The 1,141,338-nt window shown below is 38.2% G+C and overlaps 8 protein-coding genes and 5 long non-coding RNA genes across 60 annotated transcripts; 5 read left to right on the top strand and 8 right to left on the bottom strand.

Annotated features, from left to right (window-relative positions):
• Positions 1-204,689: 204,689 nt before the first annotated feature.
• Positions 204,690-353,301, bottom strand: SNCAIP (synuclein alpha interacting protein). Of its 17 annotated transcripts, XM_072840745.1 has the most exons (14): positions 352,784-352,969; positions 352,536-352,596; positions 339,185-339,213; positions 278,935-279,038; positions 266,138-266,210; positions 243,494-244,362; positions 241,667-241,846; positions 235,986-236,099; positions 228,030-228,155; positions 224,501-224,670; positions 218,834-218,920; positions 217,185-218,253; positions 215,835-215,905; positions 204,690-205,700 (listed from the first exon to the last, which is right to left on the bottom strand). In XM_072840745.1, exons 4-14 carry the CDS (start codon positions 278,989-278,991, stop codon positions 205,616-205,618), a joined length of 2,901 nt encoding a protein of 966 aa, XP_072696846.1. In that variant the 5' UTR covers positions 278,992-279,038; positions 339,185-339,213; positions 352,536-352,596; positions 352,784-352,969; the 3' UTR covers positions 204,690-205,615. The 17 variants fall into 17 exon arrangements, with proteins under 17 accessions (XP_072696846.1, XP_072696848.1, XP_072696849.1 ...); XM_072840747.1 differs by lacking the exon at positions 339,185-339,213; XM_072840748.1 differs by lacking the exons at positions 352,536-352,596; positions 352,784-352,969 and adding an exon at positions 351,906-351,972.
• Positions 213,645-214,946, top strand: LOC140641230 (uncharacterized). The gene is made up of 3 exons (XR_012037759.1): positions 213,645-213,753; positions 214,085-214,215; positions 214,362-214,946. It is a non-coding gene; the product is annotated as an uncharacterized lncRNA (long non-coding RNA).
• LOC140641231 (uncharacterized) lies at positions 276,189-276,865 on the bottom strand. The gene is made up of 2 exons (XR_012037760.1): positions 276,652-276,865; positions 276,189-276,424 (listed from the first exon to the last, which is right to left on the bottom strand). It is a non-coding gene; the product is annotated as an uncharacterized lncRNA (long non-coding RNA).
• On the bottom strand, positions 298,551-300,231 carry LOC140641229 (large ribosomal subunit protein uL1). Its single transcript, XM_072840761.1, has one exon. It carries the CDS (start codon positions 299,261-299,263, stop codon positions 298,610-298,612), a length of 654 nt encoding a protein of 217 aa, XP_072696862.1. The 5' UTR covers positions 299,264-300,231; the 3' UTR covers positions 298,551-298,609.
• On the top strand, positions 344,021-356,591 carry LOC140642021 (uncharacterized). The gene is made up of 5 exons (XM_072842625.1): positions 344,021-344,201; positions 350,747-350,952; positions 351,289-351,617; positions 352,412-353,378; positions 356,170-356,591. The coding sequence occupies exons 1-4, from the start codon at positions 344,021-344,023 to the stop codon at positions 353,352-353,354; spliced, it is 1,659 nt and encodes a 552-aa protein (XP_072698726.1). The 3' UTR covers positions 353,355-353,378; positions 356,170-356,591.
• Positions 356,592-435,252: 78,661 nt separating this feature from the next.
• ZNF475 (zinc finger protein 475) lies at positions 435,253-488,529 on the bottom strand. 11 transcript variants are annotated; one of them, XM_072840710.1, is made up of 5 exons: positions 488,337-488,526; positions 481,585-481,692; positions 461,263-462,509; positions 437,876-438,056; positions 435,253-435,425 (listed from the first exon to the last, which is right to left on the bottom strand). In XM_072840710.1, exons 3-5 carry the CDS (start codon positions 462,295-462,297, stop codon positions 435,274-435,276), a joined length of 1,368 nt encoding a protein of 455 aa, XP_072696811.1. In that variant the 5' UTR covers positions 462,298-462,509; positions 481,585-481,692; positions 488,337-488,526; the 3' UTR covers positions 435,253-435,273. The 11 variants fall into 11 exon arrangements, 10 of the variants coding, with proteins under 10 accessions (XP_072696811.1, XP_072696810.1, XP_072696809.1 ...); XM_072840709.1 differs by lacking the exon at positions 481,585-481,692 and adding an exon at positions 467,647-467,758; XM_072840708.1 differs by lacking the exon at positions 481,585-481,692 and having other exon boundaries at positions 488,337-488,528.
• Positions 488,512-499,895, top strand: LOC140641218 (uncharacterized). Of its 2 annotated transcripts, XR_012037745.1 has the most exons (4): positions 488,512-488,634; positions 495,689-495,902; positions 496,675-496,808; positions 499,555-499,895. It is a non-coding gene; the product is annotated as an uncharacterized lncRNA (long non-coding RNA). The 2 variants fall into 2 exon arrangements; XR_012037746.1 differs by lacking the exon at positions 495,689-495,902 and having other exon boundaries at positions 488,525-488,634; positions 499,555-499,851.
• A 38,923-nt stretch (positions 499,896-538,818) lies between these two features.
• Positions 538,819-555,168, top strand: LOX (lysyl oxidase). Of its 2 annotated transcripts, XM_072840729.1 has the most exons (7): positions 538,821-539,809; positions 540,154-540,262; positions 541,832-541,969; positions 543,221-543,377; positions 546,796-546,891; positions 547,246-547,361; positions 551,541-555,168. In XM_072840729.1, exons 1-7 carry the CDS (start codon positions 539,203-539,205, stop codon positions 551,545-551,547), a joined length of 1,230 nt encoding a protein of 409 aa, XP_072696830.1. In that variant the 5' UTR covers positions 538,821-539,202; the 3' UTR covers positions 551,548-555,168. The 2 variants fall into 2 exon arrangements, with proteins under 2 accessions (XP_072696831.1, XP_072696830.1); XM_072840730.1 differs by lacking the exon at positions 551,541-555,168 and having other exon boundaries at positions 538,819-539,809; positions 547,246-547,365.
• Positions 541,423-546,286, bottom strand: LOC140641225 (uncharacterized). The gene is made up of 3 exons (XR_012037755.1): positions 542,758-546,286; positions 542,423-542,641; positions 541,423-542,057 (listed from the first exon to the last, which is right to left on the bottom strand). It is a non-coding gene; the product is annotated as an uncharacterized lncRNA (long non-coding RNA).
• A 22,312-nt stretch (positions 555,169-577,480) lies between the features above and the next one.
• SRFBP1 (serum response factor binding protein 1) lies at positions 577,481-641,824 on the bottom strand. Of its 5 annotated transcripts, none has more exons than XM_072840726.1 (10): positions 641,733-641,824; positions 638,746-638,929; positions 637,605-637,680; positions 627,351-627,439; positions 626,034-626,106; positions 599,455-599,526; positions 584,643-584,724; positions 582,949-583,660; positions 581,717-581,754; positions 577,481-578,039 (listed from the first exon to the last, which is right to left on the bottom strand). In XM_072840726.1, the coding sequence occupies exons 4-10, from the start codon at positions 627,428-627,430 to the stop codon at positions 577,855-577,857; spliced, it is 1,242 nt and encodes a 413-aa protein (XP_072696827.1). In that variant the 5' UTR covers positions 627,431-627,439; positions 637,605-637,680; positions 638,746-638,929; positions 641,733-641,824; the 3' UTR covers positions 577,481-577,854. The 5 variants fall into 5 exon arrangements, with proteins under 5 accessions (XP_072696827.1, XP_072696825.1, XP_072696824.1 ...); XM_072840724.1 differs by having other exon boundaries at positions 637,613-637,680; XM_072840723.1 differs by lacking the exon at positions 637,605-637,680.
• LOC140641226 (uncharacterized) lies at positions 601,071-618,806 on the bottom strand. Its single transcript, XR_012037756.1, has 3 exons — positions 618,445-618,806; positions 613,169-613,264; positions 601,071-601,237 (listed from the first exon to the last, which is right to left on the bottom strand). It is a non-coding gene; the product is annotated as an uncharacterized lncRNA (long non-coding RNA).
• On the top strand, positions 639,009-1,103,964 carry LOC140641224 (palmitoyltransferase ZDHHC2-like). Of its 16 annotated transcripts, XM_072840739.1 has the most exons (11): positions 639,009-639,333; positions 640,086-640,230; positions 665,388-665,512; positions 786,895-786,970; positions 788,714-788,858; positions 797,698-797,813; positions 802,388-802,465; positions 835,885-836,099; positions 949,550-949,593; positions 956,419-956,567; positions 1,049,687-1,050,298. In XM_072840739.1, the coding sequence occupies exons 8-11, from the start codon at positions 835,964-835,966 to the stop codon at positions 1,049,772-1,049,774; spliced, it is 417 nt and encodes a 138-aa protein (XP_072696840.1). In that variant the 5' UTR covers positions 639,009-639,333; positions 640,086-640,230; positions 665,388-665,512; positions 786,895-786,970; positions 788,714-788,858; positions 797,698-797,813; positions 802,388-802,465; positions 835,885-835,963; the 3' UTR covers positions 1,049,775-1,050,298. The 16 variants fall into 16 exon arrangements, 11 of the variants coding, with proteins under 11 accessions (XP_072696840.1, XP_072696838.1, XP_072696841.1 ...); XM_072840737.1 differs by lacking the exons at positions 788,714-788,858; positions 797,698-797,813; positions 835,885-836,099 and adding exons at positions 925,483-925,640; positions 1,068,989-1,074,449 and having other exon boundaries at positions 1,049,687-1,049,815; XM_072840740.1 differs by lacking the exon at positions 835,885-836,099.
• LOC140641215 (ferritin heavy chain-like) lies at positions 747,514-748,406 on the bottom strand. Its single transcript, XM_072840707.1, has one exon. It carries the CDS (start codon positions 748,389-748,391, stop codon positions 747,654-747,656), a length of 738 nt encoding a protein of 245 aa, XP_072696808.1. The 5' UTR covers positions 748,392-748,406; the 3' UTR covers positions 747,514-747,653.
• Positions 1,103,965-1,141,338: the final 37,374 nt, after the last annotated feature.

The raw sequence follows: 1,141,338 nt of genomic DNA, 5'->3' as shown, positions 1-1,141,338 counted from the left end.
ACACTTTTCCGGTGCTCTATTTTTTTTTGTGTGTGCTCTATTTTTTATTCACAGCTACAATGTAAACCAGGAAATATAAAGATATTATCCAAAACAAACCAAACCAAAAGGGGACAGTCCCCCCAATAGAGACATACCTTAAAATTTGCCAATTTCTTTTTAAGAGCTCACCAGTTTTTATATTACTTAGATGATTTTGGCTATTCTCTAGAGAAATAGTTATAACTATTAGAGAAAAAAACTCAATTTGCTCTTCTCATATTTTTATTGCTAGTATTATTAAGGCAATCTGTTTATTGCTAGAGATTGTTCAGGTGCTACAGCTCTTGGGACCTCTTTTGGAAAGCTGAGAAGAAGATTGTGAAGGTACATAGAGTTGGGTTTTTATTTATACATACAGGATTAACCAGTTTTGGATCAATATTTTTTTTTAGGATCCATTAAACAGAAATGATGGTGCTTTGCTGGTTTGATTACAATGAATTCTATTATCATAATTTTGTTTTTTCTGGAAAATTTAGACCCTAGTGCTACAACAAAGGTCTTACTTTTTGTTTTCTGCCTATAATAAAAGCTTAGAATTGGAAAAGATTTTAAAGATCACCATACTTCCTTCTTTTTTTTTAAAATAATTATTTATTTATTCATATGAGAGAGAGAGAGAGAGAGGCAGAGACATAGGGAAAAGCAGAGTCCTCACAGGAAGCTCGATGTGAGACTCGATTCCCAGACCCAGGACCATGCCCGGAGCCAAAGGCAGACACTCAACCACTGAGCTACCCAGGTGTCCCACCATACTTCCTTCTTAGTGTAGAATCTTTACTATGGCATCATAGGCAGATTGCCATTAATGATTTTACTGATTACTTCTTAAAAGGAAGTAATTTTTTTTTTCTAGAAGCTCCTTATCATTCCTAGAAAGCTTCTTTTTTTCTAGAAGCTCCTTATCATTCCTAGAAAGCTCTAGCTGTTACAGACTTCCATGTCTTCTGAACACACAATGAACACAACTCTTTGTCACCTCTACCTGCTAATTTTCTTTCCATCATCTTGTCTGGAGGATTTCTGATAAACTCTAGTCAACACTAAATAATATGGCCTAAAGTTCCACATATTTTGGAGAAGGAGTTTTGATACTTTTCTGACTTCCTGGGATTAAAGGTGGGTGTAGGACTTTGGGATAGATTGTGTTCTTGGGGTAGATTGTGTGTACTTATTGTGTTCTAAGAGGTCAAAATGGAAGAAGTTGGCCAGAATAAACATAAGGTCAAGTCCATTAATCTAATTATACCCTTTGCTGTTTACAGCAAGAATGTTTTCTTTAAATGAATTTAAATGAGAGATACAGAACTTTCAAATCAGAAATACTCTTGGATTTAGAGTTCAAATTCTTCATTCTATGGCTGGAGGAACTGTACCCTGAGCATTATTAGCATTTGCCAAGTTCCTAGGGATCTCTAGCCTCTGTGGCTTGTCAGGTGGTTTACAGATAGTAGTGTGAATTTTTCAGGGGGCCTAATGGAACAATTTTTTTTTTACATACATTTTCCAAATATTGAGATTTAACATGATCTACTATTTTCACAAGAATCTTCCCTATCTCAATAAGTATGGTATTCTGGAAAGTGTCTGTATGACAAGAACTGTGTTGGTCAGTTCATCTAGTGTGACATATATACACATAATTTGCTTGTTATTTCTATGTGTTAAATTTGCCTTTTAGTATTATTTTTTATATATTGCTAAATATCCAGTTCACAAGACTGAATCAATGGAGCAAAGTGACAAACAGCCACACAAAGTGTCCAACTCTGTGTCACTATAAAATGTAACTCTCATGATTTGAGACAAATGAATTGATAATGTGAAGATTTCACACAGACAGCTAGAAGAGGAAAGGGTGAAATCTGAAGTAAAAAAATAAATAGCTGAATACTAGGTTTAATTGGATTGGCAGTCACTTTGTCCCTCATTTCTGATGCCATGACAGTTATGAAACTTTTATTTAATGGCATGAAGCCATTGAGACATTTGTGTAATATTCAAGCAAAGCAGAGTGATTTCACTGGTAAATCAGTAGAATTGTTCCAAGAACACATATAAAATAATGCTTTCCAGGGCAAAACTGCCAGAGTTTAAGAAGGCAGGCATACAAAAGCTTTATTCAAAGCTTCAACACTTATAAAAAAAACCAATACAAATTACACCAGTGTTAAGAAAGTTATCAAGGCAGCTCTGAAAGTGAAGATAATTATTATGATCAGAGGTAAAGCAAACAAGAAAAAAGAAAAGAGCCATCGACAGAATTCCTTGTCAAATGACAAGGCTGGGGTAATATAATGACATACAATACGGAAGAAGAATTACTGTTAACAACACGCAAATGGATATTTTACTTTATAATTGGGTGAAATTTCCTTCAACTTATGGGAGGAACATAAATGAAGGGAGAGATGTTTGAGGTCTGCTGGCTTTGTTGCTGCTAAAAAAAATCAAGCTTCAGAGAAAGTTTTCTTTTCACTTGTATAACAATGACTGTCAGAGCATCATGGAACATGGAAAAGGTTCATTGGTTTTGTGCTGACAGAACTTTCAGTTCAACAGGAAAAGGCATCACAAAAGGAATAAAAGAAGCCAACAGAAAACCAATCCACACCATTGTTTTAGTGGCAGAACATGGTTGATGGTTGATTCAACATTGGGAGAAACTGTGAAAAGTTCTGAATAGAACTAATTTGTAGCTACTGAGATTACATATTCTCAGAAATGTGCAAAGAAATGGGTAACACAAGACTGGATGCCTTTTAGGAAAAGATGTTTACACACTTTTTAAGTGAGGGAAGACATAGAGTAATTTTTTTCCCGTGTAGATAAAGACCACTCCAGTGATTTCAAAAGGCTTGCTCAACTGACATTTCTCAGCAACATTTCAACATGTTGATGAGCCTGAAGTGACCACTTTGGGGCTGAAATATAATTTTTAATGTTGAGGATAATGTATCCAGGTCTTCTTTGATCAAACTAAACTATGAATGGCTGGTCACCAAGAATATTATGTTTTCTTCGGAACTGATGATTTTTTTTTCACTAATCAGAGACAGAAATCAATGATGTACTATCACGCATACTTAAAAATTATCACATCCAGCAGCTGTGATAGAGCATGAAGCTGTGGCAGATCTTGTTAATTGCCCCTCCCCCTCCCGTTGAATCCCTGTTTTTGGGGTTCAATTTCCTGATTCTTTAAGTGTGGGCATCAATTTCAATATAAAATACTGTGGGGAGTATGTAAGATGTTATTGGGGGATGCTAGATGAGGGTACATTGTAAATTCACTATATTATTTTTATTTATTTATCTTTTATTTTAAAAATATTTTATTTATTTATCTGTTTCAGAGAGAGATAGCAAACATGAACCTGGTGAAGGGCAGAGGGAAAAGCAGACTCCTACTGAGCAAGGAGCCCCATGCGGGGCTTGATCCCAAGACCCCAGGATCATGATCGGAACCGAAAGTGGACGCTTAACGAAATGAGCCACCCAGTTCCTCCTTACTATATTATTTGTATAGCATCTTATGGCCTAAAATGATTTCTAAAAAAAAATTTTAAAAGGAAATATTGCCTGTACTGAAATGGTCTAGATATGGCTCATAAATTATCAGTTATAAGTTTGGCTTTATAAATGGATTCTTTGGTAAAGGAAATTTTAAAGAGCTATAATATCCAATTTTTTTAAAAAATATTTTATTTATTTATTCATGAGAGACACAGAGAAAGAGGCAGAGACATAGGCAGGGAGAGAGAAGCAGGTTCCCTGTGGGGAGCCTGATGTGGGACTCAATCCCAGGACCCTGGTGTCATGACCTGAGCCAAAGGCAGATGCTTAACCACTGAACCACCCAGGTGTCCCCCCCTCCTTTTTAAGTAGGCTCCACAGAGAGCCTAATGTGGTGTTTGAACTCAGGACCCTGAGATCACTACCTGAGCTGAGATCAAGAGCTGGACACTCAACTAACTGAGCCACCCAGGCACCCTTAAAGAGCTATAATATCCATTTGTTTGTTCATTCCTTATCCATCTATTTATTCAAAACTACTTATTAAGAATCTATTATGTGTTCCAGGTGCTAGGTAGGGTACATCAGTAAACCGAAGAGATCCTTTAACGTAGTCAATGGATTAGTTATGTAATAATTTAAGAAGTGATGAATGCTATTGAGAAAATGAAAGGAGGATGTAGAGAGAGGGAGGCAATTTAAAATAAATCAGTTCCAGGTTAGGGTACCTGGGTGGCTCAGTCAGGTAAGCATCTGCCTTGGGCTCGGGTCATGAGCTCAGGGTCATGAGATGGAGCCCTATTTCTGGCTCCCTGTTCAGTGGGGAATCTGCCTCTCCGTCTACCTCTGATGCTCCCCCTGCTTGTGCTCTCTCTGTGTGTCAAATAAATAAATAAAATCTTAAAAAAAAAATTTGGTTCCCTGAATAGGAAGGCAAGGTACTTTTGTTTGGTGCCATCCCAACAGAACATAAAGAATGGCTGTTATTTGGCCCTGAAGACTGTGCAAGGGACTAGTGACAGGTGGAAATTTTGCCTGCCCTAGTGGCAGTGTTCACCTCACTCCACAGCCTGGAGGTACCAGGACCCACCTGGAAGTCACGGTTGCTGAAGGTGCTAGTGGTGGTCTCCAGACATAAGGCAAAGGTTGTTTGAGGCTTCAGTGAGATCTGGGACACCTGGATGGCTCAGTGGTTGAACATCTGCCTCCTGCTCAGGTCATGATTTGGGGATCCTGGGATTGAATCCTGCATCAGGCTCCCTGTAGGGAGCCTGCTTCTCCCTCTGCCTATGTCTCTGCCTCTCTCTGTGTGTGTCTCATGAATAAATAAAATCTTAAAAAAAAAAAAAAAGATTTTAGTGAAATTAGTAGGAAATAGCCAGGTGAGAGTTACTCCTCCCACCTTCCCTGAGAATCAAAAGACTTTCAAGTAGCTTGCTCAGTGACCTAGAACACTGAGAATTATAAGGAGTAAATTACTTGGAATTCCATAGCTAAAACTATCTTTCATTCCACACACACTCACACACACATTTCTACATGAGTAGTATATTTTATACTAAGGGTATTTCTTGATGTTCCTAAGTAGTTTTCAGAATAATGACTTTTTATGGCTACATAAAAAAAAAAACAAAAAACGTTCACTTCATCGAGGGCGGGCGGACAGTCCAGGAGTTTGTCAGCAGGAGGCGGAGCCCACGGGCAAGGAGAGCGGCCACATACATTCACATCAAGGCGCGGGCCCAGGCCCTGAGGGGCTCCATCCAGGGGGAGTACCTGGGCGGCGGCGAGGGCGGCCCACCACCCCGCACATCCTCCCCGAGGGCTCTGAGCCACAGGTGGACCTTCTCTACCGGCCTGGGCACGACGATGTCCTCTACAAGTAGGGCTGGCCCGGCCCCCCGCGGCCCTGTCTGCCTCCCCTCTGCTGGGCACTAGACATGTACAGAAGTTTTTTGTGGTTGTAAATGGTCATATTTCACTCCTTCCTCCACCTTCCCCATCACGCCACCTTCCACATTTTATTAAAGGGGATGCTGGTGGTGGGAAAAAAAAAAAAAAAAAAAAAAAACAACTGTTGATTTTATCCACAACTATACAAGTGCCATGTTCAATCCAACACCATCAGTCAGAGTGGATCCCTCACTGTCCCCAGCCACAGCTGGCTCATCCATGTAGCTTCGCTCCAGTGATGAGATGGCCACCCCTTCCGTCTTGACTTATGGAAATTCATATGAACCATGCTCAACCTCCCCACAGGAGATAAGAAGTGGTTAACTGCCAGGCTTCAGAGTCAAAAGTCATGCATTCAAATTCATAAAATTCTAGCTGTACGACTATGAGAAATTCACTTAAACTATATTAGGACCTTAGTACATTTATCTGAAAAAATGGGGAAGTCATTTAAATTATACAAGATTGCTGTGCATATGGCACAAGATTATTTAAAGGACCTACCAATGGCCATGATTTCAAGTGTAGGAAAAATATTCCCATAAGTTTAAAGTTTATAATTAAGACTTTGCCACAGTCTGCTCATTTTCTCATCGCTGATAACCTGATAGTTTTCCTATGGTTAGTGCAATGTCACCAGATGCTGGATTCTTATATCTAATTGGTATTTCAAATGGGTTGTCCGAGCTTTATCAAAATGTTCTACTTGCCTATGACTCAGGAACTTAAAATTTTTTTTTTCTACTTGTAACATTACATGGAATTTGTAGTTGCAAACCCATAGTGCATGTTCAGTAATAATACTTTAGGCAGTATCCTGATTTATACATGTCATTTTGTTCATCTTCACACTCCAGTAGGGAAGTATAGTAATTATCCTGCTGTTGTGATGGAGCTGTGCAGCATTGGGGTCCTCATCTCTTGCCTGAGGTCACAGATTTATGAAGTAAGGATGAGACAGGGGTTCACACCTGTTCTTCGAGTGCCATCATTTGGATGTACATTATATATTTAAATGGTCCCTGATTGTTGTACATTCAGGTTTTATTACTTCATTATTATATATAATGTAGCAATGAACATGACTGAACATAAATCTTGTGAATCTGCATACTTTAAAATGTTTAATTTTTCTTGCTAAATGTATCCCCAAAATATCATACCAGTTTATACTTATGCCAAAATAAATGAGAAAGACCATTTCCCTGTATATTTGGCAACACTGAATATTATCATTTAAAAAATTCCAAATGTTTTTCATGTCAAGGAATGGAATTATTGTTTTGTTTTGTTTTGTTTTGTTTTGTTTTAAATACTAAACTCTAAGAAAACTTTGTTACTTGGGTTCTCATATAGGGAATCTGCTGAGACACTCTCTAAATTGTTAAAATGCTTTTCTGTTCACTCAAAGGAAAGTTTTTAGTATGAGTTTATTTGCAGCTGGATATGTGATCTTGGATCATTGATGAACTACTCTGGGCCTCTTTCTTCAACTGTAAAATGATGATCAGTAAAGTTCCTTCTGGAATTTTTATTTATTATTATTATTATTATTGTTACTTTTAAGATTCTTTATTTGAGAGAGAGAGAGAGAGCGAGCACACAGAGGGAGAGGGAGAAGTGGACTTCAGGTCAAGCAGGGAGCCTGATGGAAGACTCGATCCCAGGACCCTGTAATCATGACCAGAGCTGAAGGCAGACCCTTAAGCAAGTGATCCAACCAGAAGACCCCCCAATCTGGAATTTTTAAATGAGAAATGAGATATATTTAAGACATGATTTTTGATTAGATAGTTCTAAAATATAACATCAGGATTGGGCTGTTGAGTTAATTCAGGTTAAATTGCTTTTTTACACTTGAAGAGCACAGAACTGCTGCAAATTCCTACATTTAATAATTACAAAACTTCATAGAGCCTGCATAAACCAGTGTTTGAACTTTTGTGTGATGAGAAATACCTTCATTTTATATATTCTACACAATTATTTTTCTAAGTATTTACATTTTTTTTAACAGAGAGAGGATGGTGCTTCATCATAAGATTTATGATTGCCATTTAATCATCATAATGCATTTTTTTTAGCCATTTCAATCATACCTGGACACACTCCCCCTACTGGTTCAAGCTATTTAAAAGATTTATTCAGCTTTCCAACTTAGTATGTAGCTATAGTGTACCAATGTTTAAATTTGTTCTCTCAGAGACTTTCTTCATCTCTCCAGAACCATGGTCGCTTCTTAACACATCATTTAAGGTGAAGGTGGAAAAAAACCCCCAAAAACCATTGTGCCATTTCAATGTAACAGAAGGGAAACAAAGCAATCAATTAACTTCATTCAAACAAAGTTTATGGATCATTGTGTATATAGTACTAAGATAAACAAAGAAGGACAAGGCTCTGACCTCAGAGAGCCAACAATCTAGTGGAAGGTGTGTGTGTGTTGGGGGACTGTGCTTTTCCCAGTTTTTTTCTCTCCTATGTGGCATGTAGCCTTGGGAGTGGCACGAGGCTGGCCTGGGAGGGTTTTTCACTGGCCCTGTGATCATGGTTTAGTTGCTGGCTTTCATCCTCTCTAGGGTCCTCTGAGATGCTAGGGATCCCACTGGGTTTTCAGGTCCACAATCCACGCTGCCCTCCACAGCTGAATCCTTTCAATACAACCATGAGACCCCTTTGGAACTTACCATCTTCCCTCAGTATTTTCTTGTCTGTCTGGTGGTAGGGGACTAGAGACTTCCTGTTGTTTTGTTTTACCATCTGGGCCCCAAAGGAAACTTAGTCAAGGGGACTATGTCAGCCAACCATGGCTTCATTTCCACTTTAGTGCTGAATCTAGAGAGTCAACCTTGGCTTTAATGTTGTAAGGGGGGAGCATGTTCCATGCCTCCCTCCAAAGCTCTCCTGCACCTAAAATCTTGCATCACTCTCTATATCTCTTCTTCCCACCAGTGAGAATTCAATTTGGGCAAGAGGATGGGGAATCACACAGCCTTCTACCACGACTTTTGAATGAAGGGCCAAAAATTGGATGTCTGTCTATAGCTCCTTTCTGACACTTCCCATCTTGTCCCTTGGAGCAGTGCTAGTCTCAAGTTCATGGCCTGAGGAGAGGATCATATGAGACACATGTCAGCTAATTCCTCCTTTACTACAAGAAATTTGCCACTAGGAGCGGTATCACCTTTGTACATCTGTACAAAGTTTGAGGAGAATGAGGGAGACATGAGCACTTCATTTGGAGATTAGGAGGCCAAAACTTTAAGAAATAAATTCCAAGCCTCTGGTAGTCTGGACATGAAAGAAGAGGAAGGCAAGGGGTGTGTGTGGTGGGTGCACTGAATACTTACTGTGTACCAAGCACTCATCTCAAAACAGCTCTTTTACCCTCCTTCTTACAGATAGACACTGAAGTCTAGATAGGTTAAAATATTTGTCCAAGGACAACACACAGCTAGTAAGTGGAAGAGGCAGCCTGGCTCTGAAATCCCTTCATACTGCTGCAGTGGTCAAGGAGCTGATGAAAAAGCAGAGAGGAGCAGGGCCCAGGGATTTAATTTTAGACTAAGACTTTATGAATATTTGTAGAGAGGGAAGAAGGAACTGGGGGGTTGGGGAGGGAGGAGAAACTACCTTTAATCCACACATATTCTATCAATTACTGACACGCAAGAGAGAAAGCAACTAAGAGGAGCATCTGGGAGAAGAGCAGAGATGATGCAGCCCCTTGAGGGGGAGTACACAGGAAAGGTCCCAGGGGAGCACTAAGAGATCTTGAGCCTGAGTGGGGATTGGGTCGCCTGGACGGCAAGGGAGGGAAGAGACTATGACCAATGGCAAGATGACTTTGGTTCTCTCTGTTGGCCAAGAGTGAGAGGGAAGACTGGGAATTGTAGGGCTTGGAAAGCTCTCTAGAGTGGCTTCTCTGGGGAATGCACTAATGAGTCAAAGAGAAAGAAAGGAAAAATTGCTGAGTCACACCGAAATATTGTTATGACCCAGTTGTATACCAGACGTTGTACTGTGTGTATGATATCCCTTCATCACAGTAGCCTTGCATGATAAAGGTGCTTACCCTGACTGAAGAGGAGAACAAAAAGCAGAAAATTGAAATAATTTGCTTATGGTGGGACTTATAGTCAAATTCAAATATTAGGAAATTCGGGGGTACTTTGCAGTCCAGCACAGGCAGCTGTGACAGAGGCCACCAAGAAAGAGGCAGAGACATAGGCAGAGGGAGTAGGCTCCCTGTGGGGCACCTGATATGGGACTCAATCCCAGGATCCTAGGATCACAACCTAAGCCAAAGGCAGGTGTTCGACCACTGAACCACCCAAGTGTCCCAAGAGATGATCTTCAAAGCTGTGAGAATGGACGAGGCCTCCAGGGGAGACTGTAGAGTGGCAGAGATGAATGCCTTTCTGGAGTCAATGCCCATGTGTTTCTACTATTCAATGGTAAAGTGCAATGAACCTGTAGTAGGCTCTGTCAGCATAGTTTGTGTCTTTCATATACAAGTCTTGGCAACTTGAGAGTAGAAAAAAGTACATGAGAGGCACCCAGGGTTGGGGGCTAAAAGGAAGAGCATAGCCAGAGAGGGTACAGCCAGGTGGGTAGATCCAGATAATGCTGGAGGAAAGTTCGGGCAACTCCAGGTCCACTTGAAGTGTAGTAATGTGTTTTCCAGAATGTGTAAGCCCATTTACAGAAAGTGACTTTGAAACTAACAGAGTTAGTCTTAATTTTTATATTGTGCAAAGTCTTAACACATGGGATCTCTTTCTGTGAATTAAAAAAAAAATCATTCTTTGAGATCACACTGCATAGCAGAAAGCCACATGTTGATCAGCCATGGACATTCTTGGGAGAAAATTCTGCACCATCAGAACTGGTTTAGAGTCTGTTTTTCTAAAAATTCTGTCATTGATGTCTATTTTCTTCTCACGGCCACGTAGATGAATAAATTCTTAGCCTTTACTTTATCTTTCTAAACAAAATAGAATGTGATATCTGTTCAAAAACATTTAATAAGGTAAAGGAAAAACCAGTTTGAAAAAAAGGTCAGCAAAGACACAGGGACGTGTGATATTTGCTGAAAGCTCCTGTCAGAAGAGTCTGAGTGATGTAAACTGGCCAAGGGAAACAAGATACAATTAAGGCGAAACTCATTCCCCCAAGATGGCTGAAATGTGAGTTTATGAATCCTGAGAGGTAGGAGGCCAAATGAGATCTAATTGTGTCTTATTTAACTTGGCCTTTTAAATGGATAGCCCCCTGGTGCTCTCTGCAAATATCACACTTTTGTTAAACTGACCTTATCCTAATGTGTTTTTCTTTTCATAAATGTGAAGTATTTTTGATCATACAATAGTAACTCAATTAATAAGATTTTCAAGTCTAAATGTGGACTATGTTCTAATGGAAACCATATTACCAGTGGAAAAAGTTCCATCTCTTATGATCATATTCTAGCTCAAATAGCTCTCACAGCAGGACCTCAAAAAGAGCCAAGAAAAAACAGCTCAAGAAATATTACATTTGCAAAGATTCACACACTCAGTTTAAATATACTAGAAAAATAAGAATCTAAGGCATCCAGATAAATTAATGTTCATAATCAGGACAGAAAGTTCAAAATACCATCAATCCCAAATGATCTTCTAGTTGTGCTATGGAAAAGAGTTGTATTATAGAAAAATCTAAAGCAGACATAGTTCTTGAGCGCACTGTCTGAGGTTTATATTGAAATGTATAATATTTTCTGAAGGAGATTTAACTTCTTCAATTTTATTTTTTTTGTCAGAGTTTCCATGAAAGCCTTAGGCCTTGGCTCCAGGTGACCAGGGTTCTATTCCAAACTTGGCCATCAACATGCGATGCATTTAGGCAAATCACTTGTTAGCTCTGAGACTCTTCATTTCCCATCTGCAATTTGAGTGTTCTTAACTAGATGATTGCCAGGTTCTCATTCAGCTCAAACTATATATAGCTCTACTTGACTTTGAACCTTGTGAATAATCTAAAGTTGAATTAAAGTTGGAAGGAGATGGTGTCTCTTGGTGTCTTTGTTGATTGATTGGCTTTAAAAATTTTTCAGGAGAGGGCATTTCCCAAGAGAAATCAACACCTCATGTCCTAGGAAAGCTGGGTCTGACTTGGCTCCTTATGGGAGATATTTTAGGCCTGGATGAAACAAGAATAAAGACAAGGCCAAGTGAAGGCAGGACAGACAGAGATGAGAGAGCTTTGGTTCTGAGGATTTATAATTGTCCTTAACTCACAAAGACTAAATTCCTACCTCTCTTTCTGGGCTTTGTGTAATAACACCCTGCCAAAGAATGTTAGCAGTGTGAATGACCTTTACTGGGTTTAACGATTCACTGATTGTAAAAAATGTTTTACCTGGATTAACAGTGAATATATATTCCTGGAACCTATACCTGCTGACCTGAAAGGAGGCCCCCCACCCCAACCCAACCCAACCCAACCCAAGAAGTGTGCTAAGTGGACAAGGGAAGCCTAGTTAGAGTCTATATAGCCAGAAACCTGAGTGAACCATAAGGTCTTTTATTATCCCTATGTGGATTACTTACTTTGTAGGGTATCTATAGTCGTTATTAAAACCATGTGTATTCCTGTCTCACTTGTGAGCACCTTCTCTGAAAATCAATCCATGCATGCTCAGGAGTGCAAGCCACACTCATTTCAGAGTCAGAGCAAATAAACATAATTAAGGAGGCAAATTTACTTCAGAAATTATCTTATGCCATCTGCATTAAAATGGAAATGACTTCTGGCTGCTTCTACGTATTCATGTGGGTAATCGCTAAGTTCAGATCTGATTTTTCTGGAAAAACAACTTTGAATTTCAACAGGCTTGCTCTAGGCCCCCACCCCCATGTCCCCCATAGTAACAGATAATTCAGGGAGATTACCATTTTAGCATTTGAAACCTGACATTCTTGACACTGGAGTCAAGATAACACACATAGATAAGATTTGTAGGCCAAACTCAGAGAAGAGAAGGTGAAGTGAGCAGAAACTCACAGCATTTTTGAGTCAGAAATATTTTTGTTATGTAGGGAGAAGCAGTTTGCAGCTGTACTCTTGATTATAATAAAGAGGAAGGAAATTAAATACCTTCAACAACTAAAATTGTATCTTAACATATTCTTGCCAACACAGAAGGACTTAAATAAATGAAGTTACATTTCATGACCCACAATGAATTGTCTATTACTTCATTTTCCTTTGTTTAATACTCTTTCTTAGAGCTAAAAATCGGGGAGTGTTCAGTGTCTTACAAATCTCAGGCTACTACAAAAACTTAGTCTACAGAAGATCATACATATTTGTGGTCAAAGGCATTTTAAGTTGTATATATTCATTTTGGAAAAATTAATAAAGCAATCAAGTATGCAAGTGAGACCTCAAAGAATGATTTTATCAAACAGTATTTTAAGATAATTTAAGAATATCAAATGTATCCCTTTTAATAGTGATTCTTATTTATTAAATATTCTTGCTTATTGTATTTGGGATCTAGAAATTCAACTAGTCTATCTGTGTCCTTTATATTTTACTTAAAGGTGTTTAAATTTCTCAAGTTAAGATTGATTTATTTAAATAACATTTAAATTTAGAATGCCTAGATTCATAATATGTCCTTTTAGTTCTTTTAATTTCAAAATTATTTAAAAAGTATTTAAAGGTTGATTATACACTGTTAATGATAGAGAACAAACTGAGGGTTGCTGGAGGGGAGGTGGTAAGGGATGGGCTAGATGGAGGATGGGCATTAAGGAGGGCACTTGTTATGAGGAGCATTGGGTGTTATATATAAGTGATGAATCACTAAATTCTACTTCTGAAACCAGTATTACACTATATGTTAACTAACTAGAATTTAAATAAAAATTTGAAAGAACAACAACAAAAATAAAGTTTGATTATATAAGCAATAAATGAATACGCTCTCCTGTAAAAATTCAAATTCTCAAAAATCCTTTTTGTTCAGTCTCTGGATATTTCTTCTCCCCAGATGCTAAGAACACTGCTATCTGCTTCCTGTATACCCTTGCAGATAACTACTATTTGTATTCATATTTCCTTTGGAAAGTAGAGAGTGTTTTGGAGTGTGTTTAACATAACTGGTATGAAATGACTGTATTATTTCATAGTTTGCTTCTTCACTTGGTAATAATACATGTTTTGTGTTTTCCCTTTTAGTGTATATATATATATATATATATATATATATATATATATATATATAATCAACTTTATCATTTTAAGATGTTCCTTAGTATTTATGGAATAGGTATTAAAAATCTATTTTCTATCCTAATTTAACAGATATTTAGGTTGTTGACATCTTGTTACAATGCTAAGTATGCCTCATTACAACTATCCAGTCTAAGCAGGATTCTAAACAGGTCTTGCTTTCTTTTCTGAAGATTTGGTACAGCCAAGCCTAAGTCTCTTGAACTGTGACTTTTTACCCCAAGCCCCTATCAGGCATTTTCCTAGACAAAGTCCATTCTCACTAAGAAGCATTTTGAGGATAGTGGTAAAGTAACATTAAAAATTTCCCACTTCATTTTATGTCCTCAGTGCTTGGCACTCATAATAGCAAATGGGAAGAGCTAGGCTTTTGTGACTTTGGTTTGTGATACCAGATTCAGAAAAAATGGTTTCCAGCTTTTTCTTCCACCTCAGGTCTTGCTCATGACTTTAACTCCTCTTTCTTTCGCTCGTTCATTCATTCGTTCTTTCTTTCCTCTTTCTTTTTGGTGGTGCTGGGGTAGGGGCAGGTTGGGAGTGCTATCCACAGCACACTTTACAGACGCTAAAGAGATATTTAATTTTATGGTAGTTTTATTTGATTTTCACAGTATTGAAATGCAGCAAAAATGTAAATATATGTTGATATTTTATTCTCGAAGATGGAGGCAAAAAGAAGAAGTCAGAGTGTGAGGCAGTTTGTCACACTAAAATAATGTATGTATCTATGAATCTAGGTGTCAACCCTCCATATTAAAGGCAGAAAATCTAGATCTCTAGGAATCAAAGAGAAAAAATACTTCAGGGACCATTTCTCGGTGAACTATGATATTTCTTTAATATAAGGAATTTGTGATTAAATTATTATTGTTTTAAAAAGTTATTCACATTGAAGACCTGAGACAATAAATTGTGTTTCTTTATTCTCTTAGATTCATATATATTGATTTCGATAAGAAGGTAAATGTCTACACTGTGTTTTAAAAACCAAATGCCCCTGTGTTATGGCTATACATCAGAAGAATCTATGATGCTCTCTATTTCAAGTAAGTTGTTTCTCTTAGAATTGCTCTAAAATGCTCCCTGGAGCTGGAGCAGGGGAATCTATAAATCTACAAATTTAGATTTATAATCGTGAGGGGAAAAGAGGGATATGTGTATGTATATAAATGCCTCATTTTCCAGAAAGCTCTTTCCCACTTTATTTTGAGAGTAAAGGTCAAAACAGAGGAGGCATGCTTTACATAAATTCTTTTCCTGAAAGGAAAGACTTCAGGAATTTAAGAAACTAACAAGTCAAAGATGTACAAAACCCAAAATTCTCATATCACTGTGTAGCTGGGTAATTTATTTTTATGATTTAAAATATTTGAACCTTGAGCATGTTAAATATTTTTACTTAAATGGAACTCAGTTATGATTACTTAAATTACTATTTTCTTAAAGTCAATATGGCTCGCATTGAATCATTATGGTTTTATTTGAAACTATCTGCTTAGAGCTCCCCAAAGGGTATTATTCCTTCATTTTTCTTAGATTAGTGTACTTCTATCATTTCTTTAATAATATCAGTCTTTGTTTAAGACTTGTTATACAAGAGTAATATGGGAATTGTGCAAACACTCCATTACTATGTTATTATTTTTCACTAAATTATTTGACTTTAGTCTTTGGTTCTCGACACTCTTTGAAAATGTTAATTTAACAAGCATGCCTTAATCTCCTGACTTTAGACCAGGGAGACAGAAGGATTCAAGTGTTTTTGTGTTAGTACCAGGATTTTGTCACAACGGGCAAGTATATAATGATATTGCCTTATTCCTAATTATTTGAAGAGTAGCTACAATTTATTGAAGGGTAAATATGTGCCAGGGCCAATGTTAAGGTAGGGTAAGCTACCATGAGACTGATGTTGAAATTTATTTCTTTCAAATAAGTCTGTGCTAGTGGTTCTGCTTATATTCTATATGGCCTTCTAAGGTTCTTCTGGTGCCACTCCAGGCAGCAGGAAGTGGAAATTCAGTGTAAAGGCCTGTGTGTGCAAGATTTATGGTTCAGGAAGTGTCATTTTGCATTTTAATTCCATTGGCTGGGTCTTGGTCACATGGTCAAACCTAGCTGCAAAGGGGTCTGGGAAATGTAGTCTCTGATCTGGCGGCAAGTTCCCAGCTACGACTCCACTATCATGAAAAAAAGGGGAGCATAGTCGGTGGATTCAGCCATGGCATTTTACATAATTATCTGGTTAAATGAGTACTCTAAAGCAATAGGATTTTCTTGAAAGGATAAACAAAGCCCAGAGACTGATCACTTATTCAAGGTCATATAGTTTGTAAGAGACATAGTCAGAATTTGATGTAGGTCCTTTTGGCTCCAAAGTCCATGTTCATAGTCTCTATGCCATACTGTGTAACGAAAACTGGACCATACCCAAGTCTTTTGGGTTCAATATATTATAAATATTCCTCTTCAGCAGATTCCCCCATACATTCTCCGTACAAAGAATGAAAGATACAGTGTTGCTTGACTTGGCATCTTCAGATTCTCAGTACAACCACAGATGTTGCTCTAAAACGGTTGAGAACATTTTAATGTTTTCTAATTTAATTCAGTTACTTTCATTTCCAATGCATTTGCTATAAACCATTTTGCTGAGTTAGGTTGGCTGAATCCACACCCATTCCTGGTCATCTTTTTCCTTGCTTTCCTCTTTCCTTGCCTTCTTGCTTCCTTGCTTTTTCTCAGAAGCAGAAAGCTGGAATTCTCTAGCTCAATTCCATCCAGTGGTGGTCACCAGATAACAGGCCTACCAATGAAATTGGAAAGCAACTATTCTGAGACTGGCTTCCTTTCACAATTAAAAAGGCAAAGGCCCTCAAGGAGAAGGCTTTGGCCTATTTGCTCTACTTTTGCCTGAAACGTGGATGTGGTTTCTGGAAGTGTGGTGACCACCTCACTACCCTGACAGTGAAGGTCTATATGCTAGGGATGCAGAGTGGGAAGCTGGAGCAGTTCTGCTGGACCATGATACATCCTTCCCAGATGGCTTATTTCTTATTGTATTTTCTATCATTTGCTGCAGAAAGTAATCCATATACACTGAATGTCTTATCCCAAAGTTCTTCCCTCCCTTTCTTCATTCTTTCTCCCCACCCTCCCCATGCCCTGACTTCTCTTTGTCTCTTCTTTTCTTATTTTTTTGACTCCAGATAATGGCAACTTGAGAACAATCCAAAATTTAGTATTTGCCTCTGTGTTTAAAGTGAAGCAAGCATTTCAGTGGCCTTGGACCAAAGGGTGGTGGTGTGGGAGGGGAAACCCTACCAAATGAAAGAAATTACTCCGCTTCTCCATTTTCTTCTTTGTAATTCTAGAGATTATATAATCTTTATATATCCAGCCATATTTATATAATATGTTTGGTGGGGACAAATTTTTGCCTTGAAGCTCTGGGAATGGCCATAAAAACAGCAAGTCCTCCTTCTTGTTGGTAATGTATCTTCCTTTCCTCCCTGGAATTTGGTTCATGCTTGTTTAATTACCTTGTGGTAAAACATGAAAAACTTCACTTTCTGAGAGGATTTCTGTTAACTGAATTTCCAAAGGCCTCAAATTTCTTGGAGAGCAATTGTCCATGTGAAAAGAATTTGACTTTTGAAAGTTAACTTTTTTTTTTTTTTTTAACTTTCTGTTTATGAAGTTGTCCTTAGAAGCCATGTAAGGACAGTGGGGTAGAAGATTGAATGAGAAGAAACAGCTAGAACCCATGGGATGGGAAATGGTTTCTCTCTGCTCTCCAGGAAGTTGTCCTGGTACATTTCTGATGAGGCAGAAATCATGCTCCAGGTGAAGGGAGAGGTATGATACTTGGTGCCTGTGCTTTGGTCTGTTACACAATTAGGGATTCCTTGGTTTTGGAGATGAGCTCTGGACATTTCACCAGACATGCTGCTGGAAAGTCCTTCTTGCACCTATCTGGACACTGTCCTTTCTTCCAGGCTATCATACAAGAATGTGGAGGCTGGCAAGTAGGCAGGCTCTCAACCTCAAGAGACTGACTTGATCCTGGTACAAATGTATTGTCAGTTCCTTGAATAAAAAGACCTTCATTCCCTTTAGTGAAGGTAGTTTTCCTTATGCTCATCTTGGGGAAGGAAACTGTTTACAAAGACACACAGTACAGAAAATGCTTTGGTTTTCTTATATAGCTACAAAAAGGTATTCTTTATTTTGCATTTCAAATAGCACATGCCCAAGTTTCTGTGCATAGCTTTTGGATCCTGGAATGAAGAGGAACAGGAGAGCATGGGACATTGCAGAGTGAGATACTCACAAGCAGGACCACTGTGTGAGCTTACAGGCTGTCCGCTGCACAAATCTTGGGGAGGTCACGTATGCACATTCTGAGGTGGCTAATGCTCCTTAGGGTTCTGCAACACGGTGGCCCCGTAAGCTCTTCAATAGCGACTACGAGTTGTGCACTATGCTAAGAGTAGTCCATTCCATTTTTACCATGATCCTAGGAAGCGGATCCTCATATCCTCAGTTTATAGGTAAGGAAACTCGGGTGCAAAAGGATTCAAGGTCAAAGAAGTGGCAGAACTGAGATCTGAAACCAAATGATGTACCATAATACTACCATGTTATAATACCAAACAGCCCCTGAACTAGTTAGAACATTCTTTGCTCACCCATTCATCGTTCCCAAACAATTTTTTGAGTGACCTGGGCATTGTGCTCAGTGCTGGAGTAAAGTGGTTCAGCAGCCTCATTCCTGGCCCAGTTTAAACTCAGCAGCTTGTAGAACTGTCTTTTCCTGAAGTTTTTAAAGATTTATGTATTTATGTATTTATGTATTTATGTATTTATTTATTTATTTATTTATTTATTTATTTTAGACAGAGAGAGAGAGAGAGAGAGAGGCAGAGACACCGGAGGAGGGAGAAGCAGGCTCCATGCCGGGATCTCAACGTGGGACTCGATCCTGGGACTCCAGGATCACACCCCGGGCCACAGGCAGGCGCTAAACCGCTGAGCCACCCAGGGATCCCCTCCTGAAGTTTTTAAATAGCTGTGCTGTCATGAATTTCTGAGGTGAAATAGTGAGAGGGCTAGATAGTGAATATATAAAACTTAGAATTTCCTAATGAAAAATGAAAGAGATTTTATGAACCCAATAGACGAGAAAGGGAAACAGCGTGGCTGATTTGTCAGGGTCCTTTGGACACATAAGAGCTGGGCTGGGATAGGATTCAAGAAATTTTAGATACTCTGGGTTGCAAAACACCTTGTTACTCTTCTGAATTCCTAAGTGAATACGCATGAATCTTCCCTTCACCCTGTCCTTTTCTTCCTCTTCTTCCTTTCCTTCTTCTTTCTTCTTCTTCTTCTTCTTCTTCTTCTTCTTCTTCTTCTTCTTCTTCTTTTTTAAAGATTTTATTTATTTATTTATGAGAGACCCAGGGAGAGAGAGAGGCAGAGACACAGACAGTGGGAGAAGCACGCTCTGTGCAAGGAGCCTGATGTGGGACTTGATCCCGGGACTCCAGGATCACGCCCTGGGCCAAAGGCAGGTGCTCAACCGCTGAGCCACCCAGGGATCCCTCTTCCTTTCCTTCTAACACCACCCCTCTCTCCCTTCTCCTCCCATCTCTCTTGGTTCATATATTTTTTGCTTATTGCCTGAATGGGAACTTAAGAGAATGACCCAAATCTTCTGCACTCGAGAGAAATGTGTTAATTGAATAATCTGATTAAATGTATAGAAAACAACACTAAATGATATATAAACATTTTTCTTTGGAAAGTAGATGTCCGGATTGTGTTTTATTAAATAAATCAGGTGACCTAAACTCACTTCTTTATGGTCACATCAGTCACACGTTAGCCAAATGAACTCACAGAGGAGGCAGTGTAGGGAAAGAATGGAAACATATCAAGAGGCAAGAATCCATCTGTAATCACCATGTTCCTTGTGCATTAGAGTCTCAGCCAAAGAACTTCTCAGTGAGTGTATTTTCCCCCTGAGGTTGATCTATATTGACAACCACCCATGGGCACTAATTTTTAAAGAGGAGACTGTGGCCTGAAGAAGGCAGAGGCAATGCTGTCCTATATTTCACTGAAGTTCATTTGCCATGAAAATAGTAGTTATTGCTGCTGCCACTCAGTGGTCAATGCCTTTTCAGTATGAATATGGGGAGGTACATAAATTATGTTTATACCAAGTCCCTGGAAACTGACAAAGTAGAAGCAGGGGCATGGTGAAGCCAAAGTTGAATTATCCCCATGTTCTGGAGTTGTTGTTAGGGCAAAAAAGCTGAAATGGCAGGCCACACCAGGGTGCAAATGTAAGCAACATTTAACCCAGCCTGTTAATAAAGAGCACAGTTTGCTTGCTGGTGCCCCAGTAAGCCATGCCTCATAAGCATTGTGGTTTCCAAAATTATTCCAGGTTAGGCACTGCTACAAGTAAAATATGCTGCTGGCTGTGAAATAATGAGAGGGATAATAAATATATAAAACTTGGAATCTCCTGATGAAAAATGAAAGAGATTTTATGAACCCAACCAGTCAAACTCAGATGAAAAAGCCCCAGTGTTCTCACCATGATTAATGCTCTGGCCTTCCATGTGAGAAGCTCAGATTCAATTTCCTATTCTGATATCTTGTTCTGGAGGCAGCTATGGTGGGGATCATTACTGAGATAGTGAGTTCATCTGGTGTCACTAAATGTATGGCTCTATGGTCCTAGTGAAAGAGAATGGAAGGTCAAAGTCGTGGTGTGTCAGCACATACTCAAGAAAATGGTCATGTATCTCTACCAAACTGGGGGCAAATAAAGAGGGAACATTTAATGATGTTGAACTTTGGTCTACTAATGCAGAATGTTCTTGTTAATGATACTTCTGTTCCTTACAACTCTGAGGGCAGATAGTTGAATGGGGCACATAAGATCCCTAACAGGTGAGGAGACAGGTTCAGGGAGGCTTGCTCAAGGTCACAGGAATGCTAAGTGGTGGAGCCTAGAGGAATTGCCAGATCTTACCACTGGTGCAGATTTCCCCTTCATCTCTTCAGTGTTACTGTTTCCCTAACCTGCTGTTAAACACACACACACACACACACACACACACAAACACACACACACACATACGCGCACACACACTCTGTGGGGTATGAACAAACCAGGCATCCTGTCTAAATTAATTTATTTCATGAGATCATTTCTCCACACTCCATTTCACATTGCCTGTGGAGACATAAACCTAGCCTTGAGTAAAAGAATGAGGACTTTGGTCCCTAATTTGGCCCTAAATGTCATGCAGAAAATGTTTTCTTAACTCAATGTGAGCCCTGGAAAGCTTGTTTGCTTGACTTTCAAATGCTGCCAGCCAGAGGACACAGCACTCTAAAAGGCTTTACAGAGAAGGCTGAGAACGGATGGAAAATTTATGCCTGGAAGGATGTTACTGTACAGAAAAGATTTTGGGGCACAGGTTTGGTAAAAATTCCTCCTCAGCTGGAAATTCTAGTCTATGGTTTCCAAAGCAAGCTTAATTTTTGCAGACTTTAGCTTTTATGAATTACCATGAGGGCTGACACTACCTCATGTCAAATTTCTTAAGTAGAGGAATGTCTCTTAATTAATCATTAAGAAAAAAAAAGAAAAGAATAAAGCAAGATGAAAATTACATGTTTGTCTTATTCTAGATAAATGTTTTAAGCTCTTTGACCCTGCTGAGCCCAAAGAAACATGCCTGTGATACTAAGAAGTAAAATAAATTGCTGGGCCAGCGTACCTTGCCCATATCAGACCTGCTTTCACATCCAACAAATGATGTGTGATTAGAGGCTGGCCATTAACATCCCAAGGGAGGATGTTTTAGGAGCTCTTTTCCTCCCTCTTTTGAATATTGGGGCAATGGCTGAACGCCATGGTATTCTAATCTATCTGTCAGAAGCACCAAGCAAGATGTTCTGATGACTTCTGGGTGTACATTCAGAAGTCCTTGTCTGAAACTCACTTCCCTGTCATCAGGTCTGTTCTCAGGGAGCTGGGAGCCAGGAGCCACTCTGCAGGCTGGTTTTTGATGTGCAGTGTAACCCACCCCCCCCCCCAATTTTCACATTATCATACTTTTAGAATAAGCCCAAAAGTCCTCTTAAATGAATCTGGAAGTGACGGTAATCCATTTTCACTCATTTATACCCAATAGCAATGTTCCTTAATTCCAAATGTGCATACGAATCACATGATGAGCACATAAAGACACAGATCATGACCCCAGTCTCCCATAATTCACTAGGTATAGGAAACAGGCAGAGAATTAATTCACATTTTTATGTTTCTGTGTTATGCTGATGTGGCTGCTAGGGGCATCACACTTTGAGAAGCAGAGTTCTAGAACGAAGTTTTCAGACTAACCAGTTACCTAATGAAGATGTGAAAGAATGAGCAAGAAGATAGTAGACTGTGACTTAGAAGGGGAATGAGAAAACTTTGGAGTTTGGAAATACTGTTATGGATGACAAACATACATGTGGGTGACCAGAAGGGCACTGTGGAAAGCCTCTGGAAGGAGGAAAAATAACAGAAGAGAGCTGATTGAAGAGGACTTTATAAAAAATGTCCTCTCTTCACACATGTAGCTAAGGGTCATGCCAGGCCTCACAATTGGCACCTATGTCTTTCCTGTTTCCCCCCACTTACACATGGAAACACTTGAGAACCTAGCAAGATGTGAATCAACTGTGGCTCTTTTTTTTTTTTTTTTAAGATTTTACTTATTTATTCATGAGAGACACACAGAGTCAGAGACACAGGCAGAGACACAGAGAAGCAGGTTCCCTGAGGGGAGCCCAATGTGGGACTCGATCCCAGGAGCCCAGGATCACACCCTGAGCTGAAGGCAGATGCTCAACCACTGAGCCACCCAGACTTCCCTTAACTGTGGCTCTTAAATGACTGGGAAATTCTACCTATATTTAAAACCGAATCTATCCAAAGAAATGATGGGAAGACTTTGCTGGGGAGCTGCTGTGGTGGAGGTGGGAGAGAAAATGGATGCTGGGTATGCTTTGTCCTGAGGTATTGGGATTCTGTATGGTGTTCCTTGGAATCGACCAAAGAACTTCACATGGATCTGCCTAGTGGGGGCTCTTGGTAAACCTTGACTGACCAGTTGTCCAGACTGGCAAAAGTTCAGAGCTGTTCTTTGTTGCTTCAGAAATGGAAAGATTGAGAACAACTGCCAAGTCTTTGAAGCATGTGCCTGTGGGGCTGGGCCTTGCAGCTGCTCAAACCTGAAAATAATTAAGTGTTTTCACTACTGCAATGACTCAGCTGGGGTTAGAACCTCACCAGATTGGAGCTTGACTATTTTTAAGCATGAATTTTAAAAATAGTTGAGAGGCGTGGCTCAGAATATAATGCATCCCCAAAAACTCGTGTCTTCACGTAATTTCTGGCAACCCAAATCCCCTGGCACCCTTCAGACCCACAGGTCCTATTTCTCAAGCAGGACCCAATTCTTTAGATTTTCCAAAATTCTCCCTGTTCTTCTCTCACCAAAACACCTTCCTCTGCCTTCACCACACACTAAAACAATAAATGACCGTGGCAAGATAAGTTGATGAACACCATGGCTGACTTCTTGTCATCCACATCTTAGCTCACTAATTATCTTTTCAGAAAAGTTTCCCCTGGCCACCAAACATAATGAAGTAATTTCTTCATTGTCTCACATTATTCGCTCCCCATCACTAGTACTCACGGAAGTGGCCTTGTTTTCTTATGGACTTACTATTCCCTCCCCACCTTCAGCACAAGCTCCATGTGAGCTGAGATCTTGTTACTGTAGCACAACAGTGGGTACCTGTCATTAGGTTACACATTTCATAGTAAAGTGACAGTATTTCTGAAGTTTGTACTAGGGCAAAATGAAGTATGAGTTCCAAGTATGCAAATTCTTATCTTTGCCTAAAATGAGTCCTTAGCATCTGTTTTAAATCAAAGGCCAGCACTGTCCTGTAGCTTTCCTATCCTCTACTGTTCCAAAAGGATCAAAAAAGGGAAATCATAGAAGATAGCAATTGGGATCTTCTCTAAAATTTGTGGAGATACCATGTTTTTGCTCTTTGCCAGAATTCTCCAGTGAGTTTGAGAAAAGGGAAAATCCAAGTTTTGAAAGATATTCCTCAGTGATAGTCCCTCCCCAAGAATATGGCCCAGAATGGGCATTCAAAAAGCATCCTCCTGGGATCAGCAGGATCATTATCACTTGTGAATTTGTTAGAAATGCGAATCCTCAGGCACCACCCCCAACCCAAGGTGTTGGTAGGGCTAGGCTCCAGAGGAGGCTCTGAGGAGAACCCATTTTATGTTTCTTTGAGCTGCCTACCAGCAGTCCTTGACTTGCAGGGGCATGGCTCCAGTCTCTGCCTCTGTGATCTTATAAATCAGATGCTTGGGTAAGGGCAGCAATTTCTGTTGTGATAAGGCCTCGCGGGGATTCTGATGCACTCTGAAGCTTGAGTACTACTCTCTAGAACCTTGCTCCTCTATATGTGGTCTGAAGCCTAGAGGCATCGGTGTCACCTGGGATCTCATTAGACTCACAGAACCATGGGCACAGTGCCCAGCTTATTGAATCAGAATCAACATTTTAACAAGTTCCCCAGGGGATTATCATGAACATCAAAGTCTGAGAAACACTTGATCTACCTAGGCTGGTATGTCCTGGTAATAGATGATATGAAAAAATAAAGGATATTAAGATAGTGTGTCTCTCTTTTATAATATGTTTTGAGAAACTAAGGTTTTCGTTTTTTTAAACTGAACATTTTAAGAATAAGAGTAATCGAAATTTCTTTCTTCCAGGACAATTATTCTTAAAGTGTGCACTGTAGATAAATCCTCTGGAGTACTTATTAAAATTCATATTCCATGACCATACCTCAGTTCTACTAAATTAACATTTATGAAGAAATGCCTCGGAATCTCCATTTTTAACAAGTATCTTGGTGATTCTTACACACTTTGGTCTAAAGTTGGAGAAACTAGTCTTAGAGTTTTTCTCTATTTTTAAATCTCCAGATTTCCCCTTGAACATTATTAACATTTGTTAAGGTCCTAATGAGGAAACTGGTATGAAAATCAGTAGAAAAACAGTGACCAGATTTTGTTACAAGTTAATAATATGCTTGTAATTTTAATAACTATAAAGAGTTCCTTAAGGCTATAGTCTCTTCCTTTGATATTTCTGACAATGGCAGATCTAAAGTCAGAAAGGCAACTTTTCTGAGAAACACAACAACCCATAAAGGTCTTGGAGAGACTCCAATGTATGTTAGACAAGATTCTGTTTTTCTCATGTTATTATTTTCCCACCAAGTTATTTTTCTATCAAGAATGCAAAATCTCATGAAAAATTAAAAATGAGATTCAGGAGAACTCATCCCTTCATCCTTGTTCATGCCTTCCCTCCTTCATTTTGTTGAGGATGCGTGAGAGCTGCCAAGACATCCACACTGGTTAACAAATGGCTAATTGACAGTCACCCATCTGTTGATGTGATTTTGGCTGTTTTCAGATAGAGTCAATGATCATTAGATTTTGTTTCCCCTCATGGGGGAAAGCTGTGACATACTGGTTCCCTGACAGTGTTAGAAAGATTTCTGACAATAAGTCAGAAATCTTTATGTAGACTAAGTAAATCTTTCTTTGGGTTAATGGTCCTATCCCACATATATTTTCTATCTGAACCAATGTAGCTGAATTATGTCTATAACAGCAATCAGGTACTGCAATTTCTACTGGGAGTGGTGTATAAATTGTCATTCATACTTTGAAATATTACAGAAATAAGTAGTTGGCAAAATTTAATGATTTGCCTTCCTAAGCTTAAGCAATTCCACTCCCCACTCCATACCCCCACCTGCAACCCTGCCACTCCTAGGCATTCTGTGCTTTCTCATACTGTGTTATGATCTCTATGGTTTATAAAATATACAAAAGCATTTTCAGGGTGAGAGATGGAAGATGCAAGAGTAATGTTCTCATCTTCTCATGGTTGAAAGCTTTGAGTGTACTTGGCCCAGAGAGAGTAGCCTTGAACCAGTACATCTCCAGAGAACCAGGCTTTGAGGCTTGACATGAATGTAACTTTCCTCTTCAGACAGAATCTCCACAGGTTATCAGAGATGCTGTGTGGTTCTATTCTTGTTTTTCTTCTCTATTTTCTTGTACTTAACCAATGACCACTCTTTCTCTCTCTGAACCTGACCTCTTAAGATTGTGATTCATATGTGAAAATCAGTTTACATTCCAGTAATTGTCTTTTCTTAGGAATGAACATCTAGCTCTTAATCTTAGCGTATAAAGTGATTTGAGTTTATTCAAAACATTTAGTGTTAATTCTGACACAAAGTAAGCAAAATATGCCACAGTACCATTACGTTATTTTATAATTATAACCACATATTCAATGTATGTTATCGAGTGCCTACTATGTCCCCAGAACTATGCTGAGTACTAGGCATATCATGCTTAGCAAACAAGAGATGGACTTTGTTTCCATGTAGCTTAGATTATAATGGTAGAGATCGGCATTAATCAAATGGTCACATAAATAATGAAGCTATAAGGCAATGAGTAGCAGGCTGCTTTAGAAGAGTTTCTTTGAAGAAGTGATGTTTGAGATGTGAGGTGAAGGGATAGTAAGTGCTATTTAGGAGAGGGAGAGAGGAAGGAAGAGCAATTCAGGGTAGTACAGGCCCTGGCTGGAATGGAGCACGGAACTGAAAAAAAGGCTAGCATGACAATAGAGTGTGATGGGGACTGTGATAGGAGTGAGACTGGGGAGACAGATCGGAGATACATGGTGCAGGGTCTGCTTTTCAAGTGACAGACTTCAGTTTTAATCCTAACATCAATGGGAAGCCATTCAAGTGCTTTAGGTGAGTGATTAGGAGAAAAGAGACCTATTTCAGAAATTATATCAGTAATTCAAAGAAAAATGATAGAAATTTGACCTACAGGTGGATATCATGAAGATTAAGTAGATTTGTAAGACATTTAGGAAGTCATATTGATGGAGTTTGATAATGGATTGGATATGTAAAGTGATAAAGAAAGATGGTGTCTTTGTACTGGAAAAATGGATACTGTGGAGCACCTAGTTTTGGTGGAGAGGGGTTATGAGTTGAAATTTGAAGATGTGAAATTTGGAGATGTGAAATTTGAAATGCCTTTAAGATACTTAAGAAATGAATGAACTGGGCAGATGCCTGGACTGTTCATATAAATTTGTGTAAATGACACTCAAATATCAGTGAAAGCAGAAGAATTTACTCAGGGAAACTGCTAGTGTAAGACAATTTTCATTATGTAATGGCAGAGAAGAAGAGATGAGCCAGCAAAGGGGACAGAGAAAAACTAGCTAGAGAGGTAGAAGAAAAATCTGAAGAATATGTATTGAAAGTCAAGGACACAAAGTGTTTTGGGAGGGTCCAATAGAGTGAAGCATCCCCAGGAAGGTGTTCATTTGATCAGGAGAGATTTAAACATATTTCAGGTCAATGAGAAGAAATGAGAAGGGCAGGCTGGATATATATGAGTCCAAGAAGGCATAGAAGACAGCGAAAAGTTCCTTAAAAGAGGGCAAGAGATCCAGAGCTTAGGTTGGCAGTTTGCCTTAGAGAAGATGAGGGACAATTCTGCCATTGCAGTGGTACTTAAAATTTAGCTTATTCAAGAATCATCTGGAAGGCTTGTTGAAACACAGGTTACTGTCCCACCCTTGCCCAGAGTTTCCACAAGTCTGGAGCAAGACTCAATAACTGGCATGTCTACAACTCCAGACATTGATGCTGATGACACTGGTTCAGGCACCTCATTTTGCCCTGTGTACAACAACTAGAGGTCAGGTTGGGTTCAGACATAGGTAGCTTCTTATGTTTTGGTTAACAGTAGATCATGGAGCTCTTGCTGATAACTTCTATAATCATTCTGATGCAGTCTGGAAAAATTGGATTGTTGGTCCTACCTAAGATTAGTTTGTCGCAAAGGATGTACAATGAAAATAGGGAGGTATGATGTAAGAGTTTTTTTTTTTTTTTTTTTTTTAAGAGTTATTGAATGACAAATAATGCAATCTAGGCTGAATGCAGGAAAAGAGAAGAGGGGAGAGCCCTGGTGAGGTGGGAGAAAGTAGAAGCATCAATGGTTTGGAGGTTCCAGTGAGGTCAACAGGCAGTTTTAATTGGAGTTATTGTGCAAAAGTGCTGGAGGAATGGAAATTTATGTTTACACTGAAGGATAAATGAATGAAAAGATAATGGAGGTGGAAAGCCTTAGGGTAAGGATAAAGTGATCTTGTGAATGAGAAAGAAAGGGACTATAGCTAAGGAAGTACAGGAACTGAGGGCCTAGCATGTTGAGTGGACTTTTGAATATGCCAAGTGAAGTCACCAGAATGATAGAAAGATTGAGTTGGGGAATAAGATGGCGACAGGCAGCTAGGGCTTGGGTGACTGAAGGAGAAAATTGATGAAAACAGCAAAGACAGAAGTAGAGTATGAAAAAGCCAAACACCACAGGCCTTAGATGGATTTTTTTTTTTCCCTCCAAAAATGTGAGATTGGAGGATCATTGGTCTAACAGTAGTGTTACTAGGGATCCCAGGTTTTGTTTAAGGCCAGTGGCAGAGGGGGCAATGGGTGAAGAGCTCTAGAATTTGGGACTGTTTGCTGGTTATGGAGTATGGTTCAGAGAGAAGAAAGCAAAACAGGTACTAGTGTCTCTTCTTCTGCCCACCTCCAAATGAAGAAATAGAGGATTAGGAGGGATACATGACTTTCTCTGGTCTACTGTGCAGGTAGTGAATCCAAGACAAGAATCTGGGTCTTCTGATTTCCAGCCCAATTCTCTTTCCACTCCCTCATCAAGTAGCAAAGCCAAGTTTTCTGTCTGTGTGTCTTTTAACCTCTCCAAAGGTATTTGTTGTTTCATTTATTCTGATTAAAGTTTGTGACGACAAAGTTTGGTTTGTTAATTATAAACTCTTTTATTAAATGTTTGGAGTGGCTCTGAATGATTCTCTGAATTTGAGCATCATTTATTTCAAATGAACAAACTGGAAACCAAGAACTATAATATTTATGAGGCATGTCTTGGAAAGAGAAGGGAGAGGATAAACAAGGATAATATTTTCCCATTGAAAGTTACTTAAATTCTCCTAATTCTAGGAGCCCATGTGAACACGTGCTTAATGAATACTTTTGATGTAGCTACTCCCTCCCCTACCCCCATCCAAATGGAGAATAAACCAAATTATAGAGAAAACAGAGGTAACTTAAATATTTTCTTGAAATAATTTATGACTTTTTAAGAACTATCTCCAAGTACTAGATTTAAAATATATACTTTCATTAGCATCAATTTTATTTTACTAAAATGTATTTGAGGAATACTGTATCCATGTAAAATTTGGCAGTAGACTTTGCTTTCTGTAGCTAAATATCTGGAAGGGTCATTAAAATGGAAAATTCTAGAATGGATTTATTCCTGATTCCGATCCTTAAGGCATGTGTATGTTTGTATGTGTGTGTCCCAACGTGCTTGTTTTTGTGCAAACCATCTGTGAAAGGGCTTCTCCTCTTCAAACCATTCTCCATTGATAATTAGCCACGAGTTATTTGCATTTTTGCATACTAACTTGGTCTTCGCTTGTCTGAAGCAGTGATAGAATTCCGCTTTTATTCACAGAAGCATTTGGTTCATTGGCATTACTCAAATGATTCAGCTGCTTCCGTGGTGGATACATTACTGTGTGATTATGTTTAATAGGCTCCTGACATCCATCAAACAACGCAGCATGTCCCACTTTGAGGCAGACTCTAGACAGTTTTTCAAACTTAATTCTCCAACTGGAACAGAAATCACAAACTACATTTGATACAAAGGAAGTATTGAGTTGGCAGGATTGCTGAAAAATCCTCTTTAAAGCTTGCTGGGCAAACTGGTAGTCTAACCTTCTGGAAAAAGAATTAGGTTGCTCATTAGAGGTTCAATTCCACAGTCGTTGCTCATGTTAGAATCCATGCATCTGTCTAGCACCAACCATGAAAAAAGATAAGAGAAATAGAACAAAGCTTTTAATTGAAAACCTCTCACTACTGGGTTTTATTTTAAACTGGTGATTTGGAAGCAATACATATTTCAGTTTTATACCTTGCAAAAGTATAGTTCACATCATTTCAAAGGCTGAACCAAGTGGGTGATTAAAAAAAGCACATTCGTAATTAGCAAGATGGTGACGTATTTTTAAAAAGTCAAGACTATAAAAGATGTAAGAGTTAGTGTGGTATGAGTGTGACACTTGAGAATATTTCTAGGACTTGGCTTGGATTGATTTTATTATTTCTGCAACAAAATTTTTACCCTTACTGCTGAGAACTATTTAAGATTATACACACGCCTACACCCCCCCACACGCAATATGTGTATATATTTACCCATTAAAAATATATTTACTCATAAGGTATATATTTAATTCCTATATTAATTTGTATGTACTTCATTACGCAAAACAAATACCCATGGTGTTTTTTTTAAATGACCTGATTAAAAGTGGGTGTATGGTTATATCTCCTTACTTATATATTTATTTATCTTTTAACTTACAACTATATCTAGGGGTATTAAAATATTGGGTAATTTCAGTTGTCTCTTTCTCTCTTTTTAAAAAAGTTTTATTTATTTATTTTAGGGGAGGAAGCATGTACAGCATGTACAAGCCAGTGGAGGGGCAGAGGGACATGGAAAGAGAGAATCTCCAACCAGGGGATTCTCTGCTGAGAGGGGAACCCTTAACCTGAGACCATGACCTGAGCCAAAACTGAGAAACTGAGAGCCCAATGCCCAACCAACTGAGCCATCCAGGTGCCCCCAATTCTCTCTTTTTAAAATAACTTGTAAAACGTTTTTTGTGTCTTTTTCATAACACTATTGGCTTTTTTTTTTTAATTTATTTTTTATTGGTGTTCAATTTACTAACATACAGAATAACACCCAGTGCCCGTCACCCATTCACTCCCACCCCCCGCCCTCCTCCCCTTCTACCACCCCTAGTTCGTTTCCCAGAGTTAGCAGTCTTTACGTTCTGTCTCCCTTTCTGATATTTCCCACACATTTCTTCTCCCTTCCCTTATATTCCCTTTCACTATTATTTATATTCCCCAAATGAATGAGAACATATAATGTATGGATAAAGAAGATGTGGTTTATGTATACAATGGAATATTACTCAGCTATTAGAAATGACAAATACCCACCATTTGCTTCAACGTGGATGGAACTGGAGGGTATTATGCTGAGTGAAGTAAGTCAGTCGGAGAAGGACAAACTATTGGCTTTTTTAAGAGACTTTAAATTTTTTCTCTTTCCTTTTAGTATTTGAATTTTTTCTTTATAAACATTCATATGCTGGGGCATCTGGATGGCTAAGTTGGTTAAGTGTCCAACTCTTGATTTTGGCTCAGGTTATGATCTTAGGGTCCTGAGACTGAGCCCCTTGCTAGGCTCTCCCATTTTGGGCATGGAGCTTGCTTAAGATTTTCTGTCTCCCTCTTCCTCTGCTACTCCTCACTCCTCGCATACAAGTGCATGGTCTCTCTCTCTCCCTAGTTGTCTCTCAAAAAAATAAAAATAAAAAAAAACAAACATTCACATGCTATGCTATTCTTAGGGTGACTTTAATTAACTACTTTTACTTGCTCCTTTGAGCCTAGTTTCCTAACAGAATTTAGTAGAGCCTATAGAAGATGAGATTCATCCTGCTAAGTACTTTTCAGAAAAGTATATATTCCAACTCCCTTTAAAGACTGTATTTTGTTTTAAAGTGATCTCTGCACCCAACGCGGGATTTGAATTCACAATGCTGAGATTTAGAGGAATATACTCAACTGACTTAGCCAGCCAGATGCCCCCCAAACTCCCTTTAAGAACTCATAACTTTGCATGACAGTCCTGACTCTCAGTAAATTCCTCCTCATTTCTTCACTGAATCTCAAGTGGGAATCAACTAACTCTTGTCCATAAGTCAATTGTCGCTTCAATTTTTTTTTCTCTTTTGTGGATTCTGTTCAAGGCTATCCTTTAATGAAATGTGAAAATAAATAACAAAATAAATGCAAAGAATGAATGCACCCTCCAATCTTTAGAATTCTTTCTTGTATATCACAAACATGAGAGCTAAGAGGGTGAGATCTGGGGTTAAACACACAGTATATTTCCAATCTCAGCTTACTTTCTTACAATAGACAACCTTGAGTTCTTTAAGTCTCAATTTTTTCATCTGGAAAATGGGGAGAACAAGAACTGGTTTCTCCTATGAAAGTTGTGAGGATTAAATGAAATAAGCTTAGCATAGTACCTGGCACTTCGTAAGTACTCAAAATGAATTAAATAAAAATGCTAGATTAGACATTGACTTAAAAGCATATGATACTGAGTATTTGATTCAGTTTGGGTATAAAATATCTGAGCAGAGAAATAAGTTCTTTTATATGCCTATCTGTGAATGAGTTGAACGCAGGGGATTTTAACTTTTACCTCATTTTCAAATAAAGCTATTGCAAACAGGACTTCCCGAATAAAACTATACCCCAAATGAAAAATTACACTCTCTATCCAAACTGTATATGGCAGACATTACCCAAAAGTGTTATATAAAGAGATTTACTTTATGGAGCTTATTCAACTATAACTGTGATGCTATTTGGAGGTTGTGTTCTCACTCATGGGTAATAATGCTTTCATTTGTATAGCATTTGACAGGGCACTTTTACATACATTAGCTCATTTTCTCTTCACACAATTCTTGAAGACAGGGCATGTGTGATTATCCTTATTTTGCAGGTGAGGAAAACCAAACTCTGGAGAAATTAAGAAACCTGCCTTAGGACACTGAGCTCCTAAAGAGGTAGAACTCACTTTTGGTCACTAGCTCTTAGATTTTTTTTTTTTTTTTTTTGTCCCCTGTGTTTTCTCTGCCAACCTTAGAAATGATAGGGTTCACAGTTAAGCATGACATCAGAGAAGGGAAGGTGTTTGTTTTTACTCTTATTATCTTCCAGGTCCTGTGCTTGGAAGGGATCATAAGAAGGGGACACAAGATAGGCAACTCACTAATTTCCTGTGCCTCTGGACTCTACCTCTGTATGGAAATGTCTCAGGATGGCATTGGGAGACTGAAATGGGAACTCTCAGTAGAGAAGAGGAGGCTAGATAGGGCTTCAGCATGGAGAGGCAGAGAACCAGGGTTTGCAGAAGGGGACATGAGAGTGCGGAGAACATCTGCCTTACCATGAAGGAACCTCCATGCCTGCAATTTTGAAGTGTCTTCCATTTGCTCAGGCAAACAGCAAGTAATAATGACCGGCTCTTTCTCGGAGAGCTGGTTTTTTGTTTTTTATTTTTTCCAGGATCAGTTGGAGTGAACAGAATCATTCAATAAAATCTTTATCCAACTCTACAGTTCAACAATGAGCAATGATGTGAATTGATATTTCTCCTAAGATACACAGATGGCCAAGAATGTGCAAAGAAGCTTAACAACATGAGTCACTAGAAAAATGCAAATCAAAACTGACAATGGGATACCACTTCATATTCATGAGGATGGGTAAACTGAAAAGACAGGCAACCATAATAAGTATTGGTGACATGTAGGGGAAATGGAATCCTTAGGCATTGCTAGTAAGAAGGTAAAATGTTGCAACAGTTTTGGGAAACACTTTGGCAGTTTCTCAAAATGTTAAACGTAGAGGTAGCATTTGATCCAGAAATTCTACTCTCGGTATATATTCAGAGAACTGGAAACATACATCCACACAAAAATTTGTGTGCTAATGTTCATAGCAGCATTATTAATAATACCCCAAAGCTGTAAACAACCCAAGTGTCCAATCAAGTGGTCATTAAAATGCACACGGTATATCCATATGTTGAAATATCATACAGTCATAGAAGAAAAGAAGTGCTAATACCTGCTATAATATGGATGAACCTTGGAAACATTATGCTAAGCAAAGGAAGCCAGTCACAAAAAGACACATGGGGGATTCCATTTATATGAAACATTCAGAATTGGAAAATCCATAGAGACAAAAGGTAGACTGGTGGTTGTCATGGGCTGGGAAAAGAGGAATGGTATGAGCTTTCTGTTTGGGAGTGATGAAAATGTTCCAGAATAAGGCAGTGCTGACCGTTGTACAACTTTGTGAATGTACTAAAACCACTGAATTACACATTTTAAAAACATGAATTTTATGATATATGAATTTTTTTAGAGTGATAGAGCACAAGAGTGAGAGTGGGGTGAGGGGCAGAAGGGGAGGGGCAGAGAGAGCAGGAGAGAGAGAATCTCAAGCAGGTTTCACACTGAGTACAGAGCTCAATGTGGGGCTCAGCCTTGTGACCCCAAGGTCATGACCTGAGCCAAAATCAAGAGTTGGATGCTTAACAGACTGAGTCACCCAGGCACCCCTGAATTAAATCTTAATAAAGAATTCTCATGTAAGATTATGATAATCTCTAACATTTATTAAGGACTAGTACTAGAAACTGTGCTCTGAGTTTTGTGGATCATCTTATTTTATTCTCCCAACAACCACAGGGAAATGTACTCTTATTATTTCCACCTTACAGAGGAGAAAAGTGAGGATTACAAAGACTCAATAATTGGCCTTGAGTCACATGATTTTTACCACTGTGCAGTAGAACCTCTGAGAGAAGCACAGCTAGACATTGAATGATTTCCGGCTTTCTCTGTACTGCAGTCACTGGGTTCAGCTCTAGTGTTTTGGGACCTTTTGAAATTTTGTGCTTTCAGGATTCAGTATTTGGATGCTCTGGTTGCCTGGAAAAGGAATAGATCCAAATAGTGGTCCACCTCTCACCAAAACAAAGGACTTTGTTGAAGGCTGGCTCCATTCCTTTTTTGTTCAAATGCCACTTCCTTGGAGTGGTCCTTTGCGCAGTCTAAATGAAAGGCCTCCCATAGGAGACTCTCACTGAGCTCTGCATTTCTTCTTACAGCACCTATCACAGTCTGGCGGAGATTTGATGAATATCTGCCTTCCTCTTTAGACTACAGACTAAAGAGGACTACATGACTTCATGATATCAGGCACCATGTCTTGTTTTGTTTTGTTCATCACCACGCACTCAGCAGGCAGCACTGAGCACACAGAGGCAGTCAAGTATCAACTGAGTGACTAAACACCAGCACTGATCAAGAGGATGCCTATAGTCTTCACACTTCTGTACTTTTTCTTACTGGATAGGGTCCCTTTGGGAAATTGCTATATAATTCCTCTTGCTTCTGGATCCAGTAATAGTGTGGGAGTGCTTCAGAGTTGCCGCTGGCTCACACCAATGGAAAGTGACTCACTAGTGGAAAGCTCTGGTTTCAGTTCTAACCTCAGAGACTTCTTTAAAATGTTTCTTATATGCCATGCTCCTCCACTCTGACTGGGGATTTTGGCTTCCCCTCATTTCTTTGCCTCCACTAGTCCTTCTGACTATTCGTAAGAGTATTTCCCATTAACTCCCTCATGACCCGAAACAATTTTACACCTAAAAATCTACCACCACCACTTAAGTGGTTAAACACGTATGTTGCCATAGTCCCAGTATATAAACAGGTGGAGTACCCAAAACATTAGCTGCTTCAGGGTATGCAATAAAGTTACAGAGCCAGAGTGAGAACTTATTAGGTTCTAAACCCCTAAAAGCTTCAGTATTGTATAGTTAAGCTTTCTAACCATGCCCAGCACAGTGCCTGGCACATAGGAGGAACTCACTGAGTAATTGCTGAGTGAGAACCCAAAATTCTTGCCAGAGGGATACATACATACTCCATTGTGAATCAGCTGGTTCCCCAAATCCCAATTCATTTTCCCTCAACTAAACTTTCTTTTTTTTTTTTTTTTTAAGATTTTATTTATTTATTCATAGACACAGAGAGAGAGAGGCAGAGACTCAGACAGAGGGAGAAGCAGGCTCCATGCAGGGAGCCCGAAGTGGGACTCGATCCCGGGTCTCCAGGATCACACCCCAGGCTGCAGGCGGCGCCAAACTGCTGTGCTACTGGGGCTGCCCTCAACTAAACTTTCTAAGACCTATAAATTCTGAATTGGAGTGGCCAAATGCCAAATGTACCTAACTAAACCTACCAAAACAATCTCCTTCTCCCATTTCTTCATATCACTAATGTTGGCATCACCACTTTTTATCCACCTGCTTTTGAAATTCACCTTTTTGATTCTCCAATCTGATTACTAGACACAACCAGTGTCAAGTCCTATAGACTTTCCTGTCACAGAGCCTCTGTTTTCATTCACTTCCCCCGGCCACCACCCCAATTTGTACTCTCATTACCTTTCAACTAGACCTGTTATAATAATAGTTTCTAACTATTATAATAATGGTTTCTAACTTTCCCCACCTCTGGGCTCTCCCAATTTTGATAGTGTCTGAATACTGTTTCTAGATCGATTTTTCTAATTCTGACAAACTCTTCTCAAAAATGTTCAACAACTCGCTTAACACTATTTTGTCCAACTTCAAATTCCATGGAAAGCCAAGTCTTTCAAAAATGATTCCAAAAATGATTTCCACCCATATTTTCCCCTTCTGTATATGTAATTCTCTGGGCAAGTCCAAAGCAAATCATCAGTGTTCTCTGAATATAACTCATTCCCCCTCTCTGTGTTACCCATGACTTCTTCCTTATGCTCAGATGCTTACATCTTGGCTTGACCATATCAAATGAAAGCTCTTGAGGATTTTTTGATTCCTGCCACCTGATAAAGTCTTTCCACTTTTGAGTCCACTCGAGACCTTTTAATGCCTCCTCTGTGGCTTATCTACCTTATATTATAGTTTTTAGTGCATGCCATCTTCTCTAGACACTAGACAATGAAGCCAGGGTCTATGACTTGCACAACTGTGTATGCTGTACATCAAGCTAGTGTCTGATATATATAGTGGGCAACTGTGAAATTAGTTCTCTTTCTTTTATTATGCATTTCTTCTTTCATACACCAACCAAACCGCTTCCTTATATTTAACATGTTATAAAGCTGATGAATCCAACTCAACGTTCTGCTCCTTTACATACTCCATGTACATGCAAGTGTTTACTAGCTTCTTATAATTGAGTAATATTTATACTTAAAAAAAAATACCAACTTTTGAGGAGGGGATAGCATATGGTGACTAAAAACTTCACATAGCTTTTCCTAGTTCCAATTAAATTTTAATAGGAAAATAACAAGAGCAAAACTTAAAGTATGACATTTAAAGACACAATGGCGGAGCCAATAGACTAGTCAGCCTACCCCCATGGAATGCAAGTTTCTGGCTCCTAGAAATATTTACAGTTATCTTTTTGGCTGCTTTTGAGTAGCAGTGACTGGCATAAGTGGGATTCTCCTCCCTTGGGGATGAAAAATGAAGTTTGAAAGAATGTTCATTACCACCAGGGTACATGTTGGCCAAACTGATTTTTCATCTGCCAAAATGTGTATACTGGCTTCTGTCTCATCTAGAGACCTCTGGAACTAAAAGTAATTGATCAAATTAACTCTACCATAATCCCCCACTAGTCCTGTTAGGGTTGCAGCTTGTTAACTTTAGCCCACTGTTTATTTAAACCATGTGGATGACATCATGCAAACCACCCCCATTTCATCAAAGCATGATGTAGCTTAGGAAAAACAATTTGGTTTGAAACCACTCTAAGATATGGTCTTTTTTCTTTTCTTCCTATATTAAATGATAAGATGTAAAACCTCATTTCTTAGTCTTTTGATTTTTACTCCAGCTGGCCCTTTACCAATAAAATGGAAGCATTTTCATGCCTTCTAGAATCAAGCAAACCAAAGCTATCAAACAAGTTTGCTCCAGTCCTAGGAAAGCAGAATTGATGACAGAGTCTGTTATTTTGATTTTCCTCTTATCTTTTGTTTGCCAAGTTCACATTGCCATGCTTATAATGGTTTCTTCCACCACAGCCTGGCAGCTAATGCCTACCAAGATATTTCTGCTAGAATTAGCCACAGGACTAGTAAGCTATTTTCCTAGGGCTGTGATTATTCTTGGGGTCCATATGTTCCTGTACAAGCTCTGATCTGTTTTGATTTGAAAAGTTGGTGCCTGTATGTACCATTCTCACCTTCTGAGGCATGCTGAGTTCCTTGGTTCCTACAGTATTTCCATCATATACCCAGCATCACACTGCAACCACAACTTCCTTTTTTAATTAAAAAATTTTTTAATTTTAATAGAAATATCGTTGGCATGTAACAGTTTGCTTCTTAGCATAAGTGTTAACATTTATGAAGCCTAGTTTTTGAACAATGGTAGGAAACAAATGAATTGATGATTCAAAAGGGAATTTCTGCTTTAATGGTAGCACCAATATGAGGTGACACTCCAAAATAAGAAATAAGTATGAGTAATGAATTCAATGACAAATTTACTCTGTGGGCTCTGGCAATATCTATCATCTTGGATGATAAACATACCCTATTAGGCTGTGGGAACTCAGTAAACTAGCTTTGTTTTAGGTACTATGAGGGAGTTAAAATGTATAAAGTCATGGCTGTTATCTATAAGAAACTGATAATTTAGTTCAACATTTCCAAAACCATCTTGTTTGGAACACTAGTTCCAAAACTTGTTCTGTGAAAAGAGCCTGGGTGGCTCAGTAGGTTAAGCATCTGACTCTTGATTTCACTCAAGTTATGATCTCAGGGTTGTGAAATTGAGCCCTGAGTTGGGTTTGCACTGGGTGTGGATCCTGCTGAAGATACTCTTTTCTCCCTTGCTCTCTGCTCCTACCACCCCTTTAAAAACAAAAATAAAAAAAATATATGGTCTGTGAAAAAAGAATTCCAAGTACAAAAAAGATTAACTTTCCTCTTTGAAAGTCATCACATCTTAAAGGCCCTGAGAGTTCCTATAGAAAAGAAATATGTTAAATTTATTTGTCTTGGAGTTTACCACATTTATGACCATGAATCACTTTTTAAAATATAATATCTATAAACATCTCATGGAATATATTTTGGGAAACTGGCTCAGTAAATTTGAGTGCAGGCCTTATGTACTCTTTCTTTTGTATTACCGACAGACATACCCACAGTAAGTTTTTAGAAATACTTGATTTAATCAGTATACTGCCAAACCCAGGCAGTTAAAGAATGGGGCTCTCAAAGTACACTTCAGAGAAAGGGGTCTGCTATCTGCATCACATAGTGAAGATGTTATAAATACAAATTCCTGGGCTCTGTTACTGAACTTTCTAATTCAGTATGTTTGAGGTTGGGTCTAAGAATCTGCATTAAAAATTTCCCAGGTGATGCTTAGTCATGGCTAGCTAGTTGAGGAACCACTGGTTAGTATATGGAAAGAAAAAAAAAAACAAAGTTGAACATTTGGTGTGTTTTAATTAAGGTTGTCCATTCCATGGTCTAACTCTGAAAATACATTTGCTTTGTAATCTATCAAGAATGTGAATTAGGGGCACCTGAGTGGCGCAGTCTACTGAGCATCAAACTCCTGGTTTTGGTTCGGGTCGTGATCTTAGGGTCATGAGATGGAGCCCTATATGAGGCTCTACGCTAAGTATGGAGTCTGCTTGAGGTTCTCTCTTTGCCTCTCCTTCTGCCCCTCCTGCTTATCCTCTCTCTCTCTCTCAAATAAGTAAATAAATAAATAAATAAATCTTAAAAAATATATATAAATGAACCTGGCCAAGTCCAAAGCACTGAGACTGTAGGCAGGTTATCTTCACACACACACAAATTTTAAATTTAGCACAAATCTATGATTTTGAAGAACATGGACTGGGCCAAGAGAAGATGGAAATCGTAGTAGTAATAGTAACTTTATTATTGTAAAAACAATTATAAAAATAATTTTTGGTGTGGCACATGGACTTTATTCCCACTTCTAGAGTGGTAACTTTTTTTATTTAAAATTAATCGTCTCCTTTCCAGTGGACTAATACTGCTGTCAGATGTATCACTGTTATCTACATTGCTATCTACAGGTAAACATGGGAAGATCTAGTGAAAAAGAGATTTGAAATGTTTCTGGAATTGAGAACTTTATAGACTGCTCTTTAAGATTGTCGCAATAATATTGCTGGTGATCGATGTCCTTCCAGACTACAAGAAGGTGGCTTTAAAAATTGGAAAGTTGGCCTGGAAGCCTTATATGACTATGAACTCAAACCTTGGATGATATAACTAAGCAGATAATAAACGTTTATTTCAACAAAACCATTGTAAATATTATCAAATAGTAACCAGAATTTCTGTGATACCATAAACTTTACAGTGTTCCATAACAAAAAAGTTCTATATAGAAATACATACTGAAATGGTCTCTTTATAGCACAAATATCTGAGGTCAGTCTGATATGTTCCTTTTCATATTAAAATTTACTTTATAAATAAGCTATTTCTTGGTTATTTTTCATATATTGCAAATAACCAGAATTAATTAACAGTTTATCTTTTCAAGTAATCTGAAGGAAGATCTTTTAGGTGGTCCAAACAGGCAAAACTAAAACAATATTGATTAGCTTAAAGATTATTTCCTGGGGCACTTGGGTGTCTCAGTCAGTTGAGGACTGACTCTTGATTTTCACTCAGGTCGTGATGAGATTCTTTCTCTCCCTCCCCCTTTGCCCCTCGCCTTCACTCACATGCACACAAGTACGTTCTCTCTAAAATAAAGTCTTTAAAAAAAAAAAAGGTTATTTCCTGAGGATAAACAATCAGGAGCATTATAAGGATGAGAAAAGTGAAATTTGGGGTGAAAAAGAACTCCTCCATCTAATGAACATAGTAATAAATGCAACAGATACTCAAATGACATCATACCAGTTGTCTAAATGAAACACTCTAAGGATTGTATATTAACATTAGCGATAAGGATATAAAACTTTTCAATGGAATGACTTCTCTAGTCAATGATGAGTCAGTGGCAAGTTATAGTCCAGTATATCTGAGGACCTGAATTATATTTTAAGAGTTGGATGGTGATGAGTGGATGATATAATTTATTATATTTGTATAATAATATATAATGCATATATTATATATTAACACATAATTTTTATATAAAATGTGTTATATATAATGTACATATAATATATAAAATGTTATATTATCATATATTAATAATATAAAATATATATTACTATGTATATTATATATAAATTATACATACTGTTATATATAATAATAATTTTTATATTTATTATGTTTAAGGGTTCAAAGGCACATGTCTACAGGATGAACATGCCCACGCTCTGCTCACATCCTACACAAACTAAAAACTCTCCTTTATCTTGCTTAGTGAACTCCTGCTTAGTGATGACAGTTTTGACAGTTTCTTTCCAGATGACAAGAAAAATATCTTTAAGGTACTCTGAACTACAATTCTCAACTCACACACCAGCTCTAGTAAGAGGTTCTTATGAAATGCCCCCCAAATTCACATTGTCACTCTTTATGATTGTTAGTAATGTAGAAAAATAACTACCCTATTGGTCTGATGGCTTTTTTGTTTTAAAAATAATGTCATTTTCAAATGAAAGAAATTCCTCCCTACTATATACTTGGTTTTGTGTTAATTCATTTGATCTAGAAAAAAGCCTCAGCAAAGTATAATTTATTTCATTCTTTTAAATAACTCAATTTAGCCCTTAAATGGATATCAAACTACCACATACAGAACAGGAAAGTTTCTATGGTCCTTGGAAAATTATATTTGAAAAAGTATTTACTGAGTAAGTACTAGATGTATTTCTTGCAGTAATGTACTAGAAGAGCTGAAGAAGGAAAAGAAACGTTAGTACCATCACTATTCTATCACTCTAATTGATTTGTTGTGTTCCACACATCAAGGCAAAGTAAGAAATTGCAGTTCAGAAATCAGATGTTTCCAAATAGAGAGAAGGGAATAAATAGTTAAGGTGACAAGTAATAATCAGGATGTTCAGTATTAGACAACCTGACTTGTAGAGTCATGCTTGCTATTCCAGAAACTGGAGAAGAGGATGTAAATATGATCAAGTTGACATCAAGGATGTAAATATGATCAAGCTATTTTTTATTTATTTAAGAGAGAGAGAAAGAGTGAGTGAGTAAGCAAGTATGAGAAGGAGGGGCAGAGGGAGAGGGAGAGAATCTCAAGCAGACTCTGCACTCAGTGTGTCGGCTGATGCAGGGCTCAATCTCAGGACCCTAAGACCACGACCTGAGCTAAAACCAAGAGTTGGATGCTCAACCAGCTGAGCCATCTGGGTTCCTCAAGTTGAACTATTCTTCTAATTTTAAGCATAATATGTATACTGCAAAACAGTTAAATAATACAGAAAGAAAAACATCATATGAAACTTATGGCTTAGAGAGTCAAATGTTCTTATTCTATGTTCTATTTTAGTGTGGTCCTGAATTTTTTTTTTATGCACATTCATTACAAAAAGATGAGACCAAAACTATTTTAAAACTTAATTTCTCACTTAATAATATACATTGAGTTTTCTTGTTAATAAATATAACTCAGCATAACCATTTTTAAATAGTTGCTTATTTCATTGTAAAAGACTGTCATAATAAATTAATTCTGGTGTGTGTGTGTGTGTGTGTGTGTGTGTGTGTGTGTGTTTTAGATTTGGGTAATTTCAAGTTTTTAGGGGTATTTTTTTAAACCTTTTTTTTTTTTAAAGATTTTTATTTACTTGAGAGACACACAGAGGCAGAAACACAGGCAGAGGGAGAAGCAGTCTCCTGGCCAGGAGCCCAATGCGGGACCCGATCCCAGGACCCCAGGATCACAACCTGAGCAAAAGGGAGACACTCAACTGCTGAGCCACCCAGGTGTCCCAAGTTTTTAGGGGCATTAAAAAGTATGTATACTTTTTTGTTCTATCGTTTGATTATTTCCTTAGGGTTAATTCCTGGAATTGGAATTGTTGCATCAAAGATAGGCACAATTAATTACATCTTTATTTTGAGAGACACAAGCAGGGAGGGGTAGGCAGACAGAGAGGGAGAGAGAGAATCTTAAGCAGGCTTCATGCTGATTCAACATGGAGCTTGATATCATAGCTCATGACCTGAGCTGAAATCAAGAGTTGGAAGCTTAATCAACTGTGCCACTCAGATGCTCCTACATCTTTCCCACCCCCCCACCCCACCGCCAAGATTTTATTTTTAAGTAATCTCTATACCCAATGTGGGGTTTAAATTTACAACCCTGAGATCAATAGCCACATGCTCCACTGACTGCAGGCTCTAGCATATCTACATCTTGATACAATATTGCTGATTGTTCTCCGGAAAGGTATAGTCATTTGCTCTCCTGACTCACCAAATGAGAGTGACTTGTTTTGAGAGGATTATACTTGGTATTATCAATTTCTTTTTTTACTACTTGGACCTGCTCTGGGTAAAAATATTTTCTCCTCTTTCAAAATTAGATTTGTGGGGGTGGGGTGGGGTTTACAAGTAAGATTGGATTATTTTTTTTAAGATTCTATTTATTTATTCATTAGAAACAGAGAGAGGCAGAGACATAGGCAGAGGGAGAAGCAGGCTCTCCTGCAGGGAGCCCAGTGGGGGACTCCAACCTAGAACCCCAGGATCAGGCCCTGAGCCAAAGGCAGACACTCAACTACTGAGCCACCCAGGCATCCCAGTTTTGTTTTGTTTTTTTACATGTTTACTAGCTATTTATATTCTTTTGTGTGTGACTTGCAGATTCATGTGTTTGCTCCCATGTCTTCTGAGATACTTATCTTTTTTTATAGATTTTATTTACTTATTTATTTACAGATTTTAAATTAGTCTTTATATATTCATTATTTAGGTCTCAATTTGTCATATATGCACATTTCCTCCAGTTCATTTTATAACTTTACTTATGTGTTTTCTTTCATACAGTCTTAAAATTTTTTTTTGATAAGCCAAATGTTTCCCCAGAGAGCTCCTAATTATTGTTATTGTTCTTTCTTGGTTCTATTTACAGAGAACAAATCTAATATAAGATCACTAATGAAATATGGGAGCGCCTATCTGGGTTGAATAATAAACATATTCAGTATTTTGTAATTGTAAGCAGATGATACTTTCTTAGCACTTAGCCATTATTTAAAGTTGGAACTAAAATGTCTTTTTCCTCATGAAATGTGTGTATTATAAGACACACACACTTTGCACTCTTCTCATTTGTTTATAATTTAGTATATGTGTGTGTGTGTGAGTGTTTATGCATATACACACATACATATAACTTTACATTTTGGGCACTTGCAAAAAGTAACACTTAGGTGGGAACACATACACAAGGCTTGAACAATTTGGCAATTTGTGTATATTTGCATGTATTTACAATAAGCAGATATAAGGGTTCTGCATTGTTGGGGAGCCTATGCTGAGCTCACAGAATGTATGAACTGTAGGAAATATCATAGGCTTAATGGGGTTAATTGACATAGAAATTTATTGTAAGCAGTTATTACTGATGGGGCTCACATTTGCACTTCTTTCAAAGGGTCAGGAATCTGACCTTTTTATTTGGGTAACTAAAAGGTAGCAGAAAGGACAATAACTCAGCTATGGACCAATGTACAGAAATTTTAGGGAATGTGTGCCAAAAACCATTCTCCATGCACCCACTTGCAAAGCAAATAGTGATCTTGTTGCACAGCCTAGCTCCATGAGTTCAGTCAAATTTCCTCTGAAGAAATCATAAAGTGAGCTGCTGCCCGCAATTTAAGTTGGGTGTATGTTACCTCTGGCTTTTAATGAAAATGTAATACCCATGGGCCCTATTCTCCCTACTTGGCCCTGTATGTGTGAAGAGTGAGCTGAATAGAAATAATTAAGGACAGACCAGGAACTTTTGAAAAACATAGAAACCAGGGATTAACTCAGATGCACTAAGAGTGGTTTAAATTCTCTTTGACCTTGTCTTATAAACACAGCCTGTTTTAGTAACCTTGACTGCTTTGCAAAGTTGACTGGTCGACACGGCATCTCCCTGTGAGGTAGGTTCCTAAGCATTCAATCAAACATGAGACCAAGAGATAGAAGCAATACTATGTCTAGTGCTTGAATTATTACCTCAGGACACGTTATATAGACTCTTTAAAAGAAAAAGGGTTTTCACTCTCACATTTCTGATTCAGTTGGGGGCCATACTTTTATTGCCACATGGACTTTTAGAGACTCTAAGCTCATTTCAATCGCTGGTGCAAGGGTATAATATATTTTAGTAATTTGGCATTTGTTTATTATTATTGTCACTGAATCTGCACATTTGAAATTTATTTTGAGTTAATGAATGCTGTTGTATGGGAGCAAGCCTCTCAGATGCCAACAGGATACACCAAGACCCCACTGTCAATTAAAAGTTGAGTAATGGTTTCTGTACTTTATTTATCTTTTCTTTTTAGCAAATTTTATAGATTTGGGGCAAATTCCTTCAGCATTCTAAGGTATAAACCTTTTGAGGTTATATGCAAGACACTAGTGATCAGTAAACATAAAATATAAATAAAATATAAATAATTTTTGGTATTTTTTAATAAAAGATTAGAATCAATGCCATAACCTTTTTACTTTATCATACATTGATGTTTTGAAATCTTAAAAAACACAAGTGTGGTTCATAAGATAATAGAATCGGAATTTAAGGAATGTGAAGAAGGGAATGACTCTGCATCAACAATCCTGTGACTGGATATAAGATTAGAATGCTTTAGGTTTTCATCCTATCTCAAGTTAATAATGCAGGGTTCCCCAATATTGGCACAACCAGGAATCGCTATCTTCATTTTACAGATAAAGAAACAGAGTTTTAGAGACATTAAGGAATTTCTCAATCCACATATTAAGTGACAGAGCAGGAATTTAAACACAGGCTTGTGGACTCTTGGGCTTAACCACTGTGACAGTCAATAGCGTTCCTCAAATTTTGGTACCTTTACTTCTGCTAGTATGTATGAAATTATTTTAGCTGGAACACAAACATATCATTCATTTATTCATTCATTTATGTTTTTAGAAAGGGAGAGAGAGAATCTTAACCTCCATGCTTAGCGTGGAGCCCGACTTGGGCTTTAATCTTACCCCTGAGATCATGACCTGGGCTAAAATGAAGAGTCGGTTGCTCAACTGACTGAGCTACCTAGGATGCCCCCAAACACAGCTTTTAAAATGTAACGCACATATCTGTGTATATCTATCAATTTGTTTTTACTAGCCTCACCCCTCACTTGTGGAGGAAGTGTTTTGTTTCAATTTTCATCAGAAAATTCCTTATTTACAAAGAAAAGTAGCTGCCTTATGAATAAAATATTTGCAGTATCCCTGAAGGGCCTTTGAAGTATTTATTATTTTTAATTTAGTGATTCTTAGTACATTCACGAAGTATGTTGATCACTACTATCTAATTTGACAACATGTCCATCATCCTAAAAAGAAATCCCATAAGCATCAACCGCTGAAAATGACTAATTTACCTTTTGTCTTTATAGATTTATTTATTTTGAGTATTTCTTATGAATGGAATCATACATAGCCTTTTGTTTTTGGCTTCATTCAGTTAGCATAATGCTTTCAGGATTCCTCCATTTTGTGTCATGTGCTAATACATGCTTTTTTTTTTTTTTTTTTTTTTTTTTTTTAGCCAGATAGCACATCATTGTGTGGATGTATCCCACTATGTTTATCCATCCACTAGTTGATGGACATTCGTATTGTTTCCAAGTTTTGGCTATTATAAATCATGCTGTTATAAACATGCATGTACAAGTGTTTATTTGAGTCCCTGTCTTTTTTTTTTTTTAAGATTTTATTTATTTGAGAGAGAGATAGGACAAGTGGAGGGGGGAGGGAAGGAGGGAGGGAGAGGAGCAAGCAGACCCCCCACTGAGTAGGGAGCTTGACTCTGGGTTGATCCCAGGAACCCCGGTATCGTGACCTGAGCCAAAGGTAGATGCTTAACAGACTTAGCCACCGAGGCGCCGCTGAACCGCTATTTTAAAATCTTTTGGGTAATATATCTGGCAGTAATATTGCAATGTCTTAGGGTAACTGTAGGTAAAACTTTGTGAGGAATAACCAAACTGTTTGCACAGTGGCTACACCATTTTACATTCCCATTAGCAACATATGAAAGTTTCAATTTCTCTATATTCTCACAGCACTGGTCATTTTAATATTTTTATATTTTAGCCACACTAATGCGTACGAAGTAGCCTACATATTTATCTTTATGTATATTTGAAAATACAATTATCACCTTAAGCTCATGATATGGTTTGTTTTCTATCTATGGTGGTGATAAGATCTCCTAAATATACCTTAAGTAGAAAAAAAGGAATCATTTAAAGAAATTAGGTAGATGAATAACGTAGGACATGAGACGTGGCTGTAGCAAAATTTGTGAAGGTGTGGTCTGGGGCAACTTCCTGATCTTTGAGCCTCAGTTTCTTTTTCTGTAGCAAAAGGGGGCACTGGATTGTTATGATGATTAAATGAGCTATTGTTCATCAAGTGCTTAAAATGATGGTCCAAATGTGTGCCAAATACATAGAGTAGGTGGTGCCAGAGACTCAAGTCTGAGAAACTCTCACATAATGTAGAGTAATGCTCTTTATTAACAGGGACTGGCTCTTGTATTCAGTTAACTGATACAAGTTAACTTGTATTCAGTTTAACTAATCAAATAAATGGGCAGAGCAAACATAATTGTGATGTTGAATTTCCTAGCATATCCTGGGCTTATACGATAAAAGGTATGGTAGCAAGGGAAAATTTTCTCAGAGGCTTTTCTGGAGGTGGCCTGGCAACATGGGCACAGCAGAGTCATTTCCTGACATTGGAAAAATCTAAGCTATTTGCCAACACCAACCATGCACTCAAGAGGTTGGTGCTTGCAGAGAAGAGTGAAAAGCACCTATCTCTTTTCCTTCTGGGTTCTTAGGTGGTTTTTCTTCATTTCCTTTCTTTCCTTGCTCCGTCCTGCTCTCCTCCTTCCTTCTCTCCCTCCCTGCCTCATTCCCTCCCCTCCTTTCTTTCTTCTTCCCTTTCTAATAATTGTCTATGTAATTGGTGGAACTATACTTCAGTTGTCCTTTCATGACAGAAAGACAAATAGGCTATGACAAAAAATAATGCAATTTCATGGAGTCTTTATGGTAGGATTTGGCCTAAATATTGTTCCCAGGAAATATCATGGCTGCAGTCAATAGTAGCCACTTGATCTTTTGGGAAATGAAACACATCAAATAACTCCCTTCTCTTATCAAATTCATTCTCTCACACTCGAGTGTTAGAAATTAAACATTCATGAGTTAAATGGCCAAGTCAAAGTGATTGTTAGACATGCAATCAGACATAAAGGACCTATGTGAGTAGAGCAAGAGAGCTAATAAAGAAAAATATTTCACTGATATAAAAAAACACTTTAATTTTCATTTATAGAATTATGAGCAGTGTAATGTTCTCTGCTCAGCAGTGCCACTGTTTTATGCATCTTTACAGTTAATAACTTATTCTAGGTATTAAATCTGTCACATTCCTTTTACTTGCGCCTGCAGTGAAGAATTTACAGCAGGAGACCCAGAACTGACCCAGCAATTTGAAAACATAACACAGATATGAATCCAATTATTCTCCATCTAAATGCTGACACTTATGCCCTACATCGATACATGACATCTGAACCAGAACCAGTCATATTTAATATCTAACCCATCATCAAAGCCAATCCGGAAATAAAAGCAAAAGGATTATTTCACACCCACTTTCAGAAGAGTTTAAATGAAAAGAGAGAGACAGACAGACAGGGAGAGCATGTAAGCCTGCTCTTTGTAATTTAAATACTGACATAAAATATATTTTAAAACGTTGCTTGGGAACGGAATATGTGTCCCCTCTGCCCCACGCCATGGTGTGCTGGTCTTTCCTTGGTACCAACTATATCACCATGAAAAAGAAAGAGTTACTTTTACAAGTTCATAAAACAAAACAAATCACTTCTGCAGCAGGAATATATCAGTGGCTTGCTGCTCTGGCCTAAGGGTTCTTGCCAAAAGCTCTGATCATTTCTGTTTTTATTCTTTGTAAAATCAGCAGCTGGAGCTGCTTAAAATGTTTTCCATATAAAAATGTCGCTAGATCAAACAGTGGCCTTGTGAAGGGAAGGGGGTGACCAGGGGAGATTCCTTTGAAAAAAAATTCAAAGTTCAGGGGTGGTGGGATAAATAAAAATTACTTTTAATAGGTGTAAAATGAGGTATTTTATTTAACCCTGTACAATGGGGAGAAAGGGAGACATTCTAGGACTGGCTGAAAAGTGATAAATATAAAGATCGTAAATCAGTGCTTTGGCCCAGGAGGAAAGGAACCCTTTTTCCTGAGTATTGAAGGGAAAAAAAAGGAATCAGATTAAGAGATATTGGCATCAGGAGAGAGCGGGCGTGCATCACACATACTTAAAGCACACTCCCTTCCCTTTGCAAAGATTAAAGTCAGAGTACAGGAAGCAAGTTGGTTACAAGACTTGTTACTTACGTTTGATCAAACCTCGGTTCTTAGTGAAGGGAAAAAATAGAACCTTTCTGGGTATGTTTCACTTCGAATGGATGACATGGTAACAAAGGGACAGATTATCCAACAACCCTCTAGAAGAAATTGCTTAACCATCTTTTTACACTGCATGGACTCAACTTTGGCTTTTTATCCTGTGACATCTCTCAGAGACTAATTTTCAGTCTTTCGCAGTCACAAAGGGGAACAGAGCCAACACAATATAAAGCAATCCAGAATCTCCACAATTTGAAGTAGAAGCGGAAGAGAAAGGCTTATAATCAAAACTCAAAACTCAGCCAGAACAACCCTTGTCCACCAACCAAATTCCCTATTTGTATATACGTATATTTTAAAAATATTTGTACATATGCATATTTTAATCCTTCAGAAAAAATACAATCTGTAAAAACACCAAGATCTTAGCAATGGTTACATTTTAGAGGAGCGATGTGATTGGAGGACAGAAAAGGGTGTTTTCAAATATTACTTTCTGTATCTTCTTTCAAACATAGTGCATCAGGTAATGTAACAAGCACTCATATATGTGCCACTCAGATTTAATGACTGTTAGTATTCTGTGGTACTTTCTTTCTCCTCTCTGGAGGGGCTACCCCCAAGCTTCCCACAGCACTGGTGGTCTCTAACCCTGGCAGGTGTTCTGGATATTTCTACTGGCCCCATGATCCTTCAAGTGAGGGGCAGCTAATTTTCACAGACAACGTTATAAACAACTGACCTCCCCAATCCCAGGCTCCTGGCACTAGGCAGCCTGTATATTCCCCCACTGACAAGACACCTCTCCTGCCTTGCCCTATACAAAAGCAGAAAACTAGGGGCACGTAGGCTCACCGCTCTTTGTGGAATGGTGGAGAGATGGAGAGCCTGAATCTTCTCTCTCAGCTCCTGGTTATCTGTACATGAATTTCCTCTTTGCTCTGTGTTGCCAGGTTCTTAACCTGTTCCAGGTGACAGCGTCAAATTAATTTTGGATCTTATGTAGGACAGGTGGTCATCCAGACAAGCCTCACCTGGCACTGCAGGTGATCACCGCCACAGAACAAACTGCAAAACACCATGTTCTTCAGGTTTATACCCTTCCCAGATCTCCTTTTTATTGTCCCTGGAGGCCCCTGCTTCAAATAGGTAGATGTGTGCTCATGTTTTTATACTTCTAGTCCATATGAGTATCTTCCCATATTATGTATAGAATTGTTTTGTGAGTTTTAAAATTTTATACAACTGGTTTCATTCTCTCTGCAACTTGTTCTTTTATTTCCTCATTGCACATCTAAGACCTATATCCCTGTTGGTTTTGTATTTTGCTAGATCTGAGAGTCTCTGTCTTTAATAAGCAAATTTAATCTGTTAACATTTATTGAGATTATTGATATAATAGTAATTGTTATTACTATTATCAGGGATGGTGGTGATGCTTTCAAATCCCCTCTCCTTTTTTTATTTTTTTAACTTTGCTTTCACTTGTCTTTTCTGTCTTGGTTTAATGAATTTTCTCTATCCTATTTTAAGTCTGCTCATTTAGAAGTAATCTAAAAGCTGTTTAGTGTCTACTCTGAAGTTTTTAAATGCGTACTTAATCAGGCTGAAGTTGTTAATAAAATAATCTTGTACTGTTTTTACCCTGACTTTCTCCTATTTCCACTGATGCCTAGTATTTTAGTGTTTCTCCTTTTTAGTCAGTATTTATCTGCATTTGCCAGCATGTTACCAGTTTCTTTGCTTATTACTGTTCTGGTAATCCATCCCTTCCTTCAGGGTTCAGTTATTTTGTTCTTATCAAAGGATAACTTCATACATGATTTTTTTACTGGAGGTCTGTATTAGGATTCTCTAGAGGACACAGAACCAGTAGGATGGAGTTCTAGGGTATATAGGAGATAAAGATGGAATCTACTCTTTATTTACTTAGAATTGACATTTGAGGGGTGCCTGGGTGGCTCAGTCAGTTAAGTGTCTGCCTTTGGCTCAGGTCATGACCCCAAGGTCCTGAGATTGAGCCCCACATCTGGCTCCCTGCTCAGCAGGGAGGCTGCTTCTCCATCTCCCTCTGCTTGCTGCTCTGCCTATTTGGGCTCTCTTTCTCTGTGTCAAATAAATAAATAAAAACTCTTTTAAAAAAGTTCCTTTTAAAAGGGGACATTTGAAAAGTTAAAAATGTGTATGCACATATACAGATTTAAACTAGTAAACTGGTTATTATGGGTGTTACAAATATGAAGTTCTTTTATTTTTATTTATTTATATATATTTTTTAATGAGGGAAGGAGGGGCAAAGGGAGAGGGAGAGAGAATCTTGAGTAGGCTCCCTGCTGTGAAGTTCTTTTAAATATTACTACTCAAAGTAAATCTTATGGGTCCACAAAATAAAGATGTACTTTCAAATTAAGTTTTTTAATTTCCAAAACATCTTCTTTAAAACAGAAAGGAATAAATTCTGACAATGCTATTTTCAATGCATTATCTATCTATCTATCTATCTATCTATCTATCTATCATCTATCTATCTAATAGAGATCTATATATGGAGAGAAGGAGAGATTGGTTTTAAGTAATGGCTCACACAGCTGTGGAGAAAACCCAGGGAAGAGTTACAGTTTGGGTCAGAAGGGCATCTGTGGGCAGAATTCCAGCTCTTTCAGGGAAATTGTTTTTTGTTTTGTTTTGTTTTGTTTTTCTTTAAAGGCCTTTAACTGATCAGATTAGTCTCATCCACATTATGAAGAGTCATATACTCTATCCAAAGTCTACTAATATAAATGTTAATCTCATCTAAAAAATATCTTCACAGAAACAGCCAGAATCATGTTTGACCAAATATCTGGGTACGAGGGCTTAGCCAAATTGACACATAAAATTCACCATGATAGTCTCTAAGTAGTATGTATAATCTCTTAATCTTTGAAAATGATTCATTCACTTTTATTTTTGAGTAATAGTTAAGCTCTTTATGGGATTCTGATTTGAGAATATTTTTATTGAACTCTGAAGATATAATTCTTTTTTTTTTTTTTTTTTAAGATTTATTTATCCATGAGAGACACACAGAGAGAGGCAGAGAGACACAGGCAGAAGGAGAAGCAGGCTCCATGCAGGGAGCCCCACGTGGGACTCCATCCCGGGTCTCCAGGATCAGGCCCTGGACTGAAGGTGGGGCTAAACCACTGAGCCACCTGGGCTGCCCTGAAGATAAAATTTTGTTGTCTTTTATAGCTGCTGAGAATTCTTCTCTGAACCTGATTGCCATTCTAAGTGATCTGTCTTCTCTTTTCAGATTTTCACTTTATCTTTGATTTTCTGTAATTTGTCTCCAAGTGTCCCGGTATAGATTTGTTTTTGTATCATTCTTGGGATTTTCCATGCTCCTTCCATCTGGGACTATGTCCTTCTTCAGTTCTAGAAAGTACTCTGCCTTTATCCAAATTTTATCTCCCTCATTCTTTATACTCCCTCTTTTCAGCAGTCTTCTTGAAGTTTCTCATTTACCTTCTGTGTCTCTTAACTTCTCTTTCATATTTTCCATTTATTTATCTCTCTGTGATGCATTATGGCAATTTTCTTCCAGTTCCATCTATTAATTTACTAAGTCTCTCTTTCAGTTCTTTCCATGTGGCTTATTGAATTTGAATTTCAGAGGCCATTTTCTTTTAATTTCTAGAAAGTTAGTTTGTTTTTCAAATCTGCTTTTTCTTAATAGGTCTTATTCTTCTCATCTAACTTCTATTTCTTTCTTTATCTTTTTGAGGATATTTCACATATTTACCTTCAAGCCTCTTCAGAACAAGCCATTATTTATATTTTGGGATATGTTAATTCTTTTTATTCTGTTTGCTAATTTTTCCTCTTGGGGTTTGTTTCCTTGGGTGATTTATAATCCTCAGGAGCTCACCTTTACTTTGCTTTTTCTTCTGCCGGAACGTTATGGGTTCCATTAATTCCAGACCAGTTTTTATGTAAATTTCTTGGGTAAAAATGAGCACTACATGGGTTGTACGAATGAGAACCACACACACATGTACAGCATGATGTGGGATTCTGATGTCTCCAAACTGAATCTTTCTTCTCTCATAGTTCTCAGTGGATAGCCAGTTTCTTTACTGTTTCTCTAGAAAGCATTACAAATTATCTGGTTTTTGTTTCATGGACAGGGAAGTCAGTCTTCATTCCTGGCTTTAGGCAGATATTTCATTTCCAGCTTCCCATTTGCATGGGCCTACCCTATGAATTCTTTGCCAGCTGTGGGCTTTGATGCTCTGGGTCCCTGCCCGTAAGTGCTCTGATTGCCTCTGAGTCTTCTGTAAATCACTCCCCTTCTGCATCTGCTCTGTCCCTGAGTTCACTCTTCCTAACAGTTACTCAGATTACCTGTTGTTTGTTTTAAAATTGACTAAAGAAAATATTTTGCTATATTGTATCTAGTTTATTTTGCCAAATTGGTTAACAATCCACAATGTGTCATTATTATTTTTTAAGTAGATGACTTAAAAACCACCAGGAGTCAGAGCATAATCATCTCTTCCTACTGCCTATTGTTTTGGCTTTGGCCCTGGACCTAGCTCATTTTGGTTTTCTCTCTGGAAAAGGAGGTGACTGCAGAGAAGTCATGTTTAAAACCAGAGATTAGTTCTGCATTTGAAGGGTTTCTCAAAGCACCTAAGCACTTCTAATACCAGAAGTGGAACTCCCAACGTCCTATTAGTATACTTCCTTCCTAATTGCCAAAATCAGATATTGTTTCCAGCTAAGAAGTATGAACCGGATACAACCCATTATTTTTTATATTGAGATAAGAATGGTTTCATATTCATAGTTACATTATAAATAAAATTGGAATTTTATACAAACATGATCTTCATAATCATAGAGGAATATCTGTATTCCCTCCTAATGTATAAAAACCAGCTAAAACTTCTATTAAATCTCTGTGACTAGAAACTTGCTTCTGTAAAAATATCTATTTCATCTGGATAGCTTCATTTAAAAAAAAGTAGTAGATTAATGATAAATATGACAAAAAAGATGATAAGAATTGCATTTTTAGTTAATGGAATCATAAACATTCATCTTTTAGCTATCTTGTCCTCCTTCAAACATTAGTCTTCATGTAATTGCGAACCATTAACAGGAAGTCCGCACTGACTTTACTTTTCTGAGGGCTTTCACTATCTTTTGTTAACATTATAATCAAACATTATATGTTTTATTTAACTTCTCTATACCTTATGCCATGCTCACCTCAAGTGTAGCTACCATCTGTCACCACACAACACTTAAAATATCATTGACTATATTCCCTATGTTGGATCTTTCATCCCCGGGACTTATGCATTCCATAACTGGAAGTCTGAACTTCCCACCCTCCCGCCACCATTTTGCCCATCCTCCCACCCCCCTCACCTCTGACAACCATCACTTTGTATTTATGGGTCTGTTTCTGCTTTTTGTTTGTCAAACATTATATTTGATTAGCACTGCCAACTCCTAGGATTTATGAAAAGTGGTTACAAAAAACAGAGAAGAGGGGATCCCTGGGTGGCTCAGAGGTTTAGCGCCTGCCTTCGGCCCGGGGCATGATCCTGGAGTCCAGGGATTGAGTCCCACATCAGTCTCCCTGCATGGAGCCTGCTTCTCCCTCTGCCTCTCTCTCTCTCTCTCTCTCTGTCTCTCATTAATAAATAAAAAATTTAAAAAAAAAAAAACAGGGAAGAAATATGGAGATGTATTCACTTAACATTAGTTGATTTAATTTTTTTTAAAGATTTTATTTATATATTCATGAGAGACAGAGAGAGAGAGGCAGAGACAGAGGTAGAGGGAGAAGCAGGCTCCATGCAGGGAGCCTGACGTGGGACTCCATCCCGGGACTCCAGGATCACGCCCTGGGCAGAAGGCAGGCGCTAAACTGCTGAGCCACTCAGGGATCCCCTGATTTAATATTTACTGAGCATCTGTGTGATACAGAATTAATGCTAGAGAGTACACTGGGGAGTAGAAAGATACTCCCTGTATTCTTGGAGCTTGCAATTTACTTGGGGGGGGGGTGGAGGGAGCAGATAAAACAATTATTTAAAAAGTTCACACAAATAAGTGAAAAATTTTAACCATGTTAAGCGAAGGAGGGAGCCATGGAACTACTGTGATAGGTATGTGTGATAAGTAATAAACTTGATCTAGTCAGAGAGGCTGGGAAAGGCTTCTCTAAGGAAGTAACAATGCAGCTGGCTGCTGAAGAATGAATAGGAGCTTACTGAACAAATAAAAAGGGTAAGCAGATACCAGGCAGGGAAACTGGCAATGAATGGGAACATGCTCCAATAAGGAGCCAAAAGAACCTGGAAATGTCTGCAGCCAAGAACACAAACACACGGTAGATGTGGTTGGAGAGGTGGGCAGGATCAAGCCTGGATGGAGTTCTAGATTTTTCTGAAGAGCTATAGAAAATGATTCAGATGTGTAAACCCTGCACTGTGGGTGCACCTGCACTGTGAAAGCATGGGGAATAGAAAACTGGACGCAGGTAGAAGATTCAAGAGGCTACTCTAGCAGTGAAGGTGCTTGGACTAGTTACCTTAGACTAGGGTGCCGTGTAACTACCAACCTGGTTGAAAACAAAGTTCATGCCTCCCAAATCAGGATTTTAGGCTCTTTTAACAAATCAAATTGCTTTACAGGGTGCAGACTCAGGCACACAAGTTCTAGAACATTAGGTTTAATAGATGTAATACTGGTCTGCCCCACCTGATCCAGGGGCACCAAGTTATCTCCTTGAATTAGGCTGTCTCTACTGATTGGCTTCAGTTAAGTCCACACATAAGGCTCTTTTATTGTCCTGTGTAGACTTTGCATATGCACTTCTTTTACCCTGTTTTACATTCAACTTCACATCATTGAGGGGAATGCTCACCAGCTACTTCACTCGTCATTGTTCTAAAGGACCATAGAGTTTTATCATCAATGAATGGATGAACTCTGTAAGTGGGTAAGAGCATACTCCTGCCCCCCAAGACACTATTGATTATAAGATTCATCAGCATTATCGATACATTATCAATATGGAAAAATACTGCTTATTAAACTATTATGTTACTTTCTAATTACTTAGAATTTTACTATTACTAATACTATTACTTACTGTAAGGGCTTTTAAACTTGTTTATGCTCTAAGATCTCTTTCTCAGTTCCTTGAGTATTGACAGTAAAATTTCAAGGCATCTTAAAGAATCTTTGGCTTTTGTTAGCCCTTCCTATTGGCTAGACTTGGTTTTGGATTTTAAGTCACATGACACTGTCACATCAGCTTTTCCTCGTGGCGTAAAATTTCTTTTAGTCTCAAGATTTATTAGTTTCTCTTATAGACATTATTTGCCCTGTGATAGTCCTTTTGTGCTTATCTCAGGAATAAAATGAATCACAACTTCATGTTCCCAGCTCCTGGACTCTCAAGAAAATAGAGATTTTTGGTCATTACTCCAATGGCAATTATATGCTTCACTAACATCATTGCTCTGCTTCTGTGTTGTTCACATCTGTAATACCTTTGTTTCAAAGCTGAATCAGGGTGTAATCATTTTGAAGATATTTTAAAGTTAATATGAGGAGTCTCATATTAACGTATATCATGTGAAGTGCTGATAAGATGAACAGCAATGACCAAATGACCACTGTGTCATGGCTGCCACATGGCCAACAGGGATTTTAAGATCTCAGTGTTTTTTTGTTTTGTTTTGTTTTGTTTTGTTTTGTTTTGTTTTTAATTAATAAACTTGGGCAGCCTGGGTGGCTCAGTGTTTTAGTGCCACCTTCGGTCCAGGGCATCCTGGAGTCCCGGAATTGAGTCCCACATCGGGGTCCCACAAACATATAATGAATGTATCCACTGATATAATATTGTACAGAATATGTCCTACCATATTCTGTGTTCTATCTATTCATCCTTCCTTATTCCCTCACCCCTGGCAACTGCTAACCTACGGTTTACTGTCTCCTCACTTTTGCCCTTTCCAGAACAATAGAGTTTGAATCACACAGTATGCAGTATTTTCAGACTGGATTCTTCCAATTAGCAATATGCAAGTACATTTTCTCCATGTCTTTTTATGGCTTCATAGTTCACTTCCTTTGAGTGCACAATAATAGTCCATTATTTGGATGTACAACAATGTGTTTATCCACTTATGTGCTTATTGAAGGATATCTTGGTTGCTTCTAAGTTTTGAAAATTATAAATAAAGTTGCCACAAACCTATGTATATGAGTTTTTGTGTGAAAATGAATTTTCTTGGGGACTGGAGTGCTTGCTTCAGCAGCATATATACTAAAATTTTCTTGGAGACTGGAAACATAACCAAGCATTGCTGTTGTTTTAGTAGTAGAGATAGAACGTGATTGACTCATATTATAATTGCAATCAAAGTAAATCCAGTTCTTTCCCCAAAATCTGTGTTTAGAACAGATCCTCCTAATTCTGTGCATGCAGAGTTAAATTATGGACCTCAGTGAGGAACTTTACATTTTTCCTTATCAAATGAAATTTTATTAGCTTTGATCTTCAAATTCAGCTTCTGAGGATTCTTTTGGTAACACTAATTGTCTGAATTTGCTCTTCTGTTCAGCTTTCTGTAATTAACAAATAAGATTTGCTGGTTCTGTACTTCCTCCAAGATGATAAAGAAAACTGTTGAACAAGATGTATAAGGGCATAGTAGTGAAATATTCAGCTCAAAGCACCCTCCAATTTGATGTGATTTATGAATTAATGTTACCCTTCATTGTTTTCCCACTAGAATGTCACAAAATTAATATATACCATCTTGATGACTTTTCTTTAAAAACGGGTGAATAGTATGGTTGAAAAATGAAATTAACTTTGCTCATTATGAGCTATTCTTAGAGTAACCATGCTGGCTGACAGTAGTCATTTCCTAAATGTTCCCAAGTTACTTAAATATTTTAAAATTGTTTTCTCTTGCTGGAGATCACTGTCAAATGAGGTTTATCATTTTGAATTTCTGGAATATATCTTGATCCTCCTTTTGCAGATTGGTACCTTTTTCTGTTACCCACTCTTCTGGCCTTCCTCTCATTATCTGGGATTCCTCAAAAATCTCTGACATACTTTGCATATATGCAACTGCAAGATCTTTCTGTTACTGAAGCTGTTATTTGTCTGAGCTTAGACACTCAAACTTAAGGCAGCATAATGATGACAGTGATCATTCATGGAGATTAATTTGTCAAGTCTGTGGGTAAATTAAATAGAGCCAGGAGTACCTCTGAAATCTCTTCAACAACCCATCTAGGACATGATTTTAGTATATGGTTATGTGTATATGTGATATGAGTAGAAACCCAACATAATATAGTTCACTGGGATATACATACGTGTAGTTATGTAGTAATATATGGCATAAAGTTGAGACCACCTACAAAAACTACAGTGCACACACCATGAGAACACACAGAACAGAGACTCACTGAGGAGAAACAAGCTCCGGGGTTTCCTATTCAGCAGATTGTAGAGCTTGAAGTGAATTCAGTGAATGAATGTGAGAGAAATTAGCGATTTTCCTGACTCTGAGTCCCTAGAGTTGTATCCCCATGAGTAAAATACCCCTTAGTGCCTTCTCAGTGTTGCTTGCATTGTAGTTTGGACTTTCATTCTTCCTCAAGCATGCCTTACTCTGTTCTGGTGGAATGGCGTCCCTCCCAAAACTCTAAGGGCAGAAAAACAGAAACTTTGGTAACTAACTTGAGTCAGAAAGGAATCCTGCCTGTCATTTGCAGCAGATTTCATTTCCTACTGTATTTCCCCCTTAAATCTGTTAAGAATTATTGGATGAAGGCTTCATCCTTTGAGTATCATGTTGGTTTCTTCTTGAAATCATCTAAACTGTTATTCACACTCCAAATCCTTTCTATTAAAAAAAAAAAAAAAATTCCCTCCTGCTGGAAGATAACATGAAAGGAAAACCTGGATCCCCAATCTCTTAGGGTTCTTGGTGGAGGATATAAGTGAGATTTAAAAAAAAAAATCCTGAAATTTTGTTCATCGGAAAAAACCAAATGCTAGAAATTTCCAAGTAGATTCAGAGCGAGACAGCCTTATTGCCAAATGTTACCTGTTTGGGCAAAGAAACGTGAAACCTTGAGAGACCACACAGGTAATTCAGATCTGCATTTTCTCATCACTTGGCTCCCACTCAAGCCATTGAGAATATAGTCTTAAAATCCAAACCGAACCTGCTTGCCTTTTCTCTGTTTGCTTACCCAATTCTCATGCAAACACAACACAAAGCATGTGGTCAGCCTACCTTAAATACTGTCCCTGAAACACACAATGATATCATACAGAGCAAATACAGACAGGGCTGGTGAACACTACACCAACCTCAGCATCACCTTGAGACCCATTTGATCTCCTTTGGTAAATAAGATACAGTGAAACGAAGGCCAGTGTTATTGGGAGGTGGGGGGAGAGGGTGGCTGTGGAGGAAGGAGCATGTGCATGGAAACCATTACTTTAAAGGGTCAGTACAGCAGGAAAGAGGCAATAGAGAAAAACCCGCTGTGAAGTATTTCATTTTTGTGATTCTTTAACAATTTACAAAAGCAATGGCACATGAGTGCAGTTTGCTTCTCTTTGGAGAACCATAAATAAAATAGCGGTGTAATCAAAGGACAGAAGAAAAAAGAGACTTCAGGTATTTAATTCTTATTTACCTGTTTCTCCATTATGTATGACTCCTGGGCAGGTGGGAAGGTTACAGAAGACAGTAACTCAGCCTGCCCTGCCTGCCAGAGCCTTCCACGTTCTGATCCTGCTGCCCTAATTTACTGCTTTCCAGCTACCAGAGAAGGTTTTGAAAGGGTCTTCAGAGGAAAAAAAAAAAAAAAAGTGAATCTTCTGCTAGATTTACCCTCAGGGCTTGTTCATCTCTCTGATGGATAGTGCTTTCTACAGTTTAGATCATCAGGGTCTCCAGAGAGTCTGTGCTTCTGCTGGGGGAACTTCCAGAAGCTTCCACCTGAGGGAAAGGCTGGAAGTCAGGAACCAGGACAGCACTTCAACTCGCCTCCCTGCAGCCTGAAGTGACAAGCACTGAGTCAACCGGCTGAGCATGAAGAGGCCTCTCTTCTCTCACCTTCTATGCTGGGATCCTGTGTGCACCGCTGACAATTTCTTTCAGCTTCTATCCCTTCAAGCTCCAGCCAAAGCAGAATGAATGCTCAGCTGCTGTATGTTAGCAGCATTCCCTGAACGTGCTAAGGAGGAACGTGATGTGGTGAAAAGGAAAGATTAGCCAGGTGGATTCTGCAGAAAAAGAACAGGTGGTGGACACTCAGATATCTCAAAACTAGAGAAAAGACACATGCTGGCTGGGGATTGTCAGTCCCACTATTGTGAAGTACAAATCTACATTCTTCCCCATCTAAAAATAGTCCATTACTTCTCTACTTAGTCTTTCTGAAATGCCTCGGAAATGAACTTTCAAGCATTTCTCTCCACAGAATCCTTTCCTAATAAATCATCCCAAGAAATCATAATTTACATTTCAGTCTTTGACCGAGCCCTTATGCTTTGATTGAAAAGCAATGATAACTTATCAGATAAGCAGTTGCTAAAGGTCCCTCTATGACTTTACAGTGATGTTAGCAATACATTTTTTTCTTTTCTTTTTTTCTTTTCTTTTCTTTTCTTTTCTTTTCGTTTCTTTTTAAGATTTTATTTATTCATTCATAAGAGATACAGAGAGAGAGGCAGAGACATAGGCAGACGGAGAAGAAGACTCCCTGTTGGGAACCCAAGGTAGAACTCAATTCCAGGACACTGGGATCATGACCAGAGCCAAAGGCAGACGATCAACCACTGAGCCACCCAGGTGCTCCAGCAATAAATTTTCAAATCATAATTTGATATGTATTATTAAAATCAAACACAATATCTTAAGACGGTCATATTTGCTAAATGCTCTCAATATTACTTAACATCTTTTTTGGAAAATTTATTTATTTAAGAGACAGTAAGAGAGCACATGATTGGGAAGGGCAGAGGGAGAGGGAGAGAGAGAGAGAATCTCAAGTAGACTCCTCCTTGAGTGCAGAGCCCAAAATGGGGCTTGATCTCACCACCATGAGATCATACCCTGAGTCAAAACCAAAAGTCAGCTACTCAACCAACTGTGCCACCCAGACACCCCTCAGGATTACTTAACATCTTGTTATAGCAAAAGATTTTTATCTTTTCATACCTCATCACTATTCAGGTAACACAAAGCACAAAAGAATCGTCACTTGCCTGAGAGAATTCGATATAGAGGTAAGTCTAAAAAGTATGTTTCAACATTAAAATTAAGCCATGAAAGAATTTATAAGAATGTAGAGGGCTTTAAAAGCCATGGTCTTGTCATTTGCTTTAATCACAATTATGAGAAAAAGTGATCATGAATCTCGTGGTCAAAGTTTTAGTTTTTGCCATCAACCATATATAATCCCCCAAAGTCATTAAGAAAGTAGGAGCACACAGTAGTAGGCATGCAAGATAATCTCCACACACAATCAAGAAGAAAATGGTCTGAGTAAAAATAGTATGAGTTTTCTGTCCACATAAAATAGAAATTACTTGTGTGATTCTTAGTCTATACTTAGAATTTGAGAAGAGAGTCCTCCCATCATCATTCTCCTTCACCTGGTTGGAGAGTGAAGAAGTAACTATCACCAGACAATTGGGGTTAGACAAAATAACAGCTTTTGGATGTGAATTTAGCAGACAGGCTGTACTGTGGGATGGGGATCCCTCTAGGCTGGGGCTCAGATGAGGCAAGTAAAGGCAGGCAGCAAGGGAGCAAAGTTCAAGTGTGCTGGTGTGGCCCTGAGAGTGCCTATGACCCTAATTTTCGCCCTCTCCTCAGTCCCAGCCCTGTAGAGAAAGATCAGTTCTATGTGTTAAGTGCATTATACATGCTGAAGACTGACTATGTCAGAGGTATGAAAGTTAAAACAGAGCATAGCCATGGAAACTAATTATTCTGTATTATCTTGCACTTGTGTCAAATTTCTTTCTCCACCATGTAAAAAAAAAAAAAAAAAATCTCAAGTCAAAGAAAGAAAATATGTGAAGAAAAACAAAATAAGGTTGTTCTGGGAGAGTTGATGCAGAACTAATGATAGAAAAATGACTTTATGACATGGCTGTTTAAGCTTTCTTCCAAAGGACTAGCTTTTGTGTGTGTGTGTGAATATATTCCTCATGTTCCATATTATAGGTAGAGAGCAGTATTGTAGATAGAAACCTGCCATATCTATTCTGCTTTATAATTTTTTTTCTGTTAATGATTTTATTTATTTATTCATGAGAGACACAGAGAGAGGCAGAGACACAGGCAGAGGGAGAAGCAGGCTCCCTGCTGGGAGCCCAATGTGGGACTCCATCCCAGGCCCCGGGATCACTACCCAGGCTACTCAGTGTTGTGCCCAAGACCGCGAATCCGAGAAACCAAGGAGCCAACACCGCAGCAAACACATGAGGGTTTATTTACAAGCTCGAGCTTGGGTCCAAGTATACCCGACATAGCAGAGCAGGGACTTGGACCCCAAGACTAAGAGGCGTAGCAGCTTTATAGGGGCCAGGGGCCAATGGGATATGCAGAAAGTTGTACAGTCATGTCGGTCCACATGCAGGTGGCCAATTGAATTACATCTTACCCTATAGTATCCATTTGAGCGGCCTATTACTTTGGTCAGAATTGACGCACAGTTTTGGCGGGCACAAGGCAGGGTTACATTGTTATGAGCCGATTTCCGATTAGGGTGTGCCCAGCGGCTTGACTAGGGTGGGGGCAGCGCTTTAAGCAATAAGCAGGTCATGTGGGGGTGATACAGGAGGTGGCGGGTGTAGCACAAAATGGAGTTAGTCCTGCTCTGCTTGTCTAGGGGTAGGGGATTTCTGTTAAATTTCCTGGGTCCCACACCCAGGTGCCCCTCTGCTTTATAAATTCTTACCATCATAGTATAAGCAAGTCAGTTCCTTAAAAAAATGATTTTTTGGAGCAATTAAAAATTTCTTCCTTAATGTCATACAAGGGATATAAATTGATCAAGTATCTCCTCAATGTCTTCCCATTGTTCTGAGAAGAAAAAAGTCAGATATGGATTATTTAATAGTGAAAGGTTGATGGGAAATCTTTGAGGATCTTCTGAAGGTGAAAAAATGTTTTCTTGCAAAACGGCTGGTTTTGCAGTCACCAATTGCACCCACAGCTTTATGCAGAGCTCTATCGGCACAAATGACTTAAATCCATAAATTCTCCTTCGTCAGCACAGTTGTCCCTGAGCACAAAGGATGCAGGCCCAAGTTAACAGATGCTCTTAGCATTTTTCCTTTCCTTTACTTTCTTTATTCTTTCTCTGAGGGGTATACTTACCCTTAAACCAAGAATTGTCTACTTTTCTTGGGAGCAGCAAACATGTTTGCTTTTTTTTTTTTTTTTTAAGTCTTAGCCTCAGTTCAGTTAGAATAGTAATCTCTGATGGCGCGTTCTTAAAATAAATAATAAATTGGTGATTGCAAACATTTTCAGGCAACTTTCTCGAGCATCGGTTTGCCAATTTCCTTTTCTCGAAGTTTATGTACAAAGATTTTCTGTTTCCTAAAAGCCAGGTACAACTAGCTTTGATTCTCCCTACTTCAGCAAGCCCAAGGCAAATGACAAACATTGTAACTACGTATAAGCAACCCGTTTCAATGTCAAAGGTTCAATACAAAGAGGAAGCGATGTGCTGATGGCAGCAATAATTCACATTTCCAAGGACGCTTGCCATCTCTTCTCTGCAGACAGATTTCTTCTGAGCCACCGGTGGAAGCTTCCCAGGGAGATGCGGCTTTATTCCCTCATGGCAGACAGGAGGAGGACGCTGTGAGGAGGCTGATGCCACCTGGCAGCGATGGTCGCACAGGCTGCTGGAGAGGCACAGATTGGAACCCAAGCCTCATCAGAGGGCAGCTGTGACAGTCGCATATTTCAAAAGTGCTCCGCAGATTTCACCAACGGGTCTTTAATTAGCAAGTCTCCCTGGATTTTACCGACTCTTAATGAAGAGTGAACACCTCTTCTTTGAAAATCAAAGTGCCGTTTGCCTCTTTTAGGTTATTTAAAGGCAGATAGGAACTTGCAGCCCAATTTTCAAAAGTCTGCAGTTGATTATGCTACTTTCAAACTGAATAAGCTGCTCTTGATAGTTGGCTTTTGGTTAAGAAACAAAAAGGAAAACAAAACCCCAAACCTGGGCGCTTGGACACTTCATAGCTAAAGGAAAATGCGAGTTCAAGGATATTACCTTTGAAGATATTCTCCTGCACAATCAGCTTTCTTAAATCACTTAGGATCTTAGCAGCCAATTCAAGTATTCCTTGGGTACTGACCAGGATGTTAGCAAATGAAAGTGTTGTGATAATGGAAGGAGTATGGCTTTTGGAAGCCCACACAAAAATGTGACAAATAGCCATCTTTGCTTTTTAACTTCCTTATCTGTCCTTTTTCAGGGGCGGTTTCCGGATCCGAGTTGATCTGCATTTGAGAAATGCCAGTGCGGGGAGGGGTGGCACCTGGGTGGCTCAGTCATTTGGACATCTGACTCTTGATTCTGGCCCAGGTCATGGTAGGGGTTTTGGGATGGAGCCTCGGGTTGGGCTCTGTGCTTAGCTGGGAATCTGCTTGAGATTATCTCTCTCCTTCTCCCTCTGCCCCTTGCCTTGCTTATGCTCTCTTACTCTCTCTAAAATAAACAAATAAATCTTTAGGGTTAAAAAAAGATCAGTGGGGATGGGGCTTTAGGACCTAGAATCCTAGACAGGGCAAAAACTTCAAGTATCCAGTCTTTCTTTCAACCTCCATGCAAATATTTCTGAAAGATGACCATCAGGTATGGGCTCTGAGGCTTACTAGGGGGAAGAATATTTATCCCTTTGCTTCAGTGACTTTGTTTTTTGCTACCTCGCTTCTCAGCCTTTTGGCTAAGATCATGTGTTTTTTGCTACAGTTGGATCCAGGTCTTTGGAACCTGAAGTTTACCAGTTTGGGAGCCTTCCTAAAGCAAAATACTACAGAATTATGAACACAAAACTAAATCAAGGGCCTTGTGGTAGTAAAGCTCATGCTTCATTAATTTCATAGTAAATCCACTTGCACAAACGTACAAGCCCCACTTCTGACATGGAGTGCAGTGAGCTGGACCAATTTTTACACTATTGAGAATTAGAACAAGGTTTTGTCTGCATGAGATTCCTAAGGGTGGCAGCAAAGCAGTTTGGCTCCTTTGCCATGGGACTAAGGTCTGAAGCCAACTGAGTCAACTTTTAGGGAAATATAGAGAAGCTGATCAGATAAGAATAGGTGAGGTAGGGACTCCCAGGTGGTGCAGCGATTTAGCGCCTGCCTTCGGCCCAGGGCGTGATCCTTGAAATCCGGGATCGAGTCCCACATCGGGCTCCCTGCGTGGAGCCTGCTTCTCCCTCTGCCTGTGTTTCTGCCTCTCTCTCTGCCTCTCAAGAATAAATAAATAAAATCTTAAAAAAAAAAAAAAAAAAAAGAATAGGTGAGGTAACTAAAGGGTTGCCTGGTTGGCTCAGGTGGTTAAGTGTCCTACTCTTGATTTCAGCTCAGGTCATGATCTCAGGGTCATGAGAATGAGCATCGAGTTGGGCTCCAAGCTTGGTGTGGAGTCTGCTTGAGATTCTCTCTCTCCTTCTGCCCCTTCCCCACTGCTGGTGTGCTCGCTGTCTCAAATCAATCAATCAATCTTTTTTAAAAAAAAAAGAACAGGTGACTAGACTTTTATTCCTTGCCCTACAGTCTCTACAAAATGCAGTTTGAAAAGGCTGTAAAGCCAAAGAAACAAAGAGCACTAAAAGGACATTTGACTCTTCTTAAATCAGCTATGTGATTTTCCAGTGCACCAATCAGCCATCCCGATCTGAAAGGGCAATTCCTACTTTTAGCTACAAGGCTATGAACTGAGTTTGAAGCAGATGGTTAAACTTGATCATTACAGGTTGACAGCATATCTATAACTGCTCCAGTGGCCATCACCAAAGAATGCATTTTCCACATAAGGACTACAAGGGCCCAGCGTCATGAAAGAGTCAGTTTCCCAGTGGGTGATGCAGGCATGATATCTGCACGCACTGTCCTATTCAATGAAAAATTACCAGATCTGAAGTTCTCAGCTGAAGTTGACTCATAGTTCAAAATGGTAGAAATTTCCCTCAGAACTGGGAGATAGAGAGGACATTAGACTCTGGTCAAGGAGGGGTCAGTACCGGGCCATCATGTATAGGAAGAAGGAGTTCTACTCACTGCATTTAACCTGTTCTTTTGATGGCTCAGTGGAATTTGATAGGCTGATATTTTCATTCCTTTCTTCCCCACTTCTGTCCTTTTGCTTCCTCTTAGGGGCTCTTTTACACAAATCTCTCTAAATCACTTGCACTCTTTTATGACATAAATACTCAGTGAAGTATGTGTGTGAGTATTCCTTTTCTTTAGAATGTTTTCCTAGAAACATTTCCCATGAGGGTGGTATCATTGCTTTGAACATGATTCACTAAATACCATATTTTATCACTTTTGAGTAGAGATGGCCAATATATGTTGGCCAGACAAAAATAGGACCAGGGCCATATCGGTGGTAAGGGACATGAAATTAACACTCTTATAATTGTAGAATATTGTGAGGAGTAAGTGCTGGCTGATGTCAGAAGCTGGCCAACGTTGAGATTATCCAGCAGTCTACTAATACTAACCAGCTTGGGAACAGTACAAGGAACAAAGCTGTGTTTCACCAAAATAAAGGAGTGGGATTAAGACCAGGGAAGATAAGAGTTGTACAAGGTCACTCTGTACCTGTAGGATACCGCTTACCTCATAGAATTGTTATGATGATAAACTGAGATTTTCTATAGGACTTCTTTCTTTACTGAGGTATAATGGACATACGTTGTTAGTTTCAGGTATAAAATAGGCACAGTGACAGATGTTATAACTGCCTTTTATAAACTATAAATCCTTATTTAAAATTTAGACATTGTAACTGAAGCTGGGACATGTTTGAAGGGTGATGGGGAGAAGGTGAGGGGAAAAAATGCTCCTTAAACTTGAATCCCATTGTGACACTGATTTCTTCAAACAAAAGTTGCCTTGTCTATGGACAAGGTCAATGAGAAAACTTGCTGTGGGTGGCCAGTGGATTTGGGTGATGAACAAGGTGGATTAAGCAGGGAGTTCCACAATTTGCTTTGAGGTAGGTCTCACATATGGGTTGCATATGACTAATTCTTTGATCCCTTTCGAATAGATACCAAGGACTCAAAGCAGGTATTTTATGAGCAGAGGACTAAGCATACAGTGGAGACACAGTTATATTAGTTGAACAAATAAATATACATTTATAGTCCTGTCTGTCCTAACCTATGAGCATGGAGTAGTCACAAAGAAGTCCAAATTAAAACTAAACAAAAAAATTTCCCTAAAAAGTAGATTTCTCCCCAATGAGAGAACCTTAGCTTGGCTGAGGAAAAGAACATACAAAGCACTTTGACTTCATCTGTCTACCTATCTACACATCTATCCACTTAACAAGCATTTATTGAGCAACTGCTACATCCGAGGCTCTGAAGCTTAGAAATAGTTGAGAAATACAAAGATGAATGGAGCATGATTACTATCCTTTGTTACCCTCACAAAGTACCTAGTTTTTATTGTTGTTGTTTTTAAATCATTTTTACTTATTTATTTGAGAGAGAGAGAGAGAGAGAGAGTAAGAGAGTGAGCGAGCACAACCTGGGGCAGAATGAGAAGCAGACTCCCTACTGAGTGTGGAGTCTGATGCAGGGCTCGATCCCATGATCCTGAGAACATGACCTGAGCCGAAATCAAGAGCCAGCCCCTTAACCAACTGAGCCATCTAAGTGCCCCACAAATACCTAATTTTCCTGCAACCTTCACCACCACTGTGGTGAAGGAAGTTGGAAAGGAACATGTAAATTAATATGTAAGCACAGACGTCACACAGTGCCAGACCCTGTAAAGGCTGTCAGCTATTATCTAATGCAATACACACACTCAGTGTGGTGGTTAATTAATGATGTCACATGTGATATAAAGTTTGATTTCAGATGTGAGTCTTGTTGCAAAGAGAAAATGGCACATGTATATGCAAACATACACATGGTGTGAGAACAGGTGGGGAAAACAGAGACAGACATAGAACATGCATTGTACATTCATCCTTTTCCTTTCTATCTATAGGCAGACAGTAGAGAGAGCTAGAGAGTGAAGCTCTGTTTGTTTTGCATGACTGTTCAGGCAGTTCAGGCATCTCCTATTAAAAGGATCTTAAATTCTGCTCTTCTCTGAATGTCCCAGTCTACCTCTAAATGGAATATAAAGTTTCACATGTGGTATGCATTTCATTATTTATTCCACAGAGTTCTGTTCCGTGAACTTAGTGTCTACCAACTGTCTCAAACCTGTAGTGATCAAGCTAGGGTTGTATGTGTGTGTTCTGAGTGTATGTGTGTTGGATGGTAGGTGGGTAGATGGATAGATGAGGATTTTTTTTTTTTTTAATATACCAAGATGGTGTGCCTCTGGCTCTTGAAATCAACTTAGTGGGTTAAAACCAGAAACTAAAAAGTCAATAGAATAAAATGAAAAAAAAAATTGGTGTACAGTGCATGTTGTAAGTTGAACTATTATTTTTTTGTGAAATTTTTGTTTCAGTTTTAGGACTCCGTGTGTGTGTGTGTGTGTGTGAACTGGATTGTAATATAATGTATTTCTTACCTGGTCAAGATAAAAAACAAATTGAAAGTCCCTGGTTTTGAAATCTCCTGGTACATTTCCCAGCACAAGTCTGAGGTTTATTGCCTGGTATCTGGCTTCATAGGCTGGCCATGCCACAAGGAATGCTGCTACAGGCTGTAAGCTGAGCAGGTATAATAGGAAATGTGACCTGGAAGGCATGTAATTGGGGCTATGCAAACATCTTAATTACAACTCTATGAGCCCTTGAAGATTCTGATTAGAAATTGTAGAATTTTCCAATGTGAGTAGGCCATGGCTTTTTGCAATTATATTTTAATCAGGGACTGAAATGTGTGAATAGTGATGCATGGGTACTTTGACTCAGTTTCTCCTTTGCTGTCTTGTGGTGGGGCATATGGGTTCTGAGTGCCTGGCTTCCAGCTGTACAGAAAGTCTTCAGGAGTCACTCAATGGCAAAACTCTACAAGAGCCAACTTTCCATCTGGCCCATGCTCTCTATCCCAGTCACTCCTAGTTTAATGCATTGGCCGAAGTTTTACTCTTGGTTGGGTGAGTTGGAGTAGAGACAAAGGAGTGATGATGGACCGACTCCTTCCATGCATGTTCTTGACTTCAAAAGAGTGGGTTCACTTGGAGGACCCAACCAAAAAAATCTTCGTTTTCTAGCTTAACTGTTACCACTGTGTGCTTTTAAGACTTCTTATTGTTATTAGAGACTAGGATACATGATTATATCCTAGCCAACAAGCCATGGTGAAATGGAAAGCAAAAAGGTAAAAGAAAGAAACTGGGGCATCTGGCTGGCTCAGTCATTAGAGCCTGTGACTTGATCTCAGGGTCATGAGTTAAAGACCCATTTTGGGTGTAGAGGTTACTTAAAATAAATCTTAAAAAAACAATAAAAATAAAAGAAAGAAGTTAATGTAAATTTCTTACTCTCTTCCTCACCCCACCGACAGTGTTTGCTCTGAAGAAAGGTAGAAATCTTTTAGTGCATGCACTAAAGGCCTTTTTAGTAACTGACTATTCTAGATTCTTTAAGAAACTCTCACTCTCTTCCATTATTATGCTTTCCTATGCTGTGTCAGGTAAGCATTTCAAACCTGCTTTAATAAAGTAAGATTTGATAGATCTAAAAATGACTTATTTTTCCTCTTTCTTCTGCCGCCTTCCAAGGAACCCCTATAGCACATTGAACTATTAGATTACTCAAAAGTGCTGAGTTTAGATGGAGTAGTTCAAATATAAGGTCTCTGTAGAAATTATGGGAATATGAGATGCTATTAAGCAGAAATAGAATACTTTGTGAGCACTTTGTGTAGGGGAGTTCCCTTTTACAGTTATGAATGCAATTCATGCATTTCGGCACCTCTGTCTTATTTGACTTAATACTCCTCACATAGTATATTATAATAATTGTTTGACGACTGAATGTTTCATCAGTTCCCATAGAAAAGCACATTTCGATTATACAACGTCTATTAAAATAAAAATGATTACAACTTAAATAAACCACTATGTAATGAGAAGAGTCTTCATTTTGGATACATCACACAAGTAATGAGTATTTGAGGGTGGACTGAAGGGAGGTGATTTGTTCTTTGTTTTTCTTTGTTTTTTTTTTTTTTTTTCATTTTTAAAGAATCTGGCTTTTCAAGATGTAACAAATAATATGGAGAAAAGAAAACAAATGATCAAGCCAAAGAAATTAAGCTTTAACTTGTTAATAATTAGCATGTGTATGTGTGTGCATGTGCATGCGTGTGTGTGTGTGTGTGTGTATGTGTGAAAGGGTGAGAAAAAATTTCAACAAATGGCTGAAAGCAGAAAGAAATCCGAGGAAAGACAATGTCTCATTTACATCCAGCTGTGAGACCAGATACTTGTTATTGGATTTGCTCAATGAGAATCGCAGCTCCTGTTTATTTACATTTGTTCTCCGTTTGAAAGACAGCCGGAGAGGTAAAATAAAATGAGAGCGGCTCAAATGCCTTCTAAATTTCCCCTTAAATTGAATTTCTTGTTTTATCAGAGAACAATACTTGCACTGATGTTAGCCAGACAGCTAAAAGGTCAACAAGTTCCCCTGGTTGCCTTTTGTCAAGGGTTTTTGACTTGTCTGTGAATAAAGATCTCCCAGGAGGCAGGCAGACCTGAATTTCCTGTCATCCGGAAGACAGCAATAAATTTGAAAATGTTACAAAAAGCATGAGGGACTTGAGGCACACCTCCAGACCCACCGCGGATGCCAATCGCGGCACCTGTAAACATGTACACAGAAATGTTTTGGATTTGTTCTGTCAACTTTTGGTTGTGAAACAAATTGTTCCGTGGCGGCCCACCTTGAATGCACAATGAACCCGGGAGTTTGCTGGGGGTTTTGCGGGCCGCGTTGCTGCGGCCTAACGGGAACGCGCGGGCCTGTCTGCACCCGCTCTGCCAGGACCCAGGGAATCAGGGCCTGCGCGGCCCCTTGCTCCTCACCCCACCCTCTCCCGCGAAGCCTCCTCGCATCCTCGCGTACTTCTCAGGGTTTGAGATTTCTGTATGTGGGGTGACGGCCAAGTCCTCACTAGCCTCTAGACAAGCATAAATGCATCTCGCTGGATAAGTGTTCATCCTTCTTTGAAATAAGTGAATTTCTTTTCCTCCAAGACAGCCCCAAGACAAAAGATTTCCCTCTCGCTTTTTTCTTTTCTTTTCTTTTCTTTTTTTTTTTAGATTTTATTTATTCATGTGAGACACACAGAGAGAGGCAGAGACACAGGCAGAGGGAGAAGCAGGTTCCCTGGGGATTGCAGACCCCAGGATCGCGGACCAGAGCCAAAGGCAGATGCTCAACCACTGAGCCACACAAGTACTTCTAGCTTCTATATGAAAGTTTGTTTTAGAAAAGGTAAGCCCCCCCCCCTTTCTAAAGATTTTATTTTTAAGTAATCTCTATATGCAACCTGGGATTCGAAATCACAACTCCAAGATCAAGAGCTTTATGCTCTTTTGACTGACCCAGCAGGGTGCCTCCTTCCACCTACCTCCTTTTTTTTTTTTTTTTTAAGATTGTATGTAAGGGGACTTCTTTTTAAAAATTTTTATTTATTTATGATAGGCACAAAGAGAGAGAGAGAGAGAGAGGCAGAGACACAGGCAGAGGGAGAAGCAGGCTCCATGCACCAGGAGCCCGACGTGGGATTCGATCCCGGGTCTCCAGGATCGCGCCCTGGGCCAAAGGCAGGCGCTAAACCGCTGAGCCACCCAGGGATCCCAGGGGACTTTTTTTAAAACTCTTTTTTAGGCTGGAAATTTATTGTCGTCTCCCTTGAGCGCCTTTTAGGTGCTTGGAAGTATCATCTGGGGATGATAAGGCCAAGTGGGAATGTCTTTTCCTTTGGGCTGGTGAGAAAGCACACTCACTTCCTGCATTATTTCTATATAATCATCAGTAGATTAAAGACAATTTTAATTCCTTCTTTCTTTTTTTTTTTTTTTTTATGATAGTCACAGAGAGAGAGAGAGAGAGAGAGAGGCAGAGGGAGAAGCAGGCTCCATGCACCGGGAGCCCGATGTGGGATTCGATCCCGGGTCTCCAGGATCGCGCCCTGGGCCAAAGGCAGGCGCCAAACCGCTGCGCCATCCAGGGATCCCTAATTCCTTATTTCTAATGTCACAGCTCAAAACATATGCTCGTGCATGGTTAAAAACCAAAATTCAACCGGGTAAATGTGGAGATCTAACCAGCTTTATTAAACAATTTAAGATTCAGGCAGCATCCCATTTATAAAGTAGAGGGGAGTTCCAGGAAGTTGCATGAAATGGAAGGCTTACTAGGAAGGAGGGCAGGCAAGAAAATTATTAGCAAAAGAAAAGGATTGTTCTAGACAAGGTCACCTTCCCTTAGGGGAAAGAGCAGGGGGTCTTATCACGCAGATGACCTCCTCTCCATTCGGAAAGAAGAGGGCTCACGTGACAGATGACCTCACTTGTGCTTATCAGAGAACTCCTGTCTGGTTAAGAATATATTTCTGGGAGAGGTTGAAACTGCATCTAGATTAGATGTTAAACCCTGTTTGGGGACTTAGCCTAACTGATGCCATTGGGCCTGTGATCTTTTTAACAACATTCATTTGGATGATATTTATTGAGTGCCTCCATGTTAAGAGGAGTTGAGCCAGGTGCTGCAAAGAATAAAAGCAGCAACGACAGCAACCAGAATGAGAACTAGAACAACTGGAATGTGAACCGTGTCCTGGGAAATGTGCTAAGTATGTTATGAGGAGTCTCTTTCAAATTTCAGAGAAACCCTAGAGAGATTGAGTCTATGTCCCATGGTTACACAGTTAGAAAGAGATGGGGCCGTGATTTGAAGCTAGGACAGTCTAAAACAAAATCCTCCATGAATTAATAAACAGTCTTGTTGCAAAGAAAGATTGAGCAATTTCGAGTTCATATTTTATCACGGGTAATAACATGTTTTTATCACAGAGCTGCCAAGAATAATGAGCTATAGCATGTATTACTAGATGGTGCAAAGATTCAACATCATAAACAGGGTTCAATCCCTCCCTTCTTCTGGTTAACAACGAGGTTGTTTTGGTTTTTTATTTATTTATCTTTTTGCAGTTTTAATAAAAGTTTCTATTGGTATTTTCAGGATGAACCCACAAAGAAGTTCAACCCTCATTTCCAAAAGTGAGGACACAGAAATGATGTTATTGTTTAGTTGGATCATGAAATACATGATCAAATTCTCATATTTAAATATTTACTTTTAACCCAACATTAGACTCATCAACAAACTCAGAAACAGCCTCAGGAATAAATAAAATTTTAGTGTTTGAGAACTGGGACATTTCAAATCAGCAAAGGAATATTTAGCGAACATGCTGAAATAGTTGCTTCACGGATTGGAAAAAAAATTAAGTTAAATATTTACCTCACGCCCTAAATTAACTCCACACAATTTCAAGTTTTCTGTAATTTGCTTCACTAATATTTTATAAGTTTCTGTGTGTAGGATTTTTATCTTTCAATATGTCTATTTCTAGGTATCTAGGAATTTTTGGTGCTAATAATACATATGATATCTTTGAATTTAAAAAAATTCTGCTTATTCCTGGTTATATGAATAAAATTGCATTTTCCATATTGATCTTGTATTCAGTGACCTTGTAAACCTACTTCTTTTTTTATTTTTTAAGATTTATTTATTAATTTGAGAAAGAAAGAACGTGAATTGGATGGGAGGGAGAGGGAGAGAGAATCACCAGCAGACTCCCAACTGAGCATGGAGCCAGATACAGGGCTTGACTCCAGGACCCTGGGGTCACAACCTGGGCCAAAATCAAGAATCTGATGCTTAACCCACCAAGTCACCTGGGCACCCTTAAACCTACTTTTAAAGTAGAATATATTATCTATAGGTTTCTTATTTTTTATATCCACAAATATGTTTGATTAAGAAAGTCCTATTTCTAGCTTGCTAACAATATTATATAATTAAGGGCTTTTAGTTTCTGCTCAGGTGATTATATTATTTGTCTCCTTTATTCTATTAATATGATGAATTACACAGATTGATTTTCAAATTTTATTTATTTTTTAAAAGATTTTATTTTTAAGTATTCTCTATGGCCAATGTGGGGCTTGAACTTACAACCTTGAGATCAAGAGTCACATGCAATACCCATTGAGCCAGCCAAGGACTCTTGATTTTCAAATTTTAAACTAATGTTGCATTCCTGAAACAAACTTAATTTGGTTGTGTTGTGTTGTATTAATCTTTTTATATATCATTGGATTCAGTTAGCTGATATTAAAATTTTTGTGTCTATGTTATTAGTAAGATGGGTTTACAATTATCCTTTCTTGTCATGTTCTTGACAAGTTAGAATATAGAATAGAATAGAATAGAATAGAATAGAATTCTATAGAATATAGAATAAAAATGAATTACAAACTATTCCCTCTATTTATTTCCCTGGAAGAGTTTGTGCAAGAATGACATTATTTCTTTTTAAATATTCGGAATAGGGATCCCTGGGTGGCGCAGCGGTTTAGCGCCTGCCTTTGGCCCAGGGCGCGATCCTGGAGACTAAAATGAATAAAAATGAATTACAAACTATTCCCTCTATTTATTTCCCTGGAAGAGTTTGTGCAAGAATGACATTATTTCTTTTTAAATATTCGGAATAGGGATCCCTGGGTGGCGCAGCGGTTTAGCGCCTGCCTTTGGCCCAGGGCGCGATCCTGGAGACCCGGGATCGAATCCCACATCAGGCTCCCGGTGCATGGAGCCTGCTTCTCCCTCTGCCTGTGTCTCTGCCTCTCTCTCTCTCTCTGTGACTATTATAAAAAAAAAAAAAAATTAAATATTCGGAATAATTCACCAACAAAATCTCTGGCCCAAAGTTTTGGTATGAAGGCTTTTTATTTTTGCTTTTAAATTTTTTAAAAAAGATTTATTTATTAAAAGAGAGAGTGAGTTGGGGGAGAGGCAGAAGGAGAGAGAGAGAGCATCCCAAGCAGATTCCCTGCTGAGCACAGAGCCTGATGTGGGGCTTGATGTGGGGTTCCATCCCAGTACACATGAGATCATGATCTGAGCGGAAATCACAAGTCAGTCACTTAACTGATGGAGTCAGCCAGGTGCCCCAGGTATGAAGGTTTTAAATTACAAAGCTAATTTTAAATAATTACGGACTGTTCATATATTCTATTACTTACTATATCCATATGCGTAAGTTGTTCTTTCCAAGGAATTTGTCCATTTCATCTAAATTTATAATGTGTTGGCATTATATAGTTTATAATATCCCCTTATAATTTTTCTTAAATAAAATTTTTATTTTAGAATGGTTCTGGATTTACAAAAAAGTTGCAAAGATAGTACAAAGAGTTCCCATAATATTTCACACTCTCATTTTCCCTATTACTAACATCGTATATTGTTATGGCACATTTGTCACAACTAATTAACCAATATTGATATATTTTAATTAACTAAACTCCCTGCTTCATTTGGATTTCATTTGTTTTTCCCTAATGTTTGTTTCTTCCATTCTAGTATTTCATCCAGAGTATCACATTACATTCAGTTGTCTGATTCCACATCCTTACACTTTCCTTGTTTTTGATGATCTTGATCATTTTGAGGAGTGTACTGGTCAGGTATATGTTCTATAGAACATCCCCTTGTTTGGATTTTCTAATGTTTTTCTCATGGTTAAACTGTGGTTATATTTTTTTAGGAAGACCAGAGAAGTGAAATATCATCCTCATCACATATCAATGCATTTGCTATCTACTTCTAATTTTTTTTAAAGATTTTATCTATCTATTCATGAGAGACACAGAGAGAGAAAGGCAGAGACATAGGCAGAGGGAGAAGCAGGTTCTCTGTGGGGAGCCTGATGAGGGACTCGATCCCAAGGCCCCAGGATCATGCCCTGAGCCAAAGGCAGACGCTCAACCACTGAGCCACTCAGTTGTCCCCTACTTCTAATTTGTATAATATCTATGGTATATATAGTAATGTTCCTCTTTTCTTTTTTTAAAGGTTCGTTTATTTATTTGAGAGGCAGGTAGAAGGGCAGAGTGAAAGGGAGAGGGAGAGAATCTCAAGCAGACTCCCTGCTGAATGCAGAGCCCAATGCAGGGCTCAATCTCACAGCCCTGAGATCATGACCTACACTGAAATCAAGATTTGGATGCTTAACAGAGTGAGCCACCCAGGTGTCCAGGATATCTTCTTTTTCATCCTTGATTTTGGTTATTAATTTCTCTCTTTTTCTTGACAGTTTTGATATGATTATTTTTTTAAATTTTATGTCTTTTCAAAAAACTGACTTGGTTTTTTGTTTTGTTTTGTTTTGTTTTTTTAACTGACTTGGTTTTGATGATAATCTCTGTTGTCTATTTGTTTGATATTTTATTTATTTACTTGTCTTTATTATTTTCTTCTTTCTCCCTGCTTTTGGGTTTAAGTCCCTGCTCTAACTTCTTGAGAAGATTCCTTAGCTATTTGGGAGCTTGTCCTGTTTTCTGATATTTTTAATATTCTAAATTAAAGGCTATAAATTCCTCAGCAATGTGTTAGCTGCATCTACAAGTTCTGATATGTGATGCTTTATTAGCATTCATTTAAAAAATATCTTATTTCTCTTGTGATTTTCTCTTTGAATTGGTAATTTAGATGCTATTTTTCTTATTATTGAAATATATGGGGGTTCCATAGTTTGTTTTTGGTTATAGATTTCCACCTTAATTCTGCTATATTTAGACAACATATTCTGTAAGATTTAAATACTTTGGAATTCATTGAGAGTTGTATAATGGGCTAACATATGGTCAATATTAGTAAATGTTCCATGCACATTTGCCAGAAGTGGAGATCTCATTACCATCTATCTGCTTTATATGCACTGCAGACCATCCCTACTGGCCTTTTGTGGTTGTTAAAGCCTTAGGCCCCACTAGGGTCCTCTTTCTGTCTAATATCTTCCTTTGGCCTCCATAGCATTTGTTAAACTCACTGTATTCCTTTTTCATTTCTAGTATCCTATATACAACTTTTTATTTAACCTCAAATATTTATGAAAAAAAATGTTTTCTGTTCTACTCTATGCAGAATTTCTACATTCTTTTAGTGGAGAAGCTTCTCTGCTACACTGCCACAAACCCTGCCTCCTCTCCTCCACTAAAACATATTGTCTTGTACACAAATATTGATTTAGGCTGAATTCTGAACATGTGGGGTCAGATTGAAGTCTCACTACACATATAAATGGAATGGATGTCCCCTCTTCTAAAATACTTGAGTGCTAACAAATGTAAACATAATAGCGTTTAAAAATGGACTATGCACACTAATCAGAAGAAAGGAATTTGCCTGGCAAAAGAAGAGTTTTGACCGTTTGTGAGGTAGATAAAAATGAAACGAAGAACCACCACCTCCGATGGGAACTTGGACTGGAAATGGGAATTTGATTCATTTAACCTTGGTGAATGTGAAGGAAAATACAAAAGGATCCTAATATCAACACCTTTCTAAATTGACAGCTTCAAGTTTGAAATGGAACTGTGTCTTTTTTAAGTTAGCGAGGGTTCTTTCATGTATACCAGAAAAGTGTATTTCCCTTAAGGAAAGAAGAACAGGTAACCAAGGAAGCTGCAAAGGACAGGTGCTTAAACAGCTCTACATTTCAAAGTAATTGTCTTCATATCAGGAGTGTTAACACTGTGATTATTCCTATAGGGTTTGCAAAATACTGTGCTAAGTGCTCTAGCTGGATTATCTTCATTTCTCACAGCTACCCTGAGGCTCTTGCACAGTAAAATGTTAGATGGGAACAGACAGTAAATACTAAGATACAATAGGTGCTGCCTTCCCAAGGAGGGTATAAGAGTGAAAGGAAGACAGAACCCGTAATGGCTACGCTATGATACCTAGTTTCACTTCAAAGAGGAAGGGTGTAGATCACCTCTTACCTTCAGTTTCATGAGAGGGGCTTTCAGAAGCCCCTGGACAGCTTATGATAGTGTCCCTAGGAGTTGGGAGGGTACAGTGGAGTGCTGTCTAACCCAGGCTTGAGGAATCTAAGGGCAAAATCCATGATTAGTGCCTGAGGTGGCAGAGACAGAGGGGGACTAGGCACACACGCACCAATGGTGGGCAGCAAGAATGCCTGAGCTTACTTCTGGACCAGACGTGGGCCAGGTGGAGAGAAGGCTGGAAAAAAGCTCCTCAACATCTTGTTTAAGAAGACTATCTGAAAAAGCATTGGGGTCCTAGTGGTCTGCAGGGAGTGAGATGCTGAAAAAATTGGCCTGGTGCAGAGCAGCAGTTGGGGGTATGATCACGTGTTCTCCATGGGGACCTCAGAAGACATGAAAGTGCCCAAGAGAATAAAAATAATTTTTAATTTTTTTTAAAAGGCCATCTTTTCAATATATGCTAGGCAGATAATTCAGAGACTACAAAGGCATCTCATCATGGGACAGTCAAGAAAGAACTTCTGTGTATATCTTTCTAAGCTCTTCTAGTACTTGAACGGTGTTGGAGTCAAAGCCAACATTTGCTGGAATGGGGATGAGAGGGAAAAGTACAGATCAGAGAACGAGAAGAGGACCATGTCCTTAACAAGTACATGAAAGGAAGTCTTCAGAAGACCAGGTTCTCTATCTGCAGATCACTGGAATGTATCATCTCTTCACAGTACAAACACCCAGCCAAGTGAGCCACCTCCTTACTGTCACATGCCCATCTAATGCGAGGGGATCATCCAATTAGGGTGGAATACAAACATCCTTTTGCAGAATCAGAGGTTGCCATTTTTATCTCTGGCAGTCATTTAAACCACGTATTCGTTTCTATGCTAGATGCACCCTTGGCATGGGTCCTTCATTTGCCTATGTCCATAGGACATCCAGCTCACCAAATATTTATAGGTTGTCTGCCATGTATCAGACAATGAGGATCAACAGATGAATAACACAGTATCTGAACTCAAGGACCTTACAATCTGATAGAAGAGGCAGAGGTATATATGGTGCAGGGTGATAAGAGCTAATGGGGCAGATAAAAGTTGAAAGGCAAGTGAGAAAATGGGTCACATTATGGGGGAAGTTCAAGTAATCTTTTCTATGCAAAGGAGTTTATGAGGTATAGGGACTTTCAAAGAGGACTGTGTGGTGCATATGGTCACAGAGTGTGGAATTAAGACATCAAATATTTTGATCTGGCTGGACCACTGGGTGCTGGACTGAAAGTAGTAGCAGATGAAGCTGAAATAAAGCAGGAATAGATCATGGAACCCTTTGAACCATGGTTTGAACTTCTCACTATAGATGTTAGAAAGCCATGGTTACAGGGTTTCAAGAAGGGTATATTATTTTATCAGATACTAGTTTTAGGAAGGTAGTTGGGTGGCTCTATGAAAGATGGTTTGGGGGTGGCCACACCAGAGGTATACCCACCCTAAGTATGTGGAAGTCAGATGGGAAATTCAGAGAGTTTCTTTTTTCCTACCTCAATTCTTATCACAATAGAAGTGCCATAGAAATTATCCCAGTGATTCCTGATATGCTGTTGTATTTAAGTTACAGATCTCTAGGCTACTTCTATGATTGCTCCAGCTTTTACTGTGGCTTTTGGGAACTATCTGAATGCAATTAAGTAGCCATGTGTAGTGTGCTGGATGATTATTCAAAGATCTTCCAGAGTTATCAAACAAGATGAATTATGCTAGGGACTAGAGATCCATTGGGCTAACCTTTTTGAGCCTAGATTAATTTCAGAATCCCCTGAAGACTGCATATGTGTTTTGTGTGTGTGTGTGTGTGCACCCATACAAAATTTTTCTTATGTTTTCAGGGGTTCATAGGCCCACTTAAGACTATGTATTGAATTCCCAGGGACAATGGAACGCAGGTAGAAGATGCTCACTCTATAACCACTCAATGAACTACAGGTTAAAATCTTGAGGTAATCAAGCTTAAAAGGGGTAAATGTTTCACTTCATCTAGGAACTTTAACAGTTCACTGGGAGTCTCCCTGCAGGCTGGAGCTGAGAATAGTGGCAGGGCTTTATCTTTGGGAGATTATGCCATCAGCTTTAAGAGTGTCAGTATTACCCACTTGACTGTCCTCCTGTTGTATATTTTGGGTACACAACAGTAGGGGTAGACCTGAGCCAGGATGAGGGCTCCCATGGAAAGGCTGTGACTTTGGGCATAAATGCATATGGGAAGGCTTGACCTTCATGTCTAATGTGGTAAGTGTAGACATGATAACTTACTGATGTGGAGCTCCTGAGGGATAATTTTTCTGTCTTCTATCAATGTTGGCCTTGAGGACCATCTTTGTACAAGCAAAGCCAAAATAGTTCCCACACACTTTATTTTCTCATTTCATTATCACGAAACTTTTTATAGTCACGAATACATATTATTGGACTCATAAAAGAGCAGTGATGAATAGAAAAGTAGAAAAGAAAATATGTCTAATCTCACGTTACTGCCTGCCTGTTATCTGAGACCCACGAGCCACTGGAAACTCTACTTTAAGTGTCTTGCTGAGTTACTCTGTAACTCAAATTTAACATGTATGCATTTTTTGGCACGGCAATTGTTTTAGTAAGTATTTTTGGCACCTTGGTTTGGCACTTCAAAATGCAACTCATAGGCCTTCACAGTTTTGCAAAGGCTACTTTCCCACATACTAGCTTTCTGTGGTTGCCTAAGAAATTCAGATGCAATGAGCTTTTTTAAAGCAATGCAACAGTTCAAAGACCGATTCTGGGTACACATGCTTTAGAAAATATCTAGCATCAATATAGTACACACTTGTGTTCTTGAGGACAGAGCAAAACTGCATTTCTTTAAGCATACAGGTACACGTCTCTTATATCTCCAAAGGTTGGCAAAAAAAAAAAAAAAAAGAGAGAGAGAGAAACCTTTAAAAACCATTCTGCCATCTTGGTAAATAATAATAATGACAAGAACAACAAAAAAGAGTCCTGCCAGCATGCAATCTTATCTGCTTGGGTAGCTAGATTTATTACATTAATATGTGCTGAGACTTTAAAAAATAGCAATCTTCTATAATCTGGCCAGACTTGATTTTATCATGGTGTGACTATAGAGAAATACACAATGTGGCTCTCAGAAATGTGGGTCTCTTTTAATCAGGACCCAATGTGGACTAGACCTTATCAAGGCTATGAGACTGACAGACATTATCTAGTCCTTGTTTATTTGTTTATTTTTTTAGAGTGAACTGAAGTCAGCTTGCCCAAAGAATGGGAAGACCCCAATGGCCATATTTATTTCTATACAACAAAAATTGTTTGCTGAGACCCACTGTGTTCAGCAGCGTGATCCTTGTTATTGTGATATACCATAGACTTATTCCTTTCACTTATTAAGTTTTCATTTTATAAAGAAATGCTGTTTTGCACTAATCCTGGACATGGAACTCTGCCTGGCTAACTCCCGAATCTTGCTTAAAACTCAGCTTAGGCATCTCTTCCTCTTGGAAGACATCTATTTTTTTTCTCATTGAAGTAGATTGCCACGTAATGTTATGTTAACTTCAGATGGACAGCAGAGTGATTGGATAAGTCTCTATATTATGCCATGCTCACCACAAGTGTAACTACCATCTGTTACGCTGTTAGAATATCATTGTCTATATTCCCTATGCTTTGCCTTTCATCCCTGTGACTTTTCATTCCATAGCCCAGAAGCCTTCCTCCATTTTGCCCATCCTCCCACTCCCTTCCCCTGTGGCAACCATCAATTTGTTCTCTGTTCTCTTTATTTACATGTCTGTTTCTGTTTTAGAAAATCATCTTTGGCTGTCTCTGGTACAAGCATTTCTGGTATGTCATGAAACATGCACAGGCAACAAATTCAGCTGGTCCTACAGTAGGAAAGGATGGTGCAGGGTTGAATAAAATGTAGTTCTGGTCAAAACTACTACATCCTTTTGGTATCTCCACTAGGTGGTCTGCTTCTACCTAGAGCATTCAACATCACTCCTTAATGGAAGTGCCATATAATCAGGTATAAAACTTCATGCATTAAAAAGAAATTGTAGGAGGAATGCAACGCTTGAGAACAGACCGCCTGGGCATGACCTTGGCCAACCTACTAAACATCGCTTAGCTTTATTTTCTTCAATTATAAAACAGGAAGAATAAAAAATAAACAACAACAACAACAACAACAAAACAAAACAAAACAGGAAGCATAGTACTTACTTCATGGGTTTCTTGTGAATAGTCAATGCAATAATACATAAAATTGTGCTGTTACTATTACTAGCATTTTCACTGCTGGCTGCCCAGGCTGGTGTGTCCCCTCTCTCTGACTGATCTTCATGTTTTCTCCTGAAGCTCAATTGAAAGTGATCATCTACTCATTCAGAAAAGAATTATTTTTTTAGACACAATGGTGTTGACATTCAGAACATGTCTCCCTTAAAATGCATCACAGAACGATAAGCTCTGGTGATAGGTGTCACCTCTACCTCTGCCTGAAGGACCTGAGAGCAATGTAGGCTTCTTCCTTTGCACCATAAGCTAAAGAGCCAAATATGGCCTGCCTAGCTGGGTGCCCGGAGGTGAAGGGTGACGTAATAACCATGAAGTGCCTTTCCCAGCAGAGCACGGGGAGGGGAGAGAGATGGTGAAGTTGGACTCCCTTCAGCACTGGGCAGAACCATAGCAGAAGAAAGAAGGAAAAAGAAAAGGCTCCGTGGTGATCTAGGTCAAAGGGAGTAGTCCCCAGGACCGACCATCCAGGGCCTGCTGTGGAGAAAGAGAATGTTCCAGTCCAGAGTCCTCATCAGTTTCTAAGAATGAGCCAAAGGAACCAAAAGTAGGAGACTGCCCTACCTTCCTTCCTGGGAAGTAAGCATTACCCAAGGGAGGACACTTCATCCATCAAGGAACTCAAAAAGAATTCTGGCTCCTTTGTTCTCAGGCAGCAAATTCAGGAGAAAAACATATGCCAACAGTTGCTTTCTGAAACCAGAAATTCCATTCAAAAGAGTTTGGGCTAAGACATATGTAAATGCAATAATGTTTATACTGAAAAAAAATGTTTATACTTCATTTAGACTGAAAAAAAAAAGAGTTATTTACTCATTCTTCACAGAGCAGCAAAGATATTTAAAAACATAACTCATACGGCACTAGCTCCTCATATAGAACCCCTCAATGGCTTCTTACCACATTTCAAGTAAAAGTTAAGAGCCAAATTCATGACCCTGAACTATGTAGATCCAGGAAAAAAAATGTCACCTCTCTATCCAGCCTCATCTTGCCCAAATTCCCACCACAGTACATTTCTGGTTCTTCAGATTACCACCTATTTCTTTCCTCAGAGCTTTGTCATTTGATGCTTCCCAAGGTCTTTGCATGGCCACATCTTTTACCAGATTCCAATTTCAATATCACTCACTTAGAAAGACTTGCGTATCTCAACGAAATTCATCTACCCTGCCCTCCCTTACTCTTCATTTTGTCATTTCAATCTTACCACTTCACAATCTATGACCACCTTCTTAACTTATTTACATAATTTCTCCTCTGCCCTAACCCCCATTGAGCACATTTACAATTAAGTTCCAGGGGAGCAAGAGTTTTATTATCTTAGTTACTCCTGTCTCCCATATCTAGAACATGCTCTGCAATAGTAGATACTCAGTGAATATCAGTAGGATAAGTGATCAAACACATTATTATGAGGTTTTGGAAAACAATCACCTCCTAAAATAGGGTAACATGGAAAAAGCAGAGGAATGGGAAGCCATAAAACTGGAAATGCTAAAGGCTAACTCTATTTTGTGTTTTCCTTCATGACAGACCTTATACACTTTTATCAGAACACAATGGAATACAAGCTTTGTGTATAGAAATCTTCACAGTTGCCAATTGGCTGAAAAACTCCATTTCATGGCTCTCTCTCTCTCCAAATATAGTATGTTTGGATGCTTCATTGATAAAAGCAAAACCTATATGTAGAACTTACTATATGCCCAACACTAACAGAAAGGCTATGTGTGGATTAAATGGTATATCTTCACAATAAGCCTAAAAGGTAGAGAATATTATTTTCCCTTTTCCCAGAAGAGAAAATTGAAGTATACAAATTCAACTATTATCTAAGATCATACAGATAAGGAACAGCAGAGGGGAGATTTGAATCTAGGGAGTTTGGCTCCAAAATCTATGCTGTTTATCTCTGCGAGGTACTAATATTTGGTTCTTTGATCATATTTTTATTTGAAGAACTCTGAGAAACACTTATTGCCTATCCTTCAGGTACAAAGCATCTTTTTTTCATTCATTTCTGTAGGTCTAATTACCTATTTGAGTAACCAAACCATTTCTTAATCTTTGTGGATTTGAAAGTCCATTCTTGGGGCACCTGGGTGGCTCAGTGGATTAAGAGGCTGCCTTTGGCTCAGGTCATGATCCCAGGGTCCTGGGATGGAGCCTTGCATCAGCTCCCTGCTCAACAGGGAGTCTGCTTCTCCCTCTCTCTCTGCCCCTCCGTCCACTTCTGTACTCTTTCAAATAAATAAATAAAATCTCAAAAAAAAAAAAAAAAAGAAAGAAAGAAAGTCCATTCTCAAGGATGACAACAACTTTTAGGTATGTTCTTTTTTTCTTTCTTTTTTTTTTAAAGATTTTATTTATTTATTCATGAGAGACACAGAAAGAGAGGCAGAGAGAGACACAGGCGGAGGGAGGAGAAGCAGGCTCCATGCAAGGAGCCTGATGCGGGACTTGATCCTGTGAATCCAGGATCAGGCCCTGAGCCAAAGGCAGACGCTCAGGCGTCCTTAGATATGTTCTTTAATTGGGGAAATTAGAGCAGCATGTCCTTGACTGTATGCTCTCTCTTGATTCATGCTGTCAACACCAGATAGCTAGAGTCGGTGAATTGCGGCACAAAGGTGGCAGGCTCAAAGAGACCCGAGTTATAAATTAAATACTTGTTTTTTGGAATTATTTGTCATATTTTTGTCTTCTCATCTGTTTGATCTAAATATGGAGATCTGGTGAATGAAACCGTTGATAAATAGAGCAAACTGCTAACACGAAGAAATATTATTCTAAGAGAAGATAAAACCCCCTCACAGGGAAAGAGGAAGGGAGATTCGGACCAAAACACTTAATTCAAGCAGAAAGGTGCTGATAGAATAACCTTGAGTCCATGTCCCATCTTTTATTTTTACTGTGGCAAATGGTGGAATGTAGAAACCGGTTCTTGTTTTCTTATAGGGGCTACTCAGCAATGATCCGTGGCAGAAATACTCCAAATCTGACAATTTTCTCTTAAGATAAGTCACAGGTCCTCTGCTCCATTCATCATTCTCATTGTTGGAAACTCTGCTTATGTCATAGAATCAGACTGCTACACCCTTGCTGTGTGACCTCGGTCAAGTTACTTACTGGTCTGGACCTTAGAATTCTCAGCTGTAAAGTAAGGATAGCAGGGCCCAGGGGAGAGTGTTGGGAGGAGGTAAGATCATGTAACCACAAGGACCGGGCATTGTGGCAGGCACGTCTGAGATGGCACCTCTCCTTACGTTCCTCAAGTTCACGCTTCCTGGTCTGCGCATCCCCAGGGCAGCACATCCATGGGCCCGTGAGTGTTGGTGCCTGCTCCTCCAGTGGTTACGCAGCAACTTTAAACCTGACCATCAAGAGTACAGCGTTGCAGAGCTGGCCTCAAGAAATTTTGCCTGAGCGCTGATTTTGAAGACAAGTGTAAAAATGCCCATTTCCCCACGGGTTGCAGAATAATAAGGTTTTCCCCTCCCTTTGTTATCTTTTCACTTAGTTATTTCGGCATGTCACAGCATTAAAACGCTTCCGTAGAAAAGGTCACTCTTGCTCCAATCAAAACATTTCTTTGGTCTTGTGTTCCCAGAGGTGCGCATGGCAAACAACAATCAATACCAAGAATTCATGGAACGTTTTGCCCTACCTTTGAGAAATCACTATTAGGTCAACCTATCTTGCTGTGGTTTTATAACCAATAATTTCTCTCATCATAGCATTTCCTAATCAGTGGGTCAGAATAACTGCAGTTGCCATAGTAGGGCTCCATTAGGAGCTTGAAGATGTTTTTCAGAACCCTGACTGCAATGTTTTCTTTCCATTTTGCCTTTTTTTCCCTTTGGTTTGTTTGTTTGTTGGATAGTGCAATGAAAATAGCTCCCTATATTTCAGATGAAAGAAATAAAACATCTTCTGCTCCGAGATCTGCCACAAAGCAATTAAGAATTGCTAACCCATATTTATCTTTCCATATTTTTAGGTTAAATGTTTCTATATTTCAACCACACATATGAGGAATGAAGATACATTCCTTAGTATGATCCTTTATGATTTTGAGTAGCACCTTCTTCCAGGGTTCAAAGCCATGAACGCATGTAACCTCTACATACTTCCTGTCCCACCAAGAAATAAAGATAGGTTATAGTACACTATTTTGAAGTAGAAGAAAATGGCAAAGATTTTTTCAAAAGAGAGCTACTCTGGAAATTTATCAGCATGTAAAGCGTAGGACCATTATTAGGACTCCTTCCTTAGTCTATGAGTCTGAGTGCAAAGCTCTGTGAAGTCTCTCAGGAGGAAGAAGGTCAGGCTGCTGGGATCCCAAATGGGAATATGTAGTATTGCATTTGATATTTTAGGTGTGGCAATTTTAGAGGGTTCCTGGAAGCTTTATCAAGTGGGAATGTAACTCTTCGAAGTTCATTCAGGAACCATGACAGATGTGAAAAAATAAATAACATTGGAAAATTTCAAGCAAGACTCGCAAATAAACTCTGAAAAAGTATTCACATATCTGTCCATTGTCAGGGGTCAGAAATTACACCTATCAGGATGATGTCTACACATATGTGGTTTAGCTTGAAGTTTACTGTCCATTTATTTTAGGTAAGGTTTTTTTATTTTCATTCATTTATCTTTACAGATACTATTTATTTTCCTATTTAGAGAGTGCAAGCGGTGGGGAGGGGCAGAGGGAGAGAACGAATCTCAAGCAGACTCCATGCTGAGTGCAGAGCCCACTACAGAGTTTAGTCCAACGATCCTAAGATTGTGACCTGAGCAGAAATCAAGAGTCCACCACTTAACTGACAGAGCCATGTAGGCATCCCATAGGTAAAAATTTTTTAGATGCTATTTTTTTCATGTGATATGTTTTTAAAAAGATTTATTTTTTTTAGAGAGAGTGAGTGAATGGGGATGGGGCAGAGGGAGAGGGAGAGAGAGAGAGAGAGACTCCTCAAGCTGACTTCCCGCTGAATGCAGAGCCCAACCCAGGGCTCAGTCTCAGGACTCTGAGATCATGACCTGAGCCAAAACCAAAAGTCTGGTGCTCAACTGATTTAGTCACTCAGGCGCCTCATTCATGTGGTATTTCACACACAGAGACGGATATATGTAAACCATAAGGCATAGTAATAAAATAACCACTAATACACCAACTACTCAGCTAAGGACCATAAAAATCACTAATACTTGGTTGTTACAACTTAGGTATTTCTCCTTGTTCTTACATTGACTACTGAAGGTAAATACTTCCTTAGTTTTTGCATGATTTTGAGATTTATAAAAATAGCATCATTATATTTATATGTATCTGTGTATATATATATATATATACATACATATATATACACTACATATATAGGCGATTTATTTTTCCATACCTCATTATGTTTTTAATATTGTTCTTGCATGAAGATTTGATTTACTTAGTTTCACCGGTTTGTAATAATGTATTGTGGGAAAACACTACAGCTTCAGCTTATTTATTCATTATCCTGTGAGTAGACACTTGGATCATTTTGTTTTTATTACCAACAGTGCTAAGATGATCATCGTATATAGTTCTTTGGGTGCACAACAATGTCTCTGTGGTCTATAGTTGGGAGTGGAATTGGGGATATACATGAGATATGCAGGGTTTGAACAATAAGAAAGTGATGCCAAATGATTTTACAAGACAATGTACCAATGTGCTGTATCCACTTTGCCTCCTGGGGTTTGGGGGTGCTGTGGTCATCTGCTTTGGACTTCATTTGGAGCAGCTTCCCTTTGACACCTTACTCACATTCTATAGCTGAAAGAGAAAGTACAACTTCTCTATCATGCGGTTTCCTGTCCTAGGCGAGCAGACGGGGGATGCCTTTTAGAGAAAGGATACATAATCCAGGATATTACAAAGAGGGCAAGGCTTCTACCTATCTAGGTGCTTGAGCACACCTCTAGATCCCTCCCACAGCAGCTTGAGGTAGAGGATGCATGCACAAGTCTTTGAGGAACAAATGGGTGCCCAGAAGAGTCATGATGGGCGTATTTTCACTCTTTTCTTCTCAGCTGTTGTCTAGGACTAAAGCCACCCATCAAAATCATGATTGTCCTCGCTTCTATGTATACTGCTTAAAATATATGTGTGTGTATATATATAGATATAGATATAGATATAGATATAGATATAGATATATCTAGAGCCAAATCCTAGATGTGTCTAGGAAGCTACCTTACTTTTGTATTATCTTCATTCTTTAAGTGTCTTTGTAGAATTGCATCTTCTCAAGCCAAGAGGCATGTGTTTAGTCCAGTCAAAACCTATTAGGACAGAGTTGAAACCTTGATTGAAATTGGATTCATTTATGCCCATGTGAAACATGGCAAACGGCGGCCCATAATAAATTTTCCTGTCCTTAACTGAATGAAAATAGGTTTTTATAATTGAATTTCTTTGATGTTTCTCACATTTGCATCCTAAGGAAAATGGAAAGATTTATGATAGGCCTGATATGAATTGCCCATCTGTAAAAGATCTTTTAATAACATCTACAATGACTGGAAGGATGGAGTGGTAAGAATGGATCTGTCAGCTGTCCCTTATGATGAATTTGGTCAAGAAAAGAGACATTGTTTTTGTATTAAGATGGTATTGGTGGAAGTTCAAAGAAATCTATAAAAAATAGAGTGAGTTTTTGGACTAAAAAGTCTGAATCATTAGATTTAGTGGATTTCCCTTGAGGGGTACACTGTAGGTGGATAGAATCCAGAATTTCCCCACCTACCCTGGAAACCTATCTGGAGGATTCATATGAGCTCAAATACTGAAGTTTTCGGTTTTAACTATAGACCTCATGACGATTCAGCTGGGTATCTGCCATCTGTCTTTTCATTTCTCATAATGCCTATACCTACAAGGCACTCAATTTATATTTGTGGAAATAAAAAAATTAATGTAGTTGGCTGACCTACCCTTATCCTGCCACTACCATGATCTGTGATGGAAAGTTAGAGAAAGAGACAGTGATAAAATGTCTGCCAAGTTTTATACACAGTCTTCTCTGGCGTTTCACAAATCCAACTTACCTGAATTCGGTATTAATGAACACAAGAAAAACAAGAGCGAGCATTTATTTGCTGCTTATAAATGCTGTAGGTCCTGGATCATAGGCTCAATATTTCATCTTCATAACAGGCTTTCAATAGAAATCTCGTTATTTCCATTTTAGAGATGAGTAAACTGAGACTCCAGAAGCAAATGGCAGAGACAGCGCCGAGACCCAGATGCGGCTCACTGTGCGGCACAGCTGCCCGTGAAAAACATCAACAAATCCTTCCCAGGGCTGGCTTATGAATGAAGTGTAAAGAGGACTTGGGGGAAAATAAATATACGCTTTTGATTCAAAACAAAGACTCTCTCATGTATTTTATACATCACACGGAGCTTTGGTGCAAGTTAACGCGGTCCCCCTGACACACACAGACGTGAGAAATACACATCAACTTGCATTTATTGCCAGGAATACACAGAGAAACTTTGAATACCCAGGGGAAAGTGTGACACTCCGGCTGTGTGCTGGCGAAAACCACATAGTCTGGATGAGCCATCTCTGAAATAGGCTTAAATTACATTGTCTGCGTCTAGGCTGGGATGGAACGGTGCCATCGGGCTGAGGCTGCCAGCTGTCTGTGCAGGGCCGAGGGCCGGGGCCAGCAGGGGATTTAGTAACACCGGGAGCAGGTTCTCTAACCCAAGGACGCGGTGCCCGTCCAGCCCCATTGTCAAGTTTCTCCTCGACGAAAAGGATGCCACAAAACGCAACTCTCCTAATTCTTGTATGAGCCCCCTCACCTCTACCATTCGTGTTATTCTTTTCTCTTTTTAAAACAGTTAATCTCAATAAATAAATAAATAAATAAATAAATAAATAAATAAATAAAACAGTTAATCTCTACTGGTTGAAGCAACATCCTATACCGTTGATTCGGCTTGTGCATCTTCCCAGAACAAGGCTGATATTTTGGTCGGAGCGTAAGCAGCTAGAGGTTCTGTCGCCGTTTGACTTCAACTGGAGCAGATTTTCTGCAGGTCACTGCTTCACACCATCATTGCTTTATGGGGTTTAACACACACCGGCTCTTGCCTTGGCACCATAGGACCACATAGCCCCAAAGGCTAGACATCTGTACCCTCGGCCTCCCGTCCGCCCGATGTCTCAGGATGGGGACCAGTAAATGGCAAAGGACAGGTGCAGAGTAATTCTGTGCTGCAGTGAAATTTAGTTCACCATCTCGAAAATAGTCCTACTATTTTGGGATTTTTACAGTAAACAAAATCCAGACAGCCGGCCGGAGGGGCCATTTATGAGTTATAAAATTGCCTGGGTGAGATAAGGCAGCTCATAAATGATTCAGTGAAGTGCACGGGATAAATCTTGCTTCTCAGGCACGCGAATCCAAGGAAGCTCCTGTGATGCTCTTAGCCCCTGATAATGGAAGAGTGGAACACGCGTCACATTAAGAACCTGACATGGCATCAGGGTGCTATAAGATGTTCAATTAAACATGGCACCTGCACGACAAATGGTACCCTGGATACGGTTCTTTGTTTGCCTTTAAGAACTTTAATGTCTGTTATTTATTGAGGGCAAAGAACATAAGGATAGTAAAGTGACAGACTCCAACCCATCTGAAAATATTTGTGTTCGTGTCAGGACGAATAATAAATGGGGCTGCCTCGGGATCTCAGCCTTTTCAAAAGATGGACAGAGTTGCGTTTGGTGGATTGCACCTTACGGAATTAGAGCCAACTTAAGGAAAACTGCTCCAGCATCTGTCTTCTTTCAAGCGGAGTGTCAAGAGGAAGAAAGACCCCAGGGTGGGGGAGCGGCGGGCGGGAGGAGCCGGCAAAGCCAGGGACAGCTTGCATGTTTTAAACCCTCAAGCTAAGCTGTCGCTTAGAACCTTGACGGCTCCAGAACTTGACACACGCGTCTGCCCTCCGGGGGACCTTTCCGGCTGCTCTGCGAGCGGATCACGGCCACTGAGCTGTGACGCCCCCGCACTTGCCTGACCTGATATAATGGGCAGCTATTTACTGCAAACAAGGTAGATGGAAGAACATAGGCTTAAATGATGCTCTGGTGTAAGCAGGAATCCACTGGGATCTCTTGCAAACCAGTCAATCTTCTGGGTTTTTTCCCCCCCTCCCCATCCGCCCTTCTTCTAGGTTGGGATTATTTATTTCTTTCCCTCAGGACCAAACCGCAGAGGCCCGACTTTGAGCAATGCTCCTCTTCCATCCAACTCCCCCTCCCTACCTCCATTCAAGATCAATAGAGTGGGTTAAAGAAGCAATTGCATGACAATAAATAAAAAAGAAAACTAAGTTTGGATACTACCACTTCCAAACTGACTTGTTTTTAGCCATTATGAAGGGGAAAAAAAAAAAGAAGAAGAAGAAGAAGAAGACGAGGACGAAGAAGAAAGAACAACCCCAGGAGGCCTCCTGGTTAGGCTGTCAGATTGCTTCAATGAGAAACCCAATCAGACTTGATTTGTGAAGAGTGTCAAAAGCTGTAGTGAATCATGCAAGCTGAAGGCTCCTCATGCGTGTTTCTGAAGCTCATGGAGGTTTATTTTTCCTGCATCTGGGAACACACATTTGCGCTCTGTATCTTCTGATCGAGGGGAACAATCAAAACTGGAAGCCTTGGGTAGTGAATGTGAGTGAATGCACAACTGGGGTGGGGGTGGACTAGCAGTGTTTGCCTCTGTCTCCTGGATCTGAGCCCATCGAGGTAGAGGAAATTATCTAAAAAGTCTTTCTTCCGTAGCTTCTTGCTTTTCAAAGAGCCAAAGGGATTTCATTTTTGGTATAGAATTTATTTCCTCTTAAGTGAGGTAAGGCAGGCAGGTACATACAAAAAAAATCTGAAGGTCAGCGATGTTGGCCTCACTTGTCAAGGTCACGGCGCCAGTAGCCCACATTGAGATCCACATTTTCCAACTTTCAAATTGGTCTCTTTCTCCCATGGACTGAAAAAAGAGAAAGCAAGTCACTTTCTTGAATCTTACCAAGATTTAAATGGTATAAGTAAGTTTAAAAATCCTTAGTTTGGTCTCAACCCCCAGAGACATACTGCATACCCTTCTGTCTGTGCATTTCCTTACATAATATAAGAAGCTCAAACCGAGAGTCTCTGTTCCTTGGATGTCTGCCATGAATGGGAAGCCAGGTTCCTAACAGAAACCAATACTGGATTTTTTTTCTTTCTTTCTTTCTTGTAAGTGAAGCCTGCATTAGCTGTAAAGGAGACACTCGACAATTTTATCATCAGATTGTAATAGCTGTGTTGGACCTTTACACTATATGTGAAGTGTAAGGCCGTACTTGGTTTCCAAACAGTCTCATAAACCAGGAAAAGTCATCATAGCACCCTGCCAACTCCCCTTACTTGTTCTTTCGGGTACTTAAACGAAACTTTCGAGTCACTGGATGATTACTTAGGATAAAGAGGAACAAGAGCAAAACAGATAACCTCCACCTCTTGGTTCGGTTCACTTCATCCTTCCTGATGCATCTTTCCCCAGAACTGTTTTGCGACAGTGAGATTTCTTTGCTCCAGTATCACCTACTGCTCCATCTCCTGTGGGCAGCAGTACAGGCCAGAGGCAGGGAATCGAGCAGGCCTTTCTTTCCTTTTCTTCTTTTCAAAATTTCTCTGTGTCTGATTTCTTCCTGTAGCCTTCAGCCGAGCTGTTGGAAGGCTGGGCATCGTTTTGCACGTTGTGAGCACAATGGTCAATTCTGTTTCTTTTTGTTCAGGCTGCCAAGAGTGATCTCATGTTTTGGGAGACTTTCATATTTTCAAATCATTTATTTCCAAGACTCTTATTCTCCTATCTGCTCTGAGAAATTCCACTCTTGGCCGTGAGAGTGTTCCGTCCACGGACTGCTCAGAGTACGTGTTTGCAGCCAGAGTTTTGCCCTGGAGAAAGGGAAGAAAGAGGACGGTGTTTGGGCTCCTTCCTGGGAAAGGGAAGTGGGAGTTTCGTTACCCTCCAGCCCTAGTTCTAGTTTGAACTTGCTGAACAATGCTGTGTTAAATTAGAATGGCAACTCTATGAAGAAGTGGCATGTGTTCCATGGTAAGGTCCACTTGGAGGCTGTTTTCTTCTCTTCTGACAAAAAAAGTTGTTGTCCCTCCACCATGGAGTCAGTGGAAACAGTATAGGGGACTTACATACCAACTGCTGGTAGATGAAGCAGGCCTCCTGGGATTGTGTGGCATTCTGCCTTCAGGCTACCTTCTCAATGATTCGGTGTGTGACTTATTTCACGGAGATAGGAAATGGACAAGGTTTGAAGGTAGAGTTTTGGGTTTACAGCACCGTCTGGACGTGCAGTGATGTGCCACCTGTGTTATCCGCTGTCCCACACTGATCACCTTGCATTCTTTTATAAATATGGTTGATATTTTTTTAAAAAAATCTGTTGTAAAATGGTTTTCCCCAACGTGAGCATTATTGACTTCTGAAGCCAGACAGAAGTCTACTAGGGAAATATTGTGGGTTTGGTCTCAGATCACTGCAGTAAAGCAAATATAGCCATAGAGTGAGTTGAATGGATATTTTGGTTCTTCAGTGCATATAAAAGGTCTAACCTCTAGCCTATTAAGTGTGCAATAGCATTATGTCCAAAAAAAAAGTATATATGTCAATTAAGAATACTTTATTGCTATAAAATGCTAACCATCATCTAAACTTCCAGAGAGTTGTAATCTTTTTGTTGGTGGAGGGTCTTGCCTCGATGTAGATGGCACTGACCTACCACGGTGGTGGCTGCTGAAGGCTGGGTGGCTGTGGGAATTTCTTAAAGTAGGACAATGATGAAGTTTGCTGCATTGATTGACTCTTTCCTTTAGGAATGCTTTCTCTGTAACATGTGATGCTGTTTGACCGCATTTTAGCCACATTAGGATTTCTTTCAAAACTGGAGTCAATCTCTCAAACCCTGCTGCTGCTTTACCCACTAAGTGTATATCATGTTCTAAATTCTTTGTGGTCATTTCAACTATCTTCATGGCATCTTCCCCAGGAGTAGATTCCATCTCAAGGCACCACTTATTCTGCTCATTCCTAAGAAGAAACTCCTCATCCCTTCAAGTTTTATCATGAGATGTCAGCAATTGAGTCTCATCTTTAGGCTTAACTTCTAATGCTAGTTCTCCTTCTGTTTCCACCACACCTGCAGTGACTTCCTCCACTGAAGTCTAGAATCCCTCAAAGTCATCCGCGAGGGTGGAAATCAATTTCTTCCAAACTCCTGTGAATGCTGATAATTTGCCATCTTTCCATGAATCATGGATGTTTTCAATGGTATCTGGAATGGCGAATCTGGTCCAGAAGGTTTTCAATTTACTTGTCCTAGAGCCATCAGAGGAATCACCATCTATGGCAGCTAGAATCTATGAAATTTATTTCCTAGACAATAAGACTTGAAAGTTCAAATGAATCCCCGGCTGAAGAATGGAGATTTTGTTAGCAGGCCTGAAAAACAACGTCGGTCTCATTGTCCATCTCCATCAGAACTCTTGGGTGACCAAGTACGATGTCAAAGAGCAGTATTTTGAAAAGAATCTTCTTTTCTGAGCAGTAGGTCTCAACAGTGGGCTTAAAATAGTTAGGAAACCTTGTTGTAAACAGATGTGCTATCACCCAGGCTTTGTTGTTCTATACATAGAGCACGGGCAGAGTAGATTGAGCATAAATCTTTTTTTTTTTTTTTAAAGATTTGTTTTTAAGTAATCTCTATACCCAGTGAGGGGCTTGATCCTACAAATCTAAGATTAAGAATCATGTGCTCTACTGACTGAGCCACAGGGTGCCCTGATTTAGCATAATTCTTAAGGGTCCTAGGATTTTTAGGAATGATAAATAAGCAGCAAAGTCACCAGCTGCTTTAGTCCCCAACAAGAGAGTCAGCCTATCCTTTGAAGCTTTGAAGCCAAGGTATCAACCTCTCTCTAGGTATGAAAGTCCTAGGTGGCATCTTCTTCCGGTAGAAGGCTGCTTTATCTACACTGAAGATCTGTTGTTTGGTGTAGCCATCTTCATGAATGATTTTAGCTAGACCTTCTAGATAACTTGCTGCAGCTTCTGCATTAGCATTTGCTGCTTCATCTCCCATTTTTATGTTATGGAGACGGCTTCTTTCCTTAAACCTCATGAAGCAACCTCTGCTAGCTTCAGATTTTTCTTCTGCAGCTTCCTTACCTCTTCCAGCCTTCATAGATTTGAAGAGTGTTAGGACCTTGTTCTGGATTAGGCTTTGGCTTCAGGGAGTGTTGTGGCTGGTTCCATCTTCTATCCCACCGCTAAAATTTCCTCCCTGTCAGCAATATGGCTGTTTCACTTTCTTATCATTCATGTGTTCCCTGGAATAATACTTTTAATTTCCCTCGAGAACTTTTCCTTTGCCTTCACAACTTGGCTAACTATGTGGTACAAGAGGCCTATCTTGGAATTTGACATGCCTTCCTCACTAAACGTAATCATTTCTAGCTTTTGATTTAAAGTGAGACGTGTGACTTTTTCTTTCACTTGAATACTTAGAGGCCACTGTTTCATTATTCACTGGACTGATTTCAATATTGTTGGGTGTCAGGAACAGGGAGGCTGAGAAGAGAGAGAGAAAGACAGAGAGAGAGAGAGAGATGAGACTTTGGCTGGTCTGTGGAGCAATCAAGACACACACAAGAATTTTTGGTTAAGTTTACCAACTTATATGGTTGTGGTTCATGGTGGCCCCAAATATTTATAGTGGTAACATCAAAGATCACTGGTCACCCCAACAAACATATTAAGAATGAAAAAGTTTGAAATATTGTGAGAATTACCAAATGTGAGACAGAGACACAAACTAAGCAAATGCTGTCAGAGAAAGGGTGCCAAAAGACTTGCCCAATGCATGGTTGCTACAAACCCCCAATTTGTGGAAAAAAAAAAAAAAAGCAGTGTCTGTGAAGTACAATAAAGCAAAGCACAATAACACAAGGCACGCGTATAATTCTTTGTTGTGGAGGGCCATTCTGTACATTGTAGGATACTTAGCAGCTTATCTGGCTTCTGCTCACCAGATGCCAACACCTTCCCTCAGCCACACAATGAGAATTGAACTATCTCCAGATATTGCCAAATACTCCCCCAGGGTAGGGTAGGGGGGCAAAATTATCCCCATCTGGGAACCACTGAAAGAAAGTAATAGAGTACAACTTTAAGATTTGTACTTTAAGATTCCCTCTTCCAGGCAGGTTGGCATTGAGTTGCTTTTACCGAGAAGTTCTGAAGCAAGTAGGTCAGCCAAGGAGGTGTGTCACTTAGATCTCTCTTCTAGAGAGAACCTGCTGGCAGGAGTCTCCAGCTGCTACCACAGTCACGCTGAGGCCATGCTCTCCCCATGCTGCTCTCAGCTAAGGACTCAGCACAGCAGGGACACTGGTGCTGGGCTATTCATGCCCCACATAGAAGCCCTCCAGTGGGCAGTGTCTTCCAAGACCCCCAAGACTTGGCTATATGGGAGTCTGAGGCTCTTCCCTCTTCCTCCTACTTCCTTCTCCCTCTCCTCTGCCAGGTGTTAGACCCACATCATGATCTCAGGATCCCATAGCCTTCACTTGCTTCTTCTCCCTTCTGTATTTCAAGGGCAATATCCCCAATAAGTATCTTGCATTTCTCATTTGGTCTTGGATCTATTTCCTGGATTACCAGATCTGACACATCATCAGTGTGCAGTTCTGGCTCACTTGCTGTTCCCCAAACACCCTGAAATTCTATCTACAGTAGAGCCTTTGCAAAAGCAGTTTCTTCCTTCTCAAATATATTTTTACTGCTCTTTGTTTTTTTATTTAATTTAATTTATTTATTTATTCATGAGAGACACAGAGAAAGAGAGAGAGGCAGAGACACAGGCAGAGCGAGAAGCAGGCTCCCTGTGGGGTGTATGATGCAGAACTCGATCCCAGGACTCTGGGATCATGACCTGATCCAAAAGTAGACACTCAACTACTGAGCCGCCCAGGTGTCCCTTCACTGCTCTTTGCTTAGCTGGTTTCCTCCTTGAGCCCTAGATTAAATGCTATGTTCTTAGTGAAGCTTTTTCTGATGTATAGCCTAAAACTGCCACCAGGCAGTGTCCATCATGTCATCCATTTGGATTTCCTTCCCAGAATTTGTTGTTGATTGTGTGTGTGTATATGTGTTTCCCTCCTCCAGAATATGCTCTTTACACACAGGGACCATGTGTACCTTGCTCAGCATTGCATTTCTGGTGTCTGCTACCATACCTGAAACAGTGGGAGGACACTAGATTCTTAAGCTCTGGCTTTTGGTCCCTTTCTTTTATAAAATTTGTCATGAAATGATGATTTCAAACTGGCTGATTCTCCCTGGTTTGGAGGACATTCTCAGCCTATTTCATTACCAAAGATTTAGATATGTAATAATACACTTGTTGAGAATACAAACTGTTTCACAGCATGGATAAGAGGGTTTTATAAAACACAATACCTGCCGGAACGTATATAGGAATTAAGAAGTTATACCATGAAATCCTAACAAAACAGAAAGTTAACAATTTTAGCTATGGTGAGGGTAAGAGGAGAGGTGGAAAGGAGTATGTGAAGGACAAAGTATGCATTAAGAACTGATCTGTGGCCTTTTGGGCAGCTTCCAGCAAGAAATGTTACATTTTTTTGTTTTTGTTTTTTGTTAAAAGCGAAGAGGAAATCCGGTAAGTAGATGGTTTGGGGCATATGCAGGTACCTTAGGTAGGCCTATCTAAAGAACCTGAGCTATGCTTCTGATTTTTTTTTCTTTTTTTGGGCATTGGCATAGATTTTTATAGCAGTTGTAAGAAGGCATTATATGTAATTCGATGAAAACCTCGTAGTAGAGTCCGAAATTTAATTACAGAAAATATAAAATTTGCACTTGTTTTAAGTAAGTGACCATTTTGCTGTGGCTCAATGTGCATTAGTGTGTCATGGACAGAACTAAACCAATGAAGAGAATGGCAGATGATCTAGACAAAGGTTAGTGACAGAAGGGGACTCACAGCCTTTTCCCTGGTCATATATAAAGTGGGTTTGGAATTTACATAACTGCCCTGTGGTTGTTATTTATTCATTACTTATATCCCTTCTGTATATGCATATGTGCACATATGTGGCAAATAGGATGAAGAAGTGACAGTGCCCAAGTTAAGCTATGCCTTGTTCTCTTAGGACTCTTGCCTTCACCAGTTGAACAAGCCTCTGACCCAATCTCTAGATTGAGAGCTCTCCTGAGTATGAGTGCATTCACCAGTTGCCTAAACCAAGGCCATAGAGATTTGAGAGAGCCCAGCTAAGACCACTAGACGCATCTATCTATATGGCAGCTGACTGCTGTAAATGCAGGAGACATCACCCAAGCCCAGGCCAGACCAACAGAACCATATCCCTGACCTGCAGACTTGTAAACAATGGTTGTTGGTAAATCATGGCTGTTTAAGCCACTAAACATTTGGGGGTGTTTTGTTATGCAGCAACAAATAACTTATCATCATTCCAGTATACTCCCTGTTACACCTGTAGTCTTGTTGGGTCGATCAAACGAACATGCTAAATGCTAATTCTACGTAAAGGAGAAAGAAACTAGAGTAGGCTGGGTAGTGAGAGGATACACCAAGGAGAAAGGGATTCGGGTGGGTCCTGATGGCAGGCAGGGTCTAACTGGGCAGGAGTACGTTCCAGGCATAGGAAAAACCCATGTAAATGTGTGGAGATAGGAAGGAACACGTAGTGTGGGTGGTGGACAGTGATGATTTAGGCTTCTCAGGAATGGGTGGCTTCTGAATCCTGGACTGACATGAAAAGTAGGATGTATGTAGGTGAACAAATGAAACTTGACCAATCACATATGACACCACGTGCCTTGCCACCAAAGATGTGTTGCAGATTTAATCTCTATTGAAAGTGTTTTCTGGGACGCCTGAGTGGCTCAGAGGTTAAGTGTCTGCCTTCGGCTCAGAGCGTGATCCTGGAGACCTGGGATCGAGTCCCACATCAGACTCCCTGCATGGAGCCTGCTTCTCCCTCTGCCTGTGTCTCTGCCTCTCTCTCTCTGTGTCTCATGAATAAATAAATTTTTTTTTTTTTTAAAAGAAAGTGTTTTCTAATAGTTCAGTCTCCCTCTGAAACGTGAACTGTCAGTTCCATAGTCTCTGGTTGGAGGATGTAGAGGAGCTCAAGCCCAGTGCAGCATGCTGGTGCAAAGAGAGAGGCATGTCTCTTTGCACCAGGAGTATCATCACCATGGGGATCACATTCACGTTCAGTTTTCTTTGTTAGGTTTAATTTCAAGTCACAGATGACTTTCATGCCTTTACATTTTGGTTTTTGTAGACATTCAAAGATGACAGTGGGCAGAGCTGCTAGTGCTAACAAGCAGCTTCTCTCCAAGGTACTGGGACTGTCCACTGCCCCTGCCCTGCTTTTATGTCATTGCTGTCACCACAGCCAAGGTGCCAGCAATCAGTGATAGCCAAGACTTGTTCCTCTGCTAATAGATCCATCCTAAAAGGGTCTTGGGAGCAAGGATTCCAGAAAAAGTCTCGCTCCTTATGTTATTTCTTTTCTTTTTTTTTTTTTTTTAAATTATTTATGATAGTCACAGAGAGAGAGAGAGGCAGAGACACAGGCAGAGGGAGAAGCAGGCTCCATGCACCAGGAGCCCGACGTGGGATTCGATCCCGGGTCTCCAGGATTGCGCCCTGGGCCAAAGGCAGGCGCTAAACCGCTGCGCCACCCAGGGATCCCTCCTTATGTTATTTCTTAAAAACAAAAAGGATTTTGCTCCTTGGTGGTACAGAGGCTATACAGTCCAAGATGGCACTGTGTTGCTACAGTAAAATCACACCCCTCTGGCAAATTTCTTCATTGTCCAATTAATCTGAATATTTTTCCAAATTGAAATGAAGGCAGAAAGTCAAAGGTGCCTAAGGATAAGGGTTCATTTCACTTCAAGTGGCTGCATTATGAGCCAGGATTCTCTTGGCCCCTGAGAGTCTGTGAGGCTCCTTCTCAACCTCTGCTCTCCTTCTGCCTCAGGCTACAGCAAGTATTGTTAGGACTCTGTGGGAAAGGTGGCCTTCAGACTGCCATGTGGAAAACCTACTATCACTAGTCTGATCTCAAAAACAAAAATAGCAACATTTCAATAAGGAAAGGAGTACCATTATTTTAAAGCTGTTTGCCTCAGTGTGGTCTAGCTCCTATCTACTCTGCCCATACCTCACATGGCTCCTACCACACTGCCTGTTACTCCCTGGGTGTCAGCCATCCTGGCTTGAGTTCTTAGCACTCAAGTAGTCCCTCTTGTCATGTGTTGGTGACTGAACTGTCCTTTGCCCTCCTGCCCTGGCCCCACCTCCTCATGTCACTATTTCCTTAGTGAAGCCTTCCCTGAATCCTCAGTTCAGGTAATGTTTCCTTATTATAAACTCCCATAAGACCTTTCATTTAGAGCACTTGGCTCATTTGTAACTTATTTTAAATTTACTTGGGTATTCTCATCTCATTAATGCCTGCATCTTACACTAGACTGAATGATCCAGGAGGGCAGAGATGCCATCTTTCCCCCCTCGTTGCTATACCCTCGGTATGTGGCACATAGCACGTGCTCGCTAAACATGTGACAGAATGAGTAAATGGGTGCATGAATGAATGGATTTTCTCTCAGAAAGAGCATGAAATACCCACTACAACTAGACCTTCTAGAGATTTTTCCTGTATACTTGCCATGACTATCTACTGATGCCTGAAAAAAAATAGGAAGGCTATCTGAGTTTGTTCTGGAAAACTGAACTTTGGTTTCTGCTCAGGATATGTTACAGAAATTCTTCTGTGATGAGGTTTATAAAATGCTTTTTTGAGACATTCTTGGAACAGCAGTGAAGAGTGGGCTTCCACCCTCCTTGAACTATGCATGTAGCTACTGATAATGGATACTTCCTTACCTCCACCCTCCATCTAAATTTTATAATATTGAATGATGCAATCCAACATTTAAATGCCAAACAATAGAAATTATGGAAAGTGCTTGATGGATGAATTCTATCAGCTAATGGAATTAAATGTTTTAATTAAATGAGCTTTCAGAATGTGAGTGAAAACACACTTGTGCTGTGCATTTAAGATAAACTCAGACAACTCAAGGTGATTTACACATGGGAGATGATCCAAGCAAGACTCAAGCTGGTAGCGCACAGCTCCAGGTACCTCAAATGAACAGAGTATCCTTACAACCTTCAGGGAGACCTCGGCAGACAAAAAAGGACTCCTGCCTCATAGCTCCCTTTTTTAGTAGTCAAGCTCTTCTTTGAAGAGCTCTATTCATGAGTAGTCAAAGCAATTTCAGCCCTGGCACGATCTCACAAGCCATGTGGCTTACGCTAACGCATCATTGCCACTTTCACTGACTCTGAGAAATGAGCATCCTGAAGCCTATAGCTCCTCTTGCCTGAATAATTTGTTCCAGGGTGCCCCAATGCCAGTAGGGTTCCCTTGGTCTTCTATCCTGGCTTGGGACTCTAAGAGAACTCTTACAATCATTTGCTGCCCTGGGCAAATGAATAAAAACCTGGGGCAGAACCTTCTCAAAGGCCATGGGACTAGGGGCATAGGTGTTAAGTTCAAAGTTTTGAGTTTGGCTTTGAGCACTCATCTCCAATGTAGTCTTGGCTCCCGTTCACAGCCAACACAATGCTCTGCCTCCATCAGGTGTGTATCACAGGTAGGCTGCTGTCTTCCTTCTTTTGTTCTCTCTGGCTACTGTTCATTCCTTGCACAAACAAGTGCTTATGCTAATAGCAAGATAGAACCCAACCTTAAAAAGGGTGCAGTGATCAGTATCCATCATCTTTCCAAGTGCCTTGTCACTACATCAATTAATACAATTGAGCAAAAAATGTCACGGCTGGGTGGAAAAACCTTTTCACAGCCTTTCAGGGGGAAGTTTACTTCCAGCTTTTTCCCCTTGCATTAGTTCCTGTCATCTACAAAACAACAGAACCCAGTGGTGTCAATTATATTTGATTGACTGAGTAAAGCACACACACAAATAAGCGAAAACAATGGACACAAAAATCTATATATGACTCCCCTTGTCAGAGAGAATGCTTGTCTTCTCCATTTTCATGCGGCACGGTGTCCTGCTGCTCCTGGCTTAAATGTTTCCTTCAGCCCCCAAACTATCACCAATTAAGTTAGCAGGGTCTTCAAAGGTGTCAAACGACTCCCTAGGCAATCGGCTCTAACTGCTGTTCAATAAATGAGGTCTAATTTATCAGTTTAACTTCACTTCTAAAAACCTAATGCTTCACAGTGCTGGGCACCATTCGCCTACAGGCTCCGCCACAACCAGCAGCGCGGGCAGAAGTTACGGTGCGTCTCCTGACAATGGCATCTTTGCTGGGTGCATATTGTCTCCCCTTTTCCTAAGGTCACTGTGTCTGCTCCACCTTTGTACATTTTTGCACGTTGTCACTTTGCACACGTGCACATGTAAAATCGCAATGCACTAACATAAAACCCAGGTCTGGCTTATCTTTGGTGCAGGCAGGTTTGATAATGGGCGAGGAGAAGCAGAAGCCTTTTTTTTTTTTTTTTTTTTTTTTTACATTATGCCTTTGTGTTGTCGCTGTGTAGAGACTCACATTTTAAAAAATAACTCCAGGAGGTTCACTTTGGCGGCAGAACAGGAAATGGATGCAAAGGCTCTTGTTCATAAATAAACTGAACAGGTACAGATGTGGCAAACGGACTATTTAAGTAGAAAATCTTATAAATAAATGGGCCGGAAATTTTAATTAACAGCTCATGAGTGAAAATCATTGAAATCCGTCGAAGAGACAAAAAGTTGTGACTTAAAGCTCAAACATACTCACCACATTAGAATGGCTCATAATTAATTTATTTCAGTATCAAATAAATACAATGAGTAAGACAGATTAAAATATATTTCTTGATGGATATGGACTTAGACTTAAATGCAGACTTTAAGGGTATATACATATCCTTATATATGTGTGTGTATATATCCGTCTTTATATAAGTGCATATATTTATCCATCCTTATAGAAGTGCAAGTATATATCTCCTTATATAGGTGCATATGTACATATATATCTATCCTTATACATGTGAATGTATATATCCATCCTTATGTAGATGTGTGTGTATATCCTTATATACATGCGTGTATATATCCATCCTTATATAGGTATATGTATACGTATTCTTATATGGGTACACATATATAAAGACAGGTGCATTTGTCTGTATATATATATCTTTGTATGTGTATATATATATATATCCTTATATAAGTGCATGTGTATTTATATATATCCTTATTAGGTGCGTGCATATATATATCCTTATATAGGTGTGCATATATCCTTAAATATGTGTAAATATCCTATATATGTACATATATCTCTATATGTGAGGATGTATGTATATCCTTATATATATGTATATACACATGTCCATATAAATTTTGTAAGAATATAATTTTATTTTTGGAATAAGGCCATATATAAAATTTGGGCTGAGGTGAATGGGCATTAGCACATATTATATTGAGAAAGTGTGACTGAGTATATAGCAACTGTGGGAATGTTTTCATCTTAATGGAAAGACGTGGTATTTGCAAATACTCCTAAATCTGCAGCTCTATCTCAAGTAAGGGGTAACTGGAATTTGGATCAAAATGACATTTTTTAAGTAAATTTACATCATTCTAGCGGCTTGGCATTTTTCCATGATCCTAAAACATTTCTTAAAGAAACCACCCATGATAAAAACAAGGGGAACATTTTTATAATTAATAAGCTTTCTTTGCCACATCTGTGAGCACATTAATTTTCCCCTAATCCACCTGAGGAATCCATCTGCCTAGAGGAAGATTAAGATTTGGTTACAAAAGGAAAGCCAGTAGAGACAGTGTATTCTACATCTCCCAATATGCACAGGATTTTCTAGCAGGAAGAATAACCACATCAACCAGCTTGGGATGGTAGTTCAGGTACTCGTTTCCCTTTTAGCATATGAAAAACCAGGAGGGTCCAGCGCACAGAGTTCTCCCATGGCATAGACAAGATTTCTACCTTCCAGACAAGGTAATATACATAGAAGACAAGGAAAAGTTCCTCTCTCTCTCCATCCCCCTCCTCTCCTCCTCCCTGCTCTCCACTCCTGGTTAGAGAAATGGTCAAAGAAAGAAAATTTGAGAAAAGAGCAAGCAAAGGCTTTGACCAGGATAGGGGGCAGTGTGGGAAATAAGAACAGAGCAGTGAGGGAAGAGGGTAGCTCATACACAGACTGGGTGGGACAGCATGGTCCTCTGAAAGGTTTTAGCTGTCTTAGATTCCGTTTTTGTTTTTTTTTTTCAAGCTTTTCTCACTTTCCATCTGCAGTCCCAAGCCAGTCCCACCCCTGCCATGCAGAGGTCTCTGACTGCTGCAACCTATGAAGAAGCTCCCCCCACCCGCCACCTACCACCTCTACTCCTCTTGCTGTTATAATCATCATCACATAGCATGGGCCTTGGTTACTTGCTGTTTGGTTTATCTATGATAGACCTGAATCTCTAGTTAGCTTGTGAATTTATTAACACAGATTGGTTTGACTCTATACTCTGCCACCTGTTAGCTGTGAAACAGTAAACCCGCTTCCACACCTTGAAACTGGGATGCTACTTACCCATAGAGCTGTTTTGAGAATCAGGTGAATTAATTTATGTAAATAGGCTTAACCCAGGAACTAATATTTTTCACTGCTCAGAAATATTTGATGGCCTCTCATCAACCCAGAGGAAAAGAAGTTCAAAAACCTAAACATGTCAGACTAGCCTATACCTACCATTCCAGCACCATCTGCCTGCTTCTCTTCACAAACTAAACTCCAAGCATATTAAATTTCCCATAGATCTGTGAATATGACATGCTTATGTCATGTTTTCATTCTGTTACTGTTCTATTCCCTCTGTCTAGAAAATCCTTCCCAAGACAGAAGATATCCTCCTTTTGGGGAACATTCCTATAGCCATGAAAAATTTCATAGAACTTGGTCATATTACTGTTATTTACATGCCTTGTTCTGGTAGGTTATAACCTCTGTGAGAGCAGAGACAATGTCTTACTCATCGCTGTATCTTAAGTACACAACATCTGGCACATAGATTTTCAGGAAATGTAATTTGAGAAATAGTCCTTCTCCACCATTAAAGTAACCAGAGCATAGCAAGTTCCCAGATTGACAGGCAGATAAGCCTTTTTATTAAACTTTCAACTGAGTGAGTAATCAAGAGAGACATAATCAGACATTTTTTAATTGGATATTTTAACAGCTCAGATTTCAATTTCTTAGTATTTACCCTCTATCAGTATTTCAAATATTTCAAGGACATGTACTTCACTCCTCCTCAGATCAAATGGCACTATTTGAGCAAATTCTTGTAGGAAACTGTTAATTAACCAAATATGTAATTCATTTGGAATTTTGATTTAGTGTCAACATTCTTAAAAAAGATTTTATTCACTTATTCGACAGAGAGACAGAGCAAGAGAGCACAAGCAGGGGAGGCAACAGAAGGGGAGGGAGAAGCAGATTGCCCACTGAGCAGGGAGCCAGATGCAGGGCTTGCTCCTGGGAGCCAAAGGCAGACACAACCAACTGAGCCACCTAGGTTCCCCAAGTCTTAGTATCAACATTAATAATTTCTTGGTGCTATAGTTTTCTGTATCCTCTGTGTAAGGATAGACTGACTACTGGTTAGCATGGGACTATGAATGGTAAAGCACAATAACATAGCTGTCACCACTCATGCCTGTATCCAGTGACTTGAGAGGTATCTTCCATTTCATGAGAGGGAGCACAGCTAACAGATGGAATTTTAAGCAAATGGCTGTCTTCAGAAGTGTTCTGCACATTTAATAGCATGTCCCTGCCACAAGGCCAGCAAAACCCAGCTAGTAATGATCCTGATGGAAACAGGCTAGAGGAGGACCGTGTTGATATTTGGGATTTTTGTAGGCAAACAGTAGGGTTCAGATCAACAGCTCAGCATTCAAGTCAAGCTTCTATTCTTTCTGTATTAGAAGAAATGGACAGGCCCGAGCCTGGAGGGATTTAGAACTGCACAGACTTTCAGGCAAAGTTGCTAGCCCAGAGGAGCATGGCTTAGGCTTCACCTATAAAAACCAACTAGGTGCCTATCAGAGATAGAGAGGCGGAGGAGAGCTGCCCGAACTTCAACATGCCAGCCAAACTATGCAGATTTTGTTAAAACACAGATTCTGACTCAGTAGTGGGTGAGGCCTGAGACTGGGTATCTCTAACAGGTTCCTCAAAATGCAGATGATACCAATGTTCTTTTGAGGAACAAGAGGTTAAAACTCCCACTGCAGGTTGGGAAAACCTGATTCGCTTAATTCAGAAGGCAAAGCAAGTATCAGGAAGTCAAAAGAAATGCTAAGAATCCTGAGAGTCTCCTGGCATTTCGAGACTTGTTCAGGGTATTGGAATCTTCATCATCTTCATCTTTTTCTTCTTTTTCATCTTCTTCTCCTCCTCCTTCTTTTTATTTTTATTTATTTATTTTTAAAGATTTTATTTATTTATTCATGATAGTCACACAGAGAGAGAGAGAGGCAGAGACACAGGCAGAGGGAGAAGCAGGCTCCATGCAGGGAGCCCGACGTGGGATTCGATCCTGGGTCTCCAGGATCGTGCCCCGGGCCAAAGGCAGGCGCCAAACCGCTGCGCCACCCAGGGATCCCTCCTCCTTCTTTTTAAATGTCAAGAGAAAGGGGTGGTTCAAGAGGGAGCTTGCTGCAGGTTCTTTCTGGTTTATGCGCCAGTAGGGTGCACCATATATGGAACTTTAAAAAAAGTATAGATTCTCCTAGACCAGGAATCAGAATATGTAGGGAAGAATATGCAGGTTTATACAGTTTCACAGGCAACTCTAATCATCAGAAAGGTGGTTCTGGCTAAGCCCCACTTGAGTAGTGATGCCTGGAGCTGATGCCTTAATCTCTGTGCTGGCAAAGGGTTGGGGTGAGCAAGTAAAGGGCAGCCTGGTGTTGTATTTTTTTTTTTTAATTTATTTATGATAGTCACACAGAGAGAGAGAGGGGCAGAGACATAGGCAGAGGGAGAAGCAGGCTCCATGCACCAGGAGCGCGACGTGGGATTCGATCCTGGGTCTCCAGGATCGTGCCCTGGGCCAAAGGCAGGTGCTAAACCACTGTGCCACCCAGGGATCCCCTGTATTTTTAAATTTTACTTGATGCACACAATCATTTAACGCTTGCAAATAATTACTGCAACACTTGGATTTTATTGGGTTTTAAGACTAACTACTGCCTGCTTCAGTTTCCTTTAGCTTTTGGCTGGCATAAATGTGCACATGTGCATGCTATAACCTCACCTGGATCCTTTTTCGAGCTCTAGGCAAATAACACTGAAGCTTCTTATTTATAGCTTCAGAGAAGATTCTGAAAACCTACAAGTGACCACTGCATCAGAACTCCTTAAAGAGGAAACGACCGATCTGAAGACGCCCAAGGCAAAAGCGTAGAGTGTTTTGTTTATTTCTTACCTGTGATTCCCATTTAGTTCAGAGGCTGATTTCCTGGGTCATAATTGAGGCTTAATTGAATTAAAAAAAAAAAAAAAAAAGCAAACATCACTCTGTGGACAGCTCATGTGAATTGAAGCTAACTTGGGATCCAGGAGGCATTTTCTCAGGACTTCTCCTTATGAAGCCATTACTCAATTTTTCACATTAAAAGACATCCCCTAGACTGTCTCAGCAGAGACAGGAGAAGACGAAGAAAAATGACACTGCATTTCTCGAAGAAAACAAAACCCAGTTCCAAATGCTGCCCATCAGCTCAAGCCATTCATCTTCTCTGCACTTTCCTGTCACCTGATTTTATTGCCATCGAAAATCCACCAGGCAGGGATATACCTCTTGAGTGATATGGCCAGCACTAGAGCTCCGATTGCCATGCAGCAATTCTAGGCTCCTAGCTTCTTCTTCTTTTTTTTTTTTTCCTAGCTTCTTAATAAAACTGACGGAAAAGTAAGATCCCAAGAACTAGCAAATTAGGAGAAAGGTCACCAAGTGCTTATTGAAGCAAAATAGAGTAGATGGGGCAGGAGAAAGAAGTAGATACAAGTTGAATTGCTTGAAGATTGAAATATTTACATTTCTATGCCAAGATGCGATGTGTTTCAAGGTATGACATGTTAGTGCTTCACTTGCAATTCAGGTGAAAACTCAAACCAACAGAACATACAAAACCTCTCCTTGTCAATCCAATAAATTGAAGAGAATCTCACTGTGTTCTCATCTTTAAAATGAGAACTCAGAGTTGTCTCAAGGATTCAGCCAGCAACAGATAACACTTAGCATGGTGCCTGGCTCAGAGTAGGTCCTCAGTAATTGTCTGCTATGATCAAAGCCATTTAGAAGGACTGTTTCAATGCACACAAATAATTAGCAAAGATGAACTTAAATTGCAAACTTTCACAGTTTTATAAAGTGTAGGTATGCACAAATCAGATATATTCATACATTTTTAGGGTCTAGGAAGCTAAATTGTAAACCTGTAGACAAGCGTTCTCAATTAGTATTTTGAGTACAAGTTATTTTGTAGTGTTCCTACTCAAAATGCATTGTATCCACTCCTATAATGTCCTGTGCATTACATAGGTTAGTAAATTAAGATGAACTACATGGTGGGATAAAAGCAAAGAGGGAGGTGTAAGAGGTTATGGGACCATTGAGAAGGGGCATCTTACTCAAGTATTTCTTAGAAGAGAAAAAAGTAAAGTCTTGACAGGAAAAAAAAAAAAAACCACAACAAAAAACCTTACGGGCTGAAGAATCAGTGTGTGGAAAAGCATAATATGCATGATGCATTCCAGGAACCAAAGTAATTGATCATGGCTAAGGAAAGCCGGCCATGGGTAACACTGGAGAGGTAGGGAAAGGAGGGAGGCATGGATCTTGCAGTGATGGGATCCCTAAACCAAGCCACCGTGTTTGATGCTTTTAAATCACAGAAAGGACCTGTTGAGGTTGATATTTCAGTAAGATCACCTAGGGGGAGTAGGCAGGTGAGGTGGGTCATAGCAGTCTCCAGTATGAGAGTTTAACTCTGAGAATTGCCGCCCGTTTGTATTGTGGCTCAATATAACATAATCAGAATGGATGTTTCTAAGTTGATTCTTTAGCAATATAATCAAAGACTTCTACATAATCTGGGAGAGTTCATTTGAGAGAAATATGTAGTGTCTGGGTGGGAAATTGCTGAAATTCTCACCCTATATCCTCTTTTCTGAGATGGGGTGTGAGGTGGTTTCTTAACAGTGAGGCAGGTGGAGTTTGGGTTCTAATTTCAGGGTTTAAAAGTCTGATTAGGTCACTGAATTAACCACACCAGGAAAGTGTTCTATCATCCATGGTAACAGAACTACAGAGGATTTCAGTGTCCACTATCGTCAGGGTTATTCTTGGTACTCTGAGGAGAACTGAAACCCTATGACCTTTTGGAGGAGCCGAGGGGTTCCCTAATCCTGAAGTAGAACATGACAAGGGTTGGCTTCAACAATAAATTCAATCATGTGAAATCACTGATGTTGACAGCTGTTAACTTCAAAACTTATAGTGCAGGGCACTTGGGTGGGTCAGTTGGTTAAGCATCTGCCTTCAGCTCAGGTCATGATCTTAGGGTCCTGGGATCCAGCCCTGCATTGGACTCCCCACTCAGCAGGGCAGCCTATTTCTCCCTCTCCTCATGCTTACTCTCTTTCTCTCAAATAAATAAATAAAATATTTAAAAAAACACTTGGCAGTTTTATATGGTTCAACCTAATCATGTTTTATACATATTAAAGGCCTCAAATATTTTGAAAAATGAGGCAAATTCACATTGAGTGACAGCTGCAGGCCATCTGGTCAGCTGCAGGAGCTGGGGCTTCCATCACAGCTCCCTATTCTGAGACTCCTGGAGATGTGTCTACTGACAAAAATTCTCTCTAGGACTAGACTCTCCTCAGATTCCTCTGAGCTCTTTTCAATTAGGCCTCAATTTACGGACTTCCATGTTCACATCTGTATTGTCAAATTTTCGCAAGAATCCTGCTAAGACAAGTTAGGCGGAATCTCATGCCTTTAATACCTAATCACCTTGGTTATTGGATGACATTCCTCATTCCCCAACATGGCCCCTGCTGAAGTGTAATCATCCTGGCCTACCTTTAGCATGAATCCGATTTGGTCAATTTAACCAGAATCTCTTCTTACTTCTGATGTTTCCTTAATGATTTCCCATACGCACACCCGTATCCTGCTCCTTGACTCTACATTCTCACTTTTCCTTGCAGTATTTAGAGTTGAACCCAATCTCTCTGCCCTATCGCAAGACTGAATTGCAGTGGTCCCTTAGTCTATCCTGATTGTCCCTCTGAATAGTCTGCCTCACTGCTCTTTAACGAGTGTCATGAATAATTCTTCTTTGCAACACTGCTAACCGTGGAGAACGGTAACCCAGCCCAGCCAGCAATTGCTGCCAATCCCACACCCCGGTGAGAATCACATGCTCCTGGTTAATTGCTTTCCGCTGTTCACTCTTACCTAGCCTCCTGAATGTGGAATGCAGAACCAGCCAGGGTTCATGAGCCTCCTGCCTGCCCTCAGCTGGACCCTCTCAGGCCTGAGTACAAAGCCCCAATTTTTATCAAAGTTGGGACCATGGGATGCCTGGGTGGCTCAGTGGTTGAGCATCTGCCTTCGGCTTGGGTCGTGATCCCGCAGTCTTGGGATCAAGTCCCACATCAGCTACCCGCATGGAGCCTGCTTCTCCCTCTGCCTATGTCTCTGCCTCTCACTCTGTGTCTCTCAAGAACAAATAAATAAAATCTTTAAAAAAAAAAAAAGTTGGGACCAAATTCATTCTGCCTTTGATCTCTGTTCCACAGTTGACCACAAGCCTCTTAAGTCAACTGTCATTTCCTAAACTCTCAACCTCTCATGTTTCTGCTCTTCCCTCCATGTACCCATATCCCTCCCCTCGCCTCTCTCCTAGACCCTTCCCAGAGGCTCTGGGGAACTCCCTTTCAGATGAGTCATCTTGCAAGTGGGTGGGCAGGTCAGTTAGTCTGAAGCAACTTTCCAGTGGCTAGATCCAAGCTATGTTTCCCAATTTAGTGTGATGAGAAATTATTCTGATATTTGAAGTCTGTATCTTATAAATTTTATTTTTAAGTAATCTCTATGCCCAACGTGGAGCTGAAACTCACAACCCCAAGATGAAGAGTCACATGCTTTACCAAGTGAGCCAGCCAGGTGCCCCAGAGGTCTATTTCTGAGTCTGGTTACCCTGGTGGAGAAGAGTTAAGCCTGGTATCTCCATGATGCCAATGGACAAAGGACCAGCTCATTGGACAAGGCCTCACCTTCTGCCATGTTCTATCCTAAAACACCCTGGGACTTCCCTTCTTGTTCTGTTTAAAGTCTGTGGTATATCATTCTCTTAATTCTCAGTTAAGGAAAGATTAAATCAAGGAATTCTATTTCTCCTCATTTAAGAAAGAGAAAATCAGGGACACCGTAGCTGAGAAGTCCCTTTTTCTCCCAGAGTCTCGTAGTGTTAGTACTATTCTCCATCTTTACACCATCTACTTGACAATTGGTGGTTTCACAATTTCCTGTAGTATTGTCTTTTGTTTAAACACTAGGCCTTGCTGCCAAGCCCTGACTTTCGACTTTCGTCCTTCCTGAATGGTCTTTCCACTTCTAAAGCAGTTTGTGGCTAAGTCAGGAATCACCTTCCAGAATGATGAGAAAAGTAGGAGCACAACTTAAATTGGTTTGGGGCCCAAAAGATCTCAGCGTCTAGAGTTCCTAAAACTCTCTGTGGTTGAAAATTGTGCTTATTGCAGATCATTGCCAAGGCATATAAACTTTTCAAATGAAAAGTTCTAGGAAGCCAATGGATCAGTCACAGGAATGGATCTGCCCATATTCTGGCCAAAGACTTTTCTCTAATGTTATCACAAGGCCACCTTAAAAGAATCCCTTTAACTATGAGTGAAGTATGAGACAAAGGATTTGCCAGTGGAGTCACACTCTGTCCCTGGTTCATGCTTTGTCAGCTCTGTAAAAAACTGGGGGTTCCGTTGGGCACAATGTCTCATAGAAACCTAAAAAATGGAAGTGGGTCATTTCATAGTCTATGTCCCTTCTTTGTCTTGCTGCCAATCTACTGCCAGCCCTGGTAAAGAATTTAAGTGACTAGAAAACTTATCTGTTGCAGACAGTGCTAGCTGTTTATAAAAATTCATGCTCTTCTTTTCTTCCCAACTACAACTCCTTTATCAGACTCTTTTGGAGCTGGGAGTGGCCTTGAGCTGGAGTGCCAGACAAGTGAGAGGAAATGCTGTGTTGTTTCTGGGCCATGGCTTTCTAAGAAAGCCTGTGTTTGCTCTGGTCTTTGCCCAGTCTTTCACTGGCTGGATAGGCTGGATGCAACATACGGCAAGGCCCTAGGGGTAGGCCGGGCCACAGAAGGGCATCCCTGAGGCACTAGTGCAGAACTCCCACAACCAGAAGCACTGACTTGGATATTTCCATGAGCGAAAGATACACTTCTATTATATTTGTCCCGGTGTTGTGGCCTAGCCTGCCGGAACTCATTAATATGTTCACCAGATTCACTTAACTCCTGGTAAAGGTTTTAAAAGATCTAGAATATTTTACCCAGCTTGAAAATGAACACTGGCCCCTCTGGCTAGGGGTTTTCAAGAGTCCCACTCTTGCCAGGTCAGTGTGGCCATTTGCAGTGTTCATGCCACACTCTAATCTGCATGACTGTGTTTCTTTGGGAAGCTCAGATTTCACTCTCCACTTTATATTCCTTGTTTCAAATGTGTTCATTTATTCCTGAGCGATGGTTGCTAAACCTGTTTGGCTTTGTAGTCATCCCACCTTAAAAGGGAAGACGTTTGCGTGACCATGGCGCAGGATATCTTTTATAGATATGGCCTCCACGGCCCAAACCAGAGTGTGAGTAAAGCCCTAATTTTTGTCAATTGCCTAATTACCTTCTGTTATTTATATCTGACTTGGTGAATTCTGGGGGATCAGAGCAGGGAGGAATAGAAAGCTGGGAATCAGGGTCCCCTTTATTCAACTCAAAAAGGCATGGAGACTTTTTGCTACATTTTCATAGTAACATTAGACCTTTCTGGGCAGCCCCGGTGGCTCAGCAGTTTAGCGCCGCCTGCAGCCCAGGGTGTGATCCTGGAGACCTGGGATTGAGTCCCACGTCGGGCTCCCTGCATGGACCCTGCTTCTCTCTCTGCCTGTGTCTCTGCCTCTCTCTCTCTCTCTCTCTCTCTCTCTCTGTGTGTGTGTGTGTGTTTCTCATGAATAAATAAATAAAACAAACAAACAATAAAAGACCTTTCTGCTTAGAACATGGATAGGCGAGTGGATGTGTCCCTCACAACAATTAAATCTGCAAAGCCCTTTTCAGCTTATATGATTTTATTTAATCTTCATAACAACCCTGGGAGATAGCAGTGAGGGTGTTATGATTCTGGGATTCAGTTTGAAGAAACCAAGGTGCAGAGAAAATGTGCATCAGGAGCTCCTACTGTCACACAGGTGGCCCATGTCCATAGCCTTTGTTTTGGGTATTATATGATCCAGAGATTCTCAATCTCCAAGTACACCATTCACATTTCTTTTTCTTTTCTTTTCTTTTTTTTTAAGAAAAAGGGGCATCTGTATAAGCCGACTTCCAAGGTTCCTTCAGCTTACATCTTATATGATTACATTCTGCTCTCTGCTTTCATATTAAAAAAGTTTCTAGGTGTCCCATGATGCTGAAGGTCTAGGGTTTTTTTCTTCTGCTAATTCTGTCTTCACAATGTTGAAAAGGCTTCAAATTTTATTTCCCGAAGAGTCCCTCCTTCATTTCTCTTCCCTCAACATTGATTTCATGCCCTTAAATACATTATGTTTGAAGCTGTGATTTGGCCCTGCAATCAAGCCAGGAACGAAGTTAATCTCAGCCCATTACACTACTAATGCTTATCTTCACCTCAGGATGTTTTCCAAAGTACTTAGAAGTCATTATGCCTTATAGGACCAAGTGGTTTGCTAAGTTTCCACTTTGTTCAAAATTAGTGTGGCCATATAATTTATTATCTTAACTGGAATAGTTTTAGAGGGAAAGGAGGTTCTATTAATAATTATGCTAAGACAAGCGGCATTAACTAGAACTATCTCAATCAAATGGGCACATACCTTAGATGCCCATGGAAAAGATATCCTTTGGATAACCTTTGGTGGGGAGAGGGATGTGCTCTGGCTTTAACAGTGGCACCACCCCACTTCACCCCCAGCTTATTTTCTTCTTGAATATCCAACTCATTTTTTCTCCTGTATCTTATCACAGTATATAAGAACACATTTACTTATGTATTTCTTTTTTAAAAAGATTTTTTATTTATATATTCATGAGAGACACACAGAGAGAGAGAGAGAGAGGCAGAGACATAGACAGAGGGAGAAGCAGGCTTCTTGCAGAGAGCCCGATGTGGGACTCGATCCCGGAACCTGGGATCATGCCCTGAGCCAAAGGCAGACGTTCAACCACTGAGTCACCCAGGCATCCCTACTTACGCACTTTAAAAGTATCTGAATTCCTCACTCAACTTTTTTTGTTCTGTAAGGCAGGATATGGCATCCAGCACAGCATTCAACACACAGTAGATTCTCAATAAATGCTTGTTGGATGAAGGAATGAATAAGCCTACCAGTCAGAGGCATCTCACTGATTATTCAACAGGATGCCCAAATACGTAAGGTTTTTGCAAAGGAAACAAAAAGCCAGAGACTGGGCTACTTGAGTAGATTTCAGACCTAAACACAGTTGTTGTGTATTTTTGCTGTCTGCAGTAAATCTCACCCTTTTCCTGGCCAGTGGCTTAGGAATAGATTTTGTGCTGGGAAACATTTAAACTTAATGGCATTCCAAAATGTTTTAATAGTGAATGTAGAGGTGGAATGAAGTTTTGGGTTTTGTTTTTCCCTTTAAGTGAAATAGAGCCAAAGCATAGTTTTCTAGCTGCTCTGGGAGCCCACCAAACGCAGGGCTTTGGGTCCAGAACAAAGGCTTCACACAATCAACAATCAACACAAATCAATGCACACATTCAACAACAAAATTCTATCAGATCATTAAATTGGTAAGGTTTTAGAGAAGTGAAGCATGCAAATCAGACTCAGAAGAAAGTAACAAATAGGCTGGAATGCCAATCTTTAAAATTTACAAAGAAAATTAGGTCAAGCCTACCAGAAAGAAGACTCATGTCCACTGGTCAGTGCAATCTCCTCTATGGAGCAATGTGCATTAATGCCCAAAGGTTGCTGAGGAATCTAGACCCCAGGTAGGTGTTTGCATGGTCTCAATGCAGTTGGACTCGATCTTTGAGAGTCTGGAGGGCTCAGGTTCTGTAAGGATGTAAATAATGTCAGATGCTTAAGGTCACCTTATAGAAATACATCTGCTCTTTAGAGAACACCCCCCTTCTGGATGGAACTGGATTAAGCATGAATGGTTCTAATTTTAATATGTGGTATTAAATTGTTTGTAAGAATACATACAATAAACTAAGAGGAGACCTTTAAGATTTTAAATGGGATAGGAAATTAGAAAATAAGGAATTAGAAATATGGGATTCAAGGAGAGAAAAAAAAGAGGGGAGGAGAAAAACTTGATGTTTGCATGGAAAATAGTCTGAGAAATCCTGCATGCTTGATGGAGAAAGATTGTAAATCTAAGCTTGAAATTTCCAGTAGCCAGGATGGAGAAAAAAATTGATCGATTCTTCCTCTCCAGGTCACATTTATCATCTCCTCATGCCTGACATGTTACCAAATAACTGAGTAATTAAGTTATGTCCTGGTTTCAAAGATTAGATTGGATGGGAAGACTACCTAGTTTTCCCAGGTGCAGATTTACATATCATCTCCTTGGGATGATACTTCTACATATGGATGACATATGGTATCAAACATAGGGTGTTTGTTTCTTAAGCTTATTTCCAAACTCTGTAGGGTGTGTCCTACTTGGAAACAGAGTGCTGTGTACTGACTCCAATATATCACTGAATGATAATTATAAAGACGTGGTATATTTGCAAGTTAAGTATGATCAACCAAGCTTACTAATATGTAAATCTACAGGATTTTTTTTTTCTTAAAGAAAGAAAAACTTTTATCCCCCAACACACTTATATTATGACCTACTAATTGAGGCAATACTTTGACTCATTTCCCTTTTTTGGCATGGTGAGGAAATGAAATTCCTTCCATAATTAGCCAATATCTTATATTACTTCATATAACATGACATGGGCCACAAGAAAATAGTATTTTGCTACAGAATAGCGATTCTTTCTTTTTTTTTTTTAAGATTTTATTTATTTATTCATGAGAGACACAGAGAGAAAGAGAGAGAGAGAGAGAGGCAAAGACACAGGCAGAGGGAGCCTGATGTGGGACTCGATCCCGGGACTCCAGGATCATGCCCTGGGCAGAAGGCAGGCACCAAACTGCTGAGCCACCCAGGGCTGTCCCAGAGTAGTGATTCTTAACTGATACCACCTCTATTCTCTTCCATCTTCCAGCCAGGTGAGGTACACTGCTGGGATGCTGGGCATGTGTCATAGTCGTCAGGTGTACTGGGGTCACAACCAGTTTGGAAATCGGCCATAGAGAATGATATTTGAGCAAGGACTGAAATTTTTCAGAATGAAGTTACCTTAACTTAGCCATTAGCTGGGACTTGGTAATGTTTTTGTTGTAGCGAGCTTGCTGTTAGAGCCATCTTTATTCAATTGCGATCTAAAGTAGGTTTGAAAAGAGACTTACTAAAAATTTGCTTTTGTCCACACTTTAAGATACTGAGTTATATAGCTGTGTATACACACACACACACACACACACACACACACACAAAGAACACAAGAAAAGTCCAGCAGCAGAAAATTCTATGTTATGAACATATTTTAAAAACATAATAATAAGTCATGTAGAAGGTGACATATTGCTAACTTCCCTAGACAAGGAATGATAACAGCCTTCAGGATGCTCAGGGATTGCATTCAATTAAGCATACAATAATTCCATCCCTCATTAGAGATAATCAGTGTCTAGAAACTAGATTGATAGATGTTTCTAAAATTTTGGCTACAATTACATAGAAGAAATTATACTAGAATTAGAGAAAAATCATAAAGAAATTATTTAGTAAAACATTCACAACCAGGTTACCTGTAAAAATACTTCTTTCCTCCTACTTTACTCTGAGGTTAGATCTTACTTATTTATCAGGTTTTTTTTTTTTTTTTTTTTACTCTGAAACATACTCTTAGTGGAGGCAAAGTATAAAAAGATCTTATTTATAAAAAATATAATGAACTCACAGGCTAAAATATATTTTTACAAGTTTAATATCCTGATTTAGCAAATGATGATACTATAGCTTGGAAGAGAAAGAATTTGAAATTCAAATCTTTAAACCCTAAGTTCTGAACTAATCTGTTATATGGTTATAATAAATACAAAAGAGTATGTATGTATTCTTGTAGAACTAGGGTCTTTGTCAGATTCTCGTGAGGTTTGTAACTTTCAAAAGATTAACATTTATTATTTTACAGCCTAATTTGGCACTTTGTGTATAGCCACAGGGCTGATAGGACCAGATAAGAGTAGGACAAATAGAGTTAAAACTTCAGAGGCTTAGCTTACTAGTAATGGAGACAAATGTGTATTATATAAAAAAAGAAAGCAGAACATAGACTTAGAAAATAAGACTTAATAGAAAGTCCTTGATTATAATTTCATTAAGCCAAAACAGGAAATTAGTGAGTGAGAATTAGCTGCAGAACTTACTAGATTTGGAGTAAAGGACTGTAGGGTCTCCCATAGTTTGGAATGTTTCAAGTCATGACAGTGTTCACATTACTCTTGTTTTTTTTTTTTTTTTTTTTTTTTTTCACATTACTCTTGTTTAATCAGGATTTACAAACACCATTCAAGCATCTGGGTAGATATCAGGAAAATCAGGACCTTGGAGACTTGTCAAATTATTATCTGTTTCAGAGTCTCCTTTGAAATTGTTTGGAACTCAAAACTCTGCAAATATTTATTGGCCTCCAATTTATGCACCACACAATAGGACTAACATTTTCAGAAGCATTTCTGTAGGTGAAGAGTCACGACAGCTACTGTGTTCTGCACAAGCAGCCTTTGGCCTTGCTGATACAATGAGCAAGAGGAATTTGGTGTCACAGGAATTAGGACTGAAGTATGACTTGAATCATAGACTCACATCCCCTACCTCTATTTATCTTAGATGAGGCGAGATCAATTAGATAAGAGTTAAGTATGATTTGGGAACCAAGTGCTAGTATGCTAATTCCACAATGAGATGAAGCAGAGTTGAGACTAGAATTCCTCATGTTGGCTCCTGTACGGCTTCCTTGTCCTCATGGTTGCCATGTTCTTGTTCATGTTCGTAGATAAAAGGGGCTCCAAAGAGATTGGCAGGTCATAGTTCACAGCAAAGAAAACCATCAGATCACCTGCTGGCTGATTATATGGGGCCAAGCCCTCCACATAGCAGTCTGTGGGTCATTCTGACACTGTACTAATTCAAATCCGTTTTGATAACTGAGACTTCTCTTTCTAGTTCATAGGAATCCTGGGAGTAATGCCATGCTTCCCCTTTGGGGTTTCCCTTTGTAAGGAGTGAAAAGTAGACCTTCTAGGAGGATAATAAAAAAGCCAACATCTGTCATGGAAAATATAACTTAAAGAAAAGGAGAAGGTGAGGGAAGCCATCACCTGTGTACATCTATATGCATATATATTACCTGGGTGTGAACTGCATGGCTATATTATATACAAACATATGATTTATTAAACGATTATTTTTTCATTAAAAGGGAAGTCAACTTTTAGTTTTAATTTTTCTGAATTCTTTTTCATTGTAGAGTTTTTTTTGATTAAGATTTTATTTTTTAAGTAATCTATATCCACTGTGAGGCTCAAACTCCCAACCCAAAGATCAAGTATCATATGTTCTGCCGACTGGGCCAGCTAGACACTTTTTCATCGTATAGTTTCAATTCCAGCATTTCTGAAGGATTTCTTTGTTCATTATGTGTCATAAAGGTAACATTGAAAATGATATTTAGCAAAATGTGTGCTTTATCAAACTCATTATGAGATCTAATATATTAATAGGCATATATAAGAGCTACAACATATATAGAGCAATAAACAAAAAAGGTGTTATCTCTAAAATTTTAAACAAACGTCACTTTCTTTTGCTTCTGACAGGAGTCACACCTGCCCCAGTTGAGAATCATCCTGTTTGTTATCTCTCACAGCCACATAGCAGGCCATGAATAGCTACACAAAGAAAGAGATGATATTGTTAAGGAAACAGGTTGTTATGTTATGAATTGTATGAATTACACAATTTTATGTGATTTTTTTTAAAGGATCTGTATTGGAAAAAAAAAAAAAAGACACACTGAGTTTGTGTCCCTTATATCCTGGTAGATTTATGAAATAAAATTAGTGAGGGGTCAGTGACATAATCATCATAAGTGCTAAGGGGTCTTATTAAAGCTTAGATAACTAAACACAATTTCCTGTTAGAAGCACATCAAAACAAATACAATTTCCTACAAAAACGTGTAATGCAATAATATAATTTCATGCCTCAACAGATAACATAAGGTCTGAGTTTAAGGTCACTCTCTATAGTAGATAGGATTAACTCTAAAAAAGCAGAACACACAGGAAAGTTTATCATCCTTAGAAAACAGATTAACTGAAGACCAAATTCAAAGTCCCTTTGGTGACAAAATGTAAAATATGTGTAGATGTAACTTAAACAGAACTTTCTTCCCACCTGGCTAATGATCTTTAATCTTTATGCTTTATGCCTGGTTTATAAATAGTCACTAACCCTTGGTCTTATATTTACAAATTTGGTTAATGGCTAGCCCAGTGCTCTGCATTGTTAAAATATTTAAGTCTTCCAAAGTTGCTCATTAAATACTGTGGTGACATGGGCTATATGGTTTCATATGCAATTTTAACCCCAGTGGAATCATAATATCCAGGGCTTACCATTTTTGTTTCTTTTGCTGTCTTAGAGGAACCCCACAGAGTAAATCCTCAGGTGATACTGGCATAGTACAAAATCTGCCATTATAAACCTGGATGACCTAGTAGAAAGAAGTCCAGAACCAACTGAACAGCACTTACAAAGGAGTTAAGCTAGCTTCCTATTGCTGCTGTGACAAATTACAAGTTTGGCAGCCTAAAGCAACACACACGATTTTATAATTCTGAGAGGCTGAGGTCCAAAAAGGGTTTCGCTGGGCTAAAATCAAGGTGTAGGCAGGGTTGCCACTGCTTCTGAAGCCTCTAGGGGAGAGGCTGTTTTCTTGCCTTTTCAATCTTGTAGAGGCTTCCTGATTTCTTGTCTTATGACCTAATAAGCTGTATCTTGTCCTCAAAGCTAGAAGCACAGCATCATCACATCTCTGACTTGCACTGCCCTGCCTCTCTCTCATTTTTAAGGCTCCCTGCAGGGAGCCTGCTTCTCCCTCTGCCTATGTCTCTGCCTCTCTCTCTGTGTCTCTCATGAATAAATAAAATCTTTAAAAAATAACAATAACGTTAAAATAAAATAAATTTATCTTTAATTATATAAATAATATAGAAACATTCACTTATATAAGACTGTAGATAACTAAAGTTCCTCTCTTCACTTTTAATTCTCTTCTCTTTTCTCTCTTTCTCTCAGTCCTTTAGGATTTTGATAATAATTACTGTGGGATTAGAAATGAGTTCCCTACTGACATTAATATCTTTACAATATTTGGGGGCACCTGGGTGGCTCAGGTCATGATCCTGGTGTCCTGGGATCCAGCTCTCTGCTCAGTGGGGAGCCTGCTTCTCCCTCTGCCTCTGCCTGCCAGTCTGCCTGCTTGTTCTCTCTCTCTCTCTCTCAAATAAATCTTTAAAGAAAATGAACAAATTACATTTTCTAAAGGATTATCATTGAATTAGAGGACAGCTATTGCTATATATATATATATATATATATAATTTCAATATCTAGCCATTTCCATAAACTCTATAGGTTCAAAATGTTAAACATCTTTTCTTAGCTGTTTTATAGAGTCAAAGAATTTGTTTGAATGATGAGCATTTTACCATTAACCATACTTTACCAGAACTATATTCTTTAATAAATGCATTTAAGACTATAAATTTACCTCTGGGCCCCATATTAACTGCATCTCACAAGTTTTGATATGTAGTATAAGATTATTGTTCAGTTTAAAAAATATCTCAGTCTACATTTTTTTATTATGCTAAGAACAGATGAGATCTACTCTCTTAATTTTTTAAGTGTATGGTATGTATTGTTAACTATAAGCATGATGTTATAGAGCAGATCTCTAGAACTTATTTTTCTTGTATAACTGAAACTCTATCTATGGAATAGCAATTCTCCAATTCCTCCTTCCCTCAGCCCTTGGCAATCACTATCCTCCTTTCTGCTTTTATGAGTTTGACTACTTTAGAAACCTCATATAGTATTTGTCCTTCTGTGAGTAGCCTATTTCATTAAGCCTAATATGCTCAAGGTTCATTCACGTTGCCACATATAGTAGGACTTCTTTTTTTTTTATGGTGGAATAATATTCCATTGCATACATATAACACATTTTCTTTATCCATCAATGGACATTTAGGGTGTTTCTTCATCTTAGCTATTGTGAATAATGCTGCAATGAACATAAGAGTGTGTACATCTCTTTGAGATTCTGATTTCAGTTCTTTTGGATAAACACTCCAAAGTGGATTGCTAGATCTTATGGTAATTCATTTTTAATTTTTTTCATGAGCCTCCATACTCTAGCAGTTGCACCATTTTATATTCCCATCAACAGTGTGCACAGACTCCAATTTCTCCACATCCTTATCAATAATTATCTTTTTTTGTTTGCTTGTTAATGGCCATCCTAACAGGTATGAGATAATATTTCATTTTAGTTTTGGTTAGCATTCAGTTTTGATTAGTGATGTTGAGCAATTCTTTTTCCCATGTACTTGTAGGCCATTTGTATGTCTTCTTCTGAGAGACATCTGTTTAAGTCCTCTGTCCATTTTTCATGTGGGATATTAGGGATTGTTTTGTTATTGAGTTGTAAGAGTTCCTTATATATTTTGAAGATTAAGCCCTTACAAGATTCATGGATTGTGAATATTATCTCTTACCCCACGGGTTGTCTTCTCACTCCATTAATGGTTTCCTTTGCAGAGCAGGTTTTTAGTCTGATGTAATCCCATTTATCTGTTTCTCCTTTTGTTGTAGTCTCTTTGGAATGGGAGATCTCTCTCTACTAGTAACACATTTCTCTCTCCTTCCATTACATTTAGATTAATTCTTCCAGGTCCTCTGGGGCTCTGATGCTAGAAACAGGTGGTGACATTGACACCACCAAAGATGCTGTCATCATTCAGCAACTGCTATGTCTCAGACCAGGTCTTTCCTCTACCTCCTCAGCTGCAGCTCTGGACGGGGTACTTCAGCATCTCTTTCCAGTTTCCTTTGCCTCTTCAGATGAGCCCCACAATGTCTCCTGGTTTTAAGAAGTAAGCCTAATTTGGACCGCATGGAAAACTTCTGTTTCCAGTACCTCACCAGATCTGAACTTCTAGCCATTTCTGTCTGATTTTTTATTTGGACACCAGGAGGCCTGCTGTGTTTCTGCTAAATGGAGTTATGAATATTGTTTTTGAATCTAGCTGGTATTGATTTTTTTCTGTTTCTTTTATCTATTCATTGGAGCTGAGAGGTTACATTAAAGTATGACTTTCCTCTCTGCTTCTCTCAGTCAGAGATTGCTCTTCCAGGTAACCTTGATGGCTCTCCTACACACTATGTCATCACTACTCTGGATGTTCAGAGGTCCTTGATTTTTGTTTTCAGAGGGAGACACATTCTTATCCTGAATGGCTGACTCACTACTGTAACTTCTAAATGTAGTTCTTTCTGCTGTTCTAGGATCTTGCACTTTCAATTACCCTCTGATCTTTGAGCTCTCTTTCTCTGCTACCTTCTTTCCTTATTTTCTTTTTAAAGATTTTATTTTTTTTTTTATTTGAGAGAGAGAGAGAGAGAGAGACAGTTAGAAAGAGCATGAGTGGGGTGGAGAGGGAGAAGCAGGTTCCCTGCTGAGCTGGGAATGTGACATGGGGCTCAATCCCAGGACCCCGGGATCATGACCGGAGCAGATGCCTAACCTACTGAGCCACCCAGACACCCCTTCTACCTTCCTTTCTGAATGAAAATGTGCTAAGGCCTCCTTTTGATTTGTTTGTTTGAACAAACAAACAACAAATTTTCCTTTCATTTACTCTACTACTCCCTTGAAAGATAACAGCTCTTTATTTCCCTTAGTGTTTAAACATTTTGGAAGAAAGATTATTACACATTAGCTAAGTCTCATATTTCCTTCCCACCTCATTATGCTGCTTGCAATCTGACTTCTGTTTTCACTACTGAAGGCAAACTGTCCCCTCCGAAGTCATTAATTATTCCTAGTAGACCAAATAAATGAGCATTTTTCAGTTTCCATTTCTCTTTTTTTTTTTTTAAGATTTATTTATTTATTTATGATAGACAGAGAGAGAGAGAGAGAGAGAGAGAGAGAGAGAGACAGGAGGGAGAAGCAGGCTCCATGCGGAGAGACCGATATGGGACTCGATCCCGGGACTCCAGGATCGCGCCCTGGACCAAAGGCAGGCGCCAAACCGCTGAGCCACCCAGGGATCCCCAGTTTCCATTTTTCTTACCTTCCTTCCCCATAGCATACCAAGGTATTGGCTACCGCTTGTGGCTTATAACTCCTCCCTACTTTGTATGTCTTCCCCTATAATCTTTTGCCTAATCTTTAGGCAATCCCTTTCTACACTCTTCCCCTTGGTATCTTCCTTTGCTCCCACTCACCTTTCTAACAGATGATCTCAAAAATTTCTTGGTAAGCAGTGCTTCATATAGTTTTAGAGGAAGTGAGCTTCCTTGGAAAAAGTTTTAGAGCCAGACAGATCCTACTTCTCTGCTGCTGAGCAATGTTCTCACTGTAAAATGTGGCTAAGAATACATGTTGGTGGGTTGTCGCAATTAAATGAGATAATATGTGAAGTGTTCAGCATATTGTAGGCACTGGATTGGAGCTCCAAATACCTGTTCCATTTTGTCTCCTTCCTTATACACAGAGGCAGAACTTAAATTCAGCAAGCTCAAAATGTCCAGTCCCATATTGCCTATACCCTATATCTATCTAGTATTTCCTACTCTCTGCTAAACATCTAAGCTAGGCACCCCAATTTGAACCTCAAGTTCAATATCCCTAGGTGAATTTATTCTCTTCCCTCAAATTTTTGTCTTTACCTGAAGTTATGTTTCTAGGAACCATGGCAGCCTTTTTCTGGTATATGATTTGCCTTGGCTCCATTATGTAATCATCCTGATTCTATACACACAATATATTGTGTACCCACTGATTATTTTACTTCCAGGAATCACACCATCCTAGTTTAGAGCTTTATATCTCTTTCAAGGCTACTGCAAGAGATTCCTATCTACTTTCATTTCAGGCCCTGCTGCTAGATGCATATTCTTGAAGCATTGCTTGAAACTCTCTTCCTTATGTAAAAATATTCAGATGTTCCTATCCTTTCCTAAATAAACCTTAGAAGTCCTTTTAGGTTGTCATTCAAGGCTACTGACAAGTGTGGCCCAACACTGCTTTCAGAGTTAATATTCTCCAATGTCTCAGTCAGGGGTTATGCATCCAATTTGTGTGTGTGTGTGTGTGTGTGTGTGTGTGCTTTGCTTTTAAGCAATAGTCCCACTTTTTCCAAGCTAAATCATAATATAGCCTCCCCCCCCCAACAAATATGAACTGGTTAAAGTAGGTAGGAATCTTGCTCCAGTATCAATCAATTTACCCTCATGCTCTTGGTGGCTCTCTAGAGTGACAAACCCTTTGAGTCCTGGCATAGCCTGTGTACCCCTTCATTCCCCAGAAATGTCTCAAATGTCTCATCCCCTGGGCTGTTACTCTATTGCTTTTGCCTTCAAAGAGCTGCTGAAATCATACTTATCCTGTGAGACCCATCTCAGCTATAGAATTTCCCCCAATTATTGTAGTCCACTGAGATCTTCACCTCTGCCTCTAGCATCCTGTTAATATCCAGCCTAAGGGCATTGTAGATTTTGCTTCATACTATAGTCATTTATGTTTACACCTGACTTTCTTTCATAGATCATAATTTCCATGAAGACAAGAAGTTTTGTTTATTTTTAATATTTTTTAGAGACAGAGAGAGTAAGAGTGTGAGCAGGGGTGCAAGAAGGACACAGGAAGAGTGAGAGAGGATCCCAAGCAGTCTCCCTGCTCAGCACAGAGCCCCACGTGGGGCTCAATCTCACAATCCTGTGATCTTTATCTGAGCCAAAATCAAGAGTCCAAAGGTCAAATGACAGAGCTACACAGACGCCCTATGGAAGTTTAAAACTTTAAAACTCATTTGACTATTCCTTTCATACAAAACGGTTTGATAGGCTACTCAATGAAATATTTGTATGATAAGTCTGTACATTGTATTGCTTATAGCTTTGAAATTTCCTGAAACTCTAAAGAAAATTGTGATAATCACACTTCTAATAATTTAATTTCATATTGGTTATAGCTGAAAATATACATTTATGTATATATGCACACACATATAAATATACATATGTACATATGTATAAGTATATAGGGATATAAAAATATCTGAATAAGATGAGAAAATAAATAAAAATTTCAGAATTATTCCTTTGTAACCCGGTTCCTAATTAGACTTATCTTTAAAAGAAAAATTTTCACTTAGAAAAATAAGGAATAAAACCCAAAGCGATACCCTACTTCCATAGGTTAAACAATGGCTCCATTTTTGTTCAAGTAACCAGATGGATCATGTGTCCAAGGGCCTGTGGGTAGTGCTTTTGTTTCAGTGAGTCAGCAGCGCTCCATATTCAGAGGGCACAGTTGTTTTCCTAATTATGAAGAGTGTTGATATTTCCTAAGAACTCTCAGACGGTTCCCTGTGGTCAGAGGGCTTCTTCAGAGGAAAAAACTTAAAGGCTTATTAACTGCTATTTGAAAAATCACTTTCAGTAATGTTTAATTACATCCTACCTTAAGAATTAAATTTTGCTCTTTTTTTTGAAAAAATGCAATCAATGTGCTGCTTTTTAATGCACAACCCATAGTTATTTTAGCATCATGTAATACAAATAACATGGCTCGCCACCAAAAAATATCATTTTGAGGAACCCGAGGTGCTCATCTTTGATTTTCTCATTTTCCCTCCCGATACATAAATGAAAATGAGTTCAAAGCGGCTGTCTGAATTCCCAAAGTCTCTCAGAAAAAAATGAAATCTTCTTTTCCCAGACCACAGTGTGGTGAAATAAATTAGTATAATGATTTATGTTTACTGTTTTAGTCAATTCTGATAGAGATTATAGAGACAAAATGACAAACTGCCTTAGTGGTAAACTTAAATCATGTCAGCCAATCTTTAGTTTTTCCTTACCCTAATTGCTCCTCCTGTTCATTTATCTTCCCAGACAATCTTTGGAAGAAATACTAGTTCAATCAGTGCATGGGCAAACCACCCGAGATAAAAAAGTTTAGTCTAATTTGTCTCACTGCATTGTAATGCCTCGAGTAAACAAATCTTGGTTTGAAGGAGACTAAAGAAATCTGAATAATTATGGTGCAAAGTGCTCTCCCTTTGCATTTCTAAAGATCCCATTTATATACTGGTTGCTCTTCTCTCTACTCCTTGCTCCATACTTCATTTTCTCCTGTCTTTGAAAACAGGGCCAATTTCCAAATTAGAGCCAAGAATTGCAGGCAATATTTTTATTCACACAGTTCAGAACCTGTTCAATACAGAAAAGTAAAAGGCACAGACTTTGTAAAGGAATATGTCCCTCTGCATTCTATCCACACTGCATAAGAGTATCCCTTTTATAGGGATAGTGGAGAGATGTGTGTTTAAAATGGAGAGAAAACGTCCAGCTACACAAAGAAGGCACGTAACCTTTCAGGTGATAAGAACAGGGTTAAGAGTTTCTGTTTTTTGTTTCACCAGCAGAATTTAAGAATGGAAGTATTCTGTGCCCAAAATGTCAAAGTTCCGGCTACCTCACATCACACTTAGAGGGCCTAGGGAATCCAGGGAAACTAACTGGCTTGTATCACGTTTCTGTTTTTATTGAAGACTTTTTGTTGAAGAGAATGACACTTCCATGTTAGAAAAGCTGTCAAACCACAGTAGTGATGATTAAAGTCTTTTAATTTTTTTCTCCTGATACAGGACAAATCTGACTTCTCTGACTTCTCCCTGGATCTACCAGAGAGAAGATTCTAAATCTGAGCCGTTAAGTGATGCCAAGGAGAAGCTGGACACCCTTGTCAATAAGAGTTGGGTAGAAGCGAGCAGCAGCAGCCCCCTGTCACCCTTACCTGCATGAGAAACAAGAAACCGACTAAAGCCCCTGGTGGTCTGTGGGAGTCACAGTGTTCACTTGGATGCCTACCACACAAGCATCTGAGGTGACACCTTAGGAGCTTCAGGTGAGGATCCTTTGTCATGCCATGGTTGGGCAGCATTCCTCGAACCCACAAGATGGATTTTCATGCTTGTCATGAAGTGTTAGACCTAAGGGGTCTTAGGAACCATCTCTAAAATGAGACATCGATATAACGGAGACACTGTGGTCTAGAAAAGGCAAGGGACTGTCTTAACATCATATGGGAAAGAAGGTAGAGAGCTAGAATGGGGGGGACTTGGGTGCTACAAAATCAAGAGGACTTTGTAGACTCTATAGACCTGCTCTCGATATAGAATAAAAATGAAGCAAACCAAAGAAACACATTTAAGAAAGAGAAGACTTAAAATGCTAAAGCACACTTGACTCTTTCCTGGTTAGAAGAGTTACTTCAATGCCAATGTACTTGGACTTGGGCACCTAACATGCCTGCTTTGAGTCTTCTGTTTCAGAAGAGTGATAGGGTGGTTAATTAACCACTGTGCACAGATCACTGTGCTATGAGCTTTGCAGGGAAAACAGAAGACCACTGCCTGACCCCAGGAAGCTCACATGCTGGTGGATGAGATGGGTGGGCAAATGATGTTCTGCGATACAAAGTTGCATCAATCAAGAATATAACCACACGTTATCTGTAACTCAAGAGATATCATGAGAGAATGGATTACTTGGACATAAAATTTCTCTTCATTAGTAGATCTTAACTGTGTAGGGGGGCAGGGAATGGTGTCTATATGGGTAAATAACACGGCTAGGGTGAACTGTTGCAATTCAAGTGACAGTCAGGTTATACAAGTGCCTCAAACTCAAAGGAGAAAATAATTTGCAATTTGTACAGGTGAGAAACAGACAGATTCATGGTTTTCTTGTACTTCACAATTTAAGTGACTGGTTTAATATACATGGAAGAGTGGTACCATATTTCTCCCCAGGGGGACTTCCTTACAGGGAGATGCACGGTCCTGCCAGCGCAGCGTTTAGGGAGGAGCTAACATTGATCAAATACTACCGTGTGCCATGCATTGTCACGGGCACTTTGATGTATTTTATCTCATGTCCTCATCACAGTGGTCCCATAAATAATGGTTACTATCTCCACTTTACAGATGAGAAAATTGGATTTTAGAGAAGGTAAGTAATGTGCCCAAGATCACATAGGTAACAAATAGCAGAGCCAGAATTTTAACCAGATCTGAAGACCCTTGGTAACCATGCTCTTCTCCTTTATCCCACTGCTAAAGGATGCGGCTCCAGGGAATAGAAAAGGAGATGAATAATCTCACAGAGAAGGAAGACCTATCACAAAAGAGGCAATGGCAGGTGTACCGTTTGGCAGTCAGAGGCCAGAAGGAAGAAGGGACAAGGTAACAGTGTGGCTCTCAGGAGGCACACACGATAACTGTCCATGTTCCTTTTTCTTTCTCTGCCAAGCTCCCCTGTGTTACCCAAGAATACTGTGAACTAAGGCAGATTTGAACTCTCTTCTTTTGTAAGCTCCAGCAGGAGGGAATTGTGAGGGGGTAGGTTTGAGTTAGAATCCACATTTGTGTGCAAGCTGACTTTGGCGGTACACCTACCATGCAGTCGTGCCAGATTACAGGGAGAAAGAGAGAGAGGAGCCTGGAATCTTTACATATGGAATGTGTGTTCCTGATGCCCACATTAAGATGGTAATTTAGGTTTGCCTGCTACTTCAGCCACAAAGCATTTCTTTCTTTTTAAAAAAATTTTTTTAAATCTATTTATTCATGAGAGACACAGAGAGAGAGGCAGAAGGAGAAGCAGGCTCCCTGTGGGGAACCCAATGTGAGGTTTGATCCCAGGACCCCGGGATCATGACCTGAGCTGAAGACAGATACTCAACCACTGAGCCACCCAGGCGCCCCCACAAAGTATTCCTGTTATAGGGAAACCACTTCAGTATTTAACAGGGAATGTTGGTGTTCACTAAAAAACCCAGTCAGCAACAACAAAAAGAACAAAACAACAAAAAGATCATGAGCAAGAAAAGGGTCTTAGAGCAAAGTATTCAGTATCAGGCAAGACTCTCAAAATATTTTTGTGAATTCTCTCTGTGTAGACGTGAAATATTTTTTTGTAATTAAGAAATTAAAGAGAAAGATAAGAGAATCTTCACTTCTGTGCGAGTGAGGACATAACTCACGCCAAGCCTTTGAATTCTTATCACTTTTCCCATGATCCTCATTTATCATGGTCATCGGAGTGCTTATCAGGCCTGCAAGAGGTAAGACATCAAAAAGCACAAGCAATCTCGAGCGCTTGAAGAAGCCATGATATTGGGCATGACCCTTCAAAAGGCATCCTCATCAAACAGAAGCTATGTCAACTCTCTCACATGGCAAGAGGTTATAATGCTAAAGATTAAAGACTTGATGTTACTGGGAAAACAGGAGAAGCTACATTTAAAAAAAAAAAAAAAGAAGAATGAGATAAATTTCCTCTTTTTTTTTTTTTTTTCCCTGAGCTCTTTTCATGATTGCTCTCTGCAATTCACTTTATACAGAATTGCTTGGCAACAGTTTTCTGAAGGAAAAAGCTTAAGGGAAAAATGTGTTGTCAAAAACTTACAGAATTATTTATTTGTGTCATTTTATCCACGATCTTACAGCCTATCTGTCTGGCTGCGTTGCTAAAACTCAAAGACCCCAGAATGAGAGGGGATGAGGGAATTGGTTGGGAGAAAGGGGTGCTTGGAGAATTCAACATGGCATCACTGGATACATTGTAATAAAATTTCACAGCCTCATACCAATCCCAACATCACAGAAACCAACAGGGTTAAGTAACTGCCATTCTCAGCTTTTATTTTAGGAAGGATCTACTTGAGGCTATCTGTATAATCCAGGTGGATAGTGAGTAGACAGTCATTGAGCAACCACATTTGAACTGATGCAGGATCCCTCAGAAAGTGCAATGGTGTCCATAGATTTATCCTTAGCTTTAGCTCCAAGCAAAGATTGTAAAATCTTCACTCTTTCCACTGGCCTATGGAGGAACTCTCATCCTGCAGTGAGCTATGGTGGACATAGCCTCGCTGGTGGGAATGCTGCAGATTGGCGTTTGCAGAACACACTGGTGTGAAGCTTAGCCTTCTGTGGACAACCCTTGTAGGAGCTGAAGCTATGTCCTCATTATGGGAACAAGCAAGATAAATAGCATGAAATAAGAAGCAAGAAGACAAAACCTTGGATGCAAAGGAAGATCTGAATTGAATCAGAATGATCCAGAATTATCTACTGGTCACACTAAGTAAAGGTCCCTTGGCAGGCTCTTTAGTGCAGAGTAAAGGCAATATGATGTCAGATCTCTCTCTCTTTTTTAGGGCATGAGGTCCACAGTCAAGACTGGTGAACCCCAAAGTTTCTCAGGTGGCCTCACAAGAGGACCAGAACCTTTAAAATTGTTTGAAAAAATTTGTGATGGTGCATAAATATGTGTTTTTTTCCTCCAAGGAATTGATTCTCAGATATGTCCAGAATGGGGAAAAAACATCAGATTGAGCACTGCTCCCATACTCGCTGTATGAGGAGGTGAGGAGTGCATTGCTATCAGCATTGTGGAGGTGTCCTAACTCACTAACCCATTCTCAGCGTATCTTTCTTTTGTCTTCATTTTCAGTCTTTAATTCAAAGACTCCTCTAAGTTTTTCCACATTGCTCTAGGGAATAGGGCAGATGCTGCCTCATTATGGGCACCAATGATTGCATTCTGAGTGAGTACAAAGCCAAAGAAGCAGCCCTCTTCTGGAATGACCAGATGAGGTTTAGTTCTATCTGGATATGAGTAATTATAGACAAAGGCTGAAAACTCAGATGTCTACAGGGGCCAGGCACTTATTGAAGGTCAAGCCATATGATGGTAAAATGCAGTAGAACACTCCTCCTTTCTCTTGGGGGACTAGGGAGAAGTAAGGAGCGTATGTCAGCTAAACTACAACTCTGTTTCAGTGAACAATTCATATAATGGATCTCATGTCCAATATATTGCCAGATCTTCCAGATTTCTAAGAAGTTCTAGAGATCTGCATTTGTCACAAAATATTCTGTTCTATCAAGGATATCCAGAAAAAGCATTATTAAGATAAATAGATCTTTACTTCATGCAAGACTGAGCTATCAGTCTTAGTTTTAGGTAACATGGATTAAATGCCTTAAAGTCTTCTGAAATGAATTTTTAAGATTTATGAAACTCAAACTATTTTAATGTAGAATGCTAGTATGTAGGAAAAGGTAGACTGGTGGAAGTTCATTCCCCTTTGAGGATGTGGTTGATCTTTTCCACATGATATAGAGTGTCACCAGGAAAGAAGTCCAAGAAGAATGGATGTTCTTCTGGTGTTTAGGGGAGACATGAATTTGATGCATGTTGTCTGTAGCAGACAGATGTAACTTGTGCTATTACTAATTCTGAAGAGTGGCTGATATTCTAAAAAGGAAAGTTTACTGCATATGGCTAAAGAAATGAGGTAGCAAAGAAGCAATAGAAAAGGCAATGAAAGTTTATTGAGCCCAAGCTGCAGGTCTGTTCCTTCCCTCTTGACACCAGAAGGGCTGATCATAAGTCAGGGAAGCAGCAGCCAGGCACAGGGGACTCGTGACCTGTTGGATAGAAAAGCATGGGCTACTTGTTTTGGCAAGAGAGACTATTGAACTATTGAACAGGAGAGGTGAGTTTCATCATATATCTTATTATCATATATATATAAATATAAATATATATATGAGGTAAATATGGAATATGGATACATATTCATTCATCCATCAGTAGATACTTGGGTTGCTTCCGTATCTTGGCTATTGAAAATAATGTTGCAGCCAACCTAAAAGTGCGCGTATCTTTTTGGATTAGTGTTTTCATTTTCTTTAAGGAACACCCAGTAGTGTGCCTATTGCAAACCCTACTGTGGTGTGTCTATTTTTACTTTTTTGAGGAACCTCTGTACTGTTTTCCACAGTGGCTGCACATCCCCACCAACACGACATCAGAGATCCTTTTCCTCCACATCCTCGATTAGGCCTCTATTCTTAAGGACACTCACAGGAGAAGGAGACTCTTTGAGATGACTGTGGACTACTATGAAATAACCAAATGCATTTATTTGAAAAGCTATTTAAAACCTCAACATCGATTTTTAGCTGCTTTATAAGCAAAACTAAGCTGGAAAATGAGCAACTACATCAGTTTATTTTCTCCATAATTTAGCTGTTATCACTTCAAACTCCAATGTAGGTTTCAAGTTTTCATACATTTCTTACTGTCCTATCAAGATGTGATAGCCAGACAAAATCTTTCTAATAGTAAGGCTCATATCTCATTTCACCCCCAATGGCTTGTTGCCTAAAATGTGTACTTTCTTCAGAGTCTTGAGGTAGTAGAAAAAGATAATTTATTTTGTGCCCATTTAACAGGGAAAAGGTTTGCAATGTTTATTTCTTATCAACCTAAAATTAAGAGAGTTTCTTTGTCTTATGTTGCCATTTAAGGGAACCACTCTTTGAAAAGTAAGTATTTTATGGGTGCCAGGGTGGCTCAGTCAGTTAAATGTCTGACTCAGTTTCAACTCAGGTCATGATCTCATGATCTCAGAGTCCTGAGATCAAGCCCCACATAGGGCTCTGTGCTCAGCAGGTAGTTTGCTTGTCCCTCTTCCTCTGCTCCTTCCCTTACTCATACTCCCTCTTCCTCTCTCTCAAATAAATGAATAAATAAATACATCTTTTTTTAAAAAAAGAAAAATAACAATTTTAGATCTCCAAATGTAGGGCGTACCCAAATTAATACAGAATAGTTCTCTGAACTCTTGCAATACAAAAGCCATTATTTATGGTATGGAAATTGATTAGTCCCAAGAAAATTTTAAAGGAAAAATAATCTATTTATTAAAGAAAAAGTAAACCATTGAAAATTTGCCTATAGTTATTAGTCCCAGACTTTGTACAAAAATTGGAAAACTAGCTTGACTTTTGGAGTGTCTTTTCTGTGGGTGGATGTATGGTATTCTGGAAGGAAGACTTGCTGAGTGAGAGGAAAGTCTAAAGAAAGAGCTTAGGCATATAGCAGAAGAGTTAAAAAGCATGGAAATAAAAAATTTGACTCTGATTCTAATCCCAGCTCTACTCTTTTTTATCCCCTCTGTAAAATGGGAAAAAATATAACACCATCTCGTATAGGGGTTTTTTTAAAGATTAAATTATACCTGCAAAATACTTAGAACAATGCTTGGCACAAAGTAAGAATTCTTTTTTTTTCTTTCTTTCTTTTTTTTTTTTTTTTAAACGTCACCATTCCAACAAGTGTGTAGAGTGATATCTTATTGTGGTTGCATTTTCCTGATTAATCATATTGAGTGACTTTTCATGACAGTAATTGCTACCTGTATATTTTCTCTGGTGAACTGGTTGTTCAAATGTTTTGTCCATTTTTTATTCTAACAGATGTATAAAATCTTCTCCCTTCACCACGGCCTGTAGAAAGAATGGTCACCCTGTACTGGCAAGTCTCAAGAGAAAAGGATGAACACAAAATGTTCACAAAGAGTGATTCAGAGTTGCCTTATAGCCAGCAACTAACAGCAATGGTGTACAAGAATGGAGGGAAGTTGGTAAACTGAATCTTTGTGCTCTTAGGATTTGCAGTTGACTTGTCACTGGAGAAGCTTCTAGTAGAATTCCGTTATGATGCTGGTATCTAGCCATAAAGATAATATCCAATTTGGGGAGCTAATGTGAAAGAAGTGACCTATAGCCTCACTGACAAGGAGACACCTGCCCTGAATTCCAATAGTGCCAGATCTTGCTCATCCTGATGGCCTTCGTGATATATCACAGACCCCAGTTATTCAAACACTAATGTATGTGTTGTTCTGAAGGCATTTCATAAATGTGATTATAGTCCATAATCAGTTGATTATAAAAAAGAATCTCCTCGTTTATCTGGGTGTGCCTGATTCAATCAACCGAAAGATCTTAAAGGAAAGCTGAGGCTTTCCTGAGACAGAAGAAACTCCCACTATGGCCAGCTTGTGCCAGAGAGTTACCCTTCTGGATGCTCCACTCTAGGATTTTCATCTTGCCTAGTTAGCATTAACAAGTGCAAAAATCAACTCCTTGTTGATGTCTCTCTTTTTAAAAATTGCATTTTATCTTATTGTCATTATTATTTTTTAAGTAGGCTCCACACCCAACCTGGGGCTTGAACTCACACTGGTTAAGATCAAGAGTCACATGCTCCACCAACTGAACCAGCCATGTGTCCCTTAAATCTCTTAATATGATATCCTACTGGTTCTGCTTTTGTGGTTGGACTTTGACTGATATGGTCACCCATCGACTAGCTTCCTCTTGGACCATGTAGCCTTGGCCTCATTTTTCATAAACCTGTTTTAGCCCACAAAACTTTTAAAAAACAAATTAGTTTCAAGTTGCTTCCTTTAAATAAGATATAATTACCTTTATATATATATATATATATATATATATATATATATATATATATATTATTCATGAGAGACACAGAGATAGAGGCAGAGGGAGAAGCAGACTCCTTGTGGGGAGCCTGATGCAGGACTTGATCCCAGGAACCTGGGATCATGACCTGAGCCAAAGGCAGATGCTCAACCACTGAGCCACCTAGGTGCCCCATAAACTGTCTTTTAATAGAGCTAATAACGTATCTGAATTTTTGTGACTAGTGATGTACCTATTTATACCATTTAATTTTTTGTTTGGTTTACATATATTTTTCATTTGTTTTCCCTTCTCTTTTTCTGCGTTTAATAGGATTGTTAATTTTTTCCCAATATTTCTGCTTTTTTTTTTTTGAGATTTATTTGTTTATTTGTGAGAGGGAAAAAGCATGCGAACCAAAGGAAGAACAGAGGGAAAGAAGCAGACTCTGCTGAGCACAGAGACTGATGCAGGCCTCAATCTCATGACTCTGTGACATGACTTGAGTCGAAATGGAGTCGGTTGCTCAACTGATAGAACCAACCAGGTGCCCCTCTTCTACAGTTTTTCTTTCCTGGATTGAAATGTATACAATGTATCCACATTCTTTGAGTGGTCACTATTATTTTCTACCCATATTTATTTATATATTTAGTAAGAAAAAATAAAGTTTTTTGATAACTCTTCCCAAACATGCCATAAAATTTACCAGGTTTAAATCAAACAAACCTAAACAAAATATTGTTTCTTTTAGAGTTTTAGCTTCACTATTCTTATATATTCTAAAATTAATTTTGACTAATTTTTAGAGATTGTTCATTCTTTTCTTGACCATTTCTGTATGTCAGAGCCAGAGTGTATGTGAACCTAAGGAGCCATCTTGATCTTGAATTTAATTTAACTTTCTATTATAAATTTTCAACATTTGATATGATTTTAGCAAATTAAAATTTTCAAGAGGTGTCATAAACTGTTTAACCTAGAGATACTCTAAAATTTCACAAGACACAACCAAAATATGAGGAAACTAAACTGTAAAAGTAATTCATTTTATTTTCCATGGGGCATCTTGTCCCTTTTCATAAATTTTTAGAATCTTGTGCCATAGAATAAGAAAAGAATAAATAAGGCATCCACAGATGCCTTCAAAATATCTGGAAGCCAAAGATTAACCTCTAGTGGTATTAGATAAAAATTTAATATAACTTACATACGGAGTTATGATTATGCAGTGCAAGATAGCATTTAAGATTCCAAAAAGAGGCCTTGAACTTTTTTTAGAGATTTAAAATTGCTCCTTAATTAAGAGTCAAATTTTTACACTAGTACTAATTAAACCAACATTGTTATTGAGAAAGATTGTGGATCTCGATCCATCGATTCACACAAAGTAATAGCCATTATTACACTGAATTCAAACCTTCTGGGAAAGCAGAACACAAACCCTGAACTTAAATAAGATTCAGAGTTGTTCTAAAAATGCTGTAAGTCAATATTTAATCAATCAGAACAAATGTGTTTTTGTATAAAAATTTAAACACACAAAATGAACACCTTGAGACACTTTTGGAATATATAAAAGCAAAGAATTTCCAAATAAACACAGTCTTCGCTTATGAGTAAAGCCCTCCGTTGTTGTGGGCTGCAGAATAGCAGCGCAGTATAGACAAAGCGTGATAGGGCCATAGATCACAGTAATAACATTTGCAATAAACAATAACAGAACAAAGCAGACATCTATAAGAATCCCACGAGGAATTTACGTTATCCATAATTTTTCTTTACATTTGAGAAACTATGGCAGGAAAAGCCATTACATTCAATGGCACCAATTAATTTCTGCAACTTTTAATGACATCTTTCTGAGTAAAAACCTCACATAATGCCCTGAGCACATGATTGATAGCAGCTTATGTTTGATTTGTACTGGATTCCTGATTTTTTTTAGTATTTTTAAAGAGTCCCTCTGCAGCCAATCAAGCAATCAACATGAAATACTCAGATTCTCTCTTGAAAAGTACAAGAAAAAAGAAAAGACAATGTGGCTTCTTTCCTGGGCCAGCAGCTGACTGGTGATGTTATTTAAGTTGTTTTGTGGATGATGGATCACAGAGAATTTTATTCCAAGAGAAAATGATAGTCAAAGAAAACCATTTAATGTTTGTTCCATTCAGGATATCAGAGAGTAACACAACTCTTAAATATGGGTTTGTAATACAGAATTCCCCTTAATTGAACTTTCTAAACTTAAGCAAAAAGTGTTTCTTTATATCCTAGAAACTATCCAGAGTTTGTAATATCAATGAAAGGATTTAAAATGAACAAATAGGACCACACAAGAACTCACATATGTTTTTAGTGGGTCTGATCACAGGAAATGAATCCTTGGTGAGCATGGGGTTTGGATGGAGCCTCTATTTTCATTAACCATAAAAACTCCAGTCAAAATTTGGTTGTATGGTTGGTTGAAAACATAAGATTGCACCTAAGATAGTGGCTCTACCTGTGGTGTGCTGGTAAATGCAAGGTTCCTACCCTCAAGGTAGGTAGTTTGAGAAGGGTCCTCTGAATTGAAAACAGAGAAACCTAGAGACAGACTGTATTGCAGGTGTGCAAGCGACACCCTACAAGGGAAAAATGACCCCATCAAGACCAAATCCTGCTCAGAACCATTTATTGGTGATGACCATGAAGAGAATATGGAATGTCTAGGAGGGATAGACCATGAATTCATTCCATAACTATTCATGGTCTATTTTAGTCTGGACACCAAGACAAATTTAGAAGTGCCCCAAGTATGTGTGAGAGTTGAGATTATCTAGCTCACTCCAAAATCCTAGTTTGTTAACAATTATGTTTTGGTACATCATGAAAATAAACAAGAACAAACAAGAATTAAAGAATAAGCAAGAAAAGAAACAAGAATAAACAAGACGTTGGATTTCATGACTTAATGGATTAAAATGAAAATTAGTAAAAAGAATTTCCTATTACGTGGTGATTTAGATATTCATCTAACTTTAACCATAGATTAAATTTAATCTATCAGATTTTAATCATATCAAAAAAGATCATAAGTCTTATTCAAGGGCTCTTTTTAACTGTTGGCAGACTTATGTTCAGAATTAAAGGAGAATAATACCTAGATACTCAGAATGAAATGCATCTCGGCCTTTAAATTGTTACAACTTTCCTATGATTTTCCAGGGTTCCCAGTATGTTCTTTAAAAATTCCAGATAACCCAGAGATCACCCAAACCCTATAACCTCTGATGAGAAATAGGGTTTGGGATGACAGAGAGTGAGAGGAAAGATGATAAAATTCAGATTTTTCCATTATTATCAGTATTGTCACAGAACAGTTCTGTGGTTTTATACCAGAGCAAGCCATGGGCTATGTTCTGATGTGCGTCTTATGTGATCTTTCTTTCAATCCATAGAAAGCTACATACAATGGAATAGTTTCTTTTTAATGAATGGACTCATCCAGTTTTACTTTATACATTGCTTTGACCTATAAGATGGATGCCTCCTTATTTCTCAAATGTCAAATAATAGACAATTATTGAGGATTATCCCATATTAAGTGGAGTCCCAGAACTGGAAGTGACCTAAACTCAAATATCCTCATTTTACAATCCAGACATTGAAGCTTTGAAAGTACTTGCTTGAGACCACTGGGAAAGTCTGTGGCAAAGCCAGGACAGAACCTTAGTGATCACAGTCTTAGTAAAATGCAGTGGCATTCCCTGATTACTGTTTGTACCAACAAAATCAGAGTAAACACCATTCAGGGAATTGTACTGTGTTTCTCAAAACACTCTGTGAGGCTTGCCAGAGACTGGAATGTTCTTTTGCCTCTCCTCTTAAGGAGACACAAACTTAACCTTGCCCATAAAGATCAAGGTCACACAAAATTATTCCCCTCAGTATATTTGCAAGTATTCTGAAGAGTAGATACTGGTTACTGTCATCCTCCTGAGCAGAGACTGAGAGCTATGCTTTGCTATGGACCTGTCCTCCCTGTGAGACAAAATGTACCCAGTGCTTTTGGAAAGTCTAGTTCTTATTCAACTAAAGAAAGCAAGGAGAAATGAAGAAAACCAAATAAGAAAGGAGGTAAAGTGGGGAAAGAGGACAGGGTAAAGTAAGATGTCTAGCTTAGCCCTGGGGCACCGCTTCACACCTGATGGCAATTATAAAATAAAACAAGGGGTGTCTGGCTGGCATGTTCAGTTGGTACAACCTCTGACTCTTGAGGTTGTAAGTTTGAGCCCCACTTTAGTGAAGAGATTATTTAAGATTAAAATCTTTTTAAAAATACACTTAAAAATAAATAAAATAAAACAGGAAATGACAAGATTGGTGAGGATGAAGAGAAATTGGGATGCTGGTGCATTTTGGTGGGAGTATAGAATGGTGTAGGATCTGTGGAAAACTTGGTGGTGATCCTCAGAAGTACACATAGAATTATGATATAATCCAGCAATTGCATTTCTTGTTATATACCCCAAAGGGACTTGAACAGATATTTGTACACCTCTTTTCACAGTAGCATTATTCACAATAGCCAAAGAGTAGGGGCAACTCAAATGTTCACTGATGGATGAATGGATAAAACAAATGTGACATGTACATGCAATAGAATACTATTCAGCCTTAAAAAAAATCTTTGGGCATCTGGGAGGCTCAATTGGTTGAACATCCCACTCTTGATTTCAGCTCAAGTTATGATCTCAGGGTCATGAGATTGAGCCCCATGTCGGGCTCTGTGCTCAGCTGGGAGTCTACTTGAGATTCTCTCTCTCCCTCTCCCTCTCCCTCTCCCTCTCCCTCTGCCTCTTGAGTATGCAAGCTCTCTCTCTCTAAAATAAATAAATAAATAAATCTTTAAAAAAAAAGAGAGAGAAGAGAAAAGAAGTACTGGAGAGATTTATGAAAAATGTAAATGACCCCTATACTTCGTATCCACTTAAAAAAAAAAATCTCTCCTAAGTAATATTCATTATGTTCAGCAAAGGCAATTCTTTTTATTTCCAGAAGAAGCAACTGTTTTTCAGTGACAAGTGGTTACAGAAACAAGTGGCAATTTCACTTTCTTTCTCCATCTGCAGTGTTTAGAGGCAGGTAAACTAATACACTCCTTCTAGCTTAGAAAAGGTATCAAGGATTTCAGGAGTATATATTCTATGGAGCCAAAATATGTTTTTCCTTGTGCAGTACAATATCCACTTAGATTATTTCAATTTGAAAATAAATAGCCAAGTCTTTACTTTTGCAATACTCTTTCTGATCGATCCAAAGGCAGCAGGAATGAAATATTTGTTCTTTCTACTCCTTGCAGTTAGTTTTTCTTTAATTACAGGAAACTCTCATTATAAATATGCTCTGTGTTATCAGGCAGCATCAGCTTTTGGATACTTAGCTTGGCTGCCAAGTTTATTTTAGTCTTTACAGCTCCTACCTTGCAAGGATAGTCCAACCTCTCCCATATCCTTTCAGAGGTTGGGTAAATGGCCAAACTGCAAAGGATCATTATTTATTCAATGATAAAATAGCTTCCCATGAGCACAGATGACAAGAGGCAACTAATTTAAGGTATTTAAAGTGGTGCTCATTTTTATTGGCAAAATACGTGGTAGCTTGCGATGAATGTTTCCTTAATCACTACTGCAAGAATGTCATGTTATTATGACTCCTTGAGATTTTAGGGAGCTGTTACTGTGTGCTAGATCATTAATGATGTTGTGATACAAGTGGCCTACAGATATGGTTCTTGCTCCCCAGGATCCTAACATTTATCAGAGGCACTATATGAATCAACCTTGGTTAACTTACTTTACAGAATTTTGTGGCTGGAAAGGTTCAAGAGAAGTTCTGGCCCTCAGTATTGCCAGAAAATGCATCCTTATTAATGTATTTCCATTTCTTGTGGTGTGAGGACCACACCACAAAACTTAGCATCTACATCAACATGACTTTATGATTCTATTGTTGCCAAGAACGTAATTTTACTATTTCAGGGGTCTCTTGCCCAAGATTGTTTATTACAGAAATTTCCTGAAAGATCCATCAAGTCTTAACAGAAAGCATCAATGGGCATGTCACAATCCCATGACTCCTTAATCTTTTGCTTCAAAATGTTTGCTGTTTCTAGCAACCTCAAATGATAATATAGTAATCCTTCCCAGTTCTACTCAAGTCCTGGCTTTAAAAAACCATCCTTTATCCAGATTTCAAAATTCCAATACATCAGAACTTGCCCTTACCTCAAGTCTGTAGTATTCATAGAAGCTAAAAGATGAGACGGCAACAACTCAAATTCAAACATCCATCAATGGAAGAATGGAGAAATAAAGTGTAGTATATCCATACAATGAAATACTATTCAGCCATAAAAAAAAAATCAGAGTACTGATACATGCTGTAGTGTGGATAAACCTCAAAAAGATTATGCTAAGTTAAAAGAGCCAGATACAACATTACACATTATATGGTTCCACTTATATCAACTATCCACAGTAGGTGAATCCATAGAAAAGAAGGCAGAGGAGTGTTTACTGGGGATTTCGGGTAGCGGTAGGGGAATGGGTAGCAACAGCTGAGTAGTTAAAGGTTTTCCTTTGAGGGTGATGCAAATATTTTGGAACTAGATAAAAGTGATGGATGCACAATACTATGAATTTAAGAAATGCTACATAATTGCACACTTTAAAATGGTTGGCTTCATGTTATGTGAATTTCGCTTCAATTAGTATAATTTTTTGGGTCTATGGAGTCATGTTCTTTCTTACCTTGATAAGGAATAAACTGTCTTGTATTATTAACAGGTTGTTCTACTGGTATTTGGGGAGCCAGCGCTTGACAGCTGTAATTTAAACCAGAGCCTTGTTTGGGTCTTGAAAATAGATCACAATCTCTTTGGTTGGGACCATCAATGACTTTCAAAGCTGGAATTCAGTTTCTTTTGAGTTTACTGCCCCAGGAGTAAATGGTCTCCCTTTTGCCAGCATGTCTTATTCCTGTATGTCTCATCTTTCTAAACTTTAGTGATCTTTAAGATGTCATTCATTTCAAGGCACTCTGACTTTAAATTCTAACCCTGTTTGGTTAACTCTACATTTCTACAGCATGGGTTTTCATGATGACATCTGAATCCTTTAAAAATGTGTGATATATATATATTCCATTTTTTGGTTTGTTTTTGCTTGTTTGCAACCTTTGAAAAAAAACTATTATTTTTTTAGGTTTAATTTCTTGTGTTGAAGGCACAGACTCTCTCAAGATATCTTAAGGATATTTCGTGAGGACCCTAAATTCAGTTGAATGGGAACAGGGCTGAAATGGCCATCACTGGGCCTTAGGCTAGGCTCTGTTTCCCTAAGTGGCAAGTGTGAGAGGTGTGAGCATGCAGGAAATAATCCTAATTCCTTACTCATCTTACTTGTCCAGGTTTTTTCTGTTTTTTTTTTTTTCTATGCAGATATGCTTCTCCTGACTCTTATTCCATTTTTTTTAATAGCTTCTCAATTTAATCAAAGTATAACATAGCCAGAAACGAGTTATCAGCATGAAGATGCCTCTGCCCCAGGCTTTGCTATTTTGTTGTCCATTTCTTCCCACACTGCAAAATATATACTGTGATCTAAACATGTTCTAAGTCATGGATAATTCGTGTAAGTGTGTGTCTGCTTTGTTCAAAGACAACTATTTCATCCTAAAGCCCCAAATCACTAGATTTATCTTCAACAATTACTGGGCTTTGATCACCCTAGAATAGGTGGTGTCATGTGGTATGTAGCTGTCCTTTCCCAGGGCACTTCCCTTATCAGGATACATGTCTGTTGATTTGTGGGAAGCTGGCTGTTTTTCGTTCCTGACAAACTCCAGTGATTAAAATGTAGTGCTTGCTCTTGTTCCCCTGATAAAAGTGACAGCTGCAGAGTTTCCAGTGCTGGTGGATGTCGTCCATGCAGATTGCTTTTTAATGAAAGCAATATATTATCTTACCTCGAGACCCCGAAGCCTTACCTTGTTAATGTATTCTGGTTTGGCACCACATTTATCTATAAATTAGTTGTATTAAACACACTCCTTACTATTTATCCAGCCTTTAAAGAGTTTTTCTGGTGGGAGGATTTTGCCCCCTTTCTTCACCTCAAGTATTGTTATACCCAGTGACAACCCCACCAATATTTTTTTTCCTACCAATATTTTTAAAGTGCAGTTTGGAATAAAACATTGCCAGGCTGGAAAAATATTACTACCAGTATACTCAATAGCTGGATAATCCTTCTCCACATTTAGCCGTGAAAATAAGAGAGAAGATGGAATTCATTCGAGAACCAGCCTTGTAGGTGAGTCTCTTAAAAATGTGCAATGATTCTGAGATCAGAGCCCACTAAATAAGCCAAAAGGAAGAAGTCCATTTACAATGGAAATTGTTGCCTAGGATATAATTAATTCAATTTCAATAAAGACAGAATGAAAAATACAATTGAGACTGAGACATTTAAAGTTTGATATTATAGGAACCCTCCTATCCATATGTAGAAAAAGAAAAAGAAAATCCTATCATATAAAAGTCAAATAGTCTCCAAACATGTGACTCCTTGTTATTGCCATATCTCACAGGGCATGTATATAACAGTGTCAGGTCTACTGTGAGTGGTCAAAATTCTGCGGGGTGTGAATGGCATCTATTGTCCTCTTGGTTGAAGACTCCACAGTGAGAAGCAAACTTCATGCTGTGGCTTTGGAAATAGTTACTACACCAAGACCTTGTAATGACCCATGAACCAAAGTTGGAAACAAACAACTATTTTGCTGAACGTGTCCTCTCTGACCTAAACCCAATATTAAACTTTTTACAGAACTATAAATCAAATCCATTAAAAACAAAAAACCCAGTGAACCAGTCTGAACTAAATCCAAACCTACATATTTTCTAAGACAACTGAACTGTAACAAAACTAAAACATCAAAATATTCTCCAACCTGAATCGATATTTCATTTGGTTCAAGTTCTCGGAACCATATTTTCTATTTCAAGACAGGATTATTGTTAAGTGTTAACCGGCACTTTCAAGAGAAAATACAGAAGGGAAGTTAAGGCTTTAGTTAGCACTGAGACTAATTAAGGAAAATATGCAGTAAGATGTTTGAAAAATATCCATTTTATTGAGATAAACACACAATCATTTAAGGAGAAGTCCAGAAAAAATTTGCTGAGAAGAAGCAAATGCAATAATCAAATTTGAGAATAATGGAGAAGACGTGGGGAGATCAATGCAGGTCACCTTTAGGAAGTAGTCAATCTCATGGGGAGTGAACAGATTCCGTAGTATGGTAGAGGAAACCAGTAAGAAATTATATGCTAAGCACTGCTGACATCAACTTATAGCTTAGATTCCAGGGAATTATATTCATTTTTATTAGAATTTTCCTTATTTACTGACTACTTTTATTGATTATGAATTGTAGAGAAATAAATCGTGATTAGAAAATAATTTTAAAGTAACTTTTGGCCTGTATGAATAATAAACTACAAAATTCAAAAGTGAAGTATTTGAATTTTTAAGTTATTCCAGACAGGTAAAAATGTGGATGATTTTCAAACCAAATTTATGTTTAGGTTTATCCAAAAAATTTATCCAAACTTTTATAAATTGTCCTTTCATGATGTAAAAACATGAAGATCTCTAAAAATAACCGAAATGTATTTTCACATATTTAACTAGGCTTAGGCATATACATATATAAGTATGCACACATGTGCACACACACACACACACACACACTTTTATCTAGAAGAGTCTAGCTTCTTATGAATGGCATAGCATCAGGGAAATGATCCCAGAAAAGAGAACCTGTAGATTCATGATTTCTCCAAGTTAAAGAAAACCAGTATTCCTGAGAAGGATACTAATATATTCCATCTATCTAATATTTAAGGCTGTGATGAAACTCTAGAAGGTTGACATGTGTCCAAAATATTTATAAAATATTAAAGTGACTCTCCATTTCTGGAAATTTCTCTTAAAGAAACAATCATGAACATGAAATTTACCCAGAAGGATTATCTGCAATCCCTATGCAGTAGAAACTATTAACTAATCACCAAACTCATTTCCTCATCTTCCAGGACACATGGCTAATGCATATTTCCCAGCCTCCCCTGTAGTCAGAGGTGGCCATCTGATTAACCCCTATCCAAAGGAATGTGAACAGAAGTGATATGTGATGTGTGTCACTTCCAGTCTCACTGGTGATTGTTTATGCTCTTTCTCTTTCCATGTTGACCTTGAAAGCCACATATTAAAGATGGTGGAGCCTTAATATGGAAGGGTATTGCATCCCTGAACCACTATTTGAAGGTGATCAGAAACACTGGTTTGGATTGTGTTGAGCATGAGCAATAAATAAATAAATAAGTGTGAAATCTATTGAGATTTCATGCATTTATCTGGTATAGTGTTCCCTTAATATGAATCTTTTTTAACAATAGCAATTAACTAGAGATAACTTAAATACCTAAAAAAGTTTTAGTGACTATTTTATTTGATCATTGATAATTTTCATTTTCTTCCTTGAATAGTTCTGGATAATCTTCATTTTCTACAATTCATACATATAGCATTTGTAATTAATACATAACATTTATAAATTGATATTGTAAAAATCAAATTAAATGTGTAGAGTTATGGTATATGGTATTGACGCCATCCAGAGTGATAGTCTTAATAGAAGGAGAAAATATTTTTATGCTCATATTATGTTGTAAGTAGTTGGGAAGAAGAAAATAAATTATTTTTATTGTCCTCACAGGTTTTTCTTAAAGATTTTATTTATTTATTCATGAGAGACACAGAGAGAGAGGCAGAGACATAGGCAGAGAGAGAGAGAGAGAGAAGCAGATTTCATGCAGGGAGCCCAACATGGGATTCGATCCCCGGTCTCCAGGATCATGCCCTGGGCCAAAGGCAGGCACCAAACTGCTGAGCCACCCAGGCATCCCTGTTCTCACAGTTTAATTTGATTTTATTCAATGGAATATTTGTGATTGTAAGTGAAAAACATATTATTGGTTGAATCCTCCATACATATTGTTAAAAGTCTGTGTGTATGTGTGTGATATCTAATAGGAATCAAATCAAGATTTGACCAAGCGAAAGACCCTGGGATGAAGGGGCTCTTGGTACTCCTAAAAATCATATTGAATGGGAATCTAACTGCTGTGGAAAATATAAAGAATCATTTTTCATTAGGTAACTAATAAAGGATAGAAAAGCATGTTGAATTTTCTTTTATATTCACTAACTTATTTTAGGTATAAATTATGTTATTATTACCCCTTTTCATGTTTGTCATTATCTATATTACATGATCAGCCTTAACTCATTATTTTTATTAAAGCTAGGTGCATGCTGTCCTTTGATCACATAGTATGTGCTATCTTTAAAAAAATTTTTTTTGAAAGATTTTTATTTCTATGAGAGAGAGAATGAGCATGAGCCTAATATGGGGCTCAATCCCAGGACTGTGAGATCATGATCTGAGCAGAAGGCAGATGTTTAACTCATTGAGTTGCTATTTTAATCTAACAACACCCAGGTGCTATTTTAATTGACTTGTATTTAACCAGCTTAAGCAGAATATCCATGTCCTCTTTCCACTGAAAAAAACAACATTCTTACTGAAGTTCATTTCCTATAGAACGCATGTAGTTAAGAGGTTATGTTCTAATACCTTTGCATATTTCCAGAACTATCAGTTGAGCTGTATGCTTACTGAGGGTTATTGGATCTGAGATTTGATTTTTACTCTACTGACAAGCTAATCAATCAGCCTGTAATTTTGTGAATGCTGGAAGAAGACCAAAGACTCTTGGGCCAGTGGCAAAGCACTTTATTACTCATGGTGTAGTAAGCAATAGGAATATCAGCACATTTGTTTCCAAGTCCCACCAGGGCAATGTGAAAGACTACACATGTAGTCGGTTTGCATTAATGCCTAGAAGCATCGGAGTTGGGGAATTTGCCTGTCTTATAGCAAGCAGTAAGCAAGCCTCATCTCTGTCTGGGAAGAGATGTTACCTCTTCTCCCAAAGTGGCTGCAACAACAACCCTGAGTAAGGATCTGAATGAAAGAATAGTCAAGTCTTTTGGTCTTGGCAAAGTTGTTTTAAAGAATTGCCCTCAGATATAGTGTGAAGGAGAAATATAGTTTCGAAAAACTGGTAAATACCACATACAAATCTACCTGGCTCTTACACTAATATTACATCACAAATTTTAAAAGCTCTCACTGCATTTTTTTTCTCTCATTGCATTTTAAAGAAACTGGAAATAGACATCACACATCATGTAATCTGGTTTGTGAAACAAAGTCAACGAAGAATTGCAATTGGTACAGATGCACTCAGTAATGGATGGCATAAAGTGAAAAGGTTGGCAAATAGATGCACATTTATGTCTAAAGTTAAAAAATATATTTAAGATGGTGAGTGTTATACTTTATATTGGCAAATTGAATTTAAATTTAAAAAAAAGAAAAAGTTGGATTCTACAGTGGGTCCTGAAAATGTGCAGAACTTCTACAGTTGATGTGAGGGCTAGAACAATATGAATGTACTTCTATGCAAGCATGTCAATTCATCCATAAAGGCATTGTGGCACTGTGTTGTAAATATTTGTATAATAGTTTTGGATTCCTTCACTTGACATTTGCAAGACTGCACTTTTTTACCTCTCTATTGCATGCTTATGAATACAAAGCATGCGATACACACATATACATATATTTAAGAATGGCAATGTACAGGCATATTTTGGAGATACTGTGGGTTTAGTTCCAGACCATTGCAATAAAGTGAATATTGCAATAAAGCAAGTCAAATAATTTTTTTGATTTCCCAGTGCATATAAAAGTTATGTTTAAACTGTAGTTTATTACGTGTGTAATAATATTATGCCTAAAAAGCAATGTATATGCCTTAATTTAAGAATACGTAATGCTAAAAAGTGCTATCATCTGAGCTTTTAGTGAGTCATCATCACTGATCACAGATCACCACAACAAATACAATAATAATGAAAATATTTGAAACATGACAATTACCAAAATGAGACACAAGACAGAAAGTGACCAAATGCTGTTGGAAAAATAGCTCTGATAGATCTGCACAACACAGAGTTGTCACAAACCTTCACTTTGTAAAAACGTAGTGTCTGTGAAGCATAATAAACTGAAATGCAATAAAACAAAATATGCCAACCCCCCCCCAAAAAAAACTAAAAAACAAATCAAAACAAAAAAATAAGTTATGCCTATATATCTAAGTGTTTCTGACTCAGTCAGTTGCTTTCACTGACCTTTTCAATTAATTATAGTTCTAACCATGCTACTTTTCTTCCTTTTCAAGAGTTGTTTATCATCAAATGATACCTATAGATGGACTTCCTAGTGGTAAAGAACTGGACTCTCCTTGTGTATTTCAAAGAATGTGTTTTAAGCAAAGAGTATGATAGTTACACGACGTCCAGAGCCACATTACTCACTTTTGTAAGGGATTTCCTTTCAGAAACCATTTTTCCTCTCTCAGAAAAAATGTACCTTTCAGGTTGTTGCAGGTAATGGCAAATCTAGCTACCTTAAGAGCCAGTTTCTAGTCTATAAATCACTCATGAGAAGATGTTTGTTGGTAAGCAATTTCTAGATAGAAGATCCAATGTGAATTAAAGGGAAGAAGGGGCTTAGCATCTATGGTACCTATCCTAATGCGATTATTTTTAAGTAGTTTTTTCCAGAACTTTGCATGAATCACCAGCTGCTGTTTTTCCCTTGGACAAATGATATGAGGGTTCACAGTTATCTCGCATGGGGCTTGAAGCTGGGACTGAGAAAAGGGGATGTAGATGGCCTCTTGTAAAGAGTCCCAAGCCAAAGGCATCAGTATTATTGTGTTTATATGCACCTCAACTATGGCAAGGGTTATTTTTATCTTATAAGCCTAGAGGTCCCCTAATGAGGTAGTAGGCCCGTAAACACAGTGACTCATTTACACTAATCAGGTTCAAAGCTTTTAAAACTTAATCTAGTGTACTATGTAGAAGTGACTTGCAAACAGCTTACTCTCAATTGTTATGGAAAACAAATTGTGTTGAAAATGTTGCGACCAAATCTAAGTTTGACAAATTAGTGCTTTGACCTGAGTTTACATGGTATTAAGAGATATCAGGACATAAAAGAGCTTGCTTCTTGAGAAAAAAGTTTTGGCTGTGACTTTTTCCAAAAATTACAGAGTTCCACAAAACATATGTGAGCAGATCCCTGAAAGCCCCGAGGAGCCCATTTATCCTGCGTGCCTGTAACCTCAGTTCTCACTGTTAACCTGCTGGGATGCTTCCTTTCTTCACCTCTGTTCTGGGCTCAGCTCCTGTTGCACCCAGATAATGCGATTGACAAAAATGACCTCTTGATGCAAGGGAAGCAAAAAATTTCCAGATTTAGATTACCAGGGACAAGAAGGAGATTATCAAAGATCTAAATAATGCAACCGATAGCAACACATCCTAGTAAATCATGCAAACCCAGCTAAATTAGATAGCACTGTCCATATACAATTACACCGTTTGGCTCCCATGACAGCCTTTAAATGTGACATGTTATTTGACATGTTTGCAATTAGAGCCAAGAAAAAAAAATCAATTTTTTTCTATTCCACTTAAAATAAAAAATGTACTATTTTCCAATGAAATGCACCTTTTTTAAATTCAAGACAGACAAAAAAAAGTAATACCAGAATAAACATATCACAGCTGCATTATGAAGATAGACATTTAAAGTCCAATTTTATTAGATTTTATGAAAGGGCAGAACCTAGAAGTAATTACCAGCATGTTGTATTTACTTTCACATCATTATCCTTATTCACTTTGGCCCTAGCCTTGAACAGGCACTGAGGCAGATAGTAACTGGCGGTCCTGGGTAAGCTTCTGGAAAGGCTGTAGGAACTACATCTTTTACCAGCTCAAACGGGTGTCATGTTCCTCCTTCCATCAGCCCAAGACCCACTAGAGGACCAGAGAGAGTTGTCCTTTCTCCCTCCACTTTCTGCTTTCCCTCAGCTGGTTTCAAACCACTCTGAATAAACCATATGTGTTGGATATGGATATTCAAAGACAAGATGAATGAAATGCTTCCAACTTCTTGTTATCCTTCCTTCTCACCACCTCTTACTGCTTCTTGTATCCTCTTAAGATCTAGAATCAACATTTGATAATTTTTCTCTTTCCAGCAGACATTTGACCTTCCACATACTTTGCCCCATCATTACGCATCAGATAAATAATAGTAACAATAACAGTAATAGGCAAAATGATACTAACAATAAACTAATGTTATCTGTGTAGCTTTTATGCACCAGGCACCATTCTCAGTGATTTATGGGAACTGTCTCAGCTGATTTTTATGGTGACCCTATAGTTGTTATTACCATCATCAATAAATATATCTGCCATTATCAATAGATTAAGGAACCCCAGCAATCATTCCGAAGCAAATCATTATGATTCTTGTTAGTTACTTTAACACAAACAGGGTCTCTGAGGTGAATTTTGAATAAAACAAATCAGGCATTGTGTCAGGCAAAAGAATGCATCTCCTCCTAAGACATCCATATCCTAATTCCCAAAACCACTGAAAGTTCCCTTATGTGGCAAAAAAGATAACTACAGGTATGATTAAGTTAAGACTCTTGAGATAGGAAGGTTATCCTGGATTATGTGGGTACCTTCTCTCCCAATCACAAGAGTTCTTACAAGAGCTTGGGGGGGGGAGGTGCGATCAGAATGGGAAAGAATGGAGGATGCAAAGCTGCTAGTTTTGAAGATGAGGGAAGGGGCCATGAAGTAAGGGATGCAGGTAACCTCTAGAAGCTGGAAGTAAGGGATGCAGGTAACCTCTAGAAATCTGTTCCTAGAAGCCAAAGGAACAGATTCTTCTCTATAGCCTCTGGAAGAAACATAGTCCTGCCAAGACCTTGATTTTTAGCCCAGGGAAACTCATTTTAGAATGGTGACTGCTGGAAGACTAAGATAAAAAGTGTGTCTCTCAGCAACTCCATCTGTGATAATTTGTTATAGCAGCAATAGGATACTGATACATACAAGAATCCCAATACATTGTGTTACTACATGGTATGAAAACATGTATGGCCCCAGAGGAGAGCCCCAGAGGAGTCAGAGAGGCTCTTCAAAGAAGGTCTTTTTTTTTTTTTTTTAAAAGATTTTATCTATTCATTCATGAGAGACACAGAGAGAGGCAGAGACACAGGCAGAGGGAGAAGCAGACTCCATGCGGGGAGCCCGATGTGGGACTTGATCCCGGGACCCCAGGGGCCACACCCTGAGCCAAAGACAGACGCTCAACCACTGAGCCACCCCGGTGCCCCAGAGAAGGTCCTTCTGCAAGAGCTGGTCAGGTTGGTGAGAACACCATCCTCAAAAGATCGCTCTCACTTCTGACACCAATTTTAAGTTCAGAGAGTTCCAAAAACCAGTCTTGGTCTTAATAATCCTACAGAAGGACTGACAGAACTTATTGAGAGCTACTATACCCATCACTGCAGTTTATGATAGAGGAAGGATACAGATTAAAATCAGCCAAGGGAGGGTGAAATGTGGGGAAGTACCCAATACAGATGTTCCGTAGTTTTCTCCCTGTTGACTCAGGGACAGCCTCACTTTGTTGACATTGATGTGTGACAAAATTGATGTGAGGCATGGAGCATCACCAGGCAGGGAGCTCACCCAGGCGGTGGAAGAGTTTTCATGGGTGCTCCATCATTAGTCTTGACTGATTAACTGATTGCTCACATGGCTGATCTCAGTTTCCAAATCAACTCATACCACTTTATTCAAAACCTCCACTTTACTTTTCATTACTGATCTTTCTGGCCAGTCCCCACTCCAAATACTATCTACTGTGGACAGCCCCCATCCTAAGTCACAATGTTAGCCTATCTAGTATGACCTAAAACCTCCAGGCAAACCAAGACTCCCCTGATAGACATGGCAGTTACAAGATCCCAGAGACTTCCTCTAAGAACTTGAGGGCAAAGGACGAACTTTTTCTTTGAGCAAGGCTAAATTCCTTATAACAGGCACACCAAGCTTAATTTAAAGCATGATGGGATTATTTCCACTGGAGCAAAAGAAAGGGAGAGAAAAGCATTGAAGACACAAAAAAATAGCATGAACACATGTACAAATATTTGTGGCATTTCTAAAAAAAAAGTAGGTAGTAATTGGCTGTAGTTTGAATACAGGGTACTGGACACTTGGAGATGGGAGTGCCTGGGGGAAACCTGATTGTGAAGACCCCAGTGGGATGTTAAGGACTACCGTGTGAAGAGCAAGGACCATTTGGAAGATTTTTCAGAAAGTAGTGTTCCGAACAAAGGATGCTTTTGTAAGGCAAATAGCCATCTCCTACTTTATGTTTTCTGAGTTCATACTTTGTGTATTAATTTTTTAGCAGGGCGATTTGTATTTACAAGAAAGGAGGAAATTATCTTTTTGTATAGTAATGCCAACAATAGAGTTAGACAATCTGCTCAGACCAGATTGGCCAACTTCAAGGGTGCAGGGCCGAAACGGGCAGGGGTGGGGCCAGCAGGACTACTTCTTCTGACTTCTTTTCACCATCTGGAAAATGCAGTGTAACTGATAGAAAGTGATGGTGGGACAGACCTGGTGAGCACGTGGATTTCTGACAAAGAGCCCCACGTGGCAAGAATTAAAGAAAGCTTGCCCTGATGCATTTAATCTTTATTTTATTACCCACAAAGGTCACCTGTTACAATACTATGATGGTTAAGACTCAGAGACAGTCTGAAACTCACTGTCTCAGCTCAAGCTGCTGTAAATAAAACCCACAGACTGGGTGGCTTAAATCATTCTTTTTGTCACATTTCTAAACCTGGGAAGTTCAAGATCAAGATGCTAGCAAATTCAATTCTTGATGAGGGCCCTTTTCCTGGCTTGTAGATAGCCACCTTCTTCCTATACCCTCACAAGGTGGAGAGAAAGAGCTCTGGTGTCTCTTCCTTCTTATAGAGAACACAAAGCCCAACATGGGGCCCATCCTCATGACCTCATCTAAACCTAATTACTTCCCAAGGGCCCCACCTTGTAGTACCATCACACTGGGGGTTAGGGCTTCCACACATGGATTTGGGGAGAACACAAACATTCAGACCATAACACTCAACATTTCCCTTGATTTAGTTGAGAAGGGCCCATGGGGGCTTCTCATGTAAAGGCATGTCATTATCTGTCATTTGCTTTGAACAACAGATTCATTTCTATACAAAAGCTAATTTGAAAATTTCTTTCTTCCATCCTTCCCTCCTGGAAAGTTTCTCTTTTCTCTTCTCTTCTCTTCTCTTCTCTTCTCTTCTCTTCTCTTCTCTTCTCTTCTCTTCTCTTCTCTTCTCTTCTCCTCTCTTCTTTCTCTCTCTTCTCTTCTCTTCTTCTCTTCTCTTCTCCTCTCCTCTCCTCTCCTCTCCTCTCCTCTTCTCTTCTTCCTTCCTTCCTTCCTTCCTTCCTTCCTTCCTTCCTTCCTTCCTTCCTTCCCTTCCCTTCCCTTCCCTTCCCTTCCCTTTAATTAATTAATTTAAAAAATTTTTTTGAGAGGAACAGTGGGTAGGTAGAAGGAGCAGAGGGAGAAGGAGACAAAGGATCCTAAGCAGACTCCATGCTCAGCACAGAGCCCGGCATGGGGCTTGATCCACGACCCTTAGATCATGACCTGAGCCAAAATCAAGAGTCAGACACTCAATCGATTGAGCCACCCAGATGCTCCAAAATTATCTTTTAATCGACAAAATTATACTGCATGCTTCCTGTGGAAAGGAAGGAATGCAGGATTTCAATGCCTGAGAACATGATGTGAATATCTTGTTCACCTTTTGTATGATCTTGTGTGTATCTTCTTTCTCATTTTAATCTGTAAAATAGGAGGAGCAATGATTTTTTTTTTTTTTTTTTTTTGGAAGCTTACTTCAGAGTTTCAGAGTTTGGGGAAAACCAAGGAATAGTGAGTTAGTTATGCATCATTGTACAGGTTACTTGTCTTCTACAGAACACAAAACATGGCTTTCAGTTTTTGGGAGGTATGTAGCCCTGCAGGAACTGGTCAAGGGCCCCTCAGTCAGAAAGCACTGCTCCCTGAAGAGCCTCTCGGGAAACAAAACAATTCTAAAACCTGGAGCTTGTATTGTCAAGGACCTTATGATCTAGGTAAGGAGATAAGTTACATTGGCACAAAGATGACCACAGAAGTAGGTTGTTAGATTTAGCAGGTAAAAATACAAGATTTTCAGTTAAATGTGAATATCCAATAAACAAGAAATAATTTTCTTTTGATAAGTATATCCTAAATATTGCCTGGGACATACTTATACTTAAAAATTACTTGCTGTTCATCTGAAATTCAAATTTCACTTGGCAATCTTGCTCATAAGCCAAATGTGCAAATGAACTCTCTTGGCACTCAAACCTGTGTGTCTATAGGCTCCCCAGGAGGCAGATGCTGAGGCAGAGCTGGGAGGACAAAGTTTCAGACACAATGAGGTCTGTGAAGGGACAATCAAGAAGCAGGGCTGGACGGGAAGCCATCAGAGAGTGACGCTGACCTGGCAAAGTCTATGCCAGCTCACCAGGAGCTCTGCAAGGAGTGCCCATTAGAGGAGTCCCTCAGGGGAAGAAACAGCAAGGCTTTTTGCACCAATGAGTTTCTTATTCTCCTCTCATCTCCCACCCAAAGCAGCTTCCCTCTTAGCCAGTCACTGCTGCCCCCAATTCTATAATTAATGTGCCACTGCCACCCACAAACAGAGTACTGGTTAAATCCTCTACCTTTGCACAGGGGTATTCTCTGGTTTCATTAAATATAATCATAGAAAAATGTTTACCAAAAAGGGGTTAAAACTCAGTTTTATATAACAAGACATAAAGTATGATCTCATTTTGTTAACGCGTGTGTTTGAGTCTATATATATGCATACACGTGTCCACTGCAGGGAGATGGAGAGAGGAGAGAGAAAAAAAGAGAAAGAGAAAAAGAAACAGATAGGATATGCACTAGTATATTGATGATGATTATCTCTGAGTGGTGGGACTATGGGAGATGATTATTCTGCTTATAGGTGGTAATATTTTCTAAAATTTGGGGATGCCTGGGTGGCTCAGTGGTTGAGCATCTACCTTCAGCTCAGGTAGTGATCCTGGGTCCGGGGATCAAATCCTGCATCAGGCTCTCCATGGGCAGGGAGCCTGCTTCTCTCTCTGCCTATGTCTCTGACTCTTTCTCTGTGTCTCTCATGAATAAATAAATAAAATTAAAAATATTTTCTAAAATTTATGCAATGAATTAGTTTTATTTTTACCTTATGGAGGCCAAGACATTATAATTTTTTTCAAAGCCACTATAACACTTCCTGCCCTTTCCTTCCCTTCCTGCAAGAATTAAATTTTTTTCAAACACATTACATTTAAAGTATCATTGGAAGTTGCTGCAGGAAACTGTGCATGTCACCCCTTACTTCATTCTACTGGAGAAAGTGATCTAAGCAGTTTCCTGGGATTCTCCTTTCTAGAACCCTATACATCATCGTAGTGACAGCAGGCACACCTGATAAATGCTGGTGGTCACAAGAGAGATGATCTTTGCTTTCTTCTCCTCCCTACAGAATAGGGTAAGAAACAGCAGCTTCCTATTACTACCTTCTTCTGTCTTTTCTTTTTCTTCTACATTTAATCTCTTCTTCACTCTGGGGAGCAAAACCATCACTTCCCTAGTAAAATACCTTGTCTTCATCAAGAAAGCTTTCTGATTAAAGAGCTAGATGTTGAATTGAAGAGGTTATGACAATTTTATTTATCAGGGATGTGGGTGGCTGGTTCACAAAATAGGAACACTTTTGCATGTGCCTTAAAGCTATGCTGGTTTTCTTGGACCATATCAACTACTGCCTTCAGCAACATTATGGGAAGGAATTAAATACTCTTGAGAAAAAAGAGAGAAAATAAGTTCTTATTTACTTTGGATGTTTGAAGTTACTTCTTTGATACTGTGAATCTTGTGATTTTTTTTCACTTATTTTATTTCTCATAAAATAAGACACATTGGAAAGAAAGAAGGAAGAAAATGCCTGATTCATTCACGATGGATATTTTCACTGGAGAGATCAGTAGAGGAAAAACTAAAGATGTTTTAAAGGTAAAAAAAAAAAAAAAAAAAAAATCCTAATCTTCTTTTTCCCTGGAGGAGAGGGACTAAGTGTCTTCCTAGAGGTCCAAAGAGAAAGTTCTCAACCTGCTGACTCTGGATTCTCTACATTTACTGAGGATGACAATTGGAGGAGACACTGGGAAGGTTTCCTGCGAGAGGGAATTACTTGTCTGAGTCTTGGAGGGCAAGGAGGAAGGCAAAGAGGAGGTAAGACAGCAGAAGGGGCAAGTGTGTAGAAAGGCCCTGCAGCAGGGTAGGCTTCCTTGGTGAGTTTGGGGAACCGGAAATGGGTTGATATAGCTGGAGGATAAAGATGGGTTTGCCAGAATGATCACCTTGAGCGTGGTGGCAGAGAGGGAGCTGATGTTGATGGCCTGACACAGTGAATTCAGGGTATATGGGGAGTCAGTGAAGGGTTTTCAGCAAAAGGTTGCCTTAATCCAATTTGGATTTTAGAAAATGACCCCGATAGTGGTTGGGGGAATGGGTTTGAGGTTGGTGGTATGTGGAGAGGGGAAGTCAGAACAAGGAGAGAGACAGGAGCCAAATTTGATGGCCTGAACTGGGGCCAGGGACATAAAAAGAGGAGATGGGTCCCAGATATATTTAGAAGGTGAAACTGGAAGAACTGGATAACAATGAAGAGATCTGGGACTAGGGTTCTGTGGGATGGGATGGGGTTGAATGCTGGACTGACTCTCGAGGTTCTGGCTCAAGTGACTGAGGGATGATGGCCTTACTTACTATGGTAAAGAATAAAGGGAGGGGAGATTTGGAGGGCAGGAAAGGTGATGATTTGGGTTTTGGACATGCTGAGTTTTAACTTCTGGTAGATTGTATTTTCCAGAGATGATCCCAACCTTATCTTTTTACAACATGACTTTGATGTGTCCACTGCCGAGAGAGATAGGCTACGTTTCTTCCCACTCCCCCCCCCCCCCCGAATCTAGATGAGACTTGTTGACTGCCGTGACAAATATAGAATATGATGGAATTGATGCTATGTGACTTATAAGGCTATATCTTAAAAATTGCACACATTTCTACTTGGTCCTCTTGGGATGCTTACTCTCAGAATGCAGCTGCCATATTGTGAGGAAGTGCATGGAGAGGCCATGTGCAGGTTTTCCAGCAAATAGCCCCACTGAGGTTCCAAGCATCAGGCACATCATCTATCAAACATGTGAGTGAAGGTATATCCAGGTGATTTGGGGCCCATACTAGCAAGTTGTCTGAACCTTGACTCATCCCAGTTGAGGTCTCTGACATGGTAGGCACCTCACAGATCAGCCATCCTTCTTGCATCCCCTTTGAAGTCTGAGCACAGCAAAATGGTGATTTCATACCGCTCCATTTTGGGGTGGTTTGCTACATAGCAATAGTATGTGGAAGAGGATGCTCAGAAGATATTCATACAGAATGTGTCCAGTGCTGATCTGATTGTGTGCCCTGGAGCCCACAGTTTAGGTCAAGGCTGGAAATGCCAAACTGGCCATCAGTGGCATAAAGACTGTTAACTGGAAACACAGATGTAGGGACATCCCCGCAAGTGTTGTGAGGAAGAAGACAGGAAGAGAAGATCTGGAGTCTAAGGGTGCACTTACAGTTAAGGAGTATTTAGAAGAAAAGAAGCACACAGAAAGAGCTAAGAATACTGGTCAGGGCTGAGACAGGAAACTAGAAATAACTATAAGTGTTTCAAAGAGAGATTTAGGTGTTTCCCAAAGCATTGGAGAGGCTAGGCATCTGCTACTAGCTTCTGGGTTCAGTGCCACAGGTGTGGCACAGAGTCAGGGAGCGGCTGCCACCAGCCAGAGGACAGAGACCACTGGCAACCTCACAGAGCCACCTTAGCCCTGAGCTGATGACAGGTAGGGGGGTGTGGAGGCAGCTCTTCTCCACAGCCCACATTTCTGTTCCCCCTGCCCAGGGAGAAGCATAACTTGCACTTTCTAAATCCAACGTAATGCATCTCACTGCATCCAGAACACACTCTGAACCTCTCTGAGCCTCAGCTGTCCTGATATAATAGCAAAAATGGATTCACTACCGGGGATCCCTGGGTGGCTCAGTGGTTTAGCGCCTGCCTTTGGCCCAGGGCATGATCCTGGAGTCCCGGGATCGAGTCCCACATTGGGCTCCCTGCATGGCGCCTGCTTCTCCTTCCTCCTGTGTCTCTGCCTCTCTCTCTCTCTCTCTATGTCTATCATAAATAAATAAATAAACAAACAAATAAATAAATAAATAAATCTTTGAAAAAAAAAAAAGGGACTCACTACCTTGCAGGGTGGCTGGTGAGGATGAAACAAAACCAGTAATTGATGAGAGCCGCTGTTTATTGGCATGTATGTGCCAGGGGTTGTACCTAAGTGCTTTATATACATTTACTTCATTTAATCCCCAGGGTAATCCCATGAGGATTTCTTATCTCTAGCCTGGAGATAAGGAAACTGAAGTTGAAAGAGATTAAGTAACTTACCCCAAATCACACAGATGCTAAGAAATGCTGCAGAGGCAAGATTTGAACCCCTGCTGATGGAAGGGCCCGGCATGGAGTCTGGCATGTGGGAAGTCAGGAAATGGAAAATGGTGTTTTTTACTAGGCCCACTCACCCCCTCATTTGACAGACCCCAAACTGATTCACAGAAACTTACCAAGGGCGCAGGGCTACGGTTGTATCTTATATCGTATACCTTCTGATTAAAAGTCCAGTGCTTTTTAGGTTAACCTAAGCCATCCTGCCCCCTATCAAATCCCCTTCTAGGAAGACAGTAACGGGAAAACTTGGATGGGCTGGAGATGGTGGCATGTGCATGCCACGGGCGCCCTCTGCTGGCCTCCCAGGGAACTGCACGGCGGCCCGCAGGCCGGTGACTGCCTAAAGGAAGGCCTGTGCCATAACCTTACTATCTCAGCAGCCTTGGACTGGCTTGTCCTCCTTTCTTTTTTAAATTTAAATTTAGACCTTTTATTTTCATGGGAACCTTTGTGTCCTTAAGTCTTTTATCTACTAGAAATTCATCCTTGGTCTTTGTAAACCCTGGGACGCTGCCCAGAAGGAGATGGACCCAGTCTTAGGGAGTTCTGGGATCTTCCTCTGAGCTTCTAGCACGTTCTCCCCAACCACTCCTGGCTCCCCCTTACTGACAATCACTCCTTTGTCGAGTAGTCTAAACAATGCCTTTAGTCTCAGGTGTGCTGGTGAATGAGCGAGTATCAGGAGCACGAGCCCTGCAGAGATAGGCTTATGGTGGAAGGTCTCTCTGGTCTCAATACTTAAAAAATCACGTGGGAGAACCGAATCTGACCATTCAACAGTACATCTGACTCCTACTTCGGGTTTGCTCTTCTATGTCCACCAAGCTAAATGAATGTTTAAGAATATACTCTGTAATAAAAACAACCCAGAATCCTTTGCAATCTAATACCAGAGTTCAAGTAAATGGTATTCAGTGGCTCTACATGTTCAATTACTAATATTTGGAGCAAATGCTGGTGTTTCTGAATGATGAACACATTAACAGTCAAATCCCTGCTCTCACTGAGAGTTTAAGGGGACATGGTAGTTATTTGCATTGCACAGTGCCTGCCACTCAGAAAGCAATTAATGAACAATTGCTAGAACAAACAAAATGAAACAAAATAAGGCCATTATGTTCCCAAGACCAGCACAAACTCTAATCTCCTAAATTCCTTCTACAGATTGAGCACTGGCAGGCTCTTAGAATGAGAATCTGATTGCTGGGTATTCCATTCCAGGCGCCAATCTCCTGCCCTCGTCAGCCATCTCCTAGCGTTGGAAATAACTGTTATTTCATTCATTCATTCATCAGTTCATTCATTCACTCAAGTATGCTCCACGGCCAATGTGCAGATGAATGCGGGACTTTGAACCCACCACCCTAGATCAAGACCGGAGCCGAGATCAAGAGTCAGAGGCTCAACCAAACAAACCACCAAGGTGCCCCACAAACCTGTTGTTTTAAACATGGTCCCCCTCAATCCTCTGCAATTACCAAGAGAGTTCACTTTTCTGTCCTCTATTTTCAAATTAAAGATAATTCACCCAAACTTTTCCTTGATAGCTCTCATCCAGAAAGGGAGGGAAGATGGGGCTCCAGGTAGGAGAGGAACTCAATTATAGCACTGACCGAACCTGCCAGAACTGGCCTGGACATCATTCCCTATCCTACTGGGGGGACATTTTCACCAGCAGGAGCGGGCCAAAGTCCTACAGATGTAGACACAGGAGTTTCTGTCACTACCTCAGGGCTGACTGTATTTGTACAATCATTTCATTGACTAAGGAGAGGTCAAATGATGGTCACGAAGTAGGAACTAAGACAGTCCTGTAGCATAGCCACATCCGTCACCCGCTCTCTGGGCAGTCTTGGATAATTTAACTTCTTTGAGCTCTTCAACTCTCAAATAGCGATACTGGGAACAGGCTCTCTCCCGGCAGCTCTTACAAGGGTCATAGGAAGAAAATGTATGGAACTGCTGGTCACTGTGTGTGGCAAAAAGGAAGCGTTCAGTACTTATTTGTTCAATAGGAATCGATTGAGTACCTACCATGTACCAGGGGCTGATCCGAGTTCCAGCTACTTCCTGGGGAATGAGGTGGCCAGCTCCCTGCTCGCAGAGAGCCCATCATCTAGCTGGGGGAGATGTATGTAAAGCTATAAGGTAGATCTGGAGTGATGTGCTGTGAAGAAAAAACAAAGAGCTGGACAGTGACTAGGGTGCTTTTTTGACAGAGGGAAAGATTTTGTGATTTTTTTTTTGTTTGTTTTTGACAGGAAAAACTTCTCTGGGAAACTTGCATTGGGAAGAGATGTTAAGTGAAGTATGGGAGACAGGCTTCAGGGATGAAAAACACAGGAGGAGGGCTCCAAGAAGATCAGGAAACACCAGGCTATGAAGCAGATGTACGTGTGGACTTGAGCTTGGACTTGGAGTAGCAGCAGGTGAGTGTGGCTGGCACTGGGGTGGGGATGGGGGAGCATGGCGGAGGCATCAGAGAGGTGGTGGGCAGTCAGCCCATGTGTGGCAGGTGGGACCTGCAAGGTCATGGGAAGGACCAGTCAATGAATGGTGATGGTTTTCTGGCCAAAGATCCAGATAAGACCACCACAGTTTCCTTTTTTCTTGGCTTCTTCACATTTGGCCATTTTTGCACCTGGTGTATTCATAGGTGGTATCTGTATCTGGTAGCAACCCTGAAAATCATTCTATGTTGTGACCATCATTTGACTTCTCCTTGATTCTGGAGAACTTAAAGACTCATAAGAATTGGAGCTCCCCCTCGGTGTCCATCGAAAGATGAATGGATAAAGAAGCTGTGGTCTATGTATACGATGGAATATTCCTCAGCCATTAGAAAGGACAAATACCCACCATTTGCTTCAATGTGGATGGAACTGGAGGGTATTATGCTGAGTGAAGTAAGCCAGTCGGAGAAGGACAAACATTATATGTTCTCATTCATTTGGGGAATATAAATAATAGTGAAAGGGAATATAAGGGAAGGGAGAAGAAATAGGAAATATCAGAAAGGGAGACAGAACATAAAGACTCCTAACTCTGAGAAACGAACTGGGAGTGGTGGAAGGGGAGGAGGGCAGGGGGTGGGGGTGAATGGGTGGCGGGCACTGGGGGGGGGGCACTTGACGGGATGAGCACTGGGTGTTATTCTGTATGTTGGCAAATTGAACACCAATAAAAAATAAATTTATTATTAAAAAAAAAAAGAACTGGAGCTCCCATTGTCTGGGTTAGGGAACGGCTCTGAATAAATTCCATCCTGGGATTCACTCTGCCTTCTTGATTCAGTACTGGCATTAAGATCATCATTAATATTAATTGCTTCCTAACCGTGGCTTATTTTATTGACTGCTCAGGAAGGTTTTATAATTATATATTTGAAAAATCCACCGATGCGCGTTGAGCGAATTAACCCAGGTGGCTTGCTCATCCAACAGACAGGAAGGTCGCATTTAGCTTTCCCAGGAACAAAAACTAAAGCTATCGATTGCTTCTTCCTTCCAGGACACAGAAGTAAATATTTTATTTTCCAACTTGAGAAACATGGCAAGGCAGAGAGTCATCCTGAAAATGTAAACCTGTCTATCAAGAATGTGTTTAGTGACACAAAACAGACTCTCAAAGCTACAAGAGTCATTTTCTCTTATCAGAAACAAATCTTGTTTTGAAGGATATTTAAGTTTAACCCTTATGTGTGTGTGGTGTATTGGTGTGTGTATATAGGCATATAAATGTGCACACACACCCATACATGTGCATAACAAATTATCCCAAAGCTTAGGGAATTAAAAGAACAAATATATCTTGTATATTCTGTGGCCCAGGCCTCTAGGCACAGCACATCCGGGTGGCCCTGGCTCATGGTCTGTTGCTAAGCAGAAATCAAGCTCTTGGCTGAGGCTTTAGCCATCTTGAGGCTTGACTGGGGAAAGGATCAGCTTCCAAACTCACATATACTCACATATACATATTCAGCCTGTGGTAGGCAGCCTCCAAGATGGGCTCCCCATCATCCTCCCTGCCCTGAAATTCTTGTCTTTGTATAAATTACCCCCTCTCCAGTGTGGGCTGGCCCTTGTGACGTGACGCCAACAAATAGAAAAACAAGGAGACATCACTTCTGAGATTAGTTTCCCAAAGGACTATGGCTTCTGTCTTGGGTGTCTTCTACTCTCTAACTTGTTTCCTCTGAAGGAAGCCAGCTGCCATGTTTGTGAGCTGCCCTGTGAAGAAGCCCACTTGGTAAGGGGCCAGTGTCTTCAACCAAGAGCCAGTGAGGATCTGAGGCCCTGAGTGGCAGCTGTGTGAGGCTTCCCCAGTCAAGCCTCAAGATGCCCAAGGCCTCAGCTGACAACCTGACCTCAGTCTACCAACAGACCAAGAACCAGAGGCACAGGTGAGCTGTGCCTCGATTCGTGACCCACAGAATCTGTGAGATAATATTTATTGTTTTGAGTCACTAAGCTTTGGGATAATTTGTTATACGGTAGTAGAGAACTAACAGGTAGCTCATAAAGACTTTTTTTTTTTTTTGTTCTAGCTTTTTCTTGACATCCTGTTTCAAAGAAATACTTTACGAATATGATGATTTACTAAAGAGCACTAGGTTTGCATTACGACTCCAGAAATCTAAGTCCAAAGACTAAGGGTGTAGGAGTTTTTACTACAGCGACCTAAAAGAAAGTAAACAATCAAACCATTTTAAACCCAAACTAGTAAAACAAATGCTTTAAAATTCTTTTCATTTTTATTCACTGCTCTGAGATACACTACGACATAACTGAGGAGTACATTCGTTCAGCACTGATTGACATATCACAGAGCAATTGGGGGGCAGGTGCAGAAGGTGCAAGATGAGACATCACCCTGCTTCCACTAGCTTGCAGCCAAGTTCATAATTGCCACACCAGATAATCTCCACAGTGTTACCACCACCATGTAACAGGCCCCAAGAAAGTTTCTGATACCCTCTAAGAAGGGTTCTACCATTTGAATTAAAATTTAATCAGTTCTGGTATTGGTATTTGCTCTTATAAAAAGTCAGACAAGAGAATGATAAACCATGACTTGGATCTAGAATATGGATCTGAGGTGAAATCAGGGCTGACATAGCTTCTCTTTCATTTACCTGGAAAATTCTACCAGGTGCAAAGTAGTTCTAAATGTTGTTTAAGATTCCGGAGCTAAGTCATTACATGGGGCTAAGGAGAATGGTCTACTGATAAACAGCTGGAGGTAAGACAAAAAAATATACCCCCAGAAGCATTGAAATGGCAGCAAAGCAAATAGCTCTGTTTATGGAGGAGAAAGGGCCTCAGATAAACATATAAATAAACCAAATATAAGAAGCACTGACATAATCATGAGCACTTATCACATAAAGAGAGCTGGATTTCTGCAAATTATATTTACTTCACTAAATGTGAATGCAATATTGCTAAGGCTTATTTAAAGAGTCAGGAAGCAAATGAGACTAGAATTAAACCAGATGCGCTGGCCAGAACGCCTTTAAAATTTGCTTTCCAAGTCATAAAAAGTGTTTGGAAATCCAATGACCTAATAACTATGGAAAACCAAAGCTCATAATCAGTATTTGTTTGTCTCTAGTTTCAGCTCCTCGTCTGTGATAGATGTGCACATACAGTGAATAGTCTCGGCGGCGTTGAGGATTGGCTCCCAAGAGACCACAACCACTTTCCCAGAGCATTTACTGCTCTATAAGTGTCCTTCTCCCTCTCTAAACCATCAGACTCCTGCAAGGGGTCAAATTCATTTCTTTAATCCCCAAGTAGCTCCATTGCTAGCGCACAGTAGATGATCAAAATCTGCCAGTTGATTAAATGACAAACTGAAGAAGTTGAAGGAGAACTTGCTGGAAGCCTCCATATCATAATCTCTCATGTGAAAACCCATCAGAGCTTTACATCCCCTACAAAGGGCCAGTATCCTCAATGTGAACTGAAGGGGGCTCTGCTGGACCAGAGCTCTATTCTAAAGATGCTACCCTCACCCTGAATCTTGTATTGTTCATTCTACTCTGTCTCCTTTACCCACTTCTTGTGTTTCTTCTGTACTGGGGTGGGGTTTCCAACATAGCATTGCCATGACAGTGGCAGAGATAGAGGCTTCCCATCCACCCACCATGGGGGGGAGGGGGGAGGTGGTCAATGCTACCCAGAATCATTTTTATCTTTTTGCATGACTTGAGAAAAATCAATCAGAGCCCAATAAACCCAACAAGAAATAAACATTGCTTTAGCTTATCCTATTTAATTGGTATGTTCAGGATATTTTAATTAGTAAAGAACTTTTGTAATACTGTTTTGAGCAGGATATCTTGACTAAAAAGAAAAATGATTTACTATGGGATCATTTACAAAGGATGGCCTATAAATATCAATGGAGTTGTTGACACAAGGGCACTTTCTCAACTCTGGCTCAAAGCCCAATCCCATGGCTACACCTACAGCAATTTTACCACCCTTCCTCCAAGAGTTTGAAGGCATACCCTCTGTTTCTTAGGTGAACTCTGAAGGAGGAAGCCACCACCCAACTGGAAAACTGAACCACCATAGCTGTTTTCTTAATCCAGGACACAGATGGCAAATAAATGACTCATTCATGGCCCAGTTGTTAATCAGTCATGGAGTTCACTTCTGTTGGGTTTGGGCACAACCCAGGCTCCCTTTCAATACAGCTGAGTAGAGCTACACCATTTGGCAGCATGTGGGAAGATATGTACTTGCCATCCCTAAGGACACAGGGCAAATGTTAGTTGTGGCATGGAGAGCTTGTTCTAGAGGTATCTATAGGAGAGGCTGTTCTATAGAGATTGTTCTATAGGTATCTTAGATTGTTCTATAGATATCTATAGGTGGGACCTGCAAATTTGTAGATGACACTCAGTGAGCCTGTTAACTGACCAAGATCATGGAGCAGGTGGAAAGCAGAGTACAGCTCGAATATGGAACATGTAACCTGAAATTCTTCAATAGTATTGGGTGGCTTTTCTTTTCATCTCAACATTGTGTTCCATGTTCTTAAGGGAGAACATCTGGGAGAGACAAAAAGAGCTAAAATCTCAATATTCTTCTTGATCATACAGTGCCCTTCTCTAACTTATTTGCCAAGTTATGGTTAAACAACCACTCCTTTCCTCTACAGTCCTTACTGTCTAGAGCCTGAAGTTCATAGTCTTATATGCTCCTCACTCCACTCTTGACAGGTGTTCCTCTCTATGTTCTCAACTATGGATGGGCAAAAGTGTTTTCATCATGGAGGACTTTCTTTCTTTCTTTCTTTCTTTCTTTCTTTCTTTCTTTCTTTCTTTCTTTCTTCTTTTTATTCCTTTTAAAAGATTTGAAATTTATTTATTTGAGAGAGAGAGCGAGTAGGGAGCATGAGGGACAGAGGAAGAGGGAGAGAATTTCATCCAGACTCCACAACACTGGCCTCAATCCTAGGACCCTGAGATTATGACCTGAGCTGCAATCAAGAGTTGGAAGCATAATACAATGAGCCACCTGGGTGCCCCTGTCATGAAGTCTTTCATAATAAGCTTTAGATTCTTACTGAATATATTATCCAAATATGAAGGAGTAAGATCAAGAAGTAACATCTGAATCAAGAAATAATTTTGGAAATAGTTGAAAATGTAGTCAGAGCCCTAGCAGGTTCACAGGAGCAATCATACCAAGTATGTAGGTATGAAAAACCATTTCAGAGCAAAAGAGAAATAGAGAGCTTCTCACCTCATTCTATGAGGCGGGACAAAGTCCCTGCTACCAAACTGAAGACTGCAAAACACACAAGCAAGCAAGCAAAAGCAGCTAAACCAAAACTAATCAAAGAGCCCCTTCTGCTTTAATCTTGTCACCCTCCTGAGCACTTGCTGTGGTTCCTCGGAGCTTAAGTTGTTGGTCACAGATCTCATCAGTGGAATGAGCCCACGTCGTGGTCTCCTTGGAAGACCGTGGTGAGGAAAGGAAAAGGGGGCCAGAGCTCTACTGGCATCTCTGACCAACAAGGACAATGAGTTACTGTTTTAATTTTTTTTTTTCATTTATTTATGATAGTCACACAGAGAGAGAGAGAGAGAGGCAGAGACATAGGCAGAGGGAGAAGCAGGCTCCATGCACCGGGAGCCTGACGTGGGATTCGATCCCGGGTCTCCAGGATCACGCCCTGGGCCAAAGGCAGGCGCTAAACCGCTGCGCCACCCAGGGATCCCTGAGTTACTGTTTTAATGGGGAGCGCTGTCTCTGTCAGAAAAATAACTCAGTTGCAGAATGACAGGGCTCATTCTCCCCAACAGGAATTAGCTCAAGACACCAAATAAATATTTTATGTAGTAAGACCTGCATTTATTTCCACTAAATTTTACTTCAGGCTAAGGAGGTCTTTGTCTGTTTAGCAAGCCGACAACAGAAGGCCATATTAGGTGTGTGGGTGAGTGCAAGAGCACTGAACAGGAGGAATTAGCGGCCCTAGTCAAGTCCTACCTACATCCCTTACTAGCTCTCTGAGCTTTGGGGAGTCACTTGGTATTTGGGATCTCATCTGTTTATCTGTAAACAGGAGGTGAGGCTAACCTCATGAGATATTGGAGATCGAAAAGAATGACAGGAAAGGACCTGAAAATTTGTAATATACGATTAAAGAGGGGAAGGAAACTTCAAAAGATACTGATAAAATAAACTCTGATTCCATTACTTATTAAACCACTCATTAGCTTATGACCTGGGGATGTTATTTAAACTATCTGGGACTCATTTTCCTCACCTGCAAAATGGGAAAAGTGCTACCCATCCAATAAGGCTATTGTAAGGATTAAGTGAATGCTTTTTATTTTTATTTATTTTTTTTAAGTATTCTTCCTTTTTAAAGATTTTTTAAAAATGTATTCATGAGAGACACACAGAGAGAGGTAGAGACATAGATAGAGGGAGAAGCAGGCTCCCCCCAGGGAGCCTGATGCGGCATTTGATCCCAGGACTCTGGGATCACGACCTGAGCCAAAGGCAGATGCTCAATCACTGAGCCACCCAGGTGCCCCTTCATGTTTTTTAAAAAATTTTATATATTAGAGAAACAGAGGTAGTAGGAAAAGGAGCAGAGGGAGAGGGACAAGCAGACTCTGCTGAGCATGGAGCCTGTTGTGGGGCTCCATCTCAAGACCCTGAGATCATGGCCTGAGCCAAATCAAAAGTCAGATGCTTAACCCCCTGAGCCATCCAGGTGCCCCAAGTAGAGGTTTTTAAAGTGCTTAGAAATATAAGTATTTATTAAAGAAAATCTTTGTGAAGTAAAATAAAAATTAGATTTAATGAGTGCTTCCAAAGTCCTTTCTCATAAAATTATGGCTTACTGTATGATAAACAAAACAATGAAACAAGATTTTATGCAAATTATAGCTCATCATTTTTGATGATTTTGAGCCAGATGGCAGCAGTCATTTTAATTTTGGGATAGTACCTTACTTTTGGATTTGGTGATGAATGGCTTGCAAAAGCCCATCTTCAAATGCCATCCACACAGAAATGTAACTAACACACCACCAGCATAAGGCCTGCATTATAAGACAGACTGCAGAAATTTGGTCCTTATTCTATTCCCAAATGTTCACTTGAGCTAAATTTTTAGTGATCTAGGTCCTTGTCATTGAACTTGTGTGTTTTTACGTTGATCAGATAAGGTGGCAATGCTTTAGGGCTCATATGTGCTCTAGCTCTTTGAGAATCATTGTGGCTTTTGTGGCACACCATGTAGAAGAGGTCTGGAGTGTAGAAACCCTTCAGTGTTAACCAAGCATAACTCATCACCTTGGGCCTGAAGCCATCTTGATGAACCACTGCCAAAGGTCCACTCTGTTTGGCTTCAGCCGCCCTTTTGCCTTCAACTTCTCATATTTTACAACTGTTGCTTTCTCATTCAAGACTTTTCTCATCTCCCAGGAGAAACGCACACATTCTGAAATTGTCAATATGTGATCACACGTTCTGTATGCTGCAGAAATGAAGTATGCAGATATACAGTCACAGATATACAGTCACAGGCGAATCATAACATCCCTCAAGATGTTACACCAGACATGTTCGTATGCTGTTGGAGTTTCTCACAGCAAAATGAGCTCAACCAAATTATGTTTACCGGAAACACTTTTTTGGTGCCATATTTAATAATTTTAAATACAGGGGTCTTAACTGAAGACACAATTACTCAAACTTTTCCTTCAATGTTATAACACTATTCCACTGAGGTTGACCAGACTGGAGTGAACAATGGTACCTCTTAAGTCTATCACCAGTAGCATCTACCAATGAGAGGCTCATTTGCAAGGTAGGCTGTCTTTAAGAAGGCGGGGTGGTGGCTGCTGAATGAGTAGTAGAGGAAGTGAGCTCACTTCTCTGGCCAGGGCTTTCTAGATCAAAATTTAATGTTTTACTCAACCTGGGCCAGACTCTGTGTTTGGGGAAAATGAAATTAGAACACAGTGAGAGTCAGGACACTGAGTTCAGAGGGCGCTGGGTAGTCTGGGGCAGCCATTTTTTCTACATATATGACGGAACAGACAAAACTGATCCATGGAGAAGAGAGAAGCAGATGTGCAGGGAGAAGACAGGTCCTTTGGCAAGACAGTGAAAAGCAAGGAGAGACTGAGGTTGCTTTGGTCCCTAAGTGTTCTTATTCCTAGGTCTTCCAAAAGGCTGAGAGGCTTCCTGCCCTTACATTCTGTGGAAGAGTCTTGAGTCTTTCCAGTAGAGTGTCCTTCCTCCCCTTTGTTTTATGTTGAGTGGTTTCTTCTTTTTCCACCAAATAATCCTCGGTCAAAAGGGTCAAGGCAGAACCCAGTGAAGGGAGGAACCAGGGAACCAACTATTGGGTTTGCCTGGGTCCTGCTCTCTCACAAACCTGTCCTTTCAGACGGGCTACCTGGTGGTGTGGCAGGATCGGCCTTTCCTTTTAGGTAGGTATGGGTCCTGGGCTGAGGAAGCCAGGTTATCACAGATCTGTCATTCAGTAGTCAATTCCATAAATATCTAGAGGGCGTCTTTCCCATGCCAATACACTTGGGAGGCACCGGAGAAATCTAGATTAATAATATTCAGTCTCTCTTCTCTAGGACATTGGTGTTAAGAGACTAAGCTACAGAGGATCCCTGGGTGGCGCAGCGGTTTAGCCCCTGCCTTTGGCCCAGGGCATGATCCTGGAGACCTGGGATCGGGTCCCATGTCAGGCTCCCGGTGCATGGAGCCTGCTTCTCCCTCTGCCTGTGTCTCTGCCTCTCTCTGTGACTATCATATATAAATAACAATTAAAAAAAAAAAGAGAGAGAGAGACTAAGCTACGTGTTTGCTGTTTGCCTCCATCAGATGGGGAGAAAAGTGCCTTTGAATCCTATCAATTTTTAAAAATATTTTTCCCTTGTGTTGTGTGGCTCATGTTCTAAGGAGACCCCTTAAGAAAATTTAAAACCCAGAATTTAGAAGTTAGTCTTTTCTCTTTTTTTTTTCCTAAAGATTTTATTGGTTTATTCATGAGAGACACAGAGACAGAGACAGACACAGGCAGAGGGAGGAGCAGGCTCCCCGTGGGGATTCAGGTGCGGGCCTCGGTCCCACGGCCCCGGGATCGCGCCCAAGGCGGAGCCCCCAGACCCCCGAAGTGAGTTCTTTGGAAGAGGACGCCAGGGGGTTTGGGCAGAGCCTCGCCACCCGTCACTCACACGGAATATCCCGGTGTGTCAGGGCCTCACTTAGAGTTTTCGGCCGGACAACCCTGCAGATGAATCGCAACCGAACTCTCCTTTGCCTTGGCCGCGGGTTCAGTTTCTCGCCTCAAAAAAAAAAAAAAAAAAAAAAAATCGTATCCAGCGCGGCCCTTGTGTCCCTGCCAGGGAGCCGGGGTCTGCAGGCGCTCTGGAAGCCGCGGGGGCAGGTGCGGAGGCCCCGCCCCGCCCCGCCCAGGCCCCGCCCCTCCCCGCCCCCGCCCCGCCCCGCCCCGCGGCCGCGGCTCCCCCCACGCGAGGAGAAGCCGGGGGACCGGGACGCAGGGCCGCTGGAGGCAGCAGCAGCAGCAGAGGAGGCCGCGGGCGCAGACAGAGGGCGCCAGCCCTGCCGCGTCCCCGGCCCGCTGATGTCTCCAGCTCTGTCTCCCTCTGGTGACCGCCTCCTGCACCGCCGGGGCCGCCGCCCTGGTTGTTCTAGAAGCTGTAGCCCGCACGGATGACCATGCTCAGTCTCCTTCCCTCCGCAGACTCCAATCGGGGCTTCAGGGGGACTTCAGGGGGGCCCAGCGGGGCCAGCACCCCCCCCCCCCCCCCGCCAGCACCGGGCGCGGTCCCGGAGCCCCCTGCACCTGCTTCCCGCAGAATCAGGGCCAGGCAGAGGCTGCCGGAGGCCCGGAGGCCCGAGCAAGACACCCCTTCCTTGGCGCGTGCACAGCTCACGTGGCTCTGGCCGTGGGAACCCCCCCAACTGGGATGGATGAAGACACTCTTGTCTTTGGGGACCAGCCAGAAGCCAACAAGCCAGAAGCATTAGCAGAGGAGGCAGCAGCTAGGGAAGGGGGTGGTGGTGGTGGTGGATCCTGTGTAGTAGGAGGCCAACTCCTTGTGGGAATTCACAGTATTTTCCTTATCGGGCCCTAGGTGCTACAAAGCATAGGGAATACGTCTAAAAAACTCCTCAGATCCCGGTCACCAGAAGAATTTAGACATTTCCATCTCAGAGGGATTCCAGAGTCTGGCTCTTGGGGTCAGATCCTGATCCCTCCACTTTCCAGCTTGTTTGGTTGTGGGCTTCTCTGAGCCTTGGCGTCCTCCTCTCTAAAATGGGACTAAGCTTGTTCCCCGCCCCCCAGCGTTCTTGGGAGGGTTAAATGAGATCATCCACAGGAAGCCTCTAGGATGCGCTGCTGCAGAGGAAGCCCCGCTGCAGAGGAAGCCCCCAGCATATGTTACTTATTATTAACTCCAATGCAAGTTGAGCTTTTTACTCTCCAAGGAGGTTTGAGCCCAGCATCAAGGGAGAAAGCTTGCTAAACATACAGTAATTTTGGAAGCAACGGGGTTAGCAGGAAGGAAGCTTGCATTTCTTTAAAAAGAAAAGAAAAGAAAAAGTGGTATTCCGAATTAGCTGCATATTGGAATTGCCTGGGGAGCTTTAAAAAAATGTCAGAACATGGGCTCCGCCCTCTGAGGTCCTGATGAAACTGGTCTGGGGTGTGGCCTGACATTGAGATTTATAAAAGCTCCCCAGATGATGAAAATATGCAGTCAAGGTTGGGAGTTCACTGCCTTAGGAGTATCTTTCTATATACTTGCATGATGTGAGGTTGTTTTTTAAACATTTTTTATTAAAAAAAACTTTTCTTTTGCAACTTCATGCAAAATCTGCTAAGGTGTACATGCTAAAAGACGATTTTATTTTGAAGATTTTAAATTATTTATCTGAGAGAGAGAGAGCACAGGTGGGGGGAGAGTGAGGTACAAGCAGACTCCCGGCTGCATGCAGACTCCAAAGCAGGGCTCGATCTCATGACCCTGAGATCATGACCTGAGCCAAAATCAAGAGTTGGATACTCAACTGACTGATCCACCCAGATGCCCCTAAAAAGCAGTTTTTAAGAACAGAGTATTTTTAAAAAAGATTTATTTATTTATTCATGAGAGACACAGAGAGAGAGGCAGAGACATAGGCAGAGGGAGAAGCAGGCTCCCTGTGGGGAGCCTGATGTGGGACTCGATCCCAGGACCTCAGGATCATGATCTGAGCCACAGGCAGAAGCTCAACCACTGAACCACCCAGGCATCCCAAGAACAGAGTATTTTTGAAGTTAGAGCAGCTTGACTGACTTTCAAGGATTAGGTCAAACAATGGGAACGGACAGGTTAAGTCCCACCAAGTATTTTTGTAAATCGTGAGGCTCTTTAGGACCATAAACATATCCCCATTCTCTTGAAATCCCCCTCACTTACACACAGGATGGAAGTCCACTGCTGTGCCCTGGAGAGCTTAACCCTGTTCACGTGTGCGTAGAGCTGACCCCAGGGTCAGTTTTGCCAATTACTCTGTGACCCCAGTGTGCTGCTTACCCTTGCAAGGCCTCAGTTTTCCCATCTGTAAAATGGCAGCAATAATAGCACTCAGTTCACAGAGGTGACGAGAGGGCTAAGTCATCAACGTGAAGTGATTTGGAAGGTGTTTAGGACATGCCAAGGAACATAGCAAGCATTAGTATTTTTATGATTTCCAATCTAGCTCTGAAGAAATATTTTTTAAGTCATCCAAAAGGAGAATCTGACTAAAACAGATGGCTGCCATGGAAGGGGCATACAAAAAAATCGTTGTCATTTTTTTGCTTTGGGGAGAATTTTTATAGCCCTACAACCAAGACCCTTCTATAGCATCGGTTGGTGGATGTGTCAGGAGGATGCCATGGCTAAAACCAAGCTCAGAAGAGAACACCAGTCAGGCCTCAGGCCAGAGCCAGCTGGTGTCCTGTGAAGTGACAGCCAGGGACACTGTGGGAAAAACACAGGCAGAGCCAAAAACTTTTGGCCTCAAGCTGAACTTTATGTGCTGAAGGAGAATGCCCCAGCTACTCTGGGGAGCAGGGCTAGGAATTAGTTGCTCAGCTTTGTTGTAGGGGTGACTACAAATGACTGTCCATTGTTAGGTCTTCTAGCCCCATTTTCACTAAGGTGGATATTAGTTACTGACCAGATGGTCGCCAGCTGTTCCCTGAAGCCTGGGGTCTATTAAATCTGGAGGCAGAGGGATGCCTGGTGGGGTCAGTGGTTGAGCATCTGCCTTTGGTTCACGTGGTGATCCTGGGGTCCTGGGATCAAGTCCCATATCGGGCTCCCCATGGGGAAACTGCTTCTTTCTCTGCCTGTGTCTCTGCCTCTCTCTGTGTGTCTCTCATGAATAAATAAATAAAATCTTAAAAAAAAAATCTGGAGGCAGAGAGAGCCCTCACATTGTACTACCTTCGGGGCAATCGTACTGCACAAAAATTCAAAAGCAACCCCAGGGATCCTGGGACCTATCTGAACGTGAGATAGGATGAAACCCATGAGGATACACTCAGGCCCTCATCCGTTGCTATGACTTGTCTCCTACTGCTCTGGAGTGAGTGGGCAGGTCCCTTCCTGCTGATCGCCAGAGTCAGAAAGGCCAGTTAAATATTTGGTTAAAGGTGTTAGAGTAACCAGTTCCACATCTACTTAAGCAATGATTGAAGGTTTAACGCATTCCCTAAATAGCTTTAGTCCAGAGAAGAGTCTAGAAATGGTACAAATCAGATTCAAAATGTAGCAGGATAAATGAGAAAAACCATGTGAGGGTCTCTGTTAATGAGGCCCTCATACAAAGTTTTCTCAGAAAAGGTTTTTCAAGAGGCTTCAAAGTTTTTAAAATTAATTAACATTTTACATTCGGCATCCCATGAGTTTCACATCTGCCACTGATTTTCTGACTAATTAGAAAAGCTGTTGGTGGAGGGACTGTTAGATGTTTGCACAGTACAAATTAGGGCATAATTACAAGGCAGGGTGTATGCTAATGAGAAGCAAGGCTGATAAACCAGTGTTTACACCAACAGAAGACTCTTCCTTCTTGTGGTTCTTTGAGCTCATTTCTATTAGGATCCTATATAAGTATAGGTACAAATCCCTTTTGATAGTTAGGTGAGAGTTGTTTGAGACTACAATGTTCAGAGGAAGACCTACCCTCAAAATCCGATGGAGAATATTGCAGCTGTGCATTACTTGTTCTCAGGTATAATCGGGTGAGACGTAAGCCTTCTTCCATTCCTGTCTGATAGTTATTTTGGAATGCTTCCGGACATGCATCTTAAAGAGTCTCTTCTCTTTGTGGAATCTCTAGCTTAGCAGGGGCCAGAGAGGTCCCAGTTCCCGTGGAGAGCCAAGGAAGGCCAAGCTGCTATATGGCCGCGGCTGTGTTTCCGCCACTACGGCTCGGCCATTTTGTCCTCATGATCTTGCTCATGCACTGAAGACAGTGAGTTGGTTCAAGTCAGAACAAGTAAGGAGCATGAGCCGTTTGGCTGACACACAGTACTTTGTCTTGGGTGGTAACAGGCGAAATGTAAGGCATTTCACCCACTCACAAGTGACTAGCTTATTGAAGAAGTAAAACATACGCTGAAAGCCAAGAGCGGATAGGATAAGAGTGCTTGTCAAAATGAGGCCTCTGTGAAGGCTTCCGAGGCCAGAATGTCAGCCTCAGAAGACAGCAGTGACACTGATGAGAACCCTTACCCCATGAAGCATGAAGAACTCCTCTGGGATTCCTGCCGTCCTGTGGTTCTGCAGAAGGAAACTTTGTAGAAGGAAATTGCCAAGGTGGGGCCTGTCAAAGGTCGTGGCCTGTGGGTCCCAGATGATACCAGCATGTTGCTGACACAGGACAGTTTCTCCTCCTGGGAGGATCCCTGTCCACGGTCAGCCAGACCATCCTCCAGCCATCTGCAACCCCTATAGACATAGCTTGATTCTCTCAGCCTGGGAGCCTTCCCTGCAGCGTCATGGCTTTGGCCACACTCGCAGCCAGGCTCTCTGATCCAGCACTGTTTAGGAGGTTCTCAGCAATTGCCTTGGCCTGCTTACCCACGTCCAAGAGGTCTGCACCAATGTGGCATACACTTGGCCATGCTCTGGGGCTGGGTTCATAGTCCAAATCCAGAGAGGCCAGAGAGGTCCCACAAAGGACTGTAGAGACCCTGGCAAAGCACAAAGCACCTACCTCTTTCTACAGAGAGCCGCCACTTGTCTCCGGCCACATGGGAATGGGGGTGGAGCATTACCAGATCTTTCTGATCCCTCAAGAGAATGTAGAACACTGGATTCATACAAGAAAGCGACCAATTTTTGGAAACGCTAACACACTCGAAACTTTATAAAACTGCAAGTCAAACAAAATAACGTGCACACACAAAACTCTTACTGTATTCGTTCTCCATGTGGCCTCGATGGAATCTGCCTTAGGCTGATGATCTCAGTCTCAACAAATATCAACAGAAAGAGCCCACAGAACTGAGAAGTGGGTGATTCAGGCAGAAGCTGGAGAGCCGCAGAAGACCGTGAGAAGGACCTTGACGATTCTGTTGCTTTGTACCAAAGATATGTTCTCTGGTGCCCTCTTTATGATTTATTTTTCCATTCTAACACATTTTTTTTCTTAAATTATGGAATATTTTTAATTCCAAAAATAGTTAATATAGAGCTGTATTAAGTCTCTGTGTCCCTAGAAAGCTGTTCCCAGCAGTTTATGCATCTACTTTATGATGTAATATGTTGGGATAGAAATAAATCAATCCTTCTGGCTATACACAATTTTTACAACTCAGGAGTTTTCACACACAGCATATAAAGAATCTAGTTGAGTTACATTCTACTAAAAGAACATTTACTCTCTAAAGACATATTTGTAGCTGAATGTTGCCTTCAGGAACTGGAAATGCCTCATTTTCACCAAGAGCTTGTATATGAAATAAGATTACACTGACATTGCAAAGACAGTTGTGAAATATTCCTTTTTTTTTTATTTTTTTAAATATTTTTTTAAATTTTTATTTATTTGTGATAGTCACAGAGAGAGAGAGAGAGAGAATGAGGCAGAGACACAGGCAGAGGGAGAAGCAGGCTCCATGCACCGGGAGCCCGACGTGGGATTCAATCCCGGGTCTCCAGGATCGCGCCCTGGGCCAAAGGCAGGCGCCAAACTGCTGCGCCACCCAGGGATCCCGAAATATTCCTTTTTATATGCCAGCGAAGTGCTGCTTCTGGGGGTAACGTGCATCTTTTTTTTTGGTTTTGAATGTTTGGTTTAAACATCTTAACACTTTCAAGAGAGAGAATTGCTTTTAAATTTCATAATGGTCACCAAGACATAGCAAAGGGATTTATTTTACCTGGTCCATGTCTTATATTTTTTCTCATTAAAAAAATTAATTTATACACAGTAACACTTCGCCCCATTTTACGCTCAGTTTTGTGGGTTTATCAAACATAGACTGTCGTGGTATCTCTGGTGCCCTGTTTTGACACTGGAAATCAAATAGAGGACACTCTCAAACCTAGATTCCTTAGTGGCTTCATTTTACTTTTTTCACTCACTGAACTATTTTAGCTTCTGTTATGTACCAGGCAGTGGGAGTACAAAGGAGCAAAGACATAGTCCTGGCTCTCAGGGAATCTTCCATTTGGTAGACCAGCCAGACACATGAAAGTGATAGCACAATAAGATGACTACTACAAAGGAGCTATGCCCAGATATGACCCCCACTTATTCATTTCACTAATGCAATCTGATCCAGCTGTCACTACTAGGCCCACTGCTCGGCTGACAGTGTGACAGCAGGTGACAGAGCTGGGACCAAGCTCACAGGCCAGCTAGGAGCCCCTAGACACACAGAGAGGGGTGCTGCTGGAGATGGACGAGAGCCTTGGGGCCTGGACAAAGCCACATCTTGTCCTGGGAGTGGTGGGGAGGCATGCCAGGCAGGAGGTGAGGCTCTTCCACCTGAGGATCTCCCTATGCAATTCCTCAGCCCCAATCTAGGAATGGTTGAGGAAATCTACATAGAGAGGTACAGAAGTTGCTCACAAGACTGATTTATGACTGGTTATTGGTGAAGAAAACGCAAGATAGAACCTCTATGCTAAACTATAATCTGAGAAACCTCTGCTTTTCATGTTCCAAGTAGGCGTAGAAAGACGGCTGTCTTGCTAGTAGGGATTCTGTGGTCTGTGCAGTGGCGGATCGGGAATGCCATTTATTAGAGGGAGGACAGAGAATGGGTCTGGGTGGCCAGTACCAGCTACGCTACCGGCCCCTGCTCCTCCAGCTCCAGGAGCAGACAGTCAGAGCCCGGGCCATGGTTAAGTAGACATGGGGGGCTCACTCCCCAACAGCCAAGGACCGACGGGTTGCCTTGGTTACTCTGTCCATCTCCAGGCAGGCAGGCAGACCATGGCCAGGAGGCAGCCACAGTCATGGCTCCCTGGACTGGAATGCTTGGTTTTGTCCAGATCCGTCGGCTGATCTTCTGTATCATCTACCATGCTGCCCGGTGCCCATCGGCTGACAAAGGGGACAGTTCACTTAAATGATGGGAAATTTCTTGGCTTGAGTTCTTTCCCCTGCTCACTACCCCTGTCTCCATAACCAATGAATGGAAATCTCCACCTCAAGTCAATGCCTTCTCTTTATCCTCTTTTGTTCTCAGCCACATACTCACAGCCCCATCTGTGCTTTCCCGTACATTTAGATGCCAAGCACAAAGTCAGCCTTAGAATCAGGGATCTAGGGAGTTCTCAGTCTCTCGACTGACATTTTGGGCTGGACAATCCCATGTGGTAGGGGCTGTCCTGTGCCCTGCAGGATGTTTAGCACCATCCCTCTGCCCAGGAGTTGCCATGAGCACCCCCCTACCTATGTCAACCAAATACACCCCTAGACATTATCAAAAGTTCCCCAGGGGGGCAGAACTGCCCCTTGCTGGGAGATTCCAAGATAGGCCTGGGCTCTAATGGTGGTTCTGATGTTTATTCAGTTACTCAGCCTCTGTGAGTCCCAATATCCCTGTCCATAAAATATCTCCCATGGTCAATATAAGAATTAGAAAAATGTACAGTTGGTTAATTCCTGGCGTGTGGTAGGTATTCAAAGGGCAACCATTATTACCATGTCAGTACTCTGTGAATTTCCCTAGATAATTTTTGTTGTTGTAGTAATTTCAGATTTGTGGTGACCAGAGAGTTCAAGAAGTAAAACTGACAGAAATGTCCTTGGCTCTGTCTCTGGCCACGTAAGGAAGCTTGGCTTGGATTGCATCACCTAAAAGTATAGTTTGGGGTCTCTCTCCGGGAAAGCTGGTGTTTTTAACATTCCTGTAGAATGGGATCAGCAGCCCTTAGTAGCTTAGGGATTTAGGCCTTCTTACTGACCATTTCTGGGGTTTGAACAGACTTGTTCATGTCTCATTATGGGAATGTAGGTCACTGATGGTTTCTGAAGCCAAGGTTTGAATCCCCAGCCTTTGGGATTCAAGCCTTAGAACTGATCCAAACTAATTTAGTAGTAGGGTTTTTAAATAGTTTGTAAAGAGGCAACTGGTTCTTGGAAATTTATAATTTTGAGGAAATGGCCTTTTTAGGTTGCCGTTCAGGGTTTATGAAATGTTCTCCTTCAGTTCCACCACCCCAACACTTACATTCTTGGACATAGGAACATCTTTGTATAATTGCATAGGAAAGCATTCTTCAAGAAATTGACCATCTTCTCTTGGCTGGTTTAGAAGAATGCAGAAGGGGAAGAGCAGATAAAGAGAGACCTATTGTGCAGTTTACCAAAGTATGAGGTATCCTGTCAGGCCTTCTCCAAGCTCTCTTCTTCTCATTCTCTCTCTCTCTCTCTCCCTTCCTTGTTTCTATAAAAATCTTTATTTTTAATTTAAGACCAGCCATGCATTGATGATACTTATAGACCTGCGACATAATAACTGAACTGATGAAGAATGGAAAAAATCATTTTTTAGTTATACTGGAATGAGAGACATGTCAAACTTAAGTGGACTCTAATATACAGATTTAGGTCAATTATTCCTATTATTTTGGATGAATGAGTGTTAGGAACTTTGGATCCAAAGAGGAATAAGACAATATTTATACCCAAGAATTAGAGAATCTAATTGGGAGAAATTAGGTAATAGAGTTGTTGCTGAGAGGATATTAGAAAATTGACTAAGGGGGTACCTGGGTGGCTCAGTTGGTTAAGCGTCTGCCTTTGGCTCAGGTCATGATCTCGGGGGCCTGAGATCAAGCCCCAGTTAAGTCCTGAGGGGGGGCTCCCTATTCAGCAGGGAGCTCTCTCCTTCTGCACTCTCCTCAATTGTGCTCTCTCTCAAATAAATAAATAAAATATTTTGAAAAAGAAAGAAAATTGACTAAAAGGAGATGAGAACAATGCTCACAGAGTAGGTAGTCAATACATTTTAGGAGAAGGCAGAGTGGAAGGAAGGGAGGGAGGGACGGAATGAAGAGGAAGAGAGGTAGAGGGAGCGGGGAGAGAGGAAGGGAGAGAGTGAGCAAGGGAAGGAGGAAATGAGACAGAGAGCAAGGGAGGGAAGAGGGAGGATCCTACAGAAGAGTATGTATTAAATGACAAATGAGGGGCACAGATAACTTTTTAGGAATTTAGAGAAGATTCCAGGCCATGGGCTAGTCTGAGAAAACTCCTTGAATCATGTGGAGAGGCATATGATATATCAAGTAGTTGAGTAGAAACAGAGGTCTCCATTTAGCCAACAACAAATGTTTCTAAGAGCTGAACACTTCTCAGGCAACCATCTATGATATGTGAATTCTTTTGAATTGCTAGAATTTTCTTCTGAGCTTCTTGAATTACCAAGATAATAGAAGACCCTAAAAACCACCACCTCTTAGTGTCTTAAACCATGTATTCTTAGAACATAAGCCAAAGATTTGCCTATGTAGTGGGTACTCTGTGTCTGATAGAGAGACCAAGGCATTATGCCTAGAGATGGGCTCAGCTCCCCTCCTAATGGAACCAGGAAGACCAAGAGACCTCCATGCATTGTTTACCCCCTCTAAACTGGTGGTCGTGCATTTCTCTCCATGCAGGGTTATAAGTCCTTTAACTCCCTGCTATATAAGTAGAAATTTCTTAGATTGCTCCTAACCTTACCTCCCTTAAACCCTCATATTCATCTCTGAATCCCTAAATATTCCAGGTCCCATATGAGGAAAAACATCTCCAACTCTGTCTTCCATTTACCTATTGGCCAGCACTGTTGGTTCTTATCCAAATATGTTTTTAGGATCAACTGGGATCAAATACGCATTTCCATTTAGGGCAAGAGAGGGGCAGGCATTCCTAGACCTCATCACATTTGTGAAAATGAGATGACAGCGAAGCTGGACCTGGAAATATGAGGCCCCATGTAAGGTATATCATTTGGGATCCCTGCAAAGGGATATATTTGTTTAATCTTTATGTAGTAGGGGTGAGGAGATACTGATTTTTTGTTCATAAAAGTTATATACCTCTTTCTTAGTGCTCAATTAAGACTTGATTACATGTAAAATATGTAAAATTACTTTTCACCCCCTTTTTACTTATTTGTAATTGTCTTGGAATTTCCCTATTCTGGACTAATTTCTTGGGAAGCATATTAAATTATTTTAGCTTCAGACTAAAAAAAAAAAAAAAAATTACTTCTTCTCAGCGAGCAGCACTCTTGTGCAGTAGTACCGGGCAGACAGCCCTTTGGGAGGAGTGGTTTGTAAAGTTCGCTTGAGAAGTTGTCTACTTTGTGGAAAACAGGACCTATGTATTTTTTACCAGTGTGAACTATAATCTGGATAGCAACCCGAGTTAAGAGGTGTCAGGTTTCTGGTTTATTCTGCCCAGCTGGCCTGCCACTGGACCCCCTCTGGATGATAGACTAGGTGCCGCCTCTGTGGGTTATCTCTGCCAGCTACCCTGGGCTCTCCTCTGACCATTCCTGGAGGGCTCACCACTTAAGAATTGCTCATGACTGACTGGCCTTCCAGAGGCTTCTTTTTACACATCTGTAAAAGAAAAAAAAATCGACTATACCTTTAGTAGACAAACCTATTTAAAAAGTGCTAAAGATAATTAATTCCATTAGGACCCTCTCACATCTTTCATGGTTTGAAAAATCCCAGCTGTATTTCTCAACGTGTACCTTTCTGTTCAAAGTATATCAGTCATCATATTCCTTTTGGGGATGACTCATCCTGCTCTCAACCTGCTTTTCCTCTGGTGGTCTGCTGTATCATGTCTGGCGCCTGGGACTGTATGATACCATAAAGACAGATTTTGACTTCAGAAATTTATAGTGACTTAAAGTCACCTTTGGTCTGGTAGGGGCAGGACCAATTGCATCTCTGCCCTTGGAAAAATCACTGAGGTTGTTTCTCTGCTGCCTTCCAGGCTCTGCACCTGTACATGATCCATCCTCTTTTTATCTCTGACTTCACCTCCTACCTGCCTCATTCACTCTATGTTAGCTCTAGGGGGTATTTTGCTGTTTCTTAAATATGCCAAACTCATTTGAACTGCAGAGGTTTTCTGGGGCCTGGAATACCATTCCCAGATTTCTACCGGGTTCATTCTCTTAGTTCACTCACATGTGTATTCAAGTGTCACCAAGTGTAGAGGCCTTTCCTAACTACCCACTTCATCTAAGCGTGCCACCAGCCTCTCAGTCATAATCTTATTTTTCTTCTTTTATCATCAGTATCTGATGTGATAGCCCGTATGTCTTTAATTTTGTTGACTATTTCCTCCACTAGAATATGAACTCACCTGGGGCAGGATTTTTACCTGTTTTACGCATATCACTAAGACCTATCTCTAAAGTCCAAAAGAGATGAACAATGCAAAGAATTAAGATAAGGAACATTGCAGGTAGTTACCTAAAGAATTGACAACCCCAAATTGAGGGAAATTCAAAGCCACCAATTAGAGGGGGTAAATGAGGGGCATGGTGGTGTTTGAGGGCAGGTCTCAGACTCTTTTTTTTTTTTTTTTAAAGAAGATTTTTAAAATTTATTCATGAGAGAGAGGAGAGAGAGAGAGAGAAAGAGAGAGAGAGAGAGAAGCAGAGACACAGGCAGAGGGAGAAGCAGGCTCCATGCAGGGAGCCCAACGTGGGACTCGATCCCGGGTCTCCAGGATCACGCTCTGAGCTGAAGACAGCACTAAACCGCTGAGCCACACACCCGGGCTGCCCCTCAGACTCTTTCTGATTCTTGATTCCTGCCTCTAGAGTAGGGGGCATAACAATATGTATTTTTTCATAAATTATTAAATGCCTCAAATTAAGAGTTGGGACTGCACAATTTCCAATGGCCTCTCTAATTCTAAAATTGTATGAGTTTACAAAATCCTACAAGTATCATCAATTTAGTAAAATACGATGCCTTAGGGCTTCCTAAGAGATCCTAAACCAGGGGGAATTCTGTCTAGATCATTCTGACAAGAGGGAATGTCTGGCAAAGTAGTTGGCTTGTCTCTTTTTTTCTTTTCCACTGGAGAGAATCAGAAAGACATAATAGAGATTCAGAGTGTTTCAACAGTGGAAACTAGGTTAAATCATGGAAGGTGTGCTCTGTGCTTTCCAAAGCGCCCTTGTTGGCAAACAGGTAGAGAAGGTTGAGAGTGAACAGCTGTCACCAGGGCCCCAGGCAAAGCTGCAGAGAAGGTCAAGCTTGCATTCTGTATTCCAACCCACCTCTTTCTTTCTGAGTTCACTTTTCACCCCAGTTACTGGACTCTAGCTATTGAATTTCCTCATGCTGCCATTTGCCTTCTAAATCTTTCCCCTCCCTAAGCTCTCTATAGCTCTGCACAGAGATTTATCTGGTTTCATTCTCAGCCAGCTAGAGTTCCCATCCCCTGGGTTCTCATGGGAGCCCAAATGATTAAATACACTTATTTTAAAGAGTCCATGAGGCATACAGAACATCTGTAGTTTGAAAAAATGGTCCAGGGTCTTACCTGGTTTTCTAGGAACTGAAATGCATGGAATTAAAACTGTAGTCTCAGATATGTTCTTCTGTGGGCATGCATATCATATGTGCATGAGAGCTCTCTCTCTCTGTCTCTCTGTCTCTCTCTCTCTCTCTCTCACACACACACACACACACACACACACACACACCCTATTTCCCTGTAAAGTTACCCTGGAAGCTGGGAGGCAGCAAACAAAACCTTGTTTCGGTAAAAATCCTAAGTGAAGAGCCTGATGCCTATCCTGATATTTGTGGGTTTGCAGGTTTAGTTTTCAGGCAAATAATAATGGTTTTCAGGCAAAGAGATTTTCTAACCAGGGGTCTTGTGGCACAGGCTGTAGAAAAACCTCCTCTGATTTAACACAACAGTTGAGTAGTAAGAATCCCTTAGAGTCACCTTGACATGGAGCCAGAGCTGAGACCTTCATTTTCACTGTGCCATTAAAGGATTTTATCCTTAATCCAGATCCCAGGGGGAAGTGTGGGTTCTCAGCGCTCTGACAAGCAGTTAGTGACAAGTAGGGCTGATTCCTGTGTCCATGGAACCTCCTCCCCTGGAGAGTCTTGGGGCTGAAAGAACCCAAGGACCCTACAAAAAGACTGAGCTCTTAACTTGTCTTGGAGCCCTCATAATTTGCTGTATAAATGATCAGAGTGACATCATTTTGTCCCCTACAATGTTGAAGCTTGAGAGGGGTGTTATTAAAAGGGGCCAGTGTCCAGTAGGGTGAGTCTGGACATGAGGGGGAATTGGATTTCAACAGAGCCTATAGACTAGACTCAAATCTAGTGCGGCTGGAAATGCAAGCAATGAACACAGGACAGCACCGTGGCATTTGCCTTGGATTTAAAGTAGGCCTATGGGGGATCCCTGGGTGGCGTAGCGGTTTAGCGCCTGCCTTTGGCCCGGGGCGCGATCCTGAAGACCGGGGATCGAATCCCACATCGGGCTCCCGGTGCACGGAGCCTGCTTCTCCCTCTGCCTGTGTCTCTGCCTCTCTCTCTCTCTCTGTGACTATCATAAATAAATAAAAATTAAAAAAAAAAAAAAAATAAAAAAATAAAAAAAAATAAAGTAGGCCTATGATCAAACTCCACAGGGATAGGGCCCAGGAACCTGTATTCTTAAGGGATACTCCAGGTGACTGTGAGGCTAGCCGTCCAGACCTGAGATACTTCCTGTATAGATGCCTCTTCTAATGGAGTAGACAAGGGCTGAAGGATGTGTGTGCTTATCCCTAGAATCATAGCAAATAGATCTCTAGAAAATAGAGAAGAGCTCTCCACGAGTTTGCAGGTGGAGATTGCAGTGTGCAAGTGGTCTTGAACAGCTGTGTGGCAGGAGTGGGACACTTATCTCTTTTTAAAGATTTTAAATTTATTTCTTCATGAGAGACACAGAGGGAGAGGCAGAGACATAGGCAGAGGGAAAAGCAGACTCCCTGCGGGGAGCCTGATGCGGGACTTGATCCCAGGACCTGAGGTAAAGGCAGATGCTCAACCACTGAGCCACCCAGGCATCTCAGGAGTGGGACAGTCTTAAGCAAATTTTTTTAAGGAAGATTTTATTTATTTACTTGAGAGAGAACACAAGCAGAGCAGAGCAGCAGAAGGAGAGGGAGAGAGAGAGTCTCAAGCAGACTCTGAGCTGAGCAGGGAGCCTGACACAGGGCTTAATCCCAGAACCCCGAGACCGTGACCTGAGCTGAAGGCAGATGCTTAACTAGCTAGTCACCCAGGCACCCCATAAGCAAATGTTTTTTAAAAATCTACTTTATCGATTTATTAAAGTATAATTTACATGCAATAAAATGTATCCATCTTTACTCTACAGTTTGATGAATTTTAAAAGAAATACACATTTGTGAAACTACCACCCTAGCCACGATGCAGAACATTTCCAGCACATGTAAAATTTCCTGCATGCTACTTTCCTGCATCCCCCCGTACCGCCCAGATCCATCCACCAGACAACAGTACTCTTTTTGCATCAATATAGATTAGTTGGATATTCTTGAAATTTGTGTAAAGCAATCACGCAGTATATGTCCTTTTGTGTTAGGCTCCTCTTGCTCAGCAAAATGCTTTTGAGATAACTGTATGTTGCCCAGATTTGCTCCTTTCTATTGTTAAGTAGTATTCCATCGTATGAATGTATGAAGATTTGTTTAACCGTTCAACTGTTGATGGACATTTGGGCTTTTTTTCAGTTGTGTGCTATTATGAATAAAGTTTCTGTAAACTTATTTTTTTTTTTAGATTTTATTTATTCATGAGACACACACAGAGAGAGGCAGAGACATAGGCAGAGGGAGAAGCAGGCTCCCTGCGAGGAGCCTGATGCAGGACTCGATGCCCGACTCCAGGATCACGACTAAACTGAAGGCAGACGCTCAAACCACTGAGCCACCCAGGTGCCCTGTAAACATTTTGGCATAAGCTTTTTGTGGGTATGTTTTTACTTCTCTTGAGTAAATGTAGTTGGTCTATGTTTCACATTATACCATTTTGTGTTCCTGCCATCAGTGTAAGAGAGTTTCAGGGCTTGACGGCCTTGGCAACACTTGGCATTATTGTCGGTGTTTTTCATTTTAGCCATTCTTGTGACTAGATGATGTTTCTATCCGTGGTGTCTAATTTTGCTTTGTTTTGTATTTCCCTAATGACTGATGATGGTGAGCACTTTTTCAAGTGTGTGTTTGTCACCTGTTTGCCTTTTTTGTGCAGTACTGGTTCAGATACTTTGCTGATCTTCTTAAAATCAAGTAACAGTACTTTATATACTCTGGGTTTAAATCCCTTTTCAGAAATATGTACTGTGGGATATTTTATGCTATCTATAGCTTACCTTTTATTATCTTAGTGGTGTATTTTGCTGAGTGAAAATTTTTACTTTCCTTAATTCCGAGTGACATTTTTTTTTCTATCTAGAAAAAGCTTTGCTTATAATCCAAGGTCACAAGTATTTTTCCCATGCTTCATTCTTTAAATATTTGACTTTTATTAAAAACATTTTTTAAAGATTAATTTATTTTAGAGAGAAAGAGCAAGAGAGCACGCAAGCATGGGGTGGGACAGAGGGAAAGAATCTCAAGCAGACTCCTTGCCAAGGGTAAAGCCTGATGTGAGGCTCAATCCCACAACCCTGAGATCATGACCTAAAGCAAAATCGAGAGTCGGACACAACCAACTGAGCCACCTAGGCACCCCTCAAACATTAGACTTTTATATATAGGTCTATGATCCTTTTTGAGTTCATTTTTATTATGCTCTAGCATTCAGGTTTCTTTTATCAACTGTATTGGTCAGGGATGTCTAGAGGGAGGAGGAGAAAAGGAGAGAGAGAGAGAGAGAGATTTTAAGGAATGGGTTCATGTGGTTGTGGAGGCTTGGAAAGTTCAATATCTGAAGCAGAGGCTGGAGGCTGAGGGAAGAGTTAGAGCTCCAGTCCAAAGAACATCTGCTGGTAGGATTCCTTTTTGCTCAGGGCACATTTTTGTTCTAGTAAAGCTTTCAACCAATTGGATAAGGCCCACCCACATTCGGGAGGGCAGTCCGCTTCACACAGTCACCAATTTAAATATTAATCTCATCCAAAAAATGAAAACAAAAACCCTAACATCCAGAATAATGTTTGACTACATACTTGGGCACTGTGACCCAGCCAAAACTGACACATAAAATTAACCCTCACATCCACACGGATATCCAATTGTCCTGGGGCCCCTTGAAAATTCTATCCTTTTCCCACTGAATTACCTTGAGAATTTTGTCAAAAATCAATTGAGCATTTTTATGTGGGTCTATTTTGTGACTCTGATCTGCTTCACTGATCTATATATTCATCCATATGCCAACACAATGGTCTTATTTTTGTAGTTCTGAAGCAAATCTTGAACTCCAGGAGTATAAATCCTCATCTTCTTCAAAGTTATTGTGGCTTTTTTAGGTCCTTTGCATTTCTTTATACGTTTTGTTTTGTTTATTTTCTTTATTTTTTTTCTTTATATATTTTGAAATCAATATGCCAATTTCTGAAAAAATAAAATCCTTTCATAAATTTGATTGAGATTGTATAGAAACAACAGGCCAATTTGGGACAACTGACATCTTAACAATATTTAATTTTTAAATCCATAAATGAAGTTTATTCCTGTGTTTTTAGGTCTTCAATTTATCTCAGCAAATTCTGTAGTTTTCAGTGTACAAGTCTTACATGTAGTTTGTTCAATTTTCTTCTAGTCTCTTATTTTTTGATGCTATTGTAAAATATTTTTAAAATTCACTTTGCAATTATTCACTGCTAATACATAGAAATGCAACTTATTTATGTTTATTGACCTTGTATCCTGAGACTGTGCAACACTGACTGATTAATTCTTGTAGCTTACTTTGTAGATTCCTTTGGATTTTCTATGTATACAATCAAGTGATATGTGAATAAAGACAATTTTATTCTTTTCCAAGTTGCAAGCATTTTATTGCTTTTCCTTACATTAATACACCGGCCAGGATTCCCATTATATATATATATATATTTTTTTAATTTTTTTTATTGGAGTTCAATTTGCCAACATATAGCATAACACCCAGTGCTCATCCCATCAAGTGCCCCCCTCAGTGCCCATCACCCAATCACCCCAACCCCCTGCCCACCTCCCCTTCCACTACCTCTTGTTCGTTTCCCAGAGTTAGGAGTCTCTCATGTCCTGTCACCCTCACTGATATTTCCCACTCATTTTCTCTCCTTTCCCCTTTATTCCCTTTCATTATTTTTTATATTCCCCAAATGAATGAGACCTTATAATGTTTGTCCTTCTCCAATTGACTTACTTCACTCAGCATAATACCCTCCAGTTCCATCCACGTTGAAGCAAATGGTGGGTATTCGTCCTTTCTAATGGCTGCGTAATATTCCATTGTATGCATAGACCACATCTTCTTTATCCATTCATCTGTTGATGGACACCGAGGCTCCTTCCACAGTTTGGCTATTGTGGACATTGCTGCTATGAACATCGGGGTGCAGGTGTCCCGGCGTTTCATTGCATCTGTATCTTTGGGGTAAATCGCCAGCAGTACAATTGCTGGGTCCTAGGGCAGATCTTTTTTTAACTCTTTGAGGAACCTCCACACAGTTTTCCAGAGTGGCTGCACCAGTTCACATTTCCACCAACAGTGCAAGAGGGTTCCCCTTTCTCCACATCCTTTCCAACATTTGTTGTTCAGGATTTCCATTATAATTTGAATTGCAGCAATTAAATTGCTTTATTTCTAATCTTAATCTCAAGGAAAATAGAAAAATTTTCACCAATATGTAGAATGTAGGCTTTTCTAACATGCTTATTGTGTTAAAAATGTTTCTTTTGTCCTCAATGGCTAAAAGGTTTTACTCATGAATGGATATTAAGTTTTGTCAAATACTTCTACTGTATCTATTAATCATATACTATTTCATTGTTGTATTGTGGTACATCGTATTGAATGATTTAAAAATTATAAAAATCAACCTTGTGGGGCACCTGGGTGGCTCAGTTGGTTAAACAACTGCCTTTGGCTCAGGTCATTATCCCAGGGTCTAGGGATTGAGTACCCCATTGGACTTTCTGCTCTGCGGGGGAGACTGTTTCTCTCTCTCCCTCTGCCTGCCACTCCTCCTGCTTGTGTATTCTCTCTCTCTGTCTGTCAAATAAATTAATAAAATCTTAAAAAAAAAAAAACAACCTTGCATTCCTGAAATAAACCCCAGTGGGTAAGGAAGTATTATTCTTCTCTGTATTGTTAGCTTCAGTTTGCTAAAATTTTATTGAAGATTTTTGTTTTCTATTTTCATAAGGAATATTTATCTATAGGTTCTTTTCTTTTCATGTATTTTTCTGGTTTTGAAATCAGGGAAAAAAAATAAATTAGGAAATCTTTTCCCCTCCTTGGCTTCTGAGTTTCTATGAGATTGGCATCATTTCTTAAATGTGTGATAGAGTCAACCAGTGAAGCTATCTTGAAGTTTTGAAGTTTTCCTAAAGTTTAAAAAAAAACATTAATTCAATTTATATATTAGATACAGGATTCTATGATATAAATAGTTACTCAGATTTTTCCATTTCTTCTTGTGTCAATTTTTGGCAATTTATGTCTTCCAAGAAATTTGTTCATTTTTTCTAAAAGGTGCCAAATTTATTGTCATATAATTATTTGCAATATTTTCTTATTATCATTATAAAAGGCTATGGGGTCTATAGTGAAAATGACTCATTGCTGATATTTTTTTTCCTTGATCAGTCTGAGGTTTACCAATTCTACAAATCTTTTCAAATAACTAGATTTTTTTCCCCCACAGATTTTTCTCTATGGTTTATTTTGTTTTTCACTGATTTCTGCTCTTTTAAAAAAATTTAATAAACTTTTCTCTTTTTATTTTAAAAATATTTTCAAAATTTATTTATTTGATTTCTGCTCTTATTTTCAATATTTTCTTCATTCTATTTACCTGGGGTTTAAATGCTTCTCTTCTTAATGTAGAAACTTATATAAATGATTTTAAACTTCTTTTCTAATATAAGCATAAAAATCTAAAAGTTTGCCACCTAGCATTGCTGTCACTGCATCCCACAAATGTTGATATATTGTGTTTTCACTATTTTTCACTTTAAAGCCTTTTTCTAATTTCCTTTGTAAATTCTTCTTTGAGCAGGATATATACACACAAACATATAAGCACATAAGGAAATGGAATTATACTCTATACTCTGCTTTTTGACTTAACAGTAATATCAGGAACATCTTTCTGATAATTTCTGCAGCATCATTTTTTCATGCAGAGTTTAGCACATTATGGATATATCACATAAAATTTATTTAAACTAAGCCCCTACTGTTGGATAACTTAGTTGTTTCCCTTTTTTTCAGTTACAAATTGTTGTGATAAGTATCCTCACATGTTAGTTTTTGTGTAACTAAGAGTTTTTTTCATTGTATGGCTTTCTAACAAAGTGGGATTGTTATGTAAAGAGGATCCTCTTTCAAGGTAATTTCCATTTTGATACTGACTTCTTAGACCTGAGCCTACATTGTTTACACAGTTAATTTCTTCCCCCAGAGTTGCTGTGGTCTGTGCTGCTGCATCAGCCCTTAGGCATGGTGATTTGGCAAACACAGAGATGAAAAATAGTCGACTGCCAACATCCAAGATTGCAGGGGGAGGGTCTTACATATAGCATCTGGATTTTCAGGTTCTCCTGGGCAAGTGGGAATCTGGCAACACTAAGCCAACATTCCTATGTGATGAGAATTAGTGGGAAAAGAGTAATTACTTAAGATAGGGAAGGCTCTTTCCATGCTGTCCTAGTTCTTACTTAGTCAGTTTCGCTTGATTAGGTCACAGCTTGAGTCTTCTAGGATTTGGGTTCACTACCCTTGATTTGGTAGCATAGTACCTATGAGAAAACTCATGCCAGTCATGTACAAGCAAATGCCGATATACTACTCCAAACTGTGTGACATTTCCCAGGGCACCTGATGCTTTCTTGGGCTTCTTTCTCTGAGAACTTCTAGACCTCCATTTGGTAACCTATCATATTTTTCTTTCCAAAACGAAATTCCTTTTTTCTGAGTTAGAGAACAGAGATCTTCTTCTCTGTGCTTGAATACACCTGAGTTTTTCTAGGTGAACATATTCTACAGAATTCTGTAAACATAATGTACCCACATTATGCCTTTCAGATATTTTTGGGTCTCAATTTTAAGGTATACTGAAGATACAGACCTGCCCCACCAGTAGTCTTTACTCATGACACAGTTTTGTTGGGATGAAATTATGAATGATGGATGATCGCCATCTATTCCCCTCCCCATCCAGCCAAATGATGGATTATGATTGTTTTTATTCCTACAAGTAGGAGTTTTTTTTTTTTTTTTCTGCTACAAGAGGGGTAAGGACCGTATATATGATAAAGTGTTACAGAAAATAGTGAGGATAGGTAGAAAGAGGAGAGTGATGTGTTGAGAGGAATTATGGGGAATTGTGAATGGAAGGGCCCAGGATTGGCATCTAGCATGAGGGGGAGAAGGAAGAAAAAGAAAGAGGGTTTTTCATAAATATTATGGTCTTTGAATCCGGATCCCCTTTATGATTCTCAGGAATCCCAAGGAAAGGGTTTGAGTTATTGAAATTACGTTTGGTTGTGGGAAGCTGTTTTCTTGAGTGCAGTCCTGTTCTGAGACCAAACTGTGTTTGCCCCAGGTTTATGAGGTTACACAGCCTTGTGGGTAGGTTTTCCTTGTTTGTATCCTTCTTACACTGTGCTATGGTTATATTAATTTGCTGTTCGTGAGACACTAAGTACTAGACACCTGTTTAAACAGATTTAAGGTTGTTCCTTCTGGCCAGGAGTTTAGTTGTGTACCCTCTTCTAAAAAAAATCTGAGACCTAGACAATTGAGACATAGATTTCTGCTCTCCTTTTCTGTTTATATTTCTCATTCTATGGTTTTTCTGAGGTGGGGAGTCCACATTAAAGGTCATAATGCTTCTGGCTCTAGGGTTGGATTTCTTAAACACATCCCCAGGTCAACTGGAGTGCTAGAGTTTATTACTTTTTAAAAACCAAACCCCTGCCAAGTGAAAGGAGAGAAGGGCATGTTTAGATGAAAGTGCTTGATGTTCAAATTCTGCAGTTTGTTGACATTTTATTGCTCAATGCGATTTTTCCTATCCTTCAGGGCATTTTGCTTAATGGTTTCCCAGGAACATTGTGATGAGGCTTCAAAGCAAACCCTAGGTTTTAGCAACAACGCTCTTATTCCAGTTTATATGAGTCACATGTCCAAAACCTTGTACACATCTCAAGTTTTTCCCGTAAACACTTATGCCCAGAAAATATGGTAAACCATGCTAACAAGCCATATTCGATGCTGCACACTAATATGGAAACAAACCAGGTAATTCCGATGTAATAGATATTTGTGGCAACTAGGAGGGAGAGAAGAGTACCTAAACTAGGATTTTAGGGGTACTATACTAAATTCATTCAAGAGGATCCGACACCAGTAGTCTGAAAATGACGCCTGGTGAGTACAAATTTGTCAGTAAGAATTGGCTAAGTAGGTGTGATGCCTTAGACATTGAATTATGACAAACACACCGACAAAATGATGTATAACCCCAAGAACTCTGTCCTTCATTATTATTATTCCCTGGGTCAAGAGGAATATGATAAATTTATTACCTTTAAAGTGGCTCTCATCTTATTGAACCCCACATGTACTAGGAAGACATGGCTTTCTGAGGGGGTATTTTTTAGTACTTTCATGGCTGCAAAATGAAGTGCCCATGCTTATACTCAACACCCAAATTGTTATCTAATTTCTCTCTTCCAGTCCTCTCCTTCTAGGGCTGATTCTTTCTCCCTCTTTCTGTTTTTTTGCACTTTCCTGGGTACTCGTCATGGTCACCGCAGTCAGTCTGAATGGGAGCTTTTCTCGGAAGCTAGGCCCACTGCAACGAGTAGGCCTGGAAGAAACAGCTGGCACGAATTTAACTCAGAGAAGTTGCCGAGGGGTATGGTGGGATCTCATTCTCTGGAGGGTTAATAAGCACAGCCCACGTTTCCCTCACCTGGGGTGGCGGGTGTGCACGGGGTCCAGCAAGTGCTGGGAGGCAGCCGACCTCTCAGGTCTCTGCTCAGAGTACCATGTTTTTCCTTTCCAGGTGTTTATTACTGAAAAGCAGAAGAAATGGTGCTCTTGCCTTTCAGTAAGAAGATATCATCACAAGCGGGGTTGGCAAAGCCACTTCCTGAGTGATGGTTTCCACCAGCATAACCCTCCGGGGGTGAATGTCAGCCGGACCTACAACATATAAGGAGACTGTGGGATCCAGACTGTGTTTAGGAAAATGCGAATATATGTTAGAAACTCCATTTGACGGCTGTTCTGCAATACTCATTGCACAAGAGAGGATGTTCTCGGCCCTGGTTTTTTAACATTTTTTCTCTTTTGCGGGCTTGGGGATGCGCCTCAATGTTATTTTAACTTCGTTTCCTCCAGGCAAGGAGATTTACTTAATGAGGTAGCCGACTCTGTTGCTGAACATTTTGTGTAGGGCAGGCTGTGTGCTCCTTAGAGTCTGTCGTGTGTCTGGAAAACAAAAGGGGCACAGGAGAGGGAGCTCCGCCTTTTAAGCTTGTCTACAAGGAGGCTGAAGGATATTCAAGTCAAGTAACTATTTTTAAGGGTCCGCTGGGCCAAGATAAATTCTAGCAAAGTGGTGCTGAAATTAGAGGTGTGATTTTTTTCCTAGTTGTCACAATGTGAGTCTGGGAAGGAACAATAGCTAGGAATTCCCTTGGAAAGCTGCTCTTGTAGATACACGCAGAAAGAAGGGCTTTCCATTCTCTCCTGACCATTCTGAAACTTTAGGATAAAGTGCTTCCTGCTGGAGACTTATTACAATCCAGCAACTGCTGGTGATGTGACATCACAGGGTTTTTCTCGCAGATGTGTGTGCAGATCCAGATAAACCTAGAGGTCTGCAGCCAGGATACCAGGAGTCTATCTAGATAAGGCACGAATAGAATGGTGCTTTTCTCCTCGAAGTCTCTACATGTTTTGCAAATTGGCTGTGACTATACATCTTGCACGTGGGTTGAAGAAGGCACCCAACCCTCAGTAACAGAATGACCAGTAACTTCTCAATTGAACTGTGTATTTACTCCCTGTGCCTGTAATTTACTGCCTGGAGCAAGTTTATGAAAATTTTAAATATATTTATGTTTAAAAATACACCTCTTTTGATAGAGATGAATGCAAGGGAAATAAATCCTAGTGATGAGTAACTTTAGCAATTCGCTTATGTGTTCTTTGTGCTGAATTAATGTACATAGGGGGACCAATGATGTAAGGCAAGAAAAGGGAGTATGGGTTAGTCACCCATGAAAAGCAAGATTTTTAAAAAAGATTTTATTTATTTATTTATTTATTTATTTATTTATTTATTTATTTAAGAGAGAGAGAGAGACAGAGAGAATCTTAAGCAGACTCTATGCTGAGCATGGAGCCTGACCTAGGGCTTGATCTCATGACCCTGAGATCATGACCTGAGCCAAAATCATGAGTCAGATGCTTAACCAACTGAACTACCCAGGCACCCCTGAAAAGCAAGATTTTTTTGAGCAATGGTCAATAGATGCAAAAGGAACAAAACCAAAAAGCACTGAGGAGGGGAGCTTAATGTAAAATAGAAGTTCTCTTGGGGCACCTGGGTGGTTCAGTGGTTGAGCATCTACCTGTGGCTCAGGTCATGATCCTGGGGTCCTGGGATCAAGTCCTGCATATAGCTCCCCACAGGAAGCCTGCTTCTCCCTCTGCCTATGTCTCTGTCTCTCTCTGTGTCTCTCATGAATAAATAAATAAATAAAATAAATAAAATCTTAAAAAAAAGTTCTCTTCACCTTTCATGGACTCTTCTTTTCTTTGAACTCAGATGACATGCTTTACTTGTCAGGTGAGTTTTCCTCCATCACATACTACTTTTCCCTGCTCCACCAGCCCCTCTCTTTCTCCCACCAAGCCAAGACCTAGTCCTTCCATCCAGAATCTATGGAGCCTAAGGAAACAGAATGTGGCTTTTTGTGATAAACTCAAGTTATGGAAGACTCAGTGTAAGTTACAGGCAACATCCATAGGAGCACCAAGTTCATCTTTGCTATGAGAAGACCCATCGCCCTACCTACCTCCACCTGTAAAATCCTAGGCACCATCCCCACCCCACCCTTCACCCTGCCTAGCAGGGAAGGAGAGAAGGAGAGCCTGGGCTGAACCCTAAAGCCAAGAGGAGAGTGAGATTTGAATGGAGGGTAAGGGAGAGTAAAGGGAGGAAGACATAGGAGGAAGGTCAAGGAATGTGTCAGTTAAGGTCATCAAAGAAACAGCCACCAAAATGGAGATGTGGAAGAGGTTCCTTGAGGGACCCGCCTGTGAACAATAAAGGAGAGGGGGCAGGAGGAGCCAGGGAGAGCCTTCAGACTGGGATGCGGGATGACACATGTGGAAGGAGAGAAGGAAGGGGGTGGGGTATCATGTAGGAAGGACCTCAGACCACAGCATATTGTGGAGAAAATGAGGGAAAGGTTACGGGGAGCCCCAGGCCACCACCATCCCTTAGAAGAGTCCCCAGGCAGGAAGATGTGCCCGAGTTCCAATACTCCTGCTGTGCTCAGTCACTGTCCCAGAGAACCTGGGGAAAATTATGGCCCTGGGGTGAGTGACACAATGGAGCAAGAGGCACATCCCACAGCAGCTTCTCTAGAAGCAGCTCAGCAGGGCTAACTTCATGGCCCTCACAAGGAGGGACACATGGTGCTGACAGAGGAAGGGTAAAGGCTCTAAGGGTCTAGAACCACGGCCCTGCATCTGGGTTAGAGCAAGAAGACTAGAGGAATTATACAGAGAACTCACTTCTGAATCTCTGCCCACCTGCCTGAAGGTTAGAAAGTATTCCTTAGTCAAGTTCAGGGCAGAATGAACAGCAGCCAAGATTCTCAACTGGACAGGCTACCAATCAGGCCACTTGGCTGTGGATACGTAATGTTGCGTTCAGATCTATGAGTCTCATTTTGATAATAGCATTGCATGGGGACCAGAGTAGCCCATCACTATATCTGAGTGTATTTTCCTGCCTTTATTGAATGCAAACCTTACAGGGCACCTGCCTGGCCTCAGCCAAACTCTTAGTGATTCCTGGATTCCTCTCACCTCTTAGCAACATTGTTCCCTAGCCCTCACCACACATATTGTTTCTGGCTTGCACTTTACATATGTGTGTATATGACTTTTCCCATCCTTGCAAAGTGATGCACAACTTGAACCTAACAGTTGTCTTACATTTTGAGTCAGCATAGTCTTGTACGCATAGTTGTTTTGGGTTTTATCATTGGGTAAATAAGGGAATGATCAGCCAGCGGGGGGAGGGTAAGGTGGGAAAAAAAAAAAAAACCAAAGCAACAAATTTAGTTCAGTCAACTTACTTTCAGGCCTAGCAATGACTTATAATAGAAGAATCAGATGTGTTACAACCATGAAAAAGGTACATGTATACAATGCTTTCAATTTATACCATACTATAGGTCAGATATATTTCAAAAAACAAAAGCATAAAGAAATGAGGACAAAGGAAGGGGGTAAAGTTGGCACAGGTACAGCTAGAAAAAACAAGCTAAGGACTGCTACTGAGATTGAATGCAAACTTTGCTTTTGACCTTTTCCTGGCAGGGAAGACAAAAAGGAAAACACAAGTTATATAAGGTTCTTATTAGCTAATAAAAAGAAGCATGCCAGCTTTTTTATACAAGCAGATTTTTCCCCCCAGCACTAACTTTAAAAAGAATTTCTTTTATGGTCTCTTATAAAGCCATTGACTTTGAAAATATATGATGGTTTCAATAACAGTTTTATAAAAAATACATAGAAACCTCTTTTTTTCTGTATGGCCATTTCTTATATTGATTTTTGATAAATGTCATAGCTCAGAGACAACATTTCTTTGGGGACTTAGGATGGAGCCCAGCCCCCAGCAGTGAAATGAGGTTGATGGATGATGTCTAGGCTTGAGGCCTCTGGAAGGACCCTGGGAACGTTGTGATCCAGTTGTAAGGTCTATGGGCTAAGTATCAATGTGAGATTCTTAGCAAACAAATGAAGTTATGTTAGAATAGATCATAATATTGGCTATATATTTTTTTAATTTGGCTAAATAGTTGTGCCCTGACACATGCATTTTGATCTGCCCTCAGCCTTTATCATAATAAATTTCCTAGATATACAAAGATCTAAAATTGATCCCACTAGGACCTGAACTCCTATTAAGAGAAATCACGGAGAATGTGACAAGTGTTGCAAAGAGAAAAATCCTCTGGTTTACAGATCCATTGAAGCACCAAACACAATTAAATGAGTTGCTTTTGTACTCTGAGATTCTTCAAGACTTGCACAGGCTAACAGGCTGTCACAGATTGAGCTCCCTGGTAGACAGACTCTGACCTGGAGATTAGTGTGTAGGAAGTTTTTACAGATGCCTCCTGGGTTCAACACCTAAGGCGGACAAGAGGAGAGGTGGGGATGAGGAGGAGAAGCACAGGACAAAGCAGAAGAGGAAGTTGGGTGAAAGCCATGGGGAGCGCTGGACCTGGGACAGCTTTTTGGTGTTGTCTCCCGTTGGGTGAGGGGCTGGGGCTGTAACCTCCACGGCAACCACTCACTGGATACAAGTTGTCCTCAGAAGGGGTGGGCTCTTGGGCCCAGTGCTTTCTTTGGCCGAGGGCAATTCCCTGAGAAGGCTAACCCACGAGGGCTCTGGGCCAGCAGCCGCCCATGAGTGGGTGTGGAAGTCCCAGACTTCCAAAGGTGGTCCAGCACAGTCTACCGGGATTTTCTACTCATCATTTACCCAACTTGCACAACATACTTTAATCCTGAAGCACAGCTAAACTATCTCCCAGAGCTAGTGGTCAACAGAATATAATTTGTGAAATGCTGCTTTATTCCAAGAACCTGGATGTATATACTCCTTATTCTGTAGGATGAGTACCTCAGTTGGGTGTTATATTTGGCTGCTCCTACCAGAAGCCAGAGAGAAGGGAAAAGAGTTTTATTTTACTCAAATAGTTTGGGGGACAGTCCAGCACAGCTGCTCCCAGAACCAGGTTCCTTCTCTCTTCTTTTAGCCCCTTTTTGGCATGTAGTTTTTGTTCTTGTGGCTGCAAGAGGCACTGCTCTGCCCCAGAGGAGAAGGCATAAGCCACAAAAGATAAACAGCAGGCAAACTTCTTCCTCCCCGACATTTTCTGAAGCACTCTGTGATTTCTACTGCCTGTTCCTGAGCCAGAACTGAGTCACATGACCACTGCTAATATCCAGGGCGTCTGGTAAAGTAATTTCACCTGAGAACATTTCACTGGCCTCTCTTAATTGGGAAGAGAGAGAGAAAGGATGTTGAGAAGACAACTAGCACCACTGACCACAAATAATAGAATTTAAATTCTTCCTTGTTCCTAGTGGGCAGAACAACCGTAGGAACAAGTTTCATAGAATTCCACAGAAATTCCATAGAAAGAAAAAAGAGTTATAAAATACTAATGTGCATATGAGCACAACATCACAGCAGATTGCTCTGCTTTCCCAATTGATCCGGTTGAAAGCGGACTCTCCATATTTCATCAAAAAGGAATAAGCATTTATTGCTCTAGATTTATGGTTGCCTTTCTACCACTTGGGACAGAGCTGTGCACATGTTAGACATACACTGTGTGTGTGTTCGTGTGTGTGTCTGGGTGTTGTGTAAACAAAGGGATGTATGTCTCTGGCATACAATGTGGCACTGTACTGTGTCATGAAGTCATAAAATATACCCTGCGTCTTTCTGGCATACATGGGAAGCCCCTGCAGTCGTGGCTAAGTGGTAGTACCTGGTGGTTTTATCCTGCTTTACTGGGCTTTTGTCTTCGTTTTGCCATGGCCAGGTGGGTAGATTTCTGATGATTTGATCACATAAAGATTTTGGAAAATTTTGAGAAATAACAATAGAAAAGCTTCCCCCAGTAGGATTTAAAAAGTGCAATGACCTCATCTTTTGTTGAAAAATGATTGTCCTCTCTTCCACCTGGCCCAACCAGGAAAAGAAGCCTCATTTCTATAATTATATGATTTTTAACTTTCTGCATATGAGATTATCGTATGGAATAGGGTTTCCATATATACACATCAGACATATGGACACACTAAACAGAAGAGTATGATGACTCCGGTGATATTTCCCTAAAACACCTAATACTCGGGCAGCCCCAGCTCAGTGGTTTAGCGCCACCTTCAGCCCAGGGTGTGATCCTGGAGACCTGGGATCAAGTCCCACGTCGGGCTCCGGCATGGAGCCTGCTTCTCCCTCTGCCTGTGTCTCTGTCTCTGCCCCCCCACCCCCACCTCTCTCTCTGTCGTTCATGAATAAATAAAATCTTAAAAAAAAAAACACCTAGTACTCTCTTCATATCTGACTCTAGGTTTAGGGCTCATCATTCTTCCTCTCTCCTGGAGGAAGAGTCTTTTTCTGTCTTCTCAAATATTGTCTCAATTGACAGTTCATAGCATCACAAAATTAGAAGCAGAGGCCCTGGTGAGTATCAGATGATCCTGCATTTCTGATATGCTCCCAGTTGATGCCAGTGTTAATGTTCCCTGGCTATACTTTGAGTGGTGAGGTGTTGGTGGCTCAGTGATTGAGTGTCTGCCTTTGGCTCAGGTGGTGATCTTGGGGTCCAGGGATCGAGTCTTGCATCAGGCTCCCCACAGGGAGCCTGCTTCTCCCTCTGCCTGTGTCTCTGCCTCTCTCTCTGTGTCTCTCATCAATATATAAGTAAAAAAAAATCTTGGTTGTGTGATTCAAATTGTGGGGGGAGTATTTACAAATACTGATGTCTGGGTGCCACCCAGAGGGTTAGATTTATTTACTATAGTGTTGGCTTAGACACCACATTTTATTTTTTATTTTTTTAGTGGGGGTTGGGGTGGGGGATAAGGGCAGAGGGAGAAGTAGAATCCCAAGCAGACTTTGCCCTGAGTGCAGAGCCCAATTCAGGGCTTGATCCCACAACCCAGAGATCATGACCTGAGCTGAAATCAAGAGTTGGATACTTAACCGACTGAGTCACCCAGGTGCCCCTGGACTACAAGTTTTTAAAAGCTCCCCCAGGTGGTTCCAATATGCAGGAAAGTTTGAGAACTATAAGCTATGAACCAATCACAATACTTTTTTTCCACGTGTCCCTCCAATTACACCATTTGTTAACTTACATATCCTTGTGTGCCCCCACCATGGTTAATACCAACTTCTAGTTATTTTTTATTCTAAGAGAGTGCCTAGCACGGGGCCCTACTCTTGGCATGGGCTCAATCAGAGTTTTCTGACCAAATCAGCATATAGAAAGATGCCATTCTAGTCACACACTACGGCAAGAAGGGAGAGATGATTTACTCGTCGTTGTAAATCTGGGTCCACCACATTTCTACTTACTGCAGTTATTTCACCAGGCTTCTTCCAAGGAAGAGCCCATAAAAGGGGTTTCCAAATCTTGGGGACCTAGGGCAAACAAAGGGAAAACATGGGGCATGGAGATGTTGGCAGAGGAAAGAGAGTGAGGGCAGGAGGGAGAGAGAGAAAAAGAAGAGGAAGAGGAGGAAAGGCTGGAAGAAGAATGGGGAAGAAATGAGAAGAAACAAAGATGGATATACTGGTGGCAGTAGTTGAAAAATAGTGACAAAAATTGCCAGTAGGTAATTATTAACCACCATCTAGGAGAGGTGACAAAGATTCTTGTGGAGATCAATGAACATAGGATCTCATTAGGAGAAAGGAATCAAGCGTTCCTTGATTACATTAAACTATGTAATGAGGAATAAAGGGAAATAATACTAGAGATAACACAGGACTTATAGAGAGATCCATCAACAAATGAGAGTTTCAAGGCAGCAGACAGCATGAACTCCATTTTCATGTGGGGAAATGGTATCAGCCCTTTTGCCATGGATCACTTACTCTTATTTGGCCATATCAGCTTAAGTCAGATTATTCTCATAGGTGGCTTCTGAATAGATTACCTTTAACCCATTTAGTATCAGGGAGCCTTTCAGGGAATTATTTAAATATTTTATAGTTATTTTCTCTAGATCGTGCCATCCAGTATGCTGCCTGTGAATATTCACTTTGAGAAAAAAAATTAACTTTCAAAATTTCCTTGAAGATAGATACCCTTGGAGAGTCCTCATCCCCACTCCTAACCCCATGATGCACATCTAGAAGGTTCTTCAGAGTTGAGGTCTTGATACTAATGTTTTATGAGAATAAGGAATAGGCATTCAATCCATTCAAAGTGGTGAAGGTTTGGTATCTTGTTATCTTTTCTAAGAAACATTCTTAATTCGATGTGTTGAACTTTTGGCAAAATGAGTCCCTTTAGTGACATAAAAGCAGCCAGTCTTTAAAAGACGCTGACAGATGCTGAGAGAGTTTTTTTACAGTGGGGCTGAGTTTCCAGCTCTGCTGCATGTAATTAGGCAGGCAGATAGAGCTTCACTCATTTTACTAGCCCAGGGGGAGGGAGGGGGGTGGAGGCCCCAAAGTTCCGCTTGCTTAAAGGAAACACACTCTCTCTTTAACATGTAAGTGTGTCTCCATTTCTGTAAAGAAATAAGAGTCTGTGTTTTCATTTTACAAATTGTGCACACAACTGAGCTTGTGGTAAGGAACACATCATTTCTATTTATTTCAAGCAAGCATAATTTATCCATTTCATAAAGAACTTGGATGGTAAAGATAGTATACATGCGTGATTTAAGGATCAGCATTTCTAGTGTCCTAACAACATCGATAAACACAGAATGCATTGTCTTGGCAGTTTGGCTCATCTGAATCTACTTGACTTTCCTATTTTGCCTTTAAAAAATTCTCTGTGCTTCTGGGCTTAGTACTGTGGTATCTGAAATGCTTGTGTCAATAAACAACAGAATTGCCAGTTTTCTAGGTCAAGGTGGCATCTCTTTCTTTCAAACTCTTGTTTTTTTCTGCTACATTTAACTGGGAACTCTTTTCTGACTCTTAAAATCTGCAGAATGCCCCCCCCCCCCCCTTTCAACTTTTGAGTTTAAAAACCTAGTCTCAGAGCAAAGCTAGGGCTTCTGGGGAATGGAGAGGGCACTCTCTGGGTCCCTTTCCTTTGCAAGCCTCATTCTAGGACTAAGTCCTAAAGCTTGGCTCATGTGTGACACCATGGTCACCTCTTCTGCACCGAGCAGAGAGCACAGGAATCTAGGCTTTACACATGCTGGCCATATATTCTCTATTAGAATTGCAACACTAGGACCCAGCAATGAAATATGAAAAAGCAGAGAAGGTCCTTGAGGCCAAGGGACCAAAAACAGAATAGGGCATCTCATTTGAGGAGCAGACAATATGAGCAACACAGAACCACACAGGGCACCAGGCTCTAAGGACAGGAACCCGGAAGACTCAAACAAGAACAGAACAAATTGGTTGAATTCCTAGACATGTTGCTGTGTAGGTCAGAAGGAACTTACCTCCTAGATATGTATATAGGCCAGTCTCCCCCTTTTCTAGACTTATTAAGGAGGCAGTGTTTCTTGCCCAAGACCAAAGAGTTATTGAGAAGTAGAGCCAACGTCACAACTCATGATTCCTGTGTACTAGTCTAGTGGGTAATGCACTAGAGAGATGGCACAGTGCAGGACAGAGAGGATAGTCCAGTGAGAATGATGCATGAGAGCCAATTCTGCTATTTACATGTAGTATTACTTTGGATGTAGGACTTATGCTTTCTGAAATTTAATTTGCTAAGCTATGAAATGGTAATAGTAATATCTCCACATAAGCACGGCTGGTACATAAAAGGCACTTGAATATTAGGTCCCCCTTCTGCATCTCATTGCATCTTGTCAAGCCCACATGTGCAGATGACCCACATATGCAAGATTACCTGCTAACTCAGTACCTTGGCCTCTTCTGTCCACCAGGATACAGAATGGTTTGCATTTGATGGCAGTTAACACTGTCAGTAGCTGTGAATAGCATACAGGGCTCCCTCCTACTGGTAAGAACACACTTGACTTCCAAACTAAAATCTGACAGGCCTCTTAGGGGCAATGCCAACACTTTGAAAATAAAACTCTTGAAGTTTCAACAGAAATATATTTTTATATGATAGGACAAAACCATCTGGAACTTACTGCTTACATGGATTGAAAGGGCTGTATCAACAATAGGGTTGTTATAAACCCAGGCAGGCTCCACACTGTCTCCTAAAGGGATTAGACAGGTCTCATAATGTGTTCTAGACAGAAAAAGTGACCCAAGCAGGGGCTGAATCCTTAGCTGTCATTAGTATTTTCTCATGTCAACGCCGGGATTTGAGAAGACAGAAGGAATTGACTTACTTTATATACTTGTCTGATCCTTTAGTACTTAATGAAAACTAGAATGTTTTATTTCACCCCTATGGGAAAACAGCTAAATCAGGCAGGTTGTTCCTGAAATAAAATATCAGCAATCAAAATACGCTCAAGGTCCCTTGGAAAGCAGAACATCACAGGCTTATTGGAACGTAGGTACCCCAAGCTTCTAGGTGCTGTTAACATTGTTTTATTTCCTTTATACAAAAAGTAGAAATGACAGAAAAAAACACTCTTGACAGAAAACAATACCACTGACCTGGTCTCATTGAAGAGTGGAGCCCAAACTGCCCACTGTATTGGGAAAGCAAAAGTTCAGTCAACATTAGCAAACACCCATGCAACTGATGAAAGACAAGATGGCGCCAGTGGCTTGGCGGACGTCGTGTGGGTAAGCTGAACCAATCCAATCTTAAAAAACATACATTGGCCCAATCATGCTTTTAAGCAGCATTTCTTTAGAAACAAGATATATATACAAATATCACCCAAAAATGTGTATTATATAGTCTGCTACTATAAATTTAAGGCATCCTGATATTGTTCTTCTGCTGGTGAGACATTGTTCTCATGATTCTATTTCCACAGTGGATAGTCCAGAAATTTCCAATGGTGTCCAAAGGGTGGCAATGAGAGATAAGAAAAAAGTGATTTACAAGAAGAGTTCTTTTGGCTCTGGCTCAGCATTGTGCTGTATGCTGTAGGATTTCTTCATTTTTCTACTGATGTCATTATGCCTAAGCAGAAGAAAAACCATAAAGGCTAGAATTAGATAAAACTATGGTCAAGTTACAAGACACCACCACTAAACAGCTTACCCAAAATGGAAATTATCCTCATACAAACCACACTGAAGAACACTTTAAACAATAAAAGTGATAGTCATGTAATAACACACACTTTGTGAAAACTTTTTAATTCGGCTCTGGAGTAGTTTCTCAAACATGCTGATTAGAATTCAGGCAAAATTCTAGTCAAGTGAATTTTATCCAATTCAGGTCAAAGTTTGTCAAATATAATAGTAAGGATAGTAGTGCTGGTCAAGTGGAAACAAGAGATGTTTATATTTTATTGACATGGATTCACTGTTGACATCTTTAACATCCAATAAGCTTGAGTCTTAATCGTCTAAAGAATATGCTTTATTGGGTGTGTGATTACTGTTGGAAGATCATAAATAGGTAAGTCTATGGGAAAAAGAAAAAACTAGAGAACAGCAATGCTGGTTCCTCCCCACCCCCCTCAATACTTGATACCTCAGTAAGCCTGTGGAAAGAAGCACAAGCTTAAGCCTTGGAATGGTTGTGCTTTTGAAGTGAATTCCCCTCTGGGTAGATGCATTCATTTTTAAGGGATATTACTCACATTCTGGGTATAAAAATCATCCAGTGAGAAGTCATCTCCTGAAGGTGAATGAGCCTACACATTAATACCTTATATATTATATATTATATATTATTATAGCCTTCTTGTTGCTATATCAGACAAAAACAAAGCATTTCCGGTAATGCTATTTGCTAACATGAAGATATATTTGGTTGGAGAGCCTCAAGTGGGATTTTAGTGCCTCAAAATCATGCTTGCTTACAAAGACCATGTAGTCTATTCTCAGTATTCTGGTAAATATTTGATCCTCATCACCATCTGGAAGTTCTAATTCTCACTTTACTTATTCCTCTGAATAGAACTTTATTTTTGTTAAGATTTTATTTTTTAGTAATCTCTACATCCAATGTGGGGCTCAAGCTTACAACCTAGAGATCAAGAATCATATGTTCTACCAACTGAGCCAACCTGGTACCCCTGAATAGAATTTTAAAGAGTTTTCATGAGCAAGAAAGGGAAGAAGGAAATAAAAACCTGGTTGGTTAAAAGATGTTCCAGGGACTTCCAGTTAAACATGGTGGATTAAATACACACATTCATCACCCTTTTCTTACAAAACAACACTAAAATGAAAATAGAGAAACACAAAAGGCATAATGATGTACTATATGTTGGCTAATTGAATTTTTAAAAAAGAAATAAAAAAGGCATAAACCTAAATGAATAAGGGAAGTGTGAGGGGATGATAATAGACAAAATACTAACACTATTTAAGAAACAGGAAGGTGGATGGGCATGTGGAATTGATTTAGCAGAGATGCAGAAATCTAAGCCTATGGGCAGGGAACCCAACAAACTGATTTGTGCTTCAAGATGCAGAAACTAGAAGCACCATGTATTTCTGAAGGTGACAGTAGGTGCTGAGTGGGTGTTGAAAATGGGGATTATCTGAAAAATTTTTAGAAGTAGCAGTATATATATCAGCTTACCTCTTTGACCTAATGTAGCAGGTGACTATCTCTTTCTCAATGTGAAAGAAGACTGGAGGTTACTATTTGCAAGCCATCAGCCAGAGAGACTGAATTCAGCTCAAGGAGGTGGAAACTACAAGATTAAATGAAACTCTCCCTAAGTGAGAAAGTGATAATAGAATTCTCAACCCATCTCCTACTAGTCTGATTCATGGATTCTTGGCACTCAGATTACGGGCCCCAGCAGGAGATGGGAGTTTCCTTAACTTGAGAAATCAACTGGCCAAGAGAAAAGACCTGCAAATACTGACAGGGACTTTCCCAACAAAAGTCACCCTCATCAGTGCATGTGAAGAAACATCTACCAGTCGTCAAGCCTCACCCATAAAGTTAGATCTTTTATTCAGATTTAGTGAATATAAAGTCAGGGATCATCAGATATCTGAGCAAGGTGCTATTATAAAAGATAGGGACCAAAGTAAACAGAGAAATGGAAGTCAAAGTGAATAGAGATAACATATGGAGACAATGAAAACTTTATAGACATTTTTAACAAGAAAAGAAAAACTGGGAAAATGTCTGCAACCCATATTACAAAGGGTTAGTCTTCCTAATGTGTAAAATATAAAGAGCTGCTATAACTCAAAGAAGAAGACCAGAATCTCAATAAAATGAAGGATTAAAAATAGTACATTCATACAGTGAAATAATATGTAGCTATGTAAAAGAATAAAGAAACTCTTTATATACTAATACATAAAGGTGAAGGTGTTAGGTGTTGTGTGTTAGGTGAAGGTAAGAAAGGAGCAAGACTGTGTGTATTGCACACCACCTTTACTACAAAACGGAAGAAAAGAAAAAAAAATATACATTTGAATTTGATTGTAAAATTTAAGTAAGTACTGCATGTGCAATGCTACAAAAAGGAAACAAAAAGAAAACCAACAAGATACTTTTAGGAATTAACACGATTACAGCAAAAATAAAAAATTAGAAAGATTGGAAGGTCCAAGTCAGCTCTTTCCTAAAAGAAGTAGAAAAAGCAAAAATATGGATAAAGATTAAAAAATAGTTAGAAAATCTGAGGGTTGATCCAGTGCATCCAACATTACAATGATACAGTTTCCAGAAAGAGTGAACAGAGAAATTGCAATGGAGAAAACTCTCAAAGAAATTGTACAAAAACATTTCCCAGAACTGAAGCATATCGGTTGCCAGATTGAAAAAGCCAGCTGAGTGCCCACATGTTAGGAATGAAAATAGCATTATGACAAAGTATCAAGAAATCAAAATACTGGGAATAAAGAGAAAATTATAATAGCTTCCAAGGGATTAGCAATGAGCGAGGAATGGAGCTTCTCAACAGATACATTAGAAGCAAGAAGAAAATGAAACGTGTTTGAGATTCTGAAAGAAAATAATTTCCTACCTAGGATTCTATACCCAGCCAAACACACCTAATCCAGTCTGAGGGCAAGGTGGAAATGATTTCATACAGGCAAGGTCTCAAGAAATTTTGCACCCATTCATCTCCCTAGGGTGGGAAGATGTGTTTACCAAAACAAGAGCATAAACCCAAAGTGGGAAAAGACCAATTCAGGAAATAAGGTTCTACATAGGAGAAGCAGAAGGAATTCCCAGAATAATGTATGTGGGAAACTCCAGGAAGACAGCTGTATGGGACTTCCACAGAGCAGCCATCCAGACTGCGCAAGAGGAGAGAGGTTGACTCCATGAACAAACTGAGAGGCACCTAATTTGCCTGAATTCACTGAAGGAAGGTTTCTGCCTCTAGCACAGTGTTTGGAAATAAATTGTGAACTGTGAAGTCAAAATTATTTTCTCCTAAAAAAATTTAAGGTTATAATTAGAAAGGAAATGCGGTACCACATACTGCATGGACCTAGTGTGATTAATATTTAGACAGCCATAGTAATAATAAACACCAAATACGATTTAATCCCAAAGAGTGATACAATTGTATTAATAATAGTGGGAAGAGGAAATAGGTGTGTGTGTGTGTGTGTGTGTGTGTGTGTTGGGGGAGAGGGCAGTGCTGGGTGCTAAAATAGAGCTAGACAAGTTTGGTTCATCATAGAGAATATAGATTTTTGGAATATTGGCTCCATAATTTATTATCATTACTGTGTAAACTAGGGCAAGATGCATAATCTCCCTGTGCCTTGGTTTCAAATCTGCAAAATTTAATAATAACAGTATCTCCCATATTGTGTCACTGTGAAGGTTAAAACAGTTAATATGCATATGGCACCTGGAATATTCTTTGGTACACTGTAAATGCTTTGTGTTAGCTATCATTTTACTTTCTAGAGTAGAGTGCTGATAGATAACAGAGAGAATATCTGTATGAGCATATGATTTAGCAATACCAAATACTAGAGAATACATCTGAAGGTAAGCCAAGTTGTTGATTCAGGGGAGTGGGAATACAGAACAGGGTAGGCTGGGCAGAGGAGAGCCAATTTTTGTTAGAATTTTAGCATGACTATCATATATACCTATAGAGCTTTGACAAAAAATTAAATGAAAAATAAATAAAAGTTACAAAGAAAGCTTAGGCTGTAGTCTAAGGATAATATCATCTAGACATTAACAGAGTATTTCTACTTAAATATAAGGAGTGCTGTGGTCAAGACCACTAAAAAAGAACACTTTCTGCAGGATAAAACCCAGCATGATTAGAGCTGAGTGTATATTTCAGGCATTTATTTGAATAATATCAGGAAAATTCAAGCCTCCCTGAATCCTTCAATTACCTAGTCCTGAATTACCAGTATTCAAAAGAACAAAAGTGTTTGGGTAATTCTGGCATGAATTATTCAGATAATTAGCTGTTCCTTGATTTCATTTTTGGATATGAAATCACATTCTCAGTGACCAAAATTGGGAAGAAAAAAAGGCTTAAATTTAAATAACAGTTTTGCAAGTAATCTGACTTGCTGATTCATCTAGGCATAGATTCCACATTTCCATAGCCCATCGTGACCAGACAGCTATTTACTTAGAGGATTAGTTTAAAATGGTCCACGGGCAAGCATTGCATTTTCACTGATAACCAAAACGGGGAGACTTTGTTACTTTTGTGACCTCCTTCAGGACTTTCCTGAGAGCAAATCTGTAAGTTCCATCTACTACAAAATGGGATTCTGGTTCAGAGAATGAACATTGGCCCTCAAAGTACTCCCACTAAAACTCACTGCAGGTGTAGGTGGGCTTGTAATCAAAGGGCCTAGATTTATATGGAGGGCACTGTTCTTTCTTGGGATGACAGGATCATTCGTTTTTGTTTTGTTTCTCCTTTTCCTCTCTCCACTCTCCATCTCACTAAATATTTATGAAGTCTCTAGCATGTGCCAGGTACCAGGCTAGACACTGCGGGTACAGATGGGGCGTGTGGGGAGGCTGTCAAGGGTTCCCATTCTCATGAAGTTCCTCTACGTTTCATGGAGCATAGTGTGCCTTAACTGTATCCTTTTTTAATTCTCTCTGGATTCTGATCTCCTTTATGAAGTTAGCATGCCCCGTGCTGGCACAGCAAAATGCCTGGCTTAGAGTGAAAGACGTTGGTGCAGTGCGTGCACTGGCAAACCAGGGATGTGGTGTTCGGGAAGCGTAATGTATCTGCACTGTTCTCAGTGTGGGGAGGAAAATCCCAAATGACTGTGGTTGGAGTGGGGATGCTTGGTGAAGGTACTGCAAGTTGTCTGGGTAAAGTCTCTATCCGGGACTTTTAAACCTCAAATGAATAGCTGCTTCTTGGCAACTGCAGCCTCAGTAAGAGTTTATAGACAGGCACTGCTCTTTTAATGTTCAGAGACACCCCTGTGGAGGCAGAGGTGGTGCACATATGACAGTAACAGGACAGTATCCCCTGTGACATTATACAGTTCAAACCTGGGCTGTGGGGGGAGGGAGGTAAAGAGGACGGGGGTGGGGCAAACGAGTTGTTTGTTCTTCAATTTTGTGATTACACTGAAACCAGGATTCACATGTTGAAAGAATGGTGGGATGCGTCTGGTTTCGAAGGAAGGTCTTTCCTCCATACCTTCCTCCTTAGAGGTTATGGCTGTTCCACACGTTCATTTCCAGCCTTCCAAGGGCTGTGCTTTAAGATTGAATGTGAGATCTTAGTTGTCATGGCTTTTTCCGTGTCTCAACTCATCATACTTTGAGACTAAGCTATGTTTCACTGTCTTCCTGCAGCAGAATATGCTTTCTCCTTTTCCAGTGGGTATATGGAGGATATGAAAAGAAACTCCATTTGCGAATCATGCTCTGGTCAACCTTGGGAACCATGGCAGATTTTATAAAGAGTTTGCTAAGTTGGGCTGAGACACTGGGAGAGTCTGATCCTCTTAACTACCTCCCATAACATGAGTATTTTCCTCTTTACACAAAATTCTACTATGCAAGAGCCAACGACAATGCAAAACTGTGGCCTCTGTGGAGGAGAGCCTGCCCTTGGAGAAATGTTCACGACTGGGGTCTCCTCTCCCCTCCAAGTCCTAGGGACAAAAAGCTCCAGTATGAAATATGGGGTTTCCCTCTGAAACTAATATGAACATTAAGGAGGCAGAAGTGAGAGTGGGAGGGACGAGAGTTGTGCAGGGAACATAGGACCTGGAGACACAAGGGAGAAGTGGAGGGAAAGGAGACCAGGTGGGTTCTAGGGGTTTCTGGAGTAGAGGAAGGCACCTCGGGGGACTGGTATCAACTCCTACTGATGGACTGGCTCTAGACCCCAGTATATTAGAGAGGAACATACACTTGAGATCAGGGCTTAGAAGTCGAAACTATAGTTTTAATTGGCAATAATGCTAATGTCTGTAATCACTAAATCCCCTTTTCGTATTAGCACTTAAACCAACTTTTCTGAACTCTTCTGAACTGTAACATTGGAGGAGGACTGTGTTGGCCCTGGGGAGGTCCCTCTAGAACTAAGTCATCAACATGTATCAGAGAGCCGTGATAACATAATGACGACCAAGTAATTACACATTCCTTCAAGAATGCTTAAAAAGCATACGGGTTAAAAATTAATACTCGAAGGTAAACAATTAGAGACAAGATTAGGGTTAGTGTGATATCCTGACAGTAAGCACATAAATGTGTTTGTGTGTGTGTGTGTGTGTGTGTGTGTGCATGTACATGCGTGCTGGTGGGGGTGGGCACTGGGCACCCTGAACTCGACGCCCTACTGGGGTCACCTCATATCACCTCGGGCCAAATATACCACTCCTATTAAAGTGGTTATTGAACAACCTTGACATCTATGCAAAATATCTAATACTAACTCTTGGCTCTGGATGTATAATTTCCCATGTGGCTAATTCCTTGGCAATAAAACCCACACTTATGGTGTTTATTACTTGATGTCTTTTTAAGAAGTCTTCTCTCGTGTGGGTGCTAGGACTCGGGTTTCAGGCCACAGGGTCATAGTGATCAGGGAGGGTGTGACTAGTGGTACCCAGGGGGATAATGCCCTCTGCCTCTTAGTAGCTGGATTCAAAGCCCACTTCATGTTACAGGTCTTGCTTAGACTTAAACTCTGGGAAATTAATGTCTTATTGGCATTTTAAGACAAGGAATTGCAAACATTCCCTTAGAGTTGTAATAACTCAAAACCAACTTGTCCTTGATAAGAAAAAGTAAAGATAAATCTGCTTGTTATAAACAAAGTCGTCCTCTGCACTCAGAACACGCTGGGAAAGCTGTCCAAAGTAATGGAGTTGGATCTAATTTTAAAGGGCATTGAAAAGAAATTTAGATTCTTTGCTATCAAGCTGTGACCAATTTAGGAAAATAAATAGCAAACAGAACCCCCACACAGAGGTGATATTCTTTAAAATGTATTTTTTGCCCATATTTTTCCCTTACCAGGAAAAATAAACACTTCTTAGGAACTAAAATGTGACTCCAGCATATGCCTGCACTTTGTTCCAGGACTCCACTCTTTCTCCCAGGGCCATAGTGATCGGGCCTTTCGGTGGCATAATGTTTAGCCATTATGCTAACTCCAACCCAATGATTGCTCTTGGTTTCCAAAGGTACATAATCCTGGGGAAACTCTGCTGTCCAAGCCTTTAGCATTCATGTAAATGCTTGGGCTAAGATATGGAGGCATCATTGAGGGATGAACACCTAGGTTCCTTTTTATATTGTATCTCTCTGTGGGATGTTCCTTCTCTGGGTCCTCTAGGCAAAAGGAAGCAAGCACTAGAGTCAATGAGATGTTTTTCACACCCATGATCTCCAGCTAGTGTTGATTTTTCCGAGGGAGCTTCATTTCCATGACAGCCATCCCTCCTTATCTTATCTAAGGAGTGAACGTGGGCCAGTTCTCTCTGCCTCTGTGTAATTGTGAGTGAATCTGAGAAACCTCCCCTCTCTAGCGTGAGCAAACGATGACTCTTCACTTTCTCTGGAACACATGTTAAGCTGAAACCATGATCAAGCAGGGGTTAATTATAAGGTAGGGAGGGGAAGGGTTCAGGATTGCTTATTTAAATACACTGAGTATTTTTAATTTCGGGTTTCTGTTTACCGCTGAAATCAAACTCTGTTAATCCATAAAGCCAGTGACTCTGAGGTTCAAAGCTTAGCCTTCCGAAGGACTGCTCCCTAAACTGAGTAGAAAGTATTAACCGAGGGTTGGGTAGCTCAGTAGCCCTAAAGCCTCAATTGGTCTCTTTTATAATTATTTTATAGAGGACTGTTCAGCTTTGTTCTTTTGCTTGTGAAAAGACAGGATGAAGTATTTCTGGCAGGACAATCTACTGTGATGCTTGCTGTCTTACTTCCAGGTACCGCGAGAACCTTCGAGAGATGAGAGGCGTTCTTCTCCCTCCCAAGAGTCTGCCAAGTCTTTGGTCTGTCTTTCCTGAAGGTACTGTTGGTGACTTCTGTTTAAGGACAAAAACCCAGAATTTTCCAGGTACCAGAGGACACACCCAAGCTCACCTGAGACTGAGAAGGGTAGGGGGCTGGGGAGGTTGAGAGAAAGAGAGGGAGGACCTGTACCCATATCTGGGACGGGAAAGAACATTTTTTTTTTTTTTTTCTATTTCCTTCCTACCTCAGGCCTTGGACCCAGAACTGGCCAAGATTCCCTGCCCTGGGGTGGCCAGAAGTAGCCCAGACTCCAGCACCATGCAAGCCTGACCCAAGCTGAATGCTGGTGACCAGTAAATACCTAAGTTCCAAGGTGCTTCCTTGGATGTACTGAATTAATGAGACCTCCGGGGTACTCCCTGAAGTGACTGAGATATGCTTTCCTCTAGGCTGACCAGAGAGCTGGAGCAGATTAAATTTGACTTACAGGGATGGGGGGAGGGGGGAAGAGTGACGTTTCTTGCTCCTTAGTATTCTGGACTGAAGTTGATGCTCACAACACTACCCCCCTCCCCCGTTGGGGTGTGTTTATCATTACAGACAAACATATACACATTTGCAAAAACACTGCAGAGGATTTGGGGGAGGGTGCCGCAAGGTGTGCTATATTTTTCTTTTAATTTAAATACTTATATTAAAGCAAGCCTGAGGGACACCTGGGTGGCTCAGTGCATCTGCCTCCGGCCCTGGAGTCCCAGGATCGAGGCCCACATCGGGCTCCCTGAATGGAGCCTGCTTTTCCTTCTGCCTGTGTCTCTGCCTCTCTCTCTCTCTCTCTCTCTCTCTCTGTGTGTCTCTCATGAATAAATAAATAAAATCTTAAAAAAAAAATAAAGCAAGCTCGAATGACTTAAAAGAGACAGTCTCCCTTAAAATGTATTCTGGGGGGTTTCTTCAGCAAGATGCCAGTCTTGGAGCATTGAGAGCGGGAACTCGCCCTCCACTCCTTCCTTTTCCTGCTTCTGGGGGTGTTGGGGGCGAGCCATTCACATTTCCTTGGGGGGCAGGGGAGGAAAGAAAGCAGAAGGACTTTGCCCAGGGAGGCGCCTGGGCCACTGGGGACCTTTGAAGATGATCCTTTCCTGTGCACAGCCCATGCATTTTGAAGCATAACCATTCTGTCTGGGGCGGCCCCGGGCCGGGTGCGCCGCGGGGCATGGGGGTGCCTGCGTTCAGCTAGAGCAACTTCAGGATGGCAGGGCCCTGCTTCTCCTGCGCTCGGTGATGAAAGGAGCTTTCAGTCTGGGATCAGCAACGAAAGAAAACCTCAACTCTGCTTCACAGCTCCGATTCTGATCAGAGATCGACTCCGTCTGCCCGGGACAGGAAATTTAATGTCTATACTTACTTGGTACTTGACTCCATTAAAACAAAGCCTGAAAGCCAAAGTCAACCCGGAGACGCAGCCTGTTTGTAAGCTGAGTAGACTCCTCTGCTGCTGGAATAAAGCCCCGCCAATCGGGCGCTTGGTCCCTTTCTAAGGCCCCATTATAAGACTGGCTGCTTCTACTGGGGGGGGGGGGGTGGTGGTGGGGAAAGGGGCATTTTCTTCTTTCTTGGTATCAGCTCCTGCCAAGGCTGCTCTGGTACTGTGATTTAAAAAGGTGAGGCTACTGGAAGCACAGGCATGCCGCTGCCGAGGCACCCGCTAGCACCACGTACCGTGCATGGTTACGCAGAGGCTCTTCGGTCAGCAGGTTAGAAGAGAGGGTGACGCAGCTGCCGTACATCTCCTAGAGAGGTGCAATTAAACATCATCTGAAAACATGCAACAAAAGCTCGGCGCATGCACACGACTCAGTCAACAGGAGGCACGCAAGGAAGCAGATTAGCAGACAGAAGCTTCACACATAGTTTAAGAGGCACAGGGAGCTGCTGAGATCATTCTTGCCCTCCTAAGTGACAGCACCCATTAAGTTACCTGGGAAAGTCTTATTTGAGCAGGTAAGGCTGGACATGTGACACCCAAAGGGGCTGGCGTTTGGGGGCACGGGTGTGACTTTTCTGGCTGAAATGCATACCCGCTGAAGTCCTTTACAACAAAGACAATTCATGCTGGAAATCACCGTGGAGTTAAAACTGGCATTAATCAGAGAGATTATTAACTAATGCTCCAGTTTGATATTAAAAAGGAATCTGGACAGATCTTAAGCCTCCCTGTAATGGAATTTTACTTTATGGCAAATAACTGCTTATGCAGGTTGTGACTGCCTAGATTGCAAGGATGGATATTCTGGGTCCTTCCATTCCTCAGAGTTGCACATTTTGGTTGCTACACTGTTTTTTTGGGGGGCGGGGGGAGGATCACATGGGATACAGAGAGCACACAGGAAACATTGCCTATACAGATGTTCGTATCTCTTATTCACTGGTTCTAAACCACAGATTATAGTGCATGGTTTTCCAGAAAATGCAATTATAAAATGTAGTTTCATGGCCCACTCTGCCATCCCTCATGTACTGAGCGCTTCAGACCACTATAGCATTATCCTGATCAACGCTTAGGGGTTTGTGTTGTAAAATGCCAATGCGGAGGTCCCTGTGGTGTATTCATTTCAAAGGTCATTCCAAAGTTGAGTACTTAAATCTTTAGAAACAGAGTATCTCTTTATGTGCTCTTTAACTGCCTTTGGGAATAAACTCTTGCCAGGGAAGAATCAGTGCCAAGGAAGATTTCACATCGACTGGTGGTCTGACCTTGTAGACATGCCTCTCAGTTTAGGAGTCCTAACCCTCAAGGATCAAACTATTTAGGGCAACCAGGGGACCAGAATATGATGTCCTATGATGTAATCTTTCTTTCTCAGAGTGTTTTCCAAAGGAAGAGCAAAGCATATATACCGTAATGTGACACATCTCATCAGAAAACACATGCAGTTGGTTTTCCACGCATCCCTTTGGGATTTTTCTGGGGATTCCCTCAAGGTGGCAAAGGTCAACAATCTGTAGCGTTAGGAATAGCACAGTGAATTCAAAAGCAAAAAAAAGAGATATTCTCCAAATAGCACTCACCGCCTTATTCTTTCCTTTGCTAGCAGAGCTCACAGGATTTCCCTTGGCATCTGTGGTCTTCCTTCCAAGTGAGGTTAAGGGCAGCGTGGATGTTTTCAGCTGGTTGGCTGCCTGGTAGTTATTATTATTGTTCTGGTTGCCACTGAGTGTCTCCATGATAGATCGGAAGGTTCCAAAAGGCCTTTTCAGTTGGTCCCCTGATTCACTACTTGTGGAGGTCCTCTGGAGGGTCCTGCCTTTGTCTTTGTCTTTCTCCCCATTTAGCTCAAGGCTAGGTTGTCCCATCTGCACCACAGGCTCCTCAAAGGTAACTCTGAGTTTCAAGTTCTGGGATGTCCGGCGCTTGGAAGATGGAGACTTGAGGGCACTCTTGGGGCTCATGGCCACTTTCTGGGCAGCAGTGCTGTCAGGGCTGGGCTGAGTAGGGTCTCCCGGGGACTGGCTTGGGGGAGTGGTCCCTGAGCCGGGACACTGGGCTTCCACATCAGGTTCGCTGCTCTCTGAGGTGGGAGATGGGCTATGACCATCCAGAGACTTGGAGGCCTTGATGCCAAAAGGAAACCTACGTCCCGACGCCGAGGTGTGTTTCTTTATCATCAGGTGTAAGCTTTCTGCGCTGTCCACACTCTCCACGCTTCCCACGATGGGCTGTGGTCGGGGCCTGTCAGCCTTCCTCACAGGCGTGCTCTTGGGGTCCTCAGAGGTGTTGGAATCCGTGTCAGACTCACTCAGGGAGCGCTGCATCAGCTGCCTTAGCCGAGCTAATTTCAGTTCCCTCTTCTCTGCTGGGATCTTCTTTGAGTTTCTGGAGGAAGCTTGTGCATCCTGGAATTCTAAGGACAGCTTTTCCTGGGTGCAGACACTCTCTGAGATATCTTTTCCCAGTAACTGGCGGAGAATTTTGTCAGAATCCTCATCTTTCACCTTGGCTCTAGCTCGACTGGATGCTGACAGGCTTCCGAGAACCTGAATCCCTTCTTGGACTCCTGGTTTGCCTTTGGCTACAGACTCATCATCCACATCTGGAGGTTTCCACTGGGACCTTCTGGAAGCTGGGGAGGATGGTGAACTAAAAGATGATGAAGAACATATGAGGTTTATTTTCTATCACTGATTTCCTTCACTGCCACAAACGACTTACAACAAATCAACAGGGCAGGACTACGAATAATCCCCGAATGTCTGTGCAGATCAATCTGCAAATACTCTGTAGTGCCAACCATGGCCAACGTATAGTGCTTCGCACCTAATGCCATGACGCTAAATTTGTCTACCATTTGATTGTTTATGCAGCAATTTTGTGCAAATTTTATCCATTTTTCTCATTTTCAACGATCTTATAAACCTACATACATCCTTATTCCTATCTCACAGATGAAGAAATGAAGGGATCTGAAAGATCCCTTCATTCCAGGATGCACGTGACTTGCCTACAATCAGGGAATGAAGAAATGGCAGAGCCAGAGATGAACCGAGGTCTTCTGACTTTAGGTCCAAAGCCTTCTCCCCCTGTATGGTCTCAATTCCTTTCCTCTTTATAAAAATACAATACTGTTGTCTTCATAAAGATATTTTTTCTACAACTCCAAAAGAAGGCTCAGAGATTAAAGATCACTAAGAACTCTCACCATTCCTACTCCTGATATTACCTGGGTGAGGAAAGGAGTGATTCTGATTTCTGGGCTTCTAGAAGTTGCTGGAGCTGGTTCTGCAGTGTGACACGTTCCACTGTCTGTCTAGGAAAAACAAACAGAAACATATAAGTTCTTTGACACCCAGCCAATACTATAAATGAGTAGGTATAAACCTTTACATGATTGCTTGCAATGAATAGCAACAAATCCCAAAGTCTTACACATATGTGCATATTTTTCATCCTTAGAGTGCAAAAATTTTCCTAGGGAAACAACAGAGTACCCAAAAGGATGCTTATTATTTATATTAGCAAAAAACTGTAAGCAACCTAAATGCTCATCAACAAGACTAAGTGAATAATTTAGTTATTTCCACAAAGGCAGCTATTAAAATGATAATACATTTCAGTATCTACAACATAGAAAATGCTTCCCTAATATATGTGCATATATAAAGTACACTTTATATATACATATACATACATAAAGTAAAAAAGGAGTTACAAAATACTGTGTGTAATATAATATTTTAAAGAAATCTTTCTATATAACACATATATATTATTTGTAACATATATACTTCTATTATATTTATATATATTATGTACTCTTTCTAAATTGTTTAAGTCTTTAATTGAATTAATTTAGTGATCAGAAAAGAGCAAAATAAAACAACACAACTATTTCTGTACTAGGTAAAAACAATTAAATAACTTGGTATTTTCTTACATGAAGGGAAGCACAGTATAGCAACACTCAATTTGTTCTGGAGATTAAAGTATGTGAATACAATATGCTTGAAATTTAAGAAAATAAATTAAAAGCCACAGGTTAGAGAAATTGAAATCTGTTTAGAAAGCATATTACAGGATTTGAGAAAATCAAAGCCAACTGATTCTGACTCATAGAAGAATAAGCAGTATTTACTGACCTCTAGTATCAGGGTGGTGATCCCCCCTCAAAGATATCTATCATGTTCTAATCCCTGGAAGGTAGGACTATGCTACCCTTTGTGGCAAAAGTGAATTAGTGTTGCAGGTAGAATTAAGGTTTACCAGCTGATAAAAAAACAGGGAGATTATCCTGGGTTATTACTATTATGGGTTATGCAATCTAATCACAAATCTTTAACATTGAGGGGGAGGTAGAAGATGAGGTCAGAGACAACTCAAAGTGTGAAGACTTGATCTGTGGTTGCTGGCTCTGAAGATGAAGGAAGGGGCCATGGGCCAAGAAATACACTGGCCTCTAGGGGTTGGCAGTGATCCTTTGCTGACAGCCGCAAAAGAAGGGGACCTTGATCTTATGATCATAAGGAACTGATTCTGCAACCACCCTACCCTAGAGCCTCCAGAAGGAGTGTTCCATGTGGACATCTCAATTTTAATCTGGAGACCCATTCTGGCCTTTGTACCCATAGAGCTGTAAGATGCATTTGTGTTATTTTAAGCTGCTAGGTGTGTGGTAATTTGTTACAGGAATAGAAAACTAATACAATTAGCAGCAAAACAGTAGGCCCTCTCCTGAGCCAGGACATAGAACTAAATGAATGACTTGCAAGTGTTCTGTTTGTTTGTTTTACAGAGACAGTGTGTGTCAACAAACATGTGGTGCCTGAGTGGGTTGCAGGGGTGGGGGAGGAGCAGAGGGAGAGAGGGAATTTCAAAAAGGCTCCCCACTGAGCATGAGCCCAACACGGGCTTGATCTCACAACCCTGAGATCATGACCTGAGCTGAAATCAAGAATTGGACACTTAACCAACTGAACCACCCAAGTGCCCTGAGTCACAAGGGTTCTTCAAATGACTGCCAGACCTTAAATCCAGGCCTGAAGAAGCCCAGTGTTCTTCTCACCAAGTGTCACCATACATATTCAACAACCATTGGCTGTCTAAATCTAATTCTGTGAGGTCACACTGGGATGACACCCTTCCATCTCCCCCAAATACTCTGTTTTTCAGACGTGGTCAGTCTTACTCCTAACATTTAATCCCTAAGATAAGAAAAGTCTGTGATTACAATTTATCTCACTCATTCTGTGACTCACCTGCTGAAAACTTATCTACAGAAGGAGACAGCAAACTTTTCCCTAAAGGGTCAAATAGTAAATATTTTAGGCTTATGATCATATGAGTCATATGCATAAAACAGTAGGCCCTCTCCTGAGCCAGGACAAGTCATACGATCTGTGTCATAACTACTCAACTCTGCTTTTGTAGAGTGAAATCAACCGTACGTGATAGGTAAATGAATGTGTGTGTTGCTGGGTTCCAATAAAACTATTTAAAATAATCAGACAGTGGGCCAGATTTGGCCCATAGTCTATAGTCTGCTAACCCTAAAGAATAAGAACATTCTACTTTTCTCACTTTGCAAGCTGGTATTACAAGTCAAGTTTTTTTTAAAAAAATAGTGAGGGGCTAGAGCAGATCAAGCAAGATTATGGTTTACAGTAAAAGGATTTATTAGGTGTCAAAGTGAATTATGATACTGTTAAGAAAACTATTTGGTGCCAATTGGGTTAACTGCAGATCAGAATTCCAGGTATGAATGGGGAATAAAAAAAGGACTCTACTCTCTCTAGATTCTACAGAGGCCCTCAGCAAGGACTGCCCAATTTTAAATGTGTGATCATGTGAAATACGAATTTTTAAAAGTATACAGACCGTGTGAACATATGTGGGCATATGTCTAGTCTGCTAGGGCCACCATAGCCAAGTATCACCACAGCTGGGGGCTTAGACAACCGAGATTTATTTTCTCATAGCTCTGGAGGCTAGAAGTCTGAGACCAAGGTGTGGGCAATGCTGGTTCTCTCTGAGGGCTGTGAGGGAGGCTGTTCCGTGCTTCTCTCCTTGTTGCCCATGGTTTGCTGGCAATCTTTAGCATTCTTTGGCTTGTAGATGCATCACTCTGATCCCTGACTTCATGTTCACATGGTGTTCCCCCTGTGTGTGTGTGTGTGTGTGTATCTACATTTAAATTTCCCCCTTACAACAATGCCAGTGATACTGGATTTGGACACGCCTGAACGACCTCACTTTAATTTGACTCCTTCTATAAAGACTTTATCTCCAAATAAGCGGATATTCTGATGTACTCCAAACTACTCTTGCTGGGGTGGGGGGCAATAATTCAATCTGTAATATCTTGGCTTATACATTAGGACTGCTAATGGAGCTAAAGGTTGCCATTTTTTAAACAGTAATTACATTTATTAACAAGTTTTTTTTAAAGATTTATGTATTTATTAGAGAGACACAGAGCATGAGCAGGGGGTAGGGGCAGAGGGAGAAGCAGACAACCCCTCAGCAGGGAGCCTGATGTGGGGGCTCAATCCCAGGACCCCAGGATCATGATCTGAGCTGAAGGAAGATGCTTAACTGACTGAGCCATCCAGGCACCCCAGTAATTATGTTTATTAACTATAAAGATTCAGTAAAGGTACTCTAATAGGAAAAGGCACTCTGGACTGCCTCTCAGAATTTTGGACTGGAAGAACTCACGTTTTTCATCCCTGCTCCTGGACCTTTCTGTGTTGTCTGTGCCCTGCAGTCTGAAGGACACAGGGTCAGGTGGTTATCCTAAGTGGACTTCTCCATTCACTTCTAATTCTGCCAATATCCTTGGAGGCACACAGTAAGTCAAAGACCAGGGTCTCCAGCGCAACCTGTAACTGTCTACAGCATTTAGCTCTGGAGACAACGGAAGAACTGTTATCTATTAGTGTACATGTGTACTTTATTCTGGGCTCATCAACAGAGAGGGCAGCCAAGACCCTGACCTTGAATAATTCACCAATAAAGCAGCTCATGAGGAGCTTGCAGGCTCCATGGTACAGAGACTGAGGACAGTGTTTTGTGATTTTTCCTCTGAGTATGAATATTTAGGGAAAAAACCCCATTCTATTGGATTTTTTAAAGCTCCTCTGAACGTCCATACACTACACGGGGGGGGGGGGGGGGATGGATACTGCTACAACGTTTCTGGAAGGGTATTAGGCAACATCTATCCACATTTTAAATGTGTATGTCCTGCATTTTAGCAATTGCCTTTCTAGGAACTTAGCTTTAGAGATGCTTACACATGCACAGAAAGACATATGCACGAGTATGTTCACTGTGGAAAGGTAACCTACTGAGTTGTGAGGTGGCATGTATTTTCCCTTCAACTGCATTAAGTCCTTGAAGCTCACTTAGCTCACCTACCCTAGGGGAGTTTTGTGTAACTGGACAGAGGACACTTGGAGACAACCCCTTTAATATTTAATTTTGAAATCTTATTCGTGTCTAGTAAAATCCTTACCAGGTCATTAAAGAGAGTATTCTAGTAGGGGATGGCCTGAAGGGTACGTAGACCTGGTTTCTGAGGCAAGAGGGTAAAAGTAGACAGATGGTTTCTCTCAGCTCAGAGAAGAGCCAGCAGGTCTGAGGACTGCTGCATGTCATACTGCTGCATGATTACACCTGCAATACACTCGAAGGCCTCCCGTCTACCAAAGGTCTCTTTTCAGAAGGTAGAAAAGGAAAAAGAGTAGTTTCAAAAATAATTTAAAACACTTCATATTCTGCTTCTAAAATCTAATTTTTTGGGTTTATCCTCCTAATCTGTCAACATGACTTGGAATACGGATTCTGGCTTTCAGGAAATCCCTCCCCAGTAAGGCAACTGTAGTTGTTGTTGTTGTTGTTGTTGTTGTTGTTGTTTTAAAGATTTTATGTACTTATCCATGAGAGACAGGCAGATATATCGGCAGAGGGAGAGGCAGGCTCCACGTAGGGAGCCCGATGTGGGACTCTATCCCAGGACCCCAGGATCATGACCTGAGCCAAAGGCAGTCATTCAACCACTGAATCACCCAGGTGCCGCAGGCAACTGTGCTTTGGCTGGTGTTTTCCAAGGGCTGACCTTAGCCTACTCAGGTGGTGTCAGTTCCTTGATTCTTTGTATCACTAGAGACCTACCTGATGGCTTCTCTTCTATTCCCATTTCTTCAGACATATCATGATAATCTCCCAGAAATGCTTTCTGCCATCCACGTAGGCAATGGGAACCAGTTTGATAATCTCATCAAGAACAGAACTGGCTCCATCTAGACCAAGAGGGTTTTGCATAACACCACGCTGACCAGATGCTATTTTACATTGAGGATTCACAAATTGTCCACTTCATTTTTGTAATAAATATACTGGTGACAGTTGCCAGATTATCTGTCTGTAATTCCCTAAATCTACATTTTTCTTTTGAAAGACTGAGAAACTGGCCCATGTTCTAGCTTGTTTATTTCTTTTCTCTCAGCTTTTTGTGATTTCCTAGAATGTGAAGGACAGAGTTTGGGGATGATGTGCGTATGTACTTTCTATGCTTGCTAAGTAATCAGGCCGTGCATGTGCACACAGAAAGAGGCCATCGCTCATCTGATGTGCCTCAAATTCCCTGCTTGGGAAGTCTCCTCTGCATTGTTTGTTTGCTTAAGTATCATTTTGCCTCTGCAGAGATGGTACCCATAGCAGGAATGCTGGCTGGCAGGACTTGGGACGGAAGAAGAAAAGAAGATGGAAAGAAGACTAGGAATTTCCCGGACACTGGGCACAAGGGGAGATTCCCAAGGCTCCTGGCTCAAAATGAAGCCAAGTGAGGACAAGCCAGACTTGGTTTGCACGGAAAGCACGGGCCACTTACTCTTTCAGCTGCTTGGTTAGCTTCACCACCTGAGAGGCCAGCGACATGCAGGTCTCCACCACCACCAGGTACCGGGAGCACAGCGTGTGCCCATGACGCTCGGCGCTCTGGGAGGGCTTTTCCCCAGCATGGTTTTGCATGGTGACATTTGCTCCATATTCAACCAGTGTCTATTAGAAAATGCAGAGACATGTGATTGTGACAAAACCTCCCCTGCAACATTATTTTCCCCCATGCAACATTTTTTACTGACTGTAAGAGAAAGGTGAATGGAGCTTTTCCTATTAACCCAACACCAGTTATCAGAGCCCATAGCAGGGTAGGGAAGGGGGTGAAGGGTATCATTCTGTACAAGAAGCCTCTGGTGAGCTTGCAGGGGTTGATATCAGACACCTCCCTTGGAGCCTACAAACTGGCAACAGAACCAGTCCTACCACTACCAATCCCACCCAGCCTTGGGATCTGTGAGGGGCAGAGCCTGCTGCTGTCTTGAGGGGTCTGTCCCCTGAGGAGGCAGTGGCTGGGGTGAGCTGCTTTGTCCCTTTCAGTGGGCAGGTCCATTAAGTTGGGGATGCCTGTAAGGAGAGAGTGGAATTTTGTTTACCTGTTCCCATTTGCTTGGGGACCATATGTGATCTGTTGCTGAGCCTACCCCATCAAAAATAAAAGAACTGGAGAGATGACCAGCAGAGGTTGTGAAGCAGCTCACACTCCCTCCATGCAGCTGGCAAGAATATGACCCATGGATTGAGCAGACATTGTGCACGGGGGCTTGGGGTAAGCTTGTTATCACCCCACTACAGGAGAGGTCTCCAGCAGCAAGAGCAGTGAGTTGACACAGGCAGAGGGAAGTGTATGGGATGAGGAGGATGTGAAGCTGGGGTCAGGTATCTGTGGGGAGGCTCCAGAGAGCCCTCTGAAGACCTCATCCAACATGCCCAGCAGAGGGTCAGCATCTGAAGGCTGCCAGGGAGGACATGAATGGCCCACCACAGTGCGCCAAAGAAGCAACAATGACTTTCGGGGAGCATGCCATGACCTCTGCCAGTTACGCAAAGAGACAGTTAACTTTTCTCTCCTACCTCCTGGTCTCCAACACTGAGCCCAGCAGAGAGAGGGGAACAGGAGCTAATGTGATGTGTACAAAGTGAAGCATGCCTCTGTCCTCGTACTGTCTCCCTTGAAGCCTGAGTCTTATTCAGGTTGGAGAGCAGAATACTTTGAATCAGAAGTGACACCAAGACTTATGGAATCTGGCCAAGGCATCAGTTAGGAAAGAAGAGAGACTTGATGGACCGTGGTTGACATCATTAATTTAAAAAAAAAATCAAAATTCTTTTCTAGTTCTACTGGTGACATGAGATGCCACATGAGATCACGAGGAGCATCATCTTCTGGTTTATGACCAGCACCATGAAAGACCGATCTACCACGAAGCCACTGCCATGGACCTGACAGCGGTGGCGCAGCCCACCCAGAGCATCCCTGTCAGCACTCACTGCTCCCACTCCCTTGACTCTGGCCTCTGCCAGTTCCCTCCCTGAGCTTCCTATACTCAGTTTCTGCCTCCCCTCAAAGGGGCTCACCCTCTGTTCTACCCTTGGTCTGTGTCTTTTTTTTAATCTCACACCCAGTGGATAGACCCGCTTCCAAGATTATCCAAGTTTCCACAGCCACAGCGTCTAGTGCCAAAAATATCATTTGTGTGAAGTGGAAAGATGAATGGTCCGCAAGCACAGACAGCCTCTCTTCACATAGAAAAGAAAAATAAGCAAAATCTTAAACAGAATTAGTGCTATCAGCTGGTTTTCTTTGGCTTTCAGCCACTTATTAGCAGATAAAAAAAAAAGTTCAAGACTATGACATAGTAGGGTGTTCTGTGAAACGGACAAAATTGAAGTTTTCAGTTATATTCAATTATTTTTCCACCACAAAAAGTCACGACATCCCTATCATCTTCTGTAGATACTGGTAATCATTTAAAAACATTTCTTTCTTTCTCTGCTCTCTTTTCTCATCCCTGCTTCTACAGAGTGATGCCTTCAAGGAGAAGAGGCACATGTTGCCGACCTTAATGGAGAAACTTCCAGAGCCCTGGAATATTTCCCATCAACTTTGTTCTCCAAAGGGCAGATGCTCTAGATACCTCTTGCCTTTTGCTTTTATTACTCCCTTGCCTTTCCCAGTGACAGCATTTCCAGATCTTCCCCTGTCATTTCCAGGGTCCCCACTTTCCCAAGCAACTCGTTCTCTGCCCGGGTTTCTCTTTTGGATACAGTCTACCCACATACAGCAGGAAGCCAAGTTCCTGTTGAGTCAGCACACTGAGTTGCAATAAAAGAAACCACACATAATAAGGCAAAGAAGGATGCTGCCTTCTTAGAGGTGCTACGTACACACAGCTTATCTAGGACCATGTGAGCTCAGTGAGGTCAAGTGTCTTCTTTCAGCATGGCCCTCAGCAGTATGTGTCAGTCAGGAAACGGCTTTCCTACATCTTGGGCAGGTGTGGGACACATCCAAAGATGCTGGGTCAATTTCCATGATAAGAATGATGAGATTGGTCTGAGGCTGGTAATGATGCATTATATGATTCATAAATTAAATTCCAGGCTGAATCTAAATAAATTTCATTTCAATGTAAAGCCTTTCCCTCCTTCACAAGGTCATCCCTTGCTCCTCCTCCTTCTCGTTGGTCCCCTTCTCTCTGCTTTGTCACTGAGGGCCTTAGCATTTTTTTTAAGTCAAGGGATTTATCTGGTTTATTTATTTATTTTATTATTTTATTTTTTTATTTTTGGATCTATCTGGTTTTTACATTCACACATGCCTCAACCTTCTGAGGACCCTCACTGGGCTTTCAGCCATGTGTTACTATGACGGCGGCACTAGGTTTGGCTCAGCCTCGTACACCAAAACATTCGGCAGAGAGGTGCGGTTCTGACTTGTCTTCTTGTGGCAACTCCACATGCTCTAAGCAATCCTCCTGTATACTCTCTCAGGTGGCTGGGGGCACAGGGAGGAACCTCCCCACCTCTTCTGTGGCTCTGCTCCTCAATCTTACACTCTTACACACCCAGACCATGGTAACATGTGTGAGGCAGGTAGGACTACAAGGACGAAGCCACCTGAGGCTATTGGGTGGAGAGGCTGCCAAACTACCTAGCCTGCCTGAGGGGTGAGGGGAACCATAATGGTATATCTGAGGCCTCCCTGTAATCAGTTCTGGGGCTTTCTGAAGGCATTTGAAAAGCTCCACCCTGCCCCAGAGAAAGGGGGAACCACAGCCCTCCTTCTCCAGTCCCTTTTGACATCCTGCAACACTCAAGGAGAAACCTGTAGGACTCTTTATGCCAACATTTCTGTGGATTTCTGGATATACGAATATATCAACTTAATTCCTTATTATCTACTATAGCAGAAAAAGCTGACTTAATCTACACATTTCTTCCAGCAAACAAAATTTCCATTTTTTGTTTCATTACTTGATGAACTCATTTGTCTCCTCAAAGCAGCAGAGTCTGTGTACCTGTATGCACCCGAGGTAGCCATGCTGGGAGGCTACATGGACCGCGCTGTTGCCATCTTGGTCCACTTCATCCAATGAGATGCCCTGTTCTTGCATAAACTGAAGAAGCCAAAGAAGAATTTTTTCCTATAAACACAAAGACAGTTGCTATTAATGGAATATCATGAATATCATGTAGCAAGTCTGAAAAAAAGACAAAGGAAAACAAAACTTTTTTTTGTTTTCATACACCTAGGTTTATCATATCAGCAGAACATACCCTTCATTCTGAACTGAAAATCCAAGCATCCCTCTGGCTCAAGTCCATGAAAGAGGAACGCTCAGAGAAGTTGAAGAGTGGAAAATTATGTCAAAAATGCTCTTGTTTTACTTACTTACTCAAGAGATGCAAAATTGATTTACAGAAAGTTTTGAGTACTTCCTCCAAGTCACACAGCTAGACAGATCAAAAGTGGGGACCAGGATCTGAGTCTTTCCATGCTAAGGCAATGTTTTTGCTACTTTGTTATGCTGTCTTTAGGGTTCCAGAATATTACATTAGGAGAACCAGCTTCTCCTCTGAAGCTGATAATGTTTCAACCACGCCTTCATGATCCCAGACCTCCTGCAATCAACAGACTGACAAGGAGAAACAAAAGCTTAAGTTGTTAAGCATAAGATAACCTCACTGAAAGAAAACCAGGACGCTCTTGATTTTTCTGACCAAATGTTAGTGAAATTTCAAAAGGAAAGGTTTCCCTTATTCCCTGTTAAGTGGAGAGCACTCAATGCTCTGAATACAACCTTTCAAGAGCAAGGACACAGTGCGCTCAGCATGTTGTCAAAATCCGTTTGCATTTTACCCACTGAGTATTTTGTGGTATTTTCATGTTATGTTTGGCCTCAGGAGAAAGCAGGGGGATGGGATTTCACTGTTTTAAAATAGAAGAATTAAATATAATGTTAAAAAAATATAAGAGTGGTAAAAACAACAGCATGAAGTTTAGTGAGTGGAATTTGACATTTAAAAAAATGATCATGTGTTTGAAATAGCCTTGAACCTCTCCTTAGCCTTTGAAAGGGTTTTTTTTTTCTATTTTTCTTTTTTTTTTTTCCCTCTTTTTCCAGTTCCTTGCTCAGACTGGTCATGAACTTTTATACTTTTCTGTATTAAATTTACCTTCACCTTCTGAACATGCCAACTAATCTGCTAAAGGAATGTTGGATAAAAATAGCCAACTCTAATGCTTCAGCCCTCGTTGGGGAGGTGCAGGGCACTGTTTATGAAGGCACTGGCAACATCAGGGACAGGACAAACATCTGCACCTTACTCCTCTTTTCATGTGAGTGAGCAAGGAGTAAGACCCCTAAAAAACAAGAAGGGAAACATGTAATCAATACCTATAACCTACCAAGAAGGCACCCAGGAAAAGCAGATGGAGTGTCAGCTGCAAAAGCAGACAGACGCTGTACAACATGAAACCCTCAACATCCGTAGAGAATGAGGTGGAGCAGAGCCTGGAGACCAGGGCTGGGAGCTACAATCTGGACAAGGGTATGCAGATATGTTTGTCCTTTTCTTCAGAGGCAAACTGAAGAAAGTTGGGGCTGATATTTGGACCAGCATGGGTGATGTTTCATCTGTACAGGGCGGAACAACTTCCTTTACTTTTTCTAATTAGGAAGAGAAAAAACAGTATGACTTTGATTTGGAGTCAGATGATTCTACTGTGTGATCTTAACTCCTTAAAAGATCTGGGTGACTGGACATACTGCGGGATGAGAAAACACAACCAACTGGTTTGAAGCCAATGGTGAAGATCTGGAAACATCAAGAGGGCAGGTTGCCATGACTCGATGGGTAAAAAGGACAGTACTGCCACCTCAGTGGGTTGTTCTGAAGCGTGTGGTCACTTGGCTTGCTCTATAGTATTAAGTCATGGAATCTTAAAATTGCAGAGTGGGAGAGACTTCAGGGAATTATCCAATTCAAACACCCTTGTTTGACAAATCCAAAAGCCAAAGAAGACAAGTATATATTCTCTGATGTTCTAGCAGCCCCTTTCTTCAGCAAGTCAAGTTCAGAGGATTGCAAGATCCTTTGAAATATTCTATATATACCTTCTTGTCAGGCATATTTTCACATTTTTCAGATTCAATTAATATTAGAGTGGATAAGTCTGTTCCACCTCTACAGAAGATGCCCTTTGCCATCATTCAGTGTTTTGACTTTTAATAACAGGGTTGTCAGAAGCAGAATACTGCATTTCAAAAGAGTTGGAATTTTTCCCTTGTAGAAACATGGAGAAGAATCTAGAGACCTGGACTTTGCAGTGGCTTGAAAATCTGGTCAAACAGGCCAAGGTTTGTATGAGGCAAGAGCTGCGTTGGCTCCCAATGGTCTTCCAAGTCAATTCGTATTGTTCAAGAACCTGCCTTCTTTTCTTCTGATGGCATGAAAAACTCTTCCTTATAATTAGAGATCTTACCCAATTCAATATGCTAGATTTATATAAAGGAAGAACCATTATTCTATTGTTCAGAACAAGGAAGGTCTTTGCCCAGCACCCCAAATTCAGTTTTGTGTTCTGAAGTTGGCAATGTATTTTTTATTATTTTTTATTTTTTAAAAAGACTTTATTTATTTATTCATGAGAGAGACAGAGGAGAGACACAGGCAGAGGGAGAAGCAGGCTCCATACAAGGAGCCTGACGTGGGACTCGATCCTGGGTCTCCAGGATCAGGCCCTGGGCCCAAGGCGGCGCTAAACCTCTGAGCCACCCAGGCTGCCCCGGCAATGTACTTTAATAAGAAGCGACATAATCCATCTGTTCACTGATAAACTTCATGGAAACAAAAACTCTTGAATTCTCGGGTTCTGGTAAAAGCACATTTAGCATCCGCTCTCAGAGAAATGTTGCTTTCTGCTCTGATTCTGGAGAACATGCCAGCAGAAATCGATGGTCTTATAAATCAAACAGCGGCTTATTGGAGAAATAGCCAATAAAGAGAATAAATACAACTATCTTCTCCAACTAAGAAGGGTCTTTATGAATGCGTATGTGTATTAAATATATATGCAGTGAGTCTACCTTCTTTCTTAGACATTCAGTGCTCTCTTCCTGTGCGTGCATGCGCATGTGCGTGTGTGTATGTGTGCATGTGTGTGTCAGGGAGATGTTCAAAGAAGAATGTAATTTCTTTTTTTTTTTTTTTTGTATTTTATTGATTTATTTTAGATAGTGTGAGAGAGAGCTGGGGGTGGGGGCGGCTGCAGAGGGAGATGGAGAAGACTCCCTGCTGAGCAGAGAACCTGATGTGGGGCTCCATCCCAGGACCCTGGGATCATGACCTGAGCAAAAGGCAGACTCTTGACTGACTGAGTCACTCAGGTGCTCCAAGAATGTAATTTCTGATTTTTATTTTTTTCATAAGTACTGCTTTCAGAGATCATCCAATGCAGTCATACGGATGGAGAGGCTGTTCTGTGTTATTTCTGTTTTACAGAATGCCTCTCCAACTTAACATTCTACCCATTTACTCACACACTCATTGATACATTCAGTTTTCATCTCTTGACTAAAAACTTCCTTCATGTCCTGGTTTCCTCTTCTGGGGATTTTCTGCTCTTTCAGTGACCTGTTTATTGGTGTATTTTCTGTGTTCTTAACAGCAATGCAATTAGTTTAATGAGGCAATTAAAACATGTAATTTACAAGATTTTCTGGACAAAGTCTAATAAAAACTGTAATTGAAAAGGGTGCCACAGGTTTATTACTAGCATCAATATAGTCTCTACAGTTTTCGTTATAACTAAGTCCTAAAGGAGGCAGCTTTTTCTGCAATCGTATATCATCAAATCTAATATGCTATCAATTCTAGGATTCAGTCTGGTTTTTGAGATGTTGAAGTATAAAAAAGTGACAAGCCATAATTTCATGATGTCATTTATGATAAGATAAATGGAGAATCCAGAGATAATAAAATGTGAGAAAAAAAGAATATATCCAAGGATTTCTTAAATAGGTTAAGGTCTAAATAATTCTTTTTGCCAAGTTTCCCTTATGCTTTACTTATGGTAAAATACATAAACTGAACAATATTGATATCAATAAAAATAGGAAATTGGAAGACGTCCAATAATCCTAAGAACCAACATTTATGTCTGCTCTGTGCCAGCAATGGGCAGCGCTTCATGTAGCTTTTTTCTACTTAGTCTTCAGAGCTGCCTGGTGAAGCAGGTTCTTTTATCTCCACGTTAGAGATGAAGAAACTGACATCCAGAGAGATAGTTCCTTTTTTAAAAAAAATAAATGTCTCCAAGGCCACCAAACTAGTAAGTGGTAGAGCTACGATTTAAACCCAGATACAGAGTCAGTGTTCTTCAGGTCTCTGCTTTCTCTCTACTGAATATGAACATCCACAACCACTCACTGATCCATGACCCCTGATTCTGTAATGGACATGCTTATTTGGCACCCCCTTGGGTCACAGAAAGCACAGTTAACAGCCCATCATCCTGTGGGTTCACGGAGCTCTGTGTCACCGAGGCTGTTTCAGAGATCTGGCCTTGGAGAGCAGATAGATGCTCATGCTAATCAAAGACTTTTCTATTTTGCTTTCATCTGCAATTACAGCACTGTCCACATGGTTTCCTGATTTCTACCCCAGGATGGTGAAAGAAAGAAGTCAAGAGAATAGCTTGCCTTTTTGATTGCAGAGGAACAGTAACATGTAGCCTGTTGAAGAATCCCTCTTGCCAGCATGCCTATCACTGTTTGTGACCATTCATAGGAACTGCTGAGCCTTTTCTTTTTCCAAAAAGTACCTGCCCACCCACCCATGTTAGGGCCAACATTTTAAATGGGGAACACACGCAGTGCAGGCAAAGGTGCCCTTGGTATATGCCAAATGCTATGATGGACCTTGTTTCTGTAGCAGGATCTCCTTACCAAAAGTCATAGGAAAGACTCAGGACTGAAACAATCACAAGATTTGATGCTTGAAGGTAACACAGAGTCCACTGAGCCAATAATGTCCAGGGCAGAATGGGCTGGAATCCCCACGCAGTGAAGGGCAACAGCTTTGCTGGGGGCAGGCATGAGCATGCTGGAACCTCCATGGTGAAAGAACCCAGCCCCAGTTTCACAGCTGGTGGCTCTGTCTTGAGACCATTCTGGCTCACTTGTTTCGCCAGCAACATCTCTCTCCTGGGACAGCAAAGCAGGCTGACTGGAGGCCATTCCTGCTTTATCTTTGAGTTTCTTCCACAGCTTTTGCTTTGGCGCTCCCCATGGCTGCCTCTGCTCTGGACAATCAGGCCATGAAATAATTGCATCCTCTGAGATTTCATGTGTCAGGATGAGGAAAATCGATTAAATCACCCAAAGATCTATCACTCCAGGAGACCACTAAAAACTGCTGGCTGCCCTGTGGTACTGGAGTTTTTAAGGTCATTTTTACAAGAAAAAGGACACAAATTGGGAGTCAGAGAGAGCCCGGTCTTTCAGAATCTATATGAGGGGCAGAGGGCAATGAAAATAAACCAGGAGAGGAATTTTGCTCTGCACTATCCTTTCCAGAGGTATTTACTCAAGAAACAAGACCAGAACACGCTCAAGTGCCTGCCTGATATCGAAAAACTTGCATGTGCTGAATCCATTAGAAAACTTTTTGGTAATAGTCTTCCTTGTGAAAATATTAGCCTTGTCCTGGTTCCAAGTTCAGCATCTCCACAGGTTATCTGTTACATAAGTGCCTGTGGGAAGGACACAGAATGGCTGGACAGAAGAGAATTCACAGCTCTAAAGGGCTTCTAGGCTTTCCACATGGATAGGAATGCTCTCCTAAGGGCACTGGTGGACTGGCCTTGCTCCACACTGGACTCAAGGTCATTAACAATGCTTATCAGCTTGAAATAACCACCTGGATGCTGACACTAGCATGAGGCAAATGTCTGACATGGCTCTTCAATTAGGTCACCCATTTCTGTATTTTCCTCGAGTCTGGTCAAGTAGGCCATGCCATCACCCACCAGTCCCAGAAAGGGCACCTGCTCTTGGTTCTGTCCCAGTAGGTTCACAATTATGAGAAACCCACTGCGAGAGCTGAACGGAGAAAGTGGCATGCATTAAGCAGCATTTCCCAAGACAAAGAATGCTGGGAGCCCAATTATTTACTTAGAGTCTCAGCACGGTGATGCAATCCTTTCCTCCTTTTCTTTGGCAAGCCCTACCAAAAGTGCAGGTAGTCTTTCCACTGGTATCTGAAATTCTTTGTGAGGCTTTAGAAGAGCGAAATGAAATCGGAGATATGAAACATTTATGCAGGCAGTCTGGGAATAAATAACATTCCATTTTAGACCAAAAATGATTTATGAAGATCATCAGTGATGACATTCTTCTGGTCACTTGAAAATTCTATTCTCCCCTTTGCCAGTATAAACAACAAAAAAGGGCATCCTTAGCAAATGCTCATTAACTATTATGGTTGTTGGTAGAATTCCGTGGCTGGGGCTTGCAAGGACACTACACAGAGAGAATGGAGTGATTATTTCAAAAATATGGCTTTGAAAAAAAAATTTTTTTTTTCCAGATCAGCCTAACTTTGACAGATTTTAAATGTTCCTCCTGCTTCTTTCTTCATCTCATAAATTTAGTGCCAGGTACTCCCTTTTTTGATGAGCTGTGTATCACAGTGTGTTGTTAGCTAACATTGTGAAAAAGTCTTCCTCAACTAGATCAATGCCGCTGTAAACAGGCTAAACAAATTATCTACGTCAGCGATACAAAACAGGAGCTGGTTTTCTAGTCACAGGGTCTCAGCTGAGATGCAATCTCTGCTTCCTAGGCATGTGCAAGTTACTTAAATTTCTTTCTTCACTCTCATCTACAGAATGGCTAAGAACAATAGATCCAACAGCATTGTTTTAAGGAACAAGTCAGATAATGTTTGCAAAACCCAATGGCCTGGTGCCTGGCACATACTGGAAACATTACATATTAATATGTATGTATATAACTGAAGTCACCATGGCACCAAATAGCTAGCACCTAATGTGGACTCCCACTAGAGAAAGACTGTAGTGATATTCTCCAAGGGTATTTTTTGAACTTGAGATTGTCATGCTCGAAAAAGCATAATCTCTTGTTGACAATACCACAATTTACTGCCATTGGGAAAGTTTATGAAGCCAAAGGGGATATGGTTATATGCACGAGAAGCAATTTTCTTTGCCACAAACAAATATGATTAAATCTATTTTAATACAGTGCTGACTTTATTTATTTTTTTAAGACTGAGATTGGCATTTTGTGGTTCCAATTTAAAATACATATATAATTTATACTTACCCTTCTCAAAGGGAGTTACTGGTTATTTTTTTTTACTCCATACCCTGGACTGTGATCTGTGTACATCAATTACTCATACCAGGATTTCCTATTGTAGAAACTGGTTGTAACTGAGATGCATTTATAGTTACTGTGTTTGTTTATTTTTAATAGAGGGAGACTTCCTTAATTATTGACTTACTGAAGATTTCCCCTTTAATGTTGGGTACAAGAAAATTTATCATTTTCCCTTTTGACAAAAATTAAATTCACTTATTGTAGAAAACTTGGAAAATACTGAAAAATACAAAAAAGAAGATAAAAGCCACTTCTAATTCTACCCTAAGTGATATCTACTATAAACATGTTGTGACAGTTTTTTCTGTAGTCTTATCACCTGCTTCTCTTCTTCTCTCTCCAGAATTCAAAGCTGGTAACCAAATTTTATGAATGGTTTTGTATCATACATTTTAATATTATATAATGACCATGTTTTCTCATAAAATTTCATCATAGGTATGTAGCTTCATTATTTATCCAATACCTTAATTATGGAATATTTAGGTTATTTAAACATGTTTTTCATTAAAATATATTACAAGGAAATAATGGCTTATAAATCTGATCATTAAAAATTCTTCCTACCTGGCCAAAGCAACCTGCGTAATGAATAAGGCTTGGGAAATCCTTAGAACAGCTCAGCTCAGCGATGGCTTCGGTTTCACTCACCATCCAGCGGACACACTCCAACTGACCATTCTAGGTTGGAAAGAAGAAGAAAGAAAGAAATTCAAGGTAATGCAGGTTTGAAAAACACCTCATAGATGGTAATTTTGCCAAGGGAAGAAATCGCATGAATTTTGGTTCTTGTATTTGGCTCCATTTATTTGCAGTAAATCATCTGTTTTATCTCTGGTCTGTGCTTATGGTTCAAAATCAGTTGGGGGAATTTTATTAAAATGCATGTTCATAATTGTAATCAGGCAAATTGAGGCACAATTTGTATACTATAAAATATACTCTATCCTTTTTAAGTACAGAGTTTGAGGACTTTTGACAAATATATACTCTCTTGTGACTACTGCTCCAATCAAGATACAGAACATTTCATTCTCCCCTTCCCCCAAATTTCTAGGACTCCTCTGGTCTTAGGTCTTCACTTTTGCCCCAGTGATGGGATTTCTATCACAACAGACAGAGTATGTAATCTTCTGGGTCTTACTTATGTCACTCAGTATTCATTCTTTTGAGATTCATCTAAGCTTCTGCTTGTATGAAAGTTTTGTTCTTTCTTGTTGCTGACAAGTATTCTATTGTATGAATATATCAGTATTTCTTTATTCATTAGCTCTTAGAATAGTCTTTTATAAACCCTGAGAATCTGAAATGGTAGGATTCCAAAATAAAGAAAGAGCAAATAACATTATACTGGCTCAACTGCTACTTTCACCGAAGCCTTCGGTGACTCTGTCCCCACACCAGCTCTTTCCTCCTATGCTGAAATCCCATACTGTACAAACCAGGAAAGCACCTGTGACATGTATAAATAACAGTCATTAGGACCCAGACTTGAATGGATTTAAATCCTTAATACACTACTTAGTTACAAGACCTTGACTAAGTTGCTTCCTCTCTGATACTCAGTCTTCTCATCTGTAAAATGGCAGGGATAGTAGTAACTACCTCATCAAGTTACTGAGAGCAGCAGATAAGACAAAGCATGTGAACTTAATCAGCATACAACACTTGTTACCTTTTACTGTAGTGCACTCTCTTACATCCTTTGTAACACAAATGAGACGTTCAGCTGCCTTCCTGGTTTACAAAGTGTGGGGCCTTAGCCCAGGAGAAAAGAGCTACCATGCCATGGAGTCTGGGAAGTCTATTCTAGACATGAGATGTAAGAGGTAATCTGCTCATTTTTTATCTACGCTTATTTGGATAGTGGGATTTCAAGCAGTCAGCTCTCAACTGTTCACAAGCTGAAACTATTCTTCCATTGGGGGAATCCACCAGGATCAGGTGGGTGCTCAATAGCTTCCAGGTACTACACTGGATTTGTCTCCTCCCTCCTCTGCCCTATTTGTTGCCAGGGGAGGTTGGTCTGTATGGGCTGCCTCCCTTGCCCCCTAGGTTTGACTGATGGAGAATGTTGGGCAGGACACCAAGAAAGGAGAATGAGTTTAAGGTCCCCTCTTTTTCTGGCTTTCCCAACTCCCACAGGGGTGCCGTTGGCTGCTGTGTCCCTCTACCAGTCAAAGGTAAAAAATCAGCCAGTTCTTCCATTCGGCCCTCTCTATTGCTCGTGACCCTCCCTGGCCCCTCAGGCTCTCAGGTGGTAATAGTGCTCTGCTCTGATCTCCAGGATACTGCACTTTTCTTCTTGGGCTCCTTACACCTCACCCATCATCCTTTGGTATTTGAATCCTTCATTAAAGATGTTCTTCAAATTGCATAATTTGAGCATGCCAACTGTTTCCTACCAGGATTAAAATAAAACTGTGATACAATGTGCTTCATTCTCTCTGAATAAAGAAAGGAATGGGAACTGGACTGAGCAACTACTAGGGAAGACAGTTCTTATCGACTGGCATTTACACAGAAATATAAGGCAATATTCCTGATTTTAATGACTTGAGTCCTCTTTTTTTTTCTCGGTCAATCTAACTAAAAGTTTACTGAGCTTTAAAAATCTATTCCTAGAACCAGATTTGGTTTTGCTGACTTTCTCTATTTCTTTTTTTCTGCTTTCCACTGCATTTATTTCTCCTTGAATTTTTAAATTTATTTCCCTCTGCTTGTTTTGAATGTAGTTTGCTTTTCTTTTTCAAATTTAAGGTAGAAGGTTAAGCTATTAACTTTAGATCTTTCTTATTCCTTTTTTTTTAATACTGGCATTTATGGCTATAAATTTCCCTCTTAGCATTGCTTTAGTTGTATCTTAAGTGATAATATACTGTAATTTCATTCATCTCCAAATATTTTTCAGTTTCCCTTGTAATTTCTTCTTTGATAAATGATTATTTTGGAGTGTGTTAGTTCCAGATACTTGTATCTCTAATTTCCTTCTGTTACTGATTTCTAATTGCATTTCATTATAGTTAAAGGACATACTTTGTATGATTCCACTCCTTTCAGCTTCATTGAACCTGTTCTGTGGCCCAACATATGGCCTATTCTGGAGAATGTTCCATCTGTATTTGGGGAGAATGTGTATTCTGCTGTTGTTGGATATAGAATGTTCTGTTAGATGTCGGTTAGGTCTAGTTATTCAAGAAGGGAATGTCTGAATAAGTATATTAAATAATAAAATGCTGCTGTAAAGGCAGAAGGAAATATATCACTACCATGATTTTGAACACATCTCTTTCCATAAATAGAAATACAAAACAAAACAAATGTTATTAAATTCTAGCAGGAGATTTTTGCCTGAATCTGGGATCACTCCCTAAATGTTAAAAAAAAAGTCACATCAGTAGGTTATGGCTTTGAAGTCATTTTCTCATCAGACCAACATGTTATCTTTGAGCTTAATCAGAAGCACTGAATGAGAAATGAAAAACAAACTAAGGTTATTTCACTTCAAGTCTGTTTAGCTCCTAAAACAATGGATTGTGTTTGCCTCATTTTAGAAACACACTGCTCTCACCTTAGATTTCTTTCCAGTTACTTTCCTTAACTGTTCCCAAAGGGCACTTAGTAAAATGCCCTGGACTGCCACAGTACCTCAGGTTGGGTTCCCCAGAAAACCCTCAATAAATTCTGCAGTGTAACTGATAAGAATTTATAATGTTCCATTTAAGAAGTTTAAGGGTAGGGGAGAGGTGTTCCTAAGCCTTCAAAGCCCCTTTTCTCAGGTAATCTTTTTATTTGATACCCTATCTCTGACTCTGCTTCCTGTCAGCCAAGTCACATTATCTCAGCAACTTCTGCCTGTTTGAACCAAGTTTGTTGTCTTTACTGACAGCTGGGCTCTCAGAACTATGCTTAATGAGGTGAAACGCCATCAGTTGGTCACTGGTGTTCAAAACAAGGTCCTAAAACCGAAGAATGATGACTTCTTAGAACTCCCTCGACTTCACCAATGTCTATCAAATTACATTGAATGGACTGAAGCAGGATTGGGGTCAGGACAGATTTCCAAAGGGGGGTGGCACTTACTATAAAATATTTGTGTTAACTTCTTTTGTAAATTCTAGATTAAATGAAGAAACAGAAGATTTCCATTTCTTATATCATTGTGTTCAGAATTAAAAATGTGAAAAATCTGAGACCCCAAATCCATAAGAACTTTTGACTCTTATGGGCTTGATATGCATTCTTCATTAAAACAAACCAAAAACACTGAAGTTCAAGTTTACATGCTGATTATGTGATAGCAGTATGCTGACTAGAGGAATTTAAGAATGAATTACCAATATGGATACCGTAGAAGGAGTTTATACCCAGGGTTGGCCTAATGACCACCAAGTTTCTTATGTACTGTCCTACCCTGAAGATTCTTAATCTATGAAAACAAGTACTAGGGCATATAAATGAAGAAAAAATTTCCTCATCCAACTACACAGCTACAATATACTCCATAATCTAACAGCAGTTAGGAAAGCTAATGAGAATTATATTTTATAAACACTAAAATAGCAATACAAATGTCAACATTTATTGGCATTGTAAGAATATTTTATCACTGACCCACACCTACTGATGACCAGATCTAACCCCTATCTTCCCACAAGACTCTGATATAAGACGAGATCCTGAATTTGCCATCCTGCTCTTGAATTACTGGTAACTTACCTGCCCTACCTACTTGGCTATCAGCTCCTGAAGAAAAGGGATTATGTCTCATTCAAATGTGTATTGCCATCACCTAACCCAGTACCTGGTGGACTTGGTACACATTGTTGAACTCAACTACACTGCACTTTGACTTTGCATCTAATATCTCTTTCTTCATGATTGCTGCGGGCAGTTCAGCTCTTAATGTGCCATAGGAACAATCACTAAAGGAAAGTGATATCTACCAGGGTCATAAATTTCTTATTTTATCAAAAAAGTATTATTTTCTATACTATCTTGGAAATAATACATTATAGTTGAGTAAAATTAAATAAAACAGAAAGCAACTTTTAATACATTAAACAACTTTACTGAATGATGAAGCACCTTGGTGGATCAGTGGGTTAAGCATCTGCCTTCATATCATGATCTCAGGGTCCCGAAATCAAGGCCCACATCGGGCTGTCTGCTCAGCAGGGACTCTGCTTTTTCCTCTCCCCTTGCCCTCTCCCCCTGCTTGGGTGTGTGTGCATGCTCTCTCTCTCTCAAATGAATAAATAAAATCTTTAAAAAATTCACTGAATGGTAAATAAATTAAAGATGCAAAAATTCAGATTTGCATAAAAGATACGTTAGGGGTAGGAGAGCAATCATTTTTTCAAATGTAGCGTGTTCTTCAGTGAATTCATAAGTACATTTCTTTAGCAAGTTCCTCTAGTAAATTTCAAAATAATTCCATTTCTAAAAATTATGATTATTCAGCCTGTAGAAGACATAACTATTATGTAAAGCAGAGCACATATGCAGAAGCACAAGATGTATTATATTTCCCTGAACTTCTGGCTTCTTCATAAATATGACTGAATTTTACATTTATTTGCCAAAGATCTTAAAAGTAATTGTAGTTTAATAGCTAAACTTCTAGTGATGTGTTATGTTTTACAGAGGCCCTCACTGCAGTGCTATAAAAGTCCATGTTTCCCTGACTCACAGTTTCTAAGTTTTAACTCTATCCCAGTCGACATTAAGCTCAAAACTCAGCTCTGACATTCTGAACAACTCTTGGTACTGAAGACATTTAAACTTCAGATGTGATCCATTAGAAGCCTGCTTTAGGATCTGAAATACTCCTGAGAGCTATCATTCCTTAAAATACACCTTTTCCTCATTTGTCTCTCTCATTATACTCACATTAGGAAAAAATGAAACAGCCTCAGATAAATCCAGGTGTGGTTAAAAATCTAAATTGCAGTCACTATGAATAACAAAAGTTCTGAGAACCACAATAGATCATTTTCCTTTCCCTTTATTAGCTGATTTGAAGCTTACCCTCATTGCACGATAAATTGGAATGTAGTCTCCAAAGCTCAAAGCAGTTGTAACCGAAATGATTACTCTCTTTAAATGTAGTATGCTCATTTGCCATTTGCTTGGTATATCATGCTACTCTCTCCCTATACGCATTTCTGCAACTTAGCTCACTAAGAATCTTCAAAAACAGAAATCCAACTTTTAGCTGTGGCTGGTCCCAGCCCCCAACCAATCACCTTGATGGCCAGGCCCGCTGGAGTCAGCTTCTCTGCATTTCGCTCACTGAGGCAATCTTCTCCCATCAAAGACGTGAGGTGCTGGAGACATTCTGCATGTCCCTGTGATGCGGCCACATGTAGGAGATTGTTGCCACTTTCGTCGTGAATTTTGTCTAGGTTGTCGGCAGCAAGGTGTGGCTGTACAACAGTAAGGTTAGAACACTTAAGTCAATAATCAGAATATGCTGTGGGGGTTTTGCTGTGGGCACTGGGAGGAAGAGATGAGCTTCCAGAAGTTCTGGTGGCAATCCTGAGTGTTTAATAAGTCAGAATTCCCTACTGTTAATTTTAATGACTCTCCATTACAGTTTTTGCTATATTGTCCTTTAGAACATGAATTCTCAAGGGGCTTATCTTCCTGGGAGACCTGGTAAGGGCTAGGTCAGTAAGCTTGCAGAGGCTCCAAGCTGGCTTTCTAAACAACTACAATGACATTTATGGTAATTGGCAAGTTCCCTCTCTGTCTACTCCACTCGACTGCTAAGTGCTGACAGCCAGACTGTGTTTTATCCTCTGTTGTAGGTTTGTTGAATGAAGGAACTACTTCTCTCAACCATCTGGTTTGCCTTGAACAACTGAGAATTGGCTTTGATTGCAAGCTATCTGACGGTTGCCACAATCAGAGCTACCATGGGGTATTTCCAGAATACTTTCACCCCAAACAGACCCTGGGGTACCCTGAGGCCAAACCCAACCATTAGAGTTCTCACCTCTAGTGAAGCTTAGTTCCCTGCATATGACACGGTGGATAGAGACTGCTGGGCGAGTTGTGAGGTGTTACCATTTGGGAAACGTGAAAACATGGGATGGACAGAAGAAAAGAATGAACCAGAGAGAGAAAAGAGAAGAAGAACTAAGAGAAATGGAAAAGCTATTTTCAGGAGAAAAAAAAATGCTTTATTACTTTTTAAAAGTAAAATTGTTTAATCTTCTCATCCTACGACAATAGTTAAGATTTGTGATAATAGACCAGGCACATTGTACTTATCTCTGCATGGCTTTACCCTAAGTGGAATCGCACTGCCAAGATGTAATGATTTTCTTGAGTGAGACCTTAATTAACATCATAGTATCAGCCCAGGCTTGCTACTGTTTGATCCAAGTCTGGAAGCCAGAAAAGAACAATGCAGGCAGATGGAGTGTGATTTCAGTTGAGCTCTCTCTGAGCCTAAGCAGAACAGACTTTTCTTACATCACGTTAACTTTGTGACCAGAGCCTTTGGAAAAGCTTCTTCATGCTCCCTAGACACACAGAGCTGGAATCTAGTAAAAACTCAATGTAGGTCAGAGGGCAGCCAAGCTCTAGGGTAAGCTTCTATCTGCAAATGCTTTCAACTTCCTGGTCCAACTCTTCTGAATAATGATCGGGATAGAACAGAAGACCCTCTGTTCATGTATCTGGCAGGTCCACCATCAACAAGGAACTGACATACCCACAGGTACCTGAGTGAGCGCACTGGGAACCATTAGAATAGGGAACAGAAAGACATGACGATTCACGTTAAAGCAAGGGCTGGGCTCAGTTTTGTTTTTGTTTTAGATTATGAGTCCTATTCCAGTCAAATTCGTGCATAGTTAAAGCAGAGTAACACTCCCTCTATAGCCATTTGTTTCCCCCTGTGTTAATCTCCTAACTTTGCATTTTTAGAATCCAAAAGACACATCATTTAGCTGAAGCTGTGAGTAAAGATGAAGCAAGAATGGGAACAAAACATCATCATTCTGTTACTCATGAATGGAGCCGGTAAAACTGGAGTCTCTAGATCTGAATTAGATCGTACTTACCAGGAGAGATATCTGTCCTTCCTTAACAATGTTCAAGATGCTTTTCACTTTTTTCAGATATTCACTCCTTTCTTCCGGGCCTTGGGAGCTGGTCCAGTTCCCACCCCCAATCTGCTCTTCTAGTTTGGGTTCTGTGGCTGAGGACTGCAAATGGAAGGCCCTGAGCTGGCAGTCTGGCGTTGCCTTCTCGCGTTTTCGACCATGAGGATCACTAAAGGTCTTGTTTAGGAAGTCCTTACTCTGGTTTTCAGGCTCATATGCAGAGCCACACTTTACCAGAGGTGGCGAGCTCTCAGACTCCTCTGTGGAGAGCTTTGGCTGGTCTCTGATGACAGAGGATGCTTTTCTCAAGTGAGGGCTTTTCACAGGAGAAAGAACACAGAATGGTGTCATGTTGGATGGTGAGCTCTCAGCACTTCCAGGAGAGCAGGCTTTGCCAGAAAGGCCATTGATGGTTGTGCACAAACCCAAAATTCTCTTATCTGAAGTCACCTTGGTGAAAGAGGCAAGCTGTTGACTGGATTTAATGTAAGGCACATCCAGAATCTCATCCATGTCAAGGTCATAATGCTCCAGTTCCCCCAGCAAGGTGCTGGGCTCGCTGCTCTTATTCTGGGGACCATTTTCTCCATCTCCAGGGCTGAGCTCCTCAGGTTGGGGGCCTGGGTCAGGATCACCCCCTTTCTGGTACTCCACCTTCTGGTTCTTCTGGTCATCACTTTCATTGTTCTCCAGAGTCTCTGGTTGATGTTTCAGTGGGGAAACTCGCTTCACAGGACGGAACTTACTGTACACATCCGCGATTCCTGTGGGCTTTTGCGTGTTTGTAATCAGTGCTGACACGTTGCAATTCCAGCTCGAGCTAGAAACTGTTTAGAAATAAATAAGAGAATATTAAATGGAAACACTGAAGATATCTTGGTCACGCAGGCAGGTGTAATCCACTCACATTATGTTCATAGAAAGCCCCTAAGGGTACGACTTAAGAGGAAACGCACACATAAACCAGTTTATCCTTACCACTGGAAAATAGTGAGTGATAAAAATTATGGCCTAATTGCTGAAAATTTATTAAAGGAGTAATCATGGAAAAAAGCAAAAAACAGATTTTTAGGTTCATTCTCTGGATAACTATTCTTCTTTGGAAGGATTATGATACTTGTCACCACCCTGGAAAACAGAAATGGGAGGTTGGATCCTCTGTGTTAAATGAACTTCCAAACTAGTTTGGGGAGGGGAGGGATGTACGCACACACGAGCACATGCATACATATGTATCTGTGTACTAAAGATTAAGAAGTCCCACATAAAGATGGGGTAAATTATTTCATACTAGGCAAACTGAAATTGTGACCCATTGAGTGATTGTCTACCACAGATGTGTCTCCCACTGAACCATTGCTCAGGGGCATTTCCCAGTGCTCTCTGGCATGTGACAGAGCAACACAATGTATTAACACTTCACAAAGGGACCCTGCTGTAAGATTCCAGGCTGCCCTTCCAGTGTTGGCAATGCTGGGAACCACCAGGAGGGGAAGGTTGCAAAAGGAGAGTGAGATGCGTAGGTTAGGCTTGCTTCTTTTCTTTCTTTTTTCTTTTCTTTTCTTTTCTTTTTTTTCTTTTTCTTTTTCTTTTCTTTTCTTTTTTCTTTTTTTTCTTTTCTTCTTTCTTTCTTTCTTTCTTTCTTTCTTTCTTTCTTTCTTTCTTCTTTCTTTCTCTTTCTTCTCATTTTTCTGCAAAGCTTTAATATTGGTTTGCATTTGAGTAACTGTCTGGTAGAGATGGAGGATGATACTGTGAAACAGCAATGCGTCTGGAGGCTACAGATAAGACCACCATCTCTCCTGATTAGCCTCATGGAAGGCTACCATGTGCCTTCTCCTGGAGCAGGATGATAGAACATGGGTCTTCTCCTCCATCATGATGATCATGCTTCCTCTCTGGGATACTCTCCTGACTAGACAGATGACCCAGCACCCTTGGAAACTTGTAGGCACTGATTTATAGACTCCTCCCCCTTTCACTTACATTCACACCATCCCCCTTCAAAACGAAGAGGTTTCAGGATATGCCCTCCAACTAGGGGCCTCCCATCTCTCTCTCCTCTTCCGGAACAACATTAGGTAGGAAGTATTTAATCCAAAAGCATATGTTTGTGTGCATACTTGGCTACTGAGACACAAGCAAAAGATACAAGAGATGGGGTGTATTCAGGTCTGTAACTTCTAGGACAGTCCCTACCACTACTTCTGGGGGTGAAAAGAGTGTACAAGTTATTAAAGATTCCTCAAATTTAGATCACTGGTCATTATTGTTCCTAGTGCAATGTGTTCTAAAAGGAAGCAAGCTAAGGAGGTGAGAGTAACTGTTCTGAGCCTGAATGCTCTGTAACTGTTGATGGGTGGGGTCTTTCCCCCCAAACAGACCCCAATTTGGCACAGGGTTTCAGAGAATCTGCACTAATTGGTCTAGTTCCGAGACTTTTAAAATCTACAAAGAAAATACTATGAGCTGTGGAGGGAAACCTGGATTCTGTCCAGTAGGGAACAGGTATTCAGAAGGAATGTTCCAGAAGGGAAGGAAGGTACCTAGATACTGTTAAGCTGCTGCTTCTCTTCCCTTTCACTGGCTCTGGCTCTAAGTTGTACACAGTACTTGGCACAGAGCAGACAATTAACAAATGCTAGTATTTGAATTTGAATCTCACTTTGCACAACGCATTAAATCTCCTTGTAAATGCCCAAAGCGCATCCTTCTCAGGGATTTACGGCTTCATATCACAGGGGACAAAAGTCCTGTTAATAAACTCAGAGGAGTGATAATCACCAATAAGAGCTGGATTTTCTAAAGTTATTTATGAAACGTAAATATGCAAAGGCAAAGACTAATTCCAGTTGGTCCATTATAAATTTAAAAGGTTTCTTATCCTTTATAGGTCCATTTTCCCCTAAAAATGTGAAGCTATGAAAAATTGTCTGCCAGAAATTTCTGCCAAGCTTTTCTCTCTTCCTTGCAAGAACACATGGTTACTTATTTAAAACAGCAGAGAGATAGCAGACATAAAGTTTATAATGTGTAAATATGCCTTTAATTTTATCCATCAACTTTTCTGAAAAGCTTAAAATACAGTGGCCAACATGTGCGTGCGTGTGTGTGTGTGTGTGTGTGTGTGTATTCCTTGGCATTTCAGAGATACTCATTATTAAGTATCGTGTTTGCTAATATTTTGCCAATTACCTTGATTCCTTTGGAACTTCTTGAAAATGTGTATCTCAGGTTGTAAAAAAAAATTTAAAGTCACATAACTTAGTAGACCAGTACAACGAGTGCATTGTACCAATATATTTATGTATTGGATAAGGTCGTGAGTTCAAAGGGCTTCTCTTTTATGTTGGCTTTATTTACATGTGAAATTTTTTCCAAGTGATACAGGGAAATGGATACCATATGTTTCCCAGCTGTTTCGTACTGACAGGAGCCATTAAGAACGCTCTATGGAAATGAATTCTGTCTGAGTCTTGTGAAAACACTTCTTTCCACAGAAGGGCCTAGAAACTGAGGAAGGGGCATCAACATTAGGCTTGTTGTCCTTCCTCTTCTTCAAACCTCGGGCACTTTTTTTAGGCTCCAAATGAAGTCTATGCTTTCTAGTCTGTGTCTTCTTGACCGGAAAAAAAAGTACCAGTTTTGTGAAATTGATTGTTCTAGAGAGTCTCATGAGAATGCTCCAATTTATTACTACATAGTACTCATCTGAGAAGGAAGGGCAATTTTTATAAGACATATGACAAAACTTTAGATTATTTCTAAGTTGGAAAAATGAGCATTTTAAGCAGAACGTTAGAAAAGGGGCTACTAGTGATTGACAAGATTATAACTTTCAAATCTGTAAGTCTACCCAAATTTCATTTATACTGTTGTTCCACCCCAACACTGTCATCAATTTCTTTTAACACATGGAAACAAAGTTCATACTATGCTATAGTTACTAGAGAGATTTTGGGGCTAAACTTCTTTTCTGGAAGTCACGAACAAAGGCCTCATAGCTTAAGTTTTAAATCCCTGAAAATTTTATCTATTATCTTATTAGATCTATACAAGCTCTATGAGAACAGGGTCTGTGTCCAATTTATCTATCACTCAAAACACTCAGATTACTTTACATAAACAGGGTCTTTTCAAAGTTCTTTAATGACTTTTTGGTTGAATGGATTCATTTTAACATCTTACGCAAGTAAACACGTCTAGTATACCTTAAACCTGTCTACCTGATTATGTCACAAATTTTCTGAAATGGTCGGTTGGTAAATGCAAATGTTTCTCAGGCTGATTTATAGGCCATGGGGATCTCTTCCAATCTAACTGGCATTGGGAATGTCTCTGAGCTCCAACAAGCTGGTTTCCAATTGCCTGCTGACCATCCACATTTCCCCTGTATCTTCAACAAGCATTTAATGTGAGCCTAGGATGGGTGTGCTCTATTTGTCACAGGCAGCATGTTCCAAAGCAGAGGTCTTTAGAGCATGTAATGGAGGCATACCTCCTTCCTTATTGCTCCCTCCCTTTCTCCTACTCATCCAGCACACACACTCTACTATGTCTTCTTTGTGAACTTGGCCTGGGTCACATGACCACTCACACAGTCTGCCAAGCAATCCCTCTGTGGAGCATCGCTGGCTCTTCTCTTTCCTTTACTTGCATCTCTCATCCCTCCAGGCACCAACTCCTGCTGTGGCCTGATCAGAGAATCACAGATTTTTCTCAAATCTGGTTCCTCTTTTCCATCCTGTTATACTGACTGGACCACTTTGGAAACTTTGCATGTCCTTTACAAAGTTCTAGCTACTTCTCTGGTCTCCTTTTATAGTCAAGTTATCCCTCTTTATATAGGTTGGATTTTGTCACTTAGCTCAAAATCCTCAGGTGGCCCTGTATGTCTACATAGCATGCATATCTCTGCAGTATCTAAAATGGCCATGCTGAATACTTCTGACTTACAGAGTAAGGAAGCTATATGCCATTCTACTTTCTTTCTTCCACTAACTAATTCAAGGAGTCTCAAGTTAGTGCTACAGTGAATTTAACTCCTTTCCAAAACTTACCATCTCCCTTTAAGATAATGAGACTGCAGACCCCAGGCTAGGAGACCTTCAGAAAAAAAGAGTTAACAGGAATGTTTTATTTTCATCACATTCATTTTAATAATGACCTTGAATTAACTGCAAGTGACACTGGTTTTCTACTTACAATACTGATGTGCAATTTCTTTTGAAAACAGGTATGATTTAAATAAAACATTTGAGGAAAATGTTAAACAAATAATAGTACAAGTAGTTTACAGGAAGAGCAAAAATAACATAAGGCGGCTTTGGACATAACACATATTGTGGAAACAGTACTTGAATTACTAAATTTTGGGAAACTGGCTTTCAGAATAGTAACTAAATTCCTTAGCATAGGATGTAGCAGGGTATTTTTGTTGTTTTGTTTTGTTTTGTTTTTATTGGTGTACCTCAGAGATATTGTGGGTTCAATTCCAGACCTCTATGATAAAGGGAATATTGCAATAAAGCAAGTCAAATGCATCTTCTGGCTCCTCAGTGTGTATAAAAGTTATAGCCATGCTAGGTGCTAGGTGTGTAACTGCATTAGGTCCAAAAAACAATGTACATACCTTAACTAAAAATACTTTATTGCTGAAAAATGCTAACCATCTAACCATCAGCAAGTCATCTTTTTGCTGATGGAGGGTCTTGCCTTTATGTAGATGGCTGCTGACCCATCATGGTAATGGGTGCTGGGTTGGCTGTGGCGATTTCTTAAAGTAAAACAACAATGATGTTTATCACATTGATAGACTCACTAATGATTTCTCTGTAGCATATGATGCTGTTTGATAGCATTTACCCAACAGTCGGATTTCTTTCAAAATTGCACACAATCCTCCCAAACCTTGCCACTGCTTGATTAAGTGAATGTCGTATTCTAAATCCTTTGTTGTCATTTCAACATTCTTCATGGCATCTTCCCCAAGAGTAGATTCCACCTCAAGAAACTGATTTCTTTGCTCATCCGTAACAAGCAACTTATCATTCACTCAAGTTTTATCATGAGATGGCAGCAATTAAATCACATCTTCAGGTTCTACTTCCAATTCTAGTTCTCTTGCTGTTTCCACATCTGCAGTGACTTCCTCTGCTGAAATCTTGAACCCCTCAAAGTCATGAGAGGCAGGATAAACTTCTTTCAAATTCCTGTGAATGACAGTATTATGACCTTTTTTCATGGATCACAGGTGTGCTTCAGGTTATCTAGAATGGTGAATCCTTTCCAGAAGGTTTTCAATTTACTTTGCCCAGAGCCATCAGAGCAATCAAAATTTATGGCAGCTTTAGCCTTACAAAAATATATTTCTCCAACGACAAGACTTGAGAGTCAAAATGACTCCCTGATTCATGCACTGCAGAATGAATGTTCTATTAGCCAGCACAAAAACAACATTCATTTCATTGCACATCTCCATCAGAGCTCTTGAGTGACCAAGTGCATTATCAACGAGCAGTCACATTTTGAACGGAATCTTTTTTTTTTTTTTTTCTGAGTGATAGGTCTCAACAGTGGGCTTAAAATATTCAGCAAACCATGTTGTAAACAGATGTGCCATCATCCAGGTTTTGTTGTTCCATTTGCAGAGCATGGGCAGAGTAAATCTAGCATAATTCTTAAGGACCCAGGATCTTCAGACTGGCAAATAAGCACTGGCTTCAACTTCATGTTTCCAGCTACAGTGCCCCTAACGAGAGAGTCATGTGTCCCTTGAAGCCAGGACCTGCCTTCTCCTCTCTTGCTATAAAAGTCCTAGATGGCATCTTCTTCCAACAAGAGGGCTGTTCCATTGACATTGAAAATATGCTGTTCAGCGTAGCCATCTTCATGAATGATCTTAGCTGGATCTTCTAGATAACTTGCCACAGCTTCTACAGCAGCATGAGCTGCTTCCCCTTGCACTTTGCTGTTACAGAAACACCTTCTTTTCCTAAACTTCATGAACCAACCTCTGCTAGTTTCAAACTTTTCTTCTGCAACATCCTCACCTCTTGGCCTTCATTCAATTGAAGAGAGTTAGAGCTTGCTCTAGATGAAATTTTGGAAATTTTGGCTTAAGGAAATTTTGTGGCTGGTTTAATGGGACTACTAAAACTCTCTCTGTATCAGCAATAAGGCTGTTTTGTGCTCTGATCATTCGTGTGCTCACTGGAGCAGCACTTTTCATTTCCTTAAAGAATTTTTTCTTTGCCTTCACAACCGGACTGGTGCAAGAGGCTTAGCTTTCAGCCTGTCCTGGCTCTTGATCATGCCTTTCTCACTAAGCTTAATCACTTGTAGCTTTTGGTTTGAAGTAGAGGCATGCAACTCTTCCCTTCATTGGAACCTTAGAGGCCCTTGGAGGATTATTAACTGGCCTAATTTCTTTTTTCTTTTTAAATATTTTTAAAGATTTTATTTATTCATGAGAGACACACCGAGGCAGAGACAGAGGCAGAGGGAGAGGCAGGCCCCCTGTGGGGAACCCAATGTGGGACTCCATCCCAGGACCCTGGGATCACACCCTGAGCCAAAGACAGACGCTCAATTACTGAGCCACCCAATCAATTAGCCTCCTTAACTGGCCTAATTTCAACGTTGGTATGTCTCACGGAACAGAGAGGCCCAAGGAGAGAGATGGGAAATGGCCGCTTGGTGGGGCAGTCAGAACACACACAACCTTTGTTAATGAAGTTTGCCATCTGCTAGGGTGTGGCTCCTAGGGCTTCAAGAAACAATCGTCAGAGTGACAGCAAAGACCACTGATTATAGATCAACCTAACAAATGCAGTAAGAATGAAAGAAGTTGAAAAACTGTGAGAATGACTAAAACGTGACACAGACACGAAGTGAGCAAATGCTGTTGGAAAAATGGCGCAGACAGATGTGCTTGACACGGCATGACCACAAACCTTCAATTTGTAAGAAAAAAATACAATATTTAAAAAGCACGAGAAAAATGAAACACAATAAAAGGAGCTATGCCTGTATTTATTTTCAAATTGATCTTCTCATTTTAAGCACTCATCATTGCCACATCTTGCCATTAGGCAAGATTCCCCTCTCTGGCAATGCCCTTACTGCCTTCTCTGCCTGAGACAAGACTCATCTGATGAGCATCCTCTTGGGGGTTGCCTCCATGGTGCACTTCCTCCAACTCTCCCGGCAAACAATTGAGATATCCTTGCCCATCCCTAGAGTTGTATATTTGTGAAGCTCTTTTGCAACTCTTCACACATGCATCTGTCTCATTGTCTGTCTTGAAAGTTCCTCTAAGGCAAAGATTGCTCATGAAACTCCTTGTGTTTATAACCAGCCATCTGTCTAGGATAGCATCTCACAGATATTGGGGCCCAGTGGCTTATCTTTTAATTAACGAATGAATGAAGGGGGGAGGGTGGGAGGAAAGGAAGAAAGGAATATGTTAGACTCAATTTGCAAAGTACAATACATAAATATGAGTCTTGTAACAATGAGTCACTCGTTCCATTTTGGGCACATTGCGTTGAATATTTCAAAGGCAGGTTAGTAACGTATTGAAGATAGTCAGACATTTAGATGTGCTGCATATCGAAATATTTTCATATATTTCCTACAATAAGTTCCAAGCCTTGATTTCTTCATGTGTAAAATAAAAGGGTTAGGCTATATGATTGCTAAGACCTGGTCCATCTCTAAATTTCTATGACTATATGGAATGTCTACAAATAACAGGGCTCTCTATTCTAAGTGACTCACTATGAAACACTATAATTCTTCTGGATCCATGTCTTTCAACAGATCTTACAAATTTATAATTATGAGGCTAAGCTGATTGCTGACACAGAACAACTCGTTGGCTCTTGGGACTGATAAATTAGTATTTTCTTAGGAAGATAATGTACAGTTTGCTGTTGCAATGGTGGATCCAATTTTTAAGACTGAATATCAATTCTGGCTCCCCAGATGCCTATTTATTTTACTTCTATATATGGAGTTATGTGTCTGTATTAGAAAATCAGCTGTAGACATCAAAAAGAGAAAGAAAAGGGGTATGTCTTTAGGATAAAATAGTGTTTCGCTACTATTTACTGTAAAAGGTAAATGAATTATATTTTTCATGAGAAATAAAATGGTCAGTTTTACTTTTAATTGCCTTAAAATGTACATAACAATATGCTCCATGTCTACAGCTACCAGGAGTCTAGCCACCTTCAAGGACATACCTGTTAAGTTCTCCAACATTCCATTTCCTTCTATTTTTTGCATTTAAGGGAGGGACATTAGGAAAGATCGGGAGTGTCAGCACTACTCATGAGTTTCCTTAACCCACCATAAACTTACACTTTGCAATAAATAGTGGGCCCACTTACTGCAAACATCTCAGGTCTATAAAGAATGGTGACAGGTAACTTATACCATCTCATGACAGTTGGAAGAAGGGTCTGGAGTCTGAGGGTAGATGACCTACTGGGTGCTCTTCTACACCATCCTTGGAGACTACACTGTAACTTGATCCAAAACAAGAGCTGGTTAACTCTGGATTTGGAGAATTGTTCAAGGCCATTATATTGGGAAGAACATGTGTGAGGAATGCACGTTTCTGGAATGTTCCATGGAATTGCTTGTTCATCTCTTTCATTGATGCCAGAAACCCTTTACTGTGGGTTTTATGAATAAGAAGGGGGAAAACAGAGCACTTTCTCATTATAAAAATATCACCTGATTTATTCACATTAAGACATTAAATACTACTGGAAAAGATTCACAGCTTTGGTTCTAAAGTTCTGACTTTAAGTGGCTGTTGGTGTCAAGCAGCTGTTGAAAGTGTCAGATCTGTGTTTCATTATTTCCAGCTCTGCCCAGAATTGTCCAGACTTGCTCATATAATTTTGTGCCCTATCTGTACCCATTTTTTATTTGTTTGTTTTTTCTGTGAAAACTCAAAGAAATATTCAGGCCCTTACTACACTAGAGAGAAAATATACTTCAAAAAGAGGCACATTCCATCATGAAATCAGGCTCAAAATTTTGACAACCCTAAACCTTTGAGCTTCAAAAGCACAGTTTATGTAGAATAGCAATTGGTGGGTCTGAAGAAAGTGCATGGTTTCAGAGTCATTCTGTCATCTAGAAAGTATGCTGACCTTCATTCTGCTATGAGCAAAACCCTTCGAGTGCATTAAGTCTTGTATTCACTCCAGGCCCACGTTCCAGGCTCCTTTCTTTCCTTCTCTCCCTTGTTGCGCTGAACTGTAGGGAGAGACACAGGTCCAGGGACCATGTCCACACTCAGCAAGCAGAGCAGCACTGAAACGGGGGAGAGCTTGCTCTCTGTGGCATCTGGAAGCTCAGCGTGCTTGCTGCAAAGTGCAGACACACACCAGTTTTAACTGAAGGTGGCGATGTTTTACTGGATTGATCTACTGTCCAGGACAAAACACCAAGTTACTGCTCTTCTGTGAGAGAGAAGAGGAGGCAGATGGAGGTGGGCGAGGATTGGAAAGTCCTTACTCTTTACCCTCTACTCCCTGTCTCACTATTCTCCATCTCCAACTGGTGACTCCCCCAATGCCTGATTCTTTTATTTCTAAAGATGGAACGAGGTATTTACATTAAAAATAGAGCTTCAGGCCCAAGGAAGGAAAAAGAAGGGGGTGTGTCTTCAGAGTGTAAGAAAGAGTATTCCCTACTGTTCCCTGGTGAAAAGTTAAATTGATTCTATTTTCCATGAGAAGCCAAGTGGTTAAGTCAGTGTAACACGGTCTCATTTTGAGAGGAACAGAGTTTAAAGTCTGGAGGGGAGGAGAAATGGGAGCAAGGCCTAGAGTTGGCCTGAGGCCCCCTCTTCCTCTTGACAGCCCTCCTGGGGTCTGTTCACAAGAGCTCCCACCTGGACCCCAGTTATTAGTTACAAGGCCTCGGAGAGAAAGAGCAGGTACAGTGGAACAAAAGCCGAGTGCAGACAGAAGCTTTCCCCAGGATGAATGAATGGCAGAGCTACTTTGTTCTGTCTTCTGGTACAGCTCTGTATGCACTTTACAAGCACTGCTATAAACAATGGGGGAAAAACCTTCTGCGTATTTTAAGAATTTCTCAAAATGATGTTTTTTAATTGGAATGTTCCTGAAATATACTCTGTTTAACATTTTAAAATTGCTAATACCATATATTTGCATAAAGCTTTCTATGATTGAGTACAACAAATCGTTTCTGTATGTGATTTCATTAGAGGTTTATGCAACGACTCTTACAGGATGGATGAGCAGTTCTCACATATTCTCACTTGAAATAAATGAGAACTCTGTAAGTTTTAAGAGTTATGTTGCAAATCACATAGCGTGCTGACTCTTCCACCAAAACTTAGGTTTCCTAACTCCAGCTTTCCTTTCATGAAGGGCATAACTGCCTTATTAAAACTACAATTATTCCTTAAACATGCAGCTCATATTTTCTTCTAAAGATTTTATTTATTTCAGAGAGCACGAGAGAGTGCATATGTGCATGTGTGCACCCAAGCATGAAGGGGGGGAGGGGGAGAGGGAGAAGCAGGAGCAGGGAGCCTGAGGTGGGGATCAATCCCAAGATCCTTGGATCATGACCTGTGCCAAAGGCTTAACTGACTGAGCCACCCAGGTGCCCCCATATTTTCTATTTGGGTCACATATAGGTAAGTGGAATTCCAGCAACCAGTGGCAAAATCTGGTTGTACTTATTTCAGATTCATGTGGATCTAAATCCCAATCTCTGCTCCCTGCCTAGGTTTTGGTAACCACTTACTAAGAAGCTTCTGGGTGGGAGCAAAGTTAAGAAAATAGTTTTTCTTAACAACTTTTCTTAGAAACAGTTGAGTGGAAGAATTTCCTTACTTTGTTTATCATTAGTGGCATTAGCCTAAATTTGGAGTCATCTTATCACTGATAAGATTTTTTTTTTTTTTACCTCTTTCCATGAAGTTGGTTAGAGGGAGAAACGAGGAGTTGTCGGTACAGGGTGTAAGGGCACAGTGCCAGAGGAAAGGAACAGGTGACCTCTTGAGATTCCGGGGTGGGAAGGGGGGTCAAAAGTCTTAGAAGAGGCCACAGTGGCCTATCAGCTGGAGGGGGCATATCCAAGTGAAATGGATGGGGGAAGGCCGCTTGACCCTGTTCACTGGGCCTGGGGGGAAGGGGTGCTGGTAGGAGGGGTCAGGTATGGGGTAGGGGTTGTGTAGTGTTGTTAAAATAGGGGTTCTAGCATGGCTTGCTGGGAGATTTCAGGCCTCTCCGACCCTGTCAAATGCAGATATAGCACAGACCACACATTTAAGATAATGCATATCAAGGCCTGAGCACGAAGGTTGGCATTTAAGTATCATTTTTGAATACCAGTTATCATGTGAAATAGAAATGCCTAGAGTGCCAGGATATTTTGATTTTCTCTGAATAATGGGGACCATACAGATTTTTAAGCAATAAGGGTCTCCTATCCAAGTACTAAGCAGGCCGGACCCTGCTTAGCTTTTGGAGATCAAGATGAGGTCAGGTGCATTCAGGGTGGTGTGGCCCTGGATTAAGCAGCAGAGAGTGCTGATCAGAAGTGCTTGGAAGCTCTTGTTCCAAGAAGTGCTTGTTCTTTCAGCTGACAATTCCTTCAACTGGTTGAATGTAGCAGTCCAGCATGTAAGCAAGAGATACAGGAATATAATAAAGCTTGTTCAGAAATGTCAAATTGACAGAATGCTAAAATACTCATATAGGGTCCATTCATTCAAAACACACATTTGCACATGGTTCTGTGTATGTGGTTCTAGGGGTACAGAGGTGAATGAAATAGGCATAATCCCTGTCCTAATGAGGGCACCAGACAGTAAAGCAAGTATACAGATGAATAAGAAATTACAAAATGAAAGGTTCTTTGAAGGGAACACATAGCATATTAGAGTAGAGAGCAGCTGAGAAGCCTCATGGTGGAGGTGACATTTAGGCTACAACCAGGGGAAGGAGAAGTTGCCAACTATGTGAAAATCTGAGGGAAAATACAAGAGATGAGATAATTTTGTGGAGATCTGTGGAGAAGGAAGCATATTTTCAAATGCCTAAAGCAGGAAGAATCTGGTAGGTTCTATAGGTCTTACATCTAGAGGAGAGTGAACCAGGGTGAAAGCTATCTAAGGTGATATTGGGGAAGGCTGCCAGGGGCCAAACTGATTTGGGGGTTGCCTGGTCACAACAAATAATTTTAACAGAAATAGGGTGTCCTGGGGGGATTTCACAGAGAAGTGAAATGATCCACTTCACATTTTAAAATATACGTTCAGTCCACTCTGTGGGAAACAGGATGGGCAAGGGTTGGTGGTGAAGAAATGGGTGAGACGAGTTCATACTGTTAACCTAAATGACACATAAAAGTGGCTTGGCCTAGGTAGTGGCTGAGGAGATGGAAAGAAGGGGATAGATGGGCATATATTTTGAACACAGATGACTCAGGATCTGGTGACAGGCTGGTGTGGAATGTGAGGAAGAGGAAGGATTCTGGCCACAGTTACTGAGCGGGTGTATCTGTAAACTGAATCCCCAGTACTGAGGGAGCATCTGAGGAGGAAGTTGGGGAATGGCATTCGAAGGTTCCTCTTTAGATTCCATGAGACATCCAACATAAGACATACCGTTGGCAAGTAAGGGCATGGCTAGAAGCCCAGGCAAGCATGTTAAGTGACTTTTGAAGCCATTATAGTGGATGAGCCCCCAACCCAGAGAGACTTGGAGACTGAGAGGACAGAGGGTCCTACTGAATACAGAACCCACTTGTATATTTAAAGTTCAAGTAGAGAAGGAGGACTTGCAAAGAGATAAGGAGATTTCAGAGTGTTGGGAGAAAAAGAAGGAGAGAAGTGGTATCACAAAGCCAAGAAAGGAGAATGTTTCCAGAAAGGAGAAGCCAATAGTCTCAAATAATTTGTAGGGGCCAACAAAGAGGCGTGTATCCATGTAAACAGACGTGACAATGTGGAAGTCATGGCCTTCCCTAGGGAGGTAGAGGTCATATTGGAGATACTTCAAGTGAAGGACCAAAAGAGGGCTGGAGATGGGGGTTTCCTTAACTCTTTAAAGCAAGTTGGTTGTATTTGGAAGGGGGTGAGAAAAAGTGGGGAGAGAAAGGAACAGAGAACCAGAGTGGGAGCCACGAAAGGGGGGTACTGCTTATTTGCCTTTTTTTTTTTTTTTTTTTGAGAGAGAGAGAGAGAGAGAGAGGATGCCTGCAGGGGTAGGAGAAAAAGAACGATAAACAAGATCCTTGCCCAGTGTGGAGCCCTACGTGGGGTTCGATCTTACAATCCTGAGATCATGACCTGAGCTGAAATCAAGAGTCTGATCCTTAACTAAGTCATCCAGGCACCCCCTGTTTGTTTGCTTTTTAAGACAGGAGGTGATCAGAAAAGTGTTTGTATGATGAGGGAAATGACCCTATAGAGAGAAAGATACTGATAGTTCAGATAAAAGAGGAGGCTGAAGGATTAAGGTGTCACACCAAATGAAGAGAAGCAAATGATGAGCTGGCCCATACCTCAGTTATGGTACAGAACCCAAAGAAGGGAGGGTTTCTTTTGCCTCTTCACGCATTCACTTGCCCACCCATATCTCAGATATACACATGGCTTCAGTGCCAGGCACTGGGGATTCCCTAATAAACAAGAGAAAATGCATTTAGTCTTCTAGAGAAAACTGACATTAAACTAGCATCATATTGTTAATAATTTTTTGAAACACAGATATTTAAAAAGGAGGAAACTATAGGGAGCTAGGAAATCATAGAGTAAGTTGGGAGAGCAGTGCTAATATAATCTAGGCTCAAATTGTCCCAAAAGGGAGCCACTAGACACCTGTGGCTACTAAGCAGTTAAAATGTGGCCAGTGGTCCATGCTGAAATAACATTTTGATTTATTGGGTTAAATTAAAGATATTAAATTAATCTCATCTGTTTATAGTTTTAAAATGTGGTTATTGGAACAAATTTAAATTATGTAAGTGGCCTGCATTATATTTCTGTTGGAACATGGTGGTCTAGGAGTCGGGTAACGGGGCCCTGGAGAGGTGACCCCGGAGGCGGAAGCAGGAAATGTAACATGAAAAACACACACGCTGGAAGAACTGAAGAAGGTTCTGTGATGTGCAGACAGAGTGGGGGGAGAAGGGCATGCGAGGAAGCTTGCTGGATCAGGATATGATGACTCAGGACCCGAAGGCCACAGCAGGGAGTTTCCCATTGTGTCTGGAAAACCACCTCAAGGATCTACTGCTCAGTTTTGAGCATGGAGTGACACTCATCATGGACCCTGGATTAGCATCCATTACCAAGGCATCCTAACTCATTGCTCCTCAAACTTGAATATGCACACATCACTTGGAAAGCTTGTTAAAAAATGCAGATTCTGATCAGGGGGTCTGAGAGCCTGCCTCTCCAACAAGTTCCCAGCTGATGTGGATGGTGATTGCACCCTAGAAGGATCTGGACTTTTGTAGATGCCTCTTTACTCTCTCCAAGGATCCTTCAACAATGAGATTCTAGAGTTGTTTCTATGACTTGAATTTCTTTTGTGACTTTTATTTGTTTAAGGGAGGAATTAGGGCAACGGAGGTAGCCGGGACAGGGAAACCATTCTCTCTTATGACAGGAATGAACTTTGGAGGCCACGCAAGGTACAAGGGCATTTGGCTTCTGTATCACTTTTTTCCTCATCCCTTGGTTTCATGTCTTTCCCTCCGCCCCCCCCCCCCCAAATGATGCTTATCCCTGCTTCCAAAGTTTCATCCTTTCTTCCTGCAGACACTCCTGAAGTTACTTCTACCAAGATCTCTGTATCAATTTTGAGGGTGCGAGACATGTTTCTCAGAGCCCATTAAAAATGAACTAAATCAGGGGAGAGGAGACTGGGTCTCCTCCCCCTAAGGTTCCTCTCCCTTTGATATTGTCTCATTTCTTTCCTATTTCCACAATACTTATAAAGTTTTAGAAAACCAGGGAGCTGTGGTGCTTGTAGATCCAGCTAAGCCAAGACATGTTCAAATGAAGAGATGAAGAGCCAAGGGTGTGATGTATTTAAGTTCTGCTCCTTCTAGCACCTTTATTACTCGCAACACGACCAGAGTATTCCTTTTAACTATACTATCACCTCCTCTGCTCCTATCTTGCCTCACACTAACTTATGCCCTGTCTCTCAGAAACAGAAGCTACATGTTAATGGATTAAAGGCCAGAGATGGTCTCTCCCTCCGGACAGAGGGGACAGGTCTACCTTCACAGGTTAAGTCCTGGGCTTTATTTGACACAATAGCTACACGCATGCTATAGCCGCAGAAAAGAGCAGCAAACTTTCCCTGCATGATGATTATAACTCTAACAAAAACTAGGCCTCGAGGAAAGAAATGCTAAAAAGAAATATAGTCACATTTTGTTTTGACAACAGGATTAGCTGTAGTTTTTACTTTTCATTTTTTATAATGGATGGTTATCACCTTGGGAAGCATAATTTTGTTAAAGAGAAATAAAAATAAGTGTTTCACTTGATAGCATTCTCATCTAGATGCTTTGCTTGTATGTACATTTTCACTGTGGTGAGATAAACTGAGGGTTTTGTCAGAGGTGTTGGATTCTTTGCTGTGCTGGGTTGAAGTGTTTGTGTTTTTTAAGCGAGATCTTTGAAATGCGTTGCCCTGTTCTTTGGAGTCCATTTTGGTCATGTGAGATGGAGTCATCAGCAGGCTTTACAATTTAAACCACCCCATCGACCTTCGCTTGCAAGCTTTTAGCATTAAACCTTAATAAAATGGAGAATAGGGGGTTTACATATTTAGCATCATCTGCTATGTTACAGAAGGGTCAAGGGGATAAATTTCATGTCTATTTACTATTTTTGGTGTTGGCTGAATGCCTTAAAAATCTTAGAAAACCACATATTTTCAGAGGTTCAGAGTTTGTCACAAAATCTGCACTCAGAATATAGCAAATCTGCAAGGCTTTTAAGTCTACAACCAAAATGCCTTTTTTTTTTTTTTTTTTTTACCAGATAGGTATCAGATATGAAGTTTAAAAAGAATGGCTCTCCTTTACTCACTATCAGGCAAATTATAGTCCAGGTTATGTAAGTATGAAAATTCTTTCAGAATCTCTTCTCAACCCATCCCGGGGCCATTTATTACTGTCATATAACTGAGTTTTCAATCCTCATTGTGTCTTGCTCTTGGACCCAGAACTGCATTAATATTTATCTGCCTTCTTCCATGAGAAAATGATCCAATGAGCTTAGCAGATACATGTTTCGAGAGAATCACAAGACACTTAAAGCACCATGAATTGAAACAAACATGTATTTGAATGTTCAATTAATAAAAGAAAACTCAAAGTCAATGAAACTGAGTATGTCTGATTTGAATACCATATGTCGACATATTTTAGTCCTTGCTGGAGAAAACTGGAGGGCAGAGTTAACACCCACTGCCTTGTGCCATCCCCTTCTACTCGAGAACAGTGGGGATTAAGCAGAGAAAATGTGCAAATGTTTCGCAAATAACTTCCTTTTAGAAGGGCAAGTTTTTCACACATGACTTCCTTGCTGCTAATCCTTGCTTCACCCTAGTAGCCACATGTGACTCCTCAGACGATAATTACTCAGTTGACTCAACTTCATAGGGCTCTGGAGTCAGCACAGCTGGTTTTAGACTTGCCAGCTCCAGAACTTTGGGCAAACTATCCTCTAGGAGTCTTGGTTTCCTCATCAAGAAATTGGGTATAATAATGGTCCTCCCTCAGAGAATTATTCTGAGGACAAATAAGCTGTTTATGGAGGACTTGGAATACTGAACACCTAGGAATCTCAAGAGCAGCTCCGAAGAGAGGCCAAGTCTGTTCTCAAAGGTCCTATTTCTAGCTCTTCACCTCCCTCTTACCTTCTTGTGGTATCTGTAATATTTTCACATGTTTTTTTCAAAACTTTTTTTACAGAAATTTGAAGCTCAGTCATTGTGCACTGTGATTCACAGAGGATAGTTGAAAATATTATTCCTGTCAAATATTATTCCTTTCAGAAATCTGAAAGTGCAGATTTCGATAGGAGTCAAAGCCTTCAGCTAAAGGAAAGCACCTCTAGGGCATGCTTGTGTGCATTGCACAACTAGTGGAAGGTAGTGGGAGGCTGCCCCAGGAATCTGAGGACACTGCCATTTGCCTTTCTCAGACCCTACCATGGGGGTGACCCCGGGTCTAGGGAGAAAGAGGGGTGAACTCCGAGCCATAAGTCTCACAGAGGGGCTTCCAAAGCCACCAACAGGCTCCTCTGACATTCCTGCTCCTCTCAGAACACTTGAGAAACAGGCAGAGAGGACAAGTATGAGTGTTGTCTCTGGAGCAACCTTGGGAAGGCAGGACAGGTAGGTGGGGAGTCCTGGATGCTGACATGAGGGGCTGGCAGGCTCTCCTCAGACCACACGGGGAGCCACCTTGGGTTCAGTTCTGAGAGCTCCATGTTAAGAAGGATGCTGGTCATTTGTAGTCATCCACGAGAGAGCAAGGATGAGCAGGATAGACTTAAAACCATGGAGGGAAATGTCAACCTGGAGAAGATGAGACAAAGGTCATCTTTAAATACTTAGTGGCACCTTGTCCAGGACAGGTTGCCCATCACTATGGATCCAAAGGAAGAACCAGGGATGAGGGATGATAATTTGAAGAACACTGATTTCAGCTGAATGAAAAAATGAGTCATTACGGTGGGTAGCCTCCTGACACTGCGAACTCTCTGTCACTGGAGCTGTGAAGTGCAGGCAGGATAATAAGGATCCCCTCTGAAGATCTGATGGACTTTAAGTAAGTGTTTTTTTTTTTCCTTTTAAAAAACTTATTTATAATAATTATTTCCATTTGTAAGTAAACTTATAAGTGTTAAAAAATAAAACCAGCACAAAGAGCGCCTGTATATATCTTATCCTTTATTCATCAACACTTTACCCATTTGCTGTAATATTTGTACTCCCACATGCTCTCTCGCGCTCTCTGACTAGATGATTTTTGGGTCCCTCTTCTGTTGTGAGTTAATGATTTTGCACCCCGAGGCTCCAAGTAGTAAGATTTTAGACAAATTGAAATCTTGCGGGCAGTGCTTTTCACAGCATTTAGCATAAAACCCATGCCCGCATACATGACTGACAGGGCCATACAGACTCTGACCCTGACCTTCTCCCAGACATTACGTTCATTTTGATCACCCGATTGCAGATTGGTTGTTCTTTTTCTTCCTCATGCAGGCTAAGCTCATTCCTGGCTCAGGGCCTTTGTACTTGCTACTTTCTCTGCCTTCAAAGATCTTTACTGGTTGTCACTGGCTGGGTCCTTCTAACATTTCCAGACACCTACAAGTGCCCTCCTCCAAATCCTCGAAGTTACTCTATCATATTGCTTTGAGTCACTTCTTATCACTGTGTGAAATGATCTGGTTTATTTATTTGTTTGTTTGCCTTTTTTTGGTCACCGCCTAGAGCATAAACATCTTGAGAACGGGTGCCTTATCTACGTCTTATTTGTTACCTCGTCCTGAGTGCCTATGATGGGGAATATTCAGTTATCTGCTGGAGGAATAAATAAAAGAACAAATGGGCCTGAGAACATCTGATCAAGGGCTTGTTAATTCAAGGATGGATGGTTACATGTGACAACCTACACAAAATGGAAATTGCTTAATAAACTTGAGAAAGACAAAGAGCCTTTATCTGGTAGATTATATTCTAACTGACAGGAGGTTGAGCGGAAAGTTTTTCCAGAGGGTGCCCCATCCAAAAGAAGGTGTGGACTCTTCTCAGAGGCCAGTGTGCTTTCTGCTGCCATCTGTTTGAAAAGATTACCATAAAAATGAAAATCTGCAAGCCCTCCTGGTGCAAGCTCCTTCTAGGTGGCTGACACAGGAAGACGAAAAGGGGGCAAAGGGTATTTCTACAGCTGGGTGCCCTTGGAATTAGTTGGTAATGGCTCAATTCTCTCAGAAACTAGCTGTGAAAAATCTTCACTATGTTGAGATTTCTTTCAAAGGAGCTCACAGATCATCTCCAGTGATGCTATGGAGAGATGGATTTTTCTACGTGTTCTTTTTTTTTTAGGATTACTCTTGCTCTATTAGTTTGATAGTCTTCAAACAAGGTGTACATGTGATTCCACTGGAGGTACACACGTGATTCCATTAAGAGGCCCTAGTCTTGCCCACATGCACCCATTTCCTGTCAGGTCTAATTATTGCCAATGACCTTGAGCACTGGGTCTTAGCTCTGGGTGAAGTTTAAAGGCTTCTAAACTTGAAACTGGCCTCCTCCTCAACCAGAGAAGAGATGTCCAACATCACCTATTGTGCAAGTGGTGAGGAGTCACGACCTGGAGAAAACGGGATGAACCAGCCTCAGGAAAAATTATTTTTAACAGCTTTCATTAATTCACTTACCTTGGTTAGCAAGAACTGCTACTGAACTGAGAAGAGAAATTAACTACTTCATCAATGAGGGAAAATGCTGATTTTTTTTAAGTTTTAAAAGGATAATATCCTAAAATTAAATGAATGCTGTTCAATCAAGCTGTCTGAAGAGAAGTATATGTATATGTAGTGGACAAGAGAACCCACTCCAGAGGCAGACTTGCTGTGGGGGGGATCCCAGCTCTGCAACTTAATTGCTGTGTGACTCTAGTCAAGATATTTAACTTCTCTGCTGTCTCAGTTTCCCTACCTATAATATAAACATCATAAGTACCCAGCTCATGGGGATTTTAAGATTAAGTTAATGTGAGTAAAGGGATTATAATAGGACCTCACACACTGAGCACTGTACACGTGATTGCTAGGATTTCTTCTCTTTACTCCCCAGCTCTAATTAAAGAAGAAAATCCTGTATATCTACAAAGTAACTTCAGACATGTCACCTAATTTTGATCCTAACAGTTGGCAAGAAGCAAAAACTTCTTGCTTTTTTAAAAGATTATTTATTTATTTATTCATGAGAGACACAGAGGGAGAGGCAGAGACCTAAGCAGAGGGAGAAGCAGGCTCCATTCAGGGAGCCGGATGCGGGACTCCATCCCAGGACCCTGGGATCATGACCTGAGCCAAGACAGATGCTCAACCACTCAGCCATCCAGGTGCCCCCCTTCCCCACCTTTTTTTAAAGATTTTTTTTCTTCTTTATTTTGTAGCTGATCAGTCTCAGGCTCTAGGCTTATAGCTGATAAATAACTGAACCCTAACATGAACCCAAGTCATGGCCCTGGTGCACCAGTCAGCAATCCAGCCTGGAACCTGAGGATGCCTTGTAAGGAGGCATATCCCTAAAGCCTTGTGGCCAAAGCCTCTATTAAATCTGACAGAAACCTGACTGTGTTTGAAATTAAAAAAAAACAAAAACAAAAAAAAACCTCCCAAAACTAAAGGTAAGTGAGAACTTTTATGGGAACTTAGAACTATCCTCTGTGTTTCTGACCCAAACATTGAAACATTACTTTTACTCAAAACAACAACAACAAAACAGAGATAAATAAACCTTGAAAGACTGTTTGCTCCATCTCATCTGAGCAAAATGTCAAAGTAAATGAGATTTCCAGGAGACAAGTAAATTAGTTTTGTGCAAGTCCTTTCAGTGAGAAAGCTACTAGAATACTCTAGTAGCTGTCCAGGTAAGGGCCATCTATTTATTCTGAAACATGATACATACAATCTCAGGATTATCTTGGGCCTTCCATAGCCTATGGTTCTCAGGATTCAAGCTATTATCAGAGGAGCTCCAGCTTTGGCACAATTAATGGTGATGCCTTACAGCAATTACTTCGAAAAACAATGAACATCCTTTCATAGTTCAATGCCACGGTATCGTCCCCATCGACATCCTTTTTAATTTTCATTTTCGCCCATCACAGAGAGAAAAGGAGGGAGGCTTAATTTGATTTACAGAGGGAAAAACAACCCTGAATGTCCTTTTTTTTTTCCTAGGGGTGGGGGCGTGTGCAAGGAGAAAGGTCAACCAGCTGGTTTTCATCTATATGCCATAATTCTCTGTTTAGTTTACACTATTAAACTCCAAAGCTTCGCTTTAATCTTAACTGTTACAGTATGCCTTCTTGCAGATCCTATCATGTCGCATCCCTGATAGGGTTTCAGACTCTGGCGAAGCACCATCCCAAGCTGGTCCTTGCCATATGGGTAGTGAATGCATCCAACATTTTTTCATTGGCGCCTGCATCATTATGTTTTGTCACCAATGGTTTCTCGGGTTTTTAGTAAATTGCTGCGTCTACTGTGGTTTGGAGCTGTTGAAATGACGGGCTACATTTATTTGTATACAGCCGAGTCCTTACTAGAGCCTCCCTGTCCCGTTAGCCTTTGGAGGATGACCTAACATCTGTTTGCAGAGGGTATGTGTGTGTGTGTGTGTGTGTGTGTGTGTGTGTGTAGGGGCATGAAGGGAGAAGCCTCACAAGGCAGGAGGCAGGAACAGGCAGGGTGAGGGGAAACAGCTTCCTGGAGCCCTCCAGGCTCTGAGAGTCAGGAGCAGGAGAGGGAGGAGGTGAGAGACTCACCTGATCTGTCTTCACTTTGTGAATCACATCTTCGGCACAGTTCAGGGATGGTCTTCAGTGATGTGACTGAGTACTGGATGGGCAGCCAGAGCAGAAAGGGAAGAAAGCAAGAGTTTAAAACAAGAGTATGACATTCATTCAAATTGGCCAGAAAAAGCACAACATGGGAAGTGATACTTGAGTACAACATGCGTGTATCCAGAAAGTCCGTCTGATTTTATCCCAGATGGGCTGCTTGGTGACTCAGGGGCATCCCAAGCTCTGCCTAGAAGCATCTAAGCAGATATGCATTAAGAGGGGCTATATGGTCCTGCTTTTCACATGGAAGGTGGGAGCCGAGCAGGCATTCTATCTCCTGTTACTTTTGCTACTTGTCTGTAGAAGATGGAAGAATTTTGTGGCCTCAGGGATTTCCAGAAGGTGTCTATAATCTTTGCATTTTGAGTCCAGGTGTTAAGAGCCAAGGGTAAAGGCCTTAGCTTCCTGCAGCACCCAGGGCTGCCAGGAGCCTTACCTGTGGCCATGCTGGCTGGACCTTACCAACATCTCTCACGTTGCCACTTGTCAGAGATTTTACTCTGTGGCATCTGTGAGCTCCATGGGAAATACCGGGGGTGGAGGGGGGAAGGTTATAAAAAGCAAGAGGAGCGTGGTTCTGTGTCTGAAAGCTCATCTGTTTCATGTACAGAGTAGTCTGAACTGAAATCACCTCCCAGCACCAACCCAGTAGCGACTCAGGGGCCAGCTCCCAGGATAACAAATTACAACACGAGGGGGGCATAAAACCAGAAGAGTGAAAACAAATGTGAAATCAATAGGTATGATGTATGGGGACTATGTTTGATGCCACTCAATCTTCCTTTTAGAAAAGGATGTTTTAGAACAAAAATAGATGGGATGAACTATTTCTTTAATCAAACAGACCATCTTTGATCATACATTAATTCATAAAATATAGCTCCCTAAAATTATTTTGCTCTGTACCATTAGGAACAAGGTTCTTATGGAAATGAAAATATACTATGAATGACCTCACTGCTGCAAAATTTGGGAGGATTGAGAAGAAACCTTTAATCTGAAAGAAAAATGATCATGGGAAACTCATTAGGATTATTCTAGCATTACAAGTGAGGAATGTGTAATTGGCGAACATTTGTCAATAGGAAGGTACTTTAGTTAGCTTGATGTTGATAGATGAAGTGAAGTGTCTACATCGAGACCACCCCCCCCCCCAGTGCTTTTCACATGATGTCAGGACAGCAAGACAGAGGGAGGGGCAATTGTAGCTACTGTCAGTTTGCCAATTGCATGTCACAAACAAATTAAATTTCCAGTTCTTCCAAGTGAAAAATGAAATCTCAAATGACTAATTAGAGAAATTACTCTTACCTGTCTGATGCAATAACATCCTGTTTATGGTGGCCATTCCTTAGAGGCCACAGGTGCTTTAGTCAATCCCCTCACATACTCAGAAGGAGGGAGGACTGGCTCTTAAACCAAAACTGAACTTTAAGCATTCTTCCCCTTTAACAGTACGTTCTTTGGGGGATGGGGGTAACACAGGTACAGAAGGCATTTTTCTTGTTACCAATAAGGTACCTTATGTTCTTCGCCAAGTACAAGGTCTCTAAGGAATCTGGTAGCTTCTTGAGACCAGCTGGTACAGGTTAAATAATTACACAGTTTATAATTCAATTAAAATTGGGGCTTTTGTTTCAGCTGCCATGTGCCCAAGAAAAGCACCCTTTGGCAGTCTCACCCCCTCTCCTGTTTTATCTCCAAGACAAAATTTTAGAAATGGGGAATTTAAGATGGATTGTGTTTAAATATAGTTAATGATAAATTCAATAAGGTTGCTCACTTGGCTTAATGATATACATTTGATTGAACTGGGTGTGCTGCTTTCTGTATTTTCAGCCGCATGCATTCTAACTGCTACCTCTCACCCCAAAGTCAGGCATGTCAGGATCTCTGAATTATTAGCTATATCTTCAGCTCTTCCTATGTGATCTCAAAGGTCTGAAGAGTGCAGCAATTCTTAATGTAATAGGGTTTAAATTTGCCTGGTTGGGGTGGGTACTGAGCTACAGGCAGAGGACTAGCCTCGCTGAGGCCCACCCACTGCCTCAGCCTACATCCCACGCCGCAGCTTTGCGTGTCCACCTCTGGCATACAGAAAGTCACATCTGTGAAGGCATACATCTTAAGCCTTTGGGAATAATGACCTTGAAGAAAAAGTCATATGCTGCTCCTGGTAATGAAAATCGCAAGTACAGCAATCTCAGAAAAGGATGACGTGTTGGCCAGAAAATCAGTTTTGGATAACTGTAAGGGTATATGGAATGGCCAGTTCAGCAAAGACTCCAACCTACACTGTGAACAAATCCACCATCCTTTATAAAGACACAAGGAAAACATTAGTTTGTGTATTTGTTTCAGTAAGCACCAATACTGCTCTTTGGATAGAAGATAGAGCTTAAGAGAATGTTGTACAGTTAGGTCATGATGGGAAGAGGAGCAGAGGAAACACACAACTTGCAACACTAATATGCAAAAGCATTTTCATAGGTGCACATTCTTGAATAAGCAAATGACCCAGGAAGTCTCCCTTGCACGAGCTCATTGTACTACCATCGGGGAGCTGAAAGGGAGGGCTTCCCAGGCCCTCATCTGAGTGCAAAGGACAGATGGCCTTTTATAAGGAGCTGTCTGATTGCCAACCCACCTCATTCCCCGGACAATGGCCAACTCCCTGGGCAACAACCACTGTCATTCTGGCCCTATCAGAACCAAAGCCCAATGTATTTCCCTGTCTCTTGCCCCTACTCCCTGCCTTTGTATTCTGTTCCCCTGATACCTGTTATTATCCTTGATGATATTATCCTTGATGATAAGAGAGAGGGGGCTTGCAGATGGCTGAAAAGCACTACATTTCCTAGCTCTCTGTTGCTTAATTTATTCTTTTTTTTTCTTTTTTTAAAGAAAACCTTGCAGAGGTTATTCCCATAGAACTAGGCTTTGTGAACTGAACTTCATTTCCATTCCTCTATCATGTCCTAGGAAAAGCCACGGGTTGACCAGCTGTCTCTGTTTCTTCAATGTCTGGGTGCATTAGAAGTTTACTGCCACCTTCTGTACCTCTCTACTCTAGGGTCCTCTTTGCCTGCAAAGCCTTCCTCTGGCCAGGGAAAAGCCAGCATTCTGCAAGGCCAGCTTGCACTCTGCTTTCTGCATGAAACCTTGGCTAACTGCTTTAGCCCTAAAAGACTCTTCCTTGCCCTTGGTAAAATACTGCCTTGCTTTATGGGCTGTTGTTTCCTAAGTGTTATATTGGCTCCCAAAAGTGCCAGAGAGAAAGGACGGTGACTTGGACTTGCATGTGAGCATGGCACACAGGGTCTTATTAACTACTTGACTGAAATATCAAGACAAGCACATGTCTGATTAATCCCTGGGCATATTATAGATGTTCAAAGTAGCTTTTTCATATTTAGGTATTTCCTCCATGCTTCCATACTTGCACTAGAATTAATTAGCTTTCTAAAATGCAGATTTGACTAAGCTGCTTCTCTGTTTCATATCCTTCAGGGGCTCTGCATGGGCTACAGGGCAAAGCCTTAGCATGGCATGTGAAACCCTCCATGAGCTCAGGCTTCTGTCTTAGCACCGTCCACTTCTCTTGTGATTATGGCAAAGTGAAATTTCTTATGGATTTCTGATCTATTGTTCTACCTGTCTATACCTTTATGCATGATATTCTATCTACTTGGAATGCCATTCCACCAATTTCACTAGGCAAACCCTTTTTAATTCTTCAAGCTTTGTCTGGGAGTCACTTTTACAAAATTTTCTCCCACCCTCCCAGATGGAAGTAATTCCAGCTTTCAAAGTGTGGTGTCTGGACCAATGGCATCAACCCTATCTAGGAACTTATTAGAAATTCACATTCTTGAGCCCCATCCTAGGAACTCTGACGGCAGAGCCCAGCAATCTTTATTTTCACAAGTGAACCTGATGATTCTGATGCATGCTAACATTCAAGAACAATGGCTTTATATGTATATTTTAGGTACACATCCATTACAGATTCTATCACATGATATTTCACCTATATATTCCCATCATTGCTTTCTCTGCTTCCTGAGGATATGGACAATATTTTATTTACCAAAGATACTGGGCACTTACTGAACTGAATAAAATGAATTCCCCTATGTAACCACAATTTTAGTGGCAATAATAAAAAGAATAATAGTAGCAGTTAATATTTATATGGCACTCACCTTCCTAGAAAGACCCATTATTACCAGCCTAGGGATGCAATCGTAGTATAGTTACAAGAAAAATAATTCTAATAGATTAATAGGATGGGTAGTGGCTGATGTCTCAGCCTTCTGCATGAAGGACAATGGATTTGGAACCAGAAGACCTAGTTTTAAGCTCCAGTTCTGATATTTATTAACTGGGGCTCTGGACAAATAAATCATTTCATATCTCTGGGGTTCACTTTCTTAACATGTAGAACACAGGTAATCATGTGAGATAATGCCAAAGCCAAGTCAAGTCAGTTTGCAAGCACTAAAATGATGCTGAATGTTTTTATCTTTTTCTCCAACCTGTTTTCCATGTGTGTATATGGCCCTTCTTCCCTCACCATCTTCATTCCCCTCCTGATTTTAAGCTCAGCAGATCAAGATATGGCAACTAAAGAGACCCAAAGAGGGAGATGAGCTGGGATTAGAAAGGAGGAGAGCCCAGCTTGTCCCAGTAAGTTATTTGGCCTCTCTTTGGTCTTTCCTCCTCCAAAAGAGTCCACAGCCAAGGGCTGACACTGAAGCTTAGCTTCGCAAACTAGAGAGTCAAGATGACGCAAGACGATCCTACACATCCCAGCCTGCGCCAGTCACTTTTGTCATTCTGCCATGCAAAATAGCTTGAACATGCATGGGATTCATAATAACCATGCATTATTTCTACACTGAGCCATGAGGATCTCTGACCACCCTAGATATTGTTCAGGACTAAAAGGCTTTGGCCCTTACTCCACAAAGCTGGAGCCAGTTGGGTGAACAAGCAGACATGACTCAAATGGTAATGAGCCACAGAGAATAAAAGAATGAAAATCCCCAGCACCTTTTGAAGTTAGAGACTTTAAACAACTAAGGTCTCATTACGTTTCCAAAAGAAACAATTAAGCCAGTCATCCAAACAACCATCCTGAAATTCACGATTCCTCACAAAGCTTTCCAAAATTTAGGCAGGCATCTCAATAGGCACACAACGAAACAGCAACCATGTGTAGACACAAAGCTGGCGGTGAAAGCAGACACACCCTGAAGTGCGATTTTCAGAGGCGTAGTATTTTTCTGCACTTTAGGCCTTCTTTCTGGTGGCCTGCCTTTCCAGTTCAGGAAGGCATGTCCTGACTTCACGCTCTCCCCACAGATGATGGCAACCATGTGGCACTAACAGTCCACCCCTTCCCCACTAACCCTCCACTTGTGCTCAGGCCTCTTCCTCTCCCATGTCTTCAGAGCTCGGGCTTTGCCATCATCCCTCTTCTCTCCTTCTCAGCCACCGTCTTTGGCTCTTTCCCCTAATCCTATAAAAACAAAAAAGTACCCCTGCCACCTCAAGACACACTGCCTCCCCAGTTGACCACAGGCTTTCTTGCTCTTGTGTTCACTGCCATCTTTTCTAAAAGAATTGCTGTGGTTATTTTCTCCCCTTCCTTGTCTCTTACATTTACCCCTCTAGCCACCGTGACATGGCTTCCACTCTACCACCCCAAAGGCCCCACTCTTATTATGGCCACCAATGGGTCTTCACTGGAAAATCTATCCCTCTCTTTATAATGGCCTATTTCCCACAATTGGCCACTTGCTTCCTTAAATTCTTTAGATCCCTCTCTCCCTTCAAAGCTCCCTTAATATTCCTCCTCTATTTCTGAAAACTGTTTTCCAGTCTCTTTTGTAGAAGCCTCTTTTTCTCCATACCATGTGGAACAAACTTCTGCACAGTTCTGTGTCCTTGGAATATTCTTTCCACATTTCCATATTTCACAGTGACCATACTGATGTCCACAGTTTTAGCCTCCATTTCTACACAATGCAGGTACTGGTGAGCTACATTTTCATATAATTCATCCCAGACTGCTTTCTTTCTTTCTCTTTCTTTCTTTCTTTCTTTCTTTCTTTCTTTCTTTCTTTCTTTCTCTTTCTTTCGTTTTTTCAGACTGCTTTAAATACATTTCTTTCTACATTTAGGCTTTGTCAGAGAAGAATAGAAATAATCCTATTTTCAAATGCATTTTTGTTCTGGTTCCTTGTTTTTATTCCATCAAGAGAGGTTTTTTTTTTTAATTAATAATCAAATTCTTTTATGCTGAGATTTTTTTACAGTTGGTATTTCGGAAGACTCAGTAGCTATTTTGACCATTTTCAGAGTATACCGCATATAGCATTATAGTTCTAACATGCAGTCAGGCAAAAGATGAAGGTCCACACTGGCAAAGGTGGTGAGATAGCATAATACTGAATGATCCCCTTCTGCTAGGAGAAGTGATCATGGATGAGAAGAGAGCTGGATGAACAGAGCCAACCAGAGGTGACCAAAGGGCCCAGCAGAAGTCATTTCAACAGAAGTTACCCACATGGTTTATAGAGCCAAACTGCCCACATTATATCCTAGCTTCACCATTTTCCCACTAATTAATAGTAATTACTTAGCCTCTATCAGTTTCTTCATCTGTAAAACAGGATAATAATGCTACTTCTATCAGAGCATGGCTGTGAAGATTATGAGCTATCATGTAAAACACAAGTAATTGTGTCTGATGCATAGTAAGTGTTCAATAAATGCTATTACTATTATTTACATTAAAAAGGACAAAAAATGAGCATTTAGAAGCTAAGGCAAAGCAATGGCAACTACTGAGGCAAACATTAAAAATTACAAAAGAAAGATTAAAAGAAATCTAACTGGAAGCAGGACATAGGGCTGGCTATAATCCTCGTTATGATTCAGTGATGGTCTAGTTTTAATTGTGAGCCAATAATCAATCATCAGAGGAATATAAAGACTGTCAAGAATGGAGCTTGAAATTGTAATTAAATCTGACCTTCTATTAAGTTAACCTGACATTTCATAATAGGCTCAATTGTTATGATAGGGTCCTGTAAACTCTGAGAACATAGATCAAGCCTGTGTCATTCATCCACACCTAGAACTGCTCCTGGCACACTGTAAACGTTTAATGCACGTTGTTGAGTGGATCAGCATAAAATTTAGCCATACATAAGAGGTAAATAGTCTGTGTAAATTAACTGTACTGTGAATCTAATACATGCTCTCACTAGCAGGAAAGATAAGATCTTTGAGGGCTATCTGCAGAGTAAGGGAAGAGCAAAAAAAAAAAAAAAAATCTGGCAATTGCTCATTCTTGGAAATCACTCTATAAGGCTGCTTTCCACCTTCTCAGGAAGAGGTATCAGGTCCAAGATGTGGAGTCTGGGGGCCCAGGTTCCGGTCTTGGGCTCTTATACTACCTATGGGACATGAGCATGTAATTCATCTTGTCTGGATTAGATTATTCTTAATTCCTTTGCTGGCAGGTGTTAGGATACAAGAGAACACAGATGACATGTGATAGCAGAACAAGGCAGGAGGCTTTTGGTAATAGAGGCTGCAAAAGGGAGGAGTGAAAGGTAATCTAGACTTGAACACAGGACATTTGCAAAAAGAACATGTGGACCCCCAATAAAACTAGATTGTACCAAGAAGCCCTAAGAAAAGTTTTAGTGTGGATAAGAGCAAGTGAGTGCCAAGAAGGGCAGGGCTGAGGGACAGGATGGTAAAAAGGGGGCCAAGGCCGCGTGAGAGCATCTTGGTCACCTTCTAGGAAGCACAGAAGCAATCATGATAGGATCTAACTCAGGTAGACTTCTTGCTAGAGAAGAGAGACAAGCCAGGTTCTTTCTACCTTGATTAACTTCACATTCTTTCTCGCTCTGAAAGTCGGGGCAAAAGCTGTATTCTTGACCCACTCAACTCTCTGCCTAAGTCTACTTGATAAGATCCCCATGCCCTTTCTTGGGGCCTCCTGCTGCTACGAAATTACTTTGTGGAAATGGAATGAAATATTGGGAAGCATTAGTATTTTACATTGAGTAAAATGTGGTGCACACAAACCAGAGGGTGGCAGGTATTTTAGTGCAAGGATGGAAAAATGTGAAAACCCACGGAAAGGAGAGTTGTTTGCCATAGGAGTTACTTTCCCAGACACCTGGGTGGCTCAATGGTTGAGCATCTGTCTTCAGCTCAAGGCATGATCCTAGGGTCCTGGGATCGAGTCCCACTTCAGGCTCCACACAGGGAGCCTGCTTCTCCCTCTGCCTATGTCTCTGCCTCTCTCTGCGTCTCTCATGAATAAATAAATAAAATCTTTAAAAAAAAGAAGTTATTTTCCTATCAGACAATGATTCAGTCTCTTTAGGGAGATGAATCCACATAATTCTGTGCTATTACTCCGGGTTGGCTTAAAGGGGATGGTGAAGAGCAAGGACACTTGTTTGTCTTGATCTCATGTGACTTGCGCACACACACACACACACACACACACACACAAAAATAGGCTGTCACAAAATGTGATCTTTCACCAAAGTTGGAGTCCTGGTGGTGAGGAAAAGTGGCAAAAAAAAATTCCTGAATAGAGGAAGAGAGTATATCCTTACTTGTGTGTGTATTTACATGTGTATGTGCGTATGCACATATAAGTATGTGTAGAGCTATGTGTGTATTATATAAATATGTGTGTATGTATTTATATACATACATATATAAAATTTCATATTTTCTCCATAAGATTCAGGGCAACAGGTAGTTCATTATTACCATTTACAGATGGGAAAGCCCAAGTGCAATAAAATTAAGAGAACTGTCTGTGTTTTCTTTAGCTTGTTTTATATTTTATTTATAACATATACCAATGCCATTATTTTTGAACAGCAATTTGCAATCACATTGGTACCAAATGTGGAAACCTGATGGCATCTTGTGGACTGGTCCAGAGTCCCTACTCCAAGTCGCTCAGAAAGGGGAAGGAAAAGTGGTCATACAGTTTTGTATTTTTTGTTTCTAGGATTTTATTTATTTATTTATTTATGAGAGACAGAGAGAAAGGCAGAGACACAGGAAGAGGGAGAAGCAGGCATCCAGGGGGGAGCCCGATGTGGGACTTGATCCCAGGACTCCCGGGATCATGCTCTGAGCCAAAGGCAGACGCTCAACCACTGAGTCACCCGGGTGTCCCTGGCCTTTCTTAATAAAACATATACACCATGACTACAAAGAACCCTGTGGTAAAATAATATTCAGGCGCATTTTTCTTTCTCTAAGAGAGCGGTCTAGCTTCCATAGGAGTTAAGAAAGAAATCTGCAAACCCATTTGCAGAGACAGGAAAGCCCTGCTTTGCACTGTGGCGTTTCTATGTGTCGTCATCTCCCTCCCAGACCTGCCGGGATTGTGCAATGTTCTCTCTGTTGAGATGGCAGGGTTACAAGAACGTGTAGTTTAAACCCCACCGTTTGTGAAGGATGAATGTTATTTTGGAGTCTGGGAAGCTTCAAAATAATTTGATTGCCTTCTGGGTTTTGTCTCATTAGGTAAAGGCAAAAAAGTTTTAGTTGCTATTTTGAACCAACATACAGCTTGTGCTTTAATTAAAACAAGAACCAGGCTCATGACCAGAGGGGAAAAAGATGAGACAGAGACAACAGATGATGTCAGAGGGCCACAGCTAGAGAGGAAGAAGAGCAGTTGTGAGCTTGGGCATCTTTTTGGTAAACATCTTTTTTCAAATGTATTGTGCATTTTCCTCCCCACTCCTGCCACCACTCAACCAGGGAAGAGACGTCAGGGCTGTCAGAGATGGAGATTATGGAATCCTGAAAGTAATGGCATGTTTATGGGGGACTGACTACATTCTTTTTATGCCAGTGAATGAGCAAATTGAACACACCTACTTTTACAAACGTCAGCTTCTAAATAGCCTCCATTTGGCTTTTTTAAAAAAGATTTTATTTATTTATTCATGAGAGAACAGAGAGAGAGGCAGAGACACAGGCAGAGGGAGAAGCAGGCTCCTCGCAGGGAGGCCCGATGTGGGACTCGATCCTGGGACCGGGATCACACCCCGAGCCGAAGGCAGATGCTCAACCGCTGAGCCACCCAGACGTCCCTCCATTTGGCTCTTAAAGCAGTTGTAACATTTATTGCTGCTAGTTTACCTAAACAGGCAGAGAACAATCATTTCAATATTAAAGAGGTCATCACTGCTTTCTCCAAAAAGTTAGTATCTAAGAATACAGTCCTGGCACATTTAAAGGACTGAGCCTGGATCCAACAGAGCTATTATAAAATAATCTGCTATGTTATAGAGGTTGCCATATTAGAGCTTTTTAAAATTTCATGTGGTTAAAAAAAAAAAAAAAAACAACGCAACAGGATTGCTTACCCTCAGTACTACCGGCATTGTAGGTCAGGTATTTGTTACAGGGGATTTTCCTGTGCATTTTAGATTGTTCAGAAGCATCCCTGGTGTCTACCCACTATATGCCAGTGGGACCCCTCCCCAACCATGACAACCAAAAATGTTCCTGGGCATTGCCAAATGATCCCCTGGGGAGTGGGTAAAATCTTCAACCCTGAAGACCACTGCAGTAGACTATATTCATCCAGGGAGGCAGTCAAGTACTGCACCCAGAGCAGGTGTTCCAGAGACAGAGTGCTTCCAGTGAGCTGGGTGGCCCTGGACAAGATGGGCAACACTTCCATGCTTTGGTATGCTCACCTGTAAAATGAAGATCATGATACATTTCTACCTCCCAGGACTGTTGCATGGATTCAACAAGATCCTGCCTCTCCTCAAGGGAGCGATCAGTAAGTGCGCACCCATTACTGTTTCAACCATTCCATGGCTGCCATTTCTTTCCTTCTGATTTAATTGTGAAGGCAGGTTAAAGATCCAAACAATAGAAACCTATTGAAAGTGGATAGGGGAAAGGCTTGAGGGCAGCTACGCAATTACAAATGGACTATCTTTATTTATGTTTCCGAAGTGGTCAAGTTGTGGAAGCTGGACTCTTACATAATTCTGTATCCCTGACTTGCTAAACGGTGCCAGCTATTGCTTAACACGCTTTATTATCTTTCAAGCGGAGATCCCTAATTCATCAAAATTATAGGCTGCCGCCAGATGATTCTTCTGTAAATACAAATGCTCTATTGTATTTTAAAAGAAAAAAAAGTCCTGACGTGATGCCTGGTTCTCTCCCTTGAGTTCTTTCTTCACCGTTGGTCATGTAAATATTATTGTTATTATTCACTGAAATAATAACACAAGCTACTTTACGAGCAACTTACTGTATGCCAAGCAAAGTGCTCCATGTATATTATTGGGTCACTCAATCCTCAAAACAGCCTTAAATGTTAGGTGGGTATCTTGGGAGAGGCGAAGTTATCATGCACAGTCAGCAAAGGCCAGAGCAAAGGAGGGAGCTGACTGCTGCCTCCCAAAGCCTATGCTCCTAAAAATTTTTCATTATCAAAGCTAAGAGAGCTACTCTGAACTCCTAATCATAATGCATGTTTCCTCTTCTTATAATGAGGATCAATAAGGACTGTCTGGAAGCTAAAACAAGGAGAGGCTAGATTTACATTCCCCTGGTACCCAAAAACTCATCCAGGGTCAGATAAAGCAGGTCATTCATCAGACTCACCCTAGTAATCCAGTGCTTACAGATAATGCAAATTTTACTTCAAAATGAATACCAAAGTAGAGAAATTACTCCATTGCCAGAGGTGTGTGAAAAGAAGCTTAGCTTTTTGAGACCATTTCTAGTGGTGACCCAAAGCTCCATGCCCTGAGAGAGTGATGGAAAGTAGCTTCCAGACCATGGAGGTGCTGGGAAGAAAAGTTATACGGCTCGTTCAGAAACATTAACCTTCCCATCATTCCAATCCAGCTGAGGGCTGAGAAACCAACCTGGCTGCCAGTTGGCCCCTGTGGCAGAATTAACTGTGTGGCCCAGGGTAAATCACAATCAGCTCTAGCCAGGCTTTGTACAGAGAGGACCCCTCAGAGCCACGGTGGGGTAAGCTGGAGGCAGCAGGAAGTTGGTGGCTATTGTGGGAATGAAGCAGCTCACCAGCCCATAGCTTTACAGGATTAAGCAGGGCCTCAGAGAGCAGGTGGTCCAGTCCTTATCAACACAGGACTCTCTCAGCATTTCCCAAAAGCATCCAACCTGTGCACTGATACCTAAAATGACTGGAAGGATTCCTCTTATTGTTCATCAGTTAATAATTTGGCCTTCCGTGTCCTTGTGAACTCCAGAGAACGCTGGCTGTGGCAAAGCCAATCACATAAAGGGAATTATCACTGATAGGGTTAATCACGGGCTATCCACAGGCACTTTATATGTTTACTCAATGAATAATTTTGACAACAAGGAAACCTATTAGGAAGGGGAGGCTCAGTAAGGCCAACCGTCTTTCCCACTCCACCCCTCCCCCACCACACACACACACACACACACACACACACACACACACAATCAAGTGAGATTCACTTCTTAGTCCAGTAGACCCCCAAACCACACTGTCTGCCACATGGGATTTTGGCTGTCAACTGCTAAACACGATTGGGAGAGTTTAGGATATACAGATTATAAAAAAGCAGCCCATGTAGGTGAAAGCAGTATCTCCTGAAGCATCGCTTGCAAGAAGTGCTACTTACAGATATATCATCACTGAAGTCAATTTCATCCAAATCAAGGTATTCAGGTGCTTCCATTATTCCTCTTTGCACATTTTGAGTAAAGTCAAATACTTATAAAAGTCCTGGAAAAGACAAAAGCAAAAAAGAAAAGCAAATGAGTTAGCTGTTTTATAACCCAAACTCCCATCTATAGTTAAATAAACAAAAATGAGTGGGGTAACTGGGGGCTAGTGCTGCCTTCAAGCATACGTTTGCTCGTCTGATGTCCCTGCCTGGCTTTCTGGAAGCAGGGAGCTCAGTTCCTCGGGCTCTCTGGGGAGCACCCCAGGTCCTTTGCTTCACTTCATCTGTGTTCACTTGTTTGTGCCAAGGCAGTGACTGAGATCAGCTGCTTCCCCAGTGACCAGTATTAGGATGCACCCAGCCCACACCTAGCACTTACCACGCCCTGGGTGAAAGCAGGGCTTTGGTGATGGGGAGCACGCCTCAAAATCTAGGATATTCATCATATCCCGATGTTTACTATGGGCATATCCTTGGAAGCCGAGCATGGAGCAGTAAGCACTGGATCCCCACAAACATAACCCAAGTACAAGACAGAGACCAACTAACCAACCGTAATGGCTACTTCAGATTTTGTAGGCCAACGTCCAGTTCACCCCTTCCCCCAGCTTCTCCCATCTTCAAAAAGAAGGATCCAGGCATAGATGTAAACCACAGAGTTTCCACATGGCTCCGGGCTTCTCACAGCTCTGCCTGACTGTGACCTGAGGCCGGCGCCAGAATGTCCTCCGTCAGCACTTGCCTCAGGGCTGCCTGTAGCAACCCTTTAAATCTGTCAAGGAAGATACATCACCTCCCAGCTTGCTTTCCCATCACTTATCATCATCACCATTGGTGGTGGCAGTGGTACCTACAGATGTCAAGAACAGAGATATAGATCTCCGGGCAGTGCCTGAGTGCACAGCATCTCCTGCAGAGCTGACTCACAGAGCCAACAAGGGTCCCCTTACCCTAACTGGTCTTTCTTATTATAGAAACTGTCTGAGGTGCTCAGAATTGAGCATCTGAAATAATTTATTCTTTCCCCTTTCAGTTCTCTAATCAAGGGTTATCTTGATTAGACAGAGAAATAAGAAGACTAAGGAATACATTACTGGAAAGTGAAAAGAAGTCCAGGCTGAGGAAAATGAGTTTAATTAATGATGAAACTGGGTGTAATTAATATAAGATCAAGAGTTTAAAAATGACTATTTTTGAAAAGGAAACTCTTACTCTGGAGGCACTGCTTTGCCATTTTGAGATCTTTTCTTTTTTTTAAGCTGCACAAATCACTTAATTACTATAAATGAGAGAAAAATCACTTGCCCTTCATACCTCAAAACCGTCACTTAAAAAAAAAAAAAAACCGTCACTTAATTTCCAGTGTTTCTTCTCTTCCTCTTCCCACAGCATGTACCATTTTTATATATTTTTAATTATAGTGGATATAGAAATGATCCAAGAAAAGATTAGGATGCTACCACCATGTTCAAATGAGATTATCCACTTAGAATAAATATTAAAAGCTCTCTCAGGGGCGCCTGAGTGGCTCAGTCAGTTGAGCGTCTGACTTTTGATTTTGGCTTGAGTCATAATCTCCACGTTGTGAGATAGAGCCCTGAGTCGAACTCTGCACTGGGCTTGGAGACTGCTTACGATTCTCTCTGCCCCTCCCTCCCCCTTCTCCCTCTCTCTAAAAAAAAAAAAAAAAGTAATTTTTGAAATCACATTAAGGTTTAAAATGAAATGAAATCAATTTGTATTTGTTATATATAATATTATATATCAAGATTACATTGTGTATTAAAGTTAACATAATATTATTACATAATCATACTAATTACATATGATTAATATATAATTATAATTAATGTAATTATAATCATTTTAATAATAAATGATGTTGAATAATGATGTTGAATAATAATGTTTTATATATTTACATATTATTGTATTTGTTATATACTTTTTAGATATACATATACATCCAGGACTTTTATTATTTATGGAAATTTAAAAGTAGATTCTTAAGCAAATTGCTTGGTACAAAAACATGTAACTTTTCCTCTAATCCTCACAAAGATTTTCAGAGAAAAAAATGCACACTCATACTTGCAAATTACACAAAATGACTTTCTCTTCCATTCTGGTTGATTCTGAGACAATCTAGACTACATGGATTCTAGCTCATCAACTGGCCAACTTTCTTCTAATCTAGTTTCTTTTCACTACATCCATACTCCACGATGAATTGTTGACCTACAGACTCTATTCCTGTGGTTTTGGTGAGCACAAGATGATGTGGGTGTCTGGATGGGGTGCAGGCAAAAACAACATCACCGGAAACAAAGAATCACGAAGCAAGAAAAAGTATTGAAACTGAAGATCGAGCGGATCTTTAAATATATAGACATACAGATGAAATATAAAATGCACATGAACACATCTTAACGAGACAAATTAACAAGTAATCATCAAGCCCCTTTTTGAGGTGTTCTGATAACATAAACAACAATATCCACTCTAGCACAGTCATTCTAATGGGACATAGCCAGTGGATAATACAAAGCATGACATTAAAGCAGATGATCTTCGTGTTTAGACTTTGAGATAGTAGTGAGAGTCTTTATTCCATAGACCAGAAGACAAGAGTTACAGTGGTTCCAGCTCATGAAGAGCTGGGCCACTGCCCATGTTTATTGCAGTGGGTTGGGGGGTCCAGCCTCAGACAAAGGGGTCCATAGCATCCACAACCTTCCTCTCCTAACGGGCTTTCCCATGCAGCCATCTCCTGGAAATGCTTTATTCTCTCTACCACTCAATTCCTCTTGTCTGGTTTCAGGGCTTCTCTCTCTCAAGGTGCCACCCTGGAAGAGTTAACCTCCCCAGTTACAGAGTGCAGCAATCCCTATGGTTCACCAATCTGGCCACAGTCCCAATATTCATTGCTCCTTTTCAGTAGAGAGTGAGACCCCAGCTGTCCCAGTGGTCATTACATGGCTTCCACATCCGCTGAAAATCATCCAACAGGATAAGGAAACTGAGCTGGGTTGCAGGTGGTTTTTTCATCCTGCCCCAGTGGCACCATCCTGCCCCACATCCCACCTCACACTGGAAGCCAGAGGGCCCCCTTTCTTGACCACATGCTTGAAGGGAATACACACGGCCAGAGAGGGCACACACTGGAGGCCCATGAGTGGAGTCTGGCCCACAGATGTGATGTGTCTGGCCCTAGCAGTGTTTTTCAAAAAAACTGAGTTAGTTGCCAATTTGTAGACCTTGGGTGATTTCACATAAAATTCTGGATTACTTGCTTTGCTTTAAAAAATATCTGAAGCTCTGGCCAACACAGATCTACATTCCCTGTGACAACTGGCTGGAGCTAAGCAGCTTCATAGATGGGCATGGGCTCCCAGTTCACCAGCTCCCCTTCTTTGGCTCTCCTCACTGAGGAGCCCTGCCCCACCTTCGGGGGAATGTGAGTGTTTGAGCCTTCAAAGAAATTCAGCATTAAACAATAAGTATCATAGTCACCTCTTTTTGTTACTCGTGCCTCCTGCCAAATAATGTTTACTTCGTCTGTATTCCGAGATCAAATTTGTATTCTAAGATTGTTTTAAATTCTCATGCCACAACAGGAACAATAAAATTTCTTCCAAATAAATTACCAGCTCATTATAATTTATACTTTCACACAGCCTCCATGTTCTCTCCTAGGATTCAGAAAAGAAAACCTTCACAAAAGTCATAAAATGTTGCAAGGTGGGGATTACGTTTCCTTTATTTTACAAGTGGAGGAAGGAAGGGTTCTTGCTTCATTGTGACGGCTGCTGTAGATTTTCCCTTTGCTCTTGTGACCAGAGGGAAGGGCACAAGTGCTGTCAAGTGCAAGGCCAGTAGACAACCAAGGTCATCCTCCCTCTGGCCAGACTAGCAGCTTGGACACATGACGGCTAACTTCATGCACAGCCCACAGAGTGGGTTTACACTGAGGTGAAAAATACTTCTCAGCCTCCCCAAAAAGGGTGGTCTTGCTGCAAATCCTTTACATGAGATTTTTATTGCTATGCCTTATAGTTGGCCTTGGGATCTCAAAACCCCGTCATTTATAAATTTGTGCTGTGCTTGCATCCCCATCAGCCCTGCCCCTGCAAGCTGTAGTCACTTGCACCAGGTTCTCTGAGGTCACAAGGGCTTTCTTTTGTATTACTGCCACCTTCACCCCAACAGACCTTCTTCCAAGATCTGTCTACCTTTGGTACTGGTGACTCACTAAAATTCCATTTCAGGCTCAGCAGGGCTTTTCCTTTGTCCTCATGGATGTTAGCAATTTTCAAGTTGTTAATTGCTTAGGCAGGTACATTCTGTGTTTAACTTTTTTTAAGGGTGGGGAGAAATGAAGATCTAAGCTAGATAGTGAGTGGGAGGATAGAGAAATAAAGAAAATATTTTCTAATGGTTGAGTGCTACCAATCTTAGTAGGAAAATTTATAGGAAAGAAAAGAAAGAACATATTAGACTGTGGGGACACAGGGCTAGGTGACTGGGACCTGTATGCTGTGCAGAAGCTGTTGGTGACACCTTCCCTTCTTTTTTGATGTGCCTGAGGTTATCGGGAGAAACATCACCCAAACTCTGAGCAGATGCTCAGCTAGAGGAGATAAAGGACAACGAGCACCAATTGTACACAATGTCTGCAGGACTTTTTTCTACTCTCATGGAGTTTTGATAAACTGCCAAAAACAGAAGCCCCCCCCAGTGCCTATTAAACTGTACAGAAGGGGCTCATGGCCCTAATGGGTCTATCAACACCATGTCACCCTCTCATAAGGGACCTCAGTGATGGCCCAACCACTTCCTTCCAGGGAAGATTCAGTCTGGGGAAAGAGCTCAAAGGAACTATGGGTCCAAATGGATAATAAAAAGGAAGCAAGCAATTGCAAGAAATAGCCTTACCCCATTCTTGTATTATACTGATCATCTTCAGGTGACATTTATAATTTTTCTGTTTTGACTTGAAAATTGACTCTAAATGTAATTCCACATGAAGACTTCCCAAAATCTGTGGCTAATGGCATCATTAAGTGGAAAAAGCTTGGAATGGCCAACAAACCTTCTGTAAGAAGCTACACTCACTTAATGTACACATTCCGGGGTGCTTGGCTCATAAAAGGCCCACGGATTTGTGAGTACAGTCACACATTACTTAACCTGCTCTCCTGAAATTCTCCTGAAACGTAGGGCCTCGCTCCATTTTACAAGGAGTCGGCATGGACTCACTCCGAAGGCTCGTGTTACACAGATCTCTCCTCTCCTGCCAAAGTCACTAGTGCTCCGTTTACCAGTTGACTACGAAGGCCTGGTAATTAAACTGGAGCTGGGCTTGTCAAAATAAATGAGCAGAGTACTTTCGGCGATGAGGTAACCTCAATCGATTTGCATCACAGTTTCTTTCTTTGCTCTTTAATTCACTAGTACTTGGGAAAACAGAGCAGCCTACCCCCCTGTGCACGCACACACGCACACACACCAAGAGCCAAATCTGTACTGGGATACATTTTCAGTTTGCAAGCTTGCACACAGATACTGGATTTACTTCCTTTAATATAACAAGAGCTCCAAAAAAAAAAAAAATCACCAACTAAGGACTGCAAGGCACGGGTGGAAAAAAGTGAAATATATGAAATGCCGTCCCCAGTTGGCTCGGTAGCTTGGCTGGCAAGGAAGCAACTCATTCCAAATGTTGGATTCAGTTTCTTTTACTCTTTGATTCAACAGTGGCCAGAAGCATGGCAGTTGCTAAATGCCTAGTCCTGAAGCAGAAAAATGACAGAGGCAAGACATTTCTACTAGAAAGAGGCAAGTGGAGAAGAGACAAGAAGAATCAAGGTAGGGAGGGGAGGGAGCACATGCTCTGGAGATTTCACCCACTTCTTGCTTCCTCATTTAGGGACTATCTCCATGTGCACACTCTCCACACCAGTGTGGGGCATATAGTATAAGGGGACACAGGTTAATAAAACAAGCCATCTCTTTAAAAAGGAAGCAGGGGGAGGTCTGGGTGGCTTAGCAGTTGAGCATCTCCCTTTGGCTCAGGGTGTGATCCTGGGGTCCTGGGATCGAGTCCCACATCAGGCTCCCCTCAGGGAGCCTGCTTCTCCCTCTGCCAGTGTCTCTGCCTCTCTCTCTCTCTGTGTCTCTCATAAATAAATAAAATCTTAAAAAAAAAAAAAAAGAAAAAGAAAACAAGCCATCACAATAAAATGTGGTCCTCGTTCAGAGGAATGAAAACACAGGAGCCTGAGACACACAATCTAGACCTTGGAGATGAGGCGGCCTGCCTGCGAAGGATAAGGTCTCAGATGAATGCTGAGGGACAAGGGTGTGAATGGTGAGGGGAGCTGGAGGCCCAGGGTGTGTGTGTGTGGGGTCTCCCAGGCAGTGGTGACAGCATGGGCCAAGGCCAAGAATTATGCCAGTAAGATAGATAACACTGATTTTGCACCTACTGCTGCTTTTGTGCAAAAAGGGAGTTGGGAAGGGTGAAGGCCAGAGTGGTAAACTGGGGGTGGTCACGGGATTATTTCCAAAGTCAGAGTGTAAATACAGCACATTTTCTTGGAATATCACATTTTCTGGCATGTTTGGAGAAAACACAAGTGAATGTTTGCTATCCAACAAGAGACAACACTGACCCTACCCCAGCTCTTGGGGAAGGGGTACTGCACTTCCTGTTTGCCCACAGTACAGTAGTGAAGCAAAGGAAGCTCTGTCCTGGGGTCTGGGTTGGGTGCCCCATCTGGAACAAACTTTATATCCAGGCCCTATGTGCTTCTTTCTACATACACTCTCCCATTTATATTTCACAAAGGTCCTGAAAGACAAATCTCTTCATGATTCTTTTGTGGAGATCAGAAAATTTAGGCTCAGAGAGGATCTGGAATTGCCTCACAGACACACAGCCAGAGCTTTTGATGTTAAGTTTGCTTCTTTCCCTTATTCCAGCTTGTCAAAACTACAGAGGTAAAAGTAATGCTTTGCCTGTATTAGACATTTGATTTTTTTCAAGTCATCTTTAATTGTTTTTATATAACTTTATTTATTATAAGTCTGTGAGGAAGCAGAGTGTGTGTACCATGATTTGCAGTCATCTCCTTTCTACTTTACAGATGGGAAAATGCAGGAATGTTTGGCCCAAATTAAATACTTCTAAGGAGGAGAAAAAGGAGAAAAGCAGCTCAGACAGCGACTTGCCACTAATTCTGAGACTCCTCTGCTTTGCCCTCCAGATTGCTCTGAAACATGGGCATGTCTTTGAACCATTTGGGTCAGAACTCCATAGACATCCTTAGTCCTTAATTGAATCGCTTTGGGTGGTTACAAACTGTAATGCCAAACAAATTGTTCTTTCCCCTCTCCAGCAGAGTCTAAACAGAAAAAATGGTAGGCATGATCATCATCATGAGAGAAAAATGTACAGATCTTTGTGTACCTAACACCCCTTACCCAGAGAGATCCCTGAACTGGTCCATAAAATATTATGTTCCACAGCCAGTTGGTTTAATACTTTGATGTCACTTCAAAGAACACAAATGCTTATGGCCATCTTTCCTTTAGGTCTTATTAAAAATGCAAGTAAGATAGCACTGTACTAGAAAACCCCATTCTGGAGGTCAGGACTGCTCTGACAAATCCCTACAAAGGTTGGTCTTTTGGTAGTTTTGAGCTCTTGCTTGTAGTTTAAAATTCTTGCAAATGATTTGGGAGTCATTTCATTATTTCTATAATCTACATGCTGACAACAAACCAACTTACACTAGGACTTCAGAGCTTGAAAAGACCTTAGTAGTTCAGCCGAGAGGTAGAGGTACTTTTAAATTTGTATGTGTATATGTGAGAGAAAGAGAGATTTAAAATAAATTTAATGTTTGAAATTCTTTTTGAAAAGAATCCATGCTTATAGCAGCTGCACAAGACAAAAGGATGTATAACAGGAAAAAATAGACATACTCCCAAACACAAAGATATTATACTGGGTCCAGTTCTGGATGTCACTTCTTAAGAAGGTCAAAGGCAAACAGTTCTGTACCAAGACAAAGTAAGGCAGTCAGGACAGCTGGTGGTTGGAAAGCTCCGTCTCATGTGGCACAGCTAAGGAACCATCTAACGTAGAGAACTGAATCTCCTTTCCCTCCATGACCACAAAGAGCCACCATGTAAAAGCAAGACTCGACTCCAAGAGTAGATCTAAGAGGAAGTTTTAGAGATACCAATCCCTGCAGACTTCCTACTAATGGCAACTGGAACGGGCTTAAATCGAACAGGTTGCTTCATGAGATCACAACCACGCCAGCAATAAATTGTTCATCTAGAGGTTTGGAGGGATCTTTTGAGTGCAAAAGATGGGACCCCTGCATTTGCAAGGAGGAAGACTTGGCCTCTTAACACAAACATTTTCTGTGGTGTGAGATGGCAGTGGGAACATCCCTGAAACTGGGCCGGGACCTCAGGACAGTCCTAACCCTACTCGGACCCCTCTCCAGGGTTCTGCTGTGACCATCTCCATTGGACCTCCCAGTCCTGTCTCATCTGCCACCCTGATCCCACAAGTAAAGGAAAGTGGAAATTGACAGAGAGTAAAAAAGAAAATAATTTATAAAGAGAACTGGGATGTTGTTCATTCAGTGAAAATATGATTTACTCTACAATGTAGATGAAAACTTATCAATTCTACAAGGACAAAACTATGACCTAATGAGGCTCAAACAAAAAGTAAATACCTGGGAAGGAACGGGAAACATTTCTACCACTGGGAAGTTGAGCCTGGACCTTAGCCAGTTGCATCTTGCACCCGCTTCTGGAAAGGAACTATGGAGTAATTTTGGAACTGCATCTCTTACTCAGATACATACAGGAAACTATCCAAATCCAAGTTTCAAATTTTTGGCGCACCTGAAGTGGTCATGCTTTACTCCTGATTTTGCAAAGATTGTTTGATTTCTACAGTGGATTTGCTTGGAAATTATTATTGAGAATGTATGGAATACAGATGACAATCTTGATCTCCTTTTCGACAGAGGTAGACATAACAGAAATCTGCACAGAGAGCATTAAAGGCTCCATCAGGAGTCTACCATCTTGGCTTCGTTCTCCTACCTCTGCGTGTTTGTAGAGATTAAACTTTCGAGCAACCTTAGACTGGTGTTCTCAAAGTTCAACCCACATGAAAATCACTCAGAAGGATTATTAAAGCAGATTGCTGGGTCCAATCCTAAGAAGTTCCAATTCAATAGGTTGGGTAGAGGCCTGGGAATGTACATTTCTCATAACTTGCCAGGTGATGCTGATTCTGCTGGTCCCAGAACCACATTTGAGAACTGCGAACTAAGATCAATAGCTCATCCCAGCCCTGGCTACATCTGCACTTAATTAAAAGATGGTGACCTCTTCCCCACATCCTCCATGTCCACAGATGTTAACTTCATTATACAGGATCCATGCCTAGTGCCCTCCTGATTAAACTGCCTCCGTGGACTCCACTAAGCATTTCCCATGAAGACCACCCAGAAAACTAGAAGGCCTTAAGCCTCTGTGTGTGTGTGTGTGTGTGTGTTTTAATTCCCAGTGCTACACAAGGGACAGACGCCCGCCTACAAAACCCTAGAAAATTTAGGCCTTGGTTACTTTAAAATTTCTTTTCTCCATGGCACTTCATGGCAATAGAGATGTTCTAAGTTTCTCCTGTTAATGAAATCCAGGTTTATAATTTTAGATGCAGGCTTTTTAGAGCAAGAATCTCAATACAGGGATATCCAGTCACTCAAAGTACAGCACAATAAATTCCATGCCTACTAATAAAGAAGGAAACTGGAAAAAAGTAGAATCTAATGAGAATTAACTTAAAATCTAATGCTTACACATGTATGCATTATAAAATATTTAAAATAATTACTCACTGAAACTTAGGCAGTCCAACTGGCTATACTGGCTAACTGTGAAAAAAAAAATCCTGGCCATGTAGGCTTTTTAAAAGAAATACTTTATTTATTTATGAGAGAGAGAGCATGAACCCAAGCAGGGGGGAGGCAAAGGGAGAAGCAGACACTCCAATGAGCAGGAAGCCCAGTGTGTGGGGCTCGATTGATCCCAGGACCCTGGAATAATGACCTGAGCTGAAGGCAGACCTTAACTGACTGAGCCACCCAGGTGCCCCACTGGCCATGTATTTTTAATAATGATTATCATGTGTTTATTTTTATTGAATCCAAATCCAGAAGTCAGAGAATTCCTTCAATTAAAACTTACCAACTTAATAACCAAAAGAGGAAATAAACTATAAAATAAATGACTTTTTTCTGAAGAAGAACATAGCTTGAGATGCAGGTAATTAAACAAGAATAGCTCGGTAACCAAATATTTGTACATCTAGGCATAAACGCAGAGTATGATGAAGCAAGCACTAATTCTTTGATCCAATGCTTTCATCTATTCCTAATTTACTAAAGACACTTAGAGGAAGGAAAGTTAACAGTCTGCTTCCCACGTAGATGACTAATAGTGCAAAAACCGAACACTGCATACTTAAGTAATGATTTTCAATGTGTGGCAAAGCATGTTAAGGAAAACAGAAGATGAAAACACAAGATTAGTGTCAAGTACCATCAGCAAGCAACTCAGCTAGGAAGTATTATCCTCAGTTTCAACAATATGCTGTTTTGGAATACACCACCTCGTACAGAGTAAATACTTAATACGTTTGTTACATTGAGTTTATTTCCAGACTGTGACCCTTGTTCAGTCACTTTGGAATTTCTACATTAAAAACCTTGGGATCGTCCCAAATGACAAGAGTTCCAATGACTGTTTTTCTTTAGCTTTTAATAATTTCATGTTCGAGTTATCTTCTTGCCATTTCTCCCAGAGCTCTATTTTCAGAGAGTAGGGGATCTTCTTGCCCCCTTGCAAAAACCGCCTAGCAAGGAGGGTTAGGGAAGCCTCAGCTGCACCTTCCCGGATCAAGGCCTTTTTCCCAGGGATTCAAAGCAAGTTCTTTAAACCAATGGTTACCAGAGCGGATGGGGTGGGGGGGCGGTGATGGGTGAAATAGATGATGGGGATTAAGGAGCACACTTGTGAAGAGCACAGGGGGGGGTGTATGGAACTGTTGGATCACTGTATTGTACACTTGAAACTAACAGAACACTGTACTTTACCTGTGCTGGAATTAAAATAAAAACTGAATTAAAAAAAAAAAAAAACCTGAGTTCTTTGTCATTAAGCATATGGAGAAAGAATGACCTCTGCAGGCTGAGGTGTGGGTTTTTCCTCTCTGGCACCACAGAAGGACACCAACTTCACTTTGTAGTTTACCAACATGAGCAGGAAAGGACTCAGAGCCGAGAAGCCCGAAGAAAGGGCTGTGAGAACAGCTGGAAAAAAGACACAGGCTGCCAAGTCTTTTAAGAAATAGACTAAGATAAAGTGAGAAATCCAAAGTGGAGTGACCAGCCACATTAATAAAATACTGAACTTGGCCCCTCTAAGGATTTCAATTTCTGAATCATCATCTCCAATCCAGATGTTGCCATATGTCATTTTCTTTCTTTCCAAAAGGAGAACAGACATCCAGAAACAGACAAAGACTAAGGTGGCTAGAGGCAGAATATCGATCAGAACCAAAAATATTTTCCCATAGTAAAACTCCATCTGCTTATTTCCAAAGTAAAGGAAGCAACTCACGTAAAGCCTGTTAGGAGACCAAGGGGCTGTCTGATTTCCCACCCTCCGGTGTTCCGACTTTGTAGTGCAAAGCAAAACCGGGATGTACACTGCCACCCCAGCCACCGCAAGCGCACACACCGCCTTCGCAGAATGCCCCTGATGATCCAGGTTGGGAGCCTTACTCAAGGGGTGGACAGTGTGGTAGAGCTTCCGGTGGTAGACCAAGGCAAAGTATAACACGAACCAGATGGCCAGCGAGGTTGTCAGGGCAGCTGTAAAGTGCACAACTTTGCAGCCAGCCGAATCCAACATGAAACCAGAAGAATAAACAATTTTCATGACATTCACCACCAAGTTTTTAAGGAGGTGGACAAATACAAGGCAGAAAATCAGAAGAAAGGAGGTCTGGAAACACCCAGTGATACATTTCCTCGTAGAATAAAATAAACACACGTTTCCAACAACGCTCACAAGGATTAGGATGGTACAAGCAATGATCTCAAGCATGTCTGCAGACAGCCTCATGGTAAGTGACAAACCGGTTATCTTCGGTTGAAGTCATTAGACATTTAGAAAGCTTCTTAGCGAGGAGACCTGGGTCTTTTTATCCACCACGTTGACAAAACTGGTCGCTGGTAAAACATCAACTGGTATCATTCTAACAGTTCTGAGGTGGCCTATAACTGAGTCCTGCTTGCTCCAACAATGTGTGGCAAAAAACAGAACAGCTTCCCTAGAGGAGTCTGTTTTATCATCTCCAGGGACCAAAGTATGATGAAAAAGCTCTAGGTATCATCACTTAATTAAAAATTCTCGGAAATCTATTTATAGCCACCATCATGCAATTTCCTAGATACAAGGTGGTACAGTTTCCAACTCTCTCCCCTTGGGGGAGAGAATAAAATGGAACTTGTGACAGCAAAGGTAAGGTGGCCAGTGGATGAAATTACTGCCTCCACTAATGGGGAAAAATAAACAAATAAACAAAGAAGTGGGGTGTCTGAATAATAGAGAGGATTTCCAAATGACAAGATGACAAATTACAAGTGACGGTAACGAGAGGCAGATTGATGAAGTACGGCAGCTTTCTACTACCTCTACCATTTCCACAAAGCAGGAATACTATTATCTTTTCTGAAGCTCTGGTGGCATTGTTGACATTACAAAAGAGATGAAAGGAAACACTCTCAAAGGCAGTAGGGGAGGTAATAAAGAAGGGAGGGAGGGAGTGGGAAAAGGAGGGAGGTGATGACCTCCTACCTCCTCATCCCCCAGAATGCAGAAGAACTAGGAAAAGATTTCTGTCCTGAGAATGTTTGGAGAATAACAGAGCAAGTACAGAAAATTGGCCCTGAAACAAGTCATTCAGGTAATCTGGCATTAATTCACTTTCTGGATGAATTCTGTTGGCCAAGTACATCATAATGATCCATCCCGGGGACAAACTACTTTCCCTCTACTGCATTTATGTCTAGGTTCTGCTGCTGAGCATCCCACTCTATGCTGTCACGGCTTATGCTTCAGGCTGCCTCGGTGCTGTACTGGACACAGCCTGCCCTGACTTGAGCAACCATGCACAGCTCTTCCCAACTCTGTGTTCAGTGGCTTCATGTTGGGACCCTGAAACTGGGTATGCTGGGAGAATCGACACCACGCATATTATCAAATGCTGTGAATCAGGGCTTTCGGTGAGGGGAAAGAATTATATATGCCCTGTATCCATACTATACAAGGACAACACTAGCCCGAGTAAAATACAGCTCAGAGAGAGAAGAAATTGGCAGATGTTGTATCTACATAAGGATAAGATCAGTATTTGGAACACACCAAGCCCTTTAGTAAGGGTGTGTGTAAGAGGCTTACAGCAGTGTTAGCAAGTGAGAAAGCTTTCAGGGGGTGCGAGTGGGGGAGGAAGTGGAGTGTGGAGGGTGTATCAAACCCCTTATCCTGGGACACCTGGATGGTTTAGTGGTTGAGTGTGTATGCCTTTGGCTCAGGGCATAATCCCAGGGTCCTGGGATCAAGTCCCACATCGGGCTCCCCACAGGGAGCCTGCTTCTGCCTCTGACTGTGTCTGTCTCTTTGTGTCTCTCATGAATAGATAAATAAAATCTTTTAAAAAATATAAATAAACCCCTTGTCCCTAACTGCCTACTAAGACAGTAGCCACTTCAGAATCTACCACCTTCTTCCCTGAAACATCCATTACTTCAGTAGTTATTTGCATCTGTCAAATAGACACTCTTGAGTTTCTTATAATACAAGTGATAATAACAGTGATAAAAATAACAGTAATAACACAATAATAATGCTCACATCAGCTACCATTTATTTTAAACCAATTCAGGACAGACACTGCGTTTCATTGGTGTGTTCCTTTATAAATTTAATCTTATTTGATATCTAATACTATTCTCATTTCACTGAGTCAACTGAAGACCAATCTGGCAAGTAAGTTGCTCAAAGCTACCGAGTAAAGGAGATGGGAATCAAACCCACATATCACAGATTCCCAAACCACTGGTTCTAAGTCACTGCCTCCACATGTGTGCTGTCAGGTTCTGGATTTTCTGTTGACTCTTCTCCATCTTCCCCTAATATCCAACAGGCAGAGCCTCTAACAAACTCCTTTTGAGAAGAATTTCCTTGGGTTTCTAAGACACAAGTCATGCAAATTTTTGGATGTAAATGTCCTCCCTCCTCCAAAGACACACACTTTGGGCACTTAGACTTCCACATCCATAAAGATCTTTAAACACACCACATATTCCATCTTCTTGCCTGACTGCGAGCAGAGAAAGGCTGTCTCCAGAAGGAGTGAGCGTCCCACCCATTCCTGACCATGTTTAAAGATGCACAATGAATGCCTGGAATGAATTTGGAGAGCGAGGAAGAACCACCCTAAACTAGCAGACAAAATAAAATCATGAGCCTATAATCATAATTCAAGATTTGATTTGGGGATAACACATGAAGAAACTATGTGACGCGATTTCTCAAATATGCCCAAATAGTAACAATTTATGGCAAATAACACTGACTTTTCAGAGCTGAGGGCTAAGGGTAAAAATATGTTTTAGAAACCCCCCAGGCCTTTCACCCCCTTCCCCCAAAAAGTAAATGCTGACATAAATATTTTTTGTCTTTCAAAGGATTAGCAAACATCATTAGGGCAAAAGTGTAAAATACGTGTTATTTTTTTCCTTCAGGGTTATTTCTAGAGAAAAAACATCCATTAAAATACAAGGAGAATGGGCACCTGGGTGGCTCAGCAGTTGAGCATCTGCCTTCAGCTCAGGGGTGATCCCAGGGTCCTGGGATCGAGTCCCACATCGGGCTCCCCATGGGGAACCTGCTTCTTCCTCTGCTTGTGTCTTTGCTTCCTTCTGTGTGTCTTTAATGAATAAATAAAGAAAAAAAATACAAGGGAAGTAAAATTAATTTTTGTGAATATTGTCTTGACTGACAGTATTTTTCTCTACGTAGGGCACAGTAGGGCTGAAGAGCTACTACCATCATAGGACTCACATTACTGACAATGTATCCTGTGCCCAGCATGGCACTGGACTCTAGGGAGGAAGGTCCACTGCCACTGCCTCTGCCTTCGAGAGGCAAAATATGGTCTAGTCCTAAGGACACACTCCTGTATAATACATGTTACATATATATGCTGTCCTATTACACATACTATTTGTTAGGACATTAATCATAAGACATTTAAATAAATAATTATTAATCGTTATTAATATAACGATATAAATATAAACTGGTCAGGGGGACAAGGATGAAACATTCAGAGAAATGGGGCTCACAGGGGCAGGGCTATTTTTAATCTCCAATTCACAAAAGAGGAAATGGGAAAATGGGAAGCCTCCTGGTGGTCCTGCACTCGGATCTATCTTGCTTCCAACAGCTCTTTCTGCAAGGGACAAGAAGGGGAAAGAGCTGCCCAAATTGTGAAGCGGAGGTGCTAAGAAGCCTGTGTGCCAGCTCCAGGGATCCCCAAGAGCTGCAGCGAGGTGCTCCTGCCCGGCATAAAGCCCACTTCTCAGAGGCACCAGCTGGTCTGATGGGGTGCAGAGGCGAGAAGGCCCACGCCCCACGATCCCGCACCCTCCACCTAGGAAGGTAACTGTCTCGTGTTCACTCCTTGGAGGGAAAGAGAAAGATCTGCCTTGGAAATGCACCGCTGCTTCTGCCAATCCAGCTTCACTGAGGTCATTTGAGACCTGAGGAGTTCAAAGGTTCTCCACGGCTCCCATTTACTTTGGCATAAGATTTAACAGAAAAGAACTAAGGGGAAATTTATACGGCCCAGGCTGTTTTCCAAATCGCCAACTGCTAAAGTTATTTAGATTTTCCTGGGGTTCGCAATCACATGTAAAGTGGTTCAGATGTAAATGCTTTCCGTGTGGCTTAGGGCAATCTAGGTTTCCTCAAATGCACATGTGCAGCTCTAATATTAAAGATGGGATTCAAAAGTCTCAAAGTACTTTGGGTTCCCCTTGATTAGAGACTGCTGTTACTTTAGGCAATGCTGGGTCAGAGAAGGAGAAAAAAGCATGCCGCCTTCAATTGGACGTTAGGTTCTCACAGTAGCGCTAAGATAAACAAACTTTGCAGGCTGAGGGAAGGGCATTTATTCCTTTAAATTGAGTATGTAATATAAATAAATGTCTTCTAAGAAGAGATGCCTGAAACTTGATTCTAAGTCTGAATCTCCACAAGGGCACTGATTTCTCTCAATGAAGATCCATATAGCACATATGGGGCAGGGCATGCCTTCTGGAAAGCAGGGCTGATCTAACCAAGCAGCATAATTCACCAAGTCACAGAGAGCTGCTGCTTGAAGTTGTCTGATTTGTTCACTGGCCAGGAGCAAATTGATATTTGCATTTTTATATAGAGCATAATGGAGAGAATTACCAAATCTTGTGCCTTGTCATCAATGGCTGCCTGAAGTTATTTTCAATTCTCTATAAGGCAGTGATTTTTGTGACCAGCCCCAGTAGGACTAAAAACCCCTAGCTCCAAATTAGAGTGAATGGAATGGAACTTCAGGCTGGTTGGGGTCAGAGCAATTAAATGGTAATTGCCTTTTAGATACATTAATGTTGCTAATTATATTAGTGTGCTAAGTGCTGGGAAATGTGGGTAAGAGCTCCAGGCCACTGGGGTGGGGAAAGCAAGTGAAGATTGATTAAGCCTGGCACTGAGCTGGATCCTTCATACACATTTTTCTCCTGAAATCCTCACAATAACCTACAAGGTATTATTAGCTCCAATAATCCTAAGTAACTGGCCCAGTTGGTTCCAGCTGATACGTAACTGAATCAGGAATCCATCCCAGGGTGGTGTGGCTCCAAAGAGCAATGGGTTGGCAGGGCCTCGAGTCAGAATGGGGAGAAATACTGGATTCAAATGATTGAAGAAATCTGGTCGCAGTGAAAGATGAGAGAATTTGAGAACTAGGCCTTGATGAAAAAGTCCACCTGCCCGGTGGTACCTTTCCTTGCTGTGTATGAGAAGGAAAAAGAACCAAGGGTAGAAAAGTTCTGTGAGCAGAATCTGGGGAAGGCATGACATCAGAGTACAGAAGGCGGGCAGTAGAGGAGCTGCCAACATAAGAGAAGCTGCCAACATAAGAGAAGCAGCTTAATGGTGCATGGAGAAAGCTCTCAGCACCTCACCAGAGGGGCCAGAGAAGAAGTCCCCAGATATCTGAGGCCGAAAGGCCCAGTCAACCAGAAAGTAGAGTGGAGGCGGCAGTGACTCTATCTGTCAATATCCAGGCCAATCTATGAATGACAAAGGCTGTCCCTAGGAATCTGAGGCCAGAAGCCCTGAGTTCAATCATGTATGGATCGCAAAAGCTTTTTCGAGGCAAATCTGCTCTGAGTCTCAGGCTCCTAATATGGAGTTTTCAAGGGACACTGAAATATATCTAGCTGTGTGTGTGTGTGTGTGTGTGTGTATGCACGCACGCGTACGTATACAAGTGCATACAAATGTATACATCTCTGTATGCATGTGTACATTTTTGTTTACATACATGGGTATGAGATCATAGGTTCAGTGAAATTGTGAACCAAGTCTGAAGGTGAAGGTGGCAAAGTGTTTTACAACCACTAGTTCAGTGAATATTTATGTCCTAAAATCATGCAGTCACAGAGGTGCTTTCTTCTTGTAAGTAGAAGGTGCTACATGGGCTTTTTGCCAAAGGCCGGGCTTCTAAATGCATGGTTTTTGCAGCACAGGACTCAATTCCTTGGCAAGCAGCTGTGGAAAAATCCCCCAACCTTCTCCAGGCCTGACTCCAGCCCTGAGACCCCGTGTCTCTATCTCTACTCAGTCCTTTGAAGAAAAAGCCTATCTCTGGCTGTATGCACCTGACCACACATCCGCAAGTCTCACCAACACTACAGATAAAACTCATAACTGGCTTTGGGTTCCACTCCATCTTTTCTCCCCTCTCATCCAAACTTCTCGCAAGAGACATCTATTTTTACACTTATCACTTTCCTGTGTCCTTTGACTTAACTCACCACAATTGAGTTTGTACTGCTTTTTTCTCTAAAGATGACTTAGAACACGATCAACTCCTAAATACTAAATTCAATAACCTTTGGACCTGCCTTACATTCTTTCTCTTTTTCCTTTACAGGTCCAATATTTTTCTCCCTGTGGGTCCAAAGTCTTGGTCCACTTCCTGCTCAACTGCTGACCCCTAGTGTACAGCCAGCCACCTGCTCCTTGGTATCCCTCTTTGGATGTCCCACAGGCCTCTAACTCAAACAGCCTTACTTGGGACACCATCACCCTCTGCTCAGCTAAGGTTAGAGACTTGGATATCATCCCTGGTCCTTCCCATTCCCTCTCTTGACATTCAATCATCCTGTCAATTACATTTTGATCCTTTCCATTCTTCTATTTCTTACTATAGCTTTCTCTCACTGTTTCTTGCTTGAATAGAGAATGACAAAGGTAAAGGCAAAAATATTAGTACACTTTCATTCTTCAAAATCATTCTCTGTGTCTACACAACTGTCCAAGTGACTTAAAACATAAAGATGGCCTACTGAAAACAGTTGAGTGTCTTCCCACTGCCTAGGAGACAGCCAGCCAGTTCTTCTACCAGTCACAAGGAGCCAATCATGTTGGGGGCCTCCTATGAATCTCTGACTCACATTGGAAATCTTAAGGACATTGAAATTCTGTGCATATCCCATGCTGTTCCACATCCTGGGCTTATGTTGAAAACTCTGTGTATATCCTCCTCCTCTTGGGACCACCTCAAAACGTCCAAATCCCCACCTCTGCCTTTTCATCTGCCAATGAATAGTGCAATCATATGCCTATTTATTCTCAGATCCATTCTCTCAGATTGTTGTGTTTCCTAAGCTCTTTTGCCAGCTGACTGGCTTCCTGGTAGGTCTGGCCAAGGGCAAGCCTAGGCAAAAGATTAGAGGGTAGAGAGAAGGAATTTGGTGTCTATCTGTCTTTCTCTCTTACTCTCTCTCTCTCTCTCACACACACACACACACCCTCCAATAGGCAGTGTCTCCTACATGTCATCAGCTCCTACAAGGCAGGCATTATTAGCATCATTCTGAATTGTGATAGAAGGCATAACTACCCTAAATTGAAAATGTAACAGACCTCCTTCTTTTGCCCCCTTCAACCCTTGGAGTGGTGGGGCTTCTCTGCCTTTGCTGATCTCAGGACTGGAGATCTTCATCTTGCTTAGTTTAGTGTTCTAGCTCTTCCAGCAATGTAGTAACTAATACCTATTTTCATTTCCTGCTGTTTGAAATATCTAGAGTGGTTTCTGGTTATTGTGTTTTATGCCAACTAATTCACTGTATTTATCCTTTATTTTTTTATTATTATTATTTTTTTTAACGGTAGCACTAGGATTTATTAAATGGTCTCAGTAAAGGCGCTGTGGTTTGCCCATGGTGCTCTTGATGTACAAAGCCCGGACGTTCTGCCAATTCTTCTTGAGCAAGGACACCAGGAAATTGACAGCTAAGTGGATGTTGTACACAAGCTCATCGTCCGTCATCTTCACGTGGCCAACAGCCACTGCCAGACATAGCACCTTCTTCATCTGGAATTTGATGGTGGACTTCACTTCATCCACTTTGGCCACCATGTTCTCATTGTGGGTCAGCAAGGAAGGGAACTTGCCAGCTTTATTCAGGCCTGGACCCAGGATTCGTGGAATCTGCTTGATCAGAGATTCTGAAGCCAAAAAGGCATCATACTTCTTGGCCAGCTTTTTGACTAGTTTTTTATTCTTGTTGAGTTTCTTCAGCGCTTCAATGTCCATGTGGGGAATGTCCACTGCCTTGGCCTCATCACAGTGTTGCTGGTCCCCCAAAACACACACAGAAAACTTGGGGCGGGGGGTGGACTTAAGCCTGACGGTGCCCGAGAAGCGTTTGTCCTTCTGAGGGTCATAGTTCTTCAGGCTGATCTGCAGCTCCACCGTCTCCAGAAACTTCCGGCGCTTGCGCTGGTTCCCATGCAGGACCTCCCGCACCGCCTCGTACAGGGTGTCGCGGGAGACTTTGCTGCTCATGGTAGCTCGCACCGCAGTAACCGGAAAAGAGAGTTGTATTTATCCTTTAAACATACTTTTAAAGACTTACCTTGGGGGTGACTTAGGAAGTAACTCTTAATGAAGTGTCCAAATCTACACCTGACCTTAAGTTCAGAGTACCTACCTGCCTTTCCCTCTGTGCAAAATTCCTGAGCAAATTATATTCAGTGTACTTACAGTAACTTAATATTATTATACGCTCATATAACTGCCTCTTTCATGATGAGATCTTTGTCTTGTCCACCAGAAGCCACATGCACAGCACATATTGTGGCATATGGAAGGCACTCAGGAATTTATTGAATGAATAAAAAGTCCAGTGAATGAAAGTCCAGTGAAACCAAGCAGGGATATTTTTGTAAGAAGCTAACTTTAGTCTAGCCACAGAAGGCATTCAAAGTTTTCTGTACCAGTACTGCAGGAAGTTTTACCACAAAACAAATCATAGCTTAATACAGTTAAAATAAATATCAGACATAACTAACTGCATTTTGGGGCAGGGCATGTATCATAAAATCGAAGTAATTATTCCAAAAAAATTTACGGTTCATGGTTTTGAAATAGTCTAAAAAGAGAATTGGAGACAGTTAGTAAAAGATGGAGATTTAACAACAGTGAACACACCAAACAAGGCTAACCAAGGTCGGCAACAAAGCAGGCAGAAATCAAAGGGGGGGAAAACCACCAAAAAGAATGTTCTTCTGAGAATGATTTTAAGTTCACATGTCTCATCCAAATGTTTTACATGTACCTCTTTTACTACTATTCTCTTCTGTGTTTCCTTTCATTGGAGAATATCAACGAAAACTATTATTTTAGGAATTACTGAATAGAAGTAAACTTCATAAACTTAAATAATATTTACAAAACTCTCAGTTAAGATTTATGCTTAATGATGAGAAGCTTAAAGCTTCCCTATTCATATCAGAAATAGGCCAAGATGTTCTCTCTCACCACTACTTTTCAACACTGAAAGCCTACCTAATGCAATTAGACAAAAGGAAGGAAAAGTTAAACAGATTGGAAAGAAATAAAACTGTTTTTGCTTACCAATGACATGACTGTTGATTAGAAAAATCTAAATAATTGACAGAAAACTCCTAGAATAAGCATTTATAGCAAGGTTGTAAGATACAAGGTTAATATACAAAAGTCAATAGCTTTCCCACATATCAGCAATGAACAAGTGGAATTTGAAATTAAAAAGACAAATACCCTCAAAATGAAATACTTAGGTATCAATCTAATAAGGTATGTAAATATATATTTAAGGAAAACTATAAAATACTAATGAACAAAATTAAAGAAGAATAAATAAATGGAGAGACTCCATATTCATGGATAGGAAAACTCAATATTGTCAAGGTATCAGTTCTTCCCAACTTGATCTGTAGATTCTATGCAACCACAAACAAAATTTCAACAAGTTATTTTGTCAGTACTAATTAACTAATTCTAAAATCTATATAGAGAGGTGAAAGACCCAGAATAGCCAATATAATATTGAAGGAGAACAATAGCCAATATAATATTGAAGGAGAACAACAAAGTTGGAGGACTGACATTACCAGACTTCAAGACTTATTATTAAGCTATAGTAATCATGACAGTGGGGTATTGGCAAAAAGGAATATATAGATCAATAGAACAGAGTAAGGAGTCCAGAAATAGGTCCACACAAATATAGTCAATTAATTTTTGACAAAGAAGAAAGGCTATACAATCTATAAATGAAAGTCTTTTCAACAAACAGTGCTGGGACAACTGGACATCCACATGCCCCCCCCCCAAAGTTAACATACAAACCATATGCTCTTCATAAAAATTAATTCAAAGTGGATCACAGTAAATATAAAATGCAAAACTGTCAAACTCCTAGAGGATAACATAGGGGAAAACCTAGATAATCTTGGGTATGGTCATGACTTTTTAGCTAAAACACCAAAGGCACAATCCATAAAAGAGATACTTGATAAACTGGACTTCATTAAAATCAAATACTTCTGCTCTGTGAAAGATTGTTTCCAGAGAATGATTAGGCAAGCCAGACTGGAAGAGAATACATGTGAAAGACACATCCGATAAAAAACTGCTATCCAAAAGAGCCAAAGCACTCTTGAAACTCAGTAATACAAAAAGTAAACAACCAATTAAAAAATGGAACAAAGATCTTAAAAGACATCTCACCAAAGAAGATATACAGATGGCAAGTAAGCATATGAAAAAATGCTTCATATCATATGGTGTCAGGAAAATGGCATTAAAACAATGATGAGATACTACGATACATCTACTAGAATGAACTGAATCCAGAACACTGATGACACCAAATGCTAGTGAGGGTGTAGAGAAACAAGGACTTTCATTCATTTCTGGTGAGAATGCAAAATGGTACAGCCTTACTGGAAGAGAGTTTGGCGGTATGTTACAAAACTAAACATATTCTTACCATGAGATCTAGCAATCATGCTTCTTGATATTTACCCAAAGGAGTTGAGAACAATGCCCAAGTGAAAATATGCACAGGGAGGTTTCTAGCAGCTTTACTCACAGTTCCAAAACTTGGAAGGAATGAAGATGTCCTTCAGTAGGCAAATGGATAAATAAGATTGGGTATATCCAGATAATGGGAAATAATTCAGCACTAAAAGCAAATGATCTATCAAGCCATCAAAGGACATGGAGGAACTTTAAATGCATACTACTAAATGGAAGAAGAAATTGGAAAGTCTACATACTGTATGATCCTGTTCATATGACACAATGAAAAAGGCAAAACTATACAAAGTTCAGTGGTTGCCAGGGTTATGAGGTACGGGCAGAGGGATGAATGTGCAGAGCACAGATTTATAAAGCAGTGAAAAAGGTCTGTATGATTCTGTAATTGGGGATATATGTCTATATATTTGTCCGAATCCATAAACTACACAACACCAAGAGTATAAGGTAAAAACTGTGGACTTTGGATGCTTAAGAAGTGTCAATGTAGGTTCATCAGCTGTAACAAAAGCACCACTCTGGTGGGTGATGCTGGTAATGGGGGAAGCTAGGCATGTGTGGGGGCAGGAAGTCTCTGTACAGTCCTATCAATTTTGCTGTGAATCTAAAACTATTCTAGGGACACCTGGGTGGCTCAGTGGTTGAGGGTCTGCCTTTCGCTCAGGGCGTGATACAGTCCCCCATCGGGCTCCCTGCATGGAGCCTGCTTCTCCCTCTGTCTATGTCTCTTCGTCTCTCTCAGTGTCTCTCATGAATAAATAAAAATCTTAAAAAAATAAAACTAAACTAAAAAAATTAAAAAGTACTTAGAAAAATTGTGATTATCTAGCATGGTCTTATCAGCTTATGAATTAGGGAAGTTACATCTAAAAGGAACCAGTGATTCGCTTAATGCCGTACAACTTTTTAATGGTGTGCTGGAAAGAGAAAACATCTTCTGAATTGTCTGCCTGCTGCATATTTTGAATTTATTGAAAATTAAATAAATTATAGTAATACAAATAAATGAAATGAAATTAGTGGGAAAAATTTTATTTTTTGACATTAGAGCAACCTGACCTAAAGTTGGCTGTTGACCATACATTCATACCAAAGCACCTCGTTGAGATGACTTCATTAGCGAGACATGCACCCATACAGGGAGACCCATTCTCATTACAAGGAGGCAGAGGAGATGTTTGTACAAATAATACATGTTTTGAATATAATTTTTTAGACTGTGCATCAAAAGTTTCACATCTATATCAATACCTGCATAAGAAGGTGAATATAGAGGCCGCCTATTTTTTTAAGATACATTTTATGTAGTGTTTCTTTACAAAAATTTTCAGCTTCAGACCATTTTAAAATAATCAAGAAATGTTTTTTAACTCATCAGTTTCCAGGACTGTTCTAGGGGTTATGGAAAATTGGGATTTTGTAAAATTTCTTCCTTTTCCTTCTGAATCTAAGTTATGTTGGGATTCTCAATTTCAATGCTTGTGTTTACTTTTACTTCTATACCTATTTTCCCTTTTCCTGGGCCTAACTCTTCCAGGTGAGGTATGGCAAAGGGAGCTAGTTTCAACCATTAGGGTCCTGATCAATCCCAGCCACCTTACACATGGTCTAGGAAGAGCTCTGTCACTTCTGACCAAGACCCTTCTGGGAAGCAATGGCAACTGGTAGAAAAGGCAAGACAAGACAACATGGACAGGGACTAATTGGATTGCTGACATTCTGTGCAACCAAGTCAGTGAAACAAACAACAGAAGCCATGATACCTGGAAACACAATGTTTTAAACATAGATTCCTTCCCTCTTAAACATGTCTTTTGTCTGAGTCACAAACCCTTGTCAAGCTTTTCAAAGTCTATCCTCGCAAGGTGAAACTAGCTGGAGCACATGCAGCTGCGTGATTTAATTTATTTGCATGTGTTTGCTATAACATTATTAGGGGGTGGGGAGGAATTGCCAAGGCCACTGAGTATGGTTCATGTTCCATTCAGCCTCAGTTGGATCTCTGTTTCATTTGTCAAACTCCAACTGAGTTCTTGGCTCACCTGCATGTTGCTGAGCTTAACAAAGGAAAAACCTGGCTCTCCACCATAAGTTCCATTTTTGGGGTTAGAAAACACCAGATTCTTGAATTTACAACACATCACCCCACAGTGGTGATCCATACTGGTATATCTTCATACCTTGCTGGGCAAAAACATCCATATTCACCCCATACTCTTGCTAGATTTCTACCTTCACCCAATGTTCACAGGCTTTTAAGTGATGGGGACCCAAGTGTCTTCATCTGTAAAATAGGCACATTTGACCTTTGAGGATATTGTGAAGATTAAATGAGACCATGTAGGCAAAGTCCTTATAATAGTGCTTAATAGATGTTAGCTGTAACTGCCTTTATTTTTTATTTCTCAGTTATAGATCAACTATGTATCTCCAATGATAAGCAAAATTACTCAGCACATCAAGGTCATTCATGATTTGGAAATCAGGACTCTGCGGCTGGAATTCAGAACATTCACACATTCTCTTCTATTCTTAGTTGTCCCCAAACTGCATCTATCCTCCAGTAGTAGGTGACAAAGGCCATTAAAAAAAATCATTACTGGCTAGTTTTATAAATGGTTAAAAGTTGATTGTGCTGATACAGGGCTAAGAAAGCAAGATCTTTCCCTTTTCTCTATGTCTGGACTGTCCTTAGGAACTGATTATGTGGAAGCAGAAGATCAAATGGTACTGATGGAAAAGCTGTTCTGGAAAACCCAGGAGACAGCATGAGCAAACATGCTGAAAAAGATCATGCTGGGGACCTTTAGGTCAGTGATACAGCTCTTCTTCATCAGGGGATGACAATCATCCTACACAGGGATGCTTGGTTATCCAACCTCCCACAGTTTTAGGGTTGTGCAGTGATACAAAAGTCATCATAACATGAAAATATTCATGAATTGACTGTTTTTAAAACTCCTCCTCCCAAGTATCCCTCCCTTGCTCAGAAGTAGCAAGGCTCTGTATCCATTAAATCAACATCTTTGGAAGTTGACCCTACACTGGCTATGGGAGGTTTTAAACCCTCCTTCAGTTCAACACAGACACAATGTAAGTGGATTGGAAGTTAAATGGCAAAGCTTACAAAAGACTTCTTGAAATCAGAAACAAGGATTCTGAGGAGTAATGCTTTGAAATCTACATCAGGTCACTAGAGAAGCTGAAGCAGGTCTTACTTTCAGAAACACATCAATAAGGATGGTGGTCTAATAGATGTTTCACAAGAGAATGAGTTGACTATCAAATGATAAAGAGAAGCTTTGGATAAATCAGTGAATCCCAAGGACACGCACACGCGCACACACACATACACACACACACTCTCTCAGTAAAAATGACCATTGTTATATACTGCAAAACCAAACACAAAACGATGGATGTCATATTATATGAATGTGTAATTTTGTTGAAAGAATCAACTGCGAGTTCATTCTAACCTAAATCTCATTAATTTTGCTTTACTGTTTACCAGGAAGACATGTTTCAGTTTTTAGTGACTTCACTTTAAACAGTCTTTCATTCCACTACCCGACTATTCTCAGATAATGAGGAGCTCTGGTACAAATAATCATACTTTTTTTTTTTTCATGGAGTATACTTGGAGACATCACAAAATAAAAGTTAAGTGCTAAGTGAATGTAATCCAAAAACAGAGTTCTCTTCTCCAAGAAGAGTTCCAGCTAATGAATTTCATGAAACTAAAGAGACAGCACTGTTTTCTGAGCAATTAATCACATGCCAGGCACTTTACATGCCTGACTTCTAAAACTTATAACAATTTTGCAAAGCTGGTGCAATTACCCCCTTTTTAGAGGCAGGAAAACAGACATGGGTTCAGTGACAGTCATCAGTTCACAGAGCAAGTAAATGGTGGAGAAAGAATTACAATCCACAAGAGCCTAAGATTATTTCCACTTTATGCTAAGAAGACAATATACTTGGTGCAGGATATTGGAACTGCTGGGAACCAGCTTCAGTTTTCCATTCAGTTGCTAATACAGCCCTATTACCAGCCTCCACAAGAAAGAAATTGAAAATGTTTCTGGGACTAGCTGTGTAGCCTGTCAGGAAGACAGAAGATGCACAGCTCCAAGGTGGTTCCAGACATTCTGTTCAACAGGGACTGCTAGAGACACCTGAAGCCCTTCCAAGCATTCTTATGAATTTGCCTGTTGTGGGATATTCTTCTGAGTAGAGAGGCTGGCTATGTTACTAAATCTTTAGGACTCAATGAGCCAAAAGCAATTCCGACATCAAATTGTTAAAATCCAAGAACTTTGAGAAAGTGGTTACAGGTGCTTCTTGAAATAACGTTTCCCCACTTCAGCATGAAAGAGCCCCACCACAAGGGCAAATAATCAGCCCTGTGTACATAAAGAGGTTCTTAAAATCCAATTGGTTCTCCCAAGCTGTAGCATGTTCCATACATAGGATCTTTGCAGCATGAGATCCCCCTCTTCTTGAGAGGCTGAAAGCAGTATTATTTGTGTCCAGTAACACAGCTTAGAGACCAAATCTTTATCTTCAAACGTAGATTCCGACTGCTTAGCACTCAGCTTTTAAAGGCATATTATGCTTTACCTTCTCCAATAAAAATAAATACAACTTTCAACTAATAGCTGTTATATTTCTCTTGTATGTCTAATTAAATGAAAGTATTCACTAACTCGTTAGGAAGGAAGTTTCGGGAGGAAGAAAGGCACAGATCTGCAAAGTGTTTTTGTTTTATTCAACACCTCATGTTGTTACTCAGAGCAACAGAACACTCAACATGAAACTTGCTCAAAAATTTAAAAGTTCTGACATTATTGTGACAGTTCAAATCTATTAAATTTCTGGTTATCTAGGCTTCAGAACATGATTTAGTACATTATTGTGGGCTTAAATGAGCTGTTTTAAAGCAAAAAGAAAAATTATTGTTTTTGAACCCATCCTTATTTGAAAATCATTTTCATGTCTACAACATGGAACAATTTCCTATCTAGACAATTGTGTATTAAAATATATTTTAAAAACTTTCTCTGAAGTATGTTTAAAGGTTTTGGATAAGTTTTAAAACATTAAATTACATGAAAATCTTAAAAAGCCAAGAATCAACCTTATTTTTCTGTAGATGTGATTTGTTATGAGGAAGACACAAATTCTTAGTCCTGGATTATCTTACTTCTTCTTACATATATTCAGAAGTTTCTCTGAGTTCAAAAGTTCACAGGAACAATTTATAAGGGTCTTAGCTCTGAAGCAAGCCAGAGGGAAGGTGCTGCTTTTAATCAGCACTCAGCCACAGGCCTCACCTCACACTGCACCCAGTCTCCCCAGTCTGGCATGATACAGAGGGTGGCAGGTCCATACCCTGTCCAGACACTTTCAGAAAGGTAAATTCAGATAAATCACACAAATAACCTGCAGGGAGACACATTCCATATTTCTAACTTTTGGAACTGGAGCTCTAATGAGGGGGGAAAAAAACTGTACATACATCCTGGAGATAAAGGCAGGAAAATGGTTTACTGTACTGAAAAAAGACGAGGAAAAATATGTTTTCTCCCAGCAGTCATGCCTTTATTTGTAGTTGGGAGTCCCCAAAGTGAGGCCCTAAGATTAGGTGAAACATGATAAACAGAGGAATACTAAAAGGGGTCCATTATGATGGTTAAATATTTCCCCTTAAGAAACATATTTTAATTATTTTAATCATGCAACTTAATTTTGGAGTGCAGAAGGATTGGAGACACGAAGATACCTCTTCCTGAAAAATATAAGGCTCTTCCCTTCCCCCCACTTCTTCCTTCTTTCACCCTCATCCACTAAGCATTGCGTATGGGACACAGCCATTGGGCATTTGGCAGAGAACAAGCAAAGTAGGCCTGGTGCCCTCAGGGAACTCATATTTGAAAGCAGTGCCATCCAACAGAATTTCCTGTAAAGATGGGGAAGTTCTCTATTTGCATTTTCTGATACAGTGGCCACTCACCACAGGTGGCTACTGAGCCCTTGGCAGGTGGCTAGTGCAATGGAGAAACTCAATTTCAAATTGCATTTCAATTTCTTTCTTTTCTTTTCTTTCTTTCTTTCTTTTTCTTGCATTTCAATTTCTTACATTTAAACTGAAATGACCACAAGTGGCCAGTGGCTATCACGTGGGACAGCACCGTTCCAAAGGATTAATCAGACAACATACAAGTAACTAAGTAGACATAAAATCTTTTCAGGTTTAGATGAGTGCAATAAAAAAAAAATTTTTTTTAATGCAGGCTGAAGGTGACTGTGGGAAGGATGGGCTTTTTTTTTTTTTTTTTAAGATTTTATTTATTTATTCATGAGAGACACAGAGAGGCAGAGACACAGGCAGAGGCTCCTTGCACAAAGTCCAATACGGGATGGACTCAATCCCCGACCTCGGGGTCATGACATGAACTGAAGCAGAGGCTCAACCACTGAGTCACCCAGGTGTCCCTTAGGCTGGGCTCTTTTAATTGTGGTATGTCAAGAAAAGGCTCTTTCTGCATACTAGAAGGCATCGAGCCACACACAATGTGGGGGAAGAGGATTACAAGGAGAGGGAACTCAGAGTACAAAGGGCCTGAAGTGAGAATAACCCCACGAAGGCCAGTATGGAGGACATGGGAGCAAGTCCAAGGAGACCGGGGACCGAGTTGGAGAGGCAGGCAGAGATGTAAGGAGTCCGGAATCTACTCTGATGTGGAGGGAAGCCTGGAAGCAGTTTCAAGTGGGAGAGTACCATGAGCCAGGCCCCTTCCAGTGGCTTGTCTGTTGCCATACCAGGGCCAGACTCAGTACACACGAGGAGGGTGGAGCCAACAGGCCTTGGCTTGGTGACAGAGGCATGTGATGATAGTACGGGCTTATGTGAGGAAGAAAGGGGAGATGGAGGAGGATTCCCAAGTCAGCTGTAAAGCTTATCCCAACATCACCAAACTCTGAGGAGGGAATGACCTTTGAACCCTGAGCAGCAGGAGAAAAATCTTGGAGCTTCCAATTCCAAGACCTAGTCAAGCCAGAAAAGCCTATATCAGGAATGTGAGGAAGTCTCTGTGTGTGTCTGTATACGTGAATAACATTTTAAGTAAAATATGTCCAATGACTTCAGGCTGATCCAAAAGAACTTCTTGAACGTTAGGCATATAAACTATGTAATGACCTTTTAAAAAGGAAGCCAACTTGTACAACATTCTACTGTTGCCAAAATACACTTTGGCATAGTACTAAATACAATCTCTATATATTCAAACATGCATAAATGCTACCTACCTTCAAAAGCAGTTATCCGAAACCATAATCAAATGCTATTTAGTAGTAGAGCTGAGGTAGAGACCACGGAAATCTCTTATTACATGTGTTCTTCTCAAGTGTTTACAACTGACATGGCCATTGGTGTATTATGCACAGAAAAGCCCTGGAGGGGCTTCATAGATACGGTGATGTCACCACATGCACATTTAGCTTACATGTAACTCCACAGAGAAAAGAGAGAAGAAAGCAAAGCAACTGACCTAGTGTAGGAAATTCCACTCTCTGTTCACTTCCATGAGTCTAGGCCTGATAATGAACAAGGGATTCAAGACAGGAAATCAGCTGTCCCACCCATTGACTGGGTTCTCATGTATTTCATGGTGTAGGGATCTTACCAAGCCAGGTGCCTCTCTAGGGTTACTTTTCCTAGAGTGTGGTCATACCTCGTCTGACACTCAAACAAAGCTCTGGGCTTCTGGGAAGGTGGATTTCATGGGCAATTTAACAGGCATTCAAGGGTCATTTTGACTAGACATAATTTTGGCCTCATGCACTGGGTATATAACCCAATCAGTCTATAGAAAGGCGGGGGGGGGGGGGAGTTCACTGTATACTATTATTGGCACAGAGTTGCTTCAACTTTCCTCAGAAGGAAGATCATGAAGAATCTCCTATTACTGCCTCGCAATTTGAAACAACTTGGAAATCAAGCTCTGTAGAGAATTTTTGGAGGAAGTTACCTTCTACGTGAAGAACAATAACACAAATAAGAGAATATAGATATCTTACCTATTAAATGTATGGCCTCTAAAACATAGTTTTAAATCTAAATTGAATTTGTTGGGTGTTTATTTTAATAACCTGTGGAGAATTAACAGGATAGTCTTTGCGTGGAATTTGCTTACCTTTCTAGAAATGTCGATGGTATGAGGCTAAACTTGTGAACAAAGAACACATGCACCCCCTCACACACAAACTTTCATTCTACCAAAGATTATATGATCTCAAAACCTAAACATTCTTTTGGAACATAAAACCAGAATTTATATCCTGGCACTTGAAGATTTGGGAGTGATGCCTAGAAAAACAAACATGTTTTCTTTAATTAGTCCTAAAGGAAAAGAAATACAACTGGAAATTAATATTGTTGGTTTAAAACTGCAATAGAAAACACGGCTCATAAATTGAAGGAAATATGAATTTGTCCTAGGCTTTAATCTGAATAAAAAAGTATAAAAATAACTAAAAGGCCAGTTGATCTGCTTTAAAAGGGAGGTTTCATTTACTGTTTTTGATTAGTTTGTGTTTTTGCTCATGTTTAAAATCCTACTAGGCTGATCATTGAAAATATCATATAACCCGAGTCACATAATATTAACATGATTACTTCACTATATATCTGCTCCAAGACAATCAGCTCAGTCAGGGCAACTTTCCCTTCAATTGCCTTTGCTGAAAAGTTGCATCAACATCCCAGACCAGTTAATTCTTTCCAAGGGCTTTCAGCCTCATTGACATGCAGATGAGAGCCTGCTCAAATGACAAGCCTGGAAGCCAAGTGATGGGAGTGAGTTTACCCATCCAGAAATGATGGGGATGACTCCAGCCCCAAGCCCAGAGGCCTGGGCAAGAGTTCCCTCTCCTCTCAGCACAGCCTCAGTACATGACCAGTGTCTCTTGTTAAGAGCGGACGACCCTTGATTCTCAAAACATTCTTCCTTGAACACAGGGAAACATGCAACAAGTAGAAGTGGGAATGAAATTCTAGTCTGAGCCTTAAGAAATGAAATATCTAGTTTTCTGAAATAGGAAAATTAACGTGAATCAAGGAAGTACAAACTCAAATGTCTACTTGGGTGGGCCAAGCCATGCAATGGAGTCAAGCTGGAAAACCTGAATTCTGAACTCTGCGAGGACAGAGTCTGGCTGCATCAGTCTGCTTCCCAACTATATCTCTGCATCTCGGCCCCTATCTGGGACATAGTACATGTTCTGTATGTGTAGCATGAATTAATAAATGTTGTCAGCAAGTAGCTGAGTAATCTGGTCAATGTAGTAGGGTCTCTAGGGGAACTCAAATGGGCTAGGTAGGTTGCACCAGACACCCATTTAAACCACTCCCCACCCCATACTGTCTATGCTTTATACATTTCTCTTCCCAAGCCTCTGGATTATATCTCATGATTGTTACCATTATTTTAAGCTTTTGGTTGTAAAGTACACAAATCCTAATTATAAGTTAATGAATCTTCACAAACTGAAGCTCTCTTCTTGTCCCAGTACAGTTATTGTCCCCTCCCTGACCCTAGGCAACCACTCTCCAGAATTCCAACATCATCAGGTGAGTAGCCTTGTTAACGTGACATAGTGGAACCACACAGTATTCTGGCTTTTTTCGCTCAACATAATGTTTGGAAAACTCATCCACGCTGTCGTATGTAACTGTTCACTCCTTCCAGCTTTAAAATTCCACTGATGCTAATTACTAACCCAAGAGACAAGAACAATAACTTCTGAAAACATCTAGGGCAATACAACTGATCACAAAAAAAAAAGCTAAAAGCAGAGCCCACACTATACCTCCTTGTTCACGTGTATTAAAGGAGTTCCCGTGGACGTGGGCTTCTGTATCCACTAAAAATGAGTAACTGGAATCGGCTGATGATGCCAGAACCATCCACAATAAAGTTCCCAACAGCCTACAATTCTAATAGATTGCTCAGCTAGAGCCACAGCATATCAGCTATAGTTAACCAAATATTTATTCGTAAAGTGGGGCGATTTTGAGTAGTCTGTAACTCATTTGAACAAAGATAAGGAAAGGAAATATTTGTTGGAAGGATGGACTAATAGCTTCTTTTCAAGGAACCCAAAACTGTCTTAGGTTCTGTCATCTGCCCACAGTGATTTTTCTTCTTGTCCTACACCTGTGAAGATTAAAAAGCTTGATTTTTTTCCCACAAGGTTCAGAGTAGACAAGAGAAAGCTGTGTGGAAAGAGGAAGGAACAGGCAAAACACAGAGAATTTATGAGGCAGGGGAAGTATCCTGTGTGATACTATGAGAGTGGAGACATGTCATTATATACTTGTCCAAACCCATAAACTGTACAACACCAAGAGTGAAGCCTAATGTAAACTATGGACTTTAAATAACAATGATATGCACACATGGGGTGACCAATTGTGCCAAATGCAGCATTCTGGTGGGGGATGCTGATCATGGGAGACCCCATGCATTTTGGGGTCAAAACAAGTATTTGGGAAATCTTTGCGCCCTCCTCTCAATTTTGCTATGAATCTAAAACTGTTCTAAAAAATAATGTCTAGGGCAGTCTGGGTGGCTCAGCAGTTTAGCGCCACCTTCAGCCCAGGGCCTGATCCTGGAGACCCGGAATCGAGTCCCACGTCGGGCTCCCTGCATGGAGCCTCTCCCTCTGCCTGTGTCTCTGCCTCTCTCTCTCTCTCCCTCTCATGAATAAATAAATAAATAAAATTTTAAAAAATGTCTATTGGGGGCACCTGGGTGGCTCAGTGGTTCACTGTCTGTGTTTGGCTCAGGGCGTGACCCCAGGGTCCCAGGATTGCGTCCCACTTGGGGCTCCTTGCAGGGAGCCCACTTCTTTGCCTATGTCTCTGCCTCTCTCCGCATCTCTCATGAATAAATAAATAAAATCTTAAAAAAATGTCTATTAAAATATGGGAAGTGGGGGAATTGACAAATATCCAGGAACTTCCCAAGAGAGCATAAAAATCAGAAATATTTATATTAAAAACAACTTATTTGTAGTTATAACATAGAGAAGGCTAAGACGCTATGCTTATTACACAGCTCTTTTTCTTTTTAAGACTTTATTTATTTGTTCATGAGAGACACACAGAGAGAGGCAGAGACATAGGCAGAGGGAAAAGCAGGCTCCTTGCAGGCAGTCCCATGTGGGTCTCGATCCCTGGACCCGGGATCACACCCTGAGAGGAAGGCAGACACTCAACCCTGAGCCACCCAGGCGTCCCTACACAGTTCTTCCCATGAACTTTTACAATAGTAACATTTCAAACAAAACTAATTAGTTCTTTGTTTTTTAAGATTTTATTTATTTATTCATTCATGAGACACACACACACACACAGAGAGAGAGAGAGAGAGGCAGAGACACAGGCAGAGGGAGAAGCAGGCTCTATGCAGGGAGCCTGAAGTGGGACTGGATCCGGGGTCTCCAGGATCAGGCCCTGGGCTGAAGCCTGCGCTAAACCGCTGAGCCACCCGGCGCTGCCCAAACTAATTATTTCTAGTACTTCTCTTTCATAAGATGAAAGTATGTATCTTTGCCATATTTCCCATGACTATGAAATCTCAAAAGTTGTTTTAGGTGTAAAAGATATCCTGCCAATTTATTTTTCTGTATTTAAAATCTGAACTGGGGAGCAAAATTCAAAAAGTTCTCAAAGGAAATGTATACATTTCATTAAGATAGGATCAGGGGTGACTTTCAAATAATATTTGGTTCCTTAAGCTAAGTAACAAGAAACATTCAAAAATAATCAAACATTGATAAATAAGAAACTTAGCTCTTTCAAAAGTGAGAAACGTAATGTCCTTTACCTTCCTTAAATGATCAGATATAATATGATCAAAATAAAGTACTTCTTAGACAAAAAAATTTTGATATATGGCACAATCACAAAGAAAGTGAAGAATGATCTTTGATTTTGTAAACGAGAACATTAATTAGCAAACCAAAGAAACCAAGACATCAAAATTGAGCAAACTTATCTAAAGTTTTAACAAATCTCTGAAGCTTTGTTTTTAGACTTATAAACCAGGATGAAGAAGAGGACGACGACGACGAGGAGAGGAGGAGGAGGACGACGAGGAGGAAGACAAGGAGGAGGAAGAAGAAAATAAAAAATAAAAAATAAATAAACCAAGGAAAACAATATTTACTTTCCAAGTTTTGGCTTTCATTAGAGTAGGATTCCATAAGGTTAAATATTAAACCAATAACACATACTGTTTATATTCATATATAATGCATTAATGTCAATAACTAAATGTATTTTGTAAAAGCTATCTGAAATTTTAAAGAGGTTAAAAGCATTTTTTAAAAGTACTCCAACAACCTTTTTTGTGGTAATTATTTTTCTACCTCCATAGAGAACTATGAAGGAAGGTTTCTACTGTTTATTATACAACAGAATCTTGCAAATCAAAAAATTGCTGGAATCCCTTATTTGTAATTTGTCCTTCAGGAAGAGAAGTAGAAAACTCAGTAATCAGAGAAGACAACTTAGCCAAAAAAGTAGATTATAACCCTATTAAAAATAAAAACCTTAATATTTTAAAAGAAACCATTAAATCTTGGCCTTTTTTAAAAAGAAGGCTTAATATAAACATATAGTTTAAAAAAAAAACCCTAGAAACCTTGTGAAGATCTTTGAGATTTTTCTACAGGCAGTGGTGTAATCTTCGATAAAAAGGTAGAAGGGATATACAAGGAATTCACTTTTCTGGAAGGGTTTGGGTGAAATCTGATAAGAGGAACAGAGACGAGATAGTAAGTGACTTTCACAGAAAACAAAATGTACTAATTTAATATATTTCTAAAAACATCAGTAACAAACAATGAGCATCCAAGATTTTGAAAATTGCACTTTGCCAATCATTTGTAGATCTCGTTGCTTCCAACAGAGCCATTAGATGAATCAGATGTGGCCTGCCTCTGAGAAGGTATCAGTAGGTGAGATCACAGTGTCTTGCTTTTTGGGAAACAAGAGGTCATCATCACTGACAGACCCTTCTTTCTGAGCAAGGCAATCATCTGGTCTTCTGGTACGCAGCCAACATACTGTATACAAACTCTTTTGGTTCAAACTACAGTTGGCCAAGTTTGCTAAGCAGCCAGCTTTTCTCGATGAGGTCAGTACAAACATCCCAGTTACAGCTGGGTCCAAACAGACAGAAGATGTTGCACACTGCCCTTTGTTCAGGCCTGTCTGGGTCCTAATGACATTAAGTGCAAAACATAAAAAGCTGCTCACTGGTTATGTTAAGAGCAAAACCACTACAGAAGAAATAAGATGTCTTTAATTGGTTCACATTCTAAACTAACCCTCTGGAATCAAAAAGTCCATCTCTTAGTGCAGGAAAAGAAGACATAAAATGAGTGGAGAAGATATCACAAAACAGAATTTAGACAGGCTAACAAAACATGAAGAAGGGTAACACTTTGCATCCCAGAAAACACCCAAGTAAATATGCTGAATTGGTAGAAAAATGTTGGCACGATAGCACAGATAGAGTAAAATAAGATCTGGGTTACTGTAATTGATGCACTAGACCCATAGTTAATGTGTCTAACAAGGCTCTTCAGGATTAAAGAAAGTAAACCGCACTCAACAATATAAGCAAGAATAAATACTGAATGTCTTAGCTATTACATGGTCTTTGGTGTTCTGGCTTCTGTTAAGCCTCACGAAATCCTTTGGTACCACCCAATCTATCTCCCTACTTCACTGCAAGAGAGCTCATCTCATACTTTCCCTTCATTCCACATTCTCATCTGGGGTCCACTTTTTTGCCACAGAGAGGCTGGGACCCCGTCATACATATTTTGTGCCCTCCAGGCTTTGCGGTGCACATAAGCACAAAAAAACTAAAATAACGTGATTGTTGCCCAAAACGCATACAATTAAGATTAGTCAATGATAACCTGTGAGTCAGAATCTCAGCTGAAATACAGAAAGATAATTTATAAGACCTTCCTAGTAATCAACAATGATTCAAGCTAAACTCCAAGCTTTATAAACCCTTTGTAAGGCATTATTCTTTGGGCACGAAAGGAATGCACCAATCTGAACTATCAGAGCCAGAGTACACTGAAGGAAAGTAACGGTATTAAAAATTTTTGCCAGCCCGATTTTTTAAAAAATCCATCAGTTGAAACTGAATTAAAAAAGAAATTATCTTCTGTGTTTGATGGGAACTTACACAATTACCTGTTACATCTCCTTCCTCTAAAACATATAAATCAGCAAACGTATTTATGTATTTACAAGTCTTTCAGCTGAGATAGACCCCTGAATTCAGACAGTGCCATTCTTAATTTGCTCTGAATGCAGAAATACAACATAAGAAAACACAACTTGACACTTAGATGACACTTAGAGTCCTCTTCTATTACAGTTGAATGCAACTTTGAGATTCTCCCTGCCATTACATTATTTTCTGTCTTTCCCTAATGAAGAACTTACTGTCTCTCTAGTGTGAGCAAATTGTAAAATCCACGTGGGGAAGAATACAAGGCAGCTGATCTTTCTAGAGAACATTCAGCTGATGGGGGTGGAAAGGGCTCTGGAAGTTGGGAGGTGTGCTCCAGGCTGGCCAGGAGGGCTGTGATAGGCAGATGTGCAAGACAGTCAAGGGCAGGGAAGAGTTCCATCAAAAGCATTATGGCTAGATGAAGCACCACCGATTTAGGAAACAGAGAGTACACTTGTGTGTCTGGGTTGCATGATGGGATGGCAGAGGAGAGGGGATGAGAAGGGTGAGGCGTGAGGAGTCTGCAGGGGTCCTCAATGTCTCAGAAAACACCAGTAGGACAGAATACTTTCTCTAGAGAGAGCAAACACAAGGCAGAAGACAAACTAAAGAAACAGCTTTCAAAATACAGAAATGAGTTCCCCTCCACTAAGAATATTCCTCCTTCTTGTCAAGAAAAAGATGTAGTATGCTCTCATTACTTTTTCAAATTTGACCAGTCGTCTAAATAGGAGGGAAAACCTTAGAAGTTTTCAACGTAATAAAAACAAGGTAGGAAGGGGAGAAAAATCATATCCTACCTTTTCTTTGGTTGTAAAGCTAACTGCTGGAAGCTGTAACACCTTTGCAGTGTACTATCTATCAGTGGTACTCTCTGGAATCACAGGGGAAATTTTCGAAAGAGTTACCTCAAGCACCACCCCGCAGAGGTTCTTATTTAAATGTTCTGGGAGCACAGCCAGGCCATCAGTATTTTTAAAAGACTCCTCAAGTATTTTTAAAGTGTGGCCAGAGTTGAGAACCAGTGTGCTAAATTAATATTCTGAGAAGAGACAAAGAAATAATTAGGGTTTTAAAGGCAAGGTTCAAATAAGGCACATTCTACTCATAATTACTGGTGATAGAGAACTCAGCGTGGTGGCTTTATGCAGGAGGTTTTCATTATTAAAAGAAAATTGGTAACAGGAAACGGCCAATCCACTTTTTCAGAGAAAGAGTGAAAAAAAATCATGCGGGGTTATTATCTTAAAGAAATTCACCAAAAAATTATATCATAAGGAATTAAGTTTAATCTGTTACTGTGGCTATGAACTGGAGTAAAGATTGAATCAAGAGTTGGTTTTACAGGGACACCTGGGTGGCTCAGTGGTTGAGCGTCTGCCTTTGGCTCAGGTCATGATCCTGCAGTCCTGGGATCAAGTCCCACATCAAGTTCCCTCTGGGGAGCCTACTTCTCCCTCTGCCTCTGTCTCTCTCTGTGTGTCTCTCATGAATAAATAAATAAAATTTTTTATAAGTTGATTTTCAGGATAAAATTTTTTTTTTAAAGTAGGATCCATGCCCAGCACAGGGCCCAATGTGGGGCTTGAACTCACAACCCTGAGATCAAGACCTGAGCTGAGATCAAAAGTCGGATCCCCAACTGACTGAGCCAGCCAGACGCCTCTAAAACTTTTCTTTTCTGACAAAATTATGCAACAATTCTGCCTAAACTGGAATCGTGTGCAAAGAATTGTCAAAAAGTCATTAATTTTCCCAAGAGTTTATCCCCTTGATTCCGAAATAACTCTCATATGAAACATCTAACTTCGGTACTCATCCATTTTAGTTCTCTCATTTTAAACCGTTCATTGGTATAACTCTGACGGGTCCTCATTTATCAATGGATTTATGTCGACTGATATCCTCATGCTGTTTTCCAACATCAATTTTTCTGAATTAAAGACTATGTGCAGGGGTGCCTGGCTGACTCGGTCGGTAGAGTGTGTGATTTCTGATCTCGGGATTTTAAGTTTGAGGCTCACGATGGCTGTAGACACTACTTAACAAAATAAAGCCTTTACCAAAAAAAATAAGTAATATTTGCGGATCACTGTGCTTTGTTATAGGGATTCTATGTGCACCGTATTTTTAGCATTGCAGTTTTGCAGTAAATTGTTATAAGCATCTTATAATAAGCCAAAAACTGATTAAAAGAGACATTAACTTGACAGAGTTCTTGAAGGCTATTTTTATAATTAGTGGTTGCTTCAGTGAATATGTCCCTCTTATGACAGCTCACCTTGTAACTGAACTTGAGGACTCAGACACTAGGGCTTATCATACCACATATTTGAGAACATCAGTGTAACAAACCACCAGAATCCCCTAGACAGTAATGTCCCAAAAAGTGAAAGCCAGGTTTATACATCTTTCTTTTAACGAACAAAGATATCTTAATATTAATGAATAAACGTTGTAAACAGTGGTTTCTATGTTTCACACTTCTTTAAGCAACATATCAAATACATGGAAATCTAAAAATTTTCAATTGTCTCCCAACTATTGAAATATTTTGAATGACAGGTGTTATGTCCTTTGGAATTTGATATAAGGGAGGGAATCCCAGAAACTTAACAAAATGTACATAAAATCAATGAATAATGCTTATTGAAATTCACTTTTAACTTAAGAAGCAAAAACAAAAGATAATTTGGTTTGCTCATTACATGCTTGGTAATATTGAATATTCAAAGGCTGGGGGAAAAGGGAGAATTAGGAAGAGAAATACTTTTATTTTTTGTATAAAAAATGGTATTGGGAAAAAATTAGGACGGAGGTTTCCCAAATTCAACTCTTCTCTCCCTTAAAGAACTTCATAGTTCTATTTCAGGCAGAAAAAAGCAGAAGATACTTTTTCTTTTCACAATATTCTACAACTAAGACACAAACAGAACTGTCTGAATATGGTGCTCATGATTCCAAGGTGTCACTGTGAATGCATTAGTTTAGTTAGAAAGGTAATGCATGTCTAGAAACTGAGAGCTTATTTAGAAGGGAGACAAAGGAAAATTAATATTAAATTCTTTCCCCAAATTGAGGGTATCTACACATCTGTGATAGTATCAAGGATTTCCCAATTACCTACTGAAATGAAACATACTCTTATGTGGCATGTTTCTGATTTCAGCGTGCTCTACACATATGCACACGCACAGACACACACACACACTACTGTTATCTTTGCAGTCTGGCCTTGAGCACAGGAGCCTGTCAAGACACAAAAAAGAAATCATTCCCTCAAGCACTCCTACAACCAGGCAAAGAAAGCAGGGCTGGTAAACAGATGTTCTTTGCGGTAAAGATGCTATGACTGCCACTTTATCCTAGCAAGCTTTAAAAAGCATTGCTCACACAGGCCTTCCAGAAAGCTGTAATTTATTATGGATGACAAAGAATTCATAGTCTATCTTTTCAAATAATTTGTGGGGAAAATGAAGAAAGTTAAATAACATCGGCTTCTTGAAGGTTCTTGAAGTACTTTTTTCCCCTCTTTAGCTGAATTAAAATGTTATCTCCAATCTAATGATAAAAATTAGCTTGCTCACATCTGGGAATCATTCCTGGAAAGCTTGCCTCAAACTCTGTTCTAATTATTTGGTAATGTAGTTAATGTGATTGAAAAAACCCTACACAATCCATTGACAAGTGCTTTCATTAGAACCATAATTATATCCGTATCATTAGTTTCGCTTACAACCCCACAGTTCAAATATCTTGGTAGTCAATAAAATGATTACTTTCTATGTGGCTACTAAAAGGTTTTAAAATTTACTTCTTAGCTTTATACTAGTATGAACCAGACATGTTGGAAGGCCTGAAAATAGGCCATAGCAACCCTACTTTCACTTGCCCAAATTCCAACAAGTTTTTAAGAAAGAATGCAAGAGTCCTATTATTCAATGGCAAGAAGGAAGACATGTATTTAAGTGGCCACTGCTTTAGCTGTCTAGGGCATCTTTAACAATTTTACAGCTCTTACACTGTTTTAGTCAAAGAATCTATGCTGTACAGGAGACAGGATATAGTTGCGAATTATTGGTCAAATTGCCTTCTACTACAACAGAAAGAAAGGAGGAAGTTTTTTCCAGTTTTGGAAAAATCATCAGCTATTTGAGACAAGGTCTCTTCCTCATCTCTAACACTGGAATCCCACTTTTAACCTCATTTAGTGATGTTAATGTACTTAGAAAATAAAAAGCCACACAGACCTAATCGTGGGATAAATGAAATGCATTTTTGAGTTTAAAAAAAGTCTCTGAGAGGTTGGATTCTAAAGACCTACAAAAATGCTACTAGTGAAACCATACAGTATAATTTTATTGGGTATTCGAAAGTCACAGGAGCATGATTTTCTTGAATTTCTACCACTTCCAGAAAGGTCCTTGGCGATGGGCTGCCCTGGACGGACTCCAGGAAGAAAATAATTAGAAGGCATGCTTTCCTGGAGGGCAGGGTCAGATCATATCCATCTCTGTATCTCCCATATCACCTATTATGATGTTTTGCACCGAAGAGAAACTTAGCACATCTGGTGAGTGCACAGACCCCTAAACTGTTCTGCTATCAGTCAGAATTTAAGGGAACGGCAGCTCTCTTTTCTTTGTTCCCTACCACCTCCACTCGTCTTATTATCATTATCAAACTCTACCAAAAATCCTGACTCCAGGGGTTGAGCGAAGTTATATCCACAAGGGATAAGACAGGATCACATTATACCATTAAGTAGAGGATGATGGGAATAACACTGGGCAGAGATCGTGAGGCGTCAGGTGTGACGGATCTGCCAGTAACACGCTGTGTGAGACACGGTGGGTCAACCTCCCTCCAAGTCTCAGCAAATAAAGGAAATGGCCAACAAACAGGTGCCCAAGCCACAGCCCTGGGGCCATCCTCTTGGACTCTTCAGGACTTCATATCTATCTCAGGAAGCAGATACGGAGAAAGGAAAACAAAACAAATCCAGGATTCTTAATAATTCTATCATCCTTTGTTTAAAAGCGAGAAATATGACCTTCTTTGAAAGAACTAAAGAGGCATAATTACAAAACACCCCAGGGCATTCTGATCAACAACAGCTTTGATAAAAACACTTTTGGAAAGATAAATGATCAAAGCCCCTTTGTGGATGATCTGGTGAATTCTGGCATCTGCCCAGAGCCGGGGTGGTCATTCTTGTTATATAAAATTTCAATGGTGTTCAGGGCACAGCCTGAATGGGCTGCTTTCTTCACCTTGCCAGGATACATGTCCATAATTTTCACTACTAAAACACATTTGGTCAAGTGTGTATCTTTACTCTTTGCTAACCTTAGAGCATTTTAGCCCATTCATCTTGGGGCCTTATAGCTAAGCCCAGGATTTTGTGTTCCATCTTTATGATGAAATGCAGATTTCCTATTAAAAGCAACTATTTTAATTCAAAAGGAAGGCTGAGTGTAACAGTACTTAAAAATAGCTGCAGTTGCTTACACTTAGGGAGCTGAAAAAGTAAAGTATGAAATGAGAAGAGTTTTGAAAAAAAAGAATGAAAATTTTAAACTCTCAGTGGAGAAATTATTATTTGCTTTCTATTCCAAACATGGGTTGTTGAGTTCAGTGACGACAAAACAGGCGTTCAAAGGAATATTGTACTTGTCTTTTTACTCCTTCCAGGGAAACTACCTAACTGCCTTTTCCTTACTGATATATTTTCATAGACTGTGTAAGAAATGTCGGGATTTTCCTAGTGTCTTCCCACTTCATGCATCATCTGGGCTTTCCTTCATTCCCTTACAGCTCTTTCTTTTATCTGAAGCCATTGTTTTCTTGATGTGAAAAATAGACTCTAGTGTAACTAATGACATCAAATGAAGTTAAAAAAAAACAAAAAACAGAAAACCTAAGTCTCAATTGTAGAATAATTAATTATAAAACCAAAAACCATTAGGTAGAACTGTCATACCTGAAGCCATGCTTCCTCATTAAAAATTCTCTCAATTTATTTCAAGCTGTATCTGTGCTCTTTAATATTCTGACTCTACCTTTTGCAGCAAGCGTCTCTAAATAATCAACTCATTTATCCAGTAATTATTCATGGATTGCAAATTAGGTGCAGTTACAGTACTGAATGTAACACAAATTTCCTGCTCTCTTGTAGCTTGCATTTTCATGGGGGAAAAACGTAACAGAGCATTAAATATGGAACTTTGGATTGGGGAGGAAGCTAGAAAGATGAGTAGAGCGGGGTGAGGGTGATGGTGATGATCATCAGAGTTGTACTACTTCACAACAGAGTGGTTATGGAAGGCTTGGTAAGATGACAGCTGGGCAGAGATGTCTGAAAAGACAAAACAAATCCATTTGGCTTTAGATGTTATGCATGTTCTCCACCTCAGCTTGGCCATCTAAAGAGTGGATATTTCGATCCCTAACTGTGGCTTCTCATTTGGAGAACCAAAGAACTATGGTTCTCAATGTGGAGTAATATGTGGTCCTATGGGATTCTTGGTGATCTCTAAACATTTCTGACTGTCACAACTGGGAGGAAGGTGGTGCTGGGTAGAGGCCAGGGTTGCTGCCAAGTATCCTACAACACAGCAGGATAGCTACACAACAGCAAATGATCGCCCCAAGTGTCAAGAGAACTGAAATGTCGGGAGAAAGAAATCTTGCCACTGAAGACAAGGCATGCTTGGCCTCTCTGAAAGCCTCACTACACCTACCTAGGAGAAAACAAGGGCAGAGGATCCATTAAGAATATCCACACAGAGCTTATTTACATTAACAGTCTCAGTGGTCGATTAAAGCAAGATAAAATTACTAACATCTCATTACTTCAGATAAAATAACTGCTTCCACATAAAAGCCAAACTCTTGTTCTTTCAAATACCCCATAACTGAACATTGTGCAATTTCAACAGCCCCCAGTCCTAATTATTGAATTTTTAAAAACGTGTTCCTACTCTAATGATATGTTTCTAATTGAATGAAAGACCTGACAGCACTAATTGTGAGGAGGGGAGATCAAGAGGAACACAAGAAAATGACTTGTCTGGCAAGAATTTAGTTCTCTAAGTACTTTGCGCTCTACACCTAAGAAGTAAGCAGAAAATAACACTTCGTTGGCTGAGTTTGAGAGCTAAGTGCCCAAGTAGGTTTTAGCGTTAAAAATTCAGTTTTCATTGTGTTACTGGCAAATCTGGTTGGTATGAAAAACTTCTATAATTTTAACTAGCGAACATATTTGCTAACACTATTTTAAGATGCCATCTGCCCTGGCATCTCTTACCATTCAAGTGTAATCACAAGTACAAGAGGAAGAAAGAAGAGAGATTCTATTTTGTTTCTTACTTAAGGCAAATATGGAGATAGAGTTTCACATATCCATTGCAAAAAATCACTTACAAGCCATCTCTAAGAACAACGCATCTTAAACATTCTGCCACTGGAAAAAGAGCAAGGCCTGCTATCATCCTGTTGCCATGAAAACAAGTGACAGGATAAGGAGCTAACACTGTGGAAGGTATTTACGTGTCGGTGAGAGAGACAGTTGGGAGGACACAGGGCAGTGGTAAGCGCCTGGGCTCTAAAGTCAGGGCTGAGTCCACTTACCTAAGGAATAACTAAAGGCAAGTTCCATGACTTTTTATAAGTCTCAAAACTCATCCGTAAATTGGGGATAGTGGTCATCAAAGTTTCCTGTAGGACTATCATGAGGATAAATGAGAGATCATCTGAGAACACTTGAGCTTTACTGCGCACTCCATAGGCTTCAGTTATGATGAGCAGGTGCACGTGGATTGAGAGGATTGTGCCTTTTCTTTAAGTATCTAAATCCATTTCCAACAATCTGAATCATGGCCAAGAGATGCCAGATCTTACCTTGCTGGAGGCACTGGGAGCCGGCAATTGTCATCCCTGTGGACACTACATAAGGACCTAAGTACTGGGAGCAGTGAGGCCCACCAGGAGGCAACAGGGCAGTGCTGGCTCCTCCCCAAAACCACCCAGCTCAGTCTTCTCCACCCTTTGATGTAAATACTTGGGCAACCAGACAAGAGTGGATCAACCATTCAAGAGAAGAGTAAAAGAGGAAAGGAAAACCCAAAAACTGCTTACTTGAGAGTGTATTAATATTGACAACCAGAGCAGTGGTGCAGAGAACATGCAGCTGGTGGGCATACACAGCTAAAATCCAAAACACCCCAAGCATCTCCATCCACAGAAGTTAGTCCCTCTCTCCGAGAGAGAAAGAAAGGTGGCTTGCAGATTGAAAGCATGTTGTATTTAAAATTGCTAGAGAAGTGGTCTTAAAGTTTATGTTATACTCCTTGAACTTTTGATTCTATGACATAATTGAGAAGTGAATTTATGAGAGACAAAGGACTTTGGAAATTCAGGATGGGGTATTGTTTACGTAAGTGCTGGCTATTCCCACTGCACCACCATGTATCTCTTCTTATCCAGCATTTCCAAGATAGTAGGGGTGGGTTTCAAGTGGTGGACCCTGTCCAAAGACAATGGTTTCCAGAGATCTCCAAGAGACAAAGGTTGTTCCTGCTCTTCTGAAGAGGTCCTGAAGGCAGCACAATTTTAAAGCGACAAGAGGCATACACAATGCTACTGTCTTCTGAATGTAAGTGCCAAGTAAATTGGGAGGGTCATTGCATTTGTTGGAGTACAGAGAGGTTAAGTAGCGTTCATCTAAAATATAAGACTGGGTTAATTTCCAAAAGGTAAAATAAAGTCCTTATATGGTTTGCCTTTTTAACATAGTAAACAGCTGACAAGTCTACCCAACTGGGAAAAGGATTATTCCTTTCAGAAAAGGTACCATAAAACCAAACAAGATGAACACCGCGAGGAATAATGTCAATTTTTCTAGTTCAGAGTGTGCACTTCAAATTCTTCCGTATTAGCTAGAAAATGCCAATCAGTAAAGTAGCCCCATTTATTTAACTGACCATAGTTCATTACCCTGACAACTAAAAACAACTAAGGTTTCACAATCTCCGGGAGGCCAGGGAAGAGACTGCTCAACCTGCAAGCTCTGTGTACTTCTCTTTCAACACTTTAAAAATGTATCCTGTCAGTTTTAAGAGAGACAAGGTGCTGATTATCCTCACTGGTTAGCCAAGACATAACGTAGAAACTTCTGGCACTAGAGATTTTAACTTTAAATATGTCCTTCCTTATGGTAAAGCAGGCTCCTGGGGTTGAAAGAGAGGGAGGAGTGGAGGGCCAAAAATGCATTAAAAGACATTTTTCTTCCGTCTTAGACCATGATCACTTGGTTCAATTTATGGATGCCTAATCTCTGTTTAAGCTTAAGTTCTAAGGTACTAAAGCTAATTTATGGAAGCTCTCATGTAAGCAGCCTGAAAATCAGCTTAATAAACAGGTATTACTCACCATCAGCAAGTGCCTAATAAATTTGTCTAGACACAGGTGACGAGGTAGTAAAATTTGCTTCAAGATTTCCGCGGCATTGTAGGATCATGCACTTCTTTGGAAGAATGAAATAGAAGTGTTTCCGTGTTTCAACAAAGGGGGTCATTGAAATTACATTTGTAAGACAAAGTAATAGTAAGTAGGGAAGATAATACGCACAATGGACAAAGTCAAATACTTTGAGGGCAGATCACCCAACATTCTGAGTTACTTTCACGAGTGCTGTAAATATTCTGAAAACTATTCCTCTGCTTCAAGATGTCGACAGTCTTCACTGGTCTGTAGCCCAGTAATTCTTACTGATGAAGGAGAGAACCAGAGTTTCCCTAATGAGGGAAGGGAGAGGCCGGTGTCTGGAAGAAATTGGAATGTTTCATCACTCCTTCTACTGATTCCCATTCTCATCCACCATGTAATTCTCACCAGGTAACTTAGCGCAAATGAGGGGGAACCATGATGGATCCCTGTATTCACATCTACAAGGAGGGAACAGCACTGCAGAGTACTATTTACATTTGGCTCTTCAGTATTTAAAATAACTCAATTGCATCTTGACCCCTCCTCATCTATCACAGGCTGGAGAAGCCCAGCAGAATTCCCATGTTCTCCAACGAACCACCAAAATGAAACTCAACACATGGAAAAAATACCTCAAGTGCAACAGGGAAAAGAATCTCCCCACAGTTTCCAATTTGAAGTAGGCTCCATACAGCATCCTTTTCTAAACTGCTTGTAAGGGCAATTTATGAGCTCCTGATGACTCTAACATATTGTGCTCTCAGGGAAAAAAAAAAAAAAGGTAATCGTAGTTTGGCTCCTTGTTGGCATTCCATTTTTTATAGATTATTATATGGTCTTCATGCTGGGTTGAGGCTGAAATTAATATAATTAACCTCCCGCTCAGCGACACGCATCTATTTTCCATCCTCATTCATCTTTTCTCTCTGCCCCTGAAGACAGACTTGGAAAGGAAAGAAACCCATGTTCGGGGATCTCACATTCAGGGCTAGTTCCCAGACTTCTGTTCTAGAAGCCAGTATCAGTCGAACGTGAAAACAACTTGAGAAATCACCAGAGACCCTTCACAGCCGACCGGCTTGCTTTCCATAAATAGCACTTACATTTTCTGTAAAAAAAAAGAAATGTTATAAAAACATATCAAGGCTATCAGATGGACAAATGATCAGATAAAAAAAACAGGCCACAAAGGCTTGACTCAAGACAGGAAATCTCCTGCTGAGATATAAATGGCAAAAAGGAAATTTGGTATCCTATTTTGGACCAATCAATAGTAAAAGACAATATCCCAAATAAAACAGGATCCCACCCCTTCCTTCTCTATTTGGCTGAAAAGTACATATCCATGGCTTAAACAAGAAAACTGGGGAGATTTTTTTTTAATACTTGAAGAAGAAAATTTCAGCCTATCCAAAATTGGTTTTGATTCTATTTTGAAGATTCTATGAGATCATTTTCCTACAAAAACTATAGTGGCACCCCACATATATAAAATGGAAGACAACTCAGGATTCCAGTTTTTATGACTAATGGGAGGATATGAATGCTGGAGGCCTTTGGGCCACATGTAGCTCACATACTGGGTTGATTTGGCCTACTCCAGTCTTCTAAAAATAAGGCATTTTACAAAAACAACCATATTTTTGTCTTCTCTTAAAAATCAGATGTGGAAAAATTGGCACTACCTTCCCAAGTGATCACAAACCCAGCTGCCTCCTTCACACCATACCTACACCACTCAATTGCCAGTTAACACCACTCCCCACTGTATGATATCTGAGCCCCTCTCCCTCTCCCTCTTTCTGACTCTGTACTCAGATGACTTCAGTACGCCTGCCCTAGAAGCAGAGGTGCATGGGAGTCCTGCTATCAACTCTTATGTTTAGCCGATAAAGAGGTTTTAGGAAATGAGCATTCCCTTGAAGACTTGGGCCAACAGACTCAAATGACACACAAATGCTATAGGAATCTAAAGTAACATCGTGACCCAAAAGTCTTTATTAAATTGTTGTACATTATATATGAATTTCAAGGTATTTTATTAGTCCTTGATTTCTGACTTCACTGTAGGAAACAAAAAAGAGAACTCAGATATCTTTCATGTGGTTCCCATTCATAAACGTTTATAAATTGTCAGTGTCAGCATAATTTGATAATATGCATGTATAAATATGAAACAGTATTATTGCAGTTCTGTGACCATTTTAATACCCAGAATAGTAAAAAATGAATAATAAATCCTTAGCTGGCCTTGACTGCTAGTAGTGATAATCCAGTTTGCAGGCGTTTAGATTAATATAGATAAATTGTGAATGCGTATTTTTCAGCTGGCTGACTCGCGGTTGTTAATGCACACACGTGTGTGTTTATGGGGTCATGATATATTCAAATCTCTGTATGTTTATGTAAAAATATCCTCCTTTCTGCATTTCAAAAAGCAAACATATTGTCACCTGTTTTTAATACTAAAATCCCTAGTAATTTCTAATGCAGAATCACACAATATATATGGAACACTGCATCCATCATGGGAAAAAATGTCTGTTCCATCCAGCTGTTCCTGAAATCCTCCATTAAATTAAGGTCTGAGCTGAAACCAAAGACATATGAATAAAGTAACAGTTGCCTGAGCAAAGACATAAAATACCTCACATTAAGATTATGTCATTTACTTCATTACATCAAAGAATATATGTGACGAAAAATACTACAGTGACTCTCATTCCTGTTTTTTTTTTTTACTACAGAAGATGAAAAATTATATGAAAATCTGATGAATGTCTTAAAGTCCTCCTGGATTATCTGACACGAGCCGTACCCTATTAAAATAAGCAAAGGAATAAGAGAACCTTGTCTACTTCAATTGTGCTGTCAAACCAACCGGAGGAAGCCGACTGTCACAGAGCAAAAGAAATGTTGCATCATTTGTAACCTGAGGCAACTGTAGGGAGCAGGGAACTTTTTTTCTCAGAATATAGAACACAGTGTAAGACAACACAGTTCAGGCATCCTAATCGAATGAGAAGCCCACAGGAAGTTACTCTAATTTAAATAAGGTTTCAATTCATTCCCAAAGTCACATACTTCAAGTTGATATGCTTCTATTTTTCCTAGTGGCCACTCCAATAATTTCTTTTTACTAGTTCCAAAACGTCATCATAAATGAAGTTATTATAACGTGGGGTCATTTAAAGGTTGGTTTGTTTCTGCACATACTACACACACTGACATGCACACAGAGTCTTTCCCAGGCTAATCTCACTGAAGGAGAAATCAAGCATGGGCTCTGGAATCAGTATACTCAGCTTTACCCCTGACTCCCACATTTTAGCATCATGAATTTCCCTTACCTGCTAACTCATCTATTAAATGGGGCACAAGGACAGGGCAAGAGCCATCCCAGAAGTGACCATTCTCACAGGATGTTGGGCTACTGCATCAGCTCTACAGTCTTGATAGGTGGGGATAAACATACTTGCCTTTTATCTACAGAGGTTGTGGCAAGGGTCAAATGTGATAAACACTCCCAGTTTAAATATCAAATTTCTGCAGTTAGGAAGAACAAAAACCTAGATGAAACATCATTAAAACAAGGGTAGAAAGTTATCTACTGAAGCAGAAAATCTCTGGCCAAAGTTCAAGGATTAGAACTAACTAGGGAGCAAAGGACCAATAAAAAGGGCTTTGATTTGGGTGAATTTGATTTAGAGTAATGATTACACCACTAATTAGCTGTGTGATCTTGGACCAGTCACTTGACCTCTGTGAGTCTGTTTATTTATCAGTAGAATCAGGACACTAGTACCTTCCTCACAGGAGAGTCACACAGATGAAATACACTGAGCTCCCCATAAGGTGCCCAAGATTAAAAGTGGCTCTATCTATTACACATGCTCATGCACACATGCACACTAATTCTTGTGATAACCAGTATGTAACTAAAGATAGAGCCTCCTCCCCTTTTCCAAGCAAAACCGGACTTATTCAAGTAACAAAATTCCTCTGAGATTTTCTTTGTAAAATGAGGTTTCTGTGTTAACACTATATATAACCTAAATGTCTAGAATAAAATGTATATATTATTTTTAATTATTTCCAGTGTTTTCCCAAAATTTCAAAATATTTTGGTAAGTGGCCATAGTTTAGTAATAATAGTCATAGTTTAGTTATCGATAGCACGACTGTGTATTGCCCAGAGCACTTAACTTCCCCAGCTGCTAGAAAGGATGTTGCCCTCAACTGTCTGCTTTCTCTGGGACTTGTCCCTGGCTGGAGAGAGCCACTCTCCAGAGGCAGTCTGCCTTCAATGACTGGCTGGCATGGAGTTACACAGGCCAGGCCTCCCTGCCCCAACTGGATGCCCTGTTGAAGGACACTCCTGGCTTCAGAGTGCTTTACCCATGGACTGAGGCCTTTGGCTGGATCTGAGCACACCTACTTCTGCTCACCTGTGCTTCCCTCCCTACTTCCCACAGGGGTTGATCTCAAGAGAACTCTCTGATCAACTTCCTACCCAGACTTTGTTTCCAAGACACCTGACATGCAACAGTATAGTCCAAAGGAACCATCTGCCAAGTCTCAGCATGCTTTAAAGTTTTCTGCGATCAGGTATCTTATTCCATCATCACATAGACATCTTTTATGTTTCCTAAGAGCTGGGGTTTCCTAAGAGCTGGTCTCTACAACCTCAAATGGGTGCTTTAGGTTGAAAAAGATGAGAGAAAAGAAGCCCAATGATTAGTTTTGCTTGTGTGTCCACAAAATCGAGTGGTTGGTAGAAATGAACGATTATTTTGATATTGTAAAGACAAATGCTTAGACATGACCAATGAGGAAGCCGATCTTTTGGGTCCTTGGCAATCGGTCAACTTAAACTGCTCTACAGAACTGTTTCCTCCCCTCTCCACCCCAATAACCATATTCCACTAAAAGATGAAGGCTAAAATTTTAATTGGAAATAAAATTCAAGAGTATCTTGGTTGTTAAGAAAATGGAAACGAAAAATGCTTGAAGATAGGTATTTGAGTTGCCTTGAAGTCTTCCTCCCTCTCTTTCAACTGAGTTAGTTGTTTAAAGTGAAGGCATTTTGTCAAATGCATTTAAAAGTACCCTCCAGCCAAATGTTCACTGATTTAATAATATCTCTTGCAATTTAATAACATTTCCTGGAAACTGCAATAACTAAATCCACACCTTTAGGGTTAGTATCCCTTTTGCCCAGAGGGGCCTAATTTGAGGGAATAATCGACAAATTACTGAACACATACCCCAAATCAGTGTTTCATACATTTGAATAGCAGTGACAATGCAATATTCCATATGCTACTTAATCCAGACTACAGAGGTGCATAACATTAGCATGGTTTTTAATAAGATATTTTTCAATCACAAAATAGAACTTTTACAAGAAACACTTTTTCTAACATGAATCCACATTTTCCAGATAAGGCTTTGCTATTAAAATATTTTCTGTAATCTGCCCTATGTTTTCCCTCCCTCAATTTTACTACCTAGTCCTACTGACAGGAACTCATGTGCCCTCTCTAACTCATCACCTCTCTGCTGGACCTTTCATGAGTATGAATTACTCAGGTGTTGACCCTGAACAAAGATCTGCCTGCCAACTCATTCATACAATAAACAGTTAAAGAGTTAGACTCTTGATAAATCATCTGAGTCACCCATGTCTGAAAGAGACCAGACAGGATAATGGTCAAGAGCACAGATTTGATCTAAGGTCCCCAGGCTCAAATCCCAAGCGAGGCCTCTTGTTAGCTGTGTGACCTGAGCAAGTTATTTTAACTTTTTCTAAGCTATTTTTTTTTCAATCTATATAGTGGAGGTATTTAATCATTCCTACCATCACTGGGTTAGTTACCCTGAAGATGAAATCTGCTGACCTGTACATGCATGTGGCATATGTATATTTTTGCCAGTATTAGTTTGTCATTCTAATTTCATTTTCCTGAAGTTCCTCTTCTTATAACTACCCTGGAGAATGTGAGCATGCTACAGCATCCTCTCTTGGTGTTTCCCGACTCATCCTTGTGATTCACTCCTCTCCTCTTCACAAAGCTCGAGTCTTCCACGTTGATCAGTTCCTTCTTGGGGCTGCCATCTCCTCCTGTCCACCATAGCATAGATTCCATCTCCAAGTATTTCTGACTTCTTATTGTCATCTGCCTGTAAACATTTCATTTGCAGCCTCAGAGAACATGTAAAATGCAATTTACTAATACTGATGGTGGATCTCAATTCATATCCTGCAAAGTACACAACACGCAGGACGTGTGCTCTTCTAGAATAAGCTCTGCCTTGGTTAAATATGGTAGGGAGATGCCATCATAGCTTGAGCGCTCAAGGGCAGTGGTAGAAAAACTGGAACGCAAGATGTAAAGCTTCAAATCAAACTTGACCTAGAATTTTGAGGAGCCCATGGCTTTACGGTAAATGGTCTTTGTCAATCTTATATCTTTTTCATTGAACATCATGGTCAACAGTTTTAGCTATGGTTTCACGAGGTCCTGAGATCTTCCGGACTGTGTAGTAGAAAAGCCTGTAGCTGGCTTTTACAACAGCTACTGTGTATTGGCTATCCAAAGCAGGCAGTAGTGAAACCTAGTGGGAGTCAATAAACAGAGTAGATGGGACTCGAAAAATACCTAACCAACAAATAGGTTCCGTGATAATGTGACATTTTTATAGTCACATTTTTAAACCATAACAGTGCTTGAATGGTATGCATTATAGTATTTCAATTTAGTCATTTATCTAAAAATGAGTTTTATCTTGGCTCATAAATAAACAGTGACATTCCAGAAATTTGAAAAGCTTGCCTTCACCTTCTGCTGCAAAGCTCATTTTACAATTACAGAAACACATGCCCTTTTGTGCCATGTTGCTTAATCTTTGATTTATGGCTCCTATCTTTGTACTAACCTCTTTCTGTAAACTACACAGAGTTTGCACAGGCTCAGCTATTTCATTCTTACTTCTAATCTTAATGGGTTCTTTTCTCCCTAGCGGCAGTGTCTCTCTACTAAATAGGTCAGGGAAAAACTATTTAGTGTCTAAATTGTCTAAATACAAAATACTATTTAGTGTCTTAGTATGTTCTCAGAGTCTAAAATAAGTAATGAACTTCCCTAAAAGCCAGGGCTGGCTCTCTTCCAGAATGTCCTGAGCTCCATCCAAGGCATGCTCCAAGGTGGCTTGTAGCAAAGACCTTCTGGGCATTGGCTATCTGTTCTCTCTCCTTTCTGCATGTCTTTTGACCAGGCTACCTGAGCCAGTAAGCCAGGGGTAGGAAAATTAAAATAGCACATCAGAATGGTTTCTCCTCCAGTTACTCCTGCCTTTCAGTGGTGGCACTTGGGTGTTGACAGAGCCATTCCCAACTTCTCCCACAGTCTCTCCGCAGATCTATGTCTTGTCACATACTTCAGGGACTCTAGAGAAGTCCTTTACAGCAATACATGGAATCTGAAGGAAATCTGCATCTTGCTCAAGGTCCAAGATGATAACATAAGTATGGGTTCTTATGTCTTCCTTAACCTGTACCCAAACGTGACACACTTTGCAGGTGTACTTCAAGTGCTCTGGGGTTGTTGCTAATGACTTATTTCATTAGAGATGAATTTTTTTCTCTGTGTTTCACTATTCCTGTTGTTGTTTGGAAGGCGGCAAAAAATGTACTTTTATTTCATCATTTTTAAACAGGAACATTTACAAACACTTTCACAAAAACATAAAATGATACTGATGACACAGTACTAACTGAAACATGGAGGGTACAAAATAAGATATCCAAGAAAACACATAATTATGCTATGAAATACATGAAAGGTAATACACCAAAATCTGAAATCATTGCCTCATAGTTGGAGAGTTATTAGAAATATTTCCATTGGTACTTCTGGTTTTCCAAGTTCTGTTTTATGTTTTCATGAGCAAGCATCCCAGTAACTTCAGCAAACCATATTTATAAGAACACACTGATGTGCCCACATAACCTACTGAAGACTCTCTACCAAACACAGGCTTCTCACTCTACATGTACTCATTTAATAAATATTTGCTGAATTTCTGCTATGGGCCAGCCACTCTACTGGCTTTGGAGAACAGAGCAGTGTACAAACGCAAGTCTTGCACATGTTGGCTTACATTCAGGTGGGGGTGTAGACAGTAAGAAAAGACAATAAGTAAGAAGAGACAATAGCAAGACAGCAAGAAAAGACAACAGACAGTAAGAAAAGCAAATAAACATGGGATAAGTTGGGGTAAGTATTAAAGGAAAAAAAATAATACAAGGTAAAGGTATAGAGAACAACAGAATTGAGGAAATATGGCAAATGTATGGAAACCAGGGAAAGCAAAAAGGCAGAGAGTAGAAGGACCTCACTAGGTTCGTACTTCAGGGGTTCCTTCCTTCCTTCCTTCCTTCCTTCCTTCCTTCCTTCCTTCCTTCCTTCCTTATTAGGCATTCTGATTTCCCTGGCAAATCTCCTTAAGGACCTAATATTTTCCCCTTGAAATATATAGGCACTAATTAGTTCTCTGGATATTTGGAATATGGCATATCTTAAGGGTTCTTCCTGTTAAGATGTTTGACAAATAGCTAAAACAACAAATGGCAAAAAGCAGGGCTCAGTGAACATTTAAAACCAATGATCTTGAGAATCCCATCAAATAGGAATAAACTAGATACACTAGGGACCAATACACTGTATGCAGTAAATGTTCACCACTAACATTTGTTCACACTACAACTTTTTCCAGGAATTATGTGGAAGAACCAAATGCACTCAGGCTACATGCTAACAAGGTATTTTCAGGGTATTTTAAAATATAAAATTGCCATTCTTAATAGAAAACGTGCAAAATTTCTTCTAACTCATCTACAAAACACAACTGAAGCCAGTTGAAAACATAAAGTGAAGCACAAATGCAGTAAATGCTCCTTTCCCACTAGTGCTAAGAAATGAGTTTGTACCAGGAGGTAAATCCAGACACCAGTGAGCACCCGCCACATCCCACAACACCCCAACAGAGAAGGTGCTGTCACTTCAGAGAATAAGAACTGGACCCAAGATCTACAGCTGGTAATGTCTGAGCAAAAATTCAAACCAGGCACTCTGACTCCGCGGTCCCTGCTTTTGACCATAACCCTCTGCCTACAATCTCTAAGTTTACAATTCCTTTTCTTGAAGCTTCATTTTTTATTTAAAAATATTCTAAATTATATAACAGACTCTCACATCCACCTGAACAGTTTTTTTTGAACAGTTTATTTTGAACCTAATACATAGAGTTTTATATATCTATTTTCAAAAGCCATCCCATATTACATCTCTTACAACATGTCTGCTTTGGACTCGGTTTCCTCCCAGGATGTTGCCATACAGGCTGCTTCTGTACCCGCATCAGAGAGTTGCTGCTCTAGTCCTAATACTTATCACACCAAAATTAGTAAGACTTGTAAGTTAAAGTTAAGGTTTTTTTTTTTTTTAAGATTTTATTTACTTATTCATGAGAGATACAGAGAGAGAGGGGCACAGACACAGGCAGAGAGAGAAGCAGGCTCCATGCAGGGAGCCCAATGTGAGACTCGATCCCAGGTCTCCAGGATCACACCCTGGGCTGAAGGCGGCTCTAAACCACTGAGCTACCCGGGCTGCCCTAAAGTTAAGTTCTAAGAAACATGTGCTGAGCTCTCCATCCATCCACCCATCTATCCATCTATCCATCCATCCATCCATCATCTATAAGAATCACTATAAGTGCTCTCTACTTAATGTTTATTGCTTCTACACTAATATAGTTTTCTTTTAAATTCTCAATTGCTAAAATATCACCCTGAATTGACTCCCTGTAAGAAATCTCTTACCCAATCTGCACTTTTCTGCCACATTCCCTTACTAAAACATAGCTTGCTCTTGTTCTTCCCCTTTAAAGGAGATAATGTATGTAAATAAATTAACACTTTCCCTGTTCTATAATAAGTGCTTCATAAACACTATTAGTTTTGCTACAACTCTGTACCAGACATGAAGGTAAGCACTGAGAACAGGGCAGACATGCATGAGACATGGATGGAGCCCAGCATTAAGGAGCTGTGAGTCTAGTGGAAAAGTCAATAATCTATCACTACGCAGTTGTGGAAACACCTCACCCCAATCTGGGTGGAGGCAGAGGTCAGGGGAAATGAGTTCACAGGGTAAGAAGTCTGGGAACAAGAACAAGACAACCCCTAGGAGACTACTAGACTGGAAATTACAAGCAGCTTCAAGTTACTGAGTCGGTCTACAGCAGGCTGGGGGATCAGCCATAGGACCCATGAGGCTGGACAGGTGTGCAGGGCCAATTGTGAGGGCTTGGACATCATGCCAAGGATTTTTTATTTTATCCATAGGCAATGAAAACCTACTACAAATTTACTGGCACAGTCAGATACAATCAATTTTAGAAAGATCAACTTGGTAATAGTGTGGGAGCTGATCAGAAAGGGGTAGGGAAGTGTTCAGAGGTTGCTATGGTAACCAAAAGGAACAATGATGACACCTTGAATAAAGATACTAGAAATGTGGATAGAAAACAGTCAATGATGTTGAGAGTAACTGAACAGATAAGGCAAGATTTATTTAGTATTGGAATGCTGGGAGATACTGGGGGGGGGGGGCCTTAAAAGAACAGAGTATTACAGATAATTTCCTTGAAAGCTGGGTCCATTCAATAAACTAAAAAATGGGAGAAGAGCCAAGATTTTGAGGGAAAGGTTGAATTTATTTTGGGAGTATAAACTCTGAGAGCTGATGAAACATCACACTGTCTGTGACCAGAAGACAAAGAAGATCTGTAGCCCTGGGCTAGAGAGAAAAATTTGGAAGTCACCAACACAGGTGATAGTGAGGTGACAACCTTCAGAATGGATGACACAAGAATCTGTGTGGTATTATTTGTTTAGTATCACTCATTGGCAAAGAAACATAAACTCCCTTTGTATGTAGTGGGAAAGAGACTGAGATTTGGCTCCAGTCATCCTTGACATTATGTCCTGCTACTCCACACCATCTATCTTACTGTGAAGTCACATCAAAATACTTTGAACTTTACAAGTCTGTCAGACCCATTGCCCTCTCCTAAATTTTCTGCCTGGTGAACCCTCATTTGGCCCTGAACTATCAGTCAAATGTCACTTTGCCTGGGAAGTCCTTGATAATCTGATCACCTTCCTGCCCAACTTAGGTGGAGTTCATGGCTCCCTCCTCCTTCCTAATGTAGAATTTGCTCACAACTCTACTCCAGACATTCAAGTGCGTCTCCTCCAGTAGGCAGAAAGTTCACAGAAGGAAAAGACTGCATCTACACAGGGAAAGATACCAAAGCGTGTTTACAGAATGACTGTGTCTTCCATCTGCAAACACCATCAGTTACCCTGCTTTAAAGAACCCATGACTACTTCTGTTTGGCGAGCAGCCACAGAAGGTTTTTGGGTACAGTAACGTGATATTTTTGGTATGATCGACTAGGAATTTAATTTTATTCCCACGTTATGAGTACTCATGTCAACACAACTGATGTGGTGACAACAGTATAATCATTTAGAATAATGATTACTATGAATACATTGGTTCTTCTCAGTCAAAATGCCACTGTATTTTACTCAAGGCAAAAAAAAAAGTAGCCAGAGATGGAATCTAAGCACAAGTAGAAGACTGAAATGAAGCAATAGGAAGCTTTATTAGGATCAACCAGGCGATCGTGATGGCACTTTGATGTAAGATCTCACCCTGAAAAAACACTTTAAAGACAATAAATAGACAGATGATAAACAGTTAGGAAACTTTGTATTTGCTAAGTGCCCAATAGGTGAAAAGTATATTCTTCATAATGAAAGAAGGCAGGAAGCCTACCTGGGGGTTGATTTGAAAGCAAACGTGAAAGCATAAAAAGTGATTCAAATGTTCAAGTGGCAATCACTCCTTCTAGAAGCATCAGCAATTCTGGCAACTGGAGATGTGTTTTTTCCCTACTCAGCCCCTCGAACAAAAGGGACAATATATAAATCCTTATTTGGACTGACATCAAAAGGCCTTTCAAATTGCTATTCCTCCCCTGACTCTACTTAATTGTAAAAACGAGACATTTCTGAAATTCATTCTCTCTAGTTTGAGAACACTCACACAATTTTTCCAAGCCACTGAGAGATACATCCATACACTGAAATTTCAACAACTACGACAGATTTATCATCAAATGGAAAGGAGTCACAGGAAGTTTTGTTCTCAAACTGGGGCCCTCACTCTTCAGGGATTTTGTTAGTATTCATTCTTGACCAACAGTTTCAGCAGTGCACTCTAAGTTATGGACAAGGTGACTCTAAATATCATGGTGACCTAGCTTATGTGACTTAAGAAGAACTCAAAGACAGAAGTCAGAAAAATGTGTATGTGCATAATAGCTACTATATGAGTATCACAATGCTGGCCTCCCATTCAGCTTTGATTATAGAGATGCACATCTATACCCAAGAGCCTAAAGAAATTCAGTCCTGAGGACCATATATCTTGAAACTACCAGGAGGGCATGAGTATGAAAACGCTCAGTCCCAGCCCTTAGAGTAATGAAGCTGAAAAGGCTGAGACATCCATGATTCAGCCCAATTATTCTTTAGTGGTCACAAATAGGGTTTGCTACATTAAGCATACCCAATTATCCCAAGTAGGTTATGTTTTAAGTGACTAAATACTTCAAAGTTGTCACTTTCTTTTCCAGACATGTTGTAACTATGTACCCTTTGCAGTGAAACCAAGTCAAAGATCTTTAATTTACTTTTTAGCTCTGCCACTGAAGTGCTTGCTGACACTAAGCCTTGATCTTCCTCTCTTTTGCTTTTCCTATTTTTAAACTTTGCAACATGATACTTGCTTTCTTCTCACCTTTTTAAGATTTTAAAAACAATGCAGTAGTAATTATTATGGCAAACCCAATACTCCATTTAAAAAAAAGAGAGAAAAAGAAAAAACATAATGATGATAATGATACCTAATCTTGTTGAGTACTTACAATGAGCCCATCATTGTTTTAAATTCTACCTAAATCAGGTCATTCTCACATGACCTCTGAGACAGGTTCCCAACAGCACACAGGTGGCACACACAAATGCAATGTGAGGGTGGTGTAATAAAGAGGCCATGCGCAAAGGTGTGGGCAGGGCTTGGAGTCACTCTAAGAGATGTCACAGTGAGCTAGGAAGGGTCAAGGACAGTGATTACCAGCGTGAAGCATCTGCAGGAGGGCACAGTTACCAGAATTCAGAAAGTACCTGAGGGAGTCGGCTCCCTGCCAGGAGCAAGAGGTAACCTGGTAAAGAATCCAGGAAGTCAATAGTTCAAACTCTCTTCCCACCGGCTTGCTCCAGTCCTGATGATGCTTCCCACTGGCCAGACCCAACCAGAAGCCAGAGATAAAGGAGCTGCTGATTTGGTTCAAACATCTCAGCACAGAGAGCAGGTGGAGAAAGGAAGAGAATCAACCTGATACCCTCTCTTCCCATTTATCCCAAGCACCCAAAACTTACCTCGGATAAATGAGGCAATCAATAAGTATCTGTGAGTAAAAGAAGAAATAAGATCAAAATGTCAGGAAGTTCAGTAAGCCTGTGAAATCACACACTGTAAGAGACTGTAATCACACACTGTAAGAGACTGAGCCAAGCCTTGCTCTGAGGTAAAAGCTTCAAGTTCATAACCAGTATGGGATGCTGCCTCCCATCCACCATCTTTATCCCACACCATTTATAAGCATGCTGTTGGGTGTCGGGGGAAACAGGATGGTTGTAAATAATTGCCACCCCCAAGAAACTTGTAATATGTGTGCTAGTTTCATTTCACCCTTCTATCTCATTACTGTCAAATCCCCAAATTCCTTTCTTGCAAGAAAAGTTGTGCAATAGCAGGTCTCTCACCTCTTACAAATCCATCACCTATTCCAACTAGTGGTTGAGCAGTGAAACCTTCCATCCCATGGCATTTTGCCCACTCGTTTGATAGTGTCTTGCCTTGGAAGGATGTTCTGAGTATATGTAACACAAGTGACTCATGCTTATCTTTGAGAGACAAGTCCTTAGCCTCTACTTACAGCAACAGACTAAGGCGTATGTCTCATAATATTAATACATTTACTTTCAAGACACGTTGAAGGGTTCATTTATTCAGCCAACATACTATATGCTGGTCATACAGTACATACTTGAGACTATGCTAGATACTGGAAAACAATTCTTACCAAAATCAACAACTACTTTCTATAGTAATGAGTCAACAGTCACACAGAGGGAAGCGAAAAATGTGTTAATTACTGAGAGGTCTTGGGCACACATCTGGGAGTACAGTCATGATGCTGTCCCTTGGCAGCACACTCCTTTCCTTTTCCCCAGGAGAACCTAGATACAGGCTGAAACCCTATAATACGTATCCTAACCCTGATGTTGTTCCTGGAGACAATCAAGTGTTCTACTATTTTTCCATCTCTTAAAAAGGGCTCCTGCTTTGAAATTCCAGCTCCATATATAAGCACCTGCTTCAAACAGATCAAATAGTAATTTTTCCCTGTGGGTTTTTTCTCAATTCTACTTTTGAGCTTGAGGAGACCACTCTTTGCTGCCTGATCCGGACTGAAATAGCACATTGAAGTCTTTCGTCTTTTCAGGGACAAGGCAAGTGAGCTGGCACAGCAACTCCCTTTCATGCTGTGCAAGCATTAGCTTTGCATTTTTAAAAACTATTGTACAATGTGTCATGCAGTGAGGTTTGCCAAGGGGAGAGAAAGGAGAAAAAAAAAAAGAATAGCAGAGTTGGTTTCCTACATGCAAGTTTTAATGACTCTGGAAAACCATCAACCTGTATCAAATTTCTGTACTAATTTCACAGTTTCCCACAAATGGCAAGAATGCAAAACCGTCAATTAGCCTCGTGGTAATTATATTTTAAAAAGCCATTCCTTTTCTTGATAATTCTAACAAATGAAAAAATTCAGTTCATTAAAAACCCAAACACTTGATGATGTTTATTTCATCTAAGAGCTCATGGTAAAATCACCCTTCTCAACATCTCCCAAATGTTTACTCAGGTGCACACACCTGTGTTTTCTGTCACCAAAAAAAGCTCTGAGCGTGCAGGGTTTCTGCTATATGACATTCATTTACATACATTATGAAACAGAAACTGAGAAGAAGCCATCAAGTCCATGCTGGGAGAAGCCCACATCCCTCTCCTTACCAAATCAATCTGCAGCTTACAAAGAGCTCTGCTATTTCCTAGCAACATGAGTAAACATGGTGCTATATCCAGCTCCCAAGATTTGTAACCATGTTAATCTGTGAGTACTCAATTTAATTAAAGATTAGACTTTTAAATTGTATTTTTAGTGCACAACAGTACTGCTAAATTATGATGATCAGCAGTTAAGTGTGCTTATGTCTGCAGAACCCGGGGAATGAAAATGAATCATTTATTTCCATCTTGATATGACTGCTCTTCTCTGAGGCGCTATTCTCTGAGTTCACAGGACTTGGAGTTCATTGGAATTCGATGGTTAAAACACAGCTTGGAGACCTCATTTATGAAAATTCCTTTAAACCTTTCACCACTTTGACAGATCCAGTCCAAGTACACCGAGCCAATTCAAAAGTAGCTCTCAGCCTTTTTATAGGTTTTCAATTACACCAACACAGCACACCAGAGCCGTCGTGTTGGACAAAGTACATTACAGTCACTGAGAGGCACAAGTTCCTTTTTAAGAGACTCAAATGAAAGCAGCATTCTCAAAACTGGAGCCAGCAGATGTAAAGCCTTGTCTGTCTCGAACCATCCTTGACTTATGAAGGAAGGGATCTTCAAATTACTTAAACGTGGCTAGTGTCTAGCTATCTATCATATGACGTATATGAAGTAGGCTATGATTTTTTTTTTAACTTTTCTAGAATCTACTTTACAAAATACTGGCAAGCTACCTTTGTCTTCAAACTGTTCCAAATACTTTAGCTGAGGAATTGTTCAAACATTTTTTAAGGTTCTTTCATCCCCGCCCCGCCTCCTCATAGTGTGTGACAGCAGGATTTACTTTTTCCTGGGCGAGCTCTGAGAAACAAAACCCCCAAGCAGGTCAATGAGCTTTTTAGGTTAAAACCAGTCATCAGCGGTAAAACAGAGTTTATGCCTGATTCCATTTTCTACTTTAAGGCGCTCCTTAATTAGGCCATGCTCTCCTCTGAAACAAGGATCTCATAAGATACTTATATGACTTAACAGATCAAGCAGTAATATTTTCTTCCATTTTCAAACCGTGCATTTATTTGAATATGTGGTTAGTATGGCTTTATGGGAGTGCCAATCTTTGAGACATGGTTATATGAATTATTTTAAGTGACATTTACCGTTAGGGGTAAAGTGGACAAAACACGCACATGCACATTAGTGGGTTTGAAGCACTTGCAAAATTTAAAAACTGTGTGTGCAGATGCTAATTTACTCAGGATATCACTCTCCCATTCTCCCTAAGGAGGCATGATGACTCTGAAACCACTGGAAACAGAAAGCTCTCATGATGATGACTCTTACAGTTCCTTGACACAGCAATTTTCCCCTGGATATTGAATGTTCTGGATATCAGTTGGCCTTTTTTTTTTTTTTTTTTTTTTTTGTATTTGGTCTATCCTATTGGTTTGGGTGGTGGTTGTTGTGTTATCCTGTTAAATAAAACCTTTAAGTATTAACATACTGGGCTGTGTGCAAGTTGCCCTAGGCCTCAACATTAAAAGAGGTGAAGTCTGAAGCTAAACCAAACTGGCAGAAGCTCAGAAGAATTCTAGGCTGGGACATCCCTTTTCTCTCTAGAGGCTTCCAATCCATCCAGTCTGACTCAAACACAGTTTGGGGGCACTGGACAGAGCCAGGTGGCGACAGGCAAAGTGAGGTCACACTAGGCAAGCCCTCACACACCAATGCCTGCAGTTCCTAGGGTAACACTTTCCTCATTTGCTAATGAATTAATTCCCAATGCACAGAATGCCAACCTTGGACCACTTAAACACTGCCTTCCTCACTGGGGGCAGGAAGATGACAGATGCACTCCCTACCCATAGGAGCCCACAATTGGGGGCGCAGTCAGCCACGGACAACAGGGGCCACAGAGGCCATTCCAGCTAATTGCTGAGGGAGCCAGAGGCCGCAGTCGCTGAGTCTGCCCTTAGGACTCCCCACGCCTCCTCAGAGCCCAAGCTTGGAGTCCACTATGGGAGCCACAAGCCACATGTGGCTACGGAGCAACACAAGTGTGTCCAGTGTCTGAGTTAAAAATAAAATACACACCAAATTTCAAAAAGTATGGAAAACAAGACTGAAAGGTATCTGGTTAAGAATTTTTTTATATTATGTGTAGAAATGCTAATATTGGTGATATACTGGGTTCAATAAAATATATTACTAAAATGAATTTCAACCTGCTTCCTCTTACTTTTCTTAATGTGCTTGCTAGAAAGTCTGAAATTACTTAAGTGGCTCACAGTCACGGATCTATTATTTCTATACTGCCGGTTCTGTTCTAAGCAGTCACAACTCTTGAGGAAAAAACCTGGGAGGCTGGCTCGGGTTGGGGGGCAAGTAGGGGTGCAGGTGGGTGAGTAGGGAGAAAGCACAGTGCTGGAAAGAGCACCCAGGGGTGCCTCTCAGGGGCTGCAGAGACGGAGCAGGGGCTGGCAGTGTGTTTGCTTCCTGAGCAGTACATACTTGCCAGATTCATTTGCAGCAGCAAGACTGCAACATCAAGACCAAAAATGACAATAATCACATCACAAATAAAAATAGAAGCAGACTGTGCTTTAGAGGGAGCCATGCTCTGCTGGGGACCAGACCAACTAGCCAGCTTGGGCTGCACCCCATCTGGCCAGTCACTTGGTCACTCTGCCTCTCATCTGCAAAGAGGGAGGGGGGCTAAGATGCACGGGTGTGCCAGGGTCCCTGTTACTCTGTCTACGAAGTCTCTGGAAATCTGAAGCACTCTCTACATCCTAGAGGAAGGAGAAGAGTGCTACAGAAGGAGACACCTATGTGCCTAGAGATGTAAAGCTACAAAGAATGGAAAGTGGAGTAGAATCAATCCTTTACATTTCCTTGTTCCTAAAACAATTGTACTCGATGAATGAAAGGAAGCTGCTGGAAATGAGGACCCCTGTTCCCGGCTAGATATAGACTAGACGGGAATGCCATGAGCTAGGGAACCCCATCTGTGTACTTGCTGCTGTGACCGTAGCTCTGAGAGGTGCCCAGCATACAGCAGGTTCAAAATAACTGTCTATGGGAGGTGGGGGTGGGTTTTCCAATGAAGACTTTGCAGCCGGGTTTGTGGTGGAATTCCCATGCAGTTAATGTTTCCGAGTGCGCAAGGAGCCCTCAGCGCTGGGCAAGGAGCTCACCTAGGCCAGGGCTGGCAGCAGTGCTGCATCTCAGAGGCTGGTGTCCGCTCAGTGTGTGAGCTGTCATCACAGGGGAAGGCGGAGAGGCGCAGAGACCTTGCCCACCCTGTGGGCTCTGGCTTGGGTGAGTCCCAGAGGCTCTTGCAGCAGAGAGCTGTCTCTTATTCATGAGAGACACAAGGAGAAGCAGGCTCCCCGTGGAGAGCCCAATGCAGGACTTGATACCAGGACCCCAGGATCACACCCTGGGCTGAAGGCAAACACTTAACCGCTGAGCCACCCAGAGATCCCCTATGGACTTCATTTCTGAGGGAACCTCAGAACTAAGATTTCAATCTGGCTATTCAGGAGGGTTACATTATTATACATAGCAGAAACCTTCATAGGAGGCTTTTATTATCTGGCAACTGCAGAATCATAGAATGTCTTCTAAAGTAGACATTCATTTTAATTTCACCTACAGGACTGGAATATTTACTTCTTTTTAAATTTATTTATAAGATGTTATTTATTTATTCATGAGAGACACAGATAGAGACATAGGCAGAGGGAGAAGCAAACTCCCTGTGGGGGGGCCTGATTCAGGACTCGATTCCAGGACTCTGGGATCATGACCTGAGCCAAAGGCAGATGCTCAACCACTGAGCCACTCAGGTGCCCCTTTACTGCTTTAAATACATATTTCTCCAAAGCCTTTTTGACATATTCAAAGGCCAAGGGAGGCAGGTGGCATGTTTTATTCTTAGGAAGTGGTCATTTCATGTTAGAGCAATAATAACAAAAATCATAATGAATTGGAAGAGCCCAATCAAAGTTTGATTGTACTCCTCAACAACCTAGAGAAGTGTCTGACAGCTGGGCAATCTCCAGGACGAGGGCTTATAGTGGTAAGCAAGCCTGTTCAACTCTGTAAATCTTAATTTCCTTGTATGCAAAAAAAGGATGGATCATGGTAATACCTCCTTCCTAGGGCTGCTGTGAGAATTAATAAGAAAATAATTGTAAGTCATTTGTTAAGCACCCAATGCAGAGTAAGTGCCTCATAAATATTAACTATTAAATAACCTCTTTTATGGCTGGAAAAAAAAGTATTCCTCATCTGATCTCTGAGCCACACATTCTAGCTTCCAGACTGACTTTGGGCCGCTGTTATTTTTCAGTGTCTTCTTTGAGGTAACTGTTAGAGACCCAGCAGGCAATGAGCATACCAAGTTCCGGGGAAACCGTTAAAAAGTGTCTGAGCAGCAATTTCAAAGAGAACCTGCTTTCGTAGCCAACATTCTGGGATGCAAATTTAGGAATTGGGCTAAAGGAAACAGAAGAAACCTTGAAAATCACCAAGATGAATGACTCAGCACAGTTTTCATTCATTGCCCTAAAGCTTCTTGAGCACTTTTGCAGTGCAGAGCCCCACACTAGGCTCAGGGATACAGAAAGATGGAGCACCGTGCAGCTGTCTCAGTCAGCACCCTGGGAGAGGGAGTCGTGACACATAGGGGAGAACCACACAGCAAAGTAGATGCAAGGCTGGGCAGGCCCGGGAGGGGGGGGGGGGGAGTTCAGCAAAGACTTCTTGCAGGAACAATGCTTGGATTGAGTGTGGAAGGAGGAGTGGATGTTCAAAGTCAAGGAAGTCAAGAAAGGAGAAAAGATTCATTCCGTAGTGACAAAAGCACAGGCAAAAACATGATAATGAGAGAAAAATGGAGCACGGAGGGACCTTCAGGTGGCACAATTCAGCTCCGGGATAATGTGGGCAGCTGGAAGAAACCTTGCTGAACACCTCCCTCCTTCTCACCCACTGTTGGCCACAGGAGGCAGGGTCCCCATTTCATGGGGAACCACAGGAACCATGGAATTCAGTTTCAGGAGCCTGGTCTTCCCCCCCCCTCCCCCAGGGTTCCGGAGTTATGAAGCGCTCTGAGGCACTTCCTTGATTCGATTTTATCCATTTGTTCTTTAGAAAGAGCACTCCGGCCATGGTGGGGAGGAAGGCATTGAAGCAGAGAGACTGGATGTGGAATTATCAGAGGGGACTTGTGCAGGGTGAAACAATGAGGCTCTAACTCTAAACTGACAGGGGAAAGAGTAAGACAGAGACAGAGCAGGAAGTCCCGGTGATTGGATGGAGGTGAGATCAGGACCTTTCCCAGGTTCACGGCTTGGGGGGAGAGTAAGAGGATGATGTGTCCGCCAGGAAAAACATATGGCAGAGCCATCTACTCTTTTGCTTGCATGGCACCCACTCTATTCGATACTTGCTGTTTAAGAACCACCCCTTTCCTGCTCTGAGGGCAGCTGGTTTAGTGCAGGTTTTGCTGACCACCTTCCCATGCAGCTCCTATATCACCCCATCTGCCCCCTGGCCTCCACACACAGATGGCTCCTCCCATTCCCAAGGACTCCAGGCCTGGGCACATCATCAAGGACAAGCCAAGTCATATGTTTCAAATCCCTGGACATAGAAGCTGGTTCAGGGATGGGCATGTGCCCACTAATTAGAGTTAATCCCAAATTATTCTCTTTTCCTGAAGAGGTTAAGCTTGAAGCTGCTGATGGCCATTTTACCACCATTTTGCCACCACCCAAATCAGAATTGGATTCTTTCTGAACTTTTCCCAGACAGGAGCCAATACATGCCCCTTCTGGCTAGAGCAAGTATAAACTGGGTTTCTGTGACCTGCAGCCAAGAGCCCTGATAAAGATAAGAAGAAAATTGTGTCTCAAAAAAGTAGAGTCTACTTCTGTGAATGATGGCTTATAAAAACCCACATTACTGAGACAACTGTACCTTGAAACATCTGAATCTAAAAAAGACATTTCGGGACTTTATAGCAAATTCTACTGTGACTAATGAAAGGCCAAACCAGACTGCTTTAGAAAATGTTACTGCACCAGATAACGGCACACTCACTCATTAAGTTAACATTTACTGAATATCTTCAGGGTTCTCAGACTTGTACAAAAGAAACTATAAAAGTGTGTGCTTGGATTTGAGCTGGTCCATCCAAGGTCTTGCTGTAACGAGCAGCTGTGCATGCTGTTCAGACTAATTGTGCGACGTTAGAGAGGCCAGGTGTTTCTGTCTGGCCCACAGCTGCACTCGATGGTAAGGACGCCACCTGAATTTCAGACTGGCCATCAATAAAACAAGGCTGGCGAAGCGGCACCTCAACTGAGCCCTTAGGTGAAAAAGCGGTGAACGTGTTTTGAATTCCTCTCCCCTCTAATAAAACAACCACAACATTTATGGAGGAGCCTGGATGAGGCATGACATTGGACCTTCTTTCTCTACTCTCCTGCCATGAAAAGACCCCGACACTAGCATGGGTTTAGCTATTATTAACACATCCACAGCTCTACCTAAGTATGCCTGAATCCTGTCCTCTAGTCTCAGGGGCTAGGAATAAATGGTCCAGGGTTTATTTCTGGTGGGCATTTGTTGGTTTTGCTACCCTGCATCCATTCCCGCTTCTGAGATCAGTACTCCATTGTTCTCTGAGGAAGCATCTACCGACTGCCCATCGTGTGCCCCCTTCGTAGGGTTGCCAATCAACGTGCCCAGCCAAGCAGTATGAGTGCCTTTAAAACTGGGCCAAAGGTTTTCTCTCTCTCCGATCTCAGGTCTCTGAGATCATGACCTGAGCTGAAACCAAGAGTCGGACGCCCAAACAACTGAGCCACCCAGGCACCCCTAAAGGTTTTCTCCTTGCTGGTCTGCTAAGTGCAAGGGCAGACCTTTAGCTGTGGGTTGCAGAAAAACAGTCATGGGTTTCTACTCCCGCGACCCCACAGCAGTTCCGATTCCATCCTGAAAGTGGTTCTTCTGACTTCCCTCTGACCCGTGGGGGTGTCCTCCAGGTTGTCTTCTGTTTTCTGCTGCTTTTCTTGAGAGAAACTCAAGTCTATACAATTTGCTGCAATTTAAGCACTAAGCACTAGCTAACGTTCATAGCATACTCTGCAGCTTATAAAGTACTTTCACATTCAATTTATCTCTTTTGATCAGCCTTTCTGGAACTGAATTTTTCTCCTCCCCCCAAATAAATCACTTATTCATTTCTCTATTTCTCACGACGGCACACTTGTTCCTTCAGCCACTTAAGCTTTTGAAAATCTCAGAATGATTTTGACTGGAGGCTCTCAATAATGCCCTGTCATCAGTCACCTAATCCTAAAATATGGGATCTCCCAGAGTGATGCCTTCCTTTCCATTGTTTCTGCCTCCACTTTTGCCAGAGCCTTCCTCACCTTCAAACAACGGTCTGCTGATTCTGCCACCAGTCTACCGTCTCCAAACAATCCTGATGCCACTGGTAGAAGGCTGTGACTAAAATTTTACCATCCTTGCATTATTCCTCAGCTACCTAAGGTTTACAGAACAGAGAATATGGGACAATGATGTACAGTTCATTTCCTAACCTAAATTCTGGGCTGCCCACAAGCAGGCTCCACTAATCTCTCCTGTCTTCTAAGTATACTCTTCCTTAGTAAAACACACACACACAAAAAAAACATTTGGCAGAACAAGGGTTCAAAGATGTAGTAAATTGGGGGGGGGCGAGCTACAGTTTTTTGTGGCTGCCTCTCATTTTAATTGGAGTCTTTCTAGACCCCTCGAAGGCATGGTGACCTTGTGATCCCATCTGACCAATGGGACAGTAACATAGGCTTCAAACTTGCTCTCTTGCTGCTCTTGGTACCGTGTTTGTTCTGTAAAGAAGTCCAACTTAATCTGCTAAAAACTGGGAGGTGTGTGTCCTGGTCACCAGTTAACGTGGCTAACAGCATAACTGCCAGATATAACTGTGAAGCCATCCTAGATCATCCTGCCATCAGCCCACCCACTAGTGGACTTAAGATGTCTGAGGCAACCCTGTCAAATCAGCAGAAGAACCACCCAGCTGAGCTCAACCCAAACCGCTGAGCACAGAATCATGAGCTTTAGTAGTTGCTTTAAGCAACTGCATTTTGGGGTGATTGGTTATGCAGCAACACATAACTTATAAAACATCTGAGCTGATTAGGTCATTTTATCCTCAGAATTCCTTTCCAATTACTAGTTAGCATCTTGGGGGCTGGATCATAAAGTATCTTTCATGTGTCCTATTTCTTCCAAGTGCCTTGTGAAGAGACTGCGCATTTTGTATTTTATATGCCACAAATGCACAAAGGGAATACACTGTAACTAATCAGGAATCAAACAGTGCTTTTCCAAGGCCCAGCTGTCAGTCTTATCAACTCCTAGTCATCATTTCAACACATATTTTGATCGTTAAGGTTTAAAGCTTGAAAGAAGGAAGATGCAAACCATAAAACCGGAAATCTAGTTATCTCATCCACGTGAAGTGCAAAATCATGCAAAACATATATCACAAAAGTAACCTATTTATTGATTCATTTTCAGTAAATTACTCCTTGTAGCTAAATCCGCATATCAATTAAAGGGGGCACAAGTAAACAAATATATAAGGGTAAAAGTTTCACAGAAGCAATTGTTTCATTTTCACCAGGATATTATTATTCTCCCAAGACACATATTTCTCCTATGTGGTTTGCAACTATAACCTGACAGACTGCCAAAAACAAGGCTTCTCTTCTAAGAGTGTCACAGATTCTCTTGTTGCTGTTCAATTAGATTTTGCATTTAAAAGAGAATTTCCCTTGTGTTTCTTATAATAGTGCACCTGCTCCTTGGGAGATTTCCTCTCTTGACAAGCAATGCCTTAAATCTGGCAAGAAAAACAGCTCCAGGCTTTCTCTGATAATATCAAAGATCATTTGTTTGTATTAGACGTTTGTGTGGGTTTCCCTCCTCTTAAGAGCAGTAAAGTACTACTACAATCCCTTCCAAAACAACAGCACACACAAAGTTTCTTGGCCTCTGTTCTACATTTCCACCCACACCTGCAGCAGAACAGCTGCCTGGAATTAGCGAAGCTGCGACATAGTGTAGAGAGAGATTCATTTGCTCTGGTCACTTCCTTTTGGACATCAACACATGGTAAATGTCAAATCAATAAATGTAGCATCACTTGGAATCTACTCTGTTGTAGCCTTTCCTCATGAAATGCTTCCTATGGAAAAAAATGAAGCTTACATTCATTCAAGGTAATATCCCTTATTTTTTATATATCGTTTCTGAGAATGTCTAAACGATCCTTAAGAGAGGCACCATCATCTTCTTTCCGAATCTAGACCTGGGAACTCCTACGTATTTGGTTATGGGTGATCTTCAGTTAAAACTGCGTCCTGAAGAGCCTTCTGTGATGGACAGCAAGATGTCACACCTCCTTCAAATAGTTTTAAGAAGCCCTTAAAGCTGTCTCCCTACGGTCTAACCACACTGCACTTAAATTACCATTCAGCTGCTACAGGAGTAGCCAATAGATGTTTCCTCCCCCCTACCCCCCCCCCAAAGTGAACACATTAGCATACTGCTTTCCTAGACCTTGTTCTCTTTGCCTTTTAAAATTTCAATATGTACAAATGAAATACAGATTTCAACCCATTCCCAATTGGGATGTCTGCTCCGTAATAAGAGAAATAGGTTTTTTGCCTTCCTGCAGATTCAGCAAGGAAAGTGGTGCTTGAGAATTACGTGTTTAGAGTGACACCTTGGAGAACTGACATACTCTGCACACATGTAATCCTCATAAACCTCCCCAGGCAGCCCTTATTTCATTTTTGCAAACTGCACCCTGGCCGGGCTCCACAGCACGTGGTGTGTGGGTAGCCTGTCCTGCACCAAGCGGCCGGCTCTCGCTTCCTCTGGGCTCTCGCCTGCCTCCAGGCTCTTTGATGGGCACTTGTCAGTAATCGTCCAGAGGAGTGGGGAGGCCCAGCCACCGGCCAGGGAAAAGCGGACACCGACAGTAATGCTTCCTCAATGAACTTTCCCAAGGAAAGCAACGTTCCCACAGGAAAAAACAACACGTTCCCTCCACCGCCCCCCCCCCCCGCCCTCCTAGCGGTCCATTGAAAATGAGCAACAATGCTGTTGCCTTTTTGTTTCGTCAAGACTTTCTTCGCTGCAAGCAGTAGCGTGTTCCTCAAAGAATGCTAGTATTTCCTGTGGAAACTGTATGGCTGCCAGTAATGGCTCATAATTTTCCCCCTCTTTTCTTTTCGTAAAGATGAAATAAACAAAACGTGGCATTTGACAATAGCCAAAATACCAGTTCACCTCACTTACCACCTGCAGATGAAAGTCAGCAGCAGCGGAGAAGGCCAAGGGAGGCTCATTCCCGGCTGAGATCGGCGCGGACGAGCCTGGGACGCAGGACAGCGCCCGGGGCAGCTCCGAGCCCGGCTGCACGGGCGGCCCGCGAGCCCCGGGAACGCGCGGGGGCTCCCCTGGGCCGAGCAGCCCCGCGGGGCCCTCGGGCGCGTGTCTCAGTATCGTTATTCGCTACTGTCGCCGGTGCGGTTACTTCGCCCCTCGTTATCTGGGCTTTTCGGGAGCTGGGGCGCTGCCCACCGCTGCCTCCCGGGCGACGTGCGGCGGCGGCAAGGATCGCGAGCGCACGACACCGGCGGAGCAAGAACAATCCTCCGGCCGCCGGGCGGGGGCTGCCCCCTCCCCCGGACTGGAGCCGCCGCCGCCGCCGCCGCCGCCGCCGCCGCCGTTACTATAGAGACCTTCCCCCAAACCCGCTCTGCGGAGGCGCCGCCGCTGCCCGGGCGCCCGCACTCGCCGCACAAAGGGGCCGGGGGCCGCGGGGACACCCGCCGGGGGCGCCCGGTGCAAACTTGGGAAGGCGCCGCCGCCCCGCCCCGCCCCGCCGCGCCGCGCCTCCCCGCCGCGCCCGCCGGGACCTGGACTCACCGGGGGCGCCCCGCGCGCCGGCGACTCGGGAGCGCGGACCGACTGACGGACGCGCGGGTGGACGGCGGCGGCGGCGGCGGCGGGAAGCGCCGCAGCGGGCGCGGGAGCGGGAGCGGGCGCGGGAGCGGGAGCGGGCGGCGGAGGCGCTGCCGCGGCCCCGCTACGTCACAATGCGGCCGGGCCGCCGGCGCCGCTCCCCCGGCCCCCCAACGGGCGCGCGCGGGCGGGGGCGGGGGTGGGGGCGGCCCCGGGGCCAGCGGGCGAGCGGGCGAGCGGGGGGCGCGCGGCCGGGGAGCGGGGGCGGCGGGGCGCGGCCACACGCCCGGGCTGCGGGAGCCGCCGCGCGCCCCGGGCCCCCCAGCCCCCCGCCCCCCGACCTCCCGCCCCGGGCCGCGGGCCCCGCGCCGCCTGACAGCGACCCCCCCACCCCGCGCCCGCCCGCTCCAGCCCGCGAACCTGCGCTTCCCCGTCCACCTTTCTGGTCGCTCACCTCGGCCGCCCTGCAGCCTCCCAGCTGGGCTGCGCTCCTCCCCTCCGACTTTTTGCCCCCGCGTCCCTCTTTCTCCCCCGCCCCCGCGCTCCCCCTCCCGCTCGGCGGCCTCTCCCCCTGGAAATGAAATCGCCCCTCACCGGGATCCACGCGTCAGCCGCTGCCACCTCATTGGTCCCCCAAACAGTCCGGCGGTGCAGCCTGAGCCGGGAAGAGGGACCGGGGAGGGGAAGCGGAAGGTGGGCAGGGTCCTGGGACACCGCGGAGCCCGAGCAGCCCTGGCAGAGGCTGCGGCGCTGGCCCGGAGTCCTCGCCCCCGCCCCCCCCCCCGCGCCCCGGGCCCCCCCCTCCGCCCCAGGCTCCCCCCCGCCCCAGGCCCCCCCGGGACCTCGCCGGCCGGTGGATGGCGGGATGGCAAGGGGGCTTGGCCCGGGACGTCCTTTGCTCGAGCGTGGGTGCTGGATGGAGACTTCAGTCGGAAAGAATGGCTCTTTGACTCGACAAGGGCTCCTATGCCCCGGGCCCTACAGTCCTACGAACTTGACTTTCGGCGTCTTTCTCTTGATGGGGGGCGGAGGGGGGTGGGGAGCTGGACGGGGCGTGTGGGCCAGCCCGCACTGGTGACCGCCTCTTTCCCTCCTTATTTCCGAAATGAAATCAGGGAGAGTGGAAGCATTTATGGTAACCTTGGCTCAGGACCGTCTCTCTCTTGCCCTTTGGAAAGCTTTCAATGGTTTTTAAGAACTCTCTTTCCCGGGAGAGATGACTCGGAGAAGTCCACTGCGCAGAGCTACGGAGGGCCGCTCGCGCTCCGGGTGTGGCCGCTTGCCTGGCGTTGCCCCAGAGAAAAGTGCGAGGAAGCGAGTTCTCGTCCCTGCAGCCCCTTTGTTCCCTGGCCAGTTCCAAGGCAGCGAGAGTGGCGCCACGGTCCCGGGAACCTCTGCGCTTATCTGGGCTAACGGCACTGGGGATGCGTAGCATGTGTGAGCCTGTCATTGAAAATACATCATGCATCATATATTTACTGCGTAGAATAATGTAGTAGATAGTGATAGCCTAGAAGAGCGTATCACTACATATGTTAATGTTGGTATGTATTTAATACATAGCAACCAGACGCGACCTGGTTGTTCAAAACCGAGTTCTCCCCGCGACCAGGGTAATACCGTACACGGTGCCTGTGGAGTCCGTGGGCCGCTCTGTTGGCAGGCGAGAGGCAGACTGGAGGATTGGGAGAGCATGGCCCCAGTCCTGCTCTGGACCTGTTTGCACAAGTACAATAATTACAGAGATGAGGACTACCTTAAAGGCCAGCAGAAGACATTTCACATGCTTGTAATTTGATTTCCTATTAAGAAATTAAATATCTCTTTCTCCGGTCTTTGACATAAACTGCCAGAAGTGTGTCCTGCAGTGCTGTAATTTGTGTATTGTAATTCATCATATATGAGGCTTTAAGTACATGCATGGAAAGTGGCTTCACAATTTTAAAAACACACATTATCCCTCCGTAAAAAAATATAAAGTCAGATGACATCATATGGCACTAAAAATACTTGAAAATATTGGGCTTAATTCATTCACATCTGGTTAAAATAAAAATACTGTTTTTTGTGTTTTCCTTTTTTTTTTTTTTTTTGCCTAGTATAAACTCTGAGAAAAGCACATCTTGCTTCCATCCAATAGATATGGATGGAAATTGGTGTCATCCTTGATGAGGTCTACAGAGAGCATGGTTCTACTGCCATCCTATTAAATACTTTGGTATTTACCACCCATTTTCATAAAACAGATTTTATTTATTTATTTTCTTTTTTTTTCTTTTTTTTCAGATTTTAATTATTGAAGGAGTAATTTGTTGAAGAATAGTAAATACACATCTTTTCCCCACTTCCCTGAACATCAACTAGCTCTAACAATGAGCCAAGTGTGAACACACTTTAAATGGTTCAACAAGAAGGGGACCGATGGTGTCGCTTGTACAGAAAATGGGTTGTCCCAGGAAAAAAAAAATTATGTTTCTGTGTAGCGAAAGGAGTAACATGCCAAAGCTTAAAAGAGCAGTCTCTGAGATGTTGTTTCAGATATCTCCCCCTGTTTTTAATAGTGCTTTTCTTAACGGTTTATTCTCTTTCTAACATGTGTTTGATTACATGTTTACCATTGTTTCCGCGTGATTATTTTTACACTGTGATTTAAACCTATGCTTATATATATACTTTCCTACATAGTCTACAAGTTTGCTTTTGCTTGGATCGTTTGTTTGTTAGTTGCTTCTTCTGTGCAATCTGTTGCTAAATCCTAAACCACAAATTGATAGACCAAAATGTGGAAGTAGTGAAATTGTTGGGTTGGAACAGACTTGTTAGATTTTAGATTGGATGCCAAGAAAGCCAGCTTTCTCAACATCATGTTGACTTTTTATCAAGTTCATAAACTACTCGGCCTAGTCCTTTATCTGCTTATTATCAACCAGTCTCTGATACGCAGTTTTCTAACCAAGCAGCTGCATGGGTAGGCTAGTTAGTACCAATGGGATGGCTTAGCAACCACAGCCACTGGACCATTTACCCCTTTAAAGAGTACTCTCCACCCATGCCTACCACTGCACCTTAAGGGATGTGCACCTTTAAGAGCAGTTAGCATATTTCTGCTTCATGTCCACTTCTTTAAAAAAAGAGCGGGTGGGTACCTCGGTGGCTCAGTGGTTGAGCGCCTGTCTGCCTTTGGCTCCAGTCCTGATCCCAGGGTCCTGGGGTTGAGTCTCACATCAGGCTCCTTGTAAGGAGCTTGCTTCTCCCTCTGCTTATGTCTCTGCCTCTCTCTCTTTCATGAATAAATAAAATCTTTAAAAACATAAAAAATAAAAAATTTAAAAAAGATTTATTTGAGAGCCTGCACAGAGGTGGGTGGAGGTGGGGGAGGGGTAGAGAGAGGCAAGCAGATTTCCTGCTGAGTGGAAAGCCCCCCCCCATCCCCCTGCAGGGCTCCATCTCAGGACCCTAAGATTAGGACCTGATCCAAAATCAAGAGTCTGACTCTTAATCGACGAGCCACCCAGGCGCCCCTCATGTCCATTTCTCATCCCCTACTATTCAACTGTCAGTACCCATCAAGATGCCAGGGAGTTCATATTACTCATATTTGGATCATCAACACTGAGCACATTTTTATACTCAAGAGTTAGCTACTGAAAATAATTAGTACAAAAGTGCATTTCACTGTATATCATCTGCCAAAGAGCTGACATCTAATTGTTCATTCAATTATTACAATTAAACATCTGCCTCTTTTCTTTTACCCAGTTTTCATAATATATCTTTATTGTGTGACAAAAATTGGATAAACCTGCTATAACACTGTCAGTGATCAAGCAGAAAACCATTCTCTTTCTTTCCCTATTCTTTAAATGTAGATTTTACTTTACTAAAACTTCTAACTCCCCGTTAAAGGCTCAGATTTTTAATTTTCATTGCACAGTCTGGGTCATCAAGGGAAGGGGAAGTCTTGCTTGAAGTCCTTTCTGATTTCTGGTTGAGAACTATAGGTTGGGGCAGACTATTATTTTATTTTGGAGTCAAGTTTGTTTCATGTGCTTGTACAAATTTATGTAAGTAAATTATGAAGTATTTATATGGAGAATCAGGACCATACTTCTCCTGTAAATGCGATTGTTATCAGTCAGGATGAGTTAGGTTATGCCGTGGTAACAATCATGCAACAACTCAAAACTTTCATAGATTTATAAAAATGTATTTCTTGCTCTCCCTACAGGACAAGTCCAGGTTAGCTGCATCTCTGCTTCACATCTTTTTTTTTATTTTAAGACTTCAGCCAAATGGAGCAAGTTGCAAACAGCGATATCATTTACGTGATGAGGAAAGAGAACTCTGGAGGGTCTTTAACCAGGAATTATATGCTGTAGCTTAGAAGTCAGACAGGTCATTGCTGCTTACAAACTCGTTGGACCGAACTAGTCATATGGCTCCACCAACCACAAGAGAACAAGGACATACATCCTACAACATATCCAGAATATTTGGTACATAATAGGATGAGGAAGTGTGAACATGTTACATTTCACTGTAGATGAAACAGGAAAAAATTCTCTGTATATTTTACCTAAACGCCATAGCATTTACCTAGGGGAATAGATGTGGAACAGAAAGGTAAATGCTATAACAGTTTTACTTTCTGAAATAACTGCCAAAACCACAGTAAAGAAATGTGAACAACAAAGAATGATGAGGAACCCAGTTGTTCTCTGAATTTTTTGCAAGATTTATTTATTTATTTATTTATTCATGAGAGACAGAGACAGAGAAAAAGAGAGAGAGGCAGAGACATAGGCAGAGGGAGAAGCAGCCTGATGTGGGACTCGATCCCAGGACTCCGGCATCACACCCTGAGCCGAAGGCAGATGCTCAACCACTGAGCCACCCAAGGGTCCCGGAACCCAGTTTTTGAAGTTTCAGAGAGAAAGGAATGGTTATAGGACATACTTATTTTGGTTCTCCCCGCTTCCTTTTTCCTGTACAAACCCCACTCCCCTCATCATCATCATCATGTTCTTTAGGCAGTGCTCGTCTCTGCCGCATCCTCCTGTGTGTCTGCATGCCTACGCTGAGTGTGACTAGGAACTTGGCATTCCTCACCTGACCTCTTTTCTATGGTCGTTTCTTCACTTTCCAGTGATTTTCTTTCCCCCTTCAATATTCCTTTTCTCTGTTAGCCTTTTGCTAGATCTTAGACTTCTAATAAAGTTAGAATTGGAAGGGAGATGAAATTCAAGTCTGGCAGCTTAGCTGCTTATAATATAGCAGCTTTAATAAAAGATTTGGTGTAGAAGGAAGTTTATGGATTGTTAACCTGATTCACTGAGATTATCCTGGGATTTCGATTAATCCCACTGCTACGCTTTTATCTATTCTTACAGATCCTTGGAAGTTTCGTTGTTGGTGTTATTAAATGGAAACCATTAAATCATGCAAAAATACGATCAGGTGAAGGTGTGTCTTGACATGTGGTTCGGAGGCGGCCTGGGGCAAAAATACAGAGACTCTACCAGCGGCTAAGGGTTTTTTGGTAAATCAGCTGATTTGGGGCCATGATCTTTCCTCTGTGCTCCTTTTCCAGAGTGAGTTACCAGCAGAGAGAACCTGAATCTGTAAAGCTGTTGAAATGCCTAGAGGAACTCTGCATCCAGACTCTATTCAGGCAGGCAGTATGAAAATTTCATAACTGGATTTAACTATAATTATTTTAACTCAATAGCCAGATTTTTGGAGGTTAGAGCTTGCTTCTACCTAGGTTCATTTGGGTTCATGCTTCACCTACGACCTGGAGAGACTGCCCATTCTTAGGCTTCATCTGTAAACCTTCAGTTCTAACTTAAAAGTGTTGTTTCCTCAGCAAACCAAAGGACTGGTCTCTTTTCCCAGGGATTCCATTCACATCATCTTTATTAATAGGTCACCTTTTCCCTGGTACTTTTTATTGAAAGCCTTTTCCCTCTCATGGTGGCTTGTTGCCTTCAGATCTCTTTGAGCAGACTCCCCCTGGGTTGTATCCCATCTCCTTATCTGTCCGCTGGCGCCTCCAGTCTGAATCAGGCTGCTACTGACAATGGTGAAATGTGCCTGAGACTGGTGCTCCCAGAAATCAGCAGGGAATGAGAAATGCCCCCACCTTTCTGTGTTCCCAGAAATGGCTACCCCAAAGAGCCACTTCCCCCATACAATTGATAAAACGCATGGTCCCCTCTCTCTCATGACTCCCTAAGATTTGCAGGTGGCTCCCTTGTTTACCTAGGACAAGGCTAAACACAGACTTTTCCCCTTTTGCCTGAACGTGCTGACAAGACTAGACACAGACCCTCCAACTTCCCTTTCTTTGTCTCATGAATGAATAGCTGAGATTAAATTGTTTGTCCCTCTGAAATTTGCTAGACATAGAAAAAAACATTTCCTGTTCGGCTAATTGATCTAGACTTTCCTTGATCTCAAAACAATCCCAACTGTAAGTCATCCCACCTGTCACTGGTCTCTCCCTCCCTACAAAAGTCTAACACAAAATTCCCCTGCAGAAACACTCCGATATTCAGATTTAGGGTGCTGGGCCTATTGCAAGCACTTGAATAAAATCAATCTTATTTGCCTGTGTTTGGCTTTGATACCATCCTCGTCCTTTTTGGATTCTACTGCCTTTTTTATCTTCATGAATAGCTACCCTAGTCACTGACATGAATGGATGCCAAAGACTTGTTATTTAACCATAAGATGATTATTTTGAAGGAAACTTTTACATCCAACATTTTTGTCTGCAAGGGAAATTCCTAATGCTCTACAACAATAACCGAGGAGTATTTTAAATCCTTCAAATTGTGCAGTCTCATTATTCAACTTTTCCATAGGTCTGTGTTTTCTGTTGGTGACATGAATAGCCCTCCTACACCAGAGCATCCAACTTAGTTAGGGATAAATGAAAATGGTGTAAGTTGCCAAACAGTCAGCATAGGTCAGCATAATTGCTTTCCTAATATGACACATGTACATAACAATATCTTAGTTATTAAATACTCAGCCAGATTCTTTATGCTCTACCATGGGATTAATATATTTTCCACAACTTCCACATTAGTCACTTGCCTACCAGGTTACACTACTTTCCAACATGGGCCAATCGGAGAGAGAAATAAATTCCTAAACTAGGCGCAGGATGGGAGCTTTCAACAATTGGAATATCCTACAGATTAAAGACCTCTTAAGAATGGGAGGGGAGAGAGAGCAGGAGGGAGGAGGGAAAGGAAAGAGAGAAGGAATTCATTTAAGAATGAAACACTATGGCTGAGAGGTCTTGCGAAATTCTGTAAACGTGTGCTCTTCGTCCTCAAGGGCACATGTAGACACTAGAGATTTTGCACGTGTGCATAAACACCGATTAAATCTCAAACTGGAGGTTTTGGTATTTGAAATGAATTTGATTAGATGGTTACAAAAAGGAATGCAGGTCAGCGAGTGTGGTTAAATGATTTGAAGAGGAATGCAGGTCAACTTCCGAACACCATGCCACATTCCCATGAACCTGCCCCAGTTGTAGAATGTGAGACTGAGGAAAACGCGTTCCACTGATTACTTATCAATTGTTACTGCACTGTGTATTTAATTACACTTGGTCCTCTGGGCATCTGCACAGTCGTCTTCTTCATGTTGATAATCATTTTACTATAGCACCTAATCTTGCTTTGAATATTACTGTGATATATATCCACTTGGATTCAGAGTTTCTGTTGTCTTTGTAAGTAATTCACCTTTTTTCTTACCTATTGTACCTTGAGACCAAACCCAGGTGTTTGGTGATGTTTGGATAGGCCTACAGATGGATGCTCATCCCAACCAATGGCAACAAAGGGATTTAGATGCCATGGGGATTAAAGCTGTAATGGGCTGGTTTTTTGGCTTTGTCTCTAAACAGCTTCTGGTGGGTTAATATAACGAAAACTTTTCCCCTTGGATAAGCTATGCAAAGACATTAGAACTGGTTACCTCTAAGTTGCAGAAGAAAGCCATCAGTGAAAGGAATGCATCAGTAATTATAATCCTTTCTGTTCTAAATCGGAATAAATTCTATGTCCAAACAGCTTTGGGAAAGAAGAACTCTGAAAGTGAAGCAAGGTTTTCAGCCTTCTTAGATAAGACTCTGTTGTGAGTTTTACTCTTTTCTCTAAATTTATAGCTTTTGGTTCCCAAGTCCTCAGCCTGGGGACATATGGTCTTCCTTAGGAGAAAACAAGGGGAGAAAAGTTAAATTCATATTGAACTGGATGAGGATAGCTGATGGCTGATGAAAAATCTTCCTTGTAAATCATGGGAAATGTTTTAAAGGTGGTTTGTGGGAAGAATAGAAAAAGATGTCATTGTTGATAGACTAAGTATTGTTAAATGTAAAGTCTAGAGCAACCCTGGAGTGTAGAGGTTGAGCACACTGATCTGGGTGTTAAATTCTCTGAGTTTAAATCTCAGCTTCATCTCGTACCATCCTCAAAGCTGGTTAATGTGGGTGGGTCCTAGTTTCCACTACTACAAAATGGAACGCTAGGAGTGCCTCTGTCACCAGATTGTTACGATAATTGATTAAGTCAATATGCGAAGAGAACTTAGAGTTGAACACACTAAGAATATTAATAGGTATTTGTCAAATGAACTCTGGAAAGCCAATAGCACCTCCGCGAATTCCCTGGAAATGTGGGTTCTAAAGCCCACTGCTATTCTAGCTGGCTGTGAAGTTCACTACTTCTCTGCTTGTGTCATGGCATTAAATAGCACTAGGATTCTTTGCTCCTTAAATCAGAATAGAAGTACATCTTGGATTCCTATGCAGTATGTGTATAGTTATCCACGACTCTACTTTTATTATGATCACTGAGATTACATGAAATGTTATTTGGGAAACCTTTCAGTTTGGGTTTAAGTCTTGTCACTGGTTCTCTGTCAATTTAAGATTTTTTTTTTAATGCGGATCTTGTAATTTGATATCTAACTTTGGATTCTAAATGACATTTAATATTTTTCCCAGACCTCCATTGGCGATTTGATGCACAATTCAGGAATAGATGAAGAAGTACTTTGAAAAATGAAACATCTTTAGTGAGAGAAGCATTGTCAGTATCTTTAACTCTAGGGCTGACAATATGACTTTGATATGTTTACCATTAATGTGGTAGAAATGGAAAAATATAGTTCTTGGAAAAATGCAAAGTATCTTGTTATGCATTTATCCAGCATAGTAATATTTTTGAGAACCTGCTGTGCACTGGGAAATGTGCTAGTTGTTTAGGATTTATTGGGGGTGAAGAGAACAGACACACCAGACTGCCCTTATAGATACTCATAACACATATATTTCAGTATTGCTAAGAGTTATGAAGGCAGAAAGCAGATTATTGTGGCAGAAAAATAAAGGATCTGGGGCACCTGGGTGGCTCAATCAGTCAAGCATCTGCCTTTGGCTTGGGATCCAGCCCTTTATCAGGCTCCATGCTCAGCAGGGAGTCTGCTTCGCCCTCTACACCTCCCCTCCTTGTGCTCAGTCTCTCTCTCTCTCTCTGTGTGTCTCTCTCTATCAAATAAATAAAATCTTTTTTAAAAAGCAAAGGATCTAATATAACACTGGGTGGTCAGGGAAGGCCTCTGGGATTTGAAGAATGAGAGGAAGCCAACCCTATGAACCGTGAGAGGAGAGTCCCAGACAGAGAAACCAACTGGGACTGAAGAGCACCCATCTAAGCAACTACTAAGCAACCAAAAGAGTGTTCAGAGTAGTTCTCAAATAATTAAGTGATTTAAGGAGGGACACAGCAATCTATCTCTTGGACTGGCACCCCTTGCATATAAAAACAACAACACCCTTAACCATACATTCAGGAAACACAAGTAGAAATGCCGACCCATTAAAAGTGCTTGCAAAGCATCTGTGAGGACAGTATCACTGCATATTGCTCATCCCTAGACAGCAAGTCTTCAGAGAAAGTGGAAGCTCCTCTGGCATCCTCTTTGTCATGAAGATCAATCTATTGAACTTGTGCAGCTGAGGTGGGAAGGAGATTAATTGCTCCAAAACCATAAACAGTTGAGACTGGAACACAAAATACTTTCCAGAGCAAGTGAGGTAGCAGGAAATCGTGCAGGGGTTGAAAAGCTCTATGAAAATCATAAATAATGAAGGACCTCATCTAAAAATGTTTGGTCTCTAATGTGGAATTTAAGAATTGTGACTTAGAAATTTGGAGCATGTTTCCTCAGTTCTAACATTCCACATTTTCTAACATCTGTCATGACCTTGGCAATGGCTTTACTAAGCTAGACTGATGAGGGGAAAAGAACTTGGAATCTTGGTACAGATTTGAGGAAATGAGCATTTTTGAAAAAAACCCAATCTATTGTTCACAGCATCCTGAACTACCCAGAACTATGTAGTATTATATAAAAAGCATAACAAGCCCACAGCAAATACTTTAAGTATAGGCCACAGGGTCCCTGTAGGGCTGCGTGTTTCAGTACGGCAGCCACTAGCCAGAGGTAGTTATTGAGCACTTGAACTGTGGCTAGTCCAAATTGAGACATGCTGTAAGTGTGATATGTATGTCAGATCTCACAGTCTCAGTACAGAAGAGAGTGTAAAACATCCCACTAATCATCGTGTAATGTTTGGATATATTGGATTAAAATAAAATACTGAAAATTAATTTCACTATAAACTTTTTAAATCCCAATACTTCAACCCTTAACTTCGCACATTCCACTCACATTCTATTGCTATTGGACAGCTTTGTTCTAGGAACAGACCTCACCATGCCTGCTCTCTAAACATCCATCGTAAACCATTTTATCAAAATGAATGGCATTTATCATAAATGAGTGGCAGTATTGTCAGAGGAAAAAAACAGGTGGCTAACCAGGTTTAGGTTTAGGTGGAAGGTAATAGAAGGATGTGACAGTTATACAGTATCGGAAAAATTGATGCTTGGTAGAAAACTCATCAATAAGGGTTGGAAGGAAATTACTGAGGTGCTCTAAAGATGCTTCCAAAGAAGGAAACCAGGAACAGAAAAAAAAAAGCAAAATAAAGCAAGAGAGTACTTTATCCTTGTGCCCAGTGACTGAGGGTCCTTCAGACTGCTTGCACCTTTTTTTTTTTTTTTTTTTTTAAGATTTAACTCACCTATTCATGAGAAACACACATAGGCAGAAACATAGGCAGAGGGAGAAGCAGATTCCCTGCGGGGAGCCTGATGTGGGACTAGACCCCAGGACCCTGGGATCATGACCTGAGCCAAAGGCAGATGCTCAACCACTGAGCCACCCAGGCATCTCTGCTTGAGTATTTTTAAACAAAAGAGCATGCATAATTCTCCAAACCTACACCCCACCTCCCCATCCCTCCCTCCAAAACAACAACTGAACAAGCACAAAATAAGCCTTTGCAATCAGTGAGCTATAGACACCCCATATATACCCTGAAAATTTCATGGCAACAGCTCTACTCCATGTGGACTATGCAACAGATGTTGATGATGCTTAGCATGAGCTGAGGACAGAGGGAAAAACTTTCCTACCTTCATATTTGGCTGAAGGAAAAGTCTTTTCCCTTGAAAAGATCTGTGTAAATGTACGCCATTAGCAAACTAGCTAATACGTCAGACTTCAAAGTGACCAGACTGTACATTCACTGTTTTACTAATCCTCTGGCTTCCCCTGTTTTGAAATAGTTCTAGAAAAATCCATTTTGGAATATTTTGCCCTTGGCTCTAACACTTGGCAGAGGAGTTCACTGTCCTCTGCTCTTCCTTGTGTTAGTTATAAAGCCGTTTGTCATCTCTAGTATCCGGAACACCTGCTTTTTTTTAAAGGACTGCTGGCACAGGGAAAAGAACATAAGTTATTTTTATGCAAAACTCACCAGCTCAAGACTTTTAAAACGCCTATCTGAAAGACTGTATTTTCTTCCCCTGTAATCAAATAGGAAATCTTAAATATCTGAATTTTTCATTTTACCAGAGTTTCCTTTTGAGATAAATCACTGGAAGGCAAGTGACAGGATAGTTGGGCAAGACAGAGAAAGAGACTTTTGCTCAAAATAAGATACACAAGGGAAGAAAATCACTGGCAATCATGTCTTCTCATCCAGTGAGAGAGTTTTAAAGAACTTTTGGAAGCCTAGGGAGGGAAGAGATCCAAGAATTTATGAAGACCAAGAAGATGAGAGAGGCTCTATTACTTCTTCTTCTGGAATGTGACACATTTTAAAACCCCATGTTTAGTGTGTATCTGTAGTTTTTGCCTACTTAGCAGAATTTCTCCCTTCTAGTAAGAGCTATTTTTCTTCTGGGGAAGAAAAGGGAGAACTCATCCTTCCTCAATGGACAGATCTGTTTATCACTTGACCCACCTCCCTCACTGATGGGCACATGGCCAAGACTAGCCAATCAGAGTCTCTCACTCTCTAGTGGCCCTAGAGCTTGCAGAGGGATGGGAGATGTGTTGAGCGACTGAGCGAGAGGCATTCTCTCTTGTTCTATAGGGTTATTAGCTGTCAGAGTGACATGAATCTAGGGCAGCCAAATTGGCCATCTCTGCTCCCCCAAGAGCCTAATGGAGAATGGAGCCAACAAAGAGAAAGGTACTAAGAGAAAGGGAGGGGTAAAAAAGAAAGAAAAAAATTTTTTTAAGATTTTATTTATTCATGAGAGAGAGAGAGACATAGGCAGAGGGAGAAGCAGGCTCCCTGTGGGGAGCCCAATGTGGGACTTGATCCTGTAACCCCGGGATCATTCCCTGAGCCGAAGGCAGACCCTCAACCACTGAGTCACCCAGGCATCCCAAGAAAGAAAACATTGATGAAAAAATGTAAGCCCCTGGATTTCTTACTCACGTGATCCCTAAATTCCCACTCTGCTTTCCTTTTCAGCGTAAGTTAATTTAGCTGGACTTCTGTCACGAGTAATCAAAAGGCAAAAGACTCACAACTAGTACCCTAAGTTCAAGAACAAATAAAAACTGTAAAAAAAAAAAAAAAGAGAGAGAGAGAGAAAGAAAAAGAAAAAAAAAGAGGGAAAGAAAACAAAAAAGGAAAACACGGGCCTCCCAAAGTAGAGAAAAGAAAGAGGAAAAGTGGAAATGGTGACATAATTTCTCCTTCCTTCTCTCAATGTGTTAGCATAAATTACACACGCGCAGTCAGAAATTCTAAAGAGACTATCAATCTTATCGTACCCACTGGAATTGAGCACTGACTAAATCATCACAATGAAATGGACAATTTTTGGCATACAAGGTGCTCTGCAGGCAAAAGTGCACGTTTTTGAACCATCTCTCTCAGTTCTTTCCATATTGCTTTTCTATTTTGCCACTTCCCTCTTTTTTAAATAAAAAATGACTATTAAGGAATCAATCAACTGATATGTGCTCATTTTTAAAGAAATATTAGTAAAGAAGTCAATTCATTAGAAAAGAAAAATCCAAACCTTACTTTTCAAACCTCTTCTTCAAGTGTGTGTTTGAATGTACCCTTTCAATCCTTCTCCTTGCACGTATCAAAAAATATCTCTTTTCCTTTTAACACAAAATTGAATCAGAGTTGGCATCTTGTTCCCCACTTAACTTTTTTTTTAATTGAAAACATCTTACAGACATCTTTTCATGTAAAATATATAGGTCTACCTCGTTTTATATTTAGTGGCTCACAAATATTTCAATGTATTGATGGACATTTAGTCTGTCTCTAGTTTTTTTGCTTGCTTTTGCTATTAGAACTAGAGATAAAACAACCTTCAATCTTTTATACTGTTCCCTCTTTTAAATTATGATTACCTTTATTATTGTTACAGTAGTTTCCTACTCACGAACTATGAACTAGTGATCAGGAAAAAAATCTTCATCTTGCATACATGCTTGTGTGCACACGCACTGGGTCTCATGAAATACACAGCAGTGAGGCATGATTTGAAGTGTGACATGAAGAGAGACATGGATATAAATTATCTGGCCCAGGATGGATGAGGTCTACACTCACAACCACACGTGTGCAGCTGCCTTCCCTAGGGTTACAGATGTTGGCAGATGACTGACCTCCTAACCTACATCTCTGCCATTTTTTGTTGTCAGCTTCCATCAATGACCGCATAAGACAGTTAGGAAAACAGCTCTTCACCTTTGGGCAGATGCCTGTTATCCATTTGTCTAGATCAAGAAGCTTATAAGTACTTCCAATTCGGAATTCTGTAGGGCCATTTGCCAGGGCAGGATTGACAATTCAGTTGATATTGTTCAATCAGCCAGGGGACAGGATTCATTTATTTTATCTTCTGCTTTGGATTCTTCTCCAAGGAAACTTCTAGAGGTTTAAAAATAGTTCAGACCTTTTTTGCTTTTGTATCATTATTAAAATTTTATTTTTTTAAAAGATTTTATTTATTTATTCATGAGAGACAGACAGAGAGAGAGAGAGAGAGAGAGAGAGAGGCAGAGAGAAAAGCAGGCTCCATGTAGGGAGCCTGACGTGGGACTCGATCCCGAAACTCCAAGGACCACACCCTGGGCTGAAGGCAGGCACTAAACCCCTGAGCCATCCAGGGATCCCCACTTTTGTATCGTTATTAAACCTGCAGACAGCATCAGCCCTTCTTTTGAGGGGGGCGGGGGGGGTGGTTTATGAGGCTTCACACGATTGAAGCCTGAGTCAATTACCTGTAATATTTTCCTCTACCTTCTCCAGGTAGGGGAAGTTGAAAAAGCGATCCCTTCTTGGGGTGGGTTATCATCTGGCTTAATTTTCTTTATGCTGGCATTTTCGTGTCTGAAGCTGGGAGGTAAAATGCACTGACTGATGTGTACCTCTTGTTCTCATATAACGTGAGTTGCTCAGGATGTACTGGTACCTCCCCTGAGGCCCCAGAGAGGCAGCAGGGCCCACTTACACTTCTATTCCATTTTCTTCAATTCTTACCCAAAGTAAGAAAATAACGTGAGACGATTTTCTACTGAAATCTCCAATATTAGCAGATGATTTGGCCAATGAACGCTAGCCAGTAAAAACAGGAAGGCCTGCCTCTTTGCTGATGAGGAAGACAACTCCTGATGGCAGATTCCTGTCCCCCACTAAACTGTAGAATGGCACTTGAAGCACAGGTCAACCAGACTTCTGGGTTATTCTTTTGTTTTTCATTGGCAATCATCAATGAGTCGTAAATGGCTGCTATCAAAGCAGGGTCCCTTCCTTACTCAAGGCCAGTGCTTGGCTGCAAAACTGTGGGGTAGGCAAAGCTTATGTCAAGTAAATGGACCACCTCACTTCACTTTTCAACTACCTTCTGTCTGTCAAAATAGGTCCTGACTTTCTTACCTCTAGAAATCCTGGGCTGGTCTGTCTGGGACCACACTTTATTCTTAGATCGGGACTGTATACTACCTTCCAGACTTTTCTGTCTCCAACCAACACATGCCACCAAAACATACTTGTCTTGTATCCCATTCCATCTGGATCCTAATGGAATCTGGAGTAAAGCTGATAAACTCACATCAGTGCAGGATGCTGTGGGTACATTTCTTGGATCATGTGTGCAGTTAACAGGCTCCTCATAAATCTGGTTAGAATCTCCTTTGTGTAAAAGAAATGAACATTGTGGTGAGGCTCTCAGGCACTTTCTTGTGAGAGGTAGTCGGGGACAGAGTTGCTTTCAGAAATTCCTTAAAGTACATTAAGAGTCAGCTCCCTACCACACCAGCCTAGGCTGGCCTTTTGCCTTTGCCGTTTTGACAGGAAACTTCATGGAATATCCTAACAGAGCTGCAACTATAACTTAGCAGTCATTACACTCGTCCCCACGGCAGGCGAAGAGACCTCTGCCAGGGAACATTCTCCCACGTAGGTCAGCCTCTTGACGGTCCACGAGAGGGGTAGTGAAAGATCTTGGTGTTTGCAATGCGTGGATTCTACTGATGACTTTCCTCACACTTACCTCTCACTCTGTCAGGGCTAAACTGCCCCTGTTTTTTCGAAGGCACATGAGTTTCTAGGTGTGCTGACTGCTTCTATAGAACCTCATTTAGATGCCTACAGTGTTATGTTCAGCAAGGGAGCTAAAAACAAAAAACAAACCAAAAAACCTCACAACATGAGTCAAATTGGGATGAAGAAGACAGCATTGTTCCAACTGAATAAAACATCCAGCCATGGCTTTTTTTTTTTTTTTTTGTCTTCTCAATTCAGTCCCATATTTTCTGATACCTTCATATTCCCTGTTTCATATTATGATTGTTTTTTTCTTTAAACAGTATACAGATGGCCCTGGACATACCATGGTTTGACTTCACAACTTTTCTACCTTATCATGGTGCAAATGCAATATGCATTCAGTAGAAGTGGTACTTTGAATTTTGATCTTTGCCCGGGCAGCGAGGTGCAGTGTGGTACCCTGTCATCCAGTGATACCCTGGAGCCACCACTTCCAGTCAGCCATGCGGTCACAAAGGTAAACAGCCAACACACTGACAACCATTCCATCAGCATACAACCACTCTGTTTTTCACTTTCAGCACGGTATTCAATCAATCTCATGAAATATTCAGCGCTTGGTGATAAAAATAGGCTTTGTGTGAGATGATTTTATCTAACTATAGGCTACTGTAAAGGCTCTGGGCACATTTATGGTAGGCTACACTAAGCCACAACCTAGGTATTAAATGCATTCCTGGCTTCCGGTATTTTCAATTTATGATGGGTGTATTGGGATGTGACCCCATCAGAAGCTGAGGAAGCTCTCTAGACTCTGTAGGATTTCAATCTTATTTCCCACGCAGCAACTAAAAATGCAGTATGTCATAAGTGATTTTTGTTTAGGATCCTAGGGAAGAGAATTTAATCCAAGATTGTTAGGAAAAAGGTGATCTATTTGTTTTTCTTAAATATCAGTAGAAATTCACTTCACAGACTGCTATGTTTCCTCTAAATATGTACTTAAAATTCAATTGATTAATCTCTGGTCAATCCTTCTAGTTCCATTAAGTCCTTTTATAAGGTAGTTTGAAATAGCTGACTGATATTCTTATTACCAGGGGAGATTTTCCTGGCTACTTAACTATTTCGGACATGGTTATATCTAAACACAGAACTTTCTCATTTTTCCATAGGCGAAGGCCTTTGTTCAATTTGTATAGCTTCAGCACAACATAAAGGAAATTTATAGGTCCAACATCAATTTTATATTCAACAAAGTAGCTATTTGAAGGATAAAGAATAATTGAAGACTTTGATTTAGCTTGCATTAAGCTCTCATATATCAGTTATAAAATAAAAATTTATTTGCCTTTCCCTCAATTAAATATGTTCACGTTCAAGACAAGAATGACACAGTAGGGGAAAACCTCTCATCTCAAGAAATTTAACCAAAATAATATTGCAGTTATAAATCCCTAATCGGAGGATCTTAATGTTGGTGACAGGACATTAGGAACAAGCTAATTGGCAATGTAAGAAAGACCTAGGGCAGGAGGGAGATTTTTAAATCAATAGAGTAAACAACTGGCTGACATTGGATAGATAAGAGAGACTTGTTTCTGAAAGCTGCATTTCCCCATTGCTCTCAGCCTGAGAAAGGTTGAATTTATAATGTGAAGTGGCAAGCAGGAGATGAATCCAGGGATTTCAGTCTGGGGCTTTGCCATAGTCCTAAATCATCCCAATGGTCTCAGCTCATGCTTCCCTCCTTTCTCTTCAAACCATCTGGCAAGGCAATAAAAATACTTGTCATTTTAGCATTTTGAAGCAAAGGCTTAGGAGGGAGGCAGAATTTTATCAAGATTTTTTTTTTCAATAAAACACGCTAATGGCCTGAATCTATTTGGCTATGAGAGTGGAGCCCTTCCTCTTCCGCCCACTAGCCTCAAAGGGTCTTCCACTCTGTGACATAATTACTACTAGCCAGAACATTTTCCGTAGACTTCTATCTTGCATTAATAGTACTTCTGAAAGTTAAAAAATTATTATTGTTATTATTATTATTTGCAGCTTTGCAGCTGCTATGTTGCCCAGTGTCAGGAATACCATTTACTCCTAGATGTGCTCCAGAGGATGTTATTACCATAGACTACAAAGTGAGCAGTGACCCCAGGCTCTGTACAAGAAGGCAGCCCTCGCTCGGGCTGTCTAGAATGGCTTGAGGAAATATAAAAGGGGGTAGGCTGCCACAGAGGCACAAGAATTCAGAGAAAGAGATACTCTGGAAAACAAATCCTTTTGTGAAATCTGTGAAAATAATGGGGAATGTTGACCCAAGTTATTTGGGCATGAAAGAGAAGGGTGGCTCCTGAAGGCTTGAGGACAACCCGAAGGCAGGCATTTTGAATTTGTCTCCACAAGTACACACCTCCCTGCATCTGCTGTCAAAATGGATCACAGATCTGGGATCCTCAAGGAGCTTATTCCTAGAAGAGCTGATGCAGAATAAAGAGACTCGGCTTATGTGTATAGAGGAAGGAAAACCCAGAGGTGGTGCGAGAGGAGTTGCTAAGGAATTTGTTTTCCTCAAATTCTTCCTTTTCATTAATCTTAGCATATTTCAAAGTCTAGAGTGTTGGTTCTCCCACTCAAAATACCCAAGTATGAGCCCTGGACTCTATGTAACAGGGATGCCTGGCTCAGCTGCCTTTGGCTCAGGTCATGATCTCAGGCTTCCAGGATCGAGTCCTTCTTTTTTTTTCTTTCTTTTTTTTTAATTGGAGTTCAATTTGCCAAAATATAGCATAACACTCAGTGCTCATCCCATTAAGTGCCCCCCTCAGTGCCCGTCACCCAGTCACCCCAACCCCCCGCCCTCCTCCCCTTCCACTACCCCTTGTTCGTTTCCCAGAGTTAGGAGTCTCTCATGTTCTGTCTCCCTCACTAATATTTCCCACTCATTTTCTCTCCTCAGGCTCCCTGCTCAGCAGGGAGTCTGCTTCTCCCTCTCCTCCCTGTTTGTGCTCTCTCTCACAATCTCTGTCACTGTCTCGGTCTCTCTTGCAAATAAATAAATATTTTTATTTTTATTTTCAAAGATTTTATTTATTTTTTCATGAGAGACACACAGAGAGAGGCAGAGACACAGGCAGAGGGAAAAGCAGGCTCCATGCAGGGAGCCCGATGTGGGACTAGATCCCAGGACTCCAGGATCATGCCCTGGGCCGAAGGCAGACACTCAACCGCTGAGCCACCCAGGTGTCCCAAGATATTTTTTAAAATATGTATGTAATGAACTTTAATTAAATACTCTCATTCTTAATAAAAGACTGAGAAATTAGGAGGAAAAATCAGTCTAGGATCATTGCATTTGGGTTTTACAAAGGCACATGCCTTTTCCTTTCTTTCTTAGCATAATGTTTCAACAACAGTTTAGGTTCTTGATTCCTACACATAAAACTGCCTAGACCTTGAAAACAACATTATCAGAAAAACTGTGGAACCATCACAGTGATGATCTCGATATGAAGCCGCCATGAAACATTTGACCCCCTTTGCCCTACAGGCAGCCTCTCCTTATTTATTTTTTTAAGTTCTTTTTGAAAATATTATCTTAGAAAATTGAAATTAAGGTACTCTGAGCTCATGTGTATCTGACTCAAAATATTTTGCATGTGAAACAGCCAAGTTAGAGAAAAAGTGGTTCAGCTGCAGGAACCATGTGACACCTATAAAGAAGGCATTCCAAGGGGGGGGCGTTTTTTCATGGTGAGCCAAATAAGAAGCAGCTGGGGCTGCAGCATTCCTCCTCATCCCAGACAGTCCAAAACTGGGAACTGAAGTGCCAGCTTTATGTGTACACTGCAAGAGCTTATCTTTAAATAGTCTTGCCGTCAAATTCATCTTTCATCTATTAATAGGAATGGCCCCTCCAGCTCACACCAAAGGGGCCTAAGTCTCCAAGGAAAAGTGTAGAATCCTTATTCTCTTGTGCTTTGATGACTAGGTGCCTGGATGTGCACAGATCATCATGAAGAGGCATAAATCCACGAACTGTGAAAATACAAATCTGCCCTAATGGGTCAGCAGTGAGGCAGTTCCAAAACAAATATCCTTGGAACAGGCAAAGCACCTGGTGAAAGGATTTTAACATGAGCCAAAATAGCTGGGAAATTCTATCAGGAGCTGGTCCCCAATAGTACCGGGATGTACGTGAAAGGCAAAGAGGGTTTTAAGCATAACGAACGCCTTCAGGGCCAAGAAAATGGGAAGATATTTTAGCTATGGTCACGTTTGATCTAACCACAAAAGGCTGTTACCACAGAGATGTACCAGCTGGTTGCTCACCTTCCGGGCTGTGTAGTTTGTATAGTTTGAATGGAAGTCAGGGTGGGGACAGATGATCCCGGGACAGGTGTCCAAGAGGTAGTTCAAACAAGCAGTTACGTTGTACCCCTGTTTGCTGTCATAGCATCATTGCAGCCTCACATCCAGCCAACTCCTCAGGCTTCCTGCATCTCCCCTGTCTCCCCCTCTGAGGGAGGATTTTTGCACATGTAGGTAGACAAGAGTCTTAGGGTGAGTTGTGGTAGGCAGAGAACAACTTGGAAAATTTGTCATTTACATTGAGTGCAACCCACAGAGGAAAATTTGTGTTCATCCACGTCAGGAGTAGCAATGTTATCCTCTACCCCCATCCCCATCACAACCACTGCATGGCCAGATCTACTGCGCTGGGCTGTCCTAGATTCAGGAAGAGGTGGGCCACCCAGAGACCATGCCTGTCAGGGGAGTGAGGATGGTGTGGCCTGACCACTGGGGGAGATACTTACTCTAGGTCCAGGGCATGCCCTTGAGTCCGCTGAGACCTCCGACTGCCCAGCATGGCACAAGTTAGAATGGCCCACCCTCTCAGGGTGTCCCTAAGTGCTCAAGAACCCCTCAGACCTGCAGCGGGCCTCTTCTCACTTTTCATCTTTTTAAAAGATTTTATTTATTTATTCATAAGAGGCACACACACACAGAGGGAGAGAGAGAGGGAGAGAGAGAGAGAGAGAGAGACAGAGACACAGGCAGAAGGAGAGGTAGGTTCCATGCAGGGAGCCCGATGTGGGACTCGATCCGGGACCCAGGATCACACCCTGAGGTGAAGGCAGATGCTCAACCACTGACCCACCCAGGCGTCCCTCTTCCCACTTTTCAAAGTAGAGGTGGTCCTGCGCACAGTGGGGAAGGTCTGAGGCACTCTGTGATGTGCAGATATACACCTTCGGATAGGGAAGTAGGAACTAGCCCACAGCTGCTGTCAGCACCTGGGCCACATTGTACCACCCCAGATACCTGCTCATTCAGGGGGTGCTCTTTGCTCCAAATCCTGGGGAATTCATGTTCTCCTCCACCTGCCAAACAATCCTAGTCCTGATGGTACCCCAGTGACGATGGCCTGGGTTATGAGTCTACCTGACCAAAACACGTTTTGCAGAGCCAAATATTTCCATCAGTACAAAATAAACATGTTTGCCAAGAACTACAAACCCACAATTCCAATCTGTTAACACTTGTGAAAGATAAAGATACCAAACAATCAGTTTCCTTGGATTTTTTAGTCTCCTGTGTGAACTCTATTGTTCTTAAATACCTTTCAGTTCCTACTTGGACACCAGGGTAATTACAGATTTTAAGAGGAACCTACGTATCGGGATAAGAGTCACCAATATAGTCCCTAAAAAATAATTGTCATACATCATCATATGGAGGGATTTGTCCTATGTGGAACACTTCATAATTTGGAACCAATGCTTTAAAACTTTGTACTCAAATAGTTATGCACCCTTTAAAATAATTGTAACTCCAGCTATTCAGAGAACCACAGTCTTCATATGTTTCTGCATAAAGTATTATCTACGGAAGAAAACTCTGATCTCATACTCATGATGTAATGTATATCAGAGGCCAGTTGGTTCAGGTGAGTGAACCAGACCTTCACATAAGGAAAAAAACTCATATTGGATCTCTTTGCATGGGATGTGGTATTTGACATTACCACATCAGCGCATAAGCAATTGTTTTCTTTGGAGGTTCTTCATGTTGGGATTGATTGCTAGAGAAAATGTACAGCCATGTTTTATTCTGAGCAGTAAGAGTTTAGACATTTTGTTTATAAGGTTAACATGAAATCCACTCATCAGAGTTGAGGGTAAGCTCCATGGGGCAATGTAGTAATTAAACTTCTCTGTGAAGTTGTGGGTTCTTAGATGGCATGTCTCCCAAGAAGTTCAGTCCTGCAATCCTGTGATTACAAGAGTTTGCTTCAGACGGGGAGGTTTGTGTGCGTGCCTGTGTGTGTGTGTCTGTGTGTGTGTAAGCAGATGCCTCTTAAGCCTCCTATCTACATGGCTGTTTGAAATACAGCTCATCAGGCTAAATTAAAAACACTCTTTGTTGATCTGAATATTTTCCTTTTTTTTTTGAAGTGTGCTGATTGAAACAGGTCTGCTATATGAATTCACAATATCTCTATGGAATTAGAAAGTGGGAGGAGCAGGAAGGGGTGTGCAGGGCTTTTGTGTTTACATTTCAAGACCTTCCTTATAGGTTGTTCTTATTATGTCTCCCATTAGTCAAATTGAGGTGGAGCAGAAGAAAAGCCAACTATTTTAACATTTAAAAATTTTTTGAGATCAGAACCTGAGGTTTTTAAAAGTATCTGAAGAAAGGAATCACTCAGTTTTGTCTGGGACTTGATCAACACACTCAAACCGCACATAACTTCACCATTGTAAGGCTCATTACATTGTATTTTGCTATTTTTTTACTAAGATAGGAATCACTTTCTAGTTATTGGAAGTGGTTCTTTAGAGTTTCCATGAAATTTAAGATCAATTTTCCAATAGTTCACATGTGGTACGATCACCTTCCTTCCTTTATGTCTTTTTCCTTCTGTACTCCAACACACACACACACACACACACACACACACATACACAAATGCACAAATACACACACACACACATTTGGGGGATGTCCAGGTTCTGGGGAGGCAGGGAAAGAGAAAGTTTAAATTTGTGAGCAGATACTTTGTTAAGACTTTGAGACACTGATGTTAAGACTTTACTAAGCATCTAATATGAAAGTGTACAGATGAGCATCAGAAAAGACAGCCCCAGGGACACCTGGGTGGCTCAGTGGTTGAGCGTCTGCCTTCGGTTCAGGTTGTGATCCTAGGCTCCTGGATTGAGTCCCACAGGGCTCCCTACCAGGAGCCTGCTTCTCCCTCTGCCTACGTCTCAACCTCTCTCTGTGTGTCTCTCATGAATAAATAAATACAATCTTAAAAAAAAGAAGAAAAGAAGTCCTCAATGAACTAATAAAATATACAAATGAAAAAAAAATCCCAGCCCCCGCCCCTTAAACTCTTTAGAGGATTAATAGTAAATGACATATGTGCTTAAATTATTTACTACCTGAACTTCGCTGGGTCCAAACAGCCACAAACATGGAAGAAATTTACAACCGATGTATTCTCACACTGACTTTGGCAAAGATCTACTCCTTGTAATGCCCTATGTTGAGGAGTATCCAGTTCTCTTGTTCTGTGGACATCAGTACAACCTCCCTTGGTACTTTAGTACCTTCCTAAACCCTAGCCACACCCATCCCCACCATCACACACAGAATCATGCCTGTCATTGATTTCCTGACTGCTACACTTTGCACCCACTTTCTCTTTTTCTATCTTCTTGCCAGGGAAAACGCTAAGATGATGTATTTATTTAGGTACTCGAGTTTTGTCATTCTTTAATTTCTGTAAAGTTTATCTTATGAATAAGGAACTAGGTACCTGGATGGCTAAAGAAGCATCACTGTGCGGTAGTCACAGACGTGTCCCTGCAAATCCAAGCAAACTTGAGCAACCAGTGTCAGAGATGGAATCAAGTCCATCCCTTTCCAGCACAGGTGGCTTCACCTTCCTCTTGGCAATTCCAGACGGCCTTGACTCCTGCTCTGTTCTAAACCTTCACTCTCGGTCTGTTTAACCTAGCCTCCTTAAAAATTCCACCCGACATCATTCTTTCTGTAAAGCTAGTTTCCATGAGTTGGAAAGACTCATTTCCTCGGAACGCCGACTGCTCTTTGCTTATATAGCCTGTATCTTAGGGCATTTAAGACTTTCTATTTTGCACTGTTGATATTTCTGGATGTGTGTTCCTTTGAAGTCTGCTTGAGGGCACAGCATTATTTACCTTTCTGCTCTACTTCAGTGTCCAGCATGATTTTCTGCATATGCTCTGTTCTTGAGAAATGTTAGTTGAATATGTGAATATAAATTGAATAAATTAAGGGATAACAGAATAAACAAATGGCATGTTATCTATGATGTCAAGGTCCATATGTGATGGTGTGAAGAATAAATAAGATCTTGTGGTGGCAGCACCCAATCCTAGACCTCAGTTCCTAGACTGGATACTCCGAGTATGATTTTCCTTGTGTGGAAATGATGAGATTTTCATTTTGCATTATAGAATCACTCCAATTAACAAACAATCCCACATTAACTATCTTACTGTTGGTAAATGTGCCATCATCAAAGAAAAAAATCCTCATGAATAAGCCTGAGTAGTAATGACAGAAGAAACATCATGTAAAGCCATAGTTTGGAGGAGATTAATATAGAAATGCCACTTTGTTAATATTTCACACGGAGAATCTGAGATTGTATTCACTCCCAATATACTTTTGGTTTCTCTCACACCACGTTGTTCCATATGGGATCTGGGGGAGCAATGCCATATTCTGTTTGTCTTGCAAGACCCCATAGGGAGAGCTTCATGTTTACAGTGTATGTCATTAGTATCATAAGCATTAGTCAATATTCCATAAAACAGATTAATAAGTCCCGTTTGCCTCCCCATAGAATTATAATTTGATTCCTAGGTCTTTTCTGCATTGCTGAAAAATTCATTAAATGATTAGAAAATAGGAAAAGATTAGAACTGATTTTTTTTTTAATTTTTAATTTGGAATAACTGGAGGTCCATATGAAGTTGTAAGAAATAATTCTGGGAGGTCCCATGTACTCTACCTGGTTTCCCTCAGTGGTAACGTCTTCTAAAACTATAATACAAAATCACAACCAGGATACCGATGTTAATACAGGCAAACAGCCTGTTGGTTGCTCTTTTGTAGCCATATCCACTTACCCCACTGCTTCACACTGGCATCCACTTATTCCTTTCCATTTCTATAATTCCATCATATTAAGAATGTTGTATAAATGGAATCATATAGCATGTAATCTTTTGGGATTGGCTTATTTCACTCAGCGTAACTCCCCAGAGATTCATCCGTGTTCTCAGAGGGTATGCCTTTTATTGTTGAGTAGTATTCTATGATATGGACATACCATAGTTTGTCTAACCATTCACCGGTGGAAGGGCATGTGTGTTATTTCCAGTTCTTGGCCATTATTAAAACACCCATTAATGTGTCTCTGTGAGTATAAGTTTTCAAGTCTTTGGGATTGCCCAAGGGCAATTGCTGGGTCATATGTTAGTTGCATATTTAGATGTGTAAGAAGCTGCCGAACTATTTTCCAGGGTAATAATAGCATTTTCCATTCTCATCAGTGACATATGGGTGAATTCAGAGTCTCTGTAATCTTGCCAGCATTTGGTGTCGTTGCTCTTTATTTTTGTTATTCTAATGGGTAGGTAGCGATCTTAGTGTGCCTATAATTTGCATTTCCCTAATGGCCGATATATTTTCACATGCTTATTTGTCATCTCTATATCCTTTTGGTGAAATACTTCTCCATGTCTTTTGATCCTTTTTTAAAAAAAGATTTTATTAATTCATCGGACATAGAGAGAGAGAGCACAAGCAGGGGAAGCAGCAGGCAGAGGGAGAGGGAGAAGCAAGCTCCCTACTGAGCACAGAGCCTGATGTGGGACTCGATCCCAGGACCCTGGGATCACGACCTGAGCCGAAGGCAGACACCTAACCGACTGAGCCACCCGGGTGCCCCGTCTATTTTTTATTGGATTATTTAACATTGAGTTTTGAGTGCTGCAACATATCCTAGATACTAGTCATTTTTCAGATAGATGCTCTGAAAATATTTCCCCTGGTCTATAGCTTGTTTTTCATCCCTTTAACAGTCTTTTATAGAGCAAAATTTAAAAATTTTGATGAGGTCCAATTTATTAATTTTCCATTTTTGGATCGTGACGTTGGTATCAAGTCTCAGAACTCTTGCCTGGTAACACCTGTTATCAGATTTTCTGTTATTAATCTATTACCAAAGATTTTCTCTTATTTTTTTTCCTTCCTTCTTCCCTTCATTTCTCTCCCGGCTGGAATTTCCAGTCCTACATCAAATAGGAAGAGTGAGAATGGATATCTTTGCCTTGAGTAACGATATTAGCTCTAGGTGTTTTGAAAATGCATTTTATCAAGCTGAAGATGTTTTCCTTCTATGCCTAGTTTGCCCAGGCTTTTTGTCACAGTCAGGTATTGGATTTTGTCGAGTACGTCTTCTGCATCAATTGATATAATCATATGATCTTTCCTCTTTAGCCTGTTGATATGGTGAATTATATTAATTTTCAAATGTTGAACCAGCCTTGCATACCTGGAATAAATCCCACTTGGTCACCATACATAATTAATTTTATACATTGCAGAATTTGATTTGCTAATGCTTTGTTGAAGATTTTGCACTGAAGCTCATGAATGATATTGGCCTATAGTTTTCTTTTTCTGTATTGTCTTTGTCGGATCTTAATATGAGGGTAGTATTAGTCCCACAAAATGATCAGGGAAATATTTCCTCTTCTTCTATTTCCTGGAAGGGATTGTGTAATATTGGTGTTAATTACTTAAGTGTTTGATAGGATTCTCCAGTGAAAACATCTGTGCTTAGAACTTTCTTTTTCAAGAGCTTTTAAATTATCAGCTCAATTTAATGTTTGTAGGACTATTCGGGTTGCCTATTTCATCTTGGCTGAGTTTTGTACCTTGTGATTTTCAGGTCCATTGCTTCTAAGTTGTCAAATTTATGAGCATAAACTGGGTTGTAGTATTCCTTTATCATGATGTTTGCAGGATCTTATCAATAGTCCCCATTTTGTTCCTAATATTGGTGATTTGTGTCTTTCCTTTTATATTTGTCAGTCTTGCTAGAGATTTATCAGTTTTATTGATTTTTTTTTCAAAGAACTAGCTTTTTTTTCCATTGATTTTTCTCTACTGTTTCCCTGTTTTCAATTGCTCTGATTAATGCTCTAATCTTCATTATTTCTTTCCTCTGCTGGATGGCTGCAACAGTATATTTTTCTATATTTATATTTTACATATTAAAAGCTAACAGTTTCTGAATTGACACGATAGGCAGTCTGCAAATATCATTTTAAATGTGTTAAATAGGGAATATTCTTTAAATTGGTAACAATGTTTAGCATTTAAGTGTTTCTTGTCACACAAAGTTTAGACAGAAAACAGGAAAATCATTTCACTGGCATGGAGTAAGTTCACACCTAACTTCAGTTTCCATCTGACGGGTATTTACAAGTATTCTATCCCCAACTAAAAAGTTATATTTGAGGACAATTTGCAACATAACTCTAAATCACTGTGCATAGATATGTTGAAAACTAGAAAAGTTCTATAAAAGGTCTTTCTTCCAGGGAAGGGTAGTGAAACTGCAGAGCAGAAAATAAACTGGAGAAAAATGAATAACCCACACAGGAAAGAAGGGATATTTTAGCTGAAATATAGCTGGAAAATTTAGGTAGAGGTCTTACAGGAGAGAGGGGGAAAGGCAGAAATGTCTGAGTCAGAGAAAGATCGCTCCCTAAAGAGAAGAGAGCTGCCAAAAAGAGCAGAGGTTTGCAACTGAGCTAAGTGGAGAATAAATGCAGAAAGAAAACAAGACCTTTCTTAAAAAATATGTATGTATATTTTATATACATACAAAATTGGATAAATATAAATATAGGTAATAAATACATATATACACATATGAATATGCACACACACACACACATATATAACATTTTAAAAGAAGTAAATAAAGGGCAAGAGTAGAAGTAAAAATCCCAGTTAATTAATCTTCAGGAGCTTATGAATTTAAGTCACAGTTCCTGCCCTCCTAAAGCTTGCAATCTGACCAATTGAGTCTGTTCCATTGGATTGCTTTCAAGTATATTTCACTTAAAATGGTTGTCCATGTGTTAAAGTTTTAATTGCTTAAAAGAAAAGTGTTTTTAAAACTGCAACTTTTAAATTTATATGAGTCCCTGAGGTCTATAGCCAGCATGTCTGCCTTAACAATCAGTCCACTAAGCTATAGTGTATTGAGTTTTCTATAGACTACAAATCTGATAAGAAGCTAGATGCTTGTTGTTTAAGCCTACTGTAGTCCAAGAACAATCAATAGGTAACCCTATGTTATTTTTATTTTTATATTTATTAAATATTCTATTTATTTATTCATGAGAGACACAGAGAGAGACAGAGACACAGGCAGAGGGAGAAGCAGGCTCCCTGTGGGGACCCTGATATGGGACTCAATCCCAGGACCCCAGGAGCATGCCCTGAGCCACAGGCAGATGCTCAACCACTGAGCCACCCAGGTGCCCCAACTCTATGTTATTTTTAAATTTAGCTCTGGCCCTTAGCTTCTCCCAAGTCTCTGAAGATGCCCTAACTCAGTGTTGTTGTATCTTTCTCCCTGGTCTCCCTAGATGTAAATAAACCTTCGTCAGTGTTTCGTCTTCAGACCTTTCCTCTTCTGCTCTTAAGTTCTGTGACGTGTCGGTCTGGAATGTCTGTCTCTCTTCCATACCCCTCTCAATATCTGTTCAACTCCCATGTGGACCTTTAAATTCAGTTCAGAAGTCACCTCCTCTCGAAAATTGTTTCTAAATACTCTTTCCCTCCAGTACTCATTCCATTCCTATATACATGACTTGTGGTCACACCTACAACAGTGCACACTCTGTTTCTCATCTTATACTTGTCTTCCTAACTAGACTTGACGCCTGATACTATGCCTTAAGACTCTGGTGTTCCAAATTCCTAGCACAGAGAGAGCACTTGATAATAGAGGCTCTTTAGTGAATGGATACATATACAAGCTAGTGACCAATGGCTATTTAATAAAACGCATCCATAAAAAATACTCAACATTTTCAGAGTATTCTTCCTTTTTCTGATGTAATAAAAAAGTAGTTTAAAAGATACTTTTAACAATTCAAGGAGACAAGTCATAACCTGGGAGAAAACATTTGCAAAAGACATACCTTATAAAAGACTTATCCAAAATATAGAAAGAACTCTTAAAACTCGAGAATTAAAAAAGCATCACCAATTTTAAAAAGAGCCAAAGTACTTAACAGATAACTCACTACAGAAAATATACGGATAGCAGATAAGCATAGGAAAAGATGTCCAACATCATATATCATTAGGGAATTGCAAATTAAAATAATAAAGGGATACCACTAGATACATATTAGAATGATCAAAATCTGGAGCAGTGACAACATGAAATACTAGTGAGGACGTGAAGCAATGGGAACTCTCATACATTGCTATGGAAATGCATAATGCTACAGCCACTCTGGAAGAGAATTTGGCAGTTTCTTATAAAACTAAACATATTCCTACTATATGATCCAGCAATTGCACTTCATGGTATTTTCCCAAAGGAGTTGAAACGTGTGCACAGAAACCCACACATGATGTTTATAGCAGCTTTATTCATAATTGCCAAAATGGAAGCAACCAAGATGTCCTTCAGTACTTAAATGCATAAACTGTGGTATATCCAGATAATGGAATATTATTCAGCCTATAAAGAATTGAGCTATCAAGCCATAAAAAAAATGAAGGAACCAAAAAGTGAAAAAAGTCAATATTGAAAAGTCTACATACTGTCTAATTCCAAGTATATGGCATTCTGGAAAAGGCAAATACAATAGAGACAGTAAAAAAGATGAGGTAGTTGCCAGGGGTTAAGGGAGGATGGATGAGCAGAGCACAGGGGATTTTGAAGGCATCAAAAGTGTTATGTGTAATACAATGACAGCAGATACACACCATCACACATTTGTCAAAACCCATAGAACTTAGAACAACAACTATGTACCCTAATATAAATGATGGACTTTGGGTGATAATGATGGGTCAGTGTAGGTTCATCAACAATAATAAGTGTACCACTCCAGCTGGGGATGTTAATAGTGGGCAAGGTTGTGTGTAGTGGTGGGGAGTATGTGGGAAATCTCTGAACTTCCTGTTCAATTTTGCTCTGAACTTAAAACTTCTCTAAAATATATTATATTAGAAAAAAATGTATCCTACCTTTTTTGGAGGGTAAGTGATTCACATAAAAAAGCTAACACTATTGCAAAACACAGCGTAAGACTTTGCTACTCAAAGTCAATCTGTGGCCCAGCAGGATGGGCACCTTGGGGCTTGTTAGAAACACAGAAGCCTAGAGCTCACCCCAGACCTACTGAATCACAGTCTGTGATTTAACCAGTTCCCAGGTCATGGTGGATGCACAGGAGAATTTAGAAACTCCCTGGTGGAGAAGACCAAGGATAGAACTAGCAGCAAGAAGAGCCAGGTTCCTTCCTTACCTCATCCACTTGCAAGCTGTGTAGCCTTGGGCACCATCTTCAAATGGCAGGTTCCTAGTCCATAGATCAAGAGAGTTGGCCTAGCTTAGAGGTTCTCATGGTGTGGTTGCTGGACCAACACTATCAGCATTACCTGTGCTTGCAACAAATGCAAGCTGCTGAATTGGAAACTCTGGGCGTGAGCCCACCATTTGTGTTTTAATAAGCCCCCTGGGTATTGTGGAGCTAAATTTGAGAACAACCCTTCACTGTGAACATTCTACACTGATTTGGAAATATTTAAATGTCGTGAGATTTTGTATCTATCTCCCTGTATCTATAGCATTCGTTTAATTTCAGACAGTGCCCTTGACCATTTAAAAATATTTATTTTTAAAAAAGATTTTATTTATTTGACAGAGAGAATGCACACAAGCAGAGGGAGCAGTAGAGGGAGAGGGAGAAGCAGACTCCTCCACTGAGCAAGGAGCCCAATGTGGCACTCGTTCCCAGGACCCTGAGATCATGACCTGAGCCTAAGGCAGATGCTTAACTGTCTGAGTCACACAGGTGCCCCTAAAATATTTCTTATATTGCTAGAAATTTCTATTGAATTTTTCAAGTAGCAAAAGCAGTTTCTCTGGACTCTGATATAAAGGAAACAATTGATTTGAAGATATACTTCAGACAAAGAAACTCTGAGCTTGCTGCTCATTAAGAAATGAGGCTTTTAATCTGACAGGATAGGTTTTTTTTCCTCTTGTAATTAGCAAACCACATATTTTTAGTGCCATCATGGCTGGCTGGGGTCATTTTCATTATCATAATTCCCACTGAATGCTAAATATGTTCTTTTTATCTAATTACAAAATCTGAAGAAAAATAAAAGCAGGCAATGTAAATTTTAATTTGGTTTAATCACAGAAAAGAATGCCATGATCACATCCTTAGCTGTGAATCGCAGAACAGCTAATAGAACTCAAGAAAAAAACACAAAGGCATTAACTTCTTGTCTGGTTCAAGCAAAGTGAGAGCATTTGGCTTCATTTGAAATTTGGTCAAGACTAACACAGCCAAGCACTGTTTTTAATTCCTTGTTTTATCACGAGAGAATTCACAAAGTAAAAATCAAAGAGTTTGCATTTTGAAAGGGAAAATGATGGGTACTTAATCTATGGGTTCTATTCAATAATAATTTGTTCTATCCTAACAGAACTAATTCTAACTTACTAGTTCTATCAGATAATAAATATTAGTATTTATCTAATTATCTAATAGAATGAACCGATTAGTTCTATTAGATAATAAATACTAGTATTTATTATCAGACAGTTGTTAATATTACTGAGGGGCAGGGATGGGCATCATATATTTGTGGATGTAGGGGCCATGTTTGCATTTGCTCACCTACTACAGAGAGCTCCAAGGTAGTCTTTCCTCTAGTCTGACTGTATAACAATGTAACAGCAGTGGGCAGATGATGCCTTCACACAATTTAGATTTAATTTACTTTAACCATTTCCTTCCTGATATGCAAGCCCTGGTAACCCATTGCAGTGATATCAGTTGCTGGCTCTCACGTCTTGTATCCAAACCATTAGGTTGCAATAGGCACAGTACTGTCATGTTTAATCTCCTAGCAATGTCCCATCTCCTGGTCTTTTGAACCTTGACAATGAAGCAATCGCACCAACATTTCTGGCCATATTTTCAAAGGAACAGTCTCCATTCTAATGAGATAAAATTGGCTTGCTGCCTCTTATTTTGCAGAAAACAATTTACTGCACATCACATGGCTTTAAACATAAATCAAACAGAAGCCTTAAGTATAGGAGACTCTGAAAAGGGAGGGCCCTTGAAAATCTGGCCTAGGGGTGCCTGGGTGGCTCAATGGGTTAAGTATCCAACTCTTGATTTTAGTTCAGGTCAGGATCTCAGGGTCCTGGGATCAAGTTCCATGTGGGGCTCTGCACTCAGTGGGGAGTCAGCTTGAGACTCTCTCCCTGTCTCTCTGGGTCTCCCCTTGCTCTCTCTCAAATAACTACATCTTTAAAAAAAAAAAAAAAAACTGGCCTAAATGTGTTGCTGATGGCAATACATCAGTAGGATTTTTATTTCCCAAGGGTATTTACTGCTCTAAACACTCTACCTTCCCAAAGGGAATGACTGCATTTGGGTTACAAAGAGTCAGTGTAGGCCAAGGGTGAGGTATGTAGTGGGACAAAGGATGGGACACTGGGGTCAGCTGTGAAAACGTACTGCAGAGAATTTGCTCAGAGAGGCGTCCATCCCCAAAGAATCACCTAGGTAGATGAGAGAGAGAGACAAGGGAGCTAGATAGAAGGGAAGGGAAGATTAACAACAACAACAACAACAAAAACGCAAAGAGGAAATGAGAACATGGAGAAGGAAATAGAGGAGAAGAGGAAGAAAACAAGGTGGGCAGGAGAACGCAAGATGCGGAATATAAAAGGCAGACAGAGTGAGAGGTTGGAAATGGGGGTCTGAGGCAGAGCCCCAGATGGAGAGGAGGCCAGTCCGGGAAGTGGTCAAAGGGGGGGGGTGTTTATCTTGGGAGGGTCTTCGTGGGTGTGGACCTGGCGATTTTGTCTAATGAGGTCATGATAATTGCATGGTAGACAGCCCGTAGAAGCTTCCCGCCGGCACATGTCTGGCAAATGCATCCCTGGCATGACTGCAGTGAGCTGAGAGCCAGCTCTCCTGAGATCCGTTGTTTCCCCGGAGGAAGCAAAGCCACAGGGTGCAACCGCTGTGCGGCAGGCGCAGGCGTTGGAAACTAGCTCGCACAGTCAGGAGGAGGGTTCTGCAGTGGTAGGTCACATCCCAATTAGTCTAGAAAAATGCCTCTGCCGTGTATGACTGCTTTGTCCACGGTTCTTCTGGAGGTTCAGGGGCTGCGGGACATGCCAATGCACACTGAGGGCTTTCTCCTGCTTTGGATTGACACCAGTCTCCTTTTGTGACTCAAAGGTGTCTGTCACAGTCCTGCTCGCAGCTTTATATTCTCTGTATGATAGACGTATACCATATTTTCCAATATTTATTTTTATGACATAGGCCTAGTGGGAAAGTTCAGGAGGAAGGACCAGATATTTTCTCGGTTTTACTTACAGTGCAATTAAATTAAATTTATTTCTATTCAACCTGACCCGAATATGTATACTACATATCTATACATCTCTTCCTTATGTTCGGGCTTTGTATATACTTTTACTGAAGATACTGGGGTTTGTCATTTGCATATATTACCATATCAGATTTCTTTTGCCAACTATTTCACATCTGTTTGTCCCAAGATGAAGTCTTTATAATGAGCTATTATCACATATAATAAGGATTCTATACATCAAAAGATATCTCAAGACTTGTGCTTCTTTCTTCCTGCTTTACTAACTCTAAGTTAACATCACTGAGTACTTTTCAATAGTTGTAATATTACACTATATTTTGAATTTGTTGTCAGATTTTTCTCCTAAAATGCTAGAAAATAAGTGACACCCAATAAGACACCAGTTAAATAAATCTTCAAAAGCCCCTGTTTGGTTTTCGTTAGAAGTAACTCCTATCTAAGCAATTTGGAATGTGTTCAGCACAAGTGTGAATCATCGATATGTGATCCTTAAGAGTATGTTGAAAGGCAGGTCTTTGCAGAAGAGAAAGTACCTTAAAATAATCTTAAAGCATCTGGTTCACACCTGGAAAAGTAAATGTTATAGTTTCGCACTATGAGAGTTTCAGATCTCTGATGTGAATCGTGTTTGGATTTTATATTTCCTTATTTCAGCTATTTCTACTACCAAAACTTCATTTGACTGTGTTGAGTCTTTGTGTGGACAGCAAACCCCTGAAGTCAAAGTTGCAGAGGGAAGGAGACAAATGGCACTGTGGCATTCTCGCAAATGCTTCACCGGAGTTGGCTGTGTGTGAATGTGGGAGTCTTTGTGTTGTTGTCAGGCTCAGAAGCTTGGAATGTTCAGTCTTCACCAAATTTTTAGCCTAAGAGCACAAACAAACCTACCTTCAAGATTTGTATCTAAAACCTATTTATGCAGAGGAGTAACATATCTGGGGCTTTTGAAATAATGCAAAAATGTCACTGAATGTGGGCATTGTCCAATTTCTGAATACGATTCTAGTTCATGCCTTCAGATTATCAATGACAAGTATACAGAAAGGCGTTCAACAGGCTTTTTGGTTTTTTCTTTGCATCCCCCCTTTTGGCCCATCAGTTCTTAAGTTCTATGCATGTAATAATTTTGTTATAAGGTGAGAAGTGTCAATAAAATGGTTCTTTTTTTCCCAGATGATGTCAAACAAAAGTATCTACTTTTCACATTATCTTTATTCATGGAGCACTTCATCTTTGTCTCTCCTCACTAAACCCCCTACTGATGTATGTCCAATTCCCTCATGTTGGTTTGCTCGTGTGAATTCATGAATAGTTCTACACATGTGTGTTGTCCACCCACATATAACTCAATATTTTGAGACTAACTTTAGATGCTTTCTTCTTACCTGGTCATTTTTTTCTTGATATTTTAGGCTCTAATTCTACCCCTTGGTGTCTGAGATAAGGACAGGCGAAGTTGTGAAGAAGGTCAAGATTGGGTTCAACATTCTCCTTTTTGTTGTTGGCATCTCTGCCACTTTTCCCTCCTTTCACTTAGTGGCCTCATGCTGTGCTCCAAGTCTCTTTCTGCTCAGCGATGTCCTCCCTGCCCACATATACCCTCCTAGGCAGCTTCTCCTATTTCTCAATCTTTCCCAGTCCTGAAGTCCATCAAAAATGCATTTATTTTGTGGTACAGGGACTTGCTCTGTGATGGATGACAGGAGCAGTAATGAATTAAGCAGTCAACTACCCTCTGTCCTGTGTAAGTGAGGTAAGGCATTCAGCTCTGCAGAGGGCATTTGATTTTCCCAGCTGTGAGCCTCTTTCTTATCCTCCAGGACTCCCTCCTGTGTTACCGCCTCATAACCCTTTCCCTGACTCCCTCCCTATTGCCTATTCCATTAATATTTATTCCTTCACAGCACTTAAACACTTGGATTTCAAATATTTAGCGTTTACCAAAAAGTATATAAATTGTAACTCTCCATTTGGATAGACTTCTATACAATGATCTCCTTTGGTCCAGAAGTGGAACATTGCCAGCATCCCTGGGGCCCACTTCATGGCCCCTTTTGGTCATTTATCTTCTTTCACCCGAAAGGAAGTCACAACCCTAGTGAAGTTACATTAGTTTGTGTGTGTTTTTAAATTTATGAAGTAGATGGGGCACCTGGGTGGCTCAGTCAGTTAAGCGTCTGACTCTTGATTTCAGCTCAGGTCATGATCTCAGGGTCCTGAGATGGAGCCTTGCCTCTGGCTCTGCATTCATTAGGGAGTCTGCTTGGGATTCTTTCTCTCCCTCTTCCTCTGCCCCTCCTCTGCGTCACATGCATGCTCTCTCTCTGTGTCAAAAAAATAAAATAATAAGTTTATGAAGTAGAATGTGCTTTTTGTTTGCCTTCTTTTGTGCAATATAATGCTCATTAGATTCACCCTTGTCATTGCATATAGTTGTGGTTCATTCATTTTCATGGCTGCACATGATTTCATTGTATAACTATACCACCACATATTTATCCATATTATTACTACTAATGGACAATTTGAGACTATTACAAATAATGGTACTATGAACACTTTGGTTCATTGCTTTGATGTACAAGTTTATGCATTACTCCTGGATATATGCAGAAATTCAATTACTAGGTCTTTGAATAAGAACATGTCCAGTTTCATATAGACTGTAAATAAGTATTCTAAAGTGGTTGTACCAATGTACATTCAAACCACTAAAATACAAGAGGTCCCCATCCATACCAACACTTGGTATTAATCACCATATAAACAATTTTAGTTCCTTTGGCAAATGTGTTATTATATTTCATTGGGTTTTTGACTTGCATTTCCTTAATGACTAATAAGGTTTTGCATACATTCTTGTTTGTTGGTTATGTGGATATTATCTTTTTTTAAAAAAGACTTTATTTATTTGAGAGAGAGAGAGAGAGAACACAAGCAGGAGGGAGGGAGAGATGGAGAGGGAGAAGCAGAATCCCTGCTGAACAGGAACCCTGACATGGGGCTCAATCCCAGGACCCTGGGATCAAGACCTGAGCTGAAGGCAGTTGCTTACCTGTCTGAGCCACCAAGGTGCCCTGAATATTGTCTTTTATGAAGTCCCTCCTCCAATTTCTTGCCCATTTTGTTACAGTGTAATTGTAGGAGTTCTTTATACATACTGACTATGAATCCTTGAAAGATATACATATTGAAAATGTCTTCTACACATTCTGGCTTGACTTTTCACTCTGTTAATACTGTTTTTTGCTAAAAGAGCATTTTAAATTTGATGTTGTCTTATCCAATTTGTATTTCTTTTTCTTTATGGTTAGTGCCTTTATGCTCTGTTTTATGAATATCTTTTTATCCCTCAAGGTCAGAAAAATAGGTACCACGCTATCTTCTAAAAGCACTGAGGCTTTACCTTTCACTTTTAGAACTACAGTCTACCTGGAGCTGATGTTTGGGTACAACATGAGCCAAGGATGAAATTTCATTTATTTTCATATATAGATATCCAATTGGCTTATCATTATTTATTGAAAAGACTGTCCTTTTCCCACTCTGAGCAAGACAATTTTTGTCATAAATCAAATGTCCTTTTGAGTGTAGGCCTATTTCTGAATTCTCTACAATTTTTCCTTGATTTGTTTTCCCTTTTCTAAATGTTTTGGTAATTATAGATTTATGATATGTCTTAATGTCCACTACTATAATCTTCCAACTTTGATCCATAAAATTATCATGGCTATTTTTGGTCTTTGACATTCCCAGATACATTTTCATTTAGCTATTTTTATTTATATATACATACATACTTACATACATACATATATACACACATAAGTGAATTTTTAAAATTGAGAATGCAAAACCAGCCAAGAACATAATGGTAAAAAAAATGCCTTTTATGAATGTGTATTAAACAATCTAAAATAAAATTTAGCACAACATTATATCCAGCAAACTTCTACAGAAAAATATAGCCTCTGACTGATACTCACATACTTGGGTAAGTCACCTAGTGCTTCTGCACCTGTATTCTGTATTTTTCAATATTCATTTACTGTTTTGTGAGGCGTATATGAAATAATATATATATAGCACTAGTGAGAGTGGCACCCAGGGAGCCAGTAATAGTTGATATTACTGCTATTCCTCTATGACAGCATTCCTTCATTTGGTCTCTGAATAAAATGCATGACGTGTGTGTCTATTTCTCTTGCTAAATTATAGGCTTTGTGGTGGATCATCCTTGTCTTGGGCAAGAGCCCACATCTCTTTACTGAGCCCCATATATCATAAACACCAAAATGCTAAATTGGTTTTAGAAACCTGTGGGTGCTTAGTCATTTGAGCTTTAACCCTGAAGACTGGCATAATGTAGCCTGTCACCCTAATCACCAGCTCTTATAGTAAAACTGTTCAGGCCCAGGGAACCTGGACTTGTCCATCTTGTCCATGTTTCTTGGCTCATGTCCTGAAAACAAAGGTGACTGATCTTGAATGCTGGGAAAGGCTGTTGCCTGTGCCCCTGCCCATGTCAGAATCAAATGTTTCTCTGAAGTAAGGGGAAGATTTGCTTAGGAAAGAGAAAGGACAAAGTTATCAACTGTCTGTCAAATTCTCTCTTGTACACAAGATGAATGCAGTAGGTTTTTGTATTATGGTCATTTCTTTTTGGTGCCAAGAGTCTCTCTTCTTGCTTCTCTTTGTGTTCTGGTATATGTCTCTGGAGGTGCGATATTCACAAGAGTTGCCCATGGTGGATGAAATATTAAGCAATTCACATATACAGGTCTAGACATAACAACCATGCAACATGTTACTAAGTCTTTACAATGAGAATGAAAGAGATACTCAGTGATAAAAATGCAAATACCTTTATTTTTATTAAACTATTTCACGACACTTCACTGTTTTCGAAATTTAAACATTTTCAGCTTTAATTTTGATATTTAAAGTAATTTTGATTTTATAAATTAATTTATATGAATCCTTCAATTCTTCCAAAAAATGGAAAAAGAGGGAATACTCATTTTATGGTTGCTAATTACCCTGACACCAAAGACAGACAGGACACCTCAAGAAAACTGTAAACCAGAATCCCTAATGAACATAGATGTAAAAATCATCAATAAAATGGTAGCAAATTGAATTCAATAGCACATTAAAAGGATCCTACACCATGACCAAGTGGGATCTATCTTTGCGATGCAAGGATGGTTCAAAATACACAAACCAATAAATATGATATGCTCCATTAACAAAATAAAAGATAAAAACCACATGATTAGTTAATAGGTACAGTAAAAATATTTGAGAAAAATTCAATATCCATTCATGATACAAACTCTATAAAACTGGAAGAGAAGGACATTACCTCATCACAATAAAAGCCATATATGAAAAGCCCACAACACCATGAACAATAGGGGAAAATGGAAAGCTCTCCCTCTAAGATGTGGTTCAAGGGAAGAATACCCACTTCCATTCAAGATAGTACTGCAAGTCCTAGTTAGAGCAATTAGACGAGAAATATAATGAAACCAAATTGGAAAGGAAGAAGTAAAATAATGTTTGTAGATGACATGATTGTATATGTAGAAAACCCCAAAGATTCAACAAAGACAGAACTAATAAACAAATGCAGTATAGTTGCAGGATACAAATCCAACATAAAAAAGTTGGTGGCATTTCTATATGCTAACAATGAGCTACACAAAAAGGAAATTAAGAATTTTATTCAGCTTTAAAAAAAAAAAAACCAACACCTGCATGGCATTATGCTAAATGAAATAAAGCAGACACTGAATGACAAATACTACTTATCTCACTTCCATGTGGAATCCAAAGTAGTCAAACTCATTGAACTAGAGAGTCAGTAGTATGGTGATTGTCAGGGGCTAAGAGAACAGTTTCAGTTTTGCAAGATGAATGGGTTCTGGATATAATGTACATCGTGGTGATGATAACAATTAACAATACCTGTTCATACTCTATACCTGAAATTTGCTAAAAGACTAGATCTTAATTTAAATCTTCTCTCTCTCTCTCACACACACACACACACACACACAAACCCAATTTTAACGTTTTATGTAAGATGTAACGTTAATGTAACAATGGGGGCAGCTTGACTATGGTGATCTTTCCACAATGTATACTTATATCAAAACATTAAGTTACAGAACACCTGGGTGGCTCAGCGGTTTAGGGCCTGCCTTTGGCCTGGGGTGTGATCCTGGAGTCCTGGGATCGAGTCCCATGTAAGGCTCCCTGCATGGAGCCTGCTTCTCTCCCTCTGCCTGTGTCTCTGCCTCTCTCTCTCTCTCTCTCTCTCATGGATAAATAAATAAAATCTTTAAAAAAAAAACCCAAAACACCATTAAGTTGTATGTCTTAAGTACACACAATTTTCTTGTTGAAGATATCTCAATAAAGTTGTTTAAATTTTTAATTTATGGCTTTAAAATATTTACACATACGGTATGTGGGCTTCCATTTGCATTCTTGATATGGTCTGGAAAACGTGAGGTGGGTCTCTTCTTGAAATCAAAGACTTATTTTACACCTACTCTAACCATAATGAATATAAAACACAAAACTCTGCATATAATAGGTCCCCTCTCTCCCTTCCCCAAAATGTTTAGTTAACAAATGTATTTTATGGACTAAACTTATGGTAGGACTTTCAGGTATTTTAGAGCTGGTAAGCCTTTTGACAACTCCAAATTACATTCTTAAAGATAGTGATATGGAGGCATTATCTATTTCAGCCCTGAATAAAGTCCCTGCATTTTCAGACACTCTGCCAAGAAATGTCCTCCTTCCTTCTTAACCACTTCCTTCCCCAATAGCTCAGGCCCTCCTTCAGAACCCATCTCTTGGGGCTATCAGATTAAACTGAGCAGGAAAACTGGTAGAAAGGTTAATACGATTGGATCCAAAACTTGGCATGGTTTAAATTCAAGGGCTTAGTTGCTAATTTTAGTCGCAGGGTAGAACATTCAAAAAGTTGACTGTGCCTCTGTTTAAATAATCTTCCTTAATGATGATGTAAAGTAAAATAAATTCATTTTAAAACATCCTGGAGACAGACACAATTTTTTGAAAACTTTTGGCTTTGTGTGGATGCCCATTCAGACTGAGTAGAGATGAACATAGCCACATAAAGTTGCCAGTTTAGAAAAAAAGAAGACCAATACAATTTGGGGTTTATTACAAAATGTAAAAAATATGATACAGACCTCCCACAAAGTTGCTCTGAATTACGTTAACCAGTTTTTGCTGAACTGTTGTAGCATTTATCTTTCTTTTCTAATTCTTCCCTCCCTCTTCCTCCCACTCCTCACCATCCCACACCCGCCAAAACACTTTTAAAATAATATCGGAAAAATAATACATTTGGTATTAAATATTTTAATTTGCTGTAAGGCTTCAGCCATAAATCTTTATTTAGATTCACCATGTTATTGCCAGTCCGGCACAGGGCACAGCATTCATTTTGGAATCATAATCCTCATTTAGTGAATCTCTGTCACGCACAGAGCTCTCTACGTACGTTATTTTCTTTCCTGAAGTCATCAAAAATACTCTGTGGGCCTTCAACTCTCAGAATCCCTACTTTGGGGTTTTAATGGCCTTTCTGCTTCCCTGCCCAGCACCTTCTATTAAGCAAGATGTGCTGCAGAAGCCAACACATAAGAACAATAATTGCCTCCTTGTTTATCAACTCAGACTCGTTCAATTGTGTTTTTGTCATGCATTTTGCCACGAAAGGCAAAGTCAAGGACTTGTAGTTTGTTTCTATTTATCTCTTGCTTGCCAAATGATCCTCTGCTCTAAAGCTTCCCAGCAGCACCCACCCACCCAAACCAGGACAAGAAAAGGAGTTTACGTTATTCTCATTTGATGCCTTTATTTGGTCCTTTCATATTTCTGAGGCTTACTTCTCATCCATAAAATTAAAAATAGAAGTGAAAGTCATCTTTGTTTTCATAATTAAACCCTCATTTCATTAAATTGGGTTTCACTGGCAAGACTTAAAGGCACAACCTTCCGCTTATTATCACCGTCCTTTACAATTCCTGCACTCATTACTTCTGTGGCAGACGACTGTGGTTTGCGCTTTGCTGTTGTTGCTTTTTAAATATATGTCCCTTATTGTTCTTTGGAAAGTGGCCATTGTTAACATGGAGGCTCCTCCATACTTCCAAGTTTATGTTTGCCAGATGCTCTAGAATAAATGATTATTCGAAACATACTTGAATCTTTTTTGTTTTCTCCCAAGCCTTAATACTTTTGTGCCTGAAGATCGATGAACTTGAAACATAATTTTCTTCTTATACACTTGAAACCCAGTCATATCCCTATGCAAGATCTTTTTTTTCCTTCTATGTACAACGCGGGAGGCATTAACTCTACAACTGCAGTTGTAGAGGTCCCCACGCTGCCTGAGGCAGGGTGAAGGAAGTGAGAGGGACATTTGCAAGCTGCAGGAAAGCACCCTGGGTGTCTCTGTTCCTACCATCATGATGGCAAGGCTAATGGCTAAATAAACCTGCATGTTAGGATTTTGGCTGTCTGCACCAATGGCCAACTCAACACACCTTATCTAACAAGTGTCATGATTTTCTAGTAAAAAAAAAGTTGTTTACTGTGTAGAAGCCTTGAAAAAGGAAATGTTTTGGGTTACCAAAAGCTCTGTGTCTCTGGCAAATATAAATATATGTGGTGGTGATGTTTTTCTTCATCAACAAGATTTTGTTGTTACAAATTCTGTTATTGCATCCTTCTATCTTATTAGCAAGTGCCAGTAACTGTCACAGAGGCACAGCTAAAGAAGTAAGGATGTGAAAATTATGCAGCCAGTGGCCTTAGAGGGGCCAGAGTAGGACATAGGTGGTTGTAGGTGCTGAGTACAGATTGGGAGTCCAGTTAAGCTTCCAAAATCGAAGTTACCTGGCTATGCAGTCTGTATAGCCCCAAGGTCCCAAGGGAGGTCCCTCCCAGCAGGAAAGCCATATTCAAAAACAGACACAGGAACTCAAGGGCAAATGAGAGGCTTAAACCTAGGTTAAAACTGTAACACAGCTACCATTTTGGAATTGCTTACTGGAGTTTCCCAAAGCAAATTTGGTTCCTGGGGCAAGCTGAAACAAAGGCACACGAAGGAATGGAGGCATAGGAGAGTGGTGTTTCTGTTTTACACACACACACACACACACATTCCTTTTGAACAAAGCGGACTCCTGCCCTTTGATCTGGATTCCCAGATTCCATCAATCTCAGCAGAGCCAAGAGGGACTGGCAAAAGGCCTGGAGTTGGAGAGGGTATGTGAAGTTTAAAAACATAAACATCATTAAAAATCATTAAAAATGTTTGTAACCCAAAGTGAATTCACATGCAGCCACAGAAATTTGCCTCTGACAGGTTAAATGGCTCGGGCCTCCAGTCCTTATTGGTGTTGAAAACCAGGTCCAGGCTGTGTCTGCTGCCCAAGGTCACATGGATTCAGAGTGAGGAGGAGGGGGGTCACAATTTTGCACAAGTGGGAATCTACATCTTAAAATACTCTTTTCTCCAAGGGATGTTCTTTGCACCTTGCTCCTTCTGCCTTACAAGTCATGCTGGTTGGCAGCAATAAACTAAGCTCTTCACTTTGCCCTTGACTGAGCACATTGTTGAAATCTCCAGCAAGAAAGGATTTTCCATAACCCCAGAGTAATTCAAAGTTGAAGTGAGTAATCTTTGGTTCCAGAACAAGAAAAATAGCATTTAAGATGGCAAGAAAGCATTTTTTCCCCTTATGGAATTAATGTAAAAACAGATTTGGGATTTTGCATTAGAGACTGGGGGAGTACATCGAAGTATTTACCTTGCTTTAAAATGAGGTAACGTAGAATTGGATTTTGTTGATTTTTAAAACAATTTAACCCTACACAGAAAAATACTAGCATAGACAAGTAAACCTGGAATAGTATATTCTAATATATTTCTCATTTTAATAAAAAAAAAAACAAACAAACATGCAGAGGGGGCCTGGGTGGCTCAGTCAGGTAAGTGTCTGACTCTTGACCTCAGCTCAGGTCCTGATTTCAGGGTCTTGAGTCCAGGCCCCATGTTGGGCTCCATCCTGGGGGAGGAGCCTGCTTAAAAAACAACAACAATGAAACAAAAGCAAAAATAAAAAAACATGCAGACTATGGCTGGCTTGAGTTTTTACTTCACAGATAGGAAAATGTCATCCAAACTTTCCTTTTCAAAGTCCAGCACATAGGTTTATAGCATTGACATCTCCTGGGAATTTGTCCACAATCTTGCACCCCAGCCCAGACAAACTGGATCAGAATCTGCATTTGAGCAGGCTTCCAGGTGACTCAGGTGCACACAAAGTATTTGAGGCATTGACCCAAATGAACCATTCACAGAAGTCGGTATGCAGTAGGCTTTGGAAGGCTACCCTTCCCTCCTGCAGCCAAATAAGCATCCATTTGCAAGCAAAGTAGAAAATAACCTTTGCTATGGGTATAGAAACTCAAAATGAGTCCACTCATACTCCCTTTAAACATTCTGGAGCCTCCACCTATTTCTCTACTTCTCCAATCTTTCTCTGGAATACTTCCTAGGGTAAATACCTTTACTTTCTGTGAAGATTTTTTTTTTTTTTTTTTTTTTGCATGTGCCTTGGAAGCTTGAGTAATGGCAATGGAAAGGTAACAGAATATCAAGTGGTTCATAGGAAGAGAGTAAATAAGTGAAAGACAAGGCAGATATATAAAAGAGCAAAGATAGCATGTATCAGAGAAATATCTGCATATTTTATTTCTATAAAGATAGACTTACTGTTTATTTAAATATAAAAACAATACATAATAATAGTTTTCATTGTTGTGCTAATCAAAAAAATGGTAAATTTTCAAATGATACACCAAAGTAGGAAGAAAAAAAATATGTCCAGAAACATCATCATAAGGAGGTAAACTTCTTTTGTTCTTTTAGTAACTCAGCACCTACTTACCCTTCTTCAGGTAATCATACCATCAATATTTTTTAGAGTCTCTCCTTCTCCCCCACCCCCATCCCATCCAACTCTCAAGCTGCACGCTGTAGGTATTATGACATATGAATATATGGCTATATGGATATACATGTGGATACGTGGTGGAGTATGTGACACAAAGTTGATTGGTGTGGGCGCATATCCCAACTTAGTGGAGCAGGCCCAATGCACTTAGAGTTGTCAACTGAGTAATCAGAAAAAGGCATCTCTCTTTCATGCTAGTGATAAATTGAGAGTACTGGAAAAACCTGTGGCAGCCCTTTTGTCACCATGAAGGGCTCTGAAAACAGAGCCATCAGAGAAGAAGCTTGGCAGAAACTTGGAAACAGAGAAAAACTGTCTCTTCCTGATAACCCTGAAACCAAACCAAAACTCTGCTCTTTTCAGCTGAGCCCAAAAGTTCCCCTTCTGCTTAAGTCACTTTGCACTGAGTTTCTGTCACTTGTATTTAAGGGAAATATAACCGATACATGATTGTAAATGTTTGTATATTTCTATGTGTACATCTACATAGATTGATTTTATTATATATAATTTCATACTTTTTTTTTTTAAGATTTTATTTATTCATGAGAGACACAGAGAGAGGCAGAGACACATGCAGAGGTAGAAGCAGGCTTCCTGTGGGGAGCCTGATGCAGACCGGATCCCGGATCTGCGGGATCACACCCTGACCCGAAGGCAGACACTCAATCGCTGAGCCACCAGGTGTCCCCTCACTTGATTCTTTTTTTTTTTTTTTTAATTTTTATTTATTTATGATAGTCACACAGAGAGAGAGAGAGAGGCAGAGACACAGGCAGAGAGAGAAACAGGCTCCATGCACCGGGAGCCCGACGTGGGATTCGATCCCGGGTCTCCAGGGTCGCGCCCTGGGCCAAAGGCAGGCGCCAAACCGCTGCGCCACCCAGGGATCCTGATTCTTTACCTTGTATTTTTAACCTGATTTTTTCAACCAAAAAATATATCATGAGCCTCTTTTGGGATAATTATATTCAGATATACATTGTATATCCATGTGTATACAACAATACATTGTTATTTTATTGGATATATAATGTTCTATACTTTGTATATGTGTTGAACCAATTTCCTGAGGAACAGTTATAGATTTGTTTAAACACATCAAAGAAAATCCTCACATAAATATATTAATTTAACCTAAACAATGGTCTCCTTGAGAAAAATTTTTAGAAGTAGAGTTTTTAGGCCAAAGGTATCTAACTAATTTAGGATATTATACAACTGCTCTGCCTCCCAGAGATCTATAGAATTACATTCCCACCAATCAGACTGGGACATTTCAGTGTTCCCTACAGTCACATAAACATCTGCTAATTTCATGAGTAAAAAAATAATACGTATAATTTCTTTTCCATTTCTCTATTAGTGAGAGTAACTATTTTCCATGTTTATCAGTTCTTATATTTCTCCTTTTGTGAAAGAGCTGGTTTTTTTAACCCATATTTCTGTTGGAAGGGCTGTTTCATTGATATGCTAGAGCTCTTTACATACCAAGTATATTCATTCTTTCTCATCAATTTCTCAGTTTCTATTTTGTTTTTGGATTCACTTTGAAAGCTTACTTCATGATACAGAAACTTTACATTATTATGTAATCAAACTTATCAAAATATCTTAAATTACTTATTTTGCTTAGATTTTCCTGTTCTAATAGTATAAAATTATCCATCATGCCATATTTTCTTCTGGTATTTCATGCTTTTTCCCTTTCTTCCCTTTATCTTTTAAAATTTTATGTATACATTTAAACTTCTGATTTATCTTGAACTTATTTTCACATAAGGGATTCAATAACTGCCCCCAAATCCCCACTCAATTGCCTAGCCAGTAATCCTGCTGTTACTTGTTGGAAATTCTATTCATCTTCTCACCAATTTGGAGTGCCATCCTTATTATATATTTGACTACCAAATATCTTTGGGTATATTTCTGGCTACTTTATTATGTTTCATCTCAGACTGCTTCTGTGTCTCTTGTAACAGTGCTGCTTTAGATAACATAATTTATAAATATTAATATCTTAGTAGGACAAACATTCTCATAGTTATTTTTTGATCCTTCCAAATTTTCTTAGCTTTATCTATTTTTAAGATTAATTTTAAAAATTGACAAGTTTCTAAACAAACATTGCTTCAATACTGAACAGAAATACAAGGGTATTATGGAATATTCATTCTAAAGAAAGTGAGTCAATGAATAGCCTTAAAATTCTTTTTCTAAACAGAAACATGGCACGTATTTTTACTTATGAAATTGTGTTTAATGTCCCTTTATAGAATTTTTCAGTTTTCTTTTACATTCCTCCAGAACATTGGTTAATCATTTTATTTTCATGTATATTTTACTTTCATGTAGTTTTTTTATTATTATTTTGAATACAACCTTTCTTATATTATCTTTCTTGCCAAATTTAGATTACTGTAATAAGGCGATCTTCTTATTTACAATTTTTGGGAGATGAAAAACATTTTCATTAAGTCTGGGTCTTAATCAAATACCCTTTTGCATCTACTGTGATTTGTCTTAATTGAAAAAAAATCAATGTATTTCCTAATATTGAATTGGATACCTTCTTGGAATTAAGCCCACTTGGTTCTGTTGTATTACTCTTCTAATGTACTGCTAAATTCTCTCTGCTAATATATGATTTAAGAATTTTTGTGAGGAAGAAAGAGAAGGGAAGGGGGAGGGGGAGAGAATCTGTTCGATGTTACTATCACACACATATGCTGGTGTCATAAAAGAATTTGAGGAGAATTCCTTATTTTGTGTTGCTCTGGAACAAATTTAAATCATATTGGAGCAATCTATTTCTTGGAAGAATGAAAAAAATTACCAAAGACTCCTTCTGTGTCAGAAGCTTTTTGGGAAATTTTGACAACATTCACAATTTCTCCCACAGTTTGCGGTCTATTTATTTCTTCTTGAAAAAAAAGATCCAGAGTTTAAAGTTATTAGTATAAAGTTGTGTGAAGTATTTTTTTGTAAGATTTATATATTTGAGAGACAGGGAGAAAGAGAGAGAGGGAGCTTGATTCAGGGGAAGGGCAGAGGGAGAGGAAGAGAATCCCAGGCAGACTCCCCACTGAACTAGGAGCCGGATAAGGGGCTTGATCCTATGACCCTAAGATCATGACCTGAGCTGAAACCAAGAGTCAGCCACTCAACCAAGTGAGCCACCCAGGCGCCACTAAAGTATTTTCATATGATGATTTTCCCATCATCTGTAGTCATTTTCTCTTTTCATTCCTTATTTCATGAATTTGTGTTTCCCTCTCCCTTTTGTTCTCACTCATATTTAGTACTGGTAAAAATTTATTTAATTGTATTTGATTTTTTTCTCTCCCAAGAACCAAATCTTAAATTCATTTATAATTTCTGTCACTTTCCTCTTCATGGAGCTTTACTTATTTTTAAAAATTCCTTCCTTCTGTTTTCCTAGAGTTTATTTTGGTTTTCATTTTTCTCACTTAACAAATGGCATCTTATTTATGTATTTCCATTTTTTCCTCAGTAATATAAATGTATACAGTTCAAAATGTTTTTCTCTCACTAGCATTTTCCTGACATTCTGTAATTGTGATTTTATTAAAAATTTTTAAAGATTTTATTTATTCATTCAAGACAGAGATACAGAGAGCATGAGCAGGGGGAGAAGCAGAGGCAGAGGGAGACAGGCTCCCCGCTGAACCAGGAGCCCGACATGACCTGAGCTGAAAGCAGATGCTCAGCCATCTGAGCTACCCAGGCACCTCTGATTCTCTAATCTGAGAATAATTTTAATAGGTAAGTTTTTGTTTTATTTCTAATTTTCTTAATTGGTTCTAGCATTGAATGCATTTTGATCAGAGAATGTTGCCTACAGTATTTCTACTTTTGGGAACTGTTTCAAAAATATGATAAATATCTATGAATATCTATTAGTCCTTGAAAAAAAGATGCATTTTATTGTTTCTAGGATTGCACATTTGACAAATGCATGTTTGTAATTCCTGCTATACACATTACTATTTAAATCTTCTGCATTTAAGTTTTGTCTTTTTTATCATAAAGAATTGAGAGAGGTGTTACTTTCCATTATCATTATGTTTCTGTAAGTATATCCTTTATCTTCTGTAATTGTGTATTTTATTCATATTTTTACTCATAAGAAACACAGAATTATAACTGCTCTGTAGATTTTAACCTGCATCATTAAGTGATAAAATGTTTTTTTCAGCTTGAACTGCCTTCTGCTTGGTATTAGTATGAAGTTTCCAGCTGCCATTTTATTTAGTAGATTATACTGTTTACTTTATTGGCAAGCCAAAGAGTAGACTTCTTGCTATATGAATGTTCTTTTCTGCTTTTTACACCTTGTGTCTCCTTTCTTTGCTATCTTCTCCTTTAACGTTTAAAAAAAAATACTATTTTAGGTTCAAATAGCAACTGTAGTTATAGAGTTAAATAATATGTTTAAGCCTATGGCTGTCAAAGTACCAATTTTCATTAAAGCATAGCTATTTCTCCTGAGTTTGAGAAATTAGGAAAAGAATGCTCATTTGGGCAATCACAACTTTAGTTTCTAAGTGCTCATTGTCTTTCCTGTTCCAAACCTGAAAGGGCTGGTACACAAATTGTTTTATTATTAATTTATGCCACACTTATGCCTCTAAGTTGGTGGCCCAGAGTACTATCTGCTGCATTGCTAAAAATGGAACCACGGGATTAGCAACTGCAACAATAATTATTTGAGGACAAATTTTAAAACTTAAATTTCTGATAGACCACTTTATCTCATTACCTTCAATGAGAACAAAGAGACTGTTCTAAAACTGAAAACGGTTAGCAGAAATGATCATTCTTGCTTTGTTTGACCTCACACCCTTTAGTGACTGCATGGCTATTATAGTTTAGATTTCACTCCCGCTAGCTTATCATCAAAATGCAACAGAGGGAAATGTAGTCAGTCTTCCTCTAGTACAAATAACAGGAAAACAAATCCACTAGAAGATAATGCTCTACTCCATTTTGACAGTGGAAATCTATTCTCTATTGATTAAGCAATTATGTAGCTTGATTACTTTCTTATTTTTTGAATTATAATCTTCCTTGTGGCATTATATTCAAAATTAACCCATGGCAGGGGAATAAGGGAGGAGAACAGGAATGAAGTTTATTTTCCCACCCACCCAAATTGTGGCCAACTGGCAGAAAATACCAAACATGTCAGCAGATCACCCTGCTCTGGCTCAGAAGGAAAGTAATAGCCTCCATTCCCATCTAGTCCCCAAGCTCCAGACTGAATTCTAAGAATCATAACATTTCCTCTGCTGGTTTGCCTTTCTAGCGCTGTGTGTGTGTGTGCATGTGTGTGTGTGTGATGTGTATGCATGTGTGTATATGTGTGGATCTTCAAGTGCCACATATATGCCTGCTAAAAATGTATTATTTCAATCCCCTTGTTCACATATAATCAACATTCCCATTCCCTTCTTATACTGATTTTGCAAAGTGAGTCATTGAAGTGCCCCGTACCTACTTTACCTCCCCAAAGAATCAGGATCAGGAGGACCTAAATCTTCCAAGGGATTTCTTTTTTTTTTTTTTTTTTTTAAGATTTTATTCATTTATTCATGAGAGACACAGAGAGAGAGGCAGAGATACAGGCAGAGGGAGAAGCGGGCTCCCTGCAGGGAGCCCCATGTGGGACTTGATCCCGGGTCTCCAGGATCATGTCTTGCACTGAAGGCAGACACTCAACTGCTGAGCCACCCAGGTGTCCCTTCCAAGGGATTTCTTAGGGTGGTATGGCAAAAAAGTTTGCAGGGCAACAGAATGAGGAATAATGTACTATTTTTTCACTTTGCTTTGGAAACTGAAAGGTTGTCTCCGTTTCTATTTTTTCCCCTGTTATTGTTAGGTTTTATTAACAATATACAAAGTAATAGAAATCTTTTGGATTTGACTATGATTCTGGTCCAGAAAAATGTGTAATCCCCAAAGAAGAATATATATTAAAAGAGCCAACTCCTTTCCCAAACTGTAGTAATCAGATGTTAGTATATGAATAGCTTTTGGCTTGGGCAGGAAACTTGTTCCTTTACCCCATCTTTTTTAAACTTAAGCTATAAACTGTAATAGTAATTTGTTTTCTTTATCAGTTGGTCCTTGCAAAAAGAAAAAAACAAAAACAAAAACAAAACAAAAAACAAAAAACTAAGCCAAACCCCCAAAACAGCTGGCACATTCAAATTAGATGATTGGAGGATTGTTTAAAAAGAGACCTCTGCAAAGATTTGAAGAGTGAAGTGTGAAGATGGTGCAGTACTTAGGGGTAAGTAATGCTGCTTTAAAAAAAAAAAAAAAAAAAAAAAAAAAAAAGACACTTTACTCTAGGCCTGAGAAGTCAAAGGGAGGAAATTGCTACCTGAAGAGGGAAAAAAAAATTAGGTGAAGAAGGCTGGAATCTTCAGTTCCCTTGCCAGCTTAAATCAAACTGCAAGGAGGAAATGGATATGAAAGCTTGAACCTCACTATCTTCTTCCCTTGGGTATCCTGCTGGTGCTCCACTGGGCAATCCTACTAAATCTCCAAGAGCAAGGGAGATCATAACTTTGAGTGTTAGTTGGCCTCCTGGTGTGCAGAGCATGGCAGAAAGCGTGAAGGGGCAGCTGGAAGAGATCTAGCACCTTTCTATTAAAACCAATCAGTATCTAGTCAATGGTATTGAAATAGTGTTGTATGGCGACAGATGGTTGCCACACTTGTGAGCAAAGCATAACACACAGAGTTCACGAATCTCTGTGTTATACACCTGAAAGTAATGTAACATGTGTGTCAACTGTACTCAATTAAAAAATTGATTAGTAAATTTAAAAAAAATCAACTGATATCTATTCAACAACTACACTTGAGTAATTCATTTCCAAAATTCTGTCATCTGCACAGATTGGAATCCAAGGAGAACTTTCCCATGCAAATTGAACCTCTAGGTTTTAGGACACTGCTAAGGTAAAATGAAAGTAACTTGACCTTTGCTGGCATAAGATGGGCACTCCAATACTGACTTAGTCTTGGGCTAGATGTGTAACTTTGAACGAGTCCCTGCTGGTCCCTAGTACTCAATGGTATTCATCAGAATGGGATGATAATTGTGCCTTTCTTACTTTTGTTGCAGGATGGTTGCTAGTACAAAATTATCCAGTGCATATGAAAATAATCCATAAACTACAATAAACTCGAATTTTAATTTACTTTGGAACAACTTTTCTGAAGCCGTGACATTTTTAACCTTTTTTATAAGTCAAACTGTCTTCCTTTGAAGAGGTGGTCCTATTGTCAAAGTTATTTGGTATTTAGCAGTTTAGACATTTGTATCTTATAGAAGTAAGGAAGTGCTCAGAGTGGATACAAAGACCTTCCCCAGGGAATTTCCCATTTCCTTCATCTCATCAAGGAAATCTTATAAATAATGTTCTATATGGAGAGGCTGCTTTGCTCATTAATTACATACAGTTACCTCCAGAGAGAAGGTCTGGTTGCCAGGAGTACTGCTGATCTGGCTCTAGCCAGGGAGATAAAGACATGATGGAAGAGGCATTGCATTAAGGACCTGTGGGTATTGTCTTTTCAGCTCTCTCCCCCTGGAACTCTGAGCTAGTTCCAGAGGTTATGGAAAGCCATAAAAAAATGCAATCTATAGGTAACTTGGGATGTATGCTCTGGGCCTAGTCCAGCAAAAAAAAAAAAAAAAAAAAGAGTATTCTGATTTGGAAGACTAACAAACCTTTCTAAGAAATACAAGTAGACAAAAAATATATATATGAAGTAGACAAAAATGCAATAAAACAAAACAAAACAAACAAAACCCTTAAAGGATAGGAAAAAAAGAAAGAAACCTAGACAGGAACATCTATTCACTTTGAAATTTAAAAGCACAAAAAATGATAGTCATAACCAAAAATAGTATTTAAAATATTTAATAAAAAAGTAAATATAAATGAATCAAATACTTAACATAAGCTAGAAAAAGAATAAGAAAATATCCCAAGAAATCCCAAGAAACTAGAAGAGGATTTAAAAGATAGAAATAGAACTTAATTCACTAGAAAAGAACAGCACAACAGAATATATATAAATTCAATATACAGGTAAACTCAAATGTTGCCTCTTTGAAAATTTTAATAAAATAAATATAACTTTGGTAACCTCACCAAGAATAAAAAACAATGGGATGATAAAGAGATTAAAACTTTTAGGGGCACCTGGGTGGCTCGGTGGTTGAGCATCTGTCTTTGGCTCAGGTTGTGATCCTGGGGTCCTGGGATTGAGTACAATGTCTCTGTTTCTCTCTCTATGTCTCTTATGAATAAATAAATAAATATTTAAAAAAAGAGATCAAAACTTCTAAAAATAAGAGAACATTCTTATCCGAAGCAATTTTTGAAATCGAAATGATTGACTTTCCTAGAAAAATATAAATTAATAAGATTACATCAAGAAGTTAAAAAAAGAATAGACCAGGAACGCAGACAAAATGGAAAATACAATAAAAAACCAGGACCACAACATTTTATGGGTAGATTTTGCAAAGTCAGAGTAGAAGATTAAAAGAGGAGAACACAACAGACCCGTTCTTGTAAAGCTAGATGCAAAAACCCTAAATAAAATACTAGCACTTTTTCTTACCGAGGTTAAATGACATAACATTGCATTAGTTTCAGTTATACAAAATAATGATTTGATATTTGCATATATCATGAAATGATTACCAGAATAAGGCTCATTAACATTTGTTGCCATAGCTACAGAAAATACTAGAACTTCATTAAAAGAATAATATATATCATAATCAAAGTGTTTAATATAGTTACTAAATGTTGGAAAAGTAATAGACAAAAAGGTCAGTAGAACGGTATAAGAATCCAGAATCCAGAAATGCATTTGTGTGTGTGTGTGTGTGTGTGTGTGTGTGTGTGTGTATGTTTGAGGGACTATACAAAAAGTGGTGTTGGAACAATTGACTCTCTTTTGAAAAAAAAGATTAGATTCCTACTTCATTCAACTTTTGAAAATTAGAATACCTGGTAAGTATAAAGCAATAATAATAAACATTATGACCAAAAAGGGATTAAAATAATAATGCTAGACATTGGGAAATTAATAATCAAATTGATAAAGAGAACACAGACAATCCAGAAACTAGTAATCAAATTGATCAAGAGAACAAGACAATCTAGAAACAAATTCACATGAGAAAATGATACACTAATAATAAATAGTATTTGAACAACTATCCATTTAAAGTGAAAAAAAAATTAAAGGTAGATCTCCACTTCAGCCCATGCCAAAAATTCACAAAATGAATTTTAGCTGGATTAGGCAGTATGCTCAAAAAACAAACAAAAGAACTTTGAAGGTGCTAAGAGAAACAATATAGAATATATACATTTTTATATATTTGGGGGAAAAGGAAGATATTATAGGGAAAAAAGCCACAAAATTCAGAGTCCCTGGTGAAAAAGACAACTTTTTCTACATAAACCATCTACAGCTTTTTGGGGATTTCAATATTGACATGGTACAAAATCTCCATCCACACATGCCCCATTTCTCTCACAGATTATAACTAAAAACTACAAAATCCAAACAATAACAAAAACAAAAACAAAACAAAACCAACAAAACACTACTTGAGGACACCTGAAGAGGAAATTAAAAAAAAAAAAAAAAAAAGCAGGCAGCTGGGAGAAGTGACTGTATAGAGATGAATCTTTCCTTTTTCCTCTTTTCTCTTGTTTTGCCCCAATGGCAGCTGGTTCTGGAGCACGGCAGCAGTGATAACTATGAGTGGCTAAAATGCCAAGAAATATGCCATATATCTGGATGGGGAATGAGGAAAACAAGTCTCTTGGGCCTGGAGAGTGACAAGCACCCCAGGGAGACAGCTGGAGAGGAGCATGCCCCAATTATTAGTATGAACCCATGCACATCTCAAGTGCAGCTGTGAGCTATGGGGGATTTTTATACCCATCTTGCAGCAACTAATAAAGCAGTGAGACAAAAAACCTGTAGAGATAAGGAAGACCTGAACACCACTATCAACCATCTTGATTTAATTTAAGGAAAACTACATTCAAAAACTAAAGGATATACTTTTTCCCCCATGTGCTCACAGAACACTGACAAAGATAGATCATACATAGGGCCACAGAGCATGGTTTTATAGAAGTAAAAGGATCAAAACTATATAAAGTGAGTTCTTTGACCATAAAGAATTAAATGAGAGGTCAATAAAAATAACACATCTTAGGAAAATCCTACATATCTGGAAATTAAATAACAGTCATAGGTTAAAAATGAACTCATGAGGATAATTAATTATTTTTGATTTGTTTTGATTGATTTGAAAGATAGGAGAGGGAAAAGCAGACTCCGCACTGAGTAGGGAGCCCAATATACGGTTGGAGTCCAGGAGCCTGGGATTATGATCTGAGTCAAAAACAGATGCTTAACTGACCGAGCCACCCAGGCACACAAAAATATTTTTGATTTGAATGACAATGAAAATATAACATTTCAAAATCTGTAGGATGCTGCTTACACAAGGGTTAGAGGAAAATGCCGCTTTAAATGATTATATTAGAAAGAAGAAAGGTCTAAAGGCACTGACTTGAGTTTCACTTGAAGAAACTAGAAAAAGAGCAAAGTAATAATAAAGGTAAGAACACAAATCAATGAAATAGAAAATGGTCAATAAACAAAGCAAAACCAAAAATTGGCTATTTGACATGATCAACATAATTGACCATCAACATAATTGACCAAAATTCTAGCAAGATTAATCAAGAAAAAAAAATACAAATCACCAACATTAGTAATCAAAGAGGTTACCAATATTACAGATATTATAGAAAAATTAGACAATTGTATAAATAACTTTATGCTAAAAAATTGGAATATGGAGATGAATGAATATATTTCCAAAGTAATACAACATACCAAGATTAACATAAGAAAAACACAAATGAGTAACTCTACACCTATTAAAATAATTTAATTTGTTACCAAACTCCTCCCAGGAAGAAAAAGTCCACGCCTGGATGATTTCACTGGTGGATTCTATCAAGCAGTAGAGGAAGAAATAACACCAATCTTACTTCAAATATATTTTTTAAAAAGAGGAAGAAGGATCACTGCCCAACTGTTTAGTAAAGCCAGTATGTATATATGGTCAATTGAGTCTTGGCAAAGTTGTCAATGCAATTCAATACAAAAATGATTTTAACAAATATTGTTGGATCAAATAGATATCCATGGGGAAAATATAAGCATCAATCCTCACATCATATGATACCCACTATTTAATTCAAAAAAGATACTAGACACAAATAGAATACACCAAATGCAGAAAATGTCTAGAAGAAAGCATAAGAGAAAATCTTTGCAACCTTGGGGTAGATAGATTCTATCCTAGACAGAATATCGAAAGTATGAAGCATAAAAGAAAAATTAGTAAGTTGGAGCTCCTCAAAACTGCTAACATTTTCTTACTGGAAGACATCACTAAGAAAACAAAAGAAAGGCAAGCCATGGATGATGGGTGACTACTGGCAAATCAGGTATCAGACACAGGACTTGTATCTAGAATACATAAAGCACTCCTGTACCTCAATTATAAAGACAAAAAAAAAAAACCTAATAAGGAAGTGGAAAATTTAAATAGATAGTTTACGAAAGAAGCTATACAAGTGGCTAATAGGCCCATGAAATGATGATCAGTATCATTAGTCATCAGGGAAATGCAAATTAAAACCACAATAAGATACAACTCCAGGGGCACCCAGGTGGCTCTGTCATTTTAGGGTATGCCTTTGGCTCAGGTCATGATCCTGGGGTCCTGAGATAGAGCCCCACATTGGGCTCCCTACTCAGCAGGGAGCCTGCTACTCCCTCTCCCTCTGCTGCTCCCCTTGCTTCTGCTCTCTCACCCTCTCACTCTGTCAAGTAAATGAATAAAATCTTTAAAGACAACAACAACTCTATACTCATCAGAATGGCTAAAATTAAAAACTGCCCATGCCAAGTGTTGATAAATATGTGGAAAAAGTGGAACTCTCAAAATACTGTTAAATATGTAAAATGATACAATTACAATAGAAAAGAATAAGCAGTGGGCCTTAGCTACATGTTCCCATTTATAATGAAATCTTTTATTAATTAATTATTTTCTTTTTAAAAGATTTTATTTATTTATGTGACAGAGAGAGAGAGCACATGCACAAGCAGGGGGAGCAACAGAGGGAGAGGGACAAGCAGGCTCTCCGCTGAGCAGGGAGTCCCATATGGGGCTCTATTTCAGGACACTGGGATCATGACTTGAGCCAAAGGCACACACTTTACTGATTGAGCCACCCAGGAGCCCCTATAATGAAATCTTTTAAGAGAGTTTGTATTTGCTCTCCAAATTATCAGGTTCCATTATCACTCAAGTCAAGCTTTTTAATCCTTACCACTTCACTTAAGCCTCTCTTGCCAAAATAACCAATGTACTTCCTCTCTACTGAATGTTTGTGTCCCTCCAGAATTTATAGGTTGAAATTCTGGCCCCCAAGAGGATGGTCTTGGGAGATGGGGCCTGTAGGAGGTGATCAGGTCATTCTTGGGATTAGTGCCCTTATAAATCAGAGCTCAGAGAGTTCCCTCACCCTTTCTACCATCTGAGGACACAGCAAGATGACAGTAGTCCAGGAGCCACCAGGAACTGGGTCCTCACCAGACAGAGCATCTGCTGATGGCTTGATCTTGGACTGCCCAGCCTCCAGAATTGTGAGAAATAAATTTCTTAATTGTGTCACTAATAGCTTGAATGAACTAAGACAAGTATTGGTACTGAGAGTAAAATACTACTTTAGCAAACGCCAAAGCAGCTCCAGAGCTGGACATTGGACAGCGGCTGGAGGAGTTTTGAGGTACATCTAGAAAAAAAACCCTATATTTCTCTGAACAGACCACTGAGGATGACTCTGGTAAGAACTGAGGAGAGAAGGAGAGATACAGGGAAATCTTTAACCTTCTTAGATAATTCCTAAGTGATCCTGAACAGAATATGGATAGAAATATGGACTATGATAGCCATTCTGATGAGGTCTCAATAGGAAATGTTTATGAAAACCCGAGAAAAAGCAATCCACATTATGAAGTGTCAAAGAATTTAACTCAATGTTTCTGTTCTGGTGTTTTGTGGAAGGTAGAACTTGTGAGCAATGACATAGCCTATTTAGCTGAAGCAATTTCCAAGCCAGATGGCGAAGGTATGGCTTGTCTCCTGACTGCTTACAGTAATGTGGGACAACTAGAGTGACATAAAGACAGAATTGTTAGGCAGGAAGAAAGAACTGTAAGATCTGAGAAATGCTCAGCCTATCCAAGTTGCAAAATATGAGAACAGCAAGGGTGTGGCCCATCTCTTTGGTAAAAAAGATTAGATTATCTGGACACCAAGGATTTAATCAGCTGCCTCAACAAGACAACTGGTATTTGAACAGAAAGGGAAGGAAATTGGAAGATTCAAAGGATGAGGGCTTCAGGGATTTATGAGACCAAACCCAAGAGCCATTTAATAGTGACAGGGCACTACTCTTCAAGACAAAGGAAGAATAACCTTGAAAGTGATTCAGAGATGATTGCCACCATCTCCTTGTGTACAAAAGGGGAGGCCATCAGCCCAAACTGTGGGGTGGGACTTCTCAGAGCCTTGGGAGGTGTCCCACTCCAATCTGGCAAAGCATCAGTGGCAAGATTGCCCCCCTAGTTGGTCCACAAGTGGGGTTTCAGCCCTAGTGTGCCTGGAAGGTGGGGCCTCTGCCCCATCTGGACCTGGAGGGTAGACATCAAGCCACCAAAGATGATACTTGAGCATTAAGAACTCATGGACTTTGTTGAAGGTTGAACTTATTTGGGAACTGTTACCCCTTTCTTCCTTTCCTCTTTCTCATTTTTGGACTGGAAGGATCTACCCACTCTGGATTTTCTGGGCTTTCTCTTGGTTCACACATGTTCCTGCCTCCAGACTTTGCAATTGCTGCTGTCTCAAAGTCTCCTGCTCCAGGTTCTGGAATGGATTTCATTCTCTTCTTCAAATTCTACACTCAAGTATCTCAGAAGACTCTTCCCTGATGACTTGAAATACAACTCCCTATAAAACTCTTACCGCTCTTACTCCTTTCTTTTACTTCAAAGAACAATACTTAATTTTACTTCCTCTCAACGCCTTCAGTGAAAATCCCAAGAGTTCGAGGATTTTGTATTTTCCATTTACTATTGCACTCCCGGTGTCTGGAACATGGTAGGTACTCAATAAATACTGGCTTTTAGTTTAAGACCAGCACTACTTATTTTCTAGAAAGAATTATGTGGTGCACTCTCAAATATTTGCTGTCTCTTCCTGTTGGGGGATTACATGCCCTTCCCCAAGGAATGCAGCCATGGCTGTGTGACCCTCCCAGGGCAGAAGCCCTAATAGCCTGCATGTGACTCACCATGTCCTCTTTGCCACTCTGCCATAATAACCAGCAATGTTCTAGACAGAGGCTGCTCTGTCAGTCTGAACCCCAGAAAAATGCTGTGGAGCATAGCCCCAGTCGATCATATGGATCTGTGGCATGCACAGTAAATAAACTTTGCTGTATTAAGCCACTGAGATTTGGGGGCTGTTTGTTTCCACAGTATAACCTAATTCATCCTGACTGGTAGAGACACCTAGGCAACCACGGGCAAAGAGAGGGCCCAAGAGGACCTAAAACATATTTGACAAATTACCTAAATTTGCCTAAGCTGCCTCTTCCTACCTAGTGCTTTGCCACCGCAACATTTTCTTTGAAAAAATACAGACCAATCAAACAAAAGAGCAATGGTACATTTATTGTGGCATGGTTAAAAGTTCTTTTATTTCTTCATGTTTTCATGAAAAAGCATTCTAAGAAAAAGTAACTGAAGTATCTTAGGGATTTAAACACTGTTTCCCAAATGTGGCATATCTTGAAATGGAATAAGAGATACAAATAGTGCTGATTCCAAAGCTGTGCCTCATAGTAAGAATCCCTGGAAATGGTGTCTTCCAATCTGTAGTATTTCTTAAAATCCCCCACTGATTCTGATATAGCTGGTCCAAAAACCCATCCTTGAGGGACATGTCTCTATATTTATAAGCCTAGGAGACACAGGGAATACGGCAAGAGCCCACCAAGAGCCTGTACTCTACCTCTCTTAAAAATGCATCCAAAGGCGTACCGTCTATAAGGCCTCACCGATTCGCAACACATAAATTGTCAACGGAAATTTTTGTAGGTTAGCTTTCTAAAGAAGAAAACATTTGCTTTAATTTTAATCGTCATTAAATGGGGATGGTTTACTCTATACAAAATTCTCAAGGTAGTGTCTCTTTGATTCACTCTTGTAGGGATAGATTGTACTAAGAATGCCATTATAAACCCAGTACAATTGGGGCACCTGGATGGCTCAGTTGGTTAAGCATCTGCCTTTGTCTCAGGTCATGATCTCAGGGTGCCAGGATTGAGCCCTGTGTCGGGCTCCCTGCTCAGTGGGGAGTCTGCTTCCCCCTCTCCTTCTGTTCCTGCCCCTGCTTGTGCTCTCTCACTCTCTCTTGCTTGCTCTCGCTCAAATAAATAAATCTTTTTATAAAATACACACACACACACACACACACACACACACACACACCCAGGACAATTGTTTTCTGTTCAGGCGCTGTGAGACTGACTTGGATCCAGCAGGAGGATTTTCTGTATTAAATCACAACAGGGATTGGTTGTTTATATCATTTTATAAGTTATGATTCAGACAAAGTCATTTTATAAGTTATAATTCAGACAAAGTAATAACAGCTACCAGGAGTCCTATAGGAAACAGCAGAATTTTATAGTTAGGTGCCAACATCGGATGTGAAGAGAGAAAGTGAACACCGTATGGATATTTGCACAGGCAGTTTAATGAAGTCTTAGAGCCTCTTGCACAAGAAAGACTTTTACCCCCCATTAATACTTCCCCTCAGGATTCCCTCACTCAGAGTGATGAAGAAATGAAACAAAGGGTTGCAGCCTTTTGAACTTTTCTCTGACTTTGATGGAGGGGATGAAAGTCTCACAAAATTGAAATGCTGGAGGAGAGAGCGTTTGTGCTACTAATTGTTAGAGAAAACATACTTATCTAACAATGCTCTGGCATCAAACCAGAAATCTCACACCAGTTTGTGAGATGCTTATTTTTAGGAGCAAGCAACACTCTATATTGAATGATCCCTGTCCAAAATGAGTTGCATAGTACAGTGAGGGTAACCAGACGCAAAGCCGGGAGTGAGGGTATAGATGGGGGTATAATGAGGGTCAGTCTGTATGCTTTGGCATTTAGTCTTCAGACTCATCTGGACATATATGTGGCATTCAAGGAAAAACAGATAAACATCTACCAGTGCTCACAGATGAAGACAACTGGTCTACCACAGCTTGGCTTCTTTGCCTTCATTTTTAGTAACGCAAACACAAATAAGATTTTTTTCTTTCCCATGAAGTAACTAATTACTGGTTAAGTTATTTCAAGTCCTAGCATTACTACAAAGAAAAATAAATTCCTTTCTGGCACCACCTTAAAAGAATAATTTCAAGTGGATTAGGTTCCTTTAATCTAGATGAACATAATAATACCTTTTTTTTTTTTAACTATCCCTCAATCAAATCCCTCCCTACCCCATGCTTTCTTCATTCCCACTTAAAAATAGCTTTTATTTCTTGGATTTTATGATTCAACTTTACCAACACTAGGCAAAAGAACGGATTTTTAGCAAATTATCTGCATAATTTGGAATAATTCTCCAATGAAAACACAAATGTTTGAATTATTCAGGAAACTGAGGAGATAAATATACTTCACATACATGCAGAGAAAGAGAAAGAGACAAGGACAGAAAGAGACAAATAGGATACATAGACTATTCCCTATGGCTCTAGAATACCAGTTCATTTAGCTCTTTTGCCATTTTTCTGTTCAAATTGAACTGTGAATCTAATGAAACCAAGAGGTGACTAGAAAATTTCACAAGTTTCTCCTTTTCTGGAATTTTAATTTATAATGTTTGTAACTAGCTATTGTTTTATATGCATTCCCCTTCTCCTAAGTATTTCAATTAACTTAATTAACAGATCAGGTGCTTATCACAGGCTGTAGTCACCTAAATATAGTTATAAAACATTGTTGAGAAAGATGAGAATATTCTTTCAGGTCTTAAATCTACCCTACTGTTCTGAGAAGTGAAATGTGCTTCTTCCTTTCCCACACTCACTGCAGCTTCTAATCCCTACACAACTGCCCAACAAACTTTAGCTTCTCCTCAAAGGTGATTGATGAAGCCATGTCTTTTTTCTCTAAAGAGATTTTCATGAAATCTTAGAAAAATTCACTTTACCTAGTGGAAATGTTACTTTATTTAGGTAAAATTATGAAGAATATAGATATTTTAGTTCTTATTTCTTGTTTGTAAGATCCAAGGCAAAAAAAAAAAAAAAAAAAAAAGGGAAGGAAGGAAGGAAGGAAGGAAGGAAGGAAGGAAGGAAGGAAGGAAGGAAGATTTCAACTGTTTAAAGTTTTGTAGTTTCACAGTGTAGTTCTTTGCTAACTGATGCTTCTTTTGAAATCTGAGATAATGAAGAAAAAATCACCCACTGTACCCTCTATCATGTTTCAGAGTACTTCCTAGTCTTCATTTCATTTGCACTATTTTTAACTTATTTAAAAAATTTTATGTAACTATTTTTAATATCATATTTCCCATTAACCTACCTACAAGTTCCACGAAGGCAGGAGTGTGCCTGTCTTACTTCCATGAAATATATTTTTAAGTAAATGCATACATTGATTTGAATAGGTGAGTGACTCAGAATAACTGGACCAGAATAACTGGGAACAGAGACACAATTTGTATTCTTAATGAACACAAAGTGTTCTGGCCATTTATAGGACTTCATCCTCAGTGCATGGATCAAAGATGTGACACCATTTATAGAGTGGTTTAAAAGTTGAATGCTGTTTTTACTAATTTGAGGAAGTTTCCAGAAATAATGATCCAAGGAGAACAGTGAATGAATGTATCTCCTGTTACGCACACACACAAGGTAAGTTCCTGAGAATCTGAGAAAACACCGGGACATCCTGAGCAGCCTGAGACAGCATCTACACATTAAGAATCCTTGTCAGGGGTTTTGTATGTTAGTAAATCTCCTTGTATCATTTTACTTTTATTCTTAAAAAAGATTTCATATATTTATTCATGAGAGACTCACAGAGAGAGGCAGAGACACAGGCAGAGGGAGAAGCAGGTTCCCTGCGGGGAGCCCGATGTGGGACTCGATCCTAGGACCCTGAGATCACGACCTGAGCGGAAGGCAGATGCTCAACCACTGAACCACCCAAGCGTCCCTCCTTGTATCATTTTAAACTTGGAACTATGGATCAAAAACTGGGAAGAGCCTGATGGTGTACCTTACAAACAAGTTAGCCTGCCACAGTTTCATGGACGTTGGCAGAAGACACAAGACTCCTGGATCAGAGACAATAAACAGCGTATTAAACACAGAAATCCCAGGATCTTTCCTGTGCTTGTAACCCCAGGTCCCCCAGGGCACTGTGACAAAACCCATAACACACCTGGACACGCACTGGGTTATGCCACAGTGGTTGTACCTGAGCTCAGGTAACCTGGATCTTTGATAATGGGCAGCGAGCCTGTCCGCCCTTTGCTTTAGAGGCAGATACCATATTGTCCAAGGCTGTTCAGTCTACAAACATCCTTAGAGATGCAGCCCAGAAGATAGGACAGTTAGTAGTTTTTGCAAGATGGGCAGAAACTTAAGAGATTCGTGGAGAATGGTCTCCCAATGTCTTATCTCTGGAAGGCTTTTTTCCCCAGGGCCTTTATTAATGTAAATGACACATAAAAACACGCACAAAGAAATACACAAAGATATCTCCAAGTATTGTCCATAACCCGCACACGCACTAATGTCAGGAGGCTGGAAGAAGAGGAGTGAAGAGTTGGAGGGCCAAGTGCCCCGCTCAGAAGGGAACGCAGGAGGCCAACACCCCTACCCTCCCTGGGCTTTAGTGTCTCAGGAACGATGCCAAAAACGATGATGAGAAAAGCCCCAGATATGCTGTTCTTCTCCCCCGTCAGAATATACTGTCATTTGGGGCAAGTTAAATCACTTCTTTTTATACTTATTTGGAACGTATGAAAGCCAAAATAACCCTTTCAAAGGCTACTTTACCTCTGCTTAACATGCAGCTGCTTTGTCACCCTCAAAGGCCAGAGAAGACGCAAGAGCAAGAGTTCAGACATGTCAGAGGTTGCAAGGGTGAAAGAAAGAAAGAAAAGCCATTTGTCACCTGTCAAGCACAGACCCAGCAGTGCTGACAGGGAAATCCTGAGTATCTGGCTCACTCCTGCTCCTGCTAATGCGTTTATGCTCCAAGTGGACAGGACTGGGGAGATTTGAGTCAGAGGGAGCCTCAGGCCCCCAGGAGAATTAAACCTGGTCTTTTTTGTTTGTTTTTATTTTTATTTTATTTTTTCAAAAAACAAGGCGTTGCCTTTGTTCTTTAAGGGGTGAGGCCTTCCCATACAATAGGCTCTCAGGGCACACAGATAGTGAAAAGGATTTTTCAAGCAGAATAAAAAGCTCTTGAGGATTTAGAAAGTGTTTTATCTGTCAGAAAGTATTTATGCAGACTCGGCACTTAGGCTGAATTATTCTCATTAAGCAAAAATTGAGAAAATTGCTTCAGTCTCTCCAGAAGGTACCTGCAGTCTATCAGAAGCTAAGACGTCCTATAAGCTATAAACTTATAGGAAGAGAAATTACACGTCTGCGTGGGCGACTGTGGGGAGACGGAAGAGTCCAAAGAGAATGTATCCCAGCTTTGCTCCTTATGCTGCTGGGCTGGGTGACCTCTCTGTTCTCATCCCCTGGGGACCTTAGGGAGGACTTCTGGAAGGACTGCATCTCAAGGACAGGTAGCCTTTCATTTCCCCCAGGGTCCTCTCTCCCCATACACTATGCGCGCTGTCATGGCACAGGTGGGCCTTTACTCTAGGACTTTGTGGGAATGCAAGGCAGGGTGCAGAACCCTCTACATGACTCATTTGTTAAATTCTAGTAACAATCCCAGCAGGTGCTGCTATTGACCCCTTCATACAGATGCAGACCTGAGGGATGGAGGATGGAGGAACCCAGCCAAGTCCTAGGGCTGTGGTGGCCCATCTGTGATGTAAACTCTGGCAGCCTTCTTCCAGGGTAGACTCCTAACCAATCCATGAGGACATATAGGCCTCTGTTCTGGAAGTCACAGGATTGCTAATGCAGCTGCAGACACCTGGGACATACAAGGGAATCAAACTTGGGCAACCTCTCCTCCCCGGGGGGCCACTCCATCCACTTTCTGCTTTCTTCATTTGTCAAATACTAGTTTTTGTCCTCTCCCCAAACCCTTCATCTCTTTTGCCTTTTCTCTCGTCTTTCTGAATTCCAAAAGCCTTATCAGTTTTAATTCTTTCTAAATTTGCCCAATACCCTCCCATGCAGTGCTTGGCACAAGATGGAGGCTCCAGAAGCATTTGCTGAATGAGTTTAGAAGGCAGATAATTCCCACCCTCCTGGGCTCATTAGCGTCAAAACCATTCATGGCACACATTCTGTCTTAAGGATGTCCACCTTTATTCTTTCCTTTGAATACATAAATTCCCTCATTTACACCTTATAACATCTGCTCCATCAGTCTGGGATCACCAGTACACCATGCCAAACACACTTGAGCTAATGGCCCCGTTATAAAAACATTTTAGAAGGCAAAGCTTTTTCCCAAAGTTCTTATTTAAATATTCAATCAACACTTCTAGAAACGACTCCAGTCAAAATAGTCATTTTCCAAAACCCCATTGATAACATTTATTAGATTTGCGTGTGGCTTCTGTCAAATGAATGTCATTCTCATAGTGATCAGATTTAAGACACCATGTTTCGGTATGGCCAGCGTCTCACAGCCATCTTTAACCAAGAGATAAGAGTTAAGAAGAAAACTGAGAAAAAAGGTCTTGGGTAGAGACAATTTCCTAAATGTTATATAAGTGTGTCTGAAAATGCTACCACAATCGATCTACAATATTAATTGATAAATGTTTTTCATAGCTTAAGTCTACCTAGCTACTCTTGGCTATCTGCCCTGTTTTCTGTCTGTGTGTGTGTCTCCTGACAGACTAGTGCTATCAGCTGGTTTTTTATTCTATGGCCAATGCCACCACCGAACCCTAAGATCAGACCAGGATGAATGAGACAGCTCTGGCCAGCTCTCCGTATAAGGATGTCATCTTCCTTATAGTTGTTCCTTCTCAGAATCCTAATTCTACAGTGTGAAAGGTCACAAAATGGTGAGATTTTTCTTCAAGAAACCAAGACTTTCTATTTAACTCTGGCTATTCCTCAAACTCATCTTCAGTCAAATGATCCTATTGGAAATGGAGCCAAGGAAGGAATTTCATTTCTTTATTAGACTTGCAGCTCAGATTCCTAAGTGGACTTCAAAATACTAGACACATTCCAACAAGTATTCTGGGATCTAGATAGTGGAAGTGCACTCAAGGGCTCCATGGATAACTCAGCAGAATTCTTCAAAGTGGTTTTTGCCTTTCCAAATAGAAGATCTTCACTTCCAGCCATCCTCCATTAACAGGCCAAATTCTTCCCAGGCTTTCCTCCTCCTCCTCAGAGTTCCCCAGGGACTCTCTTTTCCTACTGCAACAAGTCTAAGCTCCTCCATACCTTTGTGTCACCCACACCATCTGTTGCACAGCAAAATTTGAGGTGGAGATTTGCATCCAGGAAGTACTGAGCCTACTCTGGGAATTCCTATCTTGGGAGAAGTGAGGGAAGCTGGACAGGACGCAGGAAGCAGTGAGAGACATCAGGCCATGATACGATCACAGCAGAGGCCTCTTGCTCTCCCATGGGATGTGTGGAGCTGGGATGGCCCCCACAAAACTGCCTCTTCATGGAGGCAAGAGGCCCAGCCCTTGTATCTTAAATTCAGTCAGTCATTGGAGAAATGACTTGGCCCAGAGGGCTGTCTTCAGCTGAAGGCAATTTCTGGAAGGATCTCAGCTGAGAGATTCAGCAGGTAACAGTCCAAATGACTGGGGAACAATTACATTAGTCTTAGAGTAGGGATCTGGGTGGTCTACCGTGGCATCCAGCATCCATTTTCCTTCTTGCCCCTCTCCAACACTTGTTATTCTTCAAATCTGGTCCTCCCTCATTAGCAGGTGTAGCCTCCCATTCAGAATCCTACATCTTGCCTCCAACTATTTCGCTAACCTGTTTTTCTAATCCAGGTGCCTTTCTCTAATCTCTTGAGGTATTATCTCTTTTTGCTGCCCTGGCTGAGCACTGTTATCTGCATGTCTTCGAGTCTGTGGCATTGTTCTGCCCAAGATTGCGAATCCGAGAAACCACCAAGGAGCCGACACCGATGCAAGTACACGAGGGTTTATATACAAGCTCCAGCTTGGGTTCAAGTATATTCCACACAGCAGAGCAGGGGCTTGAACCCTGAAGTGGGTTACAGCTGGGTTTTTTATGGGCTGGTCTAGGGGATTTTCAGAAGGGGTGGAGGAATTTTTTTTTCCCCATTCCAATATGGGGGGAAAGGGTGGGGGGGGTTTCTTAAGATCTGATATGGGATTCTCTGAGCTCTGTTGTCTTTCTGATATGGGATTTCCTGCCGAGGGCATTCTAAGCTTTGTTCTCTTTCTAATATGGGGCTTAACTGAAGTAAGGTAAAGTTCAGCTCTTATTCACAGGGGCCTAAGATGGCTGTACTGTGCTAATGCTAAACTTGAGGTGGAATGGCCTTAATTTTCTCGGCCTCCACAGTATATGTTAGCATTTAAATGTGGTGTCTCAATTGAAGCAGCAATGTCACTGGTTTGTGTACCTCGGGGGTGGGAACAGGAAGGGAAGATATATTTGTCTCCCCATTTGGATTATATATTCTTTGAGGATGAAGACCGGTTTTATTGTTTATTTAGATTTTATTATTTATTCATGAGAGACACAGAGAGGCAGAGACACAGGCAGAGGGAGAAGCAGGCTCCATGCAGGGAGCCTGACGTGGGACTCGATCCCGGGTCTCCAGGGTCACACCCTGGGCCGAAGGTGGCGCTAAACCGCTGAGCCACCCAAGACCTGGTTTTAATTTCTTGTGTACTACACAACATATTAAGAGTGCGGTGTACTTGGAAAATGCAGTGTCTTCACATACACACACACACACACACACACACACACACACTTTGTATTTAGCACATATTTGGCCAAGCACTATTCCAGGTACTGGGGTTTCAATGGTAATTATGAAAAAGGCCTGACTCTCCAGAAGATTACATTCAGCTTATTAAGAAACGAAAGTCAGTCTGCTACTTCTTCTACCTTAACATTTTATTAGTCATCACCTAGAATTAACACTAATAATTATAAAGAACTCTAATAGTCGGATCTTAGGTCTTCCTTACGTTGTGGCAATAAGTTAACCTTGAAATCTCAGGGACCTCATCATACCTTGATGGGGTTGGGCAGCTGTCCTCCGTCTTGGAGCTCTACCATCTGTAGCCTCCTAGTGTTCCTCCTCAGGAAAGCACCCTTAACAGTTTATTGGCTCTTAAGTACTTCAGTCCTGCTGCTCCAGTTCATGGGCTGCATTAAGCACATGGCCTTTAAAATAAATGCAGAGGAGACCGGGAAATGTAGTGGAACAAAATAAATAGGTATCGAGCAATGATTGTCTCTGCCACAAGAGTCAATGTCTGTTAAGTACTTCCACACAGTTCTAAGTGCTTACATGGTCTACATCCAATTCCCCAAGGGCAGGGGATTGAGGTGGGGCTGGGAGGTCGTTTCAACACCGCCACCAATTATTAGGCACCAGCTGGGTGTTTTGCAATTCAAGTCAATTCTGACACTATCTACCTGGAGACAGTGTCAGATCCCACAGGTAAGAGGCCCCATCCTAGAAGACTGCCCCCTCCCCACTCAAATGCCAGTTGCAAGTCCAGTTCGCCTGTGCCTCTGAGTGATTGGCTGTAAGCTAGAAGTTCCAAAGACCTCTCCTTGAGTCAGATACATTTGCTAGAGAAGCTCACTGAACTCAGAGAAATATTTCACCTACCAGATTACTGGATTATTATAAAAGGATAGAACTCAGGAACAGCCAGATGGAAGAAACGCGTTGGAGAAGGTATGGGAAGGGGCTCAGAGCTTGCATGCCCCGGGCAGCTGTGCCATTCTACCCAACTTGCCCTGTGTTCACCAACCAGGAAGCTCTCAGAACCAGTTCCTTGGGCTTTTCATGGAAACTTCGTTACATAAACAGGCTTGATTAAATCACTGGCTATTGGCAACCAAATAAAGGTCCAGCTTCTCTCCCTCTCAGAAGGTGGAAGCGGTGGGACCAATAATTCCAATCCTCTAATCACCTGGTTGGCTCTCCTGGCAACGGCCTTCATCCTTAAGGGCCACCCAGTCACCTTGTTAACATAATAAGAGACACCTTTGTGGCCTCACCCCTTGGGAAATTCCAAAGGTTTTATGACCACTGTGCCAAAAACAAAGGACAAGTATATATTTCTTATTATAAATCACAATCTCGCAGTGCTTCACATTGATGACTCACAACCCTAAGGCAAATACTAATATTAATTTTCTTTTACAGGTTAAAAAACCCTGAGTCACAAAAAGGAGTAGTAATTTACTCAAAATCCCATAGGTAATAATAATAGGTAATAATTGGTGCAGGTGAGCTTTGTGTTCACTCCCGTAAATTCCAAAGTCAATGTTGTTTCCACCAACTATACTTTAAAAATACGGGGCACCTGGGTGGCTCAGTGGTTGAGCGTCTGCCTTCAGCTCAGGGCATGATCCTAGGGTCTTGAGATCGAGTCCTACATCAGGCTCCTAACCCTCGGCCTATCTCTCTGCCTCTCAGGAATAAATAAAATATTTTTAAAAATTAAACACACACACACACAATAAAGACTGTAAAAGAAAGTCCTTTTCTCTTTTCAGGGCAGATCTTTGAGAAATAACTTATAGGATAATTTCTTCTTTTACTTTGGTGTGACTTGGAAATATGAATCCAACCCACTCCAGAAGTTTCCCTCTTCTTCTTGTAACATCACAGTGAGGGGCTCTGCGTGAGAACACTTGGGATTTTTTAATTCTTGCTTTTTCGAACCATCATTAGTAGTTCAAGCATTTCAAAGAGCTCCCTTTGAACTAATAAAGCCATACTCGTCTGCCAAGAGCCTTGCTATTAAACTGAAAACTATTGCTGATTAAAGTTTTATTGTCCCTTCCCAGCTGAAAAAAAAAGAAAGTAAAGTCCTCACAATAACATGTCCGGAGGCTATTGAAACATCCATGTTCTTTATGAATAGGAGTCTCCAGTGATTTGGAAAAGCAAAGTCCTTCTCAAGGGCTCAGATTTTCTGTACCAACTTCGATTACTCCCCTTCTACGTCATCTCTGCCCACCTTCGTTTCCAGAACAATGAGGAGACCAGGGATGATTGAAATTAGGTTTGTCTTAAGGATGGCTGGGAAGCTGGCCCACTGGGGGAGAGAGAGAGAGAGAAGAGGCTCTATTGCCCCCTGCTGGGCTCCACGTCTCCATTCGTCTATGCGGTCTTCCAGCTCTGACTCCGAATCTCTGGCTTCTGGCTGCTTTCGCAGGCTAGATGCCCTGTGACATTTGTCAGTCTTTCTGTTTAGGTTTCAATGGAACATTGTTATGAAAAGGAGAGAAAAACTTTAGCCTTCGACGTCATGCTAATTCATAAACAAGGATAATCACTAACCACTTCTCCACGGCGCTCAATTGCTTCCAAGTGTTTTTCATTAAGCCTAAGTGAAAACACTTCCCACGATGCAATTTTAAGGGAATATTATTAATCACATGCCTTGATTAGCTTTGGTCAGTGGAATAAGCAAGCGACTGGCGGAATAAAAATGACTTGCTTCTTTCCAGATATCCTCACTTTACAAGAAGAGTATTGGGGGAAGTTTTGGTTTTCTGAACAATACGGTGCACTACGTATAGTGAGTGCTTTTCCAAATATATATTGAATTGCAATGTTTGGCATTTAATTTCATCTGGCTTTATATTTTAACTATCTGATTATAGAGGGAATGTTGATAAGGACGTCCTTGGGCTCTAAGGCAAAACGTTCCAAATCTTTTCCATAGCGCTTAAGAGAATACACAATTTAACAACACAGATCTATGAAATGAACAAGGTCTCGTAGTAGTTAGAAAATTTCTAAGTATGAAGTTTTCATGGGCTTCAAACTCTTAATTTGTTTTGTATTCTCTGCCCCTCAGTTATGTGAAAACACATGGCTGTGAAAAAAGATGTCAGGGTTCTGCAGAAAGTAGAAAACATGCAAAAAGATTTTTATTGGCAAAATAAACAAATTAGCATGGGGGGTGAATGGAGTTCGGAGTTGAAGATTTGTGATTTTAAACATAAATTGCATACTGTGTTTCTGGGAAAGAGTCCGTATTGTAAAAATGGGGATTCTTCCTGAAAGAATGTTCATTTCGATTCGATACAAATTAATATCGTAGCAAAATTACTTATGCGATTTGACACACTTGATTCTAGAATTCATGTAGAAAAAGAAAGCAGAAGACCTGGAAAAATTGTGGAAAAGAAAGTCTTTGCCAGACATCAGAATATACTGGAAATGCATAGTTTTTCAACAGCGTGATAATGTTGCAGAGATAGCAAAGTAGATCAGTGCAGCAGAATGGCACATCAAAAATGGACACATTTATAGATGAGATAAAATAATAAATGATACTGGAACACTTCATTGAAGAAAAAGTTAGATCCTTACTATATACCATATAATCATGAAATCACAGGTGATTTGAGGGCCAAATAGAAAAGCTAAACGTTTTTAGAAGAAATTGAAGAGTCAGGGCACCTGGCTGGCTCAGTCACACTCTAGAGCATGTGATTCTGGATCTCAGAGAAGCTCAAGCCCCACGATGGGCATGGAGCCTATTAAAAAAAAAAAAAGAAGAAGAAGAAGAAGAAGAAAAAGAAATTTAAGATTCAGTGTAATCTTGGGGCAGGGGGAGTGGAGAGGGCTTTTAAGCTTGACATCATATTCAGAAAGCATAAAGGAAAAGTCTAGCATACTTTACCACATTCAGATGTTTAACTGCTTTCTGATAAGATGTCTTTCTTCCAGATACAGCACTGCCTACTGCCGGATTTAGAGGAGGCCCACAGAGCTCTCTTTAACCTCCCTCAACACTTGACACTATGGTGCAGAAAGGAAAGGACTGAGCACCACGTGCCCCTAAACCTAAGTGAGGAAGTCCCCACACGCTCTAGGGCAGACCCACAAAACGATAAGTGGTCCTGGAATACTGCCTCCCCTCACACGAATCCTTCTTTAGTTGGAAATGGGAACAGCCATTCTCTAAAAGACCATCAGTACTAATCTGCTTAGGAATGATATCCATTTATTGATACATTTTATCCAGAAACCCAAGCTTTCCCACGCATCATGGAAACTCTTATCCACAGACAGATCCGGATATTCCTTAGTCGCACTTTAACAAACCTCCACGTATCCATGATCTCCCACTACCTAATTTGCAGAATCCAGTGCAAAACGAAAACGTGGGGCTCCTTGTCCAAAAAATGAGTAAGGACTTTATGTTAACAGTGAACGTTAAGGCAAGCGTGGGTCCCTTCTTTGTGTAGATTATATACTCATGAGACTGTTCTCTGTCCCCAAACCCTTTCTTTATTACTTCATAGTCTGTTATCGGCAAAAAGTAACCTCGATTTCTTCTCTAAATGTTGAAAAGAATTCTTCATTCTCCAACTCATTCTTAGCTGTCTCCTCAGGACACTGCCAGATTCCCAGAGCCTACCTACTGTGGTGCCTGGCTCTTTATTCCCCCCTGCTCTCGCTTTTGAGAACTTTCTCTTCCTTTAACAAAACTCTGGTGTCTGGGGTGCCTGGGTGGCTCAGCGGTTGAGGTCTCCCTTTGGCTCAGGTCCTGATCCCAGGGGTCCTGGGATCAAGTTCCTCATCAGGCTCCCCCCCCCACCCCCACCCCCCCAGGGAGTCTGCTTCTCCCTCTGCCTATGTCTCTGCCTCTCTGTGTGTCTCTCATGAATAAATGAATAAAAACCTTTGGGAAAAAAAAAAACCCACGACACTCTGGTTTCTTTCAAACCTGTGCCATCCATCCACATCACCTGCTGCCTCTCCTTGTTGAGCTCATCTGCATACTCCCCTCTTTGTCCAGCCAGCACAGGACGCCAAATAGATGCCCCCCAAAGTCGATCAACTTCGTGTGCATCTTGGAAACAAAACGAAACCCTTGGGTAGAACACAAATTCGACTTGCCAACTGCACAATAAGAGCAGGCACAGTTTAAGCCAAGCGGCCGTCCCTCCCGCATCACTCGCAAGACCTGGATGTTTGCGTTCTATGCTCTGTGTAGGTTTTGTCAGAGAACCGGCCAAAACGTGGCCTTGCTACGAAGCCAAGTTGGTATTTATACCCTAAATATTTACGATTCCTTTTAAAAGTTGGCAAGGGGAGGAGATGACGGAGCCCCTCGACAGGACTTCAGCAGAAAATGCATGCCCCTTTTACATTTGCCGCTGCAGGAGGCAGAACCCGGGGCGCCCGGCCTGCGCGCAGGGCTTCCAAATACTGCCCTCTGCTGGCCAGAGCGCGCACTGACGGCGCGGGGCCGAGGCTGCTTAGGGACGCGGGGGCGCCCCGCAGGCCCCGGGCTGCAGCCGCCGCTGCACGGACAAGCGCGGGAGCCCAACGCGAGGAGGGCGTCCACGGCTCCCTAACCTTGACGTCGCCCACCCCGCGTGCCGCCTCCGTCTTGTCCAGAGCCCACCCGAAGAAAGACAGGCAAGCCGGACAACTCGCCGACCTGCTTTCGCACCCTCCGCCGGCCCAGGGCTTGGGAGAGCGAAGCCGCCGAGCCGCCGAGTCACCGTCGCCCCGGCCCCTCCCCTCCTCGCGCAGGATTCCCGCCCGCGCCCTTCATGCTGCTTCCCCCGTTGCTCTGACCGCGGTGCCGGCTGCTGTCCCCGGAACCTCCACACGCAGCAGAGGGGCCCTTGAACCCCGGGAGCCTTCCCTGATGGCACCAGGGCTCTGCCGTCTGTCCTTCATTGCGAAAAGGTAGGTGGAAGGGACACCTGGGTGGCTCGGCGGTTTGACGCCTGCCTATGGCCCGGGGCGTGACCCTGGGGTCCCGGGATCGAGTCCCGCGTCGGGCTCCTGCGTGGAGCCTGCTTCTTTCTCCCTCTGCCTGTGTCTCTGCCTCTCTCCCTGTGTGTCTCTCATGAATAAATAAAGAAGATCTTAAAAATAAAAATGAAATGAAATGTAGGTGGAATTGCTTTGCCATCTGCTGAATCAGGGGTCCTCTCTCTAGAAAAGCCCACGTTGGTCATAGGAGTTGGGAAGGACGCATGTTTAAAAAAAGAAGAGAAAGAGCCACTTTACTCAGAGCAAGTAACTAAAATGTGAACTTTGATAACTTCTTTTGTAGTTGATGCCACCGTCTAACGGGCCTGCAGTCGCCTTTATCACGGTCAATGTCACTTACCAACATACAGGCTGAGAGCTCCCCAGTGCCCTCGGCGGGCGGCACATCTAGGGGATGCCAACACGGGCTGTGTACACTAGCCTTAACCACCGGGGCTGCTTACGGCCAGAGGTGACCACCACCAGGCCCACAGCCTGCAGCGGCACAGGGAGAAACGTGTTAGTTGGCACGCCAATCGCGGGCACACTGATTAGATAGCTGTGGTCTAGAAAATGCACCACATTTAGGCAAAGTTGCAAGCCTTATCACATTATCAGGAAATCCTGGGGACAAACTCCAGGGAGTAACAAGGAAAAACAAGCCAACTGTGAATGCAAACAAAACATACCGAGTTCTACAATTGGAGCGGGCCACGCTTCCTGTGGGTTTGTTTCCTGGGGTGTCCTTCGGGGCCCTCACTGCCTCCACCTGCTCATTCTCTCAGGGCCAGCTCCAGAGTCCGCCGGCTTTGAGGTCTTCCTAACCATGCCAGCTCCCTGGTCTGATTCGGCTGCAGGAGTCAGAGCCTGAACACCACTGTTTGCATGAGGACACGCAGGCTTGGGATGTTCAGGTCCATTTCCTTGGAGCATGTTTAATCCTCTACCCATGATCTCCTGCCTTTCAGGGTTGCATGCTCCCTTGCTGGCCAGAATAACCAAGATCTAAGCTCTCATTAGGTGATGTCAGAAATCCTCGACCTCCTCACAGCTGACCCAGAGCATTAGTGGAGAGACTCACCTGCCTCGGCTGCTGCTCCTAACCGCAGCTGGGCACGCTCTGTGCAGGCCCCAGGGTTTCCTTGCTCTGTTTGCATGGACATCAGCTCCTCTCTTATTTTACAGCTCCACCCCACCCCCCATCAGAGCCAACAACAAGGCAGCAGGAAGGCTTGAAGATACACAATAGGAATGAAAATGCGTGCAAGAAGTCTCTAGAACTTAGGAACAGTGACCACTGCTTCCACACCCCGCAGCCATCTCCCAATGCACAGAGTTCCCTACCAGTTGTTTCTCACCTCTGTCTGCCTTGTGGACACGATGCTGTGAATTCAGTCCCTCCTCACACAAGTGGGAGGCCCCCCGGACCCAGTTCTGAGTCCAGAACTTCAATTTCATTTCTGTCCAGCTCTAGCTCCAGAGGATGAAACATAATAAAAATTCCCCAAAGTCGGAGCTCTGTCCACTATGAAGGCAGCCATTCCCATTTCTTTACAAAACTGTGTCTCTCTTCTTCGTGGCAACCACCGTCGTGAGACTAAAGCCAGGCTAAGCTTTGTATATTAAAAGTGCCCCTTAAGGAGTTTCCTCAGACAATAAACAAAAAAAAAAAAATATCTTTCCTTCAAGTATTAAATGATGCTGCTGGCATTCCTGATATGTGAATATGGCTGAAATTTTTTATTTCATCTATTTTTGTAAAAATTTTGTTTAAGGGGAGCCTGGGTGGCTCAGTCATTTCCAAGCGTCTGCCTTTGGCTCAGATGGTTATCTCAGGGTCATGGGATTCAGCCCCAGGTAGGCCTCCCTGCTCAGCAGGGTACCTGCTTCTCCATCTCCCAACCTCACCCCCAGTTCATGCTCTGCCTTGCTTTCTTGCTCTCTCTCAAATAAAATCTTTAAAAAATTTTTTAAAAAAATACAAATATTTTATTCATTCATTTGAGAAAGGGGGCATGCATATATAAGCAGGGGGAGGGGCAGAGGGAGAGGGAGAATCAGGCTCCCTCTGAGCAGGGAGGCAATGCAGAACTCCATCCCAGGACCTGGAATCATGACCTCAGTTGAAGGCAATTAACCAACCGAGCCCCCCAGGTGCCCCTTTGCTTATTTTTTAAGTTAAGTGGATTCCCATGCTGCACGTGGGGCTTGAACTCACGACACTGAGGAGAGCCACATGCTTGACTAACGGAGCCAGCCAAGCACTCCTGACTGAAATTTTTAAAACTTTGGCCTTTCAGAAAAGGCCTGAATTTGCCAAACTTATCAGCCTTGATGGTAAGAACAATGCCTGGTTTTCCTGGGTTTGTACCCAAATATTGTCAATTTTTCCCAACGGGAAAGTGGTCTCTAACAAGAAGCCAGAAATAGATTTATGTTAGAGCAGCACGGCAGACACTTGTTCCTCTAAATCTCTGTTTACCTCTTCCTCCTGCTGTCACGGTGAGAACAATGCCCAGGCTCCCTTGCACTTAGGCACAGCCATGTAGGTGCGATGTGGCCCCTGGATGTGAGCAGAATGACGTGCATTTCTTCCAGGTCTGATCCTGCAAAACTGGCAAATAGCTGACTCTGCGCTATTTTCTCCTTGCGGCTGGGCTGAAAGGAGTGGCTGTCCCAGGGCAACTTTTGAGGGGTACATGTTGAAAATGGCAGAAACTTCATAGCCTGGGGCCCTGAGTTGTTTCATGAAGAAGGGAGATTGTCCCTTGGCCAATGCTCCTTCTAAAGCAAGAAATAAACCTTGGCATTAGATTTTTTCAGCCATCATATTTTGGGTCTAGCACACCAGTTAGCTTACTCTAAACACGAGCTATAAATGGATACGTCAGAGATGCTCCTGCTGAGATGTGCTGTTAGCAGAGGTCTGTGTGGTATGATGAGGGGGCCTTATCAAGGAAAGGCCTGCCCCCACGCCTTCTTGACTTCCATCCTGACATTCTTTTTTTTTTTTTTAAGTTTATTTATTTATTCATGAGAGACACAGGGAGAGAGGCAGAGACATAGGCAGAGGAAGAAGCAGGCTCCCTGTGGGGAGCCCGATGTGGGACTCGATCCCAGGTCCCTGGGATCATGACCTGAGCCGAAGGCAGATGCTTAACTACTGAGCCACCCAGGTACCCCCTATCTTGACCTTCTGTCTGAAATCCTGCCACATAGATTTCATTAATTTGGATAAAGACAATATTTTTCAGAAGCTTCTCTTAAAAAAATTATATCACCTAATGTTAACTACACTAGAAAAAAAAAAAAACTACATCACCTGAAAGAGCACATAAAACTATAACCTTTCATGAGCTCCTTTGCAGAAATGACTTTCTCAAATTTGTTTTTACTGAAACGTCTAGTGAAAAGTTGTGAAAGGGGCACAGGCTGTGAAATGTGGGGGTGCAGAATAATGAAGGAGTGGTAGAGGGCTATCTGCACCATGGAGCACTTGAGGTTTTGCATCAATGGACACGGGAAGCCTGGACAGCAGTGGGTGTGATGTGCCACCATAAAATTCTGGAGAAACTTTGAGAGAGAACCAGAAGATTCAAAGGGAGAGGAAAGCATTGAAGGCAAATCTCTTGCTCGAACATTTGGCTGAATACTGGTCCTCAGATCAGTTTTTTCCACCCTTTCCCTACATTTTAAGCAAGTTACTATGATGGCCCAACCCACTTTTTAGAGTGCCCATGGCCCCTCAGGAGAGCCCTTTGGAAAGTCCAAAGTGAGCTTCGGGATTAGTTCAAACCATACCTGCACTTTCAGAATTTGAATCTTTTGACTATTTTTTCACTCAGTACTTTCCTTAGAGATTCCTACAACAATGACTACTATTTCAGATAATGAAGTTCTTTTTCTCTCTGTGACTCATGGAAAGAATTGACAGGTGGGCAGGGCAAGGCCATTAGGGCTTATTGGCACCAAAAGTCAACGACCAAATAATTCGGGGGCACCTGTCCATTTATTATTTTTTTTATTTTTAAAACTTAATGATTTTATTCATGAGAGACACAAAAAAAGAGGCAGAGACACAGGCAGAGGGAGAAGCCGGCTCCCTGCAAGGAGCCTGGTGCGGGACTCAATTCTGAGCCAAGAGCACTCAACCACTGAGCCACCCACGTGCCCCTATTATTATTATTAAAACAAGTATGTGCATATGACAATTGATTTTGTGGTTAAACATATTAACATCACATTAAAATTAACAGTGATTAAGCAGAGCATTAAAAATTTGCATCTAGAATGTGACATGTTTCTAAACAGCTAGCATTCAGGGGTTGCAGATCTTGGAGCCAGTTTCCTTGGGTGATCTGCCCCGACCAAATGTCGGTTGTGTCATCCTGTCATGAGGCAAGCCATGGAGGTGGCCAGCATCCCTTGCTGATCAATAGTTTCATTGGTCCTACCCTATGCCACATAGATGCTTCTATTCCTTGCCTGTAGCTGCCAAAACGAATCACTGCGAACTCACTGGCTTGAGCAATGTACTTCCTTACAGCTCTCCAGCTCAGGGGTTGAACCCAAGATTCACCAGATAAAAACACATGGTTGGCAGGGTGGCATTTCTTCCTGGAGAATTCAGGAGAAAATCTGTTTCCCTGCTCATTGAGGTTGTTGACAAAATCCAGGAACAGGTGATTATAGGACTGAGGTTCCAGTTTGCTTACTGGCTGTCAGCTGGGAACATGCTTGGCCCACGCAGGCTGCACTCTGGTCCCAACACAGAGTTACCCACATCTCCGCCAGCAGCGGGGTGATGAGTCCTTACACTGCCGCCTCGCGGGCTCAGCTCTTTCCCTTCTTATTCTGCTTTTAAGGACTCATGCAGTTTAGATTGGACCCACTCAGATGATGTGAGATCATCTCCTGCTCTACAATCCTGGTCTACAATCTTAATCATATCTACGAAGTCTCTTGTACCATGTAAGGTGACATATTCAGGAGGTTTGGGGGACTGGGCATCTGTAATGTTGGGAGCTGTTATTTTGCCTAACAAGCTCGCAACTAGGAATCATCTGAAAACCATCAGCTGTAGGTGATCAATGTGCATCAGTGATAGCACCTGGCCCCCTAATGCCTAGATCAGGTTTTACTTTTTTTTTTTTTTTTTTTTTTTTTTTTTTTAATCATGCTTGAAGTTTGTATCCATTGCTGGCTTGATCTCATGTTTCCGTAAGTAGAACTGAAAGGCGTTATCAGATGTACTCTGGATTCTTACGCTCTCAGCAGCACTCTCTACCACTCCAACTTCCTCTTTTGCCCCAAAAATTAGTAGGTTAAATTTAAACCATTCAAGCGCAACCCCAGTAGGATGTCAGGAATAAATTTTACCTGGGTGTAGAGAAAATGAGACTTCATTATACTTTCTTTTTTTAAGATTTTATTTATTTACTCATGAGACACACACACACACAGAGAGAGAGGCAGAGACACAGGCAGAGGGAGAAGCAGGCTCCATGCAGGGAGCCCGATGCGGGACTCGATCCCGGGACTCCAGGATCACACCCTGGGCCAAAGGCAGGTGCTAAACCGCTGAGCCACCCAGGGATCCCCCTATTATACTTTTTCTATGTGTTGTGTTTACCTAAGTGTTTTTATAACAAAATGTAAGCAGGACTAAGCATAAAGGTGTACCATCTTAGGATAAGTGTTTTTCCTGGTATATATTCTCTCTATACCTCCTAGTTTAGCCCCCACTGGAAACCTGCTTTTCCAAGGAGTTTGTTTCCTCCAAGTGCAGGAAAACCTCATTTCTCATCTCTGACTGCAGTGCTCACAGAGACTGGGTAGCACCAGGGGGACAAGTGCACCATGTCATACGGGTCAGCTGGAGGGTCACTAGGAAAGTAATAAATGATAAAGGAAGGTGGACCATCGCCACAGGAGAGAAAGGATCCTTCAGGACTGGAGAAGGCATGGGGCTGAACTTCCAATCCTGACCTGATACAGGATTAGAGCCACACAGGCTGGTTCAGGGAGGGCTGTAAAGATAAAATGCAACTCATGTCACAAATGAACAAGGGACAGAAAGACCAAGGGCTGTTTGCAGCAGGTAGAAGATATTGGATATCTGCTCTACTCTCTCTTCCCTGCTTCATAAATGAGTCTGCTTGTTAATAGCATCTTCTTTCTTTCATGAAGAGACTCGGGTCAGTATTCCCCAGGCCGAGGCGGTGTCACCTGGTAGCCATGCCCGAGACCGCAGTTGGAAATACTTGTCTGTCAGCAGATATTCTGATGAGGCCGCCTGAAGAGTCCCTATCGTGGAGCACTTAGCACATTTCCATGCTTATTCACCGTAGGAGATTCTTTCTCTCCACACCCCTACTAGGACACGCTGGTTTGGTCCCCAGTGTTCCCTGCTGATAGGACACATACCCTGCAACTCTGATGTGAATTGAATGTGCAGATGAGCATCAAGAAATCCTGAAACTCTCCCCGTAGCCTTGAGAGGGGAATTTTTTTTTTGCAATTCCTAAAGTTTTATTTATTATGTATTTGTTTATTTAAATGCAATGAATGAACATATAGCCTATTGTTAGTTTCAGAGGTAGAATTTAGTGATTCATCAGTTGCACATAACACCTAGTGCTCATCACATCACGTGACCTCCTAATGCCCATCACCTGGTTACCCCAACCCCCGCCACTTCCCCTCCTAGAGGAGAATCTAATGAAAAGTTTGTGGCACCAGTTAACAGAGCATTGGGGGGAGTGCATTGTTATGCCTATAATAATGCACCCCGGACCAACAACTGCCTGGGTGGGCAGATAAGAGTAAGCATAAGAGTTCCAAGTGACTTCATCGAGTATCTGCTAGTCATCACCTAGGAGAGTGTCTGTGGGGACCACAGCTCACGGAGGTGTCAGATACCGTTAAAAAAATTATTTTGACAGTACAAATATCTGCACTGAAGTGAATTAATTGGGAGGAGGGCAGTTGGCAGAGAACAGGTGAGCTCCTTCCTGTCAATGGGGAGATTTTGACCACTTGCCTTCTAATAGACGGAAACTCTTGGACTGATGCTGTGACTATGAGCTTGTTCTGGATTTAACTCCACAGAAAACTTGCAGATCCGCTGAGGTCAGCTGGGGGTGGAGTCTCCACCATCAGCACCATGATGGACGTCCAGGTGACATAAGGTTCCCTGTAGAAGTGACCATTCCTACAAGAGCTGGTTGTTTCCCACTTCCAGAACTCACACCCCTGATAATTCCTACAGATGGAGGAGTTTGTTTGGGTTTTTTGGTTATGCTTTGAAAGGAACAGGTATAAGAGTGTCTTTTTATAACTCCAACCAGCAACTCATTTCAAAGTCAGGGGCAACATTTTTGCTTTATATCCCCTGCTGGCCTGCTGAACATTGGCGGGATGCAGCATGGCTGTTGAAAGACAGGGCAGTTCACATTTGGCAGATCGTTCGTTCATGTAGTTCACTGGGGTAATGATGAGCTGTAGCACACAAATAGCATTGAAGAGAGGGAGTTTGGGATCTCGACAGTCGCAAGTTTGCCTCCCTATCTCATCCCTCGATTCGAGCTCAGCATGACCACAAGTTAGCTTTTTACATACTTAAATATCAATTTCCTCAGATGTAAAATAAAGATAACATTTCCTTGTCTGTTGATGTGAGATTTATATACACAGCAGTATAGGAAGCTCTAAGCACAGTGTCTGACACACAGTACACTAACTCTGTTATTCGATGCTGTCATCTTTGCTAGCAAAATGAAAAGGACTGAATCATCAATGGGTTATTAGATGCTATGTCTTTCTCAAGATGATAACCTTTTTCGAGGGTATCTGAAGACCATTTTAAAAGTTAATCTCTTCTCCCTTTGGAAAGGGCATAAAAAAAAAAAAAACTACCGGAATGATTAGTGCAATTAACTTAACCTTTTATAATACAGAGATGTGTGACTGAAATATTAGGTCCAATAAATTTGCTTGTATAATTTGGAGCTGACTGTGCTGTTAGGTCATGGATTCAAGGTTTGCAGAAACCCAGTGGATCCAGGATGGCTCTGAACTTCAGCCATAAAATGAACAAAGATCTCAAGCAAAGCTGCCGGCAAAGCAGCACTGCCCAGGGGAGCAGAATTTCCTGGGCAGAGCACCTCCCTGACCCTGGCATCCTCCCAGGAGAGCCTCGCCTCTATGAATGCACACTCAAGGTTTAAAATACAGGGCAGTTTCACAACCCATGGCCTGGGCAATGGGTGGGGAGGCAAAGAACTTCCTGGCAGGCTTTTAGATTGCAACAATAAAACATCTATAAGCCTCTATGAGGACATAGAGAAGTCTCTGGACTTCTCCTATAGAAGGAAAGAGCTACCCTCCACCCATTTGATGAATCGCACTGTAACAATCTTCTGACATATGAGGCTGGCACCAGTTCTGAAATTTCTCTGTAGCATTTCCTGCTCTTGGTAAGGGAGTATGAGTTAGACATGGTCCTAGTACTTTAACTCCTTAGCTTTTTTTTTTTTTTTAATGTCTTGCTGGGTGGTGATTTTATAGAAACAAGAAGATTCCCGATCAACAGCTCAATTAAAAACGTCTCCCTGGGTCAGAGGAAGCAGGGAGTGGGACATTATTTCAGAAAGCACAGGGATGGGAAGGAATCCAGTTTTTCTTGAGACTAAGGAGTTGCCTGAAATTGCCACCTGAAACCTCTTGTTCCCCAAATAATAATGGTGCTAATTGTGAAATTCAAAATCTTGCTCAGGAAAAGAGAATGGAACAAAAACAGCAACAGTTGGCTCTGATATTTCCTGGAGACAACAATGCCAGCCCAGATGAGGTGCAGCCCACTTGTAATTCTGTCTGATGGGGTGTGACACGGCCCCCAGTGTGTCTGTGCTCCTGCACACAGCTACTCGTTAAAAGCAGAGCGTTGGCCCACCGCATCATGGTCACGGTCACACTCGTGCCACCAGAGCCCTGAGCTGGCTTCCCACACTAGACCGCCTTGAGTGGGTTCCAGTGTTTCTTGTTTCCTCTCCTTCCCTCCTTTTCCCCCTTCCCTCCATACCCCAATCTCTCTCAAATGATCTAATTCCTGTAACACTTTTTGCTGGGAGAGAGGGCTTTACTTGGCGACTTTGGGTTTACAGGATCGTTGGTGAACAATCAGCCTGTCTGGCAGGAAGGTACGCCCACAAATATTACAGGGAACCAACTGGCTCAGGGCACTGGTCCAAGCAGCTTCATTTAAGGCATCGAGATCATAGAAACCTTTGGCTGGAAAGTTAAAGAAAAAAAGGAACAAAAAGGAAAGAAAAGAAAAATGGTAAAATGGATCAGTTTTTGTTCTGGAGAACCATACTCTACTTTTTATGGAAAATATTTTCAGGAAATACCTGTTGACTGAGGCTTTTAAACAAATCAGACGATTTTTGCCAAAAAAAAAAAAAGAGTACCGCTCCCTCTTTCAAGGGTTGAGTAAAAAGTTAGCTATGAACCGGAGACTTTTCACTCCTTGGATTTTTAAAAAAGGGGAAAATATTGTTTTATGTGTTATGATATGCATTCTTTACTAATTATTAACATCTTTGCTTACACATTATTATCTTGCAAATACAACTTTTGGCCTTCTTTCAATTGACTCTAAATATAAACTGACAAAGGGAAAAGAACATGCATCTGTGTTTTTCCTCTTCTGTAATCCTTCAGTGGAATGTTCTTAATAGGCCAAAACTGACAGTTTAGGGTGAATTTAGGATGAATGATATCCTAAAAATTTATCATCTCTTCATGGCCATAGACTTGAAGATTCTTTAAATAATTTAAGTGAAGAATGCAAACAGAATAGTTAATCAGATGAAGAGAAGTGTCCTTAAGAAAACAAGGAAGACATCGAAATATGTATAATCTTCACTGGCAGAGAGTACGAGAAAAGGCATATGGCTTTATTTTAGAAAAACAGTGTGGGATTTAGCTTTAATAAACCTTATTTAAATAGAATGGCTTTAGTACATTAAATTGACTGTGTCTTCGTATCGCCCCAAATAGGCCCCCCCTAAGTGTAGCCAGGCACTCAAACATAAATTGCATACTTTTCTTTTTGTCATTTTCACAGCAAATATTTCTTCATTAAAGCCCAGGCAATTCTCCTATGACTTCATCCTAATGGTTCACACAAGCATAGCAAACTTTAGATTCCCATCCTGCTACTCCTCAGGTTCTTTATTTCGCTCCACGGGAAATGAACCCCAGTACAACCTCGGACAAACTCAGTATCACTTTCCATTGCAGGATACGATATGTATTTTGAGAGCTTTGAAAATTATCGAAAAAAGAACAGCACGGACTTTCTCCTTACTCATACATGGTAATATGGATTCAAACATTCCACTTTATTGAGTCTCATTGGGGATGATTTTGTAACATGGTTACAAATGTTGGAGTAGGGCTTTGCCTTTGGATCCGGAGGAAGGGTTGTTTGGACTCCATGACCACAGTAAGTCATGGAGTGGAAAATGGGATGGGAATTCTCTCTGCTTCCAGATGAAGGATGCCTTTAGAAACAAAAACAGCACGGGGCCCAGAGCAAAACTGCGGGGAAGTGAGGTTATAAGGCCTCCCATTTCCACTTGTGGGCAATAACAGACTAATGAACCCCCCTTCAAACCAGTTGTTTCTCTCTCCTTTTCTAGACTCATGATCATTATACTCAGGCAGAGAAGCTGATATAGTCAGAAGTGCAGAAAACAGATTTTTGATCCCACAGAGAATTTCTAGGAAGAGAGCTTCAGCAAAGTAAACTTCTTTGTGGGCAAATGCTCTAATTTCTATGGATGGATGTGTTCATCTTGGGCTTTTTTTAAGATTTTATTTACATATTCATTAGAGACAGAGAGAAGCAGAGGGAGATGCAGGTTCCCTGTGGGGAGCGTGATGTGGAACTCCATCCTAGGACTCCAGGCTCATGACCTGAGCCAAAGGCAAACACTCAACCACTGAGCCACCCAGGGGCCCCTCATCTTGGGCTCTTTTCCCATCTGAATGATGAGTCCTCCTACTTTTGGCAAGGATTATGAATAGTCAGATTCTAGCAGCCTTTAGAACTTTATCATGACAATCTAGATTCCACTCTAGGTTGTTAGAGAACTCTCTTGGGTCACATCTCTAACAAGGTACTTAGGACTCATTTATACTAAAAGACTTGGAGTACCCTCCAGTTATACAAATCTAGTTACATAAGGAGGATTAATAAATTAGATAATACTTTTCTTAAGACCAAGAATGATTTTCCTTTGAGGGGATCCACTGAGAAAGTGACAATGGTAGAAATAAGATGAGCAAGCCCTAGTTTGCCTGGCAAACATTCTCTGAACTACTTTGTTCTCACCCTAAATGAGCAAGCAAAGGCTCTGTTAGGAGGCCACACTCACAGCAGCTTATGGAGTTTTATTTGCCTTGTGCGGTGCTTTACAAAATATTAGTTGCAAAATTTCAATGATCTGGGCATTGCCTATCGATTTCTGGATTTCTTGTTTCTTTTGTGTTATTGAAAAATATGCCCACATTGGGCTAAATTTCTTAATGGTAACAATGGGAAATAGGTTGCTGATTTCAGTTATTTGAATAACTAAGAAAGGAATATCTGTCCTCTTATAAGTTTAGCGAGAAAAGTCTCCCCTTATACAGTCAAGTTTTTTGTTTTTGTTTTTGTTTTTTCAAAAACTTACCAGTAATGGTCCTGACTTCTGGTTTTTTAGGTTCTGATCTCCTTAACTCTTTAGGTAACAAGTTGTTTTCATTATGCCACTTTTTCAGACATTGTGGTTCATGGATGGCAATAGATTTTGTTCCATATTCACGACCACAAATGTAGCAAACAACTGTTGGTGGACGCCTTATCATTGTTGGCTACAAGTAATATAAAATATCTGTTAGATAAAGTTCAAGTGCAGAAATTATACTTTAAAATTATAATACATTCAAATTAACTAGACAATCACATTAAAAAAATTCCAACCACCAGATAAATTGAACTTTTTTGGCAATTAAGATAATAAACCGTGTCATCTGAGTGATTGGGGTGGGAGTAAGGATGGCTTGGGAGGATAATAGGAAATAAAGAGATCACCAGAATTCTACAAATTGGTACTTTATAAATGTGTTTTAAATGTGTTTTCTCATTTAATAATTATTGATCACTTATTTTCTGGCTATTCTCAACACTGGCAGAGACTACGGAAATAAATCAGGTATCCTTTCAATAAAGTCAGGGTCTAGTATGCCAATATTCCTGAAAAGTAGAGTCCCAAGTGTCATTGGAGAGTTTAGAACTAACACTGTATACCACCTGAACAACTTCCTGTGATTCTAGGCCTTTTTTGATATGGACCAGGCTCCACCCCCAGGCAGGATGGTTAATCAATCGCATCTGGGAGTTGGTTGATAGTAGCCACTTCTCCACCAAGCCATGCTCCAAGAGCCCCCCACCTCCACCCGTCCATCCACAGGAGATGGAAAACAGTGTGAGTGAAGCCTCAGGGATGAAAACCTGAAGGTGAATACAGAGAAAAGCAACTAACATAAAATATTTTTATTAATAATAACAAATAGTTGCCTGGCGATCAGTGTAGCCTTGAGAACTAGAAACAGATGATTCAGCTGCAGCCATGCTATGAACAACCGTGAATGCCATGTTAAGATCTGGGGCAGCCCTGGTGGCCCAGTGGTTTAGTGCCACCATCAGCCAGGGTGTGATCCTGGAGACCAGGGATCAAGTCCCATGTCAGACTCCTGCATAGAGCCTGCTTCTCCCTCTGCCTGTGTCTCTGCCTCTCTCTCTCTCTCTGTCTGTCATGAATAAATAAATAAAATATATTTTTTTAGATCTGGATTTTGTCTTGTAAATGATATGAAACTGTTACATAGGGGACTAACTTATAAATGTACTTCAAAAAATTAGTCTGCTGATAATGTATATCAAGGGCTGTCTTGGCACCATGTCTTGGCACCATATCTATGAGAGCTTGAGCGTCCATGTGGCTCTGGGGTAAGGAAACAGAAAGGCAAGTTGGGGAAGGAGAAAAAATGGATTCTGTTCTGGACCTGTTGCATTTGATAACCTAGTAGAATTCAAACATAGTCCAGCTGAAATAGCAAATAGAGGCCTGCCATTCAGAATTCATGGATTTCAGAGCTATGCACATAAAGAAGATGTTTAAAACCATGAAAATTCCAGAAAAGGAGTATATAGAGAATGTATGAAGGTAAAGTCCTGAAAGCATGTCTACAGTAAAGAGACTGGTCAAGGGAAATCACAGCCTAAAAAGATAAAGGTTCAAGTTCACAATTAAAGAAAAAGGGCATGAAGACAAAAGACTCCACTCAGAATTCTGGACACACTTCTGGTTTCCAGAAATGTGGTGTCAATAGTTCTGTCCAATGGCACACTAAGTAATGGGGAGGTTGAGGAAAGTCACTAGATTTGGTTGCCGACAGATTATATACCAGTAACTTTTGAGAGTTTAGCTCCAATGGCAGATAAGGATAACAACTAAACTGCTAGAAGTTAAGGATTAGGTCAAGGAGAACAGAAATCCACTTTCAAAAAGTTTGCAGAAAGGAAATTTGAGAGGTAGAGTTGAAGAAAGATCCATTTTTGAGGTGCCTCGCTGGTTGACTTGATTAAGCCTCTGACTCTTGGTTTCCACTCAGGCCCTGATCTCAGGGACATGAGATCAAGCCCTGCATCGGGTTCTACACTCACCGGAGATTCTCTCATTCCCCGGTTCCTCTCCCCTGCTCGAGCTCTCTCTCTCTCTCTCTCTCAAATAAATAAATCTTTAAAAAAAGGTCTGTTTTGTTGCTGTTTTAGGGGTAGAAGTGTCTGAGGTAGAGACAGCCTGTTAGGACTCAGAGAAGAGGGATAATAAGTAAGAGAACGAGGTCTCAGAGGAGGTATGAGGAGATGGGATCCCGGGATGTAACTGGAGATGTTAGCCTCCAAGGACATAGAGAAAAAGTGAAAGAGAGATGGATGATCAAGAAGGGAGGCATAAGTGGAGCTCCTACAGGATGAATTTAATCTTCTAAGTATGAGGCAAACCATCTTCAGACAATGAAAAGATTTGGATTCTGGGAATTAGAATAGCAAAAATTACTGAGATTTTTGGAAAAAAAAAATCTGGGATTCTCTTAGCACTGCAGAGAACATGATAGTAACTCAATTAAGGAAAAATACTCACCGAATAATGGGAAGACCCAGTTAAGCTGAGCTGCACAAAACTTCAGTGGAATGAAATGACCTTTTCCAATAAGTGTGTAAGTAGCACTGGGTGGCATGAAAACAGAAACAAATTAAGTTGGTGGTGTGGTTTCCTTTGGGTATATATAAAAAGGGTAAAATGTGTGCATGTTGGAGAGTCAGCCAGCTTTTCACTAAGGCTAATGGGGGTTATACCTGCAGTGGAAAGAGCAAAATCAAAATAAGAAGGAAACACGTTTCTGGTTTCTGCATACCCAAGCATATATGACAAGATTCTAGGTGAGTAAAGCCACTGACACACACTAAGCAAAAATGGAAAGTGGAGTTACTCCTGAGATGATCCAGTTGAAAAAAAAAACGACACATTATTTATTAGAGGGGAAGTGGATGCAGGATGGGTAAAATAAGGTAAAGGGGATTAAGAGGTACTAACTTCCAGTTTTAAAATAAGTCACTGAAATGAGACAGATAGGGAATATGGTCAGTAATATTGTAATAACATTGTGGCAGATGGTAACTATACTTAGTGGGATGAGCATTGGGAATAAACAGAATTGTCAGATCACTGTTTTATACCTGAAACTAATTTAACATATATCAACTCTACTTCAATAATTAAAAAATAATTTTTAAAATATTTTATTTATATATTTACCTAGAGCATGTGAGAGGGGAGAGGGGCAGAGGAAGAGAGAGAGAGAGAGAGAGAGAGACTCCAAGCTGAGTGCAGAGCCCAGTTTGGGGCTTGATTTCACAACCCTGACATCATGACCTGAGCTAAAATCAAGAGTCTGATACTTAACTGACTGAGCCTCCCAGGTGCCCTAAAAGAATAATTTTTTCAAAAGCACATTATTTGAAGCAGAATGTTTTTCTTCTCTTATTCTATGCTGAATTATGCCAATAAACCACATTCATCAAAAAATGACTGAATAGGTTTTAGCCTTCTTTTTTATTAGCCATGTAACAGGATCTAATAATGCCTGAAAAGTGACTTTAAAAATATTTGGGGAATTCAAGACCTAAGAGAAAGGCTAAAGCAGAAGCAATAATTTTCAAAACATCCAACAATTTCTTACTGTTTTTTACATGTTCATTTACTCGAAGATTAATTAAATACAGGTTTTTTGTAGTTTAACATGAGAAGCTTGTCTTTCTACTTTGAGAATAATGAATATTAATATTCCATATGAAAAGTATGAGCCAAATCCAGTATTTAACCAAGCATATAAGCAAAATAAATGGCACGGGTCATTAATGAAGACATTCATGTCACAATGTCAGAAGGTTTCTTTTGGAAGGAAAAATTAGAAGAAAGCAGACAGACGTAGAGGCCAGAAGACATGCACAAAATAACTTAAAGGGATGTGGGAGAAAATTAATACCATAAAAAGGCTAAGATGTTCTATATTATATTTTCCAAAGCCTGCTCCATGCTCTATTTGTGGTTGAACTGCAGTTGAACCTGCAACACACTCCATATTCTTAGGTTTTAAAATTTTACTCCTAAGCCTGCTCTAGGGAAGTGCAAGCGAGCAACCCAGACACCAGGAAAGAGAAAAATGCATCCCTGCTGGTCTGAAAGGAGATAAGAGAACCTCTTTATTTTTCATTAGTTTCAGGATTGTCAATCTGAAACTTGCAGAGAGCTGAACGATCTCCATCTCGTGGTTCCTTGCCACGGGTTTGCTCTTCAGCCTCTTTCTCTAGTGTTTTGAGATGGATGTGGGTGTGGGGAAGTTGGAGGGGAAGTAAAAGAGGAGGTGGGTGCCCCAGCGAAAAAGGTAAAAGACCCTTTCTTGGCTAAGGCACTACCGTGACTCGGCACAGCCCCAGCCCAGCAAGGCAGTGCCAGTGAAGCTTTGCCCTGCAGCATGGGGCTGACTACCTGGGGCCTTGCCAGGGCCATGGATTCCAGGAAACTGTAATCAAAAGGAAGGCAAAGAGGAAGCTGATAAGTCTAAAGTTCCTGCAGAGCAAATGGTTAGATCAACAGTTCTCCTGTCAATGTTTCAGATATTCTGGGGTGAGGCATTACTTTTTTTTTAACATCAAAGTATAACATTCTTTAAGAACTTAATCCCCCAATCTACAGAAGGGCTCTTTCAGGTGTGAACTGTTTTATGGGGTGGGGCAGTTAAATGCCCCCTAATAAACTTTTGTTAGGGCTCATCACAAATTTGCTTTTGCTTCCTGATTTCCTGGGAAAGTCTACTGGGGCTGGATCTGGACAGAGGAGGTTAAGCACTTCAGGGAAAGCTTTCAGATGTGTGTATTTCTTTTAACTTGAATCCACTAACTTTCATATGTTTCCAATCATTTTGCTGGCCACTATTGGCATTATCATTTTATTTTCCACGCAGCAGTTTTTTCCTCCTTTTTACTAATGTCTTTTCTCCTTCAGGAACACTTCATGTTTAATCTTCTGGGCCAGGACTGTGCATGGCAAAGGAAAGAGGACATTTAACAACTTTTCTCCTAGTCAGTGCCATGACCAGTCATCCACCTACTCACTTTTACAACTGAAAATAAGTAACTGTCGCAACAAGTATTGGAGAGGATGCGGAGAAGGGGGAACCCTCGTACACTGTTGGTGGGAATGCAAACTGGTGTAGCCACTCTGCAAAAGAGTATGGAGGTTCCTCAAAAAAGTTAAAAACAGAACTATTCTATGATCCATGAATCACACTACTGGGTGTTTTACCCAAAGAACACAAAAACACTAATTCAAAGGGATACATGCACCCCATGTTTATAGCATCATTTTCTACAATAGCCAAACTATGGAAGCAGCCCAGGGGCCCACTGATAAATAAATGGATAAAGATGTGGCACATGTATACAGTGGAATATTATTCAGCCATAAAAAGAATGAAATCTTGCCACCTGCAAGTGTGTGGATGGAGCTAGAGAGTATAATAGTGAAGTAAGGCAGTCAGAGAAAGGCAAATACCATATGATTTCACTCATAAGTGAAATTTAAGAAAAACAAAAGAACATGAGAAAAAAGAGAGAGAGAGAAACCAAGAAATAGACTCTTAAGCCTAAAGAACACAATGATGGTGGCCAGAGGGGAAATGGTTAGTGGGGTGGGTGAAAGAGGTGTTGGGGATTAAGGAGGGCACTTGCTGTGATGAGCACCAGGTGACTTACGGGAGTGCTGAATCACTATAATGTGCACTTGAAACTAATGTAACACCATATGTTAGCTATACTGGAATTAAAATAAAATAAAATAAAAAAATAAAAAAATAAAAATAGCTGTGTAATATCACCATCTAAGCAATGGCAGCAGAATAAGGACCAAAAAAGAGAATGTTTCAGTATTAACCAAGGAATTGATAGAAGAATGGAAATGGTTCCAGTAATCCTAGAGTAGGATATCTATTTTAATAGCCTCAGTGACCTTCCTGACAGCTCAGGCTAAAAGGTAACCCCAGTGAACTGTACAACTCGGTTGCCATAGAGCTTATAGAAGGAAGTGTAACAGCTGGTTGAAGGGGAAAAATATTCCTAACATTCAGTGTTATTGTACAAACCTTCATGAAAGAGACACTGAAAAGTGAAATCCAAGTCATTACTAGCAATTTTACAAAAGGTCAAAAACTCTACATTAGATCATTTCTTCTATTAATCCTACAACAAAAACTAAGTAACAATAATGTGAAATTATATTTGTATGATATTATTCTTAGGAGGTTAGGGGAGCATAATCCAGCAATGTAACTTTTCTGATTTACATTTACTCCATGTAAATATGGAGTTTACATACTAATTTATACACGGAAACTCTGCCCCACAGCCATAAAAATTTATATTTAACAGTGCAACATATAATTTAATCATTTGATTTGACAGGGTGTTTTGTTTTGTTTTCTTCTAAACACAAATAACTACCTGGTTTTCATATACATATATAATATATATTTTTATGTATATAGATATTCAACAATCTGTACAGGTTCTAAACATAAAGGGTCAATAGACCCTTTGAAGATCTAAATGAGTTATATGAACATCTTTCCAGAAAAATGCACATGTATATGGATATGATTTTGACTGATTGGTGGACTCCCTAGAGCCCACTCATTAACCCCTGGAAGTGAGCTGTTGGACCTTTACTTAGATCAAACTTTTTCCCCCAAATAGGTGCTTCTTTGTGTAAGGAACTCTTTGGCACCATTTAAATGCCTCAAAAAAGTGCTGAGTTGGAGCAAGAACATATGAAACACCACTTTTGGCTTTAGGGTGATCTTAAGTCCTACTTTGCCTAAACTAGTCCCCATGATACCTGTTGTCTTGACAAGTATTAATAGCTCCTTCTTGCATTTTTTAAGGTGTCTCCCTTTGATGAACAAATTCTGTGATCACTCTATTTCTGATCCCCTTTGGATACATTATTTAAAAAATAGAAGCAATGCAGAGATGAAACAATCAGACAAGCTCAGAAATCCTGAAGCTTTGACTCTAAGACTAGCAATAGATCGAGTTAAGCTTAGAACTAAAGCAAAATGACCCTAGAAATTGGGAGTTTGAGAAAAGAATTTTTAAAAAAAAAGGACATCTAAAAATTGACATCTTGACATCTAAAAATACTCTATCAAAATTTGGCAAAGGAAGGTGAGGGACAAAGATGTTAATGTTACTAAATTCTTTAGTGTCATGATAAACTGTCACTTAGAACTGTGTAAAATTAAAATCTGGAGCTACATTTTTTTCCCCCAAATCTGGTAACTTATCTTTGTTTCTTAACTGTAGTGGGCCCTCTAAAAACAAATATTCTGTAGTGAAGAAATAATTTTCTTTTTTTTAATTTTTTTTTTTTATGATAGTCATACAGAGAGAGAGAGAGAGAGAGAGGCAGAGACATAGGCAGAGGGAGAAGCAGGCTCCATGCACCGGGAGCCCGACGTGGGATTCGATCCCGGGTCTCCAGGATCACGCCCTGGGCCAAAGGCAGGCGCCAAACTGCTGCGCCACCCAGGGATCCCCAAGAAATAATTTTCTAAAGTTCAGGAATACTATCACCTTGTCTTTCGTTTCTTTTTGTCAAATTAAAGTAAAATTAAATATCTCTGTTTTTGCCTCTATGATATCTGTATTAATAATTTGGATATGACAAACTTGCTCCTATGAAAACATCTGCATGCCTATTTATTTATATATGTTCATGCACAGGGAGAGAGATGTTTGGAGTGATAGCCACTTAAGTCAAATTGAAAGGATCTTGGAGTAATTTTTATGCTGATCATTGTACTTTCCTAACGGCTTGAATTTTTATAATAAAAATTCAATTGTGTCATTTTTATAAGAATAAAGAAAATATAAACTCCAGGGTTAAAAGTTAGGTTGGGATTAGGTAATCAGAACAGATCAGTCCTAAAAGGAAAAATCGTGGAGCCCAAATTACTTTCTGAACATTCCTTAAATAACTGATAAAAGATGATAATCATGTCTGTGTATATAATCCAATCTAGAATTGTTATCAATTAGTAATTGGAACTAGAATTAATGTTTCAATGAATAGTTTTGCACAGCATAAAATAAAACTATAATGTAAAATGAAAATATTTACAGTATCTTAAATTACATTGTTCCACGAGTACCATTTTATTTTGTCAACTGTTTATACTTGAATATACATCATCCACATGCTTACATAGTGAAACTTAATTGAGGCCCTACAATTCCACCCTGTTACTTTAAAAAGTGATAAAAAAAAGACCTGGAAAAAAAAAATCCCTGAAGACAGAATTTAGCATGAATTTGTTTCCACCTAAGATAATCAAAACACAACTCTTTCAGGTATTTTAATTTTGTTCAGCTCATTTGTCTGGCTTGGCTGCATTAGCCAAAATATGATTTCAGAAGTAACTAAATGAAGCCATATCATATTAGCCACCTTATGCTGAGAAGTGGCAGCCAAAGGGATAATCTGGGGGGATGGATGGATTGAATCATCCCCTGGTACTGTGTTGCCCATTTGTGGCTAGACTGACAAATCAACATATAATTTTCAGCCTCCCAGCTGCCCCCTTCTTTTCTCTACACTTGACTATGTTTGGTGCAGACTTAGCTTGTCTGATGTGGTACCCGGAATTTCTGTGGTTCTCTGTAGCTACAGAACAAAGGCCAAACGCTTCATGCTGACTTCATTCACGCCAACCTTAGCCCCACGAAGCAGGTCTATTAGCCACACCAAATTCGGCCCCAGACTCCAAGCTAGAGCCCACAGTCCTCAAGTTTTATTGCCCTCGTGACTTTATTCTTCTGCTCTTTCCAGCATAACTGTTTAAATTGAGGACAGCATCTTCCCCATATTGGAGGTCATGCGGAATGCCAAGCTTAGCTTTCCTTGGTAAGGGAGACTAGTGTATCAACTACTCATTCATTTAGAAGGCAAAATGTGTAAGTGCTGTGATAAACGGAGCCTACAGTGGGAAGGAAGGAAGGGTTTTAACCAGAAGCCAGTATAATGGACTGCTGCACAGGTGGAAATGCACTTGACCTGTTCAACAATTACTGTAGTAAGTTAACATGAAAATGTTAAAGGAGGTCGTGAAGGCGTGAGAGAAAGCATGTGAGAGCAAGGAAGTAGTGTGTTCAAAATAAGTGGTCAGTCCTTGAGAACACACTCAAAGGTAGGCGCCTCTTCCAGGTGTCCTGCCACCTTCCTGCCTTGGTCCTGACCCCAGACTCCACTTTCTTGCCATTAGAAGCTAGCCAGACATGAGGCACTAGGGAGCGGTTTGACTTAACATTCTGGCAGCCAGTATTTTCTCTGCGGACAGAACTGCATCAGCCACAGCTCCACAGCTAAGGTGCTGTGTTGTTGGCCGAGGGGTGGGGTGGGGGGCAGACAGAGAGAGGGCAATGAAAAAAGTAATGAAAAGTGTCATGATTGTACTGAGATCTGAGCATAAGGATGAGGACCTCATACCTTTGAGATAGAATCAGATGAAGGAATGAATGGGTCACATGGGACACTTCATAATTCTCGTATATTAAAACCTCTGGATTTCTTTCTTGTTGAAGAAATGCAGACTGGTTCTGCCTGCCCTGAAGTAGACAGCACTCTTAAGTGATAAGAAAAACAGTGACACAAGTGGGAAGATCCGTGGATAGACAAAGTATAACCCTACCATTCCACGGGCGATCACTCAGCAATAAGAAAAGTGCTATTGCCACTTGCACCAACATGGATAACACTCAGAGCCTAGTTATGCTGAAAGAAGTCAAATGCAAAATAATACACTACCACCTGATTCCAGGGATAGAAAATCCACACTAAGCTCTAGTGCTTAAAAATCAAATCAGGGGTTGCCTGGACGTGGAAGCAGAATAAAGGTCATAAGGACTCTTCAGGGTGATGAAAACATTCCATATCTTGATTATGGTGGTGCTGTAGCAGGTACATAAAACTGTCAAGACTCACTGAATTGCACATGTTTAATGAGTGCAGTTTATTGTTTGTGTATCATTTCCCAATAAAGCTGGTTAAAAAGCATTCATTCAGACCTAGTTTAGGGGAGTATTTTGCATTGCTGTGCTCATGGACTGCGGTCAGTTCCAAGTCAGAAGCACACACTGTCAGAGGAAATTGCAGAACCAAATGATGTATCTTAGAGTGACTTTTGCCGGGCACTAGAGACTATTGTTAAGTCAATGTAGATTTGAAACCCTTTAACTTGTCTCCCAAGAAATTCTTGAAAACAGAAAAAAAAAATGAAAAAAGAACTAGAGAGAATAGAAAATGTTTTATTGAGATTTTTTTCCCCAGGACATCAAAATTTCTGCCCGAGACAATGCACCAGGAGCAACCTCACTCACATACAATTTCATTCAGAAAAGCCCAATTCTAGATTGTCAAGCCCAGCCCTGGGGCAGAGATGAATAATTTGAAAGTAGGGCTATCCCTCCATGCCCATGTGCATGGCATCTGGTCTGTTTGTAACATCGCTTGCACCAGTTTCTCATCTTCCAGTAAAGGGAACTTCAAAGTCTTTTAATATATATGTATGTGTGTGTGTGTGTGTGTGTGTGAGTGTGTGCACAAAAGACAGAGGTCAGGTCAGTCACTTTACTCAGGTGATGTCAGGGATATCCAAAGTCTTCCTTTGCTTCATACTATCCATTCCTCTACATTTTCGCTGGCCTTGTCCTTGACTTCCTCCAGCCTATGGTTATCATCTCTTGGCTCAGTTCCCTCAGGAGGAGAGAGAGAGAGTTCTGAGAGCTTTGGTTCTGGAAAGCCACAAGTACAATTAGCTATGTGTTACCAGAGAGCAGAGGAAGCCTCCCAGGTTTGCGCACTGGGAGGCAGTAGTTTGCTGGGTTTCTTTGCTGTCATGGAAACAGTTGGCCTGTTCCTTTTGAGGAGGTCATTTCAATGGTGTTGTGTCAAAGCAACCACATCAAAACATAAGGGATGTCATTTTATTACCAAATATGTATGTAAATTAAATGCCTGCCTGTTTCTTCCAAAGAACATGCTTTGCATATAACTTGGAAATGAAACCAAAAATACAGTTTAATTTTTCCTTTTTTTTTTTAAAGTTGTACCATAATATCCTTGCATTAAAACAACCATATGTCCTGTGTTCATTTGGGGACATTCATTAATCTAAGAGTCAAAGAGGACTCAAGGAACCCAGAGCTAAGAACATCCTGAAAAAGAAACCGTCTCCTTTGGTGTAAACCATGACCTTGATGAGTACATAAGAGAAAGGTGCCCCGCCTTAAGACAGTTTTCAAACCAGCTGGTTGCAATCATTAGTCTGTAATGACACAAGTCACAAGATACAAAATTAAAAGGCGATGGTGATGGGAGGGATACACATGACAATCCTTTCCGTCTCAGGACTCAGCCTCCTAATATTCTTATGTATGTTGACATGTACTTTGTTTCTGGGAGTGTGACTGGTAATGACCACAGTATGGTCAGTCTGTAAATATCTGGGTTAAATGAGATTTTTTTCAACTTCACAAAAGCCAGTAAAGCAATGAGGTTCTAAATACTGATACTGAAGTTGCACACTGAGCAGAAAGAACCCAGAGACACCTCCTAAAAGCATAGCTCAGGATTTTGGAAGGTTGAGACCTACACTAAGTGGAAATGCATCTGGAGGAATGGGTTGTCTGTCAGGAGGTGACTCAGTGTAGTCCAGATAGGAAGAATCTTCTGGTTACAGGCACCCTGCTAGGTACAGAACCAGCAGCTTGTCCTAACAGTTGGGATAACCGTACTTACTTCCCCACCTTTATTTAGAAAATGGTTTTTCCCAAGCTCTTTTTCTGTGACAGTAGGTCAGGTGGACAGATCCCTATGTGGCATGCACAGAGCCCACTGCATGTGAAGTTAGTCAAGAAGCAGGGACAGGGTGACAAAGGGGCCCGCTGAGTGGAGGAAGCATTTCTTAACCTCTCCACCCACTAACATGTTGGAACTCAGAGTATAAGTTCTGAAAACCACTTTCCAGATTGTGGGATCTTTCTAGGATCCTGCACTTTTTGTGGCCCTGTAAAATTCTTAGAAGGTTAGACGCCTGAATGTTTGACCCACAAGAATAGCCTCATTGTCCCCAGGACTCCCACGGAGTCCAAATGGCAGTTGGCAGCTGGGGTGAGTTACTCTGTGCTCAGGCATGAAGTGTGCATGCCAGAGGTCCCTGCACACAGCTGTCACACGACTATGTGCATCCCTTCACAGGTCCCTTACAACTCAGGCTGTCCCCTTCACAGCTTCTCACCCAGGATTCCCCCCATAACTACCTCCCCTCTGCTTCATACTCTGGATCTCAGATTGTAACCTGATGGACCAATGACAATTTCAGCCAATGGGCAGGCATGTTTTATTTGATGGGCACACAGTGTTCTTAAAAGCTTTAAATGTGCTATCTTTAGGTAGGACTTCTTTTCCAGAATACCATAGGCTCTACTACACTCTATTGCCCTACATGCAGCCTACCCAAACCCGGAAAGCACTTGCGCCTGTGGTCCTGAGTAGCTATTGCTCCAATACAAGGCATTTGCCTTATATCTCATTTCTAAGAAAGGAGCTGAACTTATGGTTAATTGGCATGAATGTGCCAATGGCCGAGGGGGGTTTGTTTTCAATCTAGGAAATCTTTACATTGTTGCTGGGATGTCCTACAGAGTCAGTGCATTGAGTCAAAGGACTGAATCTCAGGCTGTGGAATTCAAAATTCACCAGGTAGCAGGGGAGATGTTTAGAGAAGAGGGCATACAATGAAAATTAACAGATTGTCCCAGTGAGAATCCCCTGCTTTCTTTGAATTTAGCACTGAGGCAGTTCTGATGGAACTCAACAGGAGTCTTGAAGCCCATCCATAGGTCTAGAGAAGTTTCTACTTTAGTGGCTGAAAATGGTTTCCAAGACCGCCTAGCAATTGTGTGCACAGTAATGGTGCAAACCCATAAGATGCCTGCTTGCTGGAGGATGTTTTGCTTCCCTCACTCCTGATCGCTGGCTGTCAAAAACAGGGCCTGTCCTGCCAGAGGCTGAGGGACTGTGCAGCTCTTTGGATGGGTGTCATACCATTGACAGCGTTCCTCTTTCTGCATGACAAAATTAAACAGAAAGAAGTTGGGCCCTCACTGCTGTTTTAGATTTTCCACACTCCTGATTCCTTCCATTAGGGCCAAATAATTGAAATGTCTGTGGTAAGTGCACAAGGCATATCAGAGAAGGCAGAAAGTTTGGATGGAGAAATAAAAGGAAAAGTTTTTCTCCTCCATACTTGTGGGAAAAAGAATAAAATCTCTTTTAGAAATTCTTGTGAACATTCCAATATTGAGAATATCTGACCAAGTAGCAGTTAATAATTACCCAGCACTTTCTAAGTGCCAGGCCTTGTACTAAGCACTTAACAGGCTTTAATGCCAATAATTCACTTTATAATCCTCCGGGGGGGACTCAGTGCCCCATTTTACAAATCAGAACATAAGGCACAGAGTAGTGAGTCATTAGTAAAACTTGTTTTCACTCAGACTGTAGCTCTTCCTCCCCTGCCCCTGCGAAGGAGCTGACGAGGGATGATTTGTCAGATACCATCCCGGGTACTATATGGGAGATCTTTCGTTCAGCCTTTCACAGTGGGTACACTGAAGCTTGGAAATTTTAGTAGTTTAGTAGTTTAGTAGTCAAAGACCTGTGACGTCACTGTTCCTCTATTATCTGATCCCAGGTCTGTCTGATGTTTCTAGAAACAAGGCGGAGGTAAGGTCACCAAAGGTTATTAGAGTATCATTTTCGGTCTTATTTGTCCACAGAGTCAGCCACTGGGTGGGATTTGAGAGAAACCAGCAACACTCCTACGTCTGTTCTCTTGACTACCTTGAATGTTCATTCCTTTGGGGTGAACACTGTCCTCCCCCCAGATCCTCTTTCCAAAAGCAAATAGTCCTATGAAAGATTTTCCTGTGAAGTATTTTATAGAATTCTCCCAGCCCCTTTCCAACAATATAGAGAGGTGGGATTGGCAGGGACAGACAGGGTGCAGAAAGGCCTAAAAAGGAGAACAAGATCAAAATATGAGACCGGGTCACCGGAGACTCATTTCCCAAAGTCAGAATTTTGCCTGCAGCCATTTAGAGCATAATTTCAACAAACTTGACTGAGAATGAATGTGTATAATTAAGTTTCCATTCCCTCAGGCATGTCATACACATACCGACAAATTATAAATAGCATTTTAATATATAGGAGTAACGGCACAGCTCAATCTCAAACCTCAACAATTGTAGTTTGATTGTCTGGAAACTACCAGTATTTCACATTTACTTCTAGAGTTTTCAAACAATTCTGCCCAAATGTCACATCTGGAAGGATCGTTGTTTGAAATTGAATTGTTTTTGGAAATCACTGGATGCCACGTTAAGGAATTTTCTGACCCAGCCTGTATATTGGCCAACTATTAGAGTCTGTTACTTATGATGTAGAGTTTTGTTTTGCGGCTTTGAATGATAAGAAAGACTCAGACAATCATTTGGAAATGCTGCTAATATTCAAGTATCTTCACATACCTGATTTTTAAAAACTAGCTACTTAGTATTTGGATTATATGCTTGGCATTTGAATTATTGAATTGCTCATCCTGAGATACAAGGCTGAAAAATGTAAGTTAAAGAATAAATTCCACATTGGTTTCTGCTCCCAAAAGGAATATAATTTCTTAGCTGAGGTCGTTCCCCCCACCCCCTTTTTCTCACATTTGAGATAAATATTCTTTTGCCCCCAATGTTTTGAAGGAGATTGGTTGGAAGGTGAGACTTGCCAAATTATTGTTAAGAATTACTTTCCTTGAAGAAAATGGTGGGAGGATGTCCCTGGTGTTTTGTTCTGGGCTTCTCTGTTTGGCATAATGCCTGACCTCGTGGCCATCAGATGACTTTCAGGTCACAGGTAAAATGAAACATCAAGGTAGAGCAAGAGAGGAAAAACTTACAAACTGAGAAAACCACTTAGTTTTTCCAGCTTTTATAGTTGGAGAGAAAAAAAAAAAGCATAGCTTAGATACTCTCCGACCTAAAACTTGGAATTTATGCTATTTCCAATGCTTGATTTGTCTCCAATTTATATGCTAAAGGGCCCCCCAGCTCAGAGGAGAGGCCAAAGAAGAATATTAGAATATTGATATATTGAAATATTGCAAACTTACTGAGTTCCTGGGTATATTAGACCCTTCTTCAATTTCTAGTACATTTCTTCCTTGTATGACAACCTCAAAGAGTTAACATTTTTTTAAAGATTATTTATTTGAGAGAGTGAAAGTGAGAGAGATCACAGAGGAAGAGGGGAAAGCAGCCTCCCAGCTGAGCAGAGAGCCTGATGTGGGACTTGATTCCAGGACCCCAGGATCATTACCTGAGCTAAAGGCAGACGCTTAACCTACTGAGACACCCAGGTGGTCTGAGGTAAAAATTTGAAAGGGAAGTAGATGTAAGAAGGAAATGAATTATGTAATATAAAAGGAAAGCAAGAGACAGAGTCCTAAGTCAGACCTTCTTGAAGCTCTATATAGGTTGAACTTCTATTCACAGGTTGTGTTGCCTTTGGTGAAGTTCTAAGAATCTTGGGGGAGATATTAGTTGTTGACCTTGGAATTTGGATTTCTGAGAACTGGGTACATCCATTCAGTCATTACTCAAAGATTTACTAAGTTTTTGCAGCTAGAAAACATGGATGTCTGCTTGGGGCTGGAAGCAGGGAGGGGGAGGGACAGGGAGAAACAAGAACATGAAGACAAATGAAATTATTTAAGCTGAATTAATAATTCTTTGAGACTGTGGCATCTTGTAGCTTTGTTCATTTTAGGCCTGAATAATATTGGAATTTATTATATGTGATACTCTCCTCTCACAAAAGTTATAGTCAGTATATCTGTTTCTATAGGAGCAGAAAGCCACATATTGGAGCACCAGTGCAATGACTATCTAATATTGCTTTGGTCTTGGGACTCTGGAGGAGGTAACTCTGTCATGTTCTCTCCTATCACATATACAATTGCGATTTGAAGCTGATTTAAAAAAAATAATTATGTTAAGCTGTCATTTGTACAGAGGAGCATTACTCTTCACGTTTTCATATTAGGAAGTGATACATCAATTTCACTGGTGATGCAGTTGCTCTAAAATTTGTAACTACTCCCCCCCACACACACACACTACACACATAGTCCACACAGGCAATATACACGCACAAATGCCTTTGGGCTGGCTTCTAGAACCAAGAATGCAGAAGAGAACTGGTGTGGTTACCTTACAGTTGTGCTTGGTACACCTGAGAGCCATGGGATCCAAGCATGCTTCCCTGATATGCAGGCATGGTTGGCATCAAGGAAAGATGAAGACATGGCACACAGAGCTGGACATTAGTAGTTCAAATGTCAGCATCATCAGGGGGCAGTTTGTGAGGTCAATACTGGTCTCATGACATCAACACAGCTGAGGTGAATTGGGGCCACTGAAAGGGATTATAAAAGTGAGAACCCCCAGAAGGATCCCACTGAATGTTCCATCTACCATCTCCAAAGACTTCCAAGCCAGTCTTGCGTTTGGGAATCATAGAGGCAAATGGTTCCAGGAGCTTTAATCTTGATTTGTGTCTTGATGAAGACACAAATGACCAAGTAGACTCTTAAAAATAACTTTTTCTCCCTATGTCTCTCTTTTCTATCAGATAGGCTTGATAAGCTTGACTGGCATTTCATTAAGAACATATGAGGTATAAGTAAACAGATCAAAGTTGGCTCATCTTCCCATTAGCAGCCTAAAACTTGCCTTATCTGCATGCAACCTCCTCTGGACATTGTGCAGGTATGAAATCCCGCCCTCCCGGTGTGCTAGGATCCCACCCACTGCTGTGTGTTTCTTCTCCAGGCTTCACACTTTGCCCTATGACCTCTCCTGTTTCTTCAACCTCCCTCTCTCCACTGAATCAGGATTCTAAACATTCACATATGATCTGGAGGTTCCCATCTTCTAAAGAAGCCTCTCTTAACCCAACATCTCTATTTCTAACTTACTCATTATTTCTCTCCTGGTCTTCAAAGCCAAACTTCTCAAAACACATCCTACTGTTATTGGTTCTAGGTAGTTTCACCATAAGTATTTTTTGCAAGCATATTTTTTTTTTGCTGCATAACTAATTGGCTGTAAGACAATTTTGCCATAAGAAATAAAATAATGAAAAACAAAAGAGGAAACAGTAAAATGGACATAATGAAACATAAAAAGTAATAAAATTATTCATTTCTTCCTTCATTAAAAAAGGTATCAGTTTTCCAAATACAAGGATGCATATTTGAAACTGAGCATTGCATTGTGAAAGTCTTCTATACTGTTCATTCTTGGTATATTGTCACATAGTCTGTCTATAGATGTTCCAAAGTTCTATGGGAAACATGGAAGAAATGCTAACACTCTGATGCATTTGTTGCTGGGCTTTGTTATTATTGTCACTGATACATTATCATTTTCTGGTATGGTATAACGCACAGTCTGGCTTCACACTCTCTTCTTTCTATCAAGTCTACATATGGTGTTGTTATTCACTATTTTAAGATCACCACATCTATTCGTCACCGTACAGAGTTTTATGAGGGCTAGGTAAGATTTATGTAATATAAAAATTGGAACTTTGTCAAGGAAGAAATGAAACCAAACTATTAACCAGTTATTTTGTCTTTTACAGCCAATTAGTTATGTAGTAAGAACGTGCAGCAAAATGCTTGGGGCAAAGATGTCTGTGGCAAAGATGCTTATGGCAGAAATACTGGACATGATTTTCATCATCCACACACTCCGGAACCGCCAGCACTACACGGAATGTGTCCTTTCCAAGGTTATGAGACTCAATCCACATTGACAAGTTGAATAGGTATTTTTTTACCTTTATCCTACTCCACCTCCCAGTATCCCACACTGCTTTCTACTCTCTTGTGTGTGACATTTTCTGCAGTGTTTCCAGGCTCTCATTCTCCAGCTCCTCCTCCTCTAACCACTAAATCATGTAATGCCTTAGGGCTCAGCCTGTGTCTCCTTTTCCAACCCAGTACTCATTCTGATGACTTTACGTATATATTAATAATGCACAAATATATGTCCCAGTCCAATCTTCTCTTTTGAGACCCAGACTTATATATTCAGCCTGACTTAACCACTTAGATATCTCGCCAGCACTTTGAATTTGCTGTGTGTATGAAGGAACTACTGGTCTTAACCTCCAAGATCCTCCTCTGTCTCCAGTCTTGCCATCTTAGAAAATGACACCAGAGCACTTGTTCGAGCTAGAAGTCTGAGAGTCATGCTCATCCTCTCCTCACACCTTCACATCCCAACTACCACCAAATTCTGTCCAATATTCCTCATCTCTGTCTTCGCTACCAACATCCTTGGCCAAGCTTTCATCTGCTTTCAGCTGGGTCCCCGCAAGAATCACACAACTGATAACCTACATCCACTGGGCAGCTTCAGGGACTATGCTGTTTCTACAGCCACATCTTGTGTGCCTGTCACCCCCTTCATCAGGCTCTGACTAACCTATCTTTGGCCAGAATGTCTCTTCCTCTTACCATTCCCTTCTCACCACATCTTTACTCTTGGCAAATTCTTTCTTACCCATCACATCTCAGCTGAAATGTCACTTTCTTCCAGAGGTTTTCTCTAACTAAGATCCTGAATGTCAGCCTCCCATCATTAGACACTATCATATCACAATTTGGAATTCTATATTTATTTATATTTCCTATTTCCTCCATAAGAATAAAAACTCCATAAGATCAGGAAGTGTATCTTCTTTATGACTCTATATATAGTACTCAGTCCAATACCTAACAATAAATATTTGCTGAATAAATACACTTCTGTCCTCTGTCTTCTTAACACTTATACTCTTTTTGTATCCCACACATGCCATGTCTCTTAGACTTGAAATGATAGGGTCTTTGGAATTAGATCTGATTCTGACACCCACTACCAAACTCACTATGTTGTTTAACCTCAATCTCCCCAGATAGAAAGTGGGAAAATTTTATCTGTTATGGTAATATTATGGAATATTAAAATGAGATCATGCACATATAGTGCTGATCATAAGGGAACTCAACAACAAAAAAAATCAGTTTCCTTTCTTCTATGCCTTCTTATAAACTCTAAATACTTTTGACCCCATAGATACAAATGTGCAAACACACTTGAAAAGGTGAGAATATGCATCCTTCCCTTCTGAGTCTTTCTGATGGTGACACGCCCATTGAGAGTTTTGCCTTTAGAGAATAAGTTACTTAGCCACAGAACACCATTAACAATGTTAAAGCAAATATATAGCTGTCGATCTAAATAACTGCAGTGTGTATTATATGGGCACTTTCTCAAATATATTTGGAGGTAACAGGAGATTTTTGACAGCATACAGACCATACTTTAAAAGAAAACAGCAGATGGCAGCACCAGATGCTAGAGATGTGTCTGGTGGGATTTTTTAGCTCAAATCTAAACATCTAGGATGCCAAAGGTAACTTAAAACTAGATTCAGAGAGAATCATTTATAAAAAAAAAAAAAAAAAGATAATTTCCCTAAATAAAAACATGCCTGCTTTGTAATATAGTATGGGATTTTTAGGAACAATGTTTCACATGGTATAAGCAAAATTCCAAGAAAATAACCACATGCATTATCTAACTAATAAAAGGTAATGAGACAAAGCTTCATTTTGGTTTGTCACTACATTTAATTAACTACTGATCTGTGTTCCAATTAGCCAGAAATGACCTGAAATCCAAGAATGAAAGATGATTGGCTTCTAGGAAAGGGCAACATTTTCCTCAAATATTAAATGCAAGCATTAAAATTTATTCACTCATATCAAGATAAGGAGTAATAATGACCTTTATTACTATACTCCTGAGCATCACGTAGGCAATTGTTTATTAAAATGTTTGCTGAAATAGTAGGCTTACTAAAGAGACTAGAATTTAATAGATTACATAAATGCAATATTAACACTTAAAATGTTAATCTATGCATATCTTTATTATGCATCCAAATTTCCTCTGGACTTATCACCACTTTTATTTATTAAAAAAATTATTTATTTATTCATGAGAGACACAGAGAGGCAGAGACATAGGCAGAGGGAGATACAGGCTCCTCGCGAGGAGGCTGGGTATGGGACTCCATCCCAGGATCCTGGGATCACACCCTGAGCTGAAGGCTGACAACCACTGAGCCACCTAGGTGTCCCTTATCACTACTTTTAAATTCTTGCTTAGGTGGATATTGCTTACACAGGTTTTCCCTTTTTTTGGAGGAAAGAAAGAATGATTCAGCTCCTGATACTATCTAATGCAGATGCAGCGACCCCAGGGCAGTCACACCTTTGAAATAAAGATCTTCACTTCCTCTGCTTAGCATCCTTCACAGCTTGCCTGTGAGATCAGAAAGGGTACATTCAGGCCTATATTCTGGAAGAGAAGCAACGGTTAATTCGAGCGCATACAGTGGTTCATTGGGCAAAGCAGAGCGAAAGCAAAATGCCCACAGATGTCTCGGAGAAGAACTTGTCTCAGGCGGTATTTATTTGCGTGCAGATTTGATTGAAGGGTAACAGGAGCCCCTGTGTCATAAGAGAACTGAGCCAGTCTATGTTGGAGGAACATTCTGAGTGGGGAGGGCAATTCACTCTGCCAGCAAGACTTAGTCATTGTTGCCCAACTGGAGTGAATTGTTTTCCAAGCACTATGATCATGGTTCTGAAAATACTTTTCCTCACCTGAATTCTCTACGAGATTGAACCCCCGAGAGCATTAGGCATGATTGCTGATTCTGATCAACGATTCTAGAAGGAAATTGCTCTGATTGACAAGAGAAGAAGCATACATCTGAGCTGTGAAAAGAATGGCTGTGTGTCCTAGCCAAAAGTTGGCTGTCACAGGCAGATGAAATATTGAAATCTAATAGTGCACAAAGCAGAGATCTTCATGAGAAGTGGATTATTTCCCATAGTGTCTAAACTTTGAATGATACAAATAAATTGTACTACCTAAATTTTAAATGACACAAACAAAGGAAAACAGCCATAGATCAAATGGTAACTGAAAGTGAAAACCATACTACCTGGGAGAGGTTTCCTGCTGAAAACACTATGGAATGGCAAATATCTTTCCTAGGGAAGAAATAAAGTCCATGCCTCTCTGATGCCTGCCACTTTTGTCCATTTTAATTAATGCAAGCTTGCTTTAAGTCTGGCAGCTAAAGGGACCCTATATTGGATGACCTTCCTAGGCCCTCCACGAAAGCCTGTGTGATCCCCAAACAGGCCAGCACATATCCAACAGCACCGAGAGCCAGTTTCTCACTGACACGCGCCTTCCCAGGCCTGGGAGCAGGGTTGGTTGTGCTGTGACAGAGCCACGTCCCCTAGATGCCCCTGTTCTGATGGAAGTCCACTACTTTGATCTAAATGCCCAAGTCACCAAGGGCCATCGCTGACCTCTTCCTCTGACATCTCCCCTCCAGATGCCTGGGTGAGTCAGGAAGTGTCTTCCTGTGAAGCCAGGGGCCCAGGCCAGCCTTCTTTAGCAGTCGTGACTGAGTGGGAACACGCCGTGCTCAGCCTGCTGGCACAAAGTATGTGTTATAACAGAAAGCACAAGAATCCTGACCACACTCTTCCCTATCTCGAGATCTGTACTTAGAACATGTGAAGCAAATGCATACAATCAGGAAACAGGGCGGCAAGTCAGAGAGCTAACGGACTTGCTGATTTGCGGCTCCGAGCCATGGAGTCTTGTGTTCTCTGAATCCAGACCCCACACGTTTTGGAAGAAAAGCAACAGCCAGAAGATGGGAAAAACAGATCATGTTTATGAGACCAGCCTGCAGCTCATGCCACATTTAAGAGTTTGGGTTTTGATTTTAGCACAGAAACTAGCCATTCTTGCTTCAGTGTTCATCAGAAAACTTGCCCAGTATCTCTCAGTCTGATTCTTTGGCTTTAGGATCATTGTCTTGGAATCTTCTAAACCAGTACATTTCTAGTCATTTCATTTTAAACATGAAAGTTAGGAAAAAGTACTAGAAGTTTGCCAATGTAATGCAACAAAAAAGCAAGGAAGAAAAGTTGCATTAAAAATAAAGGCTGCTTCCTGTTCCCCAAACTTAGTCCTTCTGGTTAACTCTTTTAGAATGGCTTGGGTAACTTCAGTTTCCCCAAGCAGTCCATTTAAAGGCAGGGGCGCCTGGCTGGCTCAGTCAGGAAAGAATGTGACTCAATCTCAGGATCGTGAGTTCGAGACCCACATCGGGAATGGCACCTACTCTAAAAAAAAAGAAAAAGAAAGAAAAAGAATCCCTACAGGATTTGCTTTAGATAGCCAACCATAGAGAAAAGATTTTGACCACTTCCTATTTCTCATGATTTGACATTCTGTAAGGAATGACACAAAACAGTGCACCCACGTCCTGTGCTTCTTGGCAGGACAAAGCACATGGACCACATCGTGTGGATAGCCACCCCCATAAGCATTCTTCCCCAGTTGTAGTTGATGGTGAACCTTCAGGTAAACAATACTTCACCATACCAGTTGGAGACCCATGGAGTCATGCTTATTCCCAGGTGCCCAAGTGGGGAGCAGCGCCTCGGGTCCAAACCAAACGCAGGGCACAGAGCAACAGTTCTGAGTGCTGCCCAAAACCATGAATCCGCACGTCTTTGCTTTGGAGTATGCCCTGGGGCTAATCTCCCACATATCATAATCATGGAAGTGTTAAAAGAAAACATGCTGTATCTGAAGAGCACATCTATTTCTGTAAGTGCTCCACTGCTTAATTGTTGATAAAGTCATTTGGGGTTTTTGACATAGATTCTATTTTAGTAAGATAAACTCAGCATAACGTGGTGTTGCCAAAAATGAATTCCTAAGGTAGATGACTAAAATAAACTGGTAATAAATATTGGCTGTTGGAATGGGAATTATATCTCTGCAATGTAGACACAGCATTAATGACTCATTTTCAAATAACAGTCTCTCCCAAGGATTATTGGTATGAGGAATCAGGGAAGAAAGACTTCCATCTCTCTTTTAGACAGCAGAGTAGAAGATGGCAATAAACCTACCAGGCAAGGATGTTCTTATATCTACTTTGTCAACAGAGATATAGGGCCCAACAGGGGTCAACTTGGATAGGCTGCAATGAGGCAGACATTTGGCATTGAAAGAAACCATCTTAGGGATGGAGGTAGCTGAGTCTGGGGATAGTTTTCTCTCAATCCCTTGGAGGTAGAATGTACTCCCAGGTCCACCCAATGCATCTCATGTGGCATGAATTACCTTATCAGTCACAGTGGGTGCTGCCATGTTCCTTGGTTGCTTGGAATTAGTGGACTCTTTTAGGCCACCTTTACTCCCTAAAGTCAAATTCTGAATTTTTTGCCCACTAGGTTGAGCTTTACAGCTTCTCTGGTGTACTGGAAGGCGGTCTGGGGCAAAGGTCCGGCAGCAATTTGGACAGGGCACCAGCTGTGCTTGAGTTGACCCTTCTTGGTTGGACAGTCCAGTTGAAAGTGGCTGGGGCTTCTGTGGGAGTGGTCGGCGATGCTCCCTGGGGAGCCGGTCATTTTCTATTTTCCACTTTTCCAGGCATTTGGGCTCATGAATGGGAAGGGACAGAGTGCCAAATTCCCTACCACAAATGTAGCAGATGAGAGTCTTTGGTCGAGCTGGGATGCCACTAGAAGCTTTCTTGGGACCAGCAGGATCATCAGAACTGGTGGGGTTTGGTGCTCTGGGCCTATCACCCTTTAGCTTGCAGCTTCTCTGGTGAATAAGAAGGCTATCTGGCAAGAATGTGCGGCCACAGGATTCGCAGGGCAGCAGCTGAGCTTGGAAACTTTGGTATGCTGCCTCATTCACTGCCTGAAGATTATAGGACCCAGTGCCCCCAAGAGGCTGTGGTTTGGAGGGTTCTGGCCTTCTCAGGTGCTTGGGCAATTTGCTATTTTCAATCCGCCACTTCTCCAAGCACTGAGGTTCATGAATGGCAATTGATTGTGACCCAAATTCTCGGCCACAGATATAGCACACCCGGAATCCAGGCCTGCGGGAGGGGATCACTGGGGGGCTGGGCTGACCTTCTGACATAATTCTCCAACTAGACCGTTTTGAGAGTATCACTGTTCCAGGTCTCATTTTCTGAGGTCCTGTCTTTATTTTTCTAGCAAGACTGACATGCTCTGTTTCTGGCAAAAGGCTAGAGTGGGAGTCACTACATAGAATGGCTTGGTTGATAAGGAAGGTGGGTTCTTTAGAATGGTGGAAAGTCTGTTGCAATTTGTTGCAAACCCTTTTCTCCTTTCCTGTTTCCATTAACAAGCAAGTCTTTCTCTATGCTTGCTCTGATTTCAGGCCAGATTCCTTTTGGGATTCTGCTCAGAGTGAAGGTTAGTCAGGTTGGCTGTCCTGGGGTTCCACATTGTTGCCAACTCCTTAGACCCAAAGACCATGACTCAGAGCTTCATTGCAGGGCAGCAGTCTGGAATGCTGGAAAGTCCTCATTAAACCTCAGATGCCTCCAAGATCTGTGGGGGAAACATAAATTAAGAACTTATTACACACACACACACACACACACACACACACTTTTTAGATTGTAAGTTGATAAAGAACAGTCATTTTCTTTTTTTGACCTAGTATCCCCTTTGGCTAGATAGTAACTAGCACATAAATTTTTTTCAGCAAATGTTGAAATAAATGTGAAAAAAATTTCCACTATGAATTGCACTATTACAAAATTTAAAGTCGTGTTCTGCCCAAAGAAAGATCGACAATTACAGTATATCATAGACACATGCGGCATAAACTTACAGAGGCATGGTGGTAAGATCACAGAAGACAGAACTAGAAACTATGACAATGAGATTAATAAAACTGCAGGTAATGTAAAAAGACCTTCTTCCTTTTTTTTTTTTTTTAAAGATTTATTTATTATTCATGATAGACAGGCAGAGAGAGAGAGAGAGAGAGAGAGAGGCAGAGACACAGGCAGAGGGAGAAGCAGGCTCCAGGGAGGGAGCCTGATGTGGAACTCGATTCCGAGACCTCAGGATCACGCCCTGGGCCAAAGGCAGGAGCTAAACCGCTGAGCCACCCAGGGATCCCTAAAAAGACCTTCTTCCATTCCCTTAGGGATTCTTAACTTTAAAAAAATTTTTTTTAATTTAAATTCAATTAATTAACATATAATGTATTATTGGTTTCAGAAGTAGAGGACAGTGATTCCTCAGTCTTATATAACACTTGGTGGTCATTATTACACCACGTGCCCTCCTTAATGCCCATCATCCAGTTACCTGTCCCCCTGCTGCCCTCCCCTCCAACAACCTTCAGTTTGTTTCCTAGCCTTTTAGTGCCATGATCCTTTTGACAGTTCTCTGAAGCCTATTATTTTAAAGGCAAAAAATAAAAATTTTACTATCACAAGTGAAACTAATTTAATTGAAATAGTTAATCAAATATCTTTAGTTGCAATATATATTTTATTCGAGTTATAGTAATATGCCATACCTAATGAATGCCCCTTAGCCTAAAGTTAAAAGCCCCTGCAGAAGGAATTCAATAGTGAATATAATGAGGATTGTCAGGAAACCCCACAGAGGGGGTAAACTTCATGTAACCTACCATGTATCCACTTTTTTTTATGGGAGTGGAGTATGAATAAATTGGGGCATAAATTTATTTTGGCCCCAAAGCTAAGAGTGCAACCCCAGCCAATACTATTCCTGGTAAAATATCTGTAGATATCCCCAGAGATGAGGATGCTCAGATTTTACTTGATTTTACTTTTACTTTTTTATATAGCTATTGTACTAAATTCTTTGTATTATCTCTATCTGTACCTACATCTATACAGCTAGAGAATATAGATACTAGTTAAATATTGGATAATTCAAATAATATACAATTGGATAAATATTATCTATTTATAAGTATAGTTATATATTACATAATATTATATAATATATAACTATAAAATAGAAGATAGATAATATCTGTCATATAAAAATATACTTTATATTTATATATCATATATTGCTATATATTTATAATGTATTATTTTAAATTACTTTAATTATCAATAATAAATTATTAATATATTATTATATTTAATAACATATAATTATATTATATACTACATAATATAGTAGATATTATCTATCTATCTTTCAAATAATTTTTGTAAAAACATGGCTCATGATTTTCCAAACAAACAAGAAAGGTTAGCTGATAAAATCTAGTTATGGGCAGAAGGCCAGGGAGTTTTTACCTTGGGGAGAGGCATAAGTGAATTTCATCCAGGGTGAAGATTATTGTCTAGGCCCTAAGAAAGATTATTGTCAGAAGTCTTAAGGCCTTCTTCATTCCCTGAAGGGACACTCAGGTCTGGATGGGAAGCTCTGTATCACTCGCGCCCAATCACAAAGGGAGCAGCGCCTGATCTGAGGTTAGACTGTGGACCACAGCAGACACCTGAGTTCGGGCACTACAAGGACAGCCTGCTGATAATTTCAAAACACTGGGCATTACATTTGATAAGGGACAAAAGAGCTGTAAAATCCATGCCTAGTTCCTGTATATTTTGGTGCTGAGGAAGGTCTGAATCTTTGCAAATAAGACTATCAGATCAGTTCTGGCACAGAAGAGGAAGTGATTCTTCATTTTGACAGATCCTAAGACAGTGATATGAATACATGTGACAAAAGAATGCATTGGCCCCAGGGTAGCTAGCACAGAAAATTAAGCTCACAGAAACAAAATGTATCACCTGGCTGGCACCATCCAAAAGAGAAAGTGGATCTACAAAACAGAAGGAATTAAGTAAACTGATTTCATTAGGTTTTTATTGGTACATAAGGGAAATAACCCCAAATCACTCTGCTTTGTTGTTTTTCGCATCTTGTTTACCAAGGATCTTTGTTTTCCTTTCCCACTTTCCTTCATACCAGGAAGTTGCAGATAACAAAAGGACTTAAGAAGACAGGAAAAATCAATGCATATAAATAATCTTACTTCCCCTAAACTTGATCACAGTTTCTCTTACACACACACACACACACACACACACACACACACACACTGCTCCCAGTTGATCAGAATACTGGGAGAGGCCCCATAACTTGCCTCAGCAACTCCTATCTCCCTTAGGATCAGGTAAGAGGACTAATATTTACTGAACCCCAACTATGTATCAGGTATTGTACTAATTTTTTATGTACACAATTTCAATTAATTCTCAAACGAAGGCCAATAGGATTGTTTCAGTTTTATAAATGAAGACACTATGAGTCAGAAGACACGTAACTTGCCCAACTTAAAAACTAGTCAGTTTTTAAATGACAAAACTGAAAACCAATTCCAACTCTCTTTGGCTCTAAGAGTCAGTCAGCTCTTTCCATGATTCATTCTGCCTCAGATTCCACTGACAGAGCTTCTCTTTAGTTTTTATCCCTGTTTTAATGCATGATTCATCTGCCTCACCTGAAGGTAACTAAGTTCCCACCAGCTTTTACACTGCCCTTGAGAAGAAAGAGGAGAAAGGGAAGAGGGAAATAGGGCGCAGGAGGAGATAAGCCTCTGAGATGGAAAGAGAGACAGGAGAGACAGACTGGGAATACTGGAGACAGCATCTTTCCTGAAGCAACAGGACTCATTCTATTTTGCTGGAAGTGGCTCTGGCATCGTGTGCAATAAGGGTTCTTTTCCTGATCTCACCAACAACCTGAGAGAAATCTACACTACTATCCAGGAGAGGGGACAGGCGAGGGGGAATTGGGGTGCAGGGTGAAAGCCAAGGCAGCTCCAAAAGGCCAGATGATCTTCCCTTTGCACCGACTTCACCATTTTGATTAGGGATGGATCTTCATGCACACAGGCATTTTTGTGCTGTAGATACTTTCTCTGCAGCAAACATGAGAGTGTCATCATATTCCTAATTGTAACTTCATCCTTTTTTCTACCGTCTTTTTCCTCCTTCAATGTTCTCCTGAAGTTGCTTAAAGCTATCAAAAGATGAAAGGTGAAATACCTGGAAGAAGTGAAATTTTGGGGAACTGCAGTGTCTCATGGAGAGCCTTACCATGTTTCTTTCCACCAACAATTCTGACAAGGCCTAAGCAGCTCTCTCCTATAGGTTAATTCTACAAGCAAAACTACTGGAAAATACGAAATACATATAGTTAAATCACTTAAGAAATTGGCTTGCCACGCAGACACATCATAAAGCAACGTTGCAAGCTTATAAAGAGAACTACTTTGCAAAGCCAGTCAGCTTTACCCCAAGCAACCGTGGAGAAACATTCACTCCAATTGGTCTGAATTATTCATTTTGACGATATTTGCACAAAGGATGTTTAAAGAATGTCTTAGAAGGCATCACATTTTATCAATATGATGCCTTTTTTTTCCATGCCCTTTGGGGTTCATGAGAAGGAAAAGACACTCAAAAGATGAATATAATAACCATGGAAATCCAAACCCATGTTGGCATGAGAAGGTGTTTCCCTATAAAAAGGGGTAGGGGGACAGAGCACAACCAAAGGATTAAATCTTAAAAAAAATTTAGTCTTTTGAAACAAAATAGATAGAAGTGATATATGACCCCTTCCCTGTTAGTATAGCATCCAAAGTCTTTAAATGGACAAATGAATAAATAAGAAAGATGGAGATGCTGGCTCTGAGGAAAATTATAAAATACAGAAGGTTTGTCTTTAATATCCTCTATCCACCCCATCCAGCAGGCTCCATTCTCCCCCGCCTGGAGTCCTCATATGCTTGCCAGCCAGTCTTCCTTACTTTTGAAATCTCGCTTTCAAAAAGGAGCTGATAGACTTTCTTGCACCAAGCCTTACGATTGATGAGGTAATATCCCTCCCAGCATCTGGCAGAGACAACTAGTTCCCCCCACCAGTAGTTATTCTGCCCAACTTCCTCAAATTAAGAGAGCCCCAATTTTTAGGTAGGCACATGATTTCTCATGCCAGTCCTCTTTGCAGGACTGTGTAAGACATGTCTGCAACCTGTTCCTCTTCCCTTCCTTGATACTGATGTTTAAAGCTGGATGTGATGGATGGATGTGATAGCTGGAGCTTTAGCAGCCATCATGGACCAGACTATATTCATGTGACCCCTAATGTGATGGAGCAGAAATTTAGATGGACTTGAGTCCCTAAAAAAGGTGAAGTCACCATACAGGCTCTCAAGTGTCACACTTGGCCTTTATTTACATAAGATAAATAAATATCTAATTGTATTTTAGCCACTTTCAAGGAGGCTTTTCCTTGCATGAAACCTATCTGTAAGGCCTAGTTCTAATGAGATGCAGTTGTATTTTAATAGCTGCCACTGGCTTAGCACAAAATGAATTTTAACAGTGATATTTCAAGCATCAGGATCTTCTTTTTTGATGAGTGAATTTTTTTTGAAAGAGTGCATGTTTGAGGTAAAAAATGACTTATTAAATATATAGTTTTTTCTAAAAATCAGAAATAAGTTGAAACTAAACATGAAGCAATGGTCCTTAACACATTGATTCACAATCTTCCTTTCCTAGAATTCTTTTTTTTGGGAACAAATTCAAATGACATGCTTTGCTTCAGGAAAATAAAAACTTATTTTTTTCCATATGTTTTTGAAAGAACAAGAAGGCATCATTGTTGTTACAATTATTAACAGTATCTGTGTATTCCAAATGCTGTTTTCTGTATTCAGTTTTGTGATGTTCTGGAATTCCAGATGCTTCACTTCTGCTTTGCCAGCAGGCTCTCTCTGCAAACTGTGGTAAGGAAGGAGGATACAAGATTGGATCAGAAAGAGAAGCCTTGCTCCTTTTCCTTCTTTAAAGATTTTATTTATTTACTTATTTGAGAGAGAGAAAGTACAGGAGCAGGGGTAGGGATGCGGTTGGGGGAGGGGCAGAGGGAGAAGGAGAAGCAGACTCCCCGCTGAGCAGGAATCTTAACTCTGGGCTCCATCCCAGGACCCTGCGATTCTGAGCTGAGCCAAAGGCAGACACTTAACCAAGGGAGCCACCCAGGTGCACCTCATCTTGCTACTTTTTAAAGGTTTCCTGTCTGCTTGTGGTTCCTATGAACATCAACCCCAGCAACACTTCTTCATCCTGACAGGAGTGGCTTCCTCTGGGAGTCCCTGAAACCAGTTTACAGTGTTTCCAACACTTCCAAACAAGATTCATTCCCTTTCCCTCTCCAAACAACATCATCAGCCAGTCTGTGTCTGTCTCTTCCTTGAAGATTTGATTTTCAACTCCATAAAGCACTTCTCCAAAGTTTCTAGGTTTTGATAATCCAAACCTCTTCCCTTTGATACTTCAGCCCTAGGAATGGTATCTGCTGCCTCCCTCATATAGTTATGTTCTCTTTTTACCCTGCTAGTTACTACGTACGTAACAACTTCTTTCCTGGTTAACAACTCTTCATATGAAATTGTAATTAAATAATTGGTATGGGTTCTATCTCCTAACTGATACAACCACCCTCAGAATGTAAGTAATAAAAATCTATGCTATTCAAGCTGCACATGACCTCAGTATTGCAATAAATATAAACTCAAATGAATTATTTAATAGCATCTTAGAAAATAATATAGTGCTTAACATTGAATCCTCAACTCATTCAGACCACTGAAAACATATTTTTGTAATTTTATACCATCATCATGCTTCAAGAACTAGACAATGTTGTTTGACCCTTTGTAACTGAATTAAACCAAAAGAGGAAACCTGCTGTTTTAGGCATATTCATATTTTCCTTCATTTTTATTTGATTTCCTTCTATAGCTGACCACTGAACCACAAGGCCACCACTGTCACATAGGGAGTCAATTTAAAGTGATCCCATTCCTAGATCAAGGCTGATGAGGGACTGCTGAGGAGAGTGGTCCAGCTCACTCTGGCTGGTTCTCTGCACTCCCTTATGCGTTGCCCGTGGGCCAGTAGCACTTGCAGTCCTCAACAATTCTAATGAGAGTGACAAAAGGCCAGATGAGAGCAACCAGGAACTGGAAATGGTCTGGTTTGGAAAAGACAGGAGCATTTTCTGTAAGGTAAAAAATAAAAATATATTCAGAAAATCCACTTAGCCTGAGGCATATGGCTTCAAGGGAATCTGGCTGTCCCTGCTGGCATTTCCAGGCTGATTTTGAATAACTAATGAAAATTTATTATCCTTCCTCATCTTTCCTTCACGGTGGAGAATTTTAAGCCAAGAAGTCAGTTTTTCCACCTTCATTCAATCTAATTGTCAGGTGTAGACATAGTAGTCTATAGTGTTAGGAAAGCCATGCAAACAGAACACGAGAGAAATGTACTCTTTACACTTCTAAGTAGAACTTTCAGTAAGGACATTTTATGTTGTTAGAGCTCATAATATCACCCTGTGAAGGCTATTGTTAGACTGAGTCTGTAATTTTCACTCTATATTGAGCTTCCAAATCACAGAGTACTCAAGAGTCATGAATGCCACACAGGTATGACCATGTAATTGTAACAATGACATTTGGAGTGGTGGAGAACTGGTTATGGAAACCATCAGTATAAGCACATTAGAATCCTATCATGTATAGAAATTCAAAGGGTAGACACAATAAAAAGTGGGGGAGTCAGGCTGTTGAATCATAAACCATCTTTGCTAACATCTGGGATACTACTATTCCATTAAAAAAGCTCTATTCTAAATAGCTCTTTCTCAAGACTTTAAAGCAGTGGTTGATAGGACAAATTTGGCCCATCTATAAGTTCTTTTTGGCCTTCCTAGAGTTAAAAATGTTTTGAGGCACCTGGGTGGCTCATTCAGTTGGGTTCCTGACTCTTGATCTCAGCTCTGATCTTGATCTCAGGGTCATGAGTTCAGGCCCCCCATTAGGCTCCATGCTGGGCATGGAACCTACTTAAGAAAACAGTTTAGGGATGCCTGGGTGGCTCAGTTGGTTAAGTACCCAGTTCTTGGTTTCGGCTCAGGTCATGATCTCATGGGCCTTTGGATTAAGCCCCATGTCAGGCTCCATCCTTAGTGGGGAGTCAGCTTGAAGATTCTCTCCCTCTGCCTCTCCGCACACTGACTCACCCTCTGTCTCTTTAAAATAAATAAATATAGCTGAGTGAAGTAAGTCAGTCGGAGAAAGACAAACATTATATGTTCTCATTCATTTGGGGAATATAAATAATAGTGAAAGGGAATATAAGGGAAGGGAGAAGAAATGTGTGGGAAATATCAGAAAGGAAGACAGAACGTAAAGACTGCTAACTCTGGGAAACGAACTAGGGGTGGTAGAAGGGGAGGAGGGCGGGGGGTGGGAGTGATTGGGTGACGGGCACTGGGGGTTATTCTGTATGTTGGTAAATTGAACACCAATAAAAAAAAATAAAAACAAAAAAATAAAATAAAATAAATATATCTTTAAAAAAAGTCTGAGTTAGGTGCCATTATTTCAAAGTTGGGAGCTATCACACAAAAGCAGAATTTGCGTTTCTTGTGAGAAAGTGGGAGAGCTGGCCATACAGAGTACACCTTCCAATGCGGCAACAACCCACATAAACTGATACGGAATAAAGTCTGTGCCTATGGGTGAGCCAGCCAATCTTTACACTTCCAAAGTTTCTCCTCAGTCTTTTGCTTTATTCATTTGTAGTTCATTCTTGATTCTCAAAGGCATTTGAGTTCCTGACGATTTGTAACCCTCACTTTAAACATTAAAAGTGTTTTTAAAACACTTTAAAGTGTTTTTCTCCTCAATTAAATGTTTAAATTATAAATATTTTAATAAATAATTAAAGTGTTTAAACACTTTAAAGTGTTCTTCTCCTCAATGAAATATTTAAATTTTTCTCCTCAGTTTAAATATTTGAATACCACTTCAAGGAGCACTCACTCTCAGTCAACTGGGAATCCAGATGAAGATTTTTCTAGGGGAGATATTTACTAAAAGCCTGACAGAGTTATTGGCAAAAAATTTAGAAACAAAACTTTTAATGACAGCAGAGTGAGACTGAAAGACTTATTTCTAGGAAGGAAGGAAATATCCAAAGAGAAAAGAACCAGTGACCTGAGAAGGAATTTTCATACATTAATGGAAGGTAACAGGAAATGATGCATCTAATTTAAGAGAGAAAAAAAAAATCTAACAGTCAGTGTTTAGATCAGCCACAGGAGAGATGATAGAATGAAAAAAAAAAAAAAAGGAAAGAATGAAAGAAAAAAAAAAGAAATACAGAAAAGAAAAAACACAAAAAGAAATGTGTTTGGAGCCCATCTGAACTTTTTGGAGGCCTTCCCATGATTATTTAGTTACCACTGATATAACAAAAACTACTCTTCTGCTTAAGCCAAGGGTTCTTGATTTTCCATTAAATGATCCCTCACATTAAGAATGTTGAATTGTTTAAGTTATTAATCTAAAGAAAGAATCAGTCAGTCAAAAGAACATCAACAAACCATTAACAATATATTGTTAGAGTTCCAAGATTTGGGCTGGAAATACTTCCTAAGAGAATTATGCTTCCTTGTACGGATTACAGAATCTGGTGCACTTTTTCTTTCTGACAAACTGGCCATTTTGTCAAGTACCACCTATAAATTAGTTTGAATTGCAAATGTACAAGAACAGCATAGTGATTCCTTCTCAAGCTAGAATGAGGTATCAGGTGTCTACAGGTGATGTATTATGATAAAACACAGTGGGGGAAGGATAGAAACAATTTTAGAATTTTAAAATTATGAATAGATGCATGTGTTTCCTAGCCCCCATTATGTGATATGTTTGCAGAGAGTTCCCACTGTCTTTGTGCTCATGATTTATTGTCTCAGCATGCTACCTCACTATGGTATCTTTGGCACAGACTTACAAACCACAGGGTGGTAGTATCAGAAGGATAGTCACTGGATTAGTGTGTCCAGGTGGAAGCAAACAGAAAGAATAATATAGCTGCCTTTGAAGGGAGCTGCCTGACCAAGAGAGATTGGCCAATGAGAGATGGGCCTCACTATATCCTGGAGGAACCTTTTCTTAACCACATCATCCACTTACCAGACAACAGCCTCAAAATCGTGCCTTAGGGCTACCCACCTCAGGGAGGTGGGAGGTCGGTGCCTCCCAGAGCCTGGCTGACACTTAAATTGATCCTCATTACCATTCATTGCAGACATCAACACCCTTTGTTAATGCTCTCTCCACCCAAAGCTGTTTCTGAGGAAAATCCCTGGGAAGAAAGTCAAAAACCGGGCTGAGCCCATGAGGCTGCATTTCTGCTGTGTGTGTAATGAATGTGCCTCTATTTTCTGATCTGCTCAGCATGACTTCCCTGGTGGTGGCTCTGGAGACCTGAGAATTTATGTACGGCTACATACTGATGCCTGTTTCTGAACGTGGGCTCTTTGTTGCTGTTCTCCCCACAACTCTGGTCCTCCAATGTAAATAAGTCATCAACAAACTATTGTCATTCCCTTTGACACATCTGATTCTTGTGAACAAGGCTCTCTTTCACAGGCCAGATGGTCTGAGATCCCTGATGGTTCAGAGTCCTCCCTACAACATCCTTTCATTGCTCAGGAATCTTACATGGATATCCACTGCTGAAGAAAACCACTAGAAGGCATCTCCTAGTGTTTAGGAGGAACTTGTTCATCCTCTCTGTCCCCAGAGCACAGGCTGAACATGAAATGTGGTATACCTCTTTATATGCAAATCTTCTTAGCTTGTAGTTTACTTTCTTTTGTAGTTTAAAATTTACGGAAAACCTTCTTCCACCCCATGCCTAATAACTATCAGATAGCAAGGAAGTCAGTGAGAGTGTCAACTGCTTTTTCTGTTTTCCTTTAGTAAACACAAAGAAGATCTGTGTGCTATTTTAAGTCATACCTAGGATCAGAAAGATCAGGATATTTGATAAGAATTCAATTTAAAATCAATTGTGTGGATGTTGATTTTTCCATTGTCTTGTGGTTTCAATAGGCTCCTTTCCCACCTTCTGTGCTGTCTCTTGCATTTTCTTTCATTGGCTCCACTATCTGTCTCAGCCCTAGATCTGGAAGGACAACCCAATGCAATAAGGAGAAAGTGCCATTAGGAAGGGCACCTGTGGTTGACTCCACTGCTAATTTGCCCTCTGAGCCTTAAAGGCAAAGCTGACTAGCTCACCACTGGAAAAGTGTGGTTTATAATTTAACTCTATTATATTCTGGAGGAAGCTGGATGAAAAATGAAAAGCCAAATATAAATCACATGAGTACTCAAAAGTGGACAGCTTTCCACTGAAAGAGGTGGGACAAGTGAAGAAGAAAGAGACCTATGGCTGCCTTGAAGATGGAGGAAAGGAGCTATGTGCTAAGGAACACGTAAGGTATCTAGAAGTTGGGAAGACCAAGGATACATAGGGCTTTCAAAAAGGGCTCCTACAAATGAACACAGCTTGGCTGATACTGATTTTAGCCTCAAGAAACCCTCATGTTGGACTTTTAACACAGAGAACCATAGACAATGAATTTGGTTACTTTAACCTGCTAATTTTATTGTATTTTGCTACAGCAGGCATAGAAAACTAAAATGCCCCAACAGAAAAAGATCAGCATAATGAATGCAGACTTCTGCAAAAATGTTGCTCAGCTGGTTTTACCCATTCTGTACTCTGGATTTTAATAGTTCACAGTCACCTAGCTCTATTTTCCACTGGAAACACCACCGGGGCAACTCTATCCCAGGGGTCATGATAAGACATCCCAGGCAGCCCTGTAGAATGAAAATTATAGTACAATTCTCCCTATTGTAACAAAGGCATAAATATTTAATCCAGTCTCTCTTTGTAGCTCTGGTGAGGACCCTAACCAGTGTGGCTCAGGAAATAATCCTTTCAGATTTTTCATTCTCCTCAGTGTGGTCTATACAGCGTTCTTGTCCACATGTCAAGCTTTTATTCCCCTTTCCTCTTTGACTGTATTCCTTGTCTTGGCATCTACATTTTTATATCAGGTAGAGTCTTTATTGACTGTTTTCTTCAGAAAATGCTCATGGCTAACTGACTCCACTACTTCTTAAGTGGTGTGCCATGTGCAGGACAAGTGTTCCCTTCTTTTTCTTCAACTGCGTTGTCAGGACCACAAGCATCCTTCTCAAACATTTGGAGCTGGATATTGAAACCCTTCCTAGGTGGAAAGGTTATTACCAGTTTGGATTCTGAGTTGAAAAGCCTTTTCTGTTTTGTGGAGTGGTTTCTTATTTGGAATTGTAGTGTATCAGATTATGCCACTTTGCATAAGGATTATTTTGAGTTGAAGGCAATTGGAAGAAGCAGATACAAGGAAACCTTTCCGCTCTCCCTCTATTTGCCTAAAAGTAAGACATAAATTTGAAAAGATGTCTCTCTTTCCCAAACCAAGAAGGGAAACTCAAAGACAACTCTAGACTCTTGTCAGCTCAGAGCCAAGCACCAAGAGGAAGCTACAAAAAAAAAAAATCACTAAATAACCCATATCTTCTATTAGTTTCCCCCATATATTTACCTTACTATATTTTGCCACCCCTGAAAGCCTAAATCCCTTTGTCTTGTCACTTCTACACTAATTTATTGTTCTTTGTTAAGATGCAACATAAACCTTGAATTCTGACCATCCTGAGAGTTTCTCATCACTGAGTCCTCCTGTGTGTATGTGTGAAGCACTTGTTAATACACTATTTTTCTCTTGATTATCTGTCTTTAGTGTATTCTGTAGATCCAGCCACCGAACCAAAAAAGATATAGAAACTTTTTCCTCCCCTGCAGAGCCCTAGTATAAAAAGGATCCCTCAACATGCTGTGCCAATGATTCACTCTGTGCAACCACATCAGATGGCATCAATAGTTCATGGTCATTACAGTTCAGCCATTTCATACCCAATGTATATGTGTTATATAAACACAAGAAAAGCAAAAACAAAATTTGGAATATTCTGTACAAACAGCACAACAACATCAGAAATATTGCCTGTAGTGCTCAGAAAAAAGAGGTAGATTTGATTTTAATACAGAGTGAGACTATTTTGTCAATAACTGAGTCATATTTGGAATTTCTTTATAGAGGAAGGTCACACTAGATAAATCTCTGTATTAAAATGATGTAGCCATCTCAAATATGGAACACCCCTTCATGTTTCCCTGTCTGTGTGCTCCTCACAAAGACCTACTTAGTAATTCAACTTCAGAGTATGTTGCTTAAAGTACTGGTGAATGGTTGGTTTCAACTTCAGAGTATGTTGCTTAAAGTACTGGTGAATGGTTGGTTTGCTTTATCATTTTGTTCCCAGATTTTAGTTGCAGCCATGTGATCTGCTGCTGAGCTGTCTCCCTCAGTCTACACTTAATGTGATTGACTGTTTGGATCTAATTGTAGAAGCTTACATTTTCCTAGGTTCATTTCATCCCATTTGGTTTTATCTCATCATGATCCTTTAAGATATGTCTTGTTATCTAGATATTAAGAATTAATGTCTTAGGTCTGAAGATGACAAAATGATTATATTCTTAATTACAATTTTTATTAAGATAATTGTAGATTCACATGCAGTTCTAAGAAAAAATATAGATTCCTTGTGCCCCTGTCCATTTTCTCCCAAAGTAACATTGTATAAAATTATAATATCTCAACCAAAATATTGATATTGACACAATCCAGTTTTATCTGTATTTATGTATGTGTGTATTAAGCTCTATATAATTTTACCAACTACAAACATATGCACCACTACAGTTAAGATACTGAACAGTTCCAACACCATATGACGTCTCGTGTCACCAATTTGCACCCACCTCTCTCCCTCCCACTACCTCCTTCAAGTCTCCATCTCTTACTCCTAGACATCATTAATCTGTCCTCCATTTCTATAATTTTTTTTATTTCAATATGTTCTATAAATAGGGTCATGCTATACACAACCTTTTGGGATTGGCTTTTTTCTCAGCACAATTCCCTAATGACATATCTAAGTTGTTGTATGTTTCAATAATTAGCTGCTTTTTTTTTTTTTTTTTCCGGGAATAAACAATCTCTTTATTGAACTACCTAGACTGGGAGTAGGGGTGGGCGGCGGGACCGGTCGCAGGAGATGCGCCCCTACGGGACGCAATTAGCTGCTTTTAATGGGCAAGTACTATTCTGTGGTAATTTGTTTTACTTGTTCAAGAACAATCAGGCTGATTACAGTTTGACTATTACAAATAAAGTTACTATAAACATTTGTCTGTAAAATAACAATGTTATTTGGGCTGGTTCTTGAAAGAAGAATAGAAGTTATATAGGGAGAAAGACATTTTCAGCTGAAACAGACAACAGCATATGCAGAGGTGTGAGAACCTAAAAGAGCATGATGTGCTTGAAAAATGTGGGGCTTTGGTTTGTGATAGGAAGGACAGGTGCGTATATGGTGTATGTGAAAGTTTGTGGGTGTTTGAGTGTGTATGCCTATAAGGAGATGGGTATGTAATTAGATGTGAGTAGATGCCTATAAGGAGATGGGTATGTAATTAGATGTGAGCAGATGGATATAAGTGGATAAGTATGTGTATGGGTGAGTGGTACATGAATGTGAGTGCATCAATGGATAGTAGTTGGTGGGTGTGTGAGGATGGGTGTGAGTAGATGGTTGAGATTGACAGTTGGAAATGTGTATGAGTGTATGAGTGTGTGTAATTGAGTGAGTGTATGTATTTGAGTGTGTAGATGGATACAAGTGAATGAGTATGGGTTGCCAGTGAGTGAATGGATGCATATGTATGAGTAAAGAAATGGATAGGTGTGATGTGAGTGGAGACATGGATGTGAGTGTGTGAATGGATGTGAATTAAGTACAGTGTGTATATGAAAGTGAGTAAATGTGTGTTTAGATGAGTATGAGTGATTGAGGTGTGTGGGTAGGTGTGAATAAATGATTGTGAGTGTGTAGAAGGCTGTGTATATATAAATGGATACAAGTTGTAAATGGATATAAATGTGTGTGTGTGTGTGTGTGTGTGTGTGTGTGTGTGTGTGTGTGTGGACAGGTAGTAAGATGTGGGTGAAATGGCAGAGGGAAAAGAGTGAAGAATAACAGATTACCAGGGAAGGCAATCTGAAAATAAATTATGAAGAGCACTATAGCTACTTTCAGGAAATCTGATTGCCTTCTAGGAAATGAGGAACCTTTATAGATTTTCTTATAACACATGCAACATGTAATTGAAAAAAGATCTTGAGTAATAAAATCTGGAGAATATCAACATTTTACATCTAAGGAGTACACAAAGGAAGTTCTTTAGTTTCCTAAAAGGATCCATTGCAGAATTTTCTCTAAAAACCAAACATTTAGTGGGAAAATAGATCACCCTAATCTACAAAATGTAATTTGTACCTAACTTCTTGAGACTATGTGTACTACACAAAGCCAAACTTATATGTTTCTTCCAGTTCTCAGGATCTGTTTAATGTTGTTTCAAACAGTTGCCTCCATGTCCCATCTTATATTACTAGTAGCTGACACATGTCTAAATATTTTTGTTAAAAATCCTGACAAATACTTCTGGACCAGAAAGCAAACTTCTGCTGTAGAATTTTGTGGCATTTAGATAGAACTTTAAAAAATGAAAGAATTTGTTTCAAAAGCATCTTCACTTTGGATGCTAAACCAATTCCCATTCCCCTTTCTGTGTGGCCTGGTATCAGGTCACTCAGATTTTAAGTTTGAACTGTCATATCTGGGGAAAAAAAAGTCAAAGTTCAAGCCAACCATGAAATCCACTGGTAAGCTCTAATTTGCTAAGTAAAAGCAGAAAAAAATAGCTTATAGCAAAGATTCAAGTTATACTCTTGTTAGTCTCCACTCTGAAGTACTTTTTGCATGCCACTTCTATAAATTGAGACCTACTTGAAATGCTAGCTCCAAAATGCTTATCAGTTGTGGAATCTTAGGATATCTAACTTCTGGATGTCTCAGTTTCATCTTAGGTTTGGTGAGATAATAATACCTTGCATAGTGATTGTGAGGTTTAAGACAAAATGCTTAGCATGCTGTTTGGTAGGTGGTAAGTATGTTATCATCATTGTCACTATGAGGCTTTAATGTCTGTGTTCTCCATATTTTCATAAACCCCACAGGTGGGAAAATGTAATTAGGAGACAAACTATAGATTTCTGTAATTATTCTCCTTTGGTAAAATATTCTGAGGAATTCAAAATTTTCATTCTTTGGCTAACTCAAATCAAATTTTATTTTATTTTACTTTTAAGATTTTATTTATTTATTTGTTTGTTTGTTTGTTTGTTTGAGGAGAAAGAGCCTGTTGTGGGGCTCAATCTCACAATCCTGAGATCATGACCTGAGCCAAAACCAAGAGTTAGATGCTTAACCTACTGAGTCACCCAGGCACCCCAAATCATATTTTATTGAAACACATTCCAACCTGCAGTCCTAAAAAAGACAACTGAAAAGTTAGGAGATAAAGGAGTACATTTTCTAAAGGTGTCAAACTGAATCAGTATGAAATGTATCACTCTACTACCTGTCCCCAATCTGGGATCCTTGGAACAGAACTGGGTGCTGGACAAAATGTGGCCAATCCATGGCCTAACATGATAAGAACTGGTTCATTATGTTCCTCTCTCTGGGAAAAGAAGAGTAATGGTCACCTAAGCCAAGAGAGGACACTGAGAGAGAGCTGACACATCCCAGCAAATAAGTGATGTGTGGGAGGAAGGCTGAACAGAGGGAACGGGAGTGGCCATGGGAGAAACAGAGTAGAGCTGGTGGGACAAGCTGATGACAGGACACCTGGAGCTGCCACTGCTACTTGGGGACAGAAGAATGTGATGTTCTTCAGTCTTTACATATATTACTTTGGGTTTAGAGAATATCTGTGCTCCTATAATGTCATGATACTCCTACCAGAAACAAGAAGCAGCTTTTGTCACCATGTCACAAATAAGAAATGAAACCTGATTCGGATGTTATCACTGTCAATCATGTCAGGTATGAAAGAGGAAGCAATCGCCTCACAGGTAGAAAAGTGGTGACCAGGTCAGGTTCACGGAGCTTGGCTGTGGACAGGCCTCTGTCACCAGCTCTCTTAAAAAGTGAAGCAGACTATGGTCTCTAGTTCTCTTCAGACTTTTCAACAATTTGAGAAAGAGACCTCATGAACATAGGCTTGAAAACCAATGGGGGGTAATATCTGGTTCTTAATGCTCTACTCAGCAGAAATAAAAAGAGCTTGGCTGAGAAGTTCCTTAGATTTTCCTCTAGAAATCTGAAACTTTATGAAAAAGTGCCTATAAATTATTTTGGTGTCTGGGCCAGAGAACAGAGTCTACTCAACTCTCTGGCTAGGAATTCCCCTGGGACATGTAGGTCTTATGTTTCCAGAGGTCTAGTTTTTAGATTCCCCTGTATTTCCATGCACATGTATCCTTCTCATAAATGGCCCACTGTCTGAAGCACTTGAATATGGTAAGAAGGCCTGCCTGGATTTATTTAATAATACATTCAGCCTGGAATGCTGCCTCTGGCAGTAGAGTCCAGAACAGAAATTTTGTGACATAATTTTCGAGTTCCCATTGCCTCCACCACCACCACCAACACATTATTCATTAAAGATATTTCCAAATTTCTTCCAACTCTTCCAATCATGAGTTAAAAGGCTAATTTTTACAATATGTTTACTCAGTTATGTATTGTTGAGATTTTACATCACTACAAATAGCGAAAATCCTATCCAGTCATTTCACGAAATAAAGGCATATCTTTTTATCAAAGTAAGAAGTCTGGAGGTCATCAGAGGCTTGATATTACCCATGCTTCAGTGATGGCCTTGGCTTTCCCCTCATGGATGTAACTGTTGCAATAGTACTACAGTATTATTTAAATCATGTCATTTTCCTGTCTTCCTACAGAACAGATAGGCTAATCTTAGGGTCCCTGCTCCTAGGGTCTAGTTGAGCTCTTCTCCTGTATAGGTTTTTTGTGATGGTTTGTGGCTGGCCCAGCTCCCAGGAAACAGTTCAGAGAATTCCATCACCCGATATCCACAGGACATGAAAACTGGGCATCACAAACATCCTCTTACTTCTTCTTTCCTCCTTTTCCTTTCCTGAGTTTTCATGCCCAGAAGTCCTACCTACAAATACTATTTCACTAAAATACAAAACAGCAAATTTGTCATGTGCTTCCTAAGCTGCCTAAAAATGTTCTCCCTTCTTCACTGCCCTGAGAACTCTTTTGTTACCCTGGATCCTGAGGTGGGTACCTACAGCAGAGATACACTTAGTGAAATCTCCATTTGCTTCCAGTGAGCTTTGACAATTTTTCAGTGTTTTACCCACCCTACCCCCACTCTTCTTTTCTTCCAGGAGCTTTCTTTTAAATGTTTTAAGCTAGTTTTCATTTATGTGTTCATACCATCATGTTCCTAGTTTTCAAATCACTAGGATCTTATAATATATAATATATATCATATATATATCATAATATATCATATATATATATATATATATATATATATATAAAACAGGATGACATATTTCAAGATGCTATGGAATCAACTTTTGAAGATGCATAAATTTAGAATCTATCCTGCAAATGTTGCATGGAAGGATGACGATTTTAGGCTACAAAACTCAATCCTTTTTGGTTAATTGTAAAATTTCAGTTACAAATCAACATTGAAAGAGATCCCATCACATTAAAGATATTTAAATTGTTGGTGAATCACAACAGAACCTATTTTATTTAGGAAAACAGTAGATAGTGTCCAATTAAGTAATTTTAGCTACAGCAGTATTCCAATGCTACTTATCAATAAGCTTCTCCTGAGAGCCTATGTTGAAAATTTATTTGCAAGTTTCTCGTCACCCATAAATATGGTAATAGCTAAAATAATTAAACTCCACTTGACATAGGAAATAGGCTAACTGAAGAGGAAAATGTGGTTCTAATTTTTGTTTGTTAAAATCTCATGTGTTTCATATATAAGACGGTTCACTTGGAACTGAATAGATAAAGCAATCCAAGATTTATCTTATTCTAATGTTGCATATCATTTGGTATTTTTGAAGGGAAAAGCCATGAACTGATTCAAATAATGTAAACCCTAATTTCTTATTACACATTTATGGTTTTAAAATTATCCATAATGTAAATAGCTTGTTACAAATTAAATATATGTATTTCCATCCTTCCAAAGAATATATATACTTGCTTAGCAAGAGGCTGGAATTTTATTACCTATATTTATTATCACATCACTTAGCACTCTGCTTCTAAATGCTGGCAAACAAGAACACACACACACACACACACACACGCACACATCTCTACACATATTCCCTCTAGGTCGGAGAATATATTGAGAATCATTGTCATAATCTTCACTTAGCAATGAATCCATGCCAGGGTCTATCTAACACTTATTTGGTAATGATTTGTTGGATTATAATCAGGTCAGATGGTACTAATAAGGACAATTATTGGCTGAAAATTGAATTCTGACTCTATCTGCAATTATTTATTTCTTTCCCCCATCCTCATTACTTCTCATTTTGCTCTTTGGTCGTTTCACAGTAATTTTACTAAAATAACCATTGACCATACCTCTGGGCTGGGAAGAAGTCACAGTGGTGGTGAGTTCAAGCTAAGATGATCATGGGGGTGTGTTCCTTTGCCTAGCTGTCCCACGAGATTCTTGATCTTAGTGTGGGCCTGCATGGGAGATGAGGGGTTGGGGAGAAGAGAGCTAGAGGAAAGGTAAAAGGCACTACTTTATTAGACACTAGAACATCTAATGTCTTTTTATTCTCTGTATGATCACCTGTTAATGATTTGGCAGAGAAGAAAACACTCTGCTCATTTTCTACCTTCTGCTCACCTTCTCATCTGAGAATCTTCATGCATCTTTTTCCTACATACTTTCATACCTGTCTCAGTTCTACCCCTATGATAATTGAGAACCCCATATGATATTACATTAATTGACGTATATCATTGATGTGGCCAGTTATTCCTTTTGGATGTCTGGCCTGCCCTCTTAAGTTTGTTGTCAGGCAGGTGAATGGACACGACTCACTACTATGTGCTGTTACAGTGGTAGTAGGTGAATATCCACTCCCGAGCTTCTGTCTTTTTTGGAGCAGTCATATTCAACTCCTTAAATCACAAAATAGGTCCTAAACGTCCCTGGATTAAGTGTCCCATGATTGTCCCACCACTCTCAAGTAAAACCCAAACTCTTTCCACAAAGGCCTCTGTATCCCTGTTTTTCTTTAAGTTTCTTCCTTTGTCTTCCTTTACTCTCCCTCCTGCCAGCCCTGAGCTTAATCCTTTCAGGTCCTTAAAGAACCCAAAGGCCTTCTCACTCCAGGGTAGGTTAGGGGAGGAACTGGCAAGAGGCTTTGCACATGCTCTTGCCATGGCTAGGAATCTTCCCCTAGTTCTTTGCAAAGTTTTCTCATATTTTCTCTCTTTAAACATCATCAACTCAAAGAGAACCTTTCTGACTACACTTCTTCCAGTACTTTCTCTCTCTCTCAAACACACATACTGACACACAGAGGAGCACACAGACACACCTACATGCAGAGATACATGTGTGCATATACATACAAATACACACATGCAGAAATACACATCATGTACACTCATACAAATGCACATATGCATACATGCACACATGTACCACTGCTACCACCATCGACACAGTCATTATGACAGTGACATTACTCTGTTTTCTTCATAGCACTTACTATATTTTTGTCTTATGTATGTATGTATGTATGTATGTATGTATAATGTTTGTCTCCTCCACTTGGACGTAAACTCCAAGACATTAAAGGCTTGTTTTCTCTCCACATAACTGTATCCCTAGTGCTAGGCACATACTAGGTCCTAACAAAATAAACTGAATATTGAAGAACTCACTGAGATTAGCTTAATTTTATATTAATAATTTTAAATAGAAATCAATCCCTTTATTGAAATAGAGGAATAAAAACATAACAGGACTTTTGGAAAGAAACAGTTAACAGCCAGCTTTGTGGCATTTTCCCAGGTCTTTTGGGTACCTGAGCATCTAAACCATGTTTCTTGTAATCCTTAAGCAATTAGGAATTAGTATGCTAGCTTTAGAAGTCTAACTCTACCAAATCTGAGAGAAATGAGAATCCAGCCAAGGACTATGTCCTGGACCAAACCCTCATGGTAAAGAGAGTTTATCAAGTAATGAACAATAAGCATCTATAGCCTGGAGCTTCTCCCCAAGAATAGGGATAATAGGCACACCAGAGGTGACATATGATTAGCTAGGTAAGACACTGGGTGCTGTATGACAAGGCAGAAAGCTGAAGAAGGATCCAAGAAGTTAGCTTTCCTGCACTGAACTTATTCAAAAGTTGTTTCTCTTGATTACAGGCATTCTGAGTGCAGATGACTTCCAAAGGTTAATTCTCCTTGGAAGTCATATCTTTTCTGAAGAGAACCCCAAAGGACTAGGCATTCAGAGAAAGAAGAGCTTCATAGCCATGGGCCTTTAAATGTTAATGTATAAAATTGGAAGGTATTTCATCAGAACTGAAGATTAGACAAGTGTCAGAAAACCATAGCTCACTAGTCAAATCTGGCCAGCTGTCTGCTCCTTTCTGTAAATAAGGGTTTACTGGACCAAGTCACGCTTATTCATTTATGTATTTATCTTTGGCTGTTTTTGCCCTACAACTGCAGAGCATATGGCCCATAAGGCCTAAATTATTTATTATCTGGGCATTTAATAGGAAAAGTTTGAGGACTCCTGAATTAAAGCATACAAATGAAACCCCATTTTAATAGTGAAACATCCGATTATAAATCAACGTGAATTTATAAAGTAGTGCTCAACAACACCAGAATTCTACCAAGTTTTGCTTGCATGGGACTCCATCAAGCTCCTCATAGTCCTCTCTCAAACAACAACAAGAACAAAAACAATAACAATAACAAAAACCTCATAAAACTCTTGCTGCGTTGCACTCTGGACATTCCATTTGCAGCTTGTCATCACTTGAATCTCTTAACAGCTTGCGTTCTGTACATTCTCCTCCTTGCTGCCCCAATACGGTGTATACTATATGTAGTGCCATACTTGCATGCTCTGATATTTAGAAAATGCTGCTGTGTTTTTAAGACTCCACAGGAATCACCACCTGCTTCCTCAGGAAGGGTGTTTTGCAACAGTTCACATTCATCAGGGAGGTTTTTGTTTGTTTGTTTGTTTTGAATTGTATATATTCTTGAAAACGTTTCATTCACCAGAGAAGTTGGGAAAATGATTTAAGGTGATATTATATATAAACTTAAATTATACAGACACAGAGAAGAAACAGCCATGTTAATGTCCAAATTTATAAAGAAATTGCTCTTAGAAATATCATAGGAAATTCAAATTCTAAAATAAGATGAAAACTGCAACTGAAAGAAATGATAGTTTACATTCTGAAGCTTAGAGGAATGGATGTTTTTTGACTGCGATAGCAGACTTGGAAAGCCTGAGGAAATGTTCTTTAGTAGACACTTGAGTGTTCATAATTTTCTGTCAATTTACAAGAATGTATAAAGACATTGAACCTGGTGTTTATTTTACCAGAAACAGATTTTTTTCTCTATAATTGTGAGGAATACATTGTCAAATAGACAACATAGTGGAGATTATAAATAATGCTTCCTTGCAAAAATTATGAACCAAGAAATATTCTCCTTCCTTCTTTCTTTGTCAAAAATAGTGCCTGGAATATAGTAGACACTCAATAAATTACTGAATGAATGAATGAATGAAAATTAAGCTCACATATCATTCTGTATAAATGCATTTGAAAAATGCATCTCTTTTGCTGGGATTATCATTCTTGAATTCATGTCCAACTAGATATTTTGGGGGCTTGTTTGTTACAGAATCACTTAAAATCAGATTGTTGCCTAGGGAGAAATTTGGACAACATGCAAGAAAAAAGTGCCCAACCTAATTCAAACTGTTGTGCATAGTTCTACTGGCAAGAAGTCATGGAGGGACTCCACTTATATATTTGTTTTTAATACTTGCTGGGCTACTTACTAGCCAAGATAAGCTGTGTTATTAAAAATTAACAATGCCAATAAAGATAGATAAATATGTTCATGTAATAGAAAAGAGTCTAGAAATACATGGTTGATTCACATGTGCAGTCAATTCATTTTTGACCAAGATGCAAAGACAATATAATGGAGGGAAGAAAACCTTTCAAACAAATGAAAGGGAATGTAGGAGAAAAGTTAATATTAACTCTACTTTCGCCACACATGAAACTTAATTCAAAGTGGATTATAGAACTAAAAATAAAAACTATAATATACTAATTGTACAAATACAAAAACTATAAAGCTTCTAGAAGCAAACATGGATTACCTTTATGACTTCAATAGATACAGAGACTTCTCAGACAAAACACAAGAAAAGCACTAAACTTAAAAAGAATTTAATTTTTCCCTTCATTTAAATTAGAAACCTCTATTCTTTAAAAGCCACACTCAAGAAATACCTGAGTGGCTCAGTTAGTTAAGGGTCTGCCTTCGACTCAGGTCATGAACCCAGAGTCCTGGGATCCAGCCCTGCATCAGGCTCCCCGATCAGCAAGGAGTCTGCTTCTCTTCTTCCTTTGCCCCTCCACCCCACTGGCACCCTCTCTTGCTCTCTCTCTCTCTCTCAAATAAATAAATAAAAATCTTAAAAAAAAAAAAAAAGCCACCATCAAGGAGTGCCTGGGTGGTTCAGTCAGTAAAGCATTCGACTCTTGATTTTGGCTCAGGTCATGATCTCAGGGGCCTGGCATCGAGTCCTACCATCAGGCTTGGTGCTTGGTGCAGTGTCTGTTTGTCCCTCTCCCTTTGCTTCTTCTCTCTCTCTCTTTCGCTCAAATAATAAATGAATTAAATCTTTTTAAAAATGTAAAAATAAAAACCACCCTCAAGAAAATTAAAAGCTAAGCCATAGATTGGAAAAAAATGTTTATAAGACATATATCTGAAAAGGATTTATACCATATATGTTTAGTCATAATTCAAACAACCTAATTTTTTAAAAAGGCAAAAACTTTGAATAGATTATGTACAACAGAAAAAGTATAGTCAAAAAAGTATAGTCATGGAGTAAGTTCATGAAATAAAATTCAACATCATTAGCTGTTAGTCATCAGCAAAATGCAAACTAGAGCCAGAGATACCACACACACTAGGATGGCTAAAATTAGAAAGGTTGCTAATACCAAGTGTTAGTGAGGATGTGTAAAACTGGAACACTCACACATGCCTGGTGGGAGTGTGAAATATATAAACACTCTGGAGAACAGTTTGGCAGACTCTCACAACGTTAAACCTACATCTACCTAGGCATTCTATCCTTAAATAATTACCCAGGAGAAATGAAAACATATGTCCACAAAAGATATCTACAAATATTTATGGCAGCTTTTATTCTTAATAGTGAAAATTTTAAGAAACAACACAAGGGCACATCAACAGGCAAACGAGTAAGCAAATTCATGGGATAGAATATTACCCCACAATAAAAATGAACCAGTTTCTGATATAGTGATATAGATCCCATTAAAAATATTTTGTTGAATTAAAAAAATCATATATGAAGAGTATATGCTGAATTATTCCATCTATGAAACCCCAGAACAGGAAAAGCTAATCTGCAAGTAGATCTACAGAAAGTAGATCTTGCTTGTGGGTGGCTGGGTGGGTAGAGAATGTCCTATAAAGGCTAATTGACATGTTCTTATATTGATAACATCAGTAATCATTTATAATCATTTATCAAAACTCATCAAACCAAGAACTTAAAATGTGTGCATTTTACTGGATATGAATTATATATCAGTGAAGATGATATAAACAAGAAAAGAAGCATCCAAAATAAACAAAAAAATATAAACAGATACTTAATAAAAGCAAGATACCAATCTCCAACCAACTCCTATAAAAATGCTCAACTTCATTACTCAGGGAAATGCAAATTATAACCACAGTGACATATTATTTCATACCCAGTATATTGTTAAACATACATATACCATCAATTTCAATGCCAGGTCTGAACCTAAGATACATGAAAACATATGTTTACTGAAAGACTTGTAAAAGAGTGGTTTATAGCAGCCTTAATTGTTAGAGACCCAAATTGGAAACAAGCCAAATACCAATGAGTAGGAGAAGAGATAAACAAATGTGGAATAATCCCATAATGCAATAACACTCGTCTATAAAAAGAATTGAACTAGTAACATACATGGTAATATGGAATAATCCAAAAACATACTGCTGAGCCCAAGTCAGATACAAGAATATATACTATGTGAGTCTATTCCTATGAAGTTCACAAATTATTCTCTAGTGATAAAAATCAGAACAGTGGTTCTCTCAGAAGGATGATAGACTGGAAAGGATATGAGGAAACTTTCTGGATGATAGAAATATCCTATGTCTTTTTTTTTTTTTTTTTTTTTTTTTTTTTTTTTTTTTTTTTCTATGTCTTGATTAAGGTGATGGTTTACATGGTTATATACATCTGTCAAACTCACTGGTTTTAGGAACTTGAATTTAAGAACTTAAGGTCAGTTACATTTCCACATGTACATTTTATCTCCATTAATGAAAAAAGAGGTCAAGTCAATTGAGTAACTATAGCCTTTATCAACCTTTTATCTTTCAAGGATAAGTTGGTTAATAAACGTATAATCCTAGATTAATGTAAGATATACTTTATCTACCTTTCTTTGAAGACAATTATTTTTAAATAATTATACATTTAAATAATATTATTCTTGGGGTGCCTGGGTGGCTCAGTTGGTTGAGTGTCCAACTCTTGGTTTCTGCTCAGGTCATGTTCTCAGGGTCATGAGATGTAGCCCTGAGTCAGCTCCCTGCTTAGTGTAGAGTCTGCTTGAGATTCTCTCTCTCTTCCTCAACCTCTGCCCCTCTCTCTGCTCTCTCTCTCTCTCTAAAACAAATAAATAAAATCCCTTCAAAAGGAATTTGGTTCTCTTTTAGCCCCTAAAACACTGAATCCATGGTTCACACTATTGCCAGCATCATCCCATAAAATAAAATGCTACTGGTTATTTTGTTTAGTGGTACTTGAAGGTTTTTACTTAATGAGTCATTATTTTATTTTGGAGTCCTTTTCTATAGTAAGAAAGTATTTATGACATACTAGTGAGATAGAAGTGGTGGAGGAAATCAAGATCAAGATAAAACAAGAACCTATTATTAGTTGAAAGGTAAGGTAGGAGACTAATTGATTAGACAACAAAGGAGAAGCATGGCTTCTGAGAGAGTCTCACCTGATAACATCTGTTGTCACCTTTTGGCTTCAGCTTTTCTAATGGCCTGCTGAGCCCCTCAGGGAGGGGGCTGGTGGAAACAGGAGCAGAAGATTGGTCTGGGAGCTCCACGATTCACATGCCTCTTGCAGGAGTTCTTACAGTACATGTGGCTGCTGGGAAGAGGAACCACAGCCTTTGTCGCCTAGAGGTATCCTGGCAACCTGTCAACAAAAGGGAAAGGACAGAGTTCTCTGGTAACAGATTGGAAAAATCCAAAACAAGGGGTGAAGGAACTCAGAAACCAACAGTCAAATAGGTATGAGTCTCAGCTTTCTTTTAAGTTGACTCTGGGAACTTTGCCAATGGACTGAGCACCAAAAAAGGAGACATGCATGAATTTAAGTCACAAGACTCTTCTCAGGGTGGAAATGGGAGTGGAACCAGCTTTTTCTTCTTCTAAGGAAGAAAAAGAAACAATTTACTGTCTTACTGATCTTTTCTTAGGTCTTTAGAAAGCATCATCTATAGTGAGGAAGCTTGGCCTCTTAGGGCAACAGATGGAGATTCTCCATGGTTCTCAAAGGGTAGATGTAGAAGCACATCTAAGATGTGGACATTACAGGTAGTTTATTTTCCAATGTTTCCTAAGTTACAGCAAACAACTTTAAGAACTAAGATCAACATTTGAAAATGCATCTGAAAGACTTATTCTTTTAAGTCCCATATTTAAAAATACTCTGAGACATTAAGCTAATTGTGGTACATTCCTGTGATGAATACTCTGCATGCACTAAGGCTCGTGAGGTGAAACATTTCATTAACTTGGGGAAAGTCCACAGTATATCTTTGGAAAGAGAAGCTCCCAAACAGAATAAATACTACAATCTCATCAAACTCTGAGTATGTGTACGTGTGTAGGTACATGCATGTGCTTTAACTCAAAGCACATACACCAATATGTTAACAGTAGTAGCTACTGGATGATGATGTTGAAAACATTCTACTAAATGTTTCTGAAGATTAGGAGTTGGGGGAGGGGGGAAAGCCCTAACCTCTGAGATTCTACAACCCTATCTCTTATCCCCAGATAACTGATTTGAGATATATAGGTCATTCACAGGACTGAATTCTATTGAATTTTTGTCTACAGATCCTGCCAGATAATGAAATTTCACATCCTAACATTTTATAATGCTCTAATGATGATTATTTATATAGAGAGATTTAATGATATTTCAGTTATATTATCACCTAAAGCAGTTCCAATTTGGATGTGTTTCTTCTGAAACCTTTCATAAAATGCCAGATAAACAGATAAATGATGAAGCATGCCTAAGAGCTACTCTAGGAGTGGGATCCAGAAAACTTCGTTTTACATTGGGCTTTTTACTAATTTGTGGGTCCCTAGTTAACCTATTTTGTACTTTGCCCAAACTCCATGTTTTCTTGGCCCTACTGTGAGCTAACTGAGATATTTCTCTAAAGATATTGCCCAATAAATAAACAGCATCCCAAATGCACCCACAGTACTACATTCAGCGATCCACCATTTGGGCCAGATGGCAGAAGAACAGATAGGAAACTCAGGTCTAGGGCAGGATAGTCCCAGGAAAACATGGAGAGCAGATACTGCCATGCTTGGGCAAAGAGTGCTTTATCTGGACTGGAAAGACTGCTCTCGAGAGGCCTGAAAACAATAGCTCCTCCAGCAGTGGGCACATGCTAAGTGGGCAGCTAAGAACTCATTCACAGCCCTCTCCTCCTTGGAGGAGTTGCTGACTTGCCAGCTGCTTTTTTGCATTTATCAGAGCTGCTTCTGAAAACTGACTGCAGAGGAGCCTTTGTTTTCTTGCAAATTCTGGGCCCATTTGAAATTCATGGGTCTGTAGTTTCAGCTTAAAGTGAACTTCCTGGTGTTCAAATCTATTTCATCTTGGCCAAACAGGCCTTCATATGTCTCTCTTCAGAAAGTGTCTGGTATCCTCTGTCTTAAAAGACAAGAATCTTCCTAGGTCCTCTCTGTCCTGCTCTGTCTCTTTCTCTGCCTCTTAAAGGGATCAACACTTTTAAGCAGTTTATAATTAAACAACAAAGAAGATCTAGCTCACAAGCCATCTTGGACATCAAATAACTCTTACAACACAACTTTTTGATGACTTAAGTGTAAATGAAGCAGAAACATATGGATTCCATTTTCTATAAATCACACACGATCCTTAAAAAAAAAAATCAAGCGAGAATGTGCTCAGCACGATGTATTCTGTTTGCTTGAACCTAAAACATCTGAAAAATACTTGGAGGCCGATGAATCTAAAATATTTACCCATCCCTATATTTAACATTGAGTAGAAGAGCCCTTGATTCGTGGCAACAGCTAAAGTGCTCACATGTGTTGAGTGGACAACCGACGACCAGTTTAAGGTTCAAGGTAACTGTGCTCTATATTCTTTTCCCTCTCCAAACACTTAGATCAAAGACACCAAAGTCCTTACTTAAACAGAGTCTGGTTTGGTGTGCATGAGCTCTTCTCAGCACAAACAAGTGAGAGTCATTTCAAGCTCTTTGCTGTCCAATCATCTTTGTGTCTCTGTGGGATGATGCCAGGCTCCACCAATAATCGGGATCTGACCCCTTGTGGCAACAACCCCATCACCGGGAATTCTGGCAAATGTTCCCTTCATAAAATCACAGCTGTTGTGCCTGCACAAGCCCCCGACTTTTTCATTAAAGGAATAAATCATGGTGATTTTTATGGCGCAGGAGAAATATAGCTCCTTGCCGGATTCTCCAATGGTCTTTATGTCCCTTCACTGATGCAAAATCCAAGTCTCATTCTGAAAGCTACTTATAATACTTTTGAATACTTCATTCTTTAAACTGGGCAGGGGCTAGATTCTGCTTGCAAGATTTTTTTTTTTTTTTTTTAATGGCAACGGCAGGAACTCAAACAGGATGTTTGTGAAGTTTGGCAAAATAGGTTCACTGGGCGTCTTGTTCTTTTCTACCCAGTTATTGTTTACTTTGCCTTCTGCCTGACTCAGAAACAGCAAGTGCTGGTTATCTCAAAACCTCCAACAGCCCTGCAAGGTGAAGCATGAATATCCTTGTTTGACAGATGAGGAAATGGGTTTAGAGGCTTCGAGCGATTGCCCCTGGCTGCCAGGCTAACCAAAAGCAAGTCTGAGACTGAAATATGTGTCTTTCTGGTGTTCAAGGACGCCCCTTTCGTGGACTCCTGCAAGACCTCACTGCCAGATTGTCACACAGAACAGTCTGATCTCAAAAGAGAGAGTCGTTTTCCAAGATATGCCTTTTGTCACAAGGAAAGAGTTTTATATGCTGCATTTAAGCATTTGCAGAAAATGTCCTGTGGTAGATTGGAAAAGGCAGAGGAAATGCTTTACATGCAGACTTTCAAAACTTAAAAAAATAAAGTATATTTGAGGCACAGGACTCTTGCCCAACACATCTTAAAGGACTCCTTGCCCCAGGACAGTGTTCCTCAACCTTTTTCTTTTTTTTCATCATTGCTCTCTCTTCAGATCACTTTAAATATGTATATTTTCTAATCACTCCCAGCCAGGAAATTTCAATACCACAGATAAACTTTATATCTGTTTATGCACAGTGGCCCCTGGTGAATCATAAACCAATGTATTATCTAAAATTATGTCACCCCCAAACCAATTTGTACTGCCTCCATGGAATGCATGCCTGAGGGACATACATCCAAAGAGCTGACAATATCGGCCTCAGATAATCTATGGTCAAGTTGATACACAGAAAAGATGACCAAGAGGACACAGAAACCATGGAAACCTTCCTAAACTGCCAAAACAAAAAGCACAGCAAATTGTCCTACAACTGTGTTCAAGAGAAAAATGGATTTGTTTGTGAAGGCCAGTAAGTGTATGATATTTTCTATGCACTTGAGTGGTTTACCATAGAACCAGAACTCTTGGAGCTGAAGTGGGCTTTAAAATAGCCTCTAGTCCAGCCAACTGTCTTCAGGAAAAATACATAATTGGCCTGATTTTTTTAAATTGATGAGGCAGAGGACATTAAGTTATTTGTTTATGTGCCACAAATTTCAAACTCAGACTCCAATAAAAAAAAAAAAAATTAAAGGACGCTCTTGCTTTATCCTTGGCATAGTGAAAAACATTGCCAGGGCAGAGAAAAGGATTTCTTTCTTTTGATCTCCTTTCCTGTGGATGGGGGACATTTTTTCAGTAATATATTTAGATGCTCCACTGATAATAAAATATTTTGTGATATACTGTGTGTAAATCCTCCTTTTTCGAAGGCCCGTGATTCTAGGTCTTAAATATCTGTTGTGAATCTGGATAACTCTTCACAAGTTCTAGCTCTTCAGAGTGTACTGGCACAGCTTTCCATCTTGCTTCTCTTTCTCTTTTTTGGCACTCTATAAACCCAGCCAAACACAGAACTTGTACATAGTAGGTACCTACAAATATTTACCCACTAAGCTGGGTACACATCTTTCTTTTAAAAAAAGATAATGTGACTAGCTTGGTTGAAGATAATTAAAAGTTACAAGATGCTAAGACCAGATTAATCCTTAAAGTTTTCTACTTTATATAACATAAACATTTTGAAATAATTTTGCTTCTCTTTTCAGACAACTGGCAGAAGTCCAATGCCTTATGGCATGTGAACAATAAATATTTAATAAATACTTAATCACCAGTTTATTGCCCACAGATTTCTAAAGCTGGTTTAAATTAGAGTGTTCATGGCTGATAACAGTCTAATATTTTACCTTTCCATGTGCATTTTATGAAGGGCATTTCAAACTCTTAATTGAAAACAGTAAGTTGTAAGGGAATTCCCTCTTATTCTCATTTTTTCCGTAGGTCTCAGATGGAGGCATGTTTCTTCTCTGGTAGTTGGCTTCCCTATGTTAGTCCCTTCTCTCTAGCACCTTTAATTTCTTCTCTTCTACGGGCTTCTTCCCTGTAGCCTTCAGGAAGTCTCCAATGTCCTCTGTCTTAAAATACAAGAATTAGTGGTTCTACCCTTTTCCTGATCAAAAGTGGTCCAAGTCACTGTCTCTCTTCTTATGGCTTCCTTCAGTTTTTACCTCCTCTTGGCCTATCAGCTGATTTCTGTCCCCTTTTCTGTCTGAAGCATCTTCTTAGAATATCACCAATGGCATCCCAATCAACTCATTGAAGAGTTTTTCCACTTTCTATCACCCTTGGTGACTTGATGTAGTTAACATGGTCACCCTCCCACCATCAGAACATCTGTCCTTTTAACCACCCTATTGGTTAAAAAAAATACACATACCTCAGACTAACTTTAAGAGTTGATGAATATAAATACAATCCAGTCAAGAAGTAAATAGTGCAAAGCCTAAGTCATGGCCCACAGTTCCTAGATTAGTGGGGACAGACATGGCAGCTGGTCAGATGGCCATAAGGAATGCTGTATTCTGAGACCTAGAAAGAAAGGAAGGAGGTCACTTTTGTTGTATACCATGTCTTGTGCCAGGCAATATGCTACTGAGTTGTCTCTCTGCTATGATAGGATGGAGTTTTCTGTTTATCTTCACTCCCTGATTTCCTATAGATCTTTGCTTAGACAGAGACTTAGGTAGGGTGTAACATCACGAAAGCTTTACCAAAGAATTGATCAATATCAGCAAGACCAAGTTTTTTTGCCTTGTACAGGCTCATGGTAGAGGCAGATAATGCCTCAAGATGAAGTTGTAAACTTTCAGAGTATGGTGGACCACGTCCCCATTGCCCTAACAGAATACATGGTGAGGGACACCAGGAAAAGAAAACATTGTCCAGATAACAACTCCAGTCTGACTATATGAACCAAATTAAAAATGGATAGGAAAATCATCCTCTGAATCAGTACTTCTTAAATGGTAATGATTCCTCCCTTCACTCCATGGACATTTGGCAATGTCTAGAGTTATTCTGGGTTGTCACATATGGGGTAATGGGAGTGCTACTGACATCTAATAGGGAGAAGTCAGGGATGCAGCCAAACACTCTATAATGCACAACATAGCCCTTCACAGCAAAGAATTATCCGGCTTGAACTGTCATAGTGCCAGGGTTGAGCCTTGTGCTCTAGACTCTCTGTGCATTCAGAAGAGAATGCTTTCTTTCCAGAACAGGCAGTGTCAACAGGCTCTTTTTCAGACTCATGGTGCATAACTAAGGGATTACATTATAAATGAAGCAGCAGGCACAGAAAGTCTAAGTAGCTTAGTCATATTTCTGCAGCCAACAAGTGAGGATACCTTGGAAATGCATACCAGTCAGCCCTGCCTGACTGACTTCAAAGCCTATACTCTTGTCCACATCACCTACCCCAAGCAGCTAGGTGGCAGACATTCAGTTGTGTGTGACTAAGTGTAAAATCACTTCTGTAATGTAAAAGCCAGTTTGAGAAAGTGCAAAGACAGAAAAGTGAGATGAGTCTTCTCCTATGAAAGCTGTAATGGAATCAGAGTGGGCAGGAATACAGCTAGGAGCTGTGAGCTGTGTGAAGTGTGGGGAAGTGCATACGCTAAGGTATGAGTCCAGAGCCCAGTTACAGGAAAATATTGAGACAAGTTTACCTGGGCTGGTCAAGGACAGCCATACCAAAATTCACTCCTAGATAAAGCACAGCCTGGCAGAGGCTCTTGAGAGGTGATGGTCCCAGTCAGGTGAACATGGTCATGACCAAGTTTTACCTTTGAATGTGCTGTGTTCGTTATGCCCCATGAACTTTTAGCCACTCTGCCCCATTGTCCCCCATAGCTTCCACTCCTGGCAAGTCTCTGCCTCTTCCCTAATGCTTCTTCACAGACAGAGCAGCTGCTCAAACAGGACCACTGAATTTTGAACTTTTTGGCTAGTAAGATACTGCTTGGGGTTTATATTGTTAACAATACAGTATCTCCAATATCAGACTCAAAATGAGTACATTTACTTTCTAAAACTGGGGAGTCCCTGCTTTAATAAATGTTAGCCTTTTCTGTAGTCTAAATTTATCCCACTTCATTTTAGAAGAGTCATTTAAGGTTCGGAGGGAGAAAATTATCCATCCAGTGTAATATAGAGCCAAAAAGAATATGGTTTTTGTTTGCTCACTCTTTTGATACTACATTGATTTTTTTTCAATGAACAATATGTATATATGCATGTATACATTCACACACATGTGTATGCAATATATATATATGCTTTCTTGAATGGGAGATGCATCTATATATATGAGAGATGAAAAAAGAGCACACATGAAAGAGTAAATTCTTTTCCCACCTCTGACTCACCAGGTACCCACTCCAGGACCTATCCCAGTAGCAACCTGTACTATCAATTTCTTGTGCTTCCTTCCAGAAAGCCTATGCATTGACAGTTATATACCTACGTGTGAATACTGCCTCAGGATCCGAAGGCGGGTGCCCTTCCCATTCCTCTCTATGACCACAGCAGCTTCTATTGCTCAAGATGAGCCATGACAAAACAAATGACACATTTGTGCTGTTGAAGGAAAACTCAGTGACTCAGATAGACACAAATTGTTCCATACACCTTTCATCCTCATTACCAGGTAACTTTGCCAAGGTCAAGTGGTGACATTCTGATTTACCACTAAGCAGACTGGACACAACTCACATTTGACGAGAATCTGGAACTCAAATACCAAAAAGGAAAAAAAAATATTTTCTTAAGGCTTCCAGTTTCGTAATTGAACTTGCTTTCTTGCTTTGTTGAAAATATTATTTCCCTTCCAGTTCAATGAACACAGTTGATCTGAAAGAATAAAAACAGTACTCCCCCAAATCCCCAATTCATCACCAAATTGCTAAATTTAAGATCCAGTTCCACCATCTTCTTGACATCTCCACTTAGCGTCTCCGAAAATGAGGACCAAAAGGAACCTCATTGTTTTCACTAGCCAGATCAGGTTGAGCCAAATCCAGGTTCCAGGTATGAAATGCAAATTTGGCTCACTACAGCTTTACCATTTACAAGAATCTGTATTCAAATAAATCAGGGATACATTTCTCTTGGCTCTTATGGAGACCCTTTTAAATAGTGACTTCAGCCCTCCTAAGGCTTTTGTCCGGGTTGCCTAAAAGTGGACAATTTTCACAAGTTTGCTTTGGCACCGATGGTATGAATTTTTATTGAAAGTCACAGTTGTTTTAGTGGGCACCATGGTCTGCCAGCAGATCTGTGTAGAGGCCTCCCAGCCAATTCGATGAGAATTATGTGCACTTAAAACATGCCAAATGTTGTAAGGTGTGACACGTCTTCCAGCTCTTTGCTTGCTAGCTTGCTTGCAGAGGACCACTGATTCATTTGCACTTTTGTTTTAGGGACACAGTATAGCGTGTATTTGCAGCATTTCTGAAGTCAAACGGCTTTCTATATTGGAATTTACTCTGGTTTTTCCCTGCAAAGATTTATTTTTCTCTGGAGTAACACTCAATATGCTCTATTGTATCAAAAGGTAAGACAACAGAAAAGTAAGTTCATTAGGAGCATATATTTTACATTGAATTAAATAAGTAAAGATTTGGTTGGGAAGAGATGGGAAGGTAGCCCAAGCCCATTCTCAAAATGCCCTTTAAGTCGCCAGTGGAAAAGAGCACTGATTTAGGAGGTTTTAAATAAATGTACAGAGGTATGGGTGAGACAAAAAGAGACATCTGTTATGTTTATGCTACCATATGTAAATCATCACATCATCACCAGGAAGTCAAACTGAAATTGCCTAAAATTGGCATCTTCAAGGTCCTTGCCCCAAGATTGAGAAGTGCCCCCCACATTGTTCCTTTATTTTCTGATTTTTTCTATATCCCATTTTATCCTTGTGTCATATAACTTTCTATCATTGAAAAGCTTTTTAGAATTTTACTTTATAAAATACTGAAGAAGGCTTAGCTTATCAATGCAATGGCTAAACCTTAAAACAGTACAATTTTTGTTTTTAAAATTAGACCAAAATCCTCAAAGTCAGTTACTTCCTATTACAAATTTACTTCCTAGTAAATTTTTGGTAAGGCCAGAAAACCAATGCAAAGCAGAGAAAGATGTAGGTGAAAATAGATTTCATTAGCTGCCCTAGTGAAAAATATTTTAAAACAACTGAAAAAAATATGTTCTCTTTTACAATTTTCACCTTCCCTCCAATTATGCTAGCTTTAATGTTTTTCCTTTGAATTCTCCTGGGTTACAAAGCACTCTTAAAACCTCAAGATCATAAAAACAAGAAACCTTCCAAAATCACATGGGTAAAGTCTCAACCTGCTGTTAAAAATACTGCTGTTGGGCCAGTGCTTCATGCTGTGGGCAGGTTTCATAGGCTACATGAATGCAGAGAGCCACAGTGAGTAGTAATGAACTGCCGGGAGCATGGTGTTCTATACCACCCAGTCCCTGGAGAAACACCATGACAGATCCCAGGAGTTATCCTACTGACAGACATTCCTTACCTCATTTGCTCTTTCCTATTTCTTTAAAAAAAAATTACTTTCCCTTTCTCCCTTCCACCTGGGGATAGCCATGTCACTAAGGTCTGGCTAAAAAAGACACAAGAAAAAAGTTTATTAGAGCAGTTCTTCTTAAATTTAACAGTATATACGAATCACCTGAGGATCTTGTTAATCTACAGAATCTGAATTAGTAATCAGGATGGGCCTTGGGACATTGCATTTTAATTAGTTCCCAGGTGAGTGAGGATGCTGTGACCTGAGAACCACAATTTGAGTAGCAAGGTATTAGAGGGCTTCCAGCAAGGATTTTCTTCCTTGATTTTGCCAGAAGTGTACAAGGAAAAAGCTGCTTCCTGTAACTTCCTGCAGCTTCCAGCTTTCAAATAGGATTGGAGAGGGATGTGAGTATGGGACTATGTCAGCCATCTTGTACTGAAGAGGAATGGAAGCCAATGCTGAGAATAGCAAAGGAGAAGAATGGAAAGCATCTAGGTGTTTGATAATGTCATAATGTGGGACCCCTGGGTGGCTTAGCAGTTTAGCGCCTGCCTTCAGCCCAGGCCATGATCCTGGAGTCCTGGGATCAAGTCCCACATCGGGCTCCCTGCATGGAGCCTGCTTCTCCCTCTGCCTGTGTCTCTGCCTCTCACTGTCTCTCTATCTCTGTCTCTGTGTGTCTCTCATGAATAAATAAATAAAATAGTTAAAAAAAAGATAATGTCATAATGCCACTGAAGTTGAGTCACTTTGAAACCTCCTGCTCCTAGACTTCTTATTTTACTGGAATAATAAATATTATGATGGCTTAAGTCACCATTTGTCATGTTTTTTGTTAACTGCAACCAAACAGTTATTATATAAAATAAGGTGATCCATTCAGACTGCATTTTAATCAATCAGCCCAGAGGTAGATCCCATTTTTTATAGCCTGGGGCCTGCTGAGAGTCACAGGGCCTGAGGTACTGGAATTTAGGCTATAAGTCTTCTAGGAGGAAAGAAAATTCACTTATGTGTTGCCAGAATGAAAATTTAGTCTGAAGATTATAGCAAGTTGGTTTTTAGCCTCTGGCACAGAGGTAGGGAATGGGGGAATGTAGAGATATGAAAGATGCTGAAGTGTTTCTTTTAGTGTCTTATTCTTCTAATGAAACGTTTCTGAGGAATGAGAGAATCAGTTATTTCCCATGGTTGGGCTCAGAAAGTGAAGTTAACTGTTGAAATTCATTGACACTCAAAGGCATACTTTGATGCTCCATACTGAGGATATGGGTTGCAGAATTAAGAGTTAACTAATGTGTATTTGGGGGGCGGGGCACACTTGCTTTTCCTATTACTTAACAAACATGGCGTGGTGTAACTTTGCCAACAATGCATTTTCAATTTCTTGCTTTACCTTAAGTAAAGCTTTACCTTACCTTCTTTTACCCCCAAAGAACTCTGATATTTCCAGTTCTCTCCAAATCTTTGGTAGCTTTCTTTGCACTGTCTCGATTTTCTCATTGTAGTAGTTAGGCTACAAACTTATTTGCTGTGAAAGAAAGAAAGAAATAAAGAAAGAAAGAAAGAAAGAAAGAGAGAGAGAGAGAGAGAGAGAGAGGGAGGGAGGGAGGGAGGGAGGGAGGGAGAGAGAGAGAGAGAAAGAAAGAAAGAAAGAAAGAAAGAAAGAAAGAAAGAAAGAAAGAAAGGAGAGAGAAAAAGAAAGAAAGAAAAGAGAAAAATAGTCTTACTTAGATAGAAATGTATTTATGTCTCATTTAATAGTCTGAGTGAAAACATTTCAAGACAGAGAAGCATTTTCACAGTGTCAAGGACTCAAGCTTCTTATATCTTGTTGCTGCATCATCATGGAGCTTTTCTGCTTCATTGTCTGAGATGGCTGCTCAAGTTCCCACCATTACATCTCTAATCCAACCAGATATAAAGGGAAAAGAGGAAATGGAAGAGATGTCCCTCCCATTAAAAGCCATGTAGGACTTTAAGGACCATGCACCAGGTAAAACTCAAATTTTGCTACAAAAAAGAGAAGTGAAGAATGCATTTGAGAGACACACAGTCTTTGTCAGATGCATTGGTTAATTGGCTCAGAGGGTTTGTGATTGTCTTTCCACAACAATGATTTAAAAAAAAATAGCCCCAATTATTGTCCTTTTATTGATTTATTTTTATTTATTTATGATAGTCACAGAGAGAGAGAGAGAGAGAGAGAGAGAGAGGCAGAGACACAAGCAGAGGGAGAAGCAGGCTCCATGCACCGGGAGCCCGACGTGGGATTCGATCCCGGGTCTCCAGGATCGCGCCCTGGGCCAAAGGCAGGCGCCAAACCGCTGCGCCACCCAGGGATCCCTATTGTCCTTTTAGATGCCTGGTTTATTAGAGTACTCAGTTCCAGGACAGAGGTAAGGATAATTTGCAGCATAATCCCCTGTCTGTCACTCTGGTCTAGCTACTATGACCTCATATTTGTACTAAGAGGACTACAATGAAAAAACGAATAAAAACTAATCTGAGCAAGGTTTTGGGGGAGTTCATGGCATTTCTATATCCATACTAGAAGCTTCCATAACAATGAGAGGGAGCATTTGCAATAACCGTAACAGAGCTTTGGTTTAGGTGCCACTCTCCTGGGCATATGGCATCACATTCTGATTTAGTGATTGCAGTACGGTGGCAGGAAAACTTCTGATGTGCACTGTCGAAAGAGTTACTTCTTTGTTCATTGTCATTGCCATAGTGATTTGGATCAAAAGAGATCACAGATGGCACATTGAAGTCAAAAGATTTGGCTGCAAAACACGGCAAGAGTTTCCTGACAACTTTTAGGACTACTTTGGAAGAATTTGACAGATGCTTGCTTTTCCACCTAACAAGTGGAGCATGGCCAGAAAAATCCTGATGTGTAACTGTCCATTTTAATTCTTGCTTTGACTCTTATGAGATTTTATTCTTCATTCAGTAGTCCTCACAATTCCACACTTCCCAATGGCTACTAAATCTGTGTGGTTCAAGCCCATTTGATCCCATCTTCCACTGGTTAAAGCTTCTGTCTGAAAGAGACATAGATCATTTTCCTTCCCATTTCACTGCCCAAAGTAAGTCATAATCTTAAGGAAGCTGGGAGTGAAATAACTGCAACATACCCCGAGGAAGAGAATCAGAACATTCATAAACAGTCAAATGACTGCCACAGTACTTAAAGAGTAGATTGCAAATGTCATATGATAGAACTGGAAATATTAGTCATGATGATTGCTATAACCAAATTGAAAATGAATCACTCCACCTCATTTTGGTGCCAGCAAATACATTAACCACTACTGTCCCCACCTAGTGCAACTCTCCATGACTCTAAGATATATGGTGTGTCTCCTAATACTAGCCTAGTAGCCAAAGAGCATAAAGGAAACCATGATTCTGTTGGTCTACATTATACTGACAAATGAGCCATGTAGCAAATAAGGTCTCACATTTATGTTTAGAAGAAGTTATATTTCAAAGGTATTTTCTACTTTCCTCTAGAATGGCTAATGTGCACAGGGCTGGGATTAGGAAAATTTGTACAGAGTATGATTTGGAACTATTTCATCATCTTTTGTGGCTAATATCCTCTTCTTTTTTAAAGTAGGCACCACATCCAGTGTGGAGCCCAGTGTGGGACTTGAATTCATGACCGTGAGGTCAAGACCTGAGCTGAGACTAAGAGTCAGGCGCTGAACCAATTGAGCCACCCAGGCACTCCACGGCTAATGTGTTCTTTCCACTCTCCACCCCTGCTTCTTAAGGCTTCCAGAAGTCTAATACCCACACCTGGGTTTTCACATTCCAAAAAGAAACTCTTATAAGGGATGGTTTTAGTCTCAAAATTCACCATCAGAAGAATTTAACTCTACTGTGATCCATTCTTTAAGTACACCACTCTTTGAAAAAATTATTACAAAGTGTTCACAGCTAAAGGAATAGAATGTGCAATCCTTTCCACTAATAAATTTACAAATTAACAAGCGCTTTCAAATATTTTAAGCCAAAGGAGAAAGAAACAAGAAGAATTTCAGTCTTGGGGAAAAGAATGATGGGAGATCTCTTAATAGAACTTCCCTGGAGGGTTTCTCTCAAATCACTCCATAAACCTTGAAATGATCATTATAAACATAAACAGTACCTTTTACAATTCTTCTGCTGTTACAATAACCTAACTGATACCATCCAATGCTGGCAAAGATGCAGTTTAAATGACTTCTAAATCATTGCCTTGTATTAGGACAGGCATACTTTTCAGGAAAGAAAGCTTAGATTATCAACTCCATAGATAAATAAAGGATTAAATCCAACTGTTGATGAATGTTAAGCAAAATGCAAAAGAAATGTTCAAATATTCTTACACATAATCCCTTCTCCAGGCACACTACTTTCTTCTCATTTTGGGTGCACACGTGCTTCTTTGCTTTGTGGTCTTTCAAAATGTCATTAGCTCTGCCTAAAGTATACTTACCTTCTTTCCCTACCATCTTATGTTTTTGCTATTTCCTTTTTCTTTAGGATTTATTTAAATGCTATGTTTTCTAGGAAGTCCTACAACTCTGGGAGTAAGGGTTGAGCCCTATGTATGTATGTCTGTAGGACATACATTTCCCCATTCAAAGTACTGACCACTCTGTATCCTGGTCTGTACACCTCTACTGAAGAAAGCTTCATCAAGACAGGAATGGTAATTGCTGCCTTCTTAGTATGCCAGGAATAGTATTTGACTTCACTTTCAAAAGGATACTTTGAATAAATTAATATATTTAACATTGTAGAAATTGTCTCTTCTCCATATACTAACTGGTTGTACCCTTGCCTGGTGTTAGGGTTTCAAAATTTAACTATCTCAGTAAAGTAATAATAGATATGGATAGATTTATTCTCTCAGACATGGATCTGGGCAGAGTGATACGTTATCTATAAATAAATAAATAATTCCACAGTTAGGTTAAACAAAATATGTAAAACTCAATAAACACAAAGATGCTCCTAGGCATCTTGTTTATCAGACTTAAATATCAGATGTATTCCAAATGCTCAGCATTAGGGGATTATTTAAATAAATTATAGTGTGGCACCTGAATGGAATAATATGTAGCCAATTGAAATGGTGTTTAAAAAAAAAAAAAGATGGCTGAGGAGACTATCACAACATAGAAAAACCATATACAAAACATGCCATAACTAATTACAAAGTAAGACACTAAACTGTACAGACATCATTATTTTAACTATACAAAAACATGCATGTGAAAAAAAATAAAAAGAATGATCACATTAGAATGGTTGACCCTGGGTTATTTTCTTCTTGAGCCTGCAATGTAAATTCATGGGCTTATGTTACTTTTACAATTAAAGTATGTAACAAAGATATTGTGACTTCACATGCCAATTATGTATTCTGGGTAACAAGAGTCTGAGTAACTGTTATAGTTGAAAGTTTAAAACTTACTGTTCTAAGACTGGAAACTGCTATTGACTGGATAAAAGTAGACATTTTACTTCATGTAATAAACTAATAGAAAATAAATTACTCATCTAATAACAAAGGTTTCTTTTGCAGAACTCATTTTATCCAACTAAATGAAGGCAGTTGCATTACTTCCCAAACCAAGAGGAAAGCACAACTGGAAGGTGGCAGTTTGAGTCACAATAGGAAATGCTAGGGCAGGTGTAGGTCTTCTCTGATCTTGCTAACCAGAAACGCTAAATTTTCACATGAAACACCTGAATTATTGAGTGCCAAAAACGCAGAAGAGATGTAAAGGTAGAACAAGCAAATAACTAAACCAGGCAGTGTTTCATAAAGGAATTACCATGCCAGGCCTTGGCTCAAAAGCAAAAGTCTTTTTGTGAAGGGTTCACAGCTTCTATTAAATGCACGGTCAATCACAAAAACAAAACCCATCTGTTTGAGATTAACATTTGTAATAAACATTTTAAAGGAAGGAATGTGGAAAGCAAATATATATTGTGAAACAAAATCTACACTCCTGGGATAAGTAATACTTCCTTTAAAAGAACTTCAGGGCTTCAAAACTCATTCCTTACACCAAAAGAAATAACAATTAGATGCAGAACAGCACGTTAGCAGAGGCATATTCAGTTTTTGAGAAGGAAGAATATTAAGCCAAAAAACATGCACATGCTCCCAGTATATGGAATGCCAACCACCCCCCTTAGATGCCTGACAAGAGAAAAAATATATATGTGTAACTTGAGTATATTCTAAAAATTAGAAACACAAATTATGTATTTTAAAACCATGCCTTAGATATTTTAAATTGTTTGGCTACCTTAAGAAGTTATTTATCGAGTACTTCAACAGAGAATCATGACTTGCTCATTTATATTTGGACAATGGCATTAAATAAATGTATAAGCATATATTCAGAAAGATGTACTTGAAAGAGCGAGGCTAGGGCATATTAAAAACTAAATTGGGAGTTGTATTTTTTCCCAATATTTTTATGGCTAAATTTCACACATATGGACACATACTATACTAGATACTTAGCAAGTAGAAAAAAAATCCCTGTTTTTTTATACTCTTTGTTTTTTTAAGTTATTGCTGTTTTTAAATATCTGTGTTGAGAAATATATTTTAATAAATCTATCCAGTTCAGAAAAAGTATCCTCTTGGTCAATGTTGAATGATCTGGAGCTGTGCTATACAATACAAGAACCACTAGCCACATATAGCAAGTGAATATAAACATAAATTAATTAAAATTAAATGTGACATTTAATTCGTTTCAAGTACTTAGTAGCCACATATGGCTACCATATTACCTGGCTCAGATTATAGAAATTTCCCATCACAGAAAGTTCTATTAGATAGCGCTGGTCTGGGGCCAGTTTGAAAGAGGAACTACTTGATAGAAATCTTGGACTGGGGGCCAGTAAAACTTTAAAGAATGGGTTTTGAGATCTGAAGAGTAGAAGTGAAAGCTGCACTGTAGAAAGGAAGTTAGGGCCTTACTTTAGGAAAGAGGGCCTACTGGTTATAGAAATGTCTGGAGTATTTTTAGAAACACCTACCATTCACTGTGGAGTGCTCCATCCAATTCCACCCTTATGCGTGTTCCAAATTTTTGAGAAATTCTCTACACACTGCCTTGGGTCAGTAGTATTTAGGCAAGCAAAAGTCAGTGTCACATAACACACCTGCGATGAGAGGAAATTAAGAATTCAATAGAAGTAGGATTTTAAGATCAGAGATAATCAGATCTCTCATCAGAGACAGAGGCAAGGTTAGCGATAATCCCCTGGTAATCTCCAACTTGCCCCCAAGTAAGAATCTCCAGAGAGGGGTTTGCATGAACTATCATAGGTGATCCTAACTGATTCTGGATTATTATTATCATTTTTAAAGATTTATTTATTTATTTATTCATTCATTCATTCATTCATTCATTTTTATTTATTTATTCATGAGAGGCACAGAGAGAGAGAGGCAGAGACAAAGGCAGAGGGAGAAGCAGGCTCCATACAGGGAGCCTGATGTGGGACTCATCCTAGGACTCCAGGATCATGCCCTGGGCCAAAGGCAGGCGCCAAACCACTTCTCCACCCAGGGATCCCCGGATTCCGGATTATTTTGATTAATCGAGACAGAGGTTACACATCTTTGAAAAAAAGTATACATTACCATTCCTTTGTCTTTATTTTCTGAAAGATAATAAATACTTTATTAGGCATTAAGATGGATAGAAAACCCAAATGCATTCTCTATCTATCTAGCTCAGGAAAGGCTTAGGTTAAAAAGAGCTAGAGATCATTTTTTTGAGGGGGAAAAATGTATTGACTGACGATAAGAGATTGATTTTTGGAAACTTCCTCTTAGCTTTATGTTCTCTCTGTCTGCTCCTTGTTACCAGTTTCAGAAGCGTTCAAAATAGAAAAGGCCTTCCTGCAGAGCCTACTTTTTGAGGTAGGTGTTCATAAGATTTCCGGGTTGTCAATAGCAGAAAGGCCTTTAGCTTTTTGGTTGGGCTCAAGAGTGACTGTTCTTTTGTTTTTCAAAGACCAATAACATCCACCATATTAAACAGGAATTTCATGTTTATTTGTGGATTTTTTAAAAAGTCTTTTGGTCAGCCCTGCAAATAATACAGGCTTCCAAAATTAAAGGAATACCAAAATAACTATGGCATTTCCTCAGTTGAACATAATGGTTTCTTCAGAGCAGATTTGCTGCATAAACACTGAGCATTTTCTTTCCCTCCAGTAACATCTGTGAACAAGTTTACCCCTTCAGAAAACGAAGGACTAATAACTATGTCCAGACATGGGTGGGCACAGGTGCTTCAGCATGTACTTCCACAAACACATCCCAGTCCTGACAAGTGGGCTATTTCTGAAGGAGCCCTTCAGACCTCAATCACCCGGTGTGTTTGGCCAGAGAGAAGGGCAATCTGCTGGCAGCGATGTCAGCAGCAGCATCGAAAGGGACTGACTTTTTACTGGCAGAGTGCATTCCCTGAACATATTGACTCTCTGAACAGAGAACATCAGCCCAACAATTTATTAAAAGCAATTGTGTGTTTCCTAGGTCTAGCCAAACATTTGGTGCATGTTATACAACCCTCCAAGCCCAAATTTCAGTCCTACTTCTTTTAAGAAAAGCTTCCCAACTAGCCCAGATTAAAATGAACCTCAAATTTCTCATGACTATTGTCTGGAATGTTCACTGGACACTTAACCAGGCACTGCCTTATGAGAAGTACCTCTTCCATTTGTAATGAAGTTATTTTAAGTTTACATTCTATTTATTTTCTTATTTAAAACTTGTACTCTTTACCTCCAGCAACATCTCATACACTTTGAAGACAAATGTCTTGCTTTTTATATTTACTTGTTTGTTTGCCTAATGATACTTAGCGTGAGAGATTATACCTAATAGGCCTTAATATATTTCTGTTGATTTGAAAATAGAAATTTAGAATGGAAATTTGGAAAAAAAAGCATAAAACTCCTAGCTCCTTATAAAATCATTTTGGGTAGCAAGATGACATTTGTCCAGCACTCTGGTGGTATGAGAGAGAAATAAATTTAATTTTTATTAAAACTGAGGAGTTGGTGGGTATGTAAGAAAGAACAAATGATGCATATATGAGAAGTTTCAGAGCAATCACCTGAAGTGCTACCTGAAGGAAGCCTACTGAATCCAGCAAGTACTTGAATGAATATTACTTCACTTTATCACCAGTCACCAAGCTAAAAATCAGGCCTTCTTCTCTGTTTTCTAATATCCACTGTTTAGATGCTGATTATTTCATAATAGTCTGTTAAAATATTTTTTCCATTTAAAATTTTTGATTATTTATCCATTATTAAATTTTGAGTGTTACTTACAAATTTTGGATACAAGTAGTGCTTTATCAGATAAATGATTTATAAATATTTCCCCCAGTCTATGACTTAATTCTCCTAAAAGTGACTTTTGAAGAAGTTTTTAATTTTTTCAAGTTTTTATTTAAATTCTAATTAGTTAACATACAGTGTAATATTAGTTCCGCATGTATAATTTAGTGATTCAACACTTCCATACAACACCCAGTGCTCATCACAGCAAGTGCCCTCCTTAATTAATCCCCATCACCTATTTCCACCATCCCCCCACCCACCTCCCCTCTGGTAACCATCAGTGTGTTTTCTAGAGTTAAGAGTCTGTTTCCTGGATTTTCTCTCCTTTATTTTACCCCTGTGATTCATTTATTTTGTTTCTTAAACTCCACAAATGAGTGAAATCGTATGGCACTTGCCTTTCCCTGACTCATTTTGTTTAACATAATACTCTCTAGCTCCATCCATGTTGTTGCAAATGGCAAGATTTCATTCTATGTTATAGCTGAGTAATATTCCATTGTGTGTGTGTGTGTGTATGTGTGTGTGTGTGTGTGTGTGTGTGTGTATACAGCACATCACTATTCATATATCAGCTGATGGACATTTGGGCTATTTCCACAATTTGGCTACTATAGATAAAGGTTTTTAATTTTGATAGAGTCCAATTTACTGATTTTTGTAGGGGGTGGCATCTGCTTTCGGTGTTTTATCTAATATCTTTGCCTAAACCAAGATCTAAAAAATGCCTCTCCAGTGTTCTTTCCTGAAAAAAATTTATAGTTCTAGAGCATACATTTGAGTTCATTTTTGTATGTGGTGTGAGATATACATTGAAATTTATTTGTTTGTGTATGGATAGTCATTTGTTCCAGCACCATCTGTTGAGAAGATAATTTGAATTGTGTTTGTATCCTTTTGAAAACCTACCATAAATGTGTGGGTTTGTATCTGGACCCTCGACACTGTTTCACTGATCAGTTTGTCTATATTTAAACCCATACCATATTGTCTTGTTTTCTGCAGCTTTATAAATCTTCAAATTGGGCAGTGTTTGGTCTCCTACTTTGGTTCCTCTTTTTCAAAATTGTTGTGGCTGTTTTAAGTCTTTTTCATTTCCATATGAATCTTAGAATTGGCTTCTTCACGTCTACAAAACTGCCTGCTGGGATTTTTTTTCCCTTTCTTTTTTTAGATTGAATGGATAGTTGACCTATACATCAAATGGGGAGAATTAACATCTTCACAATATCTTAACATCTTTTAACTCATGATCAAGCAATATCTCTCCATTAATTTCAGTCTTCTTTAATTTCTCTCAACACTGTTTTAGAGTTTTCAGGACTTATATATTTGTTGGTACATTTATCCCTAAGTGTTTCATGTTATCTAATATTGGAAATGACATTGTCTTTTTAAAATTTTGATCGATTATTACTACCATATAGAAATACAATTGGTTTCCATATATTCATTATCCTGCAGCCTTGTTAAACTCACTTATTACTTCCATAAATTTAAAAAAAAAATTCCAAGAGGTTTTTTTACAAAGATAATCATATCATCTGTGAATACAGTTTTATTTCTTCCTTTCCATACTGGATGTCCTTATTCGTCTTGCCTTGATGAACTGGTTGGATACATTAGTATAATGGTGATTCAATTTGAATCAATTCATATTGAATGTTGATTCAATATGGTGACAGGAGACATCCTTGTTTTTTTTCTTGGTCTTTGTGGAAACTCATTATTTTACCATTATGTGAGATGTTAACTGTAGTTTATTTATTTGCTTGTTTTTTCTCAGGTTAAAGAAGTTCCCTTGTATACCTGGTATGCTGAGAGTTTTATTTTTTGGGTTTTTTATTTTTATTTTTATTATTTTTTTCAATCAGGGATGGATATTGGCATTTTCAGATGACTTTCCTGTGTCTATTCAGTTGATCATACATTGTTTGTTTTGTAGTCACAAATTTTTGGTTGTTTTCAATATTTCTCTGCCCTCTTTGGAATTAACTATTTTTCTGATTCTAATTTTAACTCCTTTTTTCTGCTTATTGCTTAAAATTTTTTGTTTTGTTATTTTAATTGTTCCTTTCAGGTTACTAGAATGCACCTTCTACTTAACACAATCCACTGTCAAGTGATATTATGCCATTTTGTGTATAGTTTAATAATATTATAATAATATACTTCATTTCTCCATCTTTGGTCTTATACTATTGTGTTCACACATTTTTTTACACATGTATTTTTGTTTAAATACTCATTACCTTTTAAAGATATTTAAATAATTTTCTTAAATCTTACATATTTGTTTCTACATATTTGCACCTTTTCTAGTGCTCTTCTTTTGTATAACCATGTTCCCAGTGCTACAATTTTCTTTCTTTCTGAGGGACTTGCTGTAAAGTTTTATACAATCCAGGTCTGTTGGTGATGAAGTTTTTCAGCTCTTATACATTTAAGAATGTCTTTATTATGCCTTCATTTTTGAAAACTATTTTGACTGAGTATAGAATTCTAAATTGGAAGGGTTTTTTTTCTTCCAGAACCTCACAGATGTTCCATTGTCTTCTTACTTGTATTGTTTCATTAAGACCTGGTCTTTGTTCCTAGGTAGGTAAAGTTTCTTTGTCTGGCTCTCAGAAAGAGTTCTTATCACAGATTTTTGTGCAATTTGGCTATGATTATGATTATGTGGTTTTCATCATGTTTTTTGTGATGAGATTTGTTGAGTTTCTTGGAGCTGCCAGTTAGAATCCTCATGTGTACAACTGACTCTTAGAGGAAATGTGTGATGAGTCATTACTAAGCATCCAAGGAAGGGCATCAAATGTTTCTTCATCCTCAGTGAACAGCATCTATGAGATGAAGAAACCTTTTTCTTGCTGGTGTTGACCACATCTCAGAGCATAACTTCTGTGTTATTGTTGAGGAAACTATCTGTCCTTGTTTGACTGGGACATTCCTGGTTATGACACATAGTTTTGAGCTAATTACTAATAAACTCCTTTTCACTTTAAAAATTTTGCAGTTTGAAAATGAAGTCTAGGGTCACCTAAACTATTATTATAAGAAAACCCAAGTCCCTTTACTTTCTTTTTTTAAAAGATTTTATTTATTCACTTGAGAGGGAGACAAGAGAGCATGGGAGGGGGTGTGGCAGGGAGCAGAGGAAAAGTGACAAGCAGACTTCATGCTGAGCAGGCAGCTGGGGCTGACGTGGGGCTTGATCCCTGGACCCTGAGATCATGACCTGAGCTGAAGTCAGATGCCTAACTAACTGAGGTACCCAGGTTCCCCCTCCTTTATTTTCTTTGCTAGCAGTTCTCTCAGTGTCAGGCAATATGCTAATAGATATTCCTCATCATCTTTTTGGCTTCATGGTGTCTATGTGATTGAGAGTATGCTGGCTCACCCATGCTTCTGTCTATTTCTCTTTGGAAAAGACCCAAGGAAATGGCTGTCACATTAAATGAGGAAACACCCATCTGTGGAACTGTTTTCTTTGTCTATACTTTAATGGGCAAACAAGACCAAGAAGACATTATTAAAGCTACTTTGTGACTGACACTTGATAGAGATGTATGAAGTCAGTAGCAATAACTGAGGGAGGTGCTTTGGGCAAACTCAGAATCTTGCACCCTGCAGTGAGGTTTGCAGAAGGCAGGCAAACATGAAGGCAAGATGAAGGCATCTGAACAAATGCTATTGAGAAAGACTATCCTCCTCCAGTGTTCAAAGGCTGCATTAGCTTCCCCTTATATCCAGATGTCATTGTGGGCAGAAAGAAAGGGAAAAGAAATCTTGAAAGTGAAAGTTAGTCTGGACAAACATGTTTGAATGTGAAGAGAATAATGTGCCTTTAATTGGCAAGTGCAATTATTTTTCTGGCATCAGCAGGAATAGGGTTGCCAAGGCAAGATGAGAATTTTAAAGAACAAAGAAACTACGTTTGTTGTAGATTTGAATCTTGGTGTGTACTTTTCAGTCCCTTCCCTCACTGCATAATACATGCCTAACTGTCAGTGATCATCTTTGGGGTAAAGTTCTCCAGAGAAAGCCTGGTTCTGGAGGGTGACTCAGATTCCTCCAGTCTCCTGAAGTCAGAACCTAGAGCCAGAGCCTAGAGCACCAAGGCTACTCCCCTCTCTGAGCAACTGATGTTGCTGCCTTGGGCATAATAAGAATCTCCTGGAACAAGTAAACACAGCTCACAATGCTCTTTGTTTGATCAGTTCACCTTCTTCTCACACATTCTCCCACATGGGAGAGGACAAAAGAACTAGACTCTTACTCTGTTTCCTCTTCAAACATGAATAGCATACATGAAAGACACAAAGAAAGTTTATGGAAGTCTAGTCCCTTCTGTTAGTCTTATAAAAATTCTATATAGGATATTTATGAAAATAACAAAATGCACACTTAATTTTTGGCTTCTAGTTGGTTCTATCCCATACAGTAGAAATCCTGATGCAGTCTAGATCAACAGTTGTTTATTCATTTAAGAATTCAGTTCAAACACTTATTTATAAAAATTATACTTAACCTTTAAACTTATATTTCAAATTAAAAATAGAAATTTATTCACTGTTTATGAAAAAGCATGCAGATTTATTTACAATCCTTTGATGTATAGCCAGTAGGTCAAATGATGGAATACATGCTGTTTTTTTTAATAACCCACTTCATCATGCATCATCTATAGTTTCCAATTTTTCTTTTTTTTAGGTTGATTGAGATTTTGAAGATGCTTGTAAAGCAATCTGAGTGTAAAAGCCTTCCAGAGTAAAATGATTCTCTCCTCTTCCACTTTTTTTACCCTAATTGTCTACATGTAATTCAACAGCAATTGTTAGTGATTTATCTCTATCAAGTGTTTTAAGTTTTCAACTTAATTTTCATATGAACAATGATTTCCCTTTTTTTACTTTAATTAATTTATGTAATAATTTATAAATTAAAGTTGTAAGTACAGCTGACAAAACAGACTGGAGAACAAATACAACTATTGTTTATGGGTAAAAGCTTACCTTGGCAGGTAGGAGCTTGATAGAGAAAAGCCTGCTGTTAGTAAACATTCAGTAAGTCATGGGCACTGATGAGTGTGCTTTACACAGAGGAAGGTAAAACACTGGTTAGTATAGCCCCTGGATGAAGTAGTCATAAACTAGTAAAGTTTTTTTACAAAACCATTCTTGGTAAACTTACATTGCATTACATAAGCAATTTTTAAAAATATTTTATTTATTTATTCATGATACACATGGGGGGGGCGGCGCGTGCAGAGACACAAGCAGGCTCCACGCAGGGAGCCCGATGCGGGACTCGATCCCGGGACTCCAGGACCGTGTCCTGGGCCAAAGGCAGGCGCCAAACCCCTGAGCCACCCAGGGATCCCACATAAGCAATTTTTTAACAGTGTTCACCAGCAGCAATCTTTATTGACAAAGTCAACTGGGCTTTTATTTACTTGCTTTGTAGTGTTCAGAACAGGTACTCTTCCTACAATGCTACTGTGACTTTTTTATTATTGTCTCTATAATCTCTTTCCCACCTGGTCTTTCCCTTTGAAATAATGAGTAAGTTCTGCTTCTTGTATGTACATAGGGAGCTCTTAGCTGGGCTTTCTGAGTTATCTCCATCCTGCTTTTCTGGGACTTTCCTAGTTTTCCTGCCAAGATTTTTCCCACATTTTTATCTACTGCCTGGATCAGCCCTATTCCATCTTCTAAACTTGAGTTTTTCAAAATGTTTACAGTTGGTGAGGCAGGGGCACCCAGCCATCAGATCAGGGGATTGCTTAATGCTAGGAGAGGGTCATACAGACTCTCTGCTGGACTACATTTCAACCTTTTAGTTCCTGGGTCATGGGGAGATCTGAGTCGGAGGCAGCAGGAACACAGTTGAGAGGCTTACAACAGCAGCTATGCACCTACAAGCATCTTAATATTTTATCAACTATAGCAAAAAGTTATATGTTCTGAGTGAGTATAAGCTAACAGATTACAGAACCTTCTTACAATTCTAAGGCACTTTCATTTTATATATACATAAGCATACAAATATATACCCACACTAACGTCACTCCCCAAAATTGTTTCTATTGGCAAATTGTAACATTAGGAGTTGTTAAAAAAAGTCAATATGGCCATTTAAGTATATAAAAATAATTATTTTTAGATTTCCCATCATAGAGGTCCAATATTAACAATCCTACTCTGAAAGTGGTGATAATTAGAACATATTCTTACTTCTGATGGAAAACTTTAAAATTGAAATGTTTTTTTTTTGAAATGGTTTTATTTGGGGTTCATTAACAGCCTCGATCTAATGAAATCATCCATATATTCTAAATTCAGTGATATAAGTGAGAAGAAAAAAAAGAGCAATGGGAGCTTTAGAATTTCTCTCTACTTGAGTAGAAGTTAGAGCTGATTGTATCAAAGATCTAATAGTACTTCTTAGGGTGAAATGCCACTTCTGCTCATGCTTCACTTGACTAGAAATACTAAGTTCATGATAATTATCCTTTATGGAAAATCTTGTATTTTTCATTAAAAAGTGTGTTTGTTCTCAAATATTTGTAAGATAAGTAGATATGTACTCACGAGGTGGCTTTGAAATAACCCATTAGAGGAGTGGGACATAGATGTAATGAGACTGACCATGTTTAGTAAGTGCTGACATTGGATGTGGGTGCTTGGGAGCTCATCCTATTATTCTCTCTACTTTTATTGATGTTTAAAATTTTCCACAAGAGAAAGATTTTTTTCCTCTTCCATTTTTTTTTTATTTTACTTCAGGCATAATCCTACTTACACTTCTAATTTATTTTCTTAAAATGGAAAAGAAAAGATCATTGGAATAGCTTGTATTCAGTTAAAATTCAACCGATCCTAAAATAATGAGCCCTTTCCCATAGTCACATCTGCTGTCATTATTTATAATTTACTTATGGTACTTATTTTTATGGTAATTGGAAAAATTATCTTGGGCTCATTATCACAGAGTTAACAAACTTCAGAGTATTTCTGTTCAAAATTCATTTAACAAATATAAATGGAATACCTCCTGTGTACCAGTAGCAGTGTGGTAGGCACTAGGGTTATCTGTGGTAAATAAATAGATATATTTTCAAAATCTTAGTGTGAGAAATAGATATTTGTTAAATCTGTGCTGGATTTTATCTATTTTTCTATTTGGAAGAACAAGGTGTACAGAATGCCTTATCACAATTTTCCCAACATTTGGCTTCTAATAGGAAATATACTTTTTATAAGATTATCATATTTTCACATTACTTTCAAATTAATGTCTATAAATAGCTTCTTATCAAAGTGGGACAAGTTGATAAGATAAATTAATTAGCTTTTGGCATTGGCCTGCTAACATAAAGAAGGTGAAAATATTAATTGTAGAATAGTACAGTGTAAAAATATTTACAACTTGGTGAGGAAGCTATTGTCAGGTCTGGGATTTGATTTTACCCCCACTTACGCAGTAATAAATGAGCCTGTTGCTGTTTCATTTCATGAACGCTGGCTGAAGATTTGAGATCCTGCAAAAACACAGGACTCTTTGGCTCATGGCACAGCAAGCAGCATGAGCTTCAGCATATTTATACTGGCTCCCCTGCCCCCAGGTTCTGTATGCTCACTATGTTCAGTGCATACAGTGGGTTTGCATCACTGCTAAAGAACAATGAACTTGGAAAATCCACTATTTTTTTAATAAAGTATTTATTTATTTATTCATTTATTTATTTATTTATTTATGAGAGAACAAATAAGAGGGAGACAGAGAGAGAGAGAAAGAAAGAGATACTACAAGTGGGGGGAGGGAGAAGGACAAGCCCAATCCATGCTGAATGTAGAGCCTGATGTGGGGTTTGATCTCACGACCCTCAGATCACAACCTGAGCCAAAAATCAAGAGTTGTAAGCTTAACCAACTGAGCCACTACTTTTTAAACAAATGGTAAGCAAGCCTGTTCCTTGTCTGGGGGAAATACACATACCTCATTGTCTCAGAAGAGACTGGAAGTTCAGTTCTGTCCTGGACTGGAAACTAGACTACAGGGCATCTGCACTCACTCCCAACTCTGGTATGCTAAGGTCTCGGATTGAAAATTGTGCTTTCCTGTTGAGTTATAAGAGTTTCTAATTCAATCACCATTTTTAAACAGGCTTATGAAGATAGTTTTTTTCAGTAATAAATTTCATGTGATTTCTGGTTCTGAGAACCTCATTCTGCCTAAGGCCAAAAAGTTAAGACAGAATGAGTAAAATTCAGCGGCTTCACAGATATTGTAGTTTAACACACAATCAGACTGGGATGCCCTCCCCCTTTCCCCGGGGTTTGAAGCTCCTGTGGCTAGCACAAATGTGGTAGAATGAGTGAGCATGGGGATAGGAAGACATTCACTTCCTGATCTGCTTAGGACAGAGGCTGGCTGCCTATTCCACATGTCACTCTTGTCGTGTACAAACAGGCCATATGCAAGATCTCCTTGGATCAACAGTGAAGTCATGAGAAAAAGAGGAGAGCACAGAAGGTAACACAAGAATTACCCCACCACACAAAGCTAATCAAACATTGCTTCATGATTAGAAGTGCTAGGGTGAGGCATGGAAATAAGGAACCCAACTCTTGTGAAATTAAGTCACTCATCTTCAGGTTTCTTTCCTCATATGGGAAGCCAGGCATACATGTGCAGTTGGACCTATCACGCTTATAACAGAGCAGAATCTAGAAAATAAGCTCCTGAACGTTACTCTCAGTGACCAGGAGAGGGCACCTAGCACAAATGAATGAAAAAATCCAGGCAACAGCAAGCAGCATCCTCTTGCACTCTACTACCTGCACTTTACAGATCAATTTATTTCATGTGTCCACAGCAAACTGTTTTTAATCTAAGGACAATTGTTACACATTCTTCTTGATGACAGTTCGGTACTATATATCAGGTGGCCAAGATTCTCATATCCCCATATAGGGCACAGAAATAAGTCTATATGAGTAAAAAATAATTTCAGTGGGAAGAATTTATTTTTGGGGACAGTTTCCCAAAATGAACACTTTAGAGGAATTAAAATGTGTTTAAGGAATCTTTCAGAAGAGGGGAAATATACTTATTACTTATCCTTCCTGTATGGAAGGATATCTGATTTATTCTCTCTCCGATTTCTTACACACACGTATGTGGTTTGGCTCAGACTGTGAGCTCAAAGAATTCACTGCTGAACACATGAAAACAGGGGACATAATATTATTATATCATAAAACAAAATGGGATGCTATATCTGTGCCGCACCCCCCGCCCCACCGCCCCAAAAAAGAAACCTGAATTCTATGTATTTCTTTTTAGGTATTGCACAGACATAAACAACAATAAATTGGCCAACCATAATCTTCAGGCATGTAATTTTCTTTCTTCCCAAAGCAGACACTCCCTGGGAAAATACAAATAAGTTCTAATTGCAAAGCCTCCTTTGCACAAAAAGAAAGTAGGCCTCCTTGACCAGAGCACAAAATAATCTTTTCCAAGAGGACTTGAATGAGCACCTCATGATCCAAGGAAAAAATACATACCAAGACTTTTTACTACTTTATTTTGTTTCATTTTCAAATACTTTTTATAGCCATGGAAAAAAACATATTGATGAATCGGTTTTTCCAAAACAAAACCATTATGTCTTTTAATTTTAGCCTGAAACTAGCTCTCCATCTCTAGTATTTGAGAAGTAACACTGTGGCAGAGTGTGGCTGAGGGACTTGCTCAGGGACAATGTGTCCAACTTTGTGGGTTATATTCCTACCCATGAGGCACTGATTTCACACTATAAAATCGTCTGCAAATTCCGTATTGTTTTTGTCTACCAGATATAAAGAAATCCAAACTGATCGAAATTAATGCAAACTAATCCAAAGTGATAATGGCTTAATTTACATGATAGCTACTGTAACCAACTGTAGTTCAGGAATCTAATTTTTTACCATTCAAAGGAAGTACATTTTGCTCCTGGCTGACAATTATTGTCCATGCTATTAGTAATGATAAACAAAGCCCTTATTGAGTGGCTGCTATGTGCCATTATCCTCTCAATTATCTTCCAAGATCACTTTGGTTGTCCCCATGTTACAGAAGAAAAGACTGAAGGTCTCAGAGATGTCAAGTAACCATCCCAAAGCACAGAGCATTAGTGGCAGAAGTGGAGATGGCACAGGTTGTATCTGATTCCTCAACCTTGCTGTGGCCACCACTCTTCTCAACTGTGTGTATTATTTTCTGATATTGAAACATAGATGCCATTTTCTATTCTTAGCAACAGTAACTACTTTCCTAATTCTGTTTTTGAATTTAGGGCAGAAAGGGAGTACAAAGCAAATTAACTGTATATTGCACTTAATAAAAATCCAGAAAATATGGTGAGTTCTTATGATACAAAGTGCACTTGTTTTTTAAAAGATTTTATTTATTTATTCATGACAGAGAGAGAGAAAGAGGCAGAGACACAGGCAGAGGGAGAAGCAGGCTCCATGCAGGGAGCCCGACGTGGAACTCGATCCCTGGACTCCAGGATCACGCCCTGGGCCAAAGGTGGTGCTAAAACACGACACCAGGGCTGCCCATAAAAAGTGCACTTGTGTTAGTAGGTTGAGTACATAATTCTATATACATTTTTCTGAGAGATCTTATTATTAATCAATATTAAGGCAGTGTGTCTATTAATTTCAGTTATAAGCACAGGTAAAAATCTTGTTAGATACAGTCCTTCACGATCTAATACTCAAATTCTTGAAACAACAATATATGCTTCTCTATGATGAAATACAAATTTCAGGAGGTTCAAGTAGATTATCCAAAAATTTGTCCATGTGCTTATGCTTCAAGGACCACACAGGTTTTAAAATTGCTTTTATACACTTCATCCAGTTCAACCTAGGTGACGTTACATGCTTTAGCAAACCTAAGGCCTATTTTTAAAAGATTAGGTACAGAAAATCTCACAAGTGCATACAATCCTTCTGAACAGTTGCCTTCTTCCTGAGAGCCACCAGTGTCAAAACAAGCAAGGGTTTTTATGTGGTTACTGGCTGCCGGAGCCACTCCTTGGCAGGAGTGTTCAAGACCAGTTGAGCCTTGGGGAAAATACCCAGAAGATGAAAAGACAAAAGATAGAATTCTGGGGCTGCAAGCCATGTCTGACTAGCCCCTGCCTGGCTCTCTCCTGCGGGCTGTAGCAATCTGACCCAAGCCTAATCCAGGTGTTTGGAGGAGTCAGTGTAAGTGACTGCTCTGTGGTCAGAGAGCTAGTGTGTTGAAGCGGATGCAGGAGACAGACTTTTCCTGTGTGTCTCCTGAGCATTTTGTGGACATGGATGAAGTCCTGGCATTGCATTGGCCTGAGAGCTGCTTAGCTGTGGGAAAGGGTGGGATGCGGCTTCCCTTTCACCAGTCCATCCACCTGTTCTCTTCAAGGGTGATACTGCATTGCCGTAGGAAAGGGAATTCACCACATTCTGTTCTGCTGTATTCACTCCAGCTCCGTCCTCTGCCTTGGGGGTGCCCCTGAGGTGCTAACAAGAAAGACAGCAGGCTGTGGGGACATGCATCCTAGGAGTACCCAGACCAGGCTTCAGGTCACCCAAGTGGCAGATAAACTAGTATCTGTGGAATACAGGTGTAAAAGAAATTTATTTTTCACAACACATCCCTTAACTGTGCCTTTTGAATTTCATAGAATGTGCTATGAGTAGGGGTTTTGTGGTCAAACGGCTCTCTATCAAGTCTCATTTCTACCAGTCTAGACAGATTATTCAACCTCTCATCTGTACAATGATGGGAAGACTCTAAATAAGAAGTGTTCGCCATTTTTAAACTGGGCCAATCTTAAATGGCAGTAGCAAGTTGCTCGTGGCAGATTTTCAGGCATTCTGACGGCATTCGAGATACATATGGCAGTGGCTTCTCGGACAACACAACAGTTGTTTTTGCCACACATTCCTTTCCCTTCTTCTGGCAATCATATCCACATACTCCTTTGGAGAACTACTATCTTCCCAATTCTCAAATGATTTGTTTTGGGTTGACTTGATACTTGGTACTGGGCATTGACACAGAACTGATGGCTGGTCAGTTGGAGCTTTGGATCCCCTGGTCGTAGTGAGGTAGAAAGCAACAACTTCGCAAGATTGTCTTCAACATATGAACAGTGGTGCTACTCTGGATTGCACCTCTTCCTGCCCAGACCACATATATTGGTTAGGAAAAGCTTTCCTCTTCTATGTTGACTCCAACTCACAAGATGTGAGGATGTATGAGGCAAATTAGCACTCACAGACAAGGTGGACTACATCAGTGAAGGTCACAGCAGGTTTTTAAAGCACAGGAAGATTAGTACACCAGGTAGAAGGAGCTACATTTGCTGTCACGGGAAGGTCGGTGGCTTTAGTTTTGGATAAACAGAATTTTCCAAATCCTCTCAAGGCTCATATCCATGATTCTTAGAACTTTCCTCTTCCCAAGCAATGCATTTTCACATAAGAAATCTGGCAAGTCTGTGAATTCAACCTATGCTGTAATTTGATAGGCCATTGAGTCAGACTCTGTGATTGATTTCTGGCTACCGACAACCCACAAAAAAGAAAATTCTTGTAAGGCTAAAAATGTCCTAGTTCCCTGGTAGTGAGTGGAAAATTTAAAGCCCTCAATTTCTCATTTCTTTTTTTAATCTCTCCAGTACAGTTTTCAGCAGCCAGTTTTTCCCCTATTTGTCACATTTACTCTCCCATGGCCCTTATCATTCAATTATCAAAGCTATGTGGCTTTTGCTTTTTTTTTTTTTAAGATTTATTTATTCATTTATTTTAGAGAGAGCACGCTTGAGTGAGTGGAGATGCAGAAGGGAAGGGAGAGAGAATCTTAAGCAGATCGTTGCTGAGCATGGGGCCTGAAGTGGGGCTCCACCCTACAGCCCTGAGATCACAACCGAAGCTGAAAATCAAGAGTCAGAGGCTGGGGGATCCCTGGGTGGCGCAGCAGTTTAGCGCGCCTGCCTTTGGCCCAGGGAGCGATCCTGGAGACCCGGCATCAAGTCCCACGTCGGGCTCCCAGTGCATGGAGCCTGCTTCTCCCTCTGCCTATGTCTCTGCCTCTCTCTCTCTCTCTGTGTGTGACTATCATAAAAAAAAAAAAAAAAAAAAAAAAAGAGTCAGAGGCTGGGGATCCCTGGGTGGCTCAGCAGTTTAGTGCCTGCCTTTGGCCCAGGGCGTGATTCTGGAGTCCCAGGATTGAGTCCCATGGAGCCTGCTTCTCCCTCTCCCTCTGCTTATGTCTCTGCCTCTCTCTCTCTCTGTTGTGTCTCTCATGAATAAATAAATACAAATCTTAAAAAAAAAAAGTCTGAGGCTTAACCAGCTGAGCCACCCAGGTGCCCCTCACAGCTATGTTTTCTATAGGCACTGCATTCCAGGTGCCATGGATTATTATTAATCCATCATTTTACAGTAAGTCAATCCTCATTTCCTTCAAATCCAAGTACGCTAAATGTCTACTCCAATGTCTCAAATGCTATTATCAATCAGGATGCAGTCAGAGATAACAGAAAACGCTCTAGCTTAAGCAGGAAGTACCTTAAATCAGGGAATTAGGTCTTTATAAAATCCTTGAAAGAGATGGAGAATTGGATGTTAGCCTGGCCTCCAGCAATAATTGCAGAATGATTCTGTAACACTGGCTCGCCAAAGGAACTGTTACCTAGACCACATTTAGAAAAGCTGGGAAGCTGGAAGCAGTCCCTGGAACTATTGCTCTGGGAACACTTACCTTAGCTGCAGTCCAGGGATCTGGAAGGTACAGTTGTTAGCTCCAGAGCCCTCTTGTCCCTCCTGGGCTCTGTGCTAGTCCTAGCCCCACAAAACTACAGAATCGATCCTGTGACCTCTGCAGCAGGCAACCCCAATTCCCACATAATCACGTTTGCCAGCAAAATCAGCAGAAATGGAAGAAGGAGAAACTGCCTTGCCTCAGGTTCAGGTTTTGTGCATCCCATCTGATTGCAGAGACGAATTATTGAGCCCTAGCTTTAGGGGGCTCTGAAAGGTACACATTTTAGCTGTCCTACCTTAGCAGTTCAGGAAGGCTCACAAGGAGGACCATCTCCCCCATAAAATCCCAAAGCAAAATTCTAGCAAGCCTGAAACAAATGACCTCATTTATTCTTGGATTTGTAATAAATGTAGTTCTTGGATGCTTCACAGTTACACAATGTTAATAAGCTCCATTCTGAGTCTAGCTTAAGCACCATGTTTTTCCCAGCTAGCTGCCATTCTGTCAGGCCTGTACTACTTATTGAGCTTCCTTCTCCATGTGGTCAAGGGCTGAGTCCAAAGCAAAACAAATTAACTTCTAGTGATTCATGAATTGAAAGGTTCTATAAATAGCCTTTAAATAATGTTTAAATTTAGGGCACCTGGGCGGCTAAGTGGTTGAGCGTCTGCCTTCAGCTCAGGTCATGATCCCAGGGTCCTAGAATCAAGTCTCCTTGATTCTCCTTCTGCCTGTCTCTGCCTCTCTCTCTCTGTGTCTCTCATGAATAAATAAATAAAATCTTTTTAAAAAATAATGTTTAAATTTATTTAAAGTAGATGTGAGGGTAAGGCATCATATATCTTAGTGGAAGAGGCAAGGAAATATTTCAGATACTACAGATGTAAGGGAGGACCATTGTCTCCTTGAGCATTTTTTGTTTGGTTGGTTGACCAGTTTCCTAGAAAATGTAGTGATCTTTTTGTCTACATTAACTGACAAAGAAGCCAAATAGTATCTTGAGGAGGTATAGTAATTTTCCAAAATAACAGATATCAAAGTGACTTATGTGCAAGGGAAAAATAGAATAAATGAGTCACACTGAGCCCCTAACAGCCCCAGGCTCCTTGGGATATGGAGCCACATATGAGCAAAGTCCCACATAAGATGTGTACAACCGCATCTTGTGGTTTAGGATTTTTAAAGTATGGGCAAATAAAAAAAGAGAAAAAGTCATACTTTTTAATTGTTTAGATTAATGGTTTGACTTTTGAAAGCAACAATGAATTGTTCACAAATACATTCAATGGATTGAAATAAACCAGGGGAGGAAATCAAAAGTATTGTAATCATGCTCAGAACCTCACAAAGGTGCAACTGTGAAAATGTCTTTAAAATTTAAAATCATTCTTTTTTTTAAAATTTATTTATGATAGTCACAGAGAGAGAGAGAGAGAGAGAGAGAGAGAGGCAGAGACATAGGCAGAAGGAGAAGCAGGCTCCATGTACTGGGAGCCCGATGTGGGATTCGATCCCGGGTCTCCAGGATCGTGCCCTGGGCCAAAGGCAGGCACTAAACCGCTGCGTCACCCAGGGATCCCTTAAAATCATTCTTGAATTGTTCTCTACATTAAGGCATATCCTAACTAAGACTTTGGAGATAAACCAGCCCATTCACAAATGAATTTTTTTAAGTTACTTTTGGTACTCAGGGTCTACCATTTGCAATTTAGTTGCTTACACTTATATTCTGCATTTCTTTAGGTTTGTTCCATACACTACCTAACTGGAAAGAAGAGCAAAGAAATTCAGAGAGAAAAATGTCAAAATCTGACTGAGAGCCATGTATTCAGTGTTTGGTTGAGCAGTGATGTTGTGGCTTTAGGGTCCCTATCACTGCTTCAGTTCCTCACAGCTTTGGGGGTCTTTCCAGTCCATTGTGTTCTTACAAAACTGACCTCCCCTTCTTAACATGACCTAAGTGTGGTCTTTGTACTTACATATCCAAAAGAGTATAATTTAATAAATAGTGTATTGGTAAAGTATAAAGAATCACAACAAAAAAAGAAAAGTGGGGGGGGGGATGCAAAGAAATGGTTAAAAGAAAGAGCATAAGAGAGTCAAATTCAATGTTGAATTTGAAGAAAACATATACCCTGTTTCTTGGATGTGCTGAGTGAATCTATCCATAAATCTCTTCTTCCAGCATATGGGCTTGACCTACCCACCAACTTTCCAACAGACGAATGTCTCCACCCAGCTACTCATTCCAGAGTTATAGTTATTGAGTCAAATGCCTTGGCCATTCTAAGAAAATTCCACAAGTAACAATTACTGTACTTGGCAGGAAGCCTGGTAATACCCGGCTAGAACTTTATTTTTTTATTGATTTAAAAATACATTTCTAAAATATTTCTCAGATTTATTGCTACTTAGGAAAGTGTATTATCAAAATATAAAGTGAAGTAAGAACTAGAAGAAGTAACTTTGGATAATAAGTAGACAATAGTATTCCAAATCAATATACTATTTAATTATAATTGAAATATAATTGAGTCCCTGTCCCCAAATGGCCTGTTTTCAAATAGTAAATAAAAGCAGTTGGAATCTTTACTAAGTCTCTTGGTGGGGGAAAATTTGCCTACAAATGGATCGTGTGTTGTTAATACAAGCCACATGACTTCACATTCTTTTTCATGGACAGTTTTTTTCCTCATATCCTTATAAACTTAACTTAGCCCCTTAACATGATCTTCCCACTGCCACCCTCTCTCTCATCTGCCTCCTTGGAGAGGAGGGACCCTCCCACCAGCCTCTTACCAATAGCTAGAGCTGCCTATAGACACACTCTCAGCTGCATGACTTTCCCTGTCAAGTTTACTCTTTCCCTGGGTTTTGATAGCTTTTCTTTTTTTTTTTTTTTTTTTTGATAGCTTTTCTCATAAGAATTATCCCATCATTCAATCTCTGCATAGAAAATGAGATCCAGGGACACCAGAGTGGCTCAGTTGGTTAAGGGTCTGCTTTCAGCTCAGGTCATGATCTCAGGGTCCTGGGATCAAGGCTCGAGTGGGGCTCCCTGCTCCCTGCTCAGTGAAGAGTCTGCTTCTCCCTCTCCCTCTGACCCTCCTCTCCACTTGTGATCTCTCTTTCTCTCTGTATCAAATGAATAAATAAAGTATTTAAAAAAAAAAAGAAAGAAAGAAAATGAGATCCAACCAGGAAGACTTTCTCCTTGGAAGAAAACAAAGAGTTGAGGGAAGCTATGTATATTTGCAAAGTAATTCTATTTTCTCTGTTACCTTTGGCTTCATTAGATCTTTATTCACACTACCAAGAGGAGAATGCCATATGTGTTTGCACAACTCACCACCCCTACGCTTCACACTCCAACATGTTTTTCCTCTTTGCTTGAGTCAGACAGGCTCCCACCACCTACTGTGGAAAGTAGACCATGCCTGTGTCCATCTAAATTTCTCCTAAAAGATTGGAAAAGAAATGCATCAGTTGTAGGATTTTTAAAAAGATTTTATTTATTTATTCGTGAGAGATACAGAGAGAGAGAGAGAGAGAGAGAGAAGCAGAGACACAGGTAGAGGGAGAAGCAGGCTCCATGCAGGGAGCCCGATATGGGACTCGATTCCGGGTCTCCAGGTCAGGCCCTGGGCTGAAGGCAGCGCAAAACTGCTGAGCCACCCAGGGATCCTCAGTTGCAGGATTTTAATGCACACCCAGGGTACCCGTTTTCAGTACTCATTTCAGGAGGGTACTCCTCCTCACATGAGGAGGAAGGTGATTTCACAGAATTCTTCTTTTTTTTTTTTTGAAAGAGAGAGAATACATATGTGTATGTGGTGGGGCGGGGGTGGAGGTGGGGGAGGAAAGGAAGAAAGGAAGAAAGAGGAAAGGAAGAAAGCATCTCAAGCAGGCTCTACACCTAGCACGGACCCGGACCCTGGGCTGGATCTCACAACCCTGAGATCATCACCCAAGCCGCGATCAAAAGTTGGACATTTAATCAGGAGCCACCTGGGCACACTGAGAATTCTATGACATGGGCACTTAGCTCCTGGATGACCTGCACCAACACAATTGAGGCAGTATGGGACCAAGCCGAGCCACCAAAGTTTGGGGGAATCAGAAATGGTTCAGAAAACTTTTCTCCTATTCTAGGTACTATAAAATGTAGGGAATTGCATAGTTGAAAATATACACTGTTGTTAAATGAGGACCCTTCCCAACCTGGCACTCCCCTAGTAAGAGGAGGGGGGGCCCACCATCAGAAACCTCACTTTAAATAAAGCAACCCACTTAGAGAGGCTGAGTCAGCCTTGCCTCATCCTTTTTTCTTCAAGTCCTCCCTAGATCTGGGGTTTAGGCTTATCCATCTGTAATACTCCTGCAGGGAAGCTCTTGGCCTACGTCAGCCCCAGTTAGATTCACTAACCACAAAAATTCAGGGAGATTCTGAGAAACTATAGTAAAGTTGAAGACTGCTTCATGTATTCTGAAGTATAAAACTGTTTAATAATTCTTCCTAATTGATCCTTCCCTCAGGAACTTGATCCAGGCAATTATGAGCCTATATCAGACTCTATTGCCCCCTAGAGGATGACTTATTTCAATGGTTTTCTCTATGAATGCAAGAGCAGTTTCTACCCACTCACAGTTAAGAACTTGACATAGGGCTTCCAGCACGTCCCCATCTTGCCATACACTCCTGCTTGAGCAATGAGGAAGTCCACTATGGAAAGGAAAGCATTGTGTCACTTGAAGCCCACTAGACCTATAGAAAACATTTTTCTGTTTCCAAGGAGGGCTACTAAAGCAGTTTCAAGTCATTTGTTAACCACACCTAAAATTCCATTTCTTGAGTTCCTGGTGAGACACCTCCCAAGAATTTCTCAAATTCCTAGTAGCAAGTAGCCTGTATCGGTAAATCCAGAAGCTGTTTAACTTCAGATGTCTCAGTGGAAGCCATGTTCTGAAGACATGAAATTTTTGGAAGATGAGTAGAGACATTAAAATAACGTCTACTATTGTCTTCCTTTCTTTTAGGAATTGCTACAAGAAATTGAGAAAATGTCCAAGCAATTGAGAATCTGTTGAGAATGGTTTCAAAACCAAACTCTAGATTCCCTCATTACAACGCTACTACATACATCTAGTTCTACATTACAGCATCCCTGTCCCCCAAATTGACATTTTGTTTCAGTACATCTCCCCAACATGTCACTGGTTTTCAGTATTACTCTAAAACTCACTGGCACTTTTTTGGGGGACAATTTTCTCACTTATAACTATTCTGTTAATAGTTTGGCAGGCATGGAGTGTTTAGTTCTTGCAATTATTGTATACTAGCCTCAAAAGTCTGAAAAGTAGTCCTAACATGTAACTCAAATAGAATTTGGGCTCCATAACAACTCAGCAGGATGTTGATTCATTAAACAATAATCAATCATCCTAATAGCAAGTAAGCAATTAGAAATTTAGTTTGTCTCCAAGGGAAATGCCAAAATAGGGGGTACATACTGAAGATATAGACAATTTTCTTTTAAAACCTCTTTAGACATCGTACAGTCTCAATCTCTAGCCAATCTCTATTCTCAGAAATTAAGTTGGAGTACGATCATGACAGATAAGTCTTTTTGTTATAGGTGATTAAGAATAATATGGCACATTATAGCAGTATTTTATTTAGTGGTCCCTTAGTATCATCAGTAAGGTATATTATTTCTTTCTAGAAATAATCAATTTGATGATACCTATTTATTTATAAGGAAATGAGTAAACTGTGTCAACTTTTCACCAATCACTTATTTAAAACTGGTTATTAGTACAAGGTTATAGCATAGTAAAAATGTATTGATAAAGAAAACAGCAGTTTCTGTTTATATTTATTCTTTGTTCCTCTAGCTACTTGTAGAGGATATTTTTCTTTTTTGAAAGCAAGCCTTTAATGGAGATACTTAGAGAAAAGCCTATTTGATTGTGTACATAAGTGTCAACACAAAGTCTGTTGTAATTTGCGGATTTCCTCTGTGGCTTGCTTAAAAGATCACTAAATGATCATTTTGCACTTCACATATGAAAATATCACCATTTGGAATGCAGCTGGAGTTGCTCTTAGCAGGCTCTGTTATTTCCCAGGACAAGTCATAGTATTTTTAGGAACCCTATCTCAATGCTTATGCATTGCATTTTGCCACGTAAACTTTGTAGTTTAGTGTTAGATCATTTTAAAGTTCCTTCTCCTCTCATTCACAATCCACCATGCAGTTATTATTGAACTGCCCAGACACCATTCTCAACAAAGGACAGTGTATAAAATATCCAGAGTTCTAAGAAGACGTGAACAACAGCTGAGTTGAACAAATTATTCAACTTATAAATGAATATTTAAATAGGATAACTCTAAAACTCTTTAGTCTATTAGAAAACTGCTTTGTTTACAATTAAGTTACCCTTACCCTTTTAAAATTAAGAAACATGTAGATACCGGTACATGTCAATGTGAGAGCCTGACTAAATCCAGTTTGGTGTGGTCAAGTATTGGGCAAGATTTCCCATTCACCTCCGCCAAGACCCTGTCATTTTAGTGAGATTAAGGTTCCAATTGCCTCAGCCCAAGACCTCTGGAGCAGACGTTCTGCTATTCTGGTTAAATTATGCCCATTTCTCTCCCAAGTGAGTAAATACTTCAGTTCCCATGCTGAGACAACTGAAGTGACTTTTCATTTGGCACACTGATTCTGGGAGTGTAATACATGTTTGTTGAAACCATACCAGGCTAGGACAAAGTATTTTTATGATTACTACTTATTAACATGTGTTGAGAACAGATATTGTACTTGGTCCACACACAATACATAAAGAAAGTCATCATTCTTACAGATGGAAATAAACAGCTTGGATGAATATACTGATGAAACTTATATCCTTATGGAAATGATAGTTCAGTTGGGAAGACAAACACTGAACATGTAATTACGAGCAAGGCCAGCTTTACAAAGAAGTTCAGTATACTATGTATGTGCAAAAGACAAGGAGCTGATCTTGTCTTGGGGTTTTGGGAAAGTCTCCAGAAAGAAATGACCTTCAAACTGAGACTTGAAGAAATAGATAAAGTTGGCTAGCAAAAGAGAAGAGGAAAGAGTGGTTCATGTAAAAAAGGCCCTGATGGGAGAAAGCATGACAGCTTTGTCTGGACGTTGCAACAAATAGTAGCAGTGTAAGGGGGTAGGGCTGTGAGGAGAAAGGGATGGTGGTGCCATTGGACCTACAGAGGAGGCAAGAACAGGGTTCATTAGGCCATAGCATGGGCTTTCTATTTTATCTCAAGGGCAGTGAGAATCTCTTAAATCGTTGTAGTGACAGGAATGGCAAGGTCAGAAGTATGTTTGTAAAGAAGTCATCCTGGCTGCTGTATGGAATATGTGAATGGTGGGCATTGGTGAATGTGGGGAGATTGTTTAGGAAGTTATTGCCTAAGAGAGAGATAATTGGTGACATGTGCAGAGTGTGTGAAATGAAGTTAGTGAGAAGTAAAAATGCCTGAAAATTTTAAGCAGGTCCAGTGGATCATTTGGTGGGTTGGATACTGAGGTAAAGGACTGGGCGACCTGAGGGATGACTTCCCAGTTTCTGGACTAGCCAGCTGGGACTATGGTTACTAAGATAAATGACAGTAAAGGAAAAATTATGGCACAGAAAAATAATGTTTGAGCATATTATATATTAGAAATTTTGGAATAGATGCATATGTATTAATGTATTATTAACCATTCATTTAGAAATAATTTCCTTCTTATCCATGTTTAAACATAACTTTCATACATACAAATATTGCTCCTGCCTCCTCTTATGCAACCCTTTTATTGATTCTGTGATGGGTTAAAATTATTTAAAAAGTAAATAAAATACCTTATAATTTTTTTATCTTCTAGATTTTTATGAATTACCATAAATAGTTGCAAAGTGTTAAATCTTGAGATTAAATAGCAAGTGAGAGCAGCCCTGGTGGCTCAGCAGTTTAGTGCCGACTTCAGCCCAGGGCATGATCCTGGAGACTCGGGATCAAGTCCCATGTCAGGCTCCCTGCATGGAGCCTGCTTCTCCCTCTGCCTGTGTCTCTGCCTCTCTCTCTCTCTCTGTGTCTCTCATGAATAAATAAAATCTTAGAAAAAATAGCAAGTGAATATTTTTGAAAATATCTGGTTATATCCAATATTGTGATTATATGAAATGAATTATTCATGTCCTTTTCAGTAGATTTTTTTTATGGTCAAAATTATCTTCCCCAATAAAATGATTCATTCACAGATAAATATGTATCATATATATATTTCTTAGACAAAGATATAACTGAATGTATCTGTGTGAGTGAGCCCAAGTTAATATAGTAGAGGAACCACTCAGCTAACCCAAAGGATTGTAAAATAACAGTAGATAGGTTCTTTTAAGCCCAACGTTTGGGGATGGTTTGTTATATAGCAATAGTTAACTGAAATGGTGGGATTTTTTCCTTATCTATATTCTAAAATTGTTTACATACAGTCATGCTGAGCATTTCTCGACCTTTTCTCTCTTTTATTTACATCCACCACACCTCTTTTGCAGTCTTTTGTAATTCTCTTTACATATTAATGAAAAAGAGTTTTTAAGGGGATATTAAGTCAATATATAAAATCAGTTGTATTTCTATAAACTAGCAACAAACTAGAAAATTAAATTTAAAAATTTTCACTTATAATAACTTCAAAACACATAAAATACTTATGAATAAATCTAAAACAAAAGATGCCTCGCTTTTATACTGAACATTACAAAACCTTGCTGTAAGAAATTAAAGAAGATCTGAATAAGTGGAGTGATATACCATGTTCATGGATTGGAAAATTCTTATTATTAAAATGTAAATGGTACCCAAATTGGTCTATAGATTCAATGTAACTTAGTGAAAATTCCAGCAGTATTTTAGGTAGAAATTGACAGGCTATTTCCGAAGTACATGTGGAAATGCAATGAACCTAAGATGATCAGAATATTTTTAGTAAAAAATATATATATAAAATTGAAGGACTTTCACTATGTAATTTCACTATGTAATTTCAATACTTACTATCTACAATAATCAAGACAGTGTGATAATGGCATAAGAATAATACATTAGTAAAAAAAAAAAAAAAAAAAAAAAGAATAATACATTAGTGAAAAATAATATGGAGTCCAGAAAGAGTTCTATACATAAAAGGTAAACAGATTTTTGACATAGCTGCCAAGGGGCATCTTAAAGGAAGAATGGTCTTTTCAACAAATAGTGCTGTATCAACTGGATATCCATGTGGAAACAAATAATCCTCAACTCCTATCTCACACTATACCCCAAAATATGTTAAATGGACCACAGACTTATAGAGAAGGCTGTCTTACAAAGCTTTTAGAAGAAAACGTAGAAGGAAATCTTGTGAACTTGAGCTAGAAAAAGATTTCTTTGACAAGACAAAAAAAAGTACTAACCATAAAAGAAGACAAACTGGTGAACTAGATTTTATCAAAATTACAAACTCTTGTTCTTCAAAAGACATCATTAAGAAAATGAAAAGGTAAGGCCAAGACAGAGAAAATATTTGTAATGCGTATGTGTCACATAAATAAGTCTGTGTTCAGAACGTACACAAACCTCTTCCTTCTCAATAGAATATAAAAAAATAAAAAATTGGGCAAAAGATTAGAATATATATTTCACAAATGTGTAACACATGAAAAATAGCACATGACAGGAATGCTCAAAATTATTAGTCATTAAAGAAATGCAAATTAAAACAACGATGAGATATCACTTCATAATCAATGACTAAAATGGAAAAAAAAAAAACCCCTGAAATATTCAGGGGTTGGCAAGGATGCAGAACAACAAGAACTCTGTATATGGCTGGTGTGAAGGTAAATAATATAATTATTAATAAAAAGATTTTACAGTTTCTTGTGAAATTAAACATGTACCTATTCTAAAGATGCAATTCTGCCCCTAAGTACTTACCAAAAAATACATTCATAGAATAATTTGTAGATGAATGCTCACAGCAGCTTTATTCATAATAGCCCCATCTGGAAAACACATAATTTCATAGCATGAAATACTACTCACCAAGAAAAACAAATGAACCTCTGATTGAGCAACAATATGTATGAATTTAGCAGACATGCTGAGCAAAAGAACAGACACAAAAGGGTCCCCGCTGTATAATTCCCACTTACATGAACTTCTAAAGGGGATAAAACTAGGCTAACTGAAAAAAAAAATCAGACTGTGGTTTCCTGGGGGAGGAGTAGAGTAGGCTTATGGGGATTTTGTGTAATAATATGGAAATAATCTGTGTCTTCATTGTGGTGCCAGTTTCAAAGGCAGATACATTTACTAAAATTCTTTAAACTGTACACTTGAAAATTGCACATTTTATATTATGTAAATTATAACTCGATAACGTTTATTTTTCACAAAATATTCCTGCTTCAATGTAACAAAATCAGCACTTTAAAAAGTAAACAAGAATGTCTCTGTTTCTACGTTTATAGAAAGCTTTTTTGCATGATTGTCTATATACAAAATAGTCATCGTTGACTTTTAAATTCAAATGTCCAAGTACCAAGTAGTAACAATAATCATCATCTATTTAGTGCCTAGTATAAGCTAGATTCTCTGCCATACACTTAGCAACAATCCTGCAAGGTAGATCTTACTATCTTTATATTTGATTAAGAAACTTGTGTCTCAGAATAGTTAAGTAAGTTGTCCAAGAACTCTCTGTTGTAGAGGTGAGAGTTTCTCCAAGGACTGTCTGTCTCTATCGCCTATATTCTTTCTACTATATGCCATCTTCCAGTTGACTTGTATATCACACCTATTCCAAAATCATTTGCCTGGAGGTACTAGGTAAGTAGTTGTTGCTAGCCTACTCATTTAATTGTCTTGTCCACAATCTCCTTGTCATATGACCTTTAATGAGTCATTCAGCCAAATTTCTCCAATAATTAAAACCATGAATATATTAAAAAAAAAAAACAACCTAACACTTCCCTTCTACATCACATGGCAGGAGTTTAATATGGTGTATATAATAGGGTAGATCTGGGTTCAAGATCTAATTCTGCCAATTTTTAACTGAGCATGCTGCTTTATCTAAGTTTCATTCCTTTATCCATAAAATGAAAGTATTAATAACCACTTTCACAGGGGTGTTGTGAGGATAAAATGAGGTAATGCGCTTAAGTATTTGCATTGTGCCAACAACACAGTAAATGACAAGAAATAGAAATGCGTATTATTAATGAGGGACAGGTATTGCCCTGTTAAAGAGGGTGTTTACTTTTCTTATTATTGCATATTTCCTTATTATTTCCTTCCTCTACTACAGATCAATTTAGCAAGTGTGGAAAGGTCCTAAGTAGTCAACTCGATCATTTTGGCATTGGTGATTCCTTAGCTGCAGATCATTTTGAAGTTGTATACATTCATTCAAGATTTTTCATTTGGTATTTAATATTTCCATTTAATATTTTCCAATATTCCATTCTGCTATAGGCTCTCGTATTATTTCCAAAATCTTATGCAGACCATGGACAATAGAGTATAAAAGATATGTCATTGGCAGAAAAACCCATCTTGTTCCCATAAGCAGCCCAGAGGAGTGGTCATACTGTCATGAGACACTGTTCCCAAAGACTTTATGAGCTCAGTTTTTCTCTTTTTATCAGCTACCTTCTGGAAGAAATTACTATGATCCATGAGAGAATTGAAATGTAAAAAATATATGTAGAAGGCAAAGAAACCCATGTATACAACCATGTCCTAAGTGGGTCTGCTTTAAGAGATTATCACTGCTTTAAGAACCATTACATAGAAATCTGTGATTCTGCACTCAAAGTGCCATATAGTCAAGAGGAAGTAAGATGGCTTAAATGAGTAGTATTCCAATAATAAAAAAACCAAAAAGAATTATGATTCTCGAGACTGATCTCAAGTACAGTTAGGAAACAGGGTTTCTCTTCATAGTCCCACCATCTTCCTTCCACTCTGCCTCTATCCCAAACATGCATAACAGTCTTAAATGCTCTGAGATCTATTCCTTTATAGGGGAGGGAGGAAAAAGAAAAAACACAAGTCCAAATAATTTGCATTAGGTTGTTAGTAATTTGTCGGCTTGTTCCTCCTGGGCCCCCCAAAAAAGCAGTACACCTAGGGTTAATGATGAGATGAGCACTGGGTGTTTTTTTTTTTTTTTTTTTTTTTTTTTTTTTAGCACTGGGTGTTATACTGTATGTTGGCAAATTGAATTTAAATAAAATTTTTTTAAAAAAACCCAAAACAGGGAGAAGACTAATGGTTGGTTACAGTCACTGCATGTGATAGGCAGATGAAGGAGATGCCATAGTTCAACATAAATGCCCTCCTACCCTCTATCCCACCGTCTGAGATGATCCCACCCATGTTATATGAAATTAAACCTTAAACAACATCCATGGTTCTAAGAAATGAAGCTGAATCCATCCAGGAAGAGCTGAGAGGCCAGGCAGGCCAGGATGTAGACCAGGGAGCATATTAGGCTATCCACGGGAAATAGGAATGACCTTTGTACACTGCACGGTGTGAAGAACACTTGCTTCATTGTCATTGGACAGTCTGTCCAGTCCAATCAAGTCACTTGGACTTTACTTCTCGGCAGTTTTGCCAACTGGCTGACCCCTTATTTTTTGTGGTCAATATAACCAAGTTACTTTGAACTCTGATTCAGTGAATTTCAAAGGGCCATTCTCCTATCATAAATTCATCTCTTCTCATTTTTCCATTTTGTTATAATGACTACCATTATTTACTTAATCACATATGAATATGTAGAAAAGACACTAGAATGAAATACTTTTCAATTCCCTACGGGCAAGTTCCACATTTCCATTCCCTAGGTGGCCCAAGGGGATGGGTAACCAAAGAAGATATATTTAAAATTTGTTATTTCTGGAATTCCTCTACTCAGTCTGTTTACAGATTTTCTTTTCAGCCCATTCTTGACACACATACAAATGTGTACCAACTGTCTACTTTTTATATTTGGATGAGTACCTGGAAGTGCTATGTGGCAGAAGACAAGAATAAGAAGGGAACACAAGAGCACTGTAGACTTTAGTACTTACTTACTCAGTCCTCTCCTCCATTTTACTCCAAGTAAGATGAGTTCTAGTTCTTTGTTTCACTCTGTTGCCATTTCTGAATTACTTTTTAAAAATGTGCTCCTTATTCATCTCTTAAGTCATTCCTCTTGTGTTGATGTCATACCTTCCTATTTTCTCAATCATATCCCCTCCCCCCACATCTCCAACTACCCACTTTCTTTATTTTTCTTTGTGATGTTTCCAAACTACATGGCACCAAAGCACATATGAACATTCATCTTCACTAATGAACAAAATTGATATGAACTTTCTGATCCCCAAACAAAAGAATTTATGTTCAACCTGGAATTCTTTAGTGTTCTGGCCCTGGTCATTCAAGTGGCATTGTTTGGTGGTTTGGGCTTCCTGCATAATTCTACTTCCCATTTATATGAATTATCCCATAACTATAAATATAGTTAACAAATACCATGAATATAAGCCTTATGACAAATTCTACTTCTAGGTCAATGGACCAACCATTGTTTCAGTTTAAACTCTTGATATGGAATGGTTACCTGGCTGGCTCCTTCGGCAGAGCATGCAACTCTTAATTTGGGGGTTGTGAGTTTAAGTCCCATGTTGGATACAGATATTACTTAAAAATAAAATTTTAAAAAATTCTTGATGTCAATAGTTCTAGAACCTAAAAAAGTGGATTAGTCTCATTCCAACATTCTTCTTCATATGGTATATACTGCAGAATTATCCATTAAAAGAAAGTCTCAAGGTCAAAGTGGAATCAGCTCCGGCCCTTACCAAAGCTAAAAAGCTAAAGGTATTTTGACGTATCTGCCATAGTTGTTGTTATTTCATTGTTGATTAGAAGAAAGTGTGGTTAATCCAGTTTTATAGAATACATTATAGAAATCCATTTATATAGAATAATAGTTTTGTCATTGAAAAGAGGGCATGGTATATAGCCCACTAGGGCCCAGTTGCTCCCTTTTCCCTCTTGTTTTATGGTCAGGGTGAAACACACTTCTGATGTAATAAGCCTAATTGGATTTCGATGTCTGTGTGGCTGTTGCCCTTGGTTCTGGCTGTTCTTTGCTTTGTCCAGGAGGAAGCCTGCTTGTCAAAGCTGGTCTCCTCAAGCTTTCCACACTGGCCCAGGCAGAGTATCTCCCGGCCTGAGCAAACTGCTGGTCAGAAACTGCCCAAACATGATTAATGGGGTTCCCACCTACTGTCCCCTCTCCCTGAGTACTCCCACTGCCCAGGCAGCCGGGCATGGGCTCCGGCATCTCCTGGTTTCCTCTGTGGTAATAAACGCTTTCTGTGATGGTAAAAAAAAAAAAATATATATATATATATATATATATATATATATATATATATATATATATCTACAGTGTCTCCTACAGGCCTTGCACAGTTTCAATTGTCTCCCACGTGGTAGCCATATGTTTGTTTTCAGCTGACTGAGTCTTAAGCCAGAGAGACTTTAGAGAAAGTGGAAGAGAGAGAAAACCAGCAAAATATCTTATTAGGAAGGGTGACATAGGATAATATGTTTTCTACCCTTAAGTACTGTATGTGTGTTTAAAAGAAAATACATATTGCATACTACTACTGTTCTAGCTATTTATACTCTGATAATACATTTTTAAGTCTGTTAGCACAAATTTGAAACAAATGATAAAGCTCGTTCAGCTATAAATTCTGCAAATGAGTGAATCAGTTGACATTCATTGAGTGTTCATGTGTGTAAATCAACCTTATGGTATACTACGCTTCAGAGCATAAATGTGATCAAGGGAGATTTGTAAAAAACAAAAATGTACACTGAATTTCACTGAAGGGAAATATGTAAAATGGGAAAATAGTAGTCCATAGACTCTAACTCACACATAAAATATATCAAATGTTTTGAGGTCCAAATAAAGGAGTTACTTAATGAAATATTAATGTTCATAATGCAACATTATAGTGAATAAATGCAAAGTCACTGGAATTACTTAGACACAAAGAATCAGCAGCTTTAAAACTAGGAATAAAGGCTTTAGAAAGAATTTGGGTTAATCTTTTAGTTATCCTACAGAAAACTAAAAGCCAGGGGAAGTAAATCAGCTGTTTAAAGATGCACAGCTTTTTCTTTCTTTCTTTCTTTCTTCTTTCTTTCTTTCTTTTTTTTCTTTTTTTTCTTTTTTCTTTTCTTTTCTTTTTTTTGAGCACCAGGATGGAAAATTTTCAACAACATCCAGCATAAACTTTCTACCCTCCCATTAGGGGCTGCTCTGGTCTGCCAATCTGACAGTGTCTGTCATCTCCACAGAAGAGATCTTCCCTCAGCCACGTGTGGTCAAGCACTAGCAGTTACGGGATTCTGTTTCTGGGGAACAAGCCATTCATGGGCAGATGAGAGATGAGAGATAATTACATTCTCTCCCTTCCTGCTTCCCCTATCATTTAGCCTGTCCATCCAAATTATATACACCTGCTTCTTTTTGCTCCATCTTCTCTTAGTGGGTTCGGAGAAACTGAGTAGTTTAATTTTAAGTTCTGCAGCAAGTCTATAAAATGTCTCTGACTTTCAGACAGAGATGTGGCACTGTTCACTTGCTCTCAGTGGGATTTGCACTTGCATTTTCACCTTCATCATATAATGGTGGACTTGCCAATCCACTGGCAAGCTTCCACCTGAAGCCTTTGTAACCAAGGATGCTGTGTGGTCACAGGAAGAGCAAATCTAATTTGACTCAAAAAGAGCCAACCCCAGGGTACCTAGGCAGCTCAGCGGTTGAGCGTCTGCCTTTGGCTCAGGTAATGATCCCAGGGTCCTGGGATGGAGTTCCACATCAGGCTCCCTGCAGTGAGCCTTATTCTCCCTCTGCTTATGTCTCTTCCTCTCTTTGTGTGTCGCTTATGAATAAAAAATAAAATAAAATAAAGACCCGAAACCCATCAAGTTTGATGTAGAATCATGAGATCTGATTAGCTGAGAGAACCAGTCACAATCCCCCTCAGTATCAGTCTGGGTTCTTAAGTGGCAGACAACAGCAACTGACTCTGACCATGTCAAGCCACAAAGGAAGGCAATGGAGAAAAGTAAGGAAAAGCTGAAGGATCAGGTCTTGGAAGGTACTGGTCTGAAACAGCTCAAGGGGAATCCGTGTAGCAAGAACTCGTAGAAACTTTCTTGAGTAGCGGCAAGAGTGAGCTCCAACATTTTTGAGCCTTGTGTCCATCTGCTCATGATTCCAATTGTAGGGAGATGGTTTGATGAGCCAAGCTGGGATCTTGTTGCCACTGCTTGCAGTGGCAAAACTCTTATGAATGCTCAGTCAATCCCACCATGCAACAGTGTAGGGGAGTTTTCCCAAAGGAAAATACAGTGGTTCTCGCTAGGAAAAACAAAAAACAAAAAACACAAAAAAAAGAACAAAGAAAGGAACATGGATGCTAGGCATTCTAATCAGCAGCTGTCCACCACATCATCAAAATGCGGTGGTTAAATTGCAGAGAAAGAGATCGACAGTGAGAGGTGAATAATGAAGTATATCTAGACAACAGCCTAGTAATGAGACTGATAAAAAAAAGTTATTAAAATCTGGTTCTGAGTCACAGTTTTAAATCAGCCTAAAGATTTTTTTTCTTTGAGATGCTTCCAACACTACCCAAACCCTGCATGGTATGTTTGGGTAACTGGTCCATTAAGTATCTCTTTCCAGGCAGCATTACCTGCCTCCTACCCATCTGCCACCCATTCTTGTCTGGCTACTCCTACTCCTTTGTCCTTACCAGAATCTGAACTCCGAGGCTATTTCTTCAGAAACCCCTTTGCTTACACTGGAAGATCAACCAAACACCATAGGATGTTTTACTGAATTTTCACAGTTTAGCAAATGATGATTTAACTTTTTTAAAGAATCCAAAGCCAAACCTCCAAATCGGATGTAGAATGAGAAAAGTCATGTAAAACGCTTCCTTGAAGCTGCCTTCCAAGTGCTATCTTGGGCACACTTGGTGTAGCCCCCCTTTACTGAAATGTCCTGGTAGATGCTGTCCAGATGAAAGATGGTTCTCCACTTTTGCTGGAAGTACAAATCAGGCCGGCGTTTTGAAAAAGAGACAGGTTTATTCATCTCTTCAGGGTTAGACGTGGCTTTGTTCCCTGTAAAATTTCACTTTTGGTTATTAAAATATTCACTGTAGGAAACAAATTTGTAACCCATTTCTCATATTACCTACACACAGAAAAACAAAATTTGATATCCTGGGGTTTATTTGCTGAGGGCGCTTACCATAAAAGCGAGTGAGTATGCATTGGGAAATTCGTCTGGTTAACTCCTTATGGATAAACGTTAGTCACCAGCATCCCCACCCCCCCGCCCCCGTTCCTCCCCGACTCTCGCCCCCAGCACCCTCCCCACCTCCCGACTTCCCGCCTCTCCAGGGCTGGTGACCTAATAGCATTTTTCTTCATGCATATTTTGGCGTCGCCCCATGGCCTGGCTGCCTTCGCCTGTCTGAGTCTTTTGAAATTCCTGCATGTTCGCCCCAGATTAAGCCGAGTGTGTCTCAGGATGTGTGCTCCGTTTTGTTCTTTCCCCTTAACGCTCCCTGTGCAACGTGTCTGGGGGGAGGAGGACAGGACGGGAGGGAGGGGCAGAGGCGAGGAGCTGTCCGCCTTGCACGTTTCCAATCGCATTACGTGAACAAATAGCGGAGGGGCTGCCGGGCCAGAACTGCTTGTGTAACTTTGCAAACGTGCCAGAAAGTTTAAAATCTCTCCTCCTTCCTTCACTCCAGACGCTGCCCGCTCGCCGGGGCCGCCGCGCCGCTCCCCGCCGCCTTCCAGGAGGACTGGGAAAGAGGAGACAGGCGGGTGCCACGTCCCAGCAGCCGCCTTTGCTGGACAAGGGTCCGCAGCCCACCCTTGGCATTGCTTGTAGGGACTGAGTTACCGGCCTCCCGGGTTGAAGATTTCTCCCCTCCCTCACGTGATTCGGGCCCCGTTTCTCTCTTCTCCGATCTGCGTCCTCCCGGAGTGGGAGCAGTCAGGCGACGGGAGCGATGCGCTTCGCCTGGACCGCGCTTCTGCTCGGGCCGCTGCAGCTCTGCGCGCTCCTGCGCTGCGCCCCGCCGGCAGCCGGCCAACAGCAGCCCCCTCGCCAGCCGCCCGCGGCTCCGGCCGCCTGGCGCCAGAGGATCCAATGGGAGAACAACGGGCAGGTGTTCAGCCTGCTGAGCCTGGGCTCGCAGTACCAGCCGCAGCGCCGACGGGACCCGGGCACCACCGCCCCGGGCGCTGCCAACGCCGCAGCCCCGCAGCCGCGCACGCCGATCCTGCTGCTCCGCAACCGCACGGCGGCAGCGCGGGAGCGGGCCGCAGGCACGGCGGGGGGCGCCGGCCGACCCAGACCCGCCGCCCGCCACTGGTTCCAGGCTGGCTACTCGGCGTCCGGGGCCCGCGACGCCAACCAGACCGCGCCGGGAGAGCGCCCGGCGCTCAGTAACCTGCGGCCGCCCAGCCGCGTGGATGGCATGGTGGGCGACGACCCCTACAACCCCTACAAGTACTCCGACGACAACCCCTATTACAACTACTACGACACGTACGAAAGGCCTCGGCCTGGGAGCAGGTATCGGCCCGGATACGGCACCGGCTATTTCCAGTACGGTAAGCACCCCAAGTCGCAGGAAGCAGCCGCGCACCCCTTCCGCCACTCCGTGGCTCCCCAACGTGGCTGCCTGGGCGCGGCAGGCCTTAGTCCCCGCGGCTCCGATCCCTCCCCCTGCGCCTGCAGAGGCAGCCCTGGAATCCGGTGCAAACCGCGCGCGCCTGGCCCCTCCTGCTTTCTTTCCACTTTGCTTTGCAGCCCTTGGCGTCCCCCGTCCTCCTGCTACCCGCAGCCCGCTTGGGTGAAGGGTGAGGAGTCAGGGACACGGAGGGTACCCAGGGCCGGGGTAGGGGGTGCTGGGCTGGCTCACAGCTACCTATCCCCATCGCCTCCTGACGTTTAGGTCTCCCGGACCTGGTGCCAGATCCGTACTACATCCAGGCGTCCACGTACGTGCAAAAGATGTCCATGTACAACCTGAGATGCGCTGCAGAGGAGAACTGCTTGGCCAGGTACTGGTCGGGCTCTCCGCGGCCGGGCTGCCCCATCTGTGGGTCAGGCGCTGCTCCAGCGCCTGGTCCTCCTGACTGCTGCTCTTGTTCCATGCACACAAGAATTGGGAAATGCGGCAAGAGCTGGGAAGTGGAATGTGGTCTCCTGGGCATGCTGAACTGGATGGAGAGTTTAACATTTTCAAGATTTCTGTGGGTTCCGACTTTCAAACTGTGACACACATCAGGGAGATGGGGTAAACCCTAATCCTGGAGAGTTGAGATCTCGCGTTCTTTTTCCAAGACCCTCAGACTTTGGAGCTAGTGGTTTCCCATAACTTTCTATCAAAGAACTGTACAATACCATGGAAAAAATTTTGTAATGGAAGAGCTTGTTAATAACCCCTTAAAACACAGAGGGCTAATTTGCCAGTGTGGCACCCCTCATCAGCAAAGGTTAGGTTTTCTTCTTTTGTTTGAGGCCACAATTTAATTTCGTTGTTTTGGTATTACTTCAGCCAGAATAAGAGCATGATCAAGAGCTTTGTTTTTGAATCAGTCCTAAAATAAAGTCATAGCAATTTGGGGAATGGAATTCTCTGACTTTGCCGCTGGGAAACCAGCAGAGGGAGCAAAAGATGTTTTGATAGGTCTCATAAAATTTTTTTCAAGTGGAAAGTGAAAATACTCAACAGTATGTGAATATATATTCCCACAAAATATGTTAGAAGGAAGAGAGTAGTGTTTATCTGTTCAGTTCTTCTTCCACTTTGACCCTTTGTAACTGTCAGGCTAAAGGAAGAGAAGAAAGCTGAACTCATCCATTTTGAGTCTTGCACTCCCTAGGATGTTATTACAGTCATGCCATTGTTTTCAAGATAGCGAAATTGCAAAATTATTTCTCTAATCTGGGTGTATGCTTCTAGAATTATTTCCCCACTTTACATCTTAGGAAACTATTTAAGAAGAAACGTATTGTTAAATTCAAAGTTCTTAATAAGTACATAAGATTTTTAAAAAAAATTTGAGATAACTGCTACTCATTCATGTGGCTAAACAAGAACTGATTATAAGTACAAAATTTACTTATCACACGTACACTCTTAATCCTAATTTTATTATACTTTTTAACTGCAGGGTTTCTTTTTTTTTTTTAATTTTTTATTTATTTATGATAGTCACAGAGAGAGAGAGAGAGGCAGAGACACAGGCAGAGGGAGAAGCAGGTTCCATGCACCGGGAGCCTGATGTGGGATTCGATCCCGGGTCTTCAGGATCTCGCCCTGGGCCAAAGGCAGGCGCCAAACCGCTGAGCCACCCAGGGATCCTAACTGCAGGTTTCTATAGTGGTCATTCATTCACTGATTCAACAAATATTCACTGAACTCTGACCACTTGCCAGGCATCGTTCTAGGATCTGGAGATTCAGCAATAAACAAAATAAGCAAAATGCCCCAGGTCTCTTGCAACTGATAGTCTAGTTGGAGGTGGGAGGTAGTTGCCATTATAAAATGGAAAGGGTTTTGCTTGTAATTCATCTTTAGATAGTATCCTGTGAAAGTACTAATGTTTCCTTCTTCAAAACCACAGCTCAGCATACAGGGCAGATGTCAGAGATTATGATCACAGGGTGCTGCTAAGATTCCCTCAAAGAGTGAAAAACCAAGGGACATCAGATTTCTTACCCAGCCGACCAAGATATTCCTGGGAATGGCACAGTTGTCACCAGTAAGTGGATGGGCCTCCTAGGTCCTTCTGAGTTGTGTTTTCCTTTTTTTCACAGAGTTCTTGATGTGACAAGTGCAAAGTCTTATTTCTTACAGAAAAGGGAGAAAATTACTGTTATGATTACATTCAGAATTTTCTCTGTGTAATGTGACATCATCAAGGAAACATATCAGCTACAGGATCCTGTTATCTTTTAAAATGGAAATTCAAATCCAGCTCGTTAAAATTCTAAGTTCAGCTCATTAAAACTGCTGATAGGGATACAGCATTGGCTTCCCTAATATTTTATTCCAATGAATTATAGGTAAGATTTCCAAAAAAAAAGCTTGTTCTAGCCAAGATCACCTACAGTTAGTCAGCATTTCATAAAGTCCACAGGTGATCAGAAGGATTCATATACCAATCTCAGAGAAAAATAGAGATGATATACTCCATGAGCTGAGAAGGACCTACCTCTGTCTTTTAAAAGGCCTGTATCAAAGCCAGGGTAATAGCCTGCTTTGTCCTAAATTTAAAGATCTTTATAGAAGGTGGTTCTATGATTTGCCTTGGTAACTTGTCCAGGTACTTAATGCCAGGAAATCCTGATGGGTGCCCTGAAACCTTCTGCAATTTGAGCAATTTTTTCTTGTTCTTTCCTTACATGAGAAGATAAACATCTCAGTACCTTCCCTGAAATGAAATGAGAGAAAACAGATATAAACACTGAATTTTCTGATAAAATAAAATTATTTCATTTCTCAATAAAAGTTTATACTTATTAAATAATAATTGTGGGAAAAACATACCATTATTTCTCCTTTGCATTTTAGTAATGGTTTTGCATTTTTAAAAATCTCACAGAAACCTCCCATGAGTCATGTGCTCTTCTTTTATTTGGAACGAAACATCAATCCTGGCAGCCAAAGGAAACAGATTAGAGAGCATATGGCAGGTTTTACTTAAATGCAGATAATTTAGTATCTTTTTCTATTTAATATTCAAAGATAAAACAGGGTGTAATAGGAAAACAAGATATTCAAACTAAGTCATTTTTTATTCCTAGAAGCAAAGCTAAAAGCTTACAATTCTGATAGATCTCTATTCCTAGGAAAAAGGGCTAGCATGAATCTGGCTTTAAGAAGATAAACTTGATCTCAATTTTAGTGTGAAAACACGTGTGGGAGGCAGTGGGGGAGTCATCTAAAGTCCTCATGGCTTTGTTTCTCTGTATGTTACTGACCTCTGTCTCTGTGTTGTGTGGGACATCAGACATTACCACAGCATGGATGAATTCAGCCACTATGACCTACTTGATGCCAGTACCCAGAGGAGAGTGGCTGAAGGCCACAAAGCCAGTTTCTGTCTTGAGGACACATCCTGTGACTATGGCTACCACAGGCGATTTGCATGTACAGCACATACACAGGTAGGTTGGCCCTCTGACATCAGAAACCTAAAAGCTTCAGAGAGAAAACTGTGGTCTTCTCTTTTCTTTCCTCCTGCCACTCTTTTATAAACTATTTCATTTAGGGGTTCATCTGATCAAGATGGAGAATAACTGGGAAAAGGAAACTGGTCTCTTGAGGATTTTATTTATTTATTTATTTATTTATTGATTGATTGATTTAGAGGGAGAGAAAAGTTGGGGATGGGCAGAGGGAGAGAGAGCGATAGGGAATTCCAAGCAGACTCCAAGCACAGAATGAAGCCTGACGTGCGGCCAAACTCATGACCCTGAGATCATGACCTGAGCTGAAATCAAGAGTCAGACAATTAAGTGACTGAGCCACTCAGGTGCCCCAGATTCAAAGTAGTTTTTAAAGACTTTCATCATTTCAAAAAGTCAATGTGCATAATTGCTATGTTCATAGTGAAAAGCAGTGGTTTAGTCCCTGAACAAATCTGACTGGCTTCCAGTATCTGCACTCATTCTGTACTCTTTAACTGCCTCGGTAAATAACTGTGGAGGAGACACTTCTGTTTTCTCACCTTCAAAACCATTCCTCTCTCCACCCATTAAGCTAGAGAGAGAACAGTGCTTGGGGTTACCCAAAGAGAGAACCTACGTTTCTTATAAAGCACCTCAGAATCAGTCTCTTTTAAAGCATGCAAATGAGAGCGGAAGGATATAATTTCTTTTTCCACACGTATGTAGTTAAACCTGCGGTATAATTGATGTCAGATGTCCTTTGTGGATTTTTAAAAATCGTGCTGACCTAAACAGTGTGTATGTCTTATAATGGGAAAATGTGTGTCAGTTAAAAGCCAAGCCAGTATTTCTATAAGAAACCCTCATTTTTATAAAGGGACATTATAATTTTACTCCAGCGGAAATCTTGGCAAGGGGCAGTGAATGTGCATGACGCACCAAGGGATCAGCAGCTGGCATTTCAGGGAGCAAATTCCAGGGCTGTGGCAGGAAGCTTTTCAGTGACCTAAATGTTACCACTGCCTCTTCCTCTGAGCTTTAAACATCATAGCAATTGCAGAGGGAAATGATTCAATTCCATGCTCTGGGGGAAGCAATGCACTTACTCTAAGTAAAAGTTGATGCAACCTACCCACATTACACATATGTGGGCAGAGAGATTCCCTTTACACTCAGTGATCCACAGTCACCATCTGCCCGTGTTGTGGCTGGAGTTTATTCTCTCCATTTAGAAAAAGAGGCACTATGGACAGCTGTGTGTTGAAATATTTGAATTTAAGTCTATAGCTATATAAAGTACTTCAGTCTCTCAATTCCCTGGGGTGACCCAACTTCATTTTCTATGGGAGCTTTCTGACTAATCATCTTCTGTTTATATCCTATTTAACTACTGTTCACCATGTCTTGCGTTAAAAGTGATTTGTTTATTCGTGTTTTTCACTATACTGGTGTTTCTTTAACATGGACTTCATTTGAAGGCACAAAAAAAAAAAAAATTCTCACAAAGCCCCAGTGTTGACTTAGATTAGTTGTATTACAATGTTGTTTAAGTGTATCCAAACATAAAAGAAGATATAACTTCCTTATATCTATACTTCCATATAACCCTTAAGTTCTTAGATAACGAATTTACATTTTCAACATATATGAAACTAGAAACAGTTACATTAACATCATTAATTTAATGTAACCAACAGTTCTTTTGCTAAAACCAATGAGCTAATTTAGCCAGCACTGGTGAAAGCTCTACATTTCACCTGTTTTTAAAGTTTGACTGTGAATACGTGATATGCTTGTTGTTTTTTTAATAGTCTTAAAAATTCCTATTATTTGTGTACAAGTTCAAACAATCAAAGTTAAAACTTAACTTAAATCCTGCCAGCTGGAGTACCAACTTCAGCACTCTTTAAAGCTCTTTTGTTCACTTGAAGGTAAGATCAGTACTGTAGCATTCTTTAAAGTCTTAAATCGATAGCTAATCAGTCAATGGAGGTGTTACAAATATATGTAGGGGTGGGACTCCAAGTTAGCAGCAGAGCAACAATTACAATAGCTAGCACTTACTGAGTATCTACTACTGCCAGGATCAGAATTAAATGTGCCGGGCCCAGAAACTAAACAATCTTCATCTGGTTCTCCCTGCTGCAGCACAGGTACTTTTGAGTTTGGCCTGTGTGTACTGCTGTGTGCTGTATGAAAGCACGGTGCTACACCATTCTTCCCAAATTAGGCAATAGCCATACTGGCATTGATAGAATATGCTTGGCGGGTTTTGCCATCTCTTTGGTGATCAAAGTGTTCTTAAGACCAAAGAAATTTTGGGTGCTGAAATTAAATGGCAGTAATGAATTAAAATGATTCTAGCATATGATTTTAAATTTACTTTAGATGAGCATTAGAATGAAAATATAACAATTCAAGCTTCTCAAGAAGAACTAATGGAATCAAGAACCCACCTATGGACTTCAATTTAAGCAAATTTTCCCAGACTGTAACTTTCTGGAGAGTAAGGACCCTATCTATTAGAATTTTTCTCCTTCCTACCTGTAGAAGGCACTCATTTCCTTATAGAAGTGAGTATCTTTAGTAAGTGGACTGATGTGCTGATATTCATTAACTGAGGCATACATTCATCCTTTTCTTTCAATAAAATATTTCAGTGGGATATGAGACAGAGAATAGTGTGGTGGTCAAGACTAGGGACCCTGGACCCCAAACATCTAAACTCAAAACCAGCTCAGCCATTTGCTAGCTATATATCCTTGAGTGACTTTATTGACCTTAAAGTGACTCATTTTCCTCATCTGCGAAATGGAGATAATAATAGCACCTATCTCATGTACTTGTGAAAATTGAATTTATAAATGTAATATGTTTAAAATTGTTAAACATAACAAAAAATGCAACAAAAATCCACTCTCAGGGAGTTTATAATCTCTAGTTAGATATATTCTAATACAGTACTGTTATAATACAGAGTGTTAGAGGACAAACACTATAAAATCTGGGCAGAGTAAAGGAAGGTAATTTCCAAGAGAAAGTGGGAAGGGTTGTACTGACGACACTTGAGCTAGGTGGATTACTACATGGCCATTATTCTCGAACTGGTGATATTCTAGAATTTTGATAGAAACCTGTTCTGTCAATTTAAGATTGTATTTATCGCTGGTGATTGATGACACTTTTAAGAAGCTAGATGTACTACTACTTATATTAGTCCTGTATTTTTTTTAGCTGGAGGTGCTATAAGGCTGAGTAATATATACTTCTCAAAGGAGATGCAATATAAGTATAGTTTTATGTCAAACTCTTGTAAGTACTAACTTAAAATTTAATTTGCAAATAATAAGCACATTCTTTAGCATACTCTGACCATTTATCCTCTTTTTAAATGTTTAAATTTTATTTGTTTTAGGGGTTGAGTCCTGGCTGCTATGATACCTACAATGCAGACATAGACTGCCAATGGATTGATATTACAGATGTAAAACCTGGAAACTACATTCTAAAGGTAGAGACTTTTGAAAATATAAACCTATAATTTATTTCGATTGGAACTCAATGGGCCTCCCCTTCTGAATCACTGTTAAATAATCACAATTGTGCAAGCAACTATACGCCTCCTAGAAATATTTCTTACCAACCCATATATATGAAAAAAAAATTTTAAGAACTTTGGGGGAAAATATATAGCCTCTTTCTATAACTTCTCCAGAACTTTACCACTTGCCTAACTTTTTAAATCCCCTCCCTGCCTGATTTAGTTGAAGCATTTCCTTGTTCTAGCCCTGTGGAAATAGGAAGAGAGTAACCAGCAAACACTGCTGACGAATTCTGAAACATGGATGATGTTTATGTTGCCTAGGTCAGTGTGAACCCCAGCTACCTGGTGCCTGAATCGGACTATTCCAACAATGTCGTGCGCTGTGAAATCCGCTACACGGGACACCATGCATATGCCTCGGGCTGCACAATCTCACCGTGAGTCCCATTTGCCTAGTTTCATAATTCTCTTCTCAAAGTGTTTTAGTTCACTGACAGGCATTAAACATATATTTGTATTTTTTTAAATGTTTATTTTTATTTATTTGAGAGCAAGAGAGAGAGAAAGCAAAAGAGAGAGCACGAGTGGGGGGAGAGGTAGAGGGAGAAGCAGACTCCCTTCTGAGCAGAGAGCCTGATGATGCAGGGCTCAGGGCTTGATCCCAGAACCCTGGGATCATGACCTGAGCTGAAGGCAGATGCTTAATCGACTGAGCCACACTGGTGCCCCTCTAAGTGTCTGTTTCTAATACTACTGCAGCTTCCTTATAAGACGGTCCATGTTATCACATCATTAGAGCTGATCTTTCTTTGACGAGCTAGAGAAGGGGGTGGGGAAATGTACTCACGTTTTTATCATCTTTTTTTTTAAATCATCTTTTATCATCTTCATCTAAGCTCAGCTAAAGCTTAGCTTCCAAGACAAGACATACACACAGAACACGCTGTTTATCCAAAAAGCCCGTGTGGCGGCTGAATATGTAAAACATGCAATGTGCAGTGTGGGTGACCTTGTGGGATCCCAAACAGTTGGATTTCCTGTCTCCTTGCCAGAATCCATGAAGCAGCTCTGAAGAAATTCCTAGAGTTCTTTAAAATACATTTTGAAAATCATTGCCTTAAAGTATTCCAACTGAAGAGGTCAGACTGCCTGTTCTATAGAAACCCAAGATTTTACAAATTTGAGTTCTAAAACCACAAGTACTAGAAAAGTGCCTTACAAAAGGAAGGGCGTGTGGAGGTTCCTCTGTAATTTTCTTAAGCCCTGGAACCCTTCTGTGAATGAAATCTTAGAGGGAATCCCAGCACATGAATATTAACAGGGGTGGTGCTGTGATTAAAGTAATGGGACCAAGGTTAGGTAGTTTGATTTGCTTGTCTCTCTTCTACTCCATCCTTAAGCTTACCTGCTCTAGTATTGCTGGGTTAGTGATCCTAACTTCCTAACTACCTGTGCCACCTGTGACTGATCACAACAGAAAAACAGCATTAGAATGATATTGAACATGCATCCATGCAGGAGAGGCACCCATGTCTCTGGGTCACGTGGAGCCCTGTCAAAGAGCTACGCTTACACTTAATAAACATTTCTCCCAGATACTCAAACCAGGACAACAGTTGGCCACCCATACATCTGTAGTTTGAGGGGTTTCCCAACTTCCTTAAACCTCATTGTTGAGGTTGTCTTCCACACCCGGGCTCCTGGCCAGGGGATGTGTGAGGCTTCTATTGAGCAGTGCATGTTCAATGTATAGTGTCTTGGGTTGCGTTCACCTTGGAGGGAGCCCTTTCCTTATTCCATAAAGGAGCAGAACCTGTGCTTTACAAGTGTCATCACAACTTTGGAGATAGATGCAGCCTAGAACAGCAAAGGGACAGCACAGAAAATAAGATAATCAAATATATTCTTCTGAACATGCCCACAGTGCAGAAAACCTGGCTGGGTTTATGGCCCATATTGTGTGGAGCTGGTCAAAGTATAAATGAAGATCCTCAGCACATAAGTGTAATCTAAGCAAAAATAAAGCATTATAAAATACATGGTTTAATTAATTTCTCTTATTTTTTATCATTCCTTATTCACTCATTCTCTATATATTCATTGACAGTCTCACTTTTGCACTGTGTATTTATTGAGGTCCTTCATCAGGTGTTAGAGAGTAAAACAAAGATAAATATGATTTCTGACCATTTACTGTGCCCCTTTAGCTGTATTATAATAATTTGCAATTAATTACTTGTGGCTGTCCTGTATAATGTTTGTCTCCTACCCACTCTGACATGGTTGGGACCTAGACACTCTTGTCCACCACTGGATTCCCCGGGGGCAGGCCTACCACCATGTAGCCTCTCATTCCATATTCAAATAATAGAGAAATGACCCTCTCCTTCAGGGACTTCAGGATGTGGAATTGAAAGGCCAAGAGAAATACACATATAACTGTAGCAGAGATACACTATGAAAATTCTAAGAGGGGTGAAGTAAAATGCAGAGGAAACAGCAGGACCTCTGCTATAGGCTAGCTGACTCCCAGGTACAACTGCTGGCCTTGCACTGAGAACAGGTCTGGAAACGTGAGTCTTTTTGCATAGAATATGTCTTACTTTTCATCAGTAGAATCTATTGAATTGGGTATTGCCAGGTATTTAAAACAAATAAAAATTATTATATTGCTCCAGCACAGTGTTGTTCTTTTTTTTTTTTTAAACCAGTTGTCACTAACTACAACTAAATTTTAAGAGTGGTTGAGGTAACATTTTAATAAGCAATAATGATCAGATGGAAATATGAGACAGTATGATGACCCATAGTGACTTGTAATCAAATAACAAGATCCACTCTATGTGTGGAAAATAACGAGAGCTATGCAGAGATCATGACAGAGGAATCCTTACCTTCAGGAGAATGATGCCTGGCCTCCTTTATTCTGACTTTCATTTCTGGTCTCCCTTGTGAGGGATCAGCATTCTGAGGAAGGAGAGATTTCCTCTGGCTGAGACTCAGGAGTGGCTTTAGGAAGCATTTGAATGGAGCCTTGAAGGCTGAGGAGGATTGCACTGGGGGCAGTTAAGGGAGGGCATGCCAGGAGAGGTCAACATCCTGGCTGCCCTGTGGCAGGAAGAAACTGCAGGCGTGTTTGGAAAACCAAGTCATCTAGTGTGGTTAAGGAGTTAAGATTTGGGTGAAAAGGATGGAAAGGTAAATTGGGACCAGGGAGCATTGAAGAGCAAGCTAAAAAGTTTGAACTTCATTCTAAAGGCCATGGGGAGTCTTTGAAGTTCTTGAGGAAGGAGTCTAACTTGCTAAACCTAAAGTGTGGTCAGTCTGGTAGCTCTGAGAGCAGCCCTGCCTGTGATTCCCTTGGTAATGTTATTGAACTTTTTTAATTCCTAAAGACATATCATCTCTCAGTTCGCCTCACTGTTTTCATCTCACTGTTTTCATGCTAATCGCATACCGAAGAACATTCCACTGGTAGGTAAAAACTACCCAAGAGAGGGTGTGCCTTTGATATATCCACTCTCTCTCTCAATCTTTTAAAAATTTATTTATAAGAGAGAGAGAGAGAGAGAGAGAGAGAGAGAGATAACGGGCTCTGGGGGAGGAGCAGAGGGAGAGAGAGAATCTCAAGCAGACTCCACACTAAGTGCAAAGCCCAATGCAGGGCTCGATCTCATGACCCTGAGATCATGACCTGAGCTGAAACCAAGAGCTGGATGCTTAACCGACTGAACCACCCAGGTGCTCCACCTCTTTCTTTTTCCCCATCGTAAACAAAATGTATGGACCGAGGGACTGTGGTTCAGGTCAGTTTTATGATACTATGATTAAGTTCTCTCTCACAAAACTTAGTATCTGGAAATTGCTGGCTTATGATTTGGAATGCTTCATTTCTTTACATGAGGACCTATGATCACAGTGTAAACAATATATTTGATTGGTTGGCTTTGACTCAGTCTTTGCCTATTAAGGCATCAGTCTACATCCAAAACAATGCTGGGAAAGGAGTACTGTGGGACAGTGCAGAGGCCATGAACCTGCTTCTAGGTGGGCATACAGTGCTTGCTCTATGGAGTGAGCTCATCTGGACAGGGCTGTTGGTTCTCTAAGTCCTGCTTTTCTCTTGGTTACTTCAGAGGCTGTTTCATTTCACTCTAAACATTAAGTCTGTAGGTATCAGGTATACACTTTCTGCTACTAACATAGTCTCTTCCTTTAAATAATTTTTTTTAGAGATTTTATTTATTTATTTATTTATTTATTTGAGAGAGTGAGTGAAAGAGAGACAGAGTATGGGGGGAGGGTGTTGGCAGAGGGAGAAGCAGGCTCGCCACTAAGCAGCCAAATTCAGGACTCAATCCCAGGACTACAGGATCATGACACAGCCGAAGGCAGACGCTTAACTGACTGAGCCACCCAGGCACCCCTCCTTTAAATCATCATTAAAATAATGTATTAATGAGTAATTTCACGAGGTGACTATTGCAGACTACTGCAGAGGTAGAGGGAAATTGCCACAGATTTTTTTTTAAAAGATCAACTTTAAACTTGCCTACTGTACTCACTCATAATATTATCAAGTTAATAATTTGTCTTATTTTGTTTTCTTAATCTAGGTATTAGAAAGCAAGCCAAAACTCCCAATGGATAAATCAGTGCCTGGTGTTCTGAAGTGGGAAAAGAATAGATTAACTTCAGTAGGATTTACATAATTTGAAAGAGTGAACAGAAAACAACAAGGAACTTTTGTTTGGACTGTTTTATAACATAGCACATAACTGGATTTTGAACATTTAAATTGGCATTATTTGGGAAATTTTTAATATCATTCATATAACTTTGTGAATGAACACGGTGTTTTCATTCTGTAGATGCACACTTTGGCTCTTTGAAGGAAATCCAAATTTCTTATGCTCCTTTGGAAATTATGGTGGAAAAGGGAAATTAACATTTCAGTGTTTCAAAATGAAACAAAATTACTATGAAGTGAGAATTTTCTTAAGTGCTGAAACTTAAGTGAACCAAAACACTAACTGGCTTGTATTTGTCTTAGTATAGATTAATTCAGAAAGGAGGCTCCTACTGTTCAAATAGATACAGACACATTTGGTGCTGAGCAAGGAACAAAGATTACCATTGGTGTCAAGCAATATTACTATATAGCAGAGAAATGGCAATATATGTATTCAGATAGTTACATCCCTATATAAAATTTATGTTTACATTTTAAAATTAGTAAACTCCTGTCTTTCTGTTCAGTGTACCATTTCATTCTGACTTAAGTCAGCTTTTGTTTTGGAACAAAATGAGTAACTGAGCTGTCCAATTCCTGCCTGACATTCGTTGATGCTGCCTTAATTCTTTAATTTTCCTATAGGCAGAGACCTTTTAAGTGGCATTCTTAAAATCACCATTCTGGGGACTGGTGTATGGAGGACAGCTTTGTCTATGGGAGGTCATTCTGATGACAGATGTGATATATTCAGAAATACTAGCTATGTGTTTAAATATATAGAACTATTAGCCTAAAAATTTTCCTGGCTGACATACAAATCATATAAACAAGTCCCCAAAACCACAATTGTCTCTCACTTTAAAAAATTAATTAAAAAAATCTTAGGTTTTCAACTTTTCTACATTTTTCTTTAATGTTTAGCTTTAAAATGAAGAATGCTAAAAACAATTTAAACTATCCAGAATAGATAACATAGTATCTGGATATAGGAACATTATCAAGGTCATCAAGGAATCAGTAACACTTTTTTTTTTCTTTTTCTTTCTGTATCTGAAGTATAAACCAAATTAGCAAAGCACATAACATGACATAATTGAGGGGTTGGTGAATAAGGGAAAAAAAAAAACTTTCCATAAAACTGAAGGACTGTGCTGCATAATGAGACAGCTGTGATTTTATTTTAAAACTGTGAAACCATGTGCCATAACAAAATTTGGAAAATTCCTTTTTTTCCTAGTTCTAAAAGGTGCAGAGAGAAATCAAATGACACTTTTAAGTTAGTGGTGCTTAGACAGAAGTCTTCCTGCATTAACCAATATTAAAATCTCAAGCAAGGGATTTCCAATGCCAGGACATGTTTGGTAGAATTTAAAAGTGAGTTGGGATCCCTGTATTACAGGTCATAGAGTTGTAAAGTCTATCAACACCAACTACTAAGAGTCTTTCTGCACTCACTAGTGCCTAGCACAGCAAGAGGGTCTAGAAGATGGACAGTCATCCAGAGGTGGATGCAATCCTCATCTGCCAACAGAGAATGCAGCTTGATAGAGACCAGGAACTTTTATTGATCTGGTATCTGAGCTATGGAATAGTTTCTTTGATGTACCTCTTTGCCTTATATTGCTTTGTTAGTTTTAAGACTGTAGAACCATCCTTTCAAATCATAATCTTTTTTAATAGAGATATTTTAATATACTTGCTTTAAACACACACACACACACACACACACACACACACACACACACAAAACTACTGTCAGTATTAATACTGAGCCAGACTGGCATCTACAGATTAAGGCCTATCATTTCATTAAGATTCTTACCCCTATAAAAATTATATTATGGCCTTTGGACATATATGAGAAGACATTTTCTATCATTCACTGAGCCTTCCACCTATCTGTCCACCCATCGTCATTTGAGGGCCTAATATGTGTCAGGCACTTACATGCTAGGCCTTGGGATATTAAAAAAAATCTCTCCCCTAACTTCAATAAGTATTAAAAATGTCATATTACCCTTTAGGTTCACCTTATTTCATTTTTAACAACTATACATGTATGTCTAAAGTTTTTCTATTTTTAGCACTATTGTTTTTCATGACCATATTTTATTTTAAAAAATAAGTTAAAATAAATAGTTATATGCATGTATGTGTTACTAATAATTAAAACTATGTTTTCAATCATTAAAATGTCTGCCTCTTAAATATAACACCTACTATTTGGTTGGTTTTTTTAAAATAACTTTCAATTAGGAGGCTAAAGATTCTTGCTTATTCCTTATGTAAATATTCCTTCCTCCCACTACCCCTAAACACTCTCAAAAAACTTACACATATTGATTTAACACTCAATATTTTTGAACCTCAAGGGATCTCTCCTTTAAGTAACTACAAAAATTGTAATGATTAGCTGGTAAAAGTCACCCATTAATAAAATTTAAATAAAAAACCTAATCCAGTCTTACCAAACTCCACATAAAATATTTTTACAAAAGGAAGCAGAAATAATCCTAAAACTGTTGAGTACTGAAAAGAGACTGGCTTTTAAATTAATAAAGACTAAAAAAATGAACTAAATAGGAAAATAATTTATTGATTCCTTCCATATGCCATATTTGTGGCCTCACACTTATTCAGACTACAGTCTGGATTAAAGATGTCTTGACCTTTAAAGCTAGGATTCAGTTTCCCAGCAGTACCATAACATACGAATCCACACATATCCATAAGAATCCATTGCCTATTTCCAGGGAATCTTTATATTTTTACATAGTAATTTTATTTACAATCTCTACCATCTAATTATTCATTAGGTATTATTCATAATAACGAACAATTTTTTCTCTCTTTGAAATTTCATAGGATAATCCCACATATAAATATCCCCAATATTCGGGTTCCGGAGGAAATGCAGTGCACTAAAATGATTGCAGCACTAAGAATTCATCTTCAGCAAACTTTCTGAAAATACAGACAATATTTTGTTTTAAAAATACCTTGTTTTGATATTAACCATATGGTAACTGATAGGTAAAAATTACCCTTTCCCTGTATTTTTTATGTTCAGAATTTATATTCACAATCAACATATTCAATCTACTACATATTCAATCAACTACTAAAAGTCCTGGGCCACTTTTGAACACTTAAAGCATTTCATTTATCCTTCAAACCAAAATGGTGCTGAAATACTTCAACTTGAATGTAAAATGTATTAAATCTTAGCTCACAGGATATAAACATTTAATTAATATATAACTGCTTGCTACAAACTAAGCGACATGTTATCTGGTATTGTAATGTTTTTAATGAAGTTTTAATTTCTTCCAAATTTTTCAGGTAACCTATTTGTAAAACATTTGTAACTTTTTCTGAAGAGCTCTTATTTTAAATGCCCAGACACTGGCTTTATAGTCTTCTTTACACTCTCACATTCTTTTATTATATGCTTATATTATGATTGCAAGATTATGTAAAAATGCCTTGAATAAATGATTTCAAGTGTCTGTAGTGGTCATTTGTTGCTAAGTGTAAATAAATGATAGGACTTTCATTTTACGTTAAAATCCTAAAACCATATCTATGGTTGGTGGTTTGCTTAACTGCCTTTTTTATTAACAAACTGTTTAAAGAGCTCACATACCTGAAACTTGTCTTTGATGGATAAAAATCTAGCTGATGTTTCTTTTTTCTTTTCTTTTCTTTCTTTTCTTTTTTTTTTTAAAGAAAAGGAGTGGGGAGGGGAAGAGGGAGATGGAGAGAGAGAATCCTAAGCATGCTGGGCATGGAGCCTGACTGGGACTTGATCTCACAATCCTGAGACCACAGCCTGAGCCAAAAATTAAGAGTCAGATTCTTAACTGACGGAGCGAACCAGGTGCCCCCCTAGCAGATGTTTTATTTTTTTTAAAGATTTTATTTATTTATTCATGAGAGATACAGAGAGAGAGAGAGAGGCAGAGACATAGGCAGAGGGAGAAGCAGGCTTCCTCACAGGGAGCCTGTGGCAGTACTCGACCCCAGAACCCCGGGATCATGACCTGAACCAAAGGCAGATTCTCAACCACTGAGCCACCCAGGTGCCCCTAGCCGACGTTTTAAAAAGAAACTCATACATGAATGGATCCTAACCTCTATCACCATTAGCAACAACTTCTAAGGATGCAGAGCAGGCATTATGAGAACAATGGCACTCTAATTAGGGTTTATAAGAAATATATCTGAGCTTAAATACTCAAGAACTTATCCAATTCAAGCTACCAATTACTTATAAAAAGAACCATTGCTATTACAGTGACCCTTACCTAAATGTGGACCAGATTAGCCTGGAAGCTGGTAACCCGGAAGGACAAACAGGCCTCAAACTGTGGACAAGTGCTTTGGGGGCATGATTTGCAAAACTAACTCACAAAAACAATTCATCTTTTACAAGCTCCTACAGGTAAAATGGATGTAGGCTTGTGGTGTAAATCTGAGTTGTATGGTATCTGGGACATTGCCAGTTTCATGCTTCCCTCACCTGTTCAAAGTATCTGAACACACTTTCATTATTAATGAAAATATGATTTATTTTGTCTCATCAGTGGTCAGTGTTTCAAGCACTGTTGATTCAAACAAAAGCTCATGAAGCAAAGACAGGGGAGGGAGGATCTTTCCTTCTCAGAAAATCTGACTGCCTCATGTTACTTATTAATATTTCTAATCCTTGCCATTTCTATTAGCAGAGGATTAATACAGAGGTTGAATAATCACTTAAAGCACATGTAGAGGAATTCTAGTTTTCACAAGACACGTTACTCAGAAAGAATCCCATAGAAGAAGTAGTATGGAAGATGTTATCACTATGGTGGAGATTCCCGGTACATATTACCATGTTAAAGAATCTTAGAAACCTTGCAGTAAAGAAGCCACTTTGTGTTATCCAGTGTTTCTTAAACTTGATTTGCTAAAGAAATCTTTTTTTTTTTTTTTTTAAATAACACCTGCTATTCTGTTAAACCACTAATCTTGGAAGATTTGGGATTTGACATAGTAAGTAATAACCAGTTCATAAAAATGAGGTAATTTAGAAATTAATTAAAACAAATAAAAGAAGTGGAAGTATTTGGCCTATGGGACACAGAAACACCTAAAACCCACTAATTTACCACTTGCCTTGCTTTATAAAAAACCTAATGGTTAAATAGGATCCCTTCAGTGGAAACAATCATTTTAGTCTCTAAACCATGTTCTGTTTTAGAAGGAAATATAGATCTTTCCTATCTGTCCGATAACTTGAATGCTTTATTTAATCCTTATTAAAATCTCTCCTCTCCTAGATACTTGTTGTTTATAACATTCAGAGTGAATCATTTTCTTCATGGTTCATTCATTTCATATAACTGAAATGATTTTATGTTACATGTAACAGCATAATTTAAGTAAATTTCAGGTAAATCTTAGAACTTCTCATAGAGGGCAGGGAAAAACAGGACTCAAAATGAATGACTTGGAAGGATATGTGCATATATTTATAATTTGCTGCCAAGAACTTGCTACTTAACTATGGGTAATAGGCACCAAATTTGGAGACAGAAAAAAAATATAAACCCACAGACCAAAAGGTGAATCATCAATACAATGACCAAGGATATGCCCTCACTGTTAGGAGAACATCGCTAGTTCCCAATTTCTTAAACTGGTCAAACTGGACTTCGTGACAACTGTATGTAACAAGGATTAAGGACAGATGTAATGACAGAGACTGGTAAGAAACAATTCCTTGTAGCAAATGATTCAAATAATATTGAATCTTCATTACACTTATCTTTATTGAGATAATGCAGAAATTTGGAGCCTGACAAATTTGAAGCCAATATTATTATCGATACTGCAACCAGTCATTTGCAAACAGGTTAATTTTACCACTGTTAGGCAGAAAGCATCAGAGTCAATCATTTTTAGTTACTACAATGACATTATTTTTTTAGAGGGATGGGATTAGGGAAAAAACCTTTTATAGCAATCTACAGTTGGGTTGCTGCTGGAGGTAACATTCATGGATATATCAACAATCTGGTAGTTGTGATCACTTCATTTTTGTTTTAGGGCTTTTTGGTTTCTGGTAACAGATATATATCTTAACTTGCTTAGTCCAAAAAGGAATTCGTAGGCTCATGTAACCAAAAAGAGGAAAGGCAAAGTTCAGGTAAGGAGCCATTGTAATCAGAAATCAAATACCATCAAGGTCACATTCTGACTGCTTTTTCTCTGTTTATTTGTGTGTCAGCTTCATTCTCTTGGTTTAGTTTCTCCATGAAAATGGAAAACCTTGTTGCTTACAGATCAGCAATAAGATCAGGGTGCTCATCTACCTGGCTTATTGATCAGAAAGAAAACAGCATTAATCTATAGCTCAAGTTTGAAATTCTAGAGGATGGCATTTCATAGTCTCAGACTCAGTCATGTACCAAACTCAGACCCAGTAATATGGATATTAAGATAGGTCTAGATTGAGTCAGGTGCTTTTCTTACTCAATCACCAAAGTCAAGGACACACGGTCAGGTAAGAGAATGGCTGCCCCTATCCAAACAATAGCTGCATTTTGGCTTTTTGGGTGGCCGTGTAAGGAAAGAGAGGGAAAAGAAAATGATTACTCCAGCAGTAGGGATTGAATGGGCATTGTCAATGAGAGGATTACTGGGAGCCAGCAAGCCACCCTATTTATGTTTAACAAAAAGTTGAACAAAATCAATGTCTATATAGTCCAACTCATGACCATTCCTTCCAGCTACTCATTCAACTGATTTCTGTAAAGAAAACCCCATATTATCAGTATCAAACGGCTGATTTTTCCTCCAGAAAGTAGTGCCATCCTGCTCTCCCTTTCAGTGCTACTGCCTCCCCTACTGCTAGGGCTAAACAGCCAGCTCACTCTCAACCCACCTTTACTTGTCATGAAGTCTTAATAGGACATTTCAGAATGGAAGCTCATTCTTACTGGTAAGAAGACTTTTAGTTCTTGCTTATCCAAATACAAGGATCAACCCAGAGAGAAAAAGAGAAAAGAACAAGAGAAAAGGCTTGTTTTAAGGTTCTGTTTGTCCAGGTGTCACCCATTTCTGTCAACTCCTCCCCCATGCTTCTATCCTGTTGTTAATTTTTAAGCATCCATGAGAGGCTCTCTCTGGCAGGGATACCTAGAAGAGGGGGCATTGCACTCTTTATTTCTATTAGTTACATTGTGCTTTACACACTTACAGTTTCTGTAGCATGGTATACCCATGCTCTATAGTTCAATGGTAGAAAAAAGACAGGGAAAACTCAGAGAAAAAAACACAACACAATCCCAGTATTCTGGAACACCTGAAGTGGTAATGAGAACCTTGGGTGAGAGTAACTAGTAGTCAGCTATGCTCATCCATCTCTCAGTATTCTATTGCTCACACCATTCTTTTAAATCCAGGATATAGAAAACTGACTTGCGGTTGACACTGGGGTGAGGCGGGGGTGGTGTACAGATATGCAACTCATTCCAGAGGTGTCTGAACCTGAGTCCAAGAGCATCGGTAACTTGGCCAAATTTTCTTGGCAGATCAGAGATCTAAGGAGATGAGATCAGAGGGATGGGAAAAAAATATACACATGGGGTGGCTTCTTCCCTAATTTAGGCAACCTGCTGTCTGGAAAATACCCTATCAAGCCAAAATTGTGCCCAAGATTCAGGCTGACCAGGGATGTCTTTTAGTCCCCAGGGAGTTATCCTGTTATTGTTTCAGGGTTTGAGAAGGCTCATCAGGAGTGAAGCACACATAGCTTTATTCCCTGCTCCCACATCCCCAATTTTCTCAGGAGAATACTCTGGGTATTAGGGCTGTGGAAAAAAAATGACATAGTCTTCTTTTCTCTGTCCTCATGCACAGGATTTCACAATTTAGCTTCAGGGGGTCCCCGGAGATTCTTTCTCAGTGATCAACAAGAGGCCAGCATGAATGCTTTAACCTCAGACACTGGTCTCATTTGAATCTGGGGGGAAAATAATCCAAGACTGGTACTTTACCCTATCAGAATATTTTGGATCTTTACTCAAAATCAATATTTTCATCCTATTTCCACTTAAATCATTTAAGTTGGTGATCATCAATCAATAATATCCACTGAGGTAACCACTAAGAACCACTGTTCTTTAATATTAGCAAAAATCTAATTAGTATTCATACTTCAGAAAGTGTTTCATAACTTTATTTTTTTACTTGGTTCACTTCAATTACGATCAAACAAGGACCACACATTGAATTTGGTTATTATGTGTTTTCAGTTGCTTTATAATATATATAGATTTTCCTTTTATCATTTTTCCTTTGCTTGCTATTAATGTGTATGAAAAATAGGGATTTTTTATAGGATATCTGTTGTTTCAGAATTTTCCATATTCTAGATTTTGGAGACTATATCCTGGTGGTATCATTTAATCCACTCCTCTGTTCCTTGTATTTCCTATAAAACTCGGACCTAGAGGCTTGACTAGATATAGGTTAGGTTTGATACAGGAGAGCATGAAGACTTGCTAGGTGATGGTACATCTTTCATACCAAGATGTCTCCAGCTATTTGTCTTTTTGCTATGTGAAGATTGATCATTGGGTTCAGGGTTGTCCATCTGATCCATCCACTGTAAAATTTCCCAGCTACATCTTCCCACCTACTCATTTTAGCAGCCATTAATGATCACTGTCAGATCTACTCTCACATTATCAGAATCACTAATTTTTTTTTTTTGAAGAGCTGAGAGTATTCCATAATGGCATATATGGTTTTTCATTTGGAATGAACTACTTGTTTCTTTCATTAACGTATTTTATTGAATTAAATAACATTTAAAATGAAACTTGATAACTGACCTTTCTTTTTTCTCCCTCCTTTTAGTAATTTGAGATAATTTTGGAGTCTTATAAAAGACACTTAAGGTGCTGTGCTCTTTCACAAGAAAAGCCAAAACGTTGTTTTTGGAGCTGTTTTTATCGTGTGTGTGTATTTTTCCTCCATTACTGTCAAGTGTAATTTTAGCCTTACACAAATGATCTGTTGATTTGAAATATCATGGGAAAACTCTGACCTAGAACATTTTCAAAGAGATTACTGGAAACACAAGAAAGCTAAGGACATTTGGCAAGGTAGATATATTACATACTTTAAATCTCTACACAACTACATAGCTTTCTTCTTCCTCAGACTTTTCAATTTCAAATTTGGTCTCTCAAGTTCCTGTAAAATAAATCTCAAGAACCCTAACAATATTTGATGCTTGCCTTTATCTGGCCCCTTTACCAACTTCATCAGTTTTATACCCTACCATTTGTGTGCATTTCCCTTCTGGTCAAACTTGACAATTGACTATTCCCCTTAGACTTTTTGTTCCCCTGATGTGTAAAGTACTTGCCCTTTGGATACACAGGAGCTTTACCTCTCTATTTCTTAAGGTAAACACCTTCTTTGTATATTCACGCATATGCATGCTCTCTTATTAGACTTCCAGTGGACAGCTACTCTATCTTGGCTAGCACCTTGTGTTCCTGCTTTTTAAAAGAAATGAGCACCATAACTCCTCTTGGGGTAATACCTCCCTCACATGACCCTGTTAATCAATGGTGTCCAACACCAAACAGTAGATAGCTCCTGGTCCACTCTAGATGGATTAAAAGATACTTTCACCATAAAATTTTAATTATAAGCAGTTACTAAAAGACTAAGAAGGGTTAGAAATGATTACTCGGCAGCCAGATGAGTTTTTCAAGTATCAATAGCTAATATTCACTGAGTGCTTGTCAAAGAATCCTATGTGCAAATGTGGCAAAACCACATCTTAGTGTTTATTTTTGTGGTATTTGGGGGTATTTCTCATTCTCTCTTCTTTCTCTCTCTTACACTCAGGGGGTCATCACTCTAGTCTCAGTTCACATTCACTCAGGAACCAAGATTTTAAAAAATGTAGACCTAAAATGCCAGGTGAGTTCTTATAGGCATACTTGGAGGACTGTTTTCTCTGATCCCAAAAGAACAAATAAAACTGGAATTGGAAAAAAGAAAGACAGAGAGTAGAGTGGGAAGTCAAAATGGAGAAGGAAATGGTTAGAAGGACAAAGGACAAAAACCTTCAGAGGTTCAGGGAACAGAGTGGAAGGTTTTCTGATTTTTCACCTACGGATAACCTCACAAACCCTGGACACTTGTGGTTTCTCCTGAAAGAAAGGATAAGGGAACTTGGATCTTTTATGAGAAGATGGTGGCACTGAAAAAGCAAATCAAACAAAACTCTTACTGTAATCACAAACTGGAACTGAATAAAATCAATGGGGAACCTCCCTACCTATGAGGTAGTGGTAAAAAACAATGTTAATTTTCTTTCTTTCCAGTTGGTTATACCTGACACAATTCTTTTGTTTCAAACTGTAATGGCTTCAACTTTCAGTACTCTGTTAAGTAAAAATGTACTAATGATGTAATAACAAGAGCAAGTATTGTTTCTAACTTGTTTTTGTTTCTAACTTTTAATATTTCTTCATTAGATACAATGTTGGCTATTAGTCTAAGATATCCATTTTCATGTTGAGGAGTTAGCCTGCTATTCCTAGATTTTTTGAATGCTTTGCTTAGCAATGGATAGATTGAGTCTTCAAGTTTCTTATTGGAGTGAAAAAAGATTTACTTATATTGGTCACATGGGAGTGATGTTTATTATGATCAAATTCTGTTCCTAAAATGTAATTAACCATGGTAATGCTGAACAACTTTAAAAATACAGAGAATATGGTTTGCAAGAATGACATCTTCAGAAGCACATTTATAAGTGATTTGGCTCCTTTTACCACCCCTATAATTTTTGTTTGGTTTAGTATGAAAATTAGCTAGGCTTTGGAAAAAACATGGCAGCATGATGTAGTTGTTAACAACATGGCCAGCTAAGTTCACTGTCAAAGGGTTCACTGAGTATCCTGCCTTTGACCACTTATTTGTTGCATGACCTTCAACGAGTCACCTGACTGACAAGGATAAGGGTGACAGAACAGAATGTCAAGGTTAAAATGGCACAATTAAGAATTGAGAAGGGATGGAAAACAAAAGGTAAGTTTTCTACTTCTTATATTTTTATAGCTCCAGTCAAAATATGTAATTTAAAGTTGATAGACATATCCATCTGCCTATTTTTAGCTTTATTACTATGAAGATAAACCCTAAGGCTAATATTTGGCATTTGAGGAAATAATATTGAGAGGAAGAAGAAATAGGTTAATTTATTATCTTTTTAAAGATATTATTTATTTATTCATGAGAGACACAGAGAGAGAGAGCTAGAGAGACAGGCAGAGGGAGAAGCAGGCTCTCTGTGGGGAGCCCAATGTGGGACTAGATCCCAGGACCATGGGATCATGACCTGAGCCAAAGGCAGATGCTCAACCACTGAGTCACCCAGGTGCCCTGAGAAATAGGTTAATTTAATCATTATTCAGAACAGACTGTCTAAAGCAGGGGTCAACACATAAGAACCAATGGTGAAATCAGGCACACCACCTGTTTTGGTAGATAAAATTTAATGAACACAGCCGCTTGTTTACATATTACCTATGGCTGTTTTTGTGCTACAACACTAAGTCAAGAAGCTGCCAGAGATAATCTGGAAAGCCTAGAATATTCACTGTCTTGCCTGTTGCAGAAAATGTTTGAGGATACCTGCTGTAATGCAATAGAATATTAAGTACAGTATATACAATTACTGTATATATATTTTGTAAAAAATACAATTATTTCATATTATTTAAAAAATCACCAACATAGAAGTTGCTCAGAAAGAATGACAATGTGATTGACAGCCAGCTTTTCAATGGAAATTAAGTCAGAGAACAATGATATATTTTCACAGTAATAGAAGAAAATAATTATTCAAGTTTAGTTACCCTACTAGATTATCATTTGAGCCTGAGATAAAAATAAAGATATTATTCTGACAAAGATTTAAAAAGTATACCACTAACAGATCTTCAATAATACAATGTTAAAAAAATGTATTTCAGAAAGTAGGAAAATCATATCAGAAATACGGTCAGAAACAAAGAAAAATTGATGAACAAAGGAGCATGTGAGGAGATCTGAGTAAACACTGTATAAAACAGTAATGAAACTGTCTAATTTGGAGACAAAATTAAACAGCAGAACTAAGATATTTGACACAAATGCATGAAAGATAAAATAGTGAACTGAGAGGCATGAAGTCTATGTGTTGTCAGGAAGACTTACTGAAATTAATTTATATTTTAAGAAAATGTTCACTTTAAAATTTAAGGGGTAATTGCCAAAAGAAATTCCAAAATAGCAGAGAAGGAAAATAGGAAAATCATTTGAAATGCAACTGACTAAAAGGTAGAAAGAGAGAAAACCAGTATCATAGAATTCACAATGTATCTGAATCTATGGGATATGGTTAAAAGAGAACACAAAGGAAAAACTATGTGTCTTACTGAGATGCATCATTAACTATGTAATCTAAAAAAAAAAAGTGTAAATATGCAAAATAAGATAAAACAATTTATGCAACTGAATAAAAGAAACCTCATTTAAGATGCAGGACAGAAGGGGGAGCTCTCATGCTCTGCCGCTTGTCCTCAATTGCAAACTCCCAACAGGAGACCTACCTTGCATTTCCCACAGGAAGAAGCCTACTTTATTGCTCTAGCAGGAGGAAGGAAGGATTTCTCTTTACCCAGTAACAAGTTCACACAGTAATTCAGTCAGTGAGAAGCCATCACCATCCTGAATTCTCACTTTCCTCCAATGAACTTGTGAACAAAGCAGGCCCTCCCAATTTTCTCCCTTTCTCTGTAAAGTAACCCCTTTCCTTTCATCTCTGGACTTGCCTATGGTTTGCCATAGCTTGGGTGTCCTGAATTGTAATTCTTCTGTTATTCCCCAGTAAACCCATTTCACTGGTAAAATAACTGACTTTTCTACTTCTAAAAGTTGAAGGTGAAATACCCTAAACTTGCAGATGTAATTTTAAAAGTCAAGAGATTACATTGTTTCACATTGCAAATAAAATATATCATGAATGAAATGGTTATTAAAATGATATATATAATATATATAATATATATATGTTATATATATATTATATATATATAGAGAGAGTTTGGGTGAAAATCTAAATGAATTAATACAGAAAAGACAGAGAAAGTTACCAAAATGCAAGAAGCTATCATATTTTTTCAGTTATTCCACAAAATCTTTGAAGAACAAAAGAGAAAAATCACATAGGTCATTTTCACAAATGCTTAAAAGGTATTTGATAAAATTCTACATCTATTCTTGGATTACAAAAATATACCTAAGAGGGATAGATCTTAATATATCATAAAGCATATCTACCTACATCTGCAAGTCAACTTCCTGCTTAAGGGGAAGCACCAGAAGTAGTACTATTAATGTCAGGAATAGACAGCAGGTGCTATTTTTTTTTTATGTTGTACTGGAGATAGTGGCCATTCTAATTAGGTAAGAGAAAGAGAGTTATAAAAATTAAGAGCAAGTAAATGATCACTTTATGAAGATGAAATAATCCTAAACCTAGAAAAATGGAAGAGAAATAATGGAGTAACTATTAAAAACAATGAGAATTTGATAATGTGCTTGAGGAAACTGATGATATACAAACATTCACAGTCTTTACATATGCCCACCATATTCAGTTAGAAGATTAAAGATCAGATATAATTTATAACATGAATAAAATAAAATATTCTGTTTGAGAGAAAAATCTAACAAAGTCAAAATACAAATGATTAAATGAAAATTTCTGCAAATCAGAAAAAGGGCAAAGGGCTTGTTGCCCTAATGTACAAAGAGCTCCTATAAGTCAGTAACAAAAATACTAAGAGCCCCAAATAAATATGACCAAAAAACAGGTCCCAGAAAAGAAAATTCAGATGGCTGTGCTGACTGCTCTCATTTTAAATTAATGACAATGAACTCTGAATGGGCTTCTGATGTTGTCCAGGACTCATACCAGTTTCTTACTTCAGTTATTCATAGAAGATGAATTCATACCTTCTCCTCTATAATCAGACATTACCTTCTTTCCCATTCTTATTCTCCACTGCTACCCAAGTCCAAGCCATCCTGTCTCTCACTAGGATTATTCTAAGAGATTCCTAACTGGGAGCTGGAGCTATTCAATTATAGGAGTCATTAATAAACTGAGAAAACTTATATATATCCATGATTATTTATTCAAACTAACACTTATTCAAATATTTATAGCATATGTATTCAAAAGGCAAATATTTACCTGAGCACCTACTATACACTAAGCAGTGTTCAAGTCTGGGACATGGCAGAGTAGGAAACCGAGTCTCTGCATTCACAAAGCTTATATTTTAGATGGAAAGGCTGATAGCTATATAAATATATGTCAGGTAGTGAATGTCAAAGAAGAAAAACCAAGCAAGGAGGAAGGAATAACCAGCTAATGTTTTTGAAGGGAGGCCAGAGAAGCTTTCCTTGCTCACCCTGACAGAAAGACATTTGAGCAGAGACCTATGAAGCTGAAGTATGGAGCAATGCGGATATCAAAGTGGGCAGCATGAATTTAAATACTAAATAAAGTAAATTCTATGCACTAATAGTATGATTATAGTGCTTACAAAATCTTTAAACATTTGATAAGGCCTGAAAAACCTCTCCTTTATTACAAGGGTGCCAATGCTAAAAAAAAAAAAAAAAAAAAAAAAAAAAAGATCAGAAGTAGTCCACATCTATTTTATACATAAAATACATTGGTTGTTGTTGGTATATGTGAGTACTATGAACTTTTGTCCATAATAGGGAGAGTTAAGCCAAAGACTGAATTTTTATACCATGCTTAGTTTAAAAATAAACACAAATAACCCTCCTTCCTTCACTCACCCTCTAAATTTTGGCTGTCTTTACTAAAAAACATCCTTTTAATTTAATCCTGAAAACAACATGGAGAATGACTTTCTTTCAAAACAAGTTTTCCCTTGAAGAGAAACACATGTCCAAAGTACAAACAACATTCCAGAGTCTGACTTAAGGCTACTTAATTTCTGCACAATGACGTCATACTTAGGCTACTGAACATGCTCCTGTATGTATCATTTCTTCTACAGTTCTAAAATTTAGGCCTATTCATGGAAGCAGACCTATCATTCTATGCAACTTGGTGAGAGAAACAAGTACTTCCCAGGTCACAAATAATTTCTCAAAGTAACCAAAATCAATATTCCAACATATTTTTTAAAATTTGCTAGCCAATTTTAAAATCTGTTTATAAAGAAAAGACCTAAGAATAGCCAAGAAAATTTTGAAGAAAAAAAAAAAAAAGATTTATGAGTAAACCAGGCTACTGGGTATCCAAGGAAAATATAGAGCTTGCTTGCCTGGTTGATTGATTGATTATTTATTTATTTATTGGGTTTATTTGAATTCCAGTTAGTTAACATGCAGTGTAATATTAGTTTCAGGTATAGAATTTAGTGATCCATCACTTACATCTAACACTCAGTGCTCATCCTAACAAGTGCCTTTTTTAACACCCATCACCCATCTAGCCCATCTCCCACCCACCTCCTCTCTGATAACCATCAGTTTGTTCTCTATTATTAAGAGTCTGCTTCTTGGTATGTGTGTCTCGCTCTTTTTCCCCCTATGATCATTTGTTTCTTAAATTCCACTTAGGAGTGAAATCATATAGTATTTGTCTTTTTCTGATTGACTTACTGTGCTTAGTGTAATAATCTCTGCCTCCATCCGTGTCATTGCAAATCACAGGATTTTATTATTTTTTATGGATCAGTAATATTGTACTATATCTTTTTTATCCATTCATCAGCTATAATAATTGAGAATGTTATACTGGATCATTGAAATTGAGGAAAAGAGAACCTAGGAACATCCCTGTGGTTACATGGTGACATTTCAAATTAGTAGAGAAAGGATGACCCAACTACTCCAAAGTAGTATTAGCACAATATACATACTGGAAAAAATAAAATAGGTAGCTCTCCACCACATATCATACATGTATTAAAATAACCCTAGCTCAGTAACAGATAACCATCCTAAATTTCAATGATGTAACCGAATACTCACTCACTTCTTGCTCATGTAAAGCTCAACAGGTGGTGGGATGGGTTGAGGGGATCTTCTCCACGCAATCTCGCAAGGACTCTGGCTCACAGAAACTTCATCTTCAAAAGATGTCTGGCAAGGGAGCCCAGGATGTCAACATCCTGCTGGAAAACATGGGAAGAAATGTGGAAGATGGCCTAGAACATTTTGTGGGGAGGTGAACATCATGTAATCATTTTACCCATATTCCATTGGCTAGCATTTGCCTAATTGCAAGGAGGCTGGCAAACTAAGTTAGGTATCAGCCATGTACCTGAGGGAAAGAAGAAATAGACGAAGTGAGCACTCAGCTAATATCTAGTACAGTACATCTTTCTGGTTACCAAGTATCCTACTATAAGTAGAGCATACTTCTTTACTCGCCAAGTGAGAAAACCCCAAATTCCATCCAGTTATTGTAACCAGCTTCAAGTCCAAAATCTGAGTGATAACATGGTTCTTTCCATCAGTTCTGGATATAGTTCCTGACATTCAGTGATACTTGCACAAACAACACAAGTCAAGAAAGTCTTCCTACTGCCATCTGGCCCAACATATTATAGTCAAGCAGGGATAAAATTTGTAATAAGCTGTACCTAGTAAAGAAACATGTGGAAGGAACTGGTCTATAATAGTTATGATAAGCTTCTGGCAGGAATTTTGAGGTCCTTTTAACCTGGCAGTAAGAATATATCCTTGATTTCAACTTTGCTACCTGGGAGGAACTACTTATTCAATGTTCTTCATAGCTCTGGATCTACTCTTTAGCAGCTGTTTTGTCCATTAGTACATTTGAAATATAAATAATGGAGAATGACCCTCCTCAGAGACTTTTAAACTTTTGCAACCCAAATTTCCCCTGAGCAAGTTTAGGAGCCCCCAAATACTTCTAATGACAGAACATCCAAAAGCTGCTAAAGAAAAGGCTTTATTGGGTCATTTTTTTTTTTTGCATTATAAATAAGCAGATGTTTGCTTTTGAGAGAAAGGTATCTCTTCAGCTACATATGCTAATAGCATCTCCCAAAGTTATTTCCTAAATATAATTCTCAAGGTTGACTTATTTTTTTGTCCTTTGCTCCTTATCTTAAAGAAATCTTGTTTAGGAGGAAATACCACAATTTTACTCAGATCTGTGCTGGAGCCAGAAGTCATAATATGCATAATCTCTTATCACTTAGGACTAGAAGCAATGGTTTTTCCATCCTTTTTTGTGTTTTTATACTTGCAAGGTAAAAAATTCTTGTCATATCCCATCTCTTCTTTTATTATCTTGATAAATGCAGGTAGTAAGAGTCAACACTCACTACCAACATTATATTTTCTAGCTTTTCCCTAGAGCTATGGGTTCAAGGACATGTGGTTCACAATCCAAGTATTTGCAAGTGACCTTTTTAAAACCTCTTTCATCACTGCATTACACAAATCTCATTTTATAATATTGGATATTAGTTTTCATCTTGATTGACTGCTGGACCAATGAATGCCATGTACTATGGATTTATTTTTACAGTATCATCCTCTTTCCATCACCAATTTCTGAATCAGAGTAATAACACGTCTAACAAAAAAATCCCTAATTTTCATTGGTTTAACATGATAGGTGTTTGTTATGATAACTTAAATCCAATTGGTTCAAGTGAAGGAATATGTAGATGACAATGATTCTCATGGTTATTTAGGTTCCCAGGCTGATGGTTACTCCTACATCTTAAGAAGAGGGTCTTCTAATGGCTTGCTGGGAATTGACATCCAGCCAAGGGACACAAGAAGAGTGGATGATAGGATTTTATGAGCTAGACTTGGAAGTAGTTAACAGCATTTTCACCCACATTCCACTAAAAAATTCTTAAGTCACAGGACCCCAATCTAACTTCAAGTGATGCTGAGAAATATAGATTGGTTGTGTATTAATTGGATTAAGAAGTTTGCCAATCTGTCAGAGTATATAGGGCAAGTTCCAAATAGATTAAAAGCTAGATATAACATAAACATATAAAAAGTAGTAGAGGAAAAAAGAGAAGAACTATGTCAGGAACTTTAGAGAGTATGGGGGCTCCATGGGCCTACACTGGGCATTCATTCATCTGAGACAGATGGGGGACAGAGCAGAGATAAAGTTTTCATTGATGGTACACACCTGAAAGGAGATGTTAGTGCTGCAGGAGACACAAGTACCTACGAGGGCTCTTGTTCCCTACTGAAAAAAAACCTGTCACTCTAGGTCACTGTAAGGTCATCAAACACTGTCAAGTGGGCATATTTAAATTCTCATTGTGGCTTGGAAAAGGGTAAATGGAAACAAACAACTCACAAAAATCCAAAAACTATATCGCTGGGAAAACTATATTGCCTAACTTGGGGAGGGGCAAGAAAGTCTTCCAAAGGAGATGCCCCAAAGGTACAATGAAGAGTTTAGCTGCCACAAAGAACAGCAACAACATCACTGGATCCACCCATAGTCTCTTAAGTATGAAAATATACTTAGAGATTTAGAAACATCTTAGAAAAGATGTTGAACATCAAGAACTCAAAGAACTCTCTCCATGAGTTCTTTTTTGAGGAATCTACAAGAGAATAAACCTCATTCAAGCAAAAAATGACTGGGAAAACTTAAGCAATTCAGCTTTAATAGATACTTCATTGAAAATCTAAGATGAAAACTAAGGTGCAAAGGAGAGAACAATGTTAGGTAACCTGCTCTTTATGTGTTCTATGTTCCAATAAAGTAAAAATAAAATAATGGAACTAAAAATGGGAGGAGAATAAACTCAATGAAACGAGAGAGTAGAATGAACTCATTCAATGTAAAAAAGAATGAAAAAAAAAAAAACCTTAGGTGAAGGCTGCTTGGGTGGCTCAGTTGGCTGAGCATCCAACTCTTGGTTTCAGCTCAGGTCATGATCTCATGGGTTGTGGGATGTTGCCCAGCCTTGGGCTCCATGCTGTGGAGACTCTGCTCTGCCCCTTCTCCCACTTGTGTGCTCTCTCTCTAATAAATAGAAAAAAAACTTTAAAAAAATGTAATTTAGGTGAATGAGAATGTCATTAAAAAAGTAAAAAAATAAAGGACAATGGGCATCAAATATGGTAAAACAATTAGAACAGAAATATTAACTTTCCTACACACCAAATTTAAACTTTTTTTTTTTTTTTTTTTTACAAAGACAGCATGGCAAATATAGTTTGAAGAGAAACAGTAAATATAATAAATGTAATAATTACAGCATAGATAATCCGACAGAAATGAAAGCAAACATACTCACTTTATCAACAAATGTGCAAGGGTCGAATCTGTCAGTTAAATGGAAAGATTTTCAACTTGGCTCATAAAGTTCTAACCATATACTCTATTCAAGAAACATACCTAAAACAGACTGATTCAGAAAGGCTAAAAATAAAGGGATGGTCAAATGTATCCCAGACAAATGGGAACACCAAAACAGCAAGGACAGCAACACTGATGTCAGATCAAGTAGAAAGCAAACAATAGTAGGGAAAGATTTTCTAACTATGATTTCAAATTCATATGCAAAAATGAAATACAAAGGAAAAAACCAGAAGCATCTGACTATATACAGTAAGTGACAGAAAAACAGTGTGATAAAAAAGTTAATAAAACAAAATCAAGACAACTGACAAATTGGGAAAAAATATTTGTAACACACGTAACAGTTAAAGGTATAGTATATGCAGTGTATAAGTAAATCTTAAAAATTATGGGGAAAAAGTAAAAAAACAAAAAAACCCCACAATTCACCTGTGGAAAAATGGGCAAGACATGAAAAAATTCACAAAAATCCATATGAAAAAGGCACTTAAGAATTTTTAAAAACTATTACACAATGCCCCTAATAAGAAAAGTGGATAGCAAAACTACCCCGAGGTAACATTTTTCACCTATCCAGTGTACAGAATTCAAAATATAGAACACCTTACTGTATTGAAAAGGTTGTGGGAAAACAGGACTCAGGTTGCTGGTGTTTAGCACAAGCTTCATGGTGGAAAATTTGGCATGTTTCAAGCAAAATTACATATCCACTTACCTTTTGGCCTAACATTCTTACTCTGGGAACTTACCCCCAAGGATATAACTTCAATAATATGAAAACACATACTGTTGTTCATAGTTTCTTTGCAATATTTTTTGTAACTGTAAGATATGGAAAGTAATTTGTATGTCTAGACACAGATGAATGGCTGAATAAATTGGCGGGTCTACCTAATGGGGTACTAGAAAGTTTTTTGTTGTTTGTTTTAAATGAGGAAAATCTTTATGGACAACTGTGCAGTGATTTCTGGGATATAGTTTTAAATGAAAAAGTGTTTTTGTTTTGCTTTTTTTTTTTTTTTTTTTTTTTTTTTTTGAGAAACAGAGAGAGAGAACACAGTGAGGGTGAGGTGCTGAATGAGAGGGGGAAAGAGAATCTTAAGCAGGCTCCAAGCTCAGTGTGCAGCCTGATGCAGGGCTCCATTCCCATGATCCTGAGATCATGACCTGAGGTGAAATCAAGAGTCAGATGCTCAACCAATGGAGCCATCCATGTGCCTTGAAAAAAAAGTAAAGTTTATAAATATCATCTAAGAATGTTAATTTTTGCAGTAAGTGTGGGATATAAATATATATACATTTATCCATCTGTGCAAACAGAAACACAGAAAGCATATGCCAGGGACTAATGGGATGAATTATCTACAGGGGATGGGTGGGAATGAGATAAAAAAAAGAAATAATTGAAAGCAGGAGTTGCTGCCTCTCAAAGTATATCATTTTGTCCAGCTCTGCCTTATGGAATAATGTTCACATTTCACACACATAAAGAAAAAAATGTAAATAAAATTACCAAGGATGGAAGAAAAATGCTTTACATAACATATCAGAAATGTGAATTAAAGTGCATTTCAAATGAAGTACTACATGAAAGGAAGGCAGGGAGAATGTACTAACCCAAGGTCACTTTTTATTACTCTAAAAATTGATATATAATTCACATACCATATTATTCACCCTTTTAAAGTACATAATTTAGTGGATTTTTGTTTGTTCACCAACACTACCATCCAATTCCAGAACACATTCATCAATCCAAAAAAGAATGCCATCCATATCATTAGCAGTCACTCTTCCTCCCTTCCCTCATACTTAGCAATCACTGATTTACTAATTGGTCTCTATGGATTTACCTATTCTGGAGATTTCATATAAGTGAAATCATATTTTGTGTTTGGCTTCTTTATTAACCTAATCTTTTCTAAGTTCGTTCTTGTCATACTACATATCAATACTTCATTCCTTTTTTGGCTGAATAATATTCCATTGCATGTATATATTATTATTGCTTGTCCAGTCACCAATTGATATATGGCTTGTTTTTTATTTTTGGCTATTATGAATAATGCTACTATGAACATTCATGGTCAAGTTTCTTTTGGTATAGGTTTTTAATTCTTTTAGGGTCTACAGCTATTAGTAAAAATGCAGGTCATATGAGGCTTTCATTATGCCTATGCTGGTACACTTGATGGTATCTTCCAAGTCTCTGGAGATCTGTTCGTTGTCATTCATGTTTTCTTTTCCCTGTTCCTAAGACTGGATAATCTCAACTGACCTATTTTTAGTTTCACCAAATCTTTCTTCTGACTGCTCCACTCTGCTGTTGACAACTTATGCTGAATTTCTCATATCAGTTATTGTACTTTTCTATTCCTAAATTTATGTCCCTTCTTTATAATTTCTATCTCATTATTGATATTCTCTAAATAGTGAGGCAGTTCTTTTAGTTCTTTAAACACGGTTTCCTTTCATTCTTTGCATATATTCTCAAAATAGCTTATTTAATGTCTTTGTTGAATAAATCCAAAGTCTAGACCTCTTTGGGTAGTGTTTGCTTTTCTCCCCTCTGCATATAGGGCATACTTTATTTCTGTATATGCTTTATAGTGTTTTATTGAAAACTGGTCATTTTAAGTAATATAAGGGTACAAATCTAAAAATCAGATATTCCCATCTCCCTAGGACTTTTCTTGTTGTTTAGTGGACTTTTTTGAACTTGTGAAATCTATATTCTTTGTTGTGTGTGGCCATTAAAGTTTCTGCTTCATTAGTTTAGTGGTATACTAATAACTAGACAGATATTTCCTTAAATGCCTGGAATTAATACTTCTCTAATTTGCTAAGAGATTTTGTGTGTGTCTGTGCTGGGGCACACCTTCAACACTTAGTCAAGAAATTGACAATTCCACCTGAGCCTTCATTTCCTGCTTGAGCAAAACCTCTAGGTCAGCTACAAGTGAGAGCTTAGGGCTTTCTCAGCTCTTTCCTGAACATACACACAGCACTATACATGCACATGACTTGCTTGATTTCAAGAAATATATGAGAACTTATCAAAGTCCCTAAAGATACTGAATCCTCCAGATTTCCTTTTAAGCTTTTTGACAAATTTGTTTTCCTCACCTGTTAATCACTGCCTCGTACAAATGTGATGTTAAACAATTACCTCTGATTGTTTTTGAAAAGTGTATCAGGAAAAAGGCTTTCACACTGAGCAAGTTCTTAGTCAAGACAGACTTTCAAGTAGGGTCTTCCAGGGAACTACCACATTGGTCAAATAACAATTCTCAGTGAATGTATTGTTAAAGAAGCTCCAACCCTGTTGTTTCTTCCAGTGGCTGCCAGGCTGCTGGTTTTCACTGTAATTGTGGGCTGTTTGTTTTCAAAACTATCATGGATCTGAGGAGTGAAAGATGCAAATACCAGAAGTTAAAATATCACAAAGATTACCGTTCCTATCAAGATTTATCCACTTTTTTCTGGAAAAATATTCCCTGGATTGCAATACATCTGTGGTTGATTCAGATAATAGTTTTCTTCCTGCTTTTTATGGGGAAAATAATTTCTGTGTATCTTTACTCCACCATTTTTGCAGACATCATCCTAGGTCTTAGTTTTGAGACCATATACCCTGAAGCCAAACAAAAAAGAACTCTAAACATATACTGAATTTTGGCTAGTAGACTTGTATTTTTGCAGAGGTATCAGTTAGCAACCGTGAAACTAAGTTCTGTATATTCTTCGATTGAGGAAATGAGTATACTGTGGATAACGGGAACCATCTTTCTCACTGGGAGATGGCAAAAAGACACAAGACAGCCTGAGTAGGCTCCCATTAGCCAAATTAAGGACAATTTGAGCATCAAAATAAATAATGGATTCCTACTTCTGTAGTCATAGGAATCAGATTTGCTACTCTACATTAAGTAACTTGAACACTGGATAAAATAAAACATATTTTCAGACAGGTTTTTCAGACAATGGGCAAAAAGAAATACGGCAATAGTGATACCTGAGAGAGTGAAAACAAACCAGTTGAGTGCTTTAGCTCATTGCATGAAGTTTCCAAACTATACTACTTGGGCAAGGAATCCCAGGTAACTCAGTGGCCTTCCTGAAAAGACATAGTTTAGGATTTACGTAAGCTGTGACTAGAATTTGTGAGGCAAAATACAAGAGAGTATGAGATGAACAGAAAGAAGTACTCTGGAGATCTTTGGAAGGATCCCCTCAAGTCTATGGCATAAGACTGGGCAATGTGTATGAAGAATATATCAAGGCCAGGGAAAATTTCACTAGAAAGGAGTTTATGAAGCAACTTACACTGGGCCAGGTATAGTTTGTGTTCCCACCTCACCAGTTTTGCTAGTAGAAAAAGTATTAAGCAGGGTGCTTAGAATGTTAATGCCTCTGGAGCCAAATGAGCCATAGGCCAAGCTTTCTCAATCTCAACACTGTTGACATTTTGGGCTTGATAATTCTTTGTTGTATATAATGCAGAATGTTTAGTAGCATCCCTGGCCTATATCCACTAGATGTGACACAAAATATCTGCAGACAGTGCCAAATGTTCCCTAAGGGTAAAACTGCCCCACATGGTGAATCATTGCAGACAAAAGCTTTAAAACAGCTACTAATATTCTGTATGTTCAAGGAAGGAAGAAAAATCTGAACATGATAAGAAGACATATCTAATGTTACAATAAAAACAACAGCAAAGAGAGAAGGGAAAAAAGAGACGAGGAAGAGGAAGATGAGGAGGAGGGGTAAGAGGATGAGGGCTGAGGATAAAACGAATGTGGTAAAATGTTATTATTTGGGAAACCAGGGTGAAGGATATTGTATGGTAAACAACGTGGCTTTGCCCAAAGAGAACTGCCTTTGCCTTTAGCTTCTTGGAGGCAATCTATGTAATATCTATAGAAGTACATTTGTTTAGGGCAGCAGCTAGCTACACTAAAATAGACAACCATGTAACCCAGGATGGGGGATTTGGGGTCATGTGGTATCAGTCATCTGGAACAATCACTGAGGCAATCAACTGATGACACTTATGTATGGCAGCCACAACAAAGAATCTGCACACCAAAGCTTCAGTGAGCTTCTCAGATGGGCAATACTCTATGCACATTGATGCCAGGATGGTAATACATCCTAGGGACAACCTAGCTTTGTTAGAATCCTCACAGACATGGTCCTATGTATCTCTTCCTTTGACAGGTTCTAATTTGTGCCTTTTCCCTGTAATAAAAAGTAACTTTCAGTAGGTTTCAGTGTGTGTGTGTGTGTGTGTGTGTGTGTGTGTGTGTGTGTGTATAGACAGGCTTCAGTAAGTTCTGGGAGTTTTTCTAGCAAATATTTGAACCTGAGGATGTTTGGGGAACCCCCCTCCCATTAACCCCCCCACAACCTGCAATTGTTGTCAGAGGTAAGTATGGTCTTGTGTGGGCTCTTTCCTCTAACTCTGTAGCTGGACCCTAACTCCTTGTGGTAGGCTAAGAAGTCTTGGCCAGACTTAGTAGTCTGGAGGACAGCTCTCAGCTTTTCAGTATGGCTAAATCTGGGTAGCCTTGGAGACCTATTTCTTTCATTTTTCCTGCAAAATTTTCATAATTAAAATTTCAACTGAAATTAATTTCAATTTTGCATAATTGACATGTCAATATAAAAATTTAAACAAGTAGAAAAAAACAAATTTTGCATTCAGCACAGAGAAAATAATTTTTTTCTGTACAATCTCTTGAATTCCATTGCTTTAGTTATCTAAATTCTTAAGCTCTTAATAGAGCTTAAAAAAATTATAGAAATGACTCTCCAGAGCTTATCAATTCCTGCTAAGCAGGGGGCTTTCCCTGCTATTAACAGTAACAAGGAATTTAGTTATCTTTATTTAGTTAACCAAGAACCTTTAATTTCTTCCAGAGAAGCAGAAGTGAAACATTTGAAAGGATTTCTAAAATCCCATTTTCCTTTGAAATAACAGTACTCCATAAAGGGTAGTTTCTTCCTCAGTGAGTCACTTCATCATTGCACTTAGTTATCTGGAAATGCTTCTTTAATCATACCTCCTTTAGAGTTTGTCCTTATGAATTCTAATCCATGATTCCACAAAATATGTTTACATTAAAGTTCATGGTCAAGCAACTACATATTATATACATTCTTGATTTAAACAAATATTTCTATGCAGTGAGATATAAAACAAATTTTTGGTTGTGTTACTACATTTAAACACATATGCTACCTAAAAAAACTGAGATTCAGAAATAAAAAACTGCCCTAGAAACTATTTTAAAACAGTCAAAAAGTAGATCACAAATAATTACAAGTATAATAAAAATATTTGTATAATTTATTATCTTTATACCCATAATAAAAGTTACTATCTTAGTTTTGTTAAGGACAACTTTTAGCAAAGATGATCTCTTTTAAATAACTACAATTTCCTCATATTTTCCATTATTATTTTAAATATATCTTCTCAAAATTTATTTTCAAGGCAAGACACAGAGCTAAACCTGCAAAATACTTTTCATGAATAAGCACAAATGAAAAAGTCTGAGAAAGCTATAATCTTGAAATTCTTTCAGAAGGAATAATGTGAGTATATTATTAAAAATCAATTTAAGTATGTACATGATGTGTGGTAGGCTTATGTAAACAGAACTTTAATAATGGGCTGGTTCACAAACAGAGGTACTAATCAATCATCAAATATAATTTTTTTCCCCTGAAACACAGCAATTTTAGATTGCTGTTCTTTTCTCCTCCTGCTTGCTTCCCATGAAGGATGAAGAGGCAGCTGTGATTGCTGTTTTGAACTTTCAAATCCTCTTTGTGCGCTCCTATTAAACAGATTCTTGAGTTGAGGTTCATTTTGCTGAAAACCTAGGAGGAGAAGGCAAAAATAGTGAGGAATAACCAGATACCTAAACAGCATACAACAGAGTGTTCATTTTCTCACATCAGTATTTAAGGAAGGAATTTAGTTTTACTTCAATGGAATACATCACAGTTTAAAATCTAAGTCCAATAGTAAACAGTATGAAATTGAAATATACATATGAACAGGCAATTCTGGGACACGTGCTTTCTAATGTTTTAAACGGATGTTTACTGTATGTCTCCTAATATATGTTGTGCTGTCTCAGTTACATTGGCAGTAAGGAAGGAAAGAAAGTAGACAACATGGAAGGCCAAAACCCATCCCCCAACAAAACAACCCTCCCCCCCAAACCCCAAACCAAAAAGGGCATCTTATATTTTCAAAGGAATATCATTTGTTTGTGATTACTGTATATGGAGCAGATGTAGCCAGAAAATTCACATGGACTTACTAAGATACTGGATTTAACAATGTTGATGGGAGGGATATTTTTAAAGGGCTATTAATTGATTCTATTCCCTTCTACTACTGAACATAAAATTATTATAAAATAAATAAAATTAATTATAAAATAAATTACTGAATTTGCTCAAATATAAGACAAGGTTCTTCTCAAAGCATATAATTATACACCAGATTAAGAGGGTGGCAAGTTGTTTCACAGCCTCTTATAAGATAAACTACATTAGTTTGAACAACAAATCGTGTGTGGGGGAGACATAGCAGTCAGAAAACACAAATCAGTGCATGTTTATAGAATCAGGGGGGAAAAAAGGGAGACAAAAATATAATACAGATTTTTTTTTTAAAGTACTCCTAGGAAGGTGTAATTTCTCCTCTACGAGTTAGGTATCATTTACTGTCAAAAGCCTCCTAAAGATTTTCTTAAGAAGCAAATGTCATAATGTTACACAAACATGCACACAGTTTGGGTTCACATTTCTAAAATATTATTGTACAAAGAATTCAAAACATCCCAAATCTTGTACAAATCACATGTGGTCTAAAAATCTGATATAATACTAAGAGTGGCTCTAGTAATGAAGAACAGAGAATTTAAATGTTAAATGAAACTTTAATAAAAAATGAGATTCAAATAAGACAGTATTCTAAACGAATATATATTTTATATAACTATGTAAAAAAGTTTATATGTGTAAACAAACTGATAAACTGAATAGCATAAATATATAAACTATGCAAAAAACAGGAACCCTTTCAGCTTGGGTCTCCTCCCAGGGAAACTATGGCAATGTCTGGACTTTACAGTTATCCTGCTGATGAATCTAAGGTCACTGAGGCACACTGCCATTTGTTTGCCAAACCTCATTTTCTTTTCCTGTTAGGGGCACATGCATGATACACTCCCCTTCCTGATTATAGTTAAATGAGGCCATGTAACTGAGTCACAGCCAACAGCATATGAACATAAAGCCTAACCATAGAAACCTCATGCTTGATCCTTTAATTTTCTCTCTGTTCCCAGTGAACACAGAGAGGTCCTGGAGGCACAAGAAGGAAAAGGGCTGCCAGCAGCACACAGGTGGTGATGAATGAGAAATGAATCACCACAATTTGGTAGTTACTTGTGATAGCCAGCAGTCTACTACAAATTGTAACCAAAACGGTACTCAGATGGAGGATACACCCATTAAAAGAGCATGCATGTTTGGCAGTGGCTTCACAATTCAGTGGTAGCTGATAAGGAAATGGGATACCCAAGGTTAAAAAGTGCATATGCTTCCTAAGCTAATGAAGTGGGTAAAACTGTGGCCACTGAGAACTTGGGAAGCAGGCTACAGGCCTAAGGAGTTTGTAGCACCAGGGTAAGTGGGTGGAACAAATAAAAAAAATTAGCACACTGCTGGCTCTTTGGCCACAGACTACAGAAGAGGGAAAGAACTGGCCAGCTCACAGCAGAAACTAAAGGGAACAGAGTGTCCAGATATTTGGGAACTTAGGGTTTAGAAAAGCCTTTGGACTTCAAACGGTAAGACATGAGACAAAGAATTTAGGCAGTAAAAGTCTGTGGAGATTCAGACAAGTAGAGCCTTCTCAACCAAATATGAGAAATCTCAATAGACACTGAATGATGGTGCGGGTGGGAAAAAATTGCCTCAAACTTATAAATAAGGCAAGTTTGACAACTTAGCTCTAGGGGAACACTGTTGCTGTGGTGTTGGTGTGGTGCTGTGGTGTTCTGCGGAACACTGGGAACACTGTTGCTGTGGTGTTGGTGTGGTACTTAGCTCATGGATGGACTAACTAGAAACTAGGACGTCAGAAAGCCTCTATGTTTCTTGAGGGATCTGTGTTGTGAAAGAAATCCTATGTCTGGGCTGAAAAACTCTTGAATGTTAGACTTTGAAATGTCTTCAGGATCATGTATTTCTACCAGTCACTTGGGGCAACTCACAAGGAAATTATACTAGATGTCCACTTCAGATGTGGCCATGGAACACACACCTTTCCAGAACACAGAAACCATCAAGTACAATGGATAAGGAAGTTCCTCGAGATCCTTCACAATTTTTGTTTAGGTACCAGACATGTTATGTGCCTCCCAATTTTCCCTTAACTCACTGGGATTTTGTATTGTGGTTACCTTATCCCTGATCTGCCACTAAATATTTGGTATGAACTGGGGACAGGCAGTCTGTCTTTTAGTGACCAGGTCACCAAATTTGGAGCAGTCATTTCCATGAAGCCAGATGGAAAGTAATGCATCACTGGTGGACGATGCTGGGCTTTGAGCTTGGATGTAGGGCCTGGGTGGGAATCTGAGCTGGCTTCCTTGGGAAGGGGGATAAAGTGTGCTCTATATGCGGGAGAGACAGTGAAATGAGCATCTTGTGAGAGTAAGGATAGTCAGCAGCAGACAGTTATGTGTTAAGAAATTCCACTTCCTTTTTCCTCCTAATCACACAATTAGATCGCATTTCTTAGCTCCCTTGTGGTTAGATGGTGTCATATAATTGAATTCTGGCTAATGAAATGTGAGCAGAACTGATTCTTGCCACTTTCAGACCTGGCGCATGAAAATGTCCTGCAAAATTTCTCCATGTACTCTTCCCTTCTGGAGGAATACCTGGAAAACTGCAGGCGGAAGGAGTGAAAAGATGAAAGGAGTCTGACTCTTGAATTACTATATATAACACAGCCCCTCTGCCAATTCAAAGTGGACTGTGATGTCAGTGAAAATAGATTTTTATTATTTTAAGCCAGTGAGAGTTTAGAATTATGTACAGGAGTCAGCCTAAACAAATACATGTAACTTGACTTGCTATAAATTAATGTGAAAATACTCTGATTTTACTCTGAACCTAGTAACATACTTACTGAACGTTTAATGGCATGATGCTAAGATATAACTTACATGACAATTTTTTTTTCTTACATGACAATTTAAAGAATGTATTAACTTATTTAGTTCAAGATAAATCAAATAGACCCAATATTTCCTGACAAGTTTCATTTATATATCTTTCAAACTGGTAGCAGATAGGTAAAAACAATTAAAATTGAAAAAATTATACTGGTAATTAAAAGACATTCTTGTTCCCCTTCCTGTAGGTACGTAATTTATTCAGGCTATTAAGCAACTGGAACTTTTCATCCTTCTACTCTGGCAAAGCTTTAGTCAATTTCATATCATGGTCAGGCAGCCATTCATACATACCTGGGGTTTTGCTTTTTGGAGCCTGTTCTCTGGAATTTCTAAAAGAAGAAAAAGACCATTAGAACTCAAAAAAGATAAATGACCTAAAAAAACTAGGCATAAAAAACTCACTTGAAAGACTACTGTACTACTCCCTCATTGTACCAGCAATCAATAAAAAAATGAGAAAGCCCCAGGTTTTAGCTATATCAAAGTTTGTTAGACCCCAATATTACTACATAAACATGGGAGTTTCCCTCTCACCATCCTTTACACGGACTTCTGGACATAAAATATCCCATCTTGGTCACCTGTGTCTACTCTTGAGGACTATGCAAATAAAGAATTTCAAAAGTCTTCTTATAGAGGGAATGAGTCACATATTACAAAAATTATTTTTGTGGGAGATGAACAGCATAGCAGTGTGCTATTCTCAAGTGAGGAAAAAAACGGAGTCTTTGGAGGCAGGTTTGGGAGATATAAATAATATTTTAATTGGTTCCAAGGTTTCAAATACAGTTTGTGTCTTTTCCATACTCTTACTTCTTTGGAAAATGGTAACATCATGTGTTTTTCATGTTTCTATTCTATTAAAAATTATTCCTGACTTATGCATAAATAGAGTCTTCTGAGGAAGGGAGCTGTTACTGAAAAAATTAGCTAACCATGATATTTATCCTAAAACGTGAAGATATGCCCTGACAGAATTACAAATGAAATGCAACTTATTGATAACAGAAGAGCTATGCAAAATGGTGGTTGACAGCAGGGAGAGAGGCCAACATTACCACATATAAAGCAGTCTGGGGGTTAGAGCAAACACCTGTATCTACTGAAATAGTAATGTAAGAGAAAATGACTGATATTTACAATAATGGCCCTGGGTTATCAAGAATAAAACAAAACAACCATTCTTTTCAGAAAGTTCTAAGATATGAGACATTTTCAAAAGGTTTCCATCGAAAGGAAACTCAAAGTTTAAAAACTCTGATACTTGAAAGGATAAACTGAAACTAGCTAGACACATTATTTGGCTGCAGGACAGATATGGCACTACTGTATATGCATTTGCATATATTATCTGAGGATAAAGTTTGAAAGGGCCAAGTCTAAACACAGGATGTACTGTGTAAACTACATGTATGTAGGGGGAGAGATTCTCTTCTGTCATTGCTAGGATGTGCAGATATTTCATATCTTTAAAAAATAATTAAGAAAGAATAATTGTTTTAGGATAGAAAAAATACTCTTACCTTCTAGAGCCTTTAGATCCAGATAAAGAATGGAAAAATACAGACTCAAACTTCCTTAATTCCACGCTTGGCTTGGTTATGTCATTTCTTATACTCTGATGAGTTTCATGTTTATCTTCCTCCGGTAACAACACTTTTTTGGGGGGGGTTTGTTCCTTAACTGAAAAATGGCAATTACTTTCCTTCTTTCGTGTCCGCCTGACTTTCCCAATGAAGAAGTCATCACCACTGTCACTATCCTCAGACATGGAAGATTGTTTGTAAAACCTTTCTTCTGTGCTATCATCAAAATACTCTTTTTCTTCTTCTTGTAATTCTTCTCCATCACTGTTTCCACCAAGTAAGCTATTGGACTCCTTTCCTTTTTTTGTTTTACTTAAGGTTTTCATTTTTGGGTCAGCAGGTGTCTTCCGGGGATCAGAAGGAACTATACCAGCCCTTTCAGAAGGCTTTGATGGAGTATTTGGAATGTCTATAGCATTGGGTCCCTGTTCCATCTTGGTTCTTTTTTCTTTTGAATTTACTGGTTTCTTTGCCAATATTTTGGCTTCTTTTTCTTTCTGTTCACTGATAATAGTTCCTTCATGCTGTAACTTACTGGCATCATCATTTGAACACAAAGTGTCCTTGGAATGATTTTCTTCTGAAGCATTCTCTGATGATTTAACTTCAACAACATTTTGTCTTGCATCTTTAAAGGCTTTGACAGCAGCTACAACAGAAATAGCACATGATTTATTTCATCATTAAAACAAATAATATAAAACATCACCGTTTCAGTACAGTATTTCTTTTTTTAGTATATTTTTCAAAGATTTTATTCATTTATTCATGAGAGACACACACACACAGAGAGAGAGAGAGAGGCAGAGACACAGGCAGAGGGAGAAGCAGGCTCCATGTAGGGAGCCTGACGTCCCCAGGATCACACTGGGCTGAAGGCGGTGCTAAACCGCTGAGCCACCGGGGCTGCCCCAGTACAGTATTTCTTACATTATTTGGAAACACTTAAGAGGACAACTGCAATTATGTTAAACATATTTAATGGGTCTGAAATCACAAAAAAACGTTAATGACCTTAAAACTTAAAACCAAACTTGAAATGCTCAGAGGTATTCAGTTTAAAACTCTTAAAATTAATCATCTTTTCAGGCCTTGGAACTACAAAAAATAGTAAAAAAACTTCACTAAGTACAAATAAATAAAATAAAATGCCAACTTTAATTTCTTTAGCAATAATGTGTTGATATGGTGGTGGTGCATTATAAATTGTGTTTTCAGACATAAAAATAAACATCTTCTAATCTGTGACAACACTGAATTCTTTCAACACAATTTATAATACACACATAAAACGAAAATTATGTGACTAAGTGGCAACATCAAAAGTAATACTATGAATTACATCAATATTTAGCAAATCAATTGTATTTAATGTTACCATGAATATGTTATATATTAATATAAATGTATTCATATGTTAAAATTTAGGAAAAAAATACAGATTTAATTAGACATCAGATAACTTCCATATTTTCAGGCACCTTCCTACATTTAAAAATATTTGAAGGAGATGTTTATAAAAGGCCCTCAAAACAACACAAAAAACCCATAGAAATAAATGAAGTAATTTATTCAAAATCATATATACGAGTGCATTTAAGTACATGGCTTAAAAGTCATCTGATTCATACCTTTTAGCACATCTATTTTTTTCTTCAGAAGAGGATGCATAGCTAGTCTGGCAACTGCTCTTTCAGTTGCAGTAGAATCAGGCTGCAAATTTGAACAACAAACATGGGAATAAAAACAAGATAGTACTCTTAAGAAGTGCATAAAAGAAAATGTATCATAATTTTTTAAAATGAGAGGAAACAGGAATTTGTTAGTATTCTCATTAGAGAAGTCACTTGTATAATCTGATAAAAAATATAAAACTCATGATGACAAAATACAACTGCCCCCGCAACAAATAATATGTAGTCAACTAACAAATATTCTTTGAGAACTTAATATATTTCCAGAACTCTGGTAGGCATTCTGTGTGATATTAAAAAAATGCAATATAGCTTCTACTTTCAAAGAGGGTAAGAGACCTAATTAAAAAGACTAAATTAATATGAAAGAATCAAATAACATATTAGTGATAAGCTCGGTGATATAATTTATAACTATTGTTTATATTTGATATTCCAGTTAATAGAGATGTAAAAATTACATGATGCTAAATATTTGTAGTTTGAATGTCTAGCCTCTCTACTATATTCTCATAACCTTCTACCATTGCTTGGCTAAGAGCCAACACTTCATAAACATCTGACAATGACTGAATTGGAACTGATTATATATTTAACATAATAAAGTTAGAAAATTCATGATTGGGGATAATTCTTTAAATATCATCTGTGGGATGACAACTTCCAAATTTCTAACTGCTATTCTAACTTGAGCTTGAGACTCATCTATGAACCTCCTACCTGACATATGAAGAGAAAATTCTTTTTTCTTTTTTTTTAAAAGTAGGCTCCACACCCATGAGGCTTGAACTCATGACCCAGAGATCAAGACCTGAACTGAGATCAAGAGTTGGATGCTTAACCTACTGAATCACCCACCAGGACCCCCAAGAATTGATAGCCTTCTCAAACCTACTTCTTCAATCTTTCCTTATTATATGTAATTACACTTTTGCTGGTTGGTTAGAGCTAAAACTTAAAGAATTCTTCTATCACATTTCTCCTTCCTTCATAGCTCAGTTAATCCTTTAGCACATCCTGTGGTTTCTAAATGCAAAATATATTCAGGACCCATCACTTCTCATCATTTCTACTCTTCATACTTCTGAACAATTCACTAACACTTAACTGCTGTACCAATGTGATATGCTCAAACCTGATCACTTGCTCTCTGACTCCTGATTTTCCACAGAGTGTCACAGTGAGCTTTTAAAAAAGGTAGCCAGATCACAATATGCCCCTATTTGTTCTTCTTTAAACTTTAGTGCCTTCTGATTCAGCTTAGGCTATTCCATTGCAAGCTCTTCTTTACCTGGAATACTATACTCCTAAATATATACATGGCTGATTATCTCTTATTATTCACCTATCTGCTCTAACGTTATCTCAGCAACACTTCCCATAACTATCTACTTCATATTACTTAGCATTGCATGCCAGGGTCGATATTTTCACATCTCTGAGGCAGCAGCTCTGTTTTTCTCATTGCTATAGACCTAGTGCTTAGAACAGTAACTGCTAACAGTTTGCATTCAATAAACATCCCACAGGATAAATGAATACATTTCACTAGTGTGTCAAATTAGAGCTGTCAGCCTCAAAGTCTTTAATTTTCTCTTCATTGTTAATAGCCCACTATAAAGCTTTTTTCCCTCTTAGTAATACAAATATGAGTACATTAGTAAACACAAGATGATGGCTGTCTGAAGTCTACTGTGTTTGGAGGACTCATCTAAGCAATATTACTCAGAAAATAATTTCTTTAAATTGTATCTGTCATCTACTTATCTTGTATATCGGGTTGAATATCCCCCTAAAATTTATGTCCAAGTACAAACTCAGAATGTGACCTTATTTGGAAACAGAGTCTTTGCAGATATAATTAAAAGGTGATTATGCTGGATTAGGGTGGCCTTCAATCTACTATGACTGATGTCCTCATAAGGGGGACATTTGGATAGAGGCACAGAAAGACAAGGAAGAAGGCAGAGGCAGAGACTGCAGTTATCCTGTCACAGTACAAGGAAGGCCAGAGGCACAAGTTGGAAGAAGCAAGGAAGGGTTCTTCCCTAGAAACTTTTGAGGATCTTAGCCCTACTGCCACCTTAATTTCAGATTTCTAGCCTCCTGAAACATGACAGAATAAATTTCTGTTGTTTTAAACACCTAGTCTGTGGTACTTTGCTAGAGCAGCCTTAGGGTAAAAAACTTTGATTCTCACAGACTCTTAGATATCGCCTCTGTTCAACCTTGTCTAAGAAATGGTAGTCCATTTGGAAACTATTCACTAAGTACAGTGTTAAAATAATCCTTTGCTTCACCACCTTGCTGGATTTCCTGAAGTCCAATATAGGACTTCTTACCCATTTTATCTGCCAGTGGAGATGTATGAGAGTATCTGGAAAGAAAACCTATTGCTGGTATCCTGATTCACTTGGCAACAAGATGGGTTGCTAAACATATAGAATATGCTTGATTTAGTTTTATAGGTTGTATATTAAAAGCTGTAAGACAGAACCCCTTGATGAGGGGCATGATTTTGAGAGTCGTATCAGAATCCTGGAGTCTACAGGCTTCCAGAGGAAAAAAAAAACACATTACACCCCCCTGCCCCCCCCATACAAATCAGGAATCAAAATTGGAGGTCAAAGACCATAGAATAAAAATTTTGTAGGAAAATGATACCGAAATTAGATAAGAATAAAACTACTTCCCAGCACGCAAGGTTTAAAAGAGGTTACATCTCTTCAACTTTTCTCCCTAGAAGGTACTAAGCTCCACTAAAATGAAGAAGGATACAAAGAATGAGGTATGTATGGGATGTAACAGATGGGAGATGCAGGCCAAAGGCATTTTCAGGATGGTGGCAGGAGATACCTGGTGCATTAAACTTACTTTATTTATTTGATTTTATTTATTTGAGAGAGAGCATGGGCAGGGGGAGGGGCAGAGGTGAGGGAGACACTTCCCATTGAGGGCAGAGCCAGATTAGGGGCTTGATCCCAGGACCCCAAAATTATGGCCTGAGTCAAAGTCAAATGCTTACCCTATTGAGCCTCCCAGGTGCTCCTAGTGTATTAAACATCTTGAGAGATTTTGGTATTATACTAGAGTTTGGTACTATACTAGAAAGAAGATAGGAAACTAACATGAAAAAATAAACTGTAGGAAATAGAAATATTATGCAGAAAAAGGAAAAATGATAATTACTCACTACATGACTCACAGTCAAAATAAAAGAATCAATAAATGTACATCTACTCTAAATTTGACCCAAGTGCCTTAGAAGGATGGAAGTTAAGGAGGGTACATATATGACACAGGGGCTGAAGGAGGAAAGAGATCTAAATTCTTATAAACCACCATTAAAGTCAATAGCCAATACTTAAAACATACTAACACACATACTGATGTATAGGGTAAATTCCCTAAAAACCAACTAAAGTTGAATGTCTGGAAGGACTACTGGAAAACTGTCCTTTTCATAAAATAGTTTTGGAGAAGTACTTGATTCTCAAAACTGGTAGCTGGCAAACTGGGTTATGGGCCAGTTCTAAACTGCTGCCTCTCAAAAAAAAAAAAAAAAAAAAGTTTTAAGAAAACAGAGCAAAATTCATTCATTTACATACTATCCATAGCTCTGCTATATCATGTGGCAGAATTGAGTAGTTGTAACAGAGAATGTAAAGCCTGCAAAGCCTAAAATACTTTTTACAGAAAAAGTGACAACTGCTCTAATAATATGCAAGTAGAATCCCTGGGGGGGGGGGGGGGTAAACTAAAAAGTTAGGAATAAAAATTTTTTTTTAGCAGGTTCATGATATTCAAAAGTCCAATTTAAAACAAAAACAGGGACACCAGGGTGGCTTGGTCAGTTGAATGTCTGACTCTTGATTTTGGATCAGGTCATGATCTTGGCATGAGACCAAGCACTGTGTCAGGCTCTGTGTTCCATGCAGAGTCTGCTTGAGATTTTCACTCTTGCTGTCTCTGACCCTAGCCTGCGCCTCATTCTAAATGAAAGAAAGAATGAATGAATGAAATCTTTTAAAAAATATATAAAAATAAAACAAAAACACTATTGTGACAGACTTTTATTGCCAAATCAAAGCAACAAATTACAACTTTAAATGCATTGTTTCCCTGAATGGTGATGTAATTTAAGATTCTGGCTTAGTGGGGACAATCTGGTATTTAGTGAAAAAGCAGCATGTTTTAATAGGCAGGACTTATCTCAGTACAACTGAATGTAAAAAAAATGAGAACGAAACCAATCAGTTCTGAGAAATACACACAGGCCAGAAGCCTGTTCTCTCTCTCTACAAGAAAACAGAAGACCCTCCAGCAGGAGCTGTTACTCCGTAACTGCTTCTTTCACTGTATTTCCACCTTGTAGCTGCTAATAACTCACTTCAAAGGTAGTCCTCAATATATGAACATCTTTATTTGTAAAACAGATAAACTAGGAAATAACTGTTCTAATTACACGAGTTAATTTCAACTGTTTTAGTTAAGAAGTTATAGGAATCCTATATAAATTTTGACTAAATGTGTTCATACAGAATTGTTCAAAAACATACCTGCTACTATTCCAAACTCCTGCTTTGACAACTTGCTAAAAGCTCTGATGAACTGGGTATTCTTTTATTCCAGAGCTAATTACATCCCACCATCTTAGCTATAACAAGTTTTAGAAGACCACTGATAATACTTGCATGTTTAGTGCTGACTCCAAGTAAAAACTATTTTGTTAAGGATCATCATATCACTGAGCTTACTCAGCAATGCCCTGGAAATATCCCAGAGTAACTGTGATTCAGTGATCTGATTTTAGTAAATTTTATTAAAAAAAAAAAAAAAGCTCTATAATAGGATTTATAATTATAAATTATGTATTACTCTAATAAATGAAGATCTTATTATTCTTATGTGTGTCTTCCCCTATAACTGTACTTTTATATCACAACCTTTGTGGAGGGCATACTTGAAGAGAATATCAGGTTAGCAAGAAGTTAAGACTGATTTTTAAAAAGGCAACTGCGGGATCCCTGGGTGGCGCAGCGGTTTAGCGCCTGCCTTTGACCCAGGGCGCGATCCTGGAGACCCGGGATCGAATCCCACGTCAGGCTCCCGGTGCATGGAGCCTGCTTCTCTCTCTGCCTGTGTCTCTGCCTCTCTCTCTCTGTGTCTATCATGAATAAATAAATAAAATCTTTAAAAAAAAAAAAAAAAATAAAAAAAATAAAAAGGCAACTGCACTGCATGATACCAGGGGTGCCATCACATTGGGAGAGTGTAGGGTAGAGCTTATGCATCCATATGGAATAGCAGTGAGCTTATTTATTTATTTAAAGATTTTATTTATTCAGAGAGACACACACAGAAAGAGAGGCAGAGACACAGGCAAGGAGAAGCAGGCTCCATGCAGGGAACCCAACGTGGGACTTGATCCCAGGTCTCTAAGGTCACACCCTGGGCTGAAGGCGGCGCTAAACCGCTGGGCCACAAGGGCTGCCCTAGCAGTGAGTTTAAAGAACATAAAAGGCTTGAGTCTACAAGGTATACAGATATATATATATAATAGTCACTAATCAGGTATGATTACTTAACAACTTAGTATGTAGAATTATATATACCACAGCCTCACTTCTGTAATTATATGGAATTTGTGTTTTTTTAAACAGTAAATGCCATCAGTAAATAAAAATACTATCCTGTCAAAAGTATTTTATTGATAAAAGTAGTTACTTTTAAATATTATATAAAACATATTCTCATCCTTTATGTTTCTTAAGTTTGGCAACTAATATGTACTGACTATGTGGCTTATTTAGGAAATGTATGAGGTGTGGGCATTTAGTTTCCTGTTATCATTCCACACCAGAGAATACATTTTATGCCCCTGGGAAAGTTTTGAATAGCTATAAACATGAGGTCCAATTTATACTATGAGGCAGTGTCCATGTTAACAGTGGCTAAGATAAACACTACTACACAGGTAGGAATGTAATTCTGTTTAAAAGAATGTAGTAAAGGGGATCCCTGGGTGGCGCAGCGGTTTAGCGCCTGCCTTTGGCCCAGGGCGCGATCCTGGAGACCCGGGATCGAATCCCACATCGGGCTCCCGGTGCATGGAGCCTGCTTCTCCCTCTGCCTATGTCTCTGCCTCCCTCTCTCTCTCTGTGTGACTATCATAAATTAAAAAAAAAAAAAAAAAAAAAAAGAATGTAGTTAAGAACAACAGGTTGAAAATAAGTGACTTCCTGAATTAATATGAACTCTTTTCAAACTCTTTAAAAAAACTGTAGATGGAACAATCCTAAACTCACTTTACAAAGTCATTAAAACTGTGATATCAAAACCAGATAAGAATACTACAAAAAAAGAAAACTATAGTTCTATATCCCTGATAAATATATGTAAAAATTCTAGACAAAATTCTAGCAAATCAAACTCTGTAGCACAATAAAAAGTGGAATCATTGAAATGCAAACATGGTTCAATATATGCAAGTCAATTTACATTATGCATTACACCAGCAGAGTAAAAATCCTATGATTTTCTCTCTAGATGCAGAAAGAGAAAATTCAACAATCTTTCATGATAAAAGCTCTAAAAGAGGATATAAAAAGCCTATTTCAACATAATAAAGGTCATATATAACAAACCTAGAGCTAATAAATTCAACAGTAATAAACTGAAAGCTTTTCCTCTGAAGTCAGAAACAAGGGAGCCCATTCTTGCTATTTCTTTTTCAATATGGGACTAGAAACCCTAGCCAGAGCAATTACGTGAGAAAAAGAAATAAAAAGCATCCAAGTTAGAAAAAAGTAAAATGGTCTCTGTTTATGTGGTATGCAGTTATATAAAGAAAATCCTAAAAACTCCAAAAAACAAAACTAATAAATAACTTCAGGAAAGTTACTGGATAGAACACCAATGTACAAAAATCCAGTTGCATTCCTATGAAATATCTGAAAGATAAATAAAACAATCCTATTTATAATACCATCAAAAATAATCAAATGCTTGGGAATAAGTACAACAAAGAAAGTGAAAGATCTGTATATTGAAGATTCTAAGACTTAAATGACAGAAACTGAAGAGGACACAAAAAATTGGAAAAATATCTCATCATTATGGATTGGAAAAACTATTATTGTTAAAATATCCATAGTACTCAAATATATCTATAAATTCAATGTAATCCCTATCAAAATCCCAGTGGCATTTTTCATAGGAAAATAAAATTCCTAAAATTGGTATGGAACTTCAAAAGATCCCCAAGAGCCATAACAATCTTGAGAAAGAAGAACAAAGATGGAGGCATTATGCTTCCTAATTTCAAACTACAATACAAAGCTGCAAAAATAAAACCAGTATGGTACTGACATTAAAACAGATACATATAGTAATGGAAGAGAATTGAGAATGTACATACAGTAAATTGCTATTTGACAAGAAAGCCAAGAATACCTGACAGGCGAAAAGACAGTCTTTTCAAAAAATGATATGGAAAAACTGGATATTCATATGCTAAAGAATGAAACTAGACCCATATCCTACACGACTCATAAAAATTAACTTGAATTGGACTAAAAAGACTTAAATGTGAAACCTGAGACCGTTAAGACTCCTAGGAACACGTACGGAAAAAACTTCCTTGACTCTGGTCTTGGCAATGAGTTTTTGGATGTGACACCAACACAAGCAACAAAAGCAAAAATAAACAAGTGGGGCTACATCAAACTATAAATTTACCGCAAGACAAAAGAAACAATCAACAAAATGAAAAGGCAATCTACACTATCAGAGAAAATGTTTGCAAACTGTATCTCAGACAAGGGGCTAATATCCACAGTATGGAAGGAACTCATATAATGCAACAGTAAATAAATAAAATAAAATAAAAATCTGACTAAAAAATGGGCAGAGGACTTGAACAAATATTTTTCCAAAGAAAAAGTAGCCGAGAGGTACATGAAAAGAAGCTCAACACTAATAATCACTGGGGGAAATGTAAATCAAAACCACAATGAGATATTACCTCACACTTGTCAGAATGGTCAGTATCAAAAAAAAAAAAACAAAAACAAAAACAAAAAAAAGAACTAACAAGTGCTGGCAAGTCTGTGGAGAAAAGGGAACCCTGGAGCACTGCTGGTGAGAATGCAAACTGGTACAGACACTAGGGAAAACAGATGAGGTTCCTCAACAAATTAGTACTAGAGCTACCATATGATCCAGCAATCCCACTCCAGCTATACACTTGAAGCAAATGAAATCACTATCTCAAAGAGATACTGTATTCACTGAAGTATCAGTCATGACAACCAAGAGGAGGAAACAACCAAGAGTCCACTGACAAATGAAATGAATACAGAAAACATGGTGCGTGTGTGTGTGTGTGTGTGTGTGTAGATAGATGTATACATACAGAAATGAGATATCTATATATACATCTATCTACACAAAATGGAATATTATTTAGTTATGAGAAAGAAGAACATCCTTCTATCTACAACAATATGGATGAACCTGGTAGGCATTACAACGAGTGAAAGAAATCATACAGAGAAAGACAAAGGCTGCATAGTATAACTTATATGTGGAATCTTAAAAAAAGAAACTTACAGAGGCAATAACAGACTGTTGGTTACCACAGACTTGTGGTGGCAATGGAGGAAACAGGGAGATTTTGGTCAAAGGGTATAAACTTCCAATTAAAAGATGAGTAAGTTCTACAGATCTGATATTTAGCTGGTGGTTACAGACAACAACATTATACACTTTAAAGTTTGTTTTTTTTTTTCAATTTAAAGTTTCTAAAGGAGTAAATCTTAAATGCATGCAACACACACAAAACTGTAATTACATAAGGTGACGGACATGATAATTAACCATCTTATGGTAATTTTTCATAATATATATGCGTATCAAACCTTCAAGTTGTATAACTTAAACCTATACAGTATTTGTTATATGTCAATTATATCTCAATAAAGCTAGAATAAAAAAATACAAAATTTTTTACCAAAATATTTGAAGTTAATGTATCAGCATCTTTAGGCAAAAAGAAAAGAAATAGCTTCTCAACTTCTCATTCATTTAACTGGAAATCTACTTATCAATAATGTAGTCTTGTAGGTATGTGATAAACCTACTTTGTACCATAATATTTGAGAATACACATTTTAGTATGTCCTATTGCTTCTAAGTTTTATAAATGGGCAATTTTGTTAAAGTTGGCTACATAATATCATCACCAAATATCTTAGAGAACAAACTACTCTTGTTTACTGAAATATGAAAATGTCAGTTATTTAAGAATACTTAAACATCAAAAGATAATGCAGTGTAGAAATGCCATAAAACTCTTGCTGAGTATGTAAGGGTGCACAAAACATTTAATTTTTTTTTGGCAAAACAAAACAACACTGAGAAGGTAAGGCCTGGCATTTTTACATCTGATGCAATCAGGCCTTTGAAGGGCATCAAAAATGCATTACCAGAATGTGGGATCTGGAAGGGTTTATTAGAGAAATGAAGGAAAAAGAAACAAAACAAAATAAAAAAAAGCAAGAGCCAGACAGTAAGTGAACTGCATGAATGGCAAAGCAACACTGATTAGACTGCAGAAACTCCTAGAAATTTAAGCCTCTTCCCTTTGCTAACCAGCAATCTTTGCAAAGAGATTACATTGTATGGATCTCCTTAAGGTATAGTTAGTACTTCAAACTTCCTTACCTTTGGTTGTTAGTTGTTTTTAATTAATTTATATATGTTCTTGATGATCTGTTAATTTGCAAATCTGAGTAGCTTATGATTTGGGGAGTAGAAAAAATATTCTAATGGGGAAAAACTGCAAATGGAAAAATTGTTAATGGCATATGCATAGGTTCACGTTTTATAAATACTAAGGATTTCAGCTTTCATTCTTCAAAGACCAATAAAAAAAGGGACACATGGTATTTCTTAAAATGTTTGATTTAAATAAAGTCTTAGTTAAAATTATCACATTTTAAAAATGACAGCAATCATTTAAATTTTATTTCTCCTAAGTAAAAAATGTCAAATTTAACAGTTTAAACTCCTGTTTAATCTTATTGTTAACAAAGCAATTTGAAATCATTCAATGCATTCTTGAATTCTAATTTTAACAAGAGGTACAGGGAATATAGATCACTTATTTTATCCAATAATTAGACTAACAGTCTTGATTTGATTTCAAGATTACTTAGCCAGTTAGGAACTCACAGTCAGGTTTTTTAATTCAGTCTAGTATTCTCAACCAGTTTTATTCTAAACCACTTGAGATAACTTTCACTCATTTTCTGACATTTTCAAGCCCCCATCAAATCTTTTTGGATAGAAATTAAATATAAGCATTAAAAAGGAGGCTTGTAAAGTAAGTAGGCAAAGGTTCAAAGCTTTGGCTAAAGTCCCTGAACTGAGGGGAAGAACTTGCTGGAGTAAGCAGGGCAGGACCTGTTAGGAGACCTTTCAAATCCTTTATCTCTTATTTCACTACCGTCCATCTTCCTTCCTCACTTGCTTTATCCCTCTTCATATGTTTACTTATATTTATACTTGTATAAGCATGCCTCAATATGTGAAGGCATGATCTTACACATAAGGACACAAACACCATCTTTTGAGGCTCACAATCTTGCTTTAATATTAAAGGTTAAGACAAATGATCAACTAATTCATCCAAGACAGAATGTGATAAACTTCACTGAAGATATGAAAAATGTAATGGAGGTTTACAGAAGAAATTCGAATACAGTCATATACCTTAAATGTACACAAACTTATTTTGAAGCTTAAAAGGCTAAGTATTCTCTATGAACAGTTTTTACACCTGCATGAAGAAAGACTTCATAATATTAGAGGGTATGAAGGAACCACAGCTTTCCTTATTTAATGTTGACACAACATTTGCCATGGAAAATTCTCAGGAAACTGCGGTTTTCACACACCTCCAGTTTCTTCCATTTCAAATAAATTCAATAAAAAAGGGGAAAACACCTCATCTTTTTATGGAAAAATTTTATTTTGGCATATGGGTATTTATTATGAACACAAGCATTTGGTGTTCAATTCTGAAAAGAATTTTGAGAATGTACATGTGAATATAAACAAGAGTCTAAAAATGAAAAAGCTCTCTTACATGCAACGTTCATTCTTGCGAAATGCTGCCTACAACAAACTGAGTGAACTGGCAGAGGTAGAATGCTGATAGCAGTATTCTTAATAATATTAATTAGACTTCATTTCCAGGTTTCACCTGAAGTTATATTCTTTGCATTTATTAAAAACATGTAGGGGGGTAATAAGGAACAGCCCATTCAGCTGGAACAGAAGAACTGTAGCAATCCTAAGGCTTAGAGTCCACACTGAAAACAAGAGGAGACCTTTCTGCATTTGTTTAACTCTAACAATCCCTGGGACACCATGATTCTAAAATGCAGTCTTGCAAATAGGACCCATACCAAACTTTTTCTCCTGAACTTTTATTTTGTAGGCAGAGACCAGGGTTTAGACCTTGGACCTGCCATCTGCTAAGGACTGACAATAGGTATATTTTTACCTTTCCAGGCCCATTTGTCCCTTCGTTAAATGGAGTTATCTTCCCTGAGAAAGCTAACATATATAAAGCACCTAATGAGTCAGCAACTGTTAACAGATGGTAATAGATAATAATTTGCTTCCCCTTATCCTGTACTTAATATACCTGTTTTTTAATTCCTTACGAGATTATATATTCCTCTAGAAAATACTGTGTTTCCTATCCCCTTCCTTTCTTCCACACTGCCTTGCTGATTGCTTTGCATGCAACATATGTTTTGAATTGAGAAGCTCCTGAAATCCTGGCACCAGCTCTCTGGAAATGTCAAAATTTTCATCTTTCAACTCTCTAGCTTTAAACTTTCATCATATACATATCAATTGCCTACTTAACCCTTCTACCCCTTTTCTGCGTTTGAAAAATGAAGACACTACTATTACTACACACACACACACACACACACACACACACACGTGGGTGCACACATGTGCAGCTGAATGCTTTCTACATGAGATCACTGTTGTAAGATCAATTGAGATAAGAGCGATATGGAAGAACTGTGCAAGCTGTAAGATATTACATAAATTAGTTTGCTCTGCTATGATGGTCAGATAGCCTCAAATGTGCAGAGCTTTATGTAATGGACTTCATTCCCGTGAGGTTACCTTCCACTGAGCTCACTACCTAGGACTGAAGAACAATCAATGCTCTCTCCACAACAGTGCTTAACAGTGCTGCCTGCCTCATTTTTAGAGGTTTAATTTATTAACAGATTTTCAAACAGAAGAACTTGAATCCAATGGAAGAATATTGCAAATGGAATAAAACACTAACTAACAAAATAGGTGAAATTAAATAGCTTGGGAGGAACCTGAAATGATGTCTTAAGCAGGGCAGTTTCCCTTGGCTTTAAATCCCTCCAGGGTTCTATCAAGAACTTGGATGGAATATATGTTTCTTCTTCCTCCCTCTACACTTCCCCTTCTTTCCTTGCTTTTTTTTGGAGGAAGGTATAAACAGAGCAGAAATGTAATCAGATTTCACCTGACCCTTGATGGTGAGATCCTAAGCTTTTTATCTGATTTAGTAGTGAATCTCATGACTATAGGAGCACTTGGGTGGCTCAGTCAATTAAGCATCTGACTCCTGATTTCAGCTTAGGTCATGACCTCAGGGTTGTGAGATCTAGCACAATGGCCACTTCTGGGCTCTGTGCTCTGTGCTCAGCAGGGAGTCTGCTTGTCCCTCACCACCACCCACCCCACTCATGCACAAACATGCTCTCTAAAATAAATAAATTTTTAAATGATTTCATGACTACAAATCTTGTCATATGCAAGTGAATTTATTAATACAAAATAACAATAAGCTAATATAGATGTTTGTTGACTCATTTTTTTTTGATAAATGACATTTCACACACTGTATGAAGTTGAATGAAGGGTTGTAAATAGAAGAGGATACCCTAAGAAACTGATTTTACAAATATTACACATACACCAATATTAGTTTTCCAAAGTGAAAAGAATCTAGCAGAGAAGATCCCTTTTACTTTCACTGTAAATTAAACATTAGTGAATACTTTTAGAATTCAGCAACCAGAAAGCTCAAAAAATTTATTCTGGAAAATGATTATTTTTTTAAGCTCTCAAGAGAAAACAAAAATACATTCTATAACATTTTTATTCAATTACCACTACTCTGATTTAACATCATTATTTTTTTCTGAGATACAGACCAAACCACAGTTTAAAACTATAATAATTTTTTTCCTCTCTTTGTGAAAAAATTCTATGAAATAAAAATATTTACTGTAAAATTATGCTACTACAAAATAAAAGCCTGTTGTAAAATCGTCTTCATGGATTTAGTGTTGCTCTTATCAGGACAATGACAACAAAAAAATTCTCTCTCCCCTCAAACAAAAAACTTTCATATTCTGCCTTTCCTAAAAATGCTTTAAAATTTAGCATGTCTCATATTACTTGCAGGAAAGTCACTGCTAGTCTATATAAACAGAACATTTCTTCCTAAGGGCCAGAAGAGGCAAACTGACATCTATAGTTGGAGATTCCAACATACGACTCTGGGTAATAAAACAAGTGGACAGAAAATCAGTAAAGACATAAATCACCTGAGCAACACCAACAGTTAATGTGACCTACTTGACATTTTTAGGAAACTAATTCCCAGAGAAAACAACTGTTTTCAAGTGCATATGAAATATTCACCATGATAAGCCATATTCTGGACCACAAATAAAAATCATAAAAAGCCTGCTCATAGATCATAAAAGAAAGAGTACTGAAGAGATACCTGGGAGACCCTCTAACTGTTCAAAATTAATATAAGTTTCAAAGGAAATTTGAAACACTGTGAACTCAATGAAAATAAGAACTATTGAATTTAAGGGTGCAGCTAAAGGAATGCTTAAAAAAGGCATCTCTGTAACACCAAACGCTTGTTACAAAAGAAGAAAGGTCTCAAACTGGTAACCAAAGCTTCCACATTAAAAAAGTAGAAAAGAACAAAGTGGACATAAAAGTAAGAAACATGAAATAATATACATTAGAGCAAATGCCAATGGAAGAGAAAACAGAAAACAACACAGAAACATCTGTTAATGCAAAATCTGTTCTCAGGCTGGAAATGTCTCATGTAAACATTAGCAAAGCAGGCAAAAATGAAAAAGGGGAAATAGTAAGGAGCAGGAGAACTGAGTGAAAGTCCCATTTAACAGTGGTGTACTGTACTCAGCTCACTTTATTCGTCTGACCTTTGTTTTTTTCATTTGTAAAAAGGGGGTAAAAACAAATTTTTCATGGGGTAGTAAATAAAAGAGATTAAATGAAATAGTCATAAAAATTATTTGGAAAAAAGAAAAATAATCTTTGTCCTGATTAGTAAGATTAACAGACTAATTGTTATCTAACACATAAATGCCACCTTAAGTTCAGCATGCCTTTAAGGACCATGAAGGTATGATATCAGAAGTAATGCAAAATTCATAAATCACCATAAGAAATATTATTTTGGTGGCAATAATGGAACTCAAGTAGGGAAAAATCATTATATACTAATAGTAACTGGCTTATTGGTAAGTTTTTTCTTTAAGGAAAATGGTGACAAGGAAAAGTAAGTCAACCACATAAATAAGCAACTTTTCTTAAAACAAAGACAATCCATTACAGAATATACCTTTTTGCAGACTTTTTCAAAGTTGATATCATCACCAAGAGCAGATTTAGTTACTATATCAGGTTTTAATTCCTGTAAAAAAAAAAAAAAAAAAGGAATTTTGGTTATAAGTCTAATTTACTTTTTTTGGGTGAGGGCAGGAGGGAGAGAGAGAAGAGAAAGAGAAAGAATCTTAAGCAGGCTCAATCCCACACCAGAGCTTGATGTAGGCTGGATCTCATGACCTTGAGATCATGATCTAAGCTGAAATCAAGAGTAGGATGCTTAACTGACTGAGCCACCCAGGCTCCCCAGTTATGAGTCTAATTTTAAAGCATCACTCATTATTATGAGGTACATTTCTTTCCAAGTTTTGTTTATTTAAGTAATCTGATATTAAATAGGTTCTTAATATTTAGAGGAGAATAACTCCTAACAGAGTATCATGCTATGAAAAACCACAGCAAAATGAATTTAAGAGCTAATGCTAATTACACTCATTTCATGGAAGCCAGATAATTCCACGTGCCATAAAATCTCCAGCTTAATAACAGTTCTTTAATTGAAATAAGATTGAAATAACTCAAAATATTAATTTCAGACTTGTAAAGTTCAAAGAAATTATTACCTATTTTAATGACATTTCAGGACATTAGCAATTGTATCATTCTATAGAGAAGTGTAAAGATTATAGAGAAATACTTAATTTTAATTAATGATTAAAAAATCTAAGCTACAAAATACTTTTATGTTATACAAGGCATTAATCCAAATTTACTTCAGAAAATTAAAAATCAGAAAAGCAGAGAAAAAATAAGTAAAATTACTAGCAATATTTACATGGTTATAATTTTCCTGTACACCTTCTACGTTTTTAAGAGAATTAAGTTTGACATACATTTCATTAAGGAATGATGACTTTAGATCATACAAAAATGAAATTTCTTGTAGCAGTTATCAAGTTATTCTACTGTGCGTGAAAAAATACAATGAACATTTTCGCAATTTTTTATAGTATTTGGAGGAAAGCTAAATAAAATCAGATAGTTTTAAAACAATATTGAGTGACAGTAAGAGAAGTGTGATATGGTAAAAACTATACAGGTATTATTCCATAAAATTATTTGAATTATATACATATTTTTAAGATTTACCTATTTATTTGAGAGAGAGAGAGAGAGAGAGAGAGAGAGAGTGTCTGAAGCAGACTCCACACTGAGCACAGAGCTCAGTGCAGGGCTTGATTTCATAGGAGCCTGAGATAATGACTTGAGTCAAAACCAAGAGTCAGAGGCTTTAACCAACTATGCCACCCAGGTGCCCCTAAATTATATTTTAAACAAAAATAGGACTATAGTGCCTGGGTGGTTCAATTTGTTTAGCCTCCAAGTCTTGATTTCAGTGCAGGTCATGATCTCAGGGTCATGAGACGGAGCCCTGCCTGGGACTCCACGCTCAGTGGGAAGTCTGCATCTTTCTCTCTCCCTCTCTCCACTGTACACTCTATACACTCGCATGCTCTCTCTCTCTAATCAACCCATCAATCAATCTTTAAAAACAGACCATTGCATTTCGTAAACTAGTTTAATCATTTAATGACATGGCAAATGTCTAACCATTTTCTTTTCATTCTCTTACATCACTGCCCTTATTTGTTTGACCAAATTAACATATGGACATTAATATATTTTCTAATGTTTATAATCTTTTTATAAATAAGAATGGAGCAATTACCTTTATACATATTGATTTGTGTAACTCCTGAAAAATTGCCACATACTCTGTAGTAAAGACCTATACCATACTTTTGGAAAAAGAGTAGAATGGGGAAAAAAAAGAAACACTGATAATAATGGTCCAATGCCAAAAAGATCAGAAAGTGCAGTTCTTGGGAATACTCAATTTTATTTCATATACACTAACACAACTGTAAAAAATATGTATGTAAAACAAATCTATATAAAGAGCACAAAAATAATATTCTTTTAAGTGTGTGTGTGTGTGTATAATATGTCTTTAGAAACTGATGAACTAATTTGAAAGATGACTTCCCTGTCAGTTTAAAGTCAGTAAAACTATTTATAGTTTAAAAAAATCCAAAATTTTTTGTTGGCTGGCTGTATCTTTTTCTATTCTGTAAGTAAAAAAAATCAATCTCAAGAGAAAATCAGTTAAATGTTATTGTGTATGAACATAATACATGCAGAGGATAACGTTGCTTACATTTCAACTCATCCACATACTCCCTCCAAAAGAATAAATTCAACAAGGACTACATGAACCAAGCCTTCATCATTATTAGGAGACAGAGGATACAATAAATTTCAAAATATCTCCAAGTTGAGAAACTAACACCAAATTCAACAGAGCACTCACTGAATTGCAAGCTTGCACATACTGAAAGCTAGGGAATAGAAGATTAAGATGCTGGGAAAATAAAAAGGTGAGTGGAGTGAAGGACATATATAAGTGAAGACAAAAAGCATCATGAGAAAGTGAAAACTACCACAAAGAGTCAAAATGGATTTAAGTCTGAGACTTGGTAATTCATAGCACTGAACATAGAGAAGGGCTTGAAAGCAAGTGGTTCTGAAAAAGCATGTGGCCTCAAGAAGTAGGCTCTGGGGAGAATCAGATAAATGGGGGTTGTGCCTCTCCTTTCATATATAATGATGAAGGTAAAGAAGAAAGAGAGAAATTAAGGGCCCTATGGAGACAAAAGAAAAGACATGTAAATCAATTCCTCCTTATCAACACCCGTTAAAAAAGAAATACCCTTTGCCAAACTTACATGAGGTGGACCCTGACTACCAAATGGTGAGTATTAAAAACAAACAAACAAAAAACACCAAATGAATTCATATAAAAATTCAGGTAAAGGAAAACAGAAAATGTAAATAAAAATATTTTATCTGAGGGGTGCTAGGGTGAGTCAGTCCGTTGAGTATATGATTTGATTTCAGCTTAGGTCATGATCCCAGAGTCATGAGACTAAGCCCTGGGTAGAACTCTATACTCAGGGGAGAGTGGGTGGGAGGGAGCAGAGGGAGAGGGAGAGAATCAGAAGTAGACTTTCTGCTGAGTGCGGGGCTCTACCCAAGGCTCAGTCTCATGAACCTGAGATTATGAAAATAAGGCTGTTATCAAAGACATCAAGAATAATATACAAAGCAAGTCTGGAGTAGCATTTTTTAAAAAAATTATTTATGATAGTCACACACAGAGAGAGAGAGAGAGAGGCAGAGACACAGGCAGAGGGAGAAACAGGCTCCATGCACCGGGAGCCCGACGTGGGATTCGATCCCGGGTCTCCAGGGTCGCGCCCTGGGCCAAAGGCAGGCGCTAAACCGCTGCGCCACCCAGGGATCCCCTGGAGTAGCATTTTTAAGATAAATACAAGCCAAGGATTTTATACCTAGTTAAGCTGTTCTACAAGTATCAAGTCTATAGAGAGAAGTTTTCAATCTGCAAAAATTCAGGGAATATTGGACACATGTGCCCCTTTGGGGGCAATCTTCTGGAGGAGGAGCCTCAGGCAAAAAGAAGTAACTCAGGTAAAAGGACTGATGATGAATACATATTTGCAGAGCTAGAATGAAAACGAATGTGGGGGCACTGGATAAAGAACTGAATGTAAACTTTAAATATTCTAAGTAAAAAAAATGCAACTGAAAAAATAGGGGAGAAAGGGAGAGAATAAAATCTTTGACTATTGTTTATATAATAGACTGGAGCCAAAGGACAGCATTTAAAATGGACTGGAAAGTAAAATATTACATTAGATAATGGGAAAGTAAGGGCACAATTAAATATATAAATACAAAGATAATCAGGAAATAAAAATATCTTTCTAAATACAAAAAACTTCTTAAAAATTGCAAAAAAAGGACATTTAGTAGAAAAACACAATAAATGCAACATAAAATACCCAACAATTAGAATGGAAAATAGTATGATGGAATTCAGAGCAAATATAAGGAATAGAATTTAATATGAATTAGTTTAATGTATGTACTAGAAGAAAAAGATGTCCAGAATGGATCAAAGAGCAAAATCTAAGTCTATGCTATATATACATGGCACACAAAAAACACAGTGTTTCAAAAAGGCTAAAAATAAAGGACTTCACCAAGATATGAGGCAAAGAGGAACAATTAGAAGGGAGGAGTTGACATCATGCATCAGAGGAAGAATTCAGGTAAAGAAAAAAGTGAAATAAAAAAAAAAAAAGTGAAATGAGACATAGCAGGAATTGTAAGATATGGAAAAATAAAAACGTACTACTAACAGAAGACTTTCATACAACATTCAAGAAAGCTCAAAATAGGGGAAAAAACATTAGAGTCTTAACATAATTAATAGGGTATATCTGTCTTATGGATTTATTTTGAACATTATATTCTAATACAAATTATTCTAAATAAAATGACTAGCTTGATAAGAACAATTAGTTTTCTTTTTATACAGAATTACTTTCAAAGCTTTTTTTCAGATAAAAATATTCTAAGTTTTAGAAAGGTTTTTCTCTATTTTAAAATGAATATACCCATCTCAAATATGCAACAATTTCAAAAGTAGAACAAAATACATTATTCCATATGGTAATTTGCAAATTTTATACACATACATTATGGACATGGGAAAAATACCTAGATACATTTCAGTTTAGGAAACAAAATTTTTTAACATTTTAAAATCCAATATGAGAAAACACATAAGTAACAAAAAAAAAAAAAAAAAAAAAAAAAAACACCCACAAGTAGCAAAAACACAAAGCTGTTCTCAACTAGAAAACCATCAAGGATAAATAGGAAAATAAAGATACCAAGGTTACATTAAAGGTGAGAAATACAGAATACATTTGTTATACCAAATATGGAATACCACAGTACCAAACAACTTTTAAAATGAGTGCAAGAGAGACTCATACTAAATTAGACAAATCAAACTTGAGCAATTTTAGTCAACTGTAGAGAAATCCTATAAAGGATTTTCGTTAAAAAAAAGTTCAAATTTATCACCAATGCAAGGGAAATAAAAAAAATCAGTAATTTACTAACCAAACGCTAAGTAAGCTTCTGAAACTGGGCAGAAGTAGTTTCTTTTCCTTAGATTTCCTTACACTGAATTTTAGGATTTTATTCATTTGCAAGTTTATTCATCAGTGAGCAGGGCTCTGTGTTGACTTGTGTAAGGCACCTTCTTTCATTCTTAGACATTCAGTCCAACTTGAATTTTCTAGCATTAGTATCATTTATTTCTTTAATCTTTCAAATGATTAAAATTATCCAATCCATCTCATAGATGAAATAAAGCATTTAATTCTTTACGATTTATGAAAGGAGGTAATCCATTAAAACATTAGAATTGTAAGAGACTTAAGCTATTATGTAATTCTGTACCAATGTAGGAAAGGGTTAACTCAGCAGGCCTGGGCTGCTCAACTCTGCACGTAATTGAAAAAGGTGTATTTTCAGGAGTGGCCATTGGCCAGCTCCTGGAATAAGTTCTGAACCCTTTGAACACATGATACCAATTTGATGGGATGGTTTATGCTAACAATGTGACTTATGGTGGCTATGACTATACCCTAGGAGGCCTAAGTCAGAGTTGGTGATGAGGACAGTCATGCATGTAATTCATGTCTACATGACTGGCTCCCAATAAAAACCCTGAGCACCAAGGCTCAAGTGAGCTTTCCTAGTTGGCAACACTCTGCAAGTGTTGTCACACATCACTGCTGGGGGTATGTCCATATGACTATACTGGGAGAGGAAGCCAGATGCAAGCTTATGCCTGGTGTCTTCTGGACTTTCCCCTCATTTGCCTTTTCCTTTTGCTGTCTTAAAAGATTTTTTTTTTTTTTTTTTTTTTTAAATATTGTGAATCCTTCCAGTGAATCAATGAGCCTAAGAGGAAGTCAGCCCAACAAAGTTAAAGAGATCCATTCAAGGTATTACAACAGGGCTGAGCTTGGAATCTCCACATTTTGCTTTTTGCCATATTCTGTTGTCAGTGGTGATAAATAAGAAATAGTTTTCATTCTTTTATCATACTCAACTAAAGTTGTTCAAATTTCCTACATTAAAAGTAGTTATCCAATAACAAGACTCATGAGAATATTCCAGTTCCCTTATTTCACATTATGCCAGATGCTTTGCTTATAATCAAAATAGCGAATTTAACTGGAATTAGTAATCCCAATTTTGGTTAGTGGGCTACTTTCTTGTCCTACTTCTTTCTAGAGGGTTTTGAGATTTGTGACTTCTGACTCATAACTAGATAACCACTGTAGTGTTGTCTCTGATTCAGTGGGCAAAGTATGTTTGTAATCAAACTATCCTATATCAATCAGGCTGTGGGGAGGGAGATTGAGTCAACAGAAAAATCACTTAGAGGCAGTAACCATGCCAACATTTTTAATTCCAACAGGCTCCCACTAAGATTGGGCTTTTAACTTAATAAAATATAGAACCCATTTGTATTTTCCAAATGTGATTAAAACTGGAGTATGTTTAGGTTATGAGGGCCTAATACTAGATACAAAGAAAGCATGGCAAGAGAAGTCTGAATTCTTAGAGTTTTTCTGGTATATTTGGAAAATAGGCAAGAAGAAATACATTCTCTAATATACAGAATCTGAAATAACTCATGAGAGAGCTACTGACATCCAAATCTTCATGCTTTTCTACAGATGGAAATCTCATTACGGGTACCCTTCGGTGACAACAAAAAACTTTGTTCCTAAATACTGTTCTACTGTTTCCTAAATACAGTTCTACCAGATGGAACTTCAATAAGCTATACTCTGTCATCATATTGCCAAGGGATTTTTTTCCAAATAAAGTATCTCTGTCTTCCTCCTTCACCTATTCCTGTGTTCCCTATTGTAATTAATGGCATCTCCAGCCTCTGCTGCTGAGAGTCATCTGAGCTCAGAGTCATCTGACACTGCGGGCCTCTTCGTCATGCTTCTGTTATGTTCCTATCCCCGTTTTGCTCTACTATTCTAACTGTTGAATTTGTTTCCCTCCTTTGGACTACCATTATCTTACCATAGGTTCAGGATTCCATTATGGATTGTGTGGATTAAAACAACCTAACTAGTTTTCCTGACTCCAGGATCAGCAACTCCAAGGTCCACTGTGGAAATGTCCTGAATATAGAACGAAGTCAAAGATGTCTGATGTTCAAATCCTTTCACTACCTGTTCTCAATGTATCTTCCTGCTTTAGTATTACCATAGACTCCTTCCAAGAGTCTCATATGCAATCCAGTTTTATTAACATCTCCTAAATAAATTTCCTTTTTCTCTATTTTTGGTAAACTATTTTTTAAATTTTTATTTGTGGGATGCCAAATAATAATTGGTTACCTACCTTTTATATTCTTTTTGTCCCTAATGAAAAATATTGGTTTCTAAATAGCACTGAAAAGCAGCAGGGCTTCTTATGGAAATGGTTGATTAGAAATCTGAAACAGGAAACCCATAATCCCTGCAACATTTTATTATGTCAGAAAAGGAGGAACTAATTGGATTCTCTCAAAGAGTCACAGAAGCCAGCTGAGATGGGATACTACTGGTTAAATTTGGGTGTTGAGAAGGACAATTACACCAATAAATCATAATTTATGATTTTAAGGCTCAGCTTCATGCTACAGAAAGCATTCCTTGAATTCTCAAAGCTGTACTAAGTGGTCCTCTTCTGAAAGGTCTATCAGTGTTTTATGCATTTTACTAATATTCTGCTCACATGTTCATTTCTTTATACACTTCTCAGGGGTAAACATCTTATTAATTTCTATATTTGTATAAAGCAGCAGAGGCATTTGGCATATAAAGTATAGACCTAATATATTTTTGTTGATTTGAAATGAAGAGCTCTGGTGATAAGAATAGCCCTGAGATGACATTATAAAAGTGTGTGAAATTTTCTGGCAAATTACAGGACTAAGCAAAACCAAAGGAAATGTCTGTCTTTTGCTTTTTAAATTATACTTTTCTACATCTTATCAATACACTGCTGAACTATTTTGAAATTCAAATTCTTAAACCTGAAATGAAAAATGAACAACAAAGTCTGAAGCATTATCACTAGATGAAGGATTAAAAAAAAAAAAAAGGAAACTAAAAAGATTCACTAACAAGTATGATAGATTTATCCTTAATCTGATTAGAAAAATGTAAATGGTTCTTTGCTACATAACCTCTTCAAAAACCTATTTATAATAGATGTGCATATTAATATTTGAAACATGTTACTGAGAGCTTTCTATTGTGCAGAACACCAGGCACTGCACTGTGTAAAAAGACAACCAAATAAATTATACATATATATATAATATATAAAATATAAAATATGTGATCTATTTTAGATTTTATTCACTTATTTATGAGAGACAAGGAGAGGAGGCAGAGACACGGCAGAGGGAGAAGCAGGCTCCCCACGGGGAGCCCAATGCAGGACTTGATCCTGGGACTCCAGGATCACACCCCGGGCTGAAGGCAGGTGCTCAAACTCTGAGCCACCCAGGCGTCCCAAAAAATTATTGATAGTATATACATACCAATAATTATTTTAAATGTAAATAGCCTAAATGCTCCCATCAAAAGACAGAGGATGAATGAATGGATAAAAAAGTAAGACCCACCTATTAGCTGCCTAGGAGAGACTCATTTCAGACCTAAAGACACACAGATGGGAGTGGACACGGATGGGAAAACATAATCCATGCAAACAGAAATGAAAAGCAAGCTGGGGTAGCAAAACTTAGATAAAACAGGCTTTAAAGCAAAGACTGGTGGCTTTAGGGTCTTCTACATATAGTATCATGGCAACAACAATGACAGTTTTACTTATTCCTTTTCAATTTCGATGCCTTTCCCTCCTTTTTTTTTTTTTTTTTGCCTCTCATGGTTATATGGAGTTCCAGTGCTACGTTGAATAAAAGTGCTGAGAGTGGGTATCCTTGTCTTGTTCCTAATCTTAGAGGAAAAGGTTTCAAGTTTTCACCACTGAGTGTGATGTTAGTTGTGGATTTGTCACATATGGCTTTTATTATGTTGAGGTACATTTCCTCTTTACCCACCTCACTGAGTTTTTATGGTAAGTGGATACTGAATTTTGTCAAATGCTTTTTGTGCATGTCTTGAGATGATCATAAGATTTTTATTCTTTATTTTATTTATGTAGTATATCATGTTGAATGATTTACAGATATTGAACCATCCTTTCATCCCCTGACTAAATCCCACGTGACCATGATGTATAATCCTTTCACTGTACTATTGAATTCAGTTGCCTAATATTTTGAACTGAGGATTTCTTTCATCAGGGATATTGGCCTATAAGTATGTTTTTTTAATAGTATCTTTGTTTCAGGTATCAGGGTAATGCTGGTCTTGCAGAATGATTTTGGAAGAGTTCCTTTCTCTTCAATTTCTTAGAGTAGTTTGAGGAGGATAGGAATGAACTCTTCTTTAAATGTTTAGAACTCACCTGTGAAGCCATCTGGTTTTGGACTTTCGTTTGTTGGAAGTTTTGATTACTAATTCAATTCCATTCCTCGCAATTGGTCTATTCAGATATTCTATTTCTTCCTGGTTCAGTCTTAGAAGATTTTATGTTTCTAGGAACTTATTCATCTCCTACAGGTTGTCCAACTTGTTGGCATAGAATTATTTGAAATAGTCTTATGATCTTTTGTATTTTAAACTTCTCTTTCATTTTTGATCTATTAAGTTGGGTGCTGTCCTTTTCTTTGATGAGTCTTGCTAATGATTTCTCCATTTTATTTATCTTTTGAAAGAACCACCTTTCAGTTTCATTAATCTTTTCTACTGTGTTCTTTTTTCCAAGTTTCTATTTTGTTTATTTCCACTCTGATCCTTATTATTTCCTTCCTTCTACTAACTCTATCTAGACTTTGTTTCTTCTTGGTACTTTAGGTGTAAAGTTACCATTTTTGAGATTTTCCTTGTTTCTTGAGGTAGGACTGCCCTATCAGCTTCCCTCTTAAAACTGCTTTCCTGGCATCCTATGGATTTTGGAACATTGTGTTTCCATTTTCATTTGTTTGAATGAAATGAATTGATTTCTTGGTTGACCCAGTGATTGTTTAGCAGCGTGTTACCTATTTTCCATATATTTGTGTTTTTTTCTAGTTTTCTTCATGTACTTATTTGTAGTTTTATATCACTGTAGTTCAAAGAGATGCTTGATATGATTTCATTCTCTTGAATTAATTGGGACTTGTTTTGTGGCCTAACATACAATCTGTCCTGGAGTATGTTCCATGCGCACTTAAGAAGAATGTGAACTCTGCCGTTTTGGATGGAATGTTCTGATTTATCTATTAAGTCCATCTGCTCTAATGTGTCATTCTAGGCCAATGTTTCCCTAATAATTTTCTGTCTGGATGATCTATCCACTGATCTAAGTGAGGTATTAAAGTCTCCTACTAATATCATATTATTGTCAATTTTTCCCTTTTGTGTATTAATGTTTGATTTATATATTTAGGAGCTCCTATGTTGGGTGCATAAATATTTACAAGAGTTCTCTCTTCTTGTTGGGTTGAACCCTTTATCGGTATGTAATACCCTTTTTTCTCTTCTTATAGTTGTTGTTTTAAAGTCTGAAATAAATACTGCTAATGAATGAAGTCAGTAAAATTCAGGATACAAGATCAACATAGGCATACCTTGGAGATATTGTGGGTTTGGTTCCAGACTATTGAAATAAAACGAGTATCACAATAAAGTGAGTCAAATAAATGGTTTAGTTTTTCAGAGCATATAAAAGTTATGTTTACACAATACTGTGATTAAGTATGCAACAGGATCACGTCTAAAAAACAATGTGTAGAGCTTAATTTAGAAAAATTGCTAAAAAATGCTAATCATTATCTAAGCCTTTAGCAAGCTGTATTCACTGGAACACAGATCACAAATATAATAATGAAAAATTTGAAATATTGTAAGAATTATCAACATGTGACATAGAGACATGTAATGAGAAAATGCTATTGGAAAATGCTCCCAATAGATTTGCTCAACACAAGTTTACTATAAGCCTTCAATTTGTAAAAAAAAAAAAAAAAAAAAAAAAAAAAAAAAAAATGCAGAACCCGTGAAATGCAATAAAAAGAAGAAGAAAACAAGGTATGCCTATATAAAAATCTGTTGCCTTTCTACACACTAATAATGAACCCTAAGGAAGAAAAAGAAAACCATCCCATTCACAATTGCACCAAAAAGAATAAAATACCTAAGAATAAATTTAACCATGGAAGTGAATAACCTTCTCTGAAAACTAGGACACTGATGAAGAATATGGAAGATGGCACAAATAAAAAGGAAGTTGTACCATGCTCATGGATTGGAAGAATTAATACTGTTAAAATATCTATACTACCCAAAGCAATCCAAGATTCAATGTAATCCTTATTCAAATACAGATAGCATGTTTCACAGGACTAGAACAAATAATTCTAAGATTTGTCTGGAACCACAAAAGACCCAAAGAGCCAAAGCAACCTTGACTCAAAACAAAAAGTAGGAGGTATCACATTCTAGATTTCAAACAATACTAAAAGGCTACAGTAATCAAAATAGTATGGTGGTGGCACAAAAGTAGGTAAATCAAAGAACAGAGCCCAGAAATAAACCCATGCTTGTATGGTTAATTAACCTACAACAAAGGAGGTAAGAATATACAGTGGGGAAGAGACAGCCTCTTCTATAAATGATGTTGGGACAACCGGGCAGCTACATGTAAAAGAATGAAAGTGGGGGATCCCTGGGTGGCGCAGCGGTTTGGCGCCTGCCTTTGGCCCAGGGCGCGATCCTGGAGACCCGGGATCGAATCCCACGTCGGGCTCCCTGTGCATGGAGCCTGCTTCTCCCTCTGCCTGTGTCTCTGCCTCTCTCTCTCTCTCTCTCTGTATGACTATCATAAATAAATACAAAAATTAAAAAAAAAAAAAAAAAAGAATGAAAGTGGACCACTTCCTTACATCATAAACAAAACAAAACGAAAACTCAAAATGCATTCATGCCCTAAATGGAAGACCTGAAACCCTAAGATGCTTAGAATAAAACATGTGGGCAGTATACACATACACACACATACACAATATTATTCAGCCATAAAAAAGAATGAGATATTGCCATTTGCAACAACACAGAATCATCTATAGGGGATTATGCTAAGTGAAAGAAGACACAGAGAGAAAGACAAATACCATATTACTTCACTTATATGTGGACTCTAAAAAACCAAGTAAATGAACAAACAAAACTGAAACAGAATCATAAATACAGAGAATAAGCTGCTAGCTGCCAGAGGGAAGGAGGGTAGTGGAAGGATGGGTAAAACAGTTGAGGGACACTAAGAGGTATAAATTTCCAGTTATACAATAAAGTAGTCACAGGGACAAAAAAGTATAACATAGGAAATACAGCCAATGAACTTGTAAGAATTTTGTTAGGACAAGAGACGGTAACTAGATTTACCATGGTGATCATTTCATAATGTGTACAAATGTTGAATCTCTCTGTTGTAAACCTGAAACTAAGATAATGTCATGTCAACTATACTTCAATTAAAAAAATAAAAGACAACCAAAAAAGAGTATAATTTTTAAAATAATCTTCCTAGCAGCACAAAAGAAGATACAATGCAATGGACTGTTAAAAAGTCATCAGCTAAGTATTTATGGATACGAAGATAAAGTAAGCAGGACCACTTCTGATTCATGCTGTAGTTCTCAATGGTGAGGAACAACAAAAATGACTGTGGGACTTTTCTCCAATTGCACATACCTCCCATCCATTATGATTTACATCCCTAGGCATGAATCCTCATCCATTTCCCCCCTGCAACCCCCAACAAAACCACTATTTGAGAGGTTCTTGAAGGCTATGATAATGATTCATTCTAGTTTTTTAAGAGTGTATATGAAGTGGTGGTGACTACTGCCTAATCAGAGCTAGAGAATCATAAAAACAAGAATGCCCAAAGTACATGTGGGAAATATGTTGCCTGTAGTATGCAGACAGAAACAAGGATGAAAGAGAAAGCTGATCAATAGGAGGCCAATTGACAAAAAAGCTTTTAATACCCATGAGGAATTAGACTGGGTGTGGGAAACAATAGGGAGCTAATTTAGGTTCTTGAGCAGGAGAGTGATAGAATAAAACAAAGTAGTTTTAGCACTAGGAAATTTTATTAGCGGCAGGTTTTTGCTGGCAACCAGTTAAAGAATTACTAAATGTCTACAAATAGTACTGTCTCACTTCAGTTCCAAGTTGATTTTTATGTTTAAATTACATCTTCATATTCTAAAAACTGAACTGCATTCATCTTTCAACTACAAATTATTTTCATCAAAATATGAAAATAATTAATGACATGAAAATGATTATAATCTTAACTGGGCAAACACTGAAAACAACTTGTATAATTCAGTATTTCTAAGTAGCCTTTCATCTCATAGGGGATGTCAAATAATTTAGCCAAATGAAGCTCCAAAACCATTGTGTCATTATACAACCTTACCTCTCAGAGTAGAAATACCTTTTAGAAAATAAGAAAATTGCTCGCTTAACCCAAGAGATTAAACTAGATTACTTTTTGTGACCAAAAAAATATCTACACTGTTCCTGTCACATAAAATTATTCACTTCTATCATGTACAAAGAGGGTAGGCAGATATAAGGTCCAGCATTTACCTCAACCCGAAGATTCTGAGAGCTCTTTTGCATTCTAGTAAGTCAGCGGAGACAGATTCTTCATTCTAGAGACTTTCTTCTAACAAAATAGCTGGCCTGGGAGAAATGTTTACTGTATCTAAAGTGTACTCTAAATATTTGCTTAAAGGAACATATTGTGGCAAATTTATAAGAAGTGAAATACTTAAAACTACTTAAATTTTATGTCTTGTCAGGTAACATGTTAAGAACCAAGGTGACAGGTATAGAGGTATTACGTTTATTACTCAGTACATTAATAAAAAGAGGACAAAATTTACAGTTTGGTCTGAACATACTATATTTGCATTTTTATTTCTAAAATATCTCATCTACATATATTTGCTAGTTTTCTCTATCACAACCAGAAACAAAACCTCAAACTTAGTAGACAATTACCTAAGCCTACAGCACATTCCCCCATTTTCCCATCATCACAGTCAGGAATTCATCAAATCAGGAATTCATCAAAAAGCCTTGGGAAGTGACTGAGCCAGTTTTTCTATAATTTCAGAATTATGACTAAGATATAAGGATGTGCTAAAAGGAATATAGGAATGTGCTGACAAGTGGCCTTAAAAAAAAAAAAAAAAAACTAAGGGAAAAATCTTTCAAAGTCTCGAGGAGGTCAAACTATTTGTTATTACTTCCAAGTATTTTCTCCAGAAACAAGTTTCTATACTCTTTTTCAAGGGTGTATGCTAATAAAGTCCATATTCATTTCTTAATAATATTCCCACGTGTTAACAGTTTGTTTTTGTGTGTGTGTGTGTGTGTTAACAGTTTAAAAAGCCCAGATCAGGGATGCCTGGGTAGCTCAGTGGTTGTGTCTGCCTCTGGCTCAGGGCGTGGTCCTGGAGTCCTGGGATCCAGTCCCACATCGGGCTCCCCTCGAGAAGCCTGCTTCTCCCTCTGTCTATGTCTTTGCCTCTCTCTCTCTCTCCATGTCTCTCATGAATAAATAAAATCTTTAAAAAAAATAAAAAGCCCATATTAATTAATATTAGAATCATGTTACATTCAAATGTGCTTAAAATAGAATACTAAATTTGGCAAGAAACGAAAATTTTTGAAACCTCATCACTGCTACTAATTCATGGTCCCAAGGGAATTATTTTGATATTTAGTTTCCAGATAATATTTCTAAGTGTTAAAATCACACAAAATCTTCTATAGATTAGGCACTCTTTGTCTTTTAGAGAGGCCTAACAATTCTAATTATAACAAATTACAAACAGATTCTATTTTTTCCCTCAGAAGTACTGACGATATACTATTTCATCATTATTTTCACTTTTCTATTAATAGTAACCATTAAAATAATTCAAAAGTACATTTCTTTATAATATCTTATTATTCTTGATAAAATTATACACTTAATACTTAAAGGGGTTAAGGTTAGTAAAGTGTTAAGAATATTACCACTGATTCAGACAGATTTGGACTGAATTCTGAAGCATGTTTGACTTTAAGCAAAGCAATTATCTCTTAAACCCCTAGTTTACACGTCAGGAAAACGGAGCTAAAGAGGAACCTTGGAGAGCTCCTATGCAGATCAGAACTAATATGCGTAGGCTGTAGCAAAGCGCCTGGTACAGAAGAGGCACTCAACAACCACTAAGATTATTATTCCATTTATGAGCAGCAGTATTCTTATATCTGAAGCTGAACTTCCTCATGCTAGAAATAATATGTAAGTCTGGGATGTGAAGTTGTTGCACTGTATTCCACTATAGAACTGAAATTCAACTAAAGAACATCAAGGAAATGATCAATTTGGTAAATAAGTAACATTGACATTTTTTATTAAATTGGTCACCCTTCCCAGGAAACCCTTCTTCATTACTGGTTAAAAGCAATCTCTTGCTCTCTTCAAATTTTCAAAGCACCTATCCTCACTTAGGTGGTTTTTAAAACTGTGTATACCAGCTTCTTTCTCTCATAGTGTCAGATTTTTGCAGAGCAGGAACAATGGATTACATGGCATATGACCTTCTGTAGACAGGTTTCATAAACGTGCATGAAGAAATTAAGTCAGTAAATGCTTTCTATCTAGTTATCTTGCCTCCAATCTCTTTTCCCTCTATAGCAATCTTCCATGGTCCTTCAGATTTATCTTTCCAGAAAACAAATATGATTACTCAAAAGCCTTTGTCCATCCACATTTCCTAAAAGGCTTTAAACTGTAATTTCATCTACATTTTACTGTTTGTGATTCCATACATACCATATTCTATCCAGGACATTACTTCACTGAGGAAATACTTGCTGAAACTGATTTTTGCCAATTAGTGCACTAGTACTGGGTAATATCCTATTCTCTAAAAAGGTGACATATAAAGAAATAATAATCGTTCAGTGTTCTAAATACTATCAAAGAAAAAGAGAACTGAGCACTTCTTCCCAATCACACCATGTACTTTCAGACCTGTATACTTTGTTCTTGGTGCGCTCTTTTTACTGAGACTGCCTTTTCCGAAGTATATCATATCTACTTTTAGAGCTGCAACTCAGTATTCCCCATTCATTAAGTCTTCCCTAAGTCCTATAAGTAAATTAACTGATCCCTTTCTAGATTTTTATTGCTCTGTGGTTATAATACTGGTATAGTACATATCCTTAACAGACTCTCATGCTTGTTGCTTGATTCCCGTAGAACAATATGTTCCTTGACAGGAGAAATCTATTCATCTGTATACATAGTAGCAGGTCCTAAATTAAAATATATCTATTTTTAATATACTGAATCTTAACAGAAATTGGTAATATTTGTCATAAAATATTAATTCTTTTAGTAATCGAAACACTAATACGAGCTATTCCAACATACTGTAAAGAACAGAAAGCATACAGTTTCCATTACAATAGCAATCTAACAATGAGGGATATGTGTTCAAGTGAATGAGTGTAATGTTTGAGTTAATTTGTCTTCATTTAACCAAAATTCAGGTGACATTCAGTTAAAAAAGAAAATCCTATTTTGCAAGACCAGTTATTTTCTGTTATTTTTGCTGCTTTTTCCTAGGGCCCGTTCTCTCCCCCGTGGATTTCTGACAAAGTATGTCGTAATATTTGCCTCTTTTCTCAAACACCACATTATTTCGCACAGGAATTATGATAGTGGTATTGGTTGTCCAAATTTTTAAAATTAGCAGTTGAAAAGGGCTTTGGGTACTTTCAGTTAGTTGGAATGCTCTGCAAAGGTTGTAAGTTCAAATTTCCAGAATTACAAGACTTAAAAGATTAAATAAAAGCAATACAAAAAGAAATAAGAAATATTTTTTAAAAGGCCATGTGATACTCCTTTTTTACTTCTATCCTTCAATATTGTGGACATACTCACTTGTCTTTGAACTAGGCTGATCTTAAATGAAGCAATTCCAAAGTCAGTTTTTTATTTTAAAATTAGGTGTGTGTAATGACTCAGTAAATGCTAATCACATTTTCATCACTTTTGCCAACAAGGACCTCTAACCTATCCTTTGTTTTTACATAGAAACAAGCAGGTTCAAGGCGAAGATGGGTACCACTTTTATCTGCCACAAATCTCTTACTTAAAAAATAAAAATATTTTAAGGCCATCAGAGACTTGATAAAATATCTTCTTATCAACACAGCTCAATAATGAACCACTGTTAAGGGTTTCAGGAATAGGACTTATTCAGAATGCTGGCTTAAAGCTGCAGAAACCACATGCCAGGAAGCAAACTGAAATTCCAATGTGCTGATCTGTTTCTAAATGCTGTTTCATGGGTGTGAGGAGAGCAGTATATACTCATCTTTTAAAAAAGCACTAGAACTTCCTGTTTATAATTTCAAATGTCATAAGTTGAGTACAGAAGGCTATTAAATCACGGCATCCTACTCTGCTCTAGAAGCAATAGAAGTTCTGCCTCTAAAAAAATGAAATCAGAAGGCAAATGGTCTAGAAGCAACAGCTACAGTGAGTGAGAAATGAGGAGCTTATTCATCTCCAGTTGCTGACTTTTAATATTGAGAACGATGACTAGTTTTAGACTCTTCTCAATCACTAACAGGTCAGTATTCTACTTATCTATGAAGATGCAGAGCAACCCTGACATTCTAAATAATGCCAATAAAAATAAAAACTTTTACATAAAATTCAGTCAGCTAACTAGGCAACATCCACTATGTACCTGACACATTACTAGGTACTAGGGACAGACTATTGAGTAAAACCACCAATTTTCTTTAGAAGGTCTAAATAGTAGCAACGGCATGCAGGGAGACCACTATGTGATAGCAGAAATAGATGCAAGGTAAGGGACTGCAGAGAGGAGGTGGGGAACAATTTTGGGGTCAGAGTGGTGATATGAGGGACAGTTTCCGAAAGCAAGTAACCTAAGACGTAGGGGTTGAAGTAAAGAGTGAGTCTTTATTCAGGTAATAGACATGAAAAGAATGATCAACAGCAAGGAGGCATGAAATAGATTGATAGGTCTGGGGTTTAGTATAGCTGGCCCAGAAAGTACAGGGTAGATAAAAGAGAGAAGAGGAAGAGAAGAATACAGATCACACAGGGCTTGTGTGCCATGCTGAAGAGACTCCTAATCCGATCGGCATTTTAGAGAGGTCACTGGTCACAGCACAGAATGTGATTTGAAGGGGGGGGAGACGAGAAGCAGGAAGTCTAAGTGAGAAAGAATAAGCACCTAAACTTAAAATAGTTACATATTTAGAAGAAAGAATCAACAGATTTGGCAAAGAACAAGATTTGAGAGTAATAGATAGCTAAGAAAGAAGGCAATATATACGGATTCCTAGCTTTTGAGCTTAGGAAACAAGATGATAGTGTCGAAACCAAAATCAGGAATACAAGAAAAGAATATCTAAAAAAGAGAGTAGTGGTGAGTTACAACATGTTAGGGCCAAAATTCAGATACTGACATCTTTTGGAATATCTGCTCATTCACTCTCTCTTCTCTATCATACATCACATGACCCCATCCCCTTTCACCCAGAGCCGAGGTAAAAGACCAGCGATGGACCTCTAACCCAGGATGGGTTGAGGACTGGAGCCAGCAGAGGTTCTTCCTTTGGACAGGAGTTGTAAGGATTCTGTAGTCGAGGCTGGCACCTTTCAGGGTGGCACCTGAAACCCTGGACACAGCCAGAGAATGAAAGCTGTCTGGAGAACTGGGAGAGAAAAGGAGGGAGAAGAGAAGTGGGGTGGAAATTGAGGAAAAGCAGAGATGAGCATAAAATGGAAGGAAAAGGGGCAAGAAGGAAATACATACATGAACCAGCTCAGTTTCTGAGAGCTCTCTAGATCCCGACCATAGTCCCCTGCAAGGTAAAACTGAGTTCTTGCCCTTAGACTTAAGAAATGCCACAATCCTAATAAAAGGCCTTTGTAGCTTAGCTCAGTGAGTCATGTAAAATGCTGAGGTTCAGGTGCATGTCCAAACACCAAAGGGAGCTAAATATGAGAGTGTACATCTTATAGGAAAGATTTGCACCAGAGAGAGATTATAGGGTCCAGAATAGTGACAGTAGTTAAACTTGCTAGACAGGCTAGAGAGTGTAGTGTCAGAAGCTAAAGAAAGAACTGAAGGGGAACACCAGAGTACAGGTCAGAATCCTATTCAAGGAAACTGATGAATAGGTAGGGAGGAGCTAAACTCAGTGGCTGTGAGGTAATGGGAAGGTAGCAGGTCAGGATCACAATGGCTATATTATTAGGAGCAAAGATGTTATTCTGATAAGGAAAAGAAGACCGTGAGAAGCAGTTAAAGGAGGATGATGGCGGTGACTGGGTGGCTCAATGGGTTAAGTGCCTGCCTCTGGCTCAGGTCATGACCTCCAGGGTTCTGGGATGGAGCCCCCGCAGAGGGCTCCCTGCTCAGTGAGGAGGCTTCTCTCTCTCCCCCTTTGTTCCTCTCCACTACTTGTTCTCTCTCTCTCAAATAAATTACAAAAAAAAAAAAAAAAGACAGAGGATGATGAGTGTTCAGGTACAAACTAGTTTATTAACTGAGTTACATTCAGATAGAGGGAGAGTCAGAAGCAATCAATAAAATAAGTAATAAAAGAAAGGGACATGGCAAATTAAGAGCGACTGGCCCTGAACAGAAGGAGAAAAGAAAAACTAATTCCTCCGCACCCCTCCCTCACACCAGCCAAGTCCAATAAGAACAAACTATCAGTCTAGGGTTCCTTTTAGAAGAAACAAAGACTCATAAGAAACTTTAGAGAGCTTCATCATATGCCACTTTTTAAATACCAAAATACAAGGAAGATCATATCTAAAACAATGACTACCATCATAAAATGTTAGATGTTAAAAGGCTAAATGTCTACAAAAGGCCTGCCTCTACTAAAAATACAAAATAAGTAAGTAATTGCCAATTTAGTAAATATTTAAGGAGTGTAAGTAGTATTATAACAATATACAAAAACATGTCAACTGTGGCTTTGTAATTAACAGATAAATTAAACACATTACGCACGTTGCCAAGTGTCTGTGTCAAAAGGGTATATATGACCTTTTATGCCCACCAACAGTGAGTAAGACTGCCTGTCCATGTAGTGATGCCCTTAGTCCAAGAGACAATGATGTTTTACATTGCTCAGCCTATCCCTTCCTGTTATAGGAGTTATCTATTTAATAAAGGTATTATCAGTAACTACAGTAAGAGAAAAGGAAACAAAAAAAGAGAAAATGTGATAGGACAAATAGAAATAAAGGAAAAAAAATTCAATAGTTACATAGGCAGAACCATGCTCCTGGGTGCCTTGTCTCCCTCTTGGTAAAAATATCATACTGAGTTTTTATTGGAGATCTTTAAAGTTAACCTAAGGTTTCAAGAAATTATTTACTACTTGATTTCTTTAATGCACTAGAGAAAAATAATCCAAATAAAGAGTACAGATTTATGAAAGGGACTTATAAGCCACAGTACAGATTGTTGCAGATGCTGTAGCCATAAAAAATCATAATACACATATATGCTCAAGGAATTTGGGAAGTAAACAAGAATGAGAAATATTACACTTCTTCCATACTTGGACCAGTGTCTGTAGCTTTTAGGTTTCAGAGCTGAAGAATAAAAACAGGACTTTGAAACAAATTCAGCCTTCAGCATTTGTCAGACATCTTCTTAGAGATAGATGGTGATGAGGAGGGAAGGCAAGCTTAGGAACCCATGAGTGAGAACAAAAACCATTTTGGTTCTATTAGCACAGTTAGTTCTGCAAAGTCAGGTAGGCCATGGAGGAACTACAACTTCAAAAATCCATCAATTATTGTGATCAAATAAAGGGGTTTACACAATGAAAATAATACTGCTAACTTTGAAAACACCACCACTACCAAAACCACTTTATCACTCCCTTCTTGAAACAGTCTCTTGGTTTCCTAGATTCTAAACTTCCTTGGCTCTTTCTCCTCCCCTGGCTACCTTTCTTCAGTCTCTTTGACTTATTCTTCCCCATCTCTCTGAGATTGAAGTCCACAGTGTCTTGGAATGGTCATGCCTCTTTCCTTGGCTACTTAGAGTTACTTCCAACTTCAGACACTTTTTCTGGGCTAGATATTAACATATCATACTGGTCATCTTGTTCTGACTTCCCCAGCAATAACCACAAAACCTGGACATTCTAGGAAAAGCCCTGCCTGAAGGTAATGGAGAGTAAACGGAAGCAGAAAGACTCTGGGGGAGTCTCAGCTGGCTAAGCCTTATGTCAAGATGGGAACCTATGAAAGTCAGTTACCATCTCTTTAGAGAGCAGCTGAGGGCTAACTGTGGTCTGCCTGGTTCAAGAGTTGTGGCAGAAGTTAACTGTCGCAGGGCAGGGTACAGCCAGAATACAGGACTCACTGAGGGAGTAGGGGAAACCCAGAAAGGAAAAAAAACACTCAAGAGATTTCTAAACCTGGAGCACTCGTACAAAGAACTGATTCAAAGCAGGTCAGAGAAACAAAAAAGATGTGAAGTGAGGGTGGAGCTGTCTACAAAACGTTTGTGGGTAAAGCCTAAACTAAAACATTAACTGCTAAGACAACCACTCCTGGTAGAAAAATAGTAAAACCCAGAATCTCTATTTCTTAACTTCTATAATGTCCAGGGTAAAATCCAGAAGGACATAGTATATGAAGAACCAGGAAACAGAAACACTTTCCTTCTCTGTAGGCAAAAATGGCTATTACCAATATCTTCAATGATTCATACATGCATATATCTGTAAAAATTCTCCTTAATGAGTTATGATCTTATCAGAGAAATAAAAAATCCCAGCAAAGAGACAGAAATAATAAAAAACTGTTAACCGATCAGCCACAGAATATCTATCACTGGATAAAAGACTAGAGGATATTCACAAAGTCTCAAAGTTATTATCTCACAAATTACTTAATAACTGCAAACAGAAAAAGGTGCCTTTAAAATGGAGAAATCTGGCAGACAATATCCAAACCCACTGACTAGGGTTCAGCATCACTAGTAAAGGGACAAGCATGGATATGACACAATGTAGTATTATTCTTTTTATACTATACAATTACAATTTTTCATTAGGTTTGAAATATTTTTCAAACAGTTGGAGGGAAACACAAAGAATAAAAGTTAGAAGACTATTATATATCAAGGAAGAATGAAAGCAGTTGTCCTGGGATCCATTCACTTTCTTTATCAGGAAGAAACTGTAGGAAAAGTAGATAAAGAAGTTTAACATACTTGCTAATAATATACTGTTAACTGGTCCTCCTAGTAAGCAGGCTAATGATTTTTGTTAGGAGGAAAGTCCTCACCTGAAAAATGTTCTTAGCAGGTTATCCCTTGTTAAGGGCACTTATAGTAAACAAACCCCAAAATCTGTAGATTTGTAAGTCATGGCCCAATGGAGAAAATCACTTAAGCTATCCAACCCTGGGGACTAGAGTGGAGAAATTTCAAAATCTAAATGCATTTTGTTATGAGGTAATAACTACACTTCCTCATTTAGAAATCTTGTCTAGTCTGGGCCACAAAGTACCTGTCTGACGTAGAAAGGAAGGACATGTGGCATCACCCAGAGTCCCAGATCTGTCTCCTTGCTTCACATGCCTTTGACTGCATGTCTCTGAAACTATGAGTAAAGCTGGACTCTAGCTAAGATCTCTAACATGTGTCTGATTTGATTCTTTGTATTGGCTGACAGGCAAAAGATCAAAAATAATTATGATCAAAGCCTAACTTTAATTAATACTACTACTTTAGTAGGATAAGTGAACTAAATGTTAATTTGATACAGATAATGAACACACTATCCTCACAGGAAAAATAAGGCATCTTTTACCCTATGAACTTAAAGGAGAAAACAACCAAAAATATATAAAATTACCGAGAAACTTTCTCAACAAATTTTTAAAAAGCAAACATAACTAGAAATATCACAAAATGCTAATATATGAAAATATATCATGATAAACCTGTAAGCCAGTGAGTGTACACAACCCAGAACTCTTCTAAACATGTCCTGTGAAATAAGAATCTGCGTCATTTACAGAGCTGTGGTGAAAATCAAATGACAGGATATAAATATTATCATAATCTACACCATTTTTCCTATTTGTGGTCCTACGAATGCCAACCACTTAGAAACAGGCTATGAAGAAGCAGGAGACCAGGCAATCCTAACAGCTGATGCAAGCTCCAAGGTTGGTCTGAGTGGGAGACTCGAGAACGTCCAAAGAGACGAAGAATGAAACAAAATTAGAAAGTTTTAAAATAGAGAAGTAAGGGTAGCAGTCACAGCAAAGTCTCAAAGAACTTGCATGTTCTCTGTGTACAGGAATACTCAGCTTACAGAAAAGTAACAGTCTCAGCGAGGAACAAGTAAGAAAAAATAAGCATAGAGAGCTGTGCTCACATTTAACTGTGAGGAATTAAAGAATCTGAAAATATGTTGCACATCTTTGGGTCTTTGTTTCCTACATGAAGATGAGTATCATGTTTACTATATATCCTCATCGAATCTCTAGGAAAGTAGAATCTAGATATATTTCAGGAAGTTCTTGCCTTACTGAAGCAGCACAATTAAGTAGCTACCTCCATTCAATTCTTAATCCATTCCTAATCACTTCATTACCATCCACCTAATAGCTTTTGACCTTAGGAAAGCTGCTTGACTTCTCTAAGCTTCAGTTTAATATTCTGTAAGATTGGGACAAGATTGATATCAACTTCATAAGACAGTGAATATAAAAGACACAATGTAGTATCTGGCATATAGTAAATGCTTAATAAAAGCCAGGCATTACCTTTGCTATTTAAGAAGGAATTTCTTGAACATTTTGATTGATTTCAGTATATGTATTAATTCTACCATCTCCTTCTCTAGCTAACTAACAGGAATCTGTAAAAGTTGATAAGCTACTTTAATTTCCAAAGAAAAGGAACTATTTCAGAAGACAGTACTTTTACTAACATCAAAGGTAAAGGCATGAATACTATTAGAAAAGGCAGCAAAGACTTGGTATTCATACATTATAGTCCATAAAATTAGAACCTATGATTTTATAGTATCATAAAGATCAGGCCATTTTTTTTCTTGGCCAGAAAACACAAACTCCCATTTCTAAAAATACCTCAGGTTTCTTCTTGAGGAAGTCAGCTTGCAACAAAATACCCTATTATCATAGAAGGCAAGTATAGGACAATATGTCACGAACAAGTCTATAAAAATATAGTGGCTTATATAGTATAAGCCAAAGAAAAATTCATCTGGAAAAACAAATTACATAGAGGCTTTTCTCCAAATTTAATTGAGACTGTAAGTTTTCTGTTTTGTGACTATTTCTTTGATACTCCCATGTAGATGATGAACACTTCCTGAAGAACTCACAAATGACGTTTCAATTAAAAAAAAAATCCTCTGTACATTTGGTTTTTTTAGAAAAGTACCCTACTTTTGTAAAAAGAATTATGAACAAGAAATAAAATTTCAAATGTGGGAAAAGCATACACTCTTTCTAGTACACTTTTTATTCTGGTTTTTACATTTCAATGTAATCCAGTTTTTACATAACATTATGAAAGAAGTCGATGTCAGAGTACTGAATCTAGACCACTACTACTAAGAATTTGAAGAATACACATACTATTAATTTTACAAATGCAAGGAATATATAGGCTATGAATTTTAGCTTTCTATGAAGCAACAATCCCATAGTGGTCCTTAATAATCATATTAAACCAGGAAATCAAAGAAACAAGGTCACAACACTGCAATCTTATAAACCTATATACTTTAATTATCACTGAGTCTGATTTCCTATAGCTGATGAACTTGAAGAATAACAGAAAATAATGTTCACATACAGATCAAATAGGACTTTTCTTTCTAATTAAAATAAATTTACTATTGAGAGCTACAGAAAGATTAATAAATATATTTTGATCTCAAACTCTTTACACACTGCATATAAACTTATTGTATATATCTTTTCCAGGGTAAAATAAAAGCAGCAGTTAAACAGCCGTTTAAAGCATCTGAATAATTTAGGACTACAAAAATGACTATTCAGAAGAAATTACAGGGAAAAATTTAGGTAAGGAATGTAATTTAGTAAGGATCTTGGTTAAGAGAAAGTGAAAGAGAAAAGTGGATAAATAGCAATTTCTCATCTCAGTGCTACACTAAAAAAACTACAGATTTTATTTCTTGGAGGAATTTCATGGGAAAAAAGGTACATGAAAAAGCCTACATGTGTGATCCATATTGACACAAACAATAATATGGACTCACATAGAGAATATTTAGCTAAATGATTAGATAAAAGAGGGATTAAAATTTTGAGAAAGAAAAGATACAGTGAATGGATTCTATGAATTTTGTAGACTTGTGAATATAAAACCAATAAAAAATACCCCACAAAAAACATAGTCAAAGAACCACCATGCCCCACCACTATTTCTACTCGGATTAACTGTGATAACTTTGTCCTATAAAACACTTTACCACTCCTTCCAAAGGAAAAAATGGTGTGAAGCTTTGATGATCTAACTCAATTAAAATATTGTTAGAGAATTCTCTTGCTCTTTTATCTGTCTCAAAAGTTGAAGTTATACCAAAATATAATAGTCAAACATACATGCAAAATGACCCTGCAATTAAGATAATTGTTGGTACCAAATGTTGTTTTTAAGTTCTGCAATAAAACAGTCTCCCAGACATTTAATAGTATGTCATTTGGTAAATGAAAGTTTCCACAAAGTAAGAGCAGTGAGAAGACCTAAAAATTATGCTAGTGAAGAGTCTGGCTGAAAGAAATGAAAATACAGATCATTTTTGTCCAACACTAATTTTATTTCAAGTTACTACAGAGCTGAATAAAATGCTGACATCACCACACAAAAATTTATTGAGCTGGCAATAGGCAAAGCATGATGTCAGCCACCAATATTACCATCTGCATTACCAAACAGCACGAACGCTTTAATTCTTGAACTTAATGTCAACTATGTGTAAAGTTAGAGTGAAAATTAAAATTTCAGGCATGAGGCATTATTAAGCATAGATGAGTTTAGTTTGGCATAGGTTCTATGTAAATTATTATAGTACTTTAAACAAATTCAGTAAAAAACATGGAAAAATGCAACCTTAAACATATTACAATTTTCTAAATGTGCTAGCTACATTCTTCACCAAATAGACCCATAAAAATAAGTCTGTCAACTGGCAATAATATTCAAATAACCAATATCACACACACACACACACACACACACACACACACACACACAGCAGGCTGAGAGGAGACACAGAAACACACACACACACACACATATATACATACACACACACACACACACACACACACACACACACACACACAAGGCCTTACCTTCATAGCATGAATTTCTTCAAGCAATCGTTGTGCTCGTCTCTGGTTTTTTAACAGTGCATCTTCAGTACCTCTGTGAAAATACATGAAAATATACAGCCAGGTATTTTAGACTCAGATCATAATGAAAAGTCTCTTCATTTCTCTTAGAAAAGAATACTCTCTAAATAACAAACATTGTTATCCTACACTACCCGACACAGATACCAATTCCATCAACAAACCCAAGTTTTTGGCAAATATAAGCACTGTTTGGCATTATATTAATGACTATCACTACGAGTAATAGTCATTGGCCTTTTAATTCCTTAATGGAAAGCTGAATAATATATTTTTTAAAGATTTATTTATTTACTCATTCATTCACTCATTCATTCATTCATGATAGAGAGAGAGAGGCAGAGACAAAGGCAGAGGGAGAAGGGAGAAGCAGGCTCCGTGCCGGGAGCCCGATGTGGAACTCGATTCCGGGACTCCAGGATCGCACCCTGGGCCAAAGGCAGGTGCCAAACCGCTGAGCCACCCAGGGATCCCCTGAACAATACTTTTTAATCAACTGTTTAATGGCACATTGTATTTGATGTAACATAAGCTGAATTCATGAGCTATAACTAAAGGTCAGATGTAGTTTTATTAAATAAAATTTGTTCTCTGGAATTAAAAGAGTACATAAAGAGAAATATCTGATTACATCAGAGAGAAAGGTTATTTATGATAGAATAAGAAATTAATCAGGAACAAATTACATGTGAAGACTAAATATTTAGGTTGAAAGCATTAAAACTGTAATATGCTTACTCTAATACTAATGATAATGAAATTAGAAAATATTAAAAAATAGATGGAACATAGTATTTTGATAAGCACTTCCACAAGGTAATCAAGATTTCAAATTATTCAGTAATTCAAGGAATAAAGTGATATAAAACCTTTAAAACTGATTCAAGGAATTACTAGATTTATTAAACATCAACCTCTTAAAATAACTTCCAACAACATAAAATTCATAAATAATTCCAAAGGACCTTCATTCTGAAAAGGCCAGAAGGAGCACTCTGGAGAAAAAAAAAAAAAAAACAAAAAAAAAACCAGAAGAATTTACTGTGTATCTTAAGTGAATGTGGCCCAAACCATATAAGGACATGCTGACACAGCACACTGTATTCCACTCAAATCCTCTCTCCATATAAAACAAAGTGCTGTATGAGTAAGAACCTCAATTATTCCTTCTCGTCCCACCCTCAAATTTGTAAATACTGAATAAAAACAACTTCTGACATTTTATTGGTCATAGGATCATGACTTCAAGTGACTAACTTTTTTGACTTCAGTCTGCCAACACTCCTGACAAGTTTTCGGATAACCAACACTCGGATTCTCTTCACTTCTTTTCTCATCTTCACAACCTTTGAGGAATAAAAGCAAAATTAGAAAGGTTCTCTTTTAATTCAAGAAGAAACACTTTATGTTGAGTCTTAATATTACAGTTTAACTCCAGTCACTTTAACCAAATTTTCAACCATATTCACAGTTTGATGAAATCAAACTTCTTCCATAAACAGTGAAGGAGTAAATCAACATTCTAAAAATGTGTCTGAAGACTTAAGAGAAACAAGCTATGATTTTTTTAAAAAGTCACAGCATTCTTGATGATTAGTATTTTAACAGTGCATTTATATTTTGTGTTTGGAAAATAATAAATGGTGAGTTCCCTGAGATTACAGAGCATCATACTCATCTTTGGACGCTTGTGATTTAAAACAAGCTTTACCCATACTGGCAGTAATTTAATTTACTGAATGAGTGTTTATATTATCCAAAGCAAATGTGTGAAAGTGGTAATATTTTACTTATTTATACAGAAACCCTTGCATTTTTTTTTCCAGTAATAAATATCAAGCATTAACTTTAAAAGAAATGTTAAAAACTTAAGAGTGCATGTATACACGCACACACACTGACAGATGCTTTAAATCATCCCGTTTGACAAAAGTGCTGAACTCTAAGAACAGAAAAACAGAAAGAGTGGCCAAGAAGTGAAAATATTCTAACGATGAAGAACTACATGTTTAAGAGTACTTAGTTACTTAGTACAACGGGATGCTATCATTTTGAGTTTATATTCTGCCTGTCATTATTAGGAGTCATATATCTTATCAATTCTATAATGTCCTTCTTCCCGTTCTCTAATTAAAGAACTATGTAAAATTCAGGTCAGATATAATCTTTCCTAACAAATCTTCCAATGACTTCTTCAGGTAGAGATATCCCCTCCAACCTCTGTATTCCCACGAAACTTTGTAGGTAGGATCTGTATCACTGTACTGTTCCTAACTGCTAACTGCTCATGTGGCCATCTTATTCTATAGCCTGGGCACTCCTAGAGGACAGGGGCCTTGTGACATTTGATATTCTCTGAGCCTTGCAAGAGTGCCTGGCACATAGAATCCCTCAGATTCTCCTTGTCAAAATAGCAATATCAATATCATACTGCTTCTTCAAGGCTCTTGCATTTGGCTTTAACATATTCTTTTACTCTCAGTATATTGCATCCCCTTAGTCAGTGAAAATACTGGCAATCAATGTACAATTTATCTCTGCCCTAACTTTTGCCACCAGTCTCGGTGACACAGATATTCATGTTATATAACCTATCCATTATTATATCCTCACTTGTTGAATTTCTTTTTTCATGATCTAATCTTATTCAATCTCAGCACTCACGTCCAAGGTCACACTATAGTCCTTGTTATCACCATAAGGGTTCTATTTTTATAACCATTAATTCAAATACTCTACACTGAGATCACAATGCCTATCAGTTTCCTTGTTCAATTCCACCTACCAACACCATCTTTGACTTCACTGGGACCAACAAGTTCACTGATTCCTGTACTTTATTTTAAAAGATCAGTTCTGTTCTTTTTAATTTTCCTACTAGTCAGCTTATATACATGATCCACACTTGCCAATACCTTAAACTCCATCCTTCCTGTTAGCAATCTCTCTAGTTAATCCTGGATGAAAACATCATCCTGAGTTGTTTTTCTCCCCCAAAGACTTATTTATTTATTTTAGAAGGGGGCAGGAGAGGGAGGGAGGATCCTCAAGTAGACTCCACACTGAGTGCAGAGCCAGGAGAGGGGCTCAATCCCAGGATCCCAAGATCATGACCTGAGCTGAAACCAAGAGTTGGCAACCTAACCAACTGAGACACCTAGGCACCCCTCATCCTGAGTTCTTTTTTCGCAGTGCCCCCCCCCCTGCCCCCACCAAGAGCTGGGAAATACTTGAGATATTCTATCTACTTTAAATTCATTATAATTAACCTAAAATAGGTTCCTACACTCTTAGCTAACCTATTATATTTTTTGGGTCAATTTCTTCTATAATGACTATTAAACCTTTGCCTGTTTTCTCAAACAGCTAAACTTCCTCTTTCTCTTTTCCAATTTTATGGAGAAAATGAACATCAGAGGGGAACCATCATCTTTCTACCACCATGAATGCAAATTTACATGTATCATCTACTGTCCTCTATAACAAAGTTATAAGAAATTCTCCCACAGTATCTGACATTCATCTCCTTCCTAGTTGTGTTTTGGATCTCATCTTTTCTGCCTTCCTAGAACCTGTACTACAGACTACCCCTTTACTCTAGCACTGTCAATCTCTTCAATGGATGTTTCTATTGATTTTTCATTGTCCTTGACTCACTTTCACTAGAAGCAAGACAAAACATCCTCATTATAAAGATCACTAAGAGTACCCTCTTTCTGTAACTGCCCCAGAGCCAAGCTTTCAGAGGCTCAAACTCTCCATTTTTGCATGCCACATAATTCCAGTTAGATTTCCATTTCCATTAGTCCACTAAAAACTGTTACAATAGACACTAACGATTTCTAAAAAGTCCCTCAAATACAACAGAAATTTTTCAGGCTTCACTTTACTTGCAATTTCAGGAGCATTTGACATTTTTGAGCACTTTCTTTCTTTTTTTTTTTAAAGATTATATTTATTTATTCATGAGAGACATACAGAGAAAGAGAGGCAGAGACACAGGCAGAAGGAGAAGCAGGCTCCATGCAGGGAGCCCGACATGGAACTCAATCCCAGGTCTCCAGGATCAGGCCCTAGGCTGAAGGCGGCGCTAAACCGCTGAGCCACCTGGGCTGCCCTTTTGACCACTTTCTAGGAACATTTTCCTCTTCTTTTCATGATAAAATACTCTCCAGGGTTTCATCCATCCTCTCGAGCCACTCTACCTTGGTCTTTGAACATTCATCCACTCTTACCAGTCATAAGTTCAAGGGGCAGCCCTAAGCCAATCTTCTTTTAACAATATACTTTTTAGACCTAAGTGATCTTACCTGTATAATTCCTACCTAAACAAATTGACTCAATAATTTCTGCCTTCAGCTAAGATCTCTCTAGCTCCAGACCTAACTGTGCAACTGCTTGATATTTCCTTTTGAGCATGCTTAAAATAACCTATGATGCACACTTGAACCCATGTTCTTCACCTCCAAATGGATTCCTTTTTTGTTTTAAATTTTAGAGAAAAGAACCCTTTTGTTCAATTAAAAACTGAGGGTTCATTTTAAGCTTTCTTTTCTAGATCCCTCACAATGAATCTGTTATCAAGTCATGTTAATTTTACCTCCTAAATATATCTCAAATTGTACCACTTCTTCCCCTATCGTGACCTCCTAACTCTCTTGGCTGAGTTACTGGTAACTGGTTTGTCTTTATCCATTCTTGCCCCTCTCTAACCAGTTATCCACATTTCACTCAGAATACATATCTTAACACAAGATTTGACGACAGAACTTTACTTAATTAATTCTCTTTGGTGGTTTCTAGTTTGTCTTAGGATGGCCAGCCACATGGGCCTTCTTTAACTCCTCTGTCTTCCCCATGCTCCCACCTACCACCAGGTCTTTACACTTGTTTCCTCTGGTAGGACTGCTCTTTTTATCATTCTTTCATTTTATCCTTCTGATTTTGGTTTAACTGTCATTTCTCAGTGAAATCATTTCTGACCTTCTAGAGAGGGTTAAAATCCCCCTTTATAAGTACTTAAGAGTGCTTCTAGAACTTATCATGACCATTATTTTAAGTTTAATATACTACTTGTAATATGATTACAATCTGATGTGTCCTCTTCCCAATAGGTTATAAATTCCATGAAGGTCAAGTGTCTGGTTTTATTCAACATTACATTGTACCATCTAATGTATTGACGATACAGTGTGAAGTTTCAATAAACCTATATTATTTAAGTAACCAGAAAGGTTATAATACTTGTTCGTTCACTGTTTCAAATGCCTAATAAATTAACAAAGTGCAGAGTAATCAGGTTTCTTTCCCACTAGATAGGCTAACTCCTTTGGAAGTTATTTTGAAGTTAGGTTTAGAAAAGAAATTTACTTGCATATTAAAAAGCCATTTAGATTAAAGTGAAAAAAATTCTTACATTTCATATGTAGGAAAATGGAGGTTTATGACACATAACTTGAAAGTCATTTATAAAATAAATTAATAGTGAGTGATAAATTATGCACCAGAATGTATTAACAACTGTTTCTAACTGCTATACCCTGCAGGTGCATAAGATGATTATATGCTTTTTGCTAACTGCTGTTAACCAAACTTAACTAACGAAATACAGTGAACAGAGTTGGTCCTCAGTTACATTCCAATCATGGGAAAGCTAAACTCCAATTTTAAAATTCCAATTTAAGAAGTACTATGTTTGCCATTATTGCATTAGGGAATTCTAAAAGAAAAGGGAATGCTTTATATATGTAGCTGCATGCCAAAACCAAAAAATCCTTTTCTAGCTTATTGACTTTTCCAAGATTTGTGTGTAGGCAGTAGGAAAATTTGATTAAGTTTAATACATTTGAAAAAAGTAAGTACATTCATTTTATGTAACAATGGAAATTTTATTTTTATTTTTTTACAACTGCCTACCCAAAGCACTTTGCTTTCTTCAAGCATTTAACTTTATTTTTGCAAAACTGACAAACAGGTACCAAGAGCCTCTTAGGATTCAAAATTCATTTTCACTTAGGAAGTTGGTTGACAAGAAACCCACAAGTCAACAGACAGGCCTAAAATGTTCAATACTGTCAGTAGGCCGATGCACTACTTAAGAGCAATGTGCTCTGGTTTTCCAACCAAAAGCACAGACCTACCATTGTTAGAAATGTGAAGAAAGTATGATACTGTCTGGGAGGGAAGGAAGGAAAGAGAAATAGATCAAGGAGAAAATAAAGGCCTAACAATGGAATGAAATGTGTTGACAAAGAAGAAACAGGAAAAAAAGAGAAGGGAAGACCTTGAAGAAAGAAACTGAATGACAAATCTCCAGAAGAGTGAACGTAAACACAGGAAAGGGAGCCGCAGAGAGCAAAAGCTGGCTGGCAGGGTTTTAATTCAAGGAGATTCCAAAGAATCTCCAGTTCAGGGATGAGAAATCCAATTTGTATTAGAATAATTCAATTATGGGGACAGATGTTCATAGCCCAACAATGAATTGTGCAATTAAAGCCCCTTTCTAGGGGATCCCTGGGTGGCTCAGTGATTTAGTGCCTGCCTTTGGCCCAGGGCGTGATCCTGGGACCAGGATTGAGTCTCACGTTGGGCTCCCAGCATGGAGCCTGCCTCTCCCTCTGCCTGGGTCTCTGCCTCTCTCTCTATGTCTATCATAAATAAATAATCTTTAAGAAAAATAAAAATAAAAATAAAAATAGAAATAGAAATAAAACCCCTTTCTAGGGACACGTGGGTGGCTCAGTGGCTGAGCGTCTGCCTTTGGCTCAGAACATGATCTCAGGATCCAGGATCGAGTCCTACATCAGGCTCCTAGCATGGAGCCTGCTTTTCCCTCTGTCTGTGTCTCTGCCTCTCTCTCTGTCTCTGTCTCTGTGTCTCTCATGAATAAATACGATCTTTAAAAAAAAAAAAAACCAAAAACCTTTTTATAGTTCTACATTCCAAGTAGACAATGTAGATCAGTAGACAATAAAATAATTTTTTACAATGTGAGCCTTACTGTCTTACATTATATATATCTAATAAACTAGCTTTCTCATTTTATAGTCTCTTATAAGCTACGGTTATGTGAATGGGAATGTGAATTTGCTCTTGAAAGAACGAGCTATACTTTTGGGGTAATAAGGATAGCAAAGTTCTGATCTATAAAGCTGAAAGCAAATTATGGTCCAAAGACAAAAGCAACTATTACTTTGAATTGAATTTTAGTTAACTATCTGAGGGCCAGTCAACTAGACATCCTCTTTTGGTAATCCACTGACTTTGCATTACATTCACATTAACCTGAAACAAAACCCCATAGTTACTAGAAAACAATTATTCCAAGACCTTAGTATTGTTCTATGAGAGCTTAGAATGCTAAAAAAATCTGAGTATATCTATGTTTCTTAGTGTACATCAAAACTTCTGGTTACTCATTACTTATCAGATTGCATACCAAAAAAAAAATATATATGACAACACATTCTGTCCATGAGGCTGTTACAAAATAGGTGCTCTCATATGCTGCTGATATGAATACAAACTGGGTAGGTACTCCTTCTGGAGGAAACTCTGGCAACATCTAACAAAAATCCTACTTCTAGGAATCCATGCAGAAAATACATCTTCAACAATAGGAAAGGCTATGCACGAGACTGTTCACTGCAGCATTCCTATAAAATGCTGCATAAAAGATAAAATAATGCATATAACTAAAGCACAAGCAATATGGTATTCTAAATCAATGCAGGAGATACGCATGTATTATCATGAGTAAACCCTAAAACTGTGTGGTGAAAAGTAACTTCTAAAGGTATTTTTAAAGATTTTATTTAAGGATGCCTGGGTGGCTCAGTGGTTGAGCATCTGCCTTCAGGTCAAGGTGTGATCCTGGGGTCCCGGGATCAAGTCCCACATCTGGCTCTTTGCATGGAGCCTGCTTCTGTCTCTGCCTATGTCTCTGCCTCTCTCTGTCTCTCATGAATAAGTAAATAAAATCTTAAAAAAAAAAAAAAAAGATTTTATTTGCTAGAGAGAGAGAGAGAGAGAGAGAGAGAAAGTGGGCACGTGCCGAAGTGGGGGAAGGGAGCAGAGGGACAAACAGATTTCCCACTGAGTGCAGAGCCCAACTCTGGGCTGTCACTGATACCAAGATCAAGACCTGAGCAGAAGGCAGACACTAAACAGACTGAGCCACCCAGATGCCTGAAAAGTAACTTTTATAAAGATACTTGTGGTATGGCACTACATTAATACAGTAACACAGGCAAAATTTAAAAATGTACAGCATAATACTATGGGTATATATAACATAATAAACACTGGTATATATGTTACTAAGTCACAAAAAATGTGGAGAGAAAATTACACTGAAAGAGTATGAATTACTTCGGAGACAGAAGAAGGTGGATGGAACTAAGCATTATATAGCAAAATATTGACACTTGATAAATACAGGTAGATTACAGGACATTTGTTACATCATTTTATGTATGTTTGAACTACTTTATAGTTGACAAAATTAATTATGGTATAATTACTAATTAATTATTGTATTAATTATACATAGGGCTTCTTATTTGGCCATTTGGATGATAACCTAGTGTTGAATTATATTTTTTACTTCTGATCAGCAGTAATTTAAAAATTCTAGAATGTTTGTGATTATCTACAACTTAATCATTACTGAGCATATGCTGCCACCTAGCAAAACTTCCCAGAACAGTTTAACAACTGAACAGAAAACGGTTCTCTTCTTATGGAAAGACCTTGATTTACTATTTCAGTTATGAAATACAAGCTTTATAAATTCAAAAGCACATACATAGTTCTTGACATTCAAATCCTTTACAATATGTGGAGGCAAATCACTTTATTCTCTGGTACTTTAGTTTCTAACTTTACTATGTAGTAAGAAGTGGAAAGCAATTGTCTAATGGGCTTCTTGGTAATTTGCTATCACGTATAAAATAACGTCTGTTTCATATAAAGGCTCTTTGCCTTCTACAGAATTAAAGTACATGGTCAGATTGGTTCACTTCCTAGTTTTGATTTTGCATTTCACTGCTGCCTAAAGAAACAGGTGACTGTAGCAAATCCAACTCTGATTTACAAATCTTTACTCACTAGATACTAGGCATTGTTGTTTCCAACTGGGCGACCTTTCTCTAATTCTAACCCAAAGGGAGGGGTAAAAGAGTAAAGTTAGGAGATTTCCCTCCCTCGTGTGAACATTAAGTAACTCAAGTTGAGCTATCCATACTTTCATCTGCACAATGCTACTTGTTCATTATTACTTGCAAATAAGGTGGTATGCTTGAGGTTAGGAAATTGCTATAAATCAATTAAGTATTCCCACTTCGAAGTTCATGTAAAGCATTGGTCAAAATAAAACAATTCAATAAATAAACATAATGTGAAGTAAAAAGGGATTTTTTTTAAAAGAAAAGGTAAAATTAAAAAGGTAAGATTTTATATACTTAAAAAGAATAAAGGTTATTTTAAGAACTTAGAAGTAGTTTGTAAATGTCAGCTTTTCAATTTTATAAATGTCATTTTTTTGGAAAATTTTTGAAAAGAATAAAAATATTAAGGGTAGAAGACACTGAAAGCATAATAGATGCCTATGCAGGCAGGATTCTTATTTTCACAAAAGACATTTTGGGAAATAAATATGCTATTAATTAGATGGCCACATAACTATTTAAAGAAAAAGCCATAAGTAAAAAAATTATGTGCAGATAACAAGTACCAATATTCCAAAGATGATACCAGAGATTTATAAACATTTCAGAATCTGATGAAACCTACGGACTGCTTTCCTCCTAGAGGCACAGACACACACACACACACCCCCAAACACCAACTTATACAATAATTTCAGGTAGTTATAGGATCCTTGAATTCCTATACCCCAGTTGAGGAGAGCTAATTTAAGTTACTAAGGATCATAAAAATGATGGCTCAAGTTTCTCACTGAACACATCAGTACTGAGAAAAAGCCTACAGACAGGTGGAGTAAAGAAATCTCTCACATTCACAGACAAATATACACTCAGCAACTCTTAGAAGTGCTAAAAAGTGTTATAGGAGAGTACAGAGAGGTAAAATGTAAGTCAAACCCAGCTGCCCTGAGAAAATAACACGTAGAAATATGAAATGGACTGAGAAGAAAAGGAGATTTGGGTAGACGGAAGAATATGTGCAAAGGAGGTGCAGAACTCTATGCTACCTCGCAGAGGAGGGCCAGTGAGGCTGAAGTGTGGGGGTGGTGAGGCGTTCCTGGGGGAGCAGTGGTATACAATAAAGGGTAGAGGAGATGGCCTTGTTTAGACTGGTCTTTACCAAAAGCAAAAGGAAACCATCCAATAGGCTGTAAACAAGGAAGCTGTGAGACTGGATTTCTCTTTTGAAGAGGGCACTCCAGCTGCACTATGGAGATCAGACTAGGGGGTAGGGAAGAAGTCAGGGAAGTAGTTGGAAGGCAGTTCTGGTGACAGATGTAACTTGGACTAGGATGGGACGGTAATGAAAAAGTAATGGGTAGGTTAAAATAGTGAATGTGAACTCTTCTGCAGATATATTTCTTCCCTCGAGAAGTTAATTATTTCTTTTACCAATGTTCTATGAGGCAGGTTCTCTTAATTACTATTTTACAGTGATGGCATTAGCCATTATCTGTCATATTTGCTATATGTTTTCTTCTAATTGGCTTTTTTTAAATTGGGGGATGCTTCTCAAGTTTTAGAAACAAATCTCTATTTGTCTTCCCCTTTTAGATACTTTCCTCCCATTCGTTTAAATTACAACACCTTCCATCATCTCCACTCTTGCTGGCCTTTCCCCCCACCTTCATATAAGAATGTATAAGATTTACCTTAACGTGGGATGTGTACGCCTATAATTTGTTACGTTCATCTAGTAGCCCAGCAAACCTTATCATAGAGCACGTACATTGTAGGTGGTAGACAAATACATAAAAACAGAGAAAGAGGTAGAAAGTGTTCCAAGAGTAGAAAGTCGTTGCATGAAGAAGAGACACCTGGCCCACTCTGAGGTGAATTAGTGAGAAATTCCTAAAGATCAAAATTTAACTGTTTTGAAGAGGCTTGGGAATTAGTTAAGTGCAAAAAGAAAACAGGGTAAGTGAAGACTGCTAAATGACTGCCATTAGCACTCTCTCAGCAATTTCAAAACCAAATAGGCAGCTCACTAGTGTTCCAAGGAATTCTCAAGGATAGTAATCCAATTAAACCATTTTATATGTCCTAGGCAAGCCAATGAGAAAAAGTCCACCAAATGTTTTCTGGAAGTAGAAGGTTAAGGTATGTTTACGAATACATGCTAAACATCTTCAGAATTTCACCCTTCATTGTAGTCTGTACCCCACTGCCAAGTGAAATCTGGATTTATTAACCTGCAGTAATATATTTTAGTTTCATTCCCTATTTAATCCCACAAGTTTTCATCAATGGAGAGGTCTCTAGCCCTATACCACCCAAGGGGGTTCCTTCTATCATCCCTCCTTGCCTTATTACCAGTCCTTCTGCCTGGAATGCCTTCTTCCCCTTCATCGAATCAGTGATTGTAACTCCAGTGTAAGATCCTTAAAGACAAAGAGGAGCAATCACTTCATTTTGCTTTCTTTGGCAACTTTTCCGCACTACCCGTTTTTCTGGATATTATTCTGTACCATCTGGAGGTGTTGCCTACCCTTCCCAACCTGAGTATATAGGTTGTGTGAAAACAGAAACCGTGTCTACATACAACTGTACGTAACGAACAGTAGTCGCGCTCATGGCAAACACTTAAGCAGCCACTGAATACAGAAGATAAAGAACTTCCTTTGCAGTGGCCGTGAGGTCTTCATTTGCGGGCTGCCCCGCAACTCTTTTTTAAAAACTTCGCGTAAGGGCAGCCCCGGTGGCTCAGCGGTTTAGCGCCGCCTTCAGCCCAGGGCGTGATCCTGGAGACCCGGGATCGAGTCCCACGTCGGGCTCCCTGTGCATGGAGCCTGCTTCTCCCTCTGCCTGTGTCTCTGCCTCTCTCTCTCTCTCTCTCTCTGTCTCTCATGAATAGATAAATAAATAAAATCTTAAAAAAATAAAAACTTCGCATAAATGGAACATGATAAATGGGACAGTAGCTGAAATAAGAAACGTGGTCCTGAGCGTACATCCTTATAAAAGACAGGATCGCACTGAAGAACAGCAAACTCTCCGTAAAAGCTAGACCTTTCAAGCCCTCCCCTTCACTTTCGGCATCCAAGAAGAGGCACGTAATGTGTAACGAGAGTTTATTAGCGGCTCGGCCCTTTGCGGAGACTTCCCATACTCCCATCTCATTTAAATCTCACATCCATCTTGCGAAGCAGGCGCTGTCGTAAGGTCCGTTTCCTCCCAAAGTCCTACAGATAAAGATTCGTGGGGCCCCCGAGCCAGAAGCAGGTCTCCAGTTTACCCCAGCCACCTAGGAACCGTGAGGGGGGGGTACTGTGGCCAGGCTCCGAGCTCCGGGACACCGGCCTGGGCCCAGCCAGAAGCTCCCCCAGCCGCGCTCCCTACTGTCGCCCCCAAGAGACCACGAGCCCGTCAGAAAGACCCAGAGAAGCCATTCCGGGGCAGGGGGTCCTCAGGGCAGGCCCACGGGTTCCGCACGTCTCCGCGCCTACCTCGTTATTGAGGTTTAGAGTCCCCGGCTGAGCCATGGTAGATCTACTCGCGGCGGCTGGCACGTGAACTCCGTGAATCAAATCGCGGCTCCGACGCCACGCCCCTCTACGGCAGCCTTAGCGGCCCAAAACTCCCTCCTCTTCCTTTCGAGCCGACGCCTCAGCGACGGGGAGATTGATTCTCCTAGGGGAAGAACGGAAGTGACTGAGAACAACTTCCGGAGTGGAGTGCTACGCACCGGAACTCCGCGTTCCTATGGAAACTAGGCGCGGGCCGGTGGCCCAGAGGGCGCTCTGCAAGCTGTTGCCAAGTTTAGGAGTCTTTCAAGATGTTGATTTTATTATATTCCTTTGTAGACGTGGCTCGCTTTATAAGGACCATGTTTCTGTGTCCCAGTGGGGGGCGAAAGCCCATTTATGAAACGAACAGTTGAGTGACCAATTTTTGCTTTGAATTTTTATCTGGCGTTTGTTAAGATTCTTGGGCTTCTAACAAGCAGTCCTTATTAGATACAGCTTTTCCTGTCAAGGCTCACGTTATAGCTGAAGCACGAACATATATTTTTTTTTTCTGAACACTGTAATAAGGTTGGTTTATTTATTTATTTTTAAAGACTTTATTTATTTATTTATTTATTTATTTATTTATGAGAGACACCCTGAGAGAGAGAGAGAGAGAGAGAGAGGCAGAGACACAGGCAGAGGGAGAAGCAGGCTCCATGCAGGGAGCCCGATGCGGGACTCCATCGGGGTCTCCAGGATCACGCCTGAGCCAAAGGCAGACGCTCAACTGCTGAGCCACCCAGGCAACCCTATAATAAGGTTTAAATTTAGGTAATGAACGTTTAAATTTTAAAGGAAAATCAAAAAGAAAAAGTTGAACGTTTAAAGCAAAACGTTTAAGGCACATTTGTAACTGCCTATGGGAATGGCTGTTTTGAAGTATTAGCCTGTAGGCAGAGCAGACATTAAGGAGTAAATCTGAATTAGATCATCTTTTTTTTTAAATATATTTTTTAAATTTTTATTTATTTATGATAGTCACAGAGAGAGAGAGAGAGAGGCAGAGACATAGGCAGAGGGAGAAGCAGGCCCCATGCACCGGGAGCCTGAGGCGGGATTCGATCCCGGGTCTCCAGGATCGAGCCCTGGGCTAAAGGCAGGTGCTAAACCGCTGCACCACCCAGGGATCCTTGAATTAGATCATCTTTTAATTGATGGTTCACACCTGGTAGTATTGATCGTTAAAATGAATCAAAGGCCAGGGCTACAGCTCCCATGAATTATCTCCAGAATACTCACAGAAATGTAATGACATAGGAACTATTCTTATTTCACAGATATGGAAGCTGACTTCTGAGGAGCCAAGTGTCTCACCCATGGTTGCCCAGCTGGGGCCAACCACTGTCACAGGACTGCTGAACTGGTTACATAAATCTGCAGAGCCCAGTGCAGAGTGAAAATGCAAGACCCTTCATTCAAAAAGTAGGAAAAAGTTTTTCTTTTCTTTCATGGTGTCCCTTGACCTGTCATGTGTTTTTATTTGGTATTTAATGGGGTGTTCTCCAAAGCAGGGAAAATGGGTGGATCTAGTGCAGACCATCACAGGTGCCTGGGACCTGGAACCCCAGGACCTAAGGTGGATGCACTTTGGAACAAGATGGCAGCAGTTGCTGGGCAGAGACAAGAAAGTGGGAAGCCAGAGAACCCAGGGGAGGATGCAAGAGGCAGGACCAAAGATGACCCAAGACTGAACCCTTGAAATGGATTTCGTTGTCCCACTGGACTTCATGTACAAAACTCAAATTCACAGATAAAATTAAGAATTTCACCACTAATGAAAGAACATTTAAGCTAGGCCTACTTATGAGCCTCTAGTCCAAAAAGACGACCATGCCCAGAGCCCATGCTCCTAAGTCATGATTCTGTACTCCAGTTGCATTAACTCAGACTTATATTTGGGTTGGTATGCTTTTAATTTAATGTGTTATTTAGGTACAAATGTATTAATAGTTGACTTCCTATTTGAATAATGTTGCGCAAAGGTAGTTTTGCCAGGAACACACCATATTCTGGATTGTAATTGTCTTCTTAATCATTTACTTCTTCTTAAAGCTGAAATGAGCTCCCGGAATGTAATGGTTTCTTCAACCCAAGTAGGTAGTAGGCACTCCATACATAAAGACATAGAAAAGAGAACCTTAAGGGTAAGTGTAGAGCTTTATGGAAAACAAGTCTTCTAATTTTGGAGAAAGGTGTTATGATTTCATGATACTTCAGGAAATGTGTTCTTAATATGAAGTTTGCCTGTGGCTCTTAAAGGCCCTATAGTGGTTTCCCCAGGCCACCTCTCTTGTCCAAAACCTCATTTCTCTAGCCAGCACAGTGTTCTCAGGCTCAGTGTTTGTTTTTCTTCCTTTTCTTAGCCCAGGTTCTCCTTCCCCCCTCCAAATCTGCTCTCTCAATGGCTACTTTTCAAGACAGGGTTAAGTGCTATTCATCTTTTTTTTTTTTAATATTTTACGTATTTATTCATGAGACAGAGAGAGAGAGAGAGAGGCAGAGAGACACAGGCAGAGGGAGAAGCAGGCTCCATGGAGGGAACCTGATGTGGCACTCAATCCTGGGTCTCCAGGATCAGGCCCTGGGCTAAAGGTGGTGCTAAACCACTGAGCCACCCGGGGCTGTCCAGCTATTCATCTTTTTAAAGAATGCTTTCCATCGCTTCCAACAGAAGGTAATTTTTATCAGCATATTGTTTTTATATTATTTATAGTTGTTTAATTTGAAGTTTTTTCCGTAAATATTGTTCTTTTAGGGGTCCTCGGGTGACTCACATAACATAGTGGGTGGCTCACATAACAGAAGTTATTTTCTGTTACATATTTCTGGAGGGTAGAAGTCCAAGATCAAGGTGCCATCAGGCTTGCTTCTGGTGAAGGCTGCTGCCTTCATGTGTCCACAGATGGCCTTTACAATGTACTTACCCGGAGAAAGACTTCTCTGGTTGGTGTCATTCTCCCTCTCTCTCTCTCAGGTGTCTTTTGCTTTTAAGAATACTGAGTCTGTTGGGTTCAGACCCTACCTTTATGACTTCATTTCATCTTAATTATCTCCCTAAAGCTCTATCTCCAAATATCATCACATTGGGGGTTTTAGCTTCAATATATGACTTGGAGGGAGGGGACCCACAATTCAGATTACTTTCTTTGAGAAAAGAAAATTATCTCAAAAGTAATCTTTTCCTTATCTAACATGCCTGATGACTGTCTATCATTAGATATTAGATGTCATTGATATTAGGACATTTTGCTGAGTGAAGTAAGCCAGACACAGAAGGACAAGTACTACATTAAACACTTACATTATGAATCTAAAGCAGCCAAACTCATAGAAGGAAGGAGTAGAATGATGGTTGTCAGGTGCTAGAGTGAGAAAAAAATGGGGAAGTATAGTCAAAGTGGACAGAGTTTTAGGTATAAGATGAATAAGTCCAAGAGATCTACTGTACAGAATACTGCCTATAGTTAACACTACCCTATACTTAAAAATTTGCTAAAAGGATCTTAAGTGTTTTTATCCTCAACAAACAAGGAAGCAATAAAGAGGGCAGGAAAAAACTTTTGGAAGTAATGAATATAATGGCACAGACTGTGGTTTGGCTTCATGGAATATCTTTACCTCCAAAGTTACTAGGCTAAGTATATTAATTGTGTGTAGCTTTTTGTATATCGATCTTACCTCAGTGAAGTGCCTTTTTTTTTTTTTTTTTTTAAAAAAAAGAAGGTTATGGGCTGGTACTAACAAGGTGATTGTAGTGCTTTCACCTTTCTCTTACTTAAATGAGTGGGTGAAAGAAAAGTTTTGGGGAATCCTTTCATTTTTAAAGCATGTGGTGTCTTTTTTTAATCTTTAGTACTTGAACAGTTATTAGCATTTCACTCACAACAGAGTGCAGCACAACTGAATGTCTCAATATCAACTGAGATACCACTGCGTTAAGTTTTTTTTTCTCCTCTGCACTTTCAGTTCTCTATCCCTGGATGGCAGTGTTGTTCTCCAAATTCCACATTACATTTGAAATTTGGAATGTTAAAGCAATCTAAGTAAATGGCTTATGATATATTTTTCAAATTTGAAAATAGTTGGATCTTTTAGATTTTGTATTTCTTCAATTCCTAAGATTAATCTGTCAGTTTTTAATTTTTGATTTGGGGTGAATTAGTAAACAGTAATCAACCCTCTAGGTGAACTACTAATGAATTTATTTAAGATGCGGTTTTATGTGTGTGTATGTGTATGTATGTATGTATATAGATACGTAACATGCTGGAGAATGTAACTGTTAATGTATAGAAGACAGGTACTTGGTAAGTCACTAGACTAATATGTTTATTAAATTAATCTTCTAACATTATTTTTTGCCTAAATTTCATTTGAATTTTTATGGAATATATTGAATAGATTTGTTATAGTATCCCTAGGAAATCTAAAGAAAAGTTTCTATTCTAGGAATGTTAGTTATTAAAATTTTGAAAATGTTTTATAGCCAAGTTTTACAAAATCTAAAGGAATGGAGCTGACACTTAGTTACCAATGTAGTATTTTGGCTAAGAGCTTTGGCTCTGGAGTCAGACAATCTGATAAATTTAATTTCACCTCTTTTTTTTTTTATTTTATTTTATTTTATTTTATTTTATTTTATTTTTATTTTTTTTTTAATTTCACCTCTTAATAGCTATGTGCCCTTGGGCAAATTATGTAAGCTCTCTGTGACAACTTTTCTTTATAAAAATTGGGATGATAATCAACCTCATAGGATTGTTGTGATGATTAAACAAAAACACAGTGTAGGTTCTAATGAATATTTACCTCTCAATGATTTAAACTGCTATTATTTTCCATTACCTCATTTATTTTGACAGTAACTTTGTGAGATAGGCATAGTATATAAGAGGGAATCGTATCTTAGGAATAACAAATATGCCTGAGGTAATAAGAGGGCAGTCCAAGTCTCTTGATGTAAAATCACTGGTGGCGGTTTTATAACAACTTTATGAATATATAAATTACATTAATAACTTATGACTGCCATGCAATTCTTTCCTATTCACCTAATTATTTATTGATTATTTGGTAATTAATGAATACATTTTATAAACTACAAATCCCTTCATGTATATGATTTGTTTCTTTTAATTTTTTGCCAGTTAACCCAAGATAAGCTCAAGATTATGCAACAAAGCCTATAATAATTTAAGTCCAGAAAATATTATTAAAGCCCAGTATATTCATTTTCAATATATGTTTGATTCAGTTTTAATCAACATTTTTGAGCATCTATTTTGCAAAGTATTTTTTTTTTAAGATTTTATTTATTTATTCATGAGAGACATACACAGAGAGAGAGAGAGAGAGAGAGAGAGAGAGAGGCAGAGACACAGGCAGAGGGAGAAGCAGGCCCCATGCAGGGAGCCCAATGCGGGACTTGATCCCAGGACTCCAGGATCACACCCTGGGCCAAAGGCAGGCACTAAAACGCTGAGCCACCCAGGGATTCCCCAACAAAGTTTTTTTTTTTAAGATTTTATTTATTTATTCATGAGAGACCCACCCACACAGAGGCAGAGACATAGGCAGAGGGAGAAGCAGGCTCCATGCAGGAAGCCTGATGTGGGACTTGATCCTGGTACTACAGGGTCACACCCTGAGCCAAAGGCAGATGCTCAACCTCTGGGCCACCCAGGCGTCCCTATTTTGCAAAGTATCGTACGGTTTTCAGTAGGAGATAAATTATTAAGACATTGACCAGTCCATGTTCACCATGGACTCACAGAGTAATGACTTTAATAATTCTAACACTAAGGCCAACTATATTAAATGCCATAGAAAGAATATCATAGAGAAGGGAAAGAACAATTTGATTAGAAGACTTCCTAGAGGAGATAGGCTTTGAATTCTATTTTGAAACAAGGCTGACACTTAAATAGGCAGTAGAGAATTGGGAGAAAATTCTCAGCAAAGGAAATTCGTCCTATAAAAGCAAGGTAATAAAAGACATTGTATTTCATAAAGCAATATAAAGGATTTTTCATACATTATTGTAGTTTTTAAAAACCTTGTTAGAGGGATCCCTGGGTGGCGCAGCAGTTTAGCGCCTGCCTTTGGCCCAGGGCGCGATCCTGGAGACCCGGGATCGAATCCCATGTCGGGCTCCTGGTGCATGGAGCCTGCTTCTCCCTCTGCCTATGTCTCTGCCTCTCTCTCTCTCTCTCTCTCTCTCTCTGTGACTATCATAAATAAATAAAAAATTTAAAAAAATTAAAAAAAAACCTTGTTAGACATAGAAGTTAAAAGCTTTTAAATTTCTTAAGTATATTTCCCACTGACACATTCGTAAAATGGTAGTTCTCTTAAGTTACTAAAATTTTTAAAAAGTGAAGCAAAATCTTTTAAGAATCAAACATTATGAATCTTAATAGACGGGGGGAAATGGGTCTCAAAATATCTGAGGATTTATACACTTAAAGTTTTGCTGCAGTTATATTTAAACAATAAGATGGAAATTTGGGACAGAATAAAGTGAATAATGTAAAAGCCTGCTCAGAGAAAACATTTTAAAATGATCATGACCACCAAGGAGCAAGAGATTTGTAGCAAATACTTTGGGTCACTTGTCTATTGAGGCCAAGAAAGAGATAAGGTAATATAGCCTGGGGAGTTATATTTAGGTGATCATTTAGCTTCTCTTTGAAGGAATTTTACACTCTTTTACTGGTAAGGATCAGGGTTAGAGAAACATGCTCTGTTATTTTCCCCAACTCATAGTCAAGATGTTGAAGGTGCTATCTCTGCTTCTTCACTTTTCAGCTATTCCCAAATGCACTGCTCTTTGAATCCCTGTTACCACTCCACTGAAACTATGTTTGTCCAAGTCACCAGTGACCTCCCAGGTACTCGTCTATACTTTAGGATGTTCAGGGTAGGAGGATTGACTCACCTAATTGTGTTGGCTGTGCCAGTGACCTCCTTCCTCTTTTGTCTCCTCACATTTCTCATTGTCTATGCTAGAACCCTTGCCAGATAGATTTGCTACGTAGTGCGGCTTCATACCAGACTTTTTATATCTGTACTTAGCTCTATGGATACTACTGATTCAACAGTAATTACTGATTCACTGTTGATCATGCAGCCCAAATGCTGATCGTCTGGGGTTGAGAACTGCTCTATGTTCATGTCTGTCACAACTGCTTGACAGCACAGGAAGTTATCAAGCAAGCCAGGTTATGGGCAAGGTCCCCTCTGGTTGCAAGAAATGAGAGAGGGGGCAAGGATTTTTCTATAGAGAATTTAAAATCGGTTACAGTTCTGAATAAAAGTCAATCTGCCTCTGTTATCACCATGCATTTAGAAATTCTAGGAAAAAAAATGACGATAAAATTCTCAACAAACAAAAATTTTGTCTGCTTAAGTTCCAAAGAATTACCTCAGTTTTACTACTAGGTTGAAAAAATATAGATGTAAGCTTCAAAATTAGCATTTTTAGCTTTCATAAACTTTGTATTTTATATGAAAGTAAGTTGGAGAATTGCCAGTTACATGATTGGCCTAGAATACACATAGATTCAGAGACACCTATTCAATAGTAATTTTTTGATTGTTTGGAATCAGTTGACCTCACTTTTCAACACAATTGATTTCCAGCTCTGTGATAGTATATATTCCTGCACTTAACAACTATTCAAAGTAAATAAGGATAGCTACATGTGATTTTTGTAGTTATTTTTTTTCTAGTATGAAGTTTTAGATGAGGCTTATCAGATAAAAAATTCACAGACAGAATCATCCTTGAGCATTGTACAGTGAAACACTAAGCTTTAAAATCATTTCTCAAAGGAAGGCATATATGGGCAGACCGGTGGCTCAGCAGTTTAGTATGGCCTTCAGCCCAGGGCCTGATCCTGGGGACCCGGGATCAAGTCCCACGTCAGGCTCCCTGCATGGAGCCTGCTTCTTCCTCTGCCTGTGTTTCTGCCTCTCCCTCTCTGTCTGTCTCATGAATAAATAAATAAATAAAAAAGGAAGGCATATAGGAAATGTGGAAAAGATATTAACTATGCAACATCAACAACAAGAAAAATAGAAAAATGGACATTCACGTAGGAAAAAAAGAATCAAATTTCAAAGAAGAATGCCGAAAGAAATAACAGAAGAGTTATTTACCAGTATTACATTATTTACCAGTATTACATTGCTACTAAAAAAAGCCCAAAATAGCAATAGGTGAATGCCTCAGTGGTTTTCACTAAGGATGGATACTTATTCTAAAGCAGTGGATTAAATAATACCCATTTGGCTATCATTCAGCCATTTTCTCTGATTTTTTAAAAAAGATTTATTTATTTATTTTACATAGAGAAAGCAGGGAGAGGGACAGAGAGAAAGGGAGAGAGAATCCCAAGCAGTCTCTGAGTGAGGAACCTGAGGCAGGGCTTCATCCCAGAACTCTGAGATCAGGACCTAAACTGAAACCAGGAGTCAGATGCTTAACTGCCTGAGCCACCCAGGTGCCCCCATTTTCTTTGAGTTTTGCAGAAGGAAAAATAATGTGTAGTTGTAACCAGTATTAGAGAAATTTATGATGAATTTTAATGTGAAAATATTGTAGTGGAAAATATTGTAGTGTAATATTTTTGACTGAAACCACTGGCATACATCCTGGAAAAACAAAGACAGGCATAGCATTACCACTTCTAGAAATTATTATGAATGGGAATTGCTGCCATATATTTTCTAAGGTTTAAGACTTTTATCACTAGTTTCATATATGTTGCTTCATTGTGAAAGAGACATGATTAAAATTAATTAGAAGCATTCTTGAGCTGTAAGTGAAGAGAAATTGACAAATCTGGCTGTTTTATCTAGTGAACATGAATATATGAAGATCAAATTTTTATGAAGTTTTTCACAAATATGCAGAAGTTCAGGCTTGAAAACAAAAATAGTAATGTTATCATTGAATGTTCTTACCAATATCTAGTAATGTTTTCCCCTTTGTAATACATTAATATAATTAAAAAGTATTATTATTTTAGTTGATGAATGAGTATAATTCTGACATGAATATTGATTAGTATTTTAATTTACATTAATGAATAGATGAAAGTGAAAACCATGACAATATATGCTGAAACTTCATTTGTTCATAAAGGAGAAGAGCACTTCTTTGCGGAATTGGATTTGGTTTTTGAATACTGGAAGAACGTTGTGCTATGCACAATGAATGAGTGTAGACACAGCAGACTTTTAACGTGCATTATTTTCTCCTTCTTTATCATAAACTTAGAGTCAATTAATAAAAGAATTCATCAAGCGCTGATCTGTGGTATTTGCTGTTATTCAGTGTTACTTCCACTATTACCTTTTTTCAAGCTACTAAGGAGCTATCACTGAGTGGGGCGGGGGGGATCATAAGCGATGTTCAGTAGCACACTATTTTATGGAGTCTACAATAAAGACCAGTCATAACCTCAGGAACATAGATGATAGTGTGGTGTGGTAAAAAATTTAGGAAGGATACCTATTTTTTATTTTTGAGTGCCTGTTACCTTTGTTTTTAATATAATTTACTTAATGATGAGTTTATGTTAATTAACTGTTAACAGTGGCAATGTTTTACAACAGATTATATTCTTGAATTTTTTTTCTCCTTTTGGTGTATTTTTACTCATTAAGGGTACTCATCTACCCTTAATGTTTCAAATTTCTTTTGAAACATTTCCCAAATTAAATTCTATGTAAAACTTCACAGTGATCAGTCTGGCTAGAAATATGGTTCTATAATGAAATACATTTAGAATTTTGTATGGTTCATAATGTAAGTAATATTTATAATATAAAGTAAATCCTATGATAATTCTAAAGTAAAGAACTCTCAATGTTAACAGCCTGGATACAATGAGAGTAGTTTTTAAACTAGTTTTAAACTACTTTTCTCCAATCTCATTGAAACACAAGTCATATCATCTTAAATTTATTAAATCTACTGAAATCATGTATAATAGTTTGGGAAATATTGGCATAAAAGTTGGTAACTCTTCAATATATGTATATATATTGATATATATATACCTTTTATCCAAACTCCACAACTGAATTTCCAACTGTTTCTTATACACAGAGCTTCTTCAAGATTATATTATTATATACAATATATATACAATATAGGCCATGTCAGTGATCTCAAATCACAGGCCACTGAAGTACACTTAATGGTTGAGAATATTACTGGTTTTAGTGAGGGAGAATGTACTACATAGTGAAATGCAGGATGTCTCACTAAGAGGATGTTAGAAGCAACTTATAGCACTTGGGTTTAGTTTAAGTAATTTTGGAGAAGATCTAAGGAAGCAAGGACTAAGCTATAAATTGGGTACTTTCAGGAAGGGACAATCTGTGATTGGGTAGCTCAGTAAATTTTATGTAGAGGAAGGCTAACTAGAGTGAGGAGAAAACTGTAATTTTTAAATAAGTAGGAGTTGAGGGAGGATTCTATTTGGTATTTTATGGATTTCATAATGGTTATCTTTTTGTCTTAGTCATGGTTGACCTGTTTGATGTTGATGTTTGGTGAGATCATTAGTGTCCAAGAGCAGATCATAGTTTAGCTGTGAGCAGCAGATGGACTTGCACTTACACTTAGGCCGACCTGTGTATTTCAGACCAGGTCTCTCTATCAGGAGCAACATTTTCTTCCTTTAATTTTTCTTTTTTTTAAACAATACATCTCATTGTTCTGTGTTATTTACTGGCATAGCATTAGTCATCCAAACAAGAAACATTTGGTTAACTATAATCTCTTACCTGTTTTATACCTGACGTTTTAGTGGATTATTAGTCGCCAGTCTGTCGTAAATATCCATGAAATGTCTTTCAAATTCATTCCTGCTCCTCCTGTCTCGCTATTAGTCTGAGGTCCTCATTACCTCTTACATGAACTCTTGCAATCCCCAGCAAACCTATCTTCCTGATTCTAGTTTTAGCCAAGCATGTCACCCTCTCACTATTATCATTTTCTTTCTAAAACGTAAATAGGCTTTACAACCTTTACAACCTTTAATGGTTCATGTTATTTATGCACTTTGTTTTGCAAAGTATAAGCACCTCGCCTGCTAATTTAAGATCCTTGATGATGTGGTACAGCTTAACTTTACCGCTGCACTTCATACCAGTCCTAACAGTCCCTATATATGATCTGGGTCCCATAATTTATTCAATAAACATTTGTTGAAAGTCTTTATTTCACCAGACCTGTTACTTTCCTTAAATTTTAAAATTATAAGGGCATTAGTGTGTGTGTTTAATATCTGTCTCCTTATTGTTAGCATGTAGTTTAGCTCCTTGTTTTAATTCTCCAGTATCTATAGCAGAGTATCCAGGCTATTAACATAGACCACTCTGTGGTTTTTGTGCCCCAGGGTTACATAGTAGTGTAGGGCGGGATTGAATACCTGGCTACATTCAGAATATTCTGCATAGAAAAAAAAGTCAGACTTTCTTAATACCCAAAACTATTATTAATAGTAGAAGGTGAGTAAAAAGTTGGATCAGTGTGAGCATAAAGGCAGATTGAGCAGTGGATTAAATTAATCCTCATAAAGATGCAGAATTGAGCAAATAGGGAATGACTCTAGGTTAAACTGGCTTTGTGACTCAGTGTTATGTAGATCTGAAAATAAGAATTCTAAATTGATATACAAAGACCTTTCCAAGATTGAGCAAGCTGAAATTTGATGAATAACTAGATGCTGCCAAGACCATCTTTAACTATGTTTCAGATCCATATAAGAATGTTTCTCTATCTAGCATAGTTGATCCTTGAATAACACAGGGTGTAAATAGGGGCACTAACACCCCACATTCAAACTACTACTATATACTACTACTACTATAAAATTGACTTCCAAGAAACTTACCTATTAATAGCTTGTTGACTGGAAGCCTTACTAATAACATATACAATTAGCACATATTCTATGCTAATGTGTAGTATATGCTGTATTCTTAGAATAAAGTAAACTAGAGAAAAGAAAATGCTCAGAAAATCATAAGGAAGAGAAAGTACTTTAACAGTACTGGTACTATATTTATTGAAAAAAAATGTATGTTTAAACTCATACTGTTCAAGAGTCACTTGTCCTAGTTTTAAAATTTATTCACTCTGTGGCCCTGGATAAATCACTTCATTTCCCTGAACCTCAGGATTCTCACCTGTAAAACTAGGGTAGTGGATGGATGCTCTACATAGACTGTCTTAATTCCATTAGATAAAAAGCATAGCAGGTACTGCTGCAAACCAAATGCTTTGGAAGTCCGTCTCACATTTCTTGCATGAAGTGTTGGGTTTCCACTTACCCTTATTTTCTTTTAATTAAAATAAATATCTGTCAAGGGTAATTTAAGGTGTTTCCTACTTTTCATTTCTGCTTCTTTTATATAAAAGAACAAATCTAGTCCAGTGAAACATCAGAGTAGGTCCTTGAGGGGTTCAGCCGGCATAGAGTTAGCTCCTGGACCACTAACTTCCTTTTATTCCCTATTGCTTTCCCCCATACCTTATCTTTAGTTGGTCTTACTTTTTTTTTTTTTTAATTCTTTGAAATATGGATTGCAGTGCACCTGGGTGGCTCAGTCAATTAAATGTCTGCCTTCAGCTCAGGTCCTGGGATGGAGTCCCACGTCCGACTCCCTGGTCAGTGGGGAGTCTGCTTCTCCCTCTCTGTTGCTCCCCCTGCTTGTGTTCTCTCTTTGTCAGATAAATAAATAACATCTTTTAAAAAATATGAGTTGAAAAAACTATTCTTGAAATATGGATTGCTGAACTTTCTGGTTTCAGTCTTTCTCTTTTAGTTTACAATATCCTAGATTGATAATTCTATAATTGTGACCGAGACTGAGTTTCTTCCGTGACTTATTTTCCTCATTTGGTAATGTAAAAGAATCAATGATTTCTTTTAAAGCTGGGACAGAGAAAAATATATTCAACTACCCAGAATATAGACTCTACTTTAGCCTCCTTTAAAATAGGTTGGTCACTTTACCAATATCTTACATTTATATCCCTAATAAAGGGATATAAATATAAGTTATAGGTATATCTTATGTTCAAGTGAATGTACCTTCTGTTCTTTCTCCTTACCACTGGCTGGAATGTTGGCATAATGTCAGGAGCTCCAGCAATGTTTAAAAATACATAGATAAAGACCACATAAAGTAATGATGAGGTCAAAATTTAGAAGGAATTTGAGTTCCCGATTACTTCATTAAACTGTTCTACCAAGTCTGGGCTTTTTCTGAGTGAAAGAGATAAAAAACTAAATTTGTATGTTTAAGCCACTGTAAATTTGGGTTTTCTGTAACATTAGGATGAACCTAATTTTTTCTGATATAGTCATAATAGTAATTATATTTTAAAAAATTCTGTTGATTTACCTACTCATGTATTACTTTATTTTCAGGTCATTTTTTCTTGTTGTTTAATGTCCATCTGTCCTTTAAAAATGCTTATATTTTTATGTTCTACAGCTGCTAGGCTTTGATTCCTTAAGTGTTGTCTCAAAATATTTCAAAATATTAAAGATCAGGTTAGAAAAACATTGTAAATAGGTCTCTATTCATTTATTTGCTTTCTTTCAGGGATTACAGCTCAGTTATATATGACAATTATATGTGAAATTCCTTGCATCTTATTCAGTATTCTAGTTCATGGCTTTTTTTTTTTTATGTTCTCAGTGTCAATGTTAATTTTGCTTTTTCTGAACAAGATATATTTTATGAGTATTTGAGTTTCATAATTATTATATTATTTTAAGAACTGAAATACCATGGTGTCATTTAATTTGTCCTCCAACCCCTATGTTTCTTATGACTTAGTACTTAGATCTGAAGGCTAAATAAGACTCTGACTCTTTGATAAATAAAAACACTTCTTTAGTAATATCATGTACTTCAATGAGAGGACATGAATATTTGACTCCTCTGTGACATTAGTACCTATTTTGATCATTGTCTAGCTTTATTAACTTCTTAACGGTTCCAAAATGATGATGTTTTAATTATTATTTGTTATTTACTTAGGAGGTATCCTGCTTCTATAAAGAGAAACTTTTCCTTCTCAACTATTTGGTTATGTTAGGGTATGGTCACATAGAAGAGATAGGATAGATACTTGAGAGCTTTTATCAGTTTTAAAAATGAATTGGTTTGCTTGAATAATCAAAAATTGACTAAGGAGTTTTCTTGTGGTAGTGCCTTTTTTTTTTTTTTTTTCTCTTTTCTCTTTTCTCACTGGGTTCTTAATCCTACTCTGCTGACCAGAGAATGAGTAAGGGTAAATCATGTTATATATAAGCTACTCAGCTACTTTCTTCCTCTTTTTTTCCTAGATGAATCTCAGGCAAATTGAAATGTTACTGCTCCTTAATAGTTTTTCTTTTTTTCTCTGAATGAGAATCATAAGGAAAAAAAGGTTAGGAAAAGGGTATGAATTATCTTAAGGTGGAAATTCATGAACCAGTCAGGTTGCTGGGCAAGGGTGCCGTTAGGTTACATTATGAGATCAGGCATATTGCTTTCCCAGGGTGAACTAGTGTAGAAAGAGTCAAGAAAGGTAGAACAAGTTGTATTTAAGATAGTGCAAAAGTGAAAAGCAGGAAAACCAGGTTCTGTCACTAAGTTCCAGAAGTGATTGCTGGGCTGAAAACTGGAGGCAAAGGAAAGAATGTTATGGGCTCTGTAGGCTGTGTGATGAAGAGAGATTAAGATCAATGGTAAAGTCAAAGGGTCTGAGATAATTGCTTAAAAAGAGTTGGAGAATCCAAAGGTCATTTTCATTGAGCCATTTACATAAGACTTGAGCAGAAAGATGTGGAAGGAAGAAATTCTTAAAATTGCTGAAGTGCTCAGTCCTTAATTTATTCTGTGGTGACTGAATTTGTTTCAGGTTTGGGGAACTGGTTGATTATGTACGTTGGATTATATGTTGATTTACAAGCTTATATATCTTTATCAGAATAGAATCACTTTTAAATGGAGTTATGTATGTTGGATTATATGTTGATTTACAAGTTGTATATATCTTTATCAGAATAGAATCACTTTTAAATGGAGTTGCTCCAATTTTTGCTCTCTGGATGATAAAAAGACTGTTAATTCTAATAGTGCTTAAATTAAGCAATCTTGAGCAACAACCTCTTGTCAGGAATCCTAGATAGAAGATAACAATTGTTTGTCAGCATCATCAACCTGCCCTGTTCAAAACTACTTTCTTTGTTTTCAGTATGTAGATTCAGCAGCACTAATGCAGGGCTGCAACCAGACTAAATGTGAAAATTCTTATGGGTGCCTCAGTTTTGTTATATTGATTGTAGCTAAAAGAGGATTATGTCTTACTTAGCATATGTCCAGTCGTTAATATAAGAAATACTAATAATCAAATATATAAAAGAAAAACAACCCCTACAAGTTGCAAATGCAATAGAAGCCAAAGGATCAATAGCATAATGTTCTATCAATGAAACAGAACAGCAAGGTTGAATGCGTAGAGCAAAAATAGATACTTAGAAATCATGAAATGGCCTTTCTTTTTGAGATAAATGTGATTTTTTTCAGTTTTCAAGAAGTGAACTTTATTTAAAATTTTTTTTAAAAAGATTTTATTTATTTGGCAGAGAGAGGAAAGCAGGGGGAGTGGCAGACAGAGGCAGAGGGAAAGGGAGAGGAAGAAACAGACTCCCCGCTGAGCAGGACTTGATCTGGGATCATGACTTAAACTGAAGGCAGAGGTGTAACTGACTGAGCCACTCAGGTACTCCAGGAAGTGAACTTTAAATTTTCATGTTATCATATTTAACATGAGTAAAAATAATAATGTTTTTAAATGTAGGAATCAATCACAGTGTTGTATGGTTGTTTCTTTCTTTCTTTCTTTCTTTCTTTCTTTCTTTCTTTCTTTCTTTCTTTCTTTCTTTCTTTTTTCTTTCTTTCAGAAAGGGAAAGAGTGCATGGAAGTGAGGGGAGGGGCAGAAGGAGAGAGAGAGAGAATCCTAAGTAGGCTCTATACTCAATGTGAAGCCTGACTTGGAGCTTGATCTCATGACCATAACCTGAGGTGAAATCAAGTGTTGGATGCTTAACCCATTGAGCCACCCAGGTGCCCTAGTTGTATATTCTTAATGAAAAGTGATTTCTACATGGATCCACAGATTAGAGATATTTTATGCCCTAAGTGTATTGGAGCATGATACCAAAAATTAAAAAAAAGTATATGAAATGATTCTAAACTTTTTTAAAAAATATTTTTAATTTATTATTCATGAGAGACACAAAGAAAAGAGGCAGAGACACAGGCAGAGGGAGAAGCAGGTGCCTCACAGGGAGCCCGATGTGGAACTCAATCCCGGGACCCCAGAATCATGCCTTGAGCTGAAGGCAGATGCTCAACCACTGAGCCACTCAGGTTTCCCTGATTCTAAACTTTTTATTGAAGAAACACTTTCTTATGGTCTTGTATATTTAATATACTTACTAGGGCTTAAGGCCATTTTTTCATTGGCTTTGCATTGAGGTTTTCAGAATAGCACCAATCTGGTGCCATTGCTAAAATATTAGGTCATTACTGCATGTGGAATAAAAGAACCAAGTGAATTTCTAGGTTGATGCAAGCAAAGGTATTGGAATAACTTTAAACTTTGTTTGATTGAACTCTATTCTAAGTGAAGACTATGCTTCCATTTTGTTGCCTCCATGTTATATCAGAGCCCAACTGTAATAGGCTTATAATTGAAATGTATGGCTCTTAAAAGTATTACTAAATCAAAAATATTGAGATAATATATCAGAACTATACTTTTATACCTATTTGCATATTTTAACTTATTGAATATTATATTTTTTCAAGTGAGAATGTCTTTATAATAGATATATCAATCTTGTAAGTCTCCCTTGATTGCCATGCTTCTTTCCTACTAATTTTCATTCTTTGATTGTAATGCTTGGACTAGCAGTGGACAGGCAGGGCATGATCAGACTTTTTTTAAAGGTTATTTATTTATTTATTTATTTATTTATTTATTTATTTATTTATTTATTCATGAGAGACAGAGAGAGAGAGAGGCCGAGACACAGGCAGAAGGAGAAACAGGCCCCATGCAGGGAGCCCGACACAGGACTCCCTCCCGGCATGATCAGATTTTAGTTCAATATTTAAGACTGCTAAAATTTATTTAGCAATCTTCACTTACTCTCCGATTTTGTAACCCAAATGTGACTAGGTATATTCACATTTGTATTCAAGCTCATGTTGCAAAAGCAATTTATTGTAAATTCCCTAATCCAAACTTCTCAACTTCCTTTAAATCCTTCAATTTCCATTACTTCCTGTGGAGTGACTGACTCCATGATTATCTCAGACCTGTGTCTGTCACAAATTTTCCCCATGATCTTGCTTTTTGCTGTAGCCTGTTTTTCTAAAGCTTGGTCCTTTTTTCTAAACACGTCTCGTATCCATGCTTCTCCATCCCTGGTGCCACATTTCTAGCTTGGGCATTAATCATTTGTCACCTACTCTTGGAAGAATCCTCTTAGCTGGACTTTCCACTTATAGAGTGACTTCATCCAGTTCAGGCCATACTGTCCAGAGTAATCTTTGTGACAAGGTTATATATTCTTTAGTGGTTCCCCACTGCTTAACAAGATAGCCTTTAAACCCTTCCTGCATGGCATATAGCACCCTGCCTCTGTCTACAGCTTCAACTGTAGACAGAGAACTGTAGAACTGTCACCTTTGCACTTTATACACCTCAAACATTCAACTAGTTGTAATCCCTGAAGCATCCTTTTGTTACATACCTCTGAATATTTGCTCATGCTGTTCCCACTGCTTGGAAACCCCTTTCCTGACTATCTATGTGATAAGTATCTAATCTCTCTGAATGCTTTGACAAGATCTCTACCACTCTTTCTCCCCTTCCATCATTCAAAATTTTGTCACTCCATTCGGTCTGTGAGACCCATTACATTTTTGATTACTGTGTATTTTATTCCCCACCAGAAGATCTGGACTCTTATCCTCCTACAGCTTGTGTTTAACCTTCTCTGACTCAATTTTTTACCGCTATTCCCAGTTTCGTTCCCTAAATTCTGCTGGTGCCCTCTCTGGAACTTGTGATTTGTCCTTATCAAAAAAAATCCTTCAAATTTTAATTAAACATTTTCATTACCTTTGTACTGTAGCCAAGACTTGGTTCTACCCTTATTTCAATATTTTTCATGTAGCTTTTTCAAGTAGTGGCTAATTTCTCTCCTGTAGTCTTGTGCCCCTGAGCCTGAAATTGAAATAAATGCCCTTCTTGCTTATCTCTGTTGTGTCCAGAACATTGTCCCTCTCTCCTTCCTTGAAGCTTCTACCATCAGACCGTGTTACTCATTATTGGCCAGTTTCTCATTCCTTGAAGAGTTACATACTGGTTAACTATAATTTTCTCTGGTACAGCAAATTTAAAATTTTGATGATTTCAGTACCTAAATTGATTTAAGTAGATGAATTTTCCAGTTCTTTGCCCTGGTTTCTCAATTCCTTGATTTTCGTTGATTACCCCATTTCTCACCCTAAACAAGCCAACTTCTCTCATGTCTACTCTAAAGTAGCCATAATTAACAACTGCCCTCCATCCTCCATAACTATAGTTGTAAGCATCCTCCTTTCTTTTCCTTTCTAACACTTTATTATAAAAAAGTTTAAATGTATAAAAAGGTTGAAATAGTTTTACAGTAAATACTTATATACCCACTACTTAGATTTTATCATTAACTTTTTACTATATTCACTGTATAATACCCCTATTTATCTGTCTATTCATCCCCCTATCCATTATCAATTCATCTTATTTTAGGTATATTTTAATATAAGTTATAGATATCAGTGAACTTCCTCTTTAGTACCTTATTATGAGCACCAATAATTACAGTCTAACATTTGTTACAATAATAGTAATTCTTTTTGACACACATGAATAATTGCATCCTGCTTTACCACTGTACTGTGATCTCCTTTAGGGCATGTACAAGACCCATTTATATTTGTATCCCTGGTGGCTGGCACAGGAGCATTTTGTAGGTGGCAGATAAATACAAGTTGGGTTGAATGAATGAAGGTTTCTCCTCACAGCAGTACTAATCTAGTCATTAAGATAATAGAATAAATCCCTCTGGATCTCTCAAATCCAGAATTAAGTTACCTTAACAAATCAGGCAGGGAACACAATGCCAGGATGTCAGGACAAAGACTGAGTTTAAGACAAGTCAGGATTCCCTTGAAATGCTTTTCTTACATTTCATTATGTTCTAAAGAAATGACAAAATTGAAATTTGGTGCATGAGTAAAAAGCATAATACTTAATTGCTTTCTTCAGAAAGGCATGCTGTCATATTTATTTTCTATTATAGCTAAGTAGAGGCTAATATTTTTATTATTAGTTTAGTATTCCTAGAATAATTATGATTATAGTCTCACAATATAGAAATATTTCCAGTGTGTTATACCTTCAAGCTTATTTAAGCAAAACTATATGGTGTATAGCAGAAAGACATCATTAAGGAATAAAATGTTCATCTCAAATTTTGTTAGGTCACATGAATCAGTCATTTAATAAACTGGACACAATCTGACTTGTCTTTTAGACATTTGTGTTGATTTTCCATGGTTGCCTCTAGTAGAGGTTATACTGATGTCATCATGTTAATAAGAAAATAAGGATTGTGTAATATACCATTCTCCCAGCAATGTAATTGGATAATTTATCCCTCCTGCTATGAGAATCAGTCAGCCTATTTACTGAACAGATGCAAAGGAAGAGAAATGTATGAGATACTCTGACAGAATGACACCATCCACAATGCTAAACAAGAAGCATGTGTCGTAAATGTGAAACTTACATAATAGAATAACACCTTTTAAAACACAAGTGTGATCATAAAACCATCTGCTTCATAATCAGTTTTCAGAGTACATCTGGTAGTGCTATATTGGTTCAACAAATTGTTCCTAAATGCATTTTAAAAACATAAAAGGAATACAGATACTCTATAGGTTGAGAGACTAAATGTCCAGATGGCTTCCTTTAGTACCTTTCTAATTTCATCATTGTACTTCTTAATTAAGCTGTCTTAGTAAGCATGAACTATTACCATTAAAAACATATTGATTAAATGAGTGTTTGAAGGACTCAGGTAAGTGGTGATTTCAATTTAGTTGTGTAAGTTGGGTCTAATTTTATTTATATTTAATTATTCCTTCTTTATTAAAATAAAATACAACATCACAAGAGCTTTTATTTCAGTGGTAATATCATACATGTTGATATTGCCAGAGGAAATAGCAAAGCTTAAAATGGTGGGTTAATTGAGAGCACACAGTTGGTTCTGACTGAACATATTTAAAAAGGCAGTTAAAAACTGAGTCTAGACTCAGAAGAAGCCCTTTATTTTTGTTGTCATTGCTATCAGGTAATTTGTTATTACATCTTCTGTAACAGTCACATTTGAATTGGAAGTAATACATTTTTGGTTGATCAATATTTCACAGGCAAAGTTCTTTATGTTGGAGACCAACTACAAAGCATGTATGCACGTTAGAAGGTTCTTTTAAAAACCGCATGGACTCCTCTTTTCATAACCCTTGAATGTTTCCTTAGTCAGGATTTTAGGACTCACATTTGTATCTCTGTCTCCCCCTTGTCAGTATTGTCATTTTTGTTTCTTTCTTTTAAAGATTTTAGTTTCAGGGGCACCTAGGTGGCTCAGTTGGTTAAGTGTCTGACTCTTTTTTTAAAAAAAATTATTCATGAGAGACACAGAGAAGGAAGCAGTAACATAGGCAGAGGGAGAAGTAGGCTCCTGTAGAAAGCTTGATGTGGGACCTCAGTCCCAGGACCCAGAGATCATGACCTGAACCAAAGGCAGATGCTCAAGCACTGAGCCACCCCAGGTACACCAAGTGTCCGACTCTTGATTTCCGCTCAGGTCATGATCTCAGCATTGAGAGATTGAGCCACTCATTGGGCTTGTGCAGCAGGGGGTCTGCTTGAGATTCTCTCACTCCTTCTCTCTCTGCCCCTCTCCCCTGTGCACATGTGTGTGCATGCATGCTCACAGGCTCTCTCTCTGTCTAAAATAAATATATAAATCTTTAAAAATATATTTTTAAGACATCTCTACACCCAGTGTGGGGCTTGAACTCCCAACCCAGAGATCAAGAGCCATGTGCTCCACTGACTGAGCCAGCCAAGCACCCCTCTTTCCTGTCAATACTGTTATTTTCAGTACAATCCTAGTCCTTTGGCTGTTCTGGGGCAACAGAACAGAGTGTTTCCAATAGAATGTTTTAACAACTCTTAAAATCAGCATATTTAATATATTAAATGTGTAGGAAAGGCCAGAGCTCTTGATAGGTGTAAAATACTCTAATATTCTAGTAACTTTTAGAGAAATTTAGTGATATGCATTAAAAAGTGAACTGTTTATACCCTTTGATTTAGCAATCTTATTTTGAGAACTATGTACACAGATACATTTGCAATATACTCCTATCCATTGAGATTATTCATTGTACTCTCATTTGCAAATTGTGAAAAATTAGAAACAAAAAAATTGTTGCCTAACATGGGACAAATTAAACAAATTGTGTCCCATCTATGCCATTCTTTTTACCAAAAGGAATCTCAAACTTTTAAGTTTGCCTAAACTTACATGCCTAAAAACAGAAACACAAAACAAATACAAAAAACACTATTCAAGTGTGTATATATGCTTTTTAAAAGTCTAATTTTTTTTTTTTTTACTTTGGGATTACATCATGGAAGACCTCTTTCTATGTTACATAGTTCTGTCATACTTAAACGTTTTATAGCCAGCATGCATTAGTCTTTTAAACAGACGAATAGTAAAGATAATAAACCATTTCAGTGGTTGCAGTGGATTCTTGGGATTCTAATTCCTTTATCTACCTTACCCGTCTGCATGCAATAATGTTAACCCTTGCATTTCATACTAACTTCTGAAATATTTCCCGTCTTTTGCTATTTCAACCCTTTCCATAACTGTTACTTTTTCAATGTAAATGTAATAGTCTATATAATTGCACTATTTTTTAAGGATTATTATTCTTACTCTGACTTCCATTATACATTTCTTTCTGAAAATTTTTTTTGGTTCAGAATAATTTGTTTCCTGTTCAGAATAATTTGTTTCCTGTATAGAATCAACAGACATGATTTTGGCGGTCTTATTTTTAGGTACTTCTGCAACATAATTATTCTTGCACATCCTAGGCTTTTCTTATCCTAGAATTATTTTATCCTAGAATTATCTGCTATGAAAACTGGGGAATAAATATGTCATACAACTAAATGTCAGTAGATTGATGATATAGACTATCTCTGAGAAGACCATTTTTTAAAAAAGCTAGTATACTCTGAAAAACTTTGAAATAAAAAATGGTGCAGGATTTAAGTAGTATATATACTTTTAGACTTCTCTTAGTAAATTTTAATTGAGTTCACCATCACTTTCCACAGACACTAGAGACCTTGACATCAGTAGCTTTACAAATGAGCATTCTATAGTTCTTTAATAGCAAATGTAATTAGAATTAGAGCTTTTGAAAATTAGAGTGGATCTTGGTGATAGAAGAATACTGACTTTCACTTTCAGTTTTAGGTATTGTCTGAACTAATAGGTAAAGTAGTAAGTAAAAATATAATTTCGTAAGCTTTGAAAATAAACACTTGAAGTAGTAGTAATTATAAAACCAGCCCAAATTAGGTGATAGAGAAGAAAATGAGGAAGAAAAATAAGGAAGAAAAATGAGGAAAAAAATTTCCTATTTGTTCATAGTGAGTGGCAGCAGTCGTCAAAGGAAGTATGAGACTGAATATATTTTATAAAGTTGTGCTTGTATTGCTAAGTATTAACCAAAAGCAATGATTAAACTTAGAAATTATTGAAACCGAAAACCTAGTCACTTCCTATAGATTCCAAATTATGACAAAAACTTAAAACTGCTTGATTTCAAAGATAAAGCATCCCCAGAAAGAACTAAAGGATTACTCTAGCAAAATAAAAATGATGAGCTAATGGTGAAATTCAAAAATTAGCAGAGAGAAAATAAATTAGAAAACTTTGCTAAGTAGAAGAAGAGAATCTTTAAAATGTTTAAAAACAATTTGAAATGAAAATTCCAAACCTATCAACATGGGAGATTGAAGGACAGAAGCAAGTACAGAAAAAGAATAAGATAGATATAACATATTACTTTTCTGTTGAAGTGGAGACCATATTGATGAACTGTAGATGCCATTCAAAAAAAGTGCAAGTGATAGCAATTTCCTAATAACTAGAAGAAAGAAGTGTATATGTAAAAGCAATAGAAGAAAAAAAGACACAAGCCAAAGAAAAAAAGCACAAAAGAAGAAAAAACAAAAAGCATAGTAAAAATAAAAACACAAAATGATACAGTAAGAGATGAAAACAGATCAGTTACCACAATGAATGGAAATACGTTAAATGTACATTTAAAAAAAAACCTTGAATCAGTTAAAAAAAAACCTGTAAATCCAGATAAGACATTATGTATATGTTCATTACAGCACTGAATAAGCAGAGGAATGTGGAGGAGTGTTTCCTCATAATAATTCATCATGAAAAACAAAACATCTGACAGCACATTTATGCACCTGACAAATTTGCTTGACACTTATTAAACAATTTGAAAAATACAAAATTTCCAATCATGGTGGGGAATTTTAATATACTCAGAAAAGACAGCTTACAAGAGTAAAAATAAATTAAGATTATTGAACATTACAGCCTTAATAGGGTTGGTCTAATAGACTTGCATAAATTTCCTACTCCCAAAATATTGAATATACAATTTTTTCAAACAAATAATAATTTTGAAACTATATATGTTTAACCTTGGAATAAATCTTAACAAACAGCAAAATTGTTTTCCTGCAGAATACATTTCCTGATCCCAATATAATGTCATTAGATATCAATAATCAGGAAAGTACACAACCACAAAATAAAAACACAACTCTAGATGATGTTTGTGTTCAAGTGGAAATGCAGATGGCTATCATAAGGTGTTCGTAATTGAAAAAATATATGGATATCACAAATCCAAATTTGTGGTTGTGGGTAAAGCAGTACACTCAAAAATTTATGACTTAAATAGGTGATAAAACTAATGAAATATTGAAAGCAAATGAAATGAACTTTAAGAGACTAAACATGAACTATAATTCCATCCAATTCAGAAAAATTAATTATTGAAATAGAAAAGAAGGCAGAAATATTAAAAATAAAATATAAATAAACAAAAATCCCAGATTTTATCAGTGAATAATTAAAGAACCTTTGGTAAATATCATCAAGAAGGAAGCAAAAAGCACAAATAATTTCAATTTATTATTATTTGTAGTGCGATTAGGTAGTAGTACAAAGGTCATGACAGACTTTATGGAAAAAAATTAGAACGTCTAGAGGAAATAACAATTTTCTTTCTCTTTCTTTTCTTTTCTTTTTTCAGAGAGAGAGCAAGCACTCAGAAAGGGAGGAGCAGAGGGAGAGATAGAGAGAAGGAGAGAATCTTAAGTAGGCTCCACTGTGCACAGAGCCCGACACAGGGCTTGATCTCACAATCCTGAGATCATGACCTGAGCCAAAATGTCAATGTCTGAGTCAGACATTTAACCAACTGACCCCTTCAGGTGCCCCTAACATGACAATTTTCTAAAGGCATATAGAGAAACAAAATTAACCAAGAAAAAATTAAAATTAGTAGACAAATGAGTTATTATGTTTTGGTGAGTTCATCAAATTGGAAAAAATATGAGGCCAACATGCAAAAATGAATTGATTTCTTTACCTCAACAATAACCATTTAGAAGATGTTGAGTGGGAAAAGGAAATTGAACTATTAGTTCAACACTATAATATTTGTGCAAATGCTCTCTTCAATTAAAAGATAACTTTTTTTATAATGCTACATATGTATGTAGGTAAACATAATACACAAGAAGTTATGTGAATGGTTTCATGCCAAACTAATTGTAGTGTTTATTGTCACAGGAAAGAAGACTAGGATTGGGGGTGGTTGTCAAATTTTAAACATTATAGATAAGACTGTAAGTCACCTCATTGGTAAGATAAAAGCAGAGGTCTTATTTATAATTAAGTTTTTTTTTACAGCATTTATCTGTTTTACTTTCACACTTAAGTGTCGGGTTAAAATGAAAATATACAAAAAGCAAAGAGTTAGTAAAAAATTAATATTACCCTGTTGTGAGGATATTTTACTAAGGAGAATGTAATGAATTGCTGAGTTCTGCATTACATTTTGCCTGTGGCAGTGTGAGGCTTCTTATATTATAAATCAAGACTGTCCTAGGCAAACTGGGATGTATGCTCACCATAGTTATGTGATAATGCAGCTCCAAATGCCAGAATGTCATTCTAGTGGTAGGTCAGTAGCTATCTGATATTTTCCAGTCTAAACAAATACCTTTAAACTGCAGAACAATAGAATGGTTTTGGAGAAAGTCATAGTATAGGACCATGTGCTCTTCATTTTTATGACCAATCCCCTGTAGTAGTTTTCTCTTAAAAGTTAGTTTCAAGTTGAGAACTCTCAGCAAGTAGTGGGAAGAGTGTGCTTTTATTATGTGCTTGCCACTGATGTTAGAACCTTGGTTTACTTTTTATATAGTCTATTTGAATCATACCCAGAACAAGATGATCTTTATGAAGGAATCAAGGATCTGTATCTGTGACTTCATGCATGTCTGGACTCACCATTTGAGTTTTAAACTGTTCATTAAAAAGTATTAGTTTCCACTGTGTTTGTCACTCACTCTTAGAAATTTCAAAGGAGATATTGTCACTACATTCAACTAAAATTCTTTAAAAAGACTGATTTGAGGAGGCTTTGTTAAGAGGTGATTTCCCGGTGGTTAAGATTTTTGACATTTGCTTTTTCGAGGAAATCCAAAATGTAGAGCACAAAATGTAGGCACAGAGTGGGATTTCAAGAAAGAGGAGGTGGAAGAGAAGTTAATACAAATTTGGCACTTTTTAACAAGCACTCTGTTAGACACTATCCACATATATTTTATTTACCTGCTACAGCAGCTATATGAAATTAAATCTACTCAGTTCACAGTTTCCCAAGTACTGTTTTCTCATAATTTCCCAATATTGTTTATCTCATAATTCTAAATTCAATTCCTGTTTGGGACTTTGTGGTAGTACAAATGGCCTAAAATAGAGCAAAGGAACAAGAGAAAAGGCTGAACATCTTTAGTAAAATCAATTTTTGATGCCTTTATCATCAAGCTACAAGACCTTGAATTTTAGTCTAGAAATTTTGTAGTCACATCAGTAAAATATTCTATTGTTGTCAAAGTAATAACCAATTGGAGTCCATAAGGGAAAGGGAAAGAGCAGAAGGGAGAGTAAAAGGATCTCATTAAGGTACTAAAATGTCTAGTAGCAATATTTCTTTGACATTTCATATGTATCCTTAGGAACTCATCAAATATGTCCTGTGAAGCTATCTGGTTCAAGGACATCTCCCCACTTTTCCAGAAAACAAAGGACAGTGATAAATTGCAGAGGAAGAAGATAATTTGACAGTCTTTTTCTGCTAAAGGTTAGTTGTGAAAGATTAACTACATTCTTTATTTATTCATTATGTATATCTTTATCACTTTCAGAAACAGAAGGATGTTAACTTGATGAAGGATTAAGGAGTAGACAAATTAGAAAGAACATATTATTTCAGAATCCACAAGTTGTGTTAAATAAGTTTAATCACAGCAATAACAACCTTGTATTGTTAGTATTTCTATCTCCAGGAAGATTCATTGCTGCTGGGGTGTTCGACACCACCAATGTGCTATATATATATACTTTGGAATACTACGCAGAGGACAGAGGAGTGAATTTAGGTTGTATATCGGAGACTAAAAAACAATATTTATCAAACACCATCATTTCAAGTTCTAAGCTATAGTCACCTATGACTCTATTATATTTCATTGGTAAATCTATATGAAGCTAATACCTGATTGGTTGAAGGGAATAAGAGATACAAATAGCATAACAATAGATATGAAACCCAAGAGACCTTGTAAGGACCAGTAATCATGATAGTGCTAACAGTGTATTATAAACAATTGGATTTAGTCAGAAAGAAACAAAGAAAGAAACTGAGAAAGTGAGAAGGAAAGTAGGAAGGGATGGATGGAAGGTAGAAGGATGAATGGGAAAGGAGGGAGGGAGGAAGGAAGGAAGGAAGGAAACGAGAAAGGAAAAAGCAGACTGTAAGACCATGTGAGGGACACCTGGGTGGCTCAGTGATTGAGCATCTGCCTTTGGCTCAGGTCGTGATCCTGGGGTCCTGGGATCGAGTTCTGCATCAGGCTCCCAACAAGGAGCCTGCTTCTCCCTCTACCTATGTCTCTGCTTCACTCTCTTAAATAAAATCTTTTTTAAAAAAAGACCATGTGTGAAGGAGGAATAAATATTTATCAATGAGATATAACAGTGGTGAGAATGAGTACTTGATCCAAACCCTACTTTCATTAAGTGAAGGCAGATAGAGAATTATTGTCTCCTGTCTCTCCTACTTGCCCCTCCTGTCACAGTGGAGAGGGCTTTGAAATGGTGACTGCCATGTGTACATGTTGCACACCCTTAGCAGTTAGCCTTAGTGACTTTGCCAATTCCTTTGCTGTATTGAAGCTGTATACATTTGTATAGTCTTGATGGACATATAGTTGATGAATCTTACAAGCTGACTAGAGTGCCTGAGGCTCATCTCCCTAATTTGCCCCCCAGCTACTATCTGTGACGATTTTTATGGCAAAGCCTTTTAAAGTTTAGTTTGTTATTTTTGGGTGACTTCCATAAAGTAATTTTCAGCCAGCACTCATTACCAAGAGCTGTATTTCTCCTGTGAGCTGTATTACATATCATTCTGTAATTTTTCTGAGTTTTTTTAAAGGTTTATTTATGTAAATTATATGAATTTTAGGTGTGAAATCATATATGTCTTATTTGCTTTTGAATTACCATACTGTTGACCTTTGGTATTGAAGCACTCTTGTCCAGAATACTCTAATATTACTTACATTTAATTTGTATTTATAATTTGGCTTTTTCAAAAAAAGTAGTCACTCAAAGTGGAAACATGTCTAAAACAGAAACAAAAGACATATATCATATTTTGTTTAAAGAACTTTATTTTTAAGAATTAACTGTATTTAATTTCCCTTAGGAAATAAAAAAAAGCCATACATTCACACAATTTGAGAGTGAGCAAAATTCAAAACTACCTAATCTAACTTACACAAATTCTCCAGTGTTCTCCTTTGCACCTGTTAAATAGAACCTGCTTTTCCTCATTTTCTTGTTGTAATGTAGCATCAGAAATGGAATCTACTTTGCTCTTAGTTTTGCTTTATTTTGTATAGTTCCTAATACTTCTGGCTCAAATAAATTTCTAGAAAGGCTTTTAAGAAGCTCTTACAAATCTTTTCAGGATGTTGGTATTTATTGTCCTTACAGAGTAAAGCACATATCTGAGTGGGAGAAAAATCTATAAATATTATACATTATTTAAAATGCATCACGCTTTATTTCTTGGCTTGGTTTTAAAAGTTAATGCTTGTAATATCACATTGAATAAAACATTAGCTTTGAGATATGCCTGAAGATATTATCCACTAATATGGAACCAAATTATTCTCTTTTTTAACTTCAATAACAACTATGAATTAGTTATAGTAATTTAGGTTGTCCTAATTTTGATGCTTGTTTTGAGATTATAGCTAACTTTCAATTATTTTAAAATCATATTACTGTTTTTCAAACTTAAGTAATTCTTATAAAATTTTCATATGTTTTGCATTGTTCTTATATCATCCCACCTATTATTTACATATTTTCTGTTAAAATGATTCTTAAAAAGTAAAACTTTTACACTGTTTTACCTTGTCCTTAGAATAGTATCACAATTTTGATATATTAGTAATATGTTTTGCTATGATTTAATAGATGTTAATAATGTTTATAAGTTAATTATATTTATCTTAAAAATGTGTACTAACTGAACCATATCAAGTACTCAGTGTTAAGTGTCCCACATTTTGGGAGCAACTCCATTATATTATGCATTATGAAATCTATATGAAGCTAATACCTGATTGTCATATCTCTAACTTTTTTTTAAAGATTTTATGTATTTATTGGTCATATCTCTAACTTTTTTTTTTTTTTAAGATTTTATGTATTTATTCACAAGAGACACAGAGAGAGAGAGAGGCAGAGACACAGGCAGAGGGAGAAGCAGGCTTCATGCAGGGAGCCTGATGCAGGACTCAATCCTGGGACTCCAGGATCACGCACTGGGCGGAAGGAGGGGCTAAACCGCTGAGCCAGCCAGGGATCCCCATATCTCTAACTTCTGACAATAGCACCATATAGGTCTACTGTCTTGGTGTCTGGCAGTTGTAAGGGTATAAAACCTGGTAAAAGGATCAGTTGTTTGGAATCATGGGTTTCAGTGCATGGAAGTCTTAGACAAATATAGATGAACTACTTTAATTTATTTTTTAAAAAGTGATATTTTAGATTAAAATATAAATTAAGAAAATATGATCTGGACAAATGGGGAATGGTCCCCAAAAATGAATATCATCTGTGAAGAAATCCTGAATGCAAAGTCTTACCTGCTATTTAATTATTTGTGGGCAGAAATAAGAATTAGGAAAAAAAAGAAAAAAGAAAAAGCTTCTCAAGATGAGAAAAATGGCCATCTAGGATTTTGATAAGTAAATAATAAACTATCATGGGGTTTCCATGAAAGCCTTATTTTCATGGTGCTTCTTAATTTTCCATTTCTGTGGATGTGGAAAGAGTTGGGTAAATGTAGATACTGCACAAATAACCAAGGTTGTATTATCGAGTAAGTTCTAATTAAGTAGCTTGATAGAATTTGAAAGTCCTCAGAATTATCATTGAAGATGCTTTTGATGTAAAGCGGTCTAAAAAATTCAGTAAATTAGGGAATTGAGGGAAGCCCATAGGCAGTGTTGTGTATGATTTAAGAGATTTAGGGTATAGTGAACATCATTGAAATTTAGAGATTATTCTGCCAAACCATGTAATATTTGAAACTTGTTAAAGTTTTTGCTATGATTTGATCTTAGGAATATGAGATTCTCTTTTCTGCTATAGATAATCTATTAGTGTCTATAATTTAGAAATTAATGTTTAATAATTATTTTGTACATATATTTTAATAAAGCATCTATTTAAATAGAATAAGCTGAGATGGAGTAGAAAAACTTGCTCGATTTTTGGTACAGGATGTTTATGAATTTTTTGTGAATTGCTAATAGTAATACCCTGAAAAGATCAAGATTTAACAGTAGTTTTGCTCAATAAAGCAATTGCCTTATGATAGGAATTTCATTTTCCTCTTTATAGTGTAACTTATAAAAAAATAAAATGAATATTTTTTGAACAACTGTGGTCATTAAAATGAGATTTTGAGTAATATGATCTTGTTCTTTATTTAAGCAGTCTAAATTTGTGACTAAGAGTGTGAGTTTAGGAATACAACAGATTTCAGAGGGGTTCAGGGTCTTCCACTAAGCAGATCAAGAAACCCTAAGCCTCAGTTTTCTCATCTATAAAATGAAGATAATAAGAACACCTGTTGAATTTTGTTCTCATAGGGCTTAAATGAGATAATTTCCATAAAGTTCATGGCATAGTGATAGGAAGAGTAAGCACTCCACAAAAAGCTATTATATTAAATGATAATATAATGATAGTGAAAATGAAGTAAACTAAAACATGATTTAAGAATATATAAAAATTTGCATAATTAAAGAGAGATTCCTAGGTAAGAAGATCATGACTATATTTGAAAAAAAATCATTATCAGTGGGTCTAAACCATGCAATTATCACGTAAACAAGCTCTCCTTGCAGGGAACCAAGAGGATAGCTGTCAGAGCTGTGGAAAGCCAAAAGGTGACAATGCAGTTTTTGTAACTTCTCAACATTCTTGTTGATTGTCAAGGAAAGGTAAAAGTGAGCTTTTTGTTTTTAAATTGTTGACTACAGGTTTCTTTAGATCACAACCCAGTGACATTTTGAGCTGTATTGGTAAATTAAATTCTACTACAAAGTAATGATTGGCATGTTTTTTTTTAAAGATTTTATTTATTCATTCATGAGAGACAAAGAGAGAGGCAGAGACATAGGCAGAGGGAGAAGCAGACTCCTCACAGGGAGCCCAATGTGGGACTTGATCCTGGAACTCCAGGGTCACTCTCTGAGCCAAAGGCAGATGCTCAACTGCTGAGCCACCCAGGCATCCCATGATTAACTTGGTTTGAAGCAGTGGGTTTTGGAGCCAAGAAAGAATTCTTGAGATGTCTTCAGTGCAAAAAGTTGTTTTTATTAAAGCACAGGACCCATGGGCAGAAAGCGTGGCTGATTATATAATTTTAAGTTGGGAGGGGGTTAGGGATAGCATCAGTCTCTAAGGAATTTGGGAACAGATTTCCAAAACTTTGAGGTGGCTAGTTATTGTTAGGAAAAGGTCACTTATTATTGAATAAAATTTTAGTCATGGGACCCTTTAGATATGAATCATGGATCATATGCTTTGGGTATGATTGCCAACACATGATTGTGTATCTTCTCCTTTTTTTCTTCTTATGCATTGCTCTTTTGGGAATTTGTAAACTATCTACAGAGCTTTTAGAATAGTGATCATCATCATATTCACTGATTGGTAAAGAAGAAGTTTAGATTCTCATATTTTCATCTTTTCCTTTTTTTTCACTTCTAAGAATTAAAAATAATTGTCAAAAATAAAATAACATCTTGTCAACACATTTTGGCTTCCAGATATGTGTGTTTTTGACATATTAGAAAGAGTGTGACTTGGGCTTAGGCCATGAAGCATTTGTAGTTGTAAAATATGTATGATAAAAGAAAACAAACATCACTGTGAATGATATGCTGTATTTTTATGGTAAAATTTCAACCACTAACAAATATTTGAAACTTTAGTGATTTCTTTTTAGGTTTAAAATAATATATACTTGATTTCACTACATTGATGGTAAGTAGACTTGAAATTCTATTAAAATATGTTTTAAATTGAAAAGTTTAGTGGTGCCCGGATGGCTTAGTTGGTGGTTCATCTGACTCTTGATTTCGGCTCAGGTCATGATCTCAGGGTCATGAGATGGAGCCCCACATTGGGCTCTAGGCTCAGCATGAAGCCTTCTGGAAACTCTCTCTCCCTCTTCCTCTCCCTCTGCTCCCACCCCTGCTCATGCTCATGCACGTTCCCCTCCCCCCTAAAATAAGTAAGTCTAAAAAAGATAAAATAAATGAAAAGATTAGTAATGTTAGCATTGGCATTTTTCTGTTATGTACTATTAAACACCATTTTATCCATAAAACAATGAAGATTTATATATATATCATGAAAAACAATGTACCTCCTAAACTGCTTTTAAATTATATTCTTGTACATTATTCATTTATTATTCAAAATTCAATTATAAAAACTGCTGTGACTATGATGATGTTCATTTTTCCTTTAACCTCTGCAATCATTAAATGAAAGCATTTATAGTGAATTGACTACAAATAGCATAAATGTGTTCATATAAATGCCACATTGCAATTAAGCTGATCTAAGGACCATAAAAACAATAGATCCTGCCTATAGTCCTTTCTTAGCAGGAAAAGATGTGGCTAGATTTCTTTCCTTCACTTACATTTTGTATTTTAATGAGATCAAGCATATTCCAGGATTTTTATATCTCTAGAATAATATTTGCCAAAAATGCCATGTAGTTGTGAAAAACACCACTATTAGAACAAATCTGGTTTTTTTTTGTTCATCTATCCATCCATTCACTACTTCACTTACTGAGCTCCTAATATGCACAGGACTGTATTAAGTAATAAGAGTAGCATTAGGAATAAGATATAACCTATACTCTCAAAGAGCTCTTAGTCCAAGAGATGGATAGATCAACAAGAGCTATAATGATACAGTGTGATAAGAATTATGGGAGAGACATGCCCAGGATGCTGTAGGAGCACAGCCAGAGGACACTAGAGCAGTCTGAGAAGTTTCTAGGAAAAGGTGTTGTTTGAGTGTAAGCTAATAATTAAAAAGGCAGGCAATTGACAGGAGGCAAGGACATTTTTAACATGTATAAATGTATGAAGGTAAGGGATGTTTGGGTGGCTCTGTCAATTAAACTTCTGTGGCTCAGGTCATGATCCCAAGATTCTGGGATTGAGCTCCACGTTGGGCTCCCTGCTTACCTCCCTCTCCCCTCTGCCTGTGGCTCTCCCTGCTTGTACACTCTCTCTCTTCTCTTTATGTCAAATAAATAGATAAAATCTTTTTTAAAAAGTGTGAAGGTAAGAGAGAGCATGATACACTCAAAGAAAAAAGTTACCTCTTAAAGTATAGATGTAAATAGGTGGATAGGCATGGCAGCTGAGATTCTGAGAGAACAAATAACTTGATCAAAGTCATAGAGTTAGTTAATGGCAGAGAGAGGATTATAACAGTTTTAAATTTTTTATTTATTTTTTAAATTTTAATTCTAGTAACCATACAGTGTTATATTACTTTCAGATGTACAATACAGTGATTTAACAATTCCATATATAACTCAGTGCTTATGATAAGTGCACTCTTAATCCCTTCCAACTATTTTACCATCCTCCCACCTACCTCACCTCTGTTAACCATCTGGTTAGTTCTCTATAGTTAAGAGTCTGGTTTTTGCTTTGTCTCTTTTTTTTTCCCCCTCATTGTTCATTTGTTTTCTTTATTAAATTCCACGGGTGAGTGAAATCATACGATACTTGTCTTTCTCTCCTGGCTTTTTTCACTTAGCATTATACTCTTTAGATCCATCCATGTTAAGGAAAATGGCAAGGTTTCATTCTTTTTTATGTCTAAATAACATTCCTGTGTGTGTGTGCGTGTGAGTGTACCACATCTTCTTTATCTCTTTATCTATCCATGGACATGTGGGCTGCTTTTATAATTTGGCTATTGTAAATAATATGCAATAAACTTAAGGGTGCATATATCCCTTTGAATTAGTGTTCTAGTGTTTTTGTATTCTTTTGGTAAATATCCAATAGTATAGTTACTGGATCATATGGTAGTTCTATTTAAATTTTTTTCAGGAACCTCCATACTGTCTTTCACAGGGGCTATACAAGTTTGCATTACCACCAAAAGTACAAGAGGGCCCCTTTTTCTCCACATCCTCACCAACACATGTTGTTTTCTTGAGTTTTTAATTTTAGCCATCCTGACAGGTATGCAGTAATTTGTATTTCCCTGATGATGACTGATGTTGAGTATCTTTTCATGTGTCTGTTTGTCATCTGTATATCTTCTTTGGAGACGTGTGTTCACATCTTCTGCCCATTTTTAATTGGATTATTTGTGGGTATTTTGGTATTGAGTTGTGTAAATTCTTTATATATTTTGGATATAAACCCTTTTTTGTATGTCATTTGCAAATATCTTCTCTCATTGAGTAGGTTGTCTTTAATTTGTGTGTGTGTGTTTTTTTCCTATGCAGCTGTTTTTTATTTTGATGTAGGACCAATAGTTTATTTTGCTTTTGTTTCCCTTGCCTGGAGACATATCTAAAAGGATAATGTTATAACCAATGATTGAGAAGTTACTGCCTGTGTTCTCTTTTAGGAACTTTATGGTTTCAGGTCTCACATTTAGATCTTTAATCCATTTCAAGTTTATTTTGGTGTATGGTGTGAGAAAGTGTCAGTGTGGATTAGTTTTGCTTAGATTAGTGCCTCAATTAGGATTCTTGGTGGCGGCCAATAAAAACTGAATTTGATGAACTTAAAAACTTGTAAGTAACTCAATTATATCAGTTTTCTACCTTTATGTATCTCCACCCTATAGTCAAATTCCAGGGAGAGAGAATCATATTACTCTAATGTAAGTCCTGTGCCTATTCCTTGGATAAGAAACAAAGCAGCAGCATGATTTATGCTTACACTAGAATATTATGGAATAGAGGAGTGGTTTTCTGAGGGATGAATGGGAAGCTATTATTAAAGGCAGGACAAAAGATGATGGGCAGGTAAGAGCAGTGTTTCTAAGTTGATAAATGCATGGCCTTATTTATTTATTTGTTTGTTTATTTATTTATTCATTTATGATTCATTTATTTATTCATGAGAGATAGAGAGAGAGAGAGAGGGGCAGAGACATAGGCAGAGGGAGAAGCAAACTCCCCAGGGAGCCTGATGCAGAACTAGATCCTGGATTCTGGGATCACGCCCTGAGCCAAAGGCAGATGCCCAACTGCTGAGCAACCCAGGCATCCCTGGCCAATTTTAATTTTATTTATTTATTCATGAGACACACACACACACACACACACACAGAGAGAGAGAGAGAGAGACAGAGAGAGAGAGAGGCAGAGACACAGGCAGAAGGAGAAGCAGGCTCCATGTAGAAGCCCCACGTGGGACTCGATCCTGGGACTCCAGGACCACACCCTGGGCCGAAGGCAGGTGCTAAACTGCTGAGCTACCCAGGGATCCCCCATCCCTGGCCAATTTTAAATGAAAACAAAAATGATCGCATCCCTCAGTGTACTTTAAAATTTTTTTTCTTCATCTTTATTTTCAGTAGTTTTAAGTGTTGAAGTTTTTTGTTTATTGATGAATATACTACTCCTTTATATAAGGTTGTTGAATGAGAATGGTGATTAATTTTTGTTTCTTAGTTTAAAACAATGTAAAAAATTACATGTGGTAGTACAGTAACACTGTATTTACTCCTCCCTAATGGTGTTGTTAGTTTGTGGCTGGTGGTGGAGAGTCATTCCTCATAATTTCCATACAAACTTTCCCCCCATAATCTCCAAAATAATCTTATCAATCAATGTAAACTAAATGAAAAGAGAACATAAAATTTTATTTAAAAACATTGCTTTACTGTGACAGATGATTTTGTTTGCTAAAACTGAATCATTACTCAAAATATAAATATGAAACCAGCTGCTACAAGGCAGATTCTTTTAAGTTTGGCATGCCTTTACCACCATATGCTCAGGGACAACTCAAAAATCCTTTTACTTGTCTTCATTCAAACAGTTCCATAAGCATTGTTTTGAGATTATTCAGTGACATCCATCTAACCTTTGTGGGGTATGAACATATTATTGATATACTTAGTTCACATCTGTGCTTTTGTCATTAGCCTCAACAACTCAATGAACTGTTGGATTTTAATATGATGGGAAAGACAGATGGAACTGATACTGAGATGATGAAGCTGCACTCAGGTAGAGGCATATATCCAAAATTGTCCTTATATGTAAAATTTTATTTGAGTTCTTTCCAGTTTTTGAATGGATGCTTGTATTGCGATGTATTTCCCCCTTAGGACTGCTTTTGCTGCATCCCAAAGATTTTGAACGGTTTATCTTCATTCTCATTAGTTTCCATGAATCTTTTTAATTCTTCCTTAATTTCCTGGTTGACCCTTTTATCTTTTAGCAGGATGGTCCTTAACCTCCACGTGTTTGAGGTCCTTCCAAACTTCTTGTTGTGATTGAGTTCTAATTTCAAGGCATTATGGTCCGAGAATATGCAGGGGACAATCCCAATCTTTTGGTATCGGTTCAGACCCGATTTGTGTCCCAATATGTGGTCTATTCTGGAGAAAGTTCCATGTGCGCTTGAGAAGAATGTGTATTCAGTTGAGTTTGGATGTAAAGTTCTGTAGATATCTGTGAAATCCATCTGGTCCAGTGTATCATTTAAAGCTCTCGTTTCTTTGGAGATGTTGTGCTTAGAAGACCTATCGAGTATAGAAAGAGCTAGATTGAAGTCACCAAGTATAAGTGTATTATTATCTAAGTATTTCTTCACTTTGGTTAATAATTGATTTATATATTTGGCAGCTCCCACATTCAGAGCATATATATTGAGGATTGTTAAGTCCTCTTGTTGAATAGATCCTTTAAGTATGATATAGTGTCCCTCTTCATCTCTCACTACAGTCTTTGGGGTAAATTTTAGTTTATCTGATATAAGGATGGCTACCCCTGCTTTCTTTTGAAGACCATTCGAATGGTAAATGGTTCTCCAACCTTTTATTTTCAGGCTGTAGGTGTCCTTCTGTCTAAAATGAGTCTCTTGTAGACAGCAAATAGATGGGTCCTGCTTTTTTATCCAGTCTGAAACCCTGCGCCTTTTGATGGGGTCATTAAGCCCGTTCACATTCAGAGTTACTATTGAGAGATATGAGTTTAGTGTCATCATGATATCTATTCAGTCCTTGTTTTTGTGGATTGTTCCACTGGACTTCTTCTTAAAGGGGAATTTTAAGAGTCCCCCTTAAAATGTCTTGCAGAGCTGGTTTGGAGGTCACATATTCTTTCAGTTCCTGCCTGTCTTGGAAGCTCTTTATCTCTCCTTCCATTTTGAATGAGAGCCTTGCTGGATAAAGTATTCTTGGTTGCATGTTCTTCTCATTTAGGACCCTGAATATATCCTGCCAGCCCTTTCTGGCCTGCCAGGTCTCTGTGGAGAGGTCTGCTGTTACCCTAATGCTCCTCCCCATAAAAGTCAGGGATTTCTTGTCTCTTGCTGCTTTAAGGATCTTCTCCTTATCTTTGGAATTTGCAAGCTTCACAATTAAATGTCGAGGTGTTGAACGGTTTTTATTGATTTTAGGGGGGGATCTCTCTATTTCCTGGATCTGAATGCCTGTTTCCCTTCCCAGCTGAGGAAAGTTTTCAGCTAGAATTTGTTCAAATACATATTCTGGCCCTCTGTCCCTTTCGGCGCCCTCGGGAACCCCAATTAAACGTAGGTTTTTCTTCCTCAGGCTGTCGTTTATTTCCCTTAATCTATCTTCATGGTCTTTTAATTGTTTGTCTCTTTTTTCCTCAGTTTCCCTCTTTGCTATCAACTTGTCTTCTATGTCACTCACTCGTTCTTCCACCTCGTTAACCCTCGTCGTTAGGACTTCTAGTTTGGATTGCATCTCATTCAATTGATTTTTAATTTCTGCCTGATTAGCTCTAAATTCTGCAGTCATGAAGTCTCTTGAGTCCTTTATACTTTTTTCTAGAGCCACCAGTAGCTGTATAATAGTGCTTCTGAATTGGCTTTCTGACATTGAATTGTAATCCAGATTTTATAACTCTGTGGGAGAGAGGACTGTTTCTGATTCTTTCTTTTGAGGTGAGGTTTTCCTTCTAGTCATTTTGCTCAGTGCAGAGTGGCCAAAAGCAAGTTGTATTGGGAAAAAGAGAAAAAGAGAGGAGAGAAAGAAGGAAAGAAAAGAGAAAGAGAAAAAAAAAAGGGAAGAGAAAAAAAACGAAAGAAGAAAAAAAAAGAAGAAAAAGAGAAAGAAAAAGAAAGGAGAAAAAAAAAAGGGGTGGTGGTGGAAGGAAACAAATCAAAAAGCAAAACAAAACAAAACAAAAAAAAAAAAACAAAAAGACAAACAAACAAACAAAAAAAAAAACCAAAAAAAAAAAAAAAAAAAAAAAAAGAACCACGGGGGAGTATCTTCTGATTCTGTGTTCTTTAAGTCCCTTGGCTTCTCCTGGAAGTTGTCGGTCTAGCTGGTGTTCTGGGGGAGGGGCCTGTTGTGCTGATTTTCAGGTGTTAGCAGTTGGGGGAGCTGCTGTGCCCCTGCCTGGTGCAGGGCTCAGTGGGGGTTGTTTGCCCCGTGAGGCCGCAGGAGGAACAGCCCCAGTGGCGGGGCAGCTCTGGAAACCTGGATTCAGCTCCGGCAGGAACTCCGTCTGCAGGGCCTGGAGGCTCCGGGGCGGGGCCGCTGATCTGCTCAGCTGGGGCAGGAGCGTCCTTGCTGTCCTGGGCCCTCCCGGCCTCTGCCTGTCCCGGGGGAGGCGGGATCCTGGGCTGTGTCCCGGCGCCCTGTGCTCCGGGGCCTGCGCTGTTGGATTCGCGCTCCCGGGCCGCGCAACCCCCTCCGCGGAGCCGCCGCCCGAGCCCCTCCAGCTGCTCCGGGTCCCGCCGGGTCCCGCCGTGCGCGCTGCAGCCCTTAGGGAGCTCGGCGCACTCTCCTGGGCGCGCAGTTGCTGTTACTGTCCCGGGGAACCCGAGGGCATCCCCGCCCTCCTGGGTCCTGCTCCACCTCCCCGCGAGCCCCTTTCCGCCCGGGAAGGTCGGTGCAGCTCCTGCTCCTCCGGGACGGGGCTCTCCTGTCCTGGGGACACTCGCCCCGGCCTCAGCCCGGCTCCTCGCGGGGCCCCTCCCCCTTGGAGGCCTTTGTTTCTTTATTTCTTTTCCCCCGTCTTCCTACCTTGATAGAAGCGTGAACTCTTCTCACTGTTGCATTCCAGCTGGTCTCTCTTTAAATCTCAGGCCGAATTCATAGATTTTCAGGATAATTTGAAGGTTTTCTAGGTAGTTTGGTGGAGACAGGTGATTTGGGGACCCTACTCTTCCGCCATCTTGCTCCTCCCCTTATATGTAAAATTTTAGATTCTTAAAATAAACACATGAAATTAGAAAAATTATCATCAATAGAGCTCACATATCCTAATTGGGAAACACTGCTTTGGGCAGCCTGGTTGTAGAGCCAGATGAAGGATGGCAAGAGCAGAAAGATAATCAGCATGGGCAAGACATGGGCTACACCTCTGCCAGCTTTTCTCTCTTTCCCTCACTTGGGCTCAGCAGTCATCAGTGAATGCAAACAGCACTGATTAACTTTCCTTCTTCTCTTACAGTGGTTTTTAATAGGTAAATTGGAATGAGAGAAACCATGTATTTTACAAGATGATTTATTAAATGATATTTATTGATGCAGATTGGGAAAATACCACTTCTCCAAATAAAATAGGCTTTTATTCATTAATAAGAGAAGATAGTTATCTACAGTAGATCCTGTTTCATATTTGGATAATACTCAAATGACTGTTGTTAACAAAAATATTTTAAATTTGAACTTTGTATAAGTTAGCATTTTGGCCCCAAGGCATAGAGCACCTATTTCTTCAAATGCTAGCCCTTTGCAAGATTGTTGATTATGGAAGAATGTAAAGTAGTTACATCTGAAGGAAATGAAACCAGTATCTTAAGGAAATAATCTGCACAGCCATATTCATTGCAGCATTATTCACAGTAGTCAAGATACTGATACAACCTAAGTGAGTGAATAAAGAATGTTATAGGTGCACACACACACACACACACACACACACACTGGAATATTAGTAAGCTATAAGAAAGAGGGAAATACTTCTATCATTTGTGACAATAAGGATGAACTTGGAAGGCATTATGCTAAGTCAAATAAGTTAGAGAAAGATAAATACTACAATGGTATCACATGTGTTATCTAAAAAAAAACCCATAACCCAAACCAAACCAACCCTGGTGACTTCATAGAAAAAGGAGAATAGAGTGGTGGTTGCCAGGAGCTGTGGGGATGGTAAGATGGGAAGATGTAGGTCAAAGAGTACAACCTTTCAGTTACAAGAGTAAGTTCTAAAGATCCAATGTACAGCATTATAGCTAATTAATATCATAGTATTATATACTTGAAATTTGCCCAGAGTAGATCTTAAGCATTCTCACCATGCAAAAAAAAAAGAGGTATATGAGGTGATGGATGTGTTAATTATCTTGATCCTGGTAATCATTCACAATGCAGATGTCTTTCAAATAATCACTTTGTCCACTGTAAATGTATATGATTACATTTGTCAATTTTTCCTCAATTAAGTTGGGGAAGAAAAAGTAAAGTGATTGCCCAATTTTTGTTTTTGAGGCAACATCAAAAATTGTCTGTTAACTACAGTAATACTAGATTTTCCTTGATCTGGCCAGTGGTGCCATCAGTTTTTAGTGTAGGAATGTGTTCCCCATAATTTACATTAGCTTCCATCCAGGCCACTCCAAAAGGACATAGAGTTTAAATAAAAATATCACACTTAGTATGAAATTGCACGTTAGAAAAAAGTCCTCTAGCTATACAACATAGCTATAACTATATTGGTGTATTTCTATATAGAAATTCTGGAGCTACTGTGGAAATGCTCGAGCTGCTGACATGTTGACTCTCAAGAAAAGTTAGTTGAATGGATTTGACATAGGGAGACTCACAGATGTGAGTGTTGCTAAACAACTGGCCTTTTATCCAACTGATAGATGTCCAAGTGAAGAAGTCTAGTACAGATACATGAGGAAAAGAGAGTTTAATAGACTTTGAAAGGAATTTTTTATTGTGCAAATGTGAAATAGACTGTAATGTCAACATGATAAACATAAAAATGACTCTATTTAAAATGATTAGAGGTTCAAGGTTTAAGACCTTCTCTTTAATGAAATGGCAGAAAATGTAAACTTCATTTATTTTCATTTAGACAAGACTTTATAACTGATCTGAGTCAGAGCTAATAATCTCTATCTTCCAAAGGTCAGTTTTTACACGTAAGTTTTACAGTGTGAAAAAAAGCATTTAATGATTTTTCCACTAAACTAGATTAAACATTTACTGAACACTAACTGCACAGATTTGTGCAAGGTGCTGTCTGGGAGACAAAGGTGAATAAAGCATGAAGGCTGCAGATAAGATGCATACACACATCATTACACATTGCTGCACTGCATAGTCTGTTTGAGAGCAGTTCTAGTATAGGAGCAGAAGAATTGCACATAGGAGGTAAGAAGAGGGGATCATTGCTATATCCCCATGCTGGCAATACAGAATTAAAAACAGATACCAGTTTTTGACTTTATGGCACTTGCTGCCTTGTAGCAGAAACAATTACACAAGCAATTATGCAAATATTTAATTAATCATGCATGCTATAGGAACAACAAAGGAGAAACAGATGTCAGGAGTATATGAAACTGAGATCCTAACCTGTTGTGGGTTTTCAACAAGGACTTTTCTCAAGAGATGGAATTTGAACAGAGACCTGAAGGAGGCTAGATGAAATTGGCAAGGGATTTGCTTCTGCCACTGTTGAGGAGGCGGACCACAGGAAAAGCAGCATCTTGGGCAGTGGATACAGCAGACTTGACAAGAGAAGTAGGGTTCACAGGATAGTCCAAGAGAGCCATCTGACTGTTTGGCTCATGGGATGCCTTGTAGGGAGCAATGGGAGAAGTTGGGGTCAGATCGGAGTGTGGATTTGAATACCTCTTGAATACTTACCAAGGTACTTGACCTTTATTTTGCAGACTTTCAGGAAATGTTTAAGCCACTGAGCAGGGGATATAACCAAAAGTAGGACATGGGAAGATTACTGTCTCAGGAACCAGCAGAGTGCATTTGTGTAAGGAGGAATCTGAGTTAGAGAAGGTGCAGTGGAAGCTGTTCCTGGAACTGAGAGCAGTCTGAAGGAAAGTAACTCCTAGAGTCAGAAGGAGGGAGGGCTAGGCTTAGATGGAAGGGGGAATGAACTAGCAAAAGTGACTTCAAGGCTTTGAATTTGGGTGGTTCTCTGGTACCAGTGTCAGAATCAGAGGACATACCAAAAAAGAGGAAATTTTTACTTAGACATGAATGTGATTTGTGAACTTCAGCTAGTATAATGCTTATTTTTAAACAAAATAGTAAACATCTAGTAGTGTGACAAATTTCCCTGAATACTCAAGTTTTTTTTTCCTGCAAATGTGTTTATTTGAAGGTAATATAAATTTTCTTAATCTAGAAAGCACATTCATTTTTTAAACTTTTTTTCTTTTTCTCCCCTTGTTTGTATGTTAACAAACTATTATGTTAGTACTGTTGACACTCTTGTACAGTTTGATGAGGTAGGGAAGAAACTCATGGAAAGACTGTTTATATTGTAATTCCTGCCACTTAGCCAGCATTCTAATGGCTATCCTCCAGGGAGAGGCTTGGCAGCTGGTTCAATAGTGTGAGTCAAAGGGCCAGGCTGGAGCCAGATAACTTGACTGTCCCCATTAATGAGGCATTTTCATGCACATTTATAGTGGCTTCCTTAATTCTCTTTCCAGAAGCTTGATTTGTAACCCCAATCAATTTCTGAGTGTTTATCTGAGTTAAGAAGAAGAAAAGATCAGCTTATCCCATTCCTCCCTAGAATAACCAGCTAGTTTGAAATAATTCCAGTTCTTAAAAAAAATTTTTTTTGCACTTAACAATTTAAGAAGAATGTCTTGCTTATCCATGGTTGCTTTTTATTTGTTCATTCTTAGCAGTCTTATTCTGCTTACTCTGCAGTATGGACAGAATCAATATCTTCACTCAATCTGCATTTAACATTTTATCTTTAATAGTGGAAGTTGCTTAGTGAATTGCTTCTTAGTTGTTGGATGGGAGAGTGCTAGGCCTTGTCCTAAAGCTGGTCCAGAAAATAGATTTGATTCTGATATTTTGGGGATGGGAAGAATGTTTGAAGGAGAGAAAAGTAAGATATTTTCTTTTTTTTTTTTTTAGCATATTTCCTTATTCCCTGGAAGAATAGATTATCCTAGTTTTACCTTGGAGCAGCTTCTTGAGCTCACTGGGGGTGGATAGTTGGGGACAAATAATGAGAGATGCTCTCTCAAGTACTTAGGAATGCATCTTTGTCTTTTTTTTTTTATTTAAGTATAATTGATACTCAGTGTTTTACTAGTTTTGAGTAATAATGACTTGGCAAGTTTATATATTATGCTGTACTTACCCCAAGTGTAGTTATCATCTGTAACCATACAATGCTGCTATAATATCACTGACTATATTTCCTATGCTGTGCCTTTTATTCCTGTGACTTATCCATTCCATAACTAAAAGGTTGTATCTCCCATTCCCATTCACTGATTTTGCCCACCTTCCCACCCCACACTGACAACCATCAGTTTGTTCTGTTTGTCAGTTTGCTTTTGCTTTTTGTTTTATTCATTCTTTTTTAGATTCCATATGTGAGTGAAGTCATACGCTATTTTCCTTTTTCAGTCTGACTTGTTTTGCTTAACATAATACTTCCTAGGTCTATCCATGTTATTGCAGATGGCAGGATCTTATCCTTTTATTTCTATGTAATACCCAACATCTTTCTTATCTATTTGTGTATTGATGGACACGGAGGTGAATTCTCCCAGACATCTAAAGAAGACTCAGTGCCTATCTCCTCAAACCATTCCAAAAAAATAGAAGAGCAAGGAAAGCTTCCAAATAAATTCTATGAGACTAGCATTACCCTGATACTGAAACTAGAAAAAGACACCATGAAAAAAGAAACTTATAGGCCAATATTCCTGATGAACATACATGCAAAAATTCTCAAGAAAATATTAGCAAACCACATTCAACAATACATTAGAAGTTTAGTTCACCATGATTAAGTGGGATTTATTTCATAGATGCAAGGATAGTTCAATATTTGCAAATAAATCTGTGTGATACAACACATCAACAAAATAAAGGATAGAAATAATTTCATCTTAATAGATGCAAAAAACACATTTGGTAAAATTCAACATCCATTCATGATAAAAATTCTCATCAATGTGTGGTTAAAGAGAATATACCTCAACATAGTAAAGGCCATATGGGACAAACCCATTGGTAATATCATACTCGATGGTAAAAACCAAAACTTTTCCTCTAAGATCAGGAATAAGATAAGGAGTGCATCTTCTTTCAGTTCTTCAAAGAAAAAATAAACTGCTGTAATTAAAGTTTTTAGGTTAGTTATATACTCATAATAAACATGCTTTTAAGTTGAGATTTCCATTCTTTTATGTGTTGACAGCAGTGAAAGGACTGAATAAGATAAAGCATGAATTTTTATCTTTCCGTTTTGAAGATGCACAGATAAAATCATGTATAATTTGAAAAGAATAGGAAAGATTAAAAAGAAGAGTTATTCAATCCTTACTCTGCAAGAACTTGAGGCTGTATCTCTCCTTTTCCCTCTTTAGCACTTATTTACCGTCTCTGTGAACTCAATGTAATGATCATGCTTCACTTGATTGAAGACACACCTTTATGACGATTTACTTTAAAGGTAGCATTTGATAGATACAGAGTTTTCCTTCCATAAAAATGCTTCAAACACTCCTGACAGTAAAATTTTTAAAGGAGAGGCTGGAATATGGAATCTCAAGAAGAATTTCCACAAACTGGAAATCTGCTGAAAGATCATTTGGCAAAAAGCGTGTTAGCATTAAGTGATTTTTCAGAGATCTAGAGTTAAATTGGGACTTGGGTAAAAAAAAAAAAAAAAAAGATGTGTTCAGTCAAGTAGGGATAATGAAGGTAAGCTTACTATAAACTCCATGTATTTCCAAGCATTGGATTTTGGCTTATTTTGCCTTCTGCATTGTGGTAAGGGAATGATTTTATTTTACTATTGAATACTCCATAAGAAAATGGATTTCTCTAAAATGCAGGCAGATATTGATTGAAGAATATGCTCAATTTGATTTCTTATAGTGACGATATAAAGTTTTGCAGTTTTGTCGGGACTGCATTTTATCAAAAAATATTTCCTTTCTGATGGTTTATATAATTTTAAACACTTTAAAAATATGTAATCCAGGGAAAAAGACGAAAGAATTTTTAGATTTAAACTTTTGTTTGCATTCTAAATATCCTGAGGGAAATTGCACAGAGAAGAGTGTTTGTAGTGTGTCCTATAATGTTATATATTAGTCTGTCATGGCCAAATATTTCATAAACACTCATTTGTATGATCAGAAAGATAAAAATAGAAAATCACCTTGAAAACTGGTTTAAAATTTCTGTATATTATTTTAAAGTGGCACAGTCTAGTCAATTTCAAATAAAAAGATATAGAAAGGCTTTTATTTTTATGTATTTCATTCCCTTCACTTGTACATCTTCTACTCTGCAATCAGAAAATGGCATGGCAAGGGTTCTTTATGATGACAGATTTCACTAGGTCTTTCCAGACAATAGATTAAAAGTTATGTTATTTTTTGAAAAGGTATGTGATCACAACAAAGTAACAGTTAAGGTTATAGGATAAAATATCTACAGGTATATGAGGTGTTAATAAATGTAAGAAATCATTCTCTACTTTTTCAAAGTTTACTGACTTTTCATAATCTCTCTCTTGAAAAGTAAGCCTTAGTCTGAAAAGATTTGGTCTTCCTGCTGTGTGAACATAATTAGCAGTAATGGGAATTAGACAAGCACATGTAGTGCAGGCTCATCCTTGCTGTAAGTGTGTTTGTCAAGTGGGCATATAAAATGAAATGTGCTGTTAATGCTTCAGTGCATTATGGACATATGGCAGGCTTTTAGCAAAGTGGCACCCTGGGAGGCTATTTGCTTATTTTTCCTACATGGCATTGAGACTCACAGCACCCTCTCTCTCCTAATGCCTAACAGAGGGTAGTAAGAAAAATAAGTGACTGAATTTATGACCTAAAGGAGGATCACCATTTTTCATAAATTAAGTCTATTATGAATCTTCATAATTAAGTGTTATTTAATGCATTGTTAATCTGTGGTATTCTTGTGTCCTAAATTTTTGTAGAAAAGACTGTAATCTCAAAAATAAAAGCTCCTCTTTCAGAAAAATTGGGGACTGTTGGATGGAGAAGAACATGTGACTAAAATTTTTTGAGACTCTACTGAGTTCAACAGTACTATAATATTACATTGTTTAATCTTTACCATTACACTTTTGAGGTAGGAATTATTCCCAATTAATAAACGAGGAAGCAAGATGACTTTATGCCTTGTCATTAATCTGACTATATAGTTGTTAATAGATTTCCATGTTTCCCCCAAATCCAGTGAAAATTTTGGATCTGGTTCAGTATTTATTCTTTGAATTATTCTACTATTTTGAGTGATTTCAGTGTCTGTGTAAATGATCCATCCAACTTCTGCACTTCAGGTATTTTCATGCTCTTCAACATCAGTATCTTTCATATTTTCTATACTTTAGTAGAATAATATGCTAGGACTTTATTATCATCCAGAACTTCTCTATCTATGAAATGTTAAATGCTAATAGAACCATGGTGCAGGTGTTAGTTACCTATCTCAGCATTCTTTCTCCCTTCACCCTAAGGATAGAGCCCATGATTTGTGGTAAGCATGAGTATCTAGAAAAAATACTATACTTTCCAGTTTCCTTTACAGCTAATCTCAGCCAAATAGTCATTTGTCAAGTTCTGGTCAATAAGATGTAAGCAAAACTTTGAGTAAAACAGTCATTAAAGGGAGTTGGGTGAAGGGATTACCCTGTTTCCTCCTTCTAGTTGGCTTAACAGTAAATATGATTCTGGAGCTCTATTTTGGACCTTGAGAATTAGAGAGCTGAAAATAACTGAAGGACAAGATAAAAGGAGACTGGCTCCCTGATTCTGTGAAGTGCTGTACCAGAGCTGGACTATTTATTTCTAGACATATTTTATTATTTTATTTTTATAAATTTATTTTTATTGGTATTCAAATTGCCAACATATAGAATAACACCCAGTGCTCATCCCATCAAGAGCCCCCCTCAGTGCCCGTCACCCAGTCACCCCCACCCCCTGCCCACCTCCCTTTCTACCACCCCTAGTTCGTTTCCCAGAGTTAAAGAGTCTCTCATGTTCTGTTCCCCTTTCTGATATTTCCCACTCATTTTTTCTCCTTTCCCCTTTATTCCCTTTCACTATGTTTTATATTCCCCAAATGAATGAGACCATATAATGTTTGTCCTTCTTCGATTGACTTATTTCACTCAGCATAATACCCTCCAGTTCCATCCACGTCGAAGCAAATGGTGGGTATTTGTCATTCCTAATGGCTGAGTAATATTCCATTGTATATATCAACCACATCTTCTTTATCCATTTATCTTTCGAAGGACACTGAGGTTCCTTCCACAGTTTGGCTATTGTGGACATTGCTGCTATAAACATTGGGGTGCAGGTGTCCTGGCATTTCCATGCATCTGTATCTTTGGGGTAAATCCCCAACAGTGCAATTGCTGGGTCATAGGGCATTTCTATTTTCAACTCTTTGAGGAACCTCCACAGTTTTCCAGAGTGGCTGCACCAGTTCACATTCCCACCAACAGTGCAAGAGGGTTCCCCTTTCTCCACATCCTCTCCAACATTTGTTGTTTCCTGCCTTGTTAATTTTCCCCATTCTCACTGGTGTGAGGTGGTATCTCATTGTGCTTTTGACTTGTATTTCCCTGATGGCCAGTGATGCGGAGCATTTTCTCATCTGCTTGTTGGCCATGTCTTTGTCTTCCTCTGTGAGATTTCTGTCCATATCCTTTGCCCAATTCATGATTGGATGGTTTGTTTCTTTGCTGTTGAGTTTAATAAGTTCTTTATAGATCCTGGATACCAGCCCTTTATCTGATGCATCATTTGCAAATATCTTCTCCCATTCTGTAGGTTGTCTTTTAGTTTTGTTGACTGTATCTTTTGCTGTGCAGAAGCTTCTTATCTTGACGAAGTCCCAACAGTTCATTTTTGATTTTGTTTCTCTTGCCTTCATGGATGTATTTTGCAAGAAGTTGCTGTGGCCAAGTTCAAAAAGGGTGTTGCCTGTGTTCTCCTCTAGGATTTTGATGGAATCTTGTCTCACATTTAGATCTTTCATCCATTTTGAGTTTATCTTTGTGTATGGTGAAAGAGAGTGGTCTAGTTTCATTCTTCTGCATGTGGATGTCCAATTTTCCCAGCATCATTTGTTGAAGAGACTGTTTTTTTCTCCATTGGATAGTCTTTCCTCCTTTGTCGAATATTAGTTGACCATAAAGTTGAGGGTCCACTTCTGGATTCTCTATTCTGTTCCATTCATCTATGTGTCTGTTTTTGTGCCAGTACCACACTGTCTTGATGACCACAGCTTTGTAGTACAACCTGAAATCTGGCATTGTGATGCCCCCAGCTATGGTTTTCTTTTTTAAAATTCCCCTGGCTATTCGGGGTTTTTTTCTGATTCCACACAAATCTTAAGATGATTTGTTCCAACTCTCTGAAGAAAGTCCATGGTATTTTGATAGGGATTGCATTAAACGTGTAAATTGCCCTGGGTAGCATGGACATTTTCACAATATTAATTCTTCCAATACATGAGCATGGAATATTTTTCCATATCTTTGTGTCTTCCTCAATTTCTTTCAGAAGTGTTCTGTAGTTTTCAGGGTTTAGATCCTTTACCTCTTTGGTTAGGTTTATTCCTAGGTATCTTATGCTTTTGGGTGCAATTGTAAATGGGATTGACTCCTTAATTTCTCTTTCTTCAGTCTCATTGTTAGTGTATAGAAATGCCACTGACTTCTGGGCATTGATTTTGTATCCTGCCACACTGCCGAACTGTGTGGAGTTCTAGCAATCTTGGAGTGGAGCCTTTTGGGTTTTTTACGTATAGTATCATGTCATCTGCGAAGAGGGAGAGTTTGACTTCTTCTTTGCCAATTTGAATGCCTTTTATTTCTTTTTGTTGTCTGATGGCTGAGGCTAGAACTTCTAGTACTATGTTGAATAGCAGTGGTGAGAGTGGACATCCCTGTCGTGTTCCTGATCTTAGGGGAAAGGCCCCCAGTGCTTCCCCATTGAGAATGATATTTGCTGTGGGCTTTTCGTAGGTGGCTTTTAAGATGCTGAGGAATGTTCCCTCTATCCCTACACTCTGAAGAGTTTTGATCAGGAATAGATGCTGTATTTTGTGAAATGCTTTCTCTCCACCTATTGAGAGGATCATATGGTTCTTTTTTTTTTCTCTTGTTGATAAAATCTATCACGTTGATTGCTTTATGAGTGTTGAACCAGCCTTGCATCCAAGGATAAATCGCACTTGGTCATGGTGAATGATCTTCTTAATGTACTGTTGAATCCTACTGGCTAGTATCTTGTTGAGAATGTTTGCATCTGTGTTCATCAGGGATATTGGTCTATAATTCTCCTTTTTGGTGGGGTCTTTGTCTGGTTTTGGAATTAAGCTGATGCTGGCCTCATAGAACGAGTTTGGAAGTATTCCATCCCTTTCTATCTTTTGGAACAGCTTTAGTAGAATAGGTATGGTTTCTTCTTTAAACGTTTGATAGAATTCCCCTGGGAAGCCATCTGGCCTTGACTTTGGTGTCTTGGGAGGTTTTTGATGACTGCTTCAATTTCCTCCCTGGTTATTGGCCTGTTCAGGTTTTCTATTTCTTCATGTTCCAGATTTGGTAGTTTGTGTTTTTCCATAAATGCGTCCATTTCTTCTAGATTGCCTAATTTATTGGCGTATAGCTGCTCATAATATGCTTTTAAAATCGTTTGTATTTCCTTGGTATTGGTGGTGATATCTCCTTTCTCATTCATGATTTTATTAATTTGAGTCTTTTCTCTCTTCTTTTTAATAAGGTTGGCTAATGGTTTATCTATCTTACTAATTCTTTCAAAGAACCAACTCCTGGTTTTGTTAATCTGTTCCACAGTTCTTCTGGTCTCTATTTCATTGAGTTCTGCTTGAATCCTTATTAACTCTCTTCTTCTGCTTGGTGTATGTTTTATTTGCTATTCTTCCTCCAGTTCCTTCAGGTGCAAGGTTAGCTTGTGTATTTGAGTTTTTTCCAATTTTTTGAGGGATGCTTGTATTGCAATGTATTTCCCTCTCAGGACTGCTTTTGCTGTATCCCAATGATTTTGAACAGTTGTATCTTCATTCTCATTAGTTTCCATGAATCTTTTTAATTCTTTTCTAATTTCCTGGTTGACCCTTTCATCTTTTAGCAGGTTGCTCTTTAACCTCCACGTGCTTGGTATTCCTCCAAATTTCTTCTTGTGACTGAGTACAAGTTTCAAAGCATTATGGTCTGAAAATATGCAGGGGAAAATTCCAATCTTTTGGTAACAGTTAAGACCTGATTTGCGACCCAGTATGTGGTCTATTCTGGAGAAAGTTCCATGTGCACTTGAGAAGAATGTGTATTCAGTTGCGTTTGGATGTCAAGTTCTGTAAATATCTGTGAAATCCATCTGGTCCAGTGTATCATTTAAAGCTCTTGTTTCTTTGAGATGTTTGCTTATTATATCTGTCATTTGCAGAAAGTGCCGTGTTGAAGTCTCCCAGTATAAGTGTATTATTATCTAAGTATGTCTTTATTTTGGTTATTAATTGATTAATATACTTGGCAGCTCCCACATTAGGGGCATAAATATTGATGATTGTTAGGTATTCTTGTTAGATAGATCCTTTAAGTATGATATAGTGTCCCTCTTCATCTCTTACTACAGTCTTTGGGATAAACTTTATCTGATATGAGGATTGCTACCCCTGTGTTCTTTTGAGGACCATTTGAATGGTAAATGGTTCTCCAACCTTTCCTTTTCAGGCTGTAGGTGTCCTTAGGTCTAAAATGAGTCTCTTGTGGACAGCAAATAGATAGGTCTTGCTTTTTTATCCAGTAGGAAACCCTGTATTTTGATGGGATCATTAAGCCCATTCTCATTCAGAATTACTATTGAAAGATGTGAATTTAGTGCCATCATAGTACCTATTCAGTCCCTGTTTTGTGGCTTATTTCTTTGGGCTTCCTCTTTCTTTTACAAGGTCCCCCTTAATATTTCTTGGAGAGCTGGTGGTGATCACATATTCTTTCAGTTTCTGCCTATCTTGAAAATTCTTTATCTCTCCTTCTATTCTGAATGAGAGCCTTGCTGGATAAAGTATTCTTAGCTGCATGTTCTTCTTGTTTAGGACCCTGAATATATCCTGCCAGCCCTTTCTGGTCTGCCTCCTCTCTGTGGAGAGGTCTGCTGTTAATCTAATATTTCTCCCCATATAAGTTAGGGATCTCTTATCTTTTGCTACTTTAAGGATTTTCTCTTTATCTTTGAATTTGCAAGTTTCATTATTAAATGTTGAGGTGTTGAATAGTTTTTATTGATTTTAGGGGGGGATCTCTCTATCTCCTGGATCTGAATGCCTGTTTCCCTCCTCAAGTTAGGGATGTTCTCTGCTATGATTTGTTCAAATATGCTTTCTGGTCCTTTGTCCCTTTTGGTGCCCTCGGGAACCCCAATTAAACGTAGATTTTTCCTTCTGAGGCTGTCATTTATTTCCCTTTACCTTTCCTCATGGTCTTTTAATTATTTTTCTCTTTTTTCTTCAGCTTCCTTCCTTGCCATCAACTTGTCTTCTATGTCACTCACTCTTTCTTCTACCTCATTAACCCTCATCTTTAGGACCTCCAGTTTGGTGGCCTGATTAGATCTGTAAAAAACAAAAACAAAACAAAAAAAAAAACAAGGGGGGGTATCATCTGGTTCTATATACTGTAAATCCCTTGACTTCCCATGGAGCTTTCCAGCACTGCTCTGCCAAGAACTTATTCTTCCCCTGTCCTTCCAGCTGGTCTTCTGGCGGAGGGGCCTGTTGTGTTGATTCTCAGGTGTGTGCACCTGGGGGAGACACCCCGCCACCCCCACTCCCTCAGGTGCACAGCTCAGTGGGAGCTATTTATCCTGTGAGGCCTTTGTTCCCTGCCGGCCTGCCCTGTCCCAGGCCCAGGGTAACACCGGGAGGGACAACAACACTGGCCACAGCCAGGTGTCCAGCTCTGTAGTCAGCTCCCCCAGTAACTACTGCAGGCTCCCAGTCTGCACTGGACTGGATGTTTCAGGGGTGGGGGGCGCTGACCTGTACAGCTCGGGGGCGCCGGGTGACAGGAGCATCCTCATCCTGTGCCCTCCCGCCTCCACCTATCCCCGGGGAATTCAGGATCCTGGGCTGTATCCCCCGGCGCCCTGGGATCCCGGGCCTGCGCCACTGGAATCGCGCTCCAGGGCCCCGGCTCCGGCTCCCGAAGGTAGCAGGGTACAGCCCCATCTGTGCAGAGCCACTGCCTGAACTTCCCCTGAGGCCCCGCCCAGACGCGCCCCAGCTCTTTACCGAGCTCCGCCCACAGTCTGTGGGGTGCTCTCCCCGGGCCCCCTCCTCTGTTAGTGACCTGGGAACCTGGAGGCTTCACTGCCACTCACTCCCATGGCTCTCCCTGAGTTCCCTGCTGAGCACCTTTCCCTCCAGGAAGAATCCAATGCAGATTTTTAAAGTTCCTCCTTCTCTGGGGCTGGGCTTCCCTATCTTGGAGGCTTTCACCCCAGGGCCTTAGCCTGGCTCCTCTCGGGGGCGGAGGGGGGGCGGGGGGGGCTCCTCCTCCACTTGATTCTTTTTTATCCCCCCCTCCCTCCTTCTCTCTGTAGTGTTCCAGCTGTTCCCTCTTTAAATCTCAGGGCGAATTCGTAGGTTTTCAGGACGATTTGAAAGTTATCAAGTAAGTTGGTGGGGTAGGTGACTTGGGGACCCTATACTCCTCCGTCCACTTGCCCTGCCCCCGAAAAAACTTTTAAGCACTAGGTTTAAAACCCACAACATGCACACAGACACGTTCACCTGTTTATATATTTACTTATATATTTACTTAGAGTCCTTCCCTCCCTTTTAAAACTATACTTTTTATAAAAATAAAAATCTGATCTCTTAAAAATGTGGTCATTCATATTACAAATGGATATTAAATAACTAGTATAACTACTGTGGAGAACTGGAGAAAGTCTTCCCCTTCAAGAGGTTGTATGAGACATTAATGCCATAATCACTTTTGATTTCATAAAAAAAGGGGACACCAGTGCTTGAGTGTCTGTCTTTGGCTCAGGTTGTGATCTCGGGGTCCTGGGATCGAGTCCCACATCAGGCTCCCTAAAGGGAGCCTGCTTCTCCCTCTGCATATGTCTCTGTCTCTCATGAATAAATAAAATCTTTAAAAAAATGATTTCAGAAAAAAGGAATAAAATTATATTTTGAAGTTTTATATATTGCATTGAAATTATTGACTAAAAATATATTACTGTTATTATGAAAAAAACAGATGATCCATTTTAAAAAATACAGGAAATTACAAATAATACTTGAGAAATTTTCATTGAAATATCTGAATTTTATTAAAAACATATTCTTGTAGACAATTTCTTTTTATTATTTTTTCATGTGTTTTTTATTAAAATATCATCTAAAAGCAGAAATCATGTTTTTCTTGTTAAAATGTTTATGAATTTATGATAAATGGCTTTTTAAATATGTGATCTGTTTTAACTACTGAAAAATTGTTCAAAATCTCAGTAAAAAATAGTTATCTTGGAAACTGTTTAGATATACTAAAACATGAAAGTGAACATTATAAAACACTCTTAACAGAAGTCTTTGAAACATTGCCCAAAATATGTTTAAATTTGCTAAAAAAAAAAACCAGGTTAGCCTATAATTGAAATTATTTTGATTTTGTTTAGTAGTTACCCATTAGAAGAATGATCTTGATGTTATTTAAATAAACAGATTAGATGTTTAATGAAATAAATATACTAGATACTTAATAAATCAATGAAATAATTTAACCTAGAAAAGGATAAAGATTATTTCCCTGTTATTTTCATCTTCCCACTAATTCGTTATATACTCTACATCCGTTCAAAATACATGAAAGGAAAGAATCTCTTAGAATATCATGAAAATTTAATCAGATCCCTTGCAGGAACATTTAGAGACAATCGCTTTATGCTGTAATCATTTCCTTCAGTCTTGATCCTTGAGGTGTGTATGAGGTAACATTATTAATGTTCTTTGTCTTTTGGGAGGTATGTGTAATTATTCTGTGCCTCATTGGTCTATGACTATATGCTCAACACTTTAATGAGAATTGCCCTTGCCTTGTCTGCACAATGCACTAAAATAGAGTCAAATCCCCTTTCTGAACTTCAGGGACCCATTTTTTGCCATGTATTATTCATTTTAAGTAAGTTAATGTCATTGGGAGACAGTTTCTGCCTTGTATGATAAAAGATTTTAAGTGAGGAGCAGTTAATTACTTATTGCCCATGCTCTGATGTGCTTTTCCATATGGCCTTTTTTTGGCATATGAGTGACAAGAAGTCATCAGGGCAAAGTCATAAGCAGAACTTTTTATATTAAAAGTTTAATGTATCAGTGCCTGAGGCACTAGCTAATTCCAGTTTTCTAGTTACAAACCTGAACGAATAATTTAGCATCTAGTGCTTCTCAATATGCTTATTTTATTTCAACTTCTGTCTCTTAAATCAAACATAGACTTATCTTCCAAATGCATCAATTGTATGTGTCAGTGACCTTGAAAGGAAACTTTTATTAGCAGAACTTCCGTGTCCTCATGGGAAACATACTAAAACTTTTAAACTACAGCTGTGGGTCTAGTTTCGGTGTAATAAAAATCCAAACTATGCATAGTGGAAAGAACATTAAGACATTTCTTTTAGTTGTCTTGGATTATAGAAAAGAAAACAAAATTTTCCTTTACCTTTTCTGTCTGAAGGTATGCTTTAATATATTCCATAATTGACAAATGCTTGCTCTGGTTCAAGCCTTGTCAGTCAATACATGTAACAATTGTTGGAACTAAAGAATAAAGAGTATGAACCAGTCAGCTGTAGAATGTCTATATCAAAGAAGGTTGAGGCCAGCAATGTTGCTTGATGGGCAGGTTGTAAGTTGGCATCAGGCTGCACTTTTAGAGTAGCCCACTGTTATTTCTCCATTGCTCTGCTTATTTGGGAATGGCCTTGAGTTCTATTGGAAATTTGGTGTAAAAGTCCTTCTGTACCAAAGCCTTGGAACTGCCACTTCATATTAAAATAAGAGAACTAGAAAGGACTTCAAAATAATTTAAGATTAACTGTTCATTTCATAGTTGAGAAAACTGAAGGCTAGAAGTTAGAGTGATTTAGTCAAGCACCCAGTTTAATTCTTAATGCTTTAATGCTATTAAAATATCTATTAATTAAAAAAAAAACCACTGTTGTCAGGGCACCTGGGTGGCTTAGTCAGTTAAGGCTTCTAACTCTTGGTTGTGGCTCTGGTCATGATCTCAGAGTTGTAGGATTGAGCCTCATGTAGGGTTCCCCACTCAGCACAGAGTCTGTTTATCCCTCTCCCTCGCTTTTCCCACCGCCACTCCTGTCCCGGCCTGCTTGTTCTCTCTCACTCTTTCTTATAAATACATTTAAAATAAATAAATAAATAAATAAATAAATAAATAAATAAATAAATAAAACTTATATAAATAAAATAAATTGTTGTCATGCATGCATCATTCACTGTCCGTAGCTAGGTATCAAAAAAGCAGAATCAAACCATAATGTTTAATTTTTCTTTGTTAGACTATTGGAAAGGCCTTCTCTGAACTGGATTTAAGAACATGATTGCCAAGGAGGCTGGTAGCAGCATAATGTGTTTTTAGGGCAGAAATTTGTTATAATTTAAACAAGAGATGAGATGCAACATTTACATATTGTATATTAGTGAAGTTGAATATGCTGTGCAAAGGGAATTTGTGCATGGGGAAGAGATTTTCTGGACTTGTCATATTTTTATGATGCTTAATGATAGCATTCTTTTTTGAATGGAAAAGGATACTTAACTATAATCTTATTTCCCTTACACCATAGTTATAGTTTTATTTTAAAAATGGTACTTTGCATATTATCATTTTAGAGAGATATTTGGCAAGAAGATAGTAAAAAGTAGAGAAAGAAACTCAATATATTACTAATGAAATAAAACTTGCCAAGAAATCAAAGCCAACCCCAATTTAGTAGTGATTAAATAGCAATTATAATTTTAAAGCTATTAAGACAACAGTGTGAACTGATTTAGTTTCAATTCAGTCCCAAGAAGGGACAGATGCACGTTGTATCAACAGATGCAGTCATTCCACTGAATAATGCTCTGGAGTGTAAATCGGAAGAGCTGAGTCTGTTTAGCTTTATCAATAATTTTGTGGAGCTCCTATTTTGAATCACAAATTTTAATCTATAGCTATTATTGCAATTCTTACCTTTTACTTGTAGAGAGATTTTGATGGTTAATGAGTTCTGTAAGAGGGTTCTTGGTAAATTTAGACAATGCTTTGCATGCTTTTAATGCATTTGAATGCATTTTAACACATTTGACAAGAATTGAAAAATGTATGTCATTAATACTTGTTATAATACTTTAGTAGTTTGGCAAACTGGAGTAACTATTATTACATGGATTAAAATTACTGGTTTTTCCAGGACTAAAGATTTAATCTAGTATTTTAAATAAAAGATCTTCTTTTTCCTTTCCTTTTCCTTATGTTTCCACTGTACAAACCTCTCTTGTACTTATTATCAACTATCACTTAGTGTTTAATATCTCATAAATCTCTCTGCAGCCTAACCTCTATAAGAAGATTCAAGCTCTGTTTTTAACTGCTTCCCTGGATCTTTCCAGGTGGATGTCTTCCAGGCACTTCAAACCCACCAGATCTTTAACTGTCACTTTTCTCATCAAATATCCTTCCTTCACTCAGAGGCTGATTGTTCCTGCTAGGAAATTTAGAATTATTTTTACCATCCTCCTTTTTCATAGCTCATGGTCAAGACGTTTGCAAGCGACTATCCCATATTCATCTACATTGCTGATGCCTTTGTATAGGTCCTTTTTCTTGAATGTGTTAGATTAATGCCATTGAACAGTTTGGGAATGGAACTAGGTGTTGTGGGAAGAAAGGAGGCTTTGGCATCCAGTAGATCTGAATGTTTGAAAAATCAGCTCTGTCTCTTATAAGCTGTGTTTGTTTGCTTAGATTAATTATTTAAACTTGTTGATCTGTAGTTTATTCAATGTATGATGGCAAGTAGTTATTTTACAGTTTCTTAAAGAGTTGAAATTTTATATATACATATTATATATATAACATATATTAATTCCTAGTACAATGCTGATACATCATAGGATTTAAATACACAGCAGTGATAGCCTTACAGTAGTATACTCACTATCTTTTAATGAATCTGGCTGCTAAAGTTATCTCACTTTTTGTTCAAGTAGCCTTTAATATTGCTACCCAAGCTCTTTCTAAATCTTGGGTCTAGCCAAGTCTTTACTAAGCTTAAAAAGCTTTTGAACCCCCTTAGTTGGAGGTTATCCCAAGCTCCAAGATTTTGGCTTCATTTACCACCACTTCCAGAAGATAGGTTTGCTATCTACCATTGGAGTCTACTAGGTACCTCCATGTTTCTCAATCTTGTTCTTTTTCTTAGTTGTCTTTTCTCTATGTTCCTTTGTAACAAAACTTTAGGCCTAACTAGTATCTTTCCTTTGAAGACTTCCTTGATTCCCACCACTTGTCATACATAGAAGCAGTTGCCTCCTGCTTCAGAAATTCTTTATAATTTGTTTACACAGCTAATTATTAGTTAACTTTGCTGACTTTCATCATGTTCTTGATACTTTTAAAAGTATTTTATATGAATGGACTTATGTATGCTTTATGGGATAGCACTGTTATTGTCCATATTTTAAAGATGAGAAACTCAGACATAGAATGATTAAGGAAATTTGCCTGAGATCAGATAGCTAGTTGGTGGTGGAGTCAGGCTTTGACCCGGGCAGTCTGGTTCCTGTGCCTATATGATTATCCATTTATTGCCTTTCAGTGGTATTTAACACTGGATGGGCTAACATTTGGTCCAGTCATATCCTTGACATTAAACTAAGACCCCGCCCTGTATTGTACATACATTAGTTCAGCAGTAACAAGTGCAGTAAAGGACACTTATGATGTGAGCCCTTTAGGACTATGCAAGTGATAGCTGTTTATAAATGATTTTCATTGTTAAAGTGCTTTTGAAAGGGTAATTATCCATAATACTGCACAATCAACTTTATATTACTTAGGGAGTGATTATTCATTTTTGTGACTTGCTTTTTTGTCATTTACTGACTTCACCTCTGGCCCATCATTCCTGCTTTTTGCTATTTCTTTGCTAATTAGCATGTCCAATAGCAGAAGAGAGGAGATAAATTCTAATCATTCATTTTTTTCTCCTTGTCAGCTGCTAGTGTAGGGAAAGGTTAAACTATTGGATAATGTAATGCTTAGGGTTATAATGTGGAATTTCATGCACATATCCTTATTTTTCCATTATCATCAATAACAGTATTCATTTAAAATTTTAAAACCGTGTGTTGAATACTTATTATGTGCTAGATTTTGTGGACTGCATCAATTGCTGTTTTAGGAGCCTGAAAAATTAAGTTTAATCTTATGCTTTTGACTTTTTAAATATAGACCCGATCTTAGAAATCTTAGGAGGTAATTTTTGACAATGTACTTTAATCAACTTAGCAGTTTACATAAATACTCCCTATAAGACGTAAGGCTTTAGGAAAATTTGTTCACTTGTCATTTGCTGAATATATCTAAACTCCTTGCTTTGGTATTTATATCTTCTCCAGTCTTATTTCTGTACTATGCTTCCATTGCAGGTCCCAAAATCTTCCCCAAGAGCATCCTTCTGGTTATACTGTGGTGGTTCCTAATACATGCATGTGCCTCAGGACCTTCATCAGGCCTGGTGGACTCTCTGTCCCTTGTCTCTCTTGTGAGTTTCTGCCTTTGAAGCCAAACCAAGTAGTAAGTTCTCAAGAAAAGCATCTCTGGGAAACTGCCTTGTTCCTGGCTTGTCTCCCTACTATGAGCTCTTACGATGCTTCTCACCTCTATTGCTAACACTTAGTTTTGATCCATTATATTTTATCTTGTTTTCTGCCTGTCCTGTCTCACTTACTGGTTTTATATTATAGTGGTAATATAAACTGTGACTTATTAAGTACTTTCTCAGAGTCAGACACTGCACTGAAGTTTTGACATACTTTATCTCACTGATTGCTTACAGCTTTAGGAGGTAGGCATTAGGAAGGAATTAATAGCAGCTCAGGTGATTAAGACACTTGCCCTCAATTTCACTGCTTATGATAGAGGCATTGCTTTTTATAATTATTTCTTTTGAGATCATGTCCCATGTCTTTCTTTGAGGGTTATTGTGAAGTGTTAGCAAGATCTGTCTTGTGCACCAGAATGCACAAAGGGGACGTTGGTAACCTGTGGGTAACCATATTATTCTTAAGGTCCAGATAAAAAGTGCATGAGTGAAGAGGAATAAAAATACCAAGTTGATACTTCTTCATTTGCATCACTTACAAAATTCTTATGGGGCACCAGGGTGGCTTAGTTGATTAAGTATCTGCCTTCATAGCAAGTCATGATCCTCGAGGCCTGGGGTTTGAGCCCTGAATGGAGCTTCCTGCTCAGCGGGGAGTCTGCTTCTCCCTCTGCCCCTCCTCCTGCTCATTTTATCACTCTTTCAAATAAATAAATAAAATCTTTTAAAAAAAACACAGTAAAATAAAAAATCCTTATAAATATATAGGATTATATATTATATTATAATCCCTAAATAGCAATTTACTGATGGAGAAATGTTAAGAGAATTCCATAATTTTTTAACTTATTGCTAACTGTATGATGGTAAACAGGGACAGCACATTTTCTAATGTGAGGTGGCCACCTAGAGCATTACCGTATTACAGAAAAATTAGTTTTGAAAATTTTAAGCCATCAGGATACCTGGATGGCTTAGTGTTTGAGCATCTGCCTTCAGCTCAGGGGCATGATCCCTGAGTCCTGGGATTGAGTCCCACATCGGGCTCTTCGCAGGGAGCCTGCATCTCCTTCTGCTTCAGTCTCTGCCTCTCTCTCTCTGTGTCCCTCATGAATAAATAAAGTGTTTAAAAAAAAGGAAATTTTAAGCCATCAAATTTATTTTGCTGTTTTATTTACCATTTTCTTACATCCTTAGTGAACCATTATGTAATGCCTTTTTCCCCTTGCCTTTCAGATTTTGAGAATGTTCAACTTGAAAGCTATGTTATTTTCAGTTTTCATTAATATCTGTAGCATTTTATAATAATTCAGTTAATGGGGAGTAACTTGTAAAACATTGGTTATTTAAGAACTCTCAATTTGAATATACATCGTTAAATCTATATTTTTAAAATAGAATTGTTATGCTTTCTGATTTTTCAGTTGATATTATTCACATTTTAAGGTGGAGACCCACAACTGTAGGGGTAAAATCTGGTTACTATATGCTGCAATGCTGCATTTTAAAGGTACAGCCACTTTTAAGGTGTCTACTGAAATAACATTTTTCTCTTTTGTAACATAATGGATTATAACACTTTTCTTTGACCGACAACCTAGATTATTTTCAATGTACCTAACAGACGTCTAATAAAAATCTATTCATGTCTCTGTGGGTAGGCACAGCCAAAGCAGGAAACGGTGCTCAGTGTCAGCAGTGCCTCTTCTGGTAATAAAGTTCCTGAGGAAAAACTTGACTCTGAACAGCAGGGGCTGGGGTTCTTCTCTCTTGAAATCTGCCACCCCATTTTTATGGCTACACTTTAAATCTTGTCAAAAAGTTAAATGTTGGGGATCCCTGGGTGGCTCAGTGGTTTAGCACCTGCCTTTGGGCCAGGGCGTGATTCCAGAGTCCCGGGATTGAGTCCCACGTCGGGCTCCCTGCATGGAGCCTGCTTCTCCCTCTGCCTGTGTCTCTGCCTCTCTCTCTCTATGTCTGTCATGAATAAATAAATAAATAAATCTTTAAAAAAAAAGTTAAATGTTTAGTTATCTTAATGTGGATTACAAGCAATCTTTCACTCTGGAAAGTTTTACACGGTTTAATTAAAGTCTCTCAACTTTGTGTGTTTGGCCCAGGAGTGTTTTGAGTGTTTGTTTGCTTAGAACAATGTATCTTTCATTTTTTAACCAAATATAAAAATACAGATAAACTCTGAGTACTTTTTTGAGGAATTTTTTTAATGTTAATTATCTTAAGCTATGTTTTATTTCAAGAATTAAATCGGATATATTTTACTTTGATTTTAGGTTGTTCAATGAGCTGGGGCTCATGTCATTGAGTTATATGCCGGTTTCTATGCCTTCTTAGTGACATCTTCTTCCCCTTTCAGGAGACTCTTCCATCTCCAGGAAACATTTGGGCAATGAGGGCAAGGTTTCCCTTTTCACTCCATCCTCTGTCTTCATTTGGCTGATTTGATCTGTATGAGCTTTTCAGAACCCTAGCCTCATTGTCCTTTAACCTTCTCCAATTAAAAAAATCTTAGAAATCTGGTTATTTTCAGCACTTACCACTCAACAATTAAAATTTGTCATCTTACTGTGGATTACAGATCTGCTGAGCCTCAGAGATTTCATGTCTTTGACCTTTATTTCTGCAACAACACTTGTTACTTTTCTTCCCTTGACCATCAGTTGCTTCACTGCCTTACTGGCTCTCCCAGTCTTCCAGCCATTTTTATATTTCACCTGTTTCTGTTCAACCTAATCCCTTCTAGTGACCATATCATGTGCTCTGACTCTTAGGAACTTCAGGAGAAGTCAATACCCAGCCCTGGAGACATACAAATGTCTGATTTACTTATACTTGCATCCTAGTTTTATTTTGTGGGACAGAGTCACATATCTTCTTTTTCAGTGTTTTATTTGAGAGAGAGAGAAAGAACACAAGCCAGAGGAGAGGCAGAGGGAGAGGGAGAAGTAGATTCCCCACTGAAACAGGGAGCCTGATGTGGGGTTCGATCCCAGGACCCTAGGATCATGACCTGAGCCAAAGGCAGACTCCTAACCAACTGAGCCACCCAGGAACTCCAAGAGTCACATATCTTCATAAATTATCTGCAGCCCATGATTTTCAAATAAAGAGGAATATTGAAGGAATGGAGAAGGGGGAGTGGTTCAGCTTGATGGGCTTGGGAACTTACACTCCTCCTGTAGGTAATAAGTGGTTGGAAAAATTCTAAGTTGTATAATATTATTAGAACTACACCTTTAGAAATAAAATGTTGCCAACAGCTGGGAGATCATTGGCATGTGAACAATTGAAGGATATCAGAATAGTTGGAGGCTGTTGAGATTGTGCAGTCATGAAGCATTGTGGCCTGGACTGGTCAGCTAGAATAGAGATGAAGAATTCCTTCTCCTTTACTGTGCTCTTGAGTGAGCTAGTATCCTGCATGGTGTTTATAATGATCTGCAGCTCTATGGGAGAGCTTCAGAAAAATCTCTGGGCTTTTTAGTATGATGACACATCAATTTATCTTTCTTATGGGAGATAAAGGAGTTTGCCAAACTAGTTTTCCTAGTTAAAGCCTGGTGTGTATCTTTCCATGGATGGAATTATTCCACATACTGTAACAAGAGGGTGTAATATGTAATATTTGTAAAGTTTCTTTGAGAAGTATTTCTTTGTGTAGAAATGATGGTTGCTTGCTATTTAATTTAAATCAGAGAACAGAAATGGTATTTCTCCTCAGTGCTCTAAATAAGGTAAGACCTTTGAGCCTACCTGAAATTAAGAGAGTTATAATTGGATTGTCAGCAAGATCATATAATCTTTGCCAGGAAAATAACAAAAACATTTGGAAATATTTGCTATTTTTAAGGTAGGCACCAAACTTGACCACAGAGCCTGGCTAGAGGTAGTTTGTAACCTCTCTGTTGTCCTTATGACCCCAGTGAGGTAGGTAAGTTGATAGTCCTAAAAAATACTGACTGAGAACTCCCAACTTTGAAGGAGAATGGAAGCAGCAGGAATAGAATTGGAATATCCCTTGGCATTGCCTACAGTAAGAAATAAAGGTATGGTATAAATTCTTTTGGCTTGTCTCCTTTCTATCTTTTGGTATCCTGAAATTTCCAACTTACTATGAAAAAATGTTCAAAGATCTGGACTGAAGAAAAGAGAAACTTTTAATTTTGCCAGATACTGTGATATTTAATCAAGTGCTTTTCCCTAACTTAAGATTATTTGTTGTCTGCACCGTAGCATAGAAGTAGCTAGAACTTTCAAATGGCATCCTTGAAAAAGAATAACAATAAATTGAAATTATATACTGACTACTCTGTCTCAGATTCTTTGCCACATGACCTTACTTTTATATTTTTCTGTCACATTGAAAATCTTTGGAGGGGGCATAAGTAAGTTTTTGTGTTCAGTTAGCCATCATGGAACAGAAATTCAATCATTTATCTTTAACAAAGTCTATGAAGTAAATATTTGCTAATTTAGCCTGATCTAATTAGAATGATATTTGATATTTTACATACAGATTTATTCCTTCTTGTAGTTCTCTTTTTCTGCTTTCTGTTAAGATTTGTGAATACTTGCTATATTCTTCCAAGCCTCCTGCTATCCAAGCTTTTGGATATCTGGAAATGAGTTTCCCATTTTTGGATCATGATACTTTCTATACTTTTTTTTAAAAACGATTTTATTTATTCATTCTTGAGAGAGAGAGAGAGTGAGTTAGAGACACAGGCAGAAGGAGAAGCAGGCTCCATGCTGGGAGCCCGACATGGGTCTCGATCCCGGGTCTCCAGGATCGCACCCTGGGTGGAAGGTGGCACTAAACTGCTGAGCCATATGAGCTGCCCTACTTTCTATACTTTCTACATAGTATTACCTCCTTTGCTTCATTTGATAGGATGAAAATAGATTTGTGTGAAATGTGTCTCAGTGGTGCAACTGTTCATCCAGGTGAAAAAAACATTTTTATTAATATATTAAGTCATTTGTGCTTATATCATCATAGTCATGTAAATACTGACAGGGCATCTTTTAAATTTTGTTTTATTCGCTTGCCCTGCGTGGAATACTTATGTTTTCAACATTTTTGTCAGGGACTTGAAACACAAAGAGAAATAAAATGAAGTCCTCCCATACTGTCTTGATGATTACAGCTTTGTAACATAAATGGATAAAGAAGATGTAGTATATATAAAAAATAGAATATTACTCAGCCATCAGGATGAATACTTAACATTTACATCAATGTGAATAGAACTGGAGGGTATTATGCTGAATGAAATCAGTCAGTCAGAGAAAGACAATTGTCATATGGTTTTACTCATATATGGAATATAAGAAACAGTGCAGAAGATCATAGGGGAACAGAGGAAAAGTGAATGGAAAGTCATCAGAGAGGTAGAAAAACCATGAAAGACTCTTAATTATAGGAAGCAAATTGAGGGTTGCTGGAGAGGAGAAGGGCCTGGGGATGGGGTAACAGGGTGATGGACATTAAGGAGGACATATGCTGTGATGAGCACTGGGTGTCATATGCAACTGATAAGTCATTGCACATTACATTTGAAACTAAGTACGTATTTTATGTTGGCTAATTGAATTACAATTTTTAAAAAGGGAAAAAAAGTCGCAAGTAGAAAATTAAGTCCTGGAGTAACAAAGTATGCTTTCTTTCTGAGTTAAGAGTAGTGTCTTAAAACTGTGCCCATGAAGTTGTGGCACACTAACTTGTAAGCTTGCAAATAGGTAAAAATTGGATCTTTCAGCCTTGACAGATACAAGATATTAGAATTTATTTCCTATTATAGAACCAAATGACATTGAATTGTGAATTCTCTGTAATTATTAATCAGTAACATGATACAAAATTGTTTCTTTTTTCCCCAAAATCATGCAGCATTTTTACCATTATTGTTATAAATGTGACAGGCACAAGGACAATGATTTGAATGCTGTGGGTAGAAATACTCCCTCTGGGAATATTATGATAGGATAATTACATGTTGGTTTTGTTGTTGTTATTCTTTGAGTTAAGTTTTAAGCTCCTCATCTTCCACACAGAGCTTACTTTATCATTTTCATCCCTTTGAGACTTTTAGCAGAAGCCTAGGAGCATTGTAGACGCTAGGTAAGATTATAAATATACAGTGTTTGCAGGCCAAGTCTCATTCACAACCCTGTGGGGAATCACGCAAATGGCAAGAGTGTTCTAAATGCAGTGCTTATAATTTCACTTCTTTGTTCTGTCTTTTCTCTGTTGGGGCTAATATCCATCACCTATTTCAGTGGAGTCCATACTGAAGTGAAACTTTACGTAGTATTTTATTATTTATTTATTTGTTTATTTATTTATTTATTTTTAAAGATTTTATTTATTTATTCATGACAGACACAGAGAAAGAGAGAGGCAGAGACACAGGCAGAGGGAGAAGCAGGCTCCGCGCAGGAAACCCGATGTGGGACCCGATCCTGGGTCCCCAGGATCACACCCCAGGCCGAAGGCAGCGCTAAACCGCTGGGCCACTGGGACTGCCCTGCATAGAATTTTATTGAACATTGTTTGGAATTAAAAGAAAAACTGTGTGCTTTATTTGGTGTGTGTGTGTGTGTGTGTGTGTGTGTGTGTGTGTGTGTGTGTGTGTTTGAGTTATAAATGCACATAAGAAGCTTGGAATGAATTCTTCAAATCTGTAATCAACATCTGTTTTCATAAAGAGAGTTCTTGACAGAAGCATGAAAAATACAATTCTTTTTCTTTTTGTTTTCTTTGTATTATCACTGACTGTGGGCTGTTCACAAACACATATTTAAGTAAGCCTGTGAATCAGGTAGTGGGCTAAAGCTTTTTTTTTTTTTTTTTTTTTTGTGTGTGTGTGTGTGTTTTTTGGTTCTATGCCAATATCAGTTTTCTTTTAGATCATTAATTTCTGGAGTGAAGAACCTTTGCCTTATTCATCTTTGAAACTCCACACTAGGCCCCATCTGCTCTGAAACATAGGAGGGGCTCAGTAAATGTTTAGTTATTTGAATTAGTGAAAAAATTGGACTCAAAAATAGTAAATGGGCACATTTTCAGTGAAACTATTGTCTAGAAGGAATTAAGAGAATGGTTTACTTCAGGCACAATAATGCTTCTCATTTCAAATGTCTAGTTGTATTTTAAAAATAGGCTTTAGCAATTTTCTTCTGCTCTTTTGTAAACTTTTTATTCTTTATTATAATTGCTCAAATGAATAATTATAGCAAACACTTACCAAGAGCTTATCAAGTGTCAGGTATTGTTCTCAGCTCTCCCCATATTACACATTTAGCCATCAGAAAGCTAATAAAAGTATTATTGTTATCTTTGTTGTACAAATGAGGAAATGGGAGGATAGATAATTTCCCAAAGTCACATAACTGGTCAGGACAATACAGAGTCAGAGGAAGATTCTAGGCTGATGTCTTAATATTTTCTCCTAGAAAAGGATGGATATGTTAAAGTTGATCCACAATTTGAAGCAACTGCCTAGAAGAGGTCAAAAAGGACCTGAAAGGCACACTATTTGGAAACCATTTTCTGTTGCAGCAAGCAAAAATTTGGCTTTAAAAGCATTCTCATTTCTTTAATCTTGACAAGGATTTATTTTCCAGGCATTCTGGCTGAAACCCATTAGACACCGATACTGGTGGAAAGGAAAAACACACATTGTACTTGGCCCAAGATTGAACTGTATAGAGACCATGCCACATAACAGGTGTTCTATAAATACTTTTTTGATAGAGAAAAATGGTATTAGAATTCTAATATGATATTCTCATTTTAGACTGATCTATAATTCTAGTTTGCAAACTTTCTCATACCCATCATGCCTTTGAAGGAATGTATATCCAGGTGTTAGTTTATAATATAATATTGATTCTGCACTAAACTTTATGTGTTTTTTATATGGGATTATGGTCATTTAATGGGCTAGCACATATTTTTATGGTGATTTAATTTACTGACATTCTAGAATAATTCTACATATGTATAAATACACAGGCTAAAAAATAAATAGATCAAGATTCAAAAATTCTAGACCCTGTTGGGAATTTTATAATGTTACATATGAAAATTAACTTCTTTAAAATGGAAGTTCTGAGTTTCTGGAGTTTTAGTTTTCATTGATCAGATGGCATTGAGAAATTTTTCAGAAGGACAGAATGGCCTTTAAATTTTTTTAAAATTTTAAATAAAAACGTAAAATTAAAAACAAAAACAAAAAAAAAAAAACCGTAAAATTAATTGATAATAAACATATTTTGTATCATCCACAGAACCACTTGTAACCAAGTACTGAGAGAGGATTTAACAGTTAGAATATGCCTTATCTGAGTTTCTCAACCTTCACATTGACATTTTGTATTAGATGGTTTTCTTGTAAGAATCTGGCCTGTGCATTGTAGGATGTTTAGCTGAATCCTTGGACTCTGCCTACTAGATGCTAGTACTCCCTTTTCCCACTTGACAACCAAAAATGCCTCCAGATGTTGCCAAATATCCCCTGAGAGGCAAAATTGCCCCAGTGGAGATCCACCATGCATTAGTGTCTAAGAACATGTTTAAGCGAAGTGGTAATTATAATGTGGGAAAATATGAAAAGAATAGAGGCAGAACTTAATACATAAATGATGCATTTAAGACCAGGTAAAGTCCAAATGGCAACACAAGGAAATGAAAATTTAAGGCTTCATTCACAATAGTTTTAATAGAAAAAGTTTAGAACACTTGAATTATAAGATATCAGAAGACAGTGTAGGCATTCAGAACAAAGATGACAAACCTGTACAGAGGCAGTTAAATACCATATTCACATTTAGTTGCAATATAATAGCATCATCTATTGCACTAAATTAATGTTGTTAATTTGAATTATATTGCTTTCTAAATTTTGCTTGTATATGTTGGTAAATTTGTTTTGGTTGGAGAATTAAAGCTCTAAGCAGAAGCTCTATCTAAGCATAAGGAGTTTATACTTAGTTTTGTATTTATACATATTTAACAAACATAATAATAAAAATAATTTGTCAACACCAGAAATCCTCAAAGAAGATTCCTTTTTTTTTCCATCGGAAAGGAAACATATTTCTAAGTTTGAGGAACACTGGATTTGGGGTGTCAGAGACTGAGTGGAGGGAGAGGCAGTGGGCCAATGGGAGGACATTGTTGAGAAAAATGGTGAACACTCCAGACTTAGGTGCTGGACCTTCTGCAGCATCATTTTAATTTGTGCCAGGTACAGAAGACATAAAAATCCATGTTCTCTTTTTATAACTCACTCACAAAATCACAGAGACTACTGAGTTATTTTATAGTTTTCCTTTTGATAAAATTAAAAAGTTTATAAACACCCTTGTACCTTATGTAAACTGCCATGTGGAAAGCAATGCTTATCTAAGTGAGTTAATTTTAATTTCAATCAAAACTGAAGAGACGTAGGAATCAATGATGGAGTTAGAAACATTTTCAGGTGATTTTGACAACTTACTATGTCCCATTGTATGAACGATACACAATCCTCTGATTTTACAGCAAGTGGAACAGCCTCGAGCAGACAGAACAGGCTCTCTTTACCTGATATGCTCCCATTCACATCATCTGTTGTTACCTTACTCCTTTGTTGGATCCCTCTGCTCAAAAAATCTTTTGAGACTCTACTGCCCTTTAACCCAAAGAAGTTGGAAAACCTTCCCCTTCTAGCCATGACTCTGCCTCTTTTTCCTTTTATTCTCTTCCCTCGAAAGGTGTTTTTGCATGATGGTCAATAAGGTAGAAGCACCAAATTGATCATAAGTGGTCATAGTTTCACTGGTTGAAGTGGAAGACCCTGGCCCTTCCTGCTGAATCCATTTCTCTCCATTCCCAGAATGGAAAGATCCCTGGAATAATTGATTCCTCCAGATCTAGGATGGCTGGAGATTATATTCTGCCGTAGTATCCAAGGCAAGGGAATTTGGAAAAGTAATTAGGGGTTGGAAGGCATTTCCTAGCTTTCTGGAAGGAAGGTGCTTCCTTTTCAGCTACACACCATGGAGATAAATGATTGGCCTTTCTCCCTTCATCCAACAATGGCCTGGACATCTACATTGCTATAAATAGCCAGGCCAGAGACTCTCAATTTTAATATAAGCTCTAATCAATCAACACTGGTTTGAAGACTAAAAAGAAAAACCCCTGGAAGAGAGAGAAGGGGCTTTCTGAGAATAGAGTTTGAAGAGTATTTACAGTGCACTAGGAACCTTCTTCTGTTCCATTTAGGGGAGAGTGGGACTTTACATGTATCATGTGACTCCATGGAATTTGGGTCCATTTGAATATTTGTGGTTGTGTCACATTTCTAAAAAGACACAATAAAAATCCAAGCAGTAAGTTGGATCAAAAATTCAATATGTCATTAGGATGACTCGCCGCTAATTAGGGTCATTCCTTTCTTCAAAAAAGTTAGATAAACTGGTTGCGTTTTAGAGAAACATTTTGGAAATAAACATTCCTATATACTTAATATATAATTATAAAATAATTTTTAAAAGTCAGTTTATGCAGGAAGTTTATCTGTCACTGTGTAAGTTCTAATTTGTAGCATTAGAGGTCCTAATATTTGGGAAGAGAAATCCTTCAAATCGCTATGATTTTGGAATCAAACCTTTCACTCTTATAAATGAACAGTATCATTTGATAGAAAAATGTAAGTAACTGTTTTATAATGTCAAACCCTGTAGGATAAGTGAAATGTAGGCCTAGTTTCTTGCAGGCACAGTTGTCTTGTAAACTGCCAACACATTTGATGGGTACAGCTTTACTGAGCCTATTAAAGGTATAGAAAGAATCCCCAAAGAAACAAGAATAGAGACTTTAACCTTCTAAAAGTTCATAAGCTCACTGAAAACAATTGTTTGGATGTCTTCCTGATTATTTTTGTAAAAAGAAACAAGGTTTGATTTCTTTCAAAAGGCCATTCTTCTGAGAGATGCATGAATGCTTTATACATGGACATATTTTTCAGAACTCTAAATTGCTAAAACCAAGTTTATCTGAAACTTTATGAAACAAATTCTCTCTTGATCATTTTATTTATTGTTCCTTGAACTTGTATGTATATTTTTAGGGAGTAGGCTGTCATGGTTATTTTAAAATTACATTTTTAAATTCACTTCCATTAGGAGTAAAACTGGTTCTTTGTGGATAAGGAAAAAGTTAAATGATGCACAAATCACTCTTTTGAAAAGCATTCTTTATTTTTTATTTTGAAAGGAAGGAATTCTAAATGGACTACTTATGATACGTACATTATAAGATACATATTAGTCTTCAACGTAGAGAAAGAATTCTTTCCGAAGAAGATAATGCTGATGATTTGGGGCACTGAAAACTTGGATTTCAGGTATTAGAGGGAAAAAAATAATTTTCAGGCCTTTGATCTGGAATAAAGAGCTATCTGAATGAAGCAGAGAATACTTATCAATCACAGAGAATCTAGACTCCCCTTCCCCCATAGTTTGTTTTGGAGCACTTAAACACGTTTTCTTTTTCATTGCTATTGATATTCTTTTTTTTTTTTTTAAGGATTTTATTTATTTATTCATGAGACACACACACACACACACACACACACACACACACACACACACAGGCAGAGACACAGGCAGAGGGAGAAGCAGGCTCCATGCAGGGAGCCTGATGTGGGACTCAATCCTGGGTCTCCAGGATCATGTCCTGGGCTAAAGGCGGTGCTAAAGCACTGAGCCACCTGGGCTGTCTACTATTGATATTCTTATGCATGTTTTCCAAATACAAACTAAAGTGCCTTGTTGGTATATTCCATCTATACACCAGAGAGAAATACCTAAGAATTCTCGAAATATATTACATAACTGAGTTGTGAGACATTCACTTCCTTTTCCCTCTATTCCTCTGCATTTTCCCCCCCTTTCTCCTTATTTTGGGGAGATTTTTTTCTCCATCAGTAATAGAATTAGTTTTGTGTGTAGTGGAGGGCAGACAGTGCCTCCAGTGCTAATGGAATTTAATTTCTAGCTGAAACATTTTTCATGAATACTTAAAACATAAAAGAGAGATCTAAATAATTTCAGCCAAAGAAGGAGTTACATCTTTCATGACCTTGGCATTTATTCAACAACTATTTTCTGTATTCCTGTGATGTATAGGGCACATTGCGCAAATCCATATATTAATTGGAAATTGTCCATGCCTTCCTGTAGGAGGAATAAATAATTCAAATTAGAATTATGTAAAAATATCATAAGCTTATTTGAAAAGCCAAGAATTCTCCCTGGAAGATATATGGTACTTGAGCTGGATCTAATATACAAAAAAAAAAAAAAAAGGATCTTACCATTAGAGAATAAAAGAAAGGACATCCCAAGAAGAAAGAAGAGCAAGTTCAATTGCAGAGAGGTAATATTTTGGGAAATACCAAGTGTGCTAGATTATATATTTAAACTTTGTTTCAGTTCAAAGCACAGCTTATCACTAACTTTCTCCACTCTTAGCAAACCATCTTTATCCTATCATAGCCTGCTTGTCCCAGCCCTGCCTAGTCATCCCAGATTGAAGAAGTGGTACAGCCTTGCCCAGCCCTTGGGCCATTCTGGACTAGAGTAAAAAGCCTTATTGATTACTTTGGTCCCAGGAACAGATAAGTCTGAAATAAGACCTGTAAATGTAGATCTAGGATAGCTATGCCAAGATGAGCCCTGATGATCAGGAGGGGCCCTGAACTACAGAATACCTCTACCCTCTTCTTTGGTCCCTTGTGCTGAACTTCCTCTAGTATTCTGCGAGTGTGGTCCTCTGACTGAGAGACCTATTTGCACCATTTTGTTTCTGGCTGGCCTACTATTTTGAAGAGGTTGATTTTTCTGTAAGGACAATACAACTGCTCATGTAAAGTGTGGGTTCTCCTCCCAGTGTGCATTTTTCCCTGGAGTGAACTTCTTTTGTTACTGAGCCCTGACAGAACCAAGATTGATGTAGCTTCATCACTTTGATACTGCACTTGGAACACTGGCATTGGCTATCAGCTTCCCTTCCCTCTACTTGGAGGCCAGTTCTGAACTCAGCTGGCTTCTCAGTGAAACAATTAGGCTATTTGGATAAAAGTAACAGAAACTTATTTGAGCTAATTGTAAGAATGAGATGAAGATATATTTATGAGAAGGATACTGTATCTCACACAATGATAAAAAGCTATAGGACTAGGTCTAGAAAAAACAATTTGAGGCCAGAAGCAGCGGAACTGATGGCTTGTTTGTTCAAGATATCACTACAGTTGGAATGAAAGAGGTACCCATCTTTTTTACCCTTGCAATCCTGAGCTCAATTCTTCAGAGAATGAAATTCTTAAGTTATTTTGTATATTGATTAGGCTAGATTGGTCTATGTCTTCCCCTTCCCTTTGGCCTGATTAAGGCAGGTTACTCCCTCCCCCCCTTTTTTTAAAGATTATTTATTTTAGAGAGTGCACAAGTTGGGGCTGGGGGCAGAAGGAGAGGGAGAAAGAGAATCTCAAACAGACTACATGGTGAGTGCAAGCCCAACCCAAGATTCAATTTCATAACCCTGAGATCATGACCTGAGAGGAAACCAAGGGTCTGATGCTCAACCAACTGAGCTACCCAGGTGCCCTGAGGCAGGTTCCCTTAACTGACTTACCACCAAAACCACACTCAATGGGAAGAAAATAACCCTCCAAACAAAATAGTATGGTGCATACCAAAGAATTCGGAATGGATACTAGCCAAGCAAAACCAAGATTATCAACTATACTTGGCCTCTCTATTTGTATCTGGTCCAAGTTATCATTTCCTCCTCACTGGCCGATGCTATTTGGGTTCATTATACATGCAGACCAACCTCCCTAATTTATGTCAATATTGGAATATCTAACATTACTTTCTATTTTATGAGGTCTCTTTTTGGAGGATTCTCTTAGTCAGACTTGGATTGGTTGCCTAGCATAATCAGAATCCAAAAATCTATAGCCAAGGGACCACACTTTATTTCATAGACTTGAGAGGAAAAATAAGATGAAATATATTTATCTATAGTTACAAAACTGCAATCAGGTTTTAAAAGTCTTAATATCTCAAACACAATATTAAGATTTTCTAAGCTTCTAGATTTAGATTGGGTTCAAAATAATTACAAATAGTTTTGGTAATGCTTACTGAAGCCTGAAAAATGAAGAGAGTAATTTTAATACAAGTTACATCTGTGACTGTTGTAGTTCAATAATTTTTATAACCATGAATTATTAATAACTTTTGATATTTCTTATTATTGATTTTAAAATTCAGTATATATTTGGGGCACCTGGGTGGCTCAGTCAGTTAAGCATCCAACTGTAATTTTGGCTCAGGTCATGGTCTTAGGGTTGTGAGATAGAGCTCCTCAATAAGCTCTGCACTCAACAGGGAGTCTACTTAAGATTCTCCCCTTCTCTTTCCACCCCTTCCGTCACTCTCTCTCTCAACCCCCCCCAAAACAAAAACAAAAACAAAAAAATCCTTTAAAATTCAATGCCTATTGTCGAAAATTCTCTCTTAAACAATGATATTGTAAAATTTTCAGTGAAGCAGTCCTTGTTAAAAGAACTGCTCTAAAGCAGGGATGCCCCAGTGGCTCAGCGATTTGGTGCCTGCCTTCCACCCAGGCCATGAGCCTGGAGACCCGCGATCGAGTCCCACATCGGGCTCCCTGCATGGAGCCTGCTTCTCCCTCTGCCTGCATCTCTGCCTCTTTGTCTCTCATGAATAAATAAATAAAATATATTTAAAAAAATAAATAAAGCAGTTCTCATGCTTCTCAACCTGACCAGCCATGAATTTATTTATTCTTTGATTTCACTTGAACAAAAGATAACTGGTTAACACATTAAGACAAAGTGATATTCAGAGACATTTTCAATTAAAATAGTCAAACGAGTTTCTGACTCTTTAGTATATTGTTTGGCTCTATTTTGGCCCACTGTGAAGCACATCGTGCTATGCATATGAGAGTACTTAATAAATTATAGCCAACTCTGTCACTTAATTTGGTTCAAATGTGATGCTTATTATGTCCAAATGATTGATTTTAACATTATGTAAGCCAGGCATTTTTGGAGAGGCCTTATTTCTCCTTTGATCATTTTCCAATTATGTATCTCCTCTCAACCACTTTATTATTTTTTTTAAGATTTTATTTATTTATTCATGAGAGACACACAGAAAGAGAGAGGCAGGGACACAGGCAGAGGGAGAAGCAGGCTCCATGAGGAAGCCTGATGTGGGACTGGATCCTGGGACCCCAGGATCAGGCTCTGGGCCTAAGACGGTGCTAAGCCACCGAGCCACCTGGGCTGCCCCTCAACCACTTTCTAGGTTGTACTGTGTCCTGCCTGTCACAAGGGAGAATGAGCATCAGGTAGTAAGCAGCTCAGTATAACCCACACCATAACTTAAAGTTGCCTTTTTCCCGCCTCTAATGATAGTCCTGCAATATCATCTCAGCTGTTGGATTGTGACACACAAGCGGGATGATTGACCTGCCAGAATGTAAGAGCCTTAATAAAAAGTCATAACAATAACAAAAAGATATTTTCAATTTCTTTCTTTTATGTAAACTATTATTTGCAACAGTAATCATCGGGTTTTTGACCAGACCTCAGCTTCTTCTGCAGTATGTTTCAGGAATTCTCCATGAGAACAAGAAAAAATATTGAACTGTTTTGGGTTAAAGGACAGTGCATATACCATAGGGAGGGAGGGAGGAGGTGAAAGAGGGCCCTGATTTTAAATATAATAAGTTTTACAAATGGACTTCTTAGTAAGCAGTGGAGCATTCTTAATTTGGGCTCAGTTCCATTGCTTTCAATGAAAAACTCTTAATATAAATGCACTGGATCAATCTGGATTCAGTTTAAAGTGATACTGTAATATGTAGAATATTTCTGTCGAATTTTTGCTGCCAATCAGTTCAGAATGGAATGCACTATTGATTTTAATAAAAAAGTTATTAAGTGCATAGTGCATAGTGTGAGTATATACAAGTTTACTTTTTGAAAAATATTTTTAACTCTTTGAGGAACCTCCACACAGTTTTCCAGAGTGGCTGCACCAGTTCACATTCCCACCAACAGTGTATGAGGGTTCCCTTTTCTCCACATCCTCTCCAACATTTGTTGTTTCCTGCCTTGTTAATTTTCCCCATTCTCACTGGTGTGAGGTGGTATCTCATTGTGGTTTTGATTTGTATTTCCCTGATGGCAAGTGACGCAGAGCATTTTCTCATGTGCATGTTGGCCATGTCTATGTCTTCCTCTGTGAGATTTCTGTTCATGTCTTTTGCCCATTTCATGATTGGATTGTTTGTTTCTTTGGTGTTGAGTTTAATAAGTTCTTTATAGATCTTGGAAACTAGCCCTTTATCTGATATGTCATTTGCAAATATCTTCTCCCATTCTGTAGGTTGTCTTTGAGTTTTGTTGACTGTATCCTTTGCTGTGCAAAAGCTTCTTATCTTGAGGAAGTCCCAATAGTTCATTTTTGCTTTTGTTTCTTTTGCCTTCGTGGATGTATCTTGCAAGAAGTTACTATGGCCGAGTTCAAAAAGGGTGTTGCCTGTGTTCTTCTCTAGGATTTTGATGGAATCTTGTCTCACATTTAGATCTTTCATCCATTTTGAGTTTATCTTTGTGTATGGTGAAAGAGAGTGGTCTAGTTTCATTCTTCTGCATGTGGATGTCCAATTTTCCCAGCACCATTTATTGAAGAGACTGTCTTTCTTCCAATGGATAGTCTTTCCTCCTTTATCGAATATTAGTTGCCCATAAAGTTCAGGGTCCACTTCTGGATTCTCTATTCTGTTCCACTGATCTATAGACCTGCCCTACGACCCAGCAATTGCACTGCTGGGGATTTACCCCAAAGATACAGATGCAGTGAAACGCTGGGACACCTGCACCCCGATGTTTATAGCAGCAATGGCCACGATAGCCAAACTGTGGAAGGAGCCTCGGTGTCCAACGAAAGATGAATGGATAAAGAAGATGTGGTTTATGTATACAATGGAATATTACTCAGCTATTAGAAATGACAAATACCCACCATTTGCTTCAACGTGGATGGAACTGGAGGGTATTATGCTGAGTGAAGTAAGCCAGTCGGAGAAGGACAAACATTATATGTTCTCATTCATTTGGGGAATATAAATAATAGTGAAAGGGAATATAAGGGAAGGGGGAAGAAATGTGTGGGAAATATCAGAAAGGGAGACAGAACGTAAAGACTGCTAACTCTGGGAAACGAACTAGGGGTGTTGGAAGGGGAGGAGGGCGGGGGGTGGGAGTGAATGGGTGACGGGCACTGGGGGTTATTCTGTATGTTAGTAAATTGAACACCAATAAAAAATAAAAAATAAAAAATCTAAAAAAAAAAGAAAAATATTAGTGTAGCCAAGCAATAAAAATACTAATATTTGGAATTACTGAAAAATATACATTAGGAAGTAATGTATAACATAACATTAAACCTCAGCATATGGCCTACTGAACAACATGACTCTCTTGCCTGGAAGCGTAGTATGGAGAAGTGTTATCACAGAACAAAAGAAATCTAAGATTGGCAAGAAAGCAATAGATTCATGGAAAGTCCTTAAAAAATCCATATTAAGCACATATTATAGCTAAATATTGTGTTAACATGCTCAGATGAGTTTTAAATGATAGGATGGAGACAGAATATATCATGGATTTTTGAAATAACTCTTCCAGAGGATTGTATTAGTACCTGAAGGTAAGTAGCACATAAGGATAATTTTGGAACAGTTACCACCTCACCCTGCCCACTTGTTATTTTGAGACCAATTTATAAGGCACAGCAGGATCTAACATTTTTAAAAGAGTTAGAGTGAGAGGCTGGATATCCAACCAGCCTAACTATACATAACCTTAAAATCCCACACGTGAGTCCTTCTGCAACCCTTACTAATGACACATTCAGCTTGAACAACTAAACATTTCAAAATAAACACCACCTTTAACCATTACCCATCAAAACAAGTGATATACGAAGTTCAGAGGGCAGCCGTAGGCCATGCTACCAACTCTGAGCCAATCATCTAAAATCAGCTGTCATGGAAGCTGAAGTTTAAGAAATGAAAGATAAATAGAAGAATACAACTTACTATAAAAGAGTATGTTCTTTTATCTAAAGTTTAACCCTTTAATATGCCTCCCAAAGATTGCTTACTCAAGATAACTGAATAAGAATACTCTAGGAAAACTGTAGACTGTTTGGAAATGTTTTGCTAACACTAAAGACAGAAAAAAAAAAAACAAACAAACATATATTTTGGAAAAGAATTTGGAACTCTATTCCTGTATGTTACTTTCAACTCTTTTGAGTGTGAGTAATGTGATTTAGTTATGATTAATGAGAAAAATGTAGAGTGAAAGATAATCCAAATGAGCTCATATATTATACATGTAATAAATCCTCCACTCTGAAAATGAAAAAAAAGAAAGGTTTTTACATTTATGAACATTAAAAAACTACCAGGATGCCTCTCTCCAAGGTAAATTCTAAATTCATATTTAAAGCCTATGAATTTGAAGAAACTCAGGGTTTTTAGTTAGCTGGGAGTGTCTTGATTTGCCTTCAATTTATAGTTGTGGAATAAATCAAGTATAAGATGGCCTAGTGTAATTATTACTAATTACCGTAGATAAGGAAGAATTCAGGAAAATATTGAAAATTGAGCTGACTCTTAGAGAATTCAGGAATTGAATTAGAAAAGAAATAAAGGTGATGAGGAGTGTGTTGAATTATTTTCTGAAATCTTTTTTTGTCCATTTGTGAAAAGCTTTTATTTTAGTTAACTGGGTTTTGAGTTAAATTTATCTATAGTCACAAGAGTGGCTGAAAATGATACTATCAAATTTCCCAAATAGCCAGTTATAATTTTTTAATTCAAGTATAATTAACATGCAGTGTTATATTAGTTATATTAGTGTTATATATAACAACAATTCTATATTTTACTCAGTGCACATGAGTGTAATCTTAATTTCCTTCACCTATTTCATCCATCCTCCCACCTACCTCCTCTCTAGCAAGCACAAGTTGGTTCTCTATATTTATTTTTGTTTGTCTCTTTCTTCCTTTGTTCATTTCTTTTTTAGATAAAAATTTTTAATTTTTATTTTAATTCCAAATAATTAACATACAGCATTATATTGGTTTCAGGTGTGCCATATAGTGATTCAACACTTCCATACATCAGCTGCTGCTCATCATGACAAGTGTATTCCTTAATTTCCTTCACTTGTTTCACCCATCCACCCTCCTCTAGTAACCATCAGTTTGTTCTCTGTAGTTAAAAGTCTATTTCTTGATTTCTCTTTTTTCCCTTTGCTCATTTTTTTCTTAAATTGCACATATGAGTGAAATCATATATTTGTCTTTCTCTGACTTATTTTCTTAGCATTATACTCTTTAGCTCCATTCATATTATTGCAAATGGCAGAATCCCATTCTTTTTTATGGCTGAATAGTATTCCACTGTACACATTTATCCATTCATCTATGGATGGACTTGGATTGCTTCCATATCTTGGCTATTTGTAAATAATGCTTCTATAAACATAAGGGTACATATATCTTTTTGGATTAATGTTTTTTGGATTGATTTTTTTGAGTAAATACCCAATATTGGAATTACCAGATCACATTGTAATTCTTTTTTAGGTTTTTGAGGAACTTCATACTGTTTTTTTCACAGTGACTGTACCACTTTGCATTTCTATCAAGAGTACAGAAGGTTTCCTTTTATTTTCCAAATCCTCACCAACACTTGTTGTTCCTTATGTTTTTTATTTTAGCCATTCTGACAGGTGTGAGGTGTTATCTTATTGTGGTATTGATTTGCATTTCCCTGTTGATGAGTGATGCTGAGCTTCTTTTCATGCGTATGTTAGCCATTTATATATCTTCTTTGGAAATGTCTGTTTGTATCCTCTGTCCATTTCTTTTTTTTTTTTTTTCCTCTGTCCATTTCTTAATTAGATTCTTTGTGTTTTTGGTGTTGAGTTGTACAAGTTCTTTGTATATTTTGGATATTAACCCCTTATCAGATGTATCACTTGCAAATATCTTCTCTCTTCAGTAGGTGGTCTTTTTATTTTGTTGATGGTTTTCTTCATTGTGCAGAAGCCTTATATTTTGGTGTAGTCCCAATGATTTAATTTTGTTTTTGTTTTCCTTGCCTAAAGGGATATATCTAGAAAAATGTTTCTACTACTGATGTCAAAGAGATTACTGCTTGTGTTTTCTTCTAGGAACTTTATGATTTCAGGTTTCATATTTAGGTCTCTAATCCATTTTTAGTTTTGTGTGTGTGTGTGTGTGTGTGTTTGTGTGCATTGTAATAAGAAAGTTTCTTTTTTTTTTTTTTTTTTGGCATGTGCTGTTCACTCTTCCTAACCCATTTGTGATTATTCTTCCCCTCATTGGATTGTCTTTCCTACTTTGTTGAAGATTAATTGACCATATAATTGTTTGCTTTGTTCTTCTTTCTCAAAATTGCTTTGGCTATTTGGGGCCTTCTGTGGATATGTACAAATTGGATTCTATTTGTTCTACTTTTGTGAAAAATGTTGTTGGTATTTTGATAGGGATTGCATAACATCTGTGGGTGGTATAGACTTTTTAACAATATCTGTTCTCCCAGTCCATGGGTATGGAATATCTTTCTATTTGTTTCTGTCATTTTAAGTTTCTTTCATCAATGTTTTAGTTTTCAGAGTACATGTCTTCCACTTCACTGATTAAATTTGTTCCTAAGTATTCTATTCTTTTTGGTAAAATTGTAAATGGGACTATTTTCTTGAAATCTCTCTCTGCTACTTCATTATTAGTATATAGAAATGAAATGCAACAGATTTCTATATATTAATTTTGTAACCTGTGACTTAATTCATTTACCAATTCTAGTAGTGTTTTTTGGTGGAGTCATTATAGGATTTTCTATATATAGTATAGTATCATCTGCAAATAAAGCAACTTTTAGTTCTCCCTTACCAATTTGGATGCCTTTTATTTTTTTTCTTGGTGTTGTCTGATTATTGTGACTAGGACTTCCAGTACTAGTCACTTCAGTCAAAGTGGTGAGACTGGACATCATTGTCTTGTTCCTGATCTTAGAGGAAGAGCTTTCAATTTTTTACCATTGAGTCTGATGTTAGCTGTGGTTTTTCATATAAGGCCCTTATTGTATTGAAGTATGTTCTCTCTAAACCCTCTACTTTATTGAGGGTTTTTATTATGAATGTATGTTGTGTTTTGTAAAACACTTTTTCTGTGTCTTTTAAAATGATCATGTGGTTTTTATCCTTTCTCTTGTTGATATGATGTTCACACTGATTTTTGAATATAAGACCACTCCTGTGTCCCTGGAATAAATCCCATTTGATTGTGGTGCACAAGTTTTTAAAATGTATTGTTGGATTCAGTTTGCTAAATTTTACTGAGAATTTTTACATCTTTGTTCATTAGACATACCGTATTAGAGTTTTGTTTTTTTGATATCTGGTTTTGGTATCAAGGTAATGCTGGCCTCATAGAATGAATTTGGAAGTTTTCCTTTCTCTTCTATTTATTGGAGTAGTTCGAGAAAAATTGGTATTAACTCTTTACACATTTAGTAGAATTCAGTTGTGAAGACTTCTGGCCCAGGACTTTTGTCTGTTGGGAATTTTTTGATTACTGACTTAATTTCATTGGTCTGTTCAAATTTTATATTTCTTCCTGATTCAGTTTTTGGAGGTTATATCTTTTTAGGAGTATATTCATTTTTCCTAGGTTGCCCAATATGTTGGCACATAATATTTTACAATATTTTCATAATTCTTTGTATTTCTGTGGTGGACTTGTAATTTCTTCTCTTTCATTTAGAATTTTATTTACTTGAGTCCTTTTATTTTTTCCTGGTGAGTCTGACTAAAGGTTTATCAATTTTGGTAGTCTCAAGAAAAAAGCTCTTGGTTTTATTGATTTGCTCTGTTTTTTTTTTTTTTTTTTTTGTTGTTGTCATTTTTTAGTTTCTATTTCATTTGTTTCTACTTTAATATTTACTATTTTCTTCCTTCTACTGGTTTTGAGCTTTGTTTGTTCTTTTTCTAATTCCTTTAGGTGTAAGGTTAGGTTGTTTCTTTGAGAATTTTCCTGTTTCTTAAGTTAGGCCTGTATTACTATAATCTTCACTCTTTGAACAACTTTTGCTGCTTCCAAATATTTTGGACCATTGTGTTTTCATTTTCCTTTGTCTCATGTGTTTTTTAATTCCTTCTTTGATTTCTTGGTTGACCCATTCATAGTTTAGGAGCCTATTTTTTAACCTCTATGTATTTGTGTTCTTTTCAGATTTTTTTCTTATGTTTGATTTTTAGTTTCATACCATTGTGGTAAAAAAAGACACATGACATGATTACAACCTTTTTGAATTTGTTGAGACTTGTTTTGTGGCCTAACATATGGTTTGTTCTGGAGAATGTTCCACATGCACTTGAAAAAAATATGGATTCTGTTTTTTGGGGATGGGATGTTCTGAATATATCTGAATGTTCTGAATATGTCTATCTGGTCCAATGTGTCATTCAAAGCCACTCTTTCTTTACTGATCTTCTGTCTGGATGAAATACCTATTGATGTAAGTGGGATGTTAATGTTCCCTATATTATTGTGTTGCCATCATTTTTTCCCTTTAATGTCTGTTACTTGTTGCTTTATGTATTTGGATGCTCCAATGTTAGGTGCATATTTGCAATTATTATAAATTCTTGTTGGGTTGTAACTTTTATGATTATATAGCGTGTCCTTCTTTGTGTCTTGTTACAGCGTTCATTTTAAAGTCTGTTTTGCCCAGTTTAAATACTGCTGCCTGGCTTTCTTTTTATTTCCATTTGCATGATGACTGTTTTTCCATCTGTTCACTTTTTTTCCCATCACTTCACTTTTAATCAACATGTCTTTAGATTTGAAGTAAGTCTCTTGTATACAGCATATAGATGGGTCTTGCTTTTTTGTTCATTCCATCATCCTATGTCTTCTGATGGAGCATCAGTCCATTTATATTTAATGTGATTATTGCTTGGCATGTACTTATTGACATTTTTTCTACTTGTTTTACAATATTTTTGTAGTTTTTTTCTCTTCCTCTCTCACTCTCTTCCTTTATGATTTGATGGCTTTCTTAAGTGATATGCTTGGATTCCTTTCTCTTTATTTTTTGTACATCTATTAAAAGTTTTTGATTTATGGTTACAGTTAGGTGTATGTATAACATCCTATGCATATAGCAATCTATAGGAGGATGGTGATCACTGAAGTTTGAACCCATTCTAAAAGCACTAAATTTTTACTCCCCTTCCCACCACATTTTATGTATAAAATGTCATACCTTACATCCTTTTATCTTGTGAATCCCTTGACTGATTTTTATAGACATAACTGATTTTACTGCTTTTGTGCATTAACCTCTGTACTGGTTTTATAAGTGATAATCTATAGTTTTATTATGTTTGTAAGTATCTTGAATTTTTCTTTTCTTTTTTAATTTTCTTACCCTTGATTATGGATTTTTTTTTCACCAGAAGAATTCCCTCTAGTGTTTCTTGTATAGCTGGCTTAATGATGATGAATTCTTTGAACTTTTGTTTGTCTGGAAAACTCTTTATCTCTCCTTCTATTCTGAATGATAGCCTTGCTGGATAGAGTTTTTTTTTTTTTTGGATAGAGTATTTTTGATGCAAATTATTTTCCTTTCAGCACTGAATATATCATGCCACTTTTTTTTGGCCTATAAAATTTCTACTGATATATTAGCTGACTTTGAAAGTTCTCTTTGTGACTACTTTTTGCCATTTTAATTATTATCTATCATCTTGGTGTGGACCTCCTTGGGTTGTTTTTGTTGAGGGCTCTCTGAGCCTCCTGGATCTGGATTTTTTTCCCTTCAGATAAGGGAAGTTTCAGCTATTATTTCTTCAGATAAATACTGTTCTTTTGGGGGGATTCCTATAGTACAAATGTTTTAATGCTTGATGATGTCACTGAGTTCCCTTGACCTTTGTCATTTTTTTGTTATTCTTTTTGCTGTTCAGATTGGTTGCTTTCCAGTACTCTGTCCTTCAGGTCACTGATCTGTTCTACTTCTTCTAGTCTATGTATTCCCTAGTGTATTTTTGAGTTTTTCATCTTTGATTGGCTCTTTTTTTATATTTTCTATCTCTTTGATGAAAACCTCACTGAGGTCCTCCACTCTTTTCTCAATCCCAGTATGAATCTTTATTACCATTAATTTGAATCCTCTATCAAGCATATTGCTTATCTCCATTTCATTTAGCTGTTTTGGTATGATTTTGTCCTATTCTTTTATTTGGGACATATTCTTCTATCTCTTCATTTCATCGAACTCTCTGTGTTTATTTCTGTTTGTTAGAAAAGTCAACCATGTCTCCTGATCTTGAAACTAGTGGTGTTATGAAGAAGAGGTCCTCATGTGCCCTGTAGTATAATGTCCTCTGTTCACCAGAATCTGGTGCTTCAGGGGTGTCTCCCTGTGTGGACTCTGCTATTGTGGTTGAGCCACATTTGCCTTCAGTCCAGTTGGCTGCAATAACTCTCTCTGCCTGTTGTGGGAAGGGATTGGTCTCTGTGAGGTTCAGTGACCAATCTAAAGCCAGCTTGGGCTCCTAGTTTGGTCAGACCAGCTTCCTGTCTTCAGACAATGCTGGAACTGCAGTCACACTGAACTGCAGGCTCTCACTGCACTGTCCTCTAAGAGGCTTTTGTTGGTAGGTGGAGTTTGCATTCAGACCAGATGGCAGCCCCTAGTCTCTCTTTGGGGGTTGCAGTGACCCTGAACTGTTGGGCTTCTCTTTGTGTTTTCCCCTGAGAGGCTTCTGTTCGTGGGTGGGGCTGGCAGATTGAATATCTGTCCCAGCCTATGATAGCATCTACAGCTGAAGAACAGATGTGTGATTATCTTTCTTCTCCCTAGGGCAAGAGACACTTTGAAATTGATGCTGGCTATTGTTGTTGGGGCTTCTTGCAGTATGAGAAACATCAGATGTGGCAATAGAGGGACTCCTGCTGGGTAGGTGAGGTGGGATAGATGGGGCAGATCCACGGGAGAATGCAGGGGTGGGATGTGTGGTATTAGGATGCTAGTTGGCGAGTTCACACTAGGGTTCCCACAGGTGTTGGGGTATCTAAGTTGGGAAGAGGGGCAGGGGATGAGATAGATCTGCCAGCTTTATTCCTGTGAAAGTTTCTTAAAGACTCCTAAGGCATTGTTCTTAAATCCCTCTAAGGCATTGTTCTGAGATTAATAAATAAGTCTCCTTCATGTACACCCCAGACACCAGACAAACTGTGTTGTGTCTCAGCTGGGTTATTTGTTACACTTGTTCTTTAAGGGTATGGAGTCAGTTCCCTATCTTCTGCAGGCTCTTCTAGAGCTGGGGTCACTGATTTTTATAGTTCCTGGTGTTAAGCCCCTCTGATGATAAAAACTAATGAAGTTAAGCCCTTCTAATTTCAAAGCCAAATGTTATAAGGACTCATCTTGCCATTGCAGGTCCCTTACATCTGGGGTGCCTGGTGTGGCCTCTGTTCCTCTCCTTTCTCTACCTATGGTGTCTCTCCCGCCCCTCCCCCCCCCCCCCCCAATTTGTGGTTAGTTTTACAGGTTAGTTTAGTTCCCAGCTGGGTCTCTGCCCTTCCTAGTTTTTTATGTGGACCTCTTTCTGTGATTAACTGGAGATTCTGTTCTGTCAGTCTGGTTTATTTTCTGGGTTAGTCACACTGATGTGACTTTTATCTAGGCATGTCCATGGGACAAGGTGAGCTTAGGATCCTCCTGCTCCACCATTATCCCAGGCTACCCCAACTGACTTTTATTTTTTAACTTTTTAGAGCAAATAGCAAGAAGAGAGATTAAGAGATCTTTTATATTTTCCTAAGATATCTAGTCACTTTTCTGACTAGGCTCTTTGAATAGTCTGCTGTACCTTGACTCATCACATTAACTAAAGCAGCCTCAAATTTATTATAGGGAAGTTAAGTCACCTCTGTGAATCAACGATTCTCATAAATTATTTTCATTATGGACTAATGGTCTATGAAGATTAAAATCTTTCAGAGAGTCGAATGGATTGTTTTTTGTATTCTATGGGAAATTACAAGTTGTTTAAAAGCTTCAGCCATTTAGAGGAAATCAGTTCAATCTCCATCAAAGTATCATTTAAGTCATCGTCTGACCGCATGTTTTGTGGGCATCAATGAAGAACAGCATTATTTCTATTTCTTTCTTTTCTTTTGTTTTATGAACAGCATTATTTCTTTACAAGTATTATGAATGAAGAATATTTTCTGCTTTGGTTTATTTTCAAGTATGAAAGGAGATCAAATTAAGTACTATCCATTTATAATAATTATGATAAACTAGCATTTTTTGAACATATATACTTTGGCATAGCTGTTCACTGTGATGAATGCCTGATACACTTAAATTGAGCACTCTTCAGAATTCTGTGAGAGAAATGAGAAAACCAAGACAGAGAAAGTTTAATCACACCAAAAGGAATACAAATAGCAAGTGAAAAAGTCAGAATTCAAACCTACATCTGTTTGATCAACACCTACATTTAAAAAAAAATTAAATTTAATTTAATTAATGTATAGTGTATTATTAGTTTCATAGGTAGAATTTAGTGATTCATAGTTGCTTATAAACACCCAGTGCTCATTCCATCAAGTGCCCTCCTTAATGCCCATCACCCAGTCACCTGATGCTCCCACCCACTTCCCCTCCAGCAACCCTCAGTTTGTTTCCTACAGTTAAGAGTCTTTTATGGTTTGTTTCCCTCCTCGTTTTTGTCTTAATTTGTTTTTCCTTCCCTTCTCCTATGTTCATTTGTTTTGTTTCTTAAATTACCTGTATAATTGAAATCATATGGTATTTGTCTTTCTCTAACTGACTTATTTCACTTACAATTAGAGGGTACTCTAGTTCCATCCACATTGTTGCAAATGGCAGGATTTCATTCTTTTTGATGGCTGAGTAATATTCCTATATATTCATATATATATATATATATATATATATATCTATCACATCTTCTTTATCCATTCATATGAACAACTATATTTTTACTCCCTCTTCATTTAAGAGAGAGGGTAGTTGCTTTCCCAAAGTTATTAGTGTGTTAACCAGCTGGCTTATTACAAGTAACAGAACCCAGCTTCAAATAGCTTACTAAACGAAAAAAATGTGTTGGAAGGGTATAGGGATGATCTATAAAACTTCCAAAGAAATCAGTTATTTCTGGGGTCATGGATTGGAACCAAGATCTGGAATAAAATCAGATTCATTTCTCCTTCGTTTCCTATATTATAGTAGACCCCAAAATTTTACACATACCATTTTTATCTTTACAAAAATTATCTGGATAAACTGCTATTATTTCCTTTGATGCACATGATAACTAAGACATAATAAGTGAGTTGTTTGTCCAAGATGAGTGGCTGATTGGTTTCAGAGGAAGTATTAGAGCCTAGCCCTCCAGATACTTTAACCATACTCTGTTAATCTACTTGCGTTTTAAAATGCCCAGTTGTATCAGTGTTAAAGCCTTTTTTATTTTAGCTATATAGGCAGGCCAACCAGAGATACCTTTTAAAGAGAAAACCAATTTGATATCCAAGGTTCTCATATACCTCCGATATTCTTATGAATATTGCCCAGATGAAACCCAGGAAAAATAGCCAATCAATCTACATCTCACTTAAAGTGCTTGGCACTATACTATCTTGTCAAATTAAAGGATACCTTTACTAGTAGGACTTCATTAATTTCTCTTTTTAAAAAATTCATTAAAATGCTTTTCTAACAGCTATCTTAGAATATAATGTTTGATTTGTAGCTGATTTACAATAGGAAAAAGGCTCTTTTTATAAAAATTGTATCATATACTTTTCTTAACCTTATGTTGACCTGATAATAAAATAAAGGTGAGGCTATTCATTGGTTTCTGTGATGCTCAGAACAAATTTTATCCTTTGCTATTTAAGGTATTTCAAACGGACAGGTTTTCCAACTAGATGTCTTAGCCACAAGATGGTGTCCTAACATTAGCAACAAATGGCTTTAGCTCATAAACAGAATTGACTTTGTGTGGCAAAAATGCTTTTCAAGTTGAAAATGCCAAGTGCCCAAGCATAAAAATAATTACTCCTTAGCCTTTACTCTTGTGCAAAATGTACTTGGGAAAATGTATTGTTCAACTCAATTTGATTAAATCTCTTTGTGGTAGATTTGTATTTATTTACATTAATGCTACACTGGAATACTCAGTTCATTAACTTCTAATTTAGCTGAAACAGAGGAAACTGTTTTCCTTGCAAATCACAACAAATTTTCAAATGGCACATTTGAACACTTGAACTTTGTGTGATGTACATTTTATTGTATGTCATGAGAGATACACTTTAGAGTTCAAGATTTTTATCCTGTTTTTAATTTCTGTAATGGTTTGCTTTGGAAATCAGAGATGGTAACATCCAGTTTATCTTGAAACTGACTGTATTAAAAATATGAATATGGTAAGTTGTATGTTATTTTTTTAATTGAACATTGTTTTCTGCTGTCAAAAACTAAAATTTATTCCAAGGATCCTGAGAAAACTCTGGTCCTAATAATTGTTAACGGCAATCACTGACTTCTGGACATATGTAGAGACTTTCTAATGCCAACTCCTGGGACAGAAGAGGTTGGATGCTTCTATTGCTTTTAGGAGAATCTGAATAAAAGAAGAAATTATTTCAGATAAAACTAAATACACTGATAATAACCTCTAATTTCATTTTAACTCTATCTTTAAAAGCAAGCTACATTGCCCTGTGATTGAAAGTGGTACTTTTGCTTTTAAAAAAGGTGTTTCCTGGGCAGCCTGGGTGGCTCAGTGATTTAACAAGGTAAATGCCCATCAAAATAATAAATGATTGAGGGACAACTGGGTGGCTCAGTGATTAAACATCTGCCTTTGGCTCAAGTCGTGATCTCGGGATCCTGGGATCGAGTCCTGCATCAGGTTCCCTGCAAGGAGCCTGCTTTCCCTCTGTCTATGTCTCTGCCTCTCTCTCTTTGTGTCTCATGAGTAAATAAATAAAATCTTAAAAAAATAAAATAAATGATTGAATACATTATGTCTACATGATGAAATATTATTTAGCTGCTAAAAGAATGAACTAATGATACAGAATTGACTAGAAGAATTTACACTATGTATTGTTGAATGGGAAAGTTAAGGGGTTTATAATAAAATCCCCTAAAAAAGAAACACAACAGAGGAGCACTTAGATGGCTAAGGTGGTTAAGCATCTGACTTCAGCTCAGGTCATAATCTCAAGGTCTTGGGATGGAGCTCCAAGTCAGGCTCCCTGCTCAGCCTCTCATTCTGCTCCTGCTCTCTCTCAAATAAAAAAATAAAATCTTAAAAAATGAAACACAACAGAAACTAGCCAATCTGACATGTAGGAGGTGATATCTGATTGTCATTTCGATTTATGTTCCCCTGATGATGAGTAGTGTTGAGCATCTTTTCATGTGCCTATTAGCAACTGTATGTCTTCTTTGGAAAGATAGCTATTTATGTCCTCTGCCCATTTTTCAGATTATTTGTGTTTTCTGGTGTTGACTTTATATGAGTTCTTTCTGTATTTTGAATAATTAACTTTGATTGGATATATCATTTGCAAAGAGGAAATATAGTTAATAATATTGTAATAACTTTGTGTGATAACAGATAGCAACTACACTTATCATAGTGAGCATTTTGTACATGTATGTAAGTCAGATTGTTATGTGGTGCACTTGAAACTAATATAATACTGTATATCACCTATACTTCAATATTAAAAATTTTTAATGAAAATACTCAGAAAAATCTTATGCATTTACAGTACAAATATATCTGTATATGCCCATACATGTTTGTATATGATTAAATAGATATGGAAGAAAGTGTGGAAGAATTCCGTTTAGTTTATTTATAGGAATCCTCCTTGAAGGCTCTCATAGTCAGTTTTCCTGGAGAGCAGACTGAGCTAGAGTTTAGCTTGCGGGAATTCTTTGGAGGAGTGCTCCTCGGATCAACCATGGAAGGAAAATGAAGGAAAGTATAGGTTAAGCTGAAGGAGGGGCTGAGCCTCGATGCAATCACAACAGCAGCTCAGCTGATCCAAGCAGATCCTTGGAGCCGGGATATTCCTGCATAGTCATTGCAAACTGGAATAATCTGGCTTCCTTGTCCTACCTTCTCTGTGTGCTTTCTCCCTCTCAATCCTCTTCACTGACTGGTCATTGGATTTTAGCTGCCCCCAGAAAGGAGGTGTAATGATGTGGCTGCAGCTCTCATCAGCTGAGGCTTAAACTTCAGAAGGGAGGATTCAGCTATAAGCTGTCAACGTTCCCAACAGTTGAAGGGATAAGCACTTTAGTCTTGGAAAGGGTAAGGAAATCTACTTGGCACACCATAAAATCCCCTAGAGAATGGGGTGAAGAATAATGTGGTTGAAAGGGGGGAAGACAGAGGAAGAGGTAGCCATACAAGAAAAGTGAAAAATAATTTTAATAAAAGCATTTAAACAAGTGGTAAATGTGCATCAATATTGCAAGTGCTGTGGGAGTTGCAATGCTATGAAAAATTCATAATGTTTTACTTGGAAGAACCTTCTAAAACCTTTATTGACTTAGTTTTATTTTTAGAAGATGGAGGAAGTTACATCATTCTGTACACTTATTGCAGTATTTTGGCTATGGTAACTATATTCTTACTAAGGAGCTGTATTTGGAGAAAAAATTTGTCCTGAAAAAACAGATGAGCATGTTAATAATATACTGTGCTTTAATGTATTATAGTAAGGCTCTGAACCACTTTAGCTAGACTATGCATACAGCTTTATAGTATGATTCATTTATTGAATAGCTATCATATGCCAGGCAGATTATGAGGCCCTGGAGACTGGAAACTAAACACAGTGATTCAGAGCCTTGCAGGATAGACAGATGAAAAAAGGGGCAGTTACAGAATGATAAAGGCTATGGTATAGATGGAGTGCTGTGGGAGCTCCAATGACCACCTAAACACAAACCAGAAGATTGCAGTCAAAGCTTCCAGGAACAGGATGCTTCTGAATTGTGGAGTGGAAATTGGGGCAGGTGAATAATAAGGAAGAAGATCTGAGTGCAAGAAGGGTATGTTCAGGATGCTTTAAGTAGTCTAAAATGATGCAATGGAGAATTTAAGTTGTATACATTGGGATGAGGGCAAACGTGTCAGGAGGTTGTCCTGACAAGGTGGGTCCAGCAAGGTGGTCCCATGCTGGGACAAGATCATAGAGTCCTGACAGGGAACATAAGGATAGGGCATAGTCAAATAGGATAGTTTGAAGAGAGTATAATGAAGCAACTATTTATAAAGATGTGGTAGGGGAATGGGGCAAGGGCTGGACATTTCCACCTTAAGCCTAATGCAGCAAGAGTTAGAGGGTTATTAGAACATGCAGACAGAGGGTCTGAGTAGAGATAGATTCCTTCTTCACCAGAGGCCTGGTTTCTGAGGAAGGATGCTGCAGTAACATTGAAAGTAGGCAGCTGGGAGAATGGATGCCATGCTGGGGCCACCAGACAGACCAGCCCATTGATGGGTCCTTGTCGGTTAGAATGGAGAAAGGTGAGAAGAGCAGAGAGTGGTTCTGGAGGGGCAGACAGATCTCTTCCTGTGTAGGTGGCAGCTGCAGAATTGAAGATTAAGGAGGAGGCAAGTAGATGAGCAAGGGAAGGAAGTGACCTCCAAGCAAATAGAGCAATGTGGCAAGATTCTGTGGCAGGAGGGTACATGGTGAATCTGGAGACTAAAACAATGCCAATGCAGTGAGGGTGGACAGGGAAAACAGCTGGGATGTAATGTTACAGAGGTGCTATGAGGCAAAATTAAATACTTTTGTCTTTATTCCCAAGAACAGTACAATACCATAGAAAAGTCTGATCACGTGTAGCAACATCTAATTTTGTTTTGTAGAAATCACTTTCCTATTTGAGAGCATAGTGGGTCAGAGTGAATGTGTGAAGACAGTTTGGAAGATGGTGACAGTGGTCTGGGTGAGCCATCATGGTGGCCTACACTAGGGTACCGGTGGTAGAGAGGCAGAGGGTGGACACAGTCAAGAAATAATTAGGATATAAAAACCAAGAGACCTTGGTGACATTTCAGATATAGAGGCTGAGGTAAAAGGAATTTTTAAGCAGGATTATGAGGTTTCTGACTAGATCGGAAACACTTTGTAAAAAAATTCCCTTTCCTTTCATGACAATCCTTACTCATCTTTATAGTAGCACTAGCTCTTCATTCAAGTACTCATTTATTGTAATGATCATTTCTTCACTTATGTGGACAATTTTCCCTGTGTTAGATGATCAACTCATTTCCTTTTCTTAACTTTCTAACTCATTACATTTCACAAATTTTCACCCAGGAGTTTCCTCCTCTTGGTTGGTTCACAAAGCACATCACTTCTTCCTAACTCCCTCCTCTGGATGTGCCCTGTGTAAGAATATGCATTGAAACTATCCATTTATGGTTTCCATTTATTTCCATCTTGCTCTTGCTTCCTCATAAATACCCCTTGGATATCAAAGATATATCTTTTGCCCTTTCAAGATTACTAATATACAGTATCTAGGTATTTCAAATTACAGAGAAGCCAAAAATAAGATAGTTCATCCTAAAACTGATAAGTTATTCCTCAAACACATTTTGTATTTGTCTAAAACAAAAATGTTTGAAACAAGTCTATCAAACATTTTCCTATTTTAACACTGGGCAGACTCTCCTGAATTCACATTAATAAAGGAGAAAAAAAGAGCTTCAATTGTTTTGTGTGGATCCTGTTCAATTAGAGGAAAATTATTTTTCCCATATGATTGTATGAACTCAATAGTATATATATATATATCAATAATGACATTGGAATATTAACAACCAAGAAATTGAATTCAGGTACTGCTGACATTTTCACTGCCAATTAATATGACTGAAAATGCATCTAATAATTAAGAATGTGACATCATTACATTCCATTAATGACTATAGTTAGGCTAATAATCATTTATTCTTGAAAATTAAGTATTAAAGGCAGAAAAAGAAGTGTGTTCTGTTTAATGCTTCAGATGAGGAACTCTGCATAGATTTGGTCTTGAATCTTTTCCTAAGAAGGCAAAATGATAGAGTGGGTATGCTGAGAACCTGAAATTGAAACTTCATAGTCGTAGTCTCACTTAATCACTGGTTAACAGTTAGGAGTCTCAGTTTCTTCATCAGTGAGATGGAAAAAGCACCTAAATTGTAGAGTTGTTGTGAGAAATAAATGAGTGTTTGTAAAGGCACTTTATAAATTGTACAGTATGATGCTAATATTACTTATTGTTATTAAAGTTTTAAAAGATTTGTCTATTTGGGAGAGAGAGAGAGAGAGAGAGAGAGAGCTTGAGCAGGGAAAGAGCAGAGGGAGAGGCAGAGAGAAGACTCTGCACTGAACTTAGAGCCTCACATGGAGATTGATCTCACGACCCTGAGATCATGACCTGAGCCAAAACCAAGAGTCCAATGTTTAATGGACAGAGTGACCCAGGTGCCTTTAAACAGGAGCACTGTCCCTAATTCCAGATTCCTTGCCTCAACAATAAATGCTTCCTATATTACTACCTATAATAATTCAGATGGAGGAAATGCCTGACAAATAGGAAAAAAAAAAACATTTAGAATGATACTCTTCAAAGAGAAATTAGTTTTTTGCTTTAGTGAATATACAGATAATTCTTGTTTTGTGTGGTAGTGCAAGGCTATGAACCTGACCTTGGAAGTTGAAAGTATGCAAAGTGATGATTTAACCATTGGGGAAAATTATGATTGTTGTGTGACCTTTAAAGTTGTGTTGTCAAAACATTGAACACTCTCTTACTGTTGGTTATAAATATACAGGAAAATGAAAAAATAAATAGAAGACCAGTATTTATTTAGGGCACTGTAATTTAGAACATTAGAAACTGTAAGAATTAAAAGTGTTTCATTTTTTTCTCTGAAGAAAAAAATCAAGTGTAGTTTGATCCGTGTTTTGCCTTTTCTTCTAATACAACTGAGTGTACAGAGCCACCATCTTCCTTTAATATCTTGATGAATTGCAAGACTCCTTCCAAAATTGGCATTTATTTCCAAAATTTCATCTTTTGCCTTTCAATGTTGTGAAATACCTCCAAGAATTCTTTTCATGTGAAGTCTTCCCCCCTTGCCTCTGGTGTCACTTCTCTGGCATATCTTCATTCATGTCATTATAACTGCCTATTTAGGTCCACAAATTCTAATCACATCTAATTTCACTTCCAGCAGTGTTGCTTTTTTACTTCTTTGCTACACTTTCATCTATTGACTAATTCTCTCTGGGCTATCCAATATTATCAAATGTTATCTGAGTTTGTCCTTGAGAGACTAGCAGGGGGACAACACAACTGTCTCACTGTCTCAAGGTAAACTGGGAAGCAATGCACAGTGGCCAGTCACCACCAGGCTTTGAAAGAAGTGACATGATTGGTGACTGACTATGATGGTACTTGATCAGATCTTCTATTTTTATAGTGATTTGTGGGCCAAAGAGTTAGCAACACAGTGTGTTTTTTGTGCTGTTTGCTCAGAGACAATGTATCATGGTGACTGATATTTGAACTGTGTTGCAGGTGAGTGTTTAACAACATTAAGTTGTTAATGTTAAATAACTTTAACTAAACTGTAGTAACTGAAATTGATGCATCTTGAACAGTGTGAAGTGAGAACAGCCTGTATATTTGATCAATGGCTAAGGAGAGAGCAAAGCAAACAAATAATTTTGGAAAATGCCTGAGGCTAAATACAAGAGAGAGAAATAGGAGTCCTCCAACTTTGCCTTCAGATTCTTTCTTAATTTAATGAGAGGACACATTATAGAGAACTATAGCATAATGTGCATTGCTTAGAAGTAAGAAAAATCAATAACCCCACCTAGTTTATTGCTATATTTAAATTTTATTTTTTTAAAAAGATGGTAATTTCAAAGGGTTAAAATTTCAAGAGATACAGAAAGTCTCTACATTGAAAAGGTCTTACTAAGCCCTTTTCTCAGCTTATAGTTTCTTTCACTGAGGGCAACTAACATGATGTTTCCAGATATAGTCTCTGCCTATAGAAGCAAAAATGTTCACAAACCCACTCATAAGTTTCTTCACTTTAAAATACCAGTTCTAAGTAACTAATATTTCTTGAGCAACTAATATTTGCAACACACCAGACAATATATTGAACTTTATATATGCTTTGTCTTATTTGATCGCCCCAATAACCTTTGAGGCTGTCATTCACGCAGAGGAAATTCAGACCCTGTGAGTTTAACTTCTTTTCCCCAAATCATGCAGCTGCTACGTAGTGAAGCAGGTATTCTGAATTCTCAAGTGCAGGTACCATCTAGGATCTGTGTGTATGTCATGTAATAGCATTTTAGTAGTGTAACAGTCCTTTTATAGTCCTAGAAATTATTTTTTGATAATTCAGCATGATAATACAGTGTGCAGGGGGTTCGAGAGAGACTTAAGTATTTCCAAAAGCATTAGCTCTGTCTCTCTGTCTCTCTCAGGAGTTGGTTTGGCCACCATCTGTACTGGGAAATTGGCCAGGTTGCTTGGAAGGAGCCTAAACCTGAGTGCATGTCTATGATCTGCTCTCCTGCCAGCCAGGCAGTCCCATCCTTTTTGGGCACTGGAGTTCTGTCAGACATGCAGCAAGCGGGTGTGTCTGTGCATGAGCGCATGTGTGTAAGCATATCATATTTGTTCAATTATTCACTTAAAAATTATATCTATTAAGTGTCTTAATCTTCTCTGCTGTCTTTTATCTGAGGGTGGAAACCTTAATGGTGAAACTCAAATTTTTAAAAAGTCAAGTGAATTTTCTTGGCTTCAGGAACTCTGGGTCAAAGTTTGAGTAAGATTGTACACACACACACACACACACACACACACACACACTCTGTCCTGGGGTATCTTGGCATGCAGATTAAGTGCTTCTCCAAGGAAGCTTGACCCTTTCAAACGAACCATACAAAATCTGATTAATAATTGAACATGAAGGATGATGATTTTTAAGAGCTGCTAATGTTAGGGGAAATATGCTGTGCTTTCCTGCAAGTCTCAGGGCCTGGGATCTTGGCATCACTAGGTGTTTTTGTTTAAGAGTAATGCAATCTATCGTGACAGTTAGGGGTTGGCAGCCATATCTTTCTGTGTACCAGATTTTTGTTTAGAAATGTAGCCTCCACTTGGCCCAGTTCCAGGAACTTGCTTTTTGATTTGGGAAAGCTCCAGTCTTTGTTTCAAATATTAGACCAAGAGTCAAGATTATATCCCATCTGTAAGATAACTTACATTTCTGTTTGCAGTTGTATCTGAGAAATAAGGTTAATTAAAATATTTTTATAGAGAGGCAGCAATGTCTCCGTAGATGATCTCATTTGCTACTTTATTTAAAAGTTTGAGCTCAGGGCATCCAAGCACCCTCACTTTGCTATCTTCTCACTTCAAAGTCTGTGTCACTTCTTCCCTCTTGTATGATTCTGGTTGGGGAGGATATATCCACCAGACCCATACCTGAACTCTTCCTCTCCTTATCCTTTCTTCCTGGAACCTCATTCTGTCAGTTGCTTCTCAGCTCCTTTTGGCTAGCTCCTTTCCTCATCCTGGTACACTGACAGGCACCCTCTACCCTCTTGCACCCTTAGTTGCTTAATGAACTGGATTTTCCACCTCCTTCTCCTTAACCCCATGAACCTGGCCTTCTATCACCACCTCCACTGAAGCCATTATTCCAGAATAACCCCCAACTTACTGGTTTCCAACTCTGATGGCCTTTCAAACCATAAGCTCATTAGGCTCTGTGGCATTTGATGGAAACTCTCTTCCCTCTTGGCTTCCAACATGAGCGGTTTTTGGTTTGGGTTTTTTTTTTTTTTTCCTCAGTCTTGTTATTTTTGTTCCTTTTCTGTAGTCTATCAGTGGTTCCTGTTATCATCTCCCCTAGATATAGAACTCCTCCAATTTCCAAATGTCTTTATTTGGACCTCTCTCCATGGTCTCTATTTTCTTTCCTCTCTTCTTTGTTGCTTCAGCCTTTTCACATTTTCACTCACCATCTCCATATGGACAACTTCCTGATTCACTTTTCCTCCAGTAATTTTGTGGATGATGCAGACCAGCACTTCCAAGGGGCTTCTGGATGTCTTCACTCACTCATTCACACTTATGGAGAAGCTACAAGAGATAAGAATTGCTCTAGATTGTGGAGACAGTAGTGAACAGAACAGAATCCCTGCCCCACAGAGAGCTTGCATCCTAGCAAGACAAGAAAACATAACCAAATAAACAATGTGTCAATTGGTGACAAGTGCCATGGAGAAAAACAAATCACGTCAGAGGAGAGAATAATGGGAAATGTGGTGAGTCATTCAGATCAAATCATCAGTTAAAGTTCCTCTGTAAAATGTCACTTGCGCAGAACTCTGAAGGAAGTGAGTGTGGGAGCCATGTTCACATCTGGGGGCAAACTGTTCCCAGAATAGAGAGATCAGGCATTGAGGTGCAGGGAGGCAAATGTGACTGGAGTACAGCAAGGAAAAAATGTTCCCTCTCCCTGTAGCTTTATCTCTATCTCTCTGATATGTGGATGGAGATACCTGATATGGAGAGAGAGAGAGAGAGAGAACATACTTCTTTGATATCATTATTTATATATTTATGTCTATGTAAAATTCTTATAATCTTACCACTTCTCACACTCTTGCAGAAACCATTGAAAGGTTTTGAGCTGAGAAGTAAGAGGATCTAACTTCCTCTTTTAAAGAAACACATTGGCTGCTTTATGGAGAAAGGATTCTACATCCCCAAGTGTGAAAGCAATTAGGCCAGTCAAGAGTAAAACATAATAGTGCAGAAAAAGAAGATGGAAGCTTGTACCAAATGGCAATGATGAGGATTTTTAGAAGTGGTAAGGATCGATTTTGAAGGAAGACTTGAAAAGATTTACTGAGGACTGGTTTAAAGTATGAGAGTAGTCAGAAATTATGGGGCTTTAGAAACTGATAGAATGGACTTTCCGTTTATCATGAAGCAAAGACTTTGGGTTTAACAGGCAATGGAGGGTGGTGAAATCAGGAGTATGGTTTTGAACATTAAATATGAGAAATCTGTTAAACATCTGAAGGGAAATAAGGAAATATCAATTAAATGTTTATACAAATATATACAAAGTATATGTATTTTGAATATGATCGACACACAGTGTTAAATTAGTTTCAGGTGTGTGTGCAAGTTAGTGATTTGACAAGTTTGTACATTATGTGTCTTCTCCACTGGCTAAGCTACCATCCCATTACAATGCTTTTACAGTATCACTGGCTATATTTCTTATGCTGTGCCTTTTATTCTCATGACTTATTTAGTCCATAACTGGAAGCCCATGTCTCCCACAACCCTTCACCCGTTTGGACCATTCTTCTACCAGCCTTCCCTCTCGCAACCATCAGTTTGTTCTCAGTATTTATAGGTCTGATTTCTGCTTTTCATTTGTTTATTCATTTGTTTTGTTTTGTTTTTAGATTCTACTTATGAGTAGAATCATATGGTATTTGTTTTTATTTGTCTTTTTCAGTCTAACTTATTTACATTAGCATAATACACTCTAGGTCCATCGAAGTTGTCTGAGAGGCACAATCTCATCCTGAGTGGCACAACCTTTTATGGCTATATATTTATACACACACACACACACACACACACACACACACATATACCACATTTTCCTTATCCATATGTCTATGGATGGATATTTAGGTTGCTTCCATATCTTGGCTATTGTAAATAATGATGCAATAAACATAGGAGTGCCTATATCTTTGTGAATTAGTATTTCCATTTTCTTTGGGTAAATACCCAGTAATAGAATTATTACCTATTACTAACTCTATTTTTAATTTTTTCAAGAATCTCCATATTGTTTTTTACAGTGGCTATACCAATTTACATTCCTACCAGCAGTGCATGTGGGTTCCTTTCTCTTCACATCCTCACCAACACTTGTTATTTCTTGTCATTTTGATTTTAGCCATTCTAATTGTTGTAAGGTGATATCACAATGTGATTTTCATATGCATTTCCCTGATAATTAGTGATGTCGAGCGTCTTTTCATGTGTCTGTTGGCCATCTGTATGTCTTCTTTGGAAAAATGTCATTCAGGTCCTCTGCCCTGGGTTAGAATGTTAACCCTTTATTAGATATTTACAAATATTTTCTTCCATTTAGTACATTGTCTTTTTATTTTCTTGATGGTTTCCTTTTCTGTGCAAATGATTTTTATTTTGATGTAGTTTCAATAGTTTGCTTTTACTTTTGTTTCCTTTGCCTTAGGAAAAATATCCAGAAAAATGTTGCTATGGTCAATGTCACAGACATTACTGCCTGTGCTCTCTTTTAGGAGTTTTATGATTTCAGGTTTCACATTTAGGTCTTTATTCTATTTTGAGTTTATTTTGTGTATAATGTAAGAAGGTGTCCAATTTCATTCTTTTATGTGTAACTATCTGGTTTTCTAAGCACCATTTATTACAGAGACTATCTTACCCATTGTATGTTATTGCCTCCATTGTCATAGATTAATTGACCATATATATGTGGGCTTATTTCTAGAGTCTCTATTCTGTTATATTGATCTATGCGTCTATTTTTGTGCCAGTGCCAATATCAGATGGTTTTGATCACTATAGCTTTGTTGTATATCTTGAAATCTGGGATTGTGATACCTCCAGCTTTGTTCTTTCTCAGGATTGCTTTGGCTATTTGGGATCTTCTGTGGTTCCATACAAATTATTTGTTCCAGTTTTGTGAAAAATGCAGTTGGTATTTTGATAGGGATTACATTCAATCTGTAGATTGCTTTGGACAGTATGGACATTTTAGCCATATTGGTTTTCTCAGTCTGTGAAAATATAATATCTTTCCGTTTGTTTGTGTCATCTTCAATTTCTTTCATCAGTGTTTTATAGTTTTTGGAGTATAGGTCTTTTATTTCTTTGGTTAACTTTATTCCTAGGTTTTGTTTTTTCTTTTTTGGTCCAGTTGTAAATGGTGTTGTTTTTAAGTTTCTCTTTCTGCTGCTTTATTATTAGTGTATAGAAATGCTACTGATTTCTGGGTATTAATTGTGTACCTGCCACTTTACTGAATTCATTATTTCTAGTAGTTTTTTGGTGGCATCTTTAGGATTTTCTCTGTATGGTGTCATGTAATCTGCAAACAGTGACAGTTTAATTTCTTCTTTACCAATATTGATGTCTCTTACTTCTTCTTCTTATCTGATTACTGTGGCTAGGACTTCTAGAAAAATGGAAATCCTTGTCTTGTTCCTGATCTTAGAGGGAAAGCTCTCAGTTTTTCACCATTTTGTGTGCTGTTAGCTGTGGGTTCATATGAGATATTTATTATGTTGAGGTATTTTCCTTTTAACCACACTTTGTTGAGAGTTTGTATCACAAATGATGTTGAATTTTGTTAAATGTTTTTTCCTCATCTGTTGAGATAATCATCTGATTTTTATCATTTGTTTTGTTAATGTGGTGTATGATGTTGATTGATTTGCAAATATTGAACCATCCTTGTATTCTGGGAATAAATCCCACCCAATGGTGGTGAATGATATTTTTAATATATTGTTGTATGTGATTTACTAATATTTTATTGGGGAGTTTTGCATCTATGTTCATCAGGGATACTGGCCTGTGATTGGTTTATTTGTGTGTATGTGTTGTGGTGTCTTTGTTGTTGGTATTGGTAAAGTTTGGTAAAATATCATAGAATGCATTTGAAAGCTTTCCTTCCTTGTCTAATTTTTGGAATAGTTTGAGGAGACAGATTTTAATTCTTCTTTGGGTGGCTCAGTGGTTTAGCGCTTGCCTTTGGTCCAGGGCGTGATCCTGGAGTGCTGGGATCGAGTCCTGCGTGGAGCTCCCAGCATGGAGCCTGCTTCTCCCTCTGCCTGTGTCTCTGCCTCGCTCTCTCTCTATGTCTATCACGAATAAATAAATAAAATCTAAATAAATAAATAAATAAATAAATAAATAAATAAATAAATAAATGGTACAATTCACCCTTGAATCCATCTCGTCCTGGACTTTTATTTTTTTGGTAGTTTTTAAAAAAATTATTATTACAGATTCAGTTTTGTTACTTGTAATCAGTCTGTTTAGATTTTCTAATTCTTCCTAGTTCAGTTTTGGAAGATTATATACTTCTGAGAGCTTATCCATTTCTTTTGGATTGTCCAATTTTTTGGCATAGTATTTTTCACAATGTTCTTGTAATCCTTTTTATTTCTGTGATGTCAGCAGTTGATTCTCCAGTTCATTTCTGATTTTATTTATTTGGGTTCTTCCTTTTTCTTAATGAGCCTGGCTGTTTATCAATTTTATCTTTTCAAAAAATCTGCTTTTGGTTTCATTGATTTTTTTTCTATTGTTTTAATCTCTATGACATTTATTTCTTGCTCTGATCTTTATTATTTCATTTCTTTTTTCTTCGACTCACTTTGGGATTTGTTTTTTTTCCTAGTTCCTTGAGGTGAACAATTAGATTGTTTATATGGACTTTTCCTTGTTTCTTGAGGGTAGACCTGTTTTACTATGTATTTCCCTCTTAGAACTTCTTTCATTATATCCCAAAGATCCTGGACTGTTGTATTTTGCTTTTATTTGTTTCCATATATTTTTAAATTTCTTTGTTGGTTGTGTCACTGACCCATTAGTTGTTTAATATGGTGTTGTTCAGTCTCCACAAGTTTGTGGTTTTTTTCTAGTGTTTTCTTGTGATTTCTTTCTTTTTTTTTATTTTTTAAAAGATTTTATTTATTTATTAATGAGAGACACACAGAGAGAGGCAGAGACACAGGCAGAGGGAGAAGCAGGCTCCATGCAGGGAACCCAATGTGGGACTTGATCCTGGGTCTCCAGGATCACACCCTGGGCTGAAGTTGGTGCTAAACCGCTGAGCCACCAGGGCGCCCTTGTGATTTATTTCTAATTTCATAGCATTGTGGTCAGAAAATATGTGCAGTATGATTTCAATCTTCTTAAATATATTGGGGGTTATTTATGGCCTAATATGTGATATATTCTGGAAAATGTTCAATGTGCACTTCAAAGGAAGGTATATTGTTTCATTTTTAGATGGAAAGTTCTGTATATATCTGTTATGTACATTTGGTCGAATGTATCAATCAATGACATTGTTTCCTTATTGATTTTTCCGCCTGGATGATCCACCCATTGATGTAAATGGGGTGTTAAAGTCCCTTACTATGATTATATTACCATCAATTTCTCTCTTTATGTCTGTTAATGGTTGCTTGATGTATATAGATGCTCCAGTGTTAGGTACATAGATATTTATAATAGTTATATCCTCTTGTGGGACTGATCCCTTCATCAGTATTAATGCCCTTCTTTGTCTCTTGTTATGGTTTTGTTTTAAAGTTCATTTTGTCTCATATAAGTATTGTCCACCCTGGCTTTTTTTGCACTTTCACATGCATGGTAAGTATTTTTCCATCCTTTTACCTTCAGTCTTTATGTGTCTTTAGGTTTGGCTGTAGTGTTATGTTTGGCTTTCTTTCTCCATTTTTTGTGTCTATCACAAGTTTTGGGTTTGTGATTATCATGAGTTTTATATATAACATCCAGAGTAAATAGCCATCTATATTAATTTGGTGGTCAATTAAATTCAAACACATTCCTTAAAAAATACTAACAGGAAAAGAAAACAACTTTTTTCCCTTTTCTTTTTTTCTTCTTTTCCCTGTTTACTTCCCCCTCCTCATTTTATGTGTATGTTGTCATAGATTACATTTTTGTGTTCATAATTTTCTTATGTCTAATTATGGCCATTTCTTTTCCACTTAAAAAAGCCTCTTTAACATTTTCTGTGAGGCTAGTTCAGGAGTGATAAACTCCTTTAACTTTTGTAAACTCCTTTAACTTTCGTTTATCTGGGAAACTTTTTTGGTTACAATTCTGATTGATAATCTTGCCGGTAGTGTCTTTTTGGTTGTAGGTATTTTTCCCTTTCAGCACTTTAAATATATCGTGTCATTCCCTTCTGGCCTATAAAGTTACTGCTGAAAAATCAATTGATAGCCTTATGGGGTTTCCCTTGTACATAAACCTTTTCTTCTCTTGCTATGTTTAAAATTCTCTCTTTATCTTTAATCTTTGATGTTTTAATTATAATGTGTTGTGGTGTGGACCTCCTCAGTTCATCTTGTTTGGAACCTTTCTGCACCTGAGTATCTATTTCCTTTCCTAGGTTAGGGAGGTTTTTAGTTATTATTTCTTCAAATAAGTTTTCTATAGCTTTTTTTTTCTTTTCTCTTTTCTTTTTCTTTTTCTTTTTCTTTTGGTACCCCTACTATGCAATGTTTGTTTGCTCAGTGTTGTCTGAGAGATCCCTTCATTTTGAATTTTTTTTTCTTTTTTTGCTGTTCAGGCTGTGTGCTTTTATTCTCTCTGTTTTCCAGATCGCTATGTTCTTCTGCATCTGCTAATCTACTATTGATTCCCTCTACCATATTATTTATTTCACTTTTTATATTCTTCAACTCTGATTAATTCTTTTTAGTATTTTCTTTCTCTTTATTGAAGATCTCACTGAGTTCACACACTCTTTTCTCCAGTGAAGTGAGTATCTTTAAGCTCAGGCATATTGGGGGATCCCTGGGTGGCTCAGTGGTTTAGCACCTGCCTTTGGCCCAGGGTGTGATCCTGGAGTCCCATGACCGAGTTCTGCATCAGGTTCCCTGCATGGAGCCTGCTCTTCCCTCTGCCTGTGTCTCTGCCTCTCTCTCTCTCTCTGTTTCTTTCATGAATAAATAAATAAATAAAATCTTAAAAAAAAAAAGATCAGGCATATTGCTTATCTCTGTCATATTTCATTCTTTTTCTGAGGTGTTTCCTGAGTCTTTATTTTGGAACACATTCCTCTCTCTTCCCATTTTGTTTGGCTTTCTGTTTGTTTCTATGAATTAGGTGGAACAGCTATTTCTTTTAAATTTGAAGGAATAGGGCAGCCCGGGTGGCTCAGCAGTTTAGTGCCACCTTCGGCCCAGGGCATGATCCTGGAGTCTAGGGATCGAGTCCCACATCGGGCTCCCTGCATGGAGCCTGCTTCTCCCTCAGCCTGTGTCTCTGCGCCACCCCCCGCCCCCCGCTTTCTCTCTCTGTGTGTCTCTCATGAATAAATAAATAAAATATTAAAAAAATAAATTTGAAGGAATAGTTTTATATATGGTGTCATCTATATAGACTGTGAGCTCGGTGACTTTGGCTGGCTGGCTGGAGCTGTGGCTCTGTATGCTAGTCACTCTTTTAAACTGTGGCTTTTTAAAAATGAAGAAATAATAATAATAGTAATAATAATAGAATAAAAAATAAAATACTAAAAAAAGAAAAAAGAATGAAAAGAAAAAAGTATAAAGAAAGAAAAGAAAAAAACTAAGAATAAAAATAAAAGCAAAAGTAGGAAAATTGAAAGAAAAATAAATAATTTTAAGAATAAAATTTTAAAAAGGATACCTTGGTGGCTCAGTGGTTGAGCTCCTGCCTTCAGCTCAGGGGGTGATCCCGTGGTCCCAGGATTGAGTCCCACATCCAGCTCCCTGCATGGAGCCTGCTTCTCCCTCTACCTCTGTCTCTGACTCTTTCTTTCTCTGTGTCTCTTGTGAATAAATAAATAAAATCTTTAAAAATGAAAAATAATAAAATAAAAACAATAATAGTTTAAAAAAAATTAAAAAAACACCCCAAACTCCAAAACTCAGCTTATTTTCTGTGCCCTAGTGCCAGTGGGGCTGATATTTGGGCTTGTGGACCCTTGGCTCACAGAGGTTGCAAGCTCACTGTGCTGGTCTGAGTTTTTAGGGTGGAGGATGAGAGAGTATCTCCACAGCTCCCTGGCTCTTTAAAATGCAGATTTTTTCCTGTTTCCCAGTATGACCCAGGCTGGTGTGGGTCTGCAAACCCTGAGATTGCTGAGGTCACAAGCTCCCTGTGATGATCAGACCTCCTAAACAGTGTTCCCACAGCTAGTCCTCCATGTGGAGAGTTCTAGTGTTCTCTCTTTTACACACTAGTTACTCTGAAACTGCAGCATTTTTTTTTTTTCTGTGCAAGGATGGAGGACTCTGTTCCCAGTCCCTCAGTACTGTCACTCCCCTGACCATTCTCAGTATTTGAAAGGGGGATTGCCTTTGTCACTATACCTCTGTCTCGTTTCCATTTTCTCTCTCTCTTGGTTGTTCAGCAGCTGTTTAGTTCTTCAGGAAGAATGAAATTTGATGTGTTCGATGGAAGAGGGGAGTTCAAGGTCTTCCTATGTTGCCTACTTGGACTGGAACACAACAGATAGGTACTTAAATAGAAGTCACGGGACTGGTGGGATCTTTAAAGAGCAAGTATAGATAAAGAGGAAGAAGAGACTCAGAAGTGAGGACAGAGTTCTGGGACCCTCTAATGTGTAAAGTTCAGGAAGAGGAGGAGCAGTTAGAAAGAGAGACAAACAACAGCCAGTGAGTGTATTATGAATGAAATGACAAGTCCTGCTAGCTGGTTGAGTAAGAGGAAGGCTGAGAAATATGCACTAGATTTATCAATGTGGAGAGGTCACTGATGATCTTGGTGGAAAAATAAAATGGTTGGTGTGGTGGCAAACAGTGAACACAGACTTACTTGTAGGGGATGAAGAGAAAACAGAATAAATAGGTACAGGAAGCAGTAATGACTTTAGGTTTTGTTGTAAAAGAGAGCTAAGCAGGGGGTGGCTGCTTAGTGTTTGCTGGAGGGAATGCTAGTCCAAAAGTGACTTAAAAAAAAAAATATATATATATATAGAGAGAGAGAGAATAACGTCATCTTTGCTTCTCATGAGAACCAATCAGTAGGGAGGGCAAAATTGATGATACCAGTGAAAACAAGATTATAGGTGTGATGGCCTTGTGTCCTGCAATAAATATGAGGGTTGGGACTCAGGGCACTGTTGGGAGGTGAGTTTTAGGGAGTAGCATAGATGCTTCAACCACAGTAGCAGAACAGAATGCTTTGCACATGAATACAAAGGCAAGCATATGATCAATGATAAGAAAATATGAGGTTCTCCTGGGATTCCTTCTAAACTCTCAGTGAAATAAGAGGATTATCAACAGACAGTGTGGAGTGGGAAGAGAAAGAGATCTGAGATGAGAATGTAAAAGATTTGTCTGGGACAATGGCTATTGTATGTTTTTGACAGCAACATAGGATAAGTACCACTATGAAAAGGTAAATACACGAACACACACACACACACACCAAGAATTTCAGGAGACAATGTCCTTCCTTCACTTATTTATACTTCTGTTCAGATCTATTTTATTAACAAAAGGTGGGTAGTGACTCACTAAATAATTTGGTGACACACGAATGGGTTGTAGTCTGCAGTTTGGAAAACACTCATCCAGAAGAACTGAAGAGGAAATTTTCTAAAGAGATGTAATAGGATCACATGCAGCACAATAAACCAACCTAAGGTTAGAAATAAATTGGGGCCAATCCATTTAATCAAAAGCACATCATTATGGACTCCCCACACCTGACTGTTCCTCTTATCCAAGATCTCTTTTTATTCCTCTCCTCCAGTAACACAGATCTGAGATCTATCAGTTTTCTTGTACCCCATTTCTGTAACTCTCCCTATTCAATCATTTGCCAAATTTAAAACATTCTTCCTGTAAACACTTACCAGCATCTCATTGTTTCTATTTCCATTGATTTTGCCATAGTTCAGACCCTTACCACCTTCTTTTTACCTTATATCATTACTATTCTTATTAGGATAATAAGATGTAATGGATGTCCGTGACAAATTTATTTTAAAAAGAGAAGCAGCTAAAGAAAATAAATATCTAACACAATCTCATTAAGAGGTTATCCAGCTTCGTTTGCTGGTATAGGTACTTCCATTTTGTATGCATCTCTATTATTTTCTCTATACTTGTCTGTATACAATTATATAACGAAACCCAGCCTTATGCTTGCTTTTCAGAAAACACATTGTGAATTTCTGCTCCCAGTATTATGTGTTTGGCAAAATCATATTTAATAGCTGTAGGGCATTCCATGTATGGTATTTTAATCTAAACCATTCTGTTGAGTTTGTGCAGTCATGTGCGTGAACCTCTCAGATCTGGGTCTGCAGGGAGCACAATTTGCCAAGGACCCCTGCTGCCGTGCTTGCAAATCAATTCATCTCCTAGCTTGTTGCAAGCCCGCATTTCCCAGTCAATAACAAAGCTCCGGAAATGTTCTTTTGCAGCCCCATTTCTGGGAGACCTGGGATTCCTCTGATGAGTGACTCTGGCTTATGGGTCTCCCAGACCACTGGTGGAAGATTACCTAGAGCCACACACAACTTTCCTTTCTTCTTTCCCTCGGGACCAGACTTGCACGGAGTCTGAAGGCTTCTCAGGCTTCTCCTAGCTCCTTTCCCATTTTCAAGGGCATTTCTCTTTCCCCTGAGACATTTCTTATACACTTAATCCCATCTTGGCATGTTTCTCAGAGGACTGAAAGGAGCACAGACATTCAAGTTGTTCTCAGGTTTGTATTCTCTACAACTAAACTCTTAATTGGTGAACTCTTAGCATATCATTCAAAGCACTGCCATTGCTCAGCAAATTAAGCCTGAGCACCTCCTCTCTCCACACTTGGCTCCAACCCATCTCCCCAGCCCCATCCAGTGCTCTTAGCCCAGGGCCTGCTGACCAAATAGTCTTCTATTTTCTCCTGCCTCCTCCACCCCCAACTCCCAAGAAAACATCTGTCTGGCTGATACCTCCTTCCTTCCTGATTTTTTAAAAAAATATTTATTTATTTATTTATTTATTTATTTATTTATTTATTTATTTATGACACAGAGAGAGAGGCAGAGACATAGGCAGAGGGAGAAGCAGACTCCCTGCGGGGAGCTTGATGTGAGACTTGATCCCAGGACCTGGGTATCATGCCCTGAGCCAAAGGCAGATGCCCAACCACTGAGCCACCCAGGTGTCCCTCCTTCTGGATTTCTTCTTGACTTTCCCACCCTGATGTTCTTTCTTCTCCATTTTTAAAGGGCACAGAAAAGTGTTTTCTGCAGTGTATTCACCCTTTTTGATATGTTATCAGAGAGGCTGTATAGTCCAGTGGTGAAGTGTACAATCTGTAATCAGACAGACCTAGATTATCATTTAAAACACACACTCACACACATACAAATTAGCTGAGATTGGATATGTTTGGGCAACAGTGAGCTAAACAAAAGAAATCCAAGATTTTTTGTTTTGTGTTGTTTTTAATTGCAAGACTTCCCAGAGCCCTTCAAATGTTCATACAGATTGTGACTTTCCAAGGCCAGTATTGATACTTTGCACAGCTTTTCTTGAATTTATTTGATCACAAAATCCTTTAAAAACACCGCCAGACATTACTTTTTTTCTTGGAACATACTGGGAAAGGGTATAAGTAGCCCTAGATTTTTACATGTGTGGTTTTTACAGTACTATATATATTCTCCAACGTGTTATAGTTATTTGCATATTTATCTTAACATGTTTTCCCACTTTAGCATGAGGCCTTGAAAATAAGGGGCACTTTCTCAGCTGAAAAATCACAGAATTTTAGTTAAGGTTCATGGATCGGAATAATATTTGGCAACTGGAGAAAGTTTGCCTCTACTTTCAGTGCTCTTCCACAGTCATTTTTATATCATAATATCCTGGGCTACGTTTCAGGCTGGAAAAATGATCTTGATGTTGGACAAAAAGACCTTGTTAACACGAGGCTAAGTACATTGTCTCTACAAGTCACTTTATTGGTACAGCATAAGTGGGTGTAAAGATAGAGGTTCATTTTAAGGGCAAGGAAGCAGGAGTCTGCAGACTCTGGGTCTTGGCCCCCCCTGGGCAGCGAGGAGGGCAGCCTGTGGCTTAGTTCTGATTGTTTTCGTTTCCAAGGCTGTGCTTGTCAAAGAGGTACTCGGCCAGGCCGGAATCCGGGGCCCCCATCTTAACCAGGTTTTGCACGTGATCACCCAGTTCTTTGATAGACTTCACCTGCTCATTCAGATAGTGCGTCTCCAGGAAGTCGCACAAATGGGGGTCGCCTTGGTCTGAGGCCAGAGTGTGCAATTCGAGCAACGACTGGTTCACATTCTTTTCCAAGAGCAGCGCACACTCCATGGCCCTCAGGCCGCTCTCCCAGTCGTCCCGGTCCGGTTTCTTGACGTCCCGCAGGCAGATCCGGCCCCCCCGCTGGTTCTGCAGGCGCATCAGCTTCTCGGCGTGCTGGGCCTCCTCCCGGGCCTGGCGAAGGAAGTACCTGGCGAAGTTGTTGAGCGCCACGTCCTCTCGGGAGAAGTAATAGGCCATAGACAGGTACGCGTAGGCCGCGTACAGCTCCAGGTTGATCTGGCGGTTGACGGCGGCCTCGCAGTCGGGGTGGAAGTTCTGGCGCACCCGGGAGCCGGCGCGGGCGCGGGCGCGGGCGGGCGGGGCTGGGTCCCGGGAGGCGGCGGCCGCGGCCAGAGGGCGCAGGGGCGCGGGGGCGCGGGGACGCCAGGGGCGCCCGGAGGCCCGCAGCGGCGGGAGCGCGAAGCCCGGGCGCGCGCAGCGCAGGGACAGCAGCGAGGCGCGGATGTTGGGGAGGAGCCGGAAACAGGGCCGCATGGCTCGGCTCCTTGCGGGCGGGGGCAGCGGGCCAGGGCGGCACAGCGTGCGGCCGGCGCCGGAGCTTCGGGTCTGCCGGCGAGCGCGGCCCCAGGCGACGGCGACCGCGTCACACACACCCGGGGCGCTCCCGAGGCGCCGCGTTCCGGGCGGGGGCGGGGCGGCCGGGGCGCACCTGCCGGGCGGGGGCGGGGGCGGGGCGGGGCGGGGGCGGGGGCGGGGCGGCCGGGGCGCACCTGCCGGGCGGGGGCGGGGCGGCCGGGGCGCACCTGCCGGGCGGGGGCGGGGCGGGGGCGGGGCGGCCGGGGCGCACCTGCCGGGCGGGGGCGGGGCGGCCGGGGCGCACCTGCCGGGCGGGCGCACCTGCAGGGCGGGCGCAGCCCCGTTAACCCGGCGGTGCCCCGGCTCTGCCCGTGGGCCTTTGTGACTTACTAGTTCATCCAAGTCAAAAGTGCTGTCCCAAAAATAGGCGCTGGGACGGGCGGAAGGGAGGAGGCACCCGGCGACGCTGGCCCTCCCTCTGTGGACTCTTTCTTTCCAAAGCTCAAGGCGCGCGCGTGGGGGGGGGGGGGGGGGCACAGAGCCTTGAAATAGGATGAAACAAAATAGGTCCCAGCCAAAATGGATGCTTATAAATGGACTTTCTATTTATTTTAACGAGTGCAGGTACGGAAAGGACTGTTAGTACAAATTTTCAAGAGTCTGTAGTAAGAGTGCTTTTTTAAAAAAGTCATTTTATTTTTAAATATAAAATGCATCTTTACTGCAAAACAAAACACTAGAAAAGTAGGAAGAAGATATAAACTAGTTCTAAACATGAGGTTATTTATCTGGTTTTTGTTAACGCAGATACATAGAGTCTGAGCAGAGCTGTGGAGAAGTTGAATCACTATGTTGCACATCTGAAACTAATGTTACATTGTGTGTCAAGTAAAATGACTTTTTTTTTTTTAAGGGCAAATGCCCAGCTTTTACTAACAGACTTGTAATGTTGAAGTTCCAATGCTTTTTCTTAGCCTCAAGAAGATAAATTTTCTTAGCTAACATGCTAGGAAGTGTCAACAATACCAGGTTGCATCCTAGGACAGCAAACTGGTTCTGCTTTCTCATTGATCTCTTCAATAATGAGATTATTTGAGGTGTGATTATCTTTGTTGAGAAAGAGGTCAGATTCTAGTTTTTCTAGTGTATTTTCCAGGTGCCTTATTAAGTCTTGGCTTTTAAATCTTGCTGCTTCCTTTATGGCATGTATGAAATTTTTTCCCACATTTCTGGAGATCTGCTCACTCCTTCAAGAAATTTGAAAATTCTTTCATATTTTCATCAACACTGTCAAATTTCCCTTTTTAACTGATGCTTTATTTCAGCATTGATTTCCATTGGTATTGGCAGTTTTTTTCTGGCACTTCTCCCAACACAGACATTGCTATAGCTTTGGAGTCATCATCTTTCAAGGACATAGCTGAGCTTGCAGGGTGGGATGCTCCCTGTGCTTCCTATTTCACTGACAGCAGTGCCAGGCTTGGCCTTCTCTTAGAGGGAGGATGAATTGTGGATTCTCCAAAATGTTTCATTTGGCTTTCCTCCCAACAGCCAACTCCTCTGCCTTATCGGTCATCATTTCAGGGCTGGTCTTGGGCAGTCCCAGGAGTCCATCTGCCAAAAGAAGTTTTTAAATAAAAAATAAATAAATAAAATAGTCTGAAAAAATAAATTTAAAATGGTATTTGGTTTTAAAAGAATGTTGTAACTGTTATAGTGTATTGAGAAAATGAGGATTAACTCAACAGAAGAAAATTCAGGAAATTTCTCTACTCAGAACCATGGTTAAAATGTTGATAATAATTCTCACAGATTAAAAAAAAATCACAGAAGCTCAAAAGTAAATATATACCTTTGCAATAGCTTTCGAGAGGTATAATTGACATAAAATAAACTGCAGATACTTAAAATGTACAACTTGATAGAGTTGGACGTAGGTATATATCTGTGAAATCATTGCTAAAATCCAGATAATAAACATTTCATCACCTCTCAAAGTTCCCTCATGTTCTTTTATATTTTATAATCACTCCCTCCTGCCACTTTCTGCCCCACATTATCCCAGGCATCCATCGATCTGCTTTTCCTCACTATGTAGGTTAGTTTGCATTTTCTAGAATTTCATATAAACAATTGGTGTGAATTCCCTTTTCGCATGGTTTCTTTTGCTCAGCACGGTGGTTTTGCGATCTACCCATGTTGTAGTGTGTATGAATAGTTTTTGTTGTTGCATAGTTCTTCCATTGTGTAGATATACCAAAATTGGTTTAACCTTTTCCCATCTCATGAACATTTTGCTTGTTTACAGTTTTTGGCTGTTGAAACAAAGCTGTTATGAACATTTCTGTCCAAGCCTTTGTATGGCTGTATATGCTTATTTTTCTTAGGTGAACACTTTATATGGAATGGCTGGATCATATGGTTAAGCATATGTCTAACTTTTTAAGAAACTTCAAATTGTTTTTCCAAATGGTTGTACCATTTTACATTTCCATCAGCACTATGTGAGACTTCAAATTCCTTTACATCCTTACAACCACTGGTACTGTCACTTATTTCTTGTTAATTTAAAACTTAAAATTTAGCCATTCTGGTAGATGTATACTGGCATTTCTTTGTATTTTTAATTTGAATTCCTGTCATAGTTAATGATGCTGAGTACATTTTCTCATACTTCTTTGCCAGCCATGTATCTTGGGTGAAGCGTACAAATCTTCTGCCCATTTTACATCCTGGGCCATTTCTCTTCTTATGGTTATTTGATATCTTTTGGTTGATATCTGAGTCTCTGATCTTATTGCTGCTTATATTCAGGCCTTCTTTCTGTTATCAGCATATTACTTTCTCCGTATCACTTTCCTAGATTTCCTTGTGCAAGTCAGACTACATTCCTAGGTCAGTTTCCTCAGTTGTAAATTCCAGATCCTACTTATTTCCATTGGGTCACTGAAAGGATTCAATAAAATAATTATGCAGAGGATTTGTCACAGAGCTTGGCACAGAATAAGCACTCAGGATATTCTTTAATAGTTCTTATTGGATAGTTTCTATTTAATTATTCAAGACCATTTATTTTATATTATTCAGTAAGCAATAATAATTATTATATATGGAAAACCTTATACAGCTTACACAGTATGCTTATATGCATTATACTATTATCATGTAGGGATAGTGAGGTCAAATTTCTTTTATAATATGGGCATATCAAACTTGTAGTTTGGTAGTAAGCTCTTTGGTCTCAAATGAGCTTCTTAAAGTGTACCGTAGATAGAGGTGGATGCCTAAGGTCTAGTTTCACTTAGTCTCTGCTAGCAGAATGCGATGGATATTCACCAAGAAATTTCCTACTCATTTTTGCTTTTCTCTATCCATCTTTGCTTTTATTTTCTCTAAACTTTTGCAACTCCTAAAACATAGTTCCCTAAAGAGAGGATCTGAAAATGATTCTTTAGTATTAAATGCCAACTGCTGCTACTAGTGTTTTAGTAGAAATGATGCTTTTCATATAAATGCTTATCCCCAAGGTAAAAAAAACCATAGCTATAAAACAAATGAAGGACGTGAAATGTAATGCAAAACAACATCATAAAACACAATACACACTGAATATTCCATGCTAATCTGTCAAAAATGTTTCCTGTTCCTTACAAAGTTTGTCATGTGTTTCACTAGATGTTGAAAATACAAGGATTTTTTTTTTTTTTTTAAATTTAGGGACATTTTGATTTCCAGTGTTCATAGTAAACAACGTTATACCAAAAGTACAAACCTAGACCATGGCCCACCATTCTTCGCAAGCCATTTCTTTCTCAGTTTTTTTTTTTTTAAGATTTATTTATTTATTCACAGAGACAGAGAGAGAGACACACAGGCAGAGGGAGAAGCAGGCTTCATGCAGGGAACCTGATGTGGAACTCGATCGGGGGTCTCCGGGATCACGCCCAGGACTAAAGGCGGCGCTAAATTGCTGAGCCACCAGGGCTGTCTTCTTCCTCAGTTTTAATGGCTTCTTCTCTTCCTTGAACAGCCCTCTAAGCCTTGGAGATTCTCTGGTGCTCCCTTTACTTCTCCTTTGTCCTGTCCTCCCTTCTTTTACTTCTTCACGAAGTACATCTCATCTTTTTAGGTCCCATCAAATATGTTATTTTCTCTCTAAGGTCTTAGATAAGTTCATTTGGAATGAATCACTACTTTGTTGTTATTGTTGAAGACTTTGTTTATACTGAGAGTATATCATATCATGTTATAATTTCTTGTATATGGGCACATGCCTGTGTATACTTAAATGTGTGTTGGTGTGTGTGTGTCCTTACAGGCACAGCTTATCATCCTACTTATTTTTTTTTATTGAAGTATAGTTGACCCACTAGGTGTACACCATAGTGATTCCATAAGTCTCTAAGTTGTGCTATGCTCATCATAAGTGTAGCTGCTGTCTGTCACCATACAACCCTTACAATACCATTGACTATATTCCCTGTGATGTACCTTTCCTCCCTGTGACTTATTCATTCCATAATTGGGATCCTGGAGCTCCCACTCCCCTTCATGCATTTTGTCCATCCCCCTCCCCCACTGGCAACCCATCTCATTTTTAAATTCCTAGTCCTATGCTTCTATCCCCCAGATAAATGGGGATAGGAAAATTTATTTCACATAGGGTATCAGCTTAGCCAAGTGCACATTTATAAGGTATACTAGGAGACGGCTTTACTGTAAGTTATTTGAAAAGCTCTGTACTTTGCTGGTTTCAGACTTCTAAAAAATATTTATTTATTCATGAGAGACACAGAGGGAGAGAGGCAGAGATACAGGCAGAGGGAGAAGCAGGCTCCCTGCGGGGAGCCCTATGTGGGACTCCATCCCAGGACCCTGGGATCATGCCCTGAGCCAAAGGCAGAAGCTCAACCACTGAGCCACTCAGGCACACCTGTTTTCAGACTTAAAAGGAATAACAATATCCTCTATTTTATGCTTTATAGATTTATTGGATGAAGTATTTGTTTTCTATGTAAAAATGCTTTGCCAATTGGAAATTTAAGGACTATATGAAAATGGGTTGTAATCCAATGAATAATGTTTCGATATATGTAATATATAGATCATGTTTTTATATTATTTTCTGTAGAGCATTTTATTTTAAATACAAGATATTTTTAGAATTTACCTACCTTGGAAAGTATATCAACAACATTTTCCATTTTTATGTTAATAGATGGGAGCAGTCATAAATAATAAGAAAAAGGAAAGTTGAAAAGTACTTCTACCCCTTTATACTTGTATTTGTGATGAAGACATTTTTTCTCCTTTTCTCATCTCTTTCTATTCTCTCTTTTACATTCAAACATAGTTAGTCATGGTTTAGCATTTCTTCATCTTTATTACTGATCCTGGCCCTTTCAAAATTTCTTGCTGTTAGAAGCCTGAAATGCGACAAAGCTAGAGTGAATAGAAGTCCATTGATCACTGCAATATGAATTATGGATTGTGCAACTGCTATTAATGGAGTATCTGAGGGGTTTTTTTTTCCCCTGAGGGTTTTATAAAGAGGAGTAAAGGATTTTGTCTTGAGAAAAGGAGATGTATTGCTATTCTGTATTTTATCACTAGGAAATCTCTCAAAATTCTAAAGGGAGTGCTTGGACTTAGTGCTGGAGCACTTTCTTTACTTCACTCTCAGATCCATTCAAAATGGGGAAACCTCCAGGTCACTTCATAAATGAGTCAGAATTGAACTCTCAAGCCTTCTGCCTCTAAAACTAGAAGAGGTCTAGTAAACTCTGTTTTATTAATTTTGCTCTTTTTTTTTTTAAATCTGTGGTCAAAAGTGCAAGGTACGGTAACTCCTACTCTACCTTCAGGACATGTCTGGCGTGCCACAAATCATTAGACTCCTAAAACCGTACTAATGTTTTAGCCACTGGATTTCTAGTTATAATTCTTCTATTCCTTAGCAAGGCCAGTATTTCCCGTCTTGGGCCATGCTCAGATTTGAACCTAACTGTTGATATAGTGGTATAATGGGACGAATAGCATCCTATTAAAATTCTTGTCCACCAAGGATCTGTGCATAGGCCTTATTGGAAACAGGGTCTTTGCAGATATAACCAAGTTAAAATGAGATTGTCCTGGTTGAAGGTCTGTGTTGTTTCAGTTACTGGTGTCCTCATAAGAAGAGGAAAATTTATATAGATGCAGTCCACATGAGGGAAGTCTGTGTGAAGTTAGAGGCAGCTCAGGTTGCTCTCAGAATCTAGGACAAGGATTTGCAAGCTTTTTCTAGAGAAAGCCAGATCAATATTTTAAGCTTGTGGGCCATAAGGTCCCTGTAGCATCTCTTCAACTTTGCTATTATAGTGTATTGCAAGCAGTCATAGACTATATGTAATGAGTAAGCATGGTTGTGTTTTAATAAGACTTTATTTATAAAGCTAGTAGTGGATCAGTCTTGGCCCTAATTGTGAAGTTTGCTGACTCCTGCTCTAGGAGATGAGGAACTCTTTATATGCTGCCATGTAGTATTTCTGATACTCATTCCATTAGTCTGGTAATGAATCCTGTCAGTTTCTTCCTTTTTCTTTTCTTTTTTTTTTCTTTCTTTCTTTCTTTCTTTCTTTCTTTCTTTCTTTCTTTCTTTCTTTCTTTTCTTTTCTTTTCTTTTCTTTTCTTTTCTTTTTTCTTCTCTTTCTCTTTCTCTTTCTCTTTCTCTTTCTCTTTCTCTTTCTTTCTCTTTCTCTTTCATCAGCAGTGCTCAGCCAAGCCAAATCAATTCCACATTTTCACCACAGCCCTCAATCAAGAAAGATCCTGCACCAGTGAGGTTATCTCCTTCCACCTCTGTCTATCCCCAATTACACAGGTAGAAATTCTAGCAAGTGCAATGCTATGGCATCCTAGGAATCAGTGCTGTGGAAGGTGGGTGTCAGACATCTTTTGTTACTTGTCCAGCAAGTGATCTACTTCCTGAATCACATCTTAGATTTGCTTCTTAGGGACGTTTTCAATAAAAACTTTTATAGGTTGGATTTCTAAGCAAACTTTCAGAAAAGGTCTCATTTGCAAGTGATTTATCAAATGCTGTGGGGGGGGGGGAGTAGTGGGGGGACAATGAAAGAGTGTGATTCAGTAAAATTCCATGCAGAGTAGGCTAGCTTCATGGGCTTGGGCAATCATGTAGCATCCCACACTGAGACAAGCCCTGGGCTTGGTTTAGTGCTCTGCCGATGATGTCTTGAAAGTCATAATAATCTTATTTTTGAACCTGTATTTTCTAAGTACAGTCTGGGGTCGGAGGCAGTGGAGTACGCACATGAGCAGACAAGTGCTTTTTGTGTATTTGTCATTCCTTGCCTCCCTCTGGGCATATAGTGTTCACAGCACTCCCAGAGCCTGAGCATGGGATTTTGGTGGAGCCGTAGTGAATGTCAAGGCAGCGCCCCTGAATGCAAGTACAAAGTAAGTGTGTTGTATCTGTGACGAGGAAGCTAGTGTGCCTGCAGGCCTCAGAGCTGCCTTTTTCCTTTGAAACAGAATTTGCTTGGAATGCAGAAAGAAGTCCGTGGCATTCCCAGGGACATGAAGGACCAAAGAGACTCAGCAGATCTTCTCTTACTAGTGTTATACTTCCCTGTGTCAGGTGGTCATTTCTGCTGAAAGTGATGACATAGTAGAAAAAGGGGCAATGAAACAACCCATAGTTCACTTTCCTTTCGATCCTTCTTAATCAGTAAACCAAAGACGGCATGTTGGTCGAATGTGTGCCCATCAAGAAATGAAATAAAAATAGTTCAGTCCCGGGACACCTTGGTGACTTAGCAGTTGAGCATCTACCTTCAGCTCAAGTCATGATCCTTGGGTCCTGGAATCTAGTCTTGCATCAGGCTCCCCGTGGGGAACCTGCTTCTCCCTCTGCCTGTGTCTCTGCCTCTCTCTGTGTGTCTCTCATAAATAAAGAAATAAAATCTTAAAAAAAAATTCAGTCCCTTTTGTGTAGCATTTCCACTGTTCTGGTAACAATGAAATATATGTGCATGGACAAGCTAAAACAAATGAATTGTATAATTTCAGTGATCCTTTATATAAGTTAATAGCTCATATTTATATTTAAATCAGTCATGGCATGAGCTAAACATGAACAGTGAAATCCAGGCTGATAATTTAAAATGTTAAGGTTTAATAAATAAATAAATAAATAAATAAATGAATGAATGAATGAATGAATGAATGTTAAGGTTTTTTTCCCCCCTCTAAAATTACATTAAAACACCATGACAAGTCAGGAGACCACAGAAGAAAGTAAAATATTTTTTAAAAGGTTTTTTATTTTATTTTATTTTTTTATTCATGAAAGACATAGAGAGAGAGGCATACACATAGGCAGAGGGAAAGCAAGTTCCCCGTGGGGAGCCCGATGTGGGACTGGATCCCAGGACCCCAGGATCACAGTCTGAGCCAAAGGCAGATGCTCAACCACTGAGCCACCCAGGCGTCCTTCTCTTGGTACCTTTGATGGCATTTTTCCCCCTTCATTTTGATCTAGATGCACTAATCTTTTCACTTCACCATGGGGCCTGAATATGGGATAACTTGCACTGATCCCACAGGGGACTTCTGGAGCATGGACATACCTTGGAAATTGAGCTGGGGCAGGGAGCTGGGCTTTTATAGTTCTGCACCAGCCAGCCACAGCTCTCAGGGCTGCTCTGGGGAGATGTAATCACTCAGGCTCCCTGCTTGTCTGCATGTTCTGACAAAGCAGTTGCAGGACTGACCACCATGGTCCCAATAGTGTTACAGCTTCTCTTATAAGAAGAAACACACAGAAGGTGGGGGTGGGGTGGTCCCCAAATGGTGAAAGGCTTCCCAGGGAATCTTGGGCAAGATACCAACAACTCCTACCTGGTCATCTGGCCTAATGTCTTACTGTGATCAGTGCAGGACCTAGGAGAAAATAGATGGCACACTTAAAAATCAGAATAATTCTAGATAGTTCAGTACTCCTGTGGCTGGTCTCAGGAGTGGTTCTCAGAACCGCAGGGAGAGTAAGCTATTCTTACAACCACCTAGAAGGGTACAATGACAGCTGGAAGGACATAGCAGGTCTCAGGGAACCTGGAAGGGAGGAGTCCAGGGGATTAAATACCTGGCCTCATTCTCTTCCTTCCCTTGCCTCCCTTGCTAGTGCTCTGCATAGGTTGGACCTAACAGAAAGCCAGAAGCTAGGGAACTCATTGTTCTGGTGCATTCACACTGACCTCTGGGGAGGAGGACAGAGCCAGAAAAGTTAGATCTGTAGCAGCAGATGTAAGACATCAGAGGGCTTCATGCTCTTCCAGTGTCCTGTGCCTAGATTAGCCAAATGTAAATGTGATTAACTCATTCCCTTGCTTTAAACCTTGGAATAGTCCCACTTCAAACTACAGCCTTGTGAAATATATTCTCCCTTGCTTCCTGCGACTATTCTTTCATGACTTCTAGCACCCTATAGTCTCTCTAAACCCCCAATATGCTTCCGTCTTTATGAATTTTCCTTTAGAGCCTGGAACGTTCCATTTGTTCCTTTCCCACAGGCCTTTATGTGCCGCATACACTACTTATAATGGTGTCCCACTCAGAACTACCCACAGGGGAGTGTGGGCAGAGAGTTATCAAGCCCTTTACCTTTAGCATGAGACTATGACCACTGGTTAACTCTCTACCTCTGTTCACATGTGAGTATACATCCAGGCAATCTTGCTGGTAGAAAAATAATCCCTCACTGGCAAATTAACATTGATCTTCTCTGAGCATGGTAACTCTTGTCTCTGAGCTTGCCTTTGTTAGGGTTTTTGGAAACTGGAGTTGTTATGAAAGATATTGGTTCTTATGAACATGAAGCATTTTAGCTAGGGCATCTCTTCTACTCATTCTGTGGGGATCCTGAGAGGACACTTGATATCACCATGCCAGAAAACTGTGGCTTCTATCCAAAGTCTTTCTGAGTGGCATGGTGCCAGGCTTATTGATATGAATGTTTAATGGAACTCAAGAAGACCCTTTGGTGGTTGCTACAATGAATATACAAGTTAATATGAATCTGTGTTTTGACAGCTCCTCTGGTGTGCCTGCTTTTCCCCAGCCCTGCAGTTGTCTACCACCCCCTCTCTTTTTTGTATCTCTGTCAGCTCACTCACTTCCATTATTCTTTTGATCACACTTTACATGGTCCTTGGAGGCCTCTGGGGAGTCCCATACTCTTCTACTTACCCTGTCATGAGACAGAATTAGAGTGATTTATTTACTGTTTTATTCCACTAAACTGAAAAATTCTTGTTGTCAGGGGAATGTCCATCCTTTTTACTCTTGTGTGTCTAGCACATAGATGGCACCTGATCCAATGCATGAAACAACACTGTTAATAAAGTGAATGAGGGGGACACACCTAGGTGGCTCAGTAGTTGAGCATCTGCCTTTGGCTCAGGGCATGATCCTGGGGTCCTGGGATCAGGCTCCTCGCAGGCTGCTTCTCCCTCTGCCTCTGTCTCTGCCTCTCTCTCTCTCTGTGTGTCTCTTATGAATAAATAATTAAAATCTTAAAAAAAATAAAGTGGGTGAGGGACTAAAATTCTCTCAAGTCCCCAAACTTTCTGGTTCTGAATAACACTTAAGCAACATTTTTAAGGGGAGTTGTGGTCAGTTTAATGGGTTGGTTGTTGTGTACTTGATGGCTTATTTTTCTCTATCTTTGCTACTAGTGGAGCCAGTAAACCAAATATATTAATTTTGAGCCTTATAGTCTTAAAGGTTGAATGAACAGTCATCTTGAATTCAATTTGATTTGATTTGATTCAATTCCAAATATATATTTTGAGCACCTGATGCTGGATGATGCTTAATTCTGCTATTTTAAACAATTCCATAATTTAGTGAAATAGCATTTAAATACAAGTTCTAAACCTTCTCCAGTAATCACAATGAAGAAAGGTAGAAGTCACTGAGTACTTGTGTATACTAAGCATCATACAAAGTATTCTGAGTATCCTGTCACTGAATTTTCACAAAAACTTGGGGCAGTAATCATAGTAATCACATTGTACTGTGAAAGAGTAAAGGACACCTAGATTTTAGGGCCTGTGTGGATTCAAAATCAAGTGGAAGAGCCGCATTCCATCATAGAAGGTTGAATCCAATCACAAACCAAGTGTAGGAGGATCAGTGTCTGCCTTGTACAGAGGTTAGATTTTTCTTAAAAGAAGTTGGGCGATGAGAGGGCACCTGGGTGGCTCAGTAGGATAAGTATCCCACCCTTGATTTCAGCTCATGGCATGGTCTCAGGATTCTGAGATGGGCCCCAAGTCGGGCTCTGTGCTCTGCGCTGAATGTGGAGCTTGCTTGGGATTCTCTCTCTCCCTGAGGAAAAAAGAGAAAATAAAAAAGGGGAAAGAAATTGGGCGATGAGGATTCTATGCAGAAAAAACATCATGGGAAGTTCCCAAATGCATTTATTTGGAGCAGAGAGACTGCAGGCAAAACTTCTTTGGCATTGATTGCAGTATGGACAATTGTCTCTTAGGAGAGAATTGATTTGAACAATGTCAAGGTTTTGAGTTTTCTTTCTAGTTCTAAAGGAATTAATGTTTGCCAATGTCCTTTCTTGCTGTAATGTGTTGTGGCTTGAAATCCTATGAAATAGTAAAGTGCATAAAATATACATGTGCTGACCTTTATATGTGCTAGCAGTAGCTATTTTAAGGGCTAGAACCTTGGAATGCTGCTTCCACCAAGGATGTGGTTTGCCATTGTTGCTCCAATTACATAACACAGGGTTCTTTCAGTTCATGGGACAGTGATTGGAGATTGCAAGTATGTTCTTTGTAATCTCTTCTGCTTGTTATATTTTATATTCTAGCTCTTTTTTTTTTATTCTAGATCTTTTGATATTAGTTCAGGAGTAAGTATGTTTGAGATTGTTCTTGTCTTTGTTAAAGAGGCTAAGACACTTCATAATTTATCTCAACATTTTGTGATAATGATTATTTAATTCTGCTATTTTAAACAATTCCATAATTTAGTGAAATAGCATTTAAATACAAGTTCTAAACCTTCTCCAGTAATCACAATGAAGAAAGGTAGAAGTCACTGAGTACTTGTGTATACTAAGCATGATACAAAGTATTCTGAGTATCCTGTCACTGAATTTTCACAAAAACTTGGGGCAGTAGGAATCAGTATACCCATTCTGACTGTTTGCAATTAGAGGATATATGAGCATTTATCTCCAGTTTCATGCAATTTGAATGGATCTAGGAAAAATGTTTCTAATAATTCCATTTTCAATCAAAGTGGGAGGAATATCTTAGAAGTTAAATAATATAGCACTGCTGTCTTTAAAAAACATATATATATATATACACACACACACATATATATTTATTTATTTATTTATTTTACATGAGTAGGGGAGGAGCAGAGGGGGAGGGAAAGGGAAAGGGAGAGAATCCAAGCAAACTCCTCATTGAGCATGGAGCCCCACCCCATGCAGGGCTCGATCCCACAAAGTTGAGATCATGGTCTGAGCTGAAAATAAAAGTCAGTTGCTCAAGTGACTGAGCCACCCAGACACCCCTGGCACTGCTATCTTTGTTGGTGGGGACTATAGTAGAGAATTTAGAACCAAAAAAGACCGCAGAGTTTGTAATTTCTCTTACTTCACAAATGAAGAAGCTGTATGCTGGAAGGTATTGGTACAGTTACAAATTTTGATAGCAACCTGCCTGCCTTAGGACAATGATCGTTTCAAGTATACTACACTCACCTAATACCTGATGTATTTTCCCTGTAAAATTAGTATATTAGAATATAGTAAAACCAAGAGATCCTAGTGTGTCCTTACTCAGTGACAAGGGAGGGATGGCTTTCCTTTGTATCCAAGTCAAACAATAAAATATTGCTTCTCAATAAAGAGTTGCTGATTATCATAATCTCCTCAACAGAAGCTTTGGATGGCTGTGTAGAATCTGAGTAAAAGGGTCAAACAATTGTATTTTTCAGGTATTTATAAAAGTTAGTTCAATTTTTAGAATACTCAACCACTCAATTAACTTGGGTCTGCTAACACCAGTTAGTGACCACCATGTCTTGGAGTGTTATATTAATCTGGTGGCACTCTACATATGAATCCTGTTCTCAAGAATCTCATCAAAACAAAACAAACCAAAACAACCCTTCTTATGTCATCGTCTCACTTTAAGAAATTTATTGCATGGAGAAAATACAGTGCATAAAGAGTATGTAAAACTGTCTTCCTATGGAATATTGACAAATTATAGAAGAGTCAAACAATGGAATATCATACAGCTCTTTAATAGAATTAAGTAGTTCTCTTCATATTAATGTGATATGTCCAAGATATTTTCAATGAAGAAAGCAATGTGTGTATGTGTGTACACATTCCCATATTTGGAGGGAATAAGAGGACGTATATTAAAGTGTTTACACATACACATCAAACATCTGTATAAAAGTAGAAAAATGTCAGAAAAGATGGGCACTGAGCAATTAATTTTAACTTCTGACCAATTGGATCAATTGGGAGAGAGGAAGATGTGGATTTAGTTTTTTACACATCAGCTTTTTATACATTTTAAAGTAACGTGATTATGGTTGATTTTACTTGACTTCTGTTTCAGTATTTTTTAAACTAGAAAATAGAAAAGGAGGCTTTTGAAGAAGCCAGATAATCACAGAGAAGGGGAAATGTAAGTAAAGGAGACTTTCAATGAAGCAAGTGACTATAGCCTAGTCACATACCTGTCCATTGAAAGCAGCTGATGTGGTGCCACAGTGAGAGAAATGTGGGAGTGATCATAAAAAATAACGGTTTTTAAAGCTCTTGGGGCAAATTGAGATGGTGATGTAGATTAGGAAATATTAGTAGAAAATTAAGATAGAATAGGTTTCATAAAGATTAAAAACAAGTGCGCTTGTGGAAGGGAGAATGACAATTTGTGACCATCTGGAATATAGATTCTACATTATAGCCCCAGAATCTAGGGCTGTTATTTTGTCACAGGTATTGTGTTGGTTTTGATACTAAACCACATATTGTATTGTACATCTAAAACTCATATAACATTGTACGTCAACTAGATTTCAATAACAAAACTTTTTAAAAAGAAAAAAAAAAAGAAAAAAAAGAAAAATGTTATTTATATTTTATCAACATATATACCAGCAATATTTTCTTTTAATCTTATTATTAATTTGGTCCACCTAAATATGACATGATATAATTAAGGGACTAAAAGTTTTACTTACATCTTTCTTTTTCTGCGATAAAAATAATACAAATTTCAGTTCAATAACCTTTACAATAATTTGTTACCTTTGAGCATGAATAAATTTCTGTCCAAAAATTGGCAAAGAGTTTTAATAAATCAGTGTTTTGTGGTTCATTTAATTATAAGCCCAAAGCTAAGTTGTGTATTTATCTTCATAATATAGAAAAATGGTGTTATCAAACTTCTCACTCACTGAATTGATGACATGCACTCATGCATGCCTATTGGAAAAACACTAAAATAAATGAAATATGAAGATATTTTAGGATAGTGTATGCAGGACACTTGAGACTGCCCCTCTTCACCCAAGAATTGTTTTCTGTAACTAGAAATTAGTCATTTCTACCTAAATGATTTTTAAAATTCTTCCTCCCTTCCTCCTTCCTTCTCTTTTTTCTTCTTCTCCTTCCTTCCTTCCTTCCTTCCTTCCTTCCTTCCTTCCTTCCTTCCTTCCTCCCTCCCTCCCTCCCTCCCTCCCTCCCTCCCTCCCTCCCTCCCTCCCTCCCTCCCTCTCTTCTCTCTTCTTTCTTTCTTTCTTTCTTTCTTTCTTTCTTTCTTTCTTTCTTTCTTTCTTTCTTTCTTCTTTCTTTCTTCTTTCTTCTGTTTAAAATAGGATTTTATAGCTTTGCATTTAGTAAGTGCTTCTAAGGTACATGGCATTCACATCTTTGGTCCTTAGTCATAGTTCATATGTAATACAATTGAGAAAAATGATAATTGGGACAAGCATGATATATGGGTAGTCTACCTTTCTTGCTTTCTCTAGTAAGAGTTCCTGGGGATAAAAATCAATCACAAAGATTGCTGGAATTTCATTGTTGTGGAATTTATATATTCACATTTTGAGATCTAAGATTCTACTGACTATTCTCCTAATCTCTGGATTGGCCTTTAAATCTCTTGGACCTTAATCTTCTCAGGTTAACTCTTTGGTTTATGGGGTGCTGTTCAGTTGGAATGTTTGCTGATGGCCTGTGTTGCTCCCCAATATATTCCAAATCCCACCATTTAGAAGACAATTGGCATAAAAAATTGTGCAGTTTGTGTTCTTTAGACAAGTGGGTTACAACTGAGCAGTGTAAAGGTGGCTGTGATCTTGCCTGTGCATCTTCCTTAGTCTGTGTCCATTGAAGAAAGGGATGCTTATTGTATACTGGTACTGTTCATGTGCCAATCTGGTGCCACAAGGGTTGCCATGTTTTTAACTTGCACAAAGGCATTCCATGGCTTCACAACAACCCTGATCTGAAAGAATTTTAATTTTGACTCACCTTTTTATGATATTGAAATCAGATAGTGATTATGTCCTTGAACCTTAGGTCCAAAGGTCCAAATTTTAAAAGTTCAACTTCATTTCCCACCCAACTCTAAGTTGGGAACTTGTTTTCCTTATCTCTGAATCCTTGTGTGTTGGATATTGACTAGCACATTCAACAATAAATAGTTGCTGAATGAATGGAAGGATGGATGGATGGATGGATGGATGGATGAATGAATGAATGAATAAATAAATATTGATTCACTCAAAGTCATGGTAAATACTATTTTAAAAGGATAGAGATTTGGGTCATGAAAATACCACCTTTATAGGAGTGTCACCTGGATCACTGGGAGTCAGTGGTAAATGTTTTGCTTTATTTCCTTAGATGTAAAGAAAAGGTTAGAAGAGTTTCTTTAGAAGTGCCATTGTTTGCTCCAATATTGCAGACATAAGTCCATATATACTTCTGTATACCAAGACACAAGTCTGGAGGTAGCTGACAATCTGTGATGGACTAGCAAATGGAATGTGACAGATCTTCTAGAACTGAATGAATCCTGGATGAACCATAGATTTTCCTGTGGGACCTTAAAGACATCACTAAGAACCTGTCCTTTAAGATCATAGCATATTGGCAAATTTTATGTACTGAATTGTTTCACCCCACCCCCCAAATCTATATGTTGAGGTCCTAACCCCCAATATGACTATATTTGGAGATAGGACCTTTTAGGAGATAATTAGGTAAGTTAGGTCATAAAGGGTTGGTGTACTGCACAGAGAAAAAGCCATGTGAGCACACAGAGAGAAGATGGCTATCTATAAGCCAAGGAAAGAGCTCTCACCAGAAATCCACACTGCTGGCACCTCAATCTTAGATTTCTGCTCTCTAGAAGTCTGAGAAAATACATTTCAGTTGTTTACACCACCTAGTCTTTAGCATTTTGTTATGGCAGCCTGAGCAGACTAAAATAGCTAATAGTCCTTTGTTGCCATTAAGTTATGACTGTCACAAGAATTCTTTTGAGACTGAAACAAATAGTAATTGAAATGTGGACACGTCAAAGCCACGTAGGAGCATCAGAGAAGTAAGATATCAGAGTATATTAAAAGCTTTTTGATTCATGCATTTTTCTGAGTTTAGTTATGATACAAAATGGAGACAAATTAGGAGAGGAGGGAAAACCACTAAAAATATCAGTCATTTCTGGGTGAAATAACTAAATGCTATTTTATGTTAAGGGAGAGTAAGAGCTGAGTTGTATTGTTAGGGCAAGACACACAAGAGAGCACGATGGAAAAAAAATAAGGAGCTGGTAGTCCAAAGGAAGTTCACTTGGTACTGTTGTCTTTGGGTAATATCTGGTCCCGTATGTGAAAGTTGTTATTTTAGGGGGAGCTGATAATAACTGCTAAACCACAAGGGCATCTTTTCAGTATGATACTCTTTCTCAAAACATACACCTTCTCATTGCCAGGGCAAGCTAAGCTGTGTTTATAAAGATCTTGAATAAGACTTTGTTACCACATTGAGAAAGCATATGAAGAGAAAAGGATAGCCATATTAAAGTCAAGTTTAAAGCTTATGAATTCAAATAATGGTTAAAAGGCCTATTTTCTAGTAGGAATTAAAATAGAGGTTTGTGTTACTTTGTTGGTTCTCAGATTTTTTTTTTCTTTTGACCTGTGAAACAAACTGGAATTTTTTTTTTTAAGATTTTATTTATTTATTCGTGAGAGACACACACACACAGAGAGAGAGAGGCAGAGACACAGGCAGAGGGAGAAGCAGGTTCCATGCAGGGAGCCTGACGTGGGACTCGATCCCGGGACTGCAGGATCGTGTCCTGGGCCGAAGGCAGACGCTAAACCGCTGAGCCACCCAAGGATCCCCCAAACTTGAATTTTTTAATGAAAACTATTTCTTAGCACTCACTATTTCCTCTTATTTATTTTTTATTTTTTAAAAAGATTTTATTTTTGACAGAGCAATAGAGCAGAAGCAGGGGGAGGGGCAGAGGCAGAGGGAGAAGCAGACTCCCTGCTGATCAGAGAGCCAGATTTAGGGCTTGGGGCTCGATCCCAGGACCCTGGGATCATGACCTGAGCTGAAGGCAGATGTTTTACTGATTGAGCCACCCAGGCACCCCTCATCATTTCCTTTTAAAACTGCTTAGCTATACATCTTAGCAGTTTGATGCATGTATATTCATACATGTCCCCCTTGGTGTTTTAGTAAACGTGTATCTCAACATCATTTTAGATGACAAGATATTCCATTACTCTTCACAATATGTGCTAGCCTGAATATAATGTGTGTGTGTGTGTGTGTGTGTGTATTTCTGTGAACAATTCTTATGTGAGCTTGCATTATCATTTATGAATAACCTCTAAATTGGGAATTATATTTTCTGCTTCTATAATGGAAGCAGTTAGGGAAATATAATTACCTTATGTATTTAAAATGATCTAATTCATGGGATTCTCAGCACGTGCCTTCTTTGATTGCTAGAAATATTTTAAAATGGCATTCTTGAAAGTGATGAATCACTTCAGCAGAGGGTATTCTGAATGCCTTGAGAAGACTATTGCGCTCTGAGGTGTGATTTTTCCAGATATGCATGATCATTAGCACCTGTCTTCTGTCATATCCAACCGCTTAAACTTAGGGCCAACCATGGGCAAGAGCCAGGTCAGGGAGACAGATGCTTGAGAGGATTTAGTTCTCCACCATGACATCCTCTGAAATACTGATCGGTCACAGAATTGGCTTGACTCTTAGTTTAAAAAAAAAAAAAAAAGTGGTAAGGATCTGATGTGATTCTGATGATCTGATATCATTGCTTCCTTCTCAAGAAAGAGAGCCAAAAATGTAGCCTGATACAGAATATAGAAGAAAAGATCCCTCCATTAAATGTGAAGGGGCCAGAAGTGGTAACTCATTATTGGAATTGATTTTAATACTTGATGATGCCTATATAAAAATAATGTAAGTACTTTGGAGTGAGACTTGAATAAAATTTTTTACCTTGAGAAATAATTAATTGAATGACAGCTATCTGAATAGCTGGTATAGATATTATACCTATTTTTGACTGATGCTTTTGTTTTTCCCTTTTTTTTAATTAAAAAAAAAAACAGAGGCAATGTAGATCTGGAATGAATCAAGTTTTCCAAGTCTTTTACATTTCCTGTTTCCGCCCATAATTTAATCCCCTTCCATTGAGCCAGAAAAATATTCTTCCCAAACTGAAAAAGAAGTTATTCTTCATCAGATTTGATTTATGATTTCAACTTGAGTTTACTAATACTTTACTGGAGGGTTTCATAATCTCATTTCCAAATAATCTAAGGATATTTAACAAGTATTTGATAATTAGAAATTATATTATAAATAGTATAGTAAGTTCAAATTGATTCCTTACAGCATCAGAAATGGCTCCCATCAGAAGACATAATTTACTCTACTTGAAAGAATAAATTATTTTTAAATGTGCTTATAGGAGCCTTTAGTGCAGGAATTAGCCAGATATCATATTGATATAGAATTTTTGAATAAATTATTACAAATGAAACATAGCTGCTGATTAAACATAATTGAGACCTAAAGGATATATTTTCATGAGAGTTTCAACACAATATGTGGAAGATAGCCTCTGCCTTTACCTAGATGATCCGTGTGTGACATCCACACACACTTGTACAGTCCCCTTCCCTTGAATGTGAGCTGAACTTGTGGACTTCCTAATAAAAAGAATGTGGTAGGGGTACCTGCGTGGCTCAGTTTATTGAGTGCCCAACTCTTGATTTCTGCTGAGGTCATGATCTCAGGGTCTTGGGATCAAGCCCTGCGTTGGGCTCCAGGTTCAGCACAGAGTCTGCCTGTCCCTCTCCTTCTGCTCTTTCACACACACAGTCTCTCTTTCTCTCACAATAAATAAAAAACTTTAAAAAAAGAAGTATATGGTAAACAATATGGAATGTCACTTCCAAGATGGTATACAAAAAGGATGGCTTCCATTTTGGCTGTTCTCTCTTGTTCTTTCTTGGATTACTTACTCTGTCCAGAAACAAGTTGCTATGTCATGAGGCAGACCTATGGGAAGAAGCAAGTGCACATGGATGAAAGTGTTCTGAGGCCTGCCAACAAACACTCGAACCACACTGGAAGGGCATCCTCCCAATCCAGTCCTGTGATAGGAACATGGCCTTAGGAAATAGCTTGACTGTAATTTCATAAAAGACCCTGATCCAGAGCCACCAAGCTAAGCTGCACCTGCAGTCCTTGTCCACAGAAATTGTGAGATAATAAGTGTTCATTGTTTTCAGCCACTCATTTTGTTACATAGCAATGGATAACCAATACACCATGATGATTAATTAATTCCTTAAATAATATTAAATTATTCAACTGTGACTCCTTTATTTTAATGGATATAATTTGTGAATGCATGATAGCATGAATTGGATAATGCAGATAGTCTACATAGCATTTGAATTTTCTTATTTATGTGTTATGATGTTATGGGTTTTTAAGGAGCAATTATGTTTAAAAAGGGATAGGGGGATGCCTGGGTGGCTCAGTAGTTAAGCGTCTGCCTTTGTCTCAGGGCATGATTCTGGCGTTCTGGGATCTAGTCCCATATCGGGCTCCCTGCATAGAACCTTCTTCTCCCTCTGCCTATGTCTCTGCCTCTCTCTGTGTGTCTCTCATGAGTAAATGAATAAAATAATTTTTTTAAGGGACAGGGACATCTTATATTTGTTAGGGTATGTATGATTCCTAAATTTTAGGCATACTTACATCCAGGTAAAAGGGGAAAAATGTAGAAATAGAAATCATAAAATGATATTAAATCCATTAGTTACAGAATGATGTGAATATTTTATCTATCAGACCATCTTTATAGATTGCTCTAAAATTAATTTAGCACTATATTTCTATTTTGTTCACTTATGTATTTATCCTTAGAAACAACAGGCATGGATCCAGAGAAGCAAGTTACGAGGGAGAGTCAGAAAACTCATGTTCAGAATATAAACAGCATATCCAACTACATAAATTTCCTCATATATTTCAGGAGGGGCTTAGGTGACAAATAAATGAGTATTTTACATGACAAAATTCTGTTTTAGTTATTGGAATCAAACATTTATAGTATTTCTAAATGTATATCAGTATATCTAATAGGAACTTATTAGGTATGTCAGTATACCTAATGGTGACAAATTGATTATAATTTCCACAAGTGATCTCCAAGTATTTTTTCAGAGTAGAATTCTCATTTCTAGTGCAGTTCCTAAATAGTGCAACAACTTATCTTTGAAAAAAAAAATGCCAATGAATTTTAAACTTCTATCAGTAAAACAAAGAAGTGTAACACAGTATGATAAGGTGTATATGTTTGCAACCTCTCAACTTCCAGAGCCAATCCCAGCCTTAGATCATAATGATAGTTTAGCTGGATCCAATAGCCATCCAAACCGTAACATTCTGTTGCTCTGTTTCTCCAGCAGCTGCCAGTACCCTCTGGTTAGATCCCCACTTATACAAGGGAAGCAGATGCTTATTTGAAATGGGGGTCAAAATGTACATCAAGGAATTTAGACAAGGTCTTTGCCTATGGAAAATACAGGCCAATTTGGAATGAAGAGTAGACAAAGCAAATGTGCTTGGCTTTCTGGTTGAAGTCCACTCTGATTTGTCAATTTTGTAGGCTGATCTGGTAGTCTGTTGTCTACCAGCTATCCATGGCTATCTGAAAACTGGCTCAACTATTGCTGCTGCTTAGTCACAGTCATAAAGTGACCTTAGCTATAGAGTATGCTCTAAGAACTCTGCCACTCCCCTTCCTTCTTTCTTTCTTTTGTAATGTGTTCTGTGTATCAGGCAACATTTCATACTGACAGCCCTGTGCAATCATGGGTTTTTAATTTGTGACAAAGCACTAGAATGTCACACTTAATGAGAAGGAAAAGCATCACGCGGAATGTGAGTACTTCTACTCCTTTAGACAAACATTTTCCTAAACAAGACTAATCAGCTTTCGCGGTGACACTCATACTGCAGGAGCATGGAAGAGTCTGGATGAATTCCTTTTTTCCTTGTGCACTGCATGAGCTATGGAAAGGTCAGAGGAAGCTGTCTTGAAAGAAAGAGCTAAATAACTGAGTAAATTTTCTTGATGTAACACGAAACAAAATGTAATAGTCTGAATATTCTGTATTTAATCACTGCTTTCTTCCAGGGCTGTTAGTGGCCTTTATTATCTCACTGATGTGACAGTGAACAGTGAGGTGCTCGAAGCCATGGGAATGGAGGAGGAAGCACAGGAGAACTTTGGCGTGTGTTGCTCCAATAACATCATCTACAACCTGTCATAATTTGTTGTTCTATTAAGACACAAGTTTGAATGTATTCACAGGGTGTTAGATGAAGAGAATGAATCCCCTAGCTTTTTTTGTGGGGGTCTCACCTGGTTTTATTTTTTTATTTTTATTTTTATTTTTTTAAAGATTTTATTTATTTATTCATAGAGACAGAGAGAGAGAGGCAGAGACACAGGCAGAGGGAGAAGCAGGCTTCATGCAGGGAGCCCGATGTGGGACTCGATCCAGGGTCTCCAGGATCACGCCCTGGGCTGCAGGCGGCGCTAAACCGCTGCGCCACCAGGGCTGCCCCTCACCTGGTTTTAATACCTGCAGTTCAAGAAAGTTTCAATAGTCCTACTAGAATTCAATACTGCTTTGAAGTGCTATAGAATTTGCAAATTTGAGGAATTTGAAAAAGTACAAAGTTCCTCATATTAATTTTATAATATCAGAGGTATACTGGAAGTAAGGTTCAGGCTGCCAGAAATGCTCTGAGATCAGCATCTAATTTATATACAATTCTAGGGATCGATTAGGCTTTTATGACTGGTGTAGAACATTCTCTACAATTAGCGACCTACTCCATCAACTGGCTAAAGACAAGGCTGTTTTCTTTTTCTTTTTTTTTTTTTAAATTTGATTTATTTATTTGAGAGCACAAGCCAGGGGAGGGGTGGGGAGAGAGGGAGAAGCAGGCTCCCCAATGAGCAGGGAGCGTGATGTGAGACTCCATCCCAGGACCTTGAGACCATGACCTGAGCCAAAGGCAGACACCTAACCAACTGAGCCATCCAGGCACTCAAGGCTGTTTTCTTGATTGAAGATCTGTAAAGAATAGACATTCATAACAATATCCTATTATTTGAGAGTTGCTATCCAGAGGAAATAAAGTGGCCAGAGAGTTGTTGATGGTCCCAACTTTCAGTTTACAGAAAATGTAAAATGTTAATGGTCTTGTTTTGTACTTGATGATCTACTTAGACAAGTACATTTTCTGGCATTGTCGTTGACTTGAAATCATGTTATATTATGTTCCCTGCAGATATTCTGTGGAAACAATTTTCCCTTCAAGTATTTTCAAAACATATTTTTCAAACTAACTTTTGGTGGTTTCCTGGGAGGTAGTAACAGTGACAGAAATCATGTCCTAATAGTTAAAGAGAAAATGTTTTCCGCAAATCAAAAATATAGGCGCAAGGTCATTCTGGGAATCTTACTACTGTACTGCTTGTTGGCACACAAAGAAAATATTGTCATGCTTGACAGATATCTACAATTTTTAGTTTAGATTTATTGAAGTCAACTATCTTGATGAACTAACAATAAAAAGAAAGAAGAGTGTTAAATTACACCTACCAGTGACATCATGGATTTTGAAGATTGTGTGATAATGGCAGATCACAAGTGGTGAAAATAGGATTGAATACCTTGGCCAAGAGTTGTTAATAGCAAAATCACCATTTTGCTCCCAAAAGGACAGAGAGTTTACTGGCACTTCCTCGAGTTGGTTGGAAAGAACTTCATTTTATGTGGATGTTGACAATACAATATTGTCTCACACATTTTTTTTTCTCCACTGAACTTAAAAACCGTTACTCCCTGGGACAGGCAAAATGTCTATATTAAAGTGGGAAAAATTAAGACACCCACAAAGGCTCTCACTCTGTAGCAAGACAAGCTGAACAGAAATGTGTTATCACTTAATGGTCATAGGTAATGAGTTTTAAATAGTTTCCTAACTCAGCCATTCTTTAAAAGTTAAAAGGAACTTTATGGGTGACATTACCTTCCCAGAAAACACAGCATATATCTCTTTGCTTATCTCAAAGGAGTTCTCACTTCTAATCTGTGCCTGGTACTGCAAGACACATGCCTCTCGAAGCTCAGGGACCATTGAAAGCAAAGGATGAGCCCGGCTCTGTTATTTCCAGTTAATGGCCCTTTGGGAGGTATATCATCTCTGTCCCTGTGGATCCCCTTCCCTCTGTGACAACTCAGTCATATAAGTACTCATAGCATCAACCAAGAGCAGAAACATAAATCAAATTGACATAAGCCCAATTCAAAATCATAAATCAATTTGACAGAAGTTGAATTAAAAAAATATATGAGCTGTGTGAGATTGTGATCTTTTGAAGCTCTTTAAATAGAAAGATATGGCACAGTATATCATTTTGGGAAGATTTTTAGGGACAGTTGAGATATGTGCCAAAAGCTCACTTGGGTCTCTAGAAGACAACTATTATTATTATTTTCTTTTGTTTAATAAATTTATTTTTTATTGGTGTTCAATTTGTCAACATACAGAATAACACCCAGTGCTCATCCCATCAAGTGCCCACCTCAGTGCCCACCACCCAGTCACCCCCACCCCCCGCCCACCTCCCCTTCCACCACCCCGAGTTTGTTTCCCAGAGTTAGGAGTCTCTCATGTTCTGTTCCCCTTTCTGATATTTCCCACTCATTTTTTCTCCTTTCCCGTTTATTCCCTTTTGCTATTTTTTATATTCCCCAAATGAATGAGACCATATAATGTTTGTCCTTCTCCGATTGACTTACTTCACTCAGCATAATACCCTCCAGGTCCATCCACGTAGAAGCAAATGGTGGGTATTTGTCGATTCTAATGGCTGAGGAATATTCCATTGTATACATAGACCACATCTTCTTTATCCATTCATCTTTCGATGGACACCGAGGCTCCTTCCACAGTTTGGCTATCATGGACATTGCTGCTAGAAACATCGGGGTGCAGGTGTCCTGGCGTTTCATTGTATCTGTATCTTTGGGGTAAATCCCCAGCAGTGCAACTGCTGGGTCTTAGGGCAGATCTATTTTTAACTCTTTGAGGAACCTCCACAGAGTTTTCCAGAGTGGCTGCACCAGTTCACATTCCCACCAACAGTGCAAGAGGGTTCCCTTTTCTCCGCATCCTCTCCAACATTTGTGGTTTCCTGCCTTGTTAATTTTCCCCATTCTGACTGGTGTGAGGTGGTATCTCATTATGGTTTTGATTTATATTTCTCTGATGGCCAGTGATGTGGAGCATTTTCTCATGTGCTTGTTGGCCATGTCTATGTCTTCCTCTGTGAGATTTCTGTTCATGTCTTTTGCCTATTTCATGATTTGATTGTTTCTTTGCTGTTGAGTTTAATTAGTTCTTTATAGATCTTGGAAACTAGCCCTTTATCCAATATGTCATTTGCAAATATCTTCTCCCATTCTGTAGGTTGTCTTTTAGTTTGGTTGACTGTATCCTTTGCTGTGCAAAAGCTTCTTATCTTGATAAAGTCCCAATAGTTCATTTTTGCTTTTGTTTCTTTTGCCTTCGTGGATGTATCTTGCAAGAAGTTACTGTGGCTGAGTTCAAAAAGGGTGTTGCCTGTGTTCTCCTCTAGGATTTTGATGGAATCTTGTCTCACATTTAGATCTTTCATCCATTTTGAGTTTATCTTTGTGTATGGTGAAAGAGAGTGGTCTAGTTTCATTCTTCTGCATGTGGATGTCCAATTTTCCCAGCACCATTTATTGAAGAGACTGTCTTTCTTCCAGTGGATAATCTTTCCTTTGTCGAATATTAGTTGACCATAAAGTTCAGGGTCCACTTCTGGATTCTCTATTCTGTTCCATTGATCTGTGTCTGTTTTTGTGCCAGTACCACACTGTCTTGATGACCACAGCTTTGTAGTACAACCTGAAATCTGGCATTGTGATGCCCCCAGATATGGTTTTCTTTTTTAAAATTCCCTTGGTTATTCGGGGGAAGACAACTATTATTAAAATAACTTCTCTGTAGCAGTTTTCTTTTTAAAATTGCTCAAGTCAGTGATTACAGTGCCTTATTCTTAACATTTGCCTTTGGGTATGTGTTCAGTATATTATATATTTGTGATGAAAAATTCTGTACACCTGATTTTTTAAATTTTTGTCCATCTTGCAATGTATCTTTAATTTGTAGATGTCCCATTATTTGTGCAAGTCATATTTTTACCCTTATATGTAGCTATTGTCCAGGCAGAGAAGATAACCTTTCAAATTTAAGGTTTTAATATTTCAAATCTTTTTATACTCCATGAATAAATCACCGTGCTGGCAGAACCACTCCAGTGGCCAAAGCCATGTTCTTACAGTAGGGCAAATAATTTTAGACTACTATTAAAGGACAGTCCTGAGAACATTGTCCTCCTATAAATGATTAAATATTGTGTTAATATTGATTTTTTTTTTTTTAGCTCCTTAAGTCATTTCTTCTAAGATTAGAAGCCTGTGATATATCTGGGCAGAGTAGAATTTTGTTCCTCCAATATATGCTAACGTATTCCTTGAAAGATTACTGATACATGACTACCCTCGATAATTCAGTCTTACTCTTTACTACTAAACTGCAGAAAATCTCATTTTTTAACTTATATGTTATATACCTTAATGTACATATAAAGCACATTAGCAATATTAATGTGAAACATTTTCTGTTACTTCTACTTCTCCAAAATTGTAGAGGACATGAAGATGAAGAAAGGGTGAGTTTTCGGGAGAAAATATTTATAGATATTTCAAGAAGGTAGAGGTCTTCTCATGCTGGCTGCTGTTTGACTTCACTTGTAAATCCACTTTCCAGAAAATGCTCACGTCCTATCTGCATGAAGATGATCATGTTTCTCCTTTTTTTTTCTCCTGTTTCTCCTTTTTTTTTTTTTTTTTCTTCTCAAAGTGAAAGCCATGTTAGTGAAGAAATATGTAATAGTAGACAGAAGGCTGGATCAAATGTTAGGAAACTCATGCCATAGTGGCTAAAGTGAAACTTTAGACACGCCACTTAGCTGTTGGCAAACCCAATTTTGTCATGGAAAATGGCAGTTGAAATACTGAGCTCTTTGAGCTTTGAGTTGATGACTTTAATTTGAGAACAAGGAAGCACCAGCTACCGCTGTGTCTCTCTTCTTAGGCCCTGGTCTTTTCTAGAATTTCCTGCTGTTCTGATTTGCATTTTCTTACCTTAGCTCAAAGAGCCACTCAGTGACATGCTGTGGCCAACACTGTGCTTCACCCACACCTCCTCAGCCTGCCCGGAAGTTCACCTATAGGAAGACTGCCAGGCATCTCTGGTCTCTGCTTCAGGCATTCTCTGCTCCTGGGAATGTCCTGTTGCCACAGGAGGGCCAGACTGTTCGGTTAGCTCCCCTGGGGCAATGCCTCACTGATGAAGGATGGGAGTTGGTGAAAATACCCAGCTTCCTTATCTCACAGGAGACAACTCTGAGGGAGGTTTCTGTACTATCTCTCAGAGCAGAAGGGGCCCACAGGGGAAATAAGTTGCATTTACCCATAGAGCAGAACTAACTTCATTAGTTATCTTCCTTTCTCTGTCTTACATCCCCATCCCCTCATGGCACTTTCTGTGATGACTTCTAGAATGAACTGGTTGCATGTGCATCCTTATCTCAGGCTCTGCATCTGGGAAAAACATTTGTTTTGTCTGCTGTGTGCTCCTCCCTGCTTCTGAGATGGCACTGCTGGTTTGCATTTTCAAGTCATAACGTTTTCCTTATGCCAGTCAGAACATGCTTTCTTTCCCCTAAGTAGGTTAGCTAGCAGATTTGTGTTACCTGCAAAACTGGTTTCTGTTCAAGAGACAGTACACTGGTCCATGCTCTTCTTTCTGCTGGGAATGCCCTGCCTTCTTCTGCTCTTTCTCTACATCCCTGCTCAACCCTGTTCCTGTCTTTCCCAGAAACAAAGAAACAGAGGCTCTTGCTCATCCTTCTGGTCTCATCCAAAAGAGGGAGAGGCTTTCCACATACTTCAAAGATGACCCCCCCATCCCCACTGGCTGCCATTGAACCTTGGACTTTTGTTATAATATTAATTACATTTGTAACTCCTTATTGCCTATTTCTCTTCCTAAAGGTATACACTGCAGTTGTTTTTGTGATTTGTAAGTCTTAGGGAACCCTGGAGCAAGCACGGTGGGGGTGGGATGCTGGAGCCTCACAGCCATCCTACTTCCCTGCAGTGTCCCTGGATCGGTTGTCCCTGCTTCCTGGCTCTCTGACTCTCTGGGCCCCTCCAGCCTCCTTTTATGACTCCCCACCCCATAACCTGTTGGCCTTTCCTCAGTGGGGCCTGGGCATGGGTGCAGGGAAGGTCAGGGTGAGCATGTGGCCCTGATGGTAACCTAGAACCTGTTGTGACATTAGCAGTCCCTTCCCCAGACTTAGCAGCACCTACCTTGTGGTCTGTCTGCTGGATGCTGCGTCTGTCTTGGTGCCCACTCCTAATTCAGGTTTCAGTGCCTCTCAGTACCAAGGTTTAAAGATCCTTTAGGGTTGCCTGTCTGTCCTGGTGAAGAACCCACAGACCAGTGAGACAGGGAACTTGACTTCTCCAGACCCCTTGCTGAGAGACTCCAATTCTCTATCTGCTACAGGCTCAGTGAGCATATGGGCACCCTGCATTGCTGGATGGTCCCACACTTGTGCCACCTCCCAGTCTATGCTCACCCTCCCCGCTCCTCCCCCCCCCCCCAGTCTTTATGTGCCAGAACACCCCGTAGGCTGACTCTCTTCCAAAGTATAAGTTCTCTCTCTCACATTCTAGATTTTCTGCATCTGGCTTGTATTTCTCTCCCTTGGTGGGCTTTCTGATAACCTTTGAGCAGGAATCACATATAACATGAATTTTGGTTTTGATGATTCCACACTAAGTGTTTTGGTATTTGCATTTGAAATTAGCATTGTGTAATATAAAAATGAAGAGTTAAAAAAAGGCTCATAATTTAAAAATGTAAATTTTGCTTTACTGAAATGGCATGAAATAACAAAAAGCAAACAGGTAGAGACACCATAAAAGAAAGGAGGAAGCATTTTATGTATATGTAACAGCTCTTTTTCCTGCTTTCTGATCAAAGAGCCCCACATTTTCATTTGGCAGTGTGCCCCACAAATGATGTAGCTCTCTGCACAAGATCTCAGACCCGACCAGGTGCTCCATATTTACCACCTGACTGGTTTTCCACAGAGAGCCTACAAATTGAACTAATTGCCTTCTCTGAGGAAATAATTTGGGTAAAAAATGAGATTCTGGTTGTTATTTTGCTCTGGAACAAATTGCCTTAAAGCTTAGTAACTTAAAAAATAGCACTTCTTTTCATTTCTTTTGGTTCTGAGGGCTGAATGAGCTCAACTAGCCCATTATCACTCCGGGTCTATCCTGTCATGGTCAGTACCTGGAGAAGGACACCTCAACATGTCTGGTGATGAGGCTAGATATTGGCTACGAGGCCATCTGGGACTGTCTTCTAGAACAATTATATATGGCTTCTGCATCTGGCCAGAATTCCTCAGAGCAGGGAAGTTGGGATGCCAGAAAGAGAGAGAGCAGCAGAAATGCTCTTGTCTTTGCTAAGCTGACCCAGAGCATCACTCCTTCTTCATGATATTAGAAGTATTGACAGGTGGAGACCTTTGATCAAATGAGCAGAAGTCCATATAATAAAATACAGGCTCTAGGACCCAGCAGTTGAGACAGGGAGATCGCCCTTTAAAAGGTAGGACATCGAACATATAGTTGGTGCTCAACAAATGATAGTTACTTCTGGGTTGGAATTTCCTTTTTCTGATATTAGATATAGATCAGGGAATGTCTTCATCTCTGGCTCTTCAGAATACGATTTTGAATAGTTGGCTCTAAGTCCTGGCTGCATCCATAACTTCTATCTGTTAGTGTTGACTCAAGTCATGTTTCCTGAGCATCTGTCTCCACCCGTGTTTGCTGTGTGAATTAGTAATAGAATGGGTGCAGAATCACTATGTAAATCGTTTAGGATGTGTAAATGTGAGGTAGTAAAAAAAACAAAAACGGTGCTACCATAAACTTCGTGACAATCGTAATTAGTTCTGTAGATTTGGGTTTTGTTTTTGTGAAGAACCATTGAAACCCTATAGAGAATAATCACCTTCTGCCTTCCCCTTCCTCCTTGACCTCCATCCACTTATTTGATTGGTTTCTTGGCACAGATGACAGACGATATCCCATTCTCGTCATTTACTATCGTTGTGATTCTTCTAATCATATATACCTTCCACCTTAGCACTGTGAGCTCTTTGATGTCTGTGGTTTAAGGAGCATGGGGAGAGAATGAAAATGGAAGAAGCCATTGGGTAATGACTTTATTTTAGGAGTGCCAGGGTGGCTCAATTGGTTAAGCATCTACATTCATGACTCAGGTCATGATCTTGGGGTTCTGGGATTGAGCCCCACATCGGGGCTCCCTGCCCAGCAGGGAATCTGCTTCTTCCTCTCCTTTGGTCCCTTACCCTGCTTGTGCTCTTTCTATAAACAAAATCTAAAACAAATTTTTCCCCCTAAAAACACAGCAGAACAAGAAATGCCAATTCAACCTAAAAACCCCCAATACCACCTGCCAGTATAAATCTGTCATTCATTGACAGTGACCCTGTAGTCTTCACTGTCCCTCATAAAATGGGCACTTATCACCTCTTATTCAGTTTTCATGTGCTTTATATATATGTCTTATCCTCTCATTCAGCAGATAAGCAATCTCAGCTTTTCAGGTTTTTGTGTCCCCGACAGTGCCCGATAACATGTTCTAGCATATCTTACATACTATTGGGTTTCAATAAATTCTCATGATACCTTGATTTATATTAATAGTTTTATTATTGTGCATCCCATTGTCTTTCATTGTTTTTCACTGAGTTTCTCTGTATTTTTCTTTTTTTTTTTTTTGAGATTTTATTTATTTATTCATGAGAGACACACACAGAGAGAGAGAGAGAGAGAGAGAGAGAGAGAGGCAGAGACGCAGGCAGAGGGAGAAGCAGGTTCCCTATGAGGAGCCTGATGTGGAATTCGATCCCAGGACCCCAGGATCACTCCCTGAGCCGAAAGGCAGACGCTCAACCACTGAGCTACCCAGGTGTCCCTCTCAGGGAGTCTCTTAAATCTGCTTACAATGTACACTCTTTGTTGTTAGTGTACTTGACAATTGTGTCGACTCTTTTTCTCTTCCACTCACTCCTTCTGGTTGGTCCACTAATAAGCTACTTAAGAACAATATTTCCACTGTGGAAATAAAGAGAATAGAATTTACTGTAAAGTTGAATAACGAATGTTTGCAGGGTACTTACTGTGTCTCAGACACTGTACTAGACCTGTACCAACATCATTTCATCTCACTGGAGCTCTATTTTTGTGGTCCATCTGAAAAGACTGGCTACGGAATTCTTTCCTTGACCACAGTGTGAGAACTCTACATGTTGAAATGAAATTTCTGTTTTTTCCCTAGTGCTTTTAATATGCACTCTCATTGCAACATTGATGTTTTTTCCCCTGCAGCTTTGTGTCCTTTGTGAAAACCAGAGCTGTATTCAACTAAATTACAATTCCCAAAGTGGTTAATACAGTGCCATTCCCTATACACATGCTCAATTACTGTTAAAAAGAATAGTTTAGATTGTGCCTTGGCAGTATTTTAAGACTGCAATTCTAAATTCCCTTTGTCTTTTTTCTTCTTAGAGATTTTATTTACTTTTTAAAGATTTATTTATTTATTTTTGAGTAAGAAAAAGAAAGTGTGTGTGCCTGAGTAGGGAGAGGGGCTGAGGGAAAGGGAGAGAATCTTCAGGCTCCTGTAGAGTAGAACCCAGCAGGGGCTCTATCCCAGGACTCTGAGATCATGACTTGCACCAAAATCAAGAGTCAGATGCTTAACCAACAGAGCTACCCATCCCTTAACGTTTTATTTTTAAGTAATCTCTACACTCAAATGGGGCTTAAACTCACAACCCTGAGATCCAGAGTCCCGTGCTCTACTGACTGAGCCTGTCAGGAGATGGAGCTGCCCACTGCCCCCTACGCTGCCCCCCACCCTGCCCTTTTTTTTTTGTTTGTTTGTTTGTTTTTTTTTTTAATTTTTATTTATTTATAATAGTCACAGAGAGAGAGAGAGAGAGGCAGAGACACAGGCAGAGGGAGAAGCAGGCTCCATGCACTGGGAGCCCGATGTGGGATTCGATCCCGGGTCTCCAGGATCGCGCCCTGGGCCAAAGGCAGGCGCTAAACCGCTGCACCACCCAGGGATCCCTGTTTGTTTGTTTTTTCCTAATCTCCACTTTCAATTTACAAGTGTGTCTCTGAATGGAAGTCAAACTGGGGAAATCAATTCTTCCATTTTACATACAAATTATTTCTATACTTTATGCAAAATGCCTCCTCTTTAGATAAATTTCATGGCTTTGTAAATTTTTATGTATTTGAAATGAAATTCAGTATTAGCCTTCAACCTTTATTTTTGGCTTTTTTCTTTGGTGACTTTTACACTTTGTACTGTGTGATATTTCTTGTTCTCTTCATTAAATCAACAGTTTCCAAAATAAAGAACAAAAATACATTTAAAATAAGCTATGAAAAATAAAATAAAATAAAATAAGCTATGTATTATAAGAATGTATTAAAAAAGGAAAAAAAAGCCCTGCCCAAGTGTTTGAAAAAATGTCCCTGGTCAAACAGTTCTGTTCCATTGTTTTCAGAGAAGAAGAGGGAGGTTGCCTTTTTGTATTTACATTTTTGTAATGTTGTAACCAGTTCCTCAAGTAACCCAAGAATTGTGTTTCTTTGAAGACAGAACAGTATCATTCCTTTAGAACTCTGTCAGAAAAGAGAGTTGAGGAACACAAAGTTGCTATAAGCCAGGGTTCTTCCAATTTAGCTTGTAACAAAAGCACCTGCAGACTTCATTAAAAAACATATTGCTGCTCCCATTCCCAGAATATCTGATTCAACAAGTCAGGGATAGATCTTGAGAATTTGCTTAACAGATTTGCCGGTAATGCTGGTGTTGTCCTTAGGAGACAACACTTTAAGACCTAGTGCTGTATGCTTTCACTGAAAATCACTTCTTTTTTTCCTTTCTAAAGAGAGAGAGCACCAGCTGGGTGGGGGATGAACAGAGGGACAGGAACAAGCAGACTCCCTGCTGGGAGCCTGACAAGGGGCTGATCCTGGGACTCTAGGATCATGACCTGAGACAAAGGCATATAACCAACTGAGCCACCCAGGCACCCCCACTGAAAATCATTTCTAAGGTAGCTCTTGAGGCATTATGAACTGTTAGGATCCAAATTACTTCAAAAAGAAAAATTCAGGCCAACTAAATCTATTATTACATGAATGTAATTTCTTACATTAATTTGAGATGAGTTATTATTTTTTTACCTGTAGTCCCAAAAAAAGGAAACTCATCTGAAAAATAGTACCTACTTAGCTTTGCATTTTTTTTGATATTGCCTTGAGTATTTTACATCTAAAATTACATTCAACATATTCATTAATTTATTTCAAGAATATTCACTGGTTGAATATGATGTGCCAGTGTCCTAGGAGAGATGCACTAGTGCAAAGCATAGATATGGAGTTCACATGTATATTTCCATGCTAATTCACCTGCTGTAGCTATATTGATTCTAACGTGAAGGTTCTGATTAAAATATGCCCCTCACATTTCTTGCCATTAGAAATCATCCCTAACATAAAATATCACCATAGCACACTGAATTTGAGTATTCGAGGAAACAAAAATTTTAACAAACTTTGTCCAATTCCGAAAACTGATAAACAGATGGAGTATGAAATTAAAGTCAGGCAGCCGGTTGACTTCTTTTCTAGAGGTGGCTGTGTTTTGTGTCTTCTCAGAGCAGTTCAGGTAGAGTTGCTAAGGATTCCTAGCCATTTACCATCTACATTTAGATACCTACCTCTTATATAACATTTCCTGTGTGCTTAGCACTTTGCATATATTAACATTTAAACTGTTGTAGGCACTTTGTATGTTATTAATTCTCTATAATAATCCATGAGCTAGGTACTTTGAAACATCCATTTGGTGCATAGGTATATAAGAGATTGGCCCAGAGATGTTAAAACAACAAAACAAAAACAACCTGTTCAAGCTGTGCAGCAGGTGCATGATGTAGCGAGGATCAGATGTCAGCAGTCTAGCTCCAGAGTCTATACTCCTCACCACTAAGCTCTGACCTATGTGATGTTGCTGGTCCTCATTGTACTTTATATGTTAACTTGTAGGGCTTTTAATAAGTAAATATCTTTCTTTTCCAATTAGTACCAAGGTCTTTGGGGGCAATTTCTAGATACAACACCTCTTGTGTTCTCTAAGGTGTCAAGTACAATACTTCACATGTAATTGGTATTTAAAAAGTACTTTCCAAAAGACTAATTGTGCAACTTCCAATTACACAATATGAGAAAATACAAGTCTCTATTTCTCTAGATAGCTAGATGGACTGATAGAGCAAGCTAGTGATGTGATTTTCTATCTTGAACTGTAATTAGAAATCTTCCATACACACCTAGATAAAAAAAAATATAGTTTATGAATTCAATTGCTATGAAAGATGTTGTTAATAGTTTAATGGGCAGACTGGCCTTAAAATCTGAAATGAGGGATCCCTGGGTGGTGCAGCTGTTTGGCGCCTGCCTTTGGCCCAGGGCGCGATCCTGGAGACCAGGGATCGAATCCCACATCGGGCTTCCGGTGCATGGAGCCTGCTTCTCCCTCTGCCTGTGTCTCTGCCTCTTTCTCTCTGTGACTATCATAAAAAAAAAAAATCTGAAATGAAATCAGAAAAACAAAATATTTTAAAGCTAGATGGAAACTCAGATATCACCTGATCCAGCCCCCTGATTTCACTTATTCATCAGAGGAACAGAACTGCCCAATGACAGGATCTAGGTCACCCTACCATTAGTGGTTACCATGAAAAACTAACCCTGACCTTTTGTTAGTCTGGGCCCTGTATACCAGGATGAAGAGAGATCAGACATGGAGGCAGATATCTCCAGAGCGGTCTGTGGGAGGTTGAATAAGCAAGGAAAACTATGTACCAGGCTTGTCTTGGGCAGCTGCAAGACAAGTATATTCTTTTTTATTTTTTTATTTTTATTTTTATTTTTATTTTTATTTATTTATGATAGTCACAGAGAGAGAGAGAGGCAGAGACACAGGCAGAGGGAGAAGCAGGCTCCATGCACTGGGAGCCCGATGTGGGATTCGATCCCGGGTCTCCAGGATCGCGCCCTGGGCCAAAGGCAGGCGCCAAACCGCTGCGCCACCCAGGGATCCCCAAGACAAGTATATGCTATACCTGCCCATCAAAATCTAAAAAGTTTATGCAGAGGTCTCAGATGGGTTAAGTCAAGAATACAATGTAGATATTCTAATAACATATTGCTCTTCCAAGGGTGTGTCCCACCCAGGGATGTGTACTCACCCAAGGATCCCTGGGTGGCTCCACGGTTTAGCGCCTGCCTTTGGCCCCGGGCATGATCCTGGAGTCCTGGGAACTAGTCCTGCATTGGGCTTCCAGCATGGAGCCTGCTTCTCCCTCTGCCTGTGTCTCTGCCTCTCTCTCTCTCTGTCTATCATGAATAAATAAATAAATAAATCTTTAAAAAAAAAAAAAATATATATATATATTGCTCTTCCAAGGCTGTGTCCTTGGAAATGGCTCCCACTGTGGGAATGGTGGGCAAAATGTATATTTCAAGGACAAGAGAGCAGTGAGGAGCCTCTGATTCCCCAGGGCCAGCTCTCAGGTCAACCAGAGGTCATGTCCCCTGCATGATCACCCCTCTCCCCACCAAACATCTTTCAAACTCTTATTTGAAGCCTCTTTTTATCCCAATGTAATTTATTTTCTTTGGTTTTTAAGACAGTACTTCCTGGGGTAGTATAGACATAGTTTAAAAGTAAGCTTCAACTTTTTCCAAGAAAATTTCTTCCCTGTAACAAACAAATAAAAAAATCTAATCTTCAGTAATCCTAGATTTCCGGATTTCTCAATAGGAGATATAGAGGATTTTCCACGTTGTTCTTTCAAGATTACACCCAGATGTTTATATGGAAGTAGGTTAGTCTCGTATATTGGTTTGCCTTTGCTGTGTAACAAGACAGTGTAATAAATATAGTGACTTAAAAAACAAACTTTTGTTTAGTTTGGCAATTTGTGCCAAGCCATTCTCAAGATTGGACTTGGCTGAACTCAGCTGGGCTTTCCAATTCTTCAGCTGTTACTTGGCAGGCCACCTGGGGCCTGGCTGATTCTCCAGAATTAAGTTCATGTTTGATTGTTGTCTCACTCTCAGATGGGGTATAAATGCAATTAGGCCACATGTCTCTCATCAACCAGTAGGCTAATCTGGGCATATTCACATGGCGACAATGGCAGAAGGCCCAGAAACAGCAAGTAGCAAGTAGGTAAGCGCTTGTACCATTTTTGTTAATGTCTTATTTACATGGCAAATTACATGGCCAACCGAGATTCAAGGGATGGGAAAGTGGAAAGCCTTTAAATGAAAGAGGGATAATTGTGTTTTAATAAACTATTATAGTTTGTCCTTTGATTCCAATTAATTCACTTTCCTCTCATTTTTAGAATACCTGTATCTCCTCCCCCGACTCCCCAGAAGTGTCATTTAAAAAAAAAAAAGATTTTATTTACATATAAATAAAGGTAGATGCTCAACCACTGAATGACTCAGGTGTCCTACAAGAAGTGTCATTTAATTCCAATTTTAGGCGGGAAGTCTAGGATATCATGATTTAAATAAGTTCTGAATGTTACTCCTTGAATGTGTTCCTCTTGTTCCCATGAGCTAAAGAAAACAGTAAATCAAAACACATGTTAGCTGTATCTCACCTACAAGTGGAGATAAGGATAGGATTATTCTAATTGACTTTTCCACTCAAAAGAGGGGAAAAGAGGAGGCAAATTACAGCTACTGATCCATGCAATTCTGGAATCCCTCAAGGTAGATGCTGTCGGTCTTCTGCCTCAGGGTCCAGGGAATGTGTCCTGGTTAGGGCCAAGTTCTCCACAGAAGTGGCTTCCCAGCACAAAATTCTTAACTTTTCCTTGGGAGTAGTTTCTTGGTCACTGTGTTCTATGGATCGTGACTCCAACCTTTGGGCTTATGGCTCTATCCTCCGAATGTTCTTTTTTTTTTTTTTCCCACAAAAATTGCTTTCAATTGCAATTGAGTAGTTTTCTCAGCTTGTTTCCTCTCCATAGACAATTGAGATACAGAAGATTTTTTTTTTAATTTTAACAATCTTACTTCCTTTTACTCCAATAGTTCTTCTATTGATATATCTTCCATATAAACTGTGGGATTTCCGTATACCAGATTAGTCTACTCTATTTAATAAAATCCAAAATATCAGTTGTTTTGAGACTGCCTCTTTCTCTTGGCTTAATAAATGCTTTTTGGGGATTAAGCTTTTATGTAACCACAGCCTTAATATTCTCAGAAACCTTGTGTGTATTTTTTTAAAAAAATATATTTATTTATTTATTTATTTGAGAAAGAGCAAAAGAGAGCGAGAACATGAGTAGGGTGAGGGGCAGAGGGAGAAGCAGACTCCCCGCTGAGCAGGGAGCCCGATGTGGAGCTTGATCTGGGGACTCTGGGATCATGACCTGAGCCCAAGGTAGATGCTTAACCACTGAACCACCCAGGTGCCCCATTTATGTGTATTTTGGAGAGGCCGTTTTGTATCTCCTTGAATCTTTCAGGATTTTAATAAAGGGTTTTACAGACACATCCTTGAGTTGATTTTTGTTCTTAGTTTAGTCCTCACTTTATCTGAGAATAATTTGGAAGTTCCTCAAAGAATTAAAAATAGAACTATCCTATGATCCAGCAATTGCACTACTAGGTGGGTATACCCAAAGGATACAGAAATACTGATTTGAAGGGATACATGCACCCTGATGTTTATAGGAGCATTATCTATATAGCCAAATTATGGAAACAGCCCAAGTGTCCATCAACTGATGAGTGGAGAAAGAAGATGTGAGATATATGTATGTAATGGATTATTACTCAGTCATGAAAAAAGAATGAACTCTTGCCATTTACAATGATGTGGATGGAGCTAGAGTGTATTTTGCTAGGTGAAACAAATCAGAGAAAGACAAATACCATATGATTTCACTTATGTGGAATTTAAGAAACAAACAAACAAACAAAATGAACATGGTTGTGGGAGTGGCAGGGGGAGATAAAGAAAGAGAGAGGCAAACCAGAAAGCCGACTTTTAACTATAAAGAACAAATTGAGGGTTGCTGGAGGGGGAATGGGCCGGGGGGATGGGTGATGGCTATTGAGAAGGGAAGAGCAATGGGGTGATGTATCTAAGTGATGAATCACTAAATTATACACCTGAAACAAAGAAAGAAGAAAGAAGAAAGAAAGAAAGAAAGAAAGAAAGAAAGAAAGAAAGAAAGAAAGAGAATAATTTGCTAGTTGGAGATTTGGAGATACTGGAAATGAGAAACAATTTTGTTTTGTAGCCCAATTTGTCCTACCCCTTTAGTTTCCTTTTAGGTTCTGTCTGAAAAAAAAAAAAAATTCTATCTGAAAACAGTTTATTTTTAGCATCTCTTTCTCTTCCCATACCTTGTCCTAGGCCTATCCTAAAAGAAGCCAACTTATACTTGAAACATTGTGGTTGGAAACCATCTTGTCATGAACAAACTTACCAGGTAAATTCTGTGTCTCCCTTATAACTACAGGTGACAGTTTTGCCACTTGTTCTTCTACTATGTAGTATGGATCAGCCTTTGCAAGTTTCCTCACTGCTTCTGCGGCTTGTTTCCTGCCCAGTCTCACGTCAAATGCTATATATTTTAGGCTAGTCAACAGCAACATTCTCCTTCTAGATATCTTTTTATATATCAATTAACTTGTTTGTGTTAAAATAAAAAAAAAAAACCCAAAACTTAGTGGCTTGAAAAACTAACCTTTTAAAAATTCTATTTATTTTCTTTTTCAGCTTATAATTCTGTAGGTCTGCAGTTTGGGCTGGGCTCAGTGGTGGCTCTTTTGATCCAGGGGAGCTTGGCTCATCTCACTTGGGCTAGCTAGCTCATTTATCTGCTATTAGTTGGCAGGTTGGTTGGGAGCTAGCTTATCCAGAATCGCCTCACAAACTTGTCTGGTGATTGGCTTGCTGTTAACTGAACAGATGGTATAATGAAATCATGTGTCTCTTGTCATATAGCAGGCTTGCCAAGGCTTATTCACATGATGATGGTGGCAAGAGATTCCAGGAGTGGCAAATGGGCAAGTCCCAGTGTGGAAGGGCTTTTTAGACCTTTGCTTGTGCCACAATTTGCTTATATCCTCTCAGCCAAAGCAATTCACAAAGCTCACCCATATTCAAGAGCTGGAGAAATAGATGCTTACTCTTCAAATGAAGGATTGTGGTCATTTTAAAAATCTACCACAGCCTGGGCATGTTCTTTTTGACCACAATCTAATTTTCACTGTCTAATATTTTCTGCACCTATGAAATTCACAGGGGACATGGGACTTGTGTCATATCTATGTTTTTGAGGATGTATTTGGTAGAATAAACTTCAGTTGTATTTATTGCATATATGAAAATATATTGAGTATAATTTACAACACAAATATTCACCTGATCTTTTAAACTATTTGTACTATTGATGATACCTGCATGTTCTGGGTTACTATTGAGTTGTTCTCTTTGATTACGAATCTAAATATTTGTATAAAACGACACAGATGAAGTATATATATATATATATGTTGTAGCAAACACTACTACTCACTTCATAGGTCAACATTTCATAAGTTTTTATGTGTAAATATCAGTATTGAAAGTAGATAATGGTATGCTGGCTCATGCAATATCCACCAATATCTGGTGTACTTTCTTGAATTGTGGAGACTTAAATTTAATTTCTCAAACTCCTTGAATCTAATGTTCTTCATATTATCTGAGATTTGTCAGCTGAGATTTACAGCTGAGATTTGGAATGTGGAAATAAGTTATATAGTGTGTAGCTTGAGTGCAGGGAGAGAGTATTCTGTAGGGGAGAATTTTGATTTTTCTGGAGTAGCTATAAAACAGGTCTTCAATAACAAAAATGCAAATATTATTTTGGTAAGTGTTGAGTCCCAACAGGAAACAAAGGACACTCTATCTATTTATAAAGACACCCTTGGTAAAGGTCTGTGTAGTATGTTGGAGATATTAATGAATACAGCAAGAACCCTGGTCTAGCAGCAGTAGGGATGCCCTCTAATCCTATCCCAGGAGAATGAAAAGTGGATATTCTACTGGTGTAGAAAAGGAGAAAGAATTGTGTAGGGCAAGTTGCCTAGGAGAACACAGTAATCCTGAGACAACCTACCAGAACATGGGACCTAAATGAATAAATGCGTAAACTCACTTATTCTTCTCTCCAATCTTCTCCCAGTATCCCCACTGGCTCATCCAAGGAGCATTCGTATGTGTCATCGGCTTGTTAATAGAATCTGGGAGATCAACCTTTTGGGGCAGAGAGCAAAGTGGAAAAGGCTGAGAGTACATCTGGAAGAGCATATGGCTGGTATCTGGTTCAGGTTTGTTGTAGTTGTCAGATATTTGATCCATAGCATATTAAGTGGTAAGCAGAAGCCACAATGGTGTTTTCACTAGAACAGTAATAAAGTTCTGTCCCAAGTGCAATTTTCCTGCTGTCTAGCATCCAAATTTGGTACTTTTGCTAAGAGAGAAATTCTTTAAGCCACTTAGTGCCCCTAATAAATCCTTTCTACTTAGAAGGGATTCATGCTGTTGTTGGGGAAAAAAGAACCATACCTATGCAGTAGTGATAAGAATGAGTGAATGAAAGAATAAATATATGAAAATAATCTATGACCTTGCTTAAAATTGAAAAATAAAATCAAAACATAAGATAAATGCATAATTATGTTAACATTAAAGACAGAATATTTTGGTAACTTGAACATTCAACATAGTCATAGATTATTATTTGAAATGACCAGGGTGTTTAAATCTTAAAGAAATGTACAAAGAAGAGAAAAAATGTTATCACCAGATGTATGAGAAAACTGCTTAGTGACATTCTTCAAAAACCACTAAAGCTATTTTTTTTATAGGCTGGTTATTGAATATATACCCCAACGGTTTTTGTTTATATGATAAGCTTCATGTGCTACAGATATATCCCAATATCTTAGCCAATTTGATGTCACTGATACCTTTTTGAATCTATCGACAGATGGGCGTCCTCTTCCCAGGAAAAAAAATGCCCTTCTATAAAATTTCAGAAGGTTTATGAACTCTTTCAAGAGTATGTGTGAAGTTGTAGTTAACAGTCCTCGTTTTGGAGAACTATGAAAAAATGAGATAATTGGAGTTAGATGAAGGTTTATAGTTATCACATAGTCAGTGCTAATACCCCTTGCTATAGCAATCCTAAAGTTATTTCCAAGAGGAACCCAGTTCATTGAATATGAAATAGCATATATTGTGGAACTTGGTAGACCTTGTCTAAGGGAAAACTAACTAAAGAAGTTTGATCTAGACTCAGAATTGTTATCAGCCTACATTAAAAAGAGTTTGCTAACAAGCTGAGATGCCTCTAAAACTTGTTCAACAGTAGAACTAATCATTTTCTTCTGAATTTATAATAACTTGAGAAATTAGACTTCATCAGAGACCACATTTGCTTTAAGTTCTTGAGGTGTGGCAAGTCACACATTTCCTGGAGTCTATTTGAGGCAAGACAGCAAAAACTGGCACAATTCATATATAAATTTGGGAAACTGTATTGAATATGACCCATTAAATTTATATTAAATTGCATCTTACATTTTAAAACCATGAGCAGTGGAAAGAAAATATATGTGGTGAGGAAGATACATGCATTAAGCACACTAGGACTACATTTGAACATTATTTTTGTGACTTACAAATGAGCCTTCAGCAACATCTTCAATAGCAAAAATGCAAAATATCAGCTATTTTAAGTATTCTTGAGGGAAGTAACAAGGTGAGTGGTGCATGTAACTGTTTTTCCCCCACACCCCTCCATGTCACACTAAGTAGTTTATAGGTGGTTGACTAGGGTTTTGTACTGATATTTTAAAATTATTTTTATTATTATTTTTAATAAACCATTATTTCTTTGAGAATTAAGATAAATGAAGATTTTAAAAATGGTAGAATCCTGCATCTAAAACACAGGTTTTCCTGTTAGGAAATTTTAGGAATTATAGGAACAAGGGGGATATATGGGAATACAACTAGTTAGGTGATAGTGAAGTCTCTTACTTTGTTAACCAGAAACACCTTTTTTAATTTAAAAGGTTATCATTTGATGTACTAATACAACCATTATGAATTGAGGTGTCTCATTCATTTAGTTTAAAAAATAATTTTATTACAAGCTTCTGAATTGTCCCATCTTTTGATTTACAATTCTCTTTGCAGTAGCACTGATCATTCTATATTATAACTCTGTCTTTTTAGAAGTCAAACAAGCTTTCATTAGCCAATGACTTCTTTTAAATGAAGCTTTAAAAGTGTAAGTTACATTCACTTTATAAGAGAACAAGGAAAATGTGGGGCAAAGTGCTTGTAAACTGAAGTTAACTCATCAATTAAATTCTTCATCACCATCAATATGCATTTGGGAGACTGAATATGCAAATAATAGTGGCCATATCATATATAAAAATAGAACTCTGACCCACAGAGTCAGTATATAGCAGCAATGAGTACAGGAAGCCAAGCCATAACTCTTGTAGCAATCAGCACATAATGAACAGTAACTGACAGATTTCCTTATTTTTGCCCCTACTTCCACCTTGGGACCAATTGGAAAAAGCCAAATATGCAACCTCTAACCAATCACATAGGATGCCCCATTTCTAGTTAGCTCCTCGGCAACTTCCCTGTGCCTCCAGTAATGGCATATCTGAAACCCTCCCTTTTTTCCCCACTAGAAACCTATTTTTTCTGCCCAGCTTTGAGTCTCTGCCAAACATGAGTGATGGTGGCTGATGCCTTTGCTGTAGCATATTGAATAGACTTTGCTTGTTGTGGGTTGCACAGTCTTCATTCATGTGCTTTTTTATTAAGGTCTTTCTCTGTTACATTAGAGAAATAGCATGTTTGCTTACCTGCCTTCCCCATGAGAGTGAGAGCACCCTAGAAGGAGGCATGCCTTACAATATATGACATCTGCTACAGAGTAGTATTTCTGAGAAATATTATCTGTTTGTTGAATGGATGGATTCTATTCTTAGTTTTGTCTTATTAGTAAAACATCAATGGGTAGCATACATGGACTGTAATCTGAAAACATTTAAAAGATATCTCAATACTTTTCCAGGCAAAAGTTGTCCTTGCAACTTTTGACGCTGTCCAAAGATCACTAGATTATTTCTGAAAACATGATGGCATAATTTTGGAGATTCAGGGACTGTTCTTTAGATAGAGTGTTTTTACTAGTTTCGTGAAATTTTGTGACTCATAGTACCATTTCACTCTTGCTCAGTTTTAGACCAAAACCCTACATAGTAGTTCAATTTTAGTTTATTCTTAATGGAAATTTATTCCTGCCAGCCCCATAAAATCCCAATGTTCAGGAATTAAATGTTTAGAACCTTCTTTCTTGTTTTCCCCTTCATTGTAAGTTAGTTTTATGCCAGAATTTGTTCATAAATGACTGATTTAGGAGAAAGAAGTTGATCAATATTTAGAGGAATGATAGTCTTCAAAAATTATTCTTTCTGTATTCTTTCTTTGAGGATATCTTATTTTCTTTTTATTATCTTTTCTATTATTTATTCTATTATATACTCAATTTGTAGCAATAGACAATAGAAGAGCAAAGCCAGCATTTTCTTGGCTATGTTCATTCTTTTCCTATGCCCCAAAGTCTTTTCTCCCAGTTCTTTATCTATTGAAAATACTATTTATTATCCTTTTTTTTTTTTTGCCTTCCCTTACCTCTTCCTCTGCCTGTCATTCTTCAAATATTCATGAGCACTAATAGTACGAGGCACTGGAGTTACAATGATGAACAAGACAGATACAACCCTTGTTCTCATGAAACTTACATCTAAATGGAAGAAGATACACAAGTTAACAAACTAGACAGCTAAAATTTGTGGAAAATGCTATTAATGAAATAACCAGGGTGATGCAATAGAAAGAGACTGAGAACTGATTGCAGTAGTTCTTCAGAGAAGGCTGTCAGGGAGGGCCTCTCTGAGGAGTTGATAGGTGCAATAAATATACTCTGTCCCTTTTATTTTTCCTATTCCTCGGTTTGGATCGATACATTTCAGAATCCAAGTTTCATCAATTAATTTAAGCTTTCTAAAATTCACACAGTGTGACTTTACTGTTGGCTGCAGGGTGGCAGCCATAGATGGAAGAACTACACATCTTCTTTCTTACTGAGAAAGTCATTGAGTATATGCTTGTAACTTAACCCCTGAGATTTTTATTTTCACTTAAGGATAATTATAGAACATTGCCTACCACAATAGCCTGGGTACCTTTGTTTTTTCAACTGAAAATAAAAGTAAAATTGATAGCATCTATTTCAGGAGTTGGCAGACTTTTCCTGCAGCAGGCTATTGAAGCAAGTATTTTAGGCTTTGCAAATGCATGGTCTGCTACAACTACCTGACTCTGCCTTTTTGTAGGGTGAAAGCAGTCACAGATGCTGCGTAAATGAATGAGCATGACTACATTCCAATAAAACTTTATTTACAAAAACAAATGGTAGGTCAGATTTGGCCCCTAGGATATAGTGTGGCAACCCCTCATCTATCTAATGACTTTGAGTTGTAAATGAGGTAATTGACTTACTATATTAAGTTCAATGTCACAGTGTGAGTCCTCAGTAAATGTGTTATGATATTTAGTAAAATTATGATCAGTATTATTATGGATCTTATTCAGATGTCAAAACCAGGGCAAAATGCTCAGTTTAATCCATCATCAAACATTTATTGTTGTGCTCCTTCATTTTCCTCATTAAAATTCACTTATATTTGGAGGTTTCTTTGAACCTTAGTCAAGTGAGCAATAGATGAATAAGCTGAGAAATTCATGGGTAATCTTGGTTGGCTGTTAACCTAAATATGTTTTTATTCTGCTTATTTTTTTAATGTCAGATCAACTTTTAGTGTCTTTAAATAATATTAGAAATAATGAATGCCTTACGCATAGTTCCCAAAAGGACCCTTTGTTATAATCACTGTTGATTGAAAACAGAACAATTTGTAATTCACTTGGGTGTTTTCTATCTTCTCTGTTCTCAGAGCCCCTTTTTCCTTTATTTGTGTCTGTTCTTACAATATATACATCCTCACTGGGCACTCTTCTATTTTCTTTTTCTTTGTATGTGTTGTACTTAACCTCACAGCACAATGTGCATTTTAGAAACAAGATGATTTAAAAATTGCTGCAGCAAGTGGCCTGGAAGTTCCTCTTAAGTCAGAAGGAAAGGTTTTTACTTTTTTTTTTTTTTTGCCATCAAGAACAATAGAATGCTTAATTAGATTAGGCATGAAGATTCCCATTTGTATCAGTTAATGTATACTCACCTATTTTATGTGGCTGTATTACTTATTTTGAAGTGCTTTTAGGTACATTGGCACAGAGCAAGTGAAAAATGTAAAATGTTTTTGGAATTGTTGAAAGGTATTTTTCCTCCAGTGTGAAATTAAGCATTAGGCCAAGGAAAGCAGTGCTAACATTAGGGAATGTGCAAACTTTTACCCTTTAAAAGTGCTGTCCTCATTTATTATTATAAATACTGATGGGACAATAAATTACATTTTTTTGTTTACATTGGGTATGATTTACATTGAGAAAAAAATTAATGGCATAAATTCAATTACATAAAAATGTGGTGGTTACTAATGTGCCTCAAAATATATATTTAGTAATCCTGGAGGAGAGAAAAACAAGTATCTGGAAAGCATATAAAACTGGAATGAGAGAACAATGGGAAATGTTGAGTATGTGAAAGAGAAGACTGGCCAATTGGGGGAGGACAGGATTACTGCTTTCAAAGTAATGGGAATATTGATCTATTGAAGAGGTATCAAATGTTCATGCTTTAAAATTCCCAATGGCACAAGAAGGAAGCAGGAGTTTTTGAACAAGGACAGAATTCATGTAAAAAAATCATTTTTTACATCGAGGACAGATTTAACTCAATGGTTCTGAACCTGTTTTGTGTTGCTGAGTTGATGGAAAATGTACTTATCAATGATTATGAAATATTTGCCAGGATTTCAGTCTCATAGGTCAACTCCATTGGAGAAAGAGTTTGCATGGACCTCAGGTTAAGAATGCATAGGATAAAAGAGAAAACTTTCTCATAAAGAGGAGTGTAGAAAAATGAAACACACAGCCTGATGAATTTCCCATCACAAAAAGAGTTCAGGTGGACAGGAGTGAATACATGAGGATCTGTCTCAGATTTCACAGGAAGAATTGTCCTTTAATTAATGAATTGTATACTTTCTCTTCATTGGTCCTTCCTATGGTTCTTTGATCAAAGATACATTGAGATATGTATATTTTTAAAAAGGCAGTATCTTTTACTCAGCAGGTTTGTTGAGTCATTTCCTCCGAGTATTTAAAACCAGGCTAATTAAAACCTTCATCCATATAACAGTGCCTGCATAGGAACGAATCAATAATTAGTGCAAATCCTTACCAAGACCCATTTGAAATCATTACAGTTATTGAGTGTGCTCTATATCTATAGCAGTACAGACAATAATTCTACATGAATATTGTCCTCATTTGTGTACTTTGTCAATTCTTTAATTTCAGATACATAATTCATAAAATTTGCCTGTTCGGCAATTTCTCTGAAAATTCTATTTCTAAGAAATCTAGGAAACCAAGGTTGTTTTGTAAGGTGTTTTGTTTTGTTTTTGGAAGGGAGGGGATTCAGAATTCCATCTATTAAAAGGAAAGCATTTTGCCCAGATACAATACTAACACCAATCTTTAGCCTGGGTTTCTTAAAGGATATAATTGAATACAGATGCATTATCTAGCCTTTTTACATATCCATCTATCGGTTTTTAAAAAGGGCCCTCTAAGAGGGGTGCAATTACCGTCAATTTACCCTGCATTTTCTGAGAGATTGTATGGTATTGTTCAGTCAAAATGTGGTCCTTGAACCAGGGATTTCAGCATCACCTGTAAGCTAGTTACAAATGCAAATTCATGGCTATCACCTCAGTCTTCTCAATTAGAACTTCTGGTGATTGGATCCAGAAACTTTTTTTTTTTTTTTTTAAGATTTTATTCATTTATTCATGAGAGACACAGAAAGAGGCAGAGACATAGGCAGAGGGAGAAGCAGGTTACTTGTGGGGAGCCCGATGAGGGACTAGATCCTAGGACCCCAGGATCATGCCATGAGCCAAAGGCAGACACTTAACCACTGAGCCATGCAGGTGCCCAGATCCAGCAACTATTTTTGACAAGATTTCCGGGAGACTCTTATGTACACTGAACTTTGAGAACCACTGGTGTAGTTGAAACTAGGTGGACTTTGTGGTCAAACAATCATTTTAATCTGAATTTCTTTGCTTACTAATTCTCTAAGCTATTGGATCTGTCTGTGCCTATTTTCTATAAAGCAGAGATAATGAATTTTTTAGGGATGCTAGAGGATTAGTGGAAATGTATGAAAAAGTAATCAAGTTTAGCCAGTGTACAATAATTGGCAGGTTTTTTCTTTTATTGAGGTAATGATATGTACTATTATTTGAGTTTTTGCTTGGTACCAAGGTAACTATCTCTGCATATATTAGCCCACTTGATCCACATCGCAGCCTTATTTGTGTATTCTTTTACCCATTTCACAGAGGAAGAAAGTAAGGTATAGGATAGTGAATTTTCAGCCTTATGATCCACTAAAAATTGAATGAGGGTTAACATTACAGCTCCAGTGGTAAATATTTCTGTTGAATTTACAACTTTTAATTAAAGGTGTTATGTTTGGGATTGGTACTTTGGGATCTGTTTGGAATTTTAAAAATGCAAAATATCAGTCATCACTAAGTGCTGATTCCTAAATTAATGTTACCTGTTCATATCTCACTGTATCATCTACACAGTGGTTTATTCATTGGTTTACTAAGGGCAAATTTGATTTCTTAGAGTCTTTCCATCAGCCTTAAACCATTGTTGATAATGCTCTTGGTTAAATAATACCAGAAGCCTCATTGAGAGCTACACTTAATCATTTTTCATATTTGTGATTTGAATAGCACTTCTTTAGTGCATTATCATTTTTTGCAGCATGTGGATTGAACCTATGGTTAATTACATATTTTAAACTTAACTACCATTTCCAATTTCAATATACTCCAACTAGAATGTTCCTAGACTGTTTGTTTCTTTATTGTCACACTAAAAGGATAAGATATTTTCTTGAGAAAGATGTCTTGAAATCATAGGATTTTTTTGATTGAAAAAATAAAAAAAGCTGAGTTGAGTGTAAGGCAAAATAAAGTATTCCTTTAAGACTGGGTCATGCACTTTTCAAATGAAACGCTCACATGATACCGCTGTGAATTGAAAATCAGTGCCCTCTGGCCTGACAGGTTCTGATGGCACTCTAAACACTTTTAATCAGCACTGCCTTCCTGACAATGATTAGTGAGAACTCAAATTAGGAGTTACTTTTTTCATCATTCCTAATATTTTTTCCCACTTCTCTGTTGCAATTATTGCTACCTCTATGGGGTATAAAGTATATAGTCTCAAATTTTTCTGTAATACAGATGAGAAGATTTAATCACTTCTGTTCTGAGTCTGTGGAAAGTTAAAGAGATTTCTAAGGAATCTTTCAAAGTACACTAAGAACTTGGTCACCAAATATATTTTGTGTCTTCTCTTGAATGTAGGAGCAGTGAAATGGAAATAAATTTCTAGAGGAAACTACTTCATCATGCAGTGCTCTCAATGAGCAAATTAATTTTCTTCTCTTCTTGATTAAGACAAAAAAATAGCAAGCTACATCATTGTCATAGTCAAAATTAGTATTCTTGCTGCTGACTTAATACTTGATAGGTGCTCATTAATTCTTAGCATAATTATTTTTCTTCTATATAATCTTCTAGAATAGTTGGTTTCCATATGCAACTTTGATTTTCATTATACAGGAGATTTTTGTTCTTAATTACTTCTTCAAAGATAGTAATTAATTTTATTTATAAATTAAATAAATTTTTCTTTGTTAGGTTTTGTTTTTATGTTTGGAATAATTTTCCTTTTTAATTTTCATCTTAAGAACCATGATCTTGATGATATTTGCAGGTAGTGTTATGTGACTATGACACTGTTAGTTACATACTCATTTTTTTTCTTTTTTTTTTCTTTTTTCTTTATTTATGATAGGCATACAGTGAGAGAGAGAGGCAGAGACACAGGCAGAGGGAGAAGCAGGCTCCATGCATCGGGAGCCTGACATGGGATTCGATCCCGGGTCTCCAGGATCGCGCCCTGGGCCAAAGGTAGGCACTAAACCGCTGCGCCACCCAGGGATCCCCATACTCATTTTTTTTCTATTCTTATTTTCATCTCCATCATTGTCCTTTGAAGGGGAAATTATTTGTATAAAAGTGAACCACAGAATTTTTACTAGAAATAGTAGGTGTCTGCAGATGAACACTTAAAATCAGAAAGAGGAGAGGAAAATAGGAAAGAATAGGAATTAATAGAAGATCATAACGTACACTGAGTGAGAGGATTGCATGAACAATCTCCACTGATGAATTTGTGGCCTTGTGTTAATTTAGTAAAATAAACTATTTCTCTGTTTTAGGTAATAAAGGCTTTTAAAATAAGAATTAAGCATTTAAAACATGATTCTCTTTACATGCCACATTTCCTAGGGGTCTTTTCACTCCATGTAAAGAATCATTTTGCCTAGGTATTAGAAATGGTGGCTAAGTATTTTTTGGTACAAAATAGGTAAATTGCAAAAAGAATATTTTTCCAAGGCACTCAGACAAACAGGTTTTATATTATTTATAGTTTGGTTCTTTAAATTAATGTATGGGGGGGGGAGAAAAAAAAATAAATTAATGTATGAATGTTCTTAGTGTTAATTACATCAAGTTAATAAAATAGATATTGGCTTAACATTTTGGAGAATGAACATTAGTATTAGGTCTATTTCTTTAATATCTGTTTTTCTTCATTAGTTTGAAAACTCCTTAGAAAGTGAATCTATAATCTTTTATTTATCTTTGGGTCAGAATTCACTGTTTATATGCTTAATAGAATGTATGACAGCCTAGTTATTGGGACTGTAACTGGGATTTTAATCTGTTGGCACGTTTTGTGTGTTAATTAGATAAATATAACATGGTTCCATAGATCAAGAAATATTGGAAGTAGTTCAATCTCTACCTTCTTCAAAGCATGTGTAATATCTCCTGCATAATTGTAAAAAACTACCTTGCAAGATTTTTATCTTTAGACTCAATAATTCTATATATAATTTAAATCTGTTATTTTTCTATCACTGATTTCAAATCAAACTTTTAAAGTCATTATTAGGCAACTGTTTCTTTTTTTAGACAATTCTATTTTTTTTTTTTTTAGATTTTATTTATTTATTCATGAGAGACAGAGAGATACAGAAACATAGGCAGAGGCAGAAGCAGCCTCCCTGCAGGGAGCCTGATGCAGGACTGGATGGATCCCAGGACCCCGGGATCATGCCCTGAGCCAAAGGCAGAGGCTCAACCCCTGAGCCACCTAGGCATCCCGACAATTCTAGTCTTATTACTATTCCTTATATACCTTTGTGACACTCACACATTTTATTTTAAAGTTGGTGTTGTTGGGCTGATTGGAAAATCTGATAATCCGTGGCAGTCAGTGGTACTGACTTGAATTGTTACTCATTAAAATTTCAGAATAAAATACAAGCCAGTGTGGTGTTTAACAATGGATTGCTGTATACAAACATATCAGAAAAGATATCCCGAAAGGGAAGCTTGAAATATATATAAAACCCTAGTTAAGATTCTAATTCTTCTTTGGACTAACCATTAGCTGTTATTCATTATACTTGTTCCAGTTTTAATTTATCCTATTATTAATAACATCTAGGATAGCACATAAATGGCATCTCATCCTACTCCTAATCCCCTTGGGAATTCAAAGCACCATTAAAATTCCATGATTAGGCAAGTCAATAACAAGAATAACAAAACACATCATTTTGTATCCTACTGTTTATCAAATTGCTTTCAAATTCCATCTACCTAGTAATTTCACTTTTTTATTTTTTTATTTATTTTATTTAAAAAAATTTTTTTTTTAATTTCACTTCTTTTAAAAGAATAGGGGTCAGCCAGAATATCTGCTAAACTACTTTGTTTTATTTTTTTACACACCATTTCCACTTCCTTTCCCTTTAAAACTTCTGATACCAAATATGTGGAGGTTTTTTCCCATACCAACCAATTCTCTTAATTGTCTGGACATGAACTGGGTGTCCTACAACATAATTCTGATATTAACTATCTGCAGTTAATGCAGACCCTACAGAATAAGAACTCAGTCCCACAAGACTGCTTATGCATCAGACACAAATGGCAAGTCCCAGATTTCCTCTCTACTGCTGACTACCTGGTTATGGATCAGGAGTTCTTGTGACCCTGCTTCAAGTTTGATAACGTGCTACAAAAATGAATAGTTCTCCTGAAAACACTTTATCTAAAATTGTGGATATTATAAAAAATTGTAAAGCTATTACTGATTTATTTTAAAGGATACAACTCAAAAACAGGCAGAAGAGATGTGCAGGGGAGGATATATGGGATGGGTTGTATGGCACCCTGCCAGCACCTCCATATGTTCACCAGTGCAGAAGCCCTACAGCCTGGCCATTTAGTGGTTATTATAGAGGTTACATTACATAGGCTTGATGAATTAAATCATCGGCCACTGGTGCTAACTAAACCTCTACTCTCTCTCTTCTCCAGAGACAGATTGGGAGGCAGGACTTTATCCCTCTAACTATGCTTTGGTCTTTCTGGTGACCAGCCCCCGCCAGGAAGCTATCTAGGAGCCCACCAAGGGTCACCTCATTAGATCAAAAGGTACTATGTCACTTGGGAAACTGTAGGCTTTAAAAGCTCCATGTCAGGAACTAGGGACAAAAACCAAGTATCTGTTTCTCGTGGTACCACATCTTGTATTGTCCAAAAAAAAAAAAAAAAAAAAAAAGGCACTGAGAAAGGTTGCTGCTTCTCACATGCCTGCTGAAACATCCAGAAAGCATAGAACTTTCCTTTTTATTCAATCACAAAAGTGATGACCAAATAACTCTTGTCTCTTTTGTTTCTAGCTAAATCCTCTCATTGATTTTTAATCCCACATTTATAATGGAGTAGAAACAAGCTCCTCTGCCTTTTCTTTTTCTTTTCTTTTTTTGTATCTCTCCTAGCCTTTTTTTGTATCTCACACTGCCTTGCTAGAGCATACACCCAAAATGTTTTGAATGGACTCTGTTTAAAATAAGCACCAGAGGGATCCCTGGGTGACTCAGTGGTTTAGTGCCTGCCTACGGCCCCGGGCGTGATCCTGGAGTCCCGGGATTGAGTCCCGAGTCCCATGTCGGGCCCCCTGCATGGAGCCTGCTTCTTCTCCCTTTGCCTGTGTCTGTGCCTCTCTCTCTCTCTCTCTCTCTCTCTCTCTGTGTCTTTCATTAATTAATAAATAAAATATTTTAAAAAATAAGCACCAGAGTAGCTTCTTGAACATTTAATATTTTTTCATATGAATAAATATTAAAAACAACCATAACAACAATGAAAACTTGCAAAAATTGAATTCCACTTTTGTGCCAAAAACTATGCCAAGCATCCTTTCTAATTCATACAGTATTTCCACGTACGTCTTACTTTCCCCACTTAATACATGAAGCTCAGACAGTTTAATTGACTTTCCCAGGGCTACATAGCTGAGATTCACATGTAGTAGTACTCTTTGTAATATACCACTCTTCATTCCAGAAAAATTTGGAATGTTCTCTGTATATATGAAATGAATTTTTACTAACTGAAATAGAGTTGGAAAAAATTTACTGCCCTATGTTATAGTTCCTCAAAAACTTTGGTTTGTCCCTATCCCCACCCTACGGACTTTCCCTTTATATTTCTACATCAGGCTTATTTTGTCCATTGTAATATTCATGAGGTGTCTGTGTCATAAGGTTTTACATTGGAAAGCTCAGATCCATTGAGTGTTTTGCCTTAAAATTCAAGAAGAAAAGCACATCGTCCTCACTGTACAGCTTTGTGTGTGAATTTAAAGTAATAAAAAAAAAATAGGAGTGACTACATGTATGGTACAGTTTTATTTCTAGAATTTTTACTTCTTACTTAGAGCAATCTACTTTCTTGGTACTTTTCTATGTGAGTGTAACAACAACATTTTAAGCTTTGAATTTTATAATAAAAATCATTGAGTAACAATTTTTTATTCCTGTTTTATATCCTCTATCCAGGTGAAAACATTTACCCTTTGTATACATGTTGTTCAGTACTGCCAGAATTTTAACACCAGACATTCTGTTGATTGAAGATGATAGCTTTTGGAAAAGAGATACAGGCAAACTTACTAATAAATGTGGGAGAATGATATTGACAAAGCTGCAGATTCGGCAGCCTGGCTCACATATACTTTGCATACAAATGGAAAAAAAATCACATAGTCTGACAAATTCTAATGTTTCATACAAAATTCTTTTCTGAGCTGTCTATTTTGCATAGATCTGATGGGAATTAAATAGCTCTTTCTCCTCAACTGAAAAATCGATATTCAGAACTCATCTGATATCAAATTTTGCTCTCAGTTTAATCCATGATTAATTGAAACATGTCTCATATTTCTTGCTTTTTATTGTCCTTTTAAAAATGCCATACAGAAATCATCATAAATCTATTATTTCATCATAGAATTAAAATATGTATTGAAATGGCATCACTTTAACAAAAATGCAGGATTTTTGTCAAGTTAAGATTAAAAATGTTTCATTATTCAATTTACTCAGCCATACTTTCTACAGGAATTCAATACATCTAGCTTTCCAGTTCCTCTGTGGAATACTTCATCATCTGGCATATGACCTCAGACCATCTCCCAGGTGAGTGTGAAGTTAAAGGAAAAGAAAAGGATCATAGAATATTAGTGCTCCCCAACATTTACTTAACTGTTGTAAAAAATGATTATAATTCCTATCCATTTCTTTTTTTTTTTTTTAAGATGTATTTATTAGAGAGAGAGAGAGAGAGAATGCACTTGAGTGTGGGCAGCAGGGGCAGGTAGAGGGAGAGAGCATCTCTGGTAGACTATGCACTAAGCATGGAGTCTGGCATGGGGCTTGATCTCATGACTCTTGAGATAATGACCTGAGTTGAAACCAACAGTTGGGCACCCAATGGACTGTGCCACCCAGGTGCTCCAATTCCTCTCCATTTATATGCAAATTGCTGTGTACACTGTTGAAATTGAGATTCCTGCCACATGGACGTTGGGCTTTGGCCAAGGGAGTGTGATCAGAAGTTAGATAAATAACATCCAAGCACAGATCTTCAACAGCTGTTTTGTCTGTTTCCACCAATTCTCTGGCTATTTTTGTCCCTTCTCTGAGAATTATGTCCCAGATAGATATTTCACCTTCAGCCTGGGTCCTTGAATAAAAGTGTGAGAAGCAGAGACCACAGCTGCCAACAGAAAACAGCAGTGAGGAATAGATCTTTGTTGTAACAACAATCTGGAGTACATTTCCCCATAAGTAGGTTTTGCATTGATATAGGATTCTATGAGTATAGAATTCGGAACTTATTGAGATTTATGAGTTATTTATCACCATAACACAGCTGACTAATACAAAGTAGTTGTACTTTTAACTCCAGGAAATTATGAATGGTGTGGGTTTATTTCAATAATAAAGACAAGGAAAAGGCAAGCTCCTTTTACGGTTTAGAGCAGAGCACTGGGATTAATCTCATTTTAGAACTATTCTGGTTTAAACATGGATTCAAGGGTGATAGCTACTACTTTCAATTTATGAATATATAGAAATAATGGTCTATTACTTGGAACATTATTATGTTGTGATATAAATAATGAATAGTTATTTTTCAACAATTGTTTTTTGTTCCCAAAGGCAAACATTTACAAGTCTAATTCTATTCCATTTAAACCTAAGAAACTGTCAGAGACTTGCGTTGAAACAAAATGGAATTTTATTGTGTTAAATACTTTAAAAAAAAACCTTTAAATACTAAAAAATATATTTAAGAAAACAAATAGAACTTTATAGTTGTAAATCATTATTTATGCTTCATTTTAGTAGTATTTATTTTGGATAAATTTGATTTGAATGGAACAATTATCTGGCTTAGTAGACCAAATTTAAGTTAACAAGTCAAATAGTTAATGGAGGTTAAAAATAGTTTTGGAACTATGAATACTTTGCAACCATTGGGGTTCCCACTCTTTTATCTTTATAATAGCTATGAAAATAACATTTACATAGTTAAACATAAGCTCTACCAAAAATGGGATATGAAAAGTAAAAATTTACCTCCACTTCATCCTATTCTTTTACTTCTTAGATGTAATAACTGTTAAGGATTTCAAATTTTTAGTTTGATTTGTTACGCCTTCTACTTGTGATTCTAATTATAATTCTTGAAACTTGACTTCCTGATTTTGAGTTGATCAGCTGACCTGTGATATGATAAATGAGCAATTTAGAACTCTCACAATAATGTTCATAATTTAGAACATGCAGTATTTAAATCATACTTATTATTTGGTGTGTTTGAAGTGGACCATTCTCTAAATGTGCCAGAAAAATCATGTTGTCATTGTACAGCATCTTGTCAATTCTCCCCTGAGTTCATTTCATTGTTTCTTGGATCTCTCATTTCTGTTCTATTAGATTTCATGTTTTAAAATCTTTTTCTCTGATATTCCTTCAAGTCATTTCTATACTTTAAGAGCTGCAAATGTATATCATTTGCTTTCAGAATCAAATCTAATATTTTGAATTTAGAGTTCTCAATTCAAAATCTCCTTTCAGAGTTTTTAAGACATTACTACATGTTCTAGTTTCCAATAATGCTGATGGAAAATGAAAATGCAAATTTTATTTTTAATTTTTGAAAGGTAACTTTATTTTTCTTTTTGGGTGATTTTATACACTTTAGTTCGTACTTGGCATTCTGAGTTTTATTAGGATGAATCTAGGCTTGGATTTTTTCAAATTCATTATGCTGTGCATGCCAAACGCCCTTAAAATCTGAAGGCTTGAGCTTGGCTTTCAGTTATTAAAATTGCTTCTTACACTTTCCTTTTTCTTTCCCTCTGCCATCCTGTACTGTAGAATTGAACATTTGAGTAATCTCTGAGCCCAGTTCTATTGATTTCTTTATCTCTTGACAGTGAATTTCATATCTTCTAATTTTTTATTAGACTATGGATGTAATGTGGAGTAAGAATAGACAGAGTGAAATGGTATTTAGATCTGGAAATGGGTAGGTGTCTTCTGTGTCCTTAATATAAGGTATTGAGTTTATGTTGTCAGGAGGTGAGCTGAGTTTGGAAGTTTTTGTTGCTACATTTACTCTTGATGCAAGACCAGGTTCAAATTGCTCTATTGTTTTCCTTGTGTGTAAGTTGCATCTGGTTTGCTGGAGAGTTTTTCTTGATATTTTCTCATATCATCAGGTTTCATTCTTTCCTGTGCCACGATGTGAGTCTCTCTCCACATTTTTCCCTCTCCTCCAGAAACGTTGCATGCTTGGGTGTTTCCTAGCCTGTCTTGATCCAGCCTTCTTCCTAAGTAGGCCCTGTGTCCCTGGCTCTCAGGGATGGATGGAGCTTCTTCTATGATCCTGCTCCTTGTCACTGTGCCAGCCAAATTCTCCCTTGAATACCTTGCAGGTTTTGTTTTTGGAGCAGTTTTTCTGTCTTTCCTCATAAGTACATATTGGATTGGTATGGGATTCTATTGGTATGGGATTCTGGACCTGGTATATGTGTTGCCCCCCTGTCAGGAGTAGAATTTTCTTTTACTTTTTCAGCCATAGTGAGTTTTCACCTTTGCTCTAGGCTGTCAGGACTTCCTTTTATGGTAAAGGAGATTCAAGACTTTGTTTCCTAGAGAAGGGCCCCTTCTTGAGGCTTCAGGCTTCTCTCCCCAGGACCATCTCTTTATTCCTATAGACCTGCCTATCAAGGAAGGCTCCCTTTAGCCTCTCAATTTGCCTCCACTCTTTTTCCTAAGCACCCAGTGGAGCTCATTAAAAAAGACCAGGAACAAAATCGTCCGTGTTTACAGCTCCTCGGAGTTCTGTTCTCTTCTGCTAGCCCACATTCTGGCTTTGGTGCTTGTGATGGGTAATTTTATGTGTCAGTTTGGCTGGGCCATAGGACCCAGGTATGTGGTCAGAGGTTCCTCTGGATGTTTCTGTGAGAGTGTTTTTGGATAAGATTAACATTTAAATAGGTGAACTTTGTATAAGGCCAATTACCTTCCATTGTATGACTTGGCCTCATCCAATCAGTCGAAGGCCTGAATAAAACAAAAGTCTGACTTTTTCAGAGCCTGAGAGAATTCTGCCCTTAGAGGGCTTGGTACTGAATGGCAATATCAGTTCTTCCCTGGGTTTCCATCCTGCTAGCTTATCTTGCAGATTCCAGACTTGCCAGCCTCCATAAATGTGTGAGAACTCCTTAAATTTTCTCTCTCTGTGTCTTTCTCTTTCTCCCTTGCCTACTAGTTTTTACCTCCAGAGAATGCTGACTGATAGAGCAATTAAAATAAATTTACCTGGATTCTTATAATCTTAAAACCTGCTTGTGATGATACCTGAATATCTTCCTCTCCTACTCTGCCCCAGGTGCGTCAAAGCTTGCATCCCATCTCTCTGAGGAAGGATCTGTCTTCCCTCGAATTTTAGGCTATTCAATTACCTTGCAAACTCAGCTTTCTTAAAGGCTTAAGAAAAATAAGAATTTCTAAAAAATTTATTCATCATTTTTTTGGTGAACACAATATTCTTTCCAGCTGTTTAAATCCTATATAGGAGACTTGCAGTAATGATCTTTTTAAATCTCTCTTCGCCTAAAACTAGTTTTTAAAAAAGATTTATTTATTTGAGAGAGAGAGAAATAGAGTGTGCTTGCAAGAGAGCTGGGGGAGGGGCAGAGGGAGAAAGACCAGAAGCAGACTCCCAGCTGAGCTCAGAGCCCAGTGTGGGGTTCAGTCCCACCACCCTGAGATCATGACCTGAGCTGAAATCAAGAGTTGCGTCTTAACCAACTAAGCCACCCAGTCGCCCCAAACTATTTTTTTAAAACAGTATTATTGCCTTTTCCTTACAACATTGATATTTGGCCTATGAATCTGGTTTTAAAACTGGAAAACTGATTGATTCTTTTTCGTGGGTTTTTTGTTTTTGTTTTTGTTTTTTTATTAGCGTGGTTATTCTTGTTTGACCAGTAGTGTTTATGGTTAAAGATGGGTTAATTAGCATTGATAGGTAGTGGTCAGAGTTCATACATCTGCATATCCTCAAGACGTCACCCTCAGTAGCATACCTGGATATGAATTTTCTTTACCCATGTAGTTTTTGTCACTCAGAAGTTAGCCTGTGGAGGCCAAGAAAATTAAGGGCATTCCACTTTAAGTTCAGCGTTAGCACAAGTACAGCCATCCCAGGCCCCTGTGAATAAGAGCTGAACTTTACCTTACTTCAGTTACAGGAAGAAAACAGCTTACAGCTAAACATCCTAGAAAGCCCCATATTAGAATAAAAACAGAGCCCAAGCCAAGGGCAGGAAGCCCCTATTAGAATAAGAACAGAGCCCAAGCCAAGGGCAGGAAGCCCCCTATTAGAATAAGAACAGAACTCAATGCCCTTGAAGGCCCCATATCAAAATGTAAACAGAACTTGAGGAATTGCTCCACCCCTTCTGGAGGTCCCCTAGACCAGTCCTTAAAAGTAAGCTGAAACCCACCTCGGGGTCCAAGTCCCTGCTCTGCAGTGTCAGGCACACTTGGATCCAAGCTCGAGGTTGTAAATAAACCCTCGTGTGTTTGCATCCGTGTTGGCTCCTTGGTGGTTTCTCAGATTCGCAGTCTTGGGCACAACATGCCTTTTGGTTGCAAAATTGGGGAACATCCAGGCATGCCCTGATCTGTGACAGCTGCTAATATAAGCATTCTCTACTCTGGTGGGAAATACATGAACATGATTTATTTCCAGGTGAAGCTACTTTCTTTACCCCTGCATTCCCATAGGTCTACCGCGGAGGTATAGAGTCACTGCAGGATTTCATGTCCCTATCCCCGCATTCCTAACACTCATGCCATGATTGGCCACTAGGAAAATCTGTCTCTTCATGAAGTACTTTATAGGACTGTATCTGGGAGCAGATCCAGATATTTTATCAGTAACTTTGCAGTTAATACATGGTATTTCCCCATATTCCATTTCTATTTTATTTTTTAAGATTTTATTTATTTATTCATGAGAGACAGAGAGAGAGATAGAGAGGGGCAGAGACATAGGCAGAGGGAGAAGCAGGCTCCATGCAGGGAGCCCGATGTAGGACTTGATCCTGGAGTCCCTCCAGGGTCACACCCTGCGCCAAAGGCAGTTGCTCAACCTCAACCTCTGAGCTACCCAGGTGTCCTCCTTTCTATTTTCAATAACCTGCTAGCTCCATACTTCAAATCTCTTCAGGCCATCACCAGGCTAAGTAACCCCCATCTCTGTGTTAGTCTTTTAACGTTATTGCTTTGGTTTGTATCTCCTCTGATCTGATTTGTCTGCCATTACTCCCATCATGGGCATTCTCTCCACCAGAAAAGTTTTCTTTTATCAATGACGTATTTTGCATTTTCAGCATGTATTTTTTATTTACAGTATACTTCTGCCATTTCACTGTGATTTTTAGAGTCAGTAAAGGAAAATGCTTATAATAATGCATCATCTTGAACTGGAAGTTTCTTTATAGATTTAGATTTTTATTGACAAAAGCTCTCTTATGGTATTTTTGGTGAATGTGATTCAATATGGCTTATGTAATAATTTGACCATCCATCCTACTACTCATTTATTGGTTATTCATTCAGTAAATATTGAGGAATTTTTATATAAGGCACCTTTTATATAAGGTACTCTACTACTATACATCTAGTAGAGAATAAGACAGACAGAAGTTAGCTTATGTTCTATTAGGAAAGTAATTATTTGTGATTTAATTATAGTTGTGATAGATTCTACAAGAAGTTAGTCTGGAATGACAATATTTAATGGAAACCTAACCTAATCTGGAGGTGAAGAGTCATTTCTTCCATAAATTGAAATTTGAATTCCACTCTGGAGGATGGGCAGAAATTTCTAAGGAAGGAGAAAGTCAGGAAAAAGTATTTTGTGCTAAAGAAAGGGCATCAGTGTAGTCCCTCTTATCCTTGGGATTGAGGAAAATCTGAATTTTTTGTGGCAAAACTGAGCCCTTGATTTCATTTTTTTCTTGTATGTTTAACTGTACACTCGGTAAATTAATGTCATGGTATTAAGAGGTGTATTTCTAATATCAGTTCTTTTATGATGAAGCTCTTTTTGGGGAATTAAGTTACTTCATTTTTTAAAGATCTGATGCTCTATTGAAATGGTTTAAATTATTATAATTGCTACAAGAATTTTGGAGAGCATATAAAATAAGGTTAATAATGAACAGATATAGAAATTTTCATGTGTTTGTCTTAAACACTCTACTATGGATATTTAATTGCCTAGAAATAATTTAATATAAAGCTACATTTGCCAAATGTTCAATCAAAGTGTTGTATGTAACAACAAAAAAACACAGAAATATGGTTAATTTTAATAACATAAAGGTAAATTATATTAACTTAATAGAAAATTATTCAGTGATTAAAATGAATAACCATGAAAACTATATAGAAGCACAGAAATCTATATCCTAAAAGTTAAGTTAAAGCAACAAATTATAAATTTGTATGGAATTGGGATTACAGCTACATATTTTGTATTGTGTTTAAGGCATGAGTGATATTTGCAAATGTGAAAATAGCTCAGTTCGTGTTGTGCCTTATAGTTATTTTCTTCTCAAAAGATTCTTTGATGTTATCATAATAATTTAGAATAGAAAATGACAGTATAGCTATAAAACAAATTCTGCTCCTTCTGCCTTGCCTTAATAAAACAAGATGTGTCAAGATCTCTGAACTAGACATAGCAATTTTTAGGTATTCATAGAAAACATAATTTTCATGCTCCAAATACAAAAGATTATGCAAAGTAAGGTGAGGTGACCGAATCTCTCTGTGCATGTATAAAATTCGGTCATCTGAAAATCATTCCTTTTGGCTTTGGGCCTATATATTTGAAATAGATTTCTACTAAAATATAAATGGCCATGGGAAAGGTAACTCCTTAAGGCATTATTAAGTAGCATTTTGCTGATGCCAGTTGGCTAAATGTATAATTCTGTCAAAAAGAGATGAGAGACTCCAACGTGGAAATGGAGTGAAGAGCAGCAGAGGGTAGGAATTACACTGAATCTAGTGCAGCAACCAAGAGAAATTCTCCCAATGATCCATTTTGCCTTAGAATCAGTCTCACTTTCGTGTTTGCTTTTATGAATACTTATCAGTACCTGTCAGTCTGTTACTGTTAAGATGATGTCATCTTTCTTTTCAATAAAGGACCTCTGAGAGGTCCAGCCAAGCATTATATTTAAGCAATCTAAATGGGGATGTAGAATCAGAGAAAATGCCAACTAGTAGAAAATCAAAATCGCATTAAAAAAATACAACTATATTAACAATGTCAATCAGCAAAGATGTCACAGTTAGGCCTTAAATTTGGCTCTATGTTTTCAGGAAGCCAAACAAATAAATGGAGATGTGGTTTATTACAGATTTCTGATCATGAAAACAACAGAAAAGAAGCAAGCTCATTTGACTAGAATCCAAGCACATGATTCAACAGAACAGCTAAAATATTTCTTATTAGTGGGAGAGGGAATGTATTTAAATTTTGTCCCAGACAACATTTCTTTTCATAGAAAGTAGGTGACCATGTGCACTGCCCCAGAGTTCTGTACATTGGGATGAGTTTCCCTCGCCACTGTCTCGCAAGCCCCTCAGAATGAGGATAGTATTAACAGCTCATGTTGACTTGCACTTATATATCGTGGTGACCCACCTCTGAACCAAGCTCCCACTTCTCTTCCTTGGTCAGCTGGTTGTAAGAGATCCCTCATAGGGCTGTAGGTATGAGCCAAGGGGGAGCTTCTGGTGCAACAGTGATGATATGGAAATGTGGGCTTCATGCTCATGCAGTTTGCTTGTGACCTCTGGTTCTGCTGGTGCTCTACCCATCTTAACACTCATTGGTGTTGGCCTGCTTTTTCATATGACTTGATGGGTCTGACAATGCCACACTCACAATGACAAATATGGAAATATATCAACAAGATCACTTAGTTCCCCAAGACAAGCTCTCTATCTTTGTAGCATCCCAAGAACAGTTTTTCAGAAGCTGCAGAGAGCATTGCCTTGCTCAAGACCTTCAGAAGTTTGCATTGTAATGCCACTGGAGGTTTCCATAAATTATGTATATCATCTTTTTCCACCACTAAAGCCTTTAATACCATAGAGTCTGCCAATTGATTTGCCCAAGTAACTGCTTGCATGGCAGCATGGGTGTTCAGCAGAGCCTTTTTTGCTCTGGATCCCTTAGAGAACTGCTTGGGTCTCATTCTTTCACAAAGAGAGCTGTCAGTTGGCAGGACGGAACTGCCTTGGTTGATGGTTTAATCTATCAAGTTCGGCTACTCCAAATATTTTTTTAATAACTTATTTATTTATTCATGAGAAATACAGAGAAAGAGGCAGAGACATAGGCAGAGGGAGAAGCAGGCTCCCGAAGGGGAGCCTGATATGGGTCTCGATTCTAGGACCCCAAGATCACAACCTTAGCCAAAGGTAGACGGTCAACCACTGAGCCACCCATGTGCCCTGGCTACCTCAAATATTAAGTCTTGGGCCTTAAGTTCAACATTTTCTGCCCTCTGCTAGAGATTAGTGACTTCCAGCTAGCAAGGAGGTCCTCTGACTTTCACCTACCAATCAGTGATTAATTTCTTTCAGCTTTTCTTAATCTTTTCTCAGAATATCAGTAGTTCTTACTAATAATCACCCAATTGCATTGTCTTATTTCTTATTACTCTGCCTCTCCTATTTCTCAGATGCATCATACAATGCAACAGCTAATGTATTTCTCCCTGCTGGCATGACCATCTCCATGACATCCCTATGACATCTGGAGAGTTTTAACCATTAGACTTGCCACTTGTGCCAGAGATTATAGTGTTCCATCTGCCACTGGTGGTGGGGGCCCTTGTTGCCAGTGGATAGCAAATGATCCAGTTCTAAAACTCCAGCCTAGCACTTTCTTTCTTGACTTTTCCCAGGATCAGCTGTTGCAAGTACATTCCCTGGGAAGCATACTCTGAGATGCAGTTTTAATGTACTCTCTCTCACTCTGTCCAAGATTGGTTTAGCTTTCCTGTCTCATTCTTAAATTTCCATCTTTCCGATCAGAAGCTCACAAGTTCTGCTGAGAGTGCATTAACTATAGAGAATTCCCAGACCACTATGCTGAAATCCCAGGAAAATCTTTAAAGCCTTTAAATGAAAACTGATTTTTTAATTAATTAAAAAAACACATATTGTCACTATAATGTTGACACATGTGTACACTTTCCCATACACAGAATGCTAGAAATATTTACTTGAATATGTCTGCCAAATTCATGGCGATTAAAAGCATGAATACAGACTTCCAGTGCAGATATTTCAGAAAGCTGTTAAAATTTGTAGAAGCTCTTCTATCATTACACCCATGGGGCCTTATTATAGACTCTATTCCAGATACAGGCAGTGTGGTAAAGTGTTGAGTTCTATCTATAGTTTAGAGAGCTGTGTTCCTTAGAAAAATGAAAGAGAGGGTGGGTATCTTGGGTCCTTCATTATATAGTAGAGAAAATAATTATATGCTTACTCATTTCCCAAGGGTAATGTAAGCACTAATTATGATAATACCCATAAAATATGTGGAGCTTTTAAATGATAAATGGAAAATATTACTGGTAAGAATTTTATTTTTATTAACGTTATTCCATAAGCTAATAGTGATTTAAAACTTTTTCAGTACAAATAAAAACTGTATCCTTGCCAGGCAGTATTAGTTTCTTTACTGATTAATCCTACTTGCTGATTTAGGAACTCACCTCTTTAAATTACTGCAAGGTTAAAACATACTAGGATATTAGAAACCAAAACCTTCTTAAAACTGCAATAGGATTTTGGTAATAAGTCAATAAAAGAAAGGTTATTTTATTAAAAGTTGAAAAAAGCCCATGGTTTATGGGTATTTTCTGCAGTGTTGAGGCTGGTGAATTTAAAGAAATTCCAGAATGAATGCGGAAAATATAAAAATGGTCAAGCCTGAACAGAAATACTGGTGTCAAGATAAATTTTGATCAGGGCAACTTTACCTTGGCTGATTCTGAACAACTTTTATGTTGTCATTTCTTTCACTAGTAGCTCAGGATATCCTTTTTGTAATATCCTTAGAATCTTTTTTGTTTTAATTCAATTTAGTTAACTTTTTTTTTAATAGTGAAAGAGAGAGTAAGTGGGGGCAGGAGCAGAGGAAGAGGGAGAGAGAATCTTCAGCAGGCTCCATACCCAGTGCAGAGTCCAACAAAGGGCTCTATCTCATGTGCCTGAGATCATGACCTGATCCAAAATCAAGACTTGGACACTCAACCAACTGAGCCACCCAGGAACCCTTCCTTTTTTTCCCCTCTCTGTGTGATAATTATTTTTATCTTTCTCCTTCTAGGACTAGGAGTTTAGCAAGGTATAGAGTCAGTCCAGAGAATGGAATGGAATATCAAGTGTCAAAAAGCAGGGAGATTTGTTAGATTATTTGGACTTACTGATCTTTCCTTCTGTCAAGATCTATGAAACTGAGAATTTACCTCTACTTGCCAGCTAACAAATTAGCCTGCTTCAGTTTCATAGATGATAGCAGAAAACACGAGACCACTAGGTTAGAGACAGCTAACTAATAACATGGGATGAGTGAGCAACAGTTAAGGTAGGCCTGTGGGTGACAAAGGAGGGATGTCTGGCCCAGTTGTAGAGGTTGGGAGAGGGAAGAATGTAGAGGAAGGTTTCCATGCAGAGAGAATACTCTGTGCAAAAGCATGGAAGCACCAGGGAATCTTGGAATGCTCAATTTCTATAGTCATGAATTTTGAGAGTCCTGCTAGAAAGTATTCCTGTCAGAAGCAAGACTGGAAAAGGTAGCACTTGGCAAAATGTAATGCTGAACACTTGATGATAGAATGCTATTTGATCAATTTCCTGCCTTGGTGTAGGGTTTTGGCTGACAAATAGTGGGAAGTTTTGGTTGCTTTCATCTAAGAGTGTGTGTTACAGTTCTGTTGCAGCAGCTCAGACATTAGTTTATTTTAAACTGTCCTGCAGATTGGGGTACCTGGGTGGCTCAGTTGGTTAAGCACCTGACTCTTAATCTCAGTTGAGATGTGGGTCTCAGGGTCTTGAGTTTCAAACCCCGTGTTGGGCTCCAAGCTAGGCATGGAGACTACGTAAATAAAGTATACTGCAGATCTTCAGTGGCCATCCTATTACCATAGAAACACACTTAAGAGCAAAAGTAGTAATAGTAACTCCCCTAAGTCAGCTTCTTATTTTTTTTCTTTCTTCTTTTCTAGAGATCTCTGCATTGGTAGTACACAAAACTTGTAGGAATTTTAATAACAAAATCCTAACAATTCTACATATTGGTATTTTTTAGCATCCCATACTCAACCCACAGCTGTGTGTACTTTAATTTTCCTGAGAGACAATAGATATCCATGGTTCAATGTGCAATGGTCTAATTAATGACTTAGGTGGCTTCTCCACCCTCCCCCATCCAGGTACCAAAAAAATGACCTCCTTGGGGAATATGGGGTATCCCCTACTAACATTTAATATTGCCTTCACTTTCAGCACAGGTGCACTCATGATAGGATGGGAATGCCAGTGTCTTTGTCATTAGCAGAAATAACATTTTTTTTCATACTGCATTTCAGTTTCGGGTATTAGAAAACATGTTGATGCTCATCAATATTTTGATATTATGATAGTTACTGGATTTCATATCTATCTAATGCATTAAAATAACCAACTTTATTATACACAGATTTTTGTATTTTGATAAGTATTTTTCAAAATAGTTGGTTTCCTTTGTTGTCCTATGTGTTGTACTTTATGCATCGAAAAAACTTATCCTGAAATGGGGTCCATATACTCTACCACTAAAGGTGTCTATGGCACAAAAAATTATGAGTATTTATGTCTTAAACTCAATTGATACATTGTGAAAATGACCTGGGTAAATCAGAGACCATCTTTTCTCATTCACATACTTTTTCCAGGTGACCTCATCAATTCTGGCATGTTCTTAACTACCAACACATTTTGCTGGCTCTACTGCAAGGCCAGGCCACTTCTTTGAGCTAGAGACTAAGTATTTTGTTTCTTATTTGCCATCTTCACCTGATGTCTCTGAGATGTCTCAAATTTAACATATCCAAGATGGAACCCCTTATCTTCCCCTCCCAAATCTGTTCCTTCCCAGTCTTACCCATTGATGAATAATTAGCCTGGGGTTCAAGCTGGAAATTAGTAGCTGGCTTTGGGTCCCCTTTTCTGTTACCCAAACATCGAATCCGTGAGACGGTCCTGTCCATTCTACTTTCAACTTGAATGTGCCACTTCTCTACATCTTTACTCTTCCCACCCTAATCCCAGCCACCATCTCACTCTTTGTCTAGATAATTGCCATAGCTTCAATATTAGTCACCCCAGCTTTTCTTAAGCTCTTCCAGTCTGTTTTTCACAAATTAGGCTGAGTTAAAACACATATTGGATCATGCCCCTTCCTTCTGAAAACCCTACCGTGACTTCTCATTGCTTTTAGAATAAAATCTAAAACCCTTTGGTGCCTCCGAGTTGTTCATTTCCTGCCTCTCCACCTCCTTTTGTGGCATTCCTCTCCTCTATCACTATATTCTGTTCACACTGGATTTTTAAAGGATTTTATTTATTTATTCATGAGGGACACAAAGAGAGGCAGAGACATAGGGAGAGGGAGAAGCAGGCTCTCTTTGGGGAGCCTGACGTGGGACTTGATTCTAGGACCCTGGGATCATGACCCGTGCCAAAGGCAGACACTTGACATTTGAGTTACCCAGGTGCCCCCACGCTGGATTTTTCCCCAGTGATTCTAATTCACAGTGCTGGATATCTTTCCAGTCTTTGCTCCTATTGGTCCTCTCTCCTTTCTCCAGCCTGCTCTCTGCTCCAGAAGGCTGCCCTTTATAGACTTGTTTCAGTGGTTTCCTTGCTTTCGAGGATCCCTGGGTTGAATAGTAGGGTGCCTTAGCAGGAGATGTGAGGAAGAGGTTGAGTCTTCCCTCCTTCCTCCCTATATACTCATCACAGGCTGGCTCTCTCCTTTCATTGGTCAAGGCCTCTCTAGGTAGCCCAAGGTCCATGCCTCTGTCCTTCTGGATTCTGGTAACACGTGCCTTCTCTCATCCTTCTGGCTTGGTGTGGTAAGAGCTCCCCTTGTACAGGTCCATGTTGCTGCATTCCACGCTCACAACTTTGTAAGGAATTCGTCTTGTAATTAGCCTAACTTGATTGTGTCTTTTGTTCCTGCTGGGATCTTGGCTCTCTACATTGTTTCCTATTCTGAGGCATTTCCATGTCCTGTTCTTCTACCTGGAATGTGCTTTCCTGGATTCTTTGCATGGCTGGCACCTATTTGTTCTTCAGTTTTAAATTTTTTAAAAAATTTATTTATTAGAGAGAGAACAAGAGAGAGAGCAAGCAGTGCAGAGGGGCAGAGGGAGAGGGAGAAGAGGATTCCCCTCTGAGCAGAGAGCCCAACTTGGGTCAGGATCCTGGGATCATGACCTGAGTTGAAGGCAGATACTTAACCCACTAAGCCACCCAGGTGCCCCTGTTTGTTCTTTATATATCAGTTAAAGGGCGTCTGAGTGGCTCAGTAAGTTAAGTGTCTGTTCTGGCTTAGGTTGTGATCCCGGGATCCTGGGATGGAGCCCTGTGTCAGGTTCCCTGCTCAGCAGGGAGTCTGCTTCTCCCTCTGCACCCCCTGCCCTGCACATGTGTGCACTCTCTCTTTCTCCCCCTCCCAAATAAATAAAATCCTTTAATAAAAGGATTAGTATCAGTTGAAGTTTTTTCTGAGGTGTTCTCTTTAACCAACCTAGATACAGTGGGTGTCCCCCTGAAGTGTGATAGCAGTGCATTGTTTTCTTTAGAGCATTTATATTTGCATTTGTCTTTTTGACTTATTTATGTCTTGCTGCCACGGAACTGTTAACCTCCTGAGAGCAGAGAATTTGTCTATCTAGCTCTTGGTGTTTGCATGCCCACTAAGTAGCATAGGACTTAGCACATGATAATGATAATGATGTTACTGTCTAAAGCAGTTTTAAAATTTACTCCATGCCAAGATTTGCCCTAAAGGCTTTATGTATGTGAAGTCCTTTAATCTTTGCAATAACTATATGGGTGTGCGTGTGTGTGTGTGATTGTTATTTTTCACATCTTACTTTTGTGGACTCTGAGATGCACATAAAGTTAAGTACTTCAAGGTCACACACTTATAAGTGACTTCAGTGGAAGCTTCATATACAAAGATACCTTGCACTTGTCTGGATAACATATTTTAGCCTGTGCTTTGAAGTATTATCTAACTTTCCTCTGAATGTGAAGACAAACCTTATAAATAACTTAGGGTATACTTTGAATGTTAATGAATTTTGTACATATTAAAGGTGACAAATGGCTTATTTAATGTCTGGCTCTCATTTTATGATTTGAATAATTTTACGTTGATCACTAAACTGCGTTGTGTTGAATTTTTCCAAATAAGCCCTCACTCTAAATAACATTATGATACAAAACACAAGCTTATAATATAAAATCCTGCTTCATCTATCCTAGCTTTCCCTTTTTACAAAGACGTGGATTGAAGAGCCAATGAGGTTTTTCATATTGGTCTACAGAGACTGTCAGGCAACAAGTTCAGTCTTTGTTGAAAGAATCTGCTATTAATCAGTTGCCATCAACTTGCAGAGAGTAACTCCATTTCTACGTGTGTAGAGCAAAGAACTCTTATTTTGTGTTATGATTAAAAGAGTAGACCTATTCTGTTTCATGATCTCTAACACACAACATCCTAGGAATAAAAAGTGTGTATGTCTGCTGTTGTAAGTCTACCTGTTAAACTTTTATCTGTTTCATTCATAAATAGAATGACATTTACCAATTATGTTCTGCACCATGCTAATATCATGGAGTTTCCTGATCAAGTAAGAAGTGAAACTCTATGCAGTATATTGCCTTTTAAATTCACTAAATGTGGTATGCCTGGGTTGCTCAGTGGTTGAACATCTATCTGCCTTCGGTTCAGGGCATGATCCTGGGTTCCTGGGATCGAGTCCCACATCGGGCTCCCCAGAGAGAGCCTGCTTCCGAAGGAGCCTGCTTCTCCCTCTGCCTATTCATCTGCCTCTGTGTGTCTCTCATGAATTAATAAATCTTTTTTTTTTTAATAAATCTTTAAAAAAATAAATTCACTGAATGTTTGAGCATGGCAAATCTTCTGAGAAGATCTGAAGTAAAAAACAGCAGCTGCAACCAAAAACTTAGTTGAGCAAGATCCATTTATCTCTAGAACATTTACCAACATATCACAGAAAAATTCTATAGAACATACCTGGGGAAGTATTACTAGTCTTTTAAAAATCTCTGTATATTGGCACAAAATATTGTCTTGTAAGTATGAGAACAGAATTTGACCTTAAAATAACCTATGGAAAGCCCTGAAGAATTTCCTTTACTATTGTAGGAGGAGAAATAAATTATTTACCTATAACTTTGGTCATTCTTCCTATTTGTACCTCCTTGTAGTAGCTGTGAACTCTAGTTCCTGTGAAACTTGGTAGTTAGCCATAATAAATTTCATACACTTAATAGGAATATTCTCTCCTAGAAAATGTGAAAACAAATTGATTATAGGTGGTAAAGATGAAATGGTTTTGTGGTGGTTGTTTTTTTTTTTTTTTTTAATGTATTCTAAGCTAAGAAGTTCTGTTTGAAACTGTGGACAAAAGCAATCTTCTTGGTTTTCTTCATTTATCATTGGAAACAATTTTAAGAGAAAGGGAAACCGAGAAGAGAGAGCTATTATTGTGAGTCATGGACCATTTTTCGACAGCAAACATCCTGCCAATTACTGATTTAAGAATTAAAACATGTTTTTATTTTTTATTTGTATATTTTTTTATTGGAGTTCGATTTGCCAACATATAGTATAACACCCAGTGCTCATCCCTCCAAGTGCCCCCCTCAGTGCCGGTCACCCAGTCACCCCAACCCCCCGCCCACCTCCCCTTCTACCACCCCTTGTTCGTTTCCCAGAGTTAGGAGCCTCTCGTGTTCTGTCACCCTCATATCAAATATGAGTGATATTTCCCACTCATTTTTTTTCCCACTCATTTTTTAAGTGTAGAACTTAAACACAGCATGGGAAGAATGGTTATTTCTTCCCATGTAATTGGATAGTGATAACTCAACGCTTCCCATTCTGATCAGTCGATTACATTTGCCCATATGTGTGGCTTCTGTACTTCCCCGTTCTTCACTCTCCTATACTCTTTCCCTGTCGCATACATTGTTTAAATGACTGTTGCTGTTTATTCATATTATCTCTCCATTTCTTACTCCCTCTACCCAGGTAAATACCTCTCCAAACCCTGTTGCATGTGGGTTGTACGAAGTATAGTGTTTCTTATGATAGACAGTCCTTTGGACTCTTTATTTCTATCTTGTTTACTTCTCAGTAGCTGCTACCTGTCCCTGATGAATATTATTTTCAGAAAAAATGAATTGAGAGATGATTATGCTTCTGTATGTGTTTTCTATCAGCCTCTGCATGACTTTTGCTACCTACAAAAACCTGTGTGTATTAAGCCGGTGATTTCGGTTTGAGTGGTTAAATGAATATTGTAGCTTTTTGATTTGAATAATGGTAGATTAGGGACATTCAGTTATTGGAAGAACAGCGGATGACATCTCTCGTGAGTCACATGACTTGTCCATTTAACTTTAAGCTATTTTGCTGACAATTAAGCAGCTTTAATTGTTGGGTAAGAAAGCACATGCCCTCCTAAGTCACAAAATCATCACCAGTGGAAGCTGCTTGGCATGATTTTATTTCAGGGGTGAAATCTTGACTAAAGTGAATAGTGTGGAAGGGAAGTATGCGTCCTTCCATATTTTAGGAGCTTCTAGCACGAAGTCAGTTTGTTATCCCAATAGGATGAAATGTGGCTGAGAAGTCACCATACATATAAATCATTAATGAATATATTAAACACTATGTTCAAATTAAGTCTTGGATAAATTATAAAATTACCATGTGGGCATAATTCCCCCAGAAGTGAAGTCTAATGTTAAGTTCAGTGCTATAAATTTTATTAACATGATAGATAAACTGTTTCATGGTTCTTTTGTGGTGGACTGATAGCATTTTGGTGAAAGCTGGACTTTCTGCATTCTGGAAGTAGAGGTGAATCAAAAAGAGTGCTCAATTCAGGCATTAGCACTTTCTCTTTCTCCACCTCTACATTCATGAGTTGTTTTTCTGTTAATCCCTCATTCACATGGATGGCAGTCATTCCTTCTGGTTTCCTGAAGGAATCAGGACATGAAGATGTCCTTATTAGTGGACATCTTATTATGTATCTTCTGATCAAAATTGCACAAAGGAGATGGACAAGGAAATATATATCACATACTCTAAAGCAGCTAGTGAGAAGAACACATGGCTCTTCACCATTTCACCTCTGCCACCTCTACCCCTCCCTTCTCCCATGCAGTACCCATTTTGGCTTGCTCCTATCTTGATGATTTTCCTCCCAATATTTCTAAATATTTTTTTCTTTCATGACATTTCATAGAACACACCTATTTCTATATACTTTTTAATTTTTTAGTATTTTATTTATTTATTAATGAGAGACACACAGAGAGGGGCAGAGACATAGGCAGAGGGAGAAGCAGACTCCCTACAGGGAGCCTGATGCAGGACTTGATCCCAGGACCCTGGGATTATGACCTGAGTCAAAAGCAGGTGCTCAACCAGTGAGCCACCCAGGTGCTCCCCTATAAACTTTTTAAAAGTCTGTATTTATATATTGGTATGAGTAAAGTATTGTCTTGTGAGAGAACAGAGTTTGTCTCTATCCCAACTCATAGTTCCAATTTTATTTCCTAATTGTTCTCCCAGTTCTCAGCCAAGCTGAGAATCTACCCCTTTCGTGAAGCCACACTCCTTAAAAAAAGAGCTAAAAGTAGAAATGGGAAACTCATTTTCAAAGAAACTAATTTAATTTTGAAGTAATACTATCACATGGCAGGGTATATACTCTGACAGTAAGAAATTTATTTGTAGGGATTCTAAGTTAACACCAAATATAAGTTCATTGTTATACATGCCTGGTAGCATTAGTGCTTAAAAGTTCACAGGACTGTAGCTTTGTGTCCAGATAGCAGTAATTTAGGAGGGAACACTAATGAGCATTAGAAAATCAATTAACATTTGACATTAACTTACCTCCTTTCCTATTTCTATATATTTGAAGGCTGCAACAGAACACTTGAGATTCTTCCATAGTGGAAACTCCAAGTTGTGTTTACAAATAAGTGTTGATATTACATGAATGAGTTGGAATAGCTTGAGCAATTAAAAGCCATTATTAGCTAGGACATAATGAAAATTTTCAGGAAGAGTTGGGCTCATGCCTGGTAATGTTCCCAGTGGTACCAAGAATATACCAAATAGATGCTTATATGCTATAGTATAGTTTAGTGCTGACCACATAACTCCAGCTGTGCACAAACAGTTCACTTAGGAAGTGATGTTTTTCTCCTTATTTAAGTCATGATCCCTTAGCAGAGATCAAGTTAAATTTTCTTAAATAATTATAATATAAGTCTCGATAATGTTCTTCCTACTTTGGAAATAGTTTCTTACCATGTAGTTTGCTTCAGGGAAAGGAAGTTCTTTTATTTCTAGAAGATGGCTACTTCTTGATGACAGTTGCTTTTGAATTCACTTGCTATTTTAGCATGCCCTTTCTTTAATTGAAATGAATTAAATTTCATTTGTTTTAGTACTCTATTTAATATTTGCTTGACTTGTCAAAAATAAATTATTGATTGACTGGACTATTTCTGATGATAGATAAGTACTCTTAGTTCTGAATAATAATTAGCAAATTCATCATGTTAGGGTTCAGAGAGCATTTGTGCATTTAACAAGGGCTGAATGATTACTGGCTTTGAATGGAGCACAGTTATAGACACTGAAACCATAAACATAAATGAAACTAGCATAATGCCTATCCTTGTAAAGCTTGTATTTAAAAAATAAATTTATTTATTTTGGGAGAGAAAGCATGCACACATACAGGGTGGAGGGGAGGATGGGGTGGGAGAGAGAGAATCTTGAGCAGACTCCCCACTGAGCATGGCTCCTGATGTGGGCTTGAACTTACAACACTGAGATCATGACCTGAGCTGAAATCAAGAGTCAGATACTTATCTAACTGAGCTACCAAGTGCCTCATAAAGCTTATATGTTAACTATGGATAAAATAATCATGTAAAACAGTATCAGGTAGTAGTAAGTGATATGAAAGAAGCAAACAAAGAAGAGAATGCTTTATTTAGAAACCCTAGGAATGGATGCAACCATAAAGGGAGTAAATGTAGAGAAGAGATGAGAGATGAAGGATGAGAGCTAAGTTCTTGGATAATGTCAGGGAGATAATAAAGAATCAGCTAGTAAGGTAAGAGGAGAATCAGGAGGTGTGGTATCTAGAAAGTCATTTGAAAAAAATTTGTTTCAAGTAGGAAAAAGTGTGCTAAAAGTCCTGAGAGGGAGAGAAAGATGGGGCAAATAATCATGAACTTGTCAACATGGAGATCAGTAGGCATCATGGTAAGAGCTTTTAGTGATGTGGTAAAAATGAACACTGAGTTTGGACCATAGGAGGACAGGAAGTGCATCTAGCAATTATTATTCCTCACCAGAATTTTGCTGTATAGGAAGGAAGAGAAATGAAGAAGAAACTGACAAGAGATAGAGTCAAGAATGTTTAATTATTTTTTTAGATATTACAACATATCTGTATATAGATAAAAATAATCCCTTCAAGAGGGAAAGGTGATGTTGCAGAAGAAAGAGTGATCAGTTGCAGAAGTGAAGTCCTTGAATAGACAAACTAGGATTAGACCCACTGCTAAAGTGGAGGGCTTATTCTTTTTGGAAATTTATTTATTTATTTGAGAGAGAGAAAGAGCGAGCGAGCGAGCTTGAGCATGAATGGGAGAGGGGTAGAGGAAGAGTGAGGGAATGTCAAGCAGATTCCACACTGAGTGTGGAGCCCCATGTCGGGCTTGATCTCATGACCTGAGCCAGAATCAAGAGCCAGATGCTCAACCACAGTGCCCCATGGAGAACTTATCTTTAAGCCTCTGTGATAGAAGTGAGGGCCAGGTATGTGAGTGCGCTTGCTAGTAGGTTATCAGTTTTTGAAATAGAAAGATCCAGAAGTTCTCTTCCAGTTTTTCATATTTTCTCATTGAAATATTAAGAAATATCATATGCTGACAGGGAGGAGGTTTTGGAAAATGACAGGTCTAGGAGAAAGTATTATCCACCCAGAGACAGAAAGTATGGATTGGCTGAGGAAAATAGTAAGATGATAGGGCAATATTAAGAGCCTACTCAGTGTTCATGATTGTTAATTTAAAGTCAGAAAGTGGAACGCCTGGGTGGCTCAGTGGTTGAGCGTTTGCCTTTGGCTCAGGGCATGATCGCCAAGTCCTGGGATTGAGTCCCACATCGGGCTCCCTACATGGAACCTGTTTCTCCCTCTGCCTGTGTCTTTGCCTCTCTCTTTCTCTGTCTCTCATGAATAAATAAATAAAATCTTAATAAAGTCAGAATGTTCTCGGCATATTCAGCTTCTCAAGAATAGGTCAAGGTAATCAGAGTTGGCTTTCATTTTAACTGGGGCTTGTGTAGGAGGGTTTGAAATCTAAAAGAAGAGGAGGAGAATAGAGGGTGAATGAGAGTGGACCCTGGGAAGTCCACTTGGATAAAATGAGAACAATGGTGTAGTTTGTATTTACCTGGTGTATTACAAATTAGTGTATGACATCTAATTTCTTTCCATCTGTGTATGATCTCTGAAAACAAAAGTAGTTACTAGTCTGTCTAGGAGATAGATGTAGGATTCTGTGTTGACAGGGTCACTAAAGAAATAGAAATTACCTTATGCAACACCATATACAAATTATGAGGATTTTTCATGAGACTAGATTGCTTTAGGAAGTTCCAGGTGTACAATTTCTAGACTGAAAAATAGATTTTGATTTTTTAAATCTTAACCCTTGAAGGCATCTTGAGCATGGTGCAGAAACTACCAGCTCATGGAGATCAATCCCCTGGTTCTTTGGTATCACATCTAAGCATGATGTTATTTCCTGAAGTTTGATTTTCTTTTGATGAAGCAAAGAATGCTCCTGCTAGATAGAAGTCAGAGATGACAGCTTTCACCTCTGTAGAGCAGTAAGAAGAAATAAAAACAGCAGGTTTGGGGGTGAGGAGATATTGACAATGAGGGGCTGAAGTTGCAGTTAATTGCAACACACAGCTGGGTATGTGACACCACATGCGAGCTTTGTGTTCTGGTCTAGTGTTCAGACAGGGGAGGCTCTGTGTGTGTCAGTGCCAAAATATGGTCCTGCAGAGCACTCCATGTGGCATTTCTGAATGTCATAACAAATGGATACATTTTGTAACACAAATTGATTAAGTGTATTTTCATTCTTTAAAGAAAGAACCACCTGCTGTGCTCTCTTATAACTACACAAAAACAATTATAATTTATTCTTCTATTTATTTGATAAAAGTTGGAAATAAGACATTCTGTCTCTTAGCTAGTGGCATGGGATAGAATGAAGGGGCAGCCACTAAGTGTTTCATTATATAGTTGAAGAGAATGTTTATTCTTAATGACACTCCTTTTTAAAAGGGTTCTCATAAACTTATTAGTACCAAATGAAATGTCTTAAATTCATCTAGAATTAAAACAGATACCTATTATATTCTGTTTAAATGTTTTCATGTTGAAATCACTTATTAAGCCCTAAGAGCAACCACAAAATTATCCTCAATAAAGCAGCATGTTGTACCCATTGTGCTATTAACCAGCAAAGATGCTTGTGGAAAATCATCTTCATAATAGAGAATAATAATTGCTTTATGAGATTCTCTGGTGAAAAATTTCTCCACCTGTGGCCTTATGAACTCTTGAAATTTTCTGTATCATTTTGTGACTATGAGTATTTTCAGGAGAGAAAAACTACTGCTTTTATCAGGTTCTTATCAAAGTCTCTGATCTCTTTAAAAATATAATTACTATAGCTGTAAAACTAAGACAATGGTCTGTTCTGAAGATTGTTTGGATCTACAGATCAGAAATATTATTATTATTATTTTTTTAATATTTATTTATTTACGATAGAGAGAGAGAGAGGCAGAGACACAGGCAGAGGGAGAAGCAGGCTCCATGCCAGGAGCCCGATGTGGGACTCGATCCCGGGACTCCAGGATCGCGCCCTGGGCCAAAGGCAGGCACTAAACTGCTGAGCCACCCAGGGATCCCCCAGAAATATTATTTTAAGAGGCAACTACCACATTGCCTAATAGATGTCAGTTAAATTTCCACTGGCAGGGCTAAGGCAAATGTTGCTAAAAATCATTTGGAAAAGCAGGAAGTAATTGATACATTTGGAAATAAGAGAATAAAATGGCATTTTGAATGGATGGATGAAAGAAAGCAAAAAGATGTGCCTGCTGAAGGAAATAATTGCTTCCAGTACTCTTTTGTGGGGTCCAGGATCCTGTCTGTTTTTGGGTGTTCCCAGGACAGATTGTATCTCAGGACAAAGGAGATAGGAGCATGTTGTTAATAACAATGATTATTTTATAGATCAATGGCATACCTTATTTTGTTTTATTTTACTTTTTAATTTTTAAAATTTTCAATTTTTTTAAAGATTTTTTTATTTTTTTATTTATTTTTTATTAGAGAAAGAGACCATGAGTTGGCGGGGAGGGCAGAGGGAGAGGGAGAGAGAGTCTTGAGCAGACTCCTTGTTGAGCATGGAGCCCACACAGGGCTCCTGTGATTTCATGACCCTGAGATCTTGACCTGAGTTAAAACCAAGGGTCAGACACTTAACTGACGTATTTTAAATAAAAAACATAAAACATAAAATAGAAAGAGAGCAATTACTTCTTTCCATTTTTGAATCCTATTTCTAATTCTGAAACTTAATACTTAATAAATGTATTGTTTATTGTTTTATCAGTGGGTTTAGATTTTTCCAAATAAAGTTTTAAGGTGATGATAGACAAGTTCAAAAGAAAGAGGCTAGATTGATATCCAGTCGATTTTCATGGAAAAAAACCTATTTTCAAAGTATAGTGAAAAAAAGCATGATTTTCAATAAGTAGTGCTAGAAGAATTTCAGTCATATGGAGAAAAAAAGTATCTTTATTCCTATATCATGCTGTACACAATAAATCAACTCCATATGGCTTGCAATCTAAATGCAAAGGGCAAATCACTAAACTTTTTTTTTTTTTAAACTACAGGAGAACATCTTCATGATCTGTTGTAGGCAAAGATTTCTTAAACTGGACACACACAAAAAGTGCCCATGATAGAAATAAAGAATTTATACATTGATCTGTAGTAAAATTGAAGAACTTCTATTCATCAAAAGACAGCACTAAGGGATTGGAAAGGCAACTCTCAGAGTGGGAGGAGTATTCACAATATATTTATTTATAAAATACTTCTAGCCAAGGTTTTTCAAGAGCTATTAGAAATGAAAGGAAAGGGAGTGACCCAGTAAAACAATTGGCAAAATACTTGAACAACAAGCATATGGCAAATTAACATATGAGAGGTGTCCTAACTCAGCTATCAAGGAAATGACAAACCCAATTTCATCGCAGGACACAAGAGATCAGAATGGCTAAAATGAAAAATATAATACCAAATATTGATAAGTGTGCAAAGCAATTGGAACCCTCAAATACTTAAGAGGGAAAATTGATAAATTGATACAACCAATTTGTAAAATTTAGTGTTAGTCATTAAATTTGAAAACATATATGAATATAAATTACATATAACCACCCAGAAGTTCACTACTTGGCAAATATCCAACAGAAACACATAATTATTTTCACTAAAAGCTATAGAAGAAGGTTCATCAAAATACATTTGACAACAGTTCCAAACCTAAAGCTACTCAAGTGTTCATCAATGCTATAATGGATAAATAAACCATAGTATATTCACACAATGGAATGCTGTTTTGTAGAATGAGAACGAATGGTCTATAATAATGTATGACAATATGGAAGAATGTCTCAAATACAATGTTGAATGAAAGAAACTAGACACAACAAAGTGTAGTTTATATGATTCTATTTGTGTAAAGTATGAATACAACAAATCCATCCATAGTGCTAGAAGTCAAAATGGTGGTGATCTTAGATGTAGTGATGTAAAGAAGAGCACGAGGGTATCTTCTGAGTGCCAGTCATGGTCTATTTCTTGATATGGACATTGGTAACATGAAGATGTGTCATTTGGAAAAGTTCAAAGGAGCACTCTAGGTACTTTAATAGTTTTAAAATCTATTAATTTAAGGGTATAAATGCTTTGCTAAGTTCTAGTACTGTGTTATTACTGAAGAACTGCAGCATTGGGCAAAATATCAATGTGCTTTATTATGACCTTCTTTTTGCCCTGTGGACTATGAGGCCACGATATGTCACTAGGGAAGTTTCCCAGGGAAGATTTCTATAATGATGTATGCACCCGCCAACATATTATTTGCTGAAATAAACACTTCAGTTCCTCTTAGGATTTGGAGAAACTGTTCATTAAACTGCAAGAGAATGACACAAGAATTCACTGAGCAGAAAATAAATAGCCTGCTATGTAGCTTTTCTCTTGCAGATAGAAAACTTGGAGATTAATAAGATTATGTTGGTGAAGATTGCTCCATTCTTCCCAACTCAAACCAAATATAAACAAACTAATTGAAAAACATATCTGATGTGTTTTAAAGTCCTCTTTTTTTCATTTTAGGAGGAAAGTCAGTTTAGATTTCTTTAAAAATATATACGATATTAATATATATATATATATATATATATATATATATATATATATATATATATATATGATATTGAACGTACTTAGAAAAACAATGTGGCAATAGCATGAGTGGGGGTAGTTATCCCAAGAAGTATTACTGGGTTTATTAATGGAAAACTTGAGGCTGACAGCTTCTAAGAAATGAGCAATCAATATGCTTCTCAAGCCCTCTCTTGGAAAGCTGTCTCCATGCACTTTTCCCATCTACATTTTTTTTTGTTTGGATGGATCATTCTGCTTAGAATCACCACTGTGTAATTATTTAGGCATAATTACTTTACATGGAGCCTCCTGGGAAAATCTGACTTAATATCTTGCTTTGTATTTGCCTACATGTTGATTGATGAGGTTCAGGCTACTAGTGAAGGAAGATAGTGAATACAATCAATATCAACATTCAACACATAAAAGGAACCAGTTCATGAGAAGGCTAAAGTGTAAATTATTGATCTTATTATTTAGGATAAAGTAATACAGTTATCCATTCAAAGGGGTAAGGGTTAGGAAATGAATGATAAAAGCATGTCTAGGAGTTCAGTTAAGAATGTTGAATTAAATGCTACAGATGTAGCATTCAGAAATTTTCATTAAGATACCTGAGAAATACTGCATTTTGCTTCTCCCCAATTTGTATAGTATGAATTATTACGTATAATAACATTAAACTAATTTTCTAAAAATTTTCTCTGAAAGCTGAGGAATGCTCCCCTTTTGCCTCTTCACACATCACAGGATGGTAAGCCACTGAAAATATTAAGTAACTGCTGCTATTATGGATAAAACCTGAGCCGAACAAGGAAGGTTCACAAGTAAAGAGTTAAGTGTAAGGAGAAATATGAGTGTAGACCAAAAAACAGCTGGAGCAGCTGCTTGGACCCCACCCTGGCTTCCTGAGGAGAATGTTATCCTAAGGGATGTGGAAGGTCAAGCGAGGGGAAGGTCTTTGGGGACCAATCTATAGTAGTTTCCTGAAGCTGCTGTAACAAATTACCAGAAGCTGAGTGGCTTACAATTGTGGGAACCAGAAGCCTGAATCAAGGTGTGAGCAGAGCCACAGGCCCTTTTGATGCTCCGTTAGAGAAAACCTTTCTTCTTCCATCTGCCATCTTTCTTTGGCTTGAGGCCACTTTAGTCAAGTCTCTGTATTCTTCTCATTGCCCCTTCTTGTTGTCTGTGTCTTCTCCAAACTCTCTTTGCCTCTCTCTATTTCCATGATTGTATCTAGAGCCCATTTGGGTCATCCAAGATAATCTCCTCCTCTCAAAATTTTTAACTGAATCACATCTGCAAAGGTCCTTTTTCCAACTAGGGTAATAGTCACAGGTTCTAAGGATTAGGACAGGGGTATGTATCTTTTCAGGCATTAGGCAGGTCCCCGTATCTGATAAAACTTTTTTTTTTTCTTAAATATGTAGCTTCAATTTTAGAATCCAAATGAGAAAAGAAGGCCCTCTTTTTTTTTTCTTTTCATTATAACCAACGATAGTCCTGTTTAGATACTTCTTCATGTTATTCATTAGTTTGGAATAGTAAGCCACAAGTTTATAGACTTGGGAAGGGATTTACAGAGTCAAATTTGCCTGATTGACAGATGAGAAAATCACTGACCAGTTACACGGTCAGTGACAAAGGTAAAAATGTTATTTAAAGAAATGGAGACATAATCAAGGACCTTGGTCTATTGTACTTCCTACTTCATCAAATTGAATGACCAAGATAGATATTACATACTACCATAATACTTGGTTTAAGCAATTCAATCTTTTTTTTTTTTTAAGGTTTTATTTATTTATTCATGAGAGACACAGAGAGAGACAGAGACACAGGCCTAGGGAGGAGAAGCAGGCTCCCTGCAGGAGCCCAATGCGGGACTCAACTGGAGTCCTGGAGGCAAAGGCAGACTCTCAACTGCTGAACTACCCAAGCGTCCCTAAACAATTCATTCTTGAAAACTGCTCTATAAAGTTTATTTTTTTAAAAAACTGTCAATAAAACTAACAAATTTGGTATTTTTTGTGATTAACTTGATAATTAAGTTAATTAGTTAAGTATGCAAGTTATATACGTGCAATAATAAATGACATTGTTGTATCCTCTCCAAAGTGGAGAATATACTAAACAAACCTTTCAAAGGCACTCCTGTATTTGTCACTTCTCATTTTTAGTTTCCTTATCCATTCAAGCATTTGTAGTGTAACTTCAAAAGATGCCATTACTCTAAAGAAATGAAGAAATACTTAGCATTTGTTTTTACCTTTTATAAGGTCTATTACTAGCCTGCTAGGAATACTAATGTGAATTACTTTATAAAAATGGCTTTGCTCAAAGAACCAACAAATATCTGATCATATATACTTTCATAATACTAAATTATGCTATCTCTTTTTGGAATTTAGGAATGCATGGCTTTACATAAAAGTATTTGTGGTTGTCTTTTCTCATCATGAACAATGTCTTTTGAAACAAGAGAAAAAAGTGGAAGTCAAAGTGAACCTTATCTATCCATGGGAGGATTCTGATGTCTACAAGATAAACATAGAGAATCTAATTAGAAAAATAATGAGAAAACGTGTGTCTGTGAAGGAAGGAAAAAGGGAATGAGGGACACAAGGATTGAGAGAGAGAGAGAGAGAGACATAGGGACAGGAGCATTATAAATTCATAATTTCAAGAGAAGAGAAAAGGTTCTTCAAAGTGCTTTGATGAACCCATGACCTGGCTCTATAGATTTCAATGTCAATTATCAGAAATATTATTTGTATGATATTTTTGTAAAGTTAAATTTAGCTGAAAGTTAGCCTAATGTGATCAATTTTGTTGTGGATTTGGCAGTATCTTTTGCACTTCCTGCTCTATCTGAAAAACTTTGAGATTGAGGAAGTAGATTAGTCATTCAGAGTTTTTCTTTTAAGATTTTATTTATTTAATCATGAGAGACAGAGAGAGACAGAGAGAGAGAGAGAGAAGCAGAGACACAGACAGAGGGAAAAGCAGGCTTCATACAGGGAGCCTGACATGGGACTGGATCCCGGGTCTCCAGGATCAGGCCCTGCACTGAGGGTGGCACTAAACCGCTGAGCCACCTGGGCTGCCCAGTCATTCAGAGTTAAAGTTTAATCAACAACATGGACATTAGGAAAGCAACACCTGAAAAAAAAGAAAAGGTATCTTCTAAGATGCCAGACCTGATATAATCTGTCCAAAGTAACCTTTTGCAGATAGGGTGTGTTAATGTGAAGTGGTTTTGGAGATGAGTCAGGTAAATAGAGAAGAAAACCAAGGTTATAGAGACACCTGTTTTTAACACTCATGTTAGCACCATCCAAAGTAAAGACTTGGTCCACAGACTTACTGTCCCCAATCTGTTGTTTAGTGGATTCACTTAATTACTTATATTGAGGGGGACAAAGAGAATATAGCCTCTTTTAAAATAAACAAGTTGATTCATTTGAGTTTTCATCATAAATATCTTTCTGAATAATATGTAAAGGGTGATAGCAACTAAAGATTCAAGGGCAAACTGGTATTTTAATCTAATATAATAGTAAAAAAAAAAAAAACTTTTAGATAAATGCTCAGTCTTAGAATTCTACCCTCTTCCCCATACCTTTTCAAGTTGGCATGTAGTCATCTGGGAAAGGGAATGACACATGTCCTCTTGGTGATGAAGGGCTGAATAAAGGGTCTTAAGATTTATGTAGCATCTTCTGGAATCTTGCTGATTTCTATTGGATAGAGCTGGTCTGGATTACTACTTATGTAATAACAGCTAGTCTATTTCTAAGTTGTGTCAGGCATTTCCCAGATTTTTCTTAGCTAACCTTGGTTCCTGGTAACACAACAAGCTCCCTAAGGTTCTTAGATTTTGCCTTGGGATCTCCCTCTGTTTTGCTACAGGAGACTCCCAAGGGCAGGCCCATAGTCTCAACTTAGCTGCCTTCTCTGAACCCATTGGGTATATGGGAACATCTAGGTTTATGTATACATGCAACATGGAAACTAAAGAAAAAGCCTGGTCTTTGCCCCATTGCTTATTTTATTTTGATATGGCTGTTTCTAGATTTGCTTGAGTGTAGTTTATAGGACAATTGACTTTAGAATCCTTGATCTTTTTTCAAACTTTCTAACATAACTCCTCTTTCTTGGATTTTGGCCAGGAGAAAGGATAGCAGGTATGTGTCTGAGTATCTGCTTCTCTTAGGACTTAAATCTTACCATCTTCTGCTTGCTATTTGGCTAAAATCTTAAAATAAAGCTTCTGTTTCAAGGCTACCAAGTCTATATCCCAATTCCAAAATGGCAGGAATTTAGAGCATTTTTTTCCCCTGTTAATAATATTGGCCTTTCAAAACTATTGTCTTAGAGCAGAGAGAGGTAGGTTATCTCTTAAATTTTTATGTTCTTGCTGTAACAAATTGTTTCATCCCCATTTAGGTGAACAGAGGCTTTAGGCTGACTCTAGGCATGTCACATGGGTAGAGATCCCAAAGAGGAAAACATTTAGTTCCAACAATAATCCACATTTTACAACCCCCATTAAGATGACTGTAGTATATTGTGAGAGGGTCAAGTGTGGTTGTGATTGGTGATATTTATTATGAGTTTCAGAGACAAGTGAGGAAGGGGGATGCCTCAGTGGCTTAGTTGGTTGAGTGTGAGACTCTTGATTTTGGCTCAGGTCATGATCTCAGGGTCTTGGGTCAAGCTCAGTCAGGCTCTGTCCTTAGCCCAAAGTCAGCTTGTCCCTTTCCCTCTGCTCTTCCCCTCCCTCTCTCTCTCTCTTAAACAAGTAAATAAATAAACAAAATCTTTAAAAAAGACAAGTGAGGGAGAAGAGGAATTTGTTATATATTTTCCATTCTTGATATAGTTTATATGTAATTTCAGTATCAATTTCATTTCTCCTGATAATCTTAAGGGGTTTGATATTTCCACCTTGATAAATATTTTTTTAAGTTTGAAAGTTTTCCTAGACATGCAGTTGGGCTGTGTGTTCACGGTGTGTCTAATTCTGTTTACGTCAGAGTTGAGGTGATAGGAAGGCATTTTTGTTTGATAGTTAACCGTTAATTCCCTCATGTTATTTGAAATCATAAACAGTTTTGGAAACATGCCTTTGAGCACGAATTACCTAATTTAGTGTTTATATGACTCTGTTCCTGTATTTCCCTGAATCAATTTTTATTTTGTGCTTCTTCCATATGGCATTCTATTTTCTCTATCTTTCAAAGGTAATCAACTTGAGATAGACAATAGAATACACTATTTGGGTGATGAAGCCTGTCAAATCCCAGTGTGGTTTTTATTATCATTTACACTTTGAAAGTAAAGTGTAGGTCCTCAGCTCTTAGTTTAGTTTTTGCCTTGTTCCTAGCTTTGGCAGCCCAGAAGATTTGTTTGTATGGATTCCACAAATGAGAAGAAAGTAGAACCGTGATGTGGGCTGTGGCATATTCTCCAGATGTTTTGTAGATTCCTAGTATCCAGCAACTATATTTAAGTATTATCTCCTCCTTCAGTCATGTTGGCCTCATTTGTGTTCTTTCCCAGCTATGTGGCTACCGTGGCTTTGGCATGGTTCGTTCAATATGGCAATATCATCTCTTCACATAGGCCTCAGCTGACTTCTCTAGCCAAATTGTGACACCTGCCCCCAGACTTTTTCTCATCAATCATGTTACATCAGATCATGGTTTTATTTCCACCTAACACTTCTCATTACTGTTTGCTAGCACTGCCCTAACAGTGTACTACAGACTGGGTGGCTTAAACAATAGAATTGGATTTTCCCACAATTCTGGGGGCCTAGAGTTCTGATATTTCTCCTGAGGCTTCTCTCTTTGACTTGCAGATGGCCATATTCTCACATAGTGTTTGCTCTCTATCTGTGACTAGCCTTCTTCTTGTGAAGATACCAGTAGTACTGGATTAGAGCACACCCTAATAATCTCATTTTAACCTAATTATCTCAGAAAGTCACATTCTGAGACACCAGGGGTTAGGATTCCCAGTATGAATCCTATGAAGTCTGGGGGAACAAAATCAACTATCTGTAGCAACTAATAACTATCATATGATTCTTTGTTTATTGACTTCTTCCTCCCTCCCTCCCTCCCTCCCTCCCTCCCTCCCTCCCTCCCTCCCTCCCTTCCATCCTTCTTTCCTTCCTTTCTCTTTTTCCCTTTTTCTCTCTCTTCTTTCTTTTCTTTTTATTTTCTCTTTTCTTTTTTCTTTCTCTCTGGAAACAAATCACCACAAAGTCAGGGCTTTATCTGTATTTCTGCACATTAACACTACTCCTTAGACTAGTGCCTGGCTTAGAGCACATGGTCAATGATCTTTATTTTTCATAGAAATTATTTGCATAATTAGGTAGAAATATGATATACGACTTTCCCCAAATTCTAAAGTTTTACTCATTACTGGCATTACTAGAATCCTCCTTGCTGCATTCCCTGATTTGCAAAAATAAAAAAATTAAGGAAATGGTGTGATGTTGAGAAGTTCCTTGTTCTAAGCTCATAACCTGAAATAAGTGGGTGTTGCTCAAGCCATAGCTCCTTTTTCTTTCTGTTGCCACCTTTTCTGTATGGGTATCTATTATTACAGATTTCTAAAGGCCAGCTCGGGTTTTCTTGATACCTCAGTAAAGCATAAAACTTATTTTCTCTTTATTTTAAGAGGACATTTCCACTTCTGAAATACCTTTAATACTAAAATGGCTTTGAAGTTATCCCTTTAGGCTAAAACATTGTTAGTATTATTTTTGTATATCTGTCTTTCCATCCAAATGAATTCAATTCTCCCATTACATTTCTGGCAATAATACTGATGTCAAGCAGCGCCACATGACCTAAATGATTTTGTTGTGTGAGGGTGAATGCAGTCTCTGAACTCAGACTTCCATGTTCTGCCCTTGTACATAGGTGCTCCTCTTTACGGGGCTTTGGACTCAAACCAGGACTTGCACCATGGGCTCCTTGATTCTCAGGCCTTCTGACTCAAACTGAATAACCCACTGCCTTTCCTCCTTCTCCAATTTTTGCTCTTACATATCTATATACATCCTATTGTTTCTATTTCTCTGGAGAACTCTGTTGAATACACCACTGCTGGTTCTTTCTAGGATAATCTTCTCCTCCCTTTCCTTTTACTTTTTGAGAAGCTTGCACATCTTACATCAGAGTTTTCTCCCTGTTCTAATAGTCTCCCTCCCCCTTTGAAATAATGTTTTCAAATAAAGTCTTTTCTTAGCTAAGTCTGCATTTTTTTTATTTTATAAATGTATCATTGAAACTTTATTTTTATATCACTTGAAGACCAGAAAATGCAATATGTGGATGTGGCTTTCAATAATGTGTCTTGACCTTTCTATGAGCACAAAAATTAGAAAATAAAGGTCACTCGAAGAACAGGTTCACTTCATTCAATTTTTAAAAAAGATTTTATTTATTCATTTCAGAGAGAGAGAGAGAGAGAGAGAGAGCATGAGTGCGAGGAGACACAGAGGGAGCAGGAGAGGCAGACTCCCCACTGAGCAGGGAGCCTGTGGTGCAGGGCTCCATTCCCAGACCCCTGGATCATGACCTCAGCAGAAGGCAGACATTAACCCACTGAACCACCTAGAGGCCCCCATCCTGTTTTTGATAAGTTTAAATCTTAGCAGTCACTGCTGGCCACTACAGAGAACACATCTACGTTTCAGAATGCATGCTACTGCATTTTCTTGTAATTTTTTTTCCTGAATATTATTTGCTGAAAATATAACTGAGAACTTGTGTGTGTTTAGGAAAATAAATTGTCTTGATGCTGGTTCCTGATGAAATGGCCTTGTTTCAGGGATTCACATTTGCAAATAATAATAATAATAATAATAATAATAATAATAATAATAAATTAGTAAATAGAAAATTAAAAGCTTGCTAGTGAGTTAAAAAATGTGAACCCTATAAAAATTTCCTATATTTTATAAACTTAAGTACAATAATTTTTCTACATTTGACGTTTTGTAATTGGCAGACTTTTTCTGTAAAGAGCCACAGACGTCATGAGTCCAGAAGGGCAGTCTTGGCTCTAATGATTCACTAGAACTACTCACATGTTGTGCCCAAGATTGCAAATCCGAGAAACCACCAAGGAGCCGACACCGATGCAAGCACACGAGGGTTTATTAGCAAGCTCGAGCTTGGGTCCAAGTATACCCGACACAGCAGAGCAGGGATTTGGACCCCGAGGTGAGTTTCAGCTTAGTTTTAAGGGCTGGTCTAGGGGACCTCCAGAAGGGGTGGAGCAATTTCTCCAAGTTCTGTTTACATTCTGATGTGGGGCTTTCAAGGGCATTGAGCTCTGTTCTCATTCTAATATGAGACTTTCTACCATGGACGTTGGCTCTGTTGTCTTTCTGATATGGGATTCTCTGCTGAGGGCAATTCTGAGATCTATTGTCTTTCTGATATGGGATTACCAGCCGAGGACAGGTAATCTGCAGTTTTTCCCATAAAGTTCAGCTCTTATTCACAGGGGCCTGGGATGGCTGTACTTGTGCTAATGCTAAACTTTAGGTGAAATGGCCTGAATTTTTCTCGGCCTCCACACACACAACTCAGGAAAGCTATTGTATTCATGATTACGGTATATTACAGTGAAAGAATACCTATTAAAACCTGCAAAGGTAAAACCTACACAGGACAGTGTCCAGCAGAAACCAGGCTCTAGCTTCCATTGTCCAGTTTAACTCCCAATGCAATTGTATGGACAGGGCTTAATTCCTCCAACAGCGATGCATGACAATGGAAATGAAGTCTTGCTAACCTTTGAAGCTTACTCAAGCCTTGGTATTCAACGTTTATGTTGGGGTTGGTCTCTGAGTACTTTAGGGCACATAAACCGATATTGTGACCTAAGGACCCCACCATAAACCACACTGTCAGAATGAAGTACCTGGCCTGGCCTAAGATCTCAGATAAATAGCCTTGCTTTATCTTCATTTCTTTGCATGAAGAGTAAAGATAAAATGTTGTAAGGGATTGCTTCTAACATGATGATGAACTGGTAAGCTTTAAAAAAATGTGTACTTTTCTAATAAATTTGAAACTGTTACATAAATACTAAATGACAAACCTCATACTTATGCAAATAAACTTGTTTTCCTCTTTAAAAAATATCAAATTTATCTGAAATGAGGCCAAAAAGGGAATTCCTAGATAAAAAGTCAGATTATTTATAGTAAAAGAGGATGGAGTTTTTAATTAATTCGGCAAAATTGATAATTATGTCACAAGTTTAGTTCTTTGAAGAATCCTTGTTTTAATTTTCCTTCATGAGTTAGTAAAGGTTTCAGGCTCAGTGTAACACAAGTTTTTTAAAATAATCATTTAAAAAAAAATTTAGTGGGGTTTTCAGATCAAAGCCATCAGAGAGAAACACATTGCATTGGTTTTAGTTTCTTAATAGAACTGAGAAATCACTGTCTGAAACTCCTCGGCTGTCTGTCCAATACAGGAGATGCCAACTCTACAGAAGAGCATCTGGTCTGATAGGCATAGGTTGACAGGCAGAGCTTGCGATTGTGACCTGAGACAGACAGTCAGTTGGAATCCCAGCAAATGCATTCAGGAGTCAAGTCATGACCTTGGGCATATTCTATTTCACTCTGAGTCTCATTTTTCTCTTCTGTAACAGATTAGATTGTTCTTACACATTTGTGAAAAGATGTAAATCTTGGCACATAACAGAAACTAAATTGTTACTGTTTTAACTGAGATTAACAGAGTACTTACTGGATATAGGCATGATGCTAAAATACCTCTCATGCACTTCTGCATTTAATCAGCAGAGCAACCCTGTAGGGGCAGGCTTTATTGTTATTCTCAATTTACAGGTGAGAAGAAGTTTAGCCTGATTAGAGACTGAGGCAACCATATCAAACAAACAATTGGTAATAGAGCTGTTTACTGATCATTTAGTTCTCTCTCCCTGAATCCCTAGTTCTTGCTTCTGACCACCATCCCAGAGCAAGATGGCAGCTTGGAGTTGTGTCATGACCATAGTGCTCTCTCTCTCTTTTTTTTTTTTTTTTTGTCTTCTAAAACTCATGAAAGTTCACATAAATGTTAAATTTCTGGATTCTCTTGCATACTCTGAACATGCAGAGCAGCAACCATCTAGAGCTGAGAAGTAGCTAGTTTCCCTTGGGTTGTTGTGCCCAAGATTGCGAATCCGAGAAATCACCAAGGAGCCCACACCAATGCAAGTACACGAGGGTTTATTTTTTATTTATTTATTTTATTTATTATTTATGATAGTCACACACAGAGAGAGAGAGAGAGAGAGAGAGGCAAAGGCACAGGCAGAGGGAGAAGCAGGCTCCATGCACCAGGAGCCCGACGTGGGATTCGATCCCGGGTCTCCAGGATCGCGCCCTGGGCCAAAGGCAGGCGCCAAACCGCTGCCCACCCAGGGATCCCACACAAGGGTTTATTTATAAGCTCGACCTTGGGTCTGTGGAGGCCGAGAAAATTAAGGCCATTCCACTTTAAGTTCAGGGTTATCACAAGTACAGCCATCCCAGGCCCCTGTGAATATGAGCTGAACTTTAGGGCAGCCTGGGTGGCTCAGCGGTTTAGCACTGCCTTCAGCCCAGAGCCTGATTCTGGAGACCCGGGATCGAGTCCCACGGCGGGCTCCCTGCATGGAGCCTGCTTCTCCCTCTGCCTGTGCCTTTGCCTCTCTCTCTCTCTAATGAATAAATAAATAAAATATTAAAAAAAAAAAAGAGCTGAACTTTACCTTACTTCAGTTACAGGAAGAAAACAGCTTACGGTTTAACGTCCTAGAAAGCCCCATATTAGAATAAAAACAGAGCCCAAGCCAAGGGCAGGAAGCCCCTATTAGAATGAGAACAGAGCTCAATGCCCTTGAAGGCCCCATATCAAAATGTAAACAGAACTTGAGGAATTGCTCCACCCCTTCTGGACGTCCCCTAGACCAGCCCTTAAAACTAAGTTGAGGGATCCCTGGGTGGCGCAGCAGTTTAGCGCCTGCCTTAGGCCCAGGGCGCGATCCTGGAGACCCGGGATCGAATCCCACGTCGGGCTCCCGGTGCATGGAGCCTGCTTCTCCCTCTGCCTGTGTCTCTGCCTCTCTCTCTCTCACTGTGTGCCTATCATTAATAAGTAAAAAAATAATAATAATAATAAAATAAAATTTAAAAAAAACTATGTTGAAATCCACATGGGGGTCCAAGTCCCTGCTCCCCTGTGTGTCGGGTATACTTGGACCCAAGCTCGAGCTTGTAAATAAACCCTCGTGTGTTTGCATCAGTGTAGGCTCCTCGGTGGTTTCTTGGATTCGCGATCTTGGGCACAACAGGGTCCAAATATACTCCACACAGCAGAGCAGGGGCTTGGACCCCAAAGTGGGTTACAGCTGGGTTTTTTATGGGCTGGTCTAGGGGATTTTCAGAAGGGGTGGAGGATTTTTTTTTTTCCCATTACAATATGGGGGGAAAGGGTGGGGGGGGGGGTTCTTAAGATCTGATATTGGATTCTCTGAGCTCTGTTGTCTTTCTGTTATGGGATTTCCTGCCGAGGGCATTCTGAGCTTTGTTCTCATTCTAATATGGGGCTTAACTGAAGTAAGGTAAAGTTCAGCTCTTATTCACAGGGGCCTAAGATGGCTGTACTTGTGCTAATGCTAAACTTGAGGTGGAATGGCCTTAATTTTTCTCGGCCTCCACAGGGTGAAGTATCTCTACTACTTACTGCCTTATACTGAGTAGTCTTCAATCATTCCCTTGTCTACTCCTTGTAACATCATGCTCTAGTCACATTCTTCAGTTTGTTTCCATCAGAGATGTTAAGGGACAACTTTAAAATAGTAAATTATAAAACTGCAGATTAGGGAAGGCCCTGTGGTCATCTCATTAATAGTCTCTAAATTTTTTGATTGCATATCTCTTTCAGAAATGGTTTAGGGCTCCTGGGCAGCTCAGTTAGTTGAGCATCTGACTCTTGGTTTCAGCTCAGGTTGTGATCTCAGAGTTGTGAGATCGAGCCCCACATCAGACTCCATCAGACTCCAGAGATTTTCTCTCTCTTTGCTCCTCCTTCCCCCACCCCTACATACTCTCTCTCTTGTCAATTCATATATTAAATACCAGGGAAACTTCATTTTTTCAAACTGTGTTTTATGTAAAATATTTTTTTTTTTTTTCCTATAGTCGATTGTGTTGCACAATTCTGGAGCTGTCTTGGCTCCTGCTTTGGGATTCTCTAAGTAGTCTCATTATAAAAGATGGTGTCTTATCTGAAACGAGATCTGGCATTACTGATCTCTAATGTAATCTCTTTGGTTTTGCTCTGTTAATTCCCTGTAGAATAGTAAAAATTTGATTTCAGAATCAAAGTTATGCTAGATGACAGAAATGTTCCACCCAACATTGATTTTTAATTTTTTTGAGGGAATAAGCCTTATGCCTGTTTTGACAGTCATATCAAAAAATCAGATGATATATTATTACTTGTATGTTATTACAACTTGTCTTAGTTTAATGACTAAATTTTAAATAATTGTGTAGAGGTAAGTCTTGTTTTTAAAATCTCAGGAACTTCTTAATTTTAGGATTCTATTAGAGATCTCTGGACAGTTTGAGATGATGAGAGAAGAAAGACCGTTTTTGACAACCTTCTTAACTTTTCCTTTGAAAAATCATGAGGGATAATTTTTAAATTATATTTGCACTAAAATACCAATCATTAAAAAATAGACAGAAGCCTTTTTAACTATCCAGATAAAGAACATAATGGTCTTCCACAACCAGAATAATCTTCTGCAAAGATGTAACATTCTATCGTTTCCCAATATTGGCTTAATATTTCCCAAACAGTTTTATCACCTTTAAAGGAATTCTTTAATTGCTTTTGTTCTTTTAATTTAAGAACTTTAATTTTTGGAAAAAGTTTTGGCATCATGGCCTCTACTGAATAATAGCTTATTTTCCGATTTTTAATTAATCAATGGCACGTAAAACTGAATACTAGGATTTGGTATTATAATCAGTATTATCATGTTAGATTGATGATACAGTTAAAAACAAGGAAATATGCTTGTCAATTTGGTATTTTTTGAATATAAATTTCTGTTTTTTATTTTTTTGTAGTTAGGCTTTGTGAATCGCTAAAATAATTTTACACCCTAACGTTATTTTTGTGAGATACCCCTCCCTGTCAGAGTACTGAAGATGGGTGCTTTCTTGGGGGACATAGTCCTGGGAATTAGTCTTGTTTTACGGTTTGTGATTACCTCTGTATAAGGGATCTCACACATCAATAGTTTTTGTTGTTGTTGTTGTTTTTGTTTTGTTTTGTTTTTGTTTGTTTTATCAGATATTACTGATACCTGGTGCTTGGTCTAAATTTGCTGAAACATGGGGTTTAGTGGGTTTTAAATAGGTTTACAGATATGAGGTAGGGCTAACCAATGATGTGTGGTGACCAGCTACTATACAATGATGATTTCTTTCCTCTTAATCTAATTAGGAGAGAGTTTAGGAAATGAGCACAGAAAGAATAGTAATCTAAGGTGGACTGGACACTACATAATGTTTCCTACACAAATCAATCTTTTATATCTTGCACCAATTAGAGATTGCTCAGTGGCTTCTTCTTTATTCCTATTTCTTATTCTCCAACTTGAATCTCTATATTGCTGTCAATATCCTGATTTTCCTAAAAGATTTAGTTCTGGAAACACTTCACAGTAACTCACAGTAATACTGTCTTCCTTCTTTATTATGAATATATATATTCCTTTCCTTATTTATTACAAAATTACTAACATTGTTAAGTGACAATCTTCTTTCCATGACAGATTTTGAAGTCCTATATGGAATGGATCATTTAACAAAAAAGATTTGGGGGGATGCCTCTTAGAGCTCCTAGCACTGTTCTCATGTTAACTCCAAAAATATATTTTAATGTAAAGTTGACTTAAAAATGAAATCTTAGTCTGTCTCTACTCAGATAATTTCAAGGGCATGAAGAGTCTTGATCACACCTTTTCTATTGCATGCTTCCTTGTCTAATTGGGTTTGATTTTTGTACTTTATCTGGTTGTTTCCCCTACTGATAAAGATCTATATATTCCTTCCTTTTCCTGCAAAGAGAGCATATCATTTTTTCCCTTTCATTCTCCCTCCTAACTTGAACCTTTGATGGTCAATTTTAGTTCTACACTTTGTTCTATCCCAATCTGGCCATTTTTGCAGTATAGTGTGTTCAGTTTGCTGTCTATAAATAATATGTCTTCACTTTATCTTGATTCTACCAGAGTATTTTTAAATAGCCCAATTAATTAAATGGTGTGGCAGAAATGAGCAGATGATCTTCCATTGTCCATTCTCCCCTTGTCAACCTATCATGAGATGCCCCTTTTCCAGCAGAAGCACACAAGTGTCAGACTAAAAAGAACATTTTACTGCTTTCATTGCAACCAGAGATGACTATGTCACTACATGTAAATATGTGGTGACTTATAGCAGTCCTAATGTATATTAGCCTGTTATTTCCTCCATTTTTTTTCTTTTTTTACCTCTCTTTATTCCTGCTGTCTAGAAAATAGACCTGAATCCTGGGTTTGAAGGTCCTTTGTGAATCATGAAAATGAGAACTACACCTTAAAGATGATAAAGCCTGGAGCTGGAAGGGACCTTGGTTCCTAAGGACTCCTTGGACTAGAGCTCCCACTTTACTCTAGCATTTTTTTTTAAATATTGTATTTATTTATTTATGAGAGACACTCAGAAAGAGGTGAAGACATAAGCAGAGAGCGAAGCAGTCCCCCAGGGAACCTGATGTGGGACTCAATCCCAGGACCCCGGGATCACGACCTGAGCCAAAGGCACATGCTCAATCACTGAGCCACTCAGGTGCCCCTCATCTGGCCTTTTAAGCAATAAAATCCTCTCTTGCTTTAATCAGTATTATTTTAGTTCTCTAATACTCTTATGTGATTCCAATTCTAACTGATATTCACAACATTCAATATATTACTGTGTTAAATGTCAGAATTCTCACCAAGTCCTTTGGAGTTTCCCAGACAGGTCACTTACTTAGCAGAATTACCATATTCTTCCTAAAATAATCATATATTAGAGAATTGTTTTGTTTATTCATATGAAATCTGAAATTCCTTATCTGTAGAAATATTACTGGAATATGCCAGTTTTTTGCAGTGACAGGTCCTTTTAGAGCCATGTCTCCCCAGTAACCTTGTTTTCAAGTTCTCTTTCACAATCATAAACAATGTCTTCACATCTGTCTCCTGGGCCCTCCTGTATAATCTGCAAAATTTTAATTAATGCTTGTTACTTGAGTTGACTTGTATAATTTTTAATTTGTAATTTTGTAATGACTTGTATAATTTTTGTATAATTTTTGTAATGACTTGTATAATTTGTAATTTTGTAATGACTTGTATAATTTTTAATTTGTAATATTTTTAATCTCTGCTTGACAGAGATGACTTGGCAGTTTTATAAAGTGGTAATTGGAAATCAATGTGCTCTAAGCTTCGGGCAGAAAACCCAATGAACAGGCCATTCTATAGGGACAAAAAATTATATGTTAATACTATAAAAAGGTCAGAATTATACTAATTAGATTAAACCCGTGAGGTGTTCCCAGAACCACATCTGAATCATAATGTTCCCTCAGAGAATACAGGATTGAGCAAGTGATAGTTGTACCTCATTGAGCTACTCACCATATATGCTTAGATCGTGCATACAGCTATGGTCACCCTAAAAAGAACCCACTCATTTGATTCACAACTTCAAATGGAAATGACAAATGTTTCCTTTTAATATTAGAGTCCTTCATGAATGGCCATGTTTTATCATTTTTATATTAGGTGTCCTGCAAGAACTATGCTGGCTAGTTGAGCAGGGATTCAGATGTTGTTGGGCAATTTCTAGTTGAATAAAGTTTTTCAATTTTTAAAAATATATTTATTTTAGAGAGAGAGAGAGCATGAGTGGGAAAGGCAGAGTGAGAGAGAGAAAATCTGAAGCAGACTCTATGCTAAGCACAGAGCCCTCATGGGGCAGGGATTGGGGGCGGGGGTTGATCTTATGGTCCTGAGATCATAATCTGAGCAAAAACTAAGAGTCTGATGCGCAGCTTGCTGCACCCACTAAGGCACCCCTGCTAGTTTTTAAAAAATAAATACCTTTGGGCATGCATTTGCTTCTTAGGAATAGTTCAGAAACTATGGCAACAATGTGACATTCTCTGAAACCATCTTGAAGCAAAAGAAAATATCAGAAAATAGGCTTTACATGATTTCTGTATTTCCAAAATATTTTGAATGTATTGGCCAAGACTGCTATCTCTGGAGACAGATGCTTGTAGTGCAACCTAGGCTCTGACATCTGCTTAGTTGTGTGGTCTTGGGCAAGTTATTAAACTTTCCACATTTCCACTCCAGCAGAAGAAGAAAAAAGAGAGAAAACAAGGGAGGCACGCAAACAGAAAACAAAATACAAGGGGTGTATCCTCTGATTCTCTATACTGTAAATCCCTCGACTTCCCCTGGACCTTTCCAGTGCTGCTTGGTCAATAGCTTGCTTTTCCCCTGTCCGTCTAGCTGGTCTTCTGGGGGAGGGGCCTGCTGTGCTGATTCTCAGGTGTGAGCACCTGGGGGAGCCGCCCAGCACACTGCCTGGTGCAGGGCTCAGTGGGAGCTATTTATCTTGATTCTCTGGTGAGGCCACTGTGAGGCTCAGTGGGGGTTGTTTATCCTGTGAGGCCCCAGGAGGAGCAACAACAGTGGCGGCAGCCAGCTCTGCAGCCCTAGAGTCAGCTCCTGCAGTAACTACCGCAGCTCCCAGTCTTCAGGGGCCTGGGTGCTCCGGGGGCGGGGGCACCGATCTGCCCAGCTCAGGGCCGCCTGGCACCAGGAGCGTCCTTGCTGTCCTGTGTCCTCCCGGCCTCTGCCTGATGGGGGGGCAGGAGCTCCGGATCCTGGGCTGTGTCTGCCAGCGCCCTGGGCTCCAGGGCCTGTGCCCTGGAATGGCGCTCCCAGGGCCGTGAAGCCCCCTCTGCCCAGAGCCCCTGCCTGAGCTGCCTCTGATCTACTGCCACCCCGTGAGGCATGCGCTGCAGCCCTTTAGGGAGCTTGGTGTGGGTGTGGCGCTCTGTCCATCTGTTAGTGCCCCTGGGAGCCTGAGGGCATCCCCGCCCCCCCTGGGATCCTGACCCAACTCCCTGCAAGAGCGCCTTTCCGGGAAGATTGGTGAAGCTCCTGCTTCTCCGGGTTGGGGCTTTCCTGTCCTGGTGACACTTGCCCTGGCCTTAGCCTGGCTCCTTGCGGGGCGCCTACCCCTTGGATGCTTTTTTATTTCTTTACTTTTTTTCTGTCTTCCTACCTTGATAGAAGTGTGAACTCTTCTCACTGTAGCATTATTTAATGCTGCCTATCCATCCATCCCAAAACTTAATGACTAAACAGCATTTATTCTAGTTAGCATTATGTCAGGGCATAGGGTTTGGGGCCTGCCAGGGAACCCACGTTCCCTTCAGTGTCAGATGGGCAAGATGAGGTCTAGGGGCTGGAATCATTTAAAACTTCTATCAGTCACATGTTTGGGGACTTAGATTGAAAGGTGTGTGTGTGTGTGTATGTTTATGCACATGTGTATATTTGTGCATAGAAATATTTTATGAGGATCCAAGGTGGAGGAGGAAAATTGTGTATATGGCTCCATGGAGAATCTTCAGGTTCTCATGCTGGTGTTCCTGCTGCTACTTGCCAACCTTATCTGATCTATGATCCTTGTAAATATCATCACCAGTGGGCAACTCAAGGAAGTATAAGTATAAGGGATGGGAGATGGTCTTGTTTAGTCAGGCTTTTCAGGTATTATCTGAGGATTCCTTAGGTGCATATTCCAAGAGAGAGAAAATCAGTCAGAAGCTGTGTCATCATTTATAACCTAACCCCCCCCCCCCCCCAATCATACAACATCCCTTCTGCTGAAATCAGAGGCCCTGGACTCTTGATGGCCAGATTCATCCTCACATCACAAGAAAACATGTGGGGTGGATTTACAGATGCAGAAATATTTGGGAAATACAATCTGCCAGTTCACTAATGTATCCTAAGTGTCTATGTCAATGCTTTGTACAAGGGAAGGACTCAATCAATATTTCTGGAATAAATAAATAAACATTCATTCATTGTGCTCAGCTGACATTAAATGGAAATGAACGTGTCATTCTGTCTGGAAAGATCGTGGTCTGGAAAAATACAGAGGCTCATCCCTGGTCCCCTAAGTAAACTGGTCTAGTTTTATGGTAACTCAGGCTATTCATCGCTGAGATTTCTTATTCTCTTTAATACTGTTCAGAGTCTGTTGGCTCCACTCATTGAAAGGAGTAAATAGGGAGTAAAAAAGCATTATGTAATTTTACTTTTTCTTGAAAAGTAACTGGAAAGGAAATGAAAAACCCTTCTTGGTGAAACACAATAAAGTTAAATGTTTAGGGGCACTGGATGGCTCAGTCAGTTAAGCGTCTGCCTTTGGCTCAGGTCATGATCCCAGGCTCCCTCCTAACTGGGGAGCCTGCTTCTCTCTCTGCTCCTCATCCTGCTTGTGCGCTCTCTCTCTTGCTCTCTTTCTCTAAAATAAATGCAATCTTTAAAAAATAAAGATAAATATTTTGTAACATTTTTATCTCACTTTAGTCAAGGGAAAGGTTTTTTTTCCTCCACATCATCACCTGCCCCTTCAAGAGTCCAAATTTGTTCAAGTGCTTGGCCTCTGGATAACACATTCTACAATCTGAGGATGGGTCTGATGGAGCACATGGAAGGCCTGAGTAAAGTCCTATCTAAGTAGGTCATCACCTGATGAGCTATGCATGACCTTTGGCAACTGGTCATACCAGAAGGTTATGTATATAATACCACAGCAGGGATACTGCTTGGATTCCTGCCCTTGATATGGTTGGTGCTACTGTGCTTTGTGTCTTGCTGTTTTAACTGTGTCATTTCTCTCTCCTTAATTGCCCTGGTAATTGGAATCTTTAAAATCTTAGCTCCAAAATTAGGATGAGAGAATATTCGATTTGTGCCACTCTGAATCTCCTAGTTCCCACATTTTAACCTTAAAATTCTTGAGTTTTGTAGTAGAGGGTTGTAGCCTTCATTTTGGTTTTAGAGTAATTTGTAGCTCTTTAGGCTGGGGAAGTCAGTGAGGTGAGTATCTAGGAGCGTAGGGACCCTGGTTAAACCAAGGAATTCCCACACCAGCAATTAGAGATAAATTCCTGGTAAGAGCACATGTGTGAGTGGGCATACCCGCTCATACTCACATATACATGTGGTATCGGGTTACAGGAATGTTTTCTTTATGTGCCCAACCCATAGGATTACCAAATAACTTATCTTCTAAACTAGAGTATGTCTGAGAGTTAAATAAGGAACTATTGGTAATTATTTGCTGATAAGAAGCATAAACCACTATTGTATTGGGCCAGTTGGAGCTATGGTCACCCTAACAAGAACCCACTCATATGATTCACAGCTTCAAATGGAAATGACAAATGTTTCCTTTTAATATTACAGTCCTTCATGAATGGCCATGTTTTATCATTTTTATATTAAGTGTCCTGCAAGAACCATGTTGGCTAGTTGAGCAGGGATTCAGATGTTGGGCAATTTCTAGTTGAATAAAGTTTTTCAATTTTTAAAAATATTTATTTATTTTAGAGAGAGAGAGAGAGAGCATGAGTGGGAAAGGCAGAGTGAGAGAGAGAAAATCTGAAGCAGACTCTATGCTAAGCACAGAGCCCTCATGGGGCAGGGATTGTCTCATGGTCCTGAGATCATAATCTGAGCAAAAACTAAGAGTCTGATGCGCAACTTGCTGCACCCACTAAGGAACCCCTGCTAAGTTTTTAAAAAATAAATACCTTTGGGCATGCATTTCTTCTTAGGAATAGTTCAGAAACTATGGCAACAATGTGACATTCTTTGAAACCATCTTGAAGCAAAAGAAAATATCAGAAAATAGGCTTTACATGATTTCTGTATTTCCAAAATATTTTGAATGTATTGGCCAAGACTGCTATCTCTGGAGACAGATGCTTGTAGTGCAACCTAGGCTCTGACATCTGCTTAGTTGTGTGGTCTTGGGCAAGTTATTAAACTTTCCATATTTCCACTGCAGCAGCAGTTAAGTTGGTATAATTCTAGTACTTCATACGATTGTTGTGAAGATTAAATTGCTCCATATGTCAAACAAGTACAATACCTGGCACACAGTAAGGGCTTGATTTAGCATTTATTATGAGATCCCTTGCTTCAGTAAATTGCATTACCACCCAGAGTGCTCTGGCCCTAAACTACCCATTTGATTTAGTGCCAGAGCAAGAAATCTGGAAACCATTATCATATCCTCCTTTTATCACTCGTCACTAAATTTCCAGGTAATTGCCAGTTATTAGTGTACTATTTGTTCAATGAGCTTTCCTCACTCCCATATTGCTTGTCATTGATGCAAGGCTTGATCTCAGGAACCTGAGATCATGACTTTAGCCAAAGGCAGACACTTAGCTGACTGAGCCCCCAGGCTCCCCCAGCATGACTTATATAATACATAATATAATAAACCGCTTTTTGACATAAATCCTTTCAGTGGCTCCTCATCCATGGATTGGCTTTATTAGATCCTTCAAAATTTGACTTCTGCATACTTCATTCCCCCACCTTATTTCTAGTCACATTTTCCTCCTACTTGCAGACCAGCCAGACAAACCTTCTTAAAGCTCCATGAAAAGCTGCCTTACTTGAACCTGCCTTTCGTGTAACACTGTCTTTTTTCCTCTCTTTCCTTACTTTGGCTTTAAAATGTCTTTTTATTGTTCAGGTCTCAGTTCAGCTGTTATTACATAAAGAGCTATTTGGCTCACTTAAGTGAGGCTAGGTACCCTCTTGCTGCCTTCCCACATGGCCTATGCATCTTTTTCTCAGAGCACCTTCTAATAGGAATACAGACAGTGCATGGTTTGATGCTTCTGATAGAATATAAACTTCTAGGGAGAGGCTGGAATCAGTTCTTTGTTGTACTTATACTCCATGCACAAATAGGGCCCATAGTGTCTATTTGAAAGTTGCTGGTTGAATGAATGAATACAAAACTGTGGTGTTGCTTAATGAATTAGAGGAAGAGATTTTTATATTGTTTTTTGGCTTCTTAAAAGAAAAATGCTAGTATCTCTTTCCTATAAATTTTAAGGCTTTTCTCAAATGACCTTTTAAAGAAGTAGGGGTTTTCTACTTAGAAAATCCATATGATGAAATCAATTCTTATTAAATTTGTAGAGTTGTTTAGAGATAAGGAGACAAGAAAGCATTAAAAAGTTAATTAAGGAAACAAGAATTTGTGGAAATGTTGTGTCATCCCTGAAATTGCAAAGATAATTGAAAATACACTAATTCTAATGCCTTGTTGTTATATATTCTTTTTGCTTGAATGTACTATTCCATTAATCTGTCTTCCCTTGTCCTGGAGCCATATTTCCATAGAGAAGCCTGAGACAGCTTTATGTGGAATATCTAGCCAGATGGATGCCTAGCCTAGAAAGAGAGAATTCAAATTTTTATCTGGCAACAATGAGAATACAAAACTATAGCTCATGATTACATGTCAATACTGGACAACTGAGGACTTGTTTATGGTGAGATTGAAATACTTTTATTTCAGGATATTAATAAGCATGAAATTTTGTCTCATTTTATTTAAGGAATACATTCTCATTACAGAAATAATTCTTTTTATGGGAAATTAATAACAAATATCCATTCCTCTAAGGCTGTGCTGTCAGTATGTCAGCCTGTAGCCACATGGAGCTACTGAACACTTTAAAATGTGGCTAGTCCAAATTGAGATGCATTCTAAGCACAAAATTTCAAATACTTTGTTAAAAAATCTAAATTATCACAATTTTTTGTGTTATTTCAATAATTTTTATGTTTATTTTTTTACATATAATCTGTTTATTGAATTAGTATTTTGGATCTCTTGGGTCAAATGAAATATCTTATTAAAAGGGGCACCTGGGTGACTCAGTCAGTTAAGCATCTGCCTTTGGCTCAGGTTGTGATCCTGGGGTCCTGAGATAGATCCCTATGTTGGGCTCTCTGCTCAGCAGTGAGTCTGTTTCTCCTTCTCCCTATGCCCTCCCCCCCTGACTCATACTCTCTCTATCAAATAAATACATAAAATTTTAAAAAAATAAAAAATTAAATTAAATTAATTTCATCTTGGGGTGCCTGCATGGCTCAGTTGATTAAGTATCTGACTTCAGCTCAGGTAATGATCCCAGAGTCCTGGGATCAGTCCTGCATCAGACTTCCTGCTCAGGTGAAGCCTGCTTCTCCCTCTTTCTCTGTCCCTCCCCCTGTTTTGTGCTCTTGTGCTCTCTCTCTGGAATAAATAATAAATAAATAACTTATAAATAAATAACTTATTTTATTAAAAATAAAAGTAAGTAAATAAAATCTTTAAAATTAATTGAACCTCTGCATTTTTATTTTTTAAATGTAGATACTAGAAAATTTGAAATTATACAGGTGGTTCACATATTTTTATTGTAAAATTTGCTCTAAGTGGCTCAATTTTATAGCTTGTTTGTGTGCATGGGTCTTGAAATAGCTTGAAATAAAAAGAACCTCAGGCCAAGCACTGTGAACAAAGTTCACAAAGCTAGTGAATACATTTATGTCATTGCATGCCATAATTAGTCTGTACTGTAGGTTAATGCATATGAGTAGAATTTCTTTTCTTCTCTAAGGATATTTCTTTTTTTAAAAAAATATAAATAGTATATTTTTAAGTCATCTCTATACTGGGGAGCTCAAACTCATGACCCTAAAATCAAGAGACACATGCTCTCCCAATGCAGCCAGCCAGACACCCTTAAGGATATTTGAATCATGCCCGTCATATGACCTCATCTTGTGCAAATCTCTGAAGGAAGCTGGGAAATTGTAACTTCTGTTGTGCTAACATTGGACCTTTACTATTGATCTCCCTCTTGTCTTTGGGAACAGGGAATCAGGCTTGGGGACACCTACCAGGGAACTTGGTGGGTTGGCAGGGACTTGCCTACTAGGGGCAATGTGTACAGCAAGGCAGTCTGGAGGTTGTGCCAGGGGAATCTGAAATCAAAGCCCAGCAGACAGCCTAACTGTGCCCTTAGTAAAAAGAGTGAAAGATTCTGCAGAGGTTGCAACACTTGAGAACAATGGAAACTAGACTGAAGTAAGGATAAACATGGGTGACAGACAGAGGTGGAAAAATCCCTTGAGCTTAGAGGACCAGAGGCAGATGGTGTTTTAATGGAGCATGGGTGGCCCTGAGCTGCATGCAGAGGAGTTGGGAGGTCATTAGACATCAGCCCCTTTCAGACAACCAGTTACTATTTGTATAAGTGTAACGTATTTGAAAATAAAATTTGTATTTGATACAGAAAGAGTGAATCTAGTTTATGGGTTGTGTCAAGCAGTTTTCTGCATTATGAAATTGAACCAGCAGTTGTACATAATAAAAAGCTATGGCTGTGCCCCACGTAAAGCTGATATCAAATGTGAGCTTTTGCTTCAGAATTCTTAACTGAGCTGTCTTGTATTTTGCTTTTCATTTTGCCACTGTTGCCAAGTGTCAGCCTCTGAGTTCATTTATACACAATATATGGTTTTCCAAAGTAGATAATAAACCACTGGTTTGGTAGCTTTTCAGCAATGTACTCCCATAGCTGCAGAAAACAACTACAACAATAATCTGTGTGTGTTTGTACGATTTTAATTCTATTTAAATTTACTCTTCTCAGATGTAGCTTTAGTATAATCAATTTGTGCATGCTAATATTTTTGTGTCTTAACCTGTTCCTTGGTAATTACTCTAAGAATGATGTCAATTACCTGTTCTGGTTCTCTCTAGAGGGATAAAGTCATTGAAAATGAGTGATTCATTGAGCGTGATAAGAAGGAGGTTGAGCTGGAATATGGTTTGGGAAGAGTTTCCCATCAGGGTGCTGCATTTTAATTTGGGGTAGGATTGCTCAGGAGATAAATTTTTATCCCTTTGAAATGGGAAAAATTCTTCATTGATGATGTCTCTATGAGGTCATGGAAGCATACTCACAGGGATGTTTTTTCTCCTTAAATCTCTTAGGCAAAGATTGAGGAATTAAGTACTCTCTGGCTCATAGAATCAGATGGAGGCTGAGGAGACAGCTATTAGACTTCTTCATTTAGGTATCAGCATGATAAGGCCAAAGAGGAGGTCAGAAGTTCTAGAACCATCTTTCTGGAATTTTGGTAGAGACTTCCCTGTGGCCAATCTTGCCTCTGTTTTGCCCATACCACAGAATTCTTACTTCTCCAAGTCCCCTTGGGTGTCTGGTTTCCCACTCCAGTGTCTTTACTTTCAGTCTTTACTTTCACAGCATTGAGGACCCAACTGGGTACATTATGTTAACCCAATTCAAGCCCAATCACAGATGGGTTTTGTTCACTTTCTGTGGCTAAAGGCCATAGGAGCTCTTGCTCCATTAAGAAAACATGGATTCTAGAATCATACAATAATTTGGTTAGAATATGTGCTCCAATACGTCCTAGTTAGGCAACTTTCTTAATTTCTTTATGTTCATTTCCCTATCAAAATGGAATTAAAAATAGTACTTTGCTTAGAGGGCTGCCATGAGGATGAGTGAAGATTAAATGAAAAGTGGTTAGCTAGTTCCTTGCCTATAATTACTAACAAATGCTGGTTAGTGTTGTAATGGAAGAAAAAGAATATCTCAGCTCACTGCCACATCTTTGAGCTCCTTCTGAGTATGCAGTGTCTTGACAGTAGGCAGTCGATGGACACATATAAGCTGAGGCCATCTTCAGGGAGTCCTTTGTCCTCGCATACTAGCACACACTGTAATACAAGTCCTCACATACTGTACACACCATAATAAAAGCCTGTAACATTAAATTTTTGTATATGCAGAAACTCTGGAATTCAGTTATTTTTAATGAAATTCCCTCTTTCTCAAAGCATCAATCATGAACAAGTTTAAAAAATTAAGGCTGCCTTAGAGACCATCAAAGGGACTCTACACTGACTTATATTTATCATTTCTATATATTTGTCTTTTCTCTTTTATTGAAAAGCTTGTGGATAGTCAATCATGCCAGAAATTGTACACTCTATCACTTCTATCAAAGCCTTTGATACGAGACACAGAAACAATTTCCTGATTGGAGGTTTGTTTTGTTTTGTTTTTTTCCATTGTATTGGCATAATTTCTGTTTATCAGATTAAATACTACAAAGAGAAGAGTATGTAGTATATTGAATATTTACTTCAAACTTGGTGAATCTCCCCAGCAGAAAAATAAAACCTCAGGAATTAACAAGAACAGCTGAGGAAGGAGTCCAGTGAAATGACCCCATTTGTTTAACCATTCTAGAAAAAGTAAGCATATTTTATGTCACTAAAATCATAAATCTTTCAAAATGGAGGTTGTATGAATTTTACAAATGTATTATCATCTCTTATTATTAAAAAAAAAAGAAATTTTAGACCAATTAGCTCCAGAGATTTGCATTGACTGTTTGATGACTAAAGAATGGTAAACTGTTTTTCTCTGTTTTCCATTTTGAGAAATAGGAGTCAGATGTCCCCACACAAATAAGACTCCTTTTCTGAAATAGTAATAGATAGGAGGGCGTGGTAGATAAAAACAAAACCTTTGAGGTAGATGTTTATGGTTAGAAAATACTGTGTGCCCTTAAGCAAGTTTATTAGCTTTTGAGCTTTACATTTCTCATTTGTAAAATGGATTTGATACTAGAAATCACTTCATAGGGATTTTTTTGTCTGATCTTAATGTATGCATCCACGTAAAAGTCTTAGAAAAAAATTGTCTCATAGTAAGTATCCTACCAAAAATATTATCATTATTGTTAACATTATTATTGTTTTATTATGATTCCATATAAAGGAAGTTTTTGACCATTTAGATATGAATTCTTGTCTATTCAAGACTTACTTTAGGATTCAGTTCTTAGTTATTCCTTCTAAAATAATGGTAAAAGAATGAGATATAATAGGTAGAGGCTTCTTCTCACCATCCAAATAAACTAATACTAAAATTCTAATACCTAATAGTAATTTTAGATAGATATCCATTATCCTTAAATTGTGGTGTATTGTTACGTGTCTTGGGTTAGTTATGAGAGAAGTTATGGATTAATAATACTTAATTTCACTTCATACATACCTTCCAGGAACACTCTAGCCCTGAGTGTTTTTTTATCTATTTGAGTACTATCACACCCCTTCTGGTCCCAAATTCTACAATTTTGAGTATAATAATGGAATTATTGGGGCTCCTGGGTGACTCGGTTGATTAAGCATCCGATTCTTGATTTCAGCTCAGGTCATGACCTCAGGGTGGTGAGATTGAGCCCTACTTCCAACTCTGCTGGGCACGGAGCCTGCTTGAGATGCTCTCCTTCTCTCTACCCATCTGACCCTCTTCTTTTTTTTTTTTTTTTTTTTAAGATTTATTTATTTATTTATTCATGATAGAGAGAGAGAGAGAGAGAGAGAGAGAGAGAGGCAGAGACATAGGCAGAGGGAGAAGCAGGCTCCATGCCAGGAGCCTGACGTGGGACTCGATCCCGGGACTCCAGGATCGCACCCTGGGCCAAAGGCAGGTGCTAAACTGCTGAGCCACCCAGGAATCCCCTGACTCTCTTCTTTCTTTCTCTTTCTCTCTCCATCTCAAAAGAATAAAAAGACAAGAAAAGAAAGGAGGAATTAATGTAAGGACTTACATTCACAGTAATAAATTAACATTGTATAATTAACTCTAAGCCAAACTCAATAAAAAGCATAAAGCCTTCAATTATACAAAAAAGAAAGATTTAAATTATAGGGAATCTTATTTATGATAAAAATCTATAGTCTATCAATTTTTAAAGACATTCAATACTAAATATCTAAATTCTACTTCCACATGTTGTGCACAGAGGAGAGGTCATTCAAACATATATCTAATAAGCTTTTAAATATATATTCTATATCCTTAGTTATGTATATCTCAAAATTAGGAATCTCAAGGCATATGTAACCTATGGAAAAATGAAATATATAATTAAAGGTATATATAGATAGTTTTATTTAATAAGTGGCTACTGTTTTTTTAAAGGTACTTCTTTAGAGGTATAAATATTGTATATTCTTAAATGTGTATTATTCTACTTGGATGCATTTAGTTTGGGGAAGTGTAAATTGCAGGCAAGGGAGATGATGAGAGCTCAGGCTTATATGCTTTGTGTAGGAGTAGTGTGTAGACTAGAGTGGATGGAACAGAAGGTTTGGGGGATTGGACAGAGAGCTTCAAAGTTGGATGAGGAACATATTGCTGAGTGCCTTGAATACCCAGTAAGGATATATAGCATAATTCTGAAGAAAAAAGAAGGATTACAAATTTTTGAGAAAGAGCATAACATATGCAAAAGTGTTTTTGCTGAGATTAATCTGGTAGCAATTTTTAGGATCAATTGGATAGGAGAGAGGGTAGAGTCAAGAAAGCTGGTTGATCTTGGTTTAGCAGCAGTAAAAATGTAGATGAAGGAATAAATGCAAGTATTGTGAGTTCATGAAGTGCAAATATAACGTAGTCATTTTTGTACCCTCCACACACAGTGTACAATAAATGCTTATTTTTTAAAAATATTTTATTTATTCATGAGACACACAGAGAGAGAGGCAGAGACATAAGGCAGAGGGAGAAGCAGGCTACCCACGGGGAGCCTGAGGCAGGACTTGAGTCCAGGACCACTGGATCATGACCTGAGCCAAAGACAGATGCTCAACCACTGAACAACCCAGGCTTCCCTAAATGCTTAACTTTTTAAATATAAGAACCTGATTGCTGAGTACATGTGTTGAGAGCTTAAGTGAGAGGTAAGTTAAAATAATTCCAGATTTTCAAACTTGGGTGCTTGAAAATAATATAAGCAATGGGTCTGCCTCTGGGGTTAGCTGATTTGGGGAAAGATAGCAAATTCAGTTTTATAAATTTTGAGTTTTAGCTAAAAAGTCAGTGACTAATCTATACTGAATTGAATGGTGAATCTGTCAAAATACTCAGTCAGATAATGGAGGAAGATTTTAAAAAATACTCTTGAAACTAGTTTTTCTATTTTAGAATTGGAATGAAAATTCCATTTAGAGGGACACCTGAGTGGCTCAGTAGTTGAGCATCTGCCTTCGGCTTAGGGCATAATTCTCAGTGTCCTGGGGTTGAGTCCCACATGGGCTCCCCAAAGAGAGCCTCTTCTCCCTCTGCCTGTGTCTCTGCCTCTCTCTGTATGTCTCTCATGAATAAATAAATAAAATGTTTTTTTTTTTTTAAAGCTCCAGTTAGAAAGAGGGTTGCTTCACTCAATTGTCAGTAGTCAGATTATTGACAGTCGCATACAGACAACTGTGACTCTTGTTTTGGTTTGATAAAATATTTATTAAGTTCTTATTGTAGTTATAATGATCCAAGGTGCCAGTATTATGCATGTTTGATAAAAATTGGAGATTTAAATATATATATATATATATATATATATATATATATATATATATATATCAGACAGGACCACTTTATTAACAATGAGTCAATAGGCTGATGATACAACCGGTGTTCTCTTTATATACTATATGCCACATCTTCTTTATCCACTCAGCTAGCTATGGGCATTTAGGTTGCTTCCATATCTTAGCTATTGTAAATAATGTTTCAGTTAACATAAGGGTACATTTATCTCTTTGAAGTGGTGTTTTTGTTTTCTTTGGATAAATACCCAGAAGTGTAATTGCTGGATCATATGGTAGTTCTATTTTTAATTTTTTTTTTGAGGAAACCCCATACTATTTTCCACAGCTACTGTACAAATTTACATTCATACCAACAGTGTATGCCAGTTTCCTTTTGTCCGTATCCTCACCAACACTGGATGGCTGGTGCTGGAGTGGGTCCTGGGTAGGGCATCCTAGAGTACACTGTCCTGGGACTGGCTTGGCAGAATGCCAGGAGCTAGAACTGGTAGGGGCCACAGTGAGGAAGACAGCTGGGTCAGGCCTGGGCTGAGATGTCCCGGGGTGCACTACTCTGGGCAGCTGGAACTGGAGCTGGAGCAGGAACATGGCTCGGGGGTGGAATCTGCCTTATGAATACGTGACAGCTGGTATGGCCAGGAGCCTGGAGTATGTTGAGGCAGCCTTATCAGTTTGCTTAGAGCACCTGGACCCTGCTTCTGTCCATGTTATGAAGGTGGAAGAGGAATTTTAAAAATGGCGCTTGCCAACATTTCCAACTCCAGAGAGTTCTAGTGGTTCCCTCATCTGTTTGATGTTTGATCTAGGATTAGAAAATTTATTTCCTTTATTTAAAGTGTAGTTGCCCTTTAATCCACTGTTTTGTTTGTTTGTTTGTTTGTTCGTTTGTTTTTTTATGTACAAGCTAGCTTGGGCAAGTCTGTGTGCGGGTCCCTCAGTGATAATCCTTTCTATGGTGGGTTATGACATTAGGGATCACTATGTATCTATGTCTCTACCCTTCTCTGTGTGGTCCCTGTATTATTTACGGGGTAGAAGCTGTTCACTTGACCCTTAGTTCTTCTTCAAGAGGAATTGGCTTTTCCGTAGGTATTGATTTTAGTATGTCCCATGGGAAGAGGTGAATTGAGGGTCTTCCCACTCCACAATGTTGGACCACCTCCCCCACCACTGGCATTTTAGAAAATAAGGAAGATTGATGTTCAAGAATAAAGCATCACTGTTCACACACCATTTTGAAATAAAAACACATTACCAGAATAAATGACCTAGGCAAACAAACTATGTTTTGGGATATAGTTTTGCAATCATCTGTAATCTGACACAATTCAGCATCTAATTGCTCTTGGAAGAGAGAGAATGATTAAGAGTCATTGCTTAGAGTCATTCCATTCCATGGAAGAACTCTTAGGGCCTAATTCACAGAGACGGTTATGCAGTTACCTTATTTATTTCATCATTTATAATACCAAATGGTGATTTCTGTCTGTCATACAGTATTCCTTTCAAAAATACCAATTAAGATACTCTTCAAGATTCCAGGCTGGCTGAAATTACTTGTAACAGAAGTAATTTGAAACAACACATTTATGATCAGTTTAAGAAGAATGAAGCTTCAGGGGCAGCTGGGTGGCTAAGTCAGTTAAGTTGCCGACTCTTGATTTCAGCTCAGATCATGATCTCAGGGTTGTGAGATTGAGTCCCCCTGGGTCTCTGTGCTAGGTATGGAGCCTGCTTAAGATTCTCTCTTTCCCACTCTCTTTACCTTTCCCCACCTCCGTGTATACATGCATACCTGTTCTCTCTCTCTCCCTCTCTCAAAAAAAAAAAAAAAAAGGAAAAGAAAAGAAAAGAATACTGAAGCTTTAGATACTGGGCTAACTGATTAATAAGTTTATTCTAGGATATCAGTATCTCATTATACTCATCTTCTTAGTGAATACATATTTTATTTTTTAAAAAGAAAGAATTACATAAGCCCACAGTAAGGATAAAACTGTTTTATTTCAGCAGTAATTACATCGTATTCATGTACTCTCAGTTGTATTCTCTGGTGATAGGTCTACTTAAATCAAGAGAGGAAGTGATTTTCAGTATCATCTATTTTATGAAGATAGCAAATTTCTATCTCTGGCTTTGATCCTCTGCCCTGAACTCCACACTCATATATTTAGTAGTTTGAGCTCTATCTCTTCTTAAATGTCTAAAAGATGCATCAAGGTTATATTTAAAAAAGAACTCTCAGCATCTCAACACAACCCTGTTCCTCTACTTGTTATCTGTAGCTCAGTAAATGGCTCTTATATACACCCTCTTAATGAGTCTAAAATTTTTGAGGTATCCTTACTTTCTATAATCCCCTCAAATATTCCACCATTGGATAGAATTGGCAAATTCTGTGGCTGTTCTTTACAACTGTGACTTGAATCTGAACAGATTTCACCATTTTACTTCTATCATAGTCACATCATATGTCAGTTGAGATACAGATATTGCGTTTATTTTCCTGGAAACTGTTTACCTATTTTCTTTTTCTTTTCTTTCTTTTCTTTTCTTTTCTTTTCTTTTCTTTTCTTTTCTTTTCTTTTCTTTCTTTTCTTCTTCTTTTTTTTTTTTTTAGATTTTATTTATTTATTTATTCATGAGAGACACACAGAGAGAGTCAGACACAGGCAGAGGAAGAAACACTCTCCCTGTGGGGAGCCTGATGCTGGACTCGAGCCCAGGACCCTGGGATCATGCCCTGAGCCAAAGGCAGATGCTTAACCCCTGAGCCACCCAGGCATCCCTATTCTCTTTCCTAATCAGATCTTTCAACCATATGATATAGGTAGGATTAAGTCCTCTTACATGCCAAATCAGGGGATGGGATCACAGTCTCCTGATGTCTACTTTGACAAGGGAATTGGTTAGTTCAAAGAAAAGAAAGCCCAAGACTTAGAGCAAGAAGTGAACATATTTCTGCTTCCCTGTATGATGAATAAAGAAACATATGACTCTGGTTGAAGTCAGTAACTAATTTGAGAGCACAAGGATTGGGGATTTAGGTAAAATTCCCATGGTGGGAAAGAGTGGAAATTTGGAATGAAATTGAAAGCTTATTAACACTACAAGGCAACTACATCTTTGATTTTTCAAATACCTGATCCTCTAAATGCCTTGTTTTCAATACTTTCAATCGAAGACAATTTAATCAAATAGAGATTAAATTTTCTGCTTCTTCCTTATGAAGAATAATTTTTAAAAAGTTTATCTAAAATTTTTTTATGGAAAGAAATTTTTTTTACATTTTAAAATTTAAATTCAATTTGCCAACATATAGTATAATACCTAATACTATGAGGATATAATTTTTAAACATGTATATATTTAAACAAATTGTAGCCAGATTTCTTATTTATTGGTCATCTGTTTCCTTCCTCCTCCAATGTTAGAAATGAAGCTTCATAATTTAACAGGGTAACTGGAAATAATCTGAAAATGATAATAATTTTATGGTTAGAATAAGGTATCAGACTGGCAATTCCTGTGAGTGTTGTGGTGATTTTAATGAATAATGGTGATTTTATGCTCATAGCAAAACACAAGGTCTGTTTTATTCCTTGAGTGAGTTAACACTCAGTGTTACTAAGTTAGGTTTGTGTGCCTAAACAGCCCTGTGTCAGAGGACATAAGTCTTGGTAGCAGTTAAAAAATAGTGATTTGCAGCATGCTCAATATTCAAGTTCAATTAGGCTTTTTTTTTTTTTTAAGATTTTATTTATTTATTAGTGAGAGAGAGAGAGAGAGAGAGAGAGGCAGAGACACAGGCAGAGGGAGGAGCAGGCTCCCTGCATGGAGCCTGACTGGGATTTGATCCTGGGACACCCTGGGCTGAAGTTGGCGCTAAACAGCTGAGCCACCCGGGGTTCCCTCAATTCAAATCGATTTATATATGTAAATATTGGAAATATTACCTCAAACTTTTTTTCACTTTACATTTATTTATTTTTAAAAGATTTATTTATTTATTCATGAGAGACACACAGACAGAGGCAGAGACATAGGCAGAGGGAGAAGCAGGCTCCTTGCAGGGAGCCCAGTGTGGGACTGGATCCTGAATCCAGGGATCACGCCCCAAGCTGAAGGCAGACACTCAACTGCTGAGCCACCTAGGGATCCCTACCTCAAACTTTCTTAACTGCAGTGCTAAGGAAGTATATTTTTTCTTACACAATGTAAAAAAAAAGAAATCACTTTGTATATTCTTTCACTGACTAATTATTGTCACCATACATATATATATGCTTATTCATGTAATCATTCTCTTTATACATATATATAAAATATACATGCATATAATATTTCTCAATAAAAGTATATTTACCTGAATGTAAGCTATGTTCTAAACAATCTCTTTATACAAATACACATAAATTATGTTTATACAACCATTCTTCTTATGTAAATATACATAAATCTTATTTGGAGAAATCTTATTATTTATTTATTTATTTATTTATTTATTTATTTATAGATTTTATTTATTCATGAGAGACACAGAGAGAGAGAGGCAGAGACACAGGCAGAGAGAGAAGCAGGCTCCATGCAGGGAGCCCGACATGGGACTCCATCCCAGGTCTCCAGGATCAGGCCCCGGGCTAAAGGCAGCACCAAACCGCCGAGCCACCCGGGCTGCCTGAGAAATCTTATTTAAATAACAGGACACTGACTTGCTAGTACAGGAATGTCATCAAGTTATACTACAGTTATAAGGAAAATTGTTCAATTAGACATTTGATAATTTTTTGGGGAATCAGACTAAAATATAATGTAGAAAATAGATACGCATGCGGCTCCTCCATAGATCTATGGATAGTTGTGGACAAGACAGAAAGATTATAATAAGAATAAGATAATGTTGTTGGTTCAATGAGCCTTAAGATAGAGAAATTATGGGAGATTTTTTTATTTTCAAAATTTTTTCTGTAGTACTGTTATCACCTCAAAAATTCAGTTAAAATAATGGATAGCTATAATAAAATTACTGAAAAAATAAAAAATAAACTGCATTTTTATTCCAAAATATGTTTTACAAAGAGGTAGCATTATCACATTTATCAGAAGATTATGAATCACTATCTTTGGAAGGCAATTATTTCATCCTCTGTTACTATTTAGTCATTTCCCTGTGATATTCAAGATAGTTTAGCTGCTAGAGAGATGCTTGTATCACTCATCATCAGGGAAATACAACTCAAAACCACATTAGGTATCACCTCACACCAGTCAGAATGCTAAAATCAGCAACACAAAAAAACAAGTGTCAGAAGGGTGTGAAGATGAAGGAACCCTCCTGCACTGGTGGGAATGCAAACTGGTGCAGCCATTGTGGAAAACAGTATGGAGGTTCCTCAAAAAATTAAAAATAGAAATGCATTTGATACAGTAATTCCACCACTGGATATCTATCCAAAGAAAATAAAAACACTAATTTGAAAAGATTCTTGCATTCCTATGTTTACTGCAGCATTATTTACAATAGCCAAGATGTGGAAGCAGCCCAAGTATCCATTAATAGATGAATGGATAAAGAAGATGTGGTATGTATATGTATATACATACATATGTATTACTCCACTCTTAAATAGAAAAAACAAATTTATAGTTGCCAGAAAGGAGGTGGCTGGGGGGATGAGTAAAACAGGGAAGACGATTAAGAGTACACTTTTCCTGATGAACATGAGGAATTCCTCATGAACATGATCAGTAATGTGTGGAATTATTGAATAACTATATTGTTCAGTATAGTTTCAGTTTCAACTGAAACTAATATAACACTGTTATACTGTAGTTAAAAATTAATTAAGGAAAAATGGTAGAGAGACTGCATGGATTTGATATCCATTGACAACAAACTAGGCTCACCATGAATGTGGTGACTCGTCCAGGAAGCTGAGCTGTGCTGGCTTCTCAGTGGTTCTACTGCTCTATTTTCCTTTTGCCATTTTTGGGTCTCAGAAAAGTATGATTGTTAGTCCCTAAAAATATATAACAATTTTGAGTGATTATATATGATTGAAAATAGCTCAAAACCTTCTTTTACCTAAGTAATAACATACTCTTCCCCCAATGAGAAAATGAGTAATGAAATAATCTGCCCCTAATAAAAAAATAATTCACAGATAAGGCCAATAATGTAAGCCTTTGAGAAATTTTCTGTGTGGGATAGCTGATGTTTCCCTAATTTTAAGGAAAGACCTGAACACGGACTTAAGACAGATCACATACATCCTTTCAATTTTTAAAAAATTTTAATTGTTAAATAAATTTTTGTCTTTTTTTTCAAAAAGCACTATATGCAATTTTGAACAATTAATGCATTATTCAGTAACTGTAGACTACTAGTCCAGTTTCCTAATCTCGATTACCCAGAGGTGATCAGAGTTTCTGGTTTCTTATGTATTCTTCTAAATATTCTATACCCATCTTTATATGTCTTTCTAAAGATGTGTCAGTCTATTAGATAAGTTTTGAAGTGAAGTTTCTAGGAGTGTTTATATCATGGATGGCTGGGATATATTGTAGTAACCATCAGTCCCAAATTTTAAAAGACTTAAAGCATAAAATTTAATTCTGACTCATGTGACGTGTTCAACCATGGTCATTTGAGGTCTCTGTACCACCCAGAATAATGAAACAGCCAGTATTTGAAACATCACTAGTCATTATTAAGGTCTGGAATTGATCCTCATCTGTGGATTCTTTATTTGCAAATTCAACTTCGTGTTAAAGTTTACCTGTAACTCCCAGGACAGTGCTCACAGTGCTCTTGTGGTCTTTCACAGATGTGCACAGAACAGGGAAACATTTCAGTTATTCTATATGCATTTTTCCAGCTGAGGTCAAACAAGGTAACACTCTGCCACCTTGTTTCAGTTTTCAGACTGTAAACAAGTGGCTTTTGTTGGGACCTCTTTGGTGACACTTTTTCCACATTATTTTCCTGTCTTGTTAGTGATTTTTCTGTTTAAAATCGCCGCAAGCATAGTGCTGAAATGCTGTCTCCTGTTCCAAAGCACGAGAAGGCTGTGATGTGCCTTACAGAGAAAATAATGTGTGTTAGATAAGCTTTATTCAGGCATGAATTATAAGCCTGTTGCCTATGAGTTCAATGTTCATAAATCAATAATACAGTACATGTAGGAAAAGTACATGTAGGAAAAGGAAATTTGCCCTTCTATACCTGAGCCTGCTCCAGAAAGTGCTAAAGTAGTACCTAGAGTATAAATCTCTAAGCTATACAGTCATAGCCAAAGTTATGGAAGGTATGGTCACATTTGCAGATTCCTGAGATGTTGACCATTTGTACTGACAGATTGACAAAAATGTAACCAGAGGCTCATAGGAATGTAACTCTGTGTTTCTCTTAGGAACCATAACTTAGTATTTGCAACTTCGTTACCTGTAGACTTTACAGAACATAACTAATCTGTATCATGAGAATGAATTATAGCCTGCATTTGCTCTTGAAGCTCAAAAATGATAGATGTCATTTCTGCTCATGTTTCATGGTTCAAAGCCAGTCACCTGGCCATTACTGACCTCAAGGGAGTATGCAGGAATAATTTTCCTATAGGAAAGAGATGCAGATAATGGTTAATAGTACTGCATTGACCAAAGAGGGTCTGAAATAGCCACAGCTCTTCCAAGCAGGCTGTATTCCTAACGGTGTTTGAAAGTACCTATTTCCCCTACACTCACTACTGATACTGGTAGGGTGTCCAAAGTCAGTCAAATATTGCCTTTCTCCATATATTGTGTAGCTTCCTATAAATGCATAACTAACCAAGAACAAATACTACTCTTCTTTTGAGAGTTTCCTCTGATAAATTGTTCCTCCCACCCCATGGTCATTTGTTTGGCTTGTCATACTGCTTCCAACTCTTTTATGCATGGGGGAATATTGGGAAAAGATTATTTCTCTGGTTGGCAAAATAATATTACCTGTATTTATAATAGTATATTTTATCTAAATAATTGTCGTTTAAAGAAATATTGAGCATGTTTAGGGTGTTAGATTTATTTTGGGATGTAATCATATACATGAGCCTTTGGAAAGCTTCTGGAGAAATAGATTGTAGCCTATTGTCTATTTAATATATTAAGATCATAAAAATACACCTTTAAAAGTTGTTTTCAGAGTAGTGAGTGGTTCCAATGTCAATCCTTATTTTCAAGGTGAGAACTCAAGATCCTTTTTGTCCGTTTGTTCTATCAATTACTGGATGAGATAGATATTTTTATTGTTTTATTATCTGTGTATTTTTGTAGCTTTTTCAGTTTTTCCTTTATATGTTTTGAGGCTACATTATTCAATGGGAAGAATTTTAAATTATGAGATCATTATTGCGAGTTCAATATTTTTATTTCAAACAAATTTTATTGCCTTAAAGTGTATTTGCTTGAAATTAATAACTTTGGTAAATATTTGCATGCATAACTTACCCTGTCTTTTTTAGTTTCAATTTTTCTCTGTGTTGTAAATGTATCAAGAAGAATTTTTAGACACTCTGACAATCTTCTGATTTTTTTTACTGGAATACCAACTGAGTCTACATTTAATGAAATTACTGATATATTTGAAATAAATTCTACCACCAAACTTCCTCTCCTCCAACGTATTGTATTGCTCTGCCTGGAAGGTAAAACCCCTTAGATTTCAGCTTCTTAGGGATGTATCAAATACCGGATCTCTGTTTCAATTAAATTACAGAAGATGTATATAGAGTCCTTGAAAAACCTTCTTCATTTAGATTAATGCAGGAAGAAGTTTTCTCTTTCTTCCTCCATGGAATAAGTCTAGCTCAGACAAAGTTCTCCAAGGAAATCCTCTCTGAGTATTCAGTCTTTACCTTATTTTTCTTTTTCTCTTTCTTTTTCTTTCTCTCTTTCTTCTACTTTTTTTTTTTTAATAATATAGCTGACCTTGTAGGATCCAGGAAATATTTCTCATGCTCTAACTCTAGCAGTGGTGAATTAATATATCACTGTAGGATATATGGGTACTTGGCATCTACACTGTTGTTCTCAGCTTTCGGGGCCTAAGCCAAATCCAAGGTAGAACAATTACTATTTTATTTCATTAATTTTTTTATTGAAGTACCCTTGATATACACTATCATATTAGTTTCATCTATACAGCACAGTGATTCAACATTTAGACATACTGTCAATGTTTACCACAATAAATCTAGTTATAATTTTTTCAAATATTTTATTTATTTGACAGAGAAAGAGAGAGAGCACAGGCAAGCAGAGCAGAAGGCAGAGGGAGAGAGACAAGCAGACTCCCCACTGAGCAGGTCCCAGGAGCTCACTCCCAGGACCTGAGATCATGACCTGAGCCAAAGGCAGATGCTTAACCAACTGAGCCACCCAGGTGCCCCAATAAGTCTAGTTATGAAACATTGTCATTTTAAACTCCTATTGCATTAGTTACTTAAGGATGTGCTGAATCTCCAGACATTTTGTTTTATAGGATGGTACTTTTATTAAAAACTTAAGAATTGTTAAAGGCTTTGTATTTCCTTTACTATTACTTGCTTAGATTGAATTGTAGGAATTTCCTTTTTTTGATAGAGACTGTAACATATTTTGTAAAAAGCATATCAGAACAGTGCAAGTATGAATCAATTGAAATAAAAAACCTAGAGGTCAAATCCAGCTTGAAGATTATGTTAATAGAATGAGCTTCAGATTTGTTGAAGTTCAGCTAAAAATCACAACTGCAGTTTGAATGAGGCTGTTGGCTGTAAAACTCACTCCTAAGTCCTGCAACGAAAAGGTTGTTCTCCTTACAAATTAAGTACTCCTTGCCAAAGGCCAAGTCAATTGGTCTAATGAGAATTTCAAACTTGTGATTGCTGTCTCATCTCTTGTGTACCAGGATAAGAATATGTTTTTTGTATGTTCAAACCACTAGACTGCAAACTATATTGTCATTGGTTTGTACACAGGTGCTGTGTCTCTCTTTCACATTGTGTCTTTCTTTGTGTGTGTGTCTTTCTTTGTTGCATGTATATATATAAAACATTTAACATATACTACATAAATTATATATATTTGAAATAGAATATATATATTTTGAAATATATATACATATTTGAAATAGAAAAGCTGCTTGAGATGTGTAGAGAGCTCTTCTCTCTCTTTTAGGATTCTTTTGATTGATTTGTAGAAGGTCATGGGAAAATTACTAAGTACATTAATATTTAAGTTCATAGGTAGAGATAAATATGGTGATTGGTAAAGATAACAGGAAAAGTCTCTCTTAATTTCATAATGGAGCCAATGGATGGTGCATTTCTATCTGGGATGATGTTCATGGCTAATGAAAAGGAAATTTGAGCTTGTTTGCTTTTTTAATTTAAGTTTACTGGCATCTACAAAATCATTGTGCATTTTGCTGACATTCAGTAGTCATCAGCTGAAATGGAACTGGACAGCAAAAGAATGGTTTCGACATTATCACTGGTATGTCTGAATGAGCATGGTAGCCTACTGGTATTGGCCAACTTCCTTTCATCTTCTGCTCCCCAAAGCAGATCAGCTTTGCAAACAGATTCCTTAATATGTGTAAACTAAAGTAGTTTTACTTTGCCTGCCAAACTTACATTCATCCTATACATTTCCTCCATTTCCAGCAGTCCTTGTCATGGTTAATGGCTTCTCATAGCCCTGGGGAATGTGGACACAAAAACCTTTTCAACCTGAGAATTATTAGTTGGGCACGTGGAAGGCAAATTGTGAGCTAGATATTGGGATTTATGGATTTTTCTCCCTCCGGATATACATCACCTTGGGTGGACAGCAAGTAAAAGCACTTCTCAAATTCATGCCCAGGCACTCAGAGTGTGTGGCAGGGAGAAGAAAGAGGTGGCCTCTCTGCAGCGGAACTTGAAGTCAATAACATTTGTTATTTTTATCTCCACAATATGGATGAATGAAGAGAGGCTTAAGGACTTTGAAGCTTTTTTTTCAAAGATCACATGGAAAGATATTCTTTTTATAAGTTTCCTAACTTTATTCTTATACAACACTGGATTATAGATCATTAGAAGTTGCCAGAGGAAATGGCAGTAAACCTTCTTTTCAAATGCATGTTTCTAGGACATATCTTAGAGTGATTAGCATTCAGAAAGAATCATTTAATTTATAATTTATAAAGGATCTGTAAGATCACCAGCTGCTCTAATTCCTTATTCAATTGATAAGGAAATTGCTATTCCAAATAACTAGATGATTTGTTCAAGGTCACACAAATAATTTGGAAAGCATTCAGATTTCCAGGGCTTTGCCTTTTTTATTACCTATGCCACTTTTGGGTTTGGAGTTTTTTTCCTTCTGCCACCATGTGCTAATTCTTAGCAGTGAATATCTGAGTCTCTTGATACAATAGAAAGAGTTTAAGATTTGTGCCCAGACTAGTCCTGTGTTTGAATTTCAGCTCGTGCATTACTGCCTGTCACTCCTTAACTGGCTGACCAAGTTTCTCATGAATCTCCAGCTCAGATTACCAATCTGTAAAACAGGAATAACAACACCAAAATCAGATGGCTGCTATTGCATGAGAAAATGTATCTGTCATGCCACTATATAATAGGCATATAATAAATAATATAGGTTTGCATCAATATATATTCATTGTATTTATAATTTTGTGTTGTATCTCAAGCAAGCTCTTTTACCAGAAACATGAGTGACATAAGGTAGAGAAGCTTTTTATTGTTTTTTTCCATGAACTGTATCAGAAAGTCATTGTAAATTCTAATGAAGCAAGTGTGGATGTAGAGTGTAAGATTGAAGAGTCAGATTGACAGAACAGAACAGACATAGATATGGGAGAAATTCAAAGACAATTTTTTGTCACACTATGGATTATGGTCTAGGTGACCAAGCCATTCATCATGTGTCCCTGGCAATGCAGGGTACTTGGAAGCTGGACAAGGCAGGAATGAAGTTTCTCAGAATATTCCAACATGTAATGAAGGAAGCTGGAAATACTGACCTGCAGAGACCACACAGTCTAGCCCTCAGTGCTTATTCCTAGATCAATGTATACTGGTCCTATTGACAACAATATCATTCCATGTGAGAGGACCGAGAGTCCTAACCTAAATACAATCCAGCAAGAATCTTCCCTGGAATCAGGAAAGGGGTGAGCCTCCCCACCCTTCTCCAGACAGGACCAGCTCTTCCTCACAGGGAAGATACCTGGATAACTCCATGCCAAAGCTACAGAGGCTCTAGATTTTCTGTGTGTGTGTGTGTGTCTGTGTGTGTGTGTATTCATGTGCTGGGACTGGGACAGAAAGAGACCAGTGAAGAGTGTGGAACAAAACAGTAGTGTTATTTCAAAAATAGGAATAGTCTGTGTCTACTATATCTGCTTCTTCCATAGTACTTGGCTCCGGTGTTACTAAATTTAGATATATGTACTTGTGTGCATATAACTATGTATAATATATGTTTATATATGCATAGAATATGTGTCTGTATATACATATGTATATAAATATGTATAAAATATATAAAATACATATGTATAAATATGTATAAAATATATATAAACTCCAGTTTATACTTAAATAAAATGCAATATATATACTCCACTGAAACAAAGAATTTTTAAGCCCGGGGCTGAGCTATGATAAAGTATTGGAGGACTTGATCAGATTTGTTAAAGTGATTAAGCCATCTGTGTTTGCTAATTGGCACTTGTCAAAGTTAGGCTGCTGTCCTCTCACAGAAATTGAAGACAGGGGCTCTATCTCCCTTGATGTCTGCATTTCTAAGGGGTGGCTCCCAGGTTCCTGGAAAGAAAGTCTTGAGTCCAAAAATTGGCAAGAAACTGGGAGAAGATTTACATTTCACGGGACAAAGAAAGAACTTTTTTTTTTTTTTTAAAGATTTTATTTATTTATTCATGATAGTCACAGAGAGAGAGAGAGGCAGAGAGACACAGGCAGAGGGAGAAGCAGGCTCCATGCACTGGGAGCCCGATGTGGGATTCGATCCCGGGTCTCCAGGATCGCGCCCTGGGCCAAAGGCAGGCGCCAAACCGCTGCGCCACCCAGGGATCCCAAGAAAGAACTTAAAATTAGAAGTTTTCTAAAGTAAATCCTCTAAAAAATATAGGTCAGGGGGCCTGAAATTAGAAAGGGACCTATCTCAAGTTTAAGTTGAAGGGAATATTAAGGCCATGTTGGTCAATATATACATACACATATATACTATATATATACACATATATATAGTATATATAACCAATCACATATAGTATATATATATATATGGTATATATAACCAATCATATATATATATAGTATATGTATATATATATGATTATATATATAATTGGTTATATATATATGATTGGATTTTATATATATATATATATGATTGGTTAACTTCAAAGTGAGTTGGCTTACTTCCAGCAAGAGTCAAATGCTGTAAATATTCTAATTTTTGTAATAAGCTGTGAACATTTCAGTTTATTTCTATTATCTTGCTTTCAAGAAAGATTTTGTTTTGCTGATAATTTAAAAAGCAAAAAGGTGGGAGAGTAATCAAGCTTGCACTCAAGGGAAGGACATAGACTTAGTTGATTAATGGCAGTAAAAGATTCAACTTCTAAGACAGCATTGAATCCTTCCCCTTTCAAGCTCAGGTATTTAGAAGCCTCATGCATTATTGATATTGGACAATACACCATGAATCATGCAAAAACAGTGGCGTTAACAACCACTTTGTCAGGATTTTTGCAACCAGAACTAGAAATAATGCAGGCAGCAAAAGAACATGTCCTGGATGAACAATAGTAAGTCACAAGAAGAAAAGAAATAACTAAAAGTTAACTAAAATAACGCCCGACCTAGCAAGAAAAATAAAAGGCCTATTTTAAAATCTTGGAGCAGAAGTTAAAGATTCCAAAACAAATAAGACCATCTTGTTTTTACCTTTTCGTTTAGGCTGTCACGCTCCAATGTCTTTTTTTGGATTTCTCACACTGCTCTTTGTGCTTTCTTGATATTTGTGAAAATAAAGAGAAATGGTAAGAAAGAAGGAGAGAGGAAGGAAGGATGGGGGAAATACATCAATCTCCACACCAACATAGGAGAGAGAAAGAACACATTTTATTATCGAGTAAGCATTAGCAGATCTACATGCAAGTAGGTAATAGACTATGGAATCCGGCCAGGATTTCAGACTTTTCCAGGAATGCAGAAGGAAACTTAAGACTTCTCTCCTCGAGAGTCTTTTTGTGAATTGTTTCCTGTGTATCATGGGAGAGACTACGAGGTTCATCTCAGGGGTGTGGTTTTATAGCCCTGAAGGCCCTGGATCTCACCCTACAAATCAGAAGGCTGGGCATCTATTTTTTTAAGTTTTATTTATTTATTTATTTTTAATTTGTGATAGAGAGAGAGAGAGAGAGAGAGAGAGGCAGAGACACAGGCAGAGGGAGAAGCAGGCTCGATGCACCAGGAGCCCGACGTGGGATTCGATCCCCGGTCTCCAGGATCGCGCCCTGGGCCAAAGGCAGGCGCTAAACCGCTGCGCCACCCAGGGATCCCAAGGCTGGGCATCTAAAGTTTACAAGATGGCCCTTTAAAATAGAGGAGTAGGAAACCAATTGCCTGCTTCCTCTTTATTAAGCAAAGAAAATGTTCTCTCTGTTTGCTAAGGAGTACAAGGTAGATAATTTCTTTCTTTCTTTCTTTTCTTTCTTTCTTTTTAAAAAAAGATTTTATTTATTTATTCATGCGAGTCGCAGAGAGAGACAAAGACCTCGGCAGAAGGAGAAGCAGGCTCCATGCAGGGAGCCTGACGTGGGACTCGATCCCAGGACCCCAGGACTACGCCCTGAGCCAAGGGCAGACGCTCAACCACTGAGCCACCCAGGCGTCCCAGTAGATCATTTCTTTAAGAAAGGGAGGGCGGGGATCCCTGCGTGGCGCAGCGGTTTAGCGCCTGCCTTCGGCCCAGGGCGCGATCCTGGAGACCCGGGATCGAGTCCCACGTCGGGCTCCCGGTGCATGGAGCCTGCTTCTCCCTCTGCCTGTGTCTCTGCCTCTCTCTCTCTCTCTCACTGTGTGCCTATCATAAATAAATAAAAATTAAAAAAAAAATAAAAAAAAATAAAAGTGTAGATTATTTAAAAAAAAAAAAAAAAAAAAGAAAGGGAGGGCGGTCAGAAGGGAGGGAGAAGAAGTGGGAAGGTAGGACAGGGAAGGAAAGAGATGGAATGGAGAAAGCCTGCACAGATCAGGAAGCTGAATCATGTCCTGCAGCAAAATGCACACCGTCCCTTACCCCAGGGTCAGAGGAAGTTTCCAAGAGTAACAGGAGTCTGTTTTTTGACTTCTGTGAAAAGACAAACACAAAGTACTCAGGTTTAGGAAAATGATCCCTTACCTCGTCCCGACCTGGCAGAAGAGACTCCAGGGTTTATGACTAGGTTGCTTGTGTCATGTTGATTTTCTGCGGAGAAGGATTCTGTCTCCTGTGAGCACTGCGGATGGAGCACCGCGGAGTTTCCGCCCTGCTGTTTCAGCACAAGGGAACAGCTTTTTTCTCCATCTCCATCGCTCTATTACTCCTCATCCCCTGCTGGTTCCCTCTCTCTTCCGGCACCAAGTGGGTCTTTCTGTAAAGTGGCCATAATTCTAATCTCGGGTGCAGGATGGTAAAGAAGTCTGCCCCTGGGAGATTCAGAGAGCGCTGGCTTCACTGCTCGCCCTAATATGGGGAGGGAGCTGGGCTGTGCTGGTGGCTCGGTGGTTTGTGATCTCCTAACTGCGATGAGGGATGGGCGGAGCCAATGCCTTCTCTCCAGGTGACGATTCCCAGTGTCATTTCAAATCTGATGGTAAGGATTGTGGTCGCTAATTTTAATTCACTAAAGAAACTTTTTCCCCCCTCAAACACCTCATTGTCCAAAAATATAGATTTTCAGAAATCTATATTTCAGGATGACCTGAAAACATGGTCATCCATGTCTTTGTGATATTATTTTTGGGTGGTTGGAGAAATTTAAGGAATTGCTTCTGTAGATACCCTGATAGGACTTATGGAAAACAGGTTTTGCCTGGTATCAAAACAAGAAATATTTGTCATTTACTATATTATGTTCTGTTCCCCAAGGAATCAGTTTTGGGGTTGTATTTCCTCTAGAGGGACCAATTATATTTTTAAAACTATATATCAAATGCAGATTTACTTTACCCACTCAGAGAACGCATTTTCTAATTAAATTATATCTTTACCACTAATAAACTCATCTTCTATTAAAAGTGAAATATTAGTTATGGAATATAAGTAGGCTGCTTTTAGAAACTTTCCTTTGCTACTGAGAGCAAGATGTTCTATTCATTTTAATCTGTCATAACCACCTGTTTCTTGAAATTTCTAAGTTTGGTAGGCTTCCAATGTAATTCACCAATGTGGCTGGTGATTTTTTTTTTTAAATTTCATAATCCTCCAAACAATTTAAAAACTAGGCCAAAAAATAAAAAATAAAAACTAGGCCAATTTTTGAAGTAAAATAAGTCCCCAAATTCAAACACAAATGAAGCTTCTCAATCAGTCCCAGGAATTTTTTCCTTGTCCTTTTAATCAGGTGATTAAAAAGATTAAAAAACACTTCTTTACTGTCTACAATGTCAAACATGCTTCTGACATTTGCACATCACTGTCAAGTTGGGTTCGTTCAGTGCCCATCAAACTCTGTGTGCTTGTTATCCTTACTAATAAGAGAGCTCTGATTACATATATCTACCAGAATTTTTAGAAAGCTGTTTCGCTAGAATCTAAGAGGATAAAAAAAAAAAAGATTCGGCTTAGTGCAATCAGCAATAAGAAACTTTATCTATTAGCTAAATTGGCAGGAAATCAGAAATTCTGGATCTACCGATGTTTTCTAAAACGGCTGCTGCCTGCTACTGAAATTAAAGAAAAAGAAGCATATATTTGTAAGGCCGATTTTCAGGAATTTGTTTCAGGAAACAGAGAGACCTCGGCTCAGGTGTCTGAGAGGTGAGCTGGGCAGTCCAGCTTTTAGGTCTGAGCCCGTTGACTGGGCTTCACGTTTTACTGGTACTTTGGGAATTGGTTCTTCTAAGAAAATTGATAAACTAATAAATGAACAAAGAATGCACATTTATAGAAATTAGTATAAACTCTGAATTAAGACAAAGTCTTAGATCAAATACAATATATATAATCTGGAAGACTGTAGTCTGCCTTGCCATATTCATCCAATTTTGTTGATTTATCAGGTAACCATTTTTCTTTATGACAAATGACAGCAACAGTAAATATCAATTGACAAAACAGAAAAAAGCAATGCATTTCTGAGTTCTATTAAAAATTCTCGTGCTTAATATTTTCCTTTCTATTCAGACTCCTATTAATATAATATACCTCTCCATTTCTTTACTATTTTATACACACACACATTTGCACTAACAAAAATACCATATGTTTAAAGCAAAGTGACATCTAAGTCATATTACACAAAAACACTTAAAAGCTAAACATAGAAGGTCTTGTTTTCTGTAGCCACGCTGAATTTACATAGCGTGTGATAAATGGAAACCCCGGGTAACTAAAAGAGACTTACCATGAAGAGTGCTAAAGCAAGACGTGTGGGTAGATTAATCATCTGATTGTGCATTGTCTGACATGAAAAAAAAAAAAGAAAGAATAAATGAATCAGAGGTTTTGATTTATTTGGTAAAGGTAGATGACATAAAGGAAACCCTTGTTACCTGAGAGTAATCGTTACCTGGTACAATCACCTACAGAATCCACCGAAAAATAGAAATAAAAATTTCGCTGTGACTACTGAAAAACATTTAATTTCAGTTTTATGTTGAAAAATAAAGCAAGCTGACATTTACTGTGGATATAGCAAAAATGTGTCCTATATAAAATATTTTATAATTAAAAATAGAAATACCATATGATCCAGTAATTTCATTACTGGGTATTTGCCCAAAGAAAACAAAATGGTAATTTGAAAAGATATATATGCCCTTGTGTGTGTGTGTGTGTGTGTGTGTGTGTGTATGTGTGTGTGGCTCATAGATGTTTGATTACTTATTAGAACAGGAGAATGAAGGGGAAAAAAACAAACAAACAAACAGATTGCCTGGGTGGCTCAGTTGGTTTTGCCTCTGACTTCTTTGACTATTGCTTTTGGCTCAGGTCAGGATAGAGTCCCTAGTTGGGAATTTCCGCCCAGTGGGGTTTCTGCTTCTCCCTCTGCCCATCCTCTCTCTCTCTCTCTCTCTCTTTAAAATAAATAAATAATTTTTTTTAAAAAAGCCAAGAATTAAAAAAAAATTTCTAAAGGTCATTATGGATCCTTTGATATTCTCTTTAGAAACAGTCTTCACTATTCTTATGCCTCTTTTCAGTTATCTGGTATAATTGGCCAGATCCTCTTTTGTGAAGAGTTTCCATATGATTCCAGTCATTCTCCAATACTGATTTTATATAGTCTCTGAAGAGATTTGCAAATTTACTGTGGAATTCCTTTGCTTTTTTTCTTTTTTGCAGTTTTACTGGTTGATGTTTAGAACACTCAGCTACCCCTGGGACTCAGTTTCTGACAGAGGACTCAATGAGATGATATAAGTTACTGGCTGGTGATAAGCCACAGAGGGGTGTTTGAGAGTAATTGAAATATTTACAAATATTCAGTTAATTGGGGGTATCTTTTCAACTTTTGCAGCTGCAGAGACTTGCGGAATGAACACTAAATATAATGGGTGATCTCAAAACTTTAAGAAATCCAGCAGGATATAAAAGCTACTTTTTATTTATTTTAAAAAAGATTTTATTTATTTGAGAAAGAAAAACAGTGGTGAGGGAATGAGGAGGGGCAGAGGGAGGGGGAGAAGCTGACTTCTCAGGAACAGGGATCACGAACTGAGCCAAAGGGAGATGCTTCACTGACTGAGCTACCCAGGTGCCTTGACATAGTGATTTCAAAAGATAAGAAGTTGATCAACCTTAGAAAAACTCCCTGGCAACCAAAGGAAATTGTTTTATTTTAATATAAAGAGAACAGTACTCAGAAACAAATAATTTAAATATTAGCTATCTTTTAAAAGGCACTAGTGGGATTTACAGGCTTAAGAACTAATGTTTCTATCTTACCTAAAACTACCTCCATACTAATGTAATTTTTGAAAAATGATGATCAATATGAGGTTCTTCTATCAAATTATTTCTTTGTATATTTTCTTTAAAAAAATAAAAGTTCGTTTTGACATTTTTAGGCTATAATTATGTCAAAAGTGATAAGAAACCAAAGCTCATGTGTGACTCACACCTTGAATGAAATGAAGTCAAACATCATGAATTAATTATAAAAGCTACTTCCAAGTCAATACATGGAATGAATGCCTAGAGAGAGACACATCTCTCTGCCCTTTGCCTCCTAAAATGCTGAACTCATTTAGTTGACAAGTATTAACTTGAAATTTATGGTTTTATTTTATCTTGCTTTGTTAAGAAATGTCTTTTATTCATATCTGTACTCCATTTATAGCAACAATGAACAGGAATTGCAATTAGATGTTGATTTCAATGATGCAGACCCAAACACCAAGGCAAAACTAAAGGCCACTGAATTCCTTTACTATTGATTAAAAAAAAAAATTAGCTAGAAGTGAGAGCTCTAGTTACTTGCCTTCAATGTAGTTTCTCTCTTTTCACTCTCTTTAGCCAGGTCCTATTTAAAATGCTATAGTACAAATATAAAATTACTTCTGTAGGAAGAGAGGAAAGAAAGAAAGAAGATGAAAGAAAGAAAGAAATAGAAAGAAAGAAAGAAAGAAAGAAAGAAGCCACTGAATTCCTTTACTATTGATTAAAAAAAAAAATTAACTAGAAGCGAGAGCTCTAGTTACTTGCCTTCAATGTAGTTTCTCTCTTTTCTCTCTCTTTAGCCAGGTCCTATTTAAAATGCTATAGTACAAATATAAAATTACTTCTGTAGGAAGAGAGGAAAGAAAGAAAGAGAGAAAGAGAGAAAGAAAGAGAGAAAGAAAGAGAGAAAGAAGAAAGAAGGAAGGAAGGAAGGAAGGAAAGAAAGAAAGAAAGAAAGAAAGAAAGAAAGAAAGAAAAGAAAGAAGAAAGAAAAGAAAGAAAGAAAAAGAAAAAGAAAAAGAAAGAAAAGAAAGAATGAAAGAAAGAGGAAAGAAAAGAAAGAAAGAAAGAAAGAAAGAAAGAAGAAAGAAAGAAAGAAAGAAAGAAAAAGAAAAAGAAAAAGAAAGAACAAAGAAAGAAGGAAAAGCTACCCCGTGTCAACTTTAGTCATGGCAACAATAAAATTCTGACCTTGAAGCTTTTTGTTAGCCCATGAGGCCACTCTAGGGAATATTCTCCAGGACGTATGCCCTCCAGGAACTCTTGCCCTCATGAAAATTATTGGGTTGCTACATTCTATTTTTCTCTTCTGGTTACCTAAGTGAGTTTGGCTTCATTCACTTTATTTTGTCGTCATCTTCAAGGTGGTGGGTATCTGGAAGAGAACTGCTGGCGGGGAGTTCTCCCTATTTTTCAGTCATTCTTCATGTCTGCTACTCCTTTGTGCACTCCCCCTTTTAAGAGTAACTGATGGGAATTGAATCGGGAGGAAACAAAACCCTTCAATTTGCTTTGGGTGTCTCCTCTGCTTCTCCCCTTCCTCCAAAGGAGATGGTGGTAGTTCCACTGGACTCTCAGCCATGGAAGATAGAAGTCATGAGTAACAGTACTCTTTCTCGCCTTTGCACAACATGGCTGCAGAGTACTTCTTAACACATCACACCAACTGAAGTTGGCCCATGGAAGGAAACCAATTTGCCATCACAGTTCTTGAGATAGCCTGGAGTCTTCTAATGGCTCTATGCCAAGTATAAATAAGGGCTGTCACACGATGGGTTGTGTGGGCTCCATTGCTTATCAGTCATTTATTTGGTGTTAGGAATGCCTTTTTGTTTTCGCATAGCACTGGTGTTTAATTGGGGTTGCAGTCCCAGGATGGTCCAAAAAGATCTTCTGAAATCATTTATTGAATTGTACTTTTCAAAGTACAATCCCAAGATGTCATTTGTGGTACAACGCTTATGGGGAAACACATCTTAAATCTTAGCCCAGGTCTCTAGAAATAGCCCTTTGTGTATCCATTCCCCCATTCCCTTCTTCCTTTCTTGGCTGTTTTGGTTTCTTTGATATTGCCTTTCATCATTCATGTGCTTGGAAGCACTCGCTTTTCATATACATTTTCCCTTTTGGAATTGCAAAAGTAAATTTTGCATGTTTATAGCTAAAAATATAGGCTCTTAGGCTTTTTTTATAGTGGAAGTATGATAGGTATAAATTTCATTTGAGGTAAAAATAGGTTAAGATGAACAAAAAGCCCAAATAAATAGTTTCAGGTATTCCATTTAAAATATGCTTATTAAATTTTTATTGTCAGTAGAATTTAGGCAATTTTCAATCAAATAACATTGTGCTTAAGGGTTGCTTTCATCACCCTTGCTAGAGTTATATAGGGCCATTGGTATGAGTTGGAAAAGGTACTGTGTAGGGAATGTAGCCGACAGCATTGTGATAGCGTTGTGTGGTAACAGAGGGCAGCTATTCTTGTGGTGAGCATAGTATAGCATATAGAGTTGTCCAGTCACCATAATGTACACTTGAGACTAATACAACATTGTGTATCAACTATACTGTAGTTTTTAAAACGACCAAAATAGACCAACGGATGCCTTGAACACCTGTCAATCTTGGTAACATTCTGTGGGTGGGAACCTGCAGTTAGGAACCTATCATGGGTCTCACTAGAGTCACTATCAGTGGGCAAAATGCTCCTGAACGGCTCTGGAAGCAGGCACCTTTTCTCACCCCAAATCGGCCTCATGCCGATGGATGAGGAATCTGGAAACATTCCTCTCCTTGCATTTGAGTTTCCAACCTTTCAGGAACACATTTGGGTGGGAGATGGAGGAGGAGAGATAGGATATGTCTTCAAATAGGATGTCCCTGCTTTGAAAGGGCTAACATTTTCTTTTCTTTTTTATTTTATTTTATTTTTTTTTTGGGGGGGGGCTAACATTTTCTAATCAAGATTTCAGGACATTTTGTGTCATTTCTAGATCTGTTTCACGAGAGCCCACAGATTTTGCTAGTGACTTTGTCTCCTGTCTCTCAAAGGAGATTGCAGTTATCAAGCACTAACTCTTATATATAATTTGTTCTTCACCTTGAAGCATCAAGAAGTTCTGTCTATCTTGCTACTTCAGAGGAAGGTCACCACCTTTCCACGTTCTAGGTCTCTTTCCTTCTGGGGCTTGATGTAATGGTCTCCTTACCACCCCTCCTGTCTTCAGTAACTTCAATTTCTCTCTTTCCAGAGAGAGAATTTTCTCCCCTTCTGCTTTTCCTCATGAATGATGACAACAAACAATAAAAAATAAAGTCAAACTCATATTCACTTATTGTTATCCATTTATATATATTTACTTATAAATATCCATTTATAGTTATTTATTGTTATCCATTTATTTACCATGAAGTGCCTATTTAATTCCCAGCTCTGATAGTACCTGTTTGTGCTATCCTACCTCTTGTCATTTTCTTGGCTCAATGTCTGAGGAACCTGCTCCAAAATGGTTTCATTTGAATTCCTTCTTAACACCATAAAATTTAGTTTCGTATTTTATCACATGAATAATGCTTTTTCCTGTTCGTTTCTACATATACTCTAAACAAAGTTACTCTTTTTCTTCCTTAGCATTTATCCTCGTCTCTTGGCAGAATTTGGTGCTATTGAATACTTTTCTGCTTTTTTTTTTTTTTTAATACTCTCATCTTTTGGGAGTATTTTTGCTATTTCTTTATTTTGATTCTCCTTAAATTAATGTTTTCCTTCTGTTATTCCTCCCCCTGGAACCTAAATGTGAACATTCCTCAAGACTCCAACTTTGACTCTTGCTTGTCTTGTTATACTGTTATTATTGTTTTACCACTGTTTCTATGACTCCCAAATATATATCTTCAGGAGTGATCTCTGATCTTTGCTCCAGGGCCAAATTTCCAGTTGTCTTTCTCAATTATTCCATTTCTATTTGTGCCATTTATTATATCATCTGACTATTCCTACATCTTAGCAGATTCTGGGCACAGTGAGTTTGTACTAATAAGTAGTAACTCAAATGTCAATCAATGGCTCTTACCCTCTTAACCCCATGCGCATAGGGACATGCAGTGTGTCCCAAAATCTCCCAGTTGTTTCTGGGTTTGCCTGGATATCCTGCATGTGCCCAGTAACTGTCCTGTCTTTTTTTTTTCTTTTTTGGTTTCCTGACAGATGTTCAATGTCCACAAAGAATCTAAAGGAATCTGCCCTTGTTAGGGGTGCCCTTAATAAGAATCACTTTCCTGCTAGGTGCTTCCCTGGGCACCATCTCTTCTATACTTTCTTCTCTTACTTTGTTTGAGTTTCCTTCATGGCTTTTATTGCTACCAGATGTTATATATTTTCCTTTAGTTTTATTTTATTGTCCAACTTTTATTAGAAAAGACTGTCTTGTTCACTATTCTATTCCTAATACCATTAACAGTACCTGGCACTGGAGAGGCTTAATAAATAATTGAATGAAAAATGAATGACTTAATAAAGAACTAGGATATCAATCTGGATGCCAAGGTGGTGCCATTTTCCCTACTAGTTTAATTGGTTTGGACACACTTTGAACTGGATTCAGAACTGGGAGACAAACCATGAGAGACTCCTAACTCTGGGAAATGAACAAAGGGTTGTGGAAGGGGAGGTGGGTGGGGGTATGGGGTAACTGAGTGATGAGCACTGACAAGGGCACTCGAATGGGATGAGCACTGGATGTTATATGTTGGCAAATCGAACTTCAACAAAAAAAGAACTAGGAATAATGTCTGTTTCAGAACTCCCAATCATGTTTACTATCTGGACATCAAACCAATGCTCCTGTGCCCCATGCCCTCATAGGTTCCACATGCCAGTCAAAGGCCGATTTTGCAAGAAGACTGTCCCAAATATGACAATATTAGGTCTACTATGTGAGCATAAGAAATGAAAGCCAGTGAAGGAAACTTCAATAAATTTTTAAGTATAATTAACATACTGTGTTATGTTAGTTTCAGATGTCCAGTATAATGATTCAATAATTCTCTATACTATTCAATGCTCATCAAAATAGGTACACCCTCAATCCCCTTTATCTATTGTATCTGTTCTCCCTACCCACCTCACTTCAGGTAATGACTAATCTATTCTCTTTACTTAAGAATGTGTTTTTGTTTGTTTTTTTATTTCTTTGTTTTGTTTCTTGAATTCTATATGTGAGTGAAATCATATAGCATTTGTCTTGCTCTGACTGGCTTTTTTTGCTTAGCATTATACCCTCTAGGTCCATCCATGTTATTGCAAATGGCAAGATTTCATTCTCTTTATGGCTGAGTAATATTCCCTCATATATATATATACATATATATACACACACATACATATACGTATGGAATGCATATATATATATACACATATATTTACATACATACATACATTTTCTTTATCCATCCATCCATGGGTATTTATTTTGCTTCCATTTTTTTGACTTATTATAAATAATGATGCCATAAACATAGATGTGCATTTATCTTTTTGAATTAGTGTTTTAGTTTTCTTTGGGTAGATACCCAGTAGTGAAATTACTGAATCATATTATATTTATCTACTTAATTTTTTGAGGAATTTCTGTACTTTTTTCCATGGTGGTGTACCAGTTTGCATTCCCGCCAACAATGCATGGGGCTTCTTTTTGCTCCACATTCTTCACCAACACTTGTTATTTCTTATGCTTTTGATTTTAATCATTCTGACAGGCTCAGGTGATATCTCATTGTGATTTTGATTTGCATTTCCCTGATGATGAGTAGTGTTGAACATCTTTTTATGTATCTGTTGGCCATCTGTATGTCTTTGGGAAAATGTCTGTTCAGGTTCTCTGGCTACTGTATTTGGATAATTTGAGGTTCTTTTGGTGTTGAGTTGTGTAAGTTCTTTGTGTCTTGGATATTAATCTCTTATTAGATATATCATTTACAAGTATCTTCTCCCATTCAGTAGGTGAAAACTTCAATAAAAATATTTAATTGTAAGTGTTATACTGAACATATGTCCAAATCAAAATGGCTAAAGTGCTTATTCACACTTGGATGCATGAAATGTAGTGTTTTAGCAGGTTTTTCTCCTTCGGTGTTATAAAAAATTTCCTAAGAATTCTTCATGCCTCTCAGTTTAGTCCTTGTAGTCACTGGCCACATCAGCCACATGTCACATTATGGATTAATGCTGTTAATTACTTCCAATCGGTACTCCTTCCTTCTCTGGCTACTTGCTGCCATCTCAAGGCAAAGTCCTCAATTTCCTCACTCTCTCTCCTGTGGAAATAGAGATAAGGTTGGAAAATGTAATCAGAATACAGAAGGACTGGGAGGAAGGGAAGGGAAATTTGGTGCAAATAAGTTACAACAACTCCTGAATGTGACTACCTGTAGACACCACCAGCTGTTATTCAATGTCAGGAGGCTTTCCAGGATGCTCTTGGGCACAGGCGCTAGACTGATGCTGCTTGAGAAAAGTTGAGTTTACTGCTCAGGAATATTTAAACCACCTATATTCAAAATTGCCCCGAGGATGCTGGGGACAGTTTCTTTGGCACTTGCTTTAAAAGGCTTACATCTTTGTTTTTCATTTTTGTCATTGCATGATTTGCAGCCAGAATATCCACTCTTCTTATTTAGGACGCCACTCACATCTACAGGGATGTGGTCTGGTCTTATGCTGTCAACATAGTAATTTGATATCAGAACATCTACTATAGTCTGGATTATTCAGCCTTAAGTACAATCACATTTGAGATAGCACAAGTACAGGATAACATATTCTTGAGTAGAAGATCAAGCTAGTAGGCCTTTCCTGTGGTCTTTTGTGTCTCTGCTCCTGATTCCCCATAGGTAACTTTTTGATCAAGAATATACATGAATAGGGGCTCCTGGGTGGCTTAGTGGTTGATGTCTGCCTTCAGCTTAGGTCATCATTCTGGGATCCTGGAATCAAGTTCTGCATCAGGCTCCCCTGCAGGGAGCCTGCTTCTCCCTCTGCCTATGTCTCCACCTCTTTCTCTGTGTCTCTCATGAATAAAAAGAATCTTAAAAAAAAAGAATATACATGAATCTTAAAAAAAGAGAATATACATAATATAGTGTACATACAACCCCCTGAAAACAAGCAGATACCAGGAGGAAAGAAGCCATACAAGAAGTGTTTCAAAGGATATATGGTCCAGATAGCTGCCGATCTGCTCACCCTCCAGACAAACTTTTTTGTTATTATTCCATTTTTCCCCAAACAAAGGATAATTCAAATTTTCACTTCTTGCAAAGACAACAGTGTTACTTAGAGTTCTGGAATTGAATGACTTCCTGCTTTTTAACCTGTGATATTGACCTTCACCACTGGAAAGAAAAAATAGATGTTCCTCTACTATATAGAATTATAGCTTATGTAAAAATTCATTACCATTTTCACATAACTGTGTTTGTGTTCCATATTCTTGATTTGCAAATCATGAATGAGAAATATGACCTTCAAAGTAATATAGGGGACACTATAAAGGTACAGCATTGAAAGGTACATACAGTGAAACATCAAGTTTCAATTAATCTAAGAAAATTATGACACGTAGGAAACTTTGATCATATTATAATAAAATGTGTGTTGGGATCCCTGGGTGGCGCAGCGGTTTGGCGCCTGCCTTTGGCCCAGGGCGCGATCCCGGAGACCCGTGATCGAATCCCACGTCGGGCTCCCGGTGCATGGAGCCTGCCTCTCCCTCTGCCTGTGTCTCTGCCTCTCTCTCTCTCTCTGTGACTATCATAAATAAATAAAAATTAAAAAAAAAATGTGTGTATATATACATTACATATGTATATATGTAATATAAAATATAGATTATATATGTATATATGCTTCCTAAAATATATGTGTGTGTGTATATATATATGTGTGTGTGTGTGTGTGTGTATATATATATATATATATATATATATATATATATATACTTCCTAGAGACTTCCAGTCATTTTTAGCAAAATCCTATTACAAAATTAGGATTTTTAGCTTAGTTTCAGAGGCTTGATAATTTAGAAGTTACTACTAAGAAGAAGCAAGCATTTGCAAAATAATTTGCACAATTATATTGTGCAAAATAATGCTAATCTAGAGGTAAGAAATTACTGTTAGAAAACATCATTTTGAGCAGGCTTTGTAAGTAAAGAGGATACCTTCCTGACTATTCACATTGTGTTGATTTAATGTCAGGATGTAAAACAAGGAATATTTTAGATCTAAAATTCTGATATTGAAATCTTACTTCCATCTTTGACCTCACAGAAGCTTTGCCAAAACATTGAATATGTGCTTGTGAAAAGTTTCTAAAACTTCTAGCAAATTCAGAGATGAAATGTAGAGCTTTTGAAAAAAATGACTTCGCTGAGAGCGGAGGCAGGGTCAGAGTTAACTCATTTTGGAACGTTTCTGATGGGGTTGAGTTGCTTGCTCATCTGCAATTCTTTTTTTTTTTTTTTTTTCTTTTTCAATTCTTTTATTAAAAAAAACAAAAAACAAAAACACAACTTGTCATTATTCTACTGCCAGGTTGAAAGTTGTTGTTGTTGTTTTATAATGGCTTTTTAATTAGAACCTTAAAGAAAATCTGGCCCTCAGAGTTCATGGAAGCATTTAATTAATTTTTGTGGGGAGTCTCTGACATAAGTGGAAATGAATGAAAGTGATTATTGTCATATCACTGTCTTGAAGAATGGCTCTTAATTATGTTATCAGATTGAAAATAAATATTAAAAAGGCCTCTAGCTGCTTATTTTTCTATCTCTTGCTTGTGAGCCACAACTGTAAGCTTTATGACAAGTAACTTGCCTAAAGAAACTTACTGAACACAAAGTTAAAGGAAAATGGTTTTTGAAGGCCAGACTGGGGATTCTTCTCAAAAGGAAGATTTAGCCAGCAGCTTGAGGTTTAATTGTCAACGCCAGAAATGTAGGCCAGGCAGGAAGCTGGAATGCTGTGACTTGGGTTCATGGAAAGTAGTCTTACTGTTGCTAAAGTTTCCTGGAAATTGAAATACCATATGGTTTCCAAAGTTAAGGAAGAAAAAAAATATATGTGTATATGTGTGTGTGTGTATATATATATGCTTCAAAATGGACTCTCAGAAAGGAATTTTTGCAGTTTGGCTCAAAGAAAAGTATTTTAAATAAGACTTTCAGAGAAATAACACCATACTCTAACCACAGCCCCAAAGTATGTGAGGTTTGATTTGCCCTGGATATCATGGAAAATAATGAATGGAAATATTTATGAAATGGAAATTGGTATTGAGTAATTTGATTTTTTTTTCAAGTGAAGGAACAGTAATTTACTAAGTGCGTTAATCACAAAGTAACTTGATTTAGTCACAATGACACATTAGAAAATTTGATTATTTTCTTTCATTTTGTCCTAACGTACTATTTCCTGATTAGAAAAATATTTTGTTCTCATTCATGGTGAGTTAAGAAAATAACATAAAGGAATCAAAGGAGATTCAAATAATTCAGTCTTTTCTCCAAAAAAGTAAACATTTTGATCTATTTTCTTATAGTTTTTTTTTTGTTTTGTTTTGTTTTTTTTGTTGTTCAATGGATTTACTAGAGAGACTGATGATTTACATTTTAGCAATTATTCCATTATTGTTGGATGAACTGCTGGGCACTAGAAAATAATTGCCACTATTTTAAATGTAATTTATGGTCTGTCTTGCCTCCAGCTCACTGTTTCTTATTCCTTAAAGATTTTGTTTTATTTATTTTTTAAAGATATTTATTTATTTATTTGACACAAAGAGACGGACCACAAGCAGGGTGGGGGTGGTGGCAGGCAGGGGGAAAGGAAGAAGCAGACTCCCCGCTGAGCAAGAAGCCTGACTTGGGGACATGGGGCTCCATCCCAGGACCATAGGATCATAACCTGAGCCAAAGGCAGACACTTAACCAACTCAGTCATCCAGGGACCCCCTCCTTAAAGATTTTTTTAGTTTTAATTCACAAGAGATACAGAGAGAGGCAGAGATATAAAGAGAAGAAGGCTCCCTGTGGGGAGTCTGAGATGGGATTCAATCCCAGGACCCCGATCACACCCTGAGCCAAAGGCAGATGCTCAACCACTGAGCCACCCAGGCTTCCCCAGACCTCCTTGCTGCCACGGATCTAGTCCTACCCTCTGGATCAGCCCCTTTCCCTACTGTTACCCTCCAGATCTTGTCAGTTCTAAGCACCACACCTCTGGCCACCACCTTCCCTCTTTTCTGCTTACACCCTCTACTTCCACAGCCACCTAATTCTTTACCCTACCAACACCTTCAGACCAATGAGCTTACTAATTTTTCATTATCCCTTTTATGCCCAGGTGCTCCCCTTTCCCTTCAGTTATGTATCTTTAAAGTTTCTGGTCCATTTGAATCACCTCCTGGCCTACACCCTCCACTCCTTTGTCCTTCTGCTTTATCACTGTCACTTAGGAACACCGCAGTTCTCCCTAAATCAAACTCTCTGACGTGTCGGGTTGTAGCATGAGTACAGAGTACAGAGCTGGACTGACAGGTCTAACTTTTGGTTCATGGTCACTCCTCTCACCCTGGCCTTTAACGTGATCAAGACAGCCTCACTGTTTCCTTCAGCCTGACCAAACTTTGGGCAGGTTTTTCTTTCACTCTAGGTCCCTGACCTCCCTTTCCTAAAATATCCTTTGCCTTAGAAAAGTTTCAACTGTAGATTCTTTCTCTGCACCTATGAGACAGAAAATCCCCCAGCCTCCTGCCGGTTTTATAACCCAGAAGTGTCTTTCTCAGGGAGAAACCTCCCTTTGAAATATAATCCTCCCTTTGAAACGTGGGGGTCCTGTCTTCCGGTCCCTGCAGAAGGATAGAAGCCTGATTTTGATAAAGCACCAATTAGCAAACACAGAGGGTTTCATCCCACTGGCCACCTCTTGCCCCCCTCCTTCCTCCCCAAATACCTGCATCTCCATTCTTTTTTTTTTTAAAGATTTTATTTATTTGAGAGAGAGAGAGAGAGAGAGAGAGAGAGAGCAAGAGCAAGAGAGGGAGAAACAGACATCCCACTGAGCAAGGAGCTTGACATGGGGCTCATTCCCAGGACTCTGAGATAGTGACCTGAGCATAGGCAGACACTTAACCAACTGAGCCACCCAGGTTCACCCCTGCTCCTCCATTCTTACACTTAGCTTCTTATTTCACAGAGGAAATGGAAGAAATCAGAAGTGAATTTCCACCAACTCTGTTTATCACATCTGTACCAGATTCTGTTTACTTAATCTTTTCTCCTGGTGCCATGAGTGAACTCTTGCACTAACTCCCCACACTGTCACATTCTCTCTCTCCACCTCAAGGACATTGTTTCAGTAATTCCCCCTCCTGTTCTTTGCATCATCATTTTCTGCATCTCTCCAACCACTTTCTCATCACCACACAAATATGCTCCCTATGGTTTCATCACAAAAACAAATAAAAACTAAGACATACAAAATTCATTGTTTTGCCACTTTCTTTGATTCTAGCCACAACTCGATGTATATATCTTTTGTATAGTAATGTGAAATAGAATTATCCTTAAATTAAAAAAAAAATGTTTTCCCAATTTCTAGTCTCCCTTTCTCTCTCAGCCTCACCTATATAATTATTCCCATTTGAACTCAACCTTTATATTATTAAATCCAGAGGACAATTCTCAGACTTCATCTTACCTAACTATAGCATCATGATCACTACTTTCTCCTTGAAAGAGTTTCTTTACTTGTCTTAGAGGATACCATACTCTCTCTTTCTCTTCTTACCTCTCTAGACATTATTTTTCTATCGTCTTTATTTATTGTTTTTTTACCTCCCTGATCTCTTAATGTTGGAGCATCCCAGCACACACTTTTTTCTCTTTATTTTTCTTTACACATTCACTTCTTTGGGAATTTCATCAAGTCTTTAAGCTTTTAATATCCATCCATGAGCTAATTGATCCAACACGTAATTCCAGTCTACATCTCTGCTCAACTCTAGACATATATCCAACTGGCTTCCCAAATATGTCCTGCTGAGTATCTCCTGGGCATCTCAGACTTGACACTTGAAAAATTGAAGTCATAATCTCTCTTCCTCTAATACCACCCACAAAATCCTACTCTACCATCATGGGCAACTACTTCTTCCACTTGCCTTGGCTAAAACTTTCAGAGGCATCCTTTTCTCTTAGTTTGTCATAATCCATGTTCTAACTGTCAGCAAAATATGTAACTCTGCCTTAAAATATATTGCAAATCTGACTATATCTCCCAACTTCTATGACTAATGCATTGCCCCAAGCTACTATTGCCTCTTCTCCAATCTGTTGTATGGCAACAGTCCAAGCTGTTTTTGTCTTTTTCTCTTTTGCCTTCCTTTGGTCTATTTCTCAGAGCCATTTTAGTAATATTTAAAAATAAGACCATATGACATAAATAAGATTATATGACATTAGATCAAGAGAGTTAAATCCAACAATGGCTTCCTATATCATGAGACTAATAGCCTTACAAATCACAGAGAAGCTTATGCAATTGTTCTTTGACTCTACCTTCTCAAATGTTCACTCTTTACCACCTATACTAGCCTCTTTGCTATTCCTCAGTCATTTCTCTTTTTTAAGTGATTTTTTAAAGATTTTAATTATTTACTCATGAGAGACACAGAAAGAGAGGGGCAGAGACACAGGCAGAGGGAGAAGCAGGCTCCATGCAGGGAGCCTGACTCGGGACTCGATCCCGGGTCTCTAGGATCACGCCCTGGGCTGAAGGCAGGCGCTAAACCACTGAGCCACCCGAGCTGCCCCTCCTCAAACATTTCAATCAGATTTCCAGCCCAAGGTTTTGATACTTGTCTTTCTCCCTGTCTAAAACATTCTTTTCCTGGAAGTTCAATTGAATTTCTCCTTCAGGTCTTTACTCAGCTGTCACCATCTGAGTGAAAGCAAACCCTAGCTACTGCATCACAAACTGCACATATATTAAACTTCATATTCCTCCCCTTGCTTTGTTTTTCTCCAGAACACTCATCACCTTCTAACATATATGTTTATTTTTTTACCTTATTTATTGTGTTCTTACCTAGTAAAGAGTGAACTTTTTCAGGACAGGGATTTGTTTTGTTCTGTTTTCATTTGAAATGCTAGTAGCTAGAACAGTGACTATTTTAGTATTTAATCATTCTGTATTTGTTGAAGGAATGGAAAGACACCACCAAGGTTGTAGCAGAATATAATCTGACCTAGTTCTTAATCAAAGTTTAATTCTCTTAGAGGAGTTTCTGGTATATTATAAAAATAAAGGAAATAAATGGGAAATTCAAAACACTCTACAGAGAAAGAGTTAAGATGGAACCATTCTTGGAATTCAAACTGGGGAGTCTGCTAATGAAAATATTTGACCCAGAGCTGGGCAAAAATAATAGCACGAAAAATCTATCATGTGTAGATCAAGTTATGCAAAATGACTTATTGTAATATATCCATCTATTCCCAGGAAAATGTAGCCAAGGAAATGTCTCTTATGTGGGTGGGTAAGAATTCCAATCTCAAATTAAAAAAATGACTATTTTAATATTTGCTCTATTTAATAACTTGCAGTATATGGCACACATCTGAGTGATTTACAGAGTGCTTTGCACAGAACAGCTGATCATGGTGTAGAGCTTAACATGCAGTCAAAATCTTAGGGGACTGCATGGACATTTTAAGGAAACAAAAGGGGAAATTTGTACTCTGTACACAGTTTAAACTGATATAAAAGATCTGCCTGATTGATGAATTAGTAGGAATCAGAACCTTAGAACAAAAGCAACACAAAAGATTAAGTAAGACCAGTTAGAAAAACATATATGTTGGACGTGCAAAAGGAGATTTCAACAAGTCTTTATCCAATAAAAGTTAACTGTCAGTTCAGAAATTCCAAGAAAAGTTTAACTGGAATAAAATGTTTCTGTATTATAATTACATGTGGAAAATGTATTTTGATGGTTAACATACTGTGAGGCATCTAAAGAATCTGCAGTATCTACAGGGAACTCTCTGGTCATTTACAAATGAAGTAAGATATACACAAATTGGAAGGAGGAACACAGAATCAAAGCCAAGAAGTAAAGAGTAGCATGGTGTAAATGTAATAATTATCTGAAAGAAGAAAGCCAAAATTAAGCTAAGCTTTCAGAAAATTATATTCTGATAATTTAAGGAGTTTTAAAGACCTGCATGGCAACAAATAAACATATGTTTATTTGTTTGATCACATGCTTACCAAAAAATTGAGCACATGGCAATGACAGAGAAAGAAAAATTAGTCAATTCTGTGTTATTAAGGATAGTGGTTTTAAACTGCAAAATATAAAATGACCATAGTTAACTGATCTGAAGACTAAGATAAGTGAAAGAAGTATAATTTTAGTTTGGTAGGAGAGTTATATTACTGAAATGAGTTGGGGAAAATTTTTTGCTGAAGTTCAAACTTTTTCCTCTGGGCAGACTTAGAAGAAAAAACTCTTATGAAGTGAATAACTCCATTTGAGCTTCTACTCCCTTTGTCTACTTCCCAAGCTTTCCAGTCCTAAGTGAATAACATTTAAATCTAAGATGTCTTGATATCTAGAGTCATCCTGTCAACATTCTTAATAATACTTCTTTCTAGGAAAGTATATTTTCTATCATAGTATTTAACTCCTCAAATCATTCCAGCAGTAGTTACCAAACTATATTTATCCTCCTCATTTACATTATTTTCACCCTTTCTCCCTTCTTTCTGAGGCTGAAGGCCGGAGCCTGGGGAAGCAACCCTCCACAGTGGTACTTTGTGGCAGCCATCCATCATGGCAGTGAGGACAGTGGCTATGAATAGATACCAGAATCCTCCCTGAATTGGCAGTCATCTCTCTCAGACTATACAAATGAGAGGATCCATGTATTTTCCTGGGAAAGATTTAAGAAATGAGGACTAGAGCCTGTGAGAGATGCTTTCTGCCTCTATGGAATATGAGTTCTGGAATTGGTATTAATTTGTGTTGCCAGACAACTGAGATGGAGTTAGTATGCTCCTGAAACAGAAAAGCCATTAATAGCACTGAAATTTGTAGTGGTCGAATATTTGCCGCATCTTTCTTCCTCTTCCAAAGTTTTATAATGTTAACTAAAGGATGAGATTAATTGCTATTTGTTTTCCAGACTTCCTAAGTTTTCTACCCAGACAGTAAAAATTAAAGGCATATTCTAGCTTTATTTAGGTTATATGTGTTATTTCAACATGATTTCAGATTTTGTAGCATGGTGCTCAAAATACGTCTGTTGGGTGACTGAAAGGCAAAGAACTTTCTAGTTAATCATGTGAAGGACTCAAGTCACTTAGCTTTATGGTGAAATTTTGTTTTGTCAAGTTTTAGATCACTCTATCAAAGCTGTAAACTTGGAGAATTTTTTTACTTATCTTTTAGGGTCACTTTATTATTTTCTTATTCTGAAGAAAATTATTGAGAATGAAAAATAGCTCTTATTACATGGATACAAATGGTCACTATTTAGAAAGATATACCATTTTACTGTGTGTTTTAGCTCAGTGTTTAAAAAAATCTAGGACTCTAATTGCTGTCCTGAAATGGTACACAAATATAAAGCCTGTTGTTTTTTTCTAATTTATTGAATGCTAGTCATTGTCACTTGGTTAAGTTCCTTTTATGAAATTAGATCTCTTATACTGCTTATTTGTGTTCTTTTAAAGTATGCATTTCTGATGCTAAAAAACCCCATATAAACCTGTTAGGAAGAATTTTGGCTAGTGAATTGAAGGATTTGAGAGTGTAAATCCAAATTTAGTTAACAGCCACTCTTGAAGTGATTAATTGTTGTTATGGATTTGTCTCATCATGTAAACTAAAGGTTAGGCTACAAGAAAAGTGTGAGAAACTTCCTCCGCTAATGGTTTCTCTTCATTTAGAAAGTGATAGCATACTTGGCAGTTTTTCAGGGAGCATTTAATTTGTTGGTTTAAAAATGGATTAATAGTTATGTTTGCAGTCATCATTTGGGCCCAAACAAAAAATTCTAGTTTATTAAGCTTATTAAGAAAAAGTAATTGGTAAAGTAATTAGCCAATAAAGTAGTAATTGCACCTTTTCTTTGGGTCTTAGAAAAAAATAACTAAGAAGAGATGAATTTCTGCTCTGTGGGGAATATTTTGGGAGGAGAGGGATCAGTGAGAAGCCAGTTCTGTCATAAAGGACCAGAGTGGAGATGGGAACCACAAAGGGCCAAGCCTTGATCCCAAATTGAAGCTGCACCATTAGCTTTCTGACTTCTTTTTCAGGATGACAGCATAAGTCCTAACTATACTCTTAATGGCTTTCCCCAAATGGAAAAGTTGACACTTTCTAAACTGAGCAGATAATCCGGCAAGGCATAACGTAGCATCTGTTCCAATCTGTACATGTAATATTTTATTTTAATTCTTCCCTAGAATATAGTTTAGTTCTTGATTGACTTTTGATGGAAATAGTAAAATTAATCCAGATAGCCAATATAAATCACTAATATCAATGAATGGTTTTGCTTGGAATTATAACACTAAGGATTTTTCTTACATTTTTAGAGATGAATTAAAAGCAACCACTTCTTGTATTCCCAACTGGCTAAAGTTCACACGCTTTTAAATGTCAAATATTGTAGTCGCATCCCAATTTAGCCTCAAGGATCTTCTATTCTTCTCTTAAACTTCCCCCCCAACACATAAAAGGTAAATTCTTGCACATTTACATCTGGACAGTAATAAATCATTTCCAGCATTTCTTCAAATAGTATAAAGCAGTAAAATGCAGGTATGTTACCCAGGGGACCATGGCAATGAATTTTCCATAACTGAAGCATTGCCTTGTTCATTAACTTAGGAAAAGCTAAGAGCAATCACCAAAATTGATTAAAAATTTATTAATAAAGCTTCTCAAATTAGGTGTAAAATAATTTGAAGTCATTTGTCTTAGGGAAGAGAAATACCTGGCATGGGGGTGGGGGAATGTGAAAATGCTATCCTTAGGAAACTTGGCTTGCAAGGTTGGCCTTTGGCTTGTGTCTGGGCATTTGAATTTTGGGAGTATTTCCACTGTTCCATGAGTGATAAAGTTGGGACCTTGTGCTTAAACTGTGCAAACAATATGGCTTAATTTGAAGATTTGTTTTTCTTCAAGGTGTTAAGAACTTTAATATGTGCTAAGTAGAATGTGCCTGTGTGACCCACCCCTAATAAAAATTTTAATGCTGAGTATCTAATGGCAACATCTCACACATGTTGTCACAGTTGGTGCTGGAGGAACTAAGCATATCCTGTATAATTCCAATAGGAGACAACTCCTGGGAGATTGAGCTTGGAAATTCCTTTCCAACTTTATATGTCTTTCTTCTTTGATGATTTGGCTTTGTATCCTTTTATTGTGAAAAATTATAGTTGTGTATGTGCTGAGACCTGTGAGTCCTTCCAATGAATCACTGAATCTGGATTGATCTTTGGGACCCTTATCACAAAGTGTTAATCAATCTGTCAGCACTTTGTATTAGTTAAGTTCTTTAGAGTTATAAGGGGGAATCTTTATCAAGATTCCTTTGAGAGAATATTTATTGCAAAGATCTATAATGACTGTGAAGGGGCAAGAAATATACAAACTATACCCCTCTTTTTGACTACTAATTACTCTGGAACTGAGAATTCCTGGAATTGAGCTGTACAATAAGCTTTTGGACAAATAAAATAATGGAATGTTTTGGTGCTTCTTTCTATGTCGTAAGTCCAGGAGATTGGGTCAGTTTATCACCCTTATATATACAGCATCCCTATTGGGCAGAATTTTAGGCCAAGCCACCTCAAAGACAGCATTCTTCATATCCAGCATAGGCTTCTGTACCCTTGATTTAGGCACCAGCTTCCGATCTAATCATTTGTGGCCAATATATCAGAGATGGGATGGCTTATATGTCACAAAGACAGAAGAATTAGAAAAAGTGATTCTTCTGGGTTCACATTTTACTGATGGAGGCTTCAGATGAGGCAGATACTTAAGACCTTAATAGACTCAGTACCAGTACACCCAGGAAGAGGTGTAAAGAGTGCACAGTTATTCTCTCTTGGAAGGAGAGAGACCAATGAGAAGATGTTCTGAAGCCAGGACTGGAAAAATGACATTAATTAAAGGTGAACTAAGAAAGGGGCACCTATTAGTGTTTAAGAATTTCTTGATTCTCGTATGTGCAGTGAGGCAGAAAAATATAGGTGACTGTGAGTTCTGTGAGAGAAGGAACAATGGCATCTACTCCACCCCTCCTGAAAAAAAATTAGTCTATTTTTGTCTATCCTTTCAAACTCTGTATAAATTGAAGCATATTTTACTTAGTCTCGCATATTTTTACAATTCACCTACAGTAATGGCAACCTTTCCTAGTTCCTTAAAAGAGCATTTTTCACATGTATTACGCTCTGACAATAAAGACTAACAGCCAGAATAAAAATTCCAATTCCTGAAGATGCAGTGTTTAAATTATGTCAACAAGGGGACACCTGGGTGGCTCAGTGGCTGAGCATCTGCCTTTGGCTCAGGGCATGACCCAGAGTCTAGGGATCAAGTCCCACACTTGACTTCCCACAGGGAACCTGCTTCTCCCTCTGCCTGTGTCTCTGCCTCTCTCTGTGTGTCTCTCATGCATGCATAAATAAAATATTTTAAAAAGTAAATTATGTCAACAAGGATGAGTTTAAAAAGTCACAGTTTCCCCGACCATGCTAAAAATATAAGTACCAAAAGAAGGATGGAATTTGACTGTAAGAATGAATTGTTAATTGTTGCCTTTATGAATTCCATTCTTCAGAAGGAGTACTAAAACATCCTTGTGAGGATCCTAGGAAGATATGTATTTCCTTTTTACTTAGAGCTAACCAGAGTAGATGACTTATAATAATTAAAATAATACAACTTCTGGAGAAACAACATTTAATCAACAGAGATTACTGGCAAACCATGGAGGTTGTATGAGCTGAAACTGTAATGACATTTTGTGTTGAAAATGCCACAGTACACTTTGGCAAATATTAATGGTTCTTCTGCTTGGTATTCTCTTAAACCATTCTCACCGTTGACTCTAGGGTATTCAGAAAGAATAATTTTATGCATGTCAAGGGCAGATAGCTGCTCAAAGTGGCCCTGAACAATGAAAGGAATCAACATCAGGAAATGAAGTGAGTAGTTAGGGAGTGAACAATAAACCCTATAGTTATAGGGGCTAAAATAATTCTCTTAAAAAGAAAATCATGAGATACAGAGGCAAATGCAGTTAGAGGTATTTCTAACTGCAGGATTGCTCTAATAATGCCCAATTGAAGGTTTTCATATCATGGAACAAAAACAAGGCATTGTCATTGTATTTTGCTTGAATCCTCAACTCACAGAATCTGCAAACAGTAAAATGGACATCTTTTATATACTAAGTTTGAGGGTTTTTTTGGTGCACAGCATTAATTCACAGAAACACTAGAATATGGGCCTTGTCCCTTAGTTTCCCAGGACTCTTATTTATTCTCCCTATCTGAATGCTTCTATCATGTGGTCAAATCTTCCATTCACATTGTTCACTCAAGAAGTGATCAACCAGTGCTTACTACTAACTTCTGGCAATGGTAGAGACATACTTTAATTTCCCTTAAAAATCGGGAAGGCCTTGCTTTCAGAAGAAACTCATTCAGGGGCAGCCCCGGTGGCACAGCGGTTTAGTGCCGTCTGCAGCCCAGGGTGTGATCCTGGAGACCCAGGATTGAGTCCCACGTCAGGTTCTCTGCGTGGAGCCTGCTTCTCCCTCTGCCTGTATCTCTGCCCCTCTCTCTCTCTCTATGAATAAATAAATAAAATCTTAAAAAAAAAAAAAACTCATTCAGCAAATTTTAGCTCAGCCAGTTCCCTAGCTGTTGTGACAGCAATATCTATTGTTGTTTATTTGTTTGACATTTAGTTCTGCCTCCAATGTTCCTTCCCCCCAAAATAACTCATTTATTCTATTACCTGCATTTATTAAAAACGTTCTCTACATCATGCACTATTTCTGGCTTAGAGAACTCTACTGTAAAAAAATGATTGGCCGGTGTCAGAGCAGCATCATGGTCTGAAATCCCTCTCTGTCTACTCCTTCCCCCTCCCTTTATCTTTTACAGGTATTACATTTGATCAATCACTTGCATTTCTAATTCCACCATGGCATATGCTTTTTAGGGAACCCAAGATGACAAAATGCCCTTGCCAACCTTGTATGTTTGAATGATTCTTATTCATAATAAGTATACTTTTATACTTGTGTAAAGGAACTAATAATTGAATTGGACTCCCCACTAGGACTAAGCTTCTAGCTGAAGTAATTATGGCTGGATCTACAAACATTTAGGCCTGTGTCATGGGTAGTGAGTTACCACCAAATTCGGGTGCATGTCACAGTGATGTACTAAATACCTTCTCCAGATTTTCCCTCTCAGGCACTCAAGTGACACATTACTCCCTGAGAATGCTACCACCTCGAACCATTATATGCCATTATTTCTACCTGTTTTTCAAGATCGGAAGCCCAAGTTTGTTACCTTCCTCTGTGTATGTTGCAATTAAGGGCTATCTATTTGATTTACTATTGCAATTGTTTATCTATCTTCCACTGAGAGTGCTAGACTGCCATTTCCTTGAGGAAAAGAAAGGAGCCTGGCCCTTTGCTATATTGTCATCACCTAATCCAATGACAGGTAGATGGTGTGTCCCTGACATGTCTTAAGTGAAGTGAAAAGTGTGCCATTATTTGATTTCTCAACATAGGAAATCTCTCTTTGCTGAGTTGAATTTTCTTCAGGTAATGACTAGTTGGGAATTCTTGTTAGGAAAACAAAGGAAAAGAAGAAAAACAGCAACAAAAAGCGATTTGTAATGTGATGTTTAAGATGCTGCATTGCTAAATAAGCTCTGTGGCAATGTAGGTATCATTGTCAAAACATATTGAGGAAAAAGAAATATGAACAAGATGATATTTCAATTTAGAACAGTATTTATTAGGCACACTTCTTCAATTATTGAAAATTAGCATAAGCACCCCTGCCAATACAATGTAAAAGTTACTCCTTTCTCATTAGTTACAGACATACCCGTTTCTTAGCAAGCAAATCCACTTATAATATTACCAATTAAAAGATAGAATTTTAAAAGAGGGAAACAACATTTAAGGCTTCAGTTCTGGGTTGGTTTTCTCACGGTGCAGAATTCTTGAGCATATGGTTACTTGATTGTGTTAACCTATGGTTGGTATCTATGATGTTATTTATCTATTAGTTGTACATTTTTCCTTTTATAGAAGTAAATTTAAAATTTAGGAATAACTCAATATATAAAATGCTGGGTAAAAAGCTAAATAAGAATTTTTCTATGGATGGGAAAAATAAAATCCTGTCTCTTCTGTTTCCATAGGCATTTAAATGTGCCCGAGGTTGTGATCTACTTATGGGAGCATCTCACAGCAAATGCAGGGGAAGGGCCCATAAAAAGTTTGAGACCATGTGTCTCAAACTACCATGTGGGGTAGCACCTTTGAGCAGGGTCCTGCTAGGAGCAGGTTTAACTGTGTACACCATTCATGCTATAGATGCCTCAGAACAGATTTTTAAAAATCCCTTATCTAATTCTGTGTATTCTAGGGTAAAATCAACCTATATTTTGTTCTTTAATCCTTAATTTCTTATAATAAATGTCTTCCTGTTTTTTTGTACCTAGAGTCCTTTTTTTTTTCCCCCATGCAGTGAATTATAGATGATTTATGTGTCCATAGACCCTCTAGAACCACCCTCCTATCATTTGTTTCAAGGTTGGTCAGTGATTTGGGGCTGAGTGTGGTAGGAGAGTAGATCTTTCTCCACCCAACACCACTACTCCAGTACCTACTGGACAATACATAGGGAACTCAGTAGGTACACAAGACCAGATCACCTCCTTCTAGGACATCTAGTGGTTTTTCTAGAAGGAGGTGAGAAATATGCCCATAATGTCATCTTGGACTAAGAAGTGCCTCACATACAGAAGCAAGAAATGAATGGCAGCACCTCCTATCCATTGTGGGTGCTGAGGCTTAGGGCCACATGGGTTAAAGAGGTGCCCCAGGGCCAGGAGGGAAGCCCTAGGACCCTAGGAGCTCTAGCTTCTGCAGATAGGCTTGAGTTCACTAGCAGACACCTGTGCCTGAGGTGATTTCCATAGATCAGTTACCACCGTGGTGGGCCAACTTTTATAGCTTCTTGCTCTCTTATAATGCTTCCCCTATTTTTATTTATTAAAACATAGTAAGCATACCTTATATTATTTCGATAATTCTAGCATTTTAAGTCTTTCTAAGTTCTATGCTACTGTCTTCTTCATTAAGCCTGAGTGTTTTATAATTTCTTTTTTTAATGTGCGATCATATTTATTGGAAGCCCCTTAGTGGGAATTCTCTGATTCTTGAATTGAAAGCAGTATTTGGGGACACCTCGGTGGCTTAGTGAGTAAGCATCTGCCTTTGGCTCAGGGTGTGATCCTGGGGTCTGGGATCGAGTCCTGTATCAGGCTTCTTGTGGGAGCCTGCTTCTCTCTCTGCCTCTCGCTCTCTCTTTCTCTGTTTCTCTCATGAATAAATAAATAAAATCTTTAAAAAAAGAAAGAAAGCGGTCTTTGTAGAGCACACTTATGTTTGCTTCTGCCAACACATTTGAAAATATTCCTTTCCAACCAGGGTCAATTCACACAAATTCTCTCTGTGGGATTTTCAGGTATCTCAGGTTATATGGATTCAAGCTACAAATGTATAAAAGCCAAGTTAATGTTGCAAATCCATAGGAGAAATGTATTTCCCTTTAGTCAGTGACAGTTTATAGGTTAGATCATATTCTTTCTAATACCCTGTGTATGTGCCTGTGTTTCTAGAACTCTCTTACTCTGATGACATAATCCTTTGGATTGGAGAATGCCCTAATATGTTTTACAATTTGGGCAGGCTCTGGACTTTTTCACCTTTAGGCTCTAGGAGGCCGTGAAAGAACAAGTCATGGTTATTAAGCTAGGCAACTGCTTTTAAGGTAATTGCTACATTTATGGCTCCACTTACATTGTAGACTCTATAAAGCTGACCTTGGTTGGCAAACTTTCTCTGTAAGGGCCATATAGTAATAATTTAGGATTTGCCAGGCTGCATACTTGCACCCAAATAATTTCTGTCACATATTCTTTGCTTGTTCTTTGTTTTTCTTTTTTCTTTTATTTATTTATTCATGCGAGACACACAGAGAGAGGCAGAGAGGTAGGCAGAGGGTGAAGCAGGCTCCCTGCAGGGAGCCTGATGTGGGACTCCATCCCAGAACCCCAGGATCACCATCTGAACCAAAGGCAGGTGCTCAACCACTGAGCCACCCAGGTGCCGCTTGGTTTTTCTTATAAGCTTTTAAAATGTAAAAACCTTCTGAGCTCTGAAGACATACAAATAAAGACCATGGTTTTTATCTGACCCATTGTTTAATGGACTACTGCTCAAAATTCTAGATTCCCCCTTTACTTACTTTTTTTTGCCTCTGAAATCCTTCACAGTTGTTGATGTATTTTAAAGTCCATAAAATATATTTCTGTCTGGCATTTTCAACAGTTTTCAGTTAGAGTGTCAGTCAGGCGGTTCAGTACTTCTGAAGAGTTTTATTTTTATTTTGTGCAGTCTATAAATATTTATTAAGATTAGCACTCACATTCACCATATTCTATCCTTAATCATGTTGTTCTGGTATTTCAGACTTTCTTTCTGGTATAATATTTCTTAGTTTTTAAATCTATCCTTTAGCTGTTCCATTGGTGAGTGTCTGTTGGCCAAATTCTTGCAGTATGCATTCTTTTTGAAGTGAATCCTTTGAGGATACTACAGATTTTAATATGATTTACCCTGAATGAGATTTATTGTGCATTCTGATTCTGGAAATTTATCATTTTTATTAAATCCAGGAAAATTTCAGCCATTATGTCTTTGAGTTATCTGCCCCTTATTCTACACTTCTTTTTTCCTTAGATTATTTATTTGCTTGTTTGAGAGAGAGAGAGAGAGAGAGAGAGATGGAGACAGAGACAGAGAGAGAGCAAGTGAGAATGGGGGGAGAGACAGAGGGGAGAGAGAAGGACAAGCACACTGTGCACTGAGTGCTGAGCATGACTTGAAGCTCAACTAGGACAAGGTAGAGCTTGATCCTATGACCTGAGGTCATGACCTGAGCTGAAACCTGACCAAGACCAGACCAGACCATGACCAGATCCTATGACCTGACCATGACTCAGGTGCTTATCTGACTCAGCCACCCAGGACCTCTCTTCTGTCTTTAAAAAACGATTAGATATATATTAGATCTCTCAGGATTCACTATGTCTTTTATTCTATCTCATTGTCTCTTTTTCACTGCTCCCTACCTTCCCTCTCTGGCTCTCTCATAATTTACTCTAAGCTGTTTTTTAGTTCTTTCATACTCTCTTTAGTTATTGTTATGCTATTTTATTTATCAATTGTATATACCTTAAAAAGTTTAATCTTGATTACCTTTGTTTTTGTAAGTTCTTTTTTTTTTTTTGATATTCTAACTCATCATTTTGAGTGATCTCTCATTAGTTGTTCATGATGATTTTCTCATTTGTATCTTTAAAGTATTGAACATGCTGGATTTTATGCCTTGTGTTTGGTAATTACAATAGATGAAGTTTAAAGATATATTCGTGCTATTGGTTATTTTACTCTACCTTATGGTATATTTTCTTTCTTGGTTTAGGGGATTTTGAAGGACATTCTAAGCGGTCATTGTGAGATCTAGAAGGAAGATTAGCTTTTTTTGCAAGGTGCCTGGGTACTTACTCAGTTTGGAATAGTTGATCTAAATTAATTAATTTATTGATTTAGGGATTTTTAAGCCATGTCATTCTTGGATCTGGTCTGACTTTTGGTTACAAATTCTCAAGGAAGAGTATTCTCTTGCACTCTACTCATAACAAAAGCAGAGATCAGATATATGTTTCCTTTGCAGGAGGAGGTTATAAATCTAGTTTACTTTTTTATACACTGTAAACTTCTTCAGAGGTACACACTTTAAGGGTTTCTTTTTCTGTTCAGACTAAGATTTTCTTAATAAAAACTGTTAGTAGAAATTAGGAAATGCCTTTAGGTGATGCTCTTTTGGGTGTTTCTGTGTTTGCTTTGTTTCTGGTGTCTTGAGATTTCCTTTATTCTTTATTTTTTTTCTCCAGCTATACTTTTAAATGAACATCCTTAATACTTTGACTCGCATAGTTGAATGTTTGGGGTGAACATTTTTAAGATTTGCAGGATATTCTCAGAAAGAGAAACCTTGTGTTAGACGTCTAACTTTATTTTTTTCCTTGAGAGATGATGTAATACTTAACATACAAGATTGAATTATTTATTGGAATGAGTTACTCTTGTGGTAATCTTAGAAAAATCACTTACATTTAGAATCTCGGTTTCTTTATTAACTAATTTAGGGTCCTATTAATACCAGTCTCATAGTGCTTTTGTTTGGTATATATGAGATAGTGTGTATTAACATAGTTTTCAAAGCCATAATGCCTTACACAAACACTAGGTACTATTTAATATTAATAATAATGGTCATTATTATTGTTATCATTTTCAGCATACCTTAATCAGTTTCTCAAAATCAGTATTAGAGCTGTTGTTCATATATAATTACAATTTACAGTGTTTCAGATACAAAAAAAGAAAAAGTATTCTTTTATGGTTCCTAGAAATTCAATACCACTTCTTTTAGAGAGAAAAAAAAAAGACAAGACAAAGCAGATATCTGAAAGAAAACATATTTGTGTTTGTTTGTGATCACTTAGCGTAAGTAATTATAAATGAATAAAATAAAAACTAATGGTAATTTTATAATACTATTGTTAACTTTGATAATGTTCAGGGAAGAAACCAAAAAATTCACTTGTTTCTAATTATAAAACACAGATGTAGACTTTATCAATATGTAATGCTATTTGCAAGCAAGTTAGGGTTGAATTTTAATAGGGGTGCCTGCATGGCTAAGTCAAGTGTCCAACTCTTGGTTTTTGGCTCAGGTCATGATTTCACGGTCCTGAGATCAAGCCCTACCTCAGGTTCTGTACTGGGTGTGAAGTCTGCTTGAGATTCTCTCACTCTCCCTCTGTTCCTCCCCCTGCTTTCTCACACTCTCGCTTTCTCTCTAAAATAAAAAAATCAAATCAATCAATCAATCTTTGAATAAAAAGAATTAAACTCTAATAAAAGAATGCTCAATTATTATCTGCTTATTGTGGTATGTAGTGCCATTTATCTATATACCTTATAAGATTTTTAATAATTCTTTTAATCATATAATCTATTTTTCCTTATTTCCTACAATTTTGCATGCTAATTAAATTAATTAGTTAATTAATTATTACCACAAGTTTATTTTTTTGTTGATTGATTAATTTACCCCTCAAGGTAGCATTTATAGGTTCCAGGGATTTGGACATGAATATGCTTTTTTCTCATTAACAAAACTTTTTAAAAATTATGGTAAAATACACATAACACAAAACTTACCATCTTAGCTTTGTTAATGTGTACAATGCAATGACATGGAATATATTTATTTTATTGTGCAAGTATCCACCTCCAGAAATCTTCATCTTGCAAAACTGAAAGTATACCCATTGATATATAACTCCTCATTACCTCCTTCTTCCAGCCCCTGGTAACCATCATTATGCTTTCTTATCTCCATGAACTGATCACTCTACATTCCTTATCTATGTGGACTCATATAGTAACTGTCCTTTTCTTTGGCTGCCTAACCTCATTTTGAATAATGTCCCCAAGACTTATCAGTGCTGTAGCCTGTGTCAGAATTTGCTTCCTTTTTAAGATTGAACAATATTTCACCCTTATTTTACGTATCCATTCATGTATTGTGGATACTTTGGTTATTTCCATGTTTTAGCTATTGTGAATAATGCTGCTATGAACATGGCTATACAAATATCTTTTCAAGACTCTGCTTTTCATTCTTTTCAGTGACTACCCAGTAGATTTCCTGCATCATATGTAATTCTATTTCTGATTTTTTGAGAAACTACTATATCATTTTCCACAGTTGCTCTACCATTTTCCATTCCCACCAACAGTGTGTAAGGGTTCTAGTTTCTCTTTATCCTTATGAATGCTTGTTGTTTTCTGTTCATTAGTAGCTATCCTAATAGGTGTGAGGTGATATATCATTGTGGTGGTTTTATTTGCATTTCCCTAATGATTAGTGATATGAAGCATCTTTTCATGTGCTTGTTGGCCATTTGTGTGGGTGTATGTGTGTATGTATATGCATGTATATGTGTGTATACATATACATATAAGAACTATTAAAGCCCTTTGTCCATTTTTCAGGTTTATTGAGAAATACTTGGCATACATCACTATATAAATTTAAGGTATACAGCATGGTGATTTGACTTATATTTTGTAAAATGATTATCATGATAGGTTCATGATAATTTCAATATTCTCATATAGATAAAATAAAAAGAGGAGAAATGAAGAAAGAACAAAGAAAAAAAATACTTTCTTCCTATGATGAGACCACTTAGGATTTACTCGCTTAATAACTTTTCTATATATCATACATTAGGGTTAGGATAGTGATCATGTTGTACATTATACCCCCTCTACTCACCTATTTTACAACTGGAAATTTTCACGTTTTGACTACCTTTGATTTTCCCTACTCCTAACTCCACCTCTGGTAACCCACAAGTCTGATCTCTTTTCCTATGAGTTTAGTTTTCTGTTTTGCCTTTTTTTTTTTTTTGATTCCTCATATAAATGAAATCATACAATTTTTCAGTGTCTAACTTATTGCATTTAGTGTAATGCCTTCAACATCCATCCATGTTCTTGCAAGTGATATTGTTTTTTTTTATTTTAACGGGTGAATTATATTCCATCGTATGTATGTATGTATATGTGTTGTGTGCATCTATAAAACTCTTTTATCCATTCATCCATAAATGGGAACTTAGGCTATTTCTGTGTTTTGGCTATTGAAAATAATACTGCTCTGATCATGGGGTGTAGATATCTTTCTGAGATAGTATTCTCATTACATTTGAAGTACTCCCAGAAGTAAAAGTCCTGGACTGTATGATAGTTATATTTTTAAATTTTTGAGAATTCTCTGTGCTGTTTTCCACAACAGCTGCACTAATTTAAAATCCCACTGAGAAGGCAAAGGGTTTCCTTTTATTTATATCTATGCCAGCATTTCTATCTTTTGTCTTTTTGATAATGGCCATTACAACAGACATGAGATGACATCCTATTACAGTTTTAATTTGCAATGACTAGTAATGTTGAGCATCTTTTCATGTACCAGTTGGCTTTTTGTATATCTTCTTTGAAAAAATGTCTATTTAGGTCCTTTGCCCATTTTTTAATTGGATTACTTGTTTTTTACTATTAAATTATTTGAGTTCTCTATATACTTCTTTTTTTTTATTGACCCCTGCCTGGTATGCGGTATGCAAAATTTTTCTTACTATTCTGTAGCTTGATGATTTATTTTGCTGTGCAGAAGTGTTTTAGTTTAATGTAGTCCCACTTTTAAAAAAATATTTCTTATGCTTTGGAAGTTGTATCCAAGAAACCGTTAGTGAGACCCAAGTCAAGGAGTTTGTTCCTATGTTTTCTTGCAGGAGTTTCAGGTTTCAGGTGTTACATTTAAGCCTTTATCCATTTTGTGTTAACTTTTGTGAAGTGGCTTAGGATATGGGTCCAGTTTCATTATTTTACATGTGAACATCCAATTTTCCTAGCACTATTAATTGAAGAGACTGTCTTTTCTCCATTGAGTATTCTTGGCTCCATTGTCAAATATTGATTACATATGCTTGGATTTATTTCTGGACTCTTGATTCTGTTCCAATGGTCTATTTGTCTGTTTTTATGCTGGTACCATACTGTTTTAAAGATGATAGCTTTCTAGTATAGCTTGAAATTTATAGTGTAATCCTTCCTGCTTTGCTCTTTTTTCACAGCCTTTCAGTTTTAATCAAGGTCTTTTGTGGTTCCATGTAAATTCTAGGAGTGTTTTTTTTCTACTTCTGCAAAAAAATTTCATTAGAATCTTAATAGGAATTGCATTGAATCTCTATATGATTAAGTTGCACAGTCGACCTTTGAACAATGCAAGGTTAGGGGCATGACTCATATGCATTCAAAAATTTATATAAAAATTTTTGACTCCCCAAAACTTTACTAATAGCCTACTGTTCACTGGAAACCTTATGGATAATATCAACATTAACACATATGTTGTATATTATATGTATTATACATGTGATGTATTGTTATAATAAAATAACCTAGAGAAAAGAAAGTATTATTAAGAAAATTTCATGGAAGAAAATATACATTTACCATACTGCACAGTACTTAAAAAAAAGTCCTTGTATAAGTGGACCCATACAGTTCAACTTCTGTGACATTACCATCTTGTGGTAATGACATTTTAACAGTATTAATTCTTTTGTTCTATTAACATGGAATGTCTTTCCGTTTATTTGTATCTCCTTCAGTTTCTTGCATCAATGCCTTATAGATTTCAGCAAGAGATCATTCACCTTCTTAGTTAAATTTATTCCCAAGTATTTATTCCTTTTGATGCAACTGTAAATGGGATTGATTTTTTAAATTTCTTTTACAAAATTTTGTTAATGTATAGAAATGCTACTGATTTTTGTATGATCATTTTATATCTTGTGACTACTGCACTCACTGATTAGGTCTAAAAGGATTTTTAGTTGAGTCTTTAGGATTTTTCTATATAAAATTATGTTTTCTGACAATAGAGTTTCATTTCTTCCTTTCCAATTCTGATATCTTTTATTTCTATTTCTTGCTAGGACTTCTAGTACTATGGTGAATAGGAGTGCTGAGAGTGGGTATACTAGTCTCATTTCTGATCATAGAGGAAAGGCTTTCATCTTTTCACTATTGAGTATGATGTTAGCTGTGGGCTTGTCATAGATGGCCTTTGTTATGTGGAAATTTGCCACATTGCACATTGCCATATTTGCACACATTGAAATATCTTTGCAACTCACTGGACAAATCCCACTTGATTATGATGAATAATCCACTTAGTGTTATGTTGAATTCTATTTGCTAGTATTTTATTGAGAATTTTTGTGTGTATATTCATCAGGGATATTGGCCTATAGTTTTTTGTTTTGTTTTGTTTTCCCTAGTAGTATACTTTTCTGGTGTGGTATCAGGATAATGCTGGCCATGTAAAATGAGTTTGAGAATGTTCCCTTCTCCTTAATTTTTTGGAAGAATTTGGAAAATGTAATTCTTCTTTAAATGTTTGGTAAAATTCACCAGTGAAGCCATTTGTTCCTGGGCTTTACTTCTTAGGAAGATTTTTGATTACCAATTCTATCTTCTTACTAGTAATTGATCCGCTTAAATTTTCTGTTTCTTCCTGTTTCAGTTTTGGTAAGTTTTGTATTTCTAAGAATTTCTCTATTTTTCTAGGTTATCTAGTTTGTTGTATAATTTTTTATTATAGCCTCTTATGATTCTTTAAATTTCATGTGTTATCACTTATATTGTTGCCTATTTCTTTTATAATTTTGTTGATTTGAGTAATTTTAAATTTTTTCCTTGTTAGTCTACTTGAGAGTTTATCAATATTGTTTATATTTTTAAAGAGCCAACTCTTTTTTATAGGTGCAAATAGGTGTTTTTATTAAAGCATGGGACGAAGGAGCTGCCTAAAGAACCAACTCTTAATTTGGTTAATCTTTTCTATTGTTTTATTATTATTGTGCTCTATTTTATTTATTTCTACCCTAATCTTTATTATTTTTTTCTCCTGCTAAACTTGGGTCCAGTTTTTTCTTCTTTTTCAAGTTTTTAAAGTGGAGTTGGGGTGCTTATTTCAAATCTGTTTTGCTTCTTATTATAGTTGTTTATTGTTTAGAATAGCTTTTGTTGCATGGCATGACATGAATTCTGTTATGTTGCATTTGCCTTTTTTGTTTATCTCAGTATACTTTTTTAGTTACCCTCTAATTTCTTTTTTGATTCCTTTGTTGTTCAGCAGAGCGTTGTTTGCTTTCCATATATTTGTGAATTTGCCTCTTACTGATTTCTGGTTTCATGTCATTATGGTCAGAGAAATGTGATTTCTATTTTCTTGAATTTGTTGACTTGCTTAACATACGGTCTATCCTAGAAAATGTCCCATTTAATGTTGAGAAGAATGTTTATTCTGATGTTGTTGGAGAGAATGTTGTATATATGGCTGTTAGGTCCATTTGATCTATAATGTTCAAATCCATTGTTTTCGTATTGATTCTCTGTCAGAATGGTCTATCCATTATTGAGAATGCAGTATTAAAGCCCTCAATTATTACTGTATTATCATTTATTTCTTTTTTTAACTGTTAGTTTTTGCTATATGTATTAGGTGCCCTGATGTTAGACACATAAATATCTACAATTGTTATATTTTCTTGATACATTGACCATTATATAATAACATTATTTTTCTCTTTTTATCAGTTTTAGTTTACAGTCTATTTTATCTGATGTAATTATAGCTCTTCTGCTTTTCTTTTCTTTTCTTTCAGTTGCTATTTGCTTAAAATATCTTTTCTATCCCTTTAGTCTTAGTCTATATGTGTTTTTCAGGCTAACTTGAATTTTCTGTAGGCTGTATATTGTTGTATCTTGTTTGCTTTTTTTCCATTCAGGCATTCTATATCTTCTGTTTGGAGAATTTAATCAATTTACATTTAATTATTATTATTGATAGGTAAGGATTTACTATTGCTGTTTTATTTATTGTTTTCTAGTTGTTTTGTAGATTTATGGTCCCCTTCTTTCTTATCCTGGTGTCTTTTTGTGTTTTCATATTTTTTGATCGTTTGGTCAGTTACTTTTTTTTTTCAATATTTTAAATACATCATCCCATTATTCCCTAATTTTTTTTATTTGAAGTATAATTGACATGTACTGTTATATTTTCAGGTGTGCAATATAGTGATTCAAAAATTCTATACATTACTTAATGAGCACCATGATAAATGTAACCACCATATAACATTATTACAATATTAACTGTATTCCCTATGCTGTGCTTTTCATCTTTCTGCTGCATTTATTTTATAACCAGAAGTTTTAACTATTGATCCCATTCAACTATTTTATCCATCTCCCCACTCTCCTCCTCTCTGGCAAATACCAGTTTATTCTTTGTATTTATGAGTCTGTTTTGGTTTTTGTTTGTTTTGTTCTGTTTTGTTTTTTAGATTTCATATTTAAGTCATATATTTGTTGTTCTCTGTCAGACTTATTTCACTTAGCATAGTGTCCTCTAGGTCCATCCATGTTCTCACAAAAGGTAAGATTTCATTCATTGTTATGGCTGAATAATATTCCAATATATTATCATATATATGATATATATATATATATATATATGATATATATGTTACATCTTCATTGTACATTCATGTAGTGATAGACACTTGAGTTGTTTCCAAGTCTTGGCTATTTTAATAATACTGCAGTAAACATAGGATTATATATATCTTTTTAAATTATATTTTTATTTTCTTTGGGTAAATGCCAAGTAGTAGAATTACTGGATTATATGGTATTTCTAGTTTTAATTTTCTGAGGAACCTCAATACTGGTTTTCCACTGCACCTGACCAATTTGCTTTTCTACCACCAGTGCACAAAGTTTTCTTTTTCTCCAAATACTTGTCAACACTTGTTATTTCTTGTCTTTTTGATACTAATGATTCTAACAGGTGTGATGTGATGTCTCACTCTGGTTTTGATTTGTGTTTCCCTGATGATTAATGATGTTGAACTTATCTTTGTGTGTCTGTGAATTTCTGTATATTTTCTTTGAAATAATGTGTATTTATATCCTCTGCCCATTTTTTTTTTTTATTGGATTACTTTGGTTTTGTTGTTTGTTTGGCGGTATTGAGTTGTATGGGTTCTTTATATATTTTGGATATTAACTCCTTATCAGATATATCATTTGCAAATGTTTTCTCCCATTCAGTACGTTGTCTTTTGTTTTATTGTTGGTTTCCTTCACTGTGTAAAAAATCTTTTAAGCTTGATGGGATAAAACTTTCTGTGTTTTTATATTAGTGTTCTTTTACTTTTTATGGGAGTACCTTGTATGTAATTCTCTTTTTTTCACACTGCTTTTAAAATTCTGTGTCTTTGACTTTTGATGATTTAATTGTAATGTATTTTAATGTGGTCCTATTTAGGTTTAGCCTATCTGGAATCTTTAGAGTCTCTTGGTTCTGGATGTCCAATTCTTTCCTGAGGTAGAGAAGGGGTCAGCTATTATTTTCTTAGATATATTTTCTGTCCCTTTCTCTTTCTTTTTACCTTCTGGAATTCCCGTATTGTAAATAATGTTTCTTTTTGTTTGTTTGTTTGTTTCCCATGAGGCCCTGAAGCTTTCTTATCCCTTTTTCTTTTTTTAAGATTTTATTTATTTATTCATGAAAGACACACACACACACACACACACACACACACACACACACACAGAGGCAGAGACATAGGCCAAGGGAGAAGCAGGCTCCCTGCAAGTAGCCTGATGTGAGACTTGATCCTGGACCATGGGATCATGCCCTGAGCCAAAGGCAATTGCTCAGCTGCTGAGCCACCAAGGTGTCCCTCTTATTCCCTTTTCATTTTTTTTTTTTTACCTTTTTCATGTCTGACTGGGTAATTTCCAACGTCTTATCCTCCAGGTCACTCATTCTTTCTTCTGCATCATCCAGTCCACTTTTGAAACTAATTACTCACTGCATTTTTTATATTTTTCAACTCTAGTACTTCCATTTGTTTGTTTTGCTGGTTGCTGCTTCCTTATAAAGCTTCTCATTTTGTTCATGTATTGTTTTCTTAATTTCATTTATTGTATGTCTGTGTTTTCTTATTATTCACCAGACTTCCTAAAAATGATTATTCTACATTATTTTTCTGACAGTTCTAAATCTTCATATTTTTAGAGTCCGTTATTGGATTTTTATTAGTTTCCTTTGGTGATGTTATGATTTTTCATGATCCTTGATTCTTTTGTGTTGGTGTCTGTGCATTTGAATAATGTGGCTCCTATTTCAGACTTTACGGGTTTGCTTTGGCAGAGACAGTTCTTTACCAGTCAGTTCAGTTTAGTTTTCTGTGTGTGTCTGTTGATAATGTATTTGGGCAGGTAGGCCTACTATTATGGTCTATTTTGAGTGAAGTAACTATTCAAACGCTCAGTATAGGCATGGGAGGATGTGCTACTGGCTGAGAAAAGTTAGATAGAACTGCTGGCCTGATTCCCTACCTATGTGAGGCTGTAAGATGGGCTCCATGTCTGCTTTAATTCTCTGTTTAGGCTTACTAGATTGTCAGGGCTGTATACTATATTCGGCAGCAGATAGAGCTATGAGTTAGCTTCTGTTCTCTGGAAGGGGAGCAGGACAGGACTCAGGGCTTGTAGAATTTGTTGTTTCATGATCCAAATCAGACCAGAGTCCACACTGAATTTCTTGGTCAGGAGAGCCCAGCATTTTTGCTCTGTGGTTGGTAGAAGCCACAGACTATGTACTCTGTTAAAATGCCAATGCATATGGAGCTGTTCAGTGGGTTACATAGCTTTCTGCATGCTCTGCTTAGTTTCTCTGGTTGGACAAGCTAAACACTGTATTCAGCAATGAGAAGGGCTACAAATTAGATTCCCTGCTTGGTCTAGAGGGAGAAGTAGATCTAAAACCAGTAAAGCTCTTAGTTTGTTGTATTAACTCAAGCTGACCTGCACCACAAGTTCTCTGGCTAAACATGGCCCCTGGCTTTGCTCTACAAGCTATTAGCTCTGTTTGTTTTTTGTTTTGTTTTGTTTTGTTTTGTTTTTTGCTATGTCCTGTGGGACTGAATTGATGTACTTTTGACTCGGCTCCAAGGGTGTTCAGGCCAAGGCTCCAGAGCCGCCCCTGCACACGGAAGCCTAGACCCCGGATTCTCAGATGGCCTCAGCCCTGCTCACGCTGCCCCTCACTCCTCTCCCCGACTCTCTTCCCGTTCTCCTATAGTGGTTGCCTGGGTCATGGGCAAACCTCCCCTCCCCTGCATGAGTGCAGTGGAGACCCCAGGCTCCCCCCAAGATTCTGAGGAGTCCAGTAACCTGGCACCGTTCAGTCCAGAGACGGGGTTTGACTTAGGACATCACACATGTTCGGCCGCATGCAAGGAAATGGCTGAACCAGGCAGGCTTCCTGCAGAGCGAGAAGGGGTCTCTGCCTCCTTTGCAGCAAAGAGGAGGAGGGACCCACAGCTGGTACACGGAACCCCCAAGTTCCCGTTGTCCACGCTCCAACTAAACAGCGTCAGAAAATAAACTCTAATGGGCGGTGGGAGGAAAGGCTGTCGGTGGGAATGGGCTGGGGGGTCAGAAGGCCTCCCCCCGCGGGCTGAGTCGGCGCGGGCCTCCTGGGCTGGCTCTGCAGCTCGGGCCGCTCCTCCCAGTCGTGGAAAGTGGCCACGCGGTAGCCCACGTGCCCGGCACAGCAGCCGGCGGACGCCAGCAAGTAGGCCCGAGGGGCCCAGCACCTCCCGGCAGGGCGACGGCGGCTCCGGGCCCAGGGCCGCGTGGTCAGGGCCGCCCGGGGGAGCCCAGGAGCGCCAGGCCCCAAAGCCACTGCGCTGACTTGGTCCTGAGCACTGCGGGGTCGCGCCCGCCGTCCGGTCACCGGTCACCGCCCTGCCCTCCGAATCACCTGCCCCCATCCCCCGCTGCGCTATGGGCCCTCAAGCCGCACTCACCTGAGCCCGCGTCTCCCTGGTCCAGCGCGGCTCCAAAAAGCAAAAGTCCTCTGAGCCCACCTTCCGCTGGGCTGTGTACCTTTCGGGTATTTCTACTACTTCTTCTGGTCAGATGGGGCCAGAAGACACTCTTCCCAGTGAGTGGGGCTGTGTCTCAGCAGCTTTGCTTAGGTGAGGCGGAATGGGGCTGCTCTGGGCTACCCTTTTTCCCAGTCTCTCCAGTTGGGAAGGGCCTACAGCTACTCTCGGGCTATGAGTTAATCCTCCTGTCTGTGTGCGTAGCATGGGAAGCCTCCGTGCCAGTGTCGGCCTCTAGGGAGCAATCATCTCTGCTCACCTGCCTCTTGGCTTCCGTGCCCCTGAGCTACTTCTGGTCAGAAGGGGCTAGAAGGCACTCTCTACAGTGGACGGGGCTGTAACTCAGCACCTCGCCTGTGCCTGGGCAAACTGGGATCTAGTGCAGCAGAAGTCTTCATTTAATAAGGCAAGTCTGCACCTCACCAAGTTTCTGGGTCAGAGTACATCCCTTGACTTGTTTCTGCAAATGAGCAGAGCTGCTGGTTGGGATTCCTACCTGGGCACTGCATGTTAAACTCTGCTAGGTCCATATGCTGGTTGTCCCAAATCCCTTTCCCTCTCCCTTTCTCATCATCAGATTCCCAGTAGTGCAAGATCAGAGTAAGGGCTCCCCAGAAAGGGACCCATAATTCCCACAAAGGAAGGGGGCTGGTTTCCCCCCCTGAGTTTTCCTTTCTCTCTGGAGGCATCAGAGTCTCAGGAGAGACCTCTCCAGATGGTACTGTGCTGGCCTGGAGGAGGGGCAATGTGGCCAACATGTAGCCACTTTTCTCACCCATCTAATAATGCGGTCTATGTGGTCCTGTGGGGGGGGGGGTGGGGGTGTGCTTCAGGCTCATTCACATGTTCTACGATTCTCTTAGTTTTGTTTTGTTCTTGAAGAGATGATAGTTGTTTTTGTCAGGGGGAGTGAATTCAGGAACATCCTATGTCATCATCTTAGTGATATCACTCTCCTCATGTGTAATTTTTAATTCTAATTATTTATACTACTTACGATGATGTATTGCGATTCTGTGCCTGAAAAAGAATTTACTACTTCACCTTTTGGCAAGGGCAATATAGGAAGGCAGCCTTCTTTCTTAACCATAAATTGTTGAAAGTTCATTTGGTCACACATATGTCTTGTTTCACGATTATACAATTGCATTTATGGCTTTGAAGGAAATACTGTTTTAATACACGTGTATTTTATGGTTAATTGTTTGGTAAATAACCAAAAAATTAACATCGATCTCAGAAGAAATATGGCCAATTTAGTTCAGTAAGAATTTTTTTCTGATTGGATAAGTTTAGAAAATTTATGACAGAAGATAAGACCTGTTTTCAAGGAGCAAATTGAAAACAAAAAATCATTTCAAGTCAGAATTCTATTTGAAACACATAAAAAACGGTTTTATTTTTCTGGGTTTAGGAAGATATTTAAAAATTACTCCATTTCTTAAACACTACTAATAGATCATACTTTTGTTTTATATACTTCTAAGCACTTAATGTTAATATATTTAAATATTTCAATAGCTCTGTGTGTCTCTTTCTTATACACTAGGAAACAATATAGTTTGAAAACTTGCACGAAGTCATTCAGGTGATAGAATGTGAAGTCAGAATTTATACAAGGCTTTGGAGTGTCTGTATTGCCTTCAACCAAGTCTTTTGAAAACTAATTTATAGTTTTCTGTTTATATTGTAAAGTACTTTTTACTTTTGAGTGAGATAAAAAATATTTGGGTTTTTAAAGAATGCTAGATAGCTCAAATGAGTATCGATGTAACTTCATTAAATATAATAAGGCAAAGTAAAGAATTTGAGGCAATGTAGAGGAACACATTTTTATACATGAGGACAATGCAAAATAATATTCTTTTCAAGAAGTTGTTCTAGATTTTTCCAGCTATTTTCCAATGTCACAATTCTGGTTCTAATGTCTCTCTAAATTTACTGACCAAGATAGCCTTACTATTACCCTCAGCTTCAATAAATTTTAGACAGACTTCTTGATTATAGGCCCCAGACTTCCTCTTCTAGGAGCAATTACCTAAGAAAACTTTCAATTGTAAATTTTTTCTCTGTCTCTGAAAAGAAAAATTTCTCCCAGGCTCTTGACAGTTTTACAGCCCAGGAGTACCTGGGAACCCTCCCAATGGAATGTAAACTTCAAAGAATATAGGGCCCCCTGCCTTCTATCTATGAGAGCATAGGAGCTTCACTTTGATAAGAACCAATAGCAAACATGATGGCCTCATCACTTTGACCAACATTCTCCAGTACCTTTCTATTAGCTCATAGCTCTCCCTGATGTTTAAAAACAAAGGCTTCTGTTTCAATGGAGTTAAGTTCTTTGTCTCTACCTCCTTGCAAAGTCTTGATCTCTGTTGCAGTTGATTTGAGTGAAGTCTCCCTTGCTGTTTTAAGAAAACGTCCAGTGTGATTTTTGACTGTCCAAATTATTATTTTTTCTTTATTCTTAGTTACTATCTTTGCTACCAATCTAATAACTTTTCTTTGATGTAATTTAGCCAATGGAGACTCAGAGATAAATTGCAGTGTTAGCAGAACATAGCAAATTGGGATATATTCCCAAGCAGAAGAAATATGATTTTTATTTTAGATTTATTTATTTATTAGAGAGAGAGTGGTGGGGAGGAGCAAAGGGAAAAGGGAAAGAGATAATTCAAGTGGACTCCCTGCTGAGCACAGATCAGGACTCAATTTCAGGACCCTGAGGACATGACCTGAGCCAAAATCAAGTGCCATATGCTCAACCAGCAGAGCCACCCATGTGCCCCAGAAATATGATTCTTTAGTTTTGTTAAATTTAGCAAGGATTTATGTAAGCATTCATTCAGCTAATATTAATTGTGCAAGCACTAGGCCCCTTTCTAAGTGTTAGGCTTATACTGGAGAATAAGTGAGACAAATTCCCTGACCTCAAGGTGCATGCGTTGTATCCAGATGTTGAATAACATCAATAATACAAAACTTCCATCGCAATGATCAAACTAAAAAGGATGTGTATTGTATCCTTTGAGCATTTGTCATGTGTTGGTCAACATATACAAATGTAATAGGGATTACTATTTCAATAAAGCACTGCAATTGGTATTCTTTCTGAATATTCTCTTCTTTATGTTCTGTGTCTATCTTCTATAAAAGGCCATTAACTGCTGGTATGGTATATGCTTTGCCAGCTATGACATTAGGTTCTGGCTTGACATAATTTGACCTATGCAAATCCTGAAGGCTGCTAAGTGAGCAGGGTGCTGAACTCTTAAAGAGAGAGATAATCTCACACTCCATGACACTGGCTGTGAAAAAAGAAGAAAAAGAACTGTTTGGGAAAGTGAAAGTAAGGGATAGTTAGGAATGTGTGCAAAAGTCAGATTTCCTACATCATATTTTTTCTGATAACATCATAATTAAGATTTAAAACATCCCTAGAGTTTTCTTTTTTAAATGTTTACTATTTTCACATCAACCTTGTATTTCTTTGACTTATTATAGAGTAACTGAATTTATCTAAATCCTACTGTGTTTTTGAGTTGTGATAAAATTATTTTGTCATATCAATAATGGTATTTATTTCTGTTTCTACCCTAAAAGTAACACATGCTCATTATTGAACATATTATAAATCAAAAAAGTAATTTATATCTTTGCATGTGTACCACATGATTTCTAAGTAACATCCCAGGGAGCTCACTTTTGTGACTTGATAGTACATTTTTGAAATTGTAGTATCTGGAATAAGTGTCCCTGTATTCGTTTATGAGGATTAAATAATAAGAAAGTTGCAGAAATATTTATAAATATTATATCCTCTTTTGTATTGACCCCTTTATCATGATGTAATGCCCTTCTTTGTCTTTTATTGCAATTTGTATTTTAAATTCTATATTGTCTGATATAAGCATAGCTACATCAGCCTTTTTTTTCCTTCCATGTGCGTGGAATGTCTTTTTCTATCCATTCACTCTCTGTGTTTCCTTAGATCTGGAGTGAGTTTCTTATAGGCAACATATAGATAGGTCTTATTTATTTATCCTTACAGCCACTCTGCCTTTTAATTAGAGATTTTAGTCTATATACATTTAAAGTAATCATGGATAGGTATGTCCTTACTGCAATTTTGTTGACTTTTATCTTATTTTTTTTTTGGCTGTTTTTGTAGTTTCTGTTTCTTTTTTCTATCCTTACTCTTCCCTTGTGTTTTGGTAAGGCTTTTTCTTCTTTTCTTTTTCCTTCCTTCCTTCCTTTTCTTTTCTTTCTTTCTTCTTGTGTGTGTGTGTGTGTGTGTGTGTGTGTGTGTGTGTGTGTGTTATGTTTAGTTTCCATTGTCATTTTCTTTTATGTATCTACTATAGCTTTCTACTGCGTGGTTGCCAAGAAGTTCCCATGTAGCATCATATGTAAAACAATCCATTTTAAGTTGATAGCATCTTAAGCTTGTGTGCATTCTAAAGCTACATTTTTATTCTTCCTACCACCATGTGTTGTTTTTGATGCCATATTTTACATCTTTTTATTTTGTATGTCTCTTAACTAATCATTGTAGTTATAGTTATTTTTCCTACTTTTATCTTTTAACCTTCATATTGGCTTTATAAGTGGTTAATCTACTACCTGTATGATATGTTTCCATTTAGTAGTGAGATTTTTCTTTTTCTTTTTTTTTATTATTTTTTTTATTTTTATTTTTCTGTATGTCCTTGTGACTAGTGCCTTTTCTTTTCAGCTTGAGGAAGTTCCTTTATCATTCTTGTAAGCCAGTTTAGAGGTGGTGAAAATTCCTTTAGTTTTTGCTGTCTGGAAAATCCTTTATCTATATCTTACTTCTGAATGTTAACCTTGCCAGGTAGCGTATTCTTGGTTGGAAGTTTTTTCCTTTTAGAACTTTGAATAGATCATGCCACTCCCTTCTGGCCCATAAAGTTCCTGCTGAAAGATCAGCTTAGTTGTCTTAGGAGGATTCCTTTATATGTAACCATTTTTTTTTTTTTTTGCTGGATTTTAGTATTCTCTCTATATCTTTAACTTTTGATATTTTAATTCCAGTGTGTCTTGATCTGGAGAAAGGACAAGTGTGAACTAATTATTTTGCAGAAAAACAATCTATTTCTGAGGGGAATTTTGCACAAAACAACTTTGTTCCATTATAAGCTTTAAATTAAATCTTATTACCAACATGAAAGTTGTCAACTGGGTTTTCTTAGCCATTAATTCACCCCAGGCATTATCTTGGTCTCCATAGCATTAGGTGCTTTAATTTACTTATCAAAGCTAAGGGATTTCCTTAGAAATTTCCTTTCCCTTTTCACTAGGCACAGGAACAGAGAAAATTTTTTCTAATAAGATGCTATTTATTGCAAAGAAACATATCTCATAGAACTCAGGCTGTTCCCTTCAGATAACACACACATACACATATACACATACACACACAGAATCTCAATAAAATCATTACTGTAGTTTCACAAAGGGTGATTGAAAATATGTCTAAGCCATTGCTTTGTGTACTGTGACACCATTAAATATCTAATTTGGGGATTTTATTTACCTATTTTTTGTTTCCTTGTGTTTCTGTGTATATAAGAAAAATAATAGTTGAAAAGTTGGGTTGTCCATATGTCTAAATTTTGAATGTGACTCACATCAAAGTTAACTTTTATGACAAGGAGAACAAAATATTTAACTAGCTATATAAAGCTAAAGTTGAAATTTTGGCACTTGTTATTTTTTGAACTTTGAACACTATAATATAAGCCCATTGCTCTTCTTTTTTTAATCCATTATACCAAGTGAACTCACTTTCCTGTGCATCTATTCAAACTTTCCCTGGGCATCTAATGATCCTGGCTCCATCTTGCTTTTTGCTTTTCTCACTTTATTATTGGTTACTATATCCAATATGACCACCTGATTTCTGTCAAACTTGACTAGTATTATTTCACACAGTATTTTGATTTTGACTCCTGGGTTTTCTTTTGTTTTGTTTTGGTGCCTGACTTGACTGACAAGGTATCCTTTTTCCTCTCTTCTTATTTGCTCTTATTCATACCTTGAAGCCAAAGTCTCATCTCACTTTCTCAAATCCGTCACAATCATACTTAACTCATCTTCCACACTGTAGGTTTTTAAAAGATTTTGTTTGTTTGTTTATTTATTTATTTATTTATTTATTTATTTATTTATTATTTATTTATTTATTCATGAGAGACAGAGAGAGAGAGAGAGGCAGATATAGGCAGAGGGAGAAGCAGATTCCCTACAGGGAGCTGATGTGAGACTCAATCCCAGGACCCTGGAATCACACCCTGAGCCGAAGGCAGACACTCAACCACTGAGCCACCCAGGCATCCCCATACTGTAGTTTTTGTACTATGGAGTTTGACTCTTCAGTTTTCAGCATAGCCTATTTCATTCACTTAGAAGTCATATTTAAATATCTTTCTTTCCTATGTAATCTTTTTTTTAAAGATTTTATTTATTCTTAAAAAAATAAAGATTTTATTTACTTATTCATGAGACACACACACACATCGAGAGAGAGAGAGAGAGAGAGAGAGAGAGAGAGACAGGCAGAGGGAGAAGCAGGCTCCATGCAGGGAGCCCACTGTGGGACTTGGTCCCTGGTCTCCTGGACTGAAGGCGGCGCTAAACCGCTGAGCCACCTGGTCTGCCCCCTGTGTAATCTTAACCATCTAAACTGCATGTTTTGGAAAGCTAGATGGTATGTTTTTTTTATGCAGCAGCTGAAACACCTTTTTTCCTTTTTCCTTTTTTCTTTTGACCGAAGTTGTAAGACTGGTTAAAGTTTAACTTACTGTAGGGAAATTTCTATTAGCATCCAGATGGTGAGAGGTTCGTAATTGGTATGGATCCTAGTGATTGTATGCCTCCCTAGTGATTGTGGTCCTCAGGCTAACAATAATTTCCTGAAGCCTTATGTACAGGCATCATGGGCAGCTTAAGTTGGGTAGCAATTTTACAATGAGTGTGATGTGCATATCTGTTTCTTTGTTTTGGTGACTGAACATCTCAGGGGCTAACACTTATGTTAAATGTCATGCATGAGATAATTGCCTATGGCACAAAACTATAACTAACAAGCTTACTTGTAACATTTAGCTTCTAATAAAGAATAAGTAGGATTCATGGATAAATGAATTCATGGATAAGTGGATAAATGTGGGAACCATAATTTTTAATCCTCTGTTTAAAGTAGTTCAAAGAGAGGGTAATTTTCATTAATCCAAAGCACTTATTTTTTTCTAAATGGATAAATTAAAATGAAAATAAGTATTTGAAACCTGCCTCTTTTATAACATATGTCAATGAAAAATATGGTAAAGAATGTACTTGGTCAAGCACCACAAAATTAACATGACTTTTGCTGATTCTAGCCCTGGATTTGGAGGTTAAAAGGGCACTATGGGAAGTGTGACATTAAAGGAACTTCATTAAGAGAAGCATCAGTAAACTTCCAAGGTGAAATGTTTTTAGCAAGTTCTATGGAGTGTAAAGGGTAAAAAAAATAAAATGGGATTTGGTTTTTGGAGATACATACTTACTCTCTCTCATTTGAGGATGCCTGTTTTCCTCCATTCTATTTCTTTTTCTAATACTTAAAAAATTCTGATCAAGTTCATATAATATAAAATATACCATTTTAACAATTTTAAAATATGCAATTCACTGACATATAGTAAATTTACATTGCTGTAAAACTATTAATTCTATGTAGTTCCAGAACATTTTCACCACCCCAGAGGGAAATCCTTGACCCATTATACAGTCACTTCCTATTTTCCCTCTATTAGTGGCCTTGGCAACCACCAGCCTGATTTTTTTTATCTCTATGAATTCATCCATTCTGGATGTCTCATATATATGGATTCATAAAATATGTGACCTTTTATGTCTGGCTTGTTTCACTTGGCACAATGTTTTCAAGGTTCCTCCATTTGGTAGCATATATCAGTACTTCATTCTTCTCATAGTTGAATAATATTCCATTGTATATTGTATATACAATATTCCATTGTATATATTCCATTGTATATACTATCTTTTGTTTATCTGTGCATCAGTTGATAGACATTTTGGTTGTTTCCACTTTCTGACTTTTATGAATAGTCCTATTGTAAGTGTTTGTGGGCAGATATTTGTTTTAACACTTGTTTTCAGTTCTTTTGGGTATATACCCAAGCATGTAATTGCTGGGTCATATGATACTTGTTTGTTTAATTTATTGAAAAACAATCAAACTTTTTCACACAGACCAAACCATTTTGTATTCCCACTAGTTGTGTGTGACAATTTTAACTTTACACATCCTCACCAATATTTGTTAATTTCCATTGTCTTAAAATTTTTTATATAGTGCTTCTAGTGTAAGAGCAGTGTATTTCACTGTGGTTTTTACTTGCTGAATAATGTATTTAGCCATGTGCTTCTGACCATTTATATATCTTCCTGGGATTTTTTTTGTTTTTTTTTTTTTACATTTTTAAAAATATTTTGTTTTTAAGTAAACTCTATACCCAATGTGGGGCTCGAACTTACAACCTCAAGATAAAAAGTTGTACTCTCCACTGATGGAGCCAGCCAGTGCCCCATTTCCTGTTTTTAATACTCTAAAATTATCCTATGATTGTAACACCTTCAATCTATACATTAATTCAGTTAAATCCTTTCAAGGAGGGATGCCTGGGTGTCTCAGTGGTTGAGAGTCTGCCTTCTGCTCAGGGCGTGATCCTGGAGTCCCGTAATCCAGTCCCATATTGAGCTCCTTGCATGGAGCCTGCTTCTCCTGTCTCTGCCTTTCTCCCTGCCTCTCTCTGTATGTTTCATGAATAAATAAATAAAATCCTTTAAAAAATCATTTCAAGGATTATCCCTATGCTAGTGCTAAAAAAAAAAGTTTTTAAATTAATAATTTGGGCAAAGGATGGTATCTTATAATTTAATAAACTTCAATTCATCATATTTGGCTAATTTTTATGTGCCATTTATTAATAATCTCATGCCATTCAAATGACATGAAATATAAACCATATCTTTCTGAAAACTATACATTAACTAAAATAAGGTTCAAGGGATTTACCATTTTCTCCCAATTTTTTTTTTAAATACTTTTCACTAAGTTCAGTAAAATAATGAGTATTTCAGTGCTAAGTGTTCTGAGAAGGCAATCTTTTCTCTAAAGATATTTAACGATAGCACAATTTTATCTTTAGATTCCCCCATTCCCATTCTTCTTTCCTGTTCTATTACTGCCTTTTACACCTCTATCCTTTTAGTCAGAAACAGATCTGCCTACTTATTGAGATTAATATTCTGCCCAGAAAGGTGAGACAAATTGTCTCCTTCTCTTCTGATGACTCTGTTTTCTATGACTTTAATTGTATCTCTTGAAGTTCTCCTCTTTCATGCAAACCTCAACCAATTAGAGCCCGAGATAAGGCTGTGCCAATGATTACAAAGTTAGTAATGGAAATCTGAGTCTTTCAGACTCAGATCCTAGCTTTGGAATTGGCCTTTTACCTGTAGAAGGGAGGAGGCTGTTGGGGGCAGTGATGGGCTTTGCTACAACACACTGATTGCCTCTAGCATTCTCTTGAGACAAAAAGGAGCAGTTAAGTTCTGCTTTTACTGCTGGTTCTGATTATTCGTTGCTTTCACCTTGAGTTTTATACTGTAGCTTGTAGGTTTATACCATTTTCAAAACAAGAATGTGATGAATTTGGCTATTGTTACAATGGAAAGTTAAAGTAAATTGTTCCCAAATAATTTCTGTGTCTCTTCCATGGCCCCAAGTTGGTAATAAAAGAATGGATTTACCATAAGCAATAGTGCATATTTACTGAATATAATGTACCTGCATACTTTAAGAAATGAAGCAAATTTCATTTGTAATACCTGAAACTTTCTATTGTACAAGAAGTCTTATAATTAATGCAGTTAATTAACTGTGGATTTAATTGGCTATTTCAAAGAGCATTTAGCCACTTCACTGTCATAGGAGCGCAAAAAAGACAAAATACATACAAATTAGAGGGCAGTCATTGTAATTATTCAAGGTTATTGTAAGAGAACTCTTGTCTATATTGGACATTTAAGATGACCCTGCGTCAATGCAGACAAATTAAAGATAAGTATTTGATACTTTTGAAAAATACTGCTTTTAGTTTATTCAATCAATTTGTTTAAAACTTTGAGGCAACCTTAATAACATCAAGCAAATCTAAAGATGTTTGACAACCCTAAATGATATTAAAAACAAATTGTGCAAAAAATTGTAGTGTTCATTAGTGTTACTTCCAGAGAATAGGAATTTAGAGAATTTCACCTTCTATTTTATTCTATAGAGATATATTATTTTAAAAGATACAAATATTTATAGCTTGTAAAGCACTAATTAGCTTTGAAAACAAGTTGGTAAATATACAAAGAATTGGCCACTATTCAAAGTTCAAAAACTCTGCTTTTCATTAGCTGCAGAAAGAAATCATTAGGGAAGAAATCCCTGATGGGCATTAACTCTGACATATGGTCCTACACTCAAGTTAATACTTACCATTTCCTTGCTTGGAAAGTTGCTTTCTTTTAGAATTAATTTCCAAATCGTGAGTCACTTGCAATTTACTGGAAAAGACAAAGTATGGTGGAGTTCATTAAGGAAATGGAAGAACAATACATCTGATTATTTTTGGCATATGATACACTCTTTAGATGATCTCCGACAAAAGAAATGTGTATGCCTTGATAAAAGGATATTAAAACAGAGCCAATTAATATATCCCATAGGGCCAGACTTTTATAATTGCGTCCTGGGGGCAACTCAGTTAAAGTTTTGTATCAGGACCTTTAGCAAACTCTCCTGAGTGGGCTTCAAAGAGTGGGTATGATCAAGACAACTTTCTTTAGTGGATGTCCAACCAAACTAGGAGCAGCAATAGGCTGAAATGTTTTTGCTTGTGGTTGTGAGGAATGTTCTGCACAATGACAAGTTTTGTGCATGTTTACTTATTTCTGCTTCCTACAGAACCATATAACCTTACATAAAGCAATGCTGTCCTAAAGGACAAATCAATCAGAAAAGACATTGGAGTATAAAGGGCTTGTTGTAGTTGCTCATCGTTTCAGTCATTCGTTCAACAGGCAGTTCTCAGAAACTGCAATAGGTTAGAAATACTGTCAGAATTAATAAATCATGATGTTTCCTCAAGGATCTTGCAGTCCAGTAAAGTGATGGAATCAAATAAAGACATCATTATTTGTAGTTTCAAATAAAGGTAGCATAGAGGGTACAATAATAGGGTAAAAGGGAGGCAAACGTTTTGGCAAACAATAGGAAAGATTTTAAGGGAAATGACAACAATATATGTATTCATTAATTCAATAGCTATTTATAGGTTGTCTAATATTTTCCGGGCTGGAGATAAAACAAGAAGCAAAGCATAATCCCTGTCCTCTTGAAGGCTATAACATTTTGAAAAGTGGATAGATATCACCAGCAGACAAGAGGGATAAAAGTGTATTGCAGGTGGAAACACAAAGGCTTTATGTAGGTTAACCAATGAACTTTCCACACCCATCTGATGCTTATAGCTTAAACTGCTAGAGCTCCTTGCATGGAGCCTGCTTCTCCTGTCTCTATGAATCTGCACAGGAATAATGCTCAATATTTCCTTTCTTATTTTTTTTTCCAAAGAGAAAGACACTGGTTTGTGAGTAGAGGACATACAAACTTAAGAAACCAACATATGGTCTGATTATCAATCTTAAGATTTTGCCTAAGAAGTGATGAGTTCAGCTAGGTTTTTAACTCAGTGATACAGAGCAGAATCATCAGTTGATGATGGGCTCTGGAGCTAGGAGGCATCTGAACTATGGACAAGGTATTCCATGTATAATGGAATACACAGAAATAATGCTCAATATTTCCTTTCTTATTTTTTTTTCCAGAGAGAAAGACACTGGTTTGTGAGTAGAGGACATACAAACTTAAGAAACCAACATATGGTCTGATTATCAATCTAAGATTTTCCCTAAGTAGTGATGAGTTCAGCTAGGTTTTTAACTCAGTGATACAGAGCAGAATCATCAGTTGATGATGGGCTCTGGAGCTAGGAGGCATCTGAACTATGGACAAGGTATTCCATGTATAAGATGAGCTGAGTAAGGAAACCATGTCAAGAACATGTAAAGAATGGTGCAGACTTAGGGACACATAGACTAAATGCCATGCAATAAATAACAACTTAATAGAGACTTTCTAATTCAGAATTTCACTCCCTATGGGCTAAGTTGTACTTTTAACCCCATCAGAATCTATGAGCTATTCATCGTTTGTCACACGTACCCCTTGCCATTTTGGGCTCTAGATGCTTTGGGTAGATTTTTGTTACTAATATCCAAAATGGATACAACGTGGAACAACGTTGGAGAGTCTCTAGGTAGTTTTGTAAAACTAGAAAGTAGAATACAGTAAGAGATGAGTCCAGAAAGAAAGACAGGGCCATAAATAAGTAGTTTTGTGTACTATGATGAGAAATTTGGGTTTTATAATATAAACAATTGAAATCACTGCAGGCCTCCAAGCAAGAGAGTGACATGATCAGATTGCATTATATGAAAGACACTTGAGTGCTTCAGAGGGGGTCATAAATGGAGGCAGATGGGCCACTAGACAACCGTAAGAATGACTTTAGCATGGGATATTAAGAGTCTCTAGTAACGTAGTAGCTATGGGAGAAAGAAGAAATTTTATTTAAGACATGTCAATATTATGGAATTTATGTGACTTGGACACTAATTTTGTGAAAGGAAAGAGTGAAAGATTACTTTAATGGTGAATGAATGCCAGTATTTCATGAATAAAGGAAATCCTGGAAATGGTGTTACATTTGAAGAGAAAAAAAAAGTACAATTGTGGCGATATTAGGATTGGAGTGTTCCTTCAGTTAGGAATCAGTCAGGGAGACAGAAAGTGCAGGTAAAAGTAATTTGTGTTTAAAAATGGCTCACAGTATCAACGGGGAGCAGAATCAAACAAGGGGTAGAGTAAGAAAGTAAAGCTGGATCATAAGCACTTCTTAAGATCAGTTATTCAATTACAGTCAATTACCCCTTTAGTTATTAATTTTTTCCTTTTAAAAATTGTAGTTGCTGCCATTTGAAGAACCAGGGAACAAATTCATGTATATTATTTAGTTTTTCCTAATAACCATTCCCCAAGGCAGCTATCACTATTGTTATTTTACAGATGGGGTAATTTGGACACACAAAGTTTAAATAACTCACCCACCAGAGGCAACTTGTCTGATTCCATAGCCAGTAGGGTTAATGATAATGCTACTCCTTGCCTGCCAAATACCAAATTCCAGATGGACTGAGGAAGGCACAACTGTCCATAAGATTCACCGCGCCCATACGTCATTTGAGCACTTCAGTTCTGTCCTACCCTAGACAACTTCCTTGTGCGTCCATGGCCTGGGTAAGAGTGGGCAGGGCTGAAAGTAAGAAGATGCCATGGCAGAAAGGCAGACAGACTCAAGAGCAGAGAATTACACTTGATCTTAGCCAAAAGGCCGAGAAGTGATGAGACAGCAGAGAATTAAATGGTGATGTTTTTCTCCTCTCTAGCATCTGTGTCTGCAGCCATTGTACCTCAGCCTCTTGGGGCCAAGCAGGGCCCATATGTGTGCTTTGTGTGAAACAGCTCCCTGAAGCAGTTTTTGAAGCAGCATGGGAGTGGAGGAGTCATGAAGGCTGGTTCTACCCCATGGTATCACAGTGGTCAGGTGGGGATATTGACTTTGTGTGAGATGCTTTTTAATTCCATATGGGAATTGTTTATTTTTGACATGTGAGAACATGGGATGCAGACTTGAAACCTGCTTTTTGTTTTTTGTTTCTAGTTTGTTTGTTTTTTACTAAGACCATTTTCTCTTTGTTGCAAAGAGTAAATAAGTCACTTTTCATAAAATGCTGTGCAGGGGCACCTGGGTGGCTCAGTGGTTGAGTGCTTATCTTTGGTTCAGGTCATGATCTGGGTTCTAGGATCAAGTCCCATATTGGGCTCCCTGCGGGAGCCTTCTTCTCCCTCTGCCTATGTGTCTGTCTCTGTCTCTGTGTCTCTCATTAATAAATAAATTAAATCTTAAAAAAAATAAAATAAAATACTATGCAGAGCCTACCTTAAATAGTTAATGTTAACATCCTGGGAAATCTTTGCAAATAGCAACTCTTAGCTCGTTCTTTAAATGTAAATGTTAGACACCATTTCAGGAAGCATGCTCACATGTTTTAAATCACTTATCTTTTTGTTTAAACAGCTGTAAATGTATATGCATAATTCATTGTTTTGCATTAAGGAATAATGTCAAGAGAAGAAAATAACAGATAAATGAAGAAATGTAATGTTGGAGAGTGAGCAAGAAGCCAGGCCTGGACATATTTGTATACAATATATAGTGCCTTTCTAGACAGAATATTTCTGACGCTTACATGGGTTGTCTGAAGGTAGACTAGAGATAATCTGATCCTGCACTGTCCAGTACTGTAAGTATTTAAATAACTATGTGTGGCTTGTTAAAATTAGTTAAAATTAAATACAATGTTTAATTTATTTCCTCACTCATATATGGAATTAAAGAAATAGAAAACAGATTTTAAAAATTATCAAGGACGTGAGGGTTATCGCTATGTGAAAAACATTGCTTAATTAGCCCTGTTTTATATATGGGAAGTTATGTGTTAAATACCTATTATCTAGTTCTACATGAAATTCTTCATGTAATTATTCCCATTTTTTTTAACACAAAAATATCTCTATCTGTAGTGAGTTTTCTTCTTCTCTTAAGCTAAGACAAATCACCTTTAAACCACACAAAACCTATGATCGTTCATCCTTCTATCCACCCATCCATCTGTGTTTCTAAAAATATCTTAAACTTCATAAATATGTGAAAAAATAATGGTAATGTATCATTTTCTGTTATTTAAATACTTTTAGATGCACTAAGTCCCCTTTTATATCAGAAGAGATGTGTCTCCATAAGCATTATAGGTAGTGATATCAAATGATCTATCAAGTTAAATATGTGTGAATTATATATATAATAATTGTTTATTATGTATTCATATGTATTCCTCATAAATTAAAAAGTATTATGTACATATATTTTTATTATATACATATATAAAAGAAGAAGAGAATGCTGCAAAATTATTTATTTTCTTAAAAAAGGTAACATAAACTGAGAAACTGCTAGATCCTTGGGACTTTCAACAGGTCCAATATGTAAAATTGCTTGCTGTAATATAAACTCCAAACTTCAGTTTCCCAAAGTAAACCAATTTGTGTTATGTGGACTCTTTCACTCTGTCTATTAATAAATTCAATAGATGTTGTTAAAAATACTAGCCTCTTTATGACATCTTTTAAAGTTCTCTCATTGCATTCCAAATATCCTTCTTTAATAACCTTCTACTGTATTCAATTTATCCCATTCATGAGCTCAAACTGATGCTTGATTTTGATATAAATGATGTGAAATTTATTAGATACTTAAGTAACAGATTTGTCAATTTGTAGGTTGAAATTATAGAATGAATTTTTCTAATAGTTTTGGCTAATTCACTGTTGAATTTCAAGTTATTGGGATTAATATCTACTTTTTCTACTGCAGTTATACATTTGTCTGGACTCCTGCTTCTGCTCCTGTTTTCAGTTTTCTCACTATCCTCGAAAGAACATAAGAATTTTAATGTAGTTTTCTGTAATTAGATAAATATTTTACAAAAATCTGTGAAACTGACTTCTGAATTATTGAAATTTCTCGATATTGCAGAAATTGAGTGTCTTGTTCCTGAAAAAACTACAATTGCCTTGAATTAAGCTGGGTATGATATCAGTGAGGTGAAACATAGTTCTTAAAATGTAGGCTTCATCTGTAAGATGAGAGAAGACAAAGAATGTCCTATATTTAGGATGAACAAGTATAGTGTTATAAATAATGAACGATTCTTTTGAGTGATTAATCTTTGTTGAATGTCAGTCCTAACACTGCTAAGTAAGTAGAGTTTTTTTTTTTTTATTAGCAAAGCTTTTATCCTTGACTTAAAAGAATAGGCATTTATTGCCATTTTGTTTAGACTTTTCATTTTGGCTTTTAGGTAACTTGACATGCTGTTGACTCACAAAGGTGGAAGAGGCCCACAAAAGCTATATTTTACTGAGTCATACTAGTCATCTAATTGGTGGTTGGTCCAAAATTGTACATTTGACATGAGCAAGGCAAGTTAGCTTTCCTTTCTCATAGTAGATGTGTATGAGTGTGTCTGTGATATATATATTATATGCATGTGTGCATACTTTTGAGTTGATATATAGACATATATATATATCAAACATATATATACATATATCAAACATACTTTTTGAGTTGAAATCTATCCTCTGTATACCATTAGAGATGTGTCTTGATAAGCATTACAGATAAAGATAACAAATGATGCATCCAGTTAAATATATATAAATAATATAAATAGAATTATTTAGATTATGTAATAAATTTAAAATCTAACTATAAATTTGTAATTATTTAAATTTAAATTTAATCACATTATAAGTATATCTTTACATGTAAACACGGAATATATGTGTACGTATATATACATATATATTATATACATATTGTATATATTTTATGAATCACCACACACGCAAATACATATACAGAGGAGGGAAGGAAACAGAGTCAGCCTCTTTGTGTAATGGTATCTGTAATAATCTCAGAAGCTTAGAGAGATATTTTCTATCACCTGGCATGGTGTGCAGCAGAAACCAGTCTGTAGGAAGAAGTACAATAGGAGACATGAGAAGTAAATCTCTGCTTGTGTGTCTCTAGCAATATTTAGATTCACATTTGTGGAATCCTGAGGCTCTGCTACTTTCCCTTCCATGCCTGACAGCCATTAAATCCTGGGAGATAGTCTTATAACCTTTCTACAGACCTTTCCCTTTTTGTATGAGCTCTCTCTACATAAAATCAAAGAGTCTGGCTAACATATTGGAGAGGAAAAACAATGCTGAAAGGACAAGAAACCAGTTTTCTTAAGATGCCTTATCTATTTACCTGCTGCAGAATGCTGCTGCAAAAGAGAATAAAGTGCATTTTGAATTTAGAGAGAAAGGTTTTATGTGTTTGGCTTTGCGTGAAAACAAATTTAAAGATGTTTGACTTCTGTGAAAATGTTTTCGTCAAAGATGCTTCTGATGGGCCTCAGAGATAACTAACTGTTGGGGATCATTGCTCTCTGATAGGCTCAGAAAAATCCATCGCATTGTTGTTCCCATAGGTTTATGGGCAGAGGGTTTGTTTCCAGTTTTTCTTCTTAATCTGCCTTTCTATAAATATGGAATGAACACTTTGGAAACTTTACTTTGACAGAGATAGAACATCAGAGTTTTTTAAACTAGTCTTTAATACTTATTATGTATATATAGATAACCCTGTGAAAAATGCCCTGACCAAAATTATTAAGAAATTAGGACCTCGATAAGGAATCTGCAGATTTGATTCACTTTGACTTGTGATTTGATTTCTCAAAACGTTCAGAAAAGATGTAGTAGTAATTGACCTTCCAGATATGTAAATTCCATATTGCCAATGGTGAATACATAAAATATTCTGTAATGCCGAACAGAAAAAAAAATGTTTATTTCATTATAAACCAATTAGACCTACCCAGGGAAAGAGTAACCAGAAAATGATCTGAGTGAACTAGAAAAAATTGCCCTAACTTTCAGTGATCATATGATCGTATAGTGTAAATTTGATGTCTGCTTCCTTTATGATTTTTCGTTATCTTACCCTTTCCAGACCATTCTCTCCAAGCATGGCACAATTGATGAATATGTATAAACGAGCTGACTCTTCTTTTTACTACTGACACTATTTGTGTTTTTCAACCAATTGACAAGCAAACAATTTAATTCAACAATATTTATCAAACACTTAGTATATGCCAAGAATTGTGCTTGGCACCAGGAACCTAGAATGGAATAAGACCCATAATTTCCAGGAAGAGATAGACACGAAGGCTGCTAATCACAATAGTTACAAGAGCTCTTACTGAGGCATGACAAAGGGTCCTAAGAGAATACAAAGGAGGGAAATGTACTTGAGGCACGAGGTTCATGTGCAGCTTTCTGGAGGAGGTAGCACTTAATAGGGAAGTGGTGTTGGTTAAATGGGCAAGGAAAGACCACTTTATATATTCTAGATCTCACCTCAGAAGCAAAGTCACAAAAGAGAGTATTCCTGGAACTGCAAGCAGTTTTGTGTGGTTAGAAGAGATGGTGTCTGTATGGCAAGGAGAGGAAATGAGACTAAGACAATTTGAAGTGCCTCATGAATTCTTGGTTTCATCCTGAAGATGTGGGGAGTCATTGAAAGATTTTATGTTGTGGAAAGACATGATAACATTGGATTTTCTAGGCTAGACATTTTTGTTATTGAAGTATAAAAAAATAGACACACAAGTATATGTACCAAAAGATCATAACTCAGTAAATTACTTCAAAGTGAACTCTACACAGGTCAAGAAATTAAAACTCTAGTGGCCTATTAGATGCTCTTCTCATCCTCCCATAATCTTACTCCCCTCCCTAAAGGTAACCACTATTTTTTAAAAGATTTTATTTATTTATTCATGAGAAACACAGAGAGAGGCAGAGACATAGGCAGAGGGAGAAGCAGGTTCCCTGCGGGGAGCCTGATGGAGGACTCAATCCCAGGACCCTGGGATCACATCCTGAGCTAAGGGCAGAAGCTCAACTACTGAGCTACTCAGGTGCCCCTGTAACCACTATTTTAACTTCAAATACTATACATTTTAAAAACTTTATACAAATGTGATCATCTACTATGCATCTTTCTGTGTGAATTTTTTTGCTCAATTTTTTTCCTTGTTAGATTTATCCAATTTGTGTGCTAGCTATGGTTCATCAACTTTATTTCTATAAAGTATTCCATTATATGGTGACTTTACATAGTCTACCACAATTTATTTAACCTTTCAACTGCCGATAAACATTAAGCATTTTTCTAGTCTGGAGCTGTTATATAGGATGCTGTTATGAACATTATTGTACATAACTTCCACATCATATAAATCTATTTCTGCTTGCTACAAATCCAGAAGTGGGATTATTGTATCATGTTCAAGGTTAGTGCAATATGTCAAACAGATTTTAATGTGATTATACCCATTTACATTTATACTTTCGTTAACAGTGGATGAGCTTCCAGCTGTTCGATGACCTTGCCATTCTAATATTGTTTGGTGTGTGCTTTTTAGATTTTAACCCTGCTGGTGGTTATACAGTGATATCCTGTAAGTTTTAGTTTGCATTTCCTTAATCAATATCAGAGCTGAGTAACTTTTAAATGTTTTTGGGTCACTTGGGTCTCTTCTTTTATGAAGTGCTGCTTAAAATTTTTTGCCCCCTTAAAGAATTGCTTTTTTAGTTAATGAAGGGTCTTTATTATTTCTTTAATATGAGCCCCATTGTCAGTTATATGTCTTGCAAGTATAATCTTCCATTTGCTTTTTAACTTTCTGTGTTCTTTTGATAAAAAAGTTATGAATGTTAATGCAGTCTAATTTATTTATATTTATTTAATAAAATAATTTAATAATAAATTATTAATAATTATCAATCATTAATAATTATAAAATAATATAATTTATATTATTTATATATATTTTATTTATATTTTTTGTGTTAGATCATTTTTTTCTGGTTAATGAATCATCCCATGATGCAAAGTCATATTTATTTTCACTCTGGCATTCTTATTTTTTAGCCATTTGAGGTTGGTATTTGTGTATGTTGTCAAATAGGAAATGTATTTTTTGTTATTTATTTATCTAGTTTGTTAGTTAATTTACCAAGCACCACTTATAGAAAATATTGCTTTTTTCATCACTGCTCTATAGTAAAAATTTTGTCAAAATCAAGGGCACATTCCTATGTAATTCTAGTTCTGGATGATCTTAGTTCCATTGGCTTTTTTGTCTTTTCTTGCACCAATACATACCCCATTAGTTACCATAGTTTTATAACAATTCCTGGTATGTTAAGTTTTTCCATACTTTGTTCCTGGCAAATTTTGGCCCTTTGTATATCTATGTTAATTTTGGGATCAGCTTGACAAGTTCCACAAAAATGCTACTTAGGTTTTTATTGGGATAATATTGAGAAATTTGGAAAGACTTTCAATCCATGAATGTAAAATTTTTCCTTTTTTTACTCAGATATTCTTTAATTTTTCCCAATAAAGTTTTACATTTTCCTGGTGTAAGGGGTTTTGCATATGCTTTGCCAGATGTGCTCTTTAGAATTTTATGTTTTTTTGATGCTATTACAAATGGTATTTTTTAAATATTTATTTATTTATTTTTTTAAGAGAGAGAGAGTACATGAGTTGGGGGAGGGAACGGGGAGAATCTTTAAGCAGACTTTCTGCTGAGCCAGGAGCTGATGGGGGATTTAATTCAAGGACCTGTGAGGTCGTGACCTGAGCTGAAACCAAGAGTCAGACACTAAACCAACTGAGCCACCTAGGCACCCCACAAATGGTGTTATTTTTAAAGTTTTATTTCCTAAGTTTTGTTCTGACATAGATAAATGTAATTATTATTTATATTAATTTTTATATCTATGTGTCCTCCTCAAATAATGACTATACTGTATATTTCCCTGTAAGCCTAGCTTTAGCTGTATACCACAAATTTCAATGCTATCTTTCCAGTGTCATTCAATTCAAAATATTTTGTGATTTCCATTTTGGTTTCTTCTCTGACTAATGGACTATTTAGTAGTTGACAACTCAGTATTTGATGTCAATAATATATGACTATTTTCCATTACTGATTGATATTGATTTGTAGCTGAATTACCCTATGGTAAGAGAACATGCTTTATATAATTATATATATGTGAAAGTTTTGAAACTTGTATAGTGGCTCATAATTTTTAATGTATGATATCCTAGGCCTTCCCTCAACCAAGTTTTCTCCATTAGATTTTCTAATCAGTGTAAGCTAGCTCTCCATTTCATTGCAGTCTGATTATTTTTGACATGATGCCATATCCACTTATTTCTGGTATTTACCACAACTTAGTGTGTGTGTGTTCTCCAGTTTCAAGGACTATGCCCATTTCTTTCAGTACTTCTTTCTGTGTCAATCATAGGACATCAAATATATACAGGCACTGAAACAATATTTGATGAATTAATGAATCTGTGTATTGGTAGTGGTTGAATCTGTAGATAGAGGTGCAACAGGCTAGGTAGAGGATGTGGCTGCATAGAGATAGGAATGATTTGAGGGTTAAAAGTAAATTTGGACAGTACCATGGCATGCTCACTGAAGAAGAAGAAAATTTCACAAGGCAGCAATCAATAACCAACCGTCAAAAATTACAGAGATGTTAAGAACCATAAGACCTGAAGTATGTCTGTTTGATGTAGGAAGAATATACCGATAACCAGGGTAAAAAATAGATGAAGTAATGGAGATGCTGGACTTCAGCAGGTTTAAAATGGTTGCAATCTAGCTCATTTAGATTCTTTCTGAAAGTGAGTATAGAATCTTTTCTTTTCATTCATATACCATATGTAGGCATTGATTAAATTTTATGGGTAGGAAAAAAACTTGGCTTAACTTTTCTTTTTGCCAAAGGTAAGGACTGAAGCCTACCATTGTACATCCAAAACAGAACATTATGCCTTAGTCTCATTCCATTCTGTTTCCTCTGACACCACTTGGTATACACAGGTCATATGCTCCCAGAGAAAACACAAGGGCAGAGGAGCAACCAAAGGCAAAGCCAGCCCCATGAGATGGCGCTGGTAGTTTGCTGGGAGCATCATTTACTCTGTTGGCTAGTGTAGTGTCTGAATTTTTTCACATTATTTTGTAATATGTCCCTTAACAGCTTATAACTTTGGAGGAGATGAATGTGCTGATTTCATAATATACCGATGGGGTTCGGTTTATCTAAATATGAATGGTTGGCCAGATGAGGTGGCCAGTTCAGGAAATAACTCACAACTTGAATGAGAAGATAAAAAGAGTATGTTGTGATGTCATACCAGGCCAAAAAGCAAAACGAGAAAGAACATGACAACCAGGTGGCAACACAGTATTACTGAGTCATTATGTTTATTTTTCAAAAGGGAAGCTTCAGGATTCAGAGAGTGTATAGTAACTTGCCTTAGAGCTCTAGCACCTAAGTGACAGTCCCAGGATCAGCCCATTCATGCGTGGATGTCCAGAGATTGTCTCTCATCCCTGGCATCATCTGCCAGATTAGGAGGCTCAAGTACAGAGAGGTTTTCACCACCTCAACAGGTAGAATGACAAGATAAACCTGGGTATGTACCTAAGTTTGTCTCTTTCTGCAATTTGTGTACTCCCTCCTCCATCTGCTTTGAGAAACTGCATTTACACTCTCATTTATGGGAGCTCCTAATTCAAATTAATATATGGAAAGCTCTGGGAAATTGGGGAAGAAAACCTGTTTACTTGTCCTCAACTTGGCTTTCCTGCTGTGTCCCAAATTTACCTGAAAACATCATGACTCTTTTACTTGTAAAATATATTAACTTTGTGCCAGTTTCATGTGCTATGGAATGCATTGTGAAATGGCGCTCCATGGCAGATATGTCACAATTGACCAAGAGGTATTTAATGAAACAACAAAGAAAAATTTCTCCCAGCCTTTCCATAAAAGCTTTAGCACTGGTGGTTGAATCAATATGCACCTTTAACTGTTGAGTGGTGTGGGTAAGAATATTTCTCAGATGTTTCCCACTTTGTCTGATTGAAGCCATCTACTCCTGAGGCTACAAACCTAATGAATGGTTACAATTGCCTACTTTTTAAATAATATTTTATTTTATTTTTTATTATTTTTTAATTTTTTTATTGGTGTTCAATTTGCCAACATATAGCATAACACCCAGTGCTCATCCCATCAAGTGCCCCGCTCAGTGCCCGTCACCTAGTCACCCCCACCCCCCATCCACCTCCCTTTCTACCACCCCTTGTTCATTTCCCAGAGTTAGGATTCTCTGAACAAGCCAATAACCAGGGAGGAAATTGAAGCAGTCATCAAAAACCTCCCAAGACACAAAAGTCCAGGGCCAGATGGCTTCCCTGGGGAATTCTATCAAATGTTTAAAGAAGAAACCGTACCTATTCTACTAAAGCTGTTTGGAAAGATAGAAAGAGATGGAATACTTCCAAACTCGTTCTATGAGGCCAGCATCACCTTAATTCCAAAACCAGACGAAGGCTCCACCAAAAAGGAGAATTATAGACCAATATCCCTGATGAACATGAATGTAAAAATTCTCAACAAGATACTAGCCAATAGGATCCAACAATACATTAAGAAGATTATTTACCATGACCAAGTGGGATTTATCCCTGGGATGCAAGGCTGGTTCAACACCTGTAAAGCAATCAATGTGATTGATCATATCAGCAGGAGAAAAACCAAGAACCATATGATCCTCTCAATAGATGCATAGAAAGCATTTGACAAAATACAGCATCCATTCCTGATCAAAACTCTTCAGAGTGTAGGGATAGAGGGAACATTCCTCGACATCTTAAAAGCCATCTATGAAAAGCCCACAGCAAATATCATTCTCAATGGGGAAACACTGGGAGCCTTTCCCCTAAGATCAGGAACAAGACAGGGATGTCCACTCTCACCACTGCTATTCAACATAGTACTAGAAGTCCTAGCCTCAGCAATCAAGCAACAAAAAGAAATAAAAGACATTCAAACTGGCAAAGAAGTCAAACTCTTCCTCTTCGCAGATGATGTGATACTATACATAGAAAACCCAAAAGACTCTACCCCAAGATTGCTAAATAATATTTTAAAGGACCAGAGGAGGGAGACTATGAAACTATTTTTGGTATCTGAAATTCATGTGTATCGCCTGAAAAGAGCTAGAGGTGGAGCTGAGATTAGCATTCTATTCTCATTCCTGGCTTGGATATCAAGCGGAATTATGTAGCGTTGTGGAGTCTTTGACAGCGAATCTGACTTTTAAAAATTTCACAGGGTGGGTGAAAGGGATTTGACTTTTAAAAACAGATGACCAGGGGGATTTGATTGTTGTTGTGGGAAAGTGTTGTTATTTCCAGAGTCCCTGCAAATAATCTGTTCCTTAAATTACCTAAAAACAATTTAAATGCAATCTGATAATGTGATGAAGTGGTTGGTGAGCTATGGCTAACTCCTACTTAAATCCAATTAAGTTTTGAACATGATCTGGGTAAAATATTGCCTAGCTTTGTGAAAATGGGAGAGGCAACATACTCTTAGATAATTTTTGCCTAAAATTGTTTAGTAAGATTGTGCATTACATTAAGACTAAAACTGTGTTTAAGAAAGGCAAACATTGAGTATGCTGTCAGGTAGCAGAAGCAATAGATGTTGAAAGTTTGTAGTAGCTGGCCTAAGCAGTTTAGTAGTTAAAATTATCTACTTGATTATTGAATTCCAATTGAGTACTGAGTGTATGGATTTGTATCCAGCCATAATAGGATTTGCCTAACACTTAGCCTAAATACCATTAAGCATATTTTACTTTTCCTAATTTTTATTCTTATGTGTATGTTTGCATTTTCCCACTATACAAATGTTAAAATTCATCACATGAATCATTTTTGAGGAAGTCAAATTTTTAACTACATTTTTTAAGGGGAAATAAAACCTTTATATAGAGAGTTTTATTGAAAATATTCCCAAAGATAAAATATACATCAAAAGAGCAAGATAAAAGAAATGAAAGTTTGTTTGTATTTATGATTAGTAGATTTTCTACTAAACAAACTAAAGTTTGTTTCCCAAGGCTAAGAATTTATAAGGAAGCAAAAAAAATCAGCAAACCAAAAGTTCAGAATTTTAAAAATTACTTTTCTAGAGAGCATTATTGGGGGTGGTATTATGGACAATGGGGTGGCTAGAATTTATTGTGAGCATGATTGATATGGAGTTTGGCAAATGAAAAATGATTTGCAATAGTTTGAGTTTGAGATTTGGAGTTGCAGATTTCATAGCTGAACTGAGAGCAGGTGAAGAAGTGGAAATATTTGGTTTGTTTTTATGTTGTCCCTAAGGACAACCATAACCATCAGGGTAGCTCATGAACAATGTTTGCACTAAAAGTATGGATAGGGAAGTGAATGTATTTCAACTCTTGTACTTCCTTTTGCATAGATACTATAGATGGCATTTCTTCTCCTGATAATTTTATGCAATTTTTAAAGAAATAATTAAAAATGGCAAAGGGTAAATTATTATTGCTTGGTTCCAAAGAGCAAACAAACCTTTAAACAAGCCAAATAGATGAGATCACTTTTCATGTGGCTCTGGAGTATGAAACAAAGCCTTTACTGTTCAATTCTGACTTTTTAAACAGATTTTCAGGGCAATGTAAGCCTTGTTTGTGCATAGATGAGTGATAGCATTATTCTTTGGTAGTAAAGCAACTTGCCAATAGATTTGAGCATGACTTTGCATCTAGGTGGCTCATTAGACTGTAGAAATAGAAGGAAAACATTGTTTCATGGATATTGCAATATAAAAAAATTAGAATATAACAGAATATGAACTTGGGCAAACTATTGATAGATTCAATTATTTTCATAAATGTGTGGGGAAATATATTTTTTCAGTATAATCATATTTGTTTTTTTTTTTTTATTTATTTATTTATTTATTTATTTATTTATTTTATTTTTTATTTATTTTTTTTTATTGGTGTTCAATTTACTAACATACAGAATAACACCCAGTGCCCGTCACCCATTCACTCCCACCCCCCGCCCTCCTCCCCTTCTACCACCCCTAGTTCGTTTCCCAGAGTTAGCAGTCTTTACGTTCTGTCTCCCTTTCTGATATTTCCCACACATTTCTTCTCCCTTCCCTTATTTTCCCTTTCACTATTATTTATATTCCCCAAATGAATGAGAACATATAATGTTTGTCCTTCTCCGACTGACTTACTTCACTCAGCATAATACCCTCCAGTTCCATCCACGTTGATGCAAATGGTGGGTATTTGTCATTTCTAATAGCTGAGTAATATTCCATTGTATACATAAACCACATCTTCTTTATCCATTCATCTTTCGTTGGACACCGAGGCTCCTTCCACAGTTTGGCTATAGTGGCCATTGCTGCTAGAAACATCGGGGTGCAGGTGTCCCGGCGTTTCATTGCATTTGTATCTTTGGGGTAAATCCCCAACAGTGCAATTGCTGGGTCGTAGGGCAGGTCTATTTTTAACTGTTTGAGGAACCTCCACACAGTTTTCCAGAGTGGCTGCACCAGTTCACATTCCCACCAACAGTGTAAGAGGGTTCCCTTTTCTCCGCATCCTCTCCAACATTTGTTGTTTCCTGCCTTGTTAATTTTCCCCATTCTCACTGGTGTGAGGTGGTATCTCATTGTAGTTTTGATTTGTATTTCCCTGATGGCAAGTGATGCAGAGCATTTTCTCATATGCATGTTGGCCATGTCTATGTCTTCCTCTGTGAGATTTCTGTTCATGTCTTTTGCCCATTTCATGATTGGATTGTTTGTTTCTTTGGTGTTGAGTTTAATAAGTTCTTTATAGATCTTGGAAACTAGCCCTTTATCTGATATGTCATTTGCAAATATCTTCTCCCATTCTGTAGGTTGTCTTTGAGTTTTGTTGACTGTATCCTTTGCTGTGCAAAAGCTTCTTATCTTGATGAAGTCCCAATAGTTCATTTTTGCTTTTGTTTCTTTTGCCTTCGTGGATGTATCTTGCAAGAAGTTACTATGGCCGAGTTCAAAAAGGGTGTTGCCTGTGTTCTTCTCTAGGATTTTGATGGAATCTTGTCTCACATTTAGATCTTTCATCCATTTTGAGTTTATCTTTGTGTATGGTGAAAGAGAGTGGTCTAGTTTCATTCTTCTGCATGTGGATGTCCAATTTTCCCAGCACCATTTATTGAAGAGACTGTCTTTCTTCCAATGGATAGTCTTTCCTCCTTTATCGAATATTAGTTGCCCATAAAGTTCAGGGTCCAATTCTGGATTCTCTATTCTGTTCCACTGATCTATGTGTCTGTTTTGGTGCCAGTACCACACTGTCTTGATGACCACAGCTTTGTAGTACAACCTGAAATCTGGCATTGTGATGCCCCCAGCTATGGTTTTCTTTTTTAAAATTCCCCTGGCTATTCGGGGTCTTTTCTGATTCCACACAAATCTTAAAATAATTTGTTCTAACTCTCTGAAGAAAGTCCATGGTATTTTGATAGGGATTGCATTAAACGTGTATATTGCCCTGGGTAACATTGACATTTTCACAATATTAATTCTGCCAATCCATGAGCATGGAATATTTTTCCATCTCTTTGTGTCTTCCTCAATTTCTTTCAGAAGTGTTCTATAGTTTTGAGGGTATAGATCCTTTACATCTTTGGTGAGGTTTATTCCTAGGTATCTTATGCTTTTGGGTGCAATTGTAAATGGGATTGACTCCTTAATTTCTCTTTCTTCAGTCTCATTGTTAGTGTATAGAAATGCCACTGACTTCTGGGCATTGATTTTGTATCCTGCCACGCTACCGAATTGCTGTATGAGTTCTAGCAATCTTGGGGTGGAGACTTTTGGGTTTTCTATGTAGAGTATCATGTCATCGGCGAAGAGGGAGAGTTTGACTTCTTCTTTGCCAATTTGAATGCCTTTAATGTCTTTTTGTTCAGTATAATCATATTTGAAAGTTAATCATAAACCACAGAAATTCTTCTTTTGGCTTTTCATATATTTTATCTACTCTTTTAGCTCCAGTTTCATGTCCACACAAATACTCATTAGTCAATATGTCTAGCTGTGCTCTCCCTTGAAAACATTACATATATTGGCTTCTTCATTAACAAATTAGATTACAAAAAAAAAATACAAAAAAATTTAAAAAAAAACAAATTAGATTACAAAATACAATAAGATTACATTATTAGCTTTTGATCATTTGCAGCATTATAGCTCTTGTTACTGTGCCAGGACTTGCAATGTTTACTATTGTGTGCATTCCTTTATAAAGGAATCCTGCCAGAAGGAAATATAGCCTAGTTATGACAAGTGAGAAAGCAAGTACTAAAAAATAGGTAACCTTCCTCCAAATCTGTAACTAGTAATTGTTAGAAGTGGGTTTCAAATTTAGCTCTGATAGAGTGTCATGCTATTTCTACTATACTTTTTTCTTCTCTGTAACATTATTCAAATCTGTAGGAATCAGTCATTTCATTAATTTGTAGCAAGTCAATATTTAGTAACAATGCACTTAATTTTGGAGCACCTGGGTGGTTCAGTTGGTTAAGTGTCTGCCTTTGGCGAAGGTCATGATCCCAGGGCCCTGGGATCAAATCCAGAATCTGATTCCCTACTCAGCAGGGAGGCTGCTTCTCCCTCTCCCTCTACAGCTCTCCTGAGCTCTTGCTCTCTCTCTCTCAAAAAATAAATAAAATCTTAAAAAAAAAAAAACAAAAACAAACCAGTGCATTTAATTGTAATGTTATGGTAGCCATAAAATATCAGAAATAAAAATTAGGAACATGACTTATTTATTTTGTTTGAGATTGTATAACTGAAACCTATCTTATGACAATTGAAGACTAAGGGATATTTGTATCAATAAGGCAATATGGAAATAATATAAATGCTGTTTGCCTCTGCCTTAGCTTTAGGATAGGCCAGCCCTGCTCACTAATACCATTTTGTAGTCTAGGAACTGCATGCCCATCTGTAGCTCTAAGAACCTGCTTTTTTCCCTATCAGTGACCACTTTCACTTGCCTCGAACTTTTATGAAAACTGGACTCCTCCTTGGCTGAGTTCCAAGGTCAGTGGTAGGTGCTAGATGGACAAAAGAGACATTAGCTCATTATCTTGAAGTTTATTCTCTAGAGGGGGATGCAGATTTTAAATATACCAATGTTTGTGTGTGTGTATGTGTATATACGCATATATATGTGTTCTTTATACACGCACATATATGGATGTATATGTGTACATACATGTATATATACACGTGCATGTATATATTTTAAAGAATTATTTATTTGAGAGAAAGAGTGCACAAGCAGTGGGGGAGGAGCACAAGGAAAGGAGAGGAGGTGCAAATTCTCCACTGAGTGGGAACCGCCTAGGGCTCAATCTCACGACCCTGAGATCGTGATCTGACCCAAAACCAAGAGTTGTACGCTTAACCAACAGCCATCTGGGGCCCTGCACACATTTATATATTTGTATAGAAGTGTTCATAAGTGCTCTACAGCTAGAATGATATAGTTCCATAAGAGAGAATAAAAGGTGGGAATACAATTTAAATGGGATGGTTGTGTCTGTCATCACTTTGAAATATTTGGGGTGAAACCTAAAAAGGAGCAGGAATTAACCCAGTGAAATAGAAGGGGAAAGGTCTGTCCCCTTCAAAGGCAATGGAAGAAACTGGTGTGTCTAGAGCATGATGAACATGTCAGAAACTCATGACGTGATATTGGAAGGGTCAGCTGGTCTAGATCGTATGCTGGTCTCAGCTCCTTAAAACATTTGAGATTTAGGTATAAGTAGACCAGAATGGCATTGAAACAAGAGGCTTTTGCAATGATCTAATTTCATTTTTTAAATGCTTTTTAATTTTTTAAAAAAATTCCAGTTAATTAATATACAGTGTTATATTAGTTTCAGGTGTACAATATAGTGATTCAATAATTCTGTAGAACCCCCGGTGCTCATCACAAGCACCCTCTTTAATCCCTATCATCTATTTTCCCCATTTCCCCACCCACCTCTCCTCTGGCCACCATCAATTCTCTACAGTTAAAGAGTCTGTTTCTGGGTTTGCCTCTTTCTTTTTTTCTGTCCTATGCTCATTTTTTTTCCCTAAATTTTACATATGAGTAAGATCATACAGTATTTGTCTTTCTCTGACAGATTTTTTTCACTTAGCATTATACTCCCTAGATCTATCCACTTTGTTGCAAATGGCAAGATTTCATTTTTTTTTTTTAATGGATAAAGAAGATGTAGTATATATCTGGGTGGCTCAGTTGGTTAAGTGTCCAACTCTTGATTTCAGCTCAGGTCATGGTCTCAGGGTTATGTGATCAAGCCCCACATCAGTCTCCATGCTGGGTGTGGAGCCTGCCTAAGGTTCTCTCTCTCCCTCTCCCCTGCGCCCCTCACCCACTTAAGCTCACACTCTCTCTCTCAAAACAAACAAACAAACAAAAACACCAAAACAAGCAAAAAATAAATAATAAAAGAACACTCTAGCTGCTGCATAGGAGATGGATCATAGGAAATCTAATGGGGACCTCAGGTACGAGGCTGTTGTGTTGTGTAGACTAAAGGTATTGCTGCTCTCAATGAAGGAGGCAGTAATGGTGTTAGAGAGACAGAGGTAGATGGATTCAAGACACATTGCTGGTAGATAGGATGTAAGAAATGGGTCAAGTCTTACTCGTAGGTTTCTGAATTGACTGACCAGTAACTGGAAGCATCATTTAAGCCTGTTTGGGTTTGCTATAGAGGAGGTGGTTTAGTTGGAATCATCTACAAATCAATTTTGGACTCTTTCAGCAGGAGAGACTTGTGGAATACCAAAGTGGCTATCCCAATCAGGCAGTCAGAAATGCATACCTCAGGTCTGTAGCAGAGATGTACCTGTGGGGATCATCAGGTTATAGGTGGTAGTTTAAGCCAAGGAAAAATAAAATCAACTATGGAGGAAGTAGAGGAAAAAAAGAAAAGAGGCCCAAGGCCTAAGCCTTGAGAAACCCCAGATTTTAGTGGTTAACACAGAGGGAGATCTAGAAGTGTCAAGTGATGCAGAAGGAAAAAAAAATGGAGATTCTACTTTCATAGAAACCATATATATTGAGAAGGAAAAAAAAATCGGTAAATGTGTCAAAGCTTCTATAAATTCGAGGTAAGAAAAGAACTGAAAGGTGTACCTGGGATTTGACAATATAGAAATCATTGTCTGCAAGTGGCAGTGAAGAGTAGTGGACTTTATTCTCCCTGCATAGCAAGGGCAGTCAGAGCCCATCTAAGGTTGTGTAAGATAGTGGCTTGATGAAATAATCATCTTTCTTCTCTACAGTCCTCATCATCTGGGCTTTGTCTTCAGACCAGATTCCAGGGTGCCATACTTCCAGGTGTCAGACCAAGACACAGTGGTGCCAAAGGAAAGAGACAATGTCTGCTTCTTTGAGAACACCTTGCCCAGGATCTGGACCCAGGCTTAGCACTCAGCTTGCATTGGCGAAAATTATATCACAAATCTACACTTAGGCCAATTGTCAAGGGTAAGGTAATGACTGAGACTGGCTTATAAAATTTAGGATCCATGCCTTGGGACTGCAGATTGTTCTAGACTTCTCAGAAATGTCAGGATCATAGTGGATCCATGAACAACATGACAGTTCTATAAAGAAGGAGAGAGGGCATACAGATAGACAGGGAAGCAACCACCAGTGTCTCCTATACAAGAGTACGAGGAGGAAACCAGTGTTTTCCTTGACTTGAAATATTCTATCACATTTGAATATTCTCCAAATGGGATAGTGTCATATTTTTCAAATATACAGTATACTTTTGGGTGATTAAATGAAGTGGATAAATTACATCACCACCTACCCACCCTTGTCCTTTCTGTTACCTCTAGCTCCTGTCTTCCCAAGCTCCTGGATTTGCAATGTCTTATTACCTTCTCGATTTTCTTCTATATCTGAACTTACCAAGCCAGTATTCTCATCCTCTCTGTAGGGAGGTATTGAGGTACTTGAAGGTGTTCATTTGGCTTAATAGGGTACCTCTCTCAGATATGTTTGAAGTTTAAGAGCCATTTGTAATATTGGTAGGACAAAATAAGAAGGAAGAGGAAGGGGAGGAGAATTATGGTAGAAATTGTAGGTCATAAAACAGACTGATGGTGGAGATATTTTGAGTAAAAGATATCTCTTTTCTTCTGCAAATAATTTACACAGGCCCCGATTTTGCTTAAAATCATGGCTTTCATATGTAGCAAAGGTTACTCTTAGCCCACAACAAATAAATGCTTTGCAATTATAGAACAGTTAGCTCTGATAAGGTGAAAGCAATTTGTAAAGCTTTGTCACAATATTAAAGTCTCTAGCCTAGTATTCTGTCCATTGTAGTTCAGTTAATATGACTACATAAAACCTACACATGTAGGTAAGTCGCTGTTCTTTTTTGCTGCCATTCATTTGTACCCAATCAATATATGCTGAATTCTTTGTGTGGGCACATTTCCGTTCAATTAAATGGGAAAATAAGCATAGCATATTTCTCACCTCAGAGGCTACCCTAGTTCCCGCTTGACAGGCCATGAAAAATACACATTTTAATTGTATTGTTCTTTGTCACAGACATTGATTGTGAATTGTGTTTGTTTTAAAAGATTTTGGGCACTCCCGGTGGCTCAGCGGTTTAGCGCCGCCTTCCGCCCAGGTCGTGATCCTGGAGACCGGGATCAAGCCCCATGTCAGGCTCCCTGCATGGAGCCTGCTTCTCTCTCTGCCTGCCTCTCTCTCTCTCTCTCTCTCTCTCTTTCTCTCTGCCTCTCATGAATAAATAAATAAAATCTTAAAAATAAAATATAAAAAATAATTTAAAAGATTGTATGTATTTATTTATTTATTTATTTATTTGAGAAAGACAGCAAATAAGAGCAAGAGAGCATGCACACAAGCAAGAGGGAAGGGCAGAGGAAGAGGGAGAAGCAGACTCCCTGCTGAGTACGGAGCTCAATGAATGCAGGACTCGATTCCAGAACACTGAGATCATGACCTGAGCGGAAGGCAGACACTTCACTGACTGAGCCACCCAGGTGCCCATGAATTGTGTTTTTAGCTTTGATTTGCTGAGTTTCCTTTTCTTTTTAAGATTTTATTTATTTATTCATGAGAGACAGAGAGAGAGAGAGAGAGAGAGAGAGAGACAGGCAGAGGGAGAAGCAGGCTCCATGCAGGGAACCTGAAGTGGGATTCGATCCTGGGTCTCCAGGATCACGTCCTGGGCCGAAGGCGGCGCTAAACCACTGAACCACCCGGGCTGCCCCTAGTTTCTACCTTCCAATAGAAAGAGGAATATGTTAACATTATCGGAGGACATTAAGTCTCTATATTTTAAACAAATGAACTTGTGTTGCTAGCCTTCTCATTACAGATTCCACATAGTACAGGTTAATCTCTCCCATTTGAGTTGATCACATTCTTACCTCCAAAGTTACCTGGAGCACAGTAGTGATGTTTGGCCAATGTTATAAAATAAATTAACTAGAGATAAATAATGTTATGTAACTGTGGTTTTGTAATTTGTTTCAAGAGTAGGATGTTCCAGCCTATCAGCATTATTTGGTAATAATGACTGGATTTATGATTTTTGCCTTGTTTCCATGGAGTATGAGGTTAGGGATAGGATAGTATTATGTATTTGCCAAAACTTTGGAATTTACTGAGTGTCAGAGGTTTGTTTGTTTGTTTGTTTTTGTTTTTTTACACTAATGAGATGATTCTTCAGGATGGGTTCAAGTCATCCAAGGCAACAACCATACACTTAGAGCTTTGGATCTGTCAGTTCACCCAGGCCCTGATTTGGGGGGAAGAGAGAGGGGCTGAAGATTGGGTTATAAAAACTCAAACAATTAAAATTTGGAGGGCTTCTAGGTTGCAGAACACATCAACATGCTGGTATGGCGACATGCCTGAAAGACTGTGGCTGCTCTGTACCACCTTTGACACCCCCGTACCTTGCACTATGCATCACTTCCATTTGGATGTTCCTGAGTTGTATCTTTCTTTCTTTTTTTTAAAAGATTTTATTTATTTATTTGAGAGAGAGAGAGAGAGAGACCAGAGAGCACAAGCAGGGAGGGAGGGGAGAGAGGCAGAGGGAGAGGAGGAAGCAGACTCTTCACAGGGAACCTGACATGGGCTCCATCCTAGGACCCCGAGATCATGACCTGAGCCGAAGGCAGATGCTTAACTGACTGAGCCACCCAAGTGCCCAGAATTGTATCCTTTATAATAAACCTGGAATAGTAAATATGGTACTTCTCCGAGTTCTGTAAGTTGTACTAGCAAATTATGGAACCTGAATGGAGAGGGTCATGAGAACCTCTAAACTTGTAGTCAGCAAAACAGAAATGCAAGTAGATTGAGTACCCTAATTTACAGCTAGTATGTTAGGGCAGTCTTATGGGACTGTACCTGTAACCTGTGGGATCTGTGCTGGCTCTGAATAGTTAGAGTTCGAATTGAATTGTTGGACATCTACCTGGTGTTGAATTAGAAAACTGGTTGTTGATGTTGGAAAACACATCACAGATGGTCACATAACATGAATGTGCCTAGACTATGCCTTCATGACCAGCTCACCACAACAGACCCTCTCTCCACTATGAAAAAAATATCACACTTCTTGAGGTTAAGGTGTTTTATACACACATAGGTGGTGCTTCTGTACTGGAAGAGACAAGGTGTGTACTATAGGGCCCAGGACTGAGAGAACAGAGAGGCTATGTCTGTGACCATGGATGCCTTGTGATGCATATTTCTCTTGTTGCCGTTGCACTGCTTGTAATGAAGCTCTTCCATGAAGAGAACATGATTTAGTACTGTGAATCTTTTTAGTAGTTGAACACAAGGTGATGAATGCTTTGTTAATACAAATACAGATGCTTCCAGTAACATTCTTAGTCATTTCAGCAGACTAGTAGATGAAGGAATTCAAGCTTTGTGGGTTGTATTAGATTGATTGGTTGATGAGGGAGAGAGAGAGAGAGAGAGGATGTGAGTGCATGCATACACAAGCGAGGTATGGACAAAGGGAGAGGGAGAAAATCCCACACAGACTCTGCACTGAGCAAGATAACCACCTGAGCCCAAACCAAGAGTGAGATGCTTAATGGACTGCATCCCCCAGGTGCCCCAAAGGAATTCAAGTTTTTTAGAATCTATCCTCGGGGCACCTGAGTTACTTAGTGGTTGAGTGTCTGCCTTTGACTCAGAGTGTGATCCTGGGGTCCTGGGAATTAGTCCTGCATTGAGCTCCCCATGGGGAGCTTGTTTCTCCCTCTGCCTATGTCTCTGCCTCTCTCTGTGTCCCTCATGAAGAAATAAATAAAATCTTTAAAAAAATTTAAAAAATTTAGAAATCCATCCTATCAAGGGAAATATTGGCATAAGTAGCTACAATGTATTCATTATTTTAATCTTATATATTTCCCAAAGTGAAAAAGGCAGTACGCCTGTGAGAATTTCCCTAAAATATTGAGTTCTTTTTTAAACCAAAATGTAAAACTTATAAAACGAATGGTGAATAAAAATTTTAGTGTAGATTGTAGCAGTTGAGCACACACTGCATTATTTTAAGCTAGTCATTTTATTTATTAATCTTTCTGAAAGCACTTTTAAAAAGGAATACATGGAGGGTGGTCACTGCTAAGTATATTTGTCTATTCATTTCATATACTATTTGATTTACAAAGAAAATTTAAGTAATCCTATAAATTCTACATGGAGTTTAGTGAGAATATTTATTTATCACATTCATTCATCTTGTACAATTCTTATAAATTATAAAATTTACATTTGATTGATTATTTTAGAATTTTTGCAAGTAAATCTAACTTTACCACAATACTTTTAGCCTATCATGGATAGATCTTTCAAAAATAAATGCAAACAACATCTGTATGCTTAAATGACTAATAGAAGGGAATATTAATATCTTGGAATTTAAAAATATTACAATCAAAAACAGATGAAGCTTTATGATATTTAAAAATAGTGACAAAGTGAATGATAAGTGCATCATTTGCTAATAATGAAATAATGTTGACTATAAGCAGTGTCATATAGTGATTAGTTTTCAGGTATCTCTTTCAAAAAATTAAGAAATTCAGTTCACGCTGCTAATTAAGAATTAAAGGGGTGTTTTCAATACTACATGTCAACACAACTGTCTCCTTCAAATTACATTGTCTATCGACCAGACAGTCTGTGCATGGCAGATAAACCCAAGCAATCACTTTGCAATAAGCAGTTTTATATTTTCAGACATTCTGTGGGCATCATCTGCTTTTTGACAGACAGCCATCCTCCTCCATAATCACCCACACATGGTGAGGAATGAAGCCAAAGCATCAAGTTCTTATTACAAACTGGAATAAGGAGTTCCAAATAAAGCACTATATTAAAAGAAGCAAAAAGGGGAGGGGTGATATGGCCATTTCCCTATTCTTGGATTCCTTCTCACACTGGCTATTATTTATCTAATATCAGTCTTTCAGAATGATTTATTTGAATGTGTTTTTCTGAGTCATAGATTACCTAGGAAATAGGGTTTCATATTTTCTTTGTGAAAACTTACACTTCCTATTTCCTTCCTCTGTAATTTGTCAATGGAAAGTTCTGAAATTATTTTGGTATATGACATATGTGACAACCTTAAAGGACTTGATAACTAACTTAAGATCATCAGTATAAAAATATCTGCTTTTATACCACAGAGTGCAGGGACCAATGAATTAAATGATTTAGTTTAGGTTATTTTGACAGTTAGAAATAGAGGGCAAATGAACTATGAATTCTAGAGTAGAATTCATATTTCCCTCTATGTTTGAATTTTGATGATTTGAGTTAGAATAATTATTCTATTATCTCTTGGCTGGATGAATGTGGGCTAGGTAAATAGATGCTGAGAGCATTTGTAAAGTGAGGATAATAGTCACCTCTCTTGTGTGTATCTTCTAAGATTACTGTATGGATAAACGCATGCAATGTAGAGTCTTCATGGAGTCATTCTTCATGTTCCTGGCATTGTTCACCTTTTACTCTTAATCTTTTCTTTTTTAAGAGGAGGAAGGGGTAAAGGGAGAGGGAGAGAATCCCAAGAAGGCTCCCCCCATCAGTGTGAAGCAGTGTGAAGCCAGACACGGGGGTCCATCTTATGACCCTGAGATCATGATCTGAGCCGAAATCAGGAGTTGGTTGCCTGACCAACTGAGCCACCCAGGCAACCTATTTTTTTACACTTATCTGTGGAAGAAGGCCTTATCTTCTTTGAATTATGATTTTTACACAATTGTTTTACCGCAATATCAGTGTTGAATTTTAAGCTCTTTTGGTGTGGAAACTACATATTACTAATGTTGTATCTTCAACAATAACAGAGGGCTTCCTGTCCAACAGTAATGATAAAAAATATCCTAAATATCATATTAGGAGCATATTCACAGCCATTCACCAATTTATTAGAAGGCAGTCATCTCTCATTCTCTCTCAGACACACACACACACACACACACACACACACACACACCTGTCTATCTGACATAAGAATTCGGAACTGTGACTTTCTAATGTGAAATAATTAGGAAAATTGAAACCTGGACTTCTTCTCCATCCTCAAGCATACATGTCCAGAGGCAAGCTTGGAGATAGGTTTCACCAAGAGTGATTGTGATTTCTAGAGTCATTTCATTGAACTTTTGCTAAAAGTAAAAATTAATGAAAATGCCTGTGTTTTTTTCTGTGTGTTTCAGGGTTTGGGGAGGGACAGTGGAATACTTCTAGAAAATCTTTTCAGGTAAGAAACACAAGAAAGGTGGTGCTCTTGTAACAAAGTGCCCTGTATAGAGAGCAGGAGCCCCATATTCACACCAAGGTGTAGCTCATTGGTCCAATTTTCTAAAAGTCACTCACTCTGCTGGAAGATCTGTGATTACATGTCAGCTCCAAATAGAGAGCCCCAAGTTCTCCCTGGAAATCCTTAGTGTAAGTTTTCACAAAGAAAATATGAAACCCTATTTCCTAGGTAATCTATGTCATCTTTAAAGAGATGGAGCCCTTTGACTACCAGGCTGTTAAAAAGAGTCACCCTTAAGGATACAAGTTTAGTTAAAGTAAAAAAATATAAAATAAAATAAAAAGGAAAAAGATATTGCCAGTACACAATAATGATAAAACTCAGGACAAAAATTATTATTAATAGTAAGAAGGGCATTTCATAATGACAAAAGAACTTATTCATCAGAAAGATATACATAAGCATATACTGACTTAAAAATTCAATTTCCAAATATGTGAGGCAGAAATTGACAAACTGGAAAAAGAAATACACTCATGACTATAGGGGGTAATATCAACAGTATTCTTTCAATAACTGAGAAGTAATCAGAAAAGCTGTAAGGATATAAAAGACTAACAATAACGTTAATTGATGACCGTTACGACGTTTAGAAAACATGTCATCGCAGAACTCAGAAAAGTCACTATGCTAATGGCTAAGGTTTTTTACTGAAGTGATACTGTTATATAATATCCAAAATTCTTGAAGTAAACCAACATTGATGGGCCAGGGCCCTCCAAACCAGTGTAGTGTACAGTTCATTAATACTCTAAAGTTGCCTACACCTGAGCCTGCCCTTGGGATCTACCTTTTATAGACAGTGAGTGGTTTCTCTGTCTTACCTAACCCTGTGGCTAAATTAAGGAGATTGTCTGACGTTATTAAAGATGAAGCTGATTTCTGAAGAGAAGTTAGTAAGGACAAAACGATTTTAACGTGGAGTTTGTCTAAGGAATGTTCTAGGCTGTATGTTGCATCTGTGGAATGTTTCCAGGACACCATCCAACTATGAATGTAAAACAGCCTTATTAGACCTGTAGATGCTCCTTATAGATTCAAGAAGCTGTTCTCCAAGATCCATCTACCTCTCCTGAGGTTCTTGTTTGACAGGCTGAATTTGTAAAAGCTCAATGTTGCATTTTCCAAAAAAGCAGACCTCTTACTAAAAATATGTATAACTAAACTGCAAATATATTAAAATATAGGTTATAAAAACGAGGAGAATTGGTTGTTTTAAACTTAGAGAATTTAATATTTATTTTGTGAAAGGGTAAACAAAGTAGCAATGTTTGTTTGACCTCAAATGGTGTAATGAAACCTTTCTAATTTTCTCCCAAAAGACACCCATACCTTGTACAATACCTAACTTTGATTTATGTTAAATGTTGGTAACACAAGAACTAAAATTGTTTGAAAATGGAAAATGTTCTTACAATTAACATTATTTAAAATGTCCTTGATTATGTTCCATCAGATTTTTAACTTCTAGGGTTCTTATAAATTCTTAGAAGAGGGTATTATGCTGAGTGAAATAAGTCAATCGGAGAAGGACAAACATTATATGGTCTCATTCATTTGGGGAATGTAAAAATAGTGAAAGGGAATAAAGGGGAAAGGAGAAAAAGTGAGTGGGAAATATCAGAAAGGGAGACAGAACATGAGAGACTCCTAACTTTGGGAAGCGAACTAGGGGTGGTGGAAGGGGAGGTGGGTGGAGGGTGGGGGTGACTGGGTGATGGGCACTGACGGGGGCACTTGATGGGATGAGCACTGGATGTTATTCTATATGTTGGCAAATTGAACACCAATAAAAAATAAATTTATAGAAAGAAGAAAAAAAAAGAAGTCTCTATATCCTTGAAGGATTTTTAAAATTTCTTTTTTTTTAAACAGTAGCAGTATATTCCAGTTGCGATTATATGCTAATATAAACAAATTCTCCTGTCAAAAGTTATTTTGGAATTCATTGCTTGAAAAAGTGTTTGCCAGACCTGAGAAGCCCTGTATCTTTTGCTTTGTACATGAGTCTTGGTAATATGTATTTAAAACAAAAATAGGTTCTTTCTATCACTTTCACTCCTCACCCACTCTCTTATTTCTCATGCTTTCTCTTTTTTATGTTTAGCACAACTCCTTTCAAAAGATGGGCCTCTATTTTTAAGAGTGCTTTTTTTTTTTTTTTTTTTTTTTTTTCCATTTTCTTTACTAAGCATCTTCCCCAGACTGGCCTTAACTTCATTTAACTGACAGGATTGTTTTACTTACTGCTACTGCTATTTTAATTTTGTGTGAATGAACATTCATACCATGTTGTGACCGTCTACCTCTTTAATATTTGTTACTTGAAAATGCACTCAGAGTAATTGCTTTTGTGACAAGTATGTGTGACAACCATAGCATTTCCCAGAAATGAGATGTCAGTTCAAAGAAGTTCATATTAAATTTTTAAAAATGTTTCTTTTATGTGTATACCAGAAAATGAATTTCACAAATATAAATGGAGTGAAATGTTTGCAAGTACCAGTTATTTTTTCTTTTCTTTTTTTTTTAATAGTTTTGAGTGTGTGGATTTTTTTGGTACCTTTGTTAAAATTATTCAACTTTTTCCAAACATTCATAATTTCCACTTAGTTTTAAAGGCCTTTTTAAATTTAATTTTTAAAGATTTTATTTTTTTACTTGACACAGAGAGAGAGCAAGCAAAAGCAGGGGGAGCACCAGGAAGAGGGAGAGGGAGAGGCAGACTCCCTGTTGAGCAGAGAGCCCGATGTGGGACTCATTCCTAGGACCCTGAGATCATGACCTGAACTGAAGGCAGACACTTAACAGACTGAGCCATCCAGGTGCCCCTAACAGCCTTTCTTAAAAAAAAAAAAAAAAAAAAAAAGAAAGTAAATTGTTATTTCAGGATTGCTATGAAAGTATTATACTTCTGTGTCCTTAAAATGTACTTCATAAAGTCGATTTCAATTTTTAATGTACCACCAAGATCCTAAAATAATCAATATCCATCTCCTTGTCATTCCTCTACAAATGATCATTTTTGATATTCATTTTGTTTAGAATTCCAGTTTTGAATGAGGATGATCTTCTTAGGGGCAATATATAGAATAATACTAATTTTCTGACTTGTGGAAAAATAACTTGCATAAAGATAACTGGAGTGGGTGATTATTTTCCAAAAAGGTGTTGTTTGTAGTTAGACCTAATCTTATGTGTTAATCAGAAATTACATATACACATAAACAAAATACCTATGTTATCCTTTCTGTAGTTTAGTTTTTCACTGTAGTGGCTAACTGATCATATTATCATTGCATAGTTGCATCCCTATCAAACTCATCCCATGTTGAATAAATACTAAGATCCCACTTCAGGTACTTATTCTGACTTAAGATAAAAATAATTTCTTCACTTGAGTCTAGTATGGAGGAGCATGGCATTTCTTAACTCTCTCTCTTCCCCAAACCAATCAAAACCAACATCAACAAGAAGCAGTAGAGGATAAAAAACATAAACAAGAACTCCTTTGCAAAAACATAGCCTTAAAGGAACACGATATGAAGAAACTGACATCTACAGTGGTCATCGGACAACATGAAGTAAGGATATTTGGGAACAGTCCACACCATGTAGAATTTTAGTCATGAGAGAGTAAAGAACTCTCCAGACTGAAAAAGACAAAGAGGAAATTGAACTAAAAGAGAGAAGAGAAACCCCTGCAATTACTCAGTCTGAGAGCACACACAGAGCCAGCTGCAAAGTTAATACAGAACATCGTTTTCCCCAAAGGAGTTGTACTGCAGCTGAAGAATGCTAAAACAACCCCCTCTTTGGCTGATGACTGCTTTGTTATCAGTGATGATACCAGACCTACATTTCTATGCCCACCTATTACTGAGGGTACCTATTGCTAAACTACCCTCACCATGTAATAATACTCAATTCCCAGTGTTCCCACTTGCCCTAATCTCAACTCAGAAACAGCAGCCAAACTGATCCCTACATCTCTTAGCATCTCCTACAAATTATTCAGTTTGCACCCAAACTCTGCAAAAGTGTCTTCCGTTTTCCCTCTTGTGAATTATAATTCAGTGGAGTGTTATGCTGAATTATCCAGGGGAAAAATGATAATGACTTATCAATATATAAATATAAATCCTGGGAAGAAAGCCAATTTGGTAATTCTTTCTTGTTGAATGAAAAGGATATTTAAAAACTCCAAGAGGAAATAAGGAGAATTGCGCCTCTAGAAACCAAAAAGACTCCTAAATTATAGGCCCATAAATCCTTACTAACGGAGGGAAAAAAAAAAAAAAAAAAACACACTTGATCACAAAATCACTCACAGGGCTTACTTAGTGAGATGGCTTGGTCTCTGCCATGGGCTGATTTGTGTCTCCTACCCCCCACAAAAATATGTTGATGTCATAACCCCTGGTCCCTGGAAACATAACCTTATTTTTAAATAGGGTATTTGCAGATATGATCAGGTCCATATGAAGTCATTAGGATGGGCCCTAACAGTATGATTGGTATCCTAGTAAGTAGGGAGGAATTTAGGTACTGAGACCCATGGGGAAAATGTCAAGGGGCTGACAGAGGCAGAGATCATAGTGATAGAGCTACAGACTAAGAAACAAGAATTGTGGCCACTACTGGAAGCTGGGAAGATGCAAGGAAGAATTTCAGAAGGAGCATGGTTCTGTTGATAACATGACTTTGAACTGCCAGCCTTCAGGACTGCAAGAGAATCAGTTTCTGTTGTTTTAAGCCACCCACTGTGTGGTATTTCTTCTGGTAGCTTTGTGAAATTAATACAGATTTTGGTACTGGGATGCTACTGTCAAAAATAACCAAAAATGTGGAAGTGGTTTTAAATTAGGTAATGGCTAGAGGCTGAATGTGATTTTGAGGCACTTGATAGTTAAAAAAAAAATCTAGATTTTCATGAAGAGACTTTTGGTAGGAATATATCTGGCAAGGGGTTAGTATTCAAAATATATAAATAACTCATGCAATTCTAATGCGAAACAAGCATATCAATAATCCAATTTAAAAATGGGCAAAGTAACTGAATAGACATTTTTCCAAAGAAGACCTACAGATGGCCAACAGGTACATGAAAAGATGCTCATCATCACTGATCACCAGGGAATTGCAGATCAAAACCACAGCGAGATAGCACCTCACATTTGTTGGAATGGCAGATATTAAAAAGAGACAGCAAGTCTTGGCAGGCATGTAGAGGATGTGCAATCCTTGTTCTCTGTTGGTGGGTATGTACATTGGTGCACTGCTATGGAAAATGGTTTAGAGGTTCCTCCAAAATTTAAGAATACAACTACCATATAACCCAGCAATTCCACTGGGTATCTTTCTGAAGAAAATAAACAGTAACTCAAAAGAATACCCGAACTCCCATGTTCATTACAGCATTATTTAGAAGAGCCAAGATGTGGAAACACTTGTGTTTCGGTGGAGGGATGGATAAAGAAAATGTGGTATACATACACAAAATGGAACATTATCCAACTATAAAAAAGGAAGGAAATCATGCCTTGTACAATAACATGGATGACCTTGAGGGCATTGTGCAAAGTAAGTCAGACAAAGACAAATACTGTATGATTTTATATGTGGAATCTAAAACAACAAAAACAGAATTCATATACATGGCAGATTGGTGTTTGCCAGGGATGGGGGTAGGAAGTGGGCAAAATGGGTAAAGGGGTTCTAAAGGTTCAAACTCGCAATTATAAAATAAATTAAGTCATAGGCATGGTGACTGTAGTTTATAATACTCTCTTGTGTATTTGAAAGTTGCTAAGAGAGAAAATCTTAAAATTTCACACCATAAGAAAAAAAAAATGATAGGACTGTGTGTCGATGGTTATTAACTAGACTTACCATGTGGTCATTTTGCAATATATGCAAATATGAAATTATTAAGTTGTACACCTGAAACTAATATAATGTTATGTTAATTACATGTCTATTAAAAACCCCTAGAAATAGAAAGTTGCTTAACATAACAAATGCCATACATGACAAGATCACAGCTAACGTCAGACTCAAAAGTGGAAAGTTGAAAGTTACAGGGTCAGGAACAAAGCAATTGTTCCATTCTTACCTTTTCTAGTCAACATATGACCAGTTCTAAAAGGAGGCTAAATATTTATCCCCAGGAGTCAGCCTCTCTTTAAATTCATATTAGTACCTGCAGGGGTCTTTTAACACAATGATTCTCAAGGTGTGGTTTAATGATTAGCAGCATTAGATTTACCTGGGAGCTTGTTAGAAACACAAATTCGTGTGCTTCCCCCACCCCAGGTCAAGTGAATCACAAACATTAGGTATGAGTGTCATCAATTGTGTTTAATAAGCCCTTCAGGTGAACTGGTTTCACACCGTCTGTCTCTGGCAACCCCTAATGCCAGAGTATAAATGGAGGATTTCAGGGTGGGGAGTTAAGTGATAGGGCACAAAACTACATGTTCTGGTATTTGTTTTTATAAATTATGGACAGGGGAAAAGGCTACGGAAACAAGGGATAGTGAAGCACTTGATCCAAAAGTTAAATCAACCACACTGACACTAGAATAGGGTCCGATTTGTGAGCACAGAAACCAAGAATCTCTTGGTGATTGTTATCCATGGAGCGAGGATCAGTACTTGGTACGTGGTAAACTTTCACATATACTTGTTAGACTAATGAAGGCTAGTTTTAACACAATATGGGTTATTCATTTTAAATACAAGTGGGGTTTTTTTTTTAAACAGTCCAGGTCTCTTGCTGCACAGCAGAGGGAAAACCAGAATGAATACTCCCCGGAAAGCCGGTCTGAGAAAAGGCACCCCAGAAGGGGGCTCGTTCAGGTGTTGCATTTTCTTCTCTGGAGTTTGTCCACCAAATACATCACTTCACTCTGGTAAGAAATGAATGAAGATATGTAAGACGCAAAGATTTTTGTTTGTTTTAGTGCAATTCCTAAAATAACCAAAATTCTGAAGTAAATTTTTCTTAATCGTCGGATTAAAAACTGCTTTTAAGAACTATTGGAATTCGATACATGGTCACATCATATCTATAAAGTCTACAATTTAAGTTTTATTCTGTGTACACATCTGGGAAACCCTATCGGTTCAATCAAGAAAATGAAATGTCCAACCCCGAAATTGTCTTGTGCCTATTTGTCATCACTTCCTCTAATCCCTCTCTGCACCTCTCTATCTCTGGACAACTGTCGATCTGTGTTCTGTCACAAGATTAGTTAGAATTTGTAAAACTGTATGAAAACAGGATTCTAGAGTATGCACAGTTTTTTTTTTTTTTTTGGTTTTGCTACTTCCTCTTAAAATAATTTTGAGATTCACCCACATTGCTCTGTATTCAGTAACCAACTCCTTTTTGTGGAGAAGTAGTTCATTGTAAGACTATATCAGCACTTCTCCATTTATTTTTATTGCATATTTGAATTATTTCTAGGTTTTGGCAGTTATAAGTAGAAGCAGTATCAACAGATGTTTTCATTTCTCCTGAGGGAATACCTGCAAGTGTAATTGCTGGATTGTATGTCACTTGTCTGTTTCACCTTTTAAGAAGCTGCCAAAATATTTTAGAAAGTGTTTCTTTCATTATTCGTTCCAGTGTTTGTTGCACTTTCTTCAAAATCTTGCTAGGTATGATGAAGCTTTTAAAATATTCGTCATTTTAACAAGTGCGTGCTATTTTCTCAGTTTAAATTCACATTTCCTTAATTACTAATCTTGAGTATTCTTTCACCTGCATGTTTGTGATACTGTATTTACTGTGGTGTATTAAGTATTTAAATATTTGGTCCAGTATTTAGTTTTTTAGATGGTCTATGTAGAAATCCTTTATCAGATATAGAACTTGGAAATGCCTTTTTTTTTTTTTTTTTTTTAATGGTCTGTATCTTGTTTTTCATTCTTATAGAAGTGTTCTTTGGAGAACAGGAGTTGTTAATTTTCATGAAGTGCAATTTATAAATATCGCTGATTGTGTTTGCGTGATTTTTTTTAATTTTTATTTTTTTACTTATGGATCACAGTTGGCTGCTTGTATCCCTAGGGATTTTGTAATTGGATGCCTTTATGGATTTTACCTTCTTGAGTGCTAGATACTTTTATATTTCTATAAATATTTTGGAGCTCTGTGTAGAGATGCAGTTAGGTTATTTGGAAGCAGTTGACTCTTTGGGGTCTCCTAAATTTTGTTAGGTAAGGCTAGGACAGTGCCTTATTTAGAGACAATGTTAACCTGTTCTGAGGTAAAACTGAATCCTGTATATGTGCCTCTTGAATGGAAAGGTTTTCCACACTGACAAGGACATTTTTACTTTAATGCTTTAAGGTTCTTAAAGGTGTTAGGCACCCAGGTTCTTCCTGGGTGTTAGGCAATTTCTTCACATGTGTGGGTGATGATGCTCTGTAGATTTGTAGACTATTCTCTCTTTGCAACTCTCCCCTTTTTGCTAGGTAACCAAATTAATTCTACCTGCCTTGGTGTCTCCAGACTTCCAGATCCCTGTGTTTAACTGGGGGAGATGACTGGGCTCTGGCTCTTCTCTCTACTGTGGTGAAACCATGGGACTATGATCTGCTCTCTGGGCAGTAAACTGGGACGGTAAAGGGGATTATTTCTTTTATTTACCATTTCTCTGATACCTTAAGCCTTGAACTCTATTGTTTAGGATTTCCTTCCCTCCCCTCCCGCCCCAGGCAAAGGAGGACTTTCATAACCTTTACCCTTCTTCCAAAAGTGAATGAACTCTTGAATTTCTAACACTAAAAATAAGAGGAATTCGAGTCTTGTAAATAATACATATGATTTCATAGTTTAATTATGTACTATCTTGTTTAATTGACTTACAACTAACAAAGATAAGCAATGATGGTAGGTCTTTTACATTAAAAACAAAAACAAATAGCTGTTGTAATCTCACTGAAGTATTAGGTGTTTTGATCTTATTCACAAGATATACAAGGCTCTGAAAAAAATATATATAGGAAAAAGTAACAAAACTATTGTACTTCGTGCATTTTCAGGAATATAATTTTTCATAAATCAGACTTGGAAGAAATGGTATTAGAGGGATTGCAGCTGTTGGGGAAAACTAGAGAAAACAAATCATACTTAGCTTAACACAGAGGAATAGAAAATTCAATATTACTTTTTATGCTAACTTTTCCTGTGGCATATGAGCATAAATCCCTCCAGCTCAGGGCTTCCTGGTGGTAACACATATAGTATGTGTGCTACAAATGTGTGATGGATATGTTTGGGATTTTGATCTCTGTAATGCTTGAGATAGTCTTACGGAGTCTAAAGAGACTAAAATTGATACAACTTCTCTAGCCATAATCAGCCTCAACTTACCAGATTTTGTCTTATAAACATTATCTTTCACTGTGTGTGCCGTGTTGTGGAAAAGGCAGGACCCACGACTCCAGCAGTTAAATGTTTTCCTATTTATCTTCTAGAATGCTGTGCACAGTTGATACATGTCTTGCTTTTCTTCAAGGGGTGACTGATTTGATTAGACAAGGAATTGACCCAGCGGAAAATAGAAGAATGAGCTTTCTGTCACTGTCCTTACTTCTAAACTCAATTGCTTTAGGGAGATTTTATTGTTAAAAGGAAACTTTCACGTGTCTCTCTTGACTAATAGACTTCTATACTTGTAGAAGGAAAAACATAGAATGTGAATCAGTACTGTATGTACTTTAAAAAGAAAACAAAACTCCTCTTCTAAATTTTCCTGAAAATAATTTAATTATTTTAGAATGAATTGGATGGTATGTACAAATGTTTAAGTAGTTTACTATGTTACCTTAAGAGAGAAAACTGACATAGGTTTTGCCATAGTGATGATAATACCTACCTATACCTTCTCGTCTTGACTATATAAGGATTCCATAATCTGGAATTCACTGTACCTGTTTTCACACAAACTTTGATATCACATGAGTGACAAAAATGGAAAAATACAGGAAGGGGATTTTTTATTTAGTAGAGGGAGAAGTCAGCTGAGTAGGCAATTTTACATCTTCTGGCCTTTTTTGTTTACAGTGACCGTATAGGAGCCATGTAACAGTATACCTTTTGCTTTCATGATTGGTTTTTCAACTTTATTGAGGTATAGATGGAATATGATAGACTATAGACTACATATGTTCAAAATAAATAACTTGGTGTTTGTGTGTATACATACATATATATTTATATGTACTCAGTAATCCATCACTAATATGAAAATAATGACTTTATCTGTTACTACAAAGTTTACTTGTGCTTCTTTGTAACCCCTGAACCACTGAACTTGCTTAAGACCCTTAGGGATCAGCTTTTTTGCCATTTTAGATTAGTTTGTATTTTCCATAATTTGATATAAGTGTAATCCAACAGTATGTACCCCCTTCTATCTGCCTTTTCCTTCAGCATTATTATTTCAATTTAGCAATGATGCTGCATGTACCATTAGTTCATTTATTACTGAGTCTTAGATCCTTTTCTGGACATTTTGTAATTCATTGTTCACTTGTTGATGGACATCTGGGTTGTTTCCAGTTTGGGGCTATTACAAATAAGACTGTGATTAACATTTGTGTTACAAGTCTTTATAAGAACACGCATTTTGATTTATTTAAAAAAATTCTTTTTTTAAAATTTATCTTAGAACTATATTGCTAGGAGTGGAATGGCTGGTTATACGCCAGGTGTATGTTTAACTTTTTGGAAAAAAAAATCCAAACTATTTGGCAAAACCAGTTGTGCCATTTTACATTTGCAGTAATAGTGTTTGAGTGTTTAATTTGCTCCATATTTTTTCCATCCTACATTGTCTTCCTAATAACACACATTCTAAAAGGTGTTTGCTGGTACCTCATTGTGATTTAATTTGCATCTCAGCAATAAATAATTATGAACAAGTTTTCTTGTGGGTAGTTATTAGTGTATCTATTTTGGTAAAGTAAATTTTCAAATGTTTTGTATATATATTTTTAAAGATTTTATTTATTTATTCATGAGAGACAGAGAGAGGCAGAGACACAGGCAAAGAGAGAAGCAGGTTCCATGCAGGGAGCCTGATGTGGGACTTGATCCCGGGACTCCAGGACCACGCCCTGGGTTGAAGGCAGGCACTAAACCACTGAGCCATCCAGGAATCCCCCTGTTTTGTATATTTTTTTATTGGTATGTGTTCTTACTGTACTTGGAAAGTTTTTCAATATATATATTCTGCATTACAAATATTTCTTCAGGTATGTATTTTCTCATTCTGGACTCGATTTTTGCTAAGTGGTTTTCAAAGAGCAGATACTGTTAATGTTGCTGAAATACTATTATTTTTTAACAAATAATGTTTTTTCTGTTCCATCTAGTAAGTATGACCAATCCAGAGCCTGAAAAAGTTTCATTTATGTGTTCTTTGTGGAATAGTACAATGTTTCCAGCTTTTATATTAAGATCTATGATTGATTTTGAGTTGATTATTTTACATGGTGGGATTAGTGGTGGAAAACTTTTGTTCATATAAATATCAAATGATTCCAGGAACATTTTTTTGAAAATTCTTTTTCATTAAATTGCTTGTATAACTTTTATGGAAACCAATTGACTCTAGATGTGTCCTTTTATTTTTGGACTCCATTTTCTGTTTATCTGTCTTGATGCCAATACTGTACTGTATAGTTGCTTTAAAATATTTCTTAAGGGGTAGCCCTGGTGACTCATCAGTCTGGTGCTGCCTTCAGCCCAGGGCCTGATCCTGGAGACCAGAGATCGAGTCCCACATCAGGCTCCCTGCATGGAGCCTGCTTCTTCCTCTGCCTGTGTCTCTGCCTCTCTCTCTCTTTCTGTGTCTCTAATGAGTAAATAAATAAAATCTTAAAAAAATAAAATATTTCTTAAAATCAGGTAGTATGAATCCACCAACTTTGTTCTTGATCAATATTTTTTAAATGTATGAGTCCTTCACATTTTTACATAAAACTTACAATTCCTTTATCAGTTTCTACTAAAAAGTCTGCTTGGATGTTGACTGGGCTTGCACTGACTCTAAAATAGTTGGGAGGAAAACTGACATTTTAAAACTGTTGAGTCATCTGACCTAGGAATAAGGTATAACTGAATTTCTTACATTCTTGACTTTAGTTCAATATTTTGTGGTTGACAAAGAGGTCTTCCCCATCTTGTGTAAATTTTATCTTAAGCTTAAGAAGTGAGCTTATCCAATAACACTTTGTATTAGAACAATTTACTCTTTTTTTTTTTTAAGGTTGTATTTATTTATTCATGAGAGACACAGAGAGAGAAAGAGAGAGAGGCAGAGACACAGGCAGAGGGAGAAGCAGGCTCCATGCAGGGAGCCTGATGTGGGACTCGATTCCGGGACTCCAGGATCATGCCCTGGGCTGAAAGCAGGCACTCAATCACTGAACCACCCAGGAGTCCCTGTATTAAAACAATTTAAAATAAAGTCTTGCTATATATGTACATGCATAAAACTGACCAATAAAACTTTCTGGATGCTCCCCTAAATCTGACTGAATCTTGATTCTTAACATGTAAAAAGCCTTATTTTGGACCTAATGAAGTTTAAAAATAAAAAGGTATTAAAATCCTTTCAAGCATCTGTCATGAGCTTGGAATTTTTTTTTTTTAATGCCATATTTAGTTGCCCTTTTCTAAACTGTTAGAGAATTTTTAAGTTAAACATTTCCTAGTTCTATATCTTTTTTTGAGTTCTCTCCCTGTAGTGTGGAATACAGATGATAGTATGATTTTTGTGATAAGCTACTAGCTTTCATTAAAACCTCAATAATTAAGGGTTTTTTCCTAAGTATCTTTGGCAAGTAAAATTTTAAGTCCTAATATTTTATTACTTCAAGGAATCTTAGGACTTTAAGTTTTTACTTAACATTTTATATAATCAAATTTACATAAAAATGATAAAAAATTGCATGTTCATTAGAATAATTTGCTGCCTGCCCTTTGAAACTCAGCTTTTTTTTTTAGTAGAATTTGATTGATTTAATATAATTTAACTTTACAAAATACATTTAAATACAACATAGGTTTTGAAAATAGATCGTTGCATTGATTCCTCACATGAAAAATTGCGGCAGTGCAAGGAACACATATGCCACGAATAACTGGAGAAAATTTCTCTCAAAGTCAGTTTTTAGTTTCTATCTTGACTAATATTTATAAGTTTTACGTTGTCTGAGGAATAACACAAGTCACATGTTTGCCAGTTACATAGCTTATGTATGTCACCTTGTATCACATCTGGAGTCCTGTTGTGCATAGGATTAACATTACTCAGTTGTGTATATCTGGAATTTAACATCCAAACCTCATCTTGATGTTTCACAGTGTATTATGACCTGACTTCTTTTATTTGCTATGGCCAGAAGCCATACTGATTGCCTGTAAGGCACAGAATGTAAAAGTGATATGCTACATATTACTCTGCTTTAATGAATATAAAATCAAGGGAGATTTAGAAAAATATTCTCATGGAACAAATAATTAGTACTTGTTTATATATGCTACTTGTTAATAAAGGCCTAGATGCAACTTTGTATAACAGAAAAGTTACAGACTTTGGCTCAAACTAAAGTGAATTTAATTTCCATTCCTCCCACTGAGTCATTTTTGAAAAGTCATGCAGCCACTACAATGATCAGATTCCACATCTGTCATTTGGGGGCTAGTACTTATGGGATTAATGTGAAAGTTAACTGGCAAAATAAGCAGTAGTCGAAACTCCTGTAATGTCAGGGTTTATCACATAGACCCTTCCTCTATTCTAGTTTATTCAGATGTTTTTACACATTTATTTTAGAAGGAGAGAGAAGGACAGCAAGTGTGTGCATACAAACTAGGAGAGGGAGAAGGAGAGGGGGAGAGAGAGAATCTGAAGCCGACTACCCACTGAGCCCGTGGCAGGGTTTGATCTAATGACCCTGAGATCATGAACTGAGCTGAAATCAAAAGTTGGATGTTCAACCAACTGAGGCACCCAGGCACCCTCATTTGGCAGAATTCTAAATACTCTGATAGAGAATATATTTTACTTCTGTATCTAATGACTTATAATCTAGACAATATAAAATATGTATTAACATGCTAAAAATGTGTCACATTTAAATATTGAGGTAGAGAATATAGATACTTAGAAGTTTTTCGGGGGGGGGGGTCAAGCCATAGTTTTAGGTATACTTAGAAAAGATTCAAGTAAAGATGGTACCTTCATACAAAATGATAGTGCCTTCTCCATTCTTTCATGTTATTTTAAAAAATGAAAAGACATTCAAAATCACTAATCATGAGGGAAATGCAAAGTACAATGAGGTGTAAATTGGTCCAAATGCTATGGAAAATGATATGGAAGTTCCTCAATAAATCAAAAAAAAAATTACTACATGATCTCCCAATTTCCATTTACAGGTATAAGGAAATAAAAATAGACTTTCAGAATGATAGACTTATAGGCTTATTGCAGCATTATTTACAATAGCTGAAATAGAACTATTTTAATGGGAATCAATGGATGAATGAATAAAAATATGATATATGTGGTGTGTGTATACATTAGAATACTCTTCAGCCACAAGAAGGGAGGATATCCTGCCATTTACAAGAACATGCATGAACTTTGAGGGAATTATGCTAAGTGAGATAAGTCAGACCCAGAAAAGCAAGTAGGTACTAGATCATCTCAGTTAGCTTTAGATTCCACAAAGGATAAACTTGTAAAAAGCAGTAAAACATTATGAGGGGATTGGGAGGGGGGGTAATAAAATTGATGTTTAATGGTGCAAACTTGGAACAAGTAGTAAATAAGCCATAGAAGTCTGCATGTTACATGAATATAGACAACAATATTATAATTATACAATATGGTAGTGGTCCTAAATATTGCTATAACCACAATCATTACAATAAATACGTTATCAAAAGAACATGTGCTACACCTTAAAATTATACAATGTTCTATGTCAAATATGTTCAATAAAAATGAAAAAATTAAAATTAAACTCATGAGTCACTGATCACTCTATACGTTAAAATTGGTAAGCAGATCTAAAATCTGAAAATAATGAGGAATAGAGAAAACTGGATCAAATAAGTAGAGAATGTTTGTAGATCCACTTAAAACCCTCAGTCAGCTTAGTAAGATCCTAAGGATTCTAAACAAGGAATATTTCTTCATCTGTAGTAGTAAAGTATTGAAGCTTCATTATTAAAAATAATGACATTTATTAGAAATAAGAATTTTTAAAATTCTGGAATGATCTGGTAATGTGAAAGATTGACAGAAATAGGATAATAAGGAAAATCACATAAATGCCATTTCAAGTGCAAAGAGATTGGTTTCCATTGCCAGTAGTGTCCAAAGATCTCTGGAGAAAAAATTTTTGACTGAAAAGCTATTGCTTTTCCCCCAAAAGACCCCTTGTCCCCACAAAAGATTTTTAGAAAGCCAGGGAATAATTGTTAACTTCATTGGTGCCCAGAAAGTATAACAAATAGAGGAGACATTTGCCCCAAGAGAAAAGTGATAGAAAGCATAAGAATTTTCTGACAGCATTTGGCAGAGGATCATAATATGGTATATTTCTGAATGAAGTGTATGGTAGTATAATTCATACCGTCTCTTTGTTCCAGATGTTAGTTGAATATCATCCCGCTTTGATGAACTGTTGGAAATTAAAAAACCCAGAGGCCGTTATTTTGTTGAGCATTTTTTCTTATTTTCTGTTGGTTATTTGGATTTCTTTTTTGGGGAAAATGTGTATTTAGTTCATTTGGCTATTTTTTCATCAGATTTGTTTTTTTGTAACTGAGTTTTAGGAATTCTCAGTTTTGTGGCTACTAACCTCTTGTCTGGTACATAGCGTTTGAAAACTTTCTCCCATTTTTTAGGTAGCCTTCTTGTTTTGTTTCTTTGCTGTCCAGAAATTAAGTTTGATGTAATCCTATTTATTAAATCTTGCTTTTGCTGTGTTTTTGGTGTCATCTCCAGAAACTCATTGCCAAGACCAATGTTGAGGAATTTCTAGAGGATTTCTTCTAGGAGTTTTGTGGGTTGGGTTTCAGGTTTAGCTTCTTGATCCATTTCAAGTTAATTTTTGTGGGGCATTTATCCATTTTTTTCCCTCACACTATTTGCTGAAGAGACAGTTTTTCCCCATACAGTGTTCTGTGCTCTTTTGTCAAATACTAGTTGACTGTATATGCAGGGATTTAATTTTAGGCTCTCTGTTCTGTTCACTTGGTCCTGTGATTATTTTTATGTCAGTGTCATAGTATTTTTATTACTAAAATAATATATTGTCATATTTATAATATATATGACATATATTATATATAATATATAATAATGTCATATAGTTATATATAATATATATATATCATATATAATAATAATGTATTGTCATATAGTTAGAAATCAGGAGGTGTCCTGCCTCCACATTTGTTCTTTTTCTTCAGGATTGCTTTTGATATTTGGGGTATTTTTTGATTCCACACTAATTTGAAGATTTTTTTTCCCTACTTCTTTGAATATGTTATGTTGTTTTGATGGGGATTGTATGTAATCTACACATGGCTTTGAGTAGTATGGACATTTTAAAGTTACTAATTGTTCCCATACATGAATATGGAGTGTCTTTCCATTTGTTTGCATTTTTTTCAAAATCTTTTTCATCAAAGTCCTATAATTTTCACTCCCTTTGTTAAACTAACTCCTAAGTACTTTATTAAAGTCACTGTGAATGAGATAATTTTCTATGTTTCTTTTTCAGATGTTTGATTATTAGTATATAAAAATGCATCTGATTTCTGTATGTTGATTTTTATGTCTTGAAATTTGTTTATTACTGTCAGCAGTGCTTTGATTAAGTATTTGGGATTTACTATATACCAATCATACCATCTTCAAATACTGACGGTTTTACGTTTTCCTCTCTAATTTATTTGCTTTTTATTTCTTTGTTTTGCCTAATTGCTCTAGCTAGGACTTCAGGACTATAGTGAATAAGAATATTGAGTGGGCATTCTTGTCTAGTTCTTGATCTCTATGAAAAAGCTTTCCCTTTTTCTCTGTTAAGTATGATGTTAGCTGTGGGTTTGTTTTAGGAGGTCTTTATTATGTTGAAATATGTTCTTTTATGCCTAATCCGTTGAAGGTTTTTATCATAAAAGGATACTGAATCTTGTTAAAAGCTTTTTCTGCAGCTACTGATGATGATCTTGTGAGTTTTACTGTATGGTCTATTAATGTGATATATTACATTTTATTGATTTACTTATGTTGAACTAGCCTTGCAACCCAAAGATAAATCCCATTTAGTCATGCTGTATAATCTTTTAATTATGCTCTTGAATTTGGTTTGCTAGTATTTTGTTGAGCTTTTTTACATCTATATTTATCAGGGATATTGGTACAGTTTTCTTCTTAGTGTCCTGATTTGGCTTTGGTATCAGGGTAATTAATGCTTGCCTCATAGAATGTGTTGGGAAATATTCACCCCTATAAAAATTTTTTAAGAGTTTTTTTTTTTTTTAAGATTTATTTAACTCAGAGAGAGAGGATGCACATGCAAGTGGAGGTGGGGGCAGAGAGAAAGGGAAAAAAAGAATCTCAGACTTAGCACTGACCATGGAGTCCAACTTGGGGCTCGATCTCACAACCCTGAGATCATGAGCCGAACTAAAGTCAAGAGTTGGATGCTCAATGAACTGGGCCACCCAAGTGCCCCTCCCCACCTTTAAAATATTTTATTATTATTTTTTGTTTTAGAGAGAGAGTGTGAGCGAAGAGGGAGGCAGAGGGGAGAGAGAGAAGGAGAGAATCCTCAAGCTGACTCCCCTCTGAGCATGGAGCCTGACTAAAGACTTGATCTCAAGACTCTGAGATCATGACCAGAGCTGAAACCTAAAGTCAGTTGTTTAACTGACAGAGCCACCCAGGCACTCCTTTTTGGAATAGTTTAAGAAGGATTTGAATTAATTCTTCTTTTAATATTTGTTAGATTTCACCAGTGAAGCTGTTTAGTACTGGGTTTTGTGAGATTTTTATTATTACTCATTCAATCTCTTTACTCACTATTCAGATTTTCACTTCTGATTCAGTGGTGGTAGGTTGTATGTCTCTAGAAATTTATTCATTTCTTCTGGGTCATATAATTACCACATAGCTGTTCATGGTAGTTTCTTTCCTGTATTTCTGTTTATCTGTTATAAAATTTACTTTTTAATATTTTGATTCTTCTCTTTTTTTTTCCTAATGTAGCTAATTTTGTATATTTTTTGAAAGAACAGCTTGTAGTTTTGTCTGTTGCTTTTCTAGCTTTATTTTTCTCTGATCTTTATTATTTTCTTCTTTTTGCTAAATTTAGCTTAATTTTTCCTTACTTTTCTAGTTTCTTGAGATGTTCCTTAAGTTGTTGACCTGAGACCTTGTAAATTTCCTAATACATGTATTTATTGCTATGAACGTTCTTCTCAGAACTGCTACTACTCCTGCCCCCTAAGTTTTGATGTGTGTATTTTTGTTTTTCATTTGTTTTGTGGTATTTTTAAGTTTTCTCTTTTGATTTTTTTTTTTTTTTTTACCATTTCATTGTTCAGGAGTGTCTTCTTTAGTTTCCACATATTTGTAGATTTTCCAGCTTTTCTTTTGTTTATTTATAGCTTTATATCATTGTGCTCAGAAAAGATAATTGATATGATTTCAGTTTTCTTAAATTTACTAATATTTTTTTATGTCCTATCATATCATCTTTCCTGGAGCACGTTCGATGAGGATTTAAGAAGTATATAGACTCTACTGCTATTGGATGGAATGTTCTAGATATAACTAGGTCCATTTGGTTTAAAATATTGTTTAATTCCAATCTTCAAATTGATTTCTGTCTCACTGGTACATCATTGCTGATAGTGGGATATCTTAATCACCTACTAATATTGCTGTCTATGCGAGTATTTCCTTAAAATATTTAGGTGATCTCATGGTGGGCATGTATATATTTATGGTGGCTACATCATCTGGTTGTATTGACCCTTTTATCATTATATAATGACCTTTGCCTCTTCTTGTCATTTTTGGCTTGTAGTCTTCATCTGGTATACTATGGCTATCCCTCCTTTCTTTTGGTTTCCACTTGCATGGAATATTTTCTTCCAGTCCTTTACTTCAAACCTGTGTGTGTTCTTAAAACTGAAATGAGTGTCTTTTATGCAGTGGATAGTTGGGTTTGTATTTTTTTTAATTCATATAGATATTCTCTGCCTTTTGATTGGTGAATTTAATCCATTTACATTTAGGGTGATTATTTTTTCCTTTGAAGCTTTTTTATTTTTGAAACTCAATTATCAAATGCAGGCATTTGTGCATTTACTTTTTAAAAAATTATACTTATTTTTTCTCTTGAATATAGTCAACACACAATGTTACATTAGTATCAGCTGTATAATATGATTCAGCCTCTCTATACCTTAAGCTGTTATGTTCTGCTCCTCAGAAGTGTAGCTACCCTTTGTCACCATACAGTGTTATTATGATGTCATTGATGGTGTTCCTATGCTGTGCCTTTTATTCCTGTAACTCTTCATTTCATAACTGGAAGTCTGTATCCACCACTTTCCTTCATCCGTTTTGCCCATCCTCCCCCATAACCATTGGCTTGTTCCTTGTATATACAGGTTATTTAGAGTGATTATTGATATGTAAGGACTATGACTACTGTCTTATTGTTTTGTTTTGTATCTCCATTGTTTTTTGCTCTGTGTCTCCCTACCTCTGTAATTGGTGGCTTTCTATAGTGATGTGGCCAGTTTCTTCCTTTTTTTTAAATGTTTCCTGAATCTACTCTAGATTTTGCTTATTATTACCATGAGGCTTACATAAAACTCCTCACAGGTAAAATATTCCATTTTATATTGATGCAACTTGTCTTTGTTTGCCTATAAATGCTCCACCCTTTTACTCTGCCCCTTTTATCTTTGTGATATCACAACTAATCAGTTTTTATGCTGTTAATTCATTACTAAATTACAGTAGTTAGTGTTTTTGTTATAGTTGTTTTTAATGCTCTTTAACCTTTATAATATAGTTAATTGGTTAGCACACCATTATAATATGCAGTTATGGTTTTCTAATTCTATTTTTCCCCTTTACCATAGTGTTGTGTACTTTCACATGTTTTTCATGTCATTACCATTTTTTAAACTCCTTGTGTTCATTAATTTTATTGTGAGTTCATTGAATTGCTTTTTCTGAGTTTTCTTAACAGTGTGTTGAATTTCTTCATAAGAACTATTTTGAATTTTTTATCAGTTAGATTGCAATATTTGGTGCCTTTGACTTCAATTGCTGGAAAATTAGCATTTTGTGACACCATATTTACTTGATTATTTTATAGTGCCTGATATGTGCCTCCCCACCCCCGCACTTCTGATGCAACAGTCCCCTTCCTTTGCTAAGAATTTGTTTACTTTGTTTCTTAAAATTCAGCAGGTTGGTTATTAGAAATCTTTCTTCTGTTTTCCAGAAGGAGGTGCTATAGCTCAAACTTGTGTTTTTTTTCTATTGGAGCCGGCTCTCCTGGCAGCTGAGTGGAGGAGGTGTGGGCTTGGTACTAGAGCTTTGGGGGTGACCACAGCGCTGAAGGGGGATCTTCCATTGGGAACTCTCAGAGGTTCATGATGGACTTCTGCTTAAATCTCAGCAGTGAGAGAGAAACTTGTTCTCTCAATGCCCTTTGATATTCTTATCTGCCTTTTTCCTTCTCCCTTTCCAAGTCAAAGTGGTCCCTTCTCTGCAGTCCAGGTGCTACTAAAGAGAAATGGGTCAATGCATCTACAACCTGAACAACTGAGTCAACTGGGTGGTTACCACTTTGGCTTTTTGCCTCCTTTGCCAGAGGGGTAATCTCAGATGCCACTGGAAGTTCAACATCTTGCATTGTCACTCTGGGGAGGAGGGAATAACTTGGCAAGTTATTTCATCTCTTCTGTCTCAAAATTTCTCTTTGTTTTCCTCTGATGGCTTACTGGATTCCCCTATCAGGCAGGCTGCATCTCCAGAAATTCTGTATACCCCATGGATATCTGCCCAGTTTTCTATGCTCTTAGCTCCCTGTTTCCAGATTGTACGGAGCTGGGGTAGACAAGCTCAGCAACTCCCTTGGCTCCAAGCTCCCACCAAAGTCCTGTTTACCCACTTTTGTATAAACAGATGTATAGGAACTCTTGGATGTCATGGTGTAATTTGCAGAGGAAGTTAGCTCTGGTTATGAATATCCAGTTAATTGTAAATCAAGGGGAGAGAAAAAGGAATGCCTCATGCCATAATAAAGCTGACATCACTCCCCTACTGGTACTTTGTGTGTGTGTGTGAGGGGGGAGGTTTCTTCATAAGTTAAAGTTTAATACATTTTATTGCTTTTTTTAAAGCAGTTCTTGGTTTTATTGAAATATTATTTCCCCAATTTCATTGAATTTGCTCTTGTTGTTATTACTCCTTTATACTTATTTGAGCTTTATTTATGTCTATTTCTAGTTCCTTCTGGTAGAAGTTTAGAACACTTATTTGAGAACTTAATTCTTTTTAATATAAGCAATGATGTAAACATTCCTCTAATTACTGCTTTACCTGTATCTTATATTTTGATCATTAGAAAATATTATAAGGAGAATGAAATATCTTTTGTGATTTCTTCTTTGACCCTTGAGTTATTTATGGTACATAAGTGATAACTGAAAAGTTCTGGAATAGTCTGATATTGATTTCTAATTTTTTTGTTAGGGGACACATTTTTCTATCTTTATGAATTTATCAAAAATTAATGGTTTGTCTTAGTGAATATTGAATATTCCTTATGTACTTGAAAGTATATTCTGCTCTTGTTGGATGGAATGTTTTTTAAATGTCAAGTAGATCAAGAGGGTAATTTTGAAGACTCTAAGGATGATAGTAACTTTGCTTATTTCTCCTTTATTTTTTATGTTTTGCCTTTTAATAGGATCTGACAATCTCTTCCTTTAATGAAAAATTTAGGCTATTTATTCCTAATGTAATTTCTTGTGTGGTTGACTTCAAACTTAACATCTTGCTTTTTTATTTTCTGTTATGTCTTATCTGTCTTTTCAAACTATTTTCATGTTTTTTTTTGATAAATTGACTATTTTATTGACACAAGTAGGTCTCTGCTCTTGATTAAGTAAACTTTAAGTTCTAAAAATTGCTTTAAAGTTTACACTATACATGTTTAGTTACCAGAGTTCATCTTCAAATAATATTGTATGTTGTGTATATGTAAGAATGTTAAAACATTTCTATTTTCTCTTCCCATTCTTTGGCTTTTTTTGGTCACTCGTTTTATTGTATTATATGTAATAAATTCCACAATGCAGTGCTACTATTTATGTTGTGGAGATTCAGTTCACTTTCAAAAAGTCAATAAGAAAAAAATTTACTTTTGTGTATTCAGCATTTCACCGTTTCCACTTTACTCTTTCTGTGTACGAATACAAATTTCCACTTGATGCCATGTCACTAGTTCATGGAAAACTACTTTTCATATTTATTACATCACAGGTTTACTGAAAGGAATACTTGAAGCATTTTTTTTTTTTTTTTTTGCTAAAAACATGTTTATTTTTATCTTTGTTTTTATTTGCTTTTACACTTTGATGTCTGGTCCAAATTAAACTTAATTTTTAGTAACAGTTTTAGATTTACAGAAGGAAAGCATACAGAGCACTTCCATATATCCTCCATCCCATTTCTCACTGTTATTTATACTTTACATTAATGATTCATTTGCTATGAACCAGTATTAATAGTAATAAAAGCCCATACTTTATTCACTTTTTAAAGCTGTTAGCTAATAAACTTTTTCTATTCTAGGATCCCATCCTAGACTACATTACATTCAGTTGTTAGGTCTCTTTAGGCCCGTTTTAGCTATTAATTTATCAGACTTTATTTAATTGTTTTTCATGTTATTGGCAGTTTTAAAGAGTAGTGGTCAGGTATTTTGTAGGATATGTCTCGATTGGAATTTATCTGGTTTTCTCATGATTAGACTGGCAGTGTGAATTTTGGGGAAGAAGACTATAGACTTAAATGCCACTTTCATCAGATCAGTGATACACGATATTTATCATATCAGTCAACATGATATATAAAAACATGACCTTAAGCACTATTAATTGTGGGACCCAAGGAATTTAACAAAAATCCCCTACACCTGGACAAGCAGAGCAGAACTAACTCCATTTTGTGCTACACCCGCCATCTCATGTATAACCCCCACATAACCGGCTTATTGCTTAAGGCACTCCCCCACCCTAGTCAAGCCGCTGAGCACACCCTAATCGAAACCGGCTCTTAAAAAAAAAAAAAAAAAAAGGAAACCAGCTCTTATAGGAATGTAAAACTCATAACTGCCAAAGAATGTAAACCCTGCCTTTTGCCCGCCAAACCTGCGTGCCAATTCTGACCAGAGTGATAGGCTAGTTCAAAAGGTCACTATAGGGTAAATTGTAATTCAATTGGCCACCTGCGTGTGGACCAACCTGACTGTGCAACTTTGTGTGTGTGTTACAATCTTATTGGCCACTGGCCCCTATAAAACTGCTATGCCTCTTAACCTTGGGGTCCAAGGTCCTGCTCCTCTGTGTCAGGTATACTTGAACCCAAGCTTGAGCTTGTTAATAAACCCTCATGTACTTGCATCAGTGTCGGCTCCTTGGTGGTTTCTCGGATTTGCAATCTTGGGCACAACATTAATGTAGTTTTGGCCATTTTCCATTGTAATATTATCCTCCTTCCCAAACTGTATTTTTTTGAAGTATGTACTACATGCAACCTCACAGTTAAAAAGTGGGGAGTTATATTTTCATCATTGAATACTCATGGATATTTATTATGTACATTGGATTATAAGCCAGTACTATTTTTTTAAAGTGCTCCAGCTTGGACTGTTGGGGGATCTTTCAGTTGATTTCTGTGTTTCTTTCATATATCCACTTGTGTGTGTGTGTGTGTGTGTGTGTGTGTGTTCATGTACATGTGTTGAGCACTTCTGTAATCCTGGCATTACAGATTTTTTTTAATTTATTTTTTATTGGTGTTCAATTTACTAACATACAGAATAACCCCCACTGCCCGTCACCCATTCACTCCCACCCCCCGCCCTCCTCCCCTTCTACCACCCCTAGTTCGTTTCCCAGAGTTAGCAGTCTTTACGTTCTGTCTCCCTTTCTGATATTGCCCACACATTTCTTTTATTTAACAGCTCATCTGTTAAATTTCTTGCCCAAGTTCTAGTGTTGGACATTTCTCCAAAGAGTAGAGGTCCCTTTAATTGCAGAATCCTATTAGAAAATAAGACTTAAGAACTGGGAGAGCACATGGCTCCTGCATATCTTTCCTTTTAAGTTCTCTCATCTGACAGAGCAAGGGAATGTATGTTTACGAACCCATGTATAAATACATACCTATAAATATTTCTTGATGTAGTCCTCTGTATCTGTATTAAAGTAAATGTGAGTTTATGTCTGTGACTGTAATCCATCACCACCTAGATCACTCTAGCCGCCTCCTTTAGCTTATTTGTAAATTCACACTCCAACAATGAGACACCTGGCTTCCACCATCTGCTGTTCATTTACTTAATTGTTCTTTTCCAGTATCCATATATAGCAGTTTCAGAATTAAGTTCTACCCCCACGTGACAGAATTGTTTTCAACACAGCTTGTCTGGTTTCTTTTGGTGAAATTTAAGGATTTCACTTTTTCCAGTTACATAGCACATCTTCTATCACCTTCTTCTGCAAGCTTGTTTAATATGTTTCCACAGTCTGCATTCCCTTTGGGAGTCCAGTGAATTCTAAATTTTTTTTTTTTTGTAATTTGTTTACATTAAGGTTTATTTACACTTTGTGCTATCTTGATAGATTTGTGTTGTGTATCTGTTGCTCAAGTATCCTACAGAATAATTTGACCCTAAAACTTCACCTGTTCTTTGTGTATTCAACCCTGCCTCACTTCTTCCAAATTCCCAGCAGCCACTGATCTTTTTCCACAATGCCATATAATTTTAATGCTACAGTATGTAGCTTTTTCAAACTGACTTCTTTCACTTAGATGAACTTTAAATATATATCACTCTCTCTTTATGATTTCACAGCTCATTTCTTTTTATCACTGAATAATATTCCATCATAGGAATGCACTACAGTTATCTATTCATTCACCTATTGAAGGACGTCTTTTCTGCTTCTAGTGTTTGGCAATTATTAACAAAGATGCTGTAAATATTTACATGCAGGCTTTGATATAGATAAAACTTTTCAAGTCAGCAGGGTAAATACCCAAAACACTAGTTTTGGGTCATATTAAATTTTATGAGACCACCAAACTTTCTTTCAGAATTCTTGTAATGTTTTGCATCTCCACTAAAAGTGAATAAAAGTTCCTTTTGCTCTGCATACTCACCAGAATTTAGTGTTGCCCATTTACTGGATCTGAGCCATTCTAACAAATGAGGTATTTCATTGTTTTAATTTGTAATTCCCAAATGCCAAATGATGTTGAGCATCTTTTCATATGCTTATTTTCCATCTGTATATTGTCTTTGGTGATGTATCTGTTGAAGCTTTGCCCATTTTTTAATTGGGTTGTTTTTTTTTTCTTACTGTTCAGTTTTAAGAATTCCTTATACTCTGGATTTAATTCCTTTATCAGAAATGTGTTTTGCAAGTATTTTGTCATTCTGTGCCTTGTCTTTTCTTAGTGGTTTTTTTGTTTGTTTGTTTGTTTGTTTTTTATCGGATCTTAGATTTCTAAAGAGCCAGTATGATTGTCACACAGTACCAGTTTCTTCCTATACCTTTCATCCCTTTCTAGGCACATGCTGCTTGGGGTGGTATTGAGTACAAAGTTCAGGGTGGGGCCAGAGGTTCTCAGTTCTCATAAAATGTCAGTCTTAATCATGATCTGTGTGCTTAAAGCCTAGTGATCATGTTTTTCAGCATTTCTTTTTCTCTCCTATTTATGGTGTACTTGTATTAGTTGGGGGGATTGAGTAGAGCATGTTTACAGCACTTGCCCCTGTCACAACAGTCTTTTGCCTTGTATCAGCTTAGGATCATGAGAACAAGTGCATTACCTGCCATTTCCTCAATTTATGGGGCATCAGAGTCAAGGAAAAATTTTCTTTTACCCATTCCTCAAATGATTGCCAAGTTTCAATTTGTGTGAGAGAAGGAACCCAGTTTCATAAGTGTCTTTTAGCAGCATCCTGTATATCTGTGGCCACCTCCAGTTTCCTGCCATGTTCATTTTCTTTTCTGCTAGCACTAGCTGAGACCTTTGCAATAAAGCTAGTGGTAGTAAAAATCAAACATCCTTTTTTACTTGGTATCTTGGAGAATCTGACTGTCTTTTTTTTTTTTAACTTTTTTTTTAACTTTTATTTATGATAGTCACATAGAGAGAGAGAGGCAGACACACAGGCAGAGGGAGAAGCAGGCTCCATGCACCGGGAGCCCGACGTGGGATTCAATCCCCGGTCTCCAGGATCGCGCCCTGGGCCAAAGGCAGGCGCCAAACCGCTGCGCCACCCAGGGATCCTGAATCTGAACTGTCTTAAACCAATTCACACAGTACCCCTAAAGGTTCATTAAAACATTGGGTTTTTTTTTTAACATGTTTTTTATTTTGGGGTATCTTTTTCCTCTTTGTCGATGGGTGAAACAGTATATGTGTCTGGTCTTTCACCAGAGGAGATTGTTAGTACTGGGAATCCAATATACCAGGTGTCTGAGGACCTCAATTTCCTGATGGAAACCAAAATAATTTTAGGTATATTATTTGACTTTTCCTTGTTGTTAATGTGAGAGTAACACTCTTACATGAATTTTTTCTCTGCCTTTATTTATAGTATTTCTTCCGGTTTCGTTATGATGTAATAGATACACAACACAATGAGTTTAACTTATAGAACTTAATGGTTTGGCACATGTATCATGAAATGATGACCACAAAAGATGAATTGACATTTGTCATATCAGGATACCTGGGTGGGCTCAGCATTTTGAGCATCTGCTTTTGGCTCAGAGCATGATCCCCTGATCCAGGATCGGATCCTGCATCGGACTTCTTGTGGAGAGCCTGCTTCTCCCTCTGCCTGTGTCTCTGCCTCTCTCTCTTTGTGTCTATCATGAATAAATAAAAATCTTAAACCCCATCTATCATCTCATATAGATGCAAAATAAGAGAAAAAGAAAAAAATAGATTTTTTCCTTGCATTGAGAATTCCTAAAATCTCCTCTTAACCCCTTTTCTATATACCCTGCAGCAGTGTTCTCTATAGTTATCATCACATGGCTCATTATATTCCTAGTACTTATTTTTCTTATAACTGGACATTTGTACCTTTTGACCACCTTTAACCAGTTCCCTACCCCTCACTCCCATCTCTGGTAGCCACAAAATTGGTCTCTTTTTCTGTTTTTTTGTTTTGTTTTGTTTTTGTTTTTTATATTCCACATATAAGTGAGATCATACAGTATCTGTCCTTCTTTGACTTATTTCACTTAGCATAATACCATCATTATGGGGGACCTTCCATGGTGTCGCAAATGGCAGGGTGCAAATGGCAGGGTTTCTTCATTTTTTATGGCTGAATAATATTCTATTGTGTGTGTATATATATATATGTGACAATGTTTTCATCCATCTGTAAGTGGACACTTAGATTGTTTCTATGTCTTGACTACTGTAAATAATGCTGCTGAGAGCATTGCAGTGCATCTCTCTCTTTGACAGAATGTTTTCATTACCTTTGGATATATTCCCAGAGGTGGGAGCTAGATCCCTGTTCTGGATTTCTACATCCTGCAAGAAAGTAGAACTCTTCAGGTTGTTGGTTAACAATTAAATTTCGTAACAATTAGATTAGTGAGATGTCAGTGATTTGACAGTTATTGAAATTAGGACTTTTGACAGTTGGTAGATTATTTGCTCATTTTGAAAAGATGTATAAAAGCAGTATTACTATAAATGGTGTAAAGAAAGTTGGAAGAGTCTACTGAAAAACATGTATTCACATGCATTTGAAGAGCTATGGCTTAATGTGTCTCATGTTTTTCTTGTTTACTAGGCAAATGTTAAATAAGGTTACATCTACACTGTGGAAGAAAATATAAATATGGAAAGAACAAGGGTGATAATGATTTAGATCAACTTCCACATGTTGGTTAAAGAATGCAAATTAGAGTATGCACAAGTTTTTGAAATTTAAGAATTAACTGTATATGAACGTATTTGCACAAGCAAAGAAAATTTGATGTGTGTAATTGGATTGGAACAGGGATATTTTAATTGTATTTTAGATAAATTTATAATTGTTGCCAGAAACATGTCTTAATTTTGCAATTCAAAGCCAAATACTTCCACATGTGCTTATTTGGTATGTTTACTAATTTTAACTTTAATGTAGAATTTAAGAAAACAGATGTTTCCTTGATGTGATTCTCATTTTTCCTGTATGAGTAATGATGAAATATGCCCCTAAGATACAAGATCTCACAGCCAAGCCATATTTGTCATATTAACATGTTTTGTAATTTGTTCCCACAATCATACAGCAGTATGTATAATACAATACTAGGATGACCCAAGGAAAAATGCTACCTGGATAGTTTGATGATGGTAAAACTTTTACTTTTTGATATATACCCATAACACTAAACATGTACTAATAACTTCAGTATAAACCCCTCAGCAATTGGTAGAATTAGGAGAGTCCTTAAAATAACTTTGATAAACTTCCAGTAAATAATAAAAAAGTGCCCAGTTAATGGTAGCTAAGAAACTGATCCTTCAAAAAGTTCTGAAAGATTAAGTGATACAGTTTGCTGAGTCTGCGAAGCACATGCAATAAAATATATATTAAGATCAGAGGGCAGCCCTGGTGGCTCAGCAGTTTAGCATCACCTTCAGCCCAGGGCTTGATCCTGGAGACCCGGTATCAAGTCCCACCTCAGGCTCCCTGCATGGAGCCTGCTCCTCCCTCCGCCTGTGTCTCTGCCTCTCTCTCTTTCTTTCTCTCTGTGTCTCTCACGAATAAATAAATATGTAAAAAAAAAAAAATCAGAGCAGAGCTGTCATGAGCACTCAATATGTGACTCCAGTTTTTGTGGTCGCTGAGTGTATTTCAAAAGAATCCATTCATTATCTACAATTCTCTTTATTTAGGACTGATCATGATGTCAGAATCATGAATGACAGTATGACAGAACTTACCTGTTAGCATTTGTGAGATCTTGCTGCCTGCCTTGATTACATGGTTCTATGTCCCATGGGCTCTTTAAGCAAACTGTGAATAGATGCCATGTTTTATGTTGTTAGTCTTATGTGTCTGTCTTTACCTTTCCATTCTTGTTCTCCTCTTATTTTTTTTAGAGATTTTGTTTATTAGAGTGTGAATGGTGGGGAGGAGAGAGGGAGAGGATAAGCAGACTCTGAGCTGAGCATGGAGTCTCTCGTGGGGCTTGATCCCACTACCCTGAGATCATGACCTGAGTTGAAATCAAGAGTTGGATGCTTAATCTACTGAGCCACCCATGTGCCCTAAAGATTTGTTTTCCACATGAGATGAATATACTGGCTTGGAGAAATTGATGATATAGATTAACATGTGCCATGTCTTGATTTCTTCTAATTAAGGCAGTATAAATAAAAATGGAGTGATTGTATATAGCTGATAACTATTCTTCCTCATATAATCAGTAGTAATTCTCTACCCTCTTTGAGCTAACTGAACTCTATACTTTGCTGAAGCGAACTCCATGTACTGCTTGGGGTAGGCTTCTTTCCTGCCCTAGGAAGTGAATTTGGCTTGGCTTGGGGTTGGCATGTCATGTAGTTTTAGACCATTATTGCAAAAGCAGAACGTCTACCAGAAGGCTCTAGGATAGGTTTGATTTTTATAAGGAGACTTTTAAACAGTTTGTATTTTTCAACTTGTATTTGACATCAGCATGCAGACATGAAATTTTAGCAACTCTTTAGGGTCATGAGGGAAGTGATGCTAAGGAGAACATTTTAAAGATGATCCTGGAAAAATGGAAAGTACTTGGGTCTTTAATAAAAGTACTGAGGCACTGTATTAATCAAGCTCGCTTACTGGCCTTCATATTTCTGATGATGAAGGATCCTGACTTCTCTTACTGGTTAAACCTTTGGACTTAAGCATTATTTGTAGCCACAGATTTTACAACATATCATATTAAAAATTGTGATTCCATAGGTAGCAAGATGTTTCAGGGAAGAAAGCCAGTCTATTTTTGTAAAGAAAACAGACATTAAGGAAATCCACGTGACTGAAATTCTTGAGAGTTGAGATAAGAGAGATTTAACAATATCAATGGTAGTATCCTAAACAATGAAAACACATAATGAAATCAATGTTTTAGAATGATTATCCTATTAGAAATTTGTAGAATAGATGGCAGTAGAAGCATTTAGATATTTAAAAAGATGTGGTAATACAGACTTTGAGTGTCTGTGACATGCTGTCAAAATAATTTCCAAGATATCTAAAGTCTGTTTGTTTTTTAAAGAGCAGAAGTTGTATTTTTGAGGGGTCTTAGGTGAAATTCTTATGCCAGAAAGTATACTGAAATATTCACTATCTTCTGTCCCTTCATTTAAAAAGACTGAGATATACACTCAATGTATAAGTTACTCATTCAAACTGTGTATTTCCACTGTGTTTAATGTATTCACAGAATATACAACCATCACAATCTGATTTTAGAACATATTCATCATCCTGTTATCTAAAAATCGAGTAGCTATTGGTAATCATAGCTTATTACTGTTTTTTTTGCTGCCATCCACCCTTCTGCCTCAGCCCCAGGCAACTGCTAATGTACTTTCTATCTTGGTAGATTTGCCTCTTCTGGAATTCCACATAAAACAATAGCTATCCACACTATTTTCCAGAGTGGTTGCACCAATTTGCATTTCTTTACACTCTTCCCAACACCTATTGTTTCTTGTGTTGTTGAGTTTAGCCTTTCTGACAAGTGTGAGATGATGTCTCATTATAGTTTTGATTTGCATTCCCATGATGTTGAGCATCTTTGCATGTATCTGTTGGCCATCTGTGTGTCGTCTTTGAAGAAATGTCTGCTCACGTCCTCTGTCAATTTTTAATTAGATTGCTTGTGGTTTTTTTGGTGTTGTATAAGTGTTTTTTGGTGTTGTATAAGTGTTTTTATATTTTTTTGGATGCTAACCCTTTAGCAGATAAGTCATTTGCAATTATCTTCTCCCATTCAGTAGGTTGTCTTTTACTTTTGTTGGTGATTTTTGTCACTTTGAAGAAGCTTTTTATTTTGATGTCCTTTCAAAAGTTTATTTTTGCTTTTGTTTCCCTTGCCTAAAGAGATATACGTACATGATAATGCTTCAGCTTATGTCTGAGACATTACTGCCTGTGCTCTCTTCCAGGATTTTTATGGTTTCAGGTCTCACATTTAGGTTTTTAATTTATTGTGAATTTATTTTTATGTATGGGGTAAGAAAGTGGTCCAGTTTCATTCTTTTGCATGTTGCTGTCATGTTTACCCAACACCATGTGTTGAAGAGACCGTCATTTTCCCATTGGATATTTTTTTTTAGCTTTGTCAAAGATCAATTGACCATACAGTTTTGGGTTTACTTTTGATTTTTCCATTCTATTCTATTGATCTATGTGTCCCTTTTGTGCCAGGATAATGCTGTTTTGATTACTAGCTTTATAATATAACTTAATGCCCAGAATTCTGATACCTCCAGTTTTGTACTTCAATATTGCTTTGGCTACATGAGGTCTTTTGTGATTCCATACAGATTTTAAGATTGTTTGTAAAAGTTCTGTGAAAAATTCTCTTGGTATTTTGATAGGAATTGCATTATATCTGCAGATTGCTTTGTGTAGTATAGGCGTTCTAACAATATTTGTTCTTCCAGTCCAGGAGCATGGAATGTCTTCCCATTTCTTTGTGTCTTCAATTTCTTTCATCAGTGTTTTACAGTTTTTAGAGAACAAGGCTTTCACCTCTTTGGTTAAGTCTATTCCTAGGTATCTTACTATTTTTGGTGCAATTGTGAATAGGTTTATTTTTAAATTTCTCATTCTGCTTTACTTTTTTCATTCTGCTGCTTTATTTTTAGTATATATAAATGCAACAGATTTCTGTATATTGATTTTGCATCCTGAAGGTAATGGCTTTATGAAGAAAAGGCCCTGCAGTGCAGTGTTCCCTTGTCCCCAGAACCTGGCACTTTGGAAAAGGGTCTCCTATGTGTGTTGTGTATGCCCAGCTATTGTGTCCTGGCCACTTTGCTTTGAGTACAGTTGTCCGCACATGTTCTCTTTGTCTGTTGTGGACAGTGCTTGGTCCCGGATAGGATAGGGTGCATTTAAACAAGGTTTTGCTGGTTTGCTTGCAAAATGGAATTTGTCACCACTGCAAGAACTGAGGCCCTGCTAAATGCACAGATTGGGAGACCTGGTGTTAGCAGGTTTTACACAGTTCTTCTTGGGGGCGGGACCTACAGTAGAGGAACTGAAGGAAAAGTGACTGGAAAGGTTGGATCCACTGAAGCACATGGGGGTAGGGCTTGATGTAAGCAAATTAAGTAGCAAGTGTTGACATGGTGCTGGTTCCCATAGGTGACCATGTGTTTGTGCTGGGGGCAGCTCCTTTATTCCCAGAGAGTTCTTTCTGTGATTCCTGCCTCTTTGGGACAGCCTCTGAAGTGAGCTGCTCCCTCCCATCTACCCTTAGCATTTTTCAAACTGCTTTTTCTATGCTGTAGCTGCATTGGCTGTTTTGTTGTCTCCTTAAGGGCAGGGACTCACCTTCTTAACAGTCTCCAGGTTCTCTCAGAGCAGAGCCCACTGATTTTTTTAAGATTCCAGGCTTTAAGTCCTGCTTGTTTGAAGAGCTCATGAAATTTGGCCCCTCTTTCAAAGCCAAGTGTTACAAGGATTTATGTTCTCCCTGTGGGCTGTGCCTCATGGGGTAGTTTGTTTCTAACATTCTCCACACCTCTGCCTCCCTCCAGACCATGGTTGGCCATGGTGTCTTTCTCTTCCAAACTGAGTCCTTCCCCTTCCCACCTTCTTCAGTGTTCTCAACCTTTAGTTGTGGTGTTTGTTCTGCCAGTTTTTGGGTCATTTTTTTGGGTTATTTACACCAATCTGAGTATTAACTAGTAGTATCCATGGGACGAGGTAACTTTAGGGTCTTTCTACTTGGCCATCTTCCCAACTTTTCCTCCCATATTATAGATTTTATGGGGACTTAATTTTAATATTTCATTGTATGAATATGCTGTATTATATATATTGGTTTATCAATTGATGTACATTTTGGGTGTTCCTACTCTTTGGTTATTATGAATAAGTATTTATATATAATTTATATATAATTATGAGTAATCTTGCTATGAACAAGTTTTTGTGTGGATATATATTTTTAATTCTATTGAGTATATGGAGGATATGGAGCTTTGGAATAAATTTTTTTTTAAGATTTTATTTATTCATGAGAGACACATGAGAGAGAGAGAGAGAGAGAGAGAGAGGCAGAGACCTAGGCAGATGGAGAAGTAGGCTTCCTGCAAGGAGCTGGATGTAGGACCCTATCTCTGACCCTAGGATCACACCCTGAGCCAGAGGCAGACACCCAAACACTGAGACACTCAGGTGTCACTGGAGTAAAATTTTCTGAGTCCTATGGTCGTCCTATGCTTAGGACTTGAAGAGCTGTCAAAGTGGCTGCACCATTTTACATCCCTACCACCAGTGTATGAATGAGACTTTCTATGACATCTATCATCACCAGCACTTGTTACTGTCCTTTTAATTTTAGACATGCTAGTCAATGTTAAATGATACATTCTTGTCACTAATGATTTTGAGTATCTTTTTTCTTATTGACCATTTATATCTATTTTTATTGTGGAAATATCTATTAAAATCATTTGTCCATTTTTGGGTGAATTGTTTGTGGGTTGTCATTTCACTTAATGATGTCTTTTGATGCAAAATGTATTTTAATCTTGATGTACTTCTGTTTATCTTTTTCTTTTGATTCTGGGTTCTTGGTATTGTATCTATAAAACTATTGTCTAACCTAACATCATGAAGATTTCCCTCCATTTTTTCTCCTAGGAATTTTGCAGTTTTAGGACTTACATTTAAGCCTATGATCCACTTTAATTTCTGTGTATGGTAAAAGGAAGAGTCTAAATCCATTATTTTGCATGTAGATGTCTAGTTTCATAGCACTATTTGTTGAAAAGAGTCATACTGCTTTGTAATATCACTTTGTGATTCCTCTCATCAAGTATAGAGTATTTCTCCACTCCTTAAATCTTGTCTTGCCTTGTGACATTGTTATTTTCATTAAAGAGAATTCTATTCTGCTACCAGAGAAGTTGGTTCTGGCTCTTCAATTTCACAATAACTTTTTCAAAGGAAAAAAAAACACAAAAATGGATTTGGGAAAGTTTTAGTAATTTAAGATTATTAGGCATTAATGTGCAAATATGTTTTCAAAAGGAAATGTTATAGAGAAGAAGAGGTGATAACTTTTGAAGAGAATGTGATGAGATTTGTTTTTCCTCTTGGAATTAAATAAGAAAGGAAAATTAAAAATCAGACTAGCATATTTGGAAGTAGAAAATGCTTGTTTGTTTTCCTAATTTTTTCTTGTTTTTATTTGGAAAAAAATAGCCCCGATCAATCTGATTATTAACACATGTCACCATTTCTTTTGCAATGCTATGAATAGACACTATTAAGTGATATCCAAAAACATTCACAGAGATAGGAACCTTTCTTGCCAAGAAGACCATTATATATCACCTGACAGTTTCTGAAAACTACTTTGCAAGCTCTGCCAGCTGAGACACATGGTTATAGGTTAAAATACGAAAACTGCATAAGCAAGCAGCCAAAAAAATTCCCCAGATATTAAGTCCTGTTGATGAATAGAAGTGATTCTGCACAGTGAAAACCACTAGTATCCTTATCTCAAAATGTGACAGATCACACTAGTATTCAACTTTAGACAATGTATACAGTCTTGAGGTAGAAGGAACTAGAATACTGGCTTATAGATTTTCATGTATGGCTACATTTATGTTAGTGAAGTGACTTCTTTTTTCTATTTTTATCCTATCACTGTCTGTGCCAAATAGGTTTTATGTGACCCTTGGTGAGTCCTCTGGATTCTGCCTTTTAAGACATTTATTTCTTTTTCCTATTAGCAAAATGACTTTATATTTTTAGACAGGTTGTGTGTACTTAATTTATCATGTTGAAAAAACAATCATTGTTAAGTGTTTATCATCAGTGAAAAAATGTATATTAAGAATGCATTATCGAGTAAATGGTCAGCCTGGTGCACAGCAATTATGTAACTTTCATTATTGTTGGAGGCAATATTCATTATTCTTTTATTGAAGAGTGGAATATTTGTCTCTGCCTAGGAAAGGTATTCTTCAGAATTTAGTTTTGTGTCCAAAATTGGAAGAGCATCGTTTATTTTTTTTTTAAGATTTTATTTATTCATTCATGAGAGACTCCCAGGGAGAGAAGCAGAGACACAGGCAGAGGGGGAAACAGGCTCCTTGCAGGTAGCCCGATGCAGGACTCGATCTCGGACTCTGGGATCATGCCCTGAGCTGAAGGCAGACACTCAACCACTGAGCCACCCGATGTCCCAGAGAAGCATCCTTTAGAGAATTGAGATGTGTCACTTAGAGTGAGTTGCAATAAGCAAAGTTAAGGACATGTTCCTTCACAAGACTAGCTTCCATTCGGACAGTGGCCGCAAGTTCAGGGGTTTCCAGGTCCATCCTTATTTATGACTATCTGATGACAAATTTGGGAGTTTTCACAACTACCTTCAGGTTTGATAGTTCATCAGAATGCACACAGAACTTAAGTAAGTGCTACACTTAAAATTATAGTTTCATAATAACAAAATGATGCAAGTTAGAATTTACTAAATGGAGAGAGTCATAGAGAAAGGTTTCCAAATGCGAAGCTTCTGTCATCCTCAGAGACATGTTATTCTCCTAGCATCGAAGTGTGACAAATATGAGAGAGTGGCCAATGAATGAGCTCACCTGAGCTTCATGTCCAGTTTTTATTGGAATTTCATTATGAAGACATGAAAACTAAGTCACAGGCCATGTGGATGAACCCAATCTCTAACTCCATTCCCTACTATGGAGGTTGGGCTGATGTCCTATGGCTCCAAGTCACAACTATATAATCACATGGTTGCTCTTTCTGGTATGACCAGCTGCCATTTAAGTCATCTTAATATAAACTACACAGTGAATTGACATTAGCATAAACTATGAGATGTGGTCCAAGGGGTAACTTTAGATAAACAATCCTAACACTAATAAAGTTCCAAGTGTTTAGAAATTACCTCCAAGAAACCCAGGAAAAAAGGTCAAGCAAATTCTTTATTACACAAGTCTAGATTTGGTTATTTGTGTAAGAGCCCAATTTACCTTTGATGTAGGAAGACAAAAAGTAATTGCCAATATCTATTACTCTATATTTAAAGTGTGAGGAAAATAAATCCTTAGATCCAAGTTGAAATGTTTATCCCTCTCCTTTTATTCTTCTCCAATATCTAAAATTTGTTCTCTATATAGTTGTAAGATAGAAAAAAAAGCTGAATTTGTAAAAATACATACATAAAGATGCTAAACGTTCATATTTCATTGATCATTTACTATATGAAGAAAAAATTTTGGCAATAATAATCTAATAAGTATTTTCCCTTGTGCAAATAATCATTTAGAAATCTAAAATCTAAATAATTTAGCTGTACAAAATGATTTAATATTTGTGTATGTTGTGAAATGAGCACCATAATAAGTCCAGTTCATGTTTGTCACCTTATATGGGTTTAAATTTTTTTTCTTGTGATGAGAACTTGTGAGATTTGTGTTCGTAACAACTTTGCAATCCATAGTACAATATTAATTGTAGTGATCATGAGGTACATTATATCCCCATAACTTATTTATTTTATAACTGGAAGTTTGTTCCTTTTGACCCTGTTCACCCTGTTCTCAATATCTGTGAGGTTGTTTTGTGTGTGTGTGTGTGTGTGTGCGCACGTGCGTGCACACATATTCTTTTTTTTTTTTTAAGATTCTACATATAAATGAGATCATACAGTATTTCTTTCTGTTTTATTTCACCTAGCATAATACCCTAAGGTCTTTTCATATTGTCAGAAAGAGCAAGATTTCATTCTTTTTTATAGTTGAATATTCCATTTTGTGTGTATGTATGTACATATATGTGTACATACATATATACATATACAAATATATATATATATATCACATATTCTTTATCCATTCATCCATTGATGGGCACTAAGATTGCGTATCGTGGCTATTGTAAATCATGCTGCAATGAATATGGGAGTGCATGTAGCTTTGTGATTTAATGTTCATTTTGTTCAGATGAATACTCAGAAGTAAATTCCTGGCTCATATGATGGTTTTACTTTTAATTTTTTGAGGAACCTTTGTGTCATTTTCCATAGTGATTGTACCAGTGTACATTCCCACCAAAAGTGCACAAGGATTACCTTTTCAGATCTCACCAATAGTTCTTGTTTTTTTTTTTTTCTGATAATAACCATTCTTACAGATGTGAGATGGTAACAGATTGTGGTTTTGATTTGCATTTTGTGAATGCTTAGTGATGTTGAACATCTTTTGTGTGTACCTCTTGGCCATCTATATGTCTTCCTTGGAAGAATGTCTATTCATATCTTCTACATATTTTCTTTTAAAAAAAAGATTTTATTTATTTATTCATGAGAGACACACAGAGAGAGACAGAGACACAGGCAGAGGAAGAATCAGGCTTCCCAGAGGGAGCCTGAGGCGGGACTTGATCCCCAGACCGTGGAATCACACCCTGAGATGAAGGTAGATGCTCAACCCCTGAGACAACCAGGTGCCTCTCTTCTACCCATTTTCTAATTGGATTGTCTTTTTGCTACTGAGTTGTATGATTTACTTACATATTTTGGATATTAATCCCTTATCAGATATAGCAAATATTTTCTCCCATTCCGTAGCCTGCCTTTTCATTTTGTTGGCAGTTTTTGTTCTATGGGAGCTTTCTAGTTTGATGTAGTCCCAGTTGTTTATTTTTGCTTTTTTTTTTTATTTTTGCTTTTGTATTAGATTTAAAAAATCACCAATAATACCAATGTCAAAGAGTTGGATGCCTATAATCTAGGAGTTTTAAGATTTCAGGTCTTATATTCAAGTGTTTAATCCATTTTAGTTAATTTTCTCTGTGTAACATAGGATAACAGTACAGCTTATTCTTTGCATGTGGACATCCAGGTTTCCCAACATAATTCGTGGAAGACCTGGTCCTTTCCCTTTTGTATATTCCTCGTTCTTTTGTCATAAATAAAGTGACCAAATAAATATCGATTTATGTCTGGGTTTTCTATTCTGTTTTATTGATATGTACTATATGTACCTCTGTTTTTTGTTCTTATTTTTACAATACTGTATGTTTTTTAAGATTTTATTTATTTATTCATGAGAGCCACAGGGAGAGAGGCAGAGACATAGGCAGAGGGAGAAGCAGGGTCCCCACAGGGAGCCTGATGCGGGACTCCATCCCAGTACCCCAGGATCATGACCTGAGCCAAAGGCAGACACACTTAACCACTGAGCCACTTGGGTGCCCCCAATACCATGTTTTAATTACTACAGCTCTATAGTTTGAAATCAAAGAGGATTATACCTCCAGCTTTGTTCTTTCAAGATTGTGGCTTTTCAAGTATTTTGAGGTTCTATACAAATTCTAAAATTAGTTCTGTGAAAAATATCATTGGAATTTTTTTTGTAGGGATTGCATTGAATCTGTAGATAGCTTTTGTTAGTATGGACATTTTAACCATATAAATTCTTTTAATCTGTAAGCACAGTACCTCTCCATTATTTCTATCTTCTTTAGTTTCTGTCTTCAGTGTTCTGTAGTCTTCAAGGGTACAAGTCTTTTACATCCGTGTTTACATGTATTCCTAAGTATTTTTTTTGAGCAGTTGTAAATGGGTTTATTTTCTTATTTTCTCTTTCAGATAGTTATTAGTATATAGCAACTCTGCAGATTTGTGTGTATTGATTTGTATCTGCTATTTTACTGAATTTGTTGATTAGTTCTAACAGTTTTTGGCAGATTAGGCTTTTCTGTATATAGGTATCATCTGCAAATAGTGACATTTTTACTTCCTCACCATTTGGATGCCTTTTACTTTTTTTTTTCTTGTATCCTCTGGCTAGGACCTCTAATACTCTGTTGAATAAAAGTGGTGACAGTGGTCATCCTTGTCTTGTTTCTTTAGAAGAAAAGCTTACAGTTTTTCACCAGTGAGTTTGGGTTATACATGGTCTTTATTATATTGAGGTATATTCCCTTTATAGTCAATTTGTTGAGAGTTTTAATTTTGTGAAATGCTTCTTTTGCAACTTTTGAGTTGATCATAAGACTTTAATCCTTTATTTTGCTAATGTAGTATTTCACATTAATTTTGTGAATATTGAAACACATTTTTGACCTGTAATACATCCCACTTTATCATGTTGTATGATCCTTTTAATGTTTTATTTTTATTTTTTTTTAATTTTTTTTTTAATTAACTTATTTATTTATGATAGTCATCAGAGAGCGAGAGAGAGAGGCAGAGACACAGGCAGAGGGAGAAGCAGGCTCCATGCACCGGGAGCCCGACGTGGGATTCGATCCCGGGTCTCCAGGATCGCGCCCTGGGCCAAAGGCAGGCGCTAAACCGCTGCGCCACCCAGGGATCCCCCTTTTAATGTTTTAATGCATTGCCGATAAAGTTTGTTATTTTTTTGTGGAAGAGTTTTGCGTGTATGTTCATGAGAATGTATATTCTATTGATTTTTGGGTGAAATGTACTACATAAGTTAAGTCTATATGGTCTAACATGCTATTTAGCATTGATGTTTCCTTTTTGGTTTTCTGTCTGGAAGATCTACTGACTGAAACAAGTGGGTATTAAAGTCTTCTATTATATTGCTGTGTCTTTCTTTCTTTAGCTAAGTTAATATTCACTTTATAAATTTAGGTGCTTCTATGTTGAGTACAGAAATATTTACAAATGTTGTTATACTCTTTTATTGGATGTATTCTATTTATTATGTATCACCCTTTCATGTGTGATTACAGTCTTTGTTCTAAAGTCTATTTTTGTTTGATCCAGGTATAGTTACCCACACTTTGTTCTGTTCCCCATGTTATTAGACCTTTTCCATCCTTCCCTTTTCTCTGTGTCCTCATGTTTGAAGAGAGTCGCTTGTAAGAAACATAGATAATGAGTTTGTTTTTTAAATCAAGGGGGATCCCTGGGTGGCTCAGCAGTTTAGCACCTGGCCCTGGCCCAGGGCATGATCCTGGAGTCCTAGGATCCAGTCCCACATCAGGCTCCCTTCATGGAACCTGCTTCTCCCTCTGCCTGTGTCTCTGCCGTGCTCTCTCTCTATCATCTGTCTCTTGTGAATAAATAAATCTTAAAAAAATACATCTATTCCACCACTCTGTTTTTACTAGAAAAATTAGTCCATTTGCATTTAAAGTGATTATCGACAGGTATGAACTTGCTACAAATTGTTAATAGTGTTTTGGCTGTTATGTATTTAGCTGTTCATTTCTTTTTGATCTCTTCCATGTGGTTTGATGACTCTTTAGTGGTATACTTAGATTTTTTTTTTCTCTCTTTTATGTCTCTGATAGGTTGGTGCTTTGTAGTTGCCATCAGGCTTACATCTAAAAGTGTATTATAAATTGATAGCAACTTAATATTTATCACATTCTAACATTCTATGTTTTTACTCCCCCTACTTCATTTTATGTTTTTGATGTCAAATTTTTGATCCCTAAAAAAAAAAAAAAAAAAAATTTGATCCCTTAGCTAATCATTGAAGTTGCAGTAGTTTTTACTGTTAGTTTTTCCTTCATACTGTCTTTATGTGACTAATCCACTACTTTTACTATACATTTACCTCTCCAGTGAGCTGGTGAGATTTACTCTTTACTTTTTGTTGTTGCTATTAAAGTAACAACGTTTTTTGTTTTTGTTTTTGTTTTCAGCTTCTTAAGGAAGTGTCTTTAACATTTATTTTAAAGCTGGTTTAATGACAAACTTGTCCCAGACCTATTTAACTGCTGTAATTGTTTTTTTTTTTATTTTTTTTAATTTTTTAATTTTTTTTTTATTCAGTAAACATTTACTGAGTTTATGGAATTGTTTGAATAATTAATTGGGTCATTTTAAGTGTCATCTTGACTGGGCCGTTGGGTGCACAGATATTTGGTCTAACAATCTGGTTGTTTTTAAATGAGATTAACAGTCAGTCAGTTGACGAAAGCAGCTGCTCTCCTAAATGTCGGAGGGCCTCATCCAATCAGTTGAAGGCCTAGATAGAACAAAAAGGCTGACCTTCATCTAAGTAACAGAGAGTTCTTCATGCCTGGCTGCTTCTGAACTAGGACTTTTTTTTCCCTCCACCTTCAGACTCACACTGGAGCATTGACTCTTACTAGATCTCAAGGAAGCTGGCTTTTGTGTTCTACTTGGTTTATAGTTTGCCAACTCACCCTGCAAATCTTAGATCTTGGGAATTGTCAACCTCCAAATTGTGGGCCAATGTCTATAATAAATCTCTGTGTGTATATATATGTGTATGCATATGTATTGTGTGTATGTAGGCATATATATTATATAAACACATCCTATTGGTTCTATTTCTTTGGAGGTTACTAATGCAATTCCTATGTGCAAGTAACCATATGTTTGCATCTAACTGGTTCTCTTTGATTTACAGAGTCTCTCAAATTTAGGCATGCTTCTTGTATCTTTAATAGACAATTTTTAAAAGCATTTTAGAATGAGTAAATTTAAATGTATTTATGAAAGTGGGGATGTGTCTTCTCTCTAGGATAGATCATTCATTGAACTTTTGATTGCATAATGAAATTTGACTTATCTACAAAGAGTCAATGATTAGATTTTCTATACCTTTATTTCCTTTGTAATTCTTCCCACAGTACATTTTCCTATTTACCATAGAAAAGACTCTTTAGGTATATAGCCCTTAATCCCAGAGCTGATAGGGCTTATCAGGTAGTATTTGGGGTGGATTACTGTCCCTGTGGGTTTTGTCCTCAATAAGAAATCATGATTCTAAAACAAAAACCAACCAACCAAAAAAAAAAAAAAAAGCTTCAAGAGGAATTTATTAAGCTTATTTTCTTATTTCTTAGAAGAGTTATACAGAATTACTAAAGGTATATGCTTTTCCTATAAAGGTATAAAAGAAATAGATGTATATGGATTTTCAGGAAGTCTCTGGTATGAAATGAAGATTTTCTTCAGAGTTTCTATAATGAAAGATGGGGTATTGGAAAAAATAACAGGAGCTTTTCCTCAGTCTAGTCAGTGCTACTCTAAAGACGTGGGGAACTGAATTGACAGATGTGATATCTGACATGTGTATTTTTGGAATTATTGGAGCACCAGCACATCAAGTTACCTGTTCCTGAAGTGAGAGGATCAATGACATTAGTCCTGGCTTTCTGATCTCTTGTGTTGAAAGTTCCTGCCCTATAGGGTTTTTGTAACTCCCTGGAGGATCCATTTATCTTTTGTTGAAGAGAATGAGAGAATTTCTTTTTTTGGAAAAATTCTATCTACCTGGCAGAGGTTCTACAGGATTTTATTAAATAAGTGAATAATTTAGTATAGAGAAACCTAAAATGATGATGACTAGACCATTTTTGATAATTACATATCTGCATATATAAAACCGTGAAACTTTCCTTAATGGGATAGTTGTATGTAAATTGATCATCTAACTATTCTATCTTTTGCCTATTTTTGTTATGGGGCATTTATGCTGACAAACATACAGCATTGCCCCAGACCTACAGAATCTGAGTGGGCAGCAGCTATGTTTAAAAGCAGAGAGAAATCTGTCACATGGTGAGATCCTTTTAAGTTGTTAAGCTTTATTTGAGATTAGACTTTTAATTATGTAGATAAGTCAAAAATTGACTAAAACCATGTTTTAGATAAACTGTAGCTTTTAATTTCTTTATTTATGTAATATTCTTTGTAAGCTTTCAGCGTTTGGGATATTTGGAGAAATAACAGTAACAGCTTTATGTTGACAGATTAATGTACCTCATTCTCTCCCATGATCCTTCTTAGATTCATCCATCTATTTAAGGAAAAGCTTGTCTTACAGAGATGTCCTGCTATCCTCTTCCTTTGTTTATTCCTGCCTATGAGGACATCTGGAATGAGAGGTTATGGACACCTTTTTAAGGTAAAGGAAGAAGGCTCTTAGATTCATACACTAACCTTTGGTCTTTGCTGCCTCTGACTTGAGTGGCTTGTTAATTGGTTTCCATTAAGTGGAGGCTGATTTCAACTAACCTTTGGGAACATTTTACCAGGACTCGATGCTAAGACCTATAGCCACCCATGTACTTCCACTCAGGAAGTTCTCAGACACTCTATCCTCTTTGCCCTGGTCTCAGTCTTCCATGGGCTTACCCAAGCATCCAATAACTGCATGTATTCTCCGCAACCAAACTAAACAGGGAAATTTCAGATAATCTTTACACTATATCCAGGACAGGGTTAAAAACTCTTCTCAACGGGCAGCCTGGGTGGCACAGTGGTTTAGTGCCACCTTCGGCCCAGGGCATGATCCTGGAGACCAGGGATCGGTACCCATGTCAGGCTCCCAGGTTGGGGCCTGCTTCTCTGTGTCTCTGCCTCTGTGTGTGTGTGTGTGTGTGTGTGTGTGTGTGTGTCTCATGAATAAATAAACTCTTAAAGAATTATTAAAAAAAAAAACTGTTCTCAAGTTTATTATAGTCACTTCCCTCTGATAATGCTGAGGCATATATCTTGTGCATCATGAGATGTGGTTTTAAGATAAATGTGAATCTTCTTTGAGAAGCCTAACCTTTGCCCTTATTATCCCTAGGGAAATAGGCTAGAAACCAAAGTAACTTACTTACCTTCTTGCTTCTATAACCCACATTTCAAGGTTTAGCCTTCAGGCAGAGAGAGAACACAGAAGCATAGAAAACATCGTGGTAACTCAATTATTCAATTTTTCTTTTGTATCTCCTTACTTTTCCATACTTGTATGGTCACGAATTGGGCTTCTCACTCTTTGCAAGAACTGCCTCTATGTCATACTCTTTCTTTCCAATGACACAGAGTTTCTTAGCTTTACCTTAATGCCTTAACAGGACAGGAAGAAAATAGTGGTCAGCTAATAAGATGGCATTGTAGGGAAGAGAGTGTTTTAAAAATAGTTTTTTGGGGGATGCCTGGGTGGCTCAGCTGGTTAAGTGTCTGCTTTCGGCACAGGGCGAGATTCTGGAGTCCCACATCGGGCTCCCTGCATGGAGCCTGCCTCTCTCTCTCTGTCTCTCATGAATAAATAAATCTTTAAAAATAAAGATGTGTGTATTTGCCTAGAGAAATCCCTTGTGTTATTGGAGCATATTTATTGTCATATAGGTATTCTCTTACTACTTTTTTTTTTGGGGGGGGGATGGGAGGCATTCATTTTTTTAAAATAATAAATTTATTTTTTATTGGTGTTCAATTCGCCAACATACAGAATAACACCCAGTGCTCATCCCATCAAGTGCCCCCCTCAGTGCCCGCCACCCAGTCACCCCCACCCCCCGCCCTCCTCCCCTTCCACCATCCCTAGTTCGTTTCCCAGAGTTAGGAGTCTTTATGTTCTGTCTCCCTTTCTGATATTTCCCACACATTTCTCCCTTCCCTTATATTCCCTTTCACTATTATTTATATTCCCCAATGAATGAGAACATACAATGTTTGTCCTTCTCCGATTGACTTATTTCACTCACCATAATACTCTTACTTCTAAGCAAGAAACCATAACGTCTGCAGGTTTCTCCTCTCTGTTCCAAATCTCTTAGTGAAGCCTGGGTAATAGGTGAAATGATCACGTCTTACCACCAGGGGGCACTAATCAATCTCCAGGAAATGTGATTTTTAAGGACAAAGTCAAAAACACTGCAAAGAAGCAGATAAAACATTTACTGAGTGAAAACAAGTCTCAGGTTCTAGCATTACGCTATAGTGAACAGCTGTCACTGCTCAAAAATAGAAATGTGGACTGGCATCCCAAACCCAAACTTTACCATTACCCATTTTCCCTAGAATTAAGATGAGGGCCTCTCAACATTGGCTACGGATTAAAATTATTTAGGAAGTTTTTCAAGAAGAGGTAGTGTGGGGCAGACACATCCAGACCAGTAGAATCCTAATGTCTGGAGGGCTGATTTTTTGTCAGAGCTCACCAGGAAATTCTTTTGCATATGAAGATAAGAGCTGTTAAAGTTCTCATCCATTCTCTGGTCTTAGCCTCTGGCTTCAGGGGCAGTGAGTATGAGACAGGTTAGTTTTACACAAGTAACATGGTCTGTTTTCTGGTTTGACAGAAGGTTTTCAGTCTATCTTGGTGTTTGCATTTTTGGTTCTGGGTTCTCCTTTGGGCCTGCTTGTGGAATTTTGTCTTGTTTTACAAACCACAAGTACACTTAAATGCAGCATAAAGAACCCCTTTAATGGACTGAGGTTTTGTGACTGGAATTGAATTGAGAACTTTGAAATTCAGAGTCTTTAAAGGGCACCTGATAATAAGTGTCCCTATTTATCTCTTTCTCTCTTTCTCATCTTGTCTCCATCTCTTACTTTCTTCTTGTGTGTATCCTTTTTTTGCCTCTGAACATGTGGGGTGTCACCGAGTCACATTTGGAGCCATAGGATGCTTAGCTGTCTTACGTGAGAAAGGCTACACAGATTTTAAAGAATCCTAGAGTAGCTCTTGCATGCATTTCATTTTCCAGAACTGATTTAATACCCAATATGTTTGCTAGAAAAGGTGGGAGATGGGGAAAGTAGAAAGGCATTCAAAATGTGTTCATTTTCCATTTCATTAATACCTGTTGTTAAACTCTGTCTTTTGGGAGCAAATGCTAAGTCTTGCAGATTTCCTCATCCTGTTCCTTTTTTTCCTACTGGAAGGAACTTACTTGACTACAAGGAGATAGAGTTGGGCCTTCAGATGGGCAAGCTCTTTTCTGGTTTTGAATGCCCTCTATGTGGGTTGACCTGGAATCTACACTACACTCCTGCCCAAAAAGATGACCCTGCATTTTGCAGGCTTTCATGGTTGAAGTTCATAGTCCACACCGGCTACCTCCTATTGGGAAGATCTCACGAATAATATGCTTCTTCTCAGTCTTAAAACTTTATTCTACTGGATCTCTTAACACTTCTTTGTCAATTCTTTGGGGCACGTAGAACCTTCTGGATGCCCTAATACTGAATGTAGTTTGTAGGAAACCATGTGATTTGTCTCACTGTCATTAATGTTGTCACCTTCTTCTATTTCTGTCATTCTAGTACTCATACGTCATATTGGGTTGTGGAATAAATCAGAGGTCAAACTCCTCTCAAGATCATAAAGCTTTGCCCAGAATATATTTTGGGAATTGTGTCACTTTTACTGTTCTCATTTCCCTCATAATTCCCTCTAATTACTGACCTGCTCTTTTTTGGTCTGTCTCCTCTTCTTCCTACATCCCTTCAAGCCAAAAGAATGGGTTTTCTATTTCTTTAGAGAGGGTTTCCTCTTTTGTCATATCCTCATCCTTTGTAGAAACACTGAGGAGTGTGCCTCAGCATTAAATGCAAATGCATTGGAAAATAAGATATACTCTTCTGATTAGAGAATGCATTCTGAGAGCTAATTTTTATCTGTTGCACTTTCTTGAAAATCATATTTCTCTTTGGGCTCTGCTGCTAAAAACACCTAGTGCTGGCAAAGGCAGTGTGTGTGTATGTGTGTTTGTGTGTGTGTTTCCTTCCCTCTCTTAGGCCTTTATTTTTATTTTTAAAAGATTTTCATGAGAGAGAGAGAGAGAGAGAGAGAGAGGCAGGCAGAGACAGAGGCAGAGGGAGAAGCAGGCTCCATGCAGGGAGCCTGACATGGGACTCTATCCCGGGACTCCAGGATCACACCCTGGGCCAAAGGCAGGTGGCAAATGGCTGAGCCACCCAGGGATCCCCGATCTCCCATGCAGGGAGCCCAACGGGACTCGATCTCAGGACTCCAGGATCATCTCCTGGGCCTTTAAACCCCAGCTCTACCACTTAAAGAAATTACTACCAATATTTTAATGTAAATAATCAGCAAATACACCAATGCTTCCTATGTATCAGCATTATTCTTAAAAGATTAATAAAAAGTGATTAAGACTACATTGGTCAAGGGGTACCTGGGTGGCTCAGTGATTGAGCCTTTGGCTCAGGTCATGATCCTGGGGTCCTGGGATCAAGTCCTGTATCATGTTCCTCACAGGGACCCTGCTTCTCTCCCTCTGCCTATGTCTCTGCCTCTCTGTGTGTGTGTCTCATGAATAAATAAAATCTTAAAAAAAGAAAAAAAGAATACATTGGTCAAGGGGCATCTGGATGGTTCAGTCAGTCGAGCACTCAACTCTTGATTTCAGCTCCAGTCATGATCTTAGGGTTGTGAGATCATCTCTGTGAAGGGCTCCATACTGAGCGTGGGGACTGCTTAAGATTATCTCTTCCTCTCCCCTTCCCCCTGCTCCCATGTGCACTCCCACCCTCTCTCTCCACCAAAAAAGAATAAGTTAATCAAAAAAGCAAGAGGCATGCTACTTAGAGTTAATAACACCAATGAAGTGACTGGAAGTTGAAGACAAGATGTCCTTCATTCTACAGAATTAGGGTTCCTCTCCTTGAGTAACTCACAGTCTAGATGGCCAGGAAGACATTTTATTTTTTTAATGGGTGATTAGTCTCAACTTGTGAATTACAAATTTCTATGTAAACATAGATGAAACAGCAGCTAATTCTACTTTTTTAAATACATATTTTTTATTGAAGTTCTATATGCCAACATATAGTATAACACCCAGTGCTCATCCTGTCAAGTGCCCCCCTTAGGGCCTGTCACCCAGTCACCCCATCCCCCTGCCTGCCTCCCTTTGCACTACCCCTTGTTCATTTCCCAGTGTTAAGAGTCTCTCATGTTTTGTCATCCTCTCTAATCTCTCTAATTTTTCCCACTCATCTTCTCTCTTTTCCCCTATAATCCATTTCCTTATTTTTTATATTCCCCCCGTATGAGTGAGACCATATGGTTGTCCTTCTCCGATTGACTTACTTCACTCAGCATAATACCCTCCAGTTCCATACACGTTAAAGCAAATGGTGGGTATTCATCCTTTCTGATGGCTGAGTAATATTCTATTGTGTACATAGACCACATCTTCTTTATCCACTCATCTTTTGATGGGCACCATGGCTCCTTCCACAGTTTGGCTATTGTGGACATTATTGCTATAAACATCGGGGTGCAGGTGTCCCAGCTTTTCACTGCATCTGTATCTTTGGGGTAAATCTCCAGTAGTGCAATTGCTGAGTCGTAGGGCAGTTCTATTTTTAACTCTTTGAGGAACCTCCACACAGTTTTCCAGAGTGGCTGTACCAGTTCACATTGCCACCAACAGTGCAAGAGGGACTGTTTTTCACCATTTCACCATATGCAACTCCATTAGCTCTTAGTTCAGAGCTAATTACTTCTTAGAAACTCTTGAATGCTGAACTTACTGCTGCCTGAGCAAGGCAATTCTAGCCAGCATAGCATGATGGGTTTTGCTTACATGCATTTCCTGAAGCTTATCTTATGTTTCTGGGCTATTGTTAAGTTGGCAAAACTGTACGCATGATCATTCAGACCTAAAACATGACATATATCACACTCAGGCACTCGGTTTGTCAAAGTGATTTTTCTGTGAACTGTTGTAAATCAGGATGGGAGCTCCAGGACAACTTAGTATGAAGACTATAGTTAGCTGTATTGAAAACTTAGTTAAAGGGATGCTTTATGTAATTTTAATAAAATTAACATTAAGGGGGTTGTTCCACTTAAAAATTGAAGTCAGGAAAAATCTGGACAAAAATAAAAGATGGGACAAACATTGCTAATTCTTGTCACTATTTGTCTTTCTTCCCTGTGTTTTGGTCATACAGGCTATATTTTCAAATTTGTTTTTGAGTTAACTTACAGCTAAGTTCTGACTGTGATCCCACAAGAAATAAGTGGCAAAACTAAGAAATAAACCCAAGTATTGTGGTTTCTGTTTCTTTACCCTTTACTAGCTAATCCTAATTCTAGCCCTTACCAAGTACAGTGTGATGAAGGCATTAGGCCAATGTGCCTGGGTCCCAGGAGGTAAGAGAGGAGGGGGAGGGGGAGGGGGAGGGGGAGGGGGAGGGGGAGGAGGAGGAGGAGGAGGAGGAGGAGGAGGAGGAGGAGGAGGAGGAATGAAGTTGGGACCATGCAGAGCCACTCAGGCATAAAAATATGGGCTTTTATTGAAAGAGCAATAAGAAACCATAGGTGAGTCTTAAGTAACTTAGTGATAAAAATCTCATTAATGATTTTTAAGTATTATTCTGTTGTGTGACGAAAGGATTATATGAGAGTAAGACAACTATTGTAATAGCCCAAGTAAGAGATAATAGCTTAGACAAAAGTTTATAGTGAAAATGGACAGAAATGATTGGATTCATTTATATGTTGAGGTTAGAGCCCTTAAACTTTCTGTTAGATTGGATAGAAGCTGGGACGGAAGACTGCAGTAAGGAGAATAACTAAGATTTTAGCTTTAAGCAGAAGGAAGGAGCAGTGGTACCATTTACTGAAATGGTGAAAAATAGGGCTATAGTCAGTTGTTTCATTTTGAACATGATATGTTTAGGAAGCCTAGTACAAATATCTATTGGGTGTTATTCTATATGTTGGCAAATTGAACACCAATAAAAAATAAATTTATAAAAAAATAAAATGAAAATGTATGCATCTCGAGTATTTCAAAGGAACTGAATCTGAAGGTTGCTTTTGAGAGTAATTAGCACTGTGAGGGCATTTTAAGTCTTTTGGGCTAGATAAGATTAAATGCAAAGAATGTTCTAATATAGAAAGGTTGAGCAGAAATAGTCTGAGCAGAAATGGTACAACTTGGGAAACACTGGTAAAGAGAGGTCAGAGAGGAAAGAGAAAAAAGGTTGGAAAGTTTAAGTGGAAGTAAGCCTTTCTTTTTTTTTTTAATTTTTTTTTTAAATTTATTTATGATAGTCACAGAGAGAGAGAGAGAGAGGCAGAGACACAGGCAGAGGGAGAAGCAGGCTCCATGCACCGGGAGCCGGATGTGGGATTCGATCCCGGGTCTCCAGGATCGCGCCCTGGGCCAAAGGCAGGCGCCAAACCGCTGTGCCACCCAGGGATCCCAGAAGCAAGTCTTTCTAGAAGGAAGGAGTATCAGGTCTGACAAATGCTTCTGATTTGTTCATCAAAATGAAGGCACAGATGTGGCTACTGGATCTGGTGTCAAAGAGGATATTTCCATAAAATATTTTGCATATACTTTGAATAAATTAATCGAGGTGACTCAACCTATAACAAGCTTCTCATATTTAATATGTAATATACTATTTGAAAAACTCTGACTTAAGTCTACAACCATGAAGCCATCCCTATGTTCAAACATTTAATGTAGCCATTGCCCCTAAGAGTTTTTTTTTTTCCCTTTGCGGCCCTTCCCTTCTCTTCATCTCTACCTGCATCCTTGTGTCTCCAGCCAGCCACTTACCTGTGATCTGATGGTATTAGTTTCATTTTCTAGAATTTAATATAAATGAAATTATACTTTTTTCCTGACATCTTGATGTAATTTGAGATGCATCTGGCTGCTGTACCAACATTTCAGGTGCTTTTCAGCATTTCAGGTGCTTTTTACCACTAATCCATCATATGGATATTCTCTAATTGTTTATCCATTCATTTGTTGAAGGACGAATAGGTTGTTTCCAGCTTTGGCTCCTAAAATTAAAGTTTCTAAGAATACCTGTGTGGAAGTGTAGGGGTGGGTCATGTGGCATGTCAGATTGCCTAAAATCCTGACAGTTTTACTTCCATGGCCTATAATTTTGGTGTCATATCCAGGAAATCCTTGTATAACACCAAGTTGTCTTCTAAAAGTTAGATAGTTTTCAGTTTTATGTTTAGTCCCAAGATTTGTTTTGAATTAACTTTTGAACATGTTATGGAGTATGCATTACAGTCACTGTATCTGGGACGCCTGGGTGGCTTGGTTGAGTGTCTGCCTTCAGCTCAGGGAGTGATCCTGGAGTCCTGAGTCCTGCATAGGGCTTCCTGCATGGAGCCTGCTTCTCCCTCTGCCTATGTCTCTCTCTCTCTCTCTCTCTCTCTCATAAATAAATAAATAAAATCTTAAAAAAAAAGTCACTGTTTCTGCTTATGGATATTCAATCACTCCAGTACAATTTGTTGCAAAAATTATCTGTTCACCACTGAATTGGCTTTGGATCTTTGTCAGATATAAGTTGTCTGTTTACATGTGGATCTTTTCAGAACTCTCTATTGTGTTTCAATATATGCCCATCTTGACTCTAATATTACACTGTCATGATTATTATAGCTTTAAAATAAGTCTTGAGTCAGGTAGCTTTTGTCTTCAAAGACAAAGCATTTGTCTTTCAAAATTGTTTCTCAAAATTACCTTGGGTCTTTTAGATCTTTAACATTTCCATATAAATTTCAGAACTAGCTCATTAATTTCTGCAAAAAATACCTGCAAAGTTTCTTTTTTTTTAATATTTTTTTTCAATTTTTATTTATTTATGATAGTCACAGAGAGAGAGAGAGAGAGAGGCAGAGACACAGGCCGAGGGAGAAGCAGGCTCCATGCACCGGGAGCCCGATGTGGGATTCGATCCCGGGTCTCCAGGATCGCGCCCTGGGCCAAAGGCAGGCGCCAAACCGCTGCGCCACCCAGGGATCCCACCTGCAAAGTTTCTAATTGATCTTATGTTGAATCTATAGATCAGTTGGGAGAACTGACAAGATGACAATATGTTATCTTCTGACCCATGAATACAGTATATCTGTCCATTACTTTTAGATATGCTTTACTTTCTGCGGGAAATCTTTTGTAGTGTTCACTATACAATTTTTACTCATATTTTGCTAGATTAACCCTGTGTATCTCAAATTTTATAAGAAGCTATTATAAATTCTGTCTTATTACATTTCACTTGTCAGTTGCTCATAGGCAGTATCTAGAAATATGGTTCTTTTTCATGTATTAACCTTGCTACCTATAATGTTGCTGAAAACACTTCCTAAATATTAGTAGCGTTTTTGTAGTTCTATAGGATTTTGTCTATGATGATTATGTCACATCAGGATGATAGCAGTGTTACTTCTTCTTTTCCAATCTAGATTTATTTCCTTAATGTGTCTGAGCTCTGGCTGGTTCCTTTAGTACAATGTATAATCAACATGATAAAGGCCGACAGTGTTGTCTCTTCTGCCTTTAAGCATTAAACATTTGGACTCAACTGTTAAATATGATGTTAGCTACAGATTTTTTATTGGGTCTTTCGGCCATTTTTTTGGAACTTTTCAACTATTTTCAACCACTTCCTTTTTTTACTTTGCTGTGAATTTTTATCAGAAATGGATGTTGGACTTTGTCAAATACTGTTCTCCATCTCTTGAGATATCAGAGATATTTCTTTTTTAGTTTGTTAATATTTTAGGTGACTTTGATTTGTTTTTAATATTAAATATTTTTATTCCTGCAATATACCTCATTTAGTCATGAAGTACACCTTGTTAATAGGCTGAGTATTTGATTTGACAAATTTTTATTAATTATTTTTCCATCTGTTTTCAAGGTCTGTGTACTGGAAGTGTTATATTAATTTTTTAAAAGATTTTATTTATTCATTCATAAGAAAGAGAGAGAGAGTGGGGAGCAGAGGGAGAAGCAGGCTCCACGCAGGGAGCCTGATGTGGGACTAGATCCCGGGTCCCCAGGATCACACCCTGGGCCTGAAGGCAGAGCTAAACCACTGAGCCTCCCAGGCTGCCCTCCAGATGGCTTTCTATAACTGCTTACTTAATTCCATTGTGGTCAGAAAAGGTATTTTGGGGACGCCTGGGTGGCTCAGTAGTTGAGCATCTGCCTTCAGCATAGGGTGTGATCCCAGGGTCGGGAACCTGCTTCTCCCTCTGCCTATGTCTCTACCTCTCTCTGTCTCTCATGAATAAATCTTTTTTTTTTTTTTAAGTATTTTAAATGACATCAATTCCTTCAAATAAATTGATATGTGTTTTGTTATTAACATGGTCTATCTTTTGGCACGTGAAAAAATGTATCCTGCTGAGTATTCTATAAATGTTAGTTGGATCTAGTTGCTTGATATTGTTGTTCAAGTCCACTGTATTATTACTGATTTTATGTATAATTGTTCACCCATCTGTCAACAGAGGTGGGGTTGCAATCTTTGATTATATTTGTGTATTTGTTTATTTGTCCTTGATGTTCTACCAATTTGTTGATAAAAGTGGGTGCAGAAATACCATAGTCTGAGCAATAAAGGCATGAGGCAGAGTAAGATTCAAGAGATTAATTAAACATGGAATAAATAAGTGGTCAGAATAGGCAAGTCCTTTGGCAAGAAATTTAAGGAAATGTGAGTACTCTGAAAAGTAAGATGAAAATTATTCTAAAATAATACCACTTATCTTACCTCCAGGCATTGAGGTAGGCATGGAGGTGCATAAAAAAAAGCCATCATTAGAACACAAGAAAAAGAAGTGAGCTCAGGGTATAGACTGCTATGTAATAACTGCAAGGACCATTTTCATTCTCTGTAGGAAAAAATACATAATTTTTCATATGTATATAAGTATTCATATACAGATGCATATTCAGTACATTCACATATATCTGTAATTTTTCTAGAAGTTTGCCAACATGATCTCTGAAGTTCTACTCTTCAGTGAAGGAAAAAGGAATCCAAACAAATTTGACAGAAGATCCTAAATGTTTCCTACTTGATAACAAGATATTTAAGTATCTTTAGAGCACTGCCAAAATCATGTAAAGATGTGAAACCTTCAGTTTATAATTAAGTGTATATTAACTTTCGCTTTTTATTTATATAGTTGTTTAGGCCTTTAATTATGTGTGTTCATGAACACAGTATACTTTCTCACTCAGTACCTCTTAAAAGAGAGATATCTCAGGTGTTATTTTTATATTAGTATTGTCTTTGTCAAATTGATGTTGGGATGATTCAAAATTTATTAAATGAGTAGTGAGGCTTTGACCTTTATGTTTTGAAGTTTAAAAAAATCAGCTGTAGTCTCATGGCTCTTTCTTCTGGGGGAGGGGGTGGATGGAGAAATAATTCTTTGATTATAGTTTAGTTCTTACACCTAAGATAGTTTCACTTCCACAGCGTCTAGCTTAATGTGTATACTAGCGGATATTTCTAGTGGATGTGCTGATCTGAACAGTGTTCTTTTTTCATTACCTAATACAATATCTATAAGAAGATGTGTTTTTTAATAATTTGAAAGAACCTGTCATACTTTCCTTAAAAGAATGTGTAATGCCCAGAATAAGCTTTTTCTCATTGTTCTTTCTTTTAATTCCATCCTAATTTACATTGTCACCTTTCAAGATAAAAATTCACTCTTACTCATCTTCTTTTCTCCTGGTGATGCCAGATTCCTAAAACTTATTCTTGAAAATGTACATAGCAATAGAGGTAATACTAGAGGTGTGAAAAGGGAGGGAGTTGTTAATATTTCCTCAAAAGGCATATGTCATGAAAAGAAGTGGGGATAGGTTTTTTTTTCCCTTTTGTTTTGGTAAATTAACATAAGTTTAATATATCTGGACATATTTAAAGTTTGTAGTATTTTCTTACCTTGGGACTATGCTTCTCTTTTAAAAAAGGTCAAGTTCTGAGGGAGTTGCTAATTATTTTCCAAAATAGCTTAAGAGTTCCAATGTTAAAATTCTCAGAATTAGGGGATCCCTGGGTGGCGCAGCGGTTTGGCGCCTGCCTTTGCCCCAGGGCGCGATCCTGGAGACCCGGGATCGAATCCCACATCGGGCTCCCGGTACATGGAGCCTGCTTCTCCCTCTGCCTGTGTCTCTGCCTCTCTCTCTCTCTCTCTCGGTGACTATCATAAATAATAAATAAAATAAAATAAAATAAAATTCTCAGAATTTAACATGCAGTTAGACTAGCATAATAAATATAGTTTCTAGTGCCATTGTTATTTTGCATCTTCTATATGTCTTTCAGCGGCAGGTATGAGAAAGTAGATAGGATGAATCTAGCTAGTGGCAAAAAACAAAATCATAAATAGCTCCTATATTTACCATTTCTATTTTTATTTTATTTATTTTGGGAAGATTTCTCAAGTACATTATAGATAAGTATTGTAATTGCATGAAACTAAATAATTAAACATTTGTTTAATTTGTTAGAAACTTATAAAGATTTAATAAAGAACCTAGAATTCATTGTTAGGTTCTGCTTTCAACCCTCTTTCCACTTACTATTGAAAGTTCTGTTGTCATTGTCACTGTCATGTGGAAATTATCTGTCTGATACATGTAGACTGTAAGTGGGTCCAAACCAGAAACACTTCCTCAGGATGTTTTTAACGCATGGCCCAATAAAGAGACTGGTGTTTGCTTCCCAGAAAGCATGACCATGAGGAAACAGTATTTGTGTTTTTACTTAGGCAACATTGGTGTGAATTGCTTTAATTTTTAATCATGAAACAAAGGATCTGAGAACTGTAGTAATGGCTTACCATGCATCTCTTGATTAGTTGAAGTATTAGTGCAGAAATGTAAAACTGACTGCAGTGCATCCAAAAGGTCCACATCTGGCTTGTGTAATCACTTTTCCTCCTCATGCAAGTCTGGTCTTCCGGCTTTGTTGTTTGATTCTATTAATTGTCCCACAGCCATTTAATAGCTGTAAGACTTTTTAAATATCTCTTCATATCCAAAGATGGAAAATTCTACTGCTTATGCTTTTCTGTTCTAAAAGTTGTTAGTCTGCTTCCTTTCTCGTTTACCTATTATCCCTTTCTCTTACCTGTTTCTTTTTGACATGTGAGTCCAGCCATATGCTGCCGAGTTAAGTGACTGAAACAGACACCTTTCTGTAGAAGAAATTTTTATTTTCATAGTGTATGTTGGGCTTAGTTTTTTGATGTTCCTCACTTGAGTTTTTAAATTCTGCTTCCTCTTGAGACATTTCTTCATCTGTTCCTCAAGATTCCTCTTTGGTCAGCCTACTCTATACATGAGGACTCTAAGTCCCCATTGTGGTTTTACAGATCAGTGTTGATGACCTAGTAGAAATGGTCATTTCTACTCTAATTTCCCCAGAATTGTTAAAAGAAACAGGATAATATGGGTGATTATTGTTCTTTCTCATCGTTGGGACAATAGTGCTTTCATACTTATCTTAAAACAAAAGGAAAACTTCCCTATCTCCCAGGGAAACATCCAAGGATATTGTGGGGCCATCCAAAGATTCTTATGTCTTGATTTCTTTCTTTATTATTGAAGAATAGTCAACATACAGTATTATATTGGTTTCAGGCATACAGTATAAATGATTCAACAACTCTCTACATTTCTTGGTGCTCATCAAGGGAAGTGAACTCTTAATTTATTTAAATACAGGCTTTTTCTATTACTGATTTTTTTTCCTTCAGAAAAGTGACTCCTTTAAAACCAATATTATGGAAATGTATTTCAATAAGAGATAGTTGTCTGAAGGAAGAAATCAGTAATAGTTAAGAAAAAGTCAATATTTAAATTCTGAACTCTTTTCCCAGATATTTTGATTTTCAAACTGAACCAAGTCCAGGACATTTTCTAGGCACTATTTAGCTGGAAACGGAGAAGAAAAAAACACATACAGAAATTATAAGAACAAGCAAAATGTCTTGCTTTGTGGTTTGGTTTAATCCCCGTATAATTGAACTTCTTTGGTAGATGTCCCAGAATATTGCCAGAAGTACTCCTAAAATGATAAGCTCTAACTATGAAATTATCCAATACAATAAATGTGAGTCTCATTAAATTCAAACAAATTCTAAGAAGCATGCTTTTAAAATGCTGGGTTTTCCTGTGGTGATAATTCATTTCTCCAGCACACTGATCAAAGCCTCCAAATATATCGCTGTTTGTAAGCCAAATTTCTCATTTTCTCCCTTACTGATTTTGCAGTGAGTGTAGAACTCAAATAGGTCCATGGTGACTCTTCATGATTTTTAGCTTATGTTGGTCAGACTTCCAAACTGTTCTTTTGCTGGGAATAATAAATGAAAAAACAAACAGATGGGCAAGTGAGTATTTGTTTATGTACACAAACAAAAACATTAACTCTAGGATAGATCAAGGATTTTGCAACCCTGGGAAGCTCTTGATAGCCCAAGGCCATGTCTGAGCTGTGAGCACACAGCTTGGTATGTGAAAATATGAGACTACTGCAAACATCCAGACATAGTGGATTATGTACAAGAAGCCCAGGCATTATTTTTTGGTATGTGTTGAGAAACCTGCTGCGTTTTTTTCTCAATTACCTTTGTATGCTATTGTAGCTTCAGTGCAAGTTTAGCTAAAACCAGCAAGGTGTTTAGAGAGAAAATAGAGTTACCTGCATAGTTGTGTATTGAGGTTATGAGGAAAGTGTCCCTCTATGTCTATTATGAAATATAGACTCCTTCTGTTATTACTAGTTAAATATCTGAAATTCACAATCTTGATTAGTGTTACTTCTAAACCTCCACTAACTGCTAGCTGTGTGATTTAGGCCAGGCTTTTTAACATTTTAGAACCTTGCTTTATCCATTTTCCAAAGGGGATAATGTATGGATATCATAACTGTTTTGATGGCAACATGAAACAGTTCATATGAAGTATTCAGTACCATGAGTAAAAAGTTATTGTGGTTCTTGTAATTTTCATGATTCTAATTATTATCATCACACCTTTACAAATCCCAATCAATACCTTGAAGAGTGCTCAGTCCTTCTTGGTGGCAAGAGGGAGGAGAAAAATCAGTGGAACAAAAGTTGTGGGTGTTCAAACTCAAGAATGTGATTTTTGTGTCACCCAAGCCTGAGGATTCTGCCCATGCAACAGTAGCTCTAGGTAGACTAAGTGCAGCCACATCAAAGCTGTGAATTGAAGCCTGAATCTCTGCACTGTGTGTGTTCATGTTGGTGAAAAGGGCACAGATCTATAGTGCGTGCAGAATTCTCCATATTGAAACATCGCTAAGTATTTCTAAAATGTTTTCACCTGTGGCCACAGCACTGTGGATTTCATTCATCATCCAAGAGTCAAATACTCCATCTGTGTATTAGTCTGTCTTGGATTAATGTCATCATCTCGGAAAGAATTACTTCATCAATGTATTATTATCACAAGGAGGATACCTAATATCTAATATAGGACAAATGAAGAACGGAACATTCAGATTAATTTAGGGAAATGAATAACTTACATAAGCCAAGGAATGAGATGCCCAGTTAATCCATAGCCAAGAGATTAATTTCCTGTGCTTAGGCCAAGTATGTACTTTAGTGCATTATAATATGATCATGTTAGTTACCATGGTTCAATATTCTTCCTTTTGGGTTCTGTTCCTTTGTTTTTAAACTTACTTTGAAATCATTTTTATGTTTGTTTGTTTTGTTTTTTTAAGATTTTGTTTATTCATTCATGAGAGACACAGAGAGATAGGGAGGCAGAGACACAGGTCGAGGGAGAAGCAGGCTTCCTGCAAGGAGCCTGATGTGGGACTCGATCCTGGATCCCAGGATCACAACCTGAGCCAAAGGCAGACGCTCAACCACTGAACCACCCAGGCTTCCCAATGTTAGGTTTAAGACCATTAAACCAGCTTGGAATAGTCACCAGGCTTTATTTCAATGTATATAATATTGCTGACTGAAAAATAATAACCTTTTAGATCCAGAAAGCCTTTTATATCACTCATTAAATTATTTGTATCTATTTATTTTTGAGTTATAGTTGACAGTATTAGTTTCAAGTATAGAACATAGTGATCCTACATATTTATATACATCAAGAAACGCTCACCATGATGTGTAGTTACCACCTGTCATCATACAAAGTTAATACAATCATACTGTAACTTATTTCCTAAGTAGAAGTTTGTATTCTCATTCCCGTTAACCTATTTCACTCATCTCCTAACCCCCTGCACCTTCCACCTGGGCAATCACCAGTTCTTTGAGTCTGTTTTGTTGTTGTTGTTGTTGTTGTTGTTGTTGTTACTCATTTGTTTTCTTTTTTAGATTCCACATATACGTGAAATTCTATGGTGTTTGTCTCTTTAGACTTATTTCTTTGAGTATTATACCCTTTAGGTCCATTCATGTTGTTACAAATGACAAGATCTTATTCTTTTTTTATGGCCGAGTGATATGTGTATGCATATACATACCACACCTTCTGTATCTGTTTATCTCTTGATAGGCTCTTAGGTTGTATCTAGATATAGGATATTATAAATAATGCGGTAAACATAGAAGTTCATATATCTTTTTGAGTTAGCGTTTTCACTTTCTTTGTGGATATATTCAGAACTGGAATTAAGGAATTGTATAGTGGTGCTATTTTTAAATTTTTGAGAAACATTTATACTGTTTTCTATGGTGGTTAGACCAGTCTACATTCCCATCAACAGTCCATGAGAATTATCCTTTTCTACATCCTCACTGGTAGTTGTTATTTCTTGTGTTCATGATACTAGTCAGTTTGTATGAGATGGTGTCGTGTTGTGGTTTTTTTTTTTTTAATTTTTATTTATGATAGTCACAGAGCAAGAGAGAGAGAGGCAGAGGAAGAAGCAGGCTCTATGCACCGGGAGCCCGACGTGGGACTCGATCCCTGGTCTCCAGGATCGCGCCCTGGGCCAAAGGCAGGCGCTAAACCGCTGCGCCACCCAGGGATCCCCCTGTTGTGGTTTTGATTTCTATTTCCTTGATTAGTGGTGCTGAGCATCTTTTCATGTATCTGTTGGCCATGTTTATGTCTTCTTTGGGAAAAAATAGTCTCTTTAGATTCTCTGCCATTTTTAATCAGATTTCTTTTTTTGGTGTCAAGTTGTATGAATTATTTTATATATTTTGGATATTAACCTTTTTTACAGTTACATTATTTGTTCCCATTCAGAAGGTTGCATTTTTGTTGACATTTTCCTTAGCTGTGCAAAACCTTTTTAGTTTTATGTAGTCCCAATAGTTTATTTTTGCTTTTGTTACCTTTGCCTCAAACAATAGATCAATATATATATATATATATATATATACACACACACACACACACACACACACATATATATATATGTTTTTTTGAGATATATATGTCTCAGATGTCTAAGATTTTATTACCTATATATATATATATATATATACACACACACACACACACACACATATATATATATGTTTTTTTGAGATATATATGTCTCAGATGTCTAAGATTTTATTACCTATGTTACCTTCTGGGATTTTTGTGGTTTCAAATTTCACATTTAGATCTTTAATCCGTTTTGAGTTTGTTTTTAAATATGGCATGAGAAAGTGGTCCAGTTTGATTCTCTTGTACATAGGTGTTTAGTGTTCACACTACCATTTATGGAAGATCCCTTTTTTCCATTATATGTTCTTGCCTCCTTTGTCATAGATCGACCATGTAAGCCTGGGTTTGTTTCTAGGATCTCCGTGCTTTTCCACTGATATGTTTGTCTGTTTTTGTGCCAGTAGCATAAATGTTTTGATTACTCTAGGTTTATACTTTTAATTTTGGGCTTGTGATACCTCCAACTTGTTCTTTCTCTAAATCGGTTTGGCATTAGAGATCTTTTGCACTTGCCTACAAACTTAAGGATTATTCTAGCCCTATAAAAATACCATTTTGATAGGGATCACATTGAATCTATAAGTTACTTTGGATAGTATAGCCATTTTAACAATAATGATTCTTCTAGTCCATCAACATGGTATATATTGTGTCATATTAAGTTTCTCTCATCAATGTCTATGGTTTTCAGAGTACAATCTCTTACCTCTTTGTTAAATTTATTTCTAGGTATTTTATTCTTTTAGATATAATTTTAAAATAGTAATTTCTCTTTGTGCTAGTACATTATTAGTATAGAAATTCAACAGGTTTTTATATATTTTGTATCCTGTAACTTTACTGAAATTATTTTTTCTAATAGTTTGTGTGTGTGTATGTGTGTGTAATCTTCAGAGTTTTCTGTATATAGTATCCTGTCATCTGCAAATAATGACAGCTTTATTTTTTTCCCTACCAGTATGGTTGTCTTTTACTTCTTAGTCTTCTCTCATTGCTGTGGCTAGCACTTCTTGCACTATGGTGAATAAAAAAAAAAAAATATGGTGAGACTGGACATCCTTGTTACTTCTTATCATAGAAAACTTTGTGCTTTCCCCATTTAGTATGATGTTAGCTGTGGGTTTGCCTTATATGGTCTTATATGTTGAGATATGTTCCCTCCAAATCCACTTTGTTTAGAGATTGTTGACTTTTATTTTAAAGGCATTTATTTATTCATGAGAGACACAGAGAAAGGCAGAGACATAGGCAGAGGGAGAAGCAGGCTTCCTGCAGGGAGCCTGATTCAGGACTTGAGGTCATGACCTGAGCCAAAGGCACAAGCTCAACCATTGAGCCACTCAGGCACCCTTTTTAGCATTTTTATCATGAACAGATGTTGAATTTTGTCAGATGCTCTTTATCTATTGAAATGATTTATTGATTTTTAAATTTAATTTTGTTAATGTGGCTATCATGTTCATTTGTGAATGCTGAAACATACTTAAATCTTGAGAATAAATTCCATTTATTCATTTGGTTGAATTTGATTTGCTAATATTTTGTTGATATTTTTTTCTTTTGTGTTCATCAGGGATATTGACTTTTTTTCTTCTTGTAGTGTGTATGGTTTTGGTATCAGGGTAATGCTCGCCTCATAGATTTAATTTATAAGCACTTCTTTTATAGTTTTTTGAAATAGTTGAGCAAAACTAATATTAAGTCTTCTGTAAGTGTTCAGTAGAATTTACCTGAGAAACCATATCATCCTGGAAGTTTGTTTGCTGGGATATTTTTTATTACTGATAAAATTTATTTGTAAAGTAAGTTTCTTTGGATTTTCTATGCCTTCCTGGTTCAGTCTTGGAAGATGAATATCTTTCTAGGCATTTATCTCTTCTAGGTTGTCCTATCCTTTGGCATGTAATTTTTCATAGTAATCTCTTACAGTTCTTTGATTTATATAGTGTTGGTTATAACTTCTCTTTCATTTCTAATTTTAATTCTCTCTGCTTTTTGGTAAGTCTTGCTAAAGATTATTAATTTTGTATTAGTGTATTTCATTAGTATTCTACTAATTTTGTTAGTACTATACAAGATTTCTTTCCTTGATTGTTTAAATTTCTAGGATATTAATTAAATCAGCCACAAAGCTCTGGTCTCTGGTAATGGTATTTTTTACTAAAATTTTTCCTCAGTGTGAAGGTAGGAAAAATCACTCAGGTCTAAGTCCAAGCATTTTGAGAATTTTTCTCTATAAATTTTTCTACTTTTTTTTTTTTTAATTTTTCTACTTAAATGACTTTATGAAGTTAATCAAAGATAAAGGATCAAGATAAACATTTTTTTTTCACTTGCAGAGAAACATTTTTTTTAAAAAAACAGATGAGAGGCCTTGTAATCTAGTGATATCCTTCATCTATAAATAATATGAGATTGCATTGGTGTTTATAAAACCTCATTTTAAATCACAAGTAATACTCTCATTAACATACTAAAGAATGGCATCACAATTTTTTCGGCAGTAAAAAAAATATTTTTAAGTTTAATACTTAGGTTTCAAATTATTTTTACTCTAGAATTTTGAAGTTCAAGTCAAGCAATTTCATGGTATCTCATGCAGATTTCCTACTTACTGTAAGGTTTTACCACATCAAAAGGTTTGTTTGAAAAAGAGGGGTGGAAGGTGACTATTAATAATCTTGGAAAGAATGGGTGAGAACATAGTAGGATGCTAGATTTCTAGGACAGAAGCGCACAATTTTTGCTCAGCAGATTGGATACTGATAACATCATGGAAATAGGCAAGTAATGTTTCCCACATCTCTCTTCCTGGCTTAAACAACCACTGTTCCCATATGGACAATGATATGTACAGGATATTGATAGGAGAACTCAATACAACTGCAATTTACCAGGATAAAGATAATGTGTGGTGGTGTAGGCATTCATTGAATTTGAGATTTGTCTTATGATTTTATGACATACTTGTTACAAATTTGGTAAAAGTTACTTGTGATAAGTAAATTTCTTTGTGTGAAGTAATGTAATTATTGATTTAATTTCTTTAATGGCTATAGAGCTACGCATAGTTCGTTTCTTCTGTGGGTCCTAGTAGTTTGAATTTTCTAGGAATTTTGTCATATCATCTACATATGTAGAACCACTGCCATAAATACTACAATATCTTTTTATGATCTTCAATATCTGTAGGATCTGTAGTCATCATTCCTTTTAAATGTTGTTTTTGATTATTTGTGCACTTTGTTTCTTTTGATCTATCTCACTGGTGTTTGTCATTCTTATTAGCTTTTACAAAGAATCAATTTCAGGCCTTTCTGACACTTTCGATACTTTCAGCCTTTTTTCTTCTAATATGTTCATTTTCGTTTTTAGGTACAACTTCATCCTATGCATTTTCTGTATGTGGTATTTTTCATTGAGTTTAAATTATTTTATACTAATTATTTTATACTTTATTGTGATACTTTGTTTCACCTGTGGTTTATTAGTAACTGTATTTCTTATTTTCAAGCATATGGAAATTCATAGGAATGTTCCCTATGGGCATCCCTGGGTGGCTCAGCGATTTAGCACCTGCCTTCGGCCCAGGGCATGATCCTGGAGTCCAGGGATCTAGTCCTGCATAAGGCTCCCTGTGTGGAGCCTGCTTCTCCCTCTGCCTGTGTCTCTGCCTCTTTCTCTCTTTCTGTGTCTGTCATGAATAGATAAATAAAATCTTTTTAAAAAAAGGAAATAATTCCATTTTATGTTATGAAAGAATTTTTTTAAATTTTTATTTATTTATGATAGTCACACAGGGAGAGAGAGAGAGAGGGAGAGAGGCAGAGACACAGGCAGAGGGAGAAGCAGGCTCCATGCACCGGGAGCTGGACATGGGATTTGATCCCAGGTCTCCAGGATCGTGCCCTGGGCCAAAGGCAGGCGCCAAACCACTGCACCACCCAGGGATCCCTGAAAGAATTTTTTGCTTTGCATTCCTCTTATATTTTACTTTTGCAGTAAAAAGTTTCCTTTCCATTATCACTGCTCACTTACTTTCCTGTTCGTTTATTTACTTCTATGTTCTACAAACTCCTATTTTTACTGCTAATTTTTTGAAGTGTAGATTAAAATGTACTCCTACAGCTAGGACATCTGTTTACATGTATATGTAGGATAAAATGGTGCTAATACATGATATCAGGGATATAAAGCCCTGAACACTAGAAGCCCAGATTCAATGAGGAGGGTGATAAAGTGCTAGAACAACCACATAATGCACAACTTGACTAAAGGAGTTACTAAATGAAGAAGTATATTCTAAACCTCTTTGCTATCTGGTAATTGCCTTCCTCAGCTTTCTTCTTTTCTATTTCACCAAACTATAAAAGAAATATAAGCACTGCAAAACAAAAGAGTTGCAAAACAACAGAAGAATCTATAATTTCTGTCGTTTATTTGTACTTTGTGACGTGCTAAAAGTCTCCCCCACTAGGAAAAATAAATGCCAGAGACTATAAACCTGTTAAACTAACAGACTGTGCATTTACAAGTCATAACATCTTATAGTCAATCAAGTTCATTACTGGAAATATGAGATGAGAAATAGCAATAAAATACCACCACAGAGTTTCTAATACCATTCTGACTAGTTTTATTGGAGATAGGCTCTTGAATTTTATATCAAACTGAGAATTTGGTTAATAATAAAATACAGTGGAGAATAATGAATTCTTCTCATAATTTGGATATAATAAATATATCAATTTTTTATATTAATAGTAGGGCAAAATAAGTTTTCACATGGATTACCAATTTACTTGTCTTCATAGTATGGGAAGAGTCAATAGGTAAATATGAGCTGCTTTTCTATACAAAAATCCTCTAAATGTTTGCTTTATTATTTTTCCCCAAACCATTATATATAAAGTATTTCCAAGACATAGCATACATGTGAAAATACATTTCTGGACACTTTCTGGTCACATAAATCAGTAAGCTCAAGCAGATAAAACAAGGTAGACTTTAGATTTGGGCCATCACCATGTCTCCTCTTGACTTTGTCTTAAACTTCTAGCAAGCTCTATTACTCAGCTTTTTTGTACATATGCACTTTTATAATATTTTCTATTTTGTCTAGAGGCTTCACAACATATATTAAAAACCAGTACATTTTGATTTTGCTTATACCACAGTGCTATGATTTAAAATGTGCAGTTTTCTAAACTTTGCATTTTATTTGCTTCCATTTTGAATGTGATTTCAGCTAGAAGTTGAGAAGAATATTCAATTATTCATTAATGTATCCTTGATGAACAAATTTATTCAACTGAATATTTATTAAACACTTGATATTTGGCAATTACATAGGTGTAATCAGGTTGGAAATATTTTTCTTAGTTTCCCTTCTGAGCTTGGAATCATTAAGTTATGAAAGCCCAGTTCTTTTTTTTTTTTTTTGAAAGATAGAGAGAGAGAGAGAGAGAGAGAGAGGCAGAGACACAGGCAGAGGGAGAAGCAGGCTCCATGCAGGGAGCCTGATGTGGGACTGATTCAGGGACTCCAGGACCGCGCCCTGGACTGAAGGTGGTGCTAAACCACCGAGCCCCCCCCCCTCGCCCCCCGCTGCCCAAAACCGCAGTTCTTATTCAGCAATGAAGTTCTTTGTCGGAATATAGTGAAAATATTTTTTAGACCAGGATTAATGCTATTTTATAGCACATTTTAACTATTCCAAATGCAACCCTCTCTTTCAAAACATTCTTTTCAGTGTCCAAAGAACTGGAAACATACCAGATCTCTGACATCCTTACATAGCCAAATATTGGTTCTAATTGGGAGACACTCAAACAATACTGGAAATAAATAACAGACATCAGCAAGCTCACCAAGGTGAACTTTTGGGAAATTTAAACAAGGATTTATATTCATCAGGCACAATCACTCCCAGTCAAGCACATGCTAATTTTATACAGGGATTTTAGGAAGTATAGTGATCAGGGATCAGCTGGCTTTCATTGACATGAATGAGTTGATGTCAGTTGTAGAAGCTTGGGGCTCTTGATTGATTGGCATTGAAAAATGTGTTCACTGGAACACAACTGGCTCCATAATTTGGAAGTCCCAATACAAAATAAAGATATGAGATCTTTTATTCAAAAGGCAGGGGAAGAACCCCATTTTTCTTTCTTGCATGGTCTGTTTAGTGATGTGTCATGGCATTTTTGTTTTGCCATTTAACATCACATTTTCTTGGAAAGAGTAAATATAGACCCTTACAGGAGACTTAGGCCTGGTATTTGGACCTACCGCATGAGTTTCCAGGCCCTCATTAGGGGAACAGATGTTGGCAATGGTGGCTGAGTGGGGTTGGGAAGGTTCTCAGCAACCCTTTCCCATAAGAATACAGAGTGGTGTTGAGTAGTGGGATTGCACATGAACCAAGGATCCAAGTGAACTTATGCTTCATGGATCCGTTGGGCTTCATTAATAAAACACACATTCCAAGTTAAAATTAATAATTATAAGACAATGACCATAGATCATTTAACCCCAGGCACTGGTCCTTTTCTGAGAGCAGTCCTTTATTGGTCACATGCTCATTCAGGTGGCTGTGCATTGGAGTAAGTTCTATTTTATTGGCTAAAATTAGAAGTGCGGAGCTAGCTCTGCAAGGAACTTCCCATGGTTTATGCAGTGGAATAAGATGAGCTGTTCGAATCCAGTTCTCATAGTGCTTCTTCACAAGCCTGTACAAAACTATCACTTATTGTTTAATTTAGTTAAAACTGGTTCTGACAGCTACATTTTGCCATGGCTATAAAACAATCAGCCACATCCTGGAAGTGCAGAAAGTTCTTTTATTTTCAGTCTCTGTCTATAGTAGAGCCCTTCAAGGATCATGTGGCCACCATTCTTGTCAAATTGTTTGAGGGTAAAGTTGCACTTGGATAGGTATCATTTTCAGTTTCTTTTTTTTTTTTTTTTAATTTTTATTTATTTATGATAGTCACACACAGAGAGAGAGAGGCGGAGACATAGGCAAAGGGAGAAGCAGGCTCCATGCACCAGGAGCCCGATGTGGGATTTGATCCCGGGTCTCCAGGATCACACCCTGGGCCAAAGGCAGGCGCTAAACTGCTGCGCCACCCAGGGATCCCCTCATTTTCAGTTTCAATGTCAGTTTACCTGAAATATGAATCACCTGTCAGGACAGTGAATGGAAAGAAGCACTTGGTACTCTAGACAAAATATGTGGACAACTGCAAAATATTAAATATAACAAACTATTATAAGAAGGATGTTGAAGCCTTTCCAGAACCATGCTCTGACGTTTTCCCCATGCAAGCAATGTGTATGTTGCTAGACCTAGCCAAGCTGAATTTTCTTCTTAGCTTAGATAGAGTATTGCATCACACCTGTGATCTTAATCTTGAATATGGCATGGAGTGTTAGCAAGATCATAGATACACCCACTGGTTGGCCAAAGAAACTAATGCTATTCTGTTTTTTTTTTTTTTAATATAATTACTTTGGCTAGTAAAAATAAACTTGTTTGTTAGGCGCTGAGGGAATGGAATTTATTTTTAACGTTGCTCATCCAAATGGGGCACAAATTTTTTATTATCCTTACAAGTTTTCCAGCTAGTATGGATGGGATTATTATGCTTAGGAATATGTCCCATGAATTATCATTTAATACTTAGGAAAGATTTTTATCCATTCAGATGATTTGTAAAGAGACAAAATCTTTTAAGGGTACTCCGAGGGTCATAAATTTTGAATGGTCGATAGCTCCATGAACAATTAATCTTGACCCTGATCTGGCATTTAAAACACTGATTTCCATAAAGGGAAAATAATCTAGTAACCATAAAAGAGACATGTTCCATTTTATAGGAAATGTAGACATTGTCTCTGGCTATTGTTGACACAAACAGTAATTGTTAAATCCCCAGAAATCCCTACTTCCCTCTTGGGGAGTGTGGGTTTTCCTATATTTATGTATTGTTCATACCATCTATTAGTGGTAAGGGAACATACCTTTATATTCTTAAAATTGGCTACACTAGCAATAATGTTCAGGTTGAAGTTCTGATTACATAACAAAAGAATTTTCTAATTCTTACGTAGTACCAAAATATACCTCCTTGGGGGGGAAAAAGGCAAATTAGTAGAATTTCCTTCAAGTAATAGATGTGAGACAGTATAAATCATAATGAAGTATGGTACAACTACATCTACAACCTGAAAAATCCTTTTTGCTTTATGTAGTTTATACAGACTCAGGAAAATACCCTTTTGTGTTTTTAGTTCTCAGAAAGGCCTTGCCTTCTTGGTCCTAATACCAGAATACAATCTTTTGTTCCTCCCTTTCCTTCATAGATCACCTCATTGTGAATCATTTGAGTATCCAATACAACAATCAAGATTGCTGTGAAAACTAGACAGTTTAAGGAGTATTTACTTCCAAGATGGGTTATTCACAGAGGTACATTAATAAGGTAACTACAAAGCATAGTGTAGTAACTTTGAACTAGCCTTTACCATCTGTAGCCTGAAGACAGGAGAGATTATGAGAAGACAGGAGTCTCATTACTAAACTGTGACAAAAGCCTCTTTCATTCGTTCTTTTATTCACTTTTATATTTACTGATTTTATATTTACTGATGATTATATTTACTGATGATTTTATATTTACTAATAGTGATTACCATCACTATTAATGTAATTTTAGAACATATTCATCATCCCCAGAAAAAAACAATTCCCTGTACATATTTGCAATCAGTCAACATTCCTACACCACTGATCTCCTATTCCACCCCCTTCTGAACTTGTATCAGCCCCAGGCAGTCACTAATCACATTCTGTCTTTATGAATCTGCCCATACTCATCATTATATGGCTACACCATATTTTGTCTATCCATTTATCAGTTGGTGAACATTTAGGGTATTTCTATTTTGGAGTATTATGAATAATAGTGGACATTTTTCATTTTTCGTTCATATATCCCTTTCTAGAATGGAATTGCTGAGTCATAAGGTAAGCATATGAATCATACTTTGAGAAATTGCTACAAGGTTTAAAAGTGTACCATTTTACATTATCACTAACAGTGCAATACGTGGGATGTCCAAATTCTGAACATCCTCATCACCACTGGTTATTATCCATCTTTTGATTTTTAACATCCAGTGGGGGAGGGAGTGGCACCTCAGTGTAGATTTGGTTTGCATTTTCCTGATGACTAGTAGTGGTGAGCATCATTTCACGTATTTACCATTTGTATACATGCTTTGGAGGAGTGTATATTTAAATCCCTCTTCATAGTACAATTGGAGTACTTATTTTTCATGGCTGACTTGAAAAGATTTTATATATTCTGGACACTAGTCCCTTATCAAATATTGGATTCGAAAATATTTTCTCCCATTATAAGGATTGTTTTCATTTTCCTGATGCTATCATTTGAAACACAAAAGCTTTAAATTTTGGTGAACATATTGTTTCCTTCCACTGCGTGTACTTCTTGTGTTGTATCCAAAAAGCTATGGCTTAATACAAGGTCATTAAGATTTATTCCTAGTTTTTCTTTAAGGAAGCTTATAGTTTTAGTTCTTTAAAATGTATGATCTTTCTTGTGTGACATTTTGTGTATGGTGTGAGGTAGAGGCCCAAAATCATCTTATGCATGTGGCTATCCAGTTGCCTCGGTATTGTTGGTTGAAAGATTGTTCCTTCTCCACTGAACTTTCTAGCTACATTTGCTGAAAATCATGTGAGTTAATTTCTGAATTCTTTTATTGCATTGATGTGTAGGACTATCTTTTCTGTCATTACTACAGTGTCTAGATTACTGTAGCTTTGTGTTAAATTTTGAAATCAGGAAGCCTGTTTGCCAACTTTCTTTTCCAAGAATGCTTTGGTTGTTTCCATATCAATTTTAGGATCAAAACATTGAATCTCTAGATCCTTTTGGTAAGTATTATTTTAAAATATTCCAGTCCATGAGCATGAAATGTCTCCTTATTTGTTTGGATCTTGTTTCATATTATTCAACATTTGATAGTCTGTAGTATACAAGTTGGGCACTTCTTATGCTAAAATTATTTCTAACTATTCCTTTGTTGCTATTGCAAATGAGGTGGTTTTCTTAATTTCATTTTTCTGATTATTCAGAGCTAGTGTATATAAGTGCAATTGATATTTACATATTAATTTCTTATCCTGCCACATTGTTATACTAGTTTATTCTAATCAGTTTTTTAGTTGATTTCTTGGGATGTTTTATATGTAGGATCACATGATCTGTAAAAAGAGAGAATTTTACTTCTTGTCCAAGCTGAATGTTATTTATTTATTTACATTGCTTCACTGTCCTGACTAGTAAAATGTTGAATAGAATTGGTAAGAATAGGGGCACCTGGATGGCTCAGTGGTTGAGCCTGAGTCTTTGGCTCAGCCTGTGATTCTGGGGTCCTGGGATTGAGTCCTGCATCAGCTCCCCAGAGGGAGCCTGCTTCTCCCTCTGCACCCCTCTCTCTCTCTCATGAATAAATAAAATCTTTAAAAAAATAAAAAGAATTGGTAAGAGTAGTCTTGTTCCCTATCTTGTTCCTTATAGAAGGAAAACATTCAGTTATTCTCTAGTAAGTATGATTTTTAGCTGAGGGTTACTTATAGATGTTCTTTTTTGAATTGAAGAGAGTGTTGAGGTTTTTATCATGCATCTGTAGGGATGATGATGTGATGATTATTCTTTAATTTCACACTATAATCCTTTAATTGTTTTACAGATGTTTAAGTAACCCTATGTTGTGGGCTAAATGCCACCTGGTAATGATGTATAACCATCAGTGGCTAAACTCAATTTTCTACTTTTTTGAGCATTTCTGCATCTAAATTCATATGGGATATTTGTTTTTCTTTACTTGGGGTGTCTATGTCTGGTCTTGGCACCCAAGTGATAGTGACCTGATAAAATGAGTTGGGAGGTATTCTCTTCTCTTTGCATTTTTTGAAATACTTTTGAAGAATTGGTATAGATTCTTTGCTAAATAGTTGGTAGAATTCACCATTGAAGCCATCTAATTCTGATCTTCTGTTAGATTTTTATTAGTAATTCAATGTTAGCTTATTTTATGTCTATTCAAATTATTTAGCTCTTTGTGAGTACATTTGGTAACTTGTGTCTTTTGGAATTTATCCAATTCATCTGAGTTATTCAATTTGTTGGCGTAAAGCTGTTTACTCCCTTAGTACCCCTTTTGTTTCTGTAGGGTCCAAAGTTGGTCCCTCTTTGATTCCTGATTTTAGTAATCTGAGTCTTGTTTTCATTGGAATACTAAATTTTGTCAAGTTTGTGTATCAAATAACCATTATACTGATTTTTGTTACTGCTTCCCTACTATTTTATTAATTGATCCTCTAATCTTATATTCTTCTCTCTCTAGTTTCTGAAGGTAGAAGTTTAGATTAATGAATTTCATTTTTTCTTTTTCAAATAATAAATTTACAGCTATAAAATGTCCTTTAAAAATTATTTCACTGCATCTGGTAATCTTCAGTATGTTGTATTTTTCTTTTCATCTTTTTTTTTCTAATTTGTCTTTGCTTTATTGTTTGATTTAATATTTATAAATGTTATTTTCATATATTTATAGGTCTTCAAATTTTTTACTTTTAATTCTAATTTTATTCCATTGTGGTTAGAGAATACCCCTTCTATATTTTCACTCCATTTGAACTTATTGAGGATTTTGTTATAGCATAATGCTTGATCTAAAAAATATTCCATGTGCACTGGGAAAGAATATTCTGCTGTCCTGGAGTATTCAATTGATGTTAGGTCAACTTGGCTTATAGTGCTGTTCAAGAGTTTAACTTCCCTGCTGTTCTACTACATGTCTTATAAATTATTGAAAGTGAGGTATTTAAGTCTCACATTATTATTGTCTGTTCCATTGGTCTGTGGGTCTGTTTTTGTGCCAGTACCATACTGTCTTATTAATGTAGCTTTGTAGTATAGCTTGAAGTCAGAAAATATGATATCTCCAGCTTTGTTCTTTATCCTTAAGATTGTTTTGGCTATTTGGGGTCTTCTGTTCTTCTATACAAAATTTAGGATTGCTTCTTATAGAAATATAAAGAGTGCCCTTAGTATTTTGATGCAGATTGTATTAAATCTATATAGATGGCTGCAGGTACTATAGACATTTTAACATAGTTCTTCCTATCCATGAACATGGGATGTGTTTTTGTGTCTTCAGTTTTTTTTAGTGAAGTCTTAACATTATACATTTCACAGATATTTCATTTTTTGGTTAAATTTGCTTCTAAGTATTTGTTGATTTTGATTCTATCTTGAATGGAATAGTTTTATTTCTTCTTCAGATGTTTCATCCTTATCATATAGAAATGCAACTGATTAATGTATATTAAGTTTTTATTTTGCAACTTCATTGAAGTCACTGCTTAGTTCCAAAGGTTGATTTGGTTGAATTTTCTGGATTTTCTATATACCGAATCACATCATCTGCAAATAGTGAATTTTAATTCCTTCTCCCTGATTTGTATGCATTCTATTCCTTTGTCTTGCTTGGTGGCTCTAACTGGAGCTTTCAGTACTATATTGAATAAGAGTGGTGACAGTCAGCATCTTTGTCATCTTTGTGATTATAGAGGAAAAGTTTTCAGTATTTTTCCATTGAATATAATGTTAGATGTGAGTTTCTTATATATGGCCTTTATTAAATTGATGTATAGTCCTTTTAATTCAAAATGCTGAGGAGTTTTATTATTCAAAGATGTAGGGGTGCAAGGGTGCCTCAGTCAGTTAAGCCTCCAACTCTGGGTTTCTGCTCAGGTCATGATCTCATGGTCCTGGGATTGAGGCCTATGTTGGGCTCTGTGCTTGGCAGGGAGTCTTCTTGAGGATTTTCTCTCTCCCTCTGCCCACCCCCTCTTTCAAATAAATACTATATATAGCCAGTTTTTTTCAGTAGCTCTTGAAATGATCATAGGATTTTTAGCTTTCATTTTATTAAAGTGATATATATTACATTAATTTTTGTATGTTGAATTATCCTGGCATCATAGGGAAAAATTCTGCTTGGTCTTGGTATATTTTTATATGTTTTTAAGTTTGGCTTGCTAATATTTTGTTCAGAATTTTTGCATCTATATTCACTAGAAATATTGGTCTGTAGTTTTCTTCTAGTGCCCTTACCTGGTATCAGGGTAATGTTGGCTTTATGAAATGAGTTTGGAAGTGTTTCCTCATCCTTAAGTCTTTGGAAGAGTTTGAGAAAGATTGGTATTAATTTTTCTTTTAATGTTTGGTAGAATTCACCAGTGAAGCCATCAGATTCTGGGATGTTCTGTCTTGGAAAGTTTTTGACTGCTGATTCAATCTTGCTCCTTACTGGTCTATTCAGATGTTCTATTTCTTGGTAGCAGTCTTGGAAGCTTTTGTGTTTCTAGAAATTTATTAGAACTATAAGAGACTATTGTAAACAATTATATGCCATATATTTCTATAGTATCAATTAAAATTTATCCTTTTTAATTTCTGATTTTAAGTCTTTTTAGTCTGGCTAAAGTTTTCCAATACTATTTCCTTGAAATACCAGAATGGATCAAATTACTAGTTGTGTGTTCTCTATTTCATTTATTTATGCTCTAATCTTTATTATTTCCCTTTTTCTGCTACCTTGCAGCCTCATTTTTTCTCTTTTTATAGTTGGGTTTTAAAGTGAGGTTATGTACTTGAGATGTCTAATATCCTAGTGTATACATTAATCACAATAAACTTTCCTTTCAGAACTGCTTTTGCTGCATCCTATAAGATTTGATACGTTGTATTTATATTTTTATTTTGAAGTCATTTTTTCTCTTTTGACTTTTTCTTTGATCCACTGGTTGTTCAGAACTCTATTCTTTGTTTCTACTATCTGTATATCACCCAGCTTTCATCTTGTTGCAAAAATAGGTTGTAGGATTTCAATTTTAAATTTCCTGACAGGTGTTTTGTGCCCTATCATATGATCTGTCTTGAAAAATGTTCCATGTTCACTTCACAGTAATGTGGATTGTGTTGCTATCACATGGAATGTTTTATATAAGGCAGTTAAATCTATTTGGTCAGTTCTAATATTGCCTTGCTGGTTTTCTGACCGGACAATCTATCTCTTGTGGGCAGTAGGGTAGTGAAATCCTCTACTGTGACTTTGTCGTGTATTTTTGGTGTTCCAATGTTGAGTGTATATATATCTATAATTTTGGTATCTTTTGGGTACATTAACCCACTTATTATAATCTCCTGATAGGTGATTGACTTGAAGTCTGTTTTGTCTGATATAAGTAGAACAACATCTGCTTTCTCTGGGAATATCTTCTTCATCCCTTCAGATTGAGTCTATGTGTGCTTTATATGTAAAACGAGTTTCTAAATGGCAATATATAGTTGGCTTTTTTTTCTCTTTTTTATCCATTCAGCCACCCAATGCCCTTTGATAGTGAATTCAACTTATCTATACTGAGAGGGATTATTCATATCTAAGAACTTACTATTGCCATCCTATTGATTGCTCTCTGATGGTTTTGTTCCTTCTTGGTTCCTTATCATCATTGTTTCTGTCTAGCTTTGTAGAATAGTATTTTTCCATGATGATTTACTCTGTCTCCCATTGTGTGTGTGTGTGTGTATGACTCTAGATATTATCTTCATTTATAGAGTTTTTACTCTTATACTATTTAACTTTTATGTTTTTGATGTCACAATTTCCCCCTTATATTGTGACTCTGTGAAGACATTATACATTATAATGTTATAATGTATATTAATATAAAGACATTATATTGTAATGGTTAACACATTATTCTAAAACAGAATTATAGTTTAAGCTTAGATAGTTTATTTTCTACCTTTTAGTGTACACAGAACTTCCTCTATTTAAAATAGGCTTATTGGGACAGTTCCCTTTTAAGTTGAAAATATCCTAAATAGAAAATGTACTTAAGCTATGATGTCTGGTCCATTAGCTACATTAATGTAGCTTAGCTTCGACATGCTCAGAATAGTTAGATGATTTTCCCCAACTGTAGGCTAATCTAACACAAAGTCAATTTTATAATAAGGTGTTGAATATCTCAGGTAATTTATTGAATACCATACCAAAAGTAGAAAACTGAATGATTGTATGGGTACAGAATGGTTTCAAGTGTGTTGGCTGTTTACCCTCATGATGGCATGGCTGACTGGAAGTGAGAGCTCACTGCTGCTTCCCAACATTATGAGAGAGGATCATACCACAAAATAATAGACTGAGAAAAGACTAAAATTCAGAATTAAATGTACAGTTTCTAATGCATGTGTTGCTTTCACACCATTGTAATTCGGGGACCATGTGCATTTTTACTTACAATTATGTAAGCAATTAGTGCCTTTTCATTTCAGCATCTTTTGGTAAGGTAGATCTCGTGGTAATGAACTCCTTCATTTTTTGTGTGTTTGTCTGGGAGAGCCTTTCTCTTTCTTATCTGAAGGTTAACTTTGCCAGATAAGGTATCTTGGCTAGTAATTTTTACTTTGCAGCACTTTGTCATTCTCCTCTCTCCTTGCCTATTGCATTTCTGCTGAGAAATCTGCTCATAGTCTAATGAGGGTTCTATTGTAAGTTAGTCTCTTTTTTTTTCTTGGCAGTTATTAAAAATCTTTATCATTGATGACAGTTTCATTATAGTACATCCTGGAGAAGGCATTTTTGCATTGATATAAAAGAGTGCTCTGTTAGTTTCTGTTAGACTTGTATGTCTACTATTTTCCCCACATTTGAGAAGTTTTCAGCTGTTATTTCTCTAAATACACTCTCCTTCCTTCTTTTTCTCTTCTCCTTCTGGTAAAATAATTATTCTTAAATATTTATTTTTCTCATCAATACTGATGACTCTTGCTTGTACGGTTTCTTGACTTCTTGAAAATCTTAGCTTGTGCTCTCATTTTTAAATTCTTACCTTCCAGATTGCTAATTCTTTCTTTGATCTGATCTGCCCAATTTCTTACACTAATACATTCTTAATCTAATTCAATAAAAGCATATGCTCCAGGTTTTGTCTGGTTCCTTTTTTTAAAATTCTCAGTCTCTTTGGTAGAGAACTCATTCTGTTCATTAAATTACTGAATTCATTAAATTGCCTTTCTGAGTATTCTTGTAGCACACTGAATATCTTCATGTTATTTTGAAATCTTCATCGGGTTAGATCACAATATTGCATGCCTTTGGTTTTGCTTGCTGGGGAATTATTGTCTTTTTATGATATCCTATTACTATAGCATTTATAGTGTTTGAGGAAATGTTTCTGTCATTACATTTTAAGTGTACAAACCTTTATTAGTTATTTACTTTGTTACAGTTCCGGACTAGCAATTAAAAATCCTTCTTTCATTTTCCAGAAGATGGCATTATAGCTCAAGTTGTTGCTTTCTCTTTACCTGAGTTGGTTCTGGGGCTGTATTGTGGAACATGTGTTTTAACAAAGATAGTTAGCAGCAGGAGGTATAGATTTAATACCTGAAATTTTGTGGATGCCCACTGCATGGAATGAGGATCCTTAAGTGGGAGTACTCCCAGATTTCCATGGTCAAAACTCCTGCTGGAAGCAGGCAACAGGGAACATGTTCCTTCTCAGCCCTTTGTTATTCCTTTCCTTTCTCTCCCCTCCCTAGTCATGGAGGTCCTTCCCTAGAAATCATGCTGCTTGTGCCACCATCAGTCAGTCACTCTCCACTAGGTTTTCACTTCCTGTATGAGAGGGGTCACCATGCTTACCCCCAGCAAAAGCCCAGCACGTTGCACTGCCACCTTGGGTAGCAGGGTATGGATAAGATCCTTGACCTCTTTCTTTTCATTGCATTGCAATGACACATGGTTCTTCCATTAGGCTAGATGGGAATTCTCAGATTCCTTTGGTCTTGCATACTCTTTCTGTTTTGCACTTGCCAGTTTGGCTTTTTCTCCACCTGCAATAACTGGGAGTGAGCAGGCTTATGACTCCCTTCAATCTGCAGGACCATCAAGGTCCTATCCACCTACTATCTATAGCACAGGTAGGGAAAAGATCTGCTCAGGGCTCCAGTATACTGTGCAGAAGCACTTTTGGTTCTAAATGACTTCTCTCCCTTTTCATTTACAACTAAGTAAGGAATGACTGACACTGCCATTATGCTGATGTCAATGCTACTACAGATTTGGCTTATTTTCTTATTGGTATTCCTGGGAATTACAATTAGCATCTTAGTGTAAAACAGTCTAAATTTATATTCTAATTTATGCCAGTACTATATAAAAACTTTTCTTGAAAGAAGCTGCTCTCTTACCCCTCCTCTGTAATATTACTGCTCTATGAATGACAACTTTATATATTATAGCCACACAACTTGTTTTTCTAATACTGCTTTATGCAGTTGCCTTTTAAAACATACAAAGGCAAAAAAATTAAAAATATAACATAAAAAGTGAAGTGTTACAAATTTATTTACACTCTTCCATAATATATATGTAGTTATGTTTATTGGTATTCTTTATTTCTTCATGTGGATTCAAGTAGTTGTGCAGTATCTTTTCCTTTCAGCTTTAAGAATTTCTTTTGCTATTTTTATAAGCAAGTCTGCTAGTGATATTTTTAATTAGAAATATCTTAATTTCTCCATTGTGCTTTAAGGATAGTTTAGCTGATAGTTCTTGGTTGACAGCCTTTTTAATCTACTCTTTAGAGATCTCTCCTCACTGTCATCTGGCTTTTTGATGAGAATTTAGCTGTGAATCTGATTGAGGATCACTAGTACATAATATTTTTTACTTCCTGCTTTCAAGATTTTCTCTTCAACTTTTAAATTTAGGTCATAGTTATATTGAGAAATTTCTTTAAATTTATTATATCTAGAGTAAATTAAGATCTTACATAGATTAATATTTTTCATGAAATTTGGGAGGTTTATCCATTATTTACTAAAAAGTACTTTTTTTTTTTCCTTTCCTCCCTTCTTTTGGGACTTCCATTACACATTTCTTTGTACATCTGATGCTGTTCCATTAGTCTTTGAAGACCTGTTTTTTCTTTTTTCCTGTTCTTTACACGGGATAATCTTAATGACTTGTCTTCACATTCACAGATTGTTTCTTTTGCCAGCCCAAAACTATTTAAATCTCTCTAGGGAATTTTGATTCCAATTGCTTAATGTATCAAATGCAGAATTTCTTTTTAATAAATAGTTTCATTATTGATATTCTCTATCCAAGGCATCATTGTTAACTTTGTTCTATAGTTCTTTGAAAATGTTTAAAATAGCTTACTTAAAAATATGTATTCGCTAAACACAAAATCTGGTTTCCTTCAACATTTACATTGGATGCTTTTCTCTCAGTGTGTGTGGCATACTTTACTGTTGCTTTGGGTATATTTTTGGTGGGGGGTAAAAATTGGACATCTTAGAGACTGTAACAAGTTAGTGTTACATCTGCCCATTTTCAAGTCTGTTATGGCTAGTTTTGCTTTTCCTTTCTCTCTCCTTTTTTTAAATTGCTGCTTAGTTTTTTAGTATACTTTCTGGAATAATTCTATATTCTGTGTTCTTTAAAGTGTATGACCTTGGACTTCTCTGTTGGCATTACTTTTTAACATTTCCTCAAAATTTTAAGGCTGGTTTTTTAGATATCATACCTCATTCAGTGTAATTTAGTGGTGAGTTGGTGATAAACTGATAGATTTCCTTTATTTCTTTGTTTCTGTTTCGTTTTTTGAAGCGATGACCAATGTGAGAAAACATGCATTTAAACTTCAGTTGGGAAAAAATCAAAATGTATTTCTACCAATAAAAAGGGAAGTCAGAGATAAAATTTATTTTTTTCTTTAAATTGCCTTCCCTAAGTCTTCATATATTAGGGAGACTTTTAAAAATGTTTGATACATACCCATGCCAAGAAACTAAATTCTACAGTAATCTTATAAAACCATGTTTTAAATTCTGAATTTAATTTGAGCACTGTATAATAAAAAATTCATGAGCTAAGTGGAGAAAGTTGAATGAAGATTTAGACAGAAATGATTAAAGAAACTTGAAGATTGATTTATGTGGCAAGATGAAAGTATTCATTATGTACAGTCTGTCAAAGGATAAAATGAGGAACAAGATAACTGCTTTCCCACTAAAGAACACAGAAGGGCTTATAATGTCCAACAATGTAGTGAAAGATGATGGAAACAAATTGAGAAGATCTTTAAAAGTGAACTAACATCAGTAGGATTTCCCCACGGCTCCCTTCAATGAAGCTCTACTGAAATATATGACTACTGATTCCATGAGGCAGAAGCATGATTCCCATAGTACCTGATTCATCAAAAATGTGGAAAACCAGAAAATTCATCAATGGAAAATTTGTTACTATATTAGGTTTACATTAGTGTTTATTCTTAACTTTTATTTTCTGGGAATTCAGATTAATTTTCTCCTTTGGTCATTTTATGCATTCCGTATAATAAATAAAAATAAAAAATACAGCTATAATGCTGGATGTATTCCTGGAGAAATGCCTACTTGAAAACATAATGGGATTTGCAAAACTCCCCAGAAGCATGAATTAAATCATCCTACCTACTGTGTAATTTAAAAAAAAAAAAAAGAAAAAAGAAAAAGAACTGAAAATTCAAGAACTAAGAAAAAATATTTTAAAATCTATGCATATATTAATTACACAGCATACATGAACCACATGCTACTTGTGGACAGTATGCAAAGTTTTTGTATATAACAGAAAACACAATACAGGCTTGGTCCTCAAGGTTTTTTTTTTTAATATCCTTTATTTTAATGTGATGCATCACATTTAATGATTTGCAAATATTGAAATATCTTTGCATCTTGAGGGAAAAAAACACTTGATCTTGGTGAATGATCCTTTTATTTATTTTAAAGATTTTATTATTTATGAGAGACCCATAGAGAGGCAGAGACATAGGCAGAAAGAGAAGCAGGTTTCCTATGCAAGCCCGATGTGGGACTCCATCCCAGGATGCCAGGATCATACCCTGAACCAAAGGCAAGACACTCAACCACTGAGCCACTCAGTGAATGATCCTTTTAATGTATTGTGGAAAGTGGTGTGCTAATAGTTTGTTGTGGATATTTGCAACTTTGTTCATGAGGGATATTGGCCTGCAGTTTTCTTTCCTTGTGTCAGTCTTATTTTGGTACTCAAGTTTGTCTCACAGTGAGGGAATTAGTAAAGTATGCAGTGATATACATAACTGCAGAGCACTGTCAGAGTACTTTGGAAGAATACCTATCAGCGTTTTATGAAAGGGCATGATGAAAGGGAGCAATCAAAAAGTTGCGAGTAACAGGAGGATTGGAAAGAGTTTTCAGGATAGATATAACACCATTTCCAACAATCCAAATGCAAAAGATACTGTAGTGTGCTCTGAAGACAAGGAGAAGTTAACATAGATGTAAAATTATGTGTGCAGAGGATGGAGGTGGGACACAGAAATGACATGGGTTAAGAAAGCACAAGGTAAATAATGCATACTGAAAGTTAGAACAGGTTTGTTAGGTTCTGAATCCAATAAAGTAGGGGCTTGACTTTTCTGTATGAATATATAGGTATCTTAGAAATATTTAATGGAAAACAAAAGTAAAATCTAATATTTATACATATTATAAAGTAGTTAAATGCAGATCTGTAAAGTATGTGTAGCATCTAAAAATGAAAAATCAGAAAATTGTAACTTCCTCAATATTGTTAGAAATCTGAGTCTCTCTCTTCTACTTAATCTCTTCTCTATCCTTGCTGACAGCTCTAATATTCCAGTTAATGTGCTTACTGTACCTAGGACATTTCATGTATATGCATTTACCCCTGAAGAGCACGTGGTTGATTTCTATATGTTTCTTGAAAACCTTAAACTGATAGATTGCATGTAGTCCTCTGCTGCTTTTTAAATTTAATGTTACTTTTTTGAGATTAATCTAGGTTTATTCCTGTGGTAGTGCAGAAGCATTTTAGTTTGATATAGTCCTTGTCCTTTATTTATGCTTTTACAGGGTTGGCTTTTGGGGTAGGAGCCAACAAAGCATTGCCAAGATCTGTGTCAAAGAGCTGACTAAGCTTCAATTTTGTATTCATTTTGAGTTGATTTTTCTGTATAGTCTAAGATAGCATTCCAGTTTGATTCTTTTGCAGATAGCTGTGGACTTTTTTCATCATTGTTTGTTGAAGAGACTGTCATTGTCCCATTGTATATTCTTACCTCTTGGTCATAAATGAAACGACTATAAGTGCAATGGCTTTATCTCTGGACTCTCTTCTGTTGCATTGCTCTGTATGTCTGTTTTGATTAATATTGTTTTTCAATATAGTTTAAGATTGGAGAGTGTGGTACCTGCAGCTTGGTTCTTCTATTTCAAGATTGCGCTGGTTATTCAGGGTCTTTTGTGGTTCCATATGAATTTTGGGGTTTTTCTTTTATTTCTGTGAAGGATGCCATTGGGTATTTTGATGGGGATTGCAGATTGTTGAATCTATAAATGCCTGTAAGTAGTAGGGACATTTGAGCAACATTAAATCATCTGGGCCATAAACACAAAATATCTTTCTAATTATTTAGTTTTTCAGTTTCCTTCATCAATGTCTTAAAGCTTCCATTATACAAGTGTTTCACTTCCTTTGGTTAAATTTATTCCTAAGTATTATGTTCTTTATTATGCATTTATACCTGAGGTTGTTTCATTAATTTTTCTTTCTGATAGTATAATGGTATAGAAAGATAACAGGTTTTTGTGAATTGATTTTGTAACAGCAACTTTACCGAATTTGCTTATTAGTTTTAATAGTTTTTTTAGTGGAGTTTTTAGGGTTTTCTATAGGTAATACATGCCATCTGCGAATAGTGACATTAAGACTTTTTTCCCCCAATTTGGATGCCTCTTATTTATTTTTCTTGTGAAATTGCTCTGGATAGGACTTCTAATGCTAAGTTGAATAAAAATAGTGAGAATTGGCATACTTGTTTTTAGCTTTTCACCATTGAGGATCATGTTAAGCTATTGGCTTGTCCTATGTTGCCTTTATTATGTTGAGATATATCCCTTCTATACCCATTTGTTTAGAGCTATTATTATAAATTTGTTGAATTTTATGAAATGCTTTTTTCTGAATCTGTTGGAAAAATCACATGATTTTTATCCTTCATTTTGTTAATGGGGTGTATCACAATGATTGATAGGCACATGTTGAATAATCCTTGTATCCCTGGAATACATCACATTTGATCATGGTTTATAAGCCTTTTAATGTTTCTTGAATTTGGTTTGTTACTAATTTATTCATGATCTTTGCATCTATATTCATCAGGAATTTGGACTGCAATTTTCTTTTCTGGTGGCCATCCCTCTCTGGGTTATGTATCAGGGTAATGCTGGCACTATAAAAGGAATTTGGGAAAAGGTGGAGATGCATGGAGAATTCTTCTTTAGCATTTTGCAGAATTCACCAGTGAAGCCATATATCCCTGGCCTTTGGTTTGTTGCAAGGTTTCTGATTAGTGATAGAAAATCTGAACGATTTTTAGGATGGAGATTCAATTTTCATGATGTAGTTTATGTAGATTGCATGTTTCTGGGATATTATTCATTTATTTTTTTATTGTCATTTTGTTGTCACATAATTGTTTATAGTAGGCTCTTAAAAGTCATAGCACAGAAATACAAAGAATTCTAAGTTTTTCTCTTTCATGCTTCATTTTGAGTCTTTCTTTTGGTCTTGGTGAGTCTAGCTAAAGGTTTGCCAGTTTAGTATCTTAGCTCTAATGACCTCTTGTCTATTTTCACTCTGATTTTTATTTCTTTTCTTCAATTAACTTTGAAGGTCATTTATTTTTTTTCTAGTTCCTTGATATCTTCCTTGTGTCTTGATGTAGGTGTTTATCACTATAAATTTCCCTCCTCGAAGCGCCTTCTTAGATCTTATTTGTTTCAAGGTATTTTTGGACTTATTTGTAGTTTGCTAGCATATTTCTTCAGTGCTATGTATTGGTAAAATTTTCACTCTTTTCTTTGTAATTTCTATTTCATACTTTGGTTATTGAAAGATATGTTTGATGATTTTAATCAAGACTTGTGGCCTAACATGTTCTATCTGGACAATGATCCATACATACTTGAGAAGGTTGTATATTCTGTTGCTTTTGGATGGAATGCTGTATGTATTTAAGTACATCTGGTCTAACATGTCCCATAAGACTGATGTTTCATTACTGATTTTCTGGCTGAATGATCACTTCATTGATGAAAATGGAGTGTTAGTCTCCTGCTCTTAGTGTGTTTTATTCTGTTTTTCCCCAAGGGTCTGTTAATATTTACTTCATAGAGTCATTTACTCTTATTTTGGGTGCATAAATATTTACAACTTCTTAGATTTTCTCCTTTATTATTATGTAATTCCCTTCTTTGATTATTCTCTGTTTTAAAGTTTATATAGTCTGGTTTACCCCATCTTTCTTTTGGTGTGCATGTGGATAGCACATTTTTTTCCATACTTTGAGTCTGTGTCTGTCTTTAGACCTGAGGTCAATCCCTTTGAGGAGCATTTAGATGGATCGTATTTTTATATACATTTAGCTACCCTATGGTTCTTGATTGAAGAAATGAGTTTATTTATTGATAGGGATGTTCTTAATGCCAGTTTGTTTAGTGTATTCTCATTATTTCTGTAGTTCTCTATTCCTCTCCTGTTCTTTTGTTATTTAATTATTTTTTTGTAGTGTATGCTTAGATTATCTTTTGGATTTTTGCTTTGTAGTTAAAGAAGACTGCTATATGTAAGCCTCATGTTAAATTGGTAATAGCTGAAGTCCTGATGCATTCTAAACCTCTGAATTTTTACTCTTCTTCCCCTTGCCATGATTTATGTCACATTTTACATCTTTTTATCTTCTATATCCCTTAGCTAATTATTAGAGTCACTTTTACATCTTTGGTCTTTTAACTTATGAAGTTTACAAGTGATTAATCCACCACCTCTACAACATTAAATTATTCAGAGTTTTCCTATATCTTTACCTTTTCCAGTGACACTTTTGCTTTCAAAAGCTGTCCTTTTCCTCATTAATGCCTTTTCATTTGAGCTTTAAAGTTGTGCCTTCAACATTGGTGTAATGACAGCGTTCATTAAAAGGGTGAGAGAAGCAACTACACACTGACTACATTGCCCCTCCACAAGGCTGTAGAGCCCCACTGAGTGGTCTCCCCTGAACCTATGGTTCTTTCATCAGAAAAGAGAGCATGAGTGGGGGATGCATCCAGCACCCTCCCCTAGTGTTGTGGGCCACTTCATGGGAGCAAATACTTGATCTTATTCCTAGTGTTTGTATAGGAATTCATGGCACTCAACTACTTGGAATGTGATTGTGACAGTGAAGGTGGGGAAGAGCTTGCAACAACCACCCCTCAGATCCTGGCAGACTCAGTTTATACCTGCAGAACCAAAGTAGCAATCTTAACCAGCAGTTTTGCTCATCTGAAGAACCAATTGGTGTCATGCTATGAGCAAGGAGCTGGATAAGGTGTAGGTTGACCTGATTTGGGCTTTCAAACAAGTAATTTTTCTATCTCTAGACCTTACTTGCTCAGGGAAGAGGTGAACCATAGCTCTCACTTTGAAGGAGAGTAGCCCCTAACCCCATGTGTCCAAAAGTACAAGGAGATGACATCCTGAAACACTGTCAGTTGAGAGTTGGGAAAGCAAAGCTGACATTCCCAGTACAAGTAGAGGAGTGTTCCCCTGCTGGGTTTAGGAAAGGGAATTAATCCATAGCCTAACTTGAAGCTGAGAGTAGCTACTGGTCCTGCTGATGGAAGACCTGCTTGGAAAACTTGGGAGTTCCCTAGAGTGACTCCTCCCAAACATGGAATTAAAACAAAGCCACACACAAGAAAGCCTGGCTCTTGGCCCCATCTGAGCAGAGGGCTAGCAACAACACCTGGAAGCTGTATGACCCAGCAATGCTCAAGGCAAGATCTGAACAGTAAGTGCTAACAGTGTGCAGTGCAAAGTCAGTAACCCTGTTCAGTCACAGAACTCGGGTTGTGGGTCAGCTTGAGTTAAGAATACAGAAAGGGCTTGACTAGCTTACAGGGAACATAGGACAACTGAAATGAAATTAGGAAAATTGCATGAACATAACAAGATAACAGAAACCCTAAGCAACAACACAAAAACAGAAATCTTATGTTCAATAGAGAACTTTAGATACAACCATGCAGAAGAACCAGTGACTAGAAGATAGAACATTTGAAATTATCCAATCCAGAAGAACAAAAATACAAAGAAAGCCCGAGGGAACTATGAAACACAATAAAAAGAAAATCTAGAAGGGAAGAGGATAGAAGGTACATTTAAAAGAATAATGGCGTAAACTTTTCCATACCCAGGGGGAGAATTAAACATTCAGATCTATGAGGCCTAAAGTAGCTGAAAGGTTGCAGTCAACAGGGCTATACCGAGACATATTTCATTACATTGCCAAAAATCTAAGTACAAGAAATAATTTAAAAAGCAGCAAAATAGAGAAGTAAAGAACAAGGTAACAACCAGTAAGAATTGGGGAATTTTTCAAGTGTTCAGGCCAGGAGAAAATGGAATAAGAAAATCAAATCTGTACCGAGTAAAGCTGTCCTTCAGAAATAAAGAAGGAATAAAGACATTTCCAAACAAACTTAACATGAGATTTGCTTGATACAAGAGCTTGTAAAAAGATCTGAGTAGAAATAAGTAATGTAAAAATAGAAGAAAACTGCATAAATCTCATTTTTGATGGTAAATAGATTTATGTTCTTTAACATGGTATTGGTGGTGCACCATTAATTTTCTAGTCTAACTTAAAAGTTAAAAGTGAATGTAATAAACATGCACATTACTACCGGGGCACCTAGGTGGCTTAGTGGGTTAAGGGTCTGACTCTTGGTTTCAGCACAGCTCATGATCTCACGGGTCACTGGATTGAGCATTGTGTTGGACTCAGTGCTTATGGGGAGTCTACTTGAAGATTCTCTCCCTCTGCCCCTCCCCTCACTTGCTTCTCTCACAATCTCTAACGTAAATATTTAAAAAATTACTGCAATAGTCTTTTACTAGTTATGCAAGAAAAAAATGGGGGAAATTGTAACATCAGTAACCTAAAATATATGGAGGAAGAGAAGTAAAAGTTTAAGAACTGTATTGAAATTATCACCTTAAAATAGAGTTGTATAATTTTAACTTATTTTAAAGTAAACCTCATGATAAACACAAGGGAAAATCTGGTAGCAATTTCACAAAAGAACATGATTAAGTTAATGAAAGTATACTGATGTGAAAAGACATAAAAACACAAAATGTTCTTTGCTTTTTATCTGCTGCTTTAATGTACAAGACAATAATTACTACAGAGATATAATCTTCAATCAAAAAGACAGAATGACTGAATGGATAAGAAAACAACAAGCAATGATATCCTGCCTAAAGAACCTCACATTAGCATTAAAGATATACGAGGACAGAAAGTGAAGAGATGGAAAAAGCTATTTCAAGTAAAGGTAAAAACAAAAATATTTCAACCAAGATAAAAACAGCAAAGGGGTAGCTACACTCATACCAAATAGACTTTAAACTGAAAATGATAATCATTGTGTAATGATAAAGGATATATTCCTAAAGATCTAATAATTGTAAATATCTGTGCATGCAAAATTGGAACAGCCTAAATCTCTAGAGCAAAAACTAACAGAGCAAAAAGGAGAAATAAACAGCACTATGGTAAGGGGATTTTAACACTCTACTCTTGACCATGAAGAGACAGTCCAGATAGAGAATTGATGATAAAAAAGATTTTAACAACACTGTACATCAAATTGACCTAATACATACCAACCCTTCCTAAGACCCACACACCAAAGTAAGAAACATTTAATAAGCAGAAATGGTATAAAGTGAAGATGTAATTACTATTTTTATAGATTTTACTTACTTACTTACTTTTATTTATTTATGTATTTAGTTATTTGTTTGTTTATTTATTTATGATAGACATAGAGAGCAGCAGAGACACAGGCAGAGGGAGAAGCAGGCTCCACGCTGGGAGCCCGACTTAGGACTTGATCCGAGGTCTCCAGGATCGCGCCCTGGGTCAAAGGCAGGTGCTAAACTGCTGAGCCACCCAGGGATCCTCTAATTACCATTTTATAAAAGTGATAATTCTATTTGGATTTTTTGTGGTTAGTGCAAACTTCTGGATTGTGGGTGAAACCTTTATACACAGGAGTCTGACAACAGAATATATACTTTCCTTGCAAGCATGCATGAAACACTTTCTACAATGGAACATATCTGAGGCCACAAAACAAGCCTTACTTTCTTGAATTCTCCAAGTCTTTTCTCAGACCACAGTATGAAAACAATAAGAAAACTGGAAAATTCACAAATACATAGACATTAAACAACATTCTCCTGAACAGCCAATGGATAGAAGAGGAAAATAAAGGGGAAATAAAGTTTATTTCAACCCCCAAAACAGCATAACAACATACACGAACTTAAAACAAGCAGTGAAAGCATTCCTAACATGGAAGTTTATAACAACAGATGCCTACATGAAGATCCCACATGGCCTAACTCTATGCCTTAAGGAACTAGAAAAAGAGGAATACACCAAACCTAAAGGAAATATAAGGAAGAAAAAAAAAGAGCAGATACAAATGGAGTAGAGAACAGGAAAGCAGTCGAAAGGATGAACCAAACTAAGAGTTTGAAAAAATAAATAAAACTGACATACCTTTAGCTAGATTCCCAAAGAAAAATTAGACTATCCAAATCAACTAAATGATAAATGAGATAGCTGATACCACAAAAATACCAACAATTATAACAGACTACTATGAATAGATATAGGCCAACACACTGGACAACCTCGAATAAATAAAAAATTCTTTGAAACATACAAAATACCAAGAATGAATAGAAAGAAGAAGAAAATGTATATACCAATTATGGGTAAAGAAAATGAATCAGTAACCAAAACCTTCCCATGGAATAACCCCTTAGAACCAAATGGCTTCTCAGGTGAAATTTGACCAAACACTTAAAGAATTAATACTAATATTTCTGAAACTCTTGCGAAAAACTGAAGAGAAGGCAATACTCTGAACTCATTTTTACAAAGCCAGAAAAGCACACTATCAGACATGAAAACTAATGGCCAATAGCACTGATGAGTATAAATGCAAAATAAACAAACAAAATGCTAGCAAACAGGTTTCAGCACATTAAAAGAGACATTTGCCATGATCAAGGGAGGTTTATCACTGGAATACAAGAATGGGCTCAGCATTTGCAAATCAAGATGATTCATCACATTAAAAGGATGAAAGAAGTATAAGCGCTCTCAACAAAATATTTGACAATATGGAACACCTGTTCATGATAAAAACTTAAAAATTAGATATAGAAAGAATGTATCTCACCATAAGAAAAGCCATGTATAACATGCACACAGTTAACGTGATACTCAATAGGAAAAAGGGACTAGGATGCCACTTTTGCCCCTTTCATACAAGATAGGCACACCTAATGTCACTGCACTGTATTATGCCTGGCAGATATTGCAGTTTTTACAAATTGAAGGTTTCTGGCAACCCTCCACTGAGCAAGTCTGCTGGTGCCATTTTTTTCCAAACATGTGTTTGCTTTATGTCTCTGTGTCATATTTTGCCATCTTTGCAATATTTCAAACTCTTTCATTATTAGTTTTTATCAGGGTGGTCTGTGATCAGTGACTGTAACTTGCTGACAGCTCAGATTAAGCTTATTAGCATTACTTGCTATAAAGTGTTTATTTTTTAAATCAAGGAATGCACTTTTTTTAGGCATAATGCTACTGCAGATTTAATAGACATCAGTATATTGCAAACCTAACTTTATTTTTTTGTTTTTTATTTTTTATTATTTTTATTTTTTTTAAACCTAACTTTTTAAATAAAAGATGTATTTATTTGTTTGAGGGAGAGAGAAAGTATGACAGAGTGGGGAGAGAATCCTCAGACTGGCTCCCCATTGAACATGGAGCCTAATGCAGGGCTTCATACCAGGATCCTCAGACCATGACCGTTAGCCAAAATTAAGAATCAGACATTTAACAGACTGAGCCACCCAGAAGCCCTCAAATAACTTTTACATGCACTAAGAAACTAAAGTTTGTTTGACTTGCTTTACTGTGATACTTGCTTTATTGTAATGGTCTGAAACTAAACTCAAAATATCTCTGGGGTAGGCCTGTGTTGTAGTTCTTAGCGGTAGCAATTAGGCAAAAAAGAAATAAAAGGTATCCAAATTGGAAAGAAAGATGTATTACTACTTGCATACGATGTAATACCACATATAGGAAACCCTAAACACTCTACCAAAACTGTTAGAAATAACAGATGAATAGCTGAAAGATATAAAATCATTGTACAAAAATGGTTACATTTCTGTATACTCATAAAACACTATCAGAAAAAGAAATTAAGGAAACAATTCCATTAATTACTCTACCCAAAAGAATAAAATATCTAGGAACACATTTCATTAAGGATGCAAAAGACATATACGTGAAAGCCGTAAGACACTGGTGAAAGGAACTGAAGATGACACAAATAAATGGAAAGATGTTTTGTGCTCATGGATTAGAAGAATTAATATGGTTAAAATGTCCATAGTACACAAATCAATGCAGAGATTCAGTGAAGTCCCTACCAAAATTTCAATGGCATTTTTCACAGAAATAAAAAAATCCTAAATATTGTATAGAATTAAGGGTTCAAATAAGCCTTCTTGAAAAAGAACAACAGAGCTGGAGGTTGCACATGCCTTGATTTCAAACCATATTATTACAAAGCTGTATTAATTACACCAGTAGGGTATAGACATAAAAATAGACACAAAGAAGAAAGGAGCAGAATGGAGAGCTTACAAATAAACCCATACGTTTATGGTCAACTCATTGATGACAAAGGCAAAAACACACAACTGGGAAAGGATGGTCTCTTCAACAAATGGTGTTGGGAAAACAGAACAGTCACCTGCAGCAGAATGAAACTGGGCCATTTCCTTACACCAAACATCAGCATCAATTTAAAATGGATGCAGGCTTGAAGGTCAGACTGGAAAATAGTACTCCTGGAAGATGACCCAGATGGGCAGCTACTTCCCATAGCTATCGGAAAAGGTATTATGGATAGGACACCAAATCAAAGGCAACCACAGCAGAAATAACCAACTGAGACAAGTGGGACTAGATCAAACTAAAAAGTGTTGTATACCAAAGTGAATATGCAATAAAACAAAAGCCTATATACGTGTGAATTATATACCTGATAAGGGGTTAATACCCACAATATATGAAGAACTTGTATGATGTGATAGCAAAAACAAAACAAAACAAAAACATAGAAGAATTGATTGGAAAAATAAGCAAAGGATCTGAATTGGCCTTTTTTCCCAAGAAAACCTAGAAATTGTCAGCAAGGACATAAAGGGTGCTCGTCATCACTAATTATCATGAAATTGCAAATCATAACCAGTGTGTTACCGTCCCATACCTCTGAGAAAAGCTATTATTGAAAAAACAAATACCAAGGCTAAGCAGAAAAGGAAACTCCAGCACACTGTTGGTAGGAATTCAAAGTGGTACAGCCACTGTTGAAAACAATGTGGAAGTTTCTAAAAAAATTAAAAATGGAACTACCAAGAATTTCCAAAGAATCCAAGAATTTCTTTGCTAGGTACTTGCCTTAAGAAAATGGGAACAGCTGAGGATTCTCTCTCAGCAGCTGCTTGTGGCATTTGCTGTGGAGCACAGGCATCAGGGCTGAGAGGTCAGGGTTCCAGGGCTGGGGGTGTGCCTGTGGGGATGGTCGGAATGCAGGGGTCAGAGCTGCCCTGCCTTGCAGCTGAGCCCCTTGGGCTGTGCCCTCTATATCCTTAGTATGTGCTGGCCTTACAGTAGGGCCTCTGCCACAGAGGCCTCCCTGCCCAAGCTGTCTGCCGACCCTGTCCTCTTGGCTCTCTTGGATGTCTGCAATTTGGTTTAGGCATTGCCCTTTTGGTCCCCTTTACCCCTTGCTTCTTCTGCTTGACAGCTACAGCAAACACCCCATCCCATCCAGTGGTTTGCTTGTGCCGGAGCTTTTGTGGACAGAGTCAATGTTTTATAGTTACATGCCTGGTATATAGGAATTGATCAATAAGTGATCAGTGAGTGGTAAACAAAACAAAAAATACCCCCTCCCTAAACAAAAATGATTACTGTAAAATGGTAAATATATCCCCAAAGATATATGCTATTACATATAGTGTATAATAACCATGATATGGAAACAGCCTAAGTTTCCATCACTGGACAAATAGGTATAAATATATATATATCACATTTTATCATTGTGTATATATGTGTATATATATATATATATACACACACACACAGATACATATATATTTATACATAGACATATGTATGATAAGATATATAGGCATGATATATATATAATGGAATATTATTCAGCCATAAAAACATAGTATTTTGCCATCAGTGACAAGGTGGATGAATGTTGAGGGCATCCTGCTAAATGAAGTAAGTCAAAGAAAGATAAATACTGAATGATCTCACTTATTTATGGAATGAAACAAAATACCCAAAATAAAGCATACAGAGAACAGACCGGTAGTTGTCAGAGGTGGGGGTGAGGGAAATGGAATAACAGGGTTTAAATATACAGACTTGGAGTTATCAAATAAGTCGTGAAGATATAATTTATGTTAACACTATACTGAATATTTGAAAGTTCCTAAGGGAGTCGATTTAAAATAAATTTTATTATAAAATTTTTATCATAAGAAAAAATATTTTAACTATATGGTGAATCATGTTAACTAGAATTATTATTATTCCATTATATATATATTCCTATATAATCAAATATCCAATCATGAGCTTCAGCTATACAGCATAATGTTATATGTCAATTCTATGTAAGTTAAAAAACAGTTTTGAAAGCCATCTACAGTAAGATATCAGATTTAAAACATGCTCTTGCATTGGCATAGGAAAGCATTAATCTGCTCTGCATTACAAAAATAAGGATGTGTGAGAAAATGATAATTTGCAAAGCAATTTTTTTTCTTAAAATCACTAAAAAAATCATTGTTTCCTCAGTTTCAGTTATTTAGATACATTTAGGGAGAAATGAAAAGAACAAATACATTGTTTTGCTTTCACAATAAGTACACTGTTATATAAACAGCTCATTCATGTTGGAGGTCCTATTTTGCACTAAGTGTCATTCACATGTATAATTATGAATCAAATTCATGTTCTATAGCTTCATTCACACTACAATTTTTTTACACAGTATTTTCAGGGAGGCTTTCCGTAACCTTTACATATCAATTCAAAGTAGTACTAGTATATCCACAAATTGGATGTAGTTGTAATTAACAAAGAAAGGACTTTGGATTTCCACTCTGTCCTAACTAACAAAAATTTTAATAAACTAAAAATCAGCAGCTTTTCTTGTCAAAGGAGTAAGAAAGCAAAATTCTTCCAAAATTAGTGGCACAGAAAGGGGAATACAGACCATCACAACTTACGTTGTGATGACCCAACGTAAGTATAGACCCATTAGCATTAATGTATGTGATAACCAGTACAGAGGGTAGGAAAACCTAACTCTAAAAGACAAAATTTTGGAAGTTTAGTGAATGATGAGCCTGTGAGATAAACAAGGGTTCCCACTCACTGAGGGAGGCATACTGTTTGGATTTTTACCTCTAGAAGCTTAATCAGGTTCTCACAGAGAATATCAGAGAAAAGTCTCCTCTTGATTCTAGCAGGAAGAGGGGGAAATCAATCATTTTGAAATATACCAGTGAACAATGTTCCTCTTAGCAAGGTTTGCCCTTAGGAATAAGGTCTTTAGCAGAACCTGATGGGGGACACAACTCTAACTGTCTCTGGGGCAGCCTGGGTAGCTCAGCGGTTAAGGTGCTGCCTTCTGCCCAGGGTGTGATCCTGGAGATCCAGGATCGAGTCCCACGTCAGGCTCCCTGCATGGAGCCTGCTTCTCTCTTTGCCTTTCTCTCTCTCTCTCTTTCATAAATAAATAAAATCTTAACAAAACAAAACAACAACAACAAAAAACACTCTAGCTGTCTCTGGCCGTCCTGTCAACCTAAGGTGGGTGAGCACTGAGAAGCAATGGTTGTATTCCCAGTTCAGGGGCAGAAGCCAACCAAAAGACTGAGATTTATCACAGGAATATAGAATGCTTTCCATTCCTCTACATATTACCACTGCATTACTAAAACCTATCTAGTGCATCATGTTTACCTATCAACAACAAAACTACAAGACCTAATAAAAGGTAAATGTGGTGAAGAGAGCAAACAGCAGAACCAGATCATGATATAACAGGGTTGTTGAATTTATTAGATTATGAATTTAAATATTTATTTTAGAGAGAGAGCAAGTGATCAGGGAGGAGGGGGAGAGGCAGAGGCACAGACAAAATCTCAAGCAGACTCCCTGCTGAGAACAAAGCCCTAATCAGGGCTTGATCTCAAGACCCTGAGATCATGTCCTGAGCCAAAACTAAGAGTTAGATGCTTCAGTGACTGAGCCACCCAGGTGCCCCAGAATATGAATTTAAAACCAATATTATTAGTATGCTAAGGACTCTAATGGAAAAAATAGGCAGTATGACATAACAGATGGGTAATGGAAGAATTGTAAGAAAAAAATGTAATCACTACAGAATGAAAAAGATAGGTAAATTAAAGGGCTAATTCAATATCCCTGACAACTGATCAATTATGTCCATGCTGCTCAGCTATGAGGAGAGAAATAAATGAGCGCAAAAAAGGCCTTTGCAGCCTTTGTCTGCACTGATGATTTTCTTGTATTTATAGCTGATCAAAAACAAACACAAAATTCTTAATAAAAATGCCACAAAGTAACAATAAACCTGCTGTAAATATTTCCATACCACGCAGGACAGTGTTTAGATGTCCTCAGTGGAAAAGGTTGGCCCATTCTACCCCTGAAGAATAGACCATAAATTTTTAATTTTTCTTTGTTTATGGATCTGAGGTTTAATTTTTTTATTTTATTTTTTAACATCTTTCATATCCTGTTGTGCCTTTCCTTAAGCACCCCTCTCTCTCCAATATAAAAAATCCAAATTTTCCCCATTACTCCTAGACTGATTAAGTAACCAATCTTCCCCCCACAATTTTTTATTGATATTCTGTTGATAATTCTTCATAAAGCCACTTTCTCAAGTTTATGTGTTTCATGGTGATTAACTCACAACTTCTCAAAGAACCCTAGAATTATCAACATAGTGAAAAATAAGTCACTTCTGAAAAGGAAAAGGTTTATTTACTTTTAAGACACTTCAGAGAATCTTAGAAGATAAGGTAAAGAAGAGGGAATACTTGAAAAGCATAGATGAGGCCATGGGAAATGGGCTTCACCTCACGTGAAGGAAAAGCCTTCTGTTATAGTAAGTGGAAGATACAAACTGTCAGCAGAAATATCCTCCTCTCAGGGTTAGTGGCAGGAGGATGAAAACAGGCCAAGGTTACTGAGCATGTTGGAGTTACTGTCTCCTTCATGACATCTGGGATGTATTTCAGATGATGGAGAGTCAGAAGGTGAGAGCTGGACACAGCTAGTAATCCTCGGTTTGTAGTATATAAGGGAACTGGCCAAGCTGATTTTATTTTTATTTATTCATAAGAGACACACAGAGAGAGACACACACAAGCAAAGGGAGAAACAGTCTCCCTTGAGAAGCCGGATGTGAGACTTGATCCTGAGACCCCAGGATCACGACCTGTGCCAAAGGCACTCAAACACTGAGCCATCCGGGTGCCCCTGGCCAAGCTGATTTTGAATGAGGACAGGTAAGCACGGTCCACAGTGTGATGCTTACTGAAGCCAGCTGAAGCTGGTACAGGGAAGGAATCTCTTGATAGCAGAAGAAAAGGTTGTTGCTCTACATACCTTTTCACCTTTTATTTCCTCTCCTTTTATTGGTACCCGAGACAAGAAAATAAAAGTACTCTAAACTGTTCTCCATTTGTTTGTATCTAAAAGATTTATGTAGGGACACTGTGATCTTTGAAAACCCATCAAAAACAACAATTATAGACAAACACCTAATTAATTTTACAAGGATGGGGAACAAACAGAATATCCACAATATATTTCCTAAAGATGAATTCGAGGAATAACAATTTTTCCTTCTTTGGCACAGTTGTTGTAAGGAACATGATGCACATGTAAAAATATTCTGATTGGTATTTCCAGTAAGATTTAAGAAGCTAAACATTATGAAATTCCACTGGAAGGTCATGTTAAGGAACATAAACATTCTTTAGTTTAAAAAAAAAAAATCAACAGGGTGCCTGGGTGGTGCAGTTGGTTAAACATCCAACTGCTGTTTTCCATTCTGGTGGTGATCTCAGTATTGTGAGATCAAGCCCTACTTTGAGCTATACATTCAATGTCAAATCTGCTTGAGACTCTCCCTTTCTTCCCCTCTCAACTCATGCTCTTTTTCTTAAGCAAGTCTTAAAAATTGATTTTAAAATGCGCAGAAGTTTAAACATGGTATCAGATTCTGCAGAAGAGCAAATAATCAAAAGTCAGAACCAAAAGTATTTTGATATATAGAATAATGAAAATTGATTAGTGGCAAGAAACCTATAGAGGAGACCCAAGATACTCAGTATAGATATAGATATCCAGAAATATGCACTTCATAAGCTCGGGAATAAAAACAGTTTTTTTTTTCATTTATAATTCATTTGTAATTAATTGCTATTGTCCCTAATTGACCTATGAATTTGCTTTAAGGAGAATCTTCAAGAATGATATAAAACACAAAGGGCTTTTAGTCACTTTTGGAATCCTACTTCGAAGTTTCAGACATGGGGCACCTGGGTAGCTCCATGGTTGAGCATCTGCCTTCGGCTCAGGTCATGGTCCCCAGGGTCCTGGGATCTAGTCTCACATTGGGCTCCCCACAGGGATCCTGCTTCTCCCTCTGCCTATGTCTCTGCCTGTCTCATGAATAAATAAGATCTTTAAAAACCTTCAGACATCAAAAAAGATAGCTGTAAACTTCAAGCTGTTGATTCACAATATGGTCAGTATGTGGTTCATTACTATGTTGCAGGCTTCACTCTCAGAGGCCTGATGGGTAATTGCTGTAGAGATGCTCTTCTGGTTCAGATCCTTGAACAGGGAGTAAGATCCACCTTACTTCCTTAGCTTATACTTACATGCTCAGCCACTCTCTGTCAAATGAAGAAAGGAAGGGTCTGTATCAGGGTGTCCATGTCCAAACACCAGGTTCATTCACATACCAAGCCAGAAGAAAACTAGACCCACTGTCTGCTTTCTAGAGTCTAAATCCCCAGCTCAATCTCCTATTTCTTTTAAGATTTTATTTATTTATTCATGAGAGACAGAGAGGGGGGCGGGCAGAGACACAGGCAGAGGGGGGAGCAGGCTCCATGCAGGGAGCCTGATGTGGGACTTGATCCTGGGTCTCCAGGATCACGCCTTGGACTGAAGGCGGCACTAAACTGCTGAGCCACCGGGGCTGCCCTCAATCTCCTATTGCCCAATTTATGAGTCTTCCTTGGAAGCCAATAATAACCTTTCCTGTCTCTAAAGTTTGAGCCACTGAGGGTTAATCCAACGAGGTTCCTTGACTTCTGTTTTGGAGACAGAAGTCTATCAGTCTTTGTGAATGTGTAATATGTTCTGGCCTGAATCTGGGGTTGGGGCAATTTGAGGAAGCTGATCTCCCTTTTCCAAAGGTGAATGGACAACCCCAAAGATAAAATTTCCATGCCAAGAGAAATACTTGGCACCTGATGGTAATAAGTGCTTGGCTCTCCTAGGTTCCCTCTGAATACAGAGTTTTAAGTATTTATGTGCCTAACATAGGAGCACTGAAATATATAAAACACATATTTACAGACCTAGAAGATGAAATGGACAGCAAAATAATAATAGAAGGGGGCTTTAATACTCTACTGATATAAATGGATAGATCATCCAGACAGAAAATCAATAAGAAAACATTGGCCTTAAAGGAACATATAAGACCAGATGGACTTTACAGTTGTATAGAGAACAGTCCATCCAAAAGCAACAGATACATGTTCTTAAGTACACACAGAATAATTTCCAAAATAGATCATTAGGCAGCAAAACAAATTTTAACTTTAAATGGAGTGAAATCACATTAAGTATCTTTTCTGATCACAGTGGAATGAAACTAGAAATTAATTAGAGGAAGAAATTGGAAGACTGACAATATGTGGAGATTAAACAACATGCTGTTACAACTACTGGCTCCATGAAGAAATGAAAAGAGAAATCAAAATACCAGAGATAAATGAAAAGGAAAATACAACATAACAAAATTTACAAATACAGCAAATGCAGTTCTAATGGGAAAGTCCACAGTGATGAATGGCTACATCAATCAACAAGAAAAACCTCCAGCAACCTAACCTTATACATCAAAGAACTCTAGAAAGAATAAACAAAGCCCTAAGTTAGTAGATATAAGGAAATAATAAAGGCCAGAGTGGAAATACATAAAATAAATACTTGGAGCCTGATGACTAAAAAGACGAAAAGATCAATGAAACTAAGCAGGTTCTTTAAAAAATAAGCAAAATCGACAAAACTTTAGCTAGAATCACCAAGACAGTAAAATACTTAAGTTTTACCAAAGATGCAACAGACTCCTACAATGAAGGTTATAAGACACTGATGAAATTGAATAAGGCACAAATAAATGCAAAGAGATTAATTAGAAGAATTAAATAGCTGAAATGACCATACCACCCACAGCGGTCTACATACGCAAAACAGTCCCTCTCAAAATTTTCGTGTCATTTCTCACAGAAATAGAGCCAATAATTTAAAAGTTTGTAAGACTTTGAAAAGCCAAAGCACTCTCAAGAAAGAACACCACACCTGAAATCATCACGCTCCACATTTTTCAGGGAAATGTAAATGTCTCCTAGAGAACCTAGAAAGGCAAATTGAGTCCCTCTCCGTTTGTCTGCTGCACAGGTCAGAAGGAAACTCTAATTCCACTGACATGATCGCCTTCTCTCTTCAATCCTGAATCTCAAACCTAGAGATGACCAGAGCATTGCTGGCATCTTCTTCAAAGATTGCTCTGCTCACCAGCAGGCTTTTAGTTCTAACTGCGGGCAGTAAAGCTCATTCATGTCAATGGCTGCACTGAGTATATTGGATATATGTATGTGTGTATGTATACATATATGTTAACATAATCAACATAGGTTCTTTACAACAAAACCAATACAATTTTATGTATATATGTGTGTGTATGTTAAAGAAACATAGATGCCTAATCATATGGACTAATTTCTTTCCCAGTGTTTTCTAGTACTTTTCCATTAGGTCACCCTGGTGCTTATAATCTCTTTTTTGTGTTTTAGCAGAGTTGAGTTCAATCTCTCACTCCTATTCAATAGTCTTGAATAAATTCTCTTGCCATTTTAACAAGTATCTAGGACAATTTGTCTTTCACAGAAAAAGAGAAAGTTTCAGACAAACATGGCCACATATAGGAATATGCATTGACTAGGGCTATTTCATATGATGGTAGGCACAGTCCCTTGGAGATCAGTTGGGTTCGAAGATTATATATTTGGTAATTAGTCATCTGTCTGTTCAACAACTTTTTGCAATGGGACTTTGTCCTCCTGGTTTTAAGTAAGAGAAAGTGAATGCAAAAGCCTATTTAGGTTCGAATTTGGGAAGTTGAATGAGTTAAAAAGAGGTAAGAGCAACAGAGCTTAAGAGCATGAGTTTTTGGAGTGATGAAGCATGGGTTTAAGCTAAAACAAGGAAGAGTGTGAAAAACAACTGATGTATAGAAAAAAATTAAGGTGTCAATAAATATCCACACAACTATCATATTTTATAAACACATACTCAAAATGAACACAGTTTTTTAATAGACACACTGAGGGATTCATATTATATTTTAGAAACATAAGATTCAGTAAAAGGAAATATGCAAGTAAAAATATTAGGATTAAAGAAATCATAATGCCCTTTATAAGTCATGTGAAGAAAATATTTGATAGAATTCAGTCTTATTTATGAGCAAACTCTCTATGAAGAGAAGGCTGCTCCCCTAATCCTGGCAAAAGTTATCAATAATTAAAACAAATTTAAAAACTCTTTGCATGACAGTAAAAAATAAGATAGGAATATCAGCTATCACAACTTTTATGTAACCTTGTCCTGCAGGTTCTGGCCCATACCAAGACCAAGAACAACAAACCAGATACTGGGTTGTAATGGAAGAGACAAACAATTGCCAGTAAGATCAATGTGATAGAGCAACAGCAAGAGAGGGAAAAGGTAGATGGGCTACAGGTATGAATCTCAGAGGATCCTGATACTTGGGGTTATTTTTTATTTTTATTATTATTTTTTTTATCAATTAAGAGGTTAACTGTTAGGAAGTTAAAACAGAAAGAAAGAAGAATGAGATTTCTCTGCTTGATAACAAAAGACATGATATGTAATGGGAAAAAAAGACATATTTGAAGAGCTAAGATGGAAAAGGTGTCATCAAAATTCAGGATGCAGTTAATTATTGAAGTGATAGAAGTTTGTTTGGGGGCAGCTGAGCGGCTCAGTCAGTTAAGCGTCTAACTCTCGATTTCAAATCTGTTCATGATCTCAGGGTGGTAGGAACAAGCCCAATGAGGCTCTGTGCTCAGCGGGGTGTCTGCTTGAGTTTCTCTCCCTTTCCCTCTGCCCCTCCCCTATTCTCTCTCTCCCTCTATAAAATAAATCTTAAAGTTTCTTTATTGTAAAATATTGTAAATAACTGTGGGAGGACACAGGAGTTTGGAAGCCTGTAGAACTACATATGTGAAGAAGAGTGACAGATTTAGAGATATAAACATGATCTTGATCAGTAGCCAGGAATTATCCCTTGGACTTTGATGAGCATAAGGGTCAAAAGCTGGATAGAGCTTGATCTTCTCTTGAAAGAGAAGGGATATTGTGCTTAGTAACTTGACAACTTGTCCACCACTACCTTCTGAGTAACTCCTAACTTAATTATGGCTCTTTCAACATAGCCCAGCCATGCCTCTTTAATACCACACACTGCTTCCCACCTTCTGTTGTTACTCTTGCTACACAAAAAACTACAGTCATCTGAGCTTCTTTTCCTACATTTGACTTTTCTTTCAAACTCATTTTTTAAAAAGATTTTATTGATTTATGTGTGTGTAAGAGAGCAAGAAGGGACAGAGGGAGAGGGACAAGCACACTCCAAGCTGAGCAGGAACCTCAACACAGGGCTTAATCTCACGACCCTGGGATCATGACCTGAGTGGAAATCAAGAGTCAAACACTTAACCGACTGACCTACCCAGGCACCCCTCAAACTCATTTTAAATAATACTTGATGGGGGCAGCCCTGATGGCACAGCGGTTTAGCGCCGCCTGCAGCCCACAGCGTGATCCTGGAGACCCTGGATCAAGTCCCACATCGGGCTCTCTGCGTGGAGCCTGCTTCTCTCTCTGCCTCTCTCTCTCTCTCTCTCTCTCTCTCTCTCTCTCTGTGTGTGTCTATGAATAAATAAATAAAATCTTAAAAAAAATAATACTTGATGGCAAGAAGCATTAAACAACCTTTTCCTGTACCAAGTATCTACTCAAATTTTACCTTCAATAATGTCATTTTCTAATAGCCTGTTTCCCTGTCTATGTTCCACTTAAAACTGAAGGTATTTAAGAAGGAATTTTATCTTAGTCACTGGTATTTATAAAACCTCACCTTGTATCAGATACATAGTAGATTCTCAATAAATATTTACTGAATGAATGAGACATCTAGCCATTTGAAGAATTAATCTAAACCAAGCCACCAACTTTATTAAATGCTATTTAATTCCCAATGAAATAGGGAATGCTAGGCTTCTATTTCTATATATTGTATAGATTCTATATGGTCTTGTTTGTAAGTTTAAGTGTACCGTACAAGTGATCATTATGGTAACATCTATGTAGAATTAGCAAAAGGACACTACAGATTAATAGTATCCGTGCAAACTCGTATCTTAGAAACGTGTGCCATTTTCATTAAATCTCTAATCCTCCTCATTTTAATCATTCAGTATCTTCTAGAATTTTGAGTATTCTCACCAATTTTGAGCTTATCAAAGAAAGATTGGTTAATATGATCCAGATTAAATAGCATCACCAATACGACAACCAAGGTTATTCCTGACTTCCATTCACAAGGATAACTATTGTCTCTGTTAAGAACAAGACATCACTGAGAGAATTTGAGAATACAGGAGGTGAGGCTGAAGCACTCCCTTGTACCTTAGAGACCAAGGCCAGCTGCATTAGAAGGTTAAGAGATGTGGCTATGTGATGACTCTGCCCCTCAGGCAAGTAGAGCACCACCCAGAGAGGTCTGTTTTGAGACAGTTTCTCCTCCAGCCCACAGTAACAACTAGTTTGCTCCAGTATTGTAGGTCACATGGTGTATGACCCTACTCTGGTCTCATGGGGATTGCAGTGGCATCTGTGGGGCTCAACTACTTCTCTAGTGCTACTGCTATGGAGAAGAGGCAGGGGCTTGTAACACCTAACCCTCAGAACTGAACATACCAAGTTCATACCTGCAGTGCCCAAGAAAAAACCCTCACCACTGGTTTTGTTCATCTGCAGAACCAAGTAACAGATGTACTCTGAACAAGGACCTGGGTGGAGGGCAAATTAGAAGGTTTGCTGGTTTTTGAACCTGGTTTGCTCCAGCCCACAGAAGCTGCTCCCAAACTCTGGAAAGAGTGCCTCCTAACCACATCTGGCCAGAGGGGCTGGCAATGGCACCTGGATGCTCTATTTCCTGTAGTGCTTGAGCAGAGAGGCAGGTCAGTAGAGCCAACTGTGCCTAAAACAAAGCTAATACTAGGCATGGAGGGTCCCTCTGCTATTTAGACCAGAGGATTAATTCATACCCAAGACTGAGAGCAGCTCCCAATCTCTCTTAATGGGAAAGCCTACCTGGGGGAAAAAATGGGAGTTGCTTAACAGTGGCCCCTCCATCCCACCTAGACAACCAGATTGAAACCTAGCCCAGCCTGCTAGACTTCTGGTACCCATCTGACCTGAAGGGTTCACAGGAACACCTGAGAAGCTGTGCAACCAGCAATGCATGAGCTGAGAGGTAGGAAAGCAGAGCTGAGTGCCCCTAGAACAAAGCCAGTACAGGGCTTGGAGGGCTCCCCTGGTATGCCCAGGCAGTGTGATTAATTCAGAGCCAAAGCTGAGGGATTTTCTGGCCCCTCTTGATGGGACAGCTTGTTTGGCAAAAGTTGAGAGATACCTGGGGCAGCCCCTTCCCATCCCATCCGGGCAAGAGAACTGAGACATAGCTTTACGCTCTCTGGAGAGTATCTCCTATCTCCATCTGACCAGTAAGGTTAGCAAGGACATCAGGAAAGTGAGTATGTAAGCCAGCAGTTCTTGAGATAAGTATCTGACAGGCAGATCCTATAGTCTGCAGAGCAAAGCCCAATTTAGCTAGAGTGCTTGGGGTGCAAGGCAGACTAAGACACCAAACAAATAGCTATAGTGACTTTACAGATGTTCCTACTGCACCCAGACAAACTAATTTGTAGCCCTACCCAACAATGAATACAGCCTTCAGCCTACACAACTGGATGCACAGGAAGCTGTATAGCCCATCAACCAGCCCTCCTTACAGTGGCACTTGAGTAGAGACTGCAGGCCTAGTCTTTCCCTAGCTGTAGTGCAAAACCAATGGCTTTACCATTGGTAAAGCCTGGGTAATTCAGTATACACTGGACTAATTCGGAGCCCAAAACAATGAGCTGTACAAGCCCTAAGTGTGGTCCTGTTGCCTTGTCAGGACAGCAGAAGCATATTCATAGCTCTACCTATTATTCAATATAGTAGTTAGTCCTGACCATCTAGTAAGGCTGACCTGAGAATTCAGACAAGCCCAGAGCTCCATCCAAAGCATCATTTGGGTAGGGAAACAAGCTAACAGTAGTATTCTGTTCTCAGCCATTAGTATACCCTCCCATCCCCAACATCAGCACTCAGATGCCTCACCCAAAAACAGCACAAGAGCAGACCCATCTGTCCAGGACATTATCAACATATATACCCAGACACTCAGATGAGTGGATTCTTGAAGATCCATTGTGGCCAAAGCAAGTTTGTCAAGTCTGTGAGAGAAGCCCCATTACTCAAATGCACAAATACCAATGTAAGAACGCAAGGAAAACAGAAAATCAGGTAAATATGACACCATGAAATGAAATAAAGCTCAAATACCTGTTCCTAAAGAAATGAAGATGTATTAACTGTCAGGCAAAGAATTCAGAATTATCCTCTGAAGGAAGGTTAGTAAATTAGAAAAATACACAGACCACTACACAAAGTTAGAAAAACAAGTTATGATCAAAACAAATTTGACAAAGAAACCCTCAGAAACCACCAAAAAGAAAACCAGAAATCCAGAAGTTGAAAAATAACTGAGTTGAATATTTCTATACAGATTTTCAAAAGCAGTTTTGATTATCCTTAAACAATCAGTGACCCGGAGAATAGGGTATTTATAATTATTCAGTCAGGGTAGGAAAAAATAATTGGAAAGAAAACTAAGGTTCCTATGCACACAATGCAGGAACACAATGCAGAGAAACAAGAGTACATACATAACTTTGAGGTGTTATGGATTTGGTTCCAGACCACCACAATTAAGCAAATATCACAAGAAAGCAAGTCAAAGCCTTTGCCTTCTCAGTGCAGACAGGTTTAGTGTACGTGCTGCTGAAGTGACCACAGTTACTCCGTGCATACAATTGTGTTTACCTATACTGTCATCTATTGACTGTAATAGCATTATATCTAGAAATACAATGTACCTACCTTAATGAAACAATGCTTTATTGCTAAAAAATGCTAACTATCAAGAGGCCTTCAAGTGCAATTAGATGGAGCAGTTTCCCTGTCTGGAACCAAGCAGGATACTTGGCGCATAGTGGGTCAAGTGTAAACATTCAATGAATTTAATTTATAAGATCTGATATCAGAGTGAAATCAAATGGGTAATATACTGTCATGATTTAAATTTTATATATATATACACACACACACATGCACACACACATGCACGCACACACACTTGAGAGGAGTCACAAGAACTTTAAGTTGTTAGGATATTTATGAAATTTAGGTTAAAACTGTAATTATCAGGTTTTAACAAAGTGAATGGTAAATCAATAAAATGTATGGTGACTTTTTTTGAAGTTAATTTACTATCCTCCCCCTGCCCTCAGCATCTCTATCTCATTCCTAATTTAGATGATTTAGTAGATGGTCTAGTAACTTTACCTCCTGATGCTCAGCACTTCTTTTATTTTACTGCTTGCAGGCTTTTCAAGGACACTTTGCATAACACTCAACATAAAAGATAAGATTGTTTTGTCACCCATCTAATTCAATATACACATTCCCCAAATAATTTCATTCCTTTCTTGTTAGAAAAAAAAATGTTATCTTATTTATCATTCTTTAAGATTGAAGAATGTGAGACACCTGGGTGGCTCAATAGTTGAGTGTCTACCTTCAGCTCAGGACTTGATCCCAAGGTCCAGGGATGGAGTCCTGTATTAGGCTCCCTGCAAGGAGCCTGCTTCTCCCTCTGCCTATGTCTCTGCTCCTCTGTATGTGTGTCTCATGAATAAATAAATAAAACTTAAAAAAAGGACTGAAGATTGTAACAATATTTCTTCTGGAGCTACCTCTTATAAGGCAAAATCCGTTCATAATGATGTCTTCTTTGAGACTTTTTATAATAAATGTAAGAATACAGTCCACTAAATAAAGTATCTGATTATCTTTAAAGCTAGTAACAGGTGACCCTAGACATGCTTTCTGCAAGCTACATGTGAGATATTGTATCAGAACATAGCACCTTCCTTTCAGGACCCAGAGTCATAGACATCACCCAGACATTCTTGTATCATTTTTTGTTCAAGAGTCTGTCCTGTCCTGTTCTCCTCTGAGATGACTCACTAGAATTTCAATACGAAGTGGTTCCTTTTTCTGCTTGAATATAACTTCCATCAGTACTTGGATTCCAAAGGGTTTTAACTGATGTAGAAATGTATTTTTAACTTTTGTTAACATCCTTTGAATTATGGGCTTTTTGAAAATCTTTTTTTTTATTTATTTTTTATTGGTGTTCAATTTACTAACATACAGAATAAACCCCAGTGCCCGTCACCCATTCACTCCCACCCCCCGCCCTTCTCCCCTTCTACCACCCCTAGTTCGTTTCCCAGAGTTAGCAGTCTTTACGTTCTGTCTCCCTTTCTGATATTTCCCACACATTTCTTCTCCCTTCCCTTATATTCCCTTTCACTATTATTTATATTCCCCAAATGAATGAGAACATATAATGTTTGTCCTTCTCCGACTGACTTACTTCACTCAGCATAATACCCTCCAGTTCCATCCACGTTGAAGCAAATGGTGGGTATTTGTCATTTCTAATAGCTGAGTAATAATCCATTGTATACATAGACCACATCTTCTTTATCCATTCATCTTTCGTTGGACACCGAGGCTCCTTCCACAGTTTGGCTATCGTGGCCATTGCTGCTATAAACATCGGGGTGCAGGTGTCCCGGCGTTTCATTGCATTTGTATCTTTGGGGTAAATCCCCAACAGTGCAATTGCTGGGTCGTAGGGCAGGTCTATTTTTAACTCTTTGAGGAACCTCCACACAGTTTTCCAGAGTGGCTGCACCAGTTCACATTCCCACCAACAGTGTAAGAGGGTTCCCTTTTCTCCGCATCCTCTCCAACATTTGTTGTTTCCTGTCTTGTTAATTTGCCCCATTCTCGCTGGTGTGAGGTGGTATCTCATTGTGGTTTTGATTTGTATTTCCCTGATGGCAAGTGATGCAGAGCATTTTCTCATGTGCATGTTGGCCATGTCTATGTCTTCCTCTGTGAGATTTCTCTTCATGTCTTTTGCCCATTTCATGATTGGATTGTTTGTTTCTTTGGTGTTGAGTTTAATAAGTTCTTTATAGATCTTGGAAACTAGCCCTTTATCTGATATGTCATTTGCAAATATCTTCTCCCATTCTGTAGGTTGTCTTTGAGTTTTGTTGACTGTATCCTTTGCTGTGCAAAAGTTTCTTATCTTGACGAAGTCCCAATAGTTCATTTTTGCTTTTGTTTCTTTTGCCTTCGTGGATGTATCTTGCAAGAAGTTACTACGGCCAAGTTCAAAAAGGGTGTTGCCTGTGTTCTTCTCTAGGATTTTGATGGAATCTTGTCTCACATTTAGATCTTTCATCCATTTTGAGTTTATCTTTGTATATGGTGAAAGAGAGTGGTCTAGTTTCATTCTTCTGCATGTGGATGTCCAATTTTCCCAGCACCATTTATTGAAGAGACTGTCTTTCTTCCAATGGATAGTCTTTCCTCCTTTATCGAATATTAGTTGAGCTTTTTGAAAATCTTAAGTAGGAATATCTAAGGCATCCATTTCTACTTATTTATAAGGACATTTATATGATAGAACCCTTTTAATAATTAAAAATGTTATAGAAGAGTACTTGATAGAGAAAAACATATATTGACAAAAGAGAAAGCTTATTACTGTATAGATGATTCTTTGTGTTGTTAGATGTGTACATAGAGAAAAGAGACTAGAAAGACACACAAAGCAGTATTTACAGTGGCTATTTCTGTGGGAAATGGGCTATTTATGGTTGATATGGGGAACATGGAGAGTATGGTGCCCCTCCCTTCCTAAGCTCTCTTGTTTGAGCAGTTATTATTCTCTGGTAGAATAAAAAAGTAATTGTCTTGTTCATCCACCGAACAACAGAAACTTCACTGTAGTATCAAAAAGGGTCTTAAGAAAAATAAGATGTAATAGAAGTTTTTTCAAGGTATCAATCTTGACTTTTTTTCTTATTACAATAATTTCTTGGGGCACCTGAGGGGCCCAGTTGGTTGGGCTTATCCCTCTTGACTTTGACTTGGGTCAGGGTCTGTGGATCATGAGATTGAGCCTGGAGTCCAGCTCTTCAACAAGTATGGAGCCTACTTGGGATTCTCTCTTTCCCTCTCCTCGTGCTCATGCATTTGCATGCTCTGTCTCAAAAAAGAAAAGAATAAAATTTCTTTTACTAGAAGACATCTTGCTAGGGCACAAAGACCAGTTTTTAGCTCAACCTAGTTTATTAGAAACATATATGGTAGGAATAATTCCATTTCTTTGTCATATAGGTATTGCACTAGCTTTTAGATAATTCAGATAAGGAATATTTTTAAATTGAGACTCAGCTAGAGATGACAAAATATTTTTGGTATTCATGCTGTCTAGTAGGAAACTATCTTACCCAGAGAATCAATTCTATCTTCAGTAGCTCAGAAGAGGGCTTTTTAGTTGTCCTCATTGATATTGAAAACAAAATGTGGCTTAGATAGGATATAATGTATTCTCTGATCCTAGATGTAAACCATCATTTTAATTTGCAATATATTTAATAAATTATTGTACTGTGTTATATCACATAATTGACAAACTTAAGGCCTTCCTTTAGAACTATTAAATTTATGTTGAATGGCATGAGAAAGATGACCAAGGATTTTTTTTAACCTAAAGCAAGCTATGATATCAATACCATTCCCAGCACAGTATCATTACAAACACAATATCCAAATTGCACTTCCCTCTCTTTTTATCTCCCTCCTGTTCTCATGCTCTACAGGGGTGGGGGATGGTTAACTGTTCCATATGCAGAAGAGGGTCTCCAAAGTAACCAAAAGTGAAGTGGTTGCCTCAGGTCTAAGTTGTAAACCTTTGAAATCAGACAATGATGCCTTCTCAACCCCCTCCTGTTTTAAAGGTGCTTTGTTAGAATAGTATCTCAGAATATTAGCCATTCATCTTAAAAGATTGGAGTAGAAAATAAGACATGAAAATAATATATTTCACTTTATTATAGTTCATTTTATTTATCCTCTGAATAATATGAACATACATTAACTGAACTTTTTTTTTTTAAGATTTTATTTATGTATTCATGAGAGAGAGAGAGAGAGAGAGAGAGAGAGAGAGGGGCAGAGACACAGGCAGAGGGAGAAGCAGGCTCCATGCAGGGAGCCCCATGCAGGACTCGATTCCGGGACTCCAGGATCACACCCGGGGCGGAAGGTGGCACTAAACTGCTGGGCCACTGGGGCTGCTCACATTAAATGAACTTCTTACAGAAAAGACATGATAAAAGAATAAGGTTTTAGTGCTCATTTAGATTTATTTTCCATGTGGAACATCATCTATAGTTAATATAAACTGAACTACCACTCTAAAAATGAAAACAGATGTTTAGAAGAGTATTATAGCTACCTGGTACTTCATTTTTTCAGATGTATCTTTCGAATATTAATATTTTGACATGAAAATGGCAGGATATAGCCAGCTAATTTTTCTTAAGAGTAGTCAAGGAAATCAAAGCATTATAACATTAGAGCCTAAGACTTTTACATGGATCTATATGCTGTTATTTTTTCTCATTTGTGGGCTGTTTCCATTGTAGAGTAAATGAAAGACATTTTTTATAATGTCCATTCTTCAATTTTTTCTTTCAACTTTCACATGCAGCCTACTTTTCTACTTATAGGTCCATTGGTTGGTTAGTAATAAATGAAGCAGATAGGACTGTGGGTATTATTTCCCTACCAGACATTCTGCAAGTCCTGATACTCATGCTTGCAGGTTTAAATGCCCATTTCTGGCTTTCAGCATAGTGTGCAGGGCAAGGGACATCAAGCAGTGCCTTCTCCACCACCCATCCACAAATTACAGCTTCATGTGCATTACTTTATAAAGCATTTTCATTTCCTTTGTGGTTTTAAGTTTTACTGCTCTACTTTGGTATGAGAGCTAAGTTTATATAAAATAATTTAAGGAGCAGTCTATCAACACCCAGCAGTACCTGAATACCTGAATTCAGTACCTGAAAATGGAGGATTCATTGCCATGTTCATCATTACCTTTCCCATTCACAAGCTAAAATCTTTGCAGTTTTGCTTCATTTTCTGGACTACTAATAGGAAAACAAGGAGAAATTATTTGAGTTCTATTGAAACATTCATCTACCCTTTTTTTTAAAGCTATTACTGTTTTGAGTACATAAAAGGTCTAGATACAAACTTTTCCATTGATACTATGAAAATTACATTAGTTACCAAAAAGCATTTGGTAATGGCTAACATCATTTCCTGCCAGATTCACTTTGTGCAAGCTCTCGGAATGCATTCAGGGGGCTTGCAGAGAATGGAGGAGGGGTCCTTGAACAAGAAGAGTTGATTATCCTGTGTCTCACATTTAATAGTGAGAGGTGAGCTGGAGGGGTCCTAAAACTGCCAGTCTTCTCTTCTTCCTTCCTGCTCCTCCCCTTTTCCAACCCTGTTAAGTATGAACAATCCAGCCTTGGGCTACACAGACTTAAACCGAGATGTGCCCAAGAGTTCCCAAAGCAGTAGATGATGACATACACTTTGAACTCTTAGAAGTTAAATATTAAAATGCACGTATGATAAGTACCAATTTTTCTTTAGTTCAGAAATCAATCAAACTAAAACTAGCTTTCACAGTTGGTTTACAACTTAAAGACATGCCCTCTAAAGGAACCCCCACTTTCAACAGGAAACATATCTCATTCACTCAGTGAGAAAACCCAGGGCATGATTCTGGAGAGCAGAATCATGTAGGACCTAAACACTGTCGCACATGTACTTTGTGGGTCCCATCCCACATCTATTGAATCAAAATCTCTAGAGATGGGGTCATTTTCAAATTTCATGTGTTGGCAAATGTAGAACTCAGGATAATTTTTATAATCAGCAAATACTGCTAAAATGATTACATGAATGTGAAATTGTTCACAGCATTATCTGTAATAACCTGAAACTGGGAATACCCCAAATATCTGAAAGTGAACAATGAACAGATTTCATTGCTTTCATTCCCTGGAATGCTACAGCACTGTAATAACAAACATATCTATCAGTGGTGCAGGAACATCACAGACCTAACAATGAGCAAAGGAGCAGGACCACTCCAGTGCAGATACATACATACATACATATATATATACACATATAGATATATTTCTATACAGCTTCTTCATGTGCATTAGGAAAACAGCTCAACTCTGGGCAGATTCATCCCCACAGGCACATAACTTGGCCCCTTAAAAAAAAAAAAAAAGACACTCCTTGTCAGGCGACTGGCCCAGGGCCAAGCCACACAGTTGGCCCAGTGGAATCAGGTTCAACTGGGGTTCTTTTCTGCCCCTGCGGCCAAGTCAAGTTCTTCATCCTCTCTATGTCTTGGTATCACAAACCAGAAGAATAACAATGTTGGGCTGGATGAGTTGAAATTTTCGCCCAGATTTGATATTTCACAAATTCTGAGTCCTTAAATGCTCCCCTGTGGGAGGAAAAACCTGTTCCACAGCCAGAATTTGAAATGTAATTTACCACTGAAATAACAGTGTACAGACAGGGACAGTTGAATTAGAATGCTCTACAATATAGTTTGTATAGTGCTGTGTAATTAGAATTCATTGTGTTCCTAATGCCTGCATTACAACTAAACATTTGGAGCCAAACTCCCTTGGAACATAGGACCTGCTTCTATCAGATCAGCCACCATCCAGAGTCTCACTGCCTGGGAGATGGAAGGGCACAAACATTAAGATAGGGGCCTGGCCTAGGTCAGCCCACCCACCCCGTTATTCTCCGGGAACTGTGTATCTCTGCATAGATATCCTAAGTTAAAACCTAAAAGCATGAGTGGAAGCTGTTTGTGCATGATAAGGTACCATACCAGAGAGAAGCTCTGTTGGGTGTATGTTTACAGAAAATTACTAAGAAGCACTTTTGGAAAGCATCCATTATTATGTGAATAAAAGGTACCTGTGGTTATTCTTTTTACCAGATGACAGGCACAATTCCCCATTAAGGATGTTCAGTCAATATAGTAACGTTTTGTCTTTTTCAAGCTTTCACCAGTAGCTCATTGTCAAACTTCACTTGGACTGTCCAAATGAACCTAAGTATCTACATTGACAGCCAACGAGTAAGCAACATCATGGCAGTACCTATCATTTTTTTAGCCCCTTATTTTTGTGGATTATTAATCTGTTTCAGAAATCTAGCATCTGCTAGTGTCTGATGAGAAAACAAGAGAGTTGTTATGATGGGACAAATGGTAGACCTGTTTCCCACATACACATGTCAGAATAGCCTAATCAGAGAAGTATAGGTGTTATGTGCAATTATCCTTAAACATGTTATAATGCTCTCTCTCTCTCTCTCTCTCTCTCTCTCTCTCTAATATTGATCTGAATATGCACAGGCCTACCTCAGAAATGTGGGTCCAGCTCCAGACAATAATGAAAGAGTAAATATGGCAATAAACTGAATCAAATGAATTTTTAGGTTTCCCTAGTATTGATAGTATAGGTTAGTCTATTAGGTAGCAGTATGTCTAAAAGACAATGTACATATCTTCATGAAAAATACTTAATTGTTAAAAAATGCTATCATCTGAGTTTTTACTGGGTTCTCATCTTTTTGCTTTATGGAGGGTCTTGCTTCAGTGTTGATGGCTGCTGACTCTCCAGGGTGGTGGTTGCTGACAGCTGGAGTGGCTGTGGCAATTTTTAAAAATGAGACAACAATGAATTTTGCCACACTGATAGTCTTTTTTTTTTTTTTACAAACAATTTCTCTGTAGCACATGATGTTATTTGATAACATTTACCACAGTATAGTGTGTTTCAAAACTGGAATAAATTCTCTGAAATCCCGCTTTAGCTTTATCAACTATTTTTGTGTCATATTTGAGATCCTCTGCTGTCATTTCAACAGTCTTCTCAGCATCTTCACCAGGAGTAGACTCCCTCTAAAGAAACCATGGTATTTGCTCATCCATAAGAAGCAACTCATTATCCATTTAACTTTCTCATGAGACTGCAACCATTCCATTACACTGGGAGGCTCCATGTGTAATTCTAGCTCTCTTGCTATTAACACGACACCTGAAGTTACTTCCTCCATAGAAGTCCTGAGCCCCTCAAAGTCATCCGTGAGAGTTGGAATCAACTTTTTCCAAGCTTCTGTTAATACAGATATTTTCACCTCTTCCAATGTTCTGAATGGCACAAATGTTCTGAATGGCATCTACAATTGTGAATTCTTTACAGGAGGTTTTCTTTTCTTTTCTTTTCTTTTTTTTTTTTTTTCTTTCCAGGAGGTTTTCAATTAACTTTGCTCAGATCCATCAGAGGAATAATTCTCTATGGCAGTTATATCCTTACAAAATGTGTTTCTTAAAAATAAAACTTGAAAGTTGAAATTACTCCTTGATCTATGGGCTGCAGCTTAGATACTGGATTAGCAGGAGTGAACACAACATTAAATTGTTGTACGTCCCCATCAGAGCTCTTGGATGACCAGGTGTTTTGTCAATGAGCAGTAATATTTTGAAAGGAATAGCTTTTTCTGAGCAGTGGGTCATAAAATATTCAGTAAACCATATTATAAACAGAAGATCTGTAATCCAAACTTTGTTGTTCCACTTAAGGAGCACAAGTAGACTATACTTAGCATGATTTTTAAAGATCCTAGGATTTTTTAAAATGGCACATAAGCATTGACTTTAACCTGAAGTTACTACATGTGTAAGACCCTAACAAGAGAGTCCGTCTGTCTTCTTAAATTTTGAGGTCAGGCATTCACTTTTCTTTAGCTAGGAAAGTCCTAGATGGCATCTTCCAATAAAGGCTACTTTGTCTACATTGGAAATCTGTTGTTTAGTGTAGTCACCATCATGAATATCTTTGCTAGATTTTCTGGAAAATTTGCTGCAGCTTCTATACTGGCACTTGCAGCTTCATGTTGCACTTTAATGTTATGGAAATAGTTTCTTTCTTTAAACCTTATAAATGAATCTGCTAGCTTCTAACATTTCTTCTACAACTAGTCAACTCTTTCAGCCTTCACAGAATTGAAAAAAGTTAGGACCTTGCTCTGGATTAGGCTTTGGCTTAATGGAATTTGTGGCTGCTTTGATCTTCTATCCAGACCACTAAAACTTTCTCTGTATCAGTAACAAGGCCATTTAACGTTCATATCATTTATGTATTCCCTAGAGTAGAACTTGTAATGTCTTTCAAGAAATTTTCCCCTGCATTCATAAATTCGCTCTTTGGCTTGGAAGGTCTAGCTTTAGGCTTGTGTCAGCTCTCAACATGTCTTCCTCACTAAGCTTAATCATTTCTAACTTGATTTAAAGGATTGATATGGGACTCTTACTTTCACTTGAACACTTAGAAACCAATGTAGGATTATTAATTGCCCTTATTTCAAAATTTTTCTCTTTCACAGACTAGGAAGGCCAAGGAGAGGAAGAGACACTGGGTGGAGGAGATAGACAGTGCTTGTTCTAGTTAGAACACATACATTTGTTGATTGTGTTCACCATTATATATGGGCATAGCCTATGGCACCTTAAAATATTTAGAATAATAATATAAAAAAATAACTCATCACTGACCACCATAACCAATATAGTGATAATGAAAAAAGGTGAAATATTGTGAGAATTACCAAAAAAAAGTGACACAGAGACATCAAGGGAACAAATGCTGTTGGAAAAAGAAAAAAAAAAGGTACCAATAGACTTGCTGGATGCAGAGTTGCTCCACTCCTTCAATTTTAAAGAAATATATTACCTGTGAATCACAAGAAAGTCAAATGCAATATAATGAGGTATGCCTCTATTTGCCTTATGGGAATTCCAGAAGAAGAGAAGGAGAAAGGCCAGAATGCATATTTAAAGCAATAATGGCTGAAAATGTCCCAAACCTAGGAAAAGAAATGGGCATCCAGATCTTTAAGGCCCAACAAATTCCAAATAGGTAGAACCTGAACAGAGATGACTAAGGCACATCATAATTCAATTGATAGAATTCAAAACACACACACACACACAAATGAATTTTAAAAGTAGCAAGAGAGAAGTTATGTACGAGGGGGCCTTTACTGGCAGATTTCTCAACAGAAATTTTTTTAAGCCAGAAGAGAATGGGATGATGTATTCAAAATATTGAAAGGAAAAAAAAAGCAACCCCGAATTTTGTTTCCTAGTAAGGCGTTCCTTGAGAAATGAAGCAGAGGAATAAAGACTTCAAATGAAAAAAGCTAAAGGAATTCATTCACTACCCACCTTACAAGATGGTTGAGTTGCAGGACACTTGTTAACAAAAACATAAAAGGTAGCATAAAAAGCACTGGTAATGGCAAATATATCATTATAGATTCTATAGTATGATAATGATGGTGCACAATAAGCCTAAACTCTAGTTTGAAAATTAAAAAAAAAATGGACTAGTAAAAATAACCACAGTAATCTGTAATTAGCCACACAATACAAAAATTGTTAACTGTTACAACAATAACCTAAAATATGAGGGAGAGAAGTAATAAAAGTGTAAAACTTGGGAATTCAATTGAAATTAAGTTGCTACAGCTTAAAATAGAATGTTATGCTTTTGAGATATGTTAGGTAATCCTCATGCTAACAACAGGGGGAAATCTTGTAGCAATTATACAAAGGAACATGAGAAAAGTCAAAGCATACTGAAACCAAAAGACATCAAAGTACAATCAAAGAAAGCAAGATAAGAAACAACAATGGATCTATACAGTAACCAGAAAACAATTAATAGCCATAGTAAGTCCTTGCCTATCAATAAATACTTTAATTAAATTCTGCTCCTAATAAGGGTTTTCTATTCAAAATATACTATGAATTTGAACAATTAAAAAACAAAAAATAAACCCCACCTCCAATTAAGAATTGGGAAAAAGACATGAATTGACATATTTCAAAAGAAGATATATGAATGGCCAAGAAGTACAAGAAAAATGGTCATCAGGGAAATTCACATTAAAACCACCATGAGATATCACTTCAAATTTCTTAGAATGGACATCATCAAAAAATAAGCAATAAAAATGCTGGTACGGATGTGAAGAATGGATACGTGTGTGGACTGTTGGTGGAAATGAAAATGGGTACAACCACTGTGGAAAACAGTAAAGGTGTTGCTCAAAATTAAAAACAGAACTACCACGTGATTCAGCAATTCTGTTTCTGGGAAGCAATGAAACCAAACACTAACTCAAAAAGATACCTGCACCTCCATGTTCACAGCAGCATTGTTTTACAAGAGCTGAAACATGAAAACAACCTAAGTGTCCATTAATGAAGGGAAAAGGAAGAAGCTGTCGTGAGTATGTAGGATGGACTATCATTCAACTATAAAAAAGTAATTCTTTCCACTTATAGCAACATGGCAGATCTTGAAAGCATTATGCTCAGTGAAATAACTCAGAGAAAGATGTTCATTACCTGTTTGATCTCACTTATATGTGGAATCTAAAACTAAACTAGAACAAAACAAAACACCAAACTCATAGCAGAAGATAATGAGAGATCTGTTGTTACAGGGGTGCAGGGGGCGGGATGTGAAAAGGAGGAATTGGAAGAAGATAGAAGGTTCCAACTTGCAGCTGTAAGATTAAAGAAAGTTTCGGCGATGTAATGTACATGATGACTATAGGTAGCACTGCTTTATGATTGATTGATTGATTGATTGAATTTATTTATTAAGAGCAGAAGAGCAGGGGGAGAGGCAGAGAGGGAGGGGGAAGCAGACTCCCCACCGAGCAGGGAGCTAGAATGAAGGCTTCATCCCAGGACCCTGGGATCATGACCTGAGCTGAAGGCAGATGCTTAACCAACTGAGTCAATTGGGTATCCCTAAGGGAATGTTTTTAAAATGATAGATGAGTTTTCATCATGCAGACACATTCTTTCTCCCCCCCCCCCCTTTTTTTTTTTGCAACATATACTCCACAGAATAAGAACAAGAAAATTCAGTGCTTGAGGCTAAACTAACCAAGATGGAATTCATATATCTTGTCACTGATGGGCAGAATTGATTTGCATCAAGTTTTGTCAATGAGGAAGTTCTTAAGTTATACGTTAGAAAACATACTACCTTTCTGCAAGATCAACTGGACCCTACTGGGAAGAGCCACATGAGAAGCAGGTGACACTTCCCTTATAAATCCACCTGTGTAAAAAGCACGCATAAAAGGCTGTACTGAGCTGCAGTGTGCTCATTTATTATGGTGGAAAACAGTGAATTTTTGCTAAGGAATTGCTCCTTGCTGAAATAACTGAATACTGAATACACGATGACAAATAAATAGAAAATAAGACCAGATGGAGGCAGAGCACACATCATTCTGTAGTTTGAAGATAAAGGAGCTTAAACTTTTAGAATCATTAATCTGCTTGGTTTTTAAATTCTCCTTTGCCAATATAATTGAACAAAAGAATTAATGCACAACAATAATGAGGATAGTTTTTACACGCTTCCCTTTTGTTTAATTTTTATCGCATTCTTGATGCATTGCCAGAATTTTGTTTTTTATGTTAATGTGGAGTGCTCTGCATGTTGAAATTCTTTCTCCTTTGATTATGGAAAGAGCTACTTAATTTTGTTAAAGAAGCAGATAATTGCACTGTATTTGTTTTAACCTCAGACTTCTCATAAAGAGGTATTCATGATCATGTTTAAGGCCTTTCTTTAAACCTGTCATGTCTCATCACAGCCCGTGCACTAAATAATGGAAGGCTAGAGATTAAGTCTGCCCCTTAAAATTGCCAAGTCCATTTGTACTTAGGGATTTCATCTTTTGCCCTGTCTTTTCTCTAAAGTGCTCATCTACCAGGCCTTCCCCGGTCTGGCTCTTTCTAAACATTTACTTCATTGTGTAACGTTACATCCCCAGAAAAGCCTTCCTCAGCCATTCAATCACTATACCTTACTTAAGCTTTGCCAGAGCAGTTTGCTTTGTTTATCTAAATTATCAAGAAAGATGGACTTCATTTCCATGGCTATCTGTTATTGCCCATTATCTCCCACAAGAATAGAAGCTTCACAAGAAAAAACATCTAACCTGTTTTATGAATTTCTTTATCCCCACTGCCTAGAACACCACCTGACATTAATGGATGCACAATAAATACCTTCCAGTCAGAGAATGTATGCATGGGAGTGCCTGGGTGGCTCAGTGGTTGAGCATCTGCCTTTGGCTCAGGGCATGATCCTAGGGTCCTAGGGTCCTAGCCCCGCATTAGGCTGAACCCCATCCTTCAGTGATAGCCCCTGAATATTTCTGTCTCCACTAGAGTTTGGAGGAATATGCCCTGAGATCTCTTTTATTTTACATGCTTTCCTTAATTTTTAAATTTATTTATTTATTTATTTATTTATTTATTTATTTATTTATTTATTTATTTATTTATTTAGATTAAGCAGAGGGAGGGGCAGATGGAGAAGCAAATTCCCCGCTGATGAGGGAAACTGATGTGGGGCTCGATCCCAGGTCCCCAAGACCATGACCTGAGCTGAAGGCAGACACTTAACCAGCTGAGCCACCCAGGTGCCTTCTGACTGCCTCTCAAGTCCTCATTGTATCACCCAATAGCTTGGTGTACTTGCACATGTCAGTTAGCCTTTCTTGTTAAATTTTAGGTTTGTTTTTGCCACATTTAACTTCATAAGGTTAGAGTCAAGACTGATTAAGATAAATAGTATAAAATGCTTCCTCCATTGCCTGGCTTATGGATGCTTAATAAATGTTATTGTTGTTTCTGGCATTACTCTTCATATTTAAATACAGACACAGAAAATTCAGTGAAGTTGCAATAAATGGGGGTTATCTGTTTCTGCCTTTCAGTGCCACCACTCTCTTCAACTGATCTATCATGGTAGCATCTTCATGTTAATAAATGTAAACTTGATTATTTTTATTACTGTACAGTATTTTATGAACAGAAAAAAGTTTTTATCATCTCCATTGTTGAATATTGTTTCTTTCTTTTAAATGGTACCAAACTGATAAACCCTAGATATAAGAGACTATCAAATGTTTGAACTAGAGCAAGTTAAAAGGATAGAATGCACTTTACTATTATTATGATTAAGATGTAGAAATGGGGCTTAACTGTTCCCCAAGAAATAAAAGACTGATTCAGGGAGTACTGCTGATTTTTCAAGGATATAATCAGGACACATCTGAAGTCTCACTGAGGAAAGAACTCCAATTCTCAGAGGAGAGAGAATCCTCTATTGGAAATTTGGAGTGTGGGTCACAATGGCTGGGTTTACTGATAAAGTCTTAGACAAAAGAGATAGATGCTGGCCCCAAATATGAGTATAATCTTCTAAACTTATAACAGTTTTAGCCACTCCAGTACTGTGGTGGCAATGCAAGGGGAAAACTGGAAGAGTAGAAACATTTTTAAGACAAACCACTTGTACTGAATCTGTCACAGAGGAGGAAGATATGTTTCTTCTGACTTTGCAGTCTTGACTTCCTGGGGGAACCAGAGAAGATGATTCATTCCGGGCCCGGAGAACATTCAAGAATCTCAGTAGTTACTATGTTCCTACAGACCTGCAGTGTTTGCTCTATTCGGTCTCTGATTATCTGGTTGTGCCTGATTAACCTCTGTGGGATTCCACCTTCCCCAATTCATCAGCCAATCTCTGGAGTTACCACCAAAACTCTACTTGCAGTATCTCAAGATTATAAATCACAAGTGGCAAAGCCAGAGTAGTTAATTTCAAGAACTGGTACACAGCCTAATGGGCCATCAGGATTCTTTGCTAGGTATCATTTTATGAAAAATAAAATATTTTCTTTCATTCTTATAGATCAATGTCATGTACCTTTAAAGGTTCCCTTTCACTCACAAGAGTAAAAGAATATATACAAGCCTTTTACTAATCTTTAGTACATTATTACTAATAATGAACACATATTGTGTTTCTCTGTATCAGGCACCACTGGTTTATATCAGGTCAACCCTTATGAAAACTCAAGTAAGTAAAGACTTTTATTAGCCTAGATTTCTCAAATGAGAAACAAACTCAGAGATTAAGGTTATGAAAGTGCTAGAACGAGGATTTTAACTGTCAACTCTTAAAATGTATTTAAATTTGGCATTGACTAAAATAAAATAAATAAGAAATGACATTCAAAGTTCTTCTTTTAATCTTTATTGTATAAAAGGATGAGGTCTGGGACACCTGGGTGGCTCAGCAGCTGAGCATCTGCCTTTGGCTCAGGTCCTGATCTCAGATTTCCGGGATCGAGTCCCACATCTGACTCCTTGCATGGAGGCTGCTCTCCTCCCTCTGCCTGTGTCTCTGCCTCTCTTTCTGTGTTTCTCATGAATAAATAAATAAATTTTTTGGAAAAAAAAAAAAGGATGAGGTCTTTAAGACTTTTTTCCCCTGCCTAAAAGGGCCATGAAAGGACCATGTAAGGACTGCTTAACTGGAAGAATAGGCTTCCAATCCAAGCATCCAACAGGCCATGGATACAGAGTGAGAAGATGCAGAGACAGAGGATGTGCTGATATTTCTACACTGACTAGTGGAAGTGGAAGAGAACTGGGCAATGATTCATACCACAGAGGATGAGGGGAAATTTCATGTGAGAAGGATTAAGCAAAAAATGTAACAAGATTAACACTTCAGGAAGCAGGAGCTCAGAGTGTTTATGTTTGAAGATGACATTCAGGTCCCTAATTTGTACTCATCACAATGGGGACGCCTAGGAAAGATATTCCCCTGTGGCCTAAAGGTAACATGGGCCACAATTTTATACAGTGTCCGTAATAATCAGTCAACAATTATAGTAGAGTCAAAATAGCTGTATTTCCCAAGGATGTTTTTATCTTGCAGACTAGGCAAGTTAGGCCATATAATATCACAGAGAGCTTTCCAATCCTGAGAAAATTAGGTGTTTAAAAATTATAAGCATCTGAAAACAGTAGTTGCTGGGAAACCTGGTCCTAAGCATTACTTATCAAAGTTGCCATGGTGATTATTTTAATTATAATGTTATTTCTGAAGTACTTTGGGATAGTAAGTACCCAATTATTTTTGAATATAATGTCCCAGTGTCGCTAGGTAAAGACACAGCAATATTGAAATATTTAATGCTACATATGATTCAGAAGTTTAATTAGTAATGGTTATAGCCCAATAACATGTCTTAGGACCTGGCAATGTTCTGAAAAGAGTGTCTTTGTTACATTTATCTAATATTATAACTTCACTACATACGGTAGTAAATAGTTTTAAAATAAAAAAAAATCACAGTATAACTTTGTAAATAATTATTGAAGAGTTAAGCACTAAATTTCTCTCATAATTACTGGTGATAGCAAAATATTAAGAAAAGTCAACATCAGACTTTGCTATTAACAAAAATTTAAGCAGGTTAACCGTTCAATCCTACAAATCTTAAAATTCAGACCAAGTAACATCTGCCACATTATTTTTCAAACTAAAATATATATACAAAATGATCCATCAATGAAAATTGCAATCTTTCATGTTTGATGTTCAAATTAATATTTTATTTTTTTCCCATGGTTTAATTCAATATGCAAGTAAGGTCTAAGAGTAAGACAATACTTGTCACTATGTGGTATTATTAATAGCTTATATATATATGTCTCATTCATTATAAAGATGACTCTAAGGACGCAGATTTGAATTACTCATGTCCATGTGTACAGAAATTGTTTTCGGTACAGTACAGTACTGGAAATTTATTTTCTCTGCCATAAAATGTTCTTATCTTAAGAATATACTGTATAATACATGTAACATACAAAATATTTTTGTCAACTATTTATGTTATCAGTAAGGCTTCTGGTGGACAGTAGACTATTATTAAGTTTCTGAGGAGTGACAAGTTATGAACTTCTGACTGCCTGGAGGGCGGTGTCCCTAACCCCCACACTGTCCAATGATCGAGTATACTGTGAACTTTTTGAGTACACAAATTTTGTTTGATTAATCTTTTTTTCCGGTACCTATAGTTGTGTGTGATGTAAAATGTGTGCCAAGTTAATAATTTATTTGTAACTTAATCCATTTTATGCAAATCTTATGACTTTTAGAAAGCAAGGTACTTCCATGTCATGTTGATTTCAGAACCTCTGATGCCACGTGGAACAGAACCACCAACTGGCTGAGCCCTGTCTCAATTCCTGACCCTCCAAAGTGTCAAACATAATAGAAGGGTGGTTACTTTAAGGCACTGTGTTTTGGAATAGTCTGTCACTGAGTAATTCATAGCTGGAGTAAATTGCCTTCTCTTCTAGTAACCTTACTGTGATACTAAATACCAAACACTTTTCACATTATTTTAAGATATCAATACAAGTTGCTATAAAAGAGCTGTTTATAAAGAAAGATTAAATGATTTTCCCAAAATATTTCAATATTATGTTTTAATAAAGAAATGTCTTCCGCCTGCCAGCAAAACAAAACACCCCCCCCCAAATTTGTATTATATTTTTTATCTGTCTATATTAGCAGATGTCAAAACAAGGGTAATGTTTCCTATATGATATTTTCTGTCATTGTCTTAGTTTTTGACATCCTGCTTCTGGAATTGGTTTGAGCACTCAAAATTAGCTGGGTTTCAACATCATTTCAGTAAGGGAAAAGGGCAGTTTTGTTTCACATTCTCAAAACCCAGCATTGCATTCTAGGGAAACACATCTTTTATGAACAATGAAACACAGTTTAACTAATGTAGAAAATTTCTAATTGCTTCTTCTTATTCTGTTGATCTAACTGATGTAAGATGATGTTATTGAGATGAGACCCACCAAACAGAGTCAAGCAGCTTCTACACATTCTTTACATCTGTCCCGTATCCACACTGCCTTGGCTCCAGTATGCCTGACCTCAGACTTACGTAGTATTAGCGTAAGTTCAGCCTCTGATTACCTTCCTGTGGTATATATGTATGGTTCACATTTATCTCTGGGTACATGAGCGTTGCTGTCAGCTAAGAAAAGATACATTCCTTACACATACGTACAGATCTAAGAATCATGTTATCTTGTGAGCAGAAGGTGTGTACAGATTTCTCACTAGTCAATGTTGCTGGCAGAGCTGTACCAGAAGACAGAAGAGTCTCTTCATTTACTGGAATAAACCAAAGGGGCCTAAGCATGAAAGAAAACAGTATGTGGTGAAATTCCAACCAAAGGACACTAACCAGGCAATTTTAATTAAATAAGAAATTCCCTCTTATGTATGGAGATTAACTTTCTTTATCCAGGGTCTGGGAAGATAATGTATAGCAGGTAAATATGAATCGGTAGAGGCTGCAGACCTATGAAAGCCAACTAACTCACCCAGAACAGCAGCACAGGGGTGGGAATGCTACTCTTTTCCATTAAGTGCAATCTTTCCATTAGGCTACATAAACACACATGCTGTATTTGTAGACTTCTAACTGGCAATTCCTGGAAGGTATCCAAGTGTTACATTTTTATTGTCCAATTCAGAAAGTAAGTGCCTTTTTATATTACTCATTTGTAACAATCAACCAAAAATTTTTCACTATTCTCTGGCATGTACTACGAATGTAATAAAAGCTACTTATTAGGATTAATATTATTATAGTGTTTACTCTATGAAGGACCTAGTAGAACATAAAGACATATAATTTATGGACCTGCCAATACAAGGTGTTGCAATCTAGTTGTGAAGACCAAACACAGAGGCAAAAAAATCAATATATTACAGGATGTTTAAAGAGCTGGATTATTGACTATTTATGGAAGGAATTTCTAAAGAATGTAGTATTTCAGAAGGAACTGGAGGAATGAAAAAGAGCTTTAAAAAAAAAAGACTTGAAATGAGTTTATAGGAGAAACACAGATACCAGCAAAGAGATTAGCAAACCTGAATGAATATATCATATTCAGTTTTGTAAGACCAGAAATACAAATACTCTAACTTAACTGTGTATCAGGACTGGGAAGTTAAATATGTAATTTAACAGCAAATGTTGTGCATGTCCCAGAGCCTTTGCTCATATTATTCTACCTGCCTTGATAAATCCTTTTATTCTATAGGCTGAGAGTAGTGCATCTATGTAAGAAAGAATGAAATCCGACTTTATTGTATAACATACACAAACATCAACTCCATGTGGATTGAAGACCTACATGTAAGATGCAAAATTATGAACTAAATAAAAACATAAGGAAAGATCTCCTTGGTACTGACCTGGGCAACATTTGTGTTTTCGGATAAGACATTGAAAGCATAGGTAATGAAAATAAAAATAGGCAAGGGGGTTTATATCAAAGCATATTTATGCAAACTGAAATAATCAACAGAGTGAAAAGACAACCTACAGAAGGGGAGAAAGTATTTGGAAACCACCTGAAAAGAGGTAACTTTCCAAAGCTCTTTAAGGAATTCTTACAACTCAAAAGCAGAAACCAAATAACCCTATTTAAAAATGGGCAGATGTATCTTGCAAGAAGTTACTGTGGCCGAGTTCAAAAAGGGTGTTGCCTGTGTTCTCCTGTAGGATTTTGATGGAATCTTGTCTCACATTTAGATCTTTCATCCATTTTGAGTTTATCTTTGTGTATGGTGCAAGAGAGTGGTCTAGTTTCATTCTTCTGCATGTGGATGTCCAATTCTCCCAGCACCATTTATTGAAGAGACTGTCTTTTTTCCAGTGGATAGTCTCTCCTCCTTTGTCGAATATTAGTTGACCATAAAGTTGAGAGTCCACTTCTGGGTTCTCTATTCTGTTCCATTCATCTATGTGTCTGCTTTTGTGCCAGTACCATACTGTCTTGATGACCACAGCTTTGTAGTACAACCTGAAATCTGGCATTGTGATGCCTCCAGCTATGGTTTTCTTTTTTAAAATTCCCCTGGCTATTCGGGGTCTTTTCGGATTCCACACAAATCTTAAAATAATTTGTTCCAACTCTCTGAAGAAAGTCCATGGTATTTTGATAGGGGTTGCATTAAACATGTAAATTGCCCTGGGTAACATTGACATTTTCACAATATTAATTCTGCCAATCCATGAGCATGGAATATTTTTCCATCTCTTTGTGTCTTCTTCAAATTCTTTCAGAAGTGTTCTATAGTTTTTAGGGTATAGATCCTTTACATCGTTGGTTAGGTTTATTCCTAGGTATCTTCTGCTTTTGGGTGCAATTGTAAATGGGATTGACTCCTTAATTTCTCTTTCTTCAGTCTCATTGTTATGTATAGAAATGCCACTGACTTCTGGGCATTGATTTTGTATCCTGCCACACTGCCAAATTGCTGTATGAGTTCTAGCAATCTTGGGGTGGAGTCTTTTGGGTTTTCTATGTAGAGTATCATGTCATCAGCGAAGAGGGAGAGTTTGACTACTTTGCCAATTTGAATACCTTTTATTTCTTTTGTTGCCTGATTGCTGAGGCTAGGACTTCTAGTACTATGTTGAATAGCAGTGGTGAGAGTGGACTTCCCTGTATCGGGACTTCATCAAGATAAGAAGCTTTTGCACAGCAAAGGATACAGTCAGCAAAACTAAAAGACAACCTACAGAATGGGAGAATATATTAGCAAATGACGTATCAGATAAAGGGCTAGTATCCAAGATCTATAAAGAACTTATTAAACTCAACAGCAAAGAAACAATCCAGTCATGAAATGGGCAAAAGACGTGAACAGAAATCTCACAGAGGAAGACATAGACATGGCCAACATGCACATGAGAAAATGCTCCACATCACTTGCCATCAGGGAAATACAAATCAAAACCACAATGAGATACCACCTCACACCAGTGAGAATGGTGAAAATTAACAAGGCAGGAAACCACAAATGTTGGAGAAGATGTGGAGAAAAGGGAACCCTCTTACACTGTTGGTGGGAATGTGAACTGGTGCAGCCACTCTGGAAAACTGTGTGGAGGTTCCTCAAAGAGTTAAAAATAGATCTGCCCTACGACCCAGCAATTGCACTGTTGGGGATTTACCCCAAAGATACAGATGCAATGAAACGCCGGGACACCTGCACCCCGATGTTTCTAGCAGCAATGTCCACAATAGCCAAACTGTGGAAGGAGCCTCGGTGTCCATCAACAGATGAATGGATAAATAAGATGTAGTTTATGTATACAATGGAATATTACTCAGCCATTAGAAATGACAAATACCTACCATTTGCTTTGACATGGATGGAACTGGAGGGTGTTATGCTGAGTGAAAGAAGTCAATTGGAGAAGGACAAACATTATATGGTCTCATTCATTTGGGGAATATTAAAAATAATGAAAGGGAATAAAGGGGAAAGGAGAAAAAATAAGTGGGAAATATCAGAAAGAGAGACAGAACATGAAAGACTACTAACTCTGAGAAACAAACTAGGGGTGGTGGAAGGGGAGGTGAGCGAGGGGTGGGGGTGACTGGCTGGTGGGCACTGAGGTGGGCACTTGACGGGATGAGCACTGGGTGTTATTCTGTATGACAAATTGAACACCAATAAATATAAATTTATTTTAAAAAATGGGCAGAAGATGTGAATAGACATTTCTGCAAAGCCATAGAAAAGGCAAATGGATATTTAAAAAGCTGTTCAACATCAAAAATCATTTGGGAAATGCAAATGAAAACCACAGTGAGATATCACCTTATACCAGAAAAGGTGACTACTACCAAAAAGGCAAAGGTAATAAATACTGGTGTGGGTGTAGAGTAAAGGGACCTCTTGTACACTTCTGGGGGAGGATGTATATCAATACAACCGTGAAGTAAATTGGTATGGAGTTTCTTCAAAAAAAATGGAAAAACAGATCTACCTTGTGATCTAGTAATCCCACTTCTAGATACACATACAAAGAAAATGAAATCATTATCTAGGAGAAGTCTGCAACTCCGTATTCAATGCAGCATTATTTACAATAGCTGAAGTGTGAAAACAAATGTTCATCAGTTGATGAATTGATTTAAAAAATGATTTCTCTCTCTTTCTCTCTCTCTCTCTCTCTCTCTCTCACACACACACACACACACACACACGATAGGATACCACTCAGCCTTAAAGGATTTCTTCCATGCGCAACAAAATGGATGAGCCTGGAGGACACTGTTTAGTGAAATAAGGCAGACATGGAAAAATAATACATTACCTCCTGTATATGTGAAATTAAAGATTCAAATTTATAGAACCAGAGAGTCTAATGGCAGTTGCCAAGGGCCGAGAAGAGAAAATGGAATGACACCAGTTAGCGGGTCCAAAGTTTTATATACAAGCTCTGGAGATCTTATCTATAGTGATGTGACTATAATTAACAAAAATGTACTACATACTTAAAATTTGCTGAAAGGGTAGATCTCCAGTGTTCTCTAAAAGAAGGAAGAAAAGATGGGCTAAAGGAGGGATAGAGGAAGGAAGGAAGAGAAAGAAGGAAAGAGAAAATAGTAACAATTTTTTTAAAATGTGGTATATACACACAGTGGAATAGTATTCAACCATAAAGCAGGAAATCCTTGTATATGCAATAATAGGGATGAATCTTGGGAACATTATGCTAAGTGAAGTAATGCAGTCACATAAGGACAAATACTCAATGATTTAACTTATATGAGGTATCTGTAATAGGAATACAGATGCAAAAAACGAAATGGTGATCACCAGGAGCTGTGGAAGTGGGGGAAAGAAGTGAAGAGTAGCTCTTGAATGGGTATCAAGTTTCAGTTCACAAGATGAGTAAATTATATCTATCCTCTGTCCATTGGGCTTATAGTTAAAGATACTGCAACACGAGGCATTGCTTCAGAAAGCTCATGGCTGTTGTTAAAACTGAAATTTATCACAGCTCACTCTTGATGGGGGTCCTTGGCTGAGGTTATATAAGAAATGCTCATGTTTATGGAGACAACAATGAAAACATAAATGATTTTACAACCTAAAGATCATATTAAATTCTGTTCATAAGCAGAAGCAATTAATATACTGTTTTTGCCTCTTGAGAAATTATTTTAAAATTCTATACAAATGTGGTGAAACAATGTGTGAGAAGTGATATCTAATAAAGCTGCAAGATGTTAACAGATTTTTAGACTGTTTGCTCAAAATGATATCTATTATAAAAGAAAAAAGATGGACAGATTGGAAATTGATAATGAGTTTTGTAGATATTCACTTATTCTGAATAATGAGTTTCCATTTTGTACTTGTTCCCACTTGCTCAGAAGAAATAAATTAAACAATTGTAGGTAATTAATAGCATGTGTAATTATGTATCATTTATTATTCAATGAAAAATGGTAACACATTAAACATCAAAATGAGAATGATCCATAATGTATCTGTCATACATGAAAAACTTAATACATAAATTAATATGTTATAGTCATAGATTAATGTTCTCAACTCATCTGGCAGTAACATTTCCACCCATAAGTTATCACAATTGAGGATTAGAGCTCAAACTCAAAGCATAAAAGAAATCCGGGACAACAATAAATCAAACTGAAACACAATATGCACTATAATAAATTGATAAGATGGTGAGAAAAAAAAACAGAATAAAGTCTTATATATGCATTGTCTTTTATGTTTTTTTAAAGTTTTTCTAAAGACTTTATTATTTCAGATAGAGAAATAGGGCAAACATCAGCTGGGGAGGGGCAGAGGAAGAAGCAGACTCCCCACTGAGCAGGAAGCCCAAGACAGGGCTCAACCCTAAGACTCCAGGATCATAACCTAAGTTGAAGGCAGATGCTTACCCAACTGAGCCCACCCAGGGGCCACATGGCATTGTCCTTTAAAACAGTAATGCAAATAATAAATAAAGAGAAAAAATTAGGAAAGCCACACACCAAACTACTAGTTTCACCAGAGAAACTGATTAATACAAGGAAATTTGGACCAAGTAAAGGGAAAATTGCTATAGCAGATATAGATCACCCCATGTGCACAGGGCTCAAAAGTTGAGAATATGGAGCAGCTTATTCAAAGGTCTCTCAACTTGGAGAGTGAGGTCTAGCATCCTTAGCCCAGGAAAACTTTTTTTACATCACATTCTATGTATAGAAGGGAAGTTGTAATGTACCTAGGAAAACACTGTATTGATTTAACAAAGTAGGTGGTAAACAGCACCTAAACGAACAAATATGCATAAATACGAAATCAACAAACTATTAACCAATTATATAAATGGTTTTACGAGCAAACCACAGAGCGATCACCCTCATATCCAAATGGAGGAGTGGAATGAAATTAAATGAAATGAAAAAATGCCCTCAGGACAAAGTGCCCAGAAGGTGAACTGACCTGTGTAATAAAGGAACATATATGCACAGATTTCTTCATAAAATTTACTAATGATATACCTAAATTTCATTAATCCTGGGGTTAAGGATATCAACATTAAAAAGTATACACAAAGTTTAAGATAAATTATAAATGAACCCTATATAATCCGGTATGTTTTCTTAAAGTGTTTAATACAGTAAATAGAAGACTTCATTTAATACTTTGACTTTTTAAAAGATTTTTCTTTATTCATGAGAGAGACAGAGAGAGAGAGAGAGAGGCAGGCTCCCCACAGGGAGCCCGATGCGGGACTCCATCCTAGGATCCCCAAATCACGCCCTGAGCCAAAGGCAGATGTTCAACCACTGAGCTACCCAGGCGTCCCTCATTTAATAGTTTTAAAATATACTTCCAAAGTGGTACTTTATGACATAGAAGCACAGAGCAGTCAAGGAAGAAAGCGATTGACGTGAGTTGGTTTTGTCAGCAAAATGTTTCAGTTAGGAGGTGCTCCGAATGCTGCATTTTACACAATGTTTAGAAGTTGTGTAGTTAAAAGGTGGATAAATAAAGTTGAGAGAAGTGAAAGACTAGAAACAAACCCACAGTAATAAGGAATATGGCAAGCTTGTAAATAATGATTGATGTAGGACACACCATAGAAAACTCAAAAACCAGGCAGAGATATGGGGCTTCAAGTTCCAAGTAACTGAAGCAGGGTAATTTACTGCAAAGGCAGTGTGCACTGACTGCTTCATCCTATATTTCTTTATAGTTCTGCTCATCATGCCTTGATTCAATAATACTTTACAGCAGCAGAGAGTCATAGCTTTTTGATCAATGTCTAATCCTGTGTTTTATCAAAATTTAAACCCACTGTGAAAGATACTAGCCAGTGTTCCAGAAGAAGAGAGGAGAGAAGTGTAACTTGGGGAACAGCTAACAAGGAAAGATAACTTTCCTGCAAGCAGATGAGTCTGTGTGCCCCGAAAGCACCACATAAGCCAGGTATTCTCTCAAAAAAAAATATTCTCAGAATATATATTGTTTCATTTTTAGTTTTCAACCAATGGGAGATATAAAGTTTATAAACTGTGACTTTTGAACATTTATGGAAATGATAAAAAAAAGTTTTTCATTAATGTAGGAAATTACTTGAATAATTCTAGAATTCCTCCAATAAGCCACACTTATTAAAAAGCATTCTAAAAAGAATGATGTAACCATTTGTAGTTGTCCATTTTGTGCTATTTTTGTTGGGTTTTGATATCAATATCATGAGAACATCATAAAATTTATAAACCTTTCCTCCCTTCAAATAATTTAAATACCACTGAAATTTTTATTTCTTACAAGTTTAATGGAATTGCCCCCATCAAAATGACTGGTATTATTGCTCTCTCACAGAGTAGCTTTTCAACAATTTTCTCTATTTTATTTACTGTAATTGGTGAGTTTGAATTCTGTCTTCTGAAGTCAATTTTTGATCATTATAGTTGCCTACAAAGTTATATATTCCATTCATATTCTAAAATTTATTTGCATAGTAGATCAATAGGATTCTTTTAACCAACGTGTGTGTGTGTGTGTGTGTGTGTGTGTGTGTGGCTATTTTCTTATCATTTCTCCTTTTGTGATTTTTGCTTTTTTTTTGTATTCTTTTTATCTAAAGGTTTAGCATTCCCCTGCTCCAACCTTTTGTTGTACTATTTTTTTTCTAATTTTTTGTTTCTACCTTTATTATGCCTTGTTATGCCTTTTTTGGATTTGCTGTCCTAACTTCACTTAGGAATTGCTGCTCACTTCACTTAGTTTCACTTTATTTTGTTTACTAGTATATGCATTTCAGAAAATAAATGTTCATCTAAAAGCTGCTTTAACTCTAACTAGGGCTATACCATAGAATGATTAAGACTCCTACCCATAGAGCTGGACTGCCTGGGTTCAAATCCTATTTTTTTAATTGACTAGTTTTAAGATTAGGAAGCAAGTCACTATGCCTTGCTGTGGCTCTGTTTTTCTCATTAATACAACATGGATGATAATAGTTCCTTTGCTGAAAACTTATGAGGATTAAATGGGTTACTATTTAAAGCAAAACCTGACACCTAGTAGGAGTTTAAGAAAAGGTCTTAAATAAAATAATTACATGACAGGATGTTTAATCTCAACTTTAAATTGTATTTTGCTGAGTCACTAAAAAGGCCAAGCTATAAGTTACATACAAAGTGTATGTCAAATTTCTGAATCTTAAGCATAATCCAAAATCTAAAAAAAGCATTGGGCCTGATGGAAATATCTTGGACAAAGGATAACTTTCTTGGTAACTATGGAGAGTCAAGTCTAATGGACCACCTGATACCCTACAGTGAATTGCTGCATGATCTAATTAGAGGTGGTGGAATAAAAAAAGCAAAAATGACTGAGTTTTATTTTCATAAAATGGCAAAATAATTGGAATTTCAAACAACAATTATGTTGATATCAAGAATAAAAACAGCTGTCAACTATCCATTAGGGCATTAGAATGAAAGAAACTAGATTTAGCCTTCTGTCCCAAATGGATTAAAAAACAGACAAATTTTATAAAACAAGCTTTCAAGTGATAGCAATCCAGGACTATTATTGTTGAGTAAAGGGAGGAGAAAGGAGAACTCTATAGAATTCCATCTCCTGTGCTGAGCTTGGCAAATGTGAGAACTCTAAGTCTTAGAAAGGACTGACAGGAAGAAGTGAGCAAAAAACTACAAAGGCCAGGGAAATGTTTGTTTCTACAAGCCAGAACAAAAAGACCTTGTAATGCATGAGTTTTGAATAAAATATTCTAAAAAGTACTTGTATATTAGGGATTCAAAGTTAACTCTGAATTAAGTGTCTCTCTGCATCTTCAACAAAAACAAACTTCAAAAGGGTTAAACTAATTCCAATTGAAAGAAAAAAGACAATCTAGTACTCATTTAGAAAAACAGGAAAATGCAGCATCCATTAACATACAACTTACAATGCTCAGATTCAATGTGAAATTACCATTTATAAAAATAAAAAGGAAAATATGACCCATTATCAAGAGATGAAAATCAATAAAAGCAGACCCAGGAATGACACAAATGAAGACACTGGTAAGAAAGGAGGCCTAAAAGGTTATTATAAAAATAGTCAAAATGTCAAAAACGTAGAGGAAGAAATGTGAAAGAAGAGAAACAGAAAACATTAAATTAAACACCTAGTGATGAAAAATAGCACATGGAATGAAAATATAAAGTATACTTGACACTGAAAAAAAAAAGATTAGTGAACTTGAAGACACAGCAACAGAATCTATGAAATTGAAACAAAGTAAAAGGACAAAAAAACAAAAATCTAGTGATCTGTATTACCAGAAAAGGCAGACTTTGAAGTACCAAGTAGTCAAAAACTTTTAACTTTTACTGAAAATTATAATCATGTTGTAAAAATCTCAACCAAGACCAAAGACATTAGAGGGACATAAATATATATATGTATATACATATATACATGTATATACTCACACAAACATATATACACAAACATGCACAATAGAATATTACTCAGACATCAAAAAATGAAATCTTGCCATTTGCAACATGGATGGAGTTAGAGGGTATTATACTAAGTGAAATAAGTCATTCAGGGAAAGACAATTATATGACTTCACCCATATGTGGAATTTAGGAAACAAAACAGAGGAGCACAGGGGAAGGGAGGGAAAAATATTACAAGATGAAATCAGAGAGGGAGACAGACCATAATAGACTCTTAATCATAGGAAACAAACTGAAGGTTGCTGGAGAGGAGGAGGGTAGAGGGATGGGGTAACTGGGTGATGGAAATTAAGGAGAGTGTATGATGTAATGAGCACTGGGTGTTATATACAACTGACGAATCACTGAATTCTACCTCTGAAACTAGTAAAACACTATATGTTAATTAATTGAATTTAAATTTAAAAAATCATATAGCAAATAAGCTAATAAAATTTGGATTTTAAATGAATTCATAAAATATCTAATCAACAGTGCTGCTATAACCATTAGAGTGCATGTATCCCTTTGACAGGTGTGAGGTGATATCTCATTGTAGTTTTGATTCATATTTCCCTGATGATGAGTGATGTTGAGCACCTTTTCATGTGTCTGTTGCCAACCATAGGCCTTCTTTGGAGAAATGTCTGTTTATGTCTTCTGTCCATTTTTAATTGAATTGTTCAATTTTTTGATGGTGAGTTTTATAAATTCTTTATGTTATTTTGGATACTGACCCGTATCAGATAGGTCATTTGCCAATATTGTTTCCTATTCCATACAATGCCTTTCAGTTTTGTTGACTATTTCTTTTGTCGTGCAGAAGGTTTTTATTTTGATATAGTTTCCATAGTTAATTTTTTATATGCTTTCCTCTGCTACAGGAGACCTATCTAGGAAAAAAAAAAAAAACTTGCTATAGCTGATGTCTAACAGGTTGCTGCCTGTGTTCTCCTCCAGGATTTTTATGTCTTCAGGTCTTTAAACCAATTTGAATTTATTTTTTGTCTATGGTGTAACAAAGTGATCCAGTTGCTTTCTTTTGCATGTTGCTGTTGTATTTTCCTAGCACCATTTGTTGAAGAGACATTTTCTCATTGGATATTCTTTCCTACTTTGTCAAAGATTAATTGACCATACAGTTGTGAGTTCATTTCTGGGTTTTCTATTCTGTTCTTTGTGTCTATTTTTGTGCCTGTACCATTGTGTTTTGTTTACTATAACTTTGTAATATAACTTTAAATCCAGAATTGTAATGCCTCCAACTTTGCTTTTCTTTTTCAAGATTGCTTTAACTATTCAGGGCCTTTTCTGGTTCCATACACATTTTAGAATTGCTTGTTCTAGTTCTGTGTAAAATGCTGTTGGTAATTTGATAGAGATTGCATTACATGTGTAGATTGCTTTGGGTAGTATAGACATTTTAACATTTATTCTTCTAATCCATAAGCACGGAATGTCTTTATATTTCTTTAAGTCATCTTCAAATTTCTTTCACCAGTGTTTTATAGTTTTCATAATGTGGATCTTTCACCTCTTTGGCTAGGTTTATTCCTATGTATCTTATTATTTTTGTTATGTCTATAAATGGGATTGTTTTCTCAATTTCTTTCTGTTGCTTCAGTATTAGTGTATAGAAATGCAAAAGATAACTGTACATTGATTATGTATCCTGTGACTTTACTGAATTCATTAATCAGTTCTAGTATTTTTTTGGTGGACTCTTTAGAGTTTTCTACATATAGTAACATGCCAACTGCAAAGAGTGAAATTTTTATTTCTTATTTGTCTTTTATTTCTTTTCATTGTCTGATTGCCATGGCTAGGAGTTCCAGTACTATTTTGAATTAAAGTGATGAGAGTAGATATCCCTGCCTTATTCCTGACCTTAGGGGAAATGTTCTCAGTTTTTCCCCACTGAGGACAATGTTAGCTATGGGTTTTTCATAGATGGCTTTTATTATATTGAGGTATGGCTTTTATTATTTTGAGGTATGTTCCCTCCAAACCAATTTTTTCAGAGTTTTTATCATGAATGGATGCTGTACTTTGTCAAATACTTTTCCTGCCATCCACTGAAATATGATATGGTTCTTATTCTTTCTCTTATTGATGTATTACAGTGACTGATTTACAAATATTCAATCATCCTTGCAACCCATGAATAAAACCTACTTGATTAATTAATTAATGCTAGTATTTTCCCAATACTCATTCCTCACTGAATTTATCACCACTAAATATAAGAAAACTGCATTTAAATTCAGAGTTTTAGGAGGAATCCTTACAAAATTATTTTTTCTACTTTGCCCTTAATTTTTATTAAATTCATTTCTACCAGTCCATCATAGCAATCACATTTATTTTTGCCATCATTTAATCCTAACTTTATTGATTACACTTTAATTACAGGCAATAAATTCTTTATCTAGATTTATCCCACAACCAATATTAATTGTCTATTCATATATCATGTTGATATCTTCTCTTATATCCTAGAATATCACATTTTTGTGACTTTCTGCCTCAAATATAAATGAAGTTAACATTGGCTGTTTGTGTGCTATTTGTTTCTTTTTTTTTTCTTTTTCTTTTTCCTCCACACTGGGTGTGGAGCCAAACAGAGGGCTTGAACTCATAATCTTGAGATCAAGACCTGAGCTGAGGTCAAGAGTCAGACTCTCAATCAACTGAGCCACCCAGGCACCCCATATTTCTTTTTTTTAATATATGAATTACAGCATCTATCTTAAATTATTTTAAGAATGCTTTAAATTGAAATACATATGAGTCTTGAACAATAATAACCCTTTACCAGTTATTTGCCCTAATTTTAACATTTAGTAACATTAAAAAATAAAATATACTAGCTTGGATCAAAATGGCAATTTCTCATTCATTTTGAAGTAAAACATAGATAAGATTTTTATGTCTTAAACAAAATCATCTAGGAATAACACATAGTATAATGCAAGAATGTAAAGGACCTAAATATAAAATAAAGCAAAACTTACCAAAGTTTATTCAGCTTTTGGCTTGGGGCATATTTAGGCTTTGCTTCAAGTATGAGACAAACTAAGGACAATAATAAAGGTGTTTTACCCATGAATCTTTCAATTTAAGACAAGTACACTGTGAAACATTTTAGAAAAAAGTCAAAAAATATAGGTATGATGAATTAGGTCATTTATATTCCATTTTAATGTCAACTGTGGAGTAAGAGAGAGAGAGACAGAGAGAGACACCCCTAGCTAGACTGATAGAATAAACAGACTTCTAAACTTGATCTTACGGTCAAATGGCATGACGAATCACTGAATTCTACTCTTGAAACTAAAAATAAATTTAAAAAGTAATTAATTAAATTAAAAGTAATGTGGAATCAAAGAAAGTCAAAGTGTCATGAATAAAGTAAATCAGAAGCTAGATTTTTCTGTTTAGAAGTCACCTCTCACTGCTGTATGGAGACTGGCTTGGAATATAAGATGAGTGAAAAAGAGTTTGATAGGTCTGCTCTAATATAAGACAGAAAGAAAAATTGGATCTGTTTACAATAGAGGTGTAAGGGTGAAGAGGAATAAAAATATTTAAGAGATATTTTATACTGTAAATGCTCAGGAGCTGAGATAATGTGAAGAGATGGGGAGATTTTAGAAGAGAGAGGGAGAAAGGAGGGGGTGATTTTGCCTTTCTGACTTGGGAGGCAAAGCACTGTGAATGGGTGGGGGGGAGCTGGCTTGAGTCAAGAGAAGATAAATTCAGCCAAAGAAATGTAAATTTTGGAAAGCTGTGAGGCATTAAAATAGAAATATCAGAAGGTATCTGAATATTAGTAGAATGATATGCATCTCATCTCTGTTTGCCCTAAATAGCTGTGGTTTTTCTTGCTTTTCATTTATTCTCTCAAGTATCAATGTAGATGACAAATTAAATGATGTAATGATGTGAAGCTGTAGAAGTCTTTGTGCAGCAGAACTATCAATTCAGCAGCTAGAAAAACATAAATGCTAGAGCTCTGTGCATGGAGGAGATTAACCATTAATAATATGGAGGATAGGAAAAGGATGAAAAAGAAAAAGAATCACAGACACCAACATTTTGGGAACTGACAAAAGAGACCCAGTTAGTTACTGTGAGTTAAGAGGAAAACCAGAAGCTATGCTCAGAGCATTCAAACCGTGAAATTTTAGTTACAGAAAACATTCAACTCTAGAAGCTGAATATCACAGACAGACATGATATTCCAGCATTTGAAAATACTATCAATGATTTATCAAGTCCACTGTTAGCAATTTGGATTGCATTGAGTGTTTCACTGCTAAGAAAAAATGCTATATTTCACTGCTATAAATTTCCTTGCTTAAGTCTCCAGTGCATATGTGTGAGAGTTTCAGCAGAGTATATTCTAAGATTTGGAACTGTTAGATATTATGATATGTAAATGTTTAACTATACTGAATGATGTGAAACTGTTTTTCAGAGAGGCTTAACAAAATTATGTTCATAAAATCAGACTCTGAAAAGCCCTACTCATTGTAATCCTCACCAACACATGGCTTTGTCAGATTTACACAAATAAAAAACATTGTGCATCTGCTATGCATGTAATGGCATCTCATTTAGTTTTACTGTCCATTTCCCTCGCTGCTAATTAGATTGAATATCCTTTTAAACCATTCTATGAGGCAAACATTACCCTAATACTAAAACCAGAAGAGACATTACAAAAAAGGAAAGTATAGGTCAATGTGTCTGATAAACTAAGAAGAAAAAAAAATCAGCAAAATAGTAGCAAACCAAATTCAGCAATACATTAAACAAATTCTTCACCATGATCACATACAATTTATTCCAGGTGGTTCATTAAGAAGTGCAAATCGATCAATGTGATACATTAAATTCACAAGAGGACGGATAAAAACATATCTCAAGAGATTCAAGGAAAAGCATTGACAAAATACAATAGCCTTTCATAATAAAAACTTAAAAGTGGATTTAAAAACTCATACAGGGCAGTCCGGTTGGCTCAGTTTAATGCCGCCTTTGGCCCAGGGTGTGATCCTGTCACACGTTGGGCTGCCTGCATGGAGCCTGCTTCTCCTTCTGCCTGTGTCTCTGCCTCTTTCTGTGTGTCTCTCATGAATAAATAAATAAAATCTTTAAAAAACCTCATACAATAAAGGTCATGTATAAAAAACCCACAGTTAACATCATACTTGATGAAAAACTAGAGTTTTCCCCTAAGGTCAGGAACAAGATAAGGATGTCTGTTCTCACCACTCATATTCAACATAGTACTGAAAGTCTTAGCCACAGCAATAAGACAAAAATAAATAAACAAAAGACACTTAAATTGATAAAGAAGAAGTAAAACTCTTGCTATTTGCAGAGGACTTATTCTATATATAAAGAACCCCAAAGATTTCATTGAAAAACTTTTAAAACTAGTGAATTTAGTAAAGTTGCAGAACACTAGATTATTATACGGGAATCTGTTGTGTTTCTGTACACTTAAAAATGAGATAGCACAAAGAGAATTAAGAAAACAGTCCAATTTACTATACATAACAAAGAATAAAATATCTAAGAATAAATTAACCAAGCAGGTAGAAAACCTATACTCTGAAAACTTTAAGATATTGATAAAAAAATTGAAGATGACTCAAACAAACCAAAAGATAAACCATACTCATGGAATAGAGGAATTAACATTGTTACAATGTACATATGCCCAAAGCAATCTAAAAATTCAATGCAATTGCCTCCTTAACCCAAATACCAATAATATATATTTCTCACAGAACTATGGCAAATAATTCTAAAATTTGTATGGAACCACAAAAGACCCAGAATAGTCAAAGCAATCTTTAGAAGGAACAAAGCTAGAGTTGTCATAATTCCAGATTTCAAGATATACTACAAAGTTATAGTAATCAAAACAGAATGGTACTGGCATAAAAATAGACACAAGATCAATGCAACAGAATAGAAAGCTCAAAAATAAACCTATATCTATATGATCAATTAATCTATGAAGGAGGCAAGAATACACAATGTGCAAAAGATGGTCTCTTTAATAAATGATATGGGGAAAAATGGGCAGGTGCATGCAAAAGAATGAAACTGGGCCACTTTCTTATACCATATACCAAAATAAACTCAAAATAGCTTATAGATTTAAATGTGGGATCTGAACTATGAAATTCCTAAAAGAAAACACAGGCAGTAATATCTTGGATGTTGACCTTTGCAATAGACAGGTCTCCTCAGACAAGGAAAAAAGGCAAACATAAATTACTGATACCATACCAAAATAAGAAGATTTTGCATAAAGAAGCAAACCATCAACAAAACAAAAAGGATACCTATTGGAATAAAAACAGAAATACCATTAGATACAGTAATTCCACTACAGGTTATTTACCCAAAGAAAAGAAAAACACCAATTCTAAAGTTATATGCACCCCTGTGTTTAGCACAGCATTATTTAAATAGCCAACATATGGAAGTAACCTAAGTGTCCGCTGACAAATGAATGGATAAAAAAGATGTGGTAAATATATATACAATGGAATATTATTCAGCCATAAAAAAGAATGAGATCTTGCCATTTGCAACAACATGGATGGCCTGGAGAATATTATGCTAGTGGAAGGGGAGGAGGGCGGGGGGTGGTGGTGAATGGGTGATGGGCACTGAGGGGGGCACTTGACGGGATAAGCACTGGGTGTTATTCTGTATGTTGGCAAATTGAACACCAATACAAAATAAATTTATTATTAAAAAAAGAATATTATGCTAAATTAATAAGTAAAAGAAATAAAAATATTATATGATGTCACCTACATGTGGAATTTATAAAACAAAATGACCAAACAAGCTTTTAAGTACAGAGAAGGAACTGTGGTTGCCAGAGGGGAGATGAGTGTGGAATGGGCAAAACAAATAAAGGGATTAAGAGGTACAAACTTCCAGTTATATATGGATATATATGGATCCAGTTATATATGGATCCAGTAAGTCATGGATATGAAAACTACAGTAAAGAAAATATAGTGAATAATATTGTATGGGGACAGATGGTGACTCTACTTGTCCTGGTGAGGACTGAATATTGTACAGAATTGCTGAATAAATATGCTGTACATCTGAAACTAATTTAACATTGTCAATTATACCTCAATAATAATATTAATAAAGTTGAATATCATTTTATGGACTTCTTTGCCATTTGGCTATCCTCTTCTCAAAGCTATTACACTTGGTTTTCTGTTATTTTTCTTTTTCATAGCGATAATTTAACTAAATACAATCATTTTTATTTCTAGTGTTTCTTCTCTTTTAATTCACTTCACCGTGTTCTTTGATGAACACATTTTTAAGAAATTATTAAAAAGGAACAGCAATTTATAAACATTACTCCTTTATTAGGATACGATTTATGTAAAATCTAATGTATTGAAGTAATTCGCAAAAAAAAAGAGAATTCGCAAAGTGACTTGAGTTTCAAAGAATGTTTACATCTATGTAACCCATGCCCCATAAAATGTTTTCCTCACCACAGAAAGTTTTTCATGCCTTTCTTTTTCTAGTTCCTGACTGATTATTTTGTAAAGGTTTTTTACAATTAGTTTTTCAGGTTAATGCAATTCATTTATCCATTTTTTGTTTAATTATTATGAATTCCTATGTCCTAAAGAATTTCTGCCAACCTCCAGGATATCACACATAATCTATATCAGATTACATGTATAAAGCTAAGTAGAAATTGATGTTCATGATTTTTCATTCAGATATCCAATTGTTCCAGCACCACTGGTGTTTTCACTGATGAAAACACTTCCCATTCCACACTCTGGAGTTTCCCTGGTGCCTTCATTTAAAGTAAATTTTCTGTGTAAGTCTGAAGCCATTATTCTCATACTTGTCTGTGTTATACCAATACCTCACTGTCTTAATAATAGGAACATATATAGTAAGTCATGAGATCAGACTTTTTGAGTTTTCCAGATATGTTTTGAGGCTATTCACATTGCTGTGATAGAATCACTATTGGGATTACATTCAAACTGTAGATCAAGGTAGATAGAATTGACAGCTTAAAACTTTATATTCCAATTGATCCTTTTAAAAACACAAAACGTGTATTTAAAAAAGAATTTAAAACATCATTCTTTTTTAAATACACATGTTTTGTGTTTTTCAGGGCAATATACACGTTTAATGCAATCCCTATCAAAATACCATGGACTTTCTTCAGAGAGTTCGAACAAATTAATTTAAGATTTGTGTGGAATCAGAAAAGACCCCGAATAGCCAGGGGAATTTTAAAAAAGAAAACCATATCTGGGGGCATCACAATGCCAGATTTCAGGTTGTACTACAAAGCTGTGGTCATCAAGACAGTGTGGTACTGGCACAAAAACAGACTCATAGACCAATGGAACAGAATAGAGAACCCAGAAGTGGACCCTAAACTTTATGTTCAACTAATATTCGATAAAGGAGGAAAGACTATCCATTGGAAGAAAGACAGTCTCTTCAATAAATGGTGCTGGGAAAATTGGACATCCACATGCAGAAGAATGAAACTAGACCACTCTCTTTCACCATACACAAAGATAAACTCAAAATGGATGAAAGATCTAAATGTGAGACAAGATTCCATCAAAATCCTAGAGAAGAACACAGGCAACACCCTTTTTGAACTTGGCCACAGTTAACTTCTTGCAAGATACATCCACGAAGGCAAAAGAAACAAAAGCAAAAATGAACTATTGGGACTTCATCAAGATAAGAAGCTTTTGCACAGCAAAGGATACAGTCAACAAAACTCAAAGACAACCTACAGAATGGGAGAAGATATTTGCAAATGACATATCAGATAAAGGGCTAGTTTCCAAGATCTATAAAGAACTTATTAAACTCAACAGCAAAGAAACAAACAATCCAGTCATGAAATGGGCAAAAGACGTGAACAGAAATCTCACAGAGGAAGACATAGACATGGCCGACATGCACATGAGAAAATGCTCCACATCACTTGCCATCAGGGAAATACAAATCAAAACCACAATGAGATACCACCTCACACCAGTGAGAATGGTGAAAATTAACAAGGCAGGAAACCACAAATGTTGGAGAAGATGTGGAGAAAAGGGAACCCTCTTACACTGTTGGTGGGAATGTGAACTGGTGCAGCCACTCTGGAAAACTGTGTGGAGGTTCCTCAAACAGTTAAAAATAGACCTGCCCTACGACCCAGCAATTGCACTGCTGGGGATTTACCCCAAAGATTCAGATGCAATGAAATGCCGGGACACCTGCACCCCGATGTTTATAGCAGCAATGTCCACAATAGCCAAACTGTGGAAGGAGCCTCCGTGTCCATCGAAAGATGAATGGATAAAGAAGATGTGGTTTATGTATACAATGGAATATTACTCAGCTATTAGAAATGACAAATACCCACCATTTGCTTCAACGTGGATGGAACTGGAGGGTATTATGCTGAGTGAAGTAAGTCAGTCGGAGAAAGACAAACATTGTATGTTCTCATTCATTTGGGGAATATAAATAATAGTGAAAGGGAATATAAGGGAAGGGAGAAGAAATGTGTGGGAAATATCAGAAAGGGAGACAGAACGTAAAGACTGCTAACTCTGGGAAATGAACTAGGGGTGGTAGAAGGGGAGAAGGGTGGGGGGTGTGAGTGAATGGGTGACAGGCACTGGGGGTTATTCTGTATGTTGGTAAATTGAACACCAATAAAAAATAAATTAAAAAAAATAAAACATCACCATCACTCCTCTTCCAACAATAGAAGAAACTATCAACACTTTAATTACACCATCTCCTTTTATTCTTATATATTATATTTTCCCATTATTTTAGTTTCCTTCTTTTTAGTCAGTTGAAGTAGACATTCTTAGTCAACATTTGCTGAGATTTACCTTTATATTTATCAGGTTTCTTTAAGTAATAATTTTGATGTGTATCACATTACATTAAATCATTGTATATCTCTCTGAAGTATAGTATTTAAATTACCTTTAGTCACATCTACCATTAATAAATTGCTGGAGGGTTTCTTGTTCTAACTGTAGACTTGCTTTCATTTTAGAAACAGTACCCAGAGTTTTCATTCCTAATTTTTCTGATATTTTCTATGAACATTTTGAGGATATTTCACTCTTTTCTACCTTATTACTCTTCATAAATCAGAGTATTTATCCTAATTTTTCATGTACACAATCTGTACTGTTCATGTTTTTGAAATTTTTCTCAATTTTGTTTTTGTTTCTCAGTTTTACCTCCACATCTCTAGGTGTAGATATCTTCTCATTTATCTTGTTTGGGACTTTTCCCGTTTCCTGAAACTAAATTTTCAAGTCTTTTATCTTTCCTCAGAAACACTCAAGCATCATTTTAATAAGGCACCTTAATGTTTCAGGTATGATGGATTCCTAACAATATTTTGGATAATGAATTCCAAATAGCAGAAAATTATATTCCATCTATTTAAATGTTAAAATATAATAATTAACTTCCCACCTATTAATTAAATCCATCCAGCTTTTCTAAATATCATTAAGATGATTTAAATTCCTATATAACAATATCCGTTTGACTTGTGCATGATATAAAATATTTCTAACATCAATTATCTAATTTGGCATTTGATGAGCCAATACATGCCTATTTTTTGCATAAGTGAAATAATGCTGAGCAAGTTGTAAAGAAATATCAGAAAGTATTAAAGATATATTAAAATAATTACTTTCCAGTAAGAGCTACAAAGTGATGTGATTAACAAGTATTTTCTATTAATAAAACATTGCCTAAGTACAATCTCGATTGCTTTTTGGTGATACTGAATATCAGCAGAAGAATTTTGTTAAAGTAGTGGGTAAAACAGTAATTGCTAAGCATTCATTTACATCCAAATGAAGAGATATGATAGAAAACATTAGTTTTGGACGGAAAACTCAAATTAAGTTGTTAGAACAATCACATACTCAAAACTATAGGAAGAAAGTTATCAAAAAAAAAAAAACCCAAATACATAATATGAGTATGTATTTACTTTACTTTAGTGATTCCCTGATAACTTCAGCCTGTAACTGTAATTAAATTTTGAACATGGGGCAGCCCGGGTGGCTCAGCGGTTTAGCGCTGCCTTCAGCCCACGGTGTGATCTTGGAGACCCGGGATCGTCCCACGTCGGGCTCCCTGCATGGTGCCTGCTTCTCCCCCTGCCTGTGTCTCTGCCCCCCTCTCTCTCTCTCTCGCTCTCTCTCTCTTTCATGAATAAATAAAATCTTTAAAAAAATTTTTTCTGGAACATGTTTCTGTTAAGGTCATGCACAGCTCACCTCAATTTAGGTGTGTGATATAATTCTGTTCAAAGATTTGCTGTCTAGAATGTAGAAGCTGCTCTTACTTCCATAGGCATTAATCCCACTAAATATGCTTCATTACTTCCAGTTTTTTTCTCCTTATGCTTTATCACTACTAATGTTTTCTCCTAACATGATTTTCATAGTAATTTCGGTCTCAGATGCTTTACTTACAGACTTTGACAATTTTCATAAACACAGAGGGGGAAAAAAAAGCAATGGAGGAAATTCAGAGCTTCTAAGACCTGTGGGACAAAATCAAATAATTTCACATAAATAAAAGTGAAATACCAGATATTTTACCTTCTCAAACCTACTAATTGGGTTGAGAAGTAAGAGAAGGTCTATAATTCTCATGAAAATGGTTATAGAAGGAAAAGGCATAAATAGGGAGAATTCTTATCACCAGACTGAGTGGAACAGCAATCAGAAAGGTGGAAGGGAACTAGTGAGGAAAGATACAGATTTTAGGAAGAATATTTTAAGTTATTAGATCAAGATGTGGGAAAGTCCTCAGAAAAGGTAGAAAATTACTGTTCTGGAATATATTAAATGAAGGAAGATGATTGAATATTACCAGAAAGATGCATTTTGTGTGCATGTGTGTGGAAATCTCATGCAACTTCTTTGTATTACTATTATTTTTATTTCAACAACTTTATTACTCTATAATACATTTTACCTTAGCTTGAAAAAGTCAAATTACTCAAATCGGTTTGGAACTGTTTGTCAAGATAGGAGATGGTAAATAGATGGAACACTGATGGCGCAAGACTTCATTAATTTTTATTTTAAAGATTTTATTTATTCATGAGGGACACAGAGAGAGGCAGAGACATAGGTAAAGGGAGAAGCAGACTCCCTGTGGGGAACCCAATCCGGGATTGGATCCCAGGATCCCGGGATCATGCCCTGAGCTGAAGGCAGACTCTCAATCACTGAGCCACCCAGGCATCCCTCGTTAATTTCAATTTATTTATTTATTCACAATTCAACCAGAAAATAATCTATTTATAAAAAGAATTTGGAAATGACAAGTGTATGTAACATTTAAAGTCTTAAACGGAGAATTAGTAGATTTAGAGAGTTTTGAAATTTTTTTAAAAATTGTACCTGTGGCAGTGAATGTTAAGTAAACCTACTTTGGTGACTATCTCTCCAAGATGATAATTTTAACTCTAATTCTCTTGGATATGTATACACACACACACACACACACACTCAGGAGTGTGATTACAGGGCCATATATGGCAGTTCTATTTTTTGGGAACCCCCATGCTTTTTCCCATAGTGACTGAACTATTTTACATTCTCATCAACCTCATACAGTGGTTATAATTTCTCCACCCTCACCAACACTTCTGATTTGTTTTCTTGATATTAGCCACCTTAACAAGTATAAGGTGATAAATCGTTATGATTCTTATTTACATTTCTTTGGTGGTTAGTGATAGCAAGCATCTTTTTTTTCACATACCTGGCTGGCCAGTCATAGGATTTTAGAGAAATGTCCATTCAGTTTCCATGACCATTTTTCAACCTGTGTTTTTGTACTACTACTTTGCTACTTATTTGTAGGAGTTCCTTATATATTTTGGAAATGAACTCCTTATCAAATACACAGTTTGCAAATGATTTCTTTTTTTAATTTTTATTTTTTTATTTTTTTAATAATAAATTTATTTTTTACTGAACATACAGAATCCAACATACAGAATCATTGACCCTCATTTAAACATGAATCTCTATAGCTTTTGACCATAAATGAAGTTCTATGGTGAACTGAGGTATTTTACTGAGTCATTTTGTCAGTCATCTTACTTATTTTCTTCTTGATAAGAATCCTAATTTTACTGTTTTGAGAGATTTCATAAATGTCTTACTAGTATTTTAGAAGCTATGACCTTTGCAAGCAAATGCAAAATTGTAAATAAGGAGTCCCCAAATTTTGTAATATTCAGCTCCTGATTCCTCATACTTTAAATTGCAGAATTTTTTGCAAATAATTTCTTGCATTCTGTAGGTTACTTTTTCCCTCTGTTGGCTATCCCTATGCAGAAGCCTGTTACTCTGATGTAGTCTCACTTCTCTGTTTTTGCTTTTGTTATCTGTGCCTTCAGCTTCATACCCATAAAATCATTGCCAAAGATCCATGTCTTTCAACTTCATTCCTGTCTTCTTTTAGTAGTATTACAATTTTGGGTTTTATGTTTAAGTCTTTACTCATTTTTAGTCTACTTTAGTACACATGGCTTCTTATCATTTACCAGATAAACCAAAAGCAATTAAAATGATGACTTACTCTGTTAGAATAAACTTTCAGTCTGTAATTTTCTATCCTAAATATCAAATAGAGAATTAAGACTATCTCAGATATTAATGATACAACCATCACCATCCAGTGAAAAAGACCCAGAGTCATTAAAACTTACACTACAAAAATAAAAATTACTCATTTAGAAAGAACAATACCAGACAGCAGCTTTTTATATCTGATTTTAAAAAGTAGGAGGAGCAATGGAAATAAAATAAATATACATAAAAAGATTTTTTTTCTTTTAAACTACTATTTAAGGAAACTAGATAAGGACTAGAGTGAAACAGATGTCAAAGGAAAGCAGAAACAATAACGAACCAAGTAAAAATGAAAACACACCCTATCAAAATGTGTGGAATGCAAACAAACAAGCCGTGCTCAGAAAAGAGAAATTTACAGCACTCAATACTCATATTAGAAAAGAAGAAAAAAGAAATCTCAGATCAATGACTTCAGAAGCTAGAAAAAGAAGAAGAAACAAAACCCTATGATGCAGCAAAGTGGGGGAAAAACATCAGGCTAAAAACCAAAGTAATAACAAAAAGTGCTCCTAAAATATCAAAGCAACAAAAGCTAGTTCTTTGAGATCAATTATATTTATAAACTTCCAAACAGATCATATAAAAGACATAGAAGAACAAAAACAAAAATGAGAGAAGTGACATCACTACAGAAACTTCAAATACTATAAGATAATAAATACTATAAAGAATATTATAACCACAAATATTACAACTATGTGAATTATACCAATGTTGTTGAAAGATGCAAGAAGAAAGAATTAAAGAACAAGGAACTCTAAGTAATTTGTATTTGTAGTTACAAACTTTCCAAACAAAACAAAACCCTTCAAGAGGTACAGATGTTTTTTACAGCTAGCTTTTCAGAAAAAAAAAAAAAAAAAGAAAAAAGGAATTTGACACTTAGCTTCAGGAAAGAAAGTCCTTACTATCCTGGTTTACTCTTTATAAAAATCTACTTCTTCCATAAAAACTTAGGAGGTTATTGGGGGCACTTGGGTGGTATAGTTGGTTGGGCATTTACACCTGGTTTTGACTCAGTTGTGATTTCACGGTTGTGGGATCAAGCCCCAGGCCAGGTTTCTTGCTCAACACAGAATCTGCTTAAGATTCTCTCTCCCTCTCCCTTTGCTCTGCCAGCTCATTCTCTCTCTCTCTCTCTCTCTCTCTCTCTCTCTAAATTAAGTAAATACATCTTTAACAAACAAACAAAAAATGCAGATACCTTGTACACATGAAACTATTATACTGTATATTAACTTGAATTTGAATAAAAACTTTTAAAACATGCAGGATATACCATCACATACATATAAAATTTTGAGTAAAGTCTTTGGCTACAATTCAGTTTACAGTTTACTTCTCAGTATTTACACAAAAGATAAGTGCAAAATAACTGATTATTTTCTGAAATAACAAAATGAATACACATTATGAAATATTAATGAAGAATATTGCTTGTGTATCATCAGATCATGGGCAGTAAAGGTGAAGGATAGTCTTGTAGTCTTGTAGCAATAATAGGAAATATTCTTAAGTGAATAGTGTCAGCACTTTAATTAATCTCTGAAATTTATAATAGATTCTAGCTTTGAAAAAAACACAAACTGAAGTATAAAATTAATGCAATTTCACAGGTCGAAGACCTCTAAATGAACATAATAACAAGATAAAATACAGAATTCAAAATGTAATGCTTGCAGAATAAGTGGAGATTAAATTTAAGAGATGCTTTCACCTTTCTCCTTCTCTGATTTTTAAGGCATGTATGTGGTCCAGAGTGTGATTAACAATAATTTCTATTTCAGCCTATTTAGCACATCAGATGGGTATGGGTATCTCACCAAAGGAAATTCACTTTTCAATCCAAGAAGAGGCATCACTGAAGTTCTAATTAAATACTAATGTTATTACAAAATCAACTTACAGAATCTGTGGCCTTTTGTAAAATAACACTTCAGCCAATGTGACTATTATGTATAACAATCTATTTCAATAGCATTTTCTTTGTAAATAAACACATTGATTGTTGTTATTACTGAAAGTGGGACATTTAAAAGTCAAAATTGTTTACCAAAACTCTTTCATCTATAATGAATAGGCTTAGATTATTTTTCTCTAGTCTAAAATACTTAAACTCTGCTAAAACAAATGCCTATAGAACATGTTACTGAGCTCCTTTTCTCAACCTCAAGTAAACCTGATACACGAAATAAGCCACAAGAAGAGTCCTGCCCTTAATACAATATTAGAGTTAAAATCATGAAAATAATTCATAGTCAAATAAAAACTACACAATCTGAAATCATACAGAATTTTTGTTTACTTAACCAACTTAAAAAACCACAGCATTTTGATTTCAAAATAAAGGCAAATCTTAGAGAAATTATTTTTATTGTGGGAAGGACACTTAACATGAAATATTTCCTCTTAACAAATGTTTAGAGTGGCTGTATTGTATTCTAACTATCGGCACCATGTTTTACAGCAGATCTCTAGAATTTATTCATTGTGCCTCCCCTTAGCCCCTAATAGCCACCACTCTATTTTTTGCTTTTGTGAGTTTGAATATTTTACAGTGCTTCATCTAAGTGAAAGCACACAATATTTGTCCATCTGTGACTGGTTTATTTCATTTAACAAATTTTGTCTTCTGCCGCTGCTGCTGCTGCTGCTGCTTCTTTCGTTTTCTTCCTTCTTCTTCCTGATTCTTTCTTCCTTCTTCTTCCTGATTCTTTCTTTCTTTCTTTTTCTTTCTTTCTCTTTTTCTTTCTTTCTCTCTTTCTTTCTTTCTTTTTCTTCTTCTTCTTCTTCTTCTTCTTCTTCTTCTTCCTTCTTCTTCCTTCTTCTTCTTCCTTCTTCTTCCTTCTTCTTCCTTCTTCCTTCTTCCTTCTTCTTCCTTCTTCCTTCTTCTTCCTGATTCTTTCTTCTTCTTCCTGATTCTTTCTTCTTCTTTCTTCTTCTTCTTCTTCTTCGGGAGCTTGTTTCAGATTCATCAAGTATTTTGCAGGTATATATGTTTCCGTTGTAGACTTCTCCTGATATATATTTCTTAACTAATTTATGTAGTGCTTATTTTAGAGTGATTACATTTATATCCACGTTTTCCTGGGCTCTTGGATGCTGTTTGCTCTTCTACCTTCATAAGAATGTCTACAACTCCACTCAGTCTGTCAGTGCCTCTGCTGTCAGTTTCCACTGGGTTCTTGGCCTCTCTCATCTTTTATTTTGGGTATTTTCATCACTTGATTATCTGTATCAGAGAATTTCAGCTATTTGGCTTATAAACCTGGATGTTTCAGCTAAAAAATGTTTTCATCTCAAAGTAAAAATCCACTCTATACTATGATCTCTCTTCGATCTTGACTCCCCTATGTTCTTAGAGCTTTGGTTATTCTCCTATACTATCTGGTGTTATTTACTGAGCATCATTCAGAGTTTCCAGTTATGCATTGCATATGGCTTTGTGGGATGCAAACTATTACTACCTAGCTTGATGTGGAATTCAAAGAAATATTTAATATATTTATTCACCAAATATTTTTGAATGCTTACTCTGTATTTAGTATATATTTAGTGAGCACATACTAAGTGCCTGTTACTTCTCAAGGTAGTGGGCCTACAACAAGGAGATAAAAAATAACTCTATTCTTGGTTTTCTCCTTTTTTATAGATTTTTAACATTATTTTATTGTCAATTTGCTGTTAATAATCATTGATTTAACATACAAATTCCATCAATATCTCATATTGCATTTATGAAGGTAATTACAGTGAGTTATTTCCAACCTCAAATCTGGTCCCTTATATACATTCCAAAAAATGTATTCTGTAAAAACAATACATTTTTTCAAGATGGTTTTATTGTGAATTTCTCAACTACAAACCTCAAATATGTAAAGGTATGTCTTTTGGGGGGGTGGGAAGCTTTATTTTTTATTTATTTTTAAAATTTTTACTTATTGATTCATGAGAGACAGGGGGGGAGAGAGAGAGAGAGAGAGAGAGAGAGAGAGGCAGAGACACAGGCAGAGGGAGAAGCAGGCTCCATGCAGCGAGCCCGATGTGGGACTCCAACCTGGGTCTCCAGGATCACCCCCGGGGCCAAAGGCAGGCACTAAACCGCTGAGCCACCCAGGGATCCCCTATTTTTTAATTGTACCTAAAAATTAACAATAATTCTTTTTTAAAGTTTTGATTTTATTTCTAGGTATTTAACATCCAATGTTGTATTAGTTTCCATTGTATATATAGTGATTCAGCACTTAACTTACATACGTTGCTGGTGTTTATCAGAACAAGTGCCCTCCTTACTCCCCATCGTCTATCTTCCCCATCTTCCCACCCACATCCCCTCTGGTCACCATTAATTTGTTCTGTGTAGTTAGAAGTCTGTTTCTTTCAGAAATAACTCTATTCTTATATATATTTTAGTGTGGGAGCATGATCTAAGAAACTATAAACATATATATATAGTAAACATTTTGTAAGGGAAAATAGAAAAGGTAAAAAATAGTCATAAGTGTACTTTTATTTTTTGTTTTCTTTCATTTTAAATCAATCCACATAGAATGCATTAGTAGTTTCAGAAATATAATGAAAAAAATCATTTGGAATTTAAGTGCAAAGACTAGTTGAATTTAAATAAACCATGTATGTTTTATTTTAAAAAAGTATACTTTAAGATAAGATAGTTAAGGGACTGCTCTTGCTGGGGGTTAAGAACAACACCTTAGATGAAGTGAGTCACTTCACTTTATAGGGAAGATATTAGGGAATATTTAGGGAAAGATAATATTATACAGAGAGAAGAGAAAGTGCATAAACCTAAGAGTAGGAGACTGAGTGTTTTCCCAGACAATAGCAAAAAGGCCAATGTGGTGGAAAAGAAACTATTAAGGGTGCTAACAAGAGGATGGGAGCTGGCAAAAGGTTAGAGTGCAGAACATGTATGGATTTAAAAATCATAGTAATAACATGGGGTTTTATTCTAGTTGTAAAAAGTTACTAGACAGTGATACGACATGGCTTAATGTTTCAAAAATATTTCTTTGACTGTTTTGGTGGTAATAGACTGAAAGAGGTAAAAGAAAAAGCATTTCAAAATCATTTATTTTCTACTTTTCTCCTTTTGGGCTCTTGGCAATGCTTACACTGAATCAGGATAATATTTTCTTGGGTGTATTATAAGAAAGATCTCAGAGATTTATATTATTTTTGTGCTCCCTTATTTATAGCATTTTCCCAATGAGAGAAATAGCATGTAAAATGTTAACATAAATAAGAGCATTACGAACAGATAATCATACATTAATCTATGGATTGTATTCGTAAATTTGTGTTTTGAAAATTAGAAACAAAGGATTCGATACAATGTGTCATTAATATGGGAGTGCACAAGATCATTTTTAATACCTGAAGCCACATTTGTGGAGTATTATTAACTATTATGGTAAGAGATTATCTTTCTTTATCCTAAATTGTTCTACGAGGTTTGTGTTGTTATCATGTCCCTTTTTTGGCAAAGAGGCAGAGATTACAGAGGGAGAGGGAATATCAAACAGACTCCCCACTGAGCATGGAGCCCAATGTGGGGCTCCGTTTCACTAGGACCCCTGAGATCATGACCTGAGCTGAAACCAGGAGTTGGATGCTTAACTAAATGTACCAACCAGGCACTCCAAAACCCTGAGTTATTTTAAGCAGTGGTTCTTCAGAAACATTTAAGCTTCTTAATGTCACTGAAATAAAGTTTTTTTCTCATTAAAAAGTTTTGATTTTTGAAGACTGAACATACATTTGAAAAAAAATATTAAAGTTAAATATTTTCCTGTTTCACATGTCACTTCTTGGAAAAAATAAGCCACCAACTTCCACCAGTGCTCTGTCCTAAGCTGCCCTGCAAGATCCAACTTGCGCCTTAGCAAGTGTCTGCCTGAAGGCATCCATGAGATAAAGATGGAGTGGCTAATGTGAGGCTAAATAATCAGGAGATATGATAAGGCCTTTACTGAAAAGAGAAAAAGGCAGTAACTCCTTTCTCAGGTTCTGCACTTTGCTCAGGAGTGGTACCAGCATAGCTCAGGGGTCAGAAGTCTAACAGGCAGGCCAAGTTGTCCCTCTGCACAAGAATGGGCCAAAGGACCAGACCTCTCCCTGTGAATGTGAGGACAACTTCCTCTCCACTACTGAGGCCGTATTAGCCACCTCACAGGGCACCTGGGTGACTCAGTGATTGAGCATCTGCCTTTGGCTCAGGTCCTGATCTTGGGGTCCTGGGATTGAGTCCTGCTTTGGGCTCCCCACACGAAGCCTGCTTCTCAAAAAATGTATTCTGTAAAAACAATACACTTTTTCAAAAATGCCTCTGTCTCTGCCTCTCTTTCTGTGTCTCTCCTGAATAAATAAATAAAAGCATTAAAAAGTATTAGATAAGACACCTTACTTATATGGACCTCCGAAGAGAAATGAAGATGGGGTTGTCAGAACATTAAAAGAATTAATCTGGGTCACACAACAGAACCTAAGGTACCTAAAGAAACAGACCGGCCCTCCCAGCGCCGCCGCCCCCACCGTGCGGAGCAGCGGGCAGCCGGCGTGGGGCTGCGGGATGGGGACTCAGCGCCACGGCGGCCGCAGTGGCCGCAGCGCCCCCGGCCGCCGCCCCCGGGTCGGTCCCGCAGGGGACGCGGGGCGCGGCCAGTCCGCCCCGGAGCCAGGCCCGCGGGCGGCGGCGGAGCTGGGCAGGTGCCTGCGGCTGGAACCCGGCGCCCTCGGGCCGGGCAGCGTCAGGCGGCGGTGCCGGCGGGTGCTCTACTGGGTCCCCGGGGTGTTCATCAGCCTCCTGCTCGGCCGGTCCCACTACGCCTACGCCGTCCAGCTGCGCATAGTGTCCATGGAAAATGTTGGCGAGCAGGTTGTGTGCCTGACTGCTTATCATCTACTTTTTGCAATGTTTGTCTGGTCATATTGGAAAACTATCTTTACATCCCCAATGAATCCTTCCAGAGAATTCCATCTCTCTTATGCAGAAAAAGAATTGTTGGAGAGAGAGCCAAGAGGAGAAGCCCATCAGGAAGTTCTCAGGCGAGCAGCCAAAGATCTTCCCATCTATACCCGGACCGTGTCCGGAGCAATCCGATATTGTGACAGATGCCAACTCCTAAAACCAGACCGCTGCCATCATTGTTCCGTCTGTGATAAATGTATTTTGAGGATGGATCATCATTGCCCATGGGTGAACAATTGTGTTGGATTTTCAAATTACAAATTTTTCCTCCTTTTCTTGGCTTATTCTCTGCTGTACTGCCTTTTTATTGCTGCTACAGATTTACAGTATTTTATCAAATTTTGGACAAATGGCCTACCCGATACTCAAGCCAAGTTCCATATTATGTTTTTATTCTTTGCTGCAGCTATGTTTTCTGTCAGCTTGTCTTCTCTGTTTGGCTATCATTGTTGGCTAGTCAGCAAAAATAAATCTACATTAGAGGCATTTAGAAGTCCCGTGTTTCGACATGGAACAGATAAGAATGGATTCAGCTTGGGTTTCAGTAAAAACATGCGACAAGTTTTTGGTGATGAAAAGAAGTACTGGTTGCTACCCATTTTTTCAAGTCTAGGTGATGGCTGCTCCTTTCCAACTTGCCTTGTTAATCAGGATCCTGAACAAGCATCTACTCCTGCAGGATTGAATTCAACATCGAAAAATCCTGAAAACCATCAGTTTCCTGCAAAGCCATTGAGAGAGTCCCAGAGCCATCTTCTCACTGATTCTCAGTCTTGGACAGAAAGCAGCACAAACCCGGGAAAAGGCAAAGCTGGTATGAGCAATCCTGCATTAACCATGGAGAATGAGACTTAACTCTTCAAACAAAATAAATTCATACTTTATGGAAGTATCCATGCTGTAGGTGGATGGAAGAGGCTTCCCACAGGAAGGCACCATTGGCCAGTTGTTCCCATTTTCCTTTGGCTGGATATGCAGAATATGAATTGGTTAGTTCTCTCCAAGCTGTTGCTTAAAACATAACACATTTTTAAATTCAATATACAGATTGTTTGAACTAACACAAATTCCTCTTACATATTAGAAGTAATTATGGTTTATGAATCAAAGGCAAAAGTATCTTCTATCATAAAAACTTGGAATAAATTCATGGGCTGATTTTCACCCAAATATTTGGGTAGTACAATGTCTATACATAAAAAGCCCATTAATCATCTGAGTTTCTGATTCCGAAAATTGAGACTATTTAAGATATTGAAATTTGAAAGATTTCAAATTACCGTATAATGACAGCTTTATTTATAAAACCTACTAGTTACCAACGAGTTGGAGGTAGCATTCCCTCTGTTGTGAATCCAGCCCCAGACTGAGTGAACTATAATGACTATGAATTCATTGCAAATTTTAAGTGGCCTACAGTTGAAGATTACCACCATTTTTGCCAGACTTTAATCTAATTCTAGCCTTTGTTCCCTGCTGGGAAAGATGTATGGTCATTGAAGCCTGAGCTCACTGATAAGCAACTAGCTAGCAATTTTTATCATAACTAATACATTAATTACTACTACATCCACAATATATTTTTCATCTCTTCTGATCCTCTTAAATTGGCTGAAAATTATAAAAAATCATTTATGATGTTCTTTTGCCATTCTGGCTTTTTAAAAAATCTCATTTTTTAAAAGTTATTTGTTCTATTGAACATATAGCTAAAATATTGAATTTGTTAATAATTCCTAATGGGCCAATAGATTAATCCTCCATTGGTATTCTATATTATTTCTGTGTCCCCTCATCGAAAGTATGACAGTTATACTTTATATTTCTTCAAATACTTAAGATTAAATTATGCAAATCATTAAAAGAAATATACTTTTAGAAATTTAGTTCAATATGAACTAAATGGTGTGCTGTTTGGAAATTGAGTTTAAGGTAAACTAAAGTGGTGTGTTTGTTGATGCCAAATGTTCGGCTTCAGTAAATATACTAGGAAGCTCTTGTGCCTTGTATGCACTATTTGAAAAAAATTTATTCTTTTTTTCTTTTTTCTTTTTTTTTTTTTTGAGTGGAGTGTAAGTTTTGTAAATGTTAGAGATTAGAATAAGCTGTAAACATTTTTTGGTACTGATTTTGAGAATTTAAAGCAGGTTATCTTTTAAAACTTACATAGCTAAGGAACTGGTATTTAATCAAAGAGAAAATGGTATTAAACTTTTCAAAATCTGAGTTAGACAAAAATGCAACACATAATAGACTAGTAGACCAGAGGGTAATGGAGTAAAAAAGATCCTTGCAAAACCCATTCTTTCTAAAAATATAAAGTTTTATATTTAAATGAGTTTGTGAAAGAATCAGTATCAGTGAAGTTCATTTTATAGATCATTTGAGTGTAATTCTTTGAGTAATAGGATGGCACTCTTTTTCAGATTTTTTTTTTTTTTTTAAAGCTAAAGACTTTGATCTGACAATCTGTTTCAGGAAATCTCAGAAGATATGATACATTCTTACTTTTTACTTTTAAAGGATTTTTTGGTCATCATTTTTTATTACCTGAAGTGCCAGGTTGGAACCTATAGCTACTGCTAGAAGTCTTAAGGGCAACAGCATCACATGATGTATTAAGAATTATATGCAGCCAGGTTTTTTTCAAAGCACAGTACTATAGCCATTTTTGTGGATAGGATTCTGTGACATGTTCCTTGTCAAAATAGAAGAAAAAAAGAGAAGTTTTTATTCTTTACCTTGCTAGAGTACTGTTAAGTTTTTCCTTTTGTGTAATTATTGATATACATGAGTCAGTACACATTAGAATCAGATTTAAAAAAATTTTTTTACAAATAAATTTTTTTCCATTAAGTTGTAATGGTTCCCTTTTTGTTTTCATACAGTGAATAATCTTTTAAGGGTTTTGTTTTGTTTTTAATCTAGGTGGTTATAATTTTTAGAGATGATGGCATATCTCATTAGATATGCAGTATAAAGTTTACCGAGTGAATAAAGCATCAAATAGACCTACATTTTGTACATATTTATAAAATGTACCTTAAAAACATTTTAAACATTTTGCTTTAAAAAATTTAATTGTTCAACTCAAACTTATACTTAGACACTTATACTTCAACTATCCTGATCATCCATTTGATTGATGTTTGATTTTTCCTGTTTTTCAAAATTCTACCGTATATATAGGTAAAATTTTTAAGATTTTTTTTAAATGTACAAATACTTCATATACTTTTAGTTAACTTTGCCATTATGTAGTGAAAAGAGGGTTTGTATTTTCAAAGATAAACTTATTGCATCTAAATCAATGATGGGACATTCAAGGAAGTGCTTATTCATGAATTCCCTCCTGTTATACCATAATAAAGTCTGGTTGATCACCTTTAAAAAAAAAAAAAAAAAAGAAACAGACCAATTACTAGATGAGAGTAATATGTATCACCATGTTCTCATACATGCATTCACCTCAGTGTGTTTGCTACTTATAAAAATGCTCAGACTAATTACAGAGCAACCAAATACAGAAGTCATTCTTTAAAATCAGAACCTAGGGCACCTGGCTGGCTCAGTCAGTTAAGTGTCTACCTTTGGCTCAGGTTATGGTCTCAGAGTCCTGAGATTGAATCCCATATCAGGCTCCCTGCTCAGGGGATTCTGGTTCTCCTTCTATACCTCCCCCTGCTCATGCTCACTCTCTCTCTTTCTCTCTCTCTTCTCTCTCTCACTAAAATCAGTGAATAAAATCTTTAAAATCAGAACCTAGATCATAATTTAGTACCAAAGAGTAAAAATCATCCCTATGAATATCCCAGAGGAACAAAAAATAAAAATAAAAACAAAATTAAAAAATCATAACAAACCAAAAACACAGTTCATGTAACACTAGGTACAGAGAAAGGAATCAGATAATTTTTTTCCAAAGTAGTTCAAACTGCCAGTTGAGCCCTCACTGGTGTGTAGGGTTAACCAGCAGCTAATACTGACAAACTCTCAGCCAACCCTCACATCAACAACTATTTTCTGAAAGTAATGAAAAATAGAGTGTACATTTGAAAACAGAAAAGAGGCAAGAGAAGCAGGATACAAGCAAGAGAATTTTTCATAGAAAAATCAATCTGAAAGCACAAAAGATTATACAATCAAAAAAGGTAACGGAAAGCCCAAACCACACATTCTGTAGAAAAGTAGAATACAAGGTGAGAAGCTTTACAATTTGTTTGTTTTTTTTGTTTTTGTTTTGATAAAAAAAAAAAAAATTGTCTTCCCTGGTTGAAAAGAAAAATCTGGCTCCAGCCAAGAGGAAATGTTCTGAACACAAAGAAAACTCGGATTACCAAAATAATTTGAAACATTTCCAACCTTTAAAAATTGTACTGTAATGACCAATTTGTGTGGAAGCTCGATGTTTCATTTTAATTATAAATATGAGAGGGACAATAGCAGAGGCTTTTGAAGAAGATTTATGATAAAAGGACCAAGCAGTAGCATATGCTTAACATGTGTGTCTCCTCAAAGTATGTGAAACATATTATCATTAAAAATATATGCAACAGAGCATCAAAGAAGTAACACAGGCAAACAGTAAGTTACTTGATTTAATGAATGAGAAAGAAGTTTCTGTATTAACCCAAACATGAAACAGTAAAATGCGGCTTTAAGGACTTAAACACTGGTATCAGACTGGCTAGATTCAAATGGTCACTATGTCACTTACGTGATGTGGGAAAAAAAAGGGGGGGGGCAAGATACTCAACCATCTGCATCCATTTCTCCACTGATAAAATAGGTATTTTGATATGTACCTGACAGTGTTGTCCTAAAAATTGCAGAAGAATAATTATTTTAAACATTTAACTTGATTCCTGATAAAGAGCAAATTATAATAAAAACTAGTTGGGATGATAATGATGTCTTTTTTAGTTAAAGATAAAATTTCTGGAATCTCTACTCCTCTTACTATTTAAAATGTAAGTAACATAAATATTAAGTTAGGAAATTCCAAAAAATATTTCCTTTTTGCCTCAGTTTATATATGTTTACCATTGTACACACATATTGTAAGCAATGAGTGTCTTAAATTTAGACAAAGTATCTAGACATTATTGTTTTCTTAATACTTTAGGTATTTCCTATATCAATAAGCAGAAGGCACTTGATAAATCTCTTGAGTGTCAGGAGGAGGAAAAAGAGGAAGGAAGGGAATGGGAAAGAAAGTGAGAGAGGAAAAGTGAGTTGACACTAATCCAAAGTATTTAACATATGGGAAAAAATACAAAACCACAAACAACTGTATCGGCCAGAGTTAGCCCTAAGATTTTATATAAATTCTGAACAGCCTATATTAGCTATTAACATGGATTAAAGCCAGGCAGTTAATTAACAGAGATTATCTTTACTAATACTGTACTGACAAAGCAATACATGAGAAATTTTCTTACCCAGATTTAATACAGAACCTTTCGCAGCCCATTTCATACTTGGTTCTCAGTTATTGCTTCATGAATATAATTTGAATAAAACAATGTGAAACTAGATTCACACACCTAATCTGGAATTAAGTATACAGTGAAGTTCACTGCATTAATTATTGTTTATTGGAACAATCTATGCTAATTACTCCCAAATTCATTATGTAAGAACACAGTAATAGCTCTTTCGGCTTGTAGCCTAAAAGGCAGATGACTCAAATGATAATATTTATCCTATACTGGTGTTTTTCAAACATTTCAGTATGAAATGTTACTTGGGAGCCTTTAAAGCAGCAGCTAAAAGTTGAGAAGCTATATATAAATGATGTGGGAGACCAAAACCTCTGTTAGAACAAGGAATTTAAGGCCAACTTTGACACCTTTGCTCTCTATAAGCTCCAGCAGAATTCTCAAGAATTCAACACACATTGGGAGAAAATGATCAGATGGGAGCTTTAGCCACATTATTTCCATAAATAACAACTCCAAGGAAGTGTGAAGCATCCTTGATATTTCTTTCCTGATGCCTTCTTTTATTTTTGAAGTTATTTTTTGTATGTTTTTATTTCAGACTTGAAGATAGTCAAATATAACCAGGTTAATTTCTTTTCTTTTTTTTTTTGTTAACCAGGTTAATTTCTAAAAATGGAATATATATTGTAATTTCAATGGAATAGACTAGAGAAAGCATAAAAAAGATACAATGTGGAGTTTTTCTTTTTTATTCATTTCCCATTGAAGTAAGGCAGATTTTTTTAAAGTGGACAATAGAGAGGGATACTTCTAATCCACAGGACTATGGGACTATTTTGATTTAAAAACTTATAAAAGGATTGAGGATCAATTTCAATAGTGACAAATATGTTTGGGTTAAATGCATTCTCCAAATGCTTTCCTTCTCAAAATTATTTGACTGAAGAATCCTGAAAATACTGGAAAACCTTCCATAACAGTAAGGAATCGTACACACTGGGGATAAAGTTCTCTTTGTGAGCAAAAAAAGGTCTTATCAATATTTCACCAACACATCTATTTTTAATAGCACAGGAGACTTTAGATGGTGAGCACTTTTAGCGGCTTAAGTATAAACACTGCCAGGAGACTGTATCAAAGCAAACAGAACTGTAAATTGACAAATTCTTAATATAATTGAAAGGTTAATCGAAGATCAGTAAGAATATTCTGTAAGAGTCAAATTTAATTATCAGATAAGGTTCTGTTTCAAGATGATGACATAAGAAGATCCTGGACTCCCCTCTTCCCATTGATACACTAAATCTACAGCTCATATGAAACAGTTTCCTCAGAAACAAATGTAAAAACTAGCTGAGCAACACCTACGTTTACCAGGTAAACAAGAAGAAAAATGTCTAAGCAGATAAGAGAGGCTGAGACAAAATCACACTATGAGTTCTGCCTCCAATACAGTAACAATCAGAAGATAACTCAAAATTTGAAACTTCTCCCCCAGAAACAGAGTTGAACATCATCACATCAAGAACCTCAACTTTTAGGACTTGCTCCTGACAGATGAGCCCTCAAATATCTAACCTTGAAAACCAGTGGAACTTACATCCCCAAGACCCACAAGGCTACAGCAAAATGAGAAACAATTTTTAAAAGATTCATACTTTCAGACTCACCTGCTCCAAAGACTAGAGCAAAAGGAGCTAATTGATGGGTGCCCAGACTCTATGTGAAAAGGCTTATTTACTTATCTCCAAATGTCAGCCAGAGGGTCAGGCATGTAACTTAACACACATGTCCAGGGCTACTAGGATTCTCTCCAGGAAGAAGGCTGGTGCCTTCTTTGCTCTCTCTGCTTCACAGTATATCCCATCTTTGCACTTCAGTTTGATGCTGTTTCCTGTAAGGGACCTTGTAACCACCTCTGGCAACCTGTCTTTTGTGGCTGCCACCCAAAGGACACCACCAGATTGCCTGGCTCCAGTGGCCAGCAGGGCTTATTCTCCAAGCTCCCATAGAACTATACCCAATGGAGAAGGAATTCTTCAACAACCACCAACCCCCTAGACACAGCAACAGGCAATAGTCTCAACAGCCTAGGCTTTATACAAAAAGAGGCTTATTAGGTTATCTTCACAGCTTTGGCCCAAAGGGCAGGCTTCTATTTAAACATACATCTAAGAGCTGACTGTAATCCTTTCCAGAGATGACAGAGAGCAGGTGGTATTTTCAAACTCCCTCTGGTTACACCATCAGGTGGCAGTGAAAGGGGGCTTTTATGCATATCTGCTACTGATTTTGTGTCTGTCTGTCACCCAGGAGAGCCCCCTCACCCCCTTGATAACCTGGCCCTGGTGGCCAGAGAAACTTGTGTCTCCAGGTCCCACAGGACTGTGGCAATCAGAGAGACAGTCCCTGGCTGACTAACACCACAGGACACTACACAGGCAGAAGACTGCAAACCCACCTAGTCTTTATGCAAAAGAGGCCTATTTGTTGGTTTAAGAACTTTGGCCTGATGGGTAGGCCTCTGGTTTGGCACAGATCTAGGAGCCTTCAAAATTGCTCTCAGAGTATGGAGGCTGATGGATATCATGTTTACATTGAACCACTGCTGTTCTCCATCTGCCTGGTGCTCTGATTTTGTGGGTGCTGTCAGGGAACACTTCTACTGTGCATGATGACTCTGGTGGCCACTGGGGCTTACATTTGTGGTCCTGCAATACTGTATTTGTACACCTTAAAAGCTGCTACCTGAAAGTGTGTCTTTGAACCTGCCTGAATCTAAGTGCTAAGCCCCTCCGCTTGGGTTCACTGACAGGTGTGTAAATGGCTCAACTACTGGAAGCCATTGAAAATAAAATAGAGTGCTTGAAGTGCAAAGGCTGGAGAGACAACTAAGAAATAGGGTAGGGTTGAACAAATGTTTCGTTTCCTACACAAGGGCACTCTTTTGAGATAGGGGAGGTGACTCTTAACTAATACAAAGAAACAGAGAGAGTAACAGAAAAAGAAGAAAGAGAAGAATTTGATCCAAATTTTAGAAAAGAGAAAAAAGGTAAAAATCTCTGATAAGTGATTTACCTGGTAAAGGGTGCAAAGTAATTATAATAAAGATGCTTACTGAACACAGAATAATGAGCATAAAGAGACCCAAAGAGACAGAAATTATAACAAAATACAAACTGAAATCACAGAGCTGAAGAATACAGTAACTGAACTGAAAAATATGCTACGTAGGTTCAAGAGCAGGCCAGACAAAGCAGAACAACAACAAAAGATAATAATAAGTGAGCTTGAAAAAAAGACACTAGAACTCCTTTAATCAGAGCAGCGAAAATGTAAAGGAAAAAAGTGAGTAAAGGTTAAGAGACTAATGGGACAACATCAAGCAGACCAGTATTTACATTTGGGGTCTCATAAGGGAAACAGAGAGTAGAAAGGGTAGAAAACTTATTTGAAGAATAATGCCTGAAAAATCCCCTAACCCAGAAAAAGAATCCAGATCCTGTAAGTCAATGGTTCCAAATAAGAAGAACCAAGAGACACATACACCAAGACACACTATAATTTAAAAAGTCAAAAGTGAAAGAAGAGGATCTTAAAAGTGGCAAAAGTAAAACAACCTGTTATGCACAAGAGGCCTCAATAAGAGAACTAGCAAATTTTGCAGCAGAAATTTTGCAGGCCAAAAAGGATTGGAATATATGCACAGTGCAGAAAGAATATACGCACAGTACAGAAAGCAATCAGAGAGACAGTCCTTCACTGAGTTATACCACAAAATTCTAACAAATTTGATAATCTAGAAGGAAAGGACAGATTCCTAGAAACATACAACTACCAAGACTGAACCATCAAGAGATGCAAATATCTAAACAGATCAAGTCCTAGTAAAGAGACAGAATCAGTAATTAAAAATCTCCCCAAAACAAAGGTGTAGGACCAGGTGGCTTCAATAGTGAAGCCTGCCAAACAGTAAAGAAGAATTAGTACCAATCCTTTTTAATCTCTTTAAAAAGTACAAATGCAAGGAACATTATCAAACTCATTTTATGAGGCTAGCATTACCCTGATACCAAAACAGCTAGGTAACCACAAGAAAAGAGCCTTATAGGCAAATATCCCTGGTAAAGATAGATGCAAAATCCTCAACAAAAAATTAGCAAATAGAATTCAACAATCATTAAAAGGATCATAAACCATGATCAAGTGAGGTTTATTCTAGGAACAGAAAGATGATTAAACATTTGTTAACTAATGTGATATGCCACATTAACAAAATGAAAGACAAGTATTTTGGGATCATTTCAAGAGATACAGGTAAAAGCATTTGGCCAAAGTCAATACCCCTTTAAGATTATTAAACACTCTCAATTAAGTATATATAAATGAATCATGCATGGCTCATATATTATATATGCCAAGCCCCCTTACACACACACACACACACACACACACACAATTATACTGAAAGGTGAAAAGCCAAAAGCTTTCCTTCTATGATCAGGAACAAGACAAGAATGCTCACTCTCATCACTTTTATTCAACATAGTATTGGAAATCTAGTCAAAATAATCAATCAAGAAAAAGGAATGAAAGTCATTCAAACTGGAAAGGAAGAGGGACACCTGGGTGGCTCCAGAGGTTAAGCATCTGATTCATCTCAGGTCATGATCTCAGGGTCCTGGGATTGAGCCCTGCATCGAGCTCCCAACTCAGTGGGCACTCGGATTGTCCTTCTCCTTCTTCCCCTCTCCCTGCTTATGCTCCCTCTCTTTCTAATAAATTAATAAAATCTTTTAAAAAATTGGAAAGTAAAAGTAAAACTGTCACTATTTGAATATGAAATGGTATTGTATAGAAAACCCTAAAGACTCCACTAAAATTATTAGATTTCATATATGAATTCAGTCAAGTTGCAGGATACAAAATCAATATACAAAAACTAGTTTTTACAAATGAATAATGATATTCAGAAAGAGAAATTAATAATCTGATTTATAAGTGCATCAAAAATAATGCCTAGGAATACATTTAACCAAAGAGGTAAAAGACCTATATACTGAAAACTACAAAACACTGATGATGTGGAAAAAAGATATGTATTCTGGGCTGGAATATAGATGTATGTGGCCACTATGAAAAACAGTACAAAGATTCCTCAAAAAATTAAAAATAGAGTGTAATCCAGTAATGCCACATCTGGGTATTTATCTGAAGATAACAAAAACACAAACCTGAGAAGTTATATGTTCCCTATGCTCACTAGAGCATTTTTTGCAATCACCTATATATGGAAACAATCTATATATATGCACTGATGGATCAATGTGTAAAGAAATTGTGGTATTTATTTACAGTGGAATACTTACTATTCATTCCTTTTTTTTTTTTTTTTTTTTTTTTTTTGCAATTTTTTTTTTATTGGTGTTCAATTTACTAACATACAGAATAACACCCAGTGCCCGTCACCCATTCACTCCCACCCCCCGCCCTATTCATTCCTAAGAGAAAATAATAAAATCTTGCCATTTCCAACAATCTGAATGGACCTTGAAGGCATTATGCTAAGTGAAATACATCAGACAAAGACAAAAGTGTTTGATCTCATTTGTGTGTGGAACCTAAAAACAAACAAACAAGGAAACCAACAAAAACCTTAAGTTTAGCTACAAAAAAAAACAGATGGGTGGTGCTCAAGACAAAGGCTGAGTGGTGGGTGATCTGAGTGAAGGGATTTAAAAGATACAAACTTCCAATTATAAAATAAGTAAGTAATGGGTATATAATATATAGCATAGTGATTATAGTTATCAATTCTGTACTGCATAGTTGAATATTTCTAAGAGATATCTTAAAAGTTCTGAATGTAAGAAAATAGATTTTGTAATTATGTAAGGTAAAGAATGTTAACTAGACTTACTGTTTTTTAATATATATAAATAATTATGTTGTATACCTGAAACGAATGTAATATTTTATGTCCATTATATCTCATTTAAAAATTAATATATATACATCATGTTTTGGTATTCTACTGGGTCTTTGTGTAACTGGTTATGTGTTTTATAGAAATGTCTTTATGGGGTATGCACCATTTTAAGAACACTTCTGAGATATGATTATATCCACAATTTCTTTAACACTCATCACCATTCTATTATTACATTTTATATTTATAATCTTAATTTTTAAGCAAGTTTTCACACCTTGTGTTCCTTCAAATTATGTAGCTTTCAGGTTATTTACATAGTTGTGTATTATAATAAATGAAGTTGTATCATATTCATAATTTACTGTCAATTTCATAGTGCAGATCTGTTATTACCACTGTAGAAAAAAATGTTCTTTAAATTGATGCTGAACAAAATTACTAAAAATAAAAATACTGAAAAATTATATGTGGCAATCACTTTATGTTACTTTATTTCAGCATGTCTGAAAAACAAAATATGTCTTCAATTTCCTGTGTGATGTGTAGTTATGTCAGTTTACCTAGTAGGTTCAGGGGCTTTGAAATATTCTATCCAAGACTTTCAGTTTCAAAACTTTTTTTCTTTGTGTAAAGATTTTATTATTACAAATCATGTGTTGTATATCCTTAGTTTTACCTTTACTTTCCTTTTAAGGCACACAATATATTCAGTCCTGTAAGGGAGAAAGGGTAGAGAGACAAGTTTATATTGATTATAAGCTGGCTCTAATTACAGAAACAAAGAGAAGAAAACAAGCAAGGAAGAAACAAAAAGAGGGGCATCTCTGATTTAATGAAATTTGGCCTTTTGTTTTGGACACCCCTAATTTGAAAGCACTGACACATTACAATGGGTAACTAAAAAACACTTTAGCTTAGTTTTAATATATACTCATTTTTATGAAGAAATAGGACATTTTTGTTTTCCTTTTTATGTAAATTTAAAAAATGGTTATAAAATGTCACTGCCTTCGCCATCAGTGACCATAATCAACAGAGGATGTGCACGAATGCACTTGTCACCAAGTCTCTCTAAAATTATCTTCTAAAGGGAGAGTATGTTTGCAAACATCTCATTGGCTAGTAAATGGTATTGCTAACTGTTGTTTTAAATTGGTATACGGACTAATTAGTCTTCACTAAAAATCATGTGTCTTTAATAGCAAAACAACTACAGAGAGATGAACTGCTTCCTGTAAATGGTTCTGGTAACTAAGTTGATGTTTCTCTTCTAACTTGAACAATTCTGGAACAAATTATGTGAAATAAGAAAATATATTATACAAATAACCAAGCATCTAACTTTTTAAATTTTCTCTTCTATTTCAATTCAAATATAACTTCCTGAGGATCCTCATTTAGAGTCTAGTTTAGGAACAAAAATAGCCCATCATCAAGAACAGTGCCCATAAGGCATCTCACATATACCTCTATACCCTATATTCCATTATTTTGGGGTCTTTTCAAAACTGTTTCTGTTAATTATGATGCTCTTTTTAATGCTATAATATTTATATTGTTGCTTGAAGTTTTATGAGCTATCTTCCAAGGTCACAATGATATTGGTGGCAGAAATTCTAAGTATGGTCACAAAACCTGGCTGAGAAAGTCCAGAGGGATTTTGACCTTAGGGTATCTTTAAATCAAAATCCAGAGGTGACCACAGCATTTTTAACAACATGTTCTGGATATGAGGGGGGAAATGAAAAAACAGAGTTCCCAAGGCAAGTTTAAACAAGTCATAGTGCAATGCTATTTTATTTTATTTTTTTATTTATTTTTTTTTAAGATTTTATTTTTTAATTCTTATTTATTTATGATAGTCACAGAGAGAGAGAGAGAGAGGCAGAGACATAGGCAGAGGGAGAAGCAGGCTCCATGCACCAGGAGCCCGACGTGGGATTCGATCCCGGGTCTCCAGGATCGCGCCCTGGGCCAAAGGCAGGCGCCAAACCGCTGCGCCACCCAGGGATCCCTGCAATGCTATTTTAAAGATTGTGATACTAAGCAATGATACTCAAAATTTCATTTCCACAGATTTCAAAAGACATTGAGAATTTAAAACACAGGATTCAGGGTTGTATATGTTAAACCAGAGGGTGTTTATGTTGTTTACATTGTGGAGGTGGAGAAGTTCTAAGTTGTAGTAAGTTGAATTAAGTGCAAGCAATATTAACATGGCAGTGAAGGATAATTTTTATTTTTTCTTTAATTTATGGGAAGAGCATAGAAATTACAAATTTAAAATATAATGACAAGTTTCAGAATCAAGTGCTATCTCAGTGTTGAAGAAATGAAATCCCTATTGTCTAGAGAAATCCAAATTCTATCATCTTGTTGTTAATTCTCACTTGGTTTCCTTACTCCATTAATTTCAGTGCTATAGATAGGGTGGAAAGTTATGCCGATTGTTTTATGTATGTTTTTTAATAAGATGTCTCAATGAGTTTAATTTTACTATCTTCTGTCATACTTCAGAAACAGAACTACGTAATTTAATATTCTTGGATGCTAGTTCTCTTCTTCATGCTGTAATATTATACTTCTAATAAAAAATAAAACAAATTATATTTACATATAAATCATATAAAGTCTTTTATTTATGAATATTTACTGTGAAATATTCTGCCTAGATTTTGTCCTTGGTCATAATAATATAAAGTTTTATGAGAACTCAAACTTACAGACCCACAGAAGAAAACAAGAAAATGTTTTAAGTCACTTTGGAGTCCAGGCTTATGACAAAATTTTGTTGGTGGTCTAGAAATATCATAAAGTAATACTTAGAAAATTAGGGATTATTTCTTCTTTATTAATGTAATGGGTTTGCATATTTATTGTAAACATGTTAACAGGTTAATAAATTTGATTTAGTTTTAGTGGAAGCATTTCATTAAAGCATACACATGAGCAGGATATTCTCCTTTCCCCTCCCTTAAATGTATCATTCCTCTCCTTCCTACCCCATATCCCAGGCTTTATTGCACCTATGTCTCCCTGTTGGATTTTGCTATTAGGAATTAATTAGAGAGCAGTAGGAGATTATAAGTGGTGGAAGAGGGAAGTTTGGATTTAGTCCCCTGGCTCTTTTCCAACTGGACCATGGCACCCCCCTCCTAATAGCGATAGGTCTTGCTAGATTTTTATAACTCCCTCCACTTGCTCCTTCAGGTCTAGAGGTGGTAGGTGTTTCTTGCTGCTGCTATGCAGGGGCATGTCATCATCTTTTATTGATTTTCCTTAACTCTGTTTGTACCTATATCAATAGCCCTTTCATTAAAACTCTTCCAAAAAAAAAAGAAAGAAAGAGAAAGAAAGAAAGAAAGAAAGAAAGAAAGAAAGAAAGAAAGAAGAAAGAAAGAAAGAAAGAAAGAAAGAAAGAAAGAAAGAAAGAGAAGAAAGAAAGAGAAAGAAAGAAAGAGAGAGAGGGAGAGAGAGAGAGAGAGAGAGAGAGAAAGAAAGAAAGAAGAAAGAAAGAAAGAAAGAAAGAAAGAAAGAAAGAAAGAAAGAAAAAGAAAATCTCTTCAAACAAAAGTCCAGAACCAGATGGTACCACAGATGAATTTTATGAAACATTTAAAGAAGGGTTAATACCTATTCTTCCCAAACTATTCCAAAAAAAAAAAAAAATAGAAGAAAAACTTCAAATTCGTTCTATAAAAACAGCATTACCCTTATACCAAAACCAGGTAGAGACTACAAAAACAGAACTACAGACCATTATCTCTGATAAACTTAGATGCAAAAATCCTCATCAAATTATTGGCAAAACAAATCCAATCATGCATTTAAAAAGTCATTCACCATGATGAAGTGGGATTTCTTCTGAGATGCAAGGGTGGTTCTATATTTGCAAGTCAATCAATGTGATACATTACATCAACATAAAAGGATAAAAAGCAATTATTTCAATAGATGAAGAAAAACATTTGACAAAGTACAACATCCATTCATGATAGAAATGCTCAACAAAGTAGGTGGAGCGGGAACGTATCTCATCATAATAAAGGCTATATATTAAAAAAAAAAGAACACACCCTCAGTTAATCTAATACTCAGTGGTACAAAAACTGAGAGTTTTTCCTGTAATATCAGGAACAAGACTACAATGACCACTCTATTTTTATTCAACATAGTACTGGAAGTCCTAGCTATAGCAATCAGACAACAAAAAGAAATAGAAACATCTATATTGGTAAGGAAGAAGCAAACACTTCACTATTTGTGGATGACATGTTACTATACATATAAAACCCTATGGGGGTTTGCACCCCAAAGATGCCACCAAAGAAACTACCAGAACTCATAAATGAGTTCAGTAAAAATCACAAGATACAAAATTAATATACAGAAATCTACTGTATTTCTATACACTAATAGTGAAGCAGGAGAAAGAGAAATTAAGACAATAATTCCATTTACCATTGCACCAAAAACAATAAAATATCTAAGAATAAACTTAAAGAAAACCAGAGTCTGTTCTCTGAAAACTATAAAATATTAAAAGAAATTGAAGGGGATCCCTGGGTGGCTCAGCAGTTTAGCACCTGCCTTCGGCCCAGGGTGTGATCCTGGAGTCCCGGGATCGAGTCCCGCATCAGGCTCCCTGCATGGAGCCTGCTTCTCCCTCTATCTGTGTCTCTGTCTCTGTCTCTCCCTATCTCTCTCTCTCTCTGTGTCTCTCATGAATAAATAAATAAATAATCTTTAAAAAAATACAAGAAATTGAAGATGATGCAAACAAATGGGAACATATTCCATGTTCATGGATTGGGAGAACCAAAACTGTTAAAATTTTAATACTATCAAAGCTATGTATAGATTTAATGTAATCCTTATAAAAATAATAGCATTTTTCATAGAACTAGAACAAACAATCCTAAAATTTGTATGGAACTACAAAATAACCACATAGCTAAGGCAATTTTGAAAAAGAACCAAACTGAAGGTGTCACAATCCCAGCTTTCAAGATATACTACAAAGCTATAGTAATCAAAGCAATATGGCACTGGCACAAAAACAGACACATAGATCCATGGAACAGAACAGAGTTTAGAAGTAGACCCACAGTTATAGGGTCAATTAATCTACAACAAAGGTGGCAAGAATATGCAATGGTAAAGTCTCTTCAACAAATGATGTTGGGAAACCCAGACCACTTTCTTAGACTAACATAAAAACTAATTCAAAATTGATTAAAAACTTAAATCCATAAAAATCCTAGAAGAGAACACAGGTAGTAGTTTCTCCCCCATGGGCCATAGTAACATTTTTCAAGTATTTCTCTTAAGGCAAGGGAAACAAAAGCAAAAGAACAATGAAATAAAACAAACACAACTCATGAGCAAAATAAAAAGCTTCTTCACAGAGAAACAATAAACAAAACTATAGGACAACCTACTAAATGGGATGAGATATATACAGTAAAGGGTTAGTATCCAAAATATATAAAGAATTTATATAACTCAACATCAAAAAACCCAAATAATACAATTAGAAAATGAGCAGAGGACATGAACAGATATTTCTTTTCTTTTTTCTTGAACAGACATTTCTTAAAGAAGACTTACTGCTGTCCAACAGACACATGAAAAGATGCTCAACATCCTGATCAGGGAAATACAAATGAAAATCACCCTATACCTGCCAGAATGGCTAAAATGAAAAACACTAGAATCAACAAGTGTTAGTGAAGATGTGGAGAAAAAAGAACCCTTCCCTTGTGCACTGTTGGGGGAATGCAAACTGGTACAGCCATTGTGGAAAACAGTATGGGGTTTCCTCAAAAAATTAAAGATAGAACTACTCTGCAATCAAGCAATTGCACTACTTGGTATTTGCCCAAAGAATACAATAATACTAATTTAAAATGATACATGCAGTGTAATGTCTATGGCAGCATTATTCAAAATAGCTAAATTATGGAAACAGCCCACATGTCCATTAACAGATGAATGGATAAAGAAGATGTGGTATGTATATATACAATGGAATATTACTCAACCATTAGAAGAATGAAATCTTGCCATTTGCAATGACATGGATGGAGCTAGAAGAGCATTATGCTAAGTGAAATAGTTAGAGAAAGACAAAAACCAAATGATTTCACTCATATTTGGAATTTAAGAAATAAAACAAATGAACAAAGGGGAAAAAAAAGAGAGAGAGGAAAACCAAGAAACAGACTTTTAACCAAAAACAACAAACTGATGGTGGCCAGAAGGGAGGTGGGTGGGGATGTGTTAAACATATGATGGAGATTAAGGAGTACATGTGTTGTGACAAGCACTAAGTGTTGTATGCAAGTGTTGAATCATACCTGAAACTAATACTATACTCTATGTTAACTAACTGGAATTTGAATAAAACTTAAAAAAAAAAGGGAATTACCATATAATACACTGATTCCACCAATGGGTATTTACTTGAAGATTATGAAAACACTAATTCAAAAAGTTATACGTACACCTCTATCTATTGTAGCATTACTTACAATAGCCAAAATATGGAAACAAGCCAAGTATGCATCAGTAGAAGAATGAATAAAGAAAAGGTGGCATGTACACATACATATGCAATGGAATATTACTTAGACATAAAGATAAAATCTTGCCATTTGCAACAACATAGATGGATCTAGACAATATAATGCTAAGTGAAATAAGTCAGAAAAAGGCAAATACCATTTGATTTTACTCATGTGTGGATTTAAGAAACAAAACAAATGAACAAAGGAAAAAGTGAGACAACCCAGAAAACAGACTCAAATATAGAGAACTGATGGTTACTAGAGGAGAAATAGGTGGGGGTAGAAGTGAAACAGGTCATAAGATTAAGAGTATACTTATCATGATGAGCAGTGAATAATGTATAGAAATGCAAAAATCACTACATTATACACCTGAAAACTAATACAATACTCTGTTAACTATACTAGAAATAAAAAATATATTTTTAAAAACTCTTCAATTGCCCATTTTGATTATGTCAGTGAACAATTTTTATATTATGTTAGGTTTGAACAATTAGAAAAAAAGAATAAAGAATGATGAAAGATGCAAAATATGAGGAAAATGTAAAGATATGGATATAAAATGCATCAAATATGTGTCTTATCAATGTTATAGAAGGAGATCACAGAATGCCTAGGAAAAACCATAGCAGAAGAGATCTTAGCTGAGAATTTTTCAGAACTGATCAAAGATCTCCACCCACCCATCCAGAATCAAAAAAATTGCTATGGTCTCAATGTTTGTGTTCCTCAAAATTCATATGTTGAAACCTAACCCCCAAGGTGATAGTATTGAGAGGTTGGAGTCACAGGGAGGCGATTAAGTCGTGAACGTGGAGCCCTCTGAATGGAATTAGTGAGCTATAATTGAGGCATGAGAAAGTTCCCTTGTCCCTTCCACCTTGTGAAATTTCACAGAAAAGTACTCTGAGAAATAAGTGTTGCTTATAAGTCATCTAGTTTATGGTACTTCTGATAGAGGTGCCCAAATAGACTAAGACAACAGGAAGCTCAAGCATGATAGATGCAAGGAAATTTATATCCAGACACTTCACCGTACAACTTCAAACCATAAAAGACAAAATGATCATCTTAGAAGTAGACAGACTATCTTCAAAACAACGTTCAGATTGAGAAGCACTTCCCAAGAGTGACAGCTCGAAGTGGAAGACAGAGAAATGCTTTTTCCTTCTGTGCTGAAATAAGTTAATTACCACTCAATAAATTAATTCCTGGAGAAGATGTGTTTCAAGAGTATGGCCAAGATAAAACTATTTTCAGAAAACAAAATATAAACATAGCTAGAGGATTTCTGAAGGCTGCATTTCCACCCCAGCTCGAAGATTGAAGGGACAGCAAGAATAGGTACCAAGTAAGTAGGAAAATGGTAAGATATATAATTAAATATTGACTACTTAAAAACATAATAATATAGGAGTCCAATTTTTAAAAGTAGAATTAACAAGTATTCCAACAACATAAGTCACAAGGGACTGAAGATGATACAATTAAATTTTCATATTGTAATTTCTTGGGTAAGAAGTAAAAATTAGAAACAAGTTGTACTAATAGTACAGAAGGGGCATCTGGGTGACTCAGTGGTTGAGCATCTGCCTTCAGCTCAGGTCCTGATCCCGGGGTCCTGGGATCAAGTCCCACATCGGGCTCCCCATGGGGAGCCTACTTCTCCCTCTGCCTGTGTCTCTGTCTCTCTCTGTAAATAGTACAGAAGAAGAAAACATGGCTAAGTTAAAAGAAACTCTTATCCAATAAATATAAGAAATCAATGGGGGGGGACATCAGTCAGATGTGACATAAAGAAAACAGGAATATGTGATGTGGAATTCATGTAGGATAATTTCTACAGGACAAAACAATAATATCAGAACTTTAGGGGCTATGACTATTAAAAAATAAACTTTCTGAGAGAAACCTGTATAAAAGTGTAGAAAATATGAAAAAAATAATGGTAGAAGGAAGTATTCCTTGTGGAAACATAGTAATCATTGTGGAAGATGTTTCTTCCTCCACTCAGACAATGCAACTGCCAGAAAATAATGAAATGAAATGGAGCTAGAGGTAGTCTGTGTTCTGGGAGGTAAGCTACCTGACATAGAGCGCTGTAGATGAAGTTAGAACAGAGTGCTTCTAGTATGACATTTGGGTGATAGGAACTTACCAGCAAACCAACAGGGAAGGACTAGAGGAGGGAACATAGGAAACTTGTCCCTCAGGGTCACACTCCATCAGGCTGCTATACACAATACCGTGAATAGTAGCTTATAAATAACAGAAATTTATTTCCCACAGTACCAGAGGCTAGAAGTCCAAGGTCAAGATGCTGGCATGGTTGGGGGAGGCCTAGCATCCTAAGTGGCAGACTTCTTATATCTTCACGTAGCAGAAGGCAGGAGCTTCCTCTCTGGAGCCTCTTTTACAAAGGCACTAATCTCATACATAAGGGTTCTCATGACCTAATCACATCCCAAAGGTCTCAATACCTTGGGGCATTAGGTTTTCAATATATTAATTTGGAAGGGAGTGGGTCACATGCCCATACATTCAAACCATAGCACTCTGTTAACTAGAATTACTGCAATGGTTTCAAATAGGATAAATGGGCAGGAAATATATGGTCATGGGTTTTGATTTAATATAAAGAATTTTAATATTGCCCAAATCTGACTATGGAGCAGAACTCTTTGCGAATACATTAGGCCACCCTAATGCATGGTTTTGTTTTCCATACTTTCCATTTTTCACAGTTAACAGCAGTTTCAAAGCAGTTGATCCTCCTTCTGACCTTCATCAAAAAGTCAGTAGCACTATGTCCTAGGGCCTTCATCAGTCACCTCATTTCATTTCATCACGGAGGCACTGTGTTATCTGATATCAACATAAGAAGGGCGAGTGCAGTACATTAAGATATTTTAAGTGGTGTCTGTGTGGCACAGTCAGTTGAGCTTAGGTCTGATCTCAGGGTCCTGAGATGGAGCCCTCCATCAGGCTCCACACTCAGTGCATTGTCTTCTTGTGTTTCTCTCTGCTTCTTCCTCCAGCCCTCATGCTCTCTCACTCTCTCTCTAAAATAAGTAAACTAAGATTTAGTAAACTAAATCTTAAAAAAAAAAAGATATTTTGAGAGTAAGGTAAGTGGAGACCACATTCACACAATTTTTACTGTGGTATACTCGTATGACTGTTCTACTTTATTATTAGTTACTGTTGTTAATCTCTTACTGTGCCTAATTTATAAATTAAACTTTATTCTAAGTATGCATGTTTAGAAAAAAAACACAGTATACATAGTTTGGTGCTATACAGGTTTCAGGCATCCACAGGGAACTAGAGGTCTTGGAACATATTCCCTGCAGATAAGAAGGGACTATTGTAATGAGTTCCTCTTTATAATAGGAGTCTTATTTAGGGTAAAAATTTGGAAGAAGACTCAAAGATGATTTTATATAGTGGCAACTATGTGCACAATCAAGCTGAGGGTTGTGTACTCAGCTGGCTAACAAGTTAGCTATACATCAGCAAACCAGTGAAATAGAACTAATGGCAGACCCCACTGATGGCAGACCCCACAGTAAGCACACACCTGGATTTTAATTTTTTTTAAAGTTACACGTGTGCATGCACACACAGAGACATTTTGTATACAGAGAAGGAGAGGAAATGGGGGAGAAGGTGAGGGAGGGAGAGAGAGAATACAATATGGATTCAATGAGAAAAAGATTCAGAGGAAGATAACTTTGGGGGCAAAATTATAAATTGCATGCTCATGAAGAGTGTTTTTAAAAATTATTTGCTTTTTCGGTTAGCTTGAAAAAAGTTGAAGAACTTCCCGGCATTATTTTACTTTTGTGTAGTATATTACACATATGAGACAATGACATTCATAAATATCACTGGAGATAATTTCCATATTACCCATGCAAAATAGGACTTCTTGGTTTTTTGGAGAACCATAATGATGTGTGTATCATAATAACAACCATAAGATGTGTGTATCTTTCTGCTTTCCTATCTATACATCTTCCTATCTCTCCATCTGTCTACATTATTCACTACACATGGCTACTATTCCTTCATCCTAATGCAGGGCACCTCCTGTATTTTATACAATCAATATAGCATCAATACTGATAAAAGAGTCCTATAGCACTTGAGTGTAAATTTTCCTTTGAGGGATCCCTGGGTGGCGCAGCGGTTTGGCGCCTGCCTTTGGCCCAGGGCGCGATCCTGGAGACCCAGGATCGAATCCCACGTCGGGCTCCTGGTGCATGGAGCCTGCTTCTCCCTCTGCCTGTGTCTCTGCCTCTCTCTCTCTCTCTCTCTGTATGTGACTATCATAAATAAATAAAAATTAAAAATTAAAAAAATATATTTAAAAAAAAATTTCCTTTGAATAAGGGAAACATCAAGAGAGTATGATTCAAATGTTTCTCAGAATTTCAATCCCTAAATTTCTAAGGATGGGAAAATGCATGATGAGATCTGTATTAGTAATTGCAGATCCAATTACACTGTGGCACTAGGATAATGAATAAGCAAATTGGAAATGTGCAAACCTGTGCGCTCCTCAACAGTGTCTAGAAGAGAAAATTATGTATTATTGGCTAAGTACAAAAGAAAATTTAGAACTGGGCCTAAATTGCAGAATCCACAGAAATCACTATTGAAGCAAGGTTATGGTAATTTTATAATTATATTTCACATAATATCAGGTTTATCACGTTAGACTAATACATTTGTAAAAGATTTTTAAATTAGTATGTATGTATGTATGTATTTATTTGAGAGGGGATAGGGTTGGGGGAGAAGGACAAGCAGATTCTGCACAGAGCCTGATACAGGGCTCGATCCCACGATCGCTGAGGTCATGACCTGAGTCGAAATCAAGAGTAGGATGGGTAATCGACAGAACCACCCAGGTGCTCCAGATTAATACATTTTAACCTCAGTAAAGAAGTATTCAAAAAAATCTACAATTTTAGGAAGTATCTAGCAACCTTGTAGGATTTTATTTTCACTATCTAAGAAATAAATTTGGAGAGGGTAAACAACAGAACTCTGAGGGATGAGTTAGCCTGCTTGTTTGACCTCCTGTTTTTTAATAGAAAAAATCTTTTAAAGAGAGACAGTTCCTACCACTTGTTCAGATTAGATATTCTTTTTAAAAGGCAAACAAACCCCCAAATAACCATAGCATATTCCCAGGAAAGAAGTTGTTTCAAGTTGAGGACAGTCTCCAATCTATAAATTTTTTAGTTTCTAAATTTCTCCACAAACATCAGCCGTCATTATAATTTCATTCTCTAATATCCTCTAATAGCTAAGTAATAACCAACAATCTTGGTTGTCCTCTCCAAAGCATCATCTCCTCATTATATATCCAGTAAGGACTAACAAGGAAAATATTTTCTCAGAAGGAGCACCATGGACTGAGGGTACTGAGATCAACAGCACTGGCTTTCAAATGGTGCTTCTACTTCAAAGGGAAGGGGAAATGAAAAATGCACTATTCTCCCAAAGAACAATTGTGCTCACTTTCCCCCATCTTTGTCTTACAGCTCACATCACCCCATCTCAGGTCAAACATGGAGAATGTGGGAGCCACAGTATCAATGAAAACAACTCCCTTCTAGGACCTAGAACTCTCAGAGCTGCCTTATTAATTCTTGAGTTCTGACTTTCAGTTGCATTAAACTCAGTCCTTAAGGACAGTATATATATATATTTTAAGATTTTATGTATTTATTCATGAGAGACACACAGAGAGAGGCAGAGACATAGACAGAGGGAAACACAGGATCCCTGTGGGAAGCCTGATGTGGGACTTGATTCCAGGACACTGGGATCATGCCCTGAGCGGAAGGCAGACACTCAACCACTGAGCCACCCAGGTGCCCCTGGACAGTATATTTTTTATCTCAGAGTTTCTAGCACCTGAAAAATGATGTCCAGAGCCATGGATGGAAACATCACTGATTTGAGGTTGCAAATCCTTTAAAAAATACAGAATAAAAGATAGATGAACAACTAAGCAATCTGTTTATGTAGCACTGGTTTTTAATGTATTACCCTAGTGTGTTTTGCAAACTCTCAGTTTGGTGCATTTGAAGGACTATGCATGCATGGAGAAACAATCTGCTCAACAATCTTATACCCAACAATCTGTCTCATAGACATTTGGCAGATCCATTTGCCTTCCAAATAGAAAAAAGAAACACCAGAAATCCTAGTTTTGTATTCGGTGTTCTCATGTTTTAATGTGGATGACATCTGAAAAATGCTTTCACTTGGCTTCTGCAGTACATCAAGAAATCAGATGCAAGAAGTGAAAAGGCATAAGATGATAAGCTTCCTAAGGGTTCAACTGAGGCTCCAAGTAATTTCAAATTATCCCATCTGCACATCAACATTGGAGACATGCTGGCATGCTGGAGAAGATCACAACGTTATAGTCCTTCTCATGGGATAGTCATTGCCTGGATATAAGCAATGCTTATGGCTATTACCAATTTTATTATATCAATGAAGTCTATCTGGATCAGGTAGTTGTCTATTCTTTCTGTAGTGTGCTAAGGCAAAAAAAGAATAGTTTTATATGATGAGAGTTCAAACTGCTGAGGGAGGGACATTAAAGTGTATAATTCATCATATGTGAAAAAAATATCTTTTTTTTTTTTTTTTGAGCCACCTGAGTGGCTCAGCCAGTTAATGTCTGCCTTCAGTTCAGGTCATGATTCTCAGGGTCCTGGGATCAAACCCTTGCTCATCAGGGAGTCTGCTTCTCGGTCACCCTCTGCCTCTGTCCTTGCTCATGCTTGGGGTCTCTCTTGTATTCACACACTCTCTCTCAAATAAATAAATAAATAAAATCTTCAAAATATATATCTTCATAGGGATAATTTTCCAGGATAATATTTCCTGACTAAATACCTCCTATGTAATTCCTTTATTTGCCTTCTAGTATTGCAGACGGGAATGAGAAAAGTATTTAGGTGAGGTAATAATATTTAAATAATTACAGGTAGAATAAAAAAGTGATAATAAGGAATATTGAAAAATATATCATTGCAAAAGTTAAAAGCATACCTTTTAACAGGATTGACCTTTTACACTAAGGTAGGATATCACCCAAATTAAAGCAACACAAAAGATTGCAAGACCACTGACAACCAAATAAAACTGACCCTGTACTAGATTGCTCTGAAACATAAAATTCCAGTGTTGGTATTCCTTTCCTTTCTTATACTGTCTTCCTCACAGCTTTTATTGCAAATTTTATACAGGACAGATAACTCATAAAACCCTCATTTAATTTTTGTGATGACACTCATAAAGTAACAGACACAAGGATCCACAAAATAGGTGGCAGAAGAAAAACTAATTCATTGCAACCAAATTCGCTTACTTGAAATTTTATCTAGAGTTTTTAGATCAGAATAGTCAGGAGAAAGTTAGCCTGTCACAGACAACTCCAACACTTTTGAACAAATATTTTTACATTAAATTTTCATTCTTTACCCTCACCTATAGGCATGGATGTGTTGCCAAAGGAAAAATGGAAAGGTCAAGAAGAGACTAGTCTTGTAACTAACTGATATGTTCATAATGGCAGGTAGGCGGACAAGGTTGGAAAATGTCAAGGTTGGGTTTCCAGGAAAGGTGACTTGATAGGTTGATTGCCTTTGAGAAAGTTTACTGGGGAGTATTTTGGAATCAACATCAAAGGAAGGGAGAAAAAAGATACAGGATTCTGCAGAGAATGAAGCTGGACAGCAACCCAGTCCCAGCCAAGCCTTAGTTAGCCCTGCAGTGACGACCCATCTCAGTTGGCAGTTTCTGTGTTTGGGACCTGGGTCTTTAGGCTGCCATATCAAAAAGTTATTAAATATAGGCCATCTCTGAAGAAGATTCTGACCATGGGGTAGGATCTCTTTAGCTGAGTTAGCTTTCTATAGAGGTTCAAAACTGAGAACTGTTAATCAAAAACCATTTCCATCTTTGGAGAGATACATTTCCCAGTTCTAAGAGCTGATCTGGGTAGCCTACAAAAAGATCAACAACAAAGATGTACTACTTTCTGCAAATTTTGCCAAGTCACCCACTATGGCCCTTTGATAGAAATGTTAATTATCTTTTTTTACATTTTTCAACAAAATCTATACTTAAAGATTTACTCTTTTTTAAATTGTTTCCTTTTTAGGAACTCATCTTCTGACATCCTTAATGTGTTTATTCAATGTCATGTTGAGAGCTAAATACTTAAGTAAACCACTTAAATATATACACAGGGAAGATGAAATTATTCTACTTTAAAACACCCACACTGTGATGCCTGGGTGGCTCAGTGGTTCAGCGTCTGCCTTTGGCCCAGGGCAAGATCCTGGAGTCCCGGGTTTGAGTCCCATTTCAGGGTCCCTGCATGGAGCCTGCTTCTCTCTCTGCCTATGTCTCTGCCTCTCTCTCTGTGTCTCTCATGAATAAATAAATAAAATTTAAAAATATTAAAAAACACCCACACTACCCAAAACCATCCACATATTCAGTACAATTCCCATCAAAATACCAGTGTCATTTTATAGAGAATAAGAACAAAGAATTCTAAAATTGGTTCATACCAATTTAGACCATGAATATCAAAATCAAACTTGAAAGGTATCACATTCCCTGATTTCAAACTATGCTATAAAGCTGTAGTAATCAAAATAGTCTGGTACTGACATAAAAACAGATACAAAGATCAGTAGACTAAAATGGAGAGCCCAGAAATAAAACTATAAATGTGTGGTCAATTAATCTATGACAAAGAGGACAAGAATATACAATGGGGAAAAGATGGTCTTTTCCAAAAGGGATGCTGGGAAAACAGGACAGCTATGCACAACTCAATGAAACTAGACCACTTCCTTACATCATATACAAAGATAAACTCAAAATGGACTGAAGACCTAAATGTGAGATGTGAAACCATAAAACTCATAGAAGAAAACATAGGCAGTGATCTTTTTGAAACTGACCCTACCAGCAATTTTCTAGATATTCCTTTGAGCAAGGGGAGAAAGCAAAAATCAACGAGTGACTACACCAAAATAAAAAGATTTTCCATAGAGAGGAACAACATCAACAAAATGAAAAGGCAACTTACTGAATGGGACAAGATATTCACAATTAATATATCTAATAAGGAGTTAATGTGCAAAATATATGAAGAACTTATACCACTCAACACAAAACCCACAAATAATCCAATTAGGAAATGCACAGAGGACTAGAATAGACATTTTTCCAAAGAAAACATAGAGATGGCCAAGAGACGCATGAAAGGATGTCCACATCACTCACCATCAGGGAAACACAAACCAAAACCACAATGAGATATCCGCTTACAGCAGTCAGAATGGCTAGTAGGAAATGATAAAAAAATAACAAGTATTGGCAAGGATGTGGACAAAAAGGAAGCCTTCCTCACTATTAGCTGGAATTATCAATTGGTGCAGCCACTGTGGAAAATAGTATGAAGGATCCTCATATAATTAAAAACAGAAATAACATGCAATGTAGTAATTCCATCTTTGGGTGCCTACCCGAGGAAAACAAAAACACTAAAGTGAAATATGCATCCCTATATATATTGCAGAATTATTTATAATAGCCAAGACATGGAAGTAACCTAAGTATCCAGTGATAAAAATGTGATGGATAAAGAGGATGTATTATATATACACAATGTAATATTATTCAGCTATTAAACAAAAGGAACAAGAGCTTGTCATTTCCAAGAACATAGATGGACTTAGAAGATGTAAATGAAAAGCATCAAATGGAAAAAGACAAATACTATATTATTTCACTTGTATGTAGAATCTAAGAAAGCAGAACAAATAAAGCAGAAAGAGACTCATAAATACAGACAAGAAATAGGTTGTCTGTGGGGGAAATGGAGGAGGAGGAGATGGGAGAAATGGGTGAAGGGGAGTGGGAAGTATAGACTTCCAGTTATGGATGAAGAGTCACAGGAATAAAAGGTAGACCATCAGGAATATAATCAATGATCGTCTAATAGTGCTGTGTGGTGGTGATAGATGGTAGCTACAGTTGTAGTGAGCACAACATAAAGCACAGAGTTGTTGAATCTGTATCCTGTACATGTAAAATTAATGTAATACTGTATGTCAACTCAACTTCAATAAAAAAGGCGGGTATGTGTCTGGTACATGTTTTCTATTTTTTTGTGGTTTCCACAATGTGCTTTTTTGTGTATTCTATTATGTAATGAGTCACTGCCTCCCTTGTATTCACTTGACTGTTTATTTTCATTTACATGCAGAAAAATATGCCATAATTCTGCCACAATATAGTAGATGAATTGTAAGTTTTAAAGTAGCTACTCTTTATGGGAGAACAGGGAGAGTTTATTTTGTTATGTGGTCTTAGCCATAAATATGCACTGTCTACTCATTAGCCAACAATAAACAAGGCAAGCGAGCTTTCTTTCCCCAAACTCATACCTTGGATTGTCAGAAAAAATGTAGTATGTAGAGTATAATCTAACAACTATTTACTTAACATATGATTTATTTACTGATCCTCTAAAAATGATATTTTCATGGTGGAAAGTTATAAAGCATAAGTCTGTAAAAACATCATCTAATATCTCATTTTATGTATTGTGTACAAGGTTTCTAGAAATGTGTGATTAAACAGAGTCAATTCTAATCCTTCTCATAGATTCCATGGTTGGCTATGGCTATCTATAATACACTTATTAGAAACTAAATGTATTTCAAATACCATCACATGATGAATTTTGCCTGGTGGAACACTGATTTTGACAAGTTCTTGATTTATATTCCCAAATCCCTGTTTACCAACTTCCCTTGGCATCATCATTTTTATAAGAATGACTCAACCTTGTTATTCAGAACTTATTCTTACTTGACTTCATCAGTCTCAGATGTAAACTATGTCATCACTCTATTATATTACAATTTAGACCCTACATATCCTTCATATCAAATATGTCAGGTGAATATTAAGCATACGAGGCATTTATTGGCATAACCGTTTGTTGTCTGTTTTGTTCAATGAGCTGTAAACTACACCAGAAACTCTACATGTTGCTCAGCACTGTATCCTCAGAGCCTACGACAGGGACGGGTAAATAGGAGGCAATTTCTAACTAGCTACAGAATAAACCCATGACCATCAGTGAAGTCCTTAATGTATGGTTGATCAAATCCATTTTCACTGAAATTTTGAAAATAGACTATAGCTCCTGTTTTTATCAACAAAAAGGTGGTAATAATATTCATATAATACCTGTACTTTCTTTAATCAACTGATTTTCCCTTCATTCATTTATTTAACAACTGCTTATTGGACCTTATTATTTACCAAACTCTAGGTAGTCAATAGTAAGTAAAACATACTTTATCCTTGATCTCAAGACTACTGCCCATATGGAAAACCCTAATCCAGAGTATTATGAGTACTACACAAACACACCAATAAAAATTATATGAAGCTATGAGTCTGTAAATGATATGAGGGAGGGGAATTTAGGAAGACTCCTGAAAAAGAAGTATGTAACTGAGATCTGAAGAGTGAAAGGAATTAACAAGATGAGAGGTTAATCTTCCCATGCACCATTTTGCATGAAAGTCTTGGGGCAATGACCTGGTAATGAAGGAAGAAGTCAGAAGGATCAAGTGAAGCATGGTCACCCAGTAGCTCTGAAACTTACAGAATGACACAATGGGGTACAGAGTGGCATATGGACTGGGAGGACCTTGCTCCTTCTCTGTGCTTCCATGTTACAGAGTTAGCATCAGAGTGGTTTATGACTGGAAGAAAAATAAACTACTTGAGTGCCAAACAGCTGGGCTTATGTACAAGTGTAGAAGGGCTGGAAATGCTGTGTGCTCATCACCTTGGGGCCCCAGTCCTGCAGAACACTGAATTTAGATGAAGTCACTCCAGAAAGAATTGCTTTCTTTCCAACATAGCTTGTCTCCAGGAAACACCATAAATCACTAAGGTCAATCGGTAAACAATTCTGCTTTTCTCACAAAGAGGCAGATAGGTAACAAGGGCCATAAACTAGGAAAAAGAACAGACACCTGAGGACATGAAGAAAATCTGGTATAGCTGGAGCAGAGATCATGGGAGATTTATCCTTAATTATGGTTTATGCATAAGGCCAGGTTCATTTTAATCACAGTCTATTCACATATTCATGGTTTTATTATAAAGATTCTGTAGGCACCTCAAGATTTGGCTCAGCATGAAGTGGACATTTGAAATAAGATAGTTTTTTGTTTCTTTTTGGTTTAAGCATCTGGCAATAAAAAAGCACACTGTCACAGGGGATTTTTATTAAAGTTCAGTATTTGATGCAATGATTAATTTTGTTCATCCTCTTACTTCTGTTCTTCCAAAAACAGTGATACTGTTTAACATGACTTAAACATGACTTGCTGGTTCTCATGAGAGCTTACTGTCACCACCTCTGCTACCTGGCTGGATCTATTCCTTGTGGAACAGTTACCATATTCTCGTATGCAGGTTTTGAAGTAGACTAACGTAGCCTATGTATTTTTTTTAAAAGGTTCTAAGAATACAACAAACAAAAACAAAACCCAGAGTTCTTATATAAGGTATAGATAAGATTAATAGGTGTTATCTGAGCCAGAGGCAATGCATGATACAAACACCCATCCTGCAAGGCACATATTAATTAATAGTACACTGATGACAAATGTCTTTTAATATATACCAGTCTACAGATAAAGCTTCCTGTTAGAGCTGCAGGACATATTCTGAGCCAAGCTTGTACCTGCAGAGAGCTAAACCAGGCATTCCTGGATCACTTTTACACCATGAGCTATTTTCTTAAATGCATTCTTGATTGAGAGTTGATGTGATGTATTATAAATACTGACCAATACATAAGGGAAAATAGTGCCAGATATCCCTAACTTAAGTGTTTCTATTTCTTTTGACTCAGTTACAGTTTTCACTGTGCCTTGCCCCTGACTCAGACCTCACCCATTCCTAGACACATCCTGAACCTTTTCCCCAGTATTTTAATTCTATCTCTAATGCTCAGTCTACACTGACAATCATACTGCTCCTGGTAGACAGTACTGTATAACTAAGAATAACAAACACAATTCATTCTGAATGCTAAACGGCATAGATCAACAGGGCTTCTTGAAATATTAAAGCACCATTTATTGGTGTTGTAAGCTACAGTGGGATTGATCGGTAGCAGAACGTGCTGGACATTCATCATGAAGTCAGCCATACACATCAGACATGGTAGGGAAGGAATGACAATTTGTACTGGGTAATTTCCATCTCGCGTAGAAAAGGGTTAACACAGACTTTGGCGTTTGACAGACATAAAATTCTGCTTCAGGAGAAGGTATATGGAGAAATGTATATAAAACTTAGGCTGTAGAAACCTAAAAAAATATTTTATTACGTATAAATATTTCTAAAAGCATCCTGTCTGCAAAGACAACAATGAGGAATGATGCTAAGAATTAGCTGCTTCCAAAGAGGCAGTGTGAGGTTCAGCATCTCTGGGGACAACATCTCAGAGAGACACCATTTCAAGCCCCTGTCCTGCCTAGACTGGTACGAATTTAGATTTTACCCAGTATCAAGTTTTAATGAATAAAGGAAGATAGGCCTGGAGTAGAGCCTGATGTAGTCGAGATCACTGAGAGAACCTCCTAGGTCCTTCCTTTCCTTATCATATGTCCTTTGTCTAAGTCAGGTTAATTAATATCTGAGGTCTTCAGGTCATGTATGTGATCACAACATTTGCACAGAAGGGAGATGTCTTAGTAGCCACTGTATGTCATTGTTTTATACTCTGACAGTATAAATAACAAAGTGTTTTTCATGGCCCACAGCTATATAGACTTCATATTCTTCATATTTATTTGCCATAAATAATCGAGACAGACCAATTACACACTGCTATAGCACACTAGAGATAAGGACCGTCTGTACCATAGAAATACCATTAGTGTAGTCACCAGGTCTGCCATTCGTGTTCTTTCAAGATTTGTCCAAGTCACTTAGCTTCTTTCATTCTTGAGGGCAACCCCTTGGGAAAAGTAATAACTAGATTTAAAGACAGCTGCTGACCATTTCCTTCACATATTCTTATATTTCTCAAAGGCTGTGACATAACTAGAAAGTTTTCTTTCCTCCAAGATAATAAAATATTTTCTGATTTCTTTTTTGACGCATAAGACATGTACTCCATCTGAAAGTTTTTATATAAGAAGTGAAGATCTACTCATAATAGTGAAAGGGAATATAAGGGAAGGGGGAAGAAATGTGTGGGAAATATCAGAAAGGGAGACAGAACGTAAAGACTGCTAACTCTGGGAAACGAACTAGGGGTGTTGGAAGGGGAGGAGGGCGGGGGGTGGGAGTGAATGGGTGACGGGCACTGAGGGTTATTCTGTATGTTAGTAAATTGAACACCAATAAAAAAAAAAAAAAAAAAAGAAGTGAAGATCTAAATCCATCATGCTTGTATGCTACTTAATTATCCTAATATTAGTTGCATACCAATTTTCAATTAAGCTTTATCATCTACTTTATGAAAATACATAACAGGTAGTATATATCCAGGATCATATTATTCTTCTACTTATATAAAAACTTCAATATCTGAATTTATTAAACACTTAATTTACATTAGTAAATAATATCCTTTTATTTTGATGATATATCGTGGTTTTGTGGTTTTTACAATTTAATATTATATTTTCTTAATAAAGTATGCTTGCTAGGATTTTTAATATTGTTCCAAACAATAATCCTTCTAATAGAGTAATTGTAATAATGCAAGCCATTATATCTTCTTTTCCAGTGTGCAGTTGTTATATTAATTTTTCCCTTTTAGCTAGCTTCAAATCTGTATTTTATTTGATTTTACCTCTGGGTTATGTTGTATATTTTTTCCCTCTTTGATACAATTGACTTTTCCCTAAGGCTCTTACCCTGTCTCAATTATATTTAATCTATTTTGCACAAACAGAAGACCTTATGAGATCAAATAGCCAGGGTAGGGGTGATAATCAGAGATCTTCATCTTATCCCATGCATTTTGAACTCATGAGTTTAATGGTTTTGCTTGACACAGTATGGGTGAACTAAATGGCAATTTGAGAGGACTTGATTAAGTCATTAAGTTGACTTTATATTTAATTCAATTTAGTGAAAATCTCCATATCTATACACACTACAAAGTATTTTCTTAATGATCAAAACACATTAATTATACTGGTTATAATCTAATTTCTTATACTGATATTATTCATTCAATTCCTCTCTATCCTCTAAGAGAATAAAATCATAGAGAAAGGAGAAAGGGATTAGGAAAAAGAAAGAAGTTCATAGAGGCACCTGAGTGGCTCAGGGGTTGAGTGTCTACCTTTGGCTCAGGTCATGATCCTAGGGTCCTGAGATAAAGTCCCCACAAGGAGTCTGCTTCTTTCTCTGCCTGTGTGTGGGTGTGTGTGTGTGTGTGTGCCTCTCATGAATAAATAAATAAAATCTTTTAAAAAATAAAGAAAGAGGTTCATATTTGCTGCAAAAACGGTAGGGTTGTCAAAAAAAAGTAAAAAGTTTTAAAAAGTATTTATTTGAGGGATGTGCACCTGGGTGGTTCAGTCAGTTAAGCATCTGACTCTTGATTTCAGCTTAGGTCATCCTCTCAGAGTCATGAAATCCAGCCCCTTGAGGGGCTCCATGCTCAGCAGGGAGCCTACATGAGATTCTCTTCCTTTCCCTCTGCATCCCCGTCTGCTCCAAGCATTCCCTCTCTCTAAAATAAAGAAAATACATCTTTAAGAAATAATTTTTTTTTTAATATTGGAGTATCTTTAAGGAAACATACAGGTACTGGTTTTATAGATTCGATAAAAATTTCAAACTTTAACAATTCTCAGCTATTTAAATATTCATTTTCCAAGATAGCTGCTGATCCCTCGCCTCTGAAGTTAAATATCCTTGTATCTATGATAACATATTTTTACTTTTCAGTTATTAAAGACATGTCCTTCTCTCTCTTTTTTGTTAAGGTTTTATTTATTTAGTCATGAGAGACACAGAGAGAGAGAAAGAGACAGAGACACAAGCAGAGGGAGAAGCAGGTTCCATGCAGGGACCCAGATGTGGGACTCGATCCCAGGATTCCTGGATCACACCCTGGGCCGAAGGCAGGCGCCAAACCACTGAGCCACCCAGGGATCCCCCTGTCTTTGTCTTCAAACAATCATAAAAGCCAGTTTAAATTTAATTTTTTTTCCTTAAAGTAGTCATCGACATGTCTGAGTTCTAATAACTGTCTCTGTGAAGGAGTTCAGGTTCCTCCCATCCAGAGTTCCCATGGAAGGGTGAAGAAAGATATAAGAAGCAGTAAGAACTCCAACGAATCTTTTTGCTTGTTTTTCCTTTCAATTACAGAAATGTTTTAAATAAATACCACATGCAGAATAAAATGAAAAGTTAAATACATATTACCTTTAAGAATCAAAAACTTATTTGCTTCAACTCTATTTTTAAAAAGTATTTTAAAATGCATTGTAGGCATCATTGCATTTCAACAATGAATACTTTTCTGTGAATCTCTTAAAAATAAGATCTCCTTTGCATAACCAAGACATGGTTATCAGACCTAACATAAGTGGCAATTATTCTCTAATTTTATCTAATATCCAATCCATATTCATATGTTCTCAATTTTCCCCGATATCACTTACAACTGCTTGAATAGATAATTATCCATTAACCTAATCCTTAGGTTGCCTTTTTAATCTGGAGGTATCTTCCCCTTGACATGGCAATGCTTTGTTTTGTAGATGTTTCCCAGTTTCTGCATTGATCTGATTGTTCCCCATGGTGAAATTCAAGAATCCAACCTTCTCTTACTACTGGCGGAATAGATGTTTTATCTAAAAATTCAAACGTATTCAGGTTAAAATGATTTCGGTGTGATTACTTTAAGAGATGATATGTATAATTTAGACTGCTTCACAACAGGAGGCCTGCCATGTTCTGTTCTCCCACCATTAGCGATGATGAGATGAAGCTCCGACCTAAAAAATCGTGATAATTATTGCTCTTCATTCAAACTGAGGTTTGCTCTTTATACAACAAGTCATCTGAGGAATGAGAATTTGGACAACCGAAGTTTGCCATTAACATTTTACCTCATGGATTTAGTGTACACTGATAATCCTTCCCAAATGAGTATTTTAGAAATAAAAAAAATATATTGGGAAGTTATATATATATATATATATATATATATATATATATATATATATAGTTTATATATATGTTTATATATATATATATGTTGTTATCATTGTTCTTCAGCAAAGAAGCAATTTTTCTCAGCTGCTATTGCATAATTTTTACCATGAAAATGTTTTCCACAGGAAAGTCAGGATTAATTTTCAGAGGGCAAGGGAGTGGGTCATTTCTAATGGTAACAAATAAGTATTTGTTGTCATTGTCTGTTTGCTGTTCACTTTCTATTTTTGAACATAATTACAGACATGTATTTTTCATAAATTTAGTGTGTTTCAAGCAAGTACTTCTTTGATGTTTTAATAGTTGACCAATAGGGAGGAGCTCAAGCTGGCTCTTACGGGTTTTTTAGCAGTACATTTTTATTTGCTTGTCTTTTGCTTTTCTCAGAGAATGTTATAGGCCCTTCTTACTATTCCCTGTCAAAATTTGAAGTCTGTCAGTGCTCCAAGAAGTGCTAGTTCTTCTTAGTAAGGAGGAGAATTTATTGGTAGAGACTGGAGTTTCTTGTCAATCAGTATCACTGTTTTTAAACATTTTTGTTAGTCAGATTAGGAACTTACTTCCAGCTCAAATTTAGCATTTCAGGGTTTTAACTATTGTTTTTATTGTCTTTCAGGTGGAAATTTGATTCTGAAAAACATAAATACTTGTTCATGCAACATACATGAGAGAGTTTCAAAATGACCATACAAATTTTAAAAGCAAGACTGAGATAAACATAACCTATTTTAGCATTTCTGTGCCTTTAAGCATCACATTTACTTTTATTATTGTCTGTTGAGCATGACATAAGATATAGAGAAGTTGAACCACTATTTTGTACACCTAAAACTAATGCAACACTGTGTATCAGCTATTCTCAAAAAATTAGAAAGTGACCTGAACAGAGAAAAACAAGCTGGAGATTAAGGCAGATATTACTAAAGCATATATATCCAAAAATGTTCTTGTATAAAACAGCAATTAAAAGTTAAATAATTTAATTAAGCTATTTCTAAAATGTATCATATTTATAGCTCTACTCTGAATCACTTTTTAACTCAGGGTCATCAAACTTTGTGTTGCTTCATCCTACACTGTTCTTTTGCAACACGTATTGTCCTACTATCAAAAGCAACATTTCTTTACATGGGGGCACATTACTATCTTTGGGTTTTAAATCCAAGGCGCTGGAATTCACTTGTGTATATTGCTGTTTAACAAAACTTACAACTTCCACTCAAGTTTACCAGAAACTTTTTATAGGTTGATGCACACTATCTCAGAGATGATTCTGAATAATGTGTGAATCAGTCACACTAGTCTATTATTGCTTTAAAGTTCTCAATTATAATGATAAATTTGGCAATTTCTTTTGCCTTCAGTTGCGTTGCTTGGTGTACAACTCCAACCATGTACACTATTAACTCTGCACATAACTAGATTTAGATGATGAAAAATAACTATTAAAATGTCAATATGCCACAATAGCAACTTCTTTCGAGATATGCCTTCTGAGCCAAGGGATACAAAAGCAAAAATAAAGCATTGAGACTACATCAAAATAAAAAGCTCCTTCACTGGGGAAAGTAAACAATCAACAAAGTAAAAGGCAACCTATAGAATAAGAAAAGATATTTTCAAATGACATATTTGGTAAAGGGGCATATCCAAAAAAATATAAAGAACTTCTAAAACTCAACATCAGAAAACCAAATAACCAAATAATTTAAAAAATGGGCAGAAGACATGAATACGCATTTTTCCAAAAAGACAGACAGATGGCTAGACACATGGAAAGAGTTCAACATCATCAGGGAAATGCAAATGAAAAATACAATGAGCTATCAACTCACACCTGTCAGACTAGGTAAAATCAAAAACAATGAAACAAGTGTTGGCAAAAATGTGGATATACACTGTTGGTAGGAATGGAAACTCATGCAGCCTCCGTGGAAAAAAGTATAGAGGTTCCTCAAAAAGTTAAAAATAGAGCCACTCTCTGACCTAGCAATTGTACTACTAGATGTTTACCCAAAGAATGAAAAAATACTAATGCAAAGGATACATGGCACCTGATGTTTAAAGCAGCCTTATTATCTATAATAGCCAAATACAGAAACAGCTTGTGTCCATGAATGAGTAAAGAAGTGATATATGTATACAATGGGGTATTGCTTAACCATAAATAAGAACAAAATTTTGCCATTTGCAACAATATAGAGCTAGAGTATTATGTAAGTGAAATAAGTCAATCAGATAAAGACAAAGAACATATGACTTTACTGGTATGTGGTATTTAAGAAATAAAACAAATAAGCAAAGGAAAAAAAAAGAGAGTGAGAAAGAGACAAATCAAGAAACAGTCTCTCAACTATGGCGAATAAACTGAAGGTTACCAGAGAGGAGGTAAGGGAGGGGGAGGGGCGAAATAAGTGATGGGGGTAAGGAGAGCACTTTTGATAAACACTGGGTGTTGTATGGAAATGCTGAATTACTATATTGTACACTTGAAACTAATATTACACTCTATGTTAACTGGAATTAAAATAAAACTTAAAGTCACTATATAGTATGATACATGGTCATCAATTACACTAATGATAATGAAGACGTGACCAACCTTCTACCCAACAGAAAGATGTTATCACATGCAAAATACAATCTGATGTTAGAGTTGTAAAAGAAAATGCTTGCTTTGAAGTGTTAGATATTGTTAAATATCATCCATATAGTGATAAATAAAATGAACTCTTTTTGCCTAATATTTTGGTGTCAAAGTGTCTGATTTTCACCACCTTCAGAGATGAGAAAACAATGATTTGAAACACCGTCCATATTGCATACCAAATTTCCTATGTACTGGGCTCTTTCTCTAGATTCTAGATTCTTTGATACTAATCTGTCCATATACCTATGCCATCTGCAGTGATTATATTTTTGAGGATTCATCTTAGCTTTTAATATCTTAGGTTTTTTAGTAGGTGTTACTTGGTCAT

The sequence above is a fragment of the Canis lupus genome, chromosome 10, assembly GCF_048164855.1.
Source record: "Canis lupus baileyi chromosome 10, mCanLup2.hap1, whole genome shotgun sequence".
Lineage (NCBI taxonomy): Eukaryota > Metazoa > Chordata > Mammalia > Carnivora > Canidae > Canis > Canis lupus.
The sequence above is the reverse complement of the archived record's forward strand: the minus strand, read 5'-3'. Positions and strand labels throughout refer to the sequence as shown.

Bases quoted from the DNA above. Each gene is read 5' to 3' on its own strand.
- ZNF475 (XM_072840708.1), bottom strand. From the start codon at position 462,297: ATGGAAACAGGAAAGGAGAAAAGGGTTTGCAACAAATTGCAACAGACT. The intron at 438,057-461,262 runs GTAATTCATGCC...TATTACTTGTAG, and splicing joins CACCCACTGTGACTGATAAG to CCAACAATGATAAGGCGTCC. The intron at 435,426-437,875 runs GTAAGTTTTTGA...TTAACTTTCCAG, and splicing joins AGAAGTCAGGACCATTACTG to CCAAAGGTTTCTATGATCTC.
- LOC140641215 (XM_072840707.1), bottom strand. From the start codon at position 748,391: ATGCGGCCCTGTTTCCGGCTCCTCCCCAACATCCGCGCCTCGCTGCTG.
- LOX (XM_072840729.1), top strand. From the start codon at position 539,203: ATGCGCTTCGCCTGGACCGCGCTTCTGCTCGGGCCGCTGCAGCTCTGC. The intron at 539,810-540,153 runs GTAAGCACCCCA...CCTGACGTTTAG, and splicing joins CACCGGCTATTTCCAGTACG to GTCTCCCGGACCTGGTGCCA. The intron at 541,970-543,220 runs GTAAGTGGATGG...GTGGGACATCAG, and splicing joins GAATGGCACAGTTGTCACCA to ACATTACCACAGCATGGATG.
- LOC140641224 (XM_072840731.1), top strand. From the start codon at position 925,602: ATGAAGGCTGGTTCTACCCCATGGTATCACAGTGGTCAG. The intron at 949,594-956,418 runs GTAAGAAACACA...TTTTTTAAACAG, and splicing joins CTTCTAGAAAATCTTTTCAG to TCCAGGTCTCTTGCTGCACA. The intron at 956,568-1,103,094 runs GTAAGAAATGAA...TCTCTTATGCAG, and splicing joins AAATACATCACTTCACTCTG to AAAAAGAATTGTTGGAGAGA.
- SNCAIP (XM_072840757.1), bottom strand. From the start codon at position 278,991: ATGGAAGCACCTGAATACCTTGATTTGGATGAAATTGACTTCAGTGAT. The intron at 228,156-235,985 runs GTAGGAAGAATT...TTGTGTTTATAG, and splicing joins ACGCAGGTTGCTTTGGCCAG to GAAAAAATTCTTCTTTGGCT. The intron at 224,671-228,029 runs GTACACAGACTC...ATTTTCTAATAG, and splicing joins GCTACCTCGGGTGCATACAG to ACACTGGTTGAATATGGAGC.
- SRFBP1 (XM_072840724.1), bottom strand. From the start codon at position 637,648: ATGAAGGGGAAGAAGGCATTCCAGGCAGAAGGACTG. The intron at 627,440-637,612 runs GTAATAAGGCAA...TATTCCTCAAAG, and splicing joins CATTCCAGGCAGAAGGACTG to GTTGTGAAGATGAGAAAAGA. The intron at 584,725-599,454 runs GTATATTCTGTA...TCAAATTTGCAG, and splicing joins TTGAAAAAGTCTGCAAAAAG to CCTGATTCTACTGCAACTGA.
- LOC140641229 (XM_072840761.1), bottom strand. From the start codon at position 299,263: ATGAGCAGCAAAGTCTCCCGCGACACCCTGTACGAGGCGGTGCGGGAG.
- LOC140642021 (XM_072842625.1), top strand. From the start codon at position 344,021: ATGCAGTTAATGTTTCCGAGTGCGCAAGGAGCCCTCAGCGCTGGGCAA. The intron at 344,202-350,746 runs GTGAGTCCCAGA...AAACCTCCCCAG, and splicing joins CCCTGTGGGCTCTGGCTTGG to GCAGCCCTTATTTCATTTTT. The intron at 350,953-351,288 runs GTAATGCTTCCT...TGCAGATGAAAG, and splicing joins GGGAAAAGCGGACACCGACA to TCAGCAGCAGCGGAGAAGGC.